General features: G+C 42.5%; 1 protein-coding gene, 2 long non-coding RNA genes and 4 pseudogenes across 28 annotated transcripts; 4 read left to right on the top strand and 3 right to left on the bottom strand.

Moving 5' to 3' along the window:
• The first annotated feature begins 253,074 nt into the window (after positions 1 to 253,074).
• On the top strand, positions 253,075 to 253,198 carry LOC127490484 (U2 spliceosomal RNA; annotated as a pseudogene).
• A 6,271-nt stretch (positions 253,199 to 259,469) lies between these two features.
• Positions 259,470 to 259,608, bottom strand: LOC127490372 (U2 spliceosomal RNA; annotated as a pseudogene).
• A 99,994-nt stretch (positions 259,609 to 359,602) lies between these two features.
• On the top strand, positions 359,603 to 500,470 carry LOC149127876 (uncharacterized). Of its 18 annotated transcripts, none has more exons than XR_016230032.1 (4): positions 359,603 to 359,761; positions 369,269 to 369,386; positions 498,743 to 498,797; positions 500,452 to 500,466. It is a non-coding gene; the product is annotated as an uncharacterized LOC149127876 (long non-coding RNA). The 18 variants fall into 18 exon arrangements; XR_016230031.1 differs by lacking the exon at positions 500,452 to 500,466 and adding an exon at positions 500,280 to 500,294; XR_016230041.1 differs by lacking the exon at positions 498,743 to 498,797 and having other exon boundaries at positions 500,452 to 500,470.
• Positions 457,082 to 1,039,447, bottom strand: UNC5D (unc-5 netrin receptor D). 9 transcript variants are annotated; one of them, XM_002709540.6, is made up of 17 exons: positions 1,039,316 to 1,039,447; positions 704,503 to 704,721; positions 687,596 to 687,739; positions 662,568 to 662,671; positions 577,740 to 577,920; positions 576,745 to 576,912; positions 574,832 to 574,996; positions 553,099 to 553,131; positions 534,979 to 535,164; positions 531,389 to 531,766; positions 526,899 to 526,983; positions 505,744 to 505,912; positions 502,928 to 503,155; positions 494,747 to 494,896; positions 486,395 to 486,559; positions 479,989 to 480,167; positions 457,082 to 463,108 (listed from the first exon to the last, which is right to left on the bottom strand). In XM_002709540.6, exons 1-17 carry the CDS (start codon positions 1,039,416 to 1,039,418, stop codon positions 462,904 to 462,906), a joined length of 2,862 nt encoding a protein of 953 aa, XP_002709586.1. In that variant the 5' UTR covers positions 1,039,419 to 1,039,447; the 3' UTR covers positions 457,082 to 462,903. The 9 variants fall into 9 exon arrangements, with proteins under 9 accessions (XP_002709586.1, XP_051689941.1, XP_089183479.1 ...); XM_051833981.3 differs by having other exon boundaries at positions 535,018 to 535,164; XM_089327353.1 differs by having other exon boundaries at positions 531,389 to 531,589; positions 535,018 to 535,164.
• On the bottom strand, positions 1,031,358 to 1,031,457 carry LOC127490409 (U6 spliceosomal RNA; annotated as a pseudogene).
• A 415-nt stretch (positions 1,039,448 to 1,039,862) lies between the features above and the next one.
• On the top strand, positions 1,039,863 to 1,046,395 carry LOC149127875 (uncharacterized). The gene is made up of 3 exons (XR_016230045.1): positions 1,039,863 to 1,040,426; positions 1,040,523 to 1,040,838; positions 1,045,637 to 1,046,395. It is a non-coding gene; the product is annotated as an uncharacterized LOC149127875 (long non-coding RNA).
• A 62,997-nt stretch (positions 1,046,396 to 1,109,392) lies between these two features.
• Positions 1,109,393 to 1,109,673, top strand: LOC149127874 (signal recognition particle RNA; annotated as a pseudogene).
• The last annotated feature ends 43,760 nt before the right edge of the window (positions 1,109,674 to 1,153,433 follow it).

Raw genomic sequence — 1,153,433 nt, 5'->3', positions numbered from 1 at the left:
ACTTTCCCCACTTCCGCGGGGGAGCGGCACACCGCCGGCCAGCTCTCTCGGGGGCTGCTCAGATGTTATCCAGATGTTCCCCTTAGATGTCCCTGGTGCATGTTGTCTCTCTCCTCCTTTATAGTCCTCTTCCGCCAATCCCAACTCTGCTACCCACACACCGAGTACACTGCTCTCCTCCAATCAGGAGCAGGATCAGCTCCTGCAGGTTACTGGTCGATCTGGAGGCAGCTGTGTAGAAGCTGTTTTCTCCTCTCCCAGCACCATATTGTGGGAGAGCAGATGCATAGAATAAGTCTTAATTCCAGTAACTTAGTCTAGTCCAAGTTGCTCCCCACAATTCCCCTTTCTTTTTATTTTTGGCGTTGATACGCGCCTGTCTTCGGTGCCCCGCGGTGCACACTCTGCTCTGCTTGCTGGAGTTGTCCACAGGTGCTTACAAGCCCTACCAATCAGGCAAACCGAATCCGGGTCCTCTCTTCGCCATGTTGTGAGGAGGTTTTTAGGCGCTGATGCATGCCTGTGTTCGGTGCCCTGCAGCGCATGCTCTGCAACTTCAGGCAAACTGAATTCGAGCCTTCTCATTGCCGTATTGTGGGGAGACTTATTGATGTTGATTCGTGCCTTTCTTTGGTGACCTGCAGCGCATACTGCCTGCAGGTGCTTATCGTCTTACTAATCAGGCAGACCGAATCCAAGCCCTCTCATTGGCGTGTTGTGGGGAGGCCTTATTTTTCTCTATTTCTCTATCTCTGGGCATTCCTATTTCTCCTATTTTACTTCTATCTGCCAGCATTCCTATTTCTCTCATTTTACTTCTATACTTCTGTTTCTCTTATCCCTGCGGCTTCCCGGCGCCTGCCCCGCGGCGGCTTCCTGGCTCTGCGTGGCTTCAGCCCACGCTTCTCTCATCTGCACGGCTTCCCGGCTTCGTGCGCACTCCGCGGTCTCTGCACCCTTCGTGCCTGCACCATGGCCTTAGCGCCAGCCCCGCGTTCCCTATCTACTCGCACCCCGTGCGCTCTCTCCGCTTGTGCCCCGCACGCTTTCTCTGCGCGCGGCAGCTTCCGCGAATCAGGGCCTAGCTCACGTTTCCGCTTCTCGGTTTTCAGTCTAAGTTCCCCGGGCTAACCTGGTGAAATCCAACCTAGCTTACGTCTCCGCCTTTCGGTTTGGCTTCCCGTCTTTTGCTCCCCGGGCTAATCTGACGGATTCCAACCTAGCTTACGTCTCCGCCTCTGGTTTTAGTTTTTCGCCTTTTGTTCCCCGGGCTGACTTGACGAATCCCAACCTAGCTTACGTCTCTGCTTCGGCCTGCCCCTGCGGCTTCATCCTCCCTAACATATTTTTCTCTACCCGGTACGTTTCCTAACTTTTCTTCCAATAATATTCCCCTCTCATTTCTCCTGGCTTCTCCCCACAGTCCGTATCTGAGTCTAAGTTTCTTCTAGCTTTCACTTTCGCTTTCAATCTAACTTCTTCCGGCACTTTTTCCATCCGGCATTTCCCTAGGCTCTTTGCTAGTCTCTCTCTCCGGTATTTTCCCACTTCTTCCCGCTTCTTCCCTCCTAGGCTTCCTATCCGAGTCACAGCACCATTATGTCGCTCCTAGGCTTCCTATCCAAGTCACGGCACCATTATGTCGCTCCCCCTCTTCGCGGAGGAACGACACAAGACCCTGCGCTGTTCTTTTGCCTGCTCGGCCCTTCCCGGGTTTGCTGCTGGTTCTTCCTGGGTTGGCTGCCGTCCCTCCACCTCCGTGGAGGGGCGGGCCCCCCTGCCACTTTCCCCACTTCCGCGGGGGAGCGGCACACCGCCGGCCAGCTCTCTCGGGGGCTGCTCAGATGTTATCCAGATGTTCCCCTTAGATGTTCCTGGTGCATGTTGCTCTCTCTCCTCCTTTATAGTCCTCTTCCACCAATCCCAACTCTGCTACCCACACGCCAAGTATGCTGCTCTCCTCCAATCAGGGGCAGGATCAGCTCCTGCAGGTTACTGGTCGAACTGGAGGCAGCTGTGTAAAAGCTGTTTACTCCTCCCAGCGCCATATTGTGGGAGAGCAGATGCATAGAATAAGTCTTAATTCCAGTAACTTAGTCTAGTCCGAGTTGCTCCCCACAGTGCACCTGATGCCTTGAGTGTTTCTCCACCTACATACCCAAGGAGCACCCAACTCCAGAATCAGGAGTTTAGAGGTCCGCCTTCCAACATTATCCCAAACATCCGATTACAGGCTTTACACTAAGAGGATCACCAAAGATAAGGAATCCTGACTTTCCCTGAAAGCCAAGGTAGATCTTCAGACCAACACAAAGAACCTCTTATTGGTTGCTATTTACCTGCTTCTAGAACACCGTAGTATTCAGTAAAAATAATCACTACTACCTGAAGTCCTCTATGCGACGTCTCTGTCTGGAAATAACCCTCGTTAACTGAACAAAGTGAGTCAACTATATTAGAGTTCCCTCAGCTTCCTCCCCCTTGCCTACAAATTAATCTCTGTCCATAACCACTTCGTTATTTCCTTCTTTCTCGTTCCAAGTCTAATTTTCCCACTTACTCTCCGAACAGATTTAGAGACCTCTTTTCTGCATTGTCTACATCCCCCTACCAAATAAATCACTCCTTTAGTTATACATATGCTTGGACATCTCTCATTTGCAAAACAGTAACAAAAAGGGGAAATGACCTTAAGCTACTCATAGCTTCAACTTCCATGTTCTACAGCCTTCCTTCTTGGAAGGGGTGAGTGGCATGTCAGGAGATGAAGGTAGTTAACTTGGCTTCCCTCTCACTAGTCTACTGGAATTATTGTTTCCAGGGTCAGTTATCGTAGCAGCCATATTCAATGGCCATCCTTCAGCCATCTGACCCTTCAACTCTCTGTGACAAGGTTCCTTCTTCTCAAAACCTGGATTGGCCTTTTGTGACATCACCTGAGGTTTTCTCCTGTTTCTAAGCCCTTCATTCTGAATTTTCTTCCTGAGCTCTTCTACTCCAGCTGACAAATAAATAAATGATCATGATTCCATGATTCTGTCAATGATTTCAACTACATCTTTAATTTCACCCAAATTCATCCTCTTCTCTGCAGTTCTGTTGGCATTAATTTAAAAGTTCATCATTTATACTGTGAATTTCTGCAACAGCCTCCTAACTGCCTATCCCATCATTCTCCTGCCAGTCATCCGATGGCAAATATGTGGCACAAACTCTGCATTTCTCCACTGCTGTGTCCTTGACAGCCTCAGTTATTTTTAACAATGGTGAAAACTCTTAAAATTTCTCCTGAAGAATGAACCCCCCATGACTTACATTTCCATTAAATCATCACATTTTCTAGATACTGCATGGTGATGTCAGTTATATGGTTTTTTTTTTAAATTATGCAATGACAGAAGCAGGGCTTTCAGAAGTTATTCCTGGGACCACAGTCATACCCAGAGTCTTAATTATGGCTTTTTCCCACCTTATCCCGAACATAACAGAACCCTCCTCAACAAAATGCCAGTGAATGGGGGTTGAACATTAGTCAAAACTATTTGTCATTTGTGCTTTAAATAATCTCTACTCTGCTATAGATGGAAAATCTGTCTGTCTTCCCCTCTCTTCCCCCTGTGATTTGTTAGGGGGAGAGAGAGAGAGAGATCGAGAGAGAGAGAGATCCATCTTCCATTCACTGGTTCACTCCCCAAATTGCCACACTAGTTGGGGCTGGACCAGGCTGAAGCCAGAAGCCCGGAACTCCATCTTGGTCTCCTATGTGGGTTTTTGGGGTCCAGTCAGTTCTGCCATCTTCTGCTACTTTCAGAAGCACAGTAGCAAGAAGCTGGATTGGAATTGGAGCAGCCAGGATTCTAACCTGTGCCCTGATATGGGATGCTGGTGTTGCAGGTGGCAGCTTAGCTTACTGTACCACAATGTAAGCCCAAATAAATCCATGTTAAAGAAAAGAAAGCAAGTGAAGTTAGTAGAATGAAGTTCTATAGAAGTTGACAGAAGAACAGAAAACTGTGTGTGTGTGTGTGTGTGTGTGTGTGTGTAGAAGGGATGATGAGTAAGGGAGGAAGTGGACCCATGAACAGGAAGCTGGAAAGATCAGTAATTGCACATATCACAGAATAGAGCCAAGGAAATTAGAACCAATAAAAGCAATTCAGTGTAGTAACTGTGTTGACTTAACTTGAAATAGATACTTCAGTGGAGTAGTGGGGGCAAAGGTCAGATTGTAAAGGATTATGGAATAAACAGACAATGAGGAAGTGAAACAGAGTGAAGGAAAGACTGTCTCCTCCTCCAATGTCCAACTAGTTCCTTGTAGGCGGAAACTAGCACCTAGTGCAGAATTTGTGCACTGATGTCGTAAATGAATATGATTTGTAGGAGATGTAGCTGTGTAAAGCCTGAAACCGAAGATAAACAGGAGTGCCTGCAATTGACCATTTTCAAAGCTTGCAGTTGAGACCAAGTGGACATTGGTTGCTGCACAAGACTGAGGCAATTCAAATTCAGAGTGAACACCTTTTTGCATGAAAGCAGTTTTTCACATTTGAATGATCCACAAAGACGCCATGTGACTCTACTGTGGTCGGGGGTATGTAATTGAAAAAGCGTTTAAACTAGCTTCCCTCTCCATTTTTCTGTATATATTTCTTATTTCTACTTCATCCACTGTATTATAGAGCTTGCCTCCATGTTGACCTTCATACTTCTGTTCTATGCTGTCTTCACTGTTTCAATTATACCAAGATTTAGTTTATTCCTTCCTCTTTTTTTTTGTAGCTACTGTGTTGGCTTTCTCAAATCTTCTTTAGTTTTCACCTAGATTGACTTAATAACCTTTTGTGAGACCAACTTTGTCTTGAAATGTTTTTGATCCCTAAATAAAATATTTTCTTACTAAAAAATAAAGAAAGGCAGTTAAAAAATTTGTTCACATTTTTCCTGATTACCATACAAAAATATTAATCTAATTTTCAATACCCATTTGTCTGGTTTTCATTATTTCATCTCCTGTTGCTTCCCTACATACTCTATTCCCAACCAAATCAATCAGTTCCGTTCCTGCCGTTGATTTATTACACTATTCTCTCTTCATTCTGCCTTTGGTTATATCCAAATTATCCCACAAGAAAATCCACTCCACTGAGTCATGCATTGTCTAGCCCAACTAGAATTTACTTTCTTTTTTTAAAGAATTTATTTATTTATTTGAGAGGCAGAATTACAGAGGTAGAGACAGAGAGAGGTCTTCCATCTATTAGGTCACTCCCCAAATGGCTACCAGGGCCAGAGCTGGGCTGATCTGAAGCCAGGAGCCAGGAACTTCTTTGGGTCTCTCACATGAATGCAGGGGCCCAAGTTCTTGGGCCATCTTGTGCTGCTTTCCCAGGCCATTAGCATAGAGCTGGATTGGAAATGGAGTAGCCAGGACTCAAACTGACACCCATAATGCATGGCAGGAGGCTTAACTTACTATGCTACACCACTGGCCCTTAGAATTTACTTTCTTATATAAGAATGTCAATAGCCCTCTCTCCTTTCCAGTAAGATGTATCATATTCTGCCCCGTTTTCTAGCTGTTTGCATAGATCTCATTTCTGTCACTAGGTCTTCATGCAGTTTTTGGCCTAGTTCCCTCCAGACAGCAATTGATCAATAAATATAAAATGGATGCATTAATATATGAATGAATTCTAAATAGTTGGAAGATGCAGGAGGAAACTGGGTTTAAAAACAATCTGTGGAGGAAGGTGTTTGGTACAGTGTTTAAGATGCCACTAGAGACAATGGAATCCCATATTGGAGTGCCTGGGTTCAAATCTTGACTCTGCTCCCAATTTAGCACCTGCCAAATATGCCTCCTGTGAGGCAACAGTGGTGGTCAAGTAATTGGGTCTCTGCCACCCATTTAGGAGACCTAGCTCATGGAATTCCTGGCTCATGGCTTTGGCCTGGCTCAATCCCAGCTGTTGTGAGCCTTTTTGGAGTGTGTGTGTTTCTGCCCTTAAAATAAATGAATAAATATTTAAAAAATAGTCTGTGGAGATGTGCCAAGCAGTAGAAATTGAGGTAAAATATGTGGACTACAAAATTGCCTTAATTAGACAAAGACTGTGTGTCTTAAATTTTACATTTAGTACTTGATCCATCTTTAGGACCAACGACTTCTCTTCATTTGTAGTGAAATGATATAGTGAATGGTTGGATACACTAATAAGGATGGAAGATTAGAATGTTTATTTGTGTTCAAGCTAATCCTTACTACAGAGACTTATGTTTTAAATGCTTGTTTCTGCTTGCAAACCAAGAAAATTAATAATAGTATTTGAGCAAGCATTGTAACACAGATCTTTTAAAAGCAACATGAATAATTAGCTGCATTCCTTCCTTAAAATATTTGTCCATAAAAGACCTAAATACATTCACCCATTGAGCCCTTACAAACTGAATTTAAAGTGAGTCTGGGAATAGACATTAGAAAAGAGCCAGCCTGGATTAAGATTAGGTGAATCAATCAGTTGGACAAGATGTTAATGAGATTTGTATTTTACATTCAATCCCCACATTGACCAGTTAACTGAACTCTATTCAAGTTCCCAAACCTATGTCTCAGTCCCTGATCAAATGAGATAAGGAAGCTGGATTGGCACAAGCACATCTCCATTCTTGACAAATAAAGCAAACTACTTCTCCTATAAAGAGACCTCGAATAGCTAAAGCAATCTTGTACAACAAAAACAAAGCCGGAGGCATCACAATACCCGATTTCAGGACATACTACAGGGCAGTTGTAATTAAAACAGCATGGTACTGGTACAGAAACAGATGGATAGACCAATGGAACAGAATTGAAACACCAGAAATCAACCCAAACATCTACAGCCAACTTATATTTGATCAAGGATCTAAAACTAATTCCTGGAGCAAGGACAGTCTATTCAATAAACGGTGCTGGGAAAACTGGATTTCCACATGCAGAATCATGAAGCAAGACCCCTACCTTACACCTTACACAAAAATCCACTCAACATGGATTAAAGACCTAAATCTACGACCTGACACCATCAAGTTACTAGAGAACATTGGAGAAACCCTTCAAGATATTGGCACAGGCAAAGAATTTCTGGAAAAGACCCGGGAGGCACAGGCAGTCAAAGCCAAAATCAACTATTGGGATTGCATCAAATTGAGAAGTTTCTGTACTGCAAAAGAAACAGTCAGGAGAGTGAAGAGACAACCGACAGAATGGGAAAAAATATTTGCAAACTATGCAACAGACAAAGAGTTAATAACCAGAATCTACAAAGAGATCAAGAAACTCCACAAAAACAAAACCAACAACCCACTTAAGAGATGGGCCAAGGACCTCAATAGACATTTTTCAAAAGAGGAAATCCAAATGGCCAACAGGCACATGAAAAAATGTTCAAGGTCATTAGCAATCAGGGAAATGCAAATCAAAACCACAATGAGGTTTCACCTCACCCCGGTCAGAATGGCTCACATGCAGAAATCTACCAACAACAGATTCTGGCGAGGATGTGGGGAAAAAGGGACACTAACCCACTGTTGGTGGGAATGCAAACTGGTCAAGCCACTATGGAAGTCAGTCTGGAGATTCCTCAGAAACCTGAAGATAACCCTACCGTTCGACCCAGCCATCCCACTCCTTGGAATTTACCCAAAGGAATTTAAATTGGCAAACAAAAAAGAGGTCTGCACCCTAATGTTTATTGCAGCTCAATTCACAATAGCTAAGACCTGGAACCAACCTAAATGCCCATCAACGATAGACTGGATAAAGGAATTATGGGATATGTACTCTTTAGAATACTATACCGCAGTAAGAAACAACGAAATCCAGTCATTTGCAACAAAATGGAGGAATCTGGAACACATCATGCTGAGTGAAATAAGCCAGTCCCAAAGGGACAAATACCGTATGTTCTCCCTGATCGGTGACGACTGACTGAACACCAAGAGGAAACCTGTTGGAGTGAGGTGGACACTATGGGAAATGGTGGCTTGATCAGCATAGCCCTGACTGTTAATGAACAACTAAATACATTATCCCTCTTAGTAGTTTTTTTATCTGTTCTACTTAATATGACTGGTTTAGATCTGTAATTGATGCACAGTTATTCTTAAGTGTTGAAAATTAAATGAAATGTGATCCCTGTTGAACATGGTGGTGGGAATGGGAGAGGGAAGAGATGTATAATTTGGGACATGCTCAGGCTGACTTGCCCCAAGTGGTGGAGTTGGAAGCATACCAGGGGATTCCAATTCAATCCCATCGAGGTGGCATGTACCAATGCCATCTCACTGTTCCAGGTGATCAGTTTCAGTTCACAGTTGGTCATGGTGAAGGGACTGGGAGTCAAAGGGAGCACATAGACAAGTCTAGTACCTGCTAACGCTAACTGATGGAGTAAATAAAGGGGAGAGTGATCCAACATGGGAAGTGAGATACTCAGCAGACTCATAGAATGGCAGATGTCCTAAATAGCACTCTGGCCTCATAATCAGCCCTAAAGGCATTCGGAGCTGGCTGAAAAGCTCATGAGAGTATTTCAGGCATGGAAAGCCAAGACACTCTGGCAAAAGATCTCTGTGAGTGAGATCCCAGTGGAAAGAACAGGTCATCAAAGAAGGAGGTACCTTTCTCTGAAGGGAGGAGAGAACCTCCACTTTGACTATGACCTTGTCTAAACAAGATAAGAGTCGGAGAACTCAGAGGGCTTCCATAGCCTTGGAAACTCATGACTGGAGCATAGGGAGATTACTGATGCCATAGACAGGAGTGTCAATTGGTAAAGTCAACAACAGGAGTCACTGTGCACTTACTCCTCATGTAGGATCTCTATCCTTAATGTGCTGTACATTGAGATTTAATGCTATAACGAGTACTCAAACAATATATTTCACTTTGTGTTTCTATGGGGGTGCAAACTGTTGAAATCCTTACTTAATGCATACTAAACTGATCCTCTGTAAAAAAAAAAAAAATTATCAATTCCCAACTTGACTCTCACTGGGATTAAACATGACAATAGGTCTGCTCTGATTTCATCATCATTTAAAAAAATCATCTATTATTTTTCACTTTATGTTTCTGTGTGGGAGCAAACTGTTGAAATCCATACTTAATGTATACTAAGCTGATCTTCTGTATATTAAGATAATCGAAAATGAATCTTGATGTGAATGGAAGGGGAGAGGGAGTGGGAAAGGGGAGGGTTGTGGGTGGGACGGACGGTATGGGGGGAAGCCATTGTAATCCATAAGTCGTACTTTGGAAATTTATATGCATTAAATAAAAGTTTAAAAAAAAAAAAAAAACGGCCATCAGGATACAGCTCATTAAATTTGGGGAGGGTTTGAAGACAGAGAAGTCAAAAAGTCCGGAGAGGAAAGAAGGACTTTGTTACAGGCAAGCCAAGAGCATGATAACTTTTGTCCCAAAAGGGAGCTTGGAAGGTGATGAATTAGAAGTGAGATGGTTCAGAGGAACTTAGTAGAAATAGAAAAACATTTTTTAGGGAGATCGATGGAAGCTGAGTGTCATGGAAAGCTGGAGGAGAATTTTGTAAGCCCTGCCTGGTCTCTTTCCCCATTTTATGTATCATTGCAGCTTGTCATATTAGCTTAGTGCATTTTTTGAGGGAGTAATAGGAATGGAAGAATTGTGAAAAAGTTAGCTCCCAAGATAGTTATGCTGGAAAAACAATTGAACACCAAACATCATTATTTGCAGGATACACTGAAGTATACATTCCTTTTTTTTTTTTTTCTTTTTTTTTTTTATTTACCAGGGAGTTTTTTTCCTGGAGACAAATGATGTGGGCTGCAGTTAAAAGTAAACAATTAGAGACTGGAAGCTGGCGTAGAAGGAAGAAATTGTTAATGGAATTTCTACTTTTCCCAAGCATGTGACCACACTTGTCTATAAACTTCAAGTGAGCAAAGGAAAAGACATTGGTTGAGGCAAGGAAATCTACTATGAAATGCACATGTCTCCTCCAAGGGCAGCACATTTCACAGTAACTAATGTCTCCAAATCTTCTTACCCTGGGTGTGCATCCACTTCCTGTCTGCACCATATGTGTTTATAATGACACATTGATGTCAAGTCCAGCTTGAAATGGACTAGCAGCCGCCCCTTTGGGGCAGAGGGTATGGGCATTTCTCCTGAGTCAGCTGGCGCAGGGCACACTCTCAGTGCACGATCTGCTCACTGGGTGATTGGACTTGGGACTACATGGAGAACAAGGTTGAGGGAAGGGGGTGGGGGGTGACACCGAGAGGAGATGGGACCTGTCTCATTTCAGAGGTGAACTGAGTCCCAGGCCTAGGTTAGTGGTTGTCTATCAAGTTCTGTCCAAATCCTTCCCAAAGTCAAGTACTTTAAATCTACTAACTTTGACAACTCAGGATGTGCATTTTAAATCCTGGCGCTCAGCTCAGCTATTTCTGACAGCCACTGCCAGAATTGCCATATTGCCTCAGATCGGTTAGGGCCTCATGCCTGCGATACCGACCTAGCAAACCTTAGACCACAGGGCATTGTCATTCTAATGTCCGAAAACCTCCTCCATTCCGAGTAGCTGGAAGAGAAGTTGCCCCCCAAAATACAGCAGGAACAAACCATATAAAATTGCACAGAAAATGTTGGGCATGTAGAGGCCAGAATAACACACGTGCCTCACTTACAGATGTCTGAAAACCACAGCCAGTGGCTTTATCCGCTACGCCACAGTGCCGGCCCCCAAAATTTTTATCTTAAATAAGGTTTAAGATCTACTTAACCTCAATTATTATTATTAAATGCCAAGTCCTTGTTAGAGAACTAGAATATAAAATGTTCTTCCATTTAATTTAGATTATAAAAATATACAATATCCTCTTTTAACATATCAGAAAATGGAGGTTTAGGGAAGGTAGGAAAAAATCTCCAAACATGGGCTTTATTCTTTTTTTTTTCTTTAAAACTTATGCCAACAATGTACAAAACAAGCTGCTTATGTATTATCTGGAGGAATGGACATCAACATATGAAGATGAAGGGGATCAGGGAAAAGCTTATATTTTCTTCTAGTTCAACAATGAGCAGACATCTGATGTGCATTGCAAAAGTGAAACGATGGAGTCTACTTTAAATTATCATTGTTTTATAATGAAGATATCACCCTAAGTTTTATCTGATACATCCTGGGTGAAATATTGAGTCCCTGATATCATCGTCTTTCTGGCCAGAAGTAGATCGGACTTCCCTCTTGGTCATCAATTTGGAGTTAATCTTTCTATAAAAGGGTTTATTTATTAGACAGGTAGAATGACAGAGAGAGAGGGAGGGAGAGATGTTCCACCCACGGATTCACTTCCCAAATGCCCACAACAGCCAGGGAGAAGGAGCTTAGAAATTAACCAGACTTTTCCATGGAGTAGACCCGAGGCTGCAAGGGAGAGAGAGTACTTGGGCAGGAGAGCATGTGGGCCATGCAGGTGAGCAGGCACCAGGGGAGACCAAAAAGCCATCCGTGCCGAGAGGCATGGGGGTGAACAAGAGTGGGCCCAGCGGCTCCAGACCTTTTACTTACTTCTAAAGGGGAGTGATTACATAGGGTGATTTAATCATCAACTGACCTTAAACTTAAGGTGATGTTGAGGGGTGTAGAATCATTATATTCTATAGCTGGTTCCTGTTGATCAAGGGCACAGGGCCTGCCTGTCCTGGGTCTGGAAATCTCTTTCTAACTCATCTAATGAGTTTGTTCCATGAGCTGGAAAATTTTTGGTCACCACCAGTGGCTGCTGTGTCCCTTGCATGGTCAGTTATTCTCAGAAGTCACTGAGTTCTGAAACACACAAGTTTGTCAATTAGCATAAGCAAAACAGGAACAAACCTAATTGCAAGTGGAGTGCCCCTTAAGATGGAAAGAACATTATTTATAGACTCCCAGATAATGAGTGGTATAGGCTACCCCTATGCAGACTAGAAAACCGTATAGTCTGAGCATAGAGAATTATAATGGAAGACCCCATTAAGAAATTTTCTTTCCAATAACAGCTCCCACAGAGAATCAAATGAGGCAGTTACAGCATGTCTGCCTTAAGGTGCAGCAGCCTTGGTGTGACAAAAGCAAAAGCTTTACTATCTTTCTGCTTTTGAAGAAGTCACAGGAATAAGCAGACGTGTCTTTTGAGTTCATTTGCAAAGACTCAAAAGGTAGAAGTTTAACCCTAATTGTACTGGGGTAGTCCTGCTCAGTAGCACGTGGTAAGCTCCCTTCCATTTAGGTTGCAACCAATCTGAAGGGCATCCTTTTATAAACAAGGGGAATGGCTTGCGCAGGAATTCCTAACGCTGGAGCTTCTGTTAAAAGCTCTTTCATTCTTTGGAACACCTTTAGCAGCTCCCCTGTCCAGCACAGTGTGTCTGTGTCAGGGCCTTTTAAAGCTTCGTATAAAGGCTTGGAATCCAAATCCTGAAATCCAGAGTCCAGAGAATCCTGCCATCATGGATTTCCAATGTTGGAGCTTCTGTTAAAAGCTCTTTATTTCTTTGGAACACTTTTTTTTTTTAGCTCCCCTGTTCAGCACAGTTTATGTCAGGGCCTTTTAAAACTTGATGCTTGGAATCCGTTCCCTGCCATTCCCAGAAATGTCCTAAGCTGCTTTTTAGTCTGTGGTGACCCCATGCATAGAATAGCTTCCTTTCTCTTGACTGAAAGAGCATGCTCTCCTGGGGTTAGAATATATCCCAGTAATCTACCTCTTGTTTCCTGAGCTTTGTTTGGGAAATTTTGCATCCTCACTTTCCCAGATTCTGGATATAGTGGGATGCAGAAGAAATTTTCCCTTAGGCAAAGGTTTAGCACACAATAAGATGCATTGAAATGACTGTCTCATTAGTAGTCCTGAGGCCTTTGACCATTCTGTACTTTCTATTTGACCTTAAAACATGCAAGATAGGAATATCACAGGGGGCATGGAGCCAAGAATCAACGTTTGTGACATTTAATTAACTTTAAAGAAACACCTAAGATTAATAACAAATCTATTACAAGCTTTTAGATATAACTAAAATGTATGAGGTATAACAATAATTTTTACTTTACATACTAAAAGTAAATCTTTGAGAACAAGTTTTACCATTAACCCTAATAGTGTAGCTCTTTGAGGACAGATGTCCTGCATGGGAAGGTAATACAAAGTAACTGCTGTTAATTCAACCATTAACACTCCTATATATAATGTCAGTGATCCTCAGCACTCTCTACATGAGCTGCCTAGGCTGTGGAAGCCTTTCGAATCCACAAACACCGTCAGTATTTAGACAAGGCCATGAACAAAGTGAAAGTTCTTTCCTCTCTTCAGAGAAAAGTATATCATTCTTTGTTGATGGCTTATTTCCACTGGGGTCTCACCCACTGAGGTCCTTCATGTAGGGACACTTTTTGCACTGGTGTCCTGGCTTTCCATGTCTGAAATACTCTTGTGGGATTTTTAGCCAGACCAGAATGCCTTATGGGTTGATTCTGAGGTCAAAATACTACTTAAAGCAATAACTATCTGTGAGTCCGCTGTATGGACTTCTTCCCATATTGGAGCTTCTACTCCTCTTTAATCTTATCTATTATAATACCTAACACTTAATCCTATCTATATGATCATTTTAACATTTAATCCAATCTATACGACCACTTTAACACTTAAAAATGCTATCTTTACCACCCAACCTAAGGGAATTTGAGATCCCATGGCAAATTTTAAACTGTACCCTTAGAAATAAGTCTATAGGAATGTCTGCAGAACTATACAGCTTTACAGTCTCTTTGTAGAGTCTCAGAAGATAAAAACAAACACTTGTCTTTGTGAGCTTAATTATCCTTAAGCATTTGACATGGATAGATTGCATTAGCGATAGTTCTGGCATCTTAGATCCTCCATTTGTACACCAAATGGGGTCTATTACTTTACCAAGCCTGGTATAGGGGATATAATTTTTTCTCCTTTTTTATTATTATTGTTTTTTAAACACCACCAAGTCTGAGAAACGTCATTACAGACTGCACATCACTCCTGAGGTATCAAATCTCAACAGGCCAAGAGAATGCCGCCCGGTCTGAGAGGAAATCTCGGGAGACCCACCGTGCCTGAAACACTGAACCTCAGGAGGCTGAGAGAGTCAGCCAACAGCCAAAACAGCAAATTAAAACAATAAAAAAAAGCATTAAAGCTGTAATCAGTGTAAAGCCAAAATAATAAGCTAAAATAAAAAACCCCAGGGTTAAATCCAAACAGCATGAAGCAAAAGCAAAAAGCTAAAAATAACAAACCAGCATTAAAGCCAAAATAACAAACTACAATTAAAAAATAAAAAAATCCACTGTTAATCAGGCATGCGGCATGTGGCAAGCCATGGGGGCCATCAGGTTGGGGTTGAACCTGTTGCCCATCTTCCAGTAAGGGCATCTTCCAGTAATCTTCCTTCCCACAGGGGCACCAATTTGGTGACCTCATGCTTTTCATGGGGGCTGCCATCTTGGCAACCATGTTTTGATGTAGGCTGCCATCTTGGAGCGGAAGTTCCACCCTCTACAGTGGGAAGTGGAGCCTCCACCCTATTTAATGCTCTGACTTCCTGATCCTATCAGGTTAGCAGGCAACCAAACCAGGTCCCCAGCCAGAAGCTACCAATTGAAAGCACGCCTGATTTTAAAATCAAAGACCCTGGGGCAAACCAGAATTTTCTGTACCATTTAAACTCATCTCTAAAACAAAATTCTAAGTTGTACAAACAATTTGGAAACTTTTAGATCTTGATGGACTTTCAGATACCGGCTCATGAGAAAATATTTTTCTCATCTATTTTCCCAAATTCCATTGGCACTAACATTGCATTTTTAATGCAAGAAACAGTGGGAGAAAAAAAAAATTCTTGCATTTTCACAGCCTCCTTCCAAAAACCACAAGCACTAAGACAAAGAAAAGGCACCCAAGCTCTGTCCTTTGTAAAACTGAACCACCTGAAGCAGACTCCATGCGTTTGCTAAATTAGGGGGCTGAACCCTGTGTCATTTTGAATAAAAAAAAAAATGGCTGGCTGGAGCCATAGGCGGCAGTAGTGGCCGCTCAGGCAGGTGTGGGCAGGGCAGGGCTGGCAGGAGTCATGGGTGGAGGTGCCACGTGGAGTGGCCACCACAGCGGTGGGCTGCCAGTGGGAGCTCCAGCAGGCCCTGTCACCACGGCAGAGCCCAGCTGGGGAGCATGGCCAGCGCCAGCCAGCGCTGTTTGCAGCAGTGACTCTAGATCACCTTCTGTCCATGCCGGCCCCTGCCCTGTCCCCAGGAACACAGGGCGGTGGTGGGGGTCCCACGCCGGTGGGAGGCGAGTGGAGAGTGCGCGCGCCTGAGTGGGCCGGCACAGGCATTGGCAAAGGGAAAGAACCCACTGCATGCTACAGGTGGCAGTGATGGGCTTGTGGTGGCGGTGGTAACGCTGCCCGGGCCTGTGCCAGAGCCAGAAGAGGGCGGTGGGGCCTGCCCACCGCGCACACTCTGACCTGCACCTGCTGACGGAGACCATGGGCTCTGAGCGACAATGGGCAGCGTGCACCAGAGCTTTGCAGCGGGAAGTTGGTCTCCTGCAGTGTGAGGGCCGCCTGGGGCCGCTGTCCTGCTGCCATGATTTTGTCAGCGGTGAGAATGAGCACGCATCGCGGGCACGCATCTGCGGGAGGGGCCCTGTGCACACGGGGCAGCAGTGGTGGCACTGGCACTGGTGGGAGCAATGGCCGCAGTGCCGGGTCTCCCGGGTCTCACCAGCACGGCTCCTCCTCTCTGTGGGATCTTGTGCCCTCAGTGCCCCCCACCCCCTTTTCCCAGTAAAGGGCACAAGCCCGTGGGGCCGGGAGGGAGGCGAGCACTGAGAGCCAGTGCGGAGCGTGCCTGGATGGCGTGCTCAGCGTACACTGAGCAGCCAGAAATCGGCTCCTCCCCCTGCCACTACCGAGCTGGAGCCGGCCGGCAAGGTCTTGGCGTGGCCCCGCAGCCTGTCCCTAGTCTAAGGGAAGCCGCCAACGCCGAGGTGGGAGGGGATAGGTTGCAGACAGATGCTCAGAAACTAGAAGCCATGGGAAACCACTTGAAAGTTTTTTTGCCCTGTTGCCAGCTTATTATATAGCAAATATTGGGAGTCCCTCCGTGGTTGCCATTTATGATATTGACTAGTTTTCTTAATAGTTGTAATATTAATTTTGAGGGTCCTTGCTGTCTCTTCAGATAAGAATTCTGAATATCAGCTCCTATAAAACAGGCACCATGGTGAGGTTTTTAGCATTTATTCAGTGAAAAAAATACGCAGTAAAGGGAGGGCTTTGTAAGAGGGAGAAGGAGCTTCGTTTACCAGCCTTTTCCAGGGAGTAGACCAGAGGCTGCAAGGGAGAGAGAGCAGGTGGGCAGGAGAACACGTGGGTCTATCACGTAGTCCTTACCCCAAAATGTCACCCTAATCACCCAGTCATTCCTGCTGAAGTGAGTGACACTTTTATTGTTACCATTAAGCAAAATTGTTCTCTTTTAGGACTTTTCTCACTTCTTTGATGAGCACAGAGAAGGGAAAACTTTAGTTCAGAATCTTTCAAAATCAGCCTTTGTGTTATCTACTATGCCTTTCAATGCATTGTTTGCTAAATATTTCCTCTTGCTTTCGGTAGTCCATTTCAACAAAAGCATCTATGCTTATGGACAAAGAAAATAGGAACATTTAGGAATTATCCGGTTTGCTGGGTGATGCAGAATTCCATTGCAAATTATCCCATAATTGTGGCGCTGGAGTGGATACGTTGGCCCAGGCTGCGTTATTGGGCTCTCATGAAGTTGTGTACAACCACAAGATTTTCTCTTCTCACTGTAGTGAGTGACTGGCAAAATGAAAAGAATTCCAGTGTATGGTGTGGATAAAAAGAACACAAAACCAATTTTGCTCCTGCACTTTCCCTCTGCAGGCTTTAAAATTTCTAATTATTATTTCGCCGTGGGAAATTCCTATCTGTACTTTGTTCCTGTTATCTCGTGAGCAGATTTTCTGGGAGACTTGCATTTTTATAAATCTAACCTTTCTGTAGGTAGATAAATAGTCTAGAGTCCGGGAAATCTGCAAAACCAAAAACATATTTCCCTTATTGGTCTCCAGAAAACGAATGTCAGCAGCAGAGTAAAGGGGGGAACTGGTTCATGAGCCCCTCTGTATGCTGAGCCACCCCCACACACTGTGCCCTGAGCAAGGAGAAAGAGTGACATTCAGTTGCTGATTCCTGTGGTGCATTGCAGTAAAGAGTACCAAAGACAGCTCAAGAAAACTTTTTTTTAAAAGATTTATTTATTCATTTGAAAGTCAGAGTTACACAGAGAGAGGAGAAGCAGAGAGAGGGAGGTCTTCTGTCTGCTGATTTACTCCCTAACTGGCCGCAATGGACAGAGCTATGCCGATCTGAAGCCAGGAGCCAGGAGCTTCCTCCGGGTCTCCCACATGGGTGCAGGGGCTCAAGGACTTGGGCCATCTTCCACCACTTTCCCAGACCATAGCAGAGAGCTGGATCAGAGGTGGAGCAGCCAAGACTCGAACCAGCATGCACAGGGGATGCTGGCACCACAGGTGGCAGCATCCTGTGGTGCCACCTGCTATGCCACAGCACCAGCTCAAGAAAACTAAGTTCATCATTTGGTCTAGAGTTGAAGAAGAGACAACCCATGGAAAGCCTGGAAATATAGCTGGAAATCAAATGCAATAAATGTTTCTATTTGTCTGGATGCTAACTCAGGCAAGAACAAAACTCAAAATGAAGTAATACCTACTATATGTTCCTTTCATTTATAACTGTTGTCCCTGAAACATTAAGCTCTCAGAAACACCTTTTGTCTTCTCCCTCCTTTCCTTTCCACAAATCCTTCCCCTCATAACCTCCGTATGGACTTGGATACCACAAGTGTGCATGCTCCACTGATGTCCTCGGCTCTTACCTTTGCTCCAGCAGCTGTTGGCTGGAGGCGCAGCTACTACTCTCTGAGGTGGTGAAGACAAGTGGCATTTCCTGGCTAGAGAGACAACAGGATATGCATTTTGCCAAGCTCAATTCCTGGATTTGCAGGAATTTTGTTTCTTCTCTAATCTTAAAATTATTTTTATAAAAATATTTAAAAGTAATCATGTGTCCAAAGTGGCTAATTGGCACTTATGAATTAAATTAATGCACACACACACCCCAGAGTAAAGCCAAGAAACTGGTGATCCTGACCCTTGTTAATGATTCTGAGTATTGTTGAAGTGTTCAGTGGATCATGTTCCTGACAGTAAGGTGTTGTCTTTGAGTTTATCATTTGTTGGATTATAGATATTCTCATTATGTCCTGGTGTCCAGAGGCATTCATTCAAAAGGGCATCTGAAAAACCAACTTTCTGGCACATGGACTTTTCTTTACAGATACAGTGTCTTCTGGGTACTGCTTGAAGTATGCAGGGGGATTTGAAACCCACTGCCTCCCGTTGCATCCTGAGCAGCACCAAACATTAGAATCCTCTTCCTCCTCAGAGTGTGAAAGCTGACTCATTCTATTGATGTAGAGAGGCAGGTAGCTACCAAGGAGGGGCTGAAGTCTCCTGCCCCTCCCTGTATCTTTGCTTGCTCGGCAGTCCAGCTTGCTCTACCCAAACTTCTTCCCCACAAAGCCCCACAGCCTTCCATGCAGTGGGCAAACTGACCACCTAGAAACAGCATTGGCTAATCATAACCAATGCAGCTGCTGGCTGAGTCCCTGTGATGATCTTTAGCTAATTATAAGGTAATTATAATAAAATCACCATGCCTGACACTCCCACCACTCCCATCATGCATTGATGCCATGACACTTCCAAGATTTCCAAAAATGGGCAAGGAAATGAGCAGTACTGATACCCACTACAAACTCTGTCCTCTTTGAATAGCCAATTAAGTCCTGCTGTAAACACCACCCCTTATACCACCAGCTCACATAAAGGAATGGATCCCAACCTGGTGGAGTGCAGCTCTTCACTGAGCATGTCCACATCCCTTCTTGGTGTGGACTTGTGCTTTACGTGTGTAAAAATCTTGCTTGTCTGCTGACCTTTGCCTACTTCTTGTCCTTGAATGCATTCTTGCATTGCAGATAATAGTCTTGACTCAGCCACCACACAACAGTTTGGCCCTGTATTATTCCTCAATGTCTTACTGTGTAAATCCTCCTTGGATAAAAGTCTTGAGCACATGCACCTTAAGACACAAATCACTCCCAAGTCCATTCTTCCTGTAGCATGATTCTTTCGAGGCTCTTCATCACCTTAATATACTTTTATTAAACTTGCAAGTAATCCTTTGAATTTCATGGTCAGAAAGCAAGTATTAAATGTATATTTTTAAGTCAGTGAAGGGGTAACTACTGAAAGAACACTCAAGAGGGAATTCATCTCTTGTGTGAACTTGAGAAGTCAGAGTGCTTTGGAGTGTGACCCTGACTGGAGAAGCAAGAGCAATCCCCCACAAGATGAAGAGAAGCATATGGGTATGTTCTGCTGTGGTCGTTAGAGAATGGACTTTAGAATCAGGCAAACCTATCTATATTCAGAGCATTCATTTTTTTATTAAATTTGAAAGGCAAAGAAATAGAGAAAGGGAGACAAAGATCTCCCCACCTCCTGGTTCACTCCTCAAATGCCCACAACAGTTGGGACTGGGCCAGGCAAGAGCCAGGAGACTAGGATTCAATCCAGTTTCTCCACGTGGGTGGCAGGGATCCAAGTATGTGGGTCATTGCCTGCTACATCCCAGGGTATGCATTAAAGGAAGCTGGAATCAGAAGCAGAGATGGGACTCAGACCTATGGGATGCAGATATCCCAAGTAGTGTCTTAACTGTGCTTCAAACATTCATTACCCAAGGGAGTGTTGTTTCTGACAACTAATCCACTGCGTGACAAGTCATGTATTAACTCTACGTCATAGTTTCCTCACCTGCAAAATGACCCTAATAAACTGAGTCCCATGACTGCAATTTTTTTTGATGAGAGATTTGAATGTGAGCTTGCAGAGAAAGGATATGACATTATGATTTTGTCTCATTGCAAAGGAAACTAAAGATAAGTAAATTGTACTTACATTCATTTATTTTATAGTTTGATTATTTTGGGGTATTTTTATGTATAGACACTAGAGCAAAAAATGCACAACACAGTGCTCAAGCTCTGCTTATAGTATTTTGAGAGTGAAGAGCCTACATTCTCACAAATGTTAATAATGAAAAACTTGCAATTAATGTAATTTAGAAAGAGGAGATAGCACAAAGCCACACAGTTAATTCTTTATGTGTATTTCTTATGCTATGATGTTCTGAAACAATTTTCTGTTAAGGAACTATGGCAAGGACACTTGTGTGAGGAGAGGGCAAGGTGTCCCCTGAAGGGGGTAGACATTCAACTTGTCAGTTCTCCTGAAATGAATCAAACCTTGGAGCAAAGATTTACAACACAGAAAATGAGTTGAAAACTATTCTCCCTAACCCTGACTGTGCTGAGTTTAGCCTGCTAGAAATACCGAGAAGCCTCAACAGGGTCTGACTAATGGGAAGTTGTACTAGCAAAACTCCCTTTAGCTAGGTGGGGTAGTTGCTCTGTAGCCACCCACAGAGGCTCTGAGATCAGCGCCATCTAGTGGTCAATTAGAGGTTTTTGTTGTTGCTGTTGTTGTTTTTGACAGGCAGAGGGGACAGTGAGAGACAGAGACAGAAAGAAAGGTCTTCCTTTGCCGTTGGTTCACCCTCCAATGGCCGCCGCTGCTGGCACGCTGCGGCCGGCGCACCACGCTGATCCGATGGCAGGAGCCAGGTGCTTCTCCTGGTCTCCCATGGGGTGCAGGGCCCAAGCACTTGGGCTATCCTCCACTGCACTCCCGGGCCACAGCAGAGAGCTGGCCTGGAAGAGGGGCAACCGGGACAGAATCCGGTGCCCTGACCGGGACTAGAACCCGGTGTGCTGGCGCCGCAAGGCAGAGGATTAGCCTAGTGAGCCACGGCACCGGCCAATTAGAGTTTTCTTCATTAGAATCAGCTCGTCCTCAACTGTACCTCAAGGTCTTAACTACATTCCAGGGTTCGCAAGACTATATATGGCCCCTAATGCTTGTACATTACATGGTAGCAACATTTAAAGTCATGTCTGTTAACCAGAGACAACTGTGTCCTTCCAAGGAACATGTGGACATATGTGTGGACATTTGGTATGGTCATAATTGAAGGTGCTCCTGGAATCTAGTGGGTGGAGGCCAGAGATGAGGCTAAACTTCCTGGAATGTACAGAATAGTCTCTGGAAACAAAGGATTGCCTATTCCGGAATGTGTTGGTGCTGAGACTGAGAACCCTTCCTCTAATGTAATGCCTGCGGCCAAACAGCTGCATACAGCATGAGCAAATCAAGGTTCATGGCTGAAGGCAAGGCTGGCTATGTGGCGCCAAGTCAAGGGCAGAGCAGTGGCGATCACTAGAACTACATGGGAAGCATGTGAGTAGCTCACTGTAGACACAGTGGCATCTCCTGGAGTGGAGAGGAAACCCTGAGGCCATGCTTCCACACTGGTGTCCCTGTGAAACGTAGCAGATTATCCTTGCAAGAGAAAAAGAATACCCAGAATTCCTGAGTCCTCTCCTACTCCAAGCAGACTCCGTTGACTTGAATGTTAATATCTTAGGCCTTGATCTTCTGACGCTTTTAGGACAAGACTCAGTGTCATATGGTCCAGAGCCTCGCTGATACCATTGTACTATATGTGTGAAATGAAGAAATTTCCCCATGTGTTAGTGATTCATTTTGTAGTCTCTATCACGAAAAGTCTTCAGTCTTCCCTTCTGCCTTTTTCTGTAAGTTTAGCATTTGTCAGAGCATTCAATCCCTTTAATCTAAACTATCCGATTTTAGACTTGATTTTTGCAGCCGTTTTGCTGGGTCTTTGATTCTGTTCCTGTTTATGTGTCTATATATTTTGTGTTATCTGTACACTAATAGATATTTGCTTAGATGGAGCCACAATGGTGATAGCTTTCTTTAGTGTTCTAAGATTGATCCAAAAGCATCAATGCCTCACTTAGCATCCTTTCTATATGTTGCATTAGAGTTACTGATCTATTCATCTCACTGTATTGTGAACAGTGCTATGCCTAATGTAAATTAAAGGGCAATAAACATTATTGCAATGTTTACAGGGTTTGTGATGTATTCTTGCAAGAGGACCAAAGTACAATAGATCATTTGCTTGTACTAATTGTTCCACCCTTTTGAGATAAAAGAATGCCTTTGTTTTAGATTTTCAACCACAACCTCCAAAAGATATTCCTGAAAAACAGGGAGAGTAAGAATGGTAATTCTTTGAACTCTGCTGAAGTTTTTAAAAAGTTGTCCAGTGGACTCTGTAAAGGCTGGTAACCCACAAACTCCCCCCGTACTCTAGTCTACTCTGTTGAATTGGGTAGGCTCAGGGCTCTGTGGTTCAATTTGAAGTAGAAGAAACAAAGAGAATATGGAAGGGTGGTTTATTAGGAATGTATTATACTCCATGCTAATGTCAATATAAATGCAAAATAAAAACCCAGCTGGACTTGAATGCCTTGGAAAGATTCTGTCATTCTTCAGAATTTCATTAATCTCATCACAAATAATGGAGGGCTGTTCTGTCTGCCTACCCACCTCCATTTCCCTACCTTCAGTCATTGTTCATTTTCAATAGTTGTAATGGCCCTGGAAGTATTCATGAATTCCGCTTGCTTCACTCTCCTAATCATGTTGTCGGCTTAAAATTCACATTTAATTAACCTCTTCACCCAAGGCATAAATCAATAATAAAACTCCAAATGCTTACCATACCAATAGTGATTTTCATTTGGAAACCGTTGGAAATCAGACGCTAGGATGCCTGAAGAAAACTGGAGAACTTTTGAGGTGTGGAGCAAAAAAGGAATGAACACAAGAGGTACAAAAAAAAAAAAAAAGAAAAAAAAAGAAAGCCCTGGGTTTGAGAGATAAAATTTACTTACTTCCATTTCAGAAACAACCAGATATTTTGGATGGGTTTGAAAAAATATTTTAGCTAAGAAAAATTAGAGGCAGCGTAACACCCTGAAATGAGAGTGATGTTTCACTCTACTTCTTAAGTCAGAGAAATCATACATGAAGAAGTATTGTTTAGGGATAGGAATTAAAGCTTGGTGGCTTGACAAATCGAATTCAAGTTCTGGCGCTAATGCTTTAAGCCATGTGACTTGCATGAAGGGTTTAACATCTCGCAATGCCAATTTTCACTTATAAAATGGGAATACTGATATCTACCTTACATAATTATCACAAGGAGTAGGATTAAATAGAGAAAGGAAAGCTTCACAGGTATGTGTGGTCCATCCACACAAACCTACACACACAATACAACTGAAAGGGCCTGACCCTCTGATCTCTATTGATGATTGTTTGATGCAGAGGAGCACTGGGACCCAAGTTAATCTATGTTCTCCCTTGAAATTTTTAAATGCAGAAGATAATTAGTCTCAAATCCTCTCAACTAAGGATGTTATCAAATAGAAGCCAAGGAGCCATGTATGTTTCCTGACATAAAAAGAAAGTAGTACATACCAAGTATAGACACTCAAGTGTAAGTTGAGAGGTGCACAGATTGGTTCATTGTAACATTCAAGTCAGGAGTTGCTGTTGTTCCCAGAGGACCATGTTCCATTTGCATTTGATTGAATAACTCCTACCTTTCATTGTCATATTAATGACTTTTATGAGACATAAGTTACATATCATAAAACACATACAATGTAAGTGTGCACAGAATTCAATCATTTTTAGTGAATTTATAGTTATGCAACCATCAACACAATACAGTTTTGACTATTTCCATCACATATCCATGCAGTTTTACAATTGATTCAAACTCTTACCATCTGGCCCAGCAAGCACTGATCTGTTTTTTTTTTTTTTTTTTTTCATTGATTTGTGTTTTCTTGGAATTTTGCATAGTTATAAAACTTCTATCTTGGAGCCTGGCTACTTGCCCTCACCACAGTTTTTGAAGTTCATACCTGTTGAGGTGTGTGTTTGTAGTTGCTCCTTTAATTACTAGATAATATTCCCTTATTAGAAAAAGCCACATTGTTTATCCTTTCACCAGGTGACAAGCATTTAAATTGTTTCTGGTTTGGGGCTATTAGGAGTAATCCTGCTATAAAATTTTGCGTACAGATCTTTGTGTGTCTTATCACTAATCTCATTTCTCTTGGGTAGACAATGGGAGTAGAATTATGGGTGTGCATTATAAGTGTATTATTACATTTTTAAGATGAAAACTGTTCCAATGTGATCCTACCATTTTACTTCTCTAAGAAGACTTCTCCACTATAGTAAACTTGGTAGAGTCGACCTGCTGTTTATAGTCATTCTACTGAATGCATGCATGTTTCATTATGGTTTTAGTTGGCATTCCCCTAGTGTGACTAATACTGAGGTGTTTTTCTTGTGCTTATTGGTTACTCTCTTATCTATTTTGTGAACTGGCTATTCAGATATTTTCTTCATGTTTTAATTGGGCTGTTTGTTTTTCTTCACTATAGTAAAAGTATATTACATACTCTGGATACAAGCCCTTTATTTTATGTTTAATTTGCAAATATTTTCTCAGATGCTGTGATTCATTTTTCCACTATCTTAAAGGTGTCTTTTTATGAGCAAAATGTTTTTATTGTGATTAAATTCAATTTATCAATTATTTTCAATGTGGATTGTTCTTGGGTTGTTATGTACAGAAAATCCTTGTCTAATCCAAGGTTTCCAATGTTTTCTATTTGGTTTCATTCTAAAAATCTAACACCTGAATTTTTACATTAAGGATCTATTCCATTTTAATTAATTTTTATTTATGGCATGAGTAAGAGTCTAGGTTCATTTTATTTTGTGTGTATACATGCAAATATGTCTATATGTTTCTAAAGTTAGAATTTCTATGAAAAAGAAACATCCTGTTGGGACTCTGATGGAGATTGAATTGAGTCCACACATCTGTTTGGAAAGAACCACCATCTTTAGGATATTGAGTCACCCATTACAAGATATCTAGTCCCATTTTGTCTGTGTTTGTTGGATTTAGGTTTCTGTCAGTTATAACTAAATGATTTCTGACTTATACATCATTGTCTCACTTTCTCTTCTCAGTTCTTTTGATCCGTGATTTCAAGGCAAAATTATTTTGTGATAAAATAATTTACCACATTTTTGGCAGCGACTCCTCAAGTTAAGAAAAGTGAATGTGAGGAGAGAATTAAACAGAACCCTAACTACTATTGCATAAGAAGAGATGGCGGATAAATAACATGTATGGCAATAAAACCTTCCTCTTAGGATGACTGGGAAAAATAATCTATATTAGCCTATTATTTTCATCTTTGCTTTTCTTCTTCCAGGAACATTTAGGGCTTGAATGTCTGTCTTTAGGTACCCAGCCAAATTGGGAATTCAGTATCATGGCAGTTAACAAGTCTATAATTCTTCAATGAAAGGAAACAAATATTACAAGCTCAAAGTCACCCCAGCTTATTGCTCAACTAAGTTTTTATGAAGCAGCTCAGTCATTCTAGCTGTTGCCTAATGGTCTTGTGTTGAGAAGATTGAGATTAGGATTGAAAGTCAAACATAGCGTAGGATTTGGGTAGCAGTAAGAAGTTCACAAGACCATGGAAAAGCATAATGCAAATAATTCTTAAACTTGCTTAAGACTAGGGATCCTCTGTAATTCCACAAGGCAGAGTGGAATTACTCTTCATACATAGGGTTTCAGAAAGGGTCCTGAAACTGTGTCACCTTCAAATGAAGCTAAATTAGCCTAAGACTAAAGACCAAAGTGGAGTCACTGAGACAAACCTTAAAAACAAGATTGAACATGAACAGTATTCAATTCACAATGGCTGACATCCAATAGAAAATCACCAGATGTTCCATCAAACAAGAAAAGATTATACAGTAGAAAAATCAATCAATATAAACTGATTCAGAAATGACAGAGATGATAAATTTAGCAGGTACAGATGTTCAAACAACTATGAAAAATACACTCAATATGTTCAAAAGTGGAATATGTGAAATAAATAAAGGACACAAAAGACCTCAACCAAACTTTGAGAGTTGAGGAACACAAATTTGAAATGAAAAAACACACTTAGTGGCACATCATGCATTTGACATTTTAACAAAAAAAGAAAAGATGGTCAAATTTAAAAACATAACAATGAATATTGTCTAAAACAGGAAAAAAGATGAATAAAAAGTGCTAAATAATGCCGCGTTTTGTGGGATGATGCAAAAATGTCTAGCATATGTGTTATGATTTCCAGAAAGGGTAAGTTTGGAAGGAGGGAGAAAAAAATATTACAGACATGAATACCAAAAACATTCCAAATTTGATTTTTGAAAAGTATAAACCTATATTCTCAGAAGCTCCACAAGCTCCGTGGGGAAGAAACATAAATAAAACAATGCCAATGCATGAAATAATGAAATTGTCAAACACCTGTGATAAAGAGATACCGATTAGGAACAGCTTGGGAAAACACAAATGCTGTACACAGATAAAAAGATAAGAATGATGGCCTGCTGCTAATTAGAAATTATGCAAGCTGGAGATGATGAGAAAAACCTTTAAAATATTCAAATAAAAACAAAACAAAAAAATCCACCAACCTAGATACCTAGTGAAAATATCTTTAAAAACAACAAAAATTCTTTTCAGAAAAATTAAAGCTGGGACAAACCATTCCCAGCACATGTGCCCTACAAGAGATGTTCAAGGAAATCTCTCAGCAGCATTGCACACACAGAGCATCACAAACAGTCGTAATAGAAGTTAGCTGAGAAATAGAATGTTTTTCTCATTTTAAATCTTTTTTTAAAAAAATATTTATTTTGAAAGTCAGAGTTACACAGAGAGAGGGAAAGACAGAGAAAGAGATCTTCCATCCACTGGTTTACTCTAAAATGGCTGCCATGGCTAGGGGTGGGCCAGGACAGGAGCTTCATCTGGGTCTCCCATGTGGGTGGCAGGGGCCCACGCACTTGGACATTCTTCTGCTGCTTTTCCCAGGTCATAAGGAGGGAGCTGGGTCAGAAATGAAGCAGCTGGGCTTGAACCCTCATCAATATGGGATGTCAGTGTTGAAGGTGGCAGCTTTTACCCAGTATACCACAATGCATGTCCCACTTTTAATCTTAATATAATTAGTGGTGATCCCTATAGGATGATATAATAAAAAGGACAGTGGGTCTAAAACATGTAGGAGAAAAACATGTGACAGCAGCAAAACAAAAGGACAGGAAATTGATAACGTTCATAAGTTCTTGCATGGGTTGTCAAGTGCTGTAGTGTTTTTTTTTTTTAACGAAACCTTTTATTTAAGGAATACAAACATCATATATTTCATAATTACAACTTTAGGAACATGGTGATTGTTCTCACAATATCCGCCCTCTCCTACCCCTTTCTCTTCCCTCTCCTATTCCCATTCTTATCTTTTACTAAGATCTATTTTCAATTAACTTTATACATAAATGATTAACTCTAGGTTATATAAAGAGTTCAACAAACAGTATGAAAAAAACTGTTCTTCAACAGTCGAGACAAGGGCTATTCCAAGTCCTTGCTTCTCAAAGTGTTGATTTCACTTCTATAGATTACCTTTTAGGTGCTCTATAAGTTATCACAGGTCAGAGAGAACATATGGTGTGTGTCCTTCCAGGACTGGCTTATTTCATTAAGTATCATGTTTTTCATATTTATCCATTTTGTTGAAAAATAACAGGATTTTTTTTACTGCTGCTTAGAATTCCATGGTGTACAAATCCCATGATTTCTTTATCCAGTTTCCATTGATGGGTATTTGGGCTGATTCCATAGCTCAACTATTGTAAATTGAGCTGCAATAAGCATGAGGGTAAAGATAACACTTTCATATGCTGATTTCATTTCGCTTGGGTAAATTCCCTGGAGTACGATGGCTGGGTCATTTGGTAGGTCTATATTCAGATTTCTGAGGTATCACCATATTGTCTTCCATAGTGGCTTTACCAGTTACATATCCACCAACAGTAGATCAAGGTACCTCTTTCCAGAAATCTGGCATTTGATTGTTGATTTCTGTATGAAAGCCATTTTAATGGGGATGAAGTGAAACCTCATTGTGGTTTTGATTTGCATTTCCCAGATGGCTAGTGATCCTGAGCATTTTTTCATGTGTCTGTTGGCCATTTGGATTTCCTCTTTTGAAAAATGTCTGTTTAAGTCCTTGGCCCGTTTCCTACCTGAGTTGTTTGTTTTGTTGTTGTATACTTTCTTGATCTCTTTGTAGATTCTGGTTATTAATCCTTTATCAGTTGTATAGTTAGCAAATAATTTCTCCCATTCTGTCAGTTGCCTCTTCACTTTCTTGACTGTTTCTTTTCCTGTACAGAAACTTTTCAATTTGAAGCAATCCTATTTGTTAGTTTTGGCTTTGACTGCCTACACCTCTGGGGTCTTTTCCAAGAACTCTTTGCCTGTGCTAATGTCTTACAGGGTTTCCCCAGTGTTCTCTAATAATTTGATGGTATTGGGTTGTAGATCTTTAATCGATTTTCAATGGATTTTTGTGTCAGGTGTAAGATTGAGGTCTTGCTTCATATTTCTGCATATGGAGATCCAGTTTTCCCAGCATCACCTGTTTAAGAGACTGTCCTTGCTCCGGGGATTGATTTTAGCTCCTTTATCAAAGATAAGTTGGTTGCAAATGCATGGATTGATTTATAATGTTTCTATTCTGTTCCATTGGTCTATCCATCTGCTTTTGTACTAGTACCAGGCTATTTTGATTATAATTGACCTGTAGTGTGTCTTGAAGTCTGGTATTGTGATGCCTCTGGCTTTTTTTTATTGTTGTTGTATAAGATTGCTTTAGCTATTCAGAGTCTCCTGTGCTTCCATATGCAATTCAGCATCATTTTTCTATATCTGAGAAGAATGTCCTTGATATTTTGATTGCTATCACCTTGAGTTGTAAATTGCTTTCAATAGTTTGGACATTTTGATGATATTGATTCTTCCAGTCCATGAACATGGAAGATTTTTCCATTTTTTTTGTATTTTCTATTTCTTTAATGTTTTGTCATTTTCATCGTAGAGATCTTTGACATCCTTGGTTAAATTTATTACAAGGTATTTGATTTTTTTTGTAGCTATTGTGAATGAGATTGATCTTACAAGCCATGACATTGTCTGTGTATACAAAGGCTATTGATTTTTGTGTGTTGATTTTATATCCTGCCAAACTTTTCTATGAGTTCCAATAGTCTTTATTGGAGACTTTTGGATCCCCTATATATAGAATCATGCCATTTGTAAATAGGGATAGTTTGACTTCCTCCTTCCCAATTTGTATCTCTTTAATTTCTTTTTTTGCCTAATGGCTCTAAAACTTCCAGGACTAAATTTCACTTGTACTGGGTGAATAATCTTTCTGATGTGTTGTTGGAATTGATTGGCTAATGTTGAGGACTTTTATGTCTATGTTCATCAGGGAAATTGGTCTTTAGTTCACTATTTCTGTTGTGTCTTTTTCAGGTTTAGGGATTAAGATGATGTTGGCTTCATAGAAAGAATTTAGGGGATTCCTTCCCTTTCGATTATTTTGAACATCTTGAGAAGAATTGGAGTTAGTTCTTCTTTAAATGTCTGGTAGAATTCAGCAGTGAATCCATCTGGTCCTGGGCTTTTCTTTGTTGGGAGGGCCTTTATTACTGTTTCAATTTCTGTCTCAGTTATGGGTCTGTTTAGGTTTTCTGCGTCTTCATGGCTCAATTTAGGTAGGTATTATATGTCCAGGCATCTCTCCATTTCTTCTAGGTTTCCTGGTTTGTTGGCATACAGCTCTTTGTATTAATTTCTGATAATTCTTTTTATTTCTGTGGTCTCTGTTGTTACATTTCCTTTTTTATCTCTAATTTTATTGATTTGGGTCTTCTCCCTCTTGCTTTTGGTTAATTGGTCCAGTGCTGTGTCAATTTTGTTAATTGTTTCAAAAAAAAACAGCTCTTAATGTTGCTAATCTTTTATATAGCTTTTTTTGGTTTCAATTTTATTTCTTTACTAATTTTAATAATTTGTTTTCTTCTACTATTTTTGGGTTTGGTTTGCTGTTGTTTTTGTAGCTCCTTGAGATGCATTGATAGCTTATTTATTTGGTGCCTTTCTAATTTATTGATGTAGGCACCAGCTGCTATAAACTTTCCTCTTCACATTGCTTTTGCTGTATTCCATACATATTTACATGTTGCATTGTCATCTTCATTTATTTACAGAAATTTTTAAATTTCTCTTTTGATGTCTTTAATGACTCACTGCTTATTCAGGAGCATGTTGTTCAGTCTCATGTGTTTGCACATGTTCTAGAGATTCTTGAATTTTTGATTTCCAGCTTAATTCCATTGTGGTCAGAATTGTGGTAAGAGATGATGTATGGTATGATTTTTTTTTTCTGAGACTTGCTTTATGGCCCAGCATCTGGTCATTCCCAGAGAAAGTTTCATACACTGTTGAGAATAATGTGTATTCTGTGACTGCAGGATGGCAAGTACTATAGGTATCTGTTAGATCCATTTGATCTATAGTGTTGATTAACTCTGTTTCCTTCCTGATTTTCTGCCTGGTTGATCTGTCAGCTGCTGGAAGTGGTGTATTGAATTCCCATGTTACTATTGTATCAGTGTCTTTGTCTCCCTTTATATCCATTAATATTTCTTTTAAATAGCCAGGTTCTCTGTAATTGGGTGCATTTGTTTTTTTAAAAAGATTTATTTTATTTATTTGAAAGAAAAAGTTACAGAGAGGTAGAGACAGAGAGAGAGAGAGAGAGAGAGAGAGAGAGAGAGAGACCATCAATCTGCTGTTTCACTCCCCAGATAACCAAAAATGCTGGAGCTGCGTCGATCCAAAGCCAGGAGCCAGGAGCTTCTTCCAGGTCTCCCACATGGGTTCAGGGGCCCAAGGACTTGGGCCATCTTCTACTGCTTTCCCAGGCTATAACAGAGAGCTGGATTGGAAGAGGAGCAGCCAGGACTAAAACTGTGCCCATGTGGGATGCCTGCGCTTCAGGCCAGGGCTTTAACCTGCTCCATCACAGTGCTGCCCCCTCATATACGTTTATGATAGTTACATCTTCCTGTTGAATTGATCCCTTAATCATTGCATAGTGTCCTTCATTTTCAACGTTTGTTGTGTTAAAGTCTATTTTGTCTGATATTAGGATGGCTACACCAGCTCTTTTTTTTTCATTTCTGTTAGCATGAAATAATCTTGCATCCTCTCACTGTCTGTCAGTGGGAGTCCTTGTTGATAATGTGTATTTTTTACAGGCAGCAAATAGATAGGTCTTGTTTTTCAACCCATTCAGCCACTCTGTATCTTTTAACTGGAGATTTGATGCCTTTACATGAAGGTTATTATTGATAAGTAACAACTTGTCCCTGCCCTTTTTCCCTAAGTATTCTTATTGTTTACTTTGGATTTCCATTGTACTTTTACTGGGAGATTTTCTGCTTTCACCTTCTTTTGTAGTGATGATCATGTTTCTGTGTATAGCACATCCTTAGGCATCTTTTGTAAGGCTGGGCGGGTGGGGACAAATTCTTCCATTTCTGTTTGTTATGGAAGGTCTTTATTTCACCTTCATTCATACATGATGACTTTGCAAGGTATAGTTTCCTTCATTGATAGTTTTTCCTTTTAAGACTTGGAAGGTATCATGACATTCTCTGCTAGTCTGTAGGGTTTCTTTTTTTTTTTTTTTTTTTTTTTTTTTTTTGACAGGCAGAGTGGACAGTGAGAGAGAGAGACAGAGAGAGAAAGGTCTTCCTTTGCCGTTGGTTCACCCTCCAATGGCCGCCGCTGCAGCCGGCGCACCGCGCTGATCCTGGCAGGAGCCAGGAGCCAGGTGCTTTTTCCTGGTCTCCCATGGGGTGCAGGGCCCAAGCACCTGGGCCATCCTCCACTGCACTCCCTGGCCATAGCAGAGAGCTGGCCTGGAAGAGGGGCAACCGGGACAGAATCCGGCGCCCCAACCGGGACTAGAACCCGGTGTGCCGGCGCCGCAAGGCAGAGGATTAGCCTATTGAGCCACGGCGCCGGCTGATAGTCTGTAGGGTTTCTGATGAGAAGTCAGCTGTGAGTGTAATTGGAGATCCTCTGAAACTAATTTGGCATTTCTCTCATGCACACTTTACAATCTTTATGTTTTACTGTGGAGAGTTTGATTACAATGTGTCATGGTAAAGATCTTTTCTGGTCATGTCTATTAGGAATTCTGTATACTTCCTGTACTTGGATGTCTTTCTTTTTCCAAATTTGGGAAGTGTTCTGTAATTATTTCAATAAAAATCCCTTCTAGTCCATTCTCTATTGCCGTACTTTCAGGAACTCCTAAGACCCATATGTTGGCTCATTTGATAGTATCTTGTAAATCTCCAGTTGTGTTTTTTAGTTTTCTAATTTCTTCATGTTTTTGGTCTGACTGTAACATTTCCAGAGATTTGTCTTCTAACTTGCATATTATTTCTTATGCTTCACTGAGTCTGGTATGCTTCACTGAGTCTGGTGTTAAGACTTTCCACTGCATTCTTTATTTGTTCTATTAAATTCTTCATTTCTAAGATTTCATCTTGATTTCTCTTTAAGATCTCGATTTCATGGGAGAAATTTTCTTTCATGTCATGTATGGATTTCATTAGTTCATAAATTTGCTTCTGATCACTTCTAAATAATGCTAGGATCAATTTTTTGAATTCCATTTCTGGCATTTATTCAATTTCTTCATCTTCACATTCCAGTACGAGGTGTTGTGTTCTTTTAGGGGTGTCATGTTGTCTTCCTTATTCTTGTTTCTTGAATGCCGCATTTATTATTTGGTATTTGTAGAAATACTTGTTGGTTTCTTTTTTGTTTTTTCTTTGTGATGGGTTTTATCTTTAGACTATGCCTCTGTGGTTAGTGGAATGTCTGCTTTTATGTGAATACACAGAATTGTGTGGTGGGTGCACCAGAGCTGTGTTCAGTTCTCCAAGATGAAGGGAGTGTCCTAGGTGACACTCAGGTGGGTATCATAAATCTCGTTTTTAAAAAATTTTTAATTGGAAGGAAGATTTCTTTTGCTCTATTGGTGTGGTCTCATTCTTACCTCCTTTCCTCAAGGGAGACCAGTACCTGGGCGCTAGCCCCTGTGGATACAATATTCATTGACACTTCCCCAAAGACCACACAAAGGATCTGTGCAGTCCTCAGTGTGTGCACAGATCACACAACAATGACTTCCATCAGGAAATCAGGGAGCCCCGAGCATGTGGAGCCACCCTCAGTGACTGCTCTAAGTGCCAGCCATACTTTATGCCCTCCTACGCTGCCACATTGTTTTCACAGTCCTTGCACACAAGCTCTCCACAGTCATGAGCACCCAATCCCCTGTCAGTGCTCCCAGCCAGACTCAGGTGTATCTGCTTGGCTGGTTGCTGGGTGTGCAGACACAAGCTGGTGCAGCTCTTACGTTTGTCCAAAATGGTGCCTTCAGTCTCTTGGCTAGTTACAGGACACCAGTGCAGAGTGGTTGGGGAGAAAGAACCATGTCCCCCTTTTTTTCCCCTCTAGTTTGGCAGGTACACTGTTCCTTACAGGGCTCCAAGCTAAGTCCACATCAGGCTCTTCCCACAGCTTTATTGCCAGTGAATTGGGCTGCTTCAGTCTGATCTTACCTCTTTCTCCAGTGCTGGTGCTGAGGCTCTGGGTTGCAGGCATCCTGAATGGTGCACATCCACACCATTCACATAGGTTCACAGTGTCCCTGTATTTTGTGTGGAGTTTCCTCTGTCATTTTCTTCCTACCTCTTTCCTGAGACTATACTCTCTCCACTTTTTTTTTTAAGCTATCTTCCCATAAACAAGAGCAGTCAGCTCCCTCACTATTCCACCATCTTGGATCTCTGTCATGCTATAGTGTTTGAAGTTTGGCTTTGTTGACAGGAAAATCTTTTTCATTACTTAGAATCAATAATCAGGGTCGGCAAACTAATTGACAAAGGCTTCTATCAAGAGAAAAGATAAGGTTTATTTATACATGAATTCAGGACAGTTTTTTTTCTTTTTTTGTGTATGTTAATTTTTTTAACTTTTATTTAATAAATATAAATTTCCAAAGTACAGCTTTTGGATTACAGTGGTTTTTTCACCCCATAACTTCCCTCCCACCCACAACCCTCCCATCTCCCGCTCCCTCTCCCATTCCATTCATATCAAGATTCATTTTCAATATCTTTATATAAAGAAGATCAATTTAGTATATATTAAGTAAAGATTTCAACAGTTTGCACCCACATAGAAACACAAAGTGAAAAGTACTGTTTGAGTACTAGTTATAGCATTAATTTACACTGTACAACACATTAAGGACAGAGATCCTACATGAGGAGTAAGTGCACAGTGACTCCTGTTGTTGACTTAACAATTGACACTCTTGTTTATGGCATCAGTAATCACCCTAGGCTCTTGTCATGAGTTGCCAAGGCTATGGAAGCCTTTTGAGTTCACCAACTCCAATCTTATTTAGACATTTAGACAAGGTCATAGTCAAAGTGTAAGTTCTCTCCTCCCTTCAGAAAAAGGTACTTCCTTCTTTGATGGCCTGTTATTTCTACTGGGATCTCACTTGCAGAGATCTTTCATTTAGTGTTTTTTTTTTTTTTTTTTTTCCAGAGTGTCTTGGCTTTCCATGTCTAAAATACTCTCATGGGCTCTTCAGCCAGATCTGAATGCCTTAAGGGCTGATTCTGAGGCCAGAGTGCTTTTTAGGACATCTGCCATTCTATGAGTATGCTGTGTATCCCGATTCCCATGTTGGATCGTTCTCTCCTTTTTAATTCGATCAGTTAGTATTTGCAGACACTAGTCTTGTTTATGTGACCCCTTTGACTCTTAATCCTAACATTATGATCAATTGTGAAGTGAAACTGATCACTTTGACTAGTGAGATGGCATTGGTACATGCTGTCTTGATGGTGTTGAATTGGAATCCCCTGGCATGTTTCTAACTCTACCATTTGGGGCAAGTCCAGTTGAGCATTCCCAAATTGTACATCTCCTCCCTCTCTTATTCCCACTCTTATATTTAACAGGGATCACTTTTCAGTTAAATTTAAACACCTAAGAATAATTGTGTGTTAATTACAGAGTTCAACCAATAGTATTAAGTAGAACAAAAAAATACTAAAAGGGATAAAGTATTAAGTTGTTCATCAACAGTCAGGACAAGGGCTGATCAAGTCACTGTATCTCATAGTCAGGACAGTTTTTTTTCAAGGGAAGGGCTATAAACAATAATCAAATGAAAAGATGTCTGTTTTGCTTGCATACAGTAAATTTTAAAATAGTCACAGATCATTAAAACGATATCCATGTATCATTCTTAACAACTTGTTTGGCATAGCTTTAAAACAATGTTGCACATACAGGACAATTTAGAGGGAGTAGCTTGTTGACAGCTAGAATTAGGGGTTTATATATCAGATGAGAACAAGAATGAGCAATCAGAAAAGAATAATTTTGAGGCCAACATTGAGGCAAAGCAGGTTAAGCTGTGGGCAACACCAGTATCACAGTCTTGGATGCTCCTCTTCTGATCCAGCTCCCAGCTAATGCACCTCGGAAGACAGTCAATAATAGCATGAATGGTGGGGCCCCTGTAACCTGCCTAGAGATCTGGGTGGAGTTCTGGGCACCTGGCTTCAGCCTGGCCCAGCCACAACTACTGTAGTCATTTGGGGACTGAATCATCAGAAGAAAGGTCTCTCTATCTCTGCTTCTCTCTCTACTTTTCAAATAAAATTTTAAAAAACAACAGCAAAAAAACAGCAGCTCTAAACACAGTGCTTCATATTCCTCTAAACTAGCATCTCTTCCCTGGGAATAAGTCATTTCAGTTAAATGGTTGTACTTCATATCAGAAGTGCAGCTGGGAGCAGTGAAGTTAGGTGTCTGTCCTTGTGGCTTTTATGATGGAATATGTGAGTCTGGGTAACTTAATAATGGACAGAAATCTATTGACTCCTAGTTCAATAGGCTGAAAAATCCGAGATTGAGGAGCTTGTACAAAGAAGGTGCAAGGGCAAGCGAGGAAGAGATAAAGAAAATGAGCCAAACTGAGCCTTTCATAGGAAACACTCTCATTATCATGGAATCAATCTACTCATAGGGTTAGATCAGTCATGGCCTAGTCACTCTTAAAGGTTCCACCTGATAATACTGTTTCTTTTCATTTTTTTGAAGATTAATTTATTTATCTGAAGGTGAGAATTACATAGATAGGTAAAGAGAAAATATCTTCCATCTACTGCTTTATGCCCCAGATGCTCCAATGGCCAGGACTGGGTAAAGCCAGGAACCAGGAGATTCTCTGGGTCTTCCACTTGGGTGGCAAGGGTCCATGAACTTGGGTCATCTTCCTGTTGCTTTTCCCAGGCCATTAGCAGGGAGTTGGATCAGAAGTGGAGCAGCCTGGATGCAAACCAGTGGCCACTTGGGATGCTGGCATGACAGGCAATGGCTTTATCAGACATACCACAGTGCCAACTCCTGTTAATACTGTTTCAATGGCAATTAAATTCTAACATGAGTATTGGAAAGAGCAAGCATTCAAACTATAGTGTTTGGTCTTTACCTTCCCATGAGATTTGGGAGGGAATATTCAGAGCTATTTGCTTGAATTTTTGCATGTAGGAGAAGATCTGAGTCCTTGAGAAGATAATTCTGGATGGTAAAAGATTTAAATCTCTAGGGGAAGGAAATAGAAAAGATTTATAGTTGTAGGCCTTTTAAAAAATTGCCCTAGAGAGAGAGTGCAGGGCTTATCTTTTCATCACCAGGTTTTGGCTAGGGCAAACAGTAAATTTTGCTGAGAGCATTGAACACTGTCAGTTATAGACACTTTGTAGAGGACAAGGCATCATCTCAGAGATGTGCGCTTTAGCTCTAATAACATACGCTACCAATTGTCTATTGGCTGGAAGTCTGCAGTTTTTATGTAAAAGTGAAGGCCTGGTTGCAAAGAAGATGTAGAGGGGCTGGGCTGAATCTGGTCAAGAACAGAGTCTGTGTTAGTCCCCCTGCCTGTTTGCTGAACAGTATGAGACCATGTCTTTTGTCTGATCACACGTTGTTCTTTAAGGAGTCAAGTGTTGATAACTTGGTAGTAGAGGATATTTGCTGGATAATGGGATTGGTCAGGCATTTAATGAGTCATTTAATGTTGCTATGGAAACTAGGAGAAAACAATGATTAATGGTTGGAACAGACGATAAACTCAGTTTCTGAGTCCAGAGGGCAGCCAGTCAAGAAGATGTTTACACGTTGAGCTTGAGGTGTTTTTTATGTGGCAGAGGGAGGATGGATGTGGCAAGCTGATGGGTTTCTCTACTTGCAGCCTGAATGGTCCTGGCACATAGACTTCAGGGTCACAGTCATGGTTATGGTGCAGAGGAGAGATGGAAGATGTGGGTGTTCTGAACAGCTTCCTGCATGGCCCACTCCGCAGCAGCTTAGAAGCAGAACCGTTCCTGGATACGATGTGCTGTGGAGATGAATCCTTTGGAACTTTCAGCCAGTCACCGGCTCTTAGCTTGCAGGGCTTTTCTGGGTCTTAGGGACGAAGTGGCAGTGACAAGACAATCCATGGACCTAACAACCTTCTGAGCAGCAGAATCTTATTTCTCACCGACACCAAGTAGGGAGGGCGGAAGACACTTGGGAATATTAATCACTTACAAAATGTGCAAGATGGCAGCATCCAGAAGTACAGAAAAATACTTTGAAAACAATGGGCAGGACTAGAATATGCTTACACTTGTGAAACACGCTGTTTATCTTTATAGTAGCTCCCATTTTGCTCAAGGATTAGTCTTATTTACAAATATATTTCAACTCATTCATTTTCCCCTGGATATGTATATAACCACAGGAAGCACAGAACTAGAGTGGAGTGCATAGGCCTTCTACAGTCTGATTTGCTGGAACTTTTACAGGGAATCTCAGTGTGCACTTGTGAAAGTCTCGCGGGGATAAGAAACAAAGCACAAACCCACTACCAGGCTTCAACGGCTACAGTGATCTGAAGTGCTCCCCAAATTGATGTATCTGAAAGTTGATCCCCAGCACAGCAATACTGGGGGGTGTTTACAGCATGAGGGCACTGCCGTTGTGAATAGAATCATGCCATTATAAAAAGGGCTTGTGGTAGCGAGAGCACTCTGTCTTGATTTTCTGTCTCTTGCCACAGTAAAAATGCCTTCACCAGATGCCCGAGTCTAAGATTTACTTATGTATTTGAAAGGCACAATTACAGGAAGAAAGAAGAGAGAGATCTTCCATCTGCTGGCTCCCTCCCTGAATGGCTATAGTAGCTGCAGCTGGGCCAAAGCTGGGAGGCTGGTAGTTCTAACTACTCCAACTGGGTCTCCCGTAAATGTGGTAGTGGCCTACGGGTGTAGATCATCTTCTGCTGCTTTGCCAGGCATATTAGCAGGGAGCTGGACCTGAAACAGAGCAGCCAGGACTCAAACCAACATTCCTATATGGTATGCCAGTATTGCAAGCAGCGGCTTAACCCCCTGTGGCACAACACTGGCCCCAGATGCCTGAGTCTGGATCTTGGGATTCCACGTCTCCAAAACTGTGAGACAATAATTGTTGTTCTTTATTTATTTCAATATAATGTTGTGTCAATTTGTTATATAAGCACAAAACAGACTAAGACACCTGCAGTGCCTATAGATATGAGTGATATAATCTCAAGGTCCCAGAAAGCCCTAAGTTCTTGGTCCTGCCAAGAAGTGGCCTTCCTTATTCAACTGTAAGATGGGGAACCATGCAATACAGGTACCATGCTGATCTTCCCAAGAGGGATTTGTAAACATTGGCTCTATAAATTAAAAGTTAATTCTGTAAAACTGCCTGGTTGCACCAGTGTTGTATAGCAGGTAAAGCCACCAGGATCGGCAGTGGTTCATGTCCCAGCTGCTCCATGTCTGATCCAGCTCCCTAATAACACACCTGGGAAAAGCTGTGAAGGCTGACCCAGCTTGGTGGGTCCCTGCTACCCACGTGGGAGACCCAGATGAAGCTCCTGGCTTCAGCCTGGCTCAGTGCTGGCCTTTGCAGGCATCTGGGGAGTAACCATAGGGTGGGAGATCAATCTCTCTCTCTCTGTTTCTCTCTTTCTCCATAACTGTGATGTTCAAAGTAAATAAATCTTTAAAAAATAATTTCAAATTTCCTGTCCTTATCACATCATTTTAAAATATAACATTCTTTTTTTTTATTTTTTCTTTATTTTTGACAGGCAGAGTGGACAGTGAGAGAGAGAGAGACAGAGAGAAAGGTCTTCCTTTACCATTGGTTCACCCTCCAATTGCCACCGCAGCCGGCGTACCGCGCTGATCGGAAGCCGGGAGCCAGGTGCTTCTCCTGGTCTCCCATGGGGTGCAGGGCCCAAGCACTTGGGCCATCCTCCACTGCACACCCTGGCCATAGCAGAGAGCTGGCCTGGAAGAGGGGCAGCCGGGACAGAATCTGGCACCCCGACCGGGACTAGAACCCGGTGTGCTGGTGCCGCAAGGCAGAGGATTAGCCTAGTGAGCCGCAGTGTTGGCCTAAAATATAACATTCTATGCAAACTCTTGGTTCTACACCCAATGTGTCCAGTATATCCTGTTACAAGGAAGGTAGATTCACATTAAACCTGTGTTAAATATAATAGCATGCAGTACAGAAATTCTCAATTTGATGCAATCCCAATAGTTGATTTTGGCTTTGACTGTCTGTGCCTCCCGGGTCTTTTCCAGAAATTCTTTGCCTGTGCCAATATCTTGAAGGGTTTCTCCAATGTTCTCTAATAACTTAATGGTGTCAGGACGTAGATTTAGGTCTTTAATCCACGTTGAGTGGATTTTTGTGTAAGGTGTAAGGTAGGGGTCTTGCTTCATGCTTCTGCACGTGGAAATCCAGTTTTCCCAGCACCATTTATTGAATAGACTGTCCTTGCTCCAGGAATTAGTTTTAGATCCTTGATCAAATATAAGTTGGCTGTAGATGTTTGGATTGATTTCTGGTGTTTCAATTCTGTTCCATTGGTCTATCCATCTGTTTCTGTACCAGTACCATGCTGTTTTGATTACAACTGCCCTGTAGTATGTCCTGAAGTCTGGTATTGTGATGCCTCCGGCTTTGTTTTTGTTGTACAAGATTGCTTTAGCTATTCGAGGTCTCTTGTGCCTCCATATGAATTTCAGCATCATTTTTTCTAGATCTGCGAAGAATGTCTTTGGTATCTTGATTGGGATTGCATTGAATCTATAAATTGCTTTTGGGAAAATGGACATTTTGATGATGTTGATTCTTCCAATCCATGAGCATGGAAGATTTTTCCATTTCTTGGTATCCTCTTCTATTTCTTTCTTTAAGGTTTTGTAATTTTCATCGTAGAGATCTTTAACGTCCTTGGTTAAGTTTATTCCAAGGTATTTGATTGTTTTTGTAGCTATTGTGAATGGGATTGATCTTAGCAGTTCTTTCTCATTCATGGCATTGCTTGTGTATACAAAGGCTGCAGGAGAGTGAAGAGACAACCGACAGAATGGGAAAAAATATTTGCAAACTATGCAACAGATAAAGGGTTAATAACCAGAATCTACAAAGAGATCAAGAAACTCCACAACAACAAAACAAACAACCCACTTAAGAGATGGGCCAAGGACTTCAATAGACATTTTTCAAAAGAGGAAATCCAAATGGCCAACAGGCACATGAAAAAATGTTCAAGGTCACTAGCAATCAGGGAAATGCAAATCAAAACCACAATGAGGTTTCACCTCACCCCGGTTAGAATGGCTCACATACAGAAATCTACCAACAACAGATGCTGGCGAGGATGTGGGGAAAAAGGGACACTAACCCACTGTTGGTGGGAATGCAAACTGGTTAAGCCACTATGGAAATCAGTCTGGAGCTTCCTCAGAAACCTGAATATAACCCTACCGTTCGACCCAGCCATCCCACTCCTTGGAATTTACCCAAAGGAGTTTAAATTGATAAACAAAAAAGCGGTCTGCACCCTAATGTTTATTGCAGCACAATTCACAATAGCCAAGACCTGGAACCAACCTAAATGCCCATCAATGGTAGACTGGATAAAGAAATTATGGGATATGTACTCTTTAGAATACTATACCGCAGTAAGAAACAACGAAATCCAGTCGTTTGCAACAAAATGGAGGAATCTGGAACACATCATGCTGAGTGAAGTAAGCCAGTCCCAAAGGGACAAGTACCATATGTTCTCCCTGATCGGTGACAACTGACTGAACACCAAAAAGGAAACCTCCTGAAGTGAAATGGACACTATGAGAAATGGTGACTCTATCAGCATAGCCCTGACTGCTAATGGACAACTTAATACATTATCCCTCATAGTATTTTTTTTTTGTCTGTTCTACTTAATATGACTGGTTTAATTCTGTAATTATCACACAGTTATTCTTAAGTGTTGAAATTTAACTGAAATGTGATCCCTGTTAAACATAAGAGTGGGAATAAGAGAGGGAAGAGATGTATAATTTGGGGCATGCTCAGGCTGACTTGCCCCAATTGGTAGAGTTGGAAACATACCAGGGGATTCCAATTCAATCCCATCAAGGTGGCATGTGCCAATGCCATCTCACTATTCCAAGTGATCAATTTCAGTTCACAATTGATCATAATGAAAGGACTAAGAGTCAAAGGGAGCACATAAACAAGTCTAGTATCTGCTAACACCAACCGATAGAATAAATAAAGGGGAGAGTGATCCAACATGGGAAGTGAGACACTCAGCAGACTCATAGAATGGCGGATGTCCTAAATAGCACTCTGGCCTCAGAATCAGCCCTAAAGGCACTCGGATCTGGCTGAAAAGCCCATGAGAGTATTTCAGGCATGGAAAGCCAAGACACTCTGGCAAAAAGATCTCTGTGAGTGAGATCCCAGTGGAAAGAACAGGTCTTCAAAGAGGGAGGTGCCTTTCTCTGAAGGGAGGAGAGAACCTCCACTTTGACTATGACCGTGTCTAAACAAGATAAGGGTCGGAGAACTCAAGGGGCTTCCATAGCCTTGGAAACTCATAACTGGTGCATGGGGAGATTACTGATGCCATAAACAGGAGTGTCAATTTGTAAAGTCAACAACAGGAGTCACTGTGCACTTACTCCTCATGTAGGATCTCTGTCCTTAACGTGCTGTACACTGAGGCTTAATGCTATAACGAGCACTCAAACAGTATATTTCACTTTGTGTTTCTATGGGGGTGCAAACGATTGAAATCTTTACTTAATGTACACTAAACTGATCTTCTGTAAAAAAAAAAAGAAATTATCAATTCCCAACTTGACTCTCACTGGGATTAAACATGACAATAGGTCTGATCTGATTTCATCATCATTTAAAAAAAATCATCTATTATTTTTCACTTTATGTTTCTGTGTGGGAGCAAACTGTTGAAATCCTTACTTAATGTATACTAAGCTGATCTTCTGTATATTAAGATAATCGAAAATGAATCTTGATGTGAATGAAAGGGGAGAGGGAGTGGGAAAGGGGAGGGTTGTGGGTGGGAGGGACGGTATGGGGGGGAAGCCATTGTAACACATGAGTCGTACTTTGGAAATTTATATTCATTAAATAAAAGATAAAAAAAAATATAATAGCATGCAAGAAAGAATACCATGAGAGCTTAAAGATTCTGGAGATACTAAACAGGGAGAAAAGACAAATCAGATAAATATTTTATTTCTGCTTACCAAATCTAATAAACTAAATTGTTATGCATTATAGAATATTTAAGAGGAAGGGTTTATTTATATAGAGAATCTAGAACATTAAAATTCAACACCACTTCAAGCAACAGCCATAGAAAAGAACCATCACCATCGTTCATTGGGTAACTCGGTTCTAACTAATGGTTAAGGCTTGAATGTGTTTTTTCCAAGATTCAACTCTTGCCAGCGTGATGGTAGCAAGAAGTGGAGCCTTCAAGAGCTGATTACACAACGGAAGCCCCTCCCTCGGTAATGGAACTGAAACCTTACAAAGGGGCTGCCAGCCGTGTTCGGCTTTGGCTCGCCCTCCCGCCTTCTGCCCAGCGAGGACACAGCACAAAGGCCCTCATCGAGTCAAATGACAGCACTTTGATCCCGGACTTCCCAGCTTCCAGTATTGTAAGAAATGAAATTCTGTTCTTTACAAATTACCCAGTCTGCCGTATTCTGTTCCAGCAGCACAAAACAAACTGGGACAGTAATTAATTTTTGTTCTGCTTGATCTTGGGTTAGCAGATCAATGAACCCATTAGCTTCTCTACTCGAGTTTTGAGAATTCTGACTCAGTGCAGTGTCATGAACTCAAAATCATTTCAGCAGTGTTATCAAAGCCTGTGGCCCGGAGCACACAGTCCCCTTTCAAGGATCCTTTTTGTGAAAGACAAGCACTCTATCCTGTAGCTGACGGCAAGAGCTCTAAGAAAAGCCTCAGCGTAAAGCAATGCCTATGTGCGCATGATCAAAGACTTGCAGAATTACAGTGCTTGTGGTTAAAGATCTGCTGAGAGTTCACCATAAAAAATAATGGGGTTGACAAGGACTTTTTATTGTTTCTGTGACATGAAATATTTGACATAATAGCTGGAATTGTGACTGATCATATTAGAGCAGCACATATCATGGGCAGTGAGGGCATTCACAGATTTCTAGGGACTTGATACAGTTTCTGAGATACTTATATCAATTATATTTGTCCCTAGAAATGCAATGTAGAGAAGTCTGAGGCTCTTTTCTTACAATGCTTTTTATGCAATTCAACATACCTAATTAGTTGTTTTAAAGATTTACTCCTGGGGGCCGGCACTGGGCGCAGCGGGTTAGCACCCTGGCCTGAAGCCCAGGCATCCCATATGGGCACCCATTCTAGACCCAGCTGCTCCTCTTCTGATCCAGCTTTCTGCTGTGGCCTGGGAAAGCAGTAGAAGTCCTTGGGCCCCTGCACCCGCATGGGAGACCTGGAGGAGGCTCCCGGCTCCTGGCTTCGGATCGGTGCAGCTCCAGCCATTGCGGCCATCTGGGGAGTGAACCAGAAGATGGAAGACCTCTCTCTGTGTCTCTACCTCTCTCTGTAACTCTGTCTTTCAAATAAATAAAATAAATCTTTTAAAAAAAGATTTACTCATTTATTTATTTGAAAGGCAAAAATAGAGCTAGAGATAGCAATAGAAATAGAGACAGGAAGAGAGAGAGAGATATTCTCTGAGATATCTTCTATCCCTTAGTTCACTCCCTCAATGGCCAAAACTGGGAACTCCATCCAGGTCTTCCACGTGAATGGCAGGGGCCCAAGTACTTGCACAATCTTTCACTATTTTCCAAGGCGAAATTAATTTTTAACATGTCTTTTCTTTCAAAGTGAATGTTGTTTTCCCAAGGAATTATGAGAAATCTCAAGCAGTCTCAGATTAAGATTTTGTTTAGGCTGTGACTTAATATGACAAAATATCAAGCGTCAAAAAAAATTTTCAACGTTTGATTAAATAGAATCACAGATGATTATGAAATAATACTTCCTATTTATTAAACCAAATTAAAAAGAAAAACTTTTAAAAGTAAAGATTTGAGACCAGCAATTGTGATTCAGTGGATCCAGCAGCTGCCTGGTATACGAGCATCCCAAATGGGTGTTGGTTCAAGTTCCAGCCACTGCACTTCTGATCCAGCACTTGGGAAAACAGCAGGTGATGACTCAAGTACGTGGGCCCCTGCCATTGACTTGAGAGAACCGGGTGGCATTCCAGGCTCCTGGCTTCAGCCTGGCCCAGCCCTGGTCTTTGCAGCCATTTGAAGAGTAAAACCAGCAGATGGAAGACATCTCTCTCTATCTCTCTCTCTCTCTCTCTCTCTCCCCCCCCACACCCCATAACTGTCTTCCTAATAAATAAATAAATCTTTTCTAAAAATAAGCAAAGGAGTTAACATAATTGTAAGACAAAACAAAACCAAAAGATGCTGTAATTCTTTCAATAATGAGACTTCATTTTCTTAAAATAATCAATGCCATAATAGAATCAAAAGAAAGAACTGAGAATCTTTGTTTTATAGATGGTTTAAAGGATAATGATCTCTTATTAAGTATTTGACCAATAGTTAAAAAAAAATTTGTTTTAACAGAGAAAAAAAATTAACTGTAGTTTTTCATTTGGATATTATTAATATGAAAATTCACTTAAAATTTACATAGATACCCAATTTTAGCTAATTTTAAGAACACAACATAGGCCAGCACCGCAGCTCAATAGGCTAATCCTTCGTCTGCGGCACCAGCATCCCAGGTTCTAGTCCTGGTTGGGGCGCTGGATTCTGTTCTCGTTGCTCCTCTTCCAGTCCAGCTCTCTGCTGTGACCTGGGAAGGCAGTGGAGCATGGCCCAAGTGCTTGCGCCCTGCACCCCATGAGAGACCAGGAGGAAGCACCTGGCTCCTGGCTTAGGATCGGCACAACACGCCGGCCGTAGTGGCCATTTGGAGGGTGAACCAACAGAAGGAAGACCTTTCTCTCTCTCTCTCTCACTGTCTAACTCTGCCTGAAAAAAAAAAAAACACACACACACACAACATAAAATTCTTTTTCTGCAATCTTTCTACTATTTTCTATTCTGTTCAGCTTTTTTCCCTACATTTTTTAGATCTATTTATGCATTTGACAGGCAGAGATACAGAGAGAGTGGGGAGGAGTGGGGGAGAGAGAGAGAGAGATTCCATTCTCTGGTTCACTCCCCAAGTGGCCACAACCACCAGGTCTGGACCAGGCCAAAGCCAGGAGCCTGGAGCTTCATCCAGGTCTCCCTTATGTGTGCAGGGGCCAAAGCACTTGGGCCATCTTCTGCTATTTTCCTGGGTACATTAGCAGGGAGCTGGATTGGAAGTGGAGCAGCTGGGACTTAAACCAGTGCCCATATGGGATGCCAGCCCTGCAGGTAGAGGCTTAACCTCCTATGCCACAGCACTGCCCGTATCCTACACTTCTTTTCTTCTTCATTTTATAGCAACCAGTCATTTTACTTCAGAAAAAGAAAAGTTACTGTCCTTTTCTCCTTAACAAAACAAAACCTATATTTATTCAACATTCCTCATGCAAAGTTGCTTCTCTTTACTTCCATTATTTCTAGTAGCTTCATTTACATCTGTTGGTTTTGTATCTATTTTTCACTATTACTATCTTTTTCCTTAAAGAAAAAACAAGTAACCAATTGTGAATTATGTCAGACACCAGCAGCTTATAGCAGGCTAGCAAATTTTATGAATATATCATTTCACAGCTTTTAGAGTTGCATGCTTCTTTATAGTTCAGTTTTTCAAAGAGGTAAAAAAAGATGTTGATTAATAGACTCAAATAGCTAGCCTAACTTAGCAAAAATGTACCCAAATCCCATGAACCTGAAAAATATCGATGCTGGTTTCTACATTTCTGAGAGTTTAGATAGAGCAGTTAGGTGCACACCAAGATGGAAGGCCCCAGGCCCGTCCATCACTAAGTAAATACCCTTGAAGAATACCACTTGCTGCACATCCTTGACCAGGGCAGCCACGATCCAGTGAAGCCCACCTGCCACATGGCCTCTGGGAAGCAGGTGGCTGTGAAGATCCTCCCACGAGACTGCATCACACCCTCCAGCCTGCAGAAGCTGAAGGAAGAAGTAGCGCGATGAAGAGCATCATCCGAGTCCTAGCAGGGCGAGACTGATGGCCGAGCACGTGGACCTGGTGATGGAGCTGGCTAGCAGGGGCAAGCTCCAGCACAATGTGTTGCTCAGGACAGCCTGCAGGAGGGCGAGGCCACGTCTCTGTTCAGCCAGACCCTGCCAGCTGTGAACTACTGCCATGAGAACCGGGTGGCACACAGGGACCTGAAGCTGGGAAACCTGCTGTTGGACTCCCGCGTGAATGTCAAATTGGCTGACTCGGGCACCAGCTGCCGGCTGGCTGAGGGACAACTGGTGAACGCGTTTTGTGGGACTCCACTCTATTGTGCCCTGGAAGAATTTCCTCAGGAGAACTATGATGCCTTCAAGGCTGATGTTTGGAGCTTGGAGGTGGTCCTGTTCACCACGGTGGCAGCAGCCCTGCCCTTCTGTGGGAGGAACCTGGAGGAGCTGCAGGACTGTGTGTTGTGTGGGTGCTACCTGATGTTGTGTCCTGTCAGCCCAGCCCTGAAGTGCTCCTGGCATGGAGAGACCCAATGTGGAGCATGCCAAGACTCACTCATTGGTGGTTCAGCATCCCTCCAAAAAGAAACCGAGAACGAAATCACATTTGTGCAGCCTTGGGTGTTCCCTGGGACCCAGAATCTAGAGAGTACCTGGAAAACCTTGGTTTGCAGCCTGATGCTGGGATGGCGTGGTGGCCAGGGCTCTGCTGCCCCAGCCCCCTGGCCAAGCCGGTATCACACACACCTGGACAGATCCACACCATGGAGAAGAGTGCGTCCAAACACAGCCTCACATCACAGCCTCACCATCCTGTGGTGCACACCTGTATACAACTTGACCAAGATATGGAGTGAGGCTACTCTTCCCAACTCCCAATCTCTGCCCCTTCACAGCCCCCAGGAGCCAGAGCCCAAGGCCACCTGTGGGGAGCAACTGGGAGCAACTCGGACTAGACTAAGTTACTGGAATTAAGACTTATTCTATGCATCTGCTCTCCCACAATATGGCGCTGGGAGAGGAGGAAACAGCTTCTACACAGCTGCCTCCAGTTCAACCAATAAACAGCAGGACCTGCTCCTGATTGGAGGAGAGCAGCGTACTCGGCGTGTGGGTAGCAGAGTTGGGATTGGTGGAAGAGGACTATAAAGGAGGAGAGAGACAACATGCACCAGGAACATCTACCTGAAGGAACACCTGTGCAGCCCCCGAGAGAGCCGGCCGGTGGTGTGCCGCTCCCCCGCGGAAGTGGGGAAAGTGGCAGGGGGGAACCACCCTTCCACGGAAGTGGAAGGATGGTAGCCAACCCAGGAAGAACCAGCAGCAAACCCGGGGAGGGCCGAGCAGACCAAAGAACAGCGCAGGGTCCTGTGTCGTTCCTCCGCGAAGAGGGGGAGCGACAGCCACCAATTGAGCCCACAAGTGTGACTCCCCTACCTGGCCATGTGGAGGAGGAGAGGGGCTCTCACCTTAGCCCACCCCCCACGCCAGTCCCTGTGGCCGCCTTCTCTGTTTCCAAGGTTGGAGAGGACCACATGCAGCCAGAAGCTGTCCCAGCAGGTGAGCCAAGGATGCTGGGCCCTCAGCTCCTGCCCAGGATGTGAGCCAGGGCCTGCAGGGCTCTGCGGGAGGATGCTCAGGGTCCTCCTGAGGCATGATGCATCCTGCGGCCCCAGCGACTGGCCCCAGCCTCCACTGCACACAGGTGGCTCCCCTGTAGCGGAACTGGGGGCCACTCAAGAGGAGGGGCCCACAACCTGAGTTACCTGAGGGTTTTCATTCCTCTTGAGGCCTTTGTGAATGCTTCGCAAGAAACAAAACTGAAAAAATAAATACTAATGCTCTGGGTTGCCAGCTGTTAGTTTGTCAGTGTTTTGGAATTTGAGATTGAAGGCAAGGCTGTCACTTTATGGAAATACTGCATGGGAAAAATCAAAATTGTCATTGCTACTTACAGGAACGGTTCAGCGTGATCAATTCTGGCTCTGTCAGCTCTATTATGAGGATAGCTAATTGAGGCAACATGTGTAAGCACTCCCATGGTGAAACGTGTCTTTGTCAGAGAGGTAAATATCAACATTCTGCCCTTGGGAGAGCTACTGGAAGTTGAAAGTCATTTCCTTGTAAGGGGAAGGTTATGACTGTCATATGGGGGCAGCGTGAACCCTGGTAGGGTGGGCTCACGCTCGTGAGTCTCCTTGGTTTCTTCATATAAGAATGACCTTTGTGAATTGGACTTCACTGACACCTTAATCTATGGAAATAATCTATGGTTACTCACTTGAAATAATAACAAATGTTAATGACATTGATAGTGAGGAGCCATCCTCAATTTTAATTAGACATACGGCTTTTTTCATTAAGCTGTCTTGGGCTTTTCTCGAAGCTGAAGGTTTTCTCTGACTTCACAAGTGCTCAGGAGAAAAATAGCTACATCCACCTTGAACAAGACAGCCAGTCGGATGGTCTTCACTGTGTTTTTTTTTTTTTTTTTTTTTTTTTTTTTTGTCTTTGCGTGTTAGTTGGAGAGAGAAGTGCCTTCCAAGGGAAAAAGGGAGATCCTTTATCAGAAAGAAGGTGTTGTTATCTGAAGGTCTGTGGCCCCTGTCCCCAGTTCATGGGTTGCAAGCTGATGTGTTAGGGGTGGGGCTTGGTGAGGTGATTAGGTCATGAGGGAGGAGCCCCCGTGAATGGGGTCGGTGCTTTTACGGAAGAGGCCGAGGGGAGCTTGTTTGCCCCTTCGATCATGTGACAGCACTGAGAAGCCGCAGTCTGTCTACCAGAAAACAAGGCCTCAGCCGACACCAAACCACCTGGCGCCTTGATCGTGAACTCTCAGCCTCTGCAACTGTGAGAAATAAATTCTGCTGTTTAGTAGGAAGCTAGCCAGTTTATGGTCATGTGTGACGGCAACCGGAGCAGACCAGCACAGAGAGATGGAGGGCCACGGGCCAACCTGCACAGTTTCAGCTGGCACCACAAGCTGCTCCTCATTCCAACTTCTCTGCCTTCAGACATTTTGCAGGACAGTTCTGCCCCCAGTTCTTACCTGGAACTATTCCTCACAGTGAGTGAGACCTGGGTATGCACTAGGTTGTAAAGGAGTGAGGGAGTATGGCCCTGGGAGGGTGGGTGGGGATGACTTGTTAGCACCCACAGCCTCGAGCTTCCCCCATAAATTCAAAGTGGCTTGAGGGCCGGCGCCGCGGCTCACTAGGCTAATCCTCTGCCTTGTGGCACTGGCACACCAGGTTCTAGTCCCGGTTGGGGCGCCGGATTCTTTCCTGGTTGCCCCTCTTCCAGGCCAGCTCTCTGCTGTGGCCAGGGAGTGCAGTGGAGGATGGCCCACGTGCTTGGGCCCTGCACCCCATGGGAGACCAGGATAAGCACCTGGCTCCTGCCATCGGATCTGCACGGTGCGCGGCCGCAGCGCGCTGGCCGCGGCGGCCATTGGAGGGTGAACCAACGGCAAAGGAAGACCTTTCTCTCTGTCTCTCTCACTGTCCACTCTGCCTGTAAAAAAAATTTTAAAAAAAGTGGCTTGCGATTCTCCGTCATTTTTAATCCTGCTCTATTAATGGGACACTGGTGATTTGTTTGCTGGCACTTCGCTCCACCTGAGCCACATTTCTAAAGCTGCTTTCGAGTGTGTCCTAACGCAAGGAATGGTGAGAGCTGCAGGCCCTTCTCAGTGCTAGCAGGGCAGCGTTTCTAGAGAGGCGAGGCTTTCTCTTCCCCAAGATCACCCTGCACTCATTCCGTCTCCTTGTAATGCCAGCTCACTCTGGAGGCTGGACCTTCTCCGCTCGTGAGTGGCAGATGATATGGCGGGGTGACGTCTCTTGCAGCAGGCACTGTATTTGGTGGTCTGTTTAGCCTGTCTCATTTTGGAAACATCTTTGGACAACACATCCTGCTGGCTTTAGTGGCTGGGGACATGAGGTGCAGTACAGGGTACTGCATTTCCTAGCATCTCAGCACCTTTGTCAGAGCTCGCACTAATTCTGTGACAGCGTGAAGATGTGTCTGCTTCAGAGACTGGCAGGGGATGGTGTCGGCATCCAGGTCCAATGTTACAAGCCCCCAGGGATCAAGGCCCTCGATCCGACCACCCCTATTGCAGTTGTCGCTCTTAGGATTCACATCATTAGAATGAAACACTTGGTTGGTTTCATTTTTAAGCAAAATCTAAAGGCATGGCTTGCTGCTGGTCTGTGCTGGAAGAATCTAACAGAGCTTTGCAAGACAGAACTTGAAAGCACACTTGAGCATCAACACTGAGGCAGATTGCTCAGCTTTCTCAGGAGCTTTCATATTTACTAACGAAGCTTTTTTTTTTAATTTTTTGACAGGCAGAGTGGACAGTGAGAGAGAGAGAGACAGAGAGAAAGGTCTTCCTTTGCCATTGGTTCACCCTCCAACGGCCGCCGCGGCCAGCGCACTGATCCGAAGGCAGGAGCCAGGTGCTTCTCCTGGTCTCCCATGAGGTGCAGGGCCCAAGCACTTGGGCCATCCTCCACTGCACTCCCTGGCCACAGCAGAGAGCTGGCCTGGAAGAGGGGCAACCGGGACAGAATCCAGCTCCCCGACCGGGACTAGAACCCGGTGTGCCGGCGCCGCAAGGCGGAGGATTAGCCTAGTGAGCCGCGGCGCCGGCACTAAGTAAGCTTTTATTTGAGATAATTTGGGGGAAATATTTATAAGTTCAGATTTATAGAAAAGTTTTCAAGATAGTGCTGAGAATTCCTGTATGGGGGCTTCCAAAGTCTCATGGGAACATGGACTTTAAAGACAAGTTTATGGTGATGCAAAACCTCTTCACTCCATTTCAGTATCCCTTGTTATTATCATCTTGCATTGCTGTAGTACCTTGGTCACAACTAAAGAATTAACAGTGACACATTAATTACTCCAGATGACTGGGATTTTCAGTTTTTCCCTTATAGTCCACTTTTCTGTTCCAGGATTGAATTCTTGCAGCTTTCTAAAATCATCTTCACATTGAACATTAGCTCTGTTATCTGCAGACATCAGTGTTTTCCGTCTAATAATTCCTTAGTCCCCCTCAGATCTCAATGAGAACAGTGGGTAAGTCCTCTGCTGTGCGGTGCTTACAGTTCAGTTCCTCACAACAGCTCGCACACCTCCTAACACCTGCCGCTCTGGATTAAACCAAAGCACAGCAGATGAATGAGGAAGTTTTAAAATGACCTTCATTTGGTTTACCCAAGGACACGATGGACATAGCCAGTCTTTAATTGTTGCTTCCCTTAGTGTCTCTTGAGTGAAAACACGTAGGTTAAATTTGTCTGAACTACAAAGCAGCTGCATTTTCCCTAGCATCAATAGAATGCCCCCACGGCATCCACAGGGAGACAGAAAAAGCCCTTGATGATCAACACCCTGGTATGCTAATGATTCCCCCTTTCTGCACCTAAAGGGTCAGTGGTAGGCTGCAGCACTTAATGAGAGTCCTGTGGACCTCAAAGGATGCCAGCAAGGGCTGTGTCGCTCAGTCTGGAACTTACCATGCAGCTAATAGTTGTGGTTTAGAAATCAACGCTAGGCAAGGCCATCTCACCAAGTATGCAGCCCACGGGTTATGTCTTTAAAGCCCGTATAAGCCGCAGCGTTTCCTGCTTTTGTTCTTAAACCTCTGACCCTGAAGTTTAGCTCCTGTCTGCCCAATGTCAGTTCACAGTCGCCCAGTTTATTGATGCATGTAAAAGGCAGGCAGGCAATTATTTCGGAGAGGAGGCAAACCTGTGTTCCCTGGGAGGGAGGAAATTGTGATGAGGGTTTAGTGTACCTGATTCACCTCCTCACTGACTGAAGGAAAGGGTGAGAGGCACAAGGAAATTAAATCCAGAGTGTTTTTTTTTTCTTTTTTTATGCCCACTAATGAGAATTGCTAGAGGAATGACTGGTGATCTATAGTTTTAGACAGCTGCATGGATAAAACACCCAGTTAAAACTCACACCTGAAACTTAATGAATTACTTCAGTTTGATTTGAGATTGGGTTAACACTCTTTCATAATAAATCTTTCTCTTTTCAGTCTCCACTAATGGGAATTTAAAATTTTTAATTTGGGTTGGGCTAAAGAACAATTGACACACTATGAAAATATGTTTTTGCTAAGTAACTTAGCACTATGGCAAAAGACTCACAAACAAGGCTTTAACCCTATAAATGAGAACTGGCTTTCAAATGGTGAGAGTTCAACTCATCTGGGTAAAAACAAGAAAACATGTTTATTTTTCCACTATAAGCTTTTTCCACTATTGTGATCAGCTGATTTCTGCACATCCTTACACAATTTTTTTTTCTTAAAAAAATTCATTTATTTGAAAGAATAACAGACAGATCTTCCATCCTCTGGCTCACTCCTCAAATGGCTGCAATAGCCAAGCCTGGGTCAGGCTGAAGCCAGGAGCCAGGAACTCCACTCAGGTCTCCCACATGAGTGTCAGGGGCCTTAGCCTGCTGCCTTCCCAGGTGTATTAGCAGGAAGCAGGAATGGAAGTGGAGCAGCTAGGACTTGATGTGGCACTCCAATATGGATGGTGGCATAGAAAATGGGCATTATGATCTACTTGTCGCAATACCGGCCTCCAGCTCCGGTACACTCACTTTTTTTTTGATAGGATTCCCCAGTGAAAATCAAGTCAAGGCCAGCGCTGTGGCTCACTAGGCTAATCCTCCGCCTGCAGCACCAGCACCCCGGGTTCTAGTCCCAGTCGGGGCACCAGATTCTGTCCAGATTGCTGCTCTTCCAGTCTAGCTCTCTGCTGTGGTCCAGGAAAGCAGTGGATGATGGCCCAAGTGCTTGGGCCCTGCACCCCATGGGAGACCAGGAGGAAGCACCTGGCTCCTGGCTTCAGATCTGCGCAGTGCGCCAGCCGTAGTGGCCATTTGGGGGGTGAACCAACGGGAGGGTGACCTTTCTTCTGTCTCTCTTCTCTCACTGTCTAGCTCTGCCTGTCAAAAAAAAAAAAAAAAAAAAAAAAAAAAAAAAAAAAAAGGAAAATCAAGTCGATTTAAGAATTTTCAATTAAGGGCCAGCATTGTACTGTAGCAGGTAAAGCCGCTGCCTGTATTGCCAGTATCCCATATGGGTGCCAGTTCGAGTTCTGGCTGCTTCACTTTGAATCTAGTTCTCTGGTAATTTGCCTGGGAAAACTGCAGAAGATGGGCCAAAAGCTTGGGTCCCTGCCACCCATGTGGGAGGCCTGGATGAATCTCCTGACTCCTGGCTTCATCATGGTCCAGTCACAGCCACTGGGCCATTTGGAGAGTGAACCAGCAGATGGAAGATCTCTCCCTCTCTCTCTGTAACTCTGACTTTCAAAGAAATACATTTTTACAAAAAAGAATTTTCAATTAGATTTGGTTATTAAAATAGTTCTAGTTCTATTCACAAAACACACACACACACACACACACACAAACCCATACCTATTGCTATCATACATGATTCAAAAGTGGGTTCCTCTTCACCCCCTACAGTGCTGCATTCCAAGCTCTCCAATCTCTCTCCTACACGTACACTTCATGTATATACACATGTGTCCCTCATGCATGGACACGGACACAATCTTTCTGTGTATCAAAGCCTCTGACAGTCACATAGAGAGAAGGGACAGAGAATCCAGGCCTTGTTGTGTGTGTTGTTTTGAACAAATCATCCATCTGTTGGATCACAGCAACAGTACCAGTTTATTGACTCTTCAACATGGCTTGCAGAAGGTCTCGGACATTAGTGAGCTCTCCTTATTCGCAGGCACATCTGCCCAGGGACGGCCAGCTGTTGGCATCAAGCTATATTTCTCTACTTGTTCTGTGGCAGGGGCTGCAGTGGTCCCCAGCATGCTCACGACCACAATCTCTGCTGCCCACCGCAGCCCCCATGTCTTGCTCCGTTTGCCCCGCAGGCCCATTCTGCTAGGGGAGTCTCATCACAAGGATGGTAGGATCAAGCTAATGCATGGGTGAGCGTGTGTCAAGGCATAAATAAGTGTCCGACTTCCCTTTCAGCACAGCCTCAGGCTATAATGACACCCTGTTGAAGTCCCTTCTTTGATTGTTACCCATAATATGCATGTTAATTTAAAAGTACTGCTATGTATAACTAGCTGTGAGTTTTCATCTTAGAGCTTTGAAAATATGTTAAGGACAGGGTGTATTCTAAAGGTTCATTGAAATGCACATTATGAAAAGCCTATGTAGGCATTTCAAACCTTTTTGCAGCAAAATCAACTTTGATTTTCCCAAGAACTTTTTGAATTCATCTTGCATTTTGTAAGTGTTCAAATAATGCATGGAAAAAGACCCAAAGATCATGTCATTAAGTTAAACTTTTCAGTTTTAACTATATCTCATTAATTTTTAAAATGCATAAATAGTTTTGGGGAAATATATGTATTTTAAATTGTCCATGAAATAAGCTAAGGAAGCCATGGCTAATTTCCAGATGTGTTATTAGCCTACAGCCAGTTGAAATGAATATACTGCAACCCAAATGTAAATGATAATGGAACAGGCATTTTGGCACAGTGCGTTAATGGGATTCCCCAGTCCCATATCAGACTGCCTGCATTTGGGCCTCACCTCCACTTTTTTTTTTTTTTAAGATTTGTTTATTTATTTGAAAGTCAGGGTTACACAGAGAGAGAAGGTGAGGCAGAGAGAGAGAAAGAGAGGTCTCCCATCCGCTGTTTCACTCCTTAGTTGGCCACAACTGCCGGAGCTGCGCTGATCCAAAGCCAGGAGCCAGGAGCTTCCTCGGGATGTCTTACACTGGTGCAGGGGCCCAAGCACTTGTGCCATTTTCTACTACTTACCCAGGCCACAGCAGAGAGCTGGATTAGAAGTGGAGCAGCCGGGACTCAAACTGGTGCCCATATGGGATGCCGGCACTGCAGATGGCGGCTTTACCTGCTACGCCACGGTGCTGGCCCCGTCACCTCCACTTTCAATCCAGCTTCCTGCTACTATGTATACCTGGGAGGCAGCAAAAAGTACTTGGACTCCTGACATCCAGGTGGAAGACTCAGATTGAGTTTGGCTTCTGGCTTCAGGCTGGCTCAGCCATAAATGTTGTGGGCATTTAGGGAGTCAATCAGCAGATGGAAGACTGTCTCTCTCTCTTCAAGTAAATAAAAGTAAATAAACTTTAAAAACTCTAAATGATGATGGTGATAAAACTTCCTTTTACACTATGTATTTCATCCTTCTCTCAATCCCACATAACTCTGAAAAGTAACGTGACCTACTGAGACTTTCTCAGAAAAACTGAAGTGTGTCGGGGGCAGTTGTTCAACTGCCTCTTGGAAGCCTGCTTTCCTGTATCTGAGTGCTGGCTGCGCCGGGCTGGTGACCCAGCGCTCTGCTAAGGTTCCTGGAAAGCAGCAAATGATGCCTCCAAGTACTTCAGTGCCTGCCACCCATGTGGGAGACCTGCGTGGAATTTCTGGCTCCGGGCTTCCTCTTGGACTGGTCTTGCTGTTGTGGACATTTGGGGAGTGAAGCAGTGGATGGAAAATCACTACCTTTTTTCTTCTCTCCCGCTCTTGCTTTCCCTCCTTATGTGCCATTCTGCCTTTCAAACCAAAACAATCAATAAATCTTTAAAAAAATAATCAAAATGCTTCTCTTTCCTTTACATCAAAGGGATTTTGATCCCAGAAGTAAAGTTGAACACTCATGCCAAACCTTTTGCTTCCTGCATTATTTTTCTTCATCTCCCCTTCTCATCTCTAGAAGCTGTTTCTTCCTCTTCCTGGGCGACACAACCCCCAGTGCTGTCATATTTTTCATCACTTATCAACCATTGTTTGCATTGCTATTCCTTTCTCTGGGGCCATCATCCTGGTGGTGGAAATACTCCAAATGAAATACTCCAAATGAACGAGAAATATGGAATACTAGAAAACAAAAGATTTCCAAAACATCATCCTTAATGTAGAACTATTTGAGCATTAATTTCTTTGAAGGTTCAGACTTAACTTTTCATTTTTTTTTAATCCTGTGCTGTTATTATTGATTTTGTCGCTGTTTTTATCAACTTGGAGCATGTGGACGGTGTTGAAGCTCTACTGGTCCTTTCAAAGGTGGCTAATAAGCTCAGTTTTCATATGAATGATGGCTGTAGTTTGCTGCTGCTTTATCTGGGAGCCACCCTGCTATGTAAATCAGTGTTTTCTAACCTTTATGTCATTGCAAATGTAACAAAGGAGCCCAGCACAGTACACATAGGACCACGGGGTGTACTCTCAGAACCACTGTAAAACATAGCATTGCTGATCAGTTGAGAAGGTGGCGGCTAGCCTGGGTACAAACTTGCACCACATTTAAGTATAATTTACTTGGCCATCTTGCAGTAACCCCATGCAAGGCTGCCTATGGGACAGAAGGGAAGGCAATTTAAACATTACTGCACTATTAGAGAGTGCATGTTTCTAATAGAATTATTTTTCATTGCTTCTCAAAGTTTATGAATTTACTGCACCTAAGTGAGAATTGAGTGTATTAATATAGATCTCAAAGTTCTCAGCTCTATTTCCTGTGAACTTCAATAAACGCCATTTAGCTGCTGACGAAGGCTCTAGAAGAGAATTGAAACGACATTTATATTCGCAACCACATATAGTTCTCATCCATAAAGAAAAGGTCATCCTCTTTGACCAAGCTCTCAGCCTTGGGAGAGAAACACACAGAGAATCAATAGCAGAAAATAGTGGCTCTCCCGGTGAATTGCACAATAGGACAGCTGGGAATGTAGCCACAATAAAAGACCCCTGGATTCATAGATTCTTTATTTTTAAAATCAAGTTTAATTATCATATTAGTTTAGTCTAAATTAGAGCTATATGATGATATCCTTTAAAAAGATAAGCTTCTCTAGGTACCAATAGTTCTTGTAATCTAACTTCATAGAATAAAAGTTTTTAAAAATAGTTCTTCTAATCTAATTTCATAGAAAAATTGTTTTTGAGATTTGTTTATTTTAAAAGAGTTTCAGAGAGAGAGAGAGAGAGATTTTTCCATCTGCTGTTTGACTCCTCAAATAGTTGAAACAGTCAGATCTGAGCAGGCTGAAGCCAGGAACCTGGAACTCAATTCTTGTCTCCCATGTGGGTGGCAGGGACCCAGGACTTGGACCCTCTTCTGCTTCTGTACCAGGCGCATTACTGGGAGCTGGATCAGAAACACTGCAGCTGGGACCCAAACAAGTGCTTAGCAGCTTAACCCACTGCACCACAACACTGGCTCCTAAAACTCTTCTTAAAATGAGATAAAGAGATGCTTCTCAAACAACAGTGGAGATGCATAAGAGGAACTTTAAGCACACCGAGGATAAGGCTCTTTGGAAAACAAACGTGTGGAATGCACATACTATGAAGAATTTTCTTCAGTCTATTCCTCCTTCAAGATAAAATCATTTTGCTAAAAGTAAGAGCAGCCCAATGACAGCAACCCCATAGAGGCACCCAGAGATAGGAATAAGGAGGTGGTTTCTGCATGTGTTCAGTCTATATGGGAACAGACTTGAATTTAAGTGAACATGAGGTAGGCACTTGGTGCAGCAGTTACAGTGCTGCCTGGAGCACCTGCGTCCCATTTCAGAATGCCTGGTTTTATAGTCCCAGCTCTGCTATTGATTCCACCTTCCTGTTAACGCACTGCTCTGTGGAGCAGCAAGTGATGGCTCAAGTATTTGAGTCCCTGCCACCCAAATGAGCGACCTGGAATAAGTTCCCAGCTCCTCGTTTTCACCTGGCCAGGTGCCAGCTCTTGTGGGCATTTAGGAAGTGAACCAGCACAGAACCTGTCTGTATCTGCTTTGCTCTGTTTCTATCTTTCAAATAAAACTAACACTACCTAAATAAATAATTTTAAAATCAAGTGACTTGAACTGTCTGGCATTAAATAAAATTGTTTGCTCTATTAAAAGACTCAAAGAGATATATAATTTTCTGACTGTAATTTTGCATTTACAGAGATCTATGATTGTGTGTGTTTTTGTGTATATAACTTGCATTAATTTCATTCCATTTAAAAGGGAGACAGGACACAGACATTTAAATAGTGGCACCATGTTTTGGGCATGAATGGCAAGGAAGAACATGGGGGATGCAATAGGGTTAATCAGAAGCACCAGTGCACATGGGACACGTCTCAGAGACACCTGGCTCAGATGCATTCGATTCTGGTGGGCTTGGACAAATCGTGTTCTTCTTGACAATTATCTTCAGTACAACATAGAGACAGGTGACTCTTGATGCTTCTTCCCAATCTTTTTCATTCCAAGCTAGTAGAATCATTATATTCCCAGCTGTTGCTTTAACATCACCTTTGACATTCTAAGAGTCAAATGATGACATCATCATAGGTGCTCAAGCAGGAAAGGGGATGAAAATTCTGCACATGGAGTTTTTGTTGAAGCAAAATCTGTTTAGATAATACCACCCCTAACATTCAATAGGAACTTAAAAGGGTGATGGACCATGAGTGCAGTGTCCTAGCATTCAGCACTCACACAGACATGGTCGTCAGCACATGTACACACACACGCACACAAATACAAATGCTTGGAGACAGCATTAATTAGAAACATGGAAAGGGCTGACCTTTAAGGTCTTTTCTAGTTCCTATAATTTTATTATGCTTTAGTATCTAAAATAATTTGGCTTTCATTTGCCAATGAATATTTTTAAAGTTTAGAATAACAATCTTAAGGACAGCAATAGCAATTTCAACAGCTTCTTATATTTCTTACAAAAAGTTTATTCTCTTGAATAATTTGGATCATTTGGTGGCATTTAATGAAGATATGTGAATTTTTAAGTGAAAAATATAGATATGAATGTAATGAAATGAGAGTAAATTATAGCTAATCATATTTCATCGTCATCAAGTTTGAAATAGTGGAGTATGATTTAACAAACATACCAAAGAAAACTATTAAGCATAATCAAAATAAAAATATGGTAACAGGAGACCTTACAAAGGAAAGAATAAGCAAATAATTGAATAGATATGTACATGCTTTAAACATCCTTTATATCTTTCCTTCATCATATCTCTTTCGATATTGTTTGGGAAATGCTTCTCTTTTTCATACTTCTGCTTTTTGCTCTCATATCTTAGTTACAGCAAGTGTCCTGTCTCCCTGGGTAGCACATTTTAATCTCTCTCAACCAAATGGCAAATAGAGCTGCTGCTCTTAGATTTTGCCTTTTGCCAATCATGTGGTGATGGATTTGAATAATATCTTCACATCAAAAAGGCCCCTGACAGATCTTCATTTACTCATCCTTGCAACACTTCTGGGGAGAAGACAGGATTTGGCCAAGCATACCCTGAAGTGTAGAAATTAGAGATCCCGTAGATGATGAGTTGGCAGGGAAAGATAGCACACTGGAGTGTCAGAGAGCAACGCCACTCTAAGAAATCAGAAACACAGGCACATTTTCAAGGTAAAAATGATGCTTTTCTAATATACTGCCTGTAAAATTCTCCTCATATTTTTTTATATAAAGATTTTATTTATTTATTTGATAGAGTTACAGACAGTGTGAGAGAGAGAGAGACAGAGACAAAGGTCCTCCCTCCGCTGGTTCACTCCCCAAATGGCCGCAACAGCCGGAACCGCGCCGATCCAAAGCCAGGAGCCAGGAATTTCATCCAGGTCTCCCATGGGGTGCAGGGCCCAAGCACTTGGGCCATCCTCCACTGCTATCCCAGGCCACAGTAGAGAGCTGGACCAGAAGAGGAGCAACCGGGACTAGAACCAGCACCCACATGGGATGCCGGTGCCGCAGGTGGAGAATTAACCTAGTGCACCACGTTGTGCCCCCCTCATATTTCTAATCACATAAGAATGGAAAGGGAGACGCATTGCCCTACTCTTGATTTCGTGGGTTGGTTTACTTGGAGGTATCTCAGGCGCCCTTCCGCAATTCCTTTCTCCTTCTTGGATTTCTGCCTCTAAGGGAAGTGGGTACGCCCACTGCATCCCCAACAGACTTGAGTCTGAATTAATCTTGAAAATAACCTCAGCACCAGGACCCGCAGAAAGCTTACGCCTGACTACTACTGCTCCCCAAGCTGAGCTGCTCAAATACTAAAGCCCACATAGAGACTTTAGAATGAATGTGCTTCATTTTTAACACTGCAAATGACTTACTGTTATTATGTACAAATATTGATAAAAAGCAATTACAATGCAAAGATTTTAATAAGCTTAATAAGATGAGTGTATGCACTATCCATTGAAAACCTTTGGATGTGTTTTATTTGTTGTGGGGGGATCTTATAGATTAAAAATTGTATGATGACACTTCAAAAAGTTTGCAAAAAATGAAAATAAAGTTAAATTAATTTTAGTGCAAAAGTTTTGAAAGCCATGTGTACTTTTATCATAATACATATTTTCCATAGATTTTTAAAATCTCTCTTACTTAGCTGAAAAAAAAGTCCAGTATTCATTCCTGAATGTGAATCCCTTATTTATTAGGAGCAAAAATAGCCTTGATTAGTTTTTTTCTGTGTAATCAACAGCTATTGAAAATTTGAATTTCAGACCTCAGAATACCTCTGAAGGCCATAGCTGTTAGATTGCTCTCCATCCTCTGGAATGAGCCGTGTTTTAGCAGGAAGATTTCTTGTGGCCCAAACTTACAAATAAATAATACTTTAATGCCCAGGCATAACAAAAATGTAATATGCAGAATCAAATTCAGCCATCTCATTTTTATAATAAAGAGTTTGTTCTAGATGAGTTCTAAATTTACAAAACAGATGCAATGGTAGGTGAGAGATTTTCCATGGACCTCATACACTGTTCCCTTTCACTGTTAGCATCTTCTATAACTATGATCCACTTGCCACAAGTAATTAATATTGACGTATTGTTATTCCCCAAACTTCATTCTTTATTTGGATTTTGCTAAGGTTTCCCTTGCCTCTTTTTCAGTTGCAGGATCCCATCCAGTGCACCACATCACATTTAGTTGTTACATCTCAGGCTCCTCTTGGCAGGGAGGATTTCTTATACATTCCTTATTTCTCATGGTCCTGACAGTTTTGAGGAATATTGACTGAGGATTTTGTAGTGTGTCTGTCAATTAGGGTTTGTCTGATTCCTATTTTTTTTCTTGCAGCTAGGCTGATTTGGGGTTTTCAAAGGGAAGGTTTTACATGACGGGCCTTAGAATAATCTACCCCAAAATATGAGTGCAGGCGACTAGAATATCATGCCTTGAAGTAGGCTTTTTTGGCATAAGGATTATTCTGAACTATTATGTTAAGAAACTGCAGACAGACATGGGAAAAGTTCTGAGAAGTTATCTTTTGTAAAAGAAATTTACAGCTATTTAAAAATCCCTTTTTGTAAGAGTATCCATTTCTATGCAACAGGAAGAGAAGGACGCTCTAAATCCCTTGAGATTTTCCTCCCTGGGGAAGGCATGGATTTAAATCTGCAGGACACAGCTTACCCTCCGCACACACCCTAATTATACTGTTTCAGAAAGCGATGGCGTTTAAGCCCAAGATTGAAGGCAACTCCTTGAGATCCTCTATAGATGTTCACTCATTCTCTGGGCATCTTCCACGGGTACCAGGTACACGCGTACTGTGAAGCAGGTGCACATTTTGTGTTGTTCAGCTGTCTTTTGTTATAGGAAGTCCCAGATGAGAATTTATGGGGGGCGACAGGGAAAATTATTCTTTCGTCCTATGTAGCTACAGATTTAAAGTGCATTTCTCATGGTATCCCACATGCTACCAACCTGACATTAACGATGTTGACCATAATCACTAGCCCCACTTGCCAGTTTTCTCCACTGGAAAGTTGCTTTTTTGTTCTATGTTCCATTTGTACTTTTGGGAGCAAGTCACAAGGTGTGGGCCATATTTCATGGGTGAGTGGATGTGTTCCCCTTCTTTGAGGGAGAAGAATCTCTATAAATTATTTGGAATTCTTCTGTACTGAGAATTGGTCTCTCTGGGGTGGACATTGTGGTGAAGTGGGTTAAGCTGTCATCTGGGACACCTGCATCCCAGCTACTCTGCTTCTGATACAGCTTTCTGTTAATGCACCCAGGGAAGCAGCAGATTTTGTCTCAAGTGCTTAGGCCCCTGTCACCCATGTGGGGAGACCCAGCTGGAGTCCCTGGCTCCTGGGTTCAGTTTGGCCCAGCCCTGACTAGAAGACCCCTTCTCTCTCCTACTCTCTTCTCTCTCTCTCTGCTGCTCTGCCTCTCAGGTAGACGAAAATTTAAAAATCTAAACAGTTTTAAAAAGAAAATTTGTCTCTCATTTTCATTTATTCAATTATCTGGTAATATCAGTATGAATTAATGGCTAGGTATTTTATACTTTGGGTTACAATCTAATACCACATTTTATATGTGTATAGAAATACAAAGTTATAAATATATAGTTAGAAATTAATATATATTTATATTTAGAGTTATAATATATAAATTGGTAATATTTAAATGATACAATACTAACATACAAATGAATAAAGAGGTTTTGTGCAAAGAGTTCTAGCTTTAGCCTTTGGGAACTCTGCACATTGACTCCCAGCTCCTATGTTCCCTTTTGAACACCTCCTTATTCTCTGGCAGTACAAGATGCTCCAGGCTCATCAAGCGTTTTCTCTGTCTCAGCCCTCTAATTGGCTGTTTTTCTAACTAGCTCTGCTCCTTGTCCTGGATAATGATATTGGAAAGCAAGATCTGAGTCCTGGCAGCCATGCCATTTTAGAAATCATACGACTAAAGCTCAGAGAAGTTAAGGGATTTGCTCAAGGTTCAAAGATGATTAGTAGCAAAGCTAACACTGGAATACAAGTATATTGAGGCCTGGGTCCTAACCCTGCCATTATCCCACTCTGCCTCTCCTCTTACATTCCAGGGCATGCAACCCTCACAGGCGTGTAGGTGAGAAAAACGTGCCCCTACTTCCTATGGTCTAGACATCCTGCGGGTCCTGCAATGCTAAATATTTGTGTTTCTGCAGGACTTGGAAACCTTTCTATGAAAGAAAACATGAAAGCAAGAGAGATACAGTGGTCTTCAGAACAGCAAAGGAAATAGGGAAGGGCCCATTCTTTAAGTGGGCTAAGGTGTAGGTTATACACAGAGTATCAGTTACGTCACTTAATGTTCAGGGTAGTCTGCTGTGTAATTTATTTGTTCATATGGCTTGTCACTTCCATGAACTCTATGAGTCTTTCAGGTTTCTTTTAGATATGCACCTTCAAAGCCGTAGAGACCCAAAACATGGATATCTGCATGGACATCTATGAAGGTGAAAAGTAAGTCTTGTAGCTAGAAATTCAAATCTATTTCCCTATGGTTTTGCAATGTGCATGATTTATTGCTCAATTAATACAACATTGAAAAATAAAAATTCTTTAGTGTCAGAGCTCAAGTGTAGTATAATATATGATTTTATTATAAATTTAAGAAACCAGATTTCATAGCTTTTATTTAGTTTCATTTTAATTAAAAGACAGATGGAGAGAGAGAGATCTTCCATTAGCTGGCTCACCCTCTAAATGCCTACAACAGCCAAGGGTGGCCCAGACCAAAGCCAGGAGCCAGGAGCCAGGAGCCAGGAGCTCTATCTGCATCTTCCACAGGAGTGTCAAGAGACCCAAGTACTTGGGTCACCATTGCTGCCTTAACAGGGTGTGTATTAGCAAGGCGATGGATTGGAAACAGAGTAGCTGGGACTAGAAGCAGGCACTCAAAGATGGGATGGGAACATTCCTTGTGGTGATTTTTTTTAAAAGATGTATTTTATTTCTTTGAAAGACAGAGTCACAGAGAGAGGTAGAGTTAGAGAGAGAGGTCTTCCATCCACTGGTTCAGTCCCTAGATGGCAGCAACGGCCGTAGCTGGGCTGATCTGAAGCCAGGAGCCAGGAGCTTCTTCCGGGTCTCCCACGTGGATGCAGGGGTTCAAGGACCTGGGCCATCTTCTACTGCTTTCCCAGGCCATAGCAGACAGCTGGATCAGAAGAGGAGCAGCCGGGACTAGAACAGGCGCCCATATGGGATGCCGGCGCTTCAGGCCAGGGTGTTAACCCACTGTGCCACAGCGCCGGCCCCGTTGTGGTGATTTAATGACTGTAACAGTTGCTCCTTCATAATTTACAATGCAGTAGATCACTGTAGTATTAGTGATTTGGTTCATTTCTTTTTCACCTAAATATGGCATGTCCCCAAGAGATTCAACAGAGTTCATAAATAGTTATTGTATATACTTCTATCTACTATTAGTTACAACTGAAACTGTTGGAGCTACTATAGATGACACAAATATTAGTAAGTCAGAAATCTTGTTGGTAAAACAATACCCTGAAATATATTTTACTGTTGACTTCCATAGCTCCCAGGACAATGTGGGATACACAATAAGCATTAAGCAGGGGGGCAGAACCAAGATGGTGGAATAGTGAGGGCACGCACCGATAGTCCGGGAAAAGGTAGTTTAATAAAAGTGGAGTTACTGTAGCCTCAGAAAAAGGATCAGGAAAAAATTGCAGAGGAAACTCTTCCGGATCTAGTGGATGTGACACGGAGGACCTACGGGGAGGGCAAGGTCGCCCATCACATGGAAGCTGAGCCACGGGAGCCGAGCCGCTGAGTCTGCACACCAGGGCTGGAAGGGGAGGTGAGACAAAAACCTCAGTAACCCGAGACATTGGCGGGGAAAGGCAGAAAGAGCCTACAGGGAACGAGGCCTGAAGCCCCACTGGGGAAAGTTCACCAGGCTGACTGGAGGAGAGAAAAAAAAAAGAATAAATAAGGGGAACTGGCACAGACATCAGCCTCTCTCTCCACTCACCTTACAAAGCTGAACAAGACAAAGAGCAGGCGCCATTTTACGTATGTAAAGCAGCGCCTGCCATTAGCCAAGTAGAAAAACCTGACTCTGGTGGGGAGAAATAACAGGAGGTTAAGACCTAGTGAAAGTGTGGAGCTAACGAACTGAGACTGTGAAAATCTGAGAGGGGGCGAGAGAACTCACCGAGTACACAAACTTGGTAACCTGGGCAACCTGGTGAGAGACTGCGGAGAATTTTGAATTAGAATCCTACGTACCATACAGCTTCTCAGACAATAAAGGAATGAAGTTGGAAATTAGCAACTCAGGAATCCCTAGAGCATATGCAAACACATGGAGATTGAACTACATGCTCCTGAATGAACAATGGGTCATAGAAGAAATTAAAAGAGAAATCAAAAACTTTCTGGAAGTAAATGAGGATAAGAGCACAACATACCAAAACGTATGGGATACAGCAAAAGCAGTGTTAAGAGGAAAGTTTATATCGACAGGGGCCTACATCAAGAAATTGGAAAGGCACCAAATAAATGAGCTTTCAATTCATCTCAAGGATCTAGAAAATCTACAGCAAACCAGACCCAAATCTAGTAGGAGAAGAGAAATAATTAAAATCAGAGAAGAAATCAACAGGATTGAATCCAAAAAAAAATTACAAAAAATCAGCCAAACAAGGAGCTGGTTTTTTGAAAAAATTAACAAAATTGACACCCCATTGGCCCAACTAACTAAAAAAAGAAAAGACCCAAATCAATAAAATCAGAGATGAAAAAGGAAACGTAACAACAGACACCACAGAAATAAAAAGAATCATTAGAAATTACTACAAGGACTTGTATGCCAGCAAACAGGGAAATCTATCAGAAATGGGTAGATTCCTAGACACATGCAACCTACCTAAATTGAACCAGGAAGACATAGAAAACCTAAAAAGACCCATAACTGAGACAGAAATTGAAACAGTAATAAAGGCCCTCCCAACAAAGAAAAGTCCAGGACCAGTTAGATTCACTGCTGAATTCTACCAGACATTTAAAGAAGAACTAATTCCATTTCTTCTCAAACTATTCAGAACAATCGAAAAAGAGGGAATCCTCCCAAATTCTTTCTATGAAGCCACCATCACCTTAATTCCTAAGCCGGAAAAAGATGCAGCATTGAAAAAGAATTACAGACCAATATCCCTGATGAACATAGACACAAAAATCCTCAATAAACTTCTGGCCAATAGAATGCAAAAACACATCAGAAAGATCATCCACCCAGACCAAGTGGGATTTATCCCTGGTATGCAGGGATGGTTTGATGTTCGCAAAACAATCAGTGTGATACACCACATTAACAGACTGCAGAAGAAAAACCATATGATTATCTCAACAGACACAGAGAAAGCATTTGATAAAATACAACACTTTTCATGATGAAAACTCTAAGCAAATTGGGTATGGAAGGAACATTCCTCAATACAATCAAAGCAATTTATGAAAAACCCACGGCCAACATCCTATTGAATGGGGAAAAGCTAGAAGCATTTCCACTGAGATCTGGTACCAGACAGGGATGCCCACTCTCACCACTGCTATTCAATATAGTTCTGGAAGTTTTAGCCAGAGCTATTAGGCAAGAAAAAGAAATTAAAGGGATACAAATTGGGAAGGAAGAACTCAAACTATCCCTCTTTGCAGATGATATGATTCTTTATTTAGGGGACCCAAAGAACTCTACTAAGAGACTATCAGAACTCATAGAAGAGTTTGGCAAAGTAGCAGGATAGAAAATCAATGCACAAAAATCAACAGCCTTTGTATACCCAGGCGATGCCACGGTTGAGGAAGAACTTCTAAGATCAATCCCATTCACAATAGCTACAAAAACAATCAAATACCATATAAATAAACTTAACCAAGGATGTTAAGGAACTCTATGATGAAATTTACAAAACCTTAAATAAAGAAATAGAAGAGGATACCAAGAAATGGAAAAATCTTCCATGCTCATGGATTGGAAGAATCAATATCATCAAAATGTCCATTTTCCCAAAAGCATTTATACATTCAGTGCAATACCAATCAAGATACTGAAGACCTTCTTCTCAGATCTGGAAAAAAATGCTGAAATTCATATGGAGACACAGGAGACCTCGAATAGCTAAAGCAATCTTGTACAACAAAAACAAAGCCAAGGCATCACAATACCAGATTTCAGGACATACTACAGGGCAGTTGTAATCAAAACAGCATGGTACTGGTACAGAAACAGGTGGATAGACCAATGGAACAGAATAGAAACACCAGAAATGAATCCAAACATCTACAGCCAACATATATTTGATCAAGGATCCAAAACCAAACCCTGGAGTAAGGACAGTCTATTCAATAAATGGTGCTGGGAAAACTGGATTTCCACGTGCAGAATCATGAAGCAAGACCCTACCTTTCACCTTACACAAAAATCCACTCAACATGGATTAAAGACCTAAATCTATGACCTGACACCATCAAATTATTAGAGAGCATTGGAAAAACCCTGCAAGGTATAGGTACTGGCAAAGACTTCTTGGAAAAGACCCCAGAGGCACAGGCAGTCAAAGCCAAATTAACTATTGGGATTGCATCAAATTGAGAAGTTTCTGTACTTCAAAAGAAACAGTCAGGAAAGTGAAGAGGCAACCAACAAAATGGGAAAAAATATTTGCAAACTATGCAACAGATAAAGGATTAATAACCAGAATCTACAATGAGATCAAGAAACTCCACAACAACAAAACAAACAACCCACTTAAGAGATGGGCCAAGGACTTCAATAGACATTTTTCAAAAGAGGAAATCCAAATGGCCAACAGGCACATGAAAAAATGTTCAAGATCACTAACAATCAGGGAAATGCAAATCAAAACCACAATGAGGTTTCACCTCACCCCGGTAAGAATGGCTCACATACAGAAATCTACCAACAACAGATGCTGGAGAGGATGTGGGGGAAAAGGGACACTAACCCACTGTTGGTGGGAATGCAAACTGGTTAAGCCACTATGAAAGTCAAGTGTGGAGCTTCCTCAGAAACCTGAATATAACCCTACCATACAACCCAGCCCTCCCACTCCTTGGAATTTACTCAAAGGAAATGAAATTGGCAAACAAAAAAGCTGTCTGCACCTTAATGTTTATTGCAGCTCAATTCACAATAGCTAAGACCTGGAACCAACCCAAATGCCCATCAACAGTAGACTGGATAAAGAAATTATGGGGCATGTACTCTATAGAATACTATACAGCAGTCAAAAACAATGAAAGCCGGTCATTTGCAACAAGATGGAGGAATCTGGAAAACATCATGCTGAGTGAATTAAGCCAGTCCCAAATGGACAAATATCATATGTTCTCCCTGATTGGCAACAACTAACTGAGCACCAAAGGAGAAAACTGTTGAAATGAAATGGACACTATGAGAAACAGTGACTTGATCAGCTCTTGTCCTGACTGTTGATGTACAATGTAATATTTTATCCATTTTAGTATTTTTTTGTTCTAGTACTATTGGTTGAACTCTGTAATTAACACACAATTATTCTTAGGTGTTTAAATTTTAACTGAAAAGTGATCTCTGTTAGGAATTTGGAAAACATTATGCGGAGTGAAACAAGCCAGTCCTAAAGGGACAAATATCATATGTTCTCCCTGATCTGGGACAACTAACTGAGCACCAAAAAGGAAACCTGTTAAAGTGAAATGAACACTATGAGAAACGGTAACTTGATCAGCCCTTACCCTGACTGTTTATGAACAAGTTAATATGATATCCCTCTTAGTATTTTTGTTTGTTCTACTTTTTTGGTTGAATACTGTAATCAATACACAGTTATTCGTAAGTGTTGGAACTTAACTGAAAAGTGATCGCTGTCAAATATAAGAGTGGGAATAAGAGAGGGAAGAGATGTGCAATTCGGGACATGCTCAAGCTGACTTGCCCCAAACAGTAGAGTTAGAAACATACCAGGAGATTCCAATTCAATCCCATCAAGGTGGCATGTACCAATGCCATCTCACTAGTCCAAGTGATCAATTGCTGTTCACAATTGATCATAATGATAGGACTAAGAGCCAAAGGGATCACATAAACAAGACTAGTGTCTGGTAATACTAACTGATAGAATCAAAAAGGGAGCGAACGATCCAACATGGGAAGCGGGATACACAGCAGACTCATAGAATGGCAGATGTCCTAAACAGCACTCTGGCCTCAGAATCAGCCCTTAAGGCATTCAGATCCGGCTGAAAAGCCCATGAGAGTATTTCAGGCATGGAGAGCCAAGACACTATGGCAAAAAAAAAAAAAAATGACCTAAATGAAAGATCTCCGCGAGTGAGATCCCAGTGGAAAGAACGGGTCATCAAAGAAGGAGGTACCTTTCTCTGAAGGGAGGAGAGAACTTCCACTCTGACTACAACCTTCTCCAAATATGATCAGAGTCGGTGAACTCAAAAGGCTTTCATAACCTTGGCAACTCATGACAAGAGCCTAGGGTGATTCCTGATGCCATAAACAAGAGTGTCAATTTGTTAAGTCAACAACAGGAGTCACTGTGCACTTACTCCTCATGTAGGATCTCTGTCCTTAATGTGCTGTACATTGTGATTTAATGCTATATCTAGTACTCAAACAGTATTTTTCACTTTGTGTTTCTATGGGGGTGCAAACTGTTATAATCTTTACTTAATATATGCTAAACTGATTTTCTGTATATGAGGAGAATTGAAAATGAATCTTGATGCGAATGGAAGGGGAGAGGGAGCAGGAGATGGGAGGATTGCGGGTGGGAGGGAAGTTCTTGGGGGGGGAAGCCATTGTAATCCATATTCTGTACTTTGGAAATTTATATTCATTAAATAAAAGTTAGAAAAATAAGCAAGTGATCAGTGTTTAGCAAATTCATAGTCAATTGATGCAGTATTGGACTTTTCATGTCTCAAATTGCTAATCATTTCCATTAAAGTAAATAATTAGCCAAAAGTGCAAATTCTTTGCTAGAAAAGCTTCTAATAATAATTTTCCATATCTGTCAATATGAACTGAAAACTGAGCAATATTGTATGAAGGGCCTTACCTGTCTCCTCACTAAAGAGTGAGCTTTCTCTGAGTAACACCTTCTTGAATACTTAAACCTGCTGTTCCTATTGATTATTCCCAGGTATGAAGACACTTAACCACTCAGGTTCCATTTTTTCTAAAATGAAAATCATATTTTAAATACACACTCATCAAAGCAATTTCTGTCAATTATACAAATTTTAGTGTATGCAGTAGAAAAGGAAGATTCATATAATGTTGAAATTTATGTAAATTGTGCAAATTCCAAACTTTCGGGGTTTTATTTTTATCTTTTTAAATTTTATATTAAAATTTGTTGTCTTATGTGCTTATTAACGCTAGTTTGTGAATTTCATAGCAATTACTAGTCCTGTGGCAATTAATTGACTGCCATCCAATCCCAAATTTCTAATGTAGGTCAAATCTCTTACTGGAAGAGTAACCACATTTATTTTTTTCTTAACTTTTATTTAATAAATATAAATTTCCAAAGTACAACTTTTGGGTTATAGCGGTTTTTCCCCCAAAACCTCCCTTCCACCTGGCAACCATCCCATCTCCCACTCCCTCTTCCAACCCATTCTTTATCAAGATTCATTTTCAATTATCTTTATATACAGAAGGTCAACTTAGTATATACTAAGTAAAGATTTCAACAGTTTGCACCCACACAGAAACACAAAGTATAGAGTATTGTTTGAGTACTGGTTTTACTGGTAATTCTCATAGTACAACGCATTAAGGACAGAGGTCCTACATGGGGAGTAAGTGCACAGTGACTTCCGTTGTTGATTTAACAATTGACACTCTTATTTATGACTTCAGTAATCACCCGAGGCTCTTGTCATGAGCTGCCAAGGCTATGGAAGCCTCTTGAGTTCACAAACTCCAACCTCATTTAGACAAGGCCATCATCAAAGTGGAAGTTCCCTCCTCCCCTCAGAGAAAGGTACCTCCTTCTTTGATACCCCGATCTTTCCGCTGGGATCTCACTCACAGAGATCTTTCATATTTAGTTTTTTTTTTTTTTTTTTTTTTTTTTTTTTTTTTTTTTTTTTTTTTGCCATAGTGTCTTGGGTTTCCATGCCTGAGAAACTCTCATGAGCTCTTCAGCCAGATCTGAATGCCTTAAGGGCAGATTCTGAGGCCAGAGTGCTGTTTAGGATATCTGCCATTCTATCAGTCTGCTGTGTATCCCGCTTCCCATGTTGGATTGTTCTCTCCTTTTTAATTCTGTCAGTTAGTATTAGCAGACACTAGTCTCAATTATGTGATCCCTTTGGTACTTAATCCTATCATGATGATCAGTTATGAACTTAAACCAATCAGTTTGACTAGTAAGATGGCATCGGTACATGCTGTCTTGATGGGATTGAATTGGAATCCCCTGGCATGTTTCTAGCTCTACCATTAGGGGTAAGTCCAAGTGAGCATGTGCCAAGCTGTAGATTTCTACTTAATCTGTAATGGCTCATGGATATCCATTTCTGTGTGTGATTCATAGGGATATCATCTGAAGGAATATAGTCAGAGTCACAGATAAGATTTTTTTTCTAATTTTATTTATTTATTTGAAAGGCAGAGTTACAGAGAGGTAGAAGCAGAGAGGAGAGAGGGAGGGAGGTCTCCCATCTGCTAGTTCACTCCTCAGATGGCCACAACTGCCAGAGCTGGGCCTGTCTGAAGCCAGGAGCCAGGAGCTTTTCCGGGTCTTCCCATGTGGGTGCAGGAGTCCAAGAACTTAGGCTATCTTCTGCTGTTTTCCCAGGCACAGTAGCAGGGAACTGGATCAGAAGTGGAGCAGGTGGAACTTGAACCAGCTGTCATATGGGATGCTGAAACCAGAGGTGGTGGCTTTGCCCTCTATGCCACAGCACTACCCCTAAGATGTTTCAAGGAAAATGTTCAGGTTTTTTGAGTCTCCAAAATACACATTTTTTCCCCTGATTCAAATTAATTGGATACAGTTACATTCTTTTGTAAGCATTTTATCTCCAATCCGAAGTGGACAAGGACCATTGTTGCTCTATCACCTGCTTCTGTCTGCCCATAAGCCTTCCTTAAAGAATGTCAAGTTAGGAAGGCAGCAAACTTTCATCAGGATCCTGGTGGAACTTTTCCGGTGGTCCACACAAACCCTCAACCAAACACCTGAAAACCCTGTAGAGATTATGTGAGCTTATCGGTTGGTGATATTTGTGCAAAGCTTGCTGCATCAGACTGCACGTCTATCACGTTTGCTACTTTCTGATCTCAGAGGCAGAGAAAATGTTTTCTAGAGATTATTTTAGGGGCAGGGGGCAGAAACATACTAAAAATAGGATATCCTTTATTCCTGAACGTTAGCAAATTATTTATTTATTTATTTATTTATTTATTTATTTTGACAGGCAGAGTTAGACAGTGAGAGAGAGAGAGAGAGGAGAGAGAGAGAGAGAGAGAGAGAGAGAGAAAGGTCTTCCTTCTGTTGGTTCACCCCCCAAATGGCCGCTACGGCTGGTGCACTGTGCTGATCCGAAGCCAGGAGCCAGGTGCTTTTCCTGGTCTCCCATGCAGGTGCAGGGCCCAAGGACTTGGGCCATCCTCCACTGCACCCCCTGGCCACAGCAGAGAGCTGGACTGGAAGAGGAGCAACCTGACAGGGACTAGAACCCGGGGTGCTGGTGCTGCAGGCGGAGGATTAGCCAAGTGTGTTAGCAAATTTTAACACTTTATTTTTGCATTTTTGCCTTGTAATTTTAACTTTTTTAAAATTATTTTTTCTTTCCTTATGGAACCTCAGGTGAATCTGTTTTGTATTCATTTTAAGAACCTCACTGGTAGAACAGACCCCAAAGAACAGAATAAGATCCCCTAAACTTAGCAAATGGAAATGAAGCTACAAGTCAAGGTAAAGGCATTTGTGAAACTGAACAAAAAGTCAATCTTCACCCCCCCCCCATTCTAAATCTTGGCGAATGCACTGCACACTAAAGGCCGTGCTTCAGCCTTTGTCTTGGCATATTCTCGTTCTCGAACTGACATGTGGACCAGTATCACTGATCTGTAAAGACTTCACTTCCCTCTTTGAGGAGTAGATGAAATGTTCCCCGTCTAACCAAGGAGTAGACTGTTAACAAATCCCGCATCTGTTCACTTCCCTTTTGGTAAGTGATGTGATCTGAAAGCAGTAGCAACCCTTGGTTCATGCTGAGATAACTGTTGTATTCGGAGTATCTGAATGCCTAGCTGTAGAGAATTTTTAACATTACCCATATTTTCATGGTATAAAGGGAAAGATATGTATGTTTTATATCCTCTTCAGCATATAAAAGAGCATATAAAACAAAATTGTATTTGTAGAACGTAATCCTGAAGTTAAGTTGGTTGGCATCGTAGATACACAGTTCAGGAAAAGACATTGGATAAGCATGCTGCTCTAGAATTTGGGGTATGACAATAACAGGATGCCCAGGAAACCAACACACAATTTGATACAGGATGCCTGGTTGCTCCCCCTTCTGGCTGTACAGTCCCATCTCAAGCCTCGATTTTGTGCCTATTTGTTGAGGGTCAAGCTTTTAGTAGAATGTCAATGAAAACAGAGGTTGGCTTATTGGCTTGTGGACCCAATCTGGGTCATTGACTGTTATTGTAAATAAAGTTTTATAGGAACACAGCCATACATACTCATTCATTCACAAATTGCCTCTAGCTGCTTTCAGGCAACCATAATAGAGCTAAGGAGTTGCAAGGCCACTGTGTGGCTCACAAAACCTAGAATACTTCCTGTCTGATCATTTATAGAACAATAGTACTGCTGACCCTAAATGGAGGATCAAAAAACTGGATGTACAAACTTTGAGGTGTTTGCTGACTCAAAAAGTCAATACTGTTTGTATATATCACATTCCTCCCTTGAAAAAAACAGCATTTCGAACCCCAGGCCATTTTCTCATTTTTGTTATGAAAAAAGAGATACCTGTACCATGTTGGAAAAGAAAATTTATAATGATAATGATAATAATAATGTAATCCTCAGCAGGAAGTAAACTTGGAATGCTTCATTGTACCTCAGTACTTTTTTCCACATGGATAATTTGGAAACTCAGAAAATTGTGCCTGGCAATATTCCATGTTACTTTACAGCTCGTCATGGCTGGTGGTGCAAGAAGACACGGGCTGGTTTCTTTAGGCTAAACCTACACATGCGCAACTCGCTTGCATGGACACCCAGCCCCTCCCTCGCTTTTTAAGTCCACTCGGGTGCTGACCGCCAGCTGGCATAAATGACAGATGACGCTAACTTTCAACAGATGTCTTTCTGACCCCAAAGACAATGGAAATGACAAATAATAACTTTGTAATTACCTTAACTTCAGCCAAAGCAGAAGCTGAAAAATCACCAGATGAGAACTACAGGGAACATGTGGGACTACTTCCCCATTCAGCGTGTTTCAGTGTCCCCTGTGCTGCGCGGCTCAGGAGCTGTGCCAGGAGAGCGGGCAAGGCAGCCGAACATGCACCCAACCATAAATCTTCTTGGCCCCATGATAAACAAACAAGATTTTAGCATCTGCATGCACAGCTGACGAGGAACAGAGAAATGAAGATTAAATGGGAACTAAGGCACTGTTGGAACTTGGAGTTTTACAGTGCCCTGGATCCTATTAAAGTCCTCTAATTAAAAATACACTTTAAATGCTCGCATTTTATTTCCTTCCCAGTTTGCTGGGACTGATCCATGAGAAGAAACAATAGGAAAGACTAAAAAAGAGGCAAATAAAATCTAAATTCATGAAAAGAGAGTTTGCCTTTGGTGTGATTCTTGTTTTGGGAAATGGTTTAAAAAACTATGAAGAAATACAATACACCAATTTTAATCTTGACCAATGGCTTCAAGCTTTGAAGAGAACAGAGAGATGTTGGAGCATGTGAGACTGCTTTATTTTCAAGAATGAAGCTTATTTGAAATATGTCTTTGATTAACAATTCAGATGTGATTTGTGTGTGTGTGTGTGTGTGTGTGTGACAAAATATCCTGGCCATCCTATCTACTCCTAAATTGAGATCAACCAATCCCTGCATAGAGACAGTTCTTAGTCATGCTAGTTGATTTTTTTTTTTTTTTTTTGACAGGCAGAGTGGACAGTGAGAGAGAGACAGAGAAAGGTCTTCCGTTGCTGTTGGTTCACCCTCCAATGGCCGCCACGGCTGGCGCTCTGCGGACAGTGCACCGCGCTGATCCGTTGGCAGGAGCCAGGTGCTTCTCCTGGTCTTCATGGGGTGCAGGGCCCAAGGACTTGGGCCATCCTCCACTGCACTCCCTGGCCACAGCAGAGAGCTGGCCTGGAAGAGGGGCAACCGGGACAGAATCCGGCGCCCCGACCCGGACTAGAACCCGGTGTGCTTGCGCGCAAGGCAGAGGATTAGCCTAGTGAGCCGCGGCGCCGGCTGCTAGTTGATTTTATGTGTCAATCTAATGGAGCCATGGAGTGTTCAGATATTAAGCCAAACATTATTCTGGATGTTTCTTAGTTGGATAAGGTGAACCTTTAAATGAGTAAACTGAGTAAACCAGAATGTCCCTCATACCATGGGTGGGTCTAATCCAAGCAGTTGAGAGCCTGAATAGAACAAAAGACCTGTCCCCCACTGGCCTTCCCACTGGGACAAGGGCTGTGTTCCTGCATTTGGACTTGAACAGAAGGGTCTCAAGCAGTCAGACCGGTTGTCCAGCATCAACTTTCCTGGATCTCACTACGAAGACCCTGACCTTTCCAGTCTCCATCATTGTGTGAACCAATTTCCCTGTAGTACCTCTCCTTCTATGCAGGTATGCATCCTATGGATCCTGTTTCTCTAGAGAACCCAAAATATGTTATCACTGAGTCAGAACATTCATGGGAGAGAAATGGTCTTATTATTGAAATTCTCCCTGCAACCTCCTCTCACTGATGCTGGTTATCTCTATAACGGTACGAGCCACAGGAAGACTATTGCATGATCTAAGCATGACTAATGGAGATGACTAAGCATCTCCATTTGATTGAACCATTCCTCATTAGAAAGTTTTCACTGCTACCCTCACAATCACTCTTCTCTAATCTAATTGTCCTCCAGTCTGCCAATACCCCACATGAAGTGCAATGGACTTCCTTCTGTAGGCTCAGAACTTCTTGCAGTTTTGTGCTTTTTTTTTTGGCATTTCTACTAACTTGGCATATGCTACCATTAGCTTTTTAATGATTTTGTTGATTATTTTAACCCACATTAGCCTAAATACTTCAGCTAAGCTGATTTTTATGCTGAACTGTATCTTTTATTTGTTCTGCAAGATTTTTAAAGTATACAAATGTGTTCTTAAGTCAAAGGTTCAACGACTACATTATCTGTGATTCCACATTTCTAGACCAACTCTTTGATCTAGTCTCCAGGACTAATTCAGCTAACCACTGTGATATCAACAGATGTCTAATTAGAGTAATCCCCATGAAGACAGGAATTGCTTTCTCTGTTTAATTTCTAGTTTTTTTTTTAAATTTATTTTAAATCAGCATGTAAGACTTGCACATTTTTAAGGAATACTATAAGACATTTCAACTCATATGCATAGTTCAAATTACCATACAAGGCAAACAGCCTTTTCATTTCCTTATATATTGTGTTTGGAGTCTACCAACTACTCTGTTCCAGTTTTTAATTCAGAATATTATACATTGTGAACCATTCTCACCCTACTGTACTACAAACAATACAAGTGATTATGTTTACCCGACTGTGTGTTGGCGACCATTGTCCAGTCTCCTCTGTCAAATTGCAACCCCTTTCAAGCCTCAGGTAATCACTATTATAAATTGAGATCAAACATACATTATTATTGATTTCCACATATTGTGGGGAGCAACTCGGACTAGACTAAGTTACTGGAATTAAGACTTATTCTATGCATCTGCTCTCCCACAATATGGCGCTGAGAAGGGAGAAACAGCTTCTACACAGCTGCCTCCAGTTCAACCAATAAACTGTAGGACCTGCTCCTGATTGGAGGAGAGCAGCGTACTCGGCGTGTGGGTAGCAGAGTTGGGATTGGTGGAAGAGGACTATAAAGGAGGAGAGAGACAACATGCACCAGGAACATCTAAAGGGAACATCTAAGGGGAACACCTGTGCAGCCCCCGAGAGAGCCGGCCGGCGGTGTGCTGCTCCCCCGCGGAAGTGGGGAAAGTGGCCAGGGGGAACTGCCCTTCCACGGAGGTGGAAGGGTCTGTAGCCAACCCGGGAAGAACCAGCAGCAAACCCGGGGAGGGCCGAGCAGACAAAAGAACAGCGCAGGGTCCTGTGTCGTTCCTCCACGAAGAGGGGGAGCAACATAATGGTGCCGTGACTCGGATATGAAGCCTAGGCAGGGTTTAGTGTCGTTCCTCCATGAAGAGGGGGAGCGACAACATATAAGAGAGAATATGTGGTATATTTTTCTGGCTCATTTTCCCTTAATATAATGATCTTAAATTTCATGCATTTTATTGCAAATGTCAGGATTTTATTCTTGTTTTCTGGCAGAATAATGTTCCATTGTGTTTCTATACAACTTTCCCTATTGACTCATCCAGTGTTGGATACCTAGGTTGATTCTATATATTGACTATTGTGAGTAGTGCTGCAATAAATGTGAGAGTGCCGGAACCTCTTTCATATGCTGGTTTCATTTTCTTCAGGTAAGTACCGAGAAATGGGAAGGCTGGGCCATATGGTAGATCTTTTTTTAGTCTTTGTGGAACCGCCATAGTAGCTGCATTAATTTGCATGTCCATCAACAGGTCAGAAAGGGCTTCCTTTTTCTTTTGAGACTTTGACAATAATTTGTCCCGATTATGCAAATGTTAGTTTGTTTAATGGTGTCCCAAAGAGCACAGTAGCTATCTTTTTCATTTATTGATTAGATCTGGGATATTTCAGCAGATCTGTCTTCAAGTTCAGATAATTCTTCCATTTGCTTCACCAAGTCTGTTGTTGAGGTTTTCAACTGTTTTTCATTGGATGTGTGGAGTTCTTCATTTCTAATATTTCTGTTGGTTCTTTTTCAAGATCTCTCTCTGCTGAACCTATCACTCATATCATGCATTGATTTCCTAATCTCATTTAACCCTGAACCCTCTTGTATCTCTTTGACTATCCTTTTAATCATGCTTTTAAAAATATTCTTCAGGCATTTTGTCAATATTCCTTTCTGTGGAGCTGATATTAAAGTGCTATTGAGTTAATTTGGGGAAATCACATTGGCATGCTTTTTCATACTTTCATATGTCTGAGGATTTTTGCACATCTAGTGGGTCAGTTGTCTCTATGACTTCTAAAGGATGATTTTCATGGATTGTAAGGCTTTTGGTGAATATGTGTCTTCAGAAGTCAGTGTGCTAGGCTAATTGGCTTTAGTTGCAGTTGGTGCTCAAGTGTAACCTCAGTGTATTTTCTTCCATTGCTAGTGTTGTCAGTGGCAGCAGGGGCATGGAGCACCTCTTAGTTCCAGCATGGGTGTTTGGATCTTGGTGGTGGTGGTGGCTGTGGTTGGACTGGGATATGGAAGGGCCTCTGTACCCACCACACTGTACATTCTGAGATTCTTTTCTCAAGATGGTTCCACATTGCCGCATCCTGTGCTCCGAGAGTTGTGGGGGAAACTGTGTGAGCTCCTTCTCCAAAGTAAAGCTTCTGTGTGTATCTGTGTGTCTGTGTGTATCTGAGTATCTGTGTGTATCTGTGTGTCTGTGTGTATCTGAGTATCTGTGTGTATCTGTGTGTCTGTGTGTATCTGTATCTGTGTGTATTCCAGGTATCTCCCCTCTGAGAGATCCAAGCATGTAATGACTGTGGATCCCTTCTGTAGCTCAGGTTGCCAATAAGCAGTGTCCCTGCGATGATGTCCACTTGGGTTCTCCTATTTACCCCTTTCCCTGCAGTGGGGAACCTCAGAATAGTGATGCCACCATCCATGTTGTTACTAAAGCCAGTGATAGGAGAGTTATCCTGCACTTCACTCTCCACCTCATTTCACATTGTCAGTGAGATCTCAGGACTCAAGGGTTTCCCCACAGCCTCACTCAGATTGATTCCTGTTCCTCTTTTCCACCAGTCTTAGTTTAGGTTCTATACTCCCTCCATGAATGTTCCTCAGTAGCCTTCTAAATAAATTAATGATTCCATGTTTACCTCCACTCTCTTAATCCATTCATTCTTCATACTGCCATCAAAGCTGTTTCTGAAAGGCAAATCTGATTATTGCCCTGCTTCTCGTGATGGTCCAAGTAAAATCCAAATTCCTAGAAAGACGTGCCTCATATTAATCTCCTTCACTATCTGACCCATCCCTACTTTTCCAGCTACATTTCGATTCACCAAATAACCTGTTCTCCTATGACAATGAGAGACTGCCACTCTTCTTGTCTGACCTCTGCAAGTGTTCTTGCCATTGTTTCTCCTCTTTATCTGGAGGGTTAACTGCTATGCACTAAACCATACACAGGGTGTTGTCAGTTCATTGCTACCTGCTAGATTGTACAGGGTGCATTTGCCAACTGTCTCCAGCGTGGGTAAGACACCCTCATCTGTACTTACAGAACAGCCCTTCCTGCTTCCATTGTAGATAATCAAAATAGTATGTGACAGGAGCACACTCTTACACTTGATTCTGAAATGGTGTGAATTGGTATCCTGAGTGCACAGCCTGGATTCAGGACATAGTAAGTCCTCAGTTGAATCGGCTGCACTCTGTTAAGCAAGTCGCAAAGGGTAAGAGAGGAAAAATAGCAAAAATGCAGGAGGCATTCCAGGACCAGTGAATCATGACGGCAATGGTGCAGGGGCAAGGGGATACCACTGGTGTCTGGGGGACTGCGAGACAGGCTCATGGAATTCAAGGAGGAAGAGAGCAGAAAAGGGCTAGAAAAAAGTGGTTGTCCTTTATATAGAGAATTTGCGAGGTCAGTGGGTTGCCATCTGGCCTTCCTGCTGCCCTGGTGTTGCATTTCTGGTGTTGCAGCAAGCAGTAAATTCTGTGCCTCACCCTGACTTTCCTCTGAGCGCCCCACATCTCACATCCTGCACTGTCTCCCCTCCATCAGCAGTAACGCCAAAGCTGCTGAGTTCAGTTATCTTGTTAGCAAGGTTTTCCCTTCCGTGCTGCCTTTTTGCAACTCAATTTCTCTAATGCTGACTGCTCAAACGGTTTGATCTCCAGATGTGCATTCAACATCTGAGTCAGGAGCCCTGAAATCTGCGCCTACATTGTTGAAATGTGCTGCCAGATGGGACTGTGATTTATCTGTACCACGTGTATGTGCACGTTCCAAAGCCCTGAATAAAAATGACACACTTAGGGAGTACTTCGCATGCTCCAGGTATTTTTCTAAGTACTCTACATGCATGACTTCACAAAATTTCTGTGAGGCAGTATTTTCCCCGTTTTACATATAAGGTCACTGAAGCCCAGAGAGGTTATGAAAACTCTCCAAACTCACACAGCTAACAAGGGGTAGAATCAGAATTTATTAAATTCATGAAACGAATAATTATCCTGCACACCTCTTTAAATATAGCAAGACATAGAGGACCTAGAGAAAGAGCAGTGCTTTTAATATTTACTTTGCTATGAACTGTGTATTTGGAAGTTAGAATTCATTACTATTTTCCCCTGTACAAGTACAATGAATTTATGTACAGAAATAGACTTTAAATATTTTTACTTACATACCCTTAAAAGGATTTTTGAAACACACTGTATATCACTGTACATTTTAAAAGACATCTAGATTTTTTATTAATATGCTTAAATATTTACAAAGACTTCCTAGAATTTTGTAAATAGAGGATTTTTTAATAAAATATTTCATCACTCTTCTTTTTAAAAATTTATTTATTTCACAGGCAGAATGACTGGGAGAGAAACAAAAAAAGTGAAAGAGAGGGATAGAGAAAGGAGAGTAGGGGAGGGGAGGGGAGAGAAGAGGAGGGAGGAGGGGAAGGGAGTGGAGAGGAGGGAAGAGAAAGGGGAGGAGGGGAGGAGGGGAGGAGGAGGGGAGGGGAAAGGAGAGGAGGGAGAGGAGAAGAAGGGGAGGGGAAAAGAGAGGATAGAAGGGGAGGAGGGAGGAAAGGAGAGGAGGGGAGAAGAGAGGAGAGGAGAGGAAAAGAAGGGGAGGGGAGAAGACAGGATAGAAGGGGAGGGGGAGGAGAGGAGAGGAGGGGAGAAGAGAGGAGAGGAGAGGAGAGGAGAGGAGAGGAGAGGAGAGGAGAAGAGAAGAGAGGAGAGGAGAGGAGAGGAGAGGAGAGGAAAGGAGAGGAGAGGAGGGGAGAAGAGAGGAGGGTGAGGAGAGGAGGGAGAGGAGAGGAGAGGAGGGGAGGGGGAGGAGAAGAAGGGGAGGGAAGGGGGGGCAGAGGGGAGGGGAGCGCGGAGGAGATCTTCCATCTAGTGACTCACTCCCCAGGAGCCCACAACAGCCAGGTTTGGGCCAAGCCAAAGCCAGGAGCCAGGAACTCCGTCTGGATTTCTCATACTGATGGCCGGGCCCAAGCACTTGAGGCATCTTCTGCTCCTTTCCCTGGGAGCTGGGGACTCAGACTGGAAGTGGAGCAGCAGGCGTTAGAATGGGTCCTCTGATGTGTGGCGCCCTCGTTGACTTAGCGCATTGAGCCTGCCCCTCATCACACTTCTAATATAGGTATTTCAGCTCTCTTCTGGCTAACTGTCTGCATGGTATATCTTTTTCCATACTTTAAATTTCAACTTGTCTGTATCTTTGAACCTGAACTATGTCTTGTTGTACAGATGATGTTCTTAGATTTTCCTTTTTTTTTTTTTTAATTTGGATTCATTTATTTTCATTTTATTTAAAGAGAGAGAGAGAGAGGTGTCCATCTTCCATCTGTCAGTTCACTCCCCAAAGGCCCACGATAGCCAAGCCTGGGCCAGGCTCAATCCAAGAGCCTGGAACTCCATTCTGGTCTCCCACATTGGTGAGAGGGACACATACACTTGAGCTTCTCAGGTTGTGCATGAGCAGGAAGCTGGATTGGGAGCAGAGGAGCTGGGACTTGAACCATGCATTCCAATGTAGGAAGTGGCTGTTTAGCCATTGTATAACATGCCTGCCCCTAAACTTTGCTTTTATAAAATCTAGTCTGAGGGCAGTGTTTTGGCCCAGAAATTAAGACACCTGTTGGGACATCGGTACCCTATTTCAGACACTGGATTTGAGTGCTTACTCTACTGCCAACGCCAACTTCCTGCTGATGTGCACCCTTGAATGGCTTACGTGGTTGAGTCCTTGCCAACCACATGGGGGATTTAGATTGAGTTCCTGGCTTCTTCCTTCAACCTGAATCAGTCTCTATTTTTGGAAGAATTTGGGGAATGAAACAGCAGCTAGGAGTCCTCTCTCTTTTCTCAAATAAATAAATAAATTTTAAAATATATACACTAAAATGTAGTCTGATGATCTGTACATTTAGATTGAAATCTTGCATTCATATATAATGTGACTTCATATGGTTGGGTTTATGTCTGTCGTTTTGGTATTCATTTTCTATATCTCCTGTATTTTTATTGTTATTCTCTTGCTCACTTACTGTTTCTTGTGCACCAAATCAGTATTTTAGTCATTTTAATTATTCAGTTGAGTGTTTAGAGTTAATTTTTAAGATTATGAACCAAGGTTAACATTAATACTGAGCTGATTCTGGTAAACTGTAGTGCCATTCTCCACCTCTTTTGTGCTATTATATATATATAATTGTTTTCTGCTATAAATGTCATAATACAATGTTATTGTCTTTGCTTTAACAACTTTATTTGTATTTTTAAAAACTAAAGGGTAAACAAAGCTGTGTATACATGTATGTAGTTATATACATAGAAAACTATATATACACACATATGTGTTGTGAGAGCATTTTATACATACACACGTATCTGTATTTCTCTGCTCTTCTTTCCTTCTTGTGTATTTGGTGTATTTGTAGCAGCTGGTGTCATTTACTTTCAGTCTAAAGGACTTACTTATAGGATAAATGTGGTAACAAAAATACTCTCATCTTTTGTTTATCTGCGAATGCCTCATTTTTGATGGGCAGTTTTGCTGGGGAAAAGAATCCTTGGTGGACAGTTCATTTAGTTCTACAACCTACTAAATGAGAGGCAATTAAAACTTGAAGCATCGTTCTCCAAAGAAGGATAGTGTAGAAATGCAGTTGCTGTGAGATTTCCATGGTCAAGCATAATTGGAAAACACAGTCCTCCTCACAGTAGGAATCAATCAGTTTTCAAATGCTAAGTTGTGTCTTGACTCCAAGAAGAAGGTAGAAGTTAGCAAGTCTTCCAGAACTTTTTATGTACTGGAAAATTTTCTACTGAGCTACTCACTTTACAAACAACACAGGCAAACATGTGAATCTAGTGTGGATCACTGAACTGAGCCACCCAATGGGTGATGCAATGGCTCCATGAAAAGCAGACCAGGGTGACATTCTCAACCTGCTTACCCTCGGCCTCACAGCAGTCACGTCATTGGAAAAGAAACTCAGGCCTTTCAGTAAATGTCGTGACCTTTGGAGGTGACTAAGAAAGTGTGCCGTCATTTACTGTGATTGGGTGCTTTCTTGTTGACTACTGTCCTCTGTTAAGTCACATGGTGTAACTGGCTAGGAAACTTGTTAGTTTCCCCTATATGCACCCATAAGCTTTACTATTATAGTTCACACTGAATAGGAAAACAAAACAAAACAAAATTCTGCTGTTTGAACGTCCCTATTTTATAATTACATTTAGATTGTTGAGCCATTATCAGAGCATCCTTCAAAGCTCAACTAATGCAAACCTAATTCCCCTTTAATTTCAACCTCAGGAGGATTCTAACTTGAAAACTCTAAGATTTATTTCATAATCTGGGGATGATTTTAAATACTTAGTTGCTGGATTTTCTACAATGTATACTAGGAGGAAAATAGATAATCAGAAAGTCCTACTGCTTCTCTTCCGATGCAGGGCGCTGGGAAAGACCCCGGGCTCAGTGATCAGCTGTGCAGTCTGGAAGGAATGCAGGAAATCCCGGCAAGCAGTGTCCACACAGATGTGCCATTACCCATGGTGCATACCAGACTCTCAGGTAAGATGTATGACAGTCAGACTGGGTCTTTTACAGGATTAGAATCATTATTTATTGAGCTCTTGATATCTATCATTTTATCCACCCAACATTCTTGTAAGACAGATACTATTAATTATCCACACCGTAAAGATCAGAGAACTGAGCTAGAGAGATTACATAGCATGCTTACGACTCACCCTGAGGTCTGGTCTGGCTCTGCATCTATTCTTCTAACTGCTGTTCTCTGTTGTGGATAACAACTGACAAACATTCTTTGCTTGACCAAGCTGAAAAGCTCCACAAACCCACTCCCCAGCAAGGCCCATCCATGTGCTTCTTTGCTGAGTTAACACAGGAATCCTGCTACAGCAGTTTAGTGAGAAGCCCCCTCCCTTGATACCTGACATCTGATTAAACTCCTCTGTTCAGCCAGACTCTCCCAGACTTGCTGTCTCCTCTCAGTAATTTTACATCCACCAAGACCTGCCCCATCTCCTCCAACCTGCTCCTTGTCTGCAAATCCCTATTTGTTCTGAATGCATTTGGAACTGAACTCCATTTGCCATTGGGGTTTCTTTCCCAATTGCAATTGTTCTTTTAATAAATAAAACTTATCTTCATCACTCCAACTTCTATTGGCTCTGGTATTCAAAGCTGTGGTCCCTTGTGAGCAGCCTGACCTGGCAATCTGACAGCAACATAAGTCCTTGGGGCCCAACACTCTAGGGACAGAAGCCTACAGTCTGTTTCAGCTACTGGCAGAAGGTTGTTCTGATGCACTCTAAAATCCAAGAGGCACTCCACAGCCACTCAGCATGATACTTGGAGGATGTGTGAGACAACACACAATTAAGCGTTCTGTTTTTGGTTGGGGTTGTCTCTACCACACGTAAAATATTCATCTCTCAAATTTTTAGTGTCACACTGCAAAGTGGCATGCATTTAAAGTCTTACGTATAAAAATGCAGCTTAAGATTTCCTTCTCTTGTTTTTGTTGTTGTGTTTACTGGTTCAGAAAGCGCTCCCAGTGCCACTGCACTGAATGAGCACCTGACACTTCTGCCTTTAGAGAAACCAACTCACTTCCATTCAAGTCCTCTGAGCTTCAGTTTCCTCGTACTTTTACCCAACATAGGTAGCAGAATTTTCCAGTATCTGGCACAGTCTCTGGGATATAACAGATAATTAATATTCATCAATTAAGTAAATAATGTGCTGGATAAGTTCTGATACAGATTTTAAATTATTACTGTAGATACTGTGTTGAGAGTGTATCCTTAATTCTTTTTTTTTTTTCAAAAAAGATTTTATTTGTTTTGAGAACTAGAGTTACAGACAGAGTGAGGGAGACAGAGAGAAAGGTCTTCCATCCACTAGTTCATTCCCCAGTTGGTTGCAACAACCAGAGCTGAGCAGATCTGAAGCCAGGAGCTTCTTCTGGGTCTCCCAGATGGGTGCAGACACTTGGGCCATTTTCACTGCTATGCAAGCCATAGCAGAGAGCTGGATTGGAAGAGAAATAGCCAGGGATGTAACTGGTGCCCATGTGGGATGGCAGTGTGGCAGGCAGAGGCTTAGCCCACTGCACTACAGCACTGGCCCTGGATCTTTAATTCTTGTCACCTGTCCGATTGATGTGGGTCTAACAGCAGGCTACCAGAGCCAAGCATCACCATATTTCAGCAAGGGATCCATGACAGGGTGCTCATTAGTCTCCAAAGAAGCCACCCCTGCCACCTTGCCCCACAATGAACCATCCATGCTTCACAATAATCAGTCCTGGATAGCGACACTGTGTGGATTTCAAGATTATGTCATCGTAAAATGTCCTGCAGTGTCTGATTTGGTCTCCTGAAATATGAGTGCTGAGCAAAGCAGCCACAGTGTAAAGTCTGTCTTGAGATGTCCACATTATAAGCCAAAGTAGCTCGCCATGTGGAGAAGTCTTATGGCTGGACAGAAAGGCCCAGTCAAACCCCAGCTGCTCTGGGCATCCCAAGTGAGGCCCCAGGGAAGAGTTAAGAAGCCATCATGGAAATTCACCTCTGGTCAGCCTTCCGATGACACTAGTGTTCCGTTTGCCACCATCATAGTGATGGCTAAGCGCAATTGAATGAGTTGAGGTAGCAGCCCGAGCTCCATGTATAATTCCCCTTTTGTCAGCTTTAGTAACTCATTGGTTTTGCCTAACTGTGGACTGAACATGCTCCTCTTGTAAGTATAAAAACTGAATTTGCATGGCAGGCAGTGTTGCACATCGCATACTTCAGTAGGGTTAGAAATTTCATTAACAGGGCAGGGAATATTTTTAGGAGTGTCCATGAAAGAAATGAGGATAGCATTTTATCCTGTTTAAAATTTTATAACTGGAGTTACACTGTACATTAAGTAGATCAGTTTCTAATACAGCCGGAGTAAAATGACAAAGTATTGACTTGTGCTGCTCGCATAACCCTCCGAAGGCTTGTATTGTAGGAAGCAGCTGTGTGCCTCTGTATTCTCACTGAAGCCGTCTGTTCAGGGAGCCAGCACTGTATGCATTGCACCTTGCACACTGGGGCTTTCCCTGTGATGCCCAGTAAACCCACTGAGTTATATTTTACATATCATACAGCTTAAATCTTGTCAAATTCCTGCTGCTGCAAAGTCGCCTTCTGTACCAAAATTCTCCCTCTCTTTCTTGCACACCTCCAGTACTTAATGGGCTAAATGTATACCTTTAAGTACCACTCGCCAGTAATCACAGGGTATGTGTGCAGACATCATTCAGCACAACCAAATCAGAGTCCCTTCAGTGGTCGATGTCTTTTCTTAATCCCATTTTATATGCTCACACACAGGGGTTGGCATCCTATATTAGAAATGCTTCGGCTGGCGCCGCGGCTCACCAGGCTAATCCTCCGCCTTGTGGCGCCAGCACACCGGGTTCTAGTCCCGGTCGGGGCTCTGGATTCTGTCCAGGTTGCCTCTTCTTCCAGGCCAGCCCTCTGCTGTGGCCCAGGAGTGCAGTGGAGGATGGCCCAAGTGCTTGGGCCCTGCACCCCATGGGAGACCAGGATAAGTACCTGGCTTCTGCCATCGGATCAGCGCGGTGCGCCGGCCGCAGCGGCCATTGGAGGGTGAACCAACAGCAAAAAGAAGACCTTTCTCTCTGTCTCTCTCTCTCTCACTATCCACTCTGCCTGTCAAAAAAAAAAAAAAATGCTTCAACAAGTATTTATTAAGTGAAGGTGTGGCATGGGTGCATGGTACGTGTGAAAGGTACTGCACTTTGTTTTCCAAGCCAGGATTGCTGGTAGATTATAGTCACTCCTTCCTGAGTTTCTCATGTCTGCTGAACTCTACACTTCACTCTCGGTTTCACTCAGACAGTATTATGGGCTGGATTCTTCGGGGGTACAGGGGAGCAAATATAATATCTTTTTCTCACCCATTGCTAAATTCAGAGCTGGACTTTCACACAACCAAAGAGGGATTAACAAAATTAAAGTATGCTAAATCCATTTAACCAGAGTTTAATGTGACACAGGAGCTTTCAGAAATGAAGACCCAATGACATAGGGGAAACTGCTTTTATGATTAGGTTTGATGAAGAATGGACAGGCATTTACAAGTATGATGAGAAACCAAGGGTGTGCTCACAGCAGTAAACTAGGGGAATTTAGCAAGACCTGTTTGCTCCAAGTCTTCTTGGAGTTTGTATGTGTGTATTCCTTTCTTCCAGGGGCAGCACAGGACATCTGTCACGTACAGCGTCTTAGGACCCCTTCCAGAAGAGGTAGTTCACACAACTCTTTTGTAGCCATTCCCTAAGGCAGAAAGGTAGAAGAGGTCAGAGAATAACCTCCCAGGTCCCATGGGGTGGGATGCCTTGTACCCTGTGGAGGACAAGCACCGATTTTAATCTGTAATGAAACTGTAGCCAGCCATTACTCTCAGTTCACCTTTTGGCTTGACTTAAATAATATATACCCCTAACACCCTCAGTGTTTTACCTGTGGTAAAGAGTCCCCTTAGAGGAAATATCAGGAAATAATTTGCAAATTCATGTACAAATATTCAAGACTTCATGAAATATTGAATCAGCATAAAACGTGAACAGTGAATCAAGCAATTGACCTTTACATGCTTTCTATGCACTTAAAAAAATCTTAGCATAATGTTTGAACTTGAACTAATGGAGAAGATATTTTGCAGTGTCTTCTAAATTAGTCCTAGAACTTTGTCTCTTAGTTTATAATGTAAAAATGGTTTACCTGCCCACAATTTGGAAAGATAGTATAGATATATGGCCTGTAATACATCCAGCATCACTAATCCACCCCTGGAGATCTGTTGCCCCTAAAGACTTTTTTTAAGATTTATTTTATTTATTTGAAAGACAGAGTTACAAAGAGATGTAGAGACAAAGAGAGAGGTCTTCTATCCACTGGTTTACTCTCCAGATGGCTGCAACGGCCAGAGCTGCGCTGATCTGAAGCCAGGAACCAGGAGCTTCTTCTGGTTCTCCCACATGGGTGCAGGGGCCCAAGGACTTGGGCCATCCTCCCAGGCTTCTCCAGGCCATAGCAGAGAGCTGGATTGGAAGAGAGCGGCAGGGACTAGAACCAGTGCCCATATAAGATGCCAGCACTTCAGGCCAGGGCTTTAACCTGCTGTGCCACAGCGCCAGCCCCTATCCCCTAAATACTTTAACACTTACAGCTTTGAAACAGGAAGCCTGCCAGGAGGTCTGTAACTATTTGAGTGAGTTCTAGTAACAAAAGACACACACACACACACACACACACACACTATTGGCACAATATTCTGGGCAATGCAAGTGAAGGAGAGTCATGCTGACCCAGAAGTCTCTTTTCTGGTCGTCACATACTTTAAGGTTCTTCCTTTCCCATTGCCGAAGCTCCTCATTGCTAACCTACTAATATCATCAAAGATTCAGAAAAAAAGAAAATTAAATGAAAAGTGTCCACTTCATACAGAAAGGTCTGAGCCCTCTGGCTGTGAACCATTTTCTCCTAAGCCCAAAGATGGGCGGAGAGAAGGAGGCCCTTGGAGATAAATAGAATATAGCACATGGGACAAGGAATGGAGACGTAAGAGGCTCATGGCTTTGGGAAGGAGGGACCAAGAAAATACGGAGAAGCCAGAGGGGAGGAACGTATTTTGCTGTGTGACCTGGTACCGCGGCAACACAATCTTCAAAAATACAGAATTCTGGGGACATTGTTATGGTGTAGCCTGTTAAGCCACTGCTTGGGACACCCACATCCCATGTCGGAGTGCTGGTTCAAGTACAGCTCACTTTGCTTTCCATCTGGCTTCCTGCCAATGTGTCTGGGAAGCAGCAGCAGATGTCCAACGTACTGGTGCACCTGCCACCCACTTGGGAGACCCAGATGGAGCTCCTGGCTCTTGGGCCTGTCCCATTCCTGGCTGCTGCAAGGATTTAGGGAATAAATCAGGAAATGGAAAATATTCCTCTCTCTCTCTGTTATTCCCTCTCTGTGTCACTCTGCCTTTCAAATAAATAGATCTTTAACAAATATATGAAATTCCTGATTCATGCTTCTCAACTTATTTCCTATCTCCACTATACCCTCCTCAGAATTGATTTTTTTTTAAAATTTAAGAAGTGCCAATTTCTCAAAGGACATATTGACAGCTCTGCCTATGATTATAAAAGGTGTATTATGATGGAAATCGTGTTACAGAAAATAGTTAAGGCAGCACTCTCTCATTTCCAAACAATTCCACGGAACCGGCACCTCTGTGGGATTTTGTGATTTTTCAAACCAGTAAGCCTTAATCTTTTTCCAGACAAGATGGTTAGGCTGTTGGAGGCGGGACGTGGTACAAAAGCACTAGCCTTCAGTGTCTCTATAGTTCACATTTGTTAGCCATGGAAGTTGCATCTATTTTGTGCACCGGTAAATGGCATCTTGAACTCTATTGACTCTTGAGTTTCAGTAAAAATGAGGCAGCTAACACAGTGAATTGTGTCCCTCTCCATGGCTCTGTCACTCTTGTCATCCCTGCCTGCCCCAAGTCCTGCACTTCCCATCTCAGATGCCACTGTTTGGTGAGTGCCTCCCTTCCCCTTCACATCTCTCAACTCCTGCACCTAAAGCACGCATGGCATGCATTGCATCTGGCCTTGGATTCCACTTCCACGCCTGAGCCCCAGCTCTTTGTAAACTGCCTGCTCTGAAGACAGGCACCAAAGTTTCTTCATCTTTGTATGCAGGCCCTGCAAAAAGTTTGTGGGACAATAAAATGAAAAGATAAGCTTATTTGAGTGCAAACATCTGAAATCCATGCATAGTTCTTTCATCACAGGCATTTTTCATGAACTTTTTGAAGATCTCTCATATGCAAGGATTTGAAAATGTTTTGTACCAGAATAAACTTGTCTTTCAATTATGTTGTCCATGAAGTTTTTAAAGTACTCTCATATTATCTTTAATGTGAATATACAATGTGGTATTGTGTGTGTCTGGCAAGTGCTGCATTAGGCCCTTTAATGCATTATCTAAATCCTTAAGACACCACAGTAGCCTGTAGGTGTCCCACCCTTATGCCCCTGGGCCTAGCCATTGTAAAACTCCTAGGACTTCCGGCTAGGAAGACAGATACCTCTTTGTCACAGGTTTACTCTGGAATATGTTTTTCCCAAGGGCACCATGGGTTAGCTGGAAAATTAATGCATATTTCCAACATCTTGCCTCCAGCAGTCCTCAATAATGACTGATGGGGGTTGGTACTTTGCCCCTCTGGTGGGAAAACTCTGAAAATTAATGCATATTTCCAACATCTTGCCTCCAGCAGTCCTCAATAATGACTGATGGGGGTTGCTACTTTGCCCCTCTGGTGGGAAAACTCTGAGACTGGTGCTGTGCATTGCATCCCAGTGTTCCCTAGATTGGATTAGTTCTCAAATCTGAGTTTGCATCAAAGTCACCTGAAGACTTTGTTAGACTGGATTGCTGGGCACGCAGGCAGGACTTCCGAGGCAGTAAGTCGGGGGCGAGGTCTGAGAACTTGCATTTCCAACCAATGCCTATGTGATGTTGGTGCTGATGAACTCTAAGCATGCCTTAAGAATGTGTATTTGATGGGGCAGGCATTGTGGCTCAGTGGGGTAAAAGCTGTTGCTTGTGATGCCTGCACCCCACATCAGTGGAATCCTGACTGCTTCACTTCTGATCCAGCTCCGTGGTAATGCACCTGGGAAAGTAGTGTTTGATGGCTTAAGAACTTGGACCCCAGTCACCTATATGGGAGACCCAGATGGAGTTCCTGACTTCTGGCTTCAACTTGGCTCAGCACTGACTGTCCAGGGCTCGCTCGCTCTCTCTCTCTCTCTCTCTCTCTCCTTCCCTCTTTCTGTCTTTAGAAAAGGTAAATATTAAAATCTTTCCTTCTCTGGGAATGCCTAGCTCTGCTTCCCCATCTATCTGTCATTGTCTGCCTTTCCTTCCCTTCCTTCCCTCCACTGCTTCCTCATGGGAGTTTCCTGGGATAATCTCACAAGGCAACTATTCGTATACAGTCCTCATCTTGGGGCCTGCTTCCAGGGAAACACAAAATAAGACAGCCGCTATCTAGATGATGATTCTACCCAGGAGAACCTCACTTCTTAGAAAAATCAGGCTCCTTGTCACAGGTACACAGCAAGGAACGCCTAGCTGTTAGTCACCATATGATGCTGTCTTGTGGAATGATGCTCCCTCCATATAGTGCTCTCTGTAAATGTTAGGACATTTAAACCCAATAGTGTTGACCAAGTACTGCCAAGTGTTGCAGCCAGCATTAGGAGTTACTTCATGTTTTAGAATTGAGCCCTGAATCTGGAGAGGTGGCCATGTTCGGTTAAGCAAGCCTCCCCTCACCAGGAGTGTAGGATTGTCTTGGTTTACTTGGACGCCCTGGTCTCCTGGTGAAACTCAGGTCTCCAGTTGGACTCTGAAAACTCAGTTGATAGCCTGGAGAAATTTACAGCTGCCTGACAGCTGGAGTTGGAACATCCTAATGCTCCCCACTGGAGATAATTAGGCCCATGGTCTGCTGTCACCGTTGCACTTTGAGTCATCATTTTATATTAGCCAAGAGCCAAGAACCAGCTCTCTACAATGTGTGTCATCTTTACCTAGCTCATTGACTCTTAAAGAATTTTATGATGCATCTGTTTATTTTCTTTCTTTTTTTTGTGGATGATTAGAATTTTTCCCCACACAGAATGAAGCATATGTTTTAGCTTTCAATGTGCTTATGATTCAACCACTCTACTCTTTAAAAAACCTTGTCAAAAATTTAGAGATAGTTGAATACTCAACCTCAAAATCAGACAGGTCTCTGGCTTCTTGGATCAATCAATCACCAAGTACTGGGGCCCAGGGTGAATTGTATGTAACAGGGAAATAATATGCAATTGTGTGAGCCATTCACTTTATTAGTTTCCTTGGGATTATGCCTGACCCAACTACAGTAGCTTTGACAGCAAGGAGAGAAAAAAATAGGGGAAAATATGTGCAATTTTCATAACATAGTCTAATAAAATTGAATTTGAATTGAATTGTGTAGTAAGCTAAAAAAATAAATAAGTGAAAGTAAGTTCAAGTTGATTTATTTTTAATTAATTTCAGTGATGGTGAAATGAGCCAGATTTCCAGTTTGGGAGTTAAGACAATACCCAGAACAACAGAAAAGGTTAAAGAAAGTAAGAGAATTTTGCATTTATCATGTAAAATGTCAGGATCACTTCCACTGTGAAAAGAAACGCTCTTAAGTCAGTGGTTTGTAGTTCTTACCCACAAACGGCCCTTTGGAACAGCCTTACTGAATATAAAATGCCTCTGTAGCAGTCCTTGGTTTTTAGTTCACTTTGTATAAATAAGAATAAGATGGATATTTTGAAGCAATTAAGCGTTTGCTTAAGTACGTGTTATGTACAAAATATTAACTACCACTGCTAAAATTACAGCAGAGCATGCTTTACAGTGCTTCTTTCCAAGGTCAGCTTCATGGGGATCCAATTAGCACAGACTCTCAAGGCCGCACTTTGCGAAGAGACACCCCCACACTGGGGTTTAATACTCTAAGTTGCCATCTTGAAATGTTTAATATTCTTATCATTGGGGCAGGCATTTGGTGCACTTCAGGTACCCACATCTCATTTCAGCTTTGGGTTCCACTCCTGGCTCTGCTTCCAACCCCAGCTTATTGCTGATGTGCACCCTGGGAAGTGGCAAGTCATGATTCAATACATGGATCCATGCCATCCATGTGGGAGGCCTGGATTGAGATCCGACTCCCAGCTTCAGCCTAGCCTGGTTCTGTCTGCTGTGGGCACGCGGGAAGTGAATCATCACATGGACGATGCTATATATCCCTGTCTCTCTGCCTATCGAATAAATAAAATAATAATTTTTTAAAAATAGCGATATAAAATTTTTTTAAATATTGAGAAGTTTTATCTCTGAATCTGTTGTGTAAAGAAAGTCCAGTGGGATGCTGCAGCACAGACTGGGCACGTGGCATCCAAGTTCATAGGTAGCACCCTCCCAACACTCCCTGGGTCTCCAGGACAAATTCTCAGCCGTCTGCTACCCAGCTCCTGCCATTTTTGTCCCCTTCTGGCCTCTCACCCCTGTTTCCTTCCTGCCCTGTGACCGTTGGCACCTTCTACCCTCAGCAAACGTCTGAGTGTGGGCCTAGGGATGATCAGGCCCTAATCTAACACTGTTGACTATGAGGCGATGTCATGCCTGTGATTTTTCTGACATGGAAAGGAAGAGTTGGAGAGGTCATTAAGGTCACTAATATGTTGACACTGAACTATCAGAAGGGAAATTATCCAAGTGTGCCTTAGCTAACCATGTGAGGCTTCTAAAAGCAGGGAGTTTGGAGGAGCAGAAATCACAGACTTTCAAAAAAATGAAGAGGACTTGGCGCTCCTTTGCTGCATTGAAGATGGTGGGGCCAGGCAAGAAGGAATGTAGGCAACCTGTGGGATCAGAGCCAGTGTTCCCAGTGAGGCCCTCATTGCTGTGGCACAGTAGGTTAAGTCTCAGCCTTATGTGCCGGCATCCCATATGGGTGCCAGTTCTAGTCCTGGCAGCTCCTCTTTTGATTCAGCTCTCTGCTTATGGCCTGGGAAAACAGTAGAAGATGACCCAAGTCCTTGGGTCCCTGCACCCACGTGGGAGACCCGGAAGAAGCTCCTGGCTCCTGGCTTCAGATTGGCTCAGCTCTGGCCATTGCAGCCATTTGGGGAGTGAACCAGCTATGGAAGACCTTTCTCTCTGTCTCTCCTTCTCAGTGTCTATAACTACCTCTCAAATAAATAAATACATTCTTAAAAAAATTAATGAGGCCCTCAGACCAACAGCCACGAGGAACTGGATTCTGCAAACAACCTGGATGCTCCTGGAAATTCTTCCCCAGAGCCTTCAGGTAAGAACCCGTCAGACCAGCACCTTCATTCTAACCCTCTAAGAGCCCAGTCCCATCAAGCTGCTTCTGACCCACAGAATGTGAGCTAATAAGTGAGCGTTGATTTAAGCAGTTGCCTCTGTGTTGATTTGCTTCATAGCAAGCAGTTCAGTACCAATCCACTTCCTTTCTTCTTTGACATCTTTCTTTAGAAAAGGAAAGCAATTATTACACGAAATTAGAGGTTGGTTAAAGTAGACTTGTCTGTGTTTAGTTAAGCCTTGTTTGAAAAAGAGTTATTTATTTATTTGAAAGACAATTACAGATTGAGAGAGAGAGAGAGAGAGAGGGAGAGGTCATTCATCCGCTGGTTCACTCCTCAAATGATTACGATAGCTGGGACTTGGCCAAGCCAAAGCCAGGGGCCAAAAGCTTCATCTGAGTCTCCCATGAGGGTGCAAGGGCCTGGGTACTTGGGTCATCCTCTGTTACTTTCCCCAGCACGTTAGCGGGGACCTAGATCAGAAGTGGGGCAGTCAGGACATGAACTGGTGCCCATAAGAAATGCCCGTGCCACAGGTCGTGGCTTAACCTGCTATGCCACAACGCCAGCCCCTGTTAGATAAACTTATGCACAGTATTCCTCAATGCAATAATTTTTGACAAGACTGAATAGTTTTATGAGTTACAGCATTTGCAGTTATTATATAATCAAATATGCATTAAAACATTAAGCACCCTAAAATAACTTTATAGTCCTATTTATGTCAAGCTCATGTCTTATGCAGGGTATTACAAAACTTAACGGAAATACTATTCTACTTCTCTAAGGGTCCTGTGTACCATAAGAAATTGTGTGTGTGTGTGTGTGTGTGTCTGTGTGGGGGGGGGGGAAGGAGAGAAGGAGTTGGAAAAAGATGATAGCATGTCACTTGTGTTTATGCTTTTTAATCTTAATCTGGTCATCTTGTGTTTTTGATACAACCATTAGTGACACTGGGGCAGGGGTGTCTTTAGCTTTGCTCTTCTGTGAGAAACTGTGTTGTGAATAGATGGGACAAGGGAGAAGGAAGGGCTTGCTCTGGACTGAAGGGAGCCCATGGATGTGGGACTGGGGTGCAGTGAGGCCAGTCGTTGGCTCATCTCTGCGTTCCTCACAGACCACTTTTCCGTACTCTTCGCACATCAGCCTTTCTCTCTGGGCCCTCAGTGCAAGACCTTCCAGAGGCCGACTCAAAATGTTCAAGGAAGGCCATTCATTCATTTCTCTAAATACTGCTGGCTGCTCACCCTCCCAGCTGAGGTGTCCCTCTCTGTATGGTAGACTGTAACCAATGCACCAGTTTTAGAATTAAACAGTCAAACTCCATAGATGCATTGGTGTTGTGCAAGAAAAAAAAAAAAAAAAGGATTAAATCAAGGGCCCACTTTGAGTAAGTGAAATTTAAGTCAAGACCCATATTATTATTTTATATTTAATCCCCAATGGAGGGACATTGATTTCGCATTTCTTTCTAATTTGGTGTCACTCAACCAGGAGACTCTTAAACACAGCTTGCTATCAACCATTATTTACGCTCCTTTTCTGAGCAGCACCTAATAACTGCTAATTAAGTCTTTTGTAGCCTGACTCTGAACTAATTAGGGTTAATTGAGCCTGCTTGTGCATTAGCTCTTCTAGCTCTATCCTGATAATCAGGGTTTTGGAGCACACTGAATTCTGAGTCAGTCTGTTAGCTCAGATGTCTCCAGTGGACGGTTTGCTGCAGGCCTTAGTCATTCCCTGATGGGCAACAGCAGGCCACTCTCTGCATGATTAGCACCTGGTTCCTTGTGGGGTGCATGTGTGTGTGCATTTTTTTAAATACTTGTACTGTAGTTTTTTAGTACTTTTTTTTTATTTGAAAGGCAGAGAGACAGAGAGAGATCTTCCACCCATGGTTCACTTCCCAAATTCCCACAGCAGTCAGGGCTGGGCCAGTCGAGACCTGGAGCCGGGAACTCCATTCCGATCTTCCGTGTGAGCAGCAGCGACTGGAGCCACCATCCAGTTCTTCCCAGGGTGTGCGTTATCAGGCAGCTGGATCAGAAGCAGAGGAACCAAGAGTTTTGATGTGCGATGTGGGTCCCCAAGGCAATGATTTAGCAGCTGGGCCACACACCTGCCCCTCAGCTTTGATTTTTAATCATTAAGGAGAATGACTAAGGGGTATCTCAAAGACTGCAAAGGGAGTTTTTGAGGTTCTGTGTTTGTGGTTCACAACGAAGGCTTATTAATCTTCTTTCCTCATTCTGTTAATTGGTTAGATGCTATACCTATGTAATGATTTGGAATTGTGGTGGACCCACTGATAAGGGACCAGGATACATACTAATACTGTCATCGTTTGGGTCATAATAGCAGACTCTCCTCTCTCACATGATTTCAAACCATTGACGGTCCAATCTGCTTTTCAAATGTTGATAGAAGATTTGATCATTTAACTTGGATCCCACTCAATTTTCAGTCATCTCTACCTTAGAAATGATTCTACACAAAAAAGAATTTTAAAATATATTTTCTCTTTAGTTTCTTGTGGTTGTTCTATTCAAGGTAATTAAGCTGAGAACAAGAACTGAAATGGAATTTTTAACATCAGTTAACAAATAACTGTCTTAATCCCACCAAGATCATTGGCCATTCAGCAATGTCTTCATGTGTATTACCTAAAGAGCAGGCATTTAGAGTAAATAGCTGGCCTGAACAAACATTAAAATAATATCTCTTTGATGAGCTTCTGGTGACAAGGTAGAAAGGTACTCCTAAAAGCAAGAAGCTCTTATTTTTGTTTTGTCTCTAGTGCATAAGTAGATGCTTAATAATAAGGGACTGAATGAACGAGTTAATGAGTGAATGTGTCTGAACAATCCAGCAAATGATGTAATCATCTTCTCTATCCCATGTATTTGTGTGATCTAGAAGTTTATGTTACGCAGTTTTTAAATTCTATGTTTCTTTCCTTAGGTATTGAAAAGACCTTAGATATTTTATTTTAGGCTCTCTTTATAGTCGATGAAATGAAGGACTATAGAGGTCAAATAATGGACCCAGGTCACTGATAATTAAGTAGAGGCAAAGTTGAAACCAAAACCCAGGGGCAAAGCTGTCCACAGCAGGTGGGATTCACTGTGAATGGAGGTTCTCAGATCTGGGGTAGACATCAGAAGGAAACTCCCTTACTTCAGGAATTAAGGCCAAGGCAGCTGTGAAGGACTGAATTCCAAGTTCCATCTCTGACCCAGTGCCCACAGGATGTTCGATAGCCGTAACCATCAAACAGCAGACTACAGATGAACGTGTACTATATTATTTATGAAATTTACATTAAGAGGCTCCAAGAAAAGCGTTCATTACAAAGCTTTTGCTTTAGAAAAGAAAGCTCCTTTTAAAAATGTGTCTAAGCCGGCGCCGCGGCTCACTAGGCTAATCCTCCGCCTTGCGGTGCCCGCACCCCGGGTTCTAGTCCCGGTCGGGGCGCCGGATTCTGTCCCGGTTGCCCCTCTTCCAGGCCAGCTCTCTGCTGTGGCCCGGGAGTGCAGTGGAGGATGGCCCAAGTGCTTGGGCCCTGCACCCCATGGGAGACCAGGAGAAGCACCTGGCTCCTGCCATCGGATCAGCGCGGTGCGCCGGCCGTGGCGGCCGTTGGAGGGTGAACCAACGGCAAAGGAAGACCTTTCTCTCTGTCTCTCTCTCTCACTGTCCACTCTGCCTGTCAAAAAATAAATAAATAAATAAAAATGTGTCTAAATCATGTAACTATGTAATTAACGAGTTATTTATACCTAGCTATGCCCATGACTACAAAGGTTCTGAAAGTTTTATATCTATATATACATATATGCACACATATTATATATACACATAAATATATATTTATATAGGCATATATAAATGATATGTGTATAAATGGTAGTATATAACTTTATAAACAAAGGCTATGGGTAATTTTCAGTACAGTCTGAAATTAATAAAATTAATATATTGCTACTGAACACTCAGAAACCTGAGTCCCATATTTTTAAATCAATGATTCTTTTCCATGTAGTAAAATACTGCCAATAATTGGCAGTGCATTGAAATAATATTTAATTACTGCAGTAGGTAGGAAAAATGATAGAATGTATAATTGTGGCCTGAAAAATTGCAATTTAAAGCTTGCACAGTGCTGTTCAGATTTATGATCATACTAATCAAAGTGATGTCAGGTTTTATTTCATAATGTAAATTTTATGATTCAGGAAAAATGGCTGTGATGGCTGAGAACAAGCTAAATGGATTTTGTCCAAAGTATTGTTCCGTGGAAAGACACGAACACATATTGCAACGTTTCCTAGGGAATTCTTCCATTTCTTTTCCTCATAGCTCCAAAAGTTCTCGTGTGATAAATGTCACAGACAGTTCTTGACTTTTCTGGTTTGATTACTAACAGGCAATTCTTGAGAGAAAAGGGCATACAGAGTGCTGATAATTAAAATCAAATTATTCAAGGATCCATTGCTAGTTCTTGCTTTACCTGTCCTGAACCATTGCTTTGTTGTATCTGGGATTTAATTTATAGAAGTGAGTGAGTGATGACACAAAGAGGTCAGTGGCATTTTAAAGATATTTTGTCACATTTCCATAAGAATGGACAGACCCTACAGGACCCCTTAGGGAAATGGCTGGTTCAATCAAGAGACAGAGGGAAAGGAGGGGGCCAGTGCTGTGGCTTAGTGGGTAAAGCTGCTGCCTGAAGTGCCAGCATCCCATATGGACGCTGGTTTGAGTCCTGGCTGCTCCACTTTCGATCCAGCTCTCTGCTGTGGACTGGGAAAGCAGTAGAAGATGGCCCAAGGGCTTGGGCCCCTGCACTCATGTGGGAGACCCAGAAAAATCTCCTGGCTCCTGGCTTTGGATCAGCACAGCTCTGGCCGTTGTGGCCATTTGGGGAGTGAACCAACGGATGGAAGACCTCTCTCTCTCTGTCTCTACCTCTCTCTGTAGCTCTGTCTTTCAAGTAAGTAAATAAATCTTAAAAAAGGAGGGGAGGGGAAGGAGAAGTAAGGCCCAGAGCAATGATTACAATTTCATTGGGAAAGAATGGATGTCAAGACAGAGTAGACAAGTTGGGACAAATTTAAGACTGAACATTTGGGATAATTTCAGCAAATTCTGGGTTATAAGGATGGACTCTAGTTAGCTTGTATCTCATCCTGGGATGACTTAGGGCAGAGAAAATATTGACTTGGTGTGTGAAAGTTACATACAGGAGGTGGCTGCAGATGTGAACTTTAACTGGTTTACATGTAAAAGTTATGCTAACAGGCAAGTCATCTCCTTTGTCAAGGACTAGCCAGCCCTGAGAAGTGGTCTTTTCCAGACCAGCAAGGCCCCCAAGATATAAAAGCATCATACAAGAGAGAAAATAAGGAATGTGATGAATACAGCATCCCTTCAGCTTTCTCTCCACTCTTCTTGGTCTTTTAAGCTTCAAAAGGAAAGATCGGCTCAGGGAAAATACAACAAAATGAAGGGAAACAAGATCAGGGAATGGAGTGGGGATTATCAAGTGTGTACTGTATTATCTTCACATTTGTCTATGTTGTGATTATGTTTCCTGTTGTTTAAACACTAGGAAATCGATTATATATAAGAAACATCAGATGGATAAGTGAGTGTGTTGGGGGTGTTATGTGACCATTTGCTAGCATTCATGTTTGTTGTGAGTTTACACTGAAACTACTACTTAGGCATATGCCTTTCCTCTGTATAATCTTTCTCCTCAGGAATACAATCCTTCTCCTCTCCTCTCCTCTCCTCTCCACTCCTCTCCTCTCCTCTCTGTTTCTGTCTCTGTCTCTGTCTCTCTCTGTCACACACACACACTCAGAGAGAGAGAGAGAGCCTACATGACTTTGGAAGTCCTAAATCTAAATGAACCCCTAGAGTTACCACTTGAGAAGAGGCAGGCATGAATTTGATTATTTTTGTGAGTCCTCGGTCTCTATATTTGAGGAAAAAACATTTACATTTTGATATTTCATTATCTAAATATCTACTTTCTTCTTCTTGCTTTCCCCTTTTATGGCCCCCTTCTTACCTGTCTTTTTCTCTTTACTGTTTTCTGTTATCTTTTTTTTTTTTTTTGACAGGCAGAGTGGACAGTGAGAGAGACAGAGAGAAAGGTCTTCCTTCCGTTGGTTCACCCCCCTCAGTGGCCACTGAGGCCGACACACTGCGGCGGGTGCACCACACTGATCCGAAGCCAGGAGCCAGGTGCTCCTTCCTGGTCTCCCATGTGGGTGCAGGGCCCAAGGACTTGGGCCATCCTCCACTGCCTTCCTGGGCCACAGCAGAGAGCTAGGCCAGAAGAGGAGCAACCGGGACAGGATCCGGCACCCTAACCGGGACTAGAACTCTGGGTGGCGGCACCGCAGGCGGAGGGTCAGCCTAGTGAGCCGCAGTTCCGGCCTGTTAGCTTCTTGAGTTCAAAGTGTGTGATAAGCTGGATAAGTATTGAGATGAAAGGACGTTATCAGTATTACTAAGGCACTCAGGTATTGGAAGAAAACACAGTGCTGCGATGTGAATGCTTCCTGGTCATCCTGGGCACTGTTCTACAGAGTGTGTGAAGGAGGCAGCAGACAGCAAGCAGAGGAAAGTCTGTGGAAGGAGATAGAGCAGACTCTCTCTGACCTGTGGGGGACACCATGCAAGACTCCAGTGGGTGCTTGCCACTGCAGAGAGCACGGAACCCTAAGTACACTGTAATTTTTCATAACTACGATAAAGTAGAATTTATAAACTAGGCACAAAATAACTAATAATAAAATGGACCAATTATAGCAGTACACTGTGATAAAGTCATGCAAATACTATCTCTCAATATCTTAGTGTATTATAGATCTTAGCAACTTTAGTGTATGGTTTTTGTGTTTTTGTTTGTTTCCTTAGGTTGAAAGCTTACCCTTTCTAATTAAAGGAAGCACTTTAGGGCATGCCTTTGCAGAACTCAGTTGCCAGCACCACTGTTCCTGGGCTTTGGAGCCATTGTTCAATGGGATAAATGTTACATGAACAGGAGCAGTGCAGTACCTGGAAAGGTGATCTGAAAACAAGATGGAGACTAACTGACGAGTGGGTGGGTAGCATATACAGCATGGATACATCACACAGACAAAGAAATGAGTCATGTCCTGGGATGGGACAGATCAGGAGGGCAAGAGATGCCATCGCACCATTCAGAATAGCATGCCATTTAAAACTCATGAATCTTTTCTATCTGGAATTTTCTGCTGAATAGTTTCAGACCACAGGTAACTGAATGCAAAACCACTTCGGATAAAATGGGACTCCTGTATTCACAGAGGAAGAAACTCAAGTGAGAAGAAACTATTCCAGGAATAGTAAGAATGCATGGCAAAGGTAGAGGGAGACCTGGAAACTGCAGTGGTTGAAACTGAGTGTAGTATAGGGAAAATGGGAAGCAGAAAATCTAGGTGGAGAATAAAGCAAAGGATAGATCATGAAGGGTCTTTTGGGTCACGCTGTGCAGCTCAGATTTCATCTACTCCATTCAACAATATTCAATATTCCTCAGACACTAACATTGGGACCATGCAGTATTTGTCCAGGGTTCTCTTATACTCTAGCAAACATACAAACCAACACTTTCATAAACTGTCCTACTGACACATGTAAGGGCGTGGAGTGGGGTATGAGCAACATAGTATATAGGTGAAAGTATATCGCATACATCTATTAAACAAGGGTTCATTTTGCCCTGATGAAGTGGCCTTTGAACAGACCTGGATGGAGTGAGGGGGAAAAGCCACAAAGCATCCTACGCAAAGGCAGACAGGGACATAAAATGTTTGAGACAATTAGGACTAGACATGAAGTATATGAGACAAGGGGAGAGCGATAGCAGGAGAAGTCAAAGAGGCAGGTGGGCTCCTTATCTGTATAATTACAGGTGAGAACAGAGTGCCCCCAGCTTTGTAGGTTAATTTTTCCTCCTTAGGATTGGTTTGGCTATCCAGGGCCTTTTGTGGTTCCATATCATTTTAGTGTTTTTTTTTTTTAATAGTTGGTGGGATTTCAGTAGATGCTACACTGAATCTACATATTGCTTTAGATAGTATGGGCATTTAAAAATATTAATCCTTCTAATCCATGATCATGGAATGTCTTTATATTCATTGGTGTTCTCTTAGATTTCTTTCATCAATGTTTAATATTTTTGAGTACACAGATCTTTCACTTCATTGATAACAATTATTCCTACCTATTTTATTAAATTTCATTCTGTGATGGGAGGCAAATAACAAATATGATTCATGCTGTCAACAGACAATTTTGAAGTTTTATATCTTAGTTAGATGTTGCTTTCACAAATATATGCTTTGGTCAAAACTCACATAAACATACACATACTACCTATGTATTTATCACATGAAAAGTGTGCCTCAAAAATATTTTCAGGGGAAGGCATTTGGCCAAAAAATTAAGATGGTACTTACAATGCCCACATCCCATACTGAGTGCCTTTGTTCAGGTCCTGACTCCACTCCTGATTCCAGCTTCCTAATAATGTGCACCCTAGGGGGCAGCAGGTGATGGTTCAGGTGGTCAGGGTCCCACTCCCCACAAACACAACCAGGACTGAGTTTCTAGCTCCCAGCTTCAGCCTGGCCCAGCCCTGGCTGTTGAAGACATTAAGCGAATGAACCAGTGGATGAGAACATACCTATCCCCTCCCCATTAAGGAATAATAATTAAATATACTTTAATCTCAAATGATGACTTTGCTGCATAGTTAGGAAGCAGAGGTAGTAGTGGATAAGCACTTTTTTTTTTCTTAAAATCAGTTGTCATTGGAAACTGAATAGAGACAGGATCAGATATATACCTGAGAAAAATAAGTAGGACAGTAGAGTGCAGATGGATTGGAGAATCTGGAAACAGGAAACCTGCTTAGGAATACACTACTGCTCTAAATCAGGAAGGAGTTGATGAGGGTCAAGATTAATACAGACAAAAAAAAAAATTGAGGTCAAGTTAAAGAGCAGATGAAGAGAAAAACTGGATGATTTGACCAATGGGATAAAGGAGGTAGGACAGGAAAGAGCCTGGTGGCGAATGATTCTCGGGTTTCTGGCCGGGGAGACTGGGGAGCAGGTGGCAGATTTCATTGAGACAGAAGCTATGAAAGAAGGGAGTGCTCTGTAGGTTGCAATCCCTCTGGTAACACGCTGAGTTGGGTATGTTCACACAGCACACTAGAGGAACTGGCCAATGTGCGCCTTCACATGCCGGTCTCAGGCCCGAAAATTGTCGGTTCCACAAATACAGATTTTCGAGTTGTTAATAGAACAAATGTTGATTAAAGCCATGAAAACAAATACAAATGCTCTGAGAGAGTCCTGAATCGTGGTCTACAACCTTCAAGACAGTAAGACAAAACAATTCTTCACTAAGCACTTATGTTCTCAGTAGCTATCTAGACAGTATAATTGATTAAAGAACTGCAATTTACGTGGGATTTTCCTCTCATTGGGAAACAGATATGTAAAACAGCTGTCAGAATTATCGCACCCTTACAAATCCAGCAGGTCTCCACCATTTATTCTATGCCAAATATTTGCCTGCAATGCAGTTAATTCACATAAATTATATCCCTATATGGTAGGTTGGATTCCAAGGTTTTCTACCAGTATTGGACATAGTTTACATACTACCAGGTTGGTGATTATGATGGGATTTACTTCCATAATCAAGTTTTATTTCTTTGATATTTATTTATTTATTTGAAAAGAGTGACACGAGGCGGGGGCAGAGAGAGAGAGATAATATTATCCACCCTCATGTTCACTCCCCAAATGGGTATAACAGCCAGCACTGGGTCAGGCTGAAGCCAGGAGGAGCCCAGAACTCGATCCTGCTCTCCCACAGGGTGGCAGGGGCCCAAGTACTTGGGCATCTTCTGTTGCCTTCTCAGGCACATTCGTAGGAAGCTGGATTGGAAGTGGAAGTGGAGCAACTGGTACTCCAACCAGTACTCTGATAAGGGATGCTAGTGTCAGAAGGAGAGGTTAACCCACTGTGCCACAACACCAGCTCCATGATTGGATTGTTATGGGACACAGTTGGCCTTAAAATAGGGAGGATATCTAGGTGAGGCTGACCAAAACACTAAAGCTGTTAAAAGCAGAGGCTTTTTTCTGGCTGGTGCAGAAGAGGAAGTCAGATGTAAATTAAGGTCCCCTGGACAAATTCAAGCATATATTTTTTGGAATATCCATGGGCACCTGATAGCAAGGAATGGCAGGCATTTGTAGGATCGGAGAACAGTTCCTGGCCAAAATCTTCCAGGAAACGAGGGGCTCAGTGCTACAACTCCAAGGAAATGCGTTCTTCCCACAGCCTGTGAGTTTGGGCAAGCCCCAGATGAGAACCACAAACCCGGCCAATGCCTTCTTCCGATTGTTGTGTAATCAAAGCCTGAGAAGGGAAATCAGGCTTGCTGTGCCTGGGTTTCCGAGCTACAGAAACAGTGAGATCCTAAATGGGTGTTCCTTTAAGCTGCTAAGCTGGGGGCCATTTGTTATGCAGCAGCAGAAAGCTATACCCACTGAATGCTCCACAGTGCCCCGTGCAGAGGTAGAGAGAGGGTTAAGTCACATGCCCTGCCACCCTGCGCTGCTAGGATTGCAACCTGTGTGCACCTGCTCGGGATCCCCCGCTTCCTTCCCTGTAGTTGTAGCGGAGAAACACGCGAGTCAGCACATAGCACACCAGAAACTGAATCTCCTCTCTGACGCCTTGTGCTCTTCATCCCTGAGCTGCTCCCTTCGCCACTTCTACGGCAGAGAGCCAGCTTCCTCAGCGCCTACCCCTTGACTCCTGGGAAGGCAGCGAACACTCTTCTCATGTACCAATTAATCTTTGCCCACAAAGACCGCCTCACAGACCCGGGGAGGGTGAAATGGAATCTTGTTTTAGGAACTGAACTGAGACCTGATTTATTTCACCTTGTTTGTGAAACGGCAGCTAATGATTTTGGTTCACTGCCCATCTGGACCAGATTGAGGGAAAGTTATTTGGGTGAAATCACGGGAGGGTGCAGTAAGGGCATGAGTCAGCCCTCTTCTAACCCGACTGTGGTTCACCTGCCCTGAGGTTCAGAACACTTGGGTAACCTGGGCAACGTTTACAATGTGTCCCTATAAAAAGAGGCCCATACTTACCTACTGTGCATGGACAGGATTATATTTTAGTTCTCCTATGCTCCTGATAAACCCAATTAGTAGTCCCTTCATGCCAATAGCAATATAATAATAGTACTGCCTGGTCTTTTGATTACGTATCTTTGATATGAATATAGCAATGCCTTACTGAGGTATTGTGATAATACACATGGAAGTGCATGAAAAATTGTAAGATGTTGTTGAATTCAGGATATTATTAGATGAGGCTCAAGGCAGTTTTCTATAAAAAATGTGAAATTTGAAATTTTTAAGCATGTAGAAACTGCTAATGATGAATGGGAGATGAATTTGGTTTTCTTTTGTGTTTTTTTTTTTTTTAAGATTTTGTTTATTTGAGAGAGTTACAGACAGACAGAGGGAGAAACAGAGAGAAATCTGGTCTTCCATCTGCTGGTTCACTCCCCAAATGGCTGGAGTTGGACCAATCCAAAGCCAGGATCCAGGAGCTTCTTCCGGGTCTCCCACGCAGGTGCAGGGACTCAAGGACTTGGGCTAACTCCCGCTGCTTTCCCAGGCTATAAACAGAGAACTGGATGGAAGAAGAGCAACCAGGATGCAAACTGGTGCTCATAGGGGATGCTGGTGCTGCAAGCAGAGGCTTAGCCTGCTATGCCACAACGTCAGCCCCTGAATCTGGTGTACTATGTTAAACCTCTATCAATATACAGATAACAGACAGGTAGGTGATAAATAAGATAGATGTTAGATAGGCATGCTTACATATACATACACATAGATACATAGATACAACATGTTTTTGTAAAATAGGATCATCTCTTTTAATATTTTATATCCATCCTCACATTACTTGAGAAACATTCAGGTTTGCTCCATCCGTACTCCTGACCTCTTAGAGACAGGGATGATGTTACTGCTGATTCTGCAATTTTCTTAAAGATGAGAAGTCCTGCCAGGGATAAATGGGGTTATGTTGGTGCCATCTATCGCAGAAGCATACACGAGGCTAGGGAAAATAGCTAAATGAAATTCTGGAATTGGTGGGGGAAATAAATGAAATTTTCCAGCTCCTATAAGGGAATTACCCGCAATAGTGGGTGAAAAAGAAAAATTACTGAGGGAGTGTTAGAGAGTTACTTAAAGTGCATTTTTATGCATTGGACAACAGCAAGAAATTTGTCAACGTTGGGCATCATTATGGTTTGCCGGAGCTATAAAAAGGTTATGCAAACAGTAACCCAAAAGGAATAGAAGCACATTAGAATTTATAGGCCTAAATTGTTCACTATGTAAATGAACCTTTCAAATATATATGGTTTATGGAAATTAATGTCTTATATTTATTACTCAGCTCCTGGATTAAAATTGGAGCCACACTGATTAGGTAACATTACGAATCAATTCCCATAGAGAGAAGTAATGATAATGCATCAAAGTACAAATGCTCTGATTAAGCAAGTTGATCTATAAGAAGAAAAGAGATGTGTGCTTTCCTGACTGCTGCTCTTGGATGCTAGTCACTTCTCTCCTTATTCTTCCCAAAACAATGAGCTGAGAGTAAACAGACAAAAAGTGGTTATGACACTTCCTATTTCAGCAAACATAGAGAGAGAAAGAGAGCGGGAGCCATCTGGCTCCTCTCCCACAAGTGAAATATCAAATCATCTGAGATCTGTGCTGCCGAGGTGACGGCGCGTCAAGTGCTGCAGTTCACGAAGTGTCTCGCCAAAGAGAAGGCAGGCAAGCAGGCGGGATGTTCCGTGGGACCATCTTCACGGTCACTCTCTCTTTTCCCTTCATTCCTGCAACCTGAGGAAGGCGTGCCATGGGAGGAAGAAGACATTTCTAGAAGTGTGTTTGCAAAGCCTTTTGTAGGAGCACCCCTGAACAGAACCATGTTAATGGAAGCAGTATATACCAGCATACTTCAAAACGTTGTAGAGGGTGGGTATTGTGTCTCAGAGGGTTAAGCTGCCACTTGGGACATTGACATCCCATATCAGAGCACCCATTCACATCCTGGCTGCTTCTCTTCCAATCCAGCTCCTTGCTAATGCACCTGTGAAGGCTGCAGAAGATGGCCCAAGTGTTTGAGCCCTTCTATCCATGTGGGAGACCCAGATGGAGTTCCTGGCTCCTGGCTTTGGCCTGACCCTGACCTGGCTGTTGCTACCATTTGGGGAGTGAATCAGTGGATGGGATCCCAATGAATGGGGGCTCTGCTTGCCTATTTCACTTTCACTACAAAACAAAGAAGAAAGAAAATAAGTATTGGATTTGCTGCATGATTGGCATAGTCTGATTTGATAAGTAATATCTTGCAGCTTGAGAACATCACCACTTCATCCAGAGACTGCCAAGGGGAAGGACAAGCACATTCGTAGCATCACACTCATCAGCCTTCGGCTTCACCGCTGAGATCATGGTTAACAGTACTGACGCTGATGCTATCTTGGACATCAGTGCCTTGATGTCTTCATTTATAAAATGGATGGCCTGGAATTATTTACCAGTGTGGTGCCAGGCATTTTAGAGCACAAACAAATGAAGGGATGTAGAGCCGTGTTTTTGTGGAAGCTGTGATCCAGCAGTAGGGACTGGACAGGAAAGCAGTGTCCTTGCTCTATCATCATTGATTTTTAGGGCCATAAGAGAAATACAATAAAAGTAAAATGGAGTTGTACCTCACTACAAGGTATTCCCAAGAGACTGAATGACAGCATCAACAAAGGTTGGGGTTGCAGAAGGCCCTGATATTAGCAAGCTCCATGGAACGGACTGGCCACAACCCCGAATGCCTGGCCCCACTACTCAGCCCAGCGTGCCTGCCATTCCCTGACAAGCTCAGCACCAGCAGTCTTGACTAACCTCACTCTCTGGTCCCATTCTTTTTGTATGCTAGTATCTTTGCAGGGACTCTGACTTCACTTTGCATGGGTTCCTTTCTTCTCAGACTACTGCCTCTCCACGCTTGTTCATCTGGGGTCTTGGTTTTGTTATTCCTTTTCCTGAGGGCTCAGGAAGATTTCATAGAGGAGCACAGCATCTGATCCTGGAAGTGCAGGCAGAAAGTGCGCATGCAGAGCCCAGTGTGGAAGAAGAGGAGCGCATTCCTTTTTGCTCAAAGGTCGTGAACCCACACAGAGAAGACTAAAGCATTTCTCTTCATTTGTCTATAGCCCAAGCACAAAAAGGAGATATGTGTGGGTGGGTGGGAGATGGAGGGAATTTCAGGTTATATTGTGGCCAGCATGGGAAATGTTAAATATTGAAGGTGTGAGGACTTAATTTTACTGACAAAGGGAAACCGGGGAAGATTTTTGAGCCAAAGATACCAAGATCAAAGCCACTGTTAGGGAAGAGGAATTGGGTAGCAATGTGTGAATTGATTTAGAGTGCTGGGGTTGGTCAGGGCAGGGGTGTTGGTTAGTGGGGAGCAGGTGGTAGGCTTTCAGTAAAGGGAGTGCAGGGGTGGGGGGAGAGGGAGAATAGGAATCAGAAACTCACTGTAACAGTTCCTGAAACACTGCTGATCCGAAAGAGGGTCCTAGGTTGAGCCAAGAAGCAGAGGTAGACCCTCGGCTTTTGTTCCCAACAGTCTATCCCCACAAAATGCCTTCTAAAATTTGCAAGAAATAAGTGGGATAGAGAAGTAAAGTGTGAAAGAAAAAGCAGGAGGGAGGGGCTGGCATTGTGGCACAGTGGGTTAAGCCTCTACTTGGGATGCTGGCATCCTATTTGGGAAGGCAGCAGAAGATAGTTCAAGTGCTTGGGCCCCTGCCACCTCTATGGGAGACCTTCATGGAGTTCCTGGCTGCTGGCTTTGGCCTGGACCAGGCCTGGCTGTTGCAGCCATTTGGGGAGTGAACCAGTGGATAGAAGATCTCTATGTGTGTATGTATTTCCTCTCTATTGCTCTGCCTTTAAAATAAATCTATAAAAATAATAATAGTAATCACCATCAACATCATCAAGATACTTTATACTTGTCCAGACCATGCAAGATGCTCCAAGAACTGTAAGAGAGAAGTTGGTAGCTTGCAGAATTGCCAGATGAGGGCGCTGCAGAGGCCCAGGCAGGCACACAGGCACCAGAGCTGCCACTGTCATGGATTCTTTCCTGCACACAGGGCTGAGATGGATGAAGGCAACCTGCAAATGGGGGGAGAGACCCTTCTCATCACAGAGCTCTACCACGTGGGGTTTCCCTCGTGCACCCTGCCCTCACGGAGGCCTTTGAATTGCATATGGCAAGACTTAACGGATGCAGGCTGGGGAACTTCCAGACAAATGCGCCTACACTTCTTGCCAACACAGCAGGAATAGAACCCAGGAGAGAAACTGATTTAGAGAGCATTTTAAAACACTCTATTTGTTATCCACCTGGATTTGTGCTCTGAAGTTCATGCACTCTAAGCATCTCACATATTTCTGTATCCTGGGCATACAGCACAGCATGTGCTAAGCAGTCTGTACTCAATAAAAGGAGCTACCTAAATGTCAATGATTTTTACAATTTACTCGAAAGCAGAATAAATGTAATTCTTTCCATTTTAAAGTGTAAATGTAATTTTTGCAATTACACAATGTACTAAGTGGCCTATGCTACAAACATGGAGGTACCTAATGTCAGTGGATGAGATTCAAGATGTATTCAATTTATAAGAAAAGCTGCCCTAGAATATGTAATACTAGAAATCTTTGTCTATATTTGTATTACTGATAATTACTCTTTTCTCCAAATACCTGATTTCATCATTTTGAAAATTTAATTACTGGACGTTGTATGAATAAAATCCTATTTGCTAAACTGCAAAGTGCCTGGATTTTGGTTCCTTTTTTATTAGTATTTTGCTTTCCTTTATTTTCTTTAACTCAAGTGACGTCTAATATTGTTTATAGATTTTTAAATCCTAAGAGATAACAATTGTTTCATTTACTTAGAATATATGTTATTCTGAAAAAGAAAAGAAACTTAATTACAGCATTAACAGCAACAGATTATCTAGTTTTTTTTTTTCTTCAAATCCAGCATTCTTTTGCTGTCTTGGTTGCATTTCACATTTTTTAATTAATGGTTTCCATCAGTTTCCATTGAGTACAGCTGCTGACAGAATGTGCCCTCAGTTGTATGCTTGTTTATTGACTCAGCAATGTCACACAAAAGCCAACCTATTTATTCATTCCTGTGCACCAGGAAGCCCCAAAGTAGGGGGGAGCTGGGATCTCTCTCTCTCTCTCTCTCTCTCTCTCTCTCTCTCTCCCTCCCTCCCTTTCTTTCTCCCTCTCTCTCTCTCTCTCTCTCCCCCCTTTCTCTTTCTTTCTCTCTCCCTTTCTCTCTCTCTCTTTCTCTCTCTCCTCTCTGACTCTCTGTCTCCCATTTGCACATAGGGCAGGTGTTTCTCTTCTACAGTGAATTGAAACCTTGTTACGCTAAATGCTGAACAAGAAAACTGCATATAAACTCTAAATTATTTTAACCACAATTTCCATGTAGCTCTGTGATGATCAAGTTTTGTTTGTCTTATGAGTGTTTTTGAGAACCTGGCAAATTTTGTGCACCAATAGTTTTTACCCAGGTTTCTATGGCACTAAGTTTTCAAAGTGTTTCGGGGCCCTTGACTTTGTGTTTCTGTTGATCCTTACAGGAACTCATGACATGACACCAGAGATATAAAGTGATGAGCCCAAGGTCACATGGTGGCTTAAGGCACAACTAAAGCAAGCGGGAAGTTCTTTCTGTTAGGAATCGTTCCACTGGTCCCTGGGAGAGCCTGCTATAACTAGGCACATTTTAGGTCCTAGGATAAAAACATAAAACAGTGCACTATTTGTCTCTTCACAATATTACAGAATTTTATAGAATAGTCTTGTTGCAAAACAACCCCCCAAACCAGCTGGAAGTTTTGCTTTAGAACTCCCAAGCCTGGCTCCGCCTACCTGACATGCAGAAAGCCAATCAGTAACATCCGCGTGGCGAAAGGAAGTAGCTATGTATTTGCACTGCCCTGAGCAAGGAGTCGCACAGCTATAGCTTAATGCCGGGTCTCCCAGAGAAGCTAGAGCTGGAGGGTCTTACTCGTCAAAGTTGGGGCTGAGAGGTTCAGCTCATGTACAACTTCCTGAATGGTCAGTGGTGCCCGTGACACTCCTTTGATTGGCCAGTGATGCTGTGCTATTTAGGGAATTTATGATGGCCACGGAGTTGCCTGGGAGCCAGCAGGCAGGTGGCAGTGACCTGTCCCAGCCCTGGAGTTTCCTTGCCTGGATCTAGAATTCCCCTGAACAATGCCCTCTGGATTGCACTGGACAATAGGGCCTTATCTATTGGAGAAGCAAATGATTTCTTGAGTCCGGGGATTAGATCTGTATCACACCAACTGTACCACTCCCTCAGTTCAATGCATTCCTTTTGATAAAGGACAGCCAAGGACACACAGGTCTAAGGGAGACAGATGAGAGGCTGGGTCCTGCCTTTACGTTGCAGGAACTCAAGCTCAGTCAAAAAAGGGAGCCATTCTGAAAGTACCTAATAAGTGGAGTTTTGGGGACCGATTTTTCTGTCTGATTCCAAGCTGAAGAATTGGAGTTTAACCCAGGTATTTCACCTCCTTTTTTCATTTTCTCTGTTTTGCACTCCTGCTTTTTAGACCCAGTACACCTAGGATGAAACACAGTCTTAGCAAGGAGCCATTCAGTCACAGGATACAGAAGTCATCTGTGGGGGCTTAAGGAGAGCAGGCCTCTTAGATATATAGAAGTAGTCACAGATGAGCAGCACAGGTGCACGACAGTGCCCCCCAGGAGTCAGGCTGGACTCTGGCGAATCCTCAGGAACCAGGGCTAGTCCTTTTTCACCTCTTGTTTTTGCAGGCCACACACAGGGTCCTGTTTCTCTGTTCATTGAAAGGAAAAAATGAACCTGGCAGTGGAGATGGTTTTTTTTAAAGATTTATTTTTTATTTATTTGAAAGACAGCGTTACAGAGAGGCAGAGGCAGAGAGAGAGAGAGAGAGAGGGGTATCTTCCATCTGCTGGTTCACTCCCCAGTTGGCCGTACCAGCCCAAGCTGCGCCGATCTGAAGCCAGGAGCTAGGAGCTTCTTCCAGATTTCCTATGTGGGTGCAGGGACCCAAGGACTTGGGCCATCTTCTACTGCTTTCCCAGGCCATAGCAGAGAGCTGGATTGGAAGTGGAGCAGCTGGGACTTGAACCAGCACCCATATGGAATGCCAGTGCTGCAGGTGGCAGTTTTACCTGATATGCCACAGCCCTGGTCCAAGAGATGATTTCAAAGCAGAGGGAGAAAGCAGATCTTATAAAACAAGGGAGTCATTGAGGGAAGTAGGAAGAGGGTTGCGTCTTAGAAAATACAAGGGCAGGACAGTCCTCTAGGGCCAACTGTTTCTCCCCATGCAAAAGGAAAACAAAAAGATGGGGGCTATCCTCCCTGTCTTCTATGGCTTCCATTTGCTGCGAAACTTGCCTTATTTGCTTATCAGCACCCACAATCCCAGAATGGACACTCTGGCCCTAGTGTCTACCCTACCTCCGTCTCTACAGACAAGCAGAAACCCACAGCTGATTAAAACTGTCAAGAGGAGGAGGATTCGAAAGAATCTTGTGAATCAGGTGTTGATCCCTAGTTCAGGGACCCAGTAAAGACTGCAGCTGGTGAATCAAGGCACCAGGCAGGCATCACTTCTGCTGTGCCAGTGGGACGAAGACAAGCAAAGCCCTCTAACACAGAATCATGAATAAAAAACAAGGTGCCACTAAAAGTGACGAGGGTAACCGTGGAGCCATTTAGTGGCATAGCAGCATCACAACATATTTTAACCAGAAAACGTTACTTATGTGTTAAAACAGCTAAGGGGCTGATGTGGTACAGCAGGTGCAGTGCCAACATCCTATTTTGGACTGCTGGTTCCAGTCCTAGCTGCTCTGTTTCCCATCCAGCTTCCTGCTACTGTGCCTGGGAAAGCAGCAGAAGATGGCTCAAGTACTTGGGCCCCACCTTCCATGTGGGAGACCTGGATGGATTTCCCTGGATTCTTCCTGGCCCAAACCTAACTGTTGCAGCCATTTGGGGAGTGAAGCAGCAGACAGAAGACTAAGACTCTCTCTCTCTCTCTCTCTCTCTCTCTCTCTCTCCCTCTCCCCTCCCTCTTTCCCCCACCCCTATATATTGCTCTGTCCTTCAAATAGATAAGTAAATTTTTTGAAAATAAATAAAGCAAAAAAGATATAAAGATATTGATCAAGATGGTATTTTCTATAAACATAGCTAGGTTCATTTTTTAATTTCAAATATCTAAAATGACCCTGCAAAATAAAGATCCATTTTGACTGATCTTGGAAATTAAGAAAGTGTGTTGGGGCAATTTTGAGACCTCCTGGGGAAAAAAGCAGATGATTTTTTATGAATCTACTCATAAGTACAGTTGTCTGGAAAGAGTCTTTATTCCTAGAATGTCAAGATAACTGGATACTAAGCACTTTACTGCTATATTTTTTTGCAGAAACTTAAGAAGAGACAAATGGTGAAAGCTACAAGGTTTATTTTTAAATGATTCAGTTCCCATTCTCAGTAACATTTATACCAAACAAGGGATAGATGGAATCAGCTCAACCTTGTTTGAGTGTATCTCTCAGAAACCTATAGTAGATATTATTCTTAATACTGAAAAGCTGAGAAAAGTGAGGTGGGTGTTGTGGGGTGTTGTGGCACAGCAGGTTAAGCTGATGTTTGGAATAACTGTATCCCAAATCTGGCATCAGACTCACTCAACTCTGGCTGTTGCATGCATTTGGGGAATGAACCAGCAGAGGAAGCTCTCTCTCTCTCTCTCTTTCTCTCTGTGTGTGAGTGTGTATGTGTGTGTTTGTGTGCATGTCTTTTCCCTCTTTCAAATAAATAAACACATTTTTAAAAGCTAAGAGAAAATTGCCATTTTAGCAGGATAGTGACTTTCCTTATATTTTATTTATTTCTTCGAAACTCCTTGACCTCTCTTGAAGCCCTTAATTAATAAGCACCAGTGATTGAAGTTTTTAACTCAGTCCAGTGTAGCATATAATACGGTCTTGTACTTTCAGCAGTTTCTCTAGATACAACCAACTCCCTATAAGATGTTTGCTTCCAGCTTCCTTGACTTCTCCTCTGCCCACGCTCCCAACCCCAGACAGCCTCTGGAGTCTGGGGAAGGGCCTCTAGGACTGTGTGATACTGGAGAGAGAGGCCACTGGACTTCTAACCAGCCCCTGGGGGTGTGTTGTCTTCTGTCTGAGGTATGTGCTCTGCCAGCGTCCACATTTCACCTTTGTGGCTCCTGGTCCCATGGCCCCCTTCTCCTTGACTGACTGTGCCAGGACCCGAGGATGTCTCCATGCACAGCATTGCAGTCTTCCAGCTCTCTTTGTGTAGCCTTTCTCTTTGAGCCATGCCCTATCCTCTTTCAGCCCTTGGGTGAGGTCAGCCCTCCTCAGCATCTCAACCTTCTCTGGCTCTTAGCTCGGCAGCTACACCACATTGGAACTAAAAGAAGTCCGAGGCATTCTTTGTTGACTCTCTCTCTCTCTCTCGCTCTCTCTCTCTCTCTCTCTGACCAGGCTGTTCTCAAGAATATATTCTTTGTTGGAGCAAACCCAGCCTAAAGAGCAGGAGACAAAGAATTACTTAGGGAACATCTCTTCCTGTACAACAATAATAACAAAGGAATGATGAAAGGAAGGAGAAAAATTAAGGTCAGAACACACACACACACACACACGCACACACAGCCAGTTCACAAGAAGGAATTTTTAATGATTAATTGAGACTTGGAATGAGCACCAACATCATTAGTAATCAAAGGAAAGAAAAATAAAATGAGGTACCCATTTTCTCTCATGGAAGGGACAAGGATAGTGTCAAAGTCAAATACACAAAGTCTGTCTGAGTTTGAATCCCAGTTCCATGAACAAATCCTGGACACTTTACTCAACTTTTCCAGGTCTGCTTTTCTGTCTGTAAATGGGGATAGTACTAGTACTTCCCTCATGGAGTTGTCGAGACAATAAAGCTAGTTAGTACATAAACTGCCTAACATAGTACCTAATCATAGTAAACACTCTTACTGTGTTTAGAAGTAAACAAAATGAGTGGTAGAGAGGACAAGGAGAAGCTAGGCATTCCTTGGTTATTTTATGAGTGCTTTTAAAGTGCTAGTCTCTATTCTAGGATGTAAAGCAGAACCACTCTCTCAGGTAATACATATTTTAATGGAGGAAGAGACAGGGAAAAGCATACACCTATAAAGAAATAATTTCATTAGATAATTACAGGTAGTGATGCCTGCTGGGGAGAAGGCCAGGCATGTTAACGTTAGAAGCAGGGAGTGATGGTGAGAGGCAGCTTTAGCTGTAGCATCCTCAGGTGTTTCCCAGGAAAGATCACAGTGTGGTTGCGATATGAAGGGTCAGAAAGAAGCAGCCTGGTGACCTGTGGGCAAAGACCTTCCAAACAGTAGAAGAGCAGGGCCATAGCCAGGATTCTTCCAGTCATTTCACTGACTGCTGGGCCAGTGCAACTTACAGAAAAACTACCTAGCTGTATCAAGGTTATCATACCCTATGACCGGATGCTTATTTAAACTGTGAGTGTGTATCCTATTGAAACAGTACACAACAATAGGGCCTATAAGGATATTTATAAGTTTATAGCAGAAAACTCTGTAATAGTCTAATATCATAGAAGAACAACTAAGGAAAAGAAAGTCTGTAGTACAGAATACTCTTCAGCAGTAAAAATGCATGAGGACCCCAATGTGAATTTAGAAACCACACAAAGAAAAAGCATGAAGAGGACCTAAGCTTGCAAGAAAGAGGCCGTCAGAATTCCAGGTTCTGAGCCAGTATTGTGGCATAGTGGGTAAAGCTACTGCCTGCAACGCCAGCATCCTACATGAATGCTGGTTCCTGTCCCGGCTGTTCCACTTCCAATCAACGTCCCTGCTGATGGCCAAGGAAAGGCAGTGGAGAATGGCCAAAGTGTTTGAGCCCCTGATACCCACAGGGAAGGATAGATGAAGTTCTTGGCTTCTGGCTTTGGCCTGGCCCAGCACTGGCCGCTGTGACCATTTAGGGAGTTAACCAGAAGCAAGAAGACTCTCCCTACTGCCCCCATAACTCTGACGTTCAAAAAAAAATCTTCATAAAATTACAGGTTTCTGGTTCCACTCTGACTTGGGACTTGAAATGCTGGCTGTTGCATGGTCTGAATAATCATGGCGGGAACTAGGAGGAGGTTCGTTGAATGAAGAGTATCCAGGGCTTATCACAGACATTGATTCCAAACCCTGTGTACTCCAGCTGAGTTGAAGTCAATTTGGTTCTGCAAGTAAAAATTGGATAAGTTATGCATGAGAGATAAACAGGGGCACCAAGGGTAGAGGGATCATTACTGGGTAAAGCCAAGTTGCCAATTCTACATGTTGGAACTCCAAAGTGAGAGTGGAGGCCAAAGTCGAGGCAAGAGTGACAGTCAGTAGATTGAAGTTGTAGGGAATGATTAGCTCATGAAGGTAGCCCAGATCAGTGTAAAAGACCATGAGCTGAGAAAATATTACCAAACCACACATCTGGTTCTGAAGGGGTTGTATCAGCGATGAGTTGAATGGAGGGTAGAGCAAGATGGTGGCTATGTTACTACACACCAAGCCATCTTCTCCTGAGCTTCAAAAGTCAGGATAGAGGCCTCAGTGCCAATTTTTGGCATTAGAATAAGAAATGATGCATTGGATAAAGCAGTAAGGAAAGGCATACTATGTCAACCCTTCCCAGCTCCAGGAAGCACACTTGGAGACAGACACTTCACCTCCAGCTTGGGATAGAGAGAGTGAATTAAGTCCAGACCTTGGCCTTGACATCCAATATCAATCATGGCACAATAAAACCACACAGACTGTTCCCCCAGGCTCCTACTGGTGATTCTAGATCCTCCTTAACCAGGCAGCGAGGGGACTGCCTCCATCAGCCCTCCCGTAGTAGCTTTCAGCAGACAGTAGAGCAAGACTTCAGCCATTGAGGATCAGAGCAGATAAGCCAACTTAGGGCCTCCCTTAACATGGAACTCAAAGCCCCCCACAACTGAGACCCAGCATCTGATAAGTGCCAGATGCCTCTACCCCCAGGCCAGTGCTTGCAGACTTGCCTGATTCTAAGCACATACTTGTATTCTGGGGGAAGCAGCATCTCAGCATAAATTGCCACCAGCCTCACCTGGGCTTGGCATGCACCCCCCGCCAAGATTGTGCAAGGAGGGCCTGCTGACTCTCAAATGGGTCTCAGCTTAGGGCCAGCCTGGTCAACCCAGGGGCTGCTTTTATCTCTTTCTCCCACACTTTGGTGGAGGTGAAGGAGCCAAAGTTTATGACTTGAGACTCAATGCTAGGCTGGAAAAACCCAACATCAGGCAGATGCTAATGGCCCCCATCCCCAGGCTCATACCAATGGATGTAACTGCTGGACCTATCCTGTTGCCAAGTGGACAGTGGTGGTGCCAGATGATCAGATTTACATCCAAGTTAAAACCACTTGGGGATAGCTGCAGCAGCCTCGGGCTGTGAGTCCATGTCAGCAGCAGATGGATCACAGCAGTGTGGCCTTTGCTCTTATCACCTTGTGCTGTCTGAGTGAGCTAGGGCTTTGGCTGTGATCTAGAATTGTAGCATTGACGGCTATGGGACATGATGTTTGCACCTGACCAGGCTCCAGGAGAAGTCCTGTAAGGATACTGTTGGAGTGCCTCCCCTGTTTATTCTTAATGCCATTTCAACTGTGGATTTGGGGCAAATCTGAGCACAGGGCTTCACTGATGCCATGGTCTAGCGTTGGCAGCAGACTTGCAGCAAACATCACCCTACGCCATCACCTAGTGCTGAAGAGGCAGAAGAGTTCAGAGGTGCTGAGAAAATAAGAGGACTGCTTAGAATTTTTGCAAGGACAGGCGCAAAGGAAGGCCAATTCTGGAAAGTGGAGAAAATAACAAACCCTCAAATGTACAGATGACATCATTTGTCAAGAAGTGTCAGGGACTTAACAAACAAAATAAGATTCTGGAAACCAAGTACCTTGGATCTGGATTGCCAAGTGCTCCAAAGAAGAATTTAAGGTAATTGTTCTAAAGAAACTCAATGAACCTCAAGAGAACACAGAGAAATACATAATACTCTTATAAAGAGACTTGGCAAAGATGTTGAAGTAATTTTTTAAAAAATCAAACAGAAATCCTTGAACTGAAAAGTTCACTAAGTGGAATTACAAACCTGATAGAAGATACAGATCACAGAATAGATCAAACACAAGAAAGAATTAGTGGATTCAAAGACATGCTGGTTGAAAATATACAGTTAAAAGAGAAAAAGGGACAAAGAAGCAGGAGGAATGAGACAACTGGTGGAAATTTTGGTACAGCATTAAAGAGCGAACATCTGAAGAATTGAAGTTCAAGGGGGACTTGAGAATGCCAAAGGGGTAGAAAACGTAGTAAAGAGACAATAGCAGAAGACTTCCCCAATCTAGAAAAACACAACTACCTAGATCAGAGATCATCAGTCAGAAAACCAAAGGGTATCCAAATTGAAGTGAAGGAAGTCATACTGTCACTCTTTTGTATAAGACATGATCTTATATATAGAAAACTCCAAAACTTTAACAAAATATTAGAACTAAAAAATTCAGCAAAGCTACAGAATACAAAATATACAAAAACCAGTAGCACTGATTGACACCAATAGCAGATTATCTGAAGAAGAAATCAAGAACACAACCCAGTTTCCAATAGCTAAAAGTGAAATTAAATAAACTATCTAGAAACGAATTTGACCAAAGAGATGAAGATTCCTATAATGAAGACTATGTGATAATGAACTTAAAGAAGACACAATGAAAGGAAAGACGCCATGTTTATGGATTGGAAGAAAAAATTCACTAAAGTCACTAAAATGTCTATAATATTCAAAGGGATTTATACACTCCAAGCAATCATTTTCACAGAACTAGACAAATGTTACTAAAATTTAGGGGGGCTTAAATAGATATCTAATAGTCAAGATAATTTTCATCAGAAAGAATAAAGCAGGAGACATTATATTGCCTGGTTTTAGAATAAATTTACACAGTTCCTACAATTAAAACAGCATGGTATTAGCATAAAAGCAGATACATGGGCCAAAGGAGCAGAACAGAAACCCTAGAAGTAAACTCAAGCCACCATAGCCACCAGATCTTTGACAATGGTTCTAAAATCATACACTGAAAAAGGTTGGGAGCAACCTAGGCATCTATCCATCTATCTGCTGGTGAATGGATAGGAAAATGTGAATGCTACTCAACCATAAAAAAAGGATGCAATCTTGTCATTCACAACAGCACAGGTAGAACTGACGGTGGTCATGCTAAGTGAAATAAGCCAGGCATAGACAGACAAGTACCACCTAGTGTCACTCATGGCATACAAAATGTTCATCTCATAGCAGTTAAGAGTTTGATGGGAGTTACCAGAGGCTAGGAAGTGAAGGAGGAGGGGAAGGATGAGGAAAGATCAATTAGCAAGTATCAGGTCATAGTTAGGAGTAACTGTCCATTGCACAGTAGGGGGACCACAGGTAATGATCATGCGTTGTGTATTTCTCTAAAATGAAAATAGAAGAAATGACTTTGAATGGTTTTACTGTAAAGAAGCATTAAGTATTTGAGACGATAGATATGTTTACTCTGATTAGACATTACACAGTGTGTACATGTGTAGAAACATCACATGGTACCCCACAAAATGCATTATTCTTATGTGTCAGTTAAAAATGTTTGAAAAAGAACGAGTGGGGTGTTCAGCCTATGGTTGGCTGCCAATTCTTTTCTTTAGGAGAGAGGCTGAGGAAGAAAAGAACTCAAGGATGGTGAAATTTGCTGTCCTCACGCTGTCTTCCACCTGGAAGCTCGCCACAGCTCTTCCCAGGCCACTACTCTGTTGTCCTCTAAGAGCATGATGGTGCCCACAGTTGAGGATGAGAGCGTCTGCTAAGAAGTGGGCTCCTTCCTACAACAGGAAGCACAGCCTTCTGCCCTCACCCCATCAGGGAAGCATAGCCACAGCCTGGCCTGCAGGAGGGGAAGCCTTCAGTGACTGAGGGACGGCGTGCAGGTCTCCCATGGGTGAAAGTTAAAAGATGCAGCTGCAGTAGCAACTTTATTAAGTAGACTCATGCCTGGGAGAGAGAGAGAGAGTTCTCGGAAGCCGGGAGACAGAAAGTGAATCAGTCAAGTCCTTGACAGGTTGATGGAGCGAAGCCAGGGCCTTCTCATTTGAATTTTGTACTGACTCTGCTGACAGAAGATCACTTGTTCCTGCAGGTATGAGCTCAGACTACCTTTCAGAGCCTGTAGGCGGCGGCAACACACCTGCCTCCCAGGGTGTGGAGAGCCAAGAGGAGGAAGCTGGCTACCGCTGCCTGGAGTCCTGCAGAGCTTGCCTGTAGCCTCTTGTCACAAGGGCAGGTTTGGTGACTATCGCCACGTCTTGTTCCATGTGGCGCGTCTTGTGGAGGCCCTCGGGAGCTTGCACACGCCTCCCGGATGGTGTGGACTTATTAAGAGTCAGTCTACACCGGCTCTCAGAAGTGCCTGGGAGACAATCAATATGCCGAGAGGCTCTGAGAAACAGGCGATAGTCATCACAGCGTGTCCAATTTCTTTTTTTCACCTTTACGTCTGTGAAAGGCCAAGACTATATTTATCCCAATCAAATATACATGGATATTGAAGAGATATCTGTGAGCGCATTGTCGGAAAGGGGATGAGCTGCAGGAAAGGTTGCTTTCTGGCTTTTGAAAACTTCCCGGTAAATGAAAGCACATTACATGTTTATATGCTCCTTTCCATCAAAGGGTTCCAAGTACTTAAACAACTTTAATTAAGCTGCTGCAGCATCTCCGAGGAGAAAATCGATATTTTTCATACTCCTTGTACCAGGCTAGGGAAATAAAGCCTGCCCCTCTAGCTTGAATTTAGCATTCATTCCTTAAAATATGGAAAATTCTTCATGAATTTATTTAATGACAAGGGAGTGAAATTTTTCCTCTTAGTATGCCTTGCTTTTTCCCCTCAGTTAGAAATAGGAGAGAAGGAGAGGAGAGAAGCAGGATCTAAGGAAGAAAATGCAATCTCTTAGAAGTCTGATGTTAACGGCAAAAACAAAATACATTTTCCATCTCCTGGGTATTCTGAAAGGATACCTGAATTTTTTTTTTAAGCCATAAGCAAAAGAAGTACCGTCATATTTTCAGAGTCCTAAAAGATAAAACATTTAGATTTAAAATGGCAGCGGAAACAACCTCACACCTCCAAAGTGTCACCAAAATGAATCAGCAATTCTCTTCTGTATACCTGTGGGGTAAGGGGAGGGAACAACTCTCCCCACGGGGCCCCCCACCATTCCCTTTGTAGGATAATTGTGTTTCTCTGAGTCTTTTGATTGAGAATTGACATTCTCTGCTCTCCAAATGTCTAATTGTCCACTGGGGAGTCACTAGGCCTCAGCAGCCACCAATAGATGTTGGGCCGTATTCAACATGACAGGAGGACAGGGAAAGGCCACTCTGCCCTCTCCGAGGTGGCACCGTGGGGACTCGAGAAAAAAATAATCAAGGAGAAAAAAAGCAAGTTAACTACTCACATTTCTGCACCTGGGGGCTGCTGTTTGCAGGAGACAAATTGCTATAATAATAGCTACACTTCTGCCACCTTCCTCGGTTCACCTTGGAGACAGATTTAAGCTCCTGAGATGGAGGCTTTCTGGAGAGCCTGCACCTTTCTCTTAATGACTTTTGGAAGTCAGGACTTCTGCACTTCCTGCCTAGCAGAGCTGGGACTTGGAGAGCATCTAGGCTGAACGGTGTCTCCATGTGTGTGATTAAGCAGCAACTTCACTACAGGAGGCAGCCCACCACTTACTGGAATTCTCTATTCATAGCAGAAAGCCAGGGGAAGGCAACTATTGGCATCATAAATGGATATGGTAGGATTATACACATTTGTTTCTGGGTGACCTGTTCTGAGATGCTTTATCCCAATATTCTCCAAGGTAGTTTTGGTAGATCATGGTGGCCAAGATGGCGTCAGCATTCTTCCTTTGTGTTCGTGCCTGTACTACCAGGCCTTCCCAGGAAGAGAGTTGCTGTTTGTTGTATGTACATGGATGTAACAGGATGAGTTGATGGCCAGTGAGTCAACAGTAGTATCTTTTTTTGCTACTGTGACATCCAGAAAAAGAAATCAATGTTAGGTGTCTAAAGACCCAATTAGGAAGCCCTATTGCAAAATAGATAAGAAAAAAAACTAACTATTTTGCCCACACTCATTCAGTACAACCAAGAACACTTGAGTGACCAGATGTATGGGGTGTTTTGGGAGGCCCATAATCCAGGATCCTCTATGTGTACACCTTGAGCCCAGTCCTTTTAGGATTGTATGGAGGCTTCATTACACAGGCATGACAGATTAAATAATAGCCATTGGTGATCAAATTAATTTTCAGCCCCTTGATCTTCTGTGGATTTCCAGGGAGGAGTATGGGGCTGAAGATTTCGATCTTGCAATCTTGCCTTGGTCTTTCTGATAAGCAGTCCCCACCTGAAGCTACTAGGAATCCCCAGTCACCAGACATCTCCTTAGCATGCAACAGACACTCATCACTCTGTAGACTCCAAGAATTTTAGGAGCTGTTTGCTAGTAACCAGAGATAAATATTAAGCATATACAATTATATAATCTTGTCACACAAAAATACAAGATCATCATACCTCCTGGTTTATACTGGCATAGTTATTACTAATGCTTCCTTTCACCCTTACAAGTAACCTGTTTTCGATAATGCATTTATTATATGGTCACCCTACTTGATAAGATCTTCCCCAAAGGAAAGAATAGTTGGAAATAGCTGGATAGTTAAAGGTAGAATGACTGCTAGGAAGATAATCATAGACTGCAAAGGAAGCAGTGTTTTGGTGTTCTCTCATGGTACCTGGACCTGCCTGCTATGTCTACTGAGGTTGAATTCCAGGCATTCAAAACAAAAGATTATAACAAGACGCCTGCAGTCAAGCCTAAGTAGTAACTGATCTGAATGTCATGCATATAGCCTACTCACTAGAGATAATCATGGTAGACTGAAGACCCAAGAATATGTGTTAGGTTTCTGGAAGCTCAGATAAGCCACCTGCCTTCAAAAAATTAACAAGTTTGAATTTTGCCCAGTCATGACTAGTACAGGCACAAAGTCAGAACTAATTTGATTTGGAAAAAATCAAACAATGGGTATTTCTTACAGCCAGGTGCAGAGGTAGAACATCCTAGTCACTGTACAGCAACTAAGAGCTGGTTGAATCACTAAGGTAATTGGCAAGCAAGTCATTGTTGAGTCCAGGACCAGGAGGTGGGATCAGAAGTCTTTGTCTCATTCCTTAAGCATGTGAGGTGGGAGTTCTCAGTACCCAGTTCTTTCAGTACCCAATGACTGCAAGTGGAAAAGACAGAGGGAACTGCTCATAGAAACATGCAGTGTCATTCATTTATTCCATTGGTCGCATACATATTTACTAAGAACCATTCGTTCTTCCACGGCTGTGATGGAGTAGTCTCTTGCTCATGGATTCAGAGGCTATGCCTGGGTCCCTTACAAGTGTATGTTGTCTCCGATGGAGGCATCAGCTGTGGGAGAGGTGCCTGAGCAGGAGAGGATTTGAGGTACAGGTAAAAGACACAAGACTTCCCTATCCATATGAGCCCAGTGATTTTTAACTGGTAGAGACAGGCTGAAATACAGGAAGAACCAGAGTCATAACAGAGAAAAGATATCTGCTTGGAGTTAAGAGATTAAAGACATGATTAAAATTGTCCAAGATAATTACAGATTTAAATAATAAGTTAATTATCTGATAAGTTAATTAATTTTTACCTTAAATTATCTTCAAAGAACCCAAGAATGCAAAGGTATAAGCAAGGAAGGGTAATTGGGGTAATATCCCCAGAGAGGGCATCTAAGCCTCTTCTTTAGTGCTTTATCTAGGCTAAGGGTAAAGATGCAAGCAGTATATGGCTGCTGAAGGGAAATTTTAAACTCGATGTATTAAGGGCAGTTTCCGAGCAGGACTCCTTAGGGGAAACCAGGGTTTCAGATAAGGACATCTGAGGGCTTATATTAAGCCAGGTTTCATGGGTCAATGAACCAATGGAAGATTTTAATGTTCTGCTTGCATCCAAAATAAGAGTACAGCACAATTTGAAGTCATGAGTGATACTCAGCCATGATGGGACTCATACTCAGCAGAAGCCAATGGAATTCATGGGATGTCGTGCATCACCTGGTTGCAAACAGCTCTGTAGTGGTCTGGGGCCTGAGATGGACCTTGAAGTACAATTAGGAGATGGATGGAAGAGGGGAATGAACTTCAGCCTTGCCCCTTGTGCTCACTCTCAGCCATCCTGACCAATAGCTGCTAAACTAATGTGCTTGCCTTGTCCAAATTGGTATTCTTCCACTTGCTTCTCAGAGAGCTTCTAATATTCACAACAGTAACAATAGTCATCAGAATCAGCCAAGGTCTAGACCCTAAGGGGGTGCAGTGACCAGTGTGTCCACGTCAGGGTTGGTTCTCCCATTTGCAGTAACAGTCTTCAGAATTAGTCCTTCACGGTTGCCCAGCAGGAAATTGGACAAACCCACTGTCCCATTTACTGAGGCCACTGAGGAGCCATCAAGTGGAGGTGACCTTAAGCAACAATGAATTTCAACTAAAACCAGTGACCTTGAAGTGGGAGGCACTGACCACAGATTCTCTTCTCTGTGACAGGGTACAGGGCTCTTGGCACATGGCTGATTTAAGTCTTGCAGCTGTTGCATTAAAAATTGTTTGTGCTGCCACTAAAATCCTCTTGCTCCTGCCCCTTCCCAAAATAATTATCAGTTACAGCACAGATATTAAAATGGCACTTTAAAAATTAAAATACAGTTCTAAAAAAGAGACCGTATAAATGTAGAATTAATTGCTGTATACGCTTCGAATTATCGAGAGAATTTATTTTATTTCTGTCACAGCAGAAAGTGCTTCATCAGGAGGAATTCATGTGGAGATCTAGCCATGTCCTAGTTATTTTGCATTTAATATGCTTGAGATGTTTAATTATTTTTGATTAATTCATTTACCATCAAACTGCCCAAAGACTTAGATGTACTCTGCACTGTGTGGCATACCAGCAGGTTGGCTTCACAGGCTCCTTAAAGGACACAGCTTAGAAGCCCAGTAATGGGGGTCAGCATAGATTTAGATTAAAAATCCAGCTCCATTACTTACTAGTTGTGTGAGTTTAGGTAGTAAATGTTTCTGAGCTATGGTTTCCTCATTTGCACAAGTGGGTTATCCCATGAATCCAGCTACCCAATATATAGAGAATGTAAAGCATTTTGGACTTGTGGTTGGTTAGGACAAGCACTCCATATATGGTCACTATTATTACTATTATTATTCTGTAGAAATGCTAATCATTTACTATATATCATGAAGCAAGTGTCCAATCATTTCCTCCTTTGCCTTAAAGTGGTATACTGACTTCCTGAAATTAGCCGAGTCCCCACCGAATCACATTAACCTGAGAGAAATCAAGATGGGGAATTGTCTTCACCGACCTGGATCACCTGTGACCCCCAACATGCTTAGACTTAGTTCTAGCTGATGCCCCAAAGAGCACCCAATTTTAGTCAAAATGGTTTCCTTAGTATCTGCTAAACCCTACTGAATCCTATTCATTCCCCACCCATTCTAAGAAAGTTCTATGACCAAATAGCTGTAAGGAGTCTTTCCTTGTTCCAAGCTTAATGACACACCATTGACAGAATCACATACCAGAGCTCAGAGCTCACAGAATGTCTGGCTGAAAGGGGACCTTGGAGATCACTTACCCTTCTTTTACTAACGAGGAATTCCACCCTGAAGGAGTAAATATTTACCTGACTTTTACTAACGGGAAAACTGAGCCCTGAAAGGTTTTCTCACAGTCACTCACCTAGAAACGAGAGAAGCAGACTGAACAGCCGAGTCCCCCAACTGTGCCTCACTCTCTCTACCCTCTGTCAGACACCTTAACTGGCTGCTTTTGGCGTTTGGCAATGTCCTAGACAAGAGTAACTTCTTAAAACTGGGGTACATAAGTAGCATTGCAGAAGTACTGTAGGGTATCTTTGACTCTGAGTTTCCTATCCATGTGTATGTGTCTGTTTCCAGGAAGGTGAAGGAAGAGAAAAGTGATAACTATTGAGTCCTTACTACGTAGATAGCACCAAGGTGTCGTGCCCTTCTGTGATCTCATTTTCCAGGCTTTACCAGTGCGGATTTAAAAACTAAAGGAAATAAATACTCTCTCCCACCATAGCAGGAAACCCAGACAACTCAAAATCCCTCCCCCCAAAATCAATTGCCAACTTCCCTCAGGATGTCTCACATTTGCTAATGAACAACTTCACAGCTACCGAATGGCAGCCCCACCCATTTTCCTCTTCCCCTACTGCAGTTATTAAAAATTGTTCTTCATCACCACTAACCCAACTGGTCCAACACAGACTGTGAAGCCACCACAGTATGACACGTTTCTGGTGTTTCTGTACATGCATTGCTCTGCCTCCCTGCTCAAGCCACTGTGTTTGTCTGCATCCTCGTGTGCTCAAGCAGGAATCTAAAGGGAGACAAATGCTATTCCTTGGCACGCACACAGCACGCAGCTACAGCAAAGCTGCTCCTGTGTTCTCAGTATCCATCTAGTGAAGCCACTCTTCTGGGTTTTTGTACTGCCAGGTACAGTCCATGTTCTATGACTCGGCAATAGGATGATAAGGGCTCAGGCAGATAATCTTTAGTCCTGAAATCACAGCTCCAATCTGAAACTCCCAACTTATCCTTGAATGAATCTTCCAGCCAGTGGTTCCCTTCCCAAGCAGCAGTAATGGACAGGGCTGAGCCAGGCTGAAGCCAGGAGCTTCATCTGGTCTCCCACATGGGTAGCAGGGGCCCAACTACTTGGGCCATTTTCCACTGCTTTTCCCAGTCTATTATCCAGGAACTGGGTCAGAAGTAGAGCAGCTGGGACTCAAACCAGTGACCAAATGGGATGCTGGCATCACGGTTAGCAGCTTTATCAGCTGTACCACAACTCCAGCCCCAAGTCTATTGATTTTTACCAAACTGTTAGAGGTATGAAGTATTGCTTCATTTTTCAGATGTCAGCCCAAGGTGCAGAATCAGTAACCTAAAGCCAAAACTTAGAGCTAGAGGTTGATTCTACATACAATTCTGTGGTAGGGAAATGGTCTCACCCTGCCTCCCACTGGGAAAATCTCCAGTTCTCCCCCCCCCAACCCCATGACAGTCTGCTATAGCAACAGTCCAGTTCTGCCCACTTACCCTCCTAGCTTTCCTTGTTTGAGAGCTTGTTGAGGTTTTCACCTGTTCCTGCTGTGAATGACTGATGGCAGGATTTAATCCTTCTGCCATTATCCTTGTGACCTACGTGGATATACTTTGCAGTCCCAGTTGTTCTCTGACCATGCAATAATCTATGTCTATTGTCTGTCTTAGTATATGTTAAAAGCAAGACTTTTCCAAAAAAAAAAAAAAAGCACAATTACAAAATGATTCTTAAGATTTATGGCACAAGTAAGCAAAGCTGTTAACATGTTTTCACAGTGACTAATAGTGTCCCTGTATAGCCATTAGTTAATTATATATGCTGCACTGTATATGTAGTGCACAAACAGACACACAATACATAAAATATAATCTAGTTCCTATTTCTTTAAGGATCTTGCCATAAAAATAGATCTATCATGAAGGCCAATAAAAAAGTAGAGTGGCAATCTGGAAATAAAACTTCCAAACAAACTCTTGAATGTAATTCAACATTCAAAAGGAAGGATGGGCCCCTTAGCTGTGGGTCAGCCTGAAGCCACAGCAGACATCAACATCACTGAGAAGATCCTTGCACTTTTCCACATCCACAGCTGTTAGCATGAAGATTGCACACCAGGAAGGGTTCAAGACATACTGGCGTCTCCATATTTGAGTTTCAGCAATAAGAATCTCAAATGAAGGAATTGTTCCCATTAAATATGACGACTTTGGACAGCAGATAGCTGATAAAGACAAGTTCAATCAGCAGCTACACCTTGTTTTCTGTATTCCCTGTTGAAAAAGTGATTCCTTAAAAACCTGAAAAAGGTGTTACCTTGGATGAGTTAAACTGTTATATCCTTAAATGACTTAGGGCATAGCCATGGCATCATACGCCATCCTGTCCTCTTTGGATTGGGAATCTCTGTGAATACTAATTGGCAGCCAAGGCTGCGATTGAGACAGATGTGCCCATTCATTTGTTGTAGGTTGTGCTCATTTTAATGTCTGGTCTTTCAGAACACACTACTAGTAGTAATGAAAGGCACATGAGTCTCCCATCATTGTTTTCTAAGTAGTTTTAGAAATATTGGTTGACCATATTATATACCATATAATATACATATTATAAATCATATACAATATGCCGTAGGATATCATGTTTTCTTTAATTTTCCTATCCTTTTCTTAAACACAACTCTGAAATACACATTACTCAGCTTGGTTCTGCATAAAAAGAAAGGCACCTATTACTCATTCTCAGTCTGTGCAAATTCCCTCTGATATTCTCTATCTATGTTCTAGCCATGCTAGCATTTTTCTGTAAGATTCTGGATCTGACTAGTGCAGTAGTGGAGCCATTATCCACATATGATTATCTTTATTAAAATGAAATTAATTAACATTCAACTTCTCAAACATGGAAGCCACATTTCATGTGTCCCGTATGCCAGGAAGTAGTCACACCTGCTAATGGACATGGCAGAAGATCTTGTGATATAGACCATTTCATCATGTCAAAAGGTTCTATTTCTGAACTTCAAGGTTGTTCTCCTCTGAAGGACCCGTTATGGTTGATATTATTAGAAATGTCATTGTTTCCTTTTTTCTAATCATCCTGAAGAAATTCTTTTTGGTCTCTATTTAAGAATTTCCTTCAGGCAATGATGGGGTAAAAGGGACCTCTATATGTGTCCTTGGGTCTTAAACTGGAAAACAAAGGTGCATTTTGGGCTTTTAGGCATTGAAAAATGGCAGCACAGAACTAGACCTGTGTAAAAAGTAAAACAAAGACAGTAAGTTCGGCCGGCGCCGCGGCTCACTAGGCTAATCCTCTGTCTAGCGGCGCCGGCACACCGGGTTCTAGTCCCGGTCCGGGCGCCGGATTCTGTCCCGGTTGCCCCTCTTCCAGGCCAGCTCTCTGCTGTGGCCCGGGAGTGCAGTGGAGGATGGCCCAGGTGCTTGGGCCCTGCACCCCATGGGAGACCAGGAAAAGCACCTGGCTCCTGGCTCCTGCCATCGGATCAGCGCGGTGCGCTGGCCGCAGCGCGCCGGCCGCGGCGGCCATTGGAGGGTGAACCAACGGCAAAGGAAGACCTTTCTCTCTGTCTCTCTCTCTCACTGTCCACTCTGCCTGTCAAAAAAAAAAAAATAAAGACAGTAAGTTCTACAATTTTTGTAACTGATGCTTAGTGACAATTTCTAGAGCTCAGGGAAGAGAGACCTAAATCATCCAGGAAAGTTCTCTATATAGAACAAAAGTATTATATTAGCGAAAAGAAAAACCACCCTGGAACATGTGCAGTGAAGTGGCAGCAGAAGTGAGTTCATGACAAAGAGACAACTCCAGTTATCTACAAAGGTGCTCCTTCTCCAGTTATCTACAAAGGTGCTCCTTCGTGTCTTCATTGCTTACTGATCTGCACAAGCATGACGGGGAACTCCTGGGAACTGGAGAAAGAGCCTTCAGGAAAAACAGTCTCCAAAACAATTACAGAAGAGGGTTGTGAATAAATATTGCTCTTAGTCTCCAGAATGGAAAAAAAAAAACACATAATGTGTATCAGATGGAGGCCTCAGAAATGTATAGCACTATGGGTGGCTATAAATTAACCTAAGACTACAGGATGTTTTGCCCTCACCTAAAGGTCAAAAGCAGTCCATAAGAGGACACAGCTACTCCTAATTAACTGTGTGCCAGAAAATACACTAAAGAAATTCAACACAAAGAACTTCTATGTAAAAGTACCTTAAGTAATATGACTTTATAAAACATAAAATTAATAGTATCTGGAATGCAATCAAAAATTTCTAAGGATGACAATAGCCAAAACTTGGAATCAACCTAAGTTAATCAATGAATGAATAGACAAGGAAAATATGGGAGATAGATAAATATAATGGAATACTGTTCAGCATTTTAAAAGGGGAGTTCTGTCATTTGAGCAAACACAGATGGAACCTGGAAGACACTGAAGTGTTAAGCGAAATAAGCCAGGTACCAAAAGACAAATATCCCATGATCTAATCTACATGTGGATTCTGAAAAAGTCAAACTCAGAGGACTGGAGTATAGAATGGTGCTGCCCCAGACTAGGGAGGTATTGATCAAAGGATACAAAATTTCTGTTAGGGGTTCTTCTCTTCTTTTCCCTGGCCTCTTGCCAGGAGAGGGCTGGCTGTAGCCCTGCACCTCCAGGGCACATGGCCTTCAGGCCACCCGCCCTAGGCTTCCTGGCCTAGATGCTCCTCCACGTGGCTGGTTCCTGGTGCTCAGTATGAACCCAGATCTACCTCTTTCTCTTAAACAAAGCTCTCACTCTCCTTTGCATCTTTCACACTAAATAAAGGCCTAAAATGTAAAAAAAAAAAAAATTCTGTTAGATAGGAGGACTAAGATCAAGAGATCTACTGTAAAATATGGTGACTATAATTAGTAACAATTTATCATAAAACTGTAGAGCTAGAGTTTTTGTATCACAAAATTATGTCAGGTAATACATACGTTAATTAACTCAATTTAGCCAATCCACAGTGTATACATATGTCAAAAACATGTCATACACAATAAACATATATAAGATTTTGTCAATTAAAAAATTACCTTATATGCCATGAAACATAAAAATGTGACCTAAAGCCAGTGGAAAACCAATAAATTAAAATAGCAAATGGCATAGATTGCAGAGTTGGCAAATATGCTAATGGTGTTATACAAAACAATAAGTTATAAGGTGCCCATGGGATTCTCATAAATATGTTCTGTATGATCAAAAATGTAGAGGAAAACATGGATGTGAAGTGAAGTCTATAACCCAAATGTGAAATGCCTAGAGATTACAAGTAAAATACCTAAAATAAAAAACTTGCATTGGACAGAACTAATAGCAGATACTGCAGAAAAAGGAGAGAATTTGAATACAGCAAAAAAAATTATTCAAAATGAGACAAGAAGGAAAGCTCGAAAGAAGGAAATGAACAGAAGCTCAATGACATGTGATACAAAACCAAATGATCTAAGAAATATGTGGAGTCACAGTAGGAGATAGAGGAGGGCAGAAAACGTTGCTAAAGTAATGGGCATTCATTTTTCAGATTTGATGAGCCCTTAGAACTCCCTGAACCAAGAACGTTAATAATTGTCAAATATAACAAACAAACAAAGACCGCATCAACACAATCAACACATACCATAATATAATTGCTGAAGATCATCCATAGGTAGAATATCTTAAAAGTATCTCGAGGGAAAAGGAAACCTTAAATGCAAAGCAACAGGGATGGTGTTTCACACACTTAAGATGTCTCTTGGGACATGGCATCCCATATCAGAGTACATGGGTTTGAGTCTCAACTCCACTTCCGATTCCAGCTTCCTGCTAACACGAACCCTGGAAGGCCACGGGCGATGGCTCAGATACTTTGGTCCCTGCCACCCTCAGGGGAGACCTTGACTGAGTTCTGGGCCCCTGGCTTCACTTGGCCCAGTCTTGGCTGTTGCAGGAATGTGAAAAGTCTCTGTTTCTGTCTGCCTCTCTCTCTCTTTCAAATAAAGATAAATAAATAAATATTTTTTTAAAAGTACAAAAGAACAACAAGGAGATGAATTTTGCCAGATGTCTAATGAGAAATTTTGCAAGCTGTGAGACAACACTGCATCTTTAAATGCTGAAAAGTAAGAAGCTTCCAGCAGAATTCTAGACTCAGCAAAATTAGCTTTCAAAACTGAGGGAGAAATAAAGACTTTTTTGAGACAAACAAAAATGATGATTTATCTCCAGCAGAACTGCACTAAAAGAAATTTTGTCAGATAGAAGGAAGATAATGCCAGACATAAGTGATATAAATGTGTATCAAAGGAAGGGAACATCAGAAATGTAAGTATAAGGGAAGTTTTAATCCCTTTCAAAAGTAATGGCAGCTTAAATAAAAATAATATATCCTTGGATTTATGACATACATCTTTTAAAACACAAAGCAATTAAATGTTTTGATTCTACTTCAAGGGGCATAATTTTTTTGAAAGTAGACTATGATAAGTTAAAAATGTATAAGATAAATATTAGAACACCCTTTATAAAAAGCATAGCAAATGATACAATAGAAGAGAATGTACATAATAAAGATAATAGCACAAGTCAATAAAATCTGAAAGAAAAGTAGAAACCATCAATCAAACAGCATGATATTTCCTTGCTAAGAATAGTAAAACTGTAAACACTCATGCCAAACTGGTCAAGAAAACGCAGAGATCATATAATCAAATAATCAAAATCAGGAATGTTAGAGAAGCCTTTATTACAAATCCTATAAATATTATAATCATAATAAAGGACTGTGAAGAATAATATTATGAAAGGAAAAGACTTGATAAATAATGAGTAAAAATTCTGAAAAAGACATAAATTACCAAAGCTCACCAATGAAGGAAAAAGTGGATAGTCATACTTAATTTTAAAAAATGAAAATCCTAGTTTTAAAAATTCCACAAAGAAAAACTCCACACACAAGTAGCTTCCTTAGTGAATATTATTTAACATTTAATCTAGAAATCATATCAATTATACAGTCTTCCAGAACATAGAAGATGATCCTTCCCCAATTGACTTTATGAGGTTATTACCTTCATTTCCAAATCAGACAAAGATATGGAAATAAAAGAAAACTACAGACAAATACCTCTCACAAGCATCTCTAACTTACTTTTAGCAAACCAAAGCCAGCAACATAGATGTCCTGACTTTTTGAGGCAGCTGATCCCAGGAGTGCAAACTGGGTTTAACTTTCAGAAACCAATTGAGAGGAAGGTATGTGGCACAGGGCTTAAACCACTTAGGATGCACACCTGCCATGTTGGAGTGCTGGTTTGAGTCTTTACACCTACACTTCTGATCCAGCTCTCTGCTAATGCACCTGGAAGCCAGTGGATGATGGCCCAAGTACTTGTGTCCCTGCCACCCATGTGGGAGACCTGGATAGAGTTCCTAGTTCCTGGCTTGTGCTTGGGCCCAACCCCAGATGTTGCCAGCATTTGGGAAGTGAAGCAGTAAATGAATGATATCTCAATATCACACTCTCTCTTTCTCTCTTTGCCTTTCAAATAAATAAATGTTTGATATGGCTTGCTATATTGACAGTCAATATAGAGATCATCATGAAAAAGACTTTGACAAGATTCCACACACATTACAGTAATAATTCAATAGACTGGCAATAGAAAAGAACTACCTCCATGTGGCAAAGGACATCTATAGTAAACCTTACGGATGACATAATGGAAAAAAAAGAGGAATGCTTTCTCTCCGGATTGAGAATGTGGCAGGGTACCTGTCTCATCACATCTGTTCAACATTATCCTGAAGGTCTTATACTGTGTGTGTGTGTATGTGTGTATGCGTGTGTGAGAGAGAGAGAAAAGTAAAAAACACCCAGACTAAAGAAAGAATGAAAATCTCTTTGCCAATAACACGACTGAGTACATAAGGTTTCACTATATCAAAAAGAAGCTTGCAATAACAAGTGACTTTAGCAACTTTGCAAATGAAGTTCCTTATAGGAAAGGTGTACACGACTCAGCAGGGTAAGTCTGTTGATGACATGTTTTGTTTCCACAGGAATGTTGAATTTCGGTAACAGTTTCTTACACATATTCTCAATTTTTGTGCTTCTCTCATATAGGCCAGAACAAGAAGTTCATGGACTGGCACCAGCTTGCAGACCGCTGCTCAAATGATGCTGAGCGTGGCGTCCACAAAGGGACTTTTCCACTGATGGAGTAAGTACCGATGGTGTGCTGGGCACTGCAGTAATTGCAGGGTTCTTCGGAGGGAGGAAGACTCGCTTTCCATGAGAAGAACGCCAACAGAATATGTGAGAGAATACAAGTACTTACAGTGTGACCATTTTAAGAATGTGCTATTTACAGCTTTAAGTGATGAGACATTATTTGCATATGAAGAATGGGAGAATGGAAATGGAGAGTTGTACTCCGTAGGCGAACCTTAAAGGTTGAAAACTTGAATTCCCATACAGCAGCAACATGGCAACCTGGCAACAGTGAGCTTAGTAGTCAGCTAGGTGACCCATTTAGTCTTTTGTTTTTTTTTTTCTTTCAGGAAATGGATTTCTGCAAAACATGGAATTGAGGGCAGGGGTGGTTAAACAGCTGACTTTAAACTTCCTCCTTTCAGTGTCTTCCCAGTATTTCTTTTTTTTTTTTTTTTTTGACTGGCAGAGTGGACAGTGAGAGAGAGAGACAGAGAGAAAGGTCTTCCTTTGCCGTTGGTTCACCCTCCAATGGCCGCCGTGGCCGGCACACCGCGCTGATCCGATGGCAGGAGCCAGGTACTTCTCCTGGTCTCCCATGGGGTGCAGGGCCCAAGGGCTTGGGCCATCCTCCGTTGCACTCCCTGGCCACAGCAGAGAGCTGGCCTGGAAGAGGGGCAACCGGGACAGAATCCGGTGCCCCGACCGGGACTAGAACCCGGTGTGCCAGCGCCGCAAGGAGGTGGATTAGCCTAGTGAGCCGCGGCGCCGGCCTCCCAGTATTTCAAACTTCTCACACCTCTCATTCCCAAACGGGTGTGATAGTCATGGCTGAAGTACCAGGAATAACGTTTATGTATAGAATATGAACTGTATGTAATAGAACTGTGGGATGTTATAAGTGGGAAAAACCCTTAGAGATTAGTGAATACCAGCATTTTGCCACTAAGACTCTGGAAACAGTGAATTCTGATTTTGCACCATCCCTTTCCATAAAAATGTCCCTTCATGCATCTAAATCTACATCTCTGCCTTGAATTCTTCTGTTACTGCTGAGACTAGAATTTAGAATAAACCTAACAGGGAACCCTATTCCCCACCGCAACAGGAGAGTTCAGATTCACCTCTGATACACTTCCAGTGCCCTCCCTGTTGCATCACTTGCCTCCCCAGAAATACAAGACATGAAAAGCATTAGTTGCAGCTGCTGTCACTGCACATAATGAACAAATGTAACCAAATGACAGTTTTCATCTAAACATAAAGGCACGTCTGGGCATGAGTGAAAGAGAGCAAGTTCCCAGGTTTCTATTTAAGGGAGTGCAGACGGAGCCTCCTGGGAAATAATGTGAGCAAAAGGAAGAGAAATGGACATCCAGGGAAATCCCTGCGTACAGACTAAACCATTATCTCCAAGATTATATGCAAATCTGAAACTATCAGATTATCATTAATACTTTGCCCAGTCCAGTTCTCATTAACTAAACCCACGTTCCAGGAAAAAGAAAAGCTACATGATGAATTTTGGTAAAATCTCAATCAGTATTGACTCCAGCAGTGATATTGCCAAAGTTAATAAACATGTGGACGTCAGTGGAACCAACTGTGATGGGGGAAGTATTCATGGCTGATTTGTTGGTACTATTGGCATCCAGGCTATAGTTTTAACCTCAGTACCATAATATAAAGATCTTAATCTCATTTTGAATCAGTAACTGAATTTAAAAGCAAATAAAACAAGCCAAAAAAATCACAATTTCATTAGGGAAGATGTTAGTACATCTTCCCTGTTTTCAGACAATAAATTATAAGACAAATTACTTTTTGAAAATGGACAACAAGGGGACCGACCCTGTGGCATAGTGGGCTAAGCCTCCACCTGTGATGCCAGCATCCCCTATGGGCACCAGTTCATATGCCAGATGGTCCTCTTATGATCTAGTTCTCTGCTATGTCCTGGGAAAGCAATAGAAGATGACCCAAGTGCTTGGACCCCTGCACCCGTGTGGGAGACCAGGAAGAAGCTCCTGGCTCCTGGTTTTGGATCAGCTCAGCTCTGGCCATTTCAGCCATTTGGGGAGTGAACCAGCAGATACAAGACCGTTGTCTTTCCCTCTCTCTGTCACTATCTCTCAAATAAATACTAAAAGAAAAAGAAAATGGACATCTAGGGGTAGGTGTTTACCCCAGCAGTAAAGACTCTAGCATCCTTCATTAAATGCCTCTGTTCAGTTCCTGGTTCCAACTTCTTACGCCAGCTTCCTGTGATTGTGAACCCTGGGAGAGAGTAGTGATGACTCAGTTGGCCTCTGCTGCCCACATCCTGGATGTAGATTGAGTTCACAAGCTCCCGGCTTCAGGCACAGTCCAGCCATGATCATTGCAGGCATCTTGGGGGTGAAATAACAGGTGGGGGTTTTCTCTCTATCCCTGTCTCCCTCTGCCTCTCAAATAAACAAATATGTTTGAAAGAGATGGGCTTCTGGAAATCCCATCATCTTGGAGCCTCACTCATCATCCCTTTCTTGCAAACCCACAAACTTACTTGGTGGTTCATATACAGAAATCAACATTTGCGCTTTCAAATAATTTTATTTGGAACACTGGCTCCTGAACCACAGGATGCACAGGGATCTCCTTCATGGTTCTGCATTCTCAGATGCTGAGCACAACCTCAGCTCCTGATTCAGTAGGTCTGCAGTAGGGCCTGAGAACTGGCATTTCTAACAAGCTCACAGGAGTTGCTGAGGTTGATGGCCAGGACTCCAAACCTGGAGAAAAACTGTTTTAGACCTGTACCCACCTTCTAGCCTATTAAAACAGCTTTTTCCACTATTAGTTCCATGTGAGCAAGTGTCCCAGCCTCCTCTCTTCCTGTGCTGTGTACCTGTACCAGCACAGAGCAGAGTTGGGTAGATACTTGATGTATAAGTAAGTGAAGAGATGAATGAGTGGTTGAATTGTGAGTGAATTAATGAATGAATAAAGCTCTTGAATTTGTTTTATGCCAAGAACAGAACCATGGTAAATGAAATGAAACGAAACTGCACAAACAAGAAACCTAACCAAAATAATTCTATCCCAGAACGAAGAATGAAATGGTCCGGGGCCAGCTCCGTGGCATAAGTGGGTAAAGCCGCTGCCTGTAGTGCTGAAATCCCATATGGGTTCTGGTTCAAGTCCCAGCTGCTCCACTTTTTTTCCAGCTCTCTGCTGTGGCCTGGGATAGCAGTGGAGGATGGCCCAAGTACTTGGGCCCCTTCACCCGCATGGGACACCCAGAGACTGGCTTCTGATCAGTGCAGCTCTGGCCATTGAGGCCATCTGGGAATTCAACTAGTGGATGGATACCTCTCTGTCTCTCTCTGCCTCTGCCTCTCTGTAACTCTGCCTTTCAAACAAATCTTAAAAAAAAAAAAAAAAAAAAAAAAAAAAGGAAATGGTCCTAACGATAAATGCCCCTTTACACTTTTCAAACCCTAGAAAGCAAATTTCTGGGGCTTTTTTTTTTTTTTTTGACAGGCAGAGTGGACAGTGAGAGAGAGAGACAGAGAGAAAGGTCTTCCTTTGCCGTTGGTTCACCCTCCAATGGCCGCCGCGGCCGGCGCACTGCTGCCGGCGCACCGCGCTGATCCGATGGCAGGAGCCAGGAGCCAGGTGCTTTTCCTGGTCTCCCATGGAGTGCAGGGCCCAAGCACCTGGGCCATCCTCCACTGCACTCCCTGGCCACAGCAGAGAGCTGGCCTGGAAGAGGGGCAACCGGGACAGAACCCGGTGCCCCGACCGGAACTAGAACCCGGTGTGCCGGTGCCGCTAGGCGGAGGATTAGCCTAGTGAGCCGCGGCGCCGGCTGGGCTTCTCAAATAATTACTATTTTCTGTTTCCAGGATATACCATTTTAAACCAAGGTCTTAGGTATCTTTTTATACAGCAAAATTATTTCAATAATTTTAAGTAAAAATATGTATAAATCTTTTTAAAAAACGCTCTTCCACTTGAATGAGATGAGTTGCACACACACACATTTATCTCTTCTGCCTCCTGACTTAGCCTAAGGATGTGAGACAGAAAGCAGACCAGGAGAGAGATGACAACAGCATCCTGAAAGCTGGTGGCTGAGCAGTTATCCCAGCACAACAAGTGAAGCTGCATCCTGACTGACCGCAGAGAGGGAAGCAACAAGTTGCAAGCTGGCTTGGCCAAGAGCACTGGAAACGCTCAGGAAACAGAGGCCTCAGAGACCTCAGATGGCTATGTGGGACGGGCTGTGTAAACAGAATTAACCGAGAGTTCTACAAAGCAAAGTGTGATGTCTGGACACCCTTTCCAACCCCAATCTATTCATTTGCATCTAAGATCGCACAACATTTGAGGGGCAGCATTAGCGCGAGAGATGGAGATCAAGACAGAAGTATGTTCAGAGACTGCAGAAGCAAATTGTAGATTAGGATGGGCTTTTAATGGGTCTATTATCTCTCGGTAAATGAGAGGAAGTTTTTCACTCCTGAAACAGCAAACAAAAGTTGCAGTTAAACTGGAAGTATGTCATCGTACAAAATAGCGAACTATAGATCCCTGAAAGTATAGTCTTGATCGTACAAATTAAAAGAAAGAATAAGAAAGGAAGGAGGAAGGAGGGTAGGAGGGTGGAGCATGGACAGGAGGCAGGGTAGGATGGGAAGTAACACTATGCTCCGAAATCTGTATATATGAAATACATGAAAATTATCCACCTTACATCAATGAAAAAGTATTAAAAATATTTAAAGAGGTCTTCATAACTGGCCTCTAGCTGGATTGATGGTAAGGAAAACTGTTCCCACTTGCAGAGACAGTACTCTTGTAGTACTGTCAAGAGGCAGCTTGCTCCAATCTGGGGCCTGCATGTCTGCCCCTCCCTGGTGACCCCAAAGAGACATCTATGATATCAGTCACAGGAAGCAATTGGACCACACCCTGGACTCAAGCCTGAAATACTGAGGTGGTTTCCAAGACACAAGCAGTGTGACTGGCTTTGAATTTGGAAAGTACATTATTATCTACATCCAGTCCTAAGGGAAGGTGTCAAAAAGATGTGCTCGCTGTAACAGAATTCTATAGGCAAATAGGAATCATAATTAGGATAATAGGGGGCAAATGGATCATCCTTATTTCCAAAGAAACTAGTGAAAATAATACCCAACAAGCACTATTCCAAATAGAGACTTGTTGGATTATAAAAGGAAATTTAAACAAGGAAATGTACGGGGACTGATCCCAATCACATACTTATCAGTTGTAAACCTGAATCTATTCTGGAATCACCACTAATACAACGGCCTCCCCAGATCACTCCAAGAGAAATGGGAATCAAATCCCCTTTGAGCCAGGTAAGTCCCACAAGAGCTGAGCAGCCATCTACTACAGAGAACTATTTACCTATTTATCTTCCTGACCTCCATCAGCCTCTGTGTCTGCTGATCTGATCTATCCACCAATCAAAGCTTAGCTTAGGTTCCATTTCTTTCTTTCTTTTGAAACTTTTATTTAATAAATATAAATTTTAAAAGTACAACTTTTGGATTATAGCAGCTTTTCTCCCATGACCTCCCTCCCATCCGCAACCGTCCCTTCTCCCACTCCCTCTCCCATCCCATTCTTCATCAAGATTCAGTTTCAATTATCTTTATATACAGAAAATCAACTTGGCATATACTAAGATTTCAACAGTTTTCACCCACACAGAAACACAAAGTATAAAGTACTGTTTGAGTACTAGTTTTACCATTAATTTGCATAGTACAATACATTAAGGACAGAGATCCTACACCGGGAGAAAGTGCACAGTGACTCCTGTTGTTGATTTAACAATTGATGCTCTTATTTATGAAGTCAGTAATCACCCGATGCTCTTGTCATGAGCTGCCAAGGTTATGGAAGCCTCTTGAGTTCACGAACTCTGACCTTATTTAGACAAGGCTATAATCAAAGCTGTTCTCTCCTCCCTTCAGAGAAAGATATCTCCTTCTTTGATGGCCTGTTCTTTCCGCTGGGATCTCACTCACAGAGATCTTTCATTTAGGTCTTTTTTTTTTTTTTTGCCACAGTGTCTTGGTTTCCCATGCCTGAGAAACTCTCATGGGCTTTTTAGCTGGATCCAAATGCCTTAAGGGCTGGTTCTGAGGCGAGAGTGCTGTTTAGGGCATCTTGCCATTCTATGAGTCTGCTGTGTATCCCGCTTCCCATGTTGGATCATTCTCTCCTTTTTTAAATTTTATTTTATTTTTTCTTTTGACAGGCAGAGTTAGACAGTGAGAGAGAGAGAGAGACAGAGAGAAAGGTCTTCCTTCCGTTGGTTCACCCCCCAAATGGCCGCCACGGCCAACGCTGTGCCAATCTGAAGCCAGGAGCCAGGTGCTTCCTCCTGGTTTCCCATGCTGGTGCAGGGCCCAAGCACTTGGGACATCTTCCACTGCCTTCCCAGGCCACAGCAGAGAGCTGGACTGGAAGAGGAGCAACCAGGACAGAATCCAGTGCCCCAACTGGGACTAGAACCCGGGGTACTGGTGCCGCAGGCGGAGGATTAACCTAGTGAGCTGTGGCACCAGCCTCTCCTTTTTAATTCTATCAATTATTATTCTACTTAATACCATTGGTTGAACTCTTCAATTAACACACAATTATTCTTAGGTGTTTAAATTTAACTGAAAAGCAAGTGGGAAAAGAGAGTGGGAATAAGAAAGAGAGGAGATGCACAGTTCGGCACATGCTCACTCTGACTTACCCCTAATGGTAGAGCTAGAAATGTGCTATGGGATTCCAGATCAATCCCATCGAGGTGGCACGTACTGGTGCCATTTCTTTCTCCAAATGTTTCTGTAATTATCAGCTGATGGTTTCTCATTATCTGGAAAGTAAAATTCCAGCCTTCTTCACATGACATCATACAAGCCCTAGCTTTCCTGTCCAACTCAGTCCCTCACAGTTACTTTCTCCCAGCCTCCCACTCTACATCCCAGCATCCAGCATTCTCAGAACTCTGGGCCTATTCCTCTTCCTCTCTTCAATTCCTCTCATCCTTCAAATCCATCTCTGGTCACCTAAATCGCATTCTTATTGAATCCCCCATACAAATAATACTTTTGCTTGCTTTAAAAGAAGTATCCACTTACATCTATATAAATAACTACTGTTTATAAAGCACCTGATACAAGGGACACCACAAGGGGTGTTGCACTTGCATTACTTTTGTTGATCACTACAACACGTGCATGATATGTACAATGTCTATTTTCCAGAAGAGGAATGCAAGACTTAGAGAGGTTTGGTGGCCTGTTTAAGTATGTGGGTAGTACTCTGGAAAGCCAGAATTTGAACTCAGGTTGATTTTACTCCAAAGCTCATTGACATTTCTGCTTAGCACTATACGCTGTTCTCATGACTGAGTTACGATGACGAACCCTATCAGAGAAGGGGCCATACCCAGCCTGTAAGCATTAGGTCTCCTGCATTAGCATAGTGCTTGACTTAGGAGGTACCTACTATATATTTTTAAATGAATTATCCTTCATCCGAGTGCTCCTTAAGGATGAGGGCGGTATGTTTGTCATCGTTGTGTCCTGAGATGCTAGCCCAGGGTTCGTTGATTGAATAAATGAAGGCATCACATATTCTGCCTGCTCCCCACCACACAAACATACAGCTGTGTGAATGAATACATACTACTTTGTGACTGCTCACGCAGTGCCTTGGAATCACACTCCGCTGGTGTGGGATGCACATTATTATTTAGACAGTTTCACAGGCCTTTAAGGGCCGAGGACTGTGTCTTCCAGTTTGATCTTGGATGTTTAGGAACACTGCTTTTGTTGCTCCTCCCACTGCCTCAAGACTAAAAAGGAATTGGATGTTTTAAGTGGATTGGGCAAAAACCTTAGATAGCATTTGCTTGAGAACTTCCTGTTTTTCTCTTCAAGTGGAACTCATGTTTGGCCATGGAGATTTGAAAGCTATCCCACATGGACCCACCTGAATGATATGTGGGTGTTGAGAGAAATTCTGCCAGGTTGTATAAGCCGTGTGGTTTCCTGTGATGAGACTGTTCTAGAAAAAGCCATACCTGTCTCTCAAAGCCGGTGGGGACCAGGATATGGGTGAGAGAGGAACATTAACATTTTACATCTGGAAATTAGAGGTTTTGGCATTCCTGGAAAAAATGATGTGGCCTTTTAGAGCCTGCATGAGCTCCTGCCAAATGTCTTTCCCCTTGAAACAAAAACTGTGTTCAGGACTCGATAATTACCACCGAGCTGTGCCAAGCCCAGAAATCTTTCTCCGCTGAGCAGCCCCACGGGGAGTAGAATTTACATTTATAATCATTTACCTTCAAACACGCTAGCTTTCAGAATCAAGCTTCAGAGGTATAACCTTGGGGTTGGATTCAATGCAGACCAGTGGCTAGATCTAGCAGTAGCAACTAAGGAAGCCCATGTATGAGAAAGGTAGCCTTCTTCTTTCTCTTTCATTGCAATGGAGCATGTTTGGAGAGTGTGGGGAGCAACTCGGACTAGACTAAGTTACTGGAATTAAGACTTATTCTATGCATCTGCTCTCCCACAATATGGCGCTGAGAAGGGAGTAACAACTTCTACGTAGCTGCCTCTTGCCAACTTGAGTGATGACCTCCAGGAGCTGATCCTGCTCCTGATTGGAGGAGAGCAGGGTACTCGGCGTGTGGGTAGCAGAGTTGGGATTGGTGGAAGAGGACTATAAAGGAGGAGAGAGACAACATGCACCCGGAACACCTGAGGAACATCTGAGCAGCCCCCGAGAGAGCCGGCCGGCGGTGTGCCGCTCCCCCGCGGAAGTGGGGAAAGTGGCAGGGGGAACCGCCCTTCCACGGAGGTGGAAGGGACGGTAGCCAACCCGGGAAGAACCAGCAGCAAACCCGGGGAGGGCCGAGCAGACGAAAGAACAGCGCAGGGTTTAGTGTCGTTCCTCCACGAAGAGGGGGAGCGACAGGAGAGGAAATAGTGAAAGCAGATAATTGCTGGAATATCAGAGCAAGACTGCTTTTATAGCACTATGTAGCCTGTTTTTCTAGAACTTTATAATCCCAGAAATGAGCGGACTGTTTTTCATCTGCTCTCCAGAGGTCTCTTGTAGACTCAAGAGAGGCACAGCTCTCGAATCCATCTGATCCCCTTGGCCTATCTGAGCAGAATCAAAACACACAGAGACCCAAATATTTGGCCAAACAACAGAAGTAGCCAGGCAACAGATACTTGGAAAAAAAACCAACAAAATCTTACGTTTAAGTCTTATCATCGTCCCTGAAAGCACCCATTGGTACCTCTCATGTCTGATTAATTCAGAATAAGTCCCTGTTTTCTGTTTTAGATCCATTGGTTTATGAATTCAGAATCCTTAACAAATGGTGCATCAATGCTTTAAGGTTTTTATTTCCTTTCTCTTTGGGAAAATTGATGTCAGTCCTTATTGGCTTCTCCATCTTAACTCAACCAAGATATTTAAAAAGCAAGAATATCCACAGTAGAGCTGTCTGATTGCAGTATGTACAGTAGAGAATGGTTGTTGGTAGTTAGGTTGGGGTGAGGTAGCCTGCAACATTCTGCTCTCTGCAATGTCTTTATTGGGTTCACCGACAATGGAAAAGAGCTTAATGGCTCCTCCCTCCTTCTTCAAGCGTGACAAGGGTAATATATTAGTGCCAAACCTTGTGAGAACGTTAAGAAACATCATTCCAGCTGTTAGAGTCAATGAGAAAAGCCATGAGTCTTGTCAACTCCTTTTGCTACTTCACAGCATAAAACTGTCACTTCATTAATTACAGGAGCGTGTTGCCACGCGACTCCAGCCTGCTCACTCTTCATCGGTGATCTTTGTCAATTTGGGTAATAAAACAGCAATTTAATAATCCCCCCTCACACATTAGTAACTGTTTTATGATGGAATTTCAGTTTCCTTGTGGAACTTGATTAATCATTCTGGGGAGGCCTTAAATAGATATATTAGGAGTTTAATTAAAAGGCAGGCTGCAAAGAAACCAACTGGAGGGACCACACAGTTCAAAGAAAACAAATTCAAGTGACTGTGCAGTAAAAGTGAATGTGCTAAGTCATCAGCTTATTATTATTTGAGTCTCATGCTAAAGGCAGAGGAACAGAGGCACTGGGAGGCATACAGAGCTCTCATGCCCATCTACACAATTCTATAGACGGCCTTTGCTTTTTGTCCACCTCCACCTGCCACAGCCCCTCCTCCCCCCACCGGCAATGATTCAGTTGGCTCTCGGAGCTCATGTGTGGCACCTGGTGGTGACCCTTCTGAGCCCTTTTGCAATAAAGGATTGTGAATCTTTCATCAAGAAAGAGACTATTCAAGAGATTTGAAAGTGGTCTCATAGCTCTTTGATGAAGTGCAACCTCCACACGAAGAGGGCGTGTGCTAGAAACTGCCAAGTGCAAAGACAGCAGAATGAACGCGGCTTCCTCTCTGGGCACAGCAAGGCATGCAGGTAGCAGGTGAAGAGCAGCATAGGCAACAGGAAGTGCTTTGGTCCAGAACTAAAAGAAATAGGTCCTTTTTCTAGCTCTGTTACCAGCCATGACAAATATTCTTTGAATTAATCAATTCGTCAGCTCACGGATCTTAAGCAGCTGTTATCATTTCTGTCTGCTTTCATTTTCTCATTTCAAAGATCTCTATTACGATTTCTACCTCTGATATTCCTTGAGTCTCTATGCTATACGTTGACCATCTACCCTGCTCCTACCATGTGGCTTTTTAAAAGATGTGTTTTCATTTCCATCTACTTGAGAGAGAGAGAGAGAGAGAGAGAGAGCAGAAGAATTTCCATCTGCTGGGTCACTGAAAATCCACAACAGCCAGGAGGGAGCCAGGTGGAAATGAGGAGCCTAGAACCCCACCCAGGTCTCCCACACGGGTGGCAGAGACTTTACCACCTGAGCCATCATCCACTGTTTTCCCAAGTACATTTGCAGAAAGCTGGAGTGGAAGCAGACTAGGCAGGACTCAAACTAGCACTCGGATCAGTGACACAGGCACCCCCAAGTGGCAACTTAATCCCTTGCACCACAATCCCTGCCCTCACTCTGCCCCCCAAGTGGCTTTGACATGTTCTTTAGTGTCCTGATAGAGAAAAACTGGCACTACCTGTCACCTGGGGAACTGTGCAGGTACAGGCTTTCCGATAATGTTAACCAGAGAGAAGTGGGCTTTTAGCCTAGTGGTTAAGATGCTCACTCCTGCATCAAAGCCCCTGCATTTGTTTTCAGTTCAGACTCCAGACTCCAGTTCCCTGCCTGTGTAGACTCTGAGAGGCAGCAATGATGCTTCCAGTACTTGGGTTTCTGCCGCCCACGTGGGATACCTTGATTGTGTTCCTGGTGCAGCTCTGAGTGTGACAGGCATCTGGGGAGTCAGCAAGTGGATGTGAGCTCTCTCTTTGTTTTCTTTCTCTGTTTCTCCTTCTCTTTCAAATAAATAAAATTTTAAAAATCAACCAGAGATTTCATAAAAATTCATATTCCTAAGTTAACTTATTTATATTCCTAAGACCAAAGCCTTAGAGAGGGTGTGAGCCGGGGAGAGACTGAACAGGGTACTTGCTGATTGTAAGAAAAGGTCATGTACTTTAAACAGCCACAAAGAAGTGCCAGACGAACTGCTCAACATTGTAGTAGGTGAAATCAAAGGTCCATATGAACAGCTAGATTCTGTGAGCATTTTTTAAAAATTTATTTATTTGTATTATTTGTTTGAAAGGCAGAGTGACCGAGAAAGGGAGAGAGAGAGAAAACTCTTCCATCTGCTAGTTCATCCCCCAAATGTCCATAACAGCCAGGGTCGGACTAAGCTAAAGCCAGGAACCAGAATCTCCATGTGGGTCTCCCACATGGGTGGCAGGGACTCAACCACCTGAGCCTTCATCTGCTGCCCCCCAGGCTGGAGTTAGTAGAGGGCAGAGACAAGATTTCACTTTGATATGACAGGCAGGTCTCCCAAGAAGCACCTTAACCCATGGTACCACAACACTGGCACCTTTATGAGCCTTTGACTGGGAACAGATCATCTTGGCTGGTCTTTCTCCAACAGCGAAAAAGAAGCCACGCTGCCCAGTTTGCATGAGAAGTGTATTTATCCAGGTATCATTGCATCTCCATGGTGTTTTTCACTCAAGTCATTGTTTTCCCTCTTCCTCCTTACATTCTATTGCCTAAAAAGTTCTACATAGTAATTTCAGTCTTTATGTGTTCTTACCGTACTTTGTTTTAAAGAACTCAGGTTATCAGAATTAGGTTAATTATAACCCTCAGTTCATAATAACCTGTCATCAGTGATTCATATGTTATATTAATTTAGTTTGTTAAATTTAATACTATAATAAACATTTAAGATTGTACAAGGCAACCCAATAATTAGAGCTTTCACAATAATGGTTATCTATTTGGATGCTTTTCCCATCTTGTTCCCATTTCCTCTTCTACCCTAAAATAAATCCAATTCCAAATTTTATGTTATTTTCTCACCTTAGTATTTAATAGTTTTAAAAATATAAATGAGGGGCTGGCACTGTGGCGCAGTGGGTTAACGCCCTGGCCTGAAGCGCCAGCATCCCATATGGGTGCTGGTTCAAGACCAACTGCTCCTCTTCCAATGAAGCTCTCTGCTATGGCCTGGGATAGCAGTGGAAGGTGGCTCAAGTCCTTGGGCCCCTGTACCCGCATGGGAGACCCAGAGGAAGCTCCTGGCTCCTCCTTCAGATCAGCACAGTTCCAGCCATTGCGGCCAATTGGGGAGTGAACCAATGGATGGAAGACCTGTCTCTCTCTGCCTCTCCTCTCTCTGTGTAACTCTAACTTTCAAATAAATAAATAAATCTTAAAAATACATATATATATATATATAAATGAAAAATCTTCAAATAGTTTCTGGAAAGTGCATATTATGGGAAAATTATTCAAGGATTTCAAACATTTTTGCAACAAAAGCTTATCTTTTAATTCCATTTTCCATAAACTTTTTGAAGTTCTCATATATATATATTGATATTTATATATATGTTTATCCAATATATTACTTAATTTTAATTGTTTTGAATTGTGAAAAAGGATATTTTGCTGTAAATAGTCTTTGGAATTTAATTTTTTTCATCTCCAAGAAGTTAGTACGATTCATCCATGCCGTAGTGAATATAGCAGATAGAGTCAGCTTTGTAACAATCCTTTGTTGGAATAGGCTCTAGTTAATTATTCATTTTCTTAAGATTGCTTCCAGGTTTTCACTACTATGGGCAGTGGGGAAGTGGAAGTTTTTACCCATTTTCTGGAAATCCTGTGTAATTAATTCTCTTGGGTGTTTACCAGAAAGTTGAATTGCATAACTGCTCAACTTTCCAAGTTAATATCTTATTTTCAAAAGATATCAGCCCAGTTTACACTCCTTCTAGCAACTGACAAGATCCTACTAGTCTGTGTACTTTTTAATACTTGATATATTTAGATACATAAAGATTTTACCAATGAAATGAGCAGAACATATTGTGTTATTGTGATATTTTGTTCATTCTCCTCTTTACACTTGAAGTTGAATATTTCTAAATGTGGTTATTGTCCATAAATGTTTTCTCATTATGCAATAAGAGATCTGTCATTTTAACATTGTGCTATAGAAATTATTAATATTCTAAACACATAATGATTTTACTTTGCCAATTGTGTGTGGTGCAAATATATTCTCTCCCATTTATTGTGTATATTTCTTCCTATTTTCCTTAAGCTGTTTTTACATTATTAGGCATTTCCATTTTAATGTGCATAAATGTATCTATTTTTCCTTTATGATTATAGTCTTTGATATCTTATTTATTTCATTAAAATTATTAATAGTAATTGTACATATTTATGACAGTGAGACATTTCAATACATGTATGGAATCTGTACTGATCAAATCAGGATAATTAATATTTTCCTCTCTTTGTCATTACTTTATGATGGTTTCTTTGGAACTCTTCTATTATCTCAGATATGCAGGAAGTCATTGTGACTTGGATCTGGCACCCACTATTCAACTTTCCTTTATCCCCCATCCCTCCCAGCCTCTAGTAACTACTATTCTCTGTTCACATTGTGTTTTAACTTCCACATTTAGAAGAGAGCATGTACCAAGTTTTCGTCATCTGTTCATCCATTCATCTGCTAATGGACAACTGGGTTGATTCCATTTCTTGGCTATTGTGAAAAGTGCTTCAATGTACACGGTGGTGCAGGTATGGCTTTGATAAAATGATTTTACTTATTTTGGGTATATACCCAGTAGTGGTAGTGCTGGAGTACTATTTTTGCGTTTTTAAAGGAGTCTCCGTACTGTTTTCCTTAGAGATTGTACTAATTTATGTTTCCTTTTGCAGTGTTTGGGAGCTCTCCTTTCTCTGCATCCACACCAGCATTTGTTACTCTTTGTCTTTTGGATGATAGTCATTGAAATGATATCTCATTGTACTTTTCATTTGTATTTTCCTGATGGTTAGTGATACTGAGCAATTTTTCACGTATTTGATGGCCATTTGTTTTTCTCTGACACTAAATCCAAACACAACAAAAACAAAATCTACAGGCCAATATCCTTGATGAGTTCAGATACAAAGTTTTCAACAAAACATTGTCAAATGGAATCCCACAGCACATCAAAAAGATAACATATCACAAATAAGTAGAATTTATCCAAGGGATGATTCAACATTCATAAATCCATGAGCATAATGAATCACATCAAAGGAATGAAGAACAGAAACCATCTGATCATTTCAATAGATTCAGAGAAGCAATTGATAAGAAACAATATCTCTCCATGACAAAAACTCTCAACAAATTAGGTATGGAGAAAATACCTCAAAATAATAGAAACTGCATGATAAATCTACAGTCAATATCATGAAAATGGAAAAGCTGGAAGCAGTTCCCCTAAGATCTGGAGCAGAACCAGGATGTCTGCTTTCAGTACTCTTAGTCGTCAGTATGGCAGTGGAAGTCTTAGCAGGTGCAGTTAGAGAGGACAAAAAATAAAGAGCATACAAATTGGAAACAAGGAAGTCAAAATACCCATATAACATGATTTTATACAAGAAAACCCTAAATATTCCATCAAAAAGCTGTTAGTTTCTTAGAATTGATAAAACCAATTCAGTCAGATTGCATAATATAAAATCAACATGCAAAAGACAGTAGCATTTTTGTGTATCAATCACATTGAAAGCAATGTGATTCACAAAGCTACCAAGAAATGCAATACTTAGGGAGGGGGCATTTGGCACCATAGTTAAATCACCTCTCGAGATGTCCACGTCCTGTATCAGAGTACACAGTTAAGGCCCCGGTTCACTCTGCTTCTGAACCAGTTTTCTGCTAATGTGCATCCTGGAAAGCGGCAATGGCGCTCAAGCACGTGGGTCTCCGCCACACACGGAAGAGACCTGGCTTGAGTTCAGCCTCCTGACTTCAGCCTGGCCCAGTCCTGGCTGTTGTGGGCATTTAGGGAGTGCATCAGTGAGTAGAAGATCTCATTCCATCTCGCTCACTGTCTCCAACTCTCTGACATTCAAATAAAATGAAAAACAAAAATTGAGAAAAAAAATTATCAAATAAGTGAATATTTCTATAATCGAAACAATAAAACATGAAACAAATCATTAAAAAAAAACACAAAAAATGGAAGAGAGTTCATATAATTAAAATGTCAATATTACCCAAATCAATCTGGATTCAGTGCCATTCCCTTAAAAATATTAATGGCATTTTTTACAGAGACAGAAAAATTAACTGCTAAAATACAAATGAATAACAAAAGATGCAGAATATATAAGAGAGCTGGAGGCACCATATTACCTGACTTCAAAGCATACTGCAAAGCTCTAATTAAAAGAGCACGATACTGCCATTGAAAATGACACATCAATAGAATAGAAAATCCAGAGGTCATTCCACATCCATTCAGTCACCTGATGTTTGACAGAAATGCCAAGAACATGTATTGGAAAAAAGATAGTCTGTTCAACAAATGGTGCAGGTAAAACTGTATACATATGTAGTCAAATTAATTTAATCTCCTAACTCTAACCATATATGAAACCCAACTAAAGAACTATTAAAGAATTAAATATAAGACCTGAAACCATGAAATTGCTAGAGGAAAACATAAGGGAAACATATCAAGACATTGGTGTAGGTCATGATTTTTTGGATAAGACCCCAAAAGCATGGAGAACAAAACCATAATTACACAAATTAGCAAACTTGGAAGCCTCTTTACAGCAAATAAAATATTTTACAGAGTGAAAAGATAACAGATGAAGTGGAATAAATCATTTATAAGCTATTTATTCAATTAAGGGTTAATATGCAGAATATATAGGGAACTCAAAAAACTCAACAATAAAAAAACCAATCCAGTTAAGAAATGGGCAAAATATCTGAATAGACATTTCTCAAAAGAAACATTTTGGATTTTTTTGTTTAAGAAAAAAGTTCAATCTCTAATATTGTCTCTATTATCTACCAAAATTTAAAGTTTTACTTTTGACATTCAAATCCTCAATACATTTGAAAGTTTTATTTTGCATGCTGTTAAATAGGTGTCCTATTTTTTAGTTATTGGAATAAGATCAGAAGTTAAAGTACAGGCCCTGGAATGAAAGAAATACAGTTGTCATTTGCAGATGATATGATTATTCACATAGCGAACTCAACAGAGAAGGGTTATAAAATACAAAATTTATAACTATAGCCAGCGCAGCAGCTCACTAGGCTAATCCTCCGCCTTGCGGCACCGGCGCACCGGGTTCTAGTTCCGGTCGGGGCGCCAGATTCTGTCCCGGTTGCTCCTCTTCCTGGCCAGCTCTCTGCTGTGGCCAGGGAGTGCAGTGGAGGATGGCCCAAGTGCTTGGGCCCTGCACCCCATGGGAGACCAGGAGAAGCACCTGGCTCCTGCCATCAGATCAGCGCAGTGCGCCGGACGCAGTGCACTGGCCGCGGTGGCCACTGGAGGGTGAACCAACAGCAAAGGAAGACCTTTCTCTCTGTCTCTCTCTCTCTCACTGTCCACTCTGCCTGTCAAAAAAAAAAAAAATTTTTTGTAGCTATAAATTAGAGAATTGAGACATTTTAAAAGAGGCAATATATAAAAGTTTATTATATTTCTATGTACTAGTACAAATAAGAGAAATATAAATATTTTAATAATGATGAGTTTCCACAGCAAGCAGAACTATGGAGTATTTAGGAATAAATCTAACCCAAGAAGCATAAGCCCCAAGGGCTGAAGAAACAGATGATTTGAATAGTTTTATATCTATTCTAAAAATGAGTTTATATAAAAATTTCTCACAAAGAAAACTCCAGACAGCTTCACTAGAAAATTCTATCAAACACAAAATCTTCATAAATAAATTAAGAAGAAAAATATGAAGTCATTCCTTTCTGATACCAAATCTGCATAAAAATATTTAAAAGTGGCCATTGTTGTGGCACAGAGGATTAAGCTAAGGCCTGCACTGTTGGCATCCCATATAGGCATCAGTTGGTGTCCTGCTACTTCATGTTTATCCAGCTCCCTGCTAATGTGCCTGGAAAAAGCAATAGCAGATTACCCAAATGCTTGAACCCCTGCAACTCATGTGGAAGATTCAGACAGAGTTCCAGACTCTATCAGAGTGAACCAGCAGATAGAAGATTTCTCTCTGCCTCTCCTTCTCTCTCTGTAATTCTGCCTTTCAAATAAACAAATACTTTTTTTAAAAAAAAAAGAATACAAGGAAAAAAACTTCCTATCAAACACCTCATGAACATAAATTCAAAAATATTAGCAAAATTTTAGTAAATCAAATTCAACCTTGCATTAAATGATAATATATTATGTCCTAATTCAAGTTTTATTTCAGAAATGCAAGGGTACTTTACCATTTGAAAATCAATGTAAATACTACATTTAAACTAAAAGGGCAGAACATGCAATTTTATCAACAGACAAATCAAAGTATTTAGCAGAATCCAATATCTCTTTAATATAAAAGATATAAAATATAAAAAAATTAAAAATCTTTTTAATATAAAAATTTTCAGCAAATTATTTATAAAAGGGAACTTGATCAACCTAAAAATGTCCAACTACAAGACCCTTCAAGTAACATCATACTTAATGGTAAAATAATGAATACCACTGTACTAAATTCAGGAACAAGAAAGGATTTTGGCTAACCTCAGGTAACTGGCTATCATTCAAAGTATGTGTCAAAAGAGGAAGCACTCAAATGTTCCATTTAGTTAAAAAAAAAAAAAAAAAAACCTGATCTCCTTTGATTATAAACATGGTCTCATAAAACTGTGGCTCATGGGTTCTGAAATTTTGGTTACCACTCTTCTCATTGACTTTACAACATCCTTAGTGTAGTCTCCTTTCCTATTTTGTTTTCTCATTCTTTGTGTCCATAGATGGAACCACCACAGACCCTGCTTAGCTGTTGGATATTGTCTATTTCTCTCTTCTATATAGAAAAAAAAAGACATCCTCCATCCTTAGTGGCAAGTTTTCTCTCAATACATTTTTTGTCCTACTTCAATAAGAAATTTTATCCAAGCACTTAATTAAAACTACTTTTCAAAAGTCTCCACCGGCCGGCACTGCAGCTCACTAGGCTAATCCACCTCCTTGCGGCGCTGGCACACCAGGTTCTAGTCCGGTCGGGGTGCCGGATTCTTTCCCGGTTGCCCCTCTTCCAGGCCAGCTCTCTGCTGTGGCCCAGGAGGGCAGTGGAGGATGGCCCAAGTGCTTGGGCCCTGCACCCCATGGGAGACCAGTAGAAGCACCTGGCTCCTGCCTTGGATTAGCGCAGTGCGCCGGCCGCGGCGGCCATTGGAGGGTGAACCAACAGATAAGGAAGACCTTTCTCTCTGTCTCTCTCTCTCACTGTCCACTCTGCCTGTTAAAAAAAAAAAAAAAAGTCTCCTCCACCTTCACTGGGTCAGAGCAGTGGTTAACTCTCAGATACCATCTTACTTCTCCTATGACAATCACTGGACACGTTTGAGTCCTGCTGACTTTTCTTTCTGCCTCCTAATTTTTCAGCTGCCCCCATGACTGCTCCTTCCCTACCTCCTTTGCTAGCTCCTCCTCCTTTTCCTGATCACCCAGCCCTGCAGTTCCCAGGATTCTTATGGACTCCTCTATCATTGCGTTCAATCTCCATAAAATTTAACCCAATTTTATAGCTTTAATGATCACTGCATCACCATCCCAAGCTGTGCACCTTAGTGCTCCTTAACACAAATGCAAACATCAAGCTTCCTACTTGACATCCCTTCTTGCATATCTAATAGGGATCTCAAAGTTAGCATGACACATTTGTAAACCAGTCCTATTTTAGCCCTATCACATCTACTTTCCCATCTCATTAAATGATAATTACGTTCATCTAGTAACTCCTTCCCCAAACCTACAAGTCATCCATAATGTCTCCCATTTCTCACATCCTGTAAAATCCATCTGCACGTCCTATTGGTTCCACCTGCACCATATATCCTCCCTCAGTGTGTGCACTTTCCACTCTTTCCGCTGCTACAGTTCTAATGATAGCCCAGGTTATATCTCTCCCTTACTTCTCTCCCTTCTTTCACTCCTCTAAAAGTCAACTCTGCTTAGCCACTGATGTGCCCTTTCTTCAGCTCCAAGCCTAATGATATTGATAACAGAATCCACCTGTTTATCTGACCATGATCCAAACTGTGATCCCTATAATTCTATATGATCCAGCCTTTCGTCACTCTCACTTTTTCTCCTCTCTCTTTTCTTATCTTTTCTCTAGAAACAACAACTTTTTTTCCTGTTCTTGAGTTATACCGTGCTCACTACGGTTTTAGATAATTTGCATTTGTTGAGTCTTCTGCTTGGAGCACTTTCTCCCGTGTACCTGCATCACTTATGGCTGCAGTTAAGTCAAATGTCTCCTCAAATTTCACATGACCTGAGATGTTTTACTGACTGCACTATTGAAAAGAGACCTCTCTCTCTGCTATTTTCACTTTCTATTTCTATGGCTTGTTTTATATTACCTTAAAATACTTAAAACATATTAAATTCTATATTTATTTTCTTATGTTTTATGAACTGCCTCCCTAATTAGAAATGCAGGTTTCACAAAGGCAGATTCTTTGTCTATCTTGCTCATCCCTGCATATCCAGAGTAAGAATACTGTCCATATGGTCCATAGTATGTGCCCTATACGTAACTATCTGAAGAATAAAATATTAAAAATTTCTATGTCAGACCAATATATTCAATTAAAGGCTTACCCTGTTTTGATATTTAGTTATTCTTTTTGATTCTTTTTTAATATCTATTTTATTTATTTAAATACAGTGTTACAGAAAGAAGCGGAGACAGAGAGAGAGAGAGACAGAGGTCTTCTATCAGCTGCTTTACTCCCCACATGGCCACAGTAGGCGGAGCGGAGCAAATCCAAAGCCCAGAACCAGGATCTTCCTCTAGGTCTCCCACATGGGTGTAGGGGCTCAAGGACTTGGGTCATCTTTCACTGCTTTCCCAAGCACATTAGCAGGGAGCTAGATAGGAAGTGGAGCATCCTGGACTTGAACCAGTGCCCATAAGGGATGCTGGTGCTGCAGGCTGGGGCTTTAACCCACTGTGCCATAGAGCCAGCCCCTATTCCTTTTCTTTTAACATGGGCTTCTCTTAATTGCATTTTATCAGATAAAATAAAAAAATAACAATTTCAATAAAACAAAAAATTTTCCAAGGGAAGTTTAGATTTAAATATTAAAATAATCAATCATAATAATACTCTAGGCTTCAATTACATTTAATGGTTTTCTTGGTACTTTTTAATATACTGTCCTAGTTGATCCTTATAAGAATCTTTTATTAGCATCTCCATTTTCCATATGAGAAAATGAATACTAAGTGAATTTAAGTAACTTGAACAAGTTCATGTTGCTAAGAAATGTCAGAAACAAAATTCAAAGCTGTTTGTCAGATTCTTTATCAAGGATTTGCTCTCAATGTCACACTGCCAAAGTTTACCTGATTCCTTTCTACTCTGTGCTAGGTCCAACCTGAAAGGAACAAACTTGAAATTGGACAACGGTTCACAAGCTCCAATTTGTAACACACATTTTCTGAGCAGCAATGGGAACTTGGCTGGGCCAATACGATTCAGTTATGGAGCAATGGCCCTCAGAGAGTCAAGCACAGAAAACTCGCTGGGAGGGAGCATTCTTGGGCTCTGCTGGGTGAAAAGCAGGGCAGTTAGGTCAAGAGTCAAGGGAATCACAGTGGGCATTTGGCACAGTGGTTAAGGCAATGTTTGGAATACCTGCATCCCACACTGGAGTGCTTCCATTGAACGACCAGTTCCACTCCTGTTTCTGGATTCCTGCTAGTGTGCACCCTAGGAGGCAACAGGTGATGGTTCAAATACCATGGTCCCTACCACCCATGTAGGAGATCCATTCTGGATTCTTGACTCCTGGCTTCAGACTGACCCAGACTTGATTGTTGCAGGCATCTGGGAAGCAAACTAGAAGATGGAAGACTTTCTCTCCCTCTCTCCTTCCCATTCCCTCTACCTTTCAAACGGATAGAAATAAATACATTTTAAAAAACCTCAAAGAAAATTGATCTCTGTAAAAGATAAGAGTGGGAATAAGAGAGGGAGGAGATGTATAGTTTGGCACACATTCCCACGGACTTACACCTAAGGGTAAAGCTAAAAATTTGCCATAGGACTTCAAATTCCATTAAGTTGGCAGGTACTAATGCCATCTTACTAGTTAAAGTGATCATATTAAGTGTGTAACTGATCATATAGATAGGATTAAGGGTCAAAGGGATCACATAAATAAGACCAAGTGTCAGGTTATAACAATATATAGAATTAAAAAGGAGATAGATCGGATTAAAAAGGAGAGAATGATCCAACATGGGAAGCAGGCCACACTGCAGACTCATAGGATGATAAATCCCCTAAATATCACTCTGGCCTCATAATCAGCCCTTTTGGCATGTGGATCTGGCTGAAAAGCCCATGAGAGCATTTCAGGCATGGAAAGCCAAGACACTGTGGCAACACAGGATCTCTGTGAGTAAGATCCCAGTGAAAAGAACAGGCTATCAAAGAAGGATGTACTTTTCTCTGAAGGGAGGAGAGAACTTCCACTTTGATTATGGCCCTGTCTAAATACTGATGGAGTTTGTGTATTCAAAAGGCTTCCATAGTCTTGGTAGCTCATGACAAGAGCCTCAGGTGATCACTGACATCATAAATAAGAGTGTCAATTGTTAAATCAACAAGAGGAGTCACTGTGCACTTGCTCCACATGTAGGACCTCTGTCCTTAATGAGTTGTACTGTGAGAATTAATGGTAAAACTGTCTTTACACAGTGCTTTATACTTTTGTCTGTGTGGGTGCAAACTACTGAAATCTTTACTTAGTATAGAGTTGATCTTCTCTATATAAAGATAATTATAAATGAATCTTAATGAAAAATGAGATGTAGCCGGCGCCGCGGCTCACTAGGCTAATCCTCCGCCTTGCGGCCCCAACACACCGGGTTCTAGTCCCGGTCGGGGCGCCGGATTCTGTCCCAGTTGCCCCTCTTCCAGGCCAGCTCTCTGCTGTGGCCAGGGAGTGCAGTGGAGGATGGCCCAAGTGCTTGGGCCCTGCACCCCATGGGAGACCAGGAGAAGTACCTGGCTCCTGCCATCGGATCAGCGCGGTGTGCCAGCTGCAGCACGCTGGCCGCGGTGGCCATTGGAGGGTGAACCAACGGCAAAAAGGAAGACCTTTCTCTCTGTCTCTCTCTCTCACTGTCCACTCTGCCTGTCAAAAAAAAAATAAAGAAAAAAAAGAAAAGAAAAATGGGATGGGAAAGGGAGTAGGAGGTGGGACAGTTTCGGGGTGGAAGGGCGTGTTTGGGGGGAAGAACTGCTATATTCCAAAAGTTGTACCTATGAAATTTATATTTATTAAATAAAAGCTTTCTTTAAAAAATTCAAGGAAATAAGCACAGAATGTGTAGCTTTTGGCCCAAATATAGTCTGGGTATTTTAGTTTGGACTTTTAAATTTTTATTTGTATTTATTTAATCTTAATTTAGTGTTGAGAAAGTAGAGTTTTTTTTTTTAATTTTTGAACCACTTTAAATATTTTATTTTTAATTGTTTAACATAAAAGCTGAACTTATCTGCTTCTTTTGAAGAATTGGATAGCACTTTTATGTATGACACCAGTAATCACCCAAGGCTTTTGACAGAAGCTACCTAGGCTATGGAAGCCTTTTGAATCCACAAACTCTTTCAGTTTTTAGACAAGACCATAAACAAAGTGGAAGTTCTCTTCTACCTTCAGAGAAAAGTACCTGCTTCTTTGATGACTACTTCTTTCCACTGGGGTCTTACCCACAGAAATCCTTCATGTAGGACATTTTTTGCCCTAGTGTCTTGGCTTTCTAGCCTAAAATGCTCTTGTAGGCTTTTAAGCAAGACCAGAAGGCCTTAAGGGCTGATTCTGAGATCAGAGAACTATTTAAAGCGATTGTCATTCTATGAGTATGCTGTACCATTTTGGAGCTTCCCCATATTGGAGCATTCCCTCCTTTTTAACTCTATCTATTATTATTACCCAATCCTTAATCCTATGCATATGATCACTTTAGCACTTAAGAAGGTATTTTTACTACTAAGCTTAATGGAATTTGGGGTCCCATGGCAAGTTTTTAAACTGTACCCTTAGAAGTAAGTACATAGGAAATAGTGTGTTCTTAATGAATGTACTGCAGCTATGCTAGACATGTAGCCAAGAGAGCACCATGGTAACAGAGCTGATTCCCATGTAATCTGCTGTTTCAATGAGAGCTGACAGTATTTTTAAAAATATTTTTAAACTTTTTTAAAATTTTATTTAATATATACAAATTTAATGTATTTAATATATACAGATTTAGGAAACATAGTGATACTTCCTACCCTACCCTCTCTCCCCCTTGCTTCTCTCTAAAATTTCATCCTCAATAGTCTCTCTGAAAGCCTTCACAGGTACAATATGATACCACCTCATTTGTAATGGATGGAACACTACCCGAAATACACAATCACCACTTGTATTTCTGCTGGTTCGCTGTAGAGTCTGTAAGGAAATAGGGAATAAGACAGGAGAGGAGGGAAACCCAGGGACATTTTTAGCAAACACCATAGAGCATAGGGTGACCTTGTAAAGTCTGTGTGCTACTTAGCACACCACCTAACCACTGGATATGAGCAATAGAAGAATAACACTTGCAGTGGGCAGGAATCTACTCTTCACAAGAGGAAAATATGGCAAGAGTCCTTCTGTTCCTCTCTCACCAAAGAAGTAAGGTCACGGATGTGATAAGTATTTTTAGAAGACCTGGAAAGTGCCCAGCTCAGCCGTTTTAGAACATCTGGAATATGCCCATCTCAGCCTCTTCCTATCACATTGCCTGCAAACAAAATGGCATTTGGAAGGTTCCCCACTGTGTGGTAAATTTGCAAGCTCAGATTCTGCCTGCAAAATATGGAAGAAGCTCAGCTCAGAGGTGAGCCATGGGATATTCATTGTGACCATACATCTAAAGCTTTTGTTACCAGTCGAAAATAGTATATTTTTATCTCCATCTCTTCATTGCTAAGTCTCAATGTCTCATTTGATGTTGACATGAGAGGAGATAAAAAGAGTTATTTATAAGGACTCTAGGTTCCTAACGATGAGAAGGGAAGGACTCATGAAGCAATTCTCTTTTATGTCTGGAGTTTTTCTTGTGTAACTTGGAGTTTTTAGATAGGTTGTTGGATGGAGGTGACATTTAATGTTCCTTTAGACCTTGATGATCTATAATTTTACAAGTTGTATATCTGAAAACTGGTATGTATTCTACCTCCACAGTTCAGCGTGTGAAGAGCTTGGTGTTGTGACTAATGTGGTGCTTGGGACACCAGCATCCTCTATCAGAGGGCCTGTTTTAAAGTCCCCACGATGTTCCTGATTCCAGCTACCTGCTAGTGCACACTCTGGCAGGCAGCAGGTTATGGTTCAATACTTGGGCCCCTGCAACCTTTGTGAGAAACCTGTATTGAGTTCCTGGCTTCTAGCTTCAGGCTGACACAGTCCCAGCTATTGTAGGCATTTGGGGAGTGAAACTGAATGGGGGATTCATTTTCTCTCTCTCTCTCTCTCTCTCTCCCTGTGAAATAAATAAAAATTATTTAAACAAAAAGGATCTATAGTGTTGGGAAGGTGGTATATACAAAACCATTTGGTTCTCAACCCATTGTCAGCATGCCCTTTCCATTTCCAAAGAGTGAATTCACTACTTATGCTGCCTGAACATGTTTGATGATTATACATGTAAGCACATTTGTTTTGAATGACTGACTTGCAGATTACAAGATACAGGAATATAGATTTTTAGCCCCTTATCTGGGAAAACATCCATACAACAGGAATGTATTGAGCACCCACATTGTGCCAAACCGTGTATGATTGATTTTAACCACAAAAAGGCAAAAGTCTTTCAAGTCAAGTGTTCTACAATATTTTTAAAAGGAAATATGCAGACAAATCACTACATTTTATTTATTATAAGTAGAAAAATGCAGGTACTGTGAGAGCACAGGACTCACTAAGGCTGCCTGAGGGGTGCATGAATTTCTGATGTGAAATTTCCATATCTTCTTTTTTATATACCTTGGGTTTCCTTTAGAAGCACTTCTCAACTTGTTTTTTTTAATTAAAAATGATTTCTTATAATAGAAATTCTTTTTCCATTTTCAATAACTTAATAATAATTTATTAGAAAATTATCCAGCAATGGTTAAGTACTACACCTGTTCTCAAGTATCTCTTCATATTTGTGAAGCCGTGACTCACACTGTGACATCAACAAATCATTACATTAATGAATATAACAGATTGCCAGCAACCTTAACACAGCACCCCTCTTCAGCAACCCTATCCAAAATCATACCCATTGAGTGTAATCATTTGAACTCTTACAATTTGGAAATCATAAATGTGAATGCCTATCTTGTTATCATGACAACTGCAACAATTACCTTGCTGCTTCTTGCACATCATCCAATTTTACCTTGCAGGAGCCGAAATTCCAAAGGTATCAATCAGTCTTCTGGGTTCACTTTGTTCCATGTCTGATCAAATCACAAAGGCTTATCATTTCAGTCTAAGGCCAATATGGCTGAGTTGCTCCATGAAATTTTTAGGGATATGGATTCTGACAGTTGGCTGCCATTCATGGGACTATACCATGGTCCCAAATGGCTGCTCATTCTACATAAATCAGATTGCCATTTTTAACAGATGAAAGAAGAATGGAACAAAGAAGACAACCAAAGACCTATATCAGCTATTTCTTAAGGAAAATTCTTTGGAATTTTGATAGGACATTTATGCCTAGAATTTCTAGGTCAGAACATAGTCCATTGGCCACAGTTAATAGCAAGGGTGGTACCGCAAATGATGCTATTTTGAGTGGCCATTTTATCATCATGAGGAGTGTGAGAATAAGTATTAGAAGATAATTAGCAAACTATTGCATGTCCTCTAATGGTCAAATTTCACTTACCCTTCTTAGCCCCTCAGCGTTATTTGTGTTCCTTCTATAATACCCATTTTAATTATTTCTTCAAGTTCCATTAACATTATTCTTCAAAATTTTCTAATATGCTGGCTTCCTTTTTTCTATTGTCAAAAGTTGATATTCCCAAAAAATGTCCTTGAATCTCTTGTTGTTTTTATTTTACATAAGTTTCTTAGATGCTCTTTTGTGATTGTATTTTTACATATATGCTAATGATTCTAACTCATTTATTGGCACCTGACTCTTTTAGAAGCTTGAAAATTATATAGTATTTGTTAGGCTAGTTGCATCTTCATGGATATTCAGTTTAAGAGTGAGAGACATGATAGGAAGAATAACAATCACAATAAATCTCAAACTCTCAAGTCTATATATAAACTCTTATTTTTCTACAAATCCCATGCAGGCCCCGTCTTGGTCATTTCTACCATAATGCTAATGAATCTAGAAATCTAGGTTCAGTCTCAACTCCTCATGTATTCATTTATTTATTGTGTACTACTCTTCAGCTAATCACCAGTCGTGTTTCATAAACTATACTTTCAATAGCCTCTAAAATCCAGTTTTTGGGGAAGCAGACATTTGCCAGGAGAGTTAAAATGCTGCTTGAGAAGCCTTGCAATCCCACATTGCAGTTTCAGGCTTTGAGTCTCAACCCCAATTTCACTTGCTGCTAATTCATACCCTAGGAGAAGCAGATAATGGCTCAAGTAATTGGGCTCCAACACCCATGTGGGAGATTTGAGTCGAGTTCCTGGATCCTGGCTTCAGCCTGGCCCAACCCTAGCTACTGCAGGAATTTGAGAAGTGACCCAGAAGATTGAAGAGTGTTTCTCTCTCTCTCTCTCTCTCTCTCTCTCCCTCTCCCTCTTTCCCTTTCTGCCTCTCACCCTCTTTTTCCCTCTCCCTCTCTCCCTTTCTCCTTCTTTTCCCCTATCCCTCTCTCCCTCTCCTCCCTGTCTGTCTGCCCCCAAATAAAATAAACACATTTTTATAATTAATGAAACAAGTCCATCTTCTCTGCACTCTCAGAATTGCAGTCTTTAACAATAATTGTGATTGTTATTCTGCCTGTCATGTCTCTCACTCTTAAACTGTATTACATGGTACACAGATGTTCCTCTTTCAGCAGTCGTTCATGCTAGTTTTTAGTTTAACATATTTTATGACTCAGTTCATCTCAATGTCATTTTAAGTGAAGTATCTCTGAAATTACCCAACCTCATTTCTTAGCTGGACCTTAATTAATAGTATATATGTGGCAGCTGTCTGCTACATGTTGTCTCCTGTGCCTGAATCCCGTTACACACAGTTATCACCTATGTTACTCATACTTCTCTAAAATATATTAAAGATCATCTCCTGGTTTAACTTCCTTGACTTCTTCCAACAAGCAGAATCGAGTATTTAGCTTTTTGTGGTCACTTAACACTTTCTGTATAGGTTAACAGTTATACTTGTTACATTGTATCTTTTGCTTGTTTTCATTCATACCCTTTGTACCAATGACTACATATGCAGAGTGTCATCTAACATGTGGCATACATAGAATAAGCTTTATCTATACAGAATTTTGTAAAATAACTTTTTCCTTACTACTTTTGCCATAACAGGTAGTGGGCACCATCAATTAAACACTTATTTTATTGTATTTTTTAATCTTTTACCTATTTATTTGTTCATTTATGAGGTTGACTGTCAGAGTGAGAGACAATAGACAAACATACACACACAGAATGCTACCATCCATTGGCTTACTCCCCAAGTGCTTGCTACCAATGGGCCTAGGACCAAAGCTGGGAGCCAGGACCTCAATTCAGGTCTCCCTCGTGGGAGGCAGGAACCAAACCACCTGAGCCAATACAGCTGGTTCCAAGGGTCTGCGTGAACAGAGAGCTAGAATCAGGGGTGGCGCCCAGCTTGAAACCTAGATATCCCAATGTGAGATACTGGCAGTTTAACCACAAGGTTAAATGCCTGTCCCTGGTGTATTTGAAATGATTATTTAAAATCTGAAACTATAAAAATAATTAAATAACTTATTGGAAATAACCAGACCTATATCTGAAATGAGCTCACGCTTAAAGAGATTTCTGTGTATAATCTTGCTTATAGGAAATAGTCATTATTTTGTCAACAGACTCTAGTTCCTTTTCAGTGAAATACTGGTTATGAAAATGTCAAATAGTAGGACCAGCAGAGTAGTTTGGGCTTAGTATGGGCCCACTTCTATGTGATGCACCTGACTCTTGTCCCACGAAGTCTAGTGTACTAAGAAGCAATTTGTTATTTATGTCAGGGCCCTTATTAACTAATCGCAAGGAATACTTGACCTTTTCTAAGTCATGCTAGGAACGTCCTTTCAGCCCGCAGGAGCACTCTCAGCGGCCTTCGGGCAGAGAAGTGCCCTACTGGTAGACTCGGTGCGTTTCTCCAGTGGCCTTGACATTCTTCCTATTGTCTCCATGTTATATGCTGTGATGTCGGGAAGGGCTTTAAAACTTGCTTTCAGAGATCTATATTTCCACACCTACCAGGAGCGGAAGCTGAAAATTGATCTTCCCTTCTATTTACAGTCCATGAAATTTCCTGCATTCCATCATAAAAATAGTGACTCAGAAAATTACTTTTTAATCACTTCATGCCTAGTTCAGTGGTTTCCAAATGTCTCCGTGTTGATGGGGTGCATCAGAATTGCCTGGGAAGTACATTAAAATTCCAGATTTCCAGGCCCCAGCCCAATCACTCAAGAGGATCTCCAGGATTGATGTCTGTGTTTTACGCCAGAACAAAGGCTATTCTTACTCTAACTCAGTCCAGGTGTCACTATTTTCTAAATTAAAAAAGAAGAAGAGAAACAATGAATGGAGGGCCTTCATAAACCCGAAAAGGGCAAAAGGAACATTTTTGAGCCTTCCAGAATACTGACTCCAGAAAGGTAATAGAGTACAATAGGTAACAGCAAGACAATGCTTCTGCCATATTAGTCAGAAATATTACCAAAATTATTCACATTCTTTTGAGACCTCAAAGAGCCAGGGAAGCAATTGCATGATCTAACAATGCAGTAGGGGAGAATTTCTCCACAGGGATCCTATTGTATCTGGCCTTTTTCTGTATGTAGGATCATTTTCTAATTCTGGGCAGGGACTACCATAGCACTCTGAGAACCTCACTGTGGAGGATGAGGAAGCAGCACAATGTTGTAGAGATTTTGTAGGGGTGGGCTAACAATTTTGAAATTTGAGAGAATATGAATGCATGTGTATGGACATTATGCAACCTATACCTGACATAGTACCCCATAAATATGTATAATGCTCATATGTTTGTCAAGATTTTTTATTTAAAACTGAATAATGTATAAGCAGTTTTTCCTATAATAAACTTGCTAAATTCTGGTGCTGAATAGTCAGGGAACTGAGCTGAAAGCTTGTAAAAAGAAGAGTAAAATTTGTTATAGCTTCACGGTGCTTAAGAACAAAGGAACGTCCATGGAAGCAGCCTGCCTCACATACTCTTGCATTCTTTCCCTAAAAATATGTATGTTTTTATTTAGAGAACCAGAGAGACAGAGAGAGAGAGGGAGAGAGAGAGAGAGTTCTTATCCACTGGTTCACTCCTCAAATGCTCGCAGTGGCCAAGACTGGGTCAGGATAAAACTGGGAGTTGTAAATTCAATCCAGGTCTCCTACGTGGGTTGCAGGGAGCCAACTACACAAGCTATCACATGCTGCCTCTCAGGGTGTCCATCAGCAGAAAGCTACAAAAAGGAACAGAGCCAGAACTCAAACCCAGACACTTTATACAGGATGTAGATATCCCAGGATCACTTAACAATGAGGTCAAACAATTGCCCTTCCTTGTACACATTTGTACAATTTTGAAATTATATAAAATAAGATGTTGAGGAGCTGGACTGGAAACTATGGAGGTCATTTGTTGATCTCTAAAGTCTTCCAAATGTAAAATATAAATCACTGGAGACTCTTAAATTAAGCCCAGCACGACTGCATGTGAAGTAAATAGGTAAACAAGAAGTAGGCTGACCTGATTAGAGCCATAAACCAATCCTGACTCAGATCTATTTCTGACTGGATTGAGATGATCAGCTCCTCACTTTATCTTCTCCCCCAAAAATGCAGTAATGGAATAAAATACCATTTGAATCATCTACTATTCCATTATACACATTAGCTAGCATGTATAAGAATCACTGTGTTCAATTACTTCCAAAAGTCTGTGGAAAGAAATTAAAAAACAAGCTTGGGGCTGGCATTGTGGCACAGCAAGTTAAGCCACCTCCTACAACTCTGGCATCCCCTATGGGTGCTGGTTTGAGTCCTGGCTACTCCTCTTCCAATCCAATTCCCTGCTATTCTGCCTAGGAAAGCTGTCTAGAATATGCAAATCTATGAAGACAGCAAGCATACTAATGGTTGCTTTAGACTGGGGAGGTTGTGGTTGTTACCAGGGAGTGACTGCTACTTGGTCCAAGGTTCCTTTGGAGTTGCTGAAGATGTTCTAGGCATATCTGTGGTGATGGTTACATAACTCTATCAAAATACAAAAAGCACTGAATTGCATACATTAAGGGGATTAATTATGCATCATACATGCCATGAGTAAGTGAATTTTTCTCTGGGATGCAAAGAAGGCTCAACATGTACAAAGCAATCATTGAGATATACCCTACTAACAAAGTGAAACATAAAACCAGGTGATTATTTAAATATATGCATCAAAAGCATTTGACAAAATTCAACAGCTATTAATGTGAAAAAACTCCTAAATACTATAAATAAAAGAAACACCAGCATAACTGAAGCCACTCAAGTGTACATTGAAAAATGGAAAAGTGGTATTAAAAGATTGGTTTGCTGGGAGAAGAAATTTGATCTGGTGGTTAAGACACCACTTGGTATGTCCCCATCTTGTATCAGAACGCCTGGGTTGAAATCTCAGTTCTGTTCCTGATTGTAGCTTCCTGCTAACATGTACCCTGGGATTCAAAAGGTGATGGCTCAAGCAGATGGGTGGGACAGGCAGATGAAGTACGTGACTCCTGGCTTCAACTTGATCCAGCCCTTACAACCATTTGAGGAGTGTATGGATGATCTCTATATGCCCCATCACCCCTTCCCTTTCTCTGTCTCCCTGTCTATCTCTATCTCTCTGTATATCTGCCTCTCAAATGTTAAATAAATAAACAAATAAATAAAAACATTTAAAAGGTAAGTTAATTTTGGTGAAAAATTTGAAATCTATGTCCAGTTTTATTATGAATACATTTTCCATAAACTTTTTGAAGAAGCTCATGCATAGATTTCAAAAATGTTTTGAACTAAAATAAACTTATCTTTTAGTTCCATTTTCTACAAATTTTTGAAGGACACTCATATGTGAAAAGCAGCTTGGATGGCCATGTTGAATCACAGCATCCCTCAAAATTAAAAATACAAATTGCAGGACCAAATCCAGTCATGTGTGATTTTGGGCTGACATTGGTGATGTCTCATTTAAAGGGAACAAGTGAGGGATCAAAGTTCTACAGCACTGAAATACGAACCAGATGCCACGTACAGCTAGCATCATAATCAATGCAGGGAAAACCAAAAGATAGGGAACAAAGCAGAGATGCTCACTTTTGCCACTTAGAGTCAACAAAATGCTGGAAGTCCTAATCAGAATAAGCAAAAGAAATTAAAGCTGTCCAAACTGGAAAAGAGGAAGTGGATTATTTCTGAGTGCAGATGAAATGATTCCATTTCTAGAAAACTCTAAAGACTGCCCACATTAACTCTTAGAACTGATAAATAAACTCTGTAAAGTTATAGGGTACTAAGTTCACATACAAAAATCTATATGCTAATCACAAGCTATCTAAAGCAAAAAATTAGGAAAGCGATTCCATTTACAATGGCTACAAAAAAGAGTTCTGAATAAATTTATTCAAAAATCTGAAAGACTTGCACAGCAAATGTTATAAAACATTGATGAAGGAAATCAAAGAAAACTCAGATAAACAGAAAGATATCCTATTTTATGTACTGAAGAATTAATATCATTAAAATGTGCATACTACCTAGTGTGAACCACGAGACTGTATTTTGCAATGCTATCCCCATCAAAATACCAATGGTATAGTTTTCAAAAACAGTGACAGCATTAAAATTATTATGTAATTACAAAGGGCCACAAATACATAGACATTTGAACAAAAGGAAGAAAGTTGGGAGTATCCTACTACTTGATGTCAAAATACATTAAAAAGCTAACAGTAGTAAAAATAGTAAGGTATTGGCATAAAAGTAGACAGATAGACCAATGGAACAAAATATCACAGAAGTAAATGTATACCTTTACAATCAGTTGATTGATTTTCAATAAATGTGCTAAAACAGACAATAAGGAAAAGGAAGTATTTTCAATAAGTGGTATTGGAAAAACCGAATCTCCACATTCAAAATCAATTTCCTCTTTTTTAGGTCTTTATCTCACACCATATTTTTAAAAAACTGAAAATAAGACTTAAAATTGAGCTTGAAAACATGAAACTTCTAAAAGAAAACATATGGTAAAAACTCCATGACATTTGTCTTACTGACAAAACAAACAAGTGGGATTGCATCAACCTAAAAATGTATGCAGTTGAAAAAACAACCAGCAAAATAAAATGGCAAACAATGGAATGGGAGAAAATATTTGTAATGCATTTATCTGATAAGGAATTAATTTTGAAAATTATAAAGGACTTCAACTAATAACAAACACAAGAAAATAAACACACAAAAATCCAAATGATAAATAGGCAAAGACTTAAGTAGACTTTTGGTCAAAGAAGATATAGAAGAAAATGTAAATCTAAAGCACAAAGAAATGTCACCACAATGTTGAGTTGGCTACTATCAAAAATACAGAACAAGTGTAGGAAGGGGTGTTGAGAAAGGGGAGCACTTGCTTACTCTGGGTGGGAGTGGTGAACCTAAATTGGAACATTATTATGGAAAACTCTAAAAAGCTTCCTCAAAAAATTAAAATTAGGAGTACTCTACAGTTCTGCAACCCCAGTTTGGGTAATATATCAAAAAGGAGTGAAATCAGTGCCTTGATGAGGTCTCTGCATTCCTATGCTCACGGCAACATTCTCCTCAAGAGGAAACATATGGAAACAACCATGAATGAATTTTAAAGATGAAGCGCCCATACAAAACTAAATATTATTCGGCCCACATCACAGACATTTAAGGAAAGAAAAATTTGGACATTTGCAACAACATAGACTAATCCGGAAGATTTTGTGCTAAGTGAGATAAACCAGACACAGACAGAATAATATCGCATTATCTCATTTATTTGTGGCATCAATAGTGGCTGAACTCACAGAAGCAGGGAGTAACAATTGTAGTTATCAGGACAGGAGATGGGGAAATGGGGAGATAATCTAAGTTTCCTTTTGCAAGATGAGTAAATTCTAGAGCTGCAGTGCACAGCATGGTGGCCATAGTTGATGACTTGAAATTTGCAGAGCTAATAGATTTCAAGTGTTTTCCCCATCAAAAAGATGGTAATAAGAAGAAAGTGGGAACTTTATCAGGTGATGAGTGGTGGCAATCACTTCATAATGTATACATTTAACAAAGCAAGAAGTTGTACACTTTACATATACACTACTTTATCCATTTTACCCAAAGAAAACCGTTAAAAAATTGGTGTCATTTTTGTGTCCTAAAGGTATCATTTACAACAGTTCATTTGAAAACTGGAATTAAATGGGAAATTTTCTTAAGAAACACAAATTACAAATGCTGACAGGAGAAAAAATTAATAGTTGAGTAGTTTGATAGGTAATATAAAAATGAATTTTTATTAAAATTCTTTGTGCTACAAAATCCAGATGATTTCCTGCCAAATTCTTCTCAATATTTATGCAATAAATTACATCAATCCAATACCAAGTCTTCCAGAAAAAACAGAAAACAAATTAATAATCTGCCTCTATAAGTCTAACATAATCCCAAGTCTAAAACTTTCCAAAGACCATTATGCAAATTAAAAATTAGAGTTTGATCTATACATAATTATAGATTAAAAATTGTTGATGTTTTATTAACAAGTCAAATCCAATGATATAATATGTATTATATTAAATTATATATAAAATAGTGCACATGTATATCTATATGTAAGATAATACACCACCACCAACTCAACAATTCTAGGAGTGCAAGGTAGGTTGTTCTAAAATTAAAAATTCAAAATCAATTTATTTAATCCAGCATATTAATAGATCAGAGGAGATAATCATAGGATCATGCAGCTAAAAATGTAAAACACTAATAAAATTAAAAATTTGTTATGATCGTAAAAAGCTATGAGGAAGCTAGTATTAAGGAATATTTTATTTTTTCTTAAAGATTTATTTATTTTACTGGAAAGTCAGAGTTACAGGCCGGCGCCGAAGCTCACTAGGCTAATCCTCCGCCTTGTGGCACCAGCACACCGGGTTCTAGTCCTGGTTGGGGCGCCGGATTCTGTCCCGGTTGCCCCTCTTCCTGGCCAGCTCTCTGCTGTGGCCAGGGAGTGCAGTGGAGGATGGCCCGAGTACTTGGGCCCTGCACCCCATGGGAGACCAGGAAAAGCACCTGGCTCCTGCCTTCGGATCAGCACGGTGGGCCGGCCGCAGCGCGCTGGCCGCAGCGGCCATTAGAGGGTGAACCAACGGCAAAAGGAAGACCTTTCTCTCTGTCTCTCTCTCTCTCTCACTGCCCACTCTGCCTGTCAAAAAAAAAAAAAAAAAAAAAAAGAAGAAGAAAGTCAGAGTTACACAAAGAGAAGCAGAGAGAGAGAGAGAGAGAGGTCTTCCATCTGTTGATTCACTGTCCAGATGGCCGCACCAGCCTGAGCTGGGCTGATCTGAAGCCAGGAGCCAGGAGCTTCTTCCGGGTCTCCCACGTGGGTGCAGGGACCCAAGGACTTGGGCCATCCTCCACTGCTTTCCCAGGCCATAGCAGAGAGTTGGAACAGAAGAGGAGCAGCCAGGACTAGAACCGGTGCCCATATGGGATGCTGGCACTTCAGGCCAGGGTGTTAACATGCTGTGCCACAGCGCCGGCCCCAAGGGATATTTTAAAAAAATAAATTACAGGAAACATCATGCTCAAAGGAAAAAACAGCAAAATTTCAGCTTAGATGGAAATAAAACGAGCTCATTACACATCACTCCGTAGCACAGTGTATAGATCAACACTGTACGTGAGGTGTTAGGAAGTGCAGCAGGTGAGCAATGAACAAAAGAGAAAATAATTAGGAAGAAATGAGCGGTCGTTATCGACAGATGCTGTGACTATGTAAAGTTTTAAACACATAGAAACATTTTCAGAGGAGCATTACAGTTAAAAGTCGAAGTAACAAGATAATAACAGAATAGATCAATATTTTAAAAATCAATTGTAATTCTATACATTAGGAAAAAAATTCAGCATAAGTGGTTTAATATACCATTTATAATAGTGTTTAAATAAACATTAAATACTTAGGCAAATATCTCCTAAAAGATAGGCCGAAATTTAAACTGAAAAATGCAAAATGTTTTTGGAACAAAGTGTAAATGACCTAAACAAGTGGAAGAATATATCACATTACTAAACAGAAAGACTGTTTTGTAATGGTATTAAATTGCCCCCCAGTAAACCTCTGAAATCGGCATAGTTCCCCTTTCTAAAAATGGCAGGGTTTTTTAATAGGACTTCAAAAACTGCTCTTAAAATTCGTATGCAGATGCAAAAACCTAAGACTATCAAGACAATCTTAAAAAAAAAAAAAACAGCTGAATGATGCATTTGCCAGGTGTCAAGATTCATTTATAAAGTTCTTAACCAGGATAGACAAACCAACCAAAGGAACAGGTAGAACCCAGTAATGTGTGCACACCTGATGACCAAAAATCTACTCCTAGTTATAGTTATATATCCCACAGAATTACAGATGAGTGTGCATTTGCACTAAAAGGCTCACGACAATATGCATAATTATCTCACTCTAAAAGTCATAAAAATTTCCATTAACATATGAATTTAAATACACATATTTAATCATCTCATGGTTAAATACTATATAGTATTATGAATGAATAATTTTTGACAACAGGAAAATCTCAAAAAACTTAATCTTGAACAAAGAAGTCAATCAAAACCATTGTGTACTATAGAAGTCAGCATGCGCGCTGTTCTCGGCAGAGACAAGCAGGTGTTGACCAGGAGGAGGAAATGGCTTCTGCGGTATTGGTTAACAGTGTCTCTGAGTACTAGCCCTATAGCTGTGTTCAGGTGGTTAAAAAAAAAAATCAGCTAGCTGAGGGGCCGGCATTGGGGCATAGTGGGCAAAACCGCTGCCTGTGACGCTGACATTCCCATGTGGGTACTGTCATCCTGACTGTCTCACTTCCAATTCAGCTCTGTGCTAAGGCACCTGGGAAAAGCCGTGGAAGATGGCCCAAGTGGGAGACCTGGATGAAGCTCCTGACTCCTAGCTTCAGCCTGGCTTGGCACTGGCAATCTGGGAAGTGAACCAGCAGATGGAAGATTCTCTCTCCCTCTCCCTCTCCCTCCCTCCTTTTCCTTCTCCTTTTCCCTCTCCCTCTCCCTCTTCTTCCTTCCCTCCTTCCCTCTCTGTAATTCTAACTTTCAAAATAAATAAATGACATAAATATTATAAAAAATTCATCCAGCTAAAAGCTGAATACTTATAACATGAGCCTTTAAACAGATGTATGCTTCAATAAATAAATAAATAACTTCTTTTTTTTTTTTTTTTTGACAGGCAGAGTGGACAGAGAGAGAGACAGAGAGAAAGGTCTTCCTTTGCCATTGGTTCACCCTCCAATGGCCGCCGCGGCCAGTGTGCTGTGGCCGGCGCACTGCGCTGATCCGATGGCAGAAGCCAGGTACTTCTGGTCTCCCATGGGGTGCAGGGCCCAAGCATTTGGGCCATCCTCCACTGCACTCCCGGGCCACAGCAGAGAGCTGGCCTGGAAGAGGGGCAACCGGGACAGAACCCGGCGCCCCTACCGGGACTAGAACCCGGTGTGCCGGCGCTGCAAGGCGGAGGATTAGCCTAGTGAGCCACGGCGCTGGCCCTAAATAACTTCTTAGAGTGGGTATTGTGGTGCAGTGGGTTAAGTCATGGTTTATAAAGCCCACATCCCACATGGGAGTACCAGTTGGAGTCCTAGTTCCTCAGCTTCTGATCCAACTTCCAGCTAATGTGCCTGGAAAGGTAGCAGATAAATGAACTAGTCCTTGGATTCCTGCTACCCACACGGGAAGCTCAGGTGGAGTTCCAGGCTTCTAATTTGTACTTGGCCTAGTCCTGACTGTTGCAGGCATTTGGGGAGTGAATCCGTGTATGGGATATCTTTCTCTATTTCTCCCCTGCTCTCTGTCACTCTGTCTTTCAAATAAGGACATCTTTAAGTAAATAAAATGTAAAATAAGTACATCTAATGCAGGCTAAGTGATTAAAGAATTCTAAGTTAAAAGTTCTTTCCAAGATCCTTTTTCAAGCTTCCAATGTGGGGAAGAAATGCAACTGTCTAAACACCTACAAAATGAATGAATGGTGAACAATACAACAGGGAACTGACTGTACTTGTGTCGTGATGAATGCCAAAGTGAATAGCACAATCCCTTTACTCAAAGTCTAAAATAGATGAGAGATTACAAACCTATCATCGTGTTGTTAAAAGGTCTGATACAATAAATGTCATAAGAGAAATATAAATAAATGGTTGCAGGATGACTCTCTATTGAGGGCGGGAAGAAAGGAGGTCCATGGGAGGATGATATGGAAAAATACTCTGAAAGGTGGGTCAAACTACACCAGTTGAAGATGCAGCCAAGGCCAAATAGGCTTGCAGGCTTATTTTGTTCAACTTTAATTTTCACTTTACATTGAAGAGATGATACTTTATATAAAAATCTGTCACTTTTACTTTCTTTGTTGGATTAGGCCAATGCCACTCCCTTCTACTTTATCACAATAGCATTTTCTTTCTCACAGCACTTTTTGTGTGTATGTATGCATAGTGCAGGATTCTGTATTTCACAATTGAAGTTCATCCTAATATTTTAAGGTCATTTTGAGTTGTTTTCTTACCTTTCACCTTATTAACACTCATCTGTACTTTTTATAAGACTCATCTGTTTATTTGAAAGGCAAAGTTACAGAGAAAGAAAGATCTCCTATCCACTTGTTCACTCCCCAGTTGACTGAAACAACTGGGGCTTGGCCAGCACAAAGCCAGGACCCATGAACTCCATCCTGATAACCCATGTTGGTGGCATGGTCTCAGGTACTTGAGACATTATCCACCACTTGACTGGCAAATTGGCAGGGAGATGAACTGAAAACTCAGAGAAGCCAGCACTCAAACCAGCACTCTGATGTAGGATGATATGGGATGCAGGCATCCGAAGCAGCAGATTAACCCACCAAGACACAACACCTGACCCCCAGTTTCATATTTTTAGCATTCTTTGTGATTACCCATGTTACAATTGAGTTGAAAGTACAAGGTTTCAGCAACATTAATCACTAACAATCAAATTATACCATATATCAAAATTTATCTATTTTGATTGTTTAGCTCTGGTGGTGTTTAGTCATCACAAAATGATGACTTAGGGAAACACACTGTACTCTGCTTGAGACAATGGCCACCCTCCGTCAACTTCTTACATATTGAGACATTTCCTGATTGGGCACTGGGCGTAGAGATTTGTTTCTGTCCCAAACCTGCTTGCCCTTAGATTCTTTGGCCTCCCCTGCTCTGCTCTTGAGTTGCAGAATCCCTTTTTCTGCTGTGTGAGTCAGAGGAAGAAGAGAATATTCAGATTTCTTCTGCCCTTCCCTCCCTCCTTCAGAAAGCACCTTTAGAAGTGTCTACTAACCTCATCATTGTGCCTCATCACTGCAGTGTCTGCTAACATATCCATCACAACTTTGTGCTTCCACTGAGACCTCCTGATTGTAGTAGCACCAACTCTTCCTCCATTTTTCCTAACTTATTTCTAAGTGCCCTTCCTGCTGGTTTTTGGCTGCTTGCTTCCATGTAACCAGCCCCTCGCCTTTAAATGCTTCTGTTCTAAATACTGTTTGCTGAATACAGCCTGACTAATGTAGCTCTCTACAGCTAAAATGAGAAGTGTAGAATCATCGTTCACCTAGACAAGCACAATCTGATCATCTCATTGATGTCACACGGAATAGGCGGCCAATGATCTTATTTGACAGAATCAACAGATCATGACTCTGGAAATTATCGTGGTAGTGAAATTGGCCGTAGAAGCTCAGGGATGCTTAGCATGCACTAGCGTGTCATCACATTCATCTAGCAAATCCACAACAAGATATGGAAAAACATGCAGCACCACTTCCCTCTTCATTGGTACAAAAACTGAGTCGGAGTCAGGTGTCATTTTCCTAGACTGTTATGGTCTAAAGGAGTCTAGAGAAATAGAGTAGTCTTGAGTAGGGTTCTCAACTCAGGATAGTGTGTTTTGGTATTTAATCCAAAATACGTTGGGAACCCACATCCAAATAATTTATTTCAAGTGGATAACTCAGACTGAAAGATGAGAAGTGTTGTCTGTGGCCTAACGGTACACTCAAACACTTTTACTTCTTTACTTTTAAAACTACACTCTCATTCAAGCAAGTATCTTACTGTGAACCAAAAAAATTTTAAGTGGTTCTTGTGATCATTAATAGCATATTTTAATTTCATAATGGGAAGACCCATGTTATATAATGTTTATTATTTTCATCTACTTGAAAGGCAGAGTAACAGACACACACACACACACACACACACAAACACAATCTTCCATCTGTTGGTTTATGTCTCAAATGCTCACAACAACCAGGGCTAGGTCAGAGTGGACAGGAACCAAAAACTCTATCTGGGTCTCCCATGTGGGTGATTGACAGGAGACTACACACTTGAGCCATCATCTGCCACCTCCAAAGATGCATTAGCAGGAAGCTGGTTTGGAAGCTGTGGAGCTGGGACATCCTGGAACCAGCACTCTGATATAGAATGCAGGTGTCTGAAGCAGCAGATTAATTCACTGTGATACAGTGCCCACCCCAAGACCCATGCTTTGTATGATTTGTAAACCTTTCAGACCCTGGAAAACTGTTTTCAATTTCAGTCAACATGTAGTTATGTTATTCATGTTCTACTGCTTTCAAGACCCCTTGCTTTATGCTGCTACAGCGGAACAGACCTTAAATCAGATTCCCTACTCTATGCTGTTATTTCAGCTATATGAATAAATAAGATAGACCAGAGGATTAAACAGGTATAAGCATTTATCATTTATACATTCATTTAACAAATATATGTTGAGCCTTCTCAATGACATAGTTGAGTTTGGATTCTTGGGATATAGCCATGAATAAGATAGACATGGTTCCTGCCCTCCTGTAGCTTCTGAAATAATAGAAGAATAGACATAAATAACAATAAATAAATGTCAGCGTGCAATAAATACTGTGAATGAAACAAACTAGATTTCATGGTAAAGGGCTAAGGGTTGTTGGAATGTGTGTTTTGCACAATAGAATCCTAGGATATGGCATTTATGGCATGGACATTGCAGATTTGTATATTTATTGCCAAATGCATTCTGGAAGACAACATAAAGTGTCTTCTAACAAATGGGCACATGAAGTTCATTTGCTGTAAGTAGGGAGTCTTGAAGAAAGGCTTTTTTTTTTCCCCTAAACTGTCCACAGGCACTTGTAGGCTAAAAAAAAAAACTTGAAAAGGAGAGGTAAAGAATATTTATTGAAAGAGTTAGAGTGTGAAAGAAAGAGAGAGAGAGAGAGAGATCTTCGATCCACTGGTTCTCTCCCCAGATGACCTCAAAGGCCAGGTCTGGGCCAGGCCGAGGCCAGGAACCAGGAGTGTCATCCAAATCTCCCATTTGGGTGTCAGGGCCCAAACACTCGGTCTATCTTCCACTGCTTTCCCAAGCTCATTAGCAGGGAACTGGATTGGAAATTATGCAGCCAGGACTTGAACCAGCACCCATATGGGATGCCAACATTGCAGGCAGTGGCTTTTCCACAAACAGTGCTGGTCCCAGGGAGATAAATTTTAAAACAGTTGTCAAAGGTATTTTGTACAGCAGTTAATCACCACTTGGGATGGAAGCATCCCAAGTCTGAGTGCCTGGATTGGAGTCCCAGTTCAGCTCTCAATTCAGCTCCCTGTTAATTTGCACCCTGGGGCATAGCTGGTACCCAGTCAAGTATTTTGGTATCAACAACCACTTGGGAGACCCAGGTGGAGTTCCTGGCGTCAGCGTGGTCAAACCCCGGTTACTGGGGACATATGACAAATGAGCCAGCAGATAGTTCTCTCTCTCTTTCTCTCTCTCTCCTCTCTCTCTCTCTCTTAAATAAATAAATAAATAAGATCACTTTGATGCAGTGACATTAAAGCTGAGGATGGACAAAGGCCAGTCCCTTGGAGAACAAGAATTAGAACCTCCGGGAAGGGAAATTGTGTAATTGACACTGCCCACTCTTCTTTTGGACTGTTTGTTCTGACGTTACATGCCTGCAATTAGAAATCATGGAGTTCTTCGTGAATGAGCGTAATTTCCATCAGCAGCATCTGTGCTTTGCATGGTTTGTTTTTCTGCTGCTGATGGCCTAATTCTTCTCTCTCAAGCACTCGTTTCCAGAGCTCTCTGCTCAGGTTGGGAATGTCGTCTTCCCACATAACCTACTTGACTGACCTTGCCTGTAGGCCACATTGAACATGTGATCTGCCACATAGCCACCCCTTCCAGCTGCCTTCCTTCTGTGTACCAGGTTCTATTCCTTTCATCTGTAGGACTCAGTTAAAATACTAACATCTTGCTATTATATGATAATAATGAGCACTAACATTTGCAGAATATTTATTAAATGTCAAGTACTATGCTAAGAGCTTTACTAAATTTAGCTCATTTAAAACTCACCACAACCTAAACCTGATATATCTGAGACTTGGCATGCCTAAGGTTAGTTGTTTGCCTTTCTGTGCAAGTAGTTTGGCTCCAGAACCTGCCTTTAACTCTTACCATGGCACACAGTCTCTGCAAGGGCTACATTCCGCATTGGCTATTACAAGAGGCAGAATAGTATAGTGGTCAAAATTAGAAACTTGATAATGGCTGCTAATAAGATGTTCCAACTAACTCAACACCATGGGACATTTTTGCTTTCTTTCATAGGTTGACTGGTCTTTTTGGTCTCAGTGGGAAGACCCCATCTTCTCCGGCATACTCTTTAGGGCACTGCTTCGTTCATTCTTTCCTAGATGCTCCTGATTTTAAGGAGAAGGAGACATGGAACATGCCTAAAATCTTCTTCATTCATCTAAGTTGTCCTTCCTAAAAGAACCTCACTGTTCTCTAACTGCCTGTTCAATATAGAGAACACCAATTAACAAGGAAGTCCTCTCCCCCACTCATATAATGCAATAACACTGCTAGAATATTTAAAGAGTGGTATAGCAGATTTTTACAGAAATTTACAGTCCTTAAGTATAAGGAAAACTCACATCATGATATTAATTCGATAAAAAGACAATTTGAAGCCAAGAGAGTATTTAGACATGTCATTTTATTAAACATCATAAACTCTGCTGTGCTATAGGCACAGTGGAACCAATAAACCATTATTGTGGCATTGTGCAATAACCAAGAGCGGAATATGAACATGAACTAGTTTTGATCAAAAGCAGGTGCGAGCACAAAGCAGAAAGTAAATTGTTCAATCAATTAGCTGGGAACATAGTTAAACACTCTTGCCTATTGGTGGGTTATAAATCACCACATCCCAGTGGGAAAGGCTATAATAATTCCATAACAAAGCTCAGTGATTCTAAAACACTCTGCAGTAAATCTTTTATCAGCCTCAGCCTAGCATCTCTGTCCCAAGAGCCATATTGGTACTTTGTGTGTTCAGCCTAAATCTGTGCCCAAAACAGAAGATTGCAGAGAAAAGGACCTGTGAGTACACTTCCACATGTTCAGGTCCAGAACTGGATACATACCCACAAGTTCATTGGCCTGTGTGAGCTGTTGAGATCTGCTGGAATTTGTGAGAATGGGCATTGGAAATAAAATTAAATAAGCACTCCAGAGAATGCAGGGGAAATTAATAATCATTTGAGGTATTAGGCATTTGGTTATTTTCAATTGTTTAAGAATTAACACTGGGAGATTTTCTTAGACAAATGCATTCCCTGTCTCTGAAGAATGTTCCCTGAAGCTGAAAACTCCTCCCCCTCCCCTCCAGACAAAATCCAAAACAAGCACCCTGACGACACAGAGCACCACACTTAAAACCTGGAAATTTTATTTAAAAACAAAACACAAACTGCAATCAACATAGATCAGCTAAGAATGGGTCTTCCTTCTTGTGCCTTTATAACTCTCCCAAGCAGTTCTCCACTTCTAGAATTACCACCATAGGATGATTATTTGAATCCTGACAGTAGAGCCAAGTCCTACGCAGACTCTGTGACTAGTCTTCACTCTGCACGAAAGATTTGCATAAGCACTTCAGTGTGCAAATAACTCACTATTTCAGCCTCAAGGTCACGCTCTTACTATCAAGTCTTTTGTCCACAATGACAAGGTTCCTGCCAACTAGAGTCTTGCATTGCTCTCAGCTACAATGATTAAGTTGGTACCCTGCCCTGCTTCATCCCAGTGGCTTGATTTTGTCCCTGAACCTGTATTTGCCCATTATGCAGATGTTATTAGCCTCTTCGCTGTATCTACTCATTGCTCTGCATTACTTTGACCTGCATAGATATTTTAAAAATATTAACATTTCTCTGCATGCAAGTTAGGTTCTTACTCTTTCCTTCCAAAGGTTTGTTGAGTGCTGATTTTGGAACTGAGGCTAAAGACAGAAAATAAAGTTCCTAACATTGAGAGTAATTCCATTTGTAGATAATCAGGATTCAGTCCTGCCTAACTCTTGGTTTTGCTTGATCTCTGGGCCTCATTCTAAAACTGTTGGACCTCCAGAATGCAGACAAGGCCCTAAAAGGAGAATAAGGACATGGGGTCAAGGTGAGGAGCCTACAGTGTTACAGTCTGTTCCAAGGGTGCCACCTTGCTAACTGGTTGGACTTGAACTAGTTTCTGTTTTGTCTCTTTTCCCAAATTAAGTTGTACAATATTAGGCCAAAAGTTCCTACTCCAAGGGCCGGCACCCTTGCTCCCTTGGGTAATCCTCCGCCTGCGGTGCTGGCATCCCATATGGGCGCCGGTTCTAGTCCTGGCTGCTCCACTTCCAATCCAGCTCTATGCTATATCCTGAGAGAGCAGTAGAAGGTGGCCCAAGTCCTTGGGCCCCTGCACCTGCATGGGAGACCCGGAAGAACCTTCTGGCTCCTGGCTTCAGATCAGAGCAATGCAGGCTGTGGCAGCCATTTGGGGAGTGAACCAATGGAAGGAAGACCTTTCTCTCTGTTTCTCTCTCTCTCTCTCTCTCTCACTGTCTATAACTCTACCTGTCAAATAAATAAATAAAAAGTTCCTACTCCAGTTAATGTTTGCATTAAGGAAATATATTTAGTAATTCTTCCTTTCAGTTCCTATGTTCTTTATAGTTGTGTTATGTACTTTGTCAGATGAAAGCCTGAAGTTTTCCTATACCAGGGATCAGCCCAGTTCCCCCACCAATGCCTCATAGCTCCAGGATTGACTAGCAACACATTCCTTTACCAGTAAAGGAGCCATATTCCTGAGTTGAACAGGCGAAAGCTAAACATAATCCGTCTCCTCACTTTTCTTTCTTGCTGAGAACATTAGTCAGCATTCCTCTAGCCAAGTATATCCCAAGGCTTTTACTGTTGCAAGGAAACTCAAAGCAAAACAAATCCAATATAGTTGCCTGCCTTTCTCTCTGCACACACACACACACACACACATTTGGATAAATGTGTTGTGTTTTACACATAAGATAAAGTTTAAAAGCAGCAAAAATGCAAGCGCAGTTCCTTTGTTTCTCTAATTGTGTCTGCAATGGAAGAGACACCCAAATTTGCACACCTGAACACTGCGACCAAACTCTATTAAGATCATACAACACAACGTACAAGCCAGTTTAATGAAAAACAAATTCTGTGTATCAAATCGTTAATAGTTACCTTTGAGGATTATGGATTTTACCAATTAGCAAGTTCTTGACAAACACATTACTTATTCATGGAAATGGATTTGGATTTCTTCAGATCTAACCATCAGCTGCCTTCTTCAGTGACCTCAGAGATGATAAACCTGGGATTATTCTGGGCTCAGGGGTGGTTTTATACAATGTTTTGTATCTCTAGATAAAAATCTGATTTTTGAACAGAAAACAGGGGTTTGAGGCTTAGTCCGTAAACTCATTAATTGTATAATTGTGCAAGATATTTAACCTCTATGTGGTTTGGCATTTTCATCTATTTAGAAGTTGTGAACATTAATGAAAATTACTCTCATTTTGGCTTTTGTGAGACCTTTTTGGTACATAATTTTATTGCAGATACACACACACACACACACACACACACACACTTTACCATTTTAACCATTTCAAAATGTACAATACTGTGGCATTGAACACATTCAAACTGTTGTGCAGCTATCACCATCATCCATCTCCAGAACTGTTTATTTTCCCAAACCCAAACAATGTACCCATTGAACGTTAACTACCCATTTCCCCTTCCTCCCAGCCCTTGGAAACTACAGTTCTGTGTTCTGTTTTATGAGTTTGACCACATATTGTTTGAAACTCAAAGTAAAGAACCATGCAATATTTGTTCCTTTTTTTTTAAAAAAAAAAAGATATATTTATTTATTTGAAAGGCAAAATTACAGAGAGGCAGAGAGAGACAGAGAGAGAAGTCTTCCATCTGCTGGCTCACTTCCCAGATGGCCACGATGGCTGGAATTTCACTGATCCGAAGCCAGGAGCCAGGAGCTTCTTCTGGATTTCCTATGCAGGTCTAGGGGCCCAAGGACGCTTCTACTGCTTTCCCAGGCCATAGCAGAGAGCTGGCTTGGAAGTGGAGCAGCCAGGACTAGAACTGGTGGTCCCCATATGGGATCCCAACACTGCACATAGTGGTTTTACCCACTTTGCCACAGAGCCGGCCTCTGTTCTTTTTAGACTGACTTGTTTCACTTAATATGTCCTCAGGGCTCACTCACATTGTGGGATGTGTCAGCATCACCTTCCTATTTTTGATGGTAAATAGTCTGTTGTTTGTATATAGCACATTTTTGTTATTCCATTCATCTCTTGGGACAGTGGTTGATTACCAATATGAATGGACTGAATGCCACAGGTGTACTTGAACTTTCAGTATCGGCCATCACAGTCCTTGAGCTGTAGGATGCAGTGGAGAGCCTACCCAAGCACAGGTTGTCGTCATAATTGTGCTCTGGCAGGCATGGGTCTGAATCATTGGAATGTAGATAGAGGCCTCCCCAGGTTCCGCAGGTAACTGGAATTTGGCTCCAACAGTCACAGTCCTAGAGCCGCAAGACTTGGAGGGAAGCTTATCAGGTTCCAGAGTTATCACAGATCATGCCAGATAGTGTGTACTAGCCGGTGCAGACCAGGAGTAGTGAAATTCAGAGAAGACCTTCCCAGGATCTGTAGGCTGAGCACAACTGGCACTGGGACTTCAGTGAGACATAGTCACTGTCCCAAAGCTGCAGGATATGGTGAGGTCCCTACCCAGGCTCACCTGGCTAATGCAGGTTATGCTGGGTTATGTGCACTGGCACCCAAGGGCCTGGGGCAGAGGACTGTGGAAAGGGCCTTCTCCAGACAACGGGGTAATCACAAGTATTCCTCAAACTTAAAGAACCAACAGTTCACAACCCCAGAGCTACAGGATGGGGTGGGGTCTTTACCCAGGTCATGCTAAGAACTGTGGACTGGCAGCACCCATGATGGCAAATTATTCTGAGGACCACAGCACTAGCAGCCACAGTTGCAGAGCTGCGAGACACTGAAGGGACTGCCACCAGTTTCCATTGGGATATGCAAGGGTGACGCTGGCATCTAAGTTCCAGAGTCAGAGGAGAAGTTCAGGGCTCTGTGGTTTGTGCCCAGCGATCCTGCAGCTACAAGATACAGAGGGCGTGCTCTTTGCCCTGTACAGTGCCCTGGTTCCCAGAGACTCTGGCTGCAATGGGGCTGCTTGCTGTCCCACAAGTCTGAATGGAATTTAGCAGTGGCTTTGTTGCAACAGCAAGGATCTGAAGATTTCTAAGGGAAGGCATTGTGGGTTCCTTTTTGGAGCAAAGCACATGCTTAGAGCCCCAGTCAGCACTGTGGGATTCTGTAATTAGAGTTGCTGCTTTTCCATGATTACGGGGTTCGGGACCTCTCTGCTTGCCTTTTCCAGCAAGGCAGAGTTCTCCAGGCTGGGGAGCAGAATGGATGTTCTTCAGGGTGCTCAGTTCCTCTTCCTGTATTACTCTGAGTCTCTGTAGTTCTTTCTTTTAAAGATTCATTTATTTATGGCCAGGCTGAAGCCAGGTGCCTAGAACTCCATCCAGGTCTCCTGCATGGGTTACAAGGACCCAAGTATTTAAGCCACCATCTGCTGCCTTCCTAGCACTCACATTTGCAGGCAGCTGCATCAAAACTTGGATCAGGCACTCCTAGGAGGGATGCAGGCCTCTCAAGTGGCATCTTAACCACAGTGCCAAACACCTGCCCCATTAAAACTATTTTTGAAAAGTTATATCCTGGCTGGTGCCATGGCTCAACAGGTTAATCCTCCGCCTAGCGGCGCCAGCACACCAGGTTCTAGTCTCGGTCGGGGCACCGGATTCTGTCCCAGTTGCCCCTCTTCCAGGCCAGCTCTCTGCTGTGGCCCGGGAGTGCAGTGGAGGATGGCCCAAGTGCTTGGGCCCTGCACCCCATGGGAGACCAGGAGAAGTACCTGGCTCCTGCCTTCGGATCAGTGCGGAGCGCCGGCCACAGCGCGCCGGCTGCGGCGGCCATTGGAGGGTGAACCAACGGCAAAAGGAAGACCTTTCTCTCTGTCTCTCTCTCTCACTGTCCACTCTGCCTGTAAAAAAAAAAAAAAAAAAAAGAAAAGAAAAAAAAAGAAAAAGAAAAAGAAAAGTTATATCTTGTGTTCATGTTTAAGAATTATCACAGGGGCCAGCGCTGTGGCGCAGTGGGTTAACACCCTGGCCTAAAGCACTGCCATCCCATATGGGTGCTGGTTCTAGTCCTGGCTGCTCCTCTTCCAATCCAGCTCTCTGCTATGGCCTGGAAAAGCAGTAGAGGATAGCCCAAGTCCTTGGGCCCTGCACCCGCACAGGAGACCTGGAAGAAGCTCTTGGCTCTTGGCTTTGGATCGGCGCAGCTCCAGCCATTGCGGCCAGTTGGGGAGTGAACCATCAGACGAAAAGATCTTTCTCACTCTCTCTGCCTCTCCTCTCTCTGTGTAACTTTGACTTTCAAATAAATAAATAAATCTTTAAAAAAAGAATTATCACAAAAGAGTCAAAAAGTAAAAATGCTAATAGTTAAAAAAATTACAGGGAGATAAGGCTAATTTCTTACTAAAGAAAGAAAACTACTTTTCATCAGGGTTGTCTAGGTGTACAGTGTTTCTGAAGTCTACAGCAGTACAGGAATGTCCCAAACCTTCACCTTCACTCTTGACTCACTCACACCAACTCTCCAGAGCATCCTTCAATCTTGCAAGTTCCATTCATGGAAAGTGCCATATACACATGCATTGTTTTTTATCTGTTATTGTGTATTTTTCTGTGCCCTTAGATCCACAAATACTTGCCATTGTGTTACGTTTACCTACCTTGTTCAGGACAGGAATATTCTTTTTTTATGTCCTTTTTTATTTAGTAAATATAAATTTCCAAAGTACAGTTTATGGATTACAATGGCTTCCCCCCCCCATAATTTCCCTCCCAATTGTACCCCCCCATCTCCCGCTCCCTCTCCCATTCCATTCACATCAAGATTCATTTTCAATTATCTTTATATACAGAAGATCGATTTAGTATATATTAAATAAAGATTTCATCAGTTTGCACCCACACAGAAACACAAAGTGTAAAATACTGTTTGAGTACTAGTTATAGCATTACTTCACATTGGACAACACATTAAGGACAGATCCCACATGAGAAGTAAGTACACAGTGACTCCTGTGTACTTACTTCTGTGACACTGTGACTCCTGTGACATTCTTGTTTATGGCGTCAGTAATCTCCCTAGGCTCTAGTCATGAGTTGGCAAGGCTTTTGTGTTCACCAACTTCGATCTTATTCCAACAGGGTCATAGTCAAAGTGGAAGTTCCCTCCTCCCTTCAGAGAAAGGTACCTCCTTCTTTGATGGCCCTGTTCTTTCCACTGGGATCTCACTCGCAGAGATTTTCCATTTAGGTCTTCTTCTTCTTCTTCTTCTTTTTTTTTTTTTTTTTCAGAGTGTCTTGGCTTTCCATGCCTAAAATACTCTCATGGGCTCTTCAGCCAGATCCAAATGCCTTAAGGGCTGATTCTGAGGCCAGAGTGCTATTTAGGACATCGGCCATTCTTTGAGTCTGCTGTGTATCCGGCTTCCTATGATGGATCATTCTCTCCCTTTTTGATTCCATCAGTTAGTATTAGCAGACACTAGTCTTGTTTGTGTGATCCCTTTGACTCTTAGACCTATCAGTGTGATCAATTGTGAACTGAAATTGATCACTTGGACTAGTGAGATGGCATTGGTACATGCCACCTTGATGGGATTGTATTGGAATCCCCTGGCACATTTCTAACTCCACCATTTGGGGAAGTCCGATTGAGCATGTCCCAAATTGTACATCTCCTCCCTCTCTTATTCCCACTGTTATATTTAACAGGGATAACTTTTCAGTTAAAATTTGAACACCTAAGAATAATTGTGTGTTAATTACAGAGTTCAACCAATAGTACTAGAACAAAAAAAAAATACTAAAAGGAATAAAGTATTACATTGTACTTCAACAGTCAGGACAAGAGCTGATCAAGTCACTGTTCCTCATAGTGTCCATTAGGACAGGAATATTCTGCACAAGTTTGCAGCCCAGGAGGAGCAGACTGTCCCACAGAGCCTGGGTATGCAGTAGGCTACACGAGCTAGGTTTGTGTAAGTGCAATTTACCATGCTCGCACTATGATGAAATCACATTGATGTACTCTTCAGAACACATCCTATCATTACCATGTACGGTTGTGTGCACGTGACCACAGATCTCGCATTTGGAATTACAGAGACACTGAGGAAGGGGAACTGTGCTTTTCAAAGAAAGAGGACGATCCATACAGATTCCAGATCATGTGGAATATCCTTTAGGAATGACAGGGAATTTAAGTTTTCAGGTGAAGGAAAAATTAATTTGTCACCAGCACATCTACCCTAAAATATATATCTAAATTCCCTAAACAGAAGATTATTATAGAATAAATCTTGGAATATCAGTAAGACAAAACATTGGCAAAAGTAAAGCCATGCATAAACTCCTTCTCTTGAGTATCCAAAGTTATGTTTTACAATTGAATTGAAATTAGAACAGTAAGTGTTATGAATCTAAATATATTTGGATGAAAATTTTCCAGCTTTATTGAAATATAATTGAGAAATAAAAAGTGTTTACACATAAGGTGAAAAACATGATGCTTTCATGTACCTACACAGTGTAAAATGATTTTCACAATCAATCATATTAACATATTCATTTTCCCACCAAGCTATCTTTGTTTTAAATGGTGAAAGCACTTCGGCTCTACTCTGTCAGGACTGAGTGTTTAGCCTAATGTGTCCCACACCAGTGTACCTGGTTTGATGCTTTCCTCTGCGTCTGACTCCAACTTCCTGCTAATGCAGACCCTGGGAGATAGCCATGCGGCTCAAGTGACCGGTTCCTGTCACTCACGTGGGAGACTGGGTTGCTTTTCCAGCAACTGGGACTTAATCATATTATTTCTTACAGCTACATATTAATCTTTAATTTTCTTTTTTATTATTTATTTCTTTTTGTTTATTTTTAACTTTTATTTAATAAATCTAAATTTCCAAAATACAACTTTTGCATTATAGTGGCTTCCCCCCAACCATAACCTCCCTCCCACCCACAACCATCCCATCTCCCACTCCCTCTCCCATCCCATCCCTCATCAAGATTCATTTTTAATTATCTTTATATACAGAAGATCAACTTAGTATATGCTAAGTAAAGATTTCAACATACTGCACCCACAAAAACACACAAAGCATAGTGTACTGTTTGGGTAGTAGTTTTACCATTAATTCACATAGTACAACACATTAAGGACAGAGGTCCTAAATCTTTGATTTTCTTAACACAAAAAGCTTAATGAAAATTCACTATAAAATAATCGTCATCTGTGCTATATTTTAGCTTACAAAATTATGTGGAACACTCAAGCATTCATGGTTCAAAAACATCACTAATCACTGCCGAGGATGTGGCATCGGAAACACAAATAGGAAGAGTTAGGAGATCAAAGATAAAATGGGCACATCTCTGCAAGTTTAGAACAAGGTGTACATTGAATTAGCCAAAGTAGTAAAGCTAGCAAGTGGATTTTTTATTTCCAAATGTGGTTTCCTTCTGTAAAAATTATTAGGTTAGTTACTTACCGAACAGATTCAAAGCAAATTGAGGGGAAAGTGCTATTTTTAAAAAATTCAATTTACTGATATTTAGGAAAATGAGATTTGGCATAGTCTAGAATTAAAAACATCATGTTCAACATGAAAATTTCCTTCCCTGCAAATGGAAAAATAATCAATAATGTGCCTTACTAAATACATAGTTTCAGTATTTGGTATGGCTAAGAATAAAAATACAGGCTGGTATAATTTTAACTACTTTTCTGATACTTCATTGGAAAATGGAACAAAAATAAGTTTCTATTTTTGACTGTTGGAGTACGCACTTGTGTGGTAGAAAACCCCAGTTAAAAAGAAGCAAAAAAGGAAGAAAAGTACATGTCACATTTTCTTTTTGGAAGATGTATTTATTTATTTGAAAGGCAGAGTTGCAGAGAGAGAGAACAGGAGACAGAGACAGCAAAAGCAAGAGTGAGAGAGATCCTCCTTGCCCTTGTTCACTGACCAGATGGCTATAATGGCTTGGGCTGGGCCAGGCAGAAGCCAGGAACTTCATCAGGGTCTCCCACATGGGTGGCAGGGGCTCAAGCACTTGGGCCAGGCACATCAGCAGAGCAGTAGATTGGAAGCTGAGTTGCTGGAACTCCAGCCAGATCCCATTTGGAATGCTTGCGTTGCAAACAGCAGCTTAACCCTCTGTGTCACAGCGCCAGGCCCACATCTTCACTTTTTAACAAGAACAGTAATTTACCCTGAAAGACACATGGAGTGTTCCCTGAAAGCTTGCACTGCACATTTAGACAAGCAGTTTGCTTGTGCAACCCAGCTCTGTGCTTGCTAAATACAACCTGGCAGCTAGAATTGTAAGCTCTCATGTAGGCTGCTTCAGTGAAGTTTAATTTCTCTGTTGCAATTTGTTCTGGCTACAGTGTCCAGATATTTGGTCAAGCATTACTCTAGATGTTTCCTGGAAGGGACTTTTATATGAAATTAACATTTCAATCAGTAGACGTTGAGTAAAGTAGATTGTCCTCCATAATCTGGGTAGATTTCTCCCAATCAGCAGAGGTCCTTCACAGGAAAAAATCACCTTCCCCAAAGACGTGGGAATTCTTCCAGAAGGATTGCCTTTGAACCAACAACACTACTTCTCTGAGACTCCACCTGTTGCCCTGCCCTGCAGATTTTAAAGTGCCAAGCATTATCCTTATTACAGGAGTCAATTCCTCAAAATATCTCTCTCCCAACACACACACACACACACACACACACACACACACCCTGCACACATCCTGTTGTCTTTGTTCCTCTGGAACAGAAATTGTGGTACTGAGAGCGGTTCTAGAGGAATAAAATCTTAAGAATGAGAAACCTGAATTGTTTCTTGGATTTCTGGAATCCAAAAAGAAACAGGATGCATCAGTTCTCTAATCTTAGTAAAGTAAAAGACATCAACAACTATCTTCAGCAGTAAAGAGGGTACTGGTAGTCCATGCCATGACATGGAAACAAAGTTACAGGAAAGAGCGTAACTGGATCTCTCCTCATCAAGGCTGACCTGGCTCCAGCCATTTCTGATTTCCCAACATATCGAAAGCAGAAAGATTCTCCTCTACGACACCCCCACCTAAACTGACCCATCACCTACCTATTGGTAGGTTGTTTACTTTGCACTGCTTTCACCATGGAAGGGGCAGCATTTTGTTCTTACTGAGAGAAATATTTGACTCTGGAAACAAATTTACCTGATAACCTGTAATACTTTTGTCAAAACTACTCTTTGTGGACTTATAAAATGCCTTATCTAATTATCATGGTACAAATTTCACAGCAAATGGGGGTCAACAATGGGTTTGTGCTTATGGAATCCACTGATTTTACCACATTAACCACCATGCTTTAGTAGCTCTTTTAATAAAATAGCAGAATGGACTTCATTTTTTTATTTATTTCAGAGATGGAGGGAAAGATGGATAGAATAACAGACAAGAGAGAGCTCCCACTTTCTCATTTACTCCTTATATGCCCACAATAACCAGGATTAGGTCAGGCCAAAGTAGAGACCTGAGAGCCAGGGACTCAATCTAGGTATCCGCTATAGATTGCAGGGACTGAAACACTGAAGCCATCACCATCGCCTCACTGGGGGCACATAATCAAGAAGCTGGAACTGGAAGTGGAGTCAGGACTTGAACCCATGCACTTTGATATAGTTTGCAGATATCCCAACCAGTGGCTTGTCCCTCAAGTCAAGGCTCTGCACGCTGGATTACCCATTTGAAAGCTAAATTGCAGTGACAGCTAGGTGGCAGTACCTTTAGACTTTGGACAAGGTTTTCAGGAGATTGTATATGCTCTTAATGTACATCCAATATGTGTTACTATTTCTTCCATATCTAGAATTCAGGGATCTAGTAGTTAAGAGAAAGAAATGGAGGTGCCATCATTCACCATTACCCTTACCCACCAGTAAAATTCTTGTATCATATTCTTGCAGGATATGCTCAGCTGAAGCTGGGTGTCTTAGTTATAAAAGAGAGAAATGATTCCATTAAGTATGATAGCAAGACAGTCATCCAGCCACATGGAACCCTTTATGCCTCTGTACCAATACACGGATAAGGGAATCGCTCTGCCAGTTGGGGAGATCGATCCTGATTACTAACGGGAAATTGCCCTGCTACTCTGCAAGTAAAGAAGATGATGTCAGGAACACAGGACATCCCTTATCGTGTCTCTTAGTATTTTCATATTCTATGATCAAATTCAATGGAAAATTACCACAGCACAATTTAGGAAATAATTCTTACAGTCCAGACTTTTCAGAAATTATAAATCTATCACAGTACAACAAAAGAAGTATAACCAGCCTAGGTGTTTTCTGAAGACAATGGAAATACAGAATGTATGGTAGAAGAAGTTACAAAAAAAGGGGTTCTTCAAGAAGTTAATGGAAAATGTGTGTCATGAAAAAGCTACGCATGGATTTCAAAAAAGTTTTCAACCTAAGTAAGCATTTTTTATTGCATTTGTCCATGAACTTTTTGAAGTATCATTATGTCAGATATGACCATAAAATCAGTTATAGAAATAAGGATTTGAATGGTTATAAGTATTTCTTCATTATTTTGTTGTGAATATGCATATTGTTTGTATACATTTATACATTGTATGGATATGGAACCTACCACCACTACTTCCCCCTGCAAGCCACCCAAAATTTTCCCTAATCTGGATATTTCATACAATCATATTCATATGTGAGCTTAAGTATCTGGTCTCTCCCACAGCACAATAACTGTGTGATCATTCGTGTTATAATACATATCAGTACCTGCTATGGTGTGAATGTGTCTCCCAAAGTTCTTCTGTTGGAAACTTCACATTTATGGGCAACAGTGTTGGAAAGTGGGACCTAATAAGGGATGATGAGATGATGAGTGTTCTGCCTGTATTGACTGATGTTCTTACTGTAGTAATGAGTTAGAAATTGTGAAAGTGAGCATGCTATAAAAACAAGTTCAAACTGCTTATGCTCTCTTGCCTACCAACAGCTCCAGAAAATTTAGAAGTAAGTCTCTGTTCTTTACAAGTTAGCCAGGTTCAAATACTCTGTTTCAACAACATGAAACTTACTAAGACAATACTTCCTTCATTCCTTTTTAGCCTCAAATTGCCCAATGAGGTCACCTAGCTTGTAGAGCTGTTCATTAGTTTTTGGAGAAGGAATGTAAGATATTTCATTTCTTTTAGCTAATATAAGACTATTCAGATTCTCTTTTCTTGAATGAGTTTTGGTAACTTGTCGCTCCCCGTCTTCGTGGAGGAACGACACAGGACCCTGCGCTGTTCTTTTGTCTGCTCGGCCCTCCCCGGGTTTGCTGCTGGTTCTTCCCGGGTTGGCTACTGTCCCTTCCACCTCTGTGGAAGGGCGGTTCCCCCTGCCACATTCCCCACTTCCGCGGGGGAGCGGCACACCACCGGCCGGCTCTCTCGGGGGCTGCACAGGTGTTCCTTCGGATGTTCCCCTTAGATGTTCCTGGTGCATGCCGTCTCTCTCCTCCTTTATAGTCCTCTTCCACCAATCCCAACTCTGCTACCCACACGCTGAGTACGCTGCTCTCCTCCAATCAGGAGCAGGTCCCACAGTTTATTGGTTGAACTGGAGGCAGCTGTGTAGAAGCTGTTTCCCTTCTCAGCGCCATATTGTGGGAAAGCAGATGCATAGAATAAGTCTTAATTCCAGTAACTTAGTCTAGTCCGAGTTGCTCCCAGTTGCTCCCCACAGTAACTGATGCATTTCTTGAAATTAATCCATTGCACTTAAGTTGCTGAATTTATTCCTATAAAGTGGTATATAGTATTCCCTAAAGCGACTATGAGACACGACTTTTATCATTCTAGGTATTGATAATTTGTGTCTTTTTCTTTTTTTTCTTAATCTACCTTACTGTAGGTTTATCAATCATTGATCCTTCTCAAAATAACCTTTTAATTTAAATTTTTTTATTTCTCTCTTTTTTACTTAGCCCAGTGCTGATTTTTTATTATTTCTCTTCTTTTTCTTATTTTGGATTGTATTTATAAGTTGTTTTCTAATTTCTTAAGGTGGAATCTGAGGTCATTGGTTTGATACCTTTTTTCTGTACTTCAATCATATTTATGTAGTTCCATAAACTTTCCTCTGTGTGCTGCTTTAGGTACCTTTCACAATATTTGATTTGTAGTGTTGTGTTTTTCATTCAGTTCAGAATGCTTTAAAATTTATCTGTTTGATTTCTCCGTGGTCTCTTGAGTATTTATTTTATTTTCTTTCCACAGGGGTTAAACAGGATATCACATATCACTTTCATTCTTTTAAATTCATGTGTACTTATTTTACGTAGGTGAGTATGGTCTATTTGGAAAATGTTTCATATAAAATTTAAAAAATATATGTTCTTTGCAGTCATTTGGTGAAGTATTCTATAAATATCAGAAGGTCAAGTTGATTGAACTTTCCCCTCTATTTACGTTCCCTTTTGGATCATTTGTGTGACCCTGTCAAGATACTTAATTGTTTGTTCCACAATGCGGCTTTGACAGATGGATTTCATTTCCCTGGAGTTTATACCAAGGAGTGGGGTTGCTGGATCCAATGGTAGTTCACTTTTGTATTTTGAGGACCTCCATGCTATTTTCCACAATGGTTCTGTTAATTTAAATTATCACCAACAGAGTTCAAGGGTTCCCTTTTCTCCACATCCTCATCAATACCTGATTTTTTTAAATCTTTTTAATCATAGACAGTCTTACTGGAGTGAAGTGATATCTCACTATAACTCATTTGCAATTCCCTTATGATTAGTGATGTTGATCATGTTTTCTTGTACCTGTTGGCCATTTATATGTCTTTCTTGAGAAATAGCTGTTTAGATCAACTGCCCATTTCTAAATTGTATGTATTTATTTTTTATAGATTTATTTTATTGTTGTAATGCCCCCTGCTTGCTCTTTTTGTTCAAAATCACTTTGTCTATTCAGGGTCTTGCGCAGTTCCATACAAATTTTAGTGGCGTTTTATCTGGTTCAGTGAAAATGCCATTGGATTTTCATGTGGAAAGCACTGAATCTGTGTACACTGATGTGGGACATTTGTGCTTTGCAATGATATTTATTCTTCCAACCCATGAACACAAGATGTTCCCCAATTTTTTGTGTCCTCTTTGATTTCTTTCATGAATGATTAATAGTTTCCACTGTAGAGATCTCTTACATCTTTGGTTAATTTATTTCATGGTATTTTTTTGTACCTATGGAAATGGGGTTGCTTTCTTAATTTCTTTTTCAGATGATTCACTCCGTATGTAACCATGTTACTGCTTAATGGGAGATGACATTGTATCCTGTAATTTTACTGAGTTTGTTTATTAGTTAACAGATTTTTGATGAAGTGTTGGGGCTTGCTATATATAAGATCATATCGCCTGCAGGTTGGGACAACTTGACTTCCTGCTTTCTACTTCTGGATGTTCTTTATTTCTTTCCCTTGCCTAATTGGTCTGGCTAGGACCTGCAGTGCTATGTTGCATAGAAGTGATGACACTGGGCATCCTTTCCTTGTTGCAGATCTTAGAGAGCAAGTGCTGGGCTCTTCTGCACTCAATAGATGGAAATGCTTGGCTTCTTCTACCTGGCCTTTATTATGCTGAGGTGCATTCCTTCCATTCCTGACATGAGTATCGTGTTTATCATGAAGGAAGTTGAATTTTATCAAGGGCTTTTCATGCACTATTGAGATGATCACATGATATTTGCTCTGCATTCTGCAGGAGTGATGAATCACTTTTTTTTAAATTTTTTATTTAGTAAATATAAATTTTCAAAGTACAGTTTATGGATTACAATGGCTTCCCCCCCATAATTTCTCTCCCACTCACATCCCTCCCATCTCCTGCTCCCTCTCCCATTCCATTCACATCAAGATTCATTTTCAATTATCTTTATATACAGAAGATCAATTTAGTATATATTAAGTAAAGATTTCATCAGTTTGCACCCAAACAGAAACACAAAGTGTAAAATACTGTTTCAGTACTAGTTATAGCATTACTTCACATTGGACAACACACTAAGAACAGATCCCACATGAGAAGTAAGTACACAGTGACTCCTGTTGTTGACTTAACAATTTGACACTCTTGTTTATGGCGTCAGTAATCTCCCTAGGCTCTAGTCATGAGTTGTATATGGTTAGCCATCTCTGTATCCCTAGGAAGAACCCCATTTGAATGTGATGAATGATCTTTTTAAAGTAGAGATGAATTCAGTTTGCTAATATTTTGTTAAGAATTTTTGCATCTAAATTTATTAAGGATTTGGCCTGTAGCTTTCTTTTCTTATTGTATTGTTTCTAGCTATAGTATTAAAGAATGATGCCCTCCAAAAATAAATTTGGAAGAATTTTCATCTCTTCTATTTTTTGAAATATTTTAAAAAGAATTTCTGGTAATTCTCTAAAAGTTTGGTAAAATGCAATAGTGAGGGACCAGTGCTGTGGCACAGAGGGTAAAGCCCTGGCCTACAACACTGGCATCCCATATGGCCACTGGTTCGAGTACTGACTGCTCCACTTCTGATTCAGCTACCTGCTAATGTGTCTGGAAAGCAGCGGAGCATAGCCCAAGCCCTTGGCCTCTACACTCAAGTGGGAGATCCAGATGAAGTTCCTGTCTCCTGGCTTCGGATTGGTTCATCTTCTGCCATTGTGGCCATTTGGAGAGTGAACCAGTGGATAGAAGACCTCTTTCTCTCTCTGAGGCACTACCTCTCTCTGTAACTGTCTTGAAAATAAACAAAACAAATCTTTTTTTAACAAAAAAGAATGCAGCATTGAAGCCATCTGCCCTTGGGCTTTTGTTTGATGGGAAATTTTTTAGTACTGATTCAACCTCATTACTGATTATTGGACTATTTAGATATTCTATTTCACCACAGTTCAGTTCATGAATTTATTCATGAAGTTTCTCAAGTTTTTTGCCATATAATTATTCATGGTAATCTTGAAAAACCCCTTATATTTCTGTGGTATTTGCCATAATGTCTCCATTTTTATCTTTGATACTCTGTATTTGAATACTCTGTCTTCTTCATTCTTGGTTATTCTGGTTAAGGTGTTATCAATTGTATTTATCTTTCAACGAACAAGGCTTCTTTTTACTTATATTTTGTATTTTTAAAAATTTCCAAGCCATTTATTTTCACTTGAAATTTTATTTCTTTGCTTCTACCAATGGTAGATTTGATTTGTTCCTATTTTTCTAGTTTCTAGAGGTGCAGCAATAAGTTGTTTATTTGAAGTATTCCTTTTTTAATGCAGGCATTAATTGCTATAAACTTCTCTATTGGTATTGCTTTCTTTGTTTTCCATAGGTTTTGGTATATTGTGTTTCCATTTTCATTCATTTCAAAAATTTTTAAATTTCCTTGATCGTACAGAAGTAAATTATTTAATATCCATGCATTTGACTGAATATCAAAGTTACTCTTATAGATTTCTTATTTTATTGTCTGTGGTCAGAAAAGATACTCATTATGATTTCTATTAATTTTTTGAGACATATTTTGGAAACTACCATATGATCTACCCTGGAAAATGTTCCATGTGTTGTTAAGAATGTGTACTCTGCAACTGTTGAATGGAACATTCTCTAGCTGTCTGTTAGCTACAATTGTTCTAAGGTACCATTCAACTCTGTTGTTTCTTTGCTGATTTTCTGTCTAGATGATCTGTCCATTCCTGAAAATGAGGTGCTAAATTTTTCTACTAACAATGTAAGGGTGTCTACTTCTCCCTTTGAGTCTGTTTATATTTGTCTTATGTATTTGGATGCTCTGATATTGGAGAGATATATACATATATAAAATATTTGACCTATTATTTCCTTTTATGGACTCTAGTCTTTTATCATTGCACAATGATCTTTCTGGCCTCTCTTTACTTTTTCAGACTTAAACTATATTTTATCTATGGAAGTCTAACCATTCCAACTTCATTTTGAGTTTGTATGGACTATCTTGTTCCATCCTTCCATTTTCAGTATATGGATATCCTTAGAGATGAAATTAATTTCTTAAAAGCAGCTTTTGGGATCTGTTTCCATATGGTCGTTCTCTGTCTTTTAACTGGAGAATCTAGTCCATTGACGTTTAAGGTAATTTTTAGTAGGTAAGGTCTTACTGCTGCCATTTTGATATGTTTTCTCTTTTGATTTATAATTCTTTCATATTTATTCTATTTCAATTTCATTTGTGGTTAACTGATTTCCTCCAGGTCTGTACTTTGATTCTTTACTTATTATTTTTCGTAAGTCCTTTATATATTCTTCCTTTGTGGTTACAATGAGGGTTATTTTCTTTAAAAAGCTTCTTTTGGTTATACAAAGCTACCTTGAACTGATAACTTAACATTGATTATAAAGATAGGCAAAGAGAGCACAAAAACAATGATATAACTGATCCTAACAACTGTACATTTGTTCTATTCCTCCCCGCATTTTAAATTTTTGATGTTACATTTGACCTCTTTCAATCTTACCTGCCTCTTTAACATTTTAATAAGGTAATTGTAATATTTAATCTAACAGTAAATATTTAAATTGTTTACACACCATGTTTATAATATTAGCACATTAAGAATTTGTCATATAGGACCAGCACTGTGGCATAGTGGGCTAAGCCTCTGCCTGCAGTGCCAGCAACCCACATGGGCTGTGCCTCTACCAACCCAGCTCTTTACTATCACCTTGTAAAGCAGTAGAAGGTGACCCAAGTGCTTGGGCTCCTACACCTGCATGGGAGACATGGAAAACTCCTGGCTTTCGATTGGCCCAGCTCTGGCTGTTGTGGCCATTTGTTAGTAAAAAGCAATGGAAGTATTTTCTCTGTCTCTCGCTCTCTCTGTCTGTGATTCTGCCTCTCAAATAAATAAATAAATCTTTCCAAAAAAGAAAAATCCTTTAAAAAAATGTGTCCTATAGTTATCCTACCAGTGAGTTTTTTAGTCTTCTGATATTTTTTTCTTGCTTGTAGCATCTGTTTCTTTCGGTTGGAAGAACTCTTGCTAGATAAGCTGGTGGATACAGTTTTCCAGCTTTGTTTGTGTGGGAATGTCTTTTTCTCTGCCTCCCATCTGAAGGATAGCTTTGATGGATACAGTAATCTTGGCAGCAATTTTTTTTTTCCTTCAGCACTATGAAAGCCTCATCCCACTCCCTCCTGGTCTATAAAGTTTCCCCAGGACCCAGCAGTCAGGCAAATTGTGGCAAGTTTGTATGTTATTTGCTTCTTCTCTCTCACATCTTTAAAAATCTTCTCTTTATCTTTAGCATTGGGAAAGCTGATGACAGTATATCTTGGAGTAGACTTGGCTGGGTTGAATCTGACTGTGACCTTTGACCTTCCTGCACCTGGATAGTTGTAGCTTTCTCTAGGTGTGGCAAGTTTTCTCTCATTAGCTCTTTGAATATGCTTTCTACCCCTTTGGCATTCTCAAGTCCTTCTTGAATCTCAGTAACGTAAATAATGGCTCTTTTCATGCTATCTGTATTTACTGCAACCTTTCTTCATTCCTCTTGATTTTTTTTGCTTTTTCCTCCTCCAGCAGTGCATTTTCAAACTCACTGATTCTTACTTCCATTTCATCTATTCTGTTATTGATGTCTTCTATGGCATTTTTAAATTTACTTAGTGTATTTTTTAGCTGCAGCATTTCTGCTTGATTTCATTTAATTATTTCTATCTCCTTGTTAAAATATTGAATAGTTTCTCTGTGTTGTTTCAAACAGTCATTTTGAAATCTTCATTAAGGAATTTGGAAATTTCAGTTCATAGATGACTGGTGTCTGGCATCTTATTTTTCTCTCTCGATGAGGTCGTGATTTGATGAAGCTCCTGGATGCGTGTTGGTATACAAAATCAGCTGTACATTGAAGAATTAGTTATAGTAATCTGGCTTCATTTGTGGTTGTCCTTCTGGCAATTATAAGCGGTCTGTTTATTTTCTCTGAGCATATGGAGACTTCTAGTTCAGCACCAAATAGCACACAAGGTTTGGCTCTGGTCTACCTTTGACTTCTTTTTGTTTGTTTGTTTTTTATTTATTTATTTATTTATTTTTGACAGGCAGAGTGGACAGTGAGAGAGAGAGAGAGAGCGAGAGAGAGAGAAAGGGCTTCCTTTTTCCGTTGGTTCACCCCCCAATGGCTGCTGTGGCCGGCGCACTGCGCTGATCCGATGCCAGGAGCCAGGTGCCCCTCCTGGTCTCCCATGCAGATTTGACTTGTTTTTACTGATTCAGCTGTACAGTACTCCCAAAACTCAAATTTGTCCGAAAACTGCAGTTGATTTGTTATTCATTGTGAACCAGGGAGTTGCCTAAAAATGGATAGAACATCCCTGCAAGCCTCTTCCTGGCCTGTGTTACCCTCAAACTCTCTGATGTTTTCTGCTCACAAATGTCACAATGCTCTATCACAGAGTCCTCAGCCAACCAAGACAAGGGTCAGAACAACCTTCAGGCTATACTCTGCTGCTGAGGTGGGCTTACTGCCTGACACCACACCTATCAACCACTGGCGATGCTGGCAAGTGGATAAGCCCTCATCTGGAACCACATAATTCTCCTGGCCCAGAGACTGACTGTAGACCCTGGCCTGGGGACCGGGGCTGTTAGGGTCTGCTTAATGCTGGGTTTTAACAGACTTGCATTCTGTTTCAAAACAGTCCTGTGATTTCTTGATGATCCCCAAAGTTGTAGCAGCAGTGATCAAGGTAGCCCCTTGGCTACACTGGTGGGCACAAAGGGGACATACCTGGTCTCACAGTCATCTGGCCCTATACAATCTTGAGAGTGCACACCAGGCCTATGAGAGGCTGGGGGTGATGCAGACCTTCACCTGATGCTAGGGAAAGTCCAGAGGCTTGGATTGGGATGCAAACCATTGGGACCATTCCAGCATTGGGTTTTACCAGTGCAGCAATGAATCCCAAGACATCATCTCAAGGCTCCTTGCTGCCTGCTGTGGGTTGCAAGAGGATGATAAATGCAGGCTTCTGGCCCCCAAGACTGGTCCCAGGCTGGTCACACTAGGATCCCATAGTCAACCACAAGGTCCTGGGGTTCTCTACCAAGTCCACCTTAGGCTGATAGTGACACACACCAAAATGTGTTCAACCCCCTGGCACACAAGTCCCTGCCTGATACTGAGCAGGTCTGGAGGCTCAGTTTGTGAGTACCAGCCAGGGGCAAAGGCCTCTGGGCGTCATCAAGTGCATGGTCTGCACATAGTAAACCTAGCTCTGAATCCCGAGATGTAGTCCTAAGCTCCCTTTCCTGGCTTCTCTGCATGGCTGAAGTTTGGCTTTCTGTTAGCAGTGTGGAGAAGAGTGGCAGATGCTACTTGGCTGTGGAGGCTACAAACGCTCACTGTATGGGTGTGATCCTGGGGACAGGAGCTAGCGGGCTCCGTATTACAGAATTTTTTTTAATGGCCTGCCCCTTGGATTTAGTTTGCTTTCCGCCTCCCAAGCGCAAGATGTTTTTCCACACCCTGGAACTATGAAAGAGTGATGTGGCAGCTGTTTCCTTCTTGCTGTCTTCAATGTGACCTATCTTATAATTATTAGAAGGCAAGAATTGTGTCTCTCACCTGGCTCTTGTGATGTTGACTTGCCTTGATATAACTGTTCACATGGGTGTCTCTTCGGGGACATGCTCACCACAGCCTCTTACTTAGTCACCATCTTGGTTCTCCCAGGATTCCTGTGTGTAGGTTTTCATGTAGACATACAAGTTTCAGTTCATTTGGATAAACTTCAAAAGGATGATGGCTGAATCATATAGCAAAAGCATGTTCAGTTTTGTAAAAAAAAAAAAAAAGCTTATAAAACTGTCTCCCAAGGTGGTGTGCCATTTTGCATTCCCAGTAAACACAAAATGAGAGTTTCTGGTTCTCTGTACCCTCACCAGCATTTTGTGTTGCCAGTGTTTTAGACATAATCCATTTTTTTAATTTAATTTAATTTTTTTTTTTTATTTTTGGACAGGCAGAGTGGACAGTGAGAGAGAGAGACAGAGAGAAAGGTCTTCCTTTTGCCGTTGGTTCACCCTCCAATGGCCGCCGCGGCCAGCGTGCTGTGGCCAGAGCACCGCGCTGATCCGATGGCAGGAGCCAGGTGCTTCTCCTGGTCTCCCATGGGGTGCAGGGCCCAAGCACTTGGGCCATCCTCCACTGCACTCCCGGGCCACAGCAGAGAGCTGGACTGGAAGAGGGGCAACCAGGACAGAATCTGGCGCCCAGACCGGGACTAGAACCCGGTGTGCCGGCACCACAAGGTGGAGGATTAGCCTAGTGAGCTTCGGCGCCGGCCCATAATCCATTCTAATAGGTATATACAGTAATTTCACTGTGGTTTAAATGTTCAGTTCCTAATGATACGTGGTGTATATTTCCTATGGTGAAGTGTCTATATAGATCTTTTGTGCATTTTGAAGTTAGTGTGTTTTTTTTTCTTATTATTTAGTTCTATGTACCGGGGGTAACATTCCACTATCAGATATGTCTTTAGCAAATATTTTCACCTGCTATGTGGTTTGTGATTTCATTCTCTTAATCATCTAGTGTATTATATTTTTCTCATATGAATCTATAATTTTCACTTCTAGAAAGTTTGATTTGGTTTTTGGTTTGTTTGGTTTAAGGATTTTATTTGTTTATTTCACATTTATCAATTCTCTACTTATCATGCTTAATGTTTCCTCTAGCTTCCTAAACATACATAAAGCAATTACAACGATTAGTTTGATGGCTCATTTGCTAATTCTATCATTGTTGTGATTTCTGAATCAGTTCTGATGGGATGATTTTTATTTTTGTGATAATGTCATAGGTTTCTGATTCTTTATATTTCTTATTCAATGCCCAAGTATGTAAATGTTGCCTTATAGAGTACCGAATAGTTTTATACTCCTATAAATATTTTGAGCTTTGTTATGATATATAGCTTTATTAAATGAACATATTTTGGCTTTTGGGGGCCTGCTTAATTTTACTTCACTACTTAAAAAAGACTCTTACGAGTACTCTACACATTGCCCCATGAACTATGAAGTTTCCCACTTTGGTGTGAAAATGAACTACTCCTGGCCCTGACTGAGGCATGTGGAATATTTTCTCAAATTTAAGGATATTTGTCTCCCTGAATTTTAGCAGCTTCCTTACCTGCCTGAGATGATCAGATTTCAGTTTGAGTTCCAAAGGGGATCCTGTACAGATCTTCAAAGCTTGCTCTCTCTAGAACTTTCTTTCCTTTGACATTCTTCCTTGAGAACTCAAGCCTTTGAGCCTCCCTGGACATACATCTCTGTCTTTAGTCAGGGAAACTACCAGTCTCACCTGGGTTCCACTGTTCTTCTCATTAGCCTGAAAAGTCACCAGGCAGGCAGCAGAAGCAATTTAAGGGTCACCTTACTTCCCATCTCTCCTGGATACTATTCTTTATTACCTGCTACTCAATGCTTTAAAAGTCATTGTTTCATCTACTTGGCCTGATGTTTAGTGGTTTCAGGAAAGTAGGTAAACGCAGGCTGTGGTGCTCTGTTTTGGCTGGAAGTGGGCATTCTATGATATTTCAAAGACTGGCAGTGTGATGTGAGAACTGTCAGGACCCAGCATCATGTCACTAGACTTTCGTTTAACTACTACAAGAGAGAAGTAAGAAGAGAAAATTAGACTTGAAGAGTGAAGTATGGTTTCCCTCCATGCATTTCCCGTCTGTCCCATGGATTCCTTGTATCCTTGCTTCCAACTGTCAGAGAAAGTAACACTTGGTCCTGTTGGATCCTCCTTCTTCTCACTGTGCAGCGAGTCCACACCAACTTTTTGCTAACTTTCAACCTTTGTTAGGTGTGTCATTAGCACTTAAATACCTCAAATTTCATTAGACCTGTCAGATGCTCTGACAGCTTTTTTGGAACTATCCCTTCTGCTGCCTTATGAACTCTGACAGGAACCAGCATTGTGGTGCAGTGGGTTAAGTTATTATTTGCAGTGTCAGCATCCTCTCCATCTTCCTGTTAACGCGTCTAGGAGGCAGCAGATGGTGACTCAAGAACTTGGATTCCTGCTACCCTTGTGAGAAATCCGGATGTAGTTCCTGGCTTCTGGCTTCAGCCTGGCTCCACTTGGGCTGTAGCAGCCATTTGAGAATGAAATAATAGACAGATGATCTTTCTCTGTCACTTGTTCTTTCAAATAAATAGAAGAATGAATGAGTAAATCTTTATATATAAAAAAGAACTCTGACAAACCTCTAAGGATATATTCTTTGTCACTCTTTAATTTCACAATAAGTTTTTAGCCTTATTTGATGAAAGCTATAGATAATTGTTCAGCTAAGAGTCATGAAACAACACTTTCAGAGTCTTAGCATTTCCTGCATAGATCATCTGGCAACAATTGCTATCAACCTTTCAAGGCCAACACCTGGATGGTGGGTGAAATCTCTTTTGCTTTATATGTAATGCTTTATACATGAGCCATCTTCGTTAGTGTGTTAATGCAAACCACACTGAAATACTGCCAGGAAAGTAAAAGTCTTTCAATTAAAAATGTGTTAAACTAGTAAATACATGCGTAAGATTTAGGGTCACATAGGTTTATCTGCATATTATAAAATATATCTGGTTTCCAAGTTGCCAGAAATGCAATAGGACGGGCTGAATCACACGGGGCAAAATTAATGTTTAAAAAAGGTTGAAACTACAAACCAGAGATAAAGCCATGGGAATTTGCAGCAGAAAACCCAGCTGGAGTGGCAGAGAAGGTCTAGATCCATGCTGAAAGAGCAAATAAAAAAGGGGGGAGTAGGTAAGAAGGGGAGGGAATTCCTGGATTCACAGAGCTGCAGATGGCAGCAGGAGGGAGTCCTTGGCGAACAGCTTCTGAAGAATAAATGAACAGATAGGGAGGTGGTGCATCTCCCTCCCTACTCCCCACCCTGCAGGGACCAGCAGCCGATGAAAAAAGCCAATCTACTCCACTGGGTTTCTTTTAAATTTTTTTCCTCTAATTTTGGACCACGCAGATGGCAGTTACCCCTGCCTCTGGTGTGTACACCTAGCAATAGTGGGAGTCGCTTCACCCTCCACCCAAACAGCAAGGAACACAATAATTCAGAAGAATGCCTTCCCCCACCACACAAGCCATATGGCAAGGGAAAGCCATGCCTATCAGAACTCCTGCCTGCCCACCACCACTGAGAAGCAAGTCTGGTAGGCGGAGGCTCTGCACACACACCCACTGCCCAAAGTCCTACAGAAGCTCACAAGGGAGGGAGCAGTGCTCACAGGGAAATCATGACAGAACAGAAATGCAGTTCATTAAGCAGTCCCAGCTAGTTCTGGAAACACCAGGGACTAACACGGGGAAGGGCTGGTCACACCCACAGAGGTAAATACCCTCCTCTCACACCATCTGTAGTCTTGACCACAATGAAATGAAGTTGGTAATCAACAACCAAGGAATCCCCAAAACATATGCAAACACCTGAGGACTGAACAACATGCTCCTGAGTGAACAGTGGGGCATCAAAGAAATCAAAAGAGAAATCAAGAAATTTCTGTAAACAAATGAAGATGATAATGCAACACATGAAAACTTATGGGATACAGAAAAAGCAGTGTTAAGAAGAAAGTTTATAGCAAGAAACTGGAAAGTCACCAAACAGGAAAGTGGGGAGGAAGGGGAGGAAGTGGGTGGGTGGACAGGGACAATGGGAAGAATTACTGTGTTCCTAAGAATTACTATGGCCCTAATGTTGTATTTACAAAATACACATAAATAAATTTTTTAAAAATCAGGGCCATGTTGTGTCATAGGGGATTAAGCTGCCTCCCACAACATCAACATCCTGTGTGGGTGCTCATTCCAGTCCTGGCTGTTCCACTTCTGATCCAGCTCCCTGTTAATGGCCTGGGAAAAGCAGCAGAAGATGGTCTAGTGTTTCTACCACTGAACGCATATGGGAGACCCAGATGAAACTCATGGCTCCTGGCTTCAGCCTGGCCCACACCTTGATGATGTGACCATTTGGGGAGTGAACAGATGGAGCTCTCTCTCTCTCTCTCTCCCCTTCCTTCCCTCCCTCTCTCCCTCCCTCCTTCCCTCCCCCTCTCCTTCTGCCTCTCCCTTGTTCTCTTTCTTTGTAACTCTGCTTTATAAAAACAAAACAAAAACAAACTTCCATTTAGAAATCCAGGTTGTTAAGAGAAGAGGCAAAACAGAAGCCTGTGTTTCCCGGGAACTTAGAACAGAGTTGCATTCTTCCATTTTATGTTACTGTAATGAAATCTCTGGAACTAGGTATTTAATAATTATTTAGCTCAAAATTTTTTTTAAAAATCTGGGTTTACAAGAATCAGGACATTCATAAAGAGGAAAGCAAGATGAGAGATAAAGAAAATTTTAAAGGTAACCAAAGTGAAATGGACAGGTTTTGCTTTTCAGCACCAACAATCTCAAAGATGGTAGAACACTGCCTGCAAAATGGATGAAAAATTAGCACTGCTTTAAATCTGAAATTTTGTACTCAGGTGGTTTTTCACAGAGGAGTGGGGAGAAAAATAAAAGAATTGCTGACAAACCAAAAGATTATCTATACATTTACAAACCCCAAGAAGAGTAACTTGTAAAAGGATCCATTTCATTTAACAAGAAATAAATTGGAACTGAAAGGAAGCAAGAATATACAAAAATTAAGTGTAAAAAAAGAATTAGAATAAATGTTAGTAGAATTTAAATGAAAATTGACTATTCTCAACATTGCTTTTTACTCTAATTTGTTGCATTTAAAAATTAAATAAAAGTGAAACAGTAAAATGAGAGTAAGTCAGAGTTTAAAAAATTTCAAAGTTCAGATGTCATTCATAGGATACAGATGTTGGCTAACTTTAGATTATTACATAAAGACTGGTAAAAATTTTAAAGTTAATCATGGGAAGAGAAGATACAAACTACATGATTTCAAGGATGCAGATAAGAAGAAAAATGACAATGAAAAATAGTTTTAAGATGTTATACGATTAAGTTCAACTACGATGGCATTAAGGAAAATATGCAGCCTCTGAGAACCAGGAACTGACCTGACAATTACAAATAGGCTGCAGAGTTGTTAGAATTGAGCCTGGCACTTGAAGCTAGGCTATGTTCTTTTCTTGTTGGACATAAATAATCCCACGGAACACCAAGTTCAGACAGAGTCGCTGTGAGACCATGATAAAGTGAGACAAGCAAGATTGCTGCATAATATTATCTAAGTACAGTCTCTGTCACTGCAGCAAAACACAAGATACCAAACACTCTCTCTCCTGGCTCATAGAATACTACCTTTTTTTCCCTCTTTTTTTAAAAACCAATCACAGCTTTTGTTCCACACTGGACTGTTCTCCTTATAGCTAAGATTTGGTAAGATACCTCATTGCAGAATTGTGCTCATTTTCTGGCAGCACAAAATCTAGAATAAAATAGTCCAACCAAAGCCCAAACCATCCTTTAATATTATGTCCTCATGTCATGGGAAACAAACTCCCATGAGGTGATGAGTAACTAAACTTGTTCGTCTACAGGTGCATTGCTAGTGTCCTAGCCCAAGGACAATGAGACCAGTAATCTCAAAAAACTAAAGTGGTAATTTCCTTTCCTCTTCTCATCAATTTGTTCTTGGATTTTAAAATTTTAAAATAGCCTCTGACAGTAGTTCCCACCTGCCACTGTCAAAAAGTTCTACTGATGGTGCTTATTTTCTTAAAAGCATTGTATAATGTAATGAGAATTGCTATATTTTGAATACTGAGTCCTCCCCTTATGGAAACATGATATATTTATATACATCATGGATATTTGAGTGTTATTCATATAGATAATATATATGACTTTTCAGATTTATGTGTCATACTAGAGCACTTCAAAAAATTATGGGAAATGGCCGGCGCCGCGGCTCACTAGGCTAATCCTCCGCCTAGCGGCGCCGGCACACCGGGTTCTAGTCCCGGTCGGGGTGCCGGATTCTGTCCCGGTTGCCCCTCTTCCAGGCCAGCCCTCTGCTGTGGCCAGGGAGTGCAGTGGAGGATGGCCCAGGTGCTTGGGCCCTGCACCCCATGGGAGACCAGGAAAAGCACCTGGCTCCTGGCTCCTGCCATCGGATCAGCGCGGTGCGCCGGCCGCAGCGCGCCGGCCGCGGCGGCCATTGGAGGGTGAACCAACGGCAAAAGGAAGACCTTTCTCTCTGTCTCTCTCTCTCACTGTCCACTCTGCCTGTCAAAAAAAAAAAAAAAAAAAAAAAAATTATGGGAAATGTAATTAAAAGTGAGATTGATATTTGTTGCAAAAAATTGAAATTCATGCATTTTTTTCATAATATACATTTTCCATAAACCTTTAAAAATCCATCATATATAAGAAACCATTCCTTGATATATATACATAATGTATATAAAATAAGATTTTTACCTATGTACCTACATATAAATGTATACAAACATTTATGTTTACATAGTTTTATATATTCCTTTCGTTTTTTTTTAAAGATTTATTCATTTATTTGAAAGTCAGAGTTACACAGAGAGAGAGAGAGAGGACTTCCATCTGATGGTTCACTCCCCAATTGGCCGCAACGGCCGGAATTACGCCAATCCAATGCCAGGAGCCAGGAGCTTCTTCTGGGTCTCCCATCCGGGTGCAGGGGCCCAAGGACTTGGGCCATCCTCTACTGCTTTCCCAGGCCATAGCAGAGAGCTGGATTGGAAGTGGAGCAGCCGGGTCTCAAACCAGCGCCCATATGGGATGCCAGTGCTTCAGGCCAGTGCATCAACCCACTGCACTACAGCGCCAACCCCTTCCTTTCAAATTTATGCTTTGTACTTGTATATTTTGTTCTGTTACACATCACTATTATAATTTTTGATTTCTAATTGATTATCTTCTATAATTAAATTTAAATTTTCTGGTTTTTTATCTTTATAATATTTAAAAGATGATTGATTAATTTATTTTTGACATGCAGTTTATAATATCAATTTTCCTTTGAGAATAGGTATTGTCAAAGGAGAAAAGAGCTGTGGAAGCCGTGGGATTGTTTTCATGTTATTGTCTTCAGGCAGGAAAGAATTCAGATGTGAGACAGAGAGTGAACTGATACAGTTTTATTAGGGATAGGGCATCCATCAGAACAGAAGGGACAGCTAGGGAGGGCCCAGTCACTGGGACTGGAGGACAGCTAGGAGGCATGGTGGACTGGAGAGAAGGCACCTGGGCAGGCCCGAGAGCAGAGGGCAGAGCTGCAGACTATGTTGGGACCCCTGGTTTTTAAGGGAGTCTCTTTACCCTCCGGGACAAAGGATGGGGAGTCCTGGCAGGTTTATTGGGTGAAAATTAGTAAACTCCTCCCCAGCACGGGGCAAAGTAGAGGGGCTTCCTTAGGGCATCTGTGAAGGCTTTATTGTCCCATGTTATGAGGTCAGGTAACCCATTTGGTCCTGAGGAGAGAGAATTCTCCTGGGAGTTTTCCTTGGGGAGGGGGAAAGGCTGGGACCACCTGGGATATTATCCGGGTCTGGGCAGGACTTTGAAATGCAAAATGCTGAGCTTCTGAAGCCTCCACGGTAGGTGCTGGTCTTCAGGCCCTTCTCACACATACATAGGCTAATTTCTAACTTCCTGCCTAACAATATGACCACGTGTTATAAAAGGTCATACAGAATATGGAGTTCCCATTGTCCTTAATTCCTAAATAATATTAGATAGTAATTATTAAATTTTATTTTATTTATTTAGAAGAACTGATATTTTTGCAGATCAACAAAGCTTTGTCTCTTTAATTTTTTGAAAGCAACATCTAGTTTTAGAATATGATTGTGAGAGAATTTTACCTACATAATAATTGAAAATTTCTAGTTTTCCTTTCCTATTTTAATAGGAAATAATTTTTCATAAATGCTTAATAGGCTGTTTATTTTCCAAAAGATACAACTATATGCGTGCATATTCTTGATCTACGTGCGTCTTTATGAGTAAGGTTTCCCATGTCCATGAAACTCTAACACACAAGTACTATATTTGTCCTTCTCACTGTCGGATCACAGGAACCTGGCACAATGGCAGGCACAAGCAAGAACTATTCACAACTGAGTTAACTATTCACGACTTTCACTGATTCTCTTTCCCTTAATGATGTCTTTTTTTATTACTTATTTACTTATTTATTTGAAAGTCAGAGTTACATAGAGAGAGGAGAGGTAGAGAGAGAGAGAGAAAGAGAGAGAGAGAGAGAGAGTCTTCCATCCGATGGTTCACTCCCCAATTGGCCGCAAGGGCTGGAGCTGTGCCAATCCGGAGCCAGGAGCCAGGAGCTTCTTCCAGGTCTCCCATGTGGGTGCAGGGGCCCAAGCACTTGGGCCATCCTCTACTGCTTTTCCAGGCCATAGCAGAGAGCTGGATCAGAAATGGAGTAGCCAGGTCTTGAACCGGCACCCATATGGGATGCCGGCGCTTCAGGCTGAGCATTAACCTGTTGCTCCATAGCACCTTAATGATGTCTTAAAATATTCCATGACTGTTGGTCTGTGGAATCCTCTTGCATGTTCAAAAACATTCATTAAATACATTTACATCATATTGTTTGTGCATCATGTTTCAAAAAGGTATATTTCAGTTGTGAATTTTTCCATCAAAATAAAATCGCTTTGTTTTTCCATTTACTGTCTTTCAGCATTGACTTCTAGTTTGAGGCTTGTGGCCTTATGGTATTCTCTGTGTTGGTTTTTTTTTGGATATACCTTTGACCTAAATTTTTAACATTTTAATGAAATTCTTTTACAGTTGTGTTTCTTGTAAAAATATAAATTTTGTGGTTTGGTGGTTTTAACTAATGTAAAGCTGTGTCTGCTAAGTGGTGACATGCCATCAATATTTCTTATGCTTTTCATATTTAAGCTTCCTTCTTTTTGCTATATGGAGTTTTATAAATGTCCTTGCTTTCTTATATTTTCTTAATATGTTAGAAAATGCAAATTGTGCTTCAATATACATACTCTCAAATAATTAGAATCATAAACTTTTGAGTATAGCAGAGTAACAAAGAAAAGAACTTACTGCTTCCCACCTATACAAAATTAGGGAAAAAGCATACCTTTACACTTCTTAAACCTTCCCCACCAATTCCCTACACATGCTTCAAAAAACGGTCTGAGGCTATAGATTATACCTTATTCATCCTCTTTATCAAGAATGATTCCAAAAGCTTTCCATTAGTTTCATCCATATATACAATATGTCATTAGTTTACATTTATTTTTACTAGTTGTAAGGCTTACTACAGCTTTTACAATGCAATTTTCCCACTCATGAGTTCTTTGTTGTGTTTATATTTAATTAATGCAGATACATTGAAATATTTTCTCTATAGAAAAGTAAATAAAGATATTCACAGTGTCCTTTCTAGTCCTATTCATATGAAATTCTTCCCTCTACTTTCAGGGACCTATAACCAGCTGACCAATATGATGCTCACACTGAGGTTGGAGTAACCACTGCTCCTTGATGCTTCCTTCCCCCGCCACCCCGTGCCTGTCAGGTGTGATTTGCTCCAGACCACTGTTGTGCACCAGGATTTTCTGTGAGGATAGGACTGTCCTGTATCTGTGCTGTTTTGTATCATAGCTACAGCAGCGATCAGCTGAATACTTGAAATGTTGTTACTGCAAATTAATTTTATTTAATTTTAATTCACATATAAATGATTCCCTATGGGTAACCATATAGAATAGTGCAGCTCTAGAATGTTCTAGGATAGTGAGGGAGATGTGCAGTTCTATTTTGTGTGTTCTCTGATCTTGTTTTTAATCTTACCAATCAACTCTCCGCTGCAAAGAAATTCAATTTTCCTCTTTCCTTTGGCTTAGAGTATAAATCTGAAATTTGGTACTTTTGGCTATTTCCCTTTCAGATCCTCTCTAATGACCTTTGATAGTTCTATCTTCTTGGACCACCAATGGAAATCTCACTCTATTCTCACTGTATTGTTTTGTTTAGTTTTTCCTCTTCTTTCCTGGCTACCCTTTCTTGTACTATGAGACTGGCACAAATTTTCCATCATCACTCTGTTTCACTGCTGAATGAGAGTATAGAAAAGAAAAGTACTGGATTTTTTCCTTTGCACTAGAGTTCTATTTGATGGAGAAACTGGTATTTGTCATTTTTTAAAAGATATAGAAGGAGAGAGTATTACTCCCTGTTTTTTGCTTTCTTTAAGATTTACTTATTTGAAAGGGGTAAGGGAGAGATCTCATCTGCTGGTTCATTCTGCAAATGGTTACAATAGGGGCTGGTCCAAGCCAGCGCCAGGAGCAAGGTCTCCCATGTGTGTGGCAGGGACCCAAGTAACTGAGTCACCATCCATTGCTTTTCCAGAAACATTAGCAAGAATGCTGGGTTGGAAGTGGAGCAGCCAGGACTCAACCTGGCTCTTCCATATGGACGCAGGGGCTTAATCTACTGTGGCATGATGCCAGCTCTCCTCTTTGTTCTTCAGTTCGTTTCCTGGAGTCTCCTCACTCTCCCTTCTTGGTGTTTCTATCCTTTGCAGTGAGGCAGGGCTGTCAGCCTGCTGCCCCACATTTCCTGTCCTTGATTGTTAGGCTTCTACATTTTTGATCTCCCAGCTTGAGGTCCCACCGCACCAACTTCACAGTTTTGTCTGCTCCAGCAAATGTTGCATTTCCCAGATTCTTTTGCAATCACTTTTATACTTCTAGTGCCTTGGCAGTCAAGTCAGCACTTCCCCAACGGCCCCTAGGTGGCTTTGTCAAAACAGACAGTGCAGCTGGAGTGGGAGATGCTGGGAAGTACCAGGATCTACCCCTGTGTATATATTCCAGGAGTCAGATTCACTTTGGGTCATGAGTGAGAGCGGAGGTTTTTATGGCAGGTCTGACCATATAGAGGCGTAATTGCCTTGGGAGTCCCATGCCAGTCTCACCTACACATAATTCTGCCCTTCCTTTGCCTCCTTATCTTAAGGATACTTACTACGAAGCGCCCTTGACTCATGTCTATGCTGACATGAACTCCCTTGCAGTTTCTGCTGCCCAGCTCAATATGCAGCAACTTGTGCTAAGGAATTGATTTGTGAGCCCTTTATGCTATCCCCATATGGATGTGCGTCACATGGTGCGTGGGCAGCTGTCTTTGAAGCTGGCCAAGCACCTGCAAAGCAGGGTGGAGGGGAGTGGGGACAGCATGGTGATGCTTTCAGTGGCAAGAGGAGCACTCGAGGCTTTTTTAGTCTTGGCCATAACATGATCTTCCCTAAATTTGTACCTATCTTGCTTAAACACTCAAAATTGCCATTAACATTTTCACTGACATTCAGAGCACTGGGCAGAGAACCCAAGTCCTCAGACTCACTGCGACTAAGACCTCTCAGCCTCTCAGGAGTCCTGGGTCATGAGGTAAGTAGACTCCTTGGTAGATGTACCCAGGTGCCCTTCCGGAGCAGGTATCCCCTCATAGCTGCGGGTGAGCACCCAGGCCAGCAGTCATGGCGGGTAGGGAGCTGTATGGCTGGTGTCATTGCTCAGGGGCCCTCATTGACTCAGCTAAGACTGGGGAGAGACCCATGGGGAGGGACTTTCAAATCCCAAGGAGTATCTTTCTTCCTCCTGCTTGACATCCTCTGGCTTCCCCTCCCCCCTGCCCACCTCCTCCTCAATTCTTGAAGCCTCCACACTAGTAGATGAAAAGAGAATGCAAAGGAGGTAATGAGAATCTGGTGTTGATAGTACATGAGTTTGTCTGGGAGAGGAAAAATTAGTGGGGGGTGAGGGGCTGGCTACTTTTGTCTTTAGAGTTCAGTGCTTACACAGGACATGTTTACTGAGGCATCTCATTTTCTTCATCTTGCTTGGTTGCCACTTATTTTGATTTTCAACTTTAAGTCTCTCTTGAACTTGAGAAAAGTCCCTTTGATGATACCTTTATTTTATTTCTTCTCTTTTATAAATTCTGATTTGTATATTCTTATATGTATTATTGAACATCACTTATCTGCATCTTTGATCTCCTCCCTTGACTGTCTCTGTTATGCATACTATTGCAATTTCCTTTCTTTCCACATTCTAGAGGAATGTCTTCAGTATGTCATCCACAATTCAGCATAATCCAGTGTTGATTCTGTGCTTTACTTCGACTAATACTGAATTAATTATCTTATGATCTATTATGAGACAGTCTTCCTTTATCTCTTTTGGGTCTCTTTTATTTCTGCTTATCTTCCAGCTGACACCTTTTAAATTTCAGTTTTCTGTTATTATTTTTGTCTCCTCTTGTATCTTATTTTAAGTCTACTTTTATGAATTTTCTTGAGAGTATAAACCATATCCTGTATGAAATTTACTTCTGTATTGTTATGGATCATTTTCAGAAATACTTTTATCTTCTATAGCTAAAATTCTCATGCATATTGCAGAATTTCTTTTGTGGGCTCCATCTCTTGTTTGCCTTCCTTCCTTCCTGGCTTCTTTCTTTAGGAAAGGCAGAGCCATCTGCCTAAACAAGAAGCTACATTCTGCTGGTTCTCACTTTGATTGCTTTTTGACTGCTCCTCTTAAATCACAAGAAAGAGAGCTAAGCAGAGTGCATACGCCCAAACCCAGTTTCCAGTGCATTCTGGCCTTTTATTTAGAGAGGCTGGTCCAAACAGTCTTTTCAAGTCTACTTGATTACCTGCCTATTAGGAGCAGAGTTTAATCTGTACAATCATAAGCAATCTGCAGCTCCTCACTTATCAGAAATGGAAAAATATAGCTCCCTAAGTGCAACTGTACTGCAACTTCCAACCCTTTCCCCTGCAAAACTTGAGGTCTAACTTACAAAGTACTGCCCCTTCCATTATAGCTGCCAATTATATTTCATATTTCAAAGTGTTCCATAGAGACACATCAAAGAGGTAAGGGGGAGCGCTGTACTCCCCTGTTCAATCTAAGTTAGCTTTCTTCCCTTTAGAAATTGAAGACCTCTCTTCTCTGAGATACATGTGTACAAGGATTTGATGGATTAAACACACTGTCCCCTTTTTCTGCTTGTGGCTTTGTTATTCAGCCTCAGCATTTCATCAGAGCTATGGTACATGGAAATGCCTCATTATATCTGGCATATCTTAGAATTGAAGACCTAGATCATTATTCTGTATAGTTGAAAAGTTGCATCCTTTGCTATGTTTTCTCCTTGACAAGAAGAGGTTAGGTAGGAGGTGAATTCGACATTCTTAACCCTGCCACACAGAGTGGTCCAAACAGTCTGATCAAACAAATGCAGACTTTTGTAGAGGTTCTCTCTGCTCTCACAAGATGCCATTCCTGGGAAGGAAAGCAACCGTGGTTTTCACAACCATACGTGGTAATTGAGTGTTGTCTCAGGAACTCAAAGACAGGTGGGCTCCTTGCTTAGTCTTCTTCTTCCCTAGTTTATTCATGGCATTCCATGAAGTTGAAAAAGAAACAAACAAACAAACAAACACTGGTAGTATGATGACAAGAAAACCAAGAAAGGAAAGACTGCAGAAAGGATGTGTAGCCATTTAAGTTGGAAATGCTGAGGGATTGAAGGAGATGAGATGTCTTCAGATTTTACAACCACAAAAATCAAGAGTGACCTTGCTTGATTTCATCTGGGTAGTGAGAGACAGAGGAGGGCGAAAGCAAGGTGCAAATGGCGCTACGTTAAGTCTTAATTTTAAGTGGAAAGGGAGCAGATAGTGAATGCAGTTGAAAGAGTGGAGACAGTATGAAAAGGCAGTTGCTTCAAGACTTTTGGATGGGGGTTGAAAGAAAAAGGGAGACGCTGGTTAACAGATACAGTTACTGATAGGAGGAATAAGTTCTGGTGTTTCATTGTAACAGCACATTAATTATAATTAGTAAGAATATATTGTACATATATTTCATTTTTTAAAAAAAAGGCTATCATATTTTTTTCTTTTAAGACTTTAACATCTTTAGATCTTATGTTTAGATAGTAGATACATATCTTTAAAGTTTTCCTTTATTTATTTGAGATACAGATAGAGAGATAAACAGAGAGATACAGAGCTCAGCCACTGGTTCACTCACCCAGATGCTCTCCATGGCTTGGATTGGACCAATCCACAGCAAGAAGCCAGGAACTCAATCCAGGTCTTCCACGTGGGTCACAGGGACCCAAATACTTGAGCCATCACCTGCTGTCCTCCAAGGTTACTATTAGCAAGAAAGTGGAGTCAGCAGTTGAGCCAGAACTTTGAACCCAGGCGTTCTGATGGGGGTCGCAAGTGTCCCAAGAAATGACTTAATTGCTAGTCCAAATTCCTGTTTCCTTGTATGTATATTTCAAAATAGCTAACAGATCTTTCTTTTTTTTTTTTTTTTTTGACAGGCAGAGTGGACAGTGAGAGAGAGAGACAGAGAGAAAGATATTCCTTTTGCCGTTGGTTCACCCTACCGCACTGGCCACAGGCAGGAGCCAGGTACTTATCCTGGTCTCTCATGGGGTGCAGGGCCCAAGCACTTGGGCCATCCTCCACTGCACTCCCGGGCCATAGTAGAGAGTTGGCCTGGAAGGGGGGCAACCGGGACAGAATCCGGCGCCCCGACCGGGACTAGAACCCGGTGTGCCGGCGCCGCTAGGTGGAGGATTAGCCTAGTGAGCTGCGGCGCCGGCCTGCTAACAGATCTTAACTGTTCTCTCCACAAAGGAATTATGAGTATTTGAGGTGATGAGTATGCTAATTAGCCTGATTTGATCATTCTGCAATGTGTGCATATACCAATACATTACAGTGTATCCCATAAACATGTATATAATTAGAACTTGTTAATTAAAAATGCAATAAAACTTCAAATAAGAGAGAGGCTTGGCTTTCAAGGGGGCAAACAAGTGAAGCAATATCTAAGAGAGTACAGGAGATTGAAGAGGCTTTTACAAGATGGGAGAGTCTAAACATGTTTGTCTGCTGGTCAGAGAGAGCTGGGAGAGCTGAGAGACTAATGATGCACCCAGAGAGAGACTGCCTGTCCAGGCAGAGCTGAAGGCATGGCATCCAGAACACAATCAAGGAATCGGGGGTTGATAACAGAAGAGAACCTTTAGCTACTATAGTTGGAAGAAGGAGAAAATAGAACGAATGCAGATAAGTTTTTTTTATTTCATTTGAAAGGCAAGGATTGGGGGAGGAGAGAAAGAGAGACTTTCCATCCACTTCTTCACTCTCTAAATGCCCTCAACAGCCAGAGCTGGGCCAGACAGAAGCCAGGAGCTTGGGAATCCATCTGCATCCCTCACTTGGGTGGCAGGGACCTAAGTTCTCAAGCTTCTACCTGCTGCTTCACGCAAGTACTAGCAGGAAGCTGGAATGGAACAAGGGTAACGGACTCAAACCACATTCTCTGAGGTCCCCATGGCCATCTTAGCCCCTCGTCTAATGCCTGCCCCAGGATGCAAACAAGTTGATAGTCTTATGGAATAACTTCCCACTTTACCAACCCCTCCTTATCTGTTTGCATTTGGAGTAAAGATTCCATCGCAGGATCTGATCATAGCAAAGGCAATCCAAAGCTAAACCAGTGAGCTTACTCCTTGTTTACCTGAGCAGCAGAACCGTGCATTCTACCCTCTCCTGTGGCCCTCTGAAGTGGGAGGCCAGACTCAGTGGCTCTCCTGTGGCCCTCTGAAGTGGGTGGCATAACAAATAGTAGTGATAGTAAAAGATAAATTCTGCTCAGCATCCAAAATAGCTTTGCCTGCATTTGCCCACATGTTGTATGCTTGCTGCTGTGAGTCTGGTGTGATGAAAACTCATTTTTTTTAGTGCTAAAGATTGGAAAGTTGTCCCTCTTGCTTTAAAAGTCTGGAATTGGGGAAGACCACTCACAGACAGGGTGACAAATGCAATATGATTTCGAATACAGAAGCATCACAACAAAATGCTGAAGAAAGACAATAGCATGGCTTGGAAGCCATCTCTTGTACATTTTTGTTGCATATGTATTACATATTATATCACATTATCTTCAATGCAGGGTCTTGGTATTGGAAACTTATCTGGTCTGGCTAGATGACACTGACATATCCCTTTACAGTGACATTTCATAGCCCACAACCCACTAATCTCCAGCTTATGGTAATATATAGGACACCTTTGCACCTAATCACACAGTCACACAGCAAATAAAGATACAGAAGATGGGAAAGCAGTGACATCTATTAAATGACACTTGTCTAATTTTTACATATTTCTTACACCTAAAGTCAAGGGTTAAATGAACAGGTTGAGAGGGAGAGATGTCTGCCATGAAGGAAGAGTGAACTATGCTGTAGGTAAGGAAAATCTCAAGAAATATCACGTAGCAGACGATCCGCTCTTCCTAAATGAAGCGTCAGTTCAGGTTCCCACCTACATGTGTCAATTTAATTATAAAACAGGCTTTATAAATCAGAAACAATAACGGGGTGCCGGGTGAGTGGGTGTGTGTGCGTGCATGTGTGTGTGCGTGCATGTGTAATTTTTAAATATTCACCGTGAAGATTTTGTACTCCAGAGAATTAATCAAACTGTCAGGTCCAAAACCAAAAACTGAAAAGCACACACCGTGGTATGTCATGGTAACTTAGCAACCAGAGCTGAAGAGGTTAGGCAGAAATTGCTGTCATTTCCTTATATTTAAGGATTTCTACCTCATAGTCTCTCTGCTCTCCCCTGCCCACTCCAACACGCACATGCACACACACATGCACACACACACACACACACACATGCACACAATTCTCCCTGGTGGTAGTTCCCTGCATCACCTTTGTGTATTATTGTTAATGATCTAGTGTGTGACCATTGCTATTTGCGGAGGACAGTAGGAGTTACTCAGTGAGTCCTGAGTTCCAGGCATTGTGGACACTTCATTAATCACTACTTTGAGCCTCTGTACACAGCACAGCATTACCCACTAGCCTCAGACTTTCCTGCCAGGGCATGGCACACAGGCATGGGCGCTAAGCAATCCCTATAGGTGAGTACAGCAGCAGAGTGGAAAAGCAGGTCTGTGGCCTGTGCTGGTTTGTTCTGATACCAAATGACAGTCACCTCTGTCACAATTAGAATCGTGTGTCCATCGCCATACAGCGTCGCTGTAGGGCCATCCAGTGTGCTATAAGTCAGTGAACTTCTGGCTGAGAATATATAAAGGAATTCTTCACCTTGAGGCTTGGACAGAGAAGGAAAATGAAATATTTACGCCAGCACCGCGGCTCACTAGGCTAATCCTCCGCCTTCAGTGCCGGCACCCCGGGTTCTAGTCCTGGTCGGGGCGCCGGATTCTGTCCCGGTTGCCCCTCTTCCTGTCCAGCTCTCTGCTGTGGCCAAGGAGTGCAGTGGAGGATGGCCCAGGTCCTTGGGCCCTGCACCCGCATGGGAGACCAGGAGAAGCACCTGGCTCCTGCCTTCGGATCTGCAAGCCGCAATGCGCCAGTGGTAGTGGCCACTTGGGGGGTGAACCAACGGAAAAAGGAAGACCTTTCTCTCTGTCTCTCTCTCTAACTCTGCCTGTCAAAACAATAATAACAACAACAACAACAACAATAAAAGAAATATTTACAAACGGAGAGGAAGAAGGGCATTACATGCTATTGTGTTTAAGAGTGTAGACAATGCTCTGAATGGTCTTGAGTTAATAATACAGAGGGTATTACTGTCGCCACATCACTCAGTCTCCCCGACACTGGCTTTTCATGGTATACACTCTGACGACAAGGCATGGCAGCTAGTTGGAGGGTGGGCATGGACAGGGTGAAGTGGCACCAATGGCCTGGTCCCCACACTGACCCCAGGCAAGCTGATCATGAGGTTGTGTGTTTCCTTGATAATACTTCCATGAAATGGGTTTGTTCCTTTCTCTGCTGCTGTTGAGGCAGTTTTTTTAAGTATATCTGAGAACAATTTAGAACCAATGTTCTAGACTACAGATATTTTCACCTGCCTTTTTTAAAATATTTTATTTATTTATTGGAGAGGTAGAGTTAAGACAGAGGGAGAGACAAAGAGAAAGGTCTTCAGTTTGCTGACCACAACAGCCAGAGCTATAACTATCTGAAGCCGGAAGCCAGGAATTTCTTCTCAGTCTCCCATGCAGGTCCAGGGGCCCAAGCATTTGAGCGATCTTCTAGTGCTTTTCCAGGCCATCAGCAGGAAGCTGGATCAGAAGAGGAGCAGCCGGGACTAGAACTGGCGCCCATATGGGATGCCAGCACTGTAGGTGGAGGCTTAGCCTACTACACCACAGCACTGGCCCTGTTGAGGCTGTTTGACAACCCTTTTACGCTATGCATTCATGTACTTATGAAGTATTCATTGAGCTTCTCTGGGGGCACATTCCACAGGCTCAGGAAAGAACAGCACAGTTTCCTCACCCTCAGAGAGCTCAAAATAGGCACACATCCTGTTATAAGGTGCTCCACACTGACCCGGGCTGTGCTTCCTCTGAGCTCTGCTTCCTAAGGAACCGAACCCTCGGCCTGAGGGCACACGGCTGGCCTTGCCTCTCCTCTAAGCCAGCGATGCCCGAACTGGGGCCCACACCTCCTGCACTATGGGAGGTCATCCTCTGGGGAAAAGAGAGAAAATGTTAGAACTTCCTTTAATATTTTGCAGAGCAAGGAATGAAATTATGTGTCGAGTCATATTAGCATATTCTCATTTTTCTCCTGCTGTTGGGCAATTGTGTGTGTCATGCATACTATGTGAGGGACAGAGAAGTTGTTCCCCACACATGGATTAATTATGGCATCCTCTTTGCTTTTAGGCTATTGCAGTATTGCAGTTTACATTTGCCTACGTGTGTTTATAAATTTTATTGTCCAGATTTGACTGAAGTCACCCTCAAAAATGCACGATGGGTTTAAAATACTCCTACTTAAAAATGCCACTGATTGGGTCCAGTGCTGTGGTAAAGCCACCGCTTGCAGTGCCGGCATCCCATATGGGCGCCAGCTCAAGTCCCGGCTGCTCCACTTCCGATCCAGCTCTCTGCTATGGCCTGGGAAAGCAGTAGAAGATGCCCCAAGTCCTTGGGACCCTGCACCATGTGGGAGACCTGGAAGAAGCACCTGGCTCCTGGCTTCTTATTGGCCCAGCTCAGGTCATTGTGGACATTTGGAAAGTGAACTAGCAGATGGAAGACCTCTCTGCCTCTCTGTAACTCTGCCTTTCAAATAAATAAATAAATCTTTTAAAAAAGGTCACTGATTAAAAATCATAGTGCAAACAATAAAGGAATGGAAAATGGATGGAGGTAACAACCAGTATTTCCTGCCTGTTCTTTTTGTAAGTTTCACAAAAGGAACTCAGCAGTTGTTTAATCAGCTCATAAAGAGTTACTAGAGGCCGGTGCCGCAGCTCACTAGGCTAATCCTCCACCTAGCGGCACCGGCACACCAGGTTCTAGTCCCGGTCGGGGCTCCGGATTCTGTCCCGGTTGCCCCTCTTCCAGGCCAGCTCTCTGCTGTGGCCAGGGAAGGCAGAGGAGGATGACCCAAGTGCTTGGGCCCTGAGCACCATGGGAGACCAGGATAAGTACCTGGCTCCTGCCTTCGGATCAGCACGGTGCGCCAGCCACAGCGCGCCAGCTGTGGCGGCCATTGGAGGGTGATCCAATGGCAAAAAGGAAGACCTTTCTCTCTGTCTCTCTCTCACTATCCACCCTGCCTGTCAAAAAAAAAAAGAATTACTAGGATTTTTAGAAATTGTGAGGAAGAAGCTTGTGGTCACTATAAATGAATTAAATGTCACTTGGTTGTGCTCCCTAATCAACTCTAGCCTAGGTGAAGTTTGTTTCTTGCCATACAAGTAACGTCGGTTTTTTACATATATAGTTCATAACTGTATGTCTATGCATTTCTTAGGGTGTATACTCAGAAACATTCAGCAACAGAGGTTGATGATGCAAATGTTTGGAGGTTCTTTTCCCATGTTGTGACCACTCCAGGTACACTAGCTCTCCCAGCTGAGCTAGCCTTACCTGTCTCACCATCAAACCAATGTCATCCTGATTACCATTCTGTCTAGATAGCTCCTTTTCAGTGGTATCAAATCCCTGGGAAAACGCTTTGGTCTTAATGAGAAAAAAAATCACTTCATAAATGCATCATAGAATACTTTCTCCTGTCAAATTTAGGAAATGCACTTTGAGGCCAGAGTTGCGGCATAGTGGGTTAAGTCACCACCTGTGACTATAGCATCCCGTATTGGTACTGGTTTGAGTCCCAGCTACTCTGCTTCTGATCCAACTTCTTGCTAATGCACCTGGAGAACCAGCAGATTGTGGCCCAAGTGTTTGGGTTCCTGCCACTCAGATGGGACACCCAGATAGATATCCAGGCTCCTGGCTCCTGCCTGGCCTGGCCTTTGCCATTGTGGCTGTTTGGGGAGTGAACCAGTGGAGGAGAGAAAATCTCTTTCTCTCTTTCTCTCTCTCTCTCTCTCTCTCTCTCTGTGTGTGTGTGTGTGTGTGTGTGTATGTCTCAGTCAGCCGAATCTTAAAAAAAAAAAGAAAATATGATTTTCCTTTGGCTTTTTCCTATTTTTACTTTAAAAGACTGTCAGCCATAGCTTTGTTCTTAAATGTGGCTGGATTGTTCTTTCCTTTAACAAATACTTGTTAATAGCCTGCTACGTGCCAAGTACTGAATGAAGAGTGAAGCATACCACAGTGAATAAGAAAAGCAAAGACTTTGCCCTCTTTCCATAATAAATTATGGAAATAATCAAGTAATTTAGTATTACCTTAAGTCTGGATGTCTCAATATTATTGGTACTTCCTACCAGATAATTCTCTGTTGGGAAAGCTGTCCCAGGCATTGTAGGGGGTTAGCCGCATCTCTGGCCTCTGCCCAGCAGATGTCAGTAACCAGCCCTCCCTTCTCCAAACACTGCCCGATGAGTGCTAGGGGGCAAAACCCATCCAGGTTTAGCATCATTGGTCTAAAGACTAAAAAGCAAAATAGATTGCTGCAGTAGAAAAAACTTGGCAAGGAAGATTTACGTGAGGTTATCTGAGAAAGCCACATGGGAACTAACACTTGAATAATGAGAAGATGCCAGGCTACCTGTGTGGATGAGGAATAACCTCATAGGTTGTAGGTAACTTGAGCCTTGAGCCCAATGGACTCTTGAGAATCAAATAAGGCCAGAGTTGCTGGAGTATAGGGGCGGGGTTCACAGTTGGTGGTGTAGGCAAAGACCAGATTGTACAGGGTCTTGTAGACCACAGTGAGAAGCATTTCAGGAAAAAAGTTCTGATCTTGCAGGTATTCTGTGCTCATTCTGAGTGTTTGGAAGAAAACAATGTGTTCTTTTGGTTCTTTTGTGTAGCTTTAAGGAAATGACAATCTTAGAAATGCTAAGTAAGTTATTCTTTCTAATGATCAAGGAACTTGCAACTTTGTGAGAAGAGGGACTACTGAATCTCTTTCTCTCTCTCTCTCTCTCTCTCTCTCTCTCTCTCTCTCTCTCTCTCCCTCCTTCCCACCCTCCTCCTCCCTCCTCCTCCCTCTCTGTCACACACACATACACACTTATGTGTAAATATGGAAAAAGTACTTTATGGCATAAGGGCTGATTTCAGAAGTGAACAGATCATTACTTAACTTAGAAGTAGGTATTGAGACTTCAAAGAATATTCAGATATTGTTACTAGAAATGAAAAGCTGGCAAGGGAGAATATTTAGATATTGCTGCTACAACTCAGGCAATGTGTTTGCCAGTTTCTCTAAGAAAATAGATACAAAATTAACCCACTGATTCAATTTGTGTAATAAACTTTGATCAACCATAGGTCTCTAAATTTAGTTCCTTTTCGAGGGTAAAGTACTTGGTCTGCAGCTTCAATTATTTGGAACTTAGGCACTTAATCTGTAAAATGGGGGACTCTCTCAGGTCTCTTTAATATCCTAAATGTTTTAATTTTCTGATTTTTTTTATAGTTTACCCCCTAAAGTAAGTACAAATCAATTCTTGGTGAGATCTTCATAACTATGTCAAATAATAGGGAAGAAATGGTTTCTTTGATGCCCTTGGTATGGACTACTTGGACTGGAGTGTGAGATGATACACAGTACTGTACTCTGTTTCATGACTCAATTTCTTTTTCAAGACCGGAGGTGAAACTGGCAGGTGTCTTTGGTCTGGCATCCAGCCAAAGACATATCCAGGAGCAATTTGTGGAAAAGAAATAAGAAACTTTCTCATCTGCCAAACTTCTTCCTGCCTGCTGCTCTTTAAAGCTATTTCTACAGGAAAAAAAATCTATAAACAGAGATATAAAAGCATCAGTTGCCTCTGCTCAAGTTCCATCGCATGTGATCTGATTTCCCAGTCCTCTCTGATGTCTGGACCCTGTTTCCCAGCAAGGGGCAAAGCAAACTGCTTTTGAGAGTCTCCATCTCCGTCTGTTTGAAAACTATGCCCCGTTTGCCCATTAGGCAGACATCTGGCGAGGGCACCCAGCACAGCGTCCTCCCGGAGCCGCGGTCTGAGACGGGGCGAAGCTGCACTCTGGCAGAACGCATCATCGGAAGACGCGGAGGTCAGTGCGGGTGGGATGAGTGGACTTGTTTCTGACGCTGGGACTAAACAGCCAAGATTCTGGGGACAATGGGTGGCCTGAGGCAGTCTCTGTTTTCTGCAGAAGAAGGGCGAAGAGGACAGGAGTCTTTGACTGCCCTTGGAAAAGCTAGTTCAGGGGGACAGAGCTGCTCTGTGTGAGGGAGGGGGAGGAAAAGGTTGTGACTGGGAGCTATTGGCTGTCACCAAATCATGCTACGTTGATTTCCCTACACTTTCAAATCCTTCTTAAAGTCATCTTTAGAACAATTTCTCAGAAAGCAAGCAATGATTCTATTCTGCTAGCCTATCTACACGATCATTGCTGTAGTTGTTTGTTGAAGTTATTTCTTTTTTCCTACTTTATTTTTGAGATGGCACATTTTAATTTACATTATAGTGAAAGATTTAATGTGCCACTCAATAAAGAGTTCAACAAGTAAAAAGTAAAAATACCATAATTCATCAGGAATATAGGCCAGTGCTATAAACAATAATCAAATGAAAAAAAATCTCATTTCACTTATATACAGCAAATTTCAAAATAAGATCATTAATTTATGTGTGCTATTCTTAACTGTTTCACAAAGATATAAGTTGAAGTTTGATGATACTATATACAAAAAGGAAATTAAAAATGCCTTTGTGTATCAGTATTGCTAAAGTTATTTCTTTTTTTTTTCTTTTTTTTCTTCTTTTTGACAGGCAGAGTGGACAGTGAGAGAGAGAGAGACAGAGAGAAAGGTCTTCCTTTTGCCGTTGGTTCACTCTCCAATGGCCGCCGTGGCCGGCGCACAGTGCTGATCCGATGGCAGGAGCCAGGTGCTTCTCCTGGTCTCCCATGGGGTGCAGGGCCCAAGCACTTGGGCCATCCTCCACTGTACTCCCGGGACACAGCAGAGAGCTGGCCTGGAAGAGGGCAACCGGGACAGAATCCAGCGCCCCGACCGGGACTAGAACCCGGTGTGCCGGCGCCGCAAGGCAGAGGATTAGCCTAGTGAGCCGTGGCGCCGGCTTAAAGTTATTTCTTGATATTTTGGACAAAACCAATGCTTTCAGAGTTGAATTCAAATTTTAGAGTTCTAATCCTTCTGTACTCCAAAAAAAGAAAATTAAGAATGAAAAAAGTGAACAAAAGTAAACTCTTCAAGTTTCTCTTGTGTATTTGTGGACATAATGAATCCCTGGATTAGTAAAACTTCAGGCAAAGCCCTTGATAGTTTAAATGCTGTGACACGACAGCTACTTTAGTCAGTTCATTATTGCTGCATGTTTGATGATGTCAACACTTAGTGACTAAAAGCAATATCCATTAATTTAGTCCAAATGCTTGTGGACTGGCAATTTAGGCTGCTTTCATCTTGTACTTCCCACCTTGTCTGGGCGTCCAGTATAGTCAAATCGATACTTGTCAGCTAGGCAGGTCTGCGCCCAGGGTCCGTTGGGCTGTCAGGTGGAGTGATGGCGAGTCTAGGCTGATCCCCAGAGTCTGGGAAAGTTAGTGGCCTTGACTTTCAGCAATATCTTGACTTAGTGCAGAATCTGTCTCAGTACATAGCAAGCCTGGCTCACTTCACAAGGTAAGGCAATATATTTTATGGTTTGATAGGTGGAGCTGCAAAGGGTGTGGCTACAAAGACCCTTTTTTTTTTCCCTTTTTTTGCTATGTCTCGCTATTCAATACTACATACTAAATGTGAGGTAACTTCCATATATTTTCACCAATTCTTGTAGGACCCCAGAAAGTTAAATATCACTTTACTGTTTTATAGTTGAAGAAAATGAAGTTGGAAAAGGAAAGACTAAGTCCCTTGTCCAACATGCTAAACAATAAGCAGAAAAGCTCAACTTGGACAAGGGTTTGTGTTATCCAAAAATATTTCATGTTTTTACTTTTATTTCCTACATTTCTCTTTTCATGGTTTCAAATTCTGTTAAATTATTTTTGAAAGATTTACTTATTTAACAGGCAGAGTGACAGAAAAATATTAAGAAAGAGAGAGAGAGATCTTCCATCCAGTGGTTCACACCTCAAATGGCAACAACAGCCAGCACTATACAGGCTGATGCTTGGAGCCAGTAATTCGATCTGGGTCTCCCATGTGGGTGCAGAAATTCAAGTACTTGGGCCATCATCTGCTGCCTACCAAGCGTGTTGGCAGGCATTTTAATTGAAATTGGGGCGGATACTCAGTCCCAAGCACTTTGATATTGGATGTGGGCATTCCAAGCAGTGGCTTAGCCTGCTGCACCACAACACTCACCAAAAATTCAGTTAAATTATTTTTTAAAGATTCATTTATTTCTGAATTTATTTATTTGAAAGGCAGAGCAATATGGAGAGAGTGAGAGTCAGATAGAGAGAGAGAGAGTCAGAGAGAGAGAGAGCGAGTTTGCATCCATTCATTTCACTCCCCAAATGGCAGCAATAGCTAGGGCTGGACCAACCCAAAGCCAGGAGCCTGGGACTCCATGTAGGTCTTCCACATGGAAGCCATTCTCCTCTACCTTCCCAGGCCTACTAACAAGAAGCTGGATGGGAAGTGGAGCAGCTGGTACTAGAACCAACGTCTTAATAAGGGATGCTGGCATCAGAAGTGGCAGCTTAACCTGCCACACCACAATGCTGTTCCCCAAATTCTGTTAAATTCTGATATAAATTTCTATCATCTTCCTCTCTATGCAGAATGTCATTAGACTATCCCTGCCTTGATCTGATTTATTCCAGTTTTCTCAAATTAAAGAACAAATGAGAATTGTCCGATTAAGACTAAAACTGCGCCGTGGCTCAATAGGCTAATCCTCCACCTTGCGGCGCCAGCACACCGGGTTCTAGTCCCGGTTGGGGCGCCGGATTCTGTCTCGGTTGCCCCTCTTCCAGGCCAGCTCTCTGCTATGGCCAGGGAGTACAGTGGAGGATGGCCCAGGTGCTTGGGCCCTGCACCCCATGGGAGACCAGGAAAAGCACCTGGAACCTGGCTCCTGCCATCGGATCAGTGCGGTGCGCCGGCTGCAGCGGCGGCCATTGGAGGGTGAACCAACGGCAAAGGAAGACCTTTCTCTCTCTGTCTCTCTCTCTCACTGTCCACTCTGCCTGTCAAAAATTAAAAAAAAAAAATTAAAAAAAAGACTAAAACTGAACATTTCTTGTTTTTTTTTTTTTAACTTTTATTTAATGAATATAAATTTCCAAAGTACGGTTTATGGATTACAATGGCTTCCCCCCAATATCGTCTCTCCCACCCGCATCCCTCCCCTTTCCCACTCCCTCTCCCCTTCCATTCACATCAAGATTCATTTTCGATTCTCTTTATATACAGAAGATCAGTTTAGCATACATTAAGTAAAGATTTCAACAGTTTGCTCCCACACAAACATAAAGTGAAAAATAATAGATGATTTTTTAAATGATGCTGAAATCAGATCAGACCTATTGTCATGTTTAATCCCAGTGAGAGTCAAGTTGGGAGTTGATAATTTCTTCTTTTTTTTTTTTTTAACAGAGGATCAGTTTAGTATACATTAAGTAAATATTTCAACAGTTTGCTCCCCCATAGAAACACAAAGCGAAATATACTGTTTGAGTACTCGTTATTAAAACTGAACATTTCTATCTTTCTCAAGTAAAATTTATATAGTAGTCTAAAGTACAGATTTATTTCATATTGAAAGCATTTGACTATTATTCAGTAATCGTAATTATACCACAGACCGAGGGGGAAGGGAAATGAGCAAATACAGGCAGACATCATTAGAACAACAACAAAGAGGTAATAGATGTTCTGGAATGGACTTGTCATTTTTGTGGGGTTTTGTGGGGTTTTTGTTGTCTTGACTCTCCCCTGGGAGAGTCTCCCTCTCTCCAAGGTGAGTGCTTTGCCTCTGGTAGACTGCATAGGCCTGTGTGGTGAACATCAGAAATCTGCACCTTCCCGAGGCTCTTGACATGAGTGACCAGTTGTTTGCAGCTAGTGTGGCACTTCTACTCCTCTAGACTGCAATTTCTGCACTTAGAAACTAGGAGTGTTGGAGTCCCAAGTAACCTTGGATATAAAATAATCCAACTTTCTGATTCACTGCACAAGGACAGTCTGGGGAAGGGATTCACAAGGCTGAAATTCAACCAGCCTGCTGTGCTGGGCACTGATTAGCATCAAGTGCTACATTTTCCAGTTTTCAGAGGGTTAGCCTTTTCTAAGAATGTGAATGCCCTCTGTGTCTGCCAAAGGGGGTGCCCTCTTATAGTCTCTTAAACTGCAAGGAGGTTCCCCCTTGATGCCGCCCTTAATGGCCTCTGTTCAGTCTCTTGTAACATGGGAGTGAGACATGTGAGAGTTTTATGTTCTCTTGAACTGTAGATTAACATAATTATCATTTTCTTCTAATTGAGTACAAGCACAGGGTGACAGCAGCAATGCCTTATCCTCATAAAAACATCACCTAATGTCCGTAAGTGTTGGTGTCACTCTCCCCTTTACATCTGATGTCTGAGATTAGCTTCCTCTTGTAATGAACAAGTAGGGGGAAGACCTCATGGGGATGTTTGGGGAACAGTGGCCAGACAAGCTCTGAACTATGCTTCAGGTGAGACATTCTTTGCTTGGTTTGTCTACTTCTCATCAACCCCAGGAATGAGACCTTGACAATCCTGATGAACCTATGAGCTAAATAGTAAGAGAATGAAGAGATGTGCTTTTGAGGGGGTGGCACAGAAGGGCAAGGCACAAAGATTCCTTACGTCCAGCTGATGTTCAGCCAGGTATATCAAGGTGTATCCCGTTTTGCACGGGACTTTGAGCCAGAAAATCAGTAAATAAGAGGTTCATTGGTTGCTGTTTTTAGCCCTGTGCAGATCTCATTCAGGCATCTGTAACATCAGCAGACACCAAGAAGGTTCACAGCATCAGATTCTGCATACTTTGGATCCAAATCCTATTATTTTATTTATATGATTTGGGTAATGGCCTTTGAGTATTGGTCATGTTTCCCAGATGATAAGCTGCTCCTTTGTGGCTTCCCTACACCTCATACAGCCTTCCCCACTGTCTCTAAGTTAAACCCAACTCTGGAGTGTTGGCCTAAACATAATCAGTGATAACCACATGATACTTTAAATCTCGTTGTGAAAATTCAAATGATAAATTGATCATGCCTTCCCCAACACTGACCTAAGACTAGTACGGATTTCACCCTAGCATCACACTGACCTTACCTTCTAAAGTGATCCTGGATAAGTGAGAGCCTAATGGAAGAGTACACTTAAGAATAACAGATTGCACCGGCGCCGTGGCTCACTTGGGTAATCCTTCGCCTGCGACACCGGCACCCCAGGTTCTAGTCCCAGTTGGGGCGCTGGATTCTCTTCCGGTTGCTCCTCTTCCAATCCAGCTCTCTACCATAGCCCAGAAGCACAGTGGAGGATGGCCCAGGTCCTTGGGCCCTGCACCAGCATGGGAGACCAGGAGGAAGCGCCTGGCTCCTGACTTCGGATCGGCACAGCGCATCGGCCATAGCGGCCATTTGGGGAGTGAACCAATGGAAGGAAGACCTTTCTTTCTGTCTCTCTCTCTCTCTGTCTAACTCTGCCTGTCAAAAAAAAAAAGAATAACATATTGCAAATCTCAGCTTAATCAAACCACCCTTCCACCCCCTGCAACATGATACCACAATTTTAAAGAAGAAAAATCAGAAAAGGTAAATGAAAATGTTTACTTGTACTACACAAGACCCAGGTACAAATTCTAGATTTAAATTCTACCCTGTGAGAAATTCTATACAGATGGAAAATACGAGGGCAGTGTACACCTCAAAATGGGATAGTGTCAGAGCGATGCTCATTTTTAAGATCCCATGTGTCCATCAAATGTCACCTGAACTTCTGATCACCCCCAGAGAGGAGAGAGAGCTCAATGGTTGTGCAGGAGTGTGTGCTGTGTGTGCTGTGGCATTCTGAGCAGTCCCTTGCGAACTGTTGAGAGGAAATCTTTGCCTCCCCACCATGAATCCCAAGACTTGATTAACTTTACCTTAGCATAGCAATAAATGTTGTATTGGCCATAAAAACAGTCAGCTCTAGTATAAATCCGACTACAGTATTTAATTCCTTGACCTTCCGTGTCAGAGAGTCCCAGAAGCAAGCTCCGTGCCCTGTGAGTGTCTCCTTTTTATTGGCCCTAAATTTCCTGTCTGATCATTTTGTGGCTGCTGCACTCATCATATGCCGTGAGACAACATAAAAGAAGCACCCACTGCTCCAGAGACCTTCATGTTTTGGAACATCTTTATCCTACTCTGACTACTCCCTCTGCCCCAACTCTTCCATATGGTAATGAATCTCCTGGGGATGGTGCTGTTTTTTTTTTTTAAATTCAGAGTTAAAGCAAATGAGAGAAAAATCATCTTGTTTCAACTGAGAAGCATACCAAGCTGAGACCTCTAGAATGTAACGTCTACGTTATATAATAACTTTATATAATAACTCACCTTAAAGGATTTCTAATCCCCATCATGCATGCTGCAGTTTGTTAAAGGTGCCATCCAAAAGAATAAATTTTGGAAGCAAATATTTTTAAACAATTAAATGCATGTAGGAACTGCAAAAGTCACTGTTTATTTGTAAAGATATAAATTAAACCATAGGAGAAAACCACATATCCTTATTCTCTTGAAAGACTTCTCCTTTTATTGCTTTGATTTTTTAAAATTCCTATATTATCACTTTGTGGTTTATTTATTATAAATGAATTGGGAAAGGTGAGACATAAAGGCCACCTGACCAGAGTAGTCAGAATCACCACACTCCTAAGGATTTTCCTAAACTCCACCCAGTAGTGCTTCCTCCTGCAGAGGTCAGCTGCACTCTGATGCACTGACAATCAGAACTGCTGCTCCCAATGACAACACATGCTATGTCTCCTGTGTCTCTGGGCTGTAACATCGTCATGAGGACTGCTAGTCTATGTTAAAGCACTTGTGCTTCGTTGGGTGGGGCTCACTAGAAGACAAGGTGTTGAATCTCTCCCCCGTGGATGCCTCCATCCTCTGAGGAGTATAATTACAAACATGCTGTTCCCTCCTCCATGTCCCATCCTGCTCAGTGGCCCCCACCCTGGAAGTGCAGGCTCCAAACAGAGCTTGCTGTACCAGCCTCTGTATTCTCAGAGCTCCATGATGGTTGCTCGACGCCTTGCACGTAGTTGGTCCCGAATCCGTCCTGACTCCAGCTAGCCATTGGGTCTTCCCTGTGAGAGTGGGTCTGTCATCGTCTCCATACCCCTACTACAATAAAGCACGTGTGGTGTTATGAGCTCAGTTGACGCCTAGGGGTATGTGCAAGTTGGGTACAGGGAGAGGTCGGGCTGTTTGAGGGAACTGAGAAGTGGCTTGGTGTCCACACAGAAGTGGACAAATTAAAGGAACCTGCTGCCTCCTCATGTGGCTGGGAAGGGTACACTAGGAAGAAGACCAAAGGCACATTAGCTGCATTTTGCCTTTTTTCATTAATCTAGCCAGGGGCCAGCGTTATGGTGCAGTGGGTTTAGCCACTGCCTGTGCTGTTGTGGGTTCAAATCTTGGCTGTTCTGCTTCTGATCCAGCTACCTGTGCTAATGCACCTAGGACAGCAGGAGACTGTCGCTCCCCCTCTTCATGGAGGAACGACACAGGACCCTGCGCTGTTCTTTCATCTGCTCGGCCCTCCCCGGGTTTGCTGCTGGTTCTTCCCGGGTTGGCTACTGTCCCTTCCACCTCCGTGGAAGGGCGGTTCCCCCTGGCCACTTTCCCCACTTCCGCAGGGGAGCGGCACACCACCGGCCGGCTCTCTCGGGGGCTGCACAGGTGTTCCCCTTAGATGTTCCTTCAGATGTTCCTGGTGCATGCCGTCTTTCTCCTCCTTTATAGTCCTCCTCCGCCAATCCTAACTCGGCTGCCCACACGCCGAGTACGCTGCTCTCCTCCAATCAGGAGCAGGATCAGCTCCTGGAGGTCAGCACTCAAGTTGGCAAGAGGCAGCTGTGTAGAAGCTGTTTTCTTCTCTCCCAGCGCCATATTGTGGGAGAGCAGATGCATAGAGTAAGTCTTAATTCCAGTAACTTAGTCTAGTCTGAGTTGCTCCCCACAGGAGACAATGGCCCAAGTACTTGGACCCCCTGCCACCCACGTGGGAGACCCAGATGGAGTTCCTGGCTCCTGGCTTCCAGCCATTGTAGCTGATGAAGAGTGAGCCATCAGTTGGAAGATCACTTTCCCTCTCTTTCTTGTCACTATATAGCTCTCTGTCATTCTGCCTTTCACATAAATCAGTCTTTAAAAAAACTAGTCAGTAGGCAGGAAAGCAAACAGTTTCACTTTGTCAAGGTGAAAATGAGTAGTTTCTTTAACTACTCCATGTTTAGAAGCACACCGCAGCCAGGAAAAGTAATCCTTTTCCTACGCAAGACTGAAAATGGAAGCCAGAAGAGAATCGCCAGCAGTGGGTTCAATACAGCTGCTCTGAAAAATTGATGGAAGCTCCCGGGTGAGCATGATTTCAACAACAGAGATTGAAGCAACAAGAAAACTCAACTCTAGAATTCATGGAAAATATTGAAGAGTGCCGTTGTTTCTAATAATAATAATATAATAATAACAGTAAAGGAATAGTGTTGTCATGTACGTAAGTCAAATTTGAAACAGTTTGACAGAGCCCATAAAAAGCAGAGTCCCGAAGCAGACAGTGAGCACAGGATGCCAGAGGGAAGCTCCCCACCTCTACCCTTATAGCAGAGAACAAAGGCCAGGACAGGGCTCAGGAAAGGGCCAACATCTGACTGTGGAGATCCAAACTTGTACAGGTGCCCAGGTGTAGATGTAAATGATCCCTGTCCTTCCATGGTAGAAGCAAGATGGTTCCTCCCCCAAGATAATTTATAGTAAATAAGTGAATTTCCCACTCTGGCTTGCTCTCCTACTTCTCATCTGCATGTCCCACTTTCAAAGGCCCAGAGCTCTTTGAAAGCCAGTGAACAGGAAGCACTAACTTGGCCATGGAACACATTAGAAAGTTCTCTGCTGAGAAAATCTTGGGTGAAATGATACACACCTGGCTGGGAACTGAAACTGGAAACCAGATGAGGGAGCCCGAGGAGGAAGCACTCCTGTTTTGGAGAACAGCAGGGAGCTGGAAACCTGTGCAGAGTGAGGAAGCTGGTGAGCAGGTGCATGAGGACTCCTTCTGTGGGCTCCCTGCACATCCTTGGCTGGAACTGGGTTTCGGGGCTAACCGGGCAGGTGAGGGCCGTGTTCCACTCTCACCTACTAGACCTTTTATCTACAAATCACAGAACTGAGAAAGAATCCTTGCTGGATTTTGTGTTGAATCATTATCACGAAACTTAATAGAGTAATGACAAACATAGCATTGAGATGTCCCTGTCAGCATTCAAATTCCCCGATATGGTCAAAAACTCATTTTGCTTCTCAGTTATCTGGCTGCTTCCTAAATCCTCTTGAGAGAAACTCTGACTTTCAGATTGACTTGGTGGATGGTGAAATAAATGGAATTTATGAATATTCCCTCTCTTCTGGGGATGTTCCCTAGGCTGAGAAATAGAAGAAAATAAATCTAAAACCGGGGCTAGGAGTGACTGCTAGCAAAAGTGAAGTTGTGTGATGGACACAGTGTCTCAAGGTGGCCCGTCCTGTTATCCGTCACTGGTGGAGCACTTGGCCAAAACTGGTCTCATTTCCTCCCTGGGCACAAGCTAGACTATATTTTCCAGTGTTACTTGCTGTGAGCATGGACTTGCTACTGCGCGCTGGCCTGTGAAATGTAGGTATAAGTGACGTTTGCCATTGCTGTGTGCCTGATCTGTAAAACTTAGCTTCCCTTTCTCTGTCTCCTGGCTGGATGAAGGAGATACTGTGGCAGTAGCCTAGAGGAGTCTGAGGTAAGTTGCAAATGTCCTGGGTCCCTGAATGGCCACACGGATTGCCTCCTCCTAATTGTATATATTCACGCTGTACTCTGCCTGGTGTGAAATTTGTATTTGTTACCTACGCACAGTTAGGGATTATTTAGAACAGGTTGTGTCATCTACCCTAACCAATGAGACACGTTGAAATCTGTATTTTCCTTCTTCATCTATAAAATGGAGCTCCTGTCAGGTGCCTCTGTCCTTCTCTTTAGGATTGTTTGAGAAGCCATAACCGAAAGGTGATCAAGAATCAGTTTTGAATTATACACAATATGACACGAGGCACTGTTGCTTCAGTATTTGCTGTACCCCCAGTACACCTTCCTGGTTTCCCAAAAGTTGACTCTCCTGTTTACCTTTGCAGCAGCCCCAGGCTCAGCCCACACCTCGCCCTGACCATGGGAATGGCTACTTCCCAAAGACAGGTAGGGGGTAAGACTGTCCACCCGGTCCATCTGGGTCGGCACGGCAGATGTGTGGACGGTCCCTCTTGACAACGTGGTTTTGTTTGGTGCAATGCTGTGTTTTGCAGAGAAGGAAAGAAAGCAGATTAGGTCAGATAGATAAGAAGTGTACTAATGTTGACCAAGGAACATTTCTGTGAGTTTCTCCAGGGGTGAGAGTGGACAGAGTTGCCCTCTCTGGGAATTCTCTGATTGCTGCAGGACCCTGGAGTAGGCAGGACAAAGGCTTCCACCTCCTATTCTTTACCAAGAACAAGCAGCCAAGAGAATTGGAAGCAGAGCCAGCCCCAGCCATGGTGGATTACACAGCAATTTGTGGGGTTGAATCAGAGGGAAGAAAAATGCCCACTTATCTCCTAAAACGTTTCCTGTGTTGGCACAGAGCAGTGGCCTGTGTTTTAACACACACACGGCATGAGCTCCACGAGTCTCTTGTTGAGATGCCTAAGTTCACGTTGGGAAGAATCACACTCTGGCCTGCTTTCAGACTATTAAGGAGGAAGTCTCCTGGAAGTTATCTAATGTTTTTTTTCCCACTCTGCATATGGAACACAAGATAAGAAATAATTTGTGCAATGCCATTCATCAGCACTGGAATGTAGATCTCTTTTTTTCATGTTGATTTATTTATTTTTCATCTACCTGAAAGGGGGGAGAGAGAGAAAGAATCTTGCATATTCTGCTTCCCTTCCCTTCCCTTCCCTCATTGAGTGCAACAGCCAGGGCTGGGCCAGGCCAAAGCCAGGAGCCAGGAACCCCATCCAGGTCTCCCATGTTGGTAGCAGGAGCCCAAGTACTTGAGACATCATCTGCCTCTTCCCAGGATGCCTTAGCCAGAAGCTGGATCGGAGGAAGAGGTGCCAGGACTTAAACTGGCACTCCAGTGTTGGGTGTGTGTGTACCAAGCCCCAGCTTAGCCTGCTGCCCACCAGTGCCTGCCCCAGAACCCAGATGTCTTGATTTCCTATCCAGAATTGTTTGTCTTTTACCTCAACACACTTTCTACCAACCAGTGATTACTAATATTCTGAAATGCAAGAATAAAAACAGTACTCTTTTTTTTTTTTTTTTTGACAGGCAGAGTGGACAGTGAGAGAGAGAGAGACAGAGAGAAAGGTCTTCCTTTGCTGTTGGTTCACCCTCCAATGGCCGCCGTGGCCGGCGCGCTGCGGCCGGTGCACCGCGCTGATCTGAAGGCAGGAGCCAGGTGCTTCTCCTGGTCTCCATGGGGTGCAGGGCCCAAGCACCTGGGCCATCCTCCACTGCACTCCCTGGCCACAGCAGAGGGCTGGCCTGGAAGAGAGGCAACCGGGACAGAATCCGGCGCCCCGACCGGGACTAGAACCCGGTGTGCCGGCGCCGCTAGGCGGAGGATTAGCCTATTGAGCCGCGGCGCCGGCCAAAACAGTACTCTTTATATATAACCTTGAAGGTAGTGTTTGTGTGCCGGCAAATACCCAAAGACCTGCTATGTCCTTGAGTGCTGCATGTGCCATTTACGTAGCTCATTTGGGGCAGTGGATAGAAGTAACAAAAGCTGCTATTCATTCCCTTCTGTACTCAGCATGTATTAATATCATACAGAATAAACCTACCTTACATCTAGGGAAAAACTAAGAACTTTATAAGTTCCCTGTAAGAATGACATCATATAAAGGATCAATGTATAAATGCCAGATTTGTTTGGCAACAATTAGCCTCTTCAGTCAGCCTCAGAGCAGCAGGTGGAATGAAGTGTCAGTTATACCACTGATGAGTAGATCTGCTTATGGCCTAAGACATAGTAGATAGCTTTGTTTCTTAGATGTGAGTGCTGCATGCTAGTTCAGATTCCAGAGACACAGCCACAGCACTACAGATGCCTTCTGTTATGACAGCCATTGTGCAGGCTCAAACGTTAAATGTACTAAACTGAACGCCTAATCTTCCTCCCAAAACTTGCTGCTTCCCCATCTTGGTTAATAACAAACAGCAGAAATGCTCAGGGGGAAAAAAAGTATTTTCCTTGATTGTTTGTCTTATACGTTACTTCCAGTCTGTCAGCAAACCTGTCAGCCCTACACTCAAAATATGTCCCAATATAATTAGTTCCTATTGCACCTACCACAGACCTAGCTGATCATCTCTTGCTTAGATTATTTTAATGACTTCCTCATTGATCTTTGTGCTAAATTTTGTCCCCATCAATCTGTGGTCCCAAGGAAAAATACTCATGTTGCACACAGGCCAGATCTAGGCATCTCTGCTCAGGACGCTCCCCAAACTTTCCTTCTTTTCTGTGTCCAAAGTCCCAGTCCTCACAGAAGCCCACAAAACCACAGCTGACCTGGCCCCTTCCTAGCTCCCTAGCTGCAGTTCCCACTCATCTTAGTCCCTTCGTTCTTGCTGTAACAGAATACCCGTGACTACGTAATTCGTATGGAAAGATGTTGATTTAGCTCACAGCTCCAGAGGCTGGGAAGTCCAAGTGCATGGTGCCAGCGTCTGTCAGCTTCTGGTGACTCCTTGTGCTGCTTCAGTTCCTGGTGGAAAGCACAAGGGCAAGAGGGTGAATGTGAAAAAGACAAAGCACAAGGGATGGCCAAACTTGGCAGCAACCTGTTGTAATGGTGACTACTCCAGTGCTGTAGGAGTGAAGACCCACTTCCGTGAGAAAGGCGTTCAGCCTCCTGCGTGATCTAATCACCCCTTAGAGGTCCTGCAGCCCAACCCTGCCACAATGGCACTCAGATCTCAACATGAGATTCAGAGACAAACTGCGTTCAAACCACCATTCCCTCCACTGGTGCAGCTCCTAGATACCCTCATAACTTACCCCTCATCCTGGGGTTTTCTCTGCAGTCACTGTCTCAGTGAGCTGTGCTCTGATCACCATATTTACCCAGTTCATAGTCCCTCTCTACCCTTAGATACTTTATTTATCTCCATGCTTCCTATATAGCATATGATGTTATTTAATCTGTTAATTGTCTTCCTTGAATCTCTTGAAGGTAACCTCTGTGAAGGCAGAGAGTTGTGGCCATTTTTTTTTTTTGACAGGCAGAGTGGACAGTGAGACAGAGAGAAAGGTCTTCCTTTGCCGTTGGTTCACCCTCCAGGGGCTGCCGCGGCCGGCACACTGCGGCTGGTGCACTGCGCTGATCTGATGTCAGGAGCCAGGTACTTCTCCTGGTGTCCCATGGGGTGCAGGGCCCAAGCACTTGGGCCACCCTCCACTGCACTCCCTGGCCATAGCAGAGAGCTGGCCTGGAAGAGGGGCAACCGGGACAGAATCCGGCGCCCTGACCGGGACTAGAACCCAGTGTGCCGGTGGCGCCGCAAGGCGGAGGATTAGTCTAGTGTGCCGCGGCGCCGGCCTGTGTCCATTTTTTATATGATGGCCTCTCCAGCATTTAGAATAGTAACTGGCCAAAATTAGGTGCTCAAAAATGTTTGCTGAATGAATGAAAAATTGTTGAAGAGAGAAGAGACTTAGTGTACCTTGGTATTTTAGCAAGTCATCATTTTTTTTACTAGACATCAGGTTAGGGAAATGAGTTCTCCAGTGACAACCTCCACACAGACCAGGTCAGCAGAGCTATTTCCTTCTGTTAGGCAGGACCTAGATGCTACTCCTTACCATTCTCCCACCCCCACATGTCTTGCACTGGCTGATGGATGCACTTACCTTGGGTACATGCCTAGTCTTTGAGTTTGTAACCCTGCTTGTATCACTTTAAAGATAGCTCTGTAGAACATTGGTACAGAGACTAAGTCACAAGTCATTAATTCGTTTTTCATGAACTGGGCTAATGCCTGAGAATCAAAGGTGAAGAAACTCCTTCTTCAAAAGCCAAAAATGTACTGGGTTTGTCACAGAAAGTCTGGATCCCACCCAGTAGATCTGTTGCTTCCCAGAGAGGGTACATTGCAGAGATACCATCACATCAACATATCGTTCCATATCTGCTTCCTTTGTACACACTCTCGTGTCTCAGATTTTCCTCAGACTCTGCTTTTCCAACCTCCCTACCCTACCTAAGATACTTTTTTTTTTGACAGACAGAGTGGATAGTGATAGAGAGAGACAGAGAGAAAGGTCTTCCTTTTGCGTTGGTTCACCCTCCAATGGCCACCGTGGCTGGTGCGCTGCGGCCGGCGCACCGCGCTGATCCGAAGGCAGGAGCCAGGTGCTTTTCCTGGTCTCCCATGGGGTGCAGGGCCCAAGCACCTGGGCCATCCTCCACTGCACTCCCTGGCCACAGCAGAGAGCTGGCCTGGAAGAGGGGCAACCGGGACAGAATCTGGCGCCCCGACCGGGACTAGAACCCAGGGTGCCGGCGCCGCAAGGCGGAGGATTAGCCTAGTGAGCCACGGCGCCGGCCCGTAAGATACTTTTATCTCTGAGGATTCCTGATCCAGGCCAGAGCTTTATCTGTGGGGCCTCCTGGGGGCAGGGGAAGCTGCTCCCCCTGGTCCACAGCAGGGGCACAGGTAGTTCTTTGCCGTTGGTTGGAGAAATTTGCAGCCAAGGTCACAGCCACGCACAAGCAGCCTCTGCCTTGCTCTGCCTGTCCCTGTGCAATATCTGCATTCATAGCCCAGGAACCTCCTTTTGGGGTCTGCTCATGGGGGCCATGGCTAGGGCACTCTTCTGCACTTGGACTTCTTGATTTTCCACTCCTGAACTTTCTCCCTCTACTTCCCTCCTGCCCATAGGTCCAGAACAAGTCAAGGGCCTTTCATCTGGATTTCTTGGCAGTAAGATGACGTTCCACACCTGTGTTGTATCCACCAAACCCTAGCCTGGTGCTATTCTGAAGAGGAAAATTGAACACTGAGGAGTTGGCACCTCTTTTTGCCTCTTGCTTCTACTGTTACAATAGCTGAGTACAGGGCTTGGTTGTTAACTTTTAATCCAGTTCATTGTCCTAATGTAACCCCTTCATACCTGTCTGATTATCCAAGACTCTACATCACAAAAAGCTTGTGGGGCAGTGGTATTGACTCCTAGGTTCCCTGTGTCACTACTGCTACCCATTTGCTCTCCTTTGCTATCATACTACCAAAAGGCATAGCATTCTCATAGTCTCTATGGCTGTTCTCTTCTGTTTCATAACCCTTGCTGCTTTGAGGTTAATTGCATCCACTGGACACCACTAACGACCTCCAATTGTACCTGCAACGACATTGAAATTGCTCCCCACGGAGAGTACTGCCCAGGATCTGACCCTGCCTTGTTCTCTGCCCTTACCTCCTATCCATCCTATCCATCTCTGTTTCATTCATTATATTTCAGCCTCACTGGTTGTCTTCTTTCTAAAACACATCAAACCCATGCCTGCCTCAGAGATCTCATGTACATTTTACTTCTGCCCAGGGGTTTTCCCTAGGTCTCAGGATGGCTCCCTTCTCCTCCTGCCTCAGCTCAAATATCTCCTCCCCCTCTAGGACATGTTCCTCCTCTCTGGATGTGTCTGCCATCAGTCAGTCTTTATTCCATTACCCTGTTTTATTTTTATAGCAGTTTTCACTGCCTTATAACGTGTTGATCAGAAAGGGGGCATTTCAGCCTAGCAGTTAAGACGCCGGCTTCTCAGGTTGGAGAGCCTGGGTTCAACCCCGGCTCCGACTCCCCATTCCCGCTTTCTGCTAATGGGCACCCTGGAGGCAGCAGGTGGTGGCTCAAGTGGTTGGGCTTTTTTGACAACATGGGTGACTTAGATTGAGTTCTCAGCTCCCAGCTTTGGTCCTGGTCCATTCCCAGCCCTTGGGGACATTTGGGGAGTATGCCAGTGGGTGGGATGTTGTCTCTGTGTGTGTGTGTGTGTGTGTGTGTGCCTGATTCTCTGTCTCTCCACCTCTCAAACACATCTCTCTCTCTCTCTCCCTCTCTCAACATATTTTAAATACGTGTTCTTGTTTTTACTAATGTATTACCAGAACATAAGCTCTCATTTACCTCATTTTCGAACATTTAGGGCAGAACCTAATGTATAGTAAATAACAACTGATTTTCTTTTTATCTTCCTAGCTGACATCCACTAACTTCCAGGTGTCCTGATGTTCTGAATGTATGCCCAAGCCTGCTTAATGGCCTACACAGTTCTCTATTATGCAATTCTCTGAATTCTTCTCCTTAAATATATTTCCCCACTACTCCACCACAGTGAGGCATTGTCAGAGGCATAATTTTTCAGCGTCTCAAGCTGCTAAAAATACACTCCTCCCTTAGACCATGGTTACCTGTCTCTCTATCACACTCCTTTCCTCCAAGCTTTTATTAACTCATAGACCCTTCATGTATATCTCAACATTTCATCCTCAGTATAAGACTACATCTTAGGCCGGCACCGCGGCTCACTAGGCTAATCCTCCACCTTGCGGCACTGCCGGCACACCGGGTTCTAGTCCCAGTTGCCCCTCTTCCAGGCCAGCTCTCTGCTGTGGCCAGGGAGTGCAGTGGAGGATGACCCAAGTACTTGGGCCCTGCACCCCATGGAAGACCAGGAGAAGCACCTGGCTCCTGCCATCAGATCAGCGTGGTGCACCGGCCACAGCACGCCGGCCGCGGCAGCCATTGGAGGGTAAACCAACGGCAAAGGAAGACCTTTCTCTCTGTCTCTCTCTCCCTCTCACTGTCTACTCTGCCTGTCAAAAAAAAAAAAAAAAAAAAAAGACTACATCTTTCCTATTGGAAAAGGAAAACACAATAAAATAGACTGCTAGACACTGATTCTTTCAGTGCCCTACCTTTGAGCTCCAAAACCAATCTAACTCTCTTCCCATACCAGTGTATTAAATGTACAATTTATTTTTTAATTTTCAGCATCTAGTACTGTTCTAATAGGTATTTATTATATATTGATTGAATAAATGAAATAGTATGGGCAGCCAAAAATTTATTAGTGGAAATGCAGATGTTTTAATATTCTCAACAATTAGTACAGATGTTTTCAGATAGATCTTTAGTCTAGAATAGAACAAAGTTAAATGCTAAATCCTTTGACATGGGAAACTTAGTAGAAGCATTTAGCCTGCTTTCTAACTGGGTCATACATGAATGCAGAGTTTAACAGATGCCATGTTGGTTGTGCAGTTAAGAAACACAGTTTTTTTTAATATTTTACTTATTTATTTGAAAGGCAGAATTACAGAGAGGCAGAGGCAAAGAGAGAGAGAGGTCTTCCATCCACTGGTGCACTCCCCAGTGGCCGCAATGGCCAGAGCTGCACTGGTCCGAAGCCAGGAGCCAGGAGCCTCTTTGGGTATCCCACATGGGTGTAGGGGCCCAAAAACTCGAGCCATCTTCTACTGCTTTCCCAGGCCATAGCAGAGAGCTGGATTGGAAGTGGAGCAACCAGGACTCCAACTGGTACCCATATGGGATGCCAGCACTGCAGGTGGTGGCTTTACCCACTATGCCACAGCGCCAGCCCCGAGAAACATAGTTTTCTAATTTTGACTCTATTACTAGCTATCCTTGGCTCTCTCAAAAATAGTTTCATCTGAAAACGAGGGTCTTAATAGTCTCTAATTTCTCTGGCTCTGAAAGTGTTTGATTCTCTTATTCTCTTGTCATTATAGCTAACTGACAGCTAAAAGTGAGGGCTTTGTTATACAACAAGTCAACCCAGTGATGGGGGAAAATCTCTGCTGTGTGGGATTCTGGAAGGAGAGGGAGCACCAAGGACATATTGAGGTTGACATACTAAGTTTATTATTACGTCTGGGTCTCCATAGCAAGCGACATAAGAACTTGAGATCAGAACCTCATTCTTTGTACCTATTTCACATGGCAGCACACTCAATAGATAGTGGCGCAGTTCAAACACGAACACGTGTACACCAATCGAAAGATGCACTTTTAGTTCTGAGGCCATGGGAAAACATGGAAGGCTTTACACAAGGTCATAGAATCCCTTTGAGATGTCATAGGTAGTCTGAGAGCTGTGCTTGCAACGAATCTTCCAAGGATTTACAGTGCACTGTGTAACAGAGCAAATGACTGACTTTCAGCATGAAATTTGAATATGGAAGTTCTTCATTTTCTCTCTGTAATCACTTCTTAGTTATGGCCAAGAGAGAGGAATGAAAGGGTGAAGAAGGAGTCCAGTCATCGTCCTCTGCTTCCCTGGGTGTCTTCAGTGGTGTTCTTAGCCATCACAGACTGAGAGCCATGGTTTAAATTATTACTTATACCTCTATACCTCATGGTACTTTGTTTCTTTTGGTCAGTCTGTCCTGATGCTTCCTGTTAAGCCCAAGAGAAGCATGTATACAGCTCTACTTGTACTGTTAATGATAATCCCTGCTAGGACAAGGAGGACACAAATCAATAGAACTGCCTTTCCTCCCAAGGACGCTGTGTTTCTGGGTAGCTCTAAGGATGGTTGTGACTCGGTGACACAATAAGTCAGTGAGGAAGTAGCTATTTCTTATAAATTAATATTCACATTGGGTGTGTGTTATGCAATGTGTTCCTTCTTCAAAGTCACTTTTTTTTTAAGGATTTATTTGAGAGGCAGAATGAGAGAGAGAGAGAGAAAGAGGTCTTCCATCTGCTGGTTCGCTCTCCAAATGGCTGAAACTGCCAGATCTAGGCCCATCTGAAGCCAGGAGCCAGGAGCTTCTTCTGGGTCTCCCATGTGGGTTCAGGAACCCAAGAACTTGGGCCATTCTCTACTGCTTTCCCAGCCCATAAGCAAAGAGCTGGATCAGAAGAGGAGCAGCTGGGATACAAACCAGTGCCTATATGTGATGCTGGTGCCGTAGGCAGAGGCTTAACCCACTCCACCACAGTGCCAGTGGCAAAGCTACAATTTAATAGACTTTTTGAATTTAAAAAAAGGGTATGCAGAGGCACTGCTTAAATTGTTAGATTGATTCAGAACATTCTGTGAGGCCAAGATGGAAAAGTCTATTTCCATCTGGGATACCCACTGTTCAGAAGGAGAAAATGTAGCTTTGAGCATCTAGATTTAAGTGCTGTCCCCTGCTTTTCCCCAAGGAAAATTGGGCAAGCATGGGTTAGTCCACATTATTCCCACAAAGAGAACATGCCATGTGTCATGAACATGGCAGTGTTCTGCTTGGATAAAGCAGAAAGTACTAATTTGCCATCTATGTATTAGCCTGTGCCACTATGGATTCCTGAAAGTGATGAATTCTTTAGAAGCAGGGAGAAAAGAGGCAAGTCATACCATAGTGGAGAGAGATGGATGTCTAATGAATTAGTTTATGTTTTAGTGATTGAGAGGTACTCTCAGTTATTTAGCTGGTATTTATTTAGTGGCCACAGGGCGCCTGACAGTCCTTAAATGGCACAGCTCCTGTCCTTGCAATGCACATGGCCAAATTTGGAGATATGAGGGCAGGTGTTTCCTATGCTTACAGAATGCACTTAAGTGAATATGTCAGGGACTGATCACCACTCTGATGAACCGTGCGTGGCTAAAAGTGGTAAAAAGCAAAACAGATGCTGGTTTACAAAAAGGCATTTCCATTACCCTTGAACTTTCCTGTTAATACCACTAAAAATGACATAACATGGACTTATCCATTCTTTACTTGAGGGAACTTTTGTGTCACTACATGTAGATTATTCCCACCCAATATCCATGAGCCCTGTATTTTTTTTTTTTTATTTTTGACAGGCAGAGTGGATAGTGAGAGAGAGAGAGACAGAGAGAAAGGTCTTCCTATGCCGTTGGTTCACCCTCTAATGGCCGCCGCGGCCGGCGCACCGCGCTGATCCAAAGGCAAGAGCCAGGTGCTTCTCCTGGTTTCCCACGCGGGTGCAGGGCCCAAGGACCTGGGCCATCCTCCACTGCACTCCCTGGCCACAGCAGAGAGCTGGCCTGGAAGAGGGACAACCGGGACAGAATCCGGCACCCCGACCGGGACTAGAACCCGTTGTGCCGGCAATGCCACAAGGTGGAGGATTAGCCTAGTGAGCCGCGGCTCCGGCTGAGCCCTGTATTTTAAAACACTTGAAAATTATCCAATCCAGCTCCTTCAGCTCCATGTTATATGAAATACCAAACAAAAACAAAAACAAACAATTTCCAGCTTCTTTTTTCCCTAACAAGCAGGATAGCCAATTTTAATACCTGAATATTCAGTTGTAATGTGTGTAATTTTGTAAGCGCTACTGTGAAGAACATTTTTCTCCTTGTACAAAGACATAACAGATGCAATTAGAGGGTATTATACTGTCAGATGCATCAGAGGAATAGAATTGGTATTAAATCTTCCACATGGCACCCGGGTGCCAAGGCATCAAGAAAGAAATGGCATTCCTCAGCACCCCTTTTCACCTTTCAACCCCAGGGGGCCTCATGACATCTGAGGGAAGGTATTTGCAAAAGTCAAGTGCAGAATGGGCTATAAATTGCCATGGGGAGTTGTGGGGAAGGGAGGCACTCTCATCATGTCTAAGGCAACACCCTCCCAGGGACCCAGCAAAGTGCTGATTTTGCATGCTTTGTTGGTCCCCCAGATACTGTGGTAGAGGAAGGGGAGGTTTGATAGATGAGACAGCCATTTAAGCCTGTAGGTGAAGGTGTTGAATAACAATGGCCAGAGAGCTGCCCTTGCACCACCACTTGCAAATCTTGATTACAGACAAGACACCTGCAAGTGACTCTGAGATCTAGAGGTAATCATGGTCCCAGTTTTAACAGTAACTTGGAGCAGCCCCTGTAGGGTCATCAACTGCCAATCTTCATTGTATTAATATTCTAGGTTTTGTGTTCGTTCAGAAGAAACGGTAATGAAACTTCAAAACACTGTAATCATATTACAATGTGACTGAAACTACCTTCTAAGACACCCCCTGTGCTTTGGATAATGCTTTGTGTCATTCAACAAGACATGTTTTTGTATGCTGCATTAGATTTTTTTTAAGCCTGAGAGAAATAGTAATGCCTATGGAAGTATTCTGATGGATGTTTTTCTCAAGTCTTAAAATATGTCGTCTTGCATAAAAATTTCTCTCTGGTAAATGGGATGAGAAGCTGATTGGAATGGAAATTAACTGAGCTTTTCTTTACATTGAACCTGCATATACCCTTAGGATTATTTTTAATTTACTAGTTACCTATTACATGCTACATATTTTCATATATGTCATTCATTTAACAGTTGTTTTTTCAGTGTCAAACCCTTTCCTAATAACTAATGCTTTAGCAGTGAGGAAAGCAAACAACCTTCCTTTTTTTCATAGGACATACTTTCTACATGTGGGATTACACAAATGAACATATCAGCAAATAAATAAATGAAGACAGATACAGATTGAGATATGTACTATAATGGAACAAATTAATATATTAATATTCACTAAACACCTTTCATGTTCAAAACAAGGTATGAGGTGCTTTCATACCATAGAAATGAACAGCAAGATAAAGGTCTTGCTCTCAAGTAGCTAATGGAAGTATAGGAAAACACAAGCCATCCATTACTTGGTTTATTTACAGTGGCACACATCTAATTAGTTATGTGGTTTTCCCTCTAACCTCAATTCTTTTCTCCCTGTTTTGAGAGTTCCAAGAGAACTTCATGCGTTAAGTCTTCCATAATCTGTGTGAAATTAGCAAATAAAAGTGTTAGGAGTGGAGTTGCAGACAAAGAAAGCATCAAAGCTAAGACTCGGACAGGTATATAAGTCATCTTTCACCAAATGATCCTGTAACAGATTCCAAAATCTTATAATGGGTTTGTTTCCTATTTGTTTTGCTCACATTAATGTCTATTGTCTTTGGCTACATCCTTTCCCACACTTCTTCATTCCAAGCCTCAAGCTGAAAACGTATCACCCACAGTGGACATACCTGTCCCCAGGAAGAGGGAAAGAACAAATAGCCAAGTGACACAATGACTCTTAGAGCCACGTGAGAAAGTCACAGAATCCACTTCCTCTCATATTTCATTGGCAAAAGAAAGTCATATGGCCAATCCTGACTCAGTGAAAGCTGGTAGTGTGGTCATCCTTTGTGGAATGTTAGCAAATATTTCAAACAAAAGAAATCAATGTGTGGTCACAAATATTCACATCCTTCCCTGCTGTGTGCCAAGTTCACTCCCTTCTCCCTCCTCCCTAGAAGGACAACCCAGAAGTCTCATCCAAAAATACAGGCCCTCTTGGTGGTGTCTGTATCACCCCTGGCCATTCTCTTATGATCCAGTGATCTTTTAACTAAAATATTTCCTCACATCCCCAAGGTGTAAGAGTAGAACAGGAGGATTATAAGCAAAACCAACCTTTCCATTTGGAAAGGGGAAGAAAGAAGACACTCATCTGTCACTGTCAATAGCAACTTAAAAATTTCATGGGACAGATATTACAACAGGTGTCTGCATGGAAAACCTGAAAACTTCTTGAGGAGGCTAATGTTCCACCATCAGCAGTTCATTGTCCCCCATGGCCATTGGACCCACCCTTTGGAAAGCCTTTTCCTCTTATCATCACTGACAACATCTGAACAGGATATCACAAAATGCACCCTTCTCAGACTTTCTATACCAGCTTCTCATCTCTAAAGTCTTTGAGGCCCATTAATAATTGTGTTTTCCATATCAATTTAAAAATGTTAACCCAATATTTATTAGTTCCATGCTTAATACAGACCATGCCATAGGGCTGAGTTGCAACTCATTCTTGCTATTTATGGACCTTCTATATTTATATCTTGCCAATTGGAAATGACAATCAAATGTACTTTCAAACTCTGTAAGTAGCAACAGTTCTGCATTTTCTATATCCAATATCCCTTTCTATTCTGTACAAATCAACTGATTCTTTTCGGAGCTCATCTTTTCCTACAACACTTTGTCAAATGCAGCCAAAAGCAACCATGCCACTGGCACTCATTTTCCCTTTTTCTTCCTAAAGCCACAAGTTCATTAGGTGCCTTACTTGCCTTTGAGTTATTACAGGTGACAGTTGTACAAAATGGAGCCTGGGAGAGCAGTCACAAAACACTCTTGTTCAGTTTCATCAACTCCTACACCTGACACAGCAGCCAAAGTCACATGTTGCAGGGTTTTAGAGAGCATCAATTTTCATATTAGTCAGATTTTGCTAGATTGTGCTATAGTAACAAACAACCTCCATGTTTAATTGCTTAAAATAACAAAGTTTATTTTTAAACTGAGCCCCCAAACAGTGCCTTGAATGAAGATGCTAGATATCATCAATCCCCAGTGTTCTAGCCACCCTCCATTAGCTTAAAGTGACCTTGCTTTGCCTTTTGACAGGACCAAGTTTAACCTACTGAATGGAGGGAGTGGTACAGCTGGCCCTACAAGGTTCTAATCTCATGAGGTCATTTGCTTCTCCAATAGATAACAACTTGGTGGCCAGTATTGCTTGAGGGTTTTTGGCCATCATAAAAATTCCCTGAAGAGTATGGCGCTGCTGACCAAGAGGAGCTTGGACAATAACTCAATATATGACCTGATCTAAAAACCACTGTGACTCCAACCAGCCCCTTGTCGCCCAGCTGGAGGCCAACATGCAACAGTTGGTGTCCTTTGTTTTCCTAAACTCGCAGGCACCCTCATTCAGCAGGACATTCGTTTTGTAGACGGGAGTCTGCTATGTCCTCCTCCAGCCACAGCTCAAACTCTTTCCTGTATCCTATCCCTTTGTGCATGTTAGTTTTACTTGTCACTGTTGACATGGACTGAGTTTGGTAACAAGTTCTCCCATTGTTTGTTGCTCATCCACCATGCCTATGCTTCATAGTCTCTTTATTTCGAGGCCCACACAGAATGAGCAGTGCTTCTTTGAGACATGCCAGCCTTACACAGAGGAAAGTGGAAAATGGTTCAGTGGCTTTTAATTCAGCCTTGAAGTGGCGATTCACACTGTCACTCACATTTCATTGGCTAAAGAAAGTCCCATGGGTGACCAAGCCTAACATCATGGGTTTGATGAGGTACTATCCTTTCCCAGGTAAGGACAACAGGCATTTTGAATAAAGGTAGTCATTGGCATAAAGTTGAAGCTGAAGGATGAGGTTCCTTAGCAGTAGAGTATAAAATGAGAGGACAGGAATCGTGGAGACAGTATGTACTGCAGCATTATGTGAGACATGTATTTAGAAGACCCTACAGATTAGGTAATTTTTAAATTTTTTTTTGTTTGTTTGAGAGAGTGACCAATGTGTGGGTGGAGAGATAGAAAGAGAGACCTCCTGTACACTGGTTCACTCCCCCAAATGGCAGCAGCAGACAAGGCTGAGCCAGGCCAAAGCCTGGAGCCAGAAACTCCATCCGGGCATCCCCTAAGATGGCCGGGGCCCAAGCACTTGGACCATCTTCTTGCTTCCTTCCCAATTACTCTAGCAGGGAGCTGGATCAGAAGCAGAGCCACCAGGACTTGAATAAAGCCAGCACTTTGATATGAGATGCGAGCATTGCAGATAGAAGCTTAACCCACTGTGTCACAGCACTGGCCCTAAGACTGTGTGATTTTGTAAACAAAGGAGAATGCTTGAAGGTCCTTAAGCACTGAACTAGTGGTATTTGCAGTTTCTGTACAGTGGTATCTCCATGATACCTACAGGAAGACCAGTTAGGAAGTTATCTTCATAGACTCAATGAAGGGTGATGAGACCATGAACTAGAACTATGGTAACAGATGTGTGTCTGTGTGTGTGTGTGCATGTTGGGGTGTCACGTTCTCATTTAGTATATAAATTATTCATAGGAAGAAGGTGAAGGTTAATAAGGGAAGGGGTATTCATTATATTGAGGAAAAGAAGATACTGAATGATCTTAGGGGATACGGTAGTTGGTGCATGTAGTCAAGTGTTGTTAAGGATACACTTTGTAAAGGTTGCCAGTTAAGCTGACTGTAGATGCTTCATTTTTTTTTTTTTTTGACACATCAGACATTTTTTTTTTGCTTAAAGGATATGAGAATCCAGTAGGAGGTTGCAATAAAATATCAAAGACATGGTATCCTTGAGGGACCCAGAAGAGAGAAATAAATGTTAAAGTTTTAAGGTTGAGCCCAGCGCTGCGGAATCCCAGGTAAAGCCACCTCCTCCAGTGCCTGCATTCCATATGGGTGCCGGTTCAAGTCCTGGCTGCGCTACTTCCAATCCAGCTCTGTTATGGCCTGGGAAAGTAGTAGAAGAAGACCCAAGTCTTTGGACCCATGTACCCATGTAGAAGACCTGGAAGAAGCTCCTGGTTCCTGCCTTCAAATGGGCTCAGCTCCAGCTGTTGTGGCCATTTGAGGAGTGAACCAGTGAGTGGAAGACCTCTCTTTCTCTCTGTTTCTGCCTCTCTGTAACTCTGCCTTTCAAATAAATACTTTTTTTAAAAAACAAAATTAAGACTTTTGCCTACTGTAAGTTTGCAATGACCTCAGAGCACATATCTGGTTGATTTTTGTTTTTACATAAAAAAAGTTGTTGATTTATTTGAAAGGCAGAATGACAGAGAGAGATATAGAGAGATAGTTTCCGTCCACTGATTGACTGTACAAATGGCCACAACAGCCAGAGCTGGGCCAGAATTAAACCAGGAGCTTGGATCTCCATCTAGGTCTCCTGCGTGAATGACAGGGATCCTAGTTTTGGGGCCATCTTCCACTGCTTTTCCAGGTACATCAGAAGGAAGCTAAATTGGAAGAGTAGCTGGGACTCCAGCTGGCAATCTAATATGCAATGCCAACATTGCAAGCAATGGCATACCTGCTGTGCCACACTGCTGGTCCCCTGATAGATTCTCTTTATCAGTACTAAGCATCTTAGAAGGCTGATGGGAATACAAAGATAAAGTGACAAAGGGATGGTACCATGGAACTATTAGAGGTCAAAGTATTTGAGGATGCTGGCAAGAGAGTGGCAGACTAGACAAACATAGATGGTAATAAACTAAGTAGTCTAGGCTAATTAGGGAAACAAAGGAACCAAAAGGTGACTGATACTCTGAACAGCAATGGAGCAGTTATGGGTCCAGTGCCTCTCGGTCATCCAAGAGTATATGGAGTTGGAATGAGGGCACAAAGAACATGATGAGCAGGAGCTTGAGGTTAGAGAGCAAGTTGTATGCATTAAAGGTTTCTGATTTGGTACAGTTCTGATTTCTGAGTGGTGAGGAAGTTCAGAACAATGAAAGTGGACAGCCAGGAGTGGTGCTCAAGGGTGTCTCTAGAACGGAATAAACAGAAGAAATTTGAAGGTAACATGTTGAATTCCTTTTGAAAGTGGACATTGAAGTTGCTCTTGTTGATATGGAGGGTGGAAATAACTGATATGCCTTCTGTAGAAGGGTTAATTATGCAAAGGTGGATATGAAGAAATAGGAAAACCATTCAGTTGTTTGATTCCTACCTGTGGTTGGCAGAATTCTCAAGTGAGCCATACCCCTGTAGAATTCCCCACCCCCTTCAGAGTGAGTTGGGATCTGAACTTTGCTACTTGACCAACACAATATGCAAAAGTGATGTTACCATTCCATGATCATGTAATGCTTTATGGCACAGATGATGGTTTTTGCAAGTATAATTAAAGTACCTAATCAGTTAACCTGAAGTGAATAAGGAGATTATTCTGTGCAAGGTCTGACCTTGTCAGATGAGCCATTAAAGAGGTTCTGGAAGTCAGAGGTGGGAAAAGTCAGAGCAATGCTCTCCTACCAGCCTTTAAGAATCTAAGAGCCATATTGCCCCAAGTGAGGCTGTGGCCCCTTGAGATGAGGTCTTCATTCCTATCATTGCAGGGAAATGAATTCTGTCAAGCACCACTTGATCTTGGAAGAGGACCCAAGCCGCAGTAAGACCCTCACCTGGCTGATACCTGGATTGCAGCCTTGTGAGGCCTGAGCAGAGGCCCTTGCTAAGCCATGCCCAGCAGCATCCTGGAAGTGGTAGATTGTAAAATGCAAGTCATCATGCAGCATTAGAAAACTGATCACCTATGCCATACACACACACCACCACCACCACCACCTTATGTTAAGAGACTATCATGTTTTCATAAACCTTGTGCAAAATTCTGCAGAAAAGTTTTCAAGTACTTTCTTTTGCCTTACACTTGTATTCACAGAGACAAACCTAAGGGGCTTTCTAAATTGAGATTATAGGTTCAAGCATGAGAAGCAAGCTGTGTAGTAGATGGGTATAGAACAAAGGGATGGATCTCAGTCATAATTCTCATTATTGCTGCTCCTCTTTAGTCAACTTGTCTACATGGAGCAGCAACAAAAGCAACAGGTGCGTCCAGTCAGAGGTCCTGAATCTGCTGCCAATCAACATCTCAGAATAAGAAGCTGGGCCAGGGGGAGGTAAGAGAAAATGTGACATTTGTTGAAGAAGCTGAGGCTAAGAATGGAAAGAAAGTAGCAGGAATGAAACTAAGGCAAAGGGAGAGAGAGAGAGAGAGGAGAGAATCAGTTCTGAATCAGCTTTGATCAACACTAAGCTTTTTTTTTATAATTTTAACACTTTTTTAAACTTTTATTTAATAAATATGAATTTCCAAAGTACAGCTTTTGGATTATAGTGGTTTTTTCACCCCATAACTTCCCTCCCACCTGCAACCCTCCCCTCTCCCACTCCCTGTGCCATTCCATTCACATCAAGATTCATTTTCAATTATCTTTATATACAGAAGATCAATTTAGTATATATTAAGTAAAGATGTCAACAGTTTGCACCCACACAGAAACACAAAGTGTAAAGTGCTGTTTGAGTACTAATTATAGTATTAATTCACATTGGACAACACATTAAGGACAGAGATCCTACATGGGGAGTAAGTGCATGGTGACTCCTGTTGTTGACTTAACAATTGACACTCTTGTTTATGGCATCGGTAATCACCCAAGGTTCTTTGAGTTCTGCAACTCCGATCTTATTTAGACAAGGTCATAGTCATATGGGAGTTCTCTCCTCCCTTCAGAGAAAGGTACCTCCTTCTTTGATGGTCCGTTCTTTCCACTGGGATCTCACTCGCAGAGATCTTTCATTTAGGTTTGTTTTTGTTTTTGTTTTTGTTTTTTGCCAGAGTGTCTTGGCTTTCCATGCCTAAAATACTCTCAAGGGCTCTTTAGCCAGTTCCGAATGCCTTAAGGGCTGATTCTGAGGCCAGAGTGCTGTTTAGGTCATCTGCCATTCTATGAGTTTGCTAACACTAAGCATTTTATAATGACTTCTGGCCTTTATTCTTTTCCCTAAAATGATTTACCTTCCCAAGCAGTATGGGAGAGCTTGCCTAGCCAGCCAGCCAGCCAGCAGTGACAATGCAATTTTCTTCACCTTCTGAATTCTACCTCTGCAAGGTTATTAGCAGTACCATTAAGACATTCCAGAACACCAAATCTGTCTGTACAAATGCATCTTCTATTTTCTCACATTCATTACATCCAAAGGCTTCCTTACACATGAGCAGGAAAGGGCTTAATACTTGTTGGCTACAACGAAAATTAATGATCATAAAGGAAGAAGGCTTTAATGGTTAAAAGGCAAGAAGTATAAAAGTGGTTAGTAACGTATGAATTCACATCAGTTGTACTTATATAAAACACATTTACTATTTCAGCTTTTTGTTCTAAAGGTTCACATTGGAGCCAGAATGCAAAACTTTATGAAATTGCTAAGTAATTCAGACTAAATTATGAGTGATACTGTGGGACATGGTTAAGGATTTGTGGAACACACTGCAGAGCAGTTTGAAGTGTGCAGTGATTCGGTAAGTTACAGGAGATTCGGTGGGAGTCTGATTCATTATTTATAGAACCATACTTGAGCTCTTGAATTGGAGTAAATTTTCGATGGTAGGCATCTCTTCTTGACTGCTGTGACTTATGGTTAAAAAAAAAAGGGAAAGTGGAGTTTATTACCAATTCAAGACGGAAAACAAATGTCTTCATTGAACTCAACAGAGTCTGGTGACCCACGGAGAAAAGGCAGACATCAGGACAATAGCTAATATGAACTTTTCACCTCTTTTTGTGATCTGAGAGCAACTTGTGTATTGAAAACACGACTTTTATTACAGTCAATTCAGTCAACAAACATTTTATGTGTATTTAGATGGTTGGATGGATAGATAGGTAGGTAGATAAATAGATAGATCATAGATATTGCTTCTTGGCCTTTTGGCTAAGATCAAGTGTAGTATCTGTTCTTATCAGATAGATCATAGATAGATACCCTTTATTCTGCATGATCTTGGCACATCTTTAAAAGAGATAAATTAATCCCTTCCCTTCCCTACTTCTAAAAGCCATTTAACTAATTACCTCATATAATGGCTTTGTCAAAAGACCTTTACCTGGGTGAGAATTCAATTATGTAAGGTAGGCATAATTAATCACTAATACTTTTACAGCCTGTGTGTCTATCTCCATGGCAAGAGTAGTTAGTAAGGAAATTTAGTGACCCTGCAAGTTAAACATGCTTTTGCTGGTCTATGGTATGTAAAAGGAAGGAGGCTAGTGTTCAGAAATGTGGGAGGGATTTGGACTGAGCAGGGGTAGTACTGAGTCTTCAGAGCACCATACTTTATAAAGAAGCTAAATCAGATGTTTCAACTCAATGTGTTAAGTACATGAAATGTTAGTAGAAAAAAAAGTTATCCAGACAGGACTGGGGGAAAGGATCATAGTTAATAAGCTAGCAGGGAACAAAAGTCAGTGTCTGGGGGAAATTGCACCAAAACTGAAATAAGATCAAAAGTCAGTTGTAGGGATGGCTCAATGATTCCCAGTCCTACCTCTGAGACCAATCATTTTCAAAAAATGCTAGGGGACAAAAGGCATCTTTATCACCCTCAGTGGCCTTTTCCTGCATTTGAAATACTTCTTCCTGTTCTGTGTTTAAACCCAAATATATGTATGTATATATATATATATTCATTTTTATATAAAATGTACTATCTCCATGTTCAACTTCCCAATCTAACTTTATAATATTTTGTCATGATAGGGAAGGTGACTTTTAAAGAACTTTCTAGCTCTTGTCTTTTGTAGAATAAAAACTCCCAATCCCTTTAGACTTCTCTAGGAACTATTATTTTGCCCTAGCCTTTAATCTTCTCTCTTGTTTTCCTTTCTGGACTCCCTCCAATTTTCAGACATCTCTTTTAACACACTGAAATTAAAATTGGTAGAATGTTCTGTTGAGGTGTTGGCCTACATGAATAGCACTTATGTTTCTGTGTCTTAAACTTCAGAGTCATTGAGTCTGCTCACACTCAAGGATAGTACAGCCAGGGCTGAGTTGTCTTCAAACTAAATAGTGCAACTGAGAACTCTGGGTCTGTGCTCACTGCCCAAAAGAAGTTGCTGTGGCTTCTTTGTGCTCTCTCTCTAGACATCAGTGACATTGTTAGCTCACAGGCAAAGCAGTGTAAGCAGTGTTTATTTATAGAGTCTCCTTCAAGGAAGTGACATGAGGCTCCCAAATGCTGTTCAAATCACCGCATGATGCACTGCACATTAGCTGATCTTGTGGCACTTCTGATAGGAATTCCTAAGAAGCACTTTAGACATACACACTCCTTTCTCCAAACTGTGGATACACGCACTAATGGTTGTTTGACTTCACAGGATTCAGAGCTGATCTACAATGAGATTGTTATGCCTTGTAGACACAGTCATCAGCTGGAATTTTCTCAGGCAATGTAATTAAGCTGCATAGGAATACAGCAATCACAGCCTAACAGGGAAAAGAGATCCCAATTACCAAGGCCTTTCACATTTATTTTTACTTCTCTCTAATGGTCTTCAGCATGCATTGCATATGGTCATGATAAAAAAAAAATCACAAGCTGTTTACATTCCTTTAAGATGTTCTGACAATAGGATTGGAAAGAATCTTTGATTTAAATATTGTCCAAGTATTAAATGTTTTCAAGGGGTGATTACAGATGGGATTTGTATCCAAGCGATTTTCCCCAAACAAGTTCTCAGCTGCAGGCCACTTAAGTGCAGTTAATTCATTAGAACAAGAAGAACTTGAGTTAAATACATTAGTGATGAATGGTTCATCTGTAATAAGGCTGACTCATGCTGGTAATTTCTTGCATATTTATTATTCAATGTGTACCCTAGAGTCCTGGCTAAGGGAGACAGAAACAATGAGAAATGCAGGTTGCCTTTTCACGGTTGGGTTTGAGTCCGTCCTTTCCATGGCACTGGCCTATTTTGAGCATCCTGTGTGACACCTCCAGAGAGAGGTCAGGGATAGAACAGGCAAGGTACATCTGCACAATACCCAACAACTCGGGGAAGGTTGAAGACCCATGGAATGTAGAGAACAATGCTAGAGGATGAATGGAGCAAATCTCAGAGACTCTGCATCTTCAACTCCGGGCCTTGAAATTGCCTCCTTGCAACAATACAAGCCATTCTTCAAGTCCATGACCCAAGAGCAATCCCTTATTCCCTGAGCAAATGAATTAATTTCACAGTTACTGTTCCTCTCACCAGACCAGCCATGTACTCTAATTGCCTGCTTCCTCTCTTCCAGTTTAGGATGAAATAATTCTCAATCACTTCCCACATGAAATCGAGGCTTGTGTTGACATCTGATGGCCTTTCACTTACATTCTCAGTTGACCTTCCTCCCTCCCCTCCCAGCCATTTTCCTTCTGTTGTACTCAGCAGACCTAAGGCCCTCTCCCCATACCCAGCGCCCTACATAGAGGTTTAGTGTTTCCAAGATCTGGCATTCCCAATGTAATTATTTGTGCATAGATGTTGTGCTTAAAAAACTCAAGATTACAAAGTAATAACCAATAAGCTCAGTAGATACACCTCTATAAAGCCTACATGATTATCTCCTTAAAATCAGTGTTATCCTTCCTATGGGGTTTATAAGGCTCTCCAAGCCTCTCTTTGATACTGATCTGATATTCAGAAATGTGTGCATGTGCAGGATCCCTATAACAGCTCAGCATATATTGCTCTGCCAAAGGTTAATCTCCAAGTTTAGCAGACTCAGCTTGTCTCCTAAAATTTACCTTTACGATAAGCATTCTATAAGGACAATTTAAGAATGAGGACCTAAACAGCATGCCTACAGTGACTTTTTTAATATTTTGTACTTATTTGAAATTGCAGAATGAGAGATGAGAGATAGTGAAAGGTCTTCTGTTTGCTGGCTCACTCACCAAATATCCAAAGCCAGGAGCCAGGAACTCCTATCCTGTCTCCCACTTGGGTTACAGGGTCCCAAGTACTTGGATCATCTTCTGATGCCTTTTCAGGTTAACTGGAAACTGGATTGGAAGCAGAGTAGCTGTCGCTCCCCCTCTTCGTGGAGGAACGACACAGGACCCTGCGCTGTTCTTTCGTCTGCTCGGCCCTCCCCGGGTTTGCTGCTTGTTCTTCCCGGGTTGGCTACCGACCCTTCCACCTCCGTGGAAGGACGGTTCCCCCTGCCACATTCCCCACTTTCGCAGGGGAGCGGCACACCGCCGGCCGGCTCTCTCGGGGGCTGCACAGGTGTTCCTTCAAATAGATGTTCCCCTTAGATGTTCCTGGTGCATGTTGTCTCTCTCCTCCTTTATAGTCCTCTTCCACCAATCCCAACTCTGCTACCCACACGCCGAGTATGCTGCTCTCCTCCAATCAGGAGCAGGTCCTACAGTTTATTGGTTGAACTGGAGGCAGCTGTGTAGAAGCTGTTTCCCTTCTCAGCGCCATATTGTGGGAGAGCAGATGCATAGAATAAGTCTTAATTCCAGTAACTTAGTCTAGTCCGAGTTGCTCCCCACAGATCCCCCTTTCTTTTTATTTTTTGGCGTTCATATGCGCCTGTCTTCGGTGCCCCGCGGCACACACTCTGCTCTGCTTGCTAGAGTTGCCCACAGGTGCTTACAAGCCCTACCAATCAGGCAAACCGAATCCGGGTCCTCTCTTCGCCATGTTGTGAGGTTTTTAGGCGCTGATGCGTGCCTGTGTTCGGTGCCCTGCAGCGCATGCTCTGCTCTGCTAGAACTGCCTGCAGGTACTTACAAGCCCTATCAATCAGGCAAACCGAATCCAAGCCCTCTCATTGCCATATTGTGGGGAGACTTATTAGTGTTGGTTCGTGCCTATCTTCGGTGACCTGCAGCTCATACTCTGGTTGAGCTGCCTGCTGGTGCTTATCGCCTAATCAGGCAGACCGAATCCAAGCCTTCTCATTGCGGTATTGTGGGGAGACTTATTGATGTTAATTCGTGCCTGTCTTCGGTGACCTGTGGCGCATAAGCTGCTAGCCGCCCGCAGGTGCTCACCACCTCCCTAATCAGGCAGACCGAATCCAAGCTCTCTCATTGCCATGTTGAGGGGAGGCCTTATTTTTCTCTATTTCTCTATCTCCGGGCATTCCTATCTCTCCTATTTTACTTCTATCTACCAGCATTCCTATTTCTCTTATTTTACTTCTAAACTTCTGTTTCTCTTATCCCTGCGGCTTCCCGGCGCCCGCCCCGAGGCTGCTTCTCGGCACCTCGCCCCGCGGCAGCTTCACGGCTCTGCACGGCTTCCCGGCGCCTCGCCACCCCGCGCTTCTCTCATCTGCGGGGCTTCCCGGCTTTGCGTGCCTCGCACTAGCCCCGCGTTCCCTATCTATTCACGCCCCGTGCTCTCTCTGCACGCGGCAGCTTCCGCGAGTCACACAGCATAGCTTACGTTTCCGCCACTAGCATTCAATCTAAGTTCCCCGGGCTAACCTGGCGAATTCAACCTATAGCTTACGTTTCTGCCTTATGGTTTGGCTTCCCGTCTTTTGCTCCCCGGGCTAATCTGACAGATTCCAACCTGGCTTACGTTTCCGCTTCTGGTTTTAACTTTTCGCCCCTTATTCCCCGGGCTGACTCGACGAATCCCAAGGTAGCTTTCGTCTCCGCCTCAGCCTGCACTCACGGCTTCATCCTCCCTAACATTTTTCTCTACCCAGTATGTTTCCCTAAGTTTTCTTCCAACAATATTCCTCCCTCATTTCTCCTGGCCTCTCCCCACAGTCCGTATCCAAGTCTAAGTTTCTTATAGGTTTCACTTTCACTTTCAACCTGCAGTCCGTATCTGAGTCTAAGTTTCTTCTTGCTTTCACTTTAAATCCTAACTTCTTTCCCACAGTCCGTATCCGAGTCCAAGCCTCCTCCAGGTTTCACTTTCACTTTCACTTTCAATCTCCTAGCTTCCCCGCCATAGTCCGCATCCGAGTCTATGAAAGCTTTCACTTTCGCTTTCAATCCTAACTTCTTTCCCACAGTCCATATCCGAGTCTATGCCTAGGCTTTCAATAGCTTCTTCCGGCACCTTTTTCGTCCGGCTTTTCCCTAGGCTCTTTGCTAGTCTCTCTCTCTGGTATTTTCCACTTCTTCCCGTTTCTTCCCTCCTAAGTTTCCTATCCGAGTCACGGCACCATTATGTTGCTCCCCCTCTTCATGGAGGAACGACACTAAACCCTGCCTAGGCTTCATATCCGAGTCACGGCACCATTATGTCGCTCCCCCTCTTCGTGGAGGAACGACACAGGACCCTGCGCTGTTCTTTCGTCTGCTCAGCCCTCCCCGGGTTTGCTGCTTGTTCTTCCCGGGTTGGCTACCGACCCTTCCACCTCCGTGGAAGGATGGTTCCCCCTGCCACATTCCCCACTTCCGCAGGGGAGCGGCACACCGCCGGCCGGCTCTCTCGGGGGCTGCACAGGTGTTCCTTCAAATAGATGTTCCCCTTAGATGTTCCTGGTGCATGTTGTCTCTCTCCTCCTTTATAGTCCTCTTCCACCAATCCCAACTCTGCTACCCACACGCCGAGTATGCTGCTCTCCTCCAATCAGGAGCAGGTCCTACAGTTTATTGGTTGAACTGGAGGCAGCTGTGTAGAAGCTGTTTCCCTTCTCAGCGCCATATTGTGGGAGAACAGATGCATAGAATAAGTTTTAATTCCAGTAACTTAGTCTAGTCTGAGTTGCTCCCCACAAGTAGCCAGGACTCAAATTGGCCTCCAACGTGGGACGCAAACACCACAGGTGAAGGCTTCAACCGCTGCACAACACTGGCCCAACATGCAATGGTTTAAACATGTTTAGAAAGAGCATACTCCAGTGCCATGGCATCAAACTAATACCAAGTATCAAAATGCTATCTGGAATCCTTATTAAAAATAAAGACTTCATAGCCTCACCCCCCAGCCTACAAAAGAATCAGCATTGGTGCTAGCATAGGGAATTTTATAAAAATATTTCTGATTGACACATAAAATTTTCACATATTTATGGAATACCATATGATAATTAGACACATGTATACCATGTGTAATGATCAAATCAGAGTAATTAGCATTTCCATCTCCTTAAACATTTATCATTTGTATTTGTTGGAAACCTTTAGACTCTTCTAGCTATTTGGAAATAGATCATAAATTGTTGTAGAGTTTAGTCCTGCTGTTGTGCTGTAGACACTGGAAATGATTCTCCCTTTCTGTAATCTTTCTGTAAATCTAACCTTTTCTGTCCCTTTGCCTTCCTAGTCTCTAGTAACCTTACCTGTTCTCCCATGAGATCAACATTTTTAACTGGGAGTTTTTGTTTGGAAACCCTTGACTAACCATTTCTTTTTTATATAGATTTATCTATTTATTTGATACTACACTTGATCTTAGCCAAAAGGCTGAGAAGCGATTATTATCTATTTATTTGAAAGTCAAATTTTCAAAGAGAGAGGGAGAGACAGAGAAAGATCTTCCATCTGCTGTTGCTCTTTGCAGATGGCTGCAATGGTCAGGGCTGAGCCGGGGTCGAAGCCAGAAGCTTCATCCAGGACTCCCTTAGATGCCGCAGGGTCCCAAACACTTGGGCCATCTTCTGCTGGTTTTCCCAAGCCATTAGCAGGGTGCTGGAGTGAAATAGAGTAACCAGGACACAAACTCATACCCATATGGGATGCTGGTGTTGCAAATGACAGCTTTATCCACAATGCCACAATGCCAGCCCCTTAACTAACCATTTCATTTGTTGTCTTTACTGTTAGGGAACCTCTCATGGAGAAAGTAATTGTAGCACCGTTTGAAACAAAGTAACTGTAGTGCCATTTGAAAGAAAGTAACTGCGCAGTAGCGCAGCTTGAAAGAAAAATAGAAAGGTAACCACCCTAGCTGGTAAGATTTGAAAATGGACAGCCTAACTAGAGGGCCTAACCACAAACTGTCGTTGCCATGACTACGGGACCCTGGGGGGTCGGAATGTGGGCGGGGCTAGCCTCTAGAAACTGTATATAAGGGGACCCTCAGACACTGTAAACCAGAGGTTGCTCAGCCTCTCTCCCCGGTCCATAGTGCCTAGTGCCCGCGGGGAGAAGCTCCTGGTCCGTAGGGCATAGTGCCCGCAGGAGTAGGCTTGAACGATCTCTCCTCCTAGTCGCCTGGAGTATCAATAAAGTGTGTTTAGCCTGACCTTCCTCAGTCTCCTCGACTCTTCCTTCGCGGTAACCCGGCCAGTTCCCAAAGGGGGAGATCCTGACAGCTGGCACCTGAACAGGGACCTGAAGTCAGACGGTGAAGAGACGAGCCCTTGAGGAATCATCAAAAGGGTGAGTAGCGGTGGTTGAAAGAGACCACGATGGGTGGGACATCCCAGTCAAAAGAATATAGGCAGGCACTAGTTGAGTATAGAGAAGGTGAAGGTCCTTCCAGGAAAGGCACCAAGAGGCAAGAAAGTGAAGTGCTACTCACCAGGAAATGTAACATGGGCTTGTAAGCTGGCAGCAGCTTGTACAGGACGGGACCTCCAAGATCTGCGGACCTTGGAAGAGGTAGAAAACCTCCTGGAGGAATTTCTACAAAAAGGAGAAGGTTCCACAACAGGGAAAGATTATAAATGTGCAGTAGACACCCTTAAGGTGTTAATTTGTTGTGGCAAGGGATTAAATCCAAAAAATACAGGAGACGCCTGTAAGCTCTATGACGCCATAGCAGAATGTAGGCAAAAACCTCAGGTTGTTCCCAGAGAGTTAAGAAAGGAAGAAAAAGCAAAAGAACAGTCAGCTTACCCGATAATGTTAAGAGGTGGTAGACAAGCCTGTGGGACCTGGACTAATAGCCGCTTGGTTTAAACAAGTCCAGGAACACGGACTCATGCACCCAGCTACCATCACTTATTTTGCGGTAATTTAAGTAAACTTTACATCAATAGACATCAATATGCTAGTGAATGTAACTCCTGGCTTTGCAGCAGAGAAACAGCTAGTCATAGACAAGATAAAAGAGAAGGCGATAGCATGGGATGAGATGCATCCCCCTCCCCCAGTAGACAAGGCTGGACCAGTGCCACTAACATCAGATCAGATTAGGGGAATTGGATTATCACCAGAAGAAGCAGCTGGCCCTAGATTCGATGATGCCAGAACCCTCTATAGAACATGGGCTCTTGAGGCGCTTCAAGAATGCCAGAGAACTATCAGTGGGGCCCCTAAAGCAGTCAGCATCAGACAAGGGCCCAAAGAACCCTACCCTGAGTTTATTAATCATTTACTCAGATTGATATGGAAACATCTAGAGAGGATTTGAGAACATATTTAAAGGACATCATGAGCATTCAAAATGCTAATGAAGAATGTAAAAAGTTGCTTAGAAATGTAAGACCAGGAGATTTGTTAGAAGAAAAAAATGTATGCCTGTAGAGAATTTGGATCCACCTCCTATAAGGTGGCCATGCTGGCAGAAGCCTTAAAGGCTGGAGATAGACAGCAAGGGTCAAGAAGTTTTCAGGGAAATTGTTACAGGTGTGGAAAAAAGGGGCATATGGCAAGAAGTTGTAGGAGTGGAGAAAAAACTCTGCTAAAATGCTATAATTGTGGGAGAACCAGACATATGGCAAAAGTATGTAGAGAGCCAAAAAACGGGAAAGTGGGGGCCAATGCCCCTGGACCATGATGGATGGCGTCTGCCCAGAATATCCAGTCATCTATCCCGCCGTCTGCCCCACCCCTGGGGGAAGCACAGACGGAAACCCCTGCTACAGGGGTCTACCCGAAACTACCAAAATAGAATTAAGACAAAGACCTACCTTAAAGGTAAACCTAGGGGGAAAAGATATAATAGGGCTGTTAGACACAGGGGCCGATTTAACTATAATAAGGGAACAAGAGGTTAAAGGAATAAAAGAAGGGATAACAGAAGGATGGCAAAATATAGAGGGTTGGGAGGGTGCTCTAAATTACAAAAAATATCACAGGTTACGCTGAAAGACAAAAAAGGAAGGAAGACAAAGGCATCCATTTGAATATCCCCAGATATTCCTATCAATATATTTGGAAGGGATATCTTAACAAAGTTAAGGGTAGCCCTAATTATGGCGCAACTCTCTATCCAAATTACCCCAATAAAGATAAAAATGAAAGATCCTAATAAAGGTCCCTTGATTCCCCAATGGCCTTTAACCAAAGAAAAAATAGGAATTAAGGAAATAACAAAAAGACTACTAGAGGAAGGGATTTATTTAACTTATTTGAAAGGCAGAGTTAGAGAGAGAAAGAAAGAAATCTCCCATCTGCTAGGTTACTCCCCAAATGGCCACAGTGGCCAGGATTGGGCCACACTGAAAGCAGGAGTCAGGAATCCCACCCAGGTCTCCCACATTGGTGGCAGGGGCCCAAGTACGGAGGCCACATTCCACTGTTCTCCCAAGTGCAGTAGCAGGCAGCTGGATTAGAAGTAGAGCAGCTAGGGCTTGATCCTCCACTCATATGGGATGTATATGCAGCTTAACCTGCTGTACCACAATGCTGCCCCCCAGTCTAAGGTCTTTTCAAACTTTAATTTCTTCATTTTTAAAATGGGGATCATAAATCCTAAAATAAATACTTGTTGCCCCAGTGAATAAAACCTTAGGTTAATATAAGGATTGGAGGTAATGCGTGTTAAAATCCATGCCTCCAGTGGTATCCGCTGTACTGTTCAGACATGCAGATACAGCGCGTTAGCCAGCGGGATTATGTTATGGGCACCCAAGAAGGCACATGTGTTGGCCAATTGGACATACAGAGATTCATGGTTGGCACTAAGGAAAAACTTGATCCTGTTATCCAAAATAACCAAATGTTCAGGTTACCTGTAGTGACACGAGTGTGGTGCGAAGCCACACGGCAGGTGAGAGGGAGGAAGACTTGGTCCTTGTCTCATTAGGGCAGGGCGCTCCAGGCTGCCGCTGAGCTCTGAGTCTGCCTTCATGTGCCTCTGCTCTCTACTCTGCTGCTACTGTCACTGCCAGTTGCCCGTCTGCATCCACGCGGTGCTTTTGATTCCCTCTCTGCCAATCCGCGCCTCTCTTCAGCCTCTCATCTTCCTCTGCGTCTCAGGATGAACTGATAGAATTAGTTCCTGTGATGGAAAGTTCTGTGATAGTCCAGCACAGGCCATCCTCACCGAGGGGACTGTTCACACAAAAAAAGCCTCCTCACAGACTTCTGGGTAGACGCTACAGATGGCTGTGGCTGAATTTCAACCCAGGGCATAACCCTTCATGGCAGAGTCAAAGGGTCTCAAGAGAAGTGGCCTGTGTGTAAGTCACCACGTCGAGTCATTTTGCCTGAGAGAATTAAAGTGTCACCAGCTTGCTCATATTCCCTGGAGATATGAACAGAATTCTGAGTAACTGCTGGCCTGCTAGTGCCTTTGGGATGATTTCTATCAAGGAAGAATATTTTATCTCATTATAAACAATTTTCTAACAATACTAAACTTTATCAAACTTATGAGAAGATCTTATCTAGTGAGTTATTTTAGATCATATCACCATTTGTTTATTAAGTTCCTTTTTAAAAGATTTATTCATTTATTTTGCTTGAAAGGCAGAGAGAGAGAGAGAGAAATCATCTATCCAAAGTTCTTTCCCCAAATGGCTGCAATGGCTGCGGTTGGTTCATGCTGCAACCAGAAGCCTAAAACTCCATTTTGCTCTCCCATGTGGATGGCAGAAATTCAAGTATTTGGCCCATCATCTGATCATCTGCTACCTTCCTAGGCACATTGGCAGAGACCTGGATCAGAAACAGAGTAGCTGGGACTAGAATCAGTGGTCTAGAATAGAATGTCAGCATTGCAAGCAGTGGCTTAACTTGCTGGGCCACAATGCTGGCCCCTATTAAACTCCTACATTCAAAAAAAAAAAAAAACTTATCTTTACCATTGTAGTAATACTGTACCCATGTTAAGCTGTAGATAAGAAAAGTTACTTAGCAGGGTCTGGATAGTGGCTTGTAGTCAAAGAAGTTGAGGCTTTGGGGTCTGTTATCTCTCATATTGTAGGGTAGAATTCAAGAAAAAATACATCCACTTGAATCCTAAAGCAGGCAAATAGAAGAGGGACGTCTTCAGAGGTCTGGCTAGAGACCAAATATGTAAAAAGTTCTCTTATGAGGCATCAGTGGCAGACTGTAGCACAGGTGAGGAGGAGGAAGCTTTCTCGGATCAACATGATGAGAACTGGCTCAGGATAAAAGAACATCACTGTAACAGTGGCATACGGGCTGTGGCAGAGGGTAAGGTCTCCCGTGACCAGCAGAGGCATGCCTGACGGAAGAATGAGGGATGTTGGGCCCTAGAATTCTGCCCTGTGCTCATCCCAGATGGGCACACATTCTTACCACTAATACCTAAAAACAGGAAAGAGATTTTGGGAACTAGCTTTCCAGGATTTGTCCTGGAATATTCTGAGTCATGGGTATTGGACATCTATTGATTGTTTTATTAGAACTTGACACAAAACTTCATGGTATAAAATGCCGAATACTTATCACCACAGCTTCTGTGGGTGATGAATTTCAGTGATCTGGCCCAGTCTGCCTCATGGGGTGGCAGTAAGGTGTGTGCTGAGGCTTCAGTTGATCTGAGCTGGATGATCTTCTTGCAGTCTCCCTCAGCAGTGTTTGGTTCCTCTCTACATGTGCGTCTCCACAGGACTCTTCTTACTGTGTTATTACATGGAAGTTGGCTTCCCGCAGGCAAGTGATCAGAGCCAGAGAGAGAGAGAAAGAGAGAGAGGGAGAGAGAGTAAAGGAGAGAGAAAAGAGGAAGCCACAATGCCCTTTATGTCCTTATCTCAAAAATTATATTCCAATGCTGTCACCATACTCTCTTCATTGAAATGTGTCCCTAAGTCAACCACATACAAAGGTCAGAGAAAGCAAGCTCTACTTCCTAAAAAAGAGAAGTATCAAAAAAAAAAAGAGAGAGAGAGAGAGAGAGAGAGAGAGAAGTATCAAAAAGCCATAGGCATATTTTAAAACCACAACAATTTCATATCTGGCCACAATTAATTTATATTCCTCCCACATGAAAAACATTAACCTGCCCCAACCCAGTACAGCATTAGCTTGAAATATAAGTTGAACTCATAAAGGAGATTGAGGTTTGAATGAGTACCTCAGGGGTGTGTGTGTGTGTGTGTGTGTGTGTAAGACTTATTTATTTATTTATTTGAAGGGCAGAGTTAGAGAGAGAGAAAGAGGGAGAGGAAGGAAGACAGGAGACAGAGATCTTCCATCTGTTGGTTCACTCCCCCAAATAGCTACAATGGTCAGGGGTAGGCCAGGCCAAAGACGGGAACCAGGAGCATCATGTAGGTCTGTCACATGGGTGCTGGTGCCCAAGGTCTTGGGTGATCCTCCACTGCTTCCCCAGGTGTTTTACAAAGGATCTGGATGGAAGTGGAGTAGCTGAGACTTGAACTGGTCCCCGTATCCACAGGCTGCATCTTAACCTGCAGTACCACAATGCCCCAAACATGTGTTTTCTTAATTCCAACAACTTGGGTACAGTTCCTCTTTATGTGAAGACCTGCAAACAACCAAGACAAGTTCTTGCTCAAAATCCTCATAGCCTATATCCAATGTTAGGGTAGGCACAAGATGGCCACTCTAGATAGTCCTGTTCAAATAACTGAACATGGAAGGCTCACGGGAGTCACTGGGGTGTACCAGCCCTGAAATCCATCTGGCATAGATAATTTTCTTCATGGGAACTCTAGGACTGAGAATAGCTCTCTATGGCTCTTGGCCATACTCTTGGTAGAGGTGACCTGGGCACCTGACGATAAGAAAGTCACTACTGAAAATCCCCAGTGTTAATGAAATCATCAGTGATGGAAGAGCCCCCAGCCAGCAGCAATCTGCTTCAGACGTCCATCTCCCAGATTAGAACGCACATTGTAGTGGTTGTCACCTTCAAGCTGTCCTGCCTGTCCTGCTGCTCCTTTGCAACACACAGCAGCAACCAGCCGACCACTGCTCCCTTGCAAAGTACTTAATCCAAGTCTGTTCACTCTGAGTGCTCGGATGAATTCTTTTACCACCCCTGATGCCAGCCTCAGTTGGTCATTTCCCATGGCACCCTATGTTTTTCATGAAAGTGAACACATACTTGGGTCAGGCAGCTTCCTCTCAGTAGAATGTGTGTGTGTATGCATGGGCACACTGGAGGGGGGGGTGTCCAAGATTCTTATTTTATTTAGTACCATCTGTCCCTTTCAGTCTAAGCTGGCAGTGTTTCTGCTGATCTCATGCTTTCAAAAGCTTTGTGGATCTTCTCTGAATATTATTGGTTTCCAATTCATTAGACAAATGTACATCTACAAGTCAGGATAAGCTCCTCCCTGTCTGAGACACTTGCTGAAAGAACGTGCGTTTAGGTTTCTTACAAGCCGCATTGTTTGGCTGAGGGAAGTCTCAGGCATACAGAGCTTTTTGAGATCTTTGTTGTTGTTGTCATTCTGAGGCACTACCGACAATTGCGCTGATGTCTTCAAAGGAGGTTTTATGCCTATACCTTCAGCTTTATTGTTACTCCTGGAAGGACCTTTGGTTGATTATCTACCCAGAAGTCCTTTCTTAATTTTAACATCTTTTTGCCACCTGAAGAGGCAGAGGATTTTTTTTAAGTAGAAACATTGGTTCCTTTTTATTTGGTATGCCTCCCATAACAGTACCTCCCTCCACTCAACATTTTACTCTACATAAAGAAGAAACTAAGCAGTACCTTGGAATCATGGCGTAGAGATTACCATGGCTGATTCGCTCTCTTTATGAGGTGCATTTTCTTTTATTTATTTATTATATTTATGACAGGCAGAGTTAGACAGTGTGAGAGAGAGAGAGACAGACAGAGAAAGAGAGAGAGGAAGAGAGGGAGAGAGAGAGAGAAAGGTCTTCCTTCCATTGGTTCACCCCCCAATTGGCCGCTATGGCCAGCTCTGATCCGAAGCAAGGAGCCAGGCGCTTCCTCCTGGTCTCCCATGTGGGTGCAGGACCCAAACACTTGGGCCATCCTCCACTGCCTTCCTGGGCCACAGCAGAGAATTGGACTGGAAGAGAAGCAACTGGGACAGAACCCGGCGCCCCAACTGGGACTAGAACCTGGGGTACCAGCACCACAGGTAGAAGATTAGCCAAGTGAGCTGCGGCCCCGGTTGACATTGTATTTATTTATTTGACAGGTAGAGTTATAGACAGTGAGAGAGAGAGAGAGAAAGGTTTTCCTTCCGTTGGTTCACCCCCCAAATGGTCGCTACAGCCGGAACTGCGCCGATCCGAAGCCAGGAGCCAGGTGCCTCTTCCTGGTCTCCCATGCAAGTACAGGGGCCCAACCACCTGGGCCATCCTCCACTGCACTCCCGGGCCACAGCAGAGAGCTGGACTGGAAGAGGAGCAACTGGGACTAGAACTCGGCACCCATATGGGATGCCAGTGCCTCAGGTGGAGGATTAACCAAGTGAGCCACGGTGCCAGCCCCAATGAGGTGCGTTTTCTACTACTTATGTCACTGCAGCTGACCCCGAAGATGTGCAGGAACTTCAGGGGAGCCTCACTCACACGTTCTCAGGAGCCTTAGCCTGAACTCACAGTGTGTTCAGGGGACATTAGCTTTCACCCTCTTCACATTCTTTCTAGCTTCTGCCCATTGTGTAGTCCCAAAGCCACTCTTCATTCTAGGTATTTGCTATGATAGACTCTACTGTCACTTCCAAGTACCAAAATCCATATTGGTTATCTATTTTCACATAACGAGTTATCCCCAAACTTGCTGCCTTACAACCATAAGCATTAAGTCTCACATTTTCAGTGGGTCATAACTTTAGGGGTGGCCCATGTGGGTGGTTGTGGCTTACAGGACATCATGGTTGGGCTTCTGCCAAGTCCGGGAGGAAGCCATAATTTTCAGTGCCCTAATTGGAATCATGCACTTTCACTTCTGCCTGATACATTAGAAGAAAGTCACAAAGTCCATTCTCCACTTAAGAACTATGAAGCTCCAGCTTCCAAAGGGGAGAGTATCAGAGACCTGGAGTCCATGTTAATAAAACATCAGAAGCCTGACACTTTCAGGGCTGATGTTGGAATCATGTTAAATCTCCAGGTGGGATATGGCAGCAGAAAAATGACGACATTTATATCATGCCAGAAGTTGCCAACTGTGGCAGCTGCCAATAAACTCCACATACTAAATCTAATGCAAAATTCTCCACTCTTACCTTCCTTAACCTTTCAGTAGCATTGGACATGGCTGATGTCCTTTTCCCCTTGAAAGAATTCCCAGGACATGACATCTTCCTGGCTTCTCTCCCGCCTCTAAGCAGCTGCTCACTTTTGATCTCATGTGCATTTTTTTTCACCTCTCCAACCCTGAAGCATTGGTGTGTTCTGGAGCTCCCGCCTTAAGCCCATTTTTCCCATGTACTCAGTCCCTTGTTGGCCTTGTGTCATCCCAAAGCTTTGAGTACAATCTGCACTTATGGACTGCCCAATGTATACCTCCATCAAGTAGCTCTTTCCTCCACTCTAGACTCATATGTAACCACATCCCCAGCGGAATGCCCGATAGTGTCATCAACCTAACATCTCCAGAGCAAGTGTTTGCTCTTTGCCTCACATCGCTTCCTTTGGAATTCATTCTCACTCCTGTCCTCCTCCTCTCTCTCTCCCTCTCCCTCCGCCTACACTTGTTATCTGTCAGCAGAATGTAAGTTCCACCTACAGAAGGAACCCGTTGAGCACTTTGCCCAGCTAGCTACCAGACTATTTCCTGCCACCTGGATTATTGCAGCAGCTTGCTGATTTCCCACCTATGCCCCCTTCCACTCTTGCCTCATATATTCAGTTCTCAGCACATCACCCAGAGAGAGCCTCCTAATACAAACCAGTTCATGCCACTCCTCTGTGCTATATCCCCAGTATCTCCTTATTTCATCCCCCCCCCCCATAAAAATACCTTGGTCCTTAAAATGGCCCTGGTTGGGGCTGGCATTGTGGCATACCAGGTTAAGTCACCACTTGTAATGCCACCTTTTCTGGTTTGAGTCCCAGCTGCTCTGGCTCCAACCTAGTCTCTTGCTAATGTGTCTTGAAAGGCAGCAGATCTGTCTCGTTCTCTCCCTCTCTGTCGCTCCAAATAAATCTTTAAAGAACACGAGCACACCAAAAAAGTAACCCAGAGCATTTGCTATTGAGCTTTCACCACTTCCCTGATCTCATCTCCAAGAATCCCATGTTTTGCTCATCCTGCCCAGCCACATGTCTTGTCCATTCTTGGTCAAATACAGCAGGCGTGAATGAATCTCAGGGCCCATTTCTGCAGCCTGAACACTCTGCTCTGACATCTCTGTGTGGCTTGCTCTGTCTCTTCTTTTTCTATGTTTTACTAGAGCTGCACCTCCCCTGCTGGCTGAATTTACATAGCTCCAACAGCCCCAAATCATCTATTGGGCTTCATTTTCTCCAGGCATCCAACATCATCTGACAACCTATGCATTTTATTTATTTTTATAGAAAGTACACTCCAAGGGGAGGGGTTTTTTCATTGTTTTACTCATCACAGTATTGTTGGCACATTGAACTATTTTTGACACAGAGCTATCATTCGATAAATGTCCGTCGGTGTCACCGTCCTCACCTGCCTAGAATGTGTTGCTGTCCTCAACCATGCGAGACCTGAACTGACCCTTCAGCCAGACAAGACCTGTCTCCTCCAAGAGTCTTTATATACTAACTGAGTCTTCTATCGCTCTTCCTCCCTTTGAATTTACTCAGCGTTCGTGGCCATGACCCCAGTTACGTTATTACATCATTGTTTCTCTGCTGTGTTGTTTCTTTCTTGCTCCTGCATTCATATCTCACTTGTTTAAATAGATGCTTGAGAAACCAGATTCGCCTCCATCTTTTGTACCACTCTTTGACCCTTCACAATTATGCAGCATGGGCTTTATAAATTCCTGTTTCGTGAATGACTGTTAACCCACTGAAATGAACTCCCTAACCCTACACATCTGAGAAGAAGATTCTACTTTAAAAACAACAACATGTTTTTGTAACATGCATACAATCATTTTTTATTTAGACAATAATAAGTTCTGGGAAGAAACAGCTGAGCCACACAAGCAACTCTGTTATAATACTCACACAGCTATTATATTCTCTTTAGAAAATGGAATCCGCTTTTCCACATGGACTAGAAATCCTAAGATGTTAAAAAAATGTTTAAAAAGCTCCCCTGAGAATCAGCTTCTTGCCATGATACTTGATATTATTTCAGCTCTGTGCAAAGCATGATAAAACATTGTAATTTATATGCTCCTGCAAGTACCTCTGCAAGTGTTTGCCAATTAGTTCTAAACCTGCTTCTGATGTCCCTGATGGTAAGGGAAAAAAAATCCCTTTGTATGCAACCGAACTTTAAGACAATATCAATATCAGTTATGTCAGCTAAATATTGTCATAAGAACAGTTCTAAATTTTCTGATATTTTGAAATGTCATGTAAGCTCAGCAGATGATTACACAAAGAATTATGTGCATGGATTTTTTTCCTTCTGTTAATTTACAAAATTCTTCCACTTGTTTCTAAATGAATGTCCTTATTATATCATGACTCACATTTTGTTTAGGGATAACATGGATTGAAACTCTCTGAATCACTCATCTTTATCTCCTTCCTTTTACCTCTAATACTATACATTTCCATATCTTTGGTTGTTAAAGATACAGTTGCACACACAAATCCTGAACACAGAATCAAGTATATTAGAACTTGCCATGAACTCCTCTTGAGGCATGAAAATTAGCATTTTTAAAGAGAAAGGAAGATTTTCTCAAATATTTTTATTAAGACTGTCAACTAATAGCATGGCCTTCATCCAAGATTCTTCTATTTCAGCAACTCTAATAGAAGCCTCCTTGTGAATTCTTACAAAGAAAATTGATTGACCTGTTTCTTTATGTTGCTAGCTTTGTTAATGTTTAAATAATCTTGCAAGATATAAACAGCAATATGAAAAATATTGACCATTTTAATCAATTTTACTTTATTTTCCTATAAATCCCTGTTATTGTTTCACAGGTATCATTGGAATCTGCTGCTACTGTTTTTGTCAGAGCCATTGGTTAAGCATTGTCTTAAAGATACCTGTTAAAACAGAAATTAATCTCATGTAGCTACAAAATAATTATCATCTATACGTATATGATCTCAGAGCTAACAGGACCTCAGAGGTGGTCCAGTCCATGAGTTTACGACTTTTCCTTTTCTCTAGCATTCCCAAGAATCACACCACGCATCAGCTGACACTTGTCCTGGTGGTGTAGTAATTTCCTATTGCTGCTACAACAATTACCTCGAAAGGAGTGGCTTAAAACAACACAGACCCATTATCTTACAATTCTGAAGGTCAGAAGTCTGAGCTAAGTCTCAACGGAGCTAAATCAAGGTGCCAAGAGCAGTGTGCTCTCTCTGAAGTAATCGGTTTCCGGCTTTTGCCAGATTCCAGAGCGTTCCCTGCCTGATGCCTTGATGTACAGCCCCTTCTAGCAGTCTCGCCACTTGGGCTGCTCCTTCCCCAACCCGACACTCCTGCCTTCCTTTTCTGAGGACCCTGACATGACCCTGGGCTAACATGGATGAGCCCGTAGAGTCTGCTCATTTTATGTTCCTTAAACACATCTGCAAAGTCCCTATTGCAATGGAAGGGAACACTGGGCACTGACACATTCGGGCAAGGGAGGCAGGCATGTGCCAACAAAACAGGTAACGTTTATGAGTAAGAGGAGAGGGGGAGAAAGTAGTAGCATGTGCTATTTGAAAAAGAATAGTATCCATAATAATAATATCTATATAAATCTGTATATTGCTGTTAAAACACTTAGGTGACCTTAAGCCCCCATCCCAAATATGGTCAAAAATTACATCTGCTTATTGATTTGAAATAATCAATGTATTGATTAATTCTGCAACACAATCAACTAAGCCTCCCACCAAACTGACCAGTAGAACAGCCAAGTTAAACAGGGGTTCAAAACAGTGGGTTTTTCTTATTTTGATTAGGTAAAAATTCTCATGGGTTTCTAGCTTTGAAATATGCTTAAGAATCTTTCCAATCTTGCACCAGGATTCTGAGTACACCCCGTGGAGAAGCTCATGACCCTTCCGCCTCCGTCTCGCCTGAAATGAACATTTTGAAACCTTCTTTTACTGATGTGCTAAGCATAAAGTACAAAGAGAAAATGATGTTATATGGAGAGTTAGTAAGTCAAGGACATGTTATTTTATCTTTCTGATGAAGTAGAAACGTCCTACTGAAAGTGAAAGTCTCCCTTTCCTCCACTTTAACTAAAAAATTGAATAGAATCATAAAATTTAAAAACTAGAAAGAACCACAGAGATGATTTGCTATGAAGTCCTCAATGTGTAGTTGTCTGAGGATGCAGGGGCTGGGGTGCATAAAAATGAGAGAGCTAAATTTAGGAACTTGAATATAATTCAATCACAGATTTTTGGTTGTTGTTGTTGTTGTTTTTGGCTCAAGGCCCAAAGCATTTCATTTGATTGTGAATAAGATACATCTTCCTCTCACTGCTCTGTTTGTGAGGAGGAGGAAAATGAGTGTGAGACATTCTACAGGCCCTGATGGTTGCTGTACACTTTTCTGAATATTTTTCTGGTGTTGCTACCAGCTGGAGATGGCCTTGTGATCTTAACATATTTGCAATATCTATTCTACAAGACACGTTTGCATATTCCCCAACTGCTGTGCCGATTCAGTTGTCAAGTCTCATCTTTGCCTTCTTCCCCTTTTAATGCCACCTTGAAAAAACTAATCTACTCTGAAAGCAAGTTGTACACCTCTCCTAGATTCTTCTGCCTCTACTTAGTCGTCTTTGTGTGACCTTGATTCAGTATCTGAAACACTGTGCTTGACTTTTGTTAAGTCATAAAACAAGGACAACAGCACGTAGAGAATGAGGTGATTAGAACATGAATGTAGGCTTAATGTGCAACTCTTGGCTATCATCATTGCAATTTCTAATGCCATTTAGAAATTTTTCCCCTATATGCTTCCCACCAACCTGCTGTTCAGATCTTAAACAAACTTCTTTAAAGCAGGAGAAAACACTTCATGACAATCTTCCCAACAGCCTAGCCAGTTGTTCAGCCTCGTGGACTGTCTCCATGCAGGGGTCGGGAACATCCAGCTGTTTAAGGCCTGTGAAATCATTTGGTCTGGCCTGGCCAAGACAACCGCAGGCAGCACTTGAAATTCAATACATCTATAACAGGTTAATTTTAACTTGATAACTTCATATGGCCGCGGGTGATGTTATAAATATCCAAATGGCCCTTGGCACAAAAAAGTTTCCCCACCCTAAATGAGATCTGCCGCCCCCCATCAAGGCATGGACTGCCTGTGATATCACAGATCCGTGTGCTCTCAACATTTTCTATGCCTCTGTTTTTTAATTATCTAAATTAAAAAAAAATATTTATTTATATAAGGAGATTCCATGTATTTCATATATGCAGTTTTAGCAACAAAACACTACTTCCCACCCTCCCTCCTCCTGCTTATTTTTCTTTTAATTTTTGTAATAACATACTTCCAGTTTACTTTATAACCACAGGCTTAATCCTCCACGAAATAAAGAATTCTACAAGTGTAAAGTAGAGAGATCACTGCTCCTCCGAAGCATAGACTAGAGCTATAAGCAAAAAGCAAATCTCAAGATATCAATTTCACTGATGGATATTACTTTTCTTCATACTGTATGTTTATTTGCCACTACAGATCAGAGAAAATGTATGACATTTGTCTTTTGGGGATTGGCTTATTTCACTAAGCATAATGGTCTCCAATTGACTCATTTTATTACAAAAGGCAGGATTTTTTTTTTTCATGGCTGAGTGGCATTTCACTGTAAATATACATTTTCTTTAGTTGACTCACAACAGCTAAGATATGAAATCAACCCAGATGTCCATCAACTGATGGCTGGATAATGAAAATGTGCTCCATATAAACAAGGGAATACTACTCAGGTCTTCTCAATTTTGAGCTGATTCTCCTCATTATCTCTTCATTAACATGATGATGGCCGTGACCTCATTCCACACAGCCCTCAACTTTCCTAAGCCCCTGCTTTATTCTCTGCTTGTAAATTTATTTATTTATTTATTTATTTATTTGACAGGCAGAGTGGACAGTGAGAGAGAGAGAGACAGAGAGAAAGGTCTTCCTTTGCCATTGGTTCACCCTCTAATGGCCGCCGTGGCCCACGCGCTGCTTCCGGCACATAGTGCTGATCCGAAGCAGGAGCCAGGTGCTTCTCCTGGTCTCCCATGCAAGTGTAGGTGCCCAAGCACTTGGGCCATCCTCCACTGCACTCCCAGGCCATAGCAGAGAGCTGGCCTGGAAGAGGGGCAACCGGGACAGAATCCGGCACCCCTACCGGGACTAGAACCCGGTGTGCTGGCGCCGCAGGCGGAGGATTAGCCTAGTGAGCCACGGCGCCGGCCTGCTTGTAAATATATGATGGAGATGATATTGTATTTAAAATGATGACCAAACTCAGAGATATGAAGGGATTTGCTAAAAGTGCTGGAAGTAGTTTAAACACAAGGGAGAGGAGCAGGATTGGGACTTAGCTGATCACTAGGCTCCTGAAGTCCTGTGGAAGGCTCGTGTGTTCCACTGAGGTTGTCGGTCTGACAGAGACAACACTTTAAACCATCTTCAGCCCAACTTTGAACGGCTATCTGCTGCCATCATCACACCAGTGGAATGATCCAAAGTTTTATTCGTTAACCAAAGGAAGGTTATTCTATGTTTCATTTGCAGCTAAAGATGAGGTCAAACATATGCTCTATCATAGGTTCTGTACAAAAGAATTATCTGAAAAAAACTGCAAGCTATAGAAAATCACACGAATCCCTGGTAACACAAAATAGTTTAAGAAAAGGTGGTGAGAATGAGAATTTAATACTGCCCCACTGTTATATGAGACCAGAAAACAGCACCAATAAGAGGCATTTTGCTCTAGACCCAAAGTCCTAATTGCTTTCTTCTTTCCCACAAAAAGAAGGTAAAATAATTTAAGAAAGTAGAATTTTGTAGCCAACATAGGGTAAATAAATGAGTATCTGTTCAGCAATTCTCTTGCAAACCATTTCTTTGTATTTATAGAAACATGTATTTCTACTTCATGTGAAGTAAGCCATCTCTTGGCTAGTTTCCACATCTTCATCAACAGAACTCAAAAGGGAGCAACCAGTCTCAAAACTCAGCTGCCTCTCTTCCCAAATCCATTGATAGGGTCAAGTGGGAACATCCTGGACATAAGTTCTACCACTCCTCTCTGCACTAAAGCTTCCATCAGCAGAAAGCAAGAAGTACCCACACACTTGATGTGAGGTTGCTGCTCTGCCAGCTAGCTAAGATAAAAAAATATCATCTTTGGGGGCCACTTCTATGGCCTAGCAGGTAAAGCTACCACCTGCAGTGCCAGCATCCCATATGGGCATTGATTTGAGTCCTGGTTGCTCCACTTCCAATCCAGCTCTCTGTTATGCCTGGGAAAGCAGTAGAGGATGGTCCAAGTCCTTGGGCCCCTGCACCCATGTGGGAGACCTGAAAGAAGCTCCTGGCTCCTGGCTTCTGATCAGCCCAACTCCAGCCATTGTGGCCACCAAGCGAATAAACCAGTGATGGAAGATATCTCTCTCTCTCTCTCTCTCTTTCTCTCTCTCTCTCTGTCTCTACCTCTACCTCTCTCTATCTCTACCTTTCAAATAAATAAATAAATCTTAAAAAAAGGAATCATCTATGTTCCAATTTGGAGTGCTTCATTGTTGAGACCACCAGTCACTTCCCAGGTTGTCTTCCCATGATCAAACCCCTTCACTGGTTTTCTTTTCTTTCCACAATCCCTGTTATTAAAGTTCCAGATTACAGTTCTTTGACATTTTCTTTTCTTTTCTAAGATGTAATTATTTATTTAAAAGACAGAGTGACAGGTAGGGAGATGAGGGACATGGACAGAGAAAAAGAGAGAGAGAGGAATCTTCCATCCACTGGTTCACTCCTCAAAGGCCCAGAATGGCCAGGACTGGTTCAGGTCAAAGTCACGACCGTTGAATTCCATCCAGGTCTCCCACATGGGTGGCAGGGGACCAAGCACTTGGGCCATCTTCCGCTGCTTTCCCGGGTCATTAGGAGAGAGCTGATCCAAAGCACAATAGCCAGTAAGCAAAGAGGTGCTCTAATACTGGGATGCTGGTGTCACGAATGGTGGCTTAGCATGCTGTGTCACAACACCAGCCCCAGAATCCCTTTTTGTATGGTAGTCACTCTCTATGGTACATCATTCTGCCTCCTGGCTGTAAATATAGTCTTCATACTGATAACTCCCAATTCAATATCTACAGCCTTATTCTGTCCTCTGGAATGCAGGTTAACTCTGTTACTTACACTGCATCTTCACTTGGACTGATGCTAGGCCCACAGTCCAAAATTCCGGTTTCACAATGTCCCTCCTCACCTATGCTCCACGTAATGACACCCTCCCCCACCCTCCAGCCTCTACCTCCACCCTCCACCCGCAAGCCTCCACCCTCCAAATTTGGACTCATCCTTGATTCTTTCCTTTGGCCCACCCACAAACAAATCTTTTTGGTTCAATTTCAAAATATATTCAGACTCTAACCCTTTCCTCTGCTGCTAATACTTACACCATTAAACATGAACTCCTACTGAGATTCTTTTTTTATTTTATTTTATTTAATTTTTTAAAGATTTTGTTTTGTTTTTTGACAGGCAGAGTGGACAGTGATGGCCGCTGCGGCTGGCTCACCGCGTTGATCCAAAGCCAGGAGCCAGGTGCTTCCTCCTGGTCTCCCATAGGGCCCAAGCACTTGGGCCATCCTCCACTGCCTTCCCGGGCCACAGCAGAGAGCTGGACAGGAAGAGGAGCAACCGGGATTAGAACCCGGTGTGCCAGCACCGCAGGCGGAGGATTAGCCTAGTGAGCTGCGGCGCCGGCCTTTTTTAAAGATTTATTTATTTATTTTAAAGTCAGAGTTACACAGAGAGGAGAAGCAGAGAGAGAGAGAGAGAGAGGTCCTCTGTCTGATGGTTCACTCCCCAGATGGTCACAACTGTCAGAGCTGCACCAATCTGAAGCCAGGAACCAGGAGCCTCCTCCAGGTCTCCCACGCAGGTGCAGGGGCCCAAGGTCTCGGGCCATCCTCCACTGACCTCCCAGGCCACAGCAGAGAGCTGGAGCAGAAGTGGAGCAGCCGGGACCAGAACCGGCGCCCACATGGGATGCAGGGGACTCAGGCCAGGGCATTAACTCGCTGCACCACAGCACCAGCCCCCTACTGAGATTCTTGTAATAGTCTTTTTTTTTTTTTTTTTTTTTTTTGACAGGCAGAGTTAGACAGTGAGAGAAAGAGACAGAGAGAAAGGTCTTCCTTTTGCCATTGGTTCACCCTCCAATGGCCGCCATGGCCGGCGCACTGCAGCTGGGGCACCGCGCTGAACCGATGGCAGGAGCCAGGTACTTATCTTGGTCTCCCGTGGGGTGCAGGGCCCAAGGACTTGGGCCATCCTCCACTGCACTCCTGGGCCACAGCAGAGAGCTGGCCTGGAAGAGGGGCAACTGGGACAGAATCCGGCGCCCCGATCGGGACTAGAACCCGGTGTGCCGGCGCCGCAAGGTGGAGGATTAGCCTAGTGAGCCACGGCGCCGGCCTGTAATAGTCTTCTAATCCTCTTGCTTCTGTCCTTAACCCATCACCACCTATTTGCAAAATGCGGCCTTAGTTTTCCTGTTACCATGTAACTCAGGCCATGTCAGAATATCTCATATTTCCCCAGAAAAAAAAAAAAAAAAAACAAACCTGACAATAGCCTACAGGTTTTTCCACTCTCCTCACTCCTCCCATCACATGTAATCCCCTCTCCCTCTCCCCTTGTTCCTGTTCACTCTTCTCCAGCCACTCCTGCTTCCTTGGTGTTCTTTACACATGCCAGCATCCTCCCACCTCAGTTCCACCTGAAACTGCTCTCCCAGACATCCACGCAGCCCTCTTAGCTCTTCCCACGCTCGTCACCTTCAGTGGGCTTTCTGGGAAACCACTGAAACGCCCATTCCCCACTCTCCTTGACTTCGTTTTCTCCAGAGCTCTTGTGACCATCTTGCAAATTATATAAAGTTACTAATTTTGCAAACTGACCTCTCCTTGCATTGGAATTATTGAGCCCCAATGGAGCTAGGTCTCTGTTCACTCTTTTTTAAACAACATATTTGTTTTAGGGGCCGGTGCTGTGGCATAGTGGGCTAAGTCTCCACCTGTGGCACCAGCATCCCATACGGGTGCTGATTCATATCCCAGCTGCTCCTCTTTCCATGCAGCTCTCTGCTATGGCCTGGGAAAGCAGTAGAAGATGGCCCAAGTGCTTGGGTCCCTGCACCCACTTGGGAGACCTGGAGGAAGCTCCTGACTCCAGGCTTCAGATCGGCCCAGCTCTGGCTATTGCAGCCATTTGTGGAGGGAACCAGGAGGTGGAAGACCTGTCTGTCTGACTCTCCCTCTCTCTGTATGTAACTCTACCTCTCAAATGAATAAATCAATCTTTTAAGAAATATTTATTTTAGTTACTTTAAAGGTAGAATTACAGAGAGAAGGGGAGTGTTAACTCTTATATTCCAGAAATTAACATAACGCTTGGCACATAAGTATTTAATTATGTTGTCAAATAAAGATTACAGGACATCATTTTTTATCATAATTGACAAAGACCATGAATTTTACATATGTCATGCCTTATTTCTGTCTGTAAACCATGATTTTATTCATTTAGCACCCAATGTATATTTTTAAATGCTGGCCATGTCCTATTTATACTCTAGGACATCAGAGTTACATTGGCAAACCATACAAGACATAGGTTTGCTTTCATGTGAATACACAGAGAGAGGCAGACATTACTCAGATAACCTTATGCAGAGTATTATATAACTATGAATTGAGCTAACGGTTTTGCTGGAATAAAAATAGCTTTAGAGAAACTTGACATAGACTTGAGTTAGGCGAAGCTGAATTAAAGAAATGGCAGTTGAGCTGAGATCAGAGGAATAAGTAACTTGGAGGATTTTCAAATGTGGGAAACACTACATGGTGAGAGTATTTCAAGTGCCTGACAGACATTTTAAGTATTTACTCTTTATCCCAAGAGCAACGGGAGCATCCCTTAAAGATATTTAGACAAGAGGAAGGCCTCAGCAGGTGAGACTACTTTGAGTGTAATGTGATAAAGGATTGACTTAGAGTCTGCCTTGATGGGGAGACCATTACAAGAATTAATATTTGCATGTGGGAATTCCTTACTGCATTTCTCAGGAGATTTGGATAGGCAGACAGAGATATACACACACACATGCAGAGAGAGAGAGAGAGAGAGAGAGAGAGAGAGAGAGATTCTGTCTGCTGGTTCACTCCCCAGAAGGCCACAATAGTTGGGGCTGGGCCCAGTCAATGCCAGGAGCCTAGAACACCACCATCTGGATCTCCCACATGGTTGGCAAGGGAAAAAATGCCTGGGCCATCATCTACTGCTTTCCCAGGCACATGAACAAGGAGCTGACTCAGAACTGGAGGAGCTAGGGCTCAATCGAGTGCTCACATGGGATGCCAGAGTGGCAGGCAGACAGTGAGCATGCTGTGCCATAATGTCAGCCCCAGGAAATTTGCTTTCCTGAATCCTCCTTGCCTCAGCACCTCCCCCGAAAAAATAGATTAAAAAATAGAGAATCAGTCAATAGTTTCCGAAAAACAGGGAAAAGTAACCCAATCCTCCTCTGAGAACTGAAACTCAACAATCAACACAGAGATTGCTAGTTTGACAGGACCTCATGACACCAAGGGATGAGCAGAACGGGAAATGCTTATAATGTGGTGAAGGGTAAGGTCTCCATCTCCAGGAGCTGGCGCAGGAGCACAGGAGAGATACAGTCATAATCCAATTAGAGTCTTGCTTGAGCTCTTGTCACATTGTGAGTGTATATGTGAGGCCCTGTCTGCTGATAAGAGTGAGTTGTCCCAAATTAAAGGGATTAGTAAATATATAACAGAATCCTATGTGTGGTTGCAAGTCCTTAAGTTAGTGATTGTGACACATGATTCTGAGTGGTGTTATTAAGTTTGCTAGGAGATAGGCAGTCATATTCACAGATGCTTTCCAGCAAATTATTGACTGGCATTTTCCAGTATTTGAATAGTTGCTGTGGGCTATGGTTCAGTGTGCACAGAGGAAGTACAGAGACAAAAAGGGTGAAGCTGAAGAATACTTCAACACAAAATCAGGAATGATTAAAATCTGGATTAGCACACACAATGTGAAGTTCATGGCAAATTGAACATCAGGACAAGATTCTCTCTCTGATTACAAATGGAAATGAGCTGTATGAAGCATTACTTTCCTTAATTTCCAACTAGAAGATGCTTCTGGATGAACCTCAAAAAATGTGTCTGCTGATAAGATTTTCCACATCTGCAATATTCATCATGAAAAAAAGTCCAGCTCATTAGGAGATAGGACAATTAATGCTTTGTGCAGTTTTAAACCTCATTTGGGGAGTAACTTTTGTTAAATATTTATGGCTTCTGTTTTCTGCCCTAGCCAGGAAGGGATCCTAACATAACATAAAGGGAAATTTTTCCAGTGTCCCGAGCCCCTAAGGTCCTGCAAATGAAGGAAGGGTATATCCTCAAGTTCCTTGCAGCTGGAACCCCCCCAGGTGGCCCCAACATTGACTTCAAAAGGAGCAGTCCCTCTACTTAAGGCAGGCTGGTGGCTTCTTCATCACCAATCTGAAGAGGACCTGGTGGAAGTTTCCGATGACACCTCGTGTCACTGTTGCCATTGAACACCCTGCTGACGCCAGCGTTTCATCCCCCAGGAACACTGACGGCTCTGAGGTTTGCTGCTCTCTCTCTGGGAAGCACATTTTCAGCTGGTTGGTGATTCCGGGGCTGACCACCAAGCTCTCACAGAGGCACCTTCTGTGAACCTGCCTGTCGTGGCTCTGTGTCACACACCCTTCTTGTGTTAGGTGGACATTTCCCTCCCATGACACAACAAGGGCGCTCACTGAGTGGGCCTGATGTGGCAGATGCTGGCCAGAGACGTTGTGCACATGCGCATCTCCTGGGGATGCCTGTGGAAGGCCTTGCCTGCGTTCAGCTTGTACAGAGCCCGTCTGGAGCTTGGAAAGGAGCTGCTGACAAAGAAGTGCAGAGGCGTTTCAGGGCAAATGGACGCCCCAGATCCTCATCTGACAGCTACCCAGCCTGAGGGTGGAAACTGGGCTGAAGGGACAAGTGCCCTCTGTATCTAGTCAGCAGATCCGTTCTGAGACCAGAGCCTTCACCTGCCTCTGAGGGCATGGCTGCAGCTTCCACTGCTCAGGCCCCTGGAAAAGCAGGAACAAGCACCACGGCTCTTCATCTCTAGGCTCTTCCACAGCATAGGATGGGAGTGGGCATTGTGGCTTGGGAGTTGAGCTGCTTGGGATGCTTGCGTCTCATGTCAGAGTGCCTGGGTTCAAGTCCTAGCTCTGTTCTCATCCGGCACACTGAGGGGCAACTCAAGTGCACGGGCACCTGCCACTCACGTGAGAGACACATACTGAGGTCCAGGCTCCTGGCTTCAGTTGAGCCTAGTCCCAGCTATAGCAGGCATTGGAGGAGGGAGCTAGAGGATGAGATATTGCTGTCTGTGTTTTACCTTTCAAATATGTAAAAATAAAATAAACATTTAAAAATTATGGTTTCTTATTTAAATTTTATTTAGCATGATCTTGTGATAGTATACTGTATATTTAATATTTTCTGTTGCCAAATGTCTCTAGCAAGCAGAGATTCATTTTACATGTTATTGAAATATATAACCCCCTCACATGTTGGTTCATGGTAACAATAAAGCATGCATTTATTCTTATATTTTTCCAGAAAACCTCCAAAATGTTTAATATGTTTCTATGAAAGAAATGATTCACTATTTACGATTATGGCTATTCCTCTCATTAAATAGATAAAAATAGTGTTAAGAAATTGTTACTGTTACCACACAAATAATCAGGCCCTTTCTGCTTACTGCCTGGAGAACCAATTCCTCAGAGAAGAGTATTGGTAAGAGGAAAGAGTTAATTTCACGAAGCTGGCATCCCGGGAAAGAGCGATCTCTTGATCCAACCATGAAGCCAGCAAAAGGGATTTCTAAAAAAATATCAATCTATCATCGCAGGCATCCCCTTTCCGTGGGCTGCTGAAATCCTCATGTAAATATTGTTATTTACAAGTGTAGTCATGGGTAACTAGGAGGTTAGTCATGGGTAATTCACAGTGTTAGTTGGTTTTTGTTACTAAAGATATGAAAAAGGAAAGGAAAACGCCCTTATTACCGTTACACTGCCACCTCCTCCAGAACAGGGACTGGCATTGTGGTGCAGTGGGTTAGGCTGCTGCTACGGACACCCACATCCCACATCAGAGTGCTCCTTGGAGTCCTGGCTGCTCTGCTTCTGACCTAACTTCCTGCTAGTGCACTTGGGAAGCAGTGGATGACGGCTCAAGTACTTGGGTCCCTGCCACAAATGTGGGAAACCCAAATGGAGTTCCTTGCTCTTGGATTCAGCCAGGCCCAGGCCCAGATGATGTGGCCATTTAGGGAGTGAAGTAGCAGATGGGAAATATCTGTGTGTGTATGTGTGTGTGTGTGTGTGCGTCACTCTGCCTTTCAAATAAATTAATGAATAAATAAACATTTTTAAATTACATCACAATTTCAGGTTTGCAAAGGATTATCAGGAATCCTAATTTCTCATTCCCAAATCTTTATCATACTATCTATGAGGAATTTGGAAACATGAGCAGAAGTGCAAGGAAGATGGTAACAAGATAATAGCAGTGGAAATAACAATTGACAAATTCAAAGAAAGAATCAGGAAGTAAAATTGATAGGTGTTGCCTATGTAAGCGGTAAGGCGAGAAGAATGTCAAAAAATCCCATCTACATTTCCTGTGACGGTGGATGGTGGATACTATGCATTAAGAGAGCTCCAGGAGAGGAGCAATGTGTCAGTCAGGATAAGTTGAGTTACTCTACAGCAAAAAGCACCCCCCCCATTATTACTGATATAAACATCGGAGGTTCAGAGCAGACTATTGGTGGCCTAGAGCTGACGGTGAAGGTTGAGAGCTGTAGGAGTGGGGAATGGCAGCTGACTGACCCTTCCTTGCAAAGCTTCTTTCAACAGTAAGTAAAAACTGGTCAGTTACATTGTGGGATATTTGCACAATCCTGAATATACTGAAAACCATGGAATTCATTTTGTGGCACAGTAAATACATCTCAATAAAACTTTTAAAACAACTTTTCTGTTCCCCACTCACAATGCGTGTTGATTTCAGGCAAGAGAGGGCCTTTGTTCTGTGCATGCCTACTTAGGAAATTAGGCTGATGAGGTTTGCACCTTCTGAAATATTGTTGGTTTCTTTGATGGCAGGTGGAGGCAGGAATTTGACAAATTCCACAGCAGCTATTAGAGGCCTGCACTTGGAAGTGATGTAAATGGCTTCTGATCACATCCCATAGGCCCACACCCATCTTCAAGGATGTGGAGAAGTATACTCTGCAAAGAAGCGATCCAGACATGGCAGTGATAGAGGGGAGCGAGGCGGGAATAAATAAAGCTAGAATTGTTTGCATAATTACTGTGTAGCCCTGCATTTTGACTCCGCCCCATTACCTGTCAATCCAGCAAAGCTACTCTCCCAAGGTGCACCTGTATCCCATCCAGACCCAGGAAGGAACAGATGCCAGAAAGCACAATGAAACTCCCAGAAAGGCTCATACATACTGAACTCCATTCTGTTTGTATATTCAGTTAGGGCGTTCTATGTCATAAAATAGATGGTAATATGGGAGTGGGCCTCTTTTGCTCTGGGCTTCTGGGTTCTTCTTTAGTCTCCTCTCCCTCTCTCTCCTCACAGCTCTTGCTCTCTGTGGGAAGCCCACATTCATAAATATATATTCTCTCTCTCATAACTCCTGCTCTCACTTGTGCACAGCATATGTGTCTCTACTTTGAATTCTTACTTTGTGGGGCCCAAAATGGAGATGCTTGTGCCTATAACAATAGTAAATGACTACGAACACCAGGTTGGGGGAAATAGCGAGTTCAGTAACAGACATGCTGAATTTGTGGCATCCTTAAAACATTCCAAGTAGTGTCTTAAACAGGCAGTTGGCTGTGTGAGGCTAGGTACTCAGAGAGAGGTCTGGCCTGAAGAAACAGGGCAGGGGTCAGTGATATATAGGTGGCTATTGGAAGTCACGGGCATGGAATAGATTGCGAAAGTAAATGCCAGCTGTAAATACTCTATAAGGTCACACTTGCCCGTGCCACACAGACGTGTCCCATTTACTCATGATCTCACTGCCCAGCCTTCTGGAATGATGACAATTAAGAGAACTGGGGAGGATGTCAAACTCTCTTTGGTATCTTAGAAATATTGAAGGTGACTGGAAAGCAATGGGTATTTTATGTCTGTCAAACTGTATTTGAAAGACTATCTGCTCAGTGAAACCCCTGACATCACTTGAGCTCTCTTCGCCTTTGGAATTCCATGACCCTTTCTATAGCTCTTTTTCATGCATATTTCATACCCTGCCCTATCCTTCAATGTGTTTACATGCTTGCTTTATCCCTCCTACTAAACAATAAGCCTTCTGAGTTGAGGTCTCTGTTTTAATCTTCTTTATAGCCATCATAACACCTCCCATCATGCCTTCCACAGAGTAGGACAAAGCAAGCAGACAAATATGTTGTGTAAACACGTTTCCTCAAATAAACTCCAAGCTCTTTAAGTATAATATGTCTTTTATTTCTTTGTGTTTTGCTTTCTTCCTAGTTTTATGATTTCCACATAGTTGGTATTTGATAAATGTATTTACTGAAGGATTAATTCAAAGAGAGAAAAACTGTATTTTTGGAGACTATAGGTGTTGCTTTCAAGTGAAAATACATGTACAATAACACCTGATGTGTGTGCTTCACTGTTCAGTAATACAAGCAAATGTTCTAAGCTGTTAGCTACTACCAAGCACAGAATCAAAAATAAGTTTGCCTTTTCTATCTCTGAAGTCTCAGAAAAATAAGCATTTATTTTATAAGATACTTAATTTCTATAAGGAGTTTTATGTCCCTGGAATCCCAGACTCAATATTTTATAGCAGTTCTCAAATCACCTGTGCTTATAGATTAATTTTCTTAATGAAAATATTGAATATATTATATGTACATGAGTACATATCTGCTCATATATGTTATAAGGCCATTATTTAAAGTATATCTAGCAATTTATAAACTTAGAAATATAACAAAATATATTGTATACATGTAATTTAATTATGTGGCACAAATTTATACATAATTTTTAAGTATCATTTTAACCACCATAACAAAATGTTATGTAAAATGGCATAAATATAAGGAGAACAAATCTTCGAGAAAAATAAGAGTCAGATAATATATGGAGCATATATAAGCCAAACAGTTAAGCAAGTTAGGGATCTAAGTTTTATTTGTATCTTTTACAAATACACAATAGTCTAGAGACCTAGTGATAGTGTTAAAGATCTCAAACTAATTCAACACATTAGCAATTGTTGCACGAACTTCTGGAAGAATTGAGGTTAGAAGTTAATTCCCACATAAGTGATCCCTACAGGACAGATGTTCTACTAGCACTGCTTCACTTATTGCTTTATAAGTCCAGTGTAAGTTAATATGTACAGATTAATATATAAATTTATATTTGTGTGAAGCATCTTCAAAAAGTTCATGGAAATGTGTGTTACTCATATCTTTCCATTCCATTTTCCATGAAACTTTTGAAATACCCTCATAGCAATAAAAATATATTTAAACTATGCAAATAGATACATCAACAAAATATAATGGAGCAAGCTTGTCATTGTAAACCCAAAGTCCTCAGAGGCATTGAAGTGCAGGGAAGCAGAGTTGAAGTGAACAGTGTTGAAACAAATTCATAAAACAAGATTCGTACAGCCCCAAATTGTGATTTGGCTCTTATTTGGAAACCCTGCTTCAGTGAAATACCACAAATCTTTATTGTGAACTTATTTGTTCTAGGGACTGTCCTAAGACATGAAAATGAAAAGAATGCAGTTGGGATCCTCAAGGAATTTAGACCCTAATCTCACTGTGAATGCCAATTGCTATGAATGATTCACTAAAGACTTTGAAATTCTCTCTCTCCCTTCCTTACAAAAAACCAGTCTCTTAAGTCCCCTCCCTCCAAGACGGTGACTTGATCGCTGTTCTTTGTGGAGCGTTTTATTTAACCAGATAGAAAAATGCTGACTTTCCTTTGGGAAGAAGACATTCTGAGGTGAGGCTGTCATCCTTGAATGTGGGGAAACCAAAAAAAAAAAAAAAAAAAAAAAGAAAACAAGCCCCATACTGATCCCAGTAACAGATAAGTTCTGTCACTTTTGACTACCTCAGTTTTAGCACAATAGAAAAATGCCTCCCTCTATTCCATGTGTAAGCCATCCTGGCCTGATCTCTCCCAAATGCCTTAGCAAGGCTTTGCGGGTTCCTGGAGGCATCCAATCCCCTATAATGAACTGTAATGGAAGCAGCTGCTAAAATAAACTAGATAATCCCAGCCCCGATGACTAACCCATGCTGGTGAGGCAGGGACGAATTCCCAGCCTGATTCTAGTGCAGCTTTGGCTGCTGAGGTAAAATTATTTCCAACCAGCAGCAATGTCTGAAAAGAATCATGCCCCTCACCTCATCACACACATACGTGTACATGGAACAGAGAACACGGGGGCACGTAAGCTATTCCTGTGTCAAGGTGGTGATCTAATGATGCTCAATAGACCAATAAAGATCATGAACTTGAATCTTGGCGAGGGATGCTTACACTATGTTAGAAAGTTAGAATTTAGGCTCAAATGTCTCCTTTCATTTGGTAAATGAATCATAGGAAATATTTCCTCTCTATTCCATCTCCATCACACAATCATCTACCCCTGGACCTGCTACCAGCAAAACAAACATCTTGCCAGTATGAAAAAGTAAAAATTCTTAAAGAGCGATTTGGGGGCCAGTGCTGTGGCATAATGGGCTAAGCCTCCGCCTGTGGCAGCAACATCCCATATGGGCACAGGTTGGTGTCCTGGCTGTTCCTCTTCTGCTCCAGCTCTCTGCTCTTGGCCTGGGAAAGCAGTGAAAGATAGCCCAAGTGCTTGGGCCCCTGCACCCACATGGAGGACCTGGAAGAAGCTCTTGGCTCCTGACTTAGGATCAGCCCAGAACCGGCCGTTGTAGCCACTTGGGGAGTGAACCAGCAGATGGAAGACCTTTCTCTCTGTCTCTCCCTCTTTCTGTAACTCTGCTTCTCAAGTAAATAAAAAAAATCTTGAAAAAAGAGGAGAGAGAGAGAGATTTGGAGTTGGGAGTAAGAAGTGCTGAGTAGGATGCAAAGCTTCATCTTTTACAGTTTGGTGAACTTGAGCTAGAAATCAAACATCACCGAGTCTCAGTGTACTCATCTGTGAAATTGCTGTCACCACAGACACAGCAAGGCCACCACAAGGTCCTCACCCTCACTCTCCATCGGGCAAGTTCACCCACATGGTTTGTCAACTGGCTTGGTCATCATAGTGCAACATCACGTTGGCCATGCACATGGAGACAAGGGTACAACAACTCCTGAGGGCCCTTGCTTCAACTGAAAAATGTATCTGCGAGGGGCACTGGAGTCCTCTGATCAGAACACACCAAAGGTAGGGTCCATGGGAAGCCAGACTATGATTAGAAGGATGTGTTCTTCATTGTAGACCATTTAATTACCTGATTCTGGATATTTGAGTGCAACATATTCAGATCTAAGAATACAACCTCACAACATGGATAGGTTAAGTCCCTACACACTTCTTCCAGGTAGCCTGAGTGGTCACTGACAATGACGCTTGTGCAGGCTTCTGTTGATGGCTGCATCCCTTCCTAACTCGCGTACTCTTGCCTTTCTCATTTCAGTTAAGTAGATGATTTCCAAATTGTAACCACCTGCTTCTACCTGGAGGCATTTCAGACTCTGAATGGGGATTTCGCATACCTTTGCGCTGATCTGTTAAGTGCTGCCTTTCATTTAGTTCTGAGAGGAATATCTTATTTCCAAGTTTTATGTATATTTGTAAGCTTTAGTGTGGGGAGGGTGCTGGAAACTAGATGTACAGAGTCTCATCGTATTGTTACAAAGGTGAAATTAACTACATAAAAATTTTGTAAGTTTATGTGTGTTTCATGTTATGAAATGTGCTATAGAAATATAATTGATAACATTGCTATGGTGTTCAAACAATTACCCTTTGGGATAAAGAGACATGTGTGTTCGTAGGGTTATTTTGTCTTTAAGATTTTTCAATTGAAAAGAAATAAACTATATATTTTAAAGTGTACAATTTGATAAGTGTTGACCTATTTGTGCATCTATGAGCATATGAGGGAACTTCAAGAATCTGTGGAAAATGGAATTAAAAGATAAGTTTACTTTGGTGCAGATTGTTGAAGTCCATGGATGGTTTTTTCATAATACGCATTTTCCATGAACTTCTGAAGCTCTCTCATGTGTTCTCTGGCAAAAAAGGAATGAAATTAAACATCAAACACAGAGGTAAATCTAGATTCAAAAGGAACTGCAAAGGGTTTAGATTTGCCAAAACAACTCTGTTAAAGAACAAAGGTGAGAGACTAACACTGGCAGATTTTAAGAAATAAAAAAAACCTACCATAATCAAAACCAGGTATTGGTATAAATGTAGAAACATGTCAAAAAAGCATGTTTGTTAATTTTTAACAAAAGTATAAGAGCAGTTCAGTGGAGAAAACAAAGTATTTTCAATACACAATGCTGAAGCAACTGCATATCACATCAAAAAAAAAAACATAGTTTCCTATTTCACATGATGTACAAAAACTTACCTAAAACTGTTTACTAAATCAAGATGTGAGATCCAGAGCTATGAACTTTCTAGAAGAAAACTCTTGGGGAAGCTTTTGTGACCTTAGATTAGGCAAAGATTTTTAGACATGAGACTTAAAAAATGAAGCACAAAATAATAAATAAATTAATATATTAGATGTCATCAAAATGAAGATCTCCTGCTGTATGAATGACATTGTTAGGAGAATGAAAAGGTAAGCCAGAAAGCACAAAATAAAAGTGGTATTTGTGAACTACATGTTTGATAAACATGTATTCAAAAAACATGCAGAACTCTGAAAAGTTAATAACGTGAGAAAAAGGCCCAATTACAAGATAGGCAAGGGGCATCAACAGATACCTTAACAAAGAAGATAGAGAGCTGGGGCCAGAGCTGTGGCTAGGATTAACGCCCTGGCCTGAAGCGCCGGCATCACATATGGGCACCGGTTTGAGACCCAGCTGCTTCACTTCTGATCCAGCTCTCTACTATGGCCTGGGGAAGCAGTAGAAAATGGTCAGAGTGCTTGGGTCCTGCACCGACGTGGGAGACCTGGAAGAAGCTCCTCCTGGCTTCGGATCTGCGCAGCTTCGGCCGTTGCAGCTAATTATGGAGTGAACCAGTGGATGGAAGACCTCTCTCTCTCTCTCTCTCTCTGCCTCTCCTCTCTCTGTGTAACTCTGATTTTCAAATAAATAAATAAATAAATCTTTAAAAAAAAAAAAAAAAAGAAGATCTAGACCTGAAAATTAATCCCATGATGCATAATAATCTTTTGGGAAGCACAAACAATAAAATCACAGTGATATACCGCCACATATGTATATAGAATAGCCGAAAATCATAGGCTGATCCTATCAGATGTTAGCAACTGTGTGAAAGAGCTATAACACTTACACACTGCTGGTGGGAATGTAAAACAATATAATCACTTTGGAAAATTAGCACTTTTTTTTTAGAAAAAGAAGTTAAGTATATGCCTATAATATGACCAGCCTCCCTGCTTTGTTCTTTTTGCTTAAGTTTGCTTTGGCTCTTCAGGGGCTTTTGTGACTCCATACCCAACTTTAGTAGTGTTTTCCTAGTTCTATGAAAACGTCATTGGGATATTCACAGGGATTGCACTGAATCTGCAAATTGCCTTGGAGGATACACATATTTTATTGACATTGATCCTGACAATCCCTGAGCATGAGATGTTTTTCCATCTGTTTGTGTCCTCTTCATTTTCATCCATCAATGATTTGCAATTTTCATTATAGAGAGCTTTCACCTCTTTAATGAAGTTTATTCCCAGGTATGTTTTGAATCTACTGGAAATATGATTGCTTTCTTGATTTCCTTTTCAGATGATTCTCTGTTTGGGTATAATAATGATACCGATTTTTGTACATTAACTTTGTGTCCTACACCTTTGCCAAATTTATTAGTTCTAACAGCTATTGGTGGAGAATTTGGGATTTTCTACATGAAAGATCATTTCATTTGCAAACTGTAACATTTTGGATTTCTAATTCTAAATTTGGATTCCCCTTATTTCTATCTATTGCTTAATTGTTTGAGCTAGGACTTCCAGTATATATTGAATACAAGTGGTAAAGTGGGCAAAATTGTCTTGTTCTAGCTCTTAGAAAGTCCTCAGTTTTTTACCTATTTAATATGTTACCTGTTGTCTTGTTGTTTTATACAGCCTTTATTATGTTGAAGTACATTCTCTCTATATATTTTGGTCAATGGTTTTGTGCTGATGGGATAGTAAATTTTGTTAAATGCCTTTTCTGCATCTAATGAGATGATTTATGATTTTATACTTAAATCTGTTGCTGTGGTACATCAACTTTATTTATTTGGGTATGTTGAATCATCCTTGCATCCCTGGAGTAAATCTCTCTTGATAAAGATGAATGCTCTTTTTTAAAAAATTTATTTTGGAGCCAGCATTGTGGTGTAGCAGGTTAAGCCTCCACCTATGATACTGGCATCCCATATAGGTGCCGGTTGAGACTTGGCTGCTCCACTTCCAATCCAACTCCCTGCTAGTGTACCTGGGAAAGCAGTGCAGTGGAGGATCGCCCAGGTCCTTGAGCTCCTGAACTCACATGGAGACCTAGAAGAATCTCCAGGGTCATGGCTTCAGCCTGGCCCAGCCCTAGGCATTACAGCCACTTGCGGAGTGAACCAGCAGATGGAAGATCTCTATCACACTCTCTCTCCTCTCTCCATGACTCTGCCTCTCAGGTGAATTTTTAAAAAAAATAAATCTATTTATATAAAGGGGACAAATTTCATGTATTTCATATATAAAGTTTTTTTAATTTTTTTTATTTTTTATTTTTTTCGACAGGCAGAGTGGACAGTGAGAGAGAGAGACAGAGAGAAAGGTCTTCCTTTGCCGTTGGTTCACCCTCCAATGGCTACCGCGGCCAGAGCGCTGCGGCCAGCGCACAGTGCTGATCTGAAAGCAAGAGCCAGGTGCTTCTCCTGGTCTCCCATGGGGTGCAAGGCCCAAGCACTTGGGCCATCCTCCACTGCACTCCCTGGCCACAGCAGAGAGCTGGCCTGGAAGAGGGGCAACCGGGACAGAATCCGGCGCCCCGACCGGGACTAGAACCCAGTGTGCCAGCACCGCTAGGCGGAGGATTAGCCTGTTGAGCCGCGGCGCCGGCCAATATATAAAGTTTTAAGAATATGATACTTCCCTACCCTCCTTCCCTCCCTTACTCCTACCCTTCCTTCTTTTTCCTTTTTATTTTTCTTTAAATTTTTGCAATGAAATACTTTCAATTTATAAACACAAGCTTAATCCTCAACTAAATAAAGAAGTGAATGATCTTTTCAATGTGCTGCTGGATTCAATTTGCTAGTATTTTGTCAGAGTTTTGCATATATGCATTTTGCATAATATCAAGGATATTAGCCTGTAGTTTTTTTGTTGTGTCCATGTCTGGTTTTGGTATCAAGGTAATACTGCCTCATGGAATGAATTTGGAAAAATCCCACCTCTTTTGTTTTTTAACATAATTTAAGAAGGATTAGTCTTAATTTTTATTAAATGTATGGTAGAATTTAGTAATGAAACCATCTGGTCCTGGGATTTCCTTGATGAGATTTTTTTTTATTACTGATTCAATCCTATTACTCATTATGGCTCTGTTTAGGTATTCTATTTCCTTATGATTCCATGTGAGTAAGGTATATATGTTCAAGAATTTGTCTGCTTCTTCTAGGTTACTGAAACTGTTGTCATATAGTTATTCACTGTAGTCTCCAATAATTGTTTGTATTTTTTGTAGTGCCAGTGCTAATGTCTCCATTTTCTTCTCTGATTCTATGTGTTTGTAACTTCTATCTTTCTATCTTGGTTAGTCTAGCTAATGGCTTATCAATCTTATTTATCTTTTCAAGAAACCAGCTATTCGTTTCATTGATTTTTGTATTTTTTGTCTCTATGTCATTTATTTGTATTCTGAGTTTTATTATTTTTTCCTTCCACCAATTTTGGATTTGGTTTATCCTTGTTTTTCTAGTACCTTGAGGTGCAGTGATAAGTTGTTTATTTGAGACCTTACTGGGTTTTTTTCTGTTGTTGTTTTTGATGGAGGTATTGATCGCTATAAACTTCCCTTAATACTGCTTCTGCTATATCCCATAGGTTTTGATATGTTGTGTTTCCATTTTTATTCATTTGGAGAAACTTTAAAATTTTCTTCTTGATGTCTTCCTTGAGCCACTGGTTGCTGAGAAGTAAGCTGTTTAGTTTCTATGTATTTGCATAGTTTACAACATGTTTTCTTTTTTATTTCTAGTTTTATTGCATCGTAGTCAGAAAAGATACCCAAAATGATTTCTGTTCTTTTAAATTTGTTGAGACTTTTATTGTAACCTACAGTATAGATCATACAGATCCTAGAAAATAGTAGAAGTCTTTAAAACCCCATTTTGAGAAATGGACAGATTAGCTAGACAGAAAATCAACAAAGGAGCAGCAGAATTGAATTGCACCCTAGATCAACTGGACCTAAAAGACATATACAGAACTTTCCATCTAACAGCTGCAAAAAAAGGATATTAAAATCTCCCACTATAACTGAATTTTTCTACTTCTTGCAGTTACACCAGTTTTCTCTTCACATATTTTGCAGCTCAGTTCTATGTGAGCTCTCTTGATGAACTGACTCATTCATCATTAGGATATGGACTTGTTTGGCTCTGGTAACATTCTTTGCTCTACTATTGGCTTTACTTGTATTAATATGGCTATTCTTTTCTTGATTAGTGTTAGCATGGTGAATGTTTTCCTTCCTTTCCTTTATAATGTTTGTGAATTACGTTTCTTATATGCAGAAAATAAATGGATCTTACTTTTTATCTTCATTGAAAATATTTGTCTTTTAATTAAATATTTAAATTATTTATATTTGATGTGATTAATTATATTCATGAGTTAAATTTATTACCTTGCTATTAGAATTCTATTCAACCCATTTGTTCTTTGTTCTCTGTTTTCATTTTCATTTGCCTCCTTTTGGATTACTTGGATTTTATTATTTCATCTCTATTATTTCATTTCTATGTCTATCAGTTATGACTTTTTATATTACTGATTTTTATAAGTCCAGAATACAGATCTTTAATGTATTATAACCAGCTTCCAAGTGATACTACAAGATTTTACCTGTAGCATGAGAAACTTACAGTTGCATACTTTCACTTCCCCCTTCTTGACTTTTAGACTGTTTTAGATATGTATCTTAATTTCACATAAATTTTTTTGACAGGCAGAGTTAGACAGTGAGAGAGAGAGACAGAGAGAAAGGTCTTCCTTTTTCCGTTGGTTCACCCCCCAGGTGGTCACTATGGCCGGCGCATTGCGCCGATCCGAAGCCACATAAATTTTAAATTATATACCATATGTTACTAGTTTTAAACAGTTTGAAATTACCTTTAAATTTTTTTAAATAATAATTAAAATTTTCTATTAATGTACGCAGTTAGCATTTTCAGTGTTCTTTACCTTTACTTCCAGGTTTTCATTGCCTTTCAGCAAGTACTTCCCTGAAAGTCTCTTATAGTAAATGTAATTAGACCCATATCTCTCACCATATACAAAAATCAACTCAAGATGGATTGAAGATCTAAATTTAATGCCTGAGATTAGAAATGCCCGGGAGAAATGTAGGGGAAACACTCCAACACATTGGTGTAGGTGATGTCTTCTTGGATAAGACCCCTAAAGCATAGACAACAAAAACAAAACTAAGCAAGTTGGATTCTACCAAACTCACAAGCTTCTGCACAGTGAATGAAATGATCTATAGTTAAGAGACAACCAACATGATGGGCAAAATATTTTTGAACTGTATCTGACAAAGGATTAGTCTCCTAACAGCAACTCAGAAGCTCAACAACAAAAAACAATCAATCCACTTAAGAAATGGGCAAAGTATCTCAATGACAATTACCAAAAGAAGAAATACAAATAATCAACAAATGTATGAAAAATGTTCAACATCACTAGCCATTAGGGAAATGCAAATTGAAACCCCAATGAAATATCACCTCACTCTCATCAGAATGGCTTTTATCCAAAAGTCAGAGAATAACAAATGCTGGTGAGGATGTAGAGAAAGGGAAACACTTACACACTATTGTTATGGATGTAAATTATTGCAGCCACTGCAGGAAACAGTACAGAGATTTCTTATAAAACTAAAAATAGACTTGCTGTATGATCCAGCAATTCTACTGGGTGTATAGTAAAGATATGAACATGATGTGTCAAAGAGATACTTGCACCACCATGTTTATAGCAGCACAAGTCACAATAGCCAGAATCTGGAATCAACCAAGATGATCATCATCAGATGAATGGATATAGAAAATGTGATACACACACACACACAGGAATATTATTCAGCTATAAAAAAAGACTGAATTTCTACTATTTGCATCAAAATGGACACAACTGGAGGACATCATGTTGAGTGATAAAACAGACACAGAAAGCCGCCTTATATGTGGGAGCTACAATTACAAAAGAAAAACTCAAAAAACAAAAGCAGACAAAATATGCCTTTGTATCAATATTTGCTTTATATCTTTGTAAAACCAATGATCAAGAAGGTTATACTACTGTGGTTTTCATGATGTATGATTATTTTAAAATTTACTATATATAGGTGAAATGGTCATTTTCCATTCGATTATTGTTAATAGCCCTTACCTATATTCCTGTTGAACTATGGTCTTTTCACTTTTTACTGGTTTATCTCTGTATTTAGTGGAGCATTAAGTTCTTGACTATAATATAAATTTAATATGTTATCTCAAAAATTAAAAAGATGGGAATAAGAAAGGGAGGGAGGGAGGGAGGAAAGAAGGATGAGGGTGGGAGGAATGGAGGAAGAGAGAGAAAGGGAATATCATTATATTCTTAGAAACATATCTTTCAACTACATTGAATCTGTTCTCTTTGCATTAATATTATATTAATATGAAAAAATGAAAAAAGAAGAGAAAAAGAAAATATCTTATAGTAGTAGCCTGCTTGGGGTTAATTTTTTCACTTTATGTCTGCCTAAAAATGTTTTGATTAAAAATTATTTTTTGAAAGAAAATTGTGCTGCACATTGAATTCTAAGTTGAAGTGTTTCTCTCTCTCTCTCTCTCACACACACACACACACACACTGTTTCCGATGAAAAAATCTGCATCCCATTTGATATTTCTTACTCTATATGTCACATCCCCCAGTCCCCACCACCCTGGGATCTGTCTGAGTTTTCTTATTTCACTGGTTTTGTGCGATTTGATTACAATCTGTCTTCATGTGGTTTTATTTGTATTTCTTGTGCATGGCATTCATTAAGCTTCCTGGATCTGTGAGTCTGTAGTTTTCATAAATATTTGAAAATCTTGGCCATTATTTCTTTAGTTTGTTTTTTTCTTGCCCATACTTCCATTTGTTCTTTCCAGAGGGGAGGGGTTGAGACTTTAGTTATAGACAAGAGGTTTTCAAGAATTTCATCAAAAATGCATATTATGAAAAATCTATGTATGTATTTTCAAAAGTTTTTTTGTATTTCAAAGGTTTCAGCAGGAAAATAGGCAAGGGCTATAAACAATCATCAAATGAAAAAATGTTCAACTTCACATAGATTTTAAAATAGTCACAGAATCACTACAACTATAGTAGTGGTATAAGAATTATATATTATAATCCTTTACATAGGCATCTTCTATAATATTTTGTTATGAAATATTGCAAACATACACAAACAGGAACATTGTTGAATAAAAAGAAAATGTTGTTGAATAACCAGGTAGCTAACACCAAGCTTTGTGAAATATTACATCTACAATGTGATATGTTTCCTTCTGATATTTTTTAAATAACTAGAACAATATAGTAGAAGCCCCTGTGTACCCCTTCCTCAATCCCAATCTCATCTGAGGAGCTGGAGAAAATATTCTTTACAGATCTCAGTGCTCCTTACCTGGAAGAAGTCACAAAAGCAAAATCAAGATGTAATTTCCTTCTGGTTTAACATGTGTCTCAATTTCTCCACAGAGTTCGTCTTTCAGATGCTGACTCAATCAGATTTCACTCACAAATGATCAGGGAAGGTAAAGCTGACCTGGCCGGCTTCTCAATGGTGGTCTGATTGGCTGCTCTGATCAAAACACTGATCAAAATTCCTCCACCATCCTTTTGCAAGTACCATCAAAAACCGTGACGGTAAGGTGTGTGGGGGGACAAGGAGAAAGTCATCTTTGTATGAGTTGTACAACTGATCTAGAATATTTAACCTGTTTATTCTATAATGTTCTCATTATCAATTTTCTTTTTTACCCTTTTACCTGCCCAGTGCTGAGCACCCATTTGTGAAGTTGACTGCCCTTTTGGTCATGCCACTGGACACCCTGTCAATGAAGTGCACAATTCTGCCTCAACACAAAAGGAAAAATCAGCCAAGAATATCAAGGAAAAGCATTCCCACAGTTCTGGAGGACATTGCTGGGGTTTCACGGATCATATCTGCAACAAATTGTCCTTACACAAGGGGTGTGTGTGTGTGTGTGTGTGCATGCTCACACTAGTACAACTGTAGAATCTGCATAAATAAAAGCTTATTGTACTGTAGGAAATATCTACCCAAGGGCAGAAATATTTTTTTTCAGTCTCTACTTTTGATTGAGGTTCACATCATTGCCTTCTATCTATGAGCAAGTAGCCATTTCATCCTGAATTATTCTGGCAGCCTTCAAAATTTAGTGGAGGATAGAAAGTTCTTCTAAAAATGAATGAAAAATTGGAGTTCCTAGTAACAGATACCCTAGTTGGACTTTAAAAGTCTGAAAACTTTATTTGGTATTTGAAGTTACAAACTTCATTTCTTTTTCAAAGCTTTCATTGTGAAGGAACCCCTGCATTTCAACTGTGATAAAAAGAATTTCAGAGGCCAGAAGGTAAGAAAATTGACTTTTGAAGTATAGATAGACAAAGTAGAATATTTGCTTACTGGTGTTTTAACATCTACTTTTTAACAAGATTTAGGGGAAAAAGTGGTGATAGCTCCTTCTGATGCAAAAACACCATTTATTTCCACTGAGATAATTTGAAAACTGCTGAACAAGTTATCACCAAAATTCTTAATGTAATTTGTCATCAGCCCTGTATAAAAAAAAATGATTGTAGACTTCACACTCCTAAGATTATGTATGTGGGTGTGTTTCAATGCATACAGTTCTGTTAGAATTGTACACTGACATGTAGAGAAGTTTTCATTCAGCAAGTAGTTTGATATATGTCAACATTTTGTGATTGAATGATTCAATCTTCAGAATAAATGGTCATAAGTAAGGTTCTGAGAGCAGAGCCTTCCAAAATCTCAGTTACAATCATCCCATTCTCCAAATAACATTTTTTGTTTTTCTTGCTTTTTATTTCTGCACTACTGGTCCCAGCACTCAATTGGCATCATTGTCCCTAAAGCCTGTTCACATCTTTGTTTTCCTCCTGCCCTATTCGAATTCCATGGTCTCTCATAGCTACCTTACCCTCTCTGCCTTGACCTCTCTTTATAGAGTGCAACACCAGATACCCCTTCAGGACAAGGCCTTCACCCTTGGCTCCCAGTTGATTCCCTTCGCCTGGTATTTCACTGCACCGGAGAGCTAACTTGCCTGGGGTTACATCTCATCTCCAAAGGCAGATTTACATTCAAAGGATGACTGATGTGGCAATTCTAAGTCCCAAATTCTTTTCCTGACCTGGAGCCGGCTCTGAAGTGCCATCCAAGTTCTCTTCTTCCAATGGGATCAGCAAGCACTATACTCTGTCGCAAGCACATGGCATTTCGACTCATTCCTCTGCCCCATCTCATTTTCCTTACTACCTTGCAAGTTGATTGCTCAGAATGCTGACCTATAAAACACCTTCCACAGGGACCAGTGTTGTGATGTAATGGGTTAACCTATATGGTTGCCAGTTTCAGTACCAGCTTCTCCAGTTCTGATCCAGCTCCCTCCTAATATGCACAGAAAAGCATTGGAAAAAGGTCAAAGCAGTTGGGTCCTGCAACCCATGTGGGGGACCTGGATGGAGTTCAGAATCCTGGCTTCATCCCAACCGAAGCTGTTGTCATCATTTGGGGAATGAAACAGCAGGTAGAAGCTCTCGCTTGGTTTTTCTCCCTCTTATCTCAGTAGCTTTACCTTTCAAATAAATAAATCTTTATGAAAACAAACACTCAAGCACCTGCCATAGATCTCCATCTCAGAGTCTGATGGCAGGGCTTGCGATTTAAATAGGAGCATGAGAACTGGTGATGGAGAGCATATAAAGTCAGATTTAGAATTATATCATTTGTCTCCAAACTGGTGATGAGGAAAACATCTCTGGTGGGAGTTAAAGTTGTGATAATTCCTGGCACGTTGCAGTGGTGTGATTGTTGTAAACTACTGTAGGAAACTGGCATGGGATACTCATGGAACAGAGCACACAGTCAGGTACAATGTCTCAAGCATTTGAGTCATAGGAAAATACTATCAAAACTGTAGAATTGGATGTCAATTGCTGTGGGTAATTGAAGCATCATAAAAATATAATGGAAAGCCAAGGGTATGTTAGGCAAACAAGGAAAGCTTCCTTGGCCACATGCTAAGAGTCTTTCATCTACTGCAGCTGGAGAATGGAAGAGCCCAGGGTTAATTGTTAGTGGAGTGCCACGTGAGGTTGCAGCCTGAAATGTGGCAACTGCTACACCAAGGTCAGGGTCTTGAGTGGGATATGATGGGACTCTGAGACTTGAGATGGAGACATATATGTATTTAAAAATGTGGAATGTCCAGATGTCCCTGAAAATCCCAGGACCACAGATGCAGCCCGTTCCTTGCTGTGAAAGACTAGTGCTTTCCTCGTGCTGATTGGAGAAGCATCAGCTTCCAAGCTCACTAAGCTTGTTGGCAGAATTTACTCCCTCGTAAATATGGAACTGAGTGATTCAGATTTTGTTGTTTTTGTTGTTATCAGCCATAGGCTGCACTAAACTACTAGAGGCCATCTGTGATTCCCGGCCTGTGTTCCCAGGTGGTGCACAAAGTAGATGCTTGCATCGTTAAGGCCAGCAGAAGAACATCAATGCAGAGAGAGACACCCCACATTCTGGTGGCTAAAAGCAAGTTGTAAGCCCCATCTACATTCTTGGGGGCAGAGATTAAACAAGGCCATCAGCCTGGCAGTTCATCTAAGTATGTCACTGTCTGTCCTGCCCACTTCTCACAGAACGTGAACCAGTGCAGTGACCAAGGCCTGTATGGAGCATGGTGACTAGGGTTTCAGACTCCAGTGGACCAGAGCTTGGATTTCTCCCCTCGGCTATCCATGTACACCAGCAGAGGTAGAGTCAAGGAAAAATCATCTTCCAAAGTCAGAGGTCATAGCATGAGTGTTAGCAGTGGCTGCAAGACCAGCTGTAGCAACTGTAGGTGTAGCTCCTCCTGCGAGTCCTCTCTTGGCAGGTTCCCCCAGCCACAGAGGCCTCTGGGAATGCTGGAGGAGCTGCTCTTATTAACAATGTGAGAATGTGCAAAGAGTGTGCATTTGCCTCCCAGGTCACCCTCTTACAACCAAAGGGACTTGTCCCCAGCTAGCAGAAGTGCTGCATGCTGATAATTTATCAGTTGAAGCCTCCCAGTATTGCCCTTAGGGGGAAAAAGGGGAACTACCTTCCATCAGAAGGGGCATATCTAGTGCCTAGTTGACACGCAGGGTGGACAAAAGCTCCCTGCCCCCCTACCTTTCCCCGAGGACGTCAGTCAAGGGTCATCCCAGAGATCTCTGTGAGATCCCACCAAGGATCAGTTCAGCTCCTGCAAATCTCTCCCAATCTTCTCTGATGCCTTAAGAAATCCATCTCTCAGGGAACATAACCCAAGACTCTTGGCTAAACCACACCACTGTGAAGTACCCTGGTCCATGCTTTTACTCAAGTAGGTTGATGATGGCTTGAGCAAAAATACACAGCAATGCTTATTTCCACAGCTCATCCCTTCACTGTCTTTCATCATACAGCTTTAAATTCATGGTCATTATTTTCACATGGGAACTTAATGTGGCCTGGAAATCTTAATATAGCTCATTTGTGTATTTGTTCATCTCACACTCTTTTAGACTTTATTTTTCTTCTCCAATCTCCAACACCTCCTCTCCATTCTCACTTCAAGCTGGCAATCCTTGGTTTTTACTTTAATGAGAAAATACAGCATTACAAATAGAACTTCCATTTAGTCTCACCATTTCATCTGACCACCTGCCAGCATTTACCCCTGATACTATGGTATCATGCTACTGGCAAGGGCCACTTCCTGCAGAAGGAAAATTTTATTCCAGCCCCTCTTTCCTCAGGGTCATTGGTTCAGAAATTCTCACTCCATTCCCTTGAATAACACTAATGAGGCATAAGGTATGTTTCCCTGTGTATTTTCCATTTTATCATCCAGCCACTGCCTCATTTCCTGCTCTTCTTTTAAGCAAAGATACTCAAGAGCTTTCCATATACTTTCCTTAGTTCATCCTTTCATTCTTTCTTGATACTCCTCCAATACAGCTCTTACCTTCTCCACTCTAAAGAAATTCTATTTTTGAGGGCCATTAGCGACCACCATGTTACTAAATCCCATAGACAATGCTAAATCCTCATCTTGTGCTGTCAGAAGCACTTGCTAGTTAATCACTCTCTCTGTCTTGAATCTCTGTGTTCATTTTGCTTCCGGGACTCTGTGCTATCCTGGACACCTCCTACCTCTTTGTCTTGGCTGCTTCTTTGTCTTCTCTAGCAATGCCTCATCTTCAGGCTGTCATGTTGTCAGCATACCTATGATTCAGCCCCTTGGCCTCTTCTCTCTCTTCTCTACTGTGCCTCCCCTCCCTTGAAAAACTCAAAACAACGTATAGGTAATGACTAGCACACCTGTATTTTTAACCCAGAGCTTTCCTTGGAATTCCAGATGCATATATCCAACTGCCTTTGCAGCACCTATACTTGAGTGCCTGATGACATCTTAATATGTCCAAACCCAGTCCAGTCCTGCACTGTCAAACCTGCGCCTCCCCCCATCCCTCCCATCTCAGCTTCTGAGTTCTCCTACCAAGTGCTCACTCACATGCCACGTCCAGTCTCTCAGGATCTCTGAGCAAGGGCTCTTCTTCGGTGTGCCCAGGTCTGACCACTCCTCATCTCCTCCTTTGCCACCTCCTGCTCCGTGCCACCACTTCTCTCCACTTGGCCCCCGCAGCAGTCTCCCGGCTCTCCTTCCTGGTCCCAGGCTTTCACTTCTTCATAGTCTTGTTTCAATACCACATGCGGAGTCATCCATTTCAGACAGACATTGCATCGTGTTGTTCATCTGCTCAGCACACCCCAGCGGCTCCCTGGATAAGTCAAAGCCCACATAAATGCCTACTTGCCCTTTCTTTCTGCACTCACACCGAGTCTCCCTCCCACTGCTTTCTAGCCACAGTGTCCTTGCACATCCTTAGGCTCCTCTGCCTCCAGACCTCAGCCCCTAGTGCTTCCTTCGAGATGTCTGCTTTGTTTTATGTCTCATCTCCCACACATTTTTACCCAGATGTCACCTCCGCAGTGAGAACTTCCCAAACACAGCCTGGCCCCTCCTCTGCATATGCTTCCTCTCCCTCTTTCTTCCTTTCTTCTGTCTCCATAGCACTTTCCACCTTCCAGCACTCCTCTGTATTAGTGAGAAAGCAGTGTGAAAACCCACCGTGGGTACCAAAATCGGTGGATGTTCAAGGGCCCTATGTAAACTAGCAGTTGCATATAACCCATGCATACTTTAAACCTTCCCCAGATTATTTATAATAGCCTAATACAACATAAGTGCTGTGTGAATAGTTGTTTTTGTTTTTAGGGAGTAGCGATTAGGGGAAACATCTACACGTTCAGTGTAGATACACCTGTTGGGGCCGTTTGCAAGCCTCAGTTGATCTGCAGATTCAGTAGACAGATACAGAGGCCGACGGTATTAGGATTCAGTGACTTGTTTTACGTAGTATCTGTCTCTCTTAACTAGACCTTAGCTCCGTAAATTAGACAACAGAGATTTCTTGCTGTTTTGTTCAGGGCTTGTATGTCTAAAGCTCAGAACAGCCACAACACATAGTGGATACTCAATATTTGTTGAATAAAAGAATAGTACTAATTAATTCATGAAGCATAAGGTTCCTATATCAGTCAGGTCCCATGAAGGAAACAGATGGAAAAATCAAATGGGGAAACTTAGGTGATTTTGAAGAAGGGGCCGATTATAGAAGTATACATAGGATTGAAAGGGACCACCAGTATGGGTGGAGCAATACCCAGGGACAAGCACAGTGTGAAATGTTATCCATATTGGAAAAATTAAGAGTGGGAATGGGAGAGGGAAGAGGATGAAGGGTTGGAGCTTAGGCAGGGGGGTGGGTAGGGTAGAAAAACCATATGTGTTCCTAAATCTGTATATATGAAATACATGAAACTTGTATAACCTAAGTAAAATTTCAAAAAAGACACTAGAACAGAAAAGAGCCATGGTAAGACACAGCTGGCCAGCTGGAGCTGTGGCCTCTAGAGAAGCGTGCAGCCAGCCAGCTGCAAACCAGGAGGAAAGGAACCTGGAAAGCAAATACACAGACAGCCTCCTCTTACCCTCATATCTCCTTCTGATGTCAGCCATTCACCAAACCAAACCGTGAGTCACAGGACAGGAAGCCTCCCAATCCGACCAAGTTCAAGCACCAAGAAGCTGGTAGGGAAGAAAGGAGAGTAAATCTGGGAAGAAAAAACACTTGTACACCTGCTTCTACCCACTGTCACTAACAGCTTCATATGGGATGGGGCAGGCAAGCTAAAGCTTCATTTTCCAATTAGCACACAGGGCCAGACATCGTGGCTCAGCAGATCAAGCCGTGGCTTGTGACACCCACATCCTTTATCTGGAGTGATTGGTTCCAGTCCCAGCTCCTCTGCTTCCGATCCAGCTTCCTGCTACTTCATCTGTGAGGTAGTAGACTTTGGCTCTACCACTCACAGGGGAGACCCAGAAGGAGTTCTGGGCTCCTGGCTGCAGTCAGTCTGGTCAAGCCCCGGTTGTTGAAGGCATTTGGAGAGTAAACGAGCAGATGGAAGATCTCCTCCTCACCCCTCCGTGTGTGTGTGTTGCTGTTTTTCAAGTTAATGAAAATAATGTGTAAAATTAAAATATGAAACTTGCATACATTTGCTATGGAACATAAATTCTAGAAACAGTGTATCCATAAATGTCTTTTCCCATTGTCCACTTATCACTTATTTTTCCCCTTTAAAGTAAAAATATTCAGTACTTGAAAGGTTTAGATTTTTTTTACTGAAAACCACTATAGTTCAGATTGTTTTTCCCAAATCAAATACTAACCTTTAAGAGAATGTCTAAAGGCTACATTCTTTGGCCTGTTCTATTTAGGTGAGTGGAAGAAATAGCATTGAAATTTGCTAAAGGCATCTTTGGAAATTTTTTGAAATGAGTCTTTTTTTTTTTAAACAAAAAGAAGCAAAGTAAAATACAAGGAACTGAAGCAACAGCCCGGCTGTATGAAGATAAAACTCAGCCCCAGCTAAAAATAGCATCTCGAACGCTGATGAGAAAGAGCACACCTGGTGGAAAGAATGCATTTATCAGACGGAACTTCAGACGGTGCCGAAAGCACCAAGGACGCCAAAACCATTCCAGCAGGATGACACCCATAAGAGGCTGGCACAGAAAACAGACAGAGGACATTCCTCAAGAAACAAATGCCGAGAGTAGAATGCAAATAGGCTTAGCTTCCTATTCAATAGGACTTGTAAGCCTTTATTTAAAAGGGGTTTTTAAAAAAAGATAGAAAAGGGAAGCAAGTGTCTACAAAGAAATTGGTATCTTAACAAACGGGTCAGGGAAGAGGAACCAGTCATTGGAAGGATTTTGGGTCAACTCTGGAGGCTGAGATGTGAGTTCTGTAAGCCAGAGAAGAATAACAAAATGTAGAACGAGGTAATAATGCTAGAGAATGCGGAGCAGGCATTTGGTATACTGGTTAAGATGCTGCTTAAGAGAACTGCATCCCGTATAGGAATACCTAGGTTTGAATCATTGCTCTGCTTCCAATTCCAGCTTCCTGCTAACGCACACCCTGGGAGGCAGTAGTAATGATTGAAACAGGTGGGTCCCTGCCATCCACATGAAACACCTGGCTTAAGTTGCCGGCTCCTGGATTCAGGCTGGCTCTGACTGTTGTGAGAATTTGGAAAGTGAACTGGTAGCCAGGAGTGCTCTCTCTGAGAAAGAGAGAGAGAGAGTGAGGGAGAGAGAGAGAGAGAGACAGAACTCTGCTGTTGTGCAGTTGTTTGGGGGCTGTTTGGGGGTGGTTTGCTGCTCCTGTGTCCTGACAGGCATGTGTTTTATAAGGAAATGCTGCGATGGTTGCTTCATTTTCCTCCTGAACTTTTTGGTGTGCATTGTGGTTCCTTCTTTGAGCCCTGAGCTTTTGGAATTTCTGATCTACTTCTGTTTGCTCCTTTGCCTCTCCCACAGTCCAACATGCTACCTTCTGTGATTTCCTCTCTACCATTATTTGCCAGCCGAGAAGTTCTGTTCAGGCATATAGTCTCTACTTGTAGTAATCAGATTTTCATCACTCTAACACTTGAGAGATGCTATTCATGAAGGAAGGCTTATTTGGGCTCATAATTCTAGAGGTTTACAGTCCAAGATCAAGCAATCATGCATCTGATGAGGACAGTGGATCAGAGAGGGGAAGGCGGGGAGCAAACTCAGTTTTCAGATCTGTATGGTCTTTCTTTGCACAGCCACTATGATTCAGTTACGGTCCCTCCATCCCATCAACATAATGCAGTCCCAACATCCCCCCAAAGGATCCACCTTCAGAAACCACAGCTGGATCAAGTGCCCACCTGTAACTCATCAACCATCAACATATGTTTTTAGAGACAAAGCCCTAACACATAGGCCTTTGGGCAACATTGAAACAAATATCCAACCTTTTCCAGTATCCAGCCATCAGTGTTTGCTGATTTCTAGTAAGTCCTGCTGTCAGTTCACTCCTGGGCTTTTTACCTGGCCCATGAACTCAACATCTTTGAGCCAGTGGTCCTACCATGTTGCCCTTCCCCATCTCTGTATATCTTCATTGTAAGTAACAAAGGAATGTGCCTTTCTCACTTCTTTATAACCTCAATACTGACTCAGAACTCCATTTGCTCCCTCTGCATGCAGCCCAGACCCCTGCTTGTGACTGTCTGGATCTTCAATTAGTTTCCTCTACCTTCCCTCAGACCCTGCTCCATCTGTTCTGACCTGACCAGATTATTTTCTCTACATGCTCTAAAGAATTGCATAATAACGCAAGAAAACCCTGGAGCTACGTACTTTGCAGAGCTATTAATTTGGATGGCACTGCTTGTGTTTTTACAAACATGCGTTTGTTTATGTGCACAACAAGCACCTACTCCAAAGCCCTGCTCCATTAATTATCACATCTGACCTTTATAACAACTCTGGAAAGTAGACATTACTCTCCCCATAACGTGGAAGAATCCTAAAATTTAAGTAAGTTATTGCCCAAGATCCAAGTGGTGCTACATTGATGAAACATAAAATGAAACTGCTTACCTAATTCACTACTTCTCAAGCCTCGTTGCTCATCAGAATGGCCCATATCGGTGTTTCTCAATGTTTCCCGCACACAAGAAGCAGCAAAGGATCTTGGTGAGATTCAGACATTTGATCTAGGGTAGCACCTAAGATTCTGCATTTCTAGTGCAGGCCTAACAATGCAAAAGCTCTGATTGCGTGGCCTGGTAGCCATGTAGTAGCAAAGACCTAGAGTGTTTTTAAGTAAATGTTTGTGCCAGGCCCCACTAAACTAGTTTTATCTTTGAAGATGGAGGGGGCGGAGTGGAGAGTAAGCATAAGTATTTGCTAATTGCTGCCCAAGGGACCAAAATGCATGGGCATGGTTGAGAACTCCAAGTCTAACCCCAAAATCTGCATATATTCCATGATAACACCATGGATTTTGACAGGAATTTACTTTATTGAAGCCTACCTATCTGTGTAATAATTCACATGCCATTTGTTAATGTTATTCATACTTGAATCAGGGAAAAAAAAAGTTTGTTGGTTTCCTGTGGGCACTACTTTAATAGATCACCCAAAATAGGTGGCTTGAAATGAAAAATTCACTGATTCTCCCATAGTCCCAGAGATTCAAAATCAGAATCACTATGCTGAAACCAAGGTTTGGCAGGACCACACTCCTTCCAACAGGTAAAAGAGAATCTGGTATGTGACTGCATCATTCCTAACTCTGCCTGTATCTCTGTATCTCCACGAGGCTTCCTCTTCTGTCTGTCTCAGCTCTCTCCATCTCCTTCTCATACCTGGGATACCACCAAAGCCCACCTGGAAAGACTGGAATAATTTCTGCATCGCGACATCCTTAACGTAGTCACATCTGCAGAGATCTTTTCTCCAAGTAAGATCCCATCTGAAGGCTCCAGGGATAGGATATGGATACCTTTGGGGCCATTTATTCTATAAAAGATGAAAAAAGGATTCATAGTATCACAAGTATCTTGAATAAGAACAGAGTCACAGGTCTTGCACTGCTTGACTTTCAGAATTATAAGCTACTGTAAACAAGATAGCGCCATACCAGTTCAAGGATTGACAAATTAATGAAAGTAAGAGTCCAGTAATAGACCTACATATGCAGGACCATTGGGTTTCTCACAAAGGAGCCAAAGCAATATGACAGAAAAAGGAAAGTCTTCAACCAATGATGCTGCAAAAATGATGTTCACATAGAAAAAAAAAGCATGTCTTATATATGTCTTTCTTTGCATCATGCTGTATAAAAAATATGAAATGCATCCCAGGCTAAAGCATGAAAGTGAAAACTGTAAACCTTCTAGAAGAAAATGTTGGAGAATATTGTTAGAACTTGGGGTAGAGAAGTTTCTTAGAATACAGAAAGCAATAGCCATAAAATGAAAAGAATGGTGAATTAGAGTTCATCAGTGAGTAAAATTCTTCATTGAAAGATAGCATTTAGAAAATGTATAAGCAGACCACAAACTGTGAGAAGATACAAAGTATCTATCTGACAATGATTTAATATCTAAGACTTACAAAGAACACCAATAACTCAAATTTAAAAATGGGCAAAATATTTAAATAAATACTTCACATAGGAAAACACACAAATGGTCAAGAAGCACATGAGAGAAGTTCACAACATTACTAGTCATTAGAGAATTGCAAAGTAATACCACAATGAGATAGCGCTTCACACCCACCAAGAAAACTAAAATTAGAGACGCAGAGAACACCAAATGTTGGTAAGGATGCATAAAAACTAGAAATTTAGTACATTTTTGCTGAGAATCTAAAATGGTACAATTACTTTGGAACAAAATCTGTAAATTTCTTATGAAACTAAATACCTACCCACCTTGTGCCTAAACAATTTCACCCCTAGCCACTCACTCAAGAGAAAATCAGAACATACCCACAAAAATCCTGGAACAAAATAGTTGACAGTGATTACTTTATAATCATCCAAAACAGAAAAAGCCCAGATGTCTATCAAGAAGAAGAAAATGGATAATTGGTATATTGATAGAATGGAATCTGACAACTCTGCTAATAGAACCAGATATGCACCCTGTGGATTACGTTCTACCCATACTACCAATAAAAAGCCCAAGATTCAAATAAATACTGTTCAAAGTCACACCACTATTTAGAAGAGACATAAAGGGGCCAGTGCTGTGGCATAGCAGATAAAACTCTTGCCTGTAATGCCGGCATCCCATATGGGCTCCAGTTCAAGTCCCAGCTGCTCAACTTCCCATCCAGGTCCATGATAATGGCCTAGGAAACAGTGGAGGATGGCCCAAGTGCTTGAGTCCCTGCACCCACATGGGAGACCCAGAAGAAGTTCCTAGACTCCTGGCTTCAGATTGGCCCAGCTCTGGCCATTGCAGCCATTTGGGGAGTGAACCAGCAGATGAAAGATCTCTCTCTCTCTCTCTCTCTCTCTCTGTGACTCTGCCTTTTAAATAAATAAATAATTTTAACAAAGAGAGACTTAAATGAAGGTATTTGTCTAATTTAGTGCTTCCAACCCCTTGCTCAGTGAAAAGGAACCAGCCATATTTCACAAACACTATGCAAGTGAAAGAACTCTCAGGAGTAGCGTAGGCACTGTGGTATTGTTCCCTATCCACATGGTTCTAGAACTGACAAAGTATCTCTCTGTCTTAGGGGAGTGTGAGGATAAAACTGTCTAGGAAAGGGTGTAAGGGACATTTTTGATAACAAGATTATCAAAGATTCACATTAGTGAATACACTAAGATACACATTACTAATAACTTACCAAGTGGCTTACTTTAATGTATGCATTGCACTGTGTGCATTTTTTTTTAAATAAAACAAAACAAATATGGAATGAACTGTCATTCATAATGAAGACAAAGGCCATACCGAAAGGGAAGTATATTAATAAATGTAGCTCACTTACTAGGGCATCAAGAATACAATGCATTGATGGGTGAATTCTTATATATATGATAAAACAGGTACACCAAAATGTAAATTTTAGCATCTAGGTGGTGGGTATATGATTATCCCCTCTAAAGTTCTATACACTGAAACTTTTTCTCATGACAAAATGTTGAAAAAAATTAGATAAAAACTTCCGGGGACTCTGAGGCTCCTCTTCTCCTTAATTATCGCACAACCACACCACTCACTCCTCTCCTCTACAATAATCAACCCCATTTGTCATCCCTTTGACTAAGTTTTATTTTATTTTTGCTGTACTTGGTATTCATAACTGTTTCACTGATGAGAAAAGTAGGAAAGTTCAAATCTTTCAGACAGGTTAGTATAGGAGCACGAAATTCGGGATCAGATAAGCAGACTGGGAGATGGCCCCATGGTGTATTTTCATAAAAGATTTGCTTCACAGTACTAGGCCTCAGGAACACTCAGAACAGAGTTGCAAACCACAGAGTAGGCCAGCTGCTGCGCTTGCTTTGCAAACCTTGGGCCACTTGTTGTCTGCGTCACCTTCAGCAAGTCTGTCATCTGTAACCACCCACTACCACGCGCTCGCACATCTCAGTTCCTGGGATGGGGTACACCTTGCTGTTACCACACTCTAATCTTCCCGGCAACACTCATCCCCGTTACTCCACCCTTCTGCAGGTGCCATGTTGGGTTTAGACGGTGCCGCTCAGGTTGCTCCTTCAACGAGGAAGTGGGGAAGGCACCTCTGCAAGGCAGGGATAGAACGAGCCGAGTATCTGAGGGAGGTGCCTGCTTCCACCTGACCAGGTATCGGTAAACACCTCGCTTTCTGTTTCTGAGTCCATCCTTTGGTGTGTAGATGATCCCAGGTGGGCTTGTTTCCCACACATACCACATACCACACATACTTATTACTATGCAATTTAGCCAAATTATTTCCTGGTCTTAATTTCATTTCAAATTTTTGATAATGATGATGATAATATTAATGCTTCATAAAATATATGTAGCAGATTCACATATTTTAATATATCTGTTCCATCTGTCTCCTTTTTAAAAAAAGATTTATTTTATTTGAAAGGCAGAGATACAGAGAAAGAGAGAGGAAGAGACAGATAGACAGCTCACCCACCCACTGGTTCACTCCCCAGATGGATGCAATTGGGTGGGGTGGCCCAGGCCAAAGCCAGGAGCCAGGAGCTTCTTCTGAGTCTCCCACGTGGGTGCAGGGGCCTAAGCACCCACATCTTCCACATCTTGGTTCATCTTCCACCGCTTTCCCCAAGCCGTAGCAGAGAGCTGCATCAGAAGTAGAGCAGCCATAACACAAACTGTTGCCCCTGTGGGATCCCAGTGTCACAAGCGACAGTTTTAGGTGCTATGCCACAGTGCTGTCCCCTACTTTTTTTTAAAGATCTTGAACTCTACTACAGTTTTTACTGCCCCAAAAGGCTGTGTTTTGTACCACAATACATGATTACTGATCCACTATCCCAACACATTCAGGGGCACAATGGATTGGACAAACTTGAGACCAGCAACCAATAACATTGTCCAGCCAGTGACATCTTATTTAATTCAAAAAGAACCATAAACACATTTCTCAGTGATATCAATCAAGAGATCCTGAAGGAAGTGAAGTTGGTAGTAGGTTCTGAGGAGAACATAATATGAAGACTAGGGATCCTTCCCATTGGGCCATATTTTGCATTACTATAATGAAACAAATGAGGCTTAGTAATTTGTGAAGAAAAGAGGTTTATTTAGCTGACAGTTTTTAAGGCTGAGATCTGAGATTTGGCAGAGCCATATATTTGACCTCAATGCTTAAGACCTGAGAGTAAATGATGGGAAAAAAAAGATCACAACACAAGGCAGAAAGCCACAGAGTGATCCGGGAGTCAGGTTCACTGTTACAACGACTTGCTCTCACAAGAACTAACTCAGGGTGCAACGAAAACTGCCCTACTTCCTTCCCAGGAGAACAATCCCAGTGACCTAAGGACCCTCCACTAGGCCACGGTTCTTAAAGATCCCACCAACACCCTACCACACTGACAGCCAGTTCTCCAACACATGGACCCTGGAGGTACACACTAACAACCACAGCAGGCCATATTGACGATTGGCAAATGCATAGATATATTTGCCAACATACATATATAAAGATACATATAGGCAATATGTGTTATGTTATATTTCACATAATATATAAATATATATTATATAATATGTATTTTTTATTCAAATTGTATTTTATATGAGATAGAAATATATATTTATAACACAAAATATATGAATATATTTATAATATATATGTATAAATATAAAAACTAAATATGTATATTTATATATGAAATAACAGATATTAATATATTTATATTATATACTATATAATAATTTATTTTATATTTTCATATACAATGTTTATAAATAATATATTTATATGTATTTTATATATACTATTTTATTTTTATGATATTTTGTTTTTGTATATATTACATACATTTTAATAAATAATATATTTATATATAATACATACATATAAATATATAGGCAAATATATTATATGTTTTTATTTTATTATACATATTTATTAAATGCATTTTATATATAAATATTTAAATGAGGCTAAGGGGGAGAAAAAGCATGGAAGCACAGAGAAGCAAAAATGTGAGAGGCTCTGCAACTCTTCAGATAAGGATAAAACAGCCCCGAGTTCTTGACTTTCCAATGTTCCGTCCCAATGAATCCTCAGTGTTCTTGGTTCTAGTCTGTTGTGTGCCTAAGATTTCCTACTGAATACTTCTGTGAAATTTCCCCACGTTTGAGTGGATCGTGACCAGTCAAGATGGACTAGAGTATGATGTGACAGGACAAATTTCAGAGGTTTACAGGAACAAACATTTCTACTTATCACTCAGGCTACATGCCCAGGTCAAGATTATTGGGTCTCTGTTTCACAATATTGGGGTAAAAGAAACATTCATTTTGAAATCTATCAATCATCCATTACATGACCAACCACCACCAGTTGCTTCATGAAGCTACTGCACAGAAGTCACACCTGACATTCCTACACTTACTTCATTCATAAAAGAAGTCATATGACCTTCCACAAATTCAACAGGACAAGAGCATATAGTGTCAGAGAGGGATGCTAAATACTGGTGAATGCAAAAATAATCTGATAATTATTTATTTTTAAAATTCTCCCATAAGCACTAATAGATAATGTACAGAAAATGTCTGGTTCAGAAGTGGACATTTGGCACAGTGGTTAAGATTCCACTTAGAGGCGCTGGCACTGTGGCATTGTAGGCTAAGCCTCTGCCTGTGGCACTGGCATCTCATTTGGGTGCCAGTTCAAGTTCCGGCTGCTGTTCTTCCAATCCAGCTCTCTGCTGTGGCCTGGGAAAGCAGTAAGTGCTTGGGCCCCTGCACTCACATGGGAGACCTACAAGATTCCACTTAAGATGCCCACATTGAGAAAGGATAAACACAGGAATTACTATACCAAACCTGTTCTGCTTTGATCATGCACCCATCTCCCAGCACAGGCCTCTCTACCCAACTTCAAAGCAATCAGGAGCCAGGCACATCCCAACCTTAATCACAAAAGACCTCCTAGAGCCCCACTAGGACTTCCTCAACCTATGTACATGCCCAGAATAGCCTGGTCTGACTGATGTATGACTTTCCTTAGGAGGTGATAGTAGTAGGCAACACTGCCCCTTTGACCATGTCTTGAGCAAAAGGAAAAATCCTGCCGGTGTAGAACACTGAGCTGGGTGCAGAATGAAGTGCTGTGTGCCAAGCAATAAGCCAGAGACTGAGAGGGTATGCTCATGCCTCCCAAACTGATAAAAAACCTTTTTCTGGATCCTGCCAGAGAGTCAGTCAGTGGAACATCTTCCCACCATACTGCCTCTCTCATACTGGAGCATAAATCACAAATAAACCTCATCTGGGTTGAATGTTGACTGATTGTCAATTTCTATTACAAGTGAGTCAGATGCCTCAAGCTAGCATCAGCATTTTGTAGTGCCCATGCTCCAGTCCCAGCACTGCCCTGATACCGGCTCCCCTCTAATGTGTGCCCTGGAAGACACCACATGGTGGCACAAGTGTGTGGGTGCCTGCCACTCACATAGGGGACATGGATTGAGCCCTGAGCTCCTGGCTTTGGCCTGGCCCAGCCCCAGCTGTTGAAGATATTTATGGATGGAAGATCTCTGTGTGTCTTTGTCTCTCTGCCTTTCAAATAAAACTAAAATAATCAAAATTTTAAATAGCTTGTACAGCAGGTAAATAAACAACCATTGTGACATTTGTCCTTGGAAAATTCCTTGACCAACTGGAAGCTTTTCTCAAAATGGGGGAATGTTTTATTTATTCGTTCTTCAGAGATACAGAGTTCACACTATATGCCAGATAGGCTCCCATTTGCCAGAAGTAGAATAGAGAACAGGATATGCATGGATCCTGCACACATGGTGCATAGAGAATAATGGATAATAAAGACCAACAAATAGGCTGGCACCGCGGCTCACTAGGCTAATCCTCTGCCTGTGGCGCCAGCACACCGGGTTCTAGTCCCGGTTGGGGCACCAGATTCTGTCCCGGTTGCCCCTCTTCCAGGCCAGCTCTCTTCTGTGGCTCCAGGAAAGCAGTGGAGGATGGCCCAAGTGCTTGGGCCCTGCACCGCATGGGAGACCAGGAGAAGTACCTGGCTCCTGGCTTTGGATCGGTGCAGCACGCCGGCTGCAGCGCGCCAGCCGTAGCGGCCATTTGGGGGGTGAACCAACTCTCACTGTCTAACTCTGCCTATCAAAAAAAAAAAAAAACCAACAAATAAGCAATACAATGCATATTACAATGATTATAATAAGTAATAGGCACCTCAAAACACAGGAGGTAACTCCCATGTAGATATGGACAAACACAATATTTCTTAAAGGAAGTGTTAACAGCTGGAATCAGATGAAGGAGAAGTAATGAGCCCAACAAAAGGCAAAACAGAAGGTAAATTTTATAGGTAAATGGTCCAGTAAAGTTACAGACCCGGACATGAAAAAGGCGTGGAGCATTCAAGGATCCATAAGAAGTGAAAACAGGTGGATGAGTAGTTGTAAACCATTCTGTAGAAGTTGAATGTTATTCTATACTATAAGAAACTGCAAAAAAATATTTTTTTCCTTCAAATCAATTTTATTATCTGAAGGGACAGGACACCAAAGATTAGTTTTTTATACAGATGGCCAATAGCCTACAATGGGGACCAAATGCCCATCCCTATCATATCATTGGAAACATTGTAAATTGCATTACTCTTGTCATTTATCCACTATTAATATTTGCTGAGACTCTGTTCAGTGTTATGGTTACAAGGATGGAAGATCTGCCTTTCACATTCAGATAAAGGTTAATTAGCAAATGAACTCCATCAGGGACCGGCGCTGTGGCGCAGTGGGTTAAATCCCCAGTCTGTAGCACCGGCATCCCATATGGGCGCCAGTTCGAGTCTCAGCTGCTCCTCTTCTGATCCAGCTCTCTGCTATGGCCTGGGAAAGCAGTGGAAGATGGCTCAAGTCCTTGGGCCCCTGCACCCACGAGGGAGACCTGGAGTAAGCTCCTGGCTCCTGGCTTTGGGTCTGCTCAGCTCTGTCCGTTGTGGTCATTTGGGAAGTCAACAAGCAGAATGGAAGACCTCTCTCTCTCTCTCTCTCTCTCTGGCTCTACCTCTCTTTGTAACTCTATTAAAATAAATAAAATAATTCTAAAAAAAAGGAAAAAGGAAAAAAAAGAAAATGAACTCCATCAAATTTGTGTTTTATAAATACCAGTAAGGGTGTTTTTAAATACCAGTAAGTTTCCAGGCATTTTGGCCAATTGTTAAAACCATGTATTCCTACCTCCAATCCTTCCTGCCTCCTCACACACCTGTGCTTATTAAGCAAAGAAGAATGGAATCATGTTTCAACCAAGATATGTGTTTTCTCCATTTCTCACTGTACCCATATTGTAAGTGGCTTGTAGTCATACACGGTGCTAAAGTTGGAGTAAGAGCCATAAAGTGGACAACAGACAACCAAGCTCTAATCTTGAACACCATTACTACCTTAAAATGTGATTTGGGGACAAAATGGAGATAATAAGCGATTTGAAAAATATAAATCTCTTTAATAGAGGAAAGTATTATGGGGAAGTTTTGAATATCACCAGTAGAAATACATCTGTGAAGTAATACAGTGTGTGCAACAAACTATATCATGAATGTGTGGCACAACGTGTTTATATTGCGTGTGTAGACTTTGCCAATCGGTTTGGCAGGTAAGATACTCAAGTGGTATCCTTCAGCTATTACTCAGAGGAAGTTATTGAGAATTTCTTCATTTATGTGGATGATAGAATAAAACAGAAAGGGGCCTTTGGGTGACTAGATTAGCCTAACCCACGATCCAGTTTTGAACAGTGAACTTAGTCAATCTTTACACATTGTCCTTTCTGGTTTGGGTTGGGCTTTCCAATTTGCATTTGAAATTCAAAATGTCAGGCCTAATACTCCTGCTGCATCTCTGAGGGCATGCCATGGCCTTTATAACTAAATGTTAAAACATAACTCAATGCCTGATAGTTGCAATTCCATTTTCCAATAGCTGGCCCTGTCAAAAGCACTATGTAATGGGCTGTCAAGCCAGGTTGGCCAAACTGCACACAATACAGCCACCTTTCTGAATGCTATTCTTGGAATACAAAGCATCTCACAGCCATTGACTTGTCACATGGTATACCAGCAATGCCAAGGTCTGTTTTATCTCTCTTTAAGTCACCAGAGAAAACCCTTGAAGGATCCAGAGAGGCCGGCACCACAGAAGATGCTACTCCTTTTCCCTACTGAGCAGCTCATTTGCCTTTGAGGGGAGTCATTGCACAATAGAAAACTGCCCCAGAACCAGACAGAGCCAGGCATGTGCCAAAGATGGTCTTCCATACTCTGCAGTGATCTGCTTGAGTGGGATCTGGGCTGGAGCTAAGGTGTTCAAAGCTCAAACCTGAGTCAAGAAAAACAGAAATAACTGTCAAATAGCTTTGTGTAAGAGATGTCCAAGTAAAACAAGAATCACAGGTATCATTCAGTTCAATGAATTCTCTCACTGTGATCAAAAATACCTCATGGGGGCTAAAGACTCACCATCTTTTGCCAACAAATGAATGGATGATAATTTCTCATAAATTAAAAAAAAAACAGATGATTATAGATATGAACTACATGAAATCTGTTCACTTTATATTAATAAAAGTATGTATTTTTATACTAATAAAAAAGAATTGGGCCAGTGTTGTGGCATAATGGGTTAAGCCACAGCTTGCAATGCCTGCATCCCACATGGGTGCCGGATCGATTCTCTCCTTCTCCGCTTCCAACCCAACTCCCTGCTAATGCTCCTGGGAAAGCAGCAGAAGATATTCCAAGTGTTTGGGGCCTTGCACCCATGTGGGAGACCTGGATGAAGCTCCTGGCTCCTGGCTTCAGCCTGGCCCAGCACTGGCTGTAGCGGCCCTTTGGAGAGCAAACTAGCAGATGGAAGATTTCTCTCTGCCTATAACTCAGCCTTTCAAAAAAATAAAATAAAAATGTTTTAAAGGAAAGAAGAAGAAGTTACAATTTCTATTGAAGAAAACACGGAAAATAGAAAAATAAAAGTAAGGAAAATGCATAGTACTCTATCCTGTCAGCAAAGATTAAATAAATGTGGAAATTTAAGAAAATCGAATAAGACAATGAGAAATTGTTTCCTTCTGGGTGGGAGAGCCTGTTGCAGATCAACAAGCATTTCACAAAAACCAGAAAGGCTGAACACTTTTTAACAACTGTGTTTGAAGACTCAGTGGCACTGCCAAGATTTCAGAAAGAAAAATATTGATACTTGTGTTTTTCCCTTCAAGGCATTTGTCAAAGATCTTGCCACAAAAACAGAGAACCCAGGGAGAAGTCAGGGGCTAAGAGGTTATGAAAGAACAGAACTGTAGGCAATTTCGTGAGAAGGGATAGCAGAAATACACTTCACAAGGAGGCAGAGCAAGATGGCAGCTGAGTAAGCTCCTCCAGCCATCACCTCCCCACAAAGACATCAGGCTGAAAAGCTCTTCACGTACCAATCTGTCTTTGCAGCAGCTAGGGAACCCAGGTGAGAGACCACAGCGCCTGGTTTTAGAAGAATAAGAAAAGAAACATTTACGATGGCAGAAAGGGAAGAGCTGCCCATGCCAGCCCTCCCCCAGCCAGCCCTCCCCCAGTTTCAAGAAGTGCAGTGTGGAGAGAGACACCTTCTGCTTAGAGATAGGGAGAGAATTAAGTCCAGGCCTTAGTAATAGGCCCACCGCAGTGAAACCCGTCCTGGGCAAAGTCCAACATGCCCAGCCCCCAAACCAGGCACCAGAGCTGAGCCTCTGGAACTGCTCCAGCCAGCAGAAGGAAGACCCTACCCACTGGAGAGTGTGGCAGGAAAGCCGGCAGAGGACTAGATATCAAAAATAACACCCACCGATGGCTCTAGGAAACAGCTAAGGAGCCTTTGCTGAGCCGGTCAGCCAACTGAGCCTCCCAGGAAGCGACTGGTGGCCCATTTATCCTGCTATGGCCCCATGAAGTTGTTGAGCAGCCAGTTCTCAGAAACTCCGCCCACTGAGCCCCTGAAGATGTTTCATTCACTCACCTTGTCCCCGGGAAGCGGCTGGGCAGACCTCTCTGAGCAGGTCAGCTCACGGAGGCCCTATGTGGTTACTCATGCAATGCCTGCACACTGACAAGTGCCTCTGTGCGCTACCAGCCACACTGTGTCACATCCCCCTGGCCGATGGGAGGGAGCCCACACTCACATGACACAGAGAAACTGACAAGAGCCCCACACTCACCTCTGGGCACATTGTGTACAAAACTGACAGTGAACTTGTATCACCTGAGGGAACTGCACCCCAAAGAGCAGGGCATTCCTTCATTGCTTTCTCTCTGTTGTCCCACATTGCACAAAAGAATAGAATTGGTTTCCCACAGAAAAAAAGAGCCAATAGGTAAAAAATAAATGTATTTAAAAATTGAGTCAATATATGACCTTAAAAATGGAATAAAGTCCATATGGAGATGATATGAAGCAGCTGTCTATGGGCTTTACCTGAGGAGCCACTGGGTTTGTCTCACACAAGGTATTGATTTTTTGGTTTTAATTTTTAAATTCTAATTAATTGAATTAACTTTTAAAAACTGAGAGCTCGAATTGGAACATTTAAAGCACTCCTTTAAAATCAGAAAATCTGGGGAACTTGGGCGTATTATTTAATCAATCAAAAATGTAAGCACAGTGATTGATATCAAATTTAAATGAGATAAGCCGTGCAGCCTAGGCCACTGAGATGCCTACAGCCACCAGTAACGTTGATCACAACTACACGTACCATAGAGTAGAACGCTCACCCGTAAACAAAATCAACACATAATATCCAACCAACATCCTAGAATATATCACCAGAAGAAAGTCTTTTACCACAAAAGCCACCCTGTGAAACTGGAAGAAGCATTGGCCTACCAGATTCCCCAAAACCAAGGTAGGAACACAAGAATTGTGAAAAAAATAATATAACATGATGCCTCCGAAGGAAGACATAACTCTCCAGCAACAGACCACAAAGAAATGAAAATTGACAAATGCCTGATAAATAATTCAAAAAATAATTTTAAGGAAGTTTATCAAAATAAAAGAGAATACAGGCAGACAAATCAATGACATTAAGAAGTCAAGTCATGACACGAATGAGAAATTCATTAAAGAGACAGAGATCATAAAATAAACCGATCAGAAGTCTTGGGCTAAAAAACCTCAGTAAATTAAAACAAAAAATAGTTGAGAGCCTCAAAAACAGAACAGAGAAAGGAGAAGAAAGAACTCTGGAGCTTGACGATGGGTCTTTTGAAATAACTTAGACAAAAAAAGAAACTTTTTTTTTTTAATTTAAAAGAATGAATAAAGCCTTTGAGATTTATGGGATAGCATTAAGTGAGCAAACATGCCTATTATGAATTTTCCAAAAGGAGAAAAGAAGGGAAAAGGCATATAAAATTTAGCCAATGAAATGATTTCTGAAAACATTTCCGTTTTGGGAAAGATATGTACATTCAGGTCCAGGAGACACAAAGAATTCCTAACAGATATAACAAAAAAACAATTCTCTCTGAGGCATATTACAGTCAAACTGTCAGCAAACCAGAGAATTTTCAAAGGAGCAAGAGAAAAGCAGCAAGTCACTTATAAGCAAATCTCCATTAGATTAATACAGAATTCTTGGCCGTGAATAGCATAGCCAGAAAAGGTATTCTGCATAAAGACTCCATGATAAGCAAAAACTGAAAGAATTCATCACCACCGGACCAGTCATACAAAATTCTCAAGCGAGTCCTACATTAGTAGTGAAATGATGGTAACTACCATCATGAAGACAAGCAAAAGTACCAATTCAAATAGCAAAGTTATATTTTAGTTATGAGTATAGATTTAGGCCCACTTACTCGACTGTGTTAAATTTGGACTATAGTTCTGTAATTTAATTCTTTACTAGATTTTGATGTCAGAGTTATATTGGTCTCTAAAAATAAATTGTAAAACATTTGATTCTTTTCTATTTTCCAGAAGAACATATTATTGGGCTTATTACTCCTCTAACTGTTTAGCGCAATTCACCAGTCAAGGCAAAGTATTTAAGTCTTTAATAGTTTCTAGGGCAGGATTTTAAAATAAATTGAATTTCTGAAATATACATGAGCTATTCAAAAACTCTTCTTTCCATCCCAATTTTCTTAATTTATGTTTTTGCATAAATATGTGCATTTCATTTCACATAAGTTGCCAAAAATCACTTAACATTCTTTAAAATTATTAAAATAGAGCTACCTTGTGATGCAACAATCCCATTGCTTGGTATATATCAATAGAAATGAAATCAGTCTGTTAAAGACCTATCTGCACTCTCAGGGTTGTGCCAGCACTATTCACAACAGTAAAGATTAGGAATCAACCTGTGTCCAGCAATATATGAATGGATAAAGAAGATTTGGTATATACACATAATAGAATACCGTTCATTTTAAAAAGTTGGGATCCTGTCCTTTGCAGTAAGATGGATAAACCTAGGAGGCATTAGGTTAGGTAAAATCAGCTAATCACAGAAAAACAGATGACACAAAATCTCACTTAGGTGAATTCAAAGTGTGTTGATTTAGAAGTTGAGTTGAACGGTGGATATCAGACGGTAGTAAGGGGTGGGGAGAATGGGGAGAGGTTATTTAATGGGTACTATGTTACAGTTATACTGAAGGGAAATGCTATGATGTTCTGCTGCACTGCAGGGAGACTAAAGATAGCGAAAGTATATAACTCACAATATCTAGGGGAGAATTGCTGTGTTCTTACCAAGAAGAAACAAGTCTGAGGTGTAGACAAGGTTAATCACTCTAATTTGATCATTACACAATGTACATATATATATATTACAACAATACATTTACATGGTGAACGTGTATGTCAATCAAAAATAAGTAAAATGAGAGAAAAAGTAGCAAAAAAACAAAACAAAAACATACTTCAGAGCCCACCAAATAGAAAGGGTTCTGATAAATACCTCAGACTGTTAATTAAGGCCAACACCTTAGAAATAAAAATAACAAAATTAGTGTCACAAAATTCTAAAATCCAAACTACTAACAGCTTATACCTAAACTCTAATTGCTTGTCTGAAAATAAATCTCTGGAAAAGGAAAGGAAACCTGAGTCATATCGTCAAACTATATCTATATTCTTTTTCTTTTTTTTAAAAGATTTATTTATTTATTTGAAAGAGTTACACAGAGAGAGGAGAGGCAGAGAGAGAGAGCGAAAGAGAGGTCTTCCATCTGATGGTTCATTCCCCAGTTGGCTGCAATGGCCGGAGCTGCGCCGATCCATAGCCAGGAGCCAGGAGCTTCTTCTGGGTCTCCCATGTGGGTGCAGGGGCCCAAGCACTTGGGCCATCTTCTACTGCTTTCCCAGGCCACAGCAGAGAGCTGCATCGAAAGTGGAGCAGCCGGCCACATGGGATGCCAGTGCTTCAGGCCAGGGCATTAACCTGCTGAGCCACAGCGCCGGCCCCTCTATATTCTTTTTCATAATAATATTTGACATTCAGTCAACAATCATGAGGTATGCCAGGAAGATGTACAAATGACTGAAAAGAAAGTAAATAAAAAAATCAGTGCAAGAAGGTTCTTAGGTGATCTAGATATTACAAGGTTCAGAATAACTATTACTAGTGTGTCTAAAATAATAGAAGATAAAATGGAGAATACCTCCTGGAAACTGGAATCTGTAAGAAGGCAGGTGGAAATCTATGTCTGAAAAGTACAATAATAATTAGAAATTTAGAATGTAAGGCATGGGTTTCAAATGGGTTAGAGACACGTGAAGTGGAGAGTGAACTCAAGATACAGCAAGGGGAACAGCTAGCAACAGGGAGACAAGTCAGAGGTACAAGGTACACCATAGACTACTCGGATGTACAAGCAACCGGGGAGGAAAGCAGGAAGGATGGAGTTCATCAACCAAAATACTAGGTGACTTTTTAAAAGCTGGCTTTTAAAAACATCAGCCACTAAAGCACAAACTTCTGTGTACTCTCAAGTAGGTTAATTATGAAAAAAAAAAAGCAGCATCTAACCAGATTATAATAAAACTCCCAAGGACCAAAGACAAAAGGAAAAATCTCATTCAAAGCCAAAGGGGGGGCATCTGCCATTCTATGGGTCTGCTGTGCTAAACTGATGATCTGTATATAAAGAGAATCAAAAATGAATCTTGATGTGAATGGAAGGGGAGAGGGAGTGGGAAAGGGGAGGGTTGCGGGTGGGAGGGACGTTATGGGGGGGGAAGCCATTGTAATCCATAAGCTGTATTTTGGAAATTTATATTCATTAAATAAAAGTTAAAAAAAAGCCAAAGGGGGGGAAACACATCTTTTAGAGAAATCACAATAACAGAAGACAGAGGCAAGGAAAAGGAGAATTAAAAAAGAAGAGGAAAGATTGCTAACACAAGCTCCACAACCAGGAAAGAGACACATCATGTACAGGAAACAAATGTTTTTTAAACAATCAAAAGCCACAACCAGGGGATGTTTTTCCCCAATAGACTTGCACTCAAAGAACTATTAAAGCGAATAATTCAGGTTAGAAGAAAATGCACCCAAAGGGAAACATAGAAATGTAAGAAAACTGAAGAGTAACTGGGAAAATAAATGTCTGAATAAACACACATAAATCCTGATTATATGAAATTGGCCATTTGCGTTAGAATGTAAGTGGAACACAAAACATGACAAAATTACACCAATGATTAAAAGGAATTGTGGTTTGAGGTCCTTGCCTTGCTGAAAAGTGGTATATATTTCATTTGACCAGACTTTAATATGCCATGGATTCATTTTGTCATCTCTATAATAACACAAAATGAAGAATTAAAGAAAGGGGAGCTGACACTGTGTTGCAGCAGGTTAAGCCACCTCCACTTGTGACACCAGCTTCACATATGAGTGCTGGTTTGAATCCTGGCTATTCCACTTCCAATAGAGCTCTCTCCTAATGCACCTGGGAAAGCAGAGGATGACCCAAAGAATTGGGCCCCTGCCATCCACTTAGGAGACCCTGATGGAGTTCCAGGCTCCTGGCGTTGGCCTGTGCCAGCCCTGACAGTTTTGGCCATTCGGAAACTGAATCAGCAGATGAAAGATGTCTTTTTTTTTTTCTCTGTCTCTTCTCTCCATCATTCTCCATTTCAAATAAATTTCAAATAAATAAATACATCCTTAATAAACTCAAAAAAGTGTGACATGCAAACTAAGATTAAGAAAATTGAATAAAAACATTGAGATGAGAAAACATACAAAGAAGAGATGAGAAGGAGGGGAAAGGGAGTAGAATAGATAAGGTGGGACAATGAATAAAGGTGGGACATTGGTCAGATTACAACCACATATGCCAGATAAATAGGGTAGATACTCAAAATAAAAAGTAGAATACAAACCTGCTTTTAGAATATACAGCCATATGCTGTTTAAAGAAAGATTATAACACTTATTAAAAGACAGAGCAGATCACTAATAAAAAAAAAGTAGACTTTAAAGTGCAATTTACCTTAGGATGCATTCCTATATGAAGATAGAATGAGTTAACCAACATCTGAGCTCCTGACAAGATGTTCCAAGACCTACTTAGAGAGTTATAACATTTGTTTCTACCGTTATTAGTATATGATTTCTCATAATTTAAATTTACTAAGGATAGAAAGTCTATCTATTATTGTATACAAGGTCTAGTAACACACAACATAGCACAGAATAGGAATTCAATAGATAATTTTTATTGAACAAATGGGTAGATGGAGAGACGGATATATAGCAGGTCTCAGATTCAGAAAAGCAGTATATTTTCATTATGTGGTCAATAAGATTATACTGTTTCTGGATAATGGCTATGCAATTTTCAGACCCTTTAAAACCCGTTATAGATTTTTGTAATGCAGTGAAGAAATTTCAGGGTCGTCTGAGTTATAAAAACAAGATAGTAACTTTACTAAATAGGAACGGCTTGGTAGAAACTCTCAGACTTGGTCAAACTTGGCCCTTCACCCTCACTGGATCTCATTGGCTTCTAGTTTTGGTAAAGTCATCCCCTTAACCACGAGGGATCCATTCCAAGACCACAGTGGATGCCTGGGGATCATACCAACCCCATACAGACATACCTATGAAGAAATTTAGTTTATAAATTAGGCACATTAAGAGATTAACTGTAAGAGCAAATAATAAGGTAGAACATTTATAGCAATAGACCATAGTAAGTTATATTAACCTGATCTCTCTCTCATAATATTGCATTGTACTTACCTTTATTCTCCTTGTGATTATGTGAGATGATGATACTTAAAGGGAGTGTTTTGCAACTTCTCTTTTCCATATTTAATTCGCCAGCCTCACTTCTCTTGCATTTGAGGCACATTGAGTAAAATAAGAGTTATTTGACACAAGCATTGCAGTACAACACCAACCGATCCAATAACCACAATGGCTTATAAATGATTAGCAGATGTGTAGCATATACAAGGTGGAGACTCTAGACAAAGAGGTGGGATTTCAGGTGGGATGAAGACGGAAGGCATAAGATTCCAGCATGCTACTCAGAATGGTGTGCAATGTAAAACTTACAAATTGTTTATTTATGGAATGTTCTACTTAATATTTCCAAATCACAGTTGACTGTAGGGAACTGAATCCTCAGAAAGTGAACCCAATAATAAGTGGAGACTAGTGTTAACAGCTTTCTAGGATCTTCATGGGGTGAGAGGTTGTTGAAAAGGCAGGGGTGGACATAACTGGATCCTCTAACCAGCCAAATATCACTAATTTCCCACAGTCTACTAGAATTATTGGTTCTATTTTTTATTATTGTACCCCCCACAGCTGCTTTCATCTTATTTCTTGTTCCATGCAGACCTTTGTTACTTAAGTAATAAGGAAACCAAAAACCAACAGTGTACAATTAGTGCTCACAGCTCCTGATCCAGTGAATTCCTATGGTTTTATGATTGATCATGGTCCTCATTACCGTTTCTTGATCCATCACAAATTGACTGTTCATAGTTCCAAACTAAGTTGTTACAAAAAAAGTCAAAAGAGATTCTTTAAGGAAATCTATCAAAATAACACCATTCTACAGAACATTTAAAATCTTTAAGCATCTGCTCAGTTTTAGTTTTTGCACAGAAAACTACCTGCTTCCTAGTCATAAATATACCGCACCTTCCTGCAGACCTATAATTGAGTTAGCTTGGTTGCCCTAGCAACCACCACGATTAATTAGGATACTTGAGCATGGTGAGTTTATAGATGCAGAAAATATTTCATGTATAAATAGTGCAATCTGTTTATGCTCAAAGAAATTTTCCCCCTCAGTTGAGAAATGGGGTTCCATTTTTGGGGAGGTGTGGATAAATCACTTTCTCCCCCATAAACTCTATAAGTAATATTCAAGGATGAATGTTGATTGAAACCTTTCAGCTATTCTTAGGAGCATGTGTGCTCTTTGTGTGGTTTCTGGACTGAGCTCTGGTCACCTGCTGGGTGAGGCATAATTGTGACCACACAGTATTTAGTGGCAGAGTGGGACAGCAGTTTCTGGACCCCACAGAGATGCCTATTCTTTTCCTAAATTATCTTGTGGTAGAGACATTGTTTTGCAAGATTATTTGTGTGAAAATTGCTTTTTCCTTAGGATAAGCTTTGCAGGAAACCAAAAAGAGTGTATCAGTTAATTTAAGGGAAAAAAAAAACTCTTCAGGCAATTAGCATTTGTTTTACATTAGAAAAGGAGATATGGGATCTAGCATTTACTGAATGTTCACTCACTAAATGAGTCATTGATCATTTATCTCAGTTTTTTACATATTCTATTGCATTTAATATTCATGACACTTCCATAAGATTAGTTCACTGAGCCTAGTTTGAGATAGGCAAGCTGAGACATTGGTGAGTTAAGCAAATTGCTCAGATTCAGTATTTTTGGAGTAGGAACAGGGAATGTTTATCTAAATCGAAAGCCTAGGCATTCACACAAATGCGCAGGCTGTCACAATTTGTTCTCCTAGGTGAACAGGGAAGAAGAAATGAGAGAGATTCTGACTTCCAGTAAAATAGTGCATGCTGACTGAGTCTTTTGGTTTGCTCAGAATCCCGAGTGTTCTTAAAGGAGCAGTTGGGGGACATGGGTGATATTGTCAGCAACTCCAGGTTCTTTGACTCACTCCTGATCGACATTGACAAGCAGTCAAGCCTCAACCCAAAGTTCATTGGCAGCTTTGGCTCAAGCCCCAGGAGACAGCATGGTGGAGAGCGGTTCCACTAACAACTTCTCCAAAAGCAGCTTAACAGGGGCTTTTATCAGGCTAGGGAGGCATGCCCCCGTCCACACCAGCCTTGGTCTCTGGCTCCGCCTCCTTGTTTGCACCCTGTCGGTGTTCTGTACAGCTGTTATGTCTCTGCTTGCTCACGACAGGTTCAAAAAGGCGGTGCTGCTCACTCCTGCCTCCCTAGTAAGGATATATATTGGTGGGGCTGGGCTGTTCTGGACCCTCACAGGGATGGGGCCGGCCCTAATAAGGCTGAAGGGGGCCCTTGGACCAAGTTAGGCCTCATACCATATAAGGCCTTGAAAACCATTTGGTCTGATCTTGCCAGGGCAACCGCAGGCAGAACTTAAATAAATCTGTAGAGGCCAGTTTATATGTTGATAATTCTGTATGGCCCATGAATATCGCCATGAGTATCCAGATGGTCCTTGGCAGATAAAAGGCTCCCTGCCCCTGGTGGGAGGTGCATGCACCCAGTTGGCTATGGTTTGGACAGCCTGTGGTTGAAGTCAGGCTAATACGTAGTCAGGTCAGAGACGGATATACCTGGCCAGGCCAGTGGGAAGGATATTTCTATCCTGTCTCAATGGGTCTAAAATGTCTTCTGCTGAGATATACTTCAACCCCAACTGATTTTTCTGCCAGCTATAGTTGAATTTTAAGCTGATGCTCAAGAAATAATTTGCAGCAGGTATTAATTTTGTGCACACAGACTTGGGGTTCAGGAGGGCCAGGAGGGTGAAGTGCAGAAGGTGCTGAAATGGTGTTGAGGAATTAGCTCATCCACCAACCATTTATTCTAGGGAAGACCACTTATTAGTGCTTAGAAGTTTAGAGTTGGGACAGGTTTTAGGAACAATGTGTATTTCTTCCACTCAGTCTATCTAGAAGATACTCTCTAGGGTTCTCCATTTCCTCCTAAGGGATAGATACAATATCCACCACAAAATCCACCTTCTTTCTCTCTTACATTGTTACAGCCTTGATAAATCATGGAGGTTTTTAATCACCATCCCAATGAATGAAGTATTGGAACTGGTAGAAAGATCCCAGGGACATTTATTCAACAGTCCTAGGCCCATCACTTCTCACTTTCACTTTCGCCATTCTACTCTGGTGGTAATACTGTTTTCTTCTATTTTACACATATTTAGAAAAAAAAATCAAGTTCAAATTTACTAAGTTGCAATCAATATATTTTGTCCTGAGACCTGAACCTTAGGTGGGACTCTGTATATCATCTAGTTTTTACCAGGAAGTTTGCAGAACTACTGTTTTATGTATGCTTATCTCAACTATAACAATACCATTCTCGCTATAATCTTTGAAACTAGGAAATGAATTCATAACATTGCAGATACTAATTCATACCAGTGTTTTCAGTGTTTCTTAGTTGTGACACTAGACTACTGTTCTAACTTAAACAGATGCTGAATTTGGGGGTTATTCATTGACATTGGCTTTTGCTAGGTCTGAATGCTGTCCTCATTCACCATGACTTATCAACACCCTGAATATGTACAGTATAGAGAATATCTAACATGCTTGCCATTTTTTGTTTGTCTCCTTCCTCCCTCTTTCCCTTCTTCCATCTTTCACTTCCCTCTGCCTTGGAAGTCAACTGTTTCCCTTCCCTGCATCTCACTTCCTTTCTACCCTGCCCCTACCCCTTCAGACAGGACAGAGTCACAGTTACAGCAGTCTTGGCCCTGTGGCTGGAAAGGCCTCCTCAAGGTCATGGTGGAAGCATTTCTGCAAGAGTAGACTGCCAGTTGCAGATGAAGCAGTTAAAAATTTTTCTTCATGGGCCAGCGCCTCGGCTCACTTGGCTAATCTTCTGCCTGCAGCACCGGCACCCCGGATTCTAGTCCCAGTTGGGGTGCCGGATTCTGTCCCGGTTGCCCCTCTTCCAGTCCAGCTCTCTGCTGTGGCCCGGGAAGGCAGTGGAGGATGGCCCAAGTGCTTGGGCCCTGAATCCGCGTGGGAGACAAGGAGGAAGCACCTGGCTCCTGGCTTCGGATCAGCACAGCGCGCTGGCCATAGCGGTCATTTGGGGGGGTGAACCAACGGAAGGAAGAACTTTCTCTCTGTTTCTCTCTCTCACACTCCAACTCTGCTTGTCAAAGAAAAAAAAAAAAAATTCTCCACAATCAGTAAAAGCACTTTTGCATTTATAGATCTCTTGAAAGAACATTGGAAAGCTCACTCATAGGGGAAATAAAAACATTGCTGTGCATTTTCTCCAGAAAGACTAGTTTTGTATCCAATTTATACCTGCAAGGTATTAGGGGATCAATAGGTGTTGGTAGGATTGAGATTCCAACATCTCTAATACAGGAAACAAGTTCATGCCTGGAAAATTTAGAAGCATGTTTGAGAAATTAACCAGTTGGTTAATGTAGCCAATATCTTCTTGTCCAACTCTGTGGCCTTCTGTTTGCTGCAGCATTCTTGATGCATACAATAGTTAATTCTTTTATCTCAAGATCATTATCAAGTTCCAGATTATTCAAATGACTCTGCAAAGCAAAACACTATAAACACCAATTCTAATTCTTTCTCTGGTCCATGCAACCAAGATTGTGTCTAGGACACTGACACCAGGCACATTTGGAGGGAAAGTGATCATTGTCCGAGACGTCAGCAGCAGAAGTCTGAACTGTTCTCAACTCCTGATTCTTCTCTGACTCATTACCTCAAACCCCTCCCCCCGCTCAAAAATTTGAAGTGTATTTCCAAAAATTGCAAAAAATGATAATAGCTTAAAGCTCTATAAAGTGTTTAACTAAGTAAGTCTTACTTCCTGTGTTGAAATGCTAATAAAGCATTGACTGTTTTATTTGCTGTCTTAAAACTGTTCAATGCGATCACCTAATTCATTTGTTCTATGCTTTAGTAAACATATGCATCTTATCCATCCACATTGCTTTCCACAGATATGTTATCATCTCACTTTTGTCTTATTTTTCTATGCTTAACCATTTATCTCTTTTCACACAGAAGCCACCAAACCTGTAATCTCTAAAGAATTTCAGATTCTTTCACTCTGTTTTCTTCTTTTCATGAATCTAAAAACTTTGGGGCCGGGGTTGCGGTGTGATAGCTTAAGGCACCACATGCAAAGCCAGCATCCCACGTCAGAGTCCGGGCTGCTCCACTTCCAATCCAGCTCCCTGCTAGTGTGCCTTGGAGAGCAGCAGAGGATGGCACAAGTACTTGGGCTCCTGCCACCCATGTGGGAGACCTGGAGGGAGTTCCAGACTCCTGGAATCAGCCTGGACCAGCACTGGCTCTTGTAGGCATTTGAGGAATAAACCAGCAAATGGAAGATGTGTATCTCTCTCTGCCTCTGTTTCTCCCTCCCTCTCTCTCTAACTCTGCCTTTCAAATAAAATGAATAGATCTTAGATAAAATACTTATTTATAAAAATACAAAAATATATCTTTGACACCAGAAGAGGGACTAAGTTTGTCCTAGGGTTCAGGTAAATAATCTCATAGAAGTGTTTTTCAGGAGACCCAATGGATGCTCACAGCAGACCAGACAGGTGAACATTGATACTGGTGATCTGATTCGTCTCTTTAACGAGCTGTGGAGTCCACTACTAAGCAGCCATACTTCATCAAATAGCAGAATTGTGGCATCCAAATGCATAATAGAAAAAATGTCATTTGTCCTTTCTGATCAGTAGTATAGTTGATTCTTCGTGCTCCCCAATATAGTGCCTGACCTGTGCCCAAACACCAGCCATGTGGCTGCCATGTGACAAGCACTCCCTCCCCCGTCTTCTCCACGGGTTTGTACTCATCACATCCTGTGAGCTCTCTCCTCCACCGTGAATCAGTGACTATCCTGAGAACCACAGTGTGTGTGACAGAGGTGGAGTCTCAGGGAGTCCATCTCAGGGTGCCAGAGCCAAGTGAGTTCTGTGCAGAAGCGAAGAGAACATCCTTCCTTCCAACTGAGTCAATTTGCTTCAGAAGACAGACCCACAAATTCCCTCTTAAATAGTTCTACAATTCACAAACCTCATCTCATCATCATAGAGCTCCCAGCCCAGTTCAGTGCATCAGAAGGAGACCTGGAGTCAGCTGGCCACTTTCTTCCTCATCCTGCAGCCCTGCTAATAAGCATCTCTGGAAAGAACACTGTCTCCCCCAGACACCAATTTTCTCTCTTTCATTTAGGACCAGAAGCCTTAAACATTACTGTTTTAGCAAAAAAGTCTTTGTTTGGGGGAACTCTCTATATAATAAATGAGCCTTTTCATGATGCAGAAAATAAAGTTCAAATCTCCACTTTTGAAGAAGCAGAACATTCTCTGGCAGCTTTTAAACAACAAATTTTTCAGTGTCTGCTCATTGGGAATTCAAGAAAAAATTAGAATCCAGAATAGAGCCACCTTGCTACATGAAGAATTCTTTGAATGAAGCTGGACTGACTATCTTGCAAATGGCCTCTACCCACTGCAGAGGGAGACAGAAGTCAAACGCCAGGGCTGGACTGGCCTAGAGACACACAGTGAGCCAGTATATAAGCATGGAGCCAGGACAAAAGCCTAGACATTGGGATTGAGCTCCTTACATGGGGAGAAAAGGGAACAGGCCCCAGGCAGCAGCTTGGCACTTGCTGACTCACGCTCAAGACAGTGGATCTCTGTTCTCCTCTCTGTTAGCTGATCCTCAGGCAAGGATTGACACTGCAGCTGTGTCACACAAGAGCAATGTGGAAAGTTCATGGAAAATGGAATTAAAAGATGAATTTTAAAGTTTTATTTATTTATTTGACAGGGAGACAGAAACTGAGATATTGCATCCTCTAGTTCATTCTCCAAATGCCTGCGACATCCAGGTCTGGGCAAGACAGTAGCCAGGATCCTCGATTTTCACTTGAGTCTCCCACATGGGTGACAGGTGCTCAAGTACTTGAGCCACCATTGCTGCCACCCAGGATGCTCATTAGCAGGAAGTTAGATCACAAGTGGAGCAAGGACTCAAAACCAGGCGCTTGAATATAGGATGTGAGTGTCTAAACTGCTGCACTGTCGCTCCCCGTCTTCGTGGAGGAACGACACAGGACCCTGCGCTGTTCTTTTGTCTGCTCGGCCCTCCCCGGGTTTGCTGCTGGTTCTTCCCGGGTTGGCTACCGTCCTTCCACCTCCGTGGAAGGGCGGTTCCCCCTGGCCACTTTCCCCACTTCCGCGGGGGAGCGGCACACCGCCGGCCGGCTCTCTCGGGGGCTGCACAGGTGTTCCTTCAGATAGATGTTCCCGGTGCATGTTGTCTCTCTCCTCCTTTATAGTCCTCTTCCACCAATTCCAACTCTGCTACCCACACGCAGAGTACGCTGCTCTCCTCCAATCAGGAGCAGCTCCTGCAGCTTGTCAAGTTGGTGAGAGGCAGCTGGGTAGAAGCTGTTTGCTCCTCTCCCAGCGCCATATTATGGGAGAGCAGATGTATAGAATAAGTCTTAATTCCAGTAACAGTATAGTCCGAGTTGCTCCCCACACTGCACAAAGTGTCTGCCCTGGCAAATTTATTTTTATACAAAACAGTTTTTAAAAGATTTTTTTATTTGTTTGAAGAACAGTGTGATAGAGAAGGAGAGAAAGAGTGATAAAGAGGTCTTCTATCTGCTGTTGACTTATCAAATGTCCACAACAGCTGGGGCTGGTCCAGGTTAAAGCCAGGAGCCTGGAACTCCATTCTGGTCTCTCACATGGGTGACAGGAAACCAGGGCACATTTTCAGGGAGCTGGATCAGAAGTGGAGCAGCCAGGACTCAAACCAGCACTCCAATATGGTATGCCAGCATCACAAGCAGCAGTTTAATCTGCGGCATCACAACACCAGCCCAAATTTAAAAAAGGAAAAACATTTTTAAGTACATGCATATGCGAAAGAAATGGACATCTTGTGATACGATTGTCATTTTTAGCCCTTGTTTATACTCCTGTGGAACTGTGGTCTTCCTATTTTTTACTTGTTAAATATTATGGTTAGTGATGAATTAAGCCTGTGGTTACAGTAAATTAACATTTATGTCTTTGCAAAAATTAATGAAAAGAAAAGAAAAGAAAAGAAGGAAGAAGGGAGGTGAGGATGGAAGGGAGGAGTGGGGCAAGTATAGTTACTTTCTTAGAACTGTACCTAGGGGCCGGCGCTATGGCATTGTAGGCTAAGTCCCCGCCTGTAGTGCAAGCATCCCTTATGGGCACTGGTTCGTGTCCTGGATGCTTCTCTTCCAATCCAGCTCTCTGTTTATGGCCTGGGAAAGCAGTGAAAGATGGCCCAAGTGCTTGGGCCCCTGCACCTGTGTGGGACCTGGAAGAAGCTCCTGGCTCCTGGCTTCGGGTCGGCCCAGCTCTGGCTGTTGTGGCCATTTGGGGAGTGAACCAGCAGATGGAAGACCTTTCTCTCATCTCTCCCTCTCTCTATCTGTAATTATACCCCTCAGATAAATAAATAAAATCTTTAAAAAAAAACTGTATCTATGAAATACAAAACTGTCATGTCATCAGGACAAAAAAGTTTATGGAAAATGTGTTTTATTAAAAACTATGCATGCGGCTGGCGCCGTGGCTCACTAGGCTAATCCTCCACCTGCGGCACTGGCACCCCGGGTTCTAGTCCCAGTTTGGGTGCTGGATTCTGTCCCAGTTGCTCCTCTTCCAGTCCAGTTCTCTGCTGTGGCCCGGGAAGGCAGTAGAGGATGGCCCAAGTGCTTGGGCCCTGTACCCACATGGGAGACCAGGAGGAAGCACCTGGCTCCTGGCTTCAGATCTGCACAGTGTGCCGGCTATAGAGGCCATTTGGGGGGTGAACCAGTGGAAGGAAGACCTTTCTCTCTGTCTCTCTCTCTCTCACTGTCTATAACTCTCTCTCTGTCTCTCTCCCTCACTGTCTATCTCTGCCTGGCAAAAAACAAAAAAGAAGCAAACAACAAAAAAAAAAAACTATGCATGCATTTCATTTCATTTTTTGCACAATAACACTTATTTAGTTCTATTTTTATATGAATGTTTTTAAAGTCCCGCAGTATCTTCCATGACATAAAGCAATCAGAATAGAATTCACTAACATAGGTGAGGAAGAGATATGCTCACATCTAATTAGTTTGGTAAAGAGATTGTAGCATGTGCCTTTTGGTTTTCATCATCACTTGCTAGTAGATTATACAGTTTAGGCCTGTGTGTTGTTTATGTCACAGAATCGTTGGTTCTTTAACATCTCATAGTGTCTCTTAGCGGGGGCTCTGACACTGCTCTTGAGACATTACAAGGTGTTGATTAGAACTTCAGTCCCAACGACATGAGAAATCGTAGCAAAATGAACCTTGTATTGGGTGATACTTAGGAAGGTTCCTGCCTGAAGCTTTGAAGAGTGGGGCAGCATGGAGCCAGCAGCATCACCACCAAGCCATACGTGCTCATGAGAAGATGCTCCTCTTCATGTTCCTTCTGACACCACTTTTCCCTGAGCCAACTTCCCATTCGAGTGTGCACGCCTACCTCACGCCTAAGGAATAAAGACTCACATGAGGGGAACCTTTGTAACTGTGAAGCTGTGTAGTTCTGCATGAACTCCTGCTTCTAAAGGTACAGTTTAGAAACTTGCCAAGAGGCCGGCGCCGCGGCTCACTAGGCTAATCCTCCACTTGCGGCGCTGGCACACCAGGTTCTAGTCTCGGTCAGGGTGCCGGATTCTGTCCCAGTTGCCCCTCTTCCAGGCCAGCTCTCTGCTGTGGCCGGGGAGTGCAGTGGAGGATGGCCCAGGTGCTTGGGCCCTGCACCCCATGGGAAACCAGGAGAAGCACCTGGATCCTGCCATCGGATCGGCGTGGTGCACCGGCTGCGGCGGCCATTGGAGGGTGAACCAACAGCAAAAGAAGACCTTTCTCTCTGTCTCTCTCTCTCTCTCTCTCTCTCTCACTGTCCACTCTGTCAAAAACTAAAATTTAAAAAAAAAAAAAAAACTTGCCAAGGGACACCAAATCCCATTAAGCTTGGTGATAAAAATGCCATCTTAAGTATTAAAGTGATCATAATGACTGTTAAAGTGAACATCTAGATAGAGTTAAGTGTTAAAGTGATCATATAAATAGGATGAAGTGTCTGGTAATAATAATAGAATTATAAAGGAGAGGAAGTCCAACATGGGAAGCAATCCGCACAGCAGAGTCATAGAATGACAAAAGCTTTAAGCAGCACTCTGACCTCTGAATCAGCCTTTAAGCATTCTGGTATAGCTGAAAAGCCCATGAGAGCATTTCAGGCATGGAAAGACAAGACACTGTGCCAAAAAATGTTCTGCAGGAAGGATCTCTGTGAGTGAGACTCCAGCAGAGAGAAGTGGCCATCAAAGAAGGATGCACTTTTCTCTGAAGGGAGGAGAGAACTTCCACTTTGCTTATGGCCTTATCTAAATACTGATGGATTTTGTGGATTCAAAAGGCTTCCACAGCCTAGGCAGATCATGTCAAGAGCTTCAGGTGGTCACTGACATCATACATTAAGAGTGTTAATTGTTAAATTAACAACAAGAGTCACTGTGCACTAACTCCCCATGTAGGACATCTGTCTTCAAAGAGTTATATTATGGTAGTTAACTGTAAAACTTGTTCTGAAACAGTTGTGTGTGTGTGAAAATTGTTGAAATCTTCACTTAGTATAGAATTGGTCTTCTGTGTATAAAGTTAATTGAAAATGAATCTTAATGGAGAATAGGACTAGGAATGGGAGAGGGAGGAGGAAGAGGGGTGGGAGTGCAAGTGGGAGGTTGGGTATGGTGGGAAGAATCACTATATTCCTAAAGTTGTACTTATGAAATTCAATAAAATGTTCTTTGGGGGAAAAAGACTCACTTGAGGAGCTGAGTGTTTTGTGTAGTGTTTTGTGGTTAAGATGCCACTTGGGACACCCCCCAATCCAGCTTTCTGCTAAAACACATCTTTGGAGGCAGCAGATGATGGCTCAATTATTTGACCCACTGCCACCAATGTGGGTGACCTGGATTGTGTTCCAATCTCCTGGCATGAGCCTGACCCAACCCTGGCTGTTACAGGCATTTGGAGGGATGAACAAGTACATGGAAGATCTCTCTCAGTCTCTCTGCCTTTCAAATAAAATCAAAACAAGACCAAATAATGACTTACTTGCAGAACACAATACATTTTACAAAGCTCTTGAAAACATAGCCTCTTTCTCAATGGGGTAACTCTGAGAAGTAAATATAACAATTTTGTTTTAAAAGATTTATTTATTTATTTATTTATGTGAAAGGCAGAGTTACAGAGAAGCAGAGGCAGAGAGAGAGAGAGAGAGAGAGAGAGAGAGAGAGAGAGGTCTTCCATCCACTGGCTCACTCCTCAAATGACCATAATGGCTGGAGCTGGGCAAATCCGAAGCCAGGATTTCTGGGTCTCCCACGCAGGTGCAGGGAATCAAGGACTTGGGCCATCTTCTACTGCTTTCCCAGGCTATAGCAGAGAGTTGGATCGGAAGTGGAGCAGCCGGGACTTGAACCAGTGCCCATATGGGATGCTGGCACTGCCAGCAGCGGTTTTAACTGCTATGCCACGGCACCGGCCTCATAACATTCTTTTATACTTTGTCCCAAACACACACACACACACACGCACACGCATGCTTTCTCCCCTTTTCAATTTAAAGAGTGTGGTCACATAGCAAAATAAGAATAGAAGCAGCATGGCCAGAATCTGAGCCCTTCCCATCATGCACACCCACCTCCTTCCCCTTGCTTTCTCCTTCCCAAGCATTTTCCCTTGGGAGAGGGACTTCTTTCATGAGTTGCAAGCAGGTAAGGAAGGGGAACTCTAATTATCTCCATATCAATAAATCATTCCATCTCTTTCCTTTTTAAAATCATATCTTTGAGGCTGGTGTTTGGCCCAGCAGATAAGACACTGGTTAAGATGCCTGCATCCCATATTGGAATATCAGTGTTTGAATCCTGCCTCCATTCTTCATTCCAGCCAGCTTCTTGCTAATGCAGACCCTGGGAGACAACAGGTGGTGGCTCAAGTACTTGGGTCCCTGCTATCCATGTGGGAGATCCAGATGGAGTTCTCAGATCCCAGCTTCAGCCCTAGAGAAGATGCAGCCAGTATAGTCAATATGGGGAATGAACCAGCAAGTGGGAGTGCGGTGTGTGTGTATGTGTGTGTCCCTCCATCTCCCTCTCTCCATCTCCCTCTCCCTCTCTTTCTGTCCCTCTGCCTCTCTAGTAACGAAAATAATAAAATAAAGTCACCTGTCTGAAGGTCAAAAATAAGCTCTGGTAAGGTGTTACATAGTTTGGATCTTGATCTACTGTGCTGCGTAGGACAAGCAGTGGGCAGCAGAAGTGTTTGCTTCACATCCGCTGGACAGCTGCCGAAAGGCAGGAGCATGTGTGTTGGATCAGATTGCAAGGACACATCCTTGGAGGAGCTGTTTGGTGCCCCTTTACCAGCTTTCTCTGTTATTTGTTTGCATGATTTGGCTCAAATTACCTAAATATCCCTGTATCAGCTCCCATTTCTGGGTTACTGTGGCTGTAAGTTTATTCATCATAGCTGTTATCAAAGCACAGAACATAAATAAACTTGTTAGGAAATATCTTCTGAAGGCAACACCACAGATTGTTCAGCAGTGCGGAACAGGTGCTCGTTTACTCCCTGAAATCTTCTGAAAGGAAGGTTGCTGTGCACCAAGAGAGGGAGGGGGGGAGTGGGGTGGCAGAGGTGCGGACTCAGAGCCCAGCACCTGCCCTCAGGTGACCAGGTCTTTCCCACCTGCCTAGCCATAAGACAGATGCTGCTGTTTTCTTCTTGTCCCTACAGATGCCCAGGATGGAGGGAGACTGAGTGACCACTCACCCTACAGTCACAGCAGGTGGGGGACTCAGCGCCATTGCAGAAAGAAGCTGCAGTGAGGGACCTTCTTCTAGTCCACTCAGCACATGCACAGACACAGCCCCAGGGCATACATGTTTGTGTGCATGCACACACACACACATACACAGAGCCCCAGTGTTTATGCGTCTGTGTGAATGAACATACGGACACACACACAGACCCAATGCATACGTGACTGTGTGCATGTACACACACACACAGCCCCAATGCTTATGTGTGCACACGAGTATACACACACACACACACACATACACAGAGCCCCAGTGTTTATGAGTCTGTGTGAATGAACATACACACACACACACACAGACCCAATGCATACATGACTGTGTGCATGTACACACACATAGCCCCAGTGCATATGTGTGCATGTGAGTAGACACACACACACACACACATGCACAAACTTCTGCAGCTTGGTACTAACATGATCCTAAAATAATAGCTTAGAGCAATATGTTTCATGCCACAAATCCAACAGATCTCTCTTCAACTTACACCTAGAAAAGATGCTTTTAAAGGATTTTATAGGCCACACTAAGATATTTAATGTGGAATAGGTAGCAGGAAGTAGGCTGTGCCCAGTGTTACCTGTCCTTCTCTCAATAGGCATTGGCCCTCCGAGCCCAACAGGAGAGAGAAAATTGAAACACAGCAACCATCAAGACTCTTAGTCCAAACCAGTGAAGGAAACGCCAATCGTCCTGGAACTGCTCACGGAGGAAATTCTGACATCGCAGTTCCTTCATGGTGCTTAATGCTAGTGCCTATAAGATATGCTACAATTTGCTTTAGCTTTTTAATACCAACACAGTATAAATTGAGCTGGATTCGTGACATTCGTTAGCACCCACAGATCCATTTATCTCTGTCCCTTTTTTGCTTCAGGAACCAACCTTGCATTGCAAAAAAAAAAAAAAATGTACATGGAGCCCATAAAGACCCACTGATAGAGTGATAGATCTTTTTTAAACACTGGGGCATAACAGGATTTTATGAAGCAGTGAAATTTTCTCCAGGCATGAGAAGTGCAGACTGACAAGAGAGCATTTTATCTATAAGGCATTAAAATATAAGTGCCACATCGGACAAGCATAATAGAAGAGGGAAAAAAAAATCATTTCAAGAAAGGCAGCCAACTCCTCGACCAAAAAGGATAAGACCAAGAAATACCTAATGGACTTCAAGAAACCTGCAAAAGAGACACATACCCTAGCCTGAATTCTTATCAGAGGAATTTCTGCTAGCCCCCTGCCCTCCATTTCATTCCAAAAAGCAGCTGAAAACTGAAATACTTTCAAAAGAGTTTTCTGAAATACATAATGTAAACTATAAGAAAAAAAGAGCATTCTACTTTATATCCTCATTTCTATTTCTATAAGATTTATTTATTTTTTTGAAGGCCAGAATTACAAGGTGAGAGAGGGAGAGACGCAGAGGGAGATCATCCACCTGTGGTTCACTCCCCAGATGGCCACAACAGCTGCAAGCTGAAGTCAGGAGCCAGGAGCTTCATCCAGATCTCCCACGTGGGTGCAGGGGTTCAAGCGCTTAGGCCATCCTCTGCCGCTTTTCCAGGCACATTAGCAGGGAACTGGGTAGGAAGTGGAGCAGCCAGGACTGGAACTGGTGCCCATATGGGATGCCGGTGCTGCAGATGGCAGCTTACCCTGCCCCACCACTAGGAGCCTGTATTCCCATTTCCCCCATCACTTCAGCAGTGACATGTATAGTACCATTTTTTTAAACAAACATTCAGTGAACATTTACTACATACAAAATAGTAATTACACTAGGTAAGTAATGTCCAAGTCTCTGCTCCCATGGGTCATCCCTTTTCATGAGAGAAGAATCACTACACTTGAACTAGAACAAGGTGTACAAGGTAAGCACATATGAACCATGAGAGCTGAGAAAGAATAAGCGGGGATGTCATGGCACATTGATGAGAGCAAGCGCGGGATTTGTGATGAGAAGAAGTGCTGTAAGAAGTAACCTAACACCCTTGTTTCTTCAGCCCCAGGATCCCATTTCTAGAAGGAATCTCCACAAACAGTTGGACTCCCTCACTTCTCCAGCCTGACTCATACATTGGGTTGGAGGGACTTCTGTCCTATTTTACAATAAGTAGACTTCCAGTATTGTTTCTATTTCCTGCTGGAGTTCTGGTCTTTGGTCATGACATTCCAACTTAGATCCAACTTCCTGTATTAGATTATGCCTCTATCCTATGATTATCTCATCAACTAGCCTTCTGTGCTGCAGATAGATGTATTTATTTTCTTTATGTAAGCTCTAAGCATAAATATAATTTCCTGTGCCTTGGTTGTTCTAAAGTGACTTATCTGGGACAACTCAGATATTCTGTCTTGCTGTATGAAGGAGTCCTGTTTGGACAGTCAGGACATGCAACTCTTGATCCAGACTCAGCATGCAATACCCAGCAGCTTACAGATGGATTCAAGTGACTCCCTCATCCAAGAACACGGTCACACTCAAGGCTGCCTGGTTCAGAATTTTCCTCTGTTCTCCATTCAATCTGTCTGCCTCCTTTGATATAACATCAACAAACTTACATTTGAATTGGGGAAGTGAATCCTTAAAACTGGATTTATCATTTTATTTCTCTGCTCAAAAATGTCCAGTGGCATCTCATCGCCTGAGTTATTATGTTCCCATGATCTTCAAAAAGCCATGAGACATTTCTTAATTACAGAGCATTCTCAAGCTACATCTCCACATAGACCACTCATTTCTCTCACTCCCACAAACTGTTGAATAGGATGGAGCTCTCTAACTCATGCTGATGGCTAAATCCCGAAGTCTTAAATTAATGGTACTAGCAGGGTGGACATTTAATCCAATTATGCCATCTAGGAGGTGAACCTAGAGGGAGATCCTTAGGCCACTGAGAGTGTGGACAAAAGTAGTTCTCCCAACAGGGTTGGTTTTTTGTTTCTTTGTTTGTTTGTTTTATTTGACAGGCAGAGTTAGACAGTGAGAGAGACAGAGAGAAAGATCTTCCTTCCACTGGTTCACTCCCCAAATGGCCAGCACGGTGGGCGCTGTGCCAATCAGGAGCCAGGTGCTTCTTCCTGGTCTCCCATGCAGGTGCAGGGACCCAAGCACTTGGGCCATCCTCCACTGCCTTCCTGGGCCACAGCAGAGAGCTGGACTGGAAGAGGAGCAACCGGGACTAGAACCCGGTGCCCATATGGGATGCTGGCACCGCAGGTGGAGGATTAATCAAGTGAGCCCTGGCGCCGGCCCCCCAACAGGTTTCTTTATAAAAGCCCAAGTCAGGCGTAGATACCCCCCCAGATTCCTGCTTCACCTTGTTATCTTTTCTCTGCACACACTCCAGGATTACCTTCCTCTGGCCTCACCAGATGGCTGAATCAACACGACCCTCTTAATCTTAGACCATGAATATCCATTAGCCTCCCCCAAAAAACCTTCTCTTTAAAAGGTTATCTCAGGGGCAGGCATTTTGGCTTACTAGGTTAAGCCCTACTTGGGATACCCATGTCCCATATCAGAGTGCCTGGTATTGAGTCCTGCCTCTGCTTTCAATCCAGCATCCTGTTGGTGCACCTGAGAGGCAGAAGATGATGGCCCAAGTACTTGCATCCCTTCCACCCACCTGGAGTCCCAGATGGAGTTCTTGGCTCCAGGTTTATTCTCTGGCTTTTGCAGCCATTTGGGGAATGAACCAGCAGATGGATGGTTTCTCTCTCTCTCTCTCTCTCTCTCTCTCTCCCCTTTCTTCCTCTTTCACTCTCTAATGAAGCTATTCTGGTTTCAGACCCTACTGGGTTTTCTTTTTTTCCTAACATACTATGGTGATTATTATTCAAGTTTCTCTCTCAGCACACTTTTTATACAGCTACATAAATTGCATTACATAACTGAGGATTGAAGACCCAGACAACATACGAACACCATTCATACAGAATTTCAGTAGCTATCTACAAGAAATACCAAAAAGAAATTTGGATAATAGCTTTATCTCATTTCATATATTTTGCATTATATATAAGATGCTGCAAATAATGTATTTGTTATTTATATTATCAATAATACTACTATATTCCTTGGCATATAGTAGTATCTACCAAATACTTACTGAAGAACAAAATCTCAGTGCTACACCTTATTTTTAAACCTGGGTTGGGGGTGGTTTTAAACAAATCGGGTACAAATGTTCATGGGAGGTATTTTCCTCCTTGGATATGATCATTGTACACATTAATCTGTAAGATTATATAAGAAAAAAAGCATGATTGATTACAAGTTTATTGGAAAGAATATTAGATGATATCTGCACATCCTGAGAAAATCCAGGAAGTATGGTTCTAGATGCACAGCCTCCTCTGACTATAAACTGATTTGGTAAAAGACAGAGGAAGGTAGCCAAGGCCACCAAATCAAACACATGGCTTTCTCTTGCCCTGTACTCCAGCCGATATTTAAGCGTCACTCCTCCTAAGATAAGACCCGTATATGGATCACTACATTCCCAATGAGTTTGTGTGGCATCTGCCTATCTCCAGCCCAGGGTGTCCCAAGATGCACCAGTGCTGGCTGACAGTGTGGCTATGCTCCAGCATCAACTTTCACTTTTCCAGCATTTTTGCTATTCCCCTCGCACTGGGCCATTGTATTCATCTTGCGTAGTCAAACACACCGGGGAATTCTAAATGGTGTGTAAAGTGAACATCTGTCCGCTGCAGCATAGGCACATCTGCATCCATTAATTTTTCATCATTTCCCCAAATCAGGGGTCAGATGCTCACAATGTGCTAATGTCCTGGCATCCCTCTCCCATGGATTGCATGCCTCTGAAACAGATCTTGCAATTACAAGAAAATGGGATAGCTCCAGCAGAGGACGCAAAGGGTGGTGGAACATACACCTCCCACTCTCAGTGGAGGGAATTAAACACACTATTTTCAAAGAGCACATCTTCAAAAAGAATGAAAACAAGGAATCAGCTTGGTGCTTACTAAACATGAGAAAATCATCTTTGTTATTTCCTATGTGCTTGCTTAGGTTTATTTGCTTGAGAGTTCCCTCTTTGGAATTCTGTTCCTAGACGTAATGGGCCATAACAGCATCTGATTTTTCTTTCACCTTCTATCAGAGTACTTTACCAACTATAACCTCCTTTTTCCTCCATGTGTTTATCAGCTTTGTGTGTTTTCCTTCATCCTTCATCTTTTTATTCAAAAAGAGGAGGGCAAGGATCTGGTGCTGCCCAACCTCTTCTCTTTGCAACGCGCCTTGCTCAGGTTTCTGCTCTTTTCTTTTTCTTTGGGAAATAATTTGCAGAAAGACAGATCATCACAACCTGTGCACATGACTGGCAGGATCAAATTCTGTAATGAGCCAACAAACATTTGCTTTGGGGAGGGGGAAGGTTCATGCAAACCTTACTGTCATATCCTACAGAAATCAACTATTCTCGAAACATTGCCTTGGTTAATTACCAATCCTATGGTGTGTTAAATATCTAAAAATAACTATCGATTGTCCTTCCTTACGGAAAGTTGAAATCACAGCAGGAGGGGCACAAAGAGAGAAAGATGTTTGTGAAACTTGGATGCTTTCCCAGGATTTTTTTTTTTTTTATTAACCTTCCTGCTTTCCAAAAATACAAGGTTACTTTAGAGATTTCCCAGGCTGTGCTAAGGTTTGGAGAGAGTGTGTCGGCATGTTCATTGCCCCTTAGGAAATAAGGTTATCTGTTTTTCTTTCCAGCTTTGCAGTCTATGTAAGCATTTTGTTAACAGCAGGTCAGCTGCTCCAAATTCAGTCACTATCAACATAGACCTCGTATCAAGGCTAAGAAACTGCTTTTTTGCAAACCTCGTTTTCTTGACATCTCTCCTGTGTTAGAGACCACGACCATTTCTGCTGTTGTGAATATATTTCTCCCGACAACACTCCTTCCTCAAACAAAACTGTCTGGGTCTGTCCCAAGTTTTTCACAATGGTGTTAAGCCATTGTCAACAGCAGGCACTGGCAACCGTGGTCGTTGTCCAGTGGGCAGAATCAGTCCAGGGCTTCTCTTTTCCAACAAATGTAGAAACTGGGCGTCCTGGCATCAATTGAAGTGTTTGCAAACTTGCTCTCTTTACTCTTTATCAATCAACCACTGAAGGAGTTCTGTTTTCTTTCCAAGAAGTTCAGTTTGATCCAAGTGTTGCACGGTGCAAAAGCAAAGAGAACAATGGTGTGTGAGACACAGATAGTGCTCTACAGTTCACAAAACACTTCCACGTATGTACTGTTTTCCACCTACAGATTACATAAATATGAAAGACAGTAAAATCTATTTTTGGAGACAAGATTTATACAAGTTTCCTTTCTCATTTTCTTTTTAGTTGGGAAGAGAGTTAATATTTCCCTAAAACTGTACCAGGAAATGTGGCAAATGGTTATCTTACTTAAGCCTCAGAAATAAAGTAACTTTTATAGAGTCGCCTCATTGAAACCAGCTTCAACATCTCTGCTCCTTCCACTAAATCACATAAAATGTTATTGTGATACGTATCTCCTGCAGGAACAAAAAACCAGACAGCTGCTGGAGAGCCACGTGGTACTGAGGGTTTCAAGGCTCCAAACAGTTCCACACTGTTAGTGAAGTCGGTATCAAGAGAGGACCTGGTTGGGTTTCTTGGAGTGGTGGGATCTGCTGGGTTTTTGGTTCGGGTTCTGATTCTCAGCCTCATACTGCGACCCAGTGCAGGGGCAGTACCTGCCCTGATCTCCATGACCAGCTTCCTGTGCTATGGGAATCTGTTCAAGTTCCTGACCCAACGATGAGATTTTGCAGTTTGAGTTGGATTATAATTTAGAAGACTCAATGAGAATTTTTGTGGGTCTTGACTATTGTTGAATAACTGTCCAAACATGAATCTTTTCTTTTTGTTTTCAACCCCATAAGTACTGATTCCTAGAACTAGACACTGTCCAGTTTAGGAGCAAATTGTTTCTGTTCTACCTACTTATTTACCCAGAAATTGTATAGTTTGCAAAGTGAATTTAACTCATCTTAGTGTAAATGGTGCACAAATAGAAGTAGCATACCAGTTGCCAGAAAACAAGCAAACACTTCTAGTGCTAGTGGGGCTGTAAATATAAATTCATAAAAAAGGAAGAATCCATATAAAAGGCAGTTTTATGAGGTGTATCCCAAGCCCTAAAAAGCTTGTACCAAGAAATATTGCCTCAAGGAACATATTAAAAGAAATAGAAGTATTGTGAAAATAGACTTATGAACCCAGTTAATCATCACATGTGCATGGTCTCATACCAAATTATGGGGGTTTTAACATTATTGAAATATCATCCATGTACACTATATTTCCACCTATGAAACAACCAGAACACCCAAGATACTATTTCTTTCGCCTCCAAAAGTTTTCTCAAGACTCTTGGGAACCATTCCCTTCCTCCAACTTGTCCATGGCCAAATGCTGTCACTGAAGAGTTCTTTGTGTCTATGGCATTTTACGTAAATGGAGTCACGTGGCACATCTTACATTATGTCTGAATTTTCTCAGTCTGCAGTTCTGAGTTTCATCCATGTAGTTCATTTTCTTTTAACTGCTAAGAAGTTGCCTGGTAAGAATATGCCTGTTTTGTTGATCCATTTACATGCAGGTGGATATTTGGGTCATTGACAGTTTGAGATATTAACAAAGAAAACTGTGAAGATTCATATGCAAGATTTTTGTATGGATAGATGTTTCCTTTTGATAAATATGCAATTAAGTAGTAGAAAGGCTGTATTATATGGAAGGTATATGCTTAGCTCATTAAACGAAAATTTTAACCTACCTACAAAAATAACAAATAAATCTCGAGATGTTAATACCACTATTAAAAGAGAAAATTCCTCAGGCTAATGATGTCAAATAGAGTTTATCTGAGTGAAAAAGAACAACATAAAGCAAGAACACAATTTGCAAATTTGAGGAGCTCTAAGAATATATTCTCAGAACTTCAGCCAGCAGCATGATCAGGCAGCATTTATAGAAACACGGAAGTGAGAGAGAAAACAACTTAATTGCCTACATCTTTGTCAATCAACCCATCAACTGATTATAGCTTAACTATTTAATTGTTAACAGCTTCATTAGTTAATTAGCTATGAGGCGCTGGCGCCATGGCTCACTAGGCTATTTCTCTGCCTGCGGCGCTGGCACTCCAGGTTCTAGTCCTGATTGGGGCACCGGTTCTGTCCCGGTTGCTCCTCTTCCAGTCCAGCTCTCTGCTATGGCCCAGGAGTGCAGTGGAGGATGGCCCAAGTGCTTGGGCCCTGCACCTGCATGGGAGACCAGGAGGAAGCACCTGGCTCCTGGCTTTGGATCGGCACAGCGCATCGGCCATAACGGCCATTTGGGGGTGAACCAACGGCAAAGTAAGACCTTTCTCTCTGTCTCTCTCTCTCACTGTCTAACTCTGCCTGTCAAAAAGAAAAAAAAATTAGCTATGAGGCTTCCTGCAACGAACCAAAGCTCAGTTACTGTGCAATTAAATTCCATATTGGTTTGGTCTACTGGGCCAAGGCCAAGTGCTAATTCCTAATCCAGGGCCTTTTGTAAAAACTTATTTAACAGTATGTGATATAGAAATTAGTAATTTTTAAATTATGATTCCCAGAAAATTTTCACAAGCATGAGAAAATGTTCATAACAAATTTTAAGTGAAAAAAAAATACATACAGGCGCTCCATGTGTGTGATCTTCTATCTCCCTATCTCCAGGGATGCTTTCCTCAGTGAATGATAAGTATTCCCAACTCTGAGACCAAAGGTCTCATAAATCCAGATCAATACCATTAATGCCTGGTGGTGTTTAGTAGATCCTGGAGTACGTCTCTCAGGCCCCTGTTCTGACCTTCCTTAGATGGAGGTGTGCCCTTAAATTTCCATGGGAAACTCACAAGCCTGCCATGGATAATGCAACTGACTCATATACAGTTAGGCTAAAAGCAAAGTTATGTCACTTCTTTCCTCCCGAATCTCTAACCCCTTATTAGTTTCACGTCTTTATTTTTACAGCAGTTAGATAGTTTATTTCATTTAATCAAATGTATATTATGCTTTTATAACATTTTTCTCAATGAAATCATCAGCCGTCTCTTATCATCTTACTCATCTCTACATCACTTGCAGTGCACTGCGTAGAGGCTTTGTCCTTAGTAGGTGTTCAATATGTTAGTTGAATTGACTGTTTCATTGATCCACAGCTCGTTCTACAAGACATTATCAATGTACCTAGCAAACTGCTTTCCTCATAGGCTTCCTGACACAAAGATCCTCATGAACTCCCTGTTGTCACCTAATGATGGGCTTTTAGTGCCAGCCTAATGGAGACAGTGGACTTTGTTTTTTCTGCAGGTGCTGAGACTGGTGTTTTCATCCCACTGCCGCAAATGTGTCCTAAGTCTCTTTCATTTAGCCTAAACTTTTGTCTAGTGGGGTCAAATGCAAAAGGGAAAAAGGAATTTTTTATAGCTCTCACACAGACCACCCCACCCCACCTCACCCCCATGCCTCCTGACTCTGGCCCACCCAGACCTCCACATGCAAACAGTACATTCAAGCTATAGAGTTTGTCAATCAAACAGGATACTCCAAAAGCCTGAATCATAACTCAGTTTGAGGCCGGTGCCACGGCTCACTAGGCTAATCCTCTGCCTGTGGCGCCAGCACCCCGGGTTCTAGTGCCGGTCAGGGCGCCAGATTCTGTTCCAGTCACTCCTCTTCCTGTCCAGCTCTCTGCTGTGGCCCAGGAAGGCAGTGGAGGATGGCCCAAGTGCTTGGGCCCTGCACCCGCTTGGGAGACCAGGAGAAGCACCTGGATCCTGGCTCCAGATCAGCGTGGTGCACCGGCCGCAGTGGCCATTGGGGGGTGAACCAACAGAAAAGGAAGATCTTTCTCTCTGTCTCTCTCCCTCATTGTCCACTCTGTCTGTAAAAAAAAAAAAAAAAAAAAAAAAAAAAAAAAAAAAAAAAAAAAAACTCAGTTTGAATCTCCTAGGTCCCCTTCTGGCTGTGCTGTCAATCAGAGGGTGTATCAACTGGGTTAGCCTTTGAGTTGAATTTTGAGGAGGCCATTTCAAGCTCAATAATAATACAGCTGTCTGCCAATGATAAGGAATGTGGAAGGTGTAGCCAATATCTATCCTATCAGCATGTTGTGTATGCCAGAGAAACATACTGAAAAGGACCCGGAAAACTGAGAACATGGCATGATTAGTTTTGAAGGCCATCATGTCTAACAGTGTCTAATTATCTGAGTCTGATTGGACTGGCATCAGCAACACAGAGTCCTTTTGCCTATTCTATGTCAGTCAAATTCCTGCCATGTTCAGTCTGATGATGGAGCCAGACAGCAACATGTCAATTTGTGTAGTACACACTCCATGAATGTCTTGGTTACAGATACTCTCATCCAAGAACAGGCCCAGGAATGACACAGATGGTTCAGCCAACAGTCCCAAACAGGGCTTTGAATCTGCTCCAAAGGTTGTCTAGACTCTGCCCTGAAGAACTCTTTCAATACAGTCTCTGACCAAACAGCTAGACCATTGAGAAGAACTCAAGTATTTGTGAGATATATATATATACATATATATGTATTGATATAAATATTTTGATTATATATATATATATATCAAAGTGCAAGAAGGCAGGTACTGGGCAGATGTGTGAGAATAAGCCTGTAGTCTTCCCATGGAGTGGGGGGCGGTGGACAGCATCAGAATTCAGCTTCATCAAATTGACAGTTAATCATGCTCAAGCATGTAGGAGATCCTGGGTGAATTAAGGGCCAAACTAAGCTGGGCTTTTCTGCAAGCATTGGAATTCCTTCTAGAATAGCTGTCACTTTTCCATGTAAAACTGAGATATTACTGGGGCCAGCATTTCCAATGGGAAAAAAAATCCTGTTAGGATTCTCCTACCTTGTCAGTCAATGAGTGTCAATTGAGCCACCCCTAGTAGAAATTCGTCCATAGAGTATAAAAACCTTTGGAAGTGAAGACTTCAGTTTGTCTAAGAGCCCAGTAGCAAGCTCATAGCTGCTTTTCAAAGCAATGGGTCCAAAATTCAAATGAGCACATACATCCAAATACATGCTAGCTCCCTTTGCGGAAGCTCCAGTTGACAAAAATCTATTCCTAGAAACTTACAAATCAGAGCAGTCTTCAGTGTGAAGAACTCTACATACAACTCTTCCTGTTCCTAAAAATCCCCTTTGGCATTTATGGAGAGGAAAGTGCACATTTCACATCATTCCTCCTGTACATTCTGATGTAGAAACAAGAGCATCCGCACATTGAAGGAATCCAAAAGGCCCCACCCATAGGTCACATTAGCTCTTCCTCTCAACAATCTCCCAGACCCACGTGTTACATTCAGGCACCCCCTCCCTCTACAGGATGAAGAGCGTTCCCTGGACATCTGCATCCATGCAACACAGCCGTAAGAGTGTAAGTCCCTCCGCTCCCAGAATTTCCCGGCATACCCAGACTGGTGTGTGTGGCCTTCAGTCCTGCGGGAGACTTCAATGCTTTGTCTAATCGTCTTCTCCTTAGAGAAGCTGTGATTGAAACAGGAGAGGGAGGAACCAGGTAGCACAAACAGCAAAGTATGTTTCCTTTCCATTTTGAGCAATTCAGTGGTGTTTGCAATTCAGCTAAGTGAAGTTCTGTGTTTTTTTGTTTGTTTGTTTTCATCAATCCAATACCCAAGTATTTCAGGTTTAGGAACTTTTGATTCAGGAGCCATAGCCTCATTACTTTCTAATTGGAACCACAGGTTGTCTGTGATTTGATGGACTTGGGTTTAACCTAACTTACACAGTAGCAATTTACTTTGATAAACAAGATATACAGATTTATCAAACCACTTCATTATTTATGGGTACTATATTACTTTCTGTGTTTTACATAGATGTAATTGTCCTTTTAGTAATAACTTTACTAAGATATAATTAATATCTCAAAATTTGCTTTTAAATAATTTACTTATTTATTTATTTAAGCAGCATAGAGACAGGGAAACAGAGAGAGAAAGAGAAAGAGACATCCCTTCCCATTGGTTCACTCCTCAAATGCACAGAACAGCAGGCAGGGCCTGAGCCAAGTTAAAGCTGTGAGCTGGGAACTGAACCCAGGTCTCCCATATGGGTAGCAGAGACCCAATTAATTGAGCCATCATCTACCACCTCCCATTGTGCACAATAATAGGAAACTGGGATTGGATGTGGAACTGGGACTTGAACATAGGCACTCTGATACGGAACATGGGCATCCCACTGGTGTCTTTACTGCAAGGCCAAATGCCTACTCACTAAAATTGCCTTTATAATTTATAAAAAAAAAAAAAGTTCATGAGAAAGGGAATAAAAGAGAAGTTTGGTGCAAAAACTTTTAAATCCATGCATAGTTTTTCCATACTTTTTGGTACATATTTTCCATGACCTTTGGAAGACCTCTTGTACAGTTGAATGGTTTCTACTATATGTGCAGTGTTGCACAGCCACCACCACATCTCCTTAAATCCCAAAAGAATCCTTGACACATTAGCAGTCACTGCCTGTTTATTCCCCAGGCCCTGACTACCACTTACCTACTCTCTGTCTCTATGGATTTCTAATTCTGGACATCTCATGTAAACAGAATTACACAACCTGTGCCATGGTGAATTGGATGTCTCTCATTTAGCATCATGATTTCAAGGTTCACCCACGGCTTTGGGTTTCTATTTTTTTGAAAATTTTTATTATCTAAATATAATTCACACAACATAAAATTCACCAATTTAAAGGGTACTCGATTCAGTGGTTTTTACTATGCTTGCAATGTTGTGCATCCATCACTGCTACCTAATTCCAGAACATTTCCATTGTCCAAAGGGAAGCCATGTACTTTATATCAGTCACTCCCAATTCCTCACTCCCCCCATTCGCTGGCAAGAGTCATATGTTCTATCCTGTCTCAGTACTTCAATCCTTTTTATGGCCAAATGTGTCATTATATGAGTACTGCATTTTGTTTATTCACCAGATGATCGACATTTCAATTATTTCTACTTGGGTATTTCCATGGCCTTACTATTCCACCAAATTCATGCATTAAAACTTAATCGTCAATGTGATAGTAGTAACAGGTGAGGTCAGGGGCAGGCGTTGTGGTACAGTAGGGTAAGCCAGCCCTTGGGACACCTACATCCTATATTGGAGAGCTGATTGAGTCCTGACTCCTCCACCTCCAACCAAGCTTGCTCATGCAGCTGGCAAGAGAGAGAATGATGGCACACAGGATGCATACCTGCCATCCATGTGAAAGACCACGTTGGATTTCTGGGCTCCTGGCTTCAGCCTGGGCAAGCTCTAGCTGTTGCAGGCATGGAGGAGTGAACCAGCAGATAGAAGATCTCTGTCTGTTTCTTTACTGTTCAAACAAATAAATATATCATTTAAAAAAAGAAATAGGAACTTTGGGCGATGATTGTGATGATTTATTTATTTACTTATTTATTTGAAAGGCAGAGTGACTGAGAGAGGGAGAAGGACAGGTAGAGAGAGAGAGAATCTTTCATCTGCTGGTTCACTCCCTAAATGGCTGCAAGAGCAGGGGCTGCGTCAGGCCAAAGCCAGGAGCCAGTAACTCCATCCTGGTTTCCCACAGGGGTGCCAGGGGTACATTAGCAGGGAGCTGGATGGAAAGCGAAGGAACCAGGACTCAAACAGTTGCTCAACAGTTGCGATGTGATTGCAAGTTTTGGCTTAACCTACCTCACCTGTCCCTCTTAAATGGGATCAACACCTTCCACATTTCAGTCTTCTTTTACCCTTCTATCTTTTCTCCATGCTGGAAGCAGAGAGAACAGCACTCACCAAACACCAAATGATGGAGACTTTACTATGGACTTCCTAAACTCTAAAGTTGCAAGAAATATATTTTTCTGTACAAATTAAGAAGCCTGTGTTATTTCACTATAGTAGCATGTATTGACTAGGACAGGTGTATAGCTAAGTGTGTCACTGCTAGATCTTGTGGTAACTTAATTTTTCACTTTCAAAATGAGTTACCAGACTGCTTTCCAAATCAGCTGCTTCATTTGAAAGTCCCACCAACAACGTAGGAAACAATGTAGGAAGGTCCTAATTCCTCCCATCCTTGCCCACCATTGTCGTTGTCTTTTTTTATTATAGGGTAAGGAGTGGTGGCTCATGGCAATTTTGACCTGCATCTTCCACACAGTGGCACTGTGTGGCCTTCACTTCTTGTGCCAATCCACGTGTTTGTATACCTTTTTGGTGATGGTTTCATTCAAACCTTTTGCCAATTTTTAATTGCAATTCTGATATTTTCTTGAGTTAAAGTCATTCTTCATATATATTCTAGATGCAGTTCCTTTATGGGACATAGGATTTGCAGACATTTTATCCATTTCTGTGGGTTCTTTTGCTTGATGATGTCTTTTGAAACATGAAAGATTTTAGTTTTCATGAAGACCAATTCATCTTTTTCCCCTGCTTTTGATTTTGGTATCTCTAAAAAGTCTTTTCCAAACCCACAGTCACGAAGATTTACTGGTTTCAAAATTCTGATTCTTACATTTAGATCTGTAATCTATTTTGAGTTCTTTTTTTATGTGTAAGGAAAGGATCCAACTCAAGTCTTTTGCAGGTGGATAGCAGTTGTTCCAATGTGCATTGCCAGAACTATTATTTCCTTCTTTGAATTGTCTTGGTATCCCCTGTTAAATCAAACTAAATTTGGCCTAAGAAAACCTCTGTAGTACCATACTCCAGTATTTATGTAGCAAAACGCAGCTTCACTCTGTAAGGAAATAAACTGAACACCGATCAGGAGTTTGCCTCTGCATCACAGCTGAGTCTCAGCCAGTCATTCACAGCAGCCAAATTCTGCCCGTAACAGGCAGAAAACTGTCCAAACCAGGTCCAGCTAGGGCAAGTGGGAAGCGGTAGTGAATGGAGCTGTCTCTGTATCTCTCTTCCATTCTCTGTGTGTCAGTCCCTCCCCTTCTCTGGCCGTGACCGTCATGCAGCCAGGTTGCAGCCTTGAGACCTTGTCAACCAAGCCTCATTCTGGGGGCTCCCCAACTTGTGACTCATTCTTTATTCAATTCAACTGTGTGCAATTTGAAGCTTTTCTCTTTATCCTGTATTCAAAATCAATCGCCATAAAGGTAAGAATTTATTTCTAAACTTTTGACTCTATTCCACTGATCCGTATTTTTATATTTTATGCCCCAGCAGCATCTAGATTGTTCTTTAGAAGTCCTTCTTCATCCTGAGCGTTTCTGCCTCATTGTCATGGTGACATCTCATAAATTCTTGCCTGCCTCTGACATAAGGAATAAGGGTGTTTTTTGCACACTGAGGCTGACCGCCATAACTTACGTAAATTTCTTACTCTTCCATCGGTCACCATCCTCAGTACTACAGCCTATCCTGGGATAGCAAGAGCCCAGATATTATTCACTGCCTTATGTATGGTTTTCCATGAAGCTTTGTCGGTCTTAAGGGAAATCTCCAAAGGGGATTAGACATCTTGATAGATGCCAAATCTCATTGCCCAAAACTCTGAGACCTTTTATGGTCATCTTCAGATAGATCTGAGGTTTGCATAATAGGTTGGAGGGGGAAAGTTGAGCTTCAAGGGGAAACAGCTCTTACTTTTGTTCCTTTATGAACATTGCATGTCTTGCCCTCTTTCTCCCAAGCAAATCAGTCAACATTCTACAGTTTGCCTAGATTCTTTTTAAAAAATCTTTGTTTTTTTTAAGATCCATTTATTTATTTGAAAGGCAGAGTTACAGAGAGGCAGAGGCATAGAGAGAGAGAGGACTTCCAACTGCTGGTTCAGTGCCAAAATGGCTGCAATGGCCGGAGCTGGGCCAATCTGAAGCCAGGAGCCAGGAGCTTCTTCTGGGTCTCCCATGTTGGTGCAGGAGACACTTGGGCCATCTTCCACTGCTTTCCCAGGCCATAGCAGAGAGCTGGATTGGAAGTGGAGCAGCTGGGATTCAAACTAGCATCCATATGAGATGCCAGCACTGCAGACTGAGGATTTACCCGCTACGCCACAGCGTTGGCCCTGTGCCTAGATTCTTACCAAACTCATAGTGACTGTGAATTTCACTTTTCCCCAACTGTGCAGATGAAAATTTCTATAACAGTGAAGTGTGTTAAGTTTTTCTTCACTTACCATCTTGCTTGCAAAATTTTCATAGATGTTGGCAGAAGATAAGGTGAGCTTGCAAAATTTTCATAGATGCTGGCAGAAGGTAAGGTGGCACCACTAAATCAGAGACAAACGACAGTTTGTTAAGGCCATAGCACTAGTTAAAGTGACATCATTTGCTCTAGTTCCTTGAATAGCCTCATAGCCTTAATGCCTTTGTAGTGATATGAAGAGAGACAAATGGTATCTTCAGGTACAGCAGATTGCTTTCCAGGAGATACATTGGCATCCCAATCTTTTACAATGGGAATAAGCATGTTTACTCTTTGAAGGGCAGCACTCTCCCTTCCAAGGCTTTAATCAAACCTACCCTTCACTCCAGAGGGAGTCACTATATCATCTAAGACTGCTTGCTCTATTAACATCCTTAAAAAGCTACTTTGAACAAAGGGCAGTCACTTTGCAAGATGCACAGTAATGCAAGACACACAAAGAATTGTCTCCCAGAAGGCAGTGACTGCCAAAGTTCAGGTTGTTTTTCTCCTGCTCTTACTGTAAGTTATCTTAAGTTTCTTATTGTAAAAACATCAAGCACACCTCTACACAGAATAACAATGAGATATGGGGCCATGCATGGTATTTCGTTGATCTTTTTTCCTATGTAAATTTCTTCAATAAAACCTACTCAGTACCCAAACCACATGATGAGGAAGCTTGCCCCAACCCACCACTACACGCTTTATGCATGATTTTCCTTTAAAGTTAATGTCCTGCCTACCACTCCTCTGCTTTCTCTCCTTTTCCTATCAAAGAGACCTCCAAGATGGCTTTTCAGATAGCTCCAATTATGTCATGTCTCAGTTTGCAAAATCCTTTGCAACAGTTTTCTGGCAACTTAATAGATGATTTCACTGTCCAGTTGTTTATATTGTCCACTTAGCATTGTTTGTTTACTAGTCTCTCCTTGTTTCCCAACCAGAAAACCAGACTATAAAGACACATGGGCTAGGTCTTAGAATTTTTCTCTCTTGCTACGTTGAACTGATCAGCAAAGTGTTAAGAATATCGCAGTCACTTAACAAACACTAGCTGTTGGCAAATAGCAAAGGCCCATTTAGGTTAGGAATAGAGACCTGTGGAGCCAAGCGAAGTTGCCAAGTCAACGTGACCTTGTCAGACACAAGGCCCATAGGAGCTGACCCTCTGGGACAAGCTACAATAGGAAAAATGAATGAACACGGGGAGGGCAAGAATTCCTAGTCTAATTAGTCTGGAAAATGGAAGGATGAGATATTTGCATGTATGCTCAAAGGTAAGTGGAGACGTCTAAATGCCTAGTTCCGTGTTTTGGCATAACCTTGTTTGATGCTAACTTTAATGTACATGTGTACAGATTAAAGAGTTGGGCTCGAGGGAAAAGCTGGGGTTTTGAAGTTAGTCAAGCATTCTCTTTGCTACTTTATTCAAGAGCAAATTATTAACATCAAGTTGCAAAATCTCTGAGCCTGTTTGCTCATCTGTATAATGAAGAACGGTAATGATGACCGGATGAGACAGAGGTGGGGACCGAGTCGGAGGGAGGTGGGATGTCTGAGTGTGAATCTGTGACGTTGGCGGGTTACTCCAGCTCTTCCACTTCAGCCCTCCATCTGCCAGACAGGCGTGTTCAGAGTACTTGTCTCAGATTCATGAAGAATACATGGATTCATACATGTCAGGTCACATAGGACCATGCCCAACGCCTAACAGGGCTTCCGTAAGATTCAGCACCCAGAGGCCGGCATTGGGGTGCAACAAGTTAAGCCGCTCCTTGTGACACCAACATTCCTTGTTGGAGTCCTAGTTACTGAACTTCCCATCCAGCTGCCTGCTGATGTATCTAAGAAATCAGTGTAAGATGGCCCAGTACTTGGTCCCCTGCCACCCATGTGGGAGAGCAGGATGGAGTTCCTGGCTCCTGGCTTCAGCCTGGCCCGGCCCTGGCTGTTGTGGCTATTAGAGGTGTGAACCATCAAATAGAAGATCTTTTTCTGTGTCCTCCTTTTCTCTCTGTTACTCTGACTTTCAAATAAATAAATCTTTAAAAAGAAGATTCAGGGTCTGCATTGTGGTGAAGCAGCTAATGCTGCCACTTGTGACACAGGCATCCCCTATGGACACCAGTTGGTATCCCAGATTCTCCACTTCTGATCCAGCTCCCTTTTAATAGTCTAGGAAAACAGTGGGTGATAGCCCAAGTGTTTGGGCCTCTGCAACCCACATAGAAGACCTGGATGGAGCTCCTGGGTTCAGCCTGGCCGAGTGATGGCCATTGTAGACATCTGGGGAGGGAATCAGCAAATGGAAGATCTCTATTTCCCTCTCTGTACAACTTCTTTTTTTAAGATTTTATGTATTTATTTGAGAGGTAGAGTTACAGATAGTGAGAGGGAGAGAGACAGAGAGAAAGGTCTTCCTTCAGTTGGTTTACTCCCCAAATGGCTGCAATGGCCGGAGCTGCACCGATCCAAAGCCAGGAGCCAGGAGCTTCCTCTCAGTCTCCCATGCAGGTGCAGGGGCCCAAGCACTTGGGCCATCCTCCACTGCCTTCCCAGGCCACAGCAGAGAGCTGGATTGGAAGAGGAGCAGCCGGGACTAGAACCCTGCACCCATATGGGATGCTGGTGCCGCAGGCGGAGGACTAACCCACTGCGTGATGGCACCAACCCCCTCCTCTTTCTTTCTTTAAAAAAAAATAAATCCAGTTCCCACTATGATGATGTACCTTAGGCACAATGTCTGATACCTACTAGAGACTCAACAAGGATCAGCAGCCATTAACTCATTATTGAATAGTGATAATTATCAATCATGTTGTTGGGGTAACCATTTGGTCTCCCAGTTAAGATGCCTGCATCCTATGTCAGAGTGCCCGGTACGATTCTTGGCTCTGGCTCCTGTTTCTAGCTTCCTGTGAATGCAGATCTTAGTTGTAAAAACACAAGGAGTTTGATCTTTGCCTCCAGTTTGGGAGACCTGGATTGTGTTTCCAGCTCCAAGCTTAGGCTGCAATCCTGCCCCGGGTATTGCAGGCACCTGGGGAGTGAACCAGCAGATGGGAACTCAATCTCTTCTATTTCTCAGAAAGAGAGAAGATGGAAGGAAAGAGGAAAAGAATTCCCTAAATTCTTTAGGGAGCAAGAATTTTTTTCTTTCTTTTGTGCTAACCATTGGAAAGAAAACTCAGTATTGTGGTCAGAGTACATGATTCTAAATTGGCACAATTGTCAACCACAACCTGATCAGTAATTTCAATCCTCTGGGTCTCAGTTTATTTCAATTGTAAATGAAGTGTTTAGGAGATGACCCCCAAAGTTGCTTGCAGCTGAAAACCCCTATGGTCCTAAGTAGAATGTACACTTATCCACCTGCATCTCATAGACCAGGTCTATGAGACTTCGCTAAGGGCTACAACAGTGAATCTGAAAGTGCAGTTCCCAGACCAGGCACATCAGCGTCACCTGGAAACTTAGTAGAGCTGCAGGTGTAGGGTTCTTGCCTCTTCAGTCAGAAAGCGTGGGGAGGGAAGTCATCACCTGCATGCTAACAAGCTCCCTTCCCAGACCACTCTGGCACACACCAAATTTAAGAAACACCAAGCTGGGATATTAGAAGAGTCTTAAAGAAGAGGACTTCAATGTCTATTAGAACTGCATTTGCCCACCCAGTCTGTATATCAGCATTACTTAGGGGGAAAAAAGTCAAATTCAAAATTGGTTTTAGCTCCAGAAATTTGGATTTGTTTGACATGGAATGGGGCCCAGGGATGCAGCTTTTTAAACCGTGCCAGATGATTCCTATTGAGACCCACAGGTCATTAAATGATCTTGTTATACAAATGAGAAGGGAATGCTCTTGGGGGAAAAAAAAGCTTACGAAGATCACAGAGCTAATTTGGACTCCAACCCAGGTGTTCCAATGCTGAAACCAGTCCTAAAGAATGTTTCTTTTGTTGTGAGCATTTTATTCATCAAATTTTACAGTCACTACCTTTTGGAGAAAATCAGAATACAAACATTCCAAGTGTTTGAGTACCTAATGTGTTTGCCCAAGGAACATCCAAGTCTTTGGAGATTGGGAGGCTACTGAAGTTTCACTTGTTCACTCAGCCAACATTTGTTCAAAACCTCCTTGCTCAGAACCACCACTCAGAGCTCCAATTCCCTACATAAATGTGGATATGCAGGTTCGCTTACACAGGACACAAATATACTCCTTTAACACTGCTACAGAGATGGGAAATTCCAAACAGCCGACTCCAGGAGGCAAATGTCCAAGAAGGAGGTCTTAAAGGGAAATACAGTGGAACCTATGATCAGTGCTTCCCAGACATCTATTGGAAATATAACCCTGATGGCTGCCGGAGGAACCTCCCCAGGATGGTTTTTAAGTTAATGACTCTGAAAATACTTTGCCTTTAAGGGCAAAGTATTTATAGCCTATAAGGAAGCTAAGTCAGTACAGAGTCTGTTTGACGGGAATTTACCCACTGAGACAGAGAATGGCTTTCAAACCATGTCTACTCCTCAGAAATATTGCACAGGTTCCACAAGTTAGTCTCACCTCACCTTTTACTTTACTTTAAAACTACTTTAAAATTTGAACCAGAAAGTAAATATGGAGCAAGCATTGTGGTACAACAGGTGGAGCTGGTGATCTGGGGATGCCCACAGCCACATCAGAGTGTCTAGGCTGGAGTCCCACCTCCACTTCCAACCACCTTCGTGCTAATGCACACCCTGCGATGCTGCGAATGATGGCTCAGGTACTTGGGTCCTTGTCACCCACGTGGAAGACACAAATGGAATACCTGTTTCTTGGCCTCTGCCTGGCCCAGCTCCTGGCTGTTGCTGCCATTTGGGGAGTGAACCTGCAGATGGAAGCTCGCTCTCGCTCTCTCTCTCTCTAACTCTTTCAAGTAAATAAAATCTTTTTAAAAAATCAAATTCTAGGGGCTGGCGCTGTGGTGCAGCAGGTTAACGCCCTGGCCTGAAGCGTCAGCATCCCATATGGGTGCCGGTTCTAGTCCCGGCTGCTCCTCTTCCCATCCAGCTCTCTGCTATGGCCTGGGAAAGCAGTGGAAGATGGCCCAAGTCCTTGGGCCCCTGCACCCACGTTGGCTCCTGGCTTCGGATCGGCGCAGCTCCGGCCATTGCGGCCATCTGGGGAGTGAACCAGCAGATGGAAGACACCTCTCTCTGTCTCTACCTCTCTCTGTAACTCTGTCTTTCAAATAAATAAAATAAATCCTTTATAAAATAATCAAATTTTTTCTGTCTCCTTTTCGTAGGATGCCAAGTTGGTGATTTTTTTTTCTGCTAGAATGGTAAACCAAAAATTACACTTAGAAACAAAACCTGATTCCTCTATAAAATATCCTTCATTTTCTGGTTATAATCTATATCCAGACTGAAGGAAGTGTTCATGAATAATGAATCCACAATGGAGAAGTTGGGAAGATGTAAACTATTTCTATGCTCTTCTTTATAGTATCACAGATTTCAACAGCCATGATATCCCACCTACTATTAGAAACATAGCCTAGATCCAAGGTTCCTTTAATTGGGAGTTAAATCAAACACAGCTGATGCCTTCTCCCAGTTCTTATGCTCATCACTGGCTCAAGCATGGATAACAGCTGATAGTCTATACCTTTCACCTGTTTCCTTATAACCTCTGGGCTTCCACAGTTGTGCCAATAAAAAAAATTCTGCTAAAGCTGACTGGCCCCTTACAGGAAAATCCTTTTCTGTGTGTGCTTTGATTAGCCATGAGGTATCATGGACAAGAGAAATTCTTCCAAAGAACAAAATTCGGAGTGGCCAGATTTGCTCACCAAGGAATCTATGCTTCGCCTACAAAACAGGAAGCTACTGTAAAAATGGCTCTGGTCTAAGATTCTGCTGTTGCCAGTATCAGGCTTTTAAAAGGTGGGGCTCTTTAAGACGTGATTGAGCCACGAGGGCCTGTTGCTGGTTAATGAGCAGGGCCTTTATAAAAGAGGTTCCGCTGTACTTTGGTGAGGCTTGTCCCTGTGTGGGTGTGATGGTCTTCCCCTCGGAGGCTGCAGCTGGCTCCAGCGTCTTGGTCTTGGACGCTCCAACCTCCAGAACCAGGAGTGCAGAGGTCTGTTTGTTTTTCCTAAGCTACCTAATTGCAGATATTTTGTTGTAACAACCTAAATGGCCTAAGAAATGGGGCATGGTATTGGGTAATGCCCTGTGTCTCGCCTTGTGTCTCTGATGGGGCTCTTCATATGTGGATTCTATGTCTTCCATGCCCTGTAACGTAGAGAATGCTGAGGGTGGGTGTGGTTTTAGCACAAATGTTGCAGAATCCGGGATAGTACACGTGGATCCGCTGAGACTTGGAAATGGTTGCAGGATGCAGACATGACTGTCACCGTCATTCCTTTTCCCTACAAAGACAAGTATGCTTGTGCTCATATACGAAGCATTGTATTACGATAAACAGGGGCACTTCTCAAATATGGGAGAGAGGGTGTGTACCTACAGCATACACATGGATAGGTGCTGAGAAGTTTAGTGTAGTAATGCAGTAGAAACATGTTGGCTGTGACTACCTGGCTCCCAACACAGCCCAGCAGCCATTTCATGCCGCCTCCTTTGTCCTGTTGTAGGATCTACCTCCTGGCCATGATGACTGATTAGGTCCATGGACCAAACAGACCTATTATGATTTTAAGACTGATTTATTCATTTGAAAGGCAGTTACAGAAAGGCAGAGAATCACTCAAGTGGCTGCAATGGTTCACCCCCAAAATGGCCACAATGGCCAGAGCTGGGCTACTCTGAAACTAGGAACCAGGTGCTTCTTCCAGGTCTCCCACATGGGTGCAGGAACCCAAGCACTTGGGCCATGTTTTACTATTTTCCCAGGCCATAGCAGAGAACTAGATCAGAAGTAGAGCAGCCGGCTCTCCAATCGGCACCCATGTGGGATGCCGGCACTGCAGGCGGAGGCTCTACCCACTACGCCACAGCGCCAGCCCCTTACTAGGTGTTTTACTCTGGTGTTTCCCAGGCTAGAAGAGGAAGAGACACTTAACCTTTATTCATAAAGCTACAAAGCTGGAGACTCAAAGCTGCCATTTCCACCCTCAGGACATCCGCACTTGGGATCTCTGGAATTCTCTTCCCTTAGCGTTTTTTTGTTTTTGTTTTTGTTTTGTTTTCCCGAAGCTGACTGCTGCTCATCATTCTGCATTCGACTTTAGTATCACCCCATCAGAGAAGCCTTTTTTATTTGTGCAAACCTCAAGCTGACTACTTTACTGCCCAACACTGCCTCTCTACCTCTTACTTCCAAACACAAAACCTGATTTTTTTCTTTTGCCTTTTTCATGTCCTTTATTATTACTTTGAAATACGTGCTTGTGTGTCTCTGTTGCTCTCTGGTTCTTGCCTTTGTCTCTACGTCTGATCCATCAGATTTGGAGTCACACTAGCACCCATCGCTCTCGGGGCCCTGTAACCACCCCTCCACCTCCACCTGCCATTTCACCTCAGCGTCCTCCCCTAATGCCATCATAGTGAAGCTTCAATTCCTAAAGTAATGATTGGCCATTCTTTTTCTTTAATTTTATTTGAGAGGTAGATTTACAGAGAGAGAAAGGTCTTCCTCCCGTTGGTTCACCCCCCAAATGGCCACTACGGCCAGCGCGCTGCGCTGATCTGAAGCCAGGAGCCAGGTGCTTCTCCTGGTCTCCCATGCGGGTGCAGGGCCCAAGCACTTGGGCCATCCTCCACTGCCTTCCCGGGCCACAGCAGAGAGCTGGACTGGAAGAGGAGCAGCCGGGATTAGAACCCGGCGCCTATATGGGATGCCGGCTGTGCAGGCGGAGGATTAACCAAGTGAGCCACAGCGCCGGCCCCCATCACATTTTGAAAGCACATGGCTACCTGTTTCACAGGTTTACCACTAGAGAATGATTTTTTTGTCATCATACAGGATCTAGGTGAAATTTTGGACTTGGTGAGTTGCTGGTGGAATAAACTAAGATTTTTGAGGCTGTCAGGGTGGAATGGCTGTATCTTGTATGGATGAAAGACGTGAATGGAGCAGGGAAGGGTGTAATACTTCGGACTAAACTGCATGCCCCCAGATCCGTATGTTGAAGACTTGAGCCCTGATGTTACTATGTAGGCAATAATTAAATGAGGACACAAAGGTAGGATCAAACTGAGAGGATCAGTGGCTTTATAAGAAATCAGGCGAGCACCGTGGCCTGTGGCGCCGGCACCCTGGGTTCTAGTCCTGGTTGGGGCACCGGATTCTGTCCCGGTTCCTCCAGGCCAGCTCTCTGCTGTGGCCCAGGAGTGCAGTGGAGGATGGCCCAAGTGCTTGGGCCCTGCACCCGCATGGGAGACCAGGAGGAAGCACCTGGCTCCTGGCTTCGGATCAGTGTGGTGTGCTGGCCGCAGTGGCCATTGAGGTGTGAACCAACGGGAAAGGAAGACCTTTCTCTTACTGTCTACTCTGCCTGTCAAAAAAAAAAAAATCAAAGTTCTGCCTTCTATGCAACAACACAGTGAAAAGGGGGCCCCACCACAAGCAAAGCCTGCTCACCCTTAAGCTTTCCCATTGCCCAGCCTTCAGAACTGAGCGCTATTCCTGCAGTCGCCCAGTCTATGGTGTTGCTACTGCAGCCTGAGCTAACCAACGCTTCGTGTCAACCTCTGTTCCCTGGTGTTCTGACTACCATGATTGGGAAAAGTCTGAAAGAGGGAATAGTTCTTGTAACTGTTACATAAACTTAAATTATCTTAAATGATTAAATGCTTGGAGCAGCTTTTCCAGTTAACGCTGATGCACGCAGAAGGGTGAGAATTGCTATTCCAGGATAACAGACCTTGCCTTTGCCCTTATCTTTTCCCATAGAAATGGCATCCAGCTGTATTTTTCGGGTGAGACTTCAAATGACAGAAGACCGCCCCTTTCACTTCTGTCTCCACCCCAGACCCGTGCAAGGTCTCGTTTCATTTCACTCAGGTTGGCTTTTCCAAGGTCCCGACTGAGTGAAAGTGAGAGCAGAACACTAGAAAGTTCCTTTTGTTTCAAGTTCTAGTCACTTTCCAATTCATTACCGTAATAAAACTAACATGAGCTTTTTTCCTGCTTCTGTCTTCCAATTCCAATGGTGGGTTTTTTTGTTTGTTTTTTTTTGTTTTTTTTTTTTTTTTTTTTGACTGGCAGAGTGGATAGTGTGAGAGAGACAGAGAGGTCTTCCTTTGCCGTTGATTCACCCTCCAATGGCCGCCACGGTTGGCGTGCTGCGGCCGGCGCATCGTGCTGATCCGAAGCCAGGAGCCAAGTACTTATCCTGGTCTCCCATGGGGTGCAGGGCCCAAGCACCTGGGCCATCCTCCACTGCACTCTCTGGCCATAGCAGAGAGCTGGCCTGGAAGAGGGGCAACTGGGACAGAATCCGGCGCCCCGACCGGGACTAGAACCCGGTATGCCGGCGCCGCAAGGTGGAGGATTAGCCTATTGAGCCACAGCGCCGGCCCTTCCAATGGTTTTATTGGAGTTAGAGACCCCCCAGAAGCCCCAACATAATTACCACCTATGACTGAGGAATACAAGGCCCCGTGATGTGAGCTTCCTATTCAGTCGAGGCAGTGGAAGCAGTTTTCCTAAAATAATTGCTGAGTGTAGATAGAAAGCACATCTACCAAGGGATTTAATTCACTTAAAATGGATTGGGACATATAACCAGAGCTGTCAGGAGGTGCTCCTAAAATTTTAAGTAAAACCATGACACACAATTCTGTACAAGGTGCCAAGACACTTAAGGCAATCATTATCTTTTTAACAAATGTGCTGAGACAATTGCATATCCACATGCAAAAAAACAGATGCTGGGCCCTTTCCTTATGCCTTGCATAGACATTAACTCAGTGGGGGGCAGATGTTCGACCTACTGGTTAAGATGTCACTTGGGACATCCATATTCCACGTAGGAGCGCCTGGGTTCAAGTTCTGGCTGCACCTAGGATTCCAGCTCTCTGCTAATGTGCACCCCTGTGAGGCAACAGGTGCTGGCTCAAGTAGCTGGTCTCTGCCAGTCATATGAGACCTGGATTGAGCTCCAGGATCCTGGCTTCAGCTCAGGCCAGGCCATCGTGGGCATCTGAGGAGTAAATTAGTGGATAGCAGATTCTTAATCTTTCATTCTTTGTGTGCATCTCTTTCTCACCTCATCTCACCTCTCAAATAGGTAAATAATAAATGAGCCATAGGCCTAAATGTAAGAGCTAAAATGTTGAAATTTTAAGACATCTTAGCAAGCTTTTGTTATCTTGTTAGACATGGCACCAAAACCATGAGTGACGGGGGTGTGGGGGGGCAGATAAACAATACTTCAGCAAAATAGAAAACATTTTTGCCTCAAAAAGTGAGAATAGTTATCGAAGTGAAAAGACAGCTCAGAGAAGGGTTAAATATGTTTGCAAATCATGCATCTGATAAGGGAATGATATTCAGAATACATGAAGAACTACAACTTGGACATAAAAGGATAAATTGATTTCAAAGGACAAAGGATGTGATTGGACATGTCTCCAAATACCTAGAAATGGTCAAGAAACCTATGAAATAATGATCAACTTCATTCATCAAGGCATCCAAGCTACAGTGAGATTACTTCCTACCACTAGGATGGCTGGTATCAGATGTCGGTTAATAGCAAGGCAAGGATGTGGAGAAACTACAGCCCTCATTCATCTATCTGTGTGAATTCTCAGGTTCCACCCAAAGCCTTCCAAGTCAGGAACTGAGACATAAGGCCAGCAATCTCAGTGATCGCTCGTGAGTCTGATGCTTGGTTTGAAAAGCACCTCTCTCTCTCAAGGACGTGAGGATAGTCACCTAGTACCTGGGGGATAGCCTCATATTGTCACTCAACCCCCAACCCCTGGCTTTCTAAAGGCCATCTCTGCTTTCCCAGGCACATTAGCAGGGAGCTGGATCAAAAGTGGAGCATCTAGGACTCAGATGCTCACATGGAATGCTGGCATCGTGAGCCATGGCTTAACCTGTGGCACCATGGCATTGGCTCCCTAATATAACATTCTTAAGAATTCATTTCCCCTTTCTTGTCTAAGAACAACAATTGTTGCGGATAGGCCCTCTATTCTTTGTCAACCCATTTCCTCATTTAAGCTTCTCACTATTGATAACCCTGGGTTTCCTCCATCTAGAAAATATTGGAATACTAGAAACACTCTTGAAACCATTTTCATGTTTCACTGGTGCAAAAGTCAAAATACACATGCTATAGATATGAATAACATTAAAACTGCAGATATATTTCTAAGCATCTGCAATTCAAATGGACTCCATAAGCACATTTATTCCCCAGGTTTTGATGAATTGTGGGCTTCATTGTTTGTCGCTCCTGAGTCTCAAGGCCAGAGCTTTTCACTGTCTACACAGCTGCATTTATACACAGTTGATCAAGGGACACACAGGGACCCAGACATGCTGTGATTGCCGGAGTTAATGACCATCAGCACCACCAAGCAGCACACCTTGGGCGTGTATTTACTTGGGATAAGAATACTGATCAATTAAGGATTCTTAAATGTCAATTCCTATTCTAATAGACAAGGTTTATTTTTTTTAGTCAAATCCATGGGTTCAGATTTTCTCTCCCCTTCAGTGAATTGTGTTTTTTCCTAAAGCTATCTTTTTAAAGATAGAATCCAAACAATTTCAAGGTTGGAACAACTCTTATTTAAGACTACAATAAAAATAATAGTTAATTGTTCTAAGTTGTCATTTCTGATCATCTCACAAGTCCTCTGCCTGTCATCTTGTTTCAAATTGCATGAGAAATATAAGGTTTAATATCAGTTACCTTATAGGAAAGCATGGTGTGTCATGGAAAGCTACAACCATTCACTGGAAGGGAAGAGAGGGAAAGAGAACAGAAAAGTTTCATTCTGTTCGTATTCCACTACGTTTCCATATGTCATAACTGATAAGCCCTGTGCACCATTTAACTCAACCCTTTTAAACTGTTGGACTCATATTGATGAAACTGATGCTGTGAGATCAATCCTTGGAATATAGATGGATTTGTTGTGCCGAGTTCAGCAGAACTGTTGGGAAAGTTAGGGTGGTGTTTGCTACATCTATCAGCAGTTCTTTAATTAGTGGCTGAAAGATCACAATTTTTCTCTTATTTCCTGAGTTGAAATTATTCAAATTATAGATGCAGAAATATAACTTAGATTTTTAACGAAATGCTAATGTATTATCTACAAGGGAATTCCAAAGTGGTAATGTTAATGGGCATCCTCTCTTCTAATCGGATCAAGCCATGGCTCTCGGTACACCTCCAGAGACCCCATAACATTTTATACCTGCTTCATCATCATGCATCAATATTCATAGACACATCTATAATTTTCAAAACACCAAACCGAGCCCTGTTGATGCAGAGAGAAACCCATTCTTGCAAGGGCAAGCATTATGAGGGAAGTAAATTGTGCCCACAAGGACTCTCTGAGTCTGCCCCATCCTGCCCAGATGAGGGTCTCCTTCCCCAGGTGGGCAGAGCCTTCCCCTGCTCAGTACTTCCTGGAGCCTGTTCAGCTCTGATGCGCTCTGCTTCCCTTCTTTATTCCCCAAACATCTTGCTACAATGCTAAAGTGATTGTGATAATCTAATTTGCATTGCACGTGTTAATGGTTTATAAGACTTGAATGTGTTCTCCCTCCCAGGCAACAAGCTTACCTGCTCACATTGCTGCTGAGCTTCTGGGGCTTTGAAGGAGAAACCGAGCATTCCATGATGGTGTGCGCTGATTTTAGTGGAGCTCAGGGCCAATTCAGACAGGCTCACAGCGAGCCAATTGCAGGAAGAGCGACTTCATTCTACCTGCTCTTCCCTGAAACATGAAAGATCAGTACCCCACCTCTCAAAGTGTCTCTGCAAAGCTGAGGCCACCTAGGGTAGCAGAAACACGCTGTTCAGGTGGCAGCCCCTGGTGGCACAACTGGCAGTTGTCACTCTGACAGCACTGCTATATGAATGCCCCTCCCCCACTGCATCCAAAGGCACTGACAGACATCCCAGTCCAAACATGGAATCATACGTTAGTATTTGATTCCAGGGGAGGAGAGTTAAGAAAAGCATGCACAGTACCCTAAACCAGAAATTGCCAGGGCTAGAAATATTTCCAGGGGTCCACTGTGGCTGCTGTGACTCTTTCTCCACTTCATAAATTTCCTAGCATCCTTTATTTTTCTATTTTTTTTCTTAGATTTTTTTTAAATTTAGTTGAAGGGCAGAGGTAGAGAGAGGTTTCCCATCTGCTGATTCACTCCCCAAATGGTAGAAACAGCCAGGGCTGGACCAGACCAAAGCCAGGAACTTCATCTAGGTCTCCCACATGGATGCAAGGGCCCAGGTGTTGCTGTGGATTCATTCTGAGAGGAGGAGCGCGGTGGGGGCAAGAGGCACGGAGTCACCACACAGACCCCAGGAGTCGGGTGAAATCGGGCTAGTGGCAAACAGCTCGCAGACTCATTTATCTCAGTTGGTACAGCAGCTTATACAGCCAAGGCAGCCAATCCGGTCAAGGGGTGGTTTATGCCCTAATCAATCACAGCCTCTTGCCAGGCAGGCTCCATTCCCAGGTGGTTTCCGAAGTCATTCCTGAGTAACTGACACTCGCTTGCCACCAGCCATCTTGGCATGGCCTTCTCATTCCACCATACCCAGGTACTTGGGCCATCTGTTGCTTTCCAAGGTGCATTAGCAGGGAGATGGATTGGAAGTGAAACAGCCAGGACTCAAATCGGCACCCATGTGGGATGCCAGCATTGCAGATAGCAGCCTACCCTATTACGCCATAATACTGACCTTTATTATTTTTCCAATAAGACAGTGTTCTCATCTGATATTACACTCCCCAAATACCCACAATGCCTGAGGCTTGGCACTGGGAATTAATCTATGTCTCCTATATGGTGGCAGGAACTCAATTACTCCAACCATCACCACTGTCTCCTAGGCTCTCCATCAGCAGGAAGCTGGAGTCAGGAGCTAGGGCTGAGCCTAATCCAAGTACTCAGGTGTGGGATGTGGATGTCCTAAACATTAGGCTAAATGCCTGCTCCTCCCCATCTTTTTTTTTTAATTCTTTGCTGAACAGCAATAGGGAAGTAGGACCCATTTGAAATCTATCAAAGAAAATTATCCTTTCTTTACCATGCACAGCTTTGAGGCTCAAGAATAAGACATCTGAGGCCTAATTGCTTTTCAAAGAAATAATCTACAACTACTTGTAAAGATTTTCTTTTCCCTAAATCCCCTAGCTTCAGACATCTATTGTACAGAACTGCCTGGTGGTATGGTTTTATAGGAAAGATACTGTTTGGATATTTGTCCCCTCCCAAGTAACTGTGGAGCCATCTGGCAGTCAGTAAACAGGTTTATGCATTAACTGATTGCACTCGGGAAACCCTGCAGTTAGCAATTAATTTTATCCCTGAATAATGCCATGGCCATGATAATCGATGGGACCAAAATGGATAGTATTGGAAAAGAGTTTGGAAAACACCGAGTGTCTGCAGATGTACAGGTTCCTGGGCGTTCACGCAGATCAGAAATCAAATCAATGTCAGGTTATCTTGTAGTTTATGGATCCTAGTTGGTTACATAAATGGAAGCCCACTGATTATACATTCTGCACAGCGTTTCCTTAATGACCTTAATGGGTTGCCATTATTTTACTGTGCTATCATTCAAAAAAAGCCCATCTGGTATTCATAAATACATGTGGAGGAGGGTGGACTTAGGCAGTTATAAATGCAGCTGAAGCCATCTTCAACACGGGTGGAATCGGGACTTCACTCTGATAAAAGTTTCTCCCTCAATGAGTTTCCATGTTTGGTTAAATAAAGAAACTAACCCAAATTCCCTACAAGGGGGACTAGTTAAGTAAATGATGGCTCCTTATGTTGAACTGTATACTTAAATCCAAGTATTTTGAAAAATACTTAAGTGACCAAAGCATAATCCCAACCACATGTACTCCAGTCTCTATTAACTGACAAACTGTACAGACCTGTCAAGTGGCTTCCACCCAGCATCTCCACTTCTTGCTCTCCCAGTTTGAGCTCCTCCAGAGTACACCTTGATCAAGAGTTTGAGTAAAAGCCATTTATCAAGGTGGTGACTTTAGGAAGCACAGTCACTATGTAAGCTACAGGAAAGAGAAAGTGCCTTAATCTGTTAAATCTGAAAAACTGAATATAAATTCTACTTTGGACCCCTTGAGATGATCACTTAGAATTATCTACCATGTGGGTGGGCCTTTGGCCTAGTAGCTCCTGCTTCCAGCTTGCTGCTCATGCCGATCCAGAGAGGCAGCTGGTGATGGCTCAAGTAACTAAGTTCCTGCCACCTACATGGGAGATTTGGATTGAGTTACCACATCTTGGCTTTGGCCTCAGTCTAGCCCTCACTGTTGTGGGTGTTTGCAGGGTGAACCAGCTGTTAGAAGCATTCCTCTCTCCTCTTTTCCCCCTCAAAGTTTTAAAAAATTATCCACCATGGTATTTGTTCAGCAGCACTTATACCTTACTGCTTCCTCCTAGGACACGTTGGTTTATCCCATATGGACCAGTACTCTCCACATGCAGAGTGCTTGGGCAGGCTGAGAGCTGCAAGAAACCATCCCAGCACAGAGCTGCCTCCAGGGTGCACTAAGAGGATGTAAGTACCGACAGCACCTGCTACAAGATGATCGGATTAGGTGACTTTTGACATGCCTGCAATCCCTGAAAGCTTATGTGGCAGAGGGGGATGATGTTGAAAGATCTTACACTAACATCCTTAGAATATGCTTCAGTAAGTTTAGAAGAGGAGAGAAAACGTAAGTAGGTCATGGGAAGTTGCCTGTGTTCCCAGAACTGACCCTTCGTTAAAGATTCAAGGGCAAGCTGTCCATCTGCAAGATTATTCAAGAAGAAAAAATCACATGAGTACCAGAAAGTGATGAGGGGAAGGGAGCGATCCATTGAACAGAATGCTGGTGAGTGTTTCCATAGCTGTAAACTAGCCCCCTCAGTTCAACAGGAGTTCTGGAAGACAGTGTAGAGATGCCCCCAAAGAGTCTACCAGAGAGTACAAGGAACTGAGGTGTTGATCCACCAACTCCCTGCAGTTATTTGTGGAAAATTGCCTGAAGTGAGGCATCATCTGCCCAGCATTCTGGCTAAGGCCGTGGATGGGTAAAATAGGAACGTGCTCTTCAAAACACACCTGTGGCTGCTGGAGTTGTCCTGTGGGCAATTCTTGTTTTTTGCTTCTGGTTTTAAACTCTTCCATAAAAACAGTATGCTCTTGTAGAGAAGTTGGGAAGTTCAGAAAGTGTAACTTTTAAAAGATACTTTTCTTACAATGACAAACAAGGGAAAGGTGTACTTCTTAAAGCTAAACTTAGCCCCATGCTCATGACTGCATCTATATAATATCCAAAGTTTCAATTTTCATATGACTTGGTGGTTGGTTACTGGGTTACTTTTCTGTGCCCACCACAAATGACAATATTGTATTGCAACAGTGAAAAATGGTCAGATCTCAGATGACTAAAGTAACCCATCCAAGTTCATTTCTGGCCTCTCAAAGAATTCTTCACCTGTTGCTTCTGGGCCTTCCCAAATAATATAGACTATTCCAAGGTATAAAGTGCTTGCATGATTTAATTCAGAAACTCACTCTATCACGGAGCTTGAGAATGAGCTTTGACCTATGACAAGCCTCCTTAATTTCAATGTATCATAACTACCAATTTAATTCCTCATGTTTTAGAGAAACTTACATTTCAATCAGCACATTATTAACAATTAATGGTCAGATTTAGGATATGAGACTCTAATTTTAATACAAGTCTTCACAGGAAAGGTCAATGAACTCTACAGAATCAATAATTCATAGGCAGTCTTCAGTTTTCACTGAAATATTTATGAATGATAAAATTATTTTGACAAGGCAGAGTTCAACATGGAGGCCATTTCAGACAACATGACATGGTTTCATAATTCCTGGGTACAATTAAAATAAGACCAAAAAGTTAAGCCATATGAAAGGGACAATTCCATTTTAAACTGCTCAAGGAACAGTAGACACCTAATATGAACACTCACACAATCATATCGGCAGGATCAAACCGGAAGAGGCAGCCGCAGGTAGAGCTTGCAGTAAATAGGTAAAGAAAGCTGATTTCCAACGTCTTAGTAAGCAGATGTTTGAGTGTTTCTATGGTGTGAGAATGATATTCGGTCAAAAAGCCGAGTATATACCTGGAGAACTGGGTCAATGGTTATTATCTAAGTGCAGAATTGCTTGCCCCTCCTGCAACCAAATTTATATAATCAAACTAACTGTATCATGTTACTCCACGTAACTGTAGCAGAGATCATAGGCAGTTAAATTCGGAATGTGCACACCACAGGCATAGTGAATTGGGGACACCACCTAGGGGATCACTGGAAGAAAGAGCTGCTATTCAAGATCCTCGTTACAACATACATATACAATTAGCACATATCTGCCAGTTGCATTGCCAAGCAACAAGGGGAGCAGCCCCAGCCCGCTGGCTTTTGATGTTTGTTTTAAACTCATTTCACGGGCATGAAAAGAATCCAGCAGGAAGCATTCATAAATAGGGTGAACTCAATGATTTACTACTGACCCCAAACCAGCCCTTACCTCCACAGTCCTCTGTCATGGTAGGTCAGATTGACAAGGCCTTGGTGTTCTATAGAAAGTACATTTTATTGGGGTACCAATTAGGTAATAGTGAAAGGAACGAAGCAGTCTTCAAGGTTGAGAGCTTGATTTTTGTGTATTTCTCATAACACTAAAACTTAACTAAATAACTTGGAGTCAGCTGGAGCTTTCTGAAGCGAGTCTGAATCTGTTTACATTTAAATGCACAACTCCTGAAGTATGTAGAATGTCAGAAAAAATAAAAATATGGATTTGATATACAGATTTGCAGTGGCAGTAAACACATTAATTTAGAATAATTAGGCAGAAGTGAAATATCCAGAATATAGAAATGTTAGCATTATTTTTAAGCACATATATAATGTGTTATATAATTAAACTATTTCCAACAGACTGTGAAACATTCCATTTGTAATATTAATGAAACCTTTTATATTCTTAACATTTTTCATATGCCAGTGAATGTTGTTCAGGCAGTTTCAGAATACATGGAAACAATTAATTTTCTTGATTCTTTTTGAGGATGATGCTAGGTCTAAACATTATTTTCTACTGATGGTACAGAATTTCCAACTAAAACCCTATTCAAGGGACTACAGTTTTCAAATTAGTAAAACTATGTTATTAGAGTATTTATTCCATTTCAAAGATGATTTGTTTGTAGGAATGCAGTTCAAATCCCATCAAGACAATAGCTAAAACCAAGGTGTTAACGTCTGCACTTGTGGAAAATGAATTTGAAAATGTGGATGACTATAAAACCAATGGTATTTCTGCTATGAAGCCAAAGCTCTCGAGACCAAGGATCTCTGAAATAAAGCATTTATTGAGCCGTTACAGACCTTAGCTGGAAAAGGAAAGGACTAGTCCTAGGACAAGTTTCCACTGTAACCAGCATCTGGGTTAAGTAGCATTTAGAAAATGTCTGGAAGACCAGAACTGGAGAAGGGAACTAGGTGGCCAAAGAGGGAAGGGTAGCTAGGAATTGGGAAGGGTTTGGGATAGAGGGCAGTTCATATGGAGATGTCATTGTTGCTTCTGGGTTGGTTGGGTTAACAGTTCATAAAGTTCATATCTAAACAGGATAGTAGCTTAATGGTCTTTCTGTTGGTTTTTAATTGATTGAAGTCCTCTGATCTCTTCTCCCCAACCATACCACTCTGGCTTTTGTCATTAAATTTAGCTTATCTTAGTTTTGTTGTTGTTTTGTAACCAGTACCAGCCTAGAGTAAGCTCTACCTACCTTTCTCAATGCTGATGTCTTGGTCTTCCCAGGCAGTCTCTTCATATTTGAGACATCTCCTGTAGAGTTCTTTCAAAGGTTACCTGTCTTGATTGATTTCTAACCAATACCCCACTGCTACAGTCCCTTGTTGCTCCCAAGGACCTTGGTACCATCTTCCAAATGTGAAAGGACAGAGAAATAGGCCCCTTTTTTGGAGCATGGTCAAATAAGCAGTCTCAAGTCTGATATGCTCAGAGGAAAATTGTATTTATTCATGACAAATGGAGGAGATAGAAGGATACAGTTTCTGGAAAGAAACTGTCTCCTTTTTTTCATTTTTAATTATCTTTATATACATGAGATCAACTCTATACTAAGTAAAGATTTTAACAGATTGTACCCACACAGACACACAAAGTATAGAGTACTGTTTGAATACTAGTTTTACCATTAATTCACATAGTACAACACATTAAGGACAGAGGTCCTATATGGGGAGCAAGTGCACAGTGACTCCAGTTGTTGATTTAACAATTGACACTCTTTATTTATGGCATCAGTGATCACCCGAGGCTCTTGTCATGAGCTGCCAAGGCTATGGAAGCCTCTTGAGTTCACAAACTTCGACCTTATTTAGACAAGGCCATAATCAAAGTGGAAGATCTCTCTTCCCTTCAGAGAAAGATACCTCCTTCTTTGATGGCCTGTTCTTTCCACTGGGATTTCACCCACAGATCTTTCATTTAGGTTATTTTTTTGCCACAGTGTCTTGGCTCTCCATGCCTGCCTGCAAAACTCTCATGGGCTTTTTAGCCAGATCTGAATGCCTTAAGGGCTGATTCTGAGGCCAGAATGTTGTTTAGGGCATTTGCCATCTGAGTCTACTGTGGATCCCACTTCTCATGTTGGATCATTCTCTTTTTTAATTCTATCAGTTATTAGTGGACACTGGTCTTATTTGAGATCCCTTTGACACTTAATCCTATCTTTATGATCAATTATGAACTTAAACTGATCACTTTAACTATTAAGATGGCAATGTTACCTACCAACTTAATGGGATTTGGAGTCCCATGGCACATTTCTAGCTTTACCCTTAAGGGTAAGTCCAAGTGAGCGTTCTGAACTGTACATCACTTCCCTCTCTTATTCCCACTCTTATTTTTAACACAGATCAATTTTCAGTTGAATTTAAACACCTAAGAATAATTGTGTGTTAAAGAGTTCAACCAATGGTATTAAGTAGAACAAGAAAATACTAAAAAGAATAAAATAGTAAGCTGTTCCTCAACAGTCAGGACAAGGGCTGATCAAGTCATTATTTCATAGTGTCAGTTTCACTTCTACCTGCTTCCTTTTAGGTGCTCAGTTGTCTTTTTTTATTTTTTGACATGCAGAGTGGACAGTGAGACAGAGAGAAAGGTCTTCCTTGGTTCACCCTTCAGTGGCCGCCACGGCCTGCGCGCTGCAGCCGGTATATCGTGCTGATCCAAAGCCAGGAGCCGGGTGCTTCTCTTGGTCTAAGATCAAGGAGTACATATGATACTTGTCCTTTTAGGACTGGCTTATTTCACTCAGCATGATGTTTTCCATATTCCTCCATTTTGTTGCAAATGACCAGATTTCATTTTTTTAACCACTGTGTAGTATTCTATAGAGTACATATCCCTTACTTTATCCAGTCTTCTGTTGATGGCATTTAGGTTGTTTCCATGTCTTAGCTATTGTGAATTGAGCTGCAATAAACATTGATGTGCAGATAGCTCTCTTATTTGCCAATGTAATTTCCTAGGAGTGGGATGGCTGGGTCATGTGGTACGGCTATATACATGTTTCTGAGCAATCCCCAAACTGTCTTCCATAGTGGCTTTACCAGAGAAACTGTCTCTTTCAAAGCTACTTGTTAGACATTCCCTAATCCTTGCCATGAAAGCCCTAAGCCATACAAAAGGGGAATGGGAGGGCCCTTCCTGCTCTTCCTGTGTAAGCAACATACATCTCTGTACATGATAAAGTAAGGGAAAAGTGTATTTGCTTTTTTTCCCGCCAACATTAATATTCTCATCTGTTAAAATAGGAGAGCTGTATTACCCACATTTCAAAATAATTGGGAAACATTAATTAAAATATGGAAGTGAAAGTGCTCTGAGAGGTATAAGACTGTAAACATGTGTGGGTTGTCATAGTTATTTCTGGATGCCCAGTTAGCTGTTTTGCTAGGCAGAGTCCTGATGCACCAACCTTTCAGCCTGTCAAATACAGATGGGGGCGGGGGACACACTTCCCTCCTTGGCCTTTAATTTCTCTTCTGCTGCAGAGGTAAATAAGTGAAAGGCAGACACACTTACTTAGCTCTTGCTGAGAAAACCATTATTATTCTTTTGTATAATTATTATGCTTACAGATTTTGTAATTCTTCGCTTGCATTTGACATTTTACTTGGCACTCTGTATCCAATTTGTGTGTAACTCAATTCAACTTAATCTCACCATCAGCCTCTTAAAGATTTCAAAGCAAGAGGCTTCAAAGTCGTTTTTCCCTCCCACTTCCTGTGACACTTGGCTTGGCATTTCCAACATTTACATGGTCTCTTTGGAGAACTCCACATAAAAACAGGGATCCAGGTGGCTGGAAGCAAACATTCTAAGACGTGTGGAGACCTAATTTTCTGGGTCCTTACTAAGAGTCCCGTTTGTAAAAGGTACTAACAAAAGCTCAGTTACCAATTATAGTGCATTAAACTTGATCCTCCGTGGTCTATTCTGTTAGACTGAGCTCCAGTTTGATTAGGTACAGGAGATCTTGAGATGTTAAAGCTGTGTAAGATGGATGTACACACACACACACACACACACACACACTCCAGTTGTCTGTAAACCATGTAAAGGGAATTCTGATGAAGGGTTCCAAGGTTTGAACTTGGCAGTTTGTACCTCCTGCCTGCATGTGGACTCCCATGGGGCGGATCACTTTTTCTTTCCTCTACTGAAGGAAAGAAAGGACCTAGTGAGGAAGACAAACTAAGAAGGAAAGAAGATGGCCAATGAGTTGATGATAAACACAAAATTCCAAAGAGTGAGATGATTAAAAAATGCCTTTTAAAGAGTACACTCTACAACATGTACTCCATCTCTCACCAGAGGGACAGCCTAGGTAGCCACTCATTTCCTGGATTCTCTGTGATTGTGATACGCAGCTCTACTGATGAAAGAGGTTCTCTCCACGGCTGATAGAGAATAAGGTCATGATGAAATCTTATTAATGTGTATACGTGTGAATGAACAGCTCCCAACTCTGCCTTTGCAATAAGGCTCAGCATAAGTGGTCCAGGTTTAAAATCTACTGAAAGGCACACACTAGGAACCTTTGCTCCCTTCTGTTCCCTGTGTAGAACTGTCTGGCTATCAGGCCAGCAGCCTCACTACAATATATCTACATATTCATAACTCTCAGACTCACTTGCTAGGGTGGCTGTGGGCACTTACCAGTGTGTTACAAAATGATAAAGTTTATATATAAACAGGATAAAAGTTGTGCCTATCCCATTTAGCATATAGTTAGAAATATTATGTCACTGAATCAGACTATGTACATGACAGCACACCCTACTTTCCTGGTGTTATAATCACTGTCATGAATCCCTCATTCTGATGTTAATGTATCTGTTTTCAAGAAGAAAAATAGCATATATGTGTTTGTATACAATGTCTGCCTCTAAAGTGAATGTGGCAAAATGTTAAAAACTGCTAAATCTTCAAGCAAAAACAAACTTACAATTTCTTAAAAAAAAGAATTAAGAGGGTTGACAGAACATGATACATAATTTTCAAAGAGTTACAATGTTTTATTGTTTCAAAAAGGCCTTAGTAGGTGCCTTTATAAATACCTAATTATACCAGGAGGAAACATACCAGGAAAGAAGGATGGTCAGTGAAAAGGGATGAAACACTGTGGTCCAGAAAGGTCTCATTGTACTTAAACAATGATCTGAGGTGAGGACAAATGAGACGTGTGTGTATTTTCTTTGAATTTGGGAGATGCCTTCAAAAGAGATGCAATAATAAACAATTATCACTAGGATGGAGTATGCTTCCCTCCTCAGATTATTCATTCTACTGTATTGCTCACCTGAGTGACAGGATGAACAAAGAAACTGAAATCAAGGAACAAAGGAAGAAAGGAGAAAGAGAAAGCTGACAGAGTTGCATTATAAAACATAATCTACATCACAACAGGAGAACATTAATTTAGAAGAAAATTAGCAAGGTCCTGTTAATAGAATAACGGATAGTTCCAGAGAGTTTCCATATCAAAAAGCTTTAATTGTGTTCATTAGTTCCCAACCAACAGGATTTCGGGAAAACTGAACAGGAACAACAATCGTCTACCTCGCTCTCAGAAATCTGCACAAATGCTCGCTATCTGATACCTTTACTCCAAATGTCCCATCTTAATTACCATGGCAATGCACTGAATCCAAGGGCTTCTGAGGATGAGGAAGGTCCTCGATTAGAAATATGATTTCTGAGGGTTGTATGAGAAGAGACTCAGAATAACGTGTGAGACCTTACAGGTCAAGAAAGATCTGGGCGGGATAACAAGGTAGTATGACTGTAAAAGTAACTGAAAAAGCACTGTGGTGCAGCAGGTTAAGGTAGTGCCTGCAGATGCCAGTGTAGCCTTGCTGGCCGTGGCCATTGAGGCCATCTGGGGAGTGAACCAGTGGTTGGAAAGTCTCTCTGTCCCTCCCTTGCTCTCTGTAATTCCTTTCAGATAAAATCTTTTAGGGGCTGGCGCTGTGGCGCAGTAGGTTAATCCTTTGTTTGCAGGGCCAATATCCCATATGGGCGCTGGTTCAAGTCCCTGCTGTTCTACTTCCGATCCAGCTCTCTGCTATGGCCTAAAAGCAGTAGAGGATGGCCCAAGTGCTTGGGCCCCTGTACCTGTGTGGGAGACCCGGAGGAGGCTCCTGGCTTCGGATCAGTGCAGTTCCAGCCATTGCAGCCATTGCAGCCATTTGGGAAGTGAACCAGCGGTTGGAAGACCTTTCTGTCTCTCCCTCTCACTGTCTGTAACTCTGCCTCACAAATAAAAAATCTTAAAAAATCTTTTAAAAGTTAAAATCTGTCTTGCCACAAACATGACTGGAATCTACGCTCTTGGAGAATTGAATTTCTATAATTCCGGGGGAGGGTGTGACAAAGCTCAGTCACATCAGCCAACTGGAAATGCAGAGATGAGATGCCCGGATCAGTGACTGGCATGTCTGCCGACCACCACCACCACTAGCAACCTGGTGGTTGAGCGTGTATTAGCCTCAAAATTGATGTTTCTGTTCTGGGGGAAAAGAAGTTTTTCTGTTGCAGTGTTTCTATTTTAATAATATTAGTTCGCATTTCTCCAGTGCCTTTTATTCCATTAGCTCAAAGCACTTCTCAAACCGCTAATGAATTACACTTCCCAACATCCCAGGAGGGCAGAGAGCATCCATCCATTTCCGAGCACAAGGCTGCACTTTGACCAGCACCAGAGCCATTCCAGAGCAGCCTTGTTTAAACAAGGATTGTCATGTCTTCACTCATGTATCTCCCATCTCATAGGGAAGCCTGAACTAATAAGAGGCTGAAAGAAATCCTCGAAGGGGAGGAAGCCAACCCTTTCAACCCTCTATGTCTGTCGGTCCTGGCTCTGAAGTCATCCACAGAAAACTGATCCAACCAGTTTCCCAAACTGAACTGAAGTGGGCACTTCAGGAGCCGGAGGTGGCCCCCTCTCCAGTCTCTCTTCGCCAACCCTCAGTTATCCTTTCAGTATTCATGAGCCTGAAGCATAAAGCATTGAAAAGGACAGGTGAGGTGACAGAAGCTATTTCCCCAAACTGAGGGAGTGAATCACTGACGGCGACATCCATTATGCTGCCAGAGAGAGCCGTTGCCAAAGAGAACACTGAATTTTCAGGTACGTTTAACTCCCAAGTCACTTCTTCTTAGAAGTCTATCCTGAGTGAGTCCTTTTGGATTTATAAACAAATGAGATGACAGCAACTGAACAAGTCTATTTGTTTCCACTTTAAACAATGGCATATAATCTCCATAGATATCATTTCTGAAACTTCTGTTAAAACTTCCCACTAAAGGTAAAGGAAGATTTTGTTGTTGTTGTTGTTGTTAAAACTTATTTATTTGAAAGAATTGAGAGGAAAAGACAGATCTTCCATCCACTGGTTCACCCACCAGGTGGTCACAATGGCCAGGGCTGGACCAGGTCAAAACTAGGAGCTTTATCTGGGTCTCCTGCATGGGTGGCAGTGGCCCAAGCACTTGGGCCATCTTCCACTGCTTTCCCAGTCCATTAGCAGAACTGGATCAGACATGCAGCAGCTGGGACTTAAACTGGCGCCCACAGAGGATGCCAGAATTGTAGTCCACAGCTTTACCCTCTATACCCCAATACCAGCCCCAGGAAAAGGATGATTTTAATCTCTTCTGTCCCTGCTGAATTGAACATACTAGAATGTATACAACAATCAACACTTCGTGTGTAATTCACCTCCTAAATTATTGCAGTTAGGTCTTTTAATTGCATATTTTCATCACTAGAAAATTAGGCATTTTTTTTAAGATATACAGTCTACTTTCCTTTGGGATCAAAGTAGATTGGAAGGGGTCTATATCCCAAATGACACAGTGACAGCTCTCTGAGCTTGACCGTGGCAAAGTTCCATGAGCAAAAATAGGGCCAAAGAAAGACTTTCTTTAGTAATTCCGGAGGTCGTGATAATTCTGCCTGGTATGAAGTGCAGCAGAAAGTAAGTCCTGAGAAAGAGCTCGGCAGGGACCTGGGGCAAGTGTCCAGAATCTTCTGAGTCAGAACTTGGTACAGCATTGTAGAAACAGAGGATACAATCTCAAAGATCTGAAATTTCCATAGTCCTTTGATAGTTCAAACATATCCTGAGGTCACGTGTAAATCTCTTATAATTACACATCATAAAAGCAGTCTCATAACTGCTCTCTCGATCTGACAGCTGAATGCGGGTTGCAACCTTTTCCAAGCATCCACACAAACCTGTAGTTCCTCTCGTCTGACACCAGATGGCATACCTCAGCCAAGCGTTCACTTAGGAATTTACCCACATTTTGAGGAAAAGTAATATTCACAAAAATACTAAAAATGAAGTACTTAAAGTTCATGGAAAATACATATAATGAAAAACCTGCGTGGATTTCAAAAACTATCTGCATCAAAATAAACATTTTCCCCCAAACTTCTTAAAATGCCCTCTTATAAGTATATTTTTGAATGAACACATTAGTTCATTTTAAAGCTATGGTAGAGCAGTGACTACAGTTTTCCTGAAGAGTCCAGCATATAGTTTAATTTTTTTTTTTGGACAGGCAGAGTGGACAGAGACCAAGGTCTTCCTTTTCCGTTGATTCACCACACAATGGCCGCTGCGGCCAGCGCACCGTGCTGATCCGAAGCCAGGAGCCAGGTGCTTCTCCTGATCTCCCATGGGGTGCAGGCCCAAGCACCTGGGCCATCCTCCACTGCACTCCCGGGCCACAGCAGAGAGCTGGACTGGAAGAGGAGCAACCGGGACAGAATCCAGCGCCCCAACCGGGACTAGAACCCAGGGTGCTGGCGCCACAGGCGGAGGATTAGCCTAGTGAGCTGCGGCGCCGGCCAGCATTTAGTTTATTAACATAATTATGTTGACATTCATAATTCATCATTCTTTGTATGACTAACGGAGGTCAGTGAAACACATGGAAATTAAACTCACGGCTAGAACAACTTGGTGAAAGAAAGTATGGGGTGTAGAAGTCACTTGGGCTTTTGGAAAGCTGGGTGAAAAATAGACAAGATATAAAATAATAATGTCACCAATATCATGTTTCTGTGAAGTTATCTTTCAAAGTAACATCAATCTCAGGTACCAGGTAACAGATGTTAAGATCCCAGAACAAAACGTATGTCATACTTCATATGCTTATACTTCCATGCCTTTCTGCTGCTTATTCTTTAGACTTTACTCACTGTGGAGTGCTTGCCTTTATCATGTTGTTGGTGAGCACAAGCAAGAGTTATTTCTATAGCTCTGTTGCTCAGGCTCGATGTGAATGAATGATCAGCATGTGAAGGGGATTAGGGTGTGTCCTTGCTCCTGAAGAGGTAAAAAGTGTCCTCACATGACCCACTTGGCACACACACTCCTTGTTAAGACATACATTTGTGGAAAGCCAAGACACTGTGGCAAAAAAAAGTGTCATACATGAAGGATCTCTGTGAGTGAGACCTCAGTGGAAAGAAGGGACCAGCAAAGAAAAATGTATTTTTCTCTGAAAAGAGGAGAGAACTTCCACTTTCCTTATGGCTCTGTCTGAATACTTACAATTTGTGGTCATAAAAGGCTCCCATAGTCTAGGCAGCATGACAAGAGCCTCAGGTGATCACTGACATCGTACATAAGAGTGTAATTGTTAAATTAACAACAGGAGTCACTGTTGTTATGCAGGACCTCTGTCCTTAATGAGTTGTACTATGAGAACTAACTGTAAAACGTGTTCTCAAACAGCTTTTTTATATATTGCATGTGTATTTGCACATTTGTGTAATTGTTGAACTATTTACTTAGTATAGAGTTGCTCTTCTGTGTATAAAGTTGATTGAAAATGAATTTTAATGGAGAATGGGAATGGGAGAGGGAGGAGGGGGTAGGAATGGGAGAGAGGGTGGATATGATGGGAAGAATCACTATATTCCTAAAATTGTACTTATGAAATTTGTACTCATTAAATAGAAAGTTTCTTTTTTTAATTTATTTTTTCTTTAGTAAATATAAAATTTCCAAAGTACAGTTAATGGATTACAATGGCATTTCCCTCCCACTCACACCCCTCCCATCTCCCGCTCCCTCTCCCATTCCATTCACATCGATTCATTTTCAATTATCTTTATATACAGAAGATTGATTTAGTATATATTAAGTAAAGATTTCATCAGTTTGCACCCACACAAAAACACAAAGTGTAAAATACTGTTTCAGTACTAGTTATAGCATTACTTCACATTGGACAACACACTAAGGACAGATCCCACATGAGAAGTAAGTACACAGTGACTCCTGTTGTTGACTTAAAAATTTGACACTCTTTTTTATGGAGTCAGTAATCTCCCTAGGCTCTAGTCATGAGTTGCCAAAGCTATGGAAGCCTTTTGAGTTCACCGACTTCGATCTTACTCCAACAGGGTCATAGTCAAAGTGGAAGTTCTCTCCTCCCTTCAGAGAAAGGTACCTCCTTCTTTGATGGAGCCCCGTTCTATCCACTGGGATCTCACTCACAGTGATTTTTCATTTAGGTCTTTTTTTTTTTTTCCAGGGTGTCTTGGCTTTCCATGCCTAAAATACTCTCATGGGTCTTCAGCCATATCTGAACGCCTTAAGGGCTGATTCTGAGGCCAGAGTGCTATTTAGGACATCTGCCATTCTATGAGTCTGCTGTGTATCCCGCTTCACATGATGGATTGTTTTCTCCCTTTTAGATTCTATCAGTTAGTATTAGCAGACACTAGTCTTGTTTGTGTGATCCCTTTGACTCTTAGACCTATCAGTGTGATCAATTGTGAACTGAAATTGATCATTTGGACTAGTGAGATGGCATTGGTACATGCCACCTTGATGGGATTGTATTGGGATCCCCTGGCATGATTCTAACTCCACCATTTGGGGCAAGTCCGATTGAGCATGTCCCAAATTGTACATCTCCTCCCTCTCTTATTCCCACTGTTACATTTAACAGGGATCACATTTCATTTAAAATTTGAACACCTAAGAATTATTGTGTGTTAATTACAGAGTTCAACCAATAGTACTAGAACAAAACAAAGAAAAAATACTAAAGTGGATAAAGTATTACACTGTACATCAACAGGACAAGAGCTGATCAAGTCACTGTTTCTCATAGTGTCCATTTCACTTCAACAGGTTTCCACCTTTGCTGCTCAGTTAGTTGTCACCGATCAGGGAGAACATATGATATTTGTCCCTTTGGGACTGGCTTAATTCACTCAGCATAATGTTTTCCAGATTCCTCCATTTTGTTGCAAATGACTGGATTTCATTGTTTTTGACTGCTGTATAGTATTCTATAGAGTACATGTCCCATAATTTCTTTATCCAGTCTACTGTTGATGGGCATTTGGGTTGGTCCCAGGTCTTAGCTATTGTGAATTGAGCTGCGATAAACATTAATGTGCAGACAGCTTTTTTGTTTGCCAATTTCATTTCCTTTGGGTAAATTCCAAGGAGTGGGATGGCTGGGTTGAATGGTAGGGTTATATTCAGGTTTCTGAGGAATCTCCAGACTGACTTCCATAGTGGCTTAACCAGTTTGCATTCCCACCAACAGTGGGTTAGTGTCCCTTTTTCCCCACATCCTCTCCAGCATCTATTGTTGGTAGATTTCTGAATGTGAGCCATTCTAACCGGGGTGAGGTGAAACCTCATTGTGGTTTTGATTTGCATTTCCCTGATTGCTAGTGATCTTGAACATTTTTTCATGTGTCTGTTGGCCATTTGGATTTCCTCTTTTGAAAAATATCTATTGAGGTCCCTGGCCCATCTCTTAAGTGGGTTGTTTGTTTTGTTGTTGTAGAGTTTCTTGATCTCATTGTAGATTCTGGTTATCAACTCTTTATCTTTTGCATAGTTTGCAAATATTTTTTCCCATTCTGTTGGTTGCCTCTTCACTTTCCTGACTGTTTCTTTTGCAGTTCAGAAACTTCTCAATTCGATGCAATCCCAATAGTTAATTTTGGCTTTGACTGCCTGTGCTTCTGGGGGTATTTTCCAAGAAGTCTTTGCCAGTACCTATATCTTGCAGGATTTTTCCAATGCTCTCTAATAATTTATGTTGTCATGTCATAGATTTAAATCTTTAATCCATGTTGATTGAATTTTTGTGTAAGGTGAAATGTAGGGGTCTTGCTTCATGATTCTGCACATGGAAATCCAATTTCCCCAGCACCATTTATTGAATAGACTGTCCTTCCTCCAGGAATTGGTTTTGGATCCTTGATCAAATATAAGTTGGCTGTAGATGTTTGGATTCATTTCTGGTGTTTCTATTCTGTTCCATTGGTCTATCCATCTGTTTCTGTACCAGTACCATGCTGTTTTGATAACAACTGCCCTGTAGTATGTCCTGAAATCTGGTATTGTGATGCCTCCAGCTTTGTTTGTGTTGTACAAGATTGCTTTAGCTATTCGAGGTCTCTTGTGCCTCCATATGAATTTCAGCATTTTTTCCAGATCTGAGAAGAAGGTCTTCAGTATTTTGATTGGTATTGCATTGAATTTGTAAATTGCTTTTGGGAGAATGGAGATTTTGATGATATTGATTCTTCCAATCCATGAGCATGGAAGATTTTTCTATTTTTTGATATCCTCTTCTATTTCTTTCTTTGAAGTTTTGTAATTTTCATCGTAGAGATCCTTAATGTCCTTGGTTAAGTTTATTCCAAGGTATTTGATTGTTTTTGTAGCTATTGTGAATGGGATTGATCTTAGAAGTTCTTCCTCAGCCGTGGCATTGCCTGTATATACAAAGGCTGTTGATTTTTGTGCATTGATTTTATATCCTGCTACTTTGCCAAACTCTTCTATGAGTTCCAATAATCTCTTAGTAGAGTTCTTTGGATCCCCTAAATAAAGAATCATATCATCTGCAAAGAGGGATAGTTTGAGTTCTTCCTTCCCAATTTGTATCCCTTTAATTTCTTTTTCTTGCCTAAAATTCTGGCTAGAACTTCCAGAACTATATTGAATAGCAGTGGTGAGAGTGGGCATCCCTGTCTGGTACCAGATCTCCATGGAAATGCTTCCAACTTTTCCCCATTCAATAGGATGTTGGCCGTGGATTTTTCATAAATTGCTTTGATTGTATTGAGGAATGTTCCTTCAATACCCAGTTTGCTTAGAGTTTTCATCATGAAAGGGTGTTGTATTTTATCGAATGCTTTCTCTGCATCTATTGAGATAATCATATGGTTTTTCTTCTGCAGTCTGTTAATGTGGTGTATCATGTTGATTGTTTTGCGCACATTGAACCATCCCTGCATGCCAGGGATAGATCCCACTTGGTCTGGGTGGATGATCTTTTTGATGTGTTGTTGCATTCTATTGGCCAGAATTTTATTGAGGATTTTTGCATTTATCTTCATCAGGGATATTGGTCTGTAATTCTCTTTCAGTGCTGCATCTTTTTCTGGCTTAGGAATTAAGGTGATGCTGGCTTCATAAAAAGAATTTGGGAGGATTCCCTCTTTTTCAATTGTTCTGAATAGTTCGAGAAGAATTGGAGTTAGTTCTTCTTTAAATGTCTGGTAGAATTCAGCAGTGAATCCATCTGGTCCTAGGCTTTTCTTTGTTGGGAGGGCCTTTATTACTGTTTCAATTTCTGTCTCAGTTATAGGTCTGTTTAGGTTTTCTATGTCTTCCTGGTTCAATTTAGGTAGGTTGCATGTGTCCAGGAATCTATCCATTTCTGATAGGTTTCCCTGTTTGCTGGCATACAAGTCCTTGTAGTAATTTCAAATAGAAGGTTTCTTTGAGAAAAGAAAAAGAAAGAAAAAAAAAAAAGACATGCGTTTGGCTTCCCCAATGTTTTCTGAGGTTGTGTTGAGCACTTAAATTGATGTCCCTAATGGCTTTCTGTCTTTACAGTGGTTACTGCTTTTGATTTGCATGCTAATTTTTAAATGGATGGCTTAGCCAAAATCCAAAGTGTGAATTTTGCATCTTCGCCCTAGTTTGCTTTCAGCGAAGTTCTTCACTTCCTCTGCTTACCGTAGTCCCAGGAGGCTGTAGCTACCTCCTTGTCTGAGGACTGCTGGTCAGGGACCACATCTTTCCTCTGCCTCCGTCTCCCATGGCACTGAGCACCAAGTTTTGAAGCAGATCGGAATGGAGGAATGTGAAGGTAGATGAAGCTGGTCTGTTAGATGAACTTGTTGACTTTTTGCACTAAACCAAGAAGAGCATTTTCTCATATTTGCCACAGTGGTGGATGAGGTTTAAACAACTTGATGGAGAGAAAGCATTGCCTCTCATAAACCTTGGGCTAAAGCCTGACCTCAGAGGACCATGGCCAACCAGGGGCTCTCCTTGTAGCCGCACAGAAACTGAATTGCCTCGAGGACCTTGTGTACCGGCAGTGGAGAGCATATTTCAAATTTGATGCTTGATCTTTACCTCGTCTGCCCCTCTTGTTGTGCTGGGTGGAGGCAGTAAGCCTACCTCCCATTCACCCAGCAGTTAGGAGAGGAGCAGCTGAGACTGTGGCTGAGATCTGATGTTCAGTAAGTTAGGAGGATTCAAGGCATTCCCAACTTATATTTCCAATGTATAGGTTTACGTGGACATAACCCATCATAGTCAACGAGCATCTGTATGCATCTTTATATGCATCAGCCTTTAAGCTTTTGGAATTCTCTACTGTTCTCCTGCACTGCAGTGACTACCCCCACTTTCTGAAGATGGGTTACTCTACTTGACAAGGTTGGGTCCCCCTGAGTTTCTGCTGCACATGGAAAAGTCCAGGAGCTGAATTAGGAAGGGCATCTAGGACCACGCCGGAGGCACTTTTGTTTTCTTATCCTCTGCAGGTGCAAACCCTGCTTTAGAGAGGAGAGGCCTGGTAATGCTGACCCAAGATACTTTTGCAAGTAACAAGATGTTTTCTGCCCTCTTTGAGGGGTGCAGGGGAAGAGAGAGGGTGAGTTTTAAAGTGTCCTATCTTCAGTTTTAGTTTTGGCCTACAGCTCAAAGAAGGTTTTATACACCTGTATGTGTTTTCAATGATTCTTTTTTTTTTTTTTTTTTTTTTTGACAGGCAGAGTGGACAGTGAGAGAGAGAGAGAGACAGAGAGAAAGGTCTTCCTTTGCCGTTGGTTCACCCTCCAATGGCCGCCACGGCTGGCGCACTGCGGCCGGCACACTGCGCTGATCCGATGGCAGGAGCCAGGTACTTATCCTGGTCTCCCATGGGTGCAGGGCCCAAGCACTTGGGCCATCCTCCACTGCACTCCCTGGCCACAGCAGAGAGCTGGCCTGGAAGAGGGGCAACCGGGACAGAATCCGGCACCCCGACTGGGACTAGAACCCAGTGTGCTGGCGCCGCAAGGTGGAGGATTAGCCTAGTGAGCCGCGCCACCGGCCATATTTCTTAATTAATTTGAAAAGGCAGAGGAACAGAGAGAGAGGTCTTCCATCAACTGGTTTGTGCCCCCAAAGCCCAAAACAGCCAGGGCTGGGAAAGGCCAGCACCGGAAGCCTAGAACTCCATCTATGTGATGCTGCAGACATCTGGGAAGTGAACCAGTGGATGGATGATCTGATTTGCACAGAGCCACACTATGTTTTCTGTTTTTCATTGAAAATCAGCCCATTTTCTTCTCTTTCTAAAAGAGACTCTTTATGCATTCCCTATCACTCCCAGTTGCTCCATAGTCTCACATCCAGAACAAAACTCAGTTTTTCAGTGCGACAAATGTGAGTAAACTTACATGCATGATTTTTTCGCTTTGGAGTGACAATACTGTGTCACATTGTATCTTCAACTTTTCCTGTTAAGGTTATTTCAACCTTTTTATTCCTATCAGCAGTGAACGAGAATTGTTTTATTTGTTAATTTTTATCCAATGGATGTATAATCACATCTAATGGTTACTTCGCTTTTTTTTTTTTTACTTGCTTGACTTCTATTTGAAAGGCAGAGAGACAGAGACAGAACTGAAACCAGAAGCCCAGAACTCAGTCTGACTCTCCTGCATGGGTGGCAAGGACCCAACCACCAGAACCCGCACCTCCTGCCTCCCAGCGTGCATATTAGAAGGGCGCTAGATAGGAAGCAAAGCATCCGGGACTTGAATCGGGCTTTCTGAGTGTGAGACGCAGGTGTCACAGCAGCATCGTCACCACTCCACCTCAGGCCTGGCCCTGGTTAGATTCACATTCCTTGATTACTAAGGGATTTGAGCTGCTGGACTTCTTCCCCAAAGCCCCCATTCAAGTCTTCTGGCCATTTCTCTGCAGGATAAGAGTTTGTTTTTTATTCCCAATAGAAGTCCTTTGGCAGGTACACGTGTGGCAAGTACCTTTCGCTAATCTAACTTCTTGATCTGTTTATGAAGTGTCTTTTTTATGAGTAGGAGTTCTTAATTTTAGTGTAGTCACTTCAGTAATCAGTTCTTTATGGTTAGTGCATTTTAGTCCTTCTAAAAGAAATTCGACCCTACGCTGACTTTTTCAGTACTCTTCTCCTTCCCCTCTGTTTTCAAAGAAGACTGGGGTTTTCAGGCACTTGAAAGTTGCTGATTCAGCCTTGATTCAACAGTGCTAAACGATACTTAGAACAATGCTTCCCTATTAAATGGAAACTCGTTCAGTGGCAGAAATAATATTTTATCCTTTTATTGGAATGATGGCATTGTAAAATGTTCTCATTGTTTGTAGACCTATAGGTTTACTGGCTTAAAGCAAAACCCTTCATTGAAAATCGTCAGTAAAATACACGTGCCTACTCTACTGATGGCTTGATGCTAGAGAATATTGGTTTAGCACTAGATGAAATGATAAAAGACGGGAGAAACGGCAAGATTATTAAAGCATCTTTGTGCATTGGTTTTATTTTGGAAGTGAGATTTTCCTCTGTGCTAATCAAGGAATTAAAATATAACTGGTACCACTCCAGCTCTAAAGAGGTTAAAAAAGAAAAATGGATATGGCAGTAAAACCTCTAGGACACAGTTAAAATCTCATAATATCATTCAACATCTTTCTGCCTGGTTTATATCACCAAAGTATATTACTCTTTATTGTACGATTTCAATTTTAATAAACATACTCAGGACCTTCCTGTTTAAAAAAAAAAAAAGACATCTCCCACTTACTGAGCTGAATATTTCATGCCCCACTTAGAAACATACCGTGCTCCTGCCATGATAGATGTGTGCCCCTGGGCTCATGGTGCCCACTCAGGTTGCCAAGGCTTATAGGCACAAATCAGAAAAATGCAGCCACAAATCATTCTCCCCAAATAAAAAGGTCAACTGGTATTAAATTAGTTCATTTACAGAACTCATTGAAATTAGCAGCATGTTCTTAAATTGCTTCTTGATTGAGGACATTTGCCTCATTAATTCTAAACAACCTGAGAAGACTATTAAAGTCTTACAGGGAAAAAAAAATGACCAAAGGACAGATGCACAACACACTGTAACTTAGGGATGAGTGTGAACCCTACAAAGTCGAAACCCAGAGCAAGAAATTCATGATGGGGGTATTGACCATCCTGTGAAAGACTTCATATTCTTTTCTTCATTCTGTAGTATTGTCTTTCCAGTGGGGAAGACCTTGCTAAAACACAAACCCAGACATAGGACACTGGGCCTCAGTGGTTCCTCTCTGCCTTTGCAAACACCTGTGTCTGGCAGGCTTCCACCTGCCCAGCTTGCATCCTCTCTACCAGCCCCCTTTCTGTTTTTTTCTCCATTTCCTGTCGCTGAAGCTAGTCTTTCCTCAGTCTCAAGGGCACAAGTATCCCTTTTTCTGGGACGCCTTCTCTGGATTCTACAAGACTGTCCTGGGAGCTCTTTGTCCGCAGCCACCCTTTCCAGTAGGAGATTTTCAAAAGTTCATGGAAAGGGGAACTAAAAGCTTATTTTTGTGCAAAAAATTTGGAACCCAAGCGTTATTTTCTAAAAATATGCATTTTCAATGATTTTATTAAGACTTTTCTCACAGCACTGTGATTGTTAATTTTTACCCTCAGTATAGCTGGTGAAGAGAGATCATGTCTTCTAAACCATCTTATTCTTGGCCTGAGCCTCAGTGGGTGCTCAATAAACAAATCTTGGGTTGAAGAAACCGATTATCTTGATACTTCCTGAGGAGGACACCATGTGATTGCTGTCCCGGAGCCTTTCCTCTAGGGACATTGAGAATTTCCCGGGAAAGGGGCCTGCACACACACCACTGGAGTGCAAGTGACAGAAGGATTCTAACCCCTGGAGTCTGAGGACAGCAGGGAGTCCTGGTGTGAGGGACACACACTACATTTGAATATTAAAAGATGGGACAGGGAAGGGACATCGAGGCAGATTTAAAGAAAGAACATGGTTCATACATTCATTCACTTATAAATCAGTCATCAAAAACATTTTTTAAAGATGTATTTATTTGAAAGTCAGTGACAGGGAGAAACAAAGATTTTCCATCCACCAGTTCACTCTGTAGATGCCCACAAAGGCCAGGACTGGACCAGCCAGAAATCGGGAACCAGGAGCCAGTAATTCCATCTGGGTCTCCCACTTCTGTGAAAGGGGTCCAAGTACTTGAGCCACCATCTGCTGCCTTCCCAAGTGCATTAGCAGAAACTTACCAGAAGGGGAGGTGGCACTCATCCAGCCTGCTGTGCCACAACATCCCTGCAAAAGAGCTTTATTGAATACCTTCCACTCCGGGTCAGATCCGGTGCTAAGCCCTGGAAATTCAGCAGTGAGTTACACGGAGCCCTGACTGCATACCACTCTTATTAAGAGCAAAGAAAACATTAAATCACTAGCTAAATGATTATCTACCTATCGTTGTGAAAGAATGTCCTATTTATTGGGGTGAGAATGGGATTGGGGGATAATATTTTAATGGTGACATTGTATCATGTTCTAATCCTGAAAGCAGGCTATTGCAAGATACAGTTAAGACACAGATGAAAGAAAATCACCTATAGAGTGATGTCCCACAGAAGGCACAAGGATGTGGTCTCTCAAGAAGTATGAATCATCAGAGAAGCAGGGACTATGGGCCTTGTTGTAGGGTTTAGTGGTTTGAAAGTGGTAAACTGAAGTTGCACAGTAATTCTGTTTCTTTGTTTAAAAAGAGGCTAGATCATTTCCTCATGGTAAAAATGAAAGTTTTCAAGAGGCCAGCATTGTGGTATAGCGGGTTAATCCACCACCTGTGATGCCGTCCCTCCGTGTGGTTGCTGGTTTGAATTCCTGCTGCTCCACTTCCTACCCGGCTCCCTGCTAATGCACCAGGGAAGGCAGCGGAAGATGGCCCAAGGCCTGGGCCCTCTCCACCCTGGTGGGGGACCCGGATGGAGCTCATGACTTTCACCTGGCCCAGTCCTCATTGTCGTGGCCATTTGGGGAGTGAACCAGCAGATGGAAGATATTTCTTTCTTTGTCTCTGTCTCTACCCCTCTTCTCTGTCTCTGCCTTCCAAATAAACCTTTTTTAAAAATATTCAAAAAATTCTGAAAGGGGTTGAAGGGCATGGAAGTTACAGTTTTGGGAAACAAAAATGCTGCTCAGTTTGAAATAGGTTTTGAAAATTAGGTAGAGCGTGGAAATTGGGGCCAAATTATCGGCCGTCTTGGTTACAGAACTGAGTTTCCCTGCCCTTAAGTTGCCTTAATGGAGAAGCAAGCAAAAGGAACACAGAGCTAAAAGCTATATTTTGAAACTTAAATAGAAGAGACTCTTTCTTCTCCACACCTTTATTCTTGGTTGTGCAAGTAGAGAAGGACAGGTCTTTCACCTCTGCACTGCTTCTGGAGTGAGAGAAAAAAGATCTTGGAAAAAAGAACATGACAGAAGGACCGTTTCATACAGGACAAAGACCAGCTGATGATCTATGCATTATCCATAAAGAGTGAGCCCTTATCAATGACCCATCACAGATGATCAAATGGCTGCATCATAGCCAATAGCTGGGTTCACGCGTACAGACCGTCCCCTCATTCCCTCTAAGCACAGTCCACAAGAGCACAGCTGGGAAGTGAACAACCCCTGCAGAGTGCACCACAAGGCCAGGGCTCCAGTTCAGCTTCTAACATGGACACAATCACTTAGAGCCTGTCGTCTTAAATTTGTATAAAGGCATCTTTGAATTAGCCAATATTTGAGCACTTGAAGTTGCAAATAATGCTGAATCCTTACTTCCATCCCCACCATAGCCTCCACTCAACCATGTTTAATCAGGCATTCTGTACTATAGGGAGAGGTGGGGAGGAGCTGGAATTCAAAATGTTCATGGAAAATGCCTATTACAGAAAAACTGAAAGGATATGAAATTTTCTGGAACAAAAATCTTTATTTCGAGGCACCGGATTCTGTGCCGGTTGCCCCTCTTCCAGGCCAGCTCTCTGCTGTGGCCTGGGAGGGCAGTGGAGGATGGCCCAAGTCCTTGGGCCCTGCACCCCATGGGAGACCAGGAGAAGCACCTGGCTCCTGCCTTCAGATAGGCGCGATGCGCCGGCAGCAGCGGCCATTGGAGGGTGAACCAACAGCAAAAGGAAGACCTTTCTCTCTCTCTCTCTCTCTCTCACTGTCCACTCTGCCTGTAAAAAAAAAATCTTTATTTCTATCTCTTAATTCTCATAATCAATTTGGTGTCCTCTTGGTCTTATCAAGAGATTATAGAGGCTTTGAAACAGGCAAATCCAACATCCAGGACCGGAAGGGGAAGCATGATCTGGGAGAAAGACAGGGTTATACTTCCTATTTTCATTGTGATTTGTCTTAATGCCTAGCTCTATGGTCATCTTTCAGTCTACAGAGTAGCTGTTGGCTGGCTAATGTGTTTGCAAGGCTATCTGACATCGCCCAGGTACCTTCTGTGGCCTCTTCATTGTCATTCTCTGACACTTTTTTTCCATGGGAAGCATATGCTCACCCCAAAATCCGTACCCCATGATAACTTCAATCAGACCTTGGGAAATCGTCTCAATGTTCCTGGCTCTGCTATGTGAAGAAGTAATAGAAAAGCTGCAGGTGCGATTCCAGTCCGTATCCTGTTCTGCTCTTGAGCTTTACCCAGAACTTAGTGGATGCTGACTCTGGAGGGGTTATAAACTAAGTAAGTTCAAGACACAAGTCTGTGCATAGATTGTATGTGATCCTTGATCTCTAAGTCTACTCATTGGCACATGCCTTCTATAATCATACTATGCAAGTAGATTCTGGGGAAAGCTTGACTAGTGGGTATGCCATGACCTCTTCCCGTTTGCCTCCTTTTCCCAGTGATGCTACTTGCTCAGATGGTTTGAACTTTGTTGTTGTTTTTCTCCTGTCACACCTAGAGATTATTCTATATCAGACTTCATAGTCTCAACCCTGAAGGAGTCTTACCTTAGAGATCCGCATGTGCTCTGGTTAAGCTGTTAATTGAGCCCCAAATTTCCATTTCAGATAGCCTGAGGCTGGCCTGCCTAGTTACCAGTGCTATCATCATCCAAATGCCCTTTGCGCCCCCACAACCTTTGGCTACCTCATTTCCCTCCTTTTGCATAAATGTGAGTATCAAATGAGTTTGAGGGATAAATGGAGCAAAGGAACACATGAGACAGCATAAGAGGGGGTTTTCTGCTCTGCCGTCCCCAACTTGGTGACAAACTGGTCAGCATAGCATGAGTGCCAGGATAATTAGTCCGAATGCTCTTTATGTCTGCCTTATTTCCAGCACATCTGAAATAAATGTATTTCCACCTGACACTGCATTCCAAGGTTACTTGTTTTAATGAGCTGCTATGTGTGAAATATTAATTCTGACACATAAAAGTGGAACCACTGCTGACAAGTCCAGTGTGGTTTTTTTCAAATCCTATTTTTGTTATTTTGAACTCTTAGTTTTTATATGCATTTTATGTGATCAGGAGATATATACAATGACAGCAGAACCCAGAACTATAAATTAAAAATGTTCAGTCCAGTTGAATGAGTTACATTTCAGTTTCATCAAAGCAGGTTTTTATGAATCCACTGATTGAGAAACTAAAATTCTCATCTTTTTAGAGTATCATCTTTTTGCTACTCTTAATTTCCATTCTTATATCTGTAAATAAGTGGGGATACATCTTTTTTTATGACAGAGTTGATACATTTTGTGTGACTCAAGCATGACAAACTGCTAATTGTCAAAGACAGTTGAAAAGAGATGCTAAAAAAAGTATTCTTTGGAACACAGTTGTCTAAGGGATGGAGATGTGTCACTTAAAAATGCTTCTGGCTGTAGGTAATAGACACATGCATGTTAAACGTAAGACTAACCTATGTATGGTCTTCTTTAAATGGACCAGGGGTAGGCATTACGGAGTTGATCAATGGTGCAAAAATGTCATTGCGATTGTCTTCACCCTTTGGCTGCTCATCCTCATGCTGGTGTCTCCTGATTACACTCCTACCACAGTGCTCGGGGCAGGAGGCATAGGAGTGGGAGGAAGTTGGAACTGGAGGACAGGGAAATGACCGTCATCTTACCCTGTATACCTTCCTACTCTCATTTCTCACACTTTGATTCATGTCTCACTGGCCACAAGCCCAATACTCAGATGAAAGTTGTATAGGGCAATAGGATCACGATGTCTGGTTTCAACCAGGCATTAGGTCATCCCCAAGACTGGGAACAGGGCCAACTGCCATGGAGATTCAAGGTCTCTTTCTACCTCAAAATCAGGGCTCTGTTTCGGAAAGAAACGAGAAAGTAGTTCTTGGGTAAGAACTATGTCAGGAACACAGAGTGGACATTGCACTTGCAACTGCTCGGATAATAAGTGGCATTCTTCCTTGGCCTTTGGCCTTTGAATGCCTTCACTCACGAACTTCAGGTCCCAGCTTGGAACTTGGCACACTATGACCTTCATTTCCAAAGTGAGTGCACTCTCCAGTGTGCATGGTGTAGGATCAACCCTCTCCTCACAGTGTGTAGGTGCACTCCCCAAAACAGCACTGATGGGACATCCAGGAAACGATACTTGATATTCGTATAAACCTTACCATTTTTAAAGTTTTTCATTAGTGTTTTTTCATTTTATCATTAAAGGAAACTTATCACAATTTAGGTGAAACACAGGAGGAAACTGGCTTGTCCTGATGCATTTTGTTACAGAAGAAAATGTAAGCACTTCTGTGACTCAAATCCAATGTCTTCTCTGCAACTGCTGAGGCTGATCCAGCCATAAATATGGTGCAATGTCGACTGGACCTTATAGCGCTTGTTTCCACTGCTCCTAGCCACCCACGCTGGGTTCCATACCAACATTATCTGCATAGAATCCTTTCAGTTATCTCTGAAGATAGATCGGTTTATCATTTTTCAAGTAAAGACCGAATAGGCTTGACCACAGTTGGAGTGTCAGCAGGAGGATTAAATCCAAGCCTGTAACACTCAAAATTTCACATTCTTTCCAACACACTGCCTGTCAATCACGTTTTGCCTGAAGTGAGGGGAAAAGGTCACAGAGAGGAAATAAGATTTGAAATGCTAAATTTGCAAAAAAAAAAAAAAAAAAAAAACTGATCGGATTTACTTATAATCCTGAAGTTAGGAGATTGGACAAATGGTGATTCAACCTATTGTCCTAAGGGGAGTATTTTTGAAAGTGGGAAAGGACCCTGTGAAAAATTATGACAAGAATAAGCAAAGATTGTCCTAGGAAAATCAAGGCACATGGTAGCCCAAACTAGAAACTGAAGAATACTCACAGGAAACGTACCCGGCGGAAAGAAAATCAAACAATACCCAATTTTAGGTTCTGGCCCCCATGTTCACTTTCTACGCTCCAATTCTATCTCTAAGAGACAATTTCCACTTCTCCCTGCACAAAGTGTATCTGAATGGCTTTTATAAACTGTAACTCCCCTTACAAGATTTAAGTCAGGGATAGTTTAGCTTCTTTGTTCCAGCAAATCTTGTTTATCTGCCTTTCTCCTCTCCCCAGCCTCATTCTCGGGGCCAAGCTTTTAGGGAGAGTACGTTCCAGGAGAGCCGTATGATGAAAGAGGTTTATCTGCTCACACGGCTGGGAGCAGCGCATCACGGATCTGAAAGGGATTCTAAGAGCTGGGTTTGTGCTGGTTCTCCCTCAGTGCCCTCTGGGGAGAACGCTCTGGGAAGAAAATTGGCACTCGAGTCTGACAGGAGAGTGGGGAGGTCTTTGTTCAACTCTGGTAGGCTGTGTGGAGCTGTTCTGGGGCTTGCAAGAAATCCAGCGCCTCTCGGTAGGTGCAGGTGTGAGAAGGCAGATGCAACGTGATGGGCTCTTGTGTTTGTTTTCACTCCTTCCTGATCTTGATCTGGCTCCCGGGAAGACAGGGAGGGATGAACAGGGATGCTCTCCCACTTAGTCCAGTTTTCTTGGATTGAAGGAAATCAGGTTGCAGGGACAACATTGACTCTGAATTAGAGTCCGAATCAGAGGGTCTAGAATTGGAACTCACCTGTCGACCTTCAGTGGCAGAGGAATGCTGGGTCTCTGCTCATGTTCGCCTTTGCCACGGCAGCAGCACTTCGCGTTCACATCCCGCCCAGGGGTGGGATGTGGTGCCTGCAAAATCCAGGCTGTTCAGTGGTTCAGCAAGGATGGAAAAACACTCAGGGCTCCCACAAAGCCAGCCTGATGCTCCATATGCTGCTTCCTGCTACTCAGCTCCTGATTGATGAGAGAAGGTGATGAGAGGGGTGAGGGAGGTGGATGAGGGTGTGTCAGGTGCTCCAAATTAGGGATAATTCAGCCTATTAGTCTAATGAAGTCAAAAAGTTAATTTGTAGCTGCCAGCTGTTGAAAGGAAAGCTATAAAGCTCCACAGCCCAGTAGGGGGACACCAAGGCAGCATGAGACACGCACAGGACTTGGAATAAACACAATCAACAGTGTCAGCTGAGAGAAGCCGGCAGTAGCCAGGTGGCCCCATGGAAGAAGAGATAATGGAAATAATGACAATAGGTGGCCAGAGCTCCAGTCCAGGGAGAAAGGAACGTTCCCTTGCTCTGGCACTAGATGTAATCCCTGGCTTACAGCACATTGCTGTCAGTTGGTGCCAAGCATAGAGGCCCCTGTTAGTACACGGATAACACAGTTAGTGTCAGTTCTTCGTCTCCAGCCTCCCCTGGCAATTTATATTCAGCTCCCTCATCCCCTATTTTTTTTTTTAATTCAACTAGATGCTTTAAAAAAAAAAAACTGGCTTATCCTGCACTGACTTGGGAAGTGTGCATTCTAAGGGAAAAGCTAACTTTTGGTGGTCCTGCTGGCAGGAGGGTGGGTCTCTTGTGGGCTCAGTGTTCGGTCCAAGACACTGCATTCTGCTGGCTCATTGCCCAGGCATGTGCGTCAGCATGAACTCCACCTGACTTTTGCCTCTAGAAAAAAAACAAGTGGACCGAGAAGGTAGTAAAAGCACGATGCTTCATAGCATGTTGCTTTGTCTGCAAAGGTTTATATAAAATCCTGACAGGCGCCACGGCTCACTAGGCTAATCCTCCACCTTGCGGCGCCGGCACACCAGGTTCTAGTCCCAGTCGGGGCGCCGGATTCTGTCCCGGTTGGCCCTCTTCCAGGTCAGCTCTCTGCTGTGGCCCGGGAGTGCAGTGGAGGATGGCCCAAGTGCTTGGGCCCTGCACCCCATGGGAGACCAGGAGAAGCACCTGGCTCCTGCCATCGGATCAGCGCAGTGTGCTGGCTGCAGCGCGCCTGCCGTGGAGGCCATTGGAGGGTGAACCAACAGCAAAGGAAGACCTTTCTCTCTGTCTCTCTCTCTCTCTCTCATTGTCCACTCTGCCTGTCAAAAAAAAAAAAAAGGTTTATATAAAATCCACAGACAGCACTGCCCTCAACCCCTCCCCAGCATTCAGCAGGCAGCAGTAATGCAGCAGACCTCCTACTGTGTTATGTGCGTGTGTCCATTCGTGTTCTTCTCCAGTGTTTGACTTGATGCTTCCTCCCCAAGAGAGTTCCAAGTGGCTGGAAGGAAAAGTAAGGCTAAATACATATCTATAGAATGAATTAAAACTATTCTTTAGATGGAAGCCATCACAATCAAGCCTAGTTCTTTTATCTGTCATCAGATATGGAAAGCTGTTCACAGCATGGGTTTGAATATTTAATCATCTCCAAGTTTTTAATTGCTTTATATTCTCCTCTGTCCCTAAATAGTGCTCCCTAATAGCTTTGCAACTAATGCGAGTGCATACTTAACCAGCCTGCTATCTCTGAACTGAGTTTGGGTCTTAACCTTAGATAAGAAAGAAAAGCATCTATTAGCTCAAGGACTGGTCCCGTGCACAAAGATGATCCCCTTGCTCACTGGAAAGTCATGCAATACTGTGTTTGTAAAACTGGGTCTTAATATCCAGCTGGTGATTAATTCTGTAATCACCCACTCCATAGAGTGATTTAGGAACTGGGTAAACGAACTGTGGTTGCTGTTTGGGCTTTTTCCCAAAGGCTGGGGCCTGCACCAGCTGTGTCATTTGTAACGGAAATGAAAAGTTTGGTAACCCTCAGATCTGGCCAGCCACATGGTGTGCATTGGTTTACCAAGTCCTCACCACAAGTTTGCAGTGTTGGTCTTCTCCTGTGAGCTAAGGGGATAATGAGCCACATTTTATAAATATAGAAATGAGGTTCAGAAAGGTCCAGTAAATTGCCTGACATGGCTTAGCTTGCAGGGTTGCATAGCTGTCAACGAAGCCCGAGAGCATCTAGATCCTAAACCCATTCTATCTGTGTTTTCCTATCTGGGCAAGGACTCCTGTTCTCTCAGCCGGGGGTCACTAAGGAAATTTGGTACCTTTGTGTTCAGTTACACTGATTATCTACATGAAACAAGCAAGTTACCACTTGGTCTTACATCAAATAGAACCAACCCTGTAACAATCATGTGGCCGAAAGTTCAAGTTTGCGCTTACGAACATATTTCTATCAAGAGATTACCAAATGCTATCGGAGAAGCTGCCAAGCTAGTAGGACAGTCACTGAAATAAAGGGAAAGGAGTGAGGAAGAGACACCATGCCATGGCTTGTGACTTCACACAACTTAGAGGGCACCAGAGCGCTCGGGGCCAGAGGCAGCTTGCCAGCTACTGTCCCACAGAGATGCTGCCTGTCTCTGTGAATGGGAAAATCGGCAGTAAGTTAGTAATAAAGAAGAAATGTCAATGGTTTCTATCCCTAACTTCAGCAAAAACTTGACCATTTGACAGCAGATTTCAATAATTCAGCAATGCTAAGTTTATCAGGGTTTTTAATTGAATAAGGCAACTTTACAGAATGAAATTTCATTAAAATTTGCAATCATGAATTGATTGGTGGCAGTTTTGATTAAATATGTGGTTTTGATTAACTTGAAATAGCTGATAATACCTTAAAGGTATTAATACTAATTTGTAAGACACGATTACAAATGAACATTTTCTGAATTATGGAAGCAAAAGTACCGAGAGCTTAATATAGACTCAAACTTGAGGCTGTTTCATTAAATCATAACAAACAATTAGAAATTTTGCTTCATCAAATTGTGTCATACATTAAATTGAAGTTTTGAATTTTATTGATTTTTTTTGCAGCACTTTTACATTGAATTTACAAACTTGCTTTAGGTTTACACGAAAGCTGTAAACATAAGAAAGCTGTGAGTTATATTAATACATTCAGTAACTTTTTTTAAAGGCTTATTTGAGAAGCAGAGCCACAGAGGAAGATAGTAAGAGAGGTCTTCCATCTGTGGTTCACTCCCCAAATGACCACAATGGCTGGAGCTGGGTCAATTGGAAGCCAGGAGCGTCCTCTGGGTCCCCCATATGGGTGCAGAAGCCCAAATACTTGGGCCATCTTCCACTGCTTTCCCAGGCACACTAGCAGAGAGCTGTATCTGAAATGGAGCAGCAGGGACTTAAACCAGTGCCCACCTGGGATGCCACTGCTATAGACAGAGGCTTAACCTACTATGCCACAGCTTCAGCCCATTCAGTAGTATCTTAACAGAAGGGTCAGGACTTAGGGTTGAGAGTCATCTTATTAAAACTTTAAAATTATCCATGTATACTCAAGTGTGAAAGAGATTGCTCATTGACACATTGCTTCCTTTACAAAGAAACAAATAGAATCCTAACCTGAAATGAAATCAACTAACATTATAACCCAGCCTAACCCTGGTTAGAGGAGCTGCATTCTAATTTACTTTTCATAGAGACAATGATAGAAACAGAAATTATATGATCTCTTTGCTGTTAAAATACATTTCTATATAAACATCAAGAGGTTTATGGATGCAGGTGTCCAAAGACATGTAAAGAAGGCTGATAATCAAAATGCTCATGCTACTTTCTTTTCCATACGTTCTACACTGTATTTATTTTTCAATACACATGTATGTATAATCAGGGAGTAAAGGTATTATGAAAAATGAGGCTGAAAGTGAAATACAAAGATAGTACGTATGTTACATTTATAAATTAAGATTTTTGTCTACACGTAGGCAATGCCTGGAAAGGACCCTTGGGTTTGGGTTTCTATTTGAAAGATTAAGTTTTGATTTTACAATATTTAGATTTCTATTTTCCTGTGTGATTACAAAAAAAGTCCTGATTTTTAAAACTGTCAGAGGAAGAAAGGGAGTGACAAAGGAATGTTGGGGGAAAAATGAATCAGAACCTCAATTTCAGTCCAGAATTCCTAATTCTACATCTAAAATACTTACTGCAAGTAACCATTCAAAAGGTGTATACTGGATGCCTTAGTGTCAAGTACTAGGAGTACATCAATGTAAGGAAGTAGTAAAACTCCCTGCCCTCATGGAGCTCACAGTGTGGTGGGGAGAGAAATGATAAACAGTACGTAGGCTATGTAGTATGTTAGAGCATTACAAGTGTTCAAACAGAGCTTGAGAGTGAAGCAGGCAGTGGCCAGTGTAGCACTGCTTGGTTTTTCAGCCAGGATGAGGGACCAGGCCCTGTGCATGGTGGCAAGGACGTGTCCAGCAGGAGGAACAGCCAGTGCAAGGACCCTGAGGCAGAAGCAAGCTGGATGTGTTCCAGAAACAGGGAGGAGAGAACAAAGAATTGGAGAAGTTGCAGGTGTTGGAGGGCAGATGGTCCAAGCCTTCTAGGCCATGGTTAGGACGTCTCCATTTACTCTGAGAGCAGTGAAGGAGCTTCTGTTGGTTAGAACCAATTGTGACGTGAAGCGGGATGCCAGTTCTAGTGGGATCACTCTGGCTGCAGTGATGAAAATGCATTGCTTAGGCAGGTAGGGTGGGCAGGCGTGAAGCTATTGCTGTAATCTAACAATATCAGGACCACAAAGGAAACAGATGTACTGAATTGAGTGATTTAAAGAAGACTAAAGTAAAAGGACTATAAGCATGATAGGAGAAAATGACAGGGAGCATCTACTGTTGTCACCCTCAGGCCTTCGTGGTGAGGGAGAAAGTTATTGCAAAGACCCAGAGATAGACAATATTGCCTGACTGGGTCACCTAGCAATAACTGAGACCCGTGGTTGAAAAATACAGCCAGGCTGCAAGGGTTGTATATGGGTGCCTGTGGAATAAACACTCCAAACTTCTCATTCCCTCTTTTTAGGTGTGTTAACTTACTTTTTTTTCTTTTTTCTCTTTTTTTCGCCACCCAGAAACATTTTATTTAAGGAATATAAACTTCATACATCTTACAATTACAACTTTAGGAACATGGCGATTCTTCCCACCCTACCCACCCACTCTCCTACAACTCTTCCTCCTCTCTCTCCTACTCCCATTCTTATTTTTTACTAAGATATATTTTTGATTAACTTTATACACATGATTAACACTGTTAAGAGTACAACAAATAGTATGGAAAAAAAACTGTTCCTCAACAGTTGAGACAAAGGCTTTTCAAAGTCAGTGCTTCTCAAAGTGGCAATTTCACTTCTATAGATTGTCTTTTAGGAGCTCTTTTAGTTATCACAGATCAAGGAGAATATATGGCATTTGTTCTTTTGGGACTGGGTTATTTCACTAAATATGATGTTATCCATTTTCATCCATTTTTTGCAAATGACTTGATTTCATTATTTTGCCACTGAGTATTATTGAATGGTGTATATATCCCATAATTTCTTTATCCAGTCTTCAGTTGATAGATATTTGGGTTGATTTCGTATTTTAGCTATTGTGAAATGAGCTGCAATAAACATGGGGTACATATAACTCTTTCATAGGCTTATTTTATTTCCCTTGGGTAAATTCTCAGAAGTGGGATGGCTGGGTCACACAGTAGGTCTATATTCAGATTTCTGAGGTATCTCTATATTGTCTGCCACAGTGCCTATACCAGTTTCCATTCCTAACAACAGTGAATTAGGGTACCTTTCTCCCCACATCCTCACCAACATTTGTTGTTTGTTGATTTCTGTATGAAAGCCTTCTAACAGGGATGAGGTGAAACCTCATTGTGGTTTTCAATTTGTATTTCCCTGATGGCTAGTGATCTTCAGCATTTTTTCATGTGTCTGTTGGCCATTTGGATTTCCTCTTTTGAAAAATACTTGTTTAAGTCCTTTGCCAGTTTCTTAACTAGGTTGTTTTGCTGTTGGAGTTTCTTGACCTCTATATGTTCTGGTTACTAGTCCTTTATCACTTGCATAGTTTGCAAATAATTTCTCACATTCCGTTGGTTGCCTCTTCACCTTCCTGAGTGCAGAAAATTCCCAGTTGGATGTAATCCCATTTGTCAATTTTGGCCTTGATTGCCTGTGCCTCTGGGGTCTTTTCCAAGAACTCTTTACCTATGCCAACATCTTGCAGGGCTTCCCCAGTGTTCCCTAATAACTTGAAGATATTGGATCATAGATTTAGGTCTGTAATTAATTTTGAATGGATTTTTGTGTAAGGTGTAAGGTTGGGGTCTTCTGCAGGTAGAGATCTAATTTTCTCAGCACCATATGTTGGAGAGACTGTCCTTGCTCCAGACTGGTTTTAACTACTTTGTCAAAGATAATTTGGTTGTAAATACATTGAATGGTTGCTGGTGTTTGTATTCTGTTCCATTGGTCTCTCCATCTGTTTTTGTGCCAGTACCATGCATTTTTGATTATAAGTGACACGTAGCATGTCTTGAAATCTGGTATTGTGATGCCTCTGACTTTGTTTTTGTTGCATAAGATTGCTTTACTATTCAGGGTCTCCTGTGTTTCCATATGAATTTCAGCATAATTTGTTTCCATATCAGAAAAATGTCCTTGGTATTTTGATTCGTATTGCACTGAATCTGTAAATTGCTTTTGGAAATATGGACATTTTGATGATGTTGATTCTTCCAATCTATGACATGGAAGATATTTCCAATTCTTTTTGTTTGTCTTCTATTTATTTCTTTAACGCTCTGTAATTCTCAGGGCTGGTGCTATGGCGCAGAGGATTAACACCCTGGCCTGAGGCACCGGCATCCCATATGGGCACTGGTTCAAGATCCAGCTGCTCCACTTCCGATCCAGCTCTGTGCTATGGCCTGGGAAAGCAGTGGAAGATGGCCTAAGACCTTGGGCCCCTGCACCCACGTGGGAGATCCAGAAGAAACTCCTGACTCTTGTCTGAAGATCAGCCCAGCTCTCATGGTTGTAGCCATTAGGAGAGTGAATCAACAAATGGAAGTCTCTCTCTCTCTCTCTGCCTATCTTTAACTCTGCCTTTCAAATAATAAATATTTCTTAAAAAGCTGCTTTAGCTATTCAGGGTCTCTTGTATTTCCATATGAATTTCAGTATTGTTTTCTCTAGATCTGTGAAGAATGTCATTGGTATTTTGATTGGGATCACATTGAATCTGTAAATCGCTTTTGGTAGTATGGACATTTTGATAATGTTGATTCTTCCAATCCATGAACATTTGAAAATTTTTGAAATTCTCATCATAGAGAGCTTTGACATCCTTGATTAAATTTATTCTTTTTGGAGCTATTGTGGATGGTGCTGATCTTACAAGTTCTTTCTCAGCCATATCATTGTCTGTATACAAATTCTATTGATTTTTCTGTGTTGATTTTATATCCTACCACTTTACCAAACTGTTTTATGAGTTCCAATAGTCTCTCCATTGAGTTTTTGAATCTCCTATATATAGGATCATTTCATCTGCAAATAAGGATAGTTTGGGTTCTTCTTTTCTAATTTGTACTTTTTTCTTTTTCTTGCCTAATGGCTCTAGCTAAAACTTCCAGGTCTATATTAAATGGCAACGGTGAGAGTGGGCCTCTTTGTTGGTCAGCTCTTGGGGGTAATGCTGCCAGCTTTTCTCCATTCAATAGGATGTTTGCTGTGGATTTGTCATATATTGCCTTGATTGTGTTGAGGAATATTTCTTCTATACCTGTTTTCCTTAAGGTTTTCATCATGAAAGGATGCTGTATTTTATCAAATGCCTTCTCTGCATCTGTTGAGATACCCATATGGTTTTTGTTCTTCAGTTTGTCAAAGTGGTGTATCACATTGATTGATGTGCAAATGTTGGACCATCCCTGCATTCCGGGGATAAATCCCATTTGGTCAGGGTGGATTATCTTTCCAATGTGTTGTTGGATTCAATTAGCTAATATTTTATTGAGAATTTTTGTGTCTGTTTATCAGGATAGTGTTCTATAGTTCTCTGTTGCATCTTTTTCAGATTGAGGATTAAGGTGATGCAGACTTCATAGAATGAGTTTGATAAGATTGCCTTCTTTTCAATTGTATTGAATAGCTTAAGAAGCTGTTCAAATTGGAATTAGTTCTTTAAATGTCTTGTAGAATTCAGCAGTGAAGCCATTCCGTCCTGAGCTCTCCTTTGTAGGGGGAGTCTTTATTACTGATTCAATCTCTGTCTTGGATATTGGCCTGTTTATGTTTTCTAAATCTTCATGACTTAATTTTGGTAGACTGTATCTTTCTAGGAATCTATACAGTTCTTCTAGGTTTTCTAGTTTGTTAGCATACAACTATTAATAATTACTGATGATTCTTTTTTATTTCTGTGGTATCTCTTATATTTCTTTTTTAATCTCTGATTTTATTGATTTGGGTCATTTCCCTTTTTTGGGTTAGTTGCACCAATGGTGTATCAATTTTGTATATTTTTTCAAAACAGCTTTTCATTTCTCTGATATTCTGTATTTTTTCTGTTTCAACTTTGTTTATTTTGATTCTAATTTTAAATATTTCTTCCTACTAGTTTTGGGTTTGGTTTGTTGTTGATATTCTAGGTCCTTGAATTGCATTGATAGCTCATTTATTTGGTACCATTCCAGTTTCTTCATGTAGGCAACGACTACTTCCCTCTGAACACTGCTCTGTTGTATCCAATAGGTTTAAGTATGATGTACTGTCATCTTCATTTGTTTCCAGAAATTTTTTGATTTCTCTTTTGATTTCTTCTATGACCCATTGGTCATTCAGGAACATGTAGTTCAGTCTCCATGCGTTTACATATATTCTACAGATTCTTGAGTTATTGAGTTCTAGCTTCATTCCTTTATGATCAAGAAGGTGCATGGAATGATTTCATTTTTTAAAAAAATTCACTGAGGCTTGCTTTGTGACATAGCATATGGTCTGTCCTAGAGAATATTCCATGTACTGAGGAGAAGAATGTGTATTCTGCTACTGTGTGGTGAAAGGTTCTGTAGATATCCATTAGGTCCATTTGATACATAGTGTCAATTAACTCTGTTTCCTTGTTGATTTTCTGTTTGGGATGCTCAAGTAGAGTAAGCAGATAGAACTCCTAATAGACATGACAGACATGACCATTGATGAAAGTAGGGTATTGAAGTCCCCTGTTACTATTGTACCAGAGTCTATATCTCCCTCTATATCTGTTAACATTTTTTAAGTAGCCAGGTGCCCTGTAATTGGGTATATACATTCATTATAGTCACATTTTCCTGTTGGATTGATCCCTTAATCATTACATAATGCCCTTCTTCATCTATTTTAACATTTGTTATGTTAAAGTCTATTTTGTTTGATATTAGGATGGCAATACCAGCTCTCTTTTGGTTTCTGTTAGCACGGACTATCTTTTTTGATCCTTTCACTTTCAGTCTGCATGTATCTTTGTTCCCAAGATGTGTTTCTTGTAAGCAGAAAATAGATGGATCTTGTTTTTCAATCCATTCGGCAATTCTGTATCTTTTATTTGGAGAATGAATTCAGGCCATTTACATTCAATGTGACTATAGATAAGTAATGACTTGGCCTTATCATTTTTCCATAAATATGCCTATTGTTTACTTTGGATTTCCTAGGTACTTTTTTTTTTTTTAAAGATTTTTTATTTGAAAGAGTTACACATAGAGAGAAAGAGAGGGCTTCTATTCATTGCTTCACTCCCTATTTGGCCACAATGACCAGAGCTGTGCCAATCCAAAGCCAGGAACCAGGAACTTCTTCCAGGTCTCCCACGCGGGTGCAGGGGCCCAAGAACTTGGGTCATCTTCTACTGCTTTCCCAAGCCATTTCAGAGAGCTGGTTTGGAAGTGGAGCAGCCAGGTCATGAACCAGTGCCCATATGGGATCCCAGCACTGAAGGTGGCAGCTTTACCTGCTACACCACAGCACTGCTGTAGATACTTTTACTGGGTGATTTTCTGCCTTCACTTTCTTTCATAGTGATGGTTATCTTTCTATGTTTCTATATGTAGCACATTCTTAAGCATCTTTTGTAAGGCTGGATGAGTGGTGACAAATTCTTTCAATTTCTGAGTGTTATGGGAGGTCTTTATTTCACCATCATTCAAAAAGGGGAGATCTGCACGGGACAGTATTCTGGGCTGACAGTTTTTTTCTCTTAAGACTTGGAATATATCTCGCCATTCTCTGCTAGCCTGTAGGGTTTCTGATGAGAAGTCAGCTGTGAGTCTAATTGGAGATCCTCTGGCAGTAATTTTACATTTCCCCCCTGCACATTTTAGAATCTTTTCTTTATGTTTTACTGTGGAAACTTTGACTATAATGTGTCATGGTGTTGATGTTTTCTGGTCATGTCTGTCATGTCTATTAGGAGTTCTATCTGCTTACTCTACTTGAACATCCCTTTCTTTCTTCAAATTGGGAAAGTTTTCTGTAATTATTTCACTAAATAAACTTTCTAGTCCCTTCTGTCTTTCCACTGCTTCAGGAACTTCTAAGAACCATCTGGTTGTTTGATAGTATCCCATAGATATCCAACACTGTTTTCTATGTTTTTTTTTTCCTTTCTTTTCTTTTTCTGTCTTTCTGTCTGACTGTAAGATTTCAAAAGATTTTTCTTCTTGTTCACATATTCTTTCTTCTGCCTCATTAAGCCTGCTGTTAAGAATTTCCACTGCATTTTTTATTTGATCCATTGAATTCTTCATTTCTAAAATTTCTTTTTGATTTCTCTTTATATTCTCAATTTTGGGGAAAATTTTTCATGTCATGTATAGTTTTCTTTTTCTAAAAAATTTATTTGAAAGAGCTATATAGAAAGAAGGAGAGGCAGAGAGAGAGGTCCTCCATCCACTAGTTAACTCCCCAATAGCCTGCAATGGCGGGAGGTGCGCTGATCACAAGCCAGCAGCCAGGAGCTTCCTCTGGATCCTCGCACATAGATGCAGGGGCCCAAGGACTTGGGCCATCCTCTACTGCTTTCCCAGGCTATAGTAGAGAGCTGTATCTGAAATGGAGCATCCTGGACTAGAAATGGCACCCATATGGGATGCTGGCACTGCAGGGGCAGCTTTACCCACTATGCCACAGAACCAGCCCTGGTTTTCTTTAGTTCATGTATTTGCTTCTGATTTTCTTTTTTTGGAGTAATACTATGATTAATTTTCTAAATTTTGTTTCTGTTTCATTTTGTTTCATCATCACATTCTAATATTGAGATGTTTTGTTCCTCTGGGGGATTCATTTTGACTTCTTTATTCTTGTTTCTTGAATTTTGACTCTTATTTTCAATATTTGTAGAGTTGCTTTTTAAGTTTTTTCTTCTGTTTTTATATTTGGGATTATGCTTATGTGGCTTTGTGGGATGTCTGCCTTTTCAGTGGATACCAGGAGGTAGGTGGTAGGTGTGGCCTAGGGGCTCTGGTCAATGCTCTAGGGTGGGGTGACTTTCCAGGGTAACACCCACGTTGGACATGGTAGAACTCCAAAGTCAGATATGCCCTACACATATTCATGTACCCATAGAGGCCCCATAGGGCTCCCACAGACACTGAGACCAAAGGGTGCTGTGGGTAAAGGCACCCCTCTGTGTCTCATGGCTGCCTGGCCACCTTCCCCTGAGCTCTGAGGGAATGGGGCCTGCGGGCCCTTCCCTCCACCGGTAGCACACTAGAGTCCCTGGTCTAACACCTGCCCACCACTGCTGCCAGCACTGCGTTCAGGTGTCCCGACTTGGCTGTTACGTGCACATCTGCAAGCTCTGAGTTGGACTGATTTAAAATGGCGCCTGCCCCTTCTCAGCCGGGTCACAGGTTCTGCTTTGAAGAGATTGGTTTGAATTAGCCCTCCCCCTCCACTTCCACCAGTACCACTGGCAACCGCCAGCAACTGCCGGCTATCTGCCGGCTCCAGTCCGAACCCACGCCATGCTTTCTCTGGCTGTATCCCTATGGATTGGCATAAACCTCCCCTTGCCATCTCAAAAATGCTGCCAGTTCTGGCTCTGGTTCTCTGGGTGCGCATTAGTACTCACCATGCAGATTCAACACATTTCCTCTCCTCCCGCGGGGTTTCAGGAGTGGTTTTCTTCCCTCTTCTCTGCTGAGTGTGTACCTCATACCCTATTCTTTGCACTGCTTCTTCCTAGCCCTGCAAAGCATGCTGCTCCCTAATCTGATACTTTACTTCCAAAAAGCCAAGCCAATTGTTAGGAGAGATGTTGAGAAGGGGTGGTGTCCTAGAATGATTTTGAATCTGAACCCCAAAGCCCTAAGAATGAGTTGGATTTGGAGTTTCAGGGAGAGAGAAGAATCCAAGGGTGTTGGGCTTGAGAAATGGGAAAGGTGAGCTTGCCTGAAATGAGAATGATCCCAAGAAGAAAAAGGTTGATGCGGGAATGGAGACATAGAACTCGGTTTGGGATGTGTTTTATTTTGGTTGCTGGTTAGACCTCCCAGAAGTCAGATGCACATCTGCAGGTCAGGTGAGAGATTAGCTGAGAAAAATAAACTGGGGAGTCAGCAGCATGCAGACGGTATATGAAGTCCTGAGACTACATGAGAGCAAAAAATAAAAGGAGGGGAATGGAAACAGGAGAGAAGAGGTCTCCACACCCTGGGCCACTTTGTGGTTCACATATAACTTGATCCTCACAATAATTGCATCATATGATGATTACTTGTAGTTCATAATTGAGAAAGCCAATGCTCGGACATCAACCTAGTGGAAAGTCACACTGCTCTGGGGACTCAAATCAGGATTTGAACTTGACTCTGAACTTCAGACTGCCTCTCTTTAATATTCCAAACTAAGCCACCCATGATATTGCTCCAATTTCTCCCTGTCTTGTAGCTTGGGCGAGACTGAGTTCGCTACTCCCTGGGTCCCACTCCAAGGTCCTTCTCTGGTTCACTTGGATTCTGCTCTGCTCCAGTACACACCTGCTGGAGGACTATTCAGACTCTGGCCTGAAGACCTAGGAGAGAGAAAGCAAGCAGAATTCACTAAAACAAGAGGAGGAAAAATATAGGAAGCCATTATGTGGTTGATATAAGATTCTATTTAAGAATATAATGGTCTATATAAGATATAGTTATAATAGATATAAGATATAATGGTCTATATAAGATTCTATAATGCTAATGTGAAAACATCTGGGGGGCTGGTGCTGTGGTGTAGTGGGTAAAACCACAACCTTGGGTGCCAGCATTCCATATGGCATCGGTTTGAGTCCCTGCTGCTCCACTTCTGAACCAGCTCCCTGCTAATGTTCTTGGGAAAGTGGCAGAAGATGGCCCAAGTGCTTGGGCCCCTGTACCCATGTGGGAGAACCAAGTGAAGCTCCTGGCTTTGGCCTACCCCAGCCCTGGCTGTTGAAGCCATTTGGGAAGTGAACCAGAAATTACTGTTTCTCCCTGTCTCCCTATAACTCAGCCTTTTTTTACTTAAGAGGTAGAGTTACAGACAGAGGGAGAGGCAGAGAAAGGTCTTGCAACCACTGATTCACTCCCCAAATGGCCATAACAGCTGGAGCTGTGCTTATTTGGAGCCAGGAGCTTCCTCCAGGTCTCCCACTTGGGTTCAGGGGCCTAAGCACTTGGGGCTGTCTTCTACTGCTTTCCCAGACCATCAACAGGGAGCAGGATTGGAAGAGGAGCAGTTAGGACTCCAAAAAGTGCCTATATGGGATGCTGTCACTGCAGGAAGATGCCCAACCCACTGTGCCATGGTGCCGACCCCTCAAATAAATCTTAAAAAAAAAAAAAAAAAAAAACTGGGAATCATTTCAAAATGTGTTGACCTCATCATTGAGGGGGTAATCTTACAATTAAGTTATGCCAAAGGCAAAACTGATTTGCATATATTAGTAGATATATTTGTATATATGCAAACATGCAGGAGTTCTTCAAAAGTTTGTAGAAAATGTTCATTAACTTTTCTTCCATACCCACCCCACCAGAGACAGTGTTGGTCTCTTCCTCTGGTTCATTCCACAAATGCTTGCAGCAATAGGCCAGGTCAGGCCAAAGCCAGGAGTCAGGAAATCAATGGGACCTCCCATGTGCATGGCAGTTGCTCAACTCCAATCCCTTGAGTCATCACCTGCTGCCCCCCAGGGTGCACATTGGCAGGAAGCTGGAATAGGGACCATTGCTGGGATTCTAAGCCAGGCACTCTGATGGCATATGAGCATAAATGGTATCTTAGACGCTACACCAGGAACCCATCCTTGTTCATTATCTTTTAATTCCATTTGTCCGTGAACTTTGTGAAACAGCCTCAAGTGTACACAGACATCACGCCCTACAAGGTACTGAAGGATGACAACAATATACCACTGTATACCAACATGCAGAGTGTCTGTGGTGGAATTGACAAGTTTTAAAGGTGACATCATGAATGGAAGGGGAGAGGGAGTGGGAAAGGGGAGGGTTGCGGGTGGGAGGGACGTTATGGGGAGGGAAGCCATTGTAATCCATAAGCTGTACTTTGGAAATTTATATTCATTAAATAAAAGTTAAAAAAAAATAAAGGTGACATCAGAATCCATTTCGGCATAAACACCCTGGATATTTTCTACTAGTTAGGCTAATAGAAGGAAATTTCTTTATGACACAAGACCATGAAGCCTAGAATCTAGCATGAATCAGCTGATAAATCCAATAAAAGCGAAAGTTTTTCTGTTCAAAACCAGTAGAACAACATGAGGACTAATGCCTGTTTTTACTGCAAAATACCATGGTATGAAGTAAACAAGACAAAGCAAAATTTTGTAGACTAGACATAACTCATACGACCCTGACTCTAAACATAACTTCAAATTTTTTCAAAGATGCTGAGAAAAACATCTAAGGAAATTACTGTACACTTTTTTAAAAAAATTTATTCATTTTTTTGAAAAGCAGAACCATAGAGAGGCCAAGACAGAGCACAGAGAGAGAGAGAGAGAGAGAGGTCTTCCATCCACTGGCTCACTCCCCAGATGGCCATAATGGCCAGAGCTGCACCTATCCGAAGCCAGGAGCTTCCTCTGGGTCTCCTACTCTGGTGCTGGGACCCAAGGACGTGGGCCAGCATCCACTGCTTTCCCAGGCCATAGCAGAGAGCTGGATCAGAAGTGGAATAGCCAGGACTCGAACTGGTGTCCATATGGGTACTTCAGGCAATGGCTTCACTCGCTACACCACAGCACAGGCCCCACTATTATACATTTATCAGTTTTGATGAACTTCATCATTTACTTTCCTAAAAGTTAAAATTATTTTCAATGAAATAAAGCAGGAAGCACAAAAGAATGGTAAGAATTTTATAGTGGTTTGGATAATCCTGTGTCAAAATACACAAGTGCCTATGCTACTTCCCTGTCTAACCAATTTATACACAAGGTTACATCAAAATTCCAAGGAAAAGGGAAACAAGTTTATTGGTGTCAATTTTTAAATTCTGCATACAAAGGGTCTTCCAAAAAATTCGTGGAAAATGCATATTATGAAAAAACAGATTTCAAAAATTTTTCCAGAAAAATTTTTCACAATTAAGTCCCCTCAATTTGATGACAGCTGAGGAAAAGTCAGACCTTACCCCTAGTAATTGCATTAAAACCACAGCTTGCATTATTCTAGAGTTTCCACTGGAAAACCAAGTTGGCTGGTAAGCCCCATGATTAGAAAGGTAAACTGCTGTGTGTGTTGGGGCTCCCCTCAAATTTGTTGCACACCAGTATTTTCTCTAAGCATTGGTTTGTTCCAATAAAAGAAAGCCATTCAAACTTTGCCATTTCTGCTGCTAAGATATATGAAGAGTTCTCTTCCCCATCATCAATTCACACTCGCCCAGCATGTAAGATGCTATTCAAGACTCTCCCTCCTAGAGTCTGGGTGGGAGAAAATGATTGCTGTGCGTTCACCTGTGCCCCGCCAGCTCGATTGCGTGGGGAGAAGTCAGCAGAACTGCTTCAGGTCCAGCTGCTTGGGCTGGTGTTGAAAAATGTTGAATAATCAAATTGCCCATTTCTGCTCAATTGCTCTAATTTATTATCCCAGACATTCTGAATGCTAATGAAAACTACCTATCATGCCAGTCTATGTCACTCTACTTTATGATCTTATTAAAATCTCGGCATTTCTTCACCCAATGACAATGAGTAGAGAGTGGGACAGCTGTCCTCCTGCCTTCAGTGTGGTTCAGACGCCCGCCCTGTCACCGCTAACGGCTGAATGATTTAGACCAAATGAGCAGCCTTGGAGTGATATTTTTATACGGTGACAGGATTATATAACTTAGAGAATGGCCATTAGTGAATACAAAGGGATAAGCAGAAAGGGAAGCAGGTGAAGAATGGGCAAATAAATCTTGGATCTGACTCCTCATAATAAAATGCCCTTCATGTGGAGATTTAATGAGCTGCTTGTCGCACTGAAGGGGAAGAGGAGCTTACGCGGTTGCCCAGTCTTCCTCGCTTTTCTCAAGAATCGCCCAGTGACAAAGGGGAGACCAGGCGTGTGCAGTAGCAACAGACTCTGGCTCCATCTGGTCAACACTGGAGACAGAGAGTGGCCCCGTGGGAGCAATTAGCATCCCTCAGATCTCCAGGTCTGTGCCTGGCCAAAGAACCCAGGAGTTCCTGTTGCTGACCCAGATGGGATGAAAGCAAATGGACTGTCAGCCACTTAGGCTTTTCAGAGTGTGTCAGTTTTTGTATCTTCTTCATTGAAATGGAAATAACTGTTTTCACGGCGGCATATGGTGGGAGCTGTTCAACAGAGAGGCCCAAAGCTCTCTCCCCTGGGGCAGGGAGGGGGACAAAGCACAATTCTCCATCTCAATATGGTTATTTAATATTAGCTAGAAAAATAACACTATTAAATCCATGAGAAGTATCGCTACTATTTTCCATTCAAAAACTGCGTGAATTTGTTTTCCTTTTGGGTATGAATCATTTGTAGAAGATTGATTTTGGTATTTATGTGTGTATATCAACTACCACTTCTCAGATTTCTGTGCCTTTTAGTTGAGCAAACATGAGCCTTTGTTTTAGAAAAGGCTCGTATGAAGTTGTGTGGGTTTTATTACATGTGTCATAGGAGGTCTGTGTGTATAGCAGGTAACTTGAAGCTTGTGAAGGGAAAAGGAATTAAGATTATGGTGCAGAAAGTTTTGAAATCATGCAGTTTCTTTCATGGCATGCATTTTTCATGAAGACCTCTTGAAGGCACAGATTTAACGGTTTCTTTTGTACCAGAACAAACTTATGTTTTACATTCATTTTTATGAAACTTTTGAATTTTTCTCATATGTCCGTAAAAAGGCCCATAAGCTCACCAACTTATGGAGCCTGAGCTGTATTCCTGTAGTTGTCCAACCATACGTCTGTAGTACTGATAATCCCCTCCTGCTGACTGGCAAAGAACTCAAGTCATTGCTCCACGTAGTCCCAAGAGAGCTGTAAGCAGGAGATGGGGTTAGTTGCACATTATTTGGCGATTTGAACTAGACCTCTGCCTAACCTGCTGACCCCCTAACATTTAATGCTTATCTCAGTTGATGGCACCTACACCTGCTCAACATAGGTGATGCCCTTCCTTCTATCTTCTCTCACACCTTCTACCCAGACTCTACTCACAGATCCCTGGCTTCTGTGCTAACCTCTTCTCTCTGAATGTCTGATGTTCGCCTTTCTCAGGGTTGTAAGGCAACTCCTTCTTGCCGCTTCTCTGACTTGATGATTGTCTTGCTAACATCCTAATTGTGACTAGCATGTTAGTACACAGACGGCTGGATTAAGATGTGTTCACACATGGCCTAGGTGTACTAACACAGACTCTCCCCTCCAACTCCTTCTCTTTCACGTAAAAGCCTTCCCTGAAATGTGGCTTCAATCAGGGTCTATTTAATTCCCCACAGAAACCTGTGCGTCTCTGATCCCTAGTTGAGGTCAATACTTTGGTTCTAGCCAGATGATATGAAAATTGTGGATTATGAGTGGTGTTAGTGGTGATGGTTAAAAAGATGCTAACTACACACTCTTGGGTAACCTGGATTGAGCTGTGTCCAGTTGGAAACACAACTAGATTGGGGGAGAGATTAGAGAAAGGTCAGATGAAGAGAGCAGGTGAGTCTAAAACTAGCTTGCCCTGAGCTTAACCAACTTATCTGGACACTCACTAAGAGTCAAGCAAAACAGGAGGAAACATTATAAGCATTAGCTGTGTAATACCAAACTTAAGCCCCATGATCACATCGATACTGATAATGGAGATGTTACATTCTCGTATCTTTCATCTTTCAGACATTTAACCAAAATATGACACCAATGGAGATATGGTTGCTTTTTTATTTTTATTTTTTGGTATCATTTGCAGTTCAAGTTTGTGACTTAGATGTCTGAAGGAACCTATGGCAGATGCCAGAAATAGAATATCATTTTTAACTAATTAGAGAGGTAGAGAAAGAGCGAGCTCCTATCCACCAGTTCACTTTTCAAATGCCCACAATGGCTGGGGATGGGGGACACAAAGCTAAGAGCTGGGAACTTAATCCAGCTCCCAACTACGTTAGCCCTCACCACTGCCTCCCAGAGTCTGCATTAACAGGAAGCTGGAGTCTGGATCCAGAGCTGGGACTTGAACTGAGGCATTCTGATAGTTACTTGGGCATATTCATAGCTAGACTAAACACCTGCCCCACAAAACTGTTTATTGCTAGTCTCTTGGAGTTTTTAAGTTCTACTCACTCACTAATGGAAGTAACACTGCTATAAAGGATACAGGCAGGATGTTGCGTGAGTTCTCACTCACTAGGCTGAAATGAAGCCCGTCTTGTCTGTTTCAATTTTCCTCAGTGACTCTGTGCATAGAGAGATGTGTTTATGTTGCATGTATGGGAGAGTGTATGTATGTATATATCATCATTGTGATTCACCTGTGAAAAATCTTCAGAGACTAGACTAGTAATAGTGGCCTTTAGAGGCAAATTCCTTTTATTGTATATGAGAGATGTACAATAGATGAGAGGCCATAGATGTCACTGCTTCAAACCTGACTAATGCTGTCTCCTTAGCTGGGTGCATCCAGGAATACCTAGAGAACATTGTGTGGAGTGACATAGAATACACCTGCACAATAAGAGAAGCCAGTTTTGTTGTTGTTGCTGGCCCCCTGTATTAGCCTATTTTTCATTACTTTAAAATCCCCAAGAGGAACTTCTTAGGGGAAAAAAGGATTATTTCAGCTTACAGTTTGGAAGTTATAGTTTAGGATCAGGCTCCCCTATAGCCTCGTGCCTGGTGGAAGCTTGTCATGGCAGGTACAGAAGAGTGATCACGTGGTGATACAGGAAACAGAAGCTACGCCAAACTTGAACTCAACTAATCAACCCTTCCTCAAAATTCTCCCTCCAAAGGCCCAACCCCCAATGACTTAACGACTGCCCACCAGACCCACCTGTCAGATCCCATAATCAAATCAAGTCTTCACCCTTAATCTATCAACCTGTGACATAAAGACATCAGATTTTAAACATCTGCATGAGTATTGGGGTGGCAGGTCATAACCCATATCAACTACTTCCAGGCTTTTCCAAGCCACCTCCCACCCTCTGCCATACAAGTGGAGAGGCGCAAGATTCCATCAAGAGCTTTGTTCAATGCATTTCCATCCATTAGGTGCACATCCATTCCAAAGAACCCATTGGCTAGTAGAAGGAAATGAAATGTTGAGAGAAAATGCAAAATACCAATAAAGACAATAAGGCAGATGTCTAAAGGAGAGTAGAGGAAAACAGGTTGCCATTTCTTCAAATTTTGCCATGTTGGCAATCATTTCCTTTGCCAACACTGAGGTATTGCATTAGAAATGTGGAGTCCATAGACTGAGTTTGACAACATTGAAAGATCTGTTCCTGTGTTGGCATGGAGCTTAGTGACAAATCAACGATACACATTCAAAAACAGAACCACCAAAAGCAACACACTGAGACAATAATCAACTCCAGAGAAGACAAAAATGGTACCCGCAGACATTGTAACACACCACCCACATGGCTCAGCTGTACACACTGAATATTTAAGTAACACTAGGCACATAAAAGTGGCAGTGGATTTATGTGGAAATTGTAGTCTAGGTTAAATCCTAATCTTTCATTGAGGTGATTTTTAAATATCTAAAATTGATTATTTAAGAAGTAGCAATATTTAGAAGCAAGGGGATAAGTAGAAGAAAACCAAGAGTTCAAAGACGCTGCCTCTGTTGATTGGATTGTGTGTAAATGCTGCTGCTTATGATTAGAATAAGTCTTGTAGATCAGCTGATCTTTTCCAAGTATATACATGTTCGAAGATGTTGATGAAAATAACTAAATGTTCTTTTTATAAGACTCAAGGACAAGAAGAATAAAGGGTTTTAAAATTAAACGCAGCGCGCTGGCCGTAGCGACCATTTGGGGGGTGAACCAATGGAAGGAAGACCTTTCTCTCTGTCTCTCTCTCTCACTGTCTAACTCTGCCTGTCAAAAAATAAATAAATAAGAATAAAAATATATTAAAAAATTAATTTTAAACTCACAGAACAAAAATTGTGATACAGCACTGTGAGTTTCCATGTGTTCCTCACCCCACTCCCCTGTTAACACTGCATATTAGTATATTTGTCACAATTAATGAAACACACTCAGATTCCTCTATTTTATAACCCAGCCTCCTCTTATCCCGTCCATTCCCCAGCTTGTAGTAATTAACTCTCTGTTCAGATTGAATGAGTGTGTTTTTAATTTTAGCTCCCAAACATATGAGAGAATAATGAAGTTTCTCTTTCTGTTTGGCTTTACAAAACATCATATCATCCAGTTCTAAACATTTTGCTGAAAATGATAGGATTTCATTCTTTTTTTAGAGCTGAATCATATATATGTGTATATATACTGCATTTTCTTTATCCATTCATCTTATGATCGGCACCATGGTGAATTCCATGTTTTGGTCATTGTGAACAGTGCTACTATAAACACCATGGAGCAGGTATCTCTTTGAATGGGTTTCTTTCTTGATTTCTCTTCTAGCAACATCCTTATTGGCATATAAAATGCTATTTTTCTATGTTAATTTGGTATATTGTGACTTTCCTAAATTGGTTTATCATTTCCAAAAGCTTTTTTATGGGGTATTTTGGTTTTTCCATGTACAAAATCAAGTCATCTTAAACAGATGGAAAGTTCAACTTCCTCCTTTCCAATTCTGATGTCCTTTATTTCTTTCTCTTCCCTAATTCATTTTGCTGATACTTCCAGTACTGTGTTGAGTAAGAATGCTCAAAGCAGACATGCTTGACTTGTTCCAGATCAGAGAGAGATGCTTTCAGCTTTTTGCCTTTCAGTATCAAATTGGCAGTGGGTTTTTATGGTCCTTCTATGTCTCATTGGTTGAAGATTTTTTTTAAATCATGAAGGAATGTTGAATCCTGTCCAATGCTTTTCTACATCTATTGAGACGATCATATGGTTTTTGTTCATTCTGTTGATATCATTTATTACATTTATTGATATTAGAATGTAGCCATCCTTGCCTCCTTAGGGTAAGACCCAGTTGATTCTCATATATGATCTTCTAGATGTAGTGTTAGATTCTGGTTGCTAATATTCAGTTAAATTTTGCATCTATGTTCATCAAGAACATTGATCTGAAGTCTTATTTTTGTGTTGTCTTTGGTTTTAGTATTAGAGTAATGCTGGCCTCAAAAAAAGAATTTGGCAGAGTTTGATCCTTCTTCATACTTTAGAATAGTTTTAGAAGTATTGCAGTTAGTTCCTCTTGTGTTGACATTCAGTTGTAAAACCATCAGGCCTTGGACTTCTCTTTGAAGAGAAACTTATTGTTTCAATGACATTACTACTTATTGGTCTACTTAGATTGTCCTAAATCATCCTGGTTTAATTTGGGTAGATTGTTTGTATGCAGGAATTCATCCATTTCTTTGAGGTTTTCTAGTTGTTAGTATAGTTGGCCTTAGTAGTTTCTTGTGATCCTTTGTATTTCTGTGGTATCATCTCTAATCACATTTATTTCAGTTTTTCACTTTTTAGTCTTGCAAAAAAGGTTTGTATATTTTGCTTATAATTTCAGAGAAAAAGCCTAACATCATTTTGTTGATGATTTGCGTTTCCTAGTTTTAATTTCCTTATTTCTGCTCTGAGCCTTACTATTTTTTTCCTTCCTGGTAAATTTGGGTTTGGTTTACTTTCTAATTCCTTAAGATGCAATGTTAAATTGTTTACTTGAAGTATTTAGTTTTTAATTGGCATAAACTTCCATGTTAATACTACTTTAAATGTTTCCAACAGATGTGTTTTAATTCAAAAGACTAGTTTTTTTTATTCAATGATCCTTTGGTCATTTAGGAGCATGTTCAATATTCATGTATGTGTAAATTTTCTGTATTTTGTTTTTAATATTATGCCTTTGTGGTCTGAAAATATATATGACAGGCTTTAAAATTTTTTAAATATACTGAGACTTCATTTGTGTACTAATACATGGTTTATTCTACAAAATGTTCTATGTTCTAATAAGAATGTGTATAATCTAACTATTGGATGAATTATTTGTAATTGTTAGGTTTATCTTGATGACCAGTCCTTTGATGACAGTGGAATATTGAGGACCCCCTTTATTATTGTATTGGAGTCTATCTCAAACATTAGGCTCCATAATATTTATTTTATATATTTAGATGGTATTGCATTACATGCATATTTATTTATGATTCTATCTTCTAGCTTAATCTTCATATCAATATATGATGTCCTTCTTTGTCTCTCTTTGGGGTTCTTTAAAGTCTGTTGCATCTAATATGAATATAGTAGTATATTCAGTTTTGGTTTTCACTTCCATTGTGTATCACTTTACAACCCTTCATTCTCAATCCACGTGTATCTTCATCTGAGAAGTGAGTTTGTTATAGGCAGCATATAGTAGGTCTTGTTTTTTCATCTGTTTTCCCAACCTGTGTTTTTTGAGTGGAAATTTAATCCATTTATGTTCAAGGTTAATAATGATGGGTAAGAACTATTGTTATTTTGTGGATTCCTTAATGATTGAAAGATTCTCTATTTGCTTCTGTCTCTCTTATGTTTGGTAGCTCTCTGTCATGATAAGGTTGAGTTTTTTACTCTTTCTCTTTTGTGTATCTATTAAGTTAGTGAATTTCATACTGTCAGTGTTTTCATGTTTGTTATCATTCTTAAGGATTTGCTTCAGAATTCCTGTAGGGCTGGTCTCGTAGTGATGAATTCTCTGATTCGGAAAACCATTATTTCTTGTTACTTTTTAAAGGATAGCTGTATTAGATACAGAATTCTTGATTGGATATATTTTTCTTTTCAAGACTTTAAATATATCATCTCATTCTCTTCTGATTTGCAGGGTTTCTTTTTTAAAAAGATTTATTTATTTATTTATTTGAAAGCAGAGTTACATACAGACAGAGGAAGAGACAGAGGTGACTTCCATCTTCTGGTCCACTCCCCAAATGCCTGCAATGACCAGAGCTAGGCAGATCCAAAGCCAGAAGACTGGATCTTCTTCTGGGCATCCCATGTGGGTGCAAGGGTCCAAGCACTTGGTCTGTCTTCTGCTGCTTTCTCAGACCATTAGCAGAGAGCTGAATTGGCAGAGGAGCAGCCAGGACTCAAACCAGCACCCACATGAGATGCTGGCACCTCAGGTGGAAGCTTAGCCCAATACACCATGGCACTGGCCCCGATTTGTAGGGTTTCTGATCGAAAGTCTGCTCTTAGTCTAATGGATTTTCCTTTATATGTAATGAGACTTTTTTTCTGCCCTTAGGGGTATCTCCTTGTCCTTAAATTTTGACAGTTTTACTATAATAAGCCTTGGAGAGATTGTTCCTGAGTCTGGTTAGGGTCCTTTGAATGTCTTTCAAAATGAAGAAATCTCTTAGAACTTATTTCATTAAGTTCTCAATGCCTTTTTTAAGAAGGCTTTTTTTAATGAATACAAATCTCATAGGTACAGGTTTAGAGATAAAGTCTTTCTTCCCCCATACCCACACTCCCACTCCCATCCAACATCCTGCTCCCTCTCCCATCACATTCCTCATTAAGATTAGTTTTTAGTTAACTTTATATACAGAAGATCAACTCTATCCTAAGTAAAGATTTCAACACTTTGTACCCACACATAAAGTATGAATTAGTTTGAGAACAAGTTTTGGTAGCTAATTTTCATAGTACAACTAATTAAGGACAGAGGTCCTACATAGGAAGTAAGTGCACAGGGACTCCTGTTAATTTAACAATTGACACTCTTATTTTTGATGTCAGTGATCACCCAAGGCTCTTGACATGAGCTGTCAAGGCTATGGAAGCCTTTTGAGGCCACAAACTCCATCAGTATTTAGACAGGGCCATAAGCAAAGAGAAAGTTCTCTTTCTCTCTTCTGAGGAAAGTACACCCTTCTTTGATGGCCTCTTTTCACTGTGGTCTCACTCACAGAGAGCCTACATGTAGAACCTTTTTTGCCACAGTGTCTTGGCTTTCCATGCTTGAAATGCTCTTATGGGCTTTGCAGCCAGATCTGAATGCCCTAAGGGCTGATTCTTAGGTCAAAGTGCTATTTAGGGCATTTGTCATTCTGTTAGTCTGTGGTGTGAACTGCTTCCCATGGAACTTTCTTTTAAATTCTATATATTGTAAGCAGACACTTGGTCTTATTTATGTGATTCCTTTGACACTTAATCCTATCTACATGATCAATTACACACTTAATATGACCTTTAACATGTAAGATGGCTTTAGTACCACCAAGCTTAATGGGATTTGGAGTCCTATAGCAAATTTTTAGCTTTACCCTTAGGAGTAAGTCCATGAGAATGTGTACTGTACAGCTCCTCCCTCTCTTATTCCCACTGTTATTTTTTTACTGGGATCTATTTTCAATTGACTTAATACAGCTATGAATAATTTTATGTTAAGTAAGAGTTCAACTTAGAAAAAATAATAAAAAATAATAAACTGTTCCTCAACAGTCAAGACAGGGGCTGTTCAAGTCATTGCTTCTCATAGTGTCAATTTCACTTCTACAGGTTTCCTGTTAGGTGTTCTGTTAGTTATCACAGATCAGGGAGAGCATATGATATTTGTCCCTTTGGTACTGGCTTATTTCACTAAGTAGATGTTTTCCAGATTCATCTATTTTGTTGCAAATGACTGGATGTTTTTACTGCTGTGTACTATTCCATATCCCATAATTTCTTTATCCAGTCTTCAGTTGATGGACATTTAGGTTGATTCCATGTCTTAGCTATTATGAACTGAGCTGCAATAAACATGGAGGTGCAGATAACTCTTTTATTTGCTGATTTAATTTCCCTTGTGTAAATTCCAAGGAGTGGGGTGGCTGGATTGTATGGTAGGACTATATTCAGATTTCTGAGGTATCTCCAAACCGTCTTCCATAGTGGCTTTACAAGTTTGCATTCCCACCAACAGTGGATTAGGGTACCTTTTTCCCCACATCCTCACCAGCATTAGTCATTAGTTGATTTCTGTATGAAAGCCATTCTAACTGGGCTGAGGTGAAACCTCACTGTGGTTTTGATCTGCATTTCCCTAATGGCTAGTGATCTTGAGCATTTTTTCATGTGTTTGTTGGCCATTTGGAATTCTTCTTTTGAGAAATGTCTGTTGAAGTCCTTTGCCCATTGTTTGACTGGGTTGTTTGTTTTGTTTTTGTGGAGTTTTTCTATTACTTTATATATTCTGGTTATTAATCCTTTATCATTTGTGTGGTTTACAAATAATTTCTCCCATTCTGTTGGTTGCCTCTTTACTTTCCTGTTTATTTGCTGTACAGAAGCTTCTCAGTTGGATGTAATCTCATTTAATTTTCACTTTGATTGCCTGTACCTCTGGGATCTTTTCCAGGAACTCTTTGCCTGTGTCAATGTCTTGCAGTTTCCCCAATGCTCTCTAGTAATTTGATGGTATCAGGTCGTAGATTTAGGTCTTTAATCCATTTTGAATGGATTTTTGTTTAAGGTGTAAGGTAAGGGTCCTGCTTCAAAATTCTGCATGTGGAAATCTAGTTTCCCCAGCACCATTTGTTGAAGAGACTGTCCTTGCTTCAGGAATGCTTTTAGCTCATTGGTCGAATATAAGTTGGTTGTAAACGCTTGGATTGATTTCTGGCCTTTGCATTCTGTTCCACTGGTCTATTCAGCTGTTTTTGTACCATTACCAGGCTGTTTTGATTATAACTGCCTTGTAGTAGTCTTGAAATCTGGTATTGTGATGCATCCAGCTTTGTTTTTGTTGTATAAGATTGCTTTAGCTATTCGAGGTCTCTTGTGTTTCCAAATGAATTTCAGCATTTTTTTTTTGTAGAACTGAGAAGAATGTCTTTGGTATTTTGATTGGTATAGCATTGCATCTATAACTTATTTTTGGAAGAATGGACATTTTGATGATAATGATTCTTCCAATCCATGAACATGGAAGATTTTTCCATTTTTTTGTCTTCTATTTCTTTCTTTAAAGTTTTGTGATTCTTGTCATAGATATTTGACTTCCTTGGTTAAATTTATTCCAAGGCATTTGATTGCTTTTGTAGCTATTGTGAATGAGATTGATCTTAGAAATTCTCAACTGTGGCATTGTCTATGTAAACAAAGGCTGTTGATTTTTGTGTGTTCATTTTATATCCTGATATTTTACCAAACTCTTCTATGAATTCCAGTAGTCTTTTAGTGGAATCTTTTGGGTCCCCTGTATATAGAATCATATCACCTGCAAATAGGGATAGTTTCACTTCATCTTTACCGATTTGAATCCCTTTGATTTCTTTTTCTTGCCTGATGGCTCTGGCTAAAACTTCCAGGACTATATTGAATAGCAGGGGTGAGAGTGGGCATCCTTGTCTGGTTCTGGATCTTGTTGGAATGCTTCTAACTTTTCCCCATTCAATAGGATGCTGGCCTTGGGTTTGTCATAAATTGCCTTGATGGTATTGAGGAATGTTCCTTCTAAACCCTATTTGCTTAGAGTTTTCATCATGAAAGGGTGTTATATTTTGACAAATTCCTTCTCTGCATCTATTAAGATAATCATATTGTTTTTATTCTTCAATTTGTTAGTGTAATGTATCACATTGATTTTGTGAATGTTGAACCATCCCTACAATCCAGAGATAAATCCTACTTGGTCCTGGTGAATGATCTCTCTGATGTGGTGTTGGATTCAATTGGCCAAAATTTTGTTGAGGATTTTTTTTTTTGACAGGCAGAGTGGACAGTGAGAGAGACAGACAGAGAGAAAGGTCTTCCTTTGCCGTTGGTTCACCCTCCAATGGCCGCCGCGGCCAGCGCGCTGCGGCCGGCGCACCGCGCTGATCCGATGGCAGGAGTCAGGAGCCAGGTGCTTCTCCTGGTCTCCCATGGGGTGCAGGGCCCAAGCACCTGGGCCATCTTGTTGAGGATTTTTGCATCTATGTTCATTAGGGAAATTGGTCTGTAGTTTTCTCTGTTGGATCTTTTCTAGATTTAGGAATTAAGGTGATGCTGGGTTCATAGAAAGAATTTGGGAGGATCCCATCCTTTTTAATTGTTTTGAATACTTTGAGAATAATTGGAGTTAGTTCTTTAAATGTCTGGTTGAATTCAGCAGTGAAGCCATCTGGTCCTGGGCTTTTCTTTATTGGAAGAGTCTTTATTACTGATTCAATTTCCATCTTGTTTATGGGTTTGTTAGGTTTTCTATTTTTTTATGGCTCAATTTAGGTAAGGTATATGTGTATAGGAATCTATTCATTTCTTCTAGGTATCCCAGTTTGTTGGCATACAGCTCTTTATAGTAATTTCTGAAGATTCTTTTTATTTCTTTGTCTGTTGTTACATTTCCTTTTTCATCTCTGATTTTTATTTGAGTTTTCTCCCTCTTTTTTTTCATTAATTAGGACAATGATGTATCAAATTTGTGTATTTTTTTCACCTCTGATTTTATTGATTTGCGTCTTCTCCCTCTTTTTTGATTTTTGTGCCAATGGTGTCTCAATTTTGTTTATTTAAAAAAAAAGCTCTCCATTTTACTGATCTTTTTGTATTATTTTGGATTCAATTCTGTTAGTCTCTAAAATAATTATTTCTTTCTTCCTACTAGTATTGGGTTTGGTTTGTTGTTGATATTCTAGGTCCTTGAAATGCATTGATAGCTCATTTATTTGGTACCTTTCCAGTTTCTTTATGTAGGCAGTGATTGCTATGAACTTCCCTATTAACACTATTTTTGCTGTATCCCCATAGGTTTATGTATCGTGTATCGTCATCTTCATTTGTTTCCAGAAATTTTTTGATTTCTCTTTTGACTTCTTCCATGACTCACTATTCAGGAGCATGTAGTTCAATCTCAATGTGTTTATGTATGTTCAATATTTTGGGGTTGTTGATTTCTAGTTTTATAACATTGTGGTCAGAGAAAGTGCATGGAATGATTTTTTTTTTTAACTTCCTGAGACCTGCTTTGTGGCCTAGCATATGATCTACCCTAGAAAAGTTCCACACACAGATTGGAGGAATATGTGTTCTGCCACTGTGGGTGAAAGGTTCTTTAGATATCTGTCAGGTCCATTTGGTCTATAGCATCAATTAATTCTGTTTCCTTCCCAATTTTCTGTCTGATTGATATGTCCATTGCTGAAAGTGGGGTATTAAAGTCCCCTGTTACTATTGTATTGGAGTCTATATCTCCCTTTAGGTCTAATAATCTTCTTTTATTTAGCCAGTTGCCCTGTAATTTGATGCATATACCTTTATTGTAGTCACATCTTCCTGTTGGATTCATCTCTTAATCATTACATAATGCCCTTCTTTGTCTCTTTTAACAGTTCCTATGTTAAAGTCTGTTTGGTCTGATAGTAGATGGCAACACCAGCTCTTTTTTGGTTTCTGTTAATATGGACTATATTCTTCCAACCTTTCACTTTCAGTCTACCTGTATCTTTGTTGAAGAGATGTATTTCTTGTAAGCAGCAAATAGATGGGTCTTGTTTTTAAATCCACTCAGCCAATCTATATCTTTTCACTGGAGAATTGAACCCATTTACCTTTTTTTTTTTTTTTTTTTTTTTTTTAACTGGCAGAGTGGACAGAGAGAGAAAGACAGAAAGAAAGGTCTTCCAATTGCCGTTGGTTCACCCTCCAATGGCTGCCACGGCCAGCGTGCTGCAGCCGGCACACCGCACTGAACCGAAGGCAGGAGCCAGGTGCTTCTCCTGGTCTCCCATGGGGTGCAGGGCCCAAGCACTTGGGCCATCCTCCACTGCACTCCCGGGCCACAGCAGAGAGCTGGCCTAGAAGAGGGGCAACCGGGACAGAATCCAGTGCCCTGACCGGGACTAGAACCCGGTGTGCCGGCACCGCTAGGCGGAGGATTAGCCTAGTGAGCCGCGGCGCCGGCCCCATTTAACTTTCAATCTGACCATTGAGAAGTAATGATTGGCCCTGCCATTTTTCTATAAATATTCCTGTTGTTTACCTGGGATTGCTTTTGTACTTCTATTTTAGTTTTCTGCCTTCTCATTCTTATGTAATGATGGTTATCTTTCCATGTTTCTTCTTAGTGTAGCACATTTTTAACCACCTTTTGTAAGACTGGATGAGTGGTGACAAATTCTTTCAATTTCTGTTTGTTATGAAAGGTCTTTATTTCACCATCATTCATAAATGTGAGCTTTGCAGGAAACAATATTCTGGGTTGATAGTTTTTTTCTTTTAAGACTTGGAATGTGAGGCCGGTGCTGTGGCGTAGCAGTTAAAGCTGCCGCCTGCAGTGCTGCCATCCCATATGGGTGCCGGTTCTAGTCCTGGGTGTTCTACTTCTGATCCAGCTCTCTGCTGTGGCCTGGGAAAGCAATGGAAGATGGCTCAACACTGATCACTGTTCTTCTTGATAATGACATTCTAGTAGGCTGGGGCAATATCACATTGCAATTTGCATCTCCCTTAGGATTAGTGATATTGAGCACTTTTTCATATACCTATTGACCATTTGTATGTCTTTTGAGAAATGTCTATTCATGTTCTTTGACTACTTCTAAATGGGGTTGTTTCCCAGCTGTTGAGTTGTATCAGTTATTACAGCTTTATAGTACAAGTATATTTTGAAAAGAGTTTTTATGTAATGTGATTCTGCCACCTTTTTTGTTTTTGATTATTCAAGATCCTTTTAGCTATTTGGGGGTTTTTGTGATTATCTAGGAATCTTATGGTTTTTTTTTCTATTTCTCTGAAAAAATGTCATTGGGACTTTGATAGAGACTGCACTGAAGCTGCCCATCACTTTGGATAATATAGAAATTTTCTTTTTGGGGTTTTTTGGTTTTTTTTTCTTCTTAAGGAATACAAATTTCAAAACTACAACTTTAGAAATACAGTTATTCTTCCCACCATACCAGCCCTCCCATCCTCTCTCCAGCCCCTCCTCATCCTCCCTCTCCCCTTCCCAGTCTCATTCTTCATTAACATTCATTTTCAATTAACTTTGTACATCGAATACCAACTCTATTTTAAGTAAAGATTTCGACAATTTGCACAAACACACACACAACTGAGAACTAGGTTTACCATTGACTCAGTACAACTCATTGAGGACAGAGGTCCTGCATGGGTCCACAATGACTCCTGTTGTTAATTGAACAATTAACAATCTTATGAATAATATCAATGACCAACTGCTTGACATGAGCTGCCTAGGCTATGGAAGCATTTTGAGTCCACTAACTCCATCAGTATTTGGACAAGGCCATAAGCAAAGTGGAAGTTCTCTCCTCCATTTAGAGAGAAGTACATCCTTCTCTGGTGGCCACTTCTTTCTGCTGGAGTCTCACTTGCAGAGATGGCCCTCAGCAGGTAAACAGAGTCTGAGTGTGTGGAGTCTCCCACTGTGACTGCCCAAAGTCCAAGCCACACTGTGAGTCTTCCCACACAGCCTCAGTTGTTCTTCACAGTCCTGGCACAAAAGGCTCCCATGGTCAAGAGCTCCCAGGCCCCTGTTAGTTCTCTCCACCAGAGTCAGGAGTCTCCACTGGGCTGGTTGTTGGGTATGGACATGAGCTGGCACAGCTGTGACGTATGTCTAAAATGGCACCTGCTCTATCATCTTGTTACAGGATGCCATTGTAAAGTGACTGGGGAGAGAAAAACGTGTCCCTCCTTTTTTTTTCTCTTCTAGTTTGGCAGGTACACTATCCCCCACAGAGTTCCAAGCCAAGTTCCTTCTAGGCTCCTCCTGCAGCTTTTTTGCCAGTGGTTTAGGCTGCTGCAGTCTGGTCTCACCTCACTTCCCAATGCTGGTGCGTAAGCTCTTAGCTGCTGGATTCCTGAGTTGTGGCATCCATGCCCTCCATGTAGGTCCATCATGTCCCTCTAATTTGAGTGGCATTTCCTCTGCCATTTTCTCCCTAACTCTTCCCTGAGGCTGTACTCCCTCCACTTTTTTTCTAATTATCTTCTCCTGGACTAGAGCAGTAAGCTCCCTCCCTTCTCTGCCATCTTGGAACTCCAACATTTTAGTGATATTCTTCTAATTCATGGACATGTAAAAGCTTTTCATGTATCTGTTTCATCTTCAATCTCTTTTATAAATATTTTTATAGTTTTTGGTGTATATATCTTTAACTTTCTTGGTTAAATTTATTCTTGAACAGGGCCATTGCTGTGCTATAGTAGGTTAAGCTTCTGCCTGCACTGCCAGCATCCCATATGGGCACCAGTTCGAGTCCCAGCTGACCCACTTCTGATCCAGCTCCCCACTAATGTGCCTGGGAAAGCAGAGAATGACCCAAGTGCTTGGGCCCCTGCTACCCACAAGAGAGACCCAGAAGATGCTCCTGGCTTCGGCTTGGCCCAGCCTTGGCTGTTGCAGCCATTTGGGGAGTGAACCAGTGGATGGAAAAACAATATCTATCTATCTGCCTTTCAAATAAATAAATCTTTAAAAATAAAAAATAACTAAAATTTATTCCTGAGCATTGAAAAAAATGTATATTGGATTTTAAAAAGTTCTCTTGTGAAAATTCATTTCTAATGTGTAGAATTATGACTGATTTTTGTATTTTAATTTTGTATCTTGCAACTTTACTGAATGCATTTATTAGTCCCAACACTTCTTAGTTTACACTACCTTTACCCTGTTCTTGTCTTGCTAAGTTTTCACTGAGGTAAAAATGGGGGTCTGTTTACCTCATTCCTCTTTCTTGGACATTTTGTCAGTGAGTTATTTTCCTTGGCTTAGTGTCGACATCCTCTGAGCATCACTCTTCCTGAGCAATTTATCTGGTAGATGTCAGATATTATTACATTCTTCAGAAGCATCTTGTTTCCTTACTACCTCAACTGTGTCTTGGCACCTCCAAAATTGAATTGTGAAAACACTGTCACCATCCTCATAAGAATTCCATGAATTAGGGGTACATGTTTGAAGGCACTGTACATCTTTTAGGTCGGGGTTCTTATCTGAATCTCATGATCACTTAATGTTTCTGGCGGTACCTTGCATAAGTCATAAGACCTTGGTAGGCTTTGGAGGGTTAGTGCTTGCTAAAGTGTGTGTGTGTGTGTGTGTGTGTGTGTGTGAGAGAGAGAGAGATATCACACATGAAAGGCAGTTTAAAGAACTGTGTAGTTGAAAGAGGTAAAAAAAAAAAAAATTCTAGGCAAGTGTTCCATAGGTGAAAGTGTTCCATATGTATGTTCCATACATACCCAGTTGAATAAGGAAAACAGCATGTGGGATGTTTCTCTTCAGTGCCAATTCTTTCTAGTTTGCAGGAGAGCTATGTGAATCTGCTTTATTTAATGACTTGACTAATTATCACTTGCTTAATTATTCCAAATATCTTGAATAAGTGGGTGTGACAGAGGGCAGAAATCTGAATATTATTTATGGACTAGCATTCCATCAGTAGAAATTAATTTGTATTTTCTTCTTAGCTGTAATCCATTCTCAGCTAAGTACAGAAACTTCAAACCATATCATAAAGATCAAAGATCAAGTAGATGAAAATCGTACAGAGAGATACATCTTTCTCTCTTCTACTCAGTTCATGTGATTAATCTGAGATAAGAAACACCAGTGATTAACATCCACTGGTCTCGATGATTCATGTCAGCTATCCCCAAAGGTGAACACTGGGAATTTTGAGGATGCCAGAATGGCTGCTTAGCACCTAGCTGCATGCAGAAGACGTAGATCCTACAAACTAGTTCCCAAAAGGCCCCTGAGAAAACAGTGCCGTGGAGTAACAGAAATACCTTGACACAGATGCCAAACTTCCAAATTGTGGTTTCCCCCTATTTTGATGAAAAGGAATAAACTATCATTTTTGAATTGTGTTCACTTTCTGACCTCTAATTTTCTACTAGAGGAACATTTCTGTGATGTGTTCAAGATTTTATTTACAGTGATCAGTAAATTTTCTAGGCAGATAGACTTTGATATTAAGAAATCAGTCTTAAATAAATTTAAAAGTAAAGCAGTGTTAACAAATGGTTTTACTATGTGACAGCTGGCGGGTGTTATGTGGTGTGGGCATAGTCTCCCAAAGAGAAAGCTATAGGAAGGGAAATACGCTCCGAACCCGGAGTAATTGATTAAAAGGAAGTATACTACATTCAGTTCTGCCTGTTTCCCTGTCTTGCTCCAAACAGAGTATGCTTTCTTCCAACTCCAATTTCTTTCTCTTTTTGTTTCTTTTTTTCTATCAACTAAAGTTTCTAAACCACAAACATGTCACACCTGTTCCAGTCACCTGCACTAATCTATCCCATTCATCAGGGCCTCATCGAGGACACGTTGTCTTTTTAGTTCCAGTTCTTCCTCTCTGTGCGTGCAAGTTTGCCTTCAGTTTTGGATATCTATTATTCATAATAAAAGTTTCTAATCCCTTTACACTTCATGGATATTAATGATGACTCCCCAGCTAAGCTGCATGTTTGTTGAAACTGGGAACCACATCTTACATGCTGTCTGTGTTTCATAAAGAACCTAGCACAAGCAGAGCATGGAGTGATTTTGTTGAATGATCTAATTCCTTGCGTAACTTGTGTCCCTTGATCATGCTATCCTGAGCATTCACCCTCGGGTCTTTACAAAATATTTTTAAGAAAATACAGAGAGAGGTTCTATATATGCTAGAATCCTTGGTTATGTTTCTGCTTCATGCTCCATGTGATTTTAGGCAATTTATTTTTAATGTCTGTATTCCAGCTCTAACCTATCTCAGCTCCCACAACATCAAGTAGTGTTGCCTCGTTGATTTGAATGGAGTATTCCACGTGTCAGAAAGAGGCACCTAAGCATAATATTTTCAATCAAGCTTGATACACACAATGACCGTTAAGCACAACATGTAGGATGAGGATAATTATAATTTTAATTGCATCTGTAAAAGTGTACTTGGCACTGAACATGGTGGGAGAACAATGTGAAACCTCAGAGCAAAGATGATAATGGAGTTAACCTGTGGCCTCGATGGTTCTGCTTGCCTCAGTCGGGGTTGTTAAATGTATTGACATTTATGATTGGTGGCATTTCTCTTTCTTTTTCCCATTCTCTAGTTTATTTATTTATTTATTTAGACAGGCAGAGTAGACAGTGAGAGAGAGACAGAGAGAAAGGTCTTCCTTTGCCGTTGGTTCACCCTCCAATGGCTGCTGCGGCCGGCGCACTGTGGCCGGCGTACCGCGCTGATCCGAAGGCAGGAGCCAGGTGCTTCTGGTCTCCCATGGGGTGCAGGGCCCAAGCACTTGGGCCATCCTCCACTGCCCTCCCAGGCCACAGCAGAGAGCTGGCCTGGAAGAGGGGCAACTGGGACAGAATCCGGTGCCCCGACCGGGACTAGAACCCGGTGTGCCGGCGCTGCAAGGCAGAGGATTAGCCTAGTGAGCTGCGGCGCCGGCCCCATTCTCTAGTTTAAAATGGAACAAATAGATGTTGGAGGTATATCACTTCAAGTAGGCACTTGGTGTTTCCACTGCCATGAATTATGCTTGCTGTGGAAATTGTTTTGTTCCTATGAAAACACTTCATTGTCTGGTCACGTATTCTGTTTCATTTGTTCTCCTTTATCACAAAATATGCATATAAATTTTATATATTTAATTTTTATATACTATTTCTATAATCTTTCTTGATTTTTTTAAAGTTTTTTTGTATTCTCCACTGAATGCCCACTAGAGATGATAAGAATTTAGTTTTCATAAATAGTTAACATACCTACACACAAACACAAGTGAACAAAAATATTCACACATAAGAACCTTGTCATCTCAATACAGTTATACCACATTTTTTTAAAGATTTATTTATTTGAAAGGCAGAGTTACAGAGAGGCAGAGACAGATCTTCCATCTGCTGGTTCACTCCCCAAATGGCCTCAGTGGCTGGAGCTGGGCCAATCCGAAACCAGGAGCCAGGAGCTTCTTCCAGGACTCCCATGAGGCTGCAGGAGCCTGAGGACTTGGACCGTCCTCCACTGCTTTCCCAGGCACATTAGAAGGGAGCTGGACCAGAAGTGAATCGGCCAGGACTTGAACCAGCATCCATATGGAATGCCGGCACTGCAGGCGGCAGCTTTACCTGCTACACCACAGTGCCAGCCCCTTTTTTAGGTCCATATTATCTGTTTATAGTTCTCAGACTTTAAAACAATCATTCACACACACACACACACACACACACAGAGTGGAACCATGTGGTGTATCACAATCACATTGTTTCTGGTACAATATTTAAATTCTCTACCTCACGTTAACTTGGCTTAGTTATCTCTGTATCAGTCATAGGTTTATCTTTATATTCTTTAACAGATTTGAAGACATTCCCTGAATACATTCAAGCATATTAGCTCTTTTATTTGTTTTATATTTTTACTGGAAATATTGCTGCTGGAACCCACAGAGCTCCTGCGAGAATTCTGGTTGGTTATTCTCTAAGCTTGAGTTCTAGCAGTCATCCTAGAACTATCTTTTGCCATCATCCTGGGAATCTCTTCTGCTTCCCACCTTTTCCATTAAGGCCTTTCTTCAAATGTCTAGTCACATTTTCACTTTCCTTTCATATTTAAAAATGAGTCACAGAAGGAACAAAAACCAAGCAAGCATAAACCCGAGTTCCAAAGCCCTTTGGGTGAGCGGTACTTGTCAGCCAGTGAGCTGTAGAGCTGGGTAATCAGGTTGACCCAGCCTGTCTTGTTTGAGGACCTCCAGATGCCGGTGTTGAAAATTCTTTTCTCTCGGGCTTGTCCGTTTCTCCGCGGAGGAATCTGCCAATTTCCGCATGAGTGATACAAGTCTGGCTGGAAGTAATATTGTAGGAGACAAGCAGGGGTTGGGAGCCCAGTAGTCGGGCTGTTCTGTCTGTTCCAATCTATTCACAGTAACTTTCCTGTTCTAAGTGCAGCTACAGAAAGAGGTGTGCACCGAACTCTGTCTTCAAGCTTGTTTATGTCTACTTTTCCAAAGTCAACAGCCTTTGTGTAGTTGGGATGGGGTAGCTGCCCAGTGTACACAAACTATGCGTCCCTCCTTTGAATATTTGTGCACTAAACAGTCCCACTCTTACAATAACACTTAGCTCCTATTAGGTGCTCAATAGCATTGTTGAATCAATCACTTCATGACTTTTTGCCTCTGATTAATGAGCATTTTTTAATTTACTGTGGAAACCTATCCTACAGGTCCAGATCTCAACTTTCTCAGATACATTTTTTTTTAACAACGACTTAATTATTTGAAAGTCAGAGTGACAGGGAGGGAGAGATTTACAGCTTCTATCCAATAGTTCACTCCACAAATGGCCACAACCGTTGGGGCCACACCAGCCTGAAGCCAAGAGTCAGGAACTCCATCCAGGTCTCCCATATGAGTGGCAGGTGCGAAGCACTTGGGCCATCTTCCTCTTTCGTCCCAGGCATGTTAACTGGACTGGAAGTGGAGCAGCCGGGACTGGAACCAGTGGTCCTATGGGATGCCAGCATCACAGGTGGGAACTTCACCTGCTGAGCCACAACTCTGACCCTATGTACATTTCCTTTAGTTACTACTCCTCTGCTCAGATTAATGTCTCCTCACTGCATTTTGATCCATTTCTGTTTCATATCTTTGAGTCTGTGGCCTGCTTACTCTTTTGCCAGCACCCTTTTTGACATTGTGAATAGGCAAGATAAAAGCTAGTGCATATTTAACCTGACACATAGTTACATATAAGGAGTTTTCAAAAAGTTCTTGGAAAGTGTGTGTGATGCAAAAACTGCACATGGATTTCAAAAACTTTTGCACCACAAATAATTTTTAACTCCACTTCTCAAACTTTTGAAGTACCCTTATATTTTGTGCTTCAATTTAGTTATTTTAATAAAATATGTCAAGTATCTAGAGAGTATATTAAATAAAATCTTATTATTATCTGCATTGAAACATGTTACCATTTTGTCATCTTTGTATCATATCTTTCATTCTTAACCAAAATATCAGAGTGTAACTCACGTGTTTTTGAACGTACTTCAGCTTCACTCTTTTGGGGTTTTTTAATTTATTTTTGACAGGCAGAGTTAGACAGTTAAAGAGAGAGACAGAGAGAAAGGTCTTCCTTCCATTGGTTCACCCCCAAAATGGCTGCTACGGCTGGCGCGCTGTGCCGATCCAAAGCCAGGAGCCAGGTGCTTCCTCCTGATCTTCTATGCGGGTGCAGGGCCCAAGCACCTGAGCCATCCTCCACTGCCCTCCCGGGCCACAGCAGAGAGCTGGACTGCAAGAGGAGCAACCAAGACAGAACCAGCGCCCCGACCGGGACTAGAACCCAGGGTGCCGGCGCCACAGGCAGAGGATTAGCCAGCCCTCATTCCTCAGAGGTTCTTGTTATAACTTCTTTTGGTATGTCTTATACCTATCCTTGCTTATACCTTAATCTATGTGTATATAGCCATACATAATTGGTGGTCCTGTATTTTTGAAATTCTATGTCAAAAGTGTCATACTCTAAATTATGTTCTGTAGCTTCACTCAACATATTTGTCTCGTGCACACATGTTTGATGCCTTTATTTTCACTGCTCCAAGCCACTCTATGCATAGATTCTATGTCTTACATCATGGACTGCAAATCAAGTTCTTAAAGCCACTAAAAGAAGCAACATAGTTTAAGAGCCTGGACTCTGGTAGACCTGGATTCCAATCTGTAACTTTTCGCTTATTACCTGTGTAAATTAGGGCAAGTTACTGAACCTCTCAAGCCTTGGAAGGATCCTTGATGTGATTTATACACGATAGTGTACATCATAGTGCTGGGGAGATCAAATAAGTATGAAGACCTCAGTGCACCAGTTGATGACTGAAAATAGTCAAATGATGGAGATTAGTATTATTTTACTTAATGACTGACAACCTGATGGCTCATGGGATCTTAGAACTGGTAATTCAACTATTTCAGGATGCTTGAATTCTATTAGCAAAATCTTCAGTCTCTGCCTGAATACTTTAGAGATCAGGATTTTCAGACAATGCATCTCAGCCTGGGCAGCTCTGGAAACTATGCTATAAAGGAAAGAAGTTTCCCAGTAGTTTTGTAAATTGGTCCTTCTCCCACTTGGGACCAAGCAGAACCACTTCAATCCCTCTTCCATATGACAGACTTTCAAAGATTAGAAGACAAATAGTAAGTCCCCCTGAGGCTAATTACAGTGAAAATGGAAAAAAATATTAGAAAAGGAGGGGGACTGGTCCATGTCAGTGATGGATGAAGTCTCGCGTAGTGAAGCGAGCAGGTGGAAGCAGAGATGGGCACCTGACAACTCCCCTCTCCCTGGTTCCTCCAAGGTGAAAAGGCGTCGCCAGAACCTTCTTGTGAGGAAATCCTATACGTGCAATTAAAATGCTTTGTTTCTATCTTTGGGGACTTGCCTTGATGATATTAACATAAGTGCTGCCAAATGGACTGGGAAACAATCTTTAAACAGATCTTATAAAAGAGTCTTTACTGTACTCTTCTCTACGGTACGCCTGAAGTGGATAATAGGGCAGGCCGCCCTGGTTTTACAAGGCAGTAGTGCGGGGGTCTGAGCAGTCATGTTTTATGGGAGGCCCGCTGCCGAGTGGTTCATCCCAGAGACGCTCCTCCCGCCAGTCACAGGACGGCGCCTCTCAGGAGGTGTGATCCGTCTTGGACAAAAGTACATGAGGAAACTTCACAAAGTCCCTGGAACATGGAATTAAAGGGTAAGTTTATTTTGGTACAAAAAAAATTTTAAAATCTATGCATACTAAAGGTCCTCAGAAAGTTCACAAAAATGAGTATTTTTGAACAAATGATGCATGAATTTCAAAATGTTTTTCACACCAAAAAATCCTACCTTGAAATTGACTTTGTCCAGAAATTTTTTGAAATTCCCTTCTGTAGGTTCTGCTTCCTTCTTCCTTATCTGAGTTTGTAACTTTTACTCTACATAGTGTGTTCAATACATAAACACCAATCATGTGTCCAATTGAAACCTCTTAAAACTATTTGAGTGACAGAAAGAGACAAATAGGATCCCACCCACCTGTTAGCTCCCCCGATGCCTGCGGTGACTGAAACAGGGCCAGCATGAAGCTAAGCTAGGAGTTCAATCCAAGTCTCCAATCTGGTGGCAGGGACCCCGTCATCTGCGCCAACACCACTGCCACCTGGGGTCTTCATTGTCAAGAAATCAGAATCAGGAGCTGGGACTATACTCTGATGTGGGATGTGGGTATCTCAACAGATAGGCTAAATACCCATTCCTCGAATCTTTTTCATTTTATTTCAAAGGGACAGAGAGAGGGAGAGAGAGACTGACCTTTCATCTACTGGCTCACTTTCCAAATGTCTAAAACAGTCCTGGCTGGGCCAGGCCAAAGCCAGGAGGCTGGTGTCAATCCATGTCTCTCCCGTGGGTTGTATGGACTTAGTACTTGAGCCGTCACTTGCTGCATCCCACGGTCTGCATTAACAAGAAACTGGAATCAGAAGCAGAGGCAGGAGTCAAACGTAGGCTCTGATATGAAAGGCGGGTGTCTCAGGCAAGATAATAATCACTGCATGAAATGCCCGCCCCAAAACCTTCTTCAAACTGCCTACTTAGATAAAAATATTAAGACATGAAAACTTCTGATGGAGGGTGTTCCTGTCAAGAGCCCTGCAAATTCTCAGCAGGCAGTCTCCTGGGAGACATCAGTGAATCTTAGTGTGGTCTGGACGAGTTGTTCCCACTTAGGGCCCATAATGAGAGGCTAGGAAAGGCACTGGAAAACAATAGCTCTCGGGCCAAATTCAGGCTGAGATCTATTTATGTATGACTCACAAGCTAAGAAAAACATTTGCCTTTAAAAATGGTTGAAAAGGGGCCAGCGCTGTGGCGCAGTGGGTTAAAGCCCCAGCCTGCAGTGCCGGCATCTCATATGGGCATCGGTTCGAGTCCCAGCTGCTCCTCTTCCAGTCTAGCTCTCTGCTATGGCCTGGGAAAACAGTAGAAGATGGCTCAAGTCCTTGGGCCCTTGCACCCACATGGGAGACCGGGAAGAAGCTCCTGGCTCCTGGCTTCGGATCAGCTCAGCTCTGGCCATTGCAGTCATCTGGGGAGTGAACCAGCAGATGGAAGACCTCTCTCTCTCTCTGGCTCTACCTCTCTCTGTAACTCTTTCAAATAAATAAAATAACTCTTTAAAAAAATGTTAAAAAATCAAAAGTGATATTATCACTTCAGAAAATCAGACAAAAATCAAGTTTCATGATCGGTAAATTTTTACTGCAACACAGCCACACTGTTTACATCTGATCTACAACTGAATTCTTGCTAAGTGGTAGCATGAAGTCATTTTGGCCCAGACCTTGTGGTCCGCTAAGCCTCATGTGTTTACTATCTGGCTTTTACCAAAACCGGTTGTTCAGTTCTGGGCTAGGGAATGAAGACTTGTTCAGTGGGAAGAACCTAGAATCTCAATCTGGAAGAAAAAGGGAAAAAATAAAATAAAATACCTCATGGGGGTTTGGGAGGCAAAGATTTTTTATCAAAAACTGGAAAATGTCAACACAAGGAGGCTTGGACATTATTTGCATGCACTATGAAAACCATGGCTAAAAGTGTCCAGATGCCTTTACGGTTCCTTTCAAAGTGCACCTCCATTTTGGAAAGCTTTATGACAATTACACTCCAAAGTCTCCTTGTGGTTTCTGTAGAATTGATCTTAGTTCTACCAGTGCAGACCAGACACAAAAGGCTTAATTTGTCTTCCGTGTGACAGACTTTAAATATTTGAAGATAAATATCAAGTCCCCTTGAGTCTAATTATATTGAAAATGAGGGAAAATGGGAATAAAAGAAAAATAGGAGAATTGGTACATGTCAGTGATGGATGACGCCTCACACATTGAAACAATGCTTTTTTTAGCCACCCACAGGCTAACCATTTTACAATAACTGAAAAATACTCCTCAGACACGTTCCTGGATTGGCAATTGCTTAGATTTAAAGAGAAGAGTGGGGAGAGTAGAAAAGGCCATGTAACTTCTATCTTCCCATAGTGGCTTCAGTAGCTGAGTTACCAATGTGGGTAGCAAAGGAGATAGGTTTGCCAATTCTTGGGTAATAGGAAAAATCCCTCAGAAAACTGCTGGAGATGATATACAAACAACTAGCCCCCAATGGGTTTCCCAGGCACAATGAGTGATGTCAAGAAAAGGCGGGGCTGGCTCTGTGGCTCACTTGGTTAATCCTCCGCCTGTGGTGCCCTCATCCCATATGGGCATCGGATTCTGTCCTGGTTGCTCCTCTTCCAGTCCAGCTCCCTGCTGTGGCCCGGAAAGGCAGTGGAGGTTGACCCAAGTGCTTGGGCCCCTGCACCTGCATGGGAGACCAGGAGGAAGCACCTGGCTCCTGGCTTCGGATTGGCTCAGCCCCGGCCATAGTGGCCATTTGGGGGGTGAACCAATAGAAGGAAGAACTTTCTCTCTGTGTCTCTCACTGTCTAACTCTGCCTGTCAAAAAAAAAAAAAAAAAAAAAAAGAAAGAAAGAAAACTGGTAGTAGCTTATTCCTAGAAATGCTGATGAAATTTGTTCAGAATCGATTGACTTGCAATTTGTAGGAAAGAGAGCTCCAAATATTACATTTTTATTTCCCTGTGAGATGTTTACATCTAGGTTAATATTATGTTGAATTATTGTAACTAATTTTGTAGCTATAATTACCCTATAAGATAGTAACAAGTTTTGTCTCAGTAAATTCACTTTGAATTCCCAATTGCACATGCATGTACATAAGATCTTCAAAAAGTTCATAACAAGTGTACATTATCTAATTGCTGATTTCCATGAATTTTTAAAACTATCCTTAGATACTACGTGTGTACATATACATGGTTAGATATTCTTCAAAGTCATCTTCAAACTGATGTTAGTATCTTACCATTTTCTTAATGAGTAAAATCTTTGAGATAAGTCTTTTATATTTGTGAGTCATTTTTTTTTGAAAAAGATTTACTTTTTTGAAAGGCAGAATTAGAGATCATCCATCCGCTGGTTCACTCTCCAGATGGCTGGAGCTGGTCAAAAGCCAGGAGCCAGGAGCTTCTTCCAGGTCTCCCACATGGGTGCAGGGGCCCAAGGGCTTGGGCCATTTTCCACTGCTTTCCTAGGTGCATTAGCCAGGAGCTGAATCAGAAGTGAAGCAGCCAGGACTCAAACCTGCACCCACATGGGATGCCACCATACCAGGTGGCAGCTTTACCCTCTATGCCACAGCACATGCCCTAGTGAGTTAAGATTGTAACTGTTTGGAAAAAGTTTTCTTTTAACAACATAAAGTGTATAAATGTATTCACTTCCAAATTCTTTTGGACATAGGTTTCTTTCCAAGGGACTCTTGCAGTGCATTCCTTTCTTCTGATTGCAGGGAAGGCAGTCTGGAGAAGATGCACTTGTTTGACTGAGCCTGTCTTCCGAGTGTTCCCAAGTGACTTGCACAGCTCCCAGAAGCTGCATCTGTTTGAACTCCAGCTGTATACCTTTGAGTAGCCCTTCCTGTTAGAAACCCCCCAAATTCTGCTTTGGAACTGGGATAACTCTGTTTTCTATAAACATTATGGGTGTAGAAAAAATGTGTTTGTTTTTTTTTTTTTTTTAGGAGAAACAGACTGTATTAAATAGACTTAATTTAAACTGTGAAAATAAGCAGCTTTGTATCTTTAATTAAACACTTCATTTCTCCGTTCTATTCCTTTTTGGCTAAATAAGTATATTACTACCTACTTTACAGAGCTTTGAGGTTAAGTTTGTAGCTTAAAATAAATTCTTAAATATATAAGTGACTAAGCCTAATGAACTTTATTCAATCAATTCCTTAATTTTATTCCATCTTAATGACTTTCTTACCATGTCTTTCATCCCTATTGAGGCCCATCTCCAAGCCACGTCCCATCCACATCTCCTGAGCTACCATCTCATGAGGGTCTACAACATCTGGGCCTGCTCCAGCCCCCGCAGGCATCAACACCATGCTTCCTGTCCCCCCTCCCCGATTTCTCCAAACATTTCCTCCTCCTCCTCACTCTTACTGAGACCAGGCTCTTCCTTAAAGAAACCACATCCTCTGCGGCCCTCTTAGGGGGTTGCTGTTTTCTCTCCTGTAGACGTGGAACAGGAGCTCCCCTCCCTTCTCATTACCACTGCTGAACCACTCGTCCTCTTTTCCCTCTGATGTGTTCCTTTTCTGATGCTCCTATGTTGAGGTTGTCACCCGCTATCCTGTTTGCAATCATTTCTGGGTGTCTAAGTCAGTTCCCCCATTCATAGAATTAGTGCCTAGCTCCCTAGCGTTATAGTCAATAAATACTGGTTTTAAGTTTTGAAGATTTTGGTATACACATGGAAGATTCTTCCACTTCTTTGAATTCTGATTCTCCCTTGCATTTCTTTGGCCCTGCCTCAATGACTTACTGTCATCTGTCCTGCTATAGACCAGTGGTTCTGGACTGCAGGCACTCTGCTCCCCAGAGAACATTTGAGAATATCTAGAGAGATTTTTAGTTGTCATAGCTGCTAGGTGCTACTGGCATTTAGTGGGTACAGGCCAGGAATGCTGTTAAACATCCTATAAAGCATTCGACAGCCCACATAACAAGGAATTATCTAGCCCCAAATATCAACAGAGCTGAGATTGAAAACTCTCTTATAGATGTTGTTGTCTATAGCAAATACACCCCTCCACAATCTCAGTTCCAAAAAAAAAAAAAATCACTTTCTGACCTCCTTTACAAAAACACGGTGAGGGGAAAAACAAAAAACCTTCTCTTTACAGCAAGGCTCTTCAAGAGAATGTATTGTATTTGCTGACTTACTTTGCTTGTCCCATTTTTTTCTCGAATCGTCCTTAAATAGGCCTTCCACCACAGTACTCCATCAGAGTGGATCTCGTCAGGGTCATAAAGAGCATCCACACTGCTGAACGCCGAGGGTGACTGATAACCGTGACCTCTTGGCGGCATTTAACAGAGCTACACACGCCTGCTCTCTGCATGCTTCCTTCACTTGCGTGGACGTCACTCCTGATGTTCCTGTATCCCACTGGCCACTCTCTCCCAGGCTCCTCGGGTTTCTTCTCATCACCCCTGAAGGTCTTAAAGTTCAGTGCCCTGGAGCTTGGTGAGGCTCGTGATTTCCAAGCTTGTCTGTATTTCAGCAACTACCAGATGTACCGTCCATCAGCTGTGCATTCCAAATGTCCGTTTGCATGTCTGCTGGGTGTTTTGATCCTAACACACAAGGCAGAGGTCCCAGTCTCCACCTTCCCTCAAGCTGGTGTCCCCCTGGAACTGCATCCCAGACATCAGCACCTCCTTACCTTTGGTTGCTCAGAATGAAACCTTGGTGGTCGTTGATTTCTTCTGTTTCTTTCAGAATTCATTGCTTCAGTAAATTCTGTGAGCTCTATCTTCAGAATATACCCATGTACCCATAATTCATACACTTCTGATCACCACGCCTACAATCACCCTGAGCATCTCCCTCTTCCCCTCTGAATCAGTACAGCGCTACTCGCCCTATTTCTACCCTTTGCCCACCCTCTACTAAAAACCTGCAGCCACTAATGTGGTTCTGTCAACACTACTCTAATCCTTTCAATACCACATAGTGTGGCCTGTGATCTCACATCTTTACTTCTGAGCTCACCTCCTCGAATATGCATAGGTGCAAAATTCTTCACCTCAGGGATTTGCTGTTTCTGTTTTCTCTCTTCCTCTCAATTCACTCTCTCCTTTCCTACAGGTAATTGTTCTAAAGTCATCTTTTCAGTGTGCTTTTGCCAGACAATCTTATTTAAAAACACACCCTGAAAAACTCTGAGAAACTATCCCTCTTTATTGTATAGAATTTATTTTTCACTTCCTTAGTCTTTATCATTTCCTCCACGAGGATGAAATACCTGTCAGACTTGGATATTTAGTTTTGCTCATTGCTCTCCATAGTGCTTCCCCTATAGCAGGCATTCAATAAATACTATTTTTTAAACAAATAAGCTCAACACCAGGATAAAATCGTGGGACAACAGGAGGTACAATTAAATGGTGAATTGTGTTTCCTTGTCGGCCTAGATTTTAAAGGATAGTAAAAAGAAATAAGAGTTTGAGCCAATAAAAGCCTAGAATAGAAGTGTTAACATTTGTCTTTGTCAGTGATACCATATATATAGTTGACTTTAGGGTTTTGTATAATTTTTCACTTATGACATTGCCAAGCACACACACACACATTGATTTTTCTCCAAGTATGAATTTTTATGGATAAAATGCTAGAAGAGACCAATTCTGTTACTCTGGGTATTGTAGACAAATCATTCCAGCTAGGAATGGAGGAAACAAAGGAATAAGTTATGGTAACTTAAAATTTTCTGCGTGTATTTTTAACAGGTTGATCTAAAAGAATTTCTAAATTTTGTAAATTTGAAGGTAGTAAATATTCAGTCTTTTTTTTTTTTTTTTTTTTTTTTTTTTTTTTTTGGACAGGCAGAGTGGACAGTGAGAGAGAGAGACAGAGAGAGAAAGGTCTTCCTTTGCCGCTGGTTCACCCTCCAATGGCCGCCGCTGCAGCCGGCGCACCGCGCTGATCCTGGCAGGAGCCAGGAGCCAGGTGCTTTTCCTGGTCTCCCATGGGGTGCAGGGCCCAAGCACCTGGGCCATCCTCCACTGCACTCCCTGGCCATAGCAGAGAGCTGGCCTGGAAGAGGGGCAACCGGGACAGAATCCGGCGCCCCAACCGGGACTAGAACCCGGTGTGCCGGCGCCGCAAGGTGGAGGATTAGCCTATTGAGCCACGGCACCGGCTCAGTCTTTTTTTTTTTAAGAATTACTTTTATTTTTCTCCAGAAACCTTTTATTTAAAGAAAACAAACTTCATGCTTTTCCTAAGTACACCCTTAGAAATATAGTGATTCTTCCCATTGTACCCACTCTCCCACCACTCTTCCTCCTCTCTCTCTTATGCTGATTCTTACTTTTTACTAAGATCTATTTTCAATTAACTTGATACATATATTAATTCTATACTAAGAGTTCAACAAATTGTTTTTTTTTTTTTTTAAAAAAATCTTGGGGCCAGCGCCATGGCTCACTTGGTTAATCCTCTGCCTGTGGCGCCGGCATCCCATATGGGTGCCAGATTCTGTCCCGGTTGCTCCTCTTCCAGTCCAGCTCTCTGCTGTGGCCTGAGAAGGTAGTGGAGGATGGCCCAAGTGCTTGGGTGCCTGCACCTGCGTGGGAGACCAAAAAGAAGCACCTGACTCCTGGCTTTGGATCAGTGTAGCTACGGCCATAGCGGCCAGTTGGGGGGTGAACCAAAGGAAGAAAGACCTTTCTCTCTCTCTTTTATTGTCTAACTCTATCTGTCAAATTAAAAAAAAATCTTATCAACAGTCAAGACAAGGGCTGTTCAAAGTCATTGCATCTTTTTTTTGAATGTATTTTTTCATAAATACAACTTTAAGAACATAGTGACTCTTTCCACTGTATCTGCCCTCCCACCCACACTCACACCCTTCTCCCTCCTCCCTCTCCTACTGCCATTTATTTTTAGCTAACATCTATTTTCAATTAATTTTGCAGACATATGATTAACTCTATTCCAAGTAAAGAATTCCACAAATTGTATGAAACAAAACTGTTAACAGTCGAGACAAAAACTGCTCAAAGTCATTGCTCCTCATATAGATTACCTTTTAGTGGCTCTATTAGTCATCACAGATCAGGGAGAACAAATAGTTTTTGTCCCTTTGGGACTGGGTTATTTCACTAAGCATGATGTTGTCCAGTTCCCTCCACTTTGTTGCAAATGGCAGGATTTCATTTTTATTTCTGCTGTATAGTATTCCATGGTGTACATATCCCATAATTTCTTTATTCTTCAGTTGATGGACATTTGGGTCGATTCCATAATTAAGTTATTGTGAATTGAGCTGCAATAAACACATGGGTACAGCTAACTTTAATATGCTGATTTCATTTCCCTTGGGTAAAATCCCAGGAGTGGGATGGCTGGGTCTTATGGTAGGTCTATATTCAGCTTTCTGAGGTATCTCCATACTGTCTTCCACAGTGACTGTACCAGTTTACATTCCCAACAACAGTGGATTAGGGTACCTTTCTTCCCATATCTTCATCAGCATTTGTTTGTTGATTTCTGTATAAAAGCCATTCTAATGGAGATGAGGTGAAATCTCATTATGGTTTGATTTGCATTTCCCTTACTGCTAGTGATTCTGAGCATTTTTTTTTTCATGTTTCTGTTGGCTATTTGGATATCGTTTTTAAAAAAAATGTCTGTTCAAGTCCTTTGCAGATTTCCTAAGTGGGCTGTTTGTTTTGTTGTTGTTGAGTTTCTTGTTGTCGTTATATATTCTGGTTATTAATCCTTTATCAGTTGTGTGGTTTACAAACAATTCCTTCCCATTCTGTCAGATGCTTCTTCACTTTGCTGAGTTACTTTTGCAGTGCAGAAGCTTCTCAATTTGATGCAATCCTATTTGTCAATTTTTGCTTTGATTGCCTGTGCTTCTGGAATCTTTTCTATGAACTCTTTGCCTATGCCGAAGTCTTGCAGGGTTTCCCCAATGTTCTTTAATAATTTGAAGGTATCAGGTCATAGATCTAGGCCATTAATCCATTTTGAGTGCATTATTTTGTGAGGTGTAAGGTGGGGGTTTTGCTTCTGCATGTGGGGATCCAGTTTTCCCAGCACCATTCATTAAAGAGACTGTCCTTGCTTCAGGGGTTAATTTTAGCTCCTTTGTCAAAGTTAGGTCGGTTGTAGATGCATGAATTGATTTCTGGTGTTTGTACTCTGTTCCACTGGTCTATCCATCTGTTTTTGTGCCAGTCCCAGGCAGTTTTGACTATAAGTGCCTTGTAGTATGTCTTGAAATCTGGTATTGTGATGCCTCTGACTTTGTTTTTGTTGTATGAGATTGTGCTAGCTATTTGGGGTCTCCTGTGTTTCCATATGAATTTCAGCATCATCTTTTCCATATCTGAGAAGAATGTCCTTGGTATTTTGATTGGTATTGCATTGAATCTATAAGTTGCTTTCAGTAGTGTGGATGTTTTGATGACATTGATTCTCCCAATCCATGAATATGGATGATTTTTCCACTTTTTTGGTATCTTCTTCTATTTCTTTCTTTAATGTTTTGTAATTCTCATCAAGAGATCATTGACATCCTTGGTTAAATTTATTACAAGGTATTTGATTTTTGTTTTTTGTAGCTATTGTGAATGGGATTGATCTTAGAAGTTCTTTCTCAGCCATGGAATGTTTGTATATATAAAAGCTATTGATTTTTGTGTTTGATTTTATATCACTTTACCAAACTCTTCTAAGAGTCCCAGTACTCTTTAGTAGAGTCTTTTAGATCCCCTATATAGAGAATCATGTCATCTGCAAATAGGGATAGTTTGAGATCCTCCTTCTCAATTTGTATCCCTAATGGCTTTGGCTAAAACTTCTAGGATAATATTGAATAGCAATGGTGAGAATGGGCATCCTTGTCTGGTTCCAGATCTCAGTGGGAGTGCTTCCAACTTTTCCCCATTTAAAAGGATGCTGGCCTTGGGTTTGTCATAAATTACCCTGATTGTGTTGAGGAATGTTCTTTCTATACCCAATTTGTTTACATTTTCATCATGAAAGGTGTTGGAGTTTATCAAATGCTTTCTCTACTGAAATAATCATATGTTTTTGTTGTTCAATTTGTTAATGTAATGCATCACATTGATTTGACAAATATTGAACCATCCCTGCATCCCAGGGATAAATTCCACTTAGTCCAGGTGAATGATCTTTCTGATGTGTTGTTGGATTTGATTGGCTAGAATTTTGTTGAGGATTTTTTTCATCTACGTTCATCAGGGAAATTGGTCTGTAGTTCTCTTTCTCTGTTGTATCTTTTTCAGGTTTAGGAATTAAGGTGATGCTGGCTTCATAGAAACAGTTTGGCAGTGTACCCTCCCTTTTATTTATTTTAAATAGCTTGAGAAAAAAATGGAGTTTGTTTTTCTATAAATGTCTGGTAGAATTCAGCAGTGAAGCCACCCGGTCTTGGGCTTTTCTTTGCTGAGAAGGTCTCTATTGCTGATTCAATTTCCTTCTTGGTCATTGGTCTGTTTAGGTTTTCTGTGCCTTCATGGCTGAATTTAGGTAGGTTGTATATTTCCAGTAATCTATCCATTTCTTCTAGATTTCTTGGTTTGTTGGCATACAGCTCTTTGTAGTAATTTCTGGTGATTCTTTTTATTTCTGTGGTATCTGTTGTTACATTTCCTTTTTCATCTCTGATTTTGATTTGGGTTTTCTCCCTCTTTTTTTTTTCATTAGTTGGGACATTAGTGTGTCAATTTTGTGTATTTTTTTTTTCAAAAAAAATAGCTTTTCATTTTGCTGATCTTTTGTATTTTTTGTTTCAATTTTGTTTATTCTCTAATTTTAATTATTTATTTTCTCCTACTTAATTATTTTTTTCTCCTACTAGTTTTGGGTTTGGTTTGCTGCTTTTTTTCTAGGTCCTTCAGATGAATTGATAGCTTATTTATTTGGTGCCTTTCCAATTTCTTGATGTATGCACCAACTGATATAAACTTTCTTCTTAACACTGCTTTTGCCATATCCCATAAGTTTTAATATGTTGTTCTGTCATCTTCATTCATTTTCAGAAATTTTTTTATTTCTCTTTTGATTTCTTCAATGGCCCACCATTCATTCAGGAGTATGTTGTTCAGTCTCCATGTGTTTACATATGTATTAGAGATTTTTGAGTTCTTGATTTCCAACTTAATTCCATTGTATGAATTAGAGATTTTTGAATTTGCAGAGATTAGCTTTATGGCCTAGCATGTGGTCAATCCTAGAGAAAGTTCCATGGACTGCTGAGAAGAATGTGTATTCTGCATCTGTAGAATGAAAAGTTCTATAGAAATCTGTGAGGTCCATTTGGTCTGTAGTATTGATTACTCTGTTTTTTCCTTGGTGATCTTTCTGGTTAATCTGTCTGTTGCTGAATGTAGGGTATTAAAGTCCCCCATTACTATTGTATAGGAATCTATATCTCTTTAAATCCATTAACATTTCTTTTAAATATCCAGGTGCCCTGTCATTAGGTGCATATATTTTTATATTAGTCACATCTTCCTATTGAATTGTCCCCTTAATCATTACATAGTGCCTTTGTCTCTTTTAATAGTTTTCTTGTTAAAGTCTATATTGTCTGATATTAAGATGGCTACGCCAGCTCTTTCTTTGTTTCTGTTAGCATGACATATCTTCTTCCATCCATTCACTTTCAGTCTGCATGTATCTTTATTGGTGAGATGTGTTTCCTTTTGGGCAGCAATCTCTCTTTTGCCAGTTTCTATCTTTTGACAGGAGAGTTGAGTCCATTTACATTCAAGGTGACTATTTATAAGTAATAACTTAGCCCTGACATTTTTCTATAAATATTCCTTTTGCTTACTTTGGATGTCCTTTTTACTTTTACTGTGAGGTTTTATGCCTTTAATTTCTTTCATATTGATGACCATGTCTGTGTTTCTTTGTGTAGAACATCCTTAAACATCTTTTGTAAGGCTGGTTGAGTGGTGACAAATTCTTTCAATTTCTGTTTGTTATGAAAGGTCTTTCCTTTACCTTTATTCATAAAGGAGAGCTTTGTATGGTACAGTATTCCAGGTTGACAGTTTTTTTCTCGTAAGACTCAGAATATATCTCACCATTCCCTCCTAGCTTATAGAGTTTCTGATGAGTAGTCAGCTGTGAGTCTAATTGGAGATCCCCTGAAAGTAATGTGACAATATCTCATGTACATTTTAGAATCTTTTCTTCATGTTTTACTGTACAGAGTTTAACTACAATGTTTCATGGTGAAGATCTTTTCTGATCATGTCTATTAGGAGTTCTATGTGCTTCCTGTACTTGGACTTCACTTTCTTTTCCCAAATTCAGGAAGTTTTCTGTAATTATTTCACTAAAAAGGCCTTCTAATGCATTCTCTCTTTCCATGCCTTCGAAAGACCTGTATATTTGATGGCTTGATAGTAATTTATAAATTTCCAACACTTTTTTTTTTAGTTTTCTAATTTCTTTTTTTTTATTTTTGGTCTGACTGTAAAATTTCCAGAGATTTTTCTTCTAGCTCAGGTATTATTTCTCCTACATCTCCATGTCTGTTCTTAAGGCTTTCTACTGTAGTTTTATTTTGAAATTTTCATTTCCAACATTTTTTTATTTCTCTTTATAATCTCAATTTTGTGGGAAAACTTTCTTTTTCATGTACGGATTTCTTTAGTTAATGAATTTGCTTCTGATTACTTCTAATAATCTACCCTCAACTTTTTGAATTCCATTTCTGGCATTTCATCAATCTCTTCATCTTCACTCTCTAGTACTGAAGTCTTGCGTACTTTTGGGGGCAGCATGTTGTCTTCCTTATTCTTGTTTCCTGAACTGCTGCATTTATTATTAGGCATTTTTGGTGATACTTGTTCTTTTTTTGTTTGTTTTGTTTTTCTCTCTGTGAAGACTTTTATCTTTGAACTATATCTCTGTCACTTAGTGGATTGTCTGTTCTTTCAGTGAATATCCTGAAGGATGTGCTGAGTATTGCCAGGGAGCTCTGTTCAGTACTTTAGGGCGAGGGGAGTAACTAAGGTGACATACAAGTGGGGCGTGGTAAATATCTTTTTTTAATCAGAGGAGAGATTTGTTCTGCCCTGTTTTCATAGTCTCATGCTCCCCTCCTCTCCTCAAGGGAGGCTAATGCCTAGGTGCTAGCCCCAGTGTGTACGATTTTCATCCGTGCTGTCACAGCCACAGAAAGGATCTGTCCAGTCCTCAGTGTAAACATAGATTCTGTAGCAATGACTCTCACCAGGGAATCAGGGAGCCCTGACCATGTGGATCTGCCCACAGTGACCGACTGTCTGAAGTCCCAGCCCCATACTGCACCCTCTCACACAGCCACACTGTTTTCATATTCCCAGAACACAAGGCTACCCCAGTCAGGAGCTCCCAGCCCCCTGTCAATTCTCCCAGGCAGACTCAGGCGACTCCTCTCAGCTGGTTGCTGGTCATGCAGACATGAGCTGACATGGCTGTTGGGTATGTCCAAAATGGCACCTGCCCTCTGTTGGCTAGTTACAGGACACTAGTGCCAGGTGGCTTGGGAGAGAGAAACATGCCCCCTTTTTTTCCTTCTAGGTTGGCAGGTACACTGTCTCCCACAGGGCTCCAAGCTGGACTCCTGCCACACTCTTCCCACAGCTTAATCACCAGTGGCTTGAGCTACTGCAGTCTAGTCTCACCTCACTCCAGAACTGGTGCTGAGGCTCTCAGCTGCTGGGGCCCTGAGTTATGTGCATCCACATCCTCCACCTGTGTCCACTGTGTCTCTCTAATTTATATGGCATTTCCTCTGCCATTTTCTCCCTAACTCGTCCCTGAGACTGCGCTCTCTCTACTTTTTTAAGCTGTCTTCCCCTAGACTAGAGCAGTAAGCTCCCTCCCTCCCTATTCTGCCACCTTCAACACCTCCTAAATAGGCAATTCTTATTCTGTGAAAATATCTGCATAGCATTTACTAGAAAGACCAAGGATTTCTTCCATTTTTTCACATACATTATTTCTTTTGAATCCTGCCATAGCCAAATATGGGAATTGGGATAGGACATTCATGATGCTGATTTTGCAGTTGTGGAAACTGACATTCTAAAAATAAAAGGAATTAGCTGAGACTCCACTGTCCTGTATGAAAACTAAGATTAGAATATGTGTCATTAAAAAGTTATTTAAAAGGAAAGGGAGAAAGAGATCTTCCATCCCCCGGTTACCCCCAAATGCCTATAATAGCTAGAGCTGGACAAGGCTAAAGTGAGGAGCCTGGTACTCACTCCTGATCTCCCATGTTGGTGGTGTGGACCCAAGAACTTGAGTCATCAACTGATGTCTCCCAGAGTGTGCATTAGCATGAAGTTGAAATCGGGAGTGGAAGCTGGGATTGGGACCTAAGCATTCTTGAGTTGCAGGCATTGCAAGCAGCATCGGAACCAGGGGGCCAAATGCCTACCCTGAAAACATACTTTCTTAGGCTGGTCTAGAATGTTTCCATTTAAATGCACTGCAGCTGATTGATAGCTGGACACCCAACCTTCCTTTGAAAGAATCTGCTCTGAGCTTAGAGCAAGCAAGGTTATTTGATACGAGTCATTTAACTGCTTGTAAAGATGCCTCAAGCTTTTAAAGTAGTTTTTATAAGGGTTAGCAAAATATTTATAACTCATTCCTATCAGTTTTAAAGATGCATTTCTAATGAGTTGTAGAGGAACATAGTTAAGTCAAGCATTCACAGGCAAGATGTAAAATGTTAAAGAGGTTGCTATGAGCCTTTATGTGTAGAAACAGGAAATTTGGCAACGTGTAAAAAAATAAGTGAATAGATGAGAAAACAGAAATGGAAGAAAAAGGATAGAATTGGTATATTTACATCTTTAGAAAAATCTCAATTGTGAACTCTGAGACATTACAACGTGCTCGTTAAAGAGTGATTTGATGAAAATGCTACCATGGATAGCCTCAGCTGTGTGATTTAAAATACACATTAGCATAGTTTCTCTCTTCTTCAATTTTCCTGGTTATTAAATGTAATAACAGTACTGTCTGCATACAATTGCTAGGGACTAAATAAGTGAATCCGCATAAAGTGTCTTGCATACTGGAATTTTCCACAACAACTACTATTCTCGCATTAAAGCCTATGAGAGTTCTCACCATAAAGACACCTCTGCACGTGGGATTAACTCAGCTTTCCCCCTGCATGGATAACCATGGGATCCACACTAAACTGCATAACTCAGAAGTTTGGGAAGTGCTACTGTAGAAGTCCCAGGAGGTCCTAAGGACACAGAGTATGAACAAAACTATAGCAGCCTCTACTGCATGGAATACTTTAAAATATATTTAACAGTACCACTTTGTTTTCATCATTTTTCTGCTTTATTTTGTCTGAAAAAAATCATTCTTATCTGATAGAAAAATTGAAGCCATGGCCCAGATTGTCCACTCTTTTCTGTACCCATACTCTATACTATGTGATTTTGCAGCAATTCTCATCAAAGCATGGATTGTATTTACCTACCTCGTGCATAGGCTTGTCTTGCGTATTATGTTCACCATTAGAATACTGCAGGAATAGGGGCTGCTGTTGTGGCACTGCAGGTTAAGCCTTCCTGTGCTATGCCACTATCCCATATGGGCACCAGTTCGAGTTTGGCTGCTCCACTTCTGCTCCAGCTCCCTGCTGATGGACTGGGAAAGCAGTGGAAGATGGCCCAAATGCTTGGGCTCCTGCACCCATGTGGGAGACTCAGAAAAAGCTCTGGGCTCCTGACTTCAGTCTGGCCCAGCCCTGGCTGTTGTGGCCATTTGGGGAGTAAACCAGCAGATGGAAGATTCTCTCTCTCTCTCTCTCTCTCTCTCTCTCTCTTTCTCTTTCTCTTTCTCTTTCTCTTTCTCTTTCTTTTTCTTTCTCTTTCTCTGTGTGTGTGTGTGTGTGTCTCATTCTCTTTCTGTAACTCTACCTTTCAAGTATATAAAAAATAAATCTTGAAAATAAAGGAATGTTGCAGGAATGGTAACAATTAAAGTCTGAACTTCTACCCCCTTCTTTTCCGCAATCTTTACCATTAGAACATACCAGCCTAATCTATTGCACTATGAAGCATAAGGAGCAGAGTTTGTCCAGACCCCCAGACACGTTTGGAAGAAGCAATCCAGTCAATTCTTCAGCTGATGCCGATAAATGAATGAGCCCAGCTGAGGTCAGCCAAATTAGGCTTAGATTATGAGGATCACCTGATGACTCCTAAATTTGTGAGGATAATGAATGACGGTTATTTTAAGCCACAGATGCTAGGGTTTGTTATACAGCATAATTATAGACGTAACTATGTTCATCTATCATCTATAAGTTAGCCCAGTGGCAACTTCTCTATGGACTCTTCCCTTATGCCACACATGCCACCTGGCTTTGGTGCTCTCCGTTGATCTCCCTTTCTTATCCATGCTCCTTCTGTCCTAATCCCCACCGTCTGGTGTGATCATTTTTGACTTAGGCAGTGAGTCTCTTGGAGGCCAAGCCACTGTCTTAATTTTTCTAGAGGTTTTTCTTATTTATTTGACAGGCAGATCTACACAGGGTAGGGTGAGGAGAGAGGGGGAGAGAGATTCCATTCACTGCTTCACTCCCCAAATGACTACAGTGGTTAAGGCTGGGATAAACCAGGAAGTCCAGCCATGGGACAATCCAAAGCCAGGAAGTCTAGCCATAGGACAAACCAAAGTCAAGAGCCAGAAAGTCCAGCCAGGTCTTCCATGTGGGTTCAGGAGTCCAAGTACTTGGGCTATCTTCTGCACATTAAGTGGGGATTCGGATCAGAAGTGGAGCAGCCAAGACTCAAACTGGTGCCTATAAGGGATGCTGGCATCATAAGGCAGCAGCTTAACCAGCTGTGCCACAATGCCAGCCCACATCATCTTATTGTAAAAGCATGGTTTATAGCAGACAAGTTGCACACATAGCAGGTGGTAGAACTCAGATAACGCTTCAATGTTTAATTTCCATACATGCTCCTGGTCTTAAGGTCCCTGTATCATCTGTAAACTAGAAAATGGGTCAACTCACTGATGGATCACCTACTGAAAGCAAGAACACTAGAATTTTAAACAAAGTGCTATGTGTCTTGGTGATAGATACACTTTAAGCATGTATTTATCTCATCTTGAAATTCTTTCTAATATCTGATATGATATGAACTTAGGAAGCCTTAGTGGAGTATTTCTTTGTAAACTCACTGTATTAAATATTCACCTTTATATTTCACAGTAAGATTAATTTCATTTAGGACATATTCTGTTTTCTCCCTCCCCCTCTCAAAACCTTCCCTCCCTCCCTCCTTCTCTCTCTCTCTCCCCCTCCCTCCCTCCTTCAAAGCCTTCCCTTCTTCCCTTTCTCTTCCTTAAATGACTTTCAGGCATCGAAGATGATAAAGTCAAATATGTGATTGGCTTTGTTGTAACCTCATTATATTTCTTTTAAAAAAAAAAGATTGATTTATGTATTTGAAAGAGTTACACAGAGAGAGGAGAGGCAGAGAGAGAGAGAGAGGTCTTCCATCCACTGGTTCACGCCCCAGTTGGCCCCAACAGCCAGAGCTGTGCAGATCCGAAGCCAGGAGCCAGGAGCTTCTTCTGGGTCTCCCACGCGGGTGCTTTCCCAGGCCACCGCAGAGAGCTGGATTGGAAGAGGAGCAGCCAGGTATTGAACCAGTACCCATATGGGATGCCGGCGCTTCAGGCCAGGGCGTTAACTCGCTGAGCCACAGCGCCAGCCCCAACCTCATTATATTTCTTTTTTTTTCTTTTCTTCTTCTTTTTTTTTTTTTTTTAGAAAGTAAAAGTAGCGAAGTTTATTAGGGTAGGGACATCCGCAAGAACGGATGGGCACCTCTCCAGACAGGACCTGAGAGAGAGTGCGGGGCAGCCTCATTATATTTCAACAAGGAATGTTCTCAAATGCCTATGTTCAGAAGCAAAACTAGCCAGACACGTAGAGATGTGTTTAGTTATGATAATTCTTGAACATTTACTTCATGCCCTGTGAACTTGATATGAGATATGATTAACCCCTCTTAAGAATCAGAGACTCTTTTCAAGGTCACACATCCAGGGAGAGGTAGACTCAATGCTACTCTCCAGGCTTATTTGTTGTCTCATTCTGCTCAGTACCATTCAGCCATGTCTGTATGATAGAAAAGTGAACACTCATAGATTGCTTGCTAAGTGCCACGTAGTATAATGTGGGATGTACATACACGTTTTCATTTATCTTTCAGATGTCAGGAAGAAAGTAAAATTTTATATCATCTAGATACTATAAATGAAGCATAATTGTTAAGTATCTTGCCTGAAACCAAATGCTAAATAAGAGTCAGGATTTAAACCCAGATTCTGCTATCATGTAGGAAGCACTCAATAAATATTTTTTATGTGAATGCAAAAAATCCTATTGTAGAGAGCTGGCTGGCACATGGCACAGTGGGTTACACCGCCATCTGCAGTGCTGGCATCCCATATGAGTGCTGGTTTGAGTCCTGGCTGCTTCTTTCAATCCAGCTTCCTGCTAATGCACCTGGGAAATCAGTGCAAGATGGCCCAAGTCTTTGGACCCCTGTACCCACATTGGAGACCCAGAAGAGGTTCCTGGCTTTGGCCTGGCCCAGTCCCAGCTGTTGTGGCCATCTGGGTAGTGAACCAGCAGATGGAAGATCTCTCTGTCCCTCCATCTCTGTCTCCCTCTCTCTCTCTCTCTAACTCTGCCTTTCAAATAATAAATCTTTAAATAAAAAAAAAAAACCTCTCAGAATAAAATCAAAGTCTAGTGAATGCTGGCTATATAGAACATAATAAACTTACCCAAACTAACAATCCATAATTAGTTCCAAATCAGATAATTTTTAAAATGACTTTGAATAGTTCATCATGGGTTCAAGTGGACCTATTAGGTGTTAATCCCAAGGAAATAGTTGTATCTAGGTCTTTATGCTAGTCACATAATTCTTAGTTACAATCTGATTTGATCATGTCAAATTGGACCTGTTCTAACTATTCAAATCTGAAAATTTAGACGTCGTTTTGCCAAAACACAAATGATTTACCTAGTTTAAATTAATTAAAACTAAGTCTTATTCTACCAATATCTTACATGTATTTTCATCAGCTTTAAAGTTCTGCTTAACATAAAGTGATCAGAACAGTTGGAACGACTCAGAGCTACTGTGTAGGTATTCACACTTGTCCCTAGTAGTCTCATAAGATGATCAAAGAGAAGGAATTACACAAAAATGGTTAGGCAATGCTGCACACACCTGCTGTCTGCCATATGTGTCATCACACATCATGCCTGTGAGGAGTCCAGAGTAGACACTGGTGCTGCCCTTTTCCCCATAGCTTCTCACAATTAGTATTTGTTTATTTGGACAAACCATCTTTCTATGGAAACAGTGTTATTTTTAAAACAGTTTGGGGGCCGGTGCCACAGCTCAACAGGCTAATCCTCTGCCTAGCAGCGCCGGCACACCGGGTTCTAGTCCCGGTCGGGGCGCCAGATTCTGTCCCGGTTGCCCCTCTTCCAGGCCAGCTCTCTGCTGTGGCCAGGGAGTGCAGTGGAGGATGGCCCAAGTGCCTGGGCCCTGCACCCGCATGGGAGACCAGGAGAAGCATCTGGCTCCTGCCATCGGATCAGCGCGGTGTGCCAGCCGCAGCACACCGGCCGCAGCGGCCATTGGAGGGTGAACCAACGGCAAAGGAAGACCTTTCTCTCTGTCTCTCTCTCTCTCTCTCACTTTCCACTCTGCCTGTTAAAAAAAAAAGTTTGGAAAATAATGATTTAAACCAATCCCTGACCTTTTAAATTAAAACTGACAAGTTTATGAAAAGTGACCCCTGTTAAATATAAGAGTGGGAATAAGAGAGGGAGGAGATGTACAGTTTGGGACATGCTCAATCAGACTTGCCCCAAACGGTAGAGTTAGAAACATGCCAGGGGATTCCAATTCAATCCCATCAAGGTGGCAAATACCAATGCCATCTCACTAGTCAAAGTGCATCAGTTTCAGTTCACAATTGATCATAATGAAAGGATTAAGAGTCAAAGGGATCACATAAACAAGACTAATGTCTACTAATACTAGCTGAAAGAATTAAAAATGAGAGAACGATCCAACGTGGGAATCAGGATACACAGCAGACTCATAGAATGGCAGATGTCCTAAACAGCACTCTGGCCTCAGATTCAGCCCTTAAGGCATTTGGATCTGGCTGAAGAGCCCTTGAGAGTATTTCATGCATGGAAAGCCAAGACACTCTGGAAAACACACACACACACACACACACACAAAAACCTAAAAGAAAGATCTCTGCGAGTGAGATCCCAGTGGAAAGAACAGGTCATCAAAGAAGGAGATACCTTTCTCTGAAAGGAGGAGAAAACTTCCACTTTGACCATGGCCTTGTCTAAATAAGATCAGAGTTGGTGAACTCAAAAGGCTTCCATAGCCTTGGCAACCCATGACAAGAGACTAGGGTGATTACTGACACCAAAAACAAGAGTGTCAATTGTTAACAACAGGAGTCACTGTGCACTTACTCCCCAGATAGGATCTCTGTCCTTAATGTGTTGTCCAATGTGAGGTAATGCTATAACTAGTACTCAAACAATACTTTACACTTTGTGTTTCTGTGTGGGTGCAAACAGTTGAAATCTTTACTTCATATATACTAAACTGATCTTCTGTATATAAAGATAATTGAAAATGAATCTTGATGTGAATGAAATGGGAGAGGGAGCGAGAGATGGGAGGGTTGTGGTTGGGAGGGAAGTTATGGGGGAGAGGAAGCCACTGTAATCCAAAAGCTGTACTTTGGAAATTTATATTTATTAAATAAAAGTTAAAAAAAAAAAAACAGCTGGGAAAAAAACCTGACAAGTTTAAATCAGAAGCCATCTTTGAGTAGATCACGGAGTTTAAATTGGCTCTGACTAGCTCTCTAAGCAGTTATGATTAAATTCTCAGGAGCTCACTGCATCTCTTTTAAAAATATTTATTTATTTGAAAGGCAGAGTTACAGAGGGGCAGAGGCAGAGAGAGAGAGAGAGAAGTCTTCCATTTGCGGATTCACTCCCCAGATGAGCATAGTGGCCAGAGGTGGGCCAATTGGAGCCAGGAGCTTCCTCCAGGTCCCCAACATGGGTACAGGGGCCCAAGGACTTGGGTTGTCTTCTGTGGAACTGGTGGAATGTGTGGAATGGTGGAACTGCCGACAGTGGCTTTACAAACTTCGCCACAATGCCAGCCCTAGCTCACTGCATCTTAAAAACCATTTAAAACAGATGTAGTAGGTTAGATGTATTTGAACTGTACAACATTGTACTTAATATTTTCAGAAATGGGCAGGAAATGTTCTAGGTAGCCTGTAAAAATGACTCATTGAAGGCAGTGAATGCTGTCCCAGTGATGGCATGGGTATCACTACCTCCAAGCATATAAAACCATGTCCCATGGAAGGTTATGTGGGGGGGGGAGGGGGAGCATGGGAGTGAATGTTAGAAGATAATCTCCTCTTTGCTTCCAGTAGCATCTCGCTGTCTCACTGTGTGGCCACAGTGAGAAATGATGTCTAATATGTTAACAGATAGAAATTGTCCTGGGGGGGGCGGGGCACTGCACCTCCAGCAAGAATGTGGCAAGAGGTATGGCACAGGGCTCCTCCTTGAGATTTCAAAGTTCCACTCACAGAGCGTCCTAAAATGTCAATAAAAGACTCTTTATTCATAAATAACTGATATGCAGTAATTGACGTCTGTACATTTATCTTGAAAAGTCCGTAACCATCCAGTTTTTTTTTTTTTTTTTGCAAACTTACATAAAACATCCAAACCGTCCATTTTGTTCAATACAATATAACACAGCTGTTTGGCATTACCAAATATATATGTATATATATTTATAGATATGTACATGTGCTGAAAAAGAAGCCAGTGCAGCGTTCTCTAAGAAGTCCATTCGAGGATTTACTGTACAACATTCAGAATTTACATTGATAATACAAGGCACAAAAAGTGTGGTATGAAGCCAAGGCCATGCTTTCTTCACACTCTCTCCTCTGGCTTGCTCACTCCTTCAGCTTCATGTCAAATTAAGTGTTCAGCCCTGCTGTTGTGTCTTCTTTTTTGGCTTTGAACACATCAAATCAAAGTGGAGAGTGGTATGGGTTTGATATATGAATCACTTGAAAAAACACCCCCCACGCACCTTCCCAAAATAAACAGAACGAAATGAAATCTGTTTTTGAAATCTTCCATATACAAAGTGGGGGGTGGTGGTGGTGGTTACACACAACTTAGTTTTTTGAGTTTGGGTCAAAAATGCTTATGACTGAAATATTTTTAGGTCAAGAATTACTGGGTTGCATGTACCAATCAGAAACAGTTATGAAGAATGGGAAATTCTATGTCTTTATTCCAGTTCAGCAAAGGAAAAAACCCATTGCCTGACCCCCAAAAAACAAAGACAAAAAAAATTGCCACAGTGCCTATTCTTCCCCATCTTTTTAGGGAGAAATGTTGAATGGGAGTGGCCCGTGGATGCCAGGCTAAACCTTGGGGAGTGCTTCTGAAGAGATGTTTTCCCTTACCCTCTGCTGCGGCCTACATGGCTGCCTGCTGGTGATTTCCATCTCTATCATCAGAGCTCTCGACTGGAGCAGCATCAGAATTACCAGCTGTAGTGTCAGTAATGGGGTCATAAGCATGATACTCTTCCAAACTCCCCTAGAACATCACCTCTCCTGTGATGATTCATCAGAACCACAGTTCAATCTCTACCCTGGATAATTTTAAGGAAATTGCATAACTTGTTCAATTTTGGAATTTGTAGGTAAATAATTGCTTGACGTAAGGGAAATACCTAAGGGTTAGTAAAAGTGGAGGCAAAGGGCATTTTTGTTGTAATCGTGCCTTTTGTAAAAGAATTTTGACAGGTATTGCCATTCATGCAAAGAACATGTTACCAATTGTGGTGAATCTATTCAAATCTATTATTTGAAGCTATAACGTTTGGGGAAGACCGACATACCCCATGCTGAACGGAATATCGGGAGTAGGGAAGGGAAGTTTAATCCTAATCCATGAAGCTTCCTGCCTTTTTAATCACTGGGTTCCAATGGAGTAGGTGGGTTCTGAGACATGAAGTTCCAATGTTACTGTCTCAGGCCCACCTCATGAGGACATTCCGAATCCAAGATGTTCACAGCAAAAGGAAAAAGCAATGAGTAGCTGCTTCAAAAACCACAATTATTCTATGTGAGTTAAAGTTCCTACTTCAGATCACAGCACTACACACTAGTGACTAACGGCCAGGTCTAATTCCCATCCCCTTCTCTCTTTCTTTTTGAAAAGTCAGAGCACACAGATGGCTATTTCAATATTGTCATCGACCCCATTGCAGGGATGTGAGGAGTCCGCGTAGACACTGGCTCTCCTAGAATTGCTTTTGCAAAAACACCACATGCTGTCAATACAGCCAAACAGCTTTGTAACTGCAGCTTTCGAAAGAGTTTGGAAAGGAAAAACACAAAATATGCAACACATCTAAGATTAGTAACATTTTCACTTTTGTGACATTTGACAAAATACATTTTTGCTTGTAGTTCAGGAAAATTCTATGCAGACAAAAACAGTGGAAACTACAGAAACGGTGGCCATTCAGCTTTTGGCTAAAGCATCAATTTTAAAATACAGCGCTAGGGCAACTAACACCAAAGGGCTAATAAGATTTTGTCACTATCTGTAGGCCAACATGTTGCACTCCCATTTGCTGTGGCTGCCACCTCCAGGCCAGGCAATGGGAGTTACTAAGGATTCAAACTCTGCAATGTTTCATGAGGAAACGTAATGAAAATGGGCCACACAATGGGCCAGCCAGACTGGTTTCTCTTAGCTCCTTCTTGGCTTCTGTGGTCTCTACAGAGCTGGGACAAACCCTCTGAGAGAGCTTCACCACATTTGGTAGCTATGTCATTCAACAAATCTGCAGAGGGCAGAGAGACTAAGAAATTGAAGTGAAAATGACCAAAAAGGGGGAGAGGGGTGAGAAGCAAGTCAAAAGATGTTACAATATTTTGAAATTCACAGGTAAATTTGCCAAAAGTTAGGCAAGTGTAGAATACTACTTAAAACCATTTCTACCAGTTGAATATTCTACTTTTGCTTATCAATCCCTAGGTTGACAATTTTGGTCATCCAAAATTGCAATTAAGCTCACATTTTTAATCCAAAGAGAACTCTGGTTAAGCGATCTGACTTAATATTTCCTCTCAAAGTCAACTGAAAATAAAGGGACTGTGGCACAGGATAATACCTCTGCTGTTGAAGATAAAAAATAATAAAAAGAGAAAAGTGCCCCTCTTTAAAAAGAACTGTGTCAATTCCTTTTCATCTCTTACAAAAAGGACAATAAAAATTTTGTGGGAGTACATCTGAGTTTTATGAGACTTCCTGCACTGGTAAATGAAGTTTGCATTTAAATCCATAGAGCGAGCTTCCTTTTGGCTTAAAGGATTTTAATGTAAACCCATAAGACTGCACAAGCCATGTTGTAAAGGCTGTAAATTATCTTTATGATGCTTCAGTCTTGTGAAGCCGTGAAGTGAGCCATTTTGGCATAATTTTAAGTCATTTTTAAAGCATGACTATATGACTTAAATTTCTTTGAGTATTAAAAGATTCAATGGTAAGTGGGATATTTTGTAAAAAATTTTAAGTAACCTGCCAAGCATTAAAGGTCACTTTTAATTTTTGCTTCATTTTTGCACTAAGACTTCCAAATTAAGTGCTTGTAATGACAAGCAACTCTCTTTCAACAAAAGACATGTATGTTGACACGCAAATATTGTAATACCACAGTTTTTAGGTCACTGTGCATAACCACAAGTTCAAGTGTGAGGTAAGTCTTTGATTTTCAGTCTCTACCTCCACCGTGGTCTGTAAGTCACAAACATGGGTTCTCTTTGAGACTATTGTTAAGTACTGCATAGTCTTGCCATACAATGACCATAGAATTTCATATATTTCATAAGAGAAATGTAAAAAAAGCTGCAAATGAGACTTAAAGATGAATTTGATTAAATGTTGGGCTGAAATTGGAGGTGAAATATGTCAATTTCTTTCTTTCCTTTGTTACTCTATGTGATGTGATGTTTAAATGCATTTATAAAACCCAGGCCAGATATAAATCCTGGAAGGAAATCCTAGATATTCAGAGATTGACAATAATCTCATTTTAAAATAATCTTGATAGATCGGAGGGGAAATTATTTAAATTTTTCATTTTAAAAAGTATTAAAGTATCAAAGATCTAAAAAGGATCTGTGTGGAATCAATTAGAAGCTCAGAGAGAAAAAGGTAATAGCGTGGTTTAAAACAAAAAGCCTCTAAGATGGATATTAAAATATGATTCAATAAATTTTATATAAACTATTATTCAACAGGTAACACAGATACCTTCTGCATACCGCTGATGCCAACTAATTCTAATTTATTGCAAGGGATTGTCCATTGACTTCTAGCTCTTTCTCTTACAAACATTTTATCAGCCATGTCAAATGAGTTCCATTTCACTCGATTGTTCCTTATAAGTCGAATACCCTAGCAAAGGGATGTTTTTCTGATCTTGACATGGTATTTTGAAAATATGCTTGACAGTTCTAAGTTGATGGGTGGTTCTATATAGTAAGGCTTTGGATCCTGAGAAAAGGAAGATGCATTTGAATTACTTGTGCCAAAGCCTTTTATCTGATATTGGGACTGTATCATACCACACGCTAGCTATAGAAAATAGCCAGCACAATTCTAGAGTTCTTCAATGCCCATCCAGGGCATCATAAATTCAACCCATCTTTAAGTGTTTTCTTTTTTAACTTGGGTGAAGTTTCATAATTTTAACAAGTGATCTACAACAATGTTTAAATTTATGGGATTTCCCACTGCCAAGTGTTCTCCAGAGCCTCCATTCTAGGACTACTCTTATTTTATTCAAATACAGCCAACGTCTAAAGCAGCAGATGAGCTGCTTTGTGATCAAATTAGATCTTTAATTTTGGTTGTCCTGATTGTGGACAGCCAACCAAGCCACCCACCAGAAGAGGAACAGGAACATATCTGTTTATCTAGTCTACCTGGACATTTTGCCAAAAATGACTTGAATAGGCTGAAAAGATACGGTGTTAAGATCAAAGTCACAAATTATCTGGATTTCAGCTCTCTATAATACAACTGCCTCTTATTTGAACAAAAAGAAGCATGAATTAGGACGGTTTCATAGAAAAAAACATGATTGGTGAGGTTGAGCAGTCAGAGCTTGAGGGCTTCCTGAACAAAGCATGTGTTTTCTGGTATACTGTGGTAGAGGTATTACTCAGGTCTGCTTACTTGGATATCATTTAGAACATGGACTATCTGATAATTCCCCCAAAACACAAAAGAGGATGACCTATAGCCCTATGGAGAGATTTTATGATGACATAGTACCAAAAGGTTAGAAAATTTCAAGAACCCAGATTTAAAAGTACAGTAAATGTCTTAATTCCCTTAGAACAATAATGTTGGAGAACCAGAGAGACACTTGCCTCCTAGAATTTTGGCTTATTTGAGGCCTCTGACATCTGTAATTCATGTATTTCCTTGGACCTAGTTTGACCTGTCCTGCCTCTGCATATGTAATAAGTTGTGTTGTAATAGCATTCTGTAACTTGAGTGGCTTAGCTGGGAACAGAGATGGCTGTGTTTTCTGTTGAGTTAGGAGAAATAAATTTCCATAAGGAAAAGTGAAATGATGCTCCTTAAAAGCTCTCTACCATATTAGGGAAGAATGTGGGTAGATTTGTCTCCAGGGGGAGACATGAAGGTGGGGTACACTACAAGAGCTAGTTGGTGGTCTATCTTCCCTCTTAATCTCATCTCCAGTACACGTCTAGAATAGACAAGAAATTGGTGCTGGTGTGATATACTCAGATCTATATTCTATATGCCCTCCTTGACATTGTTGAAGTCCTACAAACAGGTTGGCAACTCTGTTTCACTTCTAAAAGTCAATTTTACAATGATTTCCAACATCACAGATGTCAGTTGGTAGAAAATGCTGACAATCTGGTAGCAGAATAAGCTGGCCCGTTGGGGCACATCATTAAAAACCTGTTTCAAAACATGCATTTAATCCATCTCTGCCTTCCCAGTTTGATAGTAGCTCGTCTTTTCCCACAGTTACTTCTATCTAGATATGCCCTCACTTTTATCTTTGCCACTCCAAACCCAAGGAGTGCACCCAGTGTTAACCCAAGTGTGGATTCAGAAGGGATAGAAGATCCCCCCCTTAGATCAACGGGAGCTTGTACCTTTCTCTGTTAATGTTTTCCCTACAAAAAATTCACTTTCTTCAACCAGGGAATCTCACTGATTGTAAAGGAAGCCTGAATTTCCCAGCCACTGGGCAGAAAGCTGCCTCTTTCTTTCCTCTTTAAAGCAAATGTCCCAAAGCTGGCCATCACTCTGTCTCATGAGAGGAAGTGGACTAGAGTCCATTTTGCCTGCTGTAGTTGAAGTCGGCTTCATCAAGCTGGGATTCCGAAATGTTCGAGAGTTTCGTGTGTGTCCTCCCAATCTCTTCAAGGGCACAGGCCAGGGAGTCAAGGTCACCATCGTGCTGATGACGAGCTTCCCACAGGTTCAAAATGACAGCAGATGGGCTACTTTGTGTAGCAAAATAAGACAAATTCCTAGAGAGAGGTAAACAAAGAACAAAACAATGACTATACTGGAACTAGTAAAAATCACCATAAGGAACATAAAATTGAATTTTGTTAGATATTATTAGTAAAGGACTAGAATGCTACAATAAGGCAGGGCTGGAGCACTTGGGTTTACACCCCAGCTCTCAACTGAAACGGCACTTTGGTGTGTCATCAACAGCCTTATCATCTACGTCATTTCTTAGTCCGGACCTTTCTTGGAGTCCTGGGTGTGTTGTATGTATTCACAAGTATGTTCATGTTTCCTTCTTGATCATCCCCTTGAAATGCTCGATTTCATGAGCTCAAGGGATGGTGTAACTCACCGCTATTTTTTCAAAATATCTGCCCCCCCCACCCAGGTAAACAGAGGGCTGTCAAGATTTGAGCTTTGATTGTTCTTCATCTTTCCTTCCTCAGGGGGCGGATATACTCATTGAAGTTGTTATCAACTGCTATGGGAGAGTGTCTAGTTCTACACCTCAGCTTTGCCCTTCCTCTCCATTCATACTACTTACAACTAATCTTTATTCTATTATTTTACAACTTGAACCACAACAAAAGCCATATAGTTCCTCCAGACCCTGTCTCCAAATTGGCCATTAGACTCCGCACTTTTTTTCCTCATTCGTAAGACAGCTACTCGTTTTCCATGCCTTCCTTGTTCTAGCCTCAATCTGGCTATGGCTACCTGACAATCATCTATGTCACTGAGAGATTAACAGAATTGAACATTCGGGACTTAATGGGCTAAGAGCCCAAATAGCAAAGGATGACATATCTATACACAAAGTTAACATGCATGGTACGGTTATTGCTCAATTTTAGTCTTAATAGGTGTACTATATATAGGATGATGGGACATAATGTATACAATTTGACCTGGGTAAGACTGTGTTTCTTGCTTTGACTTCATCTGTTTACTGGGAATGCCCCCTTCCTCGCTTCACCCCACTTACTAAGCTTGTACTCCTACAGTGGTGGTTCAATTCTCATCTCCTCTTTCCTCAAAATGGTTTATATTAGGGCCAGCACTGTGGTGTAGTGGGTAGAACTGCAGAGCCCATGAGGGCGCTGGTTCAAGTCCTACCTGCTCTACTTCCAATCCAGCTCCCTGGATTAATTAATGTGCTGGGAAGGCAGTGGAAGCACCTGCACCCATGTGGGTGACCTGGAAGAAGCTCCTGGCCCTGCCCTGGCTGTTGCAGCCATTTGGGGAGCAAACCAACAGAACAAAAAAGTTTTTTTTAAAAAAATGAAATTTTAAAAGTTTGTCTCTTCTGAACTCTTTTATCCTTGTGCTTAAACTTTCATGTAAGTAAAATGTTTATGTGAAAGTAGTTCGTAAAGCTCATAAAAAAATGGAATTACAAATAAGTTTATTTGGAGGAAAGAATTTTAAACCCATACATGGATTTTTCATAATATGCATTTTCTATGAACTTCATGAAAAGTCCCATATGCATGAATTTCAAATTATTTTGAACCAAGATAAATTTTCATTTCCATTTTAAATAAGCTTTTTTTTTTTTTTTTAAAGTAGCCTCATGTGTTTGGTGTGTGTGTGTAAACTATGCCTTCCCAATTTGACTACCTGAAGGGCAAAGATCATATCTAATAATTTTCTGGATCTGTCACAGCGCTTACTATAGTGCTATGACAGGTGTTTATTCAATATCCACCAGCTGAGTAATTGATTCCTCCTCCAGATGATAGGATATCTTGAGTGAAAACAATGGTAACCTTTTGGACAATAATTTTGTTATGATGAAGACTAAGACAACACAAAGGATTAAAGGTCAGTGTTTTTCATGGGACATTTTCAGTAAGGATAGAAATGTCATCTCAGATAATAATCTGATGAGATCAGATCTTCTGGAGGCAACCAAGAGTCTCCTGTTTGCTTTCAGCACATGAAGCATATACAGTCAGCCTGCTATGGGTTCCACACCCACAGAAGTGATTCAAAAGACTTGGGGGGGGGGAATGTATGAACACACACAATTTTTTTCCTTGCCATTATTCCCTAAACAATACATTATGACAACTTTTTGCATTGTGTTAAGTATTCTGTAATCTGGAGATGATTTAAAGTATACAGGTGCAAGAATATAGGTTGTTGCAAATACTGTGCACTGTATATGAGGGACATGAGCATTTGGGAATTTTGGCATGGGGGGAAGAGTCTTGAATCAATCCCCACAGGCACTAAGGAATAGCTCAGAACAAAGTAGATTCACGGGGAGCAGAGAAGAGCAGGTGGAGAAGACCACAAGCTTGTAAGGGCACATTACCATTTGCAAGCCCCACTCCCACCTAACGTACCCAGCAATTCTCAGTGAATAAAGTGCTACTTCACTCAGACTCCTAAGAGACTGTGTATGGCCACTTGGCTGCCAAATATTCATAGTGTAAATATGGAAATACCACAAGCATTCATACTTCCTACTATATATGACACATTGAGAAAGGGAGACCCGCTTAAAAACATTCTCTTTAGCTTTAATTTTTTCTTTAGTCCTCTTCCCTAGACCCTCCGACCCCAATTAATGATTATTCATTTCTACACTAATACAAACAGCAAAGCAGTTCCTGCTTGAATGGTTGAAGGGATCCTGGCTCCTCTTGTTCAAGAACTTTGACGACTGACATTTCTTCCTGATCGTGTGGACATATTTGTAGGGAAAGTGGCTCTGTCTCCCTGCAAAGGCCTCACAACTAAAGCCATAGCTGATACAGGAAAACCAAGAGACTGGGCTTGAATGGGCTCAGAGTAGCCTCGGACAGTCTCTCTTCAGGTCCACTTTGAGAATCACTTTGTTGCTGACATGTGTGAATACTTGCTTACGATCTCCATTGCTCTTTCACTGAGACAGTAAAAGCAGCACTCTCATAATTTTAGTGAGCACTTATACTTCATATTCATATTGAACAGCAATAGGTTTGTGTCCTGTGAATGGAATCTCTATGATGCTATGAACCTAACAGCTGTACTCTAATCCATACCAGGAATTGAGAAATGGTTTCTGTAAGGGCCACATAGTGACTATATTTTCAGCTTTGGTGCCCACAAAGGGTCTCAGCTGTAGCTACTCCACTCTGTCCTGGAGGTGCAAAAGCAGTGATAGAGGATATGCAAGAGCAGGGGTGTAGCTATGTTCTAATAAATCTCTACTTAAATAACACTGCAATGTGTTTGCCACCATTTTCAATGTCTCATAATATTACTCTTCTTTTGATTTTTTTTTCTGACCATGTGAAAATGCAGTAGCTATTCTTAGTCTGCTATGAAACAGAAAGTGGCCTGATTTGGTCTGTAGGTCACTGTGCTGCCCTCTGCCCTTTTGCTGTCTTATAACCCAACTACATGTGCAAAGGCAATGACTATTTGTAAGAAAATTAGACTGAGCAACCTGCTTTGTGTTTGAATTTGAAACTTGGGAGTCCCCTAGCTGGAGGGAAGACCTGGGCAGTGAAATACAATTAATTGATGAAACAGCTTCAGCCATTTTAAGTTCTTGTTACCCCTGCTTTCTTTCAAGAGGCCGATTGAGTCTCCTACCCTATGGTTCCCCACTGCACCCCCTGCATTCTTCCCCAGGTTTGGAAACCAGCAGGCCAAACCTAAAGAACCTGTGTGGGGAAGCTCTCCTCCCACTGCCCCCCACCTCCACTCCCAGTCCACCTAAGATATAAAAAGGCCCAGCTTACTGGGGCGTGAGCCTTTTGCCATGGCTGTGTGCATGCAGGCAGCTGGTCGACCTCTACAAGTTCATTTTCCTTGAATAAATTTGATCGCATTCTGTCTCCTCTTTGCTCTGTGCCCTTTTTCTTGAATTTGATGCCCTGTGTGAGGGGGCACCCATCTGCACCCCTTTTTCTTACAATAATGAAGCTTTAAGTGAGATACAAAGAATACCTTCTGAATACAGGGATGAATCCTTTGTCTCAACACAACATTATAGACATTCACAAACCCATGGGGGAGAAAGGGTATTAGTGGCCTGCCTGCCTGGAGGAAGAAGACCAGAACTGCGAAATGACTCCTGGCAGCCAGGTGATTCTGAAAAATCCTACAAATGGATTTGTGGAATAGATACCCAGGGCTAAAGAAAGCTAACTGATTTAAAGTCAGGGATATAACTGTGGCTTGTCAGAGCCTGAATGCCTTGCACTAAGTGCAATGTGTGCTCCCCAAGCAAGTTTTATATGGGTTCTTTGAGGTTAACACATGCACACGCAGTAAGACACATCAAAATTTCACACTCTTCGTTTTAGTGGATACACAGCAGCCTTATTAAAAATAATGCTTTCAGCTTTGTGATTAATGGACATCCTTTGAGAGTACTACCAAAAGATTTGGGGAAAACTGAATTAAACGATAAATGGGGTGGCTGGCATTGTGGTACAGTGGGTAAAGCCACCGCCTGCGATGCCAGCATCCTGTATGGGCACTGGTCAGTGTCCGGCTGCTCTCCCTGAAATCCAGCTCCCTGCTAATGGCCTGGGTAAAGCAGATGAAGATGGCCCAGGTGCACGGGCAGCTGCCACCCATGTGGAGACCTAGGTAAAGCTCCAGGCTTTGGCCTGGCCCAGTGCTGGCTGTTGTGGCCATCTGGAGAGTGAACCATCAGATGGAAGATGTCCCTGTCTCTCCCTTTCTCTGAGTTTGAAAATAAATAAATCTTTAAAAACAGAATATAAATTCATTGGGCACAAAGAAATTTTGAAATCAATTCTTATATGTTATGAAAAACTATGCATGGAATTCAAAAATTTTTTTCACCCAAATGAATTAAGATTTATTTGAAAGAGTTACAGAGAGGGAGAGACAGATCTTCCATCTGCTGGTTCACTCCTCCAGAGAGCTTCAATGGCCAGCGCTGGGCCAGGCTGGAGCCAGGAGCCAGGAGCCAGGAGCTTCTTCCTGGTCTCCCATGTGGATGGCAGGGGCCCAAGTACTTGGGTCATCTGTTGCTGCTTATCCTAGGTCATTAGCAGGAAGCTGGATTGGAAGAGTAGTAGCTGGGACCAAACCAGCACCCATATAGGATAACATAACAGGGGAGGGCTTCACCCACTAAGCCACAATGCCAGCCCTCAAAATAAACTTTAAATCCCACTGTCCACAAACTTTTTGAAGTATTCTTATATTGCATAGCATTTACATGGTTGGGACAGAGTATGTAAAATACCCTAAAATTGTAATGCAAAAGGCACTTCCTTAATGATAGTTATTTTCCTATGTGAGTATACAAAATTGAAACTGAGCCCCTAAATGGTGCCTTGAATGCAGATACCAGGCCCCAGTCTCCTAGCCACATGCACCCCAGGTCCCCCAAGCTTAACTCACTGAACTGAAGGAGTAGTATACATGGCCCTTTAAGATTCTAATTGCTGAACTTGTGAGGTCACCTGTTTCTCCAATAGATAACACCTGGCAGCCAGTATGGTCTCATAGGGTGTCTTTAGGGGAATTCCTAGCCCAGGGAAGAAAGCCCTGAAGCCCGGTTGGCCATCATAAATATCCCCTGAAGAATATTGCATTGTTGGGGCTGGCACTGTGGCTCACTTGGCCTGCGGCGCTGGAATCCCATATGGGTGCTGGGTTCTAGTCCCGGCTGCTCCTCTTCCAGTCCAGCTCTCTGCTGGGGGCCGGAAGTGCAGTGGAGGATGGCCCAAGTGCTTGGCACCTGCAGCCGTGTGGGAGACCAGGAGGAAGCACCTGGCTCCAGATTGGCGTAGCTCCCGCCATAGCGGCCATTTGGGGGGTGAACCAATGGAAGGAAGACCTCTCTCTCTCTGTCTCTCCCTCTCACTGTCTGTAACTCTACCTGTCAAATAATAAATAAATAATCTTAAAAAAAAAAAAAAGAATATCGCATTGCCAACCAACAACCTGACGTGAGCCGAACACGTAACCCAACCAGGTAACCACCGTGACTCCAAACAACACTTTACTGCCTGGCTGGGGGCCAACATGCAGCTGCCTCTATCCTTTGGTCTTCATCCTGTCTCCCCCTTCTGTAGCCCCCTTTAAAAACTCCACAACATCCTCATCCAGGATGGTGGTGGTTCCTGACGCAGGGGTCTGACACCTCTTCATCTGCTGACAGATTAAACTTTCCTTTCCCCTCAGACTTTCCCCTCATTATTCTGAGTTGGCTTCAGGGATAGAAAACGAACTTCATGGTGTTTTGAAGATTGCTATGTCATGTATTCATTTTCTTATCTCCATACCACCCCTTTGAAATAATTCTGATCCCTATCTTTGTGACCTATTTTTCTTCCAAATAATGCTGCTGCATTTGAGTACTAGCGGTAAATGCACACACAAAACAGGGAACATTGTTAATACTGCAAAATAGCACTCACAGTTTCCTTAGTGTCTGTGACTTGTCGTTGTTTGAAATGAATACAGAATATTAGCAAAAACAGTAATCCTGAATATTAGGGCAGATCTTGAAAAAAATTATTTTTGAAAATTTTAAAGAAATGAATGTATATTATGCCCAACTTAAATGCTTCAAACATTGCTATGCACTGAATTTCAGGGAATCTTTTGTCATAGTCTTTTTCAAGTCTGGTCAACTGAGATAATTTGGAAGATTTTTTATGGCATCATATATATGCTATAGTCTAGGCAGATGAGATATCTGTGTATTGTAACCTTTTCCTTTAGAATCATTGTCTTTATCTGCTGTAAACCCTATAGACTCAAGGACATCATTGTTTCCTTGAGATCTCTGAACGAGTACACGCCGATGAACGCTTATGCTAAGGCAGCTGAGTCCATCTATCCATGAAAGTTCACTGAGGATGAGGAGTTTATCAAATTTTTATTTCATGGTTTCCTTTCTATACACCAGAATTCCTGGGGGTATAATTTATTACCATGACGAATTTCATCTTTCGGAGACTTCCTTCTCTCCATAGCCTGGTCCCAGTTAAAATCCCCTACTTCACGTGGAAGCCAGGGACCAACAGGAGACGTGTATCTTCACCTATTTCACTGGCTAGACACAGGCCGACACACAACGGTGTATGTAGGTCAAAAGCCAAATCCTTATATAGAATCTCAGTTTTCCAAATATATCTTCAGACTAATAGATTTATTTAAAGATTTTTTCTTTTGATGGCATAGAGTCAGTGGAGATGGGAGAAACCGTGGGACCAGGATAAAACTTGCTACAGAGGGTCTTCAGAAATCATTACAACAAGGGCTAATTTGCGGGACAGTGGCCAGAGATACCACCCTTCCTTCAGTACTGTGAAAGCCTGCAGGTTTTCCAGACTCCCTGCAGTATTCAAATGCAAATACCTCCGGGACCCAGTACATCTAAATCCTCCATCAGTTAAGGAAGAGATTAGATAACAGTAATGGAGAGAGAGGCTCTATCTTTGCCCTGGGGAAAGATCCAGAAGGGCTACCAAGGGCACACAGCACTGACAAGCAGCCTAGGAGAGACTGCCTTACATTTGAAATTCCAGATAACAAAGTGCTTCTTTCAGCTACTCAAAACCCTGCTACCAGGGGGCCAATAAACCTATTTGCAAGCTGCAAACTCTTGCTGTGACTAATTGTGAGAATATATTTTATCCTAAAATGTAGCAGGGATCACTTTGGAGCTGCAGCCTAACATCATGAGCAAATAAGACACTCCACACCAGGAATGGGCAGTCCTTTCATCAGAATTTAGGCTTGCCAGCAGAAGGGAGCCCTTCTATCTGTAATGCCAGGGCCAATGGCTTTATTTGTTTAGGTCAGCTATCTAACATGCCTTTCTTTAGCCTTGAAAAAGTATATTTTAAAAATATTTTCTTTCTGGGTAATCAGTATACAAAAATTTGAAAATTCAGTTAAGCTACCTGTAAGAAGTATCATTCCAAGAACAGTGTCTGATCTTTCTGTACAGTACCAAATAGGGAATTGAAGCATAGTCACAATACAAAATATTAATATCTTTGCTATCATCTTAATTGTCTCATTTAATGAAAGCCTCTTATGTGACCAAAACCAGCCCTCCATAAGGTTCTCTAGAGGCAAACAGAAAAGCTATTTATACTGAAAAGTAGGAAGTGGACACACTATAAACATTTGGCCAGTGCGTCAAAGGCAGCCTTCAGGACAAAGCAAGTGAAGTTAAAAAAAAAAAAGGGGGGTGGGGGTAGGGGGAGGCAGGAGATGAGAATTGTCATTGAACTGCCAGTGCCCCCTAGGGATCCCCAAGGGAAGGAAGGCAGGATGGCAGAACCCAAAAGGAAAAGATGCTACAGGCAACTAACTGAGTGCATGCTGGGTTCTGCTCCCCTTTGCTCAGAGAGAGGTACCTGAATTATTGCAGGTAAATGAGTGGCAATACACTCCTCTCATAGTTACCCTTTTCCCATGTCCACTTGCTGGTAATTGAAGGTAAGAATCTTCTTTGGGTAATGTACAAGCGAGATTCAAAGAGGTGTTGTATTTTTTAAAAAAAGTTAAAAAGTTTATTTTGCTGCAAAAAAAACTTTTGCAGTCAATGCATTATTTTTGCACATGATATATTTTACATATAGTAGGAAACTTTTTTTTGCATCAAAATAAATTTATACTTTTAATTGCATTTCCCCATGACGTTTTTAAAGTACCTTCCTGTGAAAACGTTGGAACCTGGACTACTGCCTGCGAGTTGCCAAAAGAGAGCAAAGCAAATTGTAGTCCGTTTTTAATCCCCCAGTTTCATTCCTGTGACAATTGCTCATGATGGGAAATGAAAAAGGCAAGCAAAACTACTCAATCTCTGCTTTTCATCGTACTGGGAAAGAACTGAAATTAAACAAGTTTGCTCTTTGAGAACCTTGAAACCTTTTTGAGGATCCCGAGGGTGAAAAAGAAGTGGCAACCTTTGACTCCATGAGAAAAGACTGCTCTGCTGATCCCAAAGGGCAGAGAGTGAAATATTTATTTACACCCTTCACTTTGATGTTTTCACTAAATTTTTTAAAAGCTATACTTATGTATTTGAAAGGGAAAGTCACCGAGAGTTTGATCTTCCATCGACTGGTTCACACCCCAAATGGTCACAACAGCTAGATCTGGACCAGGTCAAAGCCAAGAGTAGGAACTCCAGAGGAGTCGCCCACATGAGTGGGAGGGGCCGAAGTGCTCAGGCCGTCATCCAGTGCCTGCCCAGCGCATTGGTAGTTAGTTGGAGTAGACGTAGAGCAGCTGGGACTAGAACCTGTGCCCCAGTATGGGCTGCCAGTCGCATAGGCTGCAGCTTAACCTGCCGAGTCACAACTCTGGCTCCTACGTACCTCAGTTTGTAATAACTCAACATGTGTTTCAATAAAACATCACAAACAATTGAAACACTGAACGAGTAGGTAAAGTCAGTCTTATACTATTTTAAATTATGAAAACATAACGACATACTGATATTGTCAGGTTTTTAGTACTGTGTGAGCAGCAAGAAGGGGATCATTTAGGCTATAATTGAGCTTTGGAATGTCCATCTTTTCTGAAAGCAACATTAGTCTGCAGGAGGGTAACCTAGTCCTTCAAAAACCAGCACAAACTCACTCACAGCCTGGAAAAAATATGACACCCCTTACACCATCTCCTGGAGCCACCAGTGGGCATGTTAGTTCTCTTGGAGGAATATAAAAAGCTGCTTTTCCACATTGCCTTGAGGACGGACACCTGCCCCTTATAAACTGCATACAGCTTGTTCATGGTTAAACGTGTCCCAGGGCTGTCTCTCTGCAGCTTCGTTTTAGCGAGCAGTTTCATGAGTCATTGACTTTGGCAGAATGAAGCCCCAACACCCACCACTTTGCCGTGCTGCGGCCTTCTGGCTTCCCCGTAAGGGCTTCTCAGATTTCAGAGGCTGCGTAAGTCCACTGGGCCAAAACCAGAAAATCTGATTTAGGCTCCAACATATTTTGCCTCCAAGGGCCTATGTAATGCTACGGCCCTATGTGTTAATTCTCCTTAGAAGAGTCTTGAAGATTTCTTTCTAGGAAATGGCAGCTCTATCCCCATTCTCATTGTTTCAAGGTTATGGTGTATTTTTGAGCCCCCTAGGCTATAGAACCAGGAAAGCTTAGTTGGATGTAATCATAGTAAAGGAACAAAATGAAGCAGACTTTGTCTTTCTGTAGCCACTCTTGTCCCTCTCTTTCACCCTCCTTCCTCCACCCCTCAAAGAAACCTGGCTCAGGTGATATGAGATAGGCAGGCAGTGAGGTAGGCTCTATTGAGCTAGAGATACCTGCAAGCCACAAGCCCTGCCCCATGAGGTAGTTCTATACTACCTGTCACTCAGAACACCTCCTTTCCCAAGATGCATCTGTGCTTCATCTGGGACCTGGAGGAAAGGTGCCTTGGAAGTATGGATATGAAGCTCCACGTGGAACGTTACGGAGGCATCAGAAAACTCCCAGGTGGCTTTACGCCAGGAAAGGCACTCCCTGTGACTTCATAAAAAAGGCCAGCAATGCAGGTGCTGGGGTGCTCCTCCTACTTCCTCACCCTTTCTCTTTCTGGGCCCACTGTCCACTCATGGTGGGTCTCTTTCTGTGTGGGTCAACCTGCACTCATGTCTGTGTGAGTGTGTGTGTGTGATCACTTTCTCCCCTTTTGAGTAAATTCCTTTCAATATGTCAGTACCTAGCATTGCTGTCTTGGTGCAGGACGAGAGCCCGGAATACAAATATGTACACCCCACTCCCCACAGCGCAGGGACTGTCCTGCATGCAGTGGATGCTGACCGGTTATTTGGAGGTAGGTTAAGGTACTGTCTCATAGCCTCCCTCTGACCTTTCCCACAGCCCTCTGCCTACTCACTATTCCCTCGTATCCCTTTAAGAGGGTGGACAGGAAAGACAAAGGCAGGATCTTGGTGTGAGAATGTGTGGGAAACAGGTTGTTACAGGGTGCACCGAGTTAACGCCCTGGCCTGAAGTGCTGGCACCCCATAGGGTGCTGGTTCTTGTCGCGGCTGCTCCTCTTCTGATCCAGCTCTCTGCTATGGCCTGGGATAGCAGAAGATGGCCCACGTCCTTGGGCCCCTGCACCCATGTGGGAGACCTGGAAGAAGCTCCTGGCTCCTGGCTTTGGATCAGCTCAGCTCTGGCCTTACGGCCATCTGGGGAGTGAACCAGCAGCTGGAGGACCTCTCTCTCTCTCTGCCTCTCCTCTGAGTGACACTGACTTTCAAATAAATCTTTAAAAAAAGAAAAAGTTGTTACAGCACTGCTCATCAGCCACGAGCTGGACAAGTTTGGTTTCTTCAGACTTTGCATCATTGCCCTTTAGTCCTCCTGTCTGAAATACAGTTGAACCCTTCTAACTAGCTGACTGGTGAACAATGCTTTTCCCTGGCAGTGCTCACACACTGTCCAACAAGTCAACTCTTCGGGGGAGGGCCTTGGGAAGACTTACGATGTCATGGATCTGCTACTCCCTGTTTTGGAATCTTTTCTTCCATTCTGGTCTCCCCTCTACTCATCCGCCCATAGCCTCTGCTTCTGTTCCCATAGCAACTTGGTCAAGCTGGCTGTGTTCTCACGGGGGGCCTGGAATTGGGAGGCCTTACGCAAGAATGATCTAACCATGGAGCCCCGAGCACTGCCCAAAATCCAAGGGGCAAGACAGGATGCCCCCACAGCAACCACTCTGTAGCCTGTTTTAAGACTAACTTTCAAAAACCTCTGATGCTTCCTCATATTAATTCTATTAGAAGGCAAGTTGTTAGGGCCAAGTACACTATCATTTGCAAAATCCCATATCATTCATTCACGAAACAGCTATTGAATTTCCTCTAAGTAGATGGTCCTTATTGAGGAAGGTTTAATCACAATTTAAAAATCTTAATAAAAAGGGATCAGCTTTGTGGCACAGCAAGCTAAGCTACTGCCTACAACGCTAGCATCCCATACGAGCACCAGTTCCAGTCCTGGCTGCTCTGCTTTGGGTACAGCTCTCTGCTAATGCACCTAGGAAAGCAGCAGAGGATGGCCCACATGCTTGGTCCCCTGTCTTCCACATGGAAGACCTGGATGGAGTTCCTGGCTCCTGGTTTTGGCCTGGCCCATCCATCGCCATCTGAGGAGTGAACCAGCAGATGGAAGCACATGCTGTCTAACTTTTCCTTAAATAAATCTTTTATGGGAAGTATAAAAATACAAAGCATTATGAAAGTTTAGATGGGGCAACTATTTGTTTTGTCATTAGTTTGATGTTGTTTAAGTCCTTGACCCCACTCTGCCACCACCTACCTCTGCAGGACCAATTCCTTAATTCTCATCCAGTCCACCTGCCAATTGCTGTAGCCAAGAACATTGAAGTGGAGAATTACTGCAGCGGGGTTTACTAAATAACTGAGCCATCTCCACTTTGAAATGTAGCAAGGGTGGACTCTGAGTAACAGTCACCGTTTGCTCAGTGTCTATAATTGCAACTGCTATCTACGATGCTCTTTGCCAAACCGTGATCTATATGCCAGGCGAGTTTCAGGGCCACCTGTGTTGCCAGCCTCATAGCACACATCAGTGACAGTTCTCGCACTCTCAGGGAGGCTAAATCTTTCATTTCAGGCTCCTTGTCTTTTCTTTCCTATTTAGATCTAAGTAGACATTTGCTTGGGAAAAAGGCAGATTATCACCAGCGGTATTTGCATTTACAAAGAGGACGGGAAGAGAACATTTCCTCTGGCAATAAAATAAAAGCAAATGTTTTCTTCCACTCCCTTCAGAAAACTCTACATGATTTGAGAGCTGTTGCTTTGGTTGCTTTTTAACACTTTGGGAAATTGAAAGCCGGATGGAGGGTGCATGGCGGAAGAGCCACATAAAAGTGCTGTCACAAGATCAAGTGAGGTGAATTCTCTGAATAGAAAGACTGGGTTTTGTTTTGTGGATGAAATCCCAAGCTATGGAATAGCTTTTGTACCCAATAATAATGGCTTATTGGCAATTTTAGATTTCTGCATTTTAAATAGTTCCACACATTATCTGCAACTGTAGGGTTATACAAGGAGAAGTCGTGATGGATAACACTCTTTTTTACACATTTATTTATTGGGGCTGGAGTAGTGGCACAGCTTCTTGAGGTGCTGCATCCCATGTAGGAGTGACAGTTCGAGTCCTAGCTGCTGTGTTTCTCATCCAGCTTCCATGATACTGTACCTGGGGAGGCAGTGGAGGTTGGCCAAAGTACTTGGGTCCCTGACGTCCACTTGGGAGGCCAGTATGGAGTCCTTGGCTCCTGGCTTGTGGTGACCCAGATCTGGCTATTTCAGGCATTTGAAGAGTAAACCGGCAGATGCATTTCCTCTTTATTTGTCTCTCCCTCTCTGCCAGTCTGCCTTTCAAATAAATAAATCTTTTAAAAATATCTATAGGGCCTGGTGCTGTGGTATAATAGGCTAAGCCTCTGCCTGCAGCACCAGCATCCCATAGGAGCACTGATTTGAGTCCTGGCTGCTCCACTTCTGATCCAGCTTCCCTCTGATGAGCTGGGAAAGCAGCAGAGGATGGCCTAAAAGCTTGGGCCCTTAGGGGACCTGGAAGAGGCTCCTGGCTTTGGATCAGCCCAGCTCTGGCCATTGTGGTTATTTGGAGAGTGAACCAGCAGATGGAGGCCTTTTCTCTCTGTCTCTCCCTCTGTCTGTTAACTCTACCCCTCAAATAAATAAATCTTAAAAAAAGCCAGCAAACTTCCTGCTGTGGGCCCGATATGGGTCAGAGCCAGTTTTTATAAATGAAGTTTATTAGCACACAGCCACACCTGTTTCTTTATGTATTTGCTCTGCTTTCAATAGTTGCTGAGTCATTGCAACTGATCCCATCTGTCTCCTATCTGGTCCTGTATAGATAAAAGTCTGCTGAGCCCTTGTTTAAATCATTCTCAGTCCATCCTGTGACTACTTGTGGAGTAACACTAAAGAACACAGAGGAGGTGCAGCGATGCTCCTGACTGAAACTGACAAAGACGTTCTATGGGAGTGGATTACATGTATTTACACGACTCGGGTATCCAGTGTGGAAATGCCACCACAACCATACTGGCTATGAGGGGCCTTCAGAAAGTACCTGGTGGGCCAGGTGTTTTGCACAGTGGTTAAGTCTTTGCTAGGGATGCCTGCATCCCACGCTGCAGTTCTTGGTTCAAGTCCTGACTGTCCCACTTCTGATCTAGCTTCCTGCTAATGTGCACCACTGGAAGCAGCAGGTAACGACACAAGGACCTGGGCCCCTGGCACCTACATGGGAGACTTGAAGGGAATTCCTGGGTCCTGGCTTTGGTCCGGGTGAGACTCACAAGCTTGTAAGTGTTTGGGGAGTGAACCAGGGGATAGAAGGTTTCCCTGTCTCTCACTTTCTAGTAAGATAAGAATGCATGAAAATACATATTATGATTTAAGAAATGTTATGCATGGATTTCAATTTTTTTGTTCCAAAATGTATTTTGAAATCTACTTCTAACTTTTCGAAGATTCCTTGCATATAATTATGACTTAAAGATAGAAGTGGAAATCTGTATTCAGGGTACCTTAATCTTAATTGCAGTGCTAGTTATGTTACTAGCTAACACTTCTGGAGAATCTGCATAGTCTGGTCACTGTTCTAGAAAGTTTCCATAAAATATTGTTTATTCCTGATGTTGAGGAAACTTACGCTTTCCTGGAGATGGGGTCTTGGAGGGGAAACGAACAGGTATATCAAGGATTCAAGATTATGACCCCGACCCTGGAGGTCATGCTCATTACATTGCTGCTCATTACTCCCCAGACACAATGGCTGTTAGGCACAGCTCCTAGCTTGAAGTGAACCTTCCTCTGCGCATGGTCAGGGACTCATGCCTTTAGAGACATTCTCTGGAGTTCTCTTATGGATACTGTAAATGTGAAACAACAAGGAACAAGGTGGGAGTACATAACACCCTCATTCAGCAAATTAAAGACAGAATCCCAAGGTATGAAATATTTTGGGCAAATTTTTTGAAATTGTAGCTTAAAAATCAATGAATTATATTGTAGAAAAAGCATCAGATGGTAGCTAATTTGTTTAGGTAGATGGGAATGATAGCAGAATTAGGGCTATCAACCAGGTCTGCTGAGTCCTTGCCCAATGCATCCATCTCCCTCCCCCCGCCTCTCTTTAGCTATCTATCTATCTAGCCAGAGCATCAGAGAGGAGGCATCTTCCAATGACTGGTTAACACTCTGAAAGGCCCCAATAGCAAGGGCTGGGCTAGGCTGGAGCCAGGAGCCAGGAACTCCATCTTGATCTCCCATACGTGTAACAGGGGCCCACATACTTGAGCCATCTCCATTTGCCTTCTCAATTGCATTAGCAGGAAGCGGAATAGAAAATGGAATAGCCAGGACTTGAACCTGCACTCCAATATGGGATGCCAGTGTCGTAGACAGTGTCATAGGCAGATGTGCCACAATGCCTACCCTCCAATTTTTTTTTTAAACCAAGTCATGGGCGAGTTGTCCATTCCTGTCCCCATGTTGATGACAGTGCACTTAACATAGTCATGATTTTCATAGGTTGAATACAAGATATTTTCATCCTTTGGCAAATTTTCTGGGAAATATACATTTTTATCTTTCATTTTCAAGACACCATCTTTTTGATAGGGACTGCCTATCTCTGTAAGTTCAGTATTCTCTGGTGGGAAGGCCTACTTGTCTTGTCTTCTCTAAGCCTGACTGCTTTCTCCTTGGGTCATTCATTCTTGGATTCTGGATGACTTTGGAAACAGGAAGTAGTATTCTATCTTTTCTTGCCAGTCCTCCCTTTCAGAAAAGACAGACTTGGGTAAAATGTCCGTGACAATAAAGAACACAAAATGGAAATGACAGAGCAAACCCAACACTAAGAAAATGAAGCTTTGCCTCAAAAGAAAAAGGAAGTAAGACAGTTCTGGCAGACTTGTTCTTTTTTCTATTCATTCTGTGGTATGCGGGGGCTTAGGCAGAGGAGACTGCATTTGTCAGTGCCTTCTCCTGAGAGTTACCCTTCCAGCTGAGCCAAAAGCTAGGTGCATTGCTGTGATGAACATCACCTCAGCCCTTTCTCATTGATTATGAATCTCTCAGTTCCATGCTGAACTCCACTACCCTGCTAGCTCATCAATGAGGAGCGTCTGCATTCACAGTACCTTTTTGCTTCTCTAAGGTCCTCTGTCTTCATATCCTTTTGTTATCCTAAAGCTTCCTTTGTTGTACTCAGCCTGGAACCAAGCCCCCATGCAGTGCCTTGAATGCAGATGGGAGAGAGATCTCTCAGCCCTGCTCTCTCTGCCTTACCTCCCTGAATTCAGGGAGTGGTATCGCCAATCACCAGACTCATGAGGTCATTTGCTTCTCCAAGGATAACACACTGGTGGCCAGTATTGTCTCAAGGGGTTCTGTTTGGGGGAATTCCAGGTCTGGGGCAGGAGACAGCTACCATCTGCGTATAGCCCCAGGCTGATGGAAGCCAACCTGTCCATCATACTAGTACAGCATTCTGTTGTTCCCTCAAGGCTGGACTGCTGGTTTCCCTCTTGCCCATAACCTAAGCACACATTGTCTGGTTCCTTATCTCAACTCCTTTTGCAAACAGCCAGGGCATGAAACAGTCTTAAGTCTCCATTGGAGTAATGAATGGGACTACAAACAAGGTCAGGCTTTTCTATGACATCCCCAAAAGGCAGAGTGGGATGTCAGTGCCGCATCTTGTTCTTTTCCCACTTATTAGTGGGACCACATAAGAAACATAGCCAGTGATATCCAAAAGATGGCAAGGGCTGGAGACCACATGGTTTTGACCACCTTGGTTTTGAAGGCTGTCAAAGGAACATGGTTTATTGAGAAGTTGCCCCCAATTACCTGTTGATGCTGTTCTTCTGTGCTAACATCTGCCAGTCCTTGCCTTTGGCATTGGGGGTATCAAATGTAGCACAAATCCTCTGTCTGATGGAGTAGGGGATTTTGAAGGCTTTGGGGCCAGTCTGTGCAGGGAAAGTGCTGTCCTCTTGTGCAAAGAAAGTGATGGTTTCTCTTTCACTCTACAAAGAAAGCAAGGAAAGCATGATCACATACAACTGAAAGTATCACCGATCAACACTTTTCTCCACGTGTGAAGTTAACACACATGCGTGCGGTGGCTGCCTGTTGTGATGTGCTATATAAAGTATTTTGACAAGCTTCTTTCCCTTCTGAAATAGTAAGGAGCTTCTCTAGTAGTCTAATAAATCCTGCTAGAGATTTACAGCAGCCTCTTCCACTCAGGGCAGTTACAGTCACAAGCTTCCAACATCCAGGGGAGAGCAGAATTGGATCCTTTGTTTCTGGCTCTCAGGATAGAACTAGAATGGCGGGAAGAAGCAAGCAGATGACATGTTTTAGACCAGTATAAGGAATGACCCTCTAACAGACATTAATGACCAAAGGTGAACAGGCTGATAGAGGAGCAGGCTGGGAGGCACCTTTTAGGTAAAGCTACAAAAGAGAACTGCTTCTGTGTTGATCACAGAAAGTTTGCTGTAACCCCAGTTTTAAAGTCATGAGATTCAATGATAAATACATTGGCTTCGTTTCTGAATTATATTATTTTGGTGTAGAGGAGCCAGCCAGGAGTTAGAGACAACATCCACACCAGCATGTGCAGAGGGGTAGGCTGGGGGCGTCTCATGCTGTGTGCTCACCATGCTCCAAGGAGGACTTGCTATTCTGGTGCATTGCAGCAATCAGATTGTCCTCTGCAATGCCAAATCACATAGCAATGTGGGGGACTGCAGAGGGTGCTAAGCTGAAGTAGACTACCAGAGGTTTAAGGATGAGAAATTCCTGCTTGAATCACTCTCATGGACTGTGCTGATGTGATGGCCTCCAGTCAGTGAACTCTGAATTGAGAGGGAGAGCTTCCACAGTCAGCCTGATCTAGACAAGGAATTCCCTAAAGAGGGGGAAGAGGTAGCTCTTATCTGGAAGCGTCTCCTCTATGGGCCTGCAAGAAAATAAACATGTTGGAATTTCCTTTGTGTCTTCTTTATAATGTATTTATTGAGTTGAAAAGCAGAGTAGAGCGAGAAAGAAGGAAATCTTCCTTCTAGGGGTTTATTCTCCAAATGGCCGCAGTGACTGAGGCTGGGCCTGGCTGAAGCCAGGAGCCTGGAACTCTATCTGGGTCTCCCACATGGGTGGCAGGGGTCCAAGAACTTGGGCCATCTACTGCATTAGCAGGAAGCTGCATTGGAAGCGGAGTAGCTGGGACTCAAACCAGAGCTCATGAGATGCTGGCTTTGGGACGGCAACTTAACCTATTGTGCCACAATGCTGACTGTAAGGGGGGACATGTGGCTAGGAACTGAGAGGGAACCCTTGGTTTACAGCCAGCAAGAAAGTGGGGACTTAAGTATCATAGCCATGAGAAAATGAACTATGCCAATATCCTGAATAAAGTTAGAAAAAGATCCTAAGCTCCACATGAGAACATGTCCTTGATTTTGACCTTGTGAGACCTTGATTAGAGAACCCAGTCATGCAATGTCTGGTTGTGTGACTAGCCAAAGGCTGTGAGATGAATCACAGCTGCTGTTTTATGCTGCTGGATTTGTGGTATGTTGCTACACAGCAAAAGAAAACTAACATGAAGGAGCTTCAAAAAGTTCATGGAAAATAGTTAAAGAAAGGTTCCTTTTGGTGCAGAAAATCTGGAAACCCTTGCCTAGTTTTTTCATCATACAAATACTACATGAACTTTTTGAAGATTTTTTTCTATGCATGGATTTTAACAGTAAGCTTATTGTGCAGCTCTATTTTTGAAGGTAAATAAATAAAGTATCAGATCTGAGCCTGGGTTAAAGGACCAGAAAGGATGATGAACTCCCAGGAAGGTCTCCTTCACATTAGGAACCTACCTACATCCTCCTGTGGGTCAACATGCGCCTTCCTGAGCTACCCTGCAATCCCGCCCTGATCAGCACATGGCTTCCTGCTATGGTAGTGCCCATTCGCAGCCCAGCGCCCAGGCTCACGCAACTAGAAGTCATCATACATGCTGAGTGTTGCTTCAGCCATCTCTCAGTTGAGGAAGCTGGCTAATGCACAGATTTTATTATTGACAGTGCTGTCTATCTTTCCATAACCATTTAACACAATTCCATTTTGAGGGTTGTGTTGTGGAAATGCAATGTCTTTTCAAAAATTTAAATATGAGACATATTTATGAGGCACAATGTGATGATTCAATACAATTATTCAATGGCTGGTGATTAAATCAGGTGAATAAGCATTTCTATCTAGAGTTTTTGATTAATGCCCAACAATCAAATATATCTATGGGGTACAGCATGACATTTATCAAATCATAGCAATCAACATTTCCCTCTTCCTGTCATCACTCTATGCTTAGAAGCCTTTAAAGCCCATCTCCTCTAACCATTCATCAAATAGGTAATCGTTTATTGCACACTACAAGGGAACACACTGCCTTAACCCAGCATTTCCAGAGGATATTACAGAAGATGCCCTGAGAAAGAGCAGCCTCATGGTCATAATATATTTGAGAAATGTTGCTTATTATAACCTTTTCTTGGAAACTCTATGTGTTATATCAAGTGGTTCTACTTTTGGTTTTAGGTTCTTCAAAAAAATTATTTTCATTTTATCTGAAAGGCAGAGAGACCAACAGAAATCAATCTTCCATCTAGTGATTTACTCCCCAAATGTCCATAACACTGGGGCTGGGCCAGGAGGCTGAACTCAATCTGGGTCTCCCACATGGGTGTTAGGGACTTAAGTACTTGAACCATCACCTGCTGCCTTCTAGGTGATGCCTCAGTAGGAAATTGGAATTGGAAGTGGAGTAGTGGGGTCTTGAATAAGGTGCTCTGATGTGAAATGCAGGTATCTTAAAAACCATCGTAACTTCCATGACTGCCTTTTCCTTCATTTTAGTTCTGTTCTCTGGTATGTTATAGGACACTGCTTCTCAAAAACTCTCCCAGTATCTGAGATTAGCATGCTCTACCAGAAAGAACATGGTGTGTGGAATCGGGAAGACCCCAAATAGGAGGAAGACTCTCTACCTCATAGATCAGTGACGTTGGATGCTACCCAGCCCCTCTCAGCCTCAATTTCCTAATCAGTCTTTTTTTTTTTTTTTCATTTCTTATAGACTCCACAGAGGGTTTGAAGTATGGCAAAAGTTACCCAGGTAGTTTGTGACACAACTGCAACTAAAATTTGGACTTCCTAATAGCTATATCAGCACTCATTCCTTTATACAACTTGGCTTCAAGACAAGTATCAGGAAATCCACACAGCAAAGGGGTTAAGAAAAATATATTCTGAGTGATATTCCCATTAGTCTTTAATGGTATTAGGAAAGGCTTCATGGAGGGGACATTTGAGTTTAACTTGAAGGATGGCAGATATCGACTGACTAGAGCTTGGGTGTGGTTATTGCAAGTGTGGTGGACAATTCTGTTATGACTTACTAGGCGGCTATAAAACAAACCAACTGAGCTTCTCATTGTATAAAGTAGGTTATAACATAATTTTTTTTAACCATGGTTTATAAAATTTCTTTAGCCTCTAAAATTACAAATCAGGTAGGAATAAGCATCCTTATGTACTTTCTGACTTTGAGTACAGTAGAAACTAGAGGGAGGAGTTTCTCAACTTTTGTATTCTTTCATATATTCAAAAACAAAGGTGTTTGTTTCCAGCCTCTGATCCCTCAAAGACAGAAGGCTTATATTATGGCCAAAGTCCACATTTAAGGCAGCTAAGTCAGACCCCTCGTTTGGGATCTGTTAGTCCGTCTCTGGGTTTGGTACTCTGCCTTCCTCTCTTATCTGTTCAATGAGCATGGACAAAAAGGTTGAGCTTTCTTAGTCTTTAACATTGTGTAAAGTTGTGATGGCAATACTTCATCCACAAAGTTGTGATGGTTATATGACAAAGGTGAAAGCAAATGAAACAGAACCAGAAATATTGTAGCTTTCAAAATTATTCTTTTCTGACAGAAAATAGCAGACTAGACTTCAAAGAAATGGTTTGTTATATAGCCATGGATTCCTGGTAGGTCCATTCCTGTGGTAATACTTGAAGCCGTTAATAAACTGATCCTTCTTAAGACAGAAGGCTTAAAAAAAGCCTCCAAGAGGCAGTTACCTACCAATGGGGTGACTATTGCCTGACAATGAATATCAAAATACCATTAGAATAGTTGCCTCCAATTATGAAGATACTGTGATGCCATTCTCAAGACATTGCAAAGTGACTGGAAACTTGTCAACCATTGGAAAAGGAACTGGAATTCCAAGGGATAAGATTGTATCAGCTAAAATTATTTCCAGGCACTTTGACACTTTAAGCAAGGAGTAAAGGTACTGGAATGCAGTAACCCTATCATACTCCTCATAGACGAATTTCTTGTAATAGCACACGCTAATCTCCAACATACGGGTGTCAAAAAAACAAACCTTTAAACCTGAAATCCTTGTGTGAATCTGTCAGCAGGCATTTATGGTGATTTGGATTGGAGGCATCTTTATGTCCTGCCTTTCTATGCTTGCTTCTGAAAACCAGTTCTTCTTGACTTCTCCTTTTGCTTTTATTTTAAAACTTGCCCACAATTTTTACTCTTAAATGTATGGCACTAAATATGCCACAACTGTTCAAGTAAGAGGCTTTAAAAATATCCTACCCCTAGGTTTCTGGATCTACCTTCCCCATCAAAACTACTTTAGCACATAATGCTAATTCTCAATAATGAATTCAAATACTGCAAAAACATGTCAGTTAAGACAGCTATCCATTTTAAAGTATAATCCTTTGGAAAGCCATCCAGTCTCCAGAAAGACTATTTGGGAGATTAGCAATACTTAACTTTGCATAAACAATGAATTACAATGAGAATGGAGAGAAGCAATAATGTTATATAGCTACAAATTCTCAAAGAATAAAGTCGGGTTGCATGTATATAAATGTGTTAAACCTTCTACCAAGCGTACATTAATGTATTATTTATATGAATAGATATGTGTATATATGTGTAGTCTGTACAGGTAAGCAATAAAATATGTTTTCCTACACTAGCTAGGAATTATAGGAATTACTTTAAGACAGCTATACTAAAGCATCATATCTCTCTGGCACTCTGTCTTGCTATCCTCAAATTACTATTCAGGAGGGACTGCTCTTTTCTACTGTACAAGCTCAAGTCCAAAGCCATGAAATCATTCACTAGTTTAGGGCAAATCAAAGCATGGCAGAGATCCTGTGTCCACGAATGTTCCCAAGTGAATTCTCCCTTGGATCTCATTTTAACTCTGCCCTTCAATGGCAATTTGATCTGGACAAGGTCCTTTATCCCTTTATTAATTCTCTTCCTTACTTTGTAGCATGAGATTAATGCCTATGCTGTTCACTTTATTAAATTGATGAATCCAGGTGCTATGGTTTGGGTGCGGTTTGTCCCCCAAGGGTTCATGTGTTGGAAGCTGGGTCCCCAGTGTGGTGGTGTAAAGCTGGTGGGACCTTTAAGAGGTGGAACCAGGGGAAGGTCACTGGGGACACTGCCCTGAGGAATGATGAAGGTACTTCTTGAGTTAGGTCTTCTAAAAGTTATTGGTGGCACGTGTGTTTCCTGTCTCACCACATGATTTCTTGGGCATGCTCCCCCACTGTGATAGCATCCACTACAAAATCCCCATCAGAGCTCAGCTGATGCAGATACCATGCAGTTGAACCTCCAGAACCATGACCAAATAACCCGGTTTCGTTATAGTAATAGACCCAGCCTCAGGCATTTCATTATGGTAACAGAAAATGGACTAGGTTTGATAGATATGTGAATTGCATAGCCCTAAGCCCAGAGAGCATGAGAAAATGTAAGCAGACAGGGAACACAGGCCCCTGGAAGAAATAATGCACCTGAGACGACGTACTTCTAGAAAACCAGTCAGATCCACCAAAAGCAAACAAAATGACCTATGAGAATGTGACCCTGTTACGGTCTGTATCTCAACCATTCCAACCAGTAAAGAATTTCAACCGATATTCTAAGCCCTTCATAGTCTATCAGGCTGTTCCTTCTCTGAAGATCCCTCCACAGTGTCTATGCTCTGAGTTTTCTTTTCCAGTAGGAAGCTCAGCTCTTATTAGCAATCAAAAGAGCCTGTGCACTGGGGTACTCTTTCAGAACCTGAGTAGCATGACCGAGTTAGGTCTAGCTGTATTATTTCTGGTCATCCTTTTGAAAGGCTGGGCATCAAGGACTCACCTCTAGGATCGATGTCTGCACTTGGAGGATCTGTTCATGGCCTTTGAGCTGCCGGATGCAGATTTTGCAGGACAGCTGGGTAGTGGTGGGCGTGTAGCGCTCCAAGGAGAAGGCACAGTGCAGGGGCTGCCGGTTACTGCTCCACACGCGGGAGAACGGGACTTCCTGCGGGGAGGATGGAGGAGAGAAGAGGGGTATGGTGTGCAGAGCCCGGCTGAGATGAACAGGAAACAGGAGAGACTTAATAGCAATAATTACGACGATGATCGCAGCAGAGATAATTACCTAAGTGACTTTGGTGGAATTGTTGTAGAAATAACGTTCGAGCATATGCCAAGCAGCATTAAAGTAATTAATGTCAATTCCAATTGATAACATTTGAATTCCAAAACCACACTGTGAGAGCTCGCATTGCTCTTGGTGACACACACAATTGGAAAGAATACCATCAAAAATTAATCAGCACAGTTTTCCACTAAAAAAAAGTACTCCTATCGTTCATCCTTCCATCTAAGCCTGGGGTAGGATGATATCTTCTGACATGAAAATTATGCTAAGGAACTCACTGAAACTACAAACTCCTGCTATTCAATGAGAATGTCACATTGTCGACATATTCTAGCATAAAAATCCTTACCCACTGCCAAAATCAGATGTGTGAGGGGGTCGTCAAAAAGTTCATGGAAAATGTATATCATGAAAACATGATATGTAGATTTCAAAATGTTTTGCACCAAAATACACACATCTTAGTTATATTTTCCATGAACATTTTGAAGAATCCTCTCATAGCCACCCCAGATTTAGTGATGTAGTTTGCTATCTACTCATTTGTTCAATTTGTTCTACAGTAAGGTATCTGCTAATAGTCAGACATTTTACTGGATAAACAAGAAACAACAAAGTAGGTTCTCTTCCAATACTCAAGGGGCAAGTAAATAATTTTTACTAAATGAAGAGGGGAAGTATAAAATCTATGCCAATGTCTCATCATTACTAATCCCGGCCAATGCTTGCCACCAACTGGGCTACCTTAGGCTTGTTACTTTAGAATATGTCATCAATATTGTTTTTTGTGCTAAGAAACAGTCTCTTTCCTACTCAAATACGGCTGGGTCCCTTGGCAATGACCATGTGTGTTCAACCTCTATTAATCCTCATCCTCACTTTTATCCCACTATTTCTCACCTCACTAATTTGCTCTAACTTTTGCCAATAAGCATGATTTTCTACAATAGTAAAGCTGAAAGGTAGAAAAAGATGGATTATGTCTGAAAGTTTTGGATTCTGAAGTGTGACTGATGGAGCCAGCATATGTTATAAGACCAAGGACCATGATTAAAATTTAGTTGATTCACTTTGAGGAATTAGAAGAGTAATTCAGTTAGTGGAAAAATGGATTCAAAGGAAAACTTTCTTAATTTAAAAAAAAATTAAAGCAGAACCTTTTTGACATCTGTGTATATACAAGGTCTTCAAAAAGTTCATAGGTTCATAGAATATGCACACTGTTTTAAGATATGCATGGATTTCTTTAACGATACTGCAGTAGATTTGCAGAAATTCTCTTAGAAGCTTCTATAGTTGGGCAACACTGAAAGGTGCCATAAGTGGGCCCAAAGGGAAGCTATTCTCTCCAGGAGACGCTGGGAGAAGCACTCAGCTACTGGTCACCAAAGAGACTGTGGCTGGACCACCACCTCCCTGTACCACCCGCCGGACAGCACAGCCACATTTAATGGTGACTCCCTCTTCGTTCCAGTACAAACGGTTTCCTGTAGGAACTCTTCTCTTCCCCCTGGGAAAGACACTGCAACAGCAGGCACGTTTGGCTGGGCTTCCTGGTAACCATCAGAGAGAGTCGGTTTCCCTGAAGTGCTCAAAGATCTCTCTTAAATTGAACCATGACATGCACTTCCAAGCTCTGCCAGTTCTTGTCATCTACTCCTACTCATTGCCAACCCCTCCTCCTGGCTTACAAAGCATGGGCAGCTCTTCCTAACTGACTCTCCTACACTTCTCCCTGTGTCGTGAGCTCCTCGGGATACCATTTAATGACACATGCATGCAGGTGCCATCTCTGTGTGTTCAGTAACATCATCCCTCCTGTTTATCTCATGATCATCAGTACTTGGCATTGTACCTGTAAGCACTACAGGTAACTCTTTTTGGTTTTATTTTCTTGGAAACATTATCCTTTGAAAGCAGTTTGTTTCCATCTCTCTCCCACTGCCACTGTCTCCAATTTTCCTATCTCCATTATACTTTCTTACAGCTCACTAGTAGTCCACTCAGTCTCTGCTAGATGGAGCTTAGGAGGGGACTGGGGTTTTTGACAGGAGAGGGAACACTAAGCAATTTGTTGGCAGTCTTCAGGGAATAGCATTGTGGTCCCTCATGGGTCAAGGGTGGGAGATACCAATGCTGCCAGATTGCCCAGGAATTCTGCTTTTGTCACATGATTCCTTGGCTCAGGGATCACAGGAGCCAGATGCCTGCCATGATAAATCTTGTGTCTTGCCTGGCCTCTGTGGGCATCCATCATCCCTTGCTCTTCAGTTTTTCTTTCTGTTCTCCTCTGTAGTACTTCTCGGGGAATTGACTTCTCCAAATCAGCAAAGTTGTGTATAACTACACCCTCCCCTTTGATGAAAGTCACGATAACACAGGGCTAGCTGTGGGGGTACAGGTGCTCTGGGTTACAGCCTAACTTAGCTGAACTAAGGAAGTGCTGGTCTTCCAACACTGCAATTTGAGTCATTTATAGTGTAATGCGAACACCTGGACACCAGGGATAACCGGAGCTCAAGGTCCCACTCTTAAGCAAGATTTAGCAGTAGATTGAAACCCTTGGTGCTGCTTATTCTCCTTAAAAAAATGACACTGACCACTAATTCAAAAGTGTTTTCTTTAGCATCACTTGTTAAATTTCCTTTATTTCCTCCTGAAAGTATGGGGAGAAAAGAAAAAACACAATACCCACAGTAGGGATCATCTTTCCTTGCAGAAAAAAAGCATGAGAATCAATACACATGCAGAAACACACACTAAGCCCTAGTTTCTCTTTGCATTCTGTGCACAAAACATTTAAAAATCTGATTTTAAGGCAGTATCCAAGGAATATTTTTTTATTGTTGACTTGAGTAGCAGCTGCCAGTAGTACTCAATAAAACATTAAAAATAATAGGATTAGAAGTGATTAGACTGTTTTTTGGGATAATCATCTTTGCTTTTATATATCAAAAAACAAAAAAACAAACAAAAAACACCACCAAACCCCAAATCACCAACCTGCTCGGTGATTTGAAAGGAATGTGGCAAGTAACACGGGAGGACAATGTGCCCCACGTTATGGGTGTTTAGAGAGTTCTGGAAGTGTTTTCAACGTGATTCCCATCAGATGGAGCGAATATAAGTCTCCTCCTCGCAGGAGACAGACACCGAGTTCTCCAAGATACGAAGTCTGCTGAAAAGACAGCTGCTTTCATCACAGGGACGGGGCAACCTGACTCCGTGATTTGTTGGATTTAAAACAATTAATAGTTGACTATTTACTGTTTATTACAATTTTCTATTCCACAGCCAGCAAAGACTCAAGGAAGCCATAATGCCGTGGCTCTTGGGTCCCATTAACCTCCAGAGAACAGAAGCGTTTACTCCCAGAGGCTGGTTCTGTGATGGGGGCAATAGCAGATCCCACATTGTGGTAGAAGGAAGACAGTGCTAGGAGAGGCTGTCCAGGCACTGGAAGATGACAGGGACACATACCAGAGGATGGACAGGCTTGTAAATGATGTCAGGGAGAGTGTGATTTGCTATCTCCACCATTGCTCTCTGAGATAGCAAGAAAGAGGGCCCTGCTAGTTCCTAACTGCTAAGCTCTACCAAACAGCCATTCTCTATTATCCACGCCAACTTTGTAGCACACAAGATGTTCTACATGAGGTTCAAGCAGGCTGAACACCAACCCTCCCCAAAGTGCTTGCATCTGATGCCTGAAGCAAACACAGCAGGGCCATTAAGCCAGGCACAATGTGCACTCGCAGAAGCTGAGGAATTTCAAAGAGGACAGGGGCCAGGAAATTGGTGGCAGGGGTGGTGAGCAGAAAGGGAGAACAAAGCAGAAAGCCATTTAGGGGAAGAAAAATGAAGTGGAAACGAAAACCCAGTGGCAAGCCTCCTGATGCAGAGAAAATTAAATTGTTTCTCAGGCTTCCAAGACTCTTTCAAATTATGCTCAATTACAACAGGCAAATATTTATACACGCTCGCAACCCCCGTGCCATCCAACCCATCCCGGCAGTAAAACGTGGGCTTCCTTGTCAGCCAAGCCCCTAAGCTTTGGCTGGTCCTGTTTAGCCTCCTAAACCTCTTCTGCCCAGGGCTCTTAGGTCCCCCTAGTGTTGGCATGCTTGTGTAAGTGCTGTCTGTCTAAGGTAACGGCTCTTTCATCTGAATTTTTATCTTCAAGCATTAAACTTTTTTTTTTTTTTTTGACAGACAGAGTTAGACAGTGAGAGAGACAGAGAAAGAGGTCTTCCTTCTGTTGGTTCACTCACCTAATAGCCGCTATGGCTGGTGCTGCGCCGATCCAAAGCCAGGAGCCAGGTATTTCTTCCTGGTCTCCCATGCGGGTACAGGGACCCAAGCACTTGGGCCATCCTCCACTGCCTTCTCCGGCCACAGCAGAGAGCTGGACTGGAAGAGGAGCAACCAGGACTAGTACCCAGCACCCCAACCAGGACTAGAACCCAGGGTGCCAGCGCCACAGGCGGAAGATTAGCCTAGTGAGCCACAGTGCCAGCCAAGCATTAAACTTAATAGTTCTTTAGGCTGTCACTTGCATTAAAGCCGGAGAAAAGGAGTTCGTTTAAAAGATTAATACAGAAAAATCTGCATGACAATCAAGCTTGTTTTTAGCAATACTCTGAAGTTCAATCTGGACTAGAAACTTTGGATACTGCCAACAGAAAAACATGGTTAGGTCTTAAATGGCTTAAAGAATACATTTTTTTTTTTTTTTTTTTTTTTTTTTTTTTTGGTCAAAACTTGTTCCATAAGGAATTGTGCTGAGTGTGCAAAAAGCAAAGAGACTCTGGGCCCTGAGAGATACTAGTGCTGCTTAAACATTTTGTAAAATTATTTTAATCTTATTTGAAAGGTAGAGAAGCGGAAGCAGGGGGGAGAGATTGATCAGTCTTCCATCTACTGGTTCACTTGCCAGTGCCCCACAACAGTCAGGACTGGGCCAGGCTGAAGCCTGGGGTCTCTTACAAGCATGGCAGGGGCTCAAGGATTTTATCTTTCTCTGCTGCCTCACAGGGTGAGGCTTTCCGCAGTAGCAGGAAGCTGGATTGCGAGCACTCGGACATGGATGTGGGCATCCCAAGCAGCGACTTAACCGCTGCAGCCAGTGTGTGCCCGGTATGGCTGTGGATGGGCTGAAATTCACAGACGGGGGCCAGTCTGAAACTTTCCACCTTGTCCAACTTGAAAGCTGAAGTTCAGAAGTTGAAAGGGTTGGTGGCTCAACAGTTTTCTTACTATCATGGTGCAGTTGAGACTTTGTCTTGTGATTCAGCTCGTTCTCATCCTGAAAGGTGGTTACCCCTCTGCAGAGGTTTTACAACAAGGAATATTGCAAGGATAGGGAGGTTACAAGCCCCACAGGGCTCTCTACAACATACCGTGGCTAGCACAATGTGAGTCCTGATCGGTGTGAGTGCAGCAAAAGCTTTCTCAGAGTTAGGGAACTAGCCGGGCCCTTGAAGACCCAGATGACTCTGGTTTAAGAAACTATGGTATAGTTTGCTGATAATGACAGTGCTGGTGATGGACGTCAGGGTCACAAGCTGATGAGATGTTTTCGTTCTAGCCTGTATTCAAAATTGTTAAAAATGATCCAGACAGAACCACCCTGAAATGTTAAAGTAAAAACTCTAGTAAAAGACAGGTGGATAATAATACACAAATGTCATGATATAAAAACATACTTTGAGAAGTTTGTGGAAAATGGAATGTAAAATGCTATTTTATTCAGTGCACAACCTGCCTACCTTATGGACAGGTCCTGCTGTAAGAGGGGTCTTCAGATAGTTCATGGAAAATCTATATTATGAAAAACTATGCATGGATTTCAATTCTTAAACCGATTTATTTGAAAGAGGAAGGAAGAGAAGAAGGAAGGGAGGGAGGGAGGAAGGATATATATCGATTGACCTTCATCTGCTGGTTCACTCCCCAGATGGCTGCTATGGCCAGGGATGGGCCAAAAGCAGAAGCCAGGAACCAGAACTCCATCAGGGTCTCCTACACGGGTGGCAGAGGCCCAAGTATGGGGCCATCTTCTACTGCTTTCCCAGGTACATCAGCAGGGAGCTGGATTGGAAGTGGAGCAGCTGGGACTTGAACAGGTGCTCATACAGGTTGCAAGCATGGCAAGTGGAGGCTTAATCTTGGGTGCCAGGATGCTGGCCTCTCACATTTTTTTTTATCAGAATAAACATTTTCTAGAGGTTTACTTAAGCTTTTTTTTTGTTTGTTTTGTATTTTAAATTTGAAAGGCAGTGAGGTTGGAACTGTAGCATAGCAGGTAAAGCCGCCACCTGCAGTGCCAGTGCAAATTCAATCCCGGCTGCTCCACTTCCAATCCAGCTCTCTGCTATGGCCTGGGAAAGCAGTAGAAGATGGCCCAAGTCCTTGGGCCCCTGCACCAGTCTGTGGAAGACCTGGAAAAAGCTCCTGGCTCCAGGTTGGCCCAGCTCTGGCCATTATGACCATTTGGGGAGTGAACCATCAGATGGAAGACCACTCTGTCTCTCTGCCTCTGACTCTCTGTAACTCTTTCAAATAAAATAAATAAATCTTTAAAAAATTTTTGAAAGGCAGATAAAGAGATCTCCCATCTACTGGCTCAGTCCCCAAATGCCCACAACAGCCAGAGCTGGGTCAGCCAAAGACAGTGGCTGGAGTCTCAATCCAGGTCTCCCACAAGAGTCAAAGGGATCCAACTACTTGAGCCATTGCTGCTGCCTCCAAGGGTTTACTTTAGCAAGAAGCTGAAATCAGGAGCAGAGTGAGATGTTGAGCTCAGGTACTCAAGGGACGTGGGTATACCAAGCAGCCACGCCAAATGCCTGCCTCTAAACTTGTCTTTTAATTCCATCCCCAGAAACTTTGTTTTAAGAAATTTGAAAGGCAAAGTGACAGAAGGGGAGACAAAGAGATCTTCCATGTGTCTGTTTATTCCCTGATTCGCTGGGCCAGTCCAAAGCCATGGGCCAAGAACTCCATCCTGGTCTCCCACGTGCGTGGCAGGAACCCAAGCACTTGGGCCATCCTTTGCTGCCTTCCCAGGAACATTTGCAGAATAAGTCAGAGCAACCAGGACTTGAACCTGAACTCTTGAGTGGGAAGGCACCTGTGTTGCAAGCAGCAGATTAACCCACCAAGCTGTAATGGCTGCCCCTCTGTAAACTTTTTGAAGTGCTTGCTGTCAAATGGATTGAAAAGGAGAAACCGCCAACTGAAAAGCAGAGAAAGGATAATGCCTCTTTAGAGTCTGTTTATAAATATGATACTTCAAATAATTTATGGAAAAGGGAAATTAAAAGATATATTTTGGTCCAAAAAATTGTGGGATCCAGGCCTATTTTTTCTAACACACACACTCATGAACTTTTGGAAGATCTTCCCCATACAAAAGGATAAATATATCTTGTTCTCACCCTGCCAGCCCCAGCTCTAACAATCATCACCCTTAAGCTTCTCCCTGGCATTCTGTTGATTGATTGTTGGCTATGATTAGAACAATGTCTCCTAATAAGCCGCTTTCAGTGAAAACAAATCAACACACAAACCTTGCTCTTAGCTTGTTAACTGGGCCATCTTCAACCTATACTGAGCAACAATTCTAATAGGAGAGGAGAGAAATTCCACATCCCTGACTGGCAAGTACCTTATTTCCCACCTGTTAGAAACACATGAATGGGTGCCCATCACCTTCACTCCCTGTGCGCAGCCCATGCTGTGGCATCCCCGAGACAGTCCCGAGATGAGATTCCTTTGGCAGCGTGTTGACACGCGTGCCGGGGAACGCAGAGCTGTGGGTGTGAGAGACCCGTGCGGCCAGTGACACGTGTGCCGGGGAACACAGAGCGGTGGGTGTGAGAGACCCGTGCGGGCAGTGTCACGCGTGCCGGGGAACACAGAGCGGTGGGTGTGAGAGACCCGTGCGGGCAGTGTCACGCGTGCCGGGGAACACAGAGCGGTGGGTGTGAGAGACCCGTGTGGCCAGTGTCACGCTGCCGGGGAACGCAGAGCTGTGGGTGTGACAGACCGTGCGGCCAGTACCTGGCATGCGGTGAATGGTTTAATCCTCCAGAGGAATGGAGGAATGTCGAGGACAGAGATCTGCAGGCTGAAGGTGTTGCCTTTGAAATGCAGCAACTTTGGTTCCTCCAGGAGCTGCCCACCGTGATGCCTTTCATCGGAAACCACTTCCTGCAGGAAAGGAGAGAAGCACCTCTGTGAAGCATCTGGCAAATCCCCGCCCTCTGCCAGGAGTCCCTGAGCACCGGGGCAACCTGCGTATTGGCCCATCCTTCCTGGACATCTCCAAATCCCTTCAAGGGTTGCTGCTAACTCCGGAAGGGTGCTGAGTTACAGGGACGTGGTGAAGGAGATGGCTGGTCCTTATTGCTTGTGTTGCTGAGGATTTTAAACACATGCCACCTTTCCCTAAAACTAAGAGACCTCTTCTGCCCTGAAACAAACTGCGATACTGCTGAGTTTCTACAAGGCTATGACTTCATTTGAATAGGGCCACAGTCAAGGGATGGATTTGTCTTAAACTGATACAGCACGTTTTATTCTCAGAAAGGGAACAAACAGCCCCACCTACTCTGCAATTATTTTTCACTAACACAGGCATTAGCCAATATTTTTTTTTTTTAAAGAAAACCATTTATTTATTTATTTGAGAGGGATAGAGGGAGAGAGAAAGATCTGCTGGATTACTCCCCAAATGGCTGCAGCAGCCAGGGCTGGGTCAGGCCAAAGCCAGGATCTAGAAACTCCATCCTGGTCTCCTGCATGGGTGGAGGGTCCCGGGTACTTGGACCATCATCTGTTGTCTTCCCAGGTGCATTAGCAGGAAGCTGTACTGGAAGCAGAGCAGCAAGACTCCAACCAGCACTCCAAGATAGGATGCCAGTGCAACCAGCAGTAGCTTAACTCACTGTGTGGACCCTGGTATTTATTCTTTTGTCTTAAAATCAATGTTCCAGAGTACATATATCTTGTTTATTTTGTAGCAACATTCACAAAAGCCATCATACCAGAAGGACAAGAAAAAATAAGTTGTTTATTAACTTAAGCTCAAGAAAAAAATTAAATCTCTTGGGTAAGCAATCGTACCTTTCACTGAGAAATTTGGATAATTATATTTACATAATCCATATACATTCTATGGAGTAAACATTTAATTGGTTCTAAATTTGTCATACTTACATTTGTATTGCAGAGAAAATAGGATAAATAATAGACCAAATGTGCATTCTGTAAAGTGTCACATACTGTGGGGATGAGACTTTCATTGTGACTGAAGATAAGCGACCCCCCAAAATCCAAGTTTAAAATCACCATTAATTGGCTTATACAAAACTCAAATTTTTTATGCCCTATAATCTTTCCAAATTTTAAAAATGGTTATAAGAAGTAATGAGTAGTTTATAAATACAACTTGTATTTCAATTAAAAACCAGTAATAGCAGCTTTGCAGGCTAGTTGATCTCTCCTCTAAATGTGGAATAACATTAGAAAACCACTGTAAGCCTTTCAAAGAAAAGGCTCCCCAACTCCTACCCTTCTTGCACCCCTGACCTAGTAGGCTGCTAAGTCTGGGGACTAAATGATTCAGATCCCATGTGAATTTCCCCATCTTTTGCTCTCGCAAGGGGGAGGGCTGACTCTCGGGAGTCTTAGGTGAGCAGTGAACTCCGTGATGGAAATGTTTTCTGCATGAGCCAATATGGTAGCCCAGTGGGTACCAAAGGGCTTGCACTGCAGCTAGGTGGATCCTGAACTGATTCTTCCATTGTAGCTGAAGTTAAATACCAACACATGGACGGTAGAAAGCCAGAGTGTGGATTTCCAAACCCAGCAGCTGGTGTCAGCTGGGAGCTGCTTAGCGTGGCAGGGGCAGACGAGAGGGAACGAATTCTCAGTGTCTCCTCAGGGGAGGCATCAGCCCCCTTGCACATGCTGCTCACTGGTTCCTCCTTCTGAGACTGTGTAAGTGTCACACTCAGATGTGCACTGAGTTTGCAGAAACGAGGCGGTCTGTGCCTCCAGGGAGCTCGCACTCCAGCCAGAGTGTCGCTATGGCGGGGTTCTAATGCTAACAGACATCTCAGTCTTACAACACCTGTAGGCCTGGGAGGGGAGGCCAAGAGAGTGCAGGAAGTGATCCTCCATTTGGACTCTGTAATGATTAAAGGGGCTGGAGGAAGAAGTCATTCCAGGGAATGAACAGTCGTGGTGGAATAGAAGACCGGGGTGGAAAGCGTGTGGTTAGCGATGGTGACATTGTCATACTCAGGGGCTCATGGTTTATTTCAGAGTAACATTGCTCCAGGCCTTGAGGGATTTTAATCTCCTGGGGGCGGCCAGCGCTGCAGCTCACTAGGCTAATTCTCCACCTTGTGGCACCGGCACACCGGGTTCTAGTCCCGGTCGGGGCGCCGGATTCTGTCCCGGTTGCCCCTCTTCCAGGCTAGCTCTCTGCTGTGGCCAGGGAGTGCAGTGGAGGATGGCCCAAGTGCTTGGGCCCTGCACCCCATGGGAGACCAGGATAAGTACCTGGCTCCTGCCATCAGATCAGCGCGGTGCGCAGGCCGCGGCGGGCATTGGAGGGTGAACCAACGGCAAAGGAAGACCTTTCTCTCTCTCTCTCACTGTCCACTCTGCCTGTCAAAAAAAAAAAAAAAAAAAAATCTCCTGGGGGCTACATATACGAAAAAGAGTACTGTTTTTGTAAACTGAAGATGGGAACAAAAGATTCCAAGGACTATTTTATGTGGTCTTTGGTGAATTACTTACTTTTTTTTTAGACCTCAGTTCCTTTCCTGGGTTTATTCATAGGCAAACAAAATAATTATGAGAATGTTAACCTCCTTTTGCAATTCTGGTACAAGCTTAGACACAGGTACCCATAAGAAATGCGCTTATTAAAACCATATTAAAGTCACAATATAATAACAGTGTTGACTCTTCTAAGCATATTTGAATTAGGCTCTCTAAAGAACACTCCTATTCTTTAAATCTAACTCACTTTAATGCCTGGGGAAGCAAAGTGGTATCACGAGATGAAGTAACTTATTCGAGATCATGTGTTACTTAGTGCAGTGCCAGGTTGCTTTATTGTTTAGAAACTACATGGAATTGTTGTACTGAAAAGGAACTTAATGAAGATTTACATCATTAAGCCCCTTATTTACAGAGGAAAACACAGGCCCCAGAAGGAAGTCGTTTGCCTGAAGCCACATGGTTAGTGATTGAACAGGGCACCTTGATCACAGCCTAGGTTCTCCTCTTTCCTTAGACTAGGCTGACATTTTTTTAAAGAGTCGTGTCAAGGTTAGACTGTTATTAACTTCTTTGTCGCATAAATAGTTTTTCATTGGTACCAATGTATCATATGACATAAATCAGTCTGTATTTGCCTTGGATTTATATATACTGTCTAAATAGTCCTAGAAATGCAGTAAGGAGAATATTAGAAATTCAAAAAATTGCTAACTATTTTGGAGGAAAACGTTCCAAAAAGTTTAAAAAACTTCTGCTTTAAGACCTGAAATTTAAATATAACCAGGATCTGTTTTTTGCAATTTTGTTTTTTTGATAGGCAGAGTTAGACAGTGAGAGAGAGAGAGACAGAGAGAAAGGTCTTCCTTTTTCTGTTGGTTCACCCCCCAAGTGGCCACTATGGCTGGTACATTGCAGCTGGCGCACTGCGCCGATCTGAAGCCAGGAGCCAGGTGCTTCCTCCCTGTCTCCCATGCGGGTGCATGGCCCAAGGACCTGGGCCATGCTCCACTGCCCTCCCGGGCCACAGCAGAAAGCTGGACTGGAAGAGGAGCAACTAGGACAGAATCTGGCACCCCAACTGGGACTAGAATCGCGTGTGCCGGCGCCAGAGGCGGAGGATTAGCCTAATGAGCCATCGCGCTGGCCAAACGTGAACATTATTACACAGTCCTTAACACAGGTTTCCCAGTCATGCCCTTGGCTTACTGTATTACTTTCAGGGGCTGAGCCTGGACTTCTGGATTTTTAAATGCTTTTCAGGTGATTCTGATGCCCATCCAGGCTTGGAAACCAACGACGCCAAGAGCTCCGCCAGGTTAGTCCTGCATTACTCATTTGGATGTTTCTTCCGACAAGCACTTGATTTTCTATCTGCCTCCCCTATGACAAGGATTTCCTGTTACATCTCTGCTTCCATTGTGAAATTTATATTTGAATTAATGAAACTAGAAAAAGGGTCTTGATATCAGCTGCACCTACAGGCTCTGGACGATGGTTTTGCATGGAACTTTATTTCCTCATTTCACTTCTGGGGGTTACAAGGCATCCAGTTCTAGAAATTGTGGCCAGGAGAAATTTGTGCCTTGTGCCTCACTGAGCTCTTTATGTTGATTTAATGAGACAGGCAGCAATAGTCAGGTGTGCTTCAGGGATATTTCAACAGGCAGGCTGAATTTACATATTTATGAGACAAAACTGTTTGAATGTACACACACACACATTATGTCGCTGCAGTGTTTGTCTTTAAATGCTCTACGTGAACAATATTTCCCAGGGTTGCGTTATTGATAAACACAAGAACTACATCTGGAGGAAATCCTTTGAAATTAGATTCTAAATCCACATTAATGCCAAGTAGGTAATGAATAGGAGTGTGGGGGCACTAGGGAAAAATCTACATCTATGTGTTGTTGTTGCTTTCCTTTGTCTTTCTACAATAGAGTAAGGCAAGGGCTCAATTCCTTGCTCTCCCTAAGTCAAGGTTTGAGTTGTGTGTGTGTTTTGTTGTGTAATAAAACACAATGACAAAGAACGGGGTCTTAAAACATTACTGCTTTGGAAATCCATCACTGTCCCTCAGCCTTCGGTTGGAAATTATCAGAGGTGATGTTAAGCACACACACGTAAAATGGCTGCCCCAGTGATTCCGGAAACATTGGGGCAGGAAGGAAAAAGGTGTGTGGTCTACCCCTTCTTATTCTCCACTCGTCTTCGAGAGGATGCTTTTGTTCTTTAAACACGTAGAGGAGTTAATTTTGATGTACCAGAACAGATCTTCAAAATTCTGAATCTAAATTAATTATGTCTGAACCAAGTATAGGAGGTATTATGTTATTTTCATTCAAGGAAACTGCTACTATCATTCCGAGCTATCTCAGTACAAATAAGAAGCCAGCAGAGGGGACCAACCTGAGGCATGGGGAAGGAAGCCACGCTTGACAATCGAGAACATTTCTGTGTAGTTGCAAAATTCTCTAAAGGAGTGCTCTTGGGTGGGGTCATTATGCTGCCCGGCTCTATACGGCTTACTTGAACAGGTAGAGCTGGGTGGAAGTTCTCCTTCTTGCAAGGTCTTCCATGGAGAGAGGGTGGGCTTTCAAGTGTTTTATGGGCTCTAATTTCCCACTGGGATTTGAGTGAAGTGAAAGGTGCATGCATGGCCTGGAGTCAGGCTTCCCTCTAGGTAAAGTGCACATACCTGATGTCACTTCTTTGTGCTGGAAGATGCACTGTAATAAAGACAGGAGCTAATATTGCTTTTATCTATCTCCTGACCCCCACTAACCGTTCGTTACAGTGAGAGTTGAAGCAGATGCCAGGGCAGCTATGTCCTGCAGAAATGCTCCGTGCAGAAGTACGTACTGGGGCTGGCGCTGTGGCGCACTAGGTTAATCCTCCACTGGTGGCACGGGTACCAGCATCCCATGTGGGCACCAGTTCTAGTCCGGGCTGCTTCTCTTCTCATCCAGCTCTCTGCTATGGCCTGGGAAAGCGGTAGAAGATGGCCCAAGTCCTTGGGCCCCTGCATCCACATGGGAGACCAGGAGGAAGCTCCTGGCTTTGGATTGGCACAGCTCTGGCCATTGGGGAGTGAACCAGCGGATGGAAGACCTCTCTCTGTAATGCTGTCTTTCAAATAAATAAAATAAATCTTTTAAAAAAAAAAAAAGTATGTACTAATTTCAAAGAGGAGGTCAGGGTTCTGAGTGTTACAGAAAGGGAGTCACCAATATACACCATATGCTTCCGTTCACACTGCCTGAGATGGGGGAGCTATCATGAATCTGTGAAGTTTTTTAGAGGCTTAAAAAGTGGATCTATCTCCATGGGTCAGTAGTTAAGTAATTCCCTGTTAAATACCAAATATAAAAGCACAAAAACATGAGATAGATGACTTGAGATCTTAGGATCTTGCCTTCTGCACATTCATTGTGACCACTCTTTCAGAAACAAACCTGGAGTCCATGACTTGGTAGTAGTAAATGGTTGCTGCTGGACTAAGCTAGAAGCTGCGTTTTAATCTACCTATGGGCCAGAAAAGTTATTCAAGCAAGCTTGATGACCTGTCAGCACCCCAGGGGGATGCATGGCCTTTGCTGCTCATGACAGCTGTCACATACATCCTGTCAATCACAAGTACAACCAAACTCAACTTCAAAATCGGCCTCACTTGACATGATCGGAGAAACAAAAAAAATCACTGGAGGGAAACAGATGATAATGAGTGGGATTCCAAAGTATTTCCACCGAAAAATCATTTCTCAGAAGCAAAATTGTAGGGGCTTACTAATTTAAGAAATATGTCGAAATAATGAAATAAAGACATTTGGGTTCAGTTAGAGGAAGTCCCTGGCACTGATTAAGCAGGCGATATTACCAACAGGAAGGGGTCGTGGCTTGAAAAGCGGTGTTTAGGGCCTTGTATTCACAACTTCCACTATGATGCATGCTCATCTGTATAGAGTTGAGCTGTTCTGGAAACAGTTAGCAATCAACAAGAATGAAACAGTTGATCTGAACATTACTGAGAATAAACTCCTTATGCAATTGTCTATCTCATTGGTACACACTCAGAAGTAAGACCATGGGGTGGCAAAAAAAATTCCCAAGTGGGCATGAGGGCTACCTTGCAAGGCAGCTGTGTAAAGATCTCCTCACAGTCACGTTAGTCAAGAGAGGGTTATCTGTGAGAGCCAAGAGACTGGCTGGCCTCCATGATTACTCCAGGTAATTCAGCCTTGAAAACCTGGTTGAGTTACTGAGCATCCAGCTGGACTCATGGTGCCTTTCACAACAGGTACTGATATTAATGACCCTTAGATTAATGCTATTGAATCACTTGTTCTTGATTTTACTGAATGCCTGTGTTATGTATTTTGTCTTGGAGAAACTGTGTTATTGAGGGTAGGTGAGCAGATGGAGTAGAAACTGGCAATCATGAGACAAGGTTTACTGACATTGAAGCTCTGTGCAGAATGGCACAACCTCCTTTTGTGACAGCCAAAAATTACCTGTGTCCTCTGTAAAGAGCAGTGCTACCAAAGAGACAGGTCGGGTATGGGGACAAGGGTTGGCACCGTGTCACCTTTCCTGGCCTATCTTCCAGATTTAGGTCACTGTATCTTTTCTATTGGTAAACATGAGTTTTCCAGCCCAGTGTCTTAAAAATCTCGTTCCTGAGGAAATGCTTTGCATAATGGACCTAATGACCCAGGACGGGAATGGCAGGGATCTGGAATGAGGTGTGTCAGGAGAGCTGTGCTATTTACATACGGGCACAGCTTACACAGGCAGGCTCTGCGTCTCCTTGTTGCTATTAATAAACTGTACTCCTCCTGAGTAGCTCATTTAAAAAGAATCGTTCATGATTAAAATCACCAAAAAGGGAAAGGAACCTTGAACCACCTCTGCCCTTACAGCCTGATAATTAATAGACTATGTGTGCAGGATAAACTGTGGCTGCCTGGCCACAGATCCGATTTATAATCGTCGTTCTGTAACTACAACCTTCAGTTGATTCAAGCATTTTTATCACTGCCCTCTGCACATCACATAACTCTTTGCTCCTGTGGCTCATGCCATTTTCGACATGGTATCCCTTTCTTCTTTTAAACCTCATCCATCTACGGAAGTTTGCAAAGGGTTCTCAAAACCTCTTCTCCGATTCCTCTATCTCTGTTTCCTGAACTCTGCACTCCTAGTGAGTTTTATAATTTAGTACATAATTGTCTATACAAGTGTTAATTTAACCCTTTGAGTGTCAGGTACATCCAACCCTTTTGCATTGTTGGACACACAGTAACATAGCTCTTATTTCAAAACTGGTATCCCAGCCAGACTAGTGGTGAGGGTTCATTTTCTAGACTCTCAACACGGCAACTCTCGTCTCTAGGAAACCCCATACTTCCATGACACCATAAGAAGAATGAGAGGGAAAAAGCTGACCTGAAATGCACAAGGTGTATTGTCCACGCAGTAAACTCTCAGATTGTAATCCAGGGAGTTACAGGACATGCAGCCAAACACCGCCACCTTGAGCTGCTTCACGGCACAGTCTGTGATGGGTTCCCCAGTGAGGGCGTACGTCCCAAAGCTGTCTAGGAGCACGTGACACGCGAAGGGGTCCAAAAGGCAGTAACAGGATGTGGATTCATCCTCCACTGACATCACTTCCTGTTGGGGAAAACACACGTTACAGTATCTCAACTTGGGATTTTAAAATTACTCTGCAAGTATTTCAGGCATGGAAAGCCAAGACACTCTGGCAAAAAAAAAAAAAAAAAAAAAACCTAAATGAAAGATCTCTGAGTGAGATCCCAGTGGAAAGAACAGGTCATCAAAGGAGGTACCTTTCTCTGAAGGGAGGAGAGAACTTCCACTTTGACTATGACCTTGTCTAAATAAGATCAGAGTCGGAGAACTCAAAAGGCTTCCATAGCCTTGGAAACTCATGACTGGAGCACAGGGAGATTGCTGATGCCATAAACAGGAGTGTCAATTTGTAAAGTCAACAACAGGAGTCACTGTGCACTTACTCCTCATGTAGGATCTCTGTCCTTAATGTGCTGTACATTGAGATTTAATGCTATAACAAGTACTCAAACAGTATTTTTCATTTTGTGTTTCTATGTGGGTGCAAACTGTTGAAATCTTTACTTAATGTATGCTAAACTGATCTTCTGTATATATAGAAAATTGAAAATGAACCTTGATAAGAATGGAAGGGGAGAGAGAGCGGGAAAGGGGAGGGTTGCAGGTGGGAGGGAAGTCATGGGTCGGGGGGAGCCAATGTAGTCCATAAGCTGTACTTTGGAAATCTATATTCATTAAATAAAAGTTGAAAAAAAAAACTTTGCAGTTAATACTTTTGTGCAACTGAATAAAGCTATGATAGCATTAAAAACAAAAAAAATTCCTCTGCAAGGACATAAATAGAAACATTTTCAGAATATTCTTATTGTCCTACCTGTCTTGACATTAAATGTTCCTCTTCTATCAGACTAACAGCTAACATCAAGAACTCAAAAAATGGTTATGTTCAGCATGTTAGACATCTACTTACTAGGTTGTTATACCGGAAATTACATTGAACAAATCAACAAAAACATAGAATTTTCAATGTCAAGTTTAAAAAAAGAAACATGTGGACTATTAACCTTAATGAACAAACTTTGTGTTCTTAACAAAGGTATATTTCAGAAGACTCCTTTAAATATCCTGAATCTTTACATCCTGTCACACATTTTATCCTTTTTCATTCCACCAAAATCAATCATGAGGGACCATTCAATAGATGATCTGGATAAGATGCACTACAATATTTCATGCTCCCTGATAAGAATTTAGGAATGTGTGATTGGGTTAGTGGAGCATAAACATAACACCATCTGGAGGCATAAGATTGGGAGGAAGTGCTGACAAGAAAAAAATCAAAGTGGTCAAGAGCAAGGCAGGTCCCCACCTAGTGAAAAGGAGATCAAAATGTGGCTTCTTTGTAAATCCCGAGGAGTGACATCCCAAGGATGTGGCTTGTGGTTACACCAGCATGGAATAAAGAGCAGACTGCATTCTGGGACAAGAAGGTATGACACACAGCAAGGAAGGGTCGCTGTCACTCACTGCAGCAAGAAACACAATTTCACTTTTACTACTTTGGCCTGGAGCACCTCCTGGGAGGTCAGATCCCAGGCAGGGCTAGCTGGGACAGTTCGCTGTCCTCTAACAGGATTGCTTACCTGCTTGCTTGCAAACTCACTTCAGATGGACATAAAGGAACCCTTATCAGAGAGATCAGAGCATTCATGTAAAATAGTAATTCAAGTGCGATCTTTCTTTGCTATAACTCACTTGTTCCTAATTTCCTATTATATAGCCTCATTCTCTTTCTTAAGAGTGTCTTGGTTTGGGCTAGCACTGTGACATAGCGGGTAAAGCCACCGCCTGAAGTGCCAGCATCCTCTATGGGCACTGGTTCAAGTCCCAGCTGCTCCACTTCTGATCCAGCTCTCTGCTATGGCCTGGGAAAGCAGTAGAAGATGGCCCATGTGCTTGGGCCCCTGCACCCACATGGGAGACTGGGAGGAAGTTCCTGGCTTCAGATCGGTGCAGCTCTGGCTGTTGCGGCTATCTGGGGGAGTGAACCAGCAGATGGAAGGCCTCTCTCTTTCTCTGCAACCCTGCCTTGAAATAAATAGATCTTAAAAAAAAGGAGCATCTTGGTTCTTTTTTTCAGTGTATCACTTTGCATGGATTCACATATATGGGGAGAAAGACACTAGTAATTCTTTAAACATCCATTGATTCAAACATACAGTAAGTACCTACTGTATTCCTGAACACTTAAACATAGATCAATTTTAACCCCCAGGATACAACAAGATATGGAAATTTCATTTCTAAACACAGCCTGCATGCACTGAACCCTCACTCCCTTCACAGAGGCTGGGTAACACCAATTCAGAAAAGAACACAAAGCAAGGTGACTCAGTGCAGGTGGTAAGCGCGCACGTCTGTATGTTGAACTACAACTCTATCCTAAGAGCAGATTCAAGGCTCTGGGTTATCCCTTGTCTCTTCCATTTTTATGGAAAACCAATCCACTGCCTTTAGGGTGTTATAAAGTACATGCCACCAACCCTTAGCAACACAGAATTGCTCAGAAATTCACAGTTGACTTACCGTGTTAAGAAAGGTTAAGGTTAAACGTACCCATGGAAAAACCCAAATTCAATTTTTTTTTTAAAGGAAGACTAGGTTCTCACCTCCCACTTGCCCTGTTGTGTCCGCTTCTTCAAGTGGATGTTCCAGTGCTCAGAGCTGACGTCAGCACAGTGTGGAATGGTCAGTGCGAAGGGAGTGGTGACGACCATGTCTGGGGGGCCACAGGTGACCTCAGGACTCAGAAGCACCTCAGACCCGTCTGACTGCAGGCTGCACGGAGCAGGGAGAGAGAAGGGGAGAGGCAGCACGTCTGAGTGAGAATTCAGTTGCAGGCTGGGGCATTCCTCAGACTGAGCCAGATCCCTTCCCGCAGCGCGGCACTCCCCAAGGACTGGCCTGGGGAGCAGGCGCCCTTCTGAACTGCTCAGGCATGTAGGCTGAGCTTACATCTCGATTGCAAAGCTAGGTTGTGACAAACGCATCAACAAAGTGCCACATACAGGGCCGACATGGAGAACTGAGGACCTCACTCGTGGGTCACAAAGCAGCTGCTAAAACCTTTTCTACTACGTTATCCATGACCAAAGCCAAGAACTGTATGGGAATGACTGACCTGGCAATCTAACTTTTTCCTAACAGCACTTTCTACAATACACATGTATGTGTATATATATATATTTAACATATACTTCTAAATGGTAGTAAACCATAGATTATTATGGAACAAAATAGTACTATAAACATACACAGATTGAGTGTGTCTATCCTAGCTTTGAAAGCATTTGTTGTCTGCCAATGCAGAAATACACGGATTGTACAGTGATAGCACAGTAGATGGTTATAAATGTGCATAATCAAATACGTAAACACACATCTTTCAACTCTTTCCTGTGTTAGGTCTAAAATTAAAATCATGCCACTCAAATCTCTGTTCAGATTCGTCTGCATCATGAATCATTTACAATGGAAATACAAAGTCGTGAAACAGAGAAAAGAAAGTGCACCAGAAGTGGTATGGAATAAGACCTCTATTGAATGCATCTCCCTTTCATTTTCTTGGCTTCTGTTTTCCATCTCTGCCCCTAACCACAAAAGCAGGGTGGTTTATAGGCCAACCATCAGTCAGAAGAACCCACAAGTCTGTGTGTATTTTCCTCCAACTGCACACGTTTTTGCAAACAAGCTGTGTGATATTTTTTGTTAGGTTTTTACTCATAAGAAATACAAAAATAACCTGGGACTCGTAATTGAACAAGGCCACATAGGCTCTACGATTGGAGGTAGTATGTGTATCAGAGCTTTCACTCACACCACCTAGAAGGATATTTAAATATGTTGTCCCCAATCATAAAGGCGACCCTTTGGGCAACATAATAGATGAGAGATGGCATGTAAAGATGCCACCCTTTCTGCTATCTTACACCTGCAGCTTTTGCCTGAACGCATCTAACATGTTGTTAATTTCGGAAATGCTTTTGTTGCCACCTCCTGTGCTCTCTCAAGTTAGTAATGGTCACACTCGAGCTCGTTATCTATAATTTGCCACTGCAGAAATGCCAAGGCCTTTCACCGAGCGCACGAGTGTCTCGTGTGCAGTGCATCCAAACAGGCCTGAACAGCATTACACAGTCTCCCTCTCTCCCTCCCCTGCAAGCACTGGAGGTGCCTTCCAAAGTCCGGTCTTCCACAGAGGCAAATCTTCCTATACAAGCAACACAGGGAGTAGGCCGACACATGACTGTAGTTACTTGCTAGCTGCGTAGGTGGTGGGGGGAGGCATTGGAAAGCAGTGCACTGGCAACAGCAAATGCTCCCGCTGAAGAGCCTAGAACAATGTACTTGAGGTTTGGATAGACCGCGCGTCCAGCGTGTGCTATAACCAGCACGGAGCGGCAGTGTGTGTGTGGACACCTGCCAGCAACCATCAGAGAGGGTTAAGCGCTTTCGGCATAACTGTCGCCTGCATTCATCACAGACAGAAGTGGCAGAGATGCTTATGAGTGACCGATGACAAGCTCTCCTAAAAGAACTATTTAATTGCTTTCGGAGAATCATCCCCCTTGTTGAACATATTGTTCAAACATATGGGAATTTGGGGAATTATTTAATGCCAAATGAACTGAAATCCGCTAATTAGATGAACTTTCACACTCATCGAGAATAGCAAGACTCCTTCTAGCAATAACTTATACAACACAAGGAGTAGGAGCTGGCATAGAAGGGCAGACTGACTATTAGGTGGAGTGTGGTATAGAGTTTTGCATTAAATAGGCACTGGCATTTCTGTAAGTACAGTGTAAGTAAATCAAGATGTACATTTAATCTTCCTACCAGGAAAATAGGGTCTGTGGGTGGGGGTCGGTCTCTCTCTGTGAGGGAACAAAACTTAATCTCGCCAGTTTCTTCAATGATTAATAATAATTTACCCTTCTCTGCCACCTTCTATCTGTCGCAATCAGGGAGATTCGAAAATATTAATGAAAGCCCTCTGCACACCTGTGGAGGCAGGTGTTAGCAGCATAAGGTCCCCGAGATGCCAATCAAAGCGCAGGCAGCAAAATGATTCTCAACTTCTTCCTCACAGTATCCTGCCCTCTGAAGGCAGATTGTACTTTTCTTCTCCACTGGAACTAGATTTCTGGCTAAGACTGCTGGCTCTGGTGACATCCCAAGGCAAGATGGGGGTAAGATGTAGGCCAACTGTAGTCATGGAGACAGACCCAAGACATCTGAGCACAGAGGGCTGAGGACAAAAGCCTTCAGTTAGGTGTGGGCAAAACTGAGGCTTTGTCAGAAAAGCACAGATGGCATGTGAGTTTATCACATTATATCATACGTAACCAGGCAGGACTCGCATCCCTGCTGGGGGAAAAAACCCCCATTGTTCTGAAATTGCTGGAGCTAAAAATAACCAATAACAGCAGTGATGTCAGAACTGTAATAGGAACTAGTTCAGTGTATCACAAACCCCAGTCTGATCTGTACACTGAAGAGCCCTATTTAATGGGACTTTGCTCTCCCATTGTTACCTGTCTATATATACCTATGTATGTACATACAGTGGCCCCTTCACCTCTTTTTTTTTTTGATAGGCAGAGTGGACAGTGAGGGAGAGACAGAGAGAAAGGTCTTCCTTTTCTGTTGGTTCACCCTCCAATGGCTGCTGCAGCCGGCACGCTGTGGCCAGCACACCGCGCTGATCCAAAGCCAGGAGCCAGGTGCTTCCTCTTGGTCTCCCATGCGGGTGCAGGCCCCAAGCACTTGGGCCATCCTCCACTGCACTCCCAGGTCACAGCAGAGAGCTGGCCTGGAAGAGGGGCAACCGGGACAGAATCCGGCGCCCCGACCGGGACTAGAACCCGGTGTGCCGGTGCTGCAGGCGGAAGATTAGCCTAGTGAGCCACGGCACCGGCCGCCCCTTCACCTCTTATCCATGGAGGATACTTTTTTTTTTAATTCGACTGTAGAGTTTTACAGACAGTGAGAGAGAAAGAAAGAAAGAAAGGTCTTCCTTCCATTGGTTCACTCTCCAAATGGCCGCAACAGCCAGAGCTGCGCCGATCCAAAGTCAGGAGCCAGGAATTTCTTCCTGGTCTCTCATGCAGGTGCAGGGACCCGACACTTGGGCCATCCTCCACTGTTATCTGAGGCCACAGCAGAGAGCTGGACTGGAAGAGGAGCAACCAGGACTAGAACCCGGCACCCATATGGGATGCTGGTGCTGCAGGTGAAGGACTAACCTAGTGAGCCACGGCACCAGCCCATGGAGGATACTTTTGAAAAACCCCCAGTTGATACTGGAAACCATGACAGGTGGGCTCAAACACTACATATTCTATAAGGGATCCTCAAAAAGTTTATGGAAGATCAGTATTATGAAAAACTATACATGGCTTTCCAATTTTTTTGCACCCAAAGAAACTTATCTTTTAATTCCATCTTCCAAGAACTTCTTGAACTACCCTGATACACATATGCCTACAATAAAGATTAATTTATGAATTGGTCTCATTAATAGATTAACAGCAACAGTTAATAGAAAGTAATATGAATGAAAGTTATATGAATGTGGTCTCTTCTCAGAATGCCTTTCTGTACTGTACTCACCCTTCTTGTGATGATACAAGATGATTTAATGCCTACCAATGAGACTGTGATCTAGTGTTAGGCTACATGCACTGTGACACTTCAACAGTCTATCTGATAACTGAGACAGCTACTACGGACTACTGGGCGGGTAGTATATACAGTATGGATACCCTAGACAAAGGATTGATTCATGTGCCAGGCAGGATGGAATGGGATGGTGTGAAGTTTCATCTTGCTACTAAGATCTGTGCAATTTAAAATTTATGAGTTATGAGGCCGGGGCTGTGATGTCACAGGTAAAGCCACCGCTTGCAGTGCTGGTATCCCATATGGGCACTGGTCCGAGTCTTGGCTGCTCCACTTACAATCCAGCTCTCTGCTATGCCTGGGAAAGCAGTGGAGGATGGTCCGAATCCTTGGGCCCCTGCACCTGCATAGGAGACCTGGAGGAAGCTCCCAGCTCCTGGCTTTGGATCGACACAGGTCCAGCCATTGTGGTCCTTTGGGGAGTGGACCAGAGGATGGAAGACTTCTCTCTCTGTGTCTTTCAAATAAATAAATCTTTTTAAAAAATTTATGATTTGCTTTTTTCTGGGATTTGCCACTTAGTATTTTCAAACCAAAGTTGACTGCAGGCAACTGAAACCACAGGAAGCAAGAGTGGATTAGGGGAATCTACTGTATGTACAGTTAGAATATTGTGTATGGCCAGATAAAGATCAATACCTGAGGAGCTAGATTTTTTCTATAAGAATTCTGCTTTTTAACCTGGCTAATTAATCCAGTGAACTGTCATTGTATGGATGTATGCTTTAACAACATTTTCAAAACATTAATAACGTGCATGATGGGAATTTAACACACTTTGGCAAGGATACTGGCTGCATGCTTTATTGCCATTATCCCTGCTGTTTTGGATGGCAGGGTGCTGTCTGGGAGAGTTTTTCTCCAGACATTCACAGGATTTAGCTCCCATGAGCTCTTCACGTCTCTGCTTAAATGACTCCACCAAATACAGCTTTTCCTGACCAGACCCTGGTAATCGCAACATTCTCTACACCCAAAACTAATCTCTACTTTGCTTCTTCTCCTCAACACTAAATGCTTTCTAATGCACTAACCCATTTGCTTAATTTTCCTTTGCCTCCCACAACTAGAATGTAACCTCCATGAGTTCAGGAATTTTTTTTCCTGTTTTGTTCATCATTGCATCCACAGAGTCCCCAGTAGATGCTCGTTATAAGGACTCAAAAAAATCTTTGTTGCAAAGCACAGATTGAAGGGATTCCCACAAACCAAATCTGCAACATTTTCAGCATCAGATATTGGTAGCAAAGGATTATAACACATTAAATAATTTAAGAACCCACAAAATACTGACCTGAGTGAATGAGAAGGGAAAACTCTTCCATACAATGGGAAACCAACTAACATGCAGAAAGCCATCATTTAGCAATCAATATAAATGCAATACTATTTAATTATTATTAATTATTAATATTATTCAGTCAAAAATCAAAAATGAATGCTAATGTTTTAGGTGAAAGTTTTGAAGGATGATACAGAGCTATTTACATGGTCTCAAAGTATCTTCCAACGGGCCACTTACTACTTTGAAAGGGTAAAATATTCATGGGGAGAACCTGAGCAGAAATCACGTAGCTCAGATTTTGAAAGTTCCCCGCTAAACAGAACTCGGTATCCTGCTCCAAACTGCACCACACAAATCTCATCCAAGGAAACATCAGCCAACCTCAGATAGAAGGGCATTCAGCAAAAAATAACTGACCAGCCCTCTTACAATGTATCAAAACAGACTCCCAGACTGTTTCACATTCATGGATTAAAGACACATGACAATAGACTGGAATGAATGGACTTGGACTTTTTTTTTTTTTAATGGAAGGGACATTATTCAGAGAACAGGTCAAATACAAATGAGGTCTGTGCAGCAGTTTTTGAGCTGTGCGATTTTTCTGGTTTTGGTGATTGCACTATGGTCATATGAGAGGATCTCTTGTCTGGGAGAATATATACACGGACATATCTGGGGCAAAGAGACATCTTGTTCACCAAGGTTGAACAAGCTACATGAACTTTATTCATTTGTTTATGTGCATACACTCAAAAAAGACTACAGAAAATGAAGTAAAACATTTGTGAACATGAGTATAGAACAGTTGAGAATTCTTCATATTATCTGTGCAACTTTTCCTTAAGGTTGAAATTGTATCAAAATAAAACATCCAGGCTGGTGTTCTGGCATGGCGGGTTTAAGCTGCCGCCTATAGCACTGGCATCCCATGTGAGTGCCGATTCGTGTCCCAAGATGCTCTACTTCCTATCCAGTTCCCCTCTAATGCATCTGAAAAGCCACAGAAGATACTTCAAGTACTTGGGCCCCTGCCACCCAGGAGAGAGACCCAGATGGATTTCCAGGCTCCTGACCTTGACCTGGCCCATAGCTGGCTGTTGCAGCCATTTGGGGAATGAACCAGCAGACCGAAAATCTCTCTAACACTGCCGTTCAGACAAATAAATCCCCAAAAATTATTTGAATGAAAGAAGACAGAAGGCCCCTGGAGAATTTTTCAAGAATTCTTATAGTGCAGTCAGTGCGGCCGCCGAGCCCTACACGAAATGTGCAGTGGAGGGTGATGGAGCTGCTGCAGCTGAGGCTGCAAACCACACCACCCAGGGAATGAAACTCTCCAGCACCCGTCCATACACCAAGGGTCATGCTGAAGGAGGTCAGCCTCGAGCCTGCAACTGCCAACCCCATCAGGTCTGGGCTGTCTCCTCGCGCATTTTGCTTTGCACTCAATATTTCTTGACCTGATGGTAGGCTTGTAACGTGTCATTTTCTTCAAGCACAACAACCAGTTTCAGGTTTTGAGATGAGGTTTTCATTGTGGCTGTTGTCTGCCATGCAACGCTGGGTAATTGCCATTCCCTCCTTTCCGCCGTATGCTCATATTATAGATTAATGCAGGTTTGGTCACCTTCACCCAGAGTAGGAGACTAATGATAGCTTTGCTATGTCAGGTCCTGAGTCGATACATAATTAAATCATATTTTAATAGAATAGACATAAAAGGCAGGTAGAGGGAAGCTGTAGTCTTAAAATTAGAGTTCAGAACGTGAGGCAGTTCCAGCCTCCTACTGTTCTTCAGCAAGACACGGAGTTTTAACTATTACCATTTTTTCATTAAAACCCTCAGATTTTGACCTAGTGAGTGAAAATTGCTGTGGATAAAAATCAAGGTTTCAGGATTCATTATTTCTGTTGTTTTCTTTCCATCAGACACCTGTCTCACATGCCAGCTCTACCCAGGGATTTTAGATGAACCCTGGGAAAACAACTTGGTAGAATTTTTGGAAGAACTAAGCGTCCCCTCCACCTCTCCCTGCCAACCCCCTCCCCCAATTAAAATGTATTTACTTGAAAGAGCCAGCAAATGAGATTGATTGATTGATTGATTGACTCTATCCACTGGCTCACTTCCCAAGTGGCTGCAACATCCCAGCTAAGCCAGGTAGAAGCCAGGGGCCAGGAACACTATCTGGGTCTCCCAAGTGGGTGGCAGACTCTCAAGTACTTGAGCTACCACCTGCGGCTTCCTGGGTGCATTAGCAGGGAGCTGAATTGGAAAGGGAGTATCTGGGACTGGACCAGCACTCCAACATGGGATGCAGGCATCCCAATACAACCCACTATACCACAACACCCACCCTGGGTTCTTCAAAGCCAGGTTTTCCTGCCTCACAATAGGACTAGGGGTCCTGGGAGATTTTAATTCTGGCAACTGACATGTATGGTTTCCAAAAATAGACTTGTAGAAAGGGAGAGTAGGGAAAGAGGGCAGAATGGAGAGCCAAGGGTGAAGCTGAACAGGATCTCTTTGTTATACAGATTCGTCTTTTCTAAACCTGCAATGTGGCTCTGAATTTCTCAGCAGTTTATTTAACAGAGTATTCCTGGATTTTGGCTCAGTGTTTCTGGGATAAGGTCCAGGAACCAGCACTTTTTCCTTGCAGTGGAGTTTTGGTGTTCTATGAAATATAGGGTAGGCTTCCCAAATGGAATGTGGATGCCTGCCAAGTGAAATGCTTACTATGAGGGCCTTGGCGGATATACTAAGATGGAAAGCTCAACTGTACAGGGACCGTTCCCACATCCCCTTTCTCTACGTAGCATGTGTATTAATAAAGCGAGGATATTGGGGAGTCATTAGCAACTCGAAATAATGTGGTAATGCATCCAGCCATTGTATCCCATTAGTTGGGGCAGGGAAAGGAGCAGTTAGAACAGTGGATTCTAACAGGCAACAAGTGCAATTCACTGAGGACAGAAGCATATGGCAAGGCTATTAAGGGGTTTGAAGATCTGGGTCACCCACTCGGTATTATCAGAAATAGGATCACAGGAAGCTGAGATGGCGCCAAGGGGGTTGGGGTAGGAGGGGAATTACATACACATTGCTAGGAGTTTCTGAATTTGCTGAAATTTGAGCAGCACCACACTGAGAGATTAAACTGTTTGCATATGTTAAACGGCTTTAGTTTACATACACATTCATAGGGTGTTTACCAATTAATATACTAAAGGAATCGCAAATCATGTGTAAATCACCAGTTCCTAGACACAATTTAAGTCTCATCTTGTATGCAGTGTTGGGCTTATTTTTTAGAAGGGAAATGATGGCTCCCTGTGAATACGAGGGAGGAAGAAGGGGGAAGAGGGGATCCATGCATCATGCCTCTATGACATTTTTTATATCTACTCAGTTGCTTGTTCATTTACATTTGAATGGGGGAACAGCCTTCGCTGGAGGAAATTTGAATCCTATCTCACAGAGTCATTTCACTGTAGGCTAGGGAAGGACCCAGGCACAATCAGCCTCACACCTTCATAATTCAGGTGCCTGGCATGGGGTCTAGGAGGGACATGGCCAATGTCAACACTCAACCTGGAGGCAGAGCTGGGAATAGAATGCACTGATCCGTCAGTGGTGGCAGTGGGTGGGCAGTGGAAGCGCTCTATTCATAGATTCTCTGTCACAGATTCTCCAAAGCCGGAAGGCTAAGGTGCAGTGTTGGCAAGAGAGCTAAGATTGTACTGAAGAGACATTGAAGAAAGATTTGGGAAAACAGCCTTGAGGCAATAGAAGCTTGTATTGGTTTCCAGTAGACTTGCTCACTTAAACCAGCAAGTTTCCTATCTTCCCTCTCTGTGGGTCTGGCGTCTCACAGAGCTAGAATAAAGTGTCACCTGTGCTCCTTCTCTCCAGGGAGGAATCCACCTCCTTTTCCTCTCCAGCTTCTCAAGGTTGCCTGCAATGTTACAGCTCAAACGAACACCATGACCTCCCCAAACCTCTCTCTCTGACCCTGACATTCCTGATCCCTGCAATGGGCCCAGATGGATAATCGGGGATCATCCCTACACCTTAGGATCTTAAACCTTCATCACACCTACAAGGTCCCCTTTTCCATGGGAGGTAGTAGATTCACAGCTTCTGGTATTAGCATGTGCACCTCTTTGGAGCTCCAGTCTTCTGCTTATCGAGAGGTTTTCACACCTAAGGACCATTCTCTGCTGCCTCTTGATCCACTGCTCTCTCTCACACAGTGCACAATCTGACCAAGATGTCTGTTCTTGGGGTCGTCTGCATTGTTTCAGCTTCTAGAACCCCCCACCCCAATTTCCAAGGCAAAGCTTCATATATGCATGCAACATCATGGAATCCTGGAAAACTGTTATGGTGAAGTTTAGAGATTACAGATCAGGGAGTTAGGAAGTTGATTTTCCAGTGTTTTAAGATTTACTTATTTGAAAGACAGAGAGGGAGAGAGAGAGAGATAAAGGGAGGTTGGTCTTCCACCTGTTAGTGTACTCCCTAAATATCAGCAGCAAAACCAGGAGCCTGGAACTCTAAGTGGGTCTCCCATGTGGGTGGCAGGGGCCTACATACTTGGAAAGTCTTCTGTTGCTTTACGAGGCATATTTTAGCAGGGAGCTGGATCGGAAGCAAGGCAGCCAGGACTCAAACTGATGCTCATATGGGATGCAGGCATTGCAAACAGCTGCTTAACCATGATGCCAGCCCTGACTGTTGAGGTTTTCAAAGGGCGGCGCTGGTTGTCTTAGAAAGAACGGAGGCAGGAGCTAGTATTGTGGCATAGCAGGTAAAGCCCATGTGGGTGCTGACTTGTGTTCCAGCTGCTCCAGCTCCCTGCTACTGTCATGGAAAAAGCAGTGGAAAATGGCCCAAGTGTTTGAGTCCCTGCCACCTATGTGGGAGACCCAAAAGAAGCTCCTGGATCCTGGCTTTGCCCTTACAGTCATTTGGGGAGTGAACCAGTGGATGGAAGATTGAGCTCACTGATAACTTTCAAAATCAATGAATAAATCTTAAAAAAAAAAAAAAAAAAAAAAGGATGGAGGCAGTCTTAGTGTGGACTGGTACCTTCTCCTGGCATTTTTATGAGGCTATAGCTAAGCCAAGTAGAAAGGATGATATATATTAAATATCTTAATAGGACGGGTTATTTCTACATCCAGCTCGGGCAATAAAATCGGCGGCACATACAAATAAAAATAATTACAGTATAGGAGCTCCTGTACAATGTGCAATCAGATCATGGAGCAGCAACTTTCTCTGATGGAATTAAGGTGTGCCTTTCATCAGATCTATTAACAACACTCACGGCCATTGTTAGCTTGTCTATGGCATCTTTAATTAAAGACTCCCCCTGACTACACTAATCACTTCACATTGTGAGCTCATGCGGGCTTCGGATGGATATTAAGATGTTGATAATTTTTATTCCTGTGTGTGTGTGTGTGTGTGTGTGTGTGTGTGTGGACCAAAGGGCTACAGGGTGAACGCGTTGAGCAGAGCAGCATTCTCCACCGTGCCCGAGAAGCAGAACTTAAACTGACAATGCAAGAATCCCTTTTCTGTCCCCTGTCCTCCCCTTCCCTTCTCATCACTTCCGGTTACTTCTTTGGTGGTGACGGCATTCTATTCTAACCAAAATGACGTAGTGATTTCACTGGGGAAGAGAGCACAATCTTTCACGAAAGGTGCATTGACCCTTCTAGGCCTTCAAGACACCATTTGATAAATTGTCCCTTTTATGACACTGCATGGGACTGGTAGCCTGAAAGAATTCATGCATTTCTCAACTGGCAGCAACTTACTCCCCTTGTCCAAACCAAAATGACCCCACACCCCCTTTCCGTTCCATAGGAAATGCCTTTCTTCATCATTCCCTATACCCACTATATAGCTAATTAACACCAAGTCTCGCGGAAGGGGTAGGTATATGCCTGCCACCAGTTTGATTCTTCTAGTAAAAAATTCTCTAAAACTCGCTTAAAACAACAAATCAGTTCAATGCCACCACTGACCATGGCACAGGGATGGTGATAAGCACACTTCTCATGTGCGCCCATCACTAGAAAGGAAAGCCTAGCAAAGTAGACAGGACCAAAGCCTGTTCAAGGTGGCCCCGGATCTCCTGAGCATCAGCCTCCCTGAAGTCCACTGTTTGCCTGCACACAACACACCTTGTAGGTATACACCATAGGCCAGAGTGTTGTGAGACTCAGAGGGAAACACAACGGGAGGGGTGCAGGGCATTCTCTGTACCCTCATAAGGCCCTTGATTTTAAAGCGAGCTATAAATAGGCTCACTGTGATTGAGTCTAGGAATGTGGGTGCAAAGAAAAGGGGAGAACCCTGCAGCAGTGGAAACAGAGCAAAGCAAACTTCTGTTACCTAGGAAATTAAAAACCATTAAGGACAGTTACTTAAAATATATATTTAAAGATACAGCATTTTGTGGCATTGTATAGTTTGCCCTGGACTATCCAGATATGAAGTCATTTTGTCCTCATGAAAATCCTGGGGCATAGTTAATAATGTGTATCATTTGTAGGTGGTAACACACAAAGATTTGCTCAAGGTCACATGGGCTGGTGCCAAGGGGGACGGGAGCCCCAGCTGTCTGAATTCCTGTGTTCTCCTCACTCCATCAGGTCATTTCCTTTCCAGTAACTCTATTTCTCCCATAATGCCAAGGCGAGAGGCTGCACATTTTCTGAAAAGGTAGGCATGCTAGCAACTCACTGCAGTGAGCACCAGGACTGGCAGATTCTTGCTTGGGAAGGTACAGGAAGATCTCACTCTGAACAAAGCTGGTAGGCATAGTCCATGCACAGTGTCATGGCGTCTTACTGCGGCCACATGCTCAAGCCAAAAGCTGCATGTGGGAGTTGGATTCTTTTGCTCTTGGTTATAAATACTGCTTTCCTCCTCTTATTTATATATTCTTTAATAATTTTTTTCCAACCCTTTTCTTCTAAGTCAAAGAGCTGTGGTTAGTCCCTGGAAAGACATCCAAAGTTGCTCTCAGATAAAACTATTATCACAAACTCTCCGCTGACCTCCAGCTGGTGAGTCTATTAATTAATCATTGGTTCCCAAGCCAAAGCTCCGGGAATTATCTTCCACTTCCTCACCTCCTTCCCCTCACATTAAAACACACACACACACACACCCCAGATCTTGCCAAATTCCCCCCAAGTGTCTCAAAGCTTCCCACTGCTATCAATGTGGGGATTACAGACAGATTTAAAATGTTCTAAAGACAAGGACATTCAAAAGTAGAGTGAACATAAATTATTGTCCAAATTGAGATACTTTAGAGGGATAGAAGAAATACTACTAAGAATTATGTCGAGCAAAATGAGATTTTCACTGTGCTCCCAAGGTGGATGCTTGTATAACGAGGACTTGAAGTTGGACAGCAGCAGTGGAGATGAGCTGTGAGTATGACCTGCTCTCCCAAACCTTAACCTCCTCCCTCCCTACTCCTCAGATAATGCCAGTCTCTCCTCCAGGCAGCAAACAATACTACATAATCTAGTCCTGCCTTTTTTCAGCCTCATTCCCAGTCGTTCTTCCTCTCATATTTTGTTGCTTCCTTTACAAAATATGTGATATTATGTATACTCCAGTCCCTTTGCACATACCATTCCCATTGACTGGAATGCCTTTTACTCTCTTCCAGGTTATAAGTCAATTGCCACTTCCTGTCTAAACCTTCCCCGAGCCTTCAGAAGGGTCCAATCCTTCACTCCTGGCAATGTTTGGGCATCTCACACTGCAATGCCATCACTCTTTTAAGTAACTGGGTTTGCTCATGAGGTTTAATCTATTATAATAACTGGATTTGGCTCCTCCTCATGATGAATAACAAAACTCTGCATGGTAGAATCACCACTGGTAGCAGGGCTCTTGGAATATACTTCATTGTGATTCGATAGCTTTCCAGTATCCTCTAGTTATTAAAACAGCTCAATTCTTTTTAAAGATGCACTATATTTATTTGAAAGGCAGAGTGACAGAGAAAGGGAGAGACAGGGAAAGAGATCTTCCATGTGGCCACAGTGGGCAGGACCAGGCCAGGACCCAGGACCATCATTTGGGTCTCCCACATGGGTGGCAGGGACCCAAGTACCAGAGCCATTGCTTGCTGCCTCTCAAGGTATATATTAATAAGGAGCTGGAACTGGAGCAGCCAGGATCTGAACCGCAGGCACATGGATGCAGAATGTAAGGATCCCAAGTAGCTGCTTAACCAGTACATGGAATGCCTGCCCCAGGACAAGATCTTTAATGGATTCAGTTTAAAAGGGTGATAGCTTGAAACGGCTACACCCTCTGTCAGAGGGCTTTGTGTTTTGTTGTTTCTTTCTGATTTTGGAATAATTGCTTATACACAATGAGATATCTTGGGGACAGGACCCAAATTGAAACACAAAATTCAATCATGTTTTACCTACTTCTATATACATAGCCTGAAGGTAATTTTGTACATTATTTTTAATAATTCTGTGAATGAAACAAAAGTTTCCTGGTGTGGAACTTTCCACTTGCGGTGTCATGACACGGCTCAACACATTTTGGGTTTTGCAGCATTTTGGCTCCAGATTTTTGAATTTGACATGCTTACTCTTTAGCAGAATGGCTATTTGATCAGTCTTTTAATCTAATTGATAAAAGATCAATACATACAATTTTCTTCTTATTCTTCTAGAAATTATCCTTTCCCAAATGGCTTAAGGGCATTTCCGAGGGCTTATGTGCTCTGTGAGGCACAGTGCAGTAGGAGGGGTGTATATGTGTGTATTTTTAATTTTGTTTTTGAGTGTGTAGTTCTTGCTACTGTGGAGTGAAACCCACCAGGAGCCAGTCCACAGGGTCCGTCTGTAAGCTCATTCCTGTGGAAGAAAGAGTACCCTCCGTGCTCCATGTTCAAGAGCTGTTTCCCTCTGACTTCCTAGTCTAGTAGTTGGGTTTACCTCCTACTTCAGCATTAAAACCACTGTACACCCAAGACCCCTAAATGAGGATGATGTCTCTTTTTTTTTTTTTTTGACAGGCAGAGTGGACAGTGAGAGAGAGAGAGACAGAGAGAAAGGTCTTCCTTTGCCGTTGGTTCACCCTCCAATGGCCGCCGCGGCCGGCGCACCACGCTGATCCGATGGCAGGATCCAGGTGCTTCTCCTGGTCTCCCATGGGGTGCAGGGCCCAAGTACTCGGGCCATCCTCCACTGCACTCCCGGGCCACAGCAGAGAGCTGGCCTGGAAGAGGGGCAACCGGGACAGAATCCGGCGCCCCGACTGGGACTAGAACCCGGTGTGCCGGCGCCGCAAGGTGGAGGATTAGCCTAGTGAGCCGCGGCGCCGGCCTGAGGATGATGTTTCAAGCCACCACCATCTCTGCTTTCCCAATTCTAACACCAACATGTACCCACAGTATCATTTCACAGTAAAAACTGGAAGACAAAAGGGGCTGAATTATCTCATTTGGGTTGAGCTCAAATTCCAAAACGTGTGTTCTGTAAATTCTTTAGTAGGGTGACATACAGCATTTCTAATGCTGGTCTATGTGTTTGGTCAGGGATATCCATACAACGGTGTAACCGACAAAAGAAATGAATGTTTGCCTTTGTTTTCATTTTATTGCTTCTCAGAAGAAAGCTCTGTATAATAATGTTCTGATCCAGTTCTCCACTCTCTGCCCACGGGTGGGGAGGGAGGGCTGCAAGGGGGAAAGGTCCGAGAGGAGCAGCAGGAAGCTTGGACTGCCTCTGCACTCTTCCTGCAATGTGTGTACATTCTGTCTGTGTGCAGAAGCCTGGACGTGAGATAGTTCACCCCAGCAGAGAGCTGGATCGGAAGTGGAGCAGCCGGGACTCGAACTGGCGCCCATATGGGATGCTGGCACTGGAGGTGATGGTTTTACCTGCCATGCCACAGCACCAGCCCCAAGAGATAGTTCATTTTTTATGGCCCCTCTTGACTACTTTAATTTTATTTTTAAAATGACTGAAATCTGGTTAAGTTGGAAAAGATGAAATTTTGCCCTACATACACTCAACCCCAAATGCAAACAAAGACTCCAAGTCTTGCAAAGTAAAATTTGAGAAGTGAGAGGTGGTGTTCCTGATCCTGGCTGGGTTCCTCCTCTGTCAGGGGGGGCCTTTAAGAAAGGAGGACTGTGGAGCAGCAGGTTAAAGCCCTGGCCTGAAGCACTGGCACCCCACATGGGCGCCGGTTCTAGTCCCGGCTACTCCTCTTCTGATCCAGCTCTCTGCTATGGCCTGGGAAAGCAGTAGAAGACGACCCAAGTCCTTGCACCCCTGCACCCACGTGGGAGACCTGGAAGAAGCTCCTGGCTCCTGGCTTCAGATCAGCTCAGCTCTGGCCATTGCGGTCATTTGGGGAGCGAACCAGCGGATGGAAGACCTCTCCATCTCTCTGACTCTACCTCTCTCTGTAACTCTTGCAAATAAATAAAATAAATCTATTTAAAAAAAGGAGGACTCATCCAGCATGGAGCCCAGGTGGAGCCAAAGGCTTCTCACCACCAAGAACTTGTGGCAGCTCCAACTTCATGCCGCCTCCTTTCTGTGGGGCTCCTCTAGTCCCTGGCCCCTTGACATCACTAAGTGTTCTCTACCTTGTGAGTGGGGTGGTTCTGCCTGTGGCTAGGCTGGTAGTGAGAAAGAAGTTCAGTTTCTCAGAGCCTTCTTTTTCCTGATTTTAAAAACTCACCACTAAAATGTTACAAAATCCATTTTCCTAAATCATCACAGAAGGGGTAGGCATTTGGCGTGGTGGTTAAGATGTTGCTTGGGATGCCGGCATCCCATCATGGAGTGCCCGAGTTTGAGTCCTGCTAAAGTGCACCCTGGGAGGCTGTGGGAGATGCCTCATGCACTGAGATCTCTGCCACCCACATGGGAAACCTAGATTGAGTTTGTGGGTCCTAGCTTCAGCCTGGCCCAGTCCCAGTAGGCATCTGGCGCATGAACTACTGGATGAGAATTCTCTGTGTCTGTATTTCAAACAAATAAAACAAAAAAATTAAAAGTATCACAGAGATGAAATGAAGCAAATGTTTGGGAGAACCCTTGAATAGTGTATCCAAACAGATTTCTTTTCCAAGGATTCAAAGGCTGCTTTACGCACACCACTGAATATACTACATGAGGGTACTTCAAACAGTTCACAGGAAATATAATTAAGATACGTTTATTTTGCTGCAAAACAAAATTGTTTTAAAATCCATGCATAAGAATTCTTCAAAAAGTTTGTGGAAAATGCACATTATGAAAACACTATGTTGGCCAGTGCTGTGGCTCAATAAGCTAATCCTCTGCCTGCTGCTCTGGCACACCAGGTTCTAGTCCCGGTCGGGGCGCCGGATTCTGTCCCGGTTGCCCCTCTTCCAGGCCAGCTCTCTGCTGTGGCCCCAGGAGGGCAGTGGAGGATAGCCCAGGTCCTTGGGCCCTGCACCCGCATGGGAGACCAGGAGAAGCACCTGGCTCCTGGCTTCGGATCAGCGCAGTGCATTGGCCACAGCGGCCATTGGAGGGTGAACCAATGGTAAAGGAAGACCTTTCTCTCTGTCTCTCTCTCATTGTCCACTCTGCTTGTTAAAAAAATAATAAAAAATAAAAAAATAAAAAAATAAAACACCACGCATGGATTTCAAATTTTTTTGCACAAACATAGACTTATCTTTTAACTCTATTTTTCCTTAAAGGTTTTGACGTGTTTCTCTATTTAGAAAACCTCAACAGAAGTTCCTAAGCATCGTCACTAACTCAGGGTCAGACCGCAGGAGGGGGCTGGAAAAGATACATGAAGACACAGTTGGGCACATCTGAAAAGGTAAACAGAGCAGGGGTGTTGGAGGGAAAGTGAGTCCTGTCTTCCAGCTCTTTATAAGATGCATGATAAGTTTTTGCAAAATGTAGTTACCCCCACTGTGTGCTACACACCAGACATTACTATGAAGTGGTTCCTTTTCCTGGGAAGTATACAATGTCCTTTTGCAAGCTCACCAAGAAAACAAGTGGGCTCTCCAGTGACAGAGAGGGTGCCTATCACACAATGAGCACCACCCTCACTTAAAATCACCAAAACATCACAGTGGAACCAGCTGAGGTGATGCCAGCACGGGAGACTGCTTTGTGTCTTTGACTCATCCCACAGAGCCACGCCCTTGGGAATCTGGTGGAGAATTTGAACTAATTGCATCAGTTACAATTCCAGGGAATCATCACCCTGCTAGGTCAGGAATGGAACTTAGAAAGGGGCAACAGCCGTGTGTGGTGGCTGGGAAAATGGCGTGGATTTTAGCTTACACAGAAGATGCTACACTATTTTGTACACAGAAGTGCTGGAGGCTGAGTAAATCTAATTCCCACACCTATGAACTGACGGGGAGGGGACTGCGGTGGCTCTGGTGGCAAAGATGAAAGAAACAGAGCAATGCATTTCAGCTCTCCAGACTTTGAGGAAAATGGGCCTTTCGTCTAGCACAGTTCAGGGTGACAGCGGGACGGCACAAAATGAAAATGGGTTTTCAAGTGACATTACAAAGAAAAGATGACACAATGGCCTTTGCCTGATTAATCATGAGATTAAAAGCTGAAGAAGTCAGGTCTGGGCTGCCTCTTGGCAGGGATGGCAAAAATGCACGGCAGCTTAGAAAAAAGCAGAAAACACATTAGCTGTTTTTAGTGCCTGTGGAAGTACTGTGGTGCCCATGCAAAGAGAATGAGGATTGCAAAGAGAGCTAAATGGTCTCTAAGCAAGGGACTGGCCGTTTCCTTCAGAGATACAAGGGAACTTAAAAAAATTGTGGAAAATGGAATTAAAAAATGGGTTTATTTTGGTGCATTTTTTGAGTTTCATGTATGTTGAGGGGTCTTCAAAAAGGTCATAGAAAATGTGCATTATGCAAAGATGATCTCTGGACTTCAGATTTTTATACCAAAATCAATTTGTCTTTTAGTCCCATTTCCTCTGAACTTTCTGAAGTCCCCTTGTAGGATTGTGTGGGAGGGTTCCAGCTAGCTCAGCAGAAATGTGTCCTTCCTACAATTTTATTTTTCCCACATTATGATGGGAGAATGCTGCCTCACAGAGCGGAAGTCTTGGATAAGCTGTCCCTACTTTTGACAGCTTTCCTAGACAGCAGTAATGAACCCACACCTTGGACACACAGATAGGACAAACTGGCTAACTCAGAACTCGCAAGGTTAAAGTGCCACGGGGCAGGCCAACCAATCCTTTAGCTCTGACTAAACCTGAGATATTTCTTTCGCTTACTTTAAAATTGCAGGATGCACCCAGTGATCATTCTTTCCTGATGTTTTTGAGCCATTTGTGTTCCTCTATGCATGATGCCTTTTGGCACATTTTGGCCTTGACCTCTTAAGAGATGGCCTTAAGTAGAGATGAGAGGATTGAGGTTAAGTCATAAACAAGGTTACTTGGAAAATGTGAAACTGTCCTAGGTTGGTTCTCATGTAATGAGGTGGAGGATCCTGGGGAGTGGTTTGAGAGGAAGGAGGTGAACCAAAGCTCAGTGGATCAATTAGAATGAAGGGAAGTGGACGCAGAAGTCAGGGTGGGTAGGAGGCTGTGACCCAGGGAAGGAAGACAGGCTGGGTTCCATCCTTCATGGTCCCCGTCCATCTCCGGCATCTTCTGCATCAGAGGATCCAACCAATTCCAAGTGAAAATATTTGAAAAAATATTCCATCTGTACTGAACGTGCACAGACTTACCCCCTAAACAATACAGTGTGCCATTTACATTGTATCAGATATTGTAAATAATCTAAAGATATTATGTACAGGAGGATGTGTGTAAGGCAAATACAAACACAATGTTATTTCATAGACGGGACTTCAGCATCTGCAGATTTTGTTATCTGAGGGGATGCTGGAACCAATTCCCTGTAGATACAGAGTGATGACTATACTACGTGTAACTGACCATGACTTCAATTTCAAACAGGCGTGGCTTCTTAGGTAAACCAACCAAATGGATGAAAACAAACAAACAAATAAGAGCTGAGTTCCCTCCAGGGCACTCTACTTTTAGGTCTATGCAACTGATTGACCTAAGATTTTTTTTTTTTTTTTTTTTTTTTGACAGGCAGAATGGACAGTGAGAGAGAGACAGAGAGAAAGGTCTTCCTTTGCCTTCCAATGGCCGCCACGGCTGGCACGTTGCAGCCCGTGCACCGCGCTGATCCGATGACAGGAGCCAGGTGATTCTCCTGGTCTCCCATGGGGTGCAGGGCCCAAGGACTTGGGCCATCCTCCACTGCACTCCCTGGCCACAGCAGAGAGCTGGCCTGGAAGAGGGGCAACCGGGACAGAATCTGGTGCCCTGACTGGGACTAGAACCCGGTGTGCTGGCGCCGCAAGGCGGAGGATTAGCCTAGTGAGCCACAGTGCCGGCCTGACCTAAGATTCTTAACATCTTCAACTTTGCTACAGCTTGCATTTCCCCCAAGTGCCAAGTAAAGTTCTTTGGACAGCAGCACTTGGTCAGGAATAAACAGGTGAAGAACATCAGTCCCAACACCGTCCAGTCTACGTCAGTGAAGCAAGAACCTCCCAACAATTGACTGGCAAAACTTCCCTTCTATTCCTCCCACACCCCGCACAGCAGGCAGCTAACACCACTGGGCACCAGCAAATCCTGTCACGGAAACAGCTATCGAAATCTGTGTACACCATCTGTTTCTCTGGCTGTTTTTCCTTCCAGTGTTTTCCTTTCATGTATTCTCTGCTAACAACGACAACAACAAAAAAAATCTATTCTAAACTAACCAAGATGTTATGACTAAAAATGCCAGGGGTATATATCCAGTTTATGAGAGAAATTGCTTTCTAAAGAGGAGCTGGGTTTTATCTTGTGGGGAGGAAGGCAACATTCCCACAAATACCATAGCTGAGCTAAGAAAACAACCAAACTACTTTCATTAAAGGAGTACGTGACAAGATTTGTATTTGTTCCTGTAATTGAATTTAATGCTGCTGAAATTTGTCAGACCTGAAAGCTATTGAAATCTAGGCCATATTTTTACACTGAGAAAAACTGCTAAAGAAATTGCTCACGGCCAGTAGACGGCAGGTCTTCTGCTGACCTCAAGAGGGCTGTGCGGGCTGGGTGTTTAGTGTAGTTGTTAAGATAGCTGTGTCTGACATCAGAGTGCCTGGGTTCAATTCCTGGCTCCTGACTCCAAATGCCTGCCACCTATGTGGGAGATTTTGATTGAGTTCCCAGTTCCCAGCTCAGTCCACCCCTATCCTGGCTGTGGTGGGTATTTGGGGAGTGACCCTGTGGATGGAAGTACTCCTTCTAGGCCTCTCAAACTGAAAAAAAAAATAAATAAAAAAAAGGGGAGGGGGCACAAGTCGTGAGTCAATCATGGTCTGAGTTTGCATAATGTCTAGAACCAAAGACTGTGTCCAGGAATAACATTTTTTATTTGGGAGGAAGACTACGTGAAGCAGTGTTCACGCAGAGGCTCTGCTTACGACCTGCTAACCAATTCACAGTTTTCTCTTTGGTATCTCCTGTTTAGAAACCAGTGACTGCAACATGGGGGCCATGGGTGTTTTCCTCCTAGTCAATCGTTTCGCAATGGGTTGTACAGTATTTATAGAATCAAGTAGCTCACGATCTCACCTACACACCGCCACGCCTCATTATCTTAATAGCTTCGGATCTCCTGCAGAAGATCCATTAATGTGTCACCTTTCTCTGTCTCTCACCTGGGTTCACCTTGGTTGATGGACATATAAATCTCCCAAGAATTCTCCTCTGGGATGGCACCATGTGGTATTAGTAAGCTCACCCCTAAAACAGAAAATGCCAAGAGATTAGTCATTGATTTTCTAGTTATTCTGAAGTTCCTCACTTGAGCACCTTACAGATGCCCACATCAAAGACTCTTATAGCGATTATGTAAAACCCCAACCATGCAAGGTTTAAAAAACCCAATCACAGTGATGTAAGGAAATGCATGTTTTTCAACTGAGAACTAAAATTATTATTTTATTGAAAGACTGGATATCCTAAGTCTAGACACTAACAAGCAAATCTGAAAATACAAGTGACGACGCATTGGTTAATCTACTCCACAGTTAAAAAAATGTATCAGAGTACTTAAAAAATTCATAGAATAATGGAATTAAAATTTTATTTTGGCTCAAAGACATTTTGAAATCTATGAATAGTTTTTTCATAATATGCATTTTTTCCACGAACTTTTTGGAGACCTCTTGTATACATAAATTTCAAATTTTTTTTTTGCACTCCAATTATTTAATTCCATTTTCCATGAACTTTTGAAAATACCCTAATATTTCTCCATCATGTCTCCATCCATTGATTTCTTTAAAAAGTTACTTAGAATGATGGGTGAGCTGTCTTCTACCATGCTAGAATCTGAAATTGACCTACAAATTGTGAATCTGGAAGTAAATTGAGGGTGGCACTCAGTGGACAATCAAATCTCATCAAGAAAGTAAAGTAAATAAGATCATCTGATAAACTTAGGAAACTTATAGGTCATTGTGAAACCAATAAGATCTTAAATTTGCAAACAGAAGTTAGAAAGGTACTTTCACCATATTCGTGTCAGTGTCAAATTAAAAAAAAAAAAAAAAGCACTCAGCAGCTGTTTCCCATAAAATCATATGTGGTAGGGGGCCAGGCACAGAAAACCTCATTGTACTGCATTTTAAATGTCTCATCTTTGTTCCTGAATGCTGCAGAGAAAATATTTCACTGCGTCTAAGACAGAAGAGTCTAGAGATGACAGGGATTTTATTTAATGTACCTGCTTGTTTACAGAAAGAAATGAAATAAGGAAGCGGCAAAATCTTTAGAAAATGAAATCGCTGGGCATCTTCCCATTCCTTGAATACCACAGCTCTCACCTTCTCCCTTTCGTCAGAGTTAATGTGATCACACAGAAGGCTTTCAGGTTGCTGACGATAATTTAAATGCAGAGATGCAGACTTTACTAATAACCTTCTATGTGTCTCTTAGCAGCTATAGAGTGGAGCCATGCAAGACTCATTGCAGGACAAGTTGCTAGTGATTCACATTTATGAGCGTTACTCAGTAACGTGCTACTTATCATCAGTATCTTTCACGGGCACTAAGAGTGAGGCACATTTCAATCTTGCTTACAGTTTCTTAGCGAGGAGATCCATTTGTATTCTGGCCCTTACTTCCCAGAGTAGCAAAACTGTAACTGCCATACTTAGGGAACTCCAATCAGGCTCCTTGCATTGTCTGTTCTTCCTGAAATGCACTGCCAAAAGCAGTGTCGTCCAGTGGACCCCTCCCTGCTGCTGAATTCAACTTGTAACACAGAATATCCGGTGTGTTTGGATGTCAGCCTGAATACAGACATGCCCTAGACATTCTGTCTCCTCTCTGTGTTTGACCTTGCACTTTCTCTTTGCTGTTTCTGTGTTGAGCTCCCTGGGCTGTGAAGATGACAGAAACATGGAGCCCTTAGTCTTCAGTAGACTGTTGTCAAGCAATGATGCCATTTGACGTAAATAATACTTGGCCTAGAGCAGGAGCACACAGTACACATATGATCATGAATACATGAATGAGCTTCAAAATTTTCAGTGAAAAAAGTCAGTTTCTGAGACACGATATTGTTTGGAGATCATCACAGCCTGATGGCCTAATTCCAGATCAAAAGAGAAGAAATATGTGTGAAGATACCTGAGAAAGCTGTTTGTGGAGCAGATCACATCTCGTTCTTTTCAAGTCGGCTTAACTCCCTGATGTTTAGATCGAAACATTATTCATAATACTCCTCAACTGGACTTGAATCCGTAGGATCACTGGAGCTTTAAACTAATTTTCTCTTTTACAATCATAAATTGCATAATCTTAAAAGTATGTTTCCCTTCACCTACCTAAACATGCAATTTGTATGTCGAGACTGAATGCAGTCAAATGCAAAGGCAAGGGTCATGAGGGGTGGCAGTACTGATGGCAAGTTATATATTATGAAGCAGGAGAGGCACTGTGGGAAACCTTTACGCTAAGAATCCCTTAAAGGAATATCCATTTTCCATATGTCATTCACTTGTTATCCCTGATTACAATAAAATATACTTCCCCTCAAACTCCACCTGCTACTCTGACAGCCTTTAATTTGACACGATAACAGAACCACCTGTCTGAGTTTCCTGTTTCATATCTTACATAATAAATGATTTCTAGAGTGTGGAGAATGCTAAAACTTTGAGAAATCATTGCTAGGCACCCAGTAATAATTTGGGATGCATGGTTTAAAAGAAACAAAATTTCTGTGCCTTGCTTTCTTTACACTTGAGTTCCCAGGGCATATTTTGCATTCGTATTCTGCAAGTAACTGAGCATATGTTTCAATTTTCCAACATTTATTTTTCCTCAAACCCCTTCTCAATGAACAGCTTTAGAACTGTCCAGTGCTCCTTATCCAAGGAGCCTTGAAAATGGCCCCTTCACAGAGGAAGTATTTGGGAAACCCCATAGGGCCACCAGCACTTTTAGTTTTTAACATGAGTACCTCTCAAATCAGGAATGAAGAAAAATATAAATCTCTGGTTCATCGGGATTTCATCTCCTTTCTTTCATGAATTGTAAACAAACGTAGTCAATGAATGGGTTGACTTTGGTACCCCCTCAACATGGATGTTAATATGCACAAAAACAAACTATAAAACAAGGGTATGGGAAGAGAGACAAGGGGTACTTACTCAACCAACAACTACTGAGGGCCTCTTAGGTGCCTAGCATGAACTAGAAAGAGGAGCTCACACACACACATACACACACTATAACACAACACAGAACTTTATATGATTTGCTGTGTAAATCCTATTCTTTGAGAAATCAGGGAATGCATTTTTTTATCTCTCCTTTTCCAGGAAAATTTATGGATTTTTACAGGATAGGTAACTGGTAAACATGGCTGACTCACTGAGTCTCCTACCTGCCAGGTACCAATGGGAAGCATTAGATCATACACAGCCACCATATCGACCCAGTCACACACATTTGAACAAAGGTGCTTATCACATTCTAAACACTGACTAAGAAAGACTTAGAGAAGTGGAAGCTTAGAAAACAAAATCATTATTAGGGCTGTATTACAGGGATATTTGCAAGCGATAACATACAGATTGAAGTGGAGTTTTCAAGGAAGGGACTCATGTAGCAGAGAACAAGACAAAATTCACCAACTTACGATGAAGTTCAGTTTCCAGTGACTAAGATCAGACTGGTCTGGCACCGATTGCATTTGATGAGACAGAATGCTTTCTTGGAGAGTTTGGTTAGTTCCATGCTAGAGAGAAATCTGTTAAGACCCTAATGGCAATGGCCCTGACTCAATGCTGATCTGTCATCTACTCACACATTCAGATCAAGTGGCCTTTTTCACACTCAGCAGACAACAAAGAACTGCCTGATTCAGCTCACCACCTAAATCTCATTGCTTAAAATTCAGAGGATAAATCGACCTCTTTTGCCATCCACTTAGGTGGCAACTCAGAAGACTAAATCCACAGACAGGATATAATTTTAAAGGAAATCTGGGCTGGACAGCTTAAGGATTCTGTCAAAACATTCTCTTCCAACCAAAATGATGAGTAAAGGAAACACCTAAGAATTAAGTATACTTGTGACATATCCCTCAAATTGAAGTTAGAATTCAAAAGAGCAACTCCACAATGAATCTCATCACTGCTTCACATCAAATAAAATTACTAGCAAAATCCGTAGACTCAGAGGTCACTTGGGATAAAATCTGACCCTGAGCATCATTTCACTAAATTAGTACATTAAATTAGAAAAGTAGTAGATAGTAAAGGATAAATCAGGTGTGAGTATAACCATGGTACCTATCAATCATGTCAAAGAATGTTTTCAAGGATTCCTGGTCACGTTCTAGATAAATATCGCAAAGGTACCATGCAAACCTTTTAAGCAAATAAGACTATCAACTCTCTAACAGCACATCACATGGAGTGTTGACTCTCCAAGGACATGGAGAATGCAAATCTCAGTGCTAACTCTGGTTTGCTGAGTAAATCAGGTTGCTGGAGCCTCAGTGTTTACCGCTCTGACGAGGAGATGGCAAATATCATAAGACAAATCTGACAGGATGCAACTGCATGAACACAAAGTGGTTACACACACTGGGAGATACACACACACACACACACACACACACACCACCCACCTGTGTTGGGCATGACTAAGCGCCCTCCTAAATGGCCAAAGACACCCGTTGTCCTCAGTTCCGTTCTTGTGGGGAGAGATGACAGGTTTTGGATGTAGGGAGCTTTGTTTCTGGGATGCATTGTAGTAAAGCTCCGGTTGTTTCCATGGGGAAAAGTCCCCGGATGATTCTTGCCATGGTAGTCGGCTCTCTCTGACACACCTAGGGAGACCATGAATGAGCTCTGGACTTTGACTTTGATGTCTGACAAAGGGTTGAAGAGTGAGGATTCCGTCATGAGTTCCTTGTCCAGAGGATCCTGTAGACAGATGGGACCACTGTATGTCCTGCTTACGGTCAGATCTGGTTGCATGGCAGAATTCAAGAGCAGAGAGTTACCTGGGAAAAGAAAAGGGACTTGTTGCTTGGAAACTAAAGGCACCTCAGTAACCCCTTGGCTTCGGCCTCTACCAAGAGCCCAACCACCTGTGTGCTTGGCAGCTCCTCCAATCAGAGCCACCTCTTCAGGCTCACCCTAAGGAAATGGAACGGCTGTCAGAAGTCTTGGAATTCCAGAGTCTTGGACTCAGGAGGTCCAGCCTGCACCATCCATTCTCTGAATGCAGATGACTTAAAATCTGAGATCTTTACAAGTTCTCTGTTTAAAACAGGCAACTAACTCAGGTATTGCTGTTTTTAATATGATTATTTTAATGGGTATTGAAATCCTATCTGGAGCAAAAAAAAAAAAAAAATCATATCTGCTCCTTTAAATGGCATGGGCGGACACAGCGTGGTGACTAGGTAGGCAGTGCTGTTTACAACACGAGCTGAGCTGGTTCCCGCACATTTCATCTTGGAACTCATGGCCACATCTGGGGCCGGGGGAAGAAACAATGCACTCTCAGAGCAAAAGGGCGTGAGGGGTCTTATGAATCACTCTAAGTCTCAGTAGCCCATTTGCTCTTGTTAAACATCTGTCACTCAGAAGGAAAGCAGGCACTCCACGGGAACAGTGAGGGCCTCAGGTCCTACAAGGGGAGCAGCTTAGAATGGCTTCTTTCCTATCTCACCACAAATGAAGACAAAAAGAAGAAAAAAACACAATCTTTCTAAAAACCTGAGACATCGGACTCTGTCATCTGTTGGGGCTCACCAATTTTTTCCAAGCCAGATATTAAAAAGAAATGTGGTGATATTTCCTTGTGATGAAGTAATCTCATTTATTAGTAACTAACAAAATAACCTCAGTCGCAAACCTCCCACCCATATCAGTCCATCAACGTGACATCTCAAATTGAAATTCAAGCCATTTTAAACAAGCTTCCTTTGGGGCCTGACAAAAGGTGATGGCATGATAGTTTTGAAAATGTCACAATTCTAGGCTGCATCGGATTAGCTTCTATTGTTCCGTTTTCATGATTTGTTGCAATGCCAGTAAGAAATCTCTAAATCTGGCTTTTTCCATTCCTTGTTTTTGATGCTCCCAGATTCTAGAACCAGAGAGAGAAATACACAAGTGAGATGAAAGATCACCGTGGACCTAGAGCTCCTTGATGATGGTTTTTTTCCACGCTTGGAGCTGTTGTGCCAAGACAAAGGAATAATCAATCAGCTGTGCTTCTTAAAGGACTCACTAAGCTCCACAGGTTATGACCTTACTCTTGTTTATGGTCTTCCCGGGCAAGAAGAGGAATGTACAGTGCATTCCACACCTGAGGAGAATCTGGAACAGGAGTTTCCGTAGAGACTGCAAAAATCATACCCCATGTTTCCTGGCTCAGCTCTCACCTTCTGAAGTTTAATTTTTGGCCACTCTTAAAAGACTGTCCAAGCTTTCGGGAAGGGAAGCAAAGAAGCAAAAATACTTCCTGCAGTTAGCACATCAGTAGAAAATACCTGGTTCTAAAAGTACGTCCATCTGATAGAGTCCAAAGTTGGAGAAAGTTGGCTGTCAGTCACCCACCCCTATCATTCCAATCTTCTCTTTGGAAAACCTTCCTCAAGTCCCTGGGCTGCCCCAAGAACCACATTCTGCTGAAAGACCTCACTGTTCACTTCCCTGGGGCAATCGATTCATTGTTCTAAGACAGTCGAGGTGAACACCATACGGCCACCCGTGTCAGTAGCGGCATCACCATGACTATAAGGGAGGCTCACAGCTATTGGAGGCCCGAAATGTAAGCCAAAATGGTCAACTAAGTTTGGCAAAGCTATCCATTCTCTTAGAGATTCACAATACATATAGGTTCCAAGAAGCCCTTGTAAGGAGACGTGTGTAAGCTTACGAAAGTCTGCATTCTGCCTATCCCAGCCCTGGCTTTCCCAGGCATTTGGGAAGTGAGCCAGCAGATGGTAGAGTACTCTTATGCACTTTCTATCTTCCTCTTATATCTGCTTCTCAAATAAAAAAACTTAAGGCTCAGAGAAGGTCAATGGTTAACTAGATTAAAAAGCAGTTTTGGACTCAACATGACTGACTTCAAAGTCTATGGACTTACACCCAAAACTGTCTTTCCTCAGGATGCATTTCCTGAGATTTTTAAATGTTCTGCTCTAAAGTATTCATATCCTATAATTTGAAGGAAATATATTTCCAGTTAGTTATGTAGTATAAAAATCAGTTCTTCATTACATATATTTCTAATTAAATCACATATACTAAGCCATGTATCTACATTTAGGGGACGTCTGAAGCCTAACAGAGGTGCCCAGAAGTAAACAGTGGGAAGAAGATTCTCATCCCTGTTGGCCACCTCACTGTTCATTTTCAGAACATGCTTGGGTTTCCATTTCAGGAGCCTATATGTCAATCCCAGCCAAGTACCTGATCTGTGTTATGGGATCACTGACATCCAAAAAACAATAATAAAAATAACAATGCAGCTGATGAAGACACAGATTGAAACATCATCTCTAAAGAGAGATGGCTTCATTTGTTCTAAAATGAAAGCCACATGTGTCTCACCCCACCCCACAATCAGGAATACTTTGGGTTCGTAGAAGAGAATAAAATGTCTCTCTGCTTTGCGAATGAGTATTGCTATAGCTTGATGGGACAGATTTCCATTCTCCCACAACAAACGGTGGCTTGGACTGACAATGTTGAAGGTCACTTAGGCTAGATGCGTATTTTTTTTTTCAAACTGTCCCATCATATACCCTCCTTTTACTTATTTAAGTTAAAAGCAACAACAACAACAAAAATTCTGCTCCATAAGTAGGATAATACGTACTCTTGGCAGGTTGTGATATAGGATTTGGTCCTCAGTCTTGAATACTGAGTGTTTTAGTTAACTTAAAGAGTCTTCTTAACATAGGAAGTTGAATAACTTGAGGTGTAATAACTGGCTAAGCTCATGCTCTATCCAGGAAGGAGACACCTCATTTAAAATATTGGTAGTGGTACGCAGAGGTCCATTTGTCCTCAGTAGCCAAGGACCTAAGCCGACCACTTCTTCAAGTCTGGTCTCCTCATACGTGCAGACAGTTTGGCAGCGGCTCCCAGGGCCCAGAGCTACCTTCACACAGGGCCCAGGAGAACAGCGGGGTTCCTGTGCGAGCGTAGTCTATGGTCCTGGGGATGAGGTGTGGGGACCTACGCCGCTGACCTTGACGGACTGTTTTGAAGTTGAAGGTCTGGAAGCCACCTGTCAATGCAGAAGAGTCAATGACGTCCACGCCGTAGTCACTCTGGCTCCGTCTGTAGAGGGTGACCCCAACAACCAGGACAGCAACGGCCACGACGGCAGCACCCAAGCCCGAGTACAGAGCGATGTCGCTGGCATTCTCAATGCCTGAAAGACACAAGAGAAGTCCTAAATGGCCAACATGGGCACAAAGCCAAAGCACCCTCCCTTGTCCCCACAAGACACAAAATGAATGCTATTGGATTTTGGAGCTAATGCTCAAAGAAAATGACATATGTAGCCAGCCACAGGTTGTATGCTGCTTCACACGATAATCATATTGCTAAAATGCCTTATATCAATCAAAGCGATGCTAGTCAAATATCTCAACTGCATTAAGGTAGCTTACCATATAAAAGGCTCTTGCAGAAAATCGATTTTGTAAAGAAAATATTTTTCTAGTCAAAACAGACGACTCCTTATTTTAGAAAGTCATATTTATCTGAGAAGTATATTTATTTCCATTGAGGGGAAGAGAGCCCCACATTCAACGACAGAGTATGGGTGAACTGTTCCGTGTCTGTATGACCTGGGCACATGCATTTTCAGAGAGTGGTCTAGGACAGGAAGGTCACACAGAGTCCACGAGGCAACAGAGAGAAGACCAGAGCAACAGGAATTTTAGCTTTGGCACAAAACCATTTAGATTCAGAGAACACTGACAACAGCAGTCTGGGGATGTGCAACCAATAGGGCAGAATTTTTGGGTGATAGTCCCAGGTGTGGCGCTGTCCATGGTAAATCTTTTCTGACACCATTCGGTGCTAGGCTCTAGGTTTTATTGTGGCTGAGGACTTGTCTCTAAGGGGGCACATGCTGTTTCTCCCATACCTCTCCTACTCCATCCTATTGGATGCATGAGCAAAGCAAAAATACAAGCGTTAGTTTGAATTTAGAATGTTGGGTGTCCCCCCGCCCCCCAAGAGATGCTGTAGCTGCTTCCCCTTCTTTTCTTAGATGCACATGAGGGTGTGGTTCATTCCTGAAAATTCCTAACGACTACTGCAATTCAGCATAAGCGATTTATACAAAACAACATCAACTTAAAAGAGGTGTAATCTTGGAAAGTATGTGGAAATGGAAGGTGGCGTGTGCTAACTACATAATTAATCTTCCTACAGATTATGTGGTAAGTACACTTAATGGGTCCAAAAGTAATTACGATGTCACCCTGTGTTGGGCTGCGAGGATAAAATAAACCCATCATATATTTACCTTGTAATTGCACAGCACTTATATGCATTCATTGCACCCTAATATGGTACTTATGTTATCAAACGAGTAATACTAACCACACAAGTAAAGTGAATTTATTTTCAACAAAGTTAGTGGACTGTAAAATAAGGTGCTACCAAATTAAAGAGTGAACAAGGAAATCAAGCAGAACTAGTTCAGCAGGATAGTAAACATGTACAAATAATGTGCAAAGGTGAGCACAACAGTGAAAAAGCCCCCCAATATCTGCAAAGTCAGAGGTTTATCAGAACATTTGAATAACAGAACTTTGTGAAGGGTATTGAGCAAGAGGCTGTGAGTATGATCTCAGTTCCGACTTCATGATGGTCCAAGTGGGAGAGGGAGAGGTAGGGAGACCTCCTTCCCCGACCCCACCAGAAGCTTATGTACTATCACTACTGTCTACCTCGGAGCTCCCATGGCTGCGGAGCCTCCACCTGCCTCCACCCCCAGAAGTTTCCGGGAGAGCACAATGACATCCTGAGCAGAGGGAGGGCACAAGCACAGCAGATGCACCAGGCTGGGATGTGCGGAGCAGCGAGAGCTCTGGATTGAAACCAATTAGCCTCATCCCCCCGCACTCTCTCCAGTTCCTTGGGCATTGCTGACTGATGACACCATCACCTTAAAAGGTGTATCTGGGGAGAACACACCTGCTCAGCAAATGAGCACACACAGAGAAACAGCCTGGCAGCATACCCAATGCAGCTGCTCTGGTGCTGAGCTGGCAAAGCAAAGACAAAGACTTTGTTAGTCTCCAAAACACTCAACCAGGAACTTCTGGAAGCCAGGACGATGGCCAGGGTGAAATGCTTGGCTTAAGAATGGACATCACTGGACGTGAATATTCTAAGACAAAACTGAGTAGCAGGGACAAGTCATGGTTTCCCCCCAAGATTCGCATGTTGCCCTTTATGTTTCCAAGTTATAACTTCCTAGACAACCAGAATTCTCATTCTTCCTGCAGCCACAAATCTTGTTTTCAGGTAAGGACCTCACATATGCCTTCTGACCTAGATATAAATGTTTTATATGATTCAGTGGGCTTCTCTCTCGGGGACACTTGCAGCCTCTATTTGGTTGACATCAAGGGAACATTTGCAGGCTCTATTTAGATTGTGATTCTAAATTACAGATTTTTGAAATGAGTAGAAAGACCCTGGGGTAAAGTGGGAAAAAAAGAGACTGGTATGGCTCACACTGACGTTGGCTGGGACTACCTGATCTAAAGCCAGGAGCCAGCAGAGAGGGGCTGCTATTCAAAGAGAAGCAGAGTGGAATGTATTTTACAAGGAAAATCTGTACTGGGAATTACAAAGTTCAGGACATATTAGTTTCACCAATTCAACAAGCATTTGTTGAGGGCCAACCACAGATGCACTCACATATGGCCCACATTCTCAGTGATTTCTCACTGGAAAGACAAAGCAAGGAGCAGATCCTGGTTCCACGAGCGGCTACAGAGGTACCAACAAGTACGGAAAGCCACATCTTGCATCTTAAGAGATCCACTCTCAAATGCCCTTACCCACAACTCAAATTCTTACAAAGACAGCCTACTATGCTGCTTTCTTCTTTCTCCTCTTTCTCCCCTCTGTTTGTTGGTGAGTACTTCTCTTCCTTCTCTTTTCAGCTCTCTGCCCCACCATTTTCTAATCGCTCTTTCCAATAAGGATTTCTGCACATTCCCAAAAGTTTTAGTTTATGTTCAGGACTGGCTCCTCAAGCACTTGAGGTTGAGTTTCACATTTTCTACCCTGGCTTCATAGAAGAAGGGCAGCTGTTTGTCTGTGGGCACCCAGGCACTCCTCAAGGCCTGGTGGCTTTCTCTACATTGACCCCTGTTCAATGGTAACTCATCAATGGTAATTCATTTACTTGTTAGGTGGATGCTTGCTAGCAAAAGGTGCTGAGTGAGGGTCAGTGAAGAAGTTTGTGACACCTGAAGTAGTTCGTGGAAAGTTGGAATTAAGAGATAAGCTTACCTAGATGCAAAACAAAACAAAACAAAAAGTTGAAATCCACGCATGGCTCTTTCATAATGTACTTTTCCCATGGACTTTCTGGAGACCCCATGTATATATGAGTTTCAACAATTTTGCACCAAAATAAACTTTTAATGTTTATTTGAGAAAGAGAGAGATTGAGATCCTTTTTCCTCTGCTGGTTCACTCCCCAAATGCCCACAACAGCTGGGGCTGGGCCAGGCAAGCCAGGAACCCAGAATCCCATCCAGGTTTTCCACTCGAGTGGCAGGGCCCCATTCTCTTAGCCTCTCTCTCATTCTTCCCAGGCACAATGACCGGAAGCTGGATTGGAAGCATTGTAGCCAGAACTCAAACCAGGCACTCTGATGTGGCATGTGAGTATTTCAAGCAGTGGCTTAACCCCCTGCACCAAACACACCCCAGAAAGTAAGTTTTTAGTTCCAGTTTTCGACTTACCTTTTGAAATACCTGTGTATAGTCCCAGTCCACTAAGCATCTTGGCCCTCTGCCTCTGCACACACATCAGGGGCCAGCATATCCTCCTTCCCCCAGGAAAGGTCCAGACAACACCGCCAATCTACAATCTCACCAACTCTTACATCTCTTGTGGCTCCTCGCACTCATTTAGGATTATACCTTTTATTAATTATCTGAATGCCAGTGAGGTGATTTTCTCTGCCTAACTGCTGTAAACTCTTCAAAAGCAATTATACCTCCATAATTTCCCTCAGAAGCTTGCAAATCATTGTGCACACCTATTGATTACTTGATTGTCTGGATTCCAATTGCAGGAAGAGAAGAATGAAAAAAAGCAGAGTCTTAGGTTGATTGTAAGACTCCTGACCTCTTCTGCATTTGAATCCACACATACACTTGTTTATGCCTGCCCTCCCTCTCACATTCATACAGTGCGGCTGCTTTGTTTGGCCTAAGTAATTTTTGAACTGAAGCATGGACTAAGCAGACTGTTCCCTTTTCTGTGAGTGAAAGATACTTCTTTTTTCTGTTTCAGAAAATAAGTTTTCCATGTTGACAGGTTACTGATGTCCTTCCTGTTTTCTTCATCATTTCTTTCTTTTATACAGGAGTTATAACAGCTTTTGGCAAAAGCTTGGAAGGAGCCAACATGTGCTAAGAAACACTGTGTGGAATCTACAGGTGTTAAAAAAAAACCAGGAGTGTTGGCCAACCCATGAAGATGTTGAGTAAGACTACTCCATCCCATGTCAAGAGTGCCTGGGTTTGATTTGGCTCCTGACTGCAGCTTTCTGCTATTGTAGACCCTTAGAGACAGCCATAATGGTCCAAGCAATTAACTCCTCCCACCCACATAGGAGAGACCTGGATTGGGTTCCCAGTTCCCAGTTTTTAAAAATTATTGAAGATTTATCTATCTGAAAGTCTGAGTTATTGAGAGGGAGAGAGAGAGATTTTCCATCTACTCGTTCACTTCTCAGATGGCTGCAATGGCCATGGCCGGGCCAGGCTGAAGTCAGGAGCTTTGTCCAGGTTTCCCAAGTGGGTGGCAGGCAAACAGGTCATCTGCTGCTGCTTTGCTGAGGCCATTAGCAGAGCCAGCTGCCAGCTTTGACCTCAGCCCAGCCTCAGCTGTTGTGGGCATCTGAGGAGTGAATCAGTAAATAGAAGCTCACTGTGTGTATGTGTCTTTCAAACAAAACACCCAAGGAACTGAGTGAGCAACTTCTTATATCCCGAGTGCTCAGAAACTATTGAGAAATGTGCTCGTTGCTAGAAAGGACGGACAAAAGGCTACAAAGATTAATAGGGAGGTGGAAATAAGGACCTTGGGAAGGAACTGTTTATGGGTTCATTTGGTCTGAAGAAAAGAGAGCTGTAAAGTGACTTGGGTGATCTGGAGCGCATGTAGGGTTTGGTTAAGAAAAGAACAGTCTCATGATGGGTACTCAATGGCTGTTCATTTATGACACAGCTGCTAACCAGTTCTCTGCCATCTCTAACAAGGACTTCAAAGGCAGACCTGGCCTTTTATTACAGCAAGTGGGACTCGGGTTAGATGTTAAAATGACCTTTCCTCCAATGGGGCTTGTTAAAAAACTGAACTGCATTTCTGAAGGAGACTGTGAAATCGCCTGAGTTTCCCTGAAAAAAAAAAAAAAAAACAAAACAAACAAACAAAAAAAACAGTAGGACTTAACAATAGTAGACTGTGATTATTTTATTTTACTTTTGTGGTCCAAGCTGGTAAGAAGGACTAAATGACCTTTCAAAGCCCCTTTGAACTTCACAGTCTGTGTGCAGGTATTAACAAGTTTGCTGGCTTTTTGAATCATAATCACATCTAGTCTCTAGTCGTTTATGTTAACCAGTGTCCCCAGAGGACTCGATAAAAGGGCTGTTTACAGGGGTTGCCCTTCTTCCCTTTGCAGGTGAAAGGCAAAGGAATGCCACTTCCTCCTGGAATTCTAACTCCCTTCCTGTGGCAGGGACTTAACTATCCATAGGATTGCAATAGTTTTTGCATGACTCAAAGATGCTACAGAGAATTAGCAGAGTGGCACAACAAGTACCTTTCAAGACGTGACATCCTTTCCTACCTCCTACTAGCTAGTGACCATTGTGCCTATTTCAGAATAGACGGCAAACTGGGATTGTTAAATACACAGGAGGCAGTGAATGACAAGGCACCCACATGATAAACTCTCACAAGGAGAGGCCTGGCAGAACAGAGCCAATGGAACACAAAGCACTCTGCTGCTGAGCTGGAGTCCCACCACAAGCCAGCGAAGGGCCATCCTTGGAAGTACTCTGAGACCAGGCTGGGCTGTGGCTGCTGAATTACCTGCCAGACTATTGCATCGCACTGATACAGCTGACATTATTGTTAGAGCTGATTATACAATGCTGTCATGGAGAAGCAAAACATTTTTAACATATCAGAAAATAGCCTTTAAATGGCCAGTCATGGTCAACTGTGTTGGCCAATTTCAATTATGTCTGAAATTCTTGGAATCGCTTAAGCCATAAACCAATCAACATCTCAACCATTACGATTTCCTGTCCTCCAAAATCTCATCATTGGTATGATAGTTGTTCTACTGTTGGAACCCATGACAACAGCTGCAAAGTCTTAAACAGTGCTTGATATACACAAGGCACCGTTCTAATACTCCTCACATACTAACTCATTTTAATCTTTCCAACAATCTTGGGAAAGTTTTCCCATTCATATGTGTACACTGAGGCAAGAAAATAGCTCACCTTGCACAAAGTTTCATGGTTGATAAGTAGCAGAGCTGGAAATAAAACCCAAGCTCGAGCATCAATGCTTTTGATCACTCCCTACACAGCGGTTAACCTCTCTCTTCCCAATCACCTTGCCTGACTCCCTGTCACATGAGAAACTCAACAACTCATGTGGTTCTCAGCACTACAGATGTGATCTCATTATCAGGAAAACTCTATGATATGAGGGCACTTACAACAATTCCTGGTAAAGGAAATTAAAAAAAAATGGTGCAAAAAAACTTGAAATTTATTTGCAACATGCCTTTTTCCATGAACTTTGGAAGTATCCTCTTATTCTTACCTTGTAGCTGATGACATAGGTTCAGGTGAGCAGCTGCTTCCCATAAGGTTTGAACACAGCCCTCTTCACTCCCAATCTGCCCAACCAAGACGCTGCAAAACTCCAAATCTCTTCTCTATTTTTCCACACCTGCCTCAGGTTCACTTGCCCTTTTGGAGGAAGCCATAAACTATCCTATTTTTGATGGTATTATCAAAAAAATGTTTCCTGGGGCAAGCATTTAGTACAGTGGCTTAAGTCACCACTTAGAAGACCTGCACCCCTTATAGAAATGCCTGGTTTCTCTCTGTGTGTGTCTTCTCTCTATAACTCTTTCAAATAAATAAATACATCTTCGAAAGGAAGAAAGAAATGACTAGTTCAAGTCCCTGCTGTTCTGTTTCTGATCCGGGTCTCTGCTAATGCACACCGTGGGAGGCAGCAGCAGATGACTCAAGTACTCGGGACTCTGCCATCCACGTAGGAGTCCTGTCTGGACCTGGATTCAACCTGCTTCAGGCCTGGCTGTTGTGCCCATTTGGGGAGCGAACCAGCAGATGGAGAGACAGACACAGATCCTCCAACTCTATCTCTCCACTTCTCAAATAAAAATAAATAAAAATTAACAAAATGGTTCCTTGCATCTCAATAATTACTTTATTCATATTCTATGACCATACAACATGTCATCACAGCAGCTACCCTAAATTTTGTTCCCTGTCTTCAAGACCCCTGCTTCTTGCCAGCCCTCTTTTTTGTTGCAAACAGAGGCTATTCTACATGAGCTGGCTCCTCTGTAACTGAAATCCCTCTGTTCCTTCAGACATTTTCTTTTCCTTTTCTCTACTCCCTGAAGAGCTGCTCCTCTTCTGTGTCAGGCCAGCTCTGATCCAGCCCTTTGCTGCCTCCATGGGGACCTGGCCTCATTCCTTATTCTCTTTCAATCTTGCATCTTTACATTTTCCCTCCACATCCGAGCCTTGCCCTCCACCCACAAACATAGTCTAGTCACTCTAATCAGCTCCTCTGAAGCCCTTCCCTCAAGTGACTTTCTGATAAGCTTCTAGCAGAGGCCACAATTTTACATTCTTTGTTTAAAAGACCTTCAAGCAATTTTTTTAAACGCTAAACACTTCTTAATGTGTTCCATGAACTTTTCTGCTAGTTAACCCTTGTCACTGTTAATAAAATAAACGGAGTGAGTTTATGTCCAACATCAGGAAAGTCTTTTAAGAAGTACAAAAAGTGACATTATGCGAAGAAATCTTTTTCCCAACTATTTCTCCATAAGTAACCACTCTTGATAGTACCTTGAGTCCTCTCAGAAAAAAAATGCAAATGTTCTTGTTTTTCTTTCTTTAAACGCTCCATTTATACTTGCTTTACTATACTTTCCTTTGAAAGTTTTTTAAAAAAATCATTTAACAGAGACAAAGAGCTCTCATCCATTGGTTCCCTCCCCAAATGCCTGCAATAGCTTAAAGCTGGGTTAAACCTAAGCTAGGAACTCAATCTGCCATACAGGTGGCAGGTACAAAATTACTTGATCCACCACTGCTGCCTCCTGGGCCTGTATTAGCAGGAAGCTGGAGTCAGGAGCTGGAGCCATGCATTGATATTGAACTCAGGCACTAATATAGGACATGGGTGTCTTAACTAGCATCCTTATAGTTGGACTAATTGCCCACCCCGTACTCTCATCAAAGAACATGAAAGGGTACATCAAAAATTTCACAGAAAATATAATTAGAAGATGTTTATTTCTGTGCAAAACAAATTTGAAACCCATGCCTATGATGGAAAAATCCATAAAAATCATACCATGAAAAATCTATGCATCAGTTTCAAACTTTCTTGCACAAAAGTAAAGTTATCCTTTGCTCTCCTTTTCAGTGAACCCGACATTCCCTTGTTTGTGTCTACTTCACTCCTTTGTGCCACTGCCTAGCCACAGCCATGCTGCATGATCACTGTATGGATCTGAGTACTGCCCTTCCCAGTCTTTCTCTGCCTGAATCACTGCTCCTATTTGCAGTGGCATCCCCAGGGAGGCTCCTTGTCTTACCCGGTGCCACTGCTCTGCATGAACAGACAAGAGGAGCTAACCCTGCTCTAAAAATCCTGCTGTGTCTATCTGATTTCCCTGGTTCTCTGACCTGCTTGTTACTTACTGCTCAGTAACTACCCTTCATCCTCCTAGTTCTAAACACAGGCTTTAACATTCCATTCTTGGCCCTCTTTCCTTCCCCTCTTCTCATCTAATTGGATAATCACTCACAGGCAGACAGTGCCAACTGCTCCCTGGATCCCAAACAGTCTCAGATTAACATCTCCTGCCTCATCTCCTCTCTAAAGATCTGATCGCGTATTTCCATCCTGCTTACTGGACAAAAACACCTGCATCTCTTGCTACTTCTTAAATTTGTTATGTGGCTTATGGATTGGTCATCCCTACCTCCTCACATGTTTTCTTCTCCTAAATTTTCTTCTGGCAGTTACACAAGACTTGACAACAAAGAGTCACCAACGGTTCTCTTGTCACGGACTCCTTCCCTAAACCAATCTCATACCTCACTGATTGCATTTCCAGTGCCTGCTTGCGCATTAGTTTCAGTGGGAGACACTGCTTGATACCCCTACGGGATGGTCTCCTCTGCCTAGCGTCACATCCCCAGTCATGGATCACGCAGTTTAACCATGGACTGCAACAGCACTGCCACGCAGCGACTCACTGGGAGGCACGGGGTCTATTTTGAGGTGGACTTATCCTACAGCTCAAGATACTGCATGTTTTGCCCTCCCTACATTTCAACAGCTTTAAACCCAGATCTAGCTACATGGATCACATCCCTGGTCAAACCCAGTACTTAGCTTTTCCAGTGGACCTTGTACTTCTGCAGGATTAAACACACAAACAAACACAAACTAGACTCAGATTTTTCACTCTTACTGAGTGGTTCTCTCCTTCCAAATCTGCTTAATTGCAACCATTTTTCTAAATTTGGTAATCAAGGTCACTTATTTTATAGGCTATTTCCTGATAGAATACATTCAGAGGTGTTTTAGTTTACATTTTTTTGGAAGGTTAACACATTTAGCAAATAAAAATATAAGGTGCATAGCTAAATCTAAATTTTGTATCAAACATGAATAACTTTAGCAAAAATAATACTCAAAGTATATTCTTTTCTTATCTGAAATTCAAAGCTGATTGAAGGCCTTGTATTTCATCTGACAATTCCACCTTGGAACTGGTGGAACAAAACTGTGCTTTTGCCTAACAGGGACACAAGTTGACATAGTCAAAAAGAACAGGATTTAAACTCTAGCACTCATAAAATTACTCTATTTAATTTCCTATTTTGAAAACTAAAGACATAAACTATGGTTTACGAAAAGCAGGAGAGATGGGATTGTAAATTAATTTTGAATACTGGCCCAGGCTATTCGGACGCTGAAGAACATCCCGGTCTATCATTTGGCTGTTCTGTCTGTATGGTTCCCAGGTACTTAATGAGAAAAATCCCGCCATGTCCATCAAGGGGCAAAGTTAGGGAAATCACTGAAAATGGTAGTAAGAAATGGCATACACTTATGAGGGGATTAAAAAATAGGTAATAAGACTGAAAATGGTAAGAAAATTACAAATGTTGCACACATATATGGGTTGAATGGATTCACAGTAGGAATGACGCTGAAGAACAAAGCAGGTCACGCAATTTGTGGAAAACGATGTATTTCTGTAATTGAAAATAATCAGCAGGAGAGAAGGAAAATTGATGGACGAAATAGGAAAAAAGAAAGTGTTTTGGAGAGTGGTTGGCAGATCAGCATCAACGTCAGGCCCAGTTTCAGCTTAGGTGAGCCCCGCGTTCTGTGGAGAATTTAAAGGAATAACTCCAAGACTCAGAAAATCCTGTGGGTGTCTCCAGGTGCTGAGTCCTCACAGGCTGGCAGAGAATGTCCAAGGTGGCAGGGCACCTGTGTCTTCTGAGGAGCTGCCTTCTTGGTGGGGATCCTTACGGATCGGGATCAATATCATTCTACTCTGGATACAACCAACGCATTGGAGGAAAGGACACAGGACCAGAATTTTCTTCAATGAGGAGGAGCCAATTCTCTGGCTTTAAGGACACATTCAGGCCATGCTTAGGTGCACATCATTTCAACGTGCATACATTTTGGTCTTTAAACTAATGCCTACACAGAGTAGGTGATTTTTAAAAACTGACTCTTATTAACAATTCTTTTATCTACTTGAAAGAGCAATAAAGAAAGATTTTTTTAAAGATTTATTTGTTTATTTTGAAAGTTACACAGAGAGAGGAGAGGCAGAGAGACAGAGGTCTTCCTTCCTCTGGTTCACTCCCCAATTGACTGTAATGGCTGGAGCTGAGCCAATCCAAAGCCAGGAGCCAGGAGCTTCTTCCAGGTCTCCCATGCAGGTGCAGGGGCCCAAGGACTTGGGCCGTCTTCTGCTTCCCCAGGCCATAGCGGAGAGCCGGATCAGAAGTGGAGCAGCCAGGTCTTGTACCGGCGCCCATATGGGATGCCGGCACTCAGGCCAGGGCATTAACCTGCTGTGCCACAGTGCCAGCCCAAAGAAAGATTTTTTTTTTTTGTCTTATTGGTTCATTCTCCAGTTGCCTAGAACAAGCAGGTCTAGACCAGGCTGAAGCTAAAATCCTGGATCTCATCCATGTCAGGGCCCACAACACTTAAAGGGAAATCCACTGCCTCCCAGAATGCATTAGTAGGAAGACGGATTGGAAGCAGTGGAGTCAGCATGTGGCATCTACACTGAATGTTGAAAACAGAATCAGCTAACCAGATGCAGTATTAGGTGGAGTGAAAGAGTTTTCAGGAAGAAGAAATCCATAATATTATGTGTCAAAATGGGCATGGGGCATTCAGTGAACAAAGCAGTTCTGTTTGGCAGAAGAATATAGCAATGAGGAGAGCAAGGAAGCCAAATACCTAATGGTTAAGCTGACTAAGGGAAGCTGATACAGGCGCCAGCACATGGCTCAGTGAGTTAAGCCGCTGCTTGGCATGCCTGCATCCCAAAATAGAGTACCAGTTTGAGCCCAAGCTACTCTGCTTCCACTCATTTCCTGCTAATGCACCTGGGAAGGCAACAGGATATGGCTCAAGTATGGGCCCCTGTCACCTGGTGGGAAACCCAGATGGAGTTCTTGGCTACTGGCTTGGGGCTAGCCAGGACATGGCTGTTGTAGTCACCTAGGGAGTGAGTCACAGATGGAAGATCTCTCTCTCTCTCTCTCTCTCTCTGCAGCTCTGCCTTTCAAATAAAAATATTTTTTTTTTCTAAAATAGAAGCTGGGGCCAGCACTGTGGCATAGCACGAAAGCTGCTGCCTACAGTCCTGTATCCCACATGGGCGTCAGTTCGAGTCCTGGCTGCTCCACTTCCAACACTTCCAATTCAGCTCTGTGCTATGGCCTGGGAAAGCAGTAGAAGATGGCCCAAGTCCTTGGGCCCCTGCACCCATGTGGGAGACCTGGAAGAAGCTCCTGGCTTTGGATCGGCACAGCTCCAGCCATTGCAGCCAACTGGGGAGTGAACCAGCGGATGGAAGACCTCTCTCTCTCTCTCTGTCTCTCCTTCTCTCTCTGTGTAACTCTGACTTTCAAAATAAATAAATCTTTAAAAAAATAAAATAGAAGCTAACTATGATTAAAAGAAGAAAGCTGAGACAACATCATATACATATTAAATGCTTTTGAGTTTCAATCTCAATGGTTTACACAGGATGGTGATATGATTAAAATTTATGTTTTAGGCCTGCGCCGCGGCTCACTAGGCTAATCCTCCGCCTTGCGGCGCCGGCACACCGGGTTCTAGTCCCGGTCGGGGCACCGGATTCTGTCCCAGTTGCCCCTCTTCCAGGCCAGCTCTCTGCTGTGGCCAGGGAAGTGCAGTGGAGGATGGCCCAGGTGCTTGGGCCGCGGCGGCCATTGGAGGGTGAACCAACAGCAAAGGAAGACCTTTCTCTCTGACTCTCTCACTGTCCACTCTGCCTGCCTGTCAAAAAAAAATATGTTTTAGAAAGATCAAGTCAACTGATGCAGGGTAAGACTGGATGCAGAGAAGCAACTGTGGAAATTACCATGGCAATGAAGATGGCCTGCATTTACACTTTCCTTCTGGGACACCATTATCCTTTCCCAGGGTTTTGCTCTCATTGTACTGGCTGTTACTCTTCTTGCTTCTCCGCTGTGACTTCTGACCTCCGCGACATCCAAACGCGATGTCTTCAGGGCTGTCTCACATCTTTCTCTTCTCTACCCAGATTCCTTCTCCGGTGATCTCATCCAACCTCATGGATTTAAATGTCCTCTGGACACTAATAGCTGCAGATTTCTGTCACCAGCCAGGACAGTCCTGTGCCCTCTGGACTCATTCATTCAAGTGCGTACTCAAACTCTCCATTTACCTGTTTAATAAGGATCTCAAATTCTTGATTCTCCTTCCAGGTTTGCTAGCTCAAGTTTCCCCAGACAACTTCCTGCTTCCAGTTGCAAAGCCAAACTGTTGGAATCATTGCTAGTATTTCTCTCGTACTCTATATCCAATCCATTTGCAAATCCTTTCGCCTCTGCCTTCAAAAGAGTCATACTCACAGTAGGACCGATGATTATAATTCCTATATTCCTATCAGGCCCAAACCACAGTCATCTTGAACCTGAATTATTCCATTAGTTGGGTTATAACAGATTGCTATGGCAATAGGTCACTGCAACTGACCTTCCTGCTTCTTTCCCGGTCCTGCATGGGTTTACACGTAGTGCAGAAGTCAGAGTTTACTTTTGGAAATACTAGGATTTGGCACTCTGAAGGAAAATCCTCAGTGACTTCCAATCTCCCTGAGAATAGTCTGAAGCCCTTACAATGGCATAATAATGCACTTGGGAGTTTTCTTCCTCACCCTGCTTTCTCTGATCCCAGAAAAGGCCACTGGCCTGACCACGCTGTGCTAGAAACACTGGTCTCCTTGCCGTGCCTTAGATATTTCAAGCAAGCTCCCACCTCCCAGCCTCTGCATCCTGCCAATCCCCCTTTGGCCGGCGCTCCGGAACGTTGCATGTCTCTTCTCCAGTGTCATTTTATTACAGCCATCTTCCCTGCACACCCCACACTGAAAATCAACAGTCCCCTCAACCCTGCCAAAGTCCCTCACCCTCCTTGCTTTCTCTTCACAACACTTCATCCCATGTGCATAGCACTAAGCACTCTACATTTTCCTCTTTGCATCTGTATTTCCATCTCTCCTCATTTAGACTGTGGGGTTTATGGAAGCAGAAATTGCACATATTTTTCTTAGTGATGACTCTTCATGTTCTGGAGCATCTACTAGTAGAAGGTAAGCACTCAATAATTATCTGTTGAGTGAATGAAGGGATGGATTAGAGTGGAAATGGAGAAAAACAGATGAACTGCGGATCTGCTTTAGTGGCAGAATAGTCCAAGTGTGGTGATTCTGGCGGGGGTGGGGGTGGATTAGCAGGAGAAAAAAGATGAAGAGGATAAAGGGGACTTCGAGGTTGTCCAAGTTTATGTCTAGACAAGTGAACTGACGGTAGACTGTACTGCATAGAGAAGACAGTTAACGAACGGATTAAAGGGTCAGAGAAGGAGGAAATGTTTCAACTTGGTATGTCCCAGAGACAGCTGACTCTGGTCCCAATGATTGGATTCCTAGTCTCACTTCTGGTGGACACAAACCACCATGCGGAAGAGAGCAAGACAGAATGTGCAGCACTGGGTTCAGGGCCAGGGAGGAGCTAGATGCTCTTCGTCCCCATGGTGAACTTGCCAGAGCGGCCCCTCCTCTGAAGCTCACAGCCTTTCTGAAAACCACATCCTCGAAGGCTCCAAGGAGTCTCTTTGTCTGAACACAACCATTTTTCAGTCTGACTCTGGGGGTGCGTGTTTGCCATTCAGAACCCACTATATTTTACAGCACCTCCTGACATTGTTACACAACATTTATTGAAAGCACATTTGATGGTAATGAAGTTTCTATTAACTATGATTAAATCTCATAAAGCACCTGAAGATAATTTAAGATGTGCAGAAGCAGAAAATGAAACATTCGGTTTAGTACATTAGGAAACGTAATTGATTAAATTATCTCATTTACAATAAGTGCTTTCATGAGCTATGCGGTGCACACATTTTCCCCAGTTTGTCATTATGATTTGCCAACAGATATCTTAAGACTTCACTGTCTTTTTACTCCTCTGCCCACCCGCTCACGGAGCACCGAGTGCAAAGCTCTGAGAGATGTGTTCTGCTCGGCAGGCCTTGTGGAGGATCGTGTGTACAGCTATATATAGGAACAGGTTGTTTCTCAATTATCTTCATAATTGACTTTGATTTTGCATCAGTGATGATTCATGTAGTCTTAAACGAAGCCCCTCTTCCTGAACCACCGTAGCCTGGATTTGTATAATGCACTCTTAACCATGCAGCCCACAGAATGCCGACCGCATTCCCCGGGGAGCCTTTTGCAATCACATTGATTCCGTTAAGGTTTTATTTTTAGGGAAATCACAAATTAAAACAGTTTAAGTGATTCCACTGCAGTATCCAGCAATTAAGCATGGTGCTTGGGAGCGAGAACCTCAAGCAAAAACTAATTCAGGAGTCCCTGAGGAACTGGGAATAGCTTCTCTGGGGTTTATGGCTGGAAGTACAGATGTAACCAAATTAGAATGGCACAGGACTCACAAACTAAGCATGAAATTCATTTTAAAAACACACACATGCAATTCTAGGTAACTCTTACGCGGGCCCCCACATGGATACCTGTGGCTGGCTTGTGCCGCCCAGCAGATCTGCACCCTGCGTTAGCAGAACTTTAGCTACCATCAAACGTGCTTTCAGCAGCTACTGTGTGAGGATGTGAGGCAGGCATCTAAGGAGAGAGTCCACCTACCCAGCTGTCACCCTGGGGTCTTGACACGGGCACGGATACATATCCAGCAATCCATCTCTTTCTATTGTCACTCACCATGCACATGCGCACACACACAAGAACACAGCAAACTCAGCCGGGTTCCCCCAGCCTCCGGCTTCCTCTAAGTTCCGAATCCAGCATGCACGGTGTCAGAAGGCACCACCACTGTTCTGATGATTCCTCGATGAGATGACAGCAGGACAAGGAGTTAAGAAAGTCTGTTCTGTTTTATGGAATGCACGGACACGTAAGTAACGGCATCTGTCTGGGTCGACGCTGCCTGGAGCGATATCAGGAACTATGAACAGAATGGCGTGACTGGATCTTTCTCTCGTGGCTCAAGGTAATTATTTCTGTCTGTCCTCACGGAGGCTGAGTTCTCTCACAAATGTTAGCGAATGAAAACTATTAACTTTCCCAAGCTCTCTGAATTTTAATATCTCAGCATTTAAAAGCTCCAAAGTCATTCGTTGGAAATGGGAATGAGAGACAGTGGCAGAGAGAGGCATCCTTCTCAAACCAAACCAGTCAGGCTGCTCTCTCCTTCCCAGATGGAGAAGAGCTGTGCTGCCACCACCTTTAGGTCCTGAGGTTTCCCTAGGAAGCCTCACCTCGGGGCAGAAGAAGGACGTGGGGACCACATTAGCAGGTAGGTTCTCAGGAGCTCCCAGCACCAGGCTGTGGAAATAATTTGCTCCGTTCCAAGCTGGGGGCACCTGAGGCGTCATCACAAAGCCCAGGAAAAATGCATGTTATGAAAGAACTACACATTGATGCCAACTGGGGTGCACTAAAGCCGATCCCCTCATATATATATATATATATATATATTTTTTTTTTTATTTGACAGAATTAGACAGTGAGAGAGAGAGAGACAGAGACAAAGGTCTTCCTTCCATTGGTTCACTCCCCAAATGGCCACTACGTCTGGCGCTGTGCCGATCCGAAGCCAGGAGCCAGGTGCTTCCTCCCGGTCTCCCATGGGGTGCAGGGCCCAAGCACTTGGGCCGTCCTCCACTGCCCTCCCAGGCCACAGCAGAGAGCTGGACTGGAAGAGGAGCAGCCGGGACTAGAACCCGGCGCCCATATGGGATGCCAGCACCGCAGGCGGAGGATTAACCAAATGAGCCATGGCGCTGGCTCCCATCCCCTCATATTTAACACATTTGAGATTCTGACATTTGCAGTCTTCGGACACTCTGAAGAGGGAGGTTCTCAGCCCAAGGAGACTACAGACAAAACAAAACAAGGTCCCTGGAGCTGGCACTGTGGCACAGTGGGTTAAACCACGCCGGTGATGCCGGCGTTCCATACCCGAGTGCCTCTTGGAGTCCCAGCTGCTCCACTTGCATCCAGCTTCCTGCTGATGTGCTCAGGAAGGCAGAGGATGGCCCAAGTGCTTAGACCCCAGCCACCCACATGGGAGACCCCAAGAGAGTTCCAGAATCCTAGCCTGGGCCTGGCCCAGAACTGGCTGTTGCAGCCACATAGGGAGTGAACGAGCTGATGGAAGATCTCTGTTTCGTACTCTCTAGTACTCTCTCTGTAGCTCTGCCTTTGGTATATATAAATATGTATGCAAAACAACAACAACAAAGATTCCCGAGTTCTAGACTGATCTTCTCCACCCCAAATTCTGATTTTGAACAGGCTGGGAACTGGGGTGTTTTCCAAGGCCTTCAGGTGATTCCAAAGTGCAGTCAAGCCCAAGACCCCAAGCTGCCACTCAGTCCAGCCACACGTCCCCCAAATCCACATAACACATGCAATGGAGACACCACAGAGCCCCTCGGGAAGGAAGCCTGAATGATGTGGGGGAGGGGGGTCGGAGAAGGGGAGCTCAAGCTGGCGCCGGCACCAACACCCTCCATTCCTAATTGTTTTTCAGTGGAACGTCAGGTCCTCTGCACAGCAGCCGAAGACGCCACCGCAGCTAGGACCCTGGGCTGTGTGGAGCCAGGCTTCAGCCCAAAGGCGCTGCTCATGACAAATGTTTATGAGTTGTAATGCTATCAATCTCTTCGGCAACCAGAATCCTAGCTGACATGGCAGAGCAATGGACTTACAGGCAGAAAGAATCGAGAGCAGAGATTTTACTGCGGGGGAGGGAAGAGGTGTGCATATTTCTTTCTGATTTAAACCTCTGATATGTGACTCCAAACTGAACGAGGACCAACCCCGAGAGCCCTTTCACAGGAACTTCAGTTCTGCTTGGTTCCTAAGCAAATACAACAGACAGGCAGCAAATAGGAGAATAAATTATATTCACAAGAGGAAAAATAACTTACTTTGGGGTTTTATTTCATGAAGAGGTTTTTTATCTAAAAGAAAGAAAGAGAAAGAGAAAGTTGCATTTAATAAGTTTACAAGTGGCAGATGTATTTCCTGTATCAGTCTTATCTCCCTGGATAAATGAAACATTTTCTCCATTTTTTTTTTGCAAATATGGATTGTTTTGCCGTGCCTTTTCGCTTCCATTCTAATTTTTTATTTGGCTGTTTTGAAATATTTTTCTACGATGATGACTTCATTTTTTAAAAATGTATTTTCCTCTCCGGTTTCCTGGCATTTTTTCCTCTTGCATTGACTAGATTCTATCAGCAGGATGAGAGCGGTTTGCTTGCAGCCTGTACCTTTTTTATCTACAGTCAGAGGCTTGCTCACGTAAGGGAAGCCATCGCGCTGTAGGCGATGATAGAAAAGTGAATCAGTGAATACATACTTACAGGGATCCTGCAAGGATCTGCAGGAACCTTGGCAGGGATCAAAAAGATCCCAGTTCTGCCTGTGTCCCCATTCTCACTGGCTGTGGGTGCAGGCTTGGGAGCAGCTCAGATGTCTGCCCTAAGAAAGCCCTTTTCACATAGCCATTATGTCTTAAAATGTGTGCCGTTCTCTTTCCAGGGAAGAAATGGCATCACATCGCCACGGCACATATGAGGGCCTGCATCCAAGCTGGTGGGTAAAGACTGAAGACCTCAGCAGCGGCACCAGGTCCGAGCTCAGGAAAGGCATCGATACCAGCTCTCCCCAGCGTCCTCCAGCAACCCTCTCTCCTGCCCCATTTCGAATCTTGCGGGTCATGCTGAGACTTGATGCCTGTGCCTCACCCCTCTAATCCCTACTCTCCCAGCCACTGTCCCACGGCAGGCAGAGATCCTGGAGAGGAGGACCCTGCAGAGGCCAGGCCAAGAGGAGCCAGAAGATCAGCATGGTGTCTGTCCCTCCACCAAGTCCCTTCAAAGGACAAGAATCAAGGCCATCCACTCGCTCATCATTCACCGACTCCCACAGTGGGAGGGGACCTGGAACGGTCACCCATGCAGCTCCTTTCTCTGTCTGCTGAAAGAGGAGCCCCTCGGGGCGAGACTGTCACTTTGGATTTTTAAATGGAATCCAATCTCACACAGTGCACATTAGAAAACTTCATAAATGTTATCTCAGCACCTGCACCCTAACTCCTCCCAGGCAGACAGACCCAGCTATACTTCAAATTTGCCTCTTCCCTAACTCACCCTTGCATTTAATGATTTTAAGAGAAAGGCTTTGTGGTACATAAAGGGGAAGTGTGCTTTAAAAAATATTTGAGACACACACACACACAGAGAGAGAGAGAGAGAGAGAGAGAGAGAGAAGTGCTTGCATCTCCTGGTTGCCTCCCCAGATGCCCGTTTGTCAGGGCTAGCCAAAGCCAGGAGCCAGGAACACAACTCAGGTATCCCACTTGTGTAACAGGACCTCAACTACTTGAACCATCACTTCTGCCTTCCAGGGTCTGCACTGTCAGGAAGCTGGCGCTGAGAACCAAACCCACACCAACATGGGACACGGTCTTCCTCACTAGTAGACTAAATGCTGGCCTGGCAGTGTGTTTTAAATGAAGATCTTCAAAAGCTAAGGAAGTAGCTTTTAAACGATGTACATACATCAAATGATTGCAAATGGGCCACTAATTTTTTTTTTTTTAGATAAAAGAGGAAAGTGAGATGGAAGAGGGTAATTTCTGATAAATCCTGCATTATGATGCAAACTGCCCATAAAAAAGCAAGCATTTGTTCATGTTGATGTGCCTGCATTAAGATTTTGAGGGAGTCAGGTTTCTTAAAACAGAACACTTGCATTCTCCTTACTGCACAGATTCAACCCCACTAGTGTTCCCAAAGCAGGTGGTACCCCATGAAGTCCAGATGCTAATGCACTCAAGAATTAGAATAAAATGACTTTGGTGGGTTTAACCCAACTTCAGTTTCTGCTTATTGCACGGTATCTGAAAGCATTTGGCATGGGCACAGTGATGCTGGCAGGCCAAGGCTAAGATGTCTCAAAGTGATGCATGGCTACAACTACAGGAGGAGACGTGCAGAACATCTGTTTAGAACTCTGGCTGAGCTTAACAATATTTTCTTCCCTCTAAACCGCAGGAATGGAGATTATGCTTGGTAGCAAAATGAAACTACATTAAAAACAGGTGAGATATATAACTACTCCCCAGAAAAATAAATCTAATACAGCCAGGCTCTGAACAAACATGGGGTCGTGGAGTTCTACCAGATAATGCTCTGAGGGAAGGAAGAGGCATGGGACTGAAAAGCCCCCGAGCTAAGGTAGCAAGACAGAGAAATGAGGCCAGGGACAAGAGGGCAGGAGTAGGGCAGTCTCCCTGTGACCTAGCTCTTGTGCCATTGTTACGGGCAAGGCATGCCTGTGGAAACGAGTGCACATTCTCACGGCGAGAAGGGAATTTTTATCTCCAGTTTCTGCATTTTGTCTGCAAGACCTCAATGTTCTCCACAGTAAAATGGGACTAAAAATGTCCCTGAAGGTTGGGATGGGGGATTAAGCATGGAGTATGGGGCTAGCAGGTGTCTGGCAGCGACAAATGCAATCAGTGGGAGTCAGGAATGATGACGCCTGTTATGATCCTCACTTTTTTCAGGGTGGAGAAAAAGCTGTCAGTTTTCATTGCTGTAGGGAGCCAAAGCACAACCCCAAGCCCAGAAACCCTAGTGAACCTTGGCAGTCCTGGGGTGGACATTGAACTTTATGTCATGTCTTGGCCTCTGCTGTCAGGAGTTCAAGGCAACTCACAATTTTAGTTTCCTGAAACAGGAAAATAGTCAGTAGAGGCTGAAGGGCCCTTTGGGCTCCCTTGCTTTCGCCCACTGTAAGTCTGCAAACCTGCAAAGTAGCAACCAAAGGCAGTTTACAGAAATCCACTCAAAAAACGATTTTCTGGAGGAAGAGGAGAAATTACACCAAGGGCCCCAGCTCTCTCGGGGGATTTGTCATGCGAAGGTCCAGCCCACCTCACGCATCCATGTGCGTCCTCTCTCAGAAAAGGCGGGAAGCCTCGGTGCTGCAGACAGCACTGGCCCACGGGCATCAGCAATAAAGTTGGGTTCTGCTGCCTTTGTGATGCAACCAGACCTGGACGGCAAGCTGCTACCATTTTCCCAACCGGAGAGGAATGATCTGAGAGGGCCACCCACCGACCTTACCAGCTTTGCAAGAACTGCTCACTCCACACTCCACTCTTCTTCTGCTCCATTTGCATAACCACTCAGGGCATGCAACAACTTGGCCTGGGTCAACCCAATCCTCTCCACTTGAATTTTTACCTCTCTCCAGAGGCTGTGTGCAAAGGACCCCTCAGCCAAAGAATCCATTAGGGCCACGCTCTTAATGTTGGCTGCACATTAGGATCACCTAGGGAGCTTTGTAAACAAATACCCATGCCTGGGCCCCACGCCAAGAGATCCTGATTAATTGGGGCTGTGTTTTTGCCATTACCACCACTTTCTGGCAACAAATGTGGCACTCCGTGTGGTCAACTTCAGTTCATTTCTGCCTCCCCAAGGGGCCCGTGATAGCTGTGGGATACAGATGGGCCCAGAAGGGTCCCTCCTGTCTCCTGCAGGCAAATAACTGTTGCAATTTTGAATCAGTAGCAGCTGAGCTGTAGGTTGGGAAAATCACAGCAGCTTTTCAAAGTCTGACTTATACCTCTCAGAGAGAGGGACCTCCTAAGCACAGGGAAAGTGATCATAATTATAACTCAGTTGCACAATCTTCTGCTATATTTACAAGTTGAAAATTCAAAAGTGGCTTTTCATGTTTTAAATTGTCATTGTTTTTTGAAAATCACTTTTATTATTTACATATTTACTAGGCATTATTTGCATCCCAAATAAAAAAATAATTCCACCACTAAAAGATAACTATAATTAATGTTGTTACGTATACAATGGTCTAGGATTTTCCCTGTGCTTTTATATCATATGTAAATTATACACATATGTGCTTAGACACACAGCTATGTGAAATTTCCAGTAATTTATCAATTTTTATCCAAAGAAACACAGATTTGTCTTTTACATATTGTTCTGCAATATGCTTTTGTCATTTTATTACTGTAATTCAAATACTGCTGAGTGTGTGTGTGTATGTATGTAGAAGAATGTGGGTATCTAGATGATAGAGTGAGAACAATCTACCTTTTATTTTTGGTGGTGATTCAGTCTTTAATTTTTTGGCTTGCATTTATATATTCTAAGCTCCCTAAGCACTCCCATGGCATCCATTGTTCTTAGGAGCTATTTATAACTGCACCCCCACCCACCCATCCACCCACACCCAGCCTTGGCTGGGGAACACATGGCCAGCTGCATGCAAGCCCACATGCTGGGGACCTGATAGGGGAGACCTGAGGAGAGACACAGACATGGACAGATGGGGCCAATCTACCAGCCACAGGGTGGGAGGCCGGCAGGGGGCACGGGGAGCTGTAGGTTGTGCTGATTAGAAATCTGCTCCTATTGGTTTTGAACACATGTGGATATGTGTGGTACCAGATCCGTGTTGTTTTTAAGATCCAGGCATCAAACCACAAAACAGAGCCTAAATTGTAACCAATCTCTTCAGTAGGGTTCTACCTCCTTCATTCAAATACATCATTAGAGTTCATGATTACCACTCTCCTATTTCACTAGACCAGTCATTTCCCATGTTTCTATCCCCAGAGACCATTTTTTTTTTTTTTATTTCTTACATTGTGGTTTGTCTACTTTGGAACATTTTTCCCTACCCCAAAAAGATAGGTGTTAACTGTTTTAATTTACCTTCTGCATTCTTTGTTCCCTTCAATTACCTACAAGTCGACTCTGAGGCCTGTAGAACAGTCCATCTTTTCTGGACATCCTCTGGCTACTCCCTTCTTTGTGGCACTAATTCTCAGGCAACAGCATGCACGAATCTACCATGATTCCACACGCCTCCAAGGCACGGTCAACTACTCTGCCTACGTTTATATTCTTCCATTATTTCATCCTGTCACACCCAACAGGATTTGGCTTTTGGAGCCCCTCAACGCAAATCTCTGTAGTAGCCCCACAATCACATTAACTCCCAGTCTCATGTCAGAGCTTTGGCCCCTACCACCGCCTCATGCCAGGACCCTCTTCCTCCCAAGCCTGCTTTCTGAGTTTCCTGCGTCCAAGGCACAGACCAATTTCTGATTCCTCCATGAGCTCTCTGGAGAGGATTCCCACTTGTAGAGCTTACTCTCCTGTCTGCATAGTTTCTCTTATTTAAGGTCACTACAGCATAAGGCAGATGTTGTTGTGTTTTTGTATTCAAAAATCACATTAGAAATGTTCACTTGCTCTTTTTTACACTTTTATGGTCACTGTCAGTTATGGGTCCCTAACTTGTGAAATCATACCTGTGATGCTGCAGCCACAGTCGCAGCAAAAAGAAAAAAAAATATAGGGAGAAAAAATAAAATGAAGTGCTGTTGGCTTCATTGAGAACAGGTAGAAAAGAGGTTTGAATTATTGATTATCAATGTACTTCCTTTATTTGTTCCCCCTCTCCCCCAATAGCTAGAAATAATTAAGAGGCTGTGTTATGCTCTCTGATCGCTGTCCAAGGCTGTGGGAAATCCCACGGCCTGGCGGATCAGCCCTGTATCAGCCCTGGAGGATAGTTAGGCAAACATGAGGCCTGCTTTGCATTGGCAACGGCACTGCAATGAACTATGTCAGGCAGACACCGAAGATGACAGGAGGAGATTCTCTTCTCCTCTGGGTATGGGAAGTTCATTCGGGCAGGAGAACATGCAGCAACGCAACTACCAGCTCTTGTATATGCCCTGCAACTGTTCTGGTGATCAGAAACAGAGAAATTCAGAATACAACACAGCTCATCATTAAAGGTCAAGCTCAGGGGTGAGTGTTTGCCCTAGTGGTTAACATGCCCAAATCCCACAGTGGATCCTGACTCCAGTGTCCTGCTGACGTAGACCCTGGGAAGCAGCAGGGACGGTTCAAGTGGTTGAGTCTCCACTATGCACACAGGAGTTCTGGACTGAGTTCCTGGCTTCCATCTTTGGCCCTGGCCATTGTAGGTACTTGGGGGAGTGAGTCAGCAAATGGGAGCTCTTTGTCTCTGTGTTTTCAACAAATAATTACGTAAAATAGAAAAAAGAAAGATCATGCTCAAAAATGATTGGAGGCCTTATTTATCCCACCTATCGCTGGATGAGTTCAGTTCTCACTCGCTGACTCTTGCCACCCACCTACCCTGAGCACGAGCTTCCTAGGCTGTGCAGATACCACAAAATTAATTACCACCTTTAAAATGTAATGTGAGCGTGTCCATGGAGGGCAAGAACAGAGAATATGAAGTTTCTGGAGATTCCTCCAGGGTTTCCCAGATGACTTTGCCTGCTACAGGAATCTTAAAATAAGAGAGGAAGGGGGAGAGAAGATAGGATGGGCAGTGTTGTTATGCTCTTACATCTGCATATATGGAATTTGTTCACCTTATATAAATAAAAAAAATTCAAACATTTTCCCTAGAGAAATCTGGGTGACTACAGGATTCCAGGGTTCAAAGGCAAACACTCTCATCTGAATAGGAATTCATTCAGTTTGAGATGCACACTAGTCAATGAAAAGCAGATCCCCTGACACCTTCTAAGGACTGATCAAGGGGCCAGCTTGGTAATCAGGTGAAATCAGGATGGGACCACAGCAGATAGCTCACATATCACTTGTGATGACCAAGACCTTCCAGAGTTGCCCTTAGCCAAAGCACATGATTAGTCTGCATTTAGAATTCCATTTTTCTTTCAAATGCAAAGTCTCAGACAAATAAATATCTGAACTGACTATACCCACAAGTGGTATTTGCATATTTTATTTCTGAGCAAAATCATTTAGATGTCTAGATTTCATACTATTTTGATTGTCACCTAACAATTGTACATATTTATGAAGGTATAATGTGATGTTTCAGTATATGGAAACATCATATAGTAATCACAACAGAATCACTGGCATTGTATATCACCTAAAACATTTATCCTTTGTCATGGAAAGATCCAAAATCCTCTCCTAAAGCTACTCTGAAATACATAATGCATTATTGTGAATTACAGTTACCCTACTGTGCAATGAAAAACTAGAACTTACTCCTCCTAACTATAACACTGTACCTAAGGACCAATTTTCCCCCATCGCTCTCCTTCCCTACTCTCCTCCAATCCACTGGTAGCCACCATTCCATAGATTATGAAGGGGTCTTCAAAAAGTTCATGGAAAAATGTATAATACTAAAATTCTTTGCATGAACTTAAAACTTTCTCCTGCACAAAAATAAACTGATTTTTAAGTTCCATTTCCCATAAACTTTTTGGAGCCCCATTATATGTATGTAAGGGAATATTATCCAGCCACAAATAGGGCAGGAGTATTGTCATTTGCAACAATGTGGGTGCTCCTGGAAGACATGCATCTGAGAGAAATAAGCCAGGCACACACAGACAAGCACTGCACGATCTCACGTGTGGAGTCTTGCCAGCTCTTCTCCAATGTTCTATCCTTTCCTCTGACTATGTGTGTGCTGGCTTTTGGAGATAGCTCTATGACAAAGCATGTTCTTGGGGTTCTGTAAACACTCAAGCCTGTGTCTTCAAGACTTACCAGAAAATGGTCTCAAAATAATAATATCCAATTATTGCCAACTGTGTTCCAAGGAGAGATGTATACTAACATGATTTTTCTAGCCCATGGATTCCTTCGCTGTGATTCTGTAGCTTCCATTCATACCTTAAAAACTGAGTAATAAACATGGTGCTGCATGTATCTCTTTGATACCTTGTATTCAAATCTTTTGGGTGTATACCTGGTAATGGCATTGCTGGATCATTTGCAAGGTCTATTTCTAGTTATTTTTTTTTTTAAAGAATTCTCCACACTTTTTCAGTGTCTGTACTAACTTACATTCCCACCAACAGTGCACACACAATAGCCAAAATTTGGAACCAACCAAGGTGTTTATCATCAGATGAATGGATGAAGAAAATGTGGGCTCTATACACAATGGAATATTATTCAATCATAAAAAAGAATGGAATTCTACCATTTGCCGAAAAACGGACACAACTGGAAGATGTCATGTTGAGTGAAATAAGCCAGACCTAGAAATACAAATACCATGCATCATCCCTTATGTGGGAGCTAAAATTTAAAAAACAAAAAAGAAAGAAGAAAGAAAGGTCTGTGTGTATCAGTATTGGTGCAAATAGACTTTTGTAAAACTTTATTTTATAACCTTGCCATACCAATGGGTAAAGAAATTATACTACTATAGTTTTAATGATCTGTGATGAAAGTTAACTGCATATGGATGAAACTGTCATTTTTCCATTCAATTATTGTTTATAATAATTGTCTATATTACCACAAAACTATAGTCTTTTTGTTGTTTACTTCTTATTTGGTGAAGTATTAAGCCTTTCTTACTGTAATGTAATTTTAAAATGTTATTTCAAGAACAAACAAACAAAAAAGAAACAAAGGAAGAGAGGGAAAGAGGGTGGGAGAGAGGGAAGGAAATGGAGTAATAATATTGAGTCCAGAAATCAAGGTTGGTTGTTGTCCTGATGAGAAGCAGAAGTGATATTCAAAATATTTTTAAAACATTTAAATACATCCTATCAAATGAAATCCATTTATCAAAGAATTGTCTGTACTCCCACGTTCACTGTAGCATTATTCACAACAGCCAAGATATGGAACCAACCTAATTGTCCATTGTAAAATGAGTGGATAAAAAAATGCCACACAAGAGAAAATTTCAAAAAGTTCATGGAAAATGGAATGGAAAATAATTTTTGGTAATTAAAAAAAATCTGCATAAATTAACAAATTCATTTAAATTGCACATATATAATATATGTATTCAATGCGTCAAATCAAGTTAGTAGTTTTTGCACAATAGATTTTCCATGAAGTTTTGAAAATCCTTCATGTATATATGTGTGTATAGAAATGTGTATTATATATAATATATATAACATAAATAAGCATATAAATAAGCAAATCCTGCCATCTGTAACAACGTGTATGAACCCAAGGACATGATCCTAGGTTAAATAAGACAGATGCAGAAAGCCAAATACTGCACAATCTTAGTTAAAGGTATGTAGGATGGAAAGAGTCACTCTTAGAAACAGAGACTGGAATGGTGTTTGCCATAAGCAGAGGGAAGGAGATGTGAGGAGAAATTGGGCAAAGGGACAAACTTCCACTCCTGTAAAATAAGTTATAGAGATCTTATGTACAACGATGTGACTAAAGGTAATTGTTTATGCTATATCATTTAAATTTATCAAGACGGATAGATCATAAGTTCTCACCACATGCACAGTCAACAAAAAAAAAGCTATGTGAAGTGGCAGATATACCAATTAGCATGGTTGTGCTGAATATTTCACAGGAATGTATTATATGTATATAGATACATTAAATCTCTTTTAACTCTAAGCTATTCTTCAGAAAAGTTAGATACAGAAGTCCTATCCGTCAGTGCCAGCCTTGACCTAGTGTCACGGTGGCTTCCTGTTCCCTTTGGTTTCTGTATCACAGGCAGGCTGGAGTTGGGAATGCATTGATGGTAAGGGTGAATTCTGGGAGCCGTTGTTGTTAGAATGGCTGTTGACCAACTGCTAAGGAAACACCTACTAACTGATAGATACAGGCTATCAGTTTTGTCATTAAAAAGCTTAAACAAGAGTTGTGAATCGAGGATTCTTGCCTTCCAAATTGTTTCTTCAGCTATGTCAGTCCTCATGCTGGCAACAAATTTACCTAAAGTACAGACCAAGCTATTTGTACATAGAAGTTATGCCTCTCTATTCACCTATCCCCAGTGCCTAGGACAGTAAACAGAATGTGGTAGGTACTTAATAAGCATTTATGTACTAAATCAGTGTTGCTACTCTCTGCAGGCAATTTCAATTACAAGCATTACAAAGTGAGGCTCCAAAGATTTCCTACGATCTATGTGAATTCCTGGACATGGTGGCTTCTTCATGAGACTGTGGAATTGAATGCTAAACATGCTGGACTTGCTGAGTGAGTACCTAGGTGAGTTCTGAAACATGTTTTGTTGGGATATGGTGTTTTGTTTCATACCTAAAATTTGTCCCCACACTCTGTATAATCGGTCACTCAATGGGCCAGTGCTGTGACATAAAAGGTTAAGCTGCCACCTGCAGTGCTGGCATACCATATGAGTGCCAGTTATGAGTCCCAGCTGCTCTACTTCTGATCCAGCTCCCTGCTAATGCTCCTGGGAAAACAGTGGAAGACGGTCCAAGTCCTTGGGCCCCTCCCACCCATGTGGGAGACCCAGAAGAAGCTCCTATCTCCTGGCTTCAGTCTGTCTCAGCTCTGGCCATTGAAGACATTTAGGGAGTGAATCAGTGGATGGAAGATCGATCGATCTCCCTCTCTTCTCTCTGAAACACTGCCTTTCAAATAAGTTTTCAAAAATATTTATTTATTTACTTGAAAGGCAGAGTTACAGAAAGGCAGAGGCAGAGAGAGAGATAGAGAAAGATCTTCCATCTGCTGGTTCATTTCCTAAATGGACACAACAGCCAGAGCTGAGCCTATCCAAAGCCAGGAGCCTGGAGCTTCTTCTGGGTCAACTACATGGGTGCAGGGGCCCAAGGAATTGGGCCATCTTCCACTGCTTTCCCAGGCACATTAGCAAGGAGCTGGATAGGAAGTAGAGCAGCTGAGACTTGAACCTGAAGCCATATGGGATGCTGGCACTGCAGACTTTACCTGCTATGCCACAGTGCAGCCCCTCAAATACATATTTTTAAAAATCACTCACATGATTAACTTTAGGTGTGACTGAATTAGAATAAAATTTTCAAAAGTAATTTAAAACATGATCTTAAAGTACTTGACAATGGTATTATTTTCCCACTACATATATCATATATAATAATTATAATAGATAATTTATATATATCTTTGTATATATATATATATGATTTGTACTGTATATATGTAAAAGCTATATTGAAGATATAAAATTATAATAATTTCAAGTTTTAAGCAAGGATGAAATGTGGAGGTCATCTCAGTCAACCTCCTCACTTTATGGACATAAAACCAAGGATCCTCATCTCTGCCCAAGGTCACATACTCATTAACAAAACACCTTAGCTGGGACCTAGGACTTCTGGCTCCTGATTTGGAGCTCTTTTTACTACTCCATTACACCTTTCTAAACTTTCACGGCAATTCTCCATTCTACTGAACACTGAACATTGTCCTGAACCAAACACAAGCAAGCAAGGCCAGGTCTTTTCTCATAATGTGAACATTGTGGAGAAAGAGGGAGGTCGGGGTTCCTGGAATCAAAGATAATGGCTACAGGGGATGTTAACAGCATCTGTGCTTCATGAATCACCTTTCTCAATGATCTTACAGCCATGCATTTAATTTTTAAGGAAAAAAGGTGGGATCAAAACAGTAGTCTCCTCTCTTCTCTATTTTGCTTTGTTCAGCTCACTCCAGAGACCACTTTTTTTTTTTTTTTTTTTTTTTACTAGATTACTCAGTTTTAAATCACTTCCTTGATTGGGTTCTTGCCATGTCTTTTATAGCCCAACCACTCTATGATCTCAGATTTTAAATCTTTCTCTAGTTCAGAGCCATATTTCTCACCTGGAGTTTTGTACTGTGGACTCCTGATTAATTGCACTGCAAACGTAGAAAGTATAATTCACAGAACTAATGAAACAGAGTTTGCTTTATATGACAGAAAACCTAAACTGTGGAAACTTCCTGACTTAGAAGGGAGCCTGGGTATTAGTACTGATCCTCAAACCCATCAGTCATTAATAGGTATTGAAACAGAACAGCAAGATTGTTAATTCTGGAATCTGAGAATGGGAATATGTTGCAAATAGGCAACAAATAATTATTGCAGAATGGTTAGGGCAACCATGGGATCTGCAAATTGGTACACGGTCTAGTCATTTCTAGGCTGTTTAGTTCTGTTTCCCCAACCCACCCTTGCCAATAAGAAGTTTTTGAATTTGTGCTGACAAATGCTGTGCAGAAATTATTTTCTGTCAAGGTTGTTAGAACATATATATTTCTCATGCATGATGGAAACCCATATATCCCACCCTCCATGTAATTACAGACCCAGCTCAGACTGGCCCTGCTCTGTCAGCAATGGGCAGTGTGGACTCTCTCTCCCAGTGAAGACCACCATGGGCTGAGCAGGCAGGTGAGTGTGCATGGGAGGAGGAGGCACCCAGGTCCTGCGATGGATCTGACTCCAGGCAGGCAGAGGATTCCTAGGCTGAAATGTGCAAGATCCTACAAGCTGCACATTTCAGGGTCAACTATCTCTGCCTGGATCTCACTACATCCACAGAGGCTCAAATCACCATGGACAAGAAACACTGGGGTGGAGGCGCCACTACCTAGGGCATGCTTCATTGTTGGCAGAGATCTAACACAGGTGGGCTGCCTCTTGTCAACAGATACAGCAGAGCCCAAACTGCAAGTCACATCACCTGGGCAGGAGCAGAGGAGGAAGCATTCAGCCATAAATAACTCCTGGAACCAAGGAAACCAGAACCTGATTGTCATGACTCCTGGAGAAGCGAGGGGTCCACTGACCAGAAAGAGCTGGTGGTACAGCCTCCCTGGTGAGAACATGCCTCTCCATGGCTTCCACGTTTTGGCTGGTCCTCTCCTCCGCATAAAACCTGCCCAGACCTCAGATGGGGGAGAGAGTGAAGCCTTGCCTCGTGTCTCCTTGCAAGACAGCTTTCTTTTCTCAAAATCTGGTGATATGGTATTGATGGCCATGTGTACTGGGAAGCAGCTGGCACTTGCTAAATAAAACCACTATCCTGAAGATGTGTTTCTCACCTGTGGCTCATCCAGGTCCCTTTGGTATTCTCCCTTTTCTCTCTCAAGCCACTGCCTTATTATTTTTTGAACTATTGGTTTGGGGTACACTTACAGTATTTTAGAATTGTCGGGGACCTTACAGGTCACCTAGTCTGTCTCCTCCTCAGCACCAAGTCTCAGCTGTTGAGAAGAGAAAGCTGGAAAACTGAAAGCTACTTAGCAAAGGTTTTAGGGAAGGATATTGAAATCTGTGTGTGACAGGAAGCTTAGGAATTCTAGTAAACTGTAAGCGTTCGCTAAACTCTGTTTTTCTACAACTGACATTGTTTTCCAAATGACTGCTTAGAATTGGTTTGTATGAAGAACATAATTTGTGGCTCTTATGGATTTTAATGGCAAGTACTTTTTATTTGATTAGAAACACTCTATTAACCAGATACATTAGGAAATGTTGAGCAAAACATCTAAAGTGTAAAATTGTTGTTACTTTTGAAGAACATGGGAAACATTTTCGTGTGTCATAGAAATCTCTTCATTAGGAGGCGATTTTGCATGCACACGAGCTTACACAGTTATTACAATTTATGTAGATAGCTTACTACCAGTCTTAAGTGCTTTAGATTAGTACATCATCGTGTCTCTGAAATAACCCTTTATCATAGATACTATTAGCATGCTTATTTTATAGATAACCACATTTATGTTTAAGAAATTGTTGCCCTTGTGGTACAACCAGAAAGTGAATTCAAGCAATCTGACCACAGAGCCCTGATTCTCAAACCCCTTGTTTGGCGGGGTGGGGGAACATTTTCTCCACCAAGGGCTATCTGCGTATTTTTAACATCATTCATGGGCCATATAAAACGATCAACTTAAAAACCAGCCTGCTATAACCGTGGATGTACCGAACTTTGAGGCCCACCTGCAGCACCTTGGCAGGGCCAGACAAGGTGATCTCATGGCCCTTACACAGCCCAGGGGTTGGCCGTCCCCCACCCCTGCAGGGGGTGAATGTTCAAGTTCAGTAGACTTCATTCATTCATTTCTCCCAGTTCTGGGTTCATGTCCATTTCTAATCTTTTGAAAAGAGAAACCTTGCCTTTCACCTGAGAATCAGAGAGCCTTGGGAAGCTGTCAGGCCTCTGCTGTGTCTGGCAAACACATCCCAGGCCCACCTGGGCCAACCTCCTGAAGCCTCAGCCTCTGTACCTTTCCCCAGACCTCAGCCCAGGGCCACTACCCTGCCTGTGCTTCAGGAGGGGGCACCTGCAGAATGGTCTTTGCTTTGAAATGGGTTTGCATTGAACCATCTGGTTCAATGACTGAGTTTTCACATCTGTAGGAAATGTCCTTAAGCTTTTTAATGGCATCCTGTCTTCAGCTTGCACTGTCACAGGGCCCTGTTCTCATCTGCTTGCTCGGTTTTCTTGAGTTTTCATAATGTTTCACTTTGGGCTTTGCCCTTTTCCTCTCTCTCTCACTATAATGTGATCTGGAGGCTCCTGCAGCCTGTTTCCCAGCTGCCCAGATTTAGTTAGAGAGCCCTTCCTGTTACAGTGGAGATGTTTTATTTCGATGCCTCTCATAAAATGAACACAGCTAACAAGATGTGCCTTCGATAAACCACCTTCCAGAGAGGATGTTTCTTAGCGACAGCCTGCACTTCCCTCTAATTCTACCAAAAGAACACAAGCAGAAGGAGAAAGCACATATTTAAATGTGCTGCAGGGAGATGGATGGGAACAGGAAACGGGGAAGAAGGCATGGAGGAACGTGATGGCCAGAATGATTCCCTTGGCTTCTATTAGCTGAGAGAGCCGTGATTACCTAGGGTACACTGTCATGACCTCACACATGGAGCACAGATCCACAGTGACACGGAGATGGTGACAAAAGGCAGCTGAAGTGCTTCAGAGCTGGTTGATAAGAAAGGCCACAGATCTTCGCAGCATATGAAATACACATCAAGCACACATCTGGATGGAGCCAATCCTCATTTGGACGAGGGATTATGCTCAGAAACAATCGGTTGTCTTTATCTTTTTATTAGCAAGGCATAAGAACAGAAAGTCTACAGTGGGTGGCAACTTGTTGTACACGAGGTTTATTCTTTCCATGTGACTCCGCTCAGGATATTGAACTTGACTGCAATAATTCTTATCATAAGGCACAAACGTGACAGCTTCAAGCTTTGCAGAAGTTTGTAAAAAGCCTTTATTAAGACACAGGAGTTTAAAAAAAAAAAAAAAAGAAATCTCTTCTGCATTTTCTTACCAAGCACTAGGGCAACTTCAGTCCTGAGCCAGTCCAATCTGTCTCACCAAGCTTTGTGGCACACTGGTCTTCCTATGGGCTCCTATGATGGGGGAGTGTTTATGGGGGCATGAGGGAGAGATGGCTGCTAAGTTGCTTATGACTCCATGTGTGTCCAAATCTACATTCTTACGACTCCTGTGGGTCTGTAATATTAGATCCACATTTGCTGTGCCGCACACAAGATGGCAACTCTAAATTAAACTATTGCTTGCTATTCACAAAGGCAGTTATGGTGTATTTCCAGGAAAATATGTTATGTAACACGAAGCACCTACTATGTCCTATAAACAGAACAGAAATTCAAACCATGGGGGAGAATCAGCAAGTCCCAGAAATCTACACAGCAACCCAAGAATGCATTGTGCTAGTCTGCTACCTTGCTGAGGTCATTTGCATTTTCTTGCTATGTAGTTTCACTCTGCTATCATGAAGCAATTGTGTGGTGCAGCTGGTTCTGAAATAGGAATTTATCTGACAAAAAGTTTAAGAAGGAGTCAAGTTCATTCCCGACTCTGCTCAGAGAAAGGAATACACGAGTTTTGTTTTGGTAAAAGGATATCCATCTGTTCTAATCCTATATGCAAAGTAGGTATTCCATAAAACAAAGGGAAAAAAATAAAAGAGCATTTTGCATGCACATGACTATCTGCAGGTTAAAATTTCTCTTATTGAGTGCCCTAGGAAATACAGCAAAGGGACCCGGGTAATTACTGTAATGGATAACAATGAGGTTCCAATAGGTCCAGGCGAAAATGCTTAACAAAGCAACTATTATTTTCATCTGATTGCCGCATTCTCTTATCAGGTGCTTCCTGTAGGTCATTTAAGTGGATCATTCAACCATCCATGTGTTTAGATTATTAGATGTAGCTTGGGGGTATTTATTTCAATCGGCTATACCGCAGAGATGTCTATCCTGGATGAGGCTTCCAAACTGTCAGTTCAAGATATTCTTATCAATGTGCCCATCAGAAATGAAAACAAACCACCATTTAACTGATATTTCCGCTTCTGAACCGGCAGTGTTGAGCTGACCCCTGGTACATCTTGACAAGAAGGATGGATTAGCTCTCAGGTAGCTCAGCTCTGAAGATTTCCTCTCTGGTTCAGGCCCCTGTGGCATTTCTCTGGCTTGAGTCACTCTGCACATCGAGGCACTAATCCCCTCTAAGGCAGATCCATTTAATCTTTTCAAGCCAGAGTCCTTAGTTTTTTATCTTCTGGAAGACAGACAGAGGGGGCAGGCTCCTCGTACTCCTCGCGATTAAACTAAACACCCCGCCACTTCCACCCTTCTGTTCCTGTCAACGGGGCCCGTGCAGGTTATTTACCTTGGGCTAAGATTCTCAGAGCATAGCAGCAGTCATGCTCAGTGAGTCGAAAAGGCAATGGTCAGAAAACCACAGGTTTCCGCTGCTCAAGCTCAGAAAACATGGAGCTTCAAATTCTTCCTGAAAGTCACGTCTCATAATTATCTCTCTGCACAAACAACTCTCTGGCATAAAGGCGCTGGCTGTTTGGTTTAAACTTGCAATTTGAATCTGTAGACTCACTGCCATTGGCAAAAGGCATCCAATCTCACTCTCACCAGTCTTAGGGCATTTATTTTCTGTTGGGAGCATTTAGGTGTGGCCATCTGTGATCACACAATGCCAAGGTGCTGTGGTCCAGTTACAACTGACCAAGCAACCATCACACCCAAATATTAAAGTGATCAGTCAGAGATGGCAGCTCCATCTCTAGGAGAAACGCAACCCGCAGGGGTAACAAAGGAAATCTAGACGCTTTGCTGAAGGTTAAATAAAATCAAAAACTTGTAGGTCATTCAAAAGCCAACCAATGTCACTGTAAAACCTGCAAGGGAAGGTGCAAAATGAGGAACTGCTTTAGGGTCATGTGTGGCAAAAAGGGAAATAAATAGGATGAAGGGAATTCCCAAATTGTAACATGACCCAGATCCTTCAACAAAGCTACTGCTCCACAAAGTCATTGCCAAATGCTATTTTAATCCAAGCCAGCCTTCATTGGAGTTCTATCCTTAGAGCATAGTTTTTTTTTTTTTTTTTCCCCTCAAACCAATAACACTGCAACAGAGAACCAGCAAGAAGCACAGAGTAACTCCTAGAGGGAGGCTATGGGGGGAAAAGCCACTATAATCCAAAAGTTGTACTTTCGAAATTTATATTGATTAAATAAAAGTTAAGAAAAAGAAGCACAGAATAATGTTGGCATCATTTAACAGGATTGCTTACTGCACAAACAGTAAACTGTTATGTGATTCTGTTGACACTGGTAGCCACTTTGTCTAAAAAGACAGCATACATACTCTCGGTAGGTCCTTATAAACACATCCTTTTGCCACTGAAAAGGGGAAAATTCATTTCATTTACCTCTGTGATTTTATGGACTACATCTTTTCCCCTCAAAAAGTTTACTCAATGTAGCACTCTAAGGTCTCCGATCATATTTGAAAGATACCTTAATATGCATGCTGTGAGAGCAAGGGATGTAGAGAACCATGCTGCTGTGGAAAGAGGAATGGCTAGATGGAAAAGAATGAACAGGCTCACATAGCATGTTCAACTCACTGGAGAACTAGCAGACATTTTATCTCGAACACTGAACATATTCCAAACCTCATGCTTCCTAGCTATTCCCACTACAGGAAAATATAAACAGAATACTTATCACACTACTCACGGGCACCTAAAGCCACATATGGCTAATGCCATAGGAAGAGTTTATTCAGTAAATCAAAGCCAAAGCCACTGCCTGAACCATGGCCTTGAGTAACTCTGAGAAAGAGTAAGCTAACTCAACTCCACAAGTACATGCACATCTGTAAGGCTTCAACTCCACTGGGCCACGGAGTGCCCAGATCTTCGGTTAGACAGTATTTCAGGTGTGTCTGTGGGGATGTTTTTGGATGAGCTTAAAATTTAAGTAGAATGTTTATGGAGCTTTTTTAACCAGTTGAAGACCTAACTAGAACAAAAGGCTTATGCAGAATAAGAAAAAATTCTCTGCTCAAACAGCCTTACCCTAAGGTATCAGATCCACCCGGTTCCATGGCGGTCTGTCACCACGCAGATACGAAATGGGACATTGGCTGTGTAAACTGCAAACTTGCCAGGTTTCATAATTGCGTCAATTTCATATAATAAATATCTCCAAACATCTCTCCGGCATCTCTTCCTCTCTCTTTGTTCCTCCTTCTCCCACACCCTCTCACTCTGTGTCCTACTGGTTCTGCTTCTTGGGAGAATCTCAGATGTTATTGTTGGAAAATTGGAAAGACACTGCACTCTCAGGGCTGATAACTCCTTTAACCTCACACACTATTCTTACTCAACTGGTAAATGCCTATACGACGATATAAATGCAAATGATGCCCACGTATCAGATAACTTATTTTACATTACAGCTAGCCACTGTCTTCATTCAGTAGCTCTTTAAGTTCAACGGATGTGGAACCCTGTTAGCAACAATCATACTCCAGTGGAAACTCACAGTCCCGACTAGGAATGTTAAAACATGACCCCAATAATATAGAACAGTCACATCTCAAAGGTATGCTTCAGAAAAATCTAGTGGTATAGAAGGGTGTTCAGAAACCCGGTCCCTTAAAGATCTTGCTCCTGAATTTGTTATTCAGTTTCCTCCCACTTAGGAAGAGATAAGGCATTGTGAAGACAAATGGTTGGTAGATGTTTACTGAGGAGCATAGCTTTTGCATCACTGAAGCTGGCACTAGGTTGTCTTGTATGACAGGACTTCAAAAAGTTCTTGGTAGATGCGTGAACCTAAATAGATTTTCAAACATTCTGTTGTATCAAAATAAACATTGTTTAAACATTTTTCCCTACAAACTTTTTGATACATTACAGTCCCTGCACTGTATCTATCACATACAGGCTACTCAGTACCCATACTAGAAAATTCACGCACTATGTCTGTGGCCTGTACATGTAACCAGGTATAAAGCAACGTACATAAACAATTCTAACTACTTATATTAAATGTAAACCTGGGAAACTGATGGTTCAGGGCTGCACTGGTGGGTCCCGCGAGCTCATGTCTAAAGGTACACATGGCCGTGTTCCTTATCTCAACTTCTGTGGCAGAGCAGGAAGATCCGGTCAGGCTAGATGCCATCTCACCTGCTGTGGCCCTCAAGAACCACCATGATGAAACAGAGAAACGATGATTGCCATGGCTTTCCTGACAAGCCTTGGTGCCCTACACTGGAGACCTGCGACCCCTCTGAGGTTCTGCCACACCAGCATCCTTTCCACGGAGCCTCATTAGAAACCCCAAGATGCTCTTACTCAGAAATTGGTCATTCTTGAGTCTACTACCCTCTCATCTGTTGACAGATTAATATTCTCTTCTCTTCACCCAAAAACCTTATCCTTGTCATTTTGACTTGGCATTAGGGACAGACACCAAGTTTTGCTAACAGTAATAATGGTTTATTTTAATATACTCGTCATTTGAACCAGTATTAACCATGTAGATTTATTTGAAAATACAATATTTAGCATGTGCTTGCTTTCAAGGGTATCCAAACACATGACTGCAGAAAAGTTAAGTCCAGCCTAGGTGTTTCCTCCACCCTGTCATCTACTAGATAAAAAGCAACAAACACCCTTGAAATTATTAAAAAAAAAAAAAAAAAAACTTGAGACATTGTGCTTTTTTCAGGGTATTTCACATGGAATTTTCCAAGAAAGACACCTACCTCAAGAGCATACCTAGGAGGGTACTTCCAACAGTTCATGAAGAAATGAAATTGAAAAATGTTTATTTTGATGTAAAAAACTTTTGAAGCCCATGCAGTTTTTTTTTTTCATGAACTTTTTGAAGAACCCTTGTATGCATGGATTTCAATTTTCCTTTGCACCAAAACAACCTTATCTTGTAACTCCATTTTCTACTGACTTTTTCATGTCCCCTCATTTAGCCTCCGTCTCCTGTTTTTCAGGACCCAAGCAAAATCAATACACTTAGCTCAAGCAAGCAGAGGAACAAAGAAGGGATTAATATTTACTGAGCACCTACAGTATGCTAGGAAAGATTCCAATATAAGTTGGGTTTTCATCTAGTCTTCACAGAAATTCAGAGTGGGAATCATTTTTGGTATCTACAGTCAGAGAAATGAGGCAGTGAAGTGGCTGCCCCAGGGTTTCAAGGCTAATAAAGAACAGCACCAAGAGCTGGCACTGTGGTGTAGTGGGCTAAGCCTCTGCCTGCGGTGCCAGCACCCCATATGGGCACCAGTTCTAGTCCCAGCTGCTCCTCTTCTGATCCAGCTCTCTGCCTTTTGCCTGGGAAAGCAAAGACATCCTAAGTGCTTGGGCCACCGGAAGAAGCTCATGGCTCAGCTCCAGCCATTGTGGCTATTTGGGCAGTGAACCACAGGATAAAAGACCTTTCTCTTTATCTTTCCCTTTCGGAAACTCTGCCTCTCAAATAAATAAATGAAATCTTAAAAAAAAAATCAAAACTTGCCCTTCTTCCACCCTTTTTCACCCTTCTGAACCTTGCAGCTCAGGCAGCCACTTGGAAATGGTGACAGCAGCATCTCAGGAACACAGCAAAGGCTGGGGAGATTTGAAATGACTCCTGTTTGATCCCAGCCCCCGGCTCCTCAGGAGTCTGCCTGCCTGCCTTCTCCACGTGGAAGACACAGCTCTAATACATGCTCCTTGCCACATCACCATGGCCTCTGAAGGTTTATTCAATGCCTTTCAGGGCTGCAAAATTCTGGGAGAACTTTAAGGATTCTGAAACTGATAGTTTCATCCAAGTGAAACATAATCTTAAGTCCTAAAAGGATACTCTAAACTACTTCCTTAAGTAATTTCTCTTTAAAAAACAGGCCTGATGCTATGGCGTAGCAGGTAAAGCTGCCGCCTGCAGTGCCGGCAACCCACATGGGCACCTGTTTGAGTCTCGGCTGCTCCACTTCTGATCCAGCTCTCTGCTACGGCCTGGGAAAGCAGAAGAAGGTCCAAGTACTTGGGGTCCATGTACCCACGTGGGAGACCCGGAAGAAGCTCCTGGCTCCTGGCTTTGGATTGGCTCAGCTCTGACCATTGCAGCCATCCGGGGAGTGAACCAGCGGATGGAAGACCACTCTCTTTGTCTCTCCCTCTGCCTGCCTCTCCTTTTCTCTCTGTGTTACTCGTACTTTCAAATAAACAAACACATCTTTAAAACAACAAGAAAACATTATATATCATTAAGTGTATGCATTTATAGAACTCACAGTGATACAGTATTTAAAATTACTCCCTTCAAAACATGCTTGTCTACTTTCTACACTTTCCACCCATCTCCTTTTGTTCTCGAGGATCCCACCTTCTGCTAACTACTGCGACTGAATGAATGGCGGTGGCCTTCTTTCTTGGAACCTGTGAGTGTGTGGATATCATGACAGGCACTGAGGATGCTACAGAGAAGTTACCTAGAATGCAGAGCCCGTCTGTGCAGTTCTCCGACTCCTGGCTCAGACCTTCGCAGAATTTGCCCCCATTCCTCGGGGGTGGTGCTGTGCACTCCCGGATGCGCAAGTGCTCACACTCTGGGCTGCAGACCGACCATTCGCTCCACAGTTCCCAGCTCCCATCCACTTCAAAGGGAAACAAAAAGCCATCATTAGAATGGATGTGGCAGCAGCTGAGAGACTTACCCCAGGACAGCTGTTTTTCTTAGAGCTGATTTTAAAGAAATCACCCCAAATCAAAAACAAAATAATAAATCCATTTATTTTCTCTCTATGGTTTCTTTCCTAAAGAGATAGGCTAACAGCAATGGTGGTGTAATTTTCTTGCTATCTGAGGAGGAGACCATTACTGAATATAGGCAAGCATTTGAATCACCAGTACCTGAGGCTGGCTAATAATGTCATTATCAGTTCTTTCCCAGTCTTTCCTGCCCATGCATCTTAGAGGGACAGTTGAACAGTGTGCAGTGCCCACTGGTAACCAGCCACTTTCTTGTGGGTGACAGTTTAGAGCAAAAAGTAAAATGGACCATATTTAAGCCCTAAAAGTGCCTGAACAATATAAATTTAAACCCAAATGTATCAATAATATTAAACTAAAAGAGGTCAGTCAAACCCCAAGACACCAGGACTTACATAAATAGAATTTCTTGGATCATGGATTCCTGCTCTATGTAGAAATGAACAAACGATTTAATTCTAGTAAAAACTAACCCCAGAGAGTATGCCAGATGTTTGAGGCAATTGTCCCATGACCTCCTAGGAATAGTTCAACCACGCTTATATGGGTCAAGATATTGCGATTTTTAAACTAAAGCATTAGTCAAGAGTTGGATAAAAAAATCGAATGTGATATAAAATGTCAGAGACTGTATCATGGATCTATCAATTTATTGACTGAGCAAACTGGGCAAATCAGTGAGTCCCATTTTATCATTTCCGTTGACTGGGGAAAATCAAACTCACAACACAGAGTTCAGTGTTACACTTTTAAAAGCAACTTGCACAGTACTTGGCACATAGTAAGCACTCAATAAAAGTTATTGAATCTGAGTCCAAAATGAAACTCCAAGACTATGCAGCTGGAGAGCACTTTCATGTTAGCTCTGAGTGGAACTAAATTTGAAATAAGCCATGAGGCTCTTGTCCAGTGTTCTTGGAGTTACTTTTCCATACTGCATGTGAGATCCAGGGCCAATTTTTTTTCTCAGTAGGAGGATATGCTTTCCATAGAGAAAGTCATCTTCCACCCCATTGATTTCTCTTTGAATAAAGTGGGTTATAGCCAGCAAGAGAGGAACAAAAGAACTTATAGAAGCCATATTTGGTGTATAAGGTTTCTCTGTTTAGAAAGGAAGGAAAATGCAGCCCAAATGTAAACTGCAGATGCTGTGACAATGTGCAATCTCTGCCAGCTGTATAGTAAACAAACACACAGCGAGAACTGACAAGCTTAGATGACTGGCTTCTGGGGGTAACAGGTCAGGTGTGGGTACCTGCTCTTTTGTGCAACTCACCCAAACCCTGCTGACTATTATACAAATGCATGCATGCCACCAAAATGGGAGAACCCAAGGACAGAAGGGGAATGGCTCAGCCCCACCCAACACACACAGGATTATAGTACTTCTAAGAATTTGGCTTACTGATGGTGAATATTTGGTGCCATTGGAGTAGAAAAAAAAAGTCCCCAAACCCTGCATAGAGGTACCTCATCCATGTTCTTGTTGACAAAATGAGTTCCACATCAGCACCTTGGACAGAGGCTCTGCCCTAGAGATTGACTTGGGAAAGGAAGGTGCTACTGATTGCCTCCCACCAGCTTGCTAGTGTTGCTGGATCAGAAGGGAAAAGGGAATCTGTATATATCTCACCAGGACAAAGGGAGGTGCAGGTTATTTTCTGCACTGACATTCCCTCACAAAAGGCCCCACCATTGAGAGGAGCCGGGTTGGTGCAGGTCCGGGAGCGTTTCTGCCATCCTCTCCCACAGCGGACATTGCAGGCTGACCACTCTGTCCAGGAAGACCAGCCTCCATTCACTGAGAGACAAAGATGGGGAGGGGGAGAAAACAAGGAGAGAGGTTTTTACTGATTGCCTACTATGTGCAAGCCACTGTGCCAGGTGTTGTGAGTTGGGCATCTGGAGACCAAGAGACTGCAGAGCCCAACGAGGCAAAGGTAGGGCTTACCTCATCTGCCTCTCAGTCCACTCATCCACAGTAAGAGGGACACACAGAGAATGGGCTTTGCAGTGTAGTTAGGAAAAATAGAAAGGACTTATCATCAGATCTCTAAAACACTGGAAAATTCAGCGTATATGAAGAAAATATCAGCATTTGAATTTCTACAACTTCAAAAATAAATCCCAGGGCTTTTCTATTGTGGCAGGAGATGCCTTTACTTAAATAGCCAGGAACTTCTCTTATACAATACCTGAGATATTCAGCAAATAGTAATATTTGTTTCTGGTGAATTTCATATGCCAAGAGCTGAAGCATCTGACAGCAGGTCTGGGAAGGCTGAGAGTGGATGCTGGCTTTGTTGAGGGGTGGGAAGCAGAAGTTACTCACCTCAACTCTTCAAATATAAACACAATGGAGGAAAATAAACAGCCTTTTTAAAATCATTTTTCAGAGAAACTGGAAATGTCACTGACTATCTCACGGAAGTCTAATATTGGATGCAACAGCGAATACCTTCATAGCAATGGGATGTGTTCTTGCCTGCCAGCTGGGGGAGGCAGGCAGCAGATGACCCCTGGGGTCCTTGCAGGTCTAAGCATTGAAGGTTTTGATAAAGCACACCTCCCTTGACTTCCCTGCTATCTGCCCTCCCCTTCCATTCCTGGCCTTTGGGCTGGTCTTACCATAGACCACCACAGTGGCGGACAGACTCCTCCTCTTGGCCACAATGTTGGCTGCCATGCAGGTGTAATTCCCAGAGTCCGAGAGCCGTGCCTGCCTGATGATGAGGTTATGGTCAGCCCTGGTGTCAATGTTCTCATCTTGTTCAGAGTCAATGGGCTCCTCATTTTTCAGCCACTCCACCTATAGGAAGAGAGCCACGTGGATATGCCTTGAAACAACATAAGAACGTCTACCTGGACTTGGAAGTGTGCAAGAGGGATGAATCGCAAACACAGAGGGACAGGAACAATTTTTCCTTTATTTCATAGCCTTTCCTCCCTTTTATTGAGTGAATGTGGTAATACTCAGGAAATTGGTACTTAACAATCTGGAAGCAGGAAAAGAACCCAAGCATTCTATTGACTTTGACCTATTTTCTAAAAATGCACTGGGACAGAGAAAAGAGGTGACTGCAATTAGGTCATTTCATTAGAACGCTGATGATGATGATATTTCAGTAGCTGTTCTAAAACAGAGCTCAGAAAATCAACACCTACATGCTGAACTTGTACTTTGTAGGGAGAGGATATATTATTTGATAAGGTTTCTAGTCCATATGTTTGCATTTAAGCAAGTTTTTAAAGGTGTGAGAACTTATAACTTCCATAGAGATTTCAGAAATGATAGGCACATCCATCAAAGGCCTATGCTCTCTAGATTTGCAGGGATGTTTCTGTGGCAATCAGCTATGCTGCTCCTCCAATGATTCACCTAAGCTCTGAGTTAGGTACCTGACAAATTCAAGGCCATGCCTGTCTTCAGAAGGAGCGCATCACCATCCTTTGAGTGAGGGCTATTCTCATCTCTTTCATTTTCTCCTGGGCTTGTTCCTAGAGAAGTGACTTTCTTTCCACCAGAATCCTATCCTTAATGCAAAGTTCTCTACCTTGAAATCACAAATTAGACTCAGATGCAAGTGTCTCCACCCGTGTGGAGATGGTGCCATCCCCTGCTCCCCTCCCCACCTCCCCAGTCTATCATGCACCCCAGTGTCCCTGGATCTGTCTTCTGCTTCCCCGTCGAAAAACATTCCCATTCTCTAGTGCCATCTTGGTCGCATGAGACACATCAGTTGTTTGACAATAACCATTTAGCCCTAGTTACCAGCATATGTAAAATAGTAATTTAACAGACACATAAAACCCTGAATTTATCACAGACAACACCGGCAGTGACGATTCCGCAGAGACATAACACAGAATCATAGGCATTGGGGGGTATTTTGTCACACTCTGCTCACCATCTGCATAGCTAATTGAAAGTTGGTTTTAGAATAAGATGCCTCATTTCATTTTGTGTTTAAATCTAAAGAATTCTAATTTATCACCAATAAATAAGAGGCATCTGTTATATAGCAACTTAGCAATTATTTGTTGGTCCCTATAAAAAGGAATTTATTTACCCAAAGGAAATCTATAATGTTCTTTCAATACCTACCCCAAGCGCCATGCCATTAATGAGAGTTTAGATGTAATGAATACAAATTTTTCCCCAGAAGAGGTCAATTTGAGAAAATAAAATGGCAATCACATAGCCTGTTGAGAATGCCTGAGAAGTTCAGTAAAACATAAAAAGATGTGAAAGTGCAGGGGTACAGGGTCTTAAGACGCCAGTCTCATGATCAACTCCAGGAGGTCCGAAGGGCATCACTATGGACCAGTTTCACCTGTAGGCACTAATGATGACGCAGATCCAATCAGCAGGCTCTGTTTACCAAAGCAGGCAATGGAACTGATCTTTTTTAAAGACTGATTTGTTTATTTGAAAGGCAGACAGAGGAGAGACAGAGTGTGTGCATCCACTTTCAGGTTCACTCCCCAAATGCCCACATCTTTGGCTGGGCCAGGTGGAAGCCAGGTCATGAAATCATCTCAGGTCTCCTGTGTAGGGGACGTGGACTCATGTGCTAGTACTCATGTTCCATCATGTGCTGCCTTCTCAAGCTCATTAGCAGAAAGCTGGATCTGAAGTGGAGCAGCCAGCACTCAAACGAGATGCTCCAGATATGGGATGCAGGTATACTATATACTACAACACCTGCCCTAGAACTGATTTTATAACATACCTGAATAATAGCTTGGAACACAGTGTCTTCAATTCTCCACTAAGAGTATACATTTCAGAGTCATTCATTAATTATTTAGAGACTGAAGCTAAGGGAATCCCAGCACCTGGAAATCCAAGAAAGCTTTCCTAAAGGAATTTTGGCCAAGTGGAAATTAAGACTATAGTCACCAAGTGGAGATTTGGTTTCAAATGGCAAACTACCCACACATACAATATAGACTAGGCCAACAATCTGGGAAGATATTTGCCATTGATCCAATACCTAATAGTTTAATAATATAAATGATGAGTAAAAATAATATAAATAGTTCAAGTTCTCATAAAAGTTGATGATAAAAATCCATTCCTAAGTATGGCATAAAGATGAACATATAGTTGATTGGAAACAAAAACAAACTCAGGCAGGCATTATGGAATAGCATGTTAAGTTGCTGCTTGGGACACACACATCCCATGTCAGAATGTCTGGTTCTGATCCCTGATATTCCGAGTTTCTGATCCAGCTTCCTGCTAATGTCTCTGAGAGGCACCTATGACGGCCCGAGTGTTTGGATTCCTTCCACCCATGTGTGAGACCTTGAATGAGTTCCTAGTTCCTAGCTTTGGTCTGGACCGGCCCCGGATGCTGCAGTCATTTGGGTTGTGAACTAGTGAATGGAAGATCTCTATTTCCTTCTCACTGTGTTACTCCATCTTCCAAGTGAATAAACCTTAAAAAACAACAACCAAACAACCACATGAAAACTAAGCAATTAAATCAATATTCTATACCCCTAATATTAAAAATGTTACATCACAATATAAAGAGATTTTTCCTATCAGAATATCAGAGATTAAAGCCTCTCTCTCTCTCACTTTGTTTAATGGTTTCTTTCCTTTGGTTTTGCTGACAGTGCAAACCATACTTCAATTCGCCAGCTACCACTCTGTCACCTCCTTTTCGGAACTTTTACACTAAGTAGCCTCTTACCTAAGAGGTCTGTCTGCTACTTCCATTCCTGCTGCTATGGTTTATTCTTCACAATGACCTAAAATCCACTTCACCCCAACGCTAACACAGTGCTTCTGTGGCCTCTCTCCTTATCAGTAATCCCTTCTCAGTCTACTCAGTCCTGCGGGACTCCTTCCTGTTCCAGAAAGCTCAAAGCAAGTTCCAACCTCAGGACAGTAATACCTGCTGATCCCTCTTCCCACAGGTATCCCATGGCTCATCTGTACTTTGCAGCCAAGTGTCAGATCGGATCTCATCAGAGAGGCCTGGCCTAGTAACACTTTCTAAAGTAGTAAGCCTCCTGCTTTTCTCCCACTCTGCTTTAATTTTCTTCTTAGCTCTTATCTCAATTTGATAGTCTTGCAGATGCAAGAGTACCTCAAAAATCTACAAAAATGTGATTGAAAGGCAATTTCATTTTGGAGTAAAAAAGTTACAAATCTATGCCTAGTTTTTGTCATAATAGGCATTTCCATGAACTTTATGAAGCCCACTTGTAGAAACGTTATTGATTTTTGTCACTATAAATAATCCCAGGAACTTTGAAAAATAAAGTGTTAGGGATACAAGTGAGCATTTAACCACAATATTATCTTTGGTACCAAAAATAAAAGAAAGAGCAAGTGCAGTAGATGTTTGACTTGGTGGTCAATATGCCCACATCCTACAGCGCCTGGGCTTGGTTCCTGGTTCTGTCTTCTGAGTCCAGCTTCTGGCTAATGTAGACTCTGGGAGATATGGGTTGTGTTTCAGGCTGCTGGCCTCATCGCTGCAGGCATGTAGGGAATGAAACAGGGACTGGGGGAGTGTGCGAGCTCTGCCTGCCTCTTAAAGAAAAATAAAAAATTAAATTCAAAAATTAAAAAGAAAAAGCATGTCAAAGCAATATGCAAATAATACAGCTGTGTTTAATAAATTGTGATTCAACAACATGAGCTAATATCCTATAGGCATGAGAAGCTATAATTTCAACTAGTAAAAACATTAGATCCTCAGAAAACATGAAAGAATCAAAATACAAAATTGTATATTTAGTGTTTTCACAAATTTTTAAAGCAGAAAAAAATCATAAATATATATTTGTGATATATATATATTCATATCACACACCCACACACACATATAAATATATTTACCAAAAATATAAGTAGGAAATGCAAGATGTTCATAGGGTTCTTAAGTAGGGGCAACTGCTCTGTTCTTCCTGGTAGCTAATTTTGCACATTTAAGGAAAAGTTTTATTAATCTGAAAAATATCACTTTTGGTTGGAAGCAATGAAAAATTTTTTATTTCTCATGTAGCATGGTGATGTTCAAATTTATATTTAGCCATAGTATGCTTTTTCAGTTCAAAGTTTTATCAAAAAGCCCCAAAAGATAAATGAGGAATAAACAGGGAAATATTTTATGATGGATGTGGAAGTGAGGGTTTTGAGCCAGGGATATTAGCTATCCAGACCTGCATTAACTTGGTCACCCCAGGCCTACTGCTTGCATATCTCCAGAGGAGAAGGTTCTTATCCTTGTCAGTCTAGGTTGATGATGACTTCGAGAGATACAGAGTGCTCAACCTGGGCTACCATCTGAGCTGGCCCTGCTCAGCAACCTCTCCTCCACTCACGCACACATGAGTGTTTGTAGGCTCCATATATTCACGGTACACTTAGTGTTTATGGTGTCATGACTGCGGTCCATCAATGCAATGATGGCTATAAAAAACCAGCACATGAGTAGACCCCTAACTGTGGATCTCTTTTTCATTTGTAACCTAATAGTTTATCCATTTAACTGATGGCAGCATCTTTATGAGGACATCAGTTTGGTATTTTCAGGGCTTATAAAAGTGACAAATTGTGCTCGGATTTATGCTTTTGAGAGAAACTTTAAAACATTTTCGATGAGCTAAGTGCTCCTAATGTACAACAGTTTAATAAATATGATAGAAAAAATATCCCCACACATACACATTCCTGACACCAGCAGTCACAAACTCAGATGTTCCCGGGGGCCAGGAGGTAACAAATTAGTGAAGTGGCGCTGGGTTCAAGACATGCACGTGCCTTGCCTGCATATCAAACATGGACTATTCTTCATTTGCTCAAAGGAATGAGCTCATGCTCATTTTTCTTAAAAAATGTGGCACTTTCTGTCTCTTGTTTTCCAACTTTAGACAGAGATTTTTAAGTTGATAGTGTGTTGAAACATGACAATGAACCATTTTTGCATAGCAGTCTGTTTTGCTTAAATATAACAAGGTGGTCTTCTATGCAATAGTTAGCCTCAGCAGCAGCAATTATGGGAAAGTGGTGTTGTGGCAAAATGTAGATGAAAAGATCCTTGCAAGTGTCCAGGCACTGGTCAGGGTTAGACCATCATCAACATATGAGCGTACAGGCCCAGCACAGCCAGATCTATTTTTCACAACAAGCCTAAGGTGTGCATTTAATGTAGTATTTCTCCTTTCTTACATGATGGTTCGTATGTTATAAAATGAACTGGAAAGGCCAAGCAAAAAAGGTCTACCACCTAAATACAGATTTGCCCAATACAAGATACCACCTTTATGACCCATAATGAGTGTTTGATGAAGAAAAGTTGAATGGTCTTTATGGAAGTGAATTCCTTCCCCAGACACCCAAAATGCAATGGCTCACATGTGTTACTTCCTACTCCATGGCTCTCTCATGAAGTGATGGGTAAACATCAAAGACCTTTTGAGCCTATACACAATATTCTAGAAAAATTAGGGTATGCACATCTGCTGAGATGAGAAAATATTTTACAAGAAGTTGCCAATACTGGAAATCCCTAATAAGGCTCCTAAAAAATGCAACACAAATTTTCTAATTAGCATTAATGGATCAATGCATTGACCACTTCTAGGCTAACAGGCATTTGCATCCAAATGACCTCTTGCCACCAGGTCATCTCTTTGACCAAGAGGCTGAACATCTCTGCAGGTAGTCAGAGGCACTCCCCCTGCAGAGATACTATTCCTCATTGGGTTTCTACTTGTTTGATTCAGATGGACAATCCCAGTTAGGACATGTGAAGAAACTCATTACTCAGAGGTAATGAGTTTATGGGTGTTCAGGAGGCTGGCATTCATGAGCACAGTGCTATGTACAGATGGTCTGCAATTTGTAGATTTTTCCAGTTTATAAACAAATCTGGAGAAGCAGAACATCAAATACAATTAGACTTCATGCCAGACAGCAAGTTCCAGGTTTGCTGGGGACAGAAGGTGGGCAAGTAACGAACCAGTGGGTTTTTCTCACCAACAGGCGCATGATGTAATAAGATGGGGAGGGAGCCTCCCTTGGAAGAGAGACAGATTGATGCTTTGTGGGAGACTTGGTAGCCAGAGACCTGGGTTACATATGAATAGGTTTGGACTGAGTCATAAAATTTCACATTTTCAGGGCCGGCGCCGCGGCTCACTAGGCTAATCCTCCACCTAGCAGCGCTGGCACACCGGGTTCTAGTCCTGGTCGGGGCGCCGGATTCTGTCCCGGTTGCCCCTCTTCCAGGCCAGCCCTCTGCTGTGGCCAGGGAGTGCAGTGGAGGATGGCCCAGGTCCTTGGGCCCTGCACCCCATGGGAGACCAGGAAAAGCACCTGGCTCCTGGCTCCTGCCATCGGATCAGCGCGGTGCGCCGGCCGCGGCGGCCATTGGAGGGTGAACCAACAGCAAAGGAAGACCTTTCTCTCTGTCTCTCTCTCTCTCACTGTCCACTCTGCCTGTCAAAAAAAAAAAAAATTCACATTTTCAAACCTTTTGTCAAATATCTCTATGTTTGGATATAAATAAACCTATACCTAAATGGTTATTTCCACCAGATCATACAGGAGAATTCTCACACTCCTGTTTTTGTTTATTCTATTCCAGAAAATGAGGAGAAGGTGAGGGGTGTCATAAACTCATTATAAACACAAAACATTAAAAAAAACCTGGTCAAGAAAGAAAAGAAAGCCACTCTATTAGACCTGCCTTCTTCCCAAGTAGGATCCCAAGCTCCTTGACCTTTGAATTCTTGAGAGGATCAGCCTTGAACTCTCCCTTGATACATCCCATAGAAAGTGGCAATGAGGACCATTTAGGGATATTGTCTACCACTCGCTCCTTTCCCTCAATTCCAGTCCCCTCTCTCTTGGAATTTGCTGGGCTCACTGTTCATATACGTGTGACCCCAGCTTCTCTAGTCATTGACCTGGTGTTTGTGATCATTTTCTGTTTGTGCTAGTCCTTGGCAAGGCTCTACAAAAACATGCACAGGATTTTAAATCTTAGATCTGAAGATGTTCAATGGTACTTGTTGAGTAAAGGTTCTAGACCAAATTTCTGTCCATGTAGATTTAGACACAGACACACAGACACATACCCTTCAAACCGAATTTGAGGAGTTGGGTCAAAGGAGGGAGATATGATTTTTTGCTTTAGCTTCCAGAGTTGAGAATACACATGATCTAGAAGAGCAACATTTCTGGTACAGTTGTTTTTAAATACATTCTGAGGCACACTAGTATTTCATGATGCTTTCTTTTAAAAAAAATATTTGAAAGGCAGAGCATCAGAGAGAGAGAGAGACAGACAGACAGAAAGAGAGAGAGAGAGAGAGAGGGAGAAAGAGATGTTCCTTTCACTGGTTTGATTCACAAATGCTCACAACAGCTAGGAGCCAGGATCCCAATTTTAACCGCTTTTTACCATCATCCCACCACTCACCGGATTCGGGGATACTGATCCTAGACTCTTTGGAAAACTATATTGAAATACAGAGATTTATCACCATAATTTGAAAAATATGTTTGGTGTTTTTCTGATCATTCCTAAGGAAGAACTGAAAATATTCTTGGCAATGGAAACCCTGCCGAATAAAGGTGTTGTATTACAGAAAGATTACTCAAAGGAGTAGGATCAAGGGAACACACCCGTCCCATTTATGCTATACTCAGGTGTCACTTCAGAAGTGACCTGAGTAATATTGATATAAAATTATTCAATCTTTTTTCCATGTATAACTCTTGAGAAGTTATGCTGTGCCTCTCCTGGTTATCCACTGTTTTATTCTGCTTTTTGGCAATGAGTAGAAATGAGTGGAACAAGTGATCCATGAAATCTTGCTATGATGGTGTAGCCTGCAGTCAACATATTTAAGATGGGCAGTTAGAGCTAAGACAACTGGGTGATTTATGAGAATGTATTTGCCTTTTCAGGAGAGGAGATGGGCATTTCTTTCTTTTGTCTGTATTGGGCATCCTCATTCTGAGGACATGTCAGCCATCTTGTGACCATGGCCAAAATAGATAGGAAATTACAGAACACTAGTCACTGACTTTACGCCCCCAAGTGAACACATTGCTATCCTATTCTTTATCTTACCTGATCCTTATAATTCCAAAGTAAACCAAGGAAATCTTATTCTTTGCATTTCACAGCATACATGGTTTTCCTAAGGCTACAGGCATGGGAAATGGTAGCACTTGCATTAGGAGGCTTTACATAATTTTGTTTTACTACAAGGCACTTGCTATTTGAACATTTTCCACAGTTTGACGCTGCCCAGTCTAGTAAGTCCTACCTGGAACTTGCCCTTCACTGAGAGTGACATTGCTCTACTAATAGTGAGGTACACCATCTTCTAATCCTGGTATTGGCCACTACTTGCTTTACTGCTTTCAGAGCCGATGTCACCTGCCATCCTCTCTCTCCTTGATAAGATTTCCTTCAAGTTATTTATAACAATATGATCATGTTTCCCCTTTTGTCTCGCTTTTCTTTCCAGACTGTATAGATTGATTTTAAAGCCACCTACACTGCAGTTTCTTCCATTTAGCTCCACTTATCTGATTATGCATCACAAAAGGAAGTCGAAATTCAGCTTAATGGTGAAACCACCTCAGCGGAACCAGGCATATGATAGAAATCCAATGATCGCCGACAGAATTGCACCCACTGGTGTAGAATGAAATGACAGACACGAGTGCCTGTGTAGAAGCCTAGATTCTGATTATGGAACTTTATGTTCTGACATCCTGCATTGCCTGTTAGCTCCATGCTGTCCTTTAACTTCTCCATTTTAGTAACAAAAGTCAGGTGCAGCCTTATGCTATCTTTTTTATTCATTTTGACAAGCAAATGGTCTCCAGGAAAGTGAACACCCTCATCCACTGTTTACTGAAACTATAACATTGTCATGAGTGAAGAATGAAGCAAGTTTACTTTAATGTAAAGTGCTCACAAGAAAGACGATCAAAGGAAAAGAGAGCATTAAACAGATGAGACATAAATATAAGAACGAGGAAGGAAACACAACCAACAGATGATTTGTAAGGGAGGGTACACACTGCCACAGGCTTTCAGCTGTGTTTCCCATAGGGTAACGGATCTCACTCTTTGCTAAGTCTCCCTTTTCTATCTTAGAAAGGAAAAGGCATTCTGCTACTGAATCCTGGATAAGGTAACATCAAGGAGAGCAAAGAAAGCTGGGTAACCCAGCTGCCTTAAGACACAGTGTAACATGCCTTTCCAATCTCAAGGATTCTTTAAGGGTGAGGGAAACTCTCTCTCAGCATTATAAAGGGTTGGCTTTCAGAAAGACTCAAATTTTCTGTATTCACAATGCTTCCCATAGACCCAGGCATGAAAATCAAGATTTAAGGTAATGGTAAGGGGATACTAGTTAGCAGTTCCTTTTTTTTTTTTTGACAGGCAGAGTGGATAGTGAGAGAGAGAGAGACAGAGAGAAAGGTCTTCCTTTTTACCGTTGGTTCACCCTCCGATGGTTGCCACGGCCAGCGCACCGCGCTGATTCGAAGCCGGGAGCCAGGTGCTTCTCCTGGTCTCCCATGGGGTGCAGGGCCCAAGCACTTGGGCCATCCTCCACTGCACTCCCGGGCCACAGCAGAGAGCTGGCCTGGAAGAGAGGCAACCGGGACAGAATCCGGCGCCCCGACCAGGACTAGAACCCGGTGTGCCGGAGCCGCTAGGTGGAGGATTAGCCTATTGAATCGCGGTGCTGGCCAGCAGTTCCCTTTTAATGTTACTTGTTACCTAAGCATCATATACTCAAGTGCTGAGATTTTACTAAGGATTCATGCATTAAAGATCCTAAATATTCATATGCAAACTGTTTCTGAAGGCTGAGATCAGAGTTATAGAGAATGGGTAAGAATACACAAACACATATCACTTCCACACACATGCCACTTGAGAAATCAAATACATTTAGAACAAAAATGTCCCCACCAGCTACACTGAAAACTAATCCAGTAATGGTCTACAAGGAAAATGCAAGGACGGACGTGGATTAGCTCAGCTTTCATCTATTGGGTGGCTAAGAATGAATTAGCGTAATTATAAATTTATTCCAATTACAGAAGACTGGCTTATAGCATTATCAAAATGAAATCAGCAAAGTGCATGTGCATTCCAGGTAGCTGCCACTGAACTAATGGTGCTTACAAAAGTTCCCATAATCATTCAAATTGTATCTCTTTGATTAACGAATGCTGCATACATGTGTCCTTTCAGTTGACAAACATAAAGCCACCATGAAAGAAAAAAATATATTTTGAAATGAAAAAGTCATGTTTAACACAGCAACACAACTGCAACATAACCATATTCAACTCTAAAATTTCGTCTAGATAATTTATCTAGATCAGTGGTGCAGACAGTACTTTTAAATTTTAGACAGGAATTTGTATTGCCTTTAGGGTTCTCTTCAAAGTATTGATTACAAATAAAACAGACAAAACTTGTCATTACCTGCTCCAAACAAAAATTCTTTGTGCAGAGACAGTACTGTTTGGCAAGAGTGGGCTTTCATAGTGTTTATGTGTATGCATTTTGTTTTCCCATGATGAACAGAACCTGTTGCCTTTTAACCCTCGCTAATCTGGAAAGAGCAAAGCAGTGTCAAACATGTTTTGTAAAAGAGGCCAGGGATTTGCTCTTCACAGTTTATATATGAAAATATAGGCCGGTGCCGCAGCTCACTAGGCTAATCCTCCGCCTTGCGGCGCCGGCACACCGGGTTCTAGTCCTGGTCGGGGCGCCGGATTCTGTCCCAGTTGCCCCTCTTTCAGGCCAGCTCTCTGCTGTGGCCCGGGAGTGCAGTGGAGGATGGCCCAAGTGCTTGGGCCCTGCACCCGCAAGGGAGACCAGGAGAAGCACCTGGCTCCTGGCTTCGGATCAGCGCGGTGCGCCGGCCACAGCGCACTGGCTGCGGCAGCCATTGGAGGGTGAACCAATGGCAAAAGGAAGACCTTTCTCTCTGTCTCTCTCTCTCACTGTCCACTCTGCTTGTAAAAAAAAAAAAAAAGAAAAGAAAAGAAAAGAAAATATAGTTCCATTTATTAAGTGAAGATTATGCATATAAATTAGCATATCTCCAACAAGAAAGGAAACAAATATGAGAGTACTCCAAAAAGCTTGTGGAAAATGGAATTAAAAAATAGTTATTTTAGTGCAAGCACAATTTGAAATGCATGTATAGAATATTCATAACACATTCTCCATGAACTTTTTGATTTCTCTCATATGCATGGATTTCAAAAAAATTTTGCATCAAAAGAAACTTATCCAAAATTTTGCAGAACCAACATATAAGAGAGATGCTCAAAACACCACGGATCAACAGAAGAAAAATGTAATTCTACTAAGAGTAAACATAAAGGTTTTACTATTACAAAGGAAAATGGGATTGATGGAGCCGGGACACAGAAAAGGGTAGGGAAAGGGAAAGAATGGAATAGAATGGGAGGAAGACTAACATTTCACTGATATTGGTGGTCTTCAATGTTTCAGGTAATATTCTGTGCTCTTTCTCATCTTTAGGTGCACATTGCTAATTACATTTTTACAGCTGAAAACTTAAATATTCAAGAATGCTCACAATGCCACAATCTTAAAGAAGAAGTAACAAAATCCCTCCTTCCCCCTTCACAACCATACCTCTTGAATTCTTCACCAAATGCTCATTCTTAATCCCATTTTCTGATGGTTTCCACTCGCATCAACTAAGATGGCCCTTGCTAAGGTCACTAATTATTTATAAATTGCCACACTCAGTGTGTGAATTATTCCACACAAGGGATCTTCAAAAAGATCATAGAAATGCATAGTATAAAAATGCATGGATTTTGGCCGGCGCCGTGGCTCAATAGGCTAATCCTCCACCTTGCGGCGCCGGCACACCGGGTTCTAGTCCCGGTTGGGGCGCCGGATTCTGTCCCGGTTGCCCCTCTTCCAGGCCAGCTCTCTGCTATGGCCAGGGAGTGCAGTGGAGGATGGCCCAGGTGCTTGGGCCCTGCACCCCATGGGAGACCAGGAAAAGCACCTGGCTCCTGGCTCCTGCCAGGATCAGCGCGGTGCGCCGGCTGCAGCGGCGGCCATTGGAGGGTGAACCAACGGCAAAAGGAAGACCTTTCTCTCTGTCTCTCTCTCTCACTGTCCACTCTGCCTGTCAAAAAAAAAAAAAAAAAAAAAAAAAGCATGGATTTAAAAATTTTTGTGCCAAAATAAACTGTTTTTGGATTATGTGAATTTTCTGAAGAACGCTTGTACTGTTACTTGACTTCTAGGGAAAACGATGACCATTCTTTGTCCTTCCCCACTGGTTTTTGTAACACCATATATTCTCTCTTATCCCTCCAGCCACTCCTACCCTGCCTCTTATGCTAGCCTCTCCTCCTCTACTGAAACATTAAGTACTGTATTTATTTCGGTCTGAAGAACAGGCCTGTCTTCGCATCCTACCACATAGTCTCTCCCCATACAGTCTCATCCAAACTCACGTGTCACTCATGGTCACACTCCCAGTCACACACTGGACATTCTCAAAGTGACATCTTCACTTCACTGACTGAAGCTCACTGACCTTGCTGAGCTAAAGCCTCTTACAATCAGAGGCTTCCTCCGCATCTACTGTTGTGTGCTTCAAAGATACTTCACACTTAATGTCCAATTGGACTTGGAATTTTTGTTTTTCTATCAGAAATAAGAAAGGGAGAGACAGCTTCCTTACCTGATATTAAAATGCTTGAAACTTATTTGAGAAATAGGGTTCCATGGAAAAAATGTAGAGGGTTGTTGACAATTTCACATAAAAAAGAAAAAACCTACTCTTGATATAATGTAAAGAACAAATGGGAAAGCTGGCGCCGCGGCTCACTAGGCTAATCCTCTGCCTTGCGGCACCGGCACAGCGGGTTCTAGTCCCGGTTGGAGCGCCGGATTCTGTCCCTGTTGCCCCTCTTCCAGGCCAGCTCTCTGCTGTGGCCAAGAAGTGCAGTGGAGGATGGCCCAAGTGCTTGGGCCCTGCACCCCATGGGAGACCAAGAGAAGCTCCTGGCTCCTGCCATCAGATCAGCATGGTGCGCCAGCCGCGGCGGCCATTGGAGGGTGAACCAATGGCAAAAGGAAGACATTTTCTCTGTCTCTCTCTCTCACTGTCCACTCTTCCTGTCAAAAAAAAAAAAAAAAAATATGGGAAAGGCAGAGTCAAGCAAAGCCAGAAGCTGTGAGATCCTTAGGAGGTGATGAAAATAATCCAAGAAGAATTTGTGGTGGTCTGAGCTGGAAGATTTATGATGTGTATATAGCAAAGAGACTTGACAGGAAGTTAGAAGATGACATAGAAAGTATAGAAATTTGTGACTGGCTTTGGATATAGGATCTAAGGAGAAGGGAACCAGATGTTGGCACCCATTATTTCTGAATTAGACAAGTGATAAAAATTTGGGGATGCTGTATTGGCTGATTTCCAAATTGCTCTCTGAGACAGAAATAACACTGTTATGGTGAGAGACAGTGAGAAAGAAAGAATTTAGGATATAACCCTGGAGAAACGTACTGTTTTAAGATCAGGAAAGGAAGTAGTTAGAGTTTAGAGAGCTGTGTTGCTAATACTGAGGTAAATGATGAGTCAGAAATGTGTGTATCATGGAAACCAAGGAAGTAAAGCAATGTCAGTACTGAAAATCACCATCGTCATAGAAAATAAGCATGGGTAAGGTCCCAGGTTCCATTTCTACATAATACCCCTTCTATGATGTGTTAAGTACAGTAAGTTTAAAGGATTCCACTCTTGCTTCTGTTCTTTGTAATGTGAATCATAAAACTATACTTTCTCTGTTACTGTTCCTTAATACTGGCCTATGGCTTCACTTCCCACCCTTTCAATCTCCTTTGGTCAACTTTTGGTCTCAAAACATGAGATGGAAAATTCCAGACTTTCCAAATTTATAAATTTCACTGTGCACTTTCTCTTTCTGCACTTTTCCATTCTACCCCAAACGTGGATCCTCCTTTGGCCCTGAACAGGAACACTGTCTACTCCACTCGTGGCCATGGACCAGCACAGTATTACAGGGCTAGTATATTGACTTCCAAAGTATTCTGGGTTTCAGGCATCCATGGGAGTCGCAGCACATATCCCCTGTGGTAAGGGAGTGGGGTACAGTACTCAAAGTCTCCACAAGTCAACCAGCCTCTTGAAAAATAAAGTGGTCTCTCTACCTCAATCTTTATAAGAACATAAAATATTAAAAACATAATAAGTAAAACCACAAAAGCTCAATATGAAAGCATAGGTGAATATTTCTGCAATTTTGAATGAGGAAGGATTTCCTGCATTACAGGAAAGCCAAGTCATAAAGATTGACTATTGACATTTAAAAGTTCAGTATAGCAACAAAATATCATAAACAGGGATAGCTATGAAAAACATGTTACATGTTTTAAGAATGTTTGCAATGTATGACACATTACTGTTACACCAAAATCAAGCGAGAGATTAAATATTTTTTATTCAGCAAAAAAAATGGTGGTTAGTAGGCTATAATAATACGTATTGACAATCAACTTAGTCCTGAACATACAGAAGACACATTAAAGTTGACAAGAAATAAACATACTGACCAAAAAATGACCTATGAATATGAACAGAATGTTTAGAGGATAAAATGTAACTGAGAACTAACCTAGGAAAAGTTGACCAATCCCATCAATAAAGAAAATGAAAACAAAATATTGCTAGCCTAGCCTACTACCATTGACAAATATTGAATCTTTTTAGGGTTGGCAGAGACATAGAGGTTTTCATTAAAAAAAAAAAAAAGATTGATTTGAAAGAGTAAAAGAGAGAGAGAGAGAGAGACAGAGACAGAGACAGAGACAGAGATCTTCTACCTGCTGGTTAACTCCCCAGGGCTACTCACTGGGCCAGGCCAAAGCCAGAAGTCAGGAGCTTCCTTCAGGTCTCCCACGTAGCTGGCAGAGGCCCAAGGACTTGGGCCACAGGGAACTGGATCGGAAGCAGAGCGGCCGGGGCTTGAACTGGCGCCCATATGGGATGTCTGCACTGCAGACAGAGCTTAACCCACCATGTCACAGTGCCAGCCCTCATTTACTTTTTGATAGCTGACATCGGAACGTACATGGAATCACCTTGCAATGGTTTGAAAATGTTTGCATAATTTGGGATAGGCATTGTGGCACAGTGGGTTAAGCCACTGCTGGGGAAAGTCATATTCCATATCAAAGTACTTGTTCAAGTCCTGGCTTTTTGGCTTCTCATCCTGCTTCCTACTAACACACCTGAGAAGGCAGCAGATACTTGTAGACACACTGCAGTCCCTCCACCTACGAGGGAGACCCAGATAGAGTTCTAGGCTCCTGGTTTTGGCCTGGCCCAGCCCTCGTTGTTGTGGGCATTTGGGAGTGAACCAGAGCCTGGATGATTTCTTTCTCTGTCACTCTGCCTTTCAAATAATTAGGTCTTAAAAAAAGTTCATATAATTCAATATAAAATTTCACAGGTTCTGGTAGATTAATCATTAGTAAAAGTTCAGAGACGCATGCAGAGATATTAGTTATACTTTTTTTTTATCATGATGAAGAACCTGGAAACAACAGGTATTAATCAGTTATGACACATTTCCTCAAAGGAATACCGTGCAACCATTCAGAACAATAATGCATTTATATTTTAACAGAATGGGAAAGATTGATATCAGATATTATCAAGTTTAACAAAAGACCAAAACCTGTACTTTGTTATCTCTATACACAAATCACACACGTAAGACATGGAAGGCAGCTCACCAAATATTTGGAATTTGGGGCACACAAAATTTCCTTCTCATAGGTTCCTCGATTGCTGTTACTTTATTGGATTCCCTATTCACCAATATTTCCTGCTTTTTGCTGTATAGGTCCTATTGCACTTCCAGGTTCCACTGTAGAGCAGCAGGGTCACATGACTAATTCTAGCTAGTGAGCTGTCAGTAGAAGCAACATGTTAGTCCCAGGGTGCTGAATTTTGTACTGGAATCCTCCAGGTGCCCTGCTTCTCTCTCTGCCTTGACTGTTCACTGTTTTTCAGAGAATGGCTGCTCTATCAGCCTTAGAAGGACAATGAGCTGTCATTAAGCAAACCATCCAGTTCTCACAGGATGGCCACATCGCATGAGAGAGGAATAATTCTTTGTTGCTTTAAGCCATTGAGATTTCTAGGTTCTTTTCTACTTCATCATAATCAAGCCTATCTTATTTTCTCTAATCTATACTATGTTTATAAGCAGGGGAGAAAAGCCATTTTCATTAAAGAAACAAATATATGCTCCCAAGTTGGGGGAAAAAAAGTTTTTACTACTCCCAGTCTCTAAGAAGTAAACAAATTCTCTTAAATTGCAAATCCTTCTGTTTTGTAAACTAATGCATTAACTGGAAAGCAATCCATTCCTAGATGGCCAGCAGGCTAAACAAAGGTCTCATTTTGCATTTTTACTTCATAGCTATCCTTATCCCAGCTATTTCTGACAATTTCTTGATTTTTGCATGATCTAACACAGTATAGATCATGGGTAATGAGCAACTGTGTCAAAACTCTAGACTCTAAATCCACAGAGGGAAATTTAAATGAAATTACATTGCTTTTCCATGTCATACATACTTCAGTTGACCATGCAATTTCATTAACAAAATTGAGTTTTTCATTTCTTTCCTTATTGTTTAAATAACACAGGTAGTTTCCTGGGTTACAAACATTCCAAGAGGAATCTAAAACAAGTGACTTTGAATAACCAACATTTCTTCATTTGGGGAGGGTGTTTACGTTTCTCATTTTAATCAGCCTGGTCAATTAAGTTGGATGGCTTCCTATTTGTTTCCATCCAGTATACCCTCTTCCCTTTTCCATTCTAGTTTTTATGAACTATCTCAGAGCTGCTGTTTGGGCTTCACAACACCACAGGGAATGTTTAAAAAATAAACTAAATTGCCTTTGTGACTTTTTTTTTTAACTTGCTGAAAATGAGATTTTTCAACAGCCTCTACTCCACAACCCCTCCTTCCTTTTTAATTTAAATTTTGGTACTAAAATGAGTTTCCAATATTCCATTAATATCACTAGGGGAGACACTTGTCTCCGATGTAATGTACAGATTAGTCCACAATTCTCCCCACCCCATCCTTCATTGTTAGATGACTTTACAGCCGCCTATGTATAAAAAAGTTTAGCAGTTTATGTGCCTGAAAACATCCACCTTTCCATAATATTTATTTCTTCCTACAAATACATTTATAAAAAATTAAATAAAATCCCCATACACCCTCGCTCCACCATGCACCTGCCAGAAAGGGCACATTTATAGACTTGTCTCAGGGCACTTGGAGAGTCAATCCCTAATCATGCTTTCAGCAAAGGAAAACGAAGATCAATTTTTTTTTTAAGCAGCAGACATTCGTCCTAGTGATTAAGACACTGGGTAGGATGCCCACTTCCCATTGCAGAGTGTCTGGGTTTGATACCCAGCAGCGTTCCCAACTCCAGCTTCATGGTAACGCAGACCCGGGGAGGCAGGGATGATGGTTCAAATGGTTGGGTTACTACCATTCATGAGGGAGACCTGGTTGGCTCCCCATTTTGGCCCAAGCCAGCACTGTTGTGGGCACTGGAGGAGTGGATCAGAACATGGGAGCTTGCTCTGTCTCTCTGCCTCTCAATAAAAACAAATTTAGAAAAAAAATGAAAATTGTCAAAGAAGAAAAGTGTAATGACCTTCAGATTTAAATATTTATTTACTTTGAAGAAATTAATATATATAGGCATATATTCAGGGGTTGTTTAAGCTCATAAAGAATCAGTGAAGTAAAGGAGTAAAAAACCAGTATGCCAGAACATGAAGGTATGTGTTATATATGCTCTATAGGTAATTCACAAATTCTATAATTTGCAGCTTATTGAGAGTTGATTGTATGTGTTGTTTACCTACACAATCACAGTGGATCCAACACTCTGTTCTTCCTCTGTACAGTGAGAAAAACAGCACCTTCTCTCCTCCACCCTCCCGAGGCTCTAGGGAGGTGGAAAATCAAACTGTGGATGAAAGGTTTTTGTAAACGTGGAAAGCAATAAATTAATGTGTGGGGTGGCAGATTCCAGGAACCCATATTCTCACGTGGTGTCATTCACTGCTGAACATCAAGGGTTCAAAGGCCAGACAGCACAGCTTGAATGGGCCCTGCTTGCCACTCGAGGAGTTGAAAGTCAACTCTGAGGAGCCATCCACAGATGCTAAGCAAAGAGCTACCTAAGGAGTTCTGCTTAGGAAAAATCATGCTGGCAACAATATGAATGGTGGCAAGTGACGCTGGGGACGAAAGAGGCCAGAGAGGAGGCCTGAACTCCATTAAAGTCTAGACATGATGGCAGCCTGAGTAGCAAAGGATGGTTAAGATGGAGAAGACATACTGGGTAACAGACAAAACTGATAAATAGTGACAACCAAACATGAGAGAGAGGGTCAGTGAAATAACCCCAGGAAACATGCCTGGCTCCAAAAGCTCGTCACCTTGGCGACGTAAGGTAAGAGGGTCTGGATTTTCTAAGTCCATTGCCTTTTCTGTACCTGTCATCATTCAGATCCTATGGGACAATTTCAAGAACAGTCTCCAACTTAGGCAACTGGACTCCACCCAAGCACAACACACAGATATCCAATCGACATGCAGAACCCTGCTCCAAGCTTACAAATAGAGCACATTTTATACCAGCGTCTGCAGAGTCCCCATCAAAGGAAGCAGGGTATTTTGTAGGCTTCAAGTTGGTGTAATTTTATAGGTCAAACTGCAAAATAACCTTGCAGCTCTTGAGTCAAGACGCGGCGATTCTGCCCTTTAGATATATCTGACTTTCGAATGTAGTCAATAAGTAGAGACCACAAACACCTGACATATCCAGAATGTCAGTGCTCCTGGATGGGAGCAATCAATTGTCTTAGCATGCGAGATAAAACTGTAGCCAGTGTAACATCAGAAAGGTCAACGCCCAACTGGAGGCCACGGCTCCTCTGCTGTAAGCCTCTTTGCCGCTTATAAACCGTGCTCTTGATAAAGATAAAAATTAGTGGGAAGGTCTTTACTTTCAAACCAACTCCCCTTCTCATCTGCACTTTCTAAGGTAAGTAGGGCACATCGAAATAAACAACCACTCAGGTACTTCTTTTAATCACTTTACAAAGTGCATAGTACTGAGGACATCATGTTTGGGGATAATTATGACCAAATCCTTGCCTTTGATTTGTAAAAACACTCTCTCCCTCCTTCTGTCTCTGCTTCTCTGTCTGGGTATGTCTCCCACATTTATACACAGTCACCCTAATCACTACACATCACCCCAGTATCATCAGCAGACGAGCTTACAGAATGACTACTGGGAAAAGGAACCACCTGCATTTTCCCGTGAAATTTTTAGAAAGTCAGGACTACTTATGTTATTTTTAGGACAAAAAGACTCCAAACTTCAAAGAGGCTAGAGCTGCCATTGCAATCAATGGTGTCAATCAGCCCGGTGACCGAGAGCAGCAGAAATGTGAGCTGATTGGATCTATTTTTCAGAATTCAATGAATGGGAATTAGGACAGAAAGGATGCATGGCCAGGAAGTTCTAAAAAGATCAGAAGATCATTTTCTACCAGGCTTTGGGCCAGATAAAGACGATGGCCACGTCAGCTGTTCTTCAGCGCCTCTGCCTATGTCAGTAGCTCTTGCAGCTCATCCCTCCATAGGTGCATCCCTCCGTGGCTGCGTTCCCATAGTTGGTAATCAGTGAGTCTCTTTGTGCAGCCCTGAAGGAGACACATGGTAAAACCCTCGCCTCTCCAACAAACTTGCAACTGCAGATTGACTGTGATTTCTTTTCCATTTTAGAGCTGTTTGTTTTTATCCTGGATTTGCTTGTATAAAAATATGAGCAGGGCTGCTATAAATTTCTGCAGGAAGAACATGGAGTTATGTGCTCCGGGTTCCACACCTTCCACTCACTCTCATGACCTTGGAGCGAGATGCCCTTTTCCCTTTCCTGTGTTTCTGTTGCTTTATACCAGGGCTTATCTCTCAGAGCTTATATTTTTTACACAAATCACAGTCTGAGTGTAGTTGTTCACTTCCTTATGCACGCATCTGCAATCCCTATGAACCCTGGCAGTGATGCAATTTCGCCGGCGGGCATCATCTGCTTTATGAACTACGGCAATCCCAATAAAGCACAGAACCTGACTTTACTATCCCAGTCTACTCTGTGAGTCTAACTACAGATGGGCTGCCAGACCACATCTTATTATGGAACCGGATTCCCCTGAAATCAGTTGAAATGACTGTGTGCAGTTCTGTTTTGCTTTTGAATGTTGGCTTCTTTTTCCTTCGACTCTACTCAATACAAGATCTGCAAAGATGCATCCCACCTATGCATTTCGTCCAGAGGATGCATGGGAAGTGATATTCATTAATGAGAATAATCAGTCCTGGCAGCAGAAAAAAAAAATGTTTTCCATCCCACTGTGCTTTTCTCTGTGAGAAGATAACATTGGTAGATGCTGGCGCTTTGGCCACGGAAGCTGGAGTGAAAGGAGGGGGAACCAAGAAACTCATCAGGGTAATCTCAGGTTTCAGCAGTGGGGACGAGAAGCTGGGAGAGTGAGAAAATTAAAAACTCCCCAAATAGGGTCACTTATCAGTTTGATTATTTATGAAATTATACAACAGTACTTCAAAATGTTCACCGAAAATGGAATGAAAAGATTAAGTTCATTTTGGTACCCAACCCCCTTCCCCAGAAAAAAACCATTTGGAATCCATGCATATGAGAAGTCTTCAAAAGGATCACTGAAAATGGGAATTACAAACAGATTATGCATGAGTATTTATTTATTTATTTTGCACCAGAACAAAATCATCAATTATTCCCATTTTCCAAGAACTTTCTGAAGTACCTTGGTGTGTACTTCACCTGTGGCTGAGAGTGGGTACAGGAAAGTGCAGGGTGAGATAACGAGACAGAAGTCTACGCAGGCTGCCAGGAAGGCAGACATGCTCTGCAGGCTCAACAGACTGGTCCTGGGCTCTGCAGCTGCCCTGGTCCTAGTTCCTGGCTTACGGAGGGAAAGGAGGCAAAGACACATGAACTTCAAGTGTCGAGCTGTATCAGGGCAGGAAGGAAAGCAACCCAGCATAGATGTAAATATCAGAGGAATCGATTTAGCTTTCCCCATGCTTTCTCCCACCAAGTTCTGCTAACCTTGGACACATTCCCCACAAAATTCCCTTGGAGAATTCCAACTTAAAATGAAGACAGGGCAAGGAAGACACTTGGAGCTACTTGCCTAAGCCCAAACAGGGATTTAAGAGCATGCTGAACGTTCTCTATTCTCCGGAAAGAAAGCCCATTGTTTCAACCACCAGAAATGAGAAGTGTATCGGTATGCCAAGACCCTGCAAACCAGCTCCTCTCTACACCAATGAATCATAAACAGTTCTTGCTTGACGCAATCATATGTGTTTAGCGCTTTAGTACACTTGTTTTTCACCTGAAAGGAATACCAGAAAAATTTGAGGTTTTTTTTTTAATTGGCCATATTTTTATCCATAACCTTAATCCAAATGGTCAGAACTCTCAAACACACCTTGAGCCTGGAGATTTGCTGGGAGACAGAGAATGGCAGCCTGCTCTAAACTCATTTCACAGAATAAGAGAAAGCAGAACCCAACCAAGTTATGCATTAGGCAGAGGGTTGTTGTCAGCCAGTCTGCTGTAAGTAGGTAGCCCCAGAGGAGGAGATCCATCCATTCCCACACCTCCTCCCAGGTTGACTGGTCCCATGGCGTTATTTTATCCAGATGGATGATCGCATATATGCAACAGTGCTCCCCTCTGGCTCCCTTCTTCCCATTCCCCCTGTTTTACAACATGAACCAACTCCCAGCAGAATCAGAGTGATGAAGGGGTGTCTTCGGTTCTGCATACATTACAAGCATCAAAACTAAATGCTGGCTGATAAACACCACTGGAGAGCACAGAAAGCTCCAGGAGAAAATGATCTTTAATGGAGTTGCTCTTAAAAGTATCTGCGTGAGGCAACGCTAAATACCATGAAGTCTCGGTTACAGATCACAGGCCCCAAATGCATGAATATTAAAGAAGAAACCGGCAGTGAACCAACTAAGAGTGAGTGGAAGAAGACTAGGGGAAAATCACTTCCCTTGCATTTGCTTTCTTGCACATGACCGGCTCTATGCAAAAACTCTAATAGACAAATTCTTTTCTCCTAGATCCATTATTTCAGTCTTTCTTCATTCTCCCCATTTCCCTCAATCATTCCATTTCCATCATATCCATATCCATGTCATACTTAAAATAATTATTTGGAAAGTACATAAACACATAGGTGTTGGGTATTTGCACTTTAATTGGGACAAAAGGTTTAATCTAAGAAAGGCTTCTCCAATAGAATTTCTGGCAAAAAGGAGATAATGAAGACTGGGTGGAAATGAATGGAACTCTGAGAATGAAACTGTTTTTAAATCATGATACAGGAGTGGTTTTCTTCTTTTATGCTAGTTTTTCCTTCAGGACTGACTGCAACTCTAACCTTGTTTATTCTCTTTGCTTTCCAAGAATGGGTGTTAGTGGTTGAGAGGAAGAGGTTCTTCACAGCTTGGTTTTATCAGGCTTTCCAAGTGTTGACCAAATAGAAGTCCAATTACTCCTATTGTCTGTCAAAATACTATCGCCATTGCTCCAGCAAAGACGTGAAAAACGCAGTTAGGAGGATTCTCACTGAATGTGTACTTGTTATGAGGACAAGGCCCATGGAAATCACTGTCACTTTCTGCACCCATACAGGAAGGTGGGTGTGCAAGCAAATGGATCTTAAAGATTCAAGTGTGGAAGGAACAGAGGAGTGAAGAACACACCTGCACTGCCACCATGCACCGTTAACACAGGCAGTGAGTCAACACAAACCCCACACCACCCACCACTTGCGTTCCTAGCTGCATCTAGCTCATGCTTGCTTCTAGCATCACACTGTTGTGTCATCAAAATAATAAGAGGCATAAATCTTCATTTCACAGAATTGATCACAAACCTAAGAGAAAAGGAGGTCACTTTACCTGCTGTATTGTCTAAACAAACCCATCGAGGGCTCTTGAGTCGTTTAATCATGGTGCTGTCATTTGGTCTTGGTAAGCATATTTTCCCTTCATTAGATTTAATATATAATCTCATTATAGAAATCTGACACTCGGTACTGACTCTCAACTCATAAATCAGCTTCTGCTTCTGTTCCTAAGGATTGCAAAGGAAAAGAAACAGCAACAAATTGTGCTAAAAAATGTATCACCTCACACTGCTCCAGCCATTCAGAAATGCCACTTGGCCACTCTGCTTATTCTCACTGTTGATTCACCCTGGTTCCACTGCCACAGGGACTCTCACGTTGACTTCCATTTTCCTGTGTCATCAGACATTTTAAAAACACAGTTCCAAAAGAGTACTTCTTGGCTTTTCACCTTTCCATGACATAAATTGCTCTTTTTAACTTCCAGACCACCAACACGTCCAACCATGGAGTAACTACAACAGGTCTTGTGTTTTGACTGGTGTTAAATGGGATGGAAGAGAGTAGCAGACATATTTGCTGGCTTCAAAGATAGTGCAATAGACTTGGGAATAAAGGGTCATAATTGTAATGCATCTAAAGAGGTTTTTGAAATGTTGTTGGGTACGTGCTGGCTTATAATAAATAAGCGTTCCTCATAAATACCTATTTTCTGACATGATACAGTTTTTTTTTTAAATGAAAAACAACTACACAAAAAAGAAGCTGTTTCTCTAATGTACTAACATTTTGACCCTTAAAAGGTAATTAGGCTATTGAATTACATAAGTATTTGAATTACATAAGTATTTCAAACCCAAAGACATCAATCTAAGAAGACATGAGTTGCAGTAAGGGTTGGAAAGATATGAAAAAAATGTTAGCTCACATGTAATATTATGATGCCTTCCCAGGTAACACACACACATAGTCATTAGAGTAACAAGTTATCCAGTGTTTTCTTTAAAACTTTTTTTGCTGCCTAAGTTTTCAAGATTCATTAAAATTTTCATTTTGCTTAGGAAGTTATAATCGTGTGCCTGGTTGGTACGATAAAAGAGATTAAACACTCTCTGCTCTAGACTGCAGATTTATAGATGATCTGCTAATATTAAAGTACTATACAGGTCATCAGAGGCAGGTGCTGTGGCACAGTGGCTTAACCTACTGCTTTGGATGTTCAACATGTCGGGGATCAATCCCCGCCTTTGCTTCTGATCCAGTTCCCTGCTAATGCATCTAGGAAAGCAGCAGATGATGGTCCAAGTCCTTGGGTTCCTGCCACCACGTATGAGACCCAGATGGAACTGGCCTCAGCCTGGACCAGCCCCAGCTATTGTAGGCATTTTGGGAGTGAACCAGTAGATAGAGGATCTCCATCTCTCTGTCTCTGTCCCTCTGCTTTTCAAACAAACTTTCAAAAAAATCACAATCAGCGTATCCTTTCAGGCAAAATGCTATTTATGCTCAGATACACAATTTACAGGTGTGATTTAACCCTTTGGGGTTCTTGGCCAGGAGGACCACAACTCTTCACAAAAGGAGATCAGTATGAACACACAGAACTTAATCATCTGATCTGGCCTCAGGTGCACCAAACGAACCAGTCAAATACAACAGAAATTTCTTGGAGGTCTCACACTTTCAGCTAGGTCTTTGTATAGACAGACGGCAGTCAGTAAACAGTAACTAGTTCCACTCTTTCAATATACATATTTACACATTATCATGGTCAAGTGCTGAATAAGATTCTAGATTACCTTCTCTGAAAATAAACCTGAGTATGTGTGTGTGTGTGTGTACACGCGTGCGCGTACAATATTCTTAAAATGTTTGAAGATGGGAAGAATGGGAAGGCATGTGTACAATTTATGCTCATATAGAGATCGACAATGACAGCACCAAATTGCACCCTGAGCTGTGTTGCTAAAAAGCTTCCCTGGGTATGGGGGTTAGGATGAGTAGTTCAGACTTTTGGAAAACATCCTACTTTTTGGACTTATGTTTCTGGGATTAAAAAGAGGAAGGAGACAACTTGTGACTGAAGATCGAACCCTACAGCTGGAGGTGCAGTGCTGCAAAGAGGGTTCAGATTTGCATCATGGATTTAAAGGACCAGATGCCAGGTCTGACACAAGGATTGGAAGCAAGGGAACAAAACAAGAAGCGATGTCTTAAGTGCTTAATTCCTAACAAGTTTCCTTGCAAAGACGGGAAAGTTAGCTACATAATTTATCATAGTCCATGTTTTACTTTCTTTCCTAGAATTCTGCTTTCATTAACTGTCAACCTCTCAGTACAACCTGATGTAGCTTTGTCTGGTGTTCCCGGGAAAAATGATGGTTGGAGGCAATGTATGAAGTCTGTCCTCACCAACAGACACCCCAGCCTGTACACTGAGGTCCACTCCGCCATGCGGTTTCAGGAGGCCAGGAGCAAAGCAAGTGGTGGTCTAAGGTGGAGAAGGCAACAGGTACACAGCCCCTCCATTCTACTGAGAGGCAGCTCATGCAAGAGTGGATCTAACACGGTCGTAGGGCTCCCAGGTAAAGCAGAGGGGCACTCTTTGTGGGGGGGAGGGGGGACTGTAACTTGACAATCCTAACATCTCCTTTCTGCTGAACAAAGAAAGCTTCACTATCAATGGTATCCAAGCCAAGCACTAATCCCATTCAAATTGAGAGTGTATTATTATAGATGACCAAAGTTTGGTCCAGCTTTATGCTGTCTGAATCTAGAATCTAAAATTACATCTAGTGATACTGGGAGTCCTGACAGAAGTCTACACAGTGGAGCTATTTCTCATCATTTGGCTCACACCACAGTGGCTGAACACACTGTTCTCCTCAGAGCGATGTATTTGTCTCTATTAGACTATTTTACCTGCCTCCTCGAAATTTCTCAAACACCTACTTCTCTATACCCCACATCCCGGTCCTAGTGTCTTCTACCTTATGTTATTTACAACTCTCTTGAATTCTGTCTCCTCGGCTAAACTGGAAACTCTTTAAAGGAATAAAATCTATCTCTGCATATCTCTAAAACCTAATTATGTTTATTATGAAATATTTATTAACTAATGGCCAGATTGCTATTCCTTGTTAATAAAAGCAGAAAGGATCAAGGCCATTCTAATAGAGAGACTGAACTACAAGGAGATTCAGAGAGAGAGTTAAGGAGTCCATTATTTTCATGTATGGCTCCTTGGATACCAATTAAATACCCTAAAGACATGGCATTGGCCCAATGTCACCAACTGAGAAGACAGCGTGTAAGAACACTCATTACATAACCAGGAGATTTTCATCTTAATAAGGGAAAATGACAACATTTTTGGCTAATATCCACTGCGGTAATTGGCAAAAACCAGATGATGATGAAAAACTGGATTTCAGAGGGAATAGTAGCCTGTGCATTTTTAGGATCCATGTAAACAATATATAATCCAGTAAATCCTAAACATTTCCTATGTGATATTTTCAGCTTAGAACAAAGTTCTGTAATATTTTTCATGTTAGGAAAAAGTGAAACAGAGTGTCTGAATTTAATGAGCAAGTGTACTAAGCATAGTTACACAGATCTGCTTTTGAATGGAGAAAACTGAGGGTGAAGCAATGATGCAAAGTTTTAAAAAATATTTATTTGAGGTAGGGGGTGAAAAAGAGGGAGAGGGAGAGGGAGAGAGAGAGAGAAATATCTTTTATCCACCCACAAATGACTGCAACAGAGAGAGATAAGCCAGGCTGATACCAGGAGCCAGGAATTCCATTCAGGTCTCCCATGTGGATGGCAGGGAACCAAGTACTTGTACCATCATCTGCTGCCTTCCCAAGTGCATTAGCAGAGAGCTGGACTGAAAGTGGAGTAGCTGGAACTCGAACAGGCACTACGATATGGGATACTGGTGTCACAAGTGGCTACTTAACCTGCTGGACATTGGCCCTGGTGCAAGGTTCTTGAAATCACACAGTTAATTTGTAATTTCTGGCCTGGAATAGTAACTGAAGTTACCTACTCACACCATGGAAAGACATGAAGCCCTGCCAACAAACAAACAAGACTAAGTAAGAAGTAATGGGGACTGCTATGTTGGTTCTGGAAATGCGACACAGTAGATGTTCAGAGAAATCTGAATAGAGCAAACTCATGAGAAATGCCAGATATCATGCAAAAACAACTTTTAAAAGCCTGAAGAAACAAGTGGAGGTGCATCATGTAAGGAGTTATCTGGGCAAGTGAGCCTAAGAGTTGGCACTTCCCACTGCTGTCTTGCGATTCCCAGGGCAGGAAGTCACTCACACAGGACTGGGGACCACGCGTGACACCATGCAGAGACCAGATCAGAGACTCTTACACAAAGCAGGTACTGAAAAAGGGCAAGATCTCATAGAAGAATAATTGGAAAAATAGTCCATCTGCAGGACATTTGACTTTTCATGGAATTGATGGGCAATAAAAGCCAAAAGTGTCTCAGAAGCATTCATGAACCAAAGTTCATTTCCAAAAAGTGAGTCAAGAATTCATGATACCAAAAATCTCAGGGAGGAATCTACAGTGGTATCATATGAGCAGTTTCCCTGAGAACCAAGCAGAAACAATGCAAAAAATCTTTATAGAAAACCACATTCTAAGCAGGGACCACCAAAATTCCTGCAGATGCATTTCAATAAACACGAGCCAACTATAAAAATCACAAAGTACATGAGAAACAGCCCTAAGAACGAGAGTTCGAAGAAACACCGAAGTATCAGATTTGCAAAGACTAATGAAATTATAATCACAAGAATGTAAAATAGCTTCAATGTATGGAAATAAAATAATGTATGAAAGTGGAACACATTGAAATTAGTCTACCAAAACTGACCAGTAGAAATACAAAGTATTCAAGTTTAAAACTAATGTGACCAAAACTCAAGAATAAAATTTGATAACAGTTAAAGAGTTTTTGAACGGACACATAAATATTAAGAAATTAGAGCGGGCATTTGGTATAGCAGTAATGACACCACTTGGACACCCATATTGGAGTGTTGGTTCTGCTCTGATTCCAGCTTCCTTCTAATATCAGGAGACAGCCGGTATTGGCTCATGTGCGTTTGCCTCTGCTACTCATGTGGGTGACCTGGCTCAGGTTGTGACTCCCGGGGGGATTTAAGGAATCAAATAGCAGCTGGGGGATCCATTTCTCTCATTTTGAAATAAAAATAAATATTTTTTAAAATAAGAAGTTACATGCAGGTAGCACTCAGAGAAAAAAAAAGATGGTGTACTTAAACAAGTGGTTAACACAAATAAGGAAATGAAGAAGGTAACACTATATAGTCCAAGAGTGGTACAGGAACCATCAGCAGTGGCCTCAGTATTTTCTCAGGACACAATGTAGAACCATCATGTTATAGGAATTCATGCTATAATTGCTATAAAAAGTTTTCCGGATGACTTCTTTTTTTTGTAGCCTAACCTTTAAGAAAGTGTTCTAATGTATCACTAATCTGAGTTCCAACACAGGATATAGAAAATATTGAGCTAATAACACTAAAAAAAATATGATTGTTTCAAATTCACTAAACATTTTGACACCAATCCTCAAACTCAAGTACTCTAACGAGTCCCAAGTATATAAAGAACCAACAGTGGTGGTGGGGGGAACACCAGAGACAAGAAGAAGATCTTCAAAACAGTTAGGAAAGGAGTTCAGGTTAGAGACACGAGGGTCTGTAACAACATATCCAGCCTAGGGAAAGATCAGTCTGGGTGAGAAACAATGAGAAATCCAGAGGAACAATTTCTTCCCAACATGCACCAAACACTTAATACGAGTGTATCAAGATTTGTATCCCTGTAAAACGATTTTAGGTACTGAATGAGTGATAATCACAAAGAAAAATTAAGAAATGAAAATAAAATCTAATTACTCTTCAGGGAAAGCAATGTATCGCCTAACAAAGACAATCATGCTATACCTTGCTCACCTCTAAACAGCTTCTAGTCATACTAAGCTTTTAGTCATACTAATAGAAATGTGATACAGTGATCTAACCAAATTGTTACAGTGTGATATTGGAAAGATGAGAATCTGGGAATTGTTCATGTAGATAATGAGGGTCAAAGGAAGACAAAGGGAAATCCCCATTTTTTATGAGTAAATACAATAAATAATGTATCCATTTGAGAAATCAAGACCTAGTGACTGAAGTACAGATGAAACAGCAAGAAAGTGGAAAAGAAGTATTGCTAAAACGATTACAAGTAGCTGACCCTCAGGTCCAGTGAAGCCGTTTTTATTTTTTGTAGCCTATGTTGTTGAGCTCATGGACTCTTTAAATTCAAGCACTGTAATTGTTCCAAGTTTTCATTTTACCTCTGTACTCCTTGACAAGAGGTTCAAAGCTTGAAAATAGGAAGTGTTGCTAAATACGGGATGACAGTGGATGCGAGTTTACTTTTAAAGGATTATGTTGACTTTCATGAGCAATTTGCATTGCATGGCAAAGACAGGCACGCCCAGTCTCCGTTATGTGCTTATTCTTCTGGGTGTACTCTAGAGTGTCTTCTGCACATCTATGCCAGGACACAAGTGTGCAAACAGAGAAGGCAATGTCGTTGGCCTATCTGCAAATGGTAAACAGAAAAAAAAAATCCATAAAAATTAGAAAAAAGGTGTCTTTAGGAAACAGAAATAAAACCTGGATATAATTCAAAGGTTCTAGGAGAGTGACTATATGCAATGTGAGATACGCATACAGCAAGAAAGTTGACAACAGTGAGTGTGAATGAACTAGAATTACACACATCAACTTGGATGAATCTCAATCACATAAAACAAGCAAGACACAGATGAGTACAATTGCACTTCTATAACACTTTAAACTAGACGAAGCTAAATAACATATTGTTTGGGGGATGTGTCACATATGGTAAAACAGTCAAAAAGAAAGAAAACTAGAATAGGAAAAGAAGGATCCAGCCCAAATTTCAAAACACAGATGATCTCCCCTGGGGGAGCCAGGGGTTGCAAGGAGGAGGAGTGATGCTGTAGAGCTTTATTTCTCCAACTGTCTAGTGTGTTTTCATATTCTTTTCTAAGCTACGAGTATATACACTCTTTTTGGATTTCCCACTTTCAAAGAATTAAAGCATAGGCGGTTGAGGCCACAGATACCAAAGTCATGACTTCACACACTGTTGGATCTTAGCCTCTCAGACATCACTCTTAGCTGCCTTCTCACTATGCTGTTCCTGCCCTCACTTTCTGCCCATTCACTACTAACTTTGCACCCTCACCTTTGCACTTTGGATGGTGCTTGTTAGCTTTCCATCCTGGTTCCCTCCAGTTATCACTTTCGTCTTCTTCTTTGGTGGCCTATATTTAAACCCAACCTTTCTGTCTTTCCCTGGGGGACTCCAGCTCACACAGACTGCTTTCAAGGAGAGTGTCTCACCCAGACTGACCCAGTTTATAATACCTGCACACTATATGCACAGGTTCTAAATCCACGACTTTTGAATCTACAAAGTCAACCAACCACAGGCTGGAAATATTTGGAAAAAATTACATCTGCATTGAACATACACAGATGCTGTTCTTGTCATTAATCCCACAATAATAATATATCAACTATTTACATAGCCTTTGCCCTGCAATAGGTATTATAAATAATCTAGTGTATGAGAGGATGTGTGTTGATTCTTTGCAAATACAATGCCATTTTATACAGGGGACTTGATCGTCCATGGTATCCTTAGGGGATCCTGGGACCACTCCCTTATGGATATCCAGGGACAGCTGTATCCCACTGTCCTGGAGAGATAAAGGAATATTCTATAAGCCAAGCGTGCCACATGAGCACAGAGCCAAACAGCTGGCAGCCTAGTGAGAATACAAGACCTAGAAAGAACCATTTCATAATAAGATACCATACTCTCGTTGAAAATCACCCTGATTTCACAGATGTTTGTGAGTACAGCAATGTGGACTATAACTCCCCGGCTTCTGTGCTGTTACTGCTGGCCAGCCACTGCCCCCAAGACAGCAATTCTTTTCTATGGTATTTCCACGTTGTAATCCAGAGTAATGATCATTAAGGGAGAGTAAAATACTTGTACTCAGCACAATCTATCATATCAGAATCAGCTTTATCAGGGCTAACGGAGGGTCCTGACACCCATAGCAAGCTGATTTTGTGGCAGAGAGGAAAGAGGAGGTATGGGAGGTCTGAGGCACCCACAAGGTTCTCACGGAGTCAGTGGTGGAGCAGCCGGAGCCTCCGTCACTAGCCACTCTCTGCTCTCAATTCTTGGTGCTGTGGAATGACTCTCCAGGTATGCGTTAAAGGCTTGCTTTTCTTAATCTCAGCCTTCATGGTCCAAATTGACAGTATACCAATTTGCTCGCCTCTTCAGGATAACAGTTTCCTTACATTGAGAAATTTCCTGCATTCCAGTTATATTCCTATCCAGAAATTCTAGAAATATGATGTACAGATGTGATTATGGAAATGTGACAGGATAGTCTTGTACCTTTCTCTGAGAACATAATCTAAAAGATGAGCTAACAGTGTGCAAACAAACAAGTGACATCATCATGTCCCTTTGATTATTTCTATCCGTGATGGTTTGCTGCTTCTCTACACCCTTTGTTATTGCTTACACTTTATATGGATGTCCCAATCAGTGGTACATGCTTCCTGTTACAATCTCTTGATTGTGGCGCATTCACCTTGTCCAATAGACTTCCTCAGTACATCATTCCAAAGAATAATGAACTCCATTCGTCAATGACAGGACTGCATTATAAGACCCCAAGTAGAAAAGTGCAAAGAGCTGCCACTTTAACTCTTGTTCTCAGCAACCTCTCTCACTATTGACTTTAAGATTTATTTATTTGTTTGAAAGGCAGAGGCAGAGGCAGAGAGAGAGAGAGAGAGAGAGAGAGATCTTCCATCTGCTGGTTCACTCCCCAAATGGCTACAACATCCAGAACTGAGCCAATCCAAAGCCAGGAGCTTCTTTCTGGTCTCCCACATGGGTGCAGGGGTCCAAGGATCTGAACCATCTTCTGCTGTTTTCCCAGTCACATTAGCAGCAAGTTGGATCAGAGGTGGAGCAGCTGGAACTTGAACCGGTGCCCACATGGGATGCCGGTACTGCAGGTGGCAGCTTTACTCGCTATGCCACAGTACCGGCCCCCTCACGATTGACTTTAGAATGAGCTGGAGATCTGTTAGTTTTGTGAGCATGCAGTCTTGTGAGGATATAGTTGGAGCAGATAGCTCTGCCCCACTTGTAAGACTCCTAAGATGAACATTCTTGCAAGATGTAGGCTTCAGTCTCTAGACTTAGGTCATATAATGACATGGCGATTTTGTGTTTCAGAGATGAGTTAAATGGATGGCGGAGGCCCACATTCTGTAAAGAGAGAGCTATCTGGCTTTGCTTCTTCAGTTTTAATTGGAACACCCACTCATTCTCTTCTTCCTGAAGATGCTGCACTGTGAATCAGTGCTTACAGCAGACCCCAGATTGCCAAGTAGGTATGTGTAGCAGCATTTCAAGGGATGTGCAACACAGGACTCAGCTGTCTTCAATTATCTTCTGATAAGAAATAAATGACCTGACTGTGGCTGGGACACGAATCCCCTGACTAGTTCATGGGGAGAGAACAGCAAATTGTCTGGGTTGCCTTTGGAATGCGACTACTTTATCTTGCTAACCCAAGCTTGCTTTCTATAATGCTCGGGTAAGCAGATTTCCCGAATCTAGATCAAAAGATAAAAGAAGGCCCAAACCATTGTCTATTTCTAGTTTGCCTTCATTTATAATTAACCAGGAACTGCCAGCATATTGCCAGTAGATAAACTAGGGATAATTGCAGATAAGAATATGGGTGATTGTACTTTTGTATAATCTCCTTAGAGAGCACTAGTCTATATAGCACTTGCTTGAAAGATCAGAATCTAGGCAATAATCATCAAAAACTAGTGCTGTGAACCACTGAACTCCTCCTCAAAAAGCTCATACTCCCTAACATGAAGATCAAGCATTAAAAGATGGGGTAAAATTAAGAAATACACACAAGAATGCACAATGTTGGGGGTTCCCAAGACCCCCAAGCGGATGCAAACACACACATTTGTAAGCTGAAAATCAAGATTTTTAATGACAGCAAAGCATCTTGATAGATGTACCATGACCTGAAGAAATAAATTGTTATTCACTGCTGGCTGGTGGGGTCCTTCTTCTTGATTAGAGCAGCTACTTGAATCTTTCTGCACTGTGTGTGAAAGTAATGGAGTCTCCGTGTGATTACTTTGAGAGTTACAGCTAACCAGAAAGGCTCAGATGCAAGACATTTTCTTTTGATAAACAGCTACTTTCAAAGAGTACATTTTTTTTGTTTTCTGTTTATAAGATGCAGGTGAAGTCAAACAGATAGCAACATCATTAAGATCTGCTAATGAATCATCCTCCTATTTGCACTGGGAGTAAGTGTTTGAAATCAATGCTATATCTATGAAGAAATGCAATTATTGGTTAACAAATGTGTTACATTTAGGTGGCATGGCCAGATGAATACTAAGTATAAGCAAGAAAACATTGGGTCTGTTGTGCTACAGAAATTACAGCACAGCACTGCAACATTCCACTTTCACCTAAGCAAATACCCATTTATACTGTTACATTAAATATATGCACCAAGTCAGTTATTCTCTTAAAATTAATACTGCTCTTTTTCATAATAACATGTATTTATTTTTAAAAAATGTACAAAATAAAGAACAGATAGTCATCATGAATGTTCCTTTCATTCTGTGGTAAGCATTGTCTTACTCTTTGCATCTATGCTATCTTTTATTATAGACACACATGCATCTGTATACACATACATTTAACCACACTTGGAAGAGAGGGAGTGGTATATGAACATATGGAAATATTAATCGTTGCACACTCTGAAATGGTCAGTTAAATTTTCTCCCTAAACACAACCAAAAAATATCAACCAGGACATAGGAACCCCACGTTTTCACCATGAGTGGGTTGAAGCAGTGTAGGGCTAATAATGTCCAAACCAAAGACGACACCAGGAAAGCAGGCAGAGGCAAGCTGGGTTTAATTGGCTCAAGCCTGCCTTCCAATGATCTTGCTGTGCCACACTCTGTGGTATTTCCTGATTCAAACTGCATCTGACAACTCACCGCTATTGCAAACAAATGTTTTCACCCTGTAGAAGAAAGGGTAGTGTGTTTTCCTCTGATTGCTCCCTGTCGAAATAGGTAACTCCTATTTTTCAACTTCACATATTCCCTTGCAATCTGCAAGTTTACAGCAGAGATTATGTTTTATCTGCCTTTCCCACACCCAGCAAAATGTCTGATACACAGAAAGCTCAGAGGTAATTTATTAATGTATTTCAGTCCCTTGTGTTATATGGAAAACGTAGTTAATATTTCTCCAGTCTCACTTTTTGCTTCTTAGTTGTTTTCTTGCCATTTGTGCTACTATCTGGGTCAACAGTCTCTGCTGAACTCAACAGACAGAAGTTTTGGTTTAATTTGTGAATCCTTAGCATAAACTTATGCACATACACACATGCATGAACAGATGGTCCCTAACTTACAATGGTACAATTTAGGATTTTTTTTTTTTGCCATGGTTCAAAAGCAATACACATTTAGTAGAAACTATTTCAAATTTGGAATTTTGATCTTTTCCCAGGCTAGTGGTATGCACCACAGTATTTCTTTGTGATACGAGGTAGTGGCAGCTGCCACAGCTCCCAGACAACCCTGTAACTACAAATGTAAAAAACGAATTTTCTGCAATGTATTATGTGAGCTATTCAACACTTTATTATAAAATAATCTTGGTTTTAGATGACTTTGCCCAACTGCACACTAATGTAAGTGTGTAAGGTAGAGTGGGCTAAACTATGCTGTTCCACATAGGGACATTAAATGCATTTTTGACATGCTATTTTCAACTTACAATGGGTATAATGGGAGGAATCCCCATAGAAAGTCAACTAGCAAATTCTCCTAAAAGAACACGGATGTCTCTCTTTATGAGGGACCAGTGGGCTCAAGACAAACGGGGTTGGGGCAGGGTCTGTCTTTGACATATACGTCTCATGCATCTTCACCTAGAGCAGCAAGTGCCTAGAAGGGTAGAAAAGAGAATACAAAAACCAGAGTAATGAAACCACCATTCCTTTGCCCTACATGTTATTTTCAGTGAAGACCACCCACATCGCCTTGATAGGGGCCTAGTTCAAAGGCCCTCAGGTAATGCTTTGGCAAGAGAGAGTGAGGTTCAGTGCTGTCCACTCATGAAAACCACATCATCTGGGTTACATATGCAGAAGAGAAGGACTAGAAATGAGAGAATTCACTTGAATGTGAATTATATATATATATATGTATATAAATATTTCAATATATATTCAATTGAATTCTCTCTATATATTTGATATGGATGTGTTGCAAGTGGATTCAGAGAATCTTACGGTTTGCACACATTTTTTGTTCAGTTTCTTTTGTTACTTTGTTAAAGGGTCATCTGAAGGCTGATACTGCACACCAGGCAGCATGCCAGCGTCTTCCTAACAGAACACAATGCATGGCTGATGGATTCAATAATTGGTTAATTAAAGTTGCTTCAATTTCTTCAAAAACAGTAAATTAAGCCCAAATAAGTGCTCTGTTACTCATCCAGGGGACATACTCCTGGGCATCTAGGTCAGAGAAGCTTGTCCGAGGGCTGCAAGATGCCTGAGAAAGCCAGCTGCACTCAGACAGTCAACGCACATCTGTGCTTAGAGAATGGGTGAGGAGATGGATAAGGTGCACTGTACGTGTGTGCTCGCAAGGCACCGGATGTGGGAGACGTTACACACAGCGAGGGCATGTTGCAACTCCCATGCCCAAAGGCCACCGGGACTGCCCAGATCCATAGACTGCTCAAATCTGATCATTGTTATGGAGAAACAAATACCTTTAGAGCTCCTTGGCATTATTACAGTGATGTTAGCTACAGGCCCTTAGCGAAGTTCATGAAAATGGAATTAAAGGGTAAGTTTATGTTGGTGCAAAAAGTTTTAGAAACACAGGGTCTTCAGAGAATCCAAGGAGAAAACATGTTTCAATAAAACTATGCATGGACTTAAAAACCATTTTCACCAAAATAACCTTGTGTTTTAATTCCATTTTCCATGAACTTTGTAAAATGTCTCCATACACTGGGAAAAAAAATTAACTCCAGAAATCTAGGGACTGCTACAAGCCTCGCTGTTTGATATGAATCTACATCTGTGGAAATGATAGACACCAAATATCTGACTCTTTCAGTGATATTATGAGGCCTCCCTACTACCTAGCCACAAATGTGAACAACCTTTCAGAATGATCAAGGAACTTACACAAGGAGGAATATGAAACATCGTGATTTCTGGGACTATCATTTGGATGTTCCTTACCAACAAGGGCAGACACACGCTTGGGACAGGCAGATAACTCACATGAGAGTTACAGAATGAGCACTCGTTGCAACTTAGTTATTTTCAGTCTCATATAATTAACCCAGAAATATTTAAAATGGACCCAAATGGTTCATCACATTGGGTAGACCCAGAAGCTGAGTGTGAAGGAAATGAATGAAATTTAATTCTATAATGGATTCTGTTTCTTAATATGTTAGAACTGTCTGGCGGGGGGAAGAGGGAGGGAGGGGGTGAGGGAAGGATCGAGGGAGGGATGGAGGGAGAGAGGGAGGGGGAAGAAGGGGAGGGAGGGAGGGAGGGAGAGAGAGAGAAAGAGAGAGAGAGACTGAATCAGCATGAGTCTACAAGGGTATAGTGAAGATCAACCTCTTGACCCCTTATAGATAGATTTGTGACATCAGCTCTGCTAATGAGAAGTCAGGGTTTCTTTCAAGGTTGCAAGCATGGCCACAGGCATCTCTGAGATGGGCCTACAGAAGATCTTGTTTTCAATTTCTCTGTTGCCCATTTGTATCTCAATCACTCTTCCCACTCTTACTAAAGAGCACCAGGAGATCAAAAACCATAATTCTATACAAACCTTAACCTCAACCCAGTAGAGCCTGGATTTTTGACTATTGATTAGGAATTATACACATCCCTGATACACTGTGATTTCTCATTCTGTGGAGGGACACATTTGAAAAGTATGGAGTGAAGATGAGGGCAAAAGTTGAACAGCACATGGGTGAGCAACGCAGAACACAAAACCCCAAGCAGCGCCACTGGTCTTTACCTGCTTCCTGTAGGGATTGTGAGAGAAATAAGGGCCTTCATTTGAGTGGGGGGAATTGGAAAGGTCTTGGGTTATTAGCCTGATGGAGGTCAGGGGCACATCTTTAATTCTATTCTTACAACTCGATTAGAGAGCTTTTGAAACAGAGCTAAGCTTTGTGAAGAAGCAGAATAGGGAGATGAGAACAGAATTAGGCCAGTGGTTCCCAATCAAGGGGTGATGTTTGGACTCAAGGGACACTTAGCAATGTCTGTGGACATTTTTGGTGGTCCCATCTGGAAAGCGATGAGTGGCACCCAGTGGGTAGAAGTCAGGAGTGCTACTGAACAGTCCCGGGGCAGAGGACAGATTCCCACAACAAAGAATTCTTTGGCCCCACTCGCCAATAGATACTGAGCGATACAGATACAGATACTGAGCGATGCTGAATCACAGTGACTAAAAAATCCCACTTCCCCTCTGCACAAGAAATAGCCAGTGTGTTCCTTTTGTTAAGGATGCCCTTCTAGCACCTTTCTAAACTGGAGATATTAAACCACTGAGAAGGGCGTCAACACCACTCCACAGAGGATAACACGCTTGATCGGATTCAGAGCAGGGTGGGAAAAGGGAAAAACAATTCCTTATCACCAAAGATGGGGAAAAGAGATTTGTGTAATTATTGCAAAAATGTATCCTCCATGTGCTTAGTGCATCATTAAAATCCTTATAGGTGCTTAATGTCTCATTAAAATTAAATCTGTACCTGCCAAAAAACCAGTACTTTCCAGTAATCTTTGCAGTATGTACTCATTAAATTTAGTAAAGACCTTCAGATTAGCCAGGAACCCAGCTAGGAGAGCAATCTGTTGATAGGCCTCCCCTCCCCAGAGGCATCACAGTGGGCTGAGCTGATCTGGACCGAGCAGACAAGCTCTACTAGCTGGTGCCACTGGGTTTACCGGAGAGAACAGAAACCTACTAGTTAATGCCCGAGTCTAAACTTAGACATACAACTGTGGGTTTGTCCAAGTGTCCAAACTTGGATAGGAGACAGGACAGTAAGACCCCTGGACAAAGACTGTGATCTGATCTCTACGGATTATCTACTGAAACACCCCACCAAAACCCAAGAAGATGTCAGTAGTAAAAAGTAAGCAAAGTGGCCGGAACTGTGGGTGGTGCAGTGGGTTAAGTCATTACTTGTGATGCCAGCATCCACGTCACAGTGTTGCTTGGAGTCCCTGCTGCTCGGCTTCCATTCCAGCTCCCAGTTACTGTGCCTGGGAAGGCGGGAAAAGCACTTGGGCCCCTGTGACTCACATGGAAGACCCAGCTGCAACTCCAGGTTCCTGGCTTTGGCCTGGCCCAGCCCTGGCTATTGTGGCCATTTCAGGAATGAACCAGAGGATGGAGGATCGTTCTCTGCCATTACGCCTTTCAAAAACAAGTAAATAGAACTTCCAAAAGAAATAAGCAAAGAGAAAATGTACAGTAAAAGAAAATCTTTTCCATCTCAGGAACTAGGGTCAAGCCACTGTTTTCACAGATTATGTGGCTAATTTAACAGCTGTAAAATGAGGTGAGAAGCAGAGACACTTCTGCTAATTCCTATCATTTGAATGTGAGGATGCTGTTCTAGACTGACCATTTTTATCAATCAGTAACAGTAAAACACAGTCGAGGAGTGGGATCAAAGGCTCACCCAGAGTAGAAACTACTCCTGAATCAGTCAATCTCAGACAGAAAGCGTGAACTGACTAATCACCATGGGCTTGGCACACACACCCTGACCACATGTTCTTAACCACGTGTCTGGGAGTACCTGAGAGAAAGGTCAGGGTATTCAATTTTTGAAATGATGCCACCATGTGCATCCAGAAAAGGACCCTTTAAATTGCACCACTCCTTTATATTGAGATGATTATAATCTGAAAACGGCACTTGGCATTGGATCTATGAACCTGGAGCTGGAAACAGACACATTGCTTACAAGGTCCACCCTGTGGAGAAGTCCCAGTGTGAAATAGCAGAGATTTTGCACAGGTGCCGTGAACGGGTCCCAGGATGAATCCCTGCTTCTCCGTTCTTTCCTTTCTATCCGTGAAATGATGCAGAACTGCACTGCTTCATATTTTATGACTGATGGGAATCACAGCTATATTTGATGACTGTCATAAAATATTAAAAATTGCAGAATATGACTCAATCTCTAATGAAGGCTAACATAACTTTTAAAATCAAAGCCATATGTGTGCTCACTAAGAGACAGATAATTACGCCCCTGCAGGCCACCGATTTAAATAGTTACCAAAAATCTGATCCTGCCTTCCACTGCAACACCTCTGACTCCTTCATATTTATACATTTTTTTTTCCTTTTTTTTTCTGGTTAGCAAGGAGACATGCAAAGGAGCCACAATACTGGTGGCTTAACGAGGAAAGAAGTGAAACAAGAAGCTTTGGCAGTTTTAAAATACTGCTATGATTAGGAGTCTTTATATCAAATAAGGAGGTGCACAGGGCCATGAATGCAGCAACAAGTTCTGTTCATCACTCAAGTTCACACACCTACAACTTCTGGAAGTGAGAGATACAGGGCTCTTTAGGAAATGTTCTTTAATCTAACCTCTGTTTTGTGAATGGATCCATTAAACAACTTGTCATTCTAGACTTTAACAGGACCCAAATCTACTTTAGTTTTATTTCTTAAAGACAAAGCATCTTATAAGTAGAAGGAAACCATGAGAAGGGCATTGTACTGCACTGGATTAAGTCCTTGTTTGAAATCCCATATTGCATCCCATATTGATGTGCGGGTTTGACTCTAGCTGTTCTATTTATGATCCAGTTCCCCACTAATGAACCTGGGAAAGAAGTGGATGATGGCCCACCTACCTGTTTTGGGTTCTCAGCTTTGGCCTGGCCCAGACCTGACTGTTGTAGACATTTGGGGAGTGAAAGAGTAGATGAAAGATCTCTCTTTCTCTCTCTCTCCTCTTCTTCCTCCACCTCCTTCTCCCTCCCTCCCTCTAGCTCTGCCTTTTATGCAAATAAATAAATAAATAAATAAATGTTAACAAAAAAACAGAACATGATAAAGGCCAAACTGTAAGAGTATTAAATTCAGAACTCAGAGATGGAGAGATGGGAGGAATAGAGTGGAGAGTTATGTTTCAAAGATTAAAGATAACTGACAGACATTTACAAAGAATCTATTTCACAGAAAATCTTTTTCTTTATAATCTATTAAACAGAAACTAAATGGATTGGAATTGAAAAGACAGGAAACTTAGGGTTACAATTGTGAGACATCTCCAAGTTTGAGATTTTGGAAGATATAATTATCTGGAATCACAGCAGAAGTTTACTTTTTAACCTTCAGTTGCAATATCTTTCCAAGTTACCATTGCCGTAGCAGGTCCTTGGCAATGAGTGATGTCCAGGGTTCTGAACAATGAAGCTTCCCGCTCATGTAGAGATGGAGGTAAAGCCATTCATGACAGCTTCACACCATGCCTCAAAGACTGAACTCCAGAATCCAAGTAAAGTTACTCACTCCATATAATATCATATCAAGAAACCAAAAAGTAATTTTGACCACATGCTAGTCTTGAATCCCTTCACTTTGGGTACATGAACTCTTGAAAGACGGTGTGCCTTCACTCCACAATCATGGGTGCAGAGGCGATACTTTGACCATGATATGAAAGTTTAAGGCCACGAAGTAATGCATCCCTTGGTTTTGTGTAACTGAGGAACTTGAGAGCAGGAAAATATCTAACCTAGCTTGTTACATTCAAAGTGTACTCTAATGATATGAAAGTTTAAGGCCACGAAGTAATGCATCCCTTGGTTTTGTGTAACTGAGGAACTTGAGAGCAGGAAAATATCTAACCTAGCTTGTTACATTCAAAGTGTACTCTAAAGTATAGGTAGAAATTGGGCTTTCACAGTTGGTAGAAATCATAATTTAAAAAATTTTTAAATAATTTTATGAATATATATAGGAGACATCTCAAATATTTTTAATGAACAGAAATAAAGCATGCCCATTACATAATTTTAAAAAATTTAAAAATTACATAACTTTCAATGTAAAATAGTTTTCTTTCCCAGCTACTCCCTGCTTTTGAGTTTTATCTTACAGAATTTCCACAATATTTTTTTTTATTTGACAGATAGGTCTTCCCTCCATTGGATCACTCACCAAATGGCCGCTACAGCTGGCGCACTGTGCCAATCCAAAGCCAGGAGCCAGGTGCCTCCTCCTGGTCTCCTATGCGGGTGCAGGGGCCCAAGCACTTGGGACACCCTCCACTGCCTTCCCGGGCCACAGCAGAAAGCTGGACTGAAAGAGGAGCAACCAGGACTAGAACCTGGTGCCCATATGGGAAGCTGGCACCGCAGGCAGAGGATTAGCCAAGAGAGCTACGGTGCTGGCTCCTACAATATTTTTAAGTAATATGATTTTATAGCTTTCAAATGGATTTTCAAAAAATTTATGGATTTATTTGAAAGGCAGAGTTACAGTGAAAGGGGAAGAGAGAGAGAGAGAGAGAGAGAAAGAGAGAGAGAGAGAAAGGAAGGAAGGAAGGAAACGTTCCATCTGCTAGTTCACTTCCCAAATGGCTACAACAGCTGGGGCTAGGCCAAGCTGAAGCCAGGATCCTAGAACTCCATTTGGATTTTTCAGAGGGTTCAGGGGCCCAAGGACTTGAATCACCTTCCGTTGCTTTTCCAGGCACATTAGCAGGGAGCTGGATCAGAAGTGGAGCTGCTGGAACTCGAACTAGTGCCCATATGGGATGCTGGTATCGCAGGCAGCAGCTTAACCTGCTACACCACAACGTTGGCTCCTATCAACTGGATTTTAGACTGAGACAATTATTTACTTCTCATGTTGAAAATGAAGAATTAGAATTATATAATTTTAGTGACATATTTCTCATCACCAATCTACAAATAACACAAGTGCATTCTACAATTGATTAAATGAATATTCAAGATTTACAGTGTTATAATTATTTAGCAATGTTTTCATTTAAATTATTTATTTTTGCTATGATTATGTTTATTTCTCAACTTTCTTCCTGTAATTAATAATTGCATTAATTTTTAGTGGGGACACATTTTCCGTAAGTCTCCAAATAAACTGTACACCTCTCAATATGAGCAAATACATTAGGTAACCTTCCAGGCCCACTTTTTCTCTGAGACATTCCTTCTGGATTTCCTCACCCCAGTGCCAATCTGACTACTTCTCCCCTCAACCCTTGCTTGGCTATGGTGCTGGGAACTTGCTCCCTGTCATCCTTTAAATTTCTTTATTTTTCTTTTCCCTGGACCTAGTGCATGTTTGAAACTTTTTATTTTCCCTTTTCCTTGAAGTTTGTTTTCAGTTCACAATTCAAAGTGATACATTCATCACGCTATTCATGGTGCCTTTCCTGAATCTGGCCTACAGGACACTTAAAAAATGTTATTTAGAAAAAAGAAATAGACCAAACTGGTATAACCCATCTGCCTTTGATTGATTTTAGCCATTCCAACAAAATTTGAATGCAAAGTTAGTTTTTAATGTATTCAAGAGGAGTAGGGAAGAGAGCAAGAAAGAGATCTTCCGTCCATTGATGTACTCCCCAAATGCCGGCAGACTGAGCCAGACTGAAGGCAGTACTGGGAACTCAAACCAGGTCTCCTACACAGTTTGCAGGAGTCCAACTACTTGTTCTATTACCTTCTGCCTTGCAGGCTCTGCACTGACAGGAAGGTGGAACTGGGTTTGGAGCCAGGAATCAAACTCAAGCATTCTGATAGGAGACATCAGTATCTCAACTGGCATTTACCTGCTAGGCCAAATGTCTACCCCCAATATTGTCAACCCAACCTACGTGGATAAGACACTGAGTTCTGGATTCTAATTTTCGCTTCCACATACTGCAGACTCTGGCCAGCTGCAGTGGAAGGGCAAGTAATTGAGTCCCTGCCACCCACATGGGAGGCCGGGACTGAGTTCCCGGCTCCTGGTTTTGGCCCTGCCCTGGATGTTACAGTCATTTCAGAAATGAGCCGCTGGTAGAAAGCCCATGAGAGCATTTCAGGCATGGAAAGCCAAGACACGGTGGCAAAAATGACCCCTACATGAAAGATCTCTGTGAATAGATACTAGCTGAAAGAACGGGCCATCAAAGAAGGAGGTACCTTTTTCTGAAGGGAGGAGAGAACTTCCACTTTGACTATGGCCCTGTCTAAATAAGGTCGGAGTTTGTGAACTCAAGAGGCTACCATAGCCTTGGCAGCTCATGACAAGAGCCTCGGATAATTACTGACTTCATAAATAAGAGCGTCAATTGTTAAATCAACAACAGGAGTCACTGTACACTTTCCCCCCATGTAGGATCCCTGTTCTTAATGTGTTATGAGAATTAATGGTAAAACTAGTCTTCAAACAGTTCTTTATACTTTGTGTGGGTGTAAACTGTTGAAATCTTTACTTAGTATAGAGTTGATTTAATGTATATGAAGATAATTAAAAAGGAATCTTAAGAATGGGATGGGAGAGGGAGTAGGAGGTGGAATGATTTGGGGATGGGAGGGCGGGTATGGGGGGAGGAACACCTATAACCCAAAAGTTGTACTTAGGAAAGTTATATGTATTAAATAAAAGCTTTCTATAGGGCTGGACCATGGCTCACTTGGTTAACCCTCTGCCTGTGGCGCCTGCATCCCATATGGGCGCCGGTTTCTAGTCCCAGTTGCTCCTCTTCCAGTCCAGCTCTCTACTGTGGCCCGGGAAGGCAGTGGAGGATGGCCCAAGTGCTTGGGCCCCTGCACCCGCATGGGAGACCAGGAAGAAGCGGCTGGCTCCTGGCTTCAGATCAGTATAATTCTGGCTGTAGCGGCCATTTGGGGAGTGATGCAATGGAGGGAAGACCTATCTCTGTGTCTCTCTCACTGTCTATAACTCTGTCAAATAAAAAAAAAGCTTTCTATAAAAAAAGAGCCACTGGATAGAAATCTTTCAAATCAATTAATTAAAAATACATAGTATTTAAGCTACAACAAAATATGACTTAATCAGCATGAGAAAAATGTCTGTCCTAAAAAATATGTGCAGAAATTGTAGATGAAATGTATCCTTTTATTGTCATAAATTTAAAAATAACAATAATCTCCTTTTGCTTAAAATTAGGAAAACTTGAAAAGCCTTTAACTGGTACATATGTAACCTTTGGAATAAAAACATATGAAGACAACATCCTCTAAATGAACACACTGCATGGTGACTTGTCTTTTCCTTCCCATTGTTCTCAAGACATCCAGCACATTCTCTTAGGGTGTGCTGATGGGCAGCTGGCTGGGAATAAGAACCACAACAGGCTGCCCGGTCCATCACTTTGTAGGTTGGCTGGTGCATGGGGACAATAAAGCAGGGTTGGCAAAACCCACGGTTCGAGAAACAGTTCTTGAATCATCTCACAGGCCAAATGTCTCTTGAATATATCCTTAACACCAGGCAAGAATAAAGAAGCCCTTCCCTTGGAAATGAATGGAGCATCCTAATTTTTCCCCTTTGATTTAAAACATGTAAAGAATTCCATTTAGTACCAAGAGATGCCAATGCCAACACAGTAGGCTGCATTCTTCTGTTAAAGAGATTTTCACAGTGAGTCTATTTCCTCATCAGGGTTTAATGTACAGACACTGTTCAACCCTAGCTACCCTCAGATCAAATACAGGGGCCCAGGAACTGCTGGACTCTAATCCCATCTCTTTCATCCATCCCCCAATGGGCTCCTTATCACAGGGTCCTTGACTTCACGGCTGTATGACAAGGATAAAAGGACTTACAGCACAAGTACCTCAGGGATTTCAGGTGGGAGGTGAAGAACTGCATATAAACTAATTTGTTCTACCTACCTGGGAAGCTTAGCTTCTTCTGCATGTCACTTCAACAAGAAAATTAATTTTGTGTGACAACTGAACCCAGCTGACCTAGAACTATGTTTGTAATCCAACCATAAAGAAAATGTATGGTTATTAAAAATTATCTTAAAAAAGCAAAAGAAGCAAACTCTTTCAGGACACAAATCTGATTAGGAACTTGATGTATAAAAAAGATGCGTATTAACAAATAGGAACCGCTACTTGGAAAAATCATTGCAAATAACTGCCCATGCTGGGGCATGGCCATACTGAAATTCACCTTTCCCTGTTTGACATATTTTCTTCCTCCCTGGCTGAATCAGAAAGGGTTTATTAGAACTATTGGATGGGCATTCCAAATAACTGCAGGTCAGACTTCAAGCAGACTTGAAAGCCTGGTCTTACCAGGTAGCCAAGCCTGCAAGGCTGAATTTTGATTTACTCCCTGCCAAAGAAGAACACAGAAAGATGTTGCTGGGTTTATTTTGAAAATACCTGGCTTACTGTCATCTGCTGAGCTAGCAGGAATACAGCCAGATTCTCCAAGACGTTTGGGTGGGCAAAGGACACAAACACTTCACGAGAACAGAAAGGGGGAAAGCACTTCTTTAGGTCTAACTGGAGTCCCCACACCACCGGGTATTTTCCCTCAGCTGCTTTCCCTCGCTGGGGACAAGAGCACCAGAAATACTGTACACTGCCACCTGCTCAGTGAGGCGGTCTAAGCACAGGAAAGAGTTATCTGCAGCCCACGCTCACTGCAGCTCAGTTTACAATAGCTAGAATAGGGAATCAATCCCAATGCCCACCAACCGATATATGGATAAAGAAAATATTGTTTATTCACACTATGGAATGCTATTCAGCCATAAGAAAGAATGAAATTTTGTCTTTTTGTAGCAAAATGGTTGCAACTGGAAACCATTATGCAAGTCCCCAAAAGACAAATATCAGAAGCTTTCTCTGCTATGTGGCAGTTAATACAGAGAGCAAATAAATGTATAGGAATGAAACGGATAGATTATGATATCTGTCATCTTTATAGTTGTTTTACTCCTACAGAACTGTGGTCTTCCTGCTTTTCACTTGTTAATATTATGGTTAGTTGTGACGTAAGCCTGTGATTATAGACGGAATTAACATTTATGTCTTTGCAAAAATTAAAGAAAAAAAAGAAAGAGGGGGAAGGAGGGACATATGGTTTTCACTTTAGATCTGTACCTATGAAATGTTCTCTTTATAGTAATAAAATATTTTAAAAATTATATTTTATTTGAAAGGCAAAGAGAGAGAGAGACGTCCCATCTGCTAGTTTACTTCACCCAATCCCACCAAAAGCTGGGGCTGGCCCAGGCAGAAGACAGGCACCAGCAACTTAATCCAGGTCTCCCACATCAGGGGTGGGAACTCAATACCTTGAGCTATAGCCTGCTGCCTCACAGCGTGCACATCACAAGGCAGCTGGAACTGGGAGTGGAGCTGGCACTGGAACCCAGGCAGCCTAACATGGGATGTAGGCATCCCCAGCAGCATCTTAACCGCCATGCCAAATGCCTGCTCCTACAGATAAGTTCTTACACTCTGCCTGAATCACTGGTGATGATGAGTGCAGTGTGGCCTCACCCCAGGAATAATGTTACAGTCTGCAGAAGTTTCTGATTGGTACAACTGAGCTGGGGGTGGGGTTTCTGCAGGCATCAAGTGGGTGGAGCCCAGGGATGTTATTAAACATCATTTAGTTCACAGCATAGCCTGTATGACAGAATTGTTGAGGCCTAAATGTCATTAGTACTGCGGTTGAGAAAAGTTGAGCTAAATTAAAAGGAAGTATCCTGGGGCCAGCGCTGTGGTGTAGTGGGTAAAGCTGCTGCCTGCAGTGCCAGTATCCCATATAGGCATTGGCTGCTCTACTTCCGATCCAGCTCTCTGCTGTGGCCTAGGAAAGCAGTGGGAGATGGCCCAAGTGCTTGGGCCCCTGCACCTGCGAAGGAGACCCAGCAGAAGCTCCTGGTTCCTGGCTTCCGGTCAGCCCAGCTCCGGCTGTTGCAGCCACTTGGAGAGTGAACCAGCAGGTGGAAGACCACTCTCTCTCTGCCTCTGCCTCTCTGTAACTCTGCCTTTCAAGTAAATAAATAAATCTTTAAAAAAAAAGTATCCTTTACTTGTTTAATTCTAGGCCATTTACCACCTCCTTTGTGACCATGGTGTTACTGAACACTATAACTAGTAGGTACAAAACCACTGTTTGATGCTATTTGCTTTTCTCTTCCTCTCTATGAAATTGATTTACACAAATGAGTGTAGAACCAATCAATAGCTCCTGCATAATCCCAGGCAAGTACAATATGGAGTCAGGTGGCAGGCAATCAGAGCTCTCAATGATTAGGAAAAACATGACCACTCTATCATTTTGCTGATTCTACGACCTTCGCTATACCTCTTCTCAGCCAAAAACAGGATCCTCCAGGAGCTCAACTTTCTTTTTCCTAGATACACTTTTCTCCCTGGTGCCCACTACCATTTGGCTTATTTCATTTCTTTCTTTTTAAATCTTTATTTGAAAGGCAGAGTTACAGAAAGAGAGTGAGAGACAGGGAGAGAGGTCTTCCATCTGCTGGTTCACTCCCCAGATGGCCACAACGACAGGGGCTGAGCCAGGAGCTTCATCTGAGTCTCCTATGTGGGTGGCAGGGGCCCACGCACCTGAGCTATCCTCCACTGCCTGTCTACGTGCATCAACAGGGAACTGAATCAGAAGTGGAGCAAACAGGACTCAACCCGACATCTATATGGGACTCTGGAACTGCACGTAACAGCTTCACTTACTATGCCACAAGGCTGGCCCCAGCTTCTTTTTTTTAATATTAATATTTTTACATGAAAGGCAGGCTTACAGATAGGCGAGGGTGGGAGGGGGAAGGGGGAAGGGGGAGGGGGGAAGGGGGAAAAGAGAGAGAGGGAGAGGGAGAGGGAGAGGGAGAGGGAGAGGGAGAGGGAGAGGGAGAGGGAGAGGGAGAGGGAGAGGGAGAGGGAGAGGGAGAGGGAGAGGGAGAGGGAGAGGGAGAGGGAGAGGGAGAGGGAGAGGGAGAGGGAGAGGGAGAGGGAGAGGGAGAGGGAGAGAGTGAGTCTTCCATTGCTGATTCACTCTCCTAACAGCCACAACCATCAGAGCTGGGCTGATCCACAGCCAGGAGCCAGGAGCCTCTTTGGGGTCTCCCAGGTGGCTGCAGGGGCCTAAGGACTTGGGCCATCTTCTACTGCTTTCCCAGGCCATAGCAGAGAGCTGGATTGGAAGCGGAGCAGCCGGGACTCGAACCAGCGCCCATATGGGATGGCAGCACTGCTGGCGCAGCTTTACCCACTAAGCCACAGCGCCAGTCCTGGCTTATTTCATTTCTATGTGAGGGATGAATGGCAAGTCTACTCTTCAGCACGCCTCAGTAAGTCTGAGAGCAGGAAGGCTGGCATCATAACCTTCTTGCATTGCGTTGATGAGAAGTAAAACACTACCGGCATAATTCTTCTCCTTTCTCCTTTCCGTATGATTTTTGATCTTCAATTTCTACATACATAGCCGCCTTATTGTATATGTGTCTTTTACTGTCAGCCAGCTCGGATCCTTTTGTGCAAGTAGGCAGGGTATAAATTACAAATAAATAAACGCCATGCAGAAGACCCCTTACAACATGCATCATGTGCTCTGTACAGCAGGTCTCACTGAGCTTCCATCAATGACCTGCCAGCAGTCAGTGTTGTTAAAATGATTTCTTACAACTAAGGAGCATTATCATGTTTTCCAAGCAGCCGAGGCAATGAGTTATTATAACTTTTGCTCCACTTCTTATTAAGAGTTGAACTGCCTCAGAGCTGGATGGCTTCCTGAGCAGGTGAGTAGACCTTGGATGAGTGACACAAAAATCAGAAGACAAACAGTGGGTTAAAGTAAAATCTGTATCTCTTTTATTTTTTAAAATTTTTTTAAAGATTTATTTATTTACTTGAAAGTCAGAGTTACACAGAGAGAGGAGAAGCAGAGAGAGAGAGAGAGAGAGAGAGAGAGGTCTTCCAATCGACGGTTCACTCCCCAGATGGCCGCAACGGCTGGAGCTGTGCCGATCTGAAGCCAGGAGCCAGGAGCTTCTTCCCGGTCTCCCACGTGGGTGCAGGGGCCCAAGGACTTGGGCCATCTTCTACTGCTTTCCTGGGCCATAGCAGAGAGCTGGATGGGAAGAAGAGAAGCCGGGTCTCGAACCGGCCCCCATATGGGATGCTGGCACTTCAGGCCAGGGCATTAACCCACTGAGCCACAGCGCTGGCCCCTGTATCTTTTTTAAAGTCAAGACTGTGCAGTATCTGGACATGCTGGATGATACACATAGCGACATCACTCTATAGAAGTATTGCTATGTCCGAAAGGACACCCCTTGGTACTAGTAGTTCACTGAGGTATTGGAGACTGAGTAGGGAAGGAAGGGTCCAGAATGGGAGGAGGGTGGGAAAGATTCTCTCCAAAATGATGGGCTTCAAAAATTTCTTGGAAAATGTGTATTACAACAAACTATGCAGTGTTTTCAAATTTTTTGTACCAAAATAAGCTTGCCTTTTTTCCTTCAAAGATTCATTTATTTGGAAGGGAGTGTTGCAGAGAGAGAGAGAGAGAGAGATCTTCCATCTACTGGTTCACTCTGAGCCAGGTGGAAGACAAGATCCTGGAACTTCATCCAGGTCTCCCACATGGGCGGCAGGAGTCCAAGCACTTGGGCCATCTTCTGCTGTGTTCCCAAGCACATTAGCAGAGAGCTGGATTATAGGAGGAGCAACTAGGACTGGAACCAGCTCTCATCTGAGACGCAGGTGTCGCAGACAGTGGCTTTACCCACTGTGCCACAATGCAGACCCCTAATCTTGCTTTTTAATGCATTTTCTCTGAAGCTTTCTGAAAGAGCTTCATGGGATGATGGTGCCAAAAGCCACAGAGAAGGAGTAAGTAGGCTCTTCTAAGTGTCTGATTTGTGTAGCCTTGTAGGGAATCCTACAGAGAGACAAAAAAGCCAGAATTGTCCCGATTTCCCTGACAACTGCACAAAAAGCACCTCAAATTTAGGATGTGCCAGCACATCATCTGTTGTTTCCCCTGCATCAGTCTTCGGAGGCTTTCAAAATGAGGTAACTTGTCTCCTTGCACCTTGGAACTCAGTATCATTCTCCTAAATGCTCTTAATTCTATCCAAGAGATCCGCTTAAGTCCCTGTGGGCCCAGGAAATGAGTTCACAGAGCTCTAACAGGAACCACCACCTCCTCGGAGTCAGGGCACCTTGGGATACAAACCTTGTTCATTTCAGCCCTCCCATTAGTAGGCATCAGTTTTACTGCAGCGTGTCTCCTGTACCCTTTGCTACTCCTTGGTGCGTCGCCTTGTTCAGCTTACTGTTTAACACAGAAGGACAACGTGCAAGCTTTCTGGTTCTCGGGGAAACGAGTGCCACGTTCATTTGCCTTGAATGTTTTCATTTCACTTAGGAGCCTACAAATGGTTTTCTGAACCGTGATTTGCAATTTGAACAGCCACCCAGACAGATACGTGTCGTCTGCACTGAGATTCAGAGACACTATGGCCACACGGGTCAATGAGTGGCAGAGTGACAAAGCAACATCAGGTTTTGTTGACCACGAAGCTCATGCTCTCTGTCCATTGTAAGGGCTGGTTGGTTTGGATAACTACTGGGCTGATTCTACTTCTTACTGAGATTCTCCCACCCTCCTTGCTTCCCTTCCTCCCTTTTGTCTGTTTGCTTAAGGAATTTAATTTTCATTTACTTTTTTTATTAATAAAAACATAGCAGACTTAGTGGTTTATAGATACAAACCCAAGATTATAGTCCTTCCCTTTCTCCCTGTTCCTTCTTTCCAAGATCCACTGTTCCAAGATTCTCCCTTTCATATCACCTTTCTGAGCTCTATAGGTTTTGACTACTTGCAGGTAAGGGGTTCTCTGTCTCATTCCAGACCCCAGCTCTGTGAGATTTTTAATCTCTGCTCTCAACCATCATGTGACCAGACATTTGTACTGCATGCTAAGGCTGCAGGTCTAGTCATGTTGACCAGGAAGATCATCAGCTGTACCAGAGATCCAAACAGAGGACGATTTTTCATTTCAGGGATCAAAGAGAGACTAAAAGAAACTGTTCAATATTAGACTGGAAGGGATATGTGGCCCTGAAATCATTGGCTGTAGTTTGGAAAAGGTCTTTGTAAATCAGAAAAAGATGGGGCATGAGGGAGGACCTGCAAGGGAGCCTGCAGGAGTTTAGCCTGGTGGCCGGCTCACAGGCTGGTAAAGGTCCACATGCTGGTTTGCTTGAACACTGTGGAGCTGTAACCCCAACTTTCTACTGTGGAGAAGCACCTGCAGAGAGCACAGACCATCCAGGAGTACTGAAATACTGCAGGCGGCATGGCTCCACTGGAGGTAAGCAGAGGGCTCTAAGGAGGGGCAGCCGAGCACTCCAGCTTGGAGAGAATTACCCAGGCAAGGACTTAGATGTTTGGAAGAGTACATTGGTAGCTGAAAACCAACTTCTCTTCTGGATGTTAGAGTTGGAGCGCGAGGGAGGTGATAACCCATGGACACATTGTCTGTAGCAACAGGGTATGTCCAGGGCAGTTTTGAACTAAGAAAGGGGCTTGCAGAAAGCCATAGTCAATAGCTAAGAAACAGATGGCAGACTGAAGCAGGCTACAGCACATCTAGCCACTTGGCTGAGACCTCGCCCCAAGTCTGAGCTAGAAGAACAGCTGAGAAAAGAACAATGCCTCTGGGAGTCTGGAGCAAGGCTGAGCTGTGCCCTTGGATGGACCACGTGTGCTGTCCTGCAGTGGACAAGACCGGGGCAAACAGGCAATCCCTTTAGGGGCTGTGATGTTCAGAGACCTCCATTTCCTCCCAAACCTATGTAGGAAAAGAAGGGACTTGCACCAAAGGGCTATCAGGTGGATTTGAGTCAGATGACACTGAAGGTTCAGGAGTACAAGCCCCTCACTCAGTCTTCACACTATGGACATCAACATGGTCACAAAGAAGAGATTTGTAACAGGCAAAAGAAATTAGCTGGTCTTTCAGCTCTAGGTTAGGGAGGGAGTCAATGACTTGTTAAAGAGGCACATTTTCCAAATAATGAAGGACTGCCTCACTCCTGTCTAGACAAGGAAGCATGAGGGGTAAACAAGCCTGAGTTTCATCCCAAATAGAAAAAATGTATTTTATTTTTTTGCTCTATATCAATAGGGATCCAGTGACAGCAGGATAACAGATTGGATGCCAGTTTCATATCATATATGCAGATATCAGTAGCTTGGTTACAGCTGCTGGTTCAAGGTCTTAAGTACAAGCAGGCACTGATTGCTCTGTGGGAATGCAATACATTTTTGTGCTTGAGCTGGGGAAGAACGGCAAGGCTTTCATCAGGAGCCTGATGGAGAGAGAGCACAATGCCAGACACATGCGGAGTGCAAATGCCTATCTGGGCCACAGTCAGAAATCCATCTTGTTATTTGGGTATTGGATAAATGATACATAGGACTTAATTTTCTGGCTAATATAAAATCATACTAAGTAAGTCAAAGTAATGTTAAAACAAGCTTAGAAAAAAAGAGTGTCGTGCAATGCTATAACTACTGCCAATAACTCCATGCATAATCATATAAATCAAGTCTAATAAGAGTTATTGCAGTCAATATCCTCATTTGATAGATAAAAAAAAAACTATGACATATTGCATAATAGTTATCAGCAGAGTCAGGGTAAGCTCCTAACTCACCTATTTTGTTCAGACTGTGTCCTAGGAGTGAACATTTGCCCTTCTCCACTCAATACATTCTAATTCCCCTGGTCTCTATTCGTGCTATAGACACAAAGACAAATGAGGCTTGACATCTAATGATCTAAGAGAACTGGGTCAACAACTCTCCTAACACCAGACAGCTGGAACCACCCGGCAGTGCACGGAGCCATCAGAAGAACGTTCTACCGTGAGCCAGGAGAGCTTCACTGAATTCTGCGTCTCGGGGCCAATCATCAGAAATCTCTGATCTCATTTTATCTTCCAGAAAATGCAGCAGTCAGGCCAAATGATGTCTAAGACTCCTTCCAGCTGAAAGATTCTGTTTCCATAAAGCAGAGGCCACAGATTCAATACCCAAAGTGTCTGCCTGCGTTCCCAAATGATGCTCACTATGCCCAGAGCATTCCATCTGTTCCCCTGGGGCCAAAAAGGATATCCTTGGCAGAAACCTGGCTCAAATTAGGACAAAGTTGGCAACTTCTGGAAGATTTTTTTTTCCACTTGGTAAATTATTCTGGTTCTGAACTAACAGCAAGGGTAGCACTTTAACCAGTTAACTCAATTAGATGGGCAGGCGTTGGGGCACAGGAATTGAATTAGCCATTCCCCTATCTCCTGCTCCATTAAGAATCACTAGATGAGATGGGGAAATCTGATCCAAGGGACAGTCCTAAAATCCTTGAGAATCCTTTCAGGGAATTTACTGAAATCAAGAATTTGCGACGTGGTCTCTGGAAACACAGAGCCACAACATTGTCAAATAGACTACCCTGCCACAATATTCCTGGCTTGATGTCATGCATAATCCACAGGCAGCTTCTGCCGTGAGGGTATGAATGACAATGACTTTGCCTTCTTTGCTACTTCTGGTACAGCCAGTCTGGACAGCCCAAGGTAACATGAGAGAACAGGAACCTACCCATGGAGGTGGCCTGATTTTCTGAGGTTGGGGCTGCTATGAATTCAAATGAGTGCTAATAATCTCTGATAATATACTGGCCATAGAAAGCAATTTTTAAGCAGGAAGAAACAAAGTTATAGATCAATGGATAAAAGAGTGTTTGTATATAGTTGAAGTTGCTGAAATATAACCTTTGCCAACTAATTCCACTATCATAATAACATTTCTTATAAGAAGTAGATAAAGTTCAATATAAAAAGCCCAGAGTTCACCTGTTGTCAGGGAAGCAATTTATTGAACTTATTTCATTGGCTGAATCAATTTCAGTCTAGAAAATAAAATACCTAAACAATGCCTTTTCTACATATAAATATCCAGAAGATATATTTATTTTTTTCAAGGTAAAATAAAAAAAAAAAGAGGTTGCCAGGTAAGAAAAAAATGCTAAGCAAATAATGAAAAGGGGAAATGGAAAAGCAAGGAACAAAGGGGTTTTCTAGAAACAGCCATACTGTTGGAAATGTCTATCATACAATCAAGAGCAAGCCTCCCTCTACAAAAGGCATCAACCAGCTCCTCACAGTGTCCAGTGCCTACGATTTCTTTCTCCCTTTGGTAAACCATGTCTTTTGAACCTATAAAACGTATTGAGAGTTATGTTGTGCCTGGTAACTTAACACCTAATCCATTTCTGAAAATGCTAATTTCAGAGTAGTTTTCTAAAGGCTGCCCTTTGTTGAGTTGAAAAGTTTTAAGGTTCAATATCATTGAAAATGAAAGAAAAATGGAGAAAAGTGGAAACAAAACACAATTCTGATTCTAAAAAAAAAAACCACACACATACTTTTCATATGTCTTTGAGATGTCTTTGAAATCAGGATGCATTTTTGTAGTCGATGACATCTTAAAATTAAAAGTGGCTATTTAAAAGTGGCACATGAGATAATGGTTCTGCTTACATGGATGCCAGCCCAGAGTCTGTGAGACATGGAATTATCTGTCACACACAGACCAGCTCACACCGCTCTTCCCCAAAAAACAATAGACACTGACAGTACATCAGAAAGAGAGTTGTATGCCCCCCCTTTCTTTTTTTTTTAAGTTCTAATAATTCTCTAAACTTGGGGAAAGTATTTGGAATTTTCCGCCTTGATGAATATTTGGAAATCTTGGGTCACTTTCCACAGACACAAAAGGGCTGGATTTTACTAAGGAAAGATGGCTATACTCTCAGACTGATGAGGACCCACAGACTACAAATTACTCACCAGTGCCAGAGACCGCATGGCTGCTACGAAGGGGATGGTGACAAATTAATGCAGTACAGATGCCCCAAGGGTGCCCGGCATCTGCAGCCCCACCCCCACCCCTCCTCTGTCACTGCGAGATGATGAATCAAACAAATTAGGGCAGAAATTACTGGATTAATTAAGGCTGGTGATTATGTCTGCACGTTATTGTTCAGAACTCATAAGTCTACCTTAAAGGTCATTGGGTTTTACTCCAGAGGGTGTGTACGAAGCTGATAAGAAGAATAATTAGGGAAGAGCAGGCTGACATCATGGAATCTGCAGAAACTCTTTTCTCACTTGTCCCTGCTTTAAGCTGGGAAAATCCCCCCAATAAGTTTTGCACACAGCTGTGCTTAATTGAACACGATTAATAACGCTGTTGACGGTTTAACCATTGCTTAGTGGCCGGGGGCCGGTATGGATGTAGCATTAGCACTGATGAGGCACTGAGTGCTCAGTGTTCACCACGCCGCTGGTTCGAGAAACTTCTTCTTCCAAATGGCAGCTACTTGTTCCACTCATAGTAGCACCAATGCCAGGCAACAGAAGCTCACTCGTCTAATTTACCTGCACTAGTACCAGTAGGATGTTGGGGAGAAAGCACAGGTAGTTACCCATCAGCGAGGCAGACTCAGGTCTAGATGTGGGCAGTTTTGACAGCATTGCCTCAAGATGCGAGCACTCATGCAAACAAGTCGGGAAACATCTCTCTTGCTAGAGAGCCGAGGACGCCCGGCTGATACACATTCCCAGCCTGTGCTCTGTGGAAAGCAATAGCTACACAGCTAGTGGAAATTGCACCTTGCTAGCTCTGCTTTAATCATTTTCAAACACTCATATCTTGCAGACTGCTTTGAACCCAAATGAGCTGAAGGCTACGTGTGCCCCAGTATAAACGCAACACCTTGCAGAATCTAATTAATCATTTTCATTCATTTCTAGCCTAGGAGCATGGTTTCCATGGTTTACCAAGCACCGTCATCACATATATGCATATAGCTAATCAGAGAGTTAAATTCCAAGGGGAGGCTGTATTTTAATCTCTTGGTTCTAATTACAACTTGCAACTAAGTCCTGCACAAAACACATACAGCTATTTTTATGGGTGTCTAAGATATTATGATTGCTGCTTGAGCAGCTGTGCTAACACTGAGAACCCCGTAGAGTTTATACGTTGAGACTTCCTCAGACCCTGACATTTCTCCTTACATTGCATTTAAAAAAAAAAAAAAGTCTGAGTAGCCCCAGGGAGAAAAATCCATGTGGCATTTTGCAGACACAACGGAACATGGGGTCAGCTGCCCCTCACTGCATCCAGTTCCCATTAGCATTAATGAGAATGTTACACATACATCAAGAGGAAAAAAAGACCCCACGGGTTCTAAACCACAGCTGAAAGACAGCCCTGCTATCTGCCAAGCAGCAATTTAATTAAACTCTTATTTATTGCAACTCCCTCCAGTTTCATGGGTTTCAGGGAGCAGCAGTCGTGGCCGAGTTTGCTTATGGTGAAACCCGGCTTGCTTACCTCCACTGGGGTTGTCAGATGAATAATCACTGTGACACATCCCGCACCCTCGGACTGGAGACCCGAAGCAGGGGCATCTTCGGTGAAAAATGAAACCCACTTATTGTATTTGTAACTAATGTTCCTTAAAAGTAGAGCCAATATTGACATTGCAGGCACACATAAAAACCAAGATCTATAACTAAGTGTGTAAAATGCACACTGCACGCATTTAATAATCATACTCCATTTTCAATAACGGGAAACAAGGCACAACGACTGTCATATTTCACCAGCTCCCCCTTTTTTCCACAGCAAGCAGCACATTGTTTTATTACAATATAGCAATCCTGCCACATTACCTTTTACAGTATGTGTACAAGAACCATAAATACACTGGCCCATCTAAAATAGGCAGCACGACTCTCCCAGCATTTGCGATACTTGCAACTTTGCATTTTATGTGGATTTCACATTTGGTTGATGTGTTTGCAATGAAATCAGTACTGCCCAGAAGAGAAATTATTTTACATTTCCATTAAAAGCTACAGTAGTAAATAAACCATCAGAGTTTATGTAGATTTCCAGTAGCACATCAAGAGAAGCCCATTAAAGTGCCAAACCCTGTGTTAAACCTTTGATAAGAGAGTACCTAAAAGGCACATTTCTAAAATTTTTTTCAAGTGATAGAGTTTTAAAGATATTTTATAATACTGTACCGACCTCTGCAGAACACTCAAATCAGGCGAAGTTTATGATTGTCAGTAAAGCAGCTGTACAGCTCATCACCACGGAACGCCCTGTCAAGGCTGAGAATGAAACTGTGATGTTGGAAAACAGATAAAGGCTACCACAGGCTGCCAGGCACACAGCCTGCAGGGTTAAAACACACGTGCTCACGTGTGCAGATGCACATTCCAAATAAGCACGCAGGAGATGGCAAGAATTAAGGGGTGATAAATAATAATTAACATTCCCATAATTGAATAGGCCCTGTTTTACAGAACAAATTAACAAGGAGGTCTGTGTAGTCAGATACATACGTGGCATGTGACTCAGTGTAACTGGCAGACTGTGGAGAGGAGAGCACCATGGTAATTTGCTAATTTAAAGAGATACTGGGGATGGTTTTGACATGTTTCTGCTAAATTTTTCTTAAAATATGTGGTCGTAGAGAAATAAAAAAGAAAAAAAGGGAGAAGTCCCTACTCTGTAAGACTATGAACGCAGCGATGCACTGGCCATTTTCATATGCCTTTTTTTAAAGTATATGTTAGTACACTCTAGAGAGGTGGGCATTATTATCACTTTAACTTCTGTCAGTGAGGAAAAATCAGCATAAGGGGTAGAACTTATCCAACGTCACAAACCAGTGATTGTCAGCAGTGGGGCTTGGATTCCTGTCTTCTGGTTTCAACGCTTGGGCCTTTTGTGCAAGTCCAGTGCAAAGCCAGAGCCATTAGAAGAGGCCATGGGAGCTGTGAGCAAGGACCAGCATCACTTGTAAGAAGCAATCATGCCTCCTGTGCTGCCAGCATTTAGCACAGGGTGTGGCACTTAATGGGCTCTCCTCAGTGTGCTACTGGATAGCTACATAGACTCTGATAGATCATCTATTACTCTGGCCTTTCATGGAAATATATAATCATTTCGCTTCTGGGCAGTACTGATTTCACCACAGATATATCAACAAAGTATAAAGAAAGACAGTCCTAGAAATTAGAAATATCTGGGCCGGCGCCGCAGCTCACTAGGCTAATCCTCTGCCTGTAGCGCCGGCACCCCGGGTTCTAGTCCCGGTCGGGGCGCTGAGTACTAGTCTTGGTTGCCGGATTCTGTCCCGGTTGCTCCTCTTCCAGTCCAGCTCTCTGCTGTGGCCCAGGAAGGCAGTGGAAGATGGCCCAAGTGCTTGGGCCCTGCACCCGCATGGGAGACCAGGAGGAAGCACCTGGCTCCTGGCTTCAGATTGGCGCAGCGTGCCGGCCGTAGCGGCCATTTGTGGGGTGAACCAACGGAAGGAAGACCCTTCTCTCTGTCTCTCTCTCTCTCACTAACTCTGCCTGTCAAAAAAAAAAAGAAATTAGAATAGAAATATGTGTAGAAACTGAATTAAAGAACTGAAGACAGTGCAGCTTCCACTGTCAAAGCCCTACAACACTGTTCTTGTCTCTACCCAAAGCCACCAGAGGGCGCTATGTGAGAGTTGCCCTATCCTTAAACTTGAAGTCCTTTCTCATTCATTCACAACACACAAGATCTCTGACCACCACCTTCAGCTTTGTAGAGAAAGGGGAAAAATTAGACACTCTTCTGAGTTTATAATAATACTAGATTTATTTTGAATGGATAATTATGAAATTCTATGCTGCCTAGATGTCCTTCTCTAAATGAAATAATGGTAATAGGGACGGTTATTATATCATAACATTCTTTCCCAAAAAAAGAAATGGAAACTGACAACATTTGGCTGGTGCGTTCTCTAGGGAGCAGGGAGGGGGCTGCTCTAGAAGTCTGAAAGCCATCACTGCTCTGAAGGAGAAAGCCAGAGCCATAACATTAGCTCAGTCCTGTGCAGCTGGAATAAGCACATGGAGAAGCCGAAGTGGACGATGCTGAAGAAAGAGGAGAGGAGGGAAAACATGTTGGCAAAACTGGCATAAGGGAATAATGAAGACTTCCCAAAAATAATAAATAAGATGTACACCTAGGGTGGTCCAAAGTACATTCCCCATTCCTGAGCCCAAAGTAATAGAGTTTACTCAGCTAAAGAGAGTAGTAAAGAGAACAACCAAACAGAAGAATGACTCAACGCATGACACATAGATGTATTGACCAAGTGCGTCCCGGGCCTGGCTTGTGATTGGTCGGAAAGCTGCTTTGGAGAGCACATGATGGCTATCAGAACAACAGGGAGAAGACCTTACCATCTGAGAGGCATGGGGGAAGTGATCATCTATCCTTTTGGCTGACTCTGTCATTGGGAGAGGGATCCATTAGTCATATAGATTCTAGATCTACCTGGATCGGGACAGAGCACTTGCAATGACAAAATCAAGTTGTTCACATTCTTCATTGTTTCACTTTGAAAGGAAATGGATTTGTCAGTGTGAAAACATGATTCCAACAACTGCTACATCCTGAAAACGGACGGAGATCAGGATCTCTTGGAAGGAATGCAGTAGCCCTGACTAGAATATGATGAGCTACTGCAGGTTAAGTGAGACAGGTACCACGTGGGACCACGTCATTGAGGAAAAGGACATAAACCATGGAATCAAGGAGGGAGGCGCCTTTCTCTGAAGGGAGGAAGGAACCTCCACTGTGATACGGCCTTGACTAAACAAGTTCAGAGTTGGTGAACTCAAGGGGCTTCCATAGCCTCGACAGCTCATGGCAAGAGCCTCGGGTGATTGCTGACACCATAAATAAGAGTGCCAATTGTTAAATCAACAACAGGAGTCACTGTGCACATGCTCCCCATGTAGGATCTCTGTCCTTAATGTATTTTACTATGAGAGTTAACGATAACACTACTAGTCAAACAATACTCTATACCTTGTGCGGTTGTGTGAGTGCAGCCTGTTGAAATCCTTGCTTAGTGTATACTAAGTTGATCTTCTGTGTATGAAGGTAATTGAAAATGAAATGCAATGAAGGGTGGGGTGGGAGAGGGAGTGGGAGAGGGGAGGGCCACGGGAGGGAGGGAGGTTGAGGGGAAGCCACAACAATGCGAAAGTTGCACTTTGTAAATTCACATTTATTAAATAATAAAAAAATAAAATAAACCATGGAAGCTGGGACCTGACCAAACCTCAACAACACATTACATAAGCGTGGAATTAGTTCAAAAAGTTCATGGAAAATGGAATAAAAAGATGAGTTGGGGTCGGCACTGTGGCGTAGTAGGTAAAGCTGCTGCTTGCAGTGCCGGCATCTCAGGTAGGTGCCGGTTCGAGACACGGCTGCTCCACTTCCCCTCCAGCTCTCTGCTACGGCCTGGGAAAGCAGTAGAAGATGGCCCAAGTCCTTGGGCCCCTGCACCCACATGGGAGACCCGTAAGAAGAAGCTCCTGGCTCCTGGCTTCCAATTGATCAGCGCAGCTTCAGCCATTGTGGCCAACTGGGGAGTGAACCAGGGGATGGAAGACCGCTTCCCTGTCCCTCCCTCCCTCCTTCTCTCTCTCTCTGCCTCTCCTCTCTGTATAACTCTAACTTTCAAATAAATAAATAAATCTTAAAAAAAAGAGATGAGTTATTTTGGTGCAAATGTTTTTAGAATCCATGCATATGCAGTATCCAAAAAGTTCATGGAAAATATGTATTATGTAACAGGTATGCTAAACTATGTAACTTAATTTTACTTCTATTTTCCCATGAACTACTTGAAACATCATATTTTTCTGAACATGTCAGTGGAAAGCTATGGGAAAACAGTAAAATAAATTTAAAAACTTTTGTGTATTTTATTATCTACTATGAGTACTATTGACAACAAACATTTCATGTGCTAGCAAGAAATTTTATAATGGCATTATCTTAAAAAGAAGGTATTACGTCAGTTAAATTAATTTTTACAGCACCTTTAAGAGGCAAGATTATCCCATCCTTCATATGGGACCCTTATGTTCAGATCAATTATAGAATGAGCCTAAGATCACACATCTAGTAAGAGGGGGAGCTGGGATTGTACTCTTCCTCATTTATGATTCCAAGGGACACAGTCTTAAATAACATGCTTATAATGGGCAGGCTTCCCTTGGGATTTTAAGCTGCCCTTACATGACTGTTTTGCAGCCCCGTGGCTGTTGAGAAGGAGAGGCAATCTCACTACTTAAAGAAACTCCAAGGGTTAAAGTTCTTCCTGAGACTGGCAGAGCATAAGGAACCTGGGTATTCAAGTTTCCTCTAGAACCACATTACATGGCAGGGCTGGGGAGGGGGGGAGGGAGATAACAAGGCCTCTTCCATTCACTGCTTTACTCCCCAAAAGACTGCAATGGCTGGGGCTAGGCCAAGCTAACACCAAGAACTCAGAACAACAACCAAGTCTCCTACATGGGTGACAGGGTCCCAAGCACTTGGTCTGTCTTCTGCTGTTTTCCCAGGCACGTTAGCAGGGAGCTGTATCAAAGTGGAGCAGCTGGGACTTGAACCGGCATCCACATGGGATGCGAGTGTTGTAGGCAGCAGCACAATCCACTGCACCACAATGTTGGGTGCCTCCTCTTGGGTTTATGAGACCACCTTGGCAGAAGCTAAGGCAAACATTCCAGGAACCTGTTGTATTCCCCACTGTGTAGCTTCTGGGATTTCAAATGGCTCACTACATTGAGATGGGTCCCTTTGCAGCGTAGAGACTTGATGTGAGTCACATTTATTATAAGCATATTACTAAGGAAGATTTTTAATGAACCAGTTTAATGCAGTCTACAGATGTACAATGTGACTTTTTTTTTTTTTTCTGTTGTGAAGTTCATTGGGGTAGCAGAGGCTAGCGCAGACAATGAACACAGTTTGGGCAATAGAACTTACACCTTCCTGACACACTGTGTTTCATTCATCTGTTATGTGGAGCCACCTCATCACTCAGAGTCCAGGTGTACGTGTGTGTATATATATACACACACAAATATATACACCTCCTTGATTAATAAGCAAACCTATCATAATTGCTTGAATGAGCTTTTCTGCCTAGTCTTTTCGTCATTTACACATTCCCTCAATGTACATTTTCTGAGTGCCTATTAGATTCCAAGACCTATACTATGGGCTGACAATAAAGACATGAGTCTGGCATGATATTCATTGCCTGGAATGTGATCACAGGCCAGTAGGGATATGCTAACAGCTATGAGGATTCTTCAAATAGTCTGAAGATAAAAAAGGAATTAAAAGATGAATTTATTTTGGCACGGATATTTCTTTTGAAATCTGTGCATAGTTTTTCTCACAATATGCCTTTTCTAAGAACTTTTTAAAGACTCACAGTATGCATGGATTTTTAAATATCTTTGCACCAAAATGAACTTCCTTTTTGATTCCATTTCCCATGAACTTTTGGACATACTCTCCTATCTGTTGATGCTAGAGTACAATTCAACAAAAAGGCATGACACATCTATTATATGGCAGCCACTGTGTTAGGCATGATAGCATCTCAAACAGATTCTGAAATTCCTGAGAGCAAGGACTCGGAGAATCTTAATGGGAATTCGCTGTTAAGGAGGATACTTGGCAATGTGTAGAGACCTTTTTTGGTTGTGACAACTGGAGGAGGGGAGGGTTGGGAGCGGCTGTTGGCATCTAATTGGGCCAGGCCAAGGACGCTTTGATGCATCTGAACGCTGATCGAGACAGCCCACCATGACAAAGGAGAACTGGACACCAGATGCCAACAGTGTTAAGACTGAGAAGCCTTGCTTTTTCAAGGCTGTGCCACTTGATGGGTGGCAGAAAAGGGCAGAGAGAGGGTTATTCTTCGATAAGTGCTGTCCTGAAGAATCCTTAATTGCTCCTGTGAGTCAAAAAGGCAAGAGAAACCAGGAAACTCAAAGATAAAAATTTGAGAACAAGAACACCACTGGACCCAGATACAGAAGTAAACGAGAGCTAAATTTGAGATTTCCAAACAAGCAAATAAAAGGCACAGTGGCCTCAACCTTTTGCACGCAGGAGGGAAGGTGAAACTCACCAGCACAAAGGGAGCCGGACTGAATGAGCCCAGGGGGACAAACGCACACAGGGTCAAAGCTGATGCAAACGAGACAATGCAGCAAGGGGCTAAGATGAGAGGAGACACTCACTGCGCACAATGAGCTGCAGAGGGATCTGAGAGAGCACAAAAGCTCCTTCCAGGACTGCAGAACCAAAGGACCTTTGAGAGGATATCGACCATTTCAGGATGAAAAGACCCTACTTCATGGAAACAATACGAATGACACTTCGCCGCCTTTTGTGCGCCGTGAACTCCAGCTTTAGTGAAATACCCTAACAACTTGGTAAAGCCCTAGAAACCACAGGTTCCCACAGGCTTCTGATAGGATCACAGTCACCAGTAAATGCAAGGGTCTCCGCATGTTTCAAGGAGAACAGGGAACACGCACACAAGAGGCGAAGGAAGCCTTCAAAGGCTCTGCAGCATCGTTGAGAAGTCCTCACTGAACAGAGGTGATGGCGGAGTGCAGGGGCAGCTAAGGACATGAAGATCTCTGACCGCTCTTCTGAGCTGCTACTTTTGTTCTGAGCCAGGGAGGAGGATGCCGCCCAGAAGAAATGCTATGCAAAGGGATTGGGGTCAAGTCCAGGCAGTTGTGCTTAGAGGTGATGACGGCATCAAAGCTGGGGCTGTGACACAGTGCTCTAGGTTCAGGAATTCAGAGCACCCACACACAGTCTCTACTGCCCTGCATCAGCGCCATGTGACAAGGGCAGCAGACACAACAAGAAGTGGTGAAAGACAGACCCGCTACTGGCTGGGGCTAGGCAGGCAGGGAGGGTCGTGAGTGCATCCCTGAAAGCAAGCTTTCCTACTTTGGTTCTTGAAACTTGCAAGCAAGTGTGAAATCACTCACAAATATGAGAGTGCTTCAAATGACATTAAAGGATCAGGTTGTTTTGGTGCAAAAAGAATTTGGAATCCCATGCCATGACAGCAATATTCAAAATGGTAAGGGGAAATGTCTAATGAGAGCAAACCAAGCCTGGATTTCCAAAACTATACCAAAGTAAATGTATCTTGTGATTCCATTTTTACATACATTTTTAAAGTTCCCTCATACATAGTTTTTCAATGAAGATTCAGAGACATACACACCTTGTTAAAATTCTTAGTTTCTCCATTACAACCTAACCACTACGTTCTTGAATTAAAAAATATGGACATTGAAATAAATGGACAGGCAAATGTGGCTGTCACTTCTCTGATACAGGTTTTCAGTGGCTCCCTACCATCAATGTGCAAAAGATTCTAATTTCTTTGGAACGGCAGACAAGGCACTCCGACATGGCCCCTGTATACTACCCTAGTCTCCACTCCAGGAATCCTCCCACCCATTCTTTAGCTCTCTCAGGATAAAATTAACCAAACTTCCTGGCCAATTGTACTATTTCATATCTGGATTTTGAAATAAGAGGAGACCCTTCCGTGTGAGGAAATCTGGGGGAGTCAATTAACTCAACCTCCATTACCACATCTATGAAGTGAAAGAGTAGTGATAGGGCCGGCGCCGCGGCTCACTAGGCTAATCCTCCGCCTAGCGGCGCCGGCACACCGGGTTCTAGTCCCGGTCGGGGCGCCGGATTCTGTCCCGGTTGCCCCTCTTCCAGGCCAGCCCTCTGCTGTGACCAGGGAGTGCAGTGGAGGATGGCCCAGGTGCTTGGGCCCTGCACCCCATGGGAGACCAGGAAAAGCACCTGGCTCCTGGCTCCTGCCATCGGATCAGCGCGGTGCGCGGGCCGCAGCGCGCCGACCGCGGCGGCCATTGGAGGGTGAACCAACGGCAAAGGAAGACCTTTCTCTCTGTCTCTCTCTCTCACTGTCCACTCTGCCTGTCAAAAAAAAAAAAAAAAAAGAAAGAGTAGTGATAGTACCTAACTCAGCTGAAAGAATAAAATAGGAGGAGCTATGTTAAATGCCTCATAGAAAGCCTAGCATGTGGCTCTTATTGTAAGATAACTAACAATGATGATAATTTGTGAAGATTTTTTCATTTTGGCAGATTCTAGTATCAAATGCAATCGCAGCAAAAAATTCAGCATTGGCCTGCTCCCATCCCTGTTCTGATGTCTCTTTTCCATTTTAGCTTTGTTATTTTATTTTTTTTAAATCCATTGGTAAAATTATCCCCTTACAGCACAAGTTCATGTTGCCTATTTTTTTTAAATTACAGAGAGTTTATTATTATTGTTAGTTTTTATTTATTCAAAAGGCAATGAGAATGATAGACAGAGATCTTCTATTTGCCAGTTTACTTTCCAAGTACTTGAAATGGCCAGCAGCCCAGAACTCACTTTGTCTCTCCCACACGAGAAGCAGGAACCTGTTCTCTTGAGCAATTACCTGCTGTCTCCCAGTGCGCAAATCAGCACAAAGCTGGAAACAGAAGTAGAGCCAGGCACTCTGATATGGAGTGTGGACCTCTGAGGTGGTGTCGTAACCACCGTACCTACACCCAGACTGTTGCCCATTATTTGAACGGGTTGATTAAAAATGAGAATGTGAGTTCTAAGAAGGAAACACTCTTTTCCACTGAGCATGCAACATCTGTTACTATGGAATACCCAACTCCCTCTCCATCTACCCAGCTACTGCAACTGAAGCATATCAGGCAGTACGTAGATGACAGTGCTGAAAGATTCAACTAATCACTAAAGCCCTGTATACAACTGGCACACAAGAGTGACTGCTCCCTTACGTTCTGGTGGTATTGAGACCAATCCCAAATATAAATTCATCAGTCTCTCTTTGTCCACAGTGTTCCTGCCCATCCTTTAGGACTAACTGCTTAACAAGAGGAATTCAGTAAACTGAGGGAGTGGTACAGCTGGCCAGACAAGATTCTAATCACCAAACTCAAGGAGTCATTTGCTTTTCCAATAGATAAGAACCTTGATGACTGGTATGATCCAAAGGGATGTTAAGGGAATTTCAAATCTGGGACAGAATGAAACTACCACCTGCATGTAACACTCCAGACAAACTGAATTCCCCAAGGTCATCATAAACATTCCCTAACACCACCAATCAAAGGAAGTTCTCCAGCACCAGTGACCAACCGGCAGTTCAGACACGAGCTGAACATTCACCTCTCAGCCTTAACTTTGATCTTTACCCTTAAAGTCTTAAAAAGGCCGGCGCTATGGCGCAGCAGGTTAACGCCCTGACCTGAAGTGCCAGCTTCCCATAAGGGTGCTGGTTCTAGTCCCGGCTGCTCCTCTTCTGATCCAGCTCTCTACTATGGCCTGGGAAAGCAGTAGAGGATGGTCCAAGTCCCTGGGCCTGTACCCACGTAGGAGACCCCGAGGAAGCTCCTGGCTCCTGGCTTCAGATCGGTGCAGCTCTGGCCATTGTGGCCAACTGGGGAGTGAACCAGCAGATGGAAGACCTCTCTCTCTCTCTCTCTCTGCCTCTCCTCTCTCTGTGTAACTCTCTAACTTTCAAATAAATAATAAAAGCTTTAAAACAAAAAGAAATCTTTACCCTAACTCCTCAAGGTGTCTGGGAATTAAGTGATAACTGCCTGGCTTCTTGCTCTTTGCTTTGCAAATACATATCTAGTTTCTTCTACCACCCTGATGAATTGGTTTTCCGCATATTGGGCAAGTGGACCTGAGTTTGTAGGTTCCAGAGCAACAGCTCTGGCTTGCTTGGGGACTTGTTCTGCAGTCTGAGGCAGAATTGTTTTCCTGTAGTGGCACTCCAAAGTTGTCTCTTGAAGGGCATCCCCAAAGGGAATTGTTGAGCCAGCACACGAACCATGGGGTAGACACTTCCTGTGCACAGAAAACAAGGTGCAAACCATCACTTGTAACAAGCAAGGGACAGGGCTGGGAGTCCACAGAGGATGAGGAATGTGGCACCCGGTTAATAAACTCATCTAGAGAGAGAATCTGTTGGGAGCATTGATAGCCACATCTCTAAGCCAATACTGAATCAACAATTAAATGAACAATTCCAAATCAGTTACGCAAGAGCCGAGAGAGACTCAGTTATATTTAAATCAAAATTCGCCACAGCAGGGGATTGTCAGCTGCTCAGTTTGGAAAGTTGGATGTTTGTGTTAGAAGCTTAACTCATCTAACCAAGTGAATCTCAGTTACATGCTATGTGGACTAGGCAGCTGCTACGCTTTGAGGGGGAGGGGAGTGTGTGTGCCTGGAATCTGTGGGGCGGGAGCCCAAACTGAAGCTCTGGGAGTTCCAGGAAGCTGTTCTTTCACTCCGCTTCCTGGGTTGAATGGATCTAAGGTGGCTGCAAGGGAGGATCACAGCTCCGTACAACTTCACAGAGTGGAGGAGGAGGAGAACTGTGTAGTGCAGTGAAAAAGGCCGTCCTGGATTCTATCAGCAAGCACACATTGTGGTGCGGAAGCTAACTGGCAGTAAGATCAGCTGGGTGTATCTCAATTGCACCTGCAGGCAGATGCTTATTCTCCAGGTCTCTCAACTACCCACGAAGGAGAAATGGGCACGCTCTACTTTACTAGCAATTATGTGAAAAATTGGTGCTGGTGCTCCTTCCAGTCACCCACAATGAGCTGAAACCAAAGGGTGCTACAGAATGCAACAGTCTCTAAAGACAGTAACTACGATTTGTGGATCACGCGAAGGACTTCTAGGAGAAGCTGTTGTGGATGCTGTTTATTTCTGTTTCAATGGGCTCTGCCTGCAAAACAAAGGCTGTGAACATTTGCTAAGTGAACCCGGATGGTGCATGGCACGCTTCAGAGAAACATCAGCAGCCATGCTGTCTCAGCAGGATCGGGATGGAGTTCCTGATTCATGCGCGTGCAACATTACTGCTGAATTACAGATCCGCAGCTCTGTAGGCACAGGCCTCCCAAACTGCTTTTACTTCTGCATAATTCAAGATATAAAGACTGTTTACTGCCGCTAAACTGTGTAAGGAAGCACAGGACACAGAAATTGCTCCATGCCTTCATTATGTTAATTTAGAAATCACATATTTCCTTTTTTAGTGAGTGTTAAAAATTATTTTTTTCACTATTGACTGATTGATTGCTGGCCTTTGGAATTTTCCACCACACTGCCTGCCTGCTTGATCTATTTGTTTCTTCTCCCCATTTGAGAAACCTTAAACACAATGTGCAAATCTTCTATTTTATTTGAAAAACACTAGGTTAGTACAAGATAAAGGATGTAATTTCCTGCAAGGAAAAGACAGTTGAACAGAAGAGCAGGGAGGATAAAGAAATATTTTTCCAACAGGAAAATGTTTTCTCATCAGTGCCTGTTTAATGTTTGCTCCATCACTAGCGACTGTGCCACGCTCTGTAGAACTCGAAGACAGCACAGAGTCCATGGTTATGAAATTAGGGAGTTTGCTGCAATTAGGAGAAATGCAGTTCAGAGCCAAGATCTTATACACAAGCAATCTAACAGAGGACAAACTGTATATGCTCATATACAAGCTTCACTGTAACAGTAATGTGCAATTTTGCTTCTGCAGCTTCAGTTACCCTTCTTGCTCCACTGCGGTCTGAAAACTTTAAATGGAAAATTCCAGAAATAAACACTTCATAAGCTTTAAACAGTACTGTATGTCCTGAGTACGATGATGAACTGTCCTGGTCATCCCAGTGCACCTCACTCAGGATGTCAACCAGCTCTTTGTCCATTGTAGCCTTTTTTTTAAAGACTTTTTTTTTTAATTTATGTAGATGAGACATAGAGTTACAGACAGAGAGAGGGAGAGACAGAGAGAAAGGTCTTCCATCGCTGGTTCACTCCCCAAATGCCTTCAACGGCCAGAGCTAGAATGACCCCAAGCCAGGAGCTTCTTCCTGGTCTCCCATGTAGGTACAGGGGACCAAGCACTTGGGCTATCTTCTGCTTTCAGATATCAACAGCAGAGAGCTGGATTGAAAGAGGAGCATCCAGGACACAAACTGGCACCCATGTGGGATGCCGGCCCCGTAGACAGAGGCTTAGCCTACTACACCTCAGCACCAGCCCCTGCCCACTGCATCCACACTGCATTCACTACCTACTGTTGGTCACTTAGTAGTTATCTTGATTGATCCACTGTCAGAGTACTGCAGTGATTGTCTTCAAGAAATTCCTACATAGGAACCGAACTAGCAGGCATCTTCTTTAATCTCATCACATAGTCATTGTATAGTCTCCCATCATCAGAAGATGGGTGATTATAGCATAATCAAATACATATATTTAAAGATTTGAAAGGCAAGCAACAGAAACAGAGTATAAGACAGACAGAGGAGGCCGGTGCCGCAGCTCACTAGGCTAATCCTCCGCCTTGCGGCGCCAGCACACCGGATTCTAGTCCCAGTCGGGGCACCGGATTCTGTCCCGGTTGCCCCTCTTCCAGGCCAGCTCTCTGCTGTGGCCAGGGAGTGCAGTGGAGGATGGCCCAAGTCCTTGGGCCCTGCACCCCATGGGAGACCAGGAGAAGCACCTGGCTCCTGCCATTGGATCAGTGCGGTGCCCCGGCCGCGGCAGCCATTGGAGGGTGAACCAACGGCAAAAGGAAGACCTTTCTCTCTCTCTCTCTGTCCACTCTGCCTGTCAAAAAAAAAAAAAAAAAAAAAAAAAAAAAAAAAAAAAGAAAAAGAAAAAAGAAAAAAAGAGAGAGAGAGAGAGGAGAGAGAACAAAAAGGAGAGAGGAGAGAGATTCTATCCACTGGTTCACTCCCCAAATGGCCACAAGAGTTGAGTCTGGGTCAGGCAGACTCCAGGAGTTAGGAACTCTATCATGGCTCCCACATGGGTGGCAGGGGCCCCAGTACCTCGGTCATTGCCCACTGCCTTCCCAGGTTCATTAGCAGGGAAGCTGCATTGGAAGCACAGTAGCCAGGATTACCTGGACCCAGACACTTTAAGCCCCTGTGCCACAGTGTCAGCCCCTAAATGAAATGTCATGATGGAGAAAGATAGACTACATTTGTATACTTTTTACTCTAGTACATAGCGACAGTTATTTTGTTATTACTATTAATCTCTTAACTATGCCTGATTTATAAATTAAACTGCATCCACCAAAGTTCTTGAAATGTATCCCATAGGTAAAGTGGGAACCACTGTATGCTACTATGTAACCTTGTTACACGAACCGCACACATGTGAAACAAGACAGCGAGCTAGCTGAGGGCAGCCATTCAATGCCTGGCAAATAAAGAAGATTCTTTAAGTAGAAGTTTAAGGAGCAGGCTCTGATTTCAGGCCACCTGGCTCAAAATTTGGCTTAATCACTCTCAGTAACTGTGCCTTTGGGTAAGGTGCTTAACTTGCTCAAGCCTCCCTTTCATCATTTATACAACTGGTGTCTATCTCAGAGAACTGCTCTGTGGATTCAGCAAACAGTACCAGGCACACAGTAGGTGTGCAATCAGTGTTAGCTAGAGAATAGTTTATACTGTATTATATATTATATATTATATATTAAGGTTTATGTAAGTCAACACCTGTGAAAAAATTTTTTTAAAGATTTATTTATTTATTTGAAAGTCAGAGTTACACAGAGAGAGGAGAAGCAGAGAGAGAGAGAAAGAGAGGTCTTCCAACCGAGGGTTCACTCCCCAGATGGCCGCAATGGCTGGAGCTGCACTGATCCAAAGCCAGGAGCCAGGAACTTCCTCCGGGTCTCCCACGTGGGTGCAGGGGCCCAAGGACTTGGGCCATCTTCTGCTGCTTTCCCAGGCCATAGCAGAGAGCTGGACAGGAAACAGAGCAGCCGAGTCTCGAACTGGCACCCATATGGGATGCTGGCACTTCAGGCCAGGGCGTTAACCCACTGCACCACAGCACCAGCCCCAGAAAATCTTTACACACTGTAAGGTGATATTCAAATTCCCAAGTTTGTTATCAGGTGCACCACTCAGTGGTTGTGCCAATATTCATCTACCAAGTTGCGTGTGCTTCCCAGCCTTCTCTGTTTCCAGCTGTGTTTGAGTTACTACTTAGGGGGATGGTCAAAGGTACTGTTAAGTATGATCTCCATTTCCTATGCTACAGGTAATGGCTGTAATGAAATATGACACACAGGCATGAAAAATTAAATACAGTCATATGTTGCTTAACAATAGAGATACACTCTGAGACAAATTGTTGGGTGAGCTTGTCACCATGCAAACTACAGAGAGTCTGCATTTCTGAAAAACTAAATGGTATAGTCTATTGTTCACCTAGGCTGTCTTATAATCTTACAGGACCACTGCTATACATACTGTCCATCCTTGGCCAAATCATCAATATTTGAACATGGCTGCACTGGAGAAGAGAGGGGAGGAGTGGAGGAGAGGAGAGTGTACAGGAGAGGAGGAGAGGGAAAGGAAATGAAGGGAGGAGAAGGGAGGGGAGCAGAGAGGAGGGGAGGGGAGAGGACATGATTATAGAGGAGATCCAAAGCAATATGTCACAAAAGCCTTTAACAATGGGGAGAGAGTGCTGCCCCTTGAGCAGTCGACAGCTGATATTGGTACATGTGAACATTCACAGACCAGAAGTGTTTCAGACTTTGGAGGTTCTCAGATACAGGAATATTTTCATCCTGAATCCAAAAACCTAAAAGGCTCCGAAACCTGACATTTTTTCAGTACCAACATGATGCTCATTACGTTTTGGATTTAAGAGTACCTCAGATTGTGTGTGCTGGGATGAGGGAGGCTCAACCAGCAATTCTAAGAGAAAGAGAGCAGTGTCACCTGGGAGGGGTAGAGAAGAACTCCGAGGCCACCTGGGTTGGGGCAGCGCCTCCATGGCTGTGCCAACCATGCAGGGAGGAAGAGCAAAGTCATTGCAAGCACAGAAAGGAGGAGGGCACTGAGACAGGGCTGCAGATAGCTGTGGTCAGCAGGCAGTTATCGCTTCCTTTCCCTTCCCTCTCTTCTCCTTGGGCAGAGAGCAGCTGCCTGTGTGGAGGTGACTTAGGAGCGGTGCAGGGCAAATGGAAAGAGAGAGCAGGTACCAGCAGGCGCGCAAGCTTTAAAGTCCCACCTTTGCTTTCCACCCTGGGCATCAGGCTGAATAGGATCCAGAGCGAGAGAGGAAAGGACACAAGTAAAAATCAGGAGCTTTGATGTCTTCTCTCCTTTTATTCCTCAGTAAGGACATCCGGCTTCCCGACTCATGATGCGGCAAAACTCAGCCCGTTAATAGGATTTACTTAAGGACCAGCGTTAACGAGGAGGGCATTTGGGCTGCAGACTTTCCCTTTTTAAATAACTTATATATTATGCTCATTTCCCATCTCTCTTACGATAGCACTTTTTTTTTTCAGAAATGTTTTCAGAGAAGTAATTTGCAGGCACTTAATTACTAGTATTTAACCAATTCAACATTTCCCTTTCTTTAGAGTCCATTAGGTTTTCTATTAGAATATTATACATTCTAATCAAATGTGATTTTCTGCAGAGGTTCTCATTGTCAGGCTCCTCAAAGCCAAGTTTATCTGGACTATTAGACATTCTTTCTGCTTTGGCTGCACCCAATTAGATTAATTATTTATACCTGAGGCCCACTGCTTCAGAACTTGGGCACCTCGGTTAACATTTCTCTGGTGAATTATGAAGTCTTATTTTTTAAATAAAATCCTCATTTCATAGTCTGTTTGATTGAGGTTAAACACAATAGCCTGGTGATTCTTGTATTAAACAGGCGAATGTCATGAGACTCTCTCCTGGGTTTCCTGCCAGTGAGCACGTTTGAAGCAAAATGAACCTTTCATTAAGAATACCCCCCACAGGGGAGAAAGACAAGGGACCCCCAATGTGGAAACTGTCTGGCACTAGTCTGGGCTGAAGGTATTAATAAAATGGGCAAGGCAGAGACAGTAAAGACTCTACCTATCATCTATCAGGTATAGTTGGAGATGAGAAAAGGGCCAAGGGGGCTTCCCAGCTCCCCTTCACTATTTTGCAGACAGAGAGACTGACATCCGACAAACAGCCATTAGCTCACGGTGACCAGTTTTGTTCCAATAGCCGTTTCAGGTCTTTGTCAAAGACACCCCTGAAAGCAGGAAAATGCTGCCTGAATAAGTCAGGGCTCTTTGTTGCAATCAACAAACTCTGCTCTTTCTATGGTAGGCAGGAGAAGGCTTCCCTAAGGGATATTATGAATACCAAAACCTCCAGGAGGGCCGAAGAGCTGGGCAAGGCCTCCAAGAAACAACAATGTCCAAAGATAACACAGGAAAAGGCGCCCTCGGCAATGCACCACAGTTTAAAACCACAGCACAGCTCACACCCAGGGGACTTGGGAGAGGTGCCATTCTCCCTGCTGGACAAGGGGACCCAGTGGGCATCCCTACCACTGCCCTCTCTAGAGAGGGGTTCCACACAAATACACCTGCTGCCTCACCTCTTCATCCTGTCTTGTACAAGAATCCCTGATCATAAGAACCTAACCACAAAGAGGGCTGCAAAAGTCCGTTTTTAAACTTTATTTTACTTCCTGATTCTGACAATTTATTTATTTCAGAGACACAAACAGAGCTCCCTCTGCTGATCCCCCACCCCCCACCCCGCACACCTCATACCACAACCACTGGAGACTGCACCAGGCTGAAGCTAGAAATCTGGGACTCAAACTGGGCCTTCCATGTGGCTGAGAGGGATCCAAGTACCTGAGCCATCGCAGGCTACCTCCCAGGGTGAGCCCTAGCATAGATCTGGAGGTCAGAAGTAGGAACCAGGCACTCGGATACAAAACACAGGCAGCCCAAGCAGCATCTCAGTCACCGTACCAAATGTCCACCCTTGTATTTTTGATTTTTACCTTAAGAAGATGACTCTTAAAGTGAAGCCCACACCAACCATCAAACCATCAACCATCAAACCTGCCCCATGCCTGCCCCTGCTGCCCCATAATTTGGCTTCTCACATTTGTGGGATTCCAGGACACTTTGGTCCAACAGGAAACACATTCTCTTATCCTGCTTCCGGCAGTCAATCAACCCTAACACTGATTTAGTGCGGAGAAGAAGAGAATCTTTTCCGTGCACACATGACAGAGGGCGAAGGCCCTGGACCTCAGTGGAGTTTCAAATTTCAGCACTATTCTGACTCCTTGGTGAGATTACAAACAAGAAGAGTGCCCGGCATGCAATGGCTCAAGGCCAGACTATGTCCACTGCTTAGCTTTGGGGTCTTCATTCTCAAAGACAGTGGGTGATTTTGAGCTGGCTGTTTACCTTGATGTGAGTAGAATTAGTCTTAGACACTAAGCCTTTATGGCAAGTTTTACTGTCCAAGCCAAATATAACCTGTTCAGATTTATAAGCTTTATTAACAGCAATAACTGTTTTACAGCCAACATTAGTAAATCAGGGTTTATTGAGAACTCTACAATTTTAATCTGTGCAAAACCATCAAAATGTCAGATTTTCCTTGGACATAATTTCTAACTTTTATGAAAGATAGATTTTCCATTTAATTGGAGAACATAAAAAAGTGCAGTGTGAGATAATGAATTGTTTAGAAAAGAGCAGATTGGTTTTAGCTGAACAACAAGTGCCAAACACTAAAGTTGCTGTCTTCGGTCAGAACTGCCCCAAGGTTAAGGTGAAAAGTAACTAGTGTGGAGTGTGTTGTGATATATCCATCTGCTAGGCTGAGCTCGGAATATAGAAAAGCTTACGAGGCCAGCACTGTGGGCGGCAGGTAAAGCCGCCACCTGGAATATCAGCATCCCATATGGGCACCAGTTCGAGTCCCAGATGCTCCATTTCTGAATCCAGTGCCTTGCCAATGCACCTGGGAAAGCAGTGGAAGATGGCCCAAGTGCTTGGGCCCCTGCACCCACATGGGAGACCCAGATGAAGATCCTGGCTTGCAGAGATTTGGGGAGTGAACCAGTGGATGGAAGCACTCACATGCACTCTCTCTCACTTTCTCTCTGTAACTCTGCCTTTTCATATAAACAAATCTCAAAGAACAAAAACACACTCATAAATTTCAATAATTTTTCCTTGTATTATTGTAAAACCTACAAATACCTTCAGATAAACAAAATAAATCTTTTTCTAAAAAGAAATGTTTAACCTCAAGGTTGCAGGCATCTACATTGCAAGTATTTTAGAAAAGGTTTATGTCATCTATTATGTCATCCAAACAAACATCTGACTAAGTCCAATGAGACCCTTTAAGTTCACAGAATATTGTAAGAATGTGTTGTGTGGGTTTTTTTTTTCAAAGATTTATTTATTTAATTGAAAGCCAGAGTTACAGAGGAGAGAGAGAGAAGGAGAGAGAGAAGGAGAGAGAGAGAGGGAGGGAGAGGGAGAATGAAACTTCCATATGCTGGTTTATTCCCCAAATGGCTATAGCGACCAGTGCCGGGCCAGGCTGAAACCAGGACCTTCATCTCCATCTCCCACATGGGTGTTGGGGCCCAACAACTTGGGCCATCCTCTGCTGTTTTACCAGCCACATTAGCAGGGAGCTGGATTGGAAGTGGAGCAGCCGGATATCAAACCGGCACACTTATGTCCCAATAATGTATTTTGGTAACAGTGACACCATTCATGAGAGAGATCGAGGTGGTAAGATAAAGAAACATGAAGAGAGAGGCCAGTGCTGTGGAGCAGCGGGTTAACGCCCTGGCCTGAAGTGCTGGCACCACATATGGGCGCTGGTTCTAGTCCCGGCTGCTCCTCTTCCCATCCAGCTCTCTGCTATGGTCTGGGAAAGCAGTGGAAGATGGTCCAAGCCCTTGGGCCCCTGCACCCATGTGGCAGACCCAGAAGAAGCTCCTGGCTCTTGGCTTTGGATAGGCACAGCTCCGGCTGTTGCGGCCAATTGGGGAGTGAACCAATGGATGGAAGACCCATCTCTCTGTCTCTACCTCTCTCTAACTCTTTCAAATGAATAAAATAAATCTTAAAAAAAAAAGAAAGAAAAGATAGAAATCTTTAAAAAAAATTAACAGTTGCCAGATCCTACCAATAGCCACCTAATTCCTCTATTTGATGGGCTACAAGAGAAGGAAGGTGGCTTCTGCTAATCCAATGAGTTCAAAAGACAAAAATAGGTGTCTGTGGCTTGGAGAGGCAGAAGTCCCTGCAGGCAGGCTCACGGCGGTCTCAGCAGCTTCCTCTTTCATAGGCTGAAATCATGTGAGAGCTTGCAGGATTTTTTGTTTTAGAGGACTCCCCAACCAGAGTGTGGTCTTATTCTTCAGGGTATCAAAGTTTCTTGAAGCTTTCACAGTAAGGAAGAGGAGGAGGAATAACAGTAGAAACCACAATGAATTCTCCTCTTTATTTCCTATTGGTAACTATGATCGATGTTTTCTGTAGTTTTTATTTTTTTCCTTTTTTGTTTTATTTTCTTAAATTTTATTTATTTATTTGACACCTGGAGTTAGACAGTAAGAGGCAGAGACAGAGAGAAAGGTCTCCCATCTGATGGTTCCCTCCCACAACAGCCGGAGCTGTGCCGATCTGAAGCCAGGAGTCTGGAGCTTCTTCTGGGTCTCCCATGTGGGTGCAGGGGCCCAAGGACTTGGGCCATCCTCCACTGCTTTCCCAGGCCACACCAGAGAGCTGGATTGGAAGAGGAGCAGCCGGGACTCGAACCAGTGCCCTTTTGGGTTGCCAGCACTGCAGGCAGAGGATTAACCTACTGCACCACAGCACTGACCCCTCTTCTTCCTCTTCACAATCCTAAAAGGAAATGTTTTCTCCATTTTCAGATGCAGAAAGTGATGTTCAGGGTTGCTGGTAAATCCCTCGAGTTAAAGGAAGCAGTGGTGAGCGGCTGAGTTCTCACTCTTCCCCACTGCGCCACAGGGATCATCCTTGGTTCTGTGTCTCACCTTTCCATTCCCCAATAATGTATACTAAGAGAAACAACACTGTGATACAGAGGCCACAATGCACTCACCCAGACCAAACGTGGGGCCCTGGCTCACGCTGTTTTCCATCAGGCTTTTGGCCAGAGAAAAGTGGTAATGAGGGTAGAGATCTCTCCAGGCCCTGAAGTTCCCCCTTGTTCTTCTCTAGATGGCCTTTTAAAATATTTGTTTATTTGAAAGACAGTCACAGAGAGAGGTAGAGCTGGAGAGAGACAGGTCTTCCATTCTACTGGTTCACTCGCCAAATGATGGCAATGGCCAGAGCTGAGCTGATCTGAAGCCAGGAGCCAGAAGCTTCTTCTGAGTCTCTCATGCGGGTGCAGGGGCCCAAGGACTTGGGTCATCTTCTACTGGTCTCCCAGGCCATAGCAGAGAGCTGGATTGGAAGTGGAGCAGCCGGGACATGAACAGGCGCCCATATGGGATGCCAGCACTGCAGGCTGGGGCTTTAACCTGGTGTACCACAGTGCCGGCTCCCAGTGTAACTTTTTGAGCACCCAGTACTCGCCTATCTCCCAAGGTAGCCTCAAACCCAGGCTCGTTGCCATTGGATGGAAAGAGGGCCCTAGGCTTTTCATCCCTTTGGTTTCTAAAACCTCCATTCTCTTAGTGTTGGGGTCTTATTTTAACTATTAGATCACCTCTTTCAAACAAGGGACACAGAACCTGACAAACTTAAGATTAGAATACTAGCTGGAATAGAATGCTATGTAAAAACCTGTTTTTTCTAATTGTGAAATGTCAGGTGACACAGCAGGCAGATGTGTGGTATCACAGGCCTACGTGCTCCTAAGTGTTGAAAAGGCTTTGAGAAAAACTACATCTATGATCTCATTAAAAATAAACAGGTAATAGTAGTAATAATTAGGGAAAGAAAAGATCTGAGTGTCAAAAATTAGGTTGGTTTGCACCATGTCTTGATGCTTCATGGTGATTTGAGAGTCTGGACAAATTGCTATAAGACAGCAATGAGGGGGCCAGCATCGTGGTGTGCAGTGGGCTAAGCTTCTGCCTGCAGTGCCAGCATCCCATATGGGCGCTGGTTTGTATCCCGGCTGCTCCTCTTCTAATCCAGCTCTCTGTTTATGGCCTGGGATAGCAGTAGAGGATGACCCAAGTCCTTGGGCCCCTGCACCCACATGGGAGACCCGGAAGAAGCTCCTGGCTCCTGGCTTCGGATTGGCTCAGCTCCGGCCATTATGGCCATCTGAGGAGTGAACCAGTGGATAGAAGAACTTTCTGTCTCTCGCTCTGTCTGGAACTCTACCTCTCAAATAAATAAATAAAATCCTTAATGACAACTATACTCATCATTTTAAGGAATCAGCTAGCTATGTTATTTCACTATCTTTACATATACTTAAAAAAAAAAAAGACAGAAATGAAAACATCTATAGGGGCAGAGATTGTGACATAGCCAGTTAAGGCACCACTTGATATATCCACATCCTGCATAGGAATAGCTGCGATCCAGCCACATCTCGGCCACAGCTTCTGATCCAGCTTCCTGCTAATGTGCCTGGATAACAGCTCAAGTACTTGAGTCCCTGCCACCAACATGGGAAACCCAGATGTAATTCATGGCTTTTGCCAGTGGCTTGGCTCAGCCTCTGATACTGTGGGATTTTGGGAAGTGGATGAGCAAACCTAAAATTTCCTTTGTCTCTTTGTTGCTCTGCCTTTCAAATGAATAAAAACAATGAATAAACAAACACTGATGAAGATATCCTAACTACAAAAAATAAAACACCTATAGATTCCCAACACCTCATAGAATTCTGCTAATTGAATGAAGCAATATAGAGAGAAATCTCTTCACACAGTGCCTGGCAGGTGTCTTGGCTGCTATGAAAAATCTATATTGTGGCTGGTGCCACAGCTCAATAGGCTAATCCTCCGCCTGCGGAGCCGGCACACCGGGTTCTAATCCCAGTCGGGGCACCGGATTCTGTCCCGGTTGCCCCTCTTCCAGGCCAGCTCTCTGCTGTGGCCCAGGAGTGCAGTGGAGGATGGCCCAGGTTCTTGCTCCCTGCACCCCATGGGAGACCAGGAGAAGCACCTGGCTCCTGGGTTCGGATCAGCGCAGTGCGCCCGATGCAGCGTGCTGGCCGTGGCGGCCATTGGAGGGTGAACCAACGGCAAAAGGAAGACCTTTCTCTCTGTCTCTCTCTCTCACTGTCCACTCTGCCTGTCAAAAATAAAAAAAAAAAAATCTATATTGTGGAGAGAAGGCAAGACTTGGGCTGTCCCCAGGGAGACCTTCAATGTGTCTTATAGAACGTTGCCCATTTCACTGAGGGACACAGTCAGCCGATGTACCATCGGCTCTGCCAGCCATATCCCCTCAGGTGACGACTCCCTGTGCCCTGATGGTGGCAGGCAGGAAAGGAAACAGAAGGAGGTGCAGAGAGAGCAGAGCTCTGGCTAAAAGTAAAAGACCTGCAAATATTGGTGCCCAGATAAAGGTGGTGTCCAACTGATGAAGAAGTAAAATTCCAAAATAACTCCAGTGTTTGGAGCTGGGATGCCTTCCCACATTACATGATGCTATAAATGCTTGTTGGGAGCTTCTCAGTTGCTGAATTAACCCGCAAGGGAGCTGAAATCCTTTCCATATCCATCTAGGATGACAAAATTCAGAGAACAAAGCTTTCACCCCCTCCGAGCTCAGAGTTTGCTTCAAACCATCCTACAGCCCAGCTGTTCCTGGGAAGGGACCTCGATTTAATTTCAAGTGGCCTAGCATTGAAATCTATTCTAAGAAATGTGTGCATTATTAAAATAAGAAGTGATATGCTATCAAAGGTAGAATGGGAAGTGTGCTGGGCTGAATAATTACCCCCCACCCCCAAATTCATATCCACTTAGAACCTGCGAATGCGATCTTCTTTGGAAATTAGGTCTTGGCGGATGTCCTACGACTGAGACTGTTAAGGTGAAGCCACACTGAATCAGGGTCATCCACAATCCCATGGCTGTATCCTTATAAAGAAAGGGAAAGTCAGACACACGGGGACACAGAGAGGGCCACACCATGTGCAGGGGAAGCGGAGGCCAGCAGCATGGGTCCACACCCCGGGCTGCCTGCAGCCACCAGAAGTGAGTGGAGAAGCACAGCAGTAACTTAATAACATCGTGGGTTCTGACTCAGCCTCCGAAACTGCCAGAGGATAGGTTTCTAACATTATCAGCCCCCAGTCTGTGCTGATTCATTAGCCGGCCTTGGGAAATTAGAGAGGGAGGGAGCATCAGTGGTTTGCAAATGTCTCAGGAAGGAGGCACCAGAAAGGACAATTTATCTTCTCTCTCTGATATGTCTCTGTTGCCTTCCCTGCTTCGTCACTGGACAACACATCCAAAGATTCCTTCATCGACACAGGATCCTGCCGCAACTGAACACTTGTTGTGTTCTACTCTGTGTGTGGCAACAGCAGAAAAACATCATCAGAGGCAAGCGGAGGAAGACGATGGACTGAGCCGCCAGGCAGAACTCGCTGCCTTCCAGAATAAGGTGCTGGGGCCAGGAAGGTGGAAGGGTTTGCAAAGAGCTGCTGCTGAGCTTCAACCCGCGTGCCAGATGGGGCTGGACAGACAGGGACTCCGCGCACATGCTAGAGGCCAACCCATTCTCCCGCACCCGCAGCGCTTCCTCTCCAACCACAGCCCCGAATGCCTCAGAGTGCAAGTAATGCTAAACACCTGCCTCTTCTGGACGAGCCTTCAGTGTGAGTGTGCGTGTGTGTGCGTGTGTGTGCGTGTGGATGCTCACATATGCATGGACTTTGCTTTCACTTGAATGCACATCCTTTATCTTTATTCCTCTTTTATTTATGTCTTCAAAAAGCAAGTGGGAAATGTTTTCCTCACTAGTTTGGTACCCAGTAATGGGAGAAAAACAGAAACATAAAAATCTAACGTGTTACAGTTTTGTCTGGGGCTAGCCCTGGTAAAATTTTGAATATTTCGCAACACAGGGAACTAGTTTTCATTGCTGTTCTACAAATATTTGTTGGCCATCTGGATATACACATTTTAAAAAGTTAATTTAATTTTTACTTTGACAGATACATATATCAGATGTATTTATCATATATAACATGTTTTGAAATATGTATACATTATACTATGGCTAATTCAAGCTAACAAACAGGCATTATGTGAAATAATATTTATGTGGCCAATATTTATTTTCACATAATTATATTGTTGCAGTTGGGGACACTTAAACTCTGCTTTAGCAATTTTCAAGCACACAATATATTTTTATTAACTACAGCGGCCTTGATGGACAATAGGTTTACTGAACTCATTCCTTCTAACTGGAATTCATATCCTTTAACCAACATCTCCCCAAGGGCAACCATCATTCTTCTCCCTAATTCTATGACCTCAGATCCACACATAAGTGACACCACATGGTGTTTGTCTTTCTATTCCTAGCTCATTTAACATATTATCCTAGAGCTTCCTCCATGCTCTCACAAATGAAGGGGGTTCCTTCTCTTCCAAGGCCAACAGCACTCCGTTTTGTATATGCACCACCTTTGCTTCATCCATTCATCTGAGGTTGATTCCACATCTCAGCAATTATGAACAGCTGCACTGAACACGGGAGTACAGCCTCTCTTCAGAACCCTCATTTCATTGCTTTTGGATCTGTCCCTGAGTGGTGGAACTGCCAGATCACAAGTGGTTCTGTTTTTACTTGCGTAAGGAACCTCCGTACAGTTTTCCACAACTGTGCAAATTTACATTCCCGCCAATAGTGTGCAAGGGTTCCCCTTTCCCCTCATCCTTGCCAACTTGCTATCATTTGTCTTTTTGATAAGCAAGCACTCACCATGTCAGAGACAGTGCTGTAAGCTAGGCTTTAGTTTTTAAATTTGCCCAAGTGGTTAAACACTGGGAACTGGTTACCAGGGAAGCCAGCATGTGCAAAGGCCCTGAGAGAGGAGCACGGGTGGTGCACCTGATATGGCCCTGGCCATGGTGAGGGCCACAGTTTAGTCAATAGCATAGTAGCAGAAGATGCGCTAACAGCAAACAGAAAGCCAGATTATGTTGGGCTTTGTAAGACAACAAAAGAACATACACTTCTCCCTGGGGTGCTTGAGGTATCTCCATAGGTTTTGACCAGAACCCAAGAATGGCTGCGAGACCTTTGGTGAATCATTGATGGGAGCTTAGGTTTCTCTGTTTGTAAAAGGGGCCGGTTATACCAGCTACATATCTATAGACTCTCACCCAGCTGTAGAAATCAACTGCAAGGCATACAGAGCAGGCTAGGTCTCCATTTGTAGACTGCTACCTAAAATATGAGCTTCCTCCCCCCTCAGCCCCCTCCATGGCCAGTGACCCAGCACAGGAATGGCAGGACACTGTCTCACGTTGGTGGGATGGCAGTGGTTATTTTTATGTATGTAGCGTTTGCAAATCTGTATTCTGAGAGATGGGCAGGGACTGCAGAGCCTGCTGACCCCTAGCCTGGATGCCCAGGAGTACACGGGGCATCCTAGATGAGACGGGCACTTTCATCTCTGCACCCAAAGCCCTGCTTGGGATATGTGGGCCCACTCTTGGCAAGGAACCAAAAACCAACAAAAGAAGATCAATATTTTTTTCGCTCTACATTAAATAAAAATCTAAAAATAAGCATTTTCCTTTTTAATCATTTCCTATCACGCATGGCGTGTTCACTTTAATTTTCAACTCCGTTTACTTCATTTCTGTGAACCATTTGGGCTTTGCAGAGTGTCCACCCAGCACACGCTCTGCCTCCGTGTGCAAGTGCGTGTATTTTTCCATTCCTCTGTCTCCTTCTTTGTTCATCCAATTACAAAATCCTGTAACTATTTTAGTTGAAATGTGAGGCAAAGCCTTTTTTTAGGATCTCGACTTCTCAGTGAATAAATAATGGCTCCAAGGACACTTTCCTAGCTTTTCATAGAAGAACCGCAACTGGACTTTCTTCTGCTAAACTCAAGGCTGTTTTATAAACTAACCAATCTACGAAGCATTGTTTGCATTGCTTAGTTTCCCCCTAAAATAAGCACATTCCCAGTGTTTCACAACATCTTTCAATAGAAAGCCTTCATTGTGACCACAGTTTGTGAGTGTTTTTAAAGATGCATTCATTTTTCTGAAGGGCAGCATGACAGAGAGAGAGAAGGAGGGAGAGAGGTGGCTTCCACTCACTCCCCCACGTGGCTGCAATAGCCAGGGTTGGATCAGGCCAAAGTACTCCAGTTGGGTCTCCCTCGTAGGAGGCAGGGGCTGAACTACTTCCGGCATCACCTGCTGCTTCCCAGGCACACCAGCAGGAAGCTGGACCAGGAGTGGAGCAGCTGGGATTCAAGCCAGCACTCTGGGATGGGATGCTGACATCCAAGCGACAGCTTACCCGACTCTGCTCCAATACCCATCCCCATCACGTCACTGTTGACAACTATATTCAATAGCATGGTAGGAGTTCTAGAAAACATGGCAGGAGCCATCAACACACGGCACGGGGTACTTCGAGGCCTCTCCCTGAAGGAAGGGTGACAGGACAGAGACCCATGCCTTCCTCACGTTTGACATCCCTCACACCAGCACAGGGCCTAGACCGTGACAAAACGCTCGTGCATGCTGGTCGCTTGGACACAGAAGGAGATACTATGGGTTTCCCTCCTTCTCCGTGCACATTTTCTTGCTACTTTGCCAGCTCAGGTTCAGAGATGAAGCAGAAGCCAAGGTGCATAGATCAGAGAGCTCCAAAGGGATACAGAGAGGATGGCGGCCATGTCATCTGAGGTCGCCAGGGGCCAGAACACAGCCCACTTCCTCCCCAGTCTGCCGAGCAAGAGCTTTGTGTCCGCGTAAGCAGACGGGAGACGAGATCTTCTAGCTTATTCCCTTCCTGATAACTTCATCATCTTTAGCAACTGGATGCAGGCGACACAGTAACCAGCCACAGCCTCGTTCGCGTCACCCGCGGCCACACAGGACAGTCTGGTCCCTGGGGAGCCTTACCTCAGCCGCAGGGACGCCCTCTGGTGGGCGGCAGTGCAACACGATCATGCCTTCAATGGGAACCTCCCTTCCTTGAGGATCTTGCTCAAAGTTTTTCCGTAAATCTGCAAAAAAAGAAGCAAAAGGGAGGGGATATATATTATTCTTTGCTCTAGGGCCAGAATTTGTCACAGTTGGTTCAATGTAATAAAATAGCTTAATGTCACCATGTGGATATAAACAAAAGGTCTCTGTTTTCCCCCAAAGTTCCAGAATGAGAGGATCCGTTTCCCAAATATTCATAAACACATTTGAAATAAGCCTTAGCAAAAACTGTGCCTAATGTTGTATACTGATGGGAAGGAGAAAAGAATTATCAGAGGATCAGGAAGAAAAAATAATTATTAAAACCCCTCATCATTTCCTGTGTCTTTGCCAGCATTATCTGCCTAGCATCTGAGGAAACACTTGGCCTAATAAATTGCCATCCACAGCTATTATGCAGCTGAGATGCACATGATTTTCTTTTATTAACTAAAGAATGCATTATTAATCTATAACCTCTGTCATTCCCTTAGCCCTCTAGGGGACTCAAGAAGATGATAATAGAGTGAGATTACCTATTAGTCGTTTTATTTGTAACCAGGGAGAAGGGGCAACACTCAGCCACAACAAAATCTATAACCTATCCAACCAAACATATAATTAAAAAATACAACACCCCCTGGTCAAACAGCGAGGCTGGGTATTTGGATATGCACTTGACAGAAGGCTTGAGGCACCTTGCAAACAAGCTGCACTACCATTCATGCAAGGGTGACACTGGGAGAGGTTAACTGCCTCACCAGCGGCCACACAGAGCATCCACACCAGTGAGGGCGAAGTCATCCAGTCTGAATGAGAACAGCCAAGCCTTCTCAGGGAAGGGGGCGCACAGGGACAGCTCGGCGAGGGGAAAGGCACTCCCTCTGCACTGCTTTCCACTGCCGCAGGGGTTTCATTCCAAAGAGCAGGGCACTGGGCGGGCGTTCCTGCTTTGCAGGTGTCATGAAAACACTTAGAGAGTCTTGAGGCACGAGGGTAACTCTTGCTGTCACTCGAACGCACGGGACTGCAGAACCAAGCCGGCTTGTTCACAGGCTCCCTCAGTTTAAAAGACTCTCCCCCCCTCCCCTCCCGGACAACATATTTTTCTTCACATTGAGTATCTCAAATTATGGCCTGTGGATTTATTGATTTAATTTTCTTCAGTGCTTACAATAACATGAAATATGTTCCCTGTAACGAGCAGAGCTCCTGAATCCGTTCTATCTTTATAAATTGTATAAACGCATTCAACTCGCTTTTCGCAAGTCCCAGACACGCAGTGAATGACGACCAGAGCCATCCGTGTATTTGCTTTCTTCTGAATTCTGCTCCTAATGGTTTCCCTCCCGCAGGCGACAGAGCTGTGCCCTGGGAGATCTTAACAGGACTTGCATTCAGGCAGGTGGCAGGAAGGTCACAAAACCAGCTACGACATTGTGAGGGAAGGTACCATGAGCAAACCCCAGAATTAAAAAAAAAAAAAAATCACGTTTCCCCGCACACTTCGACTACACATTGTGCTCAGTTGCACAACAAGGAATCGCTGAGTCAAAAAATCCCTCCTCCATAGGACTGGTTTCTCAAGAGAACTAAATCACAAGTGCTCGGTCATGGAGCGAGCGACTGTACCATGTGAGATACCAATTTGATGACGGAAAGAAGAGCTATGCTGGTGGTGCCCTGCTCGCTCGCTCACTCTCTCTCTCTCTCTCCTATTTTTCCCTTTTCTGTGAGACTGATTTGTTTCCCAAAGGAAGCTTTAGTGTTGCTAAATGAGTGTAGTTTTGACAACACCGAATAATCTGTATTGACTCAGATGAAGAACAAGGAGCCAAAAACTGGGGCATTCTATTGATCTTTTACTTCTCTGTCCTGTCCTCACTCAGGAGAAACAGGACAGGTAACAACCACTCAGCTCACGGCTATCTCTGTACTTTAACACAGTCAGCACTTCAGCAGGTGGGAAGACAACTACAGTGATGCCCTTCCTGCCTCCCTCCATTCCCATCTCTCGGTCAAGAGATCACTAAACAGACTTCATAAATACGTGTTATCTTATAAATACTATATTGTGATTTTAAATATATATTTTAATTTACAAATAATTTACTTGCTACTTATATATTTTAATTTTCATAAGAATTTTGTCTAATATGAATATATATTATATAAGTATATACATGTATATTTATATATACATTTATATAAATGTTCATATATATTTATATGCATAATATTTATATAAATGTATAAATAAATGTATATATAAATGTATATTTTATTTATATAAATGCATTTATATAATAATATATAGTTATATTTACTATAATTATATGTGTCCACACACACTCGTGTCCACACTATGCCTTAAGACTGGGGACTATCTACAAACAAGAAACCTGCAGGAATTTCTAACACATCTCACAGAGGCAGGGTCACATTGGGCACCTACCGAATGACACATGATGTTCCTATTCACAGCAAGCCCAAGACCACTCCCCAAGGCAGAGATAAGCAGACAAAAGGAAAGAGGGCCTTGAGAGGCCTGGTCAGGGAACTACTGGCATCTCACACACGGCGACCCAACAGTGCTAACAGGGCACCAACCAGGCACCAGATATCACCCCACGAGAGAAACTCAAGTATCCCCGAGTCCTGGCCTGCACCTGACCCTGGTACCCAGACCCTGACCCAAGGTGGCAAGGTCTTGAAGACAAATGGCAGGAAGCAAGTGGATCAATTAAAAGTTATAGAAACAAACTGTTAGACACAGAGGTAAGTGCCTGCAACCCCACTTAGGATCCGCGTTAGAGGTCACCGAAGTCAATGGTTTCGCAACAGGCAACCTAAGCTCTTAGAACTTCTCTTACTTCCAGGGCTCGAAAGCTTCAGATGGGAACCTATGCAACTGCTAGGAGTAGGGGAAACACCCACACACACCACAAGATGTGGAGACTAATGACAGAACCGAAACTGGACAAGAGGAGTCATTTCTAATTTTTAATTTAAGTTCTTCAAAGTCAAAAGGAAAGGGAAGAAGAATGAGCATTTGGCCTCGGAGTTAAGATACTGGTTGGGACACCTCCATCAGAGTGCCTGGCCCAAGTCCTGGTCTGCATCTGATTCCAGCTTCCTGCTAGTGTGCATCCTTGGAGGATCAAGTACTCGGGTCTCCCCCACCCATCTAGCAGACCTGGATTGAGCTCCTGGCTCCTGACTTTGGCCTGGCTCAGCCTCAGGTATTGTGGATATCTGGGGGAGTTAAACAGTGGGTGAGAGCTGTCTCTCTCAAATAAATAATATTCTGTTTAAAAAACAGCTATCTTAAAAAGCAATAAAAAATAGCAACTGAGAATCCAGAGAAGGGAGTTCTGAACAGGATGGCGGCTGAAACGGAGAAACTAAATGCCACATACGGTTGCAGTGTAGGTTAAGTTTCTTGCCTCTTGTATCAGAGCACCAGTTCGAATCCTGGCTGCTCTGCTTCCTACCCTGCTAATGTACCTGGGAAGACAGCAGAAGGCGGCCCAGGTGCTCAACACCCTGCCACCCACGTGGGAGATCCATTGTGGCCATCTGGGGCCTAAACCAGCAGACAGAAGATCTCTGTCTGTCTGCCTCTCTCTGTGACTGTGCCTCGCAAAGAAATAAAACATTAGAAAAAGAAAAGAAAAGAAACTGGGGCTGGCGCTGTGGAGCAGCAGGTTAAAGCCCTGGCCTGAAGCGCCGGCATTCCATATGGGCGCCGGTTCTAGTCCTGGCTGCTCCACTTGCGATCAAGCTCTGCTGTGGCCTGGGAAAGCAGTGGAAGATGGTCCAGGTCCTTGGGCCCCTGCACCTGCATGGAGACCTGGAAAAAGCTCCTGGCTCCTGGCTTCAGATCGGCACAGCTCCAGCCATTGTGTCCATCTGGGGAGTGAACCAGCGGATGGAAGACCTCTCTGTCTCTACCTCTCTCTGTAACTCTGTCTTTCAAATAAATAAAATAAATCTTAAAAAAAAAAAAAAGAAAGAAAGAAAGAAAAGAAACTAACTGCCATGATGAAGAACAAAACCTAACTGCTGAGTGAGAAATCTATGTGTGTATGTTTAACATGCAGGCTGTAAGCAGCATTTTAAATAATGCAGAAAATGGAACCACAAAAACAAAAGACAGGCATACCCATCAGGATCTGCTCAGCAAACCAGGAAGCACAGTAGCTGTTTTAACAGAAAATAGTAATACAGTATCTGTGGTGTCCACAAGGGATCAGTTCCAGGGCCCCCTCAGCTACCAAAGCCCACAGATGCTCAAGTCCCTAGCATAAAATAGGGCAGTAGTATTTCCAAATAACCTATTCACATCCTCCTGCATGGCTTAAACCTTTTCTAGATTACTTGTTATACCTAAGACAAGGTAAATGCTATGTAAATAGTTCTTAGGCTGTAATACTAAGGGAATAATGACAAGGAAAAGAAAGAACTCTGCGTATGTTCAGTAGGGATCCAATTAGTTCTTGCAAATATTTCCAATCTGGAGTTGGCTGGCCTTGTAGGCGTGGAACCTGCAGCCACAGAGGGCAACTGCGAGGAGGAACTGTCGGACTCCAATGAGGAAGCAGCTCCCGCCCCAGGGAGTGGGATGGGAGGCCCAAGGCAGGAGGTCTGACGACGTGAGAAAGATGAAACTGAACGAGGCCCACATATCCCAGGAGAGGGCCCTGGGCGTTGGTGGTGGCAGCTGAGGAACTTGGAAGGTGGCCCCAAGGAGTGGAGGCCCGGATCTCTGAGGGGGCAGCACCTACCAGCCAGGTGCCGTACCCTCCTAGGGAAATAAAGACGCTGGTTCAGGCAGTACCCCACCCCCGCTGTCCCTAATAAGCTGGAAACCAGAAGCAACCGCCATTTTCAGGACGAAGAGACCCAGCTGGGGTGATGCTGACAGGGACACAAAATGAACAGCAAGTGTTTTCCCCACCTCTCTTCCTTGTGCCCAGAGTCCTCTGGTGCCCCCTACCGGTGGAACCTCATAAGGAGCTGACGGGCAACAAGGGACTCTCAGCTCCAGTCTGACCAATGACAGATGTGTGCTTAGGGACTGAGACCACTGTGTTGGTAGTCACCGGAAGCCAGTCTGAGTCCTGGAGTAGGGCTCTTCTATTCCACGTTCCTCGTGGGATCGCCAGTTCTGTGAGGAAGGGTCTACGGAACTCACACCCCTGAGCCCCTACTGCCTTCCACAGTATCTTAAATATCACAGGTCCTTAATAAATACGCGCTGAATGCACTAAAGCAAAGTGATAACGAGATGGTGACCTTGTCAGACGAAGGCTGAAATGAATGACACAGATAATGTGGAGACAGAGCAAAACAATATTATGTATGATGGGAATTTAATAGGAAACAATATGAAAAAAAAAAAAATCAATTTAATAATAATTCTCTGAGCTGAAAAAAGACACGAGTTTGCAAAAGTGCTCACTGGATGCGTGGTGAAATATTTTTAAAAAGAAAACAAATCTTGAGAAATTGTGAAGCTTAACAAAACTAACAGAATTATAAAAATATCGTTTTTACAACCATCTTGGCAGAAAATAAAAAGAACTAAATAATACTAGAACAAAAATGGCCTAAATCCTTCCCCTATGTCTTTGTATACCACAGTACAATTAATCACGTTCTATTTTTTTTTTTAAAGGCTAAAGGCTTGAGTATTCATTTCCTATTTACAAACAAATTACCATTCATGAGCAAGCTCACACCACAGCCTCACACGGGGTAGGGCCAGGAGATCACAATCACGCACGTTCACTCCCAGAAAACATCATTTTTAAAATTAACTAATGGAAAGTGACTCAAAGTAATGAGTTAAGTATCTGGAAATTGTGGTTAAACAAACAAACAAACCTGGCAGTGGGCAATAAAACCACCTAAAATTTTGAAACCTAAATATTCTCTATACCTAAAAATTTTATTTTACAAATAAGTAAAAAAAGAAAATCTGGAAAGAGAAACACAAGCTCCGTCCTAACCATGGACATATTTAAGGATCACCTGTTTCAAAAACCCAGGAGGCAGGCAGGAGGGCGTGCTGGGGAGAGGCTGGGAGCTGATGCCTGAGAATCGAATGCTGGGACTACCATTTCCTGGCACCTTGCTTGCATAAGCAGCAGCATCCTCCTGTGATGATGATAATTCTTACTATGAACAGCCCACATGGATATGAAATGCTAAATACATGTACAGGTAAAGCCTTAAAATCACTGGGAGCCAAATAATAAAGGTCACATATACTACTAAATCCCATTATAAACTGTGATGATGAAATGGGGTGGTTTGGGGGTAGTGTTGTGGTTTAGTGGGCTAAGCTGCTGTCTCAGATGACAACTTCCCATACTGAAATGCTAGTTCAAGTCCTCACTGCTCCACTTCCAATCCAGGTCCCTGCTAATGAAGAAACAGTATATAAAATAAGTGGGAGAGGGTATTCAGATGACTAATTGTCTGTCTTGTATACGTATTTTTACCAGGTAAATATTATTCACCCCAAGTGTAGTATATGCATTGTTATTGAATGCATCTGCTTCCATTTGAGAGTGGTTGCCTCGGCATTCAAAGCTTGTTGGCATAAGCAGCCCTTCTGCTGATCTGCCGTCAGGTGTTCAGCACACGTGTAACAGCCTCCTTCATTCACCCACACTATGGCATGGGCTGGACACTGTGCCCTGCAGTGGAGGTACTTCACTGAACATGAGGCAGACCTACCCCGTACCTCCCACAGATATCCAACAAGCAGATAAGAGGCTGAAGGATGGGTGATGAGACAGGTGATGATGGGATGGACGAGTAGGAAGTTGCATCTACATGTAGTACTGTGGCACCTACGTTAGCGACTGCAGGAAACCTTCTCAGAGAAAGTGAGATCTGAGCAGACACAGAGCCTTTCACAAGCCTGGTAATGACATTCTAGGAACTCCAGGTTCAAGTCTAACCCAGTCTACTGCTCTTTTAAAACATGTACTTGTCCTCTCATTTCTTCTTCAAGCCTCTGCAAAATGCTTGACCAGCTACCTCTCTTGCCATGAGTCATCATATCACGTAAGTACACTCTTTAAAAAGAAAAACAAAATTGAGAGGTAGGGAGACAGATGGTGGTGGGATACAGGAATGTTCCCATCTTTGGGTTCAGTCTGCAAATGCCCACAACAGTTGGGACTGGATCCTGCTGGAACACTCCAAGTCGCCTGCGCAGGTGGCAGGAACCCCATTAGTGGAGCCATAACCACTTCCTCCCATGTCTGCATGAGCAGGAACATGGTGTCAGGAGCCGAGACCAGGCATGGAACCCAGGTTCCCCAACACATGGGGCATGGACATGGGCATCATGACCAACACCACAACTGCTAGGCTAAATGCCCAACCTGTACGCTCTTTCAAAAATCCAACTTACTCTTCTATTAGTGGGAGGCACTTCAAGAATTCATGGAAAAATGGAATTAAATGTTGTATCTTCCAGTGTAAAACATTTTGAAGTCCATGCATATCGTGGGCCTTCAAAAAGTGTGCAGAAAATGTGTATTTGGAATAACTGCGTACGAATGTCAAAATTGTTTTGCACTCAAATTAAATTTTTTATTTTTTTATTTATTTTTTGACAGGCAGAGTGGACAGTGAGAGAGAGAGACAGAAAGGTCTTCCTTTGCCGTTGGTTCACCCTCCAATGGCCGCCGCGCTGCAGCCGGCGCACTGTGCTGATCCGATGGCAGGAGCCAGGTACTTATCCTGGTCTCCCATGGGGTGCAGGGCCCAAGCACGTGGGCCATCCTCCACTGCACTCCCGGGCCACAGCAGAGAGCTGGCCTGGAAGAGGTGCAAGCGGGACAGAATCCAGTGCCCCGACCGGGACTAGAACCCGGTGTGCTGGTGCCGCAAGGCGGAGTATTAGCCTATTGAGCCGTGGCGCCGGCCTCAAATTAACTTTTAATTCCATTTTCCACAAACTCTTTGAAGGCCCTCCTCTATAGTCAGAAGGTGACCCCTAAATCGATGTCTAACTTCTGATCTCATTCATCATCATGTACACAGGGTCCGTGGGAGAAACAAGAACTGTCGTATTATTCTCTATAAGGGAACTGAACCAAACTGCATTATATCTGCATAAAGATGGAACTTTTTTTTAAAGATGGAACATTTTAAGATGTGGTTCACAAATATAAAACTCTATCTTCTGAAAATAGCAACTGGCTTGGGATTATTGTAAGTGTTATAGGAAAAAAAACTTAAAATGAAATTGCTCCACATTTTAAAAAATTTGTCACTGGATGATTATGGATGTATGTTATTTTCTTCCTCTGTTTCTTCATGTTTCAAAGTTTCTGTAATGAATATGGATTGCTTCTCAACCGCCCACCAAAATAATGTAAAGCAAATCCCTCTCTCCTAAGAGTTGTCAAGAGTCTATGCGCTGAGCCACAGGGAACCGGAAGCCAGAGGAGAAGTACATTTTGTTTCATTTTATCGTACAAGTTTCACTTCTATGATGTCTATCAAAGCAGGAAGCAAGAAGGACCATATGAAATTTATGGGAAGAACAGAATCAAAAGATAAATTTATTTTTATATGAAACCTTTTGAAATCCACACATACACAAGGGTATGACGGAAAATTTGTATTATGAAAAAAATGTACAAAAGTGAACAATTGCTGACACAAAAATAAACTCATCTTTTTTTTCTTTTTTTTTTCTTTTTTTTTTCTGGACAGGCAGAGTCAGACAGAGAGAGACAGAGAGAGAGAAAGGTCTTCCCTCCATTGGTTCACTCCACAAATGGCTGCTATGGCCAGCGCACTGCGCTGATCCAAAGCCAGGAGCCAGGTGCTTCCTCCTGGTCTCCCATGGGGTGCAGGGCCAAGCACTTGGGGCATCTTCCACTGCCTTCCTGGGCCACAGCAGAGAGCTGGACTGGAAGAGCAACCAGGACAGAATCCGGCGCCCCAACCGGGACTAGAACCCAGGGTGCCTGCGCCGCAGGCAGAGGATTAGCCTAGTGAGCCGCGGCGCTGGCCTTGTTTCCATTTTGACAAGAATTTAATCAAGTGTCTTCATATTTTTTGAACTACTGAATGAATGAATGAATGGAGCTCCTGTTTCATCTGAAAGAATGATAAACACTAACAGGTGACTCAGCCTCGAATACTTGTGATGACCAGGCAAAGCAAATCAAGAGGAGATACTACGGTGGTGGGAAAATGACACGTTTATCATCTCCCCACTGAATGACACTAACAGCCATCAGAACAGACCAACTTGGCACCTTCCTTTGTCTCTTTGAGCTTCTTCTTCCCGCTGTCATCCCCCAGTTCCACAGCAGAATATCAACAATGCCCCCTCCAACAACTACGAAGACAGAAGGGAAGAGGAGGGAGAGACGTCCACACCAGGTACTTGGCTACTCTGTCAATTATACAACCAGCAACAGGATCATCTGAAGTCAGGGACACCTGCCAGCAGGTATCACAGGCAGAACTGGGCCACAGGAAGTAGCAGCCACCCCTTCTTCACCCCATGCCCTCTTTGGCCTTTTTCTCATTTTCCCCTCATGTTACTATGTTAGGAAAGTCATTGTAGCACGAGAAAATCAATACAAATTCAATTCCGAATAATAGCTCTTTGCAGCTCAGCAACACGAGGGAGGGATCAGTTCATTCAATGTTCTGGCAGTTAATGCAATGAAATAAAAATAATTTACTCATTCAAAACAAATCAGCCAGTGAAAAATCATACGCATTCCTTTAAATAGTCATAGTCATAGCCATTTGTTAAGATTGCAAGAGGATGGTACAAGGTCCCATTAATTGTCCAACTACACTGGTACTCAAATCAACTTTGAATCTTTCCCACCCACACAGGAACCACACACACACACGGTTGCCACAGATAAAAGGAATTTGTAACTGAACCACAACCACATCAGTTGTTGATATCAAAGAGTTGGTTCAAATGCAGAACAGATGCACACCAGCAAAATGGAAGTCAAGGCCAATGCCCTCATCTGGTTCTTCCTCATTCTTCAAGCCCTAAAAAGATATGGCCCAGGGAAGCCAGATACTGACTCCAGTTTCCCAGTGACACATATAAAGGGCTTCTGTCAGGACCTTTCTCTCCTCCTCATGACCATCTGCTGGATCAGGCACAGCATAGATGCTCAAGTCTTGCCGGCCTGGCCTAACCCCTGTTCCTTGCTTGGACACTTGCATTCTGATTTATAGATCTATTTCCGGACCCATGGATCTATACTGATGTGAAGCTGTTCCTCTGTTATACTTCATACCTTTCTTTGGGATCATCTGGTTCTTATTTCAGCCTGAGTGACAATTGGCACTTTATAAAGCACACCTCTGTGGGTGGATTCCTCTATGTCAGAGACATCCGTGTGACATTTTTTCTTTCCTAAACTTCTTGGGTATTGCAGCAATTATGCCTGCTTAGCGAATCTTGTAGCAATAGCCAAGGAGGGCCACCACCGCCACAGCTGCTTCATAGGCTCTTCACGATCCCCTGCCACCTGGGGCCAGGGCTGAGCAGGCTCTACCTACTGAGACAGGAGGACGTTTGGCTGATGCCAAGAGTCCTGCCATGCAGGACCATAAAATGACATTGGGGCCTTGTTGGGTCCCCTGTGCTCTTCTGTAAACTGCTGCTATCAATAAAGCATTTTATAACTAGCAGTGTTGTCGAGGGAGTAGCTATGGTTGCATCAGCAGCAGGGACACACTACGGGGGTAGCAGGGGAGTGTAAAAACAGCTGCAGTGTTCCAAAGTGCTTTGATAACTAATTTTGCCTGGTCTCTATTGAGCTACTCTCAACCCAGTAAATTTCATTTTCTTTTGTTTACAAGGACACACACACACACACACACACATCCATTTCCAGCAAGAAATTGAGGATTTATTCCAAATTAAGAAGATAAAAATCTTTTGTCCCTTTTTCTAAACTGTCATAGGTTTTTATTTATACTCAGTCTGCTTGTTTGTTCTGTTTGAAAGGCAGAGAGAGAGACACAGAAAGAGAAATAGAGCTCTTCCATCTGCTGGTGCTCTCCCTAAATGCACCTGACAGCTAGGACTGGGCCAGGCCAAAGCCAGGACACAGGAACTCAACCCAGGTCTCCCGGGTGAGTGGCAGGGACACAACTCTCTAAGCTTCATCCCAGAGTGAATTTTATCAAGAAGCTGGAAACAAAAGCTGAGCAGGGACTCAAACATGGGCACTCCAACATGGAACACAGGTGTCCCAAGCTGTGCCTTTTTTTTTTTTTTCTGACAGGCAGAGTTAGACAGTAAGAGAGAGACAAAGAGAAAGGTCTTCCTTCTGTTGGTCCATCCCCCAAATGGCCGCTACGGCCAGAGCTATGCCAATCTGAAGCCAGGAGCCTGGTGCTTCTTCTTGGTCTCCCACGTGGGTACAGGTGCCCAAGCACTTGGGCCATCCTCCACTGCCCTCCCAGGCCACAGCAGAGAGCGGGACTGGAAGAGGAGCAACCGGGACTAGAACCGGGTGCCCATATGGGATGCCAGCGCCACAGGTGGAGGATTAACCAAGTGAGCCACGGCGCCAGCCCCCCACGCGGTGTCTTAATGGCTGCACCAGATGCTTATCTCCAAACGACCGTAACTGGGAATCTAGGACTGACAGGAAACTAAGGAAGACCTCAGGAGCAGGCTTGGATGAAAGAGTAAGAATTACGGGAAGACCATGTCTGAGAGAGATGTGATGTGGTCAAACGAGGGGGTGAGGCAATCCAGTCGGGTTCCATCAAATGTGTGCACAGTCTTCTGGGCACACACCCTGCACTTGTCCCTTGAGCCCCCCTATCAACCCCTCCCCTCGCTATTCTGTCTCAACAGCATCAGTCTGTCTGCTGCGTGTGTTGACTCCCAGCTTCAAGGATCTCGGGGCCACAACTCCCTGCATTGCTTTCTGTCCTTTTTCCCTTCTCTTGAAATGACTGAGAGACTTCCAGGACTTGATCTCTTTGGAGACCAGGTCCTACTCACAGATGACGAACTAACACACAAGAGCACATTAATCCTCTTGAGGGAGTCTCTCCCTGAGTCAGCCCGTGCTGCTCACCTGCCCAGACATATGCTCCTGCCCCAGTGGGGGCTGCAACAGGCAGAAGTGGGACAACGTGGCCACCTGTGTCTCAGAAACTACTCGGCGTCTCCTCCCCCAGAGAAGGGCTGTGGATGGGAACCACATTTAAGGAAACCAGGGGTGTGTGGAGGGATTTCTGAGCCTTGCTTTGTCTCTGAGCTCCATGGAAGGCACTTTTCTGAGTACTGATTTGACGGTGTCAATATGCAAAGGACAGCTGACTGCTGACCTAAATAGCAGATCTTAACAATCTTTAACAGGAAAAGGCATTAGGTGAAAGCATAGAAATTCTCTGCTCTCTTAAGGTATTAAATAAAATACAAATACAGCTGATGACACCTTTTGTATCTTTAGATCACATTGCACTGAAAGCTACAGGGATACGATATCCCTAAGTGTCACACAGAGTATCTGTGGGAGTCTTACTCTTCTACTTGCACTGCTAATGGGAAAATCAAGTAAGTTGTGGTTGGATACAGAAATAGCCACCAAGTCAAAGGGTTTTTGAAAGGGGAACAAGCAAGTTCAGTGCCAGGAGCCACTGGCTGCTAGGGGCTGCTCTGCTCCCAAATAGCAGGTGGAAAGGACACACTGCTCCTCTCCCTTCTGTCAGCCCTGCCCATCCTGAAGTGGCTCAATCCCCGCACCCCTGCAGCAGCGCGAGAGCTCCTGTGCGGCTCCCCACCCTGATGGACACGCCCAAGCAAAAGCAACCACATGGTGGACGGAACAAACCTTAAGAACAACACAGCCCTGACTTGCCTTAGGGACCTCCCAGCCCACCACAGGTAATGAGAGCAATGTGAACTAGCAAGGAGCTTGAAAAGAAAGGACCTAAACATATCCTCACCATCTCAATGCTCGCCACCTCGTTATAATACAGTAGCAGTACTGCAGAGGGATGGAAGAGAAAAAAGGGAGGGACGAGTCATGAAGAGAAGCCAACCCAGCGGCAAGAAGAAATACATTCTAACTGTATGCTTGGACTTTCGAGTCTCTCCTACCGTGAGCTTCCCGGGTGTCAGGAAGGTCAGCCAGGACAAGCCATGGCCAGTGCTGTGAGCAGGTCAGCATGGCGGTGCATGACCCGTGTCCTGAACTCATCAACAGCGGGCCCTGTCATCAAGCATCAGGCACCCCCAACACCTGCCTGGCCCCACGGAGCAGCTGAAGGGAAGGCAGGCAGGTTGTACTTTGCTTTACCTTAAGCTGACCATGCCAGAAGAACAAGCCTCCGAGTCCACTTTGGTCATGAGCTGTTTGGTGATCCTTATTTTAAATCTTATTAGCAGACCTAAGAAACGACACGGATGAAATTACAGCCCACACGAGCCAACTGCTCATTCTGTGGGATGCTTTCCAGGAGAAGAGAATTGCGTAAGGCTGTGAATCAGGAACCATGGCTGATATAGAAGGAAGAATGCAATTATGTGGCTGCAGGGGTCATGGGAAGCCATGGGCTCCAGGGGAAGGAGAGCTGGGAGTTGATTCCTCCGGAGCCAATGGTAAGAAGTTGGGGAAGTCACTGGGAGAAGTCAGGCTGTGTTTGGATTTTTTTTTTTTTTAAAGAATAACCATTTCAGAAACTGAAATCCCTGGCCGGCGCCGCGGCTCACTAGGCTAATCCTCCGCCTAGCGGCGCCGGCACACCGGGTTCTAGTCCCGGTTGGGGCGCCGGATTCTGTCCCGGTTGCCCCTCTTCCAGGCCAGTTCCCTGTTGTGGCCCGGGAGTGCAGTGGAGGATGGCCCAGGTGCTTGGGCCCTGCACCCCATGGGAGACCAGGAAAAGCACCTGGCTCCTGGCTCCTGCCATCGGATCAGCGCGGTGCGCCGGCCGCGGTGCGCCGGCCGCGGCGGCCATTGGAGGGTGAACCAACGGCAAAGGAAGACCTTTCTCTCTGTCTCTCTCTCACTGTCCACTCTGTCAAAAAAAAAAAAAAATTAAAAAAAAAAAGAAAAAAAGAAACTGAAATCCCATATGGCTGCAGCTCCAGGCTACTCCACTTCCAAACCAGCTCCCTGCTAATGCACCTGGGACAGAAGCAGAGGATGGCTGAAGTACTTGGGCCTTTGAAACCATGTGGGAGACCTGGAAGAAGCTCCTGGCTTCAGCCTGGCTTTGCCCTGGCTGTTGCAGCCATTTGGGGAGTGAACAGCAGATGGAAGATTGATCGATCTCTGTTTCTCTCTCTGCCTCTGCCTCTCTGTAACTCTGCCTTTCAAATAAACAGATCTTTAAAAAAAAATCTGATTAAAATCTTGCTCCTCCTATCTTCCCAACAGAAATCTACTATCCTACCTACCAACAAGTTGCCAGCAACTGTTGGTTCTGTGTTTTTGATCCAGATCTTACATCCCTGAGTATTAGACTTGTAGAAGACAATGTCATGATAAAATTCATTGAGGACCACATAGAATGTGATCAGAACCTGAACCCAGTACCTTGCTCACCAACTAGTTTCTTCTACTCTGTCATCTCACCATCGGTTCAGTCACTTAACCAGAAACCAAGAAAGCCCCAAACCTGGAGCAGTCCCTACACTCCTGTCTTTCTTCCTCTTAGCCTCATTGATATGCAGCCCCATACTCTTTAATCCCCCCCTGGGACCCCAAATTTGCCCCTTCCTCTTCAACCTATAATATCCTTCCATAAGTTCAGGCCCCACCAGCAGCTTCATGGACATGTGCAAAGCTTCCTTTTCCTAGGACTTGCTCTCCTTAAATGTACCCTAGGGAATGGAAGCATCGGGAAAATATGACACCTCCATGGTCCTAAACCACATCCTGGAACAATCTAAACTCGTAAGAAAAAATTCAAATATCCTCTATAACTTGATCTATCTACTTCTCCCTGGAGGCTCTAACTCCTGTAACCTTGCAATTTATTTACTACGAATACAGTATGGCTTGTTTGCCTACACACAGGCCATGCTGTTCCATTCATCTGTGCAATTACTCAAGGTCTTTCCTTAATGCATGTTTTTCAAATTGTAATCCTCATTCTTCCTAAGGAATGACCTCAGCTGTTAACTCTGGACATAAATCTCAGGCCTCAGGATTCAACAAATTGCTCCTCTAATGGGCTAAAGCACACTTTGTGCCTATGCATAGCCACACTACGTTGGAATTATTCCCCTACTGGACTCTAAAGAAAGGGACAGTAATCTATTGATTATTGTGTTGCCTAAAACAAGCTAGATACTTAATTATTCATGATTGCTTGACAAATTTAGTTAGCATTCCTTTGCTAGTTTCTGGAAGACACTCCCTCGTCCTTACACACCCTGGTGGAAGGATATCAAATCCATTTAAGAACATCAACAGGCTCAGTGTCTTCAAAGATTAACAACTGTTTGTTTTGCTTATGGCTCATTTGTATTTTGTATCAGAAGATTTCTTTAGTAGGACAAAAAATAATAAGAGCTGAATTGAAATAAAATCTATATCTACTTCCCCAATACATTTTTACTATTTTTTTTTTTTTTTTGACAGGCAGAGTTAGACAGTGAGAGAGAGAGACAGAGAGAAAGGTCTTCCTTCCATTGGTTCACTCCCCAAATGACTGCTACAGCCAGCGCTGTGCCGATCCGAAGCCAGGAGCCAGGTGCTTCCTCCTGGTCTCCCATGAGGGTGCAGGGCCCACGCACTTGGGCCATCCTCCACTGCACTCCTGGGCCACAGCAGAGAGCTGGACTGGAAGAGGAGCAACCAGGACAGAATCTGGCCCCCCAACCAGGACTGGAACCCAGAGTGCTGGCACCGCAGGTGGAGGAGGATTAGTCAAGTGAGCCGCAGCGCCGGCCCATTTTTACTATTTTTTATAGAAGTAGCCATTTTCTGGGAACTTTAAGTTGAATTTCACCGTAAGAATGGGAGGCTAAATTAAACTAGGATTTCCTAAAACAGTGATGGCTACATTTCTGCAAATTATTCTTGGTAAAATAATGGTTGGCAACAAATAGCCTGAAGGAATATTGTTCTGGGAAATTTCCTTTTTCGCCATCTACACTAAGATAAGCAGTGCACTTCTGCCCTTATTGGTCCCAGATATTAAGGTTGGTACTTTCAACTGTGCGTATGCGAAACAAATGTAGGACAATGTGTATCCATTCTTTACAAATCATTCTATTCTATTCCTGGTACCGTAGTCTCTTACAATTCAGCATTTCCCACATTTTCTACTGAAGCATCCCTACACAGGGGACAAAACATAACCCCAGGCCATCTACGCGTGGAGCCTAGAAAGAACAGACACGTACAAAGTGCAGCTCCCAAATTCATGCAAATTTTGCCTTCTACTCCATATACTGTTTTTATATTTACTTTTAATGACCTAAACAGAAATACAGCAGGTGCTTCGAAAAGACGTGCTTTGTCTCTCTTGTGACTTCTTATGTCCACAAAGCTTCGCAGCAGTGTCCCAGGCGCAGATGGCATTTTCAGAAGCAAATAAAAGGATGCATCAAAAAGCTCACGCAGAAATGGAATTAAAAGATGTTCAGGGGACAGATCTTTGACCTCGAGTTAAGCAGTTAAGATGTGCATGTCCCACACTGGAGTGCCTGCACTTGAATCTCATCTCTGCTCCTGATCCCAGCCTCCTGCTCATTAGTGCACTTTGGAAGGCTCAAGTAATTGGGTCCCTCCCACCAATGTGGGATTCCGGTTTTAGCCTGGCCCAGGTCCAGCCACTGAGAGCATTGGGGGAGTGAAGCGGTGGAAAGAAGCATTCTGCCCCTCTTTCTCTGTCTCTCTGACTCTCAAATAAAATAAAAACAAAATCAAAAGTTAAGCTTCTGTTGGTGTAGATAAAATTAAAATACAAGCATTTTTTCCATAATAGGAATTTTCTGTGAACATGAAGATCTGCCACATGCAAGGTTTGTAAGAATGTTTTTTAAATATTTATTTATCTGAAAGTCATAGTTGCAGAGAGAGAGGAAAGGAGAGGCAGAGAGAGAAGGAGGTCTTCCATCCTCTGGTTCACTTCCCAGATGGCGAAATGATTGGAGCTGTGCCGATTCAAAGCCAGGAGCTTCCTCCAGGTCTCCCACGTGGGTGCGGGGCCCAAGGACTTGGGCCATCTTCTACTGCTTTCCCAGGCCGTAGCAGAAAGCTGCTGGATGGTAAGTGGAGCAGCCAGCTCTTGAACCGGTGCCTATATGGGATGCCGGCGAGTCAGGCCAGGGCTTTAATCCACTGCGCCACAGCGCTGGCCCCTGTAAGAATTTTTTATGCTAACATAAACATGCTTTCATTTTTCCATAAGCTTTCTGAGGTACCCTGGGCATCCTCTGCTTGCTTGTGTTCAGTTGATAGGGCGTTATAGCCATAGGAAGAATGTTCCATCACTCGGCATTTCGGACTGTAGCTCAACCCTAAATAAGCCACCGGAACCCCTAATTCCTGTGATGTTGCTTCTGGCTGTAGAGCAAAAAGTTCCATTCCCTTTTCTACATGAGAAAGTTTGAATGTGTCTCTACATTTTCTAGGCCAATTATTTTTTTTCTTTATAACCGTTCGTGGTGTAAACTGACTTCTCAGGACTAACTTCCAAGGTGTGTGACCCCTGCAGCCGCACAGCACCACGCGCTTGATTCAAGATCCTGCTGCCGACAGTTTGCAAGAATGACTCTTCATTCTTTAACAGGGGGAGTCTCACAAGTGACTGCCACAGGCCTATGTGCCATGTTTGTGTAAACAGAACCACCATGAGCACAAAGCTTGCTTGGACAATTGCACCTTTGTGCCATTCCTTCAGGTGAGTGCAACAATATTCCAAGGTGTATTCTCTGCTAGAGGACTGTAGGCTGCAGTCAGCACTCCTTCCCTTCCCTGGCTAGGTGCTCGGACGCAGTACACCAGTTTAGCCAGGGCCCAGACTCTCACATCCTTCCATGGTCTTCTTGTACATTAATGCCAGTGGAGAGGAGAGGACTGACCTTGGGTCGAGAAATACTGTGCCCTTTCTCCCTGGGTAAGTGACGGAGGCTTTCAGCATCTGCGAGACGTGTCCTACGTATGGAAGCTTGGTCTTAACACCAGTTTCTCTAATCTGGGAATGTGTTCTATGCTCTGCACAGGGAGGAAGGGAGCAGTAGAGACCATGCTGAGCAGTGCAATGCAATGCATGTCAGAGTCAAGTGTTTGCAATGCTGCATTACTCGCCTTTCCCTTGTTGACCTCTTCTTCAGAGTGCCACAGATTATCAGGAGTGCACAAATAAGGGAGGACAAAGATGATCCTGACGTGAGTGTCCTTGTGAAATGCAGATGTGCGAAGAAGCCAGATGCCTGGTTAGTACCGTGGCACATGCCGTATAGCTAACAAAAGGTGGCTTTCCAATCCAATCGACGTTGGTGACACACAGGTGACATATAGTGCTCTGCTCTGGGCTCAGAGGTCACGAAAATGAGGGCACTGCAGGTCGAATCTTAAAGCAGGCTATAATCTGACGAGCAAAACTAATCTACAAGTAACTTCAACTTGTGTTAAATATCATAGGAGATGTACTAAGCGAATGCACTGAGGTGTCAAAGACACACACAGAATTTTGTGTGGCCCCTGTAAGAATTTTAAGAATAGAATTCACAGAATTCTGTGAATAAAATTCACAGAATTTTGGAGTTTTGAAGCCTGGTATACTAGAGATTATAGCCTTCAATGGCTTCATTAGTGGAAGGTTGTTGAGGTCAAAAAGCATTAAATGATTTGCTAAGCTAGGTTTTGTGAAGGACATAGCACGCAAGATGGGCATTGTCCAGGGGGATTGGATGGAAACACACCCAAGTGAGAGCGATAAGACTGAGAAGAGGCTCCAGGGAGGAAAAATACCAACAAATCAGGGAGTGGAAAAGTGACTTCCATGTCCCAGAATCTAGGCATCTCAGTCATGTCACTCAGCGGAGGTGCAGACTCTCACACGGATGTCATGGGAGATAAGACTGGAAATGTGGGTTTAGGCTGAATCTTAGTGCCAGGGAGGTGTGCCTGTAGTTATGTATATTTAATTTCGCAGGCTGGAGACAGGGGGCAATGATAGTTCTCGGAAGGTGAAATTATTTATCAAAGCCATGAAGCTGAACACTGTATCAAGGTTTAATTGGATGCCTCTCATGGTTTTCAAAAAAAGTCGAGCCCCTCCAAAAGCAAATGAACAAAACCACTATTTTTACTATGAGCTTATAAAAGAAGCAGTGAGTATCATGGTTTTGAAATGAGACTTTCTTCTAATTTCTTCCTTCACTCTTGGCTAAACTGCATAGATATTTTGGAGGTGTCTCGAATAGGCAGCATATTTAAATTATATCCAGCACATACCACATTTTATAGATTTTTTAAAAATCAACAAAATAGTGGTTTCCTGCTGTTTTCTTTTACATGGCCAACAGGTTTGACTCTGAGAGGCAACTGTTTCCTTCTTCCCCAATTTTCTTCCCCAGTTCTAACCGCAGTACTGTAGATACGTCCCAAGCATCAACAAGAGTTTGACTTCCCAAGGGTTAACGACAGAAGCACAACAGTTTATAAGCAGATGAAGAGGAAGAAAAACAAGGAAGAGAAAGAGCTACACAGCCAAATGTTCTCCCGTGAAAATAAACAACGACAAATGATTGAATATTCCAGGTTTTGACAACTGTCCAGCCCCAGAAGTGACAGATGCTGCCTTGTGCCCATCCTCCTCCAGCCCCACTGAACCACACAAATGAGAGGACCTGTGGGAGTTGTTCCCTAGAGACGGGCTCCTGCCAGCATCGTAGGGGGAGCTGTGGGTTGGATTTATTTATTTATTTTTACCTTTGTAAAATCACTTTTGAAACTAGGCCTCGGCTATTTCCAGCCCCAGGCAGTTGGATGGGCAGCCGGTATCTCCCTGACACAGTGTGGAATCATTATGGAAAAAAACAACAGCTTGACAGGCACTTTGGCTCCTAAAGTGGAGCATGCACGTGTGTGTGTGTGTGTGTGTGTGCACGCGCCACACACTGAAACTTAACTGTGCGAAGGAATGCAACGTACTCATAAACAGAAGAAGAAAGGAGAGGAATCGATGCTGTCCTCAAACAACCCACTCAAATGCACAAAATGCTCATGAACCTTCACATGATGGCTCTCAAGCCACTATTTAACAAGGTAGAGACAACATGGCCTTGTAGCATGAACACTGAAGGCCATGCTGGGGTGGGGTAGGGTGAGAAATCCATGATCTGATCCCATGTCTGTAATCAACCGAGAGCACCTTAGGTCAAGTAAGTAACTCACCCTGGTGTTAGGAAGCTAGGTGAGGGACCGGCGCTGTGGTGCAGTGGGTTAATGCCCTGGCCTGAAGTGCCGGCATCCCATATGGGCGCTGGTTCGAGACCCAGCTGCTCTACTTCCTGTTCAGCTCTCTGCTGTGGCCTGGGAAAGCAGTGGAGGATGGTCCAAGTCCTTGGGCCCCTGCGCCCACATGGGAGACCCAGAAGAAGTTCCTGGCTCCTGGCTTCCGATTGGCGCAGTTCCAGCTGTTGCAGCCATCTGGGGAGTGAACCTGCTAATGGAAGATCTCTCAATCTCCCTCTCTCTCTCTGCCTTTCCTCTCTCTGTGTAACTCTGACTTTCAAATAAATAAATAAATCTTTAAAAAAAAAAAGAAGCTAGGTGAGTGGACTAAGTCAACATTTCCCAAATGGTTCTGCATAAAGGTATTTCAGAGTCTGGTTACTCAAAATTATGGTCCATACACCAGCTGGCTACAACAGCATCCAGGAAGCTCACCACAAATCTAAAATCTCAGACCTTAGAGCAGATCTACTGAATCATCTTAACTTAATCATCAGCATTTTGATAGAACGGCAGTTGATCTGCATGCACGCTAATGTTTAAGAAACATAAATCCCTGGGCAAGATATCCCAGAGGACTACCTGGTTATCTTGATGCAAACACAGCTTTCTGGGCTTTTCTGGGCCCTTCTGCTAGAGACTGAATCAGAATTATCAGTGGAAGCCAGGATCCTGGCTTTTATTTAACAAATAACCCATGTGGGTCCATTTCCAATACATGAGTCACAAAAAATATATGAGTCATAAAAAATAAATAGAATAATGGTGTCATATTGTATCCTTTTAAAATCGGGTTGTCTCTAAGTACTCCCATTTCCTATGCTTCCTGGTATTTTGGTAGAGTTTAGCCCATATGACCACATCAAGACATGCTAGCAAATACTTTCTCAGCTGAATGTCTCAGCTGCCATGATGGTTTTGCCTACTACAATTTTTTTGTTTTAAGATTTATTTTTATATGTTTGAAAGGCAGCAGTGAGGAAGAGAGGGAGGGAAAGAAAGATCTTCCATCAGCTGGTTCACTCCCCAAATGGCAGTAATGGCCATAGCTGGGCCAGGCAGAAGCCAGGAGCTTCATCCAGGTTTCCCACGTGGATGCAGGGACCTGGGTCATCTTCTGCTACTTTCCCAGGTACATCAGCAGGGAGCTGGATTGGAAGTGGAGCAGCTGAGACTGGTGGCCATATGGGATGCTGACATTGCAGGTGGCAGCTTAACCCATTACGCCACAACGCTGGCCCCTGCTCACTGCTATTTTACATTTCAGCTCTTAATGGATCATAGATTAAATATAGAAAGCATAAGGAGCTGTAATGTTGAACTACAACAATTTAATGAATAATATAAAAATGATAGTAATTTTGCAAAGCTCCCCCTAGATGACTGTCATTGGATTCATAAGCTACATTCATCTATCAAAATCCTCATTTAGCATATTAAGGCATCTGTAGTACTTCAAAAACCAATCTTAAAAAGAAGAAACACAGTGACAATTACATCCAATTTAGCTTTTCATTTATTGGGAATAAAGAATATCCTCATGTGCCATGTGTTATTTGCTGGAAAGTTTTTACAAATAGCAACTAGAAATCTCTTATCCCAATAAAACATGAAAGCAATTTTTTCTGAGATTTTTTTTTTTCCTGCATGCCAATTGAAAAAATTCCCCACAACATCCTAAAGGCAGTGGACCCTGCCTTTGGGATGTCTTACACTAGTTAAATTTCAATTTACATTTTAATATATACTGGTCCCAAAGTCAAATGCGATATTTAATGACAAATCATGTCTGGGCTTGCATAAATAATTTTAAATAAATTAAGGAATGTCTCACTTGCTACATGGGAAGAAATTAAAAATATATTGCAAACATTATTAGAAATTACATTAACTGAACTGCATAGCACAGATTTTAATGAGATTCTGATTTTTTCCTCTTGAAAATCACATCTATATGTGCATATCCCACACAAGAATGCCAAAATGAGTCTTCTATTCTCTAAAGAGATTTGTGCGATTATTTCTTTGAAAGTATTTTATGGCTCTAAAAAGGTAGGAAGTAATCGAAAAATGTTCTCTACTTTTAAAATTCTTTGATTCTATCATGCCTGGGAGAGTTGGATATGTGAGGCTGACTTAGAATGGGTTTTTATCAAGAGTCCATATACCCATACTCTGCAGAAAAATTACTAAGACACTAAAATTTTAATTCAATTCCATTAGCTTCAGTAGGGATGAACACACCCACAGGTGAACGATGCTGGTGTTATGGGAGACAAATACATCAATCATACACAGATCAATCGCACTAACTCTGTGCCAGGCATAGTTTTAAACACCGCGCAGTTATCAATACCTCTCACTCTTACAATCATTCTTGAGGTAGGCACCCTTTTATCGATGAAGACAGTAAGACACAGGGAGATGAAATAAATCCTTAACTATCACAAAACTGCAAAGAAGTGGAGCTGACACCAGGAACTGATAGGGCTCCTGAGTCTGGTTGCTTGACAACCATGCCAACTGTGTGTGAAACTGGAGAGGGCAGGAGCAAAGGCACCTGTCGGAGAGCAGGGGCCACGGGCAGAACCACAGGGCACGGAGGAGGATGAACAGCAGTGTGTGTGGTCACAGGTTATGGGAGACTGATAAGGGTGAGCTTGACTCATTCCTTATCAAACTTTGTAAGGAAAAACAAAGATTTTTCTCCCTTACGGAGGCTTCTGGTGGTTTCTTGCAGGCACCAGACCCTGAGGAATGGACATGAGAGAGACAGGAGATACACAGACCAGCGAGAAGCTAGTTCAGAGAACAGGTTATGTGGGCCTTAGGGAAGAGAAGGAAGAAAATGAACGGGAAAGCTGAAGCTGAGAACGCAGTGGAGGGAACCTGGGTTGGAATCCCTCCACTGCTCGGCCTCTCACGGCAGAGAACCAGGCAGATACTGCTTTGTCTTGATTAGGGTCAAATACCCAGGCTGGCCTGACCGTGGTCACGCAGGGGGCAGAGACCCGGCCTTATTAAGAGGAAAGCAAATGCAAACACATCTCCTTGTTCATCTGACCTGCTACATGAAAGTCATAGAATAGTTGTTGGCTAAAATTAACGAAGCAACCACAGAGAAAAATATTCCCCACGGTGCTCAGATCAAGAGCACAGTTTACCAGGGAATCCTTCTCCCCACCTATGATGGCCCAGGGAACATCCAGGACACAAACCCCAGACTGCAAGTACAGTCAAGGTGAAATGCATATTTTAAGAGGACAATTTCCTTTCCCCAGAAACACAAATGTCTCTGGAAACTGTAATGCACTTCTCTTCTGAATCCCCCAGCCATCAACATCTGATGAAGAACTCCTTGAGTCCGCAAATAAATCCCTCTTGTCCTGTATTCTTCATGGCACTCTCAAAAGGCAGCTTTTGAGTAAAACAACAATAACCATCTCCGCCCTCTGTCACCCTGTTTCTTTCTGGAGAGGTTTTTACACTCCTGGGCACACAAAGAAAGTTTTTTGGGACTCCATGAGGTTGGGATAAGCAGGGTGAGTAGTCTGAAGGCATTTTAAAAGTTGAGGTTTTGATAAATCTTTTTTTCCCCATTTATGCTGTGAAGTATGATAAAGAAATCTTGGACCCTTCTATAATGCCACTTTTTTCTTTCCTTTGTTTTACTTTCCTTGTGTGTGTTTTAGTTCTACTTAGATCAAATGGATGTAGTTTTAAAATCCAGCTGCAACATGGCATAGAAGTTTGGGTCTCCACCTGCAGTGCTGGCATCCCATATAGGTGCCAGTTCCAGTCCCAACTGCTCCACTTCCAATCCAGCTCCCTGCTAATGTACCCAGGGAAGCAGCAAAAGATGGCCCAAGTGCTTGGGTTCCTTCATCCATGTGGAACACCTGGATGAAGCTCCTGGCTCTGGCCTGGCCCAGCCCCGGCTGTTGTGGCCATTTGTAGAGTAAACCAGCAGGTGGAAGACCTCTCTCTCTGTCTCTCCTCTATCTCTCTCTGTGACTCTTTCAAATAAATAAATACATTTAAAAAAAAATAAAATAAAATAAAGAGCTTGGGGGAGAACGAGATTTAACAGTCAGCTATAAAAATCCCTTAACGTCTCTGATGCCTTATTTGTGCGGATTTGCTGGGATGCACAGTCAGCAGTCATCACCCAGAGTCTCCCATTAGTGCCCTCTGAACTCAGTCACTGATGGGGAGCAGCAGCGTCCACGTGTGTGGGCACCTGCCTAAAGAACAGTTTCTCCTGCATGGCTGAGACACCTGCACACTGACAGTCCAGGCAGAATCGGAGTCAAGCTGATGGGCTGATTCTGCTCTGGAGGAAATCACCAAGGAGAGTAAATTTAGTAGAGGGAGAAACAATTCTCGTGGTTTTGTGCAGTTCCCCAAGTCTTTATTCTACAGAGGCTCCTGGCATCTCCAAGTTCAGCTTTACTTAACTCCTGTCCCTGTTCGCACAGGACCGGGTACGCCCACCCTACTTACAGGCTATGCGCACAGAAGCCTTCCTGCTCTTGGAGGTGCCCAGGTGGCTCCAGGCCACACACTGGCACCAGTAGTCCTCCGGCCCGTGGAAGTCCTCCACCTGCTGTCTGGTGACGTTGATGAACACCTCCCGAACCTTCAAGCCTGCAGACAGACAGACAGAAAAAAATCAGCCGAGGCCACTGTATCCCTCCAACAGAAAGTTAAGGTTAGCCAAACCTTTTCTTTTTAATTAAACAATTCTTTGTTTAATCAAGGCATGGGTTTAATTAGTTTGACAAGGATATATTACTTCTAATTAAATTACAACAACTGAGCAAAGCTGGAAAGCATAAGTATAAAGTATTACCGACTGATGTGGCTCCAGTGTGGTTGAGGAGTTCTCACGGTACCCTGCCCTGGGGCTCTTTCTCTGTCTGTGAAAATCTGCAGTGAGGAAGCTCCTGCACACCAAAGGCAGACATACACTCCCAAGGTGCTCTAAAGACCCACAGGACTGGGTTTGGAAGCTGAGGAGGGGCAGTGGAAGACAGACAAGAGTGAATGTGTACAGGACAGGGCGTGCAGCCTGAGGGTCCAACAAAGAGCCAAGCAGCTGCTCCAAGGACTGAGGACAACAAAGTCAGTGCGGTCCAAAGGAAACAGTGGGCATCCCTGGGAGCAGACCAGTTGAACTGAGTCCAGGATACGAATGCAGGAAGGTGCCCATTTCATTGGTGGAAGCAGAAGACAGACTTTTAGGGAAGGCAGGGCTAAGGCTAGACCTGTGAACTGAGACAGAAACACTAAAGCTTTATCTTTTTGGAGAGACAGAAATCTAGCAAGCTCCCTTTCCCTGGCTCGCTCTGCAAATGCCATCAGAGGCTGGGACAGAACCAGAACAAAGCTGGAAGCTGGGAACTGGATCCAGGTCTCCCTGGGTTGGGTGGCAAGGATCCAAGTACATGAACTATCACCATTGCCGCCCAGGGTGTGCCTTAATTGGAAGCTGGTCAGGAGCACAGCCGGGTACCCATGGACTCCGATGTTTCTTAAGCACTAGGCCAAACACTTGCCTCACCTCAATCTTATAATTTTTTAAAAAAAATTATTTTAGGCCAGTGCCACGGCTCAGCAGGCTAATCCTCTGCCTGCGGCACCGGCACCCTGGGTTCTAGTCCCAGTTGGGGCGCCGGATTCTGTCCCGGTTGCCCCTCTTCCAGGCCAGCTCTCTGCTATGGCCAGGGAGTGCAGTGGAGGATGGCCCAAGTGCTTGGGCCCTACACCTGCATGGGAGACCAGGAGAAGCACCTGGCTCCTGGCTTCAGATCAGCGCGGTGTGCCGGCCACAGGGGTCGTTGGAGGGTGAACTAACGGAAAAGGAAGACCTTTCTCTCTGTCTCTCTCACTGTCCACTCTGCCTGTCAAAAAAATTATTTTGCACTCTCCTTCCAACATCTGGAAAATATACTTGGCATTTCTAACTGGGTGTGCAAGACTCCTCCATACTTCTGATGGAAGACAGCCTTTTTCTGGAAGAGCAGTCATGTTACATGGAGTAGCAGGGAGGAAAGAGTCACTGTCCCCAAGAGTCAGATCAGTCGCCTCATCACAAACGGGTCAAGAGCTTTCACAGCCAGCACTGCCTTCAACCTGGCAGATGCTCCTTGAAGCTGTGCCCTGCTCCAGGGTAGGCAGTGGGATAGAAGAAGAAGTGAGGCTTCTTGAACTCTGCTTACTTGCCTAACATCATAAGCTTTGAACTGAATCACTTGTTACAGCTCTACAATACAGCCCACAGCCTGAGCCACTGTCCCCTGAGTTTGCACACAAGAGAACTATGCTTTTGAGAGGTTAAGTCCCTAGACCATGGTCAGAGAGTTTGGCAATGGAAGGTTAGGTGTTTGAACTTGGCTCTGCTCTGTGAACCCAAACCAGACCCTCCACAATTCAACTCTGAGCCTGTATTTTCAGAACTTATACTTCATTAGGGAAAGTAAAATCAGCACTTGGAATATCTGGAGAAAAATCAAGTTCCTATTTATACTGATTCTTTTACATTCAAAACCAGTTCAGGGGGCACAAGCACCAATATAATCAAAATGAACTAAAGAGTCTTGGTGGAGGCGCTGGAATATCACATCTGGGCTGGTGGCAGACTTTAAGGACAAATGACAAATGGGAGCGCACGATCAGTCAGGGTGGGGAAGCATTTCCAACTACCAGTCAATAATGCGTTATGTATAGCGCGGGATGAGAGGTAGCCACGGCCACCAAAATCACCACGTACAATCTGCGGTACCCACAAGCAGAGAATCATCTTGGTCACGGCTGACAACTCACAGCTAAGGCGGCACGCTTTCCCTGGCAGGGAGGCGAGCGCTGCCTCCTTCATGGAAAAGAGGAAGGCTGCCTGAGGGCTGATGTCGCCGTTTGTACGGTTGCTGCTCCTTTCATTTCCTTGCGCTTAGAGGAGATGCACGCGTGGCAGGAGAGGAGAGAGCATTACCGAAAGGGAAGACGAAGCAAGATTTTGTTAAGAAAAGGTCTGGGGTTTGTTAGGACAGCAGGAAGACTGAGCGGAGCACCTATGCTAGAAAGGAAAGGCGACCAGGTGCGGACAGGAGGGAGGCTGTGGAGAAGACCTCGTCTCCTCCGTAAGCAGCATGTGCTAGATGATTCTACTTCGAGGAGTCAAAAGGAAGAGCCAGAACACCCTGTCAGTGCATCCACCTAGCAGGTGGAGCACCTGTCATGTGCAGATGTCCCCCGTCACAGGACCAGGAGCATGCAAAATACTCTTCCCCTTCGGGGGCAGGGTCTCAAAGACACAACCCATGAGCTTGACAGGTTAAAATGTCTTCCAGCACACTTGTATTTTTCTCATGTTCTCCATTCATAAGAATGCCGCATGGGGCCAGCATTGTGTCTCAGTGGGTAAAGCTGCCATCTGTGATGGTGGCTTCCCAAATGGGCCCCAGTTCTTGTCCCAGTTGCTCCACTTCCAACTCAGTTCCCTGCTAATGGTCTGGGAAAAGCTGTGGAAGATGGTCCCTGCCGCCCATGTGGGAGACTCAGATGAAGCTCCCAGCTTCTGGTTTTGGTTTGACCCAACCCTAGCTGCTGGGACCATCTCTATATCTCTGTCTCTCCCCCTCTAACTCTTGCAAATAAATCCATCAATCTTAAAAAAGAAAAAAGAATATTTAAAACTCAGAGTTGGAAAATCAGATACTTTGTAGCCATTATACATTCCCCTACCATAACAAGAAATGCCTGATCAGTAAGACAAAATTCTTAACATATAGCACATTCTTTCTCAAATCTTCCCTCTTTAAGTGATACATACATGGAACGCACCTATGCACACACGTTTACATATGTTGTGCATGTGTAAGAGTATATGCAAGGATTAGTGCAGGGTATTGAGCACGGGTATGGAAAGGGGTCTGGGTTGAAGGAACTCAGGCACAAAGGGACTGTAATTGGTTGCATCTGGGTGTGGGTGAGAAATTCTAGTTCCTGGAAATGAGGAAGAAGAAGGGGGAAGCTCAATATCTTTCTGATCTCTGGAGACCTGTCCTATCTGTCCCTACCTAGGAGTCTCCCTAGCCCTGCATCTGTGTGTGTAATATAGAAGGTATGTTCTATATGTGTATCAGCATCTATCTCTCCATCCACCCACCCACCCACCCATCTTATGCATGACATACATCCACACACGAGAAAGAGCCAAAGAAAGCAATTCTCTTTACGGAAACCCTTCCAGCTCCTGCTCCACTGATGTTCATCCCACAGCACTGCCTGTAGAGACACCTCTCGACTTCTATGCAAGCAGCTATCTTGTTCATAGAAGATGCTACAGGGGCACAGACGCCAGGCAAATAAAAGATGTCATCTCATAAATAAGAATAGCATCACACCCAATAACTTGCATAACTCTAATCAGCATGGAAAAGTCCAGCCCTTTAAATTATTGTGCAAATTATAACCATCAGCCTTTGTTATGGAGTAGAATCTTACAGAATATAAAAATATGACTATGGTGCTGATATGCTAATAAGCTTTCTACACTGCTGGATGGTTTAGTTGTAGATAGACTAATGTTGGCAGCAGATGAATAATTGCTCTGCATGTACTAAACATAACGGAGCAGCACAGAACTTCATCATTTGTCAGCTTTATTTGTTTAAATGAGAAAAATGCTGACAGCGGTTATTGCTGTAATCCTGTTATTTATCAGATACAAAACACTAGTTACTCTGAGCAGGTCTAATCCTGTTGGGAGACGAAGTTAGAGAGTTTTCAAACTAATTGGAGGTGTACGCTTCTCTGTACAAGGAAGAGAGATGTAAAGAGGAGAAAAGATACGGACAGGGAGGAAGAATTAATTTATTTCTGGCCATTTTTTCATAGAAGGGAACCCCACAGTCTAAGTCCCTAGCTTGTTATGTAGAAAATAAAAAATCCTGGAACAGCATTTAACTTTGAGTACTTGGTCAAGGCCAGCGCCTGTGCCTAATAGCTGCCCCCTGGCTTTTCTCCACTTCTATTCTCACAGTTCCACAAAGATGTCAGCAGCATCCTGCCGTGGTTATTGCTGCAAACCCTTTCCCCATCACAGCTGGTGACTGGGATCTAACACAGTCCTCAGGCCTCACTCCCTCAAAGCTTTATGTCCTTCCATCATCAGAAACTTCTCTATGCAGGCATGTGCAGCTTACTACATTCAAGAAGGCAGCGACAATACCACTTCCTTCTAAGTTTTCTGCTTTAAAAAAAAATGTATTCCAGGGCTGGTGTTGGGCATCACTGGTTGTCAAGCTGCTGCCTGAGGCCCCAGCACCTCCTATGGGCACTGGTTCACGTCCCTTCTGCTCCAACTCCCTGCTAACAGCCTGGGCAAAGCAACAGAAGATGGCTCAGGTGCTTGGGCTCCTGTCACCCACATGGGAGACCCTGAGGAGGCTCCTGGCTCCTGGCTCCAGCCTGGCCATCGTGGACATCTGGGGAGTGAACCACCCGACAAAAATCTCTCTTTCTGCAGCTCCAACTTTCAAATACATAAATAAATCTTTTTTTTAACGTACCCCAAACCACACAGAAGTAGTAAGTCAACCAAGTTTAGACTGAGTGGTTTTCTCATCCCCATCTCTGTGCCTGTTTTCCTGGGCATTTTCAGCCCCAGGTTCTTCCTCCTCTGTGCTTCCTTGTGCACCGTAATGTTACCTGACTTCTTGAGGATTAAACCAAAGAACGATGATTCAGCTTTTGTCCACAAAGCTTCAAAGAACTACTCCAAGCCTTCTTGGATATAAACGGTCAGTGTAGCACCCTAGTTCTGATCTCTGAGAGAGCCCAAAGTCAAACTGTGAGTGACAAGCAACTGTCCTGTATTCAAGAGCTCTCTCTCATGCATGGTCATCTCTCTGGGCACCTCAGCTCTTCAGATGCCTGGATTTGCCTCCAAGGGAGCCTTAACCTTATGCCACCATCTCCTGTGCAGAGACAAAACAGTCCACTCAGCTGGACCAAATAGATCCCCTATACAAAGGGACTTCAAAAACTCATGGAAAATTGAAAGATTTTGCTGCAAAAAATTGTTGATCTCCGAATGTACTTTTTCTCATAGTACACACTTAATCAATTTTTTGAAAATGCTACATACCATGTGTGCCACACATGACTTCTTTGTCCAGAATTGGAGCTTAGAAAATATGATTTGACAGTAAGTTTCCCTATATTTTGAATGACACAGTTATCATAACTGATTCATGATTTTAATATTTATATAGCCTTTTATTTTTATGAATAGCTTACATGTATTACATGTAAGTTATATGGTTATTTATATTTTTAATATTACTGTTTTGCTACAGGTCCAATCCCATAAGAAGTAAATCAAAGACTTCATGAGGCCTGCAACACACAGTTGTTAAAAACAAACAAACTGGGGCCAGCTCTGTGGCACAGTAGGTGAAAGGGCTGGCTGCCTGCAGAGCTGGCATCCCGTATGGGTACCTGTTTGAGTCCCAGCTGCTCCACTTCCAATCCAGCTCCCTGTTAATACACCTGGGAAAGCACAGATGGCCCGAATCCTTGGGCCCCTGCACTCGTATGGAAGACCCAGAAGACGCTCCTGGCTTCTGCGTGCGGATTGGCCCAACTCCGGCCTTTGCAGCCATCTGGGGAGTGAACCAGCAGATGGAAGACCTCTCTCTCTCTCTGTAATTATGACTTTCAAATATAAACAAATTTTTAAAAGAAAACAAACGTAAAAACCACAAACGCTTCACAGAATGCCTCACCTGTGCTAGCTGCGCTCGCCTTGTGCTAGCTACTGTGGACACTGGGACATGAAGATGGTCAAGATCTCAGCCCTCACAGAGTCTCCAGGCTGGACAGGAGACACCTGGACCTGCTGCCACAGCACAGCATGGTCAGGGCCATGACAGCAGCTCGGTCGGTCACAAGATCACAGCAGAAGGGCTTCCAGCCTCTCCAGGGTCAGAAAAACCTTCTTGGGGTTGGCAGCCTTTACCTTTAAGACTTGAAGGTTCTGAACTTACCCAATAGAAAGCCTGGTTCTAGGACAAGACTCACCAGCTCTGGGGAAGGCACATGAGTATCCCATACACCAGGATGCACCCGAAGTTCACGGAAAAATTAAATTAAAAGGCCAATTTATTTTGGAGGAAAAAATTTTAAAACCACAGTTTTTTCACAATGTGCATTTTTCATGACCTTTTTGAAGATCTCTCACATATATAGATTCCAAACACTTTTGGAACCAAAATAAAGTTGTCTTTTAATCCCACTTTTCCACAAACTTTTAGAAGTCTTCTGATACTTGAAGATTCCAAATTGTGTCATAGAGTCCCATCTGCCTATCTTGAGGGAGCCGACATGTCTTCAGGCCAACTCACTACCAAAAATAGTAAATTAAATATAGATAATTAAAAAGGTAGAGCCATATTTCATCCTACTGGCAGATGATTAATTAGGGCCGCATGTCTTTTGCAACTTCATCCTAGCAACAAGATTAAAATGTATGCTGACAAAAAAAAAAATTAAAAAAAGCCCTCCCTTGAATGTGCTTGTGCACTCTGCTTAATGAATACTCTTTACTTCCCCAGGATAATAAGCACTCCACGTCTTGCTCAGAAGCACCACAAGTTCAGCCTTAAGTACAGAGACGAAGACTACACCCCAGCTCTCCAGCTTCTTCCACACCAGAGATTAGAATTAATCAGCTCAGGGGCGTCTGCCAGCGGAGCACACGTGAACTCCATGGTGTTGTCTGGAAACCAGGAAGGGAAACCTAGGAGGCAGAGGTGGACGTGGTAGGGTTATGGTGAGGACAGCATCCTGTACGCAGCTCACTCCCATGTCACGCCCATCGTGGGAAGCGTGGTCATGACTTCCAGGTCTGCTGTCGCTGTCAGTGGCTCCCATTTTCCGCAGTCGCTGAAACCAGCTTCAGCGAGTAGATCGTGGTTAGGGTACATAACACGCAACCGGTAGCTCCCCTATTCCCAGTGCTGTCATTGGCTCTGAGACTAACACCAAGACGGATGGGCACGGAATGAGGGAATCACAAGCAAGTAATACAAGGTTACTCTATAAAGGGTAGATAGTTAATCTGTTAACAATGTTACCCGGGGCCGGCGCTGTGGCCCAGCGGGTTAAAATCCCAGCCTGCAGCATCGGCATCTCATATGAGCACCGGTTTGCATTCCGGATGTTGCTTTTCTGATCCAGCTCTCTGCTGTGGCCTGGGAAAGCAGTAGAAGATGGCCCAAGTCCTTGGGCCTTTGCACCCATGTGGGAGACCTGGAAGAAGCTCCTGGCTCCTGGCTTCAGATCCACACAGCTCCAGCCATTGTGGCCAATTGGGGAGTGAACCAGCGAATGGAAGACCTCTCTCTCTCTCTCTGCCTCCCCTTCTCTCTCTGTGTAACTCTCACTTTCAAATAAGTAAAATAATAATAATAAAAAAACAATGTTACTCTTTTGGAATTGCAAAAGTCTGAAAGTATATTTTTTGTTTGCTTTTTTTCAGGATCTATTTATTTATTGGAAAGGCAGAGTCTCTCTCTCTCTCTCTCTCTCACACACACACACACACACACACAGATTGACCAGTCTTCTATCTGCTTGCTCACACCCCAGATAGGTACAACAGCAGCCAGGGTTGCATCAGGCTGAAGCCAGGAGCCTGGAATTCCATCTGGTTCTCCCAGGTCGGTGGCAGAAGCCCAAAAACTTGGGCCATCTTCTGCTGCTTTCCCAGGTACATAAAAGGGAGCTGGGTCCGAAGTGCAGCAGCTGGGACATGAACCAGCACCAATATGGGATGCCAACATTGCAGGCAGCAGCTTAACCTGCTATGCCACAATGCCAGCCCCTGGAATTTTTTTTTTTTTTTTGAATCACAACCACTAGTCACTTGCCTCATTCAAAAAATTCATAAAATAGCAATTTGATACATTCTTATTTCAAGGGCTCATCTTGACTGAGTACTTGCTATATATACCTGGCCCTGGGCAAAGTGTGCCAGGGTTTAGGTTCTGTTAGAGAGGGTTGTAACTGAAATTTGACATATGGTAAAACTGAGGTGAAAAGAAGCTAAGTAAGGCATCAATCAACACAAAGAAATACAGCCCTACTTAATACTACTATCTTAACCACGAGACAATCCTTAGAGATGTTTGAATTATTATTATTTTAGATGTTTATTTTCTCCACTTCAAATAAATGCACATACTTCTTAATGTATGAGCAGAAAAGACTTGGACTGAGAAAGTCCAAGAATATCGGGAAAGAATTTAGGGTATGGAACAAATGGACGGTCAATAGTAGGAGCTGTTAGTGAAATACATTAAGCCATTCAGTGCTTTCTATCGATGTAAGGCATGGAAGGAGAGGTAACGGTCTCCATTCTGTGGGGAGCAACTGGGAGCAACTCGGACTAGACTAAGTTACTGGAATTAAGACTTATTCTTTGCATCTGCTCTCCCACAATATGGCGCTGGGAGAGGAGGAAACAGCTTCTACACAGCTGCCTCCAGTTCAACCAATAAACTGTAGGACCTGCTCCTGATTGGAGGAGAGCAGCGTACTCGGCGTGTGGGCAGCCGAGTTGGGATTGGCGGAGGAGGACTATAAAGGAGGAGAGAGACGGCATGCACCAGGAACATCTAAGGGGAACATCTGAGGGAACACCTGTGCAGCCCCCGAGAGAGCCGGCCGGCGGTGTGCCGCTCCCCTGCGGAAGTGGGGAAAGTGGCCAGGGGGAACTGCCCTTCCACGGAGGTGGAAGGGACAGTAGCCAACCCGGGAAGAACCAGCAGCAAACCCGGGGAGGGCCGAGCAGACGAAAGAACAGCGCAGGGTCCTGTGTCGTTCCTCCACGAAGAGGGGGAGCGACACATTCTTGTTCTTTTTTGTTTTTTGGTAGGGAAGGTGAATGAGACACCAGAGACACAGTCTCATGCCCTGTCACAGGTTATGGAGGAAGTTCATAATATTTTCCTGCAGGGGCCGGTGCTGTGGCGCAGCAGGTTAAGCCCTGGCCTAAAGCGCCAGCATCCCATATGGGCGCTGGTTCGAGTCCCAGCTGCTCCTCTTCCCATCCAGCTCTGTGCTATGGCCTGGGAAAGCAGTAGAAGATGGCCCAAGTCCTTGGGCCCCTGCACCCATGTGGGAGGCCCGGAAGAAGCTCCTGGCTCCTGGTGCAGCTCTGGTCATTGCAGCCATCTGGGGAGTGAACCAGCAGATAGAGGACCTCTCTGTCTCAACCTTTCTCTATAACTCTTATCTTTCATATAAATAAAATAAATCTTTTTTAAAAAAGTATTTCCCTGCAAACTTCTTAGGAAGATGTCAGTCTTCTCACAGAAGCACAGTGATGTGCATGGTGAAATCTACAGTGAAAAGAGAAACCGCTTCTATAAAAGTATATTTCAAATCCACAAACTTGTCAAGGGAACACTTGAGAGATTATTTCCGTGTTGTGTGGGCTAAAAGATATATTCCCCAAATGTATTTGGTGATTTGTGAATCATTGGAGATCATTTCAAATTAATGGTTTTCTGGAAGATTCTATGTTCAAATCTTCATCCCCAGCACAGCCAAGTTCTGACACATAAACTTCAAAGATTTAGGGCCGGCGCCGCGGCTCACTAGGCTAATCCTCTGCCTAGCGGCGCCGGCACACCGGGTTCTAGTCCCGGTCGGGGCGCCGGATTCTGTCCCGGTTGCCCCTCTTCCAGGCCAGCCCTCTGCTGTGGCCAGGGAGTGCAGTGGAGGATGGCCCAGGTGCTTGGGCCCTGCACCCCATGGGAGACCAGGAAAAGCACCTGGCTCCTGGCTCCTGCCATCGGATCAGCGCGGTGCGCCGGCCACAGCGCGCCGACCACGGCGGCCATTGGAGGGTGAACCAACGGCAAAGGAAGACCTTTCTCTCTGTCTCTCTCTCTCACTGTCCACTCTGCCTGTCCAAAAAAAAAAAAAAAAAAAAAAAAAAAAAAACTTCAAAGATTTAGTACAGTTTTATTTCTCGCCTGCTTCCTTTTCTCGATACAATACATTAACCTTTCATACCCAGAGAGCATAATGAGTCTAGTTGTTAATAAAAAAAAAAAGAAAACCACACACAACAAAGTCCATGAAATGATATTCTTTAAAAAGAAAAATATTAGTTTACTGGAGTGGAGACTTTTCCTATAATACATTGGAATACACATTATTTCCCTCATTAGTGTTCACTGTCTCCCAGGGAGAAGCAGATAAGAGCCATGGAGCATTGCTAAGGGAACTCTTGTTTTTACCAAACAATAAAGAAGTAGTTTAGCTTGTGGATGACTCCAGCTCCCCACAGGCACCATATCCTTGAAGGCCAAGATGCGTGTGCTTGTGAGTTGCTGTGTGTCTGCTGCTACAGGGAAGCTCTCAACGCTGGTGTGACTGAATACCACGCTCTTTTCACGGAGCATGATTTCTGGGTTGGGAGTGCCTCTCAACTCTCAGCTTCCAGATGTTAACAAAGGAAAAAAAAAAACCACACAGGGCAGAAGAGTTCCCATATTTCCGAATGAAATGAGGCAGAACAAATGAAAGAGGATGCCTGGCACGTGCAGAGAACTGGAAGTGCACATCACTAAGAGAGATAGGCACGTCTGTGCAAACACAGTAACTCATGTCAGATAAATGGCACTTTTTTGCAGGGGAGAACTCTAGCTCTAGGTTTTCCAAACTAAATTGCATGAAAACACAGAATCCTTTTTCTTCGTATTTGAACTGTTAGATGACGGGTCCAAATTACCAGAAAGACCAAAGGCAGTTTGCAGCTTTTCACAACTGAGAGGACGTATCGCTTCCACTTTGGAAACACAGAAGATGCCATGTCTACTCTGAGCATTTGCAGGGCCTAGGCAGCGCCCATTCATTAGTGGAAGAAAGGGGGCTAGGAAGTAAATAGGGCTTCCAAGAGCCTCTGGGATCCCCAAACTGGAGAATACACTGCTCAAAAGTAAATAAGGAGTCCCTTCCGACAGGACTTAAAATAACATGGATGATTCTCTTCCTCTCTCTGGTTAAATGTGGTCCCATTGTCCTTGGCCTCTTAGTGTCATTCACTCCTACTGGACTGAATTATTTTACAGATCTAATCAAAAACCATTAAGACCATCAAGACAGTCAAACTCTGTTCTCTAGCTCTGCACTGGAGAACCCCAGGGAGGTAATGCATCTATTTTTCAATACCTGAAGCCATTTTGTTTCCATCCTTAATTGCACTTATGTATCGGTTTGGGGTCTAATATCTCCACTCTCTTTCTCCTGTTTCCACCACTCCACTATTAATACAGAGCTTAGGAAACATAATTGCAGTATGTGGTAGACAGTGATTTTCATTAACTGCTCAGAAGAAAACTGTTTAGGGAGAGACATTTCTTTCCTATTGATTCAAGCAAAATAATTTGGTGGAAAAGGTAGTGCTTATTAAATTTGTTTCCAAAAGGTACTGTTAAAATTTAAATTCTTTCTTGATAGTATTTTTTAAAGTATATAATCTCTTCAAATTTTGTCATTTTTTTCCTAGTTGCATTGAAATATGTGATGTTTATTGGTCTTTTTCTAAAGGAAGTGGAGAAGGGGAGATTTTTATATTGGAGGGAGAGCATGTAATTGACAACACTTTCTGCAAAAACATGGAGTTGCCTAGCAATGTGAGGGCAACTCAAAAGGGGAAACAGTAACAAGACAGAATGCTGAAAAATTACAAGAGGGTGGACTGTTAAATTGGCTTGCAATACTTATCTTTAAATGGGAATGGCTATAAGACTTGCTAACAGCAGGGGGGAAAATGGCTGATCATTTTTCCATGTTCATCCTTTGATTTTGAATGGTTTACCCAATGGGATTCTGCTGTTTTGAGTTCATTACCAGATAAAATCTAGGACAGAGACATCTGAGGATAAAACATAGAGTCCCACTGAGCCACTGGTATTTAAGTCATTCCAAATTAGGCTCAGTATGAGACACAGAAAATTTTCAGATTGTACCATTGTTTACAAACTACTGGCTACATGGTAGGTGTTGTTCCTTCTGTGGCCCTCTCCCAGATTTCAGAGCCTTCCTTTGAATTTTTCATGTCAGACCAGTGAGGCTTCCCACGTCTCTGGTCTAATCTCTCCCAATTTCAGGCCCATGCAACTATGTCTGTTTTAGATTCCAACTTTGCAAGCACAAATCAGAACCTTTGTTTGCCAGTAATTATGCCAAATCTTCCTTTCAAGGAGAAAACTGTACCTGCAGTCCTAGAAATACTCGGGTATTTTTGTTAGAAATCTTTGTCTAACAGTACCAGAAATGCAACACAGAGTAAGTATTGGCCCTTACAGAAATGGCAGGGATGGTCAAGAATGTAGAATTTCTCATGAATTTTAACACTTGGGGAACTGATACCCTAAACAGACTCATGATAAAAAAAAAAAAAATTAGTGAAGTTCTGAAATCAATTCACATGTCAGCAAACTAACACGCTGGCATTTTGATTGGGAAGGAGAGAAAGGCGGCCCAACAAATACACCAAGAGTGGAAATAAGAAATCTGGGTTCTGCAAAGAATCAGAACTAGAAAGAACTGGACATGAACTAGTCATGTCTCTTGGATTTTATGATCCATATGTATAGAAGAGAGCTTCCACTAAAATCCTGCTACAGTATGGACGTTGCTTTTGGTGAAGGCTTAATTCCCAGAGTGGTGGTAGATGGGGCCAGTGGTCTTCAGGCATTGTTCTTAGAAGGCAGTTCTCATATGACATCCTGAGTCCTCATGAGAGGGTTGTTATAAACCCTGAGTGTGTCCCCACCGACTCTCTCTCTTATCCTGCGTGCACTGTCACCGTCGCTCTCCATACCAGAGCGCAATTCAGCCCAGGCAGAGCCGCCACACCTGTGCCTTGCTGTGTGGACTTTTTTTTTTTTTGACAGGCAGAGTGGACAGTGAGAGAGAGAGAGAGAGAGAGAGAGAAAGGTCTTCCTTTGCCGTTGGTTCACCCTCCAATGGCCGCCACGGCCAGCGCGCTGCGGCTGGCGCACTGCGCTGATCGGATGGCAGGAGCCAGGAGCCAGGTGCTTTTCCTGGTCTCCCATGGGGTGCAGGGCCCAAGCATCTGGGCCATCCTCCACTGCACTCCCTGGCCACAGCAGAGGGCTGGCCTGGAAGAGGGGCAACCGGGACAGAATCCGGCGCCCCGACCGGGACTAGAACCCGGTGTACCGGCGCCGCTAGGCGGAGGATTAGCCTAGTGAGCCGCGGCGCCGGCCTGCTGTGTGGACTTTTAGGCTCTAAGACTACGAGCTGAACAAACCCTTCCTCTTGATAAAGCAAGTTTTCATTGCAGTCAAGCAAAACCGAGTCACACGGTTGCCTTCCAGCTCTCACACACAGTTGCCAGGATTCTGAGTGTGCATCTAAAACAGACTTCTCTTTTATTCTTCACATTAGTTCCAATGGGAAACACATAGGGTATTCTGAACTGTCTGAAGTTTTGCATTTATACTGCAATCCCAAATTAGTTCAGAACTGTATGTGGATTAGAGGTATGCATACACACACACACACACACACACAATTGTATGCAAATGTTTTACTTAAATATTCTCTTTAGTCCTATTCTACAGAAAGATTAGTTTTTATAACTGCATCTTCATTCATTCATGCAATCAGCAATTGAGTCCTATTTATTAACATGCTTCTTATAATGCATATGCAAACGTCTAGATCTTGGGTCTGTGCCCCTCCTCCCCCCGAACTAGACTTCACTTTCTCTCTTGTTAGGGGAGTCAGGGATGTTTGCCATGCTTGTTTCTCGTGCCATCCAACAACTTCTGCCAGAGTCATCCTTTGACAAGAGCTCCAGTCACTGCATTCCCATCTATCAACCACCCTGAAAGCAGCCACAGAACTAAGTACAGCACTCCAGTTTTTGACATGTGAGGCCTTTCATGCCATTGATTAAAGACGGTTTCCTGGATATCAGCAGCTATTCTCTTAATTTTACCTTCCAACTGAATTAGTGCCTTGCTGAACTATACTAACGTTTTCATTTGCTAATGTTCGTGCCGGCTGGACCACTGTAGCATGTCTCCCTCTTACAGTGCAGCCTCAATTGCGCTTATCTGGATAACAAATTCATCAATGCCCCTTTCAGATACCATCACTTCCACAGCAGCTTTCCTGATCGTCCTACTTAGATGTGATTTTTTTTTTTTTTTGACAGGCAGAGTGGACAATGAGAGAGAGAGAGAGACAGAGAGAAAGGTCTTCCTTTGCCGTTGGTTCACCCTCCAATGGCCGCCGCAGCCAGCGCGCTGCGGCCGGCGCACCGCGCTGATCCGAAGCCAGGAGCCAGGTGCTTCTCCTGGTCTCCCATGGGGTGCAGGGCCCAGGCACTTGGGCCATCCTCCACTGCACTCCCTGGTCACAGCAGCGAGCTGGCCTGGAAGAGGGGCAACCGGGACAGAATCTGGCGCCCCGACCAGGACGAGAACCCAGTGTGCCGGCGCCGCAAGGCAGAGGATTAGCCTAGTGAGCCGCGGCGCCAGCGTGATTTGTTTTGAGTATTTTTAATTTATTTTTAAGGAATACAAATTTCCTAAGTTCAACTTCAGGAATAAAGTGATTCTTCCCACCATACCTGGTCCCCCACCTATACTCCCACCCCTCTTCCTTCTCCCTCTCCCCCTGCCAGTCCCATTGTCCATTAAGATTCATTTTCAATTAACTTTGTACACAGAAGACCAACTCTATACTAAGTAAAGATTTCAACAATTTGCACACGCACACACACACACACCAAAAAATACTGTTTGAGAACTAGTTTTACAGTTAACTCTGATAATACAACTCATTAAGGACAGAGGTCCTGCATGGGGAGTTAGTGCACAGTGACTCCTGTTGTTAATTAACAATTAACACTCTTATGTATGACACAGTGACCACTGGAGGCTCTTGACATGAGCTGCGTAGGCTGTGGAAGTCCACAACCTCTGTCAGTATTTGCACAGGGCCATAATTTTTAAATTTAACCCTTCTCAGCACCAAAAATAGACTTCTTCACACATTTATCCTACCTTCATTTATACTGCACTGACTGGTGTGTTCATCTTATTCCTAACGGGTATAAAGCCCATCTTTATGGGCTGCTTCTTTCTTTCTTTAAGATTTTATTTATCTTTGAGAGGTAGAGTTATGGATGCAATCAGGGAGAGACCGAGAGAAAGGTCTTCCAGCTGCTGGTTCACTCCGCAAATGGCCGCAACAACCAGAGCTGAGCCTATCCAAAGCCAGGAGCTGGGAGCTTCTGCTGGGTCTCCCACACAGATGCAGGGGCCCAAGCACTTGGGCCATCTCCTACTGCTTTGCCAGGCCATAGCAGAGAGCTGCAGCGGAAGTGGAGCAGCCGGAACGTGAACCAGCATCCCTATGGGATGCCAGCGCTGCAGGTGGAGGCTGAGCGACACCTCAGCGCCAGCCCCCTATGGGCTGTTTCTTATTTATCTCTGAATACACTAAAAGGCCTGGCCAAGTATATGGATATTATGGGTGTGTTATTAATAAATGAAACTGATGTGAAACTTCCTAATTAATCGGAGACTTGCTCGTTTTTGAGATCTGATATTTAGTGAGCTGACCTTGTCAGGGCTCATGAAATTAATCATGTATGGTGACAGTAGATTGGATCTGGTATGATGAACTTAAACTCAAAAGCATATAATATTTCTATTCTCTAGTAAAATATGAGAAGGCTCTTCAAAAAGTGAAAAGAATATAAATAAATTTTAAAAATTATTTGTACCAAAGTAAACTCATCTTTTAATTTCAGTTTTTGAAGTATTCTCATATAGAACCAGACAAAGTTCTTCTGTACTGTATGAGAATTGACTACCAAGAAAGTTGTAGAGTCACTTGATCAAAGGGGTAGGCATTTGGCTCAGTGATGAAGATGTCAGTTAAGACAATGGCATCCCACACTGGAACACCTGGGTAGAATCTCAGCTTTGGATTCCAATTCTATCTTTCTCTAATATACACACTGGGAGGCAGCTGTAATGGCTCAAGCAGTTGGCTCCCCGCCACCCACACGGGAAACCTGAATTGAGCTCCCAGCTCCAGGCTTCAGCCTGCTCCATTCCTGACTGTCACAGGCATCTGGGGACAGTACCAGCAGATGGAAGTTCTCTTACTCTACCTTTCTATTTCTCTCCCTGGCAAGGAAAGAATTCTTAAAAACATATAAAGGTGAATTCGTACCTTACGAGTCTGGGATAATGTACATACTTCTAGTCTTCCGCAGACCTGCAGCCGTGTGTGGATCTGAAAGGCCACCGTGGCTTCCTCTGCCTTCCCCTCCCACTCACCTGAGCTCTCGTCCAGACTCTCCTCCGAGACATGCTCGTTCTGGTGAACCCACTCGCCGTTGCATTTGAAGAATATCTGCATGGCCGGCCTGGCCTTGCACCTGAGCGCAATCGGGTTGCTCTTGATGATGTAAGCATCATCTGGCTCTTCTATGAAATGGGGCAGCGTCCCTGGAGCCGATGGGATGGAATCGGGAAGGGCTTCACCACTGTCGGCTCCTGCAAAACCAAAGAGGACGTCAGGACACAGTCCGCACCGGCATGATAGACCTCCAGGTGGAGGGATATACCTTCAGTCCTGCTGGGCAAATGAAAGTAACGAATAGGAGGTCTCTGAGTCTTCAGTGTTGAATCTGAGTGTTTGTGTACCAAGAACTGAAATAAATATCTAAGAAGTGTTGGGCATAATCTCCAGATTCACTCTGCCTAGCGGTTACTGTAGAGGGCTCCATGAGGACTCCAGGTTACCTCCAAATTTTGAAAAAGTGGGGAGAACTCATGTTATCCAGTCACAGAAGTGTGTGAATGAAAGTGACAAGGGTGGAGGGGTACCCAGTCACAAGATATTGTCTAAAAAATTCCAAAGTGTCCACTTTTTCCTCTTCTTCAATCTATGAGACTGTAGAGATTGTCTGGCATTCTACCTTGGACAGCTCACCAAACGCCTACTTCTCCAGAAGGAATGTGAGTTCATCCTGCTTGCCTCTGACCCACTCCCTAGGCCCAAGCACCCCTCTACCCTACAGCACAGACTGCACTCCCAAGGCTGACGATGAAGACAAACCACAAAGCGAGAGCATGCTGTCAGTGGCTACAATTCCACCTGCTTCAAGGGAAGGAACAGACAGGGCTCCCTTTAACCTTAAGGCCCTTATGAAGCAACATCAGAAAGAGAAAGCCGCAGGCCATATACAACTTCCTTGCCTCCTTACTGCATTGAGCCAGGACTTAAGTTCCAGGAAACTATCTCTAAGTCAAGGGCAGACAGCTGTGCCTATGAGCAAGGTGCAGAGGTATCTCGTGCCTTCCCAAGGCTGTTTCCCTGAAAAAGCAATGGAAGCAAAGATTTCAATACCAAGATAACCATGTCCTGGAAAAGATGGTTCCCATCGAGACCAAATATCCTTAGGACTAAGTTGAGGAAAGTAACCTAGTAAATCAACTTGAAAGACCAATCCCACCCATTAGATTGTAGTGCAGCAGCAAGCCTGGGAGGGGAGAAGCACACTATGACCTACGCTGGCCTTTTCTGTGCCACCCAGGCACACGACCTCTTTACGATGAGTGAAATACTGTAAAGGGGCCAGTGTTGTGGCTGGAGACACCAGTGTCCTGGTTCGAGTTCCAGCTATTCAGCTGCCGACCCAGCTCCCAGCTAATGTGCCTAGGAAAGCAGCAGGAGATGGTGCAACTACTTGGGACCCTGCCACCCACACGGGAGACCAGCTGGGAGCTCCAAGCTTCTGGCCCTGCTGTTACAGCTACTGGGGGAGTGTGACCTAACAGATGGACGCTCAGTGGCTCCCTCTCTGTCTATATCTTTCTCTATGCTTTTCAAATAAAGTTAACTCTGAAAGAATTAAAAAGGAGAGAACAATCCAACATGGGAAGCAGGATATAAAGCAGACTCATAGAATGGCGGATGTCCTAAACAGCACTCTGGCCTCAGAATCAGCCCTTAAGGCATGCAGATCTGGCTGAAGAGCCCAAAAGAGTATTTTAGGCATGGAAAGCCAAGACACTCTGGGAAAAGAACAACAACAACAACAAACAAACAAACAAACAAACTAAATGAAAGATCTCTGCAAGTGAGATCCCAGTGGAAAGAATAGGCCATCAAAGAAGGAGGTACCTTTCTCTGAAGGGAGGAGAGAACTTCCACTTTGACTATGACCTTGTCTAAATAAGATTGGAGTTGGCAATCTCAAAAGGCTTCCATAGCCTTGGCAACTCATGACAAGAGCCTAGGGTGATTACTGACACCATAAACAAGAGTGCCAATTGTTACGTCAACAACAGGAATCACTGTGCACTTATTCCCCAAGTAGAATCTCTGTCCTTAATGTGTTGTCCAATGTGAAGTAATGCTATAACTAGTACTCAAACAGTACTTTACACTTTGTGTTTCTTTGTGGATGCGAACTGCTACAATCATTACTTAGTATATACTAAATTGATCTTCTGTATATAAAGATAATTGAAAATGAATCTTGATGTGAATGGAATGGGAGAGGGAGAGGGAGTGGGAGATGGGAGGGTTGCGGGTGGGAGGGAAGTTACGGGGGCGGGAGGGGAGCCACTGTAATCCAAAAGCTGTATACTTTGGAAATTTATGTTTATTAAATAAAAGTTAAAAAAAATAAAGTTAACTCCCCCCATCTTTTTTTTTAAAAAAAAAAAAAAAAAAAAGCCCTGTTGAAGGTGAGCATAATTCATTAATAGCATGGGAAAGCCCTGTTATAAGAACCTTTAGGGAAAATCCTCAAATATGAAAAAAGGTGGGGGCAGGGGTCTTGGCATTCAAGAGTTATTTTATGTAAGGAAAAACATAAAAGATTCAGTTCAGAAAATGACTCCTTACCCAGGGAACACAAAAGCAAGATTTTCCTCCGCAATCAGTTGAATAGCTTGATTCTCCCAAACGAGATTCTTTCTACCAGTTAAATACATCGATTTACGTAGCCTCACACAACAGAGTTTAAGATACTGCCCTGAATCCTATTTGCAATGGAAAAGTCAACCTATGTAATTAGAACTATCAAGAAATCATCATAAAGCAAATATTCTAAAGTGTAAAGGCGGACAATTTACCTTATGATAGTACAATAAAGTCACTCGGATAATGAAATGTATGGATGGATCACAGGGAGGGAGGGGTTTGTGGGACAGAAATCTCAGATGCACTCTCTTTCAATGTTTTAAATTACATTTACAATGGACTTTATAAAATATCACATATTAATTTATTCTGTGACTGACTGCTGGCACCAATTTCCATTTTCAATAAATACCAAGTCCCTGCAGGTTTCTGTAAATCCACGCATTAGAGGAAATGACAAAAGTATTAAAAGCTTTTATATGGACATCCACATGCTCACACTCCCACCAGGGGCTCCAGTTCCCTGTTGAATAAAAGGGGTGCCAGATAAACAACACAGGCCTAGAGCTCTGGGGCTAGCCTGAGTGGATGGGCACAGATGCACGTCTGGAATGACGGATTTTCACTTAAGTTGTAAACAGCCACGATTGTGTCTGAAGTAATTATACGGACGGCAGGGGGGAAGGCCAGAGGGTCATAAAGAGGGACCTTTATGTCAATAGTGAGACCACATTTATCCGATGTAAATAAAATGTCCAATAAAGACACTAGATCATAGGATAAATCAGTTTTTAACCACCTAAAACTCATAAAACAGAGACAGCACAAAGCAATCAGGCTATCTGTCTGCTATTTAAATAAATGGACTTTAGATACAGTAACAAGTTCAGCCTGCAGGTGAAACAGAGCAGGAAACAGATGGAAACGCCTGAGGGTAAGAGTCTAGGCTAGGGAAGGACCCTCCCTCTGCTGATGTGCCTGGGTGGCACCATATGATGGCCAAAGTATTTAGGACCCTGCCATCCACGTGGGAGTCCCAGGAGGAGTTATTGGCTCCTAGCTTTGGCCTGGCCCAGCCCTGGTTGTTGTGGTAATTTATGGAACAGAGCTATGGATAAATGATTTTTCTCTCTTACTGTCTTTCCTTCTATGTTACTTTGCCTTTCAAAAAAAAAAAAAAAAAACTCTAAAAAAAGAATCAATCTTAGTGTTGAAGGGAGGAAAAAAATAAAACATGACATTGTATCATAAATATTATTGACGCAGTCAAAATCATGTGTGCATACAAAAAGGCTGGAATCCGTGAAAACAGGAAACCAAGAAAAAGTTCTCATCTGAGTGGCAATGGGAAGGTGACAGAGGGTAGTGTATTTATCTGAGGTAGCTTTAAGTAGCTCATGGCAGAATAGGACAAAGATAATTTTGGTGCATAAACATCTGAAATCCATGTACCTTTTTACAGTTTTATTTATTTATTTGGGAGGCTGAGTAACAGAGAGAGGGACACAGAGAGAGGTCTTCCATCTGCTGGTACACTCCCCAAATGGCCGCAATGGCTGGAGCTGAGCTGATCCAAAGCCAGGAGCTAGGAGCCTTCTCTAGGTCTCCCATGTGGGTGCAGGGGCCCAAGCACTTGGGCCATCTCCCACTGCTTTTCCAGGTCATAGTAGGGAGCTGGATGGGAAGTGGAGCAGCCAGGACAGAAACCTACACCAGTATGGGATGACAGCACTGCAGGCGGAGGCTTAGCCTACCCCAGCCCCATGCAGTGTTTTCATACATGCATTTCACATGAAATTTCTGCAATACTTTTGTATGCATTGCTATCTCCTTGCATCCTTCCAACAATTAAATGAGGTAAGTGGAAACAGGAGTATGACAGAATTTCTTCTTTTTTCCCGCTGTGCTGGAGGTAGTATGTAGTGGCTCACCCATCCCTTACACTCAGGTCCTTATCCTCATGTATGTGGGTATCAAATAGTAAAGAAATGTAATAAGTAACATTTGGTATCATGGGTAATCGGAGATGAAATGGTAACAGTAATCACACGATTGAGATGTCATACGAGCAAGGGGGCTGCGTCCCTTTGCAGGCTACCTCTGCAGGAGGACTCCCATCTGTGACCCAACAGGCCTGGCACTCACCTTCCTCCCCTCACCCCTTGGATGTGGGTCAAGTTCAGCCCTAGCTAGCGATCTGGAACGGAGTTTCTCAGGGGAGTCTTCAAGAAATAGGGAAAGGAGGGGGAGCCGGAAGAACACAAAGGGATACCAGAACATTCCAGAAGCTTAGCAGTTGTAGCCAGATTCTCTCTTTGCAGAGGGAGGAGGGGACTTATTATTATAAGAAATAGATTTATGTTACACAGCCTGGCTTCAAGGTAAATGCACTCATCGTCCAATACACTGCCACCCCTTTATAACTCAGCTAACAGTCTGAAGATCTGTTGTGACAAATGCTGGTTTCTGCCCGACCCAGCCATCTGCCTCCTCCCACACTGCTTTTACCACAGAGGTTGGATAAGCCCCAGGCTCAGCTGACCTCCTCGTAGGTTGGCACAGTCAAATGTCACCAGTCTCGTCAAGGACTCCCAACCAGCAGCTTCTGAGAAAGCTGTTATTTTCCTGATAAAAGGAATAGGCGTGGCTGGTACTGTGTCTTCTCCCATTTATTGCTTCTCTCACCAGGGCGATCAAGAGGAAAAGGGAAAGAGGCAAGGACACTCCAGTGCAGCCATGGCTGAGAGCCTGAACCCCTGTAAGAATGTCCCTAATGTGGAAGCAAGACTCAGCCTCTTGGCCGTGCCCCTTTACCCATGGTGTCCTTGCCTGCCTTCAGGATTAACCACCTATCAAGAGGAGCTCACCAGGGGCTAGTGCTGTGGCTTAGCGGGCCAAGCTGCTGCCTGTGGCACCGGCATCCCATATGGGTGCCAGTTCAAGTCCCGGCTGCTCCACTTCTGATCCAGCTCTATGCTATGGCCTGAGAAAGCAGTGGAGTGTGGCCCAACTGCTTGGGCCCCTGCACCCACATGGGAGACGCGGAGAAGGTTCCTGGCTCCTAGCTTTGGATCAGCCCAGCTCCGGCTGCTGCAGCCATTTGGAGAGTGAACCAGAAAATGGAAGATATCTCTTTCTCTGCCTCTCTCTCTCTGTAACTCTGCCTTTCAAATAAATAAATAACTCCTGGGGAAAGAAAAAAAAAAAAAAAGAGGAGTTCATTGGACTGAGAGAGTGGTACAGCTGGCTCGATAAGATTCTAATCACCAGACTCAAGAAGTCATTTGCTCTTCAAACAAAGACCCCATTGGTCAGTATTGTCTGGAGGGGTTTTGTTCAGGAGAATACCAGGTCCTGGCAGGGACATCCCAGATCCGGCCAGAACACAACTACCACCTGCATGTAACCTTCCAGAGGTACAAAAGCCTATTTGGTTACCGTAAAAATTCCCTGAAGAACATGGCATCAACAACCAGTCAGCACCATGGACCAACCAGGGTCTTGGGAAGGGGCTGAGCACGCTCTGCATGGACCCACTTTCAGTCTGCAAGAACTTTGCTCGTTACTCCTCGGAGAGCCAGCAGACAGCAACACCGTCCAGCTCCTAGCTCCGCACTTCTGCAAATCAGTGAAAGGACCCAGGTCTGGGGGCTCTAAAGCAACTCCTCCAAAAATCCTGGGAGTTCTGCAAGAGCACCAGGAGACATTTGGCTCCCGATAATGTGTGTGGTTTTTTCGAAATCCCTGCTTACTGAGAGCTCTTCATGGTCAGATTTTGTTATTTTGGCAAAAAACGAACATTTAATGATAGAATGGGTCTTCCTTCCTCAGCAAGGCATTGCTACAAGCTTCCCTCAAACCCATTGCCATCAGCTGTTAAGGAAAAAAATGTAGTAAGCTAAGAAACACAGAATCGGTGTTAGAAAGTAAAAGTTAGGGCTGGCATTTGTTGAAGGATGAAAGGTTTTGGTGGTCTGAGTTCTCTACGGATTCAGTCACTGAAGCTTCACAAGTCTCTCCAGGAGTTCCTATGAGTAATCCATTCTACAGTTGAGGAAATGCTTGAGTTCTGGGTCTTGTCTAAGTTCACACAGCCAGGAAATGGGGGGCTCAGAATTTGAACACAGGTCTCTGGCTCCATCCAACCACCTCCCAGTTCCATTTTGGTTCTGACGAAGGAACCCTTAGAAACCTGACACTATTTCGTGGGTAGGAAGGCTGCTTTAGAACAATAGCTTATAGCTGATAAAACCAAAGGCTGCTATCACAAAACTACACATTATCTGTGTGGCACCTCACCATGTATATCAAGCATACAATTTTTCTTCAAGATCATCCCATGGTCCTATCAGCTGGGCTGTGACTCCAGGTCAGGAAAGCTGTGTTTGGACACCTCTCAGAGCAGGTGTAGAGAAAATAACTATTTTTGAGAGAACAGCAAGTACCCCATGGACTATATTTCACTAACTAGCCATCCTCACCCAAATCAGAAATAAACGAGGAATACTTGTTGTCTGAAGATAAAATAAGGATTTTTCCATGTTTCATTTGGAGACAAATATGTCTGCTTACAGAGGAATATATAGCATTGCAACTTCAGTTGGCATGCAAGGAGTGTAACAGAAGATGGCCTCAGCAAGAAACAGGGAATTGGATGAAAGCACTGTGGGTCTGGTAGGTTTAGCTACACCACATGGCCAACAGTAGCCCACCTGATGTGCTAAACATGTCATGGAACACAGTGGAAGCCACAGTCATCCCAAACAGGGGTTCAAAAATCTCTGGATTTTTCCAAGATGGTCTTCAAGATGGTCTAAACCATTTCTGTACATTTTGAGAGGACTTTATGTTTAAATATACTTAAGCTTTTTTTCCCCTTCCTTGTCCAAAATATCTTTTCACTATGTTGGTATTTGTTTATGAGTGCAACCAATGACCATGCCATAAAGACTAAGTCTGGTGAAATGAAAGAAATTTAGGGTTAACTGTGATGTGAATGAGTGACTCAACTCTGAGACCCCACTTTCATTTTCAGTAGACATAGGTGCTTGAAATTCTGTAGGGGTTTGTGATGCTAAAAGGAGATGCTATATGTAAAAAAAAATGTAAATGATTTAAATGATTAAAGGTTGCATAGTTACATGCGACCTCTCCATCCTTGTGGCATAAATAAAAGCATAAACACAAAAATGAATTATAAATACAATCCTTATGATCTCAATTTCAAAATTTATTATCCTAATATTTTATCTCAATTTTGTGATTACTGTTATCATGTTCACCTCAGATTGCTTATAATATCAACTGTTGCTTACTACATTTCTTTACTATTTGATACCCATACACGTGAGAGTATTTAAAGAAAGCATTAACATAAATGTGGGGCCAGCATTCTGGCACAGCAAATTAGGCTACTGAGTGCTGGATGGAGTCCCAGCTGCTCCGCTTCTGATCTAGTTTCCTGCTAATGTGCTAGGAAAGCAGTGCTTGGAACCCTGCCACTCATGATGGAGTTCCTTGCTCCTGGCTTCACCTTGACCCATTTCTGGCTATAGTCATTTCAGGAGTGAACCAACAGATGGAAGACCAATGTCTCTGTCTCTCTCCATCTTTCTCTGTTGCTCTGCATTTCAAATAAACAAATAAATAAATATTTTTAACAGGGTGAGTTTATTTTGATGGAAAAAAGTGGTATTTCTACTTTTTTACTTGTTGAACTTTTTATTCAGTGGAGGATTAAGCCTGTGATTTTAAAGTAAATTTAAAAATATCACAAAAATTAAAAATAAAGGAAGGAGGAAGGAAGGAGGTATTATATTCTTAGAATTTTATGAACTACACCAAATCTATTACTCATAAAAATTTGAAATGTATGCATTTGTCGTAATACACATTTCCATGAACTTTCTGACAATCCCTCATATATTAATGAGATTACAGTAAGTTCCAAACTCTTGGAGATTGGATTTCGGGTGATTGTTGAACATAGTAGTTAAAATGCCATAGGACTACCTGGGTTTGAGTGTCAACTCTATCCCCCCTCCCCCTTCCCGCTAACATGCAAACTGTAGGGCCGGCACAAAACACACCAAACACTGGAGTAAGGGAAAGGGTTTATTGACCTGGCGGAGGGGTCCGAAAGGCCAGAGGGAGAGGGTGAAAAAGAGGGCAAAAAGGGAGAGGGGTCCAGAGAGTAAGGTCAAGAAAACATGTGTATGGGAAGCAGGTTCTGTTATAGCCTTGCAGGGGGTAGGGAAGTGGGAACAATGAATTTCATTAGGGTGGGAGTGGAGCTGAAGCTTGTGGTTGGGCCATTTGGTCACCTGACTTCTAGCAAGCCAGGCTGGGCTTAAGACCGAAGCTTACTGTGCAAGATGGCAATGGGGGCATGAGCCTAAGATGGTGCCAGAGATAAGACCGTGCCCATTTTAGTAACACAAACTGCAAGGCAACATGTCATGGCTCAAGTAGCTAGGTCCCTAGCACCCCTTTGAGAGCTCTGGGTTGAGCTCCTGATTCCTGGCTTTGGTCTCACTTCCCTGACTGTTGTGGGCATTTGGGAATTGAGCCAACAGATGGGAGATTTTCCTTTGTCTGTCTTTCTCCCTTGCTGCTTCTTAAATAAATAAAATATAAACAGATAAATAATAATTTAAGACAGACTCTAAAAACATGCAATGAAGCATTTATTCAATAAACAGTGAATGGTCACACCATACACAAAACTGTCCTGCACGCTGGAATAATACACAGTGGATTTGCTGTTGAACAGATCCCAAAAGTAGTGACTTCACTAAGGAAGTCGTAATTAAACACAGGACTTTTCCTAATATCCCAGAGCATTTCTCATGGTACTATTTAAAGGAAGTAAGGCACCTTAGAAACGACTCTAAGTTCCACTCACAGTATGGATCTTGAACCATGGCAATGTGCAAGTGAGAGCAGAAAGCCATCCCAAGAAAGCCAACGGACATCATCTAAAACACAACACAATAAAGCTGGGTTCTCTGCTTTTGTTTATGTAAATGTGACTTGTCTCCATATGGTTACTTAATTAGATAGGGGATGCATTATACCCGTTTAATGCAGAACAGCCGGAATTTTACATACCAAATATTTAATGCAATTTATGAAACACAGACCCTTTCGCTAGGCCCCAATAAAAGTTTTTTTTTTTAACTCAAACTATTCTGACTTCCTTGCAAGCTCTAATAAAAATGGAAATGTTTTATATTGCTGCATTTCCATAGTTCACCTTACCTGTGCCAATCTTATATGCTGTCAGCCTAAGATATTATTTCATTGAGTGGATCTTAAATTCTCCAGAATGAAATACGGTAAACAAAGCTTACAACACATTCAATCAGCAGGGCCATTCTAAGCCTGTGAAACCAGGAACTTCACATTTTAGTAGAGCTTACAAGAATGCATTCATTGCTCTGCAAATTTTCACAATTCACTTTAACACATTTAATATATACATATACAGATATATATATATATATTTTGGAACAGACACACATGTTCATACCTACTGAAATTAGAAACTGAGGATTCAAACATGACAAAACAGTTACTGTTTCAAAGAACTTACAAACTAAAAGTGAGCCAAAAAATCAGAACTACAAGTACGCTAACAATATTTTAGAAGCACTAAAGTCCATGTATCTAAGAAAAAGTAAGCAAATACATCCTTAGGAAACAATGGAAAAGAATTGGACCTAAAGGTTTATAAAAATCACTCATTTTAAAATGTAAAACAGAGTAACATTTTGCTGAGAATGGTAGATAAAATGAATAAATTTTTTATCTCCCAACATTGCACACATTTCTGTAGCAATGTTTACCACTGACTGGTTTTCAAATTCATCTGAAAAAATCTAGTGGGATTTGGGAGAGGCTCTGCTTTCAAAGTGCTATCGCTTTTCATTAATAACTGACAGTTTTCAAGAGTGAGGCCATTCATAGTTATGGAAAAATGGTTGTTTTAATGCAATATTGAATGACAGAAAACCAAACAAGCCCTATTCTTATATTTTTCATTCTTGGAAAATTACCTTTCAGGAAGAGCTGTGTGTTTTATGTTCTGCACAGTAGTACAGCAGGGACTTTGAATCTTTCTATGACAAAAAGAAGAAACAAAAGGGGGAAAAACAAAAGTTTAAGGAACAAACACTAAATTCCCTTTGAAATAAATACATTAGATGTCAGGTCACATCTTAAAAGCTCAGACTGGGAGCAGTTAGCTGCACATCTTAAAAATTCAAATACGGCTGATTTGGGTTGCAATTTGGTTTGATAGAAGGTGTTTCATGTGATGTACAGATAGGCAAAATACAGTGAGAGGTCACCTTAGATAAAAACCTGGGCCATCTCGAAGTCACTGAAGCTCTCAGGAGTGATGCAACTTGAACCATATTTTCCCCATTACACTGTGCTGTTTGTGTTTTGGTGGGACACAAGATGTATTACATTTATGACTACATTTTGTGTTATTACCTACTGAGAAATTTTACCCAAAAAGCAATCTTGTAAGTCTCTTTCATGATGACCTTCTAACATGCAACTTTCTAGTAAAATACAACTAACCATGCCATCTTTACTATCTTATGCCATATTTTATATTGAAATCTATGGCTTATTATACTACAGTATAGGAAAGTATAGACATTAAGTATCGTTACCTGCTGTCATCAAATTCTCAATGCCTAATGAAGTCATGAGTAGCATAATTACATTTTGGTCAATGATGGTTTACCTACGCAAAGGCGGTTCCGTAGATTGTATCACCTATTAAGGTGCTAGCCATCTCAGCTCAATGTGCACTAACAGACATTCCCAGAGTGATGAAATCGCCTAATGATGCATTTCTCTGAAGGATGTATATCCCTTCTGCTAAGCAATGTGTCACTTTACTACTTGTAATTTGATACATTTTAGTACCACGCTCAGATGCATATGTAGCATGGTGGCTCTGCATACAAAGGGTACTCATATTTGTAGTATGCCATCTAATTTGTCATGCTATCATTAACTTCTCATGAAAGGAATTCCAAGTGGTTGTGTAAAAGTAGGTGTGTCAGTGTCAATCTAGCTATTATAATCTCCATATCTTGTTTCCTTCCAAATTTATATCTTTAGCCCAGTTCTCTCTCTTGAACTTCAAATCTGTATTTTCAATCATTTGTAGATAGACTCATCAAAATGTTCCAAAGGCCCCTAAATATGCCAGAAACAACTCACTGCCTTGCCCCTCGCAGACCTGTTCTTTGGCCTGGGTTCCATAGATCTATAAAGGTCTCCAGCAGTCACAAAACTTCCCAATTTAGAACACGGCTATCGGCCGGCGCCGCGGCTCACTACGCTAATCCTCTGCCTTGCGGCGCCGGCACACCAGGTTCTAGTCCCGGTCGGGGTGCCGGATTCTGTCCCGCTTACCCCTCTTCCAGGCCAGCTCTCTGCTGTGGCCCGGGAGTGCAGTGGAGGATGGCCCAAGTGCTTGGGCCCTGCACTCCATGGGAGACTAAGAGAAGCACCTGGCTCCTGCCTTCGGATCAGCGCGGTGCACTGGCCGTGGCAGCCACTGGAGGGTGAACCAACCGCAAAGGAAGACCTTTCTCTCTGTCTCTCTCTCACTGTCCACTCTGTCAAAAAAAAAAAAAAAAAAACATGGCTATCACCAGCTTCACCCCTACTCAGACCCTCATGCAATTCATCACTAAGTCCTGCTGATTGTGTCTCTCAAACATCTTTGAGGGTCTGCTGCTGTGGTGTTGTGAATGAAGCCACTGCCTCCAATGCCAGCATCCTATATGGGCACAGGTTCAAGTCCCAGCTGCCCTACTTCCAATCCAGCTCTTGGATAATGGGCTGGGAAAAGCAGAGGAAGACAGCCCAAGTGCTTAGACCCTTGCCACCCATGTGGGAGACCCAGACGAAGCTCCTGGCTTTGGCCTGGCCCAGCACCAGCCATTATGGCCATCTGGAGAGTAAACTAATGGATGGAAGATCTCTCTCTCTCTTTGTATCTCTGCCCTTCAAATAAATATTTTTTTTAAAAAAAATCTTTTAAATTTGGCAGCTGCTCTTCATCCCATTCCCACTACACTTACCCTGGTCACCCTCCTCATTCCTCCAAATTACTACAACTGGTCCTGACCCACACCTTGCAAAGCAGCAGGAACTTTCCAAGGTACAAATTCACACTTGTCAGTCTGCCTTAGGAGCCTTTAATGCTTTGGATAAAATATCTTTCTTAAAATCACTGACCGAGGACTCTCATGATCTGGTTTCTACTTGTGTCTCTAGCTTTATCTGTTCAACCACTTCATTGTCAAGAAGCTACAGAGATTGTCTCATAGTTGCAGCCTGCATGCATGTTTTCCCTTTTACCCATAACATGAAATTTTGCTATCTTCTGCCTTGCGGACCATTTTTACATCTCTTAGGTTCAGGTTAGTTGACACATCCTACAGGATTTTCTACCTGTACTCCCCAAATTCTGGACTGATCACATTCCTTTTCTTTGTCCTTCTGTAATTTTTTTTACTACTTTTTAATTATTCATGTGCATCAACACACCTTCGAGACTTTAGCTTCCATGAAAGCAAAGGATGTGGGAATCTTGTCCATTATTAATAGCTCCAGTGGCTAAACAGCTCTGAGACTCAACATAAGTTTGTTGAACAAAAAACTTTCAAAAATTACATAAATAAATGAGATGGTGGTGAAATTGTATAAGCCTATCATTGCAATAAAGGGTCTTGACTGAAAATGATACAGTACAAAAATTTCATGCAAATTTATGTGGGCACCATCCATATAGGAGTTTAACATTTTTATTTCATTTTTACCAGCCTCAAACATGGCATTTTTGGGGTACATACTAACCAGTGGGTAAAAAATATTAATTGTTTAATATATAATTGATCCTTAGCAAAGTTAAATACTAAAATATGGTTATCAGCTATTTTCATTTCCCTTCTTCTGACTTGCTTATTTATATTTTTATCATCTACATTTCATGTTTCACAGAATTTAAAGGAGAATTTAGCTGTATAACATCTAAAAATAATTTGAATTTATAGATTCCATTGTTTTGGCATCGAATGCTTCAATGATACCAATATTGCCTTATTGTTTTTGATACTTCTTCCCATTCTTTAATTACATGTTGTGCAAAGAATGTGGGATTACAAGAATCAGGAGATCAGTATCCCCATTACAAATACTACTACAGCATTTTGACCAGAATGGTTAGCTGAAGTGCATAGAAGGTGCAAAGGACGACCTCCCTGTTAGAAAACAAAAATCCCTGTTTTATGTGAAGGACTCATACAGAAAGGCAGAGGGAGCAGGACTTGCCTTGCATTTCTTAATGAGATGACCTTCTTTGCAGAACAAAGTCCTCTTTCTAGAATCCCTTAAGATGCTGAGATGAGCATAGAGCTTTGATGCTCATAAGAAATCCTTTAATTCCTTTGTTATTTTTCCTAATACTGAGATTTAGTTGGGCCTGCTGAGAGGCGCCATTTAGCCAAGGCTGACAATACCCCACACCAGTGGCACCAGCGTCCAGCAGTAGAAGCCGGGTCCTGTATTGGCAATTATCAGATTGGGATGTAGAACTTGTACAATAGAAGATGCTTAAATTCCTCATCCTCTGTGGAGAAGACGCTAGACACTGTCAGAAACAGATTTTTACCACGTTGCAGCTGAAATACTGTTCCTTCTGATATCTTATCAAGGGGCAGCCTGACACAAGGAAACAAAGGTGGGCTGTGCAGGTAGAAGGTTCAAATCCAGGCTCTCCCACCCACTGTGTAATATGGGATCTTAGGCAACATATCTAACCTCTCCTACTTTCCAAATTCTTCCATGTAGAAAAGGAATAATAGGCTACTACAAAGTCACTGGGGACGTTCAGGTAGACAAATGTGAAGGAACTGGGATATTACACAGTATTAAACAGGTACTCACTCTGTAATGGGAATTACTGTCAGCTTTATTGTTCTTCATTGCTAAAGGAAAATTAAGGGAGGGAGGGAGGGCTGGGCAGAGGTAGAGCCCTTTCTGTGGAGGTTCTGGTTTCTGTTCTTGCTTCTGAGAGCTTAAGCACTAAAGCAAAGCACAGCCCACACGGCGGTACTCCCGAAAGTGCCCGCTCATTTCACAGGCTTTCTCCTTACAAAGCAAAACCCTAGATCATAACCCAGTGACCAGTTCTGCGGATCCAGATGTTGCTTCAGTATGCTCACTAAAGACTCACTGACATCATTTGAAGACCTGTAAGGGCACCTCAAGAACTTTGCATTTGACTTATGGAGCATAAACAAGGCAACAACTCAAAAGAGTAATTTAGTGTTACCTAACCTACTTACCTGCTGGGGTGATGACGGGTGCATGCGGTCAGCAGGAAGAAAGGGAGAAATAGAGCCCTCTGATACACTAAGTTTAATTGCATGAGGTGACTGGATTATTTAGCTAGCTCGGCACCCTTCCTCCACGTACAAGGGAATATGAATCAGACAACCATGTGCATACTGCTAGGCCATTACAGTTGGCTCTTTATCATCAATACGGTTAGAGTTTGCAGATACCAATGGCTCATCACAACCACTTAATTCTGCTGGCACCCAGGGTCTGAGTCAGGAGGGCAATAATGACCTGTATTACTACTGAACGGGTTTTGAAATTAAAAGAAACAGCCAATGCCAGATGGTAGTTTGAGGGAAGATATTAAACCATCAATCAAATGGGTCAATGTGTTCTAGGAGAAATGGCTGTCCCTAACATTTAAAGGTGACTCCCCCAGCAAATATGTGAGAAGTCCACAAAGTATTAATATGTTCTTATGAGGTAAGTGGGGACAGGAATGGAAAGAAAAGAAAGGATGTTGATATCACTGCACTATTATTTCTTTTCTTCTGTCTCCCAGTATCTTTGCTCAGAGTAACAATATACATTAACACAAATTGAACTCCAGACTGTGCTGTTAAAATACAGTTCATGTGGCCATTCCAAATATTAACTCAGGGACACAATAGTACTGCAAATTGCAGGAAGGATGTATTTTCTGGTATTACTACTTAGAAATGAGACCACATATTTTTCAGATACAGTTTTACCGAAATGAGTAAACACAGTTATTTTGAGTTGAATAAACAGAGTTGTTTTAAGAAATTTAGTACTATCAAATCAAGATTTGTCAAAAAGCAGACCAGTGAAAGTACCCATGACCAACTTTATAATATAGTGAAGATTTAATAGCATAATCACAAATGAGGAATAAGTCACACTTTATAGATGAAAATGATACAATGTCATAAAAAACATTTGGACAGGTTTACAGTTAAGACAATGGCACAACAGTGTCAGAGAGTTGACTGAAATGAGCTGCTCTTTGGGAAAAAATTCATTTCCTTCAAAAATATAATCTTTGGGATGGAAGACTGAAGAGACAAACTGAGGCTTAGAAACTATTTTTCTACTGGATGGATAACAGCATAATACATCAACTATAAAAACAAAACAAAACAAAAACCTAGCATTTCCAGAAGTCACAGTGAGCCTGATTGGAAATTATTAGGGGCTGAATGTTGCATCCCCCCAAAATCTGAGTTGAAAGCCTAATCTGATGGTGTTAGGAGGATGGGTCATTGAAGGTAATCAGGCCATGAAGACGAAGACCTTCTGAATGGGATTATTTTCTGTCCTCACAGCCTTGAGAGGCCAGGGGAGAAGACAGCACCTGCAAACTAGGAAACTCATCTTCAGCAGAAGTGCCTATTCCACAGCCTTGAGCTTAGACTTCCAGGCTCCAGAACTGTGCAAGATAAAATTCTACTCTTGAAACACGTGGTCCAGGTATATTTGTTACAGCAGTGTGAACTAAGACAAGTGTTCACGATTATGATCTAACCAAATCCAGACAATCCCAACCTGCTCATCTGCTGTATATGCCACAGCTAGGACACGGGGACAGCTCTGGAGGTACTGGAAATAAAAGCAGAAGATTTGGGGACTCTCAGTTTGGAACAAATAGTAAAAATGTAACTGAGAAGTCAATGACAATTTTTACTATTCGATGAACACAAATGATAAGCATGCTCTAGTTCTCAAAAATTATTTTCTAGGTGACACTGGTCTATACAGAGAAATCCACTGTAAAATGTGATGAAAGCAGAAAAAGGCACATTGAGTTTCAACCCATGATGAATACAACTGATCACATACCACGTACATGTCTACTCACAGACACAGGCAGAGGAGCAGTGTGCCGGGGGAAAGGAGACACAGGATAATGAAAGATCACATATATCATTGGCCAATGCTAACTGGCCCATCAGGTGCTATTTTAAAAATGGGAGAGGGCATTTGCATATTGAGAGAAAACCAATAAATAACATATGCATTTATCCACTTTCTTGCTTTCCTCTGATCCTCTTCTTTTAGATGACAGAAGTAGAAAGGATGCCTTCAAATGGTGAGAAAACAAGTGAACCCTTCCTTTCTCAATACTTGATAGAATTGCAGAGTTTAAATATTCACATTGTAAAAAACAACTTATTCCTCTTCCATGTGATCCTATGAATGGAGTGCCTGCCTCACACTCATTCCAGATAAAACAATTATAGCAACACAACCATCCAGGCAGAAGAGCTCACTGCCCTAGGAAGCTCCTTGGCTCCCAAAGCCCTCGACACTTGTGAGCCAGAGTCGGAGAGGCAGAACCTGGCGAGCCTGCCGAGGTAGCTCCCTGCTCTTAGGACTACTGTAGCTTCCAAGGTCCCCCAGGAGCCATTTTTGCAAGGCTGTGGTGCTTTGAGGCTTCAGGGAACAGCATAACCCTTCAGGACCGGTGTGGACCTGGGCTTGGTGGAAGGTCTGGGCCTGTTGTAAATGCAGATGACTAGCTCTCATTTTGCAGGTAGAAAACACCCGATTTCCGTTAGATTAATCAAAGCAATGTTCTCCACTGACAACCAGACTTAACGGTAAAATACTAGAACAGAGTTGTATTTTCCCCTTTGCTTCCCAGGCAACTATTTCACTGCTGGGCCACTGTCACAGAGCAGTGATTCACAGAAGAATGTAATGCTTAATGAGCCAAGGATGAAGATAATTATGCCAGTTATATTTGGGACACACGCAAAATAACAGACCGTGTTTGTAGACTCTTTATGAACACTCCAGGGCAAGGAGAGAAAAGAAGATTTTCTTTTTTAATAGCTGAACTGGATTTCACTATGACTAAATACCTTTGGAGGAACACATTGCTTTTCTGCCCAATTAAAACAAAAAAGTTAATGAGTCGTAAGAGCACATCCCTAATTTCAGAGGTTCCAGAAGGAATTTGAAGTCGTTTTGAAACTCTCTCTAGATTTCATCCATGGGATCTCCAGGTGAATAAGCAGATCAGTCACTTCTTGACAACCATCCACTTCTACAAAAGTATCTTTTCATAGCTGGCTTTTTTTTTTCCTGACTATGAATGAATGTTCCAGAGACGCTGATGCAACAGTACCATTGTATTTCGAGGTAAAAATAAGCTTTGAATCACAAGAGCAGGTGCAGAAAGAAATACTGATAGATCTACTTCATGTACTTTATTATGTGAAGTTGGTTTATATCAAAGGTAACTATTAATTGATAACTCTTGCTAATCAGATTTATTCCAGTAAGTCCTCAGAGCTGGAGTGCCAGACAATATTGTGCTGGGTTTTAAAACAGATGTGCTTAAGAAAAAGACTCAAGACAGACATTTCCGGTCTTCATAAGAGAAAATGGGCAGATGGGAGCCTGGTGTCCCACAGTCTCTTTGGAACCTTTGCATGTTAACAGAAGATACCATAGAGATCATGCAACTCCAAGAAAATGCCAATCAAGAAGTAAGTAACTTGTCTGTGCTTACCCATCTATGTAATAATGCCGCGGTTATAAGAATAGATACATTTATTGTTTATTTTTGACAGGCAGAGTGGACAATGAGAGAGACAGACAGAGAGAAAGGTCTTCCTTTGCCGTTGGTTCAACCTCCAATGGTCGCTGCAGCTGGCGCACCACGCTAATCCGATGGCAGGAGCCAGGAGCTTCTCCTGGTCTCCCATGGGGTGCAGGGCCCAAGCACTTGGGCCATCCTCCACTGCACTCCCAGGCCACAGCAGAGAGCTGGCCTGGAAGAGGGGCAACCGGGACAGAATCCGGTGCCCCAACTGGGACTAGAACCTGGTGTGCCGGCGCTGCAACGCGGAGGATTAGCCTAGTGAGCCGCGGCGCCGGCCAGAATAGATACATTTTAAATAGAATAATTTCTACCACGATTCAGGTGAAAATTTTTGACACTTAAACTCAAAATTACGGTAAACTGTTTCTTTCCTTCAAGATGAAATTTCCTCCTTGCATAAACAGCTTACAGGGCAAAGACACCCCAGGCATCTCAGGAACTGGCTGAAATCACAAACTCATTGTAATCATCTTTGCAAGTTCCAGGAGGCCGCCACCACCAAGGATCAGAAAACGGCTAAGGCAAACCTCTACCTTGGAGGGAATTTAGATTTGGCTCCACAGGAGAGCTCATCAAACACTAGGAGAATGGAGTCTGGATAGGATTACTGCCAACTGGGTACACAACTGATTAGAAAGGCGATTCCTGAAATCTGATTTTAACATCCAAGTTCAACACCGGTTATCCAAAGCATGGTCACAGAATTTTCTCCAAAAACCCTCAGAGCAAAACAAACATTTTTAATTGTTGAGCATTAGCAGGCATTATATGAAGACCATAGGATTAGGAGGGGGCTGCTGAGTCCAGTGTTGAGGGGGGCACAGTGAACTCCAAGATTTTGGATGTACAGTCATATAGGCTGTGGTTCAGTGATCTTAAGGTATGTTAGGAAAGCTAGTAGCCAATCTCTGCTCCAATTTTCAAAAATATGTGATGAAGGCTGCATTAGTGAGACTGTTCATGAAGGTGCCAACCCTGGTGACTCAGTTTAGATCAGCACGTAACAACCACAGTGCGGCTGCTCAAGGTACCGTGTAAAACCAAAAAGACACACACACACTTACCCCATATGGAAGTGCCTGGCTTTGAGTCCTGGCTCTGCGCTGATTCTAGCTTCCTGCTACTGTGCAGACTGGGAGGCAGCAGTTGATGGCTCAGTTATGTGGGTCCCTGCCACCCACATGGGAGACTCTCATGGGAGTTCTGGGCCTTGGTTTTGGCCTGTCCCAGCCCAAGCTGTTGTGGGCATTTGGAGAGTGAGTCAGTGAATGCAAGTTGTCGTGGTTCTCTCTAAACCCACTCCCCCCAATCTGTCTACTTTTCAAATTTTTTTTAAATGAGGTCAATGGGGATTCTTCAAATTAAGTGATTTTATATCCTAAAGGATATGCTGGATTTTGAGATTCCAATGGAGTTTCCACAAAAACAAACAAAAGAGCCGTGGAGTTATAACATCAGGGTCAGCTAACCACTCCTGGCCTCATCAGGGCACCAAGGTTGGCATTTTCTTGGCTCTGGGATTTAGCCCCTCTCTAAATCAGCTCAATTTCTTAGTGATCTCTTTCTGCCATTTGTGCCATTCCTGTTTGTCACAGATCAACCAGTCCTAGAACATTGTCCTCACGATTTCCTACAAGGGAAAAAAAGTCCCAGTTTACTTATACTCTAACATATTTGGTAGACAGGCAGATGAGTTTATTCCTCAAACTGGGCAGCATTTGTATTGCAGGAAAACAATTTCCATTCAGCATCATATATCCATTTCCATGAGAGTAATCTGTCAACTCCACTGCGTCCTATGTCATTTCCTCCCATTTCTCACCCTCACCTATTTCTCCTCTGCCTACTTCCTCTCAAAGGTGAAAAACACCAAATTCTTAGCTTTTAGGAAATAAAACTGCATGCTATTCATCCCCTAAAGCAAAACAATTTAGATTATTCAAATCAAAAGTTAATTCATGTGCCAGTAAGCCATGGGCCATTTGTTGACAACTGTATTGTTTGTTTCTCCCTACCAGTATCTCTGAAGGAACAGAAATTGTATAAAGAGATATTTTTCCATGAACATAAAGTCTTCCAAAAGGGACAGCAGGCCATCTTCCGATTTTTATCGTGGAGTAGGTCACATATTGAACACTTCCAGTCACAAGCATGTTTAAGACAACAGATGAGGATACTTCAAAAATCCACGGAGAATGGAATTAGAAGTTGTGGTGCAAATTCTGAAATGAAACATGCATACTATAACAAAGCTGTGATTGGACTTTAAAATTATTGGAACTAAAACAACTTTTACTTCCATTTCCATGCCTTTCTGATGTGCCCCTTCCATATGTATTGCAGGTATCAGGAAAGAATTATGACAATAAAAGCACTAAGGAAAACATAACACCCCCAGCTCCAGCGCTCGGTAATACACTCTGATAAGCTCTCTTGTTGGAAATTCAGTGCTCACTGCCACCATTTTACACTATGTTTTAAAAATATTTACCTATCAATATATTTATATTTGAAAGGGGGAGGGGAGGCGGGAGAGGAGGGGATGGAAGAAAGGGAGGATGGGAGATAGGGAGAAAGGGAGAGAGGGAGAGAGGGAGAGAGGGAGGGAAGGGAGGGAAGGGAGGATGGAGGGAGAGAATGAGAAGACAGAGAGAGAGATCTTCTTTCCACTGGCTCATTCCCCAAATGCCTGTAAAAACTGGCACTGGAGCAGGCCAGCACCAGGGGTTTATAACTCCGTCAGGGTCTCATAGGGACCCCAGTACTCCAGCTGTCACCTGCTACCTCCCAGGGTGTACAGTAACAAGAAGCTGGAATGAGCATCAGAGCCAGGCCTAGAACTCAGGCAATTCAACATGTGATGCAAGTGTCCCAGGCAGACTCCTCATTGCTGTGCCAGTCTCCCACTCTTGGTCTGAATTTGTTCTTGTTTTTTCAAGTCTCTCCCTCCTCTATGTTTGTGGCTTTCCAATATGGATGTACAGCCCTCCAGAACATATAGCTCAGCTGATTGTTTCTGAACTTTATAAGAACTTCAGCAAAATCTATCTATTCTTCTGAGTGCCTTTTAAGAAATCTGATAAATCACCTATCATAAAATTCACCAACTGAAAATATTTAACTCCTTGGCTTTGCATAGAGTTGTGCAACTATCGCTATAATCTAAGTTTAGGACATTTTGATCACCCCCCCCCCTCAAAAAAAATCCTGAAGTCATTAGCAGTTGCCAGCCCTCTTCCATTCTGCCGTCATCGGCAACCATTCATCTACTTTCTGTCTCTGTGGATTTGCCTTTTCTGGACATTTCATGTATGTGGTCTCATAAAATATGAACATCTGTGACTGGCTTCTTTAACTTAGCATAATCATTTCACAGCTTATTTCTACTGTAGCATATCTTGGTATTTTATTCCCTGTTGGCAAGTAATGTTTGACTATGTGAATATACCATGGTTTATCCATTTATCATTAGAGAGTTGTTTGGGACATGTTCACTAATATGAATAATGTTGCTACGGTAATTCATGCGTGAACATGTTTTCTTTTCTCTGACGTATACGAAGGTACTTACAAAGTTAGCAGAAAAAGATACTAAAAGATGTTTATTTTGCTTCAATTTTTTTTGAAATGCATGCACAGATTTTTTTTAACACAGATAGCTGCTTTTCTCTGGCCATTAGCTGGGAGCTGGATCAGAAGTGGAGAAGCTGGGACACACACCAGTATGCATAGTGATGTTGGCCTCACGGGCAGTGGCTTTAGCCCCGACACCACAACGCATGTCCCACACTTTTGTTATCTCTTTGAGGGCAGCCATCCGATGGGGTATGATTTCAGGGTGAATTTGATTTCCCTAATGGCTAATGATGTTGGTGACTTTTCATACATCCACTGGCCATTCGTGTTCTTCTAATGGCTTCTGGAACTCAACATTGTTTAGAAAAGCCATGCTTACCCATGCCTGTGGTTGGAGTTCATGTGTTTCCATGGTAGTATTTCAATGTTTGAATACACGTTATTTATTCATTGTGCGAATGGGTACTTAGGTTGTTTACATTTGTTTTGCTACTGGAAGCAATCCTGCCATGAACATTCTTCATACATCTACTTTATTATCTACGTAACCAGGATTGCAATACTTACTCTGATAGGGGATTCAGGCATCTCAAACAGTGATTTAACCTGCTGTATCACAATGCTTGACCCTAAACTTGTTTTTTAATTCCAATGGAATGACCTTTTTGGATTGCTGTCAGGATATACATCCTCAATAAAGAAGCATTTAATAAAGAAAGACACATAGAAACTGAGAGGAAATCCTGTTAGCCTTATACAGAAGGCCACTGTAACATCATATTTCAGCTTTAAGCCCTAAATACTAAACAAGATAGGGATAGATTTGAAAAATCCTGTATCAGAATTATACAAATGACTTAGGGGAAGAAGCCGTACAAGAAAACCTAAAAGAGACCAGCCTGCTGCTGGCTAAAAGGGGTGGGAGGTGGGGGAGAAATCTTTAAATGAGTTTATCAGATTGCAAGGGGTTATTTTAAAAGCAGAATAAGTAAGTGGCTGTTCTGCATTTTTTTTTTTTCTTGGAGAGAGCCAGAAGGAATGGGGCTTCAATTATAGAAGTAGGATTTTAGGTCAAATGTTGTTAAAAATCTCCCAATTCCAGTGCTCTTAGACACATATATGTAACCAAAGGGATCTGTGGACTCTGGTATTTTTTCAAAGGTTACAGTAGAAAGAAAATTTCTAAGATGAGTTAAATTTAGCCCTGACCACAGACAGAGAAGGGCACTACATCAGTGACACCTAATTCCTTTGACGACGGTTCCTTGGGAGTCCATGTTTCAAAGGGCTGTGCCTACCAAACAGCATTTCTTAAATAATAATTCTCCCCAGAGCTGCTTAATCATTAGAGACACAAACATTTGCAGCAGGACACGAGTCAAAAAAAATGCATAAATATGTTCTAGATGTTTTCCATGGAAAAATTAAAATCAATATGCCTGTCTACTAATAGTAGAACTAATAAATCAAAATAAGGCACATTCATGGAATGGAATCCAGTACTGCTGTTGGAAGGGACCATCGATCTCTCTACCAACAGAGATAAATCTCAATTTATGTTCCATGACAAAAACATCGCAGGAGGATATATTTTGGAGGATTCCATTTCTGTAAATTTCTATAAATCACAGTCATAAAGCAAAGCAATATATGTTACTGACAAGTACATAAATGTATGCCAAAATATAAAAATAAAATGAAAATATGTTAGATTATGGAGAGAAGGTGTTTTGGGGGAGATTAGGAAGGGAAAGAAGGCAGCAAGAACTGCAAAAGGAAAAATGTGTTTTGAAGTCATCCCTAGTGCTGGTGTCTCTGGTTAAAAATGCTTCAATGACCTATGAAACAATGCCACCAATAATTTATAACAAATAGTCATCAGGCACACACACATCCCTTCTTTCCCCTGGATTTTCAGAAAGTTTTCAGAAACAGATTGTGAGAATTTGTATCTCACTGAAGGAAGCTCAATGTGCCGAAATCCTGACCCCTAAAGCGATGGCGTTGGAAGATACAGCCTTTGTAAGGCAATTAGATCATGAGAGGAGAGCCCTTATGAACGAGATGAGTGGCCTTAAGGGAGGGGACCAGAGGATTCCTGGTCCTTTCTGCCATGTCAGGTTACAGAAAGAAGGTAGGTGTCTCCTGGGAAGTGGTCCTTCACCACACACTAAGTCTGCTGGTGCTGTGAACACGGGCTTCCCAGCCTCCAGGGCTCCTGTGATCTGTGCAGCCCGTGGTATCTTGCTACCACAGCCTGAGCAGACCAAGAAAGCCATCATTACTGACACACCCCTCTGCATTTCAAAAGTCCCAGCCACAGCCGAAGGAATGCTTCCTGAGTAACACATACCGTACAAAATGCTTTGGGAAATTCTGAAAATGGGGCCTCTGTCTCAACTGCTCTGCAGGCCTTTGGTATTCTCAGGCCCTTGGTCAAAGTCCTGGGGAGGGCAACCTTCATCTTCAATGTCCTCTGGCTCTAGAGCAGTACTGGACTACACACTAACAAGCATCCCCAACCTCACTTCCCTTCCTTAAAAAGCAAAAGGAAATAATGACAAAAAAAAAAAAAATACTGACTATCTTCAATTGTCCCCCAGATCTGCTTGTTTCAGAACTGGCATCCCAGCAGCAAGAACTGGTTCCTTTCTGTTCCCCACGCACACTTCATGTTCCGAAATTCTCTAAAGAAAGTTGCAGGACAACCTATGTATTCTGTATGTCTTCTGGCTGCCTTGGTCACATGAGCCAAAAAGACAGGTACATGTCTGAGAATGGGGCAGTATTTTGGCTTTGTGGAGAAGTGGAATGCATGAGAGATGCTGGAAGACAGGCACACAGGAGAAATCCATGCACCCCAATATGGCTGAATAACTTCAAAATCTTCCATCCGTGCATTAAAAATGGGGTGAAATTCTAACAGTCGAGAAGAACAAGTGTGGATTTCTGAAGAGTGTCACTGAAGGGAGCAACACGACCACAAAGAAGTCATTTTTGTCTGACAGCATCTATTTCACCTTAAAATCCGGGTACATTTAGATTTCTATCAAGACAGAGCTAGTCAACAACAGCAATAATCAAACACTCCCTATTAATAAAGTTCCATAAACAAGGCCTCCAGAGTGGATTCAGGTCAGCAAGCAGGGCAGTATTTCTTACTGCATGTCTTAAGGAAGACCCTTCCAAGAGGAGAACTTGAGTTAGGTTACGACGGGCAGGCTACACTTACATGTAGTAATGAGTAGGACGAGAAGTGGCATCAACAAAATGCGGATTAGGGAAGTTGCAAGGAATATGCAGGAGACAATGGTTCAGTTTGGGTTGTAGGGTGCATGGGGTAGCGGAAAAGAAGATGGAGGAGCCAAGTCAGGGTCTCACTGTCCAGAGATGTGAATGCCAGGAGGAGAATTTTATGCCTCCCTCTGAGTCCAATGAAGGGTCTGCCTATGGCATGGTAAAATCCATGCTTCCGAAAAACTCTTCTGACAGCAGCAATATTATTATTACTTATGAGATCCATAAAGCGTTCAAAGAAACAAGGGAAAAACAATTTTATATTTATCCTGACAGTGTAAAAGGTTTGCTGCCATTATGCATGGATTTTCGAAATCTGTTTTTGGACTGTACTGTCTATGCTGGCTATCTACCTAACAAACTACAAAGAAATAAAAAACTCAATGTAGGCAGTAAATTACTTGAACCTGAAATCAAACAACAATTTCATCTATATCCATGCACCACTGCTTCTTTTTGGTTCCATTTACCAGGGAGATGAACAACAATAATTTCAGGCAATTAATTCAGATCTTTGGCAAGGCCACAAGAGTTCTGCTGAATCCGACAAGATAGTTAAGGCATGAAAGATGAAAAACGCCATTTTCCACGCTGCGGGTTCAGAACCGTGCAAGTGCATGTGTGTGTCACTGAAGCCAGTCTTGCAGAAGCTGCCCTAACCACCAGAATCCATCACCAGCTTCATAGGCACTTCAGCAAGCTGGACTTGGATATCGGGGTAGCCGTCTCATTAGACCTTCTCACTTCCGATAGATCCACAGAATAAACTTTCAGAGCCAGCAACATAATCCTTCTCATCAAATATTTGGGCGACAGGTGGAAAATTGTTCTGCCAGCTGAAGAAGACAAAATCCATTCCTTCTGGCAATTTTCTGCAATGAGAACTCCAGAAATGAATGTGCAATAACTTGTGGAAATAAATTTCAAATATTATCACACAAAAAAGCAGTGTGCTCAAAATCTCTAACTGTAAACCAACTCCTGCTTATCTGAATTTTAAAATGTTGATTTCTCTTTGTGTGTGGATTGCCACTAAGGAAAGCAAAAAATATTCTCGGATATAAAAAGCCACAGACATGCTAAATTCGAACCAATGAAAACAATGGTGAAAGCTGTACTGGGTCAGTAGCATTCGCACGTCGGGATGCAAGAACTGAAAGTCCCTCTACTGATGTTGGAGAATTCCTAGCAACTGCAAGATGACCCTCTTGGGTCAGAAAGCTGTACACAGCCAGGCTGAAAATCTACTACTGAGCTTGAACTCCGGGATGGCTGCAGCAGCTTCTCGTGTTCCTGGTAATGGTTCGTCGAAAAGGTTCTTTCAAAAACTCTCATCTGTTCCCTCCTTCACTGTGGAAGAGTCTGGCAGATGGATCCACGACACAGAGAAGATGGCCTGCCAGCCGTCTGGGTCTCCCGTCTCGCACAGGAATTGCTCTGCCATTCCTTCCCGTGTGGGGTGTCCACACGGCAGAGTTCACGTGGATGCTCAGATGCTTAAGGGACCCAGTTGAGAGACAGGCAGGGCGTTAGGGCTCTGCTATCGAAATACCACAGTGAACAGCTTAATGAAATCTACTTCCTTTCACAAGATTCTCTCTCCTCTTTTCCACTAGCAGTTTTTTTCTTTAAGTTGCTTGTGTGCCTATTGATAACCAATTATTCCAATTTACATGGTTGGAATTTCATAAAATCTGGTGAAGTGTATTTCTGCAGTAACTTAACACTGTTAATACGCTATGTAACAAAAGTCCATTCTAATGCATTAATTCATTTTAAATAGTAAACCCTTTTCAAAGATTTTAAATGAACCCCTTTAACAGGTCAGCAACTATGATACAAACACACCACTCATATTTAACAACAATGTGAGAGCCAAGACCTGGGACAGGAGGTGACAACAATTAGGCACCAAAGGAGACAAGTACCCTTGCCCCTCAATAGTAGATGAAAGGCAGACAGCGCACACACTTTAACACGTGAAGTATAGGGGAGATTACAGGATAACATAGATATGTTATAAAGAAAAATAAAGCCGACGAGAGATTCTGAATTTTGGGTCAAGGGACACAATGATTTATTATCGCTTGGTCAAGCAGGGACCACAAAAGCAGAGCTTTTTTGTGCAGGTGAGGAAGACATGGACATGAGTTTTGAGCGAAGAGTTAGTAAAGCAAAGGAAATCCCAGGTGCAAATAAAGCAAGCTGTGTATGGGGGCAGGGAGGGAGGTTCTGAGGGACACAGAGGAGGAGGGGAAGACAGCAGGGGAGGGACAGGACACAATATCCATGCAAGTTTCAGAACTCTGGACTTGGAGTGTGAGTGAGATGCAGAGCCTCTAGATGGTCTGGACAGAGATCTGGACTTCAGCTCGGACACTGCTTTTTTCAAGGAAGCCAACTTTATTATTTTTTTCAAGATTTGAAAGGCAGAGTGACAGAGGGAAAGAAAGATGCATGGGCACACAGACACACACACACACACACACCATCCATCCATCCATCCACCCACCCACCCACTAGTTCCTTCCCAACATGGCCAGGCCCACACCACCTGGGTCTCCCACATGGCTGGCAGGGGCCTAAGCACTTGCATCATCTTCCGTTGCTTCCTGAGACACATTAGTAAGCAGCTGGACTGTAAGTGGGGCAGCCTGGACACGCACCTGCCCTCTGGAATGGGATGCTGGTGTTGCAGGTGGCGGCTTCTGCGGCTTAACCCGCTACACCACAATGCTGGCCTGACGCCAACCTTGACAATGTGCTGAATACTACCAAAAGGTGTCCCTCTTCTTTCTCTGATGCCTCAAACAAGGGTTCTTCAGAAAGTTTATGGAAAAATATATTATGGAAAGCTGCATGGATTTCACAAAATTCTTGGATCAAAATAAATTTGGCTTTGAATTTCAATTTTCCCATACACTTTCCCAAGTCTTCCCCTACATTAACATTTTCTCTTTTTTCTCTCTTCAGCACTTATGATAGATAAGACTGATGCACAAGTGTGTTTGCAGAAAAGGAGAGCTTGCCAAACAAAGGTGCATACAAAAGACTGGAGTTTGGTGCAGTGGTTAAGGTAACACTCAGGATGTCTATATTCCATATTATTGTGCCTGGGTTCAAGTCCTGGCTCTGCTCCCAAGTCTAGCTAACTGCAAATGCAGGCCCTAGGAGCTATAGGTGGTGGTTCACATAGTTGGGGTCTGTGCAGCTACATGGGAGCCCCAGACTGGGTTCCCACTTCCTGGCTTTGGCCCGGACACAGCATCTTAGGCTGATGCAGGTATTTGGAGGAGTTAACCAGTTGTTGGAAAATCACTATCTGTGCATCAGTCTGTCTTTTTCTTTCAAACAAAAATAAAACACTTAAAAAGAGCTTTATTCTTTATAGTATTCTTTGAAGTACCCAGAATGGAGGCAGGAGAAAGTGCTGAAGCCGGCTACAAGGTCTGTTTTTCAAGACCTTCTGAAGCTCTATTCTGCCTGGAGCCCAAGGATCTCCATGCAATAATCTGCTCCAATGACTCCTAACTTTGCATGACAAGAGAAAGTAAACTTAGAAATTCATACTTTGTATTTAAAAGTGTGTTACCTAAGTATACCTTCTGTTAGTTGATATTCTCGGGGAGTGAGGGGTTTGGGTCAGGCAGTTTTCTGGTTATGGTGACAGTGTCTCAGAATCAAAATAAAATTTAAGTATCGGCTGGCGCCGTGGCTCACTAGGCTAATCCTCCGTCTGTGGCGCTGGCACTCAGGGTTCTAGTCCCAGTTGGGGCGCCAGATTCTGTCCCGGTTGTTCCTCTTCCAGGCCAGCTCTCTGCTGTGGCCCGGGAGGGCAGTGGAGGATGGCCCAAGTGCTTGGGCCCTGCACCCCATGGGAGACCAGGGGAGGCACCTGGCTAGCGCGGTGTGCCGGCCGCAGGGGCCATTGCAGGATGAACCAACAGAAAAAAAAAAAATTAAAAAGGAAGACCTTTCTCTCTGTCTCTCTCTCACTGTCCACTCTGCCTGTCAAAAAAAATAAATATCTCAGCATCCTTTAGAAGTGTTAATCCTAGGGACATGACCTATGTTCTTCTGCAGGATCACTTGGGAGGGTGAGGCTCGCATTGTCTTTCAAGCTTCCTTTCAAAGAGCAAGACGCCCAGAAGGCTCCGGGGCTGTGGGTAAGCGGATGAGCTTTGGACTCAGCTTGGGCCTGTATCCCTCCCCCATTATCATGTACTAGAGCAAGACTTTCAAAAACTTAGCTCACCCATATAAACCTCAATTTTCTTATATGTGAAGGAGGAATAAACATGGGATTTCCCTCCTAGGGAAAATGCAAAAAATGAAGACCTAGGGCACACAAAACCCAATTTCAGTACCCTATTACAGAGGGTGGTTGTGTACATCAGCCCTAGGCTACCAGGTTCGGGCACAAATTACTTTCACTGCACATGTGCAAGGCTTCATATCAGTGTTTTCTGAGTACCTCACAGTTGTGCAGCATTTTTGATGTAAGATATGGGAAAAATGGTCAAAGGGAAATTGCTCTTGTATTGATCTTAAGGTGTACTTTTGAGAAAGAAAGTCCCTTAAAACTTCATTTTCTAAGAGTTGTGACTCTCTTACATGAGGGGGACCAAAAAAGTGATTAATTGAGGTCTTGTTAGTGGGATTCCGGTTAATGAAGGCCAGGCTATATAATTGGCCTTTCCCTCAATTAGTCCAAATTAGTAAATGTTACTGTACATTTGTTCCTGTCAAGAATGAATGAATAATTTAGCTGTGACATTAAATAAATACCAGACATCGATTTATACATGTCATCTCTAGTGACATCAATTTTCGTGCAAAGTCTTGGCATTGGCCACAGCAAGCCAAGGCAAGGTGTTCTGTAGAAACTTCTGCTTTACTTGTGTTAACTCTTCAGGAAAAAGACAAACGTGAAAAAAGCAAGAGGACCGATTCCGAAGTGGAGACCGTGAGCCTGACTGGTTTGGGACGAGACGATGAGCAAAACTCGCCATCCGCACGGAGCTCGCCTTTGGACCCTGAGCTAGCTGGTGAGGATACAGTGATGGAGAACCACATAGTTGCTGAGGCTTCTGACAACCTCATGGAGCAGAGGCTGGAAGATGCCATTAGTCATGACCTCAGTGATGAAGCCTTATTTACTTATTAAAAAGAGCCAGCAGGTCATAACCATTAACAGGTAACATGCAAGCATACAACACAGGCCGTGGTGAGCGTGTACTGTGAAACACTGTCTACACCATTTGGTCTTCTCCCCGACTCCTGCACTGCTTGGAATCTCCAAAGTACAGTGAGTTCACTGGAGGCTGGAGGCCCCTAAGTACCTTCAGTTTGAGGCTTGGTTGCCAGAAAAAACACATCACCCCTCCCCTGTAATCCTCAGAAGGTTAAGCTGATCACCAATGTCCAATAATATAATCAAACATGTCTACGTAACAAAGGCTGCACAAAAACTAAACCCAAAAGGATGGAGCTTGATGGTGTGCTTGCAGTGGGTATAGACGCTCTGCATGCCTCCCAGATGGACCCTCCACCTTCTGGTGGTCATCAGTATCCTTTGGAATATCCTCTATAATAGACCAGTCAATGCCAAGGTTTCCCTGAGTTCAGCAAGCCATCTGAGCAATAACAGAACCCAAAGCAGGGGTCATGGGATCCTCAGTTTGTAGCTAATCTTGTCAGGAGGTCGGGCATCTAAAATGGGGGCAATGTGGTGGGACTGAGCCTTCCGCCTATGAAACCTACACTGTCTCTGGGTAGATAGCAACAGAATTCAACTGGACAACAGCCAGCTGGAGTCTGCTGGAGAATCTTCCAGAGAATTGCTTGGTGTGGGCTTTTGCATTTTAGCGAGCAGCAGCTAGGGAGAACTTTTTGTGTTTTTCTGATATCCTCACAGTGAGGAAGGATGGGACAAGTCTCCAGTGCAGGGCAAGTACACCAGAAAAGGCATCCAGCAGGTGCGGCACTCCAGGGGCTCGACAATGCGCTCCTCGCGAGGCAGAGAGGCCGAAAGTCTGGACAGCAGATCTATCTGCGTCTGGCCCTGTGTCTCCTTAAGGACTGCAGGGCTTTAGTGATTTTAACTCTTTCTCAGGATTCCCTTCTCAGTCTTGGACCTGCGCCCCTATATTTCAGACAGGACCGAGACCTTGTGCCCTTATTCCTATTACGTTGATATAATAATTAATCTAGTTTCCTTGACTGATGCTAAGACAGAATATATTGTTTTTCTGCTGCAATTCTGATTCTCTGGCATTTCAACCTACCAAGCACTGTTTCCCTACACCCACAGTTTCTGATTAGAGACTTTCACTCAATGACACAGTAGAAAACAGGGGCAAGAGAGTAGGTCAGTTGCCAGGCGCACCTGAGCAAGTACAGTTTATGTTCTGTAGATTCTCTGAGCTTTCATGGTTTCTTATCTATTAAGATGGGGTTCATGATAAGGACTCTGATGAGCAGTCGCAAGAATTAAATATTTTTTCATTTGTATTACATCTTACATATTAATGCATTCAGAATATTTTTTCTTAAATGTGTATTATTTTTGAAAAAAAAAAAAAGTGTTGCTTTGAAAGGCAGAGAGTAACAGATCATCCATTAGCTGGCTCACTCTCCAAACACCTAAAACATCCAGGGCAGAGCCAGGGCACAGTCAGGAGCTGGGAACTCAATCCGGATCTCCCACAAAGGACACAGATTCAACTGCTAAAGTCATCGCTGCCTGCCTCCCTGGAAGCTCACTAGCAAGAAGCTAGAACGGGGAGGACATCCAAGACTCTAGTATTGGATGTGGGCGTCCCAACCACGGTTTTAACCATACCACCAAACACTCTACCGGGACTCTTTTTTTAATTTTGAAAACATGTTCACTAAATCAAACCTCAGGCGTACACACTACTAAATTCCATTTTCTGAAGATGCTAGACTTCTGCCAACAGCACCAGTTCATTTCCAGACTGCAGACGAAGCTCGACATCTTTATTTTCCAGTGCTTTCGCTCTCTGCTCCACTGAAGCTTAGCACCAGTGTGTGTAATTAAGGGCTTAGTGCTTAGCCGGCATTCCAAGAGGCATAGCCCCTGCTCGGTGCCACCTGCCAATCTGTCCGAATTTGCTTTCTGCCATTCTGCCAATTCCCTCTCTGCAATCCTCTCTGCGGGGAGAAAGCAAGAAGAGCTATACAGGCGGTTTCTACGTTCCAGTGGTACTTCCAATAACGTGTGCCTTGTGTTCCAGGAGGGCTCACTCCTGGCTCGCCTGATTAGCATTTACAAGGGAAGATTCACAGGCAGAAGGTGGGTGCACAGGACCCTGGTCTTTGTCGCTCAGGAAGTCTCTGAAGTAAAATACAATCTTCCTCATTAGGAAACTCCCCGTGCTCGCTAATAAAGGCGAAATGTCAGGCTCTCAGCGGTTGAGGATAATTTTAAAAATTAAAATAATCTAGGCCTTATGTCAGAGTTTGAGCTTTTCTTCCCAGGTATACCTGAAAATAACCATTGACTTTCAACAGAACAAACACAAGATCCTTCAATGCCATGCAGCAAGAATGCACTGGTGGGGCCGCAGGGGGCAAAGCCACCGCCTGTGGGGGCCGGCATCCCATATGGGTGCTGGTTAGAGTCCTGGCTGCTCCTCTTCCAGTCCAGCTCTCTGCTATGTCCTGGGAAAGCAGTGGAGGATGGCCCAAGTCCTTGGGCTCTTGTAGCCGCATGGGAGACCCAGAAGAAGCTCCTGGCTCCTGGCTTCAGATCAGCCCAGTTCCAGCCACTGTGGCCATTTGGGGAGTGAACCAGCAGGTAGAAGACACCCTCCCTGCCCCTGCCTCTCTGTAACCCTGCCTTTCTGCCTTTCAAATAATCTTTAAAAAAAAAAAAAAAGAGTGCACTGGCATTCAAACAGTAAGGTAACCAAGTATGAGAGTGCTAGGGAGCTCCAAGACAGAACTTCAGAGTTAACCCGTCACTTCCTGCGATAGCTTGTGGATTCTTTACCAAATTCATTTCACTGAAGAAAATGTATGTGACACGACCGCCACCAGGGGGTGACAGAGTGAGAACTTGGGACCAGGGGTTCCGCACTGTTCCATGAAACCACCCTGCTAGCAACCTACTCAGTTCCAAAACCACGTGTTTTCATCTTTTAGCAACAATCCAAACCCAGGGACGCTTTTTCACTTGCCAGAATGTGTTGTCACTGTCCTCCAGCCTCTTTGTCATGAAGCTGTTCTTAGTACACAGCCACACATAGACCTTGACTTCTAATGTCCCCACACAGGACCACCCAACTTCACACACTCCAGGGGGTTGTCCTCAGGGACTGGCAAAAAGGGAAGCCCTGATAGAAATGCGCCCACAAGACTCTCTCCTCTGAAAACGCTGGCTTAGCCCCTCAACCACGGCTCTGGAAAACCAGGCTAATATATAGTATATACACCATTGCTTCCTGGAGATTGACAGCCCTTCTCAGAGCCTCCTGAGTCAGTGCCCTAGGCTGGACAACAGCTGACCTGCTCTGACTCCCTTCTTCAATCATATTCCCAAAGCCCCTGCAATCCATGCTCTCTGACGCCTAAGGACACGTCTGCCCTATCTCAAAGCAAACACATGTAGGAATCCTATTGCAAGGCACAGTCTTACAAATTGTGAGCTCTGGAGTCAAATACACTTCAGTTTACAAACTGGCTCGTCACTTTCTAACTGTGCTACCTTAGCTGGTTTCAACTCGAAACCCCCGATTCCCAACTCCTAATGCTGGCTGGTTATCTAGAACTCCAGTGGACACCGTTGTTTACTAAGTTTTTCATCCTATATGCCAATCATGTTAACCCCAGTTGTATACACCATATAGTAACAGCAGTTTTGAATACCGAGATCCAGGGCTTAAAGCTGTACCCAAGAAGAAAGATCTTCCTTTGCTTCTGTTGGACAAGGTAGTGTCTCTGCATGTGATGGCCGGATCTACTACAGCTACCTTGCTACGAGGAGTGGAGCCAACCTGTGTGCTGAACACCCTGAAATCAGAGAGTAAAGATGAAAAGAACCTGGGTTTCTGACAGCAACGGTGAATGCCTGAACTAACAGCCTGAGTTCCATCAAGTAATATCATCTAGGTCACATCTGAGTCAGGCATTTTTCTAGCACCTGAAGCTAGAAGAAAGCATAATTATTGGAAATAATGACAATAGTTAACACTTCAAGATTTCTCCATGTCAAGAGTTGCTTGAAATATTTCAATATATTAACTTATTTAAAGAAGTTAAGCAACCTGCTCCATTCACCCAGCAGGGAGCAGTAAAGCAGGCATTGATCAAAGGCAGTCTGGCTCCAGCACCAACCCCTCTGCAGAATCACTTTCTTACATGTACTGTCTTAGGGGGATAATGGGCTTTGGTTTAAAAATAAAGCCATCTAGACAGTCCCTAATGCAAAGTTGGAGGAATTAAAACATGCTGCTAATTTCACAACAATGATGTTTTCCATCTGCTTGCTACAATATCAGGCCTCTCCTACTGTAACTGTTAGCTCTCACTCTAGTGTCTCCCAGTTTATTATTCACACTAACACTCACCACCCACCTCCCAGTGGCATGCAGCACCTAACTGCGCCACAGACCTCGCCACAATTTAGTCCAACTTACACCTGATTGTCAGTGCAAATGTTGGGGTTCCTGTCTCTTGTCTTTCAATCTCCCCCAAAAGGGAGTCATAGAAATCAGAACGCTTCCAAGATGAGAAAGATGAAACCAGAATCCCTTTCCCCAAAGACAGCCATAAAAGCTAGAGTCATTATTCTGGCCCTTCTGTCTGGGACCTGGCCACGAACAACTTAGGACATCCATTTACACAGGAGGGTCGAATGAAGGCTACAAGTGGAGACCAGAAGAATCTGGTCCAGCCTCACTAGGATTCTCCACTATCAGTTCACATCCTCTCCTTTCAATCACAGCTTCCCACGCTTCATGAAAGCCAGGTAGAAGAATGAATAGTTCACCAAGAGTCTTTGTCTTCAGGGATCCCATGGCATGTAAATTCACAATCAAATCTGTGAGGCTCTTCCGTTAATCTGTTGTCATCGGTGTGTCCCGAATGAGGCCTCGCCACTTTTCCACCCAACACTTGCCTTCCTCTCTCAGGATCTCCCAAAGCTTCAAGGCACTGCTCAGACCCAGAGGAAGTGATTCAGTTTAGAGTAGCAGATCCGCTACTGGCCATGCAAGCGTATTAGAATACATTTTCTTTTTCTTGTCTCCAAAATAGCCCCACAGTTTTTGGATGCCTGTGGGGAGCAACTCGGACTAGACTAAGTTACTGGAATTAAGACTTATTCTATGCATCTGCTCTCCCACAATATGGCGCTGGGAGAGGAGTAAACAACTTCTACACAGCTGCCTCCAGTTCGACCAATAACCTGCAGGAGCTGATCCTGCTCCTGATTGGAGGAGAGCAGCATACTCGGCGTGTGGGTAGCAGAGTTGGGATTGGTGGAAGAGGACTATAAAGGAGGAGAGAGACAACATGCACCAGGAACATCTAAGGGGAACACCTGAGGAACATCTGAGCAGCCCCCGAGAGAGCCAGCCAGCGGTGTGCCACTCCCCCGCGGAGGTGGGGAAAGTGGCAGGGGGAGCCGCCCTTCCACGGAGGTAGAGGGATCGGCAGCCAACCCGGGAAGGACCAGCAGCAAACCCGGGAACGGCCGAGCAGACGAAAGAACAGCGCAGGGTCCTGTGTCGTTCCTCCGCGAATGGGGGAGCGACAGATGCCTTTATCGTTTTTTCAAGCAATCTGATCCAAACCGATCTGAGGAAATTCACGTGGTCCTACCTTTGTCTATCCCAGAGCAACAGCTCCTTTGGGTGAATGTGGGTGTCCGAATTCATTGTTCTTCCACTTGTGGGAGCTGGAGGTTGGAAATGGGCAGCTGAGTGATGGGGGAGTGAGAATTAACACAGCCAACTTTAGGACAAGGCTCAGGGATACGCACTGGAAAGTGTTCCCCCTGATGATTCTGACACATGCTAACCTCTTACACTCTCTTATCACAACGGCCAGAAAGAACAAGGGGCTAACAGAGCAGTGGGACTGAATAAAATTGAAGCACCATCATAGGAGAATTAAACCTGGGGTAAAACCTCCCGCTTGTCTTCTATTCCTTTGCTCTCTCTCTCTCTTATTTATTTATTTATTTATTTAATTTATTTTTTGACAGGCAGAGTGGACAGTGAGAGAGAGAGACAGAGAAAGGTCTTCCTTTTGCCGTTGGTTCACCCTCCAATGGCCGCTGCAGCCAGCGCACCATGCTGATCCGATGGCAGGAGCCAGGTACTTCTCTTGGTCTCCCATGGGGTGCAGGACCCAAGCACCTGGGCCATCCTCCACTGCACTCCCTGGCCACAGCAGAGAGCTGGCCTGGAAGAGGGGCAACCGGGACAGAATCCTGCGCCCTGACCGAGACTAGAACCTGGTGTGCCGGCGCCGCAAGGCGGAGGATTAGCCTAGTGAGCCGCGGCATTGGCCCCTTTGCTCTCTTACACTTCCATTTTTCCTACCTCCTGAATCTCCACCAGTCACAAGACAGTGCAATGGCTTCACAGAGTCAGATCTGTTAGGGCTTAGTACTCCCGCAGTGGTTTGAAAATTAAGAGGTAACACAGAGCACCTGTGAGAAGGAATGCCTAGGCATTTACCTATATTAACTCTTCTCATCAGCCTCACGAAACCACAGGATTGCCGTTTCTCACTACTACAAAGACCAACAGAGAAAGCTTACGTAGCTCACTAAGACCACACAGCTGGGTGTGACCCAGGTGTCTGATTCTGGTGCTGTTGCTCCCTTTCAACAGTGCTATGACAGAGCTGGTGAGAAGCTGGAAGGAGATTTGCTTCAGTCAGCAAACGAACTTCCACTCACGCTGTTCCCTGCCTGGACACCCTCATGTCTTAGTTACCCTTAAGACTGTTACCCATTCTTCAAGGCCTAGAGTTAATTAACGTTGGATACTCTTGGCAACCATTTCAAGGGTCAAGAGCATGGGGAATATTTCATGCTTCATAGATTCCTATTATTTATATAAGGCAAAAAATTTTATATATACAGATTTAAGAGCACAATCCTTCTTCCTAGCAGGTCCTACCTCCTTCTTCCTTATTTTTCTATTAATTGTAACCTTGCCATATTTTCAATTTACTTTATAATCACAAGCTTAAACCTCTACAAAGAATAGATAGATTTCTTTTCTAAACTAAAATCACATGTATCACATGGTAGGTACTTGGCCTACTGGTAAAGACGTTAGAATGTTCATGTCCCATATTGCAGTGCCTGGGTTTGATCCCTGCCTGTCTCTTGACTCCTGTAATAGGCTCGTGTGAGAGACCTGGATTGTGCTCCTGGTTCTTGGCTTTGGCTTGAGCCAACTTAGGAGTAAGCCGATGGGAACTGTTTCTATTTGCCTCCACTGTCCCCTGTTGCCTCCCACCTTTACAAATCACAAAGTATAAAGCCATTTTTTTTCTTTCTTTTCTTTCTCTCTCTTTCTCTTTCTCTCTCTCTCTCTTTCTCTCTCTCTCGCTTTCTATCTCACTTTCTCTTTCTTTCGCTCTTTCTCTCTCTCTTTTTCTTTCGCTCTTTCTCTCTCTCTTTCTCTCTTTATTTTGACAGGCAGAGTGGACAGTGAGAAAGAGAGAGAGAGAAAGGTCTTCCTTTGCCGTTGGTTCACCCTCCAATGGCCCCTGCGGCCGGCACATCGTGCTGATCCGAAGCCAGGAGCCTGGTGCTTCTCCTGGTCTCCCATGGGGTGCAGGGCCCAAGCACTTGGGCCATCCTCCACTGCACTCCCGGGCCACAGCAGAGAGCTGGCCTGGAAGAGGGGCAACCAGGACAGAATCCGGCGCCCCGACTGGGACTAGAACCAGGTGTGCCAGTGCCACAGGCAGAGGATTAGCCTATTGAGCTGCGGGGCCAGCCATATAAAGCCATTTTCTAAAATCATATATGTACATTCAAGTTAATAAGCACTGTATCAGACATTCAGCTAGCAGGAGAAGCTGCAAATATGCTTTGTTTAAATATGAAGATGGCACCAGACACAAGAAGGCGCTTTTAACACACATTTATTAGAGACAGTGATTCAGAGAGAGGCACACAAGCAGAAGGGATTAAAATTCTTGTCCCCTTCCTCACTCCCTTCCAGCACAGGGTTTAACCATTCTAGTGAATAAAATGCATCCTAGTAATAACTTACTCCTTCCATCAGAGAGCACTAAGTTACAGAACGGGAAACAGGCACAGTCCTATACATGAGTGTAGGGCCGAACCCCGTGCCCCCGTCCACCACGTGACCACGGAGGACGCACCATCCCCACTAGGGAATTGGGTGCCAGCTGCACCATTGAGTTCCCGCTTTGCCATGCTATTAGCTCTCTGGATCTGGCTGAGTTGTCAACTGGGGATCTTGTTAAAAACCCAAGTTTTGAGTCAGTAGTTCTGTAGTGAGGCTTGCAATTCTCTGTTTCTAGCAAATTCCAAATACACAGGGGACCATGGGCATATTTTGAGTGGCAAGGAGCTGGAGCAGTTTCCATGTTGTTAGAAAAATGGAAGTCACAATATCTCCATCACAGACTTTTCATGAGGATAAAGTTAGAGAACCTTGTATGAGTTCCGCATCTATGGATCCTGAAATAGTCCACAAACAATTACATCTGTGCTGCTCATGTACAGACTGTTCTTTCTGGTCATTAGTTCGTCAACAATATACTCTAACAACTATTTATATAGCATTTACAGTGCATTTGGTAATGTAAGTACCCTAGCGATGATTCAAAGTGTATGGGAGGGGGCCAGTGCTGTGTAATAGCGGGTAAAACTGCCACCTGCAGTGCCGGCATCCCATATGGGCGCAGGTTTGAGTCCCGGCTGCTCCACTTCTGATCCAGCTCTCTGCTATGGCCTGGGAAAGCAGAAGATGGCCCAAGTCTTTGGGCCCCTGCACCTGTGTGGGAGACCCCTGGCTTTGGATCAGTGCAGCTCTGGCCATTTTGGACAGTTGGGGAGTGAACCATTGGATGGAAGAGCTCTCTCTCTCTCTCTCTCTGCCTCTGCCTCCCTTCTCTGTGTAACTCTTGCAAATAAATAATCTAAAAAAAAAAAAAAACAGTATATGGGAGGAAGTACACAGGTTATAGGAGGTTACTTTTGGGAAAATAGAATAAAAACTATTTCTATGCAAAAAATTTAAAGTCATGCAGGTTTTTTTATAATACAAATTTTGCACAAAATTTTTAAAGTCTTCTCATATGCATGGAGTATAATTTTTTTTGCACCAAAATAAACTTTTTTTTAACCCAATTTTTTTTTTTGGACAGGCAGAGTGGACAGTGAGAGAGAGAGACAGAGAGAAAGGTCTTCCTTTGCCGTTGGTTCACCCTCCAATGGCCGCCGTGGCCAGCGCACCACGCTGATCCGATGGCAGGAGCCAGGAGCCAGGTGCTTTTCCTGGTCTCCCATGGGATGCAGGGCCCAAGCACCTGGGCCATCCTCCACTGCACTCCCTGGCCACAGCAGAGGGCTGGCCTGGAAGAAGGGCAACCGGGACAGAATCCGGCGCCCCAACCAGGACTAGAACCCGGTGTGCCGGCGCCGCTAGGCGGAGGATTAGCCTAGTGAGCCGCGGCACTGGCCCAAACTTAACTTTTAATTCCATCTTCTACCAACTTTTGCAGTCTCTTCATATGTGATTTACTGCTGCACTATTTCATGGAAGAGACCTGAGAAGCAGTTCCACACAGCATCTATGAAGGCAACACCGTGAAGTTCTCAGTGCACAGCCGTAGAAAGCACCAGGCTTAGAGACGCTACACATACAAGACTGTCAGCTATGAAATACTAGGACTCAGGTGCAGAGAGCCGCTACCTTCACCAGGGATAACCAGAGTGCTCATGGCAGCCCTGACATAAGTCCTGCCCAGAGGCATGGGTGACAACTCTACGTACACCTCAGTAGTATGTGAGCAGCAGTTAGGATGCCCATTAAGTCACCTGCGTCCCACATCACGGTCCCTGGGTTTTCATCCTGGCTCTGGTTCTAAATTCCAGCTTCCTGCTCCTGCAGACCCTAGGAGGCAACAGTGATGGCTCAAGTAACCAAGTCCCCGTCACCGCCAGGTGAGAATCAGACTGAGTCACGAGCTGCCTCATTCAGCTCCAACTAGGGTCTGGTGTGGGCATTTGGGGGAGTAAACCAGCAGATGAGTGCTCTTTCTCTCTGCAGTCAAAAAAGGAGGATAAATTTTTTTTTTCTGACAGGCAGAGTGGACAGTGAGAGAGAGAGACAGAGAGAAAGGTCTTCCTTTGCTGTTGGTTCACCCCCCAACGGCTGCTGCGGCCGGCGCACTGCGATGATCCGATGGCAGGAGCCAGGTGCTTCTCCTGGACTCCCATGGGGTGCAGGGCCCAAGCACTTGGGCCATCCTCCCTCCACTGCCCTCCCGGGTCACAGCAGAAAGCTGGCCTGGAAGAGGGGCAACCGGGACAGAATCCGGCACCCCGCCCGGGCCTAGAACCTGGTGTGCCGGCGTCACAAGGTGGAGGATTAGCCTAGTGAGCTGCGGCGCCGGCCAGAAGGATAAAATTTAAAAACAAAAAGTATTGTGGCTTGTTGGGCAGCCCTCATCTGTAAGTTCACCCTCACCAAGAAGCTGTTTTACACAGTCCTCTGAGTGCTTTGGGTAGGTGACACCATGACAGCTTCAGCTCAGGGAGACACTGCGGAAGAGAAGACGCTAGAATTTACCATCAACTATGCTTGTAATTGGCTAAGGGAGATCAACACATTTATACCCACTAATGAGGATTAATACGCTCATAAAGCACTAGTACAGTGGTCTCTGTTGCCAATGGAAAAGAGTGGGTCAATCCTTTTCAGTCTCTCATATTATCAAGTCACATTTTATTTACTTCACTCTACAAAGTTCTCATGTCTTAAATACTGAGTGGAATGCAATTTAGAAGGCAGAATCATCTCACCCATGTTTGTTACATGCTAAAGTTAGGAGATGACACTGCATTCGATCAACACGGATCACCCTTCAAGCACATAGTGAAATCGGAGAAGACCCCCTAAAATTCACACTGAAATGTGGCCCCTTAAAGTTCCCTAGAAATGCTATCCAGGGTGCCACATGTACTACCGGAATTTGGGGTGCCATACAATTTCACCACGGGCTTATTACTAAACCCCCAATATTAATAAGCCCGAGCGGGTTCTTGCCTAATATTTAGAGAAGAATTCTAAATACCGGCACAGATAAACGAGGCAGCATGGTACGTTTTAAGCTTTTATTTAGCGAGAAAGATGCATAGGAGAGTGAGAGCTTTATTTAAGAGAGGTAAATCTGGGTTCATACCAAGCACCAGGAACCAGTCACGTGGAGGAGCATCTAGGCCAGGAAACCTAGAGGCCCGAAGGCCATGTATCCTGGAGGGGCGGGGCTACAGCAAGCCCCTTCCTAGCAAGAGGCTAGGGAAAAAGAGCAGGCCGGGCCACACCATGTCCTGGCTTTTAACCCACTTCCAAAGGGGAGCGGTTAATTAACCTGATTGGCTGGTGGGCACCCAGGTGTGGCCAGGTAGGGGAGTCAGGCCACTCAGGGGTGTGGCAAAGGCATCAGATAGGAGCATGAGGTCACACAGGGGCTTGGCAAAGGCGTGGTCTTCCAGTTCACAAATGTAACAATTTCAACCTGTATGCCTGCCTGCTTCAATAGGACGATTCCCGGTTAACACATCAAACACAAGCCACAGTTGCTCATAAGTAAAATCTGAGACAGGATAGAAAGCATGCAAGGTTACTGGGAATTCTGCATGCATTAAATAGTCTGTAGTGACGGGAAGAATGGTGTCACACAATCCAAATCCTGCAGTTAAATTCTGAGTGATGAGAGATGTGATTTTAAACTTACGTTTCCTCATTGTTTTTGCAGACGTAAGCTACTTAGGAGGAGGAAGGCTTTCTGACACGTCTGTTTTACAACATCTGCCCTTCTGCCCCTGCGCAGACTTCAAACCCCGAGTCAGACTCAGTCACGCTTTGACTTTAGGGAACTTGCATGACACCCCCCAGAGAGGAGCTTATTTCGCCCTTCTTCCTCGCAGTGGCTGTGTCTGGTGGGGGCTGCATTTGAAAGCCCTGCTCCATCTCTGAAGATCTCTAGAGAATCAGAAATGACAGCCACAGCGCAATACCCAGGGGACGCCCATGCAGTGCGCCGGTCAGGGAGGACTCGTGTTGTTCTTACCCTCGGTTAGGCGGTGCCTGCGGGCGATGGAGTTCTTAGAAGAACTGACTTCTGACCCTCAGCCTCTCTAAGGGCTTATTTCAGCCAGCTCAGTGACGGCGAGCTCTGAACTGTGCTGCTATTTTCCCGGGATTGTTTCACATCTCCCTGTCTAGACCGACACTCTGCTCAAACATCAGACGTTCGCTGAGCAACTATTACATGCCGAGTGCTGTGCTAAGTGCTGGTAAGCAAGGCAGGCATCTCTGGCATCACGGAGCTCATGGATGAGAAACCTCCCCGCGATGCATGGCTAGGATCCCGGTCCTCTAAATGCTTTGTCCCCGTATTTATAATTATAACCATATCTGAATTCTCACTACAGAGATTTTGGATTTTATTGTAAATGAACCCAATTTTAATGTCTTGGATTTGTCATCTCCCTTCCCCTCCAAATGGGGACAATATCTAGTGAATGCCACAGTGGATGTGGTCAGATCCTTAGCTATAAGTCACCGATTCACACTCAATCACCAACCATTAACTGCACAGCCATGGCAGGCAAGGCTATGCTGTGCATGGGGGCCTAAGCAGCCCTCCAGGTTCTAAAAGCCTAGTAGATGGGCCGGCACCGCGGCTCACTAGGCTAATCCTCTGTCTTGCAGCGCCGGCACACCGGGTTCTAGTCCCGGTCGGGGCGCCAGATTCTGTCCCGGTTGCCCCTCTTCCAGGCCAGCTCTCTGCTGTGGCCAGGGAGTGCAGTGGAGGATGGCCCAAGTGCTTGGGCCCTGCACTCCATGGGAGACCAGGAGAAATACCTGGCTCCGGCCATCGGATCAGCATGGTGCGCCGGCTGCGGCGGCCATTGGAGGGTGAACCAACGGCAAAGGAAGACCTTTCTCTCTGTCTCTCTCTCTCTCACTGTCCACTCTGCCTGTCAAAAAATAAAAAAAATAAAAATAAAAGCCTAGTAGATGAGGTGGAAACTAAACTAATACAGTTGATATAAGAGGTATAAAAACAAACTTCTTTGAAAAGTAATTAATACTAAGACTATACATGGCTTAACTTCATTAAAAATTAAACCAATTATTGCAAAGTCCCAACTTGGTATCTTCCCTGTGCACAAAAATCCAATTAGAATATCAGATGTTTAGCCTTTCCAGCAGAAGCATTAATGTGACATTGTGACAGTAGAGGGATGACAAAAAAAAAATTCAGTTGGCATGATTCACGGATGTTTTCCAGTATCATGCAATGCTCCAACTAATGAGCAGTAGCTGAGAAGCAGTAGAGGGTATTAAGTGTTACATGCTATTAATGCCTTGCTTGGGGATGAAGACAGGTTTTTTCCATGCTGCTTATCAATGGTCCACAGTGTTCATATTCCTTCTCCCTTGCCTGGTTCTCCCCACCAAGTTACTCTTTTCAGAAGCTTAACTTTAGAACCAAGATTTTCCAAGGCAGAATGAAAGGGCTCCTACAAAACATACTCCCCTGGGTAAAACAGGGTGCGAGCAGGCGTTCCTGAAATACAACATAGCATTTGTTCAAAGGTCTTCATGCCAGAGAACAAAGTTTCCCCAACGAGAAATTCAGAAGTCTTTGAATCACATGTGTTTCATTTGGTGGGAAAATGTTGGTCATCTGGTCCGTGAAGTTATGATGAGTCCAAGAGAGAAGCTTTTAAGAGGGAGAACTACCTGACAGCAAGGCTAGCCATCGATCTTCCACAAGCATGGCCAAAGCCAAGTTTCTCCCACCTTCAATTATTGACTTACTGTGGCTGCGCATCAGGCCTTGGGTCTGAATCATGTGCTAATACATGGCCATGCAAACTGGCAGGACAGTAATAAATGGCACTGAATCCTGCCCTGGTCATAATAGCACCTGTGCTGGACTGCTTAGCCAGAAAAACATTTACTGAAGCTCTGTGTCTGAACCAATCCCCAAGCGCTTCCTTCAACTTGATTTGCAGATCAATTGTCAGGATTAAAGTTAAGAGCTTTGGAGAATGGGCCGGTGTGGTGACTCACTTGGCTAATCCTCCGCCTGTGGCGCCTGCATCCCATATGGGCGCCGGGTTCTAGTCCTGGTTGCTCCTCTTCCAGTCCAGCTCTCTGCTGTGGCTCAGGAAGGCAGTGGAGGATGGCCCAAGTGCTTGGGCCCTGCACCCGCATGGGGAGACCAGGAAGAAGCACCTGGCTCCTGGCTTTGGATCGGCACAGCGCCACTTGGGGGGTGAACCAACAGAAGGAAGACCTTTCTCTCTGTTTCTCTCCCTCTCACTGTCTGTAACTCTACCTGTTAAATAAATTAAAAAAGAGAGAGATTTGGAGGCACAGCCTGCTGATTCAAATGGTAGAGGGGCTCCCTGCAGTGTTATTCACATCTAGCTTTTGACACTGCTTGAGTTCCTGTTTCCAAGCAAAGGAGTTTCAAAACATTGCTGAATGCATGGGAGTAAGTGTTGGAGGGCAGATTCACTGAGGGAGAAAGAGCTTAAGAATAAAAGGGATAAGAATGTGTAGGGCACCTTTTGAAATACAAAGTTTTGGGCAAGTAGGATACCAGTTGTACACTTGAGTGATCATTGGTTTCAAGCTAATGAGGTCAATTCCACGGATTCTCTGTACACACTCCCCCTGGCTCTCGGCTCATGTCTATGGCTAAAGCCAACCAACCTCCTGTCTAGATACAAGCCAACTCCATCAATACAGGCCTATCCACATAGCTAACACCAGGTCCCCAAACCAGACACAGATCTCTTCATGATGTAGGCAGGGAGGTGATGAGAAGCTGAGGACTGCCGGCACCTGAGCCACAACCCCACACTGTCAAAACCCCACCCTCTTCTGTGCAAATGGCACCTGCTGGATTTCCCTGCTCAAGAGGTAGCCTCAGCTAGCCATCACCAACATGGCTACAGGCTTGGCACACCCAGTTTCCCATCATGCATCATCAACCAAACCCCATGACACTTGCAAGATTTCCAAAAAAGGGGCCTGAAGACAAGCAGGACTCAACCTCCACCCAAACCCCACTCCCATCTGAATTTTCATTTGGGCACCACCCCAGCAAGAACCACCATCAACCTTGTGAATTCCAGCTCTCTCTCACCAGGTTGCCCACAATCCTGCCCGAGTATGTACTTTCTGCCTTTAAAAAAAATAAAAACATATTCCTGCTTACTTCTCTTTGAATTTTTATTGCATACAGACAAGAACCTGAACCAAGTGTATGGGGGTCTCCCTAGGACACTTACATCCCCACTGGCCCTGTCTTTACCTCCCCAGTGCACAGGAGATACATCTGTCTTTCTGTTCCTCCAAGTGTGCACGTGACCTTGCTCCTCCAGGATGCTCAGCTGCCCCGTCTGTTTCTCTGCTACGTGCAACTTTCCAGCTCCTCTGGTCAACCTTTGTGTTCAAATTCCTTAAAAGCAGCATTCACGTCTGTCTTCCACGGGCTCTTCTTCTACTTCACGGGTGTGTGGCTACGTTAACAACTGCTATCTCCTTCGTCACCCAGTCTTTAACCTCTTCCAATCTCGAGTCGTTCAACCAACTCAGCTTCCACCACCTGTGTATTAGCTGCTTCCCTGGACCAGGGATGGAAATGATGAGTGGTTGTCCATAGGTGCTGGGCATTGGAAATGCTGAAAAATGAGACTGGGGTGATGGCAGTGCAACTCTCTCTATTAAAATTTAATGAGGGATTTTAGGGTACACATGTTATAGCTTAACAAAACTGTTCTTAAAAATGGCAAAGATATGAATCTTGGTTTCACTCCCTTTCCCTCCTCATCTTCCATTTTCAACTCACTCCTAAGCTGTGCCGATGACATCAAAGTACATTTATCCATTTCATGCCATCTTCCTCCACTTCAGTGTATGAAGGAGCTTTTTTTTTTTTTTAAAGCATTCATTAATTTGAAAGTCAGAGTTACAAAGAAAGAGGAGAGGCAGAGAGAGAGAGAGAGAGAGAGGTAGGTCTTCTATCTGCTGGTTCACCCCCCAGTTGACTGCAAGGGTTGATGCTGAGCCGATCCGAAGCCAGGAGCCTCCTCCAGGTCTTCCAATGTGGATGCAGGGGGCTAAGGACCTGGCCCATCCTCCACCGCTTTCCCAGGACATAGCAGAGAGCTGGATTGGAAGTGGAGCAGCTAGGACACGAACCGGCACCCATACAGGATACTGGCACTGCAGTCAGTGGCTTTACCCACTTCGCCACAGTGCCGGCCCCTGAAGGAGCTTTAAAATGTCCTCTACCATCAATTCTAGCATGCACTACAAATTGCTCTCCACACTAAAGCTAGAATGGTCTTTCCTGCTTTAATACTCTTTATTGGCTTCCAGAAGCCCTCAGATGAAGATCACAGCATGTAAACTGACCTGGAATACACAGCATGACTGCCCCCACCCCCACCCCCAATCTTTCCCTTCTCCTGACTCCCAGCTTCTCGTCTGTCTCAAAGGCACCTGCACTGCACATGCACCTGCTCAATTTTTACTCCCCTCTAGGTAGAAGCCCAAGAGTTACATTGAGGAAGATTACCCTGCCTCATCCACTAACGTCAGTCTCTGATTACTGCTCTCACAGAAGCACAGTTCCTGCCTTCAGAACACGAAGTCCAGTTTGTAACTATACATGCACCACAGTGCGGTGCTAACAGGGTTAGTTTGTGTCCTTCCTGCCACTCACATGGAACTGCACGAGAGCAGGGTATGCCTATCCCTTTTTGCATCATGGTATGTTCAACACTCACACTGATACCTGACCTCAAATAATGGTTGAAGGCATCACTTCTCTGCTAGTAATCGTTGAATAGCAACACTTCTTATGAATGAATACAAAACCTCTTCCCTAATCAGAGTCAAGACGTTTGCTGCTGCTATTTGGTATTCCAATGAGGTTTGCATACGTGCACACACACAGCCCTTGTGAAATCATCTCATTTCTTTATTGCTGTTGAACCTAGGGAAACTGAGAACCGAAGTGGAAACACCAACTTGTCTCTGGGATACCCTGAGAGGAGCACCAAAATGGAAATACAGCGAAGCTCCAACTTCTTTCAAATCAGACAGAAAAATTACCCTAAGGCATGTCCCTAAATCACGGCTCTTTCCCCACTTAATAGAAAGAGCTGCTGCCAGCCAAATAGAAATGTTCATACTACTGCAAAACTCTGCTAGGAAAAAGCTATTTTGACATCCTCTCCTTATCTGCACCTGCACCGACTTCTCCCAGTGCTGCATCCTGAGGTCTGACAGCACCTACCACAAATCCAGAGTCCTTGGTCTCTCTTGCTCCTGTGATTAAAAATAAGCATCCAACCATCACCTGGCAACAGGTTTAGCTGTCAGGCTTCAAGTCCCAACTCAGACCTGCACTGGGTCAGTGCACTGGGAGAGAGCTCAGCCTTCCCCAAGGACCATTCGCTAATCCAAAGCCCAGAGTCCTCGGAGAGCCCTGTGGAGAGAGAAACCCAAAGCTGTGTTTCTCAGTCTTCCACCACAGCCTCTTAAAAATGAAATAGACAAGGAAAAAGAAAGGAATGCAATTAAAACAAAGTCCTTTTTTATAAAATAGAATTATCATACACTTGAATGAAAAAGAACTAAAACTATGACAAATTACGGTAATGCCATAGATGGCAATGAAATTCCACTTGCTCAGAATTATCACAGACAATCGTATCTGAGCAAATATTCAAAACCTTCGATTCGACCTACTCCAACGACGAGCGAAGAATGAGAATTCCCCAGTGTGAAGTAGTCTGAAGAGCAAGGAGCTAATGGGGAGGGTTGCTTTTCTATCCTGGTCACCGTCTATCTGTAATTCTTGGGGAATCAAGGCTTTCTAGATATGATTGTATTCCAAAGTGTAAAATAAATGTAATAATGTGACATCCTCATAGGACTTTTATAGAGCAGCAAAAATACTCTAGTAGAACCTCTCTCTACCTCTCTCTCTGTAACCCTTTCAAATAAAATCTTAAAAAAAAAAAAGGTTCTAGCAGTTTTAGGAAAGAGGTGGTTTAATATCATACATCTGTTATTAAGGCAAATAATCTTTATATGCCAATGCAAGTTCACTTAACGTAAAACATTGTTAATTGGGGAATAATGGCAATGTTTAACAGACTATTCAATTTTCTTTAGAAACATTTTGTGCTAAACTCTTAGGAACTGTTCTGAAGACATGCCAAGGCTTTAATTGGATATATTATTAGAAATAGCATAATTTTATATTGAACTTCAGCTATCGTATTAAACGTCAATAATCTCACATGAAAGGTATTTTGTATATATGGTAGAATTTAACAAAAAAGCCCAGCTACGATGAAATTATCAGAAATTAGAACAGTCAAGAAACAAAGGCAAGGTGATCAAGGTCAGGTTGAGAACCTGACTCTCCTGTTGGCATCCATTTAGTAAACCACTCTGTTAGGAAGAGGTCACCCATTCCCTCCCAGTGAATCCAAATGGAGTTATCTGAAAACAAAACCACTACAAAATCAAATTAATAGCTAATATTTTCACTTTTTTATGCTTACAAGGAAAATTCAGGGCCTAGCATCTGTGGCGCGGTAGGTTAATCTACTGCCTGCGACACTGACATCCCAGGAGTGCTGTCCAGGATGCTCCACTTCCGATCCAGCTCCCTACTAATACACCCGAGAGAAAGCAGCAGCACAAGACCTAAGTACTTGGGCTTCTGCCACCCACATGGGAGATTCGGATGAAGCCCCTGGCTTGCAGACATTTGGGGAGTGAACTGGTGGATGGAAGATCTGTCTGCCTCTTCCTCTCTGTAACTCTGCCTTTCAAATAAATTAATTTTTAAAAAATGAAATGAGAAATTCTTCACTAATTTTCAATAATTTTTTCCTTGATGTATTATAGTGAGACCTAAAAACACAGGCACGCTTTCTTGTACTTAGAAATATGGAAGACAGTTTATTGATGAAGAAAGGAAACAAAGCATCCACTAAAGGTCACTGGAAAAGTACTCCACAGGGGCCAACATTTGTCTTAGCAATGCCTGCACCCTTGTCAGAGTGCCTAGGGTCCAACCCTAACTCTGCTCCCGATTCTAGCTTCCTGATGATAGGCGTCTTGGGTCCCCGCGATCCTCATGAGAGACCTGTACTGAGTTTCTGGCTCCTGGCTTTGGCCTGACCTAACCCCTCACTGCTGCAAACATTCGGGGAGTGAACCAACAGACAGAAGAGCGTGCATGTTTTCTCTTTCTATGCCTTCCGAATTAAATATGTAAAAAAAAGATATTTTACAAACCAAGCTTAGGATACAAAAACTCAATAGTTTTCTGTTTAAATAATTCCAAATTATCAACATTAGATCTTTTTCTTTCACATTTGCAGCACCACAACCCTTTTTGGTTTAATCCCGTTGTGGGTTTGGATCTTTTTGTTTGCATTTTTTGTTTGTGGTGGCAGTTTGTGTTCCAAATAACCTAAAGCCACCTTTAAATTATTAGCCAACTGGCAAAGCAAATTTAGTAATTATAAAGACAGGACCAACAACAGATGGAAATGCTATCAAGTTTTAAAGCATTCCAGACCCACTTTGACACAGCATTTCATAACACACACACCCAGACAGTTCCTCACACAGAGATAGATAACATGCTTTCTGTTTGCAAGACTAGGAACAGATGTTTAAGTATAAAACAAACAAACTGACTTTTTTTTCCTGTCACAGGCTTCACTGAAATTTGAATTGTTAATGAAATTAAATGCCAGATAAGGACAAAGTTTAAGTGTCATTATGCATACCACAGCTTGGGGGACCCTAAGTTTTCAAGCCCTGTTGGCCAGCACTAGCGTTTCCTCCATGTGGGATGAGAATGTTGGTAGCAACTTCATATTTCCCTTTGCACATATCTCCCCCCCAAAACAGAAGCAACTCAGACTCCCGACAAAGGTATTCCCTTTAAGTTTTTGTAAAAATGGACTTATTTATTTGAGAGAGAGAGAGAGAGAGAGAGAGAGAGAACGCTTCCATCCATTGGCTCATTCCCCAAATGTCTTCTACAGCTGGAGCTGGGAGAGGCTGAAACCAGAACCAGGAACTCAATTATTGAGCCATCACTTGTTTTTCCACAGGATGTAAATTAGCAAGAATCTGCAACCAAGAACAGAGTTGGGACTTGTTATCTAGTGCCCAAAGCAGCAGTTTAACCACTGCAGAACTCCTCCTCCTGACAAAGTGACGCATGATTTACATTTTGTCACAGTCAAAACAAAAATAGACCAAAGCTAACAAAAAGGTATCCCAGAGCTCTGAAGACAGAGTGATGACATAGCTATGTTTTATTTGACCTAACCTTGAAGGTGATTCCCTGATTAAGGAAATAATGGCAATCAAATAGACACTACACTTAGACTCTAGGAAAAGTAAGGGGAAATACAGCGTTTGGGAAATAAAGGGAGATACACAGAATTAGCTAATGAAATGCTTCAGACAATTTCATAACATATGAGATACAAAGCCACATAACCAAAGAGAGCTGAATTCCACTCCGGTCCTCTTAGAAGCATGAAAAGAAGCAAATGGGAGAAACAAGAGCCAAGGGAAAAGGGAGCCAATGAAAAAGCATTCCTATTTGACATTCCTAATGCCATAATGACAGGCATAATGACTGTCATTCCTAATTAGACAGTCCTCTCCAGGTGGAAAAATGGCTTCTGGCAAACAAAAGTTTGATATAGGATCAGTAAGAAAATGCAGTTTCAAATATCAGAAGCACATTAGAGGCTGGAGGACAAGAGTGTCGCACCCAAGGACCCTGTGTCATCAAGTCCCACCAGGCCCTGCACTGAAGAGCTGTCCTACAGGTGGCAAGAGCAGTGATTCACGTGGCAAGCTGTGGACCTCTTCTATGGAGAAGCAACAGCTGAAACACTGCTGACTTCCTCGAGTCTATCTTTGTTCCATTCCTAGCCCCAAGGACAATGATGTTGGGTGCTTCATCTTATGTCAATGAAAATATAAAAATCGACTTACTGAAAATGGAAGAAAATGGTGACAGAATGATCTAGTCCTGGCATTTCCTTCAAATAATAGCATCTCCCTGGTAATCAAGTATAATCTAGTGTATCAAGCAGGCCTTTTGTTTAAGGCCAAACTTACTGTATTAACGATCCTGGAAATATTACCTCCCTACTTCAGTAGTTTGTTTTGAAAAATTACACATGGTGAACAAATGACCATACATCCTCTACAACAGAGCATTTAAAGTTTCCTTTCACCGAGCCTTCAAAGGTCACAAAGACATCTTCTGGAGAGATGTTCATGCTTCATGCTCTCTATTACAGAAATAATGTTCACCCAGAGTTCACTCAGCAGCCACAACTGTGTCGATGCAAACAAGCAAATGGGAAGTACCGGTAATTCTTTGATGACTAATAATAACGCTGCACATTTCACATACGGAAACTCAGCTCCATTACCACAGCCCATTTGTGTTTGCTATGATCAATTCAATTAGTGAAATACACAGTGAACACACAAGAGAAAGAACATCACGAATAGGGGACAGAGTTACAGGTGAGGCAAGAACAAGAAGGAAAACAAACAGCCAGAAATAATTAGGGAAAATCTGGGTAAAAACATAAATAAAAGAATTGTAATACCATCTCCCGGCCGGCGCCGTGGCTCACTAGGCTAATCCTCCACCTTGCGGCGCTGGCACACCAGGTTCTAGTCCCGGTTGGGGCGCCGGATTCTGTCCTGGTTGCCCCTCTTCCAGGCCAGCTCTCTGCTGTGGCCCGGGAGTGCAGTGGAGGATGGCCCAAGTGCTTGGGCCCTGCACCCCATGGGAGACCAGGAGAAGTACCTGGCTCCTGCCATCGGATCGGCGCGGTGCGCCAGCTGCAGTGCGCCGGCCGTGGCGGCCATTGGAGGGTGAACCAACGGCAAAGGAAGACCTTTCTCTCTATCTCTCTCTCACTGTCCACTCCTGCCTGTCAAAAAAAAAAAAAAAATACCATCTCCCAAGATCTCCAAGTAGGGAGTGAAACTTGAGCCACTGGAGGCAATGAGTTTGCTCTCAACAGTCAAAGCTTCTGGCAGCCCCTCCCTTCTTTCAGAAAGCAGAAGAGTGACAATAACAATGCCCATAATAAGGTCTCTGTACATCTGCTGTATCTGACACACCAGACCAAAGCATCATGGGGAGTGCATGAAGGCACATCCATCCAAGGTCATTCAAGCGTTTCTTTCAATTTTAATACCTAAAAAAGGAAGCTTTCAATACTTGGAAATTGTCTTCCATGGCCTTTCAAAACCCTTAATAAAGCAAAAACAAATAAGGCATTTCTGTACTGGTGTTGCAGGTGGTCATCAAAAAAGAACAAGTGGAACTGCTAAGTAAGGCAATCTGTGTTTATACAAAGCAATCGCCTAAGAACTTATAGAATAAAATATAACAATACTATTTTTGTAATGTGTTTTTTTTTTCCATTGGATTTTATTTAAGTCAACTCAAGGTTTGTATATGAAAGCTGATCTCTTTTTTTGTGGGTAATATGTGTTATGTATGAAAACTGAAAAATAATCTTAAAATGCATAAAAACAATCAATGCTGAATGTTACTGTAACTGAGCATAAAATCTTTGGTGGACTCGTTTTGGATCACGTCTCATTATCTCAGAGAGGGTAAAACGAGCCAGGCTGAAATGCTTACACTTTTGCAATAAGCTGAAGCATCGTATTTGTAGTAGACATCACCAGTACAGCTGACTCTTTAATAAGTCAATACATCAGAATGATGTAAGTGGACAAGTTTGCCCACTGTGTTACTTGCCTATGGTAGACATAACAGAATATCACAGACTAGGCTGCTCAAATAGCAGAAATGTATTTTCTCATAGCTTTGGAGTCTGGAAGAAAGCCTGATACAGAAAAAAATGTTGCATGGCTGCACTTAAATGTGAGATGCATGTATGGCTACCATGCATATGTATGTGACACAAGCATCATACATACATGACAGCACTTCAAAACACTCATGGGAAATGCAGTTAAAAGTTTACTTTGATGCAAAAAATGAAATGGATTATTTCCATAATACATATTTCCTATGAACTGTTTGAAGATATTTTGTGTGTACAGATATGTTCCGTCACAGCAGGTCAGAAAGGGGAAGGAAGTGGGAAAATGCAGGTCTAAGGATTTTGAAAAATCACAGATATGAAAAATGTACAAGACTAGCGAATGAACATACAAATGTGGACCAAAGTTAATAGAATTGTATCAAACTGAGGATTTCTGGTAAATACAGGGATTTTAGTTGCTCAGTAGCTGCTGATGTCACACAGAAAAGAAATAACTGAGATCGTGGTAAAAATTTTGCTTTTTGAATGTGTCCCCACACTTCAAATATACATAGTGAAATTTATTTTTAAAAATTATGTTTAGCGCCAATATATAAGGGAGAACATGCAGTATGTGTCTATGTCTGGGTCAACAATTTGCAACTATTGTGATGCAAATGATAGAATTTCACGCTTTGTAGCTGAATAATATTCCATTGTATAAATTAAAGCAAAAACAAAGGAATATCCTTATCAGTTTTGCAAAAAACAGTGTTTTGTCCAACTTTAAGTAATTGTCAAATTGTTAAGAATCATGCACTATCACAGCTTTAATATATGAGGGAAGTTTCATTTGATTATTGTTTATAACCCTTGGCTATATTCCTGGTGAAATATGGTCTTTTTTCTTTGCTGAACCTTTAATTTAGCACACCATTAAGCCATAGACTATAATGTAAATCAAACATACATTATCATAAAAATAAAAAGAAAAAAACAAGAAAATGATTTTTTAAAGTTTGATTTTTCTCCAGGCTTTTGGCAGGCAGGTGGCTACTTGCTCTTGCTGTGTCCTCACAAAGCCTTTCAGTGTGTGCACTTTTCTAGTATCTTCTTTATGCCAAATTCCTACTTAAAAAAATTACTTGGGTCCAGCGTTGTCGTGTAGCGAGTGAAGCTGTTGTTTGCAATGCCAGCCTTCCATATTGGTACGAGTTTCTGTCCTGCCTGTTCCATTTCCAATCCAGCTCCCTGCTTGTGGTCCGGGAAAGCAGTGGAAGATGGCCCAAGTGCTTGGGCTCCTGCACTCATGCTGGAGACCTGGAAGAGGCTCCTGGCTTTGGATTTGTCCAGTTTTGGCCATTGCAGTCATTTGGGGAGTGAACTAGTAGATAAAATACTGCTCTCCCTGTGTCTCCAACTCTGGGAGGGAGGGAGGGAGGGAGAGAGGGAACGGAGAAAGGGAGGGAGGAAGAAGGGGGGAAGGGGGAAGGGAGGGAGGGAGGGAGGGAGGGAGGGAGGGGGAAAGGGAAAAAGGGAGGAAGGGGGGAAGGGAGAAAGGGAGGGAGGAAGGAAGGGGGAAGGGAGGAAGGGGGAAGGGAGGAAGGGGGAAGGGAGAGAGGGAGGAAGGAGGGAAGGAGGGAAGGGGAGGGAAGGAGGGGAGGGAAGGAAGGAAGGGGAGGGAGGGAGGGAACAGATAAAAGAATGAAAGGAAGAAAAGAAAGAGAAGGAAAGAAAGAAGGAAGAGAAGGAAGAGAAGAAAGGAAGGAAGGAAGGAAGAGAGGAAAGGAAGGAAGGAAGGAAGGAAGCAGCAGAAGATGGCACAAATGCCTGGGCCTCTGCTACCCATGTGGGAGACTGGGATGAAGCTCCTGGCTTAGGCCTGGCCCAGCTGTGGGTGTTGTGGCCAATGTGGGGACTGAATCAGCAGATAGAATATCTCTTTCTCCTTCTCTCCCTGTAACTCTTTCAAATAGACAATAAAAACAAATCTTTAGTATATAGTATTTATTTGAAAGGTAGACAGATCACTTCCACGTGATGATTCATTCCCTCAAAGTCCAAGTGGTCAGGACTGGGCTGGACTGACCCCGGTCGCCGGCATGGGTGGTAGGTGTTCAGTTACCTGAGCCAGCACGGCAGTCTCTCAGTAAGCTGGAGTTAGGAGTCAGGGCGGGTAATCAAATCTAGATACTCTGATACAGGATGTGGGCACCTTAACTGCCAGACTGAACACCTGCTCTGACACCCACCAGGTTAGATTAGGACCCACCCTACCAGGCTCATTTTAACTTAATCACCACATTAACTTTTTTTTTTTTAATTGAAAGAGTTACAGAAAGAGGTAGAGACAGAGAGAGAGGTCTTCCATCTGCTGGTTCACTCCCCAGATGGCTGCAATGGCCGGAGCTGCACCGATCCAAAGCCAGGAGCCAGGTGCTTCTTCCCAGTCTCCCACAGGTGCAGGGACCCAAGGACTTGGGCCATCTTCTACTGCTTTCCCAGGCCATAGCTGGATTGGAAGTGGAGCAGCCGGGACCAGAACTGGCGCCCATATGGGATGCCGGCGCTTTAGTCCAGGGCTTTAACCCGCTGCGCCACAGTGCCGGCCCCAATCACCACTTTAAAAGCCCAACCTCAAAATACAATCACATTCGGAGGTGCAGTGCATTAGAACTCCAACGGATGAATTTTGGAGAAACCCAGCTCAGCCCATAAATGTCTTGCCTTCTGCCCTGCCCCTAAATCCAGGTCCACCCTCCATCATACCACCAGCCCAAAGTTTTAGCTCAGTCCAGAATCAATTCTAAGTCTCCCTTCTCACCTAAATGCCATGCAAATCAAGTGTGAGTAAGAAATAAGGTATGATTCATTCTGAAGTAAAATTCCTCTCCAGCTGTGAATCCGTGAAAAAAGCCAAGTTCTCTGCTTCAAAAATAGGCTTAACATATACATTCCTCCTTCAAGAGGAAGAAAGAGACAAGGACAATGCAATCACAGCTAGCAAATCTGAAACCCAGCAGAGCCCATCACGTTAGATTTTAAGGCTCAAGAATAATCCTCTTGGCTTGATGCTCTGTCCTTGGGCCCAGGGAATAGTGGTCCTGCCTTCCTGACTCATTGTGTTGATGGCAACAGCGGAGGCCACTGGGCCTGCCAAAGTCGAAGTGAGGAGGAGATGGCCTCATGCTAGATCTGTGCTCTCTGGGTCCACGGGGGGCAGCCGCAGCCCTGCCCTTCTCCCACTCACCTTCAGGTCACTCTCTCCTCTCCTCAAAGGGCAGCATCTGCTTGTCCCCAGACAGTTCTATTGTCTGTCTTGTACAGTCCCGTGACTCTAGCAACTCGCCGTCATTTTGTCCCATCTCTGTCCCCTTTCGTCTACGCTGACAGTGTGTCTGCAGGTGTCATACCAACTCTACCCTTAGCTTCTGCTCAGACGGATGACTGGATTCATGAGGTGCAAGCCAATCGCTGTCCAGCCAGAACCTCTGTTTTATTTCCAGTACATATTTGCTCAATTTTTGCACTGCAGCCAGACTGAGAATTTTCCAAATCCTTACGTTCTGGTCCCTTCTTGCCTAACAATTCCTCCTTGCATGCATCATCCTTTCACATTTTATCATAAGCTGCAAGGAGAAACTGGCTACACTATCCACACTTCGCTCAGAAATCTCAACTAAATATCCAAGCCCAGCAATTACAGAATCTGTCTTCCAGCAGAGGCTGGAGCATGACTCGGCCAGGTTCTCTGCTATTTCATAATGGGGAGCACCCTACCTCCTGTGTCCAACATCACACTGTCATGTCCATGTTATCACCAAAAGCACCCTGGAGTCTATATTCCTGCTAATAGTCCCTGCAAGGTGAACTAGGCCTTGTCTAGCACGTGCCTCACAACTCTGTAAGCATGTGTCCATCACCCAGTTTTGAAGTTACTTCCACAATCGTATGTATTTGGTACAGCAATGTCTGATTTCCTGTTACAAAAATCTGTGAGTCAGAGATCAGAAATAATAAATTTCACACACACATACACATGCATGCACACACACAGGTATTTCAAATAGCTCATAGAATTTACTTTTTAAAAAACTATTTCATTTCTTTCTTTAGGAAGTAGAGTTACAGAGAGACACACACACACACACACACACAGAGACAGAGGTCTTCTATCCACTGGTTCACTCCCCAAATAGTCATGACAGCCAGAGCTGAGCCAATCAGAAGCCAGGAGCTTCTTCCAGGTCTCCCATGTGGGTACAGGGGCCCAAGCACCTGGGCCATCTTCTTCTGCTTTCCCAGACCATAGCAGAGAGCTGGATCGGAAGAGGAGCAAACATAGGGATGCTGGTACAGCAGGTGGAAGCTTAGTCCACTACGCCAAAGCACCAGCCCCAGCTCATAGAATTTAAAATATAATTTTATTTTGGCACAAAAACAATTTTGAAACCCCTGCTTCTTTTTTCAGGATTATATATTTTCCAAATATAATTTTTTGCCCCCAAATAAACTCATGCTTTGATTTCCATTTTCCACAAGTTTTCTGAAGTCCCCTCTGTGTGTATGTGTGAATATGTACGTGTAAGGATATGAGAAATAGATTGATTTTAAGGAACCGGCTTATGCTGTTTGGAGGCTTGCTATGTCCAGTCTGCAGAGGGAAACAGGCAGGCTGGAGGTGCAGGGAGGAGAGGCAGTTTTAGCTTACAGAGTTGCTGGTAGAATTCCTTTGTGTCCAGAAAAGGTTGGTCTTTGTCCTACTAAGGCCTTTAAGTAGCTAGGCATGGTCTACTCACATTCCTCAAGTCCACTGATTCAAACCTTAATCTCACCCAGACACCACCTTCCAAGAATGATATTTGACCAAACAAGTGAGCACTGTGGCCCGGCCACATAGCCACAAACAGTGAGCCCTCGTGCCAAGCTTCGTTTCCGTTTTCCGTGTAGGGCTTTGATGCACCAAAAAGGTCAGTAGCAATGGTGAGGTTACAAAGACTGATTATATTTGCTTTCAAAGCAAAGAAATTAAACTACCCTGGTCTGGTTGGAAGCACAGTAAACCAAAACCACCATAAACACTGGGCACTGTGGTGTATTGGGTTAATCCGCTGCTTGAGAACTCACACATTCCATGTCAAAGTGTCAGGCTGCATCCTGGCTTTTCCACTCCTGATCCAGTTTCCTGCTGATGCACGCTGGGAGGATGCACCCTTAGACGATGGCTAAGGTGCTTGGGCCCCTGCCCCCTACAGGGAGACCCCGCTCCTTGCTTCAGCCTGATGCAGCCCTGGTTGTTACAGGCACATGGGGGAGTGAACAAGCTTGTGCTGTCTGTCTCTCTCTCTCAACAAGTTAACAAAAATTTAAAAATATACTTTTAAAAAAATTCAGTTTGTTTTAGTAGTTATGACATTGCAGCCTGAGGTTGGACAGCATGATCAGGAGAGTATGGCTCAGGATGCAGCCACTGTCAAGTCCACGAGTACTGTCTCAGAGTCCATAAGACTGGGGCCGGCGCTGTAGTATACTAGGTTAATCCTTCGCCTGCGGCGCTGGCATCCCATATGGGCGCCAGTTCTAGTCCCGGTTGCTCCTCTTTCCATCCAGCTCTCTGCTGTGGCCCGGGAGGGCAGTAGAAGATGGTCCAAGCCCTTGGGCCCTGCACCTGCATGGGAGACCAGGAAGAAGCACCTGGCTCCTGGCTTCAGACTGGCGCAACTCCAGCCACTGTGGCCATTTGGGGAGTGAACCAACAGAAGGAAGACCTTTCTCTCTGTTTCTCTCTCTCACTGTCTGTAATTCTATCTGTCAAATAAATAAATAAAATCTTTTTAAAAAATTGTAAAAAAAAGAAAAGAAAAGAAAAAGAAGCCCTAAGACTGAGGGTCTGGAGAAAATCTCTTCTCATCTCTCAGCCTGGGTAGCCTTAACTTCAGAGGGCGCTTTAGAAGATGAGGCTGCTTCTATTTCTAAAATGCTAATACTTAGGGCAGCCGCTCCTGGTATCTCAGGGAAACTTCCTTGAGCTGAGCACTAAAAGTAAGTGCTATTTTCACACAGGCAATAGTAATACTTGATTCACTGAAGTATGTAATGTACTCATTTTGCATTTGCCTCATTTTAAAGAGAAACATAGTTTTTAATCACATTTCCTTACCCGATTCCCTAGCGACAAATCAGACATTTTGACAAGCACTGGCTTTGATCGCACGGAGCAAACCAGTCAGGCATGAGGATTAAAATAAAATCAAGTTAAAGAATAATTTTTTTTATTATATTTGAATCTAAGTTTGAGTTGTTTTTTCAGATTCAACTGTTCATTAGTTTTCTATGGAATAGGAGAGGTCAAAGATCATACTTGAGTTTATCAGAAAGAGAAGGTCAGACAGATTTTGGAAGCTTTGCTGGCTCCGCTCTGTATAGGCAGTAGTATTGGGATTGAAATTCTGGCTCCATGGCATCACTCTGGGCACTTGGTTACATTTAGGGGATGGGTCCCATTAGACAGCATGTGCTGGACCCATCGCTACTGCAGAAGGAATTTAGCTACACAGAAGCACACGAGGTATTAGAATGTGCTCCTCAAAGAGCCTAGAAAATGGCTTTTATATCTACTCATGCTAATTAGGAAATTACTGAAAATATTTCCCAAATTCAAAGCAGCAGCACTCCTCACTGATATGCCACTCTCTCCTTATATGGCAGCCCTGCTACAAATCAAAGCTGAATAATCATCCATCACTGTCAAAGGTAAATTACTGCCTAGGGAGAAAAAAAAAAAAAAAGCAGGATGACATTTAAAACATTGAGAAAGAGTCAGCGAGGCCCTCATGCAACCGACAAGCTGCAGAAAAAGCACAGTGGAAACCAGCACCACGGACAGCCAGGTACACGAAAGGTCAGGTGCCACTCACACCTGCGCCATCAGTGACAACAAGGAAGATCAGGCGAGGAACATCCTTTGATGATTCCCCCCTCCGTCTACACCAGTTTTACCATGTTATTCCAGCAGGTTCTCAGAACAGCTGGCTGTCTCCATCTCATGGCAACTAAGCCTTAGCAAAACGAACACTGTGCCAGTGTGTGAGGTGGTGTAGCCAAGATGGACAAGCAAGATCTGTCTGACTCAGAACCAATGCTATTTTCGCTGCTCCACGCTGCTCAAACCACCTGAGGAGTTAGAGGTAGTGTGACGGGTGCTTTCATGAAAGAGCAGGTAACTGCGCGAACACCCTGGATGTTCACACAGCTTTGCTTCCACGCATCAGTCTCTAGCCCTGCGAAATGGAATGAGAATTACTACCCAATGTGATGGGGATTCAATGAAATACCTGTCACAGAAAGTTGCAACATGTACCACACAATGAGGATATGACAAACCAAAGGTGTATTCCTCATACTCAGTCTAATTTCTGACCGTATTAACACATTTGGAAGTATACCAGGCATCGTGTCCATCTCTCAGTTTGATGATACTGAAGATATTTTAGAGTCAAATATTAAGTTAGTCTTTGAGATATGGGAACAACTGTCAGTGTTACAATTATCATTCATCTCTAATTTTAAATCATCTTTAATGATTTCATTATCTTTTTCCCTGTCCTGCTTTCTACGTGTTTTGCTTCAAATAGTTTGTCTGTCATGAGCTCATAGAGTCCTGCTATCAGAGAGAAGAATGGCCTAAGGAAATGACATAAAACATCACGTGGGCGGCACATCGGGTTAAGGTACTGCCTGGTACAACCACACCCCACACCTGAGTGCCTGGTTCAAGTCCCCAGCTACTCTGCACTTCTGATGCAGCTTCCTGTTCATTAACCTGGGGGCAGAACACGATGCCACAATTTCTGGGTTCCTGCCACCCAGAGGGGAAACCCAGATGGAGTTCCTGGCACCGGGCTTCTGCCTGGCCTAGCCGCAGCTGTTGTGGGAAAATGAATGGAACATCTCACTCTCCCACTCTGCGTCACTCTGCCTTTTAAATAAATGAATACTGAAAAATACAATGTGCTGCTGGTGACTTAGAACATCACTATCAAAACATCTCTGCATCAGTAAAAATACACAAAGCCCTTTACTTAAGTGCTTGAAGTTACTGAGAGCTGCAGTCACATTGCCTGGGTTACAATCCAAGATGGGCTCACTACATCAACACTGAGCAAGCGGTCCAGTGTCAGCCACCATAAGCTTCCTTCATGAAAGAGGGTGACAATCACATCACCCCCAAAGGATGTTTCTGAATGGTAAGTGAGGGATGCAAAGGGCTCAGCAAGTGGAAGCACAGGGGGTTAACTCAATGCATTTGGGCTCTTACTGGAATGCTAACATCTAGGTCAGCAAGCCAAAGAGAGGCCTTGGAAGAGCACTGGAAAGATCCTTAGGTGATGATCAGCCCTAGACAGGCTGTAGTCAAATATGTGTGATGTGTGCAACTGTGCAAGAAGCAGTTCTAGGGTTCTGCCATTAATTTTGAGGCAGGAAATAAAATGACTCTGCATTTGCACAGGGGCCTACCACTAAACCTTCCCTCTGGGTCACTTGTACGTAAGAGCTTAGTAAATCTTTATCAGGGATCAGTCTGTCAATAAATATTTATTGAGCACCAATAACATTCAAGAACTAGGCCAGGTGTTTGCAAAAACAATGACCAAGACTGGTGTGGTCCCTGATCTCCTGAAAAAAAAAAAAAAATCATTCTAATGTGTGAGAAATACTAAAAGAAAAGTAGATCCACAAACAATTAGTTTAATGATAAATGATATGAAATAAGCAAGATAGATGCATGCAAAGTAAAGAATGATGGGAGGAGGGCGTCTACTTGAAAGAGGGAGGCCAGGGCTTCCTCTTTGGAAAGGTGGCTTTTCAAAGGAGACTGGAAAGAGGAGAGGGAGTCAAGGGAAATGACAGGGAGCAGAAGAAAGGGCCTCCTGGAGGGCCAGAGGCAGGAGATCTGAGCATTCAAAACTGGAAAGTAGCGAACAAGGGAGGGAAAGCCTGGAGGATGGTGAAATCTATTTCATTGTAAGGCCAGGGAAAAGCCAGCAGAAAAATATCTAAGCAGGGTAGTGATGTGACCCAAGTTACCTCCTGAGAAGAATGGATTTTTTTTTTTTTTTAAAAGATTTACTTATTTGAAAGGCAGAGTGACAGAGAGGGAAAAAGGGAGAGAGATCTTCCATCTGCTGGTTTATTCCCCAAACGCCCTCAACACTCCACCCGGTTCTCCTATGTGGGTGGCAAGGGGCCACAGACACATTTGAGCCAACACCTGCTGATCCCCAGGGTGCATTAGTAGGAAGCTAGATCAGAAGCGGATCAGCTGGAGCTCAAACTTGAACTTCCATACGGGATGATGTGGGAGTTCCAAGCAGCAGCCTCACTTGCTGGTCACAACACAGGGCCGAGAGAGTGGCCTGTAATTGCCTCTATAGCAGACTGGGGAGAGCACCACCTAGTCAAAGGATGAAACGCAATAGCAATCGATCAGGCGAACAGAGATCATGAAGGATACAAGGATAGACTGAAGAATAAGCAATAAAGCACAGTCCCAGTTTGATCCGAGATGAGTAAGAGAGATGCCGGGACTGTGGCACAGCAGGAAAAGCTGCTACCTACAACACGGCCATCCCATCTGAGCACTGGCTGGAGATCAGGCAGCTCCACTTCCAATCCAGTTTCCCTGCGGCTGCACCCGGGAAAGTAGCAGAAGCTGACCCAAGTGCTTGGGCCACCGCTGTCCACACTGGAGACCCAGATGGAGTCCCAGGCTCCCGGGAGTTGCGCCCACTTGGGAAGTAAACCAGTGGTTAGAAGATTGTCTTTTGCCGATCACAGTCCTGGCTAATAGCAGGCATTTGGCAAGTGAACCAGGGGATGGAAACTTGCTTTCACTTTGCCTCTCAAATAAATAAATTTAAATTTAAAAACAAATAAATGAGATAACAAGAATAGCTGGAGGTTTCAGCTTGAGTAGCCAGCCCCAGTGGGAGGCAGGCAGTGAGCAGAGACAACACCAGCAGGCTTTGGCTCTCGGGAAAGAAAGATTCCGAGAAAAAGGTCACACGGGGCTGCAGCAGTTGTCGTCTTATTTATTTTTCTCTGCTTTCTTCCCTTAGCAGGCTCTTGACAAGTAGCTTGACACTGAAGTCCTAGTGAGGGAATATAAATATGCTTAATTCATTATAGGCAGAGATAAAGCAATCAGCTTTCTCTTAAGGGTCATTATCTAGATATGATTGTATTGTAAATTTGAGCCAGGTGTCTGGAGGCAGGAAATCAATAGGCCAGCTCACAGGCCCGCCCCCAGTTCCCCACATTTGAATGCAACACAATTTTTCCCTCCAGAATCTCTACTCCTGCAGCCTCCCATCAACCACACCCCGACTCAGATGCCAGAAGTGACTGCCTTCAGGAAAAACAAAGCATTTTTTTTCTGTTCTCAAGACTCATCCTAAACTAATATATTGATTCACCCACGGTTCCTGTGAATGGTATTTTTAAATCAATACAGATGGTCCCTGGCTTACAAGGGTTGGGCTTAACATTATTCAACTTTGTAATGTAGCGAAAGTGAAATACAGTCAATAGCAACAGACTTCACGTTTTGAATGGCAATCTTTCCCCGGGTGAGTGATAGTCAGTAGGATAACCCTGGGGATGCCAGGGAGTAGCAATGAACACAGCCTCCACGCAGCCCCAAGCTCACCGAAGACACAAAAGCCACTCTACAGTGTGCTGTGCTGCCATGACACCTGACAGGTTAGGGAACTAACTACGTTTTTGACTTATGATGCTATTCAACTCTCTTGAGGGGTTTATTGGGATACAACCCCACCCTAAATTGGGGAGCAAATGTAGCACCTAGGTTGCATGGAGACTTATGTATTGCTCTGTTAGTAGGGAGGGCAGTACTAAAGAACTGTCTTGTTATGTAGAAGATGCAAGGCCTTGATTTATTTGAAAGTCAGGGTTACAGAAAGAGACAGACTGAGACCCCCAGATGGCTACAACTTCCAGGGGTGGGCCTCATCCGGGTCTCCCACATCACTGCAGGGGACCAAGCACTTGGGCCATCTTCTGCTGGTTTCCTCAGGCTATAGCAGGAAGCTGGACTGGAAATGGAGCAGCTGGGACAAGAACAGGCTCCCATGTGGGATGCCTGTATTGCAGGTGGCAGCTTTACCTGCTACATCACAATATCGGCTCCAAAATGCTATGCATTCTGAATTCAGTTTCTATCTTTCAGCCCCATATCCCTCAACACAAACAAACCTAATGGATGACCCAATATTAAAGGTGTTCCAGGAAGACTGGTCTGGTATGGAATACAGAGATCGTAAGTGCTCTCTGGCAACATATACCTGCTGCCACAAAGATTGCACATCCTGAACCAGGAATCTTTATGGCCAGTAAACATCAGGCACACAAATCCCTAAAATGCAGCCTTTTTCACTGGACAGCACCAGGAGCTGGTTTTACATGTCACTGCCTACTTGCACAGGAAGAGCCTTTGAGAACATTTGTTCACAACCATCAGAGGAAGTGTGTCCCAACTTGTGCTGTCAACACTTGAAGGTAAGATTTGGAAGCCTGTCCATCAAGATTTGAAACTCCTGATGACCAGTGTGTCCCCCTAATTCACAGGAGACTGAACAGCTACAAGAAATGGATATAGCATATAAAATAGTTATATATAAATATAGTTGGCCTGAACACTGTATTCCTCTTTAGATTTATTTTTAAAGGTTTAGTTATTTGAAAGGCAGGGCAACACACACACACACACACACACACACATACACACAGGCAAGACAGAGGGGGAGGAGATCCATTTATAACTGCTGGTTCATTCCCTAAAAGACTACAACAGCCAGGGCTAGGCCAGGCCAGAGTCAGAAGCCAGGAACTCCATCTGGGTCTCCATCATGGGGTAGGGACCCAAGCACTTAGGCCATCTTCTGCTGCTTTCCCAGTTACATTAGCAGGGAGCTGGAGTAGAAGAGGACTGGCTGGGACTTGAACCAGCACTTGGATGTGGGATGCCCACATTTAAAGCAGCAGCTTAACCTATTGTACCACAATGCCAGCCCCTTCAATTTATCAATGTTTACATTTGCAGTGTCCTAAGATTCATGAGGTCTGTGGCTGTGTGTCTGTTCCCTTATTTGTCTGGCAACTGATACTGAATGTAGAATGAAGTAAATAAGAAAAGTATTATCCAAATTAATAAATCTTTCTTTGCTGGGCCTCATTTAGAACACTTGCTGCAATTCCGGTATCCGTGTTTTCATAGGATTTTCGGTATATCCAGAACCGGTTGACCAACATGGCAGAGAGACAAGACTGGCCCACGAGCAACATGGAAATTAGCAACACAATCTAGGAATGGTATGAGGAGCTGGGAGCGTTTTTATGTATTTGAAAATTACGGCATTTTAAAGAAATTAAACTGATTATGGATCCTCAAAAGGCAAAATTAAGAGAAGCACATGGAAAGAAATGAAAGGCCTATTTTATTTCAAGATTACGGAGAACAGGCTCGTGATCCGAATTACCTAAGTTTTAGACCTCTGTCTCAAGAAGACATACAGATGCCACTAACACATGCATCCAAACCACAGGTCAAAGGCCACTGGCCCTGAAATGCTGCGGATACCTGTCTGTTCCCCCAGAGAGCGCCATCCCTGAGCAGCTCTGTTCTGTAACATAAAAGCACGGGTTCTGCCTTGTTGTTTCAGAGGGAGAATGACTTATCTAACGCATGTTCTAACAGCTTAACTTGGCATAGGGTGGGGTATCTTTGATGGGATAAAGGCAAAAGCAGGTGATGGGGCCTAAAGTCATGAATATTTTAACAGTGATGATAAAAGTGAGTATCAATGGGAAAGAAAGTCTCTGAAGAGGATAATCCCATTCACATACACTTTAACAAGTGCAGGAGGGAAGGAATGAAAAGGGTCCGGGTGATAACCAACTTCTAAGCAGGAGGGACTGAAGTGCTGCTGGTAATAGTGAGAGAAAGGCAAGTGTTAGAAAAAGAGAAGGGGGATGACAAGGCATAGGAGAAGCCTCCTAGTGACAGTTACAACATAGGAGACAGGAAGGTACATACTCAAATTTGGGTCTAGCACTGGTTAGCCTTTGTCCGTCACCACAGCTAGTGTCCACCATGTGCCAGACACTGCACAAGGTGCTTCTTGAGCACATAGGAGAAAAAAGTAGTCTCCTTGACTACGTATCTACAGGGCAACAATTAGAAGTCCTGGTAAGTTAAGACCATGGAACACTGTGATGCTATTACAATGATACATCTGTGCAATGGACATCTAACAGCAGAGACATTTATACAGTTTGACCTTGTTTCAAGAAAACCCTAAAAGGACCACAAATGACCCACATGAACATTCTCTACATCCATCTGTATATTTTTCTCATACTTCAATCCAATTTTTCAGGGAAGCCTTTTGGCTTTCTCTTTAACATGTATTGAACACCATAGATAAACACCAAGAGAATGAATCACCAGGCTTGTTATCTTGGAAAGCAGAGAGCATTAGAATGGGATATTTAAAACCAATACAAACCAAGAAGAAAACAAAAAAAAATCCAACATACTATAAATCTGAATGAATATTTAGACTACAGATTCCATCCATAATACTAATAAAAAATCCAGTTATGGGCCGGCGCCGTAGTTCACTTGATTAATCCTCTGCCTGCAGCGCTGGCATTCCATATGGGTGCCGGTTCTAGTCCTGGTTGCTCCTCTTTCAGTCCAGCTCTCTGCTGTGGCCCAGGAGGGCAGTGGAGGATGGCCCAAGTGCTTAGGCACCTGTGCCCACATAGGAGACCAGGAAGAAGCTCCTGGCTTCGGATTGGCGCAGCACCGGCCGTAGCGGCCATTTGGGGAGTGAACCAGTGGAAGGAAGACCTTTCTCTGTGTCTCTCTCTCTGTCTATAACTTTACTTGTCAGAGAAAAAAAAATCCAGTTATTAGGTATACAATGGACAGTAATTAAAAGGTAACTTTTTTATTTATATGAAAGAAAGAGTAACAGAGAGAGCGAGAGAGAGAGAGAGAGAGAGAGATGAAGCATTTTTTCCATTTACCTGTTCACTCCCCAGATGGCTACAATGGCCAGAGCTAGGTCAGGCCAAAACCAGGAGCACCATCTGGACCTCACACATGGGTAGCAGGGGGCCAAGCACTTGAGCAATTCTCCACTGCTTTTCCAGGTGCATTAGCATGGAGCTGGATCGGAAGTGGAAAAGTCAGGACTTAAGCCGGTGCTCATATGGGATACCAGCTTCACATTTTGATGGGTTAACCCACTGTGTCACATGCTGGCCCCCTAAAGGTAACATATTTAAATGAATCAACATAATGAGATAACTGGATTATAAGACAGCTTTGTGTATCCATCGCTTCAATTCTTTCCCAATAACACACTTTTATAAAACTAATCTGTTTTACACCTGACTTCCAGGGTTGAGGGGATATATGGTGAAAGAAGAGATTTCAGTCCTTGTCCTTGAGTTCACTTGTACAAAATACAGAAAGTAAACAAATACAGCAAGTGTTAAGTATGTAGGGGGTGGAAAGCTTGTATAAATCACTCTCTAAGGTGGGAGTTTTTGTTTTAATTGTTATGCTTCTTTTGTAGTCATTTCCACTGCACTAATCCCCAGGACCTTGGCTCTGCTAAGTACATGCATGGCTTTACCTTCTGCCTACTGTTCGCTAATCCCCTGCCCTGTCAAATGGGCTGTGAGCTCTTCATTCTGTGTGAAAGGTCAGTCCTTTCTCCTGGTCGGATGTGTTTGCCCAATAAAATATGTGCACAGCTTTACATGTTAAAAAGCAAATCAAGTCAGCTGGCTTCAACAAAGATTTTTTCATCCATGCAGCCGACTAAGAGTCGTGGCCATGGAGACACCAGGTGGGAATCTATTAACTGCACAGGTTATCTTGTTCCCAAATTGCACACGGTCAGACACAACTCCACAGCTCCACTCTTGGCATCTCTACCCTGAAAGTCATCTTAAACCACATGCATCCAAGCCATACTCTACCAAAATCTTGCCTAGACCAAGATGCCTAGAGGCACTGCTGACTGCCTTTCTTTCTCTCATATCCCAAAACCAATTTGTCAGGAAACTGTATTGACTATCCCTTCAAAAGTATAGAAGTTGGACCAGCTCCTTACCATGCCCACTGCTGTGACCCTGCCCCAAGCAATCAAAATTTCTTGCTTCAACAAACAATTCCTGTAGCCTCTTAGGTACGTAGTCCCAGTGCTGTTCCAACTCAGGCTCCCACACTCTCTATCCTGGACACAGAAGTGCAAATGATGGTTTTAAAAGGAAAACCACATCACTGCACACCTTGTTCAAAACCTTCAATGACTCTTCATTCCTGTATTTGTCCTCTCTCTGTAATTCACTTTCTACAGCAATCTTTTTTGTAGATTTTCTACGTCATCCCTGCTTGAACGTAAGATCTTTGCTGGTTCTACTCACTGGAGTATCACAGGAACCCAGAACAGAACTTCACACAGAGTAGACCCTTATTACACATTCTTAAGTACTGGTTAATCTTGTTTTTTTTTCCCCCCACACCAAGCAGGATCAAACCATGAACAATGTTTAAGTTCGCTCTTTCGGCCAGCAAGCCTCCGCAGAACTTCTGTAGAACTTCAGTAAGGAAAAAGGTTCAGATTCCTATAACATCAAAAATCCAATGTGAATTCTTAACCCAATAACTCCCGTCACAAAGAACACCTTTCTGGGTATTACAACATGTGTCTTTTGTTGTTTTGTTTAGATTTCCTCCTTTAACATACTAGGGTTTTCATTTTTTTTAAAAAACAGACAAGTATAACTCCATTTATAACTCTAGTCTCCTTTATCTTCAGAAGAGCTTTACGATAGTGGCCTACCACTAATTGTAAAAGGATCTAGCAACACTATGCTCAACATGTGGCACCTAAATCACTAATTCACTACTGAAAAACAACACACTGGAGATCGGAAGTGTTGTGAATGTGTTCTGGCATTTTATTGGGAAGATAGGAGAGAAAAAACATGGTGGTCAGTTGGGGCTCACTGCTAGACACACAGGTTAGAGGCGAGCTGATTAATGGTGGACCCCAGAGGACAGATTAATGGATCAGCAGAGGTTCATGTTCATATTATTAAAGGATGGCTACACAGTAATAAGACTGACACTTTTTTTTTTTTTTTTTTTTTTGACAAGCAGAGTTAGACAGTGAGAGAGAGAGACAGAGAGAAAGGTCTTCCTTCTGTTAGTTCATTCCCCAAATGACTGCTACGGCCGGTGAGCCGATCCGAAGCCAGGAGCCAGGTGCTTCCTCCTGGTCTCCCATGCAGGTGCAGGGCCCAAGCACTTGGGCCATCCTCCACTGCCTTCCCCAGGCCACAGCAGAGAGCTGGACTGGAAGAGGAGCAACCAGGACAGACCCTGGCGTCCCAACTGGGACCAGAACCCGGGGTTCCGGCGCCGTAGGTGGAGGATTAGCCTAGTGAGCTTCGACACTGGCCAAGATTGACACATTTGCTTCAGTAATCAGGTATGGAAAACAGAAATGACTGCTCAATTCCTTTGTATTCCTAAGCAAAGAAAAGAAAACCTTCATAAAGAATCAAAGCCCAGGGGTAGCATTGTGGTATAGCTGCTTCAGCTGCCGCCTGTGACACAGGCATCCCACATGGGTGTCAGTTCACGCCCGGCTGCTCACTTCTGGCCCAGCTCTGTGCTCATGGCCTCGGAAAAGCAGAAGATGGACCAAGTATTTGGGTCCCTCCCATCCATGTGAGAGACCTGGATGTCCCAATGTTGGTTGCTGTGGCCATCGGGGGAGTAAACTGGCAAATAGAAGAGCTCTGTCTTTCCCTTTCTCCCTCTAATGCCGACTTCCAAAATAAACAAATAAATCTTTTGTAAAGAGTTAAAGCCTCCTAAAGGCTCATAGTTTATTTGAAATTCCAGTTGACGTTCAGCCTCAGGCTTAGGTGAAGCAGGCTTGCTGGCTCTGAGTGCATCCTCACCACCACGAGACACAGGCAAAGTTCTCCAAACACTGGTGAGCAGGCATCATTGGTTGTACACAGAGAACGCAGTAAGCCAGCACTGAAGATGTTCCTGCCCCCACATTCTCATTTCTGAGCTCCAAAGCCAGTCTATGTGCCGAAGCCTGATGTTCTAAAGAGATGCTGTGCTCTCTGAAGGCTCAGCCCTTTATTTCACTTAGAACATTTTCTGCAACCTTCTTCTACAATGCCTAGTTTGAAATGTAATTTAAATAAACTCAATAGTGAAGAGTAAGGAGCTGCAGTGTAATTCAGCCAACAGAGCCTAACATCCCTAATGATCTAATTAAAAGCAGGTTAAAGAATGTTGTACTTGACTTTTTGCTTCCTTAGATACCTCACACTTGATCAAAAATTGCAGAATGTTTAATGTTATTAACACATTTCAATACCATCAGTTTTGGATCTGATATGCATTAGCATTTAAAATAGAGCCCAAATGAAGGATGGGAATCAGAGCTGGTATCTTGCTAGCAAGACAGATATGTTTTTCCTGTCTTATGCTTAAATCTGGTTCCAGTTGGAATAAACACCTTTAGCACCAAATACGTGAGGGCTGGGGAAAAAGTTTTTTTTTTAAAGATTTGAATATTTGAAAGGCAGAGTTAGAGAAAGAGAGACAGGCAGGCAGACAGACATCTTCTATCCACTAGTTCACTCCCCAGATGGCCACAACAGTAGAGGCTGGAGCAGACCAAAGCCAGGAGCTTCATTTGGTCTCCCCTGTGGGTGGCAGGGGCCAAGCGCCTTGTGCTGCCATCTTCTTTTCCCAGGCATATCAGCAGGGAGCTGGATGGGAAGTGGGGCAGCTGGGACTCAAACGTATGCCCATCTGGAATGCTGGCATTGCAGGTGCTGGCTTAACTTGTTACGCCACAATGAGGCAAGCAGAGGATTCTGAAATAAGAATCTTAGTGAGAATACACATTGAATTCTGGCATGTTTTCATCTAGAATATTAATGTCCAATGTTGTAGTTTTTGAGGACAGATTACTTTTTTTTGACAGGCAGAGTTAGACAGTGAGAGGGAGAGACAGAGAGAAAGGTCTTCCTTCTGTTGGTTCACTCCCCAAATGACTGCTACAGCCAGCACTGTGCCGATCCGAAGCCAGGAGCCAGGTGCTTCCTCCTGGTCTCCCATGCGGGTGCAGGGCCGAAGCACTCGGGCCATCCTCCACTGCCTTCCCCAGGCCACAGCAGAGAGCTGGACTGGAAGAGAGCAACCAGGACAGAATCCGGTGCCCTGACTGGGACTAGAACCCAGGGTATCAGCGCCACAGGCGGAGGATTAGCCAAGTGAGCCGCGGCACCGGCCAGGACAGATTACTTTTTGTATGTGCTGTATTTCCCAGTGTAGGACTTTTGATATCAATTTAAGGGTAGTTTAACTGACAACCTAAAAGAGCAAAGTTGGTACATCAACAAGATTTAGATTAGAGCCACCACTGGCTCTCTCACAAGAGCTAACAAGGTGTCCCCAAATGTGAATCATGAAGTAAGCTTAAAAAAAAGTCAAAAACTTTCAAAGAGGTAAACTCACCCTTGTTGATAAGCTTGGAGTTGCATCCAATACTTATTAGAGAGTTTGAATAATGTCCTAAGATACATCAATATCCAAGGACAGGGACAAGGGTCAGCATTTTTAAACACAAATGACTCTACAAATAATTTCTTGCTTAAAATGATCTGTGGAAATAACATAAGGTCTTCTACCATCTTCATTAGTGATGTCAACTCCCTAGAATGGAATTCAAAATTTCATATATATATTTGCTTTTATTTACCAATGATCATGCTGCAAGATGCTCTTCCTACTTAAATCATCTAGATTCGGGAATAAAAATATAAGGAGAAACAAAACAAAAGCGGTAATTACTATGGTCTGTTGTGTAAGTATTCCAAACACTGTAGAATAAGCTAATTCATATAAGTTGACTGTGTATATCCAGATATAACCACTGAGTATCAAATGGTGGGTATCTGGTATAAACCACAGAATAAACATGCAATATTAAGCTTTCAGGGACACAAGACTCTAGCTGGGATTTTAGCTTCCACTATCTGTTCATTTCCATATCCCTTAATAGCCACTCACGATTGCTTTTGATTGGGGGTCAGAGTAGCCTGTACAGAGCTCCATTCAAATTTTCTCCATACACACAGATTTAAAAATCTTTCTCTCTCTCTCTCTCTCTCTCTCTCTCTCTCTCTCTCTCTCTCTCACACACACACACACACACACACACACACACATAAGATCAACAGCAGCCGTGGCATCTATAAACAGCAAGCATCATAACGATCGTTGGGTGAAGAAAGATGAAAGAGGTTGATTTCCAATGATATGATGCAGACTTTGAAATTGCGCAGGTAAACACCCAATAGACGTCTAATGGACAAGAAAAACTTAAATAAAAAGACAAAAAGAGAAGATAAGAATCCTGTGAGTCTCACGCCTGGGGGAACGATATGTACACTAGGAGTAATGATGAAAAATGAAAAGGAAATTCTTAAACTGGTTACAGACACAGGGAACAAGGCTACGTGATAAAGTTTGAACACATTAAATGCAAAGCCTGGAATAATTTTAAAATTAACTGAAATGAATCACAATAGCAGGCAAATGTCTTTTAAAGCTCACACACACACACACTCACATATGTAAGACACATAGAAAGAGTATCATTTTAAGGGCAGGAAATCAGATACACTAGAAGTCCCACAAGGGGGCTGGGTATCCAGGACACTGCAGGGTGTTCAGAAATGAGCCCTGCTGTAAAGATTAGGAAGTGAGAAGTAGCCAATCTCAGAGAAGGGCCAAGTTCCAGGAGTAAGGGGGTGGGGGGGTAGAAGCAGAATAGAATCAATATTAATGCCAGAATGGGTAATCAAAGCATCACAAATCTATGCCCAGACCCTACACTTGTGAAGCTTGTTAAGACAAGACAAGACACATACACATCATCCCTTCATTTATGCCTCCAGTCTGAGCTTGGAGGAGAAAGCCAGGAAAGAAGTCCTGCAGACATGGGCCACCTTCATGTTCTTCAGAGACCTGAATGTCACCGCAGGGCCATCTAGGAGGGCCACCTTGAGAAGGCAGGGAGGGCCATGAAGAAGAGGAGAACTGAGTAGGGGATAAGGGAGGGGAAGCCACCTGCTGCGGGCAGTACTAAGGACAGTCACTGCTTGCTGCAATCCCAGGCTGTGAGGAGAGTCAAGGCCAGCTAATGGCTCCGTTCTACATCACAGAAGACAAACATTTTCCTCCTTACCTGTCCTGAAACACAAGGCACCACAAAACACTCCTGGGCAAAGGTGAGATGAAGGGAAGATAGAGACCCATCATGTTTTCCAATGGGAAAGAAACTCTGTAAGCACTTTCTGGGACATCTTTTAAATTTTTAAAAATTTTCAAAGAGACGGAGACACAAAGAGACATTCCATGCGCTGTTTCAAACGCTCCCAATAGGACTAGACCAAAGGGAGGAGCCCAGAAGCAGTGCAGGTCTCCCATGTGGACGGCAGGGACCTGAGTCCTTAGTGCACACCAGCTGTCTTGTAGGGCACCCACCAGCAGGCTGCTGGAATCAGAAGATCCCATACTCAAATCCAGGTACTCCTTTACGGAATGCAGTTGCCCCACATGGCATCTTACCTGCTGAGCCACACACCCATCTCAGTAGGACATCCATATAGCTAGATGAATACACTGATGCCCCCAGAGGGCAAGTGCATGGGTGACTTCACAGAGCAGCCAGGACTAGAACTCAAGCATTGGGACTAGTATTTTGCCAATTCTAGTAAGCTCACAAAGATTGCCTATGGCCAAACTTGGTGGTTCCATCAGAGCAAAATCACTGGAGTCTTGTTAAAGGACCACTCCAGAAACAGTGGCCATAACCCAACAGCAAAAGACAGGAAGAGGGTCTGGGCCAGGAGGAATTCCTCCCACACGTACATCGCACAACTGCCTTAAATCCAAAGCAGAGGGCCTTAATCAAGAGCTTTCTGTGCGCAAGCCAGTACCAGATGATGGAGACTCAGTGACTGCTAAAGCATTCTCCTCCAAGAACTTTCATTCTGAGAACTGCACTGTTTATCTGAGGCCAAGCACCAATCATTGCTCTGGAAACATTAGCTAAAAATGATGATGTTGGAACCTACTAGCCTGTGCATCATAGATGCTCCAGAGGAAGAACAAATGAACCCTCTCTGTGTATACAACGGGCTGCAAACTCCCCATAGATGCACAGAGTTGAGACAGCGATTGGCCATCTAGGCATAAGTAAAGTATCAATATTGTGCATCTATCTATGTTGCAGCTAAAAACATCACAAGCAAGAAATCTCACTGTGGATCAAACTGTCCCTATTCCCTCATTAATAGAGGGTTAGTGAAGGTTTGGGGGATGAATAATTCTGGAAGACAGTGTCCAAATTTGCCACCTGCCCAGTTCCGGTCCCCAGAGCTGTTCCGAGGAGCCGGTGTGGTCATGTTTCCCTGGGGCTCACTGAGAAGGACAAGAGACACAAATTAAGCCCGAGACCTTCAGAAGGCAGAAATTCACAAACACTCAGCACAACAGCACACAAAGCCTCAAATGCAAGTTCAAGAGCAGAGCCACTGCAGGCAAGGAGGCGGCTAGACTCTGGTGGGCTCTGCTGGCTGTGGTCGAGTCACGTGGGTCTGCACATAACTCTTGTCTACGTTGCCTGTCTAGCCAAAGGGGGCAGGCTTCGGAGAAAAATGGATGGGCCACAGCCTCAGACTCAGGTCTTGTTAGGAGCCTCACAACGTCACCATCACGATATGCTCAAGTCCGGACTCCTATACCAAGCATCTTCTCATTTAACACTGCTGGGAAAAATAAAATCAAGCAAAACAGAACCAGACAAACACCCTCCCCTTATTCCTGGACATTTCCTCCTGCTCCCCCAAACACCAGAAGCCCAGGTTATGCCTCCCAGACTCTCTGCGGATGACAGTGAACTCTAGGATCACAAATCAAGGGGTTTGCACCATGAACGTCCTCATTCACTGAGACCCAGATTACTCCACACCTGTGGAAATCTTTATGCCCTGCTCCTCTAGTGAGCCTCTCGCCCGCACTGTACTGAGGTTCTGTTCATTAAGTGAAACTTTATTAGCCAGGGTAATTTACTACAATAAACAACAAAATCCCAGGGACCTCATCCAGGGTTATTCCTTGCCAATATAAGGCCCTAAGCAGTTCAGTGGAGACCTCCTCCATCCAAGACTCACGGACCCATTACCCTACTTGCTTGTGATGCCACCAGCTACCATGTGACCTTCACGATTGCTGAGTCAGGGACACTGCACTGGCTTTGACCAGCCTTCTCCCAACACCGAGGGATCATAGTCTGTCCAACACCAGAGCTAGCCCCTCAGCTTCAACCTAAACCGAGAGAGACTGGTAAGAACAGGGAAGCTCATGGGATATGTGCTGTGCTCAATCTGCCACGACAACAATACTGACTGCTCACATCCAGCAATAACCACCACGCCTACCGTTTTTGAGAGAGTCTTTTTCTCCGATTTCCATAGCCCACAGCCGCTATCCTTGTGTTGGGTGGTAGGGCCTATTCTCTACTAGACTTGAAGCTAGGGAGCTGGATAAGTCAAAAATCATTAAAAACAGGGAAATAAGAATGTTGAACAAAAGAGAAATTTTTCTTTTGCTTCTGAATAACAAGTGGACAAGGTTTCTACCTCTGGGTCAGCCCCAGATGACCTTGAGAGGCCTAGCATCAAAAACCACACCTTTTTTCATTTTTTCCAGGTTGTCAGCTGAGGCTGGCGCCTCCTACACAAAGGAGGTCATCAGATCTCTAGTTTCTTGGGGGTTCTGTCACCTGCTGTCAGGGCAATCACATTTAAAGCAACACTACACCCTACAGCTGACAAGTCAATGACTGTTTTCACATTGTTTTACTTGGTTCACTGCCTAGTTAGCCTGTTAAGGCCATAACTCTCATCTTTCTTCCTCTATGTTTGCTTTTGTTACCCCCAATCTGCACCACTGAACACTTGTGAAAATGGCAGTTCTCAACAAGACACCTGTAGACAGAAAATAAATACAATGAGGTGGGAAGTACTCTTTCATTCTTCCTCATTTTCTAATCATAGTTAGGACAGTAACAATGTCGAACGGCAGAGGACTAAGAGGAAACGCAGGTTCTTTATGCATCTTGGCAAACAAACACTTCTATGACTTCCGGCAAGCCACTTCTCCTCTTTGGTGCTTCAGGATGATTTCCTGGCTCAGGGTTTCTGAGCAAAAACAATTTCGCCCTTGTTTTTATTTCCCAAGGGGCTTTCTGGAGATAGAGATGGCATGCCCTATGGCATGCTTCCCCGAGAACTGTCTGTTCCTCACCTCATCCCCTTCCCGTACCAATCATTCTTTCTAGACTATGTCTTATTCTGTACTAAAACGCCAAGGTTATAGTTCAGCTGGTTGCTCACCGGAACATTCTGCATTTAAAGATAAAAAGCCTCAATTTTCCTCAAAGTACTTCTAAATAGCATTTATCCAACTTCCTCCCACTCCACCATTCATCTCAAGTTAAGTTCACTTGCCAATTTCCTGCTCATCCTGCCTACCTACCCATCCTCCTGTCTCCAGCATCACTCACTTGGCCTTCTTTGGGGCTGTTCACCTGAACTGAGGGTCACCAAGCCCTCTCCCTCTCCCTCACTGCAGGGCTGGTTTCCTGATGATGTCCCCTGACCCTGGCTCGTACACTCTGCTCCACTGCCACGCTATCCCTGATCTGCGTGGAAAGTAGTCACTTCAGGCACTCTTCCCTTCTATACATGCACATCTCAAGACTTCATTTCCACACTACATGCTGTCTTTCACTTTATTCTTGTTGTCTTAGCTCCTTAAAAAGATGGTCCTGGGAGCAGGCATCTGTTCTAGCTGTGAAGAGCCACCTGGGACACCCACATGCCATATGTGGAGTCCCTGGGTTCGAGTCCTGCCTCCTCTACCAATTACAACTTCCAGCTTAGGCAATAAAATGACATCAAATAGTTGGGTCTTGCATGTGGGAGACTTGAATTGAGTTTCTCATTCCTGGCTTTGGCCTGACCCACCTGTAGCCATTGAAGGCACAGTGGATGAAACTGCACACATTCTGTCTCCAAGTAAATAAAGATAGAGCCTACGGAGATTCCACAGCTCCACTCTGCCAGTTCTAAATCACAAAGAAAACTCTGAGATGTCTGCTTGTTCTGATTATTTATGGAGCTATTAAATGGCTTGCAATAAACCACAACAAGGCATTGATAGACCTCATTGTAATGGCAGCTTCCTTTCTTAATCACTCAAAGGCTCTTTAAATACCCAACACCAAATTCTAAGATAGCCATCAGAAAAAAGATGTCTCTACAAGGATGTGTTTGCTAGTTTACTAAGAAAAACATAAAACAGCCTCATGATGCCACCACGGAGCCTGGAATAGCAATCCTGCTAGCCAGAAAGAAGGAAGAGAACAAGGACAGACAGCAACAAGGGAATATCTAAGTGATCGAATGGGCTACAGCAAAATTTGAATGTTCACATTACTTTTTTTTTTTTTTTTTTTGACAGGCAGAGTGGACAGTGAGAGAGAGACAGAGAGAAAGGTCTTCCTTTGCCGTTGGTTCACCCTCCAATGGCCGCCGCTGCAGCCGGCGCACCGCGCTGATCCTGGCAGGAGCCAGGAGCCAGGTGCTTTTCCTGGTCTCCCATGGGGTGCAGGGCCCAAGCACCTGGGCCATCCTCCACTGCACTCCCTGGCCATAGCAGAGAGCTGGCCTGGAAGAAGGGCAACCGGGACAGAATCCGGCGCCCCAACCGGGACTAGAACCCGGTGTGCCGGCGCCGCAAGGTGGAGGATTAGCCTATTGAGCCACGGCGCCGGCTCGACATTACTTTTCTTTTTGGCATTAATTTCTTCAAGTCCAACGGGGAACCTGAGTTGAAATAGTAAAAGTTATAAAATATTTTCCCAGTGTTATATATGCTAATTTACAGAGTATTGTAATTTCTTTTAATTATAAAATATGTCACTGAATGCTTTCTTAGAAATTAGGAGCTTTATGCAGTGCCTTCACTGGCAAGGAAGGAGATACACTAATTCCTGGGTACTTATTCTTATGAAATCTTTTAATCAAAGCTTTCATGACACAAATAAATCAATAGAAATATTTATTTACTTCAAGAGTCTCTTGGGATTATCTACCCTCTCAACTGTGAGATGCCCCATAGGTCAACCAAGTACCATGACCAGAAGGAAAAACAATTAACTATTGTTAAAATGAATGAATGAATTACACAGAATTTTATTATTTTGTGACCACAGAGCCATGCAGGAAACAGGAGTCTTTCTCTGGAATCCCAAACCCTGGGTGGTAACAAACCATTTGAAACATAACCTCTGTTAGCCTGTATCTCAATTCATTCAAATTATTTGCTCTCTTAATTTCTCTCCATCTTTCTGTGTAACTCTGTCATTAAAATAGATAAAATACAGGGCCAGTGCCTTGGTGTAGTGGGTAAAGCTACTGCCTGCGTGCTGGCATTCCATATGGGCACTGGTTCGAGTCCTGGCTGCTCCGCAACCGATCCAGCTCTCTACTGTGGCCTGTGAAAGCTGTACAAGATGACCCAAGTCTTTGGGCCCCTGTACCCACATGGGAGACCTGGAAGAAGCTCCTGGCTCCTGGCTTCGGATTGGTGCAGCACTGGCTGTTGTGGCCAACTTGGGAGTGAACCAGCAGATGGAAGACCTCTCTGTCTCTCTCTCTTTCTGCCTCTCCTTCCTTCTCTGTGTAATTTTGACTTTAAAATAAATAAATCAATCTTATAAAAATTTGCAAAAAAATTAAAATAGATAAAATACATCTTCAAAAAAAAAAAGTGGGGGCCAGCATCATGGTACAGTGGGTTGGGCCACCACCAATGATGCCGGCATCTCATTTGGGCTCTGGTTTGAGTCCTGGCTGCTCCACTACTGATCCAGTTCCCTGCTAATACACCTCAGAAAAACAGTGGAGGATAGCTCAAGTACTGGGGCCTCTGTCACTTACTTGGGAAACCCAGATGGCATTCCAGGCTTCTGGCTTTGGCCCCAGGCACTGCAGCCATTTGGAGAGTGAACTTTTTTTAGAGAATTTTTTTGAATATGTGTTTGTTTCCTCAATGACCAGTTGTATTCACTTTGTTGTCCTTAGAATCTGGCTGAATATTTGCTTGTGCTGGTATTTAATCTCATGGTGGGACATCATTCAAAGTCAAGATACAAAGTACTGACTGAGACCAGCAACTTTTCCCAGCACAATGCTTGCAATAACCATCAGTGGAACCCAAAGGATGAGGGGTGGCTTTGTAATTCCAGAGTGCATTCAAGGTAGGCAGGAAGTCCCAGTTTCATTTCTGTTACTGTCATACAATTTCATGCACCCCAATCATATCTTGAGTCTACTACTTCTCTTTAAATGTATAAACTATGATATACGCTTGGCATAAATATAATAATGGGGTCAGCAGATCTGTCTGTGAGCTGAAAATCCCATACTGATCCTTCAGGTCTTCTTTGAGAAGTGCATTAGTTTCCTCCAAATGCCCCTCTTTGATCAAATGGAAATAGTACACAGATTCCCAATACCTGCCTCTCCGCTGAACGATAAATGAGAAGCTAATGCTATCAAACTCCTGGAAAGGTAGCAAAATTATGGCATACATAGAAATGACACCAAGTAGGTATCCCAAAGCAGAGCAAGCCATTAAATCAGGGCTGTATAGAACCTTCCCTCTCAAATGCAGGCACTCAGTATGAACTGTTCCAGTAAGTGGATGGCATTTTGATGACTTATGGACTCCTTACTGTGGGGAGCAACCCGGACTAGACTAAGTTACTCGAATTAAGACTTATTCTATGCATATGCTCTCCCACAATATGGCGCTGGGAGAGGAGAAAACAGCTTCTACACAGCTGCCTCCAGTTCAGCCAATAAACTGTAGGACTTGCTCCTGATTGGAGGAGAGCAGCGTACTCGGCGTGTGGGCAGCCGAGTTGGGATTGGCGGAGGAGGACTATAAAGGAGGAGAGAGACGGCATGCACCAGGAACATCTATGGGGAACAACTAAGGGAACACCTGTGCAGCCCCCGAGAGAGCCGGCCGGCGGTGTGCCGCTCCCCTGCGGAAGTGGGGAAAGTGGCCAGGGGGAACCGCCCTTCCACGGAGGTGGAAGGGACAGTAGCCAACCCGGGAAGAACCAGCAGCAAACCCGGGAAGGGCCGAGCAGACGAAAGAACAGTGCAGGGTCCTGTGTCGTTCCTCCACGAAGAGGGGGAGCGACATAATGGTGCCGTGACTCGGATATGAAGCCTAGGCAGGGTTCTGTGTCGTTCCTCCACGAAGAGGGGGAGCGACACCTTACCTTTGGTTCTGCAGATACGTTTCTCTTCTATTACAGTGTATATTCTCCATAGGATAGATACAGGCTCAGTGCTTCCTATGCATCATCCCATATACTTTGACTTGCAAACTGGCACTATTGTTATGCCCACTTTAAAGATGAAGAAAATGGCACTCTTGGAACCTCAATGAATTTTCAAACTTCAAATCAATTTATTTGGCTCCAAATTTTACCAATTCTAATTTCAGCCATTCTAATTTACCACCGATAGTTTAGAAGCTTCCTGATAATTTGCAGCTTTTATCTATTCAGATGAATGATAAATGAATCCTGCTTGTAAAATCTGCCTTCTCTTTGATCAGGATAGGTTAATCGCTCCTGTCACAGCACTGCAGCACTTTTAACTTGCTGGGGAATGTGCAACGGATATTTCCTATCACCAGCTACCACCCTCTCCAACTCCCACCTTCTACACGGAGTGCATATGTTCCTTCTTTGCTCTCTGCAGAGGCTCCTCTGGCCACTTTTCTCCATTTGCCACTCCAATTAACAGGGGCTGTCCTAGTCCCCAAGCACTGTCCCGCCCTTGGTTTTCTTCTAACACACCTGTTCATGCAGCACACAGATGATAAGAATGCTAATTAAAAAGTCATCAGCACCGTCCCATGGAAATCACACGTTCCTTGCTGGGAGGTGTATTCAACAGCACCATGTGTTGCTATTCAGAAATGATAGCACAATGTGACTCCAATCACTTTGCAAGATTAAAAGTCCCACAGCAATTTGCTGCCACTAGCTAGCTGATAAGCCAGTTTGTGCTGGAAACCATTTTGGGCTGTGACATAACTTGAAAGAATGAAGAGTCCTGACTTCCATATTTATATATAAATGTAATAACTCAAGGAGACAGGCTCCAGAATGCTACCAACGCGGAGATCACAGTGGTGCAAGGGTAGTTGGAAAATTAACAACCAAATTTCACAACCCATTTCTCCTTCATAGGCAAAACCGCACTGAAATCAGATTTTCACCACAATGAGTTATGTTATTCAACATGAGCAAGGGCTTTGATTTCCCCGGAGAGCGCAGGATAACCAGAGAAGTATTGACTGGTCACACAGGTATTTGTGACTGATGAAAATCACTTCGTATCTCCACTGATCTGATTATTTTCTTATGCTCTCAGAGACTCTCAGCTTCTTAATACGGGGCAGTCCAAATACCATGAGCATCCATTTCCGGGTTTGGCTTCATCAACTACTGCATGCTGGGTGTTATCTTGGTTTCCATGTTGCGTGTTTTTTCAGACTGCAGGAAAACATATGCTCCCATAGTAATTTACACTAAGCTTATTATCATTAACAAATAAGCAGGTGCACTTCCGGACTTCTTTTAAAGATACTTAAAGAATCCACTAGATGCATATGTGTGTGTCCTTTTTCAGACCACAGAATTTTAGACTTCGTAACCAAAAAAGTCCTGTAAGTTACCCAATTCTACTTTTCTATCAAGTTTTCACTATCAAGTTTCACTGGTCATCAACCAGTCTTTTTTATGAAAGCCTTCCATTGCCAGAAGTGTACGCTATGTTACACAGCACTTGTAGTAAGTTAATGCCTTCTGACACTCAATGAACTGCATCCTCCCCCACACCTCAATATCTGCCCAACAGTTCCAGTTTTGACTTACCAGGCACATGGAATGAGATCATATTCTTCTTTCTTGAGCCAAGAGTTCTCTAAATATTTGGAGACGGTTATTGACAGGTTACTCAAACAAATCCATTATTTTTTCGCCTGTCATAGTTTCATTATGGCGCAGATGCTTCCAGATATAAAATAATGGCTTTGAACATTCATGGTGTATCCCTAAGAGGATGACTCTAACAATCTTACGTGTTTCAAATGAACTCAAATTATCTTCAACCCTGCCTTCACAGCTTAATTTGTACTCTCAAACTGTCAATCCACCTATTTTAAACCCCACGAACTCAGTGTGTCTACACACTTCCCACTTCCTCTTCTCATCTTCCCAGAACACAGAACCCTGATTAATTCACCACTGGGAAGAGAACAGGAGCTCCGACCCAGTTCTTGGAAAAGGACGTTGCAAAGCACAAATTGGTCATCCGCTGCTTAATATAAAGACACACTGACCTTTGATTTAGGGCAATTTTTATGGAAGTCCTCTTAAGAAGCGCGGGCAAGGGCACATGCACTTCTGAACCGACACAGTCAGACCCTGTCCCCATGACGAAGCTTCACAAGATGTCCTTGACGGTCTTCACATGCTAACTTCACAGCTGCACATGTTCATATAACCTGGAATTCTACCCCTTGTCAAAGAACCTCCAAGACAAGGAGTCCTTGACTTGAATTTTTCTTCTAATACGAAAAGTGAAATTAAATTTCAGCAGCCCAAATCCCCCAACTTCTTTGGCCCCGTTCTGAAAGGAACTCTTAAGACACACTATGTAAAACCACACTTAATAAAACACAAGCTTCGAGGCCGGCGCCGTGGCTCGCTTGGTTAATCCTCCACCTGTGGCACCAGCATCCCATATGGGCGCTGGGTTCTAGTCCTGGTTGCTCCTCTTCCAGTCCAGCTCTCTGCTGTGGGTGACCAGGAAGAAGCACTTGGCTCCTGCCTTCGGATCGGCACAGCACTGGCCATAGGGGTCATTTGGGGAGCGAACCAATGGAAGGAAGACCTTTCTCTCTGTCTATTTGTCAAATTAAAAACAACAACAACAACAACATACAAGCTTCAGTCTGTATTGCACTGGCAACCACAGTTGTTCTGTTTGCCTAAGTCTAGTGCGGGAAGATACTGTTTTTATCATATTCTTTATTCCTGAACGATCAGTGAAGTTTAGATCACATTCACATAAAATCTGAAAGAGATCCTAAATTTTCATTACTGATACAGGATTACTGAAATCCAAAAATGCCTCACTTTCAACTCAAAATTGAATTTCCTTTCTAGAAAGGGGTCAATGAGAAGTGATCTCTTGGGATAAGTCTTACTTTTTAAAGGAAATACCTCCATCTTGTGGGCATTCAGGAGTCAAGTTTAATACTATTTTAAGTGTGTTGCATTTTTTACAGTTTGAGTCAGGAACCACTGGCAAATGCTTTTGTATTAGATATTGCAGGAAGATGCAAAGGCAAATAAAATATGCATCCCATTCCCTGGGCATTGGCAATCCAAAGTTACACACACATCTGTCAAACAAAGAGAAAGAGCTGATAGGATGTAAAGTTCTGGATAAGATGGTGGAGAGTAATAGAGATAAATTTTGATTAGAGGAATTTGGGTAGTCGTGGAGTAGATGAGATTAATACTGGCCCTTGGAGACTTTATCAGACTTGATAAGTTAGTCTGCAAAAGAACACTCCAATATTATGATAATCTTGAATAAGTGTGTGGAGGAGGGTGTATTAGTTTCCTGTTGCTGCTAAAACAAATGACCTACTGCAATCCTGGTGCCTTGAAACACAAATATATTACTCCATAATTTTGTAGCTTAAAAGTCAAATTTTCAGCAGGGTAGAGTTCATTTCTTACTTCTTCCAGCTTCCAGAAGCCACCCACATACCTTGGCTCATGGTGCCTTTCCTATCTCCAACCAACAACAGTGGATCAAGTTCTTCTCACATCACATCACATCACCAGGATCTTCTTCCACAGAAACATGCCATTCCTTCTCCTCTCCTCTGCCTCTCACTCCCATATTCAAGGATGCTTCCAATTACATGGGGTCCACCTAAATAATCCAGGACGTTGCTCCTTTCTTAAGGTCAGCTCAGTATCATCATTGAATTCCACCTGCACCTCTAATTCCCTCTTTCCAATGTAACCTAATAGGTTCACACAGACACTAGAAAATCTTTGGGGAACATTAAATTGTTCATCACGGTAGGAGACAATCATATTAAGAGAATGATGAGTAGACTGGGTTTCACATAAAGAAAACCACATGGGAAGGATATAAGGGGAAATATAATTGGAAATGTGAGAGCTGAGACTCCTTTGTGGCTTTTGAGCAGGGAGAAATATTACTTGATCTGGCTATGCGCAATATAACCCTGGGAGTAGCCTGCATGCTAGACTGGAGGAGGTATCCACTCCAAGCAGGGGATCAAGTAGAAGACAATCAATATCCAGGTGGTTACTGATAAGTGTCAGAACTCTTTGGGTGACTGTGAGAAGGAAATGTCAGGTGTGAAAAACACTGCGAAGGCCAAATAGATAAGACTTCCACAGATATCAGGGTTCTGGAGGGGGCAACAGGATTTTAAGATCACTCAAGTTTCCAACGTGAGGAAAAGATTGTGCCACTGTTATACTTTGGGAACACAGAAGCTATTATAAAAGTGGAGGGTTTCTGAAGTGAGAGGTGGTCAGGTGCAGGGAGAAAAGCAGACTTACTCCATGTTAGAGGAGTCGATGTGACGCACCAGGAAGAAAAGATCAAGTGTGAGAATGAACAGTGGAGGACTGACCTCCTGAGGCTTCCTCCACCTAAAGGGAGGGCAGAGGAAAGCAAGAGGACAAAGAGTGAGTTCTTCAGGAGGACAGGAAGACAGAAGGGAGGGAGATGGAGAGGGAAGACGGAAAAATTCAGAAGCAGATTTGTGAAGCGGGATCAGAAAGAAGACCTAGAATTCCCCCAAATTACAAAAAACCCGGGCACCCAAGTGCTAAATTGTTCTGTTTCATCAAACTTGGTTTATAGATCAAAGTAACATCACACATTACACGTAAACACTCAGGAATGAAGCCACTGGAATAAGAAGTCTGCAAGTGCTTGTGGCCTGGTCCTCATCGAATTATAATGATAGCCAACTTTTATGGAGGCATTTCCTATGTCCTACTCACTGTGTACACCTTTACATTCAGTTAAACAATTTTTTTGAACATGTATAATATCCAAACACTACTCAAGATACTGAGGGTGTGTCAGTAATGAAATAGAAAACTTTTCTTTAAGACGCTTCCATTCCAAGAGATTTGATCCTTCCAACAGTCTTATAAAGCAGGTCTTACTGCTGTTTTTCTGTGGATGAGTTACTCAAAGCAGGCATTACCTTCTCTAAGGTCACACAGCCATAAGGGGTGGAGGCAGACGCAGACAGGCAGTCTGGCTCACTTATAAGTAACCACCCCAGGTACTGCCTCTTCCTGACACAATCATGGCCCAGTTTGGATATGTAAATTGGCTGTGTTTCCATAGTAGCCGCAGTTCCTTTCCAGACGTGCATCCAGGCATATACTTGCCCTGTCGCTTTTCACTTGTCAGGTATTTGTCAAATGTCTGATAGCTATACCATCAGAGAACACACATCCCAGGGCCCAGCAAGGCACTGCAAGGAGGAAGAGGCATGTTCTATGTGGTTGAAATGGGATATCTTTTCAGTGTGTGGGGATACATCCAGGCAATGCTGCAAGAGACACAAATCCAGTTGGAAGTGCTTTTAATAACGATGCAAGCTATAGACTTGCTAGCAAGGGAGCATTTGTCAAGAACACACTTCTACTCATATTCAATCTAAGAGGTACTAAAACTCTTACATAAGAGCATTCAGAAGCCAGAGAGCTCACATCTTGAGTTAGCCACATACCTTGAGATGCTTACAACTTTGTGAGAAGACACCAAGAAATTAAGTTCCAGTACCGGGGCCAGCACTGGGGTGTAGCAGATAAAGCCACTGTCTGCAGTGCCAGCATCCCATATCGGTGCCGATTCGAATCCCGGCTGCTCCATTTTCAACCCAGCTCTCTGCTATGGCCTGGGAAAGCAGAAGATGGTTCAAGACCCTGGGCCCCTGCACGCATGTGGGAAACCTGGAAGAAGCTCCTGGCTCCTGGCTTCAGATCAGTGTAGCTCCGGCTGGTGTGGCCAAGTGGGGAGTGAACCAGGTGGAAAACCTCTCTTATATGCCTCTCCTTCTCTGTGTAACTCTGACTTCCAAATAAATAAATAAATAAATATTTTAAAAAAAAAGCTCCAGTACCATTGCAATCTGGAGTTGGATACATGAGCCCAACTTGCCTTCTTAAATTCAAGGGTCCCTTCCTTATTGCACCCATTATTAGAGCGTTGTCTCAGGCAAGAATGGAGTCACTTCCTCTGTCTTATTATTTTGGGTCCATTAACTTACCCAGGCTAGGAAATGGACCGCATTTCTCTTGGCAAGACATTTTCATTCCTCTATTGGATGAAAATGCCATTTAATCCTGCAAAAATGTGTAATAAAGTACAGGAATAGGGGCTGGTGTTGTGGTGCAGAGGTTAAGCGGCTGCTTGCAATGTTAGCACCTCACATCGGAGTGTTGATTCAAGCCCCATCTGTCTTGCTAATGCACCGTGGGAGGCAGCAGAAGATGAACCAAGTGGTCGGGCCCCAGTCGCTCATACAGGAACACAGCATGGAGTTCCAGGCTCTTGGTTTTGGCCTGGTCTGACTCTAGCTACTGTAGCCATTCGGGGAATGAACCAGCATAATGAAGATTTCTTTCCTCTGTCTCTCCCTCTCTGTCACTCTTCCTTTCAAATAAATAAGACAAACAGAAAAAAGTAGGGTGGATGGGGCTGGTGCTGTGACGCAGAGGGTTAAGCCACCATCTGCTGTGCCAGCATCCCATATGGGTACTAGTTCAAGTCCTGGCTGGTCCACTTGTGTTTTAGCTCCTTGATAGAGTGCCTGAGAAATCAGAAAATGGCCCAAGCTTGGACCCCCCCCACCACCACCACCATGGGAGACATGGATGCAGCTCCTGGCTTTAGCCTGGCCCAGCACTGGCCACTGTGGTCATTTAGAAAGTGAACCAGCAGACGGAAGATCTTTCTCTCCTCCACCTTTCCTCCCCTCTCCTCTCTCTGTAATTCTGCCTTTCAAATAAATAAAATGAATCTTTAAAAATACATTTAAGAATATTCTGATTGCTCTTAGTATTTTAGATATATAGTTTGTATTAAGAAAATTCAACCCAAAATTTAAGATATCTTTATTATTCTAGTATAAAGTTGCATAATCAAATAACTTTTAAAACTATAATTTTAAATTTGTAGCAATGAGAAATTCGTTAATTTGCAAATAGTGTAATATGAAGAATTAAAATCTGCCAGATTTGTAAATTTAAGAGTTAGATGTTATTTAAGCAAATGGGTAAGTCTCTTTGTTAGACAATTTGAGAACTTCAAAAGAAAATATAGAATATATTAAGTTTATAAGATTAATTTAAAATATTTAAGTGATTTGATTAACTAGGTTGTTAGGAAAAGCCTTTTAAAGTGATTGCTAAAGTTGCCAGATTTAGTAAAAGAATAATTAGGTTTGTGAATTGAATTTAAAAGCTAGGAACTGAGTTTTTAATTTGTAATTTTAAGAAATCGAATATTAATATTCAAAACCAACGTAGCCCTTAAATAATCTTTTCTAAGCACCAAAGCCACTTTTAAGGACATCAAAAAGCTCATGCAGGTATCACACCCCAACCTGGATGTCTGTTTCCTCATCTATAATGAAAGACGGGGATTACAGAACCTCTAACCCCCCTCCAGCTCTAAACATCTGAAGGTTCTTTCGCACCTGCTGGGCAGTTTGCTGGTTCATTCATTGTTGGTCCCATTTGCAGTCTTCTACAAAGGGCAACAAGTTCTGATTTGAATTCTTGCTACAGTGGCACAGTGATGAACACCAGCCAGTTGTTTTCTGAGGACTGTTATCTACTCCAAGCCCTGACAGGTGCTGTGAGGACTAAGGAAACATTTCATAAACTGCCTCTCCCCAAGACGTGCTTGCAACACCCTGCTGTGCTCCTTTGCTCAATGGTATGCAGGAGCCACATTCACAGGGTGGGATGGATGGGCCTTTTCCATGGGGGCACGGAATTGTCATGATGGCATGTTAAGACCCATTGGTGGTCCTGTATATTGGATTTCTTGACCTCTCCCCCAGCGCACACAGCTCCAGTTCTCTTCTGCTCATGGACCACTTCCTGACACAATCCCAAGCCTTCCTCTTCCCATCAGTATAAAGCACAGAGAAGTAGGGCATTCTGAACATAAGAAATGCAGAAGCAGGAGCCCCAAGCCCAGTTAGGAATAAAAAGGCTCAACACAGCTCCCTGTACAAACAACAGGGATGGAGTTTTCAAAAACCCACACTTTGTTAATCATCCCCTCTCTACCCAACTCAGCCATCACCACGCCTGCCAGAGATTATAACCCCCAACAGCTTCCTGCCAACTACCAGGTAGCTGACTCACCGCATCTACAATACTCTAACTTGCATTTAGTCACCTGCATTCTCAGAACCACCAAATTTTACACTCCAAATACTCGTCATAGACAGCAGTCCTCAGAGCATTCTAATCTTCATTTGCCTAAACGCAAGCATGAAATAATAAAGAAGTCAAAATCCTGCTAAGCATATGTCCTGTTTTGTTAAAGTGATTCACTGTGGCTGCTGGTGAGGAGTAAGGAGCCTTCTAACTGTGCCAGAGTGCTCTAACTGAGCCCGAGGGGCACAGGTACAGGACGGAGCAAGAGCTGCAGACAACAGCCCAGCAGAGGCAGAAAAGGAAACCTGGCTCCAACATGCAAGCCCAGGCTTCGAGCAGCTTGCAAATCTTTGCAGAACTCTGCATCACACTCTCAACAAAAGAGGCAAAAGATGCAGGAGTGATAAATAAAACATACCCTCAAAAATCAATGAGTAAAAATTAATTGCCATTGTGGTTTAGCATGGTAGCCACTGCACTTCCTGGGTTTAAACCGTCCCTCTCCAGGGGATTTTGAGTAATAGGATGAAGCCCTGTGCACTTCAGAGGTTTCTGTGGTCCTGGTATAATTTCAAGTTAACAAATTCAGGTTTTGCATTTCCTGTCGAAGCATCTGGAAAACTTGCTCATGTGGAGTTTGTTGCAACCTACATTTCCATGCGGAATTCTGAGATACTCTACTCTGGGGTCTCTCAGGCTGTCAAGAGAAGTCCCCCCAGGGAGACCGTAACCTCTTCTGGGGAAGGCCTTGGAATGTTTCGAAAAAGGCAATATTTCCCCTGCCACCGCTCAGCAAGCAACAGAGCCAGTGTTTGGCATCTTACTACCCAATTAAAAGTCTTTTAATTTCTCTGGGAGTAAATAAAAATGTGATGATCCAAATTGGTAAATGTGGGATTTGTGTATGTGAAAATGTGCTTAATTCTTCCTCTCCCTTCACTCCCAACTCCCAGATCATTTAGGAACTGGCTCTTTTGCCTAGACAGGCTGGCTGTCACTCACTGGTTGCTCTTGTCCCTTGCAAGTGAGAGCGAGGAAGCCGAATCCTACAGCCCGACCCCTTCGGTTTATAACACTTGTCAAAAGGCCACGGCGGATTTAAAAACATCTAATGAGCCATGTTCATGCAAATGATTTTCCGTTATGGAGGGATTGTCTGATGACACGTAATCAAGCTAAAAATATATGCAACAAGATGTTAGAAATCACAACAGCAGGCTCATCAGTGCGGCAGGAGGGTCCCTATCAGAAATAGGATGCTTCCCCAATTGACAGTGGGAGCTGACCCCACCCTCTCCCAGAACAGAGCCTTGTTCAAAAACAAAGAAACAAACATTGCCTTCACCTACTCTGAGGAATAATGTGATGGTGATGGTGACAGGTTTACAAAGACCGTGCTAGAAATTGTGGGGGCCGCGTATCTTATTAATTCTTCCCTGTCTCACACATGCCATGACCTTCAGCTTTGTGATCGGAACGTTTGGCCTCAAATGTCAAAAGATTTGCACAGTCAGCCTGGCAAATTCAGCGATGTGTGACTGGGTTCACCGCAAATTCCAGAATTAATGTGTTCAACAAACACTTATACCTCAATAACATTTAACCACAGAAGAGAAATGGGGTCTGCATTTAAAATTGAAATAGCATTTAGCCTACTTTTCCTCATTCATAGTGTCACTATCCAACCCAGTTACGTGCCTATAGTTACAGGGGAAAGTCTCATCTATCCAGCCAAGGCACCCCAAATGAATGAATGGGACAGTCTACACTAATAAGCCAAAATGTGTCATTCACAGGGAACCACAACTATTTATGCAATCAGATGAATTAGACTCTCTGATAATATACTCCGTCCCCTTACACCCACTGTGCCAAAGACCTTGGAAAAACAAGTTATTCATACACAAATTAATATCTTGAATTGAGATAATCTACCAACTCGGACTTTCTGACTTGTTTTCCTCATATGTATATGGAAGTGGAGATGGAAAAGGGGGTGGGAGAAAAAAGGCACTAAAATGGAAGCAACATAAACTTTATCATCAGATAATGAAAATGCCACTTATTAGGAAAAGGATAAGAAACAACAGGAAAAACCAACAAAAATCAGAAGCTTGCAAAAGGAAATTCGGCCTCAAAAAGACTACTTGCAGTGTTTTATATCACTGCTTTCTTTCGGGAGCACCGCTCTGACCCCAGATGCGGATGTACCAAACTCTTCCATTATCACTGGGCACGGCTGTTGAAGCACCTGCTTTGATCCATCTGAAAGCGCTTCATTATTTAAGATCAGCTTCTTGCTTCTCCTTAGCAGCCCAAGTGAGGGCTTTCCATGCCAGCCTTTTTTTCTTATGTGTTTTCCTTTAGATGCCATTAATTAAACATTCCGTGTTAGAGTGAAGAGAGACTGAACCCCATGGCCAGCAGGTCAGTGCCGGTGGCCTCGGGAAATGCTAGTGCCATTCCAACAGCCAATCACAATGAACCCCCCACAGTAAGCAACTGACAGGGTCAAGAACCACCATTAGCAGTGTTCCTCGGTGGAGTATATCCTGGCGATCAATGGTGTTAAATTACAGAACTCACAGCTGGGGTCATTACCAGGTAGGGAAAGGTACTGGTGGACATTTCTGTGCCAGAAAACAGTCTGTCCATGAGGGGAAGTGACTTTCTTCCTCAGCCCCCAAGGCCCTGCTGTATCATTGCACTATACCCATGAGGACTCCTCAAGCAACTATATCACTACTAGGCAAAGTAGAGAGTAACACTCATCGGCATTCACGCTAAGTGTTGACTCTTAGTCCACTACATGGCTGAACACGCTAGAAACTTCCACAAGGACTTGATCTTTACTGTATCTTACTGCTTTCCTGATAACTGAACAGGTCTTTGGAGAAATTTCTTGCAACCTTCCATGAGATTCTAGGATCATATGGGCTGTATAAAAGTTCCAAGGACAAACTGTTATCTCAAGACAGTTCTTCATCCAGCAATAGTCATTTAGCTCTTAGTGAAGCTTGGACAAATCACTCCAAGAGTACATAAGATCCAGTTGACATTCTCAAACAGATTCTTTCCACTGGGTTCTAAGGAACTCAAGGTAAGTACTTCAGGATCTCCAGACACTCATTTCCCTTCCCAGCAGGTTCAGGCCATTAGGACATTATTTCAATCCTTGTCGAACTCACCCACTTGGAATCCAGCTCCACATCCCAACCCTGCCTGTGCTTTTGGACAAGGCCCATTGCTGGCACCCACTCTATATGAGTTATAAACCTCCTGACAAAGAGAGTATTTCTTTTTCATTTTTACAAGATTACATTTGAAAGGCAGAGTTATAGAGACACAGAGAGAGAGAGGTAGATCTTCCATCCACTGGCTCACTCCCCAAATGGCACAAAAGGCCCAGAACTGGAGCACAGCAAAGCCAGGAGCTTCATCCAGGTCTCCCAAGGACTTGCCATTTTCTACTGCTTTCCCAGGCACATCAGCAGGGAGCGGGATCGGAAGTGGAGCAGCTGGGACTTGAACCAGCACCTATATGGGATGTCAGCATTGCATGGAACAGCTTAACCTGTCACTCCACAATGCTAGCCCCAAGGTAGCATTTTTAAATTTTTTATCTTTTATTTAATAAATATAAATTTCCAAAGTACAGCTTTTGGATTACAGTGGCTTTCCCCCCCATAACTTCCCTCCCACCTGCAACCCTCCCATCTCCCGCTCCCTCTCCCATTCCATTCACATCAAGATTCATTTTCAATTATCTTTATATACAGAAGATAAGATTTATTTTATTTATTTGAAAAGCAGAGTTACAGGAAGGAAAGAGAGAGAGAGAGGAAGAGAGAGAGAGAGAGAAACAGAGTTCTTCTACCCACTGGTTCACGCTCCAAATGGCCACAGCTGGAGCTGGGCTGATCAAAAGCCAGGAGTCGGGAGCTTCTTCCAGGTCTCCCACATAGGTGTGGGACCCAAGGACTTAGGCCATCTTCTATTGCTTTCCTAGGCCATAGCAGAGAGCTGGATCAGAAGTGGAGCAGCTGGGACTTGATCTGGCACCCATATGGGATGCTGGCACTGCAGGCTGTGGCTTTACATGCTGTGTCACGGTGCCAGCCCCAAGACAGAATTTCTTATTACTATTGGCCTGTTGAAGGGAGGAGCAAGTCCTGTTAAGGCCGAACTCAATGTCCTCTACCGAAGGAGGTTTGAGAATTTATGTTAGGGTAATTGGGGTGGGCTTGGGTGAAATAAATAGGCACAACCTGACAGCTACAGAAGAAAGAAGTGGAGAAAGTCCTATAAGCATGTGTCTAAATTAATCATGCCTGTACATATACATGTGTTCAAATAGGGTTTAATCATAGAAAGTATGTCATTTAATATAATAATGAACCATAAGGTAACTCTCCAGTCAGTCTGAGTTAATCTGCTCCAACTACAAGGTTGACTGTAGCTGGTTCTGCCCAGTTTTATCAGGAAACCTGGAAAGACAGCTCAATGAATTTTATTTATTTTTTTTTTACAAAATCAAGGGCTATGCAATAGCAAATTACTAGGCCCCAAGTAGACACAGCACTACTATGGACTGTTAGTATGTTAGGCAGCCGTGGGAAGCTTGTTTTAAGCAAGGAGAGTAGGATTCTTTGTGATCCACAGTTTCAATCTGCAGGCAACACCCAGTCCAAAAGGATGGACACATTCCAAGTAGCCCGAGTGACTCACGCAAAAGTGGAACACTTGCTTCTACCACAAAGGAACCTGATACGTTTCCAGGGCCGTCGTAACTGTAAAGACATATGCAAGCTTGCTACCAAGGGAATCACAAATGCTAATCACAGAAAGCCATGGTGCACGATAGCTGCAGGCAGTAGACCTTGGCCACTGTCACTGCGCTATCATGTAATTGAAATTTGAGGTTCATCAGACTTTAGAGTGGGAGAGCCTCCAGTCTAATGTTGGAAGAAAACTCTGAAAATACCATGATGTTAAAGAATCACCCTAATCACATCACAAATCAGGAAGTATTAATTTAAAATCTTTAATGTTAAGCAGATGATATAAGAGAAAGGAAAGAATTATATACATTTATATGCAGTCATTTTGGAGGATAACAAAGTTTTCACCTAATCACACCCAAATGGGACCATCTGTTGGCGCTTCTTGTATCGATGAGCAGGGCATCTGCAGCTCCTGCCCCTCTACCAGCATGTGGATGGAACTTTTCTCTACGTAACAGTTTTTCCTAGAGGAAACCTCAAGTCTCCGTAGCCCCTAAATACGTGCCTCTGCTAGACTGTCAAGTGCAGGTGTGCCGGAGGTGAACCTCATTCTGAAGGGGGCTCAACTAAGCTTTGTTCCAAGTAAGACTGAAATCCACCACAAGGGGTCTGATTCATTTGAAACCAAAACTTAGGAACAAGGACTTGAGACTCTTCTCCCGAATCGGAAAGTGGAAGCTGCAAAATGGCACGGGATTCCTCACCAGGGTAGCACAGATAGGAAAACTCGTTCCTCTACCCTCTTAAATTCTGTTCCGAGGGGCTGCAGTGAAACCAACAAAAGACACAGTAACAGAAGAAAAGCCACACACATTGTACCGACATTTAAAATTTTTGCAGTTATAGCGGTTTCAAACAAAAGACAGGAAAACTCAAAATAAGCGGGCAGCTTTGAGAATTTATATACTATTTTCATAAAAGGTAATCAATTATGGAGAAGTGAGTAGACAGAAGGAAAAGGCGACTGGGTTCTAGGGACAGTAAATGAAGATATATGTATGTAGAAATTAGTGGATGATAATGGTTATTTTAATAATCTACTTATGCACACTCATCTTAGAGCCTTCAGTAATAAAAGTTGTTCTCCTGATGGAGGGAAATTTATGCACGGCTTTGAAGCAGGTAAGATGGGAGCAAAGGGCACTTCCTGTGTTGGCTTTTTCTCAACTGCCTTCAACTCAAGATAGTCTTAATGCAACGCGGCATATTGGAGGTGGCATACTCTGATGTCTGTCCATCAGAAACCCCTGCATCTCCGGGTCAGGTGGCCAGAATGCCTGTCTTTGCTGAGGCTCTCCTTCTGCTATGTCCCTGTGTGTGATCTCTCAGTATCCGGATCTGCCTCCTGCACCCCTCCAGCCGACTCTGCCAGCCCAGCCGGAGTTTCCAGACCCATCACCGCAACAGTCCTGGTCACAGCTTCCTTTCCCACTCCTGTTCTGTACCACCTGAAGCGAAGGAAGCAAAGTTTCTCAGGTCGGCAGCCACAAGGAAGGACACAAACCCCAAACTCCGAGGCTCAAGTACAGTGCGTCATTTAATGTCCTCCGCAATCCGAGGGAAGCAGATCTAGTATGAATATTTCTCTTTTATGCTTTCATCTGTGTTTCAGATTCTGCACTATTCTGCCACGAGAAGAAATACGAAAGAGGGGGAAAAAAACCACAAGGAAAGAAAAAGAACTTAAATCAAACAAAGCTGGCCCTTCTCCGAGTGTGGGCAGCAGGTTAATCTCACACTTCAGCTAAAGGAAGCCGAGGAATGACCTGGTAGGCAGGAGGGTGGGTGGCTGCCAGATGTCTTCCTCTGCCTTTTAGAAACACATGTTTCAAAGTGCAGGCCTCAATATGCTGCTCCCTTGAGATGCAAAGCAGCAAAGAGGCCTGCAAGGAGCGAACACAGACAAAAAAAGAACTAGGCCAAACAGTAATTAGGAGAAGAAATTAACTGAGAAAATGCCAGAGGATTTGGATCCTTCTTCCCCGTTCCCTTGACACGAATTTAAAACTAAACGTTAAAAGAAACAAAATTATTCTCTGGTTGGATTTGCTCATCCCCTACCTGCTTTGAGGACTCCATGGTCAAAGCGGTCCCCGCATGGGCCTTGAATCCCAATCACTTAATCTGGTGTGATCAGGGCTTGCTGGAAGGTTGAGTTTTTTTGGCAATGCCACAGGCACCTAAGTCAACCTTGCCTTCGATTTCCTTTCCAGCTCACCCATTTTTCACGGCCCTCAAAACACCTCCCACTCAGCTCCCCACCATCCCATCTCCACTTTGATGGGCACATTGGTAAGGGCTGAGAAAGAACTCCCAAGTTCAAGGATGCCAGTTCATTACTCTGAGTGCCAAAGCTGTTGGATACAGGACTAGAAATCCAAACAGAAGAATGCAGCTTGAACCCCATGCCATTCTTCTGAGGTCAGTAATAAAATAGATCTCCTCACTGCACATCCGCTGCAGATGTGATGTGGGGCACTCAGAAGCGAGGCTGATGGTATTCTACTGGCTGTGCATATGACTTAGAGCCAGAAGCCTGCAGGACAAATGCATTAGTTAATTTTCCACTATCACACACTAAACAGCTTTTTTGGACTCAAGACATCAATTTGTTCCAATACGAAAGGCCCCAGCAGTAAAAAGATATGAAAATATTCAAAGTAAACTAATGCCTCCTGAGGCTCTCGGCTAGGAATACTAATGCCTCCATCTGAAGAGGCTGTAAGTCTGTTATCTTTCCATTAGAAACCTTTCACATTAGTTCATTTGGACAATAAATACCTGTGGCTCGTGGAATGGGAGTCTGTAATATCCATTTATTTTTCTCTGTAATGCCCTTCTTTGTCTGCCTGTCTTGTGTAAATTCATCAGTAACACTGTTTTCGTGTTTGAAAGGATTCTAAGAAAGCCACCACTGGGTTTCCTTTCAGCGAAGGCGGGTGGTCAGTCCGAGACAGCATCACGTTTGATTAGGTGCTTGATAGTGTGTTAATGATGGCAACCCGCACTTCCTTCTCTGCACACACGCACACACCAACTCACTGAGCTCCTAAGCCATTAGCCATTTCCTATGGTCCCCTTGTGACTCACAATATTGATTCACACACTAAAGGATCTACTATTTATGAAGGGGTGATCACGTGCCAGACCCTGAGCACTGCTCTTCGGATAAGACAGGTACCGCCTTACCCGCAAACAGCTCACCATAGAGGGAGAAGCAGTCTAGCTCACCTTTTAATTAAGTACATGCATCTCCTGGGAAAGGGGACAAGTGTGGGGAGCAATCCGGACTGGACTAAGTTACTCGAATTAAGACTTATTCTATGCATATGCTCTCCCACAATATGGCGCTGGGAGAGAAGTAAACAGCTTCCGCGCAGCTGCCTCCAGTTCAACCAATTAACTGTAGGACTTGCTCCTGATTGGAGAGCAGCGTACTCGGCGTGTGGGCAGCCGAGTTGGGATTGGCGGAGGAGGACTATAAAGGAGGAGAGAGACGGCATGCACCAGGAACATCTACGAGGAACATCTAAGGGGAACATCTAGCTGAAGGAACACCCGTGCAGCCCCCGAGAAGAGCCGGCCGGCGGTGTGCCGCTCCCCTGCGGAAGTGGGGAATGTGGCTAGGGGGAACTGCCCTTCCACGGAGGTGGAAGGGATAGTAGCCAACCCGGGAAGAACCAGCAGCAAACCCGGGGAGGGCCGAGCAGACGAAAGAACAGCGCAGGGTCCTGTGTTGCTCCTCCACGAAGAGGGGGAGCGACAGACAAGAGCGTGGGGCTCTCCCAAGCGTTAGAGGACTCACAAAAGAGAGATGTGCCTGAGGTTTGCCTGCAAGCAGAGAGGCTTGCCCTTCCCAGAACTTCAGATTTCTTCTCACAGCATCACACTGTGCAGAACAACGTGATTTGGTGCGAGAGCCCAACTCACCCGGAGATCAAAGGCACAGAGCCTTAAAATAACAGACTTAGAAAAATGCAGCCCGAAGTGCAAACGAAAACACATCTATATGAAGGGGAATCGAAAAGGTGGTGGTAAATATACACTTTGAAACACCTGGATGTGGATAGCAAAACTTTTGGCACCAAAATAAGCTTATTTTTTAATTCCAGTCCCCGCAACATTTTTGAATTGCCATTCCAGGATGACAGAAGCACAGGAGCAGGGCTAAGATCCTTGGAGACACATAGACGAGACGGTAGAAGCGACACAGTTTCCACACAGACTACTGCTGAAGCAGGACACGAGATGAGGACTCAAAAGCGAGATGAGGACTCAGAAGCGGTTGCCTATGGTGGGAAACTTGGCTGAGCTGACCCCTGCTGTGCGCCTGGGGCAACTCACCTAACCTTCCTGTGCCCGTTTCTTCGTGTATAAAAAGGAGGCTAATGGTGGCCGCCACCTTGGATCGTGGTTAGAATTGAACTCCTGACCACAAATAAATATTATTTCTGATACGTAGCGTTTTGTAAGGATTAGCTAACAAAGGAATTGTTCACCCAATCTTTACCAAAAATTATTACTAGTTTCCTGCTTTATTATGTTGATTTTCATCTACTTGAAAGGCAGAAAGTAGAGAGAGAGAGAGAGAGAGAGACTGACTCTCCATCTGTCCTTTTTCTCCCCAGAGCCTGCAACAGCCAAGACAGGGCCAAGTGAAAAACAACAGCCAGCAACTCTTCAGGTTTCCTAAGCAGGTGCCAGGGACCCAAGCACTTGCGTTTTTGGCTTTCTGAAGCTTTAAACAAACAAAGAAAAATCCTCGATATTATTATAAACACCAAAACTATCAATATAGTAAATGTTCAAGTACTCAAAACAGAAAAACACATGTAAGCATATCATGTGTTTATGTATCTTTCTCAGAATTAGCTTTTGTATTGGTAGATACTAGCCTACTCTTTGGAATACACAGGACATGTAAACTATGGAGTGAAAAGAATGGAAACTGAGTCATTAGTGGGTGTATTAGTCTGCCTTTTATCGGCCCAAATTTATTCAGCACTGGATGAGACATCTTCCTAATCACCCAAGAAGTCATATGCGCATTGCCCTCAAGGAGCTAAAAATGTAGCCAAGTCATGTCTTTCAAGATATAAACCTAAGAAAATGGCATCAGGGGGCCTGGCCTGAAGCCCTGGCATCCCATATGGGCACTGGTTCTAGTCCTGGCTACTCCTCTTCTGATCCAGCTCTCTGCTATGGCCTGGGAAAGCAGTAGAAGATGGCCTAAGTCCTTGGGCCCCTGAACCCACGTGGGGAACCTGGAGGAGGGTCCTGGCTCCTGGCTTCGGATCGGCACAGCTCTCGCCATTGTGGCCATCTGGGGAGTGAACCAGCAGATGGAGACCTCTCTCTCTGTCTCTACCTTGCTCTGTAACTCTGTCTTTCAAATAAATAAAATAAATCTTTTAAAAAAAGAAAGAAAATGGCAACAGAATAACATAACTTGATGTCCAAATTAAAGTATTTCATGTGAAAGAGATCAGTAAAGGTCAAAATGATCTGAAGAGGCCTTTGTTGAAAAAGATTAGGGGCTGGCGCTGTGGTGTGGCAGGTAAAGCCTGTGCCAGCATCCCATATGGGTGCTGGTTCAAGTCCCAGCTGCTCCATTTTAAATCCAGCTCCCTGATGATGCACCTAAGAAGGCAGTGGAAGATGGCCCTAGTGCTCAGACCCACGCACCCCCATGGGAAACCCACAAGAACCTACTGGTTCCTGGATAGTCCCAACTCCAGCCACTGTGGTCATTTGGGGAGTGAAGCAATGAATGGAAGATTTCTCCCTCTCTTTCTAACTCTGCCCTTGAAATAAATGTTTTTAAAAAGATTAATGAGAATGGATTAATGAGGGACTAGAATGCACTGAAGAGATACAAGGAAGGAACAGGTAATGCTGAACAGATCAACACTGAAGACCAAAGCCCAAAGACTGGGATCTAACATGTAGTGAATGTTAGAGAACAGTTCAGTTAAAATAAAGACCTTTGGTGGAACTCAAACTACTAGGAAGAAATGACAGATAAATTGCCAGAGATGCTATATAGGAAGAGAGAATGATGCTGTCATGGGGCTTTTGATACAACAAGGCCCATACAACAAAGAAAAAACAATGACAACCAAATGATACAAAATGGGTTAAATTTATAAGCGAAATTCTGGTTGCCAAGCACATAAAGTCTAAGCTCCGTGACAGCAAGAACCAAGTGTGTTCTACTGAGTATTTTCTTAAAGAGAGAATCCCAAGAGGGCATCAAAGCTTTTTGGATATTTTGTGAGGCTGTGGGGAGAGACAGGTCAATTGAGTAGAGGGGGAGTTTGAGAGTCAAGAAATGCTCCCTAATGGGCCAGCACCTGCTGAGTCATGGACAAGGACGTCCATGAGAGAACAATCGTGGACTACAGTGAGGGACAGAATGGGTGAGGAAGCACGTGGTTGGGACCAGAACAATGAGCAGATCAACGCAAGGTACTACCCAGAAAGGTGGAAACTTGATTCTTCATCCTATCCTACACTCATCACTGGAAGAGACTGTTAAGAGGAGGATTCCTGGCTGCCACTTGTAGCTGTTTGGATGAGTAGGTGCAAGATGGCACCAAAAAAGGTTTCAAACCAATTCCATGTGCCACTGAACGACTAAGTAGCACCTAGCTAAATAAAGAGCAGGAACTTCGCCAGGCTCAAGTCAAGCTGCAATTGTATAGGAAAGTGACCACAGGAGGGGGCAAGTATTAAGAAATCAGGCATTATTTTTCAGGATTATCATCTTTCAAGATGACTGGAATAACCACTCATTAAAAATCTTTGCCTCAAGTCAACCCTAATACTGCTTAAAGGTCAACAAAGTGGATGCAACTGGAGATCACTACGTTAAGTGACATTAGACTCCAAAGGACAAATACCATGCTTTCTCTTATTTGTGGAAGTTAACAGAGTATAACAACAATGGAAGTCGTGTCATTTGGTATTTAGTCATAAATATTGCTTCCTGAATCATGTAAATGACAATACGGTCTCCTTTCTCCATGGTAAAAGTGTTGAAGTTACATTATGAACTGGGAAATACTACTAAACACATTCTTAAAAACATTTACTATTTCCATACGTTACAGGAGACAGGAACTCTGCTATCCAGCATCCCCCAGTGTTGGATTTAGCTCTGTAGTTCTTTGGTGTATTTGTCTTGCTACTCTTTATGATTAGTCCCCTTTTTAAAATCTGACTTGCTCTGGGTAAAATTCTTACATTTAATTTCGTAAAATTCCAAGTTTATTTTTGAAATGCAGCAGCTCTGTTGGTTTTCCTGTTTTAGATGTGTACTCATTCACATTGTACGAAAAACTTCAAAGATAAACAGAAAAAAGTCACAAAACATGGTAACTCTAAGTGTACTTGAAAAAGTTTTTTGGAAAAATAAAATTAGAAGAGAAGTTTATTTTGATGTACAAATTTTTGAAATCTTTGCATATTATGGGATTTAGTTCATGGAATATGTATATTATGAGAAAGCTATGTTTGAATTCCAAAAACCTGTTTTGCCCAAAAATAAATTTAATTACATATTTCCATCAGTTTTCTGAAGTACGCTCACAAGAGACTGGATCTTCCAAAACCAGCAGTCAGAAGCCTACCGAGGGGCCAGAATTGTGGCATAATGGTTAAGCCACCACCTGCAATGCCAGCATCCAATATGGGCAATAGTTCAAGTCCCACTTAGATCTAATTCCCTGGTGATATGCCTAGGAAAGCAGCAGAAGATGGCCCAAGTCCTTGTGGGAGATCCAGATGAAGCTCTTGGCTTGTGGCTTCCGCCTGGCCCAACCCTGCCCATTGCGGCAATTTGGGGAAGGAACCAGTGGATGGAAGCACTCATTTGCTCACTCACTCTAACTCTTTCAATTAAACAAAATAATCTCTCTCTCTCCCCCCTTCTCTTTCTGTAACTCTGCTTTTCAAATAAGTAAATCTTTTTTTAAAAAGCCTACGGAGCTACCATCAGCCTTAAATTCTTATGGGTGAGCAAATGTGGGGGTAGTAGGAATATTTGAATGAAATGTATTTTTTAGCAGTGGTTTTTCATAAGAGTTTTCATAGGAGTAGATGAGTTAGTTATTAAAAGAGATTAACTTTAAAGTGATGACAGTGCCTTGCTGTTGCAGCTAGAACATTCTGTAGCAGACAAAGCAGCAGGGAGGAGGAAGGAGTGAAGGTTGTGGTACATTACTGGAAAATTCTTGCAAAAATGAGAAGAATTTCTCAGAGGAAGACAAACTTTTTCAGAGAATTTTTAGTGTTTGGTGGAACAATACTGAGTTTCCAAGCCCTTGGATGTGCTCCTGTGACTGGTTCAAGTCCGTAATTTTAACGTTAGACTCCAGAGGAAGAGAATGGGGGAAGACTTCAGCTACATTTTCTGAAAACTCTCTAGCACTGGATGGGCAAAGGGGTGGATAATAAATGCCCTAAGGTAATTAATTTTCTCCACACTATGTCAGTACTCAGCTCACCCAAACCATCTGTTGCTATAACCATCAACTGCCGATTTGGAGCAAGCTTTTAGTCTAGACTACGATGCCACTAGGGACACCAGCATTCCATATGGGATTAGCTGGTGTAGAGTCACAGTTTTAGCTTTAAATTTTAGCGTCCAGCTAAGGCACACCATGGGAGGCATCAGGTGATGTCTCAAGTGTTTGGGCTCCTGCTACCCCTGGAAAACCTGGATTCAGCTCCTGGCTCCCAGCTTCATCCTGACCCAGCTCAAACAGTTGTAGGAATTTGGGAAGTAAAACAGAGGATGGGACCTCTCTCATGGTCTGTTTCTGCTTCCCCAATTTTCTTTCTTGTTTTCCTTAAAAGAAAGAAGTTGGTGATTTAGAGGGTGCTACTTCTTGCTAGGCACATTCTTAAATATTTACATATCATTTCAGTCTCACTCTACCTCCTAAAAATAATACTACACTCTCCTGTGCTCTCCATTTTCAAAAAATAGGCTTAGTAAATTGGAATGACTTGATGGTCAAGAAGGTTATCCACATCAGCACAGAGACTCAAACATAGCTTCAAATGTGGACTTGCAAGGCCTCTGCACAGTTGATAAGCATTTTGTAATCAAAGGACCAGGGTCGTGGTACAGTGGGGCAAGCTGCAGCCTGACATTCTGGCATCTCTCATCAGACTGCTGGTTTTTGTATCAGTGGCTCCACTAAGCAGCAGCAGAGGATGGCCCAACTATCTGGGCCCTGCCACACATGTGGGAGACAGATGAAGTTCAAGGCTCCTAACTTCAGCCTGGCCCAGCCCTGGACATTGCGGTGATTTGGGAAGTGAACCAGCAGATAAAAGATTTCTCTGTCTCTCCTTCTCTCAGTTGCCCTGCCTTTCAAATAAATTAGCTTTAAAAAGAAACACACCATAAATATGTACAATTAAAATTATGTTTTAAAAAATACAGAAAATTCCTGAAATTCAGAGAGGTTTGACAAGATTCAATTTAACAAATATTTATTTAACCATATTCAGTAATTTTGCTAGGCTCTTTTCGATAATTAGGAGGAATGAAAAGTTAATTAATGACATTGGATAAATGTAATTACTGAGTTTTAAAAATTAGCTATTTGAAAGACAAGCAGAGAGAAGAGATCTTTTATCTGCTGGCTCACTCTCCTTATGCCCACAAGAATTTGTGCCAGGCCAAAGCCAGGAGCCTGTAATTCCATCCAGGCCTCGCACGTAGATGGCAGGGACCCAAGTTCTTGAACTCTCTACTACCTACTGTCTCCCAGGGTATACATTAGACAGCTAGATCTGAAGCAAAGGAGCCAGGACTCTAATCCAAGTGCTCCAATATAGGATGTGGGCATCTCGAGTGGTATCTTAACCACTACACCAAACACCATTCCCAGTTACTGCTTGTATTTTCCTTTCATTTTAAAAAACCAGGTCTACATGTAATATCAAAAATGAATCAAGTTCTATGGAAGAGAAGTTAATGTCAAAGGCAAATTCATGAACTAAGTATAAGCATATGTAAGTGAATGCTTTACCTGATCTTGAGCTGTACCTATTTTGTGTGAAGACAATGAAAGATGCCATGCAAATAACATTTTAATTTAAAAAACTCTGAAAAACTTATTAAAACAATGAGTCAAAAATGTTCATAATACATTAACTAAATAACAATTATAATATTGCAGTCATTATTGTCAATTAGAGTTTGGTTTTTGAACTTTTATGTCTTTCCCAAATTTGCTAAATTAATTTTTAATTATATAAATGCTGTGGATATATTTCTAATGAAGAAAAAAATTGAAAAAACACATCAGTGAAAAGTTCTAAGAGGTACAGAACTGCCTACATTTCAGTTCAAGCCCTGTGAGAGTGATTTTTGGATTTCTGTCCTTCAAATAGTGACAGAATGCATTTGTCTTTTTAAGCCAGTAAGTCTGACCATTTCTGACAGTAACAACAGGGAGCCAAGTTCTCCTGCTACTTGTGGTGAAGCTCCATGAAACATGAGCACAACCTCTGGTTGTAGAAGTCCAAAGACTGAGGAGACTTGGGAAACATGACAGAAGCACTGCCAGGGTCATGCGCAGGTAGCTTCTAGCTCTCAGTGTTCACACACGGTGACTCTTTCCTTAGCAGCATCATTGCTGGAAAAGGAACAATGCGCCGTGCCTTCAGAAGCCATTTCATAAGTCTAAATGCAGTGTGTGTGTGTGTTTGCTTTTCCAATGATTCTGATCACTAAAGTCTCCATAAATTCCTTTCTTCTTAAAAAGCAAAGCAAAGCAAAGCTCCAAGAGGAAGAGAGTGTGGCTCCCCATATTGAGCTACCGTGACCTGCGTGGCTAGGTCAGTCTTTCTGGACCCCACTCGTTGATTTTACCTATCCAGGAGGTTCACAGCCGATGCTGCCTTTCCCATACGGTGGCACCAGAATTGAACTTCCTGCCTGACACTCATGGACAGGGTCATGTACTCCTGAGCCAGGCTGTTGGGGCTGAATCCCCACTTGGACATACACCTCTGAGCTTTAGTTTCTTCATCCATAAGATGGAAATAATAACAGCACATAATAGTCTCTAATCTGTGGGCCTGTAAAAAGGTATACATGAATATGTGTAAGCAACTCAGACCCACAGAGGTTACACAATAAATGGTAGTTGTAGTGTTTTCATAAGAATAAAAATCTAGCATTGTGTCTATTCCCCTGAAGAGGCCACAGTTTTAAAATTTCTCCCATGTTCTGAAACTTGGAGTGGTTAATCTGTTAGCTTGTTTTAGATTCATCTCTAATTACTTGTCATAAAGGCTCCCAGGACCCTCAAAAGAATTCTTCATTTGCTGAAGGACCAGGACTGGGCACAGGAAGAATAGTGGAGTCGAAAGACTAGGAACCTGGGGTGGGTGTTGTGGCTCACCTGGTTAAGCCACTGATTGAGACACCAACAGCTGAATCAGAGTGACCGAGATCAAGTTCTGCCTCTGCCCGTTTCGGACTCTGTGCCTAGGAGGCTGAAGGTTATATGCCTTCCCGCTAATGTGCCCAGGAGGCAGAATATGATGGCTCAAGTGCTTGTCTTCCTGCCACCCATGTGGGAGACTGGGTTGGAGCTCCTGGCTTCAGCTGGGCCTAGTAACCGTCTTAGGGGTGAACCAGCAAATGGAAGGATCACTCTCCCTCTTCCCCCACCCCCCCTCTGGAGAGTAACTTTAACAACTTGGGAGTCGGAGTCCCCAGTTCAGAATATTCATGATAGATGTAGACCAGGACAGAAATGACCATCCTGTCATCATATTTTTTAACTTATTTGAAAGGCAGAGTTACAGAGGCAGACACACACACACACACACACACACACACACACACACACAGGGAGGGAGGGATAATTGATCTTCCATCCACTGGTTCACTTCCTAAATGTTCACTACAGCTGGGACTGGGTCAGGCTAAAGACAGGAGTAGGAGCTTCATCTAGGTCTCCCACATGGATGCAGGGGTCCAAGCACTTGGGCCATCTTCTGCTGCATTCCCAGGCGCATTAGCAGGGAGCTGGATCACAGGTGGAACAGTGGGTACCTGAACTAGCACCCATACAGGATGCCAGTGCAGCAGGCAGGAGGCTTTATCTGCCATGCCACAGTGATGGCCCCAGTTTCCACTTATTTGCAAATTTCTGTTGCCAGTGATCTAAGATTATTCTACAGTTTTCCCCAAGTTGATGTCAGCAGACTGATCAATTTGGAAAAAACATATGTATGTTTGAGAGTGCATATATGCACATGGGGACATACACTACATACACACACCCATTCTATGTGTTACTGGAAAGGGAAAGAGATCAGGCCCTTCCACAAAGACTAGAAAAAACTCACCTGCAAAAGACCAATGACTTTCCACAAGGTAAACGTCCTCTAAACATCGAGTCACCTTGGGTTGAATATATTTCCAAAGGGAAATTATCCAAGTTCCCCAAAGTTTATCACTTGGTCTAGTTGCAAGAGGCAGCAAAATGTGCAAAAGGCATGAAACGGGGGCCAGCGGTGCAGCCTAAGACGTTAACTCTTTACTTAGTATATACCAAGTTGATCTTCTGTATATAAAGATAATTGAAAATGAATCTTGATGAAGAATGGGATGGGAGAGGGAGTGGGAGATGGGATGGTTGCAGGTGGGAGGGAGGTTATGGGGGAAAGGCCGCTATAATCCAAAAGTTGTACTTTGGAAATTTATATTTATTAAATAAATGTTGAAAAAAATTTCATTCCAGTCAAACTGAACAGTGAGTCCCATCAAGAACATTACTTCTAAATCTACGCTTTTTGCTTGATTTTTTAAGATTTAATGTGTTAAAATAAAAATGAACTTTGAAAAAAAAAAAGACTGCCTGCAGTGCCAGCATCCCATAGAGTCGCTGGTTTGACTCCTGGATCTGCTTCTGACACAGCTCCCTGCTAATGGTCTGGGAAAGCAGGCCATTAGCAGGAAAACATGGCCCAACCCTTGGGCTCCTACACCCACGTAGGAGACCCAGAAGAAGCTCCTGGTTCCTGGCTTTGGCTTGGCCCAGACCCAGCTGTTATGGCCACTTGGTGAGTGAACCAATGAATGGAAGATTGATCTATATCTCTCCTTCTCTCTTGTTCTTTGTAACTGTGCTTTCAATTAAATAAAATCAATAAAGAAAACAAAAATAACCAAAAAATGGCATGAAACCCAACAAGGTAACATGCACACCTGAACAGGACAGTCAGGAGGTTGGGCAAGTTCATATTTCTTACAGTTCTGATCTCAAATTCAGTCACCTTCTGTTTGGAGGATGCACATTCTTTCAAAAAATTTCTTTCAAATGCCATTGCCCATTAGATAAGAAATACAAAATGTCAAATTATGTTAGGGCGCTATGTCAAGTAGTTTGTTTTTAATAAAATATGTGGGCTTAAATGACGAGCAAGGAAAAATACCTAGATTAATAGATATTATCAATTTCTACAGCAGTGGTGAAGAAAGTAATATTTCTTACATTTCTTTCCTAAGAGAATCTATATAAAGCACACGGTTCCTGATTCTACTCCTGTTACCAAAGATGAGTAGTGGGGCTAATGCTGTGGCAAAGTAGGCTAAGCCTCTGCCTTTAGCCCCAGTATTCTATATGGGCACCAGTCCAAGTCCCAACTGCTCCTCTTCTCTTCCAGCTCTCTGTTATAGCCTGGGAAAGCAGCAGAAGACAGCCCAAGTGCTTGGGCCTCTGCACCTGCATGGGAGTCCCAGAAGCTCCAGGCTCCTGGCTTCAGATCAGCTCAGCTCCAGTCACTGTGGACAACTGGGGAGTGAACCAGCAGATGAAAGACCTTTCTGCCTCTCCCTTTCTCTGTAACTGTCTCAATCAATAAAATCTGTGAAAAAAAAGTTTAAGGAACAATTATTATTAAACAAAAAAGATCTGAAACAGATTAACGCCATTCCCTTGTTCTAGAAGAGAACTAAGTCTTTACCAGTTTCCCATCTTTTGAAAATCACCAAAGAACCGAACCTCTCCTGTCACTGACATCAAGCTACATCAGAATGAAGTCAGAACACGCCTCTTTCAGCTGTGTCTAGCTGCGTGCTTCTACGCTCCCATCTCGTCTTCCTTTTGCTCTTTTACTTCAGTCAGTCTGCACATGTCAGCTCCTGCGGCTGGCTTCCCTCTGCTGGCAGGGATCTGGCAATCTGCTGAGACCGTGGCTCCAGGCTCTCCCCTGAGACACTGAACCTCACTGCCTTCCAGTGTAAACCCATCCACTAACACCCAGGATGCCCAGCCAACACAACAAGCACACATTGTATAGCGCTATTTTTTTTTTTTTTTGACAGGCAGAGTGGACAGTGAGAGAGACAGAGAGAAAGGTCTTCCTCTGCCGTTGGTTCACCCTCCAATGGCCGCCGCGGCCAGTGCGCTGCGGTCGGCGCACTGCGCCTATCCTAAGGCAGGAGCCAGGTGCTTCTCCTGGTCTCCCATGGGGTACAGGGCCCAAGGACTTGGGCCATCCTCCACTGCACTCCCTGGCCACAGCAGAGAGCTGGCCTGGAAGAGGGGCAACCGGGACAGAATCTGGCGCCCTGACCGGGACTAGAACCCGGTGTGCCAGTGCTGCAAGGCAGAGGATTAGCCTACTGAGCTGCGGCACCGGCTGTATAGCGCTCTTAAAATAGCCTTAGTCACATAGAAGAGGGTTGCCAGTACTCAAAGTTAAGGATGCATGGTATAGATAAGTGGAAACAGAATCTAAAGCCCTGAGGTTGATTCTGTTTTCTGACAATTATTAGTTCTAAGCCCAGGGGCAGGTGCTTAACCTCCTTGGGTCTAACAGCCCTTAATCTACAGGGTGGTGTGATGGTGTCTTTCATTTACTGACAACTGCTTAAGCACAGTGGAGTGGGACAGAGAGTGAGAAAGAGAATGAGGAAACAGTTTTAATTTACAATTGGAAGTAGTTATTTCCCCGAGTTGGGGTTGCTCTCAAGTAATCTATAGGTCACATTAGCTACAAAAACAGTCTCTGATCATCAATAGAGGCTTTTTTAATGTAAGAAATGGTCATCCTTACATTTATTGTTTATAACACTTGTCTCAATTTCCGCTGAACGAGGCCTTTTTTTTATTTTTTGCTTGCTGAACTCTTTATCTGGTGGAGCATTACATCTTTGACTATCATATAAATTAAAAATGTTTTCTCAAAAATTAAGAAAGAAAACAGAAAAAAGGAGAGGAGACAGAGGAAGGGAAGGAGTATCATTATGTTCTATATCTGGATAAGGTATTGAATCTGTTCTTTTTGTTAATATCACACTAGCATGAATGAATAAAGTAAAATAAAATGAACAAGAAAAAAAATTTTGAAACAGATTTTTGCTGGTGAATTCTGTGATGGTCAGATTCTGTAGATAGGCTACAAATGTTAAACCGTCACTCATCGTTACATGAAAAAGTTCTAGCCAGCCTGTACCTTTCAAGTGGGACCCGAGTTTTAATTTTTCAAGATCCTAGAACCTAGCTGCTACTGCAGACTCTGATTATTAAAACTGATTATAAAAGCCAGTGACTCTTGCCTCTGGAATAGCAGCTGCATTTGCTGCCATCAGTCTTTCTTACAAGCTGTGGGCAGGACCCGTAAAGAACACAGTACTGGATGTTATCGTTCATGTCACATGGTGTATGCGTAATGTCATGTTTGCTAATAAACACATGTATTTGCAGGAAGATTTGGTCCAAAATACTCTTGTGCGTGGCAGCAAGATAACAAAAGATAACACAAATAACACTCACTTGCCTCCAACAACTGTAGGTCCCCACTAGGAAAGCTCAGTATAAAAACCACCACCAAGAAAACCAGTGATGGACAGTTGACTGTGGCCAAATAATTTTGCAATAAATAGGAAGAAAAGTTGAAAATGATTTTATATTTTTTCAACGACAGGTAGTACAAACAAGATAGATGGGAGATTGTATGGATCGCTCATGCTCTTATGTACCTGGTGCATACATGTAAGTGGTGCTAAAATATTAGTTTGTACACCAAACAGGCCTTGGAATCAGAATTTTGTGAACATAAGGCAGAGTCCCTCAACAACCCTCTTAAAGCGTTTGCCTCTCACTGGTTGCCGCCCTCTGTTCAGTGAATGATGTGCAGACAATGGGTTATACTGCCACTGGCACTGATTGGCCTTCGATCTTCCCAACTAACATCTGGTAGGACCCCTCAATCTTTACCTTCCATCAGCCTACTCCAGGCCTGAGGATCCTATCCTACACCTCAGCTTCATCATACAAAATAAATGAGCTGCCAATCCTCCAGAACTACCTTAGGAAACCAGAGACCCACTTTACCATACTCAGTTTCTCAACAAACATCCTAGTCTACCTCTGTTCTGGAGTTTTCCAAAATTCATCATTCTAATACCTACTAGGAAGGGGATGGAGTTGGGAGGGAAAAGTGATGTAAATTATATTTTGTTTCTCTGGCTACATTTGAAAGCATGATAGGGAACAGCAACTACAATAAGCCCTTCATCCAGCCTTAGAGAACTTTAGGTCAGGGTCTACCAGTACAGCAAAAAAGGCTCAAGACCAAGAGCACTGGGTGATCAACAGGAGGCTGCAGCCCCCTAAGACCTATAAACTTCTGCCAGTGTCAGAGTTGTGTCTTCTGAAACATCCCTTATGGAAAAAGATGAAATCACGTGCTTACCCTCATCTCAGAACATTTAGAGCCTAGTCAGAGAGAAGTGTGAATCACTGATCAATATATATGAAAACACACAAATCAGGAACAGGGAAGACAGAAATAGCACTCATTGATCAATGAGCATATACAAGTTAATTTGTGGCAAAGGTTGTATGTGTCAGAATTGTGTAGGGAAGATAAAAAGTGGCAACAGCAACTAAAATCTGCATAACTTGTCCATGTGTGTTTCTAACCCCAGTCTATAGTACAGGGCAAGAGTAGCCACAGCCAGCTCTGGGGAGAAGGTGAGTAGCAAAGTGCTGACTTCTCAGTCAGGTGTAGTGCTGGTTTAACAGAAGGACCACATTTCTGGGAAAGGCAAAAGTGCAGGCAGGCTGACTCTGGACTATTTGGCTAGATGGGCGCTCAAAATCTACAAGAATTCACAACACAGAAAATAAACAACTTAAGATTCAGTTTTAATTTTTTGTTTCATAAAGCAGGCTTCATGAAAAGCTGCCAAAAGTGGGATGCGTTTTCCAAGAGACACAGTGTGACTGTGTCTGGAAGAATACACTCAGTAGCAGTGATTTGTGTTCCTGTGACGTGCTCCAATGATGCACTGGGGACTTTAAAATGAGACCATTGACACGCATGCAGAGAGCTTTTAGGATCTCAGATAAGCCAGATGGAGATGCGGAGGTCCCTACCTATGAAGAAACATTTCTCCAAAACAAAAGGATGCAGTCCCTTAGAGCCCCCAGGTGCCTATTGCTACTGCTTAGCAACACAGGTCAGCAGAGCGGTAGAGTTGAACTTGCGGACACAGTGGTAAGAAAACAGTGAGGATTACAGAGCTGGTAGGGGGTGAGAGTGTGTGTTTGGGGCAGGTGGAGGGGAAGTGGGGAAGCACTGAATGTGAAAATACTTGTCTTCTGACCTTTCAGTTTCCACATAATACTGGAGATAGTACTGTACCCAAGAGCCAGCCGAAAATAATTTCCCCATGTCCTCTGCTTTACCTTTAAAATATGAATTATGTAAGCCCGAGATATTTTTTGACACTGTGGCTCAATTGGGAATTGTGCAAAGCTGTAGACACACAACAATACGTCTGAGGAAAATAGAACTCCCATATCCAGAAAAACCAAGCCGATTTTGACGAAGGCTTCCTTTCCCAGGTAGCAAATGTGACGCCCAAGAACTCAAGACATCACTGATCCATGCAGCAGAGACTTGCGTCAAGCAAGCACTCACCATGTCAGACAGTGCTGTAAGTTAGGCTTTAGTTTTTAAATTTGCCCAAGTGGTTAAACACTTGGAACTGGTTGCCTGGGGAAGCACGGCATGAAATATTGATGCGGCTCATTCATGTGTTTTGTCATCTGTTGCCGCCCACTGGCAGAACGGCAGCAGTAAAAGCTAAAGGGCAACATTGGAACAAGTGACAATTGAGAATATCCCCACCACGTCCACGTCTCCTGCAAGTTAAGAAGAGGTGACTCTCTGGTTATGTTCTCAACAGGGATCCACATGGCAGAATGCAAGCGATGCGCTGGGCCATGAGGGCCAGTACTTTCTATCAGTACCACTGTGCACCAGGCATTGTTTCAAATACTTTGCAAATCTTTATATCCACATTGTAAGATCTAGAAATAGGGGCACAGATTCCTTAACTAACTTCACAAAGTCATGCAACTTGCAACAATCAATCTTCAGGCCCGGGCTGTCTACTTTATCAGCCCAGATTTCCAGCCTCAGCATCCATTTGTCCTGAGACAGGGTCCTTTCATTCCTTCTTACAGCCCTGGTCTCATAATTACCTGACATTGGACTTCAACCCCGTTCTGTTTGATGGGCTTCTCATAAAAGCTTCCTTTTCCTGGGTAAGCCAGTATCTCCACATCTGTAGGTCCAGGCCTCTACTTTGCACATTCTTGATCATTAACTAGAGTCTGAGCCTGAACTCTAACCTTAAAATTGAAGACTTGCTTCTTGCCTCACACTGTGCCAAAGTAAGTTTGTACAAAAGCCAGAACTTACATATACCTCCTACTAAAGGTAGTTTGCGTTATGTGGGGAACGAACACACACACACACACACACACACGAAAACTTCAGAAAGTTTGTGGGGCAAATGGATTTTTTAAAAGTCTATTTTGGGGTAAATCAGTCTGTGATGTGCTCCAGTGGTGCACTGAGGACTTTAAAATGAGACCATAGACATGCATTCAGAGAGCTTTTAGGATCTCAGATAAGCCCAGACGGAGATGCGGAGGCCCCTACCTATGATGAAACATTTCTCCAAATCCAAACATTCTGAAATGCATGCCTAAGTTCTTACTTATGATATGTCTTTTCCATGCAAGTTTTGAAGATGCCCCACCTAGTGAGGATCCTTGGTAGGTTATTTCTTTGCAGAAACATTTAAAGTTTCCTATATATACAATACATGTCTTTGTTCAGAACAGACCTATTTTTATGCCAATTGTCTTCATCGAGTTATTAAGAGTATCATTGTTAGGTAGGATGGTAGAAATTAGCCTATGCATGTGTAAGGTGCCTAAGGAAAGCAAAGCTCCTGTGGAAAGGAATCTAGCAGCCTCAGAAGCACACCTTGGAATGTGTCCAGTATTTCACACCATAACATCCTTCCTACTCCCCAGTGACTTCATAGGTGGTCCCAGCCTTCCCCCAAAGACAGGCACCTTAGGAAAATCAGCACAATGCCCAATGGGGTGTCCAGGCTGGTGACATTGGCTAATAAATCTTTCACAGCCTTCCCCAAGGAAGGCATCCTAGGGCAATCTCCTCTGCTTGGTGTCAGGTGGGCTACCCAGTCTGATAAGGCTGGGTAATAAAACTTTGGGAGGAATTTTACTTATTTCACACCCAGCAAGCCCTTTGTCCAGGACGAGGAGGTGTGGTGGGGGAAAGCAGCAGCAGAAATAACCGGACCCCATTCCCTTCCAAACCCCACTCTGAATATAGACTGTGCTCCTGGTGTTTTCCTAAGATGCCCACCTGGCCTCTCTGATGTGTATCAGCTCTCAGTTCCTTCCTGAGACACCTGCCTGGCTTTTCAGGTGTATCTTTCTCATACTCCATGTAACCTTGCTTTCCCCAGACAGAATGACTAGGTTCTCTTTCTCAGATTCCACCTGGAGAGGTACTCATCTGATGGATGCTTCATCCCATTAAACTTTGCTGCCCTGCTAACACTACTTTAAGTCTCACGTTTGAATTCTTGCATGAAGACAAGAACTTTTATTCTACTCATTTCCACTGACCTCACCACTGAATTCTCAAAACTGAATGTAAATGGTAAATGGCTCACCCTAATTCCTTGTACTACCGGCTGGGGCTGAGTAGGAGCACAATGGTAACCTCCCACAAGAGTGGTAAGCATCCAATTACTTGAGCTATCACTGCTGGCCCCCAAGGTCTATACTAGCAAAGAGCTAGAGTCAGAAACCAGGGATGTGAGCAAACCCAGGCACCCTGATGCAGTATCTTAACCTCAGCTAAATACCCACTCCTTATAGTGTTTGATATTTCACAGCAAAATTAAGAACTCACCATACTGGTGGTCATATATATAACAGATATAAGGATTTGGAGAAACCCCATGCAAGTAAGTAAAAGATTTTTAGGCACTAAATTGATGAACTCTCTTGAGAAAAATAATTTCCACATTTTCCAATTTTAAGGCTTTTTTTTAACTTAAGCACTAATGTAAAAAAAATCATGAATTACAAAATCAGGATACTGCTGCCAGAAAAACAAAAATCAGACAGATACACAAAAACATACCCCTCGAATAACAGACTCAGGGCAGATTCCCATGCTTTCCAGAACAGACAACAGCATTGCCCTAGGACTACTAATTACTCCAGAAAATCTCTCACTCTTACAACACAAATTGCAGGCTTTTCCCTTTGTTTTAATGGAATTTGATGTAGAAATGAAATTTCATGTAAGTTTTCAGGTACCTAACTGGCTTAAATTTTTGATATATCAGTGAAATCCAGTCCCTCATCCTTCTTCCTCCCCATCAAAAAATGAAAAGAGGGGCAGGTTTTTGGACCAAAGGTTAGGACTGCTTCATCCCCTGTTGAAGTATCTGAGTTTGATGCTTAGATCTTCTTCTGACCCCAGCATCTTGCTAATGCATACCCCGGAGGCAGCAGTGATAGCTCAATTGGTTGAGTTTCTGCTATCCATGGAGGAAACATGCATTGAGTTTCCAGCTCTGTTATTGAAAACAGATACAAATTTTGCTGTTAGTGTGTCCATGTGTCTTTTTCTTTCTATTCACCTCTCAAATAAAAAATGCATATTAGCCTTTTAACACATGGTATATGAGCTACTTCTAAATGAAATTTTGGTACTGCAATAGTGCTAAAGATTTATATCTTGATTTAATAAAATAACAAATATATAAGAAGAAAGGGGAAGTGGAATAGGAAAAAGAAATAGCAATAGAAGTTGATTAGATTTAATTTACTGTCAATTCTGTGGCAAGATATCTTCAATTGCATCAGGCTTTTTAATAAAGCTTAACATTTTTACTTTCCTGAATTAAGTAATTAAGTGTTTTGTCCCTAGACATCACTATGTTGCATATTCTATCGCTTTAATAGCTAAAAAGGACGCTGGTTTTAAAAGTAAATTATGTTCTAAATAAACAGAGAATAGGATACATTGCAAGCATACCTCACAAAACAGATTAGGGTTCAGAAAAAGATAATTAATAGATATCATCATTTAACTGACAAAGTTTCACTAATACAAAGAATATGAGGTGACTTTCAGTGAAAATTTAACGCTTTATAAACAACATAAGGATTGTTTTACTTTATGACATTTTGCACTAGTATCCACTTTTATAAGCCATTATTCCTTAGAAGTCATAAAACACCTTAAAAGACATGATCAAATATAAATTTACTATTCATGACTATCCTCATTTACGTTCATTTTCTGTACTAATAAATATGTAAGTATTGTAAATAATATGATTTTCACAACAGGATTAAATTAATTCTATTTTTGTTGGGTATTGATAGAAATGAGCCCATTTATACTTGAAAAAACTACCATTTCTTTGAGATTTCATTAGTGAGCTTTTCTTCTCACATATGACCCCATCAAAAGCCAAGAAAGTTTAGAAAACACGGAATATTATACATGATTTTGGATTCAGTACTGCATCCTTTGTCAATATTGCATCTTTAACAAATGAACCAAAGACAAACATTTTGAGATTAAAAAAGAGAGTTGAAGGTATCTGTGAATATTACTGGCCAGGTGGACCCATCTCATCTTGCGTCCCCATCACCAGATTAGATTATACCACCCATGATTTGTTTTTTGGTCTTTTAGGAGACACTTGGCATAAAAATCCAAATCCTCATCTAAATACTCTTGTAAAGAAGAAAATCAAGAAAGATAAAGGTGTCAGATTTCAAATTGAGCCTTAGAAATCAGGGAAGTATTCAATTTGATCACATAAGAATTTATGTGCTCATATGTGCCAACATTTTATTAATTGTCAATGATATGGTTGCATTTAAAACATGGGCCTTGAAATATCAGAAGTAATTTGTGAATATTCTTTGTATGTGTTCATTTAACCAGAAACTTGCTATTTGCTTGTGTAACAAAGTGAAACATTCCTTATTAGAATTTCAATAAGTTAATTGGTCCGGGCACTAGACATGGAAGTGATTGCAGATCAAAAGTACTCATTCAAGACAGCCAACTATTTGGCAAACTGAACTCAGATACTGAAATCTTTATTTTCATGTGAATATGGAAAACACAGAAATGTGATCTCAATACAAGTGAGATAATGGGTGGTGTTAAATGCTGAGTGATCCACTTCTCTGAGTCTTTCATCCAGCAAATGAGTCCCCTTACTTTTCTATCATGAAGCAGACAAAATTGGCTTCACAGAACAATGAACAGTTAAACTATTTAGCATGCAGGGTAATATTGACAGTAAAGTGAGGCTGGGCCTTTTCAGCACCTTGGATAGCACCACAGTGCCAGAGAGGGTGATTGTTCATAAAACAAGAGAATAAAAATTAGATTTCTTGTAGCTTTTCCAAGATTTTCTGATTTATAGAACCATGCCACAATAATATATTGTCTCATCAAAACTTGGAAAACTTAAAAATAAAACCTCATTTCATAGTGGTAATTATAATGCTAGACATCTTTCTAGGTGCCTAGTAGTCGTTAAAACATTTTCCATAGAGGGGTCGGTACTGTGGCTCACTTGGCTAATTCTCTACCTGCGGTGCTGGCATCCCATATGGGCACCGGATTCTGTCCTCGTTGCTCCTCTTCCAGTCCAGCTCTCTGCTGTGGCCGGGGAAGGTGGTGGAGGATGGCCCAAGTGCTTGGGCCCTGCACCCGCATGGGGAGACCAGAAAGAAGTACCTGGCTCCTGGCTTTGGATCAGCATAGTTCCGGCCATGGTGGCCATTTGTGGGGTGAACCAACGGAAGGAAGACCTTTCTCTGTCTTTCTCTCTCACTGTCTAACTCTGTCAAATAAAAAGCAAACAAACAAAAAAAGCAAAACAAAACAATTTTCCATAGATACACTTGTCTAATGCTCACAGAAACATTGATATGGGTCTCATTACTTTCCCTAATTTACATATAAGTCAACTGAGATTAAATAATTTGCCTAAGTGGCAGGACTGAGACCAGAACCCCTGTTTTTAACCAAGTTTTAAGAAAACTTAAATTTAGAATCTATACATCCTTAAGGACTTTATCATAAAGTTCATTTTAATAATCTCTTTGAAATTAGTAACTTTCTAAGAAAATGTTTTACTTTCCTCAACTTAATGAGTGCTTCATGCTGCTTTATTTATTTCAAGAATAATTCCATATTACCATTATTGGATATAAAGCATACTTAATAAACTTTTTAAATTAAGTATTACATTTTATTAAGTTTGGAAAACAAACACTGACACTAAACCATGTACTACAGTGTCAAAAACAGTCCAGAAACAGCTTTCATTAGTTGACATTTAAAACTGTTCTACCTTGTTTGTTACAAAACAGTCTATGGTATGTATTTGTGGTTTTTTTTGGTATTGTTTTCAAATTTATCAAAATGTTCCACTTTATTTTCATTCCTAATGAAAAAAGAAATATAATTTGTATTGCATTTTTCCTTCTAGCATTGTTTCAACATTCTGCCAACATATATTTTGCCCCTTAAACAGTCTTGAAATTAATGACAATCTTGAAAAATTTTTGAGTTATGACTTTGGTGCCTAATTTCTTATTCTAGGCATATAGTGTGAATGAATGGAATAGTAAATGATTAAGGATAAAATGCATTATAAAATTATGCATTATTCAAAACCATCATTGCAGGTGATGGTGTTCAGATGAGCAATAAACTAAGTCATGGCATCCTCAAATGAACTGTATGAACACTCATGGACAACTATCCTTTGTGCATTTATGGCCTGTCTTTAAATAACTTTTTTATTTACAGACTTATGAAAATAAAAACTGAAGAGGTATCAATACAGATTACTGATTTAGCTCCTTAAGCAGTTTACCAGCAATTGATTAGCAAATGATTTTTATTCTATTTTCTAAATTTTCATCTACTTACTTTTTATTTAAAAGGCAGAGACACAGAAAGAGGGAGAGACACAGAGAACTTCCAACTACCAGTTCACTTCCCAAATGCCCACAACACCTGTGTCTGAGCCAGACCCAATCTGGAAACTGGGAATTCAATTCAGGTCTTCCACCTGGATAGACCAGGTACTGGAGCCATCACTACAGCCTTCGAGGGTGTGCATTAGCAAAAAGCTGGTATAACAAGAGGCAAGACCTGAACTCATTCATTCTACATGGGATAAGGATATCTCAGGTAGCATCTTAACCACTATACTAAATGACCACTCCTGATTCTTTTATTTTAAAACTTTCATTCTCTATTCAGGGATATAAATACCTAGGGAGGTTATGTGTTTGGTTGAAACTCAGAGATAATTAACAGTAATACACCTGCTCAAACTTCTCCACATGGCTCATCTATTACAGTAGTCAACATTCCATGAGAGAGAGTCTTAATCCATTTCTTGTTGCTAATAACACAATATTAAAATACCAGGTACATTTTAAACAAAAAAGATTGATTTTGGCTCATACTTCTAGAAGCTGAACGTAGTACAAGTGAATCCGGTGATGACCTCCCTTGGAACAGAGTCTTGTTGCTAATCTTTTAGAAACTTCGAATTGGAGAAAACATTAAGAACTTCCACAGAAGATAAAGCATATTTCAACTAGCAGTACTTAAGGAGTTGTATAATATACATTATTTAGCACAAGTCACCAAGGTGTGGCTTCTGTCATCTATCACTGTACTTATGCTGGGCTTAGAGATTGATCCTTAACTCTTAAAGGTCTGGAAAGAACAAAAGTTGAAAGGGCATTTTGATCAAACTCCAAAAAACCAGTAAGGATACAGAATGGGAAATATTCTTGTTTGTCAAATGTAAAAATAGTAGCTTTTAAAATTTAAAAAATGGTTTGAGATCATAATGATGCTATAACAATCAAAAAAAGATGGGAGGCTGTAAATTCTGAGACTTGGGGCAGGAAAACTACAAAACTTTTGGAAGTGATAAGAATGTTGTGCATCTTGACTGTGGTAGTGGCATCACTCAAAGGATACCTTTAACTCGGTGCAGTTTACTATACATGCATTATACTGTGACAACATTCATGAAATGTAAACTAGTACTATACACCTTGTAGAAAACGAGTCTCACCTGTTCCCAAGGAACAGTTCAACCTGAAAGGCTAAGTAACAAGAATAATGAAGAGGTCCATAAAATAGAATCAGGAAAGGCTTGAATTCAAGAGATTAGAAATGTTCCAGTGGCCAGCACCGCGGCTCACTTGGCTAATCCTCCACCTGTGGCGCCGGCACCCCGGGTTCTAGTCCCGATTGGGGCGCCGGATTCTGTCCTGGTTGCTCCTCTTCCAGTCCAGCTCTCTGCTGTGGGCCTGGGAAGGCAGTGGAGGATGGTTCAAGTGCTTGGGCCCTGCACCCGCATGGGAAACCGGGAGGAAGTACCCAGCTCTTGGCTTTGGATCGGCGCAGCGCCGGCCATAGTGGCCATTTGGGGGGTGAACCAATGGAAGGAAGACCTTTCTCACTGTCTGAACTCTGCCTGTCAATAAACAAATAATAAATAAATAAAAAACAAAAAAGAGAAATGTTCCAGCAATAGTATGGACAACTTTGAGACTGACATTGCAAATGACGCCTAGTGTTGAAAACACTCAAAGTCATCTCAACTATGGAGATAAAACAGTAAGTTAGCAGTACTCTGGTTATTCACCAAAATTTCCACGAATTAGGACAGGTTCAGATCAATATCAGTAATTGACTAACTTATATTCCAGCTCATTGCTCTCTCTCTCTACAAAACACTTGCAGTTCAGAACCTCTGGCACAACATTCCCAGACGTCAAAAATGCATACCTCATTGGCCCTCTGTTCTGAATGATCAAAGAAAGGGACAACAGGGAGATGAACAAGGCTTTTGAAAAAGAGTCCATTTCCCACTGAAGTCAACTATGATGTGTTTTACAAATGTAAATGAAGCATAAAATAGCTACCAGATTTTACTTTCATTGCTACCATACTTTTCATTTAACTAGTAAAGTGGCACATGGGCTTAAAAGAGATGTATCTACTCCAGCTTCTGCACATCTCCTATTTTCTTAATGACTAATGAATGAAGTAAATAGATTTCTTTGTAAATCACCTACTTCTTTTCCAGTGATTATTTACTGCTTATTTGAAGAAAGTAAAGCCTCTTTGAAAAAAAAAAAAAATGGACATGGTCAGGAATGTAGCCATGATCCCAGTGTGAGCGTTAGTTGATGTTTTCATTTCTAAGATTTTTGTTTGCTTGGCCCTGATTGACTTATGTTAGAAAACCCTAATGGATAAATCTTCACTGGTTAAGGATTCAACACTAACCTGCTAATTAACCTCAGGTATTCATTCAGATACATGGATCTCCAAGGAGAGTTCATTTGGGGTGGGAGTAACAAGGCGCATGTTCATCACAGTTTCTACATACTACAGCATAATAAGAGGAGACTCAGGGAAAAGCACAATCATTCTGAAAAAAAAAAAGTAAGGTAAGAAATAGGATCTGATTCACTGCTGAATCCTTTAGACTGGTATCAGTATATGAGGAAAAAAAGCCACTTAAGGTTCATTGCTTACTACAGTTCTGGAATTCTAGATCATGCAGCCACGGTTCAATCTGAGAAGCACTTTGCTTATCTGTATTAAATACAGACTCTTCATAAAAGGTAACTTTAAAAAGAACGTTTTTCTACTGAAAATGCTTATAAACCATGAATCTATGAAACCCTCACAGCATTCACATCAGTGAGTTTTAGACAGGCACACCCTAAGCTGCCCACCAGCAGGAAAGGGCAAATACATTCCAGAAGCTTATAACTAATGAAGGAGCATTCCAAAGACAATCTCAGCTTGATCTAGTTGACTTCATTCAGGAAATTACTGATGAGAACAAAATTACTAAAGAAACCAAGGACAGTTGACATAAGGGTGGTCCATGTACATGGAAAGGTGTGGACTCTTCTTCAGTGTAGGGTTAACTCTAAGATCATTAAGTAAACCCAAAGTAGATCTTTGTAAAAATTAAGAGTGGGAAGTGGGAGAGGGAGAGGGAAGAGGAAGTAGGGTTGGAGGAAGGGTAGGCTAGGACGTATCACTATGTTCCTAAATCTGTACAAATGAAACACATGACATTTGTATAACTTAAATTATTTATTTTTTTAATTATTTATTTATTTATTTGACAGAGTTAGACAGTGAGAGAGACAGACAGAGAGAAAGGTCTTCCTTCCATTGGTTCACTCCCCAAATGGCCGCTACAGCCAGAGCTGTGCCGATCTGAAGCCAGGAGCCAGGTGCTTCCTCCTGGTCTCCCATGCGGGTGCACAAGCCCAAGCACTTGGGCCATCCTCCACTGCTTTCCCAGGTCACAGCAGAGAGCTGGACTGGAAGAGGAGCAACCGGGACTAGAACCTGGAGCCCATATGGGATGCTGGTGTCGCAGGCAGAGGATTAACCAAGTGGGCCACAGCACCGGCCCCATCTAACTTAAATTTTAAAAAATTAAAATATATAAATGGGGGAGGGGGAAAGGTGTGGACTATAGGAATGTCTGTCAGGATCACAGAGCAAGAAAAATCCTAACTGTCATAGTCTATCATCACCATTTCTCCCTCCTTTCCTACTCATGCTTTAAGAGTACTCTGAAGCTCTTTGTTGCAGGGCTCGCCGTGGACATCTGGTTATGCGTGGCATCCATCCTGCTAAGACACAGAAGACATTCTGTGATGGTAACAGCAGGTCGGTAAGAAGAGTTGCATAGAGCAGGAGTCTGTAAAGTCTCTGAACTCCTAATTCTGTACTTCCATCTGGAAGACACGGCCCAAGGTGGGTCTGTGAGGATCAGCACCCACCTGGGCGTGCACCTGCGCATGTGTATGCACTTGTGTGTGTGAGCAGTCACTCAAAGCTGAGAAAAAGGGAGGCGAGCAGATGTGAACACTGGCACTGAATCCCAAGCAAGTCAGTACCTCCTTTCCCAGTGATTTCATCTAGCAGGTGTGACAGAAAACTCAGCAGAAAAAATAAAAGCCCAAACGTGAATTCTATATACTCTGTCCAGCTGGAGTTGGCTATCCTCCAATTCCACCAAAAACTAATGCAAGAGGAATAAATCAAGGAAGATGTATTTCACCTTTAGTGGAGCCAAGTGACTGCAAGAATCAGCTCATTTATCATCTTCCGTCAATGAGAAATTTAGTAAATAGTAGCAGAATAGGAGTCGATAAACATGCTTAAATACTACCTCAGCGTTTACTCGCTGGGCTTTTAATTTGTTCAGTAAATGCCTTCCACTGGGCATGCACCCCAGAGTCCAGGCAAGGACGTGGATTAAGTACTCTGTTAGTTCTGCAAAACTGAATGTATCTCAGAGGTCTAGCTAACTATAATGGCCCTGGAATACTTAGCCTACATCTCCCTGCTGTTTAATTTCAAACGTTAAAAAAGGGCATGAGGGGGCAACAAAACTCTGAAGTTAAACAATCACCTATTTAATAGTTTCAAGTCTGTTAAGTGCACAAATAGGAGATGCATGCCATTAAATTAAAGAAATTTAAGTATAAGGGCATCTCCGTAAGTAATAACAGGGAATTTTAATGACTATAGTTATAGTAATAACTGTATTGACTCAAGGAACTCCCAGCGATAATCACATTCATGCATGCTCAATGTCTTTATCATACGGTTTGCATACAGTCCACATACAACCTCCCATATCCTTTAAAACATCTCTAGAAAAGTTATCACATTTAATACATTGGAAATCCTACGTACATAGTATATTCTAATGAAAACAGTACAGTGTGTTGATCAGTGAATAATGGCAAGAAATAAAAAGCCTGTATTGTTCACAACATATTTAAAAAAATATTTTGAATCCACAATTGGTTTATCTAGAGATACACTGCTGACTAAGTAGGTTAACCTAAAATCAACTCTCATAATGTAGAACTACAAAGAAACCTTTAGGCAAAGACAGACAAACTGGGTTTTACCTCAGTAATACAGAAGAGGTCAAGGTAATTCGTTCTAAATCCTGAGTGTTTACTCTGAGGAGAAAGGAAAGCCTTTGCCTAAGTTCGTTTCACACCTTAATTTTCCTTCTTTCATCTTTCGTTAATCTATGCTGGTCAGATGACGCTTAGAGTTGTCTGTCCAGTGAGTAGCCCAGAAACTGCACTCAGAGGACGGTCAGTAACCTTAGGATGTTTTGCACTGAACATTTGCAGGATTTCAGATTTCTCCAGACTGCAGGAGAGAAGGCAGGTGGAATATGTTGATGGAGGCTGGAAGAAGCATTACTAAGTCTTATCTTCAAATATTTGAAGGCTTATTCATGTTTAGATGTCATACACAGCTTCAAAGGGTTGAAGTTACAGGAATAAACATTTCTGCCTAAGAAAAGGTGAAAATGAGTTGCTTAAATACGAAATGATGAGCCTTAGGGGTTGGTAAGATTTCTGTCACTGGTGGCATTCAGTGAAACACACTGGTCACAAATACCGCACGCTCTCCCTTATGTGTGAGGGTCAAAATTAAAACAAAAATGGAAAAACCTGTGTCTGCTAGTATTGTTACAAATATAGTTGTGTCAAACATTTTTTTCTATCTTTGTCAAGCCAGTGGTTGAGAATGATGTACCACAATAGTCTTACTAACCTGTGATTATTTAAAATTTACTGTATGTGAGTGAAATGGACATCTTTTCATCTGAATATTGCTTATAGCCCTTGCCTATATTCCTGCTGAAACAGGGTCATTTCTTAAACTCTTTATTTAGTGAAGCATTAACTCTAATTATAATATAAATTAAAAATGTTATCTTAAACACTTAAAAATAGAAGAGAGGGTGGGAGGGAGGGAAGTATTATATTCTTAGAGTTGTATCTATGAATTATATTGAATCTGTTCTCTTTGTATCAATATAACATAGGAATTGATGAGAACTGTGCTGTTGTAATGATCATGCATTTGCCGTGATGCTCAGAATCTAATGTTTAATAAATTCCTTAAAAAATAAATGACTTAAAGCATAAATGAGGGTTAGAAAGAACACTAAATATCATAACAGGGCTTAGGGCTTTAGGTGTCTTCCAAACCTGAGAGGGCTAGGAAAGGGACTTTTTTTTTTTTTTTTAACTAAAAAGCAAGCCTTCATAAACCCCACGCCTGCCGATGTATTCCCTCTGAAGGACAAAACAGGCCGGTAGAGAAGAAACCAGATACCCCATAGAGTAGTCTACAGAAGCTAATCGGCTCTGAAGGAAGAGAATCGGCGCTCCTGAGAAACACACTATCCTCAAGCAAGTCAACTTGACCTTCCAAGGTACAGTTTTGTTCATGTTTCTCTAAACACTTGCTTAACTCACAGGTGAGCTGTAGAGCTTACCATAATCCTAATGTGCCATGGTGTACTGACACCAGCAATGTTTTAACCTGGGAGGTCTCGAAGGGCGTATGCATCAACACTTACTGCATTTTGTGGTGAGATACACAGAGGCACCAACAAGCTAAAAGGATAGCTAAGAGAATAATGCATTTAGTCAGGGGACAAAAGAGAGCTTTCCAGATACCTGCTTTTTGCAGACTCTGTTTCTACACAGGGAGTTAACAAGTAATAGACACACAGGTGAGGAAAAAACTGAAGGAAGGCCATGTCCCCAGCACTGACCTTTGATAGAAGAGGGACAATTTCACTTCTGAGCTTGACCACCCATGCTCCAACAAGTATCCCCATCACTAGCCCACAAGCAGAACAAGGGGGCAGTCCTGCAGAACTCACTCTCAGACCAGCAGCTAATGTACCAATTCCCTGCTAATACACACACTCCTTAGGCTGAGAGGCCTCCTGAAACACACAGTGGTTTAGTTTGGGGAAGGTCAGAATCTGAGACAACCTCCAGGTTTCCTGGGGTTCCTTTCCATCTTCCAGGAGCACAAGTCCCAAGCCCAGAGTAGAGAGACCAACATGAGGAACCGAGTCCCAGAATCAAGCCCAGACACCCAGAAAGCTTCACAATGGCTGATGCAAAGGTTTTAATGCAGACTTCTCAAGTCATCTCTAGGAAGGGGGTAAAGAACACCATTTTCTAAAGAAATTTTATGTATTTGTGAGACACAGAAATACAGAGGAAGAACATTCCCATCTGCTGGTGTACTCCCCGAATACCAGAGGTGGCCAGCAGTCAGGAGTGGGCAGGGCCAAAGCCGGAACATGGAACTCAATCCAGGTCTCCCAGGCAGGTGGCAGGGACCAGATTCCTTGAGCCATCCCTGCTGCTTCCAGGGCCCATATGAGCAGGAAGCTTGAGTCTGAAGTCAGAAGCAGGGAGCAAACCTTGGTTCTTTAATGTGGAACATGGAGATCCCAACTGGAGTCTCACAGCAAGGCCAAACATCGCCTCATGATGCTCATGTCTGTAAAGCTTTAGAGATGACTGTGAAACTTACACAGGAATCACAGCTTCAGAGCCCAAAACCAGTTGTAAAGCTTAAATCTGCTTCATCCATTACAGCAACCACCAGCCACGCAAGTTACTGAACACTCAAAACGTGGCCAGTCCAAACTGACATGTGTCATAGGTATAAAATGCATGGTAAATTTCCAATACTGGTACTTAAAGGGAGATAAAATATTTCACGTTGAGATAATATTTTGGATATATTCTGTTAAATGAAATGTAACATTAGCATTCATTTTTCTTATTCTCTTTTACTTTCTTAATATATTGTACATGTAGCCCATAGATGCTGTTTTAGGGGTTCAAAAGCTCATGGGAGATGTGAATTGTTAAAAAAAACTACATAGGTGTGGGCATTTGGCTCAGCATTTAGGATGATGATTGGGAGGCCTGCTTCTCATATCAGAATGCCAGGGTTCACGCATCAACTTCAAGATGCATCCAGGTTCCAGCTTCCCACTAATAAGCACCATGGGTGGTAACAAGTGATTGTTCAAGAAACTAGGTCCTGCCAACCTCATGGAAGACCCAGATTGAATAACTGGCTTCTGCCTTCAGCCTGGGCCAGCCACAGCCATTGCAGGCTTTGGGAAATAAACTAGCAAGTGTGAAACCAACCAACCAACCAACCAACCAATGAATCCCCTGCCCCCACTTCCTCTTCTTCCTTCCAAGCATGTGTGTGCGTGCTCATGTGTGCACAAGCACCTTGCAAATGAGACCTAGAAAATGTTTACGCTATGTTCGACTTACAAAATTTAACATGAAAAATAAACTTTTCGTTCCACTTCCATGTGTTAGTTTTCCTTTTATTAGTTCACTCTTCTATTTCTGCAGACTTTGGTATTTTCAAAATGAGTATTTTCTCATAAAGTGTCTCATTTGCCTCAAAACTCACACATCACTTCAGAAAGAAATCATTCAAGCTCCCTCATTATTAAGTAATCGTTATTAACTCCTTCCAGTTCATAAACCAATACTATCTTATGTCTTAATTCACTGCAGTTGCATTGTAAACTACTTAGTTTAAGTCAACAGTAGTCACTCTTCATACTTCTTACTTTTCCATTCATCAGGGGGTATTTTGCAATGAGTATCTTTAATACATGACACCTACTAGAAATTATACAACTTGCTTATGTTTTTGCCACTTCACTGTTTATCGTACCCAGTGATTAAACATTGGAGTAGATTTTTATGTACAGGTGTCCATAACTCTACTGAGAGAAAGAAAATGAACTACGGAGTATCTAACCTGAAGAAAGTTAATTTCATCGAGGAAAACACCCACTGGTTACATGTGTTCGACACGATCGCCATAAGCCAGGGTGGCAGCAGCTGGCATGGCAGGGTTGGAAAGGACATTTCAAAGAGGAGAAGCATCTCACAGGAAGCTGCAGTGCTATGAGTCTGACATCTGCGGGGCACAGCGGCCGTGCTGTGTCGGTGCTCAGGATACACAGGTGGTGGCAGTTGTGTGTGTGTGTGTGTGTGTGTGTGTGTGACCCCTCAAGGCAAACCCTGCTGTATACGGCCCTGTGTCCTTGCCTCACCAGCTGAACTGTAAGCACTATTTCCCAGGCATACACCACGCACTCAATGCTAGCACTACTAGGCAAGTTGTACTGTAAATGACTTGCAAGAGCAGAGCAGGGAATTTCATTTGGTGGCGGGCCATCCTTAGGACGTGTACAAGACCTGCATTCCAGCACTACCTCTTCCAGTAAGAACTCTACTGAGGCAAGCTACACAGATCATTCGGAGGTTTTGTGTTCTTCTCTGGAGGATATGTGTTTGAGAGCCTTACATAAGATGCTAACCCACTTTACCACTTCACTGCTATGACCACAAAGCGACATGCTAGGAGGAACATGGGCTTAGGAGACAGGTGAGTAGGTAGGTAATAGTTTACTCCTCAATCTCAGTGTCCAAATTGTAAAAGAGAAAATTCCATATACCTCACATTTGTTATGACAATTAAATGAGACTATTTCAACAAAGCACCTGACATATATTAGGTACTCAATAAATGATTAAGATATTTTATCTGGGCTGGCAAGGTGGCGTAGCGGGTAAAGCCGCCGCCTACAGTGCTGGCATCCCATATGGGCACTGGTTCGAGTCCTGGCTACTCCTCTTCCAATCCAGCTCTCTGCTATGGCCTGGGAAAGCAATGAAAGATGGCCCAAGTCCTTGGGCCCCTGCATCCACATGGGAGAACTGGAGGAACCTCCTGGCTCCTGGCTTCGGATCGGTGCAGCTCCGATCATTGCAGCATATTGGGGAGTAAAGCAGTGGATAGAAGACCTCTCTCGCTGCCTCTCCTCTCTCTGTGTAACTCTTTCAAATAAATCTAAAAAAAGATGTTTTATTATTATTTCAAGTGCTGTCAAAACACATTGAATTTTTGTGCATATATAATCAGCACTGGTTTCAGCTGAACATGAAAAAATAATTTTCTGTGTGCACAGATGCTGAAATTCATGGGGCTGTGGAATTTTGGCATTCATGTTATCTTTTTGTCATTTTATATTGCTGACTCAATTGTTTCATTTGTTAGTGGTCGACTCCAATGAGCCGTCCTCTGCTAGACGTGGCAGCTAAGTTTCTGGATCTTTACTTGACCGTGAAACATTACTACCTCCATAGAGAACATTCAAATTGGCTCTCTCATGCCTGGAATGTTTTAAACAAAACATACTGGACTCACCAAAACAAAGAGAAAATGGTCTCACAACGAAACCCAGTCATCTCCATCATCAAAAATGACACATTTTCATCAGCACATCCTCCTGCGGTACTACTCCCACAGAGTCCCAGTAACAGCAGCCCAACTGGTGCCCTGTGCTGCACCATAAGCTCGCGGGAAAACAGCCATATTGCAACCTGCTGCAACTGGCAGCAACTTGGAGCATAAGGGCCGGGCCTCTCTGTGCTTCCCACAGCGACAGCAATTCCAGAGCACAGACACCCAGTTAACCACACACAAGACTCCACCGCAGAGTTACAACAGTGCAAAGTAGTGTTGAAAATTGTTCTCGTAACGCATGAGAAAAGCACGAGATATTTGTGTCACTAAAAATTCAGATTTTATCTTGTATCTTTCAGAAGGACATCAATGTAAACTTACTCGTTCAGATAGGACTACAGCGAGTTATACTTTTTCCCTCATTTTAAAAAAGTAAATGATAAATAGAAGTTTAGACTATTCCAGAGTAATGCAAACCACAAGTGGAGTCCTCTGGGCTTGGTCTGGCTTTTTCCAGAAATTACACGCACACGTGTATATAGGCACATAGTACATATTGTGCATATATATGCCTGTTGCTATGCTTTGAATATGTGCCCCAAAGTTCACGTGTTGGCAACTTAATCCCCAAGTCCACATGTTAGTGCTGTTTGTAGGTGGGACACTGTGAGGTCATCAGGGTTAACTTAGGTCATGAGGATGAAGCCACAGCTTCAGTGACTATAAGAGGAGAAAGAGCGTCCAGAAGCAGCAGGCTTGCTGTCTCCCTTTGTGATGTCCTCTGCCGGGTCAGCACACAGCAGGAAGACCCTCAGCAGGTGCCCATGCCATGATCTCGGACCTCTCAGATCTGTGGCTGAGAACTAAATAAGCCCCTATATGAGTCACCTTAGGTCAGGTACTCAGCTCTAGCAACTGAGAACTCACTGAGACATGTGAGTTAATAGATATTTTTATATAAATATTTTATGACAATAAAAATACATGCCCCTGGTAAGAAAAGAGATTAATGGAATCCATCCTGAAAGATACACATGATTCAATCAGTTTTTACAGCACTGCTTCCAAGTAATAAATGGTTGAATTACAAGTAAATCCCACTATTAAAGCATAATTAAAAAAAAAAAAAAACTAAAAACAGGAGCTGTACTTTTTCCCTCAACCTCTTCAGTAGGGACTGGGTATGTAATTGTCAATAATGTAAGTGTTCACCTTCCTAAGTTGCATTTATTCCCAATATCCATAATTCTCTTCTCCTCTTCCCAATATAGTCATTTGGTGCAGTTTGAGGTGATGACCAGAGTCAACTCTCAAACAAGGCTGGCAGCGCAGCAGTGAGCCTTGGTTCCCAGGACAGAGCAGTGAAGGAGACCATGGCTCAGCCTAGGGCAGGGCAGGTACACACAGAAGCCATGACTGGCAAATGAATGCCCAAGCCTCCTCACCTACTCCTCAGGTGCTTTTGCGAGAATAAACCACAGAGGCATGTTCAGATTAAGACGTTTCCAGACAGCACACCTTGGATGGGGCCTGGTAGTGCTTTGTGGCAAGATCCTAAAATGGCAGGGGTAGGGAGGGAAAAATCACTTTGTATGCATCTTCACAAGATACCCAGGACCAGCCTTGCCGAGACAGACAGCACAAAATAGGCTACAGCGTTCATCAAATTCTCTGGTGATGCCAGAGCAAAGTACTCATGCATCACTTTTGACCTGTATGCTATAGGATTAGCCACACACTTTATGTAATGAGATTTTTTTTTTTTTTTTTTTACTTGACAGGTAGAGTTACAGACAGTGAGAGAGAGAAACAGAGAGAAAGGTCTTCCTTCCTTTGGTTCACTCCGGCTGTGCCGATCTGAAGCCAAGAGCCAGGTGCTTCCTCCTCGTCTCCCATGCGGGTGCAGAGCCCAAGCACTTGAGCCATCCTCCACTGCCCTCCCCGGCCACAGCAGAGAACTGGACTGGAAGAGGAGCAACTGGGACTAGAACCTGGTGCCCATATGGGATGCTGGCGCCGCAGGCAGAGGATTAACCAAGTGAAACACAGCGCCAGCCCCATAATGATGATTGTTACAGCTCTTCCAGCCAAACCCTTTTTCTATACTTGTGCAATAGAGAATGATGCTCCCCTTGGAACACACTGAAATATAGTCTACCCAGAAAAAGTCATGATATTCAACTCATGCCGCTTAATAAGACAGCAGTGTGATTTCTCGGTCACTTACATCCTAAACTGCAGGCTATTAAGAGAGGAAGGGAAGGACAGGAGTCACAGCTGGCTCCCTAAGGTGGAACTGGTGTCTTCACAATGCATCTCCAGTTGTGGTTTCCAGAGACTTCAGACGAACTGTATTCAAATGAATGGAGGTAACAGGCGTTCTACCCTAAGCGCCATTTTCATCTTACTTTGAGACACACAAAAGTAGCTCAAGCAGTATCCCACTGGCAACTGCTTCTATGGACAGCCAAATCACCATCAGTGGAAGGGAAGCGGGAGAAGAAAAAATGCTGTGTTAGGGGCCAGCGTTGTGGCATCGTAGGTTAAGCATCCGCCTGCGGGGCCGGCATCCCATGACGGTGTTGGTTTGAGTCCCAGCTGCTCAACTTCTGATCTAGCTCCCTGTTAATGGTCTGGGAAAGCAGTGGAATATGGTGCAAGTGCCTAGAGCCCTGCACCCATGTGGGAGACCCAGAAGAAGCTAATGGGTTCAGATCAGCCCCGCTCCAGCTGTAAGGGCCATTTGGGGAGAGAACCAGTGGATGGAAGAACTCTCTCAAATAAATCAATTAAAAAAAAAAAAGATGCGGTGTTAGTGAATCCTAAGGAGTGGTTTCCCAGGAGATCAGGTCTTGTTCTTAAATCTCTCATCAAGAGGAGGAAGATGAGCTATTCTCCAACTTTGTGAATACTATTAAATTATACACACACACACACACACACGCACATACACACACACACATATATATATAAATCTCAACAGCTTCTACAGGTGGCTTCTTTAATTTTATATTCCCTTCCCATTAAAAAAAAAAAAGGAAAGGAAAAATAGTTGTTCCGATGATTCTTCATTAGCTGGCTACAAAGATGCCCAAGATTCCTCCCTGTGGGGAGTCCAGTCAGCTATTTAATTGGCACAACTTGAGATGCCAGAGACTTCTCACCACACACAAATCCACGTGCGATTCCTATCTTACCTACTGTAGGGCAGTGGTGCCACGTAGGAAACGCAGTTGGTTAAAAGCAGGTGCTAATGAGCCAGGTTGTTGTGCTACTTGGGCTGTATTGTGGAAACCGTGGAGAGCTGTGAATTCTTCCTCTGATCGGTGATGCTTGACAACTACTGCCTGCTTCAGCTACTGCACTCTTTTGAGTTTGTTCTGATTTTCTGCCCACATGCCTAGATGAGTGATGACCTGTGGATCCTACAGCACTTTCCATACATACCCAAATATTTAAATATGAATCCTCAGCCAGTATTTCATTCTTCCAACCTCTAACAAACTTTGCTGACTCAACCAGAGGGTCTGGAAAATCCTGCTGAACACAAGTGGTAAGAAACTGTAGAAACAGAGGAAAGTGTAAGTGTATTAGAGTCAGTATGTGAGCCTTAGCCCATTCTAACATGCTAGCTCTCTCAAACATATTAATATATATGAATTATATTAATGTATGACACTTGCAGTTAATTTTCACTTTTTAAATTTGTATCATGATCAGAGACCCAAATATAAATTTTTTTTTAAAGAGGAAAAAGGGACAGAAAGAGAGAGCAAGACAAAGCAAGCAAGATTCCACCAATCCACTCATAACTGAAATGTCTACAATGGCTGGGGCTGAACCAAGTCAAAGTAGAGACCTGGGAACTCATTCTAGGACTTCCATGTAGGTGGTAGGTTCCCGACTACTTGAGCCATCATGTATTATCCTCCAGGGTGTACATTAGCAGGAAGCTGGAATCTAGCACAATGAGGACATCCCAACAGATGCTTTAACAGTGAGGCCAAATTCCCACCACATATATATATATATATAGTGGGAATATATATATATATATACACACACACACACACACACACACACACAGGCCGGCGCCGCGGCTCACTAGGCTAATCCTCCACCTTGCGGCTCCGGCACACTGGGTTCTAGTCCCGGTCAGGGCGCCGGATTCTGTCCCGGTTGCCCCTCTTCCAGGCCAGCTCTCTGCTGTGGCCAGGGAGTGCAGTGGAGGATGGCCCAAGTGCTTGGGTCCTGCACCCCATGGGACACCAGGAGAAGCACCTGGCTCCTGCCATCGGATCAGCACGGTGCGCCGGCCACAGCGGCCATTGGAGGGTGAACCAACGGCAAAGGAAGACCTTTCTCTCTGTCTCACTGTCCACTCTGCCTGTCAAAAAATAAATAAAATAAAATACACACACACATATACATAAAGGGTCATTTCTTTATTTGAAAAGCAGAGTGACAGAGAGAGATGCAGAATGAGAGAGAGAGAGAGAGAGAGAGAGAGAGAGAGAGACCAGTCTTCCATCCACTGGTTTACTCCCCAATGTCGGCAATAGCAGTGCCTGGGCCAGGCTGAAGACAGGAGCCAGTTTTATCTTATCCAGGTCTCTCATGTGCGTGGTAGAAAACCATTATTTGCTGTCTCCCAGGCATATTAGCAGTAATCTAGATTAGAATAAGAGGTGTGACTCGATCCCAGGCACTCCAGTATGGAATTCAGGCTTAACCTGCTGTGTGATACCTGCCCCTGACATCTACTTAAAGATTGGAAACGAAAATACTGAAGTACAAATCAGGATATATTTCCTTGTTCAATCAGCCCTAGAAAGGGGTCTATATTTTGGATAAGAGGGACTACAGCAGGGGCTGAAAATTCTCATTAATGTACATTTGCATCAACATCAATATGCTCAAAATGCCTTTGCATGTTAAATAGGAAGCAAGCTCGTAGCAGCTACAGATGGAACTGAAGTGAAATGAAACGCTAGCAACAACTGTGGATTTGCGCGGGAACAGGTGGGCTGTCTAACTGCTCCCTGGTGGCTCTGAGATTTCCGTGAGCAAACCAAGGGAGGCAGGGGTTGCTACCATGAAGTGCTGAGATGACGTCTGAACACAACTGACATAAGCCCTCAGCAAGAAGAGGCAAAAAAGGAAACAGGACAGATTGTTAAATTAAATAAAAATACTTAAAACCAATTAGCTCCAAGGTGGCTTTACCCACAATCTCTCATCTCCATTGGCAAAACTCAGTACTCACTGAGTACTCAGGGCCAAGCAGGACAATAGTCTGTGGCTTTCACAGAGAAATGAATGTACTCGCTTGACATAAATGAGCCCACCTAAGCACTGTTCAGTGGAGTTGAAAATGAGCTTAGAACGGATCTGGAAATGAGAGTCCAAAGCCCCATTGTCTCCACTGCACTGATGGACAGCGCAATGCATACACTGCACCCTTTATGCTCTCGCAGGTATGAATCTAGGATGATGACTCTGTTGTTCCTTTAAGTAGAAACACCAAGGCAGAAATGGAACATGCCCTGGATGTCTCCTTGGCAATCACTTCTACAAGGAAGAGACAGTTTCTATTTCAGCAGGGAAATTTAATGACCCAAAGGTGACTACCTGTCATAATAAATAAGCCAAAGAAAAGACATTAGCATGTTTAAAAGAGAAAACTTACTTGTGTTAACACCTAGGCTCGTGCCATTTTTAAGAAATCTGTTTGGTACTTCAAGCACATCAGAATAGTGCTGTACCGGCTGATTCATTCCATGTTCTATTGCTTTAAGGCACACTAACTTTTTCCAAATGTTTCCATGGGAGAAAATACTTAATCTGTCCAGCCCACTTCTTAGCCACATCCATCCTTGAAAGTACATAGCCAAACCTAACCCTAGTACCCAAACACATCTTCTCTGAGACTCACTCTGCTCATCCCTCAACTCAGAACTCCTGATATATGCAACATATCCAAATGTCTCATTTTGAAGACCCTCTCAAATAGCCAAGCACCATCTCACTGATGACTGAGACTGCCATCAAATCATGGGTGTTAAAAACTATACAATTCCTACATCTGTGGATCAGCTGCCTTTCAGGTTAAGCTTGTCTACAACTGATATAACTGTGTGTGCAAGGTTATCATTTGTAACCCAAGATCCTTCATTCTCTCCTCTACCTGCTGGAAAATCTCAACAGTTACTGATTCCACCCTTATGAGAAAGAAACTATCAGAAAGTCAAATATTTGTTAAAACACAACAAAATGAAGAGAGACAGGCCACCTGCATTTTCTTCACACATATATCCATTTAGGTATTTTAGGCTCCTTCACACCTTTAAATCTTATCAATGACTGACCCTTTTTGATATTTACTTTGCCCACGTATTTACAGATCAACCTGTTTATAAAACACTGATAGAAACAAATACCAGATTTAAATACTACTACCCATTAGTCATTTTCTAAGTATTAAAGAAAAATCAGAACATACTATGAACCTAACACTTTTTCTGGACGATCTGCTTCTCTTTCACTTGTTCTATGTATCTCCCTTATGTGCCTGAAATCTGCTTCTCCTTTTCTAGCTAATGACTCATTTAACAATGCAGTCAGCAGGTGCACTCCCTACACTGTTAATCTCCTATGATTATGTCTGACCTTTGTTGACACCTTGGAATCTTGAATCTTATAAAGGTGAGATTAACGTTAGCTGCAGTAATGAAACTTCACTTTGCTCAACAGTTCACCATGTGTAAGGTGCATTCCCAGGACAAAGAAAACCCCTATCTTTCAACTACCAGCTTAATTATTTCCTGACTCCATCGCAGTTCACCGTTGGTAGCCATAAAATAATTCCAACTTTTATGGAATTGACATGATTGAGAACAGGAAAAGCAGCAGCATTAGAGGGGGACTAGCACAGCCTTCATAACTGCTGTACTTTTGGGAACACCTTGTACTATAAACAGCACAATTAAAACACAGACCTGCCACCAACTGAGAGACCCGGATGGAGCTCCAGCCTCCCTGTTTCAGCCTGGCCTAGCCTGGCTATTGCAGCCACATGGGGAGTGAACCAGCAGATACGGAAGATCTCTCTCTCCTTTCCCCTCAGTAACTCAGCTTTTCAAATAAATTTTAGGACAAACTATAACTATCTGAATAATTCATCACTAGCAAGTCAGGGTCAAAGCCAAGAAGGGTATAAAGTCTCCTGTTGAGGACTCACGTAGAGAACACTCACAAAACCAAAGCGTGGCTACACTGGAGGCAGAGTGGAAAAAAACTAGTGATGGAAGGAGAGAGAAGACTTCCGTTTCCCTAACCTTGAATGTAATTTAAATAATCCATAATATGCACATATTGTTTATTCAGTACATAAATAAATACAATAAAAAAAGAAATGATATATTAGCCAAGTGAATTGCCTTGTCAAAGATGGTCGGGGAATTCAATTTTTAATTCTGACATTACATCAAAGTCAGTTATTCATACGGAGTCACAAGACTACCCTTAAGAAGACAAAGCTAGAACCTGAAGTTTTTGAGACCACAGCATACAATTATGACTTTGTCAATTACAGATCCAACACAAACTATAAGAAACATTTAAAGAAAATAAGGTATTGTTAGTACTCTTTAGAAAGGCAAAGTTTTCTAAGAAAAATTCCTATGCAGTTTTAATACAGTCATGTAGGTGCCATACCTCTCCTCTCCTCTCCTGTACAAAAGGGTTTAGCCATGCCAGTGCCATGGCTCACTAGGCTAATCCTCCGCCTTGCAGCGCCCGCACCCTGGGTTCTAGTCCCGGTCGGGGCGCCGGATTCTGTCCTGGTTGCCCCTCTTCCAGGCCAGCTCTCTGCTGTGGCCAGGGAGTGCAGTGGAGGATGGCCCAGGTGCTTGGGCCCTGCACCCCATGGGAGACCAGGAGAAGCACCTGGCTCCTGCCTTCGGATCAGCACGGTGCGCCAGCCGCAGCGTGCCGGCAGCGGCGGCCATTGGAGGGTGAACCAACGGCAAAGGAAGTCCTTTCTGTCTGTCTCTCACTGTCCACTCTGCCTGTCAAAAAAAAAAAAAAAAAAAAAGAAAGAAACGGGTTTAGCCATATACAGACCTATAGATTTTCCAAGTAATATTGATTTCTATTTGAATTCTACTCAGCACCTTGCCATACTGGTGAACATTTTCCATTAAATGGTGAGAAAGAAAACCAGTAAGTTTTCCTATTCACAACTCAAGTATATATTTCCATGTTCTGTACTGGGATTGGAAAGAGATGAAGTTTCTTATTATTTGAAAAGTTGGCCCTTAAAGATGTGTGAAAAAAAAAAAAAAAAAACCTAAGGAAAAATAGGACAAACCAGTGTGCTACGAGAAAGCAAGCCTTCAAACTAAGTTCTAAAATCTCAGTCCAGATCAGCGTTTGTATGAGACCATGACAAAATGTGACAAAAAATATTTTTCAAAAAATTCAACCTCCTCTAAAATTATGACCTTTTGTGCCTTGTTCTTTTATGTTTTTCTTTTTCTTTTTTTTTTTTTTTTTTGACAGGCAGAGTTAGACAATGAGAGAGAGAGACAGAGACAAAGAGAGAAAGGTCTTCCTTCCGTTGGTTCACCCAAGTGGCCACTATGGCCAGTACGTTTCAGCCAGCGCTGAGCTTATCTGAAGCCAGCAGCCAGGTGCTTCCTCCTGGTTTCCCATGCAGGTGCAGGGCCCAAGAACCTGGGCCATCCTCCACTGCCTTCCCGGGCCACAACAGAGAGCTGGACTGGAAGAGGAGCAACAGAGACAGAATCCAGCGCCCCAACCGGGACTAGAACCCGGGGTGCCGGTGCCACAGGTGGAGGACTAGCCTAGTGAGCCATAGCGCCGGCCTAGGCTTGTTCTTTTCTTATATTCTTCAGTTTGCGTTATTAGATGTCCCTTTTTAAAACTGAAATCATCATCACAGTAGATCAGAGTCTTGGGTGTTGACTACAGAGATTTCGGCAACCAAATTAGGAACTGGGAGAACTATACTGCCTGATAAAGTTGAAGACTTAAGAAGAGTACTGCAGGGGCCGGCACTATGGCATAGTGGGTAAAGTCACCACCTGCAGTGCCAGCATCCCATAGGGGTACCTGTTCAAATCCCGGCTGTTCCACTTCTGATCCATCTCTCTGCTATGGCCTGGGAAAGCAGTGAAAGATGGCCCAAGTCCTTGGGCCCCTGCACCTACATAGTAGATCCAGAAAAAGCTCCTGGCTCCTGGCTTCAGATCAGCACAGCACTGGCCATTGCAGCCAATTGGGGAGTAAACCGGTGGAGGGAAGACCTTTCTCTCTGCCTCTCCTTCTCTCTCTGTGTAACCCTGAATTTCAAATAAAATACAAAAATCTTTAAAAAGAAAAAAAAATAGTAGCTCAGAGGCCGAAATGGAAAACTGTCATCTGAGACTAGATAGTGATAAGACAATGCATTATATCTAAGAAGAAAGCAATCAGCATATACCTTCAACTACATGACAACACATGTGCTGTACCAAGAACACATATTCAAAAGAACACAAAGACTACCTACAATGTAATTCCCGCCTTGGAGTGACTTCAAGTCACATTTCCATCAGAGGTTCTGAGATCCAGTTTGGATGCCAGGGGTACCCAAACCAGACTGCAGACATAGGGAAAACCTGAGCTATAGGATCGATACCATGATGGTTCTCAACCTTAGCAGGACTCTGCAAGAACCAGAGATTCACAAAGGAAACCAACAATTCACTGTGACTTTGGCCCCTTCCCAGCCAGTCCTCTGAGGCTTGCTCTGGTGGCTCCCAAGGACATACGTCTTAAGAAAGCTCTGTAGCTGATTCTACTGCATAGCTAGCAATAAGATGCACTGATGCACAATCTATATGCCACAAGATTCTATACTGCTGAACATCTGCACATCTATTCTTGTAGGAACAAAGAAAAAAATCCCTCATTCTGCATCCAGTTTCAAAGATGGATTAAGAGAGCACCACTTTCCCTCACTTTTTGTGATTTCTTCGGCCAATCTCAAAACTCTTATACACCACTTATCGAGATCATAACCATTCTTTCAACTGAATGGATGATTTGAGGAATTTTGAATAAGGATTTGGGGTTTTGTACAGTATTATCAGTTCCCTAGGTAGAAAGACCCTTTCATCAAGATTGAATTGTCTACTTTTACTTTCTGTCATGTGACTCAAATGGTGACAAAGTCACGGGCAATCATCATCACTGCCGCCATCATCATCGTGGTTCTCGTCATCAGCCCATTTAATAAGTACCTGTCAGCAACAGTGATAGCTGCTATTTTTACATTTAACCATGTAGCAAAGGCTCTGGTGGCATCAGGCTTCTGGCTAAGTCCTTAATGAATTTAGGGGGAGATTAAAAATAGCTGGATGGTTGTGTGTGTGTGAGTGTGTGTGTGTGTGAGTGTGGAAGTCTGTTAAAACCCTCACTCCACATATCCATCTCCGATGTGCCCAAGACTGCAAAGAGGGAAATTACGATTGTGTACAGGTATATGCAGGCACACACACCACCCATCCACTTAATCAGGCCATCTGAGAGGACTATTCTTCAGAAATCTAACTTCCAAAGGCGTGTGCATAGCTAATGCGGCTTCATTTTGCATGACTTCACATAAAATCCCTGGGTTGCTTTCTGAAGTAAACAAACCAGTCCTGTCAAACTTTGTATGCAGTTCCTAGCACTAATTCACTACATGGTGTGCTCTCAGCGACTCAGTGTAAACAAGGAACTACCTTGGCAGTGAAATTCAATAGAAGTAGGTCATTTTAGATGCTGAAAGCAAATCCAAGGAGACCCACATGTGTGTTATCAAGCACTCTCCGTGTAGACTGCAAACCTACCTTCCTCCCAGAAGGGCTTTCTGCGGTCCTTGATGGAATCAGAGCTTGGTCAGTTTCTAGACTACTAGTCTTGGGAGTTGGAACAAGTGCCTAACGAGTTGTGACAAAGAAGCAGCATGAGCAGAGTTTCCATTCCTGGTAACAGGCAGTCCATCCATCAGAGCCAGGAACAGAATGGCCAACCAACCCAAGTCTTAGCTCTGAGAACTTCCCTTCCAAAGCTGGTGCTTCATTTACATGAGTTGATTCTATTTTTTAAGAAAAGACTTCCTAAAATGAGGATACCACTGTTGTCATGTTAAGGATGACAAACCATAGCAGGTAGGTAAGTGAAGAGTCCCGTCTAGGGTCAGAAACATGGTAAAACACACTCATGGTTTAGTGTTTTTCTTTTTCTTTTCCTGTCAGCTGCAAAAAGCAAAGGGCCAAAGCAATATACACTGAGCATCCTTAGCTTAAGGGACATCTCTGAAGTGTCCATCCAATACTTTTTGCTCAGTGCTACAGTGTTTGTATTTTTAGCATAAAATGAGATCAGAAGAGCTAATACAACTGATCTAAGTAGAATGTTTTATCTGCACTACTGTCAGCATGGACACTTCATGTATATTCCTAACTGTTGTTCAATCGAAGGTTCTAAAAATAAGACAAGGGCAGGAGTCCAAGGAATCTAAGAGCTGATCCTGCATACAAGATATGCCTGAAACATTTACACCAAAGTAGACATAAAGTAGAACACCAGAATTTACCAGAGGCAGCTTAGACACTAATACATTAACAGTGATAGAAACTGTCTGGAAAAACAAGGAAAGAAACAGCACCTAACAAGATTTTTCAGTAAAAGACGTCTGTTTATTGTAAGAGACCATCTTTCTCCCTCTCTTCAATAATGTCCTTGTGTCTTGGGTAAAGTCATTCCAAGTATAACAGTTTATGTCATTCATTCAAGGAACACTTACTGCACACTTTTAATAGCATAAACCAAGGAACATTCTAGGTACCACAGACACACATTAGGAAGCAAAACACACAGTTCTTAACCTTCTGGAGTTTATAGTCTAGGAGAGAAGATGGATGGTAAATAAGTAATACAATCAGTGCTATTTATTTATTTATTTTGAAAGGCAGAGTGATGGAGAGAATGAGACAGAAAGATACTCCACCAGCTGGTTCACTCTCCAAATGACCACAATGGCCCAGCACCCAGAACTGCCAGGTGAGTGGGAGGGGCCCAAGCACTTGGGCCATCCCTGGCTGCTTTCTCAGGATCATCGGCAGGAAGCAGGATCAGAGGCAGAGCAGCCTGGACAAGACAGGGGATGCTGACCATGCAGGCAGCAGCTTAACCTGCTGTGCCATAATGCCAGCCCCTCTCTCATTGCTATTTAATGTGTAAAAAAATAAAGCTGGTTAATGGAATCATGAGTGATGAGGTTGTATTTACAGGTAAGATGGTCTTTGTGCACTTCAGTAAACAGGTGGCTTTCAAGTTGAGATCTGAGTCAGAGCTGCTTGATTTTCTCACTCAGTCAGTACATGAGAAACTGGGTCTGCTTCCACTCCATGCACATGTTAAAGAATTAACCCACACAACAGGTTTGAACAACTTAAAAACCTCCGGATGCTCTTCCATGCAGTCTGAGTTTTAAGGAGATAATTTACTCCAGTGTAAAAACACAGAAATTCTTGAAGCTCTGAAGCGACTCTGTCCAGGGATGTGGGTAGAGCTGGGAGGGCAGCGTCTTGTACCAGGAGGCCACAAACTACCCTGCTACCGGCCCTTCACTGATCCCTCTCATGTCAGCCAGCACCTTCCACCTGAGCTACAGCAGGAATGTGAAGTAGAATGCCAACATGAAGAGTTGGCATCAATGAGGACTTCTTATTGAGGAAGGGGCTTCAACAAGTCTTCCTACCAAATCAAACACTGAAGCCAAGATAGAGGCCAGAAGTGCTCTCAGGATGGTGTACAGAGAAAACAAGCAGTACAGTTCCCATAGAAACGCAGGGTCCAGCTGGAGGAGAACCTGCATCGGGAGTCATCTGAAGCTCTGTCGTAAGAATCTGGAGACGGGGACTCAACTTACACTACTGCACCAGTTTGCTGTGTAACCCTGCACAAGTGCTGGCACCTCTGTGAGGCTTGGTTCTCTCCTCACTGCCCTTGGGCAGGAGGTGTAAACAGGGTCCAATTCAGCTGAGCAGCTCGGCCTTGATGTATCTGACCATGTCTGAGGCGAAGATTCCATTTGAAAACAGATGAACAAAATAAAATCATATGATCTCTGTATTCTCTTCCTATTCTGTGAAACCAAGATTCCTAGTAATGGGCAAAAACCATCCGTTAAGCTTGAATGGTGGCAGGAGAGGGGAAAGGGGAGGATGAGAGGGCGTTTCTAAAACAACAAGCTCTGTAACTTGCCTCACTCAGCCATATGCTACCTCCCTCTACTTCAAAAAACAAACAAAAAACAAAACAAACAAAAAATACCCAAACCTTCCTTTTTCTTTTTAAAGGAAGGGTTGATTGGTTGTTATATCCTTTGTTTTAGATTTTTATTTACTGGAAAGGCAAAGTACAGAGAGAAGGATGGAAGGCAGAAAGATGTTCCATGCGCTGGTTCACTCCCCAAATGGGAAAAATGGCCAGGACCAGGCAAGGCTGAAGCCAGGAGCTTTCTCCAGGACTCCTACCCGGTTTGCAGGGGCCCAAGGGCCTGCACCATCCTCCACTGCTTTTTCCACATGCATTATCAGGGGCTGCATTGGAAATGGAGCAGCCGGGCCTCGAATGGGTGCCAGTATGGGATGCTGGCACTGCAGGTGGTGGCTTAACCTGCTAAGCCATAGAGCTGGCCCGCCAAGCAACACTTCCATGGTCCTGCCAGAATCTCCTTTGGGCCACTGAGCTCAGCAACAAGTGTAAGGAGTCCCCTAAGTGCTTCCTTTGTCTAGTTTTGATGTTGTTGTTTTGTTCTGAAATGCGTAGGTTTTTTTATACCTGGAAGGATTCCCTAGCTGAAGGTGTACAAAATAAGGGGAAATCAATGGAATCTTTGCTAAACTGCTAATTTTTCCAGTAGACACTTACTGAAAGCTTACCACAAGCCAGAGATGTTGTTGTTGGGAGTTACTGCATTTTCTCAAGTTAGAGAACTGCCCTCTATTACATAAAAGTCTAAGCCATACGAGCCAAAGTTACCTTGCTGATGGTTTGGAAGACTCATTGTTAAAAAGTCAATTTTCCTTCAATTCTATTTATTACAGATTCAATGAAAATCCAGTCACAACCCCAGCATATTTTTCTTACAGACAAGCTGATTCCAAGATTTCTATGGAAAAGTCAAGTCACAAAAATACTCAAGAATTCTGAAGAAGAACAAAGTCTGAAGATAGTCAAAACCCAATTCCAGGGCTTAACGTAAAACAACAATCAAGAGAAGGTTATGTTGGTGAAATGATAGAGACAGAGATCAATGAATCACAAAACAACCAAGAAACATGACAACACAAATAAAGTCAACAGGTTTTTGACAAACGTGCAAAGGCAGTTCAATGGAAAGTCTGATTTTTCAAGAAATGGTGCTTTAACAGCTTGAAACCCTACATTAAAAAGAAAAAAAACTAGACAAAAAATGTTACTTTATACAAAAATTAACTTGAATTATAGATTTAAATGTTAAATTATAACATTTTAGGAAAAAAGCAGGAGAAAATCTGTGTGATTTTTCATTTGGCAATGCTAGGTCTAGATGTAACACCAAAAATGTGGTCAAATGAGGGCATTTGGTACAGCTGCTACCGAAGCTCATGGGTTCAAGAGACCTGGCTCCATTTTCAGTTCAGATTTCCACTAATGCATGCCCTTGGAAGGCTCAACTAACTCAGTCCCTTGATATCCTGTGTTAAGGTCTAGAATTCCGGCTTCGGCTTGGCAGTTGTGAGCATTTTGGGGAATGAACCCATGGATAGAAGATCTGCCTTTAAGATTAAAATGAAAATATTTTGACAAAAAGAATCATAGGGGAAAACTAGAAAGCAGGATCAGCAGAGACACCTGCCCAGATCTGTTCTCCATGTAGTTGTAATTTAAAACAATGTGACAAAATGGTGCACAGTCTAAAGTCCTTCATGGATTTCACATTCTATCCCTTCCATTTCCCCCGACATGAGTTGAGACGCTATCATTCTAAACCTAAGGATGCTCATCCATCAACTGTCATCCTTATGTCCTAATTGGAAGCCATGATTTCAGTTGTCTGCAGTCAGTCACATCCAGAAAAAGCTGAATCGTGCACCATCCAGCATAGGATGACGAAATCTTGCGCCACCTACTCTTCCCTGCCCAGGACATGGATTAATCCCTGGCCCGGCATATTCACAGGGTGTACACTACGTGACTTCAGTCACTGGGCAACCTCCTCGCTTACTGCATCAACTGTCACAGCTTACTTCAGTTAATAATGGCCCCAAAGCACAAAAGAGGTGATGCTGGCAATCAGGTGTGCCAAAGAGAGGTCTTTAAAGTGCTTCCTTTAAGGGAAAAGGTGGCAATTTTTTCCTTAACAACAAAAGAAACAATCATATGCTGAAGTTGTTAAGAGCTATAGTAAGAATGAATTTTCTATCTGCAAAATTTTAAGAAAAAACAACTCATGCTAGTTTTGTTGTCACTTCTACAAAAGCAAACATCATGGCCACTGTGAGTGGTGAGTACTCAGTTAAATAGCAAAGGCATTAAATCTGTACACGTGCATATAGAGAAATACATAGCACAGATGGGGCTCACTATTGTCTGTGGTTTCACACAACTTCTGGGGATCCTGGAATGTGTCTACCACTGATTAGGTGGGCTAGTATGCTAATATGTATATACCTCATGGTAATTCATACACACACACACACATGCATATGTATAAAATGGATGCATATACACATGCATACATACATGTTTCCAAGAAGTACAAGGAAAACGGAATTGCTTATTTTAGTCCAAGAAATTTTTAAATCCAAGCTTAGCATTTTCATAATATGCATTTCCTATGACTTTTTGAAAACCCCTTTATATGCACAACTTTCCCAACTTTTCAAACCAGAATACGCTTAGCTTTGCAATCCACTTCTTGTCAAGCTCTTGATGTACCCTAGTACACATTCCTAATTCTTCTGCATCCACAAGTTTGTGGTGCAATGAATACTGGATTACAAAACTAATAAACTAGGCGATTATAATCCTAACTCTACCACCAACCAACTATGAGTCTTTGGGCCAACCTTTTGTATTTCTTAACCTTCAATTTCCTAAATCTCAACTCGTCACCTCAAATTGTAAAATTTTATCAATGTCCTCAGAAGCTTTTTAAAGGAACCTAGGCATTTCCTGCTTATTTCCCATCATGGCCCCTCCCTCACTTCATTCATGGCCAGGTTTTCTCTGGGAAATCATTACTTTCTGAAACTGGGGCTGGAACTCTCCCTCGCCATTACACTACAGATCAATTTTTCAAGACCAGCCTAACACAACTGGGATAAAGTAGAGCCTTAGAAAGCAAAAGCAGTGAACTTTTATCACAGTCTGAAAACAGGGGCAGTATTTGCTACCACTAAGAAACATAGTAAGTCGCACAGTAATTCATTGTCATGAAAAACAGCAGGCAGCAAAAGGGCTCCCTTCAAGTAACAGTGCAAATTCTGCGGATATGTCTAATTGATCAACATGTCAGTGTGCAAAAAGTGAAAATTCAGGTTTCCCAATTACTGTCACTTTTTAGTTCAGTATTCTACATATCACTGAAGAAGACTGTTATTTTTTAAAGACATTTTTAAAGAGTAATTATAATCTGGAGGATCAAAGTTATTTATCTGTAGTGTATCCTAGACTCCTAGTTGAGACACCACTTCTCCATCAAGTCTGAAATAAATGGAAGGAGAGGTGAAGTAAAGGAACTCATTACACACTGAATTATTTGTATCCCATAATTAATCTGCATCAGTGCTGTATTAGCATATTTAAACTGCTAAAACAATTTTGAAAATTGTCCTTCCTTTTAGTCCATTTAAATCCACATACCTAGAATACATCTATATCTCTGTTACATATATCAGGATTCCAAACTCAGCAAATTCACAAAAACATTATTTTTACTTATTCCAGGTCACTACACCAAAAGGAAACACAAAATCATATGTAATAATATTTTCCTAAAGGAAAGATCTGCTAAGCACTGGTCAGAATTGTAACTGGAGAAGAAGATACAAATTATAAAATGAATCAGCAGTGAAAATGTGATTTAATAACTATTAAAAAAAAGTTGTGGCTGGAGAATCTCAACTCCTGGAAACACTTTCACTTTAGGTGAACCTTCATCACCAAATGCACACACACCCTGAAGGAAATAAATAATGTAAGGGGAGTATGGTGGACACTTGTTTCACACTTACCATTGAATATTTCCAATTATCATCAACACTATACTACCATTGCCAGATCTGCTTCCTGTGCAGTTTAAGGCCATTTGGTCAAATCTGACACAAGGCAATGAATGTATGAACCACAGGCATAGCTTGAATCCACAAGCATCTCTGAGATTTTTATCTATCAAACACTATAAAGTTTTAAAACAATGGAACATGTTAGTAAACAGCTGGGTTAATCTTCCTTGGTTGCCCAAATGCATTTATTAAGGACCTTTAGCTTTTACTATACACACTGCCTACCTTGGAATTCCAGCTGCTCCACCTCAACCCATTATCAAATGCAGCTGCCATCACTCGGGGCATGATTGCTGCTGTTGTTGAAAATGAAATCCAGGTACGTGGGTCCCTGTACCCACATGAGAGACCCCCAAGAAGCTTCTGGCTTTGGATTGGCACAGCTCCAGCCAGGGTGACCATCTGGGAGTGAAGCAGCTGACAGAACACTTCTGTTTCTCCCTCCCTTCCCTCTCTGTAAATCTGCCTGTCAAATAACTAAAATCTGAGAGAAAGAGAGAGAGAGGAAGGAAGAAAAATAAAAAATGAAATGAAATTCCTTGTAGAAAGTTTCCAAACTCTTAATTTCCACAGTTCTTTTTTCATACATTTCAAAAATGCTTTGCTTTCATAAGTAGTCTCAAATACATTATTAGTACAACTATATTTATGTATGTACAATAATGAGATAGCTATAAAAATCCCTGTTTTTTAAATAAGGATACTGAAGTACCAAGAACCTAACTTGGGAAGTTATTTTAGCCACTGTTAGCAGACTACTGCTTATTAAATATGAATATGCATAAAAATCCTGAGAAATCTTGGTAAAACGCATGTTCTAATTTACTGTCTTCCTAGGTTAGGGTTTGAAAACACATTAGTGGCCGGTACCGCGGCTCACTAGGCTAATCCTCCACCCAGCGGCGCCGGCACACCAGGTTCTAGTCCCGGTCGGGGCGCCGGATTCTGTCCCGGTTGCCCCTCTTCCAGGCCAGCTCTCTGCTGTGGCCCGGGAGTGCAGTCGAGGATGGCCCAAGTGCTTGGGCCCTGCACTCCATGGGAGACCAGGAGAAGCACCTGGCTCCTGCCTTAGGATCAGCGCGGTGCGCCGGGTGTGGCGGTCATTGGAGGATGAACCAATGGTAAAGGAAGACCTTTCTCTGTCTCTCTCTCTCACTGTCCACTCTGCCTGTCAAAAACACACACACACACACACACACATTAGTGTACTAATCTCCCAGGTGATGCAGACTCTGGGCTCAGATCCTATCTGGGACAGCAAAGGTACAGACAACACTTGAACACAAGTCTTGTTGCAAGTCCAAGCAGCACAATTCCGCCTTCTTTATCACCAGTATCTAGCGCTTCTCATCCTTCCCACACCCACGCTGGCTCAGCACCTCTCAGCTTTCCCGGCCTCCACGCAAAGTATTAAGAAGCCTATTCCTCCAGAATCTGCCGACTGTTCTGGGCCAATCATCTCCTCTAAGCCCATCAGCACACACACTTGTCTTCTCCAATAGACCTTCCAGAAGTTACCCTCCGCCAGAATTGTGGTCTTCTGTCTTCAAGCCAAGACATGCTATAGGGACTTCATGTCCTTTAACAGGCTGTCTCGGGCTGCTTGGGCGTTGTGGCTGGGGAAAGGAACACCATCTGTGGGACCTCAGGCTAGAAGAACAAGCACATGTCCATGCTCACACTGCAAAACGTACAGCTGGCATGAGATACGACTCGGGGAACAGTGCAGAGAACATCGGTGGAGGGAACGGAAGGGAAGATGATCCGAGGAACAAGGCATTCTGCTCCATCCGGAGTGACGACCCGGAGTGAGTTTGATCTAATTATTCAGGGGGCACGTGAAGAAGATGGTGCCGATTATCCCTCTAATAATCTGCCTAGCACTTTTCTTATTGAATGTGACATCAAGGGACCGAAGTATCTCTGCATTCTTCTGCGTGGTGTACCTCTGAAGACCCTGTGCCCCCAGTGACTAATGCAGTGTCTACGCACAGTAGTTACAACATGATGGGTCACAGAATGGTGAGGAAGCCCGAAGCTCTCAAGAGCCAAGCGGCTACAGAAACACACCTCCAGCTGTCCTCTCTGCTCAGGGTAGACAGCCACACAACGGTGTGAACACACAGCAACTTTGCTGAGCAGGTGCATGCCTTGAGTGCAGCTTTCTTATACCCCTGACACAGTAACATGAGATTGCTGGCTAAACAACTTCAGCAAAAAAGCTGTGATAGCCCAACTGCAATAATAAATATCAGTGACAGGGAACATATAGAGCAAAAACTAGCACATGTTAGCTCATGTGTTCTCGGACTTCTGACTTCAAATTTGATAGTGCCTATCTTGCAATGACTGAACAAGATCTGATGATGACACTCTATGAAAAGAACAGATGCATGAGGCAAATATGAATATTTATTCCGATGTGGCTTTCCAATGTTGGATCTTTAGAATCCAAGGTAGGCACCATCACAGTGAGACCCCTCCAAGAGAAGTAAGTGTGAGATGGAAAGATTGAAGGCACAGCAACACATCCCCAATCTCCTCAGGGTCATAGTACTCTGCCTCTTACTATTCCTTCAGAGTTAATAAGAAACGAAGGGTAAGGCTAGTAAGGGTGTTTAGAAGATAGCAGCTATTTCTTACCTGGATTGTTTTGTTGCTGTTGAGTCTCTTTTAAAGATTCTTGACTTAACAGGCATTTTTCAAAGGAAGAAATTCAAATGGCCAATAGACACATGAAAAAATGCTCAAGATCACTAGCCATCAGGGAAGTGCAAATCAAAATCACAAATGAGGATGTCATAGCCTGGCTATCATATAGCAATCAAAAAACAATAAATGCTGATGAAGATGTGGAGCAAACAGTACCTTAATAAAGTGCAGGTGGGAATGTAAACCAGAACACTCACTGTGGAAGACAGTATGGAGATACCTAAAAAAGCTGAATATAAATCTACCATTTGACTCAGCAATCCCAACTCCTGAGAATTTATCCACAGGAAAGGAAATTAGCATATGAAAGACTTATCTGCACCCTATGTTTACTGCAACTCAATGCACAATAATTAGGATATGGAATCAACTCAGATGTCCAGCAATGAATGACTACACAAAAAAGATGCAGTATACCAGTATACACACTATGGATTACTCAGCCATAAAAAAGAACAAAATCCTGTCTTATGCAACAAAGTGGACGCAACTAGAAATGATTATACTTAGTGAAATTAGCCAGTCCCAAAAAACAAGTGTGTTTTCCCTGATGTGTGGTAACTAAGAGTACAAAAAAAGTAATGTATAAGAGCAAAATTGACATTCTGAGATTTGATTATTGTTTATATCCCTTGTCTCCATTGTTGAGGAATAGTGTTTGTTTTTTCTTATTTGAATTCTTTGAATTTCTTATTATTTGAATTCCTTGCTTTGTGGAAGGTTAAGCTTATGATTATAAAATAAACTGAAAGTATGTCATTGTAAAAATTAAAACAAAGAATAAGGAAGGAAGAAGGAGGGAGGGCGGGAAGAGTGGGAAGTATCACTGTATTCCTAAATATGTATATTTGAAATACATAAAACTTGTTCATCTTATAAAAACATGATTTAAAAAATAGCGAGAAAATGAGTACAATCAGGATCCTAATGTAGAATCCTATTAACTCCAACATTTGTAGGTCAATATGAGTTGCCACTATCAGACAGATGTCCTAATGATCAAGTTGGTGAATGGACTGAGAAAACCAATCTCATAATATTTCATGAGAGGACAGATTTTGCATGAATTCCTAACTCTTATTTCTGTGTGCAGGAGATAATGACAGACAGACCAAGATTCAATTTTATGAAAGCCACGCAACACCAAAGAGACCACACTGCTTGCAGGCTAGGTTTGTTTTTTTTTTCCCCCACAGGCAGAGTGGACAGTGACAGAGAGAGAAAGGTCTTCCTTTTCCGTTGGTTCACCCCACAATGGCCACTGCGGCCTGCGCACGCGCTGATCCGAAAGCAGGAGCCAGGTGCTTCTCCTGGTCTCCCATGCGGGTGCGGGGCCCAAAGACCTGGGCCATCCTCCATTGCACTTCCGGGCCACAGCAGAGAGCTGGTCTGGAAGAGGAGCAACCGGGAAATAATCCGGCACCCTGACCAGGACTAGAACCTGGAGTGCCGGCGCCGCAGGCGGAGGATTAGCCTATTGAGCGCGCTGCCCCAGGTTAGGTTTCAACATTCAGAAGTGTGAGGTCTTTCAATAGGTAAGAGTAATGAGTGACGGCGCCAAGGGTCACTAGGCTAATCCTCCGCCTTGCGGCGCCGGCACACCAGGTTCTAGTCCCGGTCGGGGAACCGGATTCTGTCCCGGTTGCCCCTCTTCCAGGCCAGCTCTCTGCTGTGGCCCGGGAGTGCAGTGGAGGATGGCCCAAGTGCTTGGGCCCTGCACCCCATGGGAGACCAGGAGAAGCACCTGGCTCCTGCCTTGGGATCAGCACGGTGCGCAGGCTGCAGCGGCCATTGTGGGGTGAACCAACGGCAAAGGAAGACCTTTCTCTCAGTCTCTCTCTCACTGTCCACTCTGCCTGTGAAAAAATAAATAAAAAGTAAGAGTAATGGAGCAGAAGAGCATTCACACCAAGGCTGACCCGAGTTCCTGGGTGCACACGTGAGTAAAAGCTTTCCACGTTAACTCTGTTCTTTATGAGACAAAATTAAGATGAACAGCCCTTTCATTCCACAAAGGGAACTAACAGTGAGCATGGGGAATGGCTGCATTTGCACAAGAAAATGTCGATTTGCTTATTTCTTTTGAAGAGTTCTGAAAGGATCTTCACTATATATCACCATTCAAGGTACTATTCTGGAAGACCCGTAAACATGGAACAGGTTTTCTCTTTAATTTGGTCTAAAATATCTAAGCCTGCGTGTGGATTAAGGAGGACAACTCCTTATTCTAGCCCAATATCTGCTGTACCACTTTTCTATTTAGGTAACAAGAACAACACACTTAGGAAAGGCAATTTCAACTTACCATGTGTGCAACGTTTTTGAAACAGCTGATGTCAGGAAGGCCTAAGCAAGCAACAAGCAGGAAGTGAGGCACCTCTTCCATCTCAAAACCACCGTGCTCGTCTGCCTAACGTTTCTTTCCCAACCTCCTTCGCTTTTCAGCGCTGTCCTTTTCATGGGTAAGTGATCTCAGTTTCCTTTTAAAATGCAAGCAGTTTATATTCTTTTATAAGGGGGTTATTACCGGTCTGGGCTGGCATTCCTAAAATGACGTTCTCCTGGTGTTTGTTCCTGGGGTACTATGAATGGAGGTTGTATAACGGTGCCAAGGTACCAGTGGGACTGACTGCTTCCAAGGGTGGTGCCAGTACTGGTGAATAGGCATGGTGTGTTAGCTGTGCATGTCCCCTCCATTCTGTGGGCACACAGCACAATGTGACACAAAAACAACCAACGTGGAAGGTCGATTAGAAACTTTGTAATGCCACTTTCCCCACAGAAGTTGTGGGTGGAGCAGTAAACTATTTTAATTGTAGTCAATTTTGAGCATAGGAGGAGAGAGTTTGGCTATGGATTTTATTAACCATGCACTCATATGATGGCCTGGATCAGCCTGGTAAAAATCAACACACCACACTAGCAGCTGTGTTACTCTAGTGGCCCCCCAAGGAAACACATCTAGGAGAGAGAAGTGCAGAGTTTTATTTATTTTTTTAAAGATTTCATTTGAGAGGTAGAGTTACAGAGTGAGAGGGAGAGACAGAAAGGTCTTCCTTCCGTTGATTCACTCCCCAGATGGCTGCAACGACCAGTGCTGCTCCTATCTAAAGCCATGAGCCAGGAGCTTCTTCTGGGTCTCCCATGTTGGTGCAGGGGCCCAAGCACTTGGGCCATCTTCTACTGCTTTCCCAGGTCATAGCAGAGAGCTGGATTGGAAGAGAGGCAGCCGGGACAAGAGCCGTGCCAGCTCCGCAGGCAGAGGATTAACCTACTGCGCCACAGGGCTGGCTTCGGTTTTACTTTTCAAGAGTTTATTTGAGAGGTAGTATGGTTATAGAGAGGTCTTCCATCTTCTGGTACACTCTCCAAATGGCCACAATGGCCACAACTGGGCCGATTTGAAGCCAGGAGCTTCTTCTGGGTCGCCCACACAGATGCAAGGACCCAAGCACTTGGGCCATCTTCGACTGCTTTCCCAGGTCATAGCAGAGAGCTGGATCGGAAGAGGAGCAGCCAGGACACGAACTGGTGCCCCTATGAGAAACCGGCACTACAAGCGGAGGGTTAACCTACTATACCACAGCACCAGCCCCTTACTCTCTTAACTGACACCTAAATCTGTGGTTAGGACTATTAAGAAAAGGCAGGGTCGGCGCCAAGGCTCACTTGGTTAATCCTCCACCTGCAGCGCCAGCATCCCATATGGGCGCCAGGTTCTAGTCCCGGTTGCTCCTTTCCCAGTCCAGCTCTCTGCTGTGGCCCGGGAGGGCAGTGGAGGATGGCCCGAGTCCTTGATTCCTGCACCCGCATGGAAGACCAGGAGGAAGCACCTTGCTCCTGACTTCGGATCAGTGCAGCACTGACCGTAGCGGCCATTTGGGGAGTGAACCAATGGAAGGAAACCTTTCTCTATAACTCGACCTGTCCAAACACACACACACACACACACACACACACGAAAGAAGAAGAAGAAAAGTATAGTGAAGAGAAATCAAAATGAAATGAAGAGCTCAATAGATCAAATGACAAACACATTAGAAAGCCTTAAAAACAGAATGGGTGAAGCAGAAGAGAGAATATCGGACTTAGAAGATAGAGCACAGGAAAACATACAGTCAAACCAAAGAAAAGAAGAGAAAATTAGAAATCTAAAAACTATTGTTGGGAATCTTCAGGATACTATTAAAAAAACCAACATTCGAGTTCTAGGAGTTCCTGAAGGCATGGAGAGAGAGAAAGGATTGGAAGGCCTTTTTAGTGAGATACTAGCAGAGAACTTTCCAGGTTTGGAGAAGGACAGAGATATCCTAGTACAGGAAGCTCATAGAACCCCCAATAAACATGACCAAAAGAGATCCTCACCACGACACGTGGTAATTAAACTTACCACAGTGAAACATAAAGAAAAGATCCTAAAATGTGCAAGAGAGAAACGTCAGATTACTCTCAGAGGATCTCCAATCAGACTCACAGCTGACTTCTCATCAGAAACCCTACAAGCTAGGAGGGAATGGCGAGACATAGCACAGGTGCTAAGAGAGAAAAATTGCCAGCCCAGAATATTATATCCTGCCAAGCTCTCATTTGTGAATGAAGGTGAAATAAAGACCTTTCATAGCAAACAGAAATTGAAAGACTTTGTGGCCACTCGTCCGGCCCTGCAAAAGATACTTAAAGATGTGCTACACTCAGAAACACAGAAACACGGCCATCAATATGAAAGAAGGGAAAGGAAGAACACCTACCAGTAAAAGAGCATGGGAAGCTCAAAGCATATACTAGAAAATATTTCCGGGAAAATGGCAGGGCAAAGTCACTACGTATCAATTGTCACATTGAACATTAATGGTCTGAATTCTTCAGTTAAAAGACACCGTTTGGCTGACTGGCTCCCAGAACACAACCCAACTATTTGTTGCCTACAAGAAACACATCTCTCTAACAAAGAGGCATGCAGACTGAAAATGAAAGGTTGGAAAAAGATATTCCATGCCAACAGAAACCAAAAAAAAGCAGGTGTAGCCATATTAATATCAGACAAAATAAACTTTAATACAAAAACTGTTAAGAGAGACAAAGAGGGACACTATATAATGATTAAGGGTTCAATTCAACAGGAAGATGTAACTATTATAAATGTATATGCACCTAATTACAGGGCACCGGTCTATTTAAAAGATATGTTAAGGGACTTAAAGGGAGATTTACATTCCAATACAATAGTACTGGGGGACTTCAATACTCCACTCTCAGAAATAGACAGATCATCCGGACAGAAGATCAACAAGGAAACAGCAGATTTAATCGACACTATTGCCCAAATGGATCTAACAGATATCTACAGAACTTTCAACCCTACATCTACAGACTTCACATTCTTCTCAGCAGTGCATGGAACCTTCTCTAGGATTGATCACATACTAGGCCATAAAGCAAGTCTCAGCAAATTTAAAAGAATTAGAATCATACCATGCAGCTTCTCAGACCACAGCGGGATGAAGCTGGAAATTAGCAACTCAGGAAACCCCAGAAAGTATGCAAACACATGGAGACTGAACAACATGCTCCTGAATGAACACTGGGTCATTCAAGAAATCAAAAGAGAAATCAAAAACTTTCTGGAAGTAAATGAAGACAACAACACAACATATCAAAACTTATGGGATACAGCAAAAGCAGTATTGAGAGGCAAATTTATAGCAATAGGTGCCTATATCAAGAAATTGGAAAGGCACCAAATAGATGAGCTTTCAATTCATCTCAAGGATCTAGAAAATCTGCAGCAAACCAAACCCAAATCTAGTAGGAGAAGAGAAATAATTAAAACCAGAGAAGAAATTAACAGGATTGAATCCAAAAAAAACATTACAAAAAATCAGCCAAACGAGGAGCTGGTTTTTTGAAAAAATAAACAAAATTGACACCCCATTGGCCCAACTAACTAAAAAAAGAAGAGAAAAGACCCAAATCAATAAAATCAGAGATGAAAAAGGAAACGTAACAACAGACACCACAGAAATAAAAAGAATCATCAGAAATTACTACAAGGACCTGTATGCCACCAAACAGGAAAACCTATCAGAAATGGATAGATTCCTGGACACATGCAATCTACCAAAATTGAACCATGAAGACATAGAAAACCTAAATAGACCCATAACTGAAACAGAAATTGAAACAATAATAAAGGCCCTCCCAACAACAAAGAAAAGCCCAGGACCAGATGGATTCACTGCTGAATTCTACCAGACATTTAAAGAAGAACTAATCCCATTTCTTCTCAAACTATTCAGAACAATCGAAAAAGAGGGAATCCTCCCAAATTCTTTCTATGAAGCCAGCATCACCTTAATCCCTAAGCCAGAGAAAGATGCAGCACTGAAAGAAAATTACAGACCAATATCCCTAATGAACATAGACGCAAAAATCCTCAATAAAATTCTGGCCAATAGAATACAACACATCAGGAAAATCATCCACCCAGACCAAGTGGGATTCATCCCTGGAATGCAGGGATGGTTCAACATTCGCAAATCAATCAATGTGATTCACCACATTAATAGACTGCAGAAGAAAAACCATATGATTATCTCAATTGATGCAGAGAAAGCATTTGATAAAATTCAACACCCTTTCATGATGAAAACTCTAAGCAAATTGGGTATAGAAGGAACATTCCTCAATATAATCAAAGCAATTTATAAAAAACCCACAGCCAGCATCCTATTGAATGGGGAAAAGTTGGAAACATTTCCACTGAAATCTGGCACCAGGCAAGGATGCCCACTCTCACCACTGCTATTTAACATAGTTCTGGAAGTTTTAGCCAGAGCCATCAGACAAGAAAAAGAAATCAAAGGAATACAAATCAAGAAGGAAGAAGTCAAACTATCCCTCTTTGCAGATGATATGATTCTGTACTTAGAGGATCCAAAGAACTCTACTAAGAGACTATTGGAAGTCATAGAGAAGTTTGGCAAAGTGGCAGGATATAAAATCAATGCACAAAAATCAACAGCCTTTGTATACACAAGCAATGCCATGGCTGAGAAAGAACTGCTAAGATCAATCCCATTCACAATAGCTACAAAAACAATCAAATACCTTGGAATAAACTTAACCAAGGACGTTAAAGATCTCTATGATGAAAATTACAAAACCTTAAAGAAAGAAATAGAAGAGGATACCAAGAAATGGAAAAATCTTCCATGCTCATGGATTGGAAGAATCAACATCATCAAAATGTCCATTCTCCCAAAAGCAATTTATAGATTCAATGCAATCCCAATCAAGATACCAAAGACATTCTTCGCAGATCTAGAAAAAATGATGCTGAAATTCATATGGAGGCACAAGAGACCTCGAATAGCTAAAGCAATCTTGTACAACAAAAACAAAGCCGGAGGCATCACAATACCAGACTTCAGGACATACTACAGGGCAGTTGTAATCAAAACAGCATGGTACTGGTACAGAAACAGATGGATAGACCAATGGAACAGAATTGAAACACCAGAAATCAATCCAAACATCTACAGCCAACTTATATTTGATCAAGGATCTAAAACTAATTCCTGGAGCAAGGACAGTCTATTCAATAAATGGTGCTGGGAAAACTGGATTTCCACGTGCAGAAGCATGAAGCAAGACCCCTACCTTACACCTTACACAAAAATCCACTCAACGTGGATTAAAGACCTAAATCTACGTCCTGACACCATTAAGTTATTAGAGAACATTGGAGAAACCCTTCAAGATATTGGCACAGGCAAAGAATTTCTGGAAAAGACCCAGGAGGCACAGACAGTCAAAGCCAAAATCAACTATTGGGATTGCATCAAATTGAGAAGTTTCTGTACTGCAAAAGAAACAGTCAGGAGAGTGAAGAGACAACTGACAGAATGGTAAAAAATATTTGCAAACTATGCAACAGATAAAGGGTTAATAACCAGAATCTACAAAGAGATCAAGAAACTCCACAAAAACAAAACCAACAACCCACTTAAGAGATGGGCCAAGGACTTCAATAGACATTTTTCAAAAGAGGAAATCCAAATGGCCAACAGGCACATGAAAAAATGTTCAAGGTCACTAGCAATCAGGGAAATGCAAATCAAAAGCACAATGAGGTTTCACCTCACCCCGGTTAGAATGGCTCACATTCAGAAATCTACCAACAACAGATGCTGGCGAGGATGTGGGGAAAAAGGGACACTAACCCACTGTTGGTGGGAATGCAAACTGGTCAAGCCACTATGGAAATCAGTCTGGAGATTCCTCAGAAACCTGAAGATAACCCTACCGTTCGACCCAGCCATCCCACTCCTTGGAATTTACCCAAAGGAGTTTAAATTGATAAACAAAAAAGCGGTCTGCACCCTAATGTTTATTGCAGCACAATTCACAATAGCCAAGACCTGGAACCAACCTAAATGCCCATCAACGGTAGACTGGATAAAGAAATTATGGGATATGTATTCTTTAGAATACTATACCGCAGTAAGAAACAACAAAATCCAGTCATTTGCAACAAAATGGAGGAATCTGGAACACATCATGCTGAGTGAAGTAAGCCAGTCCCAAAGGGACAAATACCATATGTTCTCCCTGATCGGTGACAACTGACTGAACACCAAAAAGGAAACCTCCTGAAGTGAAATGGACACTATGAGAAATGGTGACTTGATCAGCATAGCCCTGACTGTTAATGGACAACTTAATACATTATCCCTCTTAGTATTTTGTCTGTTCTACTTAATATGACTGGTTTAATTCTGTAATTATCACACAGTTATTCTTAAGTGTTGAAAATTAACTGCAATGTGATCCCTGTTAAACATAAGAGTGGGAATTAGAGAGGGAAGAGATGTATAATTTGGGGCATGCTCGGGCTGACTTGCCCCAATTGGTAGAGTTGGAAACATACCAGGGGATTCCAGTTCAATCCCATCAAGGTGGCATGTGCCAATGCCATCTCACTAGTCCCAGTGATCAATTTCAGTTCACAATTGATCATAATGAAAGGACTAAGAGTCAAAGGGAGCACATAAACAAGTCTAGTATCTGCTAACACTAACCGATAGAATAAATAAAGGGGAGAGTGATCCAACATGGGAAGTGATATACTCAGCAGACTCATAGAATGGCGGATGTCCTAAATAGCACTCTGGCCTCAGAATCAGCCCTAAAGGCATTCAGATCTGGCTGAAAAGCCCATGAGAGTATTTCAGGCATGGAAAGCCAAGACACTCTGGCAAAAAGATCTCTGTGAGTGAGATCCCAGTGGAAAGAACAGGTCTTCAAAGAGGGAGGTGCCTTTCTCTGAAGGGAGGAGAGAACCTCCACTTTGACTATGACCGTGTCTAAACAAGATAAGAGTCGGAAAACTCAAGGGGCTTCCATAGCATTGGAAACTCATGACTGGTGCATAGGGAGATTACTGATGCCATAAACAGGAGTGTCAATTGGTAAAGTCAACAACAGGAGTCACTGTGCACTTACTCCTCATGTAGGATCTCTGTCCTTAATGTGCTGTACACTGAGGCTTAATGCTATAACGAGTACTCAAACAGTATATTTCACTTTGTGTTTCTATGGGGGTGCAAACGATTGAAATCTTTACTTAATGTACACTAAACTGATCTTCTGTAAAAAAAAAAAAAAAAAAGAAAAAAAAGAAATTATCAATTCCCAACTTGACTCTCACTGGGATTAAACATGACAATAGGTCTGATCTGATTTCATCATTTAAAAAAAAATCATTTATTATTTTTCACTTTATGTTTCTGTGTAGGAGCAAACTGTTGAAATCCTTACTTAAGGTATACTAAGCTGATCTTCTGTATATTAAGATAATCGAAAATGAATCTTGATGTGAATGGAAGGGGAGAGGGAGTGGGAAAGGGGAGGGTTGGGGGTGGGAGGAACGGTATGGGGGAGGGGAAGCCATTGTAACCCATGAGTCGTACTTTGGAAATTTATAATCATTAAATAAAAGATAAAAAAAAAAAAGAAGAAAAGACCAGTGAAGGAAAAAGTTATATTGGTGGACAAAAATTTGCTTGAATTGCCATTAGTGTAATTCAGGGTAATGGAGGGCTTGATAAGTTTAGCAGTAAAATATTGTCCAATTTCAGATACTGATTCAATAATATATCCTGTCGCTCCTCTTCTTCGTGGAGGAACAACACAGGACCCTGCGCTGTTCTTTTGTCTGCTCGGCCCTCCCCGGGTTTGCTGCTGGTTCTTCCCGGGTTGGCTACCGACCCTCCCACCTCCGTGGAAGGGCGATTCCCCCTGCCACTTTCCCCACTTCCCCAGGGGAGCGGCACACCGCCGGCCGGCTCTCTCGGGGGCTGCTCAGATGTTCCTCTTAGATGTTCCTGGTGCATGTTGTCTCTCTCCTCCTTTAATTTCCCACTTCTTCCCGTTTCTTCCCTCCTAGGTTTCCTATCCGAGTCACGGCACCATTTGCTGCTCCTCCGCACGTGGAGGAGCCGCACCTGACCAGACGCTTGTTGTTCCCTTTTTTACAAGTCCTTTCTATAGTAAAGTAAGAATAAGTAAACAGCAAACTCCCAAAGCAAGAATGAGTAGAGAGAAATGAGAAAACGAAGTAACGAACTTCCCCGCAAACTCTCCAATGCACTCTCCAACCAACCCTCACCACCATGCCGTCTCTCTCCTCCTATATAGTCCTCTCCACCAATCCGTGCTCTGCTACCCACACGCTGAGCGCGCTGCTCTCCTCCAATCAGGAGCAGCTCCTGCAGCTTGTCAAGTTGGTGAGAGGCAGCTGGGTAGAAGCTGTTTGCTCCTCTCCCAGCGCCATATTGTGGGAGAGCAGATGTATAGAATAAGTTTTAATTCCAGTAACAGTATAGTCCGAGTTGCTCCCCACAATATCCCAGAATATATTCACAAGCAATGGGCATCTGAGACATAGATTCATTTAAAAATGTGTTAGGAATTTAAAATATTTTCCCCAGTATGATTTTTTTTTTTCCTGGAAAAAATCTCAACTGAAACTGGCTCATATTACCAACATCTTTATTATCTCTCATGCACTAGAGCCAAGGGCGTAGGTACCTTCAAGTTTGGGGCAACTGCCCAACAATGTGATCAAAGACCCAGGTTTTTTTGCCCCTCCCCCACCTTGGTCATCACCAAGCCTGGTCTTTCATGGTCAAAAGAGGGCTGCCATTGCTCAGGACATCACATTCTTATTAACTGTAACCTTATCCAAGGATAGAAAAAGGTAGTTTCTTCTCATGCAGCTGTTTTTCATCATGAGGGGAAATGTTCAGAAACCCCCAAGCTGATGACGCTCAGACCCTCTTGGAAGACCTCCCCGTGGGACCCACTGTGTCCCAAGCCCATTCTCTTGCTGGTGGGGCTTTGTGAAAAGTGACCACTCAGTCTTTCCTCCCTGTGGTTGAGCACAGTTCTGCTGGGCACGAGGAGTCTTCGTGGCCAGAAAATCAAGTGCACTACATGCGGTATTCACCATCAGGAGCTAAATTATCATAGTGAAGGAAGATCATAGAAAAACCTTTATTCTTTAATTAAAACGCTTTCATTTCCAGTTCTCAATTTGTTCATATTCCTTCCAGAGATACAGATGTTAAGTATAACTGTGACATATGCAAGTATACAAATGTGATGGCCAGATGTAGACGGCCAGATGTAGAAACTGGGTTATAAATGAGTTTCTGAAGACAAGGAGAAAAGACGAGGCTTGAAAGTTGACATGCCTGTTGAAATCTTTACTTACTATACACTAAGTTGATTTTCTGTATATAAAGATAATTGAAAATGAATCTTGAAGAATGGGATGGGAGAGGGAGTGAGAGATGGGATGGTTGCGGGTGGGAGGGAGGTCATGGAGGGAAAAACTGCTATAATTCAAAAGTTGTACTTTTGGAAATTTATTAAATAAAAGTTGAAAAGATAAAAAGATAAAAAAATAAAGAGAGAAAGTTGACATGCAAGCTCTTCACTTGGAGTTGAATCCGGAGCAAAACAAAAAAGCTCACTCTATCTCCAAAAAAGAAATGTAGAGTGTGCCCATTTTATTCAAAAGGCACCAAAATCCCTCGCAAAACTATAGCCTTGAGAGTTGTGACAGAAGTGAAATATCCCACCACTAAATTTTCAGCAGATAACCAAATTAATTTCTGATGTATTTGCAAGACACCTGAAAGATAAAACCAGGAAGTTAATGAACAGCTTCCCAAGTACAACTTGACAGCAGGTGAAAAATGAAGTAAATGGAAGAACAGATTTAAAAAAAAAAAAAGTGTTTGGAAGTGCTGCTGTTAGATTATAAACTGAGGAACTGTTCACAAAATAACTATCAGCACTAGTGGGGGCTGGCTGCAAAGCCCACGAACCTGTGATACATCACAGGATAGTAAAGGTCAGAGATGTTAAACAATCACATAAATCAGTACATAATGAGCAATTATGAGATGAGTACTATGACGGGAAATAACAGGTTGTTTGAAATTATGATTCATTTCAGACAAAGGGATCAAGAAAACCCTCTCCAAGGCAGAGGCCTATTAGTAAGATGACTTCATTTCCCAGGATACATCTATTGGACTGGAAAAATTAAAATACCCTCCTTTCTTCTAAATACTGTCTTGGTTGAAATGATAAATAATGTGACTGCCCCACCTTTAAAGAAAGTTCAAAAGACTTAATAGGCATTAGCCTAATAGTAAGAAGGAGCTGACAGTGCGCCTGGAAGGGGAATGAGCTTGTCCAAACTTCGAGGATGAGAGAGTCTGACATATTTTAAGAAATTACATGAAACTAGCATAGCTGCAAAATGACAAAGATTTTGTTTCTAGAAGGGCCTGGGCAGGTTGGGGATAGCTATAGCCATACACTGGATTTGGGAGTTCACTGTACAAGCCATGTGAAGTCATGGAAAATCTTCAATAAAGGAGTAATACTACCCAGTTTCAAGTCTGCAGGGGCCATTTCAAGCTGCAATGTGTGGTGTGGATTAGAGGAAGGCAAGTGCTAAACACAGTAACCAGTGTGGAAACCGGTGCAGCAACTCAGGCTAGAGACCAGAGTGGCTGAGCTAGGGCATGGCAGTGGGAAGACAAACTGCATGGACTCAGGATATTTTAGATATAGAAGTAGTGGAAATTGAACTGTATATGGCATAAGGGAACAGGAAGGAAAAGAAACTGAAAAACACCTGATGTTAGGTACAACTGGAGTTTCCCCAAAGTGCTTGCCTTAAATGTATTTACATTTAAATGTAATTACAACTGCAGTAAACACAGAGAATGTCGTAGATTAATATGCAGGAATCTTCCTGGTGCAGACAACGATGAACCGACTCCAGACTGTTATTCCTTTAAAAGGGCTGTTGGCAACACTGGCCCCTTGACATGGCACAGTTATTGGACTCTGCACTCATGTGCTGCATAGACGCTTCCATCAACAATGGACCATGTATGTGATGGGGTTCTCATGAGATTATATCGTGCAGTGACATGATGGCCATTTTAGTTTGTGTAAACCTGAAGGTGCTTTGAAAATTTCATGGAAAAGGACACTGCCGTGGCATAGCAGATTAAGCCACAGTCTGCAGCACCAGCATCCCAAAAGGATGCCAACTTGAGTCCTGGTTGCTCCACTTGCAATCCAGCTCTATGCTCCCATTTGGAAAAGCAGCAGAGGATGGCCCATGGGCCCCTGCTGCCCACATGGGAGAGCCGGAGGAAGTTTCTGGCGTTGGTCTGGCCCACCTCAGCCCACTGTGGCCATTTGGGGAGTGAATCAGGAGATGGAGGATGAAAAATCTCAATCTCGGGGCTGGTGCCGTGGCTCGCTTGGTTAATCCTCTGCCTGCAGTGCCAGCATCCCATATGGGCACCAGGTTCTAGTCCCGGTTGCTCCTCTTCCAGTCCATCTCTCTGCTGTGGCCCAGAAAGACAGTGGAGGATGGCCCAGGTGCTTGGGCCCCTGCACCTGTGTGGGAGATCAGGAGAAGCACCTGGCTCTTGGCTTTGGATCGGCTGTGGCGGCCACTGGGGGAGTGAACCAACAGAAGGAAGACCTTTCTCTCTGTCTCACTCTCTATAACTCTACCGGTCAAAAAAAAAAATCTCAATCTTCTCTCCCTCTGCCTTTCGAATAAATAACATCTTTTTGAAAAGTTCATGGAAAACAGTATTAAAAGACACATATTTTGGTGTAAAACTTTTTAAAATTTAAGCATTAGGGGGATCTTCAAAAAGTATGGAAAATGCATGGTTCAAAACCATTTGCATAGATTCTAAAATCTTTTCGCAGCACAACATTTTAATTCTATCTTTCATGAACTTTGAGTTATCAGTCTATATTGGCCTAGTGACAAAACAGCCATTTAATGATTTTCTCTGAACATATTCCTGTCATCAAGGAATGTATGGATATGCTGCGTCCTACGAGTCCTCCTAGTGAGTCGCTAAAGCTGAGGTGATCCCAGAGACCCTGGCAGAGAGATCAAATTCCAAAATGTAGATTTTAAAGCTAAGGCAGGAAAATAATTAAAGGAGAAAGAGTGGAAATGTAGGACAAATATGTCAAGGACGAGACTCAAGGGAGTAGTCTGATAAACACTAAATATTAAATGTTCTCTAAATGGATATTCACGGGGCTGACGCTCTAGGGTTTGCTGCTTCTTTGTAGGGAGATGAAGTCCCTCCATGAGGAAAAGGCATTATTGGTAAGAGCAGTTTTTTTTTTAACTTTTATTTAATGAATATAAATTTCCAAAATACAGCTTATGGATTACAATGGCTCCCCCCCCCATAATTTCCCTCCCACCCGCAACCCTCCCATCTCCCGCTCCCTCTCCCCTTCCATTCACATCAAGATTCATTTTTCAATTATATTTATATACAGATCAATTTAGCATACATTAAGATTTCAACAGTTTGCACCCACATAGAAACACAAAGTGAAAAATACTGTTTGAGTACTAGTTATAGCATTGAATCACGATGTACAGCATATTAAGGACAGAGATCCTACAAGAGGAGTAAGTGCACAGTGACCCCTGTTGTTGACTTAACAAATTGACACTCTTGTTTATGGCGTCAGTAATCACCCAAGGCTCTTGTCATGAGTTGCCAAGTCTATAGAGGACTTTTGAGTTCACCGACTTTGATCATATTTAGACAAGGTCATAGTCAAAGTGGAAGTTCTCTCCTCCCTTCAGAGAAAGGTACCTCCTTCTTTGATGACCTGTTCTTTCCACTGGGATCTCATTCACAGAGATCTTTCATTTAGGTCATTTCATCTTTTTTTTCCAGAGTGTTGGCTTTCCATGCCTGAAATACTCTCATGAGCTTTTCAGCCAGAACCAAATGCCTTAAGGGCTGATTCTGAAGCCAGAGTGCTGTTTAGGGCATCTGCCATTCTATGAGTCTACTGTGTATTCCACTTCCCATGTTGGATCATTCTCTCCCTTTTTTATTCTATCAGTTAGTATTAGCAGACACTAGTCTTGTTTATGTGATCCCTTTCACTCTTAGTCCTATCATTATGATCAACAGCAATTGATCACTCGGACTAGTGAGATGGCATCGGTACATGCCACCTTGATGGGATTGAGTTGGAATCCCCTGGCACGTTTTTAATGCTACCATTTGGGGCAAGTCCGATTGAGTATGTCCCAAATTGTACATCTCTTCCCTCTCTTATTCCCACTCTTATGCTTAACAGGGATCACTTTTCAGTTAAGTTTCAACACTTAAGAATAATTGTGTATTAATTACAGAGTTCAATAGCATTAAGTAGAAAAAAAATACTAAAAGGGATAAAGTATTAAGTTGTTCATCAACAGTCAGGGCAAGGGCTGATCAAGTCACTGTTTCTTAGTGTCCATTTCACTTCAACAGGTTTCCTTTTTGGTGCTCGGTTAGTTGTCACCGATCAGGGAGAACATATGATTTTTGTCCCTTTGGGATTGGCTTAGTTCACTCAGCATGATGTTTTCTAGATTCCTCCATTTTGTTGCAAAGTACCAGATTTCATTGTCTACTGTTGATGGGCATTTAGGTTGATTCCAGGTCTTAGCTATTGTGAATTGAGCTGCAATAAACATTAAGGTGCAGACAGCTTTTCTGTTTGCCAATTTAATTTCCTTTGGGTAAATTCCAAGGAGTGGGATGGCTGGGTTGAACGGTAGGGTTATATTCAGGTTTCTGAGGAATCTCCAGACTGACTTCCATAGTGGCTTAACCAATTTGCATTCCCACCAACAGTGGGTTAATGTCCCTTTTTCCTCACATCCTCGCCAGCATCTATTGTTGGTAGATTTCTGAATGTGAGCCATTCTAACCGGGGTGAGGTGAAACCTCATTGTGGTTTTGATTTGCATTTCCCTGATTGCTAGTGATCTTGAACATTTTTTCATGTGTCTGTTGGCCATTTGGATTTCCTCTTTTGAAAAATGTCTATTAAGGTCCTTGGCCCATCTCTTAAGTGGGTTGTTGGTTTTGTTTTTGTGGAGTTTCTTGATCTCTTTGTAGATTCTGGTTATTAATCCTTTATCTGTTGTATAGTTTCCAAATATTTTTTCCCATTCAGTTGGTTGCCTCTTCACTTTCCTGTTTTTCAGTACAGAAACTTCTCAATTTGATGTAATCCCAAAAGTTAATTTTGGCTTTGACTTCCTGTGCCACCAGGGTCTTTTCCAAGAAGTCTTTGCCAGTGCCAATATCTTGCAGGGGTTCTCCAATGTTCTCTAATAATTTGATGGTGTCGGGTAAAAGCAGTTTCTTGACATTGAACTTGCACTTCCCAGTGTTCCAGTGCTTGGCTCTACAGTATGCTGGACAATCAGGTTTGAATCGGCAGCTGTGGACCACACAGAACCCTTGGGGATGGTGGCAGAGGGACATGCTGTCACACTAGTAAAGCAATGTCAGATGCCGAGGAAGGGCTTGCAGATACTGTGCTGAGGCAAAGGTCCTTTGCAATTTCAGGAAAGTATAAAATTCAACATTGTGTGCTGCTTCAGGGTGCAAGTCAGCCAGCACTTAATAGACGTGTGAATTTTGTGCAGTTTAGGGTGATGGCATGTTGATTATCTATGACTTCACGTGCATTTCAAATGATTTCTTTTCTGGTACTAAACCTAAGTTCTTCAGAGAAATTCTTAACTACAATTTGGAAATTCTAGGGCAATAGACAAAAGATAATCCAAATAACTAGGATGCCTGCATTATAAGATCAATCCCATTCCACTATCTTCCGGTTAGCTTTTTTTATGTATGACACTGAAAAGGCTGATCAAACTGTGGTTTCTATGACATTATCAGATGTGCAAATGCCTTGTTTGGTTAAGTCCTCTGATAGCCACATCTTCAGGGAAAAACAATATTTACCTCTTCTCCATTTTTATGATCAAAAGCATGATGGGCTGTCCAAATATTCAAAGTATGATGCTAGACATTAGCAGAAAGCAAAACAATATACTGAGTCCTCATCCTATTAAGACTTTAACACTGGAAAATACCACTACACTGAATGACAGAGCTCCCTAACACACTCAGGTTCCCAAAGAACCAAATATACATTACCTATGTAATTTCCCAATCATTCTCCAAAGAAAAAAGAAAAGTCCTGTGTTTCTTGCTTTATAAACTAACTTAAGCACTGTAAAGGGACAGCAAATAAGGGTATGTCAAATAAATCTAAGGGTTGGGGGGGGCTGAAATATTCCATTTGCAATTTTGTCTACTTATCAACAACTTATTAGGTGACAAATATCAGGTACCCTGCTAAACTCTGGGAAGACAAAACATATTAAATCTAAGTTCTACTACCCTTGATCTAACCATTGTCTCTTGTGCTCTGTCACTACTAAAGCAAACTGACAATTATAGTGACAACACTACTTGTAATTAGAGAAATAATACCTGTCCATATTTACATAGAAACCCTTCCCTGTTTCCAGAATGTTCATTCTGAGTGACAAAGAAGCTGGAGTTAAGTTAATGCCATGTTTGTTGTAGAACTTCATTGCGGTTTTTAGTGGAAATGGCTTTATGGAGGCCTATTTTATATATCACAAATATAGTATTGTTCCCAATTTTAATTTCCTTTTAGATAATAGAACTGCTAATCATAAATTATAAATTTAGACATACAGAAAACAGGAAACAAAACCCAGACACTATTCTTTTAAATACAATCTTTCACATACTCTTCAGACATTTTTAATGTTATTTCAAATAAAATATACATATACAGAATTACACATCAGTATATGACTGTATTTTCATATCTCTAATTTGCTGATCAAGAAATAGGTGTATGTTACAAATTAAGTTTCACAGCTCTGCAACTTCCTATGTTAGCACATGTTCACTTACACAGGATTCATAAATTGTTTAACAGGACTTTTGATGGCTAAATTTTCAACATATACAGAATCATATGGGAGCCAGTGCTGTGGCTCAGTAGGTTAACCCTCCATCTGTGGCAGTGGCATCCCAGATGGGTACCAGTTCTAGTCCCAGCTTCTCCTCCTCTGATACAGCTTTCTGCTATGGCCTGGGAGAGCAGAAGATGGCCTGATGCTTAGGCCCCTGTATCCATGTGGGAGACCCAGAAGAAGCTCCTGGCTCCAGATCAGTGCAGCTCCAACCATTGTGGCCATTTGGGGAGTGAACCTTTCTCTCTGTCTCTCCCTCTTACTGTCAGTAACTCTCTCTCTCTCAAATAAGTAAATAAAATCTTTTTTAAAAAATCATAAGGTAGTATATATATCAGATATACATAATTTTCTTCTGCTTGCTGTCCTAGGACAGAAGTCATATTGGTTCCATTACAGAGTAAACAAGTAGTTTGCCTAAAATATAAGTCATTTAAACCCCTAGAGTCATAAAAAAGATAAAAAGGGAGGACAAAAATGAAGAGGAGGAGGAGGAGAAATAGAGAAAGAAATCAAAAAAGGAAGAGGCAGGGAGGGAAAGAAATCCTATACCAGGTATATATGCACTCATTTCTTTATCTTTCAACTACACAAAAGATTAAAACTACAATTGCCTTTAAGATATACCCTGGGATATTCCAACCCAAAATTATCATAGAAAAAACCCACTTCTGTTTGACAGCTACAAATCTAGCACTTTCCCTTTCCTTAAAAGTGTGCCTCAACTAGGAGCCACCAACAGTAATGAGCTGGTCTGTGGTTTAGTGTGAACATCTTTCAAGGCTGAAAGATCTATGGTCATGAAAGAGGACGAAGCAGAGTGTGTCCCTGAAGCCCAGCGACGTGTCATTTTCAATGACTACAGCAGGGCACTCAGATCTGTGTATGTCACAGGTGCTGTTCAAATGATGCAGACCACACTGCTGATGTCTTTAATTTGGTAACTACTGTTTGCAGTGTGCCGGAAAGAAGGGAGGACTCAATTTATGTAAAGCATTACTGAGCATTACATCTATATGACAGTGCAGTGTAAAAACATCAGTGCAAGTCATTTTTCACTAAAGGTAATTTGAAATAGTATTTTGTCAAGGGAGACGTTAGATTACAGAAAGCAGGAAACGTATTCTGATATTCAGTTACATATGCATAGTCATCTAAAGTAAGATCCCCAAGCCCTCCTGGGCTATCACCTCATGAATACATAAGTGGTTTCCTTTAAAAAGAAACTTAAACTACTTTTTCAAGATTTATTTGAAAGGCAGGGTTACAGAGAGATGGAGGTGGGGGAGTAGGGCAGAGATGGAGATACCTTCCATCAGGTGGTTCACTCCCCAAATGGCCACAACAGCCAGGACTGGGCCAAACTGAAGCCAGGAGCTTCTTCCCTCTCAGGTAGATGCAGGGGCCCAAGGACTTGGACCATTTTCTGCAGCTTTCCCAGGTGCATTATCAGGGAGCTGGATCTGAAGTGGAGCAGCTGGGGCCCAAACCGGTGCCCATACAGAATGCTGGTGCTGCAGGTGGTAGCATTACCCACTACGTCACAGCAGCCCCAAAACGATGTTTTTCAAAGAATGAAATCACGAATATCAGATAGATCCCTCTGAGCTTCGTCTTTACTTCAAGAAGGATCTGCTCAATCTTTGTTTTTTATGAGCATAAATAAACGCTGACAAATATGAAAGAACTCACTGCATCTGAAGATCATGTTCATAGCTATAGGCTGCAAGAGGACAAGGTTTATCTTATTTCTGTAGAGTCCACCTTATATATGGTAGACCAAATAACACCCCCTCCCACCATGAGTCTTTATCCTGATCCCAAGAACATATGGATATGTTACCTGACACAGCAAAAGGGATTTTTGTGACTTGGAAAGGGAGGAATATCTCCAACTATCCAGATGGACCAATGTAATTGCAAAGTTCCTTGAAAGTAGAATATGGACACAGAATTTTTGGAAGAATGGTTGGAGGGAGTCACCTGGCTAGCTCAAATGATGACTGGAGGTGGCTACTAGCAGAGGAGTAGAGGCAGCTTCCAAAAGCTGACAAATTCAAGGGCCTGGAGTTTCCCCTAGAGTCTCCAAAAAACAGTGTGGCCCTCCAGACCAGGTGGATTTAGCTCAGGGAAACATGTCTCAGACTTCTTACATACAGACTTAAAAGCAATCCGTGCTGTTTTAAACCACTGAGGTTATGGTAACTTGCCATGACAGCTACCGTACGTTAACCCTTAACATGTCAGCACCACTAAGGTTGAGAACTAGGTTTGCTTGATCAAGTGTTTCCTATTTGGTGGAGGTCTCCCACAAAATGGGCATTTCTTCTACTGGCATAATTAAAACTTTCTCAGGGTACACTTTGGACTCCCACTTAGCTGAAGAGGAGAAAATACACTTTCACATAAATAAAAATCAACATTGATTAAATGTATTGCTTCTTCCCATTTTTTAATATTCCCAAATTTTGGATGAATCTCCTTGCTGGGATGACACTATTCCTCAGAACAATTTGTCTGGCGTATGCTACACAGAAGAATCCAGACTGGACCTGAAGAAGAAAGAGGGGAAGAATAATCTCGCAGATCTATCCAAGAAAAGCATTCAGGACAGTTCCCTCCCACTGTGTATTGTGTATTTCACAACACTCAGGCTGGGCAAGTACACAGAACGAGATGCAGCCGACTCACAGACTACTTTATCAAGACTGGTCCTCCTATGCAAAAGGCAAACAACATCCCCACTCAGACTTTATCCTCTCCAGTACGTGCCTGGTGACCAGCCAACGATCAAAGGACAAGAGCTCAACCTCATGGGAGCTCTATATTCACAAGAAACAAAAAGGCCCATACAATGCATGAAACTATTTGCACGTTGCCACTTCAAGTTCATTGCCAAGGAGCTGGTGTGTGATACAATGGTGAGGATGCCTGGACTCTCCATTCCCCTCTTCTACTGTTGAACACCATCTCAGGCAGATGATGGATCAAGTAGTTGCATTCATGCCACCCAAGCTGGAGACTTGGATTGAGTGCTGGGATCCTGGCTTCAGCATGGTGCAGTGCTGGCTGCTGTGGGCACTTGAGGAGTGAACCAGTGATGGAAGATGCATACAGAGACATGGACAAAGATAAATCCATCCCCACTCCCTCCCTACTTCCTCCCCCCTCTTTACCTCCCGCACCTCCAAAATAAAAATTGATTTTCAAAAAATACAATTGCCTTTCTTCCTGTGGATTTTATTTTTTTCATTTTTGTTATTTGTCAACTGTCTCAAAACAACAAGGAGAGTACACTGGTGTATTAGTTCAACCAGTTCTGATGACAATGAAAGAGTTACAATCCATTACATCCAAATTACATCTGTCAGTTGGAACTGGGCTTTCTCTCATGAACATGAGCATTTAATCCAGAGAGGAACTAATGAGGTATTTGAAAATGGAATATATCCATCAATAAATTCAGAAGGACTTTACCAGGATTACTGAAATACCAGAGTATTATCATTACATATTAAAAGTATTCCTTTCTTTGAATACATGTACTTCACAGTATTTTTGCTTTAAAATTAAACATTTTTATGACATTTATTCCATTAAAGATTTTGCTTCTACCTTGTTATTTTCCTGATTTTTTTTCCTTATATTGTAACCAACACTGAGAAAGCTCCCTTCAAAGCATTTAGAAAAAGCATTGGCATCACTTATGCTAACACAAAGAATAATAACGATAACAATCATGATCTACTGATAATCTACCATGCATACAAAGCTTTTCAACTCTGTTAATTCTCTTAACAGGTGGGTATTTTCTCTTAACAGGTAGTGATGATTACGATTATATAGATATAACTGTATCTAGATATTCACATACATATTCTTTCCAATTCCCTTTAACTTCTCATTGCTTCTATATATTGCCCCACAAGACTGACTTTTTTATCAGTCAGAACATTAACTTCTAGAATTCCATTAAGGAGGTGAACCGTGGTTGCAAATTCTTCCTATGCAGAAAAGTCATTTTCAGCCCTGGTAATATACATTTAATCATGCAAAGAAAAAAGGGCAGGATATCTAGCAAGTTGTAATTCTCTGTTTATGGTAAAACAGGAAGGGTAACAAAATGTGAGAGAAACAGGTTAAACAGTAGGCATCGGGATTCTCATAAGTATGGTATTTTTTTTTTTCAAAGTGCAGAATATGATCTAGTTTTTTTTTTTTTATGGGAAGTATGGACCCAGAACCTACAGCATCGAATCAGCTCAAATATGTTAGACATCAGAGCCTCTTGTGCATGCCATTTTATAAGATACTCAAGAGATGTGCATGTACGCAACAATGAGTGCGCTGACTTGCTTCTTCCATCCTTACTGTTTGAAAAGGCCATAAGAAGCAGGAATCAAGAGCAAGACTGAGCATGTAAATCAGAGTGCATCAGACACCTTGGTTAAAAATAACCTATGATGTCAGAAACTCCAGAAATGGACCCCAAGTTCTGGCTTTTGTTTTAAACTCCAAAAGAAGTCATGGTATGTCAGTCAGTGTAGACTACAGGTCAAAGTGGGAAGGAACCTGTCCCCACCCAGATAAAACACAGCTGCACACACTCATCCCTGGTAACTCTGTTCACTTGTCAACTCTGCAGTTCATGAAAGAAATAAAAACCAACTACAGTGCACGGTGTGACTGGATTGAGTGAGAAGAGCTACTTCATTCTAAGTGATCGAACGCCTTTGAAAAAAAAGTGCCTTACTCATTTTTACAAAACCAGGAAACCTCATGCTTTCAACAGGCCTAAATTCTTTAAACTCTAAAAGTAAACTCCCTCCTTAGTGCCCGAATTTTACTTGAAAAGAGTTCATTTAAAGATAATCGAACAACTGGGCCCTTCTCGACTCAAAAACAGACAACTAAAGCTAATAGCTATGAAGGAAAATGATAGGCTGGAATCCTGGTAATGTGGGCGATCTTTCATAATACTTTATAAACACATGTTCATTATTTATATCCACAGCACTAAGCCTGGAGGTTGCACAGGGAAAAAATGATTGAAATTTACTGAATTGATTAAAAATATGCCTACAGTAGACAATTAGCACTAACCCCATCAAAGAAAAAAATCAATAGCAACAGCAAGTACCTGCCTCTGAACTGTGCGCCCTCACAACCCCTTTTATTTGGACTACTATTGCAAGATGGTTAAGTATTCTCCTCTAAACCCTTGAAGCTCTGAAATCAAGGAAGCACACTGCCTTGGAAAAGACAGAACTACCGCGGTCTGCATAGTGTGCACTGGCATGTGAACGCTTGACAAAGGAGGGAAAAGGAGTCACTGTTGACAGACATGGATCAGCTTCCATTGTCACATGTTTCCCTCTTAATAAAAATCTTACTCCTGCACAAAACATAAGGGAATTCCTCTTGGTTGTTATGCATTCTTAGCCTTTTCTTCACACGTTTGGGTGCTGCTCTTTTGAAAAGTTGGCATGATTTAATGGCTTAGCCAATCAAAGATTTTTTCTTCCAAAAAAGACAGAATTCATTTACACATGATGCTGATACTACATATATAGGTGGACACGTCAAAACTTATTTTTATTGTTAGTCCTAACAGCAGGAACAGCTAATTCTTAGTGAAGACTTAGTTCACTAAGACTTAGTGGGTTCCAGGTACTGTCTCTAAACGCAGATACTCTGCAAATCCTGCGGGGACGGATGCCGCCAAGATCACTACACCACCACCATCCTACTCAGGAAGAACTGGAGATCCAGGAGGCTGTGTGCTTCCTCTAGCCGCGCAAGTACCCAGTGTCCCAGCTGGGGGTCACATACAGGCTGTCCGCCCAAGTGTCTTCATTCCGATTCTCAACGCCATATCTACCATCTGTTATTTACTGGAAGCATTTAGTCACTTCAAGGACCTTCCAGCGTTACCATTTTGAGCAGGACCAGGGAGGGGAAGGGCTTACTGAAGCAAACCTCTTAGGTCAGGGAGTCTCGTATGTCAGGGTCCATCACGTGCAGCAGGAGGGTCTGAAAGTGGGCATCCCCAGTGGGACCCAGGTGATGCTGACGGTGCTTCCCACCGTCCACACTTTACAAAACACAAGGGCCCCACACGTGCACCACCGTGGAAAACTAAGTCACTTCTCATTTTTATTCTTTATCTCCTCTTTAAATCTCATCTTGAGAAAAGATTCCGGGTAGAAAACACAGGAAAAGAAGAGAAGGAAAGGTAGGCCCTGTTTCTATCACTTTCTCTCTGCGCTCTCAAAGGAGAGGCAACCCAATTCATCCCTTCCCTGTAGTCGCAGATTTAGCCATTTCTTATGTTTAAATTTAATGTGGAAAGCCTCCCGCATGCCACTTTTGATAACAAATAACTCAGGCTACCCGTCAATGCCATTTCTTCAATTATATTTTCTTTACTGCTCAAACAAGATAAATGAGGGGAATCCAAACAATTTTTCATAGGTCAGAGACTCGGTGCACCTGGTGCAGGCAGAGTTCGGTTAACAATACAGCAATAGCTCTTCTAAAATTACAACCTAGACATTTTTTTTCCCTCCTCAGGCTTTTAGTCGATTTCCCTTTCACAGCACTGAGCCTCCTTTAAAAAAAAAAATAATTAACAGAAGAAATCATTCAATCTTCCAGTTAAAAACAATGCGGTACTGTTGTTAGAAAGGCAAAGTCAGTGATTTACAGGCTCTCAGGGCTGAGCGATTTCCTTATTTAAATTGTGGTGTAAGTTTAAAAAAAAAAAGCAGTAGTAAAAGCAAACAAAGAGATTAAATTAGGCATGCATGTTGACATTTCCAATAGAGAATAATCTGTTAGTTTTGAGTAGGTGAAACAATTACTCCCTGCTACAAGACACGGCTGAGATGTGAGTTAATGAATTAACCAATGGTAAATAGCATTGAACCATATATAGAAATCAGATCGGGGAAATCTACTGTGACCCGATATAAAACTGTTGACTGGGTATGGTGAGAGCTGTCAGAAATCATTGGAACACATTAGCCAGGAATATCAGGTAGAAAGAAGACACTCACCGCTCTTCCCTTTTAGGCTGCTACGCATCTGCATACATTTAAGCAGAGTGCCTACCACTGTCTTTGTCAGAAAGACCTTGGCAGAGGGACTGAAGACAAAGCAACAGGTGCAGGCCTTTCTAATACAGTGACCATCCCCATCCACAGACTGGTTTGGCATATAGGATTCGGTGGTACAAGCATCTGAACAAGCTGCTACACGAGTTTTGTGCAGGGTGACGGCTTGAATAAATAAGAAATTCAGCCCTGGGGATGATCAATACTTTATCACGCACATCACTGCAAAGTGGACAGGACAAAGAAGTGGAGACTCAACTCTCAGGAACAACCCCCATGCTGCCGGAGAGGGTAAGGGTGGGAGAGAGCTCATGAGATCACAGATCTCCTCTTAACTTCAACAAGTGTCACACTTCACAACGTTAGCGAAGCCATGAAAATTTCACTCAACGTGTGCTCCTGCAGTAACTTCCTGCCAAGGTCTCCCCGAACTTTACTCTGGCACTCTCAAGAATGCTATTTTGGAGGCACTTCCAGCACACAACATGGAATACCACAATGTGGTTTACCACCTCAACCTGGAAGTCCTCTCAAAGTCTCCTTTGTGATTTTAAGGCTAAGTCCCACATCCTCCAGGTTGCCTAGTCACTCCCACCAGGACCAGCGACCAGACTGCTGCCAACTCAGAGTCCTAGAAATATAAACCTTTAGCCATGCATTTGTGGTAGGTAGATCCATCTCTCCTTTGAGGGACATGGTTCTTCCTTTATCCTATTTTTTTTTTTTTTTTTTTTGACAGGCAGAGTGGACAGTGAGAGAGAGAGACAGAGAGAAAGGTTTTCCTTTGCCGTTAGTTCACCCTCCAATGGCCGCCGCGGCCGGCGCATCGCGCTGATCCGAAGCCAGGAGCCAGGTGCTTTTCCTGGTCTCCCATGTGGGTGCAGGGCCCAAGCACCTGGGCCATCCTCCACTGCTCTCCCGGGCCACAGCAGAGAGCTGGCCTGGAAGAGGGGCAACCAGGACAGAATCCGGCGCCCTGACAGGGACTAGAACCTGGTGTGCTGGCGCCTCAAGGTGGAGGATTAGCCTGTTGAGCCACGGCGCTGGCCTATCCTATTGAGTTATAAAATTAGAAAATAATGAACAGGAAACCAGCTGCTAATTAATTAGTACAGTCTTCAAATGTAGGCCAGTGGTGCACTTTATTCTCGTTGTCCCAGTTTGGGTTTGCCACCATCTGTAACTCTGACAAAGAGTTCTGTGTGTCATTAGGCAGCGAAAAGCACATAGGCAACAGTCAGCAAGGTTCCACCACATTCACTAACAACAGAAGGCTGTTCAGGCTGTCACACAGACTTCAAGGATACAGATCACTTCCCAGGTAAGCAGGGACTATGGGGAGAGAAATGGAAGGCAAAGCATGTTTGAATGGATACATGAGAGGCATCCACACCTAAAGGGCAGCTCATGTCAATCAGGTGTTCATTCAGCCCTTATTCTATGTACACATCTTGCTCTAAACATGAGAAGTATTCACACAAAACCCACTGTTTTCTATAACCTTATTATTTAATTTTTAAAATTTTCAGTTCATTTGAAACTCAAAGAGAAACAGACCTTCCATCCACTGGTTTACTGCACAAATGCCAGCAACAGTTGGGGCTGAGCCAGGCTCAGTCCAGGAACCTGGAACTCCATACCAGTCCCTGCAGGAGCCCAAGCAACTGAGCCATGCCATGCTGCCCGCCAGGGTGCTCATGAGCAGGAAGCTGGAGCTATGTGTACCCAGGCACTCAAGAGGTTCAGGCATCCTAACTGCTGTACCAAATGCCTCCTCCTCAGTTATGTTCGTTTTTTTTAATCACTAGCTCACTCATCTGTGATGGACCTAATTTTTTAAAAAATATTAGGGATATTTTAACAAGACGAGGGCATGCCAAAGCTCAGCTTTCGCCTGCAATGTAATTCAAAGCGCACCTGTTCAACCTCATTTTCTACCAGTTCGTCCTATGGTTTCCTACTGACCGCCTTTCACATGGCCACGCTTGGCCAGGCTACCCCAGCTGTGTCAGTTGCTCTTTCTGTGCTTATCTGTCACTCCGGCTCCTGTGGAAAGCTCTTCTCTCCCGGGAAGCCTCTCAGATGATGTCAGTTTTCCTTTATGAACTCAGAGATGGGGATATAATCATTTAATTCCAGTAGTTCTTCTCATGGTGTCTTCCACTTTTCATTTCGTCCACATGACTGGGAACTTCCAAGGCATGATCTAACCACTGCATTATCTATACAGATTTCCCCAGCCCTTCACAAAGGTGCTTAACTGGACGACTGCCTGCAATGAGTACTGCAGAAGCTGTCAGACAACAGTGACAGGAACCTTGTCCTACACTCAGGCCCCACCGTGAATAGAAGATGACAGTATTAGCAAAAGTCAGTAATACCCATGAACTAAAGAACAAATGATCAAGAATGGAAGTCAAAGACTTTGACAGAAGCATCACAGGGGTACAGGGAACTTTTTTTCTTTTTATTTATTTATTTATTTATTGACAGAGCGGACAGTGAGAGAGAGAGACAGAAAGAAAGGTCCTCCTTTTCCATTGGTTCACCCCCCAAAGACCGCTGCGGCCGGCACACCACACTTATCTGAAGCCAGGAGCTTCTCCTGGTCTCCCATGGGGTGCAGGGCCCAAGCACTTGGGCCATCCTCCACTGCACTCCCGGGCCACAGCAGAGAGCTGGCCTGGAAGAGGGGCAACCAGGGCAGAATCTGGAGCCCCGACCGGGACTAGAACCCGGGGTGCCGGCGCCACAGACGGAGGATTAGCCTAGAGAGCTGCGGCACCGGGACTTCTCCAACGTATGTGGCTCCATCAACAAACAAGGTTTGGCCGGCGCCGCAGCTCACTAGGCTAATCCTCTGCCTTGCGGCGCCGGCACACCAGGTTCTAGTCCCGGTTGGGGTGCCAGATTCTGTCCCAGTTGCCCCTCTTCCAGGCCAGCTCTCTGCTGTGGCCAGGCAGTGCAGTGGAGGATGGCCTAAGTCCTTGGGCTCTGCACCCCATGGGAGACCAGGAGAAGCACCTGGCTCCTGGCTTCAGATCAGCGCGGTGCGCCAGCCACAGTGGCCACTGGAGGGTGAACCAATGGAAGAGGAAGACCTTTCTCTCTGTCTCTCTCTCACTGTCCACTCTGCCTGTAAAAACACACACACACACACACACACACACACACACACAAGGCTGAAGCCCACACACAGTTGCTGTGTATCTACAAAGCCAACACCTCCATGGCAGTTTTTGTTCAGCTTCTAGAATGTACTACCAATGAAATACTGAAGCTCGGTCTCAAGACAGTACACAAGATACAAGGAAACCTTAAGGTGGATGAAAACTGAGTTCTGCTATAGGAAGATCACCCTAGAATCCCGGGTCAGCCAAAGCAAGCATTCCATCTTTCAGATCAAAAAATTACAGTGGGTAATTCTGTCCCCAATTATGTTAACTGAGTACTCTGAACATGCCGAGTTTTTTCTTAGAAAAAGTGACTTGAGGCAAACCTGAAAGTCTAGCCAAGATTCCTTCCCTTTTTGGTTAAGGACATCACAGACACACTAAAGGGGGGTAAAGAAATGCCGTCATCCGGCCTGAGATACCTATCAAAACATGCCGTCCATGGCTGTAGGGGGGATCACACAAGCGCAGACGCCAGCCTTTTCCACGTCTTTCAATTCACCTTGGCAGATTTTTTTTTTTTTTTTTTTTTTTTTTTTTTTTTTTTTTTTTTTTTTTTTTTTTTTTTGACAGGCAGAGTGGACAGTGAGAGAGAGAGACAGAGAGAAAGGTCTTCCTTTGCCGTTGGTTCACCCTCCAATGGCCGCCGCTGCAGCCGGCGCACCGCGCTGATCCTGGCAGGAGCCAGGAGCCAGGTGCTTTTCCTGGTCTCCCATGGGGTGCAGGGCCCAAGCACCTGGGCCATCCTCCACTGCACTCCCTGGCCATAGCAGAGAGCTGGCCTGGAAGAGGGGCAACCGGGACAGAATCCGGCGCCCCAACCGGGACTAGAACCCGGTGTGCCGGCGCCGCTAGGCGGAGGATTAGCCTATTGAGCCACGGCGCCGGCTGTCACCTTGGCAGATTTTATCTCAGCCTGTGCAAGACGGTGAAGAACTCCCCAAGGTCATCTGCGATTGCTGTGTGTGGGGTCTCCTGTATGCAGACTTTGAAACACTTCACATCCATGTGCGCCAAAATAGTCCATACTTAACAACGTTGCTAAAAAAAAAAAAAATCCTAGAAGGCAAATGCATGCTTTGAGGATGCTGCAGCGCTCGCTCTTGATAGCGCATCCAGCACCCAGACAGGTTCAGCTGGCAGTGCTGCTACACCACACGCACTCACCTTTGCAGTTAATGAAGATTTAACAGGGAGCCGAAGCTCTGGCACACAGCAAAAGCAACAGGGATCCTAACGAGCAAGCAAGACACGGCCAGGAAGCACAAGCTCCAGAAAGTCCAAAACTACACGAGCCCAGCCTCAATATTTCACCTTCCCACTGTGGCTTGGCAGGGCTAAAATTGTACTAAGTGCTATCTAAACTAATGGCAGTGCTTCAGCCTGGAAAAAAAAAATACAGGCAAGAGATTAAAGATTCTAATGACTCCTTAATGAAACTTAAAAGAACATAGATCATCTTCTCTGGAATTGAATTACTCACTCCAAATAAGAATAGTGAGAACACATCCTCACAGCCCCCAGCGGAGTCCTGCCGCAGGTTCCCCGGCAGAGCTGCGATTACGCGAGGCTCTCGCAGAGGCAGAATCCCTGAGCAAGGGATGCCTGTGATCAGGGGCTGGAAGGGGTCTCTGCCGGCCCGCTCCTCTCCACTGTGAGAGGCTGAGGCTATAAATCATCCAGGATTCAGGGCCCTGGAAGAGGCAGAGGTAAAAAGTACAAGATAAATTATTTGGACTCTAAAGGCGAAATTTCAGTGTCATTTGCTCCATAAAATCTTTCATGATCACCCCAGTCTGCCCACACAGATCTCATTCAAATTCCTAGGCGTTTTCTCTTCCACTCATTTGGAACGTTTAGGAAGCTGATTGTTAATGCAGGTTATCATTACCATTTGGCTGCCTAATATATTTAACTAGATCAATAATTCTTCCTAGCAGAGGATTTTTCATCCACACCTGCAGCCACGCACGTGCACATATCCCCTACCCCTCAGTATCCAGCAACAGAGTATTACTGAGTACTTTTTGCTAATTGGAAGGCAGCACAGCAGGGAGGACCTGTGTTCACAGCCCTCACAAGTGTAACATGAGACAAGCCACTGTCTGTTCAAGGTGGTCTTTACAATTGTGATGGGCTTAACATCTATGACTCGGATACAAACACACCATCCTTCTGAGCCCAAAATACAATGATTAACTGGCCCACTGCTTCAGCTGCCAGTGCCTGCCATTCCTCATTACATGAGATCCAACATCCTCCTTCATCAGCTTGTTTGTAATTTTACTGGATACTTTTTGCCTCCTCTGCTTTAAGAGATCAGGTTCAGATAAATCCTACTTTCTATCTGGAACCAGAATGTTAACAGCATGTGTCATCAATATTAACAAAAGTATTAAATTATCAAAATTGAAACAATCCATATGCAAGAAACTCCCACATTGTATCCTTCATGAAAAAATTTCACTACTTCCCTATTTAAAGGATTATAACTTTACAAAGCAATCTAATTCTGTTGACTACGATAGAAAATTCATGTGCTTCATATAGTAATTCAAATATATGCACACATTTATGTACAAAAGGGGACTTCACAAAGCCCATAGAAAATGGAATTAAAAGACAAGGTTTTCAGTGGAAGATAATTTTTAAATATATAACAAAATTGTTCAACCAAGACCTAATTTTTCCACAATATACACTTTCCATGAACATTCTGAAGTACCCATCTACATTTGTGCACATACATATCATTGATTATTTGTGTTCACCCCCAAATTCACATATTCAAGTCCTAATCCTCCATCTGACAGCACTGAACCTTTGAGAGCTAAGTAGGCTTAGGTGATGACATCACTAGGGTGGGGTCCTTACAATGGGACTGTTGCCCTTATAGGAAGAGGCAAGAGAGCTTGTTACCTGCCCTTTCTCCCTCCCAATCTCCTGTATATACACACACACACACACACACACACGGCCACATAAGGATACACCAAAAGTGAGGCTACTTAAAAGCCAAGAGAAGACTTCAAAATAAAACCTACATTTCTAGGCCTTTATCTTAGACAGTTCAGTCTGAAATCTGGAAGGTGAAAGTCTGTTTAAGCCACCATGTCTATGATATTTCATTATAGTAGCCTGAGAACCCTAGGACAACGCATAAAAATATACAGAAATGTGTAACGTGTGTAAAAATGGCAGTCTTACAAATCAAACTGTACATTGCTTAGGCCTAGACAAAGGAAAGCTAAAATTTATGAGTTCCCAATACTCATTGTGTCCCTGTTCACATCAACATGCTTTAAATAGGCTCTTTGGTGTTTGCTTTCTCTCTGTCTGTAAAGATTTATTAATTTATTTGGCTGAGTGACAGAGAGGGAAATGAAAGACAGTGAGAGATCTTGGATCTGCTGGTTCACTCCCCGAACACCGCAATGCTGTGGGCTGGGCCAGGCAGAGACCAGGAGCTTGGGACTCTCTGGGTCTCTCACTTGGGGAGCAGGGGCCCAAGTACTTGGACCATCTTCTGTTGCTTTCCCATTAGCAGGGAGCAGGATGACAAGTGGAGCAGCCAGGACTCAAACTGGCACTTACATAGGATCTCAGCATCACAGGCAGCAGTTTAACCCGCTGAGCCAAGATGCCGGTCTCTGCTTTCTCCTCTTGCACCATTGCTTTTCCTAACTTGGTTTCCCAGATAGACTGTCTAGGACAACAGAGAATGTGGGAAGGCCGGAGGACACAGACACAGGGGCGCACTGGGTAGATGATCTGAAAATGCAGCTCTTATACAGAATACTCCAGGAAAATGCTGGGAATGTGGCAGCCATCATTCCAGGAAAGAGTCATGCAGACGTTAAGTGCCAAGTACAAAGAACAGAAAGATCACGTGAGGAGAGACTGCACACAGGTGTAAGTACAGTGGGATCAACTAGGCTTCGTGGCTTAGGTTGCTAAGAAAAAGGGTGCTGATGAGACTAAGGCCTCCTGCATGGGCACTGAGTGGCAGGTGGTGGGCATTTACAGAAAGAGAGCAGACGCAGGTGGACGGCTTTGTAGAGTTGATGGAAAATGAGCTAAAATGTACCTCAACAAGGTGCACAACGTCCCGGTGAGCGGATGGAATGCTGCAGAGGGAGTTGGGGCCCTCACCAAGCTGCTGTACGACCTTGTCAGGGCCGGCACATCACTCCAGGCTACCATTGTCTCCCGCCTCCAGTGCAGGCTGAACGCCAGGATGCTCATCCTTTCTTTAGCGCAGGAGACTACGGCTCTGATGCTATCACTTCTGTGTCCCCAATCAGCACTATAGGAAATCAAAGGAAACCTCTATTCTTGACATGCGAGGTAACTCTAAAAATAACGTGAGAGGATGCTCTCCTCCCATCCTTTCTAGGGATCTCCCACACATCAAGAACACCTGCCGAATTGTTGCCACACCCACACTTGACACAACCGAGGACCGTGTTGCTTTCTAATGGCACAAGGAGAGCACAGTGACAAGGCAAACTCACCAGGACCACTGCGGGAATTCCCCACGCCCATCAAAACAATTCCAGGCTGCACCTTTCACTGTCCTCACGGCTGTTCTCCCATAGCACCTTTACAATGCAGGTGCGTACCAGGAAGTTAGATGCCTCGTCTCTCTTTAGAGCTTCCACAAGCCAATGCAACAGGAGTTCAAATGCCAAGGCAGCGACAGCATGAACACAACATCCTAGGTAGCCACAGGACTTTCTTGGAGAAGAAAGAAATGGAGGCCAAGTGCAGAATCAGGCAGGTGCAGCCCTAACCAGGGACATCATGAGTTCAAGTAAGAAACATGTGCGTGAGGCAAGCCCTCATCACACAGGAGGGTCTGGTTTACAGGCCAGCCTCGGGACACCAACATTGGCTTTTGATTCATAAGCACAGCCTCGATTCAGTCTCAAAGAGGCAGGCCATGCAGAAGCCTGGATCGCAGAAGTCGGCAGACAAGCAGCAGCTAAGCCAAACAGCACACCCACGGGATGCCTAGAGGTTGCACAGGAAGAGGGGCCTCTGTTTCAAACCTCCCTTGAAGCACTCTTTTTGGATGGAGAGAGGACACGGAAGGCCTGCCTTCCTCTTCAGAACTGGGCTGGCTTCTTCCAGGCCTTGCCGAGGCTGGACATACCAGGAAAGGAGTATAAGGGTTGAGAGCAAGTGAAAAATGAGTCGCGATGGGAAATTTCGTGTTTGGGCAGAAAATGGCACACATACAGGTCTTTGTATCTATAAGGAGATGGATTGCAGGATGACTTAAACACACAGTTACAGGAAGGGCAACCACAGGACAAGGAAACGGAGTGCAGAAGATAGGAAATCAGCATTTTCACAAAATAGTGTTTTCTAGAACACTGAAGGTCTAGGGGTGTAGAAGGATAGCAGAGCAGGGGAGTGATCAGACAGCAGCCGCCACATTAATTCATAATCACAAAAACATGGAAGTACAAAGACAGGAAGAGCCCAGCAAGGCACTGTAATGTAACATGGAGGGAGAACAACAGATGATCCTTAGAGGGGCTGGAGCTGTGACACAGGTTAATCCGCTGCTGTTGACACCCACATCCCACATTCGAGCGCCTGATCCACCCTCGCAGCTCTGCTTCCTATTAATGCACCTGGGAAAGCAGCCGATGATGGCGCAAGTGCTTGAGTCCTTGCCACCCTGTAGGAGACCAGGATGGAGTTCCAGGCTCCTGGCTCTAGGCTGGCCCCGCCCTGGCCATGTGAGGAATGAACCAGCTGATTGAAGTTCTCTCTCCCTCCCCCCTTCTCTTTTTCAAAAACAAGATGAACATGCAAAGAAGAAAAACAATAACACACATATAATAAAAATGGACAACTGCTCTGGAAGAAAATTAACCATAAACTCACAGCACACAGATTCAGAGAAGAGCACATTAAAAAAAAAAAAAGTCCAGAAAGTACCTTGTGCTAAAATCCTTGAGAAAAGCAACCTAAGATTCTACAGGGATCCAGAAGCTTATACACATGTGGTTGTGTTCCCCTTGTCTCACCCCGAGACTCTTCTATCACAAACACAGGTAAACAAGGCAGATGATCAAAGGCAGCCCGGCAGTGCTGCAGTCAGACTGTGGTTCACTAAGATACTCCCAGGCTGCTCAGCAGGAAGCTGGGGTCAGCAGCATGGAAGGTGGCATGGGGAGAGGCCCCACCGGGCAGCAATTAGAGAATCATGATAGCCCACAAACCAACCCATGCAGAGTCAGTCTCCCTCCCAGCCTCCCAGCACTACCTGCTGTGCAACACAGGAGATTGTGCCCAGCAGGGGCAGGGTTCAGAGACTCCTGGCAGATGTAAAATGCTGACAGACACCTGTGCTGCCACAGCACAGGACAACAGTCTCAGCACAAGCCAGCCAAGACGAGGTCCTACCAGAAAGCCTCATCCCATTACCCAGGTCAGCTTTGGGGTCCAAAACCAGCTTTTTGGTGAAGGTCTGCAATGGATCCATATGACCACACACAAAGACCCTCCTGGACAAAAGGCACTAGGGTAACTGTAAGGGACAAAAAGCAATCGATTACCTGGGCCTTTGTGGCAATGCCTCCCATACAACCAGAGAGGATAACCAGAACATGAAATAAATACGCAAGGAAGGGCACGCCCTCAGTGCAGGATACCCATGTCCAGCATCAAAGGCAAGTTCAAAAGAGGACAGCCCTGTGAGATGAGATGGTCAAGGACATTGTTAGGAGGAAGTTAAGATTTCTGCTGGTCTTTTGAGAACGGTAAACATGTGGACTGGGGCATGAGGTGGGGGGTGACCGTTTGTGGCAGCTGGTGAGAGCAGATACGGTTGGAAAGCAATTAGATACTGGAGAGCTGATAGAGGCAGGCAGATGGGATTAAATTGATTAGTGAGCCAGAGAACATGTCTTCACCCTACCCGCTTTCATGATCTCATGCTCCTACCTGACCTCACCTGTACGCCCACCTGCCAATCAGACTTACGTAACCACTGCCCTTTGGAAGTGAATAAAAGGCCTGGAGCACAGTGGGCCCCTCCCTTGTTGCCCCTTACCTTTAGGCATGTGGCCTTTTGGCTGTCTCTCTGCCCGTTTTCCTGCCCACTCTGCGCTGCCTGTGGCTGCTCCTAATCACAAGCTTTGCTCCACGTGGCTCCTGGCCTGCTCTCTGCCTGGTATGGAGCCAGCTTATGCTTCCAGACTTCTTCCTCCCCTAAATAAAGCCTGTGTATTTCTTTCACTGAATAGATGCCAAAACCTTACCACGTTGTCTGGTTTATTCAAGCTGATATTCAGAATTCCTATCTGAATAGACAGCAAGAACTCTGAAAATACAGAAATTAATAAAGATAGATGATTTCACAGCTCATGACCCAAGTGTGGAAAGCTTTGAATGGATCCCCAAATCCAGGTATTAGATCCACTGAAAGTTCTGGGGTTGAGGACTGATAACCTGCCAGTGTCACAGGACTCATGGGTTTCTAGAAAATGTCTCCACATATCTTCATCAATCCTCTCTTAATCAACAACACCAGCTTGCAAAATAACATCTGTAAGCATACTTCAAAAAGTCTCTGGAAGACAGAGTTCAAAGATAATCTTCTTTGAATGTAAAAAAAAAAATAGAAATCCATGCACAGGTGGGTTATCCAGAAAACTTTTTAGGAAATGCATATTATGAAAATAATCCACATAGATTTCAAGTGTCTTTGCACTCAAGTCAACATTTTTTCCATTTGGATGGAAGGTTTTGAAGTCCCCTTGAGTGACATGAGCTTTTCAGCACAGAGATCTGTCCACTGAAATCAATTAGCCACCATTCACGTGATTTTGCTCCCTCTGCAGTAAGTCTTCCAGGAGAGGCTCGGCGTTCACTTCCCCTTTTATTGCTGGCATTTCATGCTTACTAGGGCAAACAGAAAGTGCAAGGCCCACATGATGAGACCACATCAAATGACTCCCTGAGAAGGTGATACTCAAAATGCTCAGTTGAACTTTCAATAGCTCACTAACACAGATTTCGGCTTATTTCTGTGACTTCAATTTTGAGATAAAGTATTAATTTTGTTCTTGTGTTTAAAATAAACCACTATATAGGAATTTCTTCAGCACAATGAGATACAGACTGTCAGCCCAAACCAACTCCTGAAGGTCTCAAATTTCTTCTGACATTCAGAGGGTAGCAGAGTACAAAGCGGTGGTTGTACCTGAAATTTTCATATTCAAGGCAGACCTAAAATTGATCAGCATTTGGGTTTCCAAACACTGCTCTAAGCTCCAACTCCAAAGAGATTAAAAATATAATTTTTCTTTCGAAAAATGCAATTGAACTAATGGGATAAATTCAATTGCCCAGCAATTCCTGTACAGCATTAGGAACTGCAGACTCCATGAAATTCAGCTAAATCAATAGTTTGGATTAGAGATGAAAATTCTCCATGACCTTTATTTATTCTATTGCTTTCTCTAAAATGTTGGTGATTTGTAACAAATGGAATTCTACTGTTAAAATTAAATATAGATTGTACAGCCAACACCATTAATCTTGTTTCGTACTATTGTTATTGTATGAGAATTGGTTTGCCATCATTGAGCTTGGTCTGAACTATAATTCTCAAGTATTTGTGTATAGGTGTGCATGTTAATTTTTTTATTAGATAGACGCTCAACTGCAGAAGTACCTTTGATTTCCATTATGTGAAATTTGTCACACACATTTTCCCTTCTCACCTTCCCTGGCACAGCACAGTATGGTGATTATCAAGGTGAAGATCATTAAGAAGGCAAACTTCATTGACTCATGCTTTTTCTATTGGTCCCTCTAACAAAATGTTAGCAACAGACATTTTTACCTTAGATGAGCTATGGACAGAGTCTTGCACAGACAATTTGTACAGAGCCTTTTCCCCTTCATCCTTCAAATTTAGGATAGGCAGAGTAAATTTCTGGGTGAATCTCGATGGGCTGGGCCAGCAGAGTGGCACAGAAGGCTAACTTGAGCATAGCCATATCAGATAAGTTTGAGTTCTGGCTGCTCCAGTTCCAAGCCAAGTCTCTGCTAATGTACTTGGGAAAGCAGCTGAAGATGGCCCAAGTTCTTGGGACTCTGCCACCCATGTGAGAGACTGCGAAGGAGCCCCTAGCTCTGGCCTGACTATTGTGACCACTGGGGGAGTGAATCAGCAGATGGAAGGTATCTCTTTGTCTACCTCTCTGACACACTATGCTTCAAATAAAAAAACACAATTAAAAAAAAAAGTGTAGATTTTCGTTCCCCATTCTAGGCGGCAGTGAAAACACTTTTTCCTAGGAAACAACTACAAAGTTTAAAAAGTCCAACTTTATATTATGAATGTTTTATTAAAAAAATTTTTTTTTGACAGGCAGAGTTAGACAGAGAGAAAGGTCTTCCTTTTTCTGTTGGTTCACCCCCAAAGTGGCCACTATGGCTGGCACGCTGCGCCAATCCGAAGCCAGGAGCCAGGTGCTTCCTCCTGGTCTCCCATGTGGATGCAGGGCCCAAGCACTTGGGCCATCCTCCACTGCTTTCCCGGGCCACAGCAGAGAGCTGGACTGGAAGAGGGGCAACCGGACAGAATCCGGCATCCCGAATGGGAATAGAACCCAGGGTGCCGGCGCCACAGGTGGAGGATTAGCCTAGTGAGCCCTTTCATGCATGATTCTTAAAAACAGTCCACCATGAAAATAAATAACAAAAGATTTGGGGAAAAAAAAATAACGCTTAACACTTAACACCTTATGATAACATTAATTTTGTTTCTTCTTAGGTGGTTCATTTATGTATGAAAATTTGATCTGCTAATTAAACTTATCTTACTTTCTCATTAAAGCAGAGCTTCAAAGAATCTCAGACAAAACTGTGAACATTTAATTCTCAATGTATTATACAGATGTCCTGTGTTCCATTTCTTAAAATTCTATTACTCACTTATTCCTCATGTAGGATCTTTGTCCTTAGTGTGCTGTACATTGAGATTTAATGCTATAACTAGTACTCAAATAGTATTTTTCACTTTATGTTTCTGTGTGGGAGCAAACTGTTGAAATCTTCACTTACTGTATGCTAAACTGATCTTCTGTATATAAAGAGAAACGAAAATGAATCTTGATGTGAATGGAAGGGGAGAGGGAGTGGGAAAGGGGAGGGTTGCGGGTGGGAAGGACGTTATGGGGGGGGGGAAACCATTGTAATCCATAAGTTGTACTTTGGAAATTTATATTCATTAAATAAAAGTTTAAAAAAATAAATAAAATTCTATTATTCAAACATCATCAACAGTTCTGCTTCCTTCACAGAGGGGTTGAATCAACAAAAGGCCCAGATGTACAACTGCCACTTGGTCAGAAGGCAGAGAAGCACTGGGCATAAAGAAAAAGGGGACTGAGTATGTCCTTTGGAGACAGTTTTTTTAAAAATATTTAATAAATATAAATTTCCAAAGTACAAGTTTTGGATTATAGCGGCTTTTCCACCCATAACCTCCCTCCCACCTGCAACCATCCCATCTCCCACTCCTCCCATACCATCCCTCATCAAGATTCGTTTTCAATTATCTTTATATACAGAAGATCAACTTACTATCTACTAAGTAAAGATTTTCAACAGACTGCACAAAAGTATGCACAGACACACAAAGTATACAGTACTGTTTGAGTAGTTTTACTGTTAATTCACATAGTACAACACACCAAGGACAGAGATCCTACATGGGGAGTAGGGCACAGTGACTCCTGTTGTTGATTTAACAATTGACACTCTTATTTATGACGTCAGTAATCACCCGAGGCTCTTGTCATGAGCTGCCAAGGCTATGGAAGCCTCTTGAGTTCACCAACTCCGATCTTATTTAGACAAGGCCATAGTCAAAGTGGAAGTTATCTCCTCCCATCAGAGAAAAGTATCTTCTCCTTTGATGGCCCATTCTTTCTGCTGGGATCTCACACAGAACTTTTTCGTTTAGGTTTTTTTTTTTTTTTTTTTTTTTTTTTTTTTTTTTTTTGGCGCCACAGTGTCTTGGCTTTCCATGTCTGAAAAAGTCTCCTGGGCTTTTTAGCCAGATCCAAATGCCTTAAGGGCTGATTCTGAGGCCAGAGTGCTATTTAGGGCATTTGCCATTCTATGAGTCTGCTGTGTATCCTGCTTCTCATGTAGCATGATTCTCTCCTTTTAGTCAATCAATTATTATTTGCAGACACTGGTCTTATTTATGTAATCACTTTGACACTTAATCCTGTCTTTTTGATCAAATATGAACTTAGAAAAATACTAAAAGGAATAAAAGAGTAAGTTGTTCCTCCACAGTCAGGACAAAGTCTGATCAAGTCATTGTTTCTCATAGCATCCATTTCACTTCAACAGGTTTCCTTTTAGGTGCTCAGTTAGTTGTCACCCATCAGGGAGAACATATATTTGTCCCTTTGAGACTGGCTTATTTCACTCAGCATGATGTGTTCCAGATTCCTCCATTTTGTTGCAAATGACTGGATTTCAATTTTTTTTTACTGCCGTATAGTAGTCTACAGAGTATATCTATCCCATGATTTCTTTATTGGAGACAGTTTCTAACACATACTCAGGGCCTCACTGATGCCTGACAAAGGACGAGAATGTGGATAAGAGGAAGGTGCTAATTCCCAACACCCTCCTTTTAGCCACATTCCATTTTTAGGCCCACACTACTTCTATGAAATCCATTCTTTATGGACAAAAACTTTGTGTGCAGGAGTGGATGCCATGACTCAGCTGGCCAAGCTGCTTAGACACTCCTATAATATTACCAGAGTGCCTGATTCCAGTCCCGGCTACTATTCCTGGCCACTCTTCTGATCCAGTTTCCTACTAATGCACCTGAGAGGGTAGCAGACAATGCCCAAGTAGTGGGGGTCCTTGCCACCCACTGGGGAGATCAGAATGAAGTTCCTTACTCCTGGCTTCAACCTTCGCCAGGCCCCTGATTGTTGCAGAATTTGGGAAGTGAACCAGGGGATGGAAAATCTGTCTCTTCACCTCTTTCATGCTGACTCTCCAATAAATAATAAAAAGAATTGTGCATTCCTTAAGCTAGACATCAACTCTGAACCTCTCAGATGAGTTTTTATATCAACTTTTTACCTATACCACAAATGGCTGGATACCCTTTGAAAAATCATTCTAATATTTTTTTTCATCCAGCATCCTTTTACCCGTCTAAGTTTAAACTCCTAACATCGCCTCATCATTGTTCAGCACCTGGGTGGAAATAGCCAACAAACTATTTAAAAATGTGTCCTTTCTGACATCCTTGAAGTGAGTTACTTCTTATACTAAATGGCAAAGGGAACAGTGTATAGTAAAAGCAAAGTAAAGGTGCACTTATAACTTATACTGCAATGCAATATCATCAATACACATTTCAGATACACATAAAATGACTAATGTATCTCCAAGGAAAACATGTTTTCTTTGCCAAGTTCGTGGTGACTTTTGAAGTGAATCCACTGTATAAGAAAATAGCTCAAATTATTCATTCAGTTGCATATCCCTTTAAGACAAAATAATTTGTAACCCATTTGGGAAAGTGAAGTACTCCTAATAAAGAAATATCGCTTTGATCTCTAGAACCCTGGTGCTGGAATGAGATAAGGAAGTGTCTGCGTCGAAGTATTCATCGTTTTCTATAATAACAAAAGTGATGAGTTTGGACTCATGAAACTTAACTCAGGAGTTTCTGCTTTCAAATTGTGTTCAAGTGTGCAGAGTTGCCACTGATCACTTCTCTCAGCTCACTCGCTCTCTTTCTCTTCCTTTCCAGGGTGAGCAGTCTTAAATGCATTGCTGATGTGCTCTCAAGACAGAGTAAATCCAACATAACAACATCATCTGCTTTATCAAGGGGTCCCTTGGCTGCAGGAATTGTCAGTGTTATTGCACCAGAGATAGTAATTAAAACTTCACCAGCTCACAATATGTCCCTGTGCAAGCTGAACGAGCATACGGCCTCATATTATGTGGCGCTTATTAACTAGAAAATAAACGCTGTGTTAAAAGACTGTGCCTGACAGGAGAAGAGAAGGATAAACCAGTCCATGCTGTATTGCTACACGTATTCTTTTAAGAAGTGCCTACTGTAACATGCAGTAGGTAAATTGCCCAGTATGTTTGCGATCACTCAGTGAGCACCATATGGTAAGGTAATGTACCCGAACAGTGGGGCACAGAGAACTCCCCATTCATTTCACTTTGCACTCTTAGTTGCTTAAAAGCAAAAACTATTCTGAACCGCAGCATTGCCATTTGATGTTCCTCAGTCAGGATGGGCTGAGGAATTATTTATTTATTTTTTTGTGTTTGACAGGTGGAGTCAGACAGTGAGAGAGGGACACAGAGAAAGGTCTTCCTTCCATTGGTTCACCCCTCAAATGGCCGCTACAGCCAGCACGCTGCACTGATCCGAAGCCAGGAGCCAGGTACTTCCTTCTGGTCTCCCAAGCGGGTGCAGGGCCCAAGCACTTGGGCCATCCTCCACTGCACTCCCGGGCCACAGCAGAGAGCTAGACTAGAAGAGGAGCAACTGGGACAGAATCCGGCGCCCCAACAGGGACTAGAACCTGGGGTGCCGGTGCTGCAGGTGGAGGATTAGCCTAGTGAGCCATGGCACCAGCCTGGTTTTTTTTTTTTTTTTTTTGAACAGATGAAACCATGGGAGAAATATAAGGTGGAAAACTATCAGGAAAGGATCTAAATCAGGAAACCTATGAGAATGGAGTGGGACAGGTGGAGAGAATGGAGATTCTTTGTATGGATTCCCCAAAATAAAAGCTAATTGGCTTTGGAACAAACAATCCTTAGCACTCACCCAGGTGGGAAGACAATCAAAGGAAATATGAGTGGAGTGGATGAATTAAAATATTCAGATCATTTGCCCCAATATGAAATTGGGTGCTTCTACATTTTCATTCTGAAGCCCTGGCTTCCAATATCAAATAATGGCCATGGTCAATAAGCCCATTTTCTCTGCTTCTCCATTTAAGTATAATGACCACTAAAAATGTACAAGGTTAGTCCTGTATCAAAGAGCTGAAAACCATGGCTGAGCCAAATTAAGTAAAGCATCTTAATGAGCCAGTATCAAATGGCTGGATGGGAAAAAAAAGTGAAAGAAATAGATTCAGATCAGGGGCTAAGATCAAAGATGGTGAGAGCTGCCGATGCTGTATCACCTTAACTCCTCAGTAACCCAACTAGTTAGACACCGTTCATGGTTCACACCTGTGTATTCTGTCTGAAAGGCCCATGCACCCACAGGTCCTAATTAAGAAGAAGGATTGTAGAACCATCATTCATTCTAAACGTCTACTGCCTAATGGCACACTACGCAGAAACATGGTAATAGACAACAAGAGAAGTAAAACTAAAAGCAAACAAAAGAACTTCTAGGACCTAGAATTATACAAGGAATGGGCAAAGATAAAGACTATGGGAATTACAACCTGGACCAACTTTGCTTTCCATTGAGTTTCTGAAGTATGATAGCTATGAATTTTTAATAATCTATAATGCAGCTCAAGTTCCTCTTGCTAAACAAGGCAAAACAGACCTTCAGTCAATGTAACCCCCCCCACAGCAGATGTTCTCTAGACAAAGGCTCAACTCACAACCACAGTCCTCAGTGAGCTCTAAGTTTTTAAAAATAGGAAAAAATTTCATGTATTTCATATATAGTTTTAAGAGCATAATATACTTCCCACCCTATCCTCACCCCTCCCTTTTACTTTTCTTATTTTTAACAATGTCATACTTTCAACTTACTTCATAATCATAGGGTTAACCCTCCACTAAATAAAGAATTCAGCAAGTAGTAAGTAGAAAACCACTGTTCAAGAATATAGGTAAGGGCTATAAACAAATCTCAAAAGATCAATTTTACTTATATTACATTTTACTGTACTCTGTATATTAGTTACCACAAATCAGGGAATACATGCCATTTGTCTTCTTGGGACTTGTTTCTTTCACTAAGCATAATGGTCTCCAGTTGAATTCATTTTTTTTTTTTTTTGCAAAAGACAGGCTTTCATTTTTTATTACAGCTGAGTAATATTCCATTGTGTATATATACCACAATTTCTTTATCCAATCATCAGTTGATGGACATCTAGGTTGATTTCATATTTTAGGTATTGTGAATTGAGCTGCTATTAAACATGGAGGTACAGCTAACTCTTTCATTTGCTGATTTCATTTCCTTTGGGTAAATTGCCAGGGTCATATGGTAGATCTACTTTTGGATTTCTGAGGAATCTCCACAGTTTTTTCCATAGTGGTTGTACTAGCTTACATTCCCACAAATAGTGTATTAGTGTCCCCTGTATCTTTTTTAAAGATTACATCAGCCTAATGCATGCCAAAACTACAGATTGTCATCAAATTCAAAGGAAGGAACTGTTTAATAATGCTTGTCGTTAGGGTAGGAAAACTGTGTCATATGTTCGTCTTCCACATTAAGGGACCCAGGTGTTGCATTCCTGATCAAGACAGAGCAATGCAATGACCAGGAAGTGTGGGCTAGACATCAGAACAGATTCAGCCTTACTATCTAACGTACTTTTTAAAAAAAAGTAAAAATCAGCTTTGTCTGAAATGATTTTAACAAGTACACTGTGAGTAAGTGCGCAGGAATTATCCATGGGTTTATTCAAATGTGATTGACAAGGCTGTTTTGACACTCACGTAGTGACTTCATTTATTCAGTCCACTTCCATGAAGGACGGTAACCATGATTATGCTCCAAGATTAATTCCCTCTATTGTTAGAAAACCGTTGTGACACTTGGCGCCAAACCCACAGAGTGAATTCAACGGCCTCAGCACGGCTTTCGTGTGTGTTTCGTAAAAGTTACTTTTATTATTTGGTTCCATATTTTTTTCAGTTAACAGGAAATAAAGAAGAGGCTGGCAGACTGTTAAAAAAATACACAACATTCTAACTAGCACAAATATAAGTGAACCATAAAAATCTCAGGAAAATTAGCATTTTTTCCAACAACAGTTTTAATTTTAAACACTCAATAGTCGTATGAAAGCTCCTAGACACAATTATGTTGACAAGGCTTTATACATTTCAAAAGAATATGACAGAACACTTAGTTAAATGTTATATTAAAGATTCATTGTAAATTAAATATTAAAAAGTATTCAACAGAGCCAAGTGTGGTTCAAATCCATCTGTTACTGCAAACTATATTTCTTCTTTATCTTAGCATTGCCATATGCTGTGGCAGAGCACCCAAGCCTTTTTTTTTATTTTACACTTGAAAGCCTCCTTCGAAATGAGTAGCCATGGTTAATACAGAGCATTTATTCTGCACTACAGATGACTATAAATCACATTTCACTGAGTTCAATGAAGGGACCACTGCTATAATTTAATTAGACCAAACCTTTGCCCCCAAAGGTCGGTTAACTTTAGAAAATAAGTATAAAAAGCACATCACCAGACTATTTTAAAGTAAAAAGAGCAACGAAGAAAAAAAAATCAATGGTACCTTTAATATTCCCAAGTATGGGAATGCAAACAGCCAGAAAGGCTAGAAATTCCAAAGGTAAAGCAGAGGAGAAAACTAAAAAAAAAAAAAGGTATGAGTATGTAGGCTTGCTCTTCCATTCCTGAGCCACTGAAACAGATTACTGACCATACAGGACCTGATGCTGGTCGTTCCCTGCAAAATGCACGTTGAAGCCTCATTGCCAAAGTCATGTGTTAGTGATGTTTGGAGGTATGACTTTGGGAGATAATTAAGATTACATGAGGTCATAAAGGTGAAGCTCTCATCGCTCTATTAAATGATTTTTTTTTTTTTTAAGAAGAGGAGGAGACACACAAGTTGGGAAGTTCCTTCTTCCTTGCCATGTACCGTCTCGCTCACCTTGAACACTCTGCAGAGTCCCCACCACCAAGCAGACTCTCAGTCCATGATACGGATGCCGGCACCGTTCTTAAGATCTCCCAGTCTCTGGAACCACGACATAAATAAGTTTCTAATCTCTATAGAAATTATCTAGTCTACGGTGTTCAGACTGAGACACAGAGAAAGCATGGCAGTGAAAGATTTAATGAGGACCTTACTCAAAAGAGCTCAGAATACACAGATCTGCTCATTATGGTGTCTTTCCTAGGCCTTTCCTTGGTATATAGGCATGGAGACAGAGGGAGAACAGCTCTCTGGGCCTCGTCTTCAATTAGCACCACATTGGGGATTAAAACTTCAATATATGAATTGAGGTGTGGGTGTGGAGCACAAACATTCAGTCCATAACTAATAATCCATAGTGAAATTTATATTTATAAATGTATATTTGTTACACTAAAAGTGTATTATATCATAAATATGCCATGTTTTTAAATTGTATTAAATTTATATTAAACTTCTTATATTAAATTTCCTGAGTGTGATATGATAGAGTGGTTATGCAAAAGAACGCATTTCCTTGTATTTATCTACTGAAGAGGTAAAACGCTATATAGAGTAATGAGAATGAAACTACTACAAAATCTTAGTAATTAGTGAATCTGAATGAGTTCTTACATAGGGAACTCTGCTGTCAGAATTTCTGATCTTGTTTTGCTCTTGGAACTTTTCTATAGGTTAGAAACTTTTAAAAAATGGGAAAATATCAAATTAACCAAAACTATGTCTTTAAATAAGACCAGTACTATAGTTGTACCAGCTTCAAAGTCTCCTCTGTTCTTTGGCTGGGCATTTGGGAATGCATCATCTAATGGACATAACTTGGCCTGTTTCAATTTGCATGAGCTACAGTTCACCACTACTACTAATGAAAAACGGAAGTAGGATTACACCTGTGCACAGGCATGCCTTCCAGGAACCCAGAGGGACAAGTGGACAGAGGGAAGAAACATGAGGTGGAGAGAAAGGAAGGCATGAAGGGCACAGTCGATGACTTATGCACTGGCAGCCTCTCCATTGTGTCCCACACCACATGACAGGATGATGGACTGGTTTGGCTCACTGGGGAGAACAAGACTGAGCGGAGCTTGCAGACGCATACTCCAAGGCTCCCGCAGCCCAAAGCACTGTCACTCTAAATTCACTCGTCCCACCTATTGTTTAATTTTTAGCTTTACTGTTTTTGTATTTGCTATCGTAACCATGACAGAAATAGAACCAAAGCATTTTAGAGTTTACATCATTCAGATATGCATCTGTTCTGTTGTATTCCCAACAATTACAAATGTATTCCCAAGGGCATTTAACTACATCCACTACCAACACGCTAATCCTGCCACGATTCATCTCTAGTCACTTTATCATCTGCAAAGGGCCAAGGTTCCAGCTATGATACACACACACAGCATAGCTGACCTCTTTCTTTCCTTTTATAGGGAGAAAATTAGAAATTGGCAAAAGATAGGGCCAGTGCTGTGGCATAGCAGGTAAAGCTGCAACCGGCAGTGCCGGCATCCCATATGGGCAGCGGTTCAAGACCCAGCTGCTCCACTTCTGATCCCGCTCTCTGCTATGGCCTGGGAAAGCAGCAGCAGATGGCCCAAGTCCTTGGAATCCTGCACCCACATGGGAGATCCGGAAAAAGCTCCTGGCTCCGGATCCGCCCAGCTCTCATTTGGGGAGTGAACAAGCAGATGGAAGACCTCTCGCTCTGCTTCTGCCTCCCTATAACTCTACCTTTCAAATAAATCATTAAAAAAAAATTGGCAAAAGAAAGTTTAATAGCAGAAAGACTTGTGGAGTGGTGTGAAAGGAGGAGGGAAGAACCTACTAGCTTTTCTCTCAATAGACAGGCAGGCAATAATAAGCCCTGCTAGCAGACAGTTGTGGGGACAAAAAAAAGGATGCTCCCTGACCAATTTGGGACTGCTGCACCCCATATCCTTGGAGGGATTCCTAATGAACAGTAGTGTATGACAGGTCATAAGAAATTCTGCAAGAATAAATAACACCATTTTAAGTCAAGAGATCTGCAGCCTGTTGTTACTTTCGCTAAGTAAATTCTAACCACTACAGGCATGTCAAATAGCTACACATTTCAAATTATTTTACTGATCTTATTCCACTTGGAGTGGTACAAAAGACTGCACTAGACTTGATGATCGCTATTATGACAAGAGCTAAGAAAATAATTTCCATTAATCTTAGGTGATTAGACTTTTTATCAGTCTATGATTTAACAAAGAATGCGCAATATATCTTAAGCAATGGTAGCCATGCTATAATAACCCAGTCTTCTTCTATTGACTATTTTTCAATACACATCAAATTATATCCATAGTCACTAAATTACTCAGGGGAAGGAGGACTTGGGTTTTACATTATCTAACAGTTTTTGTGAATTCTTTCATTTAACAAGTACACATGTTGTGGCAGTGAATACTGCTCTAGATGAATATAATGATACATGTGACAGACATAGCCTTTGCACTCAAAGACTACAGAGAAGAATAAGTGGACAGTTATTTAAGTAAATGCTGCACTGAATTCTGGACACCTGACAAAATAAATACAAAGCAAAACATCCTCACCAGTTCCGGAGGATCATGAAAACTGCCTGACAAATCACATCAAAACCAAGCCCTGAAGACTAGATACAGGCGAACAAAATAAGGAGAATAACGTGGCCTGGAGGGGAGTGGGCATCCAGGTAAAGTGAGACGCACACACAAAAGCATGTGATGAGAGATGGGACCCAGGAGAAAATGCAAGTGGTACAATAGCATCTCTCCTGGAGGATGGGTGACAGCAGCGGGAAGCACTCAGCAAAGAACACAGATTTATGATCTCAGCTACTCCAACATGTCTGGCGTACAATGGAACACATCACTGGCTCATTGAATTGGGACTGAATTCCATGTTCGCCTGCATTTTGGCCAAGCATCCCAGGAGTCCATATGGGATCACTTCTGCTCTTCTCTTCTATCTACAACGGTTTGGAGGTAGTGAGTAGGGTGTGAGATGAGTCTTAAAATTTTCATCTCAGTGGCTCATTATGTCTACATATTTAATTCTTATTTGTTATTTCTTCATCCTTTATTTTCCCCAAAGCCATGGACACTTTTCATGGCCTAGTTCATTTATTAGAAATCTTTCCTCTTAAGCCAGGATTTCTTCATTGTTACTGTTCATTAAGTTTTCCTATTTTTTCCCAGCATGGTACACTCAAAGCACCAACTAGACCCATATTTAGAATTTTTTTTTTGGACAGGCAGAGTGGACAGTGAGATAGAGACAGAGAGAAAGGTTTTCCTTTGCCATTGGTTCACCCTCCAATGGCTGCTGTGGCTGGCGCCCTGTGGCCGGTGCACTGCGCTGATCCGAAGCCAGGAGCTTCTCCTGGTCTCCCATGGGGTGCAGGGCCCAAGCACTTGGGCCATCCTCCACTGCCTTCCCGGGCCACAGCAGAAAGCTGGCCTGGAAGAGGAGCAACCGGGACAGAATCCGGCGCCCTGACCGGGACCAGAACCCAGGGTGCTGGCACCGCAGGTGGAGGATTAGCCTAGTGAGCTGCGGCGCCGGCCTTCTTCCCCATTTCTAACAATGTCTAACATCTGAAAAATTCTTACTGTATTCTTTGGTCAAGTTACTTCTCAAAACTCCCCTCACTATAGGTGACTGATACCTGTTTTTTTACTATTTTAAAATTTTATTTTAGGTTCTTAATTTTTATCACATTCAATATAGATCATAGATCTAGTTCCAAGAATACAATGATATTCGCTTCCACCTCCCCTCTCTTCCTTTTGTTTTGGTCCCTGCTTTTTCTCAGACATCTTCATTCAGTAATGAGAGTGGGGAGGAATGAAACACACAAGACTAAAACACTAATAGAGTATCTAACATGTAATCTTTAAGAGAAATGGACATTTTGAGAATCCATGGCTCTTTACAGCCCTTGTCTACTGTTGAGGAGCAGTGTCTATTTTTTTCATACTATCTGTTGAACTTTTTACTTAGTGTAGGATTCATCTCATCAGTATGAAGTCAACTGAACATATAGATCTTTGTAAAAATTAACAGTAGGCCAAGGAGACAGAGGAAGAAGGGAGGAAATGCGGCTGGTAAGCCCTATATTCTTAAATCTGCATATATAAAAAGCATACATTTATATACTTTAAATGTTTTTAAAAATTATAAATAAAAATAATTTGGAAAAAAACACACTAATCATCCAATGAGAATATTTTGGACAAAAAAATATGGCAGAGAAGGAACCATGTAGAATGACCTTTTCTTAAAGCTTCTTATTTTTTAAATAAATTATATGCTACAGTTTTCTCCATTCAAAAGAGATGTTCTTCATGGTCATAGCTACATCACACTCCATGATGTGAAGGTACAACCTTTTTCTTCTTCGTAGGTGTTGATGTTGCTGCCAGTAACTTATAATTACAAACAATGCAACAATAAAAAGCTTTTGTGCATTCATTCCCTACTGCTGAAGATATTGGAGTATATTAAAAAATCATTTATCTGTTTACTTGTGCAAAATGAAAACAGAAAAGATGGACCAGGCACTAATGAGATTACTTATATCAAAGAGATAAATAAGAAATGAAACATGGAGAAAGGAGGATTGGGCAGAGAAGTGGGGGAAGTGACACTGCTCTATGGGTTTCCAGCTATTTTTTACTTTAAAATATGGCAGTGATTCAATTACACAATAAATAATTAAAATTAAGGTGGAAGGACAGCATACAACCGTTACAAATGAAACTAATGATATTATCGAGTACTGTGACCACATGGGAATGAGGGGGTAACCCAGGTAAACTTGGCTATAGGAAGGTGCATCAAAATGCTGACGGAAAAGTACAATTCAAATTTAGTATATCCTTGTACAAAAAGTTTTTTGAAATCCATACAAAGCTTGTTTATAATATTTGTTTTCAATTGAAGGCCTTATATATATATGGATATTAAAATTCGTGTGCGCCATACCAATATTTGGTTACACTTTCCATGAACTTTCTGAAGTACCTTCCTAATTCAGTGCTGGTATATCTGAGGGTGAAAGGCAAACCTAACTGCCCACAAACAGTAGGTTTGCTTTCAAAGTAGGCTAGGTTAGAAATTTCCAAGCTACCTATTTTTATTCCTTAATTAAGCACATTTTGGGCGACAGAAGTCAATTTCCTCCATTCTCTTTTTTCCCTTTCTCATATTTCATTTCCCTTCCTTCCTTCTCATTTCTTTGAAAGACATCTCATCTCATTTGAAAGACAGTGAGTCAGAAAGAGATCTTATATTTGCTGCTTCCGTCTCCAGATGCCTGGAACAGCTGGGGCTGGGTCAGGCTAGGCAAGCCAGAAGTCCAGAACCCAGTCTCCCAGGTGCTCAGCAGGAGCCTAACCACGTACTTGAGCCATGCTCTGCTCCTTCCCAGAGGAGCATTATTAGAAGGGGGCAGGATCAGAAGCCAAAGGCTGGAGCTCAAATCAGGGAGGCTCCAGCAGAGGGCCCAAGCATCCCAAGGAGCAGCTACAGGGCTGTCACACGCTCATCTGTAGACAACTGCCTTACTGGACAAAGAGGGGTGTTACAAACAAGGCATAGGAAACACAGATTCCTGTCCTGTTGGACTGAAATTGGAGGCATCGACATGAACTTGAGGATTTTAACATGTGTACTAACAGATATAGAAACAACACACATACATGTGTATGCATATATGGACATGTTTTCTACCTTTCTACCTTGTTTTCAATTGAAGGCCTTATATATATTATATATATATTATATATATATTAAAATTTGTGTGCACCATACCAATATTTGGTTACACTTTCCATGAACTTTCTGAAGTACCAATGGCACTCCAAAATCAACATGCCTCACTCCTCAGTTCAGAGTTTCTCCACACTGCACTATTCTGTAATATCAACAATAGGGAATCCGTAGTAAAACACCTTGATGCCATGGCCAAGGCAAACAAATCAGATGAGTGTCAACTCTCTGGGGGAACCATAAAATAGAAAATTGCTTTTAAAAACGGAAACATTCAAAATGTACAGCGAACTGCAGGGACTTTCTGGGTTAGTACTAAGAAGCAAATATAGCCAGCAATGGAACTCAACCAGAAGTATAAAAAAGGAACCCACGAGCTCAAATATAGGCAAACCAACAGGGAATGAAAAAAATGCCCTTACAGAATTCCAAGTGGTAAATCTAGAAGCAATAACTACACTAAAAGTCACCATTCGGCAAACCACACAGTATTACCTGTGTAAACAAAGAATATCGAAAGATGCTAAAATTAAAGGGCAAATGTGTGAAGAGAAGCAATGTATATGAGAGCGCTTCCAAAAACTAATGGCAAATGGCACTTAATGAGTTAATGTGTAGGTGCAAAAAACTTTGAAATCCATGCCTACAAGGAATCTTCAACAGGCTCATGCAAAATGTATTATGATGAAACTATGCATGGATTTCAAGTGTTTTTAAGATTTTTTTTATTTATGCATTTGAAAGAGTTACAGAGAGAGGGAGAGACAGATCTTCCATCTGCTAGTTCATTCCCCAGATGGCCGCAACACCAAAGCCAGGAGCCAGGAGCCAGGAAATTTCTCCAGGTCTCCCACGTGGGTAACAGGGGCCCAAGCACCTGGGCCATCTTCTGCTGCTTTCCCCAGGCCAGCGGCAGGGAGCTGGATTGGAAGTGCTATAACAGCCAGGATGGGAACTGGTGCCCACACAGGATGCTGATGTTGCAGGCAGTAGCTTTATCCATCCACTATGTGACAACGCTGCCCCCCACCCCCACCCCAGATTTCAAGTTTCTCCTATCCAACATAATTTAATTCAATTTTCCAGAAACCTTGTAAGTACCCATTTATGATTTCTTTTTATTATTATTATTATTAGGCAGAGTTAGACAGTGAGAGAGAGAGACAGAAAGAAAAGTCTTCGTTCTGTTGGTTCATTCCCCAATGGCCACTACAGCCAGAGCTGTGCCAATCTGAAGCCAGGAGCCAGGTGCTTCTCCTGGTCTCCCATGGGGTGCAGGGCCCAAGCACTTGGGCCATCCTCCACTGCCCTCTCGGGCCACAGCAGAGAGCTGGCCTGGAAGAGGGGCAACTGGGACTAGAACCCGGTGCCCACATGGGATCCCAGCACCACAGGCGGAAGATTAACCAAGTGATCCACAGCGCCGGCCCCTCCCTTTATGATTTCTACAATTCTATCATCACATAGATACCTGCAAAGAGAAAAAGAATTACAAATGGAAAAAGAATAATCTTTTATTAAAATCCTAGATGAGAGGCCAGCACCGCACGGGTGCCGTTCAAGTCCCAGCTGCTGCACTTCTGATCCAGCTCTCTGCTGTGGCCTGGGAAAGCAGTAGAAGATGGCCCAAGTGCTTGGGCTCCTGCACGCCTGTGGGAGACCTGGAAGAAGCTCCTGGCTCCTGACTTCAGACTGGCCCAGTTCCAGCCGGTTATGGCCATCTGGGGAGTGAACCAGCGAATGGAAGACCTCTCTCTCTGCCTCTCTGTAATTCTCTACCTTTCAAATAAACAAATTAAAAAAAAAAATCTTAGTTGACATTATCAACTGACACATGTCAGCATCATGACTAATGGGACAGATTGATAAATGTGCCTCTTGACAATGCACAAAGGAAATCAAAATACCACCTTTGTTATGCTTAATGCAAATGCGCACTCTAAATACAACCAGGAAGAAATAAGCACTCAAACTGACCCACAGCTTACAAAAACTTGTCACTATGCCTCAGAAGTTATGTTGAGAAATCACTCCTATAACAGAGACAAAGGACACACAACAACTACAATGCAATGTGTAATCTGGCAATGGGCTCTCGACTAGAAAGAGGGCATCGGTGGGAAAATGGGCAAGTTATGAATAGGCTTGTAGATTTCATGGGTTTGTGTACTGGGTGGTCACCTATCTGCACGATTAAGTGTTTCAAAAGAGTCCCAGCCATTCTTTTAGATGTCTTCAACCTACTCTTGTACTACAACCACAGAGAGACTCGTGGCTACAGAGACCTTACGATGAACAAAACCAAAAATATTTATTCTCTGACCCTTTAAAGAAAAATTGCACTAATCTCTTGATTATAAAATAGCCCTGCATCAAGGTTAATTTCACGATTTTGATGAGTGTACTGCAGTTCTGGAAAACGTTAGGTTGGAGTATGTGAGACAAGAATTCACAAGTCTGTTTTTTCTAACTGCTTTGTAGGTCTGAAAATATTTCAAAATGAAAAATGTAACTATGATCTATACCTTAGAGCCTAGTTATTTCCATGGTCAAAGTAGTTCAGTAATTTGTAAGCTGGATGCTTCCCTGGCATAGCACACTGAATCTGGCCTTTCATTTGCCCCTGGTGAGAGATGCTACCCTTGCAGGCAGCTAAATATGGAAATGCAAAATACATGCATTTAGCTAGAAAGTGCTCTACTGTACAGTAACCATTTAGCCTGCGTTAGGCTCTGGGCTGAGTGCTTGACATCTATCTTCCTATATGGAAGTACATTTGCAAAAAGGGAAAGCCATTTATTTAAAAAGTTCTAATTCCATGAAAACACTTTTTACTAGCTAGTGAAGTGGACACAAGGGAGCTACAGAGGGTGACATGAGATACTTGTAGTTGGATCAATTTTAAACTGCGACTCGTGAAAAGATCATTTTTAGCAAATTTCACCATGCCAAATATCCTAAGTGTGTTCATGTAAGTTTCCTGTCTTTTATTACGATTATTGTTCCTAGAAAGGGACTTAAATGATGTGTGGTGATACAACTCAACACTATAACCTTTTACATCAAGGATATCATTGAATGAAAAGATGCTCCAATAATTTATTTACCACTAAAAGGGGTTTTCAATATTGATTGGAAGATTTTATTGATTATAAGTGCCCCAGACTTTCAACTCCAGAGTTATTAAAACTCAAAAAAAAAAGTGTACCATTGATTGATGCGATTTCAATGAACTTACAGCACACACTCAATACATTGTCACCAGGACTGAAGGCAGTACCTATTACTAATTTAGATTGCTCTAAGTAGAATATTCCAGGTCTGACTCAACAAAGAAATTATTGGAAGCAGATGGTCAGTTAAAGCTGCTGCTAAGACTCACATCACCGGGATGGAGACAGGAAATTTACAGCTCCAATGAATGAGATCACATAAATGATACTGAGAACCCAAACCTCCTCTGCTGCAGACCCTGTTGGCCGCACCAATCACCCCTCACACATCTCTGGAGTCTACTACTTCTTTGCCACTGGCAATGGGAGACTCTCAGTTCCTCACATGAAATACCTCTGCCAAGCAGGGAGGGATTTCTAAGCATTTAGTGTTGTGGTTTTGACAGGCAGAGTGAACAGTGAGAGAGAGAGAGAGAGAGAGAAAGGTCTTCCTTTGCCGTTGGTTCACCCTCCAATGGCTGCTGCGGCCGGCGCACCACGCTGATCCGATAGCAGGAGCCAGGTACTTCTCCTGGTCTCCCATGCAGGTGCAGGGCCCAAGCACTTGGGCCATCCTCCACTGCACTCCCAGGCCACAGCAGAGGGCTGGCCTGGAAGAGGGGCAACCGGGACAGAATCCGGTGCCCCGACCGGGACTAGAACCTGGTGTGCCGTCGCTGCAAGGCGGAGGATTAGCCTAGTGAGCCGCGGCGCCGGCTCAGTGTTGGCATTTTGGAGACACTGAGATACATGATTGTTTGTGGCTTTTGTACTGAATATCGCTCTGAGGAGACTGCACAGTTTCAAGGTCACACGGCTCTGCTTATTTACCTGTCTGTTTCTTATCCATGCTAAATTCTAGGAAAGAAAGGGGATTTCATAGGCTTTAGATATTCCTGTCTAGCTTCTTGTCTTTTTGTTTCTTAAAGATTGGCTGACTTGGGGAACCAGCGCTTTGGCACAGTAGGTTAACCCTCCATCTGCAGCGTCGGCATCTCATATAGGCACCAGTTTCAGTCCTGGCTGCTCCTCCTCTGGGACAGCTCTCTGCTATGGCCTGGGAAAGCAGTACAAGATGGACCAAGCGCTTAAGCCCTCGCACCCGCGTGTTCAACCTGGAAGCTCCTGGCTTCTGGCTTCAGATCGGCCCAGCTCCAACTGTTGTGACCAATATGGGAGTGAACCACTGGATGGAAGACCTCTCTGTCTCTCACTGTCTCTAACTCTACCTCTCAAATAAATAAAATCTTTGAGAAAAAAAAAAGTCTGATTTGAAAGGCAGTGCATAAGAGAAAGAAGGACAGAGAGTGAGATCTTCCATTCTTGGTTCACTCAAATGCCCACAATAGCCAGGCAGAAGTCAGGAGCCAGAACCTCACTTTGAATCTCCCATGTGGGACATCGTCCACTGCATCTCCAGGCACATCAGCAAGGAGCTGGATTGGAAGCAGAGCAGCAGGGATTGTAAATGGCACTCTGATGTGAGATGCAGAGACTGCAAGCAGTAGCGTAACTAGCTGTACCAGCCCCTGGCTCCTGATTCCACAAATGAGGAGACAGAAGATGTGAGAATATTTGCATCAAGACAGAAACTGAGGCAGGCTGGAGCAGACACCAGACTGGAACCCAGGTCCTTTTACTGTTGGTCCAAAACTCCTTCCATTTCATCAGAGAGGCCTGAACCTTCCTGGATGGATATTCACAGCCACCCTGAAACACCCTCATCACCCACGTGCCACGATCACAATCCTGGCAAGAATGTGCGTTGTTAGATATTCTGGCATCCATGAAATTTATTTTCCAACTTCAAAAACGAGCCCAAATGTGCTTTTCATGTTTGAGGGTATGTATTTTTAAAAAAATCTTTTTGAAAGCAACTTGAGTAAAAATAGATCTATCTAAAGGAACAGAAATTTTGCAATAGTGTTCCAATCACAGTTCTCCCATCTGGGAAACCAACAGCAAACACAGTAGGAGTTTTAAACTACACACTGTCAGTAGTTACAATTTGGATTTTTAAAAATATATATTGCCAATTTCATATCAGTTCTTGGAACATACATTCACAGAGCACAGCCCCAAATTTGTTATCTACCAGCAAGCTCACACAGTCTTCCCTTCTCCTAAAAATATGTACTCACAGAGCAGAAATTAATAGCTTGAATTCAGAGATGCACATAGTTGAGTCACAACACAGTAGCAGTTGAATTTCAGATACATGAGACAGAGAAGACAATTTTTTCCTTCCAAGTAGTGGCTGGTAACCTACAGGCAGGGCACGCAGCGTGACAGATCACAGAATTCTGGACCATACTCGGCATTCCAGGGAATATGCTGAGCGGCTCATCAAGACAATCAGCAGCTCAGCATAGCCCAAGATCAGAGACCACATGTCCCAGAACTCTGATTTTGTCAAGTTTACCAAAGCTACTGCAAAGGAAGGAACATTTGAAAATTTTTACGGTACAAGGATTTTCTAATTAAAGCACTCTCCACCCAAGTGAAAGCTTCTGGCATGAATTATACAAATTCTACACATCACAGGCTTCTGGAAGGGCTACTCACACCTGCACGCGAGAGGAAAGCGGAGACACCACTGCTGTAGGAACACGGGGAGATAACACCAGCGCCTGACCTGAGCAGATAAATGGCTGCAGACAGAGCCTCCGAGGGCAGGGAAAGGAACTATTAATGACACAGGCACAAACTAGGTTTCCAGTGTATTATCATTCCAGTTTGCACACTAACTGGAAGAAATTCAGAAAAAAATGAGAACTGATCATAGAATTAGCTAATGCCAAACCACATATTAGTTCTCGCTTCAAAATTATTGCAGCATGATCATTAGTATTCATAATTTTAATGTCTATAGCAATTTCTCAATCATACAAATAACAAATTCAGAAAACGCCCATTCCTGATCATGATACAGTATACAGTTTGGATAAGCTACTGTAGTTGATGCTGACTGGTTAGAAAATAGAAAGACCTAGTGAAATTGCAGTATTTATGCAATTTATTTATATACAGTAAACAAGTCATTTATTTCATATATACAGATTTAGGAGCTTAGTTCTTTCCCACCCCCCTCCTTTCTTATTCTTTAATTTCTACAATAACATTTTCAGTTTATTTATAACTTAATTCTCTGCTAAGTGAAGAATTCATCAAATAGTAAGAAAAATAAACACTGTTCCTCAAAAGTAGAGACAACAGCTGTAAATAATAAAATCTCAAAATGTCAATTTTCATATACATTAGTTTTTTGTACTCTACAAACTCAAGCCATCATCTTACTGAATGGGGAAAATTTGGAAACATTTCCACTGAGATTTGGAACCAAACAAGAATGTCCACTTTCACCACTGCTATTCTATGTATTTCTGAAAGTTTTAGCCAGACCTATGCCACAAGGAAAAGAAATCAAATGGATACAAATTGGAGAAGAGTAAGTCGAATTATCCTTGTTTGCAGATGATGTGACTCTATATATAGGGAAACCAAAAGCCTCCACTAAGATTATTGGAACTCATAAGAATTTGGTAAAGTTGCAGGATATAAAATCAACACAAAAAAACTTAATAGCCTTTGTATATACAGACAATGCTATGGCTGATAAAGAACTTGTAAGATTGGTCCCATTCATAACAGCTACAAAAATTTTTAAATACTTTAGAATAAATTTAACCAAAGAGGCAAAAAATCTCTACAATGAAAATTACTAAACATTAAAGAAAGGAACAGACAACACAAATAGAAAATCTTCCAAGTTCATGGATTGGAAAAATCATCAAAATGTCCACATTTCTGAAAGCAATTTACAGATTTAATGTGATCCCAATGAAAATACCAATGAAGTTTTCTGAGATCTAGAAAATATGATGCTAAAATTCATCTGGAAACACAAGAGACCCCAAATAAAAACAAAGCTGGAGGCATCTCATTACCAGATTTTAAGACACCCTACAGGACAGTTATCAAAACAGCCTCTTATTGGCACAAGAATAGACATGTAGATGGAACAGAATAGAAACCCCAGAAATCAATCCACACATCTACAACCAACTAATCTTTGACAAAAGAGTTAAAATCAAACCCTGAAGAAAAGACAGTCTCTTCAACAAATGGTGCTGGGAAAGTTGAATCACCGTGTGCAAAAGTATGAAACAAGACCCCTATTTTAGCTTCTGTATTGCAAAGGAAACACTCAACAAAGTGGAAAGATTATTGACAGAATGGGAAAAAATATTTGCAAACTATGCAACTGATAAAGGATTAGCATCCAGAATCAATAAAGAGCTCAAGAAACTCAACAAAACAATCCAGTTAAGAATTCGGTAAAGCTCTTGAACAGGCATTTTTCAAAAGAGGAAATTCAAAAGGCCAACAGACACATGATAAAATACTCAGGATAACTAGCCATCGGAGATGGAAATAAAAAACACAATGAAGTTTCACCTCAACCCAGTTAGAATGGCTCTCACACAGAAATCAAAAGACAATAAATGCTGGTGAGAATGTGGAGAAAAAGGTACCCTAATCCATTGTTGTTGAGAATGGAAACTAGTACAGCCATTGTGGAAGACAGTATGGAGATTCCGCAGAAATCTGACAATCAATGTACCGTATGACTCAGCCATCCCACTCCTGGGAATCTACCCAAATGAAATGAAATCAGCATATGAGTTATCTGAACCCACATGTTTATTGCAGCTCAATTCACAATAGCTAAGATACAGAATCAACCCAGGTGTCCATCAACCAATGAGTGGATTTAAAAATGTGGTACCTATATACAATGGAATACTGCTCAGATATATAAAAGAATGAAATCTTGTCTTTTGCAACAAAATGTATGCAATTGGAATCCATATGCTTAGTGAAATACACCAGTCCCCAAAAGACAAACATCAGATGTTTTCCCTGATTTGCGGTAACTGTGTGTATTTTTCAAAACTGGGTAATCCATACAGGCATACAAGATATATTCAGTAACTGGAAAATTCAGTTAAAATGCCTTCTGCCAAAAAAATACTGTTCACCTGCATGATTGTCTCAGGACCACAATTTCCTCATTCAGACACATCAAAAATGGTGAGTATGTTAATGGAGACACGTGCAAAGTGATACAAATTCTAAAAGGGTATGAATTCTTCTCATCCCATGATTTGGCAGTCATATAGAATTTGGTAGCTATAAAAAGAATTCCTGATTTCAGAGTGCAAAGGAGAAAAAGAAACCTTGTTATCACAGAATTAACCAAAGCTTTGTGATATATTAAAGAATGTCAGACAAGCAAAAAATGTGCATTCAAAAACAAATTTCCTCTTGAAGAAGCTTATAATCTCTATGATCATTTTCCACCTATATCTTATCAATTCATAGCAGTCATGATTTTAAATAGGCTAACTCTTAACTCATTCATATAACAATGAATAACAAATTCCACTTGACCCAAGATGGCTTACTATGATACTGGTGGCACAGGATACCAAAAGATAGACCTAGTAGCAGCTCCTGAATTTTTTTTTTTTAAACACAAAATCTTGAAGAAGAGTCGGGGACATAACTATGTTTATCACAAAGAATTTCATAGACGTTATAGAAAAAGGAATTAAAAGATGATTTTCATTAAAAAGAAAACATCAAATCATACAAACAGAGGGTCTGCAAAAAACTCATGGAAATAAGCCAGACTCAAAGACACAAATACTGCATGTTCTCCCTTATATGTAAGAGAAAATTTAAAAAAAAAGGAAAAGAATTTCATATATCAGTTTTGTTGCAAATATACTGCTTTGTCAAAGTACATTAATATTTTTGTCAAATTGGTAAGTACTTACTATTATAGTTTTACTGACGTTGTGACTATTCTAAAATTTTTGAGTGAAGGTGAATTTCCTTTCATTTGTTTATTGCTTACAGACCTTATGTATTTTCCTGCCAGGCCATGGTTTTTGTTGTTGTTGTTAAACTATTTAGGAGAACCTGAACCCTTAGACTAGTATATAAATTAAAAATCTCAAATACAATAAAATATTAAGTGGAAAAAGAAAAAACTCATGGAGAATGCCTATGATGAAAACTTATTCATGGATTAAAAAATATTTATACCCAAATAAATTTAGCTCCATTTTCCACAAACTTTTTGAAGTACCCCCACAGAAGAATGATTCCGGCTTTAATGTACCTTTTGAAGGATGCAGTAATGTTGAATTATGATTTTTACACAGACAAGAACAGAAACCGCATTCCAAAAAAAATCTGGAGAGTGAACAAAAATACAGGGGCAGACTGCAAATTTCCCAGGACTCCAAATTGATGTAACTATGGTAAGATACTGTTACAAATCACAGTAAATTCTCACTGATCTGGAAGTCACTAACATGGAAACATGAAGTTCACAAATTAAAACACTATCAAGAAGGGAAGGGGGGGGGGAGAGAGAGAGAGAGAGAGAGAGAGAGAGAGAGAGAGAGAGAGAGAGAAAGGAGGCAGGCAGGGTTAGTTCCAGGCAGCAAAAACTACACTGTCAACAAAAATACATGGAAAGTCTTCAAAAAGCCCATGGGAAACACATATTATGAAAAATCATTGATTGGATTTACAAATGTTTGCAAATAAAATTATCTTTTAATTCAATTGTCCACCAACTTTAAGTCCCCTGGTAGATGAAGTCACTTTACTGAGGCGAATAGTAGTCAAAGCATATTTACTAGTAACTATAGTTAATCCTGTACCTGATCTGCAGAGGGGCCAGGCCATATGACTCAAAAATACCCAGCCTCGAAGTGAGATACACAGCAGACCCACAGAATGGAAGATGTCCTAAACAGCACTCTGGCCTCAGAATCAGCCCTTAAGGCATGCGGATCTGGCTGAAAAGCTCATGAGAGTATTTCAGGCATGGAAAGCCAAGACACTCTGGGGGAGAAAAAAAAAAAAAAAAGTGAAAGATCTCCGCAAGTGAGATTCCAGTGGAAAGAACGGGTCATCAAAGAAGGAGGTACCTTTCTCTGAAGGGAGGAGAGAACTTCCACTTTCACCATGGCCTTGTCTAAGTATGATCAGAGTCGGTGAACTCAGGGGGCTTCCATAGCCTTGGCAGCTCATGACAAGAGCCTAGGGTGATTACTGATGCCATAAACAAGAGTGTCAATTTGTTAAGTCAACAACAGGAGTTACTGTGCACTTACTCCTCATGTAGGATCTCTGTCCTTAGTGTGCTGTACATTGAGATTTAATGCTATAACAAGTACTCAAACAGCATTTTTCACTTTATGTTTCTGTGTGGGAGCAAACTGTTGAAATCTTTACTTAATGTATGCTAAACTGATCTTCTGTATATAAAGAGAATCGAAAATGAATCATGATGTGAATGGAAGGGGAGAGGGAGTGGAAAAGGGGAGGGTTGCGGGTGGGAGGGACGTTACGGGGGGGGGGGGAAGCCATTATAATCCATAAGCTGTACTTTGTAAATTATATTCATTAAATAAAAGTTAAAAAATTTAGAAAGTAGGAAAAAAAAAACCCAGCCTCGATTCCCTCATGCTTCTTGTCTAAGAGATATAGAACAGCAAGGAAGCAAAGACAATACAGGGGCCGGTGCCGCGGCTCAATAGGCTAATCCTCCACCTGCGGCGCCGGCACCCCTGGTTCTAGTCCTGGTCAGGGCGCCGGATTCTGTCCCAGTTGCTCCTCTTCCAGGCCAGCTCTGTGGAAGATGGCCCAGGTCCTTGGGCCCTGCACCGCATGGGAGAAGCTCCTGGCTCCTGCCTTTGGATCAGCACGGTGCGCCGGCTGCAGCGCGCCGGCCAAAGCGGCCAGTGGAGGGTGAACCAACGGCAAAGGAAGACCTTTCTCTCTGTCTCTCTTCACTGTCCACTCTGCCTGTCAAAAAAAAAATTTAAAAAAAGACGACATGGGAGCATTCAGGAACATGGATTACAGGGGAGCTGAGAGAGAGAAGCAGGAGTGCACATCTTAATAGAATTAACTTGACTGTGGAGGGTGAGGGAAGGTAGCTGGGAGGAAGCTTCCTCCAATCCAAGCAGAAGGAGCTGCAGAGGTGAAACAGGAAGGAAGAGTGGGAATTCATCACATCAGACCTGAAATTAAGAACAAGCTCATTCATTAGAGAACCAAAGTGAACCATCCCAGCGGCCCTCAACAGAGGAGGGAAGAGAGGTCAAAATGAGACTGGAGGAAGGCAGCAACCAGTCATTCCGACTGAGCACTGACTTTGCTCCAGTGACAAGGGAGCCATTCATGGAAGAAACTGAAGCAAAGATACGACATGAATAGATCCTTACTTTAGAATGATGGCTTCAGTGCATTGTGAAGATGGGAAACCAAAGTGGTAACTGGAAAACCAACATCTGGGAGATGAATCTGGATCAACAGAAGAGGTAACAGTAGCCAGACAGAGGAAGTAGAAAAGGGAGCAGAAGGAAAAGAAGAGTCAGACGAACTTAAAGAAAATAATTTTGCTATCACTATTCATTTACATTGGATTGAACACTGAATTCCTGGAGCTGCCTGGCACTGGGCAAACAGAAGCCAATAAGATACAGAGTTGGCACTGAATGTTTGAATTCTAGGTGTGTTAGTCTGTGACACCCAGTCTGTTTCCAAGATGACATCTCACATAGTGGAAGAGACAGAAAGGCCAATGGGTCTAGCATAAAAGGCCTCTGGCCTTTTTATGAAATCATGGATCCATTCATGAGGCTTTCTCCTATGAGTTAAGCACCTCCTAAATGTCTCACTGCTTCGAAGTTTTTATTTACTTATTTCAGCAACGGAGATGGGAGAGAGAGAGAGCTCTCATCCGCTAGTTCAGTTCCCAAATGCCTGCAGTGGTGCGCACTGGGCCAAGGCAGAACCAGAAACTCAATCCACATCTCCCATGTGGGTGGCAGGGACCCAGCTACATGGTCATCACCATCGCCCCCCAGGAAGTCAGAACTGGCAGGAATTTGCAATCAAGAGCTGGAGCTGAAGATGGAACCCAGGTTCTATGATGTAGGCATTCTAACTATTAGATGAAATGCCTCTCCCACTGGCCATTAAGGATAAATGAATGTATTATGGAGCACACATTCAGACCTTGGCAGGAAGACAGCAGGGGAAGTGGAAGAAAATCCTGATTTCTTAATAAGAATATAGCAGAACAAAGTGCTTAGAGACTGTGTCATCCTCTGCTTCCTGTACCAAGAAGGAAGACCAAGAAAATTATGTTCAAGCTGCTTTTCTGGAATAAAGAGCATGCAGAGTTCGGGACTAACAGTCAAGTTAAAAAGTCTGCATCTAATATTCGGAATTCCCTCCTGGGCAGGTACTTCCTAGCAAAATCAAGAAAATTAAGTTCCTTGGCCTTGGCATGAGGTTGACTGCTAACACGTACGGAGGTCCGGTCTGGGGTTCGAGCTGAATGCCAGTGTTCAGAATCTTCCCAAGGCAATCTTTCCAGACTTCTCCACATTCTTCAAAAGGGAAGAGGCTCAGTGGGTTACAACTGACCGAAAACTTCTTTGACACACCTCCCAAGGAGAGGGGGGCCCATCTCACCTTCCCTTAAATCTGAGCAGACTCTGTAACCACACTGTCAATGGCCAAAATGACTTCGTGCCAGCTTCATGGTCATATCCTAATGAAACTACCAGCGTCCACCCCCCCCCCCCCTTAGAATATTCACTCCTGAAATGCAGCTGCTATGGAAAAAGTGCAACTACCTTGATGGCACCACGCTGTGAGAAGCCCAAGCCTCAGGGAAAAGCACACTAAGATAGCAGTCATGTGCAGAGAGAGGCCCCGGAGAAGTAAGAGGCTGCACATGTGTGTAGATACTATCTTAACCTTCAAGTGCATCTTTCAGCCTCAGTGTGGACCAAAGACAAATCACTCAACATCCTCACACAGGAAGTCATGGGGCCAACGCTGTGGCTCACTTGGTTAATCCTCTGCCTATGGCGCTGGCATCCCATATGAGCGCCAGGTTCTAGTCCCAGTTGCTCCTCTTCCAGTCCAGCTCTCTGCTGTGGCCCGGGAGGGCGCGGAGGATGGCCCAAGTGCTTGGGCCCTGCACCCACATGGGAGACCAGGAGGGAGCACCTGGCTCCTGGATCGGCGCAGCGCCAGCCGTAGCGGACATTTGGGGAGTGAACCAATGGAAGGAAGACCTTTCTGTCTGTCTCTGTTTATAATTCTACCTGTCAAAAATTAAAAAAAAAAAAAAAAGGAAGTCATGAGTTACATAAAATGGTTGTTCTAAATCTAAGTTTTGAGACAGGGAAGCCACTGTTGTGTTAGCAGGTGAAGGTGCCACCTGAGGCACCAGCATCCCACGTGGATGCAGATGACCCAATTGCTTAGGACCCTGCCACCTATGTGGGAGACCCAGATGGAGTTAAAGGCTCCTGGCTTTGGGCTGACCCAGCCCAAAATAGCTCCCTATTGTGGCTCCATTGTGGCCATTTAGGGAGTGAATCAACCAATGGAAGGTCTAACTTTGCAATCAAATATGAAAAAATTAAAAATGTTTATATAGCAACAGAGGACTGGAATAAAATTACAAGTGAACTATAGAGAGAGTTTTTTAGGATACGGACCAAAAAAAAAACTACTTTCATAAACGGGTTGCAACTGACCACAAATTTGAAAACCAGTTTCAAAAGAATGTCCCCTTCACCTCAGTGAAGGCATACCAGCAACAAGAGACCTGGTCAACGATGGCAGGCATGATACAAACTAAGCCACATAAATTATGCATAATGAACAGCTTAGCTACACTTTGAAAACATGCATATGAAACACCTCAAGTTGCACTGGAGTTCACGACATTTCTGTTAACATCTTGTAACATGTTAATTTTAAGTGATTATTAACAAAGATGCCATCAACTCAAAAATTCCATGAACTTTTTCAGTGACAGCCTGTCACTCATATTTAAGCATTGTTTCTGCTTTGCCTAATATATAAGACAACAGAAAGAGCTGGTAGAAAATGAATAACACATAGGCAATAAAAATAAATGGTCTTTTATTTTATTTGCCATGTAATACCAGATTAAGACTTTAGGAGAAAAACAATAGTACTTTGCAACTCCAATAAATTTTCCTCTATTCAATACAACCTTCCTTGTGAAAAATAATTAGTGGACATATCTGCAACAAATTACTGTGACCGGTTATATTAAAGTGCTACTCATATTGCATTTTAAGCTGGTTTCATCTAGTTTTAGGTTACTATATTTACAATGTTCCAACACTAAGCTTTGTAAACAGTGTACAGAAAAGTCTTTCAATTCTGTATTCTGCCTTGAAAGCACCAAATATGGCCAGTTTCCTGTATCTGTTTTTAGAAATACTGTATTCAATAAAATGAAAATGAAGGCACATATACTTTTATATTTAAAAGACATACCATATATGTATAAAATTAGAGGCACATTTTTCATGTCATGTCTATGAATGGATGGGAGTCATTTTCCCATTTTGCTACACAATCATTAGACTGTGTCCTGAACGTTCCCAATGTATTATTGCACATTTTTCAAAGTTAATACATATAAAGGTATCTTATTCTTTTGTGTCTGAGTAGCAAGATACAGTATGCTGTGCTGTATTTAAACACAACCCTATTCAATAACATTGGGAGGCGTCCGGCGTTTCCTCCTTTACCACTAATGTTATAATGAATTACTCCTAATATACACATAACATGAGCTACTATTCAATATATCTAGCAGTATAAAATTATGAAAGTTCTGAGTACATACATGTAACTCAGATACTCACTGAATCTTGCCTACATGGAGATACTGGTACAAAGTCAATTCTAATGGCAAGAGTTGATTTTATTTATAGGTATGATAATGGTATCAAATGTTTTAGACTTGCCATCGTCTGATAGATGAGAAGTTAATATTTTGCTGAGTTTTATTATTTTCTTATGAATGAAGAGCTACCTGTGCTCCTTATTCTAGGAATGCTCTGCTTATATTCTTTGTTCATTTGTAACTGAACGATAAGGTTTTTACCTTTTGCTTTCAAATAATTAAAGAAATTAGCTCTCTGGCTATAAAAGGAGTTCTACTACAAATTATTTTTCCCAAATGACATTGGTTGTTTTTAACTTCCTTATGGTGGCTTTTGTCATAAGAGTTTTGAAAATATGCTGAATTATTAACCTTCCCTTCTACACTGACACTTGTAGTTGTGGGGACTCCTTGACTGACTTCAACATGTCTACTACTGTGCTCCACAAAATGCAAAAGACTTGACTTTGTTCAAATGTCATTAATAAAAAATAACTGCTGAGAAAACCTTCATAGAATAAAAATGTCTTTTAAGACCTTATTAATCATTTATTTCCAGTAACATGATTCAATGATAGCACTTTATTTTAAAAAGTTTCTGTATATAAAAAGTGCACTTATTTTGGGAATACTATGTAATGTTTTATCACATGGATCCATGGTGCAATACTCAATCAGGTAAATTGTCAGGGAGACAATTTCTTTACACTAAACAATAGAATTTAACAATTTTTGATGATGTTAAATGTTTTTAAATAACTTATGAAAGTTTCTGAAGACAGCAAGGACCAATCAAGCAATTAACTTTTCTTTACATTGACAGCATCCAAAAAATTGCGGCTTCTAGTTTTTGAAGAAATATATCAAAAATTAATACCATCATCACCTTATTGTCAATAGAACCAAGGAACTTTCTTAAAATTTGTATTTAATGAATGCATTTCTACATAGAAACAACTTTAGGAATACAGTGGTTCTTTCCCCGTTACCCCTACCCTCAAGCTCCCATCCCACCTCCCTCTCCCATCTCCTTCTTCATTAAGGTTCATTTTTAGTATGACTTTATATGCAGAGGGCCAACTCCATGCTAAGTATAGACTTCAACAATTTGCACCCATGCACACACACACACAACATAGAGTACAGTTTGGGGAAAGAATTTGCAGTCGATTCTCATTACAATTCATTATGGACAGAGGTCCAACATGGAGAGCAAGTGCACAGTGACTACTGTTGTTCCTTTAACAATTAACACTTTTTTTATGATCATCCGAGGCTCTTGCCATGGGCCACCAAGGCTATGGAAGCCTTTTGTGACCATAGACTCCAACAGTATTTGGACACGGCCATAAGTAAAATGGATGTCTCTCCTCCCTTCAGAGAAGAGTGTCTCAAGGAACTTTTTGTTTCTATCTATTTTTTTTTCTTCCTAATTTATTTACTTGAAAGGCAGAGCTACAGATAAAGAGGGAGGCAGGGACAGAGTGAAACCTTCCATCCTCTGGTTTACTCCCCAAATAGCTGCACTGGCCAGAGCTGGGCCAATCAGAACCTGGAGGCTCTTCCCAATTCACTCATATAGTTTCGGGGCCCAAGCACTTGGGCCATCTCCCACTGCTTTCCCAGACCATTAGCAGAGAGCTGGATCAGAAGTGAAGCAGCTGGGACATAAACCACTGCCCATATGGGATGGTGGCACTGCAGGCTGTGCTTAATCTGGTATGTCTCAGCACAGGCATCTAGTTTCAAATTTTAAAAATAGGAGAGGGAAGAGGAAGAGGGGTGGGAGTGCGGGCAGGATGGTGGTTACGTGGGAGCAATCACTATATTCCTAAAGTTGTATTAGGAAAAGCATGAAGTTTGTATTCCTTAAATAAAAATTTTCTGGGGGAAAAAGAAATCAAGACAATTTCTTGGGGCCAGCAATGTGGTACACAGAGGGTTAAGCTGCCGTCTGCAACACTGGCATTCCATGAGCTTGAATTCAAGTTTTAGCTGCTCTATTTCCAATCCAGCTCCCTGCTAATGCGCCTGGGAGAGCAGCAGCAGCTGTGCAAAAGTGTTTGGCCCAGATGGAGTATGGCTTCCACTTAGCCCAGGCTGGGTCACTGTGGCCATTTGGGCAGTGAACAATTAGATGGAAGAACTTGGTCTCTCCCTCCAACTCTGTAATTCTGCCTTTCAAATAAATATTTTTAAAAAAAGGCGGGGCGGGGAGACAATTTCTTTCTTTACACTAAACAATAGAATTTAACAATTTTTGATGATGTTAGATGTTTTCAAACAACTGTTATGAAAGTTTCTGAAGACAGCAAGGACCAATCAAACCAAGTCAACATCTGGGAAAATCTACAGTGGATCACAGCTTACTTACACATTTCCTGTTTTCTTTCCATTATGTACTTGAATATATAACCTTGAATTTTACAGATGAATCGACTGATTCATTTTAACATTATAACATCACCTTCCTGGATCAGCAACTATAGAACTGCAACCTGATCTTAAGGGTTGCTTACTTCCCCAAATATTTATATATTTTTGTAATCCCCTTTTGTTGGACACTATAGTTTTTATTTTCATGGAATACTAAAATCACTTTGATGTATTCTTATGTACATATATAACTATGCTTGCACTGTTTTGTTATCTTCAAAAAATTCAAAAACTGGAAAACATACCAATTTTAACATTTTTTAGACTGTCCTCCAGGAAAACTGTCACCAGTTTACCTGTGACTACCTGCATTCATTTTACGTGTTCATGCCAAAATCAGCACTGGTTATCAAATATGTTAATCCTAAAAGGGAAAAAAAATGGTATTTCCCTATTTTAGCATGCACTATCAAGAGTTTAAAAAATAGAATCAAACCCTCATGTCCAATTCCACCAACGCAAACCACCTCTCACTGTAGACAAGGGCCTGAAGGTTGTCCACAACCCTGGAAGATGCGCAGCTAGTGCATTCCACCCTTTTTAGCTGGTGATTCCATCATGCCATGAACTCTTTCCTTCTTGGTGGATTACAATCCTATGCACGTACGGGTTGAAGAGCAGGGTTTGGCCCTGCAATCTTCAGGAACAACACGGGTAGGGTGTCTCAGATGTTCATGTATGGGAAGGAAGACGCCGTGCTGATGTAGTGTCCCATCCCACAGTTCTTCAGTACTTTTCACAGGTATGTTTCAGCCCGCGAGCTTTCATCGAAGGATATCAAAATGTGACCGTAGTGTCTCCCCTGCCAGGGACAGATACAGTTCATATCTGAGTTCCCTTGCTTTAAATACTACTGTCAGGATTATCACTGAAATCTCTATATAAGATCACCTCCAATGCTAAAAAACGATCTACTTAAAAAGGCACAGGACTTCTAGGTGAGTAGGTTGAGCAGGAAAAAGAAATGAGAATGAAATTTCAATGGTGTTTTGGGGGGCGGGCGGGGAATATTCTCAATGGTTTGGAAGTGGGGCCTCTATTAAAAGCACTTGCACATGTGTGGATGCCGGCAGCTAATTTTCAGCCATCAAATGCATAAGTGTATTTATGCTGTTTTCAACTTGTCTGCTTAGACAAGGCTAATTACATATATGAACATTCTGTTGTTTAAAGCCAGTGGAAAGAAATACCCTCACCAGAATAACTTGAAATCTCAAGACATAAACCTATTTGAAACAACCTTTTAGGTATTTTTAGAATCTTTTCCCATAAAATGAAATATAAACATTGTCTACCTACTGAATATAAGGGGTTCTGCTGAAAACAAAAACCACAATGAGCTGCAAGCTTTTGATAATCACAAAAGAGACTGCATAGATTTGAAATCTAAACAAAAAAAGCATTTAGAGAACAAGTTCTCACCCATTTTTCTCAACAGGCTGCATACGATTCTCCCAATTACTAAACTATGATTCTCACTTCCATCAGACACAGAAGGTGGGAACATAGGAAATTTGACCATTTCTAAATAATCATGCCAAAATTTGTACAAGTATGAACTGCTTTTCAGAGTCAATTTTGACACAAGAAATTTTGAAGTCAAAATCAGGAGGGCTGAAAGGTTTATTTTCCCCCAGCGTTTTGTAAACATATTAAGTTTTGTACATTTTTGAACTTATTAATAGAAATTATTAATTCACTAAACACATATTGATAGAGCCTTTAGGATGTGCTAGGCACTTTTATCGAAGATACAAAAATGAATCGCCTAGACAAAGACACCAGCCCCCACAGGAACGTACTTTAGTGGAGGCACCAGACTGCATTGAGTTTTTGCGTGTCTGTTGTCACCTAACTTAATCCTGAGACAGAACCCCACTGTGTGACTACACTACAATTTCCTTATCCATGCCCAACTTAATGGATGATTGAATTACTCCTAGTGTTTCTTTATACACACTTGTATGATAAGCATTCTTGTACATACAATTTGGTGCCCAAGTGCAAGTTTTTCTGGAACTCTAGCAGTTTCTAGATTCTTTCTGAAGGTCTAGAAATTGAAAATGCATCCATTGATAATGCAAAACCTGTTGCATGCTTTGTTCTGACACTGCAGTGTTGGTGTAAAAATCAAGGGTGTGTGAAACTTGCTGCACTGCTGCACAATTCAAACAAAGACGCCCAACTCTCATAGTGATCACTGTCTTCTCCCATCATAGGTGCAGTTGGGTCCTTAATGACAGTAAAAATCATTAGTTTTATTAGGCATTTCCCTTGGATATCTTTTTTAAAAATGTATATGTATGTGTGTGTGTGCATGTGTGTGTATAAATAAAGATGTTCAGAGGAAAGAGCATTTAGCCTATTAGTTAAAACGTCCAAATCCCACTTCAGAGGATCTGGTTGCTCCCAACACCAATCCCTGATTCTAGCTTCTTGCTAATGCAAACCCTGAGGGCAGCCATGATGATCAAGTAATTTGCTCCCTGTCACCGACTTCGAAGACCTGGATTGTATTCCTGTTGGACTTCTAGCAGTAATGGATAATGGCACTCACGTTACCTGCTGTCCAAATCCTGAAGGAATCACATCCCAAAGTTAAGAGAACAAGCTCTTAGTGGAGGAAAAAATTAAACCAATTATGCTATCAACAAACATTTTAAGCATATGTGGAAGAGAGCTTCCACCTCACTTCTGAGAATGCACATTAGCTGTAAAAAAAGAAACTATGCATGTGTTTTTAATTAATATAGATGACTAGGGAATGTCACATGTCCAGCATCACATATGCAACGTCCTTCTCCAAGTACAACAAAGTTGTTTGCATTTGGTTGTGAAGCCTCTAACAGAACAGCTGGACGTACACACTACAAACCCAATTCATGGGCACAGGATTGGCTGCAGAGCCACTGCAGCTGCTACTCATGGGCCCAGGCTCTGTGCTGGCAGTCTGCCACAAAGAACCTTCCTCTGCTTCAAATGCACTGAGTATTTTATCTTGTCACAATTGATGCAACCTGTTGATCGCATTCACATTACAGGACTCGCGGGCCATTTTACCAAACATTAAGCTGTTCCTCACTATCCTTTTAATAGTGGTGAGCGTTGCTCTTGCATTTGCCCAAATTTAGTTCAACTTTTGCCAAGCTTCAATTAACCTAGAGAGTAATGGCTGATGCGCTGTAACACCTAAATTGTCTCATCTGCATTGATGTATTACATGACTCTGAAGAGTTCTGATGTGGATTCACAAAAACAAACATAAGATAGAAAAAAGCCCACCTTTGACACCAACAATCACCAGAAAGGGGCAAAAAAGTGTATATGAGGCAGTAGTCAGGTTTACTGTGCTGTCCCTCCCAATGGTGACGGTCATTGGAACAATAATGGAAGATTAACATTTGGAACAAAAACTATGTGAAATCAAAATGAGCAACTCATTCCATTGTACAGTCAAGGCCATGAGACAAGTCTTTCTAATGTTTGGTTGCGCTAAACACCACACATGGCAACTTCAAACTTCTTGCATATATAAAGCTATAATATAACACCAATTAAGTAGTAGTCACACACATACTTTTAATTCAAGGTTTTTTTTTTTTTTCCTGAAGATGCTCATTGATAATTTTTCTCTTCAACATTCTCTGCATTTTCTTCCGACAAGCCCATTCCAACTTTAGTTCACGTACTTACTGTGAAAGCACATACCGAAGGAAGCAGAACAGTTTGCCTATTTGAAGATGAAGTTTCACTTGAAATCCTATACATCAAAGCTTTACAAGGACTCTCCCAAGACATTCATGGGCAACACTCCTGCATCTTCTGGGGTGTCCATTCCTTTCTACGGGATTAAATTGTCAATTACTCACTGTCATTTAAACAGTCTCTATCTTATCTCGTGGGCAAATCCACTGGAGGAATGCCACTGCCTCCCACACAGCACTTCTACGTCATAATAGTATTCTGGCTTCTATTTAAGGACTTGCCTTACCCTGGAGCTGGAGAACATGTCTCCCATCCCCAGGGGGAGTGCACAGAGTAGAAACAAGGCACTAGGCAAAGCAAATGGCTTTTGCATTTATTTCTTTTTTCTCCTTCAGGAATTTCAGCATGCTAAAGTTTGCTTGGGATTAATCCAAAGAAAATCATGCACCAGGACCCAGGAGGTTAAGACAGACTGCTATTTATAGACACGTCCAGACACTATAGGCCACTAGAAATTAAATGTGCAAATCTTCTTTATCTTTCAACTGCTTGGTAGATGCTCTTCATAAAGAGATGACTCTGCTTTTTAACTTAATTTTTTTCTGTCAGTTCTGTATTAGAATCATAAAAATCCCTGTTCCTTACTTTGGACATTATCCATTTTATTAGGCACTTTCATGCATGAGTTTTTATTCGGTGGTTGAGGTTAAAAAAAAAAATCTAAAATGTGTTTCATATCCTTTAAATTTTTGTGAGCGCTCAGAACATTTAAAATAAAAGTTTATAGCAAAGCCAGAGATATAAAGTGGACATCGTGTGTTTCTGAGCACAGGGCTAGTCACTCTTCTCCCCATGCCTGACACTGTCAACGATGATGAAAATTCCTTTCCTGCATATAAGAATTTTTTTTAGGAAAAAATACATTTATTTATTTGAGAAAGAGAGAGGGGGTGGGGAGGGGTGAGGAGGGATGGGGAGTGGGAAAGCTCCCATCTGCCAGTTCACTCAACAAGCAGGGACCAAAGCCTGGCGCTGGAAACTCAGGGGAGGTCTCCCAATAGGTGGCAGGCACCCAGTCCATTTCAGCCAGCACGGATTCTCCTACCCCCCCACCTCCCCACCCCCCTGAGTCTGCATTAGCAGGAAGCTGGGGTCAGGAGCTGGCGCTGGGTTTCAAACCCAGACACTCCACTACAAGGCACAGCGGTCTTCACTACTGGTCCAACCACCTGCTCCAGAAATCCCTCTTTAAATTAAAATGAAAATGCAGTCAGGAATTTACTAACGCTGACATGTCATTCCAAGCAGAGCACATGGCAAGAGTTTTATGTCTAGAAAAGTCTAGAACAAGAAGAATCACACAGTAGGAAGCTTTTTTCTGTAAGTCCTCTTGGAAGGGCTCAAGTACTCTGCAGCAGGCACTTTTTCTGCCGTTCTGTGTCAACTTGTTTTTTCTTTTAATGCGAGTGAGGAGGGTCACGGACAATTCTCAAAAAAAAAAACAACTTATTAAAGGAAGACACAGCAGGTCAGGAATCAACGCGGGCATTATGAAATGTAAATAGCACTGACTACAATCAAATATAATTAGATTACAAGCTTTCTTTCCAGCTCACACATGGAATAAAATGTCCATTTTTAGGTCAATGTCTGTGATTGAGCAAATTCAGAAGTTAATATATAGATTAAACTTTGCCATATTTGAAACATTACATATAATTGAGTTTTACCATGTAACCCTTTTTGGCATTTACTACTGCAAACCCATTACCCAATAGGCCAGAGGCATGAGAAGATCACCATTACATTATTTCAACACATACACACACACACACACACAAACACACACACGCGACTTATCTAAGTATTAATACTTTTCCAAGCTATTAAATGCTAATATAATATGGAAATCATCTCATTTTTAAACTCCCCATTCTTAATTTTCTGTCCCCTGGACCCCATGTAACATTTCTATTCTTTTGAAAGATGAAATATAAATGGCTTGAGACATCATAGGACTGGATAACCATTCAATAAAGCCAAAGATGCAGTGCAGTAAACCCCTTTATGAGACTGTAGTAGTTGGAGATGAAATTGTAAATGGGGAAGTGAAGATTGCTTTGATTTAGAAAATCGTTGCCATTAAGCAGTTTACAAAGAGCCTACTGTTTCTGCATCATTATCCACAATGTGTCAAAGTCAGCATTTTCACAATATTTAAAGCACTCCCAACTTCCTCATAAATATCATTTATACTCCTGCACAGCCATTCAGCATATCAAGGGGCATCATTCACAGTCTGCTGTGTAGCACACCGTTTGTTAGGTCCGGCACCCCGAGCCTATGCATGCGAACCTGAGATAAAGATATGAAAAGGAGAAGATTCTCCCCAAGAGGAATCACGGAGATCATGCCATTTTACTGCTAAATTTGACCCAGGACCCAGGCCACTGCATTTCTTTGTGTGGCCAGTAGCCCCAGGGCTCAGCTGGGCCTTGTGTGTGCAGCAACATCTTGCTGGCTGGCGCCGCGGCTCAGTAGGCTAATCCTCCGCCTTGCAGCACTGGCACACCGGGTTCTAGTCCCGGTCGGGGCGCTGGATTCTGTCCCGGCTGCCCCTCTTCCAGGCCAGCTCTCTGCTGTGGCCCGGGAGTGCAGTGGAGGATGGCCCAAGTGCTTGGGCCCTGCACTGCATGGGAGACCAGGAGAAGCACCTGGCTCCTGCCTTCGGATCAGCGCGGTGTGCCGGCCGCAGCGAGCTGGCCACGGTGGCCATTGGAGGGTGAACCAACAGCAAAGGAAGACCTTTCTCTCTGTGTCTCTCTCACTGTCCACTCTGCCTGTCCAAAAAAAAAAAAATCTTGCTACCAAGAAACTATTTTAGATGAGCAGGTGTCTCATGGACCAGCAAGGCCATTCATTTTTATTTGCTCTTTGTCACAAGAGACTTCCCCATTTTTAACAAACCTAAAATGGTGTTTTCCTGCCTCTGTACCCATGTAAATCCCAGCAGAGCTATTTCGAGTCACTGCCTCCCACAGACGCTGGTCACAGCTTCCCTGAAATTCTCTAGTGTTGGCCAATCAAACTGACTTTGATAAGCAACCTTCAGTAGAATTCAGATGGGTCCTTTATGAAATTCTTGTCTCCAGTCTTTGAGGATACAAATCCTACCGGGCGATAGGGAAACAAATGCATTTATGTTCAACACAGCAAGGCTACAGAACTGTAGGAAAAAGTGACTTTTTGTTTTCAGGTCTCTGCAACAGAGACTACCCTAGATGAGATGCTTACAAGATAAAAGGGAATCACTTATCAAAGAAGGATTTCCATTTCTTCATTAAAACTGTCATGCTTCGAGTAGCGAATGTCACAGTGTCATGTGCTTAAAAGAAAATGCCAAACCGGGAAATCATTCCCAGATAAATGGGTAACTACTTCTACCTCATAAACATTCTTTCAAAAAGTTAGGGAAAGCCTAAAACCTCAATCAAAAAATAGGTCACAAGTCATTCACCAAATTAAAAAGACTGTGTGTCATACAAAAAGTGTTCAATGTTAATAGTGATCCAGGAAATCAGATGTTTTACAAGATATTTATCATTTGCCTAACAGAGTAACAGAGATTAAAATAGAATGATGACTTCTAATGTCTTGGAGTTCCTGGCAAAATCACTATAACCCATGAATTGTTGAAAGATAATTTGGCAGCATATCTCAAAGTATTTGAAAATTGTAATGTCTGACCTAGGAATTCCACTTTTAAGAATTAGCCCAGGGGCCAGCATTGGCTTAATGGGTAGAGCTGCCACCTGACACTCACACCAGTTCGAGTCCTGGCTGCTCTATTTATTTTATTTGAAAGACAGAGTTACAGAGAGGTAGAGACAGAGAGAGAGGTCTGCATCCCTTATGTAAGTGCCTGGTTCGAGTTCCAGCACCTCCCCTGGGTCCCAGCTTCTTGTAAATGCTCACCCTGGTACTCAAGAGATGGCTCAAGTAGACGGGTTCCAGACACCTCAAAGCGAGACCCTGACTGGGTTCCTGGCTCCCTCTTTTGGCTTGGGCTAGGTCACTGTAGGTATCTGGGGTATGATCCAGCAAATGAGAGATCTGTCTGTCTCAATGTCTTCTTGTCTCAAACACATAGAAACAAATACGAAACACAAACAGAGGTGTAACTTCAAGTACGACCTCCCCATTTGAGGCAGCAAAGAAAAGGGAGTTGGGCAGACTGAAGGAGAAACCTTGTTTTCTGACTCCTCACTCAAAACAATGCGCACCTTGATGCTGGCTAATAGTTCCCTGAAGGGCGGCCTTCAGATAGCAGTGGCCATCTCACCCGGGAGCTTGTGGGAACCCACCTTCTTCGGCCTCACCCCAGAGCTGCGGGGCCAGAGGCTGCATGTGGACAGAACCTTCAGGGAACCACTGCTCCCAAGACTGGTTTCCAGTTGCCCAGAATGTCACAGGACTGATGATAGAGGTCAAGTGTCACAAGGTCTGCAGCCATGTTTGCAGCAGCGTCACCTTCTCCGTGGGACACAGGCAGAGAGAGAAGACATCTGGTACACGTTGTGCACGTGGAATCTAACTGGAGGTCCTACAACACAATAGGCTGGTGCTCGGGTACGTGGACTTTCACTGAACATCATAGGTTGTCTTTAGGCCAATGGTTTGCATCAATCCATGGAACACCACTCTAGACATCTTCAGCATTGAATAAATGGTGGTATGGCAGATCAGACATCTACCCAACAACGTGTGAGCAAAGGCTTAGTTTTCACCAACCAAACTGGTGGCTAGTTTTGATTGCACCCCAATTATCAGCAGACAACTGGCTCCCGATAGTGGATCTGAGGGTTGTCATTTCCCCAGACAAACCAGAGCAGCCCACGCCCACCATCTTGTAAGTCAGAAGGTGACACAGCTGACAGATAGACTCATCATGTGGTCACTCAATAGAGAACCAAGTCCCACACAGTGAATAAGCATTTGGGGAAGGAAAGGGCTCTTCCCAGGTTCAGTCTGTCCCTGAGGCAAGCTCACATCTACCCAGGATTCTAAGGTCGCACGGAAGCTCAGAATTCATACACCCTGACTCACTCAACTGTGTATTGTTTACAAAAATTCCTATAGATGAGCTCCACTGGTCCCTGAAGTTCCATGAAGAACTCTGTTCAGACATCAGATAACCTGGGAAGAAATCACTTCGGTGCTGCAATGGTAAATTAAAGTTTTCAGAACAGTACAAGAGAGCAAAGAGCTGTGAACTAACAGGGAAAATTATAAAATCTATAGTTAGTCTACAATGTTAATACAGCCATTCACATGACAGTAAGACTGTAGTATTTGACATTTTGTCCTATTCTCCCTGTAGAAAACAGAAAATTGTTGCATAAACAATCCACACATTTTTTTAAATGCTTTTGGTCTCAGAAAGCTGAAAAACCTGTAATTGTCTCATTTTTAAAGTATTAGTTGACTGCCTTAAGTTTTACTACTGATTTCATTTGCAGAAAATAGTTGTCACACCTCCGGTCACTTGTTAGGAAGATGCTTAGTCATTATTTCTCCTATCAAAGACATGTTTTTTCTACCCAGTTATGATAACTTGCTTCTGAGTTCTTGTGTACAGATTGTATCCAGATGACAGAAGAGAAACAATAATTATCAATAAATACTAATCAATGGCTAATGGCATAGGAAATGATCACCTCAATCAATCTGAAGTTTGTCCTCTTTGCAAAAACTCCCCGGGTCACACCATCCTGAGTTTGGCTGTTTCCCTCACTCCTAACCTTACTTCCTCGACCTACATGGGTATCCGAGGGACAGATGAAGAACTGAAACCCAGGCAACCCCCTCAAAGAGAAATGTTATTGAATAGTCCTGTTTCCCATTTGGGTACATATTAAGAATGGGAAATAAATTCTCTTAAATTTGACAAAATCAATTTTGAGTATTTATAAAATCAAGACTAAATTAAAATGCGAAAAACACTGAATTATTCCACTTGTAGAAAATTGGTGGGATTTTTCTACTGAGCAGTATAGTTTCTGAAAATTGAAATCTTTATGATTGGCTTGTGTTAACAAAGAATAGAGCTGAGTATCACAGATAGGTGTATTTACATTGGTCATAACCAAAGGTGGGCTCCCAGGTTCTAAAACCAAGTCTTTTTAAGGTAAGCAAGATGAGATTCAGGAAAACATTCTACTTTTCTGAAAATTTCTTTTCATCTCAGGTAGGTGGATGTCAAGAGAATATATTTTTGGTCAAAATAATTTTTATCCACCTAATATCAGATTTGAATATTCTGGCCCCTGAGTTTCATGATTAGTAATAAGTCACCAATGCTTTATCTCCCCTTGTATGGCTATTACTGATCAACTCCAAGGTCACAAGTCAGAGTCCTAGTTGTTCTCCATGCTCTGTAAGCTGGCATACACATACTCGGTTTTACTCCTAAGTGTCCTTCTCAAATAACAAACACATTGCAAAAACCGAAGCCATTAATTCTGGGCCGGGTCCCAGAGACAATGCAGAAACAAGCTCTCAGGAAGTGACAAGGGGAAGATTCCAAATCATTCCACGAACCACACACAGATACCGTCTGCAATCCCCTTTGAAACTTTATTATCTTCATCCATGCTTTGAAGCCCTCATGTGCACCCTGAAACACACCAAACCAGTGATCACACGTCACCAGGAAAGCAGCTAATTACACAGAATAAGCACAGCTCTGTCACATGCAGCCATTTGGCGTGCCATTCTTCTGTCAGTCAGCAGTACATCTTCCATGACTCCATATGGGGTGTCTAACACCAAGGCACCCACTCCCAAGAAAATTTCTGCTCAGAAATGCATATTCCTGCCACAAGACAACTTTCTATACTGTTGTGACAAAGTGCTTTTGCATTATTTTCATGGGAATGGGGACTGATAAGGGTTCACTGGAAAACCCGCTCCCCCTCATCTTCTAACGCATCTCCAGTCTAATGCATTCCAGCCAACACCCACCCTCTCCTGCACCAGCACATCACCACTCCACCTTCGCAAACCCGCCGTGTGCTCTGTTCCTCATTCCTTCAATTCTCTTCCAACTTCTGATGCCCTGCAAAAGTCCTAGTTATCTTTCAAATGCCAAATCCAGCAGCCTTTTCTCTGGATTCTTCATTGTGAGCTTGAAGAAGAAACAGAAGGAGAGAAAGTGAGGAGTCTCACTATATTCTGTCACTGGCCGACCCACCATGTTCACGGCCTGGTAATATTAAAAGTGATGGTGGCCGGCGCCGCGGCTCACTAGGCTAATCCTCCACCTTGCGGGGCCGGCACACCGGGTTCTAGTCCCGGTTGGGGCGCTGGATTCTGTCCCGGTTGCCCCTCTTCCAGGCCAGCTCTCTGCTGTGGCCCGGGAGTGCAGTGGAGGATGGCCCAAGTCCTTGGGTCCTGCACCCCATGGGAGACCAGGAGAAGCACCTGGCTCCTGCCATCGGATCAGCGCGGTGCGCTGGCCGCGGCAGCCATTGGAGGGTGAACCAACGGCAAAGGAAGACCTTTCTCTCCGTCTGTCTCTCACTGTCCACTCTGCCTGACAAAAAAAAGGGGGGGGGGGGAGGACTCATCACTTTTCCGTGATATTAGCCAAGGGGTGGCTGATACTGAGACACTAGATGTTCTCTGTGTACACTTTGGTCTAGCCCAACATGCAGCACGCAACTCTTGGTAAGTACTAAAGAATGAAGGAAGGAAGGAAAGGAGGGGTGGAGGGGCAGAGGGATGCCTCTCTATTTGCACAGAGCTTTGTAGTTCAGAGTAGACTTACAGCCTGATAGCAATACACGGTTCACCACAGCCAAGTGTGAGATCGATCTCATCACTTCCTGAAATTCTGTATCTGCCAACTCAGTTATCAGAAAGACATTTTTAGTGTGACTTGTGATATTCAATATCCTTTACAAAGCGATAGTCGTTAAAATGCCCCAAAAGAGTGGCAGACGCAGCCCTTGGCACTTACAGAACTGTACCAATAGAACCAATACAGATTTACTACCTGGTTGCTTGCAGGGGCTTAATTCTGTATAGGCAAGGAATGGGGCTCAGGGAAGGAGGTCAGAAAACATTTTATAAGGCAGGACAAGGCTGCAACATGGAGAAGATGGGACGGGGTAGAGGTCAGATGCAGGCAAACAGCAGGACAAAGCTTTGAACAAACCAGAACGTGTGTATAAGGTGAGGCAGAAGCAAAGCAGACATAAGTCAGAGAAGGGCGCCCAAACTCTGCTCACCCAGAATCCTGATCTGCCCGCTCTGGCCTTGGGCCAATCCTGCAATGGGTATTTAGTACAAGACAAAATCTCATGGTCACTGGAAAAAATCAAAATAGAAGGTTTTTACCCACTGCTACCCTGGCTCAAATGATCTGGTTCTCAAATCCATCTTCAGGAATCAAATACAGCCCCCTCTTGCTCACACACGTGCACACCACACAGTCAAGAAACAAACACTGGCAAGAATTAATATTGATGAAAGTTTCATTCAATTTTCAGACTCATATCAACTGCCCAGTACAAATGAAAAAACAAAAACCCATGAACAACAGCAAATGTGATCATTTAGAAAACCAACGCTTGCAATCTATGCTGTGAGGCTATGTTCTAGTCAACTCTCTCCTAAAGCAGAGTGCATCACCTTTGTGTTAAACAGTCCTTTACCGCCTCAGAAACTGAGTGCACACACACACAGGCATTCAAAAGGCCAATGGATGAAAGCTGGTAGGTGTCACCTTGAGTTTTTTTCAAAATGGTGAAGTATCTCTAATGATGAATACTCTACAATCATTTTAATAGAATCATTTGCATTCTGCCAACATGTTAAAGCAATGAGAAAGCCAAAGGCAAATTAAATTTTTACTGTATGCCAATCCATTTGGATAATGCAGAAATGAAATATTATCCCAAACACAAATATTTAATCACTTACAACCTCGACAGTAATAACTAAAAATATGATTACCACTTCGGAAAAACTGACATTAAGCCACCAGTGGACTTCCTTGGCAATCTGATTTGGGATTTTTTTTTTTATTGAAAAAGGAAAGATATTCTGTCTATATATGCATAGAATGAGTTTTTCACAAATTTTTCTAACAAAGATGATCAGATCTTGACTTTGAGAGAAAATGTTTATTCAAGTGACTTACTGAAGGGAGCAAAATTCAATGTACATTGCGTACCACACCAGAATACTAACAGCATTCGCCCACAGATTGGGGCATAGTCTCTTAACTCGGTAGGCAAAGCTAATTGCGTTGCAGATGATTGCAAGCGGAAGTCAATATGTGTACATCATCCCAGCAGAGCCACTGAACAGGCTAACTGCATCCAACCCACTGTCTTATAACAATAACGGAAATACAGAGCCAGCACTGTGGGGTAGTGGGTTGGGCCTTTTCCTTCAAAACTAACATCCTATACGAGCACCACTTCATGTCCCAGCTGCTCCACTTCCAATCCAGCTCCCAGCCAATGACTTGGGGAAAGCAGAAGATGGTGCAAGTGTCTGGGTACCTGCCACCCATGTGGTAGACCCAATGAAGAGACCAGGCTCAGCCCTGGCCATAGCAGTCATCTGGAGAGTAAACCAGCAGATGGAAGACCACTGTCTCTGCCTGTAACTCTAACTTTTAAATAAATAAATCCTAAAAAATAGAATGTAAAGAGAACATTCTCTGTGACAGCAAGACCTAAACAGCATCAAATAGCCCCCGTCTGAGAATCCTCACAGAAGACTATCAATTTTTATTGAAAAGCTATTAGCAGGAATCTTGGAAACTGCTACCCCAAAATTACCCAAAAACCATCTCTTGCACACTGCTGGGTGTTAATGCTACAGTAAACGGGCAGAGCCAGGAGTTCACTGGACACACTGAGGTCTCCTCAAGTGTGCATCTGAAAAAGACCAAATTAAAATCACTCAGCAACTCAAGTCTGTGATGTATTACATCAGAACTGATAACCACTGCAATATTTCTAAATCATTACTCTCCTATAATGGGGTCAGCATTTTGAATATTACCCAGGGAAAAGCAGCTAGCCATATAAATAAGTAAATGTGTGAACAATGCAAACAACAGTCTGAATACAATAGTGCACAGTGTCAGTGGACACCAGTTGGTCACTAGCATCCAGCTGTGAGCTGAAAAGGCAAAAGCAGGTGACAAGTCAAGTGCAGCAGCAGAGGCAACGTCACATACAGCTGTACCGAGAAGGAAACTCTTCAACAATAAAACCAAAAGAAATATCACCATGCCTGTGCCTGTGCTTTGTGTCTGCCAAAACATCTCCTCCCCGCAAGGGTCCTCTCTAGAGTGCTACTCACCAGTTGAGAGGGAAAAACAAACCTGCACGCTACTCACGTCTGGGCAGGTTTTGAGCAGAAACAGTGTGGGCAGTGCCCTGTTCACTCTGACGCTCTATCAGTGTGGACAGCCTGAGTGGGCAGCTCCATCTCCTGAAATGACAAACCTGATCCCCACGGCTGGTTCTCAGCAGTCAGACGGATAAAGGTAGCAGCACTGAATCCAGACTCCTACACAAATACCCTAAAAATCTACCCCCTTTGCAGCACATACAAAATTATCCATAGACGTCATTTACTAGTGATTTCAACTCAACTTTACATGGTAGGGAGTGTCTGGATGGTTAAGGAAGCACCTTGTCAGGTACTTCCTATAAAAATGGATCTCTACCTCCCTATAAAAATGGATCTCTATCACCAACTCACTTAATGCATTATGCATTCTGTGTGTTTTAATGTATGAACAGTTGCTCAGAAAGTGGGAGCTCTCAATTTAACCAAGGGCTAACCGCTTATTATGCTATGGATTTCACTAGCTAATAGTCATGCACACACCTTATGTTACAAGTAAATATATCTTTCCAAAATAGTTTTTATTTGACCTATTAGATTGCATGATCAAATTATCATGGATTTTCCTGATAAACAAAACTTAGAAACTGTAAAACTAAGATGTCTTAAAGTACTAAAATTGCTAGCCTTAAAAAAATAAGATAAAATAAGTAAGATAAATAAAAATAAGATAATAAAAAATAAGATTTGGAATTTTTTCTAGAAGTTAGGCACAGGGCTAAGTGGTTCACCTGACTCATTTACTCCTCCCAAAATACTGCCCTTTATAGCAGGTAACAGGTCACACGACTACAGCAGAGTCCTAAGTTAGCAGGTAGTACAGCAGGGGCTTACATCCCAAGAGTCACCATATGGTAGCATAGGATCCAGCACTCCAGTTCTAGGTATCTTCCCAAAACGTTTCAAGCATGTTGACACAAAGATCTACACATAAAAGTCTTTAGCAGGGCTGATAACTGTGGCACAGCAGGCTAAGATGCCATTTGCAACGTCTGCATCCCATCTAAAGTCCCTGGTTCAAGTCCAGGCTTTTCCACTTCTGATTCAGCTTTCTGCTAAAGAGCGCCCTGGGAGGCAGCAGATGAAGCTCCAGTGCTTGGTTCTATGGCACCCACGGGGGAGACCCCACTGGAGTTCCAGGCAACTACATTTGACCTGGTCTAGCCCCATATACTGCAGACATTTGGAGACTGAACCAGAGGACAGAAGAGCTCTCCAATCTTTGTCTCTCCTTTGCTCTGTTTTTAAGAATTTTTTTAAGGAAATCACAAGGGGCTCTCTTTAAGATTTACTTATTTACTTGAAAGGCAGAGTTACTAGAGAGGAGGAGAGAGAGAGAGAGCGCCTTTCCATCCACTGGTTCACATCCCAAACGGCCACAGTGGCCAGGGCTGAGCCAGGCCAAAAGCAGGAGCCCAGAGCTTCCTCCGGGTCTCCCATTTGGGTGTAGGGTCCCAAGGACTTGGGCCATCTTTCACAGCTTTCTCAGATGCATTAGCAAGAAACTGGATCAGAAATGAAGCAGCCGGGACTCGAACTCCATATGGGATCCCAGCATCACTGGTGGAAACTTAACCTACTAAGCTATAACACCAGCCCCAATAATTTTTAAAACCAAAGCACTTCTACCTGTAATAACCCAAAAGTGTCCTATCAAATGGTCATCAATTGGTGAAATGATGAACCTTATCACATGCAGATGGAGTCAAAAAGTTCAAGGCAAAAAATAAGTTTATTTTGGTTAAAAAAATTTTAAATCCATGGATAGTTTTTTTCATAATGCATATTTGCCATGAAGCTTTGGAAAACCCACCTTGTACACATTATGGAGTAGTACAACAGAAAAACAAAATATGGACCTGTACAATGAGGAGGAATTTCAAGATAAGCTAATGGGAGAGACATCTGACAAGAAAGAGCACACATGGTATGATTCCAATGTACAAATGTCTACAAAGAGCAAACCTGCATTGATGCAGAGCTGATCAATCATTGCCTGGAAAGGGAATATATACAAAATCCCTCTCTAGGGAGGGATTTCACAGAAGAGGGAGGAAACTCTGGGATCACGGATATGCTCATGGATATGGTTTTCCAGGTGCCCCTGTGGTCCACACTCATAAAACTGCACACTTCAAAAATGTTGATTATTTATACTTCATAGAAAAATCTATATAGCCCAACTAAAAAGCTTGTATCCTTAACCACCACAGTATATATAGCATATATATAATATATATATTTAAGATTGTTTGAGAGGTAGAGTGAGACAGAGAGAGGGAGACAGAGACAGAAAGGCCTTCCATTTGCTGGTTTACTCCCCAAATGGCTGCAATAGCAAGAGCTGGGTCGATCCAAAGCCAGGAGCTTCTTCCAGGTCTCCCACACAGGTACAGGGGCCCAAGCACTCGGGCCATCCTCCACTGCTTCTCCAGGCCACAGCAGAGAACTCTATCCAAAGAGGAGCAGCTGGGACACAAGCCAGCACCCATATGGGATGCCAGCACGGCAGGTAGACACTTAGCCCACTATGCCACAGCATGGGCCCCTCATTATTATTTATGAATTTTGAGGATTTTGTTTTCTTAGCAAAAGAAGCATATTAACTTTCATCCAATGTTATTGTAGTGCAATTTCACTTATTGAATTCTATGATATAAAGGCTCAATTGATGCTATTTTTTTCCACCATACAATTATTTTACTTACTTATGCTATAAAGGGTCCACTGACGTTGGTCTAATTATTGCTTCTGTTACCTCCCTGAAAGTGCAACCCTTAAGGACAATTAGTTTTGATCAATCTGCACTGACAACGTGTGACCCCAAATGTATCGTTGTGTTCACTGGAGCCGCGTCTGCGTTTGCCCAGCCACCTCTGATGGCTGCAAGGTGGGTCCGCTGTGAATCTATTCTTTTCATCTGCTTTCTACAATGCCTGCTCTTTCAGTCTCCTGGGGTGTGAAGTTACACACACACACCCAAAAAAAAAAAAAAAAAAAAAAAAAAAAAAAAAAAAAAAAAAAAAAAAAATGGTAAGCAGAGAAGTAAAGGAAGGATCAGAAAGGTTTTATGCTGAAGGGGCCTCTGCCACACCTTTCCCACAGAGTAAAAGGCTCTGAGCATCAGTTTTACTGAAGTTGACGTTTCATTCACCTGCACCACTCAGGGCTGATGGGAGACTCTCACAAAGTGTCCAAGATCTGAACACTGGGAAATAGGTAATCTACCGAGACAGTTACAGTGCGACTTTCACATTTTAAATAGTAACGCATTCTATCAGTATGCGACAGCCTGTGGGAAAATGGAAGTAATGGGCTTATTTTGGTACAAAGAAATTTTGAAATGCACGCATAATTTTTCTTTTTAAGATACATTTTCCATTACCTTTTTGGAGACCCCTTGTGTGCATGTTCTAAACTAAACTGACAGTCGAAGCTGGAGCAGGGGGTCCAAGCTTTCTACTCTTGTAGTAACAGATGTACTCTGAATTCATGGTTAACAGAAATACTGATCATCCAACTTCTAAAAAACTTAAATGTGTATGTGCTGCCAACGCAAGCACAGAAAAGCCTAAATGTTATACAATATGAGGCAGTCACTTTAAGAAAAAGAACTACAAAATAACAAATGCAAAACTAAATCGTATTTGGAAGGGTCCGTATAAGGAAAGGGTTAAAGCTTGGATATTGTTAGCTTCATGGGAAATAGCCCTCTGAGCTCAGAGCACCTTGCTCACAAGGGCATCAGAAAGCCAAGACAAGCGATTCCAAGGTGGCTGCAAAGGTACACCGTGAAAACACAGTTTACGTAAGTACGTACTGTATGTCCCCCCGCCCCGACTCGGAAGAGTAACCAAGATTTGAGGCTTGGGGAGGGGAGTGCCCATGTCTGGACCGTTCAGGGAGGGGTGAGGACCCAGCCATTCTCTTCTCAGACCCCTATACCCAGGTTCCTGCACCTCGAACTCGGCTCATCTCCTTCCAACTCCACTACACTTAACCTGTGAGGGTGGGGAAAGCCGAGCCTTCCATCCTAATCAGTGCTGGCCCAATTATCAAATTTCTGGGCCCACAAATAGTCTGGAGCTTTGTTGTGTTTTTCCCATGGCTGAGCTGCCCCTATACAATTGATACTTGATTGCATATAACTAATGGTTAGACCACCAACATTTGATGTCTGCAAACCAAATGCAATTGTGCCCATCCGAACTCAGCAAAGTGAACAGTGGCAATGACAACCAAGGAGCTGTCTCCAGCCGGCAAAAGTTCTGGTAAAATCTCTTCATTTCCAACAATGCTTCCACAGGCGTTACTGAAAAACAGAGGGAAGATATTTGCTTGCAGAACGGCTGCTGCTTTTGCTGTTATTGCTGCTACCCACACTGGAGCCTGGAAGATGTGTATTGGAGAATATTAGATCCCAAACTTTGAGAGTGAGCATTTCATAAACCTGCCCTGCTGCGTGGCAGTGGGAAGGCAAAGGCCTGCCCGACACAGGCAGACTGAACACAAGCACAGCAAGTTAGCCGGCGCCGCGGCTCACTAGGCTAATCCTCCGCCTAGCAGCGCCGGCACCCCGGGTTCTAGTCCCTGTCGGGGCGCCGGATTCTGTCCCGATTGCCCCTCTTCCAGGCCAGCTCTCTGCTGTGGCCAGGGAGTGCAGTGGAGGATGGCCCAGGTGCTTGGGCCCTGCACCCCATGGGAGACCAGGAAAAGCACCTGGCTCCTGGCTCCTGCCATCAGATCAGCGCGGTGCGCTGGCCGCAGCGCGCTGGCCGCGGCGGCCATTGGAGGGTGAACCAACGGCAAAGGAAGACCTTTCTCTCTCTCTCTCACTGTCCACTCTGCCTGTCAAAAAAAAAAAAAAAAAGGAAAAGAAAGCTGAGCCTGCAGCACACACGCTTATCTTCTTGAAAACCTGTAGGTTAGCAGACGTCTAGCATCACGCTGCGTAACCATAGCTGGTCTACTCCAGAAACAAAGTTTATGATTCTGTCCATCAACAGAGCAACCTCGTGAAAGCAGTCAAAAACCTAGATGTGCAGTGGACAGTTAAATATAAGGCACCTTTCTCTTAGAACAAGAGTTTTTATCAGATGTCAGTGGGAACCCAGAGTATTCATGACTGCAGACTGGAAAGGGTGGGGAAGAGAAGCCAGGCAATGAGTACCAACACAGACACAAGGTATACTTTCTAGTATTCCCTAGCATGTTACTGGGACTCTAATTCGCCACAATGCAGTCTATTCTGTAGAAAGAACTGGAAGAGAAGAGCTGGCAAGCTCTCAACATAAAGATAAGGCAATGGAAACGCAAGCTGGATGATCTGGTCAGTTTGTGCTGTATACATGTGTTGAACTGCTGCCCGGTACCTCATAAAAGTGTACAGCTGTTACATGCTAATCAAAAAATTCTAACAAAGAGAAGAGTTCATTCCTTCAGGTAAGACAGAAACAAGTGCAACTGACATCGCAATGACCACCACCAAACACATCATCTACGGGACTGGCATGGTGCTCTGGACACACTGCTACCCATTGCCCCAAGAGCCTGGCAAAGGAAACACTGCTTTCCCTCCTCCAGGTGTGGCAGAGAGGTGGAACCCAAACATCCTATCATTAGCAATGATGGAGCTGAGGCCGATTCCAAAACTTGCTCTCACTGTGTCAGGTGGTTCCATCAGGTTCTGTTCACTTTCTATTCTTCCTCTTCGTGAGCACTGGTTCCCAATGCAAAAACTTTATAATGATTCATGTATGCATTAGAGCAGACCTCAAAGACTGGCCAACATGCAAAGATGAGCAAGACTGATACCGTAGGCTGGAGTGGCTTTCCCTTGCTCGGCCACTAAACCAGCAGATGAGCAGGAAAATGACACAAGAGTAGAGGGAAGTCAAGTGGCACAGCACAGGCGCCATGTTCAGGAGGTCGTCTTGCAGCCTTGTGGTTGCTGCCGCCTGCATGGTCCGAGCAGTGCACCCCATTCTGGGGCAGGTGAGCCTCATACCCCACAGCTGGCACAGTCCACATCAGTGCTCAGGGACGTATGAAATACCAGAGACGCCACTACCTGTGTCATTCACTCATTTGCTGTCACTTTTACTGGGCTCTTGAACGTAAAGCAAACACAACAGCCTCATCAAATGAAGGCCCGGTGCTTTTAAACTGGTTCTAGTACCTAGGAGGGTACTTTGAAAAGTTTAGAAAAATGGAATTAAAATTTTATTATCGGGAGCATAGCGGGTAAAGCCACCACCTGCAGTGGCGGCATCCCACAGGTGTCTGTCCGAATCCTGGCTGCTTCTCTTCCAATCCAGTTCTCTGCTATGGCCAGGGAAAGTGGCAGAAGACAGCCCAAGTCCTGCGCCCACGCGGAAGAACCAGAAGAAGTTCCTGGTTTCAGATCAGCCCAGCTCTGGCCATTGCGGCCATCTGGGGAGTGAACCAGTGGATGGAAGACCTCTCTTCTCTCTCTCTCTCTGTACCTCTGCCTTTCAAATAAGTCTTTAAAAAACAAAGAAAACCTGATGGAGCTTACACTGAGAAATAAATTTACTGTGGTGCAAAAAAACTTAAAATTTATGCATAGTTTTTTCACAAAACACATTTTCCATGAATTCGTTGAGTTCATGAGTCCTCTTGAAGTTATGCATTTCAAAATATTCTGCATCAAAAACTTTAATTCCATTATCCACAAGCTTTCTGAAGTCCACTCTTGTTATACAGGCTTATGAATTAATCACTCATATCCACTCACTTTTCCTTTGTGACTACCTTTTCTTATTTTCTATCTCTTTCCTTTCTCTCTCTGCCTTTATTTCTGCCTCAAGAAATTCTCCTTTGGGTAACAATTCCAAAAAAAAAAAAAAGACTAACAGTATCTTAACTTAGCAAACAAACCAAGCCATCAACAGCAACCCCTTAGTAGCCCTAGGAAGCACTTAAAAGAAAGGGAAGGCAGCTGCATTACATTTTTGGCCTCCCTGGAGCAAAACACTTTAGAACGCCACACAGCTCTTCACTTATACAATCATTTTTAAACTCACTTATCACTTTATCCACATTTTGTATAACACAGCTAGAATCCACTTGAAAGCTAAAGCATCCGTGCATTAAGGAGGCCTGTCATGGTTCATATCGAGTTCAATTTTATAGGTTTTTTTAACTGCAGCCCCCAGCTACGCCACTCTATGGTAATCAAAGTCAGGCTCCTTCAGATCATCTTCTGCATATTTCAGATTTCCAAACTCAGGGTTGGAGCCTAAATGCATTTTGTTTTTCAAACACTCTGAAAAATGATAGAGACCCTGCAAAAACATATCTGGATTGGATCTAAATGGAATTATACCACTGCAGCTGAACTGAAGATCAACTAGAATAATGCAATAGCTATTTGCCCAATGACTGTGCTGCATCAGCCAGCAGTGTTGAATTATTTTTTCTCATCACCATTTCTGGTTGCATTCGCCAGCATTTAGAAGAGATCTTGGAGCCCACTTAACCCCTTCTCCCTCATTTTACAGATGAAGAAAATGGAGACCAGAGGTGATGTGAATTACTGAGGTGTCAAAGCGGAATGCAGAACAAATGTCATTCAAACCTTTGTCTTTTAATTACCTGCCTAGTGTTGGCTTCCTCAGAGTACTGCTTCATTCTTTTTTTTCCAATTCAAGCATGTACCGAGTAATTAATATGTGACAAATAGCGTACTAGATAATGGAAAGATAGATGAGCTAGGGTTAAAGACTTCAGCTATGAAAGAGGAATTAACAGTTTGAATTCAGCCTCCCTACTTGCTATGTCTATGACTCTAGAAACTCTGGACAAGTCACTTAGCATCTGTGAAACCTCAGACAACTTAACTATATTTCTAAAGGATAGGTGCCTCTTTTGACAGATGAACAATTGGAAAACTTACCACACAGGGTCTTTGGGCCAATTGAATAAAATCATGCAACTCAAGCACTCAGCATAGTATGTGGAATTCATTAAATGTTAGCTATGATTTTTTTTAAGATTTATTTATTTGTTGGAAAGTCAGAGTCACAGAGAGAGAGAGAGAGAGAGAGAGAGAGAAAGTAAGTCTTCTGTCCGATGGTTCACTCCCCAAATGACCGCAACGGCCGGAGTGGTGCCGATTTGAAGCCAGGAGCTTCTTCTGGATCTCCCATGCAGGTGCATGGGACTTGGGCCATCTTCTACTGCTATCCCAGCCCATAACAGGGAGCCAGATTAGAAGAGGAGCAGCCAGGACTAGAACTGACGCCTATATGGGATGCCGGCGCTTCAGGCCAGGGCGTTAACCCGCTGTGCCACAGCGACAGCCCCAGTTAGCCATGATTTTTACAAGTTGAATAAAGCATTGTCTATACCTGCCCAAGCTCTATCAGAACCAAGTCTGGAGACAAGCAGAGAAACAATGAATAATCACAGGAATAGTTCAGGACAAGGACAAAGGCAGGTGGGAAGAACCAAGAGCAAGGAATGGCTGACAAGTTGCAAGTTTTCTCCATGTTTGTTTCATTTGTATTGTTTTGGTGTAGTGCTTTAACTGGTTTAGCTTGACAGTAAACCAACTCATGCCCCAATACAGGGAAAGGAGACAGGATGAAATATATAGGCACATCTGAAATAATGAGAAAGATGTTAGCCAGGAACACAAGTTAATAACAGCACTCAGCGCTGTTCTGGCTCTCATCCATTCTCTGGTCTCATTACAACCCCAAACTAATTTATTACTTCCAGCACTGACATCTAATTTTTCTATGATTTTCAGACACATCAACCCAATTAAAAGAAGGTAAAAAATTGGGAATATTCTATACCACCTACATTACCTTTATATACTGAAAGATTTTTTTTTCCAAATAGAAATATGAAATCCTTTTATATGACGGAAAAGGAACCAGAGTTCTAGAGATTACAACATAGTTGGAAAAAATAGTGCCTAGAAAGAAGACTGTTCCAAAGGCAAATTTTGGCACTGAATTTAAGTTATTTAACTTCTCTGACCACAATTTCCTGTAGGACAGAGAATAATATCTACACGATGGGTGCCGATGATGGTTAGAGAATGGTAAGACATGGAAGAGATTAAGCACGCTAAAACAGAAAAGGACTTCATTCCACAAATTTTTAAATGGAAAAAAAAAGTCACGAGCAAATAGTGAAGGAACTCTACAAAGTAACTTATCAGAACTTCAGAAAATATGACCAAGATAAGGGAAGAATGCAGGGATTTGGGCCAAGAAGGTGCGTGTATGAGAGAGAGAGAGAGAGAGAGAGAGAGAGAAATGAATGTATGTGTGTACTTGGGGAACAAACAAAAATAGAATACTTCCAAAATGTATTATGAAAGGAACTGTTCACCTCCGTGGTAATATCCTCAACGATCCTCCTGTGGCCTCCCAGAGTAAATGCAGCTCCTGACGCAGACGGACTGTCTCAGAAGGAGGAGCTCACGCACTGGGCCAATCTTGCTTTATTAAGTTTATGTGTGATGTCTGAGCTGGTGTATTAAAATTTTCTCTCAAATTCGAGTATTATCTGCCTTGGGGATTGCTATGTTATATCAGGAGGCCTGATATCAACAAAAGTTTATAAGAAAGGAGATTCATTGATATGTTTTTGAAGTGTAATTTAGGTAATTATTATAGCAGGAAGAAAATAAGAAAAGTTTGAAAATGCACCATGCCTGCAGTGATTAGTTCAGAAAGCATCAACTGAGCCTGGGTCTTTGCCCGGAAATGAAGTTTAAAAGTCTTCTCAAAGCCAAAGGATGGAGCCGATAATGAAAACACAAATAGCACCACAGATAATGATTTAATTTTTCCTGTCTCTGGAGAATAGGAGTCTGCATTGTCTGCAGAGCACAACTGTCATCACTCTGTGATCTCAATCATCTAATCCAAAAATCAAAGTCCCTGTGACTTTCCGAAAGGATTAGCTGACATTAATACACCATTAAGCCAGAAAACAGGGTGGGGTAGGGCATAAATCAGGGTTAAAAGACATTTCTGGGGTATCTTTCCTTTAGGGTCTTAAAGTCTTTAACAAATACATATGATGGAACTTCAAAAAAAATTGGGGACAATGGAATTAAAAGATAATGCAATTTTTTCAGAATGTTTTGAAGCTTCCTTATACAGAAGTCTTATACAAAGACTGGGTTAACCGAGTCTGAAGGGGTCACAGGCAAAACAAAGAATTATTATTCCAGGCAAAAATAAGAATCTACCCTGGCATTTCCCAACAGAAATGTCCATGGAGACCTCTCCTTATCCCAATTTCTCTATCATCCAGATCAAAGCTTAACAAATGAGCCCCCTAACCGTCATCCATCAAAGATTTTCTTATCGTAATCTTCTGTGAGTTATTTCTCCAAGTAGTGAGTCTAACAGCTGTCACCTCAAATGCCCAAATCTCTGGGTTCACACTTCTGATAAATGACTCTTGCAACATTGTACTTGTGAAATCAACTGACCAGCAGGGAGCTCAGAACTTCAACTCAGGTTGTCACCTTCAATCCATCACCATGGGTCAGAGGACAGGCACAGCTCTGCGAATGCAGACTGGGCCAGGGTCAGGAAGGGCAGCTGCAAAAATTAACCCATCTCAAGATCAACTTCCCAGGTTCCCCCTACAACAGATAGGCATCCTGCTCAATGGGAACATTTGTACAGTCATGCAGGAGAGACAGCTCAAACATGTGCCCTTCTAGACCTCCCATGCAGAAGTCTGGACTAGGGGAACTGGTCTTCCTGCCAAACAGAAACCATGTGACATTCTCCCTAAGTTGGGAATTCTCTTAGAGATTTGGAGGTGGGGTGAACTGACACCCGTTGTTTGCAGACCCAGACCGGAGCCAGGTCAGCAAATACACAATGTTTGGAGCAGACGTGGATAGGAGGCATTCGAGAGCAAACAGCTTCCCTATAATTGCTTGGATAGACCACCTAGGGCATGTAAAGCTTAACTGCTATGATTTACATAGCTGCAAGTGAGAAAGTTGTACGCTCATCACTGAAATACCCCCTGGGAAACATGGTTTTAGAAATACCGCTGCAGTTTTATGTTGCAGAACTCAGTGGGCATCTAATTTCAATAAGAGATTCCTCCTGTTCATCTTTCTGCTGGGGCTCTAATGCTATGCCCCACTGGCGTGCTGCCCTTCTTAGATACAGTCATCTATTTCCAAAAATTCAGACTTCTCGCTACCTGAGTCAATCCACTTGGGGCCAATGTTTATTACAGCACCACCACAACTAAACCTTAAAACCAATTAATGTGCTATTGCTACTGGGATTTACCCTTCAAGATCAAGCCCATATACAAGCAATATTCAAAAAGCTTACAGGAAATAAGACGTAAAGGTAAGTTTATCTTGGTGCAAAGAATTTTTGAAATCTTGGGCAGGCGTTTGACACAGTGGTTAGGATGTCACTTGGTACACTTGCATACCCACATCAGAATGCCTGGGTTTGAGTCCCGGCTCCACTCCCAATTTCAGTTTCCTACAGGTATACACACCAGCAGGCTTCAGGTGAGAGCTCAAGTTCTTGGGTCTCGGTCACCTTTGTGGGAAACCTGGACTGAGCTCTTGGCTTGGCCCTGCCCTGAGTGTTGCATCTGGGCGATGAATCAAGGAATGGAAGACAGCACTCAAGCTCGCTCTCTTGCTATCTCGCTCTGCCTTTAAATAGTTTTTGAAACTCATGCATAAGAGAAATATCCAAAAAGTTTATGGAAAATGCATGTAAGGGCAACTATGGGTGGATTTCAGTTTTCACAAAAATAAACTGATCTTTTCATTCTATTTTTTCCCACCAACTTTTCTTTAATTTCCCATCATTTGGGATCCCTGTACTGCACATATTCCTGGGTGGTGCTCACCCCACTGAAGACTCCTGACTTTGCAAGTCGTTATCTCTGATCGGTGTTTTCCTGCTGCTGATGCCTTGCAAGCTGTCTTTTCTGCTTAAGCCCCTGCTTCCCTGGGCTACTGTGGATCTGCTGCTTCTTCCACACCCACCACCGTCACCTTGCCTTTTTAAATGTGTCTTCTCTCCCTGCTGTCTGTCACCGGTGTACCTGTCAGCTTTTGTTGTGCACCTGCACATGATACTCAATGCAGACATTCCTAGAATCAGGAAAACACTCTTTCCAAAGTTGCAAGGAAACCTGAAGGGCACCCAAAACTACCCAGTTGAGGGGCACCCTGCTTTGGCCTGGAGAAGTCTACACCACACAGTTCCTGCTAAAGCCTATTCTATAATGAGAATCTGGTAGACAAGCATCCATGACATTCAGTCAGAATCATTGTCCAACCTTCCACCTACTGACCCAGACAAGAAGAAAGTGGAAGCTTTATGCAATGTGGACTTTGCAGGCTAAAAGATCCAATCAGGGCCATGGTAGTACCAAGGGGTTTGCTGTGTAGTGTGGGGCATAGGCTGGCCAGCCATGGGGTCCCCATGTCAGGGTTTGGTCTGATAGCTGTCGTGTCTTTATTGCAAGGCGGATGTTGCTAGTTTCAGTTAGGGCAATGCTTTCCAGCAGTCGGGACTTTCCAGAGAAGTTGAGCCTGTCTCGTAAACAAGATGGCGCCGAGGACTGTGCAGTGAGCCTGCCTGCTGCGTGACACTTCATCTGACTGGCCCGAGGACGCGTGCACACCGCGTGAACAAGCAGCGGATTGGAGTGTTCTGTGCATGGACTAGAGCCCGCTTGCGATTGGTTGAATTCTGTATATAAGCTGTGTGCCCAGGAAGGAGGGGGCTTTTTTCTCTCTCCTCTTCCTCCTTTCATGCTTTCTCTGTCACTGTTATTTTCTCAATAAAAGTCTACAGAAGACCGATCAGCTGCGAGTATTGTCGTTCCTTTGCGGGCAAGGGAACGGCAGTGTAGTTTTGGGCGTTACCCACCTCTTCAAGCCTCACTTTCTGAACTGTATGAGGGCATTTCAACATGTTCATGAGAAAAATGGAATTTAAAGTTTATCACAGTGCAGAAACTTTTGGAAATTCATCATTTTTTCTTTGGAAATTCATGCATTTTGCATTAACTTTTTGAAGACAGCTTGTATAATAAGGACCATGATGTAATGAAGAGCAACTGACATATTTTGATATAGCGTACAGGACTTAGAACACAATGTCAGTAAATGAACAATCCTTCCTTTTCCCTTTTCCCTTCTTGAACATGGAAGCTTGTCCCATCACTGCCTTCCCTAGACAGTCACTTGGTTTCAAATTCCTTACAGGTGACACTCCCTTGATGTGTCCCGATTCTGTTTTCAGCACCATGCCCAGAATGGCATGCACTACTTCATGTGTGTTCAGGTCAACACACAGCAGACCCGTCATTCTGATGTATCTGATGACACAGTACAAGTACCCCGGTGGACTCACATTGCCGGGGCTCCCGTCCAGTTCTCCTTCAACCTCCACCTCCCTACCTTCTGACTCAGTCTGACTTTTCTGCCTTTACTTCTTGTGCTGCACATGTAACTTCCTACCTCTGTTACAAAACCATTATGATCCTCTTAAATGCTCACTGGTGGTCTCGGGATTTTCAACCCAGAAGCACTTACAGAGCATTACCAAGTTAAGCCCCTTTTAAAATAATCACCAGATTGCTGTTTTCATTCCTAACCCCCAGGGTCTTAGGGTATAGATCTTGAAGATTGTTTTTTTCTGCTTTAATCATTAACCCCAAAGCCCCAAATTGGATGACTTCATCATTTCTCTACTGGCTCCTACTTCCCTGTTGGAAACCCGATTCCTAGGTGCATCTCTGAGGCCCTTACCAATTTCAGTTCTCCCCTGGCTCAGCGCAGCCCACGTCATTTGGAACCTTTAGTCTTCCCAAGGTTTGCTCCTATGGTTCGGTCTGATTCAGCTATGCCGGCACACGCGATGACACACGGCGTTCCTTCAGTACAATTGCTAGCACACGCCAATGAAGCCCATGAAGTGGATCCCTACTCCTTTTTTTTCATGTCTGTGCCAGGAAAATAGGGCCAAGAACAGCCCTCAGAGAAACAAGCCTGCCTGAGAAACACTGCCCCGGGGCTGTGCACGACACCTTTCTCAGCATGGACAACTAATTAGCATTCATTTGATAGAAAAACCCAAGTAAATTTGCAGCTTCCCTTCATCATATAATATTCATTTCCATTTAGCAACTTGGTCATCTTACACTGAATATTAGTTTTGAAATTTTAATTAACTGCATGTCTTTTACTCATAACCACACACCAAGTGTAATCATTAAGGTGGAATGTAAATGAAATTAACAAGCAGCTGAAGTTACCTAGAGGTGCACATAAAAGCTGTTCAATAAAAGTGTTAAGAAAGACTTAATGATTGCACGGAACCAGAACTTATGAAAAAAATGAGATTTATTTGAAAAGGCAGAGCGACAGAGAGGGAGGGACAGAGAGAAAACTTTTATCAGTAGGTTTACTTCCCAAATGGCCCCAACAGCCAGTGTTGGTCCAGGACAAAGCCAGGAGCCTGGAACTCCATTCAGGCCTGCTCACGTGGGTGGCAGAGGCCCAAACACTTGAGCCATCTACTGTTTTCCCAGGTGTCTTAGCAAAGAGCTGGATCAGAAGCAAAACAGCCTAGACCCAAACCTGCACTCCAATATAAGATGCCAGTGTCACGGGTGGCAGCTTAACCTACTGTGCCACAATGGCCACCCCCTTTTGAAATGCTTTAATACCTACATTAAGTATTTTAAGTACTTTAAAACAGCATGGAAACAAAAGATGGAAATAATGTAATGAAATTGGAAAAAGATTTTCTTTTTCTCTCAAAGAGTCTTACAGAAGAGTTGGCACAACGTAAGTATCCAGTAAGTACCCTCTTTAATGAATAGATGGAATGCCTCATCATGGACTCATATTTGCTCAAAAACTACACACATGGCATGCTATCAAGAGCAGTTAACAGGGGGTTTTCCTAACAAAAATGGATAACCAACTTGCGAGTCCAAGGAGACAATGACTTAGCTATTAATCATATTTGTGGATGTGGTTAAATAGAGAATGTAGAGAGAATATATCATGGAAAAACATTGCATGAGAACAGATTTACTTACTAGTGTCTTGGGCAAGCAACTTCCTGAGCTTCAATTTCTCTATTAGTAAAATGGAGCTAAGAGCTACTTAACTTATAAGAATTTTAAGGAAAACTGTATTAACAAATGTAAAAATATGTTTTATTAATATTTATATGAGAGACAGTGACAGAGGTCTTCCATCCTCTGGTTCACCTCTCAAATGCCTGCAACAGCCAAGGCTGGGCAAACCCAGGAACCAAAACTCCATCCAGATCGCTAACATGGGTAGCAGAAACCCAATACTTGAGCCATTATTTGCTGCATTCCAGGCACATTATTAACAGGAAGCTGGGTGGAAGCAGAGTACATGGGACTTGAACCAGGCAACCAATACAGGATATGGGTGCCCTAAGCCACAGCTTAGCTTGCTGTGCCCCAACATCTGCCCCTATGTTATAGTAATAATCTACACATTGCCAATAGCATATATGTGTTTGGAGTTGATAGTAGTGATATTCCCATTGCCTAACACAGTGCTTGCCCCAGACATCTGCTAAAGTTGTCTTTGTTGAAGGAATGAATGAATCTGACTTTTTCTTTTAAATGAGACAGAAAGGTCTTCCTTCCATTGGTTCACTCCCTAAATGGCCCCTGCAGCCGGCGCTGTGCCAATCCAAAGCCAGGAGCCAGGTGCTTCCTCCCGGTCTCCCATGTGGGTGCAGGGGCCCAAGCACTTGGGCCATCCTCCACTGCCTTCCCAGGCCACAGCAGAGAGCTGGACTGGTAGAGGAGCAATCAGGACTAGAACCACTGGCCCATATGGGATGCCAGCGCCGCAGGTGGAGGATTAACCAAGTGAGCCACGGCACCGGCACCCTGACTCATTTCTACTTGGAAGAATTGTATAATTTTCATAGTCTGCATTTTCTAGAATTACTCAAAAATGGTAAAGGGCAGCCTTGAAAGCAGGCAGACAGGTGACCCTGCAGCTCATTAAGGATGGTCCACCGTATGTCCTTAGGAGCCAAGTGATTCAGCGGGAATATTGTGTCAAGCACATCCAACAAAAACATGAGGATACCCAATTAGGTGGCCCATTCGTTGAGAGAGACCATGTACCAGTCTGTTGAGGCATAGCATAGTCCTCATTACTTCAAGATTGTTCTAGCTCTACTAATGGCTGAAGAAAAGGTTTTTCCTTTCCCAGTTCAATTCATTTAAGACAGCAAAGTAGGAAGAGAAAGCAAAAAAGATTTAAGATTTTTTTTCTATGTTAGAAAGGAAGAATAAATTAATGTCTACCTACTCTGATGGGTAGTGCATGTTCCCCTTTGCCTATTAGCACATACCATATGAAATATCTGAAGGTCATATTAACCCAAACTATTGAGATTACCAGAGCAGAAAAGCCTAGACTAAAATAAAAAAAGCCCCAAGATGTATCATCAAGAAATACAGCTCGCTTAATGGAAGGGTTTGCTTCTGTAACTAGATATTATGTGGAGGGAAAAAAGTGCTGTATGATTTGTCTCTTTAAACCTGTCAATCCAACCTCTTTGGAGAGTAGTAAACTCATCAAATCATTATAACGATTTAGAAAGATCATTTAAGAAATCGGAGGTACTGAGCCAAAACCTTGTGTCATGATTAGGAAAAATTAGAAGCATTAAGTTACCTATAAATAGGAAATCAACATATTAACCTTTACTTTACTTAAAGAGGCAGACACAACATGCATTGCAAATGAGGGCCATTCGCATACACTTATTCCCTATTCACATCATTATTAAGTCTTGAGAAGACAGGGTCTGAGAAGGGATTAGAGCTCGGTTTAATTTTAGTTCCCTGGGGGAAATAAAAAAATGTACTATGGGAAAGCAAGGGAGTGACACAGGGAATATGAGATCACAACTGAAAAGGAGGTACCCAAATCGGATGCCAATCCCAAGGAGCTAACAAGGTGAGTCCATATACATACATATATATATATATATATATATATATATATATATATAAACCCTAACATGTTTTGTCTTTGTTGCTTTAGCAGACACTCCTGCGGTAGAAATGTTATTTCCTAACTTAAAGGCAAAGAATAAATAAAAGGGGACAAAAATCCCTTACCTGTTTTCAGTTCTATATACAAGAATAAAAACCATTAAATATTTAGAATTTAGTTTGGTCTCAGAAATGTAGGTAATATATGCCTCTTTTGAAAAAAAAAAATCCAACAAAGTAAACTAATATCCCCTTCAATAAGATGCACCCTTGAAACAGCATAATCTGTTTATGATGATATCGTATACTTTTTGCATAGTACTCATTGGAAAATATTTTGCCTGCTAAGAACAATTCTTGATTATGTTGATAATAAAAAATAATGTGCTCCTCACAACAAGCCTATGAAATAGGTACTGTGGGTTTTAGTTGCCTGTCTACAGCATGGGGATAGAGATATTACTACATTATTGAAAACGTTTTAAAATTTACAAATGGCTTTCTGAGCATCTTAAGAGATGGTGAAATGAGAGGCAATCAGGACAAAGAAAAGCCAGGAGCCCCCTGAATCCTCACAGGCAGCTCTTGGAATATGGAGCCCTGGTGACTCAGGGACCCCAACTTCAAAGGAGACTGTCCACTCATCTGGCAGTGTAGTCTGCCGGTCCTGTTCTCAGCACAGCATTCAGTCTGGTCGCCATAACCTTTCATGCCCATGCCAGTTGCAGATACCAGGACAGAATCATGTCCTCAGTTTACAGAACAGGCTGTTTGACAGCTGGAAGATGCTTACTAATCAATGTTAGAATGTGTAACAGAATTTTGTGTAAGACCTAGCACAGGGCTGAGTAACCCTTATTCCAAAATGCTTGAGAGCCCAGGTATTTACTATTTGATTTTTTTTTAAAGATTTTTCAGTATCTACAGTAAGCATAATGAGATATCTTACAGATAGGACCAAAGTAATAACATGAAATTCACTGATATACATAAGCAGTATACAGAAGATGAAGGTAACTGCACACAGTTTTTAGTGCACCTGCACTGTGACTATTACACATTACATCAAGCCATGAATGGAACTGCTCACTCCTATCATCACATCAGCTTTCAAAGACCCCCCCACCGGGGGGGGGGGGGGAGAGGGTCGGGTCGGCACTGTGGCGCAGTGGGTAAAGCCCTGGGCCTGAAGTGCCAGCATCCCATGTGGATGCCAGTTCTTGTCCCAGCTGCTCCTCTTCTGATCCAGCTCTCTGCTATGGCCTGAGATAGCAGAAGATGGCCCAAGTCCTTGGATCCCTGCACCCACGTGGAAGACCTGGAAGAAGTTCCTGGCTTAGGATCAGCACAGCTCTGGCCATTGCAGCCAACTGGGGAGTGAACCAGCGGATGAAAGACCTGTCTCTACCTCTCTGCAACTCTTTCAAATAAATAAAATAAATTTTTAAAAAATAAAGAGCTTTGGGGGGCCCATGTTGCAGTACAGCAACTTAAGCTTGCTACACAAGCATCACCTGTCTGAACACTGGTTTGAGTCCTGGCTGCTCAGCTTCTGACCCAACTCCTTTCAGATGCTTATTAGCAGGAAGTTTTACATTTTGGAGCATCTTGGACTTTGACTTTCAGATTAGGGATGCTCAACCTTTATCATTAGAGCCAGCTGCCCAAAGGCAAGTTTTGTGGCACAAAGGATAAACAGTCCCTACCAGCCTCCATTTCTCAGACAAATGGCCAGTGTTTTCCCACAGCTGTGAAGGATCATGCTGTATTTTGTTACTTTAAAAGTTTCAACACCATAATCTAACAGCCAAAACAGGAGGGCACTTCAAGACAAGTCTTCAAAAAGGAAATTTAAAAGCTCACTTTGGAGCAAGAATTCTGAAATCCAGAGTCTACAAAACATTCATAGAAAATGTAAATCATGAAATAAAAGTATGCATGGATTTCAAAACTTTCTGTACCAAAATAATCTTGTGTTTTAATTCCATTTTCTTTGAACTTTTTGAAATACCCTCATATAGTCTCATTCCTTGCTGGCATCTTCAATATGTAAATTTAAATCAATTTATCTCAGTCTAGTGATTCTCTTAGCAAACTGTCATTTATAAAGAGTAAAAGGCAGCCACTCATGGCAAATAAGTGATAGAGTAGTCTTCACTAACACACACACGCAGGGAAACAACAACCTATTATATTGTAGGGAATCAGAATTATACTGTTAAGGAGTAAAGATAAACCTGACCTTTATTCAAATCCTCACTGGATCAAGGATTCAGACAGCTTCACAGACAGCCCTTAAGGGTTCTGGGCCACTGCTCACGCAGCAACAAAAACATAGCGTGATCTATTGCAACCAAACCAAGGAACAATTTACAAATGCAGTCCCAGAACTCTAGTTTGAGTAAACGGTGTCAACACCATGGGAGAAGGGGGTTGGAGGAAGATTGGCTCAGATTTCCATAAGTGAGATTAACTTGGCCTGAAGGGTACATTTTAATAGAAAGTTCTAATATGGTTATGTATCTCATACTGGGTGGGGGTGGGAAGAATCCAGACTTCATCAGCAAACTTGGATGGCTGCATTCAAAGGAGCCTTGTTAGCTTAAAGGCCTTCCCACAGACATTCTATTGTTACGAGATGCTATGCAGGAAATCATGAAAATCCCATTGTCTTCCGAAGACCTGAGGGGAGAACAGGTAAGAAGGGAACGCTAGTGAAACTCTTAACATTCTCTGCAGGCAGGCAGATTTTCCTGTTCTTTGAAATTCTTCAATTAGTATTAATTTTTTGTGTATTACAAGGATACACATTCAGATACTGTCTGAATGCAAAGGTTACAACCAATTCTAGAAATCCCATATCCGTAGCTTTGCTATCTTAAGGTCTCTCGTTAAAATGTGTTGTCTTACTGATCTGTGTCCTGGATAATAAAGCCTTAAACAAGGGCAAGTTGCTTTCTCCATCTTGAAACATTGGTGACCCATAGCTTTCACTGAAAAGACATGACTTACAACTCCCACGCAGCAGTCACACTGACAGTAAGTATACAGAACTTCTTGAAATTCTACAACTCTACAAGGTGGGCACTGTTACAATGTAACAGATAATGAAACAGAATTAGACATCAATCAGGTCCCGCCCCTAGTCACACAGGTGCTTCTAACCAGTCCCCTCTGACTTCAAGCTCATCTTTTGTGTATCCATCCCAGGGATCCCTGTACTTGATATGGGATCCCCTTCTGTGCTGCTTACAAGAAACACAATCTGCTACTATTACCCTGGAGGCTGGGTCAAAGAGAACCGCTATGATGGAAGACAACTACTCTTTGCGCATCAGTCCTTCTAACTTCTCTCAAACCGTTTTGATATTTGTGTCAAATTTGGGCTCTAAACTAGAGAGGGATGGAGGAAGCTCATGGACCTAATTGTGAGATGAGGTAGCATATCTTCCAAGAACTGGGAAGTAAAGAAAACTAGGTTGTCTGCTGAGAAGGAAGCAGTAAAATCAGAGCAGAATCATGAAAAGACCCCTTTTAGCGGCCAGTGCTGTGTTGTAGTGGGGAAAGCTACTGCCTGCTGTGCCAGTATCCCATATGGGCACTGGTTTGAGACCCGGCTGCTCCTCTTCCAATCCAGCTCCCTGCTATGGCCTGGGAAAACGATAGAAGATGGCACAAGTCCTTGGGCCTGAAGACAACCTGGTGTGTGTCTTAATTTTTATAATTAAGTGAGTCAATTCCCTTCTCCTACACATGAGAAATGGAATTAAGTTATTATGGTACAAAAAAGTTTGAAATCCATAATTTGTTCATAATACACATTTTTTTCAGGAACTTTTTGAAGAACTCTCATACGTATATACAAAGTACCCTCTTGGTTCTCTCTGGAGAATCCTGAGAAGTACACCCGCCCTCAGTCCAACTCTGGCAGGAGTGCACCCTGTGAGCCTCAGAACCAGCCTACCTGGACTGATTTCTTTCCTCGGTGCATAATGAGGGGCACCTGCTTTCTGTCTGACGACTTCAATGCTTCGTTAACAGGCATCAGCCTTTCTACGTAACTGCATCCTGGCATACTCTAACTTTTGACCTTGTTGGGAAAAACTAAGCCTTGGACCAGGGAAACATTATCATGATACAACAATACCAGTCTTTGTGGTCAGGGAACTCAGTTACGAGCTGATAAGAAAAATCCAGAACACCTTCCTTTAAACAGTTACAGAACCCATTTAACTCTTTGAAAAGTGGTGTTACCTATCAGTAAGTGGACAGAGCTCTTTATTTTAGCAGTTAACAGGTATACAAATCTTATGACACAATGGTTACAGATGGATTCATCATAACTAATAGGCCATTAAAATAGTAAATGATGATGGGAGATGCATTGGCCAGGAACTAGAAAGCTAGGCTATTTCCATAACTCTGCTAATTAGCTACACAACCTTGGGAAAATCGTTTAACTGTCTGAACCTCAATATCTTTATCCATAAAATGGAGAAACTGAAATATAGGCTGCCTCGTGTCCTTCTAAGGCTCTAACACTCTCTCACTTTGAGATGTTACCCCATCCTCTAAAAGTCAGAACATTTATTTTGTACGGAAATGACTTCATTTCTTTCAAATATTGGCTCTCCACTGTCACGGCTGCTCTCAGTGATTAAATGAATGTCCTCTGGTGGCCCTTAATATTGCCAACCAAACTGACAATATATTTCCTGAAAATGCAAAGTAATATAAGCAGTGAAGAAAACTGATCTGCACTGTGCTGCGTCATTGTGACCTTACGTACTCATCACACAGAAATGCAGAGTCAATAAAAATTTAGCCTAAATAATTACACTCTGGATTAAATCTATAATCATTTTCATTCAGACTCATAGAAACATCCCAGAAACGAAGGGGCTAGGAATCTCTCCATCAAATAAAGTAACAATCTCCCTTTCATTTCAGAACAGTTGGGCCAATGTATCTAATTTTTCTAAGACACTGAGTAAGTCTGTATTTTGCAGATATATATTATCACACCTTATAAATTAGTTTGGCAGACAGATGATCACAAAAGGCTTCTGTGTTCACATACCATGTATGCATTGCATTTATGACGACCAAACAAGGACTGGCATCTTTACAGCACCAATTAGCAAATATATTCATTAAAGTCCCTTTCACACCTCCTTCACAACTCCAATCATTTATTTATATCAACTAAAATCTGCTGTCATTACTCACTACTGGCTCACAAATGATAAGGGGACTGTGCTTCCCTCCCTAAATGTGTTACACAATTCTAGTTTTCCCAAGATACTAACACTCCATCAATATTGTCACATTTATATGAAAATTGTGAACATATTTCCTTTTTTATTTTAATTTAGGAGGCAGAGGGAGAGACAGAGGTCCTGTGTGATAGTTCACTTTCCAAATTCTCCAAAGGGGACTGTTCCAGGTTGAAGCCAGAAACCAGGAACTCAATCCAGGTCTCCCTCATGGGTGGCCTGGACCCAACTACTTGACCCCACACCTGCTTCCTCCCACAGTCTGCACTGACAGGAAGCTAAAATCAGGAGCTGCAGCCTGCAATGCAACCCAGGCATTCCCACATAGAACAAAGACACCTCAACTGCTAGATCAAATGCCCACTCTTATTTCCTTTACTTAAATACATGTGTACAGCTACTCAAATGCTACTGTCTTAGGTCAGACCTCCTGCAGCATACTGTCAGGCCGATGTGCTAACTGCTTGACTGGTCAGCCGATTTTCTATCTTGTGCTCCTACAATTCATTCTCCCTCTGAAGCTCAACTGGTCTTCCCAAGCGGTACAGCTGATCACATCAATCTTCGCATCTTCATGCTTCCCCGGGTCCGCAACGCCCTCCAGATAAAATCCCAACTTCTTACAATGGTATATGATGCAGTTCACCATCTGTACCTATATTACCTCCATCCTAAGAAGCCAACAGAGCAGAGGGGTAAGAGTCAGATTCCGGAATCAGACTGCCTGCTTGCAAAGCCCCAGACCTACCACTTACTAGCTATGTGACATTGCACAGGTGACCAAATCATTGTACCTCAACAGGTGGTTGGGACTGACCATAAAAGCACCTACTTCACTGGCATTTTAAAAGTTGCATAATATTACAAAGTTGGCCATACATGCTTTTCTCCCCTCAGGATGGGAGTAATCTCAAACATCCTTCAATCTGCTTTGATGGTGTGACCTGGTTTTTGACCAAAGGATGTTAGCAAAAGCTTCCAATATGCTTCAGCACAGAGCTGACCTTGGAACCTCTGGCTACTCTGAGAATAAACTTGGATTTATTTACTGAATGGCCACACACACATGTCCCAGTCATCACCATTGTCCCAGCCAATAATAAAACAATTTCTAGGTGTACAGGTTAGGCCATCTCAGATCCAAACTGGATGAACAGCCAGCTGTGCAGAGAGGGGTGAGTAAATCCTACCAAGATGCTCCAAGCCTGGCTCATGCAAGAAGAATCAACCTACTAATTCCTATACTCATGAGTGACATTAAGTGATAGCTTTATGTCTTTAATTTATTGGTTATGTAAGAAACCAACAGATATAGCAAAATTAAATGAGCTAATATATGTAAATCTCTTTAAAAATCACTAGGTATATATGAATATAAGCTATTATAACTCAGCAGTCACTAGCTCACTTTCTATTCTGGTACTTTGAATTCTAAAATTTTTTTTTCTTTTTTTTCCTTTTCTCTAAAATCTGATACATTTACATCTCTAAACCTTTCTGAAGCATATCAACATAGAACATCATTGTCCACCCTCACTAGGCAAACTTCAAATCCTCCTAACATCATTTTTTTGTGTCATTCACAAACACTATGACATAGTGTTAAATGTCCCTACTGACACTATTTCACCAGCTCCTTAGGACAAGGAGCTACGTCACTAATGTGTATTAGTTGCTGTTTTACTGTCAACTCCTCTGTAGTATATTGCTTAAGTCAAAATTATCTCACCAAAAGTTTTTTAAAAATGCTAATCAAAAAGAAATTTTGTTTCCAGGTTCAAAATGGTATAAACAATTATGTTGAGACTAAATTCCTTCACTTTGAGGTCATTAAACTATGACTTTATTCCTACTAAGTATCATGCCACCTGGTGGCCAGGGTTGATGCACAGAAGATTTAGCTGCTGGCTGTGACACAGGGATCCGGCATGAGCCCTGGTTCACATTCTGGCTGCTCTGCTTTCAATCCAACTCCTTGCTTACGCACATGGAAGACAGCAGATGACGACACAAGTGCTTGAGCCCCTGCCATCCACATAGGAGACCAGAATGGAGTTCCTGGCTCGGGCCTGGCCCAGCCCCAGCCATTGCAGCCATTTGGGAATTCAACCAGCAGATGCAAGCTCCCTCTTCCTAACTCTGCCTTTCAAATAAATCTTAGATATATATATACATATATATATTATTTCTCTCAATCATTGTTCCCACTATGTTTTTTGAAATAAGTATCTGTCATCAACATTATTTCTCCAAGTTGGATGTCATTCTCAGGATATGCATATATCTTTGGTCCTCATGCAGAAATTTGATGCAAATGTTGAACAGAAGTGGAAAAAAATCAACTGTACATTTTTAGCATAATTAGAATTTTAGACTTCTCTTGAGATTAACATTCTTAGAGTATTTTCCCCATGAAAATACTTGTCATCTTTCTTCAGTTTGATCAAAATATGTAATGAAACAAAGCATATATGGTTACTGCAACAATCCAGTAACTCCTTCCAAAAATAGGATTAGGCTGGTTTGAAATGACTCACTTTTAATTAACATATTATGATGGCTAGTGACCACTGCATTTCCCCCCAAGTGCTCAGAAGCCATCTGTTTAGTAATTTTGACTAGATTTTTTGGAGGATAAACTAATGGTCCATTTTCAGAATTCAAATGTTCTGTCAATTTAGACAATTAGAACAACACTTCCAATCTCTTGATACCTTTCCTGGGCTCAATGAAGCATCAAAAAGTTTGACAGTTCTTAACTCCAACACATCAATGTGTTAACAAAAGTGAAAATGATGGCTAGATTTACTAAGCTCTTACTATGTGCCAGACACTGTTTTAAGATTACATATGCAAACTCAACCTCCAAAAATAACCTAACAAAGTTGTACTACTATTAGGTCCATGTGACAGATAAACTTGGGTATAAAAGGACTGTATTTTGCCCAAGTAGATAGCTACTAAGTAACAGAATGAGGACTCAGACCTAGGTAGCCCCCTCCTGTGTTCATCCCCTCATTTACTAAGGGAGCTGCAAAAGGAGACCACTCAAGTGAGTCTGATGAGTCATGTGATCAGTCAGGCATCAATGTCAGTGGATGACCATCAAAAGACTTTGCCCACCTCTGGCTTCAGGTTTTTTTTTTTCTTCTTCTTCTTCTTTCTGCAAGTAATCACCAACTTCCATGTGGAATGGGAAAATTATAGTAATTTTCTACCACTGGGGACAAGGCTGTATTTCATTTCATGGAAGAGAAAATTTGATGAGAAGTCTGCAGTTTGGTCAAATGTTTGCAATCCAGCAGTCAAATACAGGATTACAAGGACAAAGTACCATTGTATTAAAAAACATTACTATATTACATGACAGAACAGTTCCACAAAATACAGAATGGATGCAATTTGCACAAGCTTACATCCTTGTATTTTAAGAAAAAGATGATCCATATTAATGACATATCATGGATGAACTTAAATGTATACTATGTATACTAATACCTAGTCCAATGGTAACTGGTGAGCTCTCTAGAAATTTCCATTGAATTTGAACTAATTATTCCTTTTAAATGATCCAAATTACTGGATTATTGTGTGATTTGTACAGTTATGTAGTATTGCCTCATTATGTCCTTTTAAACAACCTAAATTAGTGAATTAATGCTTACCAAGTTGATTAACAGAATATACCACATGACAGATTACTGTCAAATGAGAGTTCTTTGATAAGGCTAGGTCCTCTGTTGGTGGGGATGGTTGGTAATTTGCATTACAAAGAAAAAGGTAAACAAATGGTAAGACAACAGTGGCAATTCAATGAGAGTTAATATTCCAGAATCCTGTCCTATGTTGAAACAGTTAAGAGCTAAAACCAAGGTGACAATTCAATACTTCCTTTCATTCCAGTGAATGTGCTGTGATCTGACATCCCTTATGAGACAGCTGGTGTCACTAGAGTTCATAAGTATTCGGAGATGCTAATCAGTTGTTATGAAGCCTATTGAATATGTCAAAATTCATTTTAAAATATTACCCAATGTGACAAACCCATCCTATTCCCTTCAGAAGATTCTTGTATCCAATTTCCACACTTAATTCTCAGTTGCACAGAAAGAACCAGACTGCCCCACGTTCTTCCCCTACTTGGAATGTAGTATGAACACCCAAGAAGGAACTTTACTGGTACTCAGGACATCCAACTTTAAAGTCACTGAGGAGAAGTGATACTGTTTTACCTAACTATTGGATGTGTTCTGTACATATATTTCAATGTTATACTTGCCTACAGTCTTCCTTTGACATTTTTAAACATTAGTGAATGCTACAGGCAGTAAAAGCACAATTAGATATTTGACAATTATGTCCTCCTGGTTCAATACTGTAGATACTACCATAAACTGTTTGGGATCTTGCCACAGACGTGCTTTCAGAGGCTGTATGATGACAGCAAGGCATAATGATTTATGGTGCTTGTGAAAGCAGTCAATTAAATTGTTCTTAACTGATTTTAATTAATTGAAAAATGCTAGTTTGGGAAACATGACTTCACCTCGGAGGATAAAATACTGATTGAATGAAGTGCAACACTAGCATAAAAGCCCAGAAATAAGAAGATTGGGGGCGGGGGGGAGCAAAGGTTCTGTTTTTCATTATTCTAAAAAACAGAGGAAAAGGCATAATGCAAATGTGGATTCCAGGAGTGTTGATACAAGAACAGTAGATACAACAGGTCAAAACATATCCCACAGGAATGCGAGCTTGGTCCAGTAGTTAAAACGTTGGTTAGGATGTGCATGTCCCAATACTGGAATGTTAGGATCTGTACCCAGCTTCCTAGTAATGAGTAGACCCAAGCAGGCAGTGGTGCTGGCCCAAAGTAGTGGGGTTCGTCTAGTCACATGCGAGACCTGGGTTGAGTTCCAAGATCCTGGCTTCAGTCCAGCCCCAGTCACTGGAGGCATTTGGGAAGTGAACCAGCTAGTAGAAGTGATCTTTATCTCTTCCTACATCTCAAATTTCATGATACATTTATAAGTGTATATATATATAAAATCTCCACTTATTCTCAAAGATGGTCTAATGTAAGGTATATGCAATGTACTTAAAAGCATTGATCGGTCTCTAGGATTCTCATACCTCCATTCAACTTCAAGCTACTTGGCTTGCACACTGGTGCTAAGGATATGACATTGCATTTTAAATTCTATGCAATTTTCATCACTTTGATATCACGCAATCATCCCTCAAATACTATGCTAGGCTATTTGCTGAGAATTTGCTGAATGATGAGCATCACCCTAACATACATTGGGTATTTGTGTATGGCAAACGCTTCACATGCATTATCTCAGGTAATCCTCCTAACAGGCCTAGGAAGAAGGGATATGGTCATCCCTCTTTTTTAGACATGAGGAATCAAAGATTTTCAGAGCTTAAGTAATTTACCCAATTGAAATCATCTGAGTCTGAATATCTGACTACTGCTACATGATGTAGAATCCAGAGATCGCATTATAAGAATCTTTGTACAAAATGAATCATCCGTGACTGTAGCCATCTTGGTTTGTGTAAGTACACTCTACAAGGTCAACATAATAATGATGTCCTCACAGGGCCAGCATTGTAGCCTAATAGTTTGACCTGATATCTGCAACACTGGCATTCCAAGAAGGCACCAGTTGGAGTCCCGGCTGCTCCACTTATGATCTAGCTTCCTGCTGTTGTGCCAGGAAAACAATGGGTATTCCAAGTGGGTGCCAGTTTGAGTCCTGGCTGTACCACTTCTGATCCAGCTCCCTGCTAGTGCACCTAGGAAAGCAATGGAAGATGGCCCAAGTGATTGGCCCCTGCCACCAAGTGAGACACCCGGATGAAGCTCCTGGTTTTGCCCTGACCCAACTGTGGCCATTGGAGAGTGAACCAGCTGATGGAAGATCTGTCTCTCTGTAACTCTGCCTTTCAAATAATTTTAAAAATTGTGAGGTGATTTCATAATATTTTTTTGACAGAGTGGACAGTCAGAGAGAGAGAGGAAGTCTTCCTTTTCCGTTGGTTCACCCTCCAATGGCTGCTGCGGCCGGTGCGCTGTGGCTGGCGCGCCGTGCTGATCCAAAGCCAGGAGCCAGGTGCTTCTCCTGGTCTCCCATGCGGGTGCAGAGCCCAAGGACTTGGGCCATCCTCCACTGCACTCCTGGGCCACAGCACAGAGCTGGACTGGAAGAGGAGCAACCGGGACAGAATCCAGCGCCCCGACCGGGACTAGAACCCGGGGTGCCGGCGCCGCAGGTGGAGGATTAGCCTAGTGAGCCACAGTGCCGGCCAAGGTGATTTCATTATTGTGATGACTTCACTATGTATTTCTCAGAACACAGTCATTACAGAAGGTGTGACTGCAGTCTTCCAAGCTACATGATCCTTTTCCCTCTATACATTTTCACCTCTATTTATGGTTGTTCAAATGTGCAGCCCTTATACCACGTGCTTTGCCTCAATACCCTTATACCACTTTCCTCTCTGAACAAAAGTGTATTCAGCTCTGAGATATATTTCAAATAAAAGCTCCCCCATGAAGCTTCTCCAATTGGGTCCTACAACAATTTTGTCTTTGGCCTTTCATTGACTCTGTTCACATTTGTCATTATTTGTCACATTACAGCAGACACTGTCTTCAGTTCCTTTAGTTTAGTAACTTAGTAGCTAATTCAGTAACTTAAGAATAATTGTCTTAATTTTTCCTACTTACCCACCATTACAGATTGAGTTTTCTACCTCCACCCAATCATGTTTACCCCCTCGGTAATAACAGCCATCTACAATTAACCCTTTGTATTAATATTTTATGTTCTTGGTCTTTTCCATAAGAGACTTACACTTAAGCAATATTGATATGGACCAAAACAAGTTATTTCTCCAAACGCCTATTTTTCAGTTGACACAAAGACAAAAGGCAAGAAGAGCTTGCACGAGCTCTGACGGAAAGCCTAGACAGAATGATCCTGGGCACTGCTCCTAGTGCATGGTGCCAGGACCTTATCAGCTGCTGCTGAGCTTATCCACCATACGCCTCAGTGTTCCATCTGCAACACAGGGCAGGCTGGCATGCACGCCAGTTCCTTCCATTCCACAAACATCAAATGTTCGGTCCTGAAGTCTTTCAGTTACGCTTCTATTTCCAAGTCTACAGGCTGAAAAGGAACTCTGCTCACTGGCATCACCAAGGCTTGTCTATATCAGAAACATATGCAGGAATTTCGCAAGCATTGCAAAGTCCCAGGTGTGTTCACTGTGAAAGAGCGAAAGCCTGGCTGAGCTTTGATCTGCTCTCAGCCAGTGTTTTTGTGGAAATTGTCAGTATAAGACAAGGAGGAGGCAGACTACTACAACCACCTTATGTCCCAACTTGTCTCTCTCTCCCCTTTAAGCAGTGAAAACAGAGGTTTCATGTCAAGTCTTGGAGCAGAATGAATCTTTCCTATTATATTAGACCAAAATATCCATAGCATGGAACAATCATTGACTCACATCATGGCCATGTTTGTAATTTTAGGATAAACATCAACCATGCGTTCACGTAAGTCAAACTCTTATTCCAGGAATTGTCATTTTGTATGTATAAATATTGATTGTGCTTTGGTTTCTACTACCAGATGGCAAACCTGTGAAATTCCAATATCGCTGCAGAGATTCAAACAGATTATCATTCATTGACAGACACTGGAGACCGCCATGAAGGCCAAAGATTTTATTTCAAAAATAAGTAATTAGAGTTGACAGCAGAAGTATAAATAGAGCCCAGATGGATATATTTGTTAATTGGACTTCCCTGTGGTAGCTGTTAACCCAAGACTGTCTGGTCATAAACCATGTTCACTTGTCTGAAGTGTCACTGTACAAATGTCCTTGTATTCACGTCACCAAGCTGTGCCCCAGGTGAGAATGCTGCATTCTAATGGCAAATAAAAAATTCAGTTGTGCCTGCTTCATGTAAGACCTTGTTAATTACTTGATGACAGAGTGCCCTTTGGGCAGAATCCTATGGCACACAAAAATCACATGCTAAAATAAAGGTGGCCCTCTAGGCTTAGGTTTAATAGATGTATGCATATCATTATATGGAAAACGTTCCTGAGAATTACGACCGCTGCTTACACTGCAAACATCTCCTTTTCAGTAAGACATCTCTAAGTCATAATCAAAGTGCCATGAAAAAGCCTTCCTCTGTAGCACATGAGAAGTAAATCATCGTGGTCATGAGCACACACCCTGAACACCTCAACTGAAGCCAATAATCAGGGCTTGCACTTTCCCACGTTCCAAATGCAAACTTCAGGAGGTCCCTACCCCAACCCCCAGTCTTTTCCACTGCAGCCAATGTTGTGCTCCTGACATTGAATCAATATTAACTGTAAAGCCTCTACGTGGCATTTCCATATGCATGTGTAGGAAGCCAAGGTCAATTTTATCCCACAGCATTTTTTTCCTCACCTCCCCAAAAGACTACACAAGTGGAAATGCAAGGTTAATTAAACCAGGTACACTGCAAATGATGATGCATTGCCTGCTTTTCCTTGCCATTTCAAACTCGATCCGTTAAATTTAAGGCAATGCAAGAGATCTTACACTAACTAAGACCTCCCTTTCTCCTACCCAGCCCTGCTTCTCACTGGATCTTAAACCCTCCCTCACTTCAAAGAGTAAATTTGTGTCTCTTGATTGTCCCATGAGTCAAAATGCAGCAGCACAATCATCTCCCTGAAGAGGACCTGCTGCTTAGATTATCAACGCCTCCTCAGAGACTCGTGGAACAGCAGAAAACGAAGACCAGGGCACATTAGTGAGAAACTCCTGTGGAGGCGACCCATCACTCAGCTGGGAGAAGTGAGCGCCTGCAGAGCAGACGACCCACCTCAAAGTGAGTCTGCACTCCCAATGCCAAGCTATCATAGGGGGCAGGCTAGCACTTTCACTTTCCTAACTGTGCGTAAAGCTGTACCAATGACATTTGAGATTTGTCAATTTGTCCTCCCATAGACAATCACCAATGGCAAAGTACCTACAGAGACAACAAGACAATACATCTGATCTACTGACCCTATTTCAAATTTCCAGTCAAACCATGTTAAACTATTCCAAACACACAGGGACATTTAGCTTTAGGGCAAGGCCCGGTCATGTACGATGTATATTCTAACTGAAGCAGACACTCGGTATGAAAATTCTCCCTGCCGAATTTGGGAGTGAATCCACTGGGGATTTTCATACTGAAAGCCTACTTTATCAATTCCTCCATATAAATCCAACATCCTTTTAGAGGTACTAAAACTTACTACAGCTGGTTAAGGGCCAAGAGTTACTCAAACTTCACCATGGACTTAAAAACCCAATTTTCTGTTCACTCACAACTATCACTTTGAGAAAACAGAACCCACAGTCACCCACTCACTCTCAGTATTCTTCATATTATTCACATAAAGCCCAGCAAATTTTAACATGTTGGGACTTAAGAGTATATTCCTCTGTAGAAAGGAACTAAAATTATACTAATAAGTTATACCTTTAACCTAAAAATACAATTGGTAACCTCAAATCATTGTGAAAATATCCAGTAGATATTCTTAAACAAGTTCCATTAAGTGAGAATAGTTAAACCCACCTGATAAGTCAACACACAAAAAAATTTGGTCATTCCTTGCAAAGTTCATCATCTTATACTTTCCCTCTAATTCAAATGATTTGCTCCTTTGTGTAATTTATTCCAATGTCCTCTAGTTCACATTTAACGTCAAAAAAAAAAAACCTCTCAATTCTCTATTTTTGCAAATTAATTTGAAAGAGTGGCAGAGAGGAAGAGACTGAGATGAACAGAGATCACCCCCTAAATGCAGTGAGCCACACTGAAACCAGGACTCCATCTGAGTCTCCACATGGATGGCAAGGAACCAAGATGGAGTACTTGGACCATCTTCCACTGCCTTCCCAAGTGAATTAGCAGGAAGCTGGATCAGAAGCAGAGCAGCTGGGTCGCACTCCGACGGGGGATAGCAACATCCCAAGTGGCAGCTTAACCCACTGTGCTGCAATTCCCGCCTGAACTACCTCTATACTGAAGTATCATTGACCTATGTTGAGCAAATAGATCCATACATGCTACAGAAAACTGTGCTAAGCCAATCAGATTTCTGCATGTTAAGAGGAAAAAAATTTTTTTAAAGTTCATCTAGATAAATTGGGAAATAGTGGCTCAAGAAATTTTTCCAAAGTCATGGCAGCCAAGTGACTTACTCAAAATTCTATGACACTTTGCTTAAAACCCAGACTCCCTCCAGAGACCCACATTCATGGCCGTCTTCACTGGAAGGGACAGAATTTTTTTTTTTTTTTTTTGGTTTAACATCTAATTGTAAGGAACCTCCGGAATTAGAGGGGGCCCCTAAAAACTCAAACTCCCAAGGAATCCCAGGATCCTTTTAAGTACTTCTGACAATGATTACTTCTTCCTTGTATTCAAAATTAAAACTTGTCTTTTTGCTTAGATTCACCCATCCTATTTCTCCCCCTTGGAGTCTTAACAAATCTCACCCCTCTTTCATATGTGCTCAAATATTTGATGACAGCTATCAAGATTTGCTTATATCTTATGTAAAATGAAAAGGCTAATATTATTCCCATTTCATGAAGATGACCTTCGGCACAGAAAAGCTAGATGTTCACGGGGCAAAAAAGAAAAATCAATGGCACAGCTTCAATTCTTCAGCCTAGAATAATATAATACATTTCTGTGGCTTTCAAACTAATATAAATGAATATAATAACTTCCTTTTGTTCATGGCCGATTACATTATATTACAACAGCACGACTTCCAGGGCTAGCATGCAAAAGTAATTTATTTTTCCCCCACATCTGTAACTATTTGGGAGAGTAGCTAAGTCTTCATAATTATGCCACAGACACAGTAAATAGAGCAACCCCAATAGGTCACACTGCGACTATAGTTCAGAGAGAACAATTATTTTATCCCATATAATTTGCATCCAACATTTCCTATAGAAAATTAAAGAGGAAAACATAACACCGGCTTGCAAAATTACTACAGCCTTTTAATGGTCTCCCTACCCCCATGTCCAACAGCTTTTCCACCTCAAGGAGGACCACACACAGACACACACTCAGTGTAAATGCATACCTGAACAATTTTCATTAAAAAGTTCCCTTTTAGGTTGTGGTTCACTTTACACTGTCTGACACAGATGAAGTTATTATGAAATTAACTAAAATTACTGTCAAGTCATTCCATTTTTCTCTTTTCCTTTCCACTGTACAAAAACAATTTTCTACCCTCTGAAGAATGGTCAAATTGAAGGAGCAGGGTTTTTTGCTTTCATCAACACATACTGTCCAGCACATTTTCTTCCAGGTAGAAGAAAATGTGCGCTGTCAAAAATGCAGATCACTAACAAGCAAGTGTGGTCCCTGGGAGCCATGTCTGTAACAGGGAGGCCAGATGGTATTAAGAAATGAAATCAGTATATTTGTGGGTTTTATTATATAGTGAAAAATATGTGACATCAAAATGATTCAGTAGTGATGACAAAGGGGGAAAAAAAATCAAGACAACTTCCCCTGCCAAAGAATTTGTCTAGACTTTCCTTGCTTTGGAAGTCCAATCTCCTCAGAGATCAATGCCAGCCCCTTGAGAAATGCAGTCTAACCAGCCTTTAACATGAAAGAGCCCCGAAATGTAGAAAACAAAAACTGAAAGGCACCATGACAAGGGCAAACAATGCAGACTGCTAATGAAGTGCAACCAAGGAACCCTGGTAACACATTTGCTTTAGTGTTCTCATTTCACTATGGTTAGGGCTGAGATTAACTGAAAACTGCATTAGCATTTTGGTCTATGAATTGTACTTGCTTTCTACTCTCAAAGCGTCCATCGCCTCCCATAAACAAGCTGCCTCACAGTGGACAACTGATTTTAGACATTCCAGCCCATCAGCTGAAGTGCAATTATAAAAAAAAAAGCAGTTGAGAATCCATTTAACTAAGTAAACTCTCATTAATGCACGTTTCTCCTAAGGAACAGAATTTTCACACTAGCTGTTACAGTACAGGTCAAGAAATTTTTAATCAACTCAGATTAACACTTCCAGACTCCAAGACTTCAGAAAACATTTAGATTAAGCTTGCTTGCTCCAGCACTAGCCAGTTACAATATCGCTACCGAGCACTTGAAATGGCTAGTGCAACCGAGGAGTTGAATTCAAAGTGTTTCTTTTTCATTAATTTGAAGGGTCAATACCCTAATCAGTTATTAGAAAAACCTGTAAGCATGTTGCAACAAATTACACTTATAAATTATTTCAACTAAGCATTCAAATAATATTTCCAGTGGAAACTTAGCACTGACATTGAAATGGGCTCAATGTAGAAAGACATCGATTTCAAAGACTCAGTATTAAAAATGAACGTAAAATATCGCATTAATATTTAATTGATATTAAAATGCTGGATAAATCAAGTTGAATATTTAAGTAATTTCACCTCTTTAAAGGTGGCTGCTTAAAATTTAAAATTATATTTCTGGCTCCAACTTGTGATTTGTATGTTTACCAAACAATGCTGTTTCAAACTTTAGATTTCTTATTTGTAAAATGGGACAGTAGCAATTACATTGTAGGGTTTTGCAAAAGTCAAAATGTTCATGTGTGGAACCTATCTACCAGAATATCACATGGCATTAGATAAACATTTTATTGATGTTGTATTACCTAATGGCTTATCTTGAACAACAGTCAATCCCTTAAAATCCTAATAACCCATCTAGATTTCAGACAATGAGCTTTTTGTTTTCTTAAACTGTAAAACTTTGCAACAAAGTCTGCCTGAGCATACTTTACACGTGTTCTCCAAAGAACTGAAGGAATTAAAAAGGTGGCTCATCTTCCATTCTGCTTTCAGATAGTGTCCTGTCAAAATCCCTACACCCCTCGTTCCATCATAGGCACTCCCACACCCATCACCGCAGTACCTAGTCCTGGTAAGAAAGGCCTTTAAAGCCGCTTCTGAAAGTCATCTCAAATCCCTGATGGAGCACAGTGTTTCAGGAAAAGACAACATGGAGATGGGCCTGGAATCTGTTGTTTGGAACTGAGGTCATTTTGCTATATTGCTTATCAGTTGCATTAGGCTTAGCTTCTGCCTTCCATAATGCAAGCAGCATCCAGTATCCTAAGGAAACAGGGCAGAGATTGAATTTCGTCTAGGACAGGATTTCCCGATCTGGCTCTCAGCCCACCTCCATTTGGAGGTTCAGGGCTTCTCTCATTCCCTTCAAACCCACCGGAACCAGGGTGCCGTGCCATGCTCATCTTTCGAACAGAAGGGTAAACGGCTGAAGTTCTCCATTGACGATTAACTAGAGTTAGCTGTACCTCTTCTTCCAGCTCACCACTAGCATCTTTAAGAATTTATTTGAAAGGCAGAGGCAGAGAGAGGGAGCAATAAAGAGCAAATCTTGCATCCACTGAATCACTCTCCAAATGGCTGCAGCAGATGGAACTGGGCCAATCCGAAGCCAGGAGCCAGGAGCTTCTTCTGGATCTCCCACAGGGTGCAGGGGCTCAAGGACTTGGGCCACGTTCTGTTGCTTTCCCAGGCAGATTAGCAGGGAGCTGGATCGGAAGTGGAGCAGCAAGGACTGGAACTGGCATTCATATGTGGTGCCAGCACTGCGGGCAGCGGCTTGACCAGCTATGCCACAGCACTGGACCCACCACTAGCATCTATTATTCCACTTAGTCAAAGAGTTTCATGACTCTCAAATGCATTATTTTCTTACCATTGCTAAATTTCACAAATGTCCATGTGTACAAATGCACACATATGCTCTTTCTGAATAATTTCTGGTTAATATTTTATCAGCATTTCCTGTCTGTTCATGATCCATCCTTAATGTTAATAGCATAAAAACCATTTAATTATGAAAACCAGGATATTAACACGGGTACTATGTTCATCTACCAATTAGACTGATTCTTAACTATGTTAGATCTTATTTTCACTTTCTGCACTTTTTCCTGGCCTAGAATCCAATCCAGGATCTCATTGTGTTGAGCTGTAATATTTCCTTGGTCACTTAGAGTAGGACATTCCTCAGTATCTGTTGTCTGTTTATATTGCATGACCTACACACACACACCCTGGTCAAAAGTATTGTAGAATATCCCTCGGTTTTGCTTTTCTAATGTTTCAAGATTAGATCTGAGGTCATGAATTTTTGGCAATACCAAACTGATGTCAGGCCTTTCTCTGCATAGTATGGGTGGCTTTGGTGCCAACACGTCTCACTGTTGATGTTCACCTCGATCACTCTGTCCAAGTGGTATCGGCAAGATTTCTCCACTCAAAGTTGTCTACTTCCCCCCCATAACCAATAAATATTCCAGAGGAGATAATCTGGGACTTTCCATATAGCCCATTTATTTTAATTTTTATTAATATGAAGAGAACATGTATCATGTATTTCACAGGTACAATTCTAAAACGATAACAGTACAATCCTCCTCCCTCAATCCCTCTCCTTCCATTTTTGTAAAAGCATAATTTCAAATCCACTCTATAATCACAAGCTTAACGCAGCAATAACTGTAATCGTCAACAAGTAAAAAGTAGAAAGAGCACAGTTCCACAAAAATATAAACAGCTAAAAACAATTAAACCACAAGATGTCTGTTTCACTTCTATACATTTTGTATTCTACATTAACTCCCACATAGCAGAGAAATCTTCACATCCTGTTTACATCACTCATCACTGTTTTGTTTGCCTAATCAGGATCTTCCATTTCCCTCATTCTTTCTACATTTGTTAAATGGAATTCTCCAAGGACAGCAAAATCTCCCCACCCATTTATCCTTGCATGTATGTTAAAAAAACAGCAGGCCATTGGCCTCGGGCTGGCTCCATCGAGTGCCTATGTAAAAATCACAACCTAACAGCATGTCAATAAAGCAAAACCTAACTTTGTAGTACTTTTGTAACCGACGGCTAGGTTTCAGCCAACCACAGGTAGCCAAGTCATCACAACACAGCTAAGTAGGGCAAAAGCCTCATGACTCATGTCTAAATCACATGATTTCTCTTCTCTGCTTTCACCCTCAGCTCTATTAGCTCACCTCTCAGGAACCGGGATGGAGCTCTTTGAACTTCTCATGGCTTTTGCACAAATTTTGTTAAAGTTTAACATTTGTATCAGTATAAACTAACTCCTGGACATTTATTTGCCCTATGAAATATAATATTGTCATTATTCATTTGCTGTAATTGTTCCAGCTCTTGCCACTGGGATTTTGTTCAGGTTGGCTCCTCTGTTCATTCAACAAGTCTCTATCCTTTTTGAACTTTTTTACTTTCTACCACTTCAAGTCATCCCAATCCATCTTACATTTTTTATATGTATTTTTCCTGATCTACTTCTGGAATCAGGAATCTGATGATGATTAATAATCCAAGAATAGCTTTTAAAAGAAACCATTACCAAGTTGCTGAGTGTGCTTGTTGCTACTGGACTGTCATTCATTCCAGCTCCTCTCAACAGTCAGGGCTTGGAAACATTTGCATGCACACACCCATACACGAACAATCCATACAGATCTGTGTTTCTGTATCTCTCTGCATGCACACTAAAGTTGTATATTCTTACAGACATTCCCAATTCCAATGCAACACCACAGGGTTCATTCTGTGTTTCTCCCTTTGCTTGTTTGTTGCTACTTTTTCTAGAAATGAGAAATCCATCTGCCATTATTTACAAAATATCTGGTATATGTTCAATCCTAGAATATTCAATGTCATTTCACAACTGTTAGCCCATACCTGTAAGTTGAAAAGTAAGGTATTCAACACTTGCTTACACTTAGTCTTTAGTCTCATGGTACTCAGTCATGATACTGTTTTATGAAGTTACTCAAGGTTAGTTCTTTTCTACCTTAAGGTGGTTAAATCATTTATCATACTCATACAGCTTGTCTCACTTATTCATATGCACAGTTTTCATCCCCACATCCTGACTAGTTTTATTGATATAGATATACAGAACATTACTCTGATTCTCCAAGACAAGCTAACTTCAAAGGAGGAGTGTAGATCCCTTAGTCCTGTTTGTTCAAGGTCATATGTCAACCCTACTTCCTCAGAACAGGGTCACCTTTCACAACTGCTCAACACTCTGGCTCTTGCTCCACCCCATCTTGAGTGTGCTGAACCCTCCAGGCAAACGCGACTCCTTCTGTACAAGGTTGTGATCATCTCTGACAGGAGGTTCATTATCTTGTTCAATTTTGAGGCTCCTGTGTGGCAGATGCATGTGTTCTCAAATGGATAAAAAATGAATAAACAATACATGAGAACATCTCCCTGTATTCAAAAGCATGCTTTTCTATTTCCTCTTATCTAATGGTTTGATTAATGTTCAAGTACCACTTCCAGCAAACACTTCAAAGAGCAGACACTAATACTTACATCCTGCAGCTCCGAATACATAGCCTTCCGTTTTTCCTTTTGACATTTTTTGAAAATTTGCTTTTATTTTTTCAGAATATTCTTCAACCTATGCTGTTATTGATCATGTACGTCTGCGCACTATTCTGCATAAACAGACGATCACCCCCTCCTCCCTGTCCCATACAATTAAAAATTAGGAGTTTAAGTAATCAAGCTTCATTCTGACCAAGAATTAAAGAGTAAAATCTCATGAGATGCGAATTTGTGTTTCGTTCTGTGCTACAGTAGTCCTCCCTACCCCGTCTCCAACACACACATCCCAGACAGTGCCTACGCCTTTCAACCTAACAGAAGTGGACTTTTTTACCAAGCAGAACCTACAGACTGTTAATAACACGTTCAGAGGCCGTGGAACCAAAGTTTAGTAGTCAGTGTGTAGCAAACAGCTGCAGCAGTTTATCTGGAAGAGAAAAGTAGGCTTCCCCAAGCTGGGAAGCAACCAAGGGATATGGGGCTGTTTCTGTGAGTAGTGAAACTGGTATTATGCGGGGGGAAGGGCTCTCTCAGCTGTCAGGAAATGCTCCAAAGAACTGTACTGCCAAACACACAGAGGTAGCCCCTAGCTCTGAACCTCTGGTCTGCAGAGAATAGCCTATCACAGGCAGCTCTGTGAGCAGCACCTAACCAGAGATACCCTTGGAAGACTCATGACCAAAGACCAGGCACCCATCCTCCATGCCAGACCCCAAGGAAGCCTTCCAATTGGTGATCCCACCCAGTGGAAATCATGGGACTCTACCAAATGTCACCGAGTCCATTCTTAACATCCTACTGAGTGTACACACTAAGTCTTACTTAACTTGATAAACTTGTAACAAGCATGATATCTTACAGCCATGTACTAGGGAACAATTCACATCCATCAAATTATAATCTACTAAAAGCTGAAGCAACAAGGAATGACATTTCATCTATGCACACTCATCAATCCATCCAACACCTTGAGTCAAGTTAGCAGAGGGCAGCCTGGGTCTATGCACTGGTGACAGAGCCAGAGACCTCTTGAAGTCAATTCTGTATTCTTCTGGCTCCCTAACTGCCAGTGTGACCTCAGCCAACCTAAGAACACTCTCCCTAAGTGATGTGATTCCATCATTTAAATGTCTATTCTGACATTCAATTTAATGAAAATTAAGGCTCAAGTAACTGTACACAGTATCATTTCAGTCTTCTCTATCCTTTAACTATATTCTGATATCTAGATGCCTATAATGTATTATAATAAATTATAATAGATATATCTATGCATCTGTATATCTAGATGCCTATAATTTATTGAAAACTGGAAGGGCCAGCGCCGTGGCTCACTTGGTTAATCCTCCGCCTGCGGTGCAGCATCCCATATGGGTGCCGGGTTCTAGTCCTGGTTGCTCCTCTTCCAGTCCAGCTCTCTGCTGTGGCCCAGGAAGGCAGTGGAGGATGGCCCAAGTGCTTGGGCCCTGCACCCGCATGGGAGACCAGGAAGAAGCACCTGGCTCCTGGCTTCGGATCTGCACAGTGCCGGCCGTAGTGGCCATCTAGGGGGTGAACCAATGTAAGGGAGACCTCTAACTGTCAAATAAAATTTAAAAGAAATTTAAAAAAGAAAATTGGAAAAGTTGTTTGAGACTAGTTCAGAATGAATCATCTGCTTTAGAAATGGATCCAACAGGATACACTTCACTACTTCAGCTGACGTCCTGATGGATTCAACTGAATGAAGACAAACCCAAATTTCCTGTGACAGATGCTGCCTGGACATCTGTTTCTCCACTATGGCTTATATAACAGTCTTTGTGTAAGTATTCTGAACTGATTTATCTATTGGAGAAGGAGAGGGAAGAAGGGAGAAAGGTGGGGAGTGCTCTCCCATCTTCTGATCTACCAGGCAGGAGCCACAAACTGGGATCTCAATCCAGGTCTCTTATATTCCCATATGAGAAGCAGGGCTCAATTACTTGAGCCATCATACACTTCCTCCAAGGGAGTTCAGTAATAGGAAGCTGGGTATTAGGAATAGAGCTGAGGTTCAAACCCAGGTACTCCAATGAGACATGGGTGTTCAATCAAAAAGCTTCAATTCTGAGTATTCATAGCAATACTATGGAGCTAACTTTGAATATCACCCCCCAAGTGGTGCTGCGCCGATCCAAAGCCAGGAGCCAGGTGCTTCTTCCTGGTCTCCCATGCAGGTGCAGGGCCCAAGCACTTGGGCCATCCTCCACTGCCTTCCTGGGCCACAGCAGAGAACTGGACTGGAAGAGGAGCAACCAGGACTAGAACCCGGCACCCATATGGGATGCCGCACCGCAGGCGGAGGATTAACCAAAGACTAAAAAATGGAATTACTGTATAATCCAATCATCTGTCTCCCAGGTATGTAACAAATGAGTGCCTTGAAGAGACATCTGTACTCCTGTGTTCACTGCAGCAGTACTCACAGACCCAACCTATGGAAACGACCTGAGCATCCATCAACGGACGGACAGACACAAGAGATCTGGCATATTTGCAGCTGATTATTACTTGGTTATAAAATGGAAGGAAATCCTGCTATTGTAAAAGCATGGACGAACCTGGAGGGCATTACTGTCAGTGAAGTAGGCCACAGAAAAGCACTGTATGATCTCACTCGTATGTGCAATCTGAAGAATGCAGGTTGCCGGAGGCTGAGGAGTAGGGGACAGAGGCAGATGTTGGCCTAAGAGTACAACCATTCAGTCCTAGGTGCTGGGGCCCGAGCTGACAGTATGGTAATTATAGTTAACAATACCTGCCCACTACTATGTGTAAGTATTACGCATTCTCAACCCCCAACCCCACACAAATGATGACAATGTGAGGTGATGCATGTACAGCTAATTTGATTTCAGTAATTATTTCACAGTGTCTGTGTATTCAAATCATTCTATACTCCTTAAATGCATACTATTTTATTTACCAATTATATCTCTATAAAGCTAGGGTGAAATAAAAAAATGAAATTCAAGTTGCTTTTATAATCATCTCTGAAAGTGTTGACCAATGCCTAATCTCAGTGCTACAACAATTAGAACAAATTTTTCCACGGAAAATGAACTAATAACAGGTTCTGAATATGCAGCATGCACTAATCCTGGTTTTTAAAAGCCCTAATGGATTTCGTAGCAATGCAATACGGCAAAATGAGTAAAATCCTCACATAATAGAGAAAGGTAATTAGAGATGCAGAGCAAATTCTTTTTAAATGCCCTGCATGCAATTTGGACACTCAGTCCCTCCTTCAGAAATGGGAGAGTTGCAAAGGGAAGAAATGCAATACATCAAGAAGAGAGTAAGGGAAACTCAAATGGGACCAATGCCAAAGGCATCTGAGGCTTCAGAGTGGTCAGAATTCCTTCTAGTAATTTATTCCCTGTATTTCCCAAGAAACTGACCAACATACAGTTAAGGAAGCTCTCCATTTAGAAATAACTTCAGGTAGGTTGACCAAACGGGAAATGACACTGACAGTCAGGATCTAAGAGAAAAGATGTTTTAAGAGAATGTATCCTTTGTGATGTGGCTGCACACATCTCGTCACTACAGCAGTCATTTCAAGAGGCACCCATTTGGCTTCTATCAAAAATAAGTAGCTGAGGAATTAAGACACCATTTATGACACCCACATCTTCTATCAGAGTGCCTCGGTGTTAGTCCCATTTCCGGCTCCTGACTCCAGCTCCCTGCCAATGTGTCCTTAGGAGGTAGTGGTGATGGCTCACGGAGTTCAATTCTGCCATCCATGTGATTGAAGTGAATTAAGTACTTGACTACCAGCTTTGGATCCCTGATATTTGGGCAGTGGACCAGTGGTTGGCAGCTGTTTCTCCAATTAAAAAGCAAGCAAGCACCATGATTTTTACAGCAAATCTTCACAACTGTAGCTGGTGAGCTATAATTCCACACAAGAAATAGAATCTAGGGGCCAGCATTTTGGCACAGCTGGTTAGGCTGCCACCTGTGATGCCGGCATCCCATGAGCAGTGGATCAAGTCTCAGCTGCTCCACTTCTGATCCTATTAACGCACCTGGGAAAGCAGCAGAAGATGGCCCAAATATCTGAGTCCCCACCACTCATGTGGGAGACCAAGATAAAGTTCCAGGCTCCTGGCTTCAGCCTCGCCCAGCCTCAACCATTGGGGCCTTTTGGGGAATGAACCAGCAGATAGAAGATCTCTATTTCTCCCTCCTGTAATTCTGCCTTTCAAATAGTCTTTAAAAATATAGTACAGTCTAAGATCAAGGAATATCAGAGGCACAAAGCCCTTTAAGACCATACAGTCCAACATTTAATCATAAATAAACACAGCCCCAAGAAGTGACCTAGGTGTCTAAGCCCCAACCATCATAATGTAACAATAAGGCGGAGGCCAGGATCAAATCTCTGGATGTGCAGCTCAATGTTTTTTTTTCTCTGCAAAATCAGACCTCTTTCTCCAAAAGGAGGTCCACAGATATGCTAGTGGTATGTTTGGGTGATCCCATGAGGCCCATGTGATTTGGGTTTACACTCCAAAATCTGAAGTTAGCGGTCAATGAATTAAGTGTGGAGCTTTACACAACAGCTGAGCCTCAGAGGTGGGCCCAGGATAATGTCCTGAGGTCTCTGGGGAATTGGCCTCAAAAAAAAAAAAAAAAAAAAAAAAAAAAAAAAAAAAAAAAAAAAAAAAAAAAAAAAAAGAGCTAACCCTTTCACCAGAACTTTTGAGAATTTGGTCCAGCTATTCTCCCTGCTTCCTGGTTCCCCAGTCTACTGCATGGTTTCCACTATCATCAGACACCAGACCAATGGGTCTCCCAAAGTTTGTATGGTGACCCTTCAAAACAGAGCTGAAGTAAACTTCCTTCCCAAGTAGATCCTCTCAGGTATTTGCAATGTAGTATAGACAAGCTGACTAGTGCAGCAGGATTACTACCATGGATATGGTTGGATGTTCAGACCTCCGTGAACTTGGAGACATTTTCTTTAGGATACTTTTGGACTAGTTGGCTGGCTGCTGTGTACAACAATAAATGACTCCAAATTGCTCCATTCTATGCTTGCCCAGCTTCTGAGTTTTCACCCGGGATCCCAGGCACTGGTTTAGAGGGTCTATTCTATAGTCCTCTGCCCAAGGTCGTCACGAGCAGCTGCTCTTTGGTCATCTCTTCCAACGATTGCTCCGACAAGACTTCTAGCCACGCTTTAAGCAGCCCTATATGTTGGTTATTTTGACAGTAAAACAACCCCACTTCTGAAAATACCTTTTAACAGTTGTCAAGACTGATGTAACAGAAGGTATAGAAATTCATATCTCAAATGGCTTTTTCATCTATCAAGAAACTTGGGTTCCTACGAATAGTTGTGTTTCCCTGTACAGTTGACACAGTGATTTTCACTCCACTTAGGACGCCCACATCCCCTGTCAAAGTGCCTGGTTCCAGGCCAAGATCCTCTGTTTCCTGCTTACGGACACCCTCCGAGGTGGAAGGTGATGGTCCAAGTACTTGGGTGACTGTCACTACATGGGAGATCCAGACTGAGTTCTGGGCTCCTGGATTTAGCCTGGCCCAGCCCTGGCTTTTGTGGGCACTTGGGGAAAATCAGCACATGGAAGATCTGCTTTTCCAATAAATGAGAACTTTGTGTAATGATGGTCAATAGATTGTGACTGGTATTTCCAGTGTTTTTTCTTCTAGTGTTAATTTTTAAGTCCATGAGGTTATAAAAGTTACTAACTGAACAGTTATAGGACCTTCAGCTCTGTTTCCTATGAACTCCAAGCTATAGCTAGGCAGGACGTTGCTTACAATAGTCAGCACCTGTCGTCAGATCCACGTGTGAGGGAACAGATCTCTGGATTCCTATAACCCTCCATTGTAGAAATGCCATTCCTTGTTCCTCACTCAGGAGTTGAGCTTGTTGAGGGACTGTGGTTTTCCTTTGCTGTTGTGTGCTCTGGATCAAAAGTCCCGAATTGTTAATTCCAGACCCGCAAATAAACCTACCTGATCAGTCAGCTTGACTCCCCTTCCCCTTGTAACTCATGCAATAGCAAAAGGAAGACTACCCCGAAAGCTCAGATTCATCTATCATCTCTGATGGAGGCACTTTGATTTATAGATTCACAGAACCTAACAACTGAACTTAAGCCAAATCGAAAAAAAGACAAGAACCAAACATCTAGGCTCATAGTTATCCTCCCTAGATACAGAACATCCTAGCAAGAATGACGTCATTCTACGGAGACCAGGGGCATGGTGTGTGTATGAAGAGGATTCAGCCTCAGCCTGCACAAATCCTCAGGCCTTTCCCTCAGTCATGAGTCTAACAGTGAGGTTATCAACATGGTCAAGCAGTTAGTTACACAGCTTTAAGGTTTGGAGTTTGATTTCAGAGCTGTCTTAGGATTATAATGCTGCTATGTGACAGTATAGACTAAAACATACCCAAAAGCTGATGTCACTGTTTAGTAAGTACATATTTAGTTATTAGTATCTCTAAGTCAAAAAGACCAAGTCTATTTTAAAGTTACTGGTTGGCATTGGTGCTGTGGTATAGAAGGTTAACCTCTACCTGCAGGACAGGCATCCCATGTGGGCACCAGTTCAAGTCCTGGCTGCTCCACTTCTGATCCAGCTCCCTACTAATGAACTGGGAAAGCAGCAAAAGATGACCCAAGTGCTTGGGACCCTGTACCCACATGGAAGACCCACAAGGAGCTCTTGGCCCCTGGCTTTGGCCTGGCCGTTGTGGCCATTTGGGGAGTGAACCAGCAGATGGCAGCTCTCTTGCTGTTTCTTCTAAAATTTACTTTTTTGAAGGGCAGAAATAGAGAAGTCACTGGTTGTAAAGGTTAACTGAAAAAAATGCACTCTGTAAAAAGAGGCAAATTAAAAACTTTACATAGTATATAAGTCAGAGTAACATTTTATTTCTAGAAAACACATTTTTAAATAGTCTTGCCCAGATTCATCCAACTGCTAAATCAGAAAACAGATGTGGTTTATGTGCCAATAACTGATACAGGTAACTGAAACTGGCTGGAGGGAATCTATCGCCACTTCTTTGCATTCAACCTGGCGTTTAGATCCATGGTACTGCTGGTGAGGGAAGGTGGCGTTTTTAATCATTCTTGTGCAAATAAAATCTGTCACCAAAAGTAGTAAATTTTGTAGACAATTAAGAGATTGGGTAACTTGCATGCTTTAAATAAACATTTGCTATTAGTTTAATAAAAGCTGTTTACGAATCCATAATTGTTTTACAGGCATAATTTCTAAACTCAATGATTGTTTCAGCAAAATATATAATAGCAAAATATCACATAATTTCATGCAGTCCTTATTCTTTTCTATTTATTCATAGAACTGGCTGAGACCAAAGTTTTCTGTAATTGTCACTAACTTCTCAATTTAAAATGAATTCATGCCAAGTTAGGTGTTTGGCCTAGTAGTTGAGCTGTGGGTTACGATGCCTCCACTGCATATCAGAGTGCCAGGGTTCAAGTCCTGGCTCCAGCTCCCAAATTCTAGCTTCCTGATAACACGTACCCTGGAAGGCAGCAGCCGATGGCTCCAGAACTTGGTTTCCTGCCACTCACGGCTGAGACGTGGATTGAGTGCCTGACTCCCAGCTTCAGTCTGGCCCATCCCAGCCATTGAGCACATTTGGGAAGTGAACCAGGAATGTCCATTTGTCTTCGAAATCAAAGGAATTATACAAAATGTGTTTATTCCAAAAGTAGTATCTATAGAAATTTCTCTTACTGAAAGCTTAAGATCTTTTTGAAGAGCCCATTTATGGTAGTTTCCCCCTATTTAGGGTCTTGCTTATCACTATTTTATTGCTTCCAGGTATCCATGAAAATATTAAATTCTAGAAATAATGATTTCAATTTAAATAGCCTTCAACATATTTCTATAACTGTTCTATTGTAGTAAACTCATACTGTGTCCAATTTATAAATTGAACTTTATAGGTATATATCTACAGGAGAAACTATATATAGGGTTGTATACTAGCCAGTTTCAAGCACATACTAGGGGCTCTCCCATGGAGAAGAGATGCTTTACTTGAATAACTAGTTACTAGCTTTAATTACCTAAAAAAACTTTCAAGATGCATTCTAGTGAGCCGGCGCCACAGCTCACTAGGCTAATCCTCCGCCTACGGCGCTGGCACACTGGGTTCTAGTCCCAGTCGGGGAGCCGGATTCTGTCCCGGTTGCCCCTCTTCCAGGCCAGCTCTCTGCTGTGGCCCGGGAGTGCGGTGGAGGATGGCCCAAGTCCTTGGGCCCTGCACCCCATGGGAGACCAGGAGGAAGCACCTGGCTCCTGGCTTTGGGTCAGCGCGGTGCACCAGCCGCAGCATGCCAGCCACAGTGGCCACTGGGGGGTGAACCAACGGAAAAGGAGGACCTTTCTCACTGTCCACTCTGTCAAAAAAAGATGCATTTTAGTGTAACTAAATTGGACTCTGGAGTTGGGGCCTGGGCAAGTGCATTTTGAAGACCCACAGGTGGTTAAAATCCACATGTGAGAACCTGTTCGAGTCCTTCAATGCTTTGCCTCTATCACGGTCATTGCGAAGGAAGTGGACTGTGCTCTGCTACATGCAGACGCTGCAGCTGCTGGCTCTAGTGTACACAGAAGTCAACCTTTACATTGGTATCTTGGCAACAATGCTATACCAAAAAAATCAAATTCCATGAGTAAGTTTCCCTCAAATTAAAAGTTATGCTTTATATCTGAGAGTTTTGCTTTAATGTACTAAAACTATAAATATTTGACTAAAAGATAGCATTAGACAAGAGTATCTCAAAACTATGTCACAACTTGTCACCTTACTGGTCTTCCAGTAAAACTTCCAACATTATGAAGCTACTTCAAGAAGTCTGGACAGACTGGCACTGTGGGGCAGCAGGTTAAAGCATCTCCTCACCATGTCCGCGTCCCATACCAAAGTCCTAATTCTGAGTTCTGGCTTCTCTTCTCATCCAGCTTCCTGCTAACATGCCTGGGAAGGCAGAGAAGGATGAACCAAGTACTTGGTACCCTGCCAGCCTTGTAGGAGACCCAGACAGAGTTCAACTCCTGTCTCTGGCCTGGCTCAGCCACAGATATTGTGACCATTTGGTGAGCAAGCCAGCAGGTAGAAAATCTGTCACTCACTCTCCCTTCCCTTCATTTCTCCCTTTCAAATAAATGTTGGAAGAAATTGAGAAAATAGAGAACCAAAAGGTATTTATCTTGGTGCAAAAAGCTTTTTAAATGCATGTTGTTTTCAGAATTCTCATTTTCCATGAACTTTTTGAAGACTCCTTATATTGACATTCACTTGTGTTTATAAATTGAGTTTCAGTGAAAGAAACTGACATAGGGTGGATAAAGCTGATTTATCTCTTTTAAAAAGATTTGAAAGTTACACAGAGAAGAGGCAGAGAGAGAAGAGACATCTTCCATCCACTGGGTCACGTCCCCAATTGGCCACAACGGTGGAAGCTGCACCAATCCGAAGACAGGAGCTTCCTCCAGGTCTTCCCATGTGGGTGCAGTGTCTCAAGGACCTGGGTCATCATCTACTGCTTTCCCAGGCCATAGCAGAGAGCTGGATCGGAAATGGAGCAGCCGGGACTTGAACCGGCACCCATATGGGATGCCGGCACTACAGGCACTGGCTTTATCGGCTACACCACAGCGCTGGCTCCCTGTGTCTTAATCTTAACTGCAGATTATTCCATTCCCTTGTGAAAAGAATTTTCCTCTGCCATTGACAATCTGAAAAATGAAAACTACTCCAAGACATCCCAAGGGCATTAAATCATAAATGTTCCTATAGATTGTGAATGTATTGGAGTGAAATGAACATTGAGATTCGATGATTTTTTTACAGCCCTTGTCTCTTCTGTTGAACAGTTTTTCCTTCATACTATTTGTTGAACTCTTAGTGTAGGTTAACTTCACAATTAAGAAAACTGAAAGTAAATCTTTGTAAAAATTGAAGAGTTAGAAATGGAAGGAAGAGGGTTGAAGCATGGGCAGAAAGGAGGGTAGGATTCAAAGTATCACTATGTTTCTAAATCTATATGAAATACATGAAACTTGTATAACTTAAATAAAATCTTGAAAAAATAAACCTAACTCATGACTCCAAAAAAAAAAAAAATGCCTACAGATCACAGATCAGTTGGCATCAGCAATTTTAGCCAATCTGAGTTCACAGAACACTGAAAATGTTGGTCACAGTCACAGCTCAAAGTGATAAAACACACTGATATTTCCATATATATATTTGCTACCATCCCTTACTCCCCCCCCCCCCAAGGCTTTCCACTCCAAAAGTGAAAGTCATAGTAAACCTAGGTATATTCAGGGAGTTCCAGTCATACTGTTAAAGTACAGACTTTATCCCATCTGATGAGAATTTTGACTCCAGGATGTGACAATAAGGACTTGTTGATTTTACTAATGACTTGTTAGAGAAGCAAACTCAAGTTCAGCTCAGAAATAACCCATTTTAAAGAGCATGGGAACATGCTTATCTCAGATGGTGCTGCTGAGTCAAGCTTTATAAACTCCCGCCTATACCAATTTCAGTAATAGAGCTATTGAGGAAGTCATGCCCCTGGGACAAAAACCCAGAAATCCTACTGTCTACCTGAGCACCCTTTCTGTTCTGTTGAGATCACTCGATACACAAATTCCTGATCACCCAATTACAGAAGTGATTAAGATCAGCATTAAGGAGGGGTTGTGGGGTTGCTTAGTACAAACTTGGTTTGCTGTTTCTTACAGAAGCAGAGGCTACAGTACAGGGGTGTTTTTAAAAATGGAAAATTGAATTCCATTCATATTTGTATAAAAAATTTTGAAGTCCATGCATGTTTTGCATAAGCATTTTTCATGGAGTGTTTGAAATCCATGCATATGAGGTCTTCAAAGTTTTGCACCATAGAAATTTTTTAATTCCATTTTCTATGAGCTTCTGAAGCACCTTCACATGTTTACAGGCTGTTGAGCTCAATATGGTTAGGAGTAAACAGGTGTAAAGCACAGGTGTACAGAAGTTGTTCAAAGGGGCTGGTAGCCAGCCAGTGGGCAGCACACTGCTCTGCAGTGACGGGTGCACGAGGAGCAACTGCAGTGAATAAGGAGACTACCCACTGTTCTAGGAGGCATTTTATAGACAAACTCTGACCAGGACTGTTCTCATGATTTGAAGCAAAACAATATATTTCAGACCAAATTCCTGCCTCTGCAAATTGCTCTGAGCCCTTGGAGATTTAGAACTCTTCCGAACTAAAAGTGGCTTGGGTGGATTTTAAAATGATAGAAAACACAATATTTTAGTGCTTTAAAGAATCACTCAGTCTTCGTGAAGGGACAGATCATTCGATGTGCATTCAAAAAGCGATGCAAGGGCCGGCACCCTGGCTCACTAGGCTAATCCTCCGCCTGCGGCGCCGGCACACCGGGTTCTAGTTCCGGTTGCTCCTCTTCCAGGCCAGCTCTCTGCTGTGGCCCGGGAGTGGAGGATGGCCCAGGTCCTTGGGCCCTGCACCTGTATGGGAGACCAGGAGGAAGCACCTGGCTCCTGGCTTCAGATCGGCGCAACGCGCCGGCCGTAGTGGCCACTTGGGGGGTGAGCTAATGGAAAAAGGAAGACCTTTCTCTGCCTAACTCTGCCTGTCAAAAAAGAAAAAGATGCAAAGGTAATTCATGAAAGGATATAAGTGAGAGGGATACCTACACTTATATTATAACACCATTCAAAATAAACAAAGGTGGTAGACTAGGAGTGGAGAGAGTGATATCCACACAGAAGGTCAAAGGCAGGTGAGAGGTGAGGTTCATGTCCCCTCATAATGAAAATGTAGGCTGAAAGGATCACCGAACTGGGGCTGTTCTGGACTGAGTTCCAAGATGTGTTCAGAGAACATTCTATAAGGCTCCATGACATGGCCTCTAGGAGTATTACAGGTAAGGGGGTATGGCCATGCTAGCATTTCAAAAAAGTTGAGAAAGGTATTAGAGATCAAGAGTTGCAATGACTCATTTACTGCAGGGAACACGCAGCTTCAGCAACACAGCTGTGGGTCTTTGATCAGGGGCATCCCTCCTGAAGCCCTTGCAGCTGGAGCTGGCCATGGGCATGTACCTCCTTCCCTGACCATGGCACCGAGAGCAGAGCAAGACTGCAGCATTTCTAGGAATGAGGTGGATTCTCATCAAGGCAAGGAATCACAAGAACGATAGATCAGCCTTCAGTATAAAGGCTTTGCCCATGGGGAGAAAGACACCGAAATGGAATCACATAGCAGAGATCTGGGGCACAGCAAGGTTGGCCTAGTGAGGTGATGAGCAGCTGGGCAAGTTCTGGTGTGGGGAGCAGGAAGAGAGGGCTTCGTGCTGGTCAACAGCATCAAGCTGAGATGTAATGAGTTGGAAGACAGGTGCACACATGCCTTAAATCAATCACTTTGGAACTCTATTAGGCAATGGGAAAGTAGAGGGAATTTGAGAATGGGCAAGACTTTGTTAGGGTTGAGCATTACAAAGATTCATCTCGCAACCAAGGGTGGGGTGACCACATGGAGGAAGGCACCAATGACTGGAAGCCCACCTATGCACAGTCTTTCTCACAAGGGCTGGCCTGGTTGGCAATGAGAATGCAAAGAGGCCACGATGCTCAATTAGAATCTGCATATTTCTAAGAAACAATCTATTTGCAGAAGTCCAAGTTAAGTACAGTAAAGTCTACAACTTGGAACTCCATTCCAGCCAACAGCAGGGATTCCAAGAACTTTTTTTAACTCTGCCCAGTGACCTCACAGAAATTAACCCCCATCACAACATACAACACATCTCACAGAACATATTGACATCCTCAACTCTGTATCTATCACATGACACAGAACGGGTTCTCTTGCAAGGCATCAAGATGAAGTGCCTGGACTTCAAGAGAGCCCCGGTCACAGGTCATTCTATGCTAGAGTGGAGAACTCCCGGGTCAACCTCCATGAAGTCTCTAGACTTATTAGGTCTGGGATTATATGAGGCCAAGTCTGTACATTGCATTTTCTATTTGTTTTGGTTTCATGTATTTGTGCTGACTGGAAGCTGGGGATCTTTTGCTGATAAGAGCCAGCAGCCACTGCAAACTAAACCTGTCTCCACCCCAGTGCCTTTTTGAAGCAAAGCAAGGGAACATTTGTTCATCATAACACTAGTGTGTGGGTGGTTGTGTATTTAGGTTCCTGTGTAAGTGTGTGTATGTGTACAGGCATGGGTGTGAGGGCAGGGGTGTGTATAGGAGTGTGGGGATGTGTGAGTGTAGGTGGCCAGGATGAAGGCAGAAAAGGAGAATCAGCATTGGCCCGGAGATGTAAAGTGGTAGCAAACCTGGTTACTAATTGGCCACAGGGAACAGATTCCTCCACGTTACTTACAGCATCTGTGTATTAACCACACTGAGACCTACAACAAAAAATACAACACCACCAAGTTTTCCCTTCCTTGCTAAAGGTTCATCAGCATGGGGACAATTTGTCACCCACATAAAATTTAAGATTTATATAATTTTGTATTCCCTGAGTATTGTACAAGTTCACCAGGGTATCTGAGAAACAGCTGGTTCTTATTCCTCAAGGTCATCTCCACATCCACTGTCAATAGAAACACATCAAGTTAGAGGTGGACAATTGGCTTTAGTCCCGAATATTCCTTCTGAGTTTAGTTGCCTTCCTGCTTCATGAACACCCCAGGTATGAAGCCTTAACTCTAAGCGTCAGGCACTGTTTCCAAAGAGACTGAGTACATGGGTGTCAGTCCACACAGCATCACAGAAGTGAGCACGTCCACTTGTGCTCCTTCCAGCATCTCCGTGGTTTGAGAGACGTCTCTGCTGCAGTCAGGCAGAGACCCTGGCTGGTAGCACAGCAGGGAGCCCAAGGCAGGGCAGCAACTGCATTTCATCAAGGCTATGCCCGTTGGAAACTTCTTAGTGCAGATCATCACTAGGCGACAGTAACTAGCACTAACCATACTGAACAGAACCAAACATACACTGAGTTGTTTTTAATGGCCAGTGTGGTGCTGCTGCAGGTTTGGCCACTGATAGCAACAACAGCATCCTATCAGAGTGCTCATTACAGCCCAGGCTGCTCCATTTCCAGTCCAGCCTCTTGCTAATGTCCCTGGGAAAGCAGTGGAAGATACCAAGTACCTGGGCCCCTGTTACACACGTGGGAGACTGGGATGGAGTTCCAGGGTCCTAGCTTCAGCTTCGCCCAGCCCCAGCCATTGCAGCCATTTTGGGAGTGAACCAGCGGATGGAAGAGCTGCTGCTTCCTCACTAACTCACCACCTTTCAAACAAAATTTTTAGTTTTATTTAATATAAATTTCCAAAGTACAACTTTTGAATTATAGTGGCTTTTCCCCCTATAACCTCCCTCCCACCTGCAACCATCCCATCTCCCACTCCCTCTCCCATCCCATCCCTCATCAAAATTCATTTTCAATTATCTTTATATACAGAAGATCAACGTACTATATACTAAGTAAAGATTAACAGACTGCACCCAAAGTATAGAGCACTGTTTGAGTAGTTTTACCGTTAATTCGCATAGTACAGCACATTAAGGACAGAGGTCCTACGTGGGGAGCAAGTGCACAGCGACTCCTGTTGATTTAACAATTGACACTCATTTATGAAGTCAGTAATCACCCGAGGCTCTTGTCATGAGCTGCCAAGGCTATGGAAGCCTTTTGAGTTCGCCAACTCCGATCTTATTTAGACAAGGCCATGGTCAAAGTGGAAGCTCTCTCCTCCCTTCAGAAAAAGGTACCTCCTTTGATGGCCCATTCTTTCCACTCAGATCTCAGGAGATCTTTCATTTAGTTTTTTTGCTGCGCGCCACAGTGTCTTGGCTTTCCATGCCTGAAATACTCACATGGGCTTTTTAGCCAGATACAAATGCCTTAAGGGCTGATTCTGAGGCCAGAGTGCTGTTTAGGGCATTTGCTATTCTATGAGTTTGCTGTGTAACCTGCTTCGCATGTAGATCATTTTCTCCTTCTTAATTCTATTATTTGCAGAAACTGGTCTTATGTGATCCCTTTGGCACTTAATCGTATCTTTTTGATCAATTATGAACTTAAACTGATGACTTTAACAAGTAAGATGCATTGGTACACGCCACCTTGATGGGATTGAATTTGAATCCCCCAGCACGTTTCTAGCTCTACCATTGGGGTAAGTCCGAGTGAGCATGTGCCGAACTGTGCATCTCCTTCCTCTTATTCCCACTCTTATACTTAACAGGGATCACTTTTCAGTTAAATTTAAACACCTAATAGTTGTGTGTTAAAGAGTTCAACCAATGGTATTAAGTAGAACAAAATACTAAAAATAAAATAGTTGTTCAACAGACAAGGGCTGATCAAGACATTGTTTCTCATGGTGTCCATTTCACTTCAACAAGTTTCCTTTTAGGTACTCAGTTGTCACCAATCAGGGAGAACATATGATATTTGTCCCTTTGGGACTGGCTTACTTCACTCGTATCATGTTTTCCAGATTCCTTTATTTTGTTGCAAATGACTGGAATTTTTTTACTGTATAGTATTCTCGAGTACACATCTGATAATTTCTTTATCCAGTCTTCCATTGATGGGCATTTAGGTGGATTCCAGGTCTTAGCTATTGTGAATTGAGCTGCAATAAACATTAAAAGGTACAGACAGCTCCTTTATTTGCCAATTTAATTTCTTTTGTGTGGGTAAATTCCAAGCAGTGGGATGGCTGGGTTGAATGGTAGGGCTATATTCAGGTTTCTGAGGAAATCTCCAGACTGACTTCCATAGTGGTTTTACCAGTTTGCATTCCCACCAACAGTGGGTTAGTGTCCCTTTTCCCCTACAGCCTCGCCAGCATTTGTTGTTTGTTGATTTCTCTATGAAAGCCATTCTAACCAGGTTGAGAAACCTCATAGTTTTGATTTGCATTTCCCTGATGGCTAGTGATCCTGAACATTTTTTCATATGTCTGTTGGCCATTTGGATTTCCTCTTTTGAAAAATGTCTATTGAGGTCCTTGGCCCCTCTCTTAAGTGGGTTGTTTGTTTTGTTTTTTTTTTGTGTGTGGAGTTTTGCTCTTTGTAGATTCTAGTTATTAAATCTATTGGTTGCATAATTTGTAAATATTTTCCCATTCTGTCAAACTAAATTTAAACATAAATCTTTAAACTATTTTTGGTTACCAGGGGCACAGAGGTAGGACAAACAGGGAGATGCTCAAAGGGCACCAAGTTATTTAGGGTGGACACTGAATGTATAATCCCGTTAACTAGGAGATCAGCATCTAGCAGGATGGCTACAATGGGTAATACTGGATCACACAATTGGAATTTAGATTTCAGGTGCTGTCACCACAGACATAACATGTGAGGAGATTGTAAAATGATTACTGCAATCACACAAATTGCCTATCCGCAGGGATTTTCTGGAAAATGTGACTTATGAAAAACTCGCATACATCTCAAAAATGTTATACCAAAAATGAACCTCACGTTCAATTTCCCATGAACTGTTTGAAGTCCCCTCAGATCTCTATCAAAACACTGCACTGTATACTTTAAGCATAATTGTTTTAAAAAGTAACATGAAGCCCCACAACAGCAAGGAAGATAACTTGGCTCTCTGGATAATATACAGCCTTCATCCCATGAAATTCTAATTCACATACCCATTGAAATGATCACCAACAATTCTTTTTATTGGAAAGACAGAGCGTCAGCTTCCATTCACTCATTCATTCCCCTCCATGAGCACAACAGCCTGGGCTGGGCCAGGCCAAGGCCAGGATCCAGGACCTCATCCAGGGTTCCCACATGGGTGCCAGGGACACCATCATCGGAGCCGTGACTGCTGCTCCCCAGGCTCTACGTCAGCAAGAAGCCAGAACTGAGTACCAGAGCCAGGCCTTAAACCCAAACTTTCCAATACAGAATGCAGACAGGTATCTTGGCTACGATGCCCAATGTCTACCTCATTTGTTTTTAAGTAAGGAATAATCTGCTTCTAAGTTCATAGCAAAAAAAGTTTTGCAAAGTATAATACAGATGGGGTCAGATCAAAGACAGCACACCCAAAGACATCTTAATTGGATATACCTGGGAAGGCTGTCGAAATGATATTAGAAAATTAATTTTGCTAATGGCCATCAGGTAGTAGCATCAGGGTGGATGCAGACAGCAGAGGCACACGTGACTTTCCCAGGGCATCCAGGGGGCACTCCAAGCAGGAGCCAGACGTCAGGATTCTAGCAGATTTAGCCCGACTTTCCCTGGGCACGGAGAGGGGACAACAGCCCTGATTGGTTACTAATTAGAAGAACCAGAGCAGGCAATGAAGGAGGTATTCATTCTGACTCCTACAGACCACATTAAATATAGAAAGCGACTGCCAAGTAGGTCAAGCGGCCCAGAGTCTTTCCTTTGCTTCTGGTCACCCACGCCCGACTCTTCCCCGATTTCCTCTTTTCCCATCATGAGAGGCTGAGCAATGGGAAGACCATTCCATACCACCCCAGAAAGAACACATAATTGGCAGGGTCTGGAAAGCCCAGGCCCTCCTCCCGACATAAGCAAAATCCTGAAGCAGCTAACACAGACGACAGGACCACCTGGAAGGACATCCTTTAAATGTATTATTTTGGAGGATTTCCAGAGGACGCTGCCTCTCTGCTGTAAGGAGAGAGGTTCAAGCGAGGCAGCAGTCAGAGCAGAGCAACAAGAAGTCCAGCCTATACAATTAGATGCCACAACCGCGCCAGGGGACAGCAGTCAAGAGTGGGGGAAATTCACAGCAGTCAAGCCTGAAAAATGTCTCCCAGGACTGGCGGAAGAACAAAGAGATGAACATGAAACGCTTTAAAAAGCTGACAATGAAGGCAGGTATAGGACGGTCAACATGCATTGCAAGAGCACCAGAAGGGGGCAGCAGCGTGGCACAGAGGGTTAAGCTGTTGCCTACAGTGCCAGCATCCCAGGTGGGCACTGGTTCAATTCCCGGCTGCTCCACCTCCAATCCAGCTCTCTGCTAGTACGCCTGGGAAGGCAGCAGGAAATGGTCCAAGTGATTGGGCCCCTGCAACCACATGGGAGACCTGAAACAAGTTCCCGGCTTCGGATTAGCCCAGCTCTGGCTGTTGTGGCCATTTGGGGAGTGAACCAGTGCAGTGGATGGAAGCTCTCACTGAAACTCTGCCATTCAAATAAAATCTTAAACACACACATACACACATAGAAACGTCTTAGAAAACATTACCTAATAATTCCAATTGAAAACTGAACAAAAGCTTAATACTCCATTGACGAGGATTTTAAAATTGTCCTAAACATAGACTCCTGCCAACTCACAAACCAGTAGTTTCAGTGCTAGTTTAGTAACTTACAGTGACAGCTGCCTCAAACTGACAGTTGAAACATTCATGGGATACATGAAAAGATAGGTTTATTTTAATGCACAAAGTTTTGAAATCCATGCTTGCCCTCAAGATTTTTTTTTTCCATGACCTTTTCGAAGACCTCTGCTATTATGCAAAATTCATCTGACTTCTCCCTGGATACAGACCTAAGTGGGAAACCGTATTATGATTCGAAACATAGCTTACTGAATGTGGAATCAAAACAAGTGCAAAGAGGAAAAAAAAAAAATCAAACCTTCAACAGTGCCAGCCTAACCTAGCTGGATACAGCTGTTTTGAAATATGTACAGCCATATCCATGGCTCAGACGTGTTTGAGGCCCACTGGCCAAAGCTCCCCCGGCATGGGTAGAGCGCTTCCATTGGCATCCCTTGTCCACGCACCACAGCCCAACTCACACTCTGATGGGTTATTTCTTAGCTGTGCTAATTCAACTCCCAGGCAAATTTTGCTGGTTTAGAAGATTTTAGAACAAAAGACTTTTACGTATTTCAGCTTTGATCTGCTGCAGGCCGATAATCAACTTAGCACTCCAGGGGCAAGATGACTGCCATTATATTATCATTGGCAATTCAGTATAACACCCTCTACTGACAGTTTCTTCAGAAGACTCCAAAAATACACAGAGGGGTGATTAAATAGACATACGCTGAAACCTTTATGCCATGTATGAATACACATTTTATCTTCAACGTCCATGAATCACTAACAATTGACCATATATCACACCACTAGGAAAATCTATCCATCCACTTATCTTGCAAAAATCAAAGATAAAATCAGACCAAATCAGACCAAGAGCATATGCAATTTCTCTGGCTAGACAGTCCTAACCCCTTGGAAATTTTCATTTTATTTCCAAAAGGGTTTGGCGCAATGAGTTAAAAAAAAATTACACATGTTGTGACAAAGGAAAACTAGAATACAAAAATAAAAGTTAAGGCATACAACAAATAACTTGCAGTTTGGGGCAAATCGATAGCATTTTATAGATTCTGTCTCATGTCCGAGGAGGTGAGTTTTATGACGCCCATTTTACAGATGGGGAAACTATGGCATAGTAATTTCGTCTGGGTTACACAGGGAGGAGGACAGTGAAGGTGAGAGCATATTCTACATATGCCCAGCTAGGAAGCCTGTTTCTTGTCCAGATACCATGTAGCTTCCGCAAGTAATAACAAATTAAAAAGCCTAATTTCAAGTAGCTCCAATGTGGGCAAAGAACAATTTCGAAGAAAACATACCAGTTTTCAGTTACACTGCCCAAGAGCAAAGAAAAGCAGGTCAGGTTCCTCCGTATGAAAGACGTTTGCCACATCAATTTGTCACAAGGATATTGATTTGTATTCCGTAAACTTTTTTCCAACACATTTTGCCTGAAATTAGGACACATTAATTTATAACAGATGGTGACATCCGCTATGAACTTTTGAACCAAAATACTAGATTTCTTCTCTTCTCGGAATTGGGGGTGGGGTGGGGTAGCAAGGACATAAAAAAAAGATCAGAGTATGCAAAGTCCTTGTGCCTACCCAGAATGTCCTCTGACTATGGTTGCCATGGTTAAAACATTCAGTGTCTGAGATACAAGGTTACTTCAAAGAGTTCATGGAAAAGCGGATTAAAAGATGAGTTTGAGGCCAGGCGGTTGACCAGCTGGTTGAGATGCTGATTAGGACACCTGGGGCCCCGATGGGATTATTTGGGTTCAGTCCAGGCTCCAGCTCCCGACTTCAGTCTCCAGGTGACTCTGGATGTGAGCAGTAGCGATGGCTCCAGTAAATGGCTCCTGAGACCCACATGGGAGACCTGCATTATATCCCTGGCACTGGGCTTTGGCCTTGGCCATTGTGGGTATTTAGGTTTGAATAAGCAGACATACTCTTTCTCTTTCAAATTAAAAAGCTAAATTTTGGGGGCCAGCGCTGTGGCATAGAAGGCTAAACTTCTGCTTGCAGCACGAGCATCCCATATAGGCACTGGTTCATGTCCCACCTGCTCCTCTTTGGATCCAGCTCTCCCACTTGTGGCCCTCGAAGGCAGTGGAAGACCAAGTGCTTGAGCCCCTGCACCCACATGGGAGACTGGAGGAAGCTCCTAGCTCCTGGTTCGGATTGGCCCAGCTCCAGCCATTCCAACCATTTGGGGAGTGAACCAGCAGATGGAAGACCTCTCTAACTCTACCTCTCAAAAATCTTAAACAAAAAGAGGCAAATTTTGGAGAAAATATATTTTGAAATCTATGCATAGCGTTTTTATAACATAACCTGTGTGAACTTTCTGAAGATCCCTTATAACAAATACTTTTAAGTAGTGAAGCCGCTGGTCAATCTGTTAGGGAACAAACAAATTATAGTTGCCATCAAACTCTACCAAAGGCCAAAATGTGGTGCATGACACAGCAATGGATTTGAGGCCCTCTTCAGGCTCAGTTTGTCACGAATCCAGTTTTTCCTAACCTTAGACCCACGCAAACTTGTAAATGCACACAAACACATGCGGTAAACCAGAGGTTGCTGAACCTCATTTAGCCTTTGCTGGGTAAATGGGCTACAAATTCAGTCTGGCTAGATAATCATTTTCTCTCCCTTCTGAGACAACTTCCTTTCTGAGGACCTGACTGTAGCTATGCGGAATGCACAGAACAGGTTCCAGACAGATCCTTCTCTAGGAAGATTTGCTAAGTCATCCAAAGAAACCACTTCACCCTTTTCACCCTGGCTGTCCTTTTGCAGGGTGGCATCCTTAAAAACTCGCATTTGCAGCCTACTAGGAGGACCCTATAGATGACTGACAAAGTATTTCTCTAAATGCCACCTGGTAGCCAGCAAGCTCTTTTGAACTTTACAGAGGCAACATTCAAGATTTTCGAAGGTTAAAATGAGCTCCATTCACAACGTGATGTTCAGCCACTTGAAGTAGACAAATGAGTCCTCGTTGCTGAGAAAATTAAAAACAATGAAGTGATATTAACATGAAAATTCCACAAAAGGCATGAAATTGATACTAGGATATCTACGAGCAAATGAAATGCTACGGATTGTTAAGCGTGTATCTTTCCCAAGGTTATAAATAAAACTTACGGAAGAGGCAACAAACTTTTTCAAGTTCTGTGGATACTCTAAGATTTTTCTGACCCAAAAATACAATGAAAAAGCAGCTGGATTCATGGAAGCTGATGAATGCCCATCCATCAAGTGGCAAGAGTTTTCACATATAACCACCCTGGTGTAGTTGTGCTGTGAAAGCCAAATACTAAATAACTTTTGGCTGAGTTTCACCTATTAGGTTTTTTCTAACTTCTTGGCGAAAACTGCTTCTGAAATCTGCCTTTTGGGGAGCTATCTAACCACACGGGAAAACCTTTACTAACCTACCATACAGAAACAGTGCAGGTAGACTCAGCCTGAGTGTCTCAAAGACGGCTTTAAGTCCAGCAAGATCTAGTGTTGAAACCCAAAGGGCAAAGTTGGGGCAGGGTCCTTCAGTAGTCACACCTATTCCATCTGGGCACAACTGCTGTCTACAGTTATGTGTGTGTGAACAGAGATGGAGACTAACAGAATAAGATATGATGGGTCTTCAACAAGTTCAAGGAAAATGCTGATCAAGAGAAACTTATGCACAAAAATTCACTATTTCAAAAGCTTTTTGCATCAAAATAAAACTTATAATCCATTTTCCACAAACTTTTTGAAGTCTCCTTGTATCTGCATTGGCCACACTTATAATCACGTTAACTGGTTCAGCTGGTTTGTTATTAAAGCAAGTGATGTTCTATTTGGTTTTTAAAAGTCATGTTTTGTTTGCTTGTGTGGCCTCAGACTTATGAAACTGGTGTTTGACAGGAAGACTAGTGAGAGCTCCTATGCAGTCACTGGCATGAAGGCTGGAGTCCTTTAGGACAAAAGCACTGGTTCTGCCACCTACTGGAAGTCTGGGAGACTGACAGTTTCGGTAGTCCTTGTAAACACCTGTTCTGGGCCAGTTTCTCAAAGTCTAATTCTGAGAACCTTCCATAGCACCCCTTCAATTAAAAGGGATGCTTATCCCAGCAATTAATAAGTATTCAGATCCCGACAGTTTAGTGCCCACTGGTCACTACATAGCTTTTCAAATTCCAGAAGATGGGACACTGCTTCTCCTCATTATGTTGCGCATTTTCCTGAGACTTTTTAATCACTGATTACTCAGAACCTGGTTTTGAAAGGACATAACAACCTGATGTGGGAACAGTGAACTCCCTTGAGTTGGCAGTTCCTGCAAAACCCTACAGTGTTCCTGGCAGTCCACAGAAGGGCCCTGGCCACTCAAGGCAACACGGACAGCAGCTGTTGCCTGAAGAGGGCAGACACTCAAAGTCACTCCCCTGCCCATGGCAGGGCTGGGGCAGCAGATGGCTTCAGGTCCCAGGTATGTGCCCCAGTGTGGGACAGCTCTAAGGGGCCACAGTAGTTCTAGATCTCCCTGTAGAATCAACTTGAATTCTGTTGCAAGAACACAGCTGTTCCACTTCTCCCTCCACCAGCCCTGCCTTCTCTGCCCCCGCGAGCAGATACTCCAAGTACACCCCCAATAACTATTTTACACATCAGTGTGCATCTCAGTCCACAGCCTGGGGAGCCTGGGGACCACAGTCGCCTAGAAAAAGAAATGAAAAGAAAAAAATACATACCTAGCTGGTTAAAATAGTATTTTACTATTATACTATTATACTAGTCAGGTAGTATTTGTATTTGTTCATCTGAGACCAAGGAAGAGGGGAAGGGGAGATTGAGAGCAAGAATTAAACAGTTCTCCCCATCTGCTGGTTCACTCCCCAAATGCCTGCCTGCACCAACTGTAGCCGGGCCAAGCCAAATTCAGGAGGCAGAAACTCAATCCAGGTCTCCGGAATTTGGTCTGGACCAGGCCCAGTTGGCAGAGACCCAGTTACTTGCCTCCCAAGGTATGCATTAGCAGGAAGCTGGATCTGTACGTGCAGTCCAGACTCAAACCCAGACATTCCAATGTGGAATGTGAACATTTCAACCTGTCTCAATTGCGGAGACAAAGGCCTACACCTATTTTTCAAACAAGATTTGCAGTTTAATTTGGAGACACAAACATACTCAGCAACTAAACCTCATATTGTTTTTCATGCAAATGTAACCATTTCAAAAACAGCTCAGCATTCATTCTGCTCCACAGCTGCTGTGCTCCCTCAGCTTTCCTTCAGCGGTCAGACCAACAGAACATTACACTTAACCAAGGCCACGCTGCACATGTAGCTGCAATAAACTGCATGCTCATTGTGCTTGCCATATTACAGTAGCGACATGAAGGTTTCTAAAAAGCTGTCCTTATTGTGACAATGTTTGAAGCACTAGGGCACTTAAAGTTTGTAGTAAATGGAATTTAAAAATGCGTATTTCACAAAATAAAATCCATGCCAAAGGGGTAAGTCAAGACTTTAATGGAATCACATTGCTTAAAGAAAAAACTATGCAAGAATTTCCAAAACTTTATTCAAAAATTCACCTGTTACTCCCATTTTCCTATGAGCTTTCTGAAGCAGCCTCGTGTCTATTCAAAAGGGGGCTCCATGAAGAAAGAACCTACTGTGTCTTAGCCCAGTACCTATAACAGGGTCTTGCAAGTTATGTCAGTCTGTTTCTGTATTGCTGAATGACAAAGGAACAGGAAATCCAGTTTCTCCGTTCTAAGGATGGACTAGTGTGATGGTGCAATGGGTTCAAGGTGCTTGCAATGCCTGTATCCCATATCAGAACGCCAGTTCAAGTACAGGCAGTTCTGTTTCCAATCCAGCTTCCTGCTAATACGCCTGGGAAGGAAGAAGATGGTCTAAGAACTTGGGCCCCAGCTATCCATGTAGGAGACCAGGATGCAGTTATTGGTTCCTGGCTTTGGTCTGGTTCAGACCTGGCTGTTTAGAATAATTGGAAAGTGAACAATCAGATGAAAGATTCTCTCCTCCTCCTCTCTTCTGTTGCTCTGCTTTTCAAATAAATTTTTTAAAAAAGCTGTTTTCCATCAATGTAACTACAGGATAGAACTCACTAACCTCTTAATTATCCAATATGATTGGAACATGTGTATATTTTTTAAAACAGCTCACCCAAGCCGATCAGCTGTACTGACAGGAAGCGGAATGGTAGGAGGCCATCCCCAGTAATACAGTAATATATCCAAGTATACCTTAGGGACACATTTCAATGTTAAAAGTTAGAGAAATAAATAGTGATTTTCTTATTGCAGTCAAAAGTACAGTGCCATAAATTGGCAACTGGAAGAAATGACTACCTATAAATTTACGGTATGTTATGAGCCACTGTTTTAAATGGCCATGAAGCAGGTGTCTGATAGAGACTTACACAAAGCTAAGAGGTTCATAAAATATAAATGAACAGTGACTTCTGTCTTAGCTCTTATCTTTTAAGATCTGCCCAGACACAATGCTTGTTATTTGAAAAATATACTACCCTGCCCCAACCTTTCCTATCAAGATAATTACACATAGTCTATCGACTTCCCATAACCACTGATTAAGACAGCCTATTGTACCATTGTTGTTCTTGCTATTTATTCAAAAGAAAAAGGCCAAAGCTGACTGAATAGGCTTACAATGAACTCAACATCGTGAGAATCAGAACAGTTTCTCATCAAGCTCCTCTCCAGAGACAATCACGGTCTATGATGCCTGCAACAGGTAGATGGCCCTGAACTGGATTAAATCCATGATTGGAGTATAGCAGGTGCAGCAGTTCTAGCACCAACTTCTATTAACAACAGCTACAGCCACATGCAATCTTGAATCTAAAGCCCAAGAAACAGACTGCTTACCACATAATGAGTTTACCCAGCGACACTCAAGTATCTATTAGGTGACTGCTTTAAATGAAACAGGAAAAGTACCAGGGGAAAATGAGAATTCTTCATGGATCAATACCGCACTAGAGCCCAGGGCTGGTGGGAAGGAAGGTTTGTACCGCAGGTTGCCCCAGTTTCATTTCCTCGCTGTTCTACTCCATTTTCTTATTTTATACATGAGATTTTTAAAGGTAAACAGAATTATCTGGTGTCATAGTAGTCAGGTTTGGAGATGGTTTGAGTATGTACCACAGAGAAAGGTTCGCATGCTGGAAGGTTGGTTCCCTGATGTGGCAATGTGGAGAGGTGGTAGAACTGCAAAGAGGTGGACCCAGAAGAAGTTGATCAGGTCATGGGGTGCCACCCTGGCTGCAAAGGGATTAATGCGGGTCTCACAGGATGAGAGGACTCCAGGCAATGGGATGTTCAAGAGTCTCTTACTTCCTGCCCCAGCATGCAATCTCACACACTCCCATGTTATTGGCCATGTTGTGATGTACCCAGCAGGCCCTCACCTGAGTCCAGTAGATGCTGCTGCCAAGCTCCTTGACCTGCAAAACTATGAGCTGGATAAACCTTTTTTCTTTATGATACCCAGCAGCAGAGCGTTTAAGACAACAGAAAATGGACTAAACCACCATCTTAGCCTATATCTTCATATTATGTTCCACAGCATTCAAGACCTCGCAGGCTTTAGTGGAGAGGTGCTATCCAAACTGTACTAAATGAAAGACTTATCTAACAGTGGATGAGTGACTCCCTTTCAGATTCACTGGCTTGAGGCTCAACTAACTGAACTGGGACTCCGTCTCCTATTAGACTTGTGCCTTCGGATTATTATTCAGATTAAGAGAAACGATCCACTAAAGGAACAACCTCAAGTGCTTCGTACATTCAGCAGCACCGCAAGTAGCAGTAATGCGGCAGCTGTACAAATAGCAACAGGATGGGTCTGGCACTGCAAAGAGTGGTCATTAGAAGGATGAGGCAGAAAGGCTAGGAATGCTCACTCTAAACAATGAAATGAAAAGTTAAGCCAGTGGATAAATACAGGAAAAATTGACACCATGATAAAAAGTAGAAACACTGAACCATGGGAGCCAAGGAAGGCATTGTGGGAAAGAAAGCATTTGAGCTGGATCTCAGAGAACAAGCAAGCATCAGCAAAACAATTAGGACTGGAAAGGCTAGTGGAGAGAAGAGCACACCCAGATACAGAGACAAATACACAGGACCACCTGCACCTCATTGCATAGGTGAACAGGGAGTTAGGACACAGGTCTGCTAGGGCCAGGCTGTGCACAACCCAGATACAGTTTAGTTTAAAAAAAGATTTGAAAGGTAGAGTTATAGACAATGAGAGGGAGAGACAGAAAGGTCTTCCATCTGCTGGTTCACTCCCCAAATGGCCACAACTGCTGGAGCTGCGCCAATCCGAAGCCAGGAGCTTGTTCTGGGTCTCCCATGTGGGTGCAGGGGCCCAAGGACTTGGGCCATCTTCCACTGCTTTCCCAGACCATAGCAGAGAGCTGGATTGGAAGAGGAGCAGCAGGGATTCGAACCAGTGCCACAGGTGGAGGATTAACCTACTGCACCAGACAGGTAGCCCACAGATACAGTTTTACGAGTTTGAACTTGGGGCCAACGCTGTGGCATAGCTGGTACAGCCACCGCCTGCAGTGCCAGCATCTCCTGTGGATGCTGCTTTGAGTCCCAGCAGCTCCACTTCCAATCCAGCTCTCTGCTATGGCCTGGAAAAGCAGTGGAAGATGGCCCAAGTCCTTGGGCCCCTGTACCCACGTGGGAAACCTGGAAAAAGCTCCTGGCTTCGGATCTGCACAGCTCCGCCTGTTGCGGCCAATTGGGGAGTGAACCAGTGGATAGAAGAGCGCACTCTCTGCCTCCCTCTCTCCCCCCTGCCTCTGTAACTCTGCCTTTCAAATAAATCTTTAAAAAAAATAGCTCTGTAGGGCCAGCTCTCTGCTGTGGCCAGGGAGTGCAGTGGAGGATGGCCCAAGTGCTTGGACCCTGCACCCCATGGGAGACCAGGAGAAGCACCTGGCTCCTGGCTTCGGAGCGCCGGCCGCAGCAGCCATTGGAGGGTGAACCAACGGCAAAGGAAGACCTTTCTGTCTCTCACTGTCCACTCTGCCTGTCAAAAAATAAAAAAAAATAGCTCTGTCAATGCAACATCTACCCGTTGTGCCTGTGTGGTTTAAGGTTCTTAACCTTCAAAGAGCTTGATCATGAATGCCAGAGAAGTAAGCTTCATGTGGGGTGGTTTCTCTCTAATCTGACCTTGAAATAGTTTTATCTTCATCAAAACGGCTACTCCATCAGCAACCACATGTCCAGAGATGCATTGTTTAGACTTAGGATTTATCATCTCCACTGTAACTTTTCCTTTATAGCTCATCAAAAGGACAACTTAGTCCTTATGTATTCTCCAAATACACTGACATTCTTCTCATTTAGGTCTAATGTCTGTGTTCCCTCCTTTTCAGTCTAGGTGGGTTTATGACAACTTCAGTCTATGTACACAACATGGCAGCAGGAACTCCTGGGGCTGGATCCCAAAAGTCTTCCATCTTGATCTCCTGGAACTCTTGCTCTCCAGAGCCTTCCTTCGGGGGGGGGGGGGGGTGCTCCCTCTCAGGGCATAGTTGCCATGGTGTGAGAAAGCAAAGGACAAAAACAGGCCACAAATGGAGGATCAGTTGGCCATTCCAGCTGAGCCTCGCCTTGGTGAAATATCAGATATGTGGAAGAAGGAAGATACGTGAGGTTGATTACAGCTTCAATCATCCTAGAGACTTCCAAACATTTAAGCCTCCCTTGCCAAGACCCCCCCAAATGACATGGCACAGAGACAAGCCATCTTCACTACGTCCATGTAATCCAGGAGTACAATAAAATCTTACGCCACTAAATTTGATGGTTTGTTAAACAAGAGTAATTGAAATAAACCTTTATTTATCTCACTATGGGGATATAATCTAACAAACAGCATATGCTCTGAGATATGGAGACTTCTGTACTTTTATCTAGCCATGTGGCAAACCTCCCGTGTATTATAGTTTATTCTAATACATGTTCCTTCAAATCCTCAACCGTATTCATCATATATTTTCCAACAGCATATGTCAACAAAGGAGCGCATTTCAGTGGAATTCCATCATGTTTGCTGCTAGTACTTCAGCCATTTTTACCAAGGGAAGAAGAAACAATTTTTCTTCCATTCATATACAGCTAATCCTCCTTTGGCATAAAGAAACCTCTAAGCAGCAGCTTCCAAGCATTTATCAAATTTAGCTCACCTTTGTAAACTGCTGGACTAAACAGTGATTTTTTTTAAACATTCTTAGAGAAGCAGAAGGTCCACTCTGATGCTCCAGAGACTTGCTTTTATTATAGAAACATTAAGCACATGCAGTCAGAAATGTTGTAGCCCTCACGTACGCATCAGCTACCTACCAGCTAACTTCAACAATTATCGACAGTTCACCCTTTCTTCCTGCATAGCCCTATGGTACGTAGAAGCTAGTCCTAGATACCTTTGCATAAGCATTTCTAATGCAAACATCAAAAAACTACAGCCTGCAGGTCCAGTCCAGTCTGCCTACTTGTGTAAATGTTTCATTGGAACAAAGTGGCACCATTCATGAATGAATTATCTGTTGCAGCTTTCCCCAGCAGTTAGCTGTGATAGAACGAATATTTTCACTATTTATTCCTTTTACAAAGAAAGCTTGCCAAGCCTTGCTCTAGAGATAAAGACTCTGGGAAGAAGGGGGAGAGAGCTTAATGAACCTTGCTAATCACTGGAACTCTATACTTAGATTGGATAGCATGATTGGCTAACAGCTTCATAGTATGATGAGACAAGAGCCTCCATATAAACTAAGGGTAGGATTTACTGATAGCGATTATAGTCCAAATAAGACACTGGAAAGTTATTTGGCCCATTACTTGCTAAAAAATGATTTGCTACTGTTTTAAAATCCTCACAACATGGAAGACAGAGTAGGCACTAAGATCTGGAGATGCGAACCTTGACCATTTTCTTCTGATTTCAGCTGGGTTACAACTGTTTTACATATACAACTAGTTTACTGGAATATTTATGAACCGTCTGCGTATCTCATGCCAATCGGTTGAGCTGAGTCATCAGTCTGCCGCCCAGAGTAAGCCCTCGGGGTTGTGTCAATGTTATTCTCCGAGTATCTGCTGTGCCACAGCATGAACCTGCCCATAACCTGAGTGGATATGAGAGTCCACTCTATGTTTAAAAAGCTTAATGCCTTTTATTGTCTACATAAAAGGATATTTGACTAAGCTTGGTGAAGGCATATGGATAAAGTATTCTGTCCTTTTATATACTTTTTATATACTTGAAATGCTTCACATTAAAGGTGTTCTGCTTCTGAACCTCAAGAGACCACACTGCAAACCCCACTTTGAAGGCTTACGGAGGAATTTTACCACTGTTTGCCTGCACACACAACATCTACACTACCTGAGCAAACAGATCAATGAATTGATAAGCTACAGCTTGTGCAATAAATTTGGTCTTTATCTTCTATGGCTACATATAAATGAGCATATAATTTCATTCTCTAAAATGCTACTGTATTTTATACATCTCATGACCTTGTTTATGTGTTTGCCTCGGACAAAGGGTGATCCATGTAAATTTGTCTCAAAGCATTCAAAGGTTTTTCCCGGGAAACTTACTAAGATGAATACTGATAATTATACCCCCAAAAAATGTGATTTTCTAATTTTGATAATTTTATATCACTGGAGTTTATCAAGCACAGTATCAGTGGACAATATGGGAACACCTCAAAAAGGTAATGGAAAAATGTTTAACACAAACCAGGCCATGCCTAAAGTCACAAGGGCAGTCAGTCAAATGAGGATCAGCCAAGAAGATTCAAAAGCAACACGAAATGATTTAGCTGTAACTCCTAAGGACAGTTCACGTATTGGATTTGTGTGCTTAAATATACCCTACCATTATCAAGAGTTACTATTCAAATAGTCTCTTCTGGGGCCTGCGCTGTGGCACAGGGGGTGGCATCCCATATGGGCGCCGGTTCTAGTCCCAGCTGCTCCACTTCCAGTCCAGCTCTCTGCTGTGGCCTGGGAAAGCAGTGGAAGATGGCCCAAGTGCTTGGGCCCTGCACCCGCATGGGAGACCTGGAAGAAGCTCTGGCTCCTGGCTTCGGATCGGCACAGCTACAGCCTTGCGGCCAATTGGGGAGTGAACCAATGTGAACCAATGGAAGTAAAATCTTTCTTTGCTTCTCTTCTTTGTGTAACTTTCAAATAAATAAATCTTAAAAAAACTCTTCTGCCTCCTATAACTGACACAGTGATAGTATTTTTATGAGGCAGTGTGACATTTCTATACTTGTATACAATGTAATAATGATCACTGCAAGGTTATTAACATGTATGCTTTTAAAGCCTAAAATCTTAATGTTTAGATAGAAGGCTGTGGATGACAGATGGGCACCTCATCACTACGCTGTATGAAAAAGTCCAGAGTTTTCTTTGAAAAATGTGCTATACACAGATGAACGTCATCCTTAAAATTTACTGCAAATAGAAATCAATACAACTGTATTTTAATTTATATATTGAATTTAACGTAGCGTATATGTTTTGTTATATTCTATGAACTGGCTTCAGAGAACAGGGATTGTCAGCTCAGTGAAATTACAGGAATTTCAATGGTGCTCGCCTGTGGAATGGGTAGAGCTGGAGGTAAAGCAACTTACAGGAAAACCACTGAAGTGAGCAGCTGGAACATTTAGGATGCGTTTTGTAATGGAATGTAAAGTACAGGGTAGACAGTGGTGAGGGATGAAACCGAAATGATGTGGTTGAGTCAAGTTATCTTATGGAGTTTTACCAGAACTGTAACAGGGATTTTTGAAGACCAGGAAAGTTTTGAGTTTACGGTAAAGGCAAAGATGGGGGAGGACAAAGGAACAGAAGGATAAAAGAGGGAAGGAGGAGAAAGGTGGGGGGAGAGAGAGAATGGGCACATGAAGAACATGAGCACTCCAAAAAAATGGCTCACTCCCCTCAAATGCCCACACCAGCTGGAGCTGGGCCAGACTGAAGCCAGCACCAGGAATTCCATCTGGGTCTACCATTTGGGTGGCAAAACACCCTAGTCACCATCTGCTGCCTCCTACCATGCACTTCAGCAGGAAGCTAGAATCAGAAGCACAGACAGGCCAGCTGCATGGCTCACTAGGCTAATCCTCCACCTGCAGCGCCAGCACACCGGGTTCTAGTCCCGGTCGGGGCGCCGGATTCTGTCCCGGTTGCTTCTCTTCCAGGCCAGCTCTCTGCTGTGGCCCGGGAGTGCAGTGGAGGATGGCCCAAGTGCTTGGGCCCTGCACCCCATGGGAGACCAGGAGGAAGCACCTGGCTCCTGGCTTCGGATCGGCGCAGCACGCTGGACGTAGCAGACACTTGGGGGGTGAACCGATGGAAAACGAATACCTTTCTCTAACTCTGCCTGTCAAAAGTAAAAAGCACGGAGAGGGCTTGAACCCAAGCACTCTGATGTGGAAGGTACGCTGCTTAACCAACACCTTAATCCCTAGCCTAAATAGCTGTGCAAGACAGCTTTAGAAACAGATTGCTATTATGGAAGACGAATTGGACTGCGAAACAGGAAGGCAGCCAAATCTTACTGTAGTACCTAGTAGTACAGAATTCCACCTTGCTTTTCTGCCTAGAAAACACTCCGAGAAACACCACTATTATGTTAAGCATCTTGCTGAATAGTGAAGTCTCCACATGGATTTCAGTGTGGGGAGACATCTTGGTGTGGAATGGAGCGGGATCTAACCTAGGCGCACCCCCAGCGTCAGTAACCAGCTTGCATGGGCTCTCCAAAGCCCTTCCTGACTCTGTAATGCAATCTTATCTGTGTGGGAAGGCTGCTCTGCTTCTGAAGTCCTGAACACAGCCCTACTAGCTGAAGCAAAGCTCTTAAATCATTTTAACATGAACCTAACAGAAAGCCGGCAAGGCTATCTACTGGACAAATATTTATATAATTTTCAGAATATCCCATGTTGAATCAGCTGACCATAACTATAGTTTCCAAACCATTAGTCAATGTAAATCCATGCTAAGTAGAAATTGGGAGAAATGACTGTATGGGGAGAAAAGCTGTGTGGTAACAGTTCTGGTTTTTAACTCCCTGGAGATTAAGATCTGACAACTGAAGTATTTACAAGTTAAAAAAAATGTTTCATTATAGTCTATCATTTGTACCAGATCCAGGGAACCTCTTATGACTGCTACCACCTACATGTGCAGAGTGTGAGCTTAGTCCTACTGTCCAGAGTCATGCCTTTCCATCCTGAAGAAAAGCCAGAGCTCTCACTGCAGGATCTTAGAAGCGATCACCCAAGTCAACAAAATGAAATCAAGAGGGGCCGGCACTGTGGCATCTCTGGTAAAGCAGCTGCCCTCAGTGCCCGCAGCCCATACAGGCACCAGTTTGAGTCCCGGCTGCTCCACTTCTGAACCGTTCTGTTATGGCCTGGGAAAGCAGCGGACGATGGCACTAGTCCCTGGGCCCCTGTACCTGTGTTAGAGACCTGGAAGAAACTCCAGGCTCCTGGCTTCGCATCAGCCCAGTCCGGCCATTGCGGCCATTTGGGGAGTGATCCGGAAGACCTTTCTCTGCCTCTGTAACTCTGCCTTTTAAATAAGTAAATAAGATCTAGAAACTCAAACAAGAAATCTCTTCATGTTTTTGGCTGGCACTGGTTTTATTTAGTAGCATCAGACATAGTCTTGCTAGAAATATTTGGCTACACACAGTGGACAAAGAAGCTGAAGAGCTTAATTGAAATCAACTCTTTTCCCAAACCTGACTAGCACAATGAAAACTTCTAAACACTCCCCATTATAAAACTCCACACAGAAAGACAAGTACCCTATGATCTCACTCACATGCCTCTGAAAAAGTTGATCTCACAGAAACTAGGAACTATGATTACCAGTGGCTGGTAACCAGTAAGATTTTGTGAGCCCCTGCACAATAGGGTGACTATAGCTCACAACATAAGTTTTTCTTCAAAATAAAATCTAGAAGGAATTTGAATGTTTAACAAAGCAATGATAGTTGGTTTAGGAGTTAGATATGTATACCCTGATGGAAATATACAAGGTAAACATGTATCACAACATAACTTGGTATTCCCATAAACATGGACAATTTTTAAGTTATAAAGGAATAACATTTAGGAAAAAAGACGTCTAGAAAACAGAAGACTTAAGATAGTTCTCAGTTCGGAAAATAGGCCTGGGAAGCCATATCTTCCCTCCACTGCAGGAATAACTCCACATTGTGAAGAAGCAATGAGCTTCCAATGGAGACACACACACACACACACACACACACTCTTAAGCCAGTTCCTTGAACCTGGCAAGCACGGAGAGCCTTCCACTGAAGAATGGCTCCGGCTGGCTCTAGCAGAATAAACTGCTGGTTACCTTTTGGATTCTATTTATGCTGCATGCACATTGTTCATCATTATTAAATGATCCTTTTTTATCTTTCTATGACAGTTACATATTTTAACAGGTGACAGTTTGCCTTTATAAGCAGCAAAACACTGGTTTATTAGTATGCTTGTGTGGCATAAAATAGAGTTCATTTTTTACTGAAATAACTGGAGGAAAGAAACATCAATTGTGCAGGGTTCTGAATAGCTCAATGTGGGTATAGAAGGTACTGGCAATAAATTAAGATTGGTTTGCCTTATTTATGAGCGTTAGGTATTCCTTCACACTTGCTACCGTGCATGAATTTTAAGCGGCCCTTTGATGGGCAAGTCCATCCAAAGCAGCACCGTATACTCCGAGTTTCACAATTAATCGCTCCTCTGCAGTGAACTCAAGAAAGTGTCCAAGTAGCAAGCAGAGGTTTCTCCCTGGCTGCTGACCATGGCAGTGCAGGTTGCCTTAGGGGAAAAAACAGAAAAAGACGTAAGCCGACTGGGTCACTGCCATGGTCAAGTACGTTTTTCCTAACATCATGCTCTAGCAAATTCCAACTCACCTCACTGTGGAAACAGAGCCCTAACTTCCTCCTCAAAGCAAGGATCTGGGGGCGATTTCTCAGCCTGGGGGTGAACGCCCTCACCTCCGGGGTGCCCCGAAAAGCTGATAGCATTTATGGTAAATGGTATTTAAGAATCCCAGCCACCAACTCCACAAGTCATTGCTTGAGTTTATATTTTATAGTAAACATGAGGGAGATGAGACCCTTCCTGCAGATAACACTCTGCTGTTTGTGCTCTGCAGAGGCGGCAAAGAGCCCTCGCAGCACAGAACGCCACCGCTAGTGGACTGCCAAGGAAGCCCGAGTTAGTAGATCATTTCTATAGCTGCTGGTAGTAAGCACCTCATTGGGTAAAATATGGTCCTTTCGAATGATGGGCTGCTCCTGAGGTGTCTGCTGGGCGGCAGGTGTGGTGCCGGGGTAAGATAATGGGCCTGGCTGGGAGCTCGGTTATTTGTTTCTCACCTGACAGGTGAAGCGTTCTCTCTGCATTTTCAAGGAGACATAACTATACCTGTCACTCCGAAGGCAAAAACCCGCTCAGGAATCACACAGGCCAGCTCCTGATGGCAGCGATGATCTCCTGGGGAGTCGAGAGGTTCGGCAAATCATCCCCGAAGAAGGAAGCCGCCGCTCTCGCAAAATCGGTAAGGACGCCTCCTATTTGTATCCTAACAGGGGCCTGAGGACAAGTGATAAGCACTGTGGCTCTCCAGTGAGCTAAAGAGGAAGAGGAAGAAAATCCAGGCTGCAGACGAACTTTTTTTTTGGACAGGCAGAGTGGACAGTGAGAGAGACAGAGAAAGGTCTTCCTTTGCCGTTGGTTCACACTCCAATGGCCGCCACGGCTGGCGCGCTGCGGCAGGTGCATCGCGCCGATCCGAAGGCAAGAGCCAGGTACTTATCCTGGTCTCCCATGGGGTGCAGGGTCCAAGTACTCGGGCCATCCTCCACTGCACTCCCGGGCCACAGCAGAGAGCTGGCCTGGAAGAGGGACAACCGGGACAGAATCCGGCGCCCCAACCGGGACTAGAACCCGGTGTGCCAGCGCCACAAGGCGGAGGATTAGCCTATTGAGCCGCGGCGCCAGCCCAAGAGACGAACTGTTTCCCTCTCCGACTATGCAGCTTCTGTGCACTCCAACCCTCCCTACCCAGAGCACCTTTATTCCAGCATCCACACACACACAGGCTCAAGCAGATGTCTTCTGCATGTTTTCATTACAGCACTTAGAAAAAGATCCATCAGCTTTTTTGCTCTTTTCTTTCTCACTAAAGTTGCTTCTGCCCTTTGAAAATATGAAAGCCCTTCAGTGACTTTTATATTTTCAAAGGGTAAAGTGCTAAAGAGCACTCCTCTATTTCACAGAGGAGGGAAAAAAAGTCAATCAGTCGGCCTAAGTGCACACTTGGAAAAGGCAGAAAATGAACTGACGAGATGGGGAGTAGCTGGCACACCTAGCGTCATACAGATGGAGCTGCACCGGCCGCGGCTGGAAACCGCCACACTGCACTACAGCCTCCACTCTGATCTGCATGGTGTCTGCCATTGATGCCACCAAGTCTTCCAAACTGCTGTGACCACAACGGAGGTTTAAGCCAGGCTAGTACCGTCAAGTGGGCAAAATCTGATTCCACCCATCCAGATCAGCCCTGGACAGCCAGCCACTGCTCTCGCGGCTCTGCAGATGTCCCTTTGGTGTGGGGATGCTTCCACCAGTCCACAGGCCAGCCTCCCACATGCTGCCTCCGCCTCCCTCTGCCGCCCACACTCCGCTACTTTTCCAAGAGTATTTTGAACTCCAACACGTCAGAACACACCAATAGTCCCTTCTCCCAGGGACATTATTCATTTCCTTTCTCTGTGGAACATAAGGTCCTGTCTAATACAAGTGGACTCCCACATCCTTGGGGAAGTCTAAGACAGGGAGCTCTGCTCTTGCTGGTGCTGCCAAGAACATTCTTTGGCCCCCAACCCTTCCCTGTGTAACCCTTTCAAAACGTATCACTCAGCCGAGGTTTCACTTCCTCTGGGTCAACTCCCACTTGCAAGATTCCAGGGACTTGTTTGGATGCACTGCCATAGCCCCCTGCAATGTTTCCCTTTCTCCTTTTACTACAACGTGGACTCTAATTTTCCTGTCTCCATTTTAGCTCACTGGAAAGGACATAGTGCTTATCATTTCTCCCCAGGCCCATGGTTAGGATCCAAATAAGATCCCTCACTAGACTGAAGGATCTTAGATAATACCGTAGCAGCAGTGGCAACATTCTATGTCCTCGAATTGTCTTAAGTATTTTGCATATATTAGTTCACCTGATCCTCACAATGCCTGGAAGTGCCAGATACCCATTTTATAGATGAAACTAAAACAGAGCTTAAGTAATTTTCCTCTGGCTCCACAGCTATTAAGTATGAGACACTGTATTCTAACTCAGGTAGTCCAATGCCCTACAACACGCACTTTCATAACACTTCACTGCCTCCTTCAAAAACAGAACACTACTAGGGCTTAAACATTCTGTATCCCTCCAAAATTCATACTCTAAAACTTAATCCCCAGTATGACGCATTAACAGGTGGGACCTTTAGTAGGGGTAGGTGGAAACCTCATGTATAGGATCAATTGTGATGTAAAAGGATGTGTGGGAATGACCTTGTTCCAATGCCGCCCACACACCAAGTAAGGACAAGGCCAGAGTCCCTTCAGCTCCTCCTACAAGGCAGACGGCATCCCTCACCACACACCAACCCTGCTGATGCCTGAATCTTAGCTACAGCAAGTCACCGGAACTTTGAGAAATAAATTTGTATTATTTATAAATTACCCTAAGTCACTTTGTTATAGCAGCAGGAACAGACTAACGTATGCACACAATCAACTTAGTAAAAGTTGAGTGTATTCAAAATAAAATTCAGCCCCATCACTTAAAATTGTTTTTGTGGGTTTCAGGCTGCGCAGCCTAGTTAGAAATGCAGGTTACCAATTTCACCTAAGGTGATGATTTGGCCTATCATAGACCCTATCAACTATTATTAACTTGTACATCAACACATGCAAAGCCTTTGCTCAAAGCAAGGTCACATCGTATGTGACACCAAATCCATGGACGAGGTCTCACTACCGCAATTTTAAACCCAGTCCTCTGGATGTATGGGAATGGTCAAGCGCTTGGGTTAGGGCCCAGCCCCTGCCAGGTAAGTTCAGTGCTCCAGGGAACCAGCTTCCAGCATTTCTGTGCTTAGATTTCTGAACAAGAGCTGTGCTCATGGACAGTTTTGTGCCAGGAAATATTTCAATCTATAAACCCTAGATGCCACAGACAACGGCCACACATGGAACTAGAGAGTTAGATTTCCACATATGAGGGAGCTTCAAAAAGTTCACATGAAGATGGATTAAAAGTTTTAGTACAAAAACAATTTGAAATTTCATAATACACATTTTGCTATGACCTTTTGGAAGACCCCTCGTATCTGCTTAACGGGACTTCAGCAATCATATTCGGTGACAAAGAGGCAGCTGGGAAATGCCATCTTGGAAAACAATGGCTGGCTCTAAAGGGAATAGGAATTATATACACGGAATCCTGGAAACTCAAGCTCATCTGCTTCATAAGATTAGAAAGTACCATGATGTGATACCACGGAAGAACTGAGAAGCGATCCCATTCTGTGTTGAAATCCTGCTCTGGAGCCCACTGGAGACTCAGACCTGGGAAACTACGGGGAGTTACAGTTTCCTCTTTGGTAAACTACATGATGTCCACGATAGAGAACACTACAAAAATTAAGGCATATGCACACTAAGCATCTAGCTCAATAAGTAACACATGTAAGGCATACACCCTATTGTATGATTATCACATCAGGGCATAGTTAACACAAACACTCATAACTGGTAAGCATCCACTCATCTATTCATTTATTCCATGATTTAATAAAATGTGCCAAATAAATAAGGTTTCAGGGGAGAAAGGGTCCAGTCGTTAAGGTGCTTTATGAGGGAACATTCAAGTTATTACATAGGTAACTGCAAAGCTGTAATACCATCTCTCTCTCTCACTCACACACACACACACACACACACACACAATCTGCGAAGGGAATTTTCCTTGTGTAAGAATCATAGAAGCCTTCAATATGGAGCCAAGTCCTTTGCCTGGGGGAAATGATGGGGTAGAGGGACAGATAACCAAAACTATCAGGTGAAGGCAAAAAGTAGTTTTCATTTTATTATGTATGTCTTCACTTCCTATGCACAATAAGTCAGTTAAAAAAAGGAAATATGGCGAAGACTTACTGCTCTAAACAATTAACTTTCCTATGAAAATTCCATGTAATTATTCCCACCCAACCCCAAGAACAAATACAGAATGTTACTGTATATTTAATGATAGCATTGCTCTCCGCTACATCTAAATGTTAGGCTTCGGTACAACTCAGCCTGTTTCCATATACGAGCACCAAGTATTAGAGCTAGGTAAATGTGTCCCAGTTTATCTATGTCTGCAACAGGTCAAAGAGCTCATTTTAGCCAAAGTTTGATTCATTTAGATGTTGACCCAAGATTCATAACACAACAGGAAAAGGAAAACCAACCTTCAAATTTGTCCTGGGAGAAATTTAGAAGCAAGCAACCAAGAACACCACCACCACCACAGGCAAAACCTTACTGTGAATATCAATATAGTGATCCAATCACACCCCATCCTCATCCTGAGGGGGAAAAAAAACATGACTTCAGTTTGTTTAACTCACTTAACACAAAGCTTTACTCTCAAACGTTTCTGAAGAGCCTGCTGCTGGTGGTCTTGAATTACTATAATGTGGGTGTCCCACTAGCCATGGCATGTTACTGAACACGTCATAGAATACACAAAGTGTTTGGGACTTTAGCATCCCACTTTCATCAATGGACAGATCACCACGACAGAAAATAAACAGCCGAATTAAATGTCATCCTGCATCAACTGGATCCAGACTTCCATAAGATACTCTATTCAACAGCTGCAGAAAATGCATGTTTAACAGCACGAACACTCTCTAATTATTCAGTGAGAGAGAGAGAAAGGTCTTCCTTCCGTTGGCTCACTCTCCAAATGGCAGCTATGGCCAGAACTGTGCCGGTCCGAAGCCAGGAGCCAGGTACCTCCTCCTGGTCTCCCATGCGGGTGCAGGGGCCCTCATAAGGGAGGTCACATAACAAATTAACAGATTTTATAAAATTGAAACTATGACTATTTACTGATAATATAACTAAAAGTAAAGAAAACTTCATAAACCACATACATGGAAATTAAACTTACTCCTGAATAACCAATGGATCAAAGAAAAATTTAAAATTTGTTAAAACAAACGAACACACAATATCAAGACCTATTGATGTTTTTATAGTGGTATTGAAAAGTTTACAGCAATCAACACATTTTAAAAATAAAAATTAAGCCTATTGATGTGTGGCAAGAAGATACAACAAAATGAAATATTAAAAAGTTAGATATGAAAGAAATACAGAGCTTTAAGTCTTTTAAAAGAAAAGAATTCTCAAAACCATAGACAAAGGAGACATTACAACTGATACTACAGAAATACCAAGGGTCACTAGAGATTAGGAACAGTTACACATCCATAAACTTGTTATCCTACAAGAAATAGACAAGTTGCTGGACAGAGATCTGAGATTGAATCATGAAGAAATATGCATTGAATACAAGAACAGAGCAATAACCAGTAATGAGACTGAATTATGATTAAGAATGCTAGAACCAGATGGATTCACTGCTGAATTCAACCAAAGAAAACAATTCTTAAATTATAGCAAAAAATAGAAGAGGAAAAAGTTATTCCAAACTCATTCTGTGAAGACAGCACTACCCTAACACCAAAACCAGACAAGGACACAACAGCAGAATAGAACAAGCCAGTAACTTTGATGAACATGAATGCAAAAATCCTTAACTAAATACTAGCAACGAAATCCAACAGCTCATTAAAAAGATGATTCATCATGCTTAAGTGGGATTTATTCTAGGGATACAAATATGGTTTAACATATACAAACTAATAAATATGATACAATACATCAACAGAATAAAGGGCAGAACTCAATCAAGGCAGACATTGTAATGCTGGAGGTGAAGCTCAGATTTGGATGCCTGTATCCCATATCAAAATGCCCGATTCCACTTTTGATCCAGCTTCTTGGGAATGAGCAGCCTGGGAGGCAGCGGATGTCAGCGCAAGTCCTTGGGTCCCTTCAACCCATATGAGACCCAGATGGGGTTCCTGGCTCAGTCCCAGCTGTTGTAGGCATTTGTCACTTTGTACCTTTGTACCTTTCAAATTAAATATTTAAGTCTTATGATCCTCTCAATATATGTATAAAAGGCATTTTATAAGTTGCAATATCCCTTCAGGATAAGAACTCTGAACAAATTGGGTAGAGAAGGAATTTGTCAACATGATTAAAAACCATAACACAAACAGCTAACATACTGAATAGGGAAAAGCTAAAGGCTTTTATTTCTAAGATCTAGAATAAGACAAGAATGCCCACTTTCAACATTTAACATAGTACATAAAATCTTGAATAATTAGGCAAGAGAAAAAAAGAACATCCAAATTGGAAAGGATGAAGTCCAATTGTCACTGTTTCCACATGACATGATCTTATACATATAAAGCCATACAGACCCCATCAAAAAAGCTATTAGAATAAATGAATTCACCGAAACAGCATCAAAGTCAATACTCAATACCAGTAGCATTCTCTGAAAAAGAAATCAAGTAGCAATCCCATTTCCAGTGGCTTAAAAGATACAGAGGAATAAATCTAACCAAAGAGGTGAAGAGTCTAAGGCGAAAACCATAAAGTATCAATATATGAAACTGAAGAGGATATAAAGAGATGGAAACACATCTCACGGTCAGTTGCAAGAATCCATACCACTAAAATGTCCATACTGTCCAAAGTTAGAAACTCAAATGCAGTCTATCAAACTACCAAAGATATTTCACAGAACTAGAAAAGATACTCCTAAAATTTGAATGCAACCATGAAAGACCCTGAAGAGTTAATAAAATTGAGCAAAAAGAAACCAAAAGGTATTACTGACTTTAAAATACCATGGCACAAGCATAAAAAATAGATATGATGGACAGCCTAGAAGTAGACCCACACATCTCCATTCAACCGATCTTTGACAAAGGTGCTAAGAATATGTATTGCCGAAAAAGATGGTCTTTTGAATAAAAGTGCTTGAGAAATTGGGTATCTACATGAAGAATAAAACTAGATCCACAGGGCCGGCGTCGTGACTCACTTGGTTAATCCTCTGCCTGTGGTGTCGGCATCCCATATGGGCGCAGGTTCTAGTCCCGGGTGCTCCTCTTCCAGTCCAACTCTCTACTGTGGCCTGGGAAAGCAGTGGAGGACGGCCCAAGTGCTTGGGCCCTGCACCCACATGGGAGACCAGGAGGAAGCACCTGGCTCCTGGCTTCGGACTGGCACAGTTCCGGCCATAGCTGCTATTTGGAGAGTGAGCCAATGGAAGGAAGACCTTTGTCTATAACTTTTAATTTTTTTAAAGTTGTTTGACAAACAGATCCTGTCCCTAACTACATACAAAAAAAATCAACTTAAGTATTTGGCTTTGTAGTGGATTAAGCTGCCACCTGTGAGCCCTGGTTCAAGTCTAGACTGCTTCACTTCTCATCCAGCTCCCTGCTAATGCAACCAGGAAAGCAGTAGCAGATGGTCCAATTGCTGGGACCCCTGCCACCCAGGTAGGAGACTTGGATGGAATTCCAGGCTCCTGGCTTCAACATGGCCCATCCCCCATCATTGTATTCATTTGAGGAGTGAACCAGCAGATGGAAGATACTCGTCTAACTCTGCTCAAATCTTAAAGGAAAAAACTCAAAAATATTAAAGACCTAAATAAGACCTGAATCTGTCAAACTATGACACAAATAATTCAGGACATTGAAATGACAAGGAAACTTAATATGCTGATAGGGTCTGTTTGATCCAAAAGTAAAAAAGACAAATTTCAAACTAGAGTTTCGAACACAGTTAACAGAATGGGAGAAAATATTTGCCAACTATACCTGACAAGGGTTAACAACCAGACTATATAAGGAACTGAAAAAAAAAAAAAACATTTAATTTGAAATGCATAGATATACACATTTTGCAAAGGAAGAGAAACAAATGATCAACAGGTACATGGGAATATATCCAACATCAATAATCTGGGAAATGTAAATCAAAACCACAATAAGGTATTCTCATTCCAGTTATTGGCAAAAGACAAAAGATAAGAGCTGGTAGGGAAGCAGAGAACAGAATGCTAACGCACTGCTGGTGGTAACAGATTACCATAGTCATTATAGAGGAGTACAGGGCTTCCCCCGAAAACTGAAAATAAGGGTGGGAATTGTGGCACAGTGATTAAGCCATTGTCTGGATACCAACATTCCATACTGGAGTGTCTAAGTTCAAGACCAGTCTCTCCTTCCAATCCATCTTTCTACTAATGCACATTCCCAACCCCTGGAGTCCGCCTCCACATGGAAGACCCAGATGGAGTTTCGTACTCCTGGACTCAGGCTGACATGGCACAGCCACATCTGCTAGGGGCTGCAAAGGGGACATTTGGGGAATGAACCAGATGGAAAAAATATCTTTCTCCTTTTCTCTTCCTTTCAAATAAATACAGCTTTAAAAAACAAAAACGAGTAGAATTATATGATCCAACAGTCCCACTATTTGATGTAAATCCAAGGGTACAGGAAATCACTTTGTCCAAGAGACATTTACCATGTTTATTTGTGGCTCTGTTCACAAGAGCCAAGAACAACCTAAGTGTCCATTTACTGAAGAATGCATACAGAAGATGCAGAATGAATGTATGCAATGGAATACTATTCAGCCATAAAAGATGAAATCCTGTCATTTGCAACACAGATAAAGCTGGAAGTCACTATGTTAACTCAAAATCAAGCACAGAGAAGACAAGTATTGTGTGATCTCACATGTGCAATCTAGAAAAGTTGATCTCATGGAAGAGTAGAATGGTAACCACTCTACTAGGCATAGTAAAAGGAGGGAGTGTTGGGGAGAGGCTTACTAACAGACACTAAGTTATAGTCAGGAGCAATAACTTCTGGCATTCTCTTGCATACTAGGGTAACAATAACATTGTATGTTTTTCTTAAAAAGACTACAAGAATGTTTTCACCATAAAAGTATTAAGTGTTTGATATATTTGTTTGCCCTGATTAGAAAACTGCACAAATACACTATATTAAAGCATGAAATACCCCGTAAGTATGTACGATTTTATGTATGGGTTAAAAATAAAGTATTAAAAACAATTCCAATATTTGCGAACTAGACAGCACAATTAAAGTTATGCTGAAAATTGAAGGAAATTAGCAGATACTTATGATTTAAAGCAAAGAAAAGATGCTCAGCCTCTTTCCTAGAAGTGAACCTGGTGAAAACAGCAACACTAACATGCTTGAGCTCACGGGTAACTGGACGTTCCTCTTTTGCAGAGGTGGAAAATGGGGGGCAGGGGAGGGGCAGCAGAGACCAACAGTCACTTTCACCTGAAGACCTTCCCTGAGAGGCATGTGTCTGCATCATCTATTGAGGAATTTTGTTCTCTTCAGTACCTATTTCCAAGCTTCTACTGAGCACGTTTTTATAACTAGGAAATACTTTCATATGAAAATGTTATTTGGAGTAGAGATAACCTGGGCACCTATATTGTGCTAATCTAGTCATCTAGTTACAGGGTGGAGAAGACAGGCTCAGCTGCTAACAGTTCTACGCCCACCCTTGCTGATTCACTGACCAGCGTCCTCTTGCCTGGAAGAAGTCAACCAGTCGGGTGCAATAGGCATCGAGAGCCCACCTTCCTGACCCCATCAAAGCACTCATCGTACCTTCTCCAAATGCTCGCTCCAACATCGCCATCACCTCAGGGTGCTGTTCCCAGGCCACGCTGTGGAAAGAAGGTTGCTGCAGCTAGTGCCGTCTATCTTCATTCTTTCCAACCGTCCCACCCCTTTGCTGGGCCGACCCTGAGCCCAGATACTTAGGAAACTTAAGTTCTCTTCTGATGTAGGTTCCCTTGTCCATAGCTTCAGTCAAAATGCCAGCAGCTTTTGTCTAGCAAACAGACTTTTGAATCCTTGTACCGAGTTCTTTTGACTAATTTTGACTACTGTGATAACAGATTACATTTTCAAAGTGACTTTCTCATAGGGTTTTACATTTTATTAGGTAGAGACAGGAAAATAATTTCCCAAAATACCTCTAAATGGTAAACTGACAGATCACATTCATCAGCTCATTACAGTTCTGGTGGTTTCACTTGTTTGAGGTTTTCACTTATCTTGAGAACCCAATTTCAACCAAAGGTATCCCTATGCTATGTACTGAAGAGATATGCTCCCTGCTAATGGCCTGGGAAAGCAGTGGAAGATGGCCCATGTGACTGGGCTTCTGCCACCCATATGGAGACCTGAATGAAGTTCTTGGCTCCTGGCTTCAGTTTGGCCCAGTCCCAGCCGTTGAGGCCATCTGGGGAGTAAACCAGTAGATGGAAGATCTCCGTCTCTCCCTCTGTGTAACTGACTTTAAACTTTTACATGCCAAAAAAAAATATATGCCCTCAGAGAGGCAATCAAGCATGAAGGAGACCTATAAAAAACTAAAATATGATCTGATTGCATTTAACAAGAAGGCATTGCTCTCTGGTGGTGAGGAAGACTCATGGATGATAGTGCATGCAAATTGCTGTATTCAACCGGGGGCATGAACAAAGGCATACAGCTGTCACAGTGTGCTTGGGAAACATCAAGGGCTTGGATGTTGAGTGCACACCAGTCTTTGTAACAGACTCAGCAAATCTAAAGGTCTTGGGCCTGCCACGCACGTGTCTCTTCGCCTGTGTTCAGCACTTTCCTATCAGTTCATAATCCTGGACAACATATTGGTTTAGTCATTTGCTCATGGAATGGATAATGAGAAGTTTCCAGAAATAAGCTCCAGAAAAAAAGACATCCAAACTGCGAAAACTTTAGCATTATGACTCTGAAATCTTAGTCACTGGTGGGCAAATACAGTCACAATAGTTGGATAACTGCCAAGATCATTTAATCCCAAGTCAATGGTTTATCAAATACCTGTTTTTAAAAAGATACAATATTATGTTTGAAGGTATCAAAGAGAAACCAAACATCCTATCTGCCTTTTTTTTTTTTTTTTTGACAGTTAAAGGTCTTCCTTTTCCGTTGGTTCACCCCCCCAAAATGATCTGAAGCCAGGAGCCAGGTGCTTCCTCCTGGTCTTCCATGCAGGTGCAGGGCCCAAGCACTTGGGCCATCCTCCACTGCCTTCCCAAGCCACAGCAGAGAGCTGGAGTGGAAGAGGAGCAACAGGGACTAGAATCCGGGGTACCAGCGCCGCAGGTGGAGGATTAGCCAAGTGAGCCAGGGCGCTGGCCCATCCTATCTGCTTTTATAGCTTTATGACATAAGGAGCAAAAGAGAAATAAGCCTAGAGCAGTGGCACAGGGCAGAATGTAAGAGGCCTAAGAAAGCAGAAAATGCATAAGACAAAGGAAGCTGTAGGACAGTTTTGAGCCACAGTAGAGTCCAGCACAGCAGAGGGTATCTGAAGGGGACAGCAGCAAATAAAATCAGAATGGCTTTCTGGTACTCTTTTGAACAACACTTAATGCCAGGCTGGAAAATTCTCATGCATGCATGAAACTTTTATAAATTACAAAGGTGACTTTGCGGATCACTAGAAAAAGGAGGGGACTCTTCAGTCAACGGTGCCAAGACAACTGTTCATGCACATGAAAGAATGAAATTAAATCCCTAACTCAACCTCTACGCAGAAAAATCCATTCTAGATGGATTAAAGGCATAAATATGAAAGACTAAAATGTAAGATTTTAGAAAATACAGGAGAGTATCTTTAATGAAATTTAATTAGAATTTCCTGAGCATGGCACAAAAGAGCTAAGCAAAAAATGAGTAACATAACAAAAAGTTTTAGTTCATGAGAAAATGCCATAAATAATCCTACTTTGTTAAAAGGTATCTAAAACAAGGGAGAAAAAGAGCCTTAAATTGGAAGAAATAAAATCAACCACACATTAACACAGTAAGGACACATACAACAATTACAATTCCAGTAATTCAATAAAAAGGGAAAGACAAATACCTTACAAAATACAAGTGGCAATGAAACATGAAAAGGTGTTTAATTTCATCAGTAATCAAGACTATGGAAGTCAAGTCTATACAGAAGCAAGCATACAAAAACCACTAAATTAGCAGAAATCTCTAGGCCTAGAAATGTCAAATATTGACCAATGTGAAGTGATAGGAATTCCTACTTTCTGAAGATTGGTCATCATGCAGAAAAATTAACATGTTTGAGGCCGGCGCCGCGGCTCACTAGGCTAATCCTCCGCCTAGCGGCGCCGGCACACCGGGTTCTAGTCCCGGTCGGGGCGCCGGATTCTGTCCCGGTTGCCCCTCTTCCAGGCCAGCCCTCTGCTGTGGCCAGGGAGTGCAGTGGAGGATGGCCCAGGTGCTTGGGCCCTGCACCCCATGGGAAGACCAGGAAAAGCACCTGGCTCCTGCCATCGGATCAGCGCGGTGCGCTGGCCGCAGCGCGCCGGCCGCGGCGGCCATTGGAGGGTGAACCAACGGCAAAGGAAGACCTTTCTCTGTCTCTCTCTCTCACTGTCCACTCTGCCTGTCAAAAAAAAAAAAAAAAAAAAGAAAAAGAAAAAAAAGAAAAATTAACATGTTTGTGCTCTAGGTCTAAGTATTCTCAAATACAAGAAGCACGTGAGAATGTATACTATTAGACATGTGCATGAATTATCCTTGTGCTGTGTCTACTTACTACTTGAATTCTTTATTTGGTGTAGAGTCTGAGATCATAAAGTAACTTGAATGTATATCATCGTAAACATTAAAAGAAAAATTAAAAAGGAAGGAGGTGAAAAGGTGGGAGGGAGGGAGGAAGGCAGAGTAGGATGAGAGCTATCATTATGGTCTTAAAACTAAACATGAAATATGCAAGATTTGTTCCTTGTTTTTTCAAAAAATCATCTAATTTCACTAACAAAATGAGTAGGTAAATTATAGTAGAGTCATGATCAAATATTGTACTTCATGGACACAGATCAACTATAGTGCACGAAATAACACGATGAAACCTAATCTCTGGGGAAAAATAAACTACAGGCTAGAAGAAGCAAAAGTAGACTGTGTATTTCTTAAATTTTAACAAAAGCACAAAATTCAAAAATGATTACTTCTTGAGTCATTGACCCATAAAACACAGCAGGATACTTCAAAGCAGTCAGAGAATGCAATTAAAAGGCAAATTTATTTTGATGCCCCGAATTTTTGAATTCTACTCAGTCTTTAAGTAACATACTTTATGAACTCTTTATGTAACCTTGAATGTCATTTTTTGTACCATATCTGCTATGTCAGATTTCTATAAGCTTCCTTAAGTCCTCTTAGAGATAAGTCACAGGTGTTAGAAAAAAATTTTACTTCTGAGCCTAATAGGTCACAGATTAGCATTTTAATTTGATACTTAAAAAACACTGTGGTTCATTAATTGTTGCCTATCAAGACAAAGTGTGGTGGGTGATCCTGTGCCTGGCTGGGAGACTGCCTGCCTAGCCCACGGGGGAGGAGGTTGAGAGGGCATGCCACACCATGCCTCCCGGGAAAGAACCTGGTCAGGGCTCAGCACCCTGGGACCCACACCTGACCTGACTGCTGGCTGGCAGCAGAGGCCCCAGGCACATCTGCCCCACCCCCACTTCCTGGTCAAAGGCCTTGTTATTGTCAACTAGGTAAATAGCTCCTGGGTGTGGCCCTGATCCATAAGACCACCTGGAAGGCTACCGAGGCTATGTGACCATCAAGCTGATAGAAAAAGCAGAAGCGCCAGTATCTGCTTTATCCTATAGAATTAGCGTTGCAACCCTGAGTAGCTACTCCCCTTTGCCTGCCCTATAAAAACTTGTGCCCAACTGTTAATAAACAGACCTGTTCACCATAACTTGTCTCCAGTGCTTCTTGTCAAAGGCGGCCATCACCCCACCATCCCAACAATGTGGGCCTCACAGGATGAGTCCACAACAAAGTGGGTTCGAATTGATTTCACAGACTAATAAAGCAGTTGTGAACAGGGTACTCAAACAGGTGGAATATCCCTCATCCAGATTTCTTGTGAAAAGTGTTTCAGATTTCCAGGACATTTCAGATGTTAAGATTAGGGATGCTCAATATTTAACAAACATGCTTTAGGAAGAATTCCCAAGTGACACAGGCATGCGAGCTGTCACTGTCAACTTAATCAATGGGTGGTGACCAGGACTGGGACTTGGACTTGGTTGTAACCTTAAGAGAATGTACAACTATACCTCCTTCGAGTATTAAGATGCGACTAAAGATAATAATCCAGTCATGAATAATTACTTATTACTTACATTCAGGGCCTAAGACATCAGATGAGGGTTAAAAGAATAACAGATCTCCATTTGTGGGCCCTGCACTCGTGTCCAGAGGATAAACCTAAGACCACCTCCAAACACATGGTCTTCAAGGTCTCCTCCCTTGTATTGTGATGTTTCTCGCTTCATCTCATTCCTTTTATTCATGTCAAATCCTTCACACTAACAAGACAAGTCTAGCTCCCAAGGGCTGAAGTGAGGTATACCAGCATTCAGTTTCAATCACCCAACTCATCTGAGATCCCACAAGGACAGATAAGGTCTGATGGGGAGGAGATGTGAAAGCATACGTGGTCACTTTCATCCCATATACTTTTTCCTTGACAGGGATTTTCCAATGTGCTGTCTAAATCCCTCCCCCAAAAAATCAGCTTCTCCATTTATCATTAAATCAATGTGTCTTGGGGCCAAGGTTGCAGCATCACTGTAAAGCCTCCATCTGCAATGCCAGCATCTAATATGAGCACTGGTTTGTGTCCTGGCTGCTCCACTTGGATCCACTCCCTTCTAATGGTCTGGGAAAAGGAGTGGAAGATGGTCCAAATGTTTGGGCCCCTGCCACTCTAGTGGGAGACCCAGATGAAGCCCCTGGCTTTCACCTGGCCCAGTGCTGGCCATTGTGGCTATCTGGGGAGTAAACCAGCAGATGGAGGATCATTGTCTGGGCCACCCTACCCAATAACTGAATTTCAAATAAAACATTTAAAAAAGGAAAAAAATCACTCAGGTCCAGGGTCCACAGTTATGGTGGAGTGGGTTAAGCCACTGCTTGCACAGCTTGCAATGCTATAATCCCTTATCAGAGCAACAGCTCAAGTCCCAATCCCAATCTAGCTCCCTGCTCATGTGCCTGGAAAGGCAACAGTAGACAGCCCAAGTCCTTAGGCCCCTGCCATTCACGTGGGAGACCAGAGTGGAAGTCCTGGATCCTGGCTTTGCCTGCCTAGACCTGGTTGCGGTGGCCATTTGGGGAGTGGATCTTCCAGTGGATGGAAGATCTCTTCTGTCTCTCCCTCACTATACTTTGCAAGTAAGTAAATATTTTAAGGTTAGTAAGTCAATGGCTCTCAATCTTTGGTTCCAAAACTTAGAATCATCTTGAAATTAAAAAAAAGCTAAGTCTTCCCACTGACATTCTGACTCAAAAAGAGAGGCTAGGGTATCAGCTTTTAATCTATTTCAATACAACTGTTTAAATATAGTGTAATTACTAAAAAATTTAAGCTTAAAAACAGTGCCTATCCACACAGAAAGCACCCAAGTATCATTTTCTTACTTAACGTTGGGTGACAATACTAGACAGATGTTTGCCTCTGGAAGTTTGAGAGAAATGGCTTTGGGCAATGCCCAGGAATGTGTTGATTTGAACTCAAACCAGGGGCTGGCACTGTGGCGTGGCTGTTAAAGCCACCGCTGGCAGTGCCGGCATCCCATTTAGGGAGTCCCGGCTGCTCCACTTCCGTTCTAGTTCTCTGCTATGGCCTGGGAAAGCAGTAGAAAACGGTCCAAGTCCTTGGGCCCCTGCACCCACATGGGAAGACCTGGAAGAAGCTCCTGGCTTTGACTGGCACAGCTCCAGCCTATTGCGCCAATTGAGGATTGAACCAGTGGATGGGAGACCTCTGCTTTTCTGTGTAACTCCAACTTTCAAATAAGTTAAAAAAAAAAAAAAAAAAAAAAAAACACAACCGACACTTTCAGCAGCAAGATCCATCATTGATAGTTGCTAAAAATAGCCAAACCTGAATATTTTGATGCCTAAGCTCCAAGAATCCAAAGTTTCCCACAACCCATGTGTCTAACACTTTCCCAACAAGATAGCATTGACATGAATCAGATTCCAGAGTGTATGAGCTACAGTCCGATACAGGGATGGCTCTTCACAAGTTATTACAGCCATCCAAGACGCAGGAAGCACCTAACATAAGGAAAACGGGCCCTGCCTGAGTAGCAGCAACTAACGCTTGCAAAATACCTTGTCGCTGTCTTCGCTGAGGTTCATGGCTGTCAGTATCAACATATCATTGCCTACATCAAAAGCTTTCTTCAAAGAAGCACGAGTCAAGTTGCACATTAAAAACCTGCTCCACCTGGTGCTAAGTGTCCAGCCACTGCGTCCATTGAAGTGACACATCCAGCGACAGGCTGGCTGGCCCTCCAACTGGAAATTCCTACCATAGCACTAGTGTGAAAACCCAGATATAAATGTTAAAAAAATGGAATGAGCCAGCACCGCGGCTCACTAGGCTAATCCTCCGCCTTGCAGCGCTAGCACTCCGGGTTCTAGTCCCAGTCGGGGCGCCGGATTCTGTCCCGGTTGCCCCTCTTCCAGGCCAGCTCTCTGCTGTGGCCCGGGAGTGCAGTGGAGGATGGCCCAAGTGCTTGGGCCCTGCACCCCATGGGAGACCAGGAGAAGCACTTGGCTCCTGCCATCGGATCAGCACGGTGCGCCGGCTGCAGCGCGCCGGCTGCCATGGCCATTGGAGGGTGAACCAACGGCAAAGGAAGACCTTTCTCACTGTCCACTCTGCCCGTCCAAAAAAAAAAGGAATGTTCTAATATGAATTGGTGACTACGTGGGGCTGGCATTGTAGTGGGTTAAGCCATTGCTTGTGACCCTGGCATCCCATCAGAGGGCCAGCTCAAGTCCTGGCTGCACCAATTCCAGTCTAGCTCCTTGCTAATACATCTGGGAAGGTAGCAGATGACCCAAGTGTGTAGGCCTCGGCCACCTATCTGTGAGGCAAGGAACAGTTCTTGGAGCCTGGTTTGGCCTGACCCAAACCTTGCTGTTAAAGCTATTTGAGAAGTAAACCACTGGATGGAAGATCTGTGTCTCTTGACACTCTGCCTTTGAAATAAATGTTTGCATTTTAAGAGTCAGTGGCGGGGTCAGCCCCATGGCTCACTAGGTTAATTTTCTGCCTGCGGTGCCGGCATCGGCGCAGCTCCGGCCGTTGCGGCCACCTGGGGAGTGCAACAGAAGGAAGACCTTTCTCTAACTCTGTCAAATAAAATCTTTTAAAAAAGAAAAAAAGGAAAGAGTAGCTATGTGGTGAATATTTCTCCCAGATAATTTCTTTGGTATAAGGTCTACTATTTCAACTCATGACAATAACACCACATAGTATTAGTGGAAATGAAGTGAATATGTTCTTTCCATGAATAATTTTATTCTTATTTACTTACTTTACTTGAAAGGCAGAGAGAGAAACAAATAGAGATCTGTCATCTACTAATTCATTCGCCAAATGTCTCCAACATCTGAGGCTGGGTCAGTCCTAATCCAGGAGCCAGGAACTCAACCTAAGTTTCACACCAGGGTGGCAGGGAACCAAGTATTTGAACCATCACCTGCTCTTTCCCAGGATGCACATCAGAAGTGGAAATCAGAAGACAAGCCAGAACTTGAACCTACACACCCCAATATGGGGCCCAGGCATCACAAGCAACATCTTAACTACTTGCATTTTTAATGATTATATTTTGAGAGCATCAAGGGACAACTAACATGTATTCATACAGAGCAAGTTTTATTGAGGTTACAAAAGTCAAGGAATTGGAACCAAAGCTAAAGATGCACCCTAATTTTCACCCAAACAAATCTAAATGCAAGCCTTTTTACAATGTTAGTTAGTTCTGCTACACTGAGCTAACTTGAATAACTCAAATCATAGCCCCAGCGTTCAGTGATTCAGAACAGAGCCCAAGGGGAAAATAAATCCATCTTACTTCAAAGATATTTTGAAAAACATAAACATTTAAAACAAAAGGCAAACATCCTTCAACACAAGGGTAAATGATCAATAGTCTTTAGTTTTCTGGTATCACTCTTTCAAATTCCTTGGTGCCTCTATTGATTGCTTCTGCTATCGTAAGCCTGCAAAGGAAAGGGACAAGGACAACACCGAGACAGTGAAGCCCTGCACTCCTGGGCAGATGCGGACAGATGTGACCTCTGGAAGTCGGGCAAGCTACTTCATGGGTAGACCTGCACTTGAGTCTCGAAATCTGAGGGGGATTTTCACCAACTCTAGGATTTGTCTTTGCAAATGAGAAATAGAGGTACGCAGAAGCTCAGTCATCCAATTAATGCTTATGAAGCAGCAAACCAAAGCCCACCTCAATGTTTTATGTCTTCTCCTATTAGACAATGGTATTCCACAAACCCAGAGAAAGCATTATATGTGCATAGCTCAAAAGCAATTACTGGAAATGAAGACCAACTGGCTCCCTGATCCTTTAAATCTCTTCGCAAAATACAAGTCATTGATTTCAAACAAACTGGAAGGTTGAGTGCTTTATCTTATGAATTTTGAACCAAGGTGTTTTATTCATTTAAGACTTCAAATATTGAAATTCAATATGAACTTTTATATACCTAGTTGCTTGTTGAGACACTCAAGGCAGGCATTTAGCCCAATGGTTAAGACGCTTGCATCCCACATTTGAACTGCCTGGTTTGATGCCTGCTTCCTGCTATAATGCAGACTCTGATGCAACCAGTACTGGCTCGAGAAATTGGATCCCCATCAAGCACCCTGCTATGGGACCCTAGCTCCACAGCCTCAGCCTCAGTCTGGAACAGCCCAGTGGCACACCCACAGTGGGCATTTAGAAAGTGAACCAGTGGACAGCAGTGTGCATTCTTTCCTTCTCCCTCTTTCACTCTACTTCTCGAATAAAGAAAAACTCTAAGAGTGAGCTCACACATCTAATGCATGATAACAAGCAGCGAGAGTTCCCAGCTCCGTAAGTTCTTTTGCAGTCAACCCACTTCTGTGGCTGGAGTCGCACACACTTGCATTCACTTTAAACCACTTCCTTCACAATCAAAACAAAGTTAGATAGAAGTCTTTGCTGGATTATGAAAACACTGAAGCCAAGGATTAGCAGTGTCGTGCCTGGAGCCCTATTAACTTGTCCTGCAGATTGCACGTTCACAGTATCATCTCTTCATGGAAGATTCTGATACATATTTAAAATGCCACGAAATGCTTCCCGAAATGATAAAAATACGGTGAATAAGTGGTGCTGAAAACAAGGCAGCACTGCAGAATGTTAAATCAGGAAGGAGTGGTAAAGTTAGTCATTTCTCATTTTACAACTGCAAGAAGAACCAGAGAAAATAGTGACATTGAAGGGCACAGTGTTGAACTTCCCCACTGCCACACTGCTTAATTGGGAGGGAAGTGTTGAGAAGAAAGGTTGCAAGACAAGACGGATGCTGGGGGTTAGACACGAGCTACCACAGAGGGACAAACAGGAGAATAGCATCCCTTCTCCAAAAACTAGAAACCCAAGGTATAATGCTCAAAAAATGTAACACCCCAGCATTTAAGAGATACTCAACCTGTACTAGAACTCAGTTTCAAGAGGACAACATCTAAATGTTATTAATCCCAATTAATGTCATAAAACCCTAATGATGTCAGTGTGATATGATGTATGACATTCTAATGCATCACACACACACACACACAGGTATTCACACTTTTTTTTTGACAGGCAGAGTTACAGTGAGAGAGAAAGGTCTTCCTTCCACTGGTTCATCCCCCAAATGGCTGCTACGGCTGATCCGAAGCCAGGAGCCAGGTGCTTCCTCAGGTGCATTCACCTCAGGCTAGCCACTAAACACCAGAAACAGATGGACTTTTTGCTCCAGGGTGAAAAGAAATGTAACGACAGATCTTTGATATGAAATTATTTCTTTAAAGCAAGTCACCAAATATTTGTCTCCCACCCACATACCTCATGCTGACAAAACCTGCGAACCTCTTGATCACTTTTCTAAGGGAAAAGTCTTTGGAAATTTCCTGATGCAAGCTGCTGACAAATGCTGCAACTTCTGGTCCCAAGACGGAGGGAGACACAGGCTGGTCTACCCAGGTGAAGGAATGAAAACTTTCCCAGTTACTTTCAGAAGCCTCACAGAACACATTTCTTTGGCAAAGAGTTCTATTTTGTGCTTTTCCCCATTTTTTAAAAACCAGGTTATAGAGGTGTGGCCATTTGGAAGAGTTGTTGAGACGCTTAGGACACCCACATCCCATATTGGAGTGGCTACATTTGAGCCTTGGTTCCATTTCCCATTCACGGTTCCACTAACAGTCTTTGAGACAGCAGATCATGATCATCACTTGCGTTCCTGCCACCAACCCAGGAGACCTGGATTGTGTTCTGGGCTACTGGCCTTGATTTGGCCTAGCCCTAGTAGCTGGGGGAACCAGCAGATAAAGGCAATGTCCATCTCTCTGCCTTTCAAGGAAAAAAAAAAAAAGTAGGGGCCAATGCTGTGGCATAGCAGGTAAAGCTGCTGCCTGAAACGCCGGCACTACATATGGGTGCCAGTTTGAGTCCGGGCTGCTCCACTTCCAATCGAGTTCTGCTGTGGCCTGGGATGGCAGAAGATGGCCCAAGCCCTTGGGCCCCTGCACCTGCGTGGGAGACCCAGAAGCTCCTGGCTTCGGATTGGCACAGCACTGGCCATTGCAGCCAACTGGGGAAAGAACCAGCAGATGGAAGACCTCTCGCGCTCTGCCTTTCAAATAAGTAGATCTTTAAAAGATAAAGCAACAGAAAATAAGTTTGATAATTCTTAGACACACATTGATGAAAACTCATTGCATTATGCCTTTAAACTACAGTCATGTACAAATTAAATACTAATCCTGTTTTATGACTGAACACAGAACAAAAGCACATAAAATTTTAGGTATTTTGAAAGCTATACAGATAGAATTAGTAATGTATTTCAAAATCAAATTGGTGTCTGCAATGGCATCTTTAAAAAATACCTTAGAAAAATTTGTAATTTTACTTAACTACCTTTTTAAAAAAATATGAAACACTTCACAAATTTGTGTCGTCCTTACACAGGGGCCATGCTAATCTTTTCTGTATCGTTCCAATTTTAGTATGTGTTGCCGAAGCATATATACTTTATATACTGAAGTGGTCAGCATTGCTATCTTTATATTAATTCAAGAGATGGGAGAAAAGGAGAAAGGGACACAGATCCCCCATCTACCAGCTCACCTCCCGAATTCCCATAATGGCCCAGGAGACCAGAACCAATTCAGGTTTTCCAAGTGGGTTGCAAGAACCTACTTACTTGAGCAATCATAACTGCCTCCCAGGATCCACACCAGCAGGAAGCTGGAGTCAGGAGCAAAAGCTGGGCGGCACCACCACCACCACCACCACCACCACCACCACCGCCGCCGCCGCCGCCCCATGCCAGACACTCCAATTGGAACTTGTGTGTCCCAACTGCTGACTTAATCACCAAGATAGAGGCCCACCCTCAATGAACTACTGTAATATTCTTGACTTCTAAAATGCCACCTAACAATCTTCCATGTGTATTTTATACACCCTTTCTTCCATAGTTCAGTAAGCCACTTTTACCATTCACAATTTCACATTCTTCCAGTCACACCTGACATATCACTCTCCCAGATAGGGCCATTTCTGTTTATTACCATGAGAAAGGTAGCACTACTCTGGCCTAGAACACAAGGCAAGCATTTGCATGATGTGATTTGGATATTTCCCCTTCTTGCTGGGATGCTACACATCCACACTCATCTGGCAAACGCCATCTGAGGAGGTGATGCTATTTAGTCCAGCTCTAGTCTAATCAACCTGACAATACAATATCATACAGCACTGTAGACCAAAAGGCCCTGAAACCATTTGAAGATGTGGTTCCTTGTTTTTGTTTTAGTGCTGTTAGTGTATGGATTTGTTAATAAACCTCTAATTATTAATCTTATCACCTGTTCAACATCAAGGTGAAAGTATGTCAAAAAAAAAAGGCCAACTTCCATGTGAAAGTGTTTTCACAACAACCATTCATGATAGTATCACATCTTATATTTCTAGAATTATCTACCTAGGAATGTAGTCTTTACTATCTGTTGAGAAAAATCACACACACACACACACACACACACTCCACTTTTTTCAGTTATGTTATCCTTTCTCAGGCAACTAAGGCTTTTATCATCTTAATATTGGGTAGATTTTTAGAAATTTTAGCCTCATTACTACTTGCACTCACACCTTACCACAGTAAGGGTAGAGTAACAAACATTACTCAGCAAACGCTCTCTGCCAGGTAGTGGGAAGTGGCAGTGACCACTAGATCCACATTGGCCCAGCAGGAGCTCCCACTCCACGTTGTGACACGGATCCAACTGCTTGGGGAACACTGGTGTCCCACACAACCAACTCTGTTCTGCTTCTGACTTAACTTACCCTCGCCCTCATCCTGAATGCTGCATCATTCTGGAGTGTAGAACATGATAAATTGAAAGGATCTTGAAGCCGGTTCGAACAACCTGATATTTAACAAAAACCAGATTTTTTAAAAACTGTTAGGGTTCTGGAGCATAGAGTTGCTTCTTTAAAAAATTAATTCAATGTAGACATAAAGCCCCCCCTTGTTTCAAAATAAAATTCAACACTTGGGAATGGTGCTTCTACTCGTTTTAGAAGCCGCTCTATGCTTGTCTAAGCTGAAACTGACATTTGTGTTGGCCTATTCTACCAACTTTTTAAAAATAATCTTACGTCGAATTCTACGTCATACTGGCTCACAAGGGAAAAACACTGGCCTTCCGATGTTGTTCTAGAGCTTGTCAGAAATGCTCCACTTCAGACTAAATCAGAGCGCGCTTTTGTAGAAGATCTGCAGTGATTCAAACGCACATTAACATTTGAAAAGCACTGATTTGTGAGTTTCAAATATTATCAGCTTGGCTTCCTTAACTTCTTCTGGTTTTCCCTCCTCCTCTAAAAGGTTTATTGAGTTAAATTCAAATAAAGATAACTGGCACCTAAGCACTGTGAGGAACAGAAGTCACTAGTGACTTCCACGCCACTTCTAGGCTACTGCTGCAGACTTAGAGGCAAATTTTCCCATGAGGGGTTTAGTAAATAAATTTGCTTTTACAGTAGGCTACCAAGATCTGAATGACAATACACAAAACATTTATCCCAGGGGTGGTTGGGCCCTTGAAGTAGTAGAGACAATTTTTCACTTTGGTCTCTTACGACTTCTTCCCACGCAAGCTTGGCTGCCAATTACCTAACCTTCCGGAATGTCTGCGATGTCATTTTCCCACTGACTTACCTGATTGAGAAATTATAGCATTCACTGTCACACACAAAGCACCTGTAAAGCCTCTTATTCAAATTCCACATTGCCGAAGTGGTATTTTCCCATCTGATGCCTCCTACTCTTGCAATGCAGCCTTGAAGTGGGGGGACACGCATGCCAACGCCTCGCTCTTCCTGGTGTTACAGGCTCTTTCCCTCTTTATGAATCAGCGTTGTGAAGGCGGAAAGTCCATACACTTGGCCTTCCACATCCAGAAGTTCAACCAACCATGGGTCAAAGATGTAGTTCGACCTACAAAGGTGCCGCCTGCACTAGACACATTCATATTCTTGGTCATTATTTCTTAAACAATACGGCATGACAACCACTTATGCAGCATTTATACTGCATCGGGAATTACTCACAATCTAGAGATGATTACAAGTATACAGTAGGATGTACATAGCTGCTCTGTAAATAGGACTGCGCTGTATCAAACAAACTTGAGCACCTGCAGATTGTGGTGTTTGTGAAGGTCCAGGGACCCCTCCTCAGTGCATACCAACAGAAGTGTACTACATAAAGTCATCATCGACTTCACGGGGAACACAGGTTTTGGATTTTCAGCATCCTTATTTACTGAGAAGACTATATCCGAAGAGAGTGGTCATTGTGAAATACAAGCTTCATGGTATTCTGTGCTATTAGAAACAACAGGAAACATTTTGTCTTGTAGTGGCCCGATATAAAGTGAGTAATACAATACTGGCCTACTCTTACTTTAGCACCATGCACACAACTCCACTACCAGTCCAGTGAGGTAGGTAGGAGGGTGTCCCTGGCCTCGGTGGGCTGGGAGGGAGAGCACAGGATCACTTCCAACACCACACTGGAAACAAACCCACATTCAGAAAAATATTCCAAAGGCACACCAGAGCGAGAAGTGGATTTTGGATCACAGTCCGCACTGAATACGTTAACATCCGCCTAATTCTGAAAATTATCTACGCACAGCATGTGTATGCACACAATAAGGCCATACGACGCAATGTGGCACAAACAATTAAAAGTTCTTTTCAAAGTGGAAATGCAAAATGGAACGAATATCTATTTTCTATAAATGAACCGAGCCATCTGCCTCACAAGAGCAGCAGCAGGAGGACCCAAAACAGCAGAAACAGCAGCCTCTGGTGTTAACAATCTATTCTCAAATCTCATGCTCCACATTTCCCCGGCAAACAAGGCTAAAAATACAAGACATGCAACAAATAGTCTCTTGGGATCTGCCATTCCATGGATGGAGTATTCAATCAGTAATATTTTCTGTTCAAATTCAAGATTAAAAAAAAAGGCAAGCTATCCTATTAGAAACGCGTTCAGAAGTGTGAATGTGGTCTCCAAGTACATGCAGCTAAATGCTGAGAGGGTGGTTGTTTTCATACAACATGAATCTTAGGTTTATCTGAATACATTTCTAGATTTATTGAGACTACAGGTCTTGTTATAAAGATGCCATTTTAGTATTTTTGTCATCAAAACATGAAGATCGTTCTCGTTTTGGGAGCAGTTTGGAAAACTGCTGAGGAGTCTGGACTCAGACCAAGCAGGTCCAGACCCAAGCTCTATCACACAGAGACCAGGGCAAGCACCAGTGGTTCACCTGTCGATGGCCCTTTTTCCCTATCACAGAGGAGGATAATTGCAGCACTTACCTCTTCTAGTTACCCTAAGAATTAAATGTGTTCATGTGTAAAGCATTTAGAGCAATGAATGGCATACGCTAAACACAATCATTGCTATTGTTTCAGATGCAAGCCAAACTACAAAAGCACCTTCTTCGAAGGCTAGGGCATGATATAAACAGTGGTTAACAACCTCTGGTAGCTCTTGTGGCCATTGGGAAAGGAAGCTGGGGTGGGCTGATCGGCATCTTTACAGACTCTCTGGCTGAGGATCACAGGCAAAGTTTCCACTGCTTCCAGAAAAGACAAGGCGCTACTGGTCAAGTGGCACTGCCTGGCACTCCCTTCAATAAGAAACAACCAGGCTCGTTGGCACAGATGTAATTGAGGAGGGCACAGCTGGGCTCACAATGGACACCTGTGCCTGTCTTTTAAGAGGACACCACCACCTCCCTTAAGGGGTCGCTATGGAGTAAAGGCTTTTTCCTACACTTGGCATTGGAAGTAGTTTTAATGCCCATGGTCTGGGTCTGTAGCCTAGATATTCTGAAAAGAAATGCAAGGGAGGTGTGTCATGGCTTCACTATCTCCTGTGAAACCAATTTTTGGCTATACCTTTAAAGTAGGCAATGTTTTACATTGGGTATTGTGTTTTGTGGTTGGAAGAAAATTTAAAAAAGAAAACTTACAAATCATGGAGCCAGTAAGCAGAAAATTGCTCCTCTAATTAATAAGACAGCTCAGCTAGACTCCATCTTAAAATCCCCGGGGGCACTTGGTGAGGATAGGGGTGGAGAGGGGACTCCTTAGGCTTCCCCATCCTTCGCAGTACCACTTAAAGAGCCAGACGGGTCCCTCAGACAGTGAAGACGTAGGTAGAAGGTGACAAGTGCTGTCAGCATAGAGCTAACTCAGAACAACTCACGTCTTTCATAAAGTGAGCTGCTTAAGAGATCTCTGGAAAACACTTCACTGGGCAAAGAAGTGCCCATCAGACTACTCCCAGTAAGAGCACAGCCAAGAATCTGAGAAAGATAAGCCCAGTAGGACACTGGGAGAAAAGGTTCTCCCCCGCCCCCGACATACACACACGTCTATGAAGGGACAGAGTTTTGAGGAAAAGGGACAGAATGAAGAAAGGGGAAAACAAGGTTGCATAATAGCATTCATTAATGCAGAGATGACCACAGACCCAGAACTGTATGACCTAGACAGATAAGTGGATTCAGAAATGTGTAAATCCAGCGATCTCTACTGTACCCACAAAATCCTGCTCCTGCCATCCACACTCCAATTATTGCAAGACTTCACCTGCAGGAAGTTTTTTAAAGCAAAGAACTACACGGAAGCTCAGCCTCAGAGCATCTTTCCTCTGCCTTTAATGACCAGGAGCTCTCGTGTACAGTAGCTAAGGCAGGGATGGCAAGCACGTCAGCAGTCCTCTTGTTCAAAGAACAAAAGCAAGTCAGTGTGACATGATACACACGCAATTAGCACTTGGCGGGTCATGAGCAAGTTTTAAACAACCTCCCCCAAAGTTGGAGAGTGTTGAAACATACAGTCATCCTGGCACCAAAGTGCCTTCCTTGCATTATGCCACCAGGTGGGAATATAGATCCGAAGAGGTAGATCTTGCCTATCGGGTAGGAAAGCAGAATATTGCTTGTTGGGGCACCAGATCTTCTACAGGCAGCCCTCTTGCCCCAATATCTTCTGATCACACGCAAAGCTATTCATCTGACACCACTCTCTGACATCTAGTGGTTTTTACGTTAAGTATGGAGGGAAAGAAAGCAGGTGCAATTCTTAGATAAGTAAAGAACATGTCACTGAACTCTTGACTATTCTGCCACCTAGTTCTGCATATCCCATTGGTGAGGGAAGAAGGAACTCTTTGGTTCATATCAACAAGAAAGTCTTGTAGAACAAAAACCATTTACTTGAGTAAATGAGGGGAAAAAAATTAAGGGCTGACCCACATGATAAAATGAGGCTGCTGAGTAAGGAAGGCATGGCAGTGCACCTGACCTTGACTTTAAGGAGTGGGTACTTCCTGGGCTGGGAGCACTTCAGGAACGTTGAAACACACCCTTTGTTTTGGACACGGCAATGGTATCCACCTGTCCAAAGCCAGGTGCAAGTGGCTTCCCAGGTTTTCCCAAGTTGCCTGCTTAAGGCTCATTTCTTGAAGGATCTCACAGCTGCTACAGGTGATGGGCCCTGTGCCCCCCAGCAAATAAAATATGACGAGAGCTATTAGTCGAATTTGCAGCTGTACTTCCATGTGTCAAGCGTTACTGCTACTGCGATGTGTGAGGCATTTGTTGTGAATAAGCCTGCAGAGCGCACAGTATGTTTTCCAGGAGACCTTTAAAGAACAGCTTGCAGACAAGAGGTGCTAGCCTTAGATTCGCAGCCAGCAAAACTCGATCCAAGAGGCATTTGGCAGGTCCCCCACCTCTTGTTTCCAGCGGGCTTCGAACCAACTCCACCAAGCAAATTCCCAGCCATTAGTCCCTGGAGTCAGTCACTCCGAGGTGCCCCGCACTCAAGAGGAAGCACAAACGCACACATTTAGATCAACATCTAGGAAAGATAAGGCCCACTTCCCCACCGCAGCCCTGCGCATTCACAACTCCGCGCTGACTTTGCAATGAGGCATTCACCATAGTAAATTAAATGGCTGAGGCTTGTGCAGCTTTCAGCGAGAGGGAACCACGCTCACCAGAACCCAATGAGTGCAATCACCAAGGCTCCTTTCTAAACCTTTCCTGCTTTTTAAAAAACCCTGCTCCATCAAAGGGAGAAAAAAAAAACTTTTCAGGAAAGGAAACGCGAATGGGTACCACCAAGCAGCGTAAAACGGGAAGCATCTGCCCACCTTTCTCTTAATTCTTCCCTGCACTACGGCTTTTAACACACCGTTGGCTCTCATTTAAAAAAAAGACTACGTTGGTTCTTTTGTGCTCACCCTCAACCCTTTGCACCCGGCTGCTGGAACATGCTGTGAGCAAGCGAGCGCCGGGTGAAGCGGTCAGCTCCATTCCAGCGCCCGCCAGGCAAACCATTTTCCGCAATTACACATTTAAGCCTAACGCACGGCGCACAGGGAAGGAGACGCGTCCGCAGGATTTCCAAGGTAAAGCCATAGGACACCGACAGCTTTTGCGGGAACTGCCTGCGAGCATCTTCAAAGGCAGTCCACGAATCTATCGTTAAGTTGATGCTCCCCGTCCTCGCTCAAGGTGGAGCTGAAAGCAGTGGCCACATTCCGCTCCGCTGGAGTCCGGAGCACCCGAAGCAAACAGGGTCCAAGCCGGGAAGCCATAGGGGTCTCCCCGTAGTGGGGCTCCGGCTTCCCGGCTGGAGTCAGCACCGGCCAGGGAGCGGCGGTGCTAGCAGAGCAGCCTCCGGGCCAGCCGCTTCTCCGGACTCGGCACTGCGGGCCCGCGACCCCGGGAGGGCGCACACGCGGGCCTCCGAGAGGAGAAGCCCGGGGCCGGCTAGGACTCTCGGCCAGGGGCTCCCGAGGGGTCTCAGGCTTGGTGCAGAGCAAGGAGACTTCAGCCCGGGCGCCGCTCCCCAGCGGGATAAAGATGCCCCCTGGGCAAAAGCCCACCTCCCAGGGGACGCCCATCACCCAGGCCCGCTCCCCCAGGAACTCGGAGACCATCTCGCCCTGGAAGGAAGTGGAGAGGACGCGCGCGGGAGGGTGAGACAGGGTGAGACGACCGGGCTCCGCCAGCCTGCCGCAATTGGGGAGAGCTAGAACAACCGCACGGGCGAGGGGAATGAAGGTAGGGGGCCCGGGTCCTAGCAACCTGTAGGATTGCGGCGGATCGCAAAACTCGGGCTGGAAGGCAGCGGTCCCCCTTGCGGGACCTCCACCCGACTCGCACCCAGCCGGGCTAGGTGCGCGGAGAGGGCAGGGGGGCAACTTGGAAAGCCACCTCCACGGGTGCGGGTCGCCCTCGCCCCCCGGTCGCCAGCTCCGCCCAGCACTTACCTCGGGCAGCCGCAGCCCCCGCCGCCCAGAAGCAGAGCCCCAGCCACTGGAGCCACCGGCGCGCCCCTGCACCGCCGCCTCCTGCCGCCGCCGACCTCCCCATGCTCCCGGGCACGCTCAGGGGGCACAGCTCCTCTTCCACGCTCCGGGCTCTCCCTGGGAGCCGCACAGCGACGCAGAGGGCCGAGACGAGTGGGTCCCGGGGGTCGTCAGCGAGTGATCGATCACGCCACGGCCGCTCCCTACGGCAGCGGGACAGGGCGCGCCGGGCCGCCGCCGGGTGCGCACGCAGGAAAAGCGCGCGTCCCCATAGCCTCCGCAGACGCGGCGGCCACTGCCGGAGTCGCACACCGGACCCGCCGCGGTGCTGCACTGCACGCCCCGGACTACCGCGCGGAGCAGCGCGTCCGCATCGCTAATGAGACCCCCGCGGCCGCCCCTTCTCCGCCCCTCGGAGCCGCAGCCAATGAGCCGGGCGGGGCGGGGCGCCGGGCGGGGCGCGCGGGGCGGGCGGCGCAGGTGAGCCCGCGGCGGCTCCACGTGCCCCGCAGGTTTGCTCCACGCGCGGCACGTGGGCCCGCGCAGCCCGGCGGAGGGCCTGGAGCCGGGCGTGGGCAACGGCGCAGGACTCGGGGTGTGGCGCCTGGACCCGAACGCGGCAAGACGTGGGCGTCCGGGTCTCCCGAATCCGAGTCAGCCGCTTCCAGGAAATCTCCGTTTTGTTCAACTTTGAGTCTTTTCCAAGGCCTGCCTCTCGGATCGCTCCTGAAAAATAAGACAAAAAAAATTTCAAATAAATACCAAATAGGAGGAGGGAAAAAACGCACAGCGGGAAACGTCCCTTATTGCACCCGTGCTAGCTTTGCCTACAGCAAAATACAGAGGCTGAGAATGACAATCCCGGGCACTTTGAGGGGTGGGGAGTCCGCTTGTGTTTATTTTTCTAATTCCCCTTGCTGATGTCCTAATCCAGAACCCCCAGGTTTCTTGGATTAGCCCCTCGCGTTGATGGCTCCTGTTTGGGTTCCCTGGAAGCTGGGCTCAGAATTGCCTTTTCTCCTAGCTGTTGGGTTAAAGAGTGACACCTGGGCCTGTATAACAAGACGGACAGGTGACTTTTTTTTAAAGAGGTGTGATTTGTGGCTAAAAAGTCTTTAGCTGCTTTAGTGGAGTGCCTCACCGTTGTTGTTAATTCTTCCCTCTGCAGAAGGAGTAATTTCGGAGGAACTGCGCGAGACCCATGGTGTCAGAGCTGGAGGGGGACGATGGAGTCCACTTTCCGTATTCAGACTCTGTGTCTCTGTCAAGGCAGCACCCTTGGAACGGGGCCAGAACCGGGCCAGAACCCAGCTGGGCAGAGCACGTGGCTCCTATTGCCTGGTTAACCCCTGTCATGAAGGAAGCCTCAATACTTTCCCCACGGGCGGGCGGCACTCACGATCAACACCTGTTCCTCCTTAAAAACTCATCTCTCCTGCCCACGAGCTCCCCAACATCTTTCTCTGGAGAACGCGCGGTTGAAGGTGAGGTAATTGTTCTGGATGCGGTAATTGCACTAACTCGCTTTCTTCTCCAGCAAAGAGGATGATAGGCAGCAAGATTGATTCCTGATCAGCGCGGACGCCGTGGCTCCCCCGAGTGCCAGCAGACGCGTGAATGTCAGCGCAAGGAGCCCATTGTTTGCTGGACTTTGTTGCAGCTCGATAAAAGGTTTGGGACCCAGGAAGGAAGCCGAGCTCTGGGGAATGGAAGCTTCACAGCCAAGACTGATGTGGGGCCGGTGAGGGATTTGCCAGGAAATCTCTTTAGAATCTTGGTGAATGAGGGTTTTGTCCTTTTCCTCGGAGAAGGTGAATTGAGAATTAATCTACCAAATATGCTTTACCTGTCTCCTGGAAAATACTCATTCATCGCCTGACTTTCCTTATTCTTCAAGACCATGTGTCAAGTCTGTCACAAATGAGTTTGTTCTTTAAAAAAGGAGAGAAAAAAAAAAAAGAATGTGTTTCCAAGATGGTATTTAAGTCTTACTACTATCCTAGCAGGGAAGGCCAAAATAAAACGGAGTTTGTTTTGAAAAGCGACCTAAGAAATAGATAAGCTAATTCTAGGTTAACAATTCAAGTAAAATCACAACGACAGATGGGAGGAGGAGGAAACCTCATGGTCCCAGAGCGCATATCTTGCTCAAGAAAGCCTGTCATGCACTCTTTTAAAGCAGAAACAAACCATGTGAGATAGGAACTACTATCCTTGCTTAGCGGGTGAGGAAAGTCAGGTTGAGGTTAGAAGTGATTTGCCGACGGTCATACATGAACGTAGGTAAACATCAAGAATAATGCCATCTGGGGCCGGCGCCGTGGCTCACTTGGTTAATCCTCCGCCTGCTGCACCAGCATCCCATATGGGTGCCAGGTTCTAGTCCTGGTTGCTCCTCTTCCAGTCCAGCTCTCTGCTGTGGCCTGGAAAGGCAGTGGAGGATGGCCCAAGTGCTTGGGCCCTGTACCCGCATGGGAGACCAGGAGAAGCACCTGGCTTCTGGCTTCCAATCGGCGCAGCTCCGGCCGTAGTGGCCATTTGGGGAGTGAACCAATGGAAGGAAGACCTTTCTCTCTGTCTCTCTCTCTCTCACTGTCTAAAACTCTGTCAAATAAAAAATAGAAAAATAATTTAAAAAAGAATAATGCCATTCGTGTACTCAAAACCCAAGAAGAAAGTTGGGTTATTATCCATTCAGTCAGGTTTCCCAGAGACAGACTTTGCGCTTCACCTTCTTCAGAAACATTTACCTACTGGGTTGAAAGAAGTTGGATCATCTTTATTACTCCATGTATTACACACCCTGTATTAAGTATATAACACTTTAGATCTATTTGTACTTGCTCCAGTCATCCAAGTCTGCACTTTTAAGACATATTCTTGGCCGGCGCCTTGGCTCACTAGGCTAATCCTCCGCCTTGCGGTGCTGGCACACCGGGTTCTAGTCCCAGTCAGGGCGCTGGATTCTGTCCTGGTTGCCCCTCTTCCAGGCCTGCTCTCTGCTGTGGCCAGGGAGTGCAGTGGAGGATGGCCCAAGTGCTTGGGCCCTGCACCCCATGGGAGACCAGGAGAAGCACCTGGCTCCTGCCATCGGATCAGCGCAGTGCGCCGGCTGCAGAGTGCCGGCCACAGTGGCCATTGGAGGGTGAATCAATGGCAAAAGGAAGACCTTTCTCTCTGTCTCTCTCTCTCACTGTCCACTCTGCCTGTCAAAAAAAAAAAAAAAAAGACATATTCTTCCATTTGAAAAAGCATCCATATTCACTTGGAGAAATGCATTGAATAGTTTAGAATCACTGCATTGGAGCTAGGAACAGCAACACGGCATCAAAGAACTGGCCTGAGACTCGGGACTCCCTGGGGGAGGCCCTCGCTCTGGCTATAGGGACTGGGGCCTATCGTATTTAACAACCCTCATTTTTAACTCTAGCACATTATGATTTTGAATATTCAAATTACAAAATTGGAAATTAAGCCACTTCTGGAATTGAAACAAGCATGTAACAAATTTTGGAGATTACTTTGAATTACAGTCAAGCTGTAAGTATTTATCATCAGGTGTCTTAGTGTGTTTGGGCAGTTACATGGAAATATTTTAAAGCAGGTAGCTTATGACAGAAATGTGCTTGTCATAGTTCTGGAGGACAGAAATTCCAAGATCAAGTTCCTGCAGACTTGGGCTGCTGAGGCTCATCATCTCTTGGTTGGCAGTGGTGCCTTCTCAGTGAGCCCTCCCGAGGGAGAGAAGGGAGGTCTCAGAGTCTGACCAATCCCAAAGGCCATCACATTGGTGACTGGGTTTCAGCATAGGGATGTTAGCAGGACAGAGTCAGACCATAGCAGCAGATGGCCCAAGTGTTTGGGACCCTGCACCGCCATAGGAGATCCAGAAGAAGCTCTTGACTTCAGATAGGCCCCGCTTGGGCCATTGCAGCCACTTGGGGAGTGAACCAGCAGATATAACACCTCTCTCTATGTCTCCCTCTCTGTCTGTTACTCTGCTTCTCAAATAAATAAATCTTAAAAGTTATTTACTAGCCGGCGCCGTGGCTCAATAGGCTAATCCTCCACCTTGCGGCGCCGGCACACCGGGTTCTAGTCCCGGTTGGGGCGCCGGATTCTGTCCCGGTTGCCCCTCTTCCAGGCCAGCTCTCTGCTATGGCCAGGGAGTGCAGTGGAGGATGGCCCAGGTGCTTGGGCCCTGCACCCCATGGGAGACCAGGAAAAGCACCTGGCTCCTGGCTCCTGCCAGGATCAGCGCGGTGCGCCGGCTGCAGCGGCGGCCATTGGAGGGTGAACCAGCGGCAAAGGAAGACCTTTCTCTCTCTGTCTCTCTCTCTCACTGTCCACTCTGCCTGTCAAAAAAAATAAAAAAAAAAAAAAAAAAAAAAGTTATTTACTATAATTAAGAAGACCTCTATTTGTCCAGAAATCTTTATTTAACCAATCTTCTTGAAGTAAACACTGAAACTTGAAGGAAAAATAAAGACAGTGGAAATCTTCTACGTGAGTAGGGGAGGGATTTGTTTAGGAATGGTGAACAGGGGAGGAGAGCCAATGGGTTGATGGAAAGTCGGGTCTGCTAAAATACAGCTAGAGCTCCAATCAGCATTCGTGTTACAGAGGTGAGTGAATTCCTTTTGAAAAATGATGAAGGGATTGTACTTTGCATCTAGAATCCTAAACCCAAAACAGACTCATAATAGAGAAAAAGAGCATTAAGCATGGACCTTAAGCATTCAAAAAGTGTGAAGAAATGTTTTGGCTGCCCTAAACTGTGGACCAATTCTTTTGGGAAGAAACTTCTTCATTGGCAATGTGGACTAAAGCAAATGTCAGATGTCAGTGACAGTGAGAGCCTTGGGATTTGAAAGCGAGAGGAGATGGAATTGGGAATAGAGAAAGAAGACTTTGCGGAAGTAGAGCTGAGAATAACTCCACAATTCTTGCATCATCATTTACCTAACTTCAGGACTGAACAGACAGTGTTAGTTATAACTACCAGAAAACTCTTTCTTAGCGCTTCTAGGGACTTGGAAAATTGCATGTGATTCCAGCCGTCAGCATGGGACGTCAAGAAGCAATCTCCCCACACTTGAGATGCTAAACCTGCAGCATTCTTCTTCCTTGAACCTGACTATCATTTCTGAAAAACCCACTAACGATCTATTTCTGGCTCTGTGACTGCTGGTTGTTTCTGATTAAAGCTACTGTCTCTTTTAATCACATAATTATGATAGTAAATAAAGGGAGACTAAAAATCAACTGGACAGAAGGGCAACAGCTGGCAACTTCAATTGCTGAACCTGACAATACAATTAAATGAGATATTTTACAAGTGGTATTTCCATTGGGAATATGCAGTACCAGTCATTTCCCCATGACAGTCTTATTGAATCAGAGCAACACATGTCAGAAATGCATGTGACTTAGAGAGAGCCTGCTGAATTTTATTCACCACTATGTGCTCGTGGCCTGCTTCTTGATTCACGAAGCTGCTAGAAGCAGGGGAAAGAGTGGATGTTAAAAGCCGGGGAACTATGAGTGCTTCACCAGCGTACAATAATCCAGGTTAACAACCTGCCCTGTTAAAGGCAATATGGGATCGTTTGTTAAGTAAACTCTCTCTCACACATAATATTAGAGAAGTCTGTTTTCGAGATCGGGCTCTGAAGCAGCAATAAAGTGCAAAAATCCAATACATTTGTTTAAAAAGGGCAGCAGGGCACCAAGCTAAGACTCTAACTAAACAGATTTGTCCTGATACTGCCAAGTGTGCCTTTGCCATTTGGTACCTTGGGAATCCTTCTGGAATCCGGCATCATGGAGTATCAGGTGCAGCTGCTGACATAGACAAATAAAATAACTTTAAACTAGTATGAAACACAATTCTTTGGCAGTAAAATTAATGAGTTGGTGCTTTTAAAAATAATAAACTATGACGAGAAAAAGATGAGATATGTCAACTCATTACAGATGTAACCTCTGACACCACCATAACATGGAACCTGGGCACTAACTGACCTCAGCACATAGCATCAGAAAGATAACATTTTACATGTCCCAGCATTTGGTGGTCTCTGTGGGAGATCAAAAGAAAATAATATATTGGGAGAAAATACCAAAACTCCTGTGATGGAATGGAAATGGCAAATCTTTCAGGGGGTGTGTATTTATGTTAGATTTCTGTTGCCCAGTTTTGTCTTTATTTGCTCCTTCCTAGCCCACTCTGGGGTATCATTCATTCATTTATTCAGTTGTCCCTCTGATCTACCCTCATAGGCACTGTGGAAACAGAGAACAGGAAAGAGACATGCACCGATTATGAAAGAGAATTAGTAATTACTGAAGGGTACAAAGTCAAAGCCAGATGAAGAAAAAGGCTGAAGACCAAAAGAGAAGATTGCCCTGCAGGTTCAGGTCTGTAACTGAATCAGGAGTCCAAAAAGGGACAAGTAGAGAAACCTCATCCTCTTGCAGCATCTCTGTTCTCTCATTAGCATTGTGAGATGCAGGGATATCTGATTTCTCCGGAAATGGCAAGTTTACCAGAGCAAACTTGGGGGAGGAAAGTGGAGTTAAAGGCGGAGTTTCCAGGATGTAGACATTATAGGAGCCAGAAAATTAATTTTTGCTAAAGCTACCCATCTTACCCAGATCAAGGGCTAAGGAAAGTAAGCATGCAAATAGAAAGCCTGTGAATGTCAAAGGTGGATACTAGAAGGAAACATATTGTCTGTATCCAGTACTGGAACAGGGGCCAGCACTGTGGCACTGCAGGTCAAGCAGCCGGTTGTTATGCCAGCCCCATGTAGCTCACTCCTAATACAACTGGGAAGACAGCCTAGGAAGGCCCAAGTGCTTCTGCCCCTGCCCCTAAGTGGGAGACTAGGTCGGAGTTCCTGGCTCCTGGCGTCAGCCTGGCTCAACCTTGGCTGTGCGGGCACTTGGGGAGTGAACCAGCAAATGGAAGCTCTCTCTCTTGCTCTCTCTCTCTCTGTTTCTCCTCATCTGCTTCTGTGTGAGTGTGTATGTGCACGCTCATGTGTATGACTCTGACTTTCAAGGTAGAAATAAACTTTAAAAACAATAAAAGATAAAATAAGATCTATGTGTTGTCTTTCCGTGTACGTTTTATTTTCTTTTCCCTTCTTTCTTCTCTTCAGTTGCCTTATCTTCTGGAATAACATATTATAAATTGATACCTGTGACGAAGAGAAGGATGACAACTTTAGTAGATCCTGTAAAGCAAGATTTAAGTCACTGTTAGATGATTCCCATAGAAGATGTGCAAAGAGAAGATGCTAACTTAACAAACAGAATCTTTTCCAATTTTCAAATACAGCTTTGACTTTCCTGGCCCAAATCCTATATGTTCTTCATTCGCTCCATCTTTATAGCAAAAAAAAAATGAATTTATAATTTGTTATATCTTAAGGCTCAGGCAGTAGATTTAAAAGCATTCATTAGTAAATGGCTGTCATGCATTTTGAAGGAGAAAAGATCTGCTCTACATGTTAAGTGGTATTTTACTGAAAATAAAATTTAAGAGAGTGCCATTTGCAATTTAATTCAACCACATTTTCCTCTCATCTTGTCAGGTATAAGGATGACTTCATCCCAATTCAAGCACCAGCTTCCCTAGCGAAAGACAGTCTAGTTCAGGAGTAAATGCCAAGAATCACTAGAAGGCCACGGTCATTGTTAGTTCTTCGGTGAGAAATTAATCCAAACAGAAAATATGTACAACTCCTTTGATTTTCCTTAACCCAAACTACTGGAAATACACCTTTATTTTGATAAAAGAAAACAAATTACACCCACACACAAACACACCCAGAGGAGATAAGCCCTTTCACTGACATTGATATAGACAAAAGATATACCCACATATATGTACACTTATAATATCATATGTGTGTGTGTATGAATGATCTGGCACATTGACACAGATATGTGTGTGTGTCCATGTGTGTGTGCCAGGCAATAGAATTGAGCTATCTGAAGGAATCTTTAAGACTCTGAGGCTAAGCAGATGACTTCTGACCAACGTGACCTAATAATTTTCCACTTCAATCCTTTTCTGTTCTACCTACATAGGAATTATAGGCAACACACAGAAAAGAAAACTGAACATGTGCAGCCTGGCTCGCAGCCAAAATAAGCATGAACATCTGCATGGATCATCGATCCAACAGAACTGCTCAATGGTGATTTTGGTTAAATCCATGGACTTTCTGGGTCCTGGATTTTAAACGAAGCAGAAGTACATAGTAGTCTGAATAATGCAGTGCAATAGGGAATAAATGATTCCATGCTACATGATATACCGGAGTCAATTATGCCATTTGAAACATAGACTCAAGGGGAATTACCCAGTCCTAGAGAAGAACCTGAGAAAATGCGACCTATCTATGGCTGTCATTTAGGGTAGAAGGAATTACAAAGACACAGCTTCCTCACCAGAAACTGAAGGTGATCACACATTCCAGAACTGAATGTCACATTTCACAATAATATCACAACTCAGAAATTCTCAATGACTTTTGTAAGACCCAGTTGAGGTCTTGGGGCCTTGGGTTTAAATGGAGCCATCCACAATTCTGCAATCCACATAATGGATGTAATAACAAAGGGAGACAGATGATAGAGACAATAAAAGGGAAGCAGAAAAGTAATCAAAATCTTAAAATACTTGAGCATAACATAATATAAAAATATAGTACAATAAAAATCAACATTTTAATGTTAATTCACCCCTCATGAAAAAAAAATCATAGACCTTAAAGTAAACTTATTTGGAGTGTCCTAAATAAAACTAGAAGAATTACACTTACTATATGATGATAAAAATTTTAAGAAACTGAGGCTACAGAAACAAACAACTGAAGTCTTGATGGATAAGAAAAAAGAAATGGCCCCAGCTTTCTGAGTTTCAGATTTGGGCAGGAGAGGTGAGAATGCTTGGCTGGCAGCAGGAGGGGAATGCATGCAGGACATCACCCTGCATCAGCTTTGGGACAGAACCCTGCAGGCCACGGTGGACTGACGTCCACTAGTGAAAAATAAATATTGCTCTGTCTTCTCTTCATTCAGTATCTGTGTGATGTGAGCTGTGGCTCTCTTAGTCACCCTGAACCATGGAGTGGGTTACTAACACATTGCTGCTCCTGATGGAGTAGGTTTCCTTCCCTGGAAGTAATAACAGGTGTCATTCACTCAACAAAAATATTATAGCATTTGAATAGCTGAAAATTTGCAGTCATCTCAATAGGTGCCTAAAAAGGCATTTGCTACATTTTTCATTAATTTCTGACTAAATATTACCAAGGTATAAAAGTAGACATTCTATGATTGATAACTATTTCAAACCCAAGGCCAAAGTTACAGAGAAAAATGCGTGTCATTCTCATTAAAACTGTGAACGGGCTAGAATGCTCTCACTCTGTGTAACAATGTTCTGGATGATTCTGCCATTGCAATACATTATTTTGAAAAATTATACTTATCAGAAAGCTGACTCGTGAGCAAACATTACTTATATGTGTATGATTTTCTATTTAGAAAATCCCAGAAGTGAACTCCAAACATAATGATATCAACATGAAGATTTCATGTTGTAGCTCTTAAAGAGAAAAGAAATTATAAATACTGGATACAATTTCGTAATTTTTTAAAAGTGAATAGTCACGGGCCCCTGCATCCACGTGGGAGACCTGGAGGAGGCTTCTGGCTCCTGGTTTCAGTCTAACCCAATCCCAGTCGTTGTGTCCATTTGGGAGTAGACAAGCAGATGGAAGACTATCTCTCTCTCTCTCTTTGTCTCTCTCTCTCTTTCCTTCTCTCTTTCTCTCTAAGTCTGCCTTTCAAATAAATAAATGAATAAAAGAAAGAAAAAATATAAAGTGAATAGTCACACTTCCTTGAAGGCAAACATTCAGAGGTCAAAAATAAAGATATGGACAGCAGAGTGATAATGTGACTTTGCAGGTCACCCTGCAATGTTACAGGTGAATAGGAATAAGTCATGTTGTTCTATTGCACAGCAAGGCAGACCAACCTCTTCTTATGCCTCCCTTTCCTGAGGAGGTTAACAACATCTGCACCCTACATATTTGCATTTAATTCTAATTCATTTTTATTAAGTTTCATTTTATTTGAAGGCAGACACACATACACACACACACACACACAGAGAGAGAGAGAGAGAGAGAGAGAGAGAGATTGAGATTACTTCTGTCTGCTGATTTACTCACCAAATGTCAGCAATTGGCAGGGCTGATCCAGATGGAAGCCAGGAGCGTGGAGCTCAATCCAGGGCTCTCACGTGGTTGGCATGGCACCTAGCACCCGATCCATCACCTGCTGCATCCCAGAGTGTACACTAGCAGGAAGCTGGATTTGAAGCAGAGTGCGGGGACTCAAAGCTGAGAGACCCTGATACAGAATGTGGGCATCTCAGCTGTGACTTAACCACTGTGTCAAACTCCCACCCCCAGGTTTGCTCTTTAAAACTGACCCTGAGCAAACTTTGGAGTTTTTAGAAGGGCAGGGATTAGACTTCAGAGCTGTATTCAAATCTGGGACCCACAAAGTGCTACGTACGATGTGGCCAAAATGTAGACTAGAAATGTCTAGTTATCAACAGATAGACATCGCAAGAAGACTCAACTATCTTGGCATGAGATCTAGATTTGAAAGAAAGTTTCTGAGTGTTGTAAAGGATCCTTCCCTGAATTCTGGTTAGGTGATCAAAATTATATTACTTGCATGGTTAAAGAAAAGCCCAAAGCATGAAATTAACTTGTGCTAGATGGGTAACGTCCCAAGAGATTTAGCAGAAGAAAAAGAATGACGTCATCTTTGAAGTGCTAGAACTAGAACTCTTGGGTTTTCCACATAAAACCCAGAAATGCAAGCTTACAATCTAGTGTAAAAATACCAGTAAATCAGCTAAAGTAAATTTTTAGCACCAGTGGAATCAATAAGCTAAAGAATGACAATACCGAGAACTTCCAAAATTAAAAATTTTCTTCATAAAATGTACATAAGTCCTTTTGTAATATTTAGAGAAATAAGATAATTGAAAACATGGAGCAAGAAACACAGTATTATGTAAAAATGCTAAAAAGACTCCCCTCAACCTCCGGAAAGGATGAGATAGAAGCAAGTTCACGGGGTATTCTGTTTCAAGGAGTATTCACCATGTGCCCATGGTCCAGGACAAAATGGGTCAAGGAGTTAGTAAGTGTTTGTAGTTGATGTAGGATCACAAAGCAAATAGAAACAGAAGGTTGTATGGCAGAATTTTTGAAAATAGAATTAAGAAACAAAAGAGAAAGAAATCCCTAGAGATATTGTTTTACCCGACTCACTTTGGTGGGCTGTAACATTCAACAAGTATTTCCGAGTAGTCAACAGTTCATATTCAAAGACTAATTTCTGCTTATGGAGATATTGAGACTCTATGAAGCCTACTTTAATATAAAAAAAAGATTTAGTTTAAAATTAGATAGTCATGTCAAGGTTCTGAAAATGGAGAAATGTAAGGCAACACAAGAAAACAAAATAAGAAGTGTTTGAAGACGCTCACAGTGGCAGTCTGTAGCCCTCCTGTCGAAGGCTTCTCCTGTGCCTCCTCATTTGATTGATGAGTACAAGACTAGTCCAAGATCCTGGCAGCCTTGTTTCCATATTGGCAAAGCCAATTTTGAAAGACAGGTGAAATCTGTTAGTGCTGATGTCTTTAAGTGGAAAATTTGTTAAGAAATGAATGAGAGGCCGGCGCCATGGCTCACTTGGCTAATCCTCCGCCTGTGGCACTGGCACCCCGGGTTCTAGTCCCGGTCGGGGCGCTGGATTCTGTCCCGGTTGCTCCTCTTCCAGTCCAGCTCTCTGCTGTGGCCCGGGAGTGCAGTGGAGGATGGCCCAAGTGCTTGGGCCCTGCACCCCATGGGAGACCAGGAGGAAGCACCTGGCTCCTGCCTTCGGATCGGCACAGTGCCGGCCGTAGTAGCCATTTGGGGGGTGAACCAACAGAAGGAAGACCTTTCTCTCTGTCACTCTCTCACTGTCCACTCTGTCTGTCAAAGAAAAAAAAAAAGAAAAGAAAAAGAAAGAAACAAAGAAATGAATGAATGAGAAATTCTTGTAACACTGGTATCCTTGACTGAGTTGCCAGTCGTGGCAAGCAAACAATAAGCCAGAAATAAATGGGAGATTTTAGAAAGGTAAGACCCACAAAAGTACTAAGATAAATTCTCTCCATGTACCTGGATACCTTGGCATCTACACAGAAGAGCCAGGGAGACCTGGGAGAATCCACCAAAAATAAAATATCAAGGGAGATGGGCAAACCCCCTCCAAATTTGAATGTACTCTGCAAACCAAAGCCAGAATCAGCACATGGGATGAAGGTCTTACAGGCTCAAGGGCTTTAACCTCTTTCCACATTACTGGCTACTCATGAGGAGAAATACTAGAGAACTAAACTGAACAAAAACTTGCCTTGCACTGAATGAAAGATGCCAAAACTTGTTTCAAGGGGAGGTATTAAAAACAAAACAAAGGAAAAAACACAGGTAAATAGAGGAGAATACAGGGATGTTGTTTCAACATATTCTCTTAAATATCTAAATTTTAGTCAAAATTTTAAATGTGCAATGAAACAGGAGAGCGTGACCCATATTCAGGCAGCAAATAGAAACTGATTCTGATTGGGCCCGGAGGTTAGATTGAGCATTGGGTAAGCTTTCAGAACAGTTTATAGATTTATTCAAAGAAGAGAAGGTAACTATGTTTTATAAATGTAAATGAAAATATGATAAATTGTCTCAGTAAAATGGGAAATTGAATGTCAAACGAGAAATAAAGACCATAAAAAAGAAACTGAAAATGCAGTTGGGACAATAAAGTTATAAGACAAAGTGAAAACAATGCAAAATAGCAAAAATAAGTCCCCTACCAGTAATTACTTAAAATATGATTTGATTAAACTCCCCAATCAAAAAATATAGATTGACAAAATGGTTATAAATATAGAATCCACTTTTAACTTTATGTAATCAATAAGAAACTCATTTTAGGTTTAAGGGGATATATAAGTTGAAAGTGAAAAAATGGAAAAAAAATTCCTTGCAAATAGGAAATAAAAGGGAGCATGACTGGCTATACTTATACAATGCAAAAAAAAAAAGACTTTAAATTTAAAAATGTCACAGTAGACAAAGAAGTATGTTACATATTGCTAAAAGGAAAGCTCACTAAGAATATTTAACAATTACACACATGTATGTACCAAACATCAGAATTACAAAATATATGAAGTAAACATTAAAAAGTAGACATCTTTACAATAATGGTAGGAGACTGGTTTCCACTAACAATAAGGACAATCAGATGAAAGAAACAGAGGACTTGGATACCACCATAGACCTAATAATTGATCTAATAGACATAGATAGAAAACTCTACCCAACAACATGAAAATAGATATTTTTCTCAAGGGCACATAAGATATTTGAATATTCTCCAGGGTAGACAACATGTTAGTTCACAGAAGAAGTTTAGTACATATAAAAATATTGCATTTACATAAAGTATCATTTTTAATTACAATGATATGAAACTAGAAATTAGTAGCAGCATTTATGAAGTAATAAAACTCAAACAGTAGTCAAAGAAGAAATCATATGCAAAATTAGAAAACATTTTGAGACAAAGGAAATAGAAACACAACATTTCAATATACTGGAATATAGCAAAAGTAGAACTAAGAAGAGATTCATAGTTATAATAGTAATAAAAATTAGAACATAGATAAACAAAATAGGCAATATATAAGCAATAGAAAAACTAGTGAAAATAAGACTTGGTTCTTTGAAAAGATCAACAAAATTGGAAACCCTTACTTGTATTGGTAAGAAAATAAGAGAGACCTCAAATAACTAAGAAATGAAAGCAAGGCCATTATTATTGATTTTACAGAAATAAAAGGAGGATTATAAGAGTTCTATAAAAAATTATACACTAAAAATATTGTAAAATCTAAATAAAATGAACACATTCCTAGAAATACACAGCTTACTATGACTGAATCTTTTTTTTTTAAGATTTATTTATTTATTTGAAAGTCAGAGTTGCACAGAGAGAGAGAGAGAGAGAGAGAAAGAAAGAGAGAGATCCTCCATCTGCTGGTTCACTCCCCAATTGGCCGCAACAGCTAGAACTACACTGATCTGAAGCCAGGAGCCAGGAGCCAGGAGCAGGGGCTCAAGAAGTCATCTTGAAGTGGAAGTCATCTTCCACTGCTTTCCCAGGCCACAGCAGAGTGCCAGATCGGAAGTGGAGCAGCCGGGACCGGAACTGGCACCCATATGGGATGCCGGCACTGCAGGCGGCATCTTCACCCGCTATGCCACAGCAATGGCCCCAAATGAATTTTAAAGAAAGAGAAAATCTGAACAGACTCATAACTAGTAAGGAGACTGAATCAATAATCAAAAATTTTTCAACAGAAACAACCAAAAAACCATAACCATATTGATTTACCAGTACAGTCTACCAAATTCTTTTAAAGATTGATACTAAACCTTCTTCAAGTGTCTAAAAATTAGGAGGATAGACTATTTTCTCATTAATTTTATGAGGTCAACATCAATCTGATACCAAAGGCAGACAGACACTCCAAAAAAAGAAAAGTCCAAGTCTATATTCCTTATGCATGTTGATGTGAGAATCCTAAAAAAAATTACTAGCAACCTGCTGAATTCAACAGTATATTAGAAGACTTATATGTCTTTTTTTTTTATTTTTTGACAGGCAGAGTGGACAGTGAGAGAGAGAGACAGAGAGAAAGGTCTTCCTTTGCCGTTGGTTCACCCTCCAATGGCTGCTGCGGCCAGCCGCAGCACGCTGATCCGAAAGCAGGAGCCAGGTACTTATCCTGGTCTCCCTGGGGTGCAGGGCCCAAGTACTTGGGCCATCCTCCACTGCACTCCCTGGCCACAGCAGAGAGCTGGCCTGGAAGAGGGGCAGCTGGGACAGAATCCGGCACCCCGACCGGGACTAGAACCCGGTGTGCCGGCACCGCTAGGTAGAGGATTAGCCTATTGAGCCGCGGCGCCGGCCAACTTATATGTCTTTATTTTATTTATTTATTTATTTATTTTTATTTTTTGACAGGCAGAGTGGACAGTGAGAGAGAGACAGAGAGAAAGGTCTTCCTTTGCCGTTGGTTCACCCTCCAATGGCCGCCGCGGCCGGCGCACCGCGCTGATCCGATGGCAGGAGCCAGGAGCCAGGTGCTTTTCCTGGTCTCCCATGGGGTGCAGGGCCCAAGCACCTGGGCCATCCTCCACTGCACTCCCTGGCCACAGCAGAGAGCTGGCCTGGAAGAGGGGCAACCGGGACAGAATCCGGTGCCCCGACCGGGACTAGAACCCGGTGTGCCGGCGCCGCTAGGCGGAGGATTAGCCTAGTGAGCCGCGGCGCCGGCCTATATGGGATTTATTCTTGGCATGCAAGGATGTTTCAACATGTAAAAACCAATATAACATACCATATTAATGGAATAAGGCGGGGGGGGCGGGAAGACACATAATCACAATTGATGCAGGAAGCACTTTTGTCATGATAAATTCAGCAAATAGGAATGCATAGAATGACCTCGCCACAATAAGGACCCTATGGCAAAAACTCACAGCTAATATCACATGCAATGGTGAAACACTGAACACTTTCCTGTAAAATCAAGAACAAGACAAAGATGCTCGCTTTCAGCACTTAAATTCAATATACTGGGGCTGGCGCCGTGGCTCACTTGGTTAATCTTCTGCCTGTGGCACCAGCATCCCATATGGGCACCGGGTTCTAGTCCCAGTTGCTCCTCTTCCAGTCCAGCTCTCTGCTGTGGCCTGGGAGGGAAGTTGAGGATGGCCCAAGTGCTTGGGTCCCTGCACCCGCATAGGAGACCAGGAGGAAGCACCTGGCTCCTGGCTTTGGATCGGTGCAGCACCAGCCATAGCGACCATTTTGGGGGGTGAACCAACGGAAGGAAGACCTTTCTCTCTGTCTCTCTCTCTCACTGTCTGACTCTGCCTGTCAAAAAAATAAAATAAAATAAAATTCAATATACTGTTAGAATTTCAAGCTAGAAAATAGCCAAGAAAAAGAAAAAATATACTCAAATTGGAAAGGGAGAAGTAAAATTATCAGTGTTTACAGATGACATGATGTCATATGTGTAAATTTCTAAAGATTCCATAACAAAACTGATAGCAATAGCAAACAAATTTAGTTAAGTGTCAGGAGGAAAAATCCAGCACATATGTTGAGACTAAGCTGTGTTTCTATACATAAAGGTGAAAAATCACAAAAAAGGAAACTAATAAAAATAATATAATTTATAAGAAATTAAAAAAAATATTCAGGAATACAAGCAGACAAAACTACAAAATACTAGTGAAAGAAATTATTAAAGAAGACACAAAGAAATGGAAAGCACCCCTTATTCATGTTTTAAAAGACTTAATGTTAAGGTTTCCATACTACTCAAAGTGATATACTTTGAATCATTTCAATCTGTACCAAAAATCTCATTGACTTTTTATATTTTCCAAATTAGGGAAATCATCCTAAACTTCATATGGAATCTTGAGGGAGCCCAAAGAACCAAAACAATTTTTTTAAATGATCAATGCATTTCCTGATTTCAAATGTTACTACACAGCTTCCTTCATCAATATGAGTGGTACTGACATAAAGACAAGTAATGTAGAACAGTGAATTGAATAAAGGGCCAGAAACAAACTCTCACATATATAAACATGGTTTTCCAAAAGGATACCCAGACCACTCTATGGGGAAAGGAGAGTCTTTTCAACAAATGGTAAGGGAAAACTGGCTGTCTACACGGAGCAGAATGATGCTGGGTCCTTACCTCATGCCATATCCAAGAACTAACTCAAAAGTGGATCAAAGATGTAAATATAAGATGTAAAACCATAACACTAGAAATCATGAGGGAGAAGCTTCTTGGCATGGGATTTGGCGGTGATTTTTTTATTTGAACAACAAAAACAGAGACAACAAAGAGCAAACAACAAATGAACTCCATCAAAATCTAAATTTTTCAAACATCAAAGGATGCTAACAACAAAGTGAAGAGGCAACCCACAGAATGGGAGAAAATATTTTCAAGTTATGTATCTCATGAAGGATTAATATGCAGAATATATAAACAACTCTTAAAATTCACCCACAAGAAGATAACCTAATTAAAATGGGCAAAGAGCTTCAGCAAAAACTTCTCCAAATAAGACAGACACATTGCCAATACATAGATGAAATTATGTTCAGTATCGCTAGTCATCAGGGAAATGAAAGTCAAAACCATAATGAGGTATCATTTCAAACTCATTAGGAAAGGCTACTTTAAAAAGCAAAGCAAAAGAAAAACACATACACATACTTGAAAATAATATTTTTTTAAGAATTTAGAGTGAGTAGAATCACTGTACATTGTTAGTGGGAATGTAAAATGGTACAGTTTCTATGGAAAACAATGTGGAAAATCTTCAAAAGCTCAAAAATAGGAGGCAGCCTTGTGGCATAGTGGGTTAACACAGTTTGGGCCCCTGCCACTCCTGAGGAGGATCAGGAAGGAGTTCCTGGCTTCTGGAGTCTGGCTTCCGCCTGCCCCAGACCTGGCTAGAGAGGCCATTTGGAAAGTGAACCAATAGATGGAAGATTCCCTCTCTCTCTCACCCATAACTCCCTCTGTCACTTTGCCTTTTAAATAAATAAATCATTAAAAAGTCTAGGGATTTTACAGAGAAATCTGCTAGAACTAGCAAGTGAGCATAGAAAGGATACAGAACACAAGCACACATAAAAATCGTCAGTTGTATTTTTACATACTATCAAGGAGCAACCTAAAAATAAAATTCTACCCAAATCAGTTCATCTGTGAAAAGTCTCTAAATAGCTATGGAAAATCAATATTCAGAAGAAAAAAAAACAAATTTTGCATGGATTTCAAAAGCTTTTTTGCACAAAAATAAATTTATCTTTTAATTCAATTTTCCATGAATTTTTCAAAATACCCTCATAACTAACCCTATGAAAATGCCAGCAGGTTTATTTGTTACAAATTAAAAAAATAATCCTACAGTGTATATAGAAAGATAAGGGAACTATAAAACCTGATTAATCTTTAAAAAGAAAAAATTAGAAGCACTTAAACTATCAGACTTCAAATGTTAGTACAAAGCTACAATAATCAAGATCAATGCTATTCATGTAAAGGTAAACATTTATACCACTGAAGTAGAAAATAGAGACCAGAAATAGACCCACATACCTATGGTCAACTGATTGTTTTAAAGATCTATTTATTTATTCAAAAGGCAAAGTTATAGGGAGAGAGGTCTTCCATCTGCTGCTTCACTCCCCAAATGTCCGCATCAGCTGGGACAGGGCCAGGCTGAAGCCAGGAGTCAGGAGCTTCATTCGGATTTGCCACGTAGGTACAGGGACCCAAGGACGTGGTCCATCTTCTGCTGCTTTCATAGGAGCATTAGCAGGGAGCAGTATTGGAAGTGGAGCAGCCGGTACTTGAACTAGTGCCCTTATGGGATGCCAGCACTGCAGGCAGCAGGTTAACCTGCCAGGCCACAGTGCTGTACCTGGTCAATTGATTTTTGACAAGATAAGCAAAAGATTATAATTCAACAAATTGTTCTATAATGATCAAATACCAATGTATTAAAAAAAAACTTGGCTCTTCACCTCACACCATACATTAAAATAAACTCAAATTGAATTATAGAAATAAATGTACAAGGTAACATCCTAAAATTTCTAAATGAAAATAGAAAAAAAATTGTCCTCAGATTAGTCAAAGAAATCTATGAAATGATACCAAAAGTATAATGCATAAATGCAAAACTTGCTAAACTGATCTTTATCAAAATTTAATAATTTTTTCAAAAAATAATATTAGAAAATTAAATAACATATTACAGCCTCATGCCAAATATTTCCAAATCATGTATTTGGTTAAAGACTTAAATTAAAAATAAATAAAGAACACACAACTTATAATGGGCCAAAAAAATTAAAATATATGAGTTTGAATTTTAATTTTACCACTTGAAAACTACCTGAGGATAACCAAAAAGAGAACCAAGACTCTTTATCCACTTATCTGCAGCAAGAGATGAACCCCCCTCACTTAAGCTTGACTGACACTCAAAGACAGAGGAGCGAAAAAATCTTCACAGTGCAAAAAAAGGAAAAGGTTTCAGTATTTCTTTGGATATTGCTGGTGTGGAGAAACTGGAGGTGTGTCGAATAGAAAGGCAGCATCCAATGTGATTGATTTGGGGGCATATTTGGCTTTCTCTTTTTGGCCCGGATTTTAAAGCAGAAGTCCAAATTAAGAAAATGTGGCAATTAGGGACCTATGTCTGACCTTTCTGGGCTAAATTTGTCTTCTTGGATTCATTACTGTAGACGATGTGGATCAGAGTATGTTGTCTTATATACTCAGGCCATTGCCCATGTATATATTCAGTTTTAAACACACACACACACACACACACACACACGCTCACAATAGGCAGGTGGAAAAGTATCAAACACTAATAGTTATTACGTTGCAATTGCAGCCAGATACCATTCCATAATCATGAGAATGACTAAAATGAACAAAGACTGATACTATCAAATGTTGGTAACAATATGGAGCAATGAGAACCTTCATTGGCTGCTGAAGGTTACCACAATTTTGAAAAATAATGTGGTAATTTTCTCAATAGTGGACCATACATTTAACATACACTTAGCATTTCTGCTCCATAATGTCTCAATATTTTCTTTTTTTATTTTTATTTTTTGACAGGCAGAGTTAGACAGTGAGAGAGAGAGAGAGAGAGAGAGGTCTTCCTTCCGTTGGTTCACCCCCAAATGGCTGCTACGGCCGGCACTGCGCCCATCCGAAGCCAGGAGCCAGGTGCTTCTCCTGGTCTCCCATGAGGGTGCAGGGCCCAAGCACTTGGTCCATCCTCCACTGCCTTCCCGGGCCTCAGCAGAGAGCTGGCCTGGAAGAGGAGCAACCAGGACAGAATCCGGCGACCCAACCGGGACTAGAACCCGGTGTGCCGGCGCCGCAGGTAAAGGATTAGCCTATTGAGCCACGGCGCCGGCCTCTCAATATTTTCTTGCTGCTAATAGGGTAGGAGCAATGATTGCCTGTAAATCTGCACATGATAACATTTCAGGGTCATGAGATTGTTCTAAAATTGAATTGTAATTATGGTTACATCACTCCACACATTTTGTCAAATTCATTGAATATTACACTTCAGGTAAATGCATATTGTGTTATGTAAATTATACATTAAAAGGACTAAAAAGAATGTCTAGGAATTTAAATTTAGCACTGAAAGTTAAAAACTCAATACTAGCTTAAATATTGAAAAGTGATTTCCTTGACTTCATCATTCATATCATTAGCCATTATCCTATGTGAATTTTATTTTTGTATATTTCTGAATTTTATGTTTTAAATAAAGCGCTCCTTCTCAGTTTTAAAGGAAAAAAATGAAGAATTAATTACGGATGTCGTCTTTTCTCTTGTTTCCACAGATGACTCAACTATTCTGAGCTCCTCCGACTTTGCTCCTAAATCGTTTTCCAGTTTTGGCCACAGTCTCTCTTACTCTTCTCTTTCCTATTATTTGACAGACGTTCTTTCTGAGTATCAATTATAATCTTGCTTGCTGGTCTCAGAATATATAATGTCTTTTGGCATCTTCTCCAGTGAAAATAATTCAAGTTGGTATTGTAATAATACGTGCAATGTTCCAGGTTCTCAAAGATTAATGACAGGATATTATGAGAAATAATATAAAAATTATTAAATACCAGCTTCCAAAGCTAATAATTCACAATCTGAATAATAGGTGTACATCCCTTTTCTCTCTCTTTCTCTCTTTTTAAGATTTATTTGAAAGTCAGAGTTACAGAGAGAGAGGAGAGACAGAGAGACAGATCTTCCTTCCGGTGGTTCCCACCGCAAATGGCGACAACGGGTGGGGCTGAGCCAGACTGAAACCAGGAGCCAGAAGCTTCATCTGGATCTCTCACATGAGCAGCATGGACCAAAGCACTTCAGCCATCCTCTGCTGCTTTCCAAGGTTCATTAGCAGGGAGCTGGATTGGAAGTGGAGCAGCCAAGACTGGAACTGGGGCCCACAGGGGATGCTGGATCCGCAGACAGTGGCTTAACCTGCTTTGTCGCAGCACCGAAATAAGCTCTTATTTTAATTAATTAGTTATTAAATTTATTTGAAATGCAGAGAAAAAGGTGATCTCACAAGCACCAAGCCACTCTCCAAAGGCCCCTATGAGCCAGGCCTCGGCCAGGATCAAGCCTGGAGCCTAGACCTTCATCCAGGTCTCCCACCTGGATGGCAGGGGTGAAGCAGTTGAGCTACCCCCTGCCACCTCCCATGGTGCACATTGACAGGAAACTAGAATCAGAGCAGAGCTTGGACTTGAACCCAGGCACTCTGGGATCCAGGTATTCCAGCCTTGTATTTTTATTTATTATTATTATTATTTTTTTTTTTTGACAGGCAGAGTGGACAGTGAGAGAGAGAGACAGAAAGGTCTTCCTTTGCCGTTGGTTCACCCTCCAATGGCTGCCAAGGCCGGCGCAACGCGCTGATCCGATGGCAGGAGCCAGGTACTTATCCTGGTCTCTCATGGGGTGCAGAGCCCAAGCACTTGGGCCATCCTCCACTGCACTCCCTGGCCACAGCAGAGAGCTGGCCTGGAAGAGGGGCAACCGGGACAGAATCCGGCTCCCCGACCGGGACTAGAACCCGGTGTGCCGGTGCTGCAAGGCAGAAGATTAGCCTAGTGAGCCGCGGCGCCAGCCCAGCCTTGTATTTTTAAAGCCATTTTTCCACACACTTTTTGAAGTATTCTGAAACACTGATATAAAATATTTTTATTTTTTAAATCTTTATTAGAACAAGTAATATATTCCTTATAGTGCCTAAGATGCCAAAAGATCTTTCATGCTTTGATCCAACCAATTATCTAGTATATAAAAAGTATGAATATTTACATGGCACATGATATGACACAAGGTCATTTGCAAATTCTACACTGCAGTAATCTTGAACTGTGGAGATCACCCTTCTTAAGTAAAATAAAAAAGAATGCATCTGATGCATAATTGATGCATAATGGATACATTGACTACAACTCAGTTTCAGTATCTTTTTTTAATATAAATAACATTATTCTATTCCCTCCCCCACCCCCACCCCCCAAAAAATAAGAATTTTGAGACTCTATCATTTGGAGAATATCCCAGACGTTGAATTCATGGCCAATTTGTTAGAGTTAGAACAACGCGCTGCCGGCACTGTGGTGTAGTGGGTTAAGGTCCTGCCTGCAGCACCAGCATCCTATATGGATGCCAGTTCACATCCCGGATGCTCCTTTTACTCTCCAGCTCCATGCTAATGGCCTGAGAAAGCAGTGGAAGATGTCCCAAGTCCTTGGGCCCCTGCACCCACTTGGAAGACCCAGAAGAAGTTCCTGGCTCCTGACTTTGGATGACTCAGCTCCAGCTGTTGCAGTCATTTGGGGAGTGAACTAGAGAATGGAAGATCTTTCTCTCTTTCTCTCCCTCCCTCTGTAACACTCCCTCTCTAACAAATACATAAAAATTAAAAAAAAAAAAAAAACAATGCCCTGATTTCATTGCTCTAAAGGGAGGCCCTCTTTTGTATAATCATGACATGGCCCTCTCTTCTGCAGATGTGATGACAATGATTTTCATAATGATTATGGTCATAAAGAAATACATAGTATTAAATAAATGTCTTAATATTGACTCAAATTTGAATAAGGGCATAGGGATTAATATCTGTATTAACTTCATAGAAAACATGTTATAAGCATTTCAGTTAACTGCTTACTAACTTACATATGACAGAAATAATTTTGCAGAATTGAACACAAAGAAGGTGGCATTCAATATAAGGGTTAGCTACAAGGATAATCTACACTTCATTTTTGCCAAGACTAATCAAAGTCTTGCCTTTCCTTGATGTGTTCAAGAATTTATTCTCAATGGTTTGACTGAATATGGTTCACTGCTTTGTAATAAGAAGTCCATATGAAACTGGCAGACAAGAATATTCACTTATAATAATGACATAGTAGCTAAACACTGGTACCAGTTACCATGAGATGGTGGTGTGTGGCCAGTGCGTTAGTGAGTTTTGATTAGGAGATGCCATTCTGGAGGGTGGCAGTGCTTACTTTGAAGGCACACAAGGGAAGACGGGAGAGATCTTGAGTGCGCATCTAACACGTTATCACCACACAACAAATTTCCATTCTTCATTTTTTGCACAATGTTTCTCTGCATAACTGGAGCTGCTGAATAGAACCATCCTCTACCTTGGCTATTTTGAAACACAGAAACACATTGGTAAATCCTGTAATATACAGATTTCCTTTCTTTGCTGTTGTTTGTGGCATCACAAGATACTGTGTCAGATAACATATATTTGAAATGATTTAAAGATACCCCGAATCTCATCAACTGTGATTGAGTTATTTTAAAATATTTCTTAGTGTGGCAAATTAAAACTGTATGTATTTGTTAACTTTTGATAAAATGTAGAATATTTTCCAATGTAATCTAAATTTCAAAGTTGAGATGGGTATTCCTAAGTCTAATGTGAACTTATTACTGTATTTAAAAATATACCTTTATCATGGCATTCATTAAAGTAAAATTAGGATTATACCTTATACCATATACGTTATACAAGAGTATTATTCTTTATTTCAACAGAAAATAAATTATATATTCTTTTCCTTTTTTATGTTGTCAATGTGTTTGTCCCCTCACAATCTAAAGCAATCAGATTATTAATTGCTGGATCGTTCTGTTCAAGAATGAGCACAGTTGTGCATCCCAGGATTTAACTTGGCCACAGGCTTTCCCATGTACCAACACTGCTGTTGCTTCAGTATGGAAAAACACTTTGGAAGATCTGACTGATTGGTTTTGTTATTTTTTTTTTAGCAATAGCTCTATTGTCTAGGGGTTCCCTCTGATAACCATGACACAAAGCATACTCACAAAACTCAATGCAAATAAGACAGAATCTCAAATACTGAGAAACAAGTCAGAGCAAAGCCACCTGGTAAAAGCAATTTAAATGAATTGTATTATGTATGAGTATTTGTGTAAGAGGATTCTGTTTCTGGAGGAGTGTGAACAGCAACTCACAAAATGAGACAGGGGAGGGGAGCGGGGTAGTGATTGTGAAAGTGACCTGCTCATTTCAGAGCTTCAGTTACCAGGCTATCTACAGGAAAAAAAGGTGATTATTTATTAACAACTTGGAACAGACTTTAAGGATTAAAATAGAAAAACGCTTCTGGCATAGAATATGTGTAATTTGAGAGAACATATAAACACCGTGTGGGAAAGATTTGCTAAACCTACATCTTCTTCTTTAGACTAGTACAGTTGTTTTTGTCTGTGGAGCAAATGTGACATTCCTTGAATATATAACATCTGCTTGGTACTGCTTTATCTCCCTAAATGTGGTTATGTAGTTATTTAATTACTGACATGTAATTAAATGATGCAAAACATTACAAGATACTCAGCTATAGAATAGAATAATGCAATAAAAATGCAAGTTTACTGATTGGCTAAGCTGATATTCATGATAGATAGAAGATAGAGAGAGAGAGAGAGTTGCACAGGAAGTCTTCAAAAATTTAATGGAAAATACATATTATGAAAAAACTGATCATGGATTTCAAAAATATTTTGTACCATAATAAACAAGTTTTAATTCCATTTTTCAGGAACATTTTGAAGGACCCTTTTTGTGTATGTATGTAGGCATTTAGATATAACTATTCTTATACATCAGATAGAGATTGTTTTTACATGAATGAGAGACAAAATTCTTTCTAGACTCTTTTCAGACATAGAGGAAAGGAGAAGACTTTCCTTACTGAAGTGATACCTTGAGTTGGGACTTCAAAGCAGTCAAAGTAGTGAGGTGTATAAAATACTCACACTGAGCTGAAGTATCATTTCACGTTGCTTTTCTGTAGCGGGAGCCACTGATATATTTGGTGTACTTTCCTTCATCATCTCATTATGACGATCCAAATAAGACAAGAGGACAAAGTTCTGACAAAATAATTCCCGAGTGTGTGTGACTCGCTGATGAACAGTCACAACTGGTGGTACAAAGCTTGTCAAAATGACAAATGATTCCAAGTTGAATGGTAGGGTCGCTGTTAAAAAGAGCTGCCTTTTGGCTATTGTAAAGATTTTCTCCAGCTAGTGTGTACAGTGATGCCAGAGTGACTGCCCCTTGTTTGAATTCAATTATCAGATCCTTGTTCATGCTTTGGTTACATGTTATACCACTAAAAAAAAAAAGTTATCTTCCATATATCTGAATGCTGTCATGATGAAGACACACAAATACAGGATATTTATTCCTCTGTAGAATGGAGCTGTATAAAATTCAGCGACAGCAGGCCCCATGCAACTCCTGATTTTTCAGCACCTATCTCACACCGCTTGCATTTCCCAAACAACTGAATAAAAGGCAAGGGGTTAAACCAGACAAAACTTGATGTCCCACTATCCAAGAATGTGTAATTTAATCTTAGCAGAGTCTTGAAGCATTGTGTATATGATAACTTGTTCATCACAGAGTAATGTAAAGAAGGCTTTCAAGATTCTTTTATGAGCCACTAGTGATGTGGTGCACTGGGTTGGGCCACTGTCTGCAATACCAGCATCAGATATCAGAGTGACCTTTCAAATCCTGGCTACTCTGCTTCCAATCCAGCTTCCTGTTTATGTACCTTGGAAAGCAGCAGATAATGGGCCCGAGTACTTGGGTCCCTGCCACACAACTGGGAGACCAGGTAGAATTCCTGGCTCCTGCGTTCAGCCTGGCCAGACTTGGCTATTGTGGCCATTTGGAGAGTGAACCAGTGGCTGGAAGATCTTTCTCTCTGTCTTTCCCTCTTTCTTTCTCTGTCGCTTTGCTTTTCAAATTAACAAATACATGTTGAAAAAAAAGATTCTTGTTTGAATAAATAAGTAAAAGTAGATGACTACAAAAGTGCAAATACTAATGAAACCATAGGCACAGAGTCTGGAATTAGATCCTAAAAAGAAACCTCCTCCAAGGAAGGGAAGCTTCTTGTGTCACTTATAAATCATCTCCCACAGTGCGGTTCAGCTTGATGTATCTACTGATTTTGGTAGCTGAGTCAGATATATGGCTTCGTGCCACAGGTAAAGAGGAAAAAATGACTTTCTGAATCATCACAGCTAGTTAATAAGGAAATTGCCATACTCAATCTCACCGGAAAGTTGGTGTATTTAATAAACATACAGCTCAGTATTATGAGGATCAATTTGCAATAGCTATGCTGGTTAGAAAAATTCAACTGGCCATTAAGAATCTATCCAGAACTTTCCACAGAGGCCTTGTCTAGACGTTGAAGGACTTCACACTCCCCTGTGAAGAGCATCAGAGTCCAGGCTGCAAATATGCATGCTGCTCCTGTGACTTGTGTGACAATGGTGTTAGTGTAAAGGGTTAACATTTTGTCTGAAATCCCTACAATATCAACAGGACAAGGAGTGCCAAACTCCCAGTGGAAGCACCTGTTTGTCCTGCTGACTCCAAATTGCAAGTCCTTCCACCATCTACTGACAATTAATAATGAAACCTTTGCCTTGTTTCACGCATCACTGGCTGGTTTCCACGCTCCACCTGTCATCTGACCACTCCGTATCATGAAACACTGCAGGTTAACCATGAGCAGAAAGTGCGATAGTCTCCTTCTGAGACAGACCCTCCTGCGCACAGCCAAGAAAGGGTTTTTCTCTTAAGTGTTTTACTTGGGTGCTCCTTATTTCAAGATCTTAATTTCTGGTAACACAGGGCTCTTTTTCATATAGAGATGAGAGGAAATTTTATGGCCAACTACAAATACATTTAAGATGGCCTTGGGTTTTATAAGCATGCAAAAACCCAGAGTTTAGCTATCCCTTTAGCAGAATCCATGAGTAGGAATAGCCTGGGAAGCATCTGCTTACATATTTTTCAGTCAATTTATATTTTTCAGTAGATTGGTAGTGTAGGTAAGTCCATTTATGGTTTTACATGTTTAACATCCCTCTTAGACTGAATTTGAACAGACGTGTTAATGCTGCTTTGTGCCATACAGGAAGCAAGACAGTTTAAAAATGACCCTGAGGGCTTCCTTTGGGGGTATCTGTAGGAATCAGCTGGGGGCCAGCGCTGCGGCTCACTAGGCTAATCTTCCGCCTTGCGGCGCCGGCACATGGGGTTCTAGTCCCGGTTGGGGCGCCGGATCCTGTCCTGTCTTCCAGGCCAGCTCTCTGCTGTGGCCAGGGAGTGCAGTGGAGGATGGCCCAAGTGCTTGGGCCCTGCACCCCATGGGAGACCAGGAGAAGTACCTGGCTCCTGCCATCTGATCAGCGCGGTGCACTGGCCGCAGCGCACCGGCCTTGGCGGCCATTGGAGGGTGAACCAACGGCAAAGGAAGACCTTTCTCTCTGTCTCTCTCTCTCACTATCCACTCTGCCTGTCAAAAAAAAAAAAAAAAAAAGGAATCAGCTGGGACAAATTGGAATGGGGTATCTTTTGACAAGCCAGTAAGATTACACAAAGTTGACTTCCTGTGGGATTCATGGGATCTTTTTGGGGCCCTGCAGCTTCCCAAGAGTTTCAGATTCTGGGCAGCTAGCATTTCTAGACAGTTCCTACCATCTGCCAGCCCTCAAATCTACACTCTACAAAGTTTGCTTTAAAGCATGCCCTGCGGAGAAAGAGGCAATAGAAGAGGGGAGACACACTCCTCAGTGCCAACCCACGTTGAATGTCAGTCCACACAGCTTGATGGTGGAACAATGAGGGTGGGAACCTATCATTTTTCTTCTCTTAAAAAAAGATATGTGAGATGGGCCCATTTTGCATGATAACTTGAAACAGAAATGATGTCCATGAGCAGTTTGTGTGTATATGCTCATACATACACATACAAAATGCAGGTTTGAAGTGTATAGTTACCTATTTTTTTATGTTTTCTAAAATTCCCTTATTCCAGGTACAAACAGAGTTTCTCCCTTGCAGGCATGTTGATTTCCTCTGAACACTAAATCAGTTCAAATCAGCTAACAGGATGGCCCAAATTGCTGACAGTAGGAAATGATGTTGAATGAGTATGGAAGAAACGCACTACAGCCATGGAGCAGGAGGGACTTTGTTGGAGGGTTCATCTTTATCTTGGAGAACGCTACATTCCCAGTGGATACACTGATCCTGAAAGGATAGAGGAAGAGAGCTATAAATATAATTTGCTAAGTGAAGTCCATTGGAAAACTATAGTCCACATGGTGCCCTCTCCCCTTCCATGTGCATTCCATAATCTGAATTTTGCCTCTTTTGAAGGATTTTCCTACCCATATATAGCTTCAATGTCTATTTTACCTTTAACATGACTTAAAATACAGCGCGATTTAGGTTTAAATACCCTGGTGAATAATGTATATTAATTAATAGCACACGTTATTACTTATCAGCACTCTTAATAATATTGCAAAGAATGTTTAATGTTCCCCTGTTGGGAGAAGACAGTTTCCTCTGTAGTTCCTGATGTATTGACATGTCCATGGGGAGAGTGAGTGATTTTTACACAGATACATGGGAGAGGGGTGGCCTCAGTCTAGAGGTATTTGCTTCAGTTTCGGTATTCCTCTTTTCTCCTTGTCAATGTTCTAAAATGGTAGATTTCCTTTGGCTTCAGAAACACTGAGCTACAGATCTGCTAGAATTTAATTCAAATCTTTAACTTGGCAATGAAATTGATGGCCAGAATTTGAAAGATTCTCTTCATAGATTGATTCACTTATTTCTTCTTCTATCCATCCATCCATCCATCCATCCACCCACCCACCTATCCATCCATTCTTCCATCCTCTTGTTTCCATCCAATATTTCCTGAGTGAGTGTCTCCCCTGTGTTGGAATTTCCTAAGTGAATGTGATAGGCAGAAGGAACAGTTCTTACAGAGATAGAGTTCTAACTAGGGAGAAGGAGACATTTCTCAAGGAAATGTGTCCTACATGGATATGGTTGGGCACTAAAATCTTAGCTTCTAGGCACATTATTATATAAAAACAATGAAATCACGATTGTGATACTCAACAGTGTGGTACTGTGAGTGTATTTGGAATGAAGATGATGTGAGATGGCAGAATGGTTCTCTACAGAAGACGGAATTACTTGTGTGAAGGAGAAAGAGGAAAAAGAGAGGTACACAGAAAAGAGCATCAGCTGTATTTGGATTGCATTGAGTCAAGTAATGAACAGTAAAGGCTTGAGCGGTGTACATGGATCAAACTTTGTAGGAACTTCAGGATCTTTTATCTTTCGACCAATAGACTAAAGAATTTTACCCATGAACAATCATGCAGCTTTTCACTTTCCCTTCTGAACTCTGTAGTCTCATTAGTATATAACTTTGCTCTGTTTTAAAATGTATATCATTTCCTGTTAGTCAATCCTTAAAAGATTTTCAAAAATTATACAGTTAAGGCTGCTTTATGGTACTGTAGGTTAAGCTGCTGCCTACAGCACCAACATCCCACAGGAGCACGGGTTCAAGTTCCAGCTGCTCTGCTTCCTATCTAGTTCCGTGCTAATGTGCCGGGGAAAAGTAGCAGAAGATGGTTCAAGCACTTGGGTACTTGGGCCCCTACCACTCATGGGAGAGACCCAGATGGGGTTCAGGCTCCTGCCTTCAGCCTGGTTTAGCCCCAGCTTTTGTGGCCATTTGGGGAGTCAACCAGCAGATAGAACACCTCTATTTCTATCTCCCACCTTCTCCCATAACTCTGCCTTTTAAAATAAAGAAAATCAATCTTTTTAAAAATTATACAGTGAAAAAGTTTCCTTCTGCTATATCTGCCAACTTCCCAATATCCCTTCCTGGGGGCAACCAACATTTTTACTTTCATGACATCCTGCCAGAGATGCCTTTATTGTAGGCTTCATTTTATCAAAATTCTTATTATGGAAAACATTAAACATATGTAAAACAGTTATAACAATGTAATGAACCTCCATATATCCATTACATAGCTTCAGCAATTATCAAAGCCAATTTGTACTTCTATAACTCCAACCACTTACCAGCAACTCTCTCATAAATTACTTTGAAATAAATTCCACATATCATTTATTTTATGTGTAAATGTTTTAGACGGCATCTCTGAAAGGGTCCACCTTTTAAATGTAACATCAACAGCAGGATCACACCCCAGGAAACTAAAGTTTATATCAGTAGTTCCCCAGTGTTTTATCCTCTGTTGCCAGTGAAGCAGAATAGATGAAAAGGATTTGGACATCATAAAGGACTTGAGGAGGGGATCCCAAGAGTATTTTGAGAGTTGGAAGATAGCAATTGAGTGGAGGGACTGAAAAATCAACAAATTTGCAGAGGTCCCGTCATGTGAACCTGGTACCCACTTCTACCAAGGGGAGTTAGAGACACTGGGAAGGGTATATGCCAGAATTACTCCCTGCCGGGCCAAGGACACATGACGTCATTCTGTGAGTCCTGCCTCTCACTCACTGGCAGCTCTCTCCCCTGACGTCTAGTCTGTTGCCAAGGCTAGAAAATGTCCTCAGACAGGAAGACTCAGGAAGACTGTAGCAGGCCCGCACCCTGTTGGCCTCTGAACTCTAAGATAGGCATAGGCAGGTCACTTTGCACAGTTTATATCATGTTCATACTTTCATGAATCAGAATCAAATTAGGCCCACAAAGTGGGACCGGTTAATATGCTTCCGTGTGTCTTCCGATTTATAGATTCCCTCTCTGTCCCCCTTTTTTCTTTCAAAAAGTTGGAATTCCATGCACATGAGAGGCCTTCCAAAGTTCCTGGAAAATGCATAATGTGAAAGAACTATATATAGATTTCAATTTTTTGCACCAAAATAAACTTATCTTTTAATTTCATTTTCCACAAACTTTTTGAAGTATGCTTGTATACTCATGTATACTTATATATGAACATATACATATATATATATACTTTTGTATGTGAGTGAACACATGTTCACACAGAGTCACATACATGCATGCACTTGAATTCCCCTTTCGCACAGGTCAATTCTAGCACTTTTAAGATGCTTGTGTCATTAACATTGGTACCATACCCAAGAAGAAAACCTATGGAGCTTCTAGCTACTGTGGAGTGAAAGGTGGGATATATGCATATGAGGTATCTGGTAAACCCAAAACTAAACTTCATTACATACTGTAGGGAATGTTTGTGTTGTTTTGCACCTTTTCCTAATGAATTTTTAATTGCTATTTCCTTGCAATATTTTGTGACTGACTTTGCCAGATAAAATCAGTTCCTTGATTTTCCCGAGTTAGAGGTGACTTTTTTGGAATTTTGACAGGGGTTCACACAGGTTGTTAAAAGAATAGTCTGCAGCATTTCCGTTCGCACACGTTCCTAACACATGCGCCTTGTGCAGGAGGACCTTGTTTTTCCAATGCAATTTAGAAGCACAGTTTGCTCTTGTGCTATTTCTAATTTAATGTACTACGTCTTTGTATTTAACAGTCAGTAATAAATGAGACTGGATTAGTCAATTTCACTATGGACTACTGTTCAGTGTAAATCAGCTGTCTTTTACCTATGTACTGGGATTAACATAATGAGGCAAGATCTGGTTCTGGAAGGAAAACAAAGGCCATTTCTCCAGGTTATGGATTATAGATCCTTCTTAAGCACTTTAAAACACGTAACAGTTCAATTCTATCATGAGTTCTTCTTTCTCACCTCTGACAAAACCCATACTCGGGTGCTTTTGGAGCAGTAGGCCATCACTTACTATGAGCTTAGTTTCTGGACCCAGCCACAAGCATGTTAAAAACTGATGGGTGGGACCAGCGCTGTGGTGGGTAAAGCCTCCACCTCCAGTGCTGGCATCCCATATGGGCACTGGTTCAAGTCCTGGCTGCTCCACTCTCAATTCAGCTCTCTGCAATGGCTTGGAAAAGCAGAAGAAGATGGCCCAAATGTTTGGGTCCCTGCACCCGCATGGGAGACCCAGAAGAAGCTCCTGGCTCCTGGTTTTGGATCGGCCCAGCTTTGGCTGTTGCAAGCCATTTGGGGAGTGGACCAGCAGATGGAAAACATTCTCTCTCTCTCTTTCTCTGCCTATGCCTCTCTGTAGCTCTGCCTTTTAAATAAATCAATAAATCTTTTTTAAAAAAATAACTGGTGGGTGTTTGGGTGACACATGTGTGAAAAGAGAACCAGGGATGGAGGGCTAAGGAGTTTCTGGAGTGGACACTATGTGGAGGGAAGCAGGGGGCTAAGCTACAACCTGTGTCAGTACACTTGGATAGCCTTGTGAAAACACACACAAATTAATTACACACACACAAACCTTTTAAAAATAGTAGACTGAAAAAGTAATGTGCTTACCAAAATTTCAGAAATTAAAATCATTTAATGTAATCTTTCTTAACTACCAAAAAAATCAAAACATAAGAAATACAAAAGCTTAAATATCATTTATATTTTTAAAAAAGAATTCATTTCTGGCTTTCTTTAAATATTAAGCTTCCTAACATTGTCCAAAATGAAGTCAATCCACCAACATTTGATTTAGCTACAACATGGACTACAGCTGGTAAGTAAAAATAGGTTTAAGAATAATGTTAATTTTTATAGCTTCGTCCACATGAGATCATTGGTGACCTTAGGAAATCAATTGCAAATATTTATAAGTACAAGGTGGTGAGGGAGTGAAGAAAGCTGATGTAATTTACTCCTGTTTTTATTAAAATAATATTTATTGTTCTTTTAAGAAGTCTAAGCAGATGTGGAAAAGAAATATAATGGTAGTGTGAAGACCCAGGAAGGGAAAAGCACAGTTTTCTGATGAGATTTTTGCAATTGGATTGCAATTTATTTTAAGTAGTCAAAATTTTTAGTTTGAATAATGCACATGTACCCTCTCAGTCTCTTCTGCTCTGAATTCCGTTGGTTGTTTTATTTCCAGGTTATCCATCATCTTGTATTTCTCTTCTATTCTGTGTGCCCTTATCTGCACATTTTTTAATTTTACTTGTCACTGGGGCAGGCGTTTGATACAGCACTTAAGATACTGCATCCCATATCAAAGTTCCAAGTTTCAAGTTCCAGCTCTGTTCCCAATTCCAGCTTCCTACTGATTCACACCCTCGGAGGCAGCAGGCGATGACTCAAGTAGTTGGATTCCTGGCTGCCGCCTACGTGGGAGTCCTGAATTGAGTTGCCCACTCCTGGCATTGGCTTGACCCAGCCCTGGTTATGGTGAGCATTGGGGCAGTGAACCAGCAGATAAAAGATCTCTGTCTGTCTCTGTCTCTCTGTGCTCTCTACTTTTCTTTTAAAGATTTATTTTATTTATTTGAAAAGTAGAGTTACAGAGAGAGGCAGAGCCAGAGAGAGAGAGAAGTCTCCCATCTGCTGGTTCACTCCCTAAATGACCGCAATGGCCACAGCTGAGCTGATCCCAAAGCCAGAAGCCAGGAGCCAGGAGCTTCCTGCAGGTCTCCCACACAGGTGCAGCGACCCAAGGACTTGCGTCATCTTCTACTGCTTTCCCAGGCCACTGCAGAGAGCTGGATCGGAAGAGGAGCAGCCAGGACTTGAACTGGCGCCCGTATGGGATGCTGGCGCTGCAGGCCAGGGCTTAAACCTGCTGTGCCACATCGCTGGCCTCCTCTCTACTTTTCAAATACAGTGAAAATAAATATTATATAAATTAATTAAATTAAAAAATGAATAATTACAGAATATATTCATTGCTCACCACCAATCTTTTGCTAAACTTTCTCCTCTTATTTCTTCATTGGATAAAATCACTATAAACATTTCTACAAGCAGAGTTTATAGAAGTTTTCTGAGTTTTTTTATTTTAAGCTATTTGTCTGTAGTTCACATACAAGACTTTGCGTTTTATATGCTTAAAGAATAGAGTGGATAAGCGTCAATCCTTGGCTCACATTCTTCTTCCTCTCAGTATTTCTCAGGTGCTGCTTCTCTGTCTGCTGGTATTGCATGCTGTGATAGAATAGTCTGGTGCTACTTTGATGATGTGGAACTTTCTTTCTATTTACATTCTACAACTGGAGGAGTCTTATTACCTTTAAAGTTCAGTAAGCATACTAAAATACAGCATGGAGTAGAATACTCTGGTCAGTTTTCCCTGGGACAAATTATAGGCTCCATGCCTCTCTATTTTTAGAAGATTTTCTTGAATTAATTTTAATAAAACATTTGCCTTATCCTGTTGCCTTTGTAGTTTGCTTTTAATAAATCAAATATGAATATACTGACTGCCCGTTCCTTTCTCTGTCTCACCCTCTCTCTCTCTTTCCATCGTACTGGTTTTTCCCTCGTTGTTGTCTACTCTGTTCTTCGCGGTGACGCTAAGAGCCCAGCAGCTCTTCGTGCGCCCTTCCCAGTCATCTTCATTCCTCTGGTTGCTCTGCCTCCCTTCTCTTCTTCCTCCGAGTTCTGTCAGCTCGTGTTTCACTTTTCTCCACGGCACAGCCGTTTCCCCCCTGAGCTCTTATTTCTCTGCTTTGTGGTCTTCCTTCTTGTAGTGATTGCTTCATAACTCATTTTAATGGTGGTATCTTTGGCCAAATCTTCAGCTACCACTTGGCAATATTTTTCTGATACTTTTCTCCTGTTGGAAAGTTTTACTGCTTTTTTATACATTTTTAAGAGTACTTTTGTGTAGATTCTGTGCCACTGTTCTTTTACGACTCAAGGTTAAATGGATTAGATTTTTCTAGATGAGCTATTGGCAGGAGACTTTCGTGGTGGGTGGGACTGGGGACGTGTGGAGCCAGGAAAAGGATTTACGACACCTGAGGTGCATCTCCTGCTGCCAGAGGAAGAAACTGTTTACCCCAAGCGTGATGCCTTGGTGACTCCCAACTGACATCTTCCCTTTCCTTAAACTAACGTGGTCCGGGATGGATTCTGCCACCAGCTCTGGGCTCACAAGCAGCTATTTCCATGGGACATATTTCACATGCATTTCACAGGATGCTTTTTCATGTCAGTCGTGGTCCCAAGCTCCTCTTGTCATTTTCATTGTATTTATGTTCACTGAGGCTTCTGGTTTACCCCAGCTCTGTCTGCAGCAGCTCCTGTTTCAATTTGTATCTCAGGATAAGTCCTTCATAGTCAAGCAGCATATTCGGTCAGGGCTTTCTGCCATGCCCTATGCTGAAAATCATTACCTTGTTACTTACTATGCACTGCTTAAAAAAATTATTTGAAGCGCGGGGGGGGGGGGGCGGGGGGAGGAGAGAGAGAGAGAGAGAGATTTCATCTGCTGGTTCACTCCTCAGCTGCCTACAATGGCTCAGCCAGAGCCAAAGCCAAGACCCAGTAACTTAACCCAATTATCCCACATGGTGGCAGGAAACCAGTCACTTGGGCCATTACCTGCTGCCTCCTAGTTTGTCCACAAACAGAAAGCTAGAACCAGGAGCTAGAGCTGGAACTGGAACCAGGCAGTGTGATGTACTTTATGGAAATCTTCATCTCTAGGCCATATGCCCACTCCTTCACCGGTACTCTCAATGTCAAGTGCAATGCCATCTCCTCACAGCTCTGCTCCAGCCCTAGCAGGTTTTTTCTTGTTGTACTCTCTTAAAGGGAGTGTTTGTGCCTGTTTATATGTACCCCTCCCCCATCATTTACTGCTAAGATTTGTGAGAGGAAACGGGAAAGTTTTGATTTAAATTCTTGCCATTATGGGAGCTGAAATTAAAAAAATGATGCTATCAGTTTTGCTGTAAATTCATTGTTTTGTCATTGTTGGTTTTACATATTTGTCAAATTGTTGAGAATTAAGTACGACTATGGTTTTAATGATTTTGTGACTATTTAAAAATGTACTTTATATGAATGAAATTGAACATCTTTCATTTGATTTTTGTTTGTAGTCTTGCCTATTTTCCTAGTATTTTATTTTTTATTGGTTGAACTCTTTATTTAGTGGAGCATTAAGCCTTTGAGTATAATGTAAATTAAAAATGTGTTATCTCAAAAAATAAAATAAATTCTTACCATTATACAGTAGGGTGCCTTTTGTTTATTAATTTTTAATTATTTTGAAAATGAATAATGAATCACGGTAAAAAAAAATGAAGAAGAAAGGAAGAGGAAAACCAGAAACCAAAACTGTTTAAAAAATATAAAGAAGCAGGTTATTAATTATGTACCAACCAATTGGATACACTAGAATAAATGGATACATTTTTAGAAAAAAAAATTGCCTCCTGTGACTGAATCATAAAGAAATAAGTCTCGAACTGGACAATATAGTAGGGAGACTGAATTAGTATAAACCTCTCCCATCAAATGAAAGCCCAAGACCTGTGGTTTCACTGGTGAATTCTACCAACTTCAGAAAAAGAATTAATAATAATCACTCTCAATTTTTTTTTGTCAGAAAACTGAAGAGAAGGGAATATTTCAAAGCTTATTGTGAGAGGTCTATGGTACCCTGATATTAACACTATTCAAGGCAGGGCTGGCGTTGTGGTGTAGTCAGTTGGGCCTCCCCCTGCAGTGTCTATTTGAGTCTACTTCTCTTCCACTTCCAATCCAGCTCCCTGTTAACAGCCTGGGAAAGCAGCAGCAGATGGCCCAAGTGCTTGGGTCCCTGCACCCATGTGAAAGACCTGGAAAAATCTCCTGGCTCCCGGCTTCATCAAGGCCTGGCTCTGCCATTGCAGCCATTTGGGGAGTGAACAAGCAGATGCAAGACTCTCTCTCTGTCTCTCCCTCTCACTGTCTGTAGCTATGCCTCTCAAATGACTCAATCTTAAAAATAAACGAACAAAAAAACCAACTAGACAAAGCTCCTACAAGAGACAGGATGATTGTAGGTCAAGATCTCTGGTAAATATAGATGCAAAAACCCTCAACAAAATACTAGCAAACAAAATCCAGCAGAAAATTGAAAAGATTATTCAAATGAGATTTATCCTTGGGATGCAAGGATGGCTCAACAGAGCCAAACTAATAAATGTGATGTACTATCTTAACACAATTTAGGAAAATGGTCAGATTATCTCAATGGGTACATTAAAAGAATTTGACAAAATTCAACATCCTTTCATGGTAAAAACTGTCCAACAAATTATACATAGTAGTAATGAAGCTTAACATAACAAAGGCTGTATATAATAAACTCACAAGTATCATTATACTCAATTCCTTTTCCTTCATAATCAGGAATAAGACAAGGATACGCTCACTCTTTCCACTTCTATTTTACATGGTACCGAAAGTCCTAGTTTGAATAATTAAGTAATAGAAAGAAATAATAGGTATCCAAATTGTAAATAACTGAAATTGTCTCTGTTTGAAGACTATATGGTCCTATATATATTTGTGTGTGTGAAATATATATATATATATATAATGAAAAACCTGAAAAAAGCTATTAGATCAATAAAATAAATTCACTAAAGTAGCATGATACAAAAATAAACAAACAAAAACTATTTCATTTGAATCATAATGACTACCCAAACAGAGAAATCAAGAAAATAGCTCTATTTTTAATGACATAAACAGAAAAACATTTTTAGGGATAAATTCAACAAAGGAGGTGAATACATCACAGGGGAATGCTCAGGACATTGGAATGAATAAGGCTTTTTGAATGAGATGCCCAGAACACAGGCAACACAAGCAAAAATAGCCAGATGGAATTTCAGTAAACTAAAAACTTCTGCACAATGAAGGAAACAGTCAACAAAGTTAAGAGTCAATATACAGATCTGGAGAAAATACGCAAACATTACAACCGACAAGAAGTTAATATACAGAATATATAAGGAACTCAGACACTCAATAGCAAATAATAGTGATAATATAAAAATTAATAAATAAACCTGACTAGGAATGGAAAATAGACATAAATAGATATTTTTCTAAAGAAAGACATATAAATGGTCAACAGGTATATGAAGAAATGCTCAACATCTCTAATCATCAGGAAAATGCAAATTGAAACCACAATATTACCTCACTCTAGTGAGATTGGCTCTTTATGAAAAAGGCAAAAGATAAAAATTATTGGTGAAGATGTGGACACCAAGAACTTTTACACACTGTTGCTGGAACTACAAATTGGTACAGCCATTGCAGAAGTCAGTGTGGAGGTTCCTCCAAGAATTAAAAAACAACTACGATATGATCCAGCAATGCCATTCCCGGGTATATAAGTAAAAAATAAATAAATGAATAAATAAATAAATAAACAAACAAAGCCAATACTGTGAAGAGCTATCTACAGTTGTCATTCACTGTAGCATTATTCACCATAGCAAAGACATGGACTCAAACTAAATGTCTAAAATGTTCATTGATGGATGAATAAAAGTTTCTCTCAGTAGTCTACTTGAGTTGAAAAGATGACTTAGGACATAAATTCTTCTCTCATGCTCAACAGCTCAGAATTTCAAAAACTCAAGCAAGAAAAAGGAAGAATGAAAGGAGCATGATTAAGGGTTGGTTTGAATGAATGACAGACATTCATGGGGTCGGGGAGAGATTCTACAATGCATGAGAGATGGTCTGTTGAAATGGTGACAATGAGGTCTGGCACTACCTTAGAATTTCAGCTTCTTCAAAAATATTATTTATTTTGAAAGTCAGAGTTACAGAGAGAGTGAGAGAGAGACATAGGTAGAGAGAGAGAGAGAGGGAGAGAGAGAGAGAGAGAGAAGAAAGCTTCCATTTTCTGGTTCACTGTCCAGGTGGCCACAATGCCCAGAGCTGGATCAGAAGTGGAGCAGCCTGGACACAAATCAGCACCCCTATGGTGTGCCAGCATCACAAGCGGCAGCTTTCCCTGCCATGCCACAGTGCTGGTCCCAACCTCAGCTCTCTTCACCAACCGTAGGTTAGTCCTGGTTCTGTTCAACTATACCTGCATGATACTAAGGAAGGGCTCATAAAACAGAGAACAGATTAACTTCACTAGCTACTTTGCATAGTTACAAGCATCTACGTAAAGATTAGCTAAAGTCTAAAATTCTTCATAAAAGAAGAATTCAATTTGTTACTGAGTCAAGTGCTTGGATTTATCTTAATCTGAAAATAACTTCAGGTATATAAGCCCAGTGAAAACATTTTGGATCAGAAGAATCACTTCATTTTGAAAAACATTTAAGCATTTTAAACACATTTAATCTGAATAAAGCCAAAGTTTCTTGTATCAGCAAGTTTTATTTATATTACAAGTTTATAATTTTTACTTTTTATTTACTAGAAAGAGAGAGAAATTGATCTCATCTACTTGTTTACTTCCAAGTGCCTGCATCAGCTAGGTCTGAGTCGATGTGAAGCCAGGACTCTGTAACCCAATCAGTCTCTCACGTGGGTGAAAGTAACCCAATTATTTGAGCCATCACTGCTGCCTTCCAGGTTGTGCATCAGCAGGAAGCTGGAATGAGAAGAAGAGCCAAAACTGGAACCCAGACACTCTACAGGAACGTGAGTCCCAAGAGGCATGTTAGCTGCTCAGGCAGGTTTGTGTCCTGAGTATGTGTGTCTGTGTGATTGTGCATGTGTGTATTTTCTAAGCAGATTTTATTCCCTATCACGGGTAAGTCCAAACTTTTAGTCAGTACTATATATTTCATGGAATCCTTAGCTTTGTGCTCCCAAAATATTTTAGATCATACAGAACAAAGCTATGCCAATATGTGCATAAACCAACTCTGAGGATGAGTAAGCAGAAACTTCTAAAATGAAGCTGAACATTCGTTCAGAAAGTGACCAAAACCTGCAGAAAAACTCCCTGCCAAGGCAGGAGCTATATGAAGGTGCTTCACTTTTAGCAGATTCAAAGCTGAGATTCTGGGCATAAGCTCCTAATCAAATTCAAGCTCTTGAATGATCGGACTCAGTTATTTAAAGAAGTGGCATAAATCCTTATAATACTTCCGTTGTTCTGTAACTGCAAGAAATTATCCCTACTTGATATTCCCTTGACTTAATTATATCATGATCCAAGTTCAGGGGAAGAAATACTCTTTATTAACTACTTGCTCACTTCTAATTTTAAGTTACTCTGACATAGGAAAGCAGGAGTTCAAATCCATCTTTTCCCAAATGAATGTCAAGTCTGTGACTAATTTTCATAACACAGAGATCTACCTCTTTTCGTGTTGACATATTCATATTAGCACATATGAAAGTTTGTAAAAAAAATGAAACCTCTGGTTCTCCTTTTTTAAGATTTAGGTATTTATTTGAAAGACAGAGTCAGAAAGAGAGAGAGAGAGAGAGAGAGAGAGAGAGAGAGAGAGAGAATCTTCCATCTGCTGGTTCACTCTCCAAGTGGCCACAGGGCTGGGACAGGCTGAAGCCAGGAGCCAGGAGCTTCTTCTAGGCCTCTTATGTGGGTACAGGAATCCAAGCACTTGGGCTCTCTCCTGATGCTTTCCCTGGCTATTGGTAGGGAGCTGGATTGGAAAGGGAGCAGCTGGGATATGAACCAGTGCCCACATGGTATGCCAGTGTCTCAGGCTGTGGCTTAACCCACTGCACCATAGTGCCAGTCTCCAGCCTCTAGTTCTTAAGGGAGACCTTTACAAGGCAATCTTCTAATAGCTACTTGACAAATAATAGACATAGAAATGTAGGAAGAGATCAAGATATTGACTCCTGGCTGTCTTGGCTATTTGTTTGTTTTAAAAGTTGGCTGGAAAACTCTAAAAGGGTTAAGAGCACTGATTTAAATAGATATTTCAAAAAGTCTGTAGAAAATGGAGTGAAAAGATCAGTTGATTTTGTTGCAAAATATCAGTGGAACCCATGCTTAGGAACCCATGCTTAGTTTCTTCATACTTCATGTTTTCCATGAACTGTTGGCAGAATCCTTGTAATGTCACATGAAACTTTTCAATGTTCTTTAAAATTTCTTGTTTCTGCAAGCTGTTACTGTTGAAAATTTTCTAGAATTGGAGAAGTGAGGAGGGAGACATGGCAATAGTAGTAGGATTAAAAAGAAACCAGTAATATTTTATACTTGCTTAAGAAAACAAAAGAAATCAAATCAACAGAGTAATTTCTGCCTCTCAAAGAGGCAATTTAGCAGCTTGACTATATGGAAAATTGTGGGTTTAGGGGAAATATTTCAGATTCAAACATTACAGGAAAGTTACCCAAGGTGGTCTTTAAAGCATCCTATACACTGTTTTGCACAGCACTGCGTAGTTGAAAATAGGGGTTGTTAAGTAGAAAAAGCTGCAGTCTGTATAAAAGAGATTGTACTTACTTCACACATACAATATGGAGAAAGAAAGAACCTGGATGAGTTTAGACAATAATTATTTGTTTGTACCCATTTTCTTCCTTCATCTGTGCCAGGCGAAATTGCTTTTACACATTCGTGAGCCAGAATAAACACTTGTTCAGTGAATGAACGCCTTAATGCCACAATTCATTACAGCCACCAGCATGACCGCAATGTGATAAAACAAAATGCAAGAAGTTCATGGAAGAAGCAGAATATGACAATGATAATCACAGACCAGTGTGTCATCTAAACATCATGGCTATAAGTGTGAACACTTAGGTTCTAATCCTGATTTTGCCACCTCTTGCTGTCACAGAGCAGGCTATTAAAACTTCTGTAACCTCTTTGTCCTTATGTGTATAATGGGGATAGCAAGAGTATATACCTTGTCTAGTAGTTATAAAGATCGAATGTTATCAACCATGTTAAGTATTTAGCATCATTTTGACACACAGTAAGGACAACATAAACATTTGTAATCATTACTATCATGTTATCAATAAACGTTGTGGTTGAATAAATCATCTTGCATGGAATGAGCTACCTCAAACCTCATTGCTTCAAAATCATGTATGTCTTGGACTATCTATCCATTTGCATGTCTCCCTGGTGATGATGAATAAAAATACACAGGCAAAATACAATCTAAAATTGTAGGCATTAAGTGCATTTACATGTTTTAATTTTTTGTCAAAGCAGAGGTCAATTGGGGATGCCTTACTCAGTGACAGTCAAACAGCACTCAGAAGGAGAGCTGGGCTGGTGATAATCCCTGGGGAGACACAGAGGCGGCACAATGACTTTTACGAAAGTGGGGTAGTGAACTTATGAAGAGGATCTCTAAGAGAATTGATGGTGACTGAGATCACACATCAGAAGACATTTAACAAGATGAGAAAAAGACAAACGTTTTCTTTCCAGTAGCCAACAGAAACCTGATTAGGTAGATGAAGGTGGAAGAGTGGATATACAATGACAGATGGGGTCCCACTGTTCTATCCACTGTCTCCAATTCAGCTTGTTATCAAAATCAAATGTTACTTTAAAACCCCTTGAGAATAGACTGTCAACCACCAGCCTGTGAAAGTCGTCCAGTGGGAATAGAAAAGCAAGACTTCACTTGTTCTATCAGACCTAGATATTGAGCATCCTTTGGTAGATGGCTATTGACAGATTAACAGGATGCAAGGAACTCCATTCTACGTACACCCCATGCTGAGTGGATGCAAGGCAGCTATTCTTTGCAGGTCCAAAACATGCCACCAACTTAGCATGGGTTTTCTATTGATGGGAAAACATCCTTCAAGGTTGCAAAAATGACCCAAACAAAATAAATGCCTCTCGGCAGTTGCATAACGAAACATCTGCACAGTCTTTGATTTATTGGTACCAAAGAGAACCAAGTGCTTCTATCATCTCATTACCTTCATCTAGATGTAGAATGGTGCTGTTACAGCTGATATGAACCCTGGGAATTCACTCTATCCGTGAGTAAGTAGGAGGTAGATGAACAAACTAAGAAGGAGATTGAGCAAAAGTCTTTTATTGAAAAGAGCAGAGGGATTGCTCCCAGGAAAACAGCCAGAACCTTCTTCAGTAGGGAAAAGCCATTGAATGGAAATGATCTGGGGGTTTTATACCTCTGGCAAAATTTGTACAATGCCCTTTAAGAAAAGTGTTTTTGTGTGATGAGCCTACCCTGCCTTCTTATCTCCACTCCCTCCACTCTGTGACTTTTACTGGACAGAGCAGGACAGACAAACTTCTATCTCGGGGCCTGTTGGGGTGGGTGGGAGGGGTGTTTGTCTTCACTCTACTCCCAAGTCTGGTCACAGACACATCTTGTCACCTGATCTTCTGCATGGCCTTGATGCCAGAGCCTGCATTTCTCCCAACTAATCAATGAAATTCTTTATGTCTCTTGTATCATCACATTTGCTTTCTAGCTCAGACAAGTTTTCCAGCTCGGTTAAGAAAATGTTACACATTATTTGAGGGGCCTCTTTGTTCTCTCTACATTTTTACCTTTCCTACTTTGACTCCTTTCAAAGTGAGTTAGGAACTTACCGTGCACCAAAATTCTGCTGCTGAAGCCCTAACCCTTCAAAATGAGTGTATATATTTGCAGCTATGGCCTTTGAAGAGGCAGTGAAGATTAAATGAAGTCATAGGGAGGAATCATAATCTTAGAGGGCCGGTGCCCCTCTTAAAAGACGAAAAAATATCAGAGCATCCCTCTACCACGTGAGAACTCTCCAAGAAGGCAGAAATCTGCAAGCCAGGAAGAGAGCCTTCCTTGGGAAACACCTTGATCTTGGACTTCCAGTTTCCAGAGCCATGAGAACTGAATTTCTGCTGTTATAAGCCATGCTGTCTGTGGAAGTTTGTGAAGGCAGCTGGAGCGAAGACAGTGAGGCAGTGGGAGCCCAGGCTTGAAGCCACACAGGCCTGAGCTCACATTCTGAGTCTGTAATTTACAAGCTCAGTGACCTCAGGAAAGGTGCACACTCTCTTATCTCTGTTTCTTCACCTATAAACTGGAGCCCACACTCTCTCCTCTATAGGATGTTGTAAAGATTAGCTGAGATACTGTTTGTAAAATATTTGATCCCCAGATACACATTTAATTTACAAGCAGACTTCAAAAAGTTTGTAGAAAATTGAAAGCTTCATTTATTGTGATGTAAAATTTTTTGGAAAATAATGCAGATTTTTTCATAACATACATTTTGATGAAGTCATTGATGACTCCTATTTATTTAATTTCCCCCTAGGAATCATCTTCATCATTATCGTTGTAGGTCATGCTCACTAAGGATGTGTTTTGGGCACTGTCCTTGTGGGCTGACTAATTTAATCATTATGACAACACAAGGTGAGAGTTTGGCCTTGGGGCTAACATACATACATCCCATAATAGAATGCCTAGTTTCTATTTCTGGGCCTGCTTCTGATCCCAGTTACTTGCTAATCCAGCAGCTGGGAGGCAGAAGGTGAAGGCTCAAGTAGTTGGGTCCCTGACACCCACATGAAAGATCTTCGTTGAGTGCCCGGATCCTGGCTTCAGACTGGTCCAGCCCTGGCCATTGCAGGTGTTCAGAGAGTGACTGGTGATAGGAGTGCTCCCTGTCTCCATCTGCCTCTTTTTCTCACTCTGTTTGTGTTTCTCTCTGTGTCTCTCTGCCTCTCAAATAAACAATAAAATTTTAAACCCTATGAAATGGGCACATTCATATTTCTATTTGAGCGATGAGAAATGGAAGCTTAGGGACTGGGGGTAATTTGAGAGGTGGGTGCCAGGGTTCACCTGAGCACAGGCAGGTAGCACAGAGCCCAGAACTCAATCTCTTACCAGTCAACAAAGACTCTGCTCATCCAAGTCTCACTTATCAGTTTCAGGTCATTAGAATATTTACTTTTAGACCCTTATTGAATATGCATAACATGTAATATATTATTTATAAGTTGTATTCCACAGGTTTTTAATGGAACTGGATTCATGCATATTAACAATTTGAGATGACAGAAAGGTCTATTTTGAAAATTTTCTGGCTAATTTTTTTTCACTCAGTGTATTACCATTGGCCTAATCTTCCTTTTTACTTTTTTCCAGAATGATGAGGCTATGAGGAAAAGCACATGAGTGAACAGTAACCAACTCCTACCAGAAGCTAACACCATAGCTGAGGTTAACATTGTGGCACAGTAGATTGAACCACCACCTGTGACCCTGGTGTCCCGTATGAGTGCCGGTTTGATGCCCAACTACCTCACTTCCAATCCAGCTCTCTGCTAATGCCCCTGACTACCTCACTTCCAATCCAGCTCTCTGCTAATGCCCCTGGGAAAGCAGTGGGAGATGGCCCAAGTGTTTGCGCCCCTACTACACACAAGGGAGACCTGAATGGTGTTCCAGGCTCCTGGCTTCAGTCTGGTCCATCTGAGATTATTGTGGCTGTTTGGGGCATGAGCTCACAGATCTCTTTCTCCCTCTGGTTCTCCTTTACTTTGTAACTCTGCCTTTCAAATAAGTAAATAATCACAAAAAACAAACACCACAGATACAAGAGGCTGGATTTTAGCATTTGTCCCTCCCCTTGGGGACTGTGTTTAACTTGACTTGTCTCTGACTTGCTCATGTTTTGGAGTAGTCAGGCACAGAAATTTTATTTCCTCCCAGCTAAGCAGAATATTGAGACCTGCTAAAGAATCATGAGAATCAAAAGGCTCCATTTTGGCCCAAACTTTGCCAAATTCTGAACGGTTTGGAAACCTGTTTCCTCCCATCCTTTACCTGCTTCTTTTCTGTAGACACAGCAGCCCTACAGCATAGCCTTAAACATCCATGAGAAAACTGAAAGCAATTTCATATTTCTTATAAACTGCTGTCCCAGGAACCTCTATATTGCTGTTCGCTAAGAAGGGGAATTAATCAAGGATCCTGTGATGTGTGTAATGGTAGTGGCTCGATGCAGCCACTGAACAAGGAGAGCCCTGCCATGGTTCTGCCAAGTTGGAACTTCCTCCCAAAAGTTGAAAGGTCCTTTTTGGTAGGAGGAGATGCATCAATCACTCATCCATGGATTATACTAAGGTACAGGGACTATTTTGGCTATTGAATTGAAATTAAGCATGACAAGAATAACTGGAAGTGGATGTCTTAGTTCTCTCTCAGTGCATAACAACTTATACAGAGAAGAGGGACAAGGGTGCTTGTTAATATCAGTAGACTTCCTTAATATTCACATCTTAGGCAAGTTTTCCTCCTTACTCTCAAGTGCAGAGGGTGTCAGATGCTCCACAGCACCAAGCAGTATCAGAGTTTGTCTCAGTGACAACAGTAGTGTCAGATGTCTCCAACTAAGTCCTATTTGTGGGTAAAGAGGGGTCTATTACTATCATTATTTCTTTCCCATCAAGGGCTCATTGCAGACCAGATGCCATAAGAGAGGGTAAGTTAGTCCCGGCTTGCCAGGGCCAAGCATGATGCTGCATGAACTGCGTTGATTGGGAATTCTCTCCAGGATGGCTCAAGCCAGCAAATAGCTTTGATGCATTTCAGGCTGACAGTTTGATTTTCAACCGTTCTCGGGGATGCCTCAGAGCCGCTTCAGATCTTTGTCACATGCCAAGCCGGTGGGGACAAGCTGACTTTTGTCTCTTTATTTCTTTCTTTGAGATGCTCCAAATTCAATCCCCCTGGAATATTTTGTGAGAATTCAAATCTGTGTTGGCATGAGGGGAAGGCAGGAGATACGGAGCAGGCCTCCCCAGAGGTCCTTTAAATTAAATAGAGCATCTGGACCCGTGGCCTGACAGTGTCAGAAATTCAAAACTTTGGGTATAAGTTAATAATAAATAACATGTATCAGACACATGTGCTACAGGCATTGAGTAAGAACTCTATAGATGCTGTCTCATTTAACCTGAAATCCTGGATAGAAAATACCGTTGTTAACTGCATTGCGCCATGAGATATGGAAGTGGGGTGGGAGTTCACAACCCCTGGGAAGATACAAAGACAGGATTTCAGTCCAGTCGTCCTGGCTGGTCTCAGAGTCTGCCATGCAATATGTAGTTTCCGCCAGCTTCATACTTTTTGGAGACTATATTTCCATTACTAAATAAATAGGACCTCAATTTCTTAGTTTTCAGTTAGATCATGAATTTTATTTTGCTCTTTGTGATGCATTTCTTGCCATGATGCAAGAAAATTCAGGGAACCTCCTGCTGAAATCCTGGATCTGACCTTCTTCTGGGGTTACTGCTCATCTTTTGCAATGCAATTCTATTTCTCCACAGACATCACTATCTGTGTTTGAGAGGCTGTCTGAAAGAGCCTTATTATTGCAGCATGTTGCTGACAAGTAATGCACTATTGCCATCTATTGTAATGGAGAGTAAGTTGATTTACTGCAGAGGATAGTGAGCTAATAGGAAACATTCACTATGCAGTTGGGAACCGCAATTCATTGTTCTCTGTTCAGGAATATCTCTCAATGGCTCAGGGCAAGCAAACCATATGCCTTTTTTTCTGCTGGATAGTATTTGACCTGAAGAAACCAAAAGCTAATTTAGTCTGGGTCATAAATCCTATTCACTGATGATGAGGCTAAGGAAGAAGATACTTTTTTTTTTTGAGATGTGTAGAGAGTGAGAGACAGACAGAAAGAAAAAGAGAACTCTCATCTAGTTCACTCCCCAAATGCCCACACAGTTGTGATTGGGCAGAAGGCAGAGCCAGAAGCCATGAACCCAGGACAGTTCTTCTACAAGAGAAGAAGGTACTCCACTGAGTAAGCCATCACCTCTACCTCCCCAGTGTCTGCATTAATAGAAAGCTGGAGTCAGGAGTCAGAGCCAGGAATTGAACTCGCGCACTCTGATGTGTAATGCAGGCATCTGAACTGCTGGTTAGATGCTTGCTCCCTGATGAAATTCATTAATTTGTTTTCAAAAAGAATCAGTAGTACCATCTTTTGCAGAGCAGTGTTTTGCAGATCTAATTCTAATATCACTGGAGCAGCAAGACTGGCACTAAGCTCCTAGAAGCTTCACAGCATGACAGTGGAGGAAATGCCTTCTTCTGCTGTCATGTTGGCACCATCTCCTATTCCCCAAGGAGAAGCAAATAACAGTTCACTGATTTTGGAAGACTATCTATGCATCCCATTGCCTCCCTGCCTTCCAAGCTGATCAGTCAAACGTAGGGGGGTCTTGATACCCACTTTGTTCCCTGCTGGCCTTCAGCAAATTTGCGATCTGTTGATCAAGGCTGGGTTCATTCACAGGAGCAGCCAACATTCTGGGTTTTTCCATGCTGATCTACCATAGAACAAGTCTGAGTGGGCTTCTGAGCTCTAGGAAGTACAGCAAAGCAGCCAGCATCACTCTCCATTCAGCCTGTGGCTGTTTCAAGTCTGGTCTCTCCAAGCAAGTTGCAAATAATGCCAGTTCTTCTCGGAGCCAGATTTGGATTCTTCCCATTTATACTGAACCTCTTTGGTTTGCTAATGTACTCCTTTAGTTGGCGTCAGTCCACTTTGTTTACTTTCCTAGGTTTGATGCTTCTCCAATAATGATAATAATCCGTGAAACTCATGGATCCCTTCTGTTACATTAGTTCCTACCTCTTTCTTCATGGCTCTCCCCTTGACATCTAAGGGAAGTGGGGCAGATTCAAATATTTTTAGAATCTCCTCATTGTGTTTTAGAGAGTTAAAAATGTGTAGTTACGTTGTGCAGAGCAACAGGAAGGGAACTTGGACAAATCCAAGCTACCCTTTCTAAGAGATACAGAAGACACTGCCATTTCCTGGGGTCATCCAGCTCCCCTGTTTTTCACAAGTCAGGCCCAAAGGTTCAAAGATAAATAAGAAATAGTCCTTATGTTTAATGAGCTGATGGATTCCAGATATAGCATGCAGATGTCTCCCAAAGACCGTTTAAGTGACATAGTAGAAGTGTGGGTGGAGTGAGTGCAAGGGGAATTAAGGAATGTTCCTTGCGGGAGGAAACAGCTGAATAAAACTTGAAGCTAGGTGGGAGTAGGGCAAGGGGAGAATGACAAAACCAAGAACAAAGCAAGTTACAGGGCACAACCTTGGTGTGAAACCAGCTGCAAGAATGTAAAGTGGGGCCGGTGCTGTGGCATAGCAGGTAAAGCCGCTGCCTGCAGTGCTGGCATCCCATATGGACGCCAGTTCAAGTCCTGGTTGCTCCACTTCCGATCCAGCTCTCTGCTATGGCCTGGGAAAGCAGTAGAAGATGGCCCAAGTTCTTGGGCCCCTGCACCCATATGGGAGACCTGGAAGAAGCTCCTGGCTCCTGGTTTCGGATTGGCACAGCTCTGGTGCCAATTAGGGAGTGATCCAGCAGATGGAAGACCTCTCTCCTCTCTCTCTCTGCCTCTTTATCTCTCTGTGTAAGTCCGACTTTCAAATAAATAAATAAATAGAATGTAAAGTGGGCAGTAATGAAGCAAATAGAATGTGGGCAAGCACTCCCTCAGAAATCCAGAAGGATGCCATCACCTTGACTACATCCTTGCCCCCAGGAGCTTAGGGTTTACTGGATTTGGACAATTTGACCAGCACAAACTTGAATCTGCTACTTGTCCCACAGCAATCCGCCCTCCCCCTTTGGAGCCTGTGCTTGCTGGAATAGTCTCTCCTTTCACCTCTCACCAGGGATGGGGCTGAGGGAGGGCACAGGAGCCACACAGACAACAAGCTCTAGTCTCAGTGGCAGCATAGCTGCAGGCACAGGCGTAGCTGGAAGTGCACTTTAGTACTGCGCAAGGCCCATCTCTCTCTGTCCGCAACCAGCAGAGAAAACACTCTGTCAGTTTTGTATTGTGATTATCATTCTCTCCATAAAGGAAAGTACAGCTGCCACTTCTAATGAAATAATCCTTTCTTCCTGCTTTAATCAGCTGATTGGACTCTCTTTCAGGATTAAATAATAATGGTCATATAATCTAATACGGAACAAAGGAAATTAGCAAAAACTTCTAGATGACAAAGAGTTATTAACCAAGCCACTTAAAGAAAATTGTATCCACTCTGGCTTTTACAGATCTGGCATTATGTAAGGGAAAATATACTCACGGAATTTTGAGGTAAGCAAAAATTTTGGATAAACATATCGTAAAATACATGCCGAACTGAATTAGCTTTGGTTTCTGTGAACAAATCTTTGTAGAGCTTGGATCACTTGTCTTAAAAAATACTAAGCCCAACAGGAATTTTCCCTCTTCCTCAGTCCTAGAGTTCTTGTTGTCTGTAGTTTAATTTGGCCATTAATCACATGGCATCTATGACATCCACTGTGTTGTGTATGGAGCTGTCATTTATCTCTTGTGTTGCTATTTAACTTCTCATGGTTTTATGAGAGGTAGTTCAGCATAAGAGATAAGACATGGTTTCAGTGAGAGGAAAACCTGGGTAGCCCATTTTACAGCTACATGAACCGGGGCAATCAGGTAGCAGTTCTGAGCCTAGGATTCTTCATCTTTGTAATGAGAAAAGTGGTACTCATTTTGCATGGCTATTATGAGAATGAAATAAAGTATAATCATATTATGGGAACAGGTGCTCTTTTAACTACTACTACCAATTTTTTTTAATTAAAACGATTATAGGTTCCTGGTGCATTTGCTTGAAGGAAGTCAGTTACCAAGTGAGAAGTTCGGCTAATCTGAGACTGCCATGCTGGGAAGGAGTCCCTCAAGAAATGCCGAATGCGGAGAAGAAAGGAGAGTGAGAAAAAGATGCACCCCAGCTGCCCCAGCTGTTCCAGTCATCCAAGCCTCGGTACCTCACATAAAGCAGAGGAACCGTAGCATCCTATGACAATAATCCCAACACCTACCATGCGAAAACCACCTAGGCTGGGTGTAATCCAACAACACAAGGGGTGAAAATGAACTGTTTGGTTAAGACACACAATAGTCTGTGATTGAACCCAAGTACTTCATCCCATACAAGACGAGAGCATCCCAAGTGTCATGTTAACTGTTGTACCAAATGCCTGCCCCACATTTTATATCTTTATTAAGCTGAATATGACATACCATAGCAATGGATCTCTGTAACCATACACTGATTTAAAACCACTCCATTATTTTCTTCATGCATTTTCATAAATAGTTTCTCTCTCTTTTTTTTTTTTTTTTTTGACAGGCAGAGTTAGACAGTGTGAGAGAGAGAGAGACAGAGAGAAAGGTCTTCCTTCTGTTGGTTCACCCCCCAAATGGCTGCTATGGCTGGTGCGCTGCGCCAATCTGAAGCCAGGAGCCAGGTACTTCTTCCTGGTCTCCCATGCAGGTGCAGGGCCCAAGCACTTGGGCCATCCTCCACTGCCTTCCCAGGCCACAGCAGAGAGAGCTGGACTGGAAGAGGAGCAACCAGGACAGAATCCGGCGCCCCAACCGGGACTAGAACCCAGAGTGCCAGAGCCACAGGCGGAGGATTAACCAAGTGAGCCCCCGCGTCAGCCAAGAGTTGCTCTTTTTGCAAGCATATACAAAGTAGAGATGTGATCACACACACACACAAATAGTGATTTTTTTTATTTAGAGTATATGATTTGCCATCAGCACATCTGATTTATTTATAAAATATATGAACAAAAACATCAGAAAAATCTCACAATAAGAAATAGTGATGTTTGGAGGGGTTGTCTTCATATTTATCTTATGTTTTAAGACAGATCTGTGATTTAGTAGACAAAGTGAGTGAAAATTCTCATAGAAATTTGGTCTAGGCAGCAGTTATGTATAGATGTTATAGTTTGTGTCTTCATATCCTAAAGCAAAAACAACCAACCAATCAAGAAAAAGTATGTTGGGTTCATAGACCAAAAAAACTATCCAGATCAGTTATTTAAAAGAGATAAACAATTTCAGTCAGTGAAGTCTGGACAACCTAAAATAACTACTTTTGTTAGTGTTCCTAGTGAATAAAGGAGAATTCCTTCAAAGCAACTTTGCCAAAAGATGCAAAAACTTGCTTTATGTATATATTTCTTTTTAAAATATCTGTTCATTTTCATTTATTTGAAAGTCAGAGTAACACAGAAAGTGAGAGAGAATCTTCCAGCTGCTGGTTCACTCCTTAAATGCCCAAAACAGCAAGGACTGGACCACGCCAAAGCCAGGACTCAGAAACTCTTACGTGGTGGCAGGAACCTAAGTAGTTGAGTCATCATCGGATGCCTCCCACATGCCTTAGCACGAAGCTGCGTGGGAACCAGAGTGGCTAATACTAGAACCATCCTTCTGATATGGCATGCAGGAATCTCAAGCTCCTTCTGCACCACAGTGGCTGCCCCTATAATTCTTAGTGACTTTCAGTAAAAATAAGGATGTACTGTTGAAAGATAATTCAGTGAAAGTGCTCCACTCCATCTATCTGTTTTGATATCAGCAATAAAGTGAAGATGAGCAGGAACTGGTGGTGAGCTGCTCAACTGGAGAAGCAATGAGAATTCATTTGATCAACCCCTATGGTGAGGTAAAGGCAGAATTGAATATTGAGTTAATGCAATAGAAGATGATAAGAGGAAAACCAGAGCTACGGCAAGAAATCATCATCTGAGATGAGTAACTTGGAAAGAAGTTTGAACTGTTGATAGAAATAGGGACAAGAGAGTGGTAGACCCAAAGATCACGGGTTACAAAGCCTTAAGTATGTGGCGGTTTCTATAACATTGGGCTAATGCTTGCGGTGCCCTTCAGTTGTTCCCGGATACTTGATAAGTTGATGGAAAAGCAAAGCAAATTTGGCCTAGGTTGTCTGTTCTCTCTATGAGAAAGCCTGATGCAAAATAAACTGGAGAATGCTTGAAATAATGGGTGATTAGCACGTGCGTTACACCATCCAGGGCAGGTGCTGGTCATTCAGATTTTTTTCCTCCATGTGAGTTGAAGAAGAGATAATCTAGTTTAAGTGTTGACACGAATCTATAGTTAAGATGATTGGCACATTGAAGACACTCTGGGAAAAAAAAAAGAAGACCTAAATGAAAGATCTCTGCGAGTGAGATCTCAGGGGAAAGAACGGGGCCATCAAAGAAGGAAGTACCTTTCTCTGAAGGCAGGAGAGAACTTCCACTTTGACTATGCCCCTGTCGGAATAAGATCGAAGTTGGCGAACTCAAAAGGCTTCCATAGCCTTGGCAACTCATGACTAGAGCCTAGGGAGATTACTGACGCCATAAACAAGAGTGTCAAATTGTTAAGTCAACAACAGGAGTCACTGTGTACTTACTTCTCATGTGGGATCTGTCCTTAATGTGTTGTCCAATGTGAAGTAATGCTATAACTAGTACTGAAACAGTATTTTTACACTTTGTGTTTCTGTGTGGGTGCAAACTGATGAAATCTTTACTTAATATATACTGAATCAATCTTCTGTATATGAAGATAATTGAAAATGAAAAAAAAGATTGGCACATTGATAAAATAACATTTATTTACTTTAAATACTGATCGTCTAGATGGCAATGTTAATATTCTGGTGATGATTGGAAGCCCTTCCTATACAAAAATCACTGCATGTTCTCTGAGATGTACACTGTGTATACCTATAGGTTTTATACATAGGCGTGCACCAATTTTTCAATTGTGTCATGTTGAACAGAAGTACAATCACAGAATCTATTCAGGTGAATTTACCTGCTTCTCAACTTACAGGATGTAACAGTACTCTGACACTTATTGTCGCTCCCCGTCTTCGTGGAGGAACGACACAGGACCCTGCGCTGTTCTTTCGTCTGCTCGGCCCTCCCCGGGTTTGCTGCTGGTTCTTCCCGGGTTGGCTACCATCCCTTCCACCTCCGTGGAAGGGCGGTTCCCCCTGCCACCTTCCCCACTTCCGCGGGGGAGCGGCACACCGCCGGCCGGCTCTCTCGGGGGCTGCACAGGTGTTCCTTCAGATAGATGTTCCCCTTAGATGTTCCTGGTGCATGTTGTCTCTCTCCTCCTTTATAGTCCTCTTCCGCCAATCCCAACTCGGCTGCCCACACACCGAGTACGCTGCTCTCCTCCAATCAGGAGCAGGATCAGCTCCTGGAGGTCATCACTCAAGTTGGCAAGAGGCAGCTGCGTAGAAGCTGTTTTCTCCTCTCCCAGTGCCATATTGTGGGAGAGCAGATGCATAGAATAAGTCTTAATTCCAGTAACTTAGTCTAGTCCGGGTTGCTCCCCACACTTATTATCAATGGAATGCATTATAATAAAAAATGAGAGTTCAGTTAGATGTTATATATTGATTATTGAAGAGATTTTAATGTAGATTATACCCAAGTTTTCTTCTCCATAGGCATAATTTTAATTCATGCTGAATAAATCCGGTTGCAAGAGTGAGATTATATTTAAGGGTAAGGTGCTGAGATGAGTTGGGTTCTCAAGTGTGAGATGCTGATATTATACTCACAAGTGTAAGTGGTAAATGATTCTTAGCCTTTGAGCTATGCATATTTGTACATGCCTTAAATAAAGACAGAGATAGGATTTCTAAAATGTGTCTTGTGCTTATTACTAATATATGGTGGATTTCTTTTTCCAACAGGAAAAGGAAGATTTATTTTCATCATTCATGTTATAATTAAGGGATCAGAGTCATGCTTCTTTTTATTCAGTTTCTGGCTTTCAACACTGCCATTCTTCTTCTTCTTCTTCTTCTTCTTCTTCTTCTTCTTCTTTTTTTTTTTTTTGACAGGCAGAATGGATAGTGAGAGAGAGACAGAGAGAAAGGTCTTATTTTGCCATTGGTTCACCCTCCAATGGCCGCCACGACTGGCACGCTGAGGCCGGCGCACTGCGCGCTGATCTGAAGGCAGGAGCCAGGTGCCTCTCCTGGTCTCCCATGGGGTGCACTTGGGTCATCCTCCACTGCCTTCCAGGGCCACAGCAGAGAGCTGGCCTGGAAGAGGGGCAACCGGGACAGAATCCGGCGCCCTGATCGGGACTAGAACCTGGTGTGCCGGCGCCGCTAGGTGGAGGATTAGCATATTGAGCGGTGGCGCCGGCCAACTGCCATTCTTCTTACCTTGGCCTTTTTAAAGAGATCTAGATGATACTTACAGAAGAGTACAATTTTCTCTATTTTTCTTGGAATTAAAAATATCTATTAATTTCTAGAGATTATTTTACATTAACATTCCATGAATGCTCATTTTAAAATTGTATAATATCAATATTAAATACTGAAGTTTAAATAATACAAACACTGTTTTTAAGGGAATGTCAAATGGTTCATGGAAAGTGGAATTAAGATAAATTTGTTTTGGTGCGATAAAACTTAAAATCCTTGCATAGCTTTTTATAATATGTACTTTTAATGAATTTCTGAAGTGCCCTCATATTTTAATTTAAAAAGAGCAAATAAAAAGTAGTCAGTTTTGTATTTTCTAGAACTTTCTTCTTAAATTTTACCATCAATTTAGTGACCTTGGGAAGCAGCCCAGAATGGCAGGGGGAATGATTTTGGTTGTAATAGAGACTTGAGTTGGGATTGCACCTGTCAACTTAGTTGTGCACCTGGTTTCATTCCTTGTGATCTGAGATTTAATGATGACTATCATAAGCTTATTATCAGGAAAACTAAATAACATTACAGAGCGCACATGTGGTACGTGTCTCTTCCCTTCCTTTTCAGTGGTAATGTTTTCCTGATTCTGGAAATTGCTTTTTCATTTTAGGGTGAACGCCATTCTTCCAATATGAGGATGCTCATGGAGAGACAGCCACCCTAGTAAAGAAAGCAAAGTGGAAAAGATGAGCAGACACACAGTGGAAGACTCCTTCAACAGAAAATTGCTGAGAGACAGAGACAGAGAGAGAGAGAGAGAAACTTAAAGCTATAACCAACCAAGAGCCATGAACTCCAACTGGGTCTCATAGTGTGTAGCAGGGACCCAAGAACTTGGGTTATCATCTGCTGCCTTTCCAGGTGCATGAGCAAGGAGCTGCATCAGAAGTGGAGCAACCAAGACTCCAGCTGGCACCCGTGTGGGATGCCCAGCTGCAGGTGGAAGCAATACTGGCCCCCGGGCAATGAAAACGTTAAGAAAACATGCCGGGTGGAAAGGTGGTAACCACTGGAATTTCCAGGGTAACAGTGAGCTTACATATAGGAATGATCACATTTCAAAGCTCAATGTTCCTCGTCTTTGGAGCAAAGGGAGTGATTTTAGTAAGAAGCATTCAAATTGTTCGGGATAGACACAGCTGGATAACGAAGTCAAGTGTTGTGTGGTACATTGCTCATCTTTGTCAGTTCTCGCATTTGCTGAGGAGAAAATGAAAAGGCTGTACACAAGGAAGAAAAGATCATGTTTTCAGAAAAAAGTAGGCATCCTAGAGGGTACCTCAAAAAGTTCCTGGAAAATTGAACTAAACGAGGAATATTTTCTAGAAAAAAGTTGGCAAATCATGGATAGAGGGGCCTTCAAAAAGTTCATGGAAAATGTGTAGCGTGAAAAAACTGGTCATGGGTTTCAAAATCTTTTCTCCCAAAGCAAACTTCCCTTTTAATTCCATTTTCCACAAACTTTTGGAAGCCCCTGCGTGTGTCCTCGCTGTGGCAGGTGGTGGGTACTTCCAGGAGCTTCAGCTGAGCTGCTTCTCAGGTTGCTGGCAGGAGCTGCGGTCCAAGGAGGGGACTGCGGTGCTGCAGAGTTCCTAATTCACAAGCAACGCAAGAGTTTCTTCGTGAATTGATTTTTGAATTTCTCATCCGAAGTGTGAAAGAAGCCACAGAATTGTTTTCCGTTGAAATATTTTTGCTTGACTATTGTGATTTTCCTACTTCTTTTCTTCCCAGAGAATAAAAGCCTTTAACCTTAGCAGGCTTTACCTGTAGGACTTTTGGAGGGCAGAGAGTGATTTCTCAGGAAAGGAGTTTGGGGGGCGGGGGCGGGGCGTGGATCTGGAAATGTCACACGAGCCCTTTTTATGGGGCAATTATTTTCCACAGCGATTTCTCATCCTGTTTATCCATTGTACCCAATGTCGAGCTACACTCTCAGGACACCCAGTCACACGTTCAGCTGGTGACACGCCGTGAGAGTCCTGGCCCCCACTGTCACGCTTTCTCTGGGCGAAGGGGACTGAAATCAGACTTCCCGCTGATCTCACTGATTCTTCTTCCAGGAAAAGCTGTACCTGAGCTGCCACTGCCTGCTACAGGCAGGCCCACTCGGCAACTCTCCCAAGGAGTGCATCTTCCTATTGATCATGTGCTGAAAGTAAGAACACTGTGGGTGTGTGCGCAAGAGAGACAGAACGAATGTGCTTTCTTGTTGAAATGAAACAGAATGCAGGAGTAGGAGCAGACAGCTCCTGCTCTACTTGACACTGTGCATAAGAAAGAGGCCCCAGTCGTGGTTTTCTTAGGGACTCAGTCGCAATGAGTTTCAGGCGCCTGTGTGTGCCAGGAGAAAGGACTGGGGAGCACAGGGAGGGCTAAGAAAATTCACACAGGCAAATTGATCAGCACAGCAAAGCAAGGAGAGAAAAATCAGGGCCCAGCCGGTCTTTTCCCTTTAGAATGCAAAGTGTCCACTGGATGAAAACCACTTCTATCAACAAACCTTTCTTTGACTTGGCAAGGCGCTGCCACAGTCTGAATGGGGCTTTGCATTGCACTGTATGGAGGCCAGAGCACCTCCTGGAAGGGGCGATGGCACCAGGCAGGGGCTGGGAGGAGACTGGGAGAACTCTGGGTTACAATACCTGGGCTTTCCCTTGGCCTCTGGGAATCAGGTTGGAGTTTCCCACTGCCACCGAATTCACATTCCTACAGGCCCCTAGTTTCTGCGTGAATAGAAAGGATTTGTTTTTTTCCTTCTGTGAGTCTAAGGTTAACTGTAACATTCTGTATTATCAGTTTAATTAAGTCCATACTCTAGGAAGTGTTTTCCTGTCAACCTCTGCAATAAGACACTGTCATCAGGCAGGAGCTAATCTTCTGGGCTCTCTCGTCCAGCTGTAATTAATTTTAAGAACAAGAATAGAAGCATAAAAAAATAACTTATCCATGTTTGTTCACATTGCAGGTCGGGGGTGGTGGCAAAATAAACAGTTTCTGGGGTTGCTCCATCGCCTAGTGTCCAGATGCTAGTAGGAGTCCGATAGAGATGCTTCTGGGGCCACCTCAGACTGCACAAAGTACTCCTGGCCCAAGCATCTTCCAGTAATTTGTTACCAGCTCAGATGCTGGCTTCAGCAGCGGTAAATTGCTAGGAGCCAGAGGTTTATGGGCACATTTTTACACATTTCATTACCAGCAGGAAAGAAATAATTTTCCTCTCCAAAAGCAGGCAATTGTTTTCAGGCTTGATTCTCCAGTAATGAAGTCTGTGTGTGTGTGTGGGTGGGTGGGTGAGCCTGTGCCTGTGTGCGCATGCATGTATAAGAATGGATGGCAATGAGCGGGTTAGCATGTGTTTACATTTGATTGGAGGGATTGATATTGGAAACATTTTGCCAGGAGCATTTAGTGATTGTCAATGAAACACAAACAATGAAGGGAATTAGTGTCCTTGCTCCATCTATTGTTCCTATCATTTGTCTAACTCTAACTAGGTAGCATGCTAGTCTCCTGGAGGACTTTGTGTTTCTCCCATGAAACATCCAAGTGGAAATGCTGTTGCAGACTAAGAAACCAGACATAGACATTTTTTGTTTCCACAGGCAGCCTTCTACGTAGGGATGAACGTGAAATTCCACAATGCTAAGCCTTCCAGGCAAACTTCCTAAGCCAAATAAATGTTAAATTATAAAGAAAAACACAGTCAGATTTCCGGTAAAGACAGTTCAAGTCCTTCATAACAAAGACGACAGCGGAGAAGAGAAACTTTTGGGTAGGAACAACTTTGTGAGAAAAAATAGGCAACATCTGAGGAGGGTGGACTGGAGTACTTGAAAGAATAGGCAAAAATAGTGATCCCAGGAATCCCATGCCATTTGTTGGTGTTCTAATCCAATATGGAGAGTTCAATCAGACTCATTTATCCCAACCTCTCCACCTGACCTGCAGTGCTAGGCCATCTTTTTTGTGCCAAGGGCCATTTGGATATTTATAGCATCACCCACAGGCCATACAAAGCTATCAACTCAAGAATTATCCTGCTGTAGATTTATTGAACTTTGTGTCCTGCCTGCCCTTCATGTGGCAGGGCCAGACCCTACAATTTTGTGAACCTTGTGGGCCAGACGTTCTCACCCCTATAAGATCTCGACTTCCATATGTATATTATCAATTAGGATTCCTTCACACCTGGGGAAAAGCACATCAAACCACATCAAAACAAACCCCATGTGTTCACAGTGTCATCAAAGAACTCATCCCTTTAGGAATAAGAGTAAAGATATTTTCATTTTGAAACATGAAGTTTTCAAGTAATGAGGTCAATGATTGCCTACATTGCAATATTTATAGTTACGCCACAAAACAACATTGCAAATTCTGCTTGCCATCGCACTCCAGCCCAAGACCTAGTGGGAATGACTCACTCCCTGCTCTCTTAACAAGCTTATGCAACTCTACAGCTCTAACTCTGTTCATTTGCATCTTCCTCTTACTTTTTAGATCTGCCTATGCTAACTACCCTTCAACACTCGATTTCTTGTCTGCTTCCTGTTGATAACATTTATACTCATCGTGGTCATCTCTGTCAATTTTGATCTTCATCACACATTAGGCACGTATTGCTACTTTACTTGTTTGTCTTTGAAGTTTGAAACCCATGCATAGATATTTCCATGACACTCATTTCCCATGAACCCTTTGAAGATTCCATATATTCGTACTGTGGTTAGTATTACTTGTCAGAGTCTGCATTCCATTCAGGATCACCCAACTTTTAAAATTTGTTTTAATTTTAATATAGGAGAGTTTACTGTTTGTGATGTTTTGTTCTTGGCTTTTGATAAATGCATAGAATCATTCAGTACCATACAAAGCAGAACTATCAACCCATCAATTCCCTTGTGTGTCTCCTTGTAGTCAATTTCTTTTCCACCTCAAATCTCTTACACACATATCCTTTTTCAATCTTCAATTTTGGCTTTTCAAGGATGTTCCAGGGCCATTTTTGTGGCACAGCTAGTAAAGCTGCTGCCTGCAACACTAGCATCCAGTATGGGCACTGACTTGAGTTCCAATTGCTCCACTTCCAATCCAGCTCCCTGCTAATGCACCTGGGAAAGCTGAAGATGATCCAAGTGGCTGGGCCTCTGCACCCATATAACAGACCTGGAAGAAGCTCCTGGCTCTTGATCTCAGCCCAGCTCAGCCCTGGCCATTGATGAACCAGCAGGGGGGAGATTTTCTCTGTCTCTGCCTTTTCCTCCCCACCGCTGTAACTGTGCCTTTCCAATAAATGAAATAAATCTTTTTTTAAAAAAGAAGAATGTTCTGTTTCTTTTTCACTTGACAAAATGATTTTAATTTTCATTAGTTCGTTCCTTTTATTGCTGAGTAATATTTCATTGAGAAGATGTACCACAGTTCATTTATCCATTCAACATGGAAGAACATATTGGTTATTCCTAGTTCCTCCCAATTACAAATAAACATGGTATAAACACTTGTGTACAGGTATTCATTTCACTTGAATACTTAGTAGGCCTACTAAGTCCCACATATGTGGGTTCATATAGTAAATGTATGTTTAACTTAACAAGAAATGGAAAACTGAGAGCAACTGTATCATTTAGCATTTCCATGACCAATAAATTACAGTTAACTAACTTTTCACAAGATTTCCACTTGTACTACCAGAATGTGTGAGACATTACTTTGTTAATTTTTATTGAGTCCCTACCATGTATTGAGAACTATTCCAGTGTTTTCTCATAAAGATTCCATTCTGTTGGAGGAAAGAAAACAAACATGATACAAACAATTAAGACAATTTTAGAGTGATGAGAATTATTAGGAATATTGTTGTGTGATTGGGATGAAGCACTTTGAAGAATTGCAGTTTGATAACCACTGCCTTAAAATTTAATATGCCCCACTGACTAAAGCCTTAATAAAAATTCATGAGACCAATGAATATGTCATTGGTCTTTGCAAATGTGTTGTTCAAAGAAAATTCAATAAATGTAGTCTTTCGTTAGATACCTGGTTCTAAAATCTCTTGCCTACACAGCCAGTGAGCAGGCATCTCTTAGAATGGGCTCAAGTGAGGCCAATGCTATGGAGTAGAGGGTTAAGCCTCCACCTGCAGTGCTGGTATCCCATATAGGTTCTGGTTCAAATCCTGACTGCTCCTCTTCCAATCCAGCTCCTTGTTAATGTGCCTGAGAAAAGCAGTGGAAGATGGTCCAAGTACTCGGGCCTCTGCACTCACATGGGAGACCCCAAAAAAGCTCCTGGCTCCTGGCTTCTGCCTGGCCAAGCCCTGGCTGTTGAACAGCCATTTGGGGAATGAACCAGTGGATAGAAGATCTCTTTCTCTCGCTTTTTCTCCTTTCTCTCTGTCTCTGACTTTCAAAAAAAAAAGAAAGAAAGAAAGAAAAGAAAAAAGAATGGAGTCAAGCATCTGTTTTTTGTTTGTCTTAAATCAAGCTTGGAGTATGAAGAATAAGGGAACAGAGGAAGGGAAAAAATTAAGAAAGACTAGGAATAGAGGGAACTTCTCCATGGCTACCAAACGTGGACCCTGCTTTGACTAAAAGGTTACTTAAAACATGTTTTTCCCACCAAGAAAAAAATAGTTAAATTGGTTTAAATTATTCTGTTTTTAGAAATGAAAGATAAAGTAATATTTCTTTTTTAAAAAAAAGAAACCTGAATTAGTTTAAAAGACATTATTTGGAGGGACATAGAGTATAACATTCATGGAGACAGTCCTGAATGTAATGTTTAGCTGTGGAAGGCCCAGGAATTGATTTTCATAATATTGGATTTATGGTTCAATAATTTCCCACTGGACTGGAGGTTGTTGGTTCAGAGCAGTTTCCCCGATACCATCACGTTTCTCTTATATGGAAATGCATTACTTACCCAACATAGGAAAAAGCAGATTTCCTGAAACTAGATATTTTAAAATATTCATCACACAAGTTTGGTAGTGGGATTCCTTAAGAGAGCCCAGGAATGGACAGTGGTGCCCAGCTCAGGCTGCAGATGTAGAGAGCCCTGAGCTGAATGTGTGCGACTTGTTTCCTTAGACAGAGAAGTTGGGGAGGATAAATCACCTCCATTGGTGATGAAACCAGAGTTCAGTCCAACTGAGCACTAATAACTGTGATGTGGATGACTGCTGTCTACTCTCCACCTTTTTACTACTGTGCTCCCCAGACCTTCCGAGTTTATGAAACTAATATTTGCCTTTTCTCATTTAATCATGTAGAAAGCGTACGACTGGATTAATAAGTTATTGGGGAGGTGAAAGCCTTGGAGGAAAGGGATGTTCCTGGAAACTGACGTCTTGTCAGAATTAAAAGCAAAATTATTCTATTCAGAATCAATTTGTGACATTGTCGAGTCATCTGTGTATGAAGCAAATTCAGAGATGTCTTGTGAGTTTGGGAGTTTGTGTAGGTCCACGTGACTTTCCCTATGGGATCTTAATTTCGGAAAGCTGAGATCCAATATCAATCACTGGCTAATGACCCCCACAGTGGTGGAAGACAGATGGACAATCACAGGAAGGCAGAACAATAGGGCTCATTTAGCATTTCCTTCCTCACTGCTTCTCTTTAGCTGATTAACAACTCATTTCTGATGGATAGACGTGGTTTTAAACTTGTTGCTGTTGTTTGAATATCACTTAATCTTTATGGCCATCACTTTAATGAAATGATTATATCTCAACTGCAAGATAGGAAAGGGCATAAAATGAATACAATACAGATGGATTCTGTAGGGAAAATAAATCCATGCATATACATTTGTGTGTGTGTTTATGGATATAAGGGTATTTGAAAAAACTTACGCAAAATGAAATTCAGCAAGATAAGTTTATTTTGGTGCAAAAATTTTCAAATCCATGCACAGTTTCTTTTGTTTTTAGAAAAAAAAATTTTTACTTATTGAAAAAGCAGAGTGACAGAGAGAGAGAGAGAGAGAGAGAGGAAAGAGAGAGTAATAGCGTGCTTCCATTTGTTGGCTCCTCCCCTAAAAGTCCAGAACACCCAGTGCTGGGCCAGACTGAAGCCGGGAGCCGGGAAGTCCATCCGGGCCTCCCCTGTGAGTGGCAGGAACCAGGTACTTGAGGCATCACCTGCTGACTCTCAGAATCTTCATTAGCAGCAAACTGTGCCTGAAATGATGGTGGGACTTGACCCCAGGCACTCTGATATGGAAGGCTGGCATCCCAAGTGACAATTTCACTGCTGTGCCACAATATGTTCCTGTAAGGTGCATTTTCCTTGAACTTTTTGAAGCCTTTTCATGTACACAGGTATCCTTTGATCAAGTTTTGACATTTTCCTTTCTCTCTGGATGCATTTCCTTTAGAAATACCCATGGCCCATTGCGTCATTAAATGGTACATTTAGTTCTCACTGCCAGGGACAGTGCCAATTAAGGGACAAAAGAGAGGGAAAAGTTTTGTTTCTCATATTAGCACAGACAGCAATGCTCTAACGGTAGGACTGGCTTAGGGTATTGAAATGCAACAAATATTCTAATATTTTAATGAGGGAAAGTATAGTTAAGTTCATTTAAGGAAAATAGTACAAACATGATTAAACAAAAGCCTGGATTTATTTAAATATAGGCCACAGTTTGGGTCCTGGGCAACTGTGCTCTTTTAACTTGTGGATTAGTCACCTGCTCAATGTATAAATATCATTTCTAGTGACAGGATCCAGCCTGGTCCCTGCTATGGCTCAGAGATGCCGCTGAGGTTGAACGCCGTCCTGCGGGCTCTGCGCATTGATCCGCTTTGCAGCAGCGCCACCTATCGGTGACGAGAGGCAGGGGACGAGCTAATGCAAATTGTGTGGCTTCCTGGATGTATGTAAAGTTGGCTGTGTTGTGCCTCACCGCTAACAGGCAAGGGGACGTGGGATTGTCATTTTGAACCTGACACGTCGTGTTTCCTGAACGGAGCTGAGGGAGAAGTTGTCATCATGTGTTCGTTTAGAGCTGGCTTTGGGAGTTAACTGTGTTCGACACAGAAGGACAGTGAGAGGATTTGCAGGCTAAATAGAGAAATGCTGTCTGAGGATTTAAGACTCGTGTTCCCAACAAGTATGCGGGGGGATTTTCATCCGTTGGCAGTCCTATCAGCAGCCTTTTCCTATCAGGCGGTTGTGGGGCAGGGAATTCTACCTCCTTAAAGGCAATGAGCTTTGAACATTGGATCCAGGAGTTCCCTTCTGCAGGCGTTCTTTCTGGCTTAGGGATGTCAGAGCCTGGATGAGCAGGTTGCACACTCACTTTCCAAAATCTAGAACTGTGTCTCTACCACGTCTTAGGCAGGGTGATGCCTGTTGGAGACAGGGCTTTCTTAGTAGATGCTTGGAAAAGCATCAGGGCAGTGTGGTGTTGGAAGGAAGTAGCTTTACAGAAAATTCAGGAAAAAAAAAGAACACTGAATATCAATATTTCCTCAACTTTTCATTCCACATGTAATTGAAGTCAGTTGTGTTTTTTATTCTTTGGAGTGGGGAAAAGTAAGAGTCTTAACCACATTGGTGTTCTAATTTTCTTAACAGCGTTTGTTCTACCTACTGCTTCTGATTGGGCACCGCCTTTTCTCCTCAAATTGAAATGGATAGGGAAGGAAGACAGATAGGTCTTTCTGGTGTTCCACACAGGACCCAGCTGGAGCTGGTGGTGAGAGCAAAGGGGGTCTTTCTTCTTGGTTTACCTGCTCTCACATCCTAAGTTGGGCAGGTTCATTGCCTCGGTAAAAATGTGATTCTCCCTGGCTGGCGCCGCGGCTCACTAGGCTAATCCTCCACCTTGAGGTGCTGGCACACCGGGTTCTAGTCCCGGTCGGGGCGCCGGATTCTGTCCCAGTTGCCCCTCTTCCAGGCCAGCTCTCTGCTGTGGCCCGGGAGTGCAGTGGAGGATGGCCCAAGTGCTTGGGCCCTGCACCCCATGGGAGACCAGGAGAAGCACCTGGCTCCTGCCTTCGGATCAGCGTGGTGCGCCAGCCGTGGCGGCCATTGGAGGATGAACCAACAGCAAAGGAAGACCTTTCTCTCTCTCTCTCTCTCTCTCTCACTGTCCACTCTGCCTGTCCAAAAAAAAAGTGATTCTCCTGATCATTTGATTTCTCATAACTTCATAGACTCAAGGATCCTGTGACACCACTCAGCTCTCAATGCTTCCTCTTTGCAGTTGTGAATGAATCTAAGAAGGCAGACAGAGACATGCAGTAAGTAGATTCCTTCCTTGGAGTGTGAGTAACCACACACAAGCCAATGGGTAAGACACTTGCAAACTAATTGAGGCAAAAAGCAGCAAACAAAGGGAAGTGGTGGGAGGAGTGGTTCAGAAGCTGGGCTGTTGCTGAAACCTGGTGGGGGAGACAGTGTCCCTGAAACATCTGAGGTTTCATTAGCAGAGAGCTGGATCAGAATCGGAACAGCCGGTACTCGAACCGGCGCCCATATGGGATGCCAGCACTGCAGGCAGCAGCTTCACCTGCTACACCACAGCGCCAGTGAGAGACTTCAAAGCAGAGGCCATGTTTGAAAAGTCTGCTGGGGAGCCTCCGTGGGGCTGATGAGCTCCTGGGGGGCGGACAGGAAGAAAGGGGTTTTGACAAGGTCTGTGTGGTCCTTGGCCACTTTTTGGTGCTAAAGAAAGATGATGATGTTTTCTAGGAATAGTAGAAGGCAACATTGGTGCCAAGGCCTGGCAGTCCTGGGAGTGCCGTGGGTGCCACCACGCATGTGTGACCCTTCCTGTGATGCCCTCAATGCCAGTTCCAGCACTGTGTGTCCAGAGTCTGCAAGCTGAGTGAGGACCTTTCTTCATGTCTTCCGCAAAGCGAAAGGGTGCTATTGTCCTGCTCACCTCCACAACTCTGGGGTCTTTGGTGAACTCCCCTCTACCCCCCCCCCCACCAAGATTTCAGATGTTTCAGTTGTCCCAATATGGCATGCATCACCCTGCCCTTAATTACCCTGGCCATGGACCATGTTGCGGTCCCCTGTTAATGCACCTGGGAAAGCAGCGGATGATGGCCCAAGGGCTTGGGCCCCTGCCACCCATGTAGGAGACTTGGATAAACCTCCTGGCTTTTGGCCTGGTCCAGTCCTGGCTGTTACAGCCATTTGGGGAGTGAACCAGTGAATGGAAAATCTCTCTGTCTCTTCCTCTCTCTATAACTCTGCTTTTCAAATAAATAACTAATTTAAAGAATCCCCCAGTCAATTTCCTGGTGCCAGTTACCAGCTTTCCTGAGTGATTCTTGGCCCTTTCCCTCACCTCTACCTTCGTCTCTAGCCTGTTTGATGTCATTTGGTGACTTTTTTTTTTGTCACAACAGTCACTGTCCATCTAAAGTTTATGAAATCAATAAAATTAGTGACCTTCAAAAAAGGAGAAAAATCAGACCTGACAAGAAAACTCCATTATTATTGATGCAGGGTGAATGCTTTTTTCTTGTCATTTCTCACTACCAATTCTGAAACTACGTATGCTTCATATTTGATTCCTGAATAAAATTATATGAATCACAAGATGATTTTTTATGAAATAATCCCACCAAATAGTTCCTGCTCAGTCAAAATGCTTCAGACGAGGCTTACTTTCTGACAGTGATAGGGCCAGCGCTGTGGCGTAGCAGGTTAAAGCCCCAGTCTTCAGTGCCAGCATCCCTTGTGGGCACTTGTTCGAGTCCTGGCTGCTCTACTTCTGATCCAGCTCTCTGCTATGGCCTAGGAGAGCAGTAGAAGATGACTGAAGTCCTTGAGCCCCTGCACCTCTGTGGGAGACCCAGAAGAAGCTCCTGGCTCCTGGCTTTGGATCGGCTCAGCTTTGGCCATTGCGGTCATTTGGGGAGTGAACCAGTGGATGGAAGACCTCTCTCTCTCTCTCTCTTTCTCTCTCTTTCTCTGGCTCTGCCCCTCTGCTATAACTCTGTCTTTCAAATAAATAAAACAAATATTTACCACCAACAACAAAAAAGTAAGGGGCCGAAGAGGCTGAACAGATAGAATAGAGTTAAATTACCCCAACTGAGCAAAATAAATGATACCCCCTCCTGCAAATAAATCACAACCAAGAGCCTCTACTGTATGTTCTACTTAAGATAAAGCAACAACATTTGAGCTATGATTTGAATAATATACGGACGTCACTGCTAATTTCAGAGAGAGGTTTCATCCTTAAAGAGTTTAAAATCTAGCCAAGAGATAAAGTATATCCATATCAAAACTTCACGACAGACGAATTAATAATAATGTCAGAAACAGAGAACACTAAACAAGGCAGTGATAAATGAGCACAGGAGGCCAACCACGGTCTGTGAGTGTAGAAGAAGGGGTATGCACTGATGTTTAGAACAACAGAAAAGGACTCTTTTGACTTTCAAAGATAGATGCACTTGACATGATTATATGGTAATATCACTGTTCTTTTACTCATTCTTAAGCATATTCTCAAGAGATATCTTACTTTGATCTGCCATGCATTTTCTGGGTTAAGTGGTTTTATGAATTTGAATTCAAAAAAAGCCTAAAATAAGTCATAAAATATGAAAAAAGGTAAAAGACAGCTTTGAACTCCAACCTCTTCAAAGAGTTCAGATAAATGAGTAACTGTAAAAAACAACAAATCTTTGATGAGTTAGAATATACAAAGAGAAGCCATTAGACTGGCTTTGAAATCAGGGACGGAGCCATTTTTATAAACATTACTGCCCAGCAGCATGTTTCGTAGTTGAGGTATGTTTGATGCTGCGTTTATACATTTATTCAGTTCCTATATCATTTGCTGAATGTGTGTTGGGTACTTCCTTTAAATACGAAGCTTGGTGTAAATCCTGCTGGCAAAAGACACTGATACTTGCTTCAAGAATCTCTCAAAATAATGAGAAGACAAGCGAATTCAAAGCTAATGGTAATGACACAATAGAATACTTAGACACATAATAGATGCAGGAATCAATTCTGACTTCCGAATTGGAAGAAATGCCATAGAGGACGTAGATGTTTTTGGATCTTGAAGAATAAGTAAAATTTTGACTGCAGAGGAAAACAAATCTTAATTCTTTATAAGTAAATATTTATAAATAAATTAGTAAAATAAGAAAAATGAATAGGTTGGGTAAAATGCTAACTATTTCTCCATACTCAAAAGTATGGAGAGGATAATTGTTAATGAACTTTTTTTTTTTTTTTTTTGACAAGCAGAGTGGACAGTGAGAGAGAGAGACAGAGAGAAAGGTCTTCCTTTGCCGTTGGTTCACCATCCAACGGCTGCAGTGGCCGGCGCGCTGCAGCCAGCGCACCACGCTGACCTGATGGCAGGAGCCAGGTACTTATCCTGGTCTCCCATGGGGTGCAGGGCCCAAGGACTTGGGCCATCCTCCACTGCACTCCCTGGCCACAGCAGAGAGCTGGCCTGGAAGAGGGGAAACCGGGACAGAATCCGGCGCCCCGACCGGGACTAGAACCCGGTATGCTGGCGCCACAAGGTGGAGGATTAGCCTAGTGAGCCGTGGTGCTGGCTAATGAACCTTTAATACCACACTTGAGGACTTGGATTTTACTTTTACAATAATTGTCTAAAGCCATGAAAGGATTTTAAATATTAATATATTAGTTGTAGGCTGGTGTTTAGGAAGTAAGACAGTAGAGAAGAAAGTTAAATTGGACAAGATATTTGAAACAAAGAACAGTTGAAAATAAATTGTGTTACGCCTACCAATGATTATGACAGCGTAAGTTTGAAATAGGATCAAATATATACTTGGGCATAATTGTAATAAAATATAACAAGATTGCACTCTAGGATAGTTGCAATAGAAATGAAGAGATGTAGCAAACAATGATACAGACAGAGAACCACTGGGAATTGTGAATGATTATATTTGCAAAGTAGACAAGACATTGGGTCAATAATGACAAAAGTTGCTTGCCTAAATATTGATCAGTGTAAGCCAATTTCTGCAATGATTAATCCACAAGAATTCAGAGGATGAACACTATTAGAATTTATTTTTACTCAATCATAGTCTAATGAGGGTTGTCAGATGAGTGATCAGCTCTGTCCCAGTCATTCAGGACCCCAGATCCTTTCACTGTGTGTCTCACAGCTTTGCAGGACCTTGACTTCCTATGGTTGAACCTCTGCATCTGGCCAATAGGTGAGGTAAGAGAGAAACGTGAAATGAAATAGTCCGTCAAGTTTTAGAGTCAGTTCCACATAGGAGTGTGCATAAGTTCTACTCATTTTCTGTTGAATAGATCTCAGCCAAGTGACATTAAAGAAGAGAATATAGATATTGGTGAAAAATGAGCAAGTATCTTACAGTTATCAGTAGATGGCAATGCCATGAACTAAAAAAGAAATTGGAAAGCAAGTCCAGTTGGAAAGAAAGAAAATGGGTTCAGAGTTGGTCATGATGAGCTGGTGTTGCATCCATGACTCCATGCTGGCTGAAATATTCTGCAAGTAGTGGTCACTTTGAATTTGAATATTAGGGTGGAGTTCCCATTGTGGGAATCATTAGTATAAATATGGAGTGAAAAGGAGGTTGTGAATGAGAAAAAGGAAAGACCTTGGATGAAACTTTAGGGGGAGACAATGTAATTTAGAGTTGTACAAGAAGAAGAATCAAGGATGCTTAGAAAATGGTAGCCATCTGGGAGGAAAATCTAGAGAACAGACATTCTAGGGAGCCAGTCAGACTAACGTGTGAAAGAGGAAGGGTCAGAATCCTCAAACACTGCAGGAAAGAAGTTGAGAAGAAAGATAAAACAGAAAAAGATTGACAAGGACACAAAAGCTTTGACTTGAAGTGAGAAGTGCAGGAGAGTTAAAGAAATAGTAGGGTAAGAAAAGAATGAGATTGAGCTGTTGAAGTGGTGTGCACCTGTAGTCCCAGCTACTCAGGAGGCCAAAGCTGGAGGATCTCTTGAGTCCAAGAGTTCTGGGCTGTGCTGATCAGATGTTGCTGCACTAAGTTTGGCATCAATATGGTGACCTCCCAGGAGTGGGGGACCACCAGGTTGCCTAAGGAGGGAGGAACCAGTCCAGGGCGGAAACAGATCAGGTCAAGAATGAGATCAATTAGCAATGAATTAAAGCATTTGCAGCAACACTCTGTTGAACTGAATCATATCATAGGTTATTTATTCTACAAATGTGAGAAGACCAAAAGACTTGAGTTTAGATGATGTGGTTTTTAACATAAATCTGGCTAGTCCTGGAATATTGAGCTAAATATTTAAGCTCACTTTTTCTCCCCATATGTGAAACTAACCAATGTTTCCAAGACACCCTCTCCACCATTTTTGAGTCATTTTATTAGGTAAGGCAACACATTATAATAATGAAGAGATTATGTCAGTGAGATGGTGGAGTAGGGGATCCAAGCCTTGGTACCTCACAAAAAATGACAACAATTGGGGCTGCTATCCACGTGTAAAAATAGTTCTAGGAGAGTTCAGGTATCTACTAAAGAATTTACAGTAACATAGTAGAGCAAACAAGTGAACAAAGACAATAAAAAAGAACCCAATAACAACAGTCCAAAAGGGTAAAAATAGCTGAATTTTGCCTGTACCATCTCATCCTGTGGGCCAGCACTGCTCAGCGTAGACAGAAAACTCCCCAGTTTGGAGCTCTTCTTGCAAAGAAAAGGAGAGCTGTTGGACAATCAGCCTCAGCAGGCTTCAAGGGCACTGACTGAATGAATTGCTTTAGTGTCACCTACCCAGATCCCTGGGGAGACCAGAATAAATGAGAACAGCATAAGTGAGACATTGGAATTACCCAGTGCCACAAATTTAATGTGTCCTCAGGATCATGTGTTGGAAGCTTGATTCCTAATTCCACATTGTTTGGTGATTATGATTATCTACCCCTAATGAATAGATTAATGCTGTCATCATAAGAATGAGTTAGTTATCAGGGGAGTGGGCTCCTGATTAAAAAAGAGATGAGTATGGCCCCCTTCCCCCTCCTTCTCTCCTCTTATGATGGCTTTCACTACATTATAACATCATACCCGCCTTTATCAGAAGTGGGCCCTCCTTCCTGGAGGGTTCCCAGTCGAAAAGAAACTCTTATGTTGTTTATAAAACACCCAATCTGTAGAGTTCTGTTATCACAGTCAGAAGCACACTAAGACAGGAATAAAGAAAAAGATGGAGCTATCACTATTAACCACATGGTAGGAGCTCCACTGCTCTGCCATGCACAGGACCCTGGCAGATTTCTCTGCTGAGAACTGCTTCTGTCCTCATAGCCACTCTGCCCCTGCCCTGCGGATTTTACAGCCAATATCCTTGTGGTATTTGCCAGAAGCTTGCTTCATAGAGCACCCCAGCAGCATCTGCCTCCTCGGAAGCCAACAGCCAGAAAAGTTGCCGCAGATTCTCCAGTTTTGCCACCTGGGGCCCTGCAGGTTTTGGACTTCTGATTCTCCAGCTGTCTGATCTGCCAAGTGTTTCTCTCCCTGCTCCTTGGAGTTTCCCAGTCCTCAGACTCTGTATGTGCCAAGTCCAGAAACATGGGGAGGACACCGTGTACATGTCCACAAAGGCCTGAGCCCATGCTGCAGGCATTGATCTCAACTGCGGTGTGCACCTGCAGCTTACCATGTAACCACGTGCACACACACAACTGTTCTACCTCCATCTCTGGCCTCACTACTGCGCTAATTTTTGCCATTGGACCCTGCAGCTACAAACATGCTTGTTGCCAGCCTCAGCCCCATCCATTGAAGCTATGCATGCAAAATCAGCTGGCTCTGAATTTGATTGCCAGCTCCCACTGCCATCTTCCACACACAGCTTCAGAACACCACCAGCAGCCCCCACTACTGCATGTGTGCCAGCAGCTGGCCCCAATTCTTGCCAGCTGTCTCCATTACTGTGCTTGCTCTCTTAACTGGCTGCCATAGCTGGCCTCTGCAACCAGGCACCACCAGGCTTAACACATATAGCCATGCACACACACAGTGGTAGTCCTTACCATCCTGATAAATATACATTTGGCCCTAGCAACTGACCCTGGTCTTGGTCATTTCCACCATTTGCCAACCAGCAGCCAGCTCCTTTTGCCAAATACGTGTCTTCAGTCAGTCACTACAGCTGCGTCTGGGCACATCACAAACCTTGTACCTCACTGCCGCTTTCACTGGTCCATTGCTGCTATACCTAGAGCTATCCTGAGAATCTTGAACCAACATGGACTACCTGCAGCTGTTTCCATGAGGATCATGCATTTGTAAATGTCATGGAGCCCAGCTACCTGAGCAGATGAAACATTATTCCTACCTGGTCTTGGAGTCATTTCATGACCGTACACTTGGTACCCCGTGCCACTAGTAACAGTGCCACAGGGGTTCCAGCCAGCATCCCAGCACACACACACACAAACACACACACACACTCCAGAGGAATTTCTTTATTATGAAAACCAATCTATAAAGTCTCAAAGAAGTCATTGTTTCTTCAAATGTGCAGACAACTACAGAAAGCTGAAACAATCACAAAGAATCCTAGAAATCTAAAGGAGCACAATACACTTCCAGTAAATGATCCTCTCCAAATCAGAGGCCCATAAACTGGCAGACAATTATTGTAAAAAAAAAATTCAGTGAACTACAAGAGAACACAGATAAGTAATTTAACAGTATTGGGAGAACAATGCAAGACAGACACACACACACACAAAACTGAAGTCCACCAGAGAGACTGAAAACAATAAAGGGGGTTGGCACAATGGCGCAGCAGGTTAACACCCTGGCCTGAAGTGCTGGCATCCCATATGGGCGCCGGTTCTAGTCCCAGCTGCTCCTCTTCCAATTCAGCTCTCTGCTATAGCCTGGGAAAGCAGTGGAGGATGGCCCAAGTCTTGGGTCCCTGCATCTGTGTGGGAGACCCAGGAGAAGCACCTGGCTCCCGGCTTCGAATGGGTGCAGCTCTTGCCATTGCAGCCATTTGGGGAGGGAACCAGTGGATGGAAGACCTTTCTCTGTCTCTCCCTCTCACCATCTGTGACTATCTCTCAAATAAATAAACAAATAACCTTTTAAAAAAACAGATGTACAATATAAAAATGTTAATGATTGAATCATAAACAAGATAGAGGAAGGACTTGAAAGCACAGATCTTTTGTATGTGGTACATTTTCTGCTTAAAATAGATTAATGTGATTATAAGATGTCTTATATAAGATTCATGGTAATCACAAACCAAAAACCTGTAGTAAATACATATAACTCATACCACTACAGATCAACAAGTTGTGAAGAAATTAATAAAAGAAAAAAGGAAGAATCTACAAAACATCAGGATCAATTAACAATAACGTTATAACTATAGCAAATGTTATAGTAAGTCCTTACCTATAAGTAAATGCTTTGAAGGCAAATGGGCTAAGTAGGCTGATCAAAAGATATAGAGTAGCTGCATGGCTATGAGGAAGGGATCTGACTATATGTTGCTTAAGAGAGACTCATTTCAACTTTAAAGTCACATGTTGACCAAAAGTGAAGGTAGAAAAAAAATGTTATCTACTAATGGAAAGTGAAAGGGACTAACAAATGGACAAAGTACTTGAGCAATTTTTCCAAAGAAAACATACAGATGACCAACAGGAACTTGAAAAGGTGCTCAATATAACTAATTATCTGGGAAATGCAAATCAAAACCACAATGAAATATCACCTTATACATGTTAGGATGATGATCAGCCAAAAAGCAAAAAAATAAAAATAAAATAAAATGTTGGCAAGGATTTAGAGAAAAGGGAATACTTGTATATTGCTGGTGGGAACATAAATTGCTATAGCTATTAGATAAAACAGTATGCAGTTCACTATGGTTTGAATAGGGTATGACTCTCTAATGAAAGCAGATAGTTGAATCCCAAAGTCATTAGCATAGACATTTAATGCTATTATGGTGTTGGGAAATGGACCCTGGAGGGTGGGGCAGCATTCCTTAGGCCCTTAGGAGATTGTCCTTGGAAGGTAGTTCTTGTGAGAAGGGTGGGTGGTAAAAGCAGAGTTGAGCCCAGCCATTTTCTCTGCTTCCTGGCTTACCATAGTTTCAAGTCCAAGCTCCACTCACAATTCCAATTTCTTGCTTTCTTTTGGGTAATAAGCAGAGCTGGAACTCCACTATGGGATGTCGTTGTTAAAAGTGGAGGCTAAGCTGCTTCATCACAATCTTGGCCCCTATTTGTCAATCATACCTCAATAAATCTGGGCAACAAAGAACTGTGTCTACTTTCTTTCCCAGAATGCAACTTTGATCAGGTAATTAGAATACTCCAACTTGCATTTTTCATCTCCAAAATGGGGACTATGATAGTACTTGTATACTAGTATTGATTTAAGGTTTAAAAAATTAGTTGTAAAACGCATAGCCCAATGCCAGATATTTGGCAAATACTGTCTATATCTGAATTCTAGTGGGATACCAGGAGAGCTGTTGAGCCCGAAAGATGGATTTGTATAAAGTGTTAATTTAGGGAACATTCTTGGTGTAAATCTTTGGAAAAAGAAAAATAAACTTGCATCACCAAAATGTTGTTTGTTCGATTCTCTCTGATTATGCAATAAAGAACATCCCTAGGCATAAACAGTTTGGCAAACAAGAAAATAATTTTAGGCATTCTTTAAAAAAATTTACAGGTATTTGTGGCCAAACAGACTCTGTTCTTGATATAGCACAAAAAGAAATTGAGGTGAATAGGGAAAAATCTGGATTACATATTTATCCTGTGCAAATCTCTAACCTGCTTCTGGTTTCTGTCCAAGACAGTCTTAGACAATGGAGAATAATTTTGTTTTGTAAATGAATGTGTGAGCATTGGTAAACCAAGACTTATTATAACACAGAGGGAATATAAAACAGGGAGGGAAATAGTTGTTTCCTTTATCTAGAGTCTGAAGAGTACACCCTGAAAAAGATAAATAGTATGTACTTGAAACATCCAACATTAAATAGCCTTGGGAAGTTTTCACACAGAAAGGTCACTCATGTTTATTTGTGTAGCAAAATTATTTTCCTTTCTTAATTCAAGTGGAAAACTGTCCTCCTAAATATCTGCACCAGAAACAACGTATTTCAACCCTTTTGCTAAAGATGAACTGTTTGACTTCAGTGTTTTGTTTCACTATCACTTTAATTAGTTTCAAACAAGGGATATGTTCTAGACTTGCTCTCTTTTCCAAGTACGTCAGTCTGTATTCCATACCTATTATGATTATTATCCTGAATTCTGCCCTTTGGGAAATCAACCTGACATTGCTCCAAATTGCCCATTGACTATACAAGAGATTCAAGTTCTTCAAATCACAAAGGACAGAGTGAGGAGAGTATTGCTCTCTGTGTCCTGATTGGCTAATATCTTTTTCCTTCCAGCAATAACAAATTCATTTAGAAGAATTAATATCAAGGTCAGGGATGGGGGCTGAGCAGATTGAAGAGATGTAAGTAAGACTAGGCATGTAATATTGTAGTTATATTTAGTATTTGCAATGTTATTGCAGGTTTTCAGAAGAATTTTAGCAAACGAATTAGAGTAGAGTTGTGTCTTATTATTTTCATAGAAGGTTGTTTATTTTCTTTTTTGATTTAAGCATATGATATTTTTTCCTTTATTTTATCTGGGGCATACATATGTTGCCATGTTAATGGTAAAGTTGTCATTTATCAAAATCTTGCTATGTTCTAAGTGCTTTACATATGTTACTCTTATAATCTTCACAAATAGCCTAAAATTTAGTTATTATCTCCATTCATAAAGTTACATATGTTACTCTTTACATATGTTACTCTTATAATCTTCACAAATAGCCTGAAATTTAGTTATTATCTCCATTCATAAAGTTATTATCTCCATACATAAAGATGTATGGTTGATAAATCTTTGTATTTGAGCAAACACATCTTTATGCCAGGTTAACACACTTCATAATCATGAGACTATATAATCTATCAGTAACCACCAAGTTATTTAAAGAAAAGGCTGAAAATAAAATTTTAATAAATTGTTGTAAGGACAGGGACTGAGAGTAAAAGTGAGCTGGATCTTATGTCAATGTTTGAACTTTAGGCATTCATTTGTCTTTGGGAATTCCTGTGGTGTTTGTTCAGAACTGCTCCTTCTACAGTATTGTTAAGTGGGTTAGAAAATAAACATTTTATGTAGCAACTTGAGGTGAGGTTAGGAAGGCATTAGAGCCCAAATCCTATTACATTTTAAAAAATTTATTCTATTTATTTATCTGAGAAAGAGAGAGAAAGGAGGAGGAGAGGGGGAGAGGACAAGAGCTATATCATCTTCTGATTTTTTTTTTTATTTGGCAGGTAGAGTTACAGACAATGAGAGAGAGAGACAGAGAGAAAGGTCTTCCTTCCATTGGTTCACTCCCCAAATGGCCACTAAGGCCAGCACCACGCCGATCCGAAGCCAGGAGCCAGGTGCTTCTTCCTGCTCTCCTATGTAGGTGGCAAAGGCCCAAGCACTTGGGCCATCCTCCACTGCCCTCCTGGGCCACAGCAGAGAGCTGGACTGGAAGAGGAGCAACTGGGACTAGAACCCGGTGCCCATATGGGATGCTGGCGCCACAGGTGGAGGATTAGCCAAGAGAGCCATGGCACCAGCCCCCAGCATCTTCTGATTTTTATTTCCTAAGTGCCCACGATAGCCAGAACTGGGCCAGGCTGAAGTTTTGAGTCAGGAATGCAACCCAAGTCTCCTACATGGGTGGTAGGGACTCAACTACTTGAGCCATCACCCGCTGTCTCTCAAGGTGCACATGAACAAGAAGCTAGAATTGAAACTGGAGTTGGGACTTGAACCCAGGCACTCCAATACCTGCTGTGGTTATTCTAACTGGCATCAAATACCCATCTCATGGCAATTCTGATTACTTCTCAGCTGTGTGTGGACCAGATAACTTCATGGGATACCTTTCTCTTTAGTGCCAATCATGATCCAGAAAGACACAATCCAGAATGCATAATAAAAAATGAAGTTCCAAGAATCAAAATCCTTAAAGCCTGAAAGCCTTACATTTTAAAATTCTGAAGTTCACACTCTCAAAATTTAAAAATTCTGAATGTTGAAATCCCAAAAGCTGAAATCCTGAAAACTGCAATTCCTACTTTAAATGTAGGAAGCATAAAAAGTGGAGATTTAGGGAAAGAATTAGTGTGTTGATAGGTAGAGCCAATACCTGGAAACCTGGTAAAGCCTCATTTTTGTTTGATGTGTGAGGGTGTGTCTAGGGGAGATTAGCACGTGAGTCTGAGTGGACCAGGTAGAGAAGATCCATCTTGGAGAAACTGATATTAATGTATTCTTGGAAGACAGCCATGTCCTAAAAAGAAAACAAGCAGAGACACAGATATTCATCATGATGTAAGACTTCAGGACCATGTCTGCGACTGCCCATAATCTATCCTCGTAATATATATATATATATATAATATGTATATTTTTACCCCAAATTGCTTCTTAGCTTTGACCTTTTAAAGTTTTTATCTTTTTTGGGTTTTCTTCCATTATTTGGAATTGTCAGTATTGTTTTCTACAATTCACTGTGCTGTGTATTTCATCTTCACACCATTTCCAGCTCCGGATGTATCAATTGTGTAAAGACTATTCAAGTTCTAATTCACCTTACGCATTGTTACTGTTTGCAAATTTTATTCTGTGAAGTACACTGTCATAATGTTGACTTTTTTTTTGAAAGCATGGTGTGTGTAAGTGAAAATGTTGACGTTTCCTCAGTGAATGAAGGCATGCCCTTTTTTGTACATCTGCATTTGTAAAAGACAAAATTCATGGAGAGCTTGGGCTTTTTGGGTAACTGCATACACAGAAGGTGACCCACCCACTTAGAGATACCTCTCATCAAAGGATGTCGGTTGCCTGCTCTGGTATTTCAGGTAAATGCAGTTATCAAGGTAGGTGAACACGATACCAAACATAGTGATATGTGTTGAATCCTTTAACTTTGTGATCTCTTTTTTTTTTTTAAAAGGGATTTATTTATTAGAAAGGCAGAGAGAGAGACAGAAAGAGACAGATAGAAAGAGTGAGAGAGAGAGAGAGAGAGACAGAGGAATCTTCCATCTGCTGGTTTGCTCCTCAAATAGTCTCAACAGTTGTGGCTGGGCCAGCCTGAAGCCAGAATCCAGGAATTCCATCTGGGTCTTCCATATGGGTTGACAGGAACTCCACTGATCTTCAGTTGCTTCCCAGGCACATTGGCAGAAAGCTGGATTAGAAGCAGAGTAGACGAGACTAGAACCAGTACTGGATATGGGACGCAAGGACCCCAAGTGCTGACTTAACCCAATATAGCCATGGTGTCTGCCCCTTATCTATTTTTTCATGAATACAGTTCATATGCCAATAACTGTTACATCTCTGTGACTGACTGTTTATGCTTGCAAAGACAAGTGTGTTATTATTGCCTATTTTATTGTGTGAAGTGGCCCTTGAAGTATTCTGTCATGTTTCTCAAATAAATTCCCCTTTAAAAAAGTCCTTTAAAGGATTTAAAAAAATTTTTTTTGTATTTTCAGGGTTTTGAATCTCTTTAGATTTTACTTTAGAGATTTTTACTTTTTGCAAAGTCAACCTTAGGGATCCTGGCATTCTGGGTGTGCTTTTGGGAATTAGGGCCCAAACTGCTGTTTTTTGTTGATCTGAGTCTATGGGCAGAGGATGAAAAGGGAAACAGGAGATGAACCACGTTGGGTTTGACTTCAACTGAAAACTCACTTAGCTGGGAAAAGAGGGCGTTTCTTCCTGGGCCCTCACCTGACAAGCCAGCTGTCCCCGACCCTGGACTTTTGTGTCATTGGCACAGTGCACGAGAAGCTCAGAAGTGGTTATCAGCCTGCCAGAGCCCTGCTGCAACATCAGAGCCCCGGCAGCCCTCCTGCCGTCGATAAGTCTGTTATTAATTCTCATTGTTACTCTGAGGTGAAACACACAAGCGTGCAGTTTAGCACTGCGAGTGGCATCAGCAAAGGGCAGCCATTGTCCAACCTGGCAAGGACCACTCACAAATAGGAATTGTTCAGTGGCTCTTGTGAGACCACAATTCATCACTCTTTGTTCCTTCTCCGTGGATACAAGAGACACACAACTTTCACCTCTGGGCTGCCTCTCCATCCTGCTGCTCCTCCCTCCCAAATTAGGGATGTGGCATCCTGAATGTGTGAGTTTGATTGGGTGTGGGTCTGTGAGCCTGTGGATGTTACTCTGTGCTGCAGAGGAAGCTTGGTCAACCTTGATCCTTTTGACCTTTTCACTGGAGGAGGTTTGCATGGATCGCCTCGCTCACTCTGGGGAATAGGAATGGACCACTTCTAACTTGATCTGAAGACCTGAAGATTAGAATGACAACGCCTCCTTTCCCCAAAATGAATATTCCCTGAGCGGTCATTGGATTATTCTGATTCCTCCTACTCCAGGCAGTGAAATCAGAATTAGGATGATGCCCTTGGGGCCAGTGTTATGGCATAATGGGTTAAGCCACTGGCTGAAATTCCAGCATTCCATATGGTAGCTCCACTTCTGAGCCAGCTCCTTACTAACGCACCTGGGAAAGCATGGAAGATGGCCTGAGTCTCTGGGCCCCTGCCATCCACGTGGGAGAACTGGATTGAGTTTTAGGCTTCTGGCTTCAGCCTGGCCCAGCCCTGGCTATTGCGGCTATTTGGGGAGTGAACCAGTGGATGAAAGATGTCTATGTCTCTGTAATTCTGCCTTTCAAATAAGTAAATAAATCTTAAAATAAAAAGAACGATGACCATACAGTTTTCTTGTTAGGGCGAAAATGAAATAATGAAGGGAAAAGAGCATTGGACCAGAAGAGCTCAATGCAGGTGTGTTTTGGTGTTTACGGTACTGTTTTTTGGGGGGGGGGCATGTCAGTTGTGTCTTTCCCTTGTCCTGGCTGCCTTACTGGACAGAGAGTCAGAGGCAAGTAGTAGACAAGGAAGGGAAAGAGAGGCATGAGTTAAGGCCCACCTGCTCCCTGCTGCTACGCTAAGTCAGGGCTGGAATGTGCGCACACTATCTCAGCTTTCTCATAGTTCAAGGCCAATCCTTAGCATGGCCCATTAGCCTTTTCTCTTTAGACTTTTAAGGCTAGGGTGTTTTACAACTCAGCACTTCTAGTGCCCTTTCAGTTTACTTAAAGCAGACTACATATAAATATGAGAAGTGGAATGAGGTACAAGGAAAGATAGTGAAAACTAAAATTCTCTTCTGGTCTCATTCTTCATGGGCGTAATTTTGGACCTTCCTCTGACTTAAGGGATAAGAATAAATGGACAATTGCTATCTATCCTTTTCGTTTTTTTTTTCTCTGTGTATTTTCTTCCCTTCCTTTTTCCCCCCTTTCTACTCTCCTATCTTCCTCCTTCCCTCCCTTACCTCTCCCTCCCTTCCTCCCTCCCTTTCTTCCTTTCTTCTTCTCTCTCACTCTCTTTTCTGTCTTCCCTTTCTTTTTTTCTGTTCTATCAAGGATATAAAACTAAGTTTGTTGGAATATTTTTTTAAAGTTCTACCTGGATTTATCTGAAGAGATTTTCACGGTGAATCACTCACTGAGAATTTGGCTTTTCTGCTGGTAGGTACACTGACATATTGACATTGAACTTGGACACACCAAGGGTTAGTAAGAAATTGAGTTATAAAATAGGTGAAGAACTCGATTTACAAGCAGCTCATTTTTTGTGAACTGCAGATGTGTCACTGAAAATGAGTCAAAATATGCTCCCTTAAAATAAAATCAGAACTGATGTCAGGAAATGACTCATGTTATTAACCCAAAGAAGGACACGGATTGTGTGTGTTCAACTGTAGTGTGCCACAGTGCAAATCGAAGGAGACGCATCATGCCTTTGTGTTCTTCCCCCTGGGGTGCTGAGAAGAGTCCTTTCAAAAGCAAACACTTCTCCACTAGTCTGCAACCAGCAGTGAAAGAGTCTTCAGTCCGTGAGACCACAGAGAACATCTGGTTGATTAACAGATGTTAATGCCAGAATAGCTTTGGTTTGATCAACGATGTAATCAATCATGAAAGTTATAATTTTAGCAAGGTTTAGACCGTTTCATTAAATAAAGATGGGACATGTCTGATGTTCCAGGTTTTCAGAAAGAATTTATTTCTCCAAAACCAGTTTTTGAGGAACATCTGCATGCATATAATTTTAGATGTGGTTTTTAACATGTCCATATGGCAACTACCTTACATAAAAAGGAAACAGTGGGGAAAAAAGGTAAAGATTTATTTTGTTTGCCTTATAGTTGGGGAAAGATAGGAGTGTAGTTTAATTTTATGCATTAAAGAGACAATAGAGGACATACGGGTTAAAAAACAAGATTCAATTAACTTTTAAAAAGATTTATTTATTTATTTGAAAGGCAGAGCACGAGAGGGAGAGGGAGAGATACAAAAGATATTTTCCATCTGCTTGCTTATTCCCCAAATACATGCAACAGCAGCCAGATCTGGGAGAGGCTGAAACCAGGAAGCAGGAACACCATCCGATTCTCCCATGTAAGTAGATGGGGCCCAAGTACTTGAACCATTATCTTGTGTCTTCCTAGGTGTATTGCCAGGGTGCAGGATTGGAAGTGGGGCAGCTGGGACTTGAATCTGCACTCTGAGGTGGGATGCTGGCAAAGCAAGCAGTGGCTTAACGCATTGTGCCACCACACTGGCTCCTCAGCTAATGTTTTAGGAGGGATTTATCTAGTGATGCTGTATATACTCATAGTATGTGATTGTGGATTTTGGTTTTAGCTCTTCTCATTAGACAAAATAAATAACCAGAAGACAATGCCATAAAATAAAGAAAAATAGAAAGAAACCAAAGTAAAATGAGAGTCAAGTATTGAATGTCGGTTCTTCTACAGAAAGATACTGCAATAACATAAAAGAAGAGGTGTCACCTAAAAGCAAGCACAGGAGCTGGCGCCGTGGCTCACTTGTTAATCCTCCGCCTGTGGCGTCTAGCATCCCATATGGGTGCCAGGTTCTAGTCCCGGTTGCTCCTCTTCCAGGCCAGCTCTCTGCTGTGGCCTGGGAGGGCACTGGAGGATGGCCCAAGTGCTTGGGCCCTGCACCTGCGTGGGAGACCAGGAGGAAGCACCTGGCTCCTGGCTTCGGATCGGCATAGCTCTGGCGATAGCTGCCATTTGGCGGGGTGAACCAAAAGAAGGAAGACCTTTCTTTCTATCTCTCTCTCTCACTGCCTAACTCTATCTGTCAAATAAATAAAAAAAAATTTTTAAAGCAAGGACAAAGTGAAGCCCATCAACTAATCAGCAAATGAGTTGGAATATAGGGGACGAGAGAAGAAAGACACTTGGGAGATTCTTACGAAATTAATTTGGATAGAACAAGAGGGGACTGAGGCTCCAGAGATAGTTTTTCAGAACACTTCTCTGAAGACCTCTCCAGGACAGCTAAGTGCTGCCACCAGTAGCAGATTCCTGGGGCCTCTCCTAGGGTGGTGGCCAGGAGACCTCTGCAGGGATGTGTGGAGATCATATTCCATTAGCTAAAGTGCCCACTTATAAGTCATTAACAAAACCTCTAAGGCCAAATAATGAGAAACTAGTGTATATTAATAGAATTGCTATTCAAACTCAGATATGCTCATAGCTATCAAGCCATATGGATGATCTGCAGGTTTGTATTTAACAAATTTTAAAATATTTTATACATTTTTTCTCATAGTTTTGTTGACAGCAAAGGAGGGAATGATCAATTTGTCCTCTCATAGTCCAGCCTTAAGATGATACTAAAAGACGTGTTACACAGAGAAACAGAGAAAGAAAGCATCATGAAAGAAATTAAAGGCAGAAAATTTCTTAGCAAAAGTAACAAAGGATATGGAAAAATGACAGGACCATGTCATTACTAATCAGCAATAACCTTGAGTGTAAATGGCCTGACTTCTCCAATTAAAAGACACAGACAGGCTGAATGGATTAAAAAACAAGACCCACTGGGGCTGGCTTAGTGGCACAGAGGTGCAGTGGATAAAGCCACCACCTGCAATGCTGGCATCCTATATGGGCACATACCAGGCCATTAGCAGTGAGCTGGATCAGAAGCAGCTGAGAATGGCCCAGGTTCTTGGGTCTCTGCTACCCATATGGAAGACCTAGAAGTATCTGCTGGCTCCTCACTTTGGTCTGGCCCAAATGTGACTGTTGTGACCATCTAGGGAGTGAACCAGCAGACGGAAGATCTCTCTTTGTTTCTCCTCCCCGCCCCGTAACTCTCTGACTTTCGAATAAATAAGACCCATCTATTTACTCCTTACAAGAAACACCTCGCCAACAAAGATGCACATAGGCTGAAAGTGAAAGGATTAAAACAGATATTCCATGCTAAGCAAAAGCCTGAATCTTGCAACACGATCATCTGATCTAACTTTTGCATAGTATAGACACTAGATTTTCAATTGACTGGGTGACACTAACCTACATTACAAGGGTAATCTGTTTACTCAAAGTCTACTGATTAAACATTAATCTCATCTTAAAAAATACCTTAACAGCAGCATCTAGACTAGCCTTGACCAAATATCATGGCCAGCTTTAGGTATAAAACTGACCATCACAACATGAGAATATTTCTTCTGAACATTTTTAGTTTTAGTTTTAGTTTTCTGCACACAGATACCACCCATGTCTGGAGCCAGTGATGAATACTTCAATGCAGTATTAAGCTTACAACTTCTTTCTATCGAAAAGAGAAAAGTCCCTTTGTCAATTCCATACTTCTGATTGTTGGTTTAGATAGCACGTTGTTATTGGAAGTAGGAGAAAATGAGAGTGCCCTGCAAGACTCGAATGCTGCCTTCCATTCTGGTCTTGAGGTCTTTGTGTGGAATCACGGACTGTATGAGGTCACCGTTCAATATTTTCTGGTGACTGCAGAAACAGAATCTGGAAAAGGCTTAGGATGGATGGACCACGTTCTGCCATCACTGTAGACTGATGTGTGTGATTGCCAGGGATGGGCAGAGTTAGTTCATACTCAGGAGTCCAAGTCCATTTTATTGCTTATGGTGTTTTAGACAGTTAACACCCAAACTGCAATCTCTTATTATTTTTATGTGACTTTAAAAAGCCACATGTCTGTGGAGCTGCAGGGCTTTTGAAAATGAATTCAGCTGACACACTGAATTGGGATGTTTCAAGACGGATGGCAGATTCATATTCCAGCATATCATGTGCCTTGCATCAGTTCCACGCGTCAGCTAAAAAGTTTAAGGAGAGTGAAATAAATAAGTTCAAGAGATTTCATCTCTGGTAAAATAGAGTTCAGGGAACCCCGGTTATTAGAGAAACTTTATGTGGTGAATTATGGTAGAGATTCTAAAGGCTGCAATTTTGGTGACATTTCACTTTTGATTTGGATGACAACACACGTGGATCAGCTTATGTATAGTCAATTAAGAGTTAAAAGGAAAAAAAGCAAGGAATCAGCAATGGAAAGTGATGGGTGTAAGGGACGATTGTAGTTTAAGATGAGACTACTTTAGTTGTTATGAATTAGATAAATAAAACCATGACTATTTTATGTGGCAGGTGGTTCTGGTTCTTCTCAAGCAAAACAAAAAGTGATATTGAATGGATTTTTCCAATATTTTGGCAAGATTTTTAAAATGAAAGAATAAAAAATATTTATTGTGTTAACCAATATTTGTGTATTACTTACTATGCACCAGACATTACTCTAAACACTTAGAATATAATCAATCAACAAAGCAGAAAATCTTAGGACATATAGTTTGTAGGGTTGGATAAAGAATAAACCATGATAACTATATGCAAGCATTGTGATGTGCTAGAATGTGACAAGTACTACGGAAAATCTTAAATTCAGTGGGATTGCAGAGGTTGGTAGTGCCCTGGTGGGTTTTGAAGGGGGCTGGTTTCTCGGGTAGGTTTCCCTGAGAAGGGGATGTTTGAGAAAGAACTTGAAGTAGGTGTTGGAGTTCACCACGTGACTGAGGGGAAGAGTGCAGCAGACAGAAGGAACGTCAAGGCTGAAGCCCAGCAAAGGGAGAGAGTACTGGGAGCAGATGAAGTCGGAGGAAGCCCGGTTGGTAGGGTCAGAAGGATCAATGCGTTGATTTGGTTTTTATTCCGATTTGCAGAGCCATCAGCAGTTTGGAGAAAGGAGGGGAAATAATTTGTTCTGAAAAGGTGTCTCTGAATGCTCTGTTGAGCATAGACCAGAGAGAGTAGGGGTGGAAACAGGGAGACATAGGAGGTAATTGCAGTAAATCAAGAGACAACTGGGGCCGGTGCTGTGGCATAGCAAGTGAAGTCGCCACCTGCAATGCCAGCATCCCATATGGGCACTGGTTTGAGTCTCGGCTGCTCTACTTCCAATCCAGCTCTCTGATATGGCCTCGGAAAGCAGTAGAAGATGGCCCAAGTCCTTGGGCCCCTTGTGAGTTTCATGAATCTTTAAAAGGGAAGATAGGTTTTCTGTTTTCATGGCAGAGTCCAATTTGTAGTCACTACAACTATTCATTATTGATCTTATTTGGGGCTTTATATAATGTTCTATTTTATTTTTTCCCAAGTGATCTGTCATGAAAAGAGAATAAAACAGGCCTTTTTCTACCGATATTGGTATTTTACTGTTTTCTGATTGTGAATAGTTCTTTGGCAAAGTTTCAAGCCAACTGCCATTTTCCAACTTCATAGATAATTGAACCTTCTGACTGACCTCTCTAAGAATATTTCACTTATTTTTAAAACCTAGTAACTTTAACTTCTGTGGGGTAAATTTTAATATTGACCATCGTGTGACAACTTTCCTGGGACATAATTCTGCATATCCAATTTTTTTTATTTCTATAAGTATTTAGGCATTTTTACTGTGTCATTAGTTTGGTGTACTTTCATAACTTCATTTACACTTATGTTGGGTTATGCACTATGCTTTTTTTACTTTATGTTTTGTGGAAATCACTTTAAGTCAGCCAATAAATACATCATTTTTCCTTTTAACATTAAAAATAAAATTAACTGACACAAAAAAGTGTACATACATACATATATATATATATATAAGTTACCATGTCATGTTGAGATACATGGATTCCTTGTTTTCAGTAGAATCACATTATTCCATGATATGGATATCCCATAATTTAGCCATTCTTTTGTGCATTCTCTTCATTTTATTTCCTGTTCTTCAAAGTCCAATGTTTAAATAACATTTGATTTAAGTAAATTTTCAATACTCTAAAATTCATTTTTGTGTTATAAAATTCTTCTGATATTGACAAAATGCACAATCACGTTATCACCACTACAAAAAGTGATAGGGAATGTATCCATCACTCTAAGAAGTTACACCCAGCAAATCTCCCACCCTACCCCTTAGCCCATGGCAACCTTTGATCTGTTCCTGTCCTGGTAATATTTTCCTTCATGGACTATCACATAAATGGAGTGATCTCTAATGTAGTGTTTGGCATCTGGTACATTTCACTTAGGTAATTCTAGTTTTGTCATGTAAAGACAAACTTGATTTAAGCATTTGCATGAACATGTTGTTTTTCCTATGGGTAGATACCTTGTAGTGATGTTTCAGAATGGGACAGCAACACAATGTTGAAGAAATTTTTAGATTGATTTCCAAAGTGGCTGTCCATTTACAGTTTTTTCAGCTCAAAATGGAAGTTCCTGTGTCTCTGTGTCTTTGCCATATTTAGTATTACAGTTTTTAACCCTCCTAATTAGTCTGCAGTGATAACTCATTACAGTTTCAGCTTTTATCTCTCTAATGGCTAATCATGTTGATAATCTTTTCATGTGCATATTTGTCATCCTGGTGAAGTATTTGCTCACTTTCTTTGCTATTGAAAATTGATTTGTTTTTTATAATTGAGTTGTGAAAGTTCTTTATATGTGGTCTTTTACTTGTATTCAGCACGTATTTTCTTTTATTGCTGTGGTTTTTCATATTTTTAGCTAATGGTATCTTTTGAATAGTAAAATATTTGATGATATTAATTTCATAAACATTTTAATTGTATTTCATGTTTTTTTGTGTCCAAACTAAGAATCCAAAGAGGATAGAGATTTTCCTCAATATTTTCTTGAAAATGGTTTATCTGTCCATTTATATACAGCTCTATGAATTTGTTCATTAAAGATACATACTTTTCAGAGTAAAATTATTTCAAACTTTTTTTGTATTCATATTTAATTACTTGATATTTTGGTGCTATGTGTAGTTCTTAAATATTTTAAGTTGTATTTATTTATTGTTAGTATATAAAAATAAAAACAACTTTTGTGTAATAACGTTGCATGTAGGATCCTTGATAAATTCATATGCTAGTTATAAAGTTTTTAAAAAAATAGTATCTTTAATCATTTTATACATATAAATTCATGTATTTTGTGAATAGAAGTAATTTTATTCTGAATTTTCAATTATGTAATGTTATTTTTTTGTCTGTTTCTCATCTCATTGGCTAAGCCATCCAGTGATGTTAAATTGTGTGATAAAAAATGGATATTCTTGTCTTACTCCCTTTCTTAGAAAGAGAAGTATTCAGTTTGTCATTACTAATTATAATGTCTCTGATCAACGATCAATTTTACTTGAAAACAACACAGATTCTATTGTTGTTTGGTAGGGGTTTTAATTCATGTATGTTAGCTCAGGCTAGGTATGTTGTTTAAGTCTTCTGGTTAGCAGTTTACTTTTCTGCTTCTTTTCTTAACTACAGAGAATGCTGAAACTTCCAACTATGTGGATTTTTGTATTTCTCCTTTCAGTTCTATCTATTTTTGCTTCATATATTTTGAAACTGTACTTATGAATATACACCTAGGATTATTAAATATTTGTGATTAACTTATCTCATTTATCAATTGATCCTTAATGGCTATATCAATAATTTCATTATGTATCTTTGGTGAATTAACACATTTATCCCAGTTAGTGTTCTTTTCCTCTGAAGTCTACTTTACCTGAAATTCAAAGACTCTCCAGTTTTCTTTTAATTATTATTTGTAGAGGATAGATGTTTGTCAACCTTTAAATTTTAAACTATTCCTTTTTACTTAAAACATGCATGTAATAGATGGTACATGGGGATGTCTTTCTTATTTGCCTAGATAATCACACCTACTTTTTTTTTTATTGTGGCGTTTAGACTATTTACACGTAAGAGTAATTGATACAATTGGATTAAAATCTAACATCTTGCTAGCTGTTTTCTGTTTCATGTGTTCTTTCATTTTAATTCTTCTCTGTCTGATTCTGGAATGTATAACTTTATGATTCCATTTTTTTCACCTCTACCTTATTAGTAGTAGTTTTAAATTTTTAATTTTGTTCCTGTGTTCATGTTGTACTTAGCCAGTTTATCACAGTGTGAAGTAAAGATGAACTTCGCCCAAAGGGAAGTTTGACATTTTCCCCTGGTTCTTGAAAATAAGCTCTAATCCATTAGAATATCCTACTTGATAAGAGTATCTTTGTTCACTTAGAGATCTTGGTCCTTCTAGACAGACTAATTCTATAAGCCCTCCAGTGAATTTCACAGTTCAAACAAGAGACATATGAAGATTTCTGCAGTTTATTAATACCCATGAAAAAGTCACAGAATCACCGTAGATAAAGTCATTGCAGCACCTTCACAACTTCTGCATTTTGCCAGCACTAACGTTGGTCTTTGTAGTCCCCCTGACTTTCCTTATCCTATTCTTGTGCTCCTTTTGCTGCTTTCCTGAGGTCTTTCTCTTCTTATACAGGCCATATCTTCCAAGTCTATATTATGTTTGGATCTATGTTCTGTTTGAATAATCCAAGGAATGGTAAATCATGTCAAAGTCCACAGTCTTGCAATCACCCAAATTAATTCTGAATCCAAAGATGATGTAGCATGTGGTCTTGTATATTTCCACTAGTTTTCCCTGAACTATTTTGGGACTATTGTTTTCCCACAGTGGATGACATCTGTGACCATTTTTTTCCTCTGAAGTATCGGAAGGTCATGAACTGCCTGGTCTGCATAGTGGCTTTGTCATTCGGGATGGCAGTTGAACCTCACACAGGGAGGACAGGAGCTGTTGCAGTCACTATCTGACAGTTGCAACCTCTTTGTTATCTCTGGGTCTGGTTCCCTTGCTTAACTCTTCTCCTGAGGGTGGGTTATGTTTTCTTTATTTGTTATGAATACTGCTAGTTTTAGTTGAACAGGAACTAGTTTTAGAAGAGCACAGGAAAGACTCATTAGGTAGTATTTATACCTTTCAATCGCTACCTCTTTCCTGCCACATCACAACCACGGGTGATTTAGTAAAAATATTCAAGAGTGGTGCTGAATTTTGGTTTAGTTTTCATGTGGCTGCCTGTAGTACACCAAAGTACAGGAAGTCCTCTAAAGTTCTACCAAATGTTTAAATAAGAATTCATATGAGTTTTTTCACAAACTATTCCAAAATGTAGAAGAGTACGAAGTTCACTGCATGGGACCAAAAGCAGGTGGAGGTATCACAAGGAAAGTGCAGACCACTTTCTTGTATGGCTACAAATGCAAAGATCCTCCACAATACACTAACAAGCAAAACCAAGCATCATATTAAAGGATTATATACCATAGCAAGTGGGATTTAAACTGTGAACACAAGATTGGGTTGATACTTGAAAACTGACCAATGTACTACAACAGAGCAATAGAATAAAAACAAAATCCACATTATATTCTCAACAAGTACAGTAAAAACATTTGATGAAATTCAGTACTCTTTCATTACACAAACACTTAACAGACTAGGATTAGAAGAAAATTTCCTTAACTTGATAAAAAATTATCTATGAAAACCCAACGGTCATGCTCACATTTGATGGTTAAAGACTAGACACTTGACCATCCAGATCAGGAATTTGACAAAAATAGCTACGCTCATCACTTACTTTCTTTTTATTTTTTTATTTTTCTTTTTTTATTTAATAAATGTGAATTTACAAAGTGCAACTTTTGCATTGTTGTGGCTTCCCCCCCAATCTCCCTCCCTCCCACTGCCATCCCATCTCCTACTCCCTCTCCCATCCCACTCTTCATCAAGTTTCATTTTTAATTATCTTTATATACAGAAGATCAACTTAGTATATACTAAGCAAAGATTTCAACAGACTGCACCCACACAACCACACAAGGTATAGAGTACTGTTCGACTAGTAGTGTTATCGTTAACTCTCATAGTAAAATACATTAAGGACAGAGATCCTACGTGGGGAGCAGGTGCACAGCGACTCCCGTTGTTGATTTAACAATTGATACTCTTGTTTATGGCGTCAGTAATAGCCCGAGGCTCTTGCCATGAGCTGTTGAGGCTATGGAAGCCCCTTGAGTTCACCAACTCTGAACTTGTTTAGTCAAGGCCATATCACAGTGGAGGTTCCTTCCTCCCTTCAGAGAAAGGTGCCTCCTTCTTTGATGGCCCATTCTTTCTGTTGGGATCTTGTTCACCGAGATCTTTCATTCAGGTTGTTTTTGCCTCAGTGTCTTGGCTTTCCATGCCTGTCATCACTTACTTTCAGCATCATACTGAAGGTTTGAGGGAGGGCAGCAAGAGAATGAACAGAAATAAAATGCTTTTAGGTTGGAAAGGAAGACGCAAAAAATCTCTATTCACAAACAATATCATCTTCCACACAGAAAAATTCTAAGAAATTAGCTAAATGTATGCTTACTTTAATGGACAAGTTCAGCAGGTTTGTAGTATGCTAGATAAATACACAAAGATGTATCTATACACCTACAATGAACAACATGAAAATGAAATTAAGGAAACAGTCCAACCTATAACAGCATTATGAAGAATAAAACTACTCAGGGGCAAATTTTGTAAAAGTAAATGACAAACTTACACTCTGAACTATAAAACGTTATTAAAAGAAAATAAATAAGGTCTAATTAAATGGGAAACAATCGTATTGATGGATTAAAAAACATATTTCATTAATATAGTTAGATTCCCAAAGTGGTTTGTATATTTAACACAATATCTATGACAATTTCAGATTACTTCTTCATACAAACTAACAAACTGATTCTCAAATTCATATGGAAATGTGAGGAATCAAAACAGTGAAAAATTAACGGCAGAATGAAAAGTAAGGCCCAAATGTCCCAATTTTAGAAGTTATTAAAAATCTATGCAAATGAAGAGAATGGGATACTGAAATATGAACTTGCTATGATCACTGGGATAAAGCTGACGTCCCACAAACAATCTCTTATATTTAGGTTGGTTATTTTGAACACAGATGATAAAATAATTCAAAGTGGAAAATAAAATTTTTCAACAAATGATACTGGAACAACTGAATATCCAAATTAAAATTTAATGAATAAGTAAGTAAATAAAAACAAATATTAATAGAAGTTACAAGTTGTGTCTCTCTTCCTCGCGACATATATAAAATCAACTCAAATTCTCAGTTCTGGCCATTGCAGGAATTGGGGGTGTGAACTAGTGGATGGGTGTTCTCTTCATCTCTCTGTCTCTCTATCTCTCCAATAAATGAATAATTCAATTTTTTAAGAAAGAAAAATGATATCAAGAGTGAGAATTCTGTGTTAAATGGTATGAATATTTTAATTATAATTGCTATAGACAAGTTTCTTCCCATTTTTTATGAAAATGGAAACAATTTATATTTGTATCTCATATCTCTACCAGCAATAAAAAATTGATCCTTTAATGTTTGCTGATCTTAATAGCATAAACTTATTTTTTAAAAAGATTTATTTGTTTATCTGCAAGTCAGAGTTACATAGTGAGAGAGAGAGAGGTCTTCCATCTGATGTTTCACTCCCAATTGGCCACAATGGCTAGAACTGCGCCGATCTGAGGCCAGGAGCCAGGAGCCGGGAGCCAGGAGCTGGGAGCCGGGAGCTTTTTCTGGGTCTCTGACGCAGGTGCAGGGGCCCAAGGACTTGTGCATCTTCCACTGCTTTCCCAGGCCATGGCAGAGAGCTGGAGGGGAAGTGGAACAGCTGGGTCTTCAACTGGCGCCCATATGGGATGCCTGCGCTTCAGGCCAGGGCGTTAACCCACTGCTTCACAGCGCGGGCTTCAGTAGCATAAACTTATACTCATGATTAATTTATAGTAAATCCTTTAATGATGATTAGTTTTGTCACTAGAGGGATAGGCATTATTTTTTTAAGATTTATTTATTTATTCGAAAGCAGAGCTAGAGAGCTAGAGCTAGAGAGAGAGCTAGAGCTAGAGAGAGAGCAAGAGTGAGAGAGAGAGAGAGCGACAGAGAGCGAGAGAGAGATCTTCCATTCATTGTTTCACTTCCTCACTTCCCAGATGGCTGCAACTGCCGGAGCTGTGCCGATACAAAACCAGGAACCAGGAACTTCTTCCGGGTCTCCCATGCAGGTGCAGGGGCCCAAGGACTTGGACCATCCTCTACTTCTTTTCCAGGCTACAGCAGAGAGCTGGATCAGAAGTGGAGCCAGCTGGAACTTGAACTATCACCCAAATGGAATGTTGGTGCTATAGGTGGCAGCTTCACTTACTACGCCACAGCACAGGTCCCGAGAAGTAGGCATTTAAACACTGGTAACACACTCTTGAAGACACTAGTATCTCACCTCATGGTGCTTAGATCTAATTCCATGCTCTGGGTCATAATTGCAGCTCTTGCTAACACAGACCCTAGAAGGCAGCAGTGTTGGTTTGAGTAATTGGGTTCCTGCCACCCATGCAAGAGCCCTGAGTTGAGTTCCGAGCTATCAGCTTCAGCCTAGTCCAGTCCTGGTTGTTGTGGGTATGTAGAGAGTGAACCAGTATGGGGAGCCATCTCTGTCCGCCTTTCTGTCTCTCTCTGTATCTTGATATCTCTGCCTGTCAAATAAATGAATAAAAATAAAAAATGTTTTCCACAGAAATTTCTATTTCTTATATTGCCTTTTCCTATTTTCTCCATTCTTATGAAGTCATTTATTTTCTTTATATTTCTTCAGAATCCCTGTGTATTACAAATACAAATACTTGGTTTGTCATCTCCACTACTTTTATTATTGAAGCCAATCATTGCATATTAATTTTTCACTTTTCATTTTGGTATACAATAATTTATGTTTATATATCCAAATATTTATTTTTAGTAGGTTTTAAGTTTCATGTTATCATTAAAAATCTATCCTCCTAGATTTTTAAATGTGTGATTGCCTAGATTTTTCTGGTAAGATACTTATTATTTCAACTTAAGGAATTAAGTGTAAAATCAATTTGTATGACTGTATGTGGTGTTAAGAAGATATGCAATATATTTTGACCTTAATGCATAACAGTTTCCTATGCATCTTCTATTAAGGAAAACTTTTCCCACTGGATTTACATAAATGATTGATACATATAGATTAGTGTATTTTCTTGGATCTATTTTTTGGTTTTCTATTGGTTCTAATAATAAAAATGCAGATTTTTATTCATTAACTTATCAGTTATGTTACAATAGAGTTAGTTTATCATTTTATTAATGTAAAGAGCACAGATTTCATACATTTCATAGGTACAGTTCTAAGATGCTAATCCTACTCTCTCCCCACCTCCTTACCTTAATGCCCTTCCATTCCTCCTTCCTTTTTTTTCTTTAACTTTTTTTGAAGATTTATTTTATTTTTTTTGAAAGAGAGTTACAGAGAGAGGTAGAGACAGAGAGAGAGGTCTCCCTTCTTCTGGTTCACTCCCCAGTTAGTTGCAACAGCCAGAACTGTGACGATCCAAAGCCAGGAGCCAGGAGCTTCTTCTAGGTCTCCCACTCGGATGCAGGGGCCCAAGGACTTGGGCCATCTTCCACTGCTTTCCCAGGCCAAAGCAGAGAGCTGGATCAGAAGTGGAGCAGCTGGGTCTTGAACCGGCACCCATATGGGATGCCGGCACTGCAGGTGGTGGCTTTACCTGCTATGCCACAGCTCTGGCCCCCGAGAATATTTTAATTTTCACCTTACCCACAATAAACACAGATTTGTTGTTTATAAATAGAAAAAGAGACATGATGTTAAAAAAAGAAGGGGAGGAATATTGAGGATGAGCTCCCTAGTGTCTGTACTATGCAAAAGTTAGATCAGATGTTCACATTGCAAGACTCAGGCTCTGAGAAAGATGAGAAGAAAATTATAGGTGTTCCTTCTTTTCTGAGGGTTATACAAGCACAAAGCTGTATACCCCAGAAGGCTGTCAATTTTTGGAAAAGTTTTGCAACATGAAAGGAAAACACTATTAATATTGTTTTACACAAGGTTTCCATGAATTGTGGTTTGATATTGAAGCTTGACCAGAGCACCTAAAAGTTTGGTTCCTAATTTCCCAGTATCCTTTCATGCCCATAGGAGTTCTTCACTCCAGTGTGTGTGTCTCTGTGTGTGCACACTCACATGTGTGTGTGTGTGCATGCACACACGTGTGTGGTAGGGAATAGTTACTGCTATTAAGAGCTCTGAAGGAAGATGTACACGGATCTTTGTGTCAATCAACAAACTTCCCATATTTAACGTGGAAACTTTTTTTTCTGAGACACATCTTTAACTTTTAATGCAACTCATGCAACATACTTTGGAATATGTTGGAGAGAGAGAAAGAGCCAGGTCACATTGGTTCAGTAGGCAACTAAGAAGCTGGGAGAGTGGGGGTTAGTGTCAGTGGAGTCAAGCTATGTTTATTTATAGTCAAAGCTAGAAAAAAATCTGTACCATGAAGTCTACCTGAATTTGTGCTATATTCCTATGTTTGGCTATAAATTATGCATTGAATCTGGAAAGAAAGAGAAAAAATTTATAAGCAGTATAGTTAAAATTCTCAGTGCCCTTTCCAATAATGTCCTGATTAAGTCATCATTCATTTTTATTGCTGTCTTGCATATTATTTTCCTTTGAGGCTGACAGTTGGTGTTTGGATCACTTGAAAACAAATCTCTTTCTTACTTTCCCCCTTGCCAAGTCTTATTCTTCCCTGGGAAGATGCTCAAAATTATCTGTAAAAGATATGCTCTATGTGTCTCATTTTCCGGAGGCAATTACTAGTTAAGTTCTTTCAGCAGAGGTACGGATGCACATTGAAGCAGGAACACTGCAACCACTTGGTTTCATCTTAGGTAACATTGTCATTTCTCAGGATATCTGTAACGGTTCTGCGGAAACCAAAGTGCTAATACAATTTTATATTCATAGAGTGTATATGGGTTACAAATATTATATATACATATATGTAATTATTATTAAGCATTTATTACAGGTTGAATTTCTGGGAGTTAAGGCAAGGCAGGCATTATGTATAACAGCTCTGATATATATTACTCATCAGTTGTGGAAGCTGGACTTAGTGTGTACCTGGTTGGGTTAAGAGCTCTGTGGTATTGAACCCCTAATGTCTTTTCCACCTGGAAGATTTTTACCTTCCCAGGAAGAAAAGAATATAGTCTAGCAAAGGTAGTGGACTATATACATATAAGAACTAGAGCACTGTAGAGTTAAGATTGGAATTCTCATATTCTGTCCCTATCTGTGATAGTGGCATCCAGACAGTCTTTTCATTTAGCTTCTTTGTTTGAACACTGGATAACCACATGTTATTTTCTATTTTCTTTCTTTTCTTTTTGTGGCAATAGTAGTTATACTTCATTGTATTTTTTATTTCCATTTTTCTAATGATAAATGATGTTGGAACATCATTCATGTGGTTATTGGCCATCTGTGTATCTTCTTTGGAGAACTGTCTAGTTAAGTCCTTTGCTCAATTTTGAAAGCAGATTATTTTAATTTTGTTGTTTATATAAGGTGAACAAATTTGATGTGTTTCATACAGGGAGATTTAGGAGCACAGTGAAACTTCTCATTCTCCCCTCCCTCCTGCCCATGTTCCCATCTTCCCTCCCCCTTTCTTTTTTATTCTTTCTTTTGATTTTTACATAATTTTTACATAATGACATACTTCCAGTTTATTTTATAATCATAAGCTTAACCCTCCACTAAGTAAAGAAATCAACAAACAGAAGAAAAAAACACTGTTGCTAAGTTTCAGTTTTCTCTATGTAGTGCAAATAATAACCATTTGTCTGATACATTATTTGAAGATGTTTCCTCCCATTTGTGAGTGTCCTTTTTACTCTGTTCATAGTCTTTTGATGCACAAAATTTCTATTTTCAAGAAGTCCATCTTTTATTTTCCTTTGCTGTTGTCTGTGCCTTTTTTCTGTTGTTGCCTGTGTCATGTCCAAGAAATCTCTGCCAAATCTAATGTTGTGAAGCTTTTTTTATTAAAATAAAAAAATTTAGTTTTTAGTTTTAAGTGTTTCATTTAGGTCATGGGCATTTTGAGTTAAGTTGTGGATGTGCAGTCAGTTAGAGAGTCCAAATGCATTCTTTTATTACATGAAAGCGTCCTGTTTTCCAGGTACCGTTTGTTGAAAAGGCTGTCTTTTCTCCATTGATTGGTCTTGGTAGCTTTGCTGATCATTTGACCATACATGCAGAATTTATTTCTGGCCCCTCATTTTTACTCTATTATTGTGTGTGTCTGCCTTTATGCCAGTCCTACACTCCTGTGATGACTGTGGCTTTGCAGTAAGTTTTGAGTTCAGCAAGAGTGAGTTTTCAGATTCTGCTTGCATAATTTTTTCATTTGTTTTCTTTCTGTGGTTGAGCCTACATAGTTTCTTTTGCTCTATTTTTGAGGTCACTAACTCTTTCCTGTGTCCCCTACATTCTTCAGTGGAGCCCAATCATTTTAGTTTTAGTTACTGTGTTTTTCCCTTGTTTTTAAAGTACATCTTCCATTATTTTGCTTGAAATTTTAATGTATTTTCTGAAGCTTTCATTTTTTTCACTTGTTTTCCAAAATTTTGGTAACTTTCACTGTAGCATTTTAATGGTATTTTAAATTATCAGAAAATTCTAATATTTTTGTTATCTTGGTGCCAAACTGTACACATATACATAAAGACTGAAGATTTTTTTTTTTTGACAGGCAGAGGGGACAGTGAGAGAGAGAGACAGAGAGAAAGGTCTTCCTTTGCCGTTGGTTCACCCTCCAATGGCCGCCGCGGTTGGCACGCTGTGGCCGGCGCAGCGCGCTGATCCGATGGCAGGAGCCAGGTGCTTCTCCTGGTCTCCCACGGGGTGCAGGGCCCAAGCACTTGGGCCATCCTCCACTGTACTCCCTGGCCACAGCAGAGAGCTGGCCTGGAAGAGGGGCAACTGGGACAGAATCTGGTGCCCCGACCGGGACTAGAACCCGGTGTGCCGGCGCCTCAAGGCGGAGGATTAGCCTAGTGAGCCGTGGCGCCGGCAAGACTGAAGATTTTAAAATAAAAATATAAAAGTCTATCATCTGAAAATAGCAACTGGTTTTGGATTACTATAAATGCTATAGGAAGAGCTGTAAAAGAAATTATTCAGATTTGCTACTGGGTAATTATGTGTAAATTAACTAACTTTTTTTTTTATCTATTTACACATATTTCAACATTTCTGTGTTAAATGTGGATTACTTTTGCAACCTCAATGAGTAACATGCCCCTCTCCCCAAAAAAGATCTCTATCTCTTAAGAGTTGTCAAGTCTTGGTACTAGACCAAACTAAATCAGAAACCAAGAGAGAAGTACATTTTACTTTATTATTTTTTAAAGATTTATTTATTTACTTGAGAGACAGAGTTACAGACAGTGAGAGGGAGAGATAGAGAGAGAGAGATCTTCCACCCACTTGTTCACTCCCCAAATGGCTGCAGTGGCTGGAGCTGGGCAATCCAAAGCCAGGAGCCAGGAGCTTCTTCTGAGTTTCCCACGTGGGTGTCAGGGCCCAAACACTTGGGCCATTTTCTTCTTCTTCTTCTTTTTTTAAGATTTATTTATTTATTTGAAAGTCAAAGTTACAGAGAGGCAGAGGCAGAGAGAGAGAGAGAGAGAGAGAGGTTCTCCATCTGCTGGCTCATTCCCCAGATAGCTGCAATGACCAAGCTGTGCCGATGAAGCCAGGAGGCAGGAGCTTCCTCCGGGTCTCCCAAGTGCATGCAGGGGCTCAAGGACTTGGCCAATCTTCTACTGCTTTCCCAGGCCATAGCAGAGAATTGGATTGGAAGTGGAGCAGCCGGGACTTGACACTGCAGGCAGGCGGTGGCTTTACCCACTAACCCACAGCACTAGCCACTTAGGCTATCTTCTATTGCCTTCCAGGCCATAGCAGAGAGCTGGATTGGAAGAGGAGCAGCTGGGACTAGAATCGGTGCCCATAAGGGATGCCAACATGCAGGTGGAGGATTAACCCACTGTGCAGTCCCCTTCATTTTTACTGTACCAACTTTCATTTCTGTGATAGTCTGTCAATGAAGGAAGCCGAAGGACAAGACCATGTCTTCCAAATGTTAGTAAATCATGAATTCTAAAAGATTTATCTTTCATTTTATTAGAATCTGCACTGAGTTCAAAACTTGTCTTCTGTTTTGTTGATTGCCCTATCCCTGTTACCTAGAAGATTACACATAAAACATATTTGTTGAATGGATGAACGAGTGGATGTGAGTTCCCCTTTCAGTTTATCTCAATGATTTTTAGTGAACAAATACACAACTCAGTCTCTGATAGTTAAGCTGACTAGGAAAACAAAAACATGAATAGGTCAATGTGATAGACACTAGAATGATGTGAAAAATCCACATTCATTGTCCTCATCACACACTGTCATCTGGTGGTGAAAAATAGGTGTTTATTTCAGTTCTGTTGTTTCTTTGAGATCATTATCTTATGGACATTGAGTGTAAAATGTTCAGATACCAGGTGTTTGATTTCACAGCACAAACATATAAGAGGCACAGGGGAAAGTACTGTGTGCCCTGAGGAGGCGGAGTAGAGGAAGCAATCCCACCTTTTCCTTGGAAGTTATTATTAGCACATATTTTCAAGTCCTAGTCAAATAACTGACCTTATTCCTTGAGAAATGATGATAAATTTAGATATTCTATTCCTGTCATTGACTCAATAAATGCAATCCCACAATACTTTTCAAAAATACAATGTGACATCCAAGACACTATAGGTCTTTGCCTCCTGGGGATGTGCAGAAATTTGATAAAATGCATCGAATGTTCTGACGACAAAAAGGACTATGTGTGCAATCATGGGGGATGATCACAAAGGTACAGAATGTCCACGGGAATGGAGGTGTTATTCTTACCAGAAAAAGTTGCCCTTTTAAACACTGTAGCTTTGCTGCTTCTTTGTAATGGACTCTAAGTTCTCTCATACTGATCTAGTCCCTGAGAAGTTGACAAATTTCTAAACTCATCAAACAATGTATAGACAATTTAGTAAACTCCTTGCCTCTCCAAAATAATGGAAGTATAGTTTCTTTGAAAAGCATTTCAGAAAAACATTTTATATCCTCACATGGGCATCATTTGAGTCTACTGGGTAACTTAACCTCAGATATATGTATATTGGTTAACTATTTTCATGGAAGAACAACATAGACAAAATACGAGATGAAATGGAACTGTTGACATTTTAATTTTATATTTGCTGGTACATTCTATTAGTTAAATGTCCATTTATTTTGTCCCTGTAAAGTCTGAATGATGATAAAAGTATGAGTTAATTTGGTTGATCCAGCAATGAATTGTGCCAATATATGCAAACGTAGTTCAGTTCTGCTTGATAATGTAAGCAATTGGCCATAAGGGGTGACTCACCAGGCTTTTAAATTCAGAATGGGATGCATTAGTAAAATTACTGTGAGCAGTGATTCAGTTTACACAGCTGGATCACCTTCAAAAATACTGTTCTTGGGCACAATTTTTTAGTAGGAGGCTCTTGTGATCTGGTGCCTAATGTGTCTGCCTCCTCTTTGGATTTAGAAACCCACGGCAACATTTACTTCCCTTGGAAAAATCCTGCGTTATTCTAGGTAAGGAGTAGATGGGAAAGATGCTGCAGGGGCTCACAACTAAAGCTATCCATGCCAAACTGTTTCTAAAAAGTCCAGAAGAGAAGAAGAATCCCATTAAAAGTAAATTTCATGTAGTGAAAAGCAGTCCACAAATTTCTAATCTACCATGAGCAAGAAATCTATTTTCCTAGCACCTTGATTACAGATTTTTAGCAATAAGAGTAGGTGTCTTATAAGAAAATATCAGTTCTAACTCTTCATTTAAATAAGTTTCTCTCTCTTGATGTTCACTGACTCACTTGGGTTTATTGCTCCTGTAGGAAATGTTCCAAGAAGAGAGAAAACATCCACCTCCTTTGAAGCATAATTTTTGGATCTGAATGCGTCTTCAAACAGGAAGCATTGTCAGGCCAAATTATTACATCTAAACTCCACGCATAGTTTTTGAAATGAAAAAAAATTAAATATTTTGGAAGCACATATTGGAGGCTATGTTAATTTTTTTTCTGCCTTATTTCAAAATAGTTCAGTTAATTGGACAGTCCAGAGAAAAGAAAGTGAAGTGTGTTCAGTTCAGTCTGACCTCCAAAAGACTTGAATCATGCTTGCAGATCTTAAGTTTCTATTTTCTTGGAAACATATAAGGAAACTTATTTTTTAAAGGATTATATTTATTTATTTGAGAGGTAGAGTTACAGACAGTGAGAGGGAGAGACAGAGAGAAAGGTCTTCCTTCCGTTTGTTCACTCTCTAGATGGCTGCAACGGTCAGAGCGGTGCTGATCTGAAGCCAGGAGCCAGGTGCTTCTTCCCAGTCTCCCATGCAGGTGCAGGGGCCCAAGGACTTGGGCATCTTCTACTGCTTTCCCAGGCCATAGCAGAGAGATGGATTGGAAGAGGGGCAGCTGGGACTAGAACCTGGTGCCCATATGGGATGCTGGTGCTTCAGGCGGAGGATTAACCTATTGTACCACAGCACCAGCCCCAAGGAAAATTATTTTTAACAGGATTTATTAACTTGTTTATTTGAAGTTAAATTAGAGAGTGGGATACAGACGCACAAACAGAGCAAGACTGAGAGCAAAAGTGAGAGCGTGCGCGTGAGATCTCCTATCTGCTGGTACACTCCCTATATGGTCACTACAGCCTGGGCCAGGCCCACATTAGGAGCCAGGAGCTTCATCCAAGTCTCCCACATGGGTTCAGGGACCCAAGCACTTGGGTCATCTTCCAGTGCTTTCCCAGACACATTAGCAGGGATCTGGATTGAAAGTGGAGCAGCTAGGACTTGAACCCATGCCCATATGGGATGCTGGCACTGCACATGGTGGTTTAACCTGCTGTACCACAGGTTTTCTTTTTCAAAAGAATCTTAATGTTATTTTGGAATATAGACAAATAACATGTTGGCATTTAATATTTGTTTGTCAAAACAAATCTTATTGCATATTTTGTTTATAAAATTGTCCAACTTCTCCATTCTTTACTTAAGAGTAGAGCTATTGAGAGCTTGATATAAATGAACTATATTTATCCTCTTCCATGTTGAATCTTGGCCATATTTCACATTCCTCCTTCCCAAACTTTATTGGACTCTGGGAAACATAATTCTGAATATAAAGAAGACATAAAGGAAAAATGAAAAGGACATTTGGAGAAAAAAGAGACAAAAAATTGAAGAGAGAGAGACTGAGTATAACAATGGACAATTATAACTGTTGAAATCCTTACTTAAGGTATACTAAGCTGATCTTCTGTGTATTAAGATAATCGAAAATGAATCTTGATGTGAATGAAAGGGGAGAGGGAGTGGGAAAGGGGAGGGTTGTGGGTGGGAGGGACGGTATGGGGGGGGAAGCCATTGTAACCCATGAGTCGTACTTCGGAAATTTATATTCATTAAATAAAAGATAAAAAAAAAAGAAAAAAAAACAATGGACAATTATATCAGATGTAAAAATAGAACTCTGACTTACAGCACGCAGCAGCCTACTGAGGAAACCAACATGCTTATCGACAATGAACAGCCTTGGAAGCCAACCTGCTACAAGGCAGACTTGAGGAGGCCAGATTGCTGTCTCTAGTGACAATGCAGAAAGCTAGGCAATAACTTCTCCAACAACCCACCCACTAGGACTAGGACTTCATCAGTAACCGAGAGCTCTCCTTGTTTTTTGTCTGCCTCCAACGTAGGACCAGTCAGAAAAGACCAACTGTAAACCCCCAAACAATGACAGGATTCCCAAGTTTGCCCCACTACAGCCAGCTCACACCACAGCCTCCAGTCTGGGCATACCTGGTCCCTTCCTGTTCCCTACCCTAAAGCTTTCCAGCTCCTCTGCTTTCGCGCCTCTCCCCAGATATAAGTAGTTGTGGTTGACGCCCTGTTATTGTGAGCTTTTCTGATTTTGCTGGTTTTCATTCATTTCCATAGGAGAAATACAGAAAAAGATGGAACAGGAAGACGGGAAGAAAAGGAGAGTTGCAAAAAGAATACAATGACCAAAAAAAAAAAAAAAAAAAAAAAAAAGGAAAGAACATGTCTTACCATTCCCATACCACAATGCGCCCAATGGCTCAGAAATGAAGGTGTGGATAGAAGGTTAACAAGTTCTATTTCCGGTATATCCTCTACCTAGGGGTCCTACTAATTTATATGACTGAATTATAGTAGGAAGAAATAACCAAGCAGTTCCAAGGAAAACTGGTCATCTCCTTAGACTTCTATGCTAATGTTATCCAAATTTGCAGTAGAGGATTCCTAACTAATATCTGAATACATTTTAGCATTTTAGAACAAGTTTCTTTAGTCAAGATTGACTGTTAGTATTCTAAATGAATGGTGTTTGTTTCTTTAACTTTTTTTTTAAATTAGTTATTTGAGAGGTCGGGAGGGAGCAGCTCAGATGCTGTCCTGGTAGTAGGGAGCATATCCCGCCTCAGGAAAGGCGGTGGGTAGGCGGGTGGGCGGCAGGCCAGAGTGCTTCCCATCGCCTGACTCTCTCCCTGGACCCCCGCTCTGGGTTTCTCCTGTTCCACCGCAGACCTGGCTCGGGCCGACTTCCCCTGCTCTCGCTTCAAGCTCCCATTTTTGGTTTCTTCTCTTTCTCTTTTGCAGGCAGCTCTCTGTCCTTCATGCTGGGTATTTCTCAGTGTGGGGAGGCCCACAGGCACACGCACATGTGAATGTGTTTATTCCCCAAAGGCTCCATAATTTACACTCCTGTTTGTGCAGGATACCAGTCCCTGCTTCTTGCCTTCACCTCTTCGTTGCCCACATCAACTCCGAGAGCCAGAAACTCAATCCCCGTCCTCATGTGGGTGGCAGGAATCCAATTACTTGGACCTGCGCTGCTGCTTTAGAAGGAAGCGGAAGTTAGGAGCCAGAGCCAGTTAATGATACCAGCTACTGTGATATCAGACCGAGTGTTTTTTTTTTTTTTTAAGATTTATTTATTTACTTGAAAGACAGAGTTACAAAGAGAGAGAAGGAGAGAGCAGAGAGAGAGAGAGAGAGAGAAAGAGAGGTCTTCTATCTGATGGCTCACTCCCCAATTGGCTGCAACGGCTGGAACTGTGCTGAACTGAAGCCAGGAGCAAGGAGCTTCTTCCAGGTCTCCCACGAGGATGCAGGGGCCCAAGGGCTTGGGCCATCTTCTACTGCTTTCCCAGGCCATAGCAGAGAGCTGGATCAGAAGTGGAGCAGCCGGGACTCGAACCGGTGTCCAATGGGATACTGGCACTAGCAGCTTTACCTGCTACATCACAGCGTCCGGAGTGTCTTTAATTACTATGCTAAACACTCACTTTGCTACTTCAACTTAGGCCTTTGGATAAAGACACATTCCAGGCTGGCATTGTGGCATAGTGGGTAAAACTATTTAAATGTTAACATCCCATGTGGGCACTTGTTCATGTCTCCACTGCTCTGCCTCTCATCCAGTTCCCTGCTAATGGCCCAGGGAAAATAGCAGAAGATGACTAGGTTTTTGGCCTTTGCAACCCACCTGGGAGACCTGGCTGAAGCTGCTGGCTTTTGCCTGGGGCCATCCTGGCTGTTGTAGCCAACTGAAGAGTGAGCCAGCTAATGGAAGATTCTCTCTCTCTGACTCTGACTTTCAAATAAATAAATCTGTTTTTTTTTTAAAGATACCTTCTTGCAAACCAAGGGAATCTCTGATCGAAAGACTTCTGCATTTGGCTTCTAGTGGATACAAATGTTTGACATTAACAGTAAGATTTAAGTTATATTTAAATAGAGAAAAAAAAATCCTCTCACCCAAATGGAGTTGAGATAGATTATTTTTAAATTGAGATAATAAATGAAGCAAAATCTTTTTCCAGGCAAATTTTTACTTTGAGAAAGTATTCTTATTTGATATCTTGATGTACCAAACGAATAGCTTAATAGTTAAAATGCCTGCCTTCCATACCAGAGATGCTTGAGGTTGATTCCTGACTCTTACCCCTGACTTCAGCTTCCTGCTAATGCAGACCTTGGGAGGAAGTGATGGCTCAAGTATTTAGGTTCTTGCCACCCACGAGGGAGACCTGGGTTGTGTGCCCAGCTCCCAGCTTTGGCCCCTGCCCTGCCCCAGCCATTTAGGGAATTTGAGCAATCAGTGGAGGTGAACTCTTTCTCTGTGTCTCTTTCTTTTTATATCTCCAATAAATAAAAATTTAAAGAAATTTACAATCAACCAGCAAAATTCTGAAATGAAGAATCTTTTCTCCAATTTAACTCCTTAGCATCTTGATGGATCCTTGGATTGGAATAAGTAGTCAGAGCACAAGGAAACATGGGAATAAGATCAATGTATTCTATTTGAATTAATCCCATTTCAGTGCTCTCTGTCCAAGAAAGTTAAAACCAGGAAAACTCAAGGTATATCAGTCCATCTAGTTCATTTTTCATATGGGGAAAATGAGGCTCAGAAAGACGAAATGTGGTAATGTGCTTAGGGTCACAAACCAGGTAGTATGGGAGTCAGGGTCTTGAACTCCTGGACTTTGCACTGCAGTTCTGCATGGGGGAACATTGCTGGAGGCTCCAGCAGACCTGCAAGAGAAGGAACAGAAAGGCACATGCAGTTCCACCATGGGGCAGGCATTCGAGGGTTCTTTTACTGCAGGAGGTCAAAGGAAGTGCTTTGAAGTGTGCATTGCAGTCAGAGATGATGGACAGACTAAGGACTGAGGTTCAACACTGGTGTCTAGGCAATGTGGCATGGGTCATGTGTGTGGGTATTGGCTATTGGGTAGATGGGTCACTATCAAAGGAGTGTGAAATGGAGGTCTTGGACTCAAGTCTTCTTTTCGGCGCTGAGGTATCTGTCTTCTAAAATCACTGTACTGCTGAGTCAAGATCAGTCAGTACAACAGGGTCTAGTGTTCAGATCCAGAGAAGGTTTAACTTGGGCTTCCAGAACCAGGCAGAAATCCTGTGGTTACAATTGTTCTTCAAGTTCAGAGGTCAAGTAGGCAGGTGGAAGAGGAACTTATGCGACTCTTGAGGCCTTAGATGCCCTTCAGTAAGGCCCGCATTGGTCTCATGCAGACCTCTGAGTGGGGTGGGCTCGAGTAAGTGTCAAGGGGCTCTGACTGTTGCAAGACAAGAATCTGTCTGGACTGGAGTCCAGAGTAACAGGCGTGTCTCTTTCCAAATACAATATTCTATTCATCTATCCCATGTTGCACCTGTGACTCTTTGATGTGAATGAAAAGCGGTTGATATCAACATTGGTTGTTTCATTAAAATTTTTGTTCATTGGAAGTTAAATTTTGGCAAACACTGATAAACTCGTGTACATTATTCATTCATTCATTTTTTAAACACACGTGTGTTTGGTGTATACTCTGCTCAGTTGTAGGAGCTATAGCTGGGATCGTACAGTCCCTGTCTTCTAGAAGTCTCGACTCCTGTGGAGAGTTAGACATTTAAATCAACAGCTATATTATGCTGTCTCACTAGGTCGTGGTAGCTGCTGAGACAGAACACTTTCCTAAAACCTGCTTGCTGCCTGTGCGTGTTCCCTTCTGCAGTCTCGTAAGGCAGTCTCTCGGGTGACAAGTGGAATCTGGTCTTTAGTGGACTCAACAAGATGCCAACAGCTACTACAGAGCCTCTCAAGTACATGCTCCTATTAAGTTCCCACTTCTTCACCAGGCCTTTAAACATCACTCATGTGCCTCTGGCTACTCTCTTTCTAACCCAGCTGTGAATTTTCCTTGGGAAAATACCGCATCTCTTAAGAGGAATAATACACCTACAGCAAATGAACCATAGTTCTTGACAACTCCTCCTTCACCTTCCCACTTCGTCCATTTTCCTATTTCACTGATGATGAAAACTATTAACTGAGAGAGCAACTAACATGTCCAGTTAGACTAACTTGTCACAGAACTAGTAGTGGTAGGGACAGGGTATGGATGAAGTCAATATAGTTCCCAAGTTCCCTTAGCCACAATGATCTACAACCTGCGTTACAAATAAAATTGACTTTAATTTGATCTTCTAAATAACCGTATGAATTAGTTTTTGTTTCTCAGAACATTATTGTTCTTCAGAAAGTTTAACTTTTCCAGTGAATCAAGGCAATTAATTTGCAGGTTGGATAAAAAGCTTGGGAGTGCTTCTATCTTGATGGCATAAAGGTTCTTTATGTGGGATTTTCTCTCTCCCTCTCTCTCTTTCAGATTTATTTATTTATTTGAATGACATAGAAGCAAAGAGAGAGAGAGAGAGAGAGAGAGAGATCTCCCACTTGTTGGTTCTCTCCCTTAATGGCCACAACTGCAGGATCTGGGCCAATTCAGTCAGGAGCCAGGAGCTTCTTCCCTTTCTCTCATGTGGGTGCAGTGGCGCCAAGGATTTGGACCATCTTCCATTCCTTTCCCAAGCTCATTAGCAGAGAGCAGGATCAGAAGTGGAGCAGCCAGGACTTGAAGAAGGGCCCATTTGTGATACTGGCACTGCAGGTGGTGTTTTGTTGTTGTTGTTTTGTTTTTAAGTTTAAAGTATACAAGTTTCATGTATTTCATATATACAGATTCAGGAGCATATTCATACTTCCCACTCTACTCTACCTCCCATCTATGCCTCCACCCTTCTTCCTCCCCCCTCTTTTATTCCAACTCTTAATTTTTACAAAGATCTATTTTCAGTTTGCTTTGTATTCATAAGATTAATCCTACATGTAGTAGAGTTAAACAAATAGAACGAATGAAAAACTACTGTTCCTCAATAGTAGAGACAAGGGCTATAAACAATCATTGAATCTCAAAATGTCAATTTCACTCCTAATCATTACACTTCAGATACTCTATTAATTACCCCAGATCAGAGAAAACATATGATATTTCTCTTCTTGGGATTGGCTTATTTCATTAAGCATAATGGTTTCCAGTTGCATCCATTTTGTTGTAAAAGACTATTTTTTTTTCGCTGAGTAGTATTCCGTAGTGTATATATACCATAATTTCTTTTTCTAGTCATTACTTGATGGACCTCTGGGTTGATTCCATATGTTAGCTATTATGAACTCAGCTGCATTGAACAGGGGAGTGTAGATCATTCTTTCTTATGCTGATTTCACTTTGTTTGGGTAAATTCCCAGCAGTGGGATGGTTGGGTCATAAGGTAGATCTGTATTCAGATATCTTAGGTATTTCCATGCAGTCTTCCACATGGCTGCGCTAGTTTACATTCACACCCACCGTGTATTAAGGTACATTTTCCTCCACATCCTCACCAGCAATTATTGTTTCTTGATTTGCTGGCCGCATGGGATTTCCTATGTTTCATAGATACTAGTCCTTGATTCAAGTGCCTTGAGCAATATCAATATTTCATTCAACTTATATATCTTTAAAGTAATTTTATACATAGTAGATCTTCAATAAATATTTATAGAAAACTTTACTTTAGAACAAACTGGCCAGGGGATGGGCATTTTGGCACAGTGATACCTTCATTTCATGTCCGAGCACAGAGTCATGTCCCAGCTGCTCTGCTTCCAATCCAGCTCCTTGCTAAGGCACCTGAAAAAGCAGTGGAAGATGGCCCACATGCTTGAATCCCTGCTACCATGTGGGAGACCAGGATGGAGTTCTTGACTCCTGCCTTCAGCCCTGCCCAACCTGGCTGTTGCAGCCACTTTGGGAATGAACAGTAGATAGAAGATCTCTCTCCCTCCCTCCCTCCCTCCCTCCCTCCCTCCCTCCCTTCCTCTCCCTCTCCCTCTTCCCTTCTTCCTCCCCTTCCCCCCTTCCTCTCTCTTTCTCACTTGTACTCTACCTTTCAAATAAATAAAGGTTTTTAAAATAAAAAATTAACTTGCAGGTTGGGAAACAAGCTTGGGATTGCTTCTATCTTGGTTGCATGAAGGTTTTTATGAGGGATTCCCCCCCCCCTTTAAAAATTCATTTATTTATTTGAAAGACAGGTGGGGCGGGGGAGAGAGATTGATTGATTAATTTCACCCACTGGTTCACTTCCCAAATGGCCACAAAGGCTGGAGTTGGGCTGATCCAAAGCCAGGAGCCAGGAATTTCTTCCTAGACTCCCATGTGGGTGCAGGGGCCCAAGGATTTGGACCATCTTTGCAGCTACTTTGGGAATGAAACAGTAGATGGAAGATATTCAAATAGATAAATCTTTATGAAATTTAAATTTAAAATCTATTAAATTTAAAATTTGAGAATAAATGTAACCAAGGGGAAACTAAGAAGATATGACTACCAAATTTAATGAGGTATCCTGCATGGGATCCTACACAAAAAAACAGGTAACAGGTAGAACCAGAGAAATTTTGAATAAAGTATGGATGTTAATAATCATACTTATTTAACATTAATGTCAGTTATGTTTATTTAATGCATTTTATATTTATGTAATAATATATCACCATCAGTTCGCTAATTATGACAAATATACTAATGTTAATAATAGGAGAAACTGGGTGTGGAGTATTTGAAAACTCATTGCAGTATCTTCACAATTTTCCTTTAAAACTATTATAAAAATATTTTTAAGATTATGTGAGGTGGTCATGCATCTAAAATGATTTATTTTCATGATCAGTTTCCAAATATTAAGTCTCCTACTCCTTATGAGCAGAAGCACCCAATAGCCAACAGCCAGCATCTTTATGTTTCCTTCTTCATCTCAGGTATCCTCAAGGTTTGAGTGTAGGAGGTAAGTGGAGGAGTGACAATGGAAGAAAACTGGTAAAGGAGTGGCCTCCAGGAAATTAAGTACACTGAGAAGACCTTAGATTGTCCAGGTTCCTTTTAAATGTTGGCATGATTTTCCAACTAAAAGTCAGTTGCATTTCTTTCCTTGGAAGGAATACTTTAGGGTATTGTATAAAGATCAGCAACATTAGGAAGAACAGATCATCAGGGATTAATGAAGAAGGCATATATGCCATTAAAAGGTAACAGAGATTCTACCAGATCTCTTTTGCAACTGGCCGTGCTCAGAGGAAGCAGAAGAGTTAGTACATCCACAGAGGGAGTGGTCGTTCATAGGCATCATATAATACCCTGCTTGGGTGACAGAGTGCCATCATTGCTGGTTAACTTTAGAATCATCTTTTTTGTGTCTCTTGATCATACCCGTGTGCGACAGAGCATGCATAGCAATGGCCGTGGTTAAAGGGTTCCTTCAAGTCCACTCAGGAGGAGGTTTCCCTTCTCTATGAATGCCACAGAAGGTCCAACAGTGGGTTGTGGACCTGCAGTCATGGTCCTGTCTCAACTAAAGCACATGTTTTTTCACATCCCCTTTTCACAACAGCCCAATTAAAGATCTGTGGCCACTTCTCTATCTTTGTGCCTTGCTTAGAGACAGCAGGTTTTTCTTCCAACTTCTCTGTTAAGATGAGGGATGGTTGAAGCTTCCTGAGCATACAGTTGCTATGCAAACGGTTGGTTCTCAGTCACATTGAGAATCTAATAAATAGACTGGTCCTTCCACCTAGAATATTCACTCTGTGACTTGAACTATACCTATGGCATGTAGATACACTTGTATGTATCACCAGTAACTCTGTTCTGTTTATATTAACTTCTTGCTTTCCTTTGTAATACTATCACTTTGATAATACTCCTGAAACTATTTCTTGTCAAAAGGGTGGTGTTTATCTCTGAGACCCCACCACAGTTCACCTTGGATTCTCTTAGAATTTTTAGGGAAGTTCAAGTCTCCCTAGAAGGGAGACCTTGCATTTATCTTATACTTTAGCATTGAAATGATCTGGCTTTCTTTTCTTGCCACTGATTGGGTGCTATTTGATAAGTACACAAAATGCCTGGTTTTATTTACTCAGAAATAAATCCTAAACCTGTCATTTTCTTTGTTTATAATTAGAGAATACTATCTCTCTTGCCCACCTGACAGAACTGTAAGAAGACTCAAATAAAATAATGAATGCTACAAAAACTGGAAAATCTAAAGTGTCAAATTACAGAAGACAGGAGAGCAGTAATCTCAACAAAATGCATAGTGTTTGTTCATGCTTTACAAATAGAACCTCATTTAATCTTTACAGTAACCCGTTGAGGAACGGAGATTCAGATAAGCTGAATACAGAGGCACTTCAAACAGTTCCTAGAAAATGGACTGAAAAGATAAGTTTATTTTAGTGCCAAAAATTAGAATTCTACATGAAGTTTTTCCACAATACATATTTGCATAAACTTATGGAAGTTTATCTCATAAGTCCTCATGTTGATAGTTGAGATTATCAGAATAATTTCACAAGTAGACAATGAAAGTATCATTGTTTTAATTATAATTCAAATCTTATAATCTGTTTTTTTTTTGCATAAAGATTAAAGATGAGAGCCAAAGTCATGAGAAAACCATGCATCTGGCTGAATTTTTTTTTCCAAAACTTTATACATTTCCAGGTGTATCCTGAAAACGAGAAGTACAGCAGACTAAACCAATTCTACAATCTCCGAGTCATCACAATGAAGTACAAATAGTACTTGCTAAAAAGAGGGCTACACAAAGAAAATAAATCAGTGGTTCTTCTCATGGCTACTTGTGTGATATTGAGCAAATCAATTTGAAGGTTCTTTGTGAATAGCCTCTTTCTTGTAGATAGAGGCATTATGTATGGAACTTGAAATAAAAAAAATATTTAAAGCACTAGTCCTGCCCATAGAGAGATGAATGTGCAGCCAGTTACTTAATAAAATATTGTGGATCTACTGTGGGTATCATCATAGGTAAGTGCTATGGGCTTGCAGCGTGTGAGTCGGAGTATTAGACTATGCAAAAGCTCGTCAACTGGAACAGAGAGAGCAAAAGTTCCCTGGTCAAGGTAGCAAAGACAGTCATTAAAATGTGCTATGTATTTCGAGAGCAGGGACTCTATTTTGGGCCCAGTATTCTTCATCTATAAAATACGACAGCGTTATCTCAATTCCTATTGTGCTTTCATATTATAGGATTGTCTTGTGTCTTTTTTGTTTCTAATATTCTCATATTTCGTTTAGAATAAAGTCAGTAGCACAAAGTAGTCCGCTATTTTGCAAAAAATAATACAGTTAAGCTTTAATATGGGCAATTTACTGACAGGCTTATCCACTCTGAACTGTGAGTTTTTGGGGCTGGTAAAAACCAGGCTACTTGAAGGCTTAAGAATTCTCTCAACAAGGAAAGATTGCATCCCTGAGCACTCTGGTTCTCCCATGAGCATAAAAATAACAGGGCCTGCATTGCCACTGGGTTGTACTAGGGTTAAGTGTCAGACATGATACATTACCAAGGAATGTCATATCAGATGGATGAGGCTACAGCCCTCAGAGCAAGGATCATTGTTGGCCATCAAAGAAATAGCACTGACATTCAGGCACCTCGCTACACTTTAAGGTGAAGGATCACTGTAGGCAAATAGAAGGCAACTTGTAAGTACTTATTTTAAGAAATTGCTCCCACAGGTCCTAATGGATACTTCCATAAATGTTGGCCAACCAGTTAATCAATTTAAGAGCCAAAAATATTTTCCCCTTTGATTTATTTCAGATTCCAAAGGAAAGTAACATATAGGAGCTAGTGGTTAATGAGGAGGGACAAAAACCTCTGTTAATTCATTAAGGCAGTCAGGGTTGAAAGCTTAACTAAATACAAGGTCTGTTTTTAAAACAATGCCCTTTTCACTGAAGTAGCCGTGAGTCGCATGTCTGGTTGATTCCCCCAAATGCTAGTATTAGTTTGATGGGTTGTGTAAACTGAAGGGTTTATTGAACTGTTTTGGAAAACAGAGGCATTCTTTGGTGTGTTTTTTTAAAAAATTTATTTTATTTGTTTGAAAGAGTTACAGAGAGAGTAGAGATAGAGAAAGAGGTCTTTCATCCACTGGTTCACTCCCCAGATGGCTGCAACATCCAGAGCTGCTCTGTTCTGAAGCCAGGAGCCAGGAGCTTCTTCTGGGTCTCCCACAGGGGTGCAGGGACCCAAGGACTTGGTCCATCTTCCACTGCCTTCCCAGGCCATAGCAGAGAGCTGGATGGGAAGAGGAGCAGCCAGGACTAGAACCAACACCCTTATGGGATGCTGGTGCTTCAGGCCAGGGCTTTAACCCACTATGCCACAGTGCCAGCCCCACAGAGGAATTCTTTTAAGTCAAATGCTGTGAATAATGTATTATTAGTTCCCTTCATCCATTTTATCATAAAATACTATTTATAAGATACCAATTTTGAATGATATTTTTGTAGGATATCTGTTCTCTTAGTTTTCCCCATTTTATTTAAGAAGCAGACACACACACACACAGAGTGAGATACAGAGAGGGAGAAAGAGAGAAAGAGAGAAAGAGAGAGAGAGAGAGAGAGCATATGAGAGTGTGCACGAGCTGGCTGGCTCCAGTTTACTGATTCACAACCCAAATGCCCATGACAGCAGAGGTAGGCCAGGGACCAAGCCAGAAACTGGGACCTCAGTCCAGCTCTTCCACATAGCTGACAGGAATCAAATTACTTGAGTCATTGCCACTGCATCCAAGGGTCAGCATTGGCAGGAACTAGATACGGGAGCTGGAACTGGAAATCAAACCCAGCTATTCTGAAGTACGATGAAGGTGTCTTAACTACTGGGCTCCATACCCACTCCAGCTCTATTTTCTTATATGCACCCAGCTACAAATTCTTAACTAGAGTATGCGCATAGGAAGTGAATTCAGCCACATGATATACAGCTGTTTAGCAACTGATTGAGCTAGCACAAGATCCCTCCTGGGACTCAGACCGTGTGCTCCCCAAATGGGGAAATGCATGTGACTTGATAGGAAGAAGTATGTTGGTAGGCCTAAAAACCTTAAATAAAGGACAGCGTCAGTGAAAAAACACATCTCTCTGGGATTCTTTGTCAACAAATATAGTAGATCAGGGTCATTGTTGTGAGGCTAACAACCCCAATCAGAGTACAAATTATTTTGCCTCATAAATAATCTTGGTTATATAATTGGAAATGAATGATAGTCTGCCCACTAGAATGGATGTAGAAATGATCTTGTGAAACTCCACTTTTCTAGGAACCTGCCCCAAGTTCCTTTTTTTTTTTTTTTTTTGACAGGCAGAGTGGACAGTGAGAGAGAGAGAGACAGAGAGAAAGGTCTTCCTTTAATGTTGGTTCACCCTCCAAGGGCCACTGCGGCCAGCGCATCGCGCTGATCCGAAGCCAGGAGCCAGGTGCTTTTCCTGATCTCCCATGGGAAGATCAAGCACTTGGGCCAACCTCCACTGCCTTCCCGGGCCACAGCAGAGAGCTGGCCTGGAAGAGGGGCAACCGGGACAGAATCCGGCGCCCCGACCGGGACTAGAACCCGGGGTGGTGGAGCCGCAGGCAGAGGATTAGCCTATTGAGCTGTGGCGCTGGCCCCAAGTTCCTGATTCTTGCTTCTCACAGTAAGGACAGCCAGTCC

The sequence above is a fragment of the Oryctolagus cuniculus genome, chromosome 2, assembly GCF_051225735.1.
Source record: "Oryctolagus cuniculus isolate XC-2025 breed Fujian yellow rabbit chromosome 2, ASM5122573v1, whole genome shotgun sequence".
In the NCBI taxonomy this organism is placed as follows: domain Eukaryota; kingdom Metazoa; phylum Chordata; class Mammalia; order Lagomorpha; family Leporidae; genus Oryctolagus; species Oryctolagus cuniculus.
Note: the sequence above shows the minus strand (reverse complement) of the source record. Positions and strands in the feature narration are given on the sequence as shown.

What these genes read in the sequence shown, in the direction of transcription:
- UNC5D (XM_002709540.6), bottom strand. Translation starts at nt 1,039,418, where the DNA reads ATGGGGAGGTCGGCGGCGGCAGGAGGCGGCGGTGCAGGGGCGCGCCGG. An exon ending in GAGTCTGGACGAGAGCTCAG is followed by an intron (nt 687,740 to 704,502) that starts GTGAGTGGGAGG and finishes GTCTGTCTGCAG; the next exon opens with GCTTGAAGGTTCGGGAGGTG. An exon ending in AGACGGGCTCTGCATTCTAG is followed by an intron (nt 553,132 to 574,831) that starts GTAACTTCTCTG and finishes TCTTTCTTTTAG; the next exon opens with ATAAAAAACCTCTTCATGAA.